Here is a 1,096,651-nt window from a genome sequence, read left to right on the forward strand (position 1 = left end):
CTGCAGCAAAAAGCATCTGCTCTGAGGCAGTAATCCATCAATGCAGCCAAACGCCCACCCTTGCTGCAGAAGACTCACGCTCTTCCATTTCAATAGCCATAGATAGAATAAAAGATTAAGGCAGTCATGCTTTCTTTGCCCCTTAGCTGGAACTGTTGTGAATATTAAACACTCCCCAAATTTACCAAGTAAAAAACAAAACAAAACAAAACAAAAACAACCAAACAAAAAACCATGTTGATTAAATTTTATAAAAGCTGAATCTTTCTCCCACCTCCAATTCCCTAGAATCCCAGTGAAGGGTTTGGTTACCTGGAAGAAGGTAAAACACAGGACCCCAGCTTCTGTGATCCATGAAGTGAAACACAAAGCTCTGGGTCTCTGCATCACTAACTGGAGAAACGCGGGAAGAGCTGGGTTTGCAGCACTGTTTTACCCTCTGCAATTTGAAGCTTTAAAAACTTCTCTGCATATTTAGCCACAGAGCATGCTACCCAATGGCTTCCCGCCCTTTGGAAATTACAACTAACCAGGAGGGAATGAACTCAGGTTTGCATGGACACACTCAAACAGCTTCTACAAGTTAAATGAACATTAGCCTAAGGTCAGCACTTTGCAGGTGTTTCAGCATTTTCATAGCTGTTCACAAATTCCTGTTGCTGAATTTCAGTTCCATATTAACCAACACTGCTATTTAACAGGATCTGCTACAAATAAAAGATCGCCGGAGACCATACTTTGAGGCTGTGCTTTCATCAAATGTTCCCTTCAGCTGCAATTCTGACATTGCAGGAAAAGCATCTCTGCCTCCAGCCACCTCCATGCCCCATGCCTCTGGCCTCAAACACATGCATTGGGGATGAAGGAAACCCTTCCCAGCCTGAGGCCACCTCCACCAGCACCACCACTGCTGCACACAGCTGCCAGGGGCTGACTGGAGAAGAAAATGACACATCAAGAAAAGACACATCCCGAGTAGTTTTCATAAGGGACACCAAATTTTGCTGCAAGCACCAATTTCATCCCGACTGATAGCTATGCCAAGATGATGAAGTTAAAACTGGGGTGAAAGACCACTTGCACCGTACCTCTGATCACCACGAAGTGGGGATGATCTCAGTGTGTTCGGCAGTCAGTAATAGATTGTCACAGAAGTTTACAGCCCTTGGCAGAGATGCATCATTAGCTACGGTTCTTCCAGGTTTAACACAAAGGGTGTTGCTGTGAATATGTTTAGCCGTCGCTCCAGAAGTTAAGCATTATGTCGTGGTGCCATTAATTCAGTAATGATTGACAAAGCTAAGTTGATCTGGAGGCATGTCTCCATAGTTTGTCTTCAGCTAAGAGGTCAAGAACTCTAACCAACTTAGATACATGCTCAAGCCACGTTTCTTATTTATTGTTAAAGTTTTAAATAAACACAGTCCAAACACTGGTCTTCTCAAACGTGTATTTCAGCTGACTGCTAATTAAAAGCAAGTCTCTGAAATGATGCCTTCTGAGAAAGCACTTCTTACGCTGTTGCTAAGTGGATGCACTACACAATATAAATGGTCTGAACATGTTCGTGTCCTGGTTCAGACCAGTCCTTTTCAATTTCGTTCAAGAGGGAAATGCCAAAACAATTTCTGAGCTGTTTTCTTAAAAGAAAAAGGTCCTGCAGTATAAAAACGTGCACAGCCTTGCTGGCAATCTTGTGACTCTTACAGTTTCAAGCTTCAAAGAGATCATCCGTCAGTGAACTAATTTCAGATTTCTTCCTCTCACAATTAATTCCCTTGAAGCTCCCTCCTGTGCTCCAGTGAGATGCTTCTATTCGTGCACCCAGAGAGCTCCCAATTTACTGCTGCCCCATGCATTATCCCCAGTATTTAGGGAGGAAGTTATCACGATGAGCTCTCAGTACTGAAAAATAACGCATAGCTGCTGTTTGGGGCCTACTTCTAGAATAAAAAGGTGAGAATTGAACTCTGCCACTACTCAGCTTCCTGGCCCAGGGGCAAACTTTGCAATTTTCTGTTGGTTGGTCCCATACAGAGGTTTCAGATGAGCAGACAAGGACCTGACACAAAGCTGAGAGGAGCTCTGCACCGAACCCCATGGGATGCTGCAACCCGTCCTGCCTCATCCTCTGCCTCCTGCCTTGGGGGCTTTGCAAAGCCCAGAGACTCATCTTCTGGGTAACCTTGTGTCTGAGGGTTATTTCTCATCTGAGGGATTTCCCCAGACTTTTTGTCATTCCTTGAGGATGTATATACCTATACATGCATATATATACACACACATACATATGCTTATGAAGGCAATCCCTACTCCCTTCTCCTTGGGTTGGGTTTCTCCTTCTCAATCAATTGCAACCACCCCATCAGTGGACTTTGCAGGCTGGTCTCTCTGATAGCTGTTGACTCATGGCCATTAGATTAAAAATCTGTTATTTCCTCATCACCTTGTGTCGTTGCTAGGTGATAAATGCATCTCCCAGGCAGCAAGAGGGACTCCTGCAACATACGGCAATTTATGACTGTCCATTATCCCTTCTGCTTAATGGGCCTGGTCCTTTCGATGGGAGGAAGACGTGCAACTCCAGGATCGTCCAAAGGGTGATTTTTAAAGTTACCACAGAAACCAGCTCCTCCAGGGTCTGGCTCTTGCTGGGTGCCATGAGAGGGGATGCAACAGTGGGAGATGGGGAATCTGGGGAGGATCAAGTCTGGCAGGGCCAAGACTGGGTTAGGGGTCTGCATTTCAGGAACTGAGCTTATTCTTGCACATACATACCTTGTTTGCTTGAGTGTCATAAGACAATTTTCACTTGTACTTTTGGTTTGAGCCAAAATTGCAGGGAATAAGTTGAGGACCTCTGGATTTTGGTGAGAGTGGGAGGGGATTTGCCAGCAAGTAGGAGCCCACACAGAGCCCCTGGCAGCTGATAAGCCCAGCTAGCAGTTTAAATCCATTTAAAGCTCTTCTTTATCTGTCTTCAGAACATTTGGTGGCTGCTGGGGATGCTTTTTGAGACAGCAAACACATTGCTGAGTTCTGACCAACCTTCCAGTAGAGTCCAGCATGGGGCCATGACTTTAAGAGAAGAGAGGCAGGACAGGCACGTATAGGATGTGAGAAGGATATGGGTCAGGATGGAGAATGTGGAGAAATGTGATGTGGAAAGAAGATGAGGAAAGGCGGGGCAGCCTGATGTTGTTAATTAAACATATGTTGGCTTTTTTTTTTTTTGTCTGTGTTTTCACATAACCACCACAATCAGTTTCTTCGTCCAGCACATATCTGCTGGGAGCTCCCCTCCTTGCTCGACCTCACTGCTGTGGTTGGCTCAGCCTTTGCTTTTGCAGCTGTGTTCTTGGCACCTGGGTTTGGTCGGACTGCAGTCATCCTCCCAGTGTGTCCTGGGAAGGCTTTGTGCAGGTAAATTCAGTTCAGTCCAAGAGAAGAGAAGGATAATGGGAAGACCAAGGGATGAATATTGCCTCTCTGTGACAGGAGAGCTAAAGGAGCATTGTTCTTCCCACAAAGCGAAAACTGCAAGGAGCTGATTGCTCTCTCTAAAAAAAAAACAAACAACATACTGGGGAAACTGCCCCAGTCCATCCTTAAACCCCCAAACCCATCTGCATATGCAGAAGTCAGCTCTGACTGCTCTGGGCTTGTGTGAGCAAGGCAGCATGAACTCTCTAAAACAAACCTTGGTGGAGCTGGCACAGCTTGTTGTCTTTCAAAAGGATTATAACTAGTTGCTGCTCACTGATGAATACGGCCCTTTGTGAGCCTGTGCGGGGGACGTGCTGCACTGGGGGAAGGAAAGACTCCGGGCACTAATTTAAATGAGTGCAAACAAGGATAACGTTGTTCTGTTGCATCCTCCCCAGGAGCAAGGCTCCGTAGGTCACTCTCACATCTGAGTCAACTGCAGCTCGCTGCTGTTCCTGGCAGTCCAGGGAGCCCTTCTGCCTGTGCGGGTGTTTCAGCAGGGAAAATCCAGCAGAGAACAAGGGGTCAGAGAAGCCTTTTGCCTGGCAGAAAGCTAACGGAAAAGGAATCTCCTTTTAGGTTAGTTATTCATAAAAGGGATTTCTCCTCTATGTGAGTGCGTATCACGGACTGAGAAGTACAGAAAACTGTCTTCAGCACTTATGTGTTCATAGAGTCCTCAAATCCCTAAATTGCACATTCATGGGAAGTCCAATCTCTAAAACTCTTCAAAATAAAAAGTCCACTGAGCAGTTGTGAGAAATTGCTGTGAATTGTCCAAAATACCCCCTGTTCCAGCCCTATAATGAGCAAATGAAAAATAGCTACTGCAACAACTGAAATATTGAGCATACATAAAAGGATTTAGTCAGGAACTTTCTTGCTCTAATTTACCAGGGGAAGCAGCCTTGATTAGTGCACCTTTGGAGCAAGTGCCTTGTGTGTACTTACAACTCTGGTACCACCTCTGATCTCCCCATGAAAAAAAAGAAAAAAAAGAAAAAAAAGAAAAAAAAGAAAAAAAAGAAAAAAAAGAAAAAAAAGAAAAAAAAAGAAAATAAAGAAGAAAGCCATGCATGAACAGTGTTGCAGTTTTGTGGAGAGCTGTGTTGTGGTGGGGCAACAGCAAGCTGAAAGGATGGAGAAAAGTGTTTCTTTCTTCTCTTGCAGTGGTTTCATTTTGAAAACTTCAAAATCAAGTTCTTAAAGAAAAAAAAAAAGTGTAAAAATAATGTAATTTGAGCTAAACCTAGATGTTGTTTGGTTTTACAGCAGGTGGGAGAACTCAGAGCTCAGAATTACTTTTTAAGATTTGTTGCACCTGACAAATGAATGGTAGTTTGGCTTCTCTTATTTCTAGCTTGGACATTAGAACTTGAGATAATTCCCAGCTCTGTCACCAACTTCCCATGTAACCACTTCTCTGTATCAGAGTCCACATGAAAAAAGCATGTAAGAGACCTTTCTTCCAGCTCGCTGGCTCTCCCTCCCCTAGAGCATGTCAGAAATCAGTTCAAAGGGTTGGATAACTCTTGAGAATTGGTAATAGAAAAGTACAATTAGAGATAAAGCTGATAAAATTAAAAGGAACTTGAATAAAGAGAAAGATAGGGTATACCAAAAATACATGCAAAGTACTCACCAGCAGAAATTTTCCCCTTCAGGTTTTTAATGTGAAGTTGAAGCTGATTATGGCTACTTGAATCCTGAAGCCTGCTGCTGTCTCTTTGTGTTCCAACAGGTCCTCTTACTTTTAATCAGTTAAAATTGTATTTGTATTTTAATCATTAGAAATGGTATTTGCATTTTAATTCTTTTTTTTTTTTTCTTTCTTAATTTCCTTTCATTTTTTGTTACTCTGTTGCCAGGAGCTAAGAAATTACAGTTAAAAAATTAAATGTCTTTTGTATTTTAATCCCTGTAATTTACTTAGCTGCTGGAAGTAAAAAGACAAAAGGGGAATAAATTGCTTGAAAGCAGATAGAGGCTTCATTTTCCCCTGCCTTTGAGTTACTGATATCACATTGGACACCACATGGGAGGTTTTGGCTGAGAAATTAGCATGAGAATATCTGGCACATCCTGAAACACATTTTCAAGTCAATTTTCTAGGCAGAACCACTTAGCAATGAACAGTGAAATACATCACGGCTGCTGGTCATTATCAGCTGGCACGTGTGCTACATAGCCAAGAAACCTCCCAGCCTGGGGCTTTGCCCTGCAAGAGTGGCCACAGACACAGGGCCACCCCAATGTGCCTCTTGGTTCAACACCCAGCACCGAGGCTTGGTGTGCTGTGCCCCTCAATGAAGATAACTACTGCCTTTTCCAGCTTTTCCCAGTATCTATTGACTGTCACCACAGTCTGTTGCTGAGCCCTACGTTGCATCTTGAATTTTTGCAAAGTGTCCTTATTTATGGGCTTATTTAGAGTTGCTGGAGGGTCTCAACCTGTCAAGTGCCCCTCCTGAGCAGGGCTGAACAGTGCTTTCAGAGCCTCATTCCTCACCAGCAGAGCCAGCTCAGGACAGGCTGCAGCCAAATAGCTGCAAACCCAGAAACTGGGAGGACTCATATTAATGCTTATGCATTCAAGAAATGCAGCAGCAGCAAGCTGCTCTCTAACTTTTCTCTCGTTACAGGTGAAAATTCAAATGTTCTGCCTGGGAATATGGCGTGGGGTGAGATGCTGAGGAGCCACGTGCCTTGTGCTCCCCATGAGCTGTGTAGGTGGCATCAGGGTGAGGACGAACCGAGGGAGCTCTGCGGGACAGCCCTCTCCACACCAGGCTGCCCTCCAGCCGCTCAGCTCGCCTTCTTGCCTGGTTGGAAATACAGATGGAGAGCTCTTGTTTTCCTCCCTACTCTGCAGGAGCTCGCAGCACACATACACAGACAGACACAGATGGGGGACTCCTCCAGGGCAGACGGGGATTGCAAGTAAGGCTGCACAAGGGGCTCACTTGGTGTAGCCCTTTCCCCCCCTCACCTTGCAACCCCCCTTCCAGCTTTACTGTTTCCCTTAATCTCACAGTTTTATAGCTATCCCCGGTAATATTTCTGTAGGATGACCTCCTGTTTTTAATTCAGCACAATCAGATATACTTAGGCTGCTGCAGCAGCTCCATCCTTTACCTGCTCACCAGCCAGGCTCTGCATGCTTCCTTCTTTCAACCTGTCCCTTGAAACTCATCCTTTGATTTCCCCACTGACTCCTTCTGGTGCTGCTCCCTGAATTTCCCTCTAGCCAGGCAGCATCTTCCTAGCAACATGAATCTTCCCAAGCCTATCTCCCCTCCCTGGAGATCTGCCTCAAATTCACCAGAAAGCCTCAATTTTCCCTGAAGCAGGTTTTTATAATTCCCCCATATCTCACAGCCCTTTGCAGCTCAGGAAGAAAGGGGTGCAAACACACAAAGCTGCTCTTAACACAGGTGAGGGCTTTTGTGCAGGACCTCTTCAATAGGAAGGGAAAATGATCTCCTCCACCCTTTTTTAATGATTTGCTCTCTTCTAGAGTAAACAAACCACAGCTGGCCACTTTCAGAAAGTACTTCCTTGTATTTGCAGGGTGTTTTTTTTTTTTCCATTTTTTTTTCACTATCACTTAGGTTTGCAGAGTTCAGTATAAATGCAAGACTCTTGGTACAAATGGGAGCCTGGATGTGATGGTCTTCTCACTTCTACCTGGGTTGCAATCAGCATTAAATATGGATATATATTTTTAGACCTTCACGTTCTTACAAGGGGGAGGTTTAAAAGGCCAGTACCTTCCCCTGCAACATGTGTGGGAAGGAAGTGCAAAGCCACCCTGCTGCAAGGAGATGTGTTGGAAAAATGATTTAAACCTATTTCCCTCTGCTGCCAGGAGCAGTTCTCTGTTGGTAAACATGGAAAAGGACAGCCCACAAAGGACCCAAAGGTCCGGGAAAGCCAGATGCAGAATTGTTCCTGCACCGCCTGTCCCTGAGTCCCTCCAGTGTGCTACAGACATTGATTAGCCCCAGTCCTATGAGAGAACAAAATATTTAGCTTGGGTACCTCTTAGGATGCTTGGACACAGTGTGTGACTGAAAAGTCCTCCAAGGACTCGGTGGCAGCACTGGAGCTTTAACCCAGCTGAGTCCTGAGGTTCACCCTCACCCGTTAAGTATCACACCTTGAATACCTGAAAGAGAAGGCTTTCAAGGGGAACATCCTCCTCCTGAAGCATTTGGAAACACAGCAGCACCAGTACAAACATTGAAAACTATGGCTCAGGCACTCACCTCATCTTCTAGACACAGCCCTCATCTTCTTCAAGGCTCCCATCCATGCTCCCATTTTATCCTTTTTCTTGCAAGCCGTGGTGTAAGAGATGGAAAGAACGGGCCTAATCCTGCAAGACGAGGGGTTCCTGCTCCTGCAGCTACCTGGTGGATGGTGCTGGGTCCACCCTTAGGGTGCAACCTTGGTGGTCAGCTCCTGCCGTGGAGGATGTTGCACGAGGGGCCTAAGAGTGCTCTGGCTACAGCCAGGGAGAGCTGAGTGGGCCTTGAATGGAGCACAACCATCTGTGAATTTACTATTCTTTCTCAAATGCTAATTAGTTATTTACATAAAACTTTGGAACATTTTAATTAGTCGCGTTAATTTAGAATTCACAGAAAGAGAGCTATAAAAGTCTATTATATGGGACGTTTATTCAAATGAAGCTTGAAATGGCACATGGCAATGTACTCGCAAATCTTCTGCCAACACAGTGAGAAAAAAAGAGAGGGTGTCCGGGCATGGCAGCCGGAGGTTGGCATTTTAGCATTTCAGATGTGCTCCTCTCCCACTCCAGTTCTCGGCCCAACAGCCCCGTGCCACCCCTATTGTCCCAAGATCCCCATATTGTATCTGACATGGCTGACATAGCCTGCAGAGAGGGGGTGAAAGGCCTTAGGCCATTTCTGTGGGGGTGGATGCCTGTCAAGCACACAGATCCACAAACAGGAGAGCTGGGTTTGTTTCCTGAAGGATTTGCGCCTCATGGGTGAATTCCTCTGTGTCTGATAAGACAGGTATTTCCCTGCTGTGGGGTCGCAGGTAATGCTTTAATTCTTTTTCTGTCTCCCTTCCTTGGTGTCCAAGAAGGCCGAGCTCACATTGTTGAGCTTAAGGAAGTGTTAATACTTCTCTCTTTTCTTCTTAGTCAGACTATTTTTTTTTTTTCCCCTAAATTTGCAGAAAGTCACTATTATTTTCCAGAAGATTTGTGAAGACTTATATCAGGCTAAAAACAGGCTGCAGGTTCTGGAGCCACAGGAATGAGTCTGACGGACAGGGTATGATCACACAGCCCTCTTTCATGAGGAGAGTAGGCAATGAAATCAAATGCACCTCCAGGGCAGACTTGGCAGATGAGCTATAAGCTCTCCTAGGACTGCTTCCCAAGCCTCAGGATGCCCTGGGGTGGGCACGAGAAGCAGCAAGCCTCCCTGCTGCCCTGTGCTCCCCGGCACCCTCTGTGCACCCACCCAGGCGCCGTTCCTCTGCCATTCTGCCTGCAGCTCCCTCCTGCACTGGCAGTAAGGGCAAGGCATGCTGCTCCTGCCTCAGCTGGACATTCATTCTCAAGGCAGGAGGAGAAGGAGTTTCTTTCATCAAGTTCTTCCTTTCCCAGCACTAAATTCAATTAAAGCTGAGCTGCCTGTATGTGGCTAGACTGATAACTCTGTAAATCCATCTGTCTCAGGTTGTTACAGAATCTAAATTACACCATCACCATTAATCCCAAGACAGAGTAATGCCCAAGCAGCTATATCAAATAAGAGACACTCTGCCCTCAGATCTCATCTGGCAGGGAAAATTGTTTTCTGCATAAAATACAGCATGTTACCTCTTGATGTTAAATACTTGATTCAATAAATCTAGATATTTTAAACACCAAATATATTTTGGCTTGGAGACCCTCTTCCTTGAAGCGTGGTAAGTTCCAGCATCACACCCAGCTGTGACAGAGCTGCTGTCTGCCTAAAGAGCTTGACAGCACGGAGCAGGGGGAACACAATGCTCTATTCAAAACATTACAAACAGAAGTCACTGGCGGTGAAATTAAAAGTGAGAGGGAGTCACAAACTCTTCTCTGCTCCATGACAAAATACCTGTTCTCTCAGGGCTCACAAGGAGTCTAGGAGTATTTTTATGTAATTTACCAAAAATAAATGGAACTGCTAACAGTAGGAGCTTTGCACTAAAATAGATCCACTCCACTAAAATCAATGGGTCAGTTGGGCTTCATATACTTTGATTTCCCACAGTCTGGACTTTTGCAGGCTGTTGAGCAAATAATGGTAGAAAGATAATGTTTTCAAACCAGAAGGAGGGTTTTGGCTGCATAGACTCCAAGGACATCTGTTATACTGCAGAGATATTGGAAAATGTAAGTCATTGCCCATAGCAGGCAAAGATCAAAGGACTGTCACAAGAGGCATGAGGTGGCTATCAGGAGCAAATGACTTGTTCGTTAGCCTATGAGTAATGGTTGCAGGATAAGAAGAAGGAATAAATCCTGCTATGAAACCTATCAAGAAGGAGAGTGGAGAAGATGTTATAAAGTTCAGTTCTGTCTTGTCAGGGAAAGCATATGGACCAGTTAACCTGAGGATGGACTAGCTAACCTGGACATGGCTGCTTCCATCTCCAGTGGTTTTTGGCTCTAGGAGAAAGGCTTACAGTGTACCCAAGGCTGTGTAGTCCCATGGGAATAGACGTGTTGATTTGATGGATGTTGTTTCATTCTTTATGAAGAGCCTGAAGATAACCTTTTGGGAACCACTGCCACTCTCGAGGCAAAATGTTATATATTCTGAGGCCAAGAATTTGCTTTGATAGCAACAACAGAAGGAAGAGAAGCTAGAAGACACTGGCCGCCAACTGGCAGGTAGTTCATGGGTGTCAAATCCTTTAATCCAACCTTTAAAATCTCATCAAAAGATTTCACAGCTATTGTACAGATGTCCTGTGAAATACGAAGCTGGTGGAAATTATTGAGAACAAGAGCCAAGCACAACTGTGAAAAGAATTGGACATCAACATAGAAAAGGAGAATTTGCAGAATGATGGAGTGTTATTTGGAAAGCCTGACCATTTTGATGCATAAACTAGATTCACATTAACAGAGGTAAAGAAGAAACATAACTTGTAAATTCTCCATTCACTTTCCTCTAGCCATTGTGGGAGCCAGGACACCAGAACCGTGTTCAGCAGAGCAGTCCCTATTTCCAATTTTAGGCTCTTGCTGTTTATTCAGAGCTCATCCATTGACCCATATTCTTGTCACAAACTGATTAAGTGCACATGTCAGAAGGACTGCCTGAAATATAAAGCAGTCAGTGAAAAGGAAAAGGGATCTGGAGGGTATGAAACAAGCAGCTTTGTACTAGCAAGTTCACAGTGATGTAGCTGGGAGTCATGGCAAGGCTTTGGTACATGGCAGGATAGACTGGAGGAAAGACATGGAAATGGTTAGGGAGCTTAGCCCAGAGAAAGCACCTGCAGCTTTGCATTGTCCAGAGTACCCATCCCCTTACCCAGGTATATAAAGAAAGAGGGCTCCCAGGGCGTGCTCCAGAAAGTTAGGCACAGCCCAACCCCACTGTGTGGGAAGGGTGAGCAGGGCTAACTACACTTCATCAGAAAACAGTTTTGCAAAGCTTGTGTATTCAGGTGCTGAAGAATTGCTCTTGGCAGATAGCAAATGCACATCACATCCTGTAAATCTTTTCTAAAAGGGCATCGCAAATTAATCTCCCTGCTGGAATTCTTCATTTTTAGAGCATCGTTTATCAATTTAATTTAACATTACTTCAGTTGCTAAGGAGCCATGATTGGAAACTTGCACCAAACAGGTTTGAACAGTAATGCCTGGTCACTAATGAGAAAATATTAAAAAAATCTAGCTAAAGTCTATCCCTTCCAGCCACACTGTGCACAGACACATAGAAATTCTCCCTGTTATATATAATAACACTTTTTTATTAGTCAAGACTTGTCGTTGTTGGAGAGAATAGCAAAATCACAAAAAGTTCAATAAAAGTGACTTACAAATTAATCTCATTAGGTTTGAAATTGAACTGCTTTCCATGCTCCTGGCAGAGAACTCAAGGATACCATAATTGCCTGTGCCTCTGTATTGCATTTCATATCATGATCCTTCTGCCGTACAAAAAACGCAGTTAAGTCTCCACCATGCCAGTGATGGGAAGGGGGATGTGTTCGCAGTGATATGTGAAATGGTGACTAAAACTTCAGGAAGCTTTTTGGGGAAGGGACAGTGGGGAGAGCTTTATTGCATTATTAGGTCATAACCGACTCTAGAAACCTAGGAATTTTGTACATCTTTCAAATAATGAGCATCAAATGGGGGGAAAAAAAGAAACACTCAATGCCAGTTCAGATTTCTGCACATCTAAGAATGTATCTGCATTTGAATTAAATCTTGACCTATTTTCAATCAAAAGAGCCCTCTTTTCCTTGCTCCTTCAGAAGACCTGCACTTTCAGCAGGATGCTGAAGTCTCTGGTGCTGGGTCCCTGGGTCTCCCATGGCACTGCATTGTGCCTCTCATCATGGGCATGGATGTAGAGCAGGGCTAAAGCAGACACAAGGAGCGAAATCACCTATCTGGTGTGGCAGAGCAGGTCTTAGATCTGTCAGCAGCTGGACCCTGGAGCAGGAATCAGGCCCTGAAGCTCCCTGTCCCCGTGCGATGGACGCTGCAGCACTGTGCTGAAGCCCACAGTGGGGTCACACAAAGAGTCCTGAGCTGTCACTGAAAGGAACAAGGCACAGACACAGGTCTGTGATTTTTCTACATGAGTGTTTTCCAAAGAAAAAGATAGAGGGATGTTTTGAATAAGCTCCCACAACATAAATAATAAATAAACAAAATAATATCAATATACAGACGCACACATATACACATGCATTATGAAGAGCTCTTCTTTACTCATTAATTCCCTTGAGAGGTAGAATATCACAGCTGAAAACAATCACTTACATGTGGAAATATGGAATTTTCTGCTTTTAACTAAGGAGATACATTTTTGGTTAAAAAAAAGTTAGTCATAATAGTGTAAAAAAGTGGAAAAAAATTTGAAAAAGGAAGGAATGAAAAGAAGATCAATTTTTGTGTTTGTAATTCATTTTTTATAAATTTTATCTTTATAATGGCATTTATATTTAAACTTTATAATGGCACATTCAGTCCCATGTCTGCCCCAGCCCTTCCACTTTTCGGTGGGATCTTCAAACCACATCCCATGAATCTTCAAGCAATAGCATTCGATCTGATATTGCATAATCTGCTGAACATATAGAAATCAGGGAGACCAGACTAAATTCTCTCTTGGACCAGATGAACAAATTTGATGTTATCTCCTGGTTTAAAAATAAATAAAGTAAAACAAAACAAAGCAAAACAATAAAATAAAATAAAATAAAATAAAATAAAATAAAATAAAATAAAATTAAATTAAATTAAAAATAAAATAAAATAGATATTTTCCCTGGGTCTGGGAAGACAATATGCTCCCTAACACTTGAAATGATTTCTAGCAAATGTTTCCTGCAGCTTTCCTGGCCTTTTGCAGCATCCCACAACTTTCTGATCTGAAACACTTAAGATTTAATCAATCATTAAATGATCTTGGAAATTTAATCAATCATCCAGTGCTCTTGGAGTAAAGCAGTTCAAAGCACTTGCATTTGCTGAATGTCATTAGGTCACGGTGATGAAGTGGCTCTGCTTGTGTCCTCAATCCCCAGCTTATTACAGGGGAACACAAGATAGAGTTATCTCTGCCCGGTAGCACTTTACTAAGTTAAGCCATGGACTCCGTACTGAAGCACAGTGATGGGAGGAGGAAAGGACAGATCTACATTTCTTTAGGCTAATCTTAAAGGTTAATGGAAAGAGGACAACAGATTTCTTGTGAGTTATTGCCTTGCATATTAAACCTCCTTTCCCGTGTTGAATGCAGGGCTGGAGTATTGTTTGTTTTGTTACAGAAACTCACAGTAGCTGATTTTATCCATAGTGCCACCAAAATTTATCTACCTCTTGCCTGGAGAGCTGTTTCAGGAAAAGATGACAGATGCTACCAGCAATAACAAAAGCACATGCCCTTTGGAAATATAAATGAAATGCAAAGGACTCAACAAGCTGCTTCCAGAAGTGCAAGCACACCTGGCTACGGGGAGAAAAACATTCAGAGCTGCTCCCTGGGGCTTTGCAACAGCTCCTTTCCTCTGCGGGTGGGCGGAGGAGGAGGCCTGAGGGATTCACCAGCTCTGTCAGGCTGGGTACACGCACCACTCTTTTGGGCACATCTCTAGCAATCCACCTGGCTCGGTGTTTTACTGTTTAGAGCACGATGCAGAGGACTTGTGTGATGGTTGTTCCACAGACCCTGCACCACTGAGCTGCAGAGCTTCAGGGGCCAAATGCTCCCTTGGTGGAGCTCACCAGCAGCTCAGCTAACTACAATATTTGTTATAAATGCTGTCAGGAATGACTAAACTTCACCCCATGTTGCAGTTCAGTTGTTGGCTGTGCCATGCTGTTCATAAATACAAGCTGAATATTTTGAACAAATCAACCTTAAACTATAGATTCTTCCCTCCAGGATATTCCCCAGTGACAGTTTGTGCTTTACATCGAAAGAAACTGCTTCCTCATCCAAAAAATGAAATGTTTTCCAGAACGGCCTAATAAAACCAAACTCTCTTCCCATCTGCCACCAGGCAGGAGCTGCTTTTAGCAGCCTGCAGAGGGGACCATGCTGCTGTTTTACCACCAGCTCATCCTTCAAGATTTCCCCAGAGCCCTCCTCACGGTGCTCTCCTTGCCTGCACCTCCGGCAAACACCCCCACAGCCAACGCATCGAAGGTCACCATGGACTCTGGGGGCTGCAGAGAACAGAGATATCTGCCCAGAGACAGCACTTATTAAAGCCAAGTACACACAGATTCTTTCACAAGCATGTGCACCATCTCTGAGCTCTTTTGGTCCAAAGATCTGGAACATTTCTTTCCTTTGGACAAGTAATTAAATAGGTGTTACCCTTGCTATATACAAAAGAGCATTTATGTTTGTCCTTTACTTGAAGAATAACATTTAAGGTTAAGATCATGTTTAAGTAACAAGTATTTTTCTTTTAATTAAGATTTATACAGGCTCCCATCTGCAGACTAAACGATGAAATCCTAATAAACAGCGAGCCTAATTATGGTCATTCTGTAACTGAAATAATGGTGTGCCTCAGAACAAGGCTATTACGTTTCCAGTTAATGGACTAATGAGCTCCAAAGGAGGACTAACAAAGGTCTGTAAAAGACTTGCAGTTCTTATGAGGACGTGCCTACTTGCAAACACCTCATTGTAGTATTCAAGCATGTACAACGTGATATAAAGTATGACATGTCCAAAGATTTATATCAAGGTGTTGGTAATGGCTGCAGCCCAAGAGCATGCCTAAAAGCAAGGGAATCAATTATTAATGCAAGTCAGAAGAAGATATGCCAGAGGAGATTGCATGATGTTATGTAGGAGACAGATTAAATGTTTAAAAAGGGAAGTCAGTGGGAGTCAACACCAGGAGAAACAATCAACATCTGCCACAATATTGGCCCCATCAGTTGAAACCAGCTCCTTCCATGCTCTGATTGATGAAATATGCTTGACTCTGATATTTTTTTCTTGCCTAAATGACCAGCTCTAATCATGAGCTCCACACATTGCTTCTCTCTTCATCGTTCAGCTGGCCAGGAAAGAGAAGATAATTACAGAATGTTTGTTTAGTAATTGTCTGGTTCTATTTTGGAGTTTGTTTCTGGTGCTAACGAATGCGACTCCATTATGTCATTTATCATACGAACAGTCAGGTTGAGGAACATTTTAAATCAGGAACTATTTTGGTTTGCATGAGAAATAACCCCACAGAACGACTGACAGCATGTGTGAGCAGAAGAACTCCATGCCTGTAAATGATAGGTGAGGTGATTTCATCGAGTAAAAAGCTTAAGAAAGTCTCTTTTTTTCACCAGTAGAGCAGAGAGCTCATGGGAAAGGAAAGAGTTGCAGCACGCCATATTTACCCGCACAAGGAAATCCAAATTACAAGTTGTTTAATTGGCTTCCTAGGAGACTTCTCTGTAGAAAACTGTCACCCAGTGCAAGGTAAAGCTTTTATTTAGAACGTGAGCTTGCTAAATATTCTCCAAACCTGACTTAAGTACAGATGAAATTGGTTGTAATTACATCTCAGACGGGGCAAGAACAAGAAATGGGAGCACTCATCCAGCAGGGTGGGATCTCAGGTGTATCCCCTGCCCTATGGACAGGAGTCATTCACCAAGCATGGTGACTTGGGCTCAGACAAAAAATAAGGCAGCTGGGAGCACAAGCTGTGTCAGAGCAAACTGAAAAATTACTCTAAGGGTATTTTTGGCCTCAAATTGCTAACTGATTGCACAACTGTGGGTTGAGAAACCTGTCTCAAGTGACTGGTCAAAGCAAAAATATCCATTCAATAGGGTGTCTTCCCAGTAACAGTAGAACAGAAGTTGTTTGACAATACTCTTTGGATAATATCTTGAAGGCTGTAGGTGACTAATAATAGCAGCTTTTTTTTTTTTCTTTTTTTTCCTAGAAATATGAAAGTCAAAAAAATGATGGTTTAGAGGGACCAAAACTATTTATAAACTAAAGAAGAATTCAGTGAAGAGCTTTGACTAAAAAGAAGTGAAGGGGAGAATTTTAATGTGCTGGAAATAGAAGTCAAATCTTAAAGTAAAAAAATGCAAATTTAAAGTATTTTAAATGGTTTTTAAAAGAGTTGAGTGGCACATACATGAAAGGACACCTTTTGTTTCAGATTAGATGAAGATTTTATGTTTATCGGGATGAGTAACCTTGCTTTGAAATGTCCTCTAACTTCGGCCTTCTGAAGATGGGCAGAGGCCTTCATTTCACTCAGGACCTGTCATCCGTGCCATGCTCTAAGAAATAATAAGACATGGCAATGTAACTAAAAAAAATAATAGAAGTTCCCAGGAGTGTTAACTGTGATCGTAGGCTTTATCGTTAATTTCATTTCGGCCAATTACCCTCCTCAGAAGTTTCTCCAGCACATTATCAGAAGTAAGTGTTGAAACCACGAGGTCATTTAACCTGCAGCCTGTCGAGCACATCTTCACATCGCTGGTTAACGAGTTGTGAACCTCAGTGTCGGAGGCTGCCTTGCGACTCTGCCTCTCCCAGCCGATGGCTTCTTGCCACCAGCTGAGCAACTCGAGGTTTGAGGACACCTCGCGCCCTTGTGAAATTCAAGTTCATTCTTTTTCTGCTCCCCTCGCTTTCTCCCTGCAAATTTATGACTTGCTAACAAATGCATTGCTCTTGATTCCCTCCTCTTCAGTGATCTTTAAGATCTCTCATTTCATAAGGAAGAGGCAGGTGGGTGATCTGCTTCCAAAAAAGAAGAGTTACCGTAAGTATGGCTTGTGTCTTAAGGCTGCCTGTATTTCTAACAGTTTTTCCTTGACTTAATTCAGTCTTTTTTTGTCAAATTACATAGCAGTAATTAACTGCCCTAACCAAAGCTTTTTCCTCAAAGGTGCCCACATTCCTGTAAGAGCTGTAGGTTGCTGTACCCACACACGCAGGCAGCATCCTTTCATCATTCTTCACACAAACTGAATACTTCCTCTGCTGATTTTTAAGGCTGCTCTCTGAATATCATCCACAATTAATGAAATATTCCTGTGGCTCAGCCAGTCATTCAAAAAACTTTGTCCAACCTTGTTATGCCCTAGGAGGCTAATAATATTTATTGCACCTTGGCAAATTTTGGCTCAATTCCTCTTCATGCTACAGGAAAGAATATAGTACTAAGCACTGCTGATTTTCCCTTGAATACAGAAGAGGAAACCCTGTACTGGAAGTTACTGCAAGCATCTCTGAGTCCTGCCCTGTGTTTTCATGGAGCTCACGATGACATTTATAATCCCACTGATTTCCATTTAGAAATTGATCACTCTGTTAGGCTATTTTACTGCCTCTTACCAGGAGGCTGCTCCAGAAACTTTCCTCCCTGGTTCTTCAGGAGGTGAGGATAAATGTGGGGGGTTCAGGGTTCATCTGCACCCCTTGTCGAGCTGCACCAGCACGGTGCTGGCCCTCTGCAGCTGCATGGGCTGCATTGCACTGCTCCAGTGCCCGGGAAATCAATAGCATTTGGGCTGGGAGGAATTAGAGCACATTCTTGGTAATTGTACAAATGCAAATTTATTACTCTGAAGTCCTGTCTAATGTAAATCCAGTGAGGTCAATGGAGTTAGAGCAAAACCAGCCATTTTGCTTTGTCTGTTATGCTCGTTTTTATAATGATGGATCACTGCTATTGAGAGAAAAAGGAACTTTCAAGTGCCTGGAAATACACTAACCTGGGAAACAAGCTGCAAGGATGCCAGGAATCACTCTTTGTGCAGATGGTTATGCTGCCTAACCACAGCACTGGGCATTGCCAGAAATCTCCACCAGCATGAGCCACTGCAGCTCCATTAGCAGACGGTCCTGCCCTTTGTTTAAAACATGCCAGCCTGATGTGGAGGAATTCCCAGTTTTGGGACCTATTGCATCTGTACCTCAAAGCCTTGCTAACCTGCAGCTGCCCTCTCCAGGGACCCTGTAAGGTTTTCTGCAGTTTCTGAGTTTGCTCCGAAAATCTTCTGTTGCTTGTGTAACCTTTCGCAGAGTTACACAAAAGGATTGTTTTCCTTAAGAAATCCTTAACTTATGCACAGATAAACTGAAAGTCTAAAGGTTAATGTTGTTTCATCTGTGCTGAAGTGAAATCAAAGATTTAAAAGGCCATTCTGCAGGATGATCTTGCATTTTTAGGGGGAAAAATAAACTATTATTGATTATAATAAGTCTGTGGAATGTGCTAATGGAATTTTTTTTCATTTCCCAGACATGATGTTCTCTTTCTTCCATAACCATTGCAGTTCATTATGGGACAGAAAAGTTACTCAGAAAAGCTGGGTTGTGCTCAGAATAAAAGACTATCGAAAGGACTATTAAAGCATCAAAACATCTACATAGGCATATGTCAAAACAGGGAGAGGGTTTACAGTTAGATGAGATAAAACCATGATGTACTAAGGCCTTTCCTTCTTTTCTTAGATCTTTTCAGCGGCTCCATTGACTCAGGAGAGACAGTGTGTTACTTCAGCACCTTTTCCCTTTGCAATGGTCGGGCACAGCACTGTCAGCAAACCGTCAGACAGAAGCACGGTGTCTGAAAACAACTCCAGAGACTGCTCTGTGTAGAAATACCCAGCGGTAGGGAATCGTCTAGACGGCCAAGGCTGTATCCAGACTATCTAGCTTTATTAATCTGCTGACAGCCTGCTGCTTCTCGCTGGCACTGGTGAGCAAGCGAGGTGAGCTGCAGCTAATTAATTTGCAGGTTAGAGGCTTTCTTCAAAGGCTGGTTGAGACCGACGCTGCTCTTGCCCAATGAAATTCCAACCCAGTTGAAGGGTCCCTACAAACTCCACTGTCAGACAGTTTGTACAAATCATACATGATTGTATACAATGAGCTGTGCAGAAGGATGTTCAGGCATCCTAAACCCAAATTGTGTCCTATGTGTGTACTGGTGGGTCAGATACCTGCCAAAAGTCAAAACCTTTCGGCAGGATGAGAAGATATTCCTCTCCATCACTGAATTGAAGTGGTTTTAGTTTGTGTTAAACACAGACTCACAGGACTGGAAAATCTCTCTGGCCTTAGGCAGTATCAAACCATTTGTGACAGAGATTTGAATGGACTTAGGTGCAAGTCATGTAAGGTCAAGTTTCCTTTTGCGAACTGTTTGCATTAGCAGTGCTACCACCGTGGTAATGCAAAGGAAGAGACACTAACGATGTTTAGCACATGAACATGGACAACAGCTATTTGCTACATCCCCAGGAATAAATGCAGGCAAACTCCTAATGATGCTGTGCTTCCAAGCCCTCCTCACTCGGCAGGGCTTTTGCAGAGGCTCACGCAACATGCTTCACTGAGGGGAGAGGTGATTTGAGATCTGGTCTGGACATAGCCAACACGGCAAATAACGCACAGTGTATGTTAGTCAAGATTACCTGGCACCAAAACAATTGCAATTCTTTGTGTGTTTTGGTAAAAGAGTAGCAGATATCTGCGGGAAAGCCACGTGTGCTTGCACAGCCAGCACAGGTTCCTTACCAGAAAATGGTCTCAGCAGAAAATAGCCATCCCTATGTGCGTGTGTGGGTAACCTCAGCTTCCTTGACACAAGCAGATGGGAGGTGCGTGCGCTGCTGTGTTAGCAACGTCTGTCATTCTCCGGTTTCTCCTGTGTCCTGTATCTTAGGTTATCAGGCATGCTCTTCTCAATGCCTTTTAAAACGTAGGTGTAAAACACAGAAGGCACGTTCATTTATAACTACACAGACTATAATTATATGTAGTCTAGGGCTTGTTTCCTGAGCTGGGAAGGAGGAAAAATGGGTTAGGTGGGTGTGAGTAAAGTAACAGGCATGAACATGTCTTTTAGAGGTTACAAAACTGCCTTGATCTCCCGGTATCAGAAACGCTGGCTAAGAACAAATAAACCAGAAAACTGTGTGCAGGCTGGGAGCTGGGACAGATACAAGAGAATTGGGAACTGACAGGAGGAGAGTTACAAGACTCTGATCTAGCCTGGGAACTTACCACTGGAAGTAAAAATGGAGGAGAAATATGAGGCCACCGATACGGCTTAGCTACAGAAAGATAAATGCAGTCGTGGAATTAACAGGTGAGATATTTCAGTGAGAAATGGGGATCTTAATATCGTTGTATAAAGCATCAGTGAGACCTCCTCCCACTTAATGCTATAAATGCTTTGGGTCATCCATATGCAATTCGAGATTAATTTAAATGAGAGCACATTCGGAGAAGAGGTCTGAGGTGAATGGAGAGTCATTTAGGAAAGAAGATTGAAAAGCCAGTCCTGTGGAGCTTGGGGGGAAAATGATCTCTGATCTCTGTAAAATCCCTGAGTAAGGAGCCATGAGCAAAACAGCTTCTGAAATGAGAGCCAGTGCTGGTGCCAGAACGTGAGGGAGCAAACTGGCGATGGAATGACAAAAAGGTTTCTGTTCATCAGGGACATGGACAGTCAAATTTGCCCAGGAGGAGTAGTGGCCAGAAAACAAAACTTGTTTTTAAGTTGGAACATGGCCCTTTTGTGAAAACACCACACACCACAGTGCCTGATACGACAGAGAAGTGGGCTGCACGATCCATGCTCCTTGTGTGCTTCTAGCTCTAAATCAGCAACAGGAATAGCAGAACAGCAGCAAACCAAGGCCCAATTTGGCCACTTGTTACTGAAGTTCTGTGGAATATTTTTGTTGCAGTTGCAATGCCAGCAGCTCCAGTGTCCTGGCTAAACACCAACACATTCCACTGCTATTTAAGTCCCCCCCTGTGGTTTCACTTAGTAATGCTACTTTTTGCTCTCTGCCCAAAAATTGTGGCATAATGCTGCTTTTTTTGTGCTTAAAAAATGTTTTCTATTTACTGAATTGCTCTTCAAATTGTAGTACAATTCACTCTGGGGTGTAACTGTGTTGCATTTTAACCTGCACAGAAATAGCATTCACAAGCATAGAGAAAAGATGGGAGAAAAAATAGCAATACAGAAATAATCCTTATGAAAGCCCTGAGCCCAACTGAGCAATATTACCCTCATTTTACAGGAGGGAATTGCAGATTTTTTTTTTTTTTCATCTATAAGCAAATAAGAATCTGAAACATTTCCTATGAAAACACAATAAGCAGGTGTGGCCCAGGGCTTTGCTATCAGCTGTCGCCTTAAAACTCCCTGGAAACTTGGCCTTGAACCTGAATTCGTGAGCCTTTCAATGACGTCTAATGTTGAATTCTAGCTTTCTGTCAACATCAGGGAAAACTGATGACATTGGGGTAAAGACCCTAATTTGCACTGATGGAGCCAGGCTAGGAGTTTGGAATGGAGGGAATTTCTCAGGGTATTTGTGTAAATGACTGTTAACCTGCAGTGCTAGTATTGCAACAGTGCCTGGATCCTCCCAAAAGCGAATAATGACATGTCCTATCCAAGATCTGTATCTATGGATGGATTACATTGCACAGAACAAGGTAGCATTATTATTATTATTTAATTCTTCTAACAATCAGCAGAGCAGCTGAGCTACTCCCACAGCTGCATTAAATATCTTGACTAAAATATGCAATCCTTTTGTTATTTCATCTTCTGTGAGAAAAGTGGACTGTCTTGTTTCAACAGATTTTAAGCTTATATTTCTTCATAAAAATGCTGCAGAATGCAGCTCATGAAATGTGCCTGGCCATTCCAGTTTTGTGCATATTCAGTGTCACAGCTGAGTGTATGAATACCTAAAGTAGTTCCAGACAAGATAGCTTGGATCCCGGAGCACAGGGCAAAACACAGATTAATCTGCTCCAGGTGGGGTAGATCAGTCCATGCAGAGCTCTGCCTTAACAAGTTGCTTGTGGCGCTGGGATGCATTGGGTTAGAGGTGGCTTGAGTAGAGCTGACTCTAAGCAAAAGCCAAGCAGGCAGTTTTTCAAGGGCATTCACCGCTGGGACAAGAAAGATGCTGAGACAAGAAGCTTTCTGCCTAATTTTGCTGTTCCAGAGCCCTGGTAAGGGAATGGTAGGAAGGTGCAAGAGGAAGAGCTGCTCCTGCCTCCCACTGCAGCTCCTTCACACCCAGTGGCCCAACCCTGGGGTGGGGGAAATTGCGGTGACGAGCTGGGGTGGGCTGGCGAGGACAAGTTCCCCCCTTCACAGCAGCAGGGTGCGTGCAGTGGTGCCTCCTGTGGCCTCAAGGGGAAGGTGGGGATGGCTGTGCGAGGCTGCTGCAAGCTCCTGCCCAAGCCCTGCTCTCTGGGTCAGGTATGCTGCAGAGGAGCTTCAGCAGGTAGAGTGACATTCAGCCTCCTGGATCTCCTGGAGCCCCATTCTGGGGATACCAACAGAAATCTCAAACTCAGTCCAAGGTGGAAGCAGTGCCATAGCCAACAGTGCCAAGAAGTGCTGCAGCACTTTGAAATGATAAAAGTTTCCTCAGCTTTGTGTCCAGACACATCACTTTGCTGTCCGGCTGCCAAGAGGTGACAAAAGCATGAATTAAGCCAGGTCACTCGCTGGCAGGAAGGAAGCCTCCTGGCCACCCTGTGAGGGGGGAGAGCTCCGGACCCTGCCCATGGTAAGGGCACTCCTGAGCTACAGGCTGCATTGGTCATTGCTGCCCTGTTGTCCCACAGAAGTTGCCAACCCCAATTTCTGCAAATTCTTCTTCCACTCATCAGCCTCTCCGTGCTTTCCCTAGGAGTCTGCTTCAGGCCTTCCCTCCTCATCCACGAGCAAACTCAAGCTCATCACCAACCCAGCACCGTGCCTGGGGCAGGGCTGGGGCAAAAAGCACCGGTGTTGCAGGCGGCGAGCTGGGGGCCGGGTGTGCGGGGCTGCCTCTGGGGATGTGGAAGGGGAGATGCAGGGGTGGAAACTGGCAGAGCAGCACCCGCAGCATCCCCTGCAAGTGTCCTAGCACAGCGTGCATGTTCCCTCAACACCTGCAGCACGGTGACACGGCTCCCACCCACGCCTCTTTCCCTCCCCACGCTCTGCGGGGGGCAGAGGGGGCTCGGCACGGAGCCCCTTCGCCCCCAGCCCTTTTTCCTTTCCTCGGGGGCTGCCGCAGCGCTGGGGCTGCGCCTCCTCCTCCCCTCCGAGCAGCTCCAGGCTGGGAGCGCAGCTCGGGCCAGGAGGGGGAGCCCTGGCCCACGCGTGGCCGTGCCACCCGCCTCCTGCCGGCAGGACCCCGCCAGCTGCGGGAGGGACGCGGCGGGGACTTGGCTGCGAGCCCCCTGCCTCCCTCCCGGGGTCCCCAAGCGCGGCTGCTGCCGAGTGCCCCCCTCGGGCCGGGGGGTTGGGGGGGGGCCCGGAGCCTCCTCCTCGCCGGTGCAACGAGCGGAGAGGCGGGGCTGGAGAGCGCGGGCCGAGGAAGAGGAGGAGGAGGAGGAGAAGGAGGAAGAGGGAGAAGAAGAAGAAGGAGAGAGCGCGGCGCGCGTGGGGCGCGCGTTCTTCGCGTGCGCAGGTGAGCCACGGTGGTCGCGCGTGGGGATGGGGACGGGGATGGGAATGGGAATGGGAATGGAGCAGGGATGGGAACGGGACGGGGATGGGAACGGGACAGGGATGGGAAAAGGGATGGGGATGGGAATGGGAAAAGGGATGGGAATGGGGATAAAGATGGGGATGGGGATAGGGATAGAGATGGGGATGGGGAAGGGGATGGGACCCGAGGGTGCGGGCAGCGGGACGGAGGCGCAGCCCCACTGTGCGCCGGGACAGGAAGGGTGGCCCGGCACGGCTCGGCTCGGCACGGCTCGGCTCGGGCCGGCCGTGAACTTCCCGTACTCGGAAGGAAAGTTTTGGGCGGAGGAGGCGGCTTCCAGCGTGGTTGCGGACGGTCGCGGCGCGCCGCCGGTAATCAGCCCCTTCTCGGCCGGCCCGGCGGGGGAAAATCACCCCTTTAAAAAAAAAAAAGAAAAAGAGGCGGAAACACTCCGCTGCGGTCGGGAAGGCGACGGGGAGCCCGAGGTCCCCGCACCGTGGGAACCGCCGGGAGGGACCCGCAGCTCCGCGCCCCCGGGCCGGGCTGGGGGACGGGAGCACGGGGACAAGGGGACAAGGGGAAGGGGAAAGATCCCTGCGGCGTGTGCTGCTGCCGGATTTGCACCTCGGCAGAGGACGCAGCCGATGCTAAAGGAGGCGTAGAGCCGAGCTGCGGGAGCCCCGCTGCCCGAAATGCGGAGCGGGTGGCTGGTGGCCCTCCTCTGCGCCAGGGGCGCTTGGATTATCCAGCGATGAACGCAACTTTAATTTTCGCCTGCATTGCAAACGCACCGGCCTGATACGTGGTCTCTCCGGTTAGAATGGAAGGGGGAGAGGACAGGGGACAGCTTCAAGCCGCGGCAGGAAAATAAAGTGGAAGGGACACGTCCAAGGAAGGCGCCTGCAAGTGAGCAGGTGCTGGCGGCAGGTGTGTGCTGGGGGCAGCGTGTGCCCTTCTGTTTTTGGGAGGGGGTCTGGTGGAAATAGGTCGGGTGGGAATGCTTTTCCTGAAAGGGCAGGGGGGAGAAGAAACGATTGGGGCTCCAGTTCTTCAGGTGGCCCTTTTCTGTGCCACTGCCACTTCCCCTCGGTGCAGTGGCAGTGCTTGTTCCTCAGGCGGCTTCCTCGGGCTGTGTCTGCACGGTGCTCAGCATACCGGGATCCTGTTCGCAGGGCCTTCAGATGCTGCTGAACACCAGATTATAAATACACTTTCACAGGCACACTCTCTCTTTCCATCCCAGCCTCTGCTTTGTGAATAGCTGGTTATAGTGCATGGAAAAAAAAAATGTTTTCTTTTACGGATCTTCTTTTCTTATTAAGTACATTTAGTTTTGTTGTCATAGGAAAGATATGAAAGGGTTTTTATTTCTGGATTTGGGAGATCACAGCAAGCTTCTTATCTTTTTTTTTTTTATTATTATTTGCTATGTAATTAAAAAGTAGTATTTTCCTGAAGCTCCATTTTTAACCGTGTCCTCCCTCAGATAAGCGAGCTGTCACAGAACTTACGATTCCATACACAGAGGGCTCGGAGTATTATTTATGAACCGTGCAGTGGAGAGTCCATATCTCATAACTTAGAGGGCCATTTATAACAGGTTGCTTTTGGCAGCTCCAGAAGATTTACGTGCAGTATTGTGTTCCGTGCAGGAAGAGTCTCTCCTGCTTGCATGGAGAGAGCATCACTCCAGCCCAAGGACTTTCTGGTGGGAGCGTTCATTGCCCAGATTTCTGCCCCCATTGCCTGCTTGGCTGTGGTGAGCAGGGAAGGGCGAGCTGAGAGGGTTAAGCTCTAAAACCCGATGTCCTCCTTACCTGGATTTGGTGTAGAGTGATTCGAGTCACTCACAGCATCCTTTCCACAGCAGCCTTCATTCGATTTCTGGGTGGTTTGAGTTGCAGGATATTTATGGGCTTGGGGAATAAGGCTGTGAGGACTTGGCATGGTGGAAGCAGTAAGCTGGGAAGGTAGAAGCTGCTGCATGGAGGTGGAACACGGAGCTGTGGGACAAGAGGTTAAGCTGCTAACAAAGTGCCAGCATGCAAGCAGAGGGCAGGTTTACATGCGTGCAGCTCTGTGACTTTCTTTCCATGTTTCTGGGTGTAGCTTGAGTTCAGTGTCTACACAGTGCATAGGAAGTGCTATACTTGCTCAAATCTGTCCGTGCCTGGTTCCTCTGAGAGTTGGTGAAGGAAAGTTTGTGTCTGAACATGTCTGGGCTCTGTCCTTCCCCATCTTTGAGGTCTGTGCAGGTATCCTGCATCTGAGTGCTGCTGGTGTGCAACGGGGATGAGTGCTGCCAGGTCTGGGCTACAGCAGGCTCATACCTGGGCCAAGTCACCCTGATGAGCTTGGAAGGATTGTGTAGGTGGGAGAGATTTCAGGGGGGTGGGTGAGCAGTGTGGAAGGAGGTTAGAGATGCCTGGAAATGTGGAGGGGTGGGAATGCCTCCTCACTGGCCCTGGCGCTCTAATGTTGTGCTCATAAATATGCGTATGGGAAGGAGGAGGTGGAGGGAGAGCTTGTCCCAGCTCCCTTCCTCCAAAGCCAGCATGTGCCAGATGCCAGCACCAGGGAAGAAGCGTTTTGCTCCCACAGAAAAAGAGGCAAGACCATGCTTTTTTAATTATTATTATTCTTTCTTCTTTCCTCTCACTTATTATGTTTGGATTTTTATGCTGGCTATTTTGGCAGGCACACGATTCATATGTCTTTTCCCATCTGTCCCAGGTTCCCCACTGTTGTCAAATGCCCTCCCTTTTCGGCAAGGCTCTGACTTGCAAAAACTTGCCATGGAGATGGCCACTGCAGCTGGCAGCACGGCCAAGGAGTGTCCTGGCTTGGCTCTCAGAGCACAGGTAGCATCAGCAAGGTGCACAGTTAGGAAGATTACAACCAGCATGTAAACGTGTTCAGATAGCTGAGAGCATCCGTGCTGTCCAATCCTTCTTTTCATCATACAGCAACCGGGAATGCTTCGGGAATAAAAATAGATATATGGAAAAGCCTATATAAGCTGAAATCTGTGAACAGCGCCACGTTATCTGGGAACTGAAACACTTTCTATGGTGAAGCTTGCAGTTCAGACGTTGCCTGCTCTCCTCCTTCCTCCCCAGCCCTTCTCTTGCCACAGCGGATGGATTTTGGTGTCCCCACGAGCTGTGCCTGGCAGGTGAGAGCTGGTGGCCCTCCGGCTGTGCAGGGTGGGCCAGCTGGAGAGCAGGAGGAAAGCAGAGCCCGTGGTTGTGTTTACCACGCTTGAGCTGACTTCCTTGATGAAACCCTGTGGGCTGGGTGTAGCTCAGGGGCCGGTGGGTTTTCTTCCCCACGCTGTTTGTAACCACTTTGTTCAGCTCCACCAGCAGCAGAACGGATGGCTGAGATTTGGTCGCTGTAAAACTAGAACAAAAGAGCTTCGTGTTCTGGGAGGTGTTTTAGGGTTTCTCCTCCCTCCTCTCCAATGTGTTTGCAAAGCAGAAGGCTCATCTCATGTTTCTCACCGAAGTTTTGTTACACGTGGGGCTTTTGCGTGCGACTGAGCCATGTGTACACTCAGAGTGCAAAAAGGAAACGGATTTGGGGAAATTAGCTCCAGAGGTGCCTACGCCTTTGGGATCTCTGAGGTCACGGGTAGTAAGTGCACAGGCTGAGGTCCAAATTCCCAATGAGAAGCATAGAGAAATCCTGATATTTGTAGATTTAGAGTCTTATTTGATAGAAAATAAAATACAGGAACATGAATGTACAAGCACACATATTTTGTTATAGGGTTCCTTACAAATAGTTGCTAGTAAAACAGGATTTCTACTGTGAACAAAGAATCATTTCTTCAGTCAGTCCCTTCTTCATTTATCAGCTCTCAGTTTTATCAAACAGGAGCTACCTCCGCAGGAATTCCTCTGACAAAGGGTATCCCTGGGGTCTGGGAGATTATCCAATTACAGTTTTAACAAAATTGCAGCAAGGATAACTGGCTGAAGACAGAAGTCTGAGAGAGCATTAGGAAAAGAACAGGAAAGTGTAAGGGAGCCAGAGCTTCACTTTTGTGTATCAGTAAATCGGGGAGAATTATTCCCATTCTTACCTTCTGTGGTGAGCAGAGCCAAGGTCCTGGTGTCATGTGTATCTGCTTGCTTTCCTTCTTCTTTCCTCCTGCTTCTTGCACTCCATATTTATAGGAAAACCTTACATTAATTCTCAGAGTCCTTTTCGATCTACGTGTGTTAACAAAAAGGGGCTGCTAACCTAAAGGCTGTCTGTAGGGCAGTATGGGCAGACAATAAGAAATTGGTTTGTGTCCTGGGCTGAGTCAGGGATCAGAGGAGGCTTTTCCTGGGAGCAGAGACCCTTTACCCTGGAAATCGCACCTGGAGCAGGGTCTTCCAGAGCTAAATAGCTCTTTCCAGGTGCTGGGAGGTGCCTGAGAAGGAGCACTGCGTGGTCCTGCACTCCCACCCTACAACCATCATAGCTGCAGGCATCCCCAAGCTGCCACAGGAGGGTGCCCAGTTGGTGCGGAGCTATTTGAGACTGCCTGCCATTGAGCTCCTTTACTCTTTACCACTAACATCTCGCTTACCACGGCTGGGCAAACCTTACTGTTTAACACAGTCAGCTTGGGGCTCTGCCTGGAGATACCCCACGAAGAGGTGGGTAACTGCCTGGGCAGGCAGCTCCACAGACAGTTTTGTGGTACAGCTGGGAGGCAGCGAATCACACCCTCGCACAAATAATTTAGAATAGAAGTCTCTTCAGCTTGAGTGAGCAGAGGTGTTATCAGAATTAGAAGAGGACTTAAAAAAAAAAAAAACAAAAAAAAAAACAAAAAATGCAACTTTTAATATCTCTGTCTCTAACTAGAAAAGCTGCTGTATTGTTTTTTTTTTTTTTCTTTTTTTTTTTTTTCTTCCAGTTTTGCTTAATCCCTTTCGTTACTGACATAAAAGTGTAATGGAATATCTTGGCTCTCTTAGGCCCGATCCTGTCCACTCGTGTGGTATTTTCAGATCTTCAGAGAACGATTCTTATATGTTCAGTCAACTTGTGTGTAAAAGCTTGCAAAGCTGTGACCTAAATGTTTATCCTTAGTGCTGACAGGATGCTGCGGAGCTGTTTAACTCGATATTTATAACAATTATGTTGCTTGGTGAGATGTGACACTTTCTTCTTAGAGGGAGTTTTTACTTATTTTTTGCCTTTTTCTGCCTGTTATTTGTGGTCGCAATTGCCTTTCTTTATGTTTTACCTTTTGTCCTACATGTAAATAATGAGCTAATTACAGTTAATCTCAGAGCAAAGGAATGAGACTTTTAAAGAGTGAAAAATAATTCCCATCTGTTAGATCTGCGGTAGCATTTTGGGGTTTGCCTTCTACTCGGAAAGAAGCCAGAACTTATCTTGCTCAATTTCAAGTTTTCCTTGCAATATTTAAACTGGATTTTTAATCATTTAAAAAACAAACAGAAATGGAAATAGCTTTTCAAATTATGTTTGGCCACGTTCTTAACACATTGGCTGATAAACCTGAACAGCTCTGTTGTACTCCTACTGAAATGAGTTGAAATCTCACTACCAAATTCTATAGAAACAGGTTTGAGGCTTTATTCTGGAAAGGCATCTATTTTTCATAGTCATATATTGCATTTCTGTGTTTCCTGCCTGCTGGGGCTCCCAGTGCCCAGCCAAAGAGGACTTGTTCCAAGGGAACTGCTGCTTAAGTACTTACTGTTTAAGACAGGCTCAAACCCAAGTTTTCTGTGGTGGGTATGTGGTACATTTATCCCCATCAGCTCCAGTGGCTGCTGAGCCTGGGAAATTAATCTATACTTTGCACTCATATGTCATCTTTCATCTCAGCATCTCTAAGCATTTTAGAGACATTAAGACGCACAGCTGTGGTGCGAGGTGGGGAGAGGCTGTTATAAATGTGGCTAGGGAAATGGAGGCACAGATTTTAGGAGCCTCTGCTAATGTCTTCAGTTCAGGGGACAGCCGTTTGTACACTGCCTGATGCCTGATTATCAGGGAGGCACTACATCTTTTCATACACTACACGCAGTGATAAATGGCTCTGTAGGCTTCACGTAGATTAACCAGATACTCATATTGGTATGCTAAACTAGTGGACTATTTAAAAACTTCAGCGTTAGGGACTAACAGGAGCACAGCACAGGGGTGGGAGCCCAAAATTCCACTCTCTCTTTTCTTTTTTCCTTAAGCAAACCTTATTGCAAAAAGCAAATTTCGCCAAGAACCAGAATTAAAATAACCTCACCTCCATCCCACTGTGGTAACATCCAGGGCCCCACCTACACATGTTGATCAGCAGTTTGTTGATTCAAAGCTCCAGGATCTGTAGAAAATACTTATCCTGAACAAGAAGGCTGTACGAATTCACTCTAATATATGTAATTGGATTTGTTCTGCTGGGATATAGCTGCCTACCCCTCCCCACCCCCAAGTACTAGCGCCTTCCAGCCCATGTTTACAAGGGGGATCCTGATAATGGGAGGAGATGCGTGTTGCTGCCTAACACGATAATGGTGGCAGGCTGCAAGGGGCTAGTAGGGCACCCAACCTCTCCAGACAAGCACTGGTGTGCTGCACAATCCCAGAATGTGTCACTCCAGCAAATTGTGCCTGTTACAGTTGAAACCCCATGGGTTGTCTTCCCTCCTCCTCCATCAAGCAAAACCAGCCACAGCCTCAGTGCATTTTCTCTTTTTCCACCTCCTCAGTTCTGTCTGGCACTGCAGGGGGGACTTTAGGGAGACCCTGCTTAATCTGGCTCCCTAGGAGGCTGCAGAGAAGGGAAATGCTTTTCTCCAGGCTTGCTGTGCCCTCTTCTTCCATCACACAGAAGAGCCACACGTAGCAGCCTGGCATGCCAGTCCTACTGAATGGCCCATGCTGTGGCTACCCAGGTGGGCAACGTTTCCCCTCTACAAGCCTTTTTTCCTTGCCTACCAGGTGTGATGACTTTGTAATTGTTGACAAGAAGTATCAAAGAGCAAGAGGGAAACTCAACCCAACTTTCCAAGGGCACTCAGCAGTTCCTTCCTCGTGGCAATGGAGCAGCCCAGGGCAGGGGTCAGTGCAGCTTTGAGAATATTGAGGTACCCATTTCCTGGCATTAAGAGAGCTCAAAAAAGACGGTGTTGGAGACTTTTCAGTGTTATATCCCTTTGCAGTAGGGTTTTTAATGTGTAGTGGTATTTCCTCGTGTCACCGCTCCTTTAGAAATGTCAGCAGTGCTTATATTGCCTTTTGTTTGTCATTCAGCTGGAGAAATGAATTCATTGCCCTCAAGAGATCACATTCTCCCCAAATAATTAATACCGATGACAATCACAGCTTGCTGCTGCCTGCAGCTCCCTCTTGGCCTTCCCACCCTGTAGGTGCTGGGGTCACAGAGCAGACAGGAGAGCCTTGCAGGAGGCTGCTGGACTCAAAACTTCAGGGTGCCATGGTTTGAAGGCTGGGGTTGGTACAGACAGAGCCCAAGCAAGTTCTCTGTAGGGACCAGCCCATCATAAGGCTAAATGCAATTAAATTAACCTGATTAAAAGAAGTGCCAGGTGTGGAAACCCTGCGTGGCCCAAATTTGAGAATGAAAAATCTCAGTTGGCTTGCTTTTACCCTTGAATATCTTGCTCATCCCAAGATAAATGGAGTCACCTGAGGAAAATCTGTAGGTAGAGTTAGAGACCAGCTTTTCACCCCTTAGCAGCAGTGTGGGTAAGCCTGTCTGTAGCGTTGGAAATACTGCAGTCTGCATGGGAGGGGGGGATTGTGGTAATTACACAGTAAGAAGGTTGCTTGGAAGGGGAAGTGAGATGTTGCGTTGTGCCTCAGGGTGCTTGGGGTTTTTTGCCTGCTGTGGGAAATGAAATGGGAAAGAGGCTGGAGCTGAGTAGCCATCCTGGGAATGTGGTCTGCAAGCACTGAGGGGTATAAAGGGAAGGAAGCAAAGTGAAAGAGCAGGTATGTACCTGGCAGTAAGTGCTTGAACTTAAAGAGAGTGCTTTTATTTTTATTTTTTTGATATCGAGTGCTTATTACAGCTAGTGCTTAGCAGAGCTTGTGCAGTCCCTGTTGTGACGGGTGGGCTGTGCAAAGACACTGCTGTTCCCTGGCATTTGGAGCCAAGCACTTGCTGTGCTTAGAAGGAGATGCTGTTGGGAAAGCTGTTCTGGGTCTGAGAGTCCCAAGCTGCTCCTGTGAGAGACGGTAAGCCCAGCTGAGGGACCTGCCCGGGTCTGTATTCTGCTCTGGGTTTAGAGCCTTGGGCTGAGCAAGCTGGGGACTGCTGCTGGGTGCTCTGTTGTGCAGTGTGGATGTGCTGCCGTATCCATATGGAGAGTGGAATAACCTCTTAAGGAAGGCAGTGGCGTTGCCTACATCTAAAAGCCATTAAAAAGGTCAAGGGGAAGAATGTATAAACGAAATGCTCATTCTCAGATGTCTCCAGATATTCCACAGGAGCTCACCAGGGCTCTTGAAGAGGGGGAGGAACCTGAATTCCTTAAGTTTCCCCAGGTCTTTAAGCCACGTTGGTTGCAGATTTATTTTTATTTTTATTTTTTCCTGTGCAAAGATTAGTTTGTCAGTTTATTTTCTGCTGGGGCAGCACACGAGTGTTTCTTGGAGCTCTTCTTTCACTATAACATCGCCATCCAAAATAGAAGCATTGTCTGGCTTCGCGGAAGGTCTCAGCTCTCTTTGAAGCTCTGTTGGAAGCTTTTCATTCCCTGGCTATTCAGACTTAAAAAATAGAAAATCTTGGCTGGATACCTTTTGCCTGAGCACAGAAGTGCTCTTGTAGATTGGTGTTTGAACTGTTTGGTGGCCAGCATGTATGCATTAGTAATCTGTGCCGTTTGATTTCATAGCTGTGGCTCAGCCTGTCCCTCTTCAGCCCACTCCACAGATCTCTCTGTAACAGTCACAGCTGTTTATTTGCCCTGTCCAGGTGTGCATACATTTCTGAGAGATGCTGGATTATTGAACTAGTTTATTTTAAATGTATGAAATGCACTGTGCTCTGCCTGCTAAGCAGCTGCCAGAGTATAATCGGTGGCACCCTGGGCTCCAGCAGAGCAGTGTGTAGGATCCGTAGCACTTCTGCTTTGCCAAGCCCTGAGAGGACCCCGCAAGAACTGAAAAGGAAAAGTGGCAATGCTGGCTTTCTCCAGATGTATCTTCAATACCTCTCTTTCCCTCTTCACCTGTCTGGGTCATTTTCCCTTTTTATTTCTTGGTGTGTGTGTGTGTGTGTAAATGGCCACTTCCTCTGAATTCTGCTTATTAGCTTTAAATCTTCTGAGCTGAAAGGACTCCAGGAGATGGTATCTAAATGTCAATAATACATTACAAATTTCCTACTTGGCAGTCACCTGTGACCCAAGCAGATGAGCATTGACGGAGCCAAAGCTTGCACCACCAGAAAGCTCCCAGAAATGACTTGTTCCTGGGAAACCTCTTCCCACTTTCCCCTGAGCCTCTGAGCTCGAGGCTGCTCTCTGCTTACTGGAGCTTTTGGCCAGCCTTTGACGGGCACCTTGCTGCTGCAGTTTGCTTTGCTGGTTGAAGCAGAAATAGCCTGGGAGTTGTTCTGTCCCCAGTTCCCTGTGTGACCCCTAAGGTGATGCACCTCTGTGTCTTGTTCATCCACAGGATGGTATGTTTACTGTCAAAAAAGCGGAAGAAAAAATGTTTCTTGAGGTCAATACGTCTTGCCTCAAAGGATGTCCTTAAAATCAAGGTGATGAAACGATCGTGTCCTTTCAGGACAGCACGACTTTAGGATGACGTGCAGGAGGAAATGAAATCCTTCCTTCCTCCCGCTCTGATGTCCTTTGTGTAGACAGGCTGGCTTTGGGCAGGGCAGTGAGCTCCAGCTTTCCTTTGGGTCGGCTGCCAAGCACCAGAGGCAGGTGCATGGGACTCCCGTGAGGGCTCCCATGAGCCTGGCTTTCCCCTGGGATCTCAGGCAGGGCATGGGATGCTCGAACCTAGCAGGCTGCTGCCCTGCTAGCCTGGCGTTGTGCCACTAGCTGGTGTCGTGACTGAGAGCTGACAAGGAGCTGGCTGAGCTACTGACCGAGAAGATCGCTTCCAGGTCAGGTTTAATAGGTTTGTTTCATTAATTATTATTTTTTGGTTGGGTGGGGAGTAGTTGCTGTAAAGCTGAGTGTGAGTGCTGTAGCTCCCAGTGCTTCCTGAGATGGTGTAACGGAGACCAGCTCTGGCCTGAGAGGACAGAAGATGCTTTGTGCTAGCAGCAGGGGAGCTGTCTCACCAGGGCAGCTTTCCATCTGACTCCCACTAGTTTCCTTTGCTTCCCCTCTCCGCAAAAGCGAGCGTGTAATTGTTGCTGTGATTTTAGCTAGTAGAGAAAGTTTGTCTGCCCAAATCTGTTTCCTTTGTTTTTGATGGCATAAATTGCCTTTGTATGAGAAACACCTCAGAAGGAAATGCTTTCAGCCTGCTCTGCTGTCAGGTGCACAATTGCCTGGTGAGTTTCTGAGGATGGGAAAACTGGGGGGTGGAAGGTCTACAGGGACAACCATGGGTAATATGCAAAGCTTGTGGTAAAAATGGGATTTCCGTGTTGGTCTCGCAGTCTCCACAGCGGATGCGTCACCCAAGATGTGCTGACTGGGTCATGCTTGCTGCTCTTGTGCTTGTCCCTGGCTGAGGGATGGGTTTAGCCCTGGCACAGCCTGCCAAAATGTGCCTGGCTCATGGAGCTGCTGCAAAATGGGCTCCCTGCACTTAGGAGAGATGCAAATATTTTTTTGAAGGGGAGCATTTGCGACCCTTTGTTGGTCAGTGGGCCTGTGTTTGAAGTGATGTGACAAAGCTTGTGAGAGAGCAGAGAAGTGTGCTCAGCTGCTTGTGGTGGTCATTATCAAACCACTGCTGGTTTAATGTTGATAAATGTGCTGCTTCATCCTGGAGAGGGAAGGCTGGACTTTCAAAACCTGTCATGTGTCCTTCAACTCATGTCTCCAGGGGCTTCAGTGTAATGTTACATTGCTTGGGAGGGCTTTCCAAAGGGCTGGCAAACTCACTGCAGGAATGGCTTTGCTTCAGGAAGGGATGAGAGTGGAAACCCTGACTCTGTAGCAGAGGCTGGTGCAGCTCAGCACCCCAATGGCCTCGGGAGGAGAGGCAGGGGCAGCATGAGCCGTGCAAGTCCCAGCTAAGTGGCACCAAGCTTTATGCTACAATAATCCCCCCTATTGTCTGCCTTGGTCCTAAACGTACTGAAAAGCAAAAATGTTCCCTGGAGGCTGAAAAGCCTTTTCCCACTCAGTGTTTTTCTCTTTCTGTTACTTAGGCTGCAAAGGCAGCTGCAGATACCCTTTGTCTGCCTTTTGGGTTCTCTAAATTTTGCTTTGGTTGTACACATAAGAAACACAGTAAATGCATCAAGCAGCCTTCTTCAGTGCTGTGTGAGGATGCAGGGACCCTGGGCTCATGCTCACATGGTGACATGGGAGCAGAGGAGCCCTGCCTGTCTCCTGCATGCTGGCCCCACTATGCAGCACGGCACTGCACAGCCAACTTGCCTGCCAGCAAAGGGAGTGGGGCTCTCTTGCTGATGTGTGCTTTGAAGCCCTGGCAGCATCAGCCCAGAAGTTTGTTCCCTTACTGGTGCCCCGAAGAGCCCCAAACCTATTGAGTTTAGAAACAAAGCAACTCTGAAGCTGGCCTACTCTGTTTTTAGTTTGTCTTCCGATGTCAGCATCCCTCTTCTTAGAGCCAGTGCTGTATTCTCAAATCCCTTTGACTCAGAAGGGCTTGGGACAGAATTACATAATGAAAAATATGTAACACCATTCAAATGACCAGAACAGTTTTATTTTTTCCCCTCTTCCCAACAACTGTTTTATTTTAAATGCCCTTTCAGCCAGAGCACTTAGTGGCTATGTTTTGAAGGGTGCTTTTGTTCTGTGTACAGTAGTGTGACTTCAGTGAAAAGGAAAAAGGCTGTCAGATCTCTCTGGGTGCCTGTAGTTAGAAGGGGCAAAGGCAGTTTCTTAAAATATGGCATTGTTCTGTAGAATTAGTAGGGTTGTCTTTAAGAACAAGTGTACAGTAGCTACTTTGAGAGCAGCTCTCTTCATTAATTGTTTGATATGTCTTTGTTTTTACAGTTGGTGGGAAAAAGCAGAGGCTTTGTGGGGTCCATGCTGCTAAAGGCAATAGTGAACAATCCCTCACTTAGATCTGTTTGGGAAAGTTGTTTTAAAAAAATGTTTTATATGAAAACACCATGTGTTTTGGTGACAGTAAGTCTGCTTTTGGTCAGTATCAAATGCAAAACCAACCCTCTCTACCACCTTGGTTTTGTGAACAGGAGACCCCACCATGACCATGCTCCCCCTGCTCCTTTTCTTTCTTGCCCATTAGTGGACAAGGAGGAAGGTGAAAGCTTGAAGAAGAAAGCACTCAGAAACAAAAAGAAAATAAATTCCTTAATAGGATTCTTAACGCCGGTGGTGAATTGTTTTCCTCAACTGCTCTATGAATTATTATTAACATGTTAATTTATGGAGGCATTAAGAACACTTCAGAGTATATTGGTCTCGTGAGAAGTTCCTGGAGTGCTGAGGATGTATCTGAGCTCTCCAGCCTTCTTCTGGCTTCTCTGATTACCTGCTGTCTAGCTGCTGTGTGATTTCTGAGCCAGTATGCTCCTCTGCTCACTGATTTATTCCTGGCTCCCGTTAGGGTTTGCTTTTTGTGCAATTTGCCTGTGTGCCGGAGCTGAGGTCTGTGACCGATTTGGGTGAACACAGCTCAGGGAGCCCCACCAGCACAGTTTGGGGTTTGCACTCCCTGACTTCTGGCTCCTCAGTTGCAGCCGGGGGTGCTGGTTTTGCAGGCAGTGATGCCAAATTGTGCAAGAAGTTAACCAGTCACTGCTGCAGTTGTCACGTACTGGTAAAATTACAACATGCTTTCCGGTGTCACGAAACAAAGAAGCAGGTTGCTGGAAAAGGCTGAGGAAAAATCCTTCTGTTCCTGGTAAGAGCGGGTGGGTTTTAGTGCGATTTCTTACAGCATTACAAAACCCATCTCTTCTGTCTGCGACAAAATGGGTGCAATGCTCTTTTCCTGATGTCACGGGCAGAAACGTTGTGCTTCTGGGGATAAATGACCACACTGCGTGATAACGGGACTGTTCTGTGAACACCTTTCTCTTTGGGGCATGTCACAGCTTTTTGGGCCATGTAAGTAAAGCATCACAGTTCTAGCAGCATTGAAGGGGGTCTTTCAGCTTTTAAGTGCTGGGGTGGTCAGGGCATTGAGGAGGTTGTCTGCTCCCCTCAGCCAGCCTGTGGTTCAGTGCCCTGTGGATTTCATAAAGTGTCAGAGCAGCCAGGGCTGAGGCGAAATGATTCCCATTCCAGTAATGGAGAAATTGCTGTAATCTGACAAGCTCTGTGTCTGTCTGTCTCCACTGATAAAATCTCTGGAGAGCCTGGAATGAACCAGAGGTAAATCAAGCTGTGCAGGACTTCTGACTTCATAGCTAGGTAGAAAAAGAAATGAGAATTTCCATCCTAGCAGGCAGAATATGGGAATTCTAGATACCTTGCTCATGGGAACAGACCTACTGGCTCTGAGACCGCTGAAAGGAGTGTGTTCTTACAAGCAGTTAATGGATGTAAATATTAGCTCACTGCAGAGTTTATGTATCACTGAGCGAAACGTAGTAGTTTATTTTGGCCTCAGGCCACATGAATGGCCTTGCTCTAAAGGAGAGAAACTCATCCAAAATCAGTAGTTGCTCCTGTTTGCCTGGTCAGGGCTGAATTCAGTCTGATCTGTGCAAAACACAGGAGAGAATCAGTGGAAAATAAGGGTGAATTAGGATGTGCTGTGCACTTATCTAATGACAAATGGAGAGGGAGTTGTGAAGAAACTTCATTATGGAAATGATCTCCTGCTGTTTATATGTCCTGTGTTCCAGCATCTGAATCCCCAGAAGCTCTTAAATTGCCACCAAAGGTGTAACATACTGGTTCTTTCTCGCCAAGCTAATGGTGCAAAGATGTTTCAACCGTTCTTGATCGTTTCCAAAGGATGGATGTACTTAACTGTGTTTCTTCCCCACGGAGGCTTCCTGTGTGACATCGGAGGTGGTTATAGATGGTTGTAGCAGAGGGTTTGGCTAGTGGCTGCCCTGTCAATTTGGGTGACAGAGGTAGAGGATGACCGGCTGTCTCAGCTGGACCCCAGGGAATACAATTGAGCAGCTGCCCGCAGGTTTCTGAAGGACTCCTGGCTTCCAGGGCAGCCAGGTGCGTGGGCTGTGCAGGGAAGAGCAGGCTTGCTCCAGATTCCCTTTTGTCTCCTAGAGATGAGCCCAGCATAGGGAAAGCATTGTTCCAAGGCTTTTCAAATCCAGGCATTGAAAAGGAAGGATTAAATATCTGCTGCTGGATTTCGAGTAGTTCACACATCCCATTCTTGTTAATACCTGCAATCTGTGCAATCTTAGCCGCTCTCCGCTTGTGCCTGAAGACCTTCAGCATAATGTGTGTATTATGGAGAGGCTTCTGAGGGACGTGTTTCAGGGAGCCCTGTGGCTTCTCTCCCTGCCCTTGCAGCACACTCTGATGGAACAGTCTTCCATGTCACCTCAGGAGCGTGCTCCTGGCAGTGTCACCGTGCTCATTACTACGCCTGCCTGGCAGGGCTGAGCTGCTTTGAGGTTTATCCTTTTTAACCATCTCTTCTCCCTCTGTGCTCTGACGGCACCCAGGAATATCACGTGCAACCTTTGCTCCATTAACGAGAGTGCCTGGTAAATGTCAGCTTTCGTGACTAGCAGCTTCTAGGTTGTGTCCTGGAAAACCTAGAAACACGGGGAAATTAAATCTAGTGAGTGAGCAGCTCTCAGAGCGAGCCGAATGCCAAACACCAGAGCACGTGGCAAGTGAAACTGGCAGCGTTCGTTCATCTCAAATTACAGGAAACGAGCAAATAACAGGAGCTGAGAAGCCTGGGATTGTTTTCTGCCTGCTCTAGGAAGTACAAAGGTTTGTCTGGATTACTTCTGAAGTGTGCACAAGTCTGGGACTTGTTGCCCCGTGTGGGGAGGTTTTGGTGGGCTGGCTGTCCTGTAGGGCCACAGCAGCGTGCAGGCCCTGTGGAGGCTCTGTGTGGGCCTTTGTTGTGCCCAGCAGTCAGGTTTGTGTTTGGTGCAAATGTGCTGCAGCCCTCTTTTTTTTCTGAAAAACAAGCGTGTGCACTGGCAGAATGACTCCTGAAATATTGAAGTCCTTTGCTGAAACCTCAAAGTTGAGATTTCTTCCCTGCTGTATGTGACAGGCAAGTAGCTTCCTTACTCTTTGTGTGCATGAATATCGGCTGTTCCAGTGAATAAAGAGGCTTGGCTGTCCTCTTCTGAGCTGTCACCTCCTAGGCTGGGAGAGCTCCCGTGGGCAGGACAACACTGCCATGCAGACTGATGCTCTTCTTAGAGTGTCTTAATGAAAAATATATATATACAAGAACTAAAGGATCTGTGGGTGGGCAAAAGATCTGTGGGAATAAACACATGCTCAGTTTTCTTAAAAAGTAACAAATGCCTGCAGCAATGAAGTGTTATGGAATAACCAGAACCCCTTGGTGTACTGTGTTGGCAGGATGAAGATGGTCGGTGCCCTGCTGGTGACACTGTGGCTGTGCGTGATCCCCTTCTGCAGCAGCTCTGGTAAGTGCCTGCTTATTGCAGGAATTAATCAGCTGAGGCCAGCAGAAGAAAACTGACTTTTGGTTATTTCAAGTGTTTGCACATATTCTGGATGAAATGGACATGTGTAAAATGCTTTGTCTTTGTGCATTTTGCCAACACTGGCTGTCTTTAGGGGTTGTATAGTGGTCACACAGTGGCTATGAGCATGTTGTGAATGGGTACGTAAGCAAACTGATAGTGGAAACCACCATCTCTGACTAAAAGCATTTTGCAAATTCAAGTCCTCCTGCTTGGTCAGCGTTGTTATTCCCCTTCTGCAAGGGATGAAACCAGGGCTCAGCACATGGCAGCGACTTGTTGTGGAGTTGCAGGCAGGACCTGGGCTTGAAATCTTCTATTTCTGCTTGGATCCGGAGGGGACTGAAATTCTGGCTCTCGGCTTCTGACTCATGCCTCAGCAACGCGAGGGGAGAGGGGAACTTCTCGGGTAAGAGGAGCTCTTGCAGCCGTCTCACTGAGTCACTTTCCTGACAGGAAATATGCTGTCATGCTCGCGGCTCCCCTGGCACGCAGTCAGCCGGGCTCTGGTGAAGAGGCAGATTGTGTGCGTCTCGGCTCTGGACTTCCTATTTGGGGGTGGAAGGAGACAGCACGATTTGCAGAAGGCAAAGGGGGAGGGAGGAAAAAACAGGCAGTGGCTTTGAGGGGACAGCAATCAGAAATAAACCCTGGGGATTTAGCAAGCCCACTCCCCAAAGTGCTTGCCTCTCTGCAGTGCTGGCAAAAAAACAGCAAAGGAGAAGGAATACATGGCCCAGGTCTCTTCTGCCACTCCCCACGTGTTAGGAGGAGTGCCTGGAGAAGAGGGACCCAGCTGTGCAGATCCACTGCTCTCAGGGAAAATCCCTACTTGTGTGGATTTCTGGACCTGCCGTTCTGTTGCTGCTGACGTGACGTCCTTCTGCTGTCACAGCAGCATGGTGACCTCCCCGGGCAGTCGCTGTGGCGTGTTGGGAGCTGGGTCTGACGCAGTGGGGACTGCCCAGGAAATGTGGCAGCAACTCTGAAGGCTCAGAGAGTGAGTTTGGCATTTGGGTTACACAGGCTCGTGCCAAGTGATCTGACAGGGCCCTCCCTGCTTTTCTGTGTGGTGTTTAGTGCTTTTTAAATATTCCTCCTCAGGTTTTCTGTACGGTGTAGTTAAAGTCATGGTAGAGTGTTGCAGGAAGATAAATGTCAAAGGGTGATGCATGGGACACACGATCACTTGAAACATCCCTTCAGCAAAGCTGCTGTAGTGTATGCATTTAATTTTCTGGATGTCTGTGGATGGCAGAGCTCCTTTTTGTTTTGTGTATGCCATAAGCCACTTTGGCTGTCAGAACATCTACTGTCCTTACTAATGGGCTTTCATGGCTGTTTGTGTTTGGATGGAGGGGCAGCTGCCTGTGCAACCCTCTGCTATGCTGTGTGGTTTCCTGTGGCTGGCACCGAAAGGCAGCTAAAGCCCGTTTCACCCCAGCAAAGCTGTAAATAGTCTAGTGTGGGAGACTGGAAATGCGCTGGTAATGGTGTATGGTGTTTGGGCTGTCTAATTTCTTCCCTAACTGCAGAAGTTGGGGAGGGAACTCAGAAAGGTTGAATGTGGCCTGTAGCTGCCCCAGTGCTCTCCTGATACCAAGCAGCTCCATGCAGGTGTGGGCCTTGCACCACGGCACCTGGCTCCTGAATGCACTTTAAATATCCCAGCTGAAGTTTTTCAGATGCCTTAGAGCCCAGTTTCACAGGACGTTGTGTGGATGAGCGCTGGCTCTATGTATGGGTATGAACTGTTTGCCTGGGCACCTCTGCTGGCTCAATTAGCATGGAGATGAACCCCGGCTGACAAGGTGGGTTGTGTTTCTGTCAGGGCATGGTCTGCCTGGGGAGGACAGAAGGGGAGGTGATGAGTGGAAGGAGCAGGCAGGTGAAGGTAGCTACACAGTGTGGGGTAGAAACAGGCTTGGGGAAGGGAAGGAATTTGTCATTTCAGCTGGATGCCTGAGTCTACTACTTGTTCATGCTGTGCACATGGGCGAATATCTTCTGGTCTTGAAACTATATATAATCTGCAGTGCCTGGGTTTGATTTCCTTACATGTGACCTCTGGGACATTGTTTGCAACGGTATTCAGGGTCTTCTGTTTTCCTTGTCTCTGCTAAGCTATCCTTAAGATGGAAATAAGGCTTAGATCTCTACTTGTGTTGTAGGATGCTTAATGAACCCAAATGTTTTTTTATTCAGAAAAAAAAAAAAGACAGCAAAAACCAGTGAACCTAGTTTCAGTCTTCTAATGACTTCTTTGACAACACTGGGGTAATGTAGATACACAGTGGTTTAAGAGATGAAAAACCAGTCTAAGACAGTAACAGTCAGTATGAATACAAAGTAATGTTATCCCTTTGTCTTCAAACAAAGCTGGACTATGTTAGATACTGACTTAACAGGTAACAGCAGTCCACAGATAATCCTTCAGTGCCAGGAGGCACCGTGCTTGTGTAAGAAACTCCTCCGAGAGCTGCTCTGGGGGTATTGGGCAGGCTGTGTGTTAGGGTGAGCCCAGCATGGGCTCAAATCCTGAATGGATTTACACCTGCAGCTGTAGGGCAGCCAGGAGCTCTGGTCTGGCCTGGGAGGTTAGAGCTGCCTTCTGCACTCCCTCTTGAGTGCCAGTCTGCACCCTGTGTCTCCCTGCTCTCTGCAGAGAGGCAGAGTAGTTACTTGTGGCCAGGGGAAATCTGTGGATTAATAAATTACTGTCTGTAAAACACTTTGAAGATGGAAAGCCCTGCGCAGCTCCTCAGGATTATTACTGTATCGCTCTTATTCTACTGATGGGGTTCCAGTGGCCTTATTTTCCTTATGATTTGTGACAGCCCCAGAAGCTGAGAAGCTTATTTTAGTGTGTAAAGTCAAAAGAAAAATAGATTAAACTGCATTATTGTCTTCTAAAGAGACTAAATCCCTCCCCCACCATCTTCTCCTGGGATTTCCTGACTTCCTCCTACTCTTCCCATAGCAGCTTCTTGCTGTCCTAATTTAGGACATGATTTTATAACCACCCATACCAGTCTGAGTTACTGCGGTTGTAGAAGTTTATGGCACTTGGAGGGCATGAAGTTGAGGGTGTTGAAAGGTGTGTGTGGCCCTGAAGTAGAGACAAAACCTCCAGGATGGAGCTACCCAGGGTGTCTACACATAGCTGCAGCCTTCAGCCTCTCTCCGTGTCAGCCAGAATCATGCCTGGCAAGGAGAGAGGAACAGTGTTCACTTCCTCTTCTTGGCCACAGAGGCTGAGAGGGGTGAGTTTTGTACAGACGTGAATGCAGAGTGACCTTTCTGCACAGAAATGCAGAAACGTGTGGAAGAAAGCTCATTTTGGGAATGTCACTGTTACAGTATTAAATGGTCACTTGTGCAGTCAGAGTGCAGGATCTTTTGCTGTCTTTTAAGAAGGACGGGATGCAACCAAGACCCTGGCTCAGTGCAGTAACAAGGCTGCACAGCTTTAATTCTGCAAGTCCATGGCAGGGCCAGGAGTTCAGCCTGGACCTTGACTTGACTGGATGTCCCAGGTGTGTGGAAGAGTCCCTGCCAGCTTGAGCATGGTTTTATCATGGCATGAATCAGGCAAACCACCTCTGCCTTTTGTACAGATAATATTGCAACAGGCTGTTCTGTTTTCTCTTTATCTCTCTTTCTCTCTCTTCCTCCTGTGCTGCTCTACTTTGCTTCATGCAGCAATTTCCTCAATGAAGTGGGATGGAAAGTAGCTATTTGCTCCTTTTCTCCTTCAGGCTTTGAAGCAGTTCATACCCATACCTTTATCATTTTGATCTCATGGTGTTTTTTTTTTTTTTTTTTTTCTCTAAAGCCTTCAGGAAAACATGTCAAGCTTGCTAGAGAAAACTGAACACTTTTTTGTGTGTGCCCGGTTGCTGGAGGTAACCAAAACACTCTGTGCCACATTCAGTAAACACAGCTTTAATCACAGATAGAGAGTGAAAGCACAGAGCTCACTGTGGAGGAGTCTTAAGACAAACAACAACCACCCTTCTCCTCGTTACAGACTGTGCTTGATCGGTAAGGAGACTCCGAGTCGAGAGCTGTGGGCTCCGTTACAGGTTGGTCATTTTTGGATGTCATGCTCTGGCTGCTTCCTCTGAAGTCCTGGCTTGTGCTGAAGTCAACAGAAGTTCACACAGCTTGTTTTTTGTGAGGCTGGCACAAGCGCAGGCTGTCACACCTGTTTGAACTAGACTCGCAGGACCTGAAGTTTATCAATCACATTGTATAAGTGCTTCTGGAAACACTGAGTCTCTTTCCTCCTTCCTTTCTTGTCCATCCTGTGTATTGAAATGATAAGCATTCAGAGGGAGATGCTGCTCTGTCAGCAGCATCCTGTGGAGATGCTTTCACAGCAGCACTGCAGCTCAGCAGCACGGCAGGAGGAGCCCTGGGAGAAGTGTGAAGCCCCACTGCTGGTGCCGTCACAGCAGGAATGCACGCACGGGGCTGGGCTGCACGCTGTGCCTCCCAGCTGATTGCAGGAGGTTTGTGCTGGCACCGCTTTCGCTTATGTTGAAGAGGCTGGGGGAAGGAGGTACTGAGGCTATGACAGGCTCTTTTTGATGTGTTCACACTGGAAGTCAGATTATAAACCCCTGCAGAGTTCATGCAGCTTCTAGGCTGAGCCTCCAAGGTGGTGCTGAGCTCCTCCCAATTTCCAGACCCTCTGACCAACATCTCTGCTTTGGAGATGGTGGGAATGAATGCTAAAAGCTAGCTGATCTAGGCTGGGGCTACCTGAGTCCTCTAATACCCACTGATTTCAGAGTGTTTGGATTTGTTTCTTCTCCCTGCACAGGGAGATGGTCTCACTCACTCTGCTCGGTGCCACCCTTCCTCGGTTGTGTGCGTGGTCAGATAGGGTACAGCCAAGTGGGAGATGCTCTCCTGCTACGCTGCCTCATTTCTCAGCTGCTGAACAAAACATGCTGTCGTGGAGCATGCTGTGCCACACTCCTATGCAGGCTGCACGTGTGAAAGCAAAACCCCAGGCCTAGTGGAAGCGTGGGTGCTCCTGGCACCCGTGTGAATAGAAAGTGCACCCACGCGTGGCGGCTGGCCACAGCTGGTGCCTCCTTTACTCCGAGAGCAGCTCCGCCATTCAGCCTGGCTTCCTCTGCTTCCCACTCACTGGCAAACTGCTGTGCGCTTGAAAGAGGGTGGGGGGAATTTTTTCTTAGAGGTGGTAGTGATTAATTCAGTCTTAATTGCTTTCCTGGACCGGCTTTCTGCCTTATTGATGCTCGTATCAAGCTAACCATTGGTGTGACTGCCCTCTGCGCAGAGAGATGGACTCAGCTCAGCTTTGCCTTAAGGTAATGCAGAAGGAAGTAGGAAGGTGGTGCAGCCCCCTTTAGTACTACTGGTGGCATGGAGTGGGGAAGAACATCGCCCAAATGTCAGCACAGCCCCTCTCTGCATGTGGGGTGGGCCCCCTCCTAGGGATTGGAGATGACTACAAAGGATGCATTAATTTGGCAAATGGCAGGATGATTTGTGCCAGTGTGACGGATGGCCTGTCACAAGAGTGGCTCTATATTTCTTAACAGAAATTTTAGCTAGTGGAAGGCTTTTGTTTGTAGCCCCAGGGGAGGGACAGAGAGATGGGGTGGAAGCAGGGTGGAGCTGGTGGTTTTGTGGTGGAGATTTTTTTTTCTTTAAATGGAGATACTGTGAGCATACTTAGAACGACTGCACAGAACTGCTAAACAGGAGGGAGAAAAAAGGGCATTGTGTTTCTTGATGTGGCCTTGCTCTCTTATTTTTAATCCGTGGGTTCTGCAGTTTGTCTCCCCTTGAAAATCCAAATAATTGCACCAATTTTATCTCATTTTTGGCTGTGTGGGTGCTTCTAATAGGTGCTGCAGACACATCTTGAAGGGAGCGTTTCAGTTGGGTGTACTCAGCGTTCAGTTCCCTAGGGGGTAAATCAGTGCGGTAAATTAAAGGTTGGGAAAGGTTTCCAGAAATGTCTGTTTTCACCTCTGTGCAGCTAAGCAACATCATTATTTTTCTCTCCTTTCATTTTCTGCTTTGCGTGTGGAGAAGCCACTTTCTTCAGCTTTGTTTGGCTTCCGAGGAGCAGTCTGTACTGGGATGCCTGATGTTGAAGGGTGCTGCAACACCCAATTTTGAAATGGGGCAGATCCGGCTGTTTCAGTAACAGAAGAGCTTGCTGTCCCTAGTACAGTAGTAGGTATTCCTACAGATGAGGGATGCAACATACAGACCAAGCAGGGAAGACACTTTGAATTAACTTTGCTGATTCACCTACGTGTGCAAGCTACTTCTCAGTGTGCATCAGGGCAGAGCCATAGTGCAGCAGCCTGCTCATGTATTTATGGCAAGGCACGTGAAGCAAGGTGGGCGTCTGTACTGTGGCCTTTCTGCCTGCACTTTCTCTTCCTGTGCTGGAGGTGTTTTTTCCTACCACGCAGCCTCCCTCCATTCCACTTCTGGTGCTCTCTGGGACCTGTGAAGCTCTGGGGCCTTTAGGTGGATCAACCCCTGCTGGCAGTTTGCTGTCAATGCAGCAAATATATTTAAAAATACACATCTTCCTTACCTCTATCTGCGTTGTCTGTCAGGGAAGGTGTTATGGGTCATAGATTGCTTTGCTGCATGGCTGCAGAGCACTCAGCATAAGGGGGGTCAGCTGAACCATGAGCGGTAATACGAAAAGGGGGGCTGCTTTCAAGTGTTCTGCAAAGGCATTTCTGGAAAGATTCATTTGTGTGGTGATGGATTTTTTTTTTTTTTAATAGAATTTTTCTCCTTCTGTTACGGGCATAGTGCTGTTTGCTGCAGTGTGGAAGGGACTGTGGTGTTGCATATAGCTCCCGTAGCTTCACTGGGTTTCTGTTTGTCAAGGGAAGCCCTGAATTCGGAGTATGAATGCTGATCCCACTCGATTTAAGCCTTGTCAGTGCAGTGGTAAGCACAACCTGCAGGCTCAAGCCACAGGTCTACTGCTGTCATCTCTGTGTAGCAGCTTGCTCTTGGCTTGGTTACGTGCTGCGCTTGGGGTTGAGCTTGGAGTGTGCAGGACACCTGAACACGACCTGATGGGGCAGCCTTAGGGCTGGCCACCTGGTGTGTTGGCATTCCTGAAATCATGTGAACTGGCCAGCTCTGAGACAAAATCTCCACGTACTGCTCTTACAGTGCAGAACAATGGCCTCTCTTCCTCCCCCAGCTAAGAAAGCAAGGCCCATACAATGATGTATTTTTTTTCCCCTCTGCATTACTCAAAAGCAATATATTTATTTTCAATTACTCATTCAGGTAGAACGAGTAAGTAGCTTTACAATGCTGATTTATGAGCTCTTGCAAAATGCAAGACCTGCTCATGATTGCAAAATTCATTGATCCTTACTCCAAGAATTTCAATACGGTAATTTTTTATATAGTTTACATCCTCTCCAGTCCTGCTATTTGAAGTAATAAGGATAATTTTCCTTTTTGCAACCCAAGAGGACACTGCAAAGTCAGGTGCAGGGAAGAGAACCTGGGTGTCCTGACGTACAGGCACAGGTCTGCATTGAGACCTTGCTCCTTTCAGAGGGGAAGGCTTTCTTTATGAAAACAAATGCCCCTCACGTGAATGGTAATGAGATCTTCATCATGCAATTAGAGCCAGGCACTGGCAGGCTCATTTGTCTTGTTTTTGACTACATGGAAACTTGACCTAATGCAATTGCTTGACCAGCATGAACCAGCATACTGGTTCCAGTTGGCCTTCACCATGGTGGTGCAGGGTGACTGCACCTTCTCATGGTGTGATGCTTCTGGTAGTGATTTTGGTCTTTCATAATGAGCCTTGTCACTGGCTGCAATAGCAGTGGTACAGACTGACGGGTGCAGGCTGAAGCTGAGTAGCTCTGAAAGAAATATCTGTATGTCTGAGATGATGAGCTAAGGCGTTCCCCATGGTTTGGGTTGTTCTCCTAATACTTGGACTCTTGCTAGACTTGCTACCTCCTCCCAGCCCATTTCCCTCTGTCCAGAAGTAGCGCTCCATCACATGGGTGTTTGCCATGCTGTAGCAGCCGTGCAGTTTGTATTTACATTTATGTATAAAACAGCCAGAAAGCATTTAAATTATTATTGGCCCAAATTCTGTCTCCCCATGACTAAACACTGCTGAGCCACATGAGTTAGCATTGCTGCCTTAAAGCACTGTGGGCCTGTCTTCTCAAAGGTTTCTATTTGCTTTTTTTAATTAAATATGAATTTGGGGCCAAGCTACATCCTACTGTCTATTTAAGGAAGATAAAATGCCAGAAATTGTGCTTTGGGCCTGTGAAGTCAGTTCAGAAGAATTGGGCTCAAAGAGCATATTGTATTCTGTTTTTCCTTTCTGTCCAAGTTCTTCTCAAATCTGCAAACTAGAGAAGCTTTGCAGTGCTGTCTCTGGAGTGGCTGCGATGCCTCTCCTGGGGCAGCTGCAGGCAGCAAACCCTTTTCTGTTGGACTCATTTAGGGCTCAGACATCAAGCTGCCCTAGCTAATGCCTCGCTGCAGCTGCAGGGATGTGCTGGGAGGCGTGCCGTGTCACCTCTGCCCTGTCAGCATATGGGGATTTGGGAAGTGCAGGTTGTCCCAGGTTAGCTGGCACCCTGCTTTGCTTGCACCTCATCCTTTTGTGATGGGGCATCTTCATGGGTGGGAGGAATAGGGTGGGAAGGAGCTCTTAAATGGGTGTTGAGTGTGCTGTTTGTCTTGATCGTGTTCACTAGAAGCAATTTAAAAAATAAAAAATCGTTGAATGGCTTTTTTTCTTACTGCCCAGTTTCTGTTAGCCAGAGTCTGCTGTGAGCCACGCTGATCCTGTTGGACAGTGCTTGGGGAAAGCACCGGGGGGCTGCTTGTGATCCCCAAGTGAACCTGCTGCTGTCTCCTCTGTAATGTCTCTCCTGATCCTCAGCCTCCCTTCCCAAACTTTGCTGTGAACAGTCACTATGTGTCACTTTGTACTGTCAGCATGGCATGCACAGGAGTTGCACAAATCCATCACAGAAGAGGCAGTGCCTGCTCCCAGCTCTGCCAGCCCAGCTTCCTCTGGCAGGGGCAATGGCCCATAGCTCTAAGGGATGGTTGATATTTGCAGTGCTCATTTTTTCCTCTTCTCAGGACACCTCTATTTCCATCTTCCCTGTCACTCTGTGTGGATGGACACACCTCTGGCATTGTTTTCATGCAGATCTTATATTCCCACAGCAGTTTTTTAGGGTTGAATTATCTTGGAGCTCTCTAGGAAGCCTGGTGTTAGGCAGGAATATCCTATCATATTTATTTCCCATCATGACAGTACCTTGGAAGAAATGTAGCAGGTCTGCAAATGAAAGTAGAGGTTTTCAAGTTCTCTAGAGCTCATCACACCGTTCTTGTTGTGCTTTGTGAATACCAAGTTTGTTTCCACTTAAAACACTAGATTTTTGCCTCTGACTTCCTTGGAAACAGGACCAAGGGCTGTAGGAAATGGGGGGCAGAATTGAATTTTTCCTGGAGACGTGCAAGCTCAGGCACCTTGTTCTTCCTGCTTGCAGAACGCTGTGATGACTGGGGTGTGGACACCATGAAACAGATCCAGATTTATGATGGGGAACCTGCCAAGATCAAATGCCCGCTTTTTGAGACCTTCTTGAAGTATAACTACAGTACAGCCCATTCTGCTGGCTTAACCCTGATCTGGTACAGGATCGGGCAGGACCGGGATCTGGAGGAGCCCATTAACTTTCGTCTCCCGGATAATCGCATCAGTAAGGAGAAAGACACCCTTTGGTTCTGGCCTGCTCTTCTCAATGACACAGGGAATTATACGTGCATGCTCAGGTAGGTCGTGTGGTACAACTTCTGTAATCAAAGGACTTTCATGGAAGCAGGAAAACAATGCTGTTAGCATCATATCTTTCTGCAGGGAGAAGAGCATTTACACAAGCATTAATGGGAAAAGAATGTTACAATTATAAGACCACTCAGCACTGCACCAATTTACATCGTAATGGTGCTTAGAGCCTTGCAAACATTAATGAATATGACTCCTTGCTAACTGCAAGTGTCCATGAAAATATTATTGCTGAGCCCATGGCAAAGCCCACAGGCGCTCACCATTAAGAAGTGATCTGTATGCCTGGAGTAAAAATAGCTTCAGATGCAGGGGTGATGTTTTGACTGCATGCTAATTTGGCAAAGATTCATGAGTTTTAGACTTCTAGGAAATTAAAAGTGTCTCTAAGTGTGGTACAAAATGAACATAGCATCTGCTATGCACAGAGCACGAGCTCTTTCTGATCTTCCTCGTGTTGTTTCTTGTTCATAGTGCCTTTGACCCTATTATCTGCTTTACCAGCAGGAGAGTTGGATGTTGCTTGTTAATCGTGTTCATGGGCTTTTCTGAGCTGGCGCAGCCATCTCTGATAGCACTTCCTTTCACAAATGTAAATGAATCAACTAAGGCTGTTTATACGACATCAGAGCTATGATGCTCATTATTGCATATGTAATTTCTATTTCATTCCCCTGATAGAGAAGTAAGCCACTCTCATTTAATCAACCCTGTCCTCCTCTGTCCTTAGAAATACAACCTACTGTAGCAAAGTTGCCTTTCCCTTGGAGGTTGTTCCAAAAGACCAAGACTCCTGTGTGAGTCATTCAATAAAACCCACTGAGCAGAAGTTCTACCTGGAGCATGCTAATGAGAAGATCATATGTCCAGATATTGATGGGTTTTTCCCTGCTAGTGTGACACCAACTGTCAAGTGGTACCAGGTAAGAAGCACTTTTTGTCTTTACTTGGGCAGTGGTGGGATGCAGTGTTGGATCTGAAAAAGGAATGTGTGGCAGAAGAATCATGGAGTTGTATTTCAGAGTCTGCCCAGCAATTAAAGCGTTAAGATGAGTAAAGCTACAATAAAAGCTTTATTTCTATTGAGTTTGAGAGTAAAACTGTCCTTGGATAAGAGAACTAACACTGATTCTTTTTTTGACTGGTGTGCTTAAGTGGAGAGGGCTCAAGTAAGGGGTTTGTATGCTTGACCTGTAAGGCAAGCAAATTGCTATCCCTGTGAAGAAAAACCCTTTTCCATTTTTAGTTAAACAAAAAAGCAATCTCTTAAGCGAGGAAAACAATTTCCAAATTCCATAAGATCAGGGAATGAAGCTGTACAACAAGGCTCTGCAAGGACCATGGATGCTCTGTTTGCCATAACTTGGCAAACTTCTTTTCTGAAGATGGAGGCATTCCTACCCCACTCTGCTCTGATAATTAGGTTGTTTCCAGCTATCCTCAGGCACTTGCCTACACGACTACTGCCTAATTTTATTAAATTTTGACCTCCAGTGTTTTTTTCTAGATGGATGCCTTTAGTCAAGAGAGAATAAGAAATTCTCAGGGGATGCACGGCCAGAGGGGTGTGGGACTGAATTTTCTGGCAGCTTTGTAGAGCACTTTCAGATTTCAAGGTAGAAGGTGCTGTATGAGCAAATTTAATAGTAAAAAAAAAAAAAAAAAGTTGGCAACAAATATATCTGCAGTTGAAAAGAAAAAAATAAGTTAAAGAATACCAAACTCTAAAACCCTTCAGGAGAGAACTTAGGTTTGTAGCCAAGAGGAGCAGTTTCACTCTTGTAGTTGAAATGCTTTACTTGTACTGTTCATTGAAATTCACATCTCAACAATCAATTAGCAGAATGAAACAAAAAGCCCCATGGAAGTCATTTTTTAGGTAGCAAGTCATCCTATGCCTAATAAAAAACATTAAGAATGGTATATGACCCCTGTCTTAAGCTGCCCCATCAGGATATATCTGATTTGGAAATGTACCATTCAGAAATAATCTCTTATAAAACTCAAAGATATGCACATTTTCTGACAATCAAGATGTCATCTGCATAACCCCTTCCTGAAAAGGGATCTCTAGCTTGGTAGTTGGCCAAGGTTTTCCTGCCTTACCTAACAGAAAGAGAAGAGTTACTAAGGTTTATGTACTATATATTCTCATTTGCCAGTTGCCAGTGCAGGGGCCTCATCCTCAGCTGATGTCAGTCAGGGTAGCATGATTAGTCCCAAAAGAGTTAGAGATGCTGACATCAACTGGGGACATGTCCTTTAGTGTGAGTATCAATTTGTGAGTACATCATCATTTTCTTGTCTCTTCCTGCTTTCTCTCTTCATTCTGCTGAGGTGTTCACCTTGATTGCGAATGCACTTCTAGATCAGAGCTAGATTTGTCTTTGAAATCCTCTATATTTTGAGGTGGGATAAAACCATCAGGGTCATCACCTCGTTTTCAAGGTGAATGTACTAGTTTGTGTTCCAGGGTTCATGGCATTTAGGTCTGACCCATATCATATACCCAAGTATTATATCAATAGTCCCAAAACATATTCTTAGTGGGATATAAACCAGTATCTCTTTGAGTCCTAAAGCACAAATGTTGTTTTCTGCTTGACTCTAGACCTGCAAGTTAGTGGATGGCTTCAACAACCGATACCCCCAAGGGCCCAAGCTTGTCATTAGCATTGTCCGCAGTGCATATGAAGGGAATTACACTTGCATTGTGACGTTCAAGGACCACGGAAGAACGTATAATCTCACCAGAACTGTAATGATGAAGGTGGTGGGTAAGAATGACTTTTAGAAGTGTAAGCTGCAGGTGGATAACACCAGAAGTGGTGAAAATGGCTAGAAAAAGTCTGTCACGGAATCTGTTTGTGTTCAGTCTGTATTACCCAACTGACCTGTCACTGGTTTTTGCTGACTGGGTTCAGCCTCCTGTGATTGTCCAGGGCATGTCATGCTGGAGGTCCTACCTACCATCATGTCCTGTGCCCTGAAAAACAGAGGGACCGAGGGTGACCAGGCTTAGGAAGGTGAGGTACAGCCCATGAGATGGTCAGGGGTACCCTCTGCTGGTGTGTGAGTGCATTGCCCTGGCGCTCTTGCTCATTTCTGTCTCCGGCTCACTCTGTTCATCATTATTTGATGTCCCAAAATAGCCAACTTGTCCCAGTCTTCTTGAAACCTCAAAGCTTTGTGCACTGAGGTTGAGTGCCAGTTGGTCAGACGGGATTCCAGCTACCCAGCCTGGTGCTTGGACGAGTCTGTGCCGGGGTCAAGGGCTCAGCCTACCTGCAAGTGAATTGTAGATGGAGCTTAACAACCTAGTGAACAGTAGAGCATGTGCTGAGTTCCATGACAACTGCTGCTTTAAGAGCAGAATTGAATGCTTAGGATAAGAAATTATGTTTATTTTTTAGGAGCAGAAATAAAAAGAATTTCTGTGATAGGTTGTAATTTATGTGAGATGCTGAGTATTCAGAGGAGCATGGGCTCTTCTGATTTGAGAATCCCAAACCGTGTATCTAGACTTCCCTGAACTTTGAAGGAGCCTCAAAATCTGGGTCTGTTTGGGAACTGGGATTAGATCTTTTTGTGCAAAACTCTGCAGCAGGATGGTGTTAACATAAAATTTGTGATGTGCACCAGAGCAGGAGGGCTTCATAAGCAAGGCTGCAAGGACCACGCTTCTCACGAAGCTCCTGATGGAGGCTTATCTGTTCTCTCCCACAGGATCTCCAAACAAGGCCTTGCCACCACAATTCACGTCCCCAAATGAGAAAGTCATCTACGAACTGGAAGCAGGTAAATTGCAACGAATGCCTGCAGGGATGGGAAGGCATGGCCAGCTGGGCACAGAGGCTCTCCTCTTCAGCTGCTTTCCCAGTGCTTCCCCTCGCCAAGCACTCAAGCTGCCACAAGCCGTCTGGCAGATGGTGTGGGGTGCCAGTTCTCCATGACTGAATAGAAGAGCACAGCTTTAAAGTTTTTGTGCACACAGATTTTATTTTATTTTTTAAAATAATCAGGCATGGATATTGAGGACTCCAGCAAACTGGTGCAGCTGCAGAAGCAGATGAAATGGAGGACCCTCAGCTGCATAGAGGAATTCCTGTAGGACTTTGTATCAGCCCTGTCCCTGGCTGTGGTTTGCTTCCACCCTCCTTTATTCAGCACATAGTGGTTTCAGCCTTCTGGCCACTTCTTTGCTCATCTCATCTCCCTTTTGGCTGGTTACTTCCTAATTAATGACAGCTCTCTGTTAGCTGGCCTTACAGCATTGTGTAATGGGGTATTACACCACTTCCCCCAACCCATCTGTTTAGACTGACAGCTCTTTGGAGCAATTCCCTACTCTGAATGGATCATGTCCCGTTACACTGCTGTAATAAATGTTATGCCGATGATGATGATTAGCAGTAGAGTCTTCACTTTAAAGCACTGCTTCTTGGCTGAGAAGATCAGACTTCTCCCGCTGACTCTCTGAGACAGTCATGTATGGGCTGATCGCAACTATATTCAGGCTCCCAAGCCTGATCTTGGGGGGAAGTGAAGTGCCTGAACAAGTGTTTCAACACCAAAATGCTTCTCTTCAAGGTCGCAGTCCCCTGTGCAGGGGGGATGATTAGGACTGCCAAGCTTTCTAAGAAGTGGTTAGCGTGGAGTACCTCCCATTGGGGGATCACTTGATGCAGTCAAGAAGCTTCTGAGGTATTTAGGAAAGCAGGATAATTTTTCCTGTTTGTCTGTCACAAGTCGATATGTCCAGGGTTTTCAACAGTTAGATGTCTGAAGGGGTGTGCTGCCCTCAATGCCTCCTGAAGGGGGGAGGCAGAGCTCAAGCTGATAGTGTCACTGGGAAGCTCAGCAGTCACTGTGGTGCTGTTCCTGCTTTGCTCTACTTCACTGTTGTCCTTTCTTCCCAGGAGATGACCTGGTTCTGTCCTGTGAGGTCTTCTTTACGTTTCTGAAGGACTCCCGGACTGAGGTGTGGTGGACCATAGATGGGAAAAACACAGATGACATCATGGACCCTAAGATTAAAGTCACACAAAGGTAACGCTCAGTAATGTCAGCCTAGGCTTGTGTCTAACCCCCTTCTGTGTCCCACAGAGGAGTGTAGGTGCAGGTGTGTGATACTACCATACCCCTGCTAGAGCTGCCCTTGTTTACTGGTTTGCATCATCACTTATTCAGGTCCTGGTAGCAGTACAAATAGCTGATGGTACTGTCAGATTTCTAAAACAGGGGCAGACGCAATTCTGTTTAGAGGAATGCTCTGTAATACCACAAATGATAATGTTTCAAGAGACAGAGGCTGAAAACAAATATATAGTATTATGCATAGTATTGATCGGGGGGAATAGAGAGAAATGCAATTATGTGAAAAACCCAAATGAGCTTCAGAAACCTATTTGTTGGGTGCTGAGTTAGATATGGAAGGCAATCACTGCCTGATCAGCTTGCAAACCTATGCAGAAAAAAAAAAGCAAAGGGAAAAACTGTTATCGGGCTTAAAAAAAAAAAAAAGAAGGATAAAGGGATAGCTGCAGCTGCATTAAAAAAACTGAGGTCTTTTTCAATTTATAAATATCAGTTTAGGTACCTTCCAGATAAGTTGTATCAGGAAAGGAGTATTTGTCAGTAAGAACTCACTGCAGTTTCATGTGTGTAATACTCTAATTCTTTCTTGCAGTGAAATTATTGGACGTTTTGAAGACAAAACTATCATAAGGACTCTAACAGTTGCAAAAGCTACGCCAGAAGACTTGAAACGAAATTACACTTGCTATGCCAGAAATGCTAAAGGGGAGACCTATAGCCAGGCCATAGTGCGCATGAAAGGTAAAGTACTTGCAGAGCATAGTTGTGAAATGAGGTGTGCTCAGGCTGGGCTGTTAATGCAGCCTTGAACCTTGCCTTGCAAAACAGCAGGGGAACAAATAACTTGTTCAGGCCTTTTTCCCCAACACACTACTCTTTATGTATAAATGTATTGTTACTGCTTATGCTGTACTTCTTCTCAGAAACCAGGAGCAAAGTCTACGTGTCACACATTCCCATGCCATGGTCAAGTGTCTGGGGAGAAAAGGGAGGGGTAGAGCTGTTCTCATCCCATCTGTGTACCTCGGTTGATGTAGACCCAAAGGGACAGGCTGTTTGAAATGATTTCAGATTATTGTGTGAGGGTTTTGTGTGATGCAACAGCTGCCTGTTGGCATCCTGCAGAAGGCAAGCTGCACTCTGTGATATTGCACAGGGAGTAAGGTGTTCTGTGCGCAATGCTCTGAGGTTTTATTTCTTACCGTGATGGTGCTCCAGTCTAGATACAACCATTTCTGCGGGACTGGTATGGACTGATCTAGCTCTGTTCCAGCTTTGTTCAGAGGGGCATTTTTTCTTACATCTCTTCAAAGGCTTTTTTCCTGTTTCACAGCCCCATCTCTGAGTAATAAGAACCGTGCCTTCACCACAGGTATATGAAATTTCCTGAGTAAGGCGGATATTTCTGCCTCCTTATCAGTCTCATCTAGAGATTCAGCACCTGTTTGCTGTAGGTCAGACCTCCACTTTCCCATATGAGGTGCTACTCTGCCTTGTGTAGATTATGCTAAATACAATCTTCCTTGCACTTTTCCCTGTTAGCATGGAAAGGCTCATAGACGTGTTTTCTTGGGGTTCTTTCTTGTCCTTCTTGATCCTCATCCTCTTTACTTTTTAGTCCTCTTTGAGATGGACCTTTTCTGAATCATTAGGAAGGAACAATAATCCCAAAACAGAACTGAAAGACTGAAGCAGTCTGCTAGTGCATTCACCCTACATCCCTAATTCTTCTGGGGTGATGATATTGGTACATGTGGCAGAAGTGATTCTAGAGCCTTCAAATTCTTTTTCTATACAGCAGTGCCTAAATGCTGTTTCTAGTGGACTGATCTGCACTGTCTTCTCTCTTCCTCCTCCGTATGCTTCTGCTGTTCCTGCAGCAGTTGAGTGGGTTTGTTCTGAGCAGACCTTGTTACTCACCACACCTCCTTTCTTCTTCATTCCACAGCAAATTGCAAGGACCAGCTGTGACCACTGTTGGCAGAACAGTCTTAAGCTAAGCTCACTGCAGACCATCCACCCCACTGTACATAGGAATGCTGCCAAGCAGGCTACAACCTAACCCCTCACCACTTGCCTTCCAGTTTCTAGCAAGTTGCTATATATTTTGGCTCCAGCTATTTCATTACATTAGGCTATATATGTTTCCTGACTTTTCTGGATGCTTTCCCTTTCATCCTCATGCACTTTTGCTCATCACCTAATGAAACTTGTTAAATTCCTTGTGTTTTCTCTTTGGTAATTAAGTTTCAAATAAAACTTAATGAATCTTGGAATTTGGTGATGTTTGTACTCACTGCTGTTCTTCCGTCATCCAGTTTGTCAGTGTGCATGTGAGCTGCCACCTGAATCACCATGTAAACCTCAGTTGCCCAGGGATACAGTTTTATTTTATGCCCTTAATACAAAGCAGCAGCAGTGGAATGACAGATGCTGCATGAGTTGGGGGTGGGTGGGGAGGGCTGTGATTTTTGTGGCTTGATGCCCACAGGTTGTCCTGTTTGTTTGCAAACGTTTAATCTTTTTCAGTATGAACTCTGATTCTCCTTTCCTGATTGGAAACAATCATTTTTGGCTAGTTATATCCTTGCTATCAGTCAGGGACAAGACACAAGAACTGTGTACGTGTGATGGGAGGGGGAAAGTGATGGCCATTGCCTTTATTTTGCTGCAGATGAGCTTTAGCTGGCTCTCCTAGAAGTAAGTGCAGTTCTGTTACCCTAAGAAGTTGCATATCCTCATGCTCAGAGGACCATGCTCATGAGCTGTCTTTGGACTGTACAAGTGACATCCATGTGCAGAGCATTCTACCATCCAGCTGCTCCCAGGGTTGTGCTCCGAGGCAGAAGCCCAGCCTGTGCTTTGACTTGCCCTGCTAGCCCAACCAGACCCGGTATCCCGGACTGGGGACACCTGGGTGGCCAGCCACCACGTGTCCTGCCAGAAAAGCCTTGGCTTAGCCATATTCCTCTGAAGGGCCAGTGTTTTGGCTACATGTGATACAAGCTTGTTCCTACTTAGCTGAGGGCCCATCCTGTTTGGTAAATCAGACCTGCTTTTTTGTTTTGAACCCAGTTATAGCACCGAAGTACACCGTGGAGCTGGCCTGTGGACTGGGAGCAACCATCCTGCTCGTTGTTGTGCTGATCGTTGTCTATCATGTATACTGGCTGGAAATGGTTCTCTTCTATCGGGCTCATTTTGGAACAGATGAAACCGTTCTAGGTAAGAAGTTAAAGGCTTACAAAATAAGCAATTCCCTGGTTTCTCTGGTGACCCTTATATAGGATTTCATGAATCGGGAGCAAATCACTTTAAAATGTAGGAAGGCATCCAAAAGGATGAGATAATTAAACACCTGAAGTACAGGGTTTGGAAATCACTCATCTGCCCTCAGTTTTTCCACAGCTTCCCTGTGCTACCAGGAATCCATCTTAAGAGACTGAGCTGGGATTCCTTCCCCTGTAGGATGAGTAGGGCATTTGAGGACCCACTGCTTGTTGTGTGAACCTGCCAGGGGGGTGCTGTGGCTCTGAGTATAGGCAGGGTGCAAGCCTGTCTGGTGGGATTGCTCATATACGTAGACAGCAATGGGAGGAAGCAGTGGCAGAGCTGAAAGAAGACAAAAGGATGCTGGACAGAATGGGGTAGTCAGATTGCTGCAGTCTGATGCCTACAGCAACCCAATGTTGTCTGGATGCTTGCGTGCTCGGGGCGAGCAGTCAAAGGCAGCACTGGTGCCTCATAGCTATGGAAATTGACGTGTACCTGCAGTACTTCGGCTCAAAGTGAACCTTTGTGTTTGCTTTTCCTCTGAAGCAAGTCAAAGGCTCAGCATGCACAGTATCATAAGTGTCTCTTCTGCTGTTTGTGTTTCTCTGCACTCCCAATGCTCAGATGGAAAGGAGTATGATGTGTATGTGTCCTATGCACGCAACGCGGAGGAGGAGGAATTTGTGCTGCTGACGCTGCGGGGAGTCCTGGAGAATGAGTTTGGGTACAAGCTGTGTATCTTCGACAGAGACAGCCTCCCTGGGGGAAGTGAGTATTTCACAGGGGGCTGTGCTCCATGCACATCCTCTCTTTATTGGTCTTTGAGGTACTGAAAATTGATAGTTTGGAAAGACCAACTCCTAACTTCTATATTTTTTCCTTATCTCCAAGAACAATCTCTTGTTGGTATCTTCTAACATTTTTGCTTCACGTTACAATGTCAGATGCTCCAAGCCACCAGAAAGGTTTCTATGGGCAAGTGGTGTTTGACTGTTTCAGTTGCTCTCTTCAGTCCAGAAGTGATGTGCAGGAGTTGTCGATCTATCAACATGAAGGAACTGGTCCACTGACCTTCACAGAAAACCTCTGAGTTGCCTTAAGAAAGGGGGAACAAAGTCAAGGCTAGAAAGAAAAGAGAGAGGGGGATGTGATACTGGGCCAGACTGGTAGCTCACGTAGGGTGTCGGTGAGCGCCTGTAAAAACCAGGAGTGTCCGCTGCAGGGAGGCATGGGGAGCACTGTTCCAGCATCAGTGAGAAGATAATGTGCCCTCCCAGGAGGCCTCCCACTCACCCTTGTTAATTAGAAAGTCTGTGTCTAACATAGCGTAAAATTAGTTGCTATGGTTAAGAATACTCTGCATGTAGTGACACTCATCTCTTCATTAAGATGGAGTGGGTTTTTTTGTTGTCTCAAGCTAAATCATGCACCAAGTTTTTAGGCACAGTGTCTGCTAAAGGGATGCAGGAATCGCCAGGAATGGAAGTTTGTGAAGCTCTCCAGATACACATACAGTCACAAACTGCCAGAGCTGGGGGTTGGATGTATGATCCCTGATGCCTACTAAGATTTCAAAGGCTGAGCTATTGCCAGCGCAGAACCTTTGAATTCATGGGCTTTGGGCTTGGACCCCAGTGGTCAGAACCTGTGCAGACGGAGTCTGTTAGAGCCCCTTCTGAAAAGGGCAGGGTGGATTGGCAGAGTCCTAGCCCAGCTGTGAGACAGGGAGCAGAAGCAGTCTGAGGTCCTTTCTTCTATTTCTCCCAGATCACTGCCAGGTCACAGCACCTCTAAGTTTGAGGGCAGCTAAGTGCAGGTGCCTCAGGGGGAAGGGAGGCAGCTGTAATCCTGAGGCTGCTCCCTCTGGAGAGCACCTGGATGAGGTGGTAGGTCACCCCCCAGGCTCTCAATGCTTGTTCCAGGCTCAGAGCAAGTTTGCAAGCTCTCACACCTGAGGCTGGTTAATCTGGCACTGACAGAGCTCATTCTACCTCTCTGCTATTTAAGGTTGCTGTATGCCAGAAGTGTATTCACCAGCTGCACAAGGAAACCCAGTTTAGTTTGCAAGTCTTCTGGGGCTGTTGCAAATGTTGCCTGTTAGCTGTGCTGTCTGTAGCCCTGCTGCGCTTAGCACTGCCCACCAAACTGCTCCTTGCTGCTGGCTGCTCCCAGCAGAGCCCTGGGGAGCAGCAGTTTTGGCATGACAAAGCCCCAGAGCAGGGCTGCTGAAGAGGGGATTGCAAGAAGGACACTTTTTAACTTGTTCTGTAAATGATCAATAGCTGAGTAAATACTGGATGTAACTTGACATGAAAGGCTTGCCAGATCATTAGGAAGGCAGAATGGACAGATGCTAGTCTGGTGCTTCCTCCCTTGTGCACAGACATGGGACTGTGAAAGGGAGAGACATGCTGTACCAGGCAGCCTGACTTCCTCTGGGTTTTGCAGGACCACTGCTGATGCTGAGCAGACAGGCTTATTTTCACCAGTTGTTCCTCAAGACATCCATGTCCTTTCTGTTTCAGTCTGCCACTTCTTTCCATCCTTTCCCTCTGGACAGTCTCGTTTTCCTCCCAGCACAGCTCTCCTGGGCTCCCTTGCCTTCACCACCACCCAGTGGGTAATGCTGGCCTCAATCCAGCGAGCTCCACGAACCAGCCCTCCCCAGCTCGGCTGCGGTGGCTCGTCCTTGCTCTGCTTGCAACACTGCTGGGGCTTCCCCATTGCTTCTGAGCTGGGATTTGACTAATCTTCTTGGAGAAGCACGGCAGGCCAGGAAATAGCTTTTGGCAGCTGGTGTCATGCCTCTGGAGTGTACATCTGTGTCATAGGTAGAGTTATGTTGTCCTTGATGGAGAAACAGTGGGAGATGGATTATCCTCTGAGTTTGCTGACAGGAATTAATCAAATGTGCTTGACAGCTAAATGAAGTTGCCTGTCAGCGTAGTTTTATTCTCCGTTGTATTTTCTGACCAGTCAAGAGCATTCCCTTGTCAATGAAGTGTGGGAGATCCTGCAGCAGAGTGAGCACCGGAATTCACACTTGCAAAGGATTTTCACATTAATTACAGAAAGGTGGCTAAGGACAATTTACCTGCAGGTTTTAGAAAAACAAAAGAGGATAGAAAGTTACCATGACATGCTCTGAGGCTGTCATTTTTTGGACTCTTCATTAAAACTTCATTAAAAGTCCTCTGAATGTTTTACTTGTCACTCTTAGAAACGCTCAAATCTGGTTTCATTAATGACAGCAGCAGGAACAGCTGAATGAGTAACACTAGTTGGGATGACAATGTTTCCAAAATAAGTTAACCCTCGAGGCTGCTCAGGGTGAGTGTAGATACATATTGTATGTATTTGGTGTGGGAAACCAAGGTGAGAGGAGCAAAGGGTTTACCCAATTACCCTGAGTCATTCTGAACATCTTCCTGGTGAGTGTAGGCATGCTGGCTTCCTGGTGCTTGTTCAGGCTGAGTCTTGTACTTGAGGTCCCGTGTTGTCCATTTGGTGATTTTCCTGCTTTGCTCCAGAGAGCCACTTTTCCCACTGTCCCTAGAACAAAGCTAAATCTCCTCCAGAGCAGCTCTCATGCCAGATGGCATCCTTGTAGCATCAGGTGCTACCAGGCCAGCACCTTCCAGATGCAGCTACATCAGACACTTCTACAGAACATGAAGAAGACACACATCTGTAGGCAGCCTGGGGCTGGGACCAGATGTTCCTCTGTGGGCAGGGGGTGCCAGCCATGGGGTAGGAGACCCTACCTGAAATCCCTTGTAGGACTGGGAAACACCAACATAATCTCTGGAGAGTGCCTCTGAGGGATTTTATTGTCCTCTTCAGGAGAGATCTGCTAGCGTGACTCCAGGTCAGCAGTGTGTTCTCAGCCGTCACTAACCACCTTGATGTTTCTTTCTCCCAGTTGTCACAGATGAAACCCTGAGCTTCATCCAGAAAAGCCAACGCCTGCTTGTTGTCCTGAGCCCCAACTACGTCTCACAGGGGACGCAGGCCCTGCTGGAGCTCAAGGCTGGTCTAGAGAATATGGCCTCCAAGGGCAACATCAAAGTCATTCTAGTGCAGTACAAAGCCATCAAGAAGAGCACAGTGAAGGAGCTGAAGCAGGCCAAGGCAGCCTTGACTATCATTAAATGGAAAGGCGAGAAATCCAAGTTCCCCAAGGTCAGGTTCTGGAAGCAGCTGCAGGTGGAAATGCCAGCAAAAAAAATTGCTACACATTCAAGCTTTCATGGGAAAGACCCCTCATATGTTTGACATCATCAAAAAAAAAGCAAACAAAAAACAACACAAAACAAGAAAAAGTCAAGCTGGGGAGTGGGAAGGAGTTCAGGTTTTGCCATGAAAGGCCTCTGGGCATTTCAGAAGACGGTTATGCTTCTCTGCAGCTTTTCTACTGCCCTGGCAGTAGAAAGACCAGAGTACATACCCTACCTCTCTGCAAATGCACACCTCTGTAATCAGCTGCACAATCCCTGGTCTCAGTCTGAATTTGTGCTCTTGGGGTGGGATCCAGCTAGCACCTTTTGGTAGCATGGCATTTGTACAGGCCAGTACTCTTCCACCCTGTCCCTCTTGGGCATTCCTGAGCTTCCAGGACAGGGCTCCTTTCCTCTCATCAGTGGCTCTGCTCCTTCCTGGTTGTTGGTCCCCATAGCAGAGCATGGGGTGCAACTTAACTGGTGTCTCCAAAATAGAGCCTTTCATGTGCGTCCCAGCCCTCTAGTCCTGATGGTGGTAGGACCACAGATTTCTACTTCGGTGGGGAAAGCATAAACTCTTAAGGCTCTAAACTCTTAAGGCTCCTCATGTTTTTTCCCTGCATTTTTATAGGAGCAGATGCATTCAGGTAGTCTGGCAATGTGAAATTGCTTATACAAAAGCATTTTTTTATTAGGGAAAAAAAAAGCTCTGCTAGGTGCTCTTTGTATTGTAGCATTTCTACTAACAAGTGGTCCATCTCTAGGACACTGCAGTCTTCCAAGTATCCGAAATCCTTTAGGGCTGTAATGCTCATAATCCAGGGAAAATCTCTCATTAGCACAGGCCACAGAGCATGTCTGAGAGATGCTTCTTTGTAGCGTAAACTCAGGGACTTCACAAGCACTGCAAGGAACCCTGATATACTACTGAACCTGCCTGCTGTCTCTGAGCTGCTGGCTGGGGGAAAGCATCATGCAGGGCACTGCTGAGGACTCTGGGATGACACTGGATATATGCCCAACTCCTCAGGGAGCCCTGCAAACTTATTTGAGCTTACTGAAAGCTCCGTCCAGCTGTCTAAGACTCAGTGTGCCCTGCCCAGGTGTGAGCAGCATCGCTGTTCACCATTTGGGGCCGACATTTAAACTAGCCTTGGTTTTACAGAACCTCCACCTGTCTTGTTTCCAAACCGGAGTTGCAGAACAGAGCATGTATCTCAGCTTCTGCAACCTTTGCACAAAATGGAAATGCAGAAACCACTGAGTACCAGTCCTTGCTTCAATAGAAGGCAGCAGGCATTGGAAAAGATGTGGTGGGTTAACCCCCAGCCACCAGGCCTTTCAAAGCAAGGACGGGGGTGTTTCCTCCGTTATAGGACAGACCAAAGCACAGCGGGACCCTGGCATTGACTGGTACTGTTGTTCACAACATATTCACGTAATACTACAAGCTCCGGGGGTGCCTGCACTCCTGTAGCTCCCTATGCGAGGTCCTTCCCACTTAATTGTGGAATTCAGCACTACGCACGCTACGTGCATGCTTATCTTTTGTAGGTAATGGTTACTCCTGAGTCACCTCTGACTCATGCTTTCACTCTGTTGGTGTCCAGCAGGTGAAGTGTAGCCATTGTGAATGGCATTAAAAAGCACTATGATGTGGAGTCTGTGCACTATCTGCTCAGCCAGGCAGTGAGCTTTGAGGGCGTCCTGGTGAGCAGCCCAGCCTCAATGGTGTGGGTCCAAATCCTGGCTTCAGCAAAGCGTCCTGCTCGTAGCATCTCATGGTTAATAATAAGAATGCCGGGGCAGCTGGCAGCCCCAGCCACCCATGTCATTGGGGAAGGTACTGTACAAACGTGGAACACGTAGCGATTTCTTCTTTCTCACCTCCTTTTCCATCCCTTACCCACACTTCTCCTCCACCCCCAAATAAGCTTTGCTTTAAGCAAGTGAAAAATTGCAGTCAGTCTCACTACAGATTGTGGAGCTCCTCGTCTGCTCCGAGTGCATCAAAGCTTTGCTGTCAGTGAGCCTTTTCCTGTGGCTGTCTGTGGAGGGGCAGAGCTGCTTCCCACGCTCCAGAAAGCTTTGTTTGGATGAGGTACCACCCAAGGCCATGCTAAGCTTTGCGAAGCCATTCCAACAGCATTATTTTGCCCAGCTTCCCCTTTGCGTCAGTGATTTCAGCATCCTTGTAATCAGCTGCCAGATCTGCAGGCAGAGGGAAGGCCCTGAGGCCAAAGCAGGACTGTGTTAGATTCCAATTTGTTTGTTAAAAAGTTAACTCAAAAATACATGCAAATTCAATTAACATCTCAGACCTCACCACATCACACCACGCTTTTGGCTGAGGTACCAAGAGATCTGCCGATGTTTCAGTAGGTCTGATTATTTTAGGAAATAAAATCCACTTCATCTATTATGCTGACTTTGGTTTTCCAAATAAACAATGGACTGGGTCTTTCCCTGGCAATCATAGCAGCAGCATTTGGTGCCACTGCAACCCCAGAAGAGGATTACTGAGAGGCATCAGCAGAGCACCCACCAGGCAGAAGGTGCAGTGGTGTGAAGGGGGCCTGTGGAGCGCTGTTTCTGGTGCTGCTCCCCCAGGAGCATCACCGTGGCTTTCACTAGGAGCTGCCAGGCCAGGGACAGACCCCAGTCCCTGCTGTCATGCTGATCTGAACCACCCCTCAGGTACACCCAACCATTCCATCCAGTGCCACCTGTGGCTTCCATGTGAGGCTTCTGTCACAGCCTCTGTCCAGTTTCAGTTGATTCATTTGCGTCTCCGTGCTGTGACCTAACATTTATCAATATGCAGCTCATACAAAGTTCCTCATTGTTATTTCATGAGGCAACAGCATCGCATGAATTGGAAAGAATATTTATCTCCCCATGCCATTTGATGTCTTACAGCTGTTCCAGAGTTTTCCCTTCTCTTCCCTGTATGTTTTTGCCTTTGTGTTATTTGGTCTGTGAAGTGTCAGTATTATTTTATTTTGCTTTTCAATAAAACATTTTCACTTTTGCATTTCAGTCCTTGTGCATTTCTCATGAGTATCATTTCCCTCCCCCTCCCCATCATGTCTGCAAATGGTTGTGAAAGAAGGATGACTGTATGTAGTCCCAGCATCAACACCATTTGGGGATGCTGCCTTAGCGGGGGGATTTTCCTGGCTGTTTCATGATGCACCTGTACAAATCCTTAGGCATTACCACTGCTACAAAGGCAGAAATATGGAGATGTACAGCATTCAAATATCACCCAGCAGTCAACATGCACACACACCAAGCCTCTGAACCAAAGAAAAATCACAAGATAGGAAAATGGGAAGGAAACGTCATCCCTTTGCTTGAGGTACTGAGCCATGAGCCAGAGTTTTGAAAATCTGCCCTGAATACTGAAATCAAACTTAAGCTTCTTTGCCTATCACTTTCCAGGTATTTGGCTGGAAAATGTAGTGAGTTTTCTTCTTGTTGTTATCCAAGCCACTTTTTTATCTTCTTCCCTTGACTGTATGCTACCAGGTAAGTTCAGAAAGAGCCCCAAATATTAAGACCACCAGCAAAACAAATACTTGTGATCATCTAGGGATTTGGGGTCAATGAGGTGTGGTGTCTGTGACCCAAGCAGAGAAGTTTTTTAGTGTGAGCAGATTGCCAGGAGTATTGGTTTTCCAGCTCTGTTGTTACCTGGAGCCCTGCAGCGTTGTTCCTGCCTGTCCAATGCTGTGCTGATGGTGGCACTGGCAGGATCTGCCCTGCCTGCATGCTGTGAAACGGCCACCCAGTGTTTTTTGTGAGCTGGGATTACACTGTAATCTGAACATCCCAAACTGCCCTGGTCCGCCACATCTAAAGGCATCCCATTCTCAGGAATAAAATGTATCTTTGGGGATTTGAATATCAATGCTGCCAGAAAACGTTGAGTCTGAAAAGGCTGCAAATTTTAAATTGATAAAAAAGAAACCTTCACTGTCAGCTCAATCAAAACATTTCATTTCAGCAGTTTCAGAGTCATTCACATTAATTGAACCTGTCCTTTATGAGCGGGAGGGTAGAAGAGGTGACCTCCCAGGGGCTGCTCCTGCCTATATCCCTCTGTGATTCTGGTTTCAAAAAGATAGACCTTTCAAGCCAGCAAAGGAGCTTTTTCTTTCAGAAGATGCTGAAGCTTGGCTGATTTCAAAATAGATCTCAATCAGTTACAGAAAGGTTTGAGTGAAGCCTGGACTCAGTAAATTGGGAGATTGCTGCCAATTCTTTGTGCCTTTGAAATAGGGTGTTTAGAGTGCTTCACGTCTTTCAGTTACAGTTCTGACAGAATTGACTTTATCATCTACTTCTGATTTCGATGAATCAGTGTTTTCCTGTACTTGTGCTTGTGGAGGGGGGAAATCCCCCAAACCTTTTACACAAGAAAATAATAATCCAAATTGTTTTATTCAAATTCCAGTGTTATATTAAAGAACCAAACAGTGCCCTACTTTCTCCAGAAGGATATTAATTGTTCAATCATTTCTCATATCCCAAGTCTTTGGTCCCTACATAATCTAGGGACATTGTGCTTTACAGCTAGTCACGTCTTTGAAAAAGTATTTCTTTGCAGAGTGTTAAAATAAGATGCATTCAGGTGCAATGCAGTGCACCTTCAGCTGTGAGGTAAGGAAACAGACGGCCAAGGACTCCAAGAATAAAGACATTGCCACCACATGGAAGGAGAGGTATTTTTATGTGTATAAATCTCAGCTCACAGAAGGGAGCTGGGTGCTGCTGAGATTCCTCTGCCTGCCTTTGCCTAGCCCCACTGCGGCTTTAGCAGCAGTAGCAGTGCCAGCTCTCCTCCCCGCCGCGGCTCTTACCAAAGCGCTCTCACCCTACCCTGCTTGAGCACTGCCTTGTCCTCAGGTACCCCCATCTCAGGCCCCCACCTGCAGTAAGTGGGTGGCCTTTCCACCTGTTATCTTTTAAAGTTTCACAGTTCTGTTAATCAGCCGGAGTTAATTTGCTAAGTGCCACAGCCCTATTAATTCCCATCCTTTCTGCTGCTCACCCATGAGCTATGACACCTTCAATATGCTTACTGCATCCCAGGCCATAGATAGAAGCCCAAGGACATCCTTTGGGTTTGCCGCTTTTCAATGTTCATAATGAAAGAGATGCTGCCCTTGCCTGGCACCCTTCCAGCCAAGCATCTTGCTGAGCTTTCCAAACTGCAACCAGCCCCAAGAAATGCTTTGGAGGACAGTATTTTCACCTCCCCATCCCACTTGGGGAACTAATGCAGATGTTTTAAGCTGGCATTTTCCTCTTTCTAAATTTGGAGGCTTCTGTTTCTGGGTAAGCAGCACGAGAGGGAGGTGGATCTCCAGCTCAACAGCGTGAGCTGTAGCACAGTGGGGCAATCGCTTCTCTTTGATGCAAAGGGCTGTGGGCAGGTGGTCCCCAACCAGGACCTGTCTATTAGCAAGCTCCTGCCCTTCCCTGGCAGGGGTGGTGCCGTGTGGTGCTGAAGTCAGAGTATGGTCCCGGCTTATCCTGCTGTCCTGGCCTCTCATTTACCACTTCAGCCTTCTCAAAAGCTAACTGCAGAGCAAAAATGCTGATACTGCTCCTGCAGTCCCGGCTGGCAGGAGTGTGGGCAAATGGAAATTCACTGGGCTTGTGCCAGGCTCCCTTCAGTGGGAAGGGAGGGGGTGTGTCTGTGCAGGTTTGCCATCAAACAGCTTCCTTTGGCTTTTCTCTCCCTGCTCCCCCACCCCTGTGCACCCCAATTCCTCACCCTTGTGCTCTTAGATACCACAGAAGCGGTGTTCGACTTCATTCAGAGGAGCCGCAGGATGATCGTGGTCCTGAGCCCCGATTACCTGACGGAGAAGAGCATCAGCCTCCTGGAGTTCAAGCTCGGCATCATGTGCCAGAACGCCATCGCCACCAAGCTCATCGTGGTGGAGTACAGGCCGCTGCAGTGCACCCACCCCAGCATCCTCCAGCTGAAGGAATCCGTCTCCTTCGTCACCTGGAAGGGGGAGAAGTCCAAGCGCTCAGGCTCCCATTTCTGGAAGGCCCTGCGGCTCGCCCTGCCCCTGCGCAGCCTGAGCGCTGGCTCCGGCTGGAACGAGAGCTGCTCCTCGCAGTCCGACATCAGCCCAGACCCCGTCCAGAGGAGAAGGAGCCGGTTGAAAGGCCGGCCTGAGCCGCCGGGCATCGCGGCCACAGGCATTGCGCCCCGGGGGACGGCCGCGGCCTCCACGCCAAAGGCCAAGCACCGAGCCAAGCACTTCTTGGCCTGCCGGTGCTGCGGGACCTACTGCGATGGTGGCAGCAGACTGAAGCGCAAGCACCGGGCGGTGGCGGAGCCCTGGTGGGAGACCCAGCTCTGCAAGCCCGGGGCGCAGGGGGGGCCAGGCAGCAGTCGCCCTGAACCCCCACCCTCACAGGCTCCTGCTCTTGCCCTCTGCCAGTACAGTGATCTGTCGAACAACAATGACTTCTATGTCCTCTAGCCTTGGGGCAGCACTCAGTGGCACTGCAGGCGGTGTGCCCAGGGCAGAAATTCAACGCATCAGACGTTTTTGCAGCACTGCAGGCTGACTTGGTGTCTTTCTGCACCACCTCACTCACCGCCAGGCACAAGGGACTCCTGGCCACCTCGCTGCTGCCGATCTGAGCCAAGGACCTGTGGCGACGCACAGAGCAGCGGCTGGGGGCTGCCTGTGTTGCTGGATCCTGCTTAATTCACACAGAAAACTTGAGCTGAACACTTCTGAGCATCTCCCTGGTGTCTCTTTTCCCCAGCTGTGGTCCTGTTAGCTGCAGGGCTGCAGCAGGGAGGGCAGGGCCCACCAGTGGGGTGGGAGGGATGCAAGGGTACAGGGATGCAGGGATGGACACAGAAGCAGTGCGCCTGGTGGGAATGTCTGGGAAAGGTGGAGGCTTGCAAAATAAGAATAAAACTTTGCAAATGAGTTCATCGGGAGCCCCAGCTGCACAGGAGTGCACCATGCAGCATGGTGCTTTATCCACTGTGGTTTAAAAGAACTTGGTCAAAACCTTACAGTTCCTTCTCTCTAAATAAAACAGAGTTCTTTAACCTGCTGTTGTTAAGTGTACAGTCTCAGGAACAGGTAAACGCTGGAGTCTTGCTCACCACACAGTGCCCAGGAGGTGATTTGCCCACTCTGGTTGAGGTCTCCCTGATCCCAGCACGTAGAGTCTGCTCCTGGGCTTGGTCCCCTCCTGGCTTCCCCAGTGATGAATTTGTTCTGTCAGCTGCATGGCTAGTTTCTGGTAGCTGCCTCTCAGGTCTGTATTTTTTTTTTTCCTACCTTGGAAATATGAGCTGAGCCCTCGGGGTCCAGTGTCTGTGGCTCCCAGAACAGACCCATATTTGACGTCCTCAGCCACAGCCCTTGTAAGATTGCTGGAGCAATTCACTTAAAGCCACATTTCACCCATGTTGACAGTGCTGAAGCCCAGGTATAATTCACACATCACTTTCCTTCCTTCAGCCGCGCCTCATCCCCAGCAGTGCCTCGACTTTTTCTGCCCTTTCTCTCTGAGATCAAGTAAAGCTGATGGCTCTCCCATTACAAGTTTCTGTGAGCTGAATCCTAACAGCTCTGCTGCAGCAGGCTGAGAAAATGGAAACCAAAAACCTGGCGCTGAGTCAATTTACATAAAATAAGGGCAAAAAAAACAAACAAACAAACAACAAACCCTACCAGCTCAGAAATTCAGAATCCAGCACACTCTCCAGACATGGATTTCTCTGTAAATTCAGGCAGGTGCATTTTAAAAGGCTCAGAAGTTTTGTCCATACACGGCTGTTCTGGGTGATCTAATAGGAGAGGGAATGAGATATTTGGAAGGTGAGCTGATAAGTTGCAGAATGCTTTGTGAGAAGTTATCAAAATCACATTAATTGGTTAAATGTTTCTGGTTGTCTACAACTAGATTGTCAGCGAGTCTGGTGGAGCTGAACACAGAAGCTACAAGATACAAATAATTTGCAATCAGTCAACATCCAGAGCCAGCACGTTTGTTATTTGTTGGCATTTACACAGCTTTTACTTACAAACCTTATTCTTATTTGACCATGTTGCTGTCTCGGTCGACTACAGCAATCCAAAACTGCAGGAAACAACAGCTGGAGCTTGTAACAGATATCCTAACTGGCCTACTCCAGCCTTTTTGGGCTAAATGTCATCCCTTCATGAAAAAAAAAAAAAAAAAAAATTAAAAAAAAAAAGGTAAGGATCATCGTTACTCCTGTTGCTTCAACAGAGCTAGCTTAATTTTATTACCTTTAGACCGCCCACCAAATTGACCCAGGGCATTGGATGCTCTCATAACAGATGCCAAGAGACGCCAGACTCCAGGGTGTGCAGAACTATGGGCCTTTGCCCCTGAGGCCAGGCTCACAGAGCCCAAAAGCACACTGTGCTGGATGGGTTATCTCTGCAAGGACACAGGGACGAAACCCTAGAACCCATGTCAGTTGTATTTGTTTCTCTTCCCAAGCATGTAGCTTAGAAATATCCCCAAGCACCCAAACAAAGTCCTGATTTAGGATCAGAATAGACTTTTCACATGGTTTGAGTTCTGCTCTGTGAAAATCAGTTAAATCTGTTCATATCCCATCTGACGCTGACTGGTGCAGATGGACTGTAGTCACCGCTCTCCTCTTTGGTACGCGTGTATTTGTCAACTGCATAAAAAATGCAATCGTCTCTGAAGTTACCAGTCAGCACAACACTGTTATCCCCTCCACTCTTCCCAGTCCTCCTAAGAAATGACTAAAATTGGTACATGTGGAGGATTTCCACTATACTCTAGTTTAAAAACAAAACACCTATTAAATATTCTTATAACCTGGCATATTCTACCTATGGCATGCAGTGTTACAAGGCTACTAAGCCGTAACGTGCAGAGCCTTTTGTACAATATTTTGGCTGTTACCTAGATGTTTTCAATATGTGGAAGGCTGGTGTCATCATGAAGACATGGAACAGAGCTGGCTAGGAAGCTCAGGAACTTAGTCCCTGTGAACATCAATCTATCTTCACCTCAATGACTGCAAAGTGTGGGCATCCAGGAGGTCTATCCCTGGCAATTTCCACTGGACATGCCAATATTGGGCTGCTCCTCACATCCACAATCCGGATATCAACAACAAGTCTATTCTCATCTGTTAGAGAGCTGCTGAGCTTGGAGCATCTGATCTAAACGTATTTATAGCAGACATTTTCCCAAATGATAAGACTGTGAAGGAACTAACACATACCAAAAACAGGGGAAAAAATACCTCATATCCTTAATGTTTGCTGCACATAAATACACTTCTCTCCTATTGTTGATCCACCACAAAGCTCTGTGAAGGGTGATTCCACCACTGAGATGGGGTCTGCCCAGTGTGACATCCCAAGCACAAGGTATATCCCAGAGCCATCTCAAGCAGGTGGGGGGATTTCATTGAGAGGGGACACCCACAGCTCAGAGCTGCACCTAGGGGTGTAGGTGTTCCCTGGTCACCTCCCAGGCACTCAGCCTCATCTGGCACCCAGGATCGATGAGAAACCATGGTAATCCATGAGTTGCAAACGCTGCCAGGAGCAGGAAGACCTGCTGCTGGGTGACCCTGTAGTTGCCTGCCCTTATCTGTAGGTAGGAGACAAAGCTTGACACTTGATCTCATGGGTGTGCATGCTACCTACCATTACTGACCATGCTGTGGAGAGGCTGCAACTCTAAAAGGACAATGCACACTCAGGCACCTTCTGTAAAGATGTTAGTGAGACATAAATTTTGTAGAATGATTTGTAGAAGAATATGACTTTAATTCTCCATAACATCAGACACAGTGATGGTCAGACACAGGGGAAGCAACATTTACACTGGCACACCTGTAATCAGTCTAATGATTTGTACTTCACTAAAATATGTCAGCCACAAGGTCATTTGATTGCCATCAAAGAGTCTTCCAATTCATCAATAGTTTCTTCAAGTGAATAATCAGTCGCCTTCTTAAAGTCATGATTGATTTTTGTGTTGCCTGTTTTTTGCTTCCAAACAAGGTTCTTGTTATACTTTGCTCTGCTGCAGCAAAGAGACTTCTTGGGGATTTTTCAGTCTATTAGGGTATTTGCACATTGTCTACAAGTCATCTGCCAGTCTATTGGTCACAAGAGGTTTCTCCTCAATTTTTCTGAAAGGTTTGCTTCCTTTTCTTTGCCATTTAATTTTTCAGTGTCACTTTCAGAACATGGGTGACGGAGAGGGGGCTCCTCTTGCCTTGGCTGTGCAAGGAGGTGTTTCCCTGTTATTCACTGCTTCCTGCTGACTCCTTCCTTTGTGCCACCACAGCGCGGTGGGAAACCAGACTGCATCGCTCGTCCACTCCAACACCTTTCCCAAGGAGGTGTTATGGCTGAGGTGTCCCTCAGCACTCCACCGGCATGGTCTCAACTGAATTTTCTGTTACGCTGCACTGTGTCTGCCTGGGGCCAGTTCATCAGGCAATCCAGATCACGTCGCATGCTTGGTGAAGCGGGAAATAGTGATGACAGGCAATCTTTGTGCCATCTGCCACAATTATTAGTAACTGATGTTTTATTTATCTCCAAATCAGCCATGAAGATGCTGACTTCCATTAGAAACATGTTCAATGACAAATTTTCATCTTTTGAGATCTGCTGGTTAAAGGATAAAGAACCACAAGCCTGCCATGAATTCACACAGGGTTGCTTACAAAAGACTGCCATGTCTATGCACCTACAGTTACCAGCCAAGCTGGAAATATCGTTGATTAGAAAAGGTCATTTGGGAATATCTAATCCCATAAAGCCACGTTCATTGGCTACTAATTAGTTACGCTGACACCGTGAAATTCCATATGTAGACAACTCCACACATACTTTCCCAGTACTGAGATCCAGTCTGGGAATGAACCTGCAATTACTCCTAGAGATTCACAAAGTATTTGAGTTTCCTATTCATAGGAAATACCATTGTTCTGGTTATTTTCTCTCTCCTGATATCAAAACAGAGCACAAATAGCAGATGATGTTATTGTTTAGCATGAAGAAAATGTTTTCTTAGCAATCTGCATCTATGGTGAGAGGAAAGCATTTAATTCCCAATTTAACTTTTTTTTTTTTTTTTAACATAAACATTTAAAATGTGCTATACCAGAAGTGTCAAAAACATGTTGGCATTTCATTTCTGTTTTATGTACAGCATGTTTTGTTGAAACTAGTCCCTTTGAAAACACTTCAGCTGAAACAAAAACAGCATTTTCCTTTGAAAAACTTCATTGTAAACATGCCATCAGGTTTGCTTTGGTCATTGCACTGGCCTGTTTCTACGTATTGGCCCAGCATTCTCAGTTTTCAGTGTTGGCAGTTTCTCAGTATTCTAAGATTTGTTAAAGAATTAGGTCAGTGATGCCATGAGCTCCTCAACCAACACTTTAGCAACTGAAAAGCCTCCAACTGTATTCTTATGGCTAGCTGGAATAAATCAACACGTTTGCATATCAGATCATATCAGCTCCTCAAACTGTACTATGTTAGTGTGTCAGGTCCAAGAACTCGGCTGCAGAGAATGTCTTACTACCTCTTTCCTCTTATATATTGCCAACACAAATGGAGATGTCTCTGAAGACAGTAATCCATGCCTTCTGCTTCACTCACTCTCTTTCAACGTACACTGTTGCCAGCGAAAGAAAACCCTGTTCCTTTCATGCTTATATTTTAATTGCATGCTTCTTTCTGTAGGCAGGCGAAAGTAACATCTATCGTTTTGTTTCCCATCTCTGTGTCAAATACATCTGCTCCACTTGTGGCGGTGCACTAGAGAACAGCTGTTTGCTCCCATTCAGCATCAGCCCTGCTGACACATGTTCATTTACCTGCATTTAACAGCCTGATAGAGTTGGAAAGCATTTCAAACTCACTCACTATCCCCTTCAGATTTACATGCATGAAAATAAAAATCAAGTACTGGCGAAGTCCCTTAATATCTGCATCTGTTTTGGCTACTTTCATCTACTCAGCAGTACAAGCCTGCCAGAGCCCTGGCTCATCCAAACAACAGTAAATGTTCAATTGGTCTACTCTTGCCCAGAATTTGACAAAAAGCTGGACCTGAATTAAGAAAACTGAGGGCATCTGGGCTATGTCACAGACACCACCACCTTGCATCTTTACTTTGCTCACTTAGAAGTGAGCCAGACCACTTGCACGCTGCTTTCTTAGCGCTGCCAGGCTCCCACACACTGACATTACTGGGAAGTGGCCCAGAGCTCACTCCAAATCTTGTGCTTTGCTCAGCGCAGCTCTGCTGCTTGCAATTCCTCTTACATGAATTTTATGTTTTGAGGTCACCACCTTTTTGACTTTTTAACTTCCCATCCTTGTTGCAAATTTATCTGCCTTTCTTTCTTGCCTGTCTGTACCTGAAGCCTCTCGATAGCCATTGTAACACATGTAACAAGCATCCAAATCCTTCCAGCTGCTCTGCACACTAGGCTGGGTATTAGAGGGAGACAGACTTAGCAGGTGGCTGGGGCTCACCGCCTGGCTGTACTCCAACCTGCTGCCTTTCTTTATCTTACCTCATTTACTCCTCTCTGAAATCCAGCAACGTGCACCCTGCCCTTCTACCCCTCTGTTGTCAAAGTATCTGGGCAGTTCACAGTCCCTAGCACCATCCTCCACAGGTAAGCACGTACATGCCAGGTGCTACGTAGATGTCAGGAGACACTTTCAGTTCTAAAAAGTTTCTGCTCTTATTTTGAGCAATCCCAGCTGCCAAACAGCCCGACAGGACAGCTCCTGCAGGTACAGCAAATCTCCTCAGATTTGGTCCTGCATAAAATGAAGAGGTCAGCGCAGCAGATGCTTTTGAGCAGTGACTTCATCAGCAAATGTGGTCCCAGCCTGTGTGCAGACACCTGTCTGCCAGTTACCAGCCCAGTGCTGGATCTGAGCAGCCTGCAGGGTGTCACCTCCTGTCACCGCTTGTTTCAGTTCGGTGCACAGCTTATATTTAGCCTTTAGTAGGTGATGTTACGAGAGGAGATGGAACAAGGAAAGATGTGACAGAAGAAATAGATCACATTGTTCCCATTAAAAAAATGTATTAATCCTGGCATTTTTACTTGTACTTTTATTTATGGTAGAGTAACTTTTTTTTTTTTTTTTTTTTTTTTCCTCCCCAGAAAGAGCAGTTGACAGGCAAATAGCAGCTCTCTGTTACAGTACTACGAAGTGAAAGTCTGGCCTCTCATTTCACAGACTAAAGCTAACTCTTATTATCCTGCATTTAGCCAATGCTTCTCCTGATACATTAAAATAAGATCAGCTTGCCCAAAAGCACACTCCAGGGCTATTGTTGGGAATTCACAGCTGCGTGGCTTGCACCTTAACAGCATTTCCCATTAGCTGCTGTCACCTTTATTGTTCCATTGGAATACCCACTACATTATTTGATTTTCATCACTTTCCTCTCAGGTTGGCATTTGACCTTTCTTTTTAAATACCACGTCCTGGATGTAGCGAGGGACAGTTAGAAGCTCTTGCTGTACAGAGCAGGAGCAGAACAGATAGAATTAATGCTACACCATAGTACATCAGTATTTTCCTTTCTTTCTGAGGGGTGGAAAGCACCAAAGAATGAGTACAAAGCTCTGCTCTGAGTTACTTGGAACCAACTTTCCTGTCGGCAAATAACATTGCTAGCGAATGGCAGGGAAAATCCTTACAAATCACACCTCTGTTACCTCAAGCAATTCCCTTAAGGGTCCCCCCTTAAGGGACCCCATCATTAACTAATTAATCACAGCTTGTAGGTACCATCAGCTGTGTCTGAGGATTATAGCAAGGCAAGCAAGCCCCTCATAAATAGCTGAGAAGCAGGGTTGGGTTGAGTTGTTACATGTATGCTTTGGAAGCAGTGGTTACTGGAGGTTCTTATGGATCATTATGGTAAAGTACCAGTTATTATTTACTTTAAGCAAAAAAAAAAAAAAAAAAAAATCCAGATATCTGAGTAATTTTGGATTCCTTACTCTAAATAACTGCTTTTAGTTACATACAGACCTCATTTCAGGACAGACATAAATTTTTGTGTCTGTTAAGCTTATCTTGCTCAGCTTGAGTATAGATTCTGTATTTTCTCTATGGAAAAAATGGAAGGCATGTGTGCTGGTACTTCACCCTGCTATTTTCAAAATGAGCCCCTTTGAATTTGAGGGGTCTGGATTCCTAGTGCTTGCATAAGTTACTAGGTTGCTCTCTTCTGTGTGTCACCAGATCCTGTTAAAATTAAATAGGTGTTCTTACTATTGGGCTCTATAGTGTTTAGTGCTCATCTTCCTCTCTGGATTTTTGTCAAGTTAGTCCTTATCAAGCTACCCTAGATTAGCTGTCACAATGCAGAGCTTATTCTGGACAGCTCCAGCCTTGATCAACTCCTCCCTACCCCGCCATTATTTATTTATTTACTTGTTTTCTTTCTGACTGTCTACTCCTTCTCTGCTGGCCCATTTGGTTTTGGCAAGAGAAGGGTAACCAGGTCTTGCAAAATCCTGACATTGTGCTTGTGACTCGTGCTGCACAGCAGTTGGATATTCGGTAAGGATAAATACAAGTGAAATCCATAACCACTTTGCACTTTCCCCACCGTGTCATCAGATATAGCTAGTATAGGCTGACTAACATGATGGGAGGATATCACACCCTTCCGAAAGTGCCTGGAGGGTGGAGGATGTGAGTGGGTGATTTTGTCCTGTTCTGCCTTTTCAGAGATGTCTGAGAAGCCCCGTGCTCCTAATATACAGCTTCTTGTACAAGGACGATGTGTTCAGTCTTTTTCTTGCAGCTGGAGCCCCCAGCAGCTGTGCTTGCCTCTTAACCCTTGCTCTGCCTCCAGGGCCAGACAGTCTTCTACAGAGATTAGTGGTGTCATCTGCAGCTAGAGGCAGACAATTTCCCTCAGGTCCAGCCTAAAAGGCAGGTTATCCTCAGAAAATGTAGCCAGCAGCGTACACTTCTTTCTGCATTAAGTGCACATCAGAGGCACACGAAGGGATGGGCAGGGGATCTTTGGATAGGGTTGGTAGCGTGGGACTCAGCCGGGTGCTGCCCTGCTCAGAGCTCTCCTGCTGGCATTCACCTTTTGTGGGCATGGGGTTTGTTTGCAGTTCTACCACGAGACAGCATACCTTGCCACTCTGATGAGGCAGCTCTTTTGAAACGTCTTGCTTGCTCAGGACACTTCTGCATGGAGGCGTCAGCTCCTATTGCATTACCATGGGTACTGGGAGTGCTGTGATATTTGCTCTGTGCTCGGGATGGGAGCTCTTCTAGCCTCCCCCACCCACTTCACATGCAGATACACACACTTCAAGCTGTCCAGTATATCTCCAGAGAGTGGAAAGTAGTTGCTAAAAATACTTATGTACAAGTTATTTATGGCCCACATCAACCCTGTGGCACCCATTACACAATGCTGCACAAAGAAGCCCTTATCTGGAGGAGCTCAGAGCCAGTTTTACAGCCCACAAGTAACCAAAGGGCAATCCTACTGGCTTTTCAATTGAATTGTAGGAATTTGAGGTCCAGGCATTCAATTTAGATGTCAAATCTTGTTCAGCGGGATCTGCCAAGTTGTTTTCTTCTGATTTGCATGGAGCTCTGGTAGAAGGGATCAGAAACTGTTGTGCTACCAGAAGGCATGGTATCCTGCTACCAAAAAACTGGGGGCAGGCAGAGCAGATCTTCCCAGATGGAATTTAGTTCAAGATAATTATTTTCTTTCTCTCTTTTGTATAAAGATTTGCAATCCTCTATGGAAGAGGAGGGAGGCTTATCCCTTAGCTGGCACTGGGCAAATACCTAGTGTCAGGCACAGAAATTCCATTTGGTTCACAAATGCATATCTGATCTGGGTGGCTTTTGTCTCAAATCCTAATATAGCCATAGGGAATTCAAAAAATCTTTTTTTATTCATAACTAGGTTTGAAGAACCAGAATGACTCAAAACACGGTGCAAGGAAGATCCATCCTTTTCTTCTGGACCATATCCACTTTTAGACAGCTTCTGATTACATTTATGTTCCGTATTGGCCTCATGAGTGCTGATCTTTAAAGGTCTGTACTTCCAGTTTTAGTATGTGAGGACATGAGAAGCAAGCTTATGCAGGTAAGAAATTAGATGCTTTTGATATAACGGTACTGGTGGAACAAAATTATAGAGAGGTTACAGGAAAAATAGCACTTCTTGGCCTGCCAGCTCACAAGTCAGAGGTGGTCGGAGCATAATTCCTCGGTTTACTTATAAAATGACAGTGAAAAGGCAGTGGAAGCCTCACCACTGTCAGGCTAGGGCTGCTCATATCACACTCCCGTTCCCCATCAGGTCACTCACCACCTCAAGGAAATCAGATTGGTTTGACACACTTGTTCTCATCAAATCCCTGGAGGTGGGTCCTTATCTTCTTATTCTTTTGCTACTAATGATGGGATGCTCTGTAATTGCTTGCATGTCCTGGCTCCTGGAAAGGCTAATCCCCAGAGCCTCTCTCTGCCCTCTGAGGAGCATTACACTTACCCTCCTCTACTCCTTTGGGACCCTTACTGTCATCCCTGCTTCCTCAAATGAAATAACTAATGTTTCAGAGGTTTAGTTCAGCTAATTCTTTAAGCACTCTAGGGGGAATTTCAGCACTCCTTGCCTGCTTGAGCACATGCTTTTTCTTTAATCCTAGATATTTCTTTAATTCATTCTTCCTCTATGCTGCTTTGGAGTAATCTATTCTCTTACAATAATTAGCCATGCTAATTGCTTGGTTAAAATTGACTTGTCAATTAAAAATGGAACAAAATAATTCTGAGTGTTTCAGCTTTGATGTGTTTTTCACTGCTGGCACTTCTGTGCTGTGCGCAAGTAGCCCCTTTTGTCACAGCCTGTTCCTCCCCCCCCTGCACCTCTGTCTCCCCTCTTGCAGATGACCAGGCCAGACCGCTCTTTCTTCAGGGACTTTTCATAGCAAAAGGGATAATAGAAACAAGCCTTCAGAGCTGGAGAACTGGGCAGGATGTAAAGGCTGGAAACACCTCTCTGCTTCTGAGCAAACCTTCACAGGACTGCAGGACTTTGCCTGCAGCACTTGTGTGTTGGTGAACAGCTCTGAGGGGAGTTTGTACACTTTTTTATGTATTTGCTCCTCCTGGTGCTATTACCTCTGCCTTGATTAGATTTCAGCTGAGGCCACCGGCAGCAATGTCCCTCTGGTCCACAGGGGTACCTGAGCTGGTGTTTGTGTCTCACCTGGGTCCCCCACATTGAAGAGAATGGCAACAGAACTGCCCAGCAGTACTGCCCATGGTTTGGCCACCGAGGACAGACCTCTACACAACATGGCCATTTAGAGACATGTCTGGGAAATAGGAGAACTGTTTCTGGTTAACACTTCATATTGCTTGCTGGCATTCCTGAGTTGTTGTTCTGCTGGGTGATCATCAGCTACTACTGAATGCATTTGGAAAAAAGCATTAGATTTATTTTTCTGATGTTTTTCTACCTCTTTCAGGTGTCAAGAGCTAAGGAACATAATGTGTAGAAGTCAAATGGCCAAGTTCTTGTTCTCTGAATCCAAATCAGTTACTAGCTACTAAGATCTGTAGCAAACTGAGTGTGAGATTATCATACATCTGCTGCTGTGGTTTTCCTTCCTGTGAAGCACTTGGCTATTATCTGATGCAAGTTCTTGAACACCTGATTTGGGTTATGGAGCAGTTTGTCTTGTGTTTCTAAAGAGTCAAACAACAACAACAGGAAGAAAAATTTAAAAGCCTTGTAATCATCGTTTTAATCAAATGTTATCTTCAGGCTGATCTGCATTTGGAAGCATGGATTGCTACCTGCACGTGCTGTAGTTGACAGTGGATGCAAGCAGTTTGCCCGTCCGAGGGCAGCCAGTGTCTTACAGGCACCTTCTCGGTGTGTACACCCACTATTAAGATTAATTTCGGGGCTCTTAGAGCAGGGCCATCCCCAAAGCCGAACCACCTTCCAACTCTCCTTGCTTGATGCCACCTAGTGGCTGCTGGCAAACAAGAGCTCTTAGCCCAAAATTTGGGGAACACCCCATCTTTAGGAAAGTAGCACTGCAAGTAGTAGTTATTCTTGGAGTTGCAAAGATAACATCAGATGAGGTTGCTCTCAATTATCTGCTGGCATTAATCAAGTTACTGAATCCATGGCAAAACCCAGCACAGGCATGGCTTATCAGAGTTGGCCCAGCTGTCATCTCAAAAAGCCCAGCAGGAAACAACCCATGAAAGTGAATTATTTGTAGGGGTTGTCACAGAAACCACAGAAACAGACCTTCCTTAAAAACTTATGCCCTATCCACAGCATGGATGTGGAGCCAATGCTCATCAGCAGTCTCAAACCTGGCCACTCACACTTCATGCGAGTCTATTCCAGTTTCTTCCAAATTCTCTTATGGTAGATCTGAGTGACTTAACAAGGGGAGCCAAACACTTTTCTCCAGCCATCTGTATCCCAACTGATTGCACTGATTTGCATCAAATGCTAATTAAGGCTAAGTTTTTTGGGGGCAACTGTAGGTAATAACCAAATAAAGCATATTTCATTTGGTTAAAATTTGCAACTGAGCAAGTCACCCAATGAAACCTTTCCTCTTTTATTCACAGATTAGTTGAGGCAGACTTTAATTTTTACTGAGTCTAGTGGCGATTTCAGACAATGGCTTACAGCCTGCCTGGAATATCCATGTTAATAGATATTTGCCCAAAAGCTAAAGATTATTTCTGGCTTATGTTTTCCAACAAAACTCATCTATGGTCTCAATTTTTTTTTTTTTTTTTTTTTTTTTTTTTTTTTTGGCTTAGTGAGCACTAGAGCTGTGTCTTTTATTTTTAGTGTTTTTGCCTGAGTATTTGAGAAAATACTAATATTTACTCATCACAACATCTAGGCAAATACAGTCTGAGCTTCTGTAGAGTGTCCAATTTATACATAAAAATACATGAAAAGGTATGTTTTCCATCACATGATCATAAACCTGTTTTCTGATAACAAGAACTGACTGTATGAGAAAGTCCAAATGGAAATTTAATTTCTTTCCTTTTCTGTGATGCTGAAAACTCTAGTTGCATTTGCTTTCTTGGATTATCTGTAGTAAGTTTTTCTAATTTAGCAAGGGCAGACTAGCATTTTCAAAATGTAAAATATTTAGTATTTATTACTATAAAGAGAAATAAAATATTTCTATAACAGTACTTTTGAATAATTTACTTTCCATACAGCTCAGCTGTCCCATTTATCTAGATATCCTCTCTAATCCCTCTCTTTGCCTGCTACTGTTTAAACAAAGATCATCTTTATTATTTTTCCAACTAAAAGCTCTTTTAATAGCCACTTACACAGAGCATACATCACAAAGTCTATGGCCCCATAGATCACAAATTATGAGATCATTGGCTGATGAATTGTCAATTGTTACCAAAGGGTTTGTAGGCAACACAGTTTTGGAAAGGAATGTAGAGAGCCTATTTTTGCTTCTATTATTCATCCATTCCTTTTCCCCCTGAAATAGCCTCTTTTCAGTTCCAGTGCATGTGCAAACTAGAAATAACATCAGCCCTGGAGGATTTTCCTTTGCCATTCCCTCAGACATTCATTCCCCAATTTAGGGTGTCTGTTCTCAACTTTTCAGAATAGCATCTCCTTCCCTTGCTTCGTGCCACATGCATCCCGTACAGACGCAGTGACCGGGCTGCCTCGGGAGAGGGATGTTCTTATTTAAGCCAAGCAAAGTCAGAACAACCCCTCTGCTTGTCTTCTGCCCAGCAGATGCAGCAGGGACTTGACTTCATCCATCAGAATGGGTGGTGCAAAAGTCCCTGTTCTGTGCTTCGTAGTCGCTAGAGGGCAAAGCAGGTCTCTGTAAGGCAATCCTGCAGCCCGAAGGGGGCTGACCTGGCACAGCTCCTGCCTTTGGCTCAGGAGGCTCTGGTGTGGGGATCCTGCCTGCAGGGGCAGAGCTGGACGTACCCAGCCTCAGCTGCTGAACCTGAGCTTGCTCTGTAGCAGCCACAGTGCTGGCAGACCAGCAGCAGTCAGGGAATTTCTGGGGTTGCCCAGGTTTACCTGGGACATGGTCACACTTGCCCAGAGACAGCGGTTCTCATGTGTTTCTTCACTAAGTTGTTGACGTTCACTAAGTCATTCATCCTACACAGCAGATCAGGAACCACCCCCTGAAGTCAGTGTAAAGCTGACTTGGGAAGGCAGAACGAAATCTGGAGATGACAACTCCAGAGCACAGGAAGGGTTTTCAGTCTATAGGGCTTTACCCCCAAGGTGGAGAGTCAGCTCATGAATTGCCCGTCAGGCAAGTCTGTTCACCTGACCCTGAGCCCAAACTAACAAAGCTTATGCATGGGCCTTGCTCCTGTGAAATGGTAATTGCTTTTGGAGTTGTGCTCAAAATCTCCAGCTAGAAACAGGACATACATCTCCTATCCATCTCCTTTAATTTCAGTAGCACTCTTCACTATTCTCCTCAGTCGCATAGGTATCAGATATGATTCAATAAGTGCAAGAAGTAATCAAAAACAAAAAAGGGGGAAATGGCCATTGTTTACTGAAGGGGTTTTATGACAAAGCAGAGTCCCATGACAGTCAAATAGGAGGATGTGTTCCATTCTGTTGTGCAACATGTGGCCTTACTGCAGGAAAGATAAAGATCTTTTTTTTTAAACCCATTTAAAATGATGCATCTGAATGCCTAGTCTGGGCTTTTTGATTGCTAAGCAGCCACAGCTCACACTGAGCACAGGGATAATTTTAAGTTTTCATCACTTCTGGAAAATAGGCCATTAAATAGGTCATTAAGTATAGCATTAGCTGCCTCATTTCAGCCACCCAGGCTGAAGAAATCTGGCTGTTGAAAGGCAAACAGAGGCTCAGATTAGCACTGGGTGCAGACTGGCTGGCCACACTGTTGTTTTACACAACATATATAACACTGCAAAAGCACAGGCATCCTGGCAGCCTTCAAACAGATAACCATGAAGTCCAGGCTGGTATTTAATAATCAGTCTCCTCAGATGGAATTGCACCTGATCTGGAAGTGTGTTTCTAGAACACAGAGGAGATCCACACCAAACACAGCAACTCTAAAAGTGGCGATCAGTTTTATGGTTTCAGGTTATTGATTCATGCCTGGTTCAGGATGGAAAGTCATTCAAACAGTGGCTCTCGGTACCCTGCTGTGAAGTGAGCTGACTGTTGTCCCTTTTGGAGCCTGGCTGTCCACCCAGGTTCCTCTCACAAGCAGCCATCAGTCCCCTGGGAAGATGAGACTGGCTGTACTGACTTAGTGCAAAGGTCCATCTATCCTGTCTCCAGCAGTGACAAAAGCAGACCATGGGAAAACACAAAAGAACTCAGCAAGGACATACGACTTCTCCCAACTCCAGCTAGTTGCTGCTCAGGAACTTCCAGAGTCAGAAGGAGTCACTACGTTGTTAGTAACTTTCAATGCATTCCTCCCTTAGGAAGTTATTCTGTCCTCCATGGTCTCACACAGACTTGTAGCATCCACAACATCCTTACATGGGGATAAGCCAAACAAATCTGAGAAGTGAGTAAGGGACAAGGGATATGAGCAACAGTTGGAAGCAGCATGAGAAAGCAAGCTAGCTCTCTTCTGGCTCAACTTTTCCTTCGTGCAGCTATAAGGAGGTCTTTTCCCAGCATGCTAAACCTCTGGATGTGCTGAAACATTTTGTGAAGAATTGGGAACATTAAAAAAAAATAAAAATGTATTAAGTACTTAGCATGAATGTGAGCAAATGAAACCAACAGTGGCACTATGGGATGTCCCCACCCAAACCCACACATGTTCTATAGGTCCCGGAAACAGAATTGAGGTCTCAAATAGCATCATTGTACTGCAGTGATCTCTTTTTTTTTTTTTTTTTTTTTTTTTGAAACATTTAATGATAAATGTTTAAACAGCTGCCCTCATAGGATTCAGGGAAGGAGAGCAGTAAGGCATTGTCTTATATTAAAGCCACAACTGGAGCTTGGCCAGAGCTGAAGAATTTGTAAGTGACCTGAGTACATTTTTCATGCATTTTGCTGAATCCCCTGCATGGCGTAACTTTCTCTGTGGGAGATTTAGCCAAACAGTCCGAAGAAAAGAAAGAAATGTGGACAAACCAGCTTCTGTGATTTATTGCCTCAAAGCCATTCACTACAGATTGTCCCAGCTGGTCATAAACTACATATTTCCTACTTCAGTGGAGGGGAAGAAGGGTACTGGATGCACATTTTACCGAGATAGAGATCTCTATTCTTTAATTTATCTCATACACTTAGGACAAATGAATAGTAGTGTTGATCTTATCCCCTGCTTAATTTCTAGTTTATTTTTCTTTGCTCTGCCACCCCCCACCTCCCCTTCCCTTCCTCCCCGCCAACATCAGGTGAGATTTACTGAAAGAGAAATAGGCCCATCCCTTATTCAACAAGATGGGAAGTTTCTTACACTAGCTTTATATTTGGCTGGAGGGTTGATAAAATTCATAAATCAATAACCTTGGAGATCAAGGCAGAGCAAGCCTTATTCATCTCAGTTCCTTAGTAACCGTAATGCCTCATCTGGTATGATCCTAGAGAATACAAATATTCAAGTAGAGTCCTTAGTTTTTTTCTTTCAGCACAGCTAATTGCGATTTTCTTCCAAAATACAGATTGAGACTACAGATCCATTAATTAAAAACACTGTGAAGTCCTGAGCGTGTGTCTGCATTAGTGTTTCAGTTCAGATCGGGAGCTCGCTTTGGAAGTAAATTGTTTTGCATTATGGTGTCATCTTAAGAGCACTTGAATTAGTGCCCTTTTGGAGGAAATTTATCTGTAATATGTGCTCCCCCAATCCATTTTAGTCACTACTGGGCAATCAATCCCTAAGGCCAGACCATGGATAGCATGAACTGGAAAAGGAAAAAAGAAATAAAAATCCAACCATGAAATATATGTACTGTGAATGTCAAGTCCTCAGCAAAAATTCTTGTGGCCCATGGCTTTGCTCCTCTTAGTCTGCACTACTTAACAATGCAGATAACAGAAAATCCACAGATGGTCCTCAATTAATTTGAAGGCTTCATAGCTAAGCAATTCCAGCATAAACGACAAAGCAACAGTAGGAAATTAAATGAGTGATAGACCAGGTGATGTCTGGCCCTTCATGATAGGACAAGGGGTAATGGCTTCAAACTTAGTGAGGGGGGATGTAGATTAGGCGTTAGGAAGAAATTCTTCCCTCAGAGGGTGGTGAGGCCCTGGCCCAGGCTGCCCAGCGAAGCTGTGGATGCCCCATCCCTGGAGGTGTTCAAGGCCAGACTGGATGCTGCTGTAGTTTGCATTTCTTTTTCTTGCCAAGGTATCCAGGAAATCATGTAACGTGAAGGCATCCACACTTTGGAGCACAATCCTGCCCACCTGTGGCACCAGTGTCCCAGCCCCACTGATGGCTCATCCTTGAGGCCAGAGGCCTACCAAGCCCCACACAAGCGTGGGGTCCCCGTGTCTCCTGCCCTCCCACACCCTGCATCTCTGCTGCCCCTTCAGACAGCTGTAATTAAATCTGTCATTTGTCAGAGCTGCCTGAGGTGTTACAGGGACAGAGGTGTAGCATGACCACAGCTGTTAGGAGTGGGGATTAAGTGTTCCTTGCCATCACACCTCTGTTTCTGCATGCCAGCCCCATGCTCTCAACTGAATGTACACACTTGGCTTTTCTTCTGGTGACAAAGAAGTCAATTCAAATCAAGTGAGGCTGACTCTTTTGAGAGGGAAAGAAGAGAAAGCAAGCGAGACGGGCCGGCACACGTCTGATCCTCCCGAAGCTGCTGCGTAGGCGGTGAAGGCCAAGCAGCATGCCCTGCTCTGAGCTGTCTTGGTGGATGTGGTGATGAAAAAGTGGGCACGACCCCCACCACCTCGCTGCCCACCATGATTAGAGATCCTCCAGAAGTAAGCTGGGAGGTAATTTTGTTCAAGTGTTGGCAAGATCTCTAAGTTTCCAGCGGCAGATTGTGAAAGGTTTCTTGGTTTATTCCTTGGGGCTTTCTGTAAAATGACTGAATGCAAGCTTCTTTCTCTTTCTCTCTGTTTTTGACACATGCATGCAGGTGCTAATACCCCACCTTATGTCAACCACCATCTCAATAATAAGAAAATCACGTTATCCTTGATTTTATACCCATGAGCAACCCAGCTCCAGTCAGTGTGAATAATTAAAAGGAAGCTCATGGTGGTGCTGCAAATCAGAACAAAATTGGATGTCTTATATATTTCTTGTTAAAGTATTTTATAATTAAAAATGGCAAAAAAATTAAGTATGTTCTGGAAAAGGTTAATAGCTCTGATCTTTTGCTAAAAAGCACTTTGGCAGAAAGTTTGTTTTCAATTAAGATGTATTACCTCTTCAATAACTTAGAGTTTTAAATATGCTTTTTTGCAAGACTTTTAAGGAAATTACAGGCAGTTAAAATGTAAAGGATTGTTAACAACTCTGGCAAAATATCCTACCAGACCTACTTTGTTCTAATTTGGTTTAAATCTGGGAGGCCTAATACAGTGATGTACTGTGCCCTCAGCACCCATGAACCCCATGGTCTGCCCTCTCAGTGTAATTTTGGTCAATGCACGTAACAGCACTTTGGGGCTCTATCTTCTCCCAGACCGTCTTGGTAGCAGCTTGCCCTCTTCTTGTCCATCCTTTTCCCAGGCCTTTGTGGACACAGATTCCATGGAAGCAGGCTGATACAAGAGAATTTATCAGCCAACCTTCACCTTCTGAGCAGACATGAGAGCTGTGTATGGAAATCCATCACAAACACAGACCCTGAAACTCAACGTGCAACCTTAGGATTTACGGACACATTCAAACTTAGCAAAAAGTAGTGATTTGTTGAACATGAAAAGTCATGGCCTTTGTTTTGCAGCTTATGTATGATACCCATTTCTCCAGACACAGTGGTTTATAACAACTGAAAGGAGAAACACATCATGTGACACCCACCAGTTTCTGCAGCCGCAGTATTTTCCAAAAGGGTTTTCCCACCTGAGCACCTCACTGATCTGTTTTTACACTGTTGGGAGGTTATAGCACCATGCTGGGCATGGTTTTCTTTTACATACAGGGTGTTGGTAACACTCTGTTTTGCAAATGAGGCATTTCATAAACTATGATGAGAATAAGGAACTACTCCAGCTGGGGGAGGGTGAAATGGAATGAGAGGGAGGAGAGAGAATAACTTTGCAGACAAATCCTCCACACTATTGAATTTTTCTGCCAGAGAGCAACAAAACAAAACAAAAAGCTAAACAAACAAACAAACAAAAAACACAACACACACACAAATCAGAGAAATCATGCTTCAATTCTCTTTTTCCCTTTCATTTGCTAGCTCAAAATACCTACAGGTATGCTGCCCTCCTTGAAATGTTTTTTTTTGAAAATTAAGTGTACATTTCAAAGATTGCATACAGTATAATTCTTTGTGTTTAGCTTGGAGAAATATTTGTTGAGTGGAAAGGAAAAAGGAATTTAAGTAGCTGGTAGTAATCAAATGTTCCAACACTACCTGAACAAAACACATTGAAAGTAAGGATAGGTCTTGCCTGTGCTGGACAGGAGTTGCATCTTGTGACTTCAGAAAAGAACTGGAGCTCTTGACAGGGCACTGCAAAGTCAAACACCCCCAAGACCTGTCAGACACACCTAGAGATGGGTGAATTTACACTTGCGAGTCTGATGGTACCATAGAAATGATGGTGAGACTGAGTGCCTCAGAGTTTGTCCCTGGTCCTGGGCAGGGTCCTGACCTCTCTGTGGCACAGCTGTATCATTGGTGGGGCTGTTACTGGTGAGTTTGAAGTGTACTGTATCTACATGTGGAGCAGCAGTGACAACATACTCTTCTTGTTCCCTCTGCATTGACCTCTTCATCCTCTCAAAAACTCGTTGAGGCAGAGAAATGACAGTATCTCCTTCATTCAGATAGGAACCTGAGGCCTAAAGAAAGAGAACTGGATACTGCTTAGATATTGCCACTAGTCTGTGTGTTACAAATAACTGTACAAGTATTGAAGTTACCTTTGATGAGAGAATGAGAGTTTTTTTTTAATTCCAAACTAGCAACTTGATAGTAAGTCACTTATTTTCTTTTGGTTCCTTATTTGAGCCTAACACTTCCAAAATAAAACTTCTGGTGAGCCAGCAGGAGAACCAATGCTGAAGGGAGGTGACACAATCTACCTGCTCTACATTCCCCAGGTAAAATCAGGCAGGACCAATGATTTAGATCACCTTTTGTTTGCTGAGCAGTGGTACAGATGAGACTGATTAGCTAGAGTAAGTGGGTAGGAGTGAAGTTTCTTAATATATATTTGTTTTGTCCTCATTTCTTTTCATTTTGTCTCAGGTGCCAATGACTGCCAAGCATGTTACCATGATGATGTACATACTGAGGTCTTGGAAAATTAGAATTAAGTATGTGTATTTTTAGTAAGTTGAGACAGCATATAAAAAGGTACTCTAAGTTTAGTGTAAATAGCTATCAAACTACTTCTGTTTATTTTTCAGTCCAATTGTCTACATGTGCTATTCCTCATGTTTTAAAATAATACTTGAGCTGAGCTGATGCCAGGCTTAATTTTATACATGACGAAGAAGTACCTCAGTTAGTGCTTGAAATGTAGGTAATGCTAATTTCCCATGTCTTGTAAGACTTTCAGCCCAGGACAGTCTGAAAGTTCTCCAGTTTTTGACCAATCATGGCCTGAAGCTGTCCCAAAGCAGAACTGAACATTTCAAGAGTATTCATAATTTCAGCATATTTTGAATTAAAAAAAAAAAAAAACTGTTACAAAAAAAAAAAAAGCTGTTACAAAAGCATTATATAATTTCATTTTGAAAGATCATTTTGAAATTAAGAATAAAAGCATTCAATTTTAAAAGTATTTTAATATTTTAGAAAAGCTTCATTTTGGGTTTGGCTTTCCTATGCCACTGTTTTTTGTTGTTGTTTGTTTGTTTGGCTTTGTTTTGTTTTTCATTTAGTTGAAAACAAAGATTGGTTGACAAATATTTCAGTTAAAATCTCCCTTCTAGCTCTCTTCATGAGCACACATCAGGATTGCTTTGTAAATGTTTGTTTCAGAGGGCATACAGGTATTCCTGGGCATGGCCCTGAGTGTGAGTCCCTCTCCATGAGCTGCCAGCCAACACAAGGATAGCAGGTCTCCTGCCTGTGGACCTCAAAATTAAGGTACACATTGCTTGTTTCCATGGGGAATAGATAGAACAAGAGATAGACAATGAAATAAAAAATGTTATGTTCAAAACCAATTTTAAACTACTTTTTCCATTCTAGGTACAATGACTGGGAAGTCAGTATTATTTGAAGTAATTGTGGTCAAAAATATCACAAGACGCATAAAATGTCTTGGACTTGAGAAGAAAATAAGTATATACCTCTGTGTGTGCATACATATCATCAGAGCTATCATAACTCATTCTACCATATTTGTATGTAATACTAAATATTCTGCCACTGTGTCTGTGCCACAAAGGTGTTTAGATACTAGCCTGTATTTAGGATTTATGCTCACATTGAAATCTAGGAGCCTAAATAGGCTGATTTCCAACTTCTGTTGTCCTGCTATGGTGTGTGCATTATTCCAGAAAAAAAAAAAAAAAAAAAAAAAAAAAAAAAAAAAAAAAAAAAGCCAACCTGATGGTTCATATTTGGTTGGAGAGCTGCAGGCTTGCCATACTGGCATGCCGTCTATAAAGCAACAGGTTCCAGTGGAGTCAAGTAGCTGGAACCTGCCAAGGATTGTGTGAGCATGTCCAAGCTGCAAGTTTTGAAACCATTGGGAAGCAGTGAGTCAGCAGAGGGAGCAGAAAAGAATCTGATAAATTCTTTGTCAAGGGCTTGTTCCAGTCCTAATTAATCACATTCAATAACAATTAAATTAGAGCCATGAGTTAAAAATTACCCAGTTAGCTGTATATACTGAGATGGACACATTCAAGGCTGAGATAAAAATAGGCTGGCAGAAATAAGAGGCATTGAATAGAGCAAGGATCTCCTGGGACATTTCTGGAAATTGTTCAGGGCTATTTTCCATGTCCTCATTCTCCAAATGCTTATAGTATTGCTTTCCTTCTCTGGCCTAAGTTGTCTATGGCATTTCTCCCTCACCTTTTTGCTGCAGGAGAAGAGTGGAGACTATTGGTATGAACGTGGTCTGGTTAGTTGAAGCAGATTGAAACCTCTCTGAGGAACTCAGTCCCACCCTGTCAAAAGCACTCCATACACATAATAAAAAGACAGACACTGGGAAAACTTTGGAAAGATGGATAAAAACAAATCCACAAGCAAAAGGAATATAATTGAATATAATCAGTATCTCTGACAGCCAATGGTCCCAGCATCCTAGCTGCCAGCCTTCAATCTTCTGGAGACTGCACTCATGTTTACCAGTTGGAAGTATATTGTACAGTTTCTTCCTGCTGGCCTCTCTTATAGACCATTTCTGTATGTAGTTATCTCTTTTGTCTCGCCTTTTAGCCTTTATAGCTTTTTGGAATGCATTCAGTGTTTATACTGCATCAAATACAACAGGGTTCTGAATTCACTTTTTGGCTGGTAAAATAGGAGGACAAGTGAAACTCTTTACCCCAGGCTTTAGAGAATTAAAAATTCAGTGATATAAATATATTAAAGGAGCAGAGAAATTCTTTTACCAAGGGGAAAACAGAAACAAAATATTAAAAATTCACAGTTATTCTTTTTATAAGAAAATAAAAATTAAACAAGGGAGGTCATCTTCCATAAGCCAAGTTTAGTTTCAAACCAAGCTTGTCTTTACCAGAACGCAAATTTCACTGCTCAACCAATATTTAATTGGGGTCTAGAGTGACTTTTGTACACGGTGAATCTCCACACATCTCTTCATCAATTAGTCAGGGTATTTATCTCTAACCTCATTTTGAACTGAAAAGCGTGAACAAATTCCAATATACCATTTTGGATAAATGATTTAGAAACAGAACTAATCAGAGATGTTTTCTGATACGCAGAAACTTCACCAATTTCTTCTAGTAGCTAGAGGAACTACGGGCAAATATACAACCACAATCTTTAAGGTAGGCCTCTAAACCTAGGTCAGGCCTCTGATGGTAATAATAGGCCTCACCTGGGCCCTCTACTAATGGCCCCTGCCCAACAATCCTATTTAAACTCGTGCTGGGGGCTTTAGGCCTGGTTTGAGCCATGTTCTGTAACTTGATACTCCTTTAATTTTAGCGATTAGTGCTATTGAGTAAGACCCTAGTGCCTAGGATGATTTTCTGGCCTCACCCTGGATGTACCTTGCCACTGCAGGCCTAGCAGGCTATTTTTGGATCTGACCCATGGATTGTCTTCCTGGTTGACTTTGAACCTGCCTCATCACCCTGAACATTTCTAGATGTCTCTAGTTACTTAGGGTCTTGGCTGAGCTTGGCTGCTTTCCAGGCTGGCTTTGCCCGGATGTGTGTGATGGGCTGGTAAGGCCCTTATGCTGCAAGTCCTTGCTGCTCCTTCATGATGTGCTTGGTGCCTTGAATGTAGAAAATCTCTTTGAAATTCCTACATTTGCTGTTTTAGCTGTGGAACTGTCCCCTCTTCAAAGCAGGTAAGTGCATTGAAGGCATGCATTTAATTTCAAGGTTTCCTTTCTGTTGTGACAAAAGACAGAAGGATTAGGGTGCACCCCATATAGACCTTGCTTTGAGGAGGGGTAGCTGTGGCAGCCTGTTCTCAGCTACTCTCTTCCTCACGTGCTCATCAGCTGGACATAGCACAGGAGATCTGGCCCTTGACAGGCCTGTGTATTCACTGAAGCTAGTCTTGGCAGAGGGAGGATCAGGTCTCTGACCCCTGGAGGTGTCAGCAGCATGCTAATAGGCTTAACAAAGACCCTACTCTATGCCAAGCTTGTAAGCTTGTTTTGGCAAGAAGTATCTTTTTAGTGCATATACAGCATTTACTGTTGTGTGGTCTTGGTCGCACTTCATGGTGCTGCTATAATGTAAATAATTATTAAAGTAATATCAAATTTCCAGAAGCCTTTGTTATGCTTTTCATAAGTGTACATACCAGAGAGGGCTGGAATTCAGGAGTTACCAGGAACAGACTGTAATCTAAAGGTGATCCCTCTGGCAGAGGGAGTGATAGTATATAGAGGTGGATGAGGTATGTTAACAGGTAGCAGACATGGTGACTCTTGAGTGGAAAAAGGCTACAATTGCTTGTGAATGCCTTGAGAATTATTTAATGCATGGAGCATGCCATCCTTGTTTAAAATGTTAGAATTACTTATTAGTTTGGGTTGAACTTGCTCTCTTTACCACTATGAATACTTTTAAAGTGTACCTCTTATCTGTCTAGGTTAAGCTAACTAATACTGGTGAGAGGTTAAACTGTTTGGTGGGTTTTGGAAATTTGCTCTTGGTGACTAGTACTGGGAGGGTGAGGGGTGTTGGTGAATCTGAAATGAATCACAGCCCCAAAATCACATTAGAATGACAAAAGGAAGAAAAGTAATATTGGATGAGGCTGTCTGTAGGGGCTTTATGCACATAAAATGCTTGAACAACAGAGTAATGGACTCAATAATATTCTTCATGTAGCGATGCTTATACTGCTGTGGTGGTACCTGTAGACCAGCATCATATGGACACTATCAAGGCTCCAGTCACCCAGTGCTTTGTGTGGTGGATATAGAGAATTTGAGTGTCATGAGCACTAATCCCAGTGAGCTGTCATCCTTGATGAAAGGTTTGTAGAGCACTTGGGACTGTGGGGCCATGATCTCACCTGACACCCCTTGGGCTTCATTACAGATGATAATAACACAGCCTTTCAAGACCTGCCTGTAGCCTGCACGTGTGTTGCAAGCTGACACTTCTCAAATAGCAAGTTCTCTGAGATAAGAAATTAAGTCCTGAGATGACTGTTTTTCTTTGCAATTTGGATTTTTTTACCTTAGACCTAGAAACTTAAGTGGTTTTAAAGAAAGTGTCTTTTGCTTCATACATCTTTCTAGTACAATTTCTCTCTAATTCTTCACTATGGCAAAGAGTCTTGTAGATGTTTAGCATTAGTGTAGTGTATTGCTGGTGCAGCTGGAAATGGACAGCTCTGGTATTTGGGTTTTGAAATGGAAATCTGTTCTTTGACTATTTTTCCTCCTGCTGAGGAAAAGCCTCAGATGAGTTTGATTTGGAAATAGATAAAATATTTTGTGTAGCAGCACAAGTACTTGCGCTCTTTGTAGTGTTAGGTGTTACGATGCAGAAGCGACATCAGCTCAGTTTACATAAGTGCTGTCAAATACCTTTTGGACTTTCTAATAAAATAAATATAAATCAGTAATATATACACAGTTCTGTCCCTGCAAATGCATATGCCCTTGGTTACAGATGTTTTCCTATTGATGTAAATGGCAATGTTCAAATGAATAAGCATTTACAGTTTCATACAGTTTCAAATACCATTTGTATATATAGAGAGAGATGCAAAAGTACATGTGTACATATAAAGTTTGCTATCATCCTCTATCAAAATATAGGAAAGAACCTTCTCTGATAAGGGTAATGGTATGGGGAAGAGAAATGCAACTGTCTTGGCCTTAATTGCAGCCTCCCAGAATTAGGAGTTGTGCTTGAACAATGCATGCCAGAAGGATTTCTGACTCAAAGTTACTTCTGACACTTCCAAACCAGCTCAAGCAAGCATTCCTCCAGAAAACCTGCCACAAGTGGGCTTCATGTCTCATTCACACAGAAGTTATTAGTGTTTGCATTAGTTATACTGGGAAAATACGTGTGTGTGTGGGAACAGAACCCAGTGATTGCAGGGCGTGCTGGCCAAATTCCTAGACCATCTTAGAAGGCTATGGTGTTTAAGAAACTAGTGTTTGCTTCAAAATTTATTTTGTCATGTGATTTAACTGAATTATTTCAAGGGAAAAATCATTTGGATCAACCTACTATTTTTTAAAGACAAAACCAGAGCCTTTGCTGTGCAATCAATAGAGGCTGCAGTGCCAGCATCTCCCTTGCTCTGCTGCAATTGTCCATTCACTTCTTATGCAGCTGGACTGGAATCTCAATCCTCATGTCTGATCTGTTTGAAATGAGACAGAAAAAAGGGGCCTGGGATCAGAGTAAGGCTGAGGATTACAGTCCTCAAGGGAGAGGGATGAATCCTGGGTTCTGCTGTGGCCAGTTGGTTTTGGTAACCATTCACTTGTGGATCATGGCACTGTTCAGTGCAGTCCTTCAGGCAGTACTTGTGCAGACATCACAGGGGACTCCAGTCTTTGATTTGGAATCAAACAACTCAAGAGAATATTCTGTAGCGTCTGATCAATCTGCTTTGGAAACTGTTTCTGTTTTCCTTCTCCTTCTCCATCTAATCCTCTTTCCTGAATCTTTTTTTAGTATGTGAAAGCTGAAATTATACAGAATATGGGTACTTAATGCAGGCCACCTGCACACATCCAGTGTCTTCTATACAGTCCATGAATTGTATGCCTGACAACCTCAGTGTAAAATGCACTGCAACAACAAACTGCAGATATAAGAGGGCTGTGCTGCTGCTAAGACATAGTGAAAAGCCTAAATTGTTCATATGTGGCTCCCTTTCTATGAGTTTTATTTGCATAAGTTCAGAAGAGCCTCCTGGACTTCCTTAAAGCAGCAGCTGTTCCACTGGATTAACCTCAGCCACCTCAATTTGCTCTTCTGTGTGTTACAATTCTGCCAGCACTCAGGGCTGTCTGTAGGGCACAGCTCTTTGGGTGTGTATGCTGCTCTTGACCTAGCACGTCCAGTAGCTGCCAATGGTGTAAAGTGCTATTAATGGGACAGATCCAGAAGTTTAGACACATTCATAACTGCTAGGAATTTGGTTTTACAGTAGTTTTGTACAGAACTCATGCTGTGAAGCTTAAATCTGTAAATACAACAACAGAAGTAGCAGATAATCATAATCAAAGTGCCAATGAATGTTTCATAAGCACTCCTGGCATGATGTTCTCATGGGTATGCTGTTATGCAAGCCATTTCCCCTTATTAATTGTTAATTGCTTTCAGTGTGAATGATCCCTTAACTAGCTTAACATGGCAGATTTAAGCAAAAAAATATTTCAGTTGCTCAAAGAATAAGTAGAACAAAGCCAGAATAGCTCCTGGGCTTGTCTTTCTCTGCTACTTGGTCTCCTTGGGAATGTTTCATATCACAGCTTTCAAACTCGGTGGGCTGTGTGGCTTGCAAAAGGAGCATACAGGTGATATCTGTTGCTTCTCTCTAGTGCAAGTGATTCAAGGACCATTTTTTTATTTCAGAACACCAGCTTCTACTAGATGTAAAAGCATATTATGGTGATGCCAAAGATGTGCCTTGAATGCTTAACCAGTAACACCATCTCTGAGGCTTTTAAACAATGGCATCAGTCAAAACAAATCTGATCACTTGGAAGGTGGTGGTGCTTCCAATCAAATCTGGACAGAGCCTTTTCTTGAGATGCTCACACAATACTGCACATTTTCATCCTCAGAATACATAGCCTTAATGGCTTGGATCTCTTCAGAAGTGTTTGATTTATGGGACTTGGATGCCAGTGCTTATCCAGAAAAGCAGGGCCACTGCTGGGTGAGTGTATAGGTGAAGGCTGATCTCTGTATAAACATATACAGAGACAGACTTAATCAGATTGTGAATGCAACCTGGCTTTAGCACCCTAATGGTATTTGCTTAAAACAGTTGAGTGAAATAAATGGAATCTATAAACAAATATATATTTGGGTAATCCACCTCCTTGTTTGTCTACTAAACTGCTTAAATGATTGAGGAAACACAAAGTGTGCAAGGTCTTATTGAGCTGCTTGCTTGTAGCTTGTAAAGCAGGAATATACAAATGGTTATCACTCAACCCCAGGGCTCAGAAAATGTCTTTGAAAACATGTCCTGGTAAAAGACCTTGTAATCCTGGTTTTAACCAAGTTACGTGCTGGAACTGTCACAAACCAGAGGTGAAGAGAAATCTGTGGTTCAGATTACCAGAACTGGGAAAAGAGCAGCCAGTCTGAGACTATCGACTGCCAGCACTGTCACAGTAACACATGATGGATAACCCAGGTGCTGGAGAAGACCAGGGCTCCCACTTGTTTCAGCAGCAGATGGGCTTTGATAGGTAGAACAAAAGTGGGCTGTGGGGGGAGGACAGAAGTGGTCTGGTGTGTGAGAGCAGTCCCCCCCAGCTGCCAGTATGTGGTGATGCTTTAGATGAAGGACTCTTCTGAGCTGTCTCCAAGAGAGCAGAGGAAAAATGGGGCAGCTTGAAGAGCGTCCAGGGAACCACGAGCAAAATACCCACACTGTGCTGCTCTAGGAAGAATGTAGAGGCACCAGGAGCAGCTCTCAGGAACTGCCCCACTCCTTGACTCAGTCAGGTGTATTTCTGCAAGAGAAGCAAGGAACTTGGCTATTGCTAATAGCTCTGTTTGTTTTCCCTACTATACCCTCTTCTGATTCCCTCTTTGGTTAAACTTATTCATGTTCATTGTTCCTTTCTTGTTCTGCTTTAAATTCACAAAACAGTTAAACTTTCCCTCTTGTTTAACTAAAGGCTAAAGGGAGCAGAGCTTGGGGATTGGCCAAAAGTTTTCCAAATGATCTAGTCAAGAGGTACGACGTGAGTAAATATTCAACTGTTTCCCTGTTGTGTGTGACTCATGGCCAGAGGGCACATCTCAGCAAAGTGTAGGCAGGTATAGGGCATCCAGTCCTCTGTCCTCCAGTCTGCAGGGAGAGCTGTGCAAAAGCCCTTGAGTTTTCTGGAAATCTGGAGGAAGCTTTGTGTTTAAATGAGCTGCAGGTGAAGCTGCTTGGGATGTTGTATTCAAGAAGGAAAGCAACTGGGAAAACTGAGTTTGAGCAATGCTCTTCTGTAATAGTGTGAGGAAACCAGTGTCTGCAGCTTAGATAAGGAGCCTTACTTCATGTAGGTGATGTCAAAAGTAGCAAGGACCAAGAGTAATTTTTGCATGCAGATGCCAAGGTCAGCATGGCAGTGAACAGAAGCTGTCCTGTCTGTGCCTGTTTGGTGCATAAACCAATTCCCTGGCAGGCCAGTGGTGCAGCTCTGCACTCTGGGGCCATAGCTACACAACCAGATCCCTGTGATCTGTGATGTGTGTACCTACAAGGCTACTTTGCACCCAGATCAGAAGTACTGGTGTGCTAGCACAAGGAATATTCACCAAATGTAACTTAAGCGTGCTTTAGCCTGGCCCCAGGGATTCAAGCTCTGAGGGTAGTGATCTAGAAAATATCAGACTGTAACTACAGAGTGATTTTTTTTTAAAGCTGTTTTTCATTTACTCAGCATAATTAAGACTGAAATATTTGACTAATAATCATTTTAATATCGCTAGAGTATGAGAAAAAGTCATTTAAGATGTTTCAGTGAGCTTTGGTCTTGCACATTGAAATTATAAGCATAATTTTTCACAGAATCACTCTTCTGAGCATCTGCTACAGAGGGGCTGTGAAGGCAGGAAAGAGCTGCTTTCTTACCTGTCCTGCACATCACTGCAGCCTAATCAGAACTGTACTTGTGACCCATCTGTGCCCTATATTGCTGTGTATTTTAGCAAGAAAATACACTACACCACTCTGACCAGAAGATGGCAATGAGAAATGAGGTTTTAAACTTTAGTCGTAACTATTTCTTTGTCAAGCATTATGTAGTGATCCTTATCACAGATTATGCCAAAGAATTCCAAACAAATTCTTTTGAATAATTACAAATGAACACCTTTATCTCCCTACAGATGAGCTATCAGGGCAGCAGCTGAGGGATAAGAGGTGATTTAAGATCTCTTTTCCTACAACTGTGTTTTCACAGCCAGTTCCCATGGACTATGTGGTGGTTGAACCCCTCAGAAATGCTCAATGGTTGGGCTTAAATGAGTTCTGCTTTCACCCAAGTACTGGGCTCCCTGTGCAGCTACCCCCCTAGGGTCTCAGCTGACAGGTTTCCCAGGTGTCTACTGTGAGTTTGATTGTGCAGAGGGGAGCTGTTAGAAATACTTGATTTCTCAAGGGTTTCTCACACTCAGTAGGAACATAGCAGCTTAATACAACATTCTTTGTAAGAGTTTCCTTGATACAATTGAAGACAAAGCTGTGTGGTCGCCCTTCAGGAGCTGTTGGAGACCCGTTGCTCACCTGCCACAGGGACATGAGGGTGTTGCTCCTCTGAGCCAGGAGTGGCAACTCTGTGTTGTTAGATGTGACCCCCAGAACACTTGGAGCTTTGGCTTTTATTCTCACTTCTGGAGAGCTCTTGATTCTTGGCACAGGATGGGAGATTTCTGGAAGTCTTCAAAAACCATTTCCCACTAAACTCTTGCTACTGCTATCATGCTGGCTCCTAATGTATGGCAGGAGTGGTATGGTGGAGTTGCAGGGGTGTACTCACATGGTGGTAGAAGAAAACTCTCCTTTAATAATTCTATGCTTGATCGCAAATGCAGCGTGCATCCCAGGCAGATGAACTGTGTCAGTAAATGGAGGGTGGCTTAAAATGGAATCGTTCCTCTGGCCAGAGTGAATAACCAATTCTTTCAAAAATGTCTCTGTGAAACAGGAAACGAATTGCTCACGGTCTTCACAAGGTCACCTTTGCCAATCCCTAGGAAATGAGATCTGTTTCCAGCAGGAAAACAGATAGATCACCTAACAGGCAGTGGAGGAGAAGCAATACCACTCAGGGGAGAGGCTCAGGAGTTACTGTCAGAGCCAGGCCAAGAGCTTGCCTTATCACCTAACTCATGCTGTTTCCACAAGGTGTTTCTTGAGATCAGGAGCTCATACCTCACTGTTTCACAGTCCTGCTGGAGCTAACTAGCTCCTGGACCCGCCTGGGGGGACGATGTTGTTGAGGCTCTCACTGTAGAGTTCAGTAGATGAGTCTCTGGTGGATACTGAGCATAGTGATGGTAACTTGTATGCCAGTGATTTACTCTAGCTTCCTTGTTTGTACTCATTTCAGCTGTTACAGTGAAGAAACTCCAGTGTCCTCTGCCATTCAATTCAACCAGACCAAGTGTCAACAAGGAAGCAGCTAATCAAAGGCTGTTCGCGTAAATGATCAGATCCAAGATAACACAACCAATGCCCATGTGTCCACAAGTGCCCCTTGCCCCCTCTGTTTGTCATTCCTTGGTTTTGCACTAACCTGGCACTGTTCACCTTCTCTGTGGGTGACAGTCACAACTCTGATCTCATGGGACTGTACGTGGAAGTATCTGGGCACGTGGTTTTCTCTACCTGCTGTTGTCATTTTCCAGAGCTATGTGTTTTTAGCAATAAGTGTAAAGCCTTCAGTCTGATGTTAGCACCTGCCCTCCTAGACTGAGACTAGGTTTCTAAAAAGTTGAATCTCCAGAAGTGAGCGTCTGGGGATCCTGCCGTGCAAGATGTGCAGAAGCATCACAGGTGGATGCTAGCCAAGTTTTTGGCAGAAGGGAGGTGCCAAGCAATCAAAACCTTTTTAAGCCGTGACATGTAGTAAATCAAGGCTCTGATATTTTAAGCAGTGGGTCATGCAACACCCGAAGGAAGAATAGGCCAGCCATGCTGTTATTCATCATTTCCATCAGTTTAGGCAGTCTCAGGTATTCAGGTTGTTCTTTCCCTCCTCTTATTTCTCAGTAAGCACTACTTTATTTTGTAGAGAGCACAGAAATAAGAATAGGGGAGGAACATAATGATGACAAATGGCTGCTTTGGCCTTCCCTGGGAGGACTGTGATAACCTAGGTCTGGTCTTTGTGTGTTCTCTCTGCCTCGCAGTATGGGTTCACCGAGGTGGCTCTGGACTGGCAGACCTCCAAATTGGCGTGTGTCTGACATTGTTCAGCAGGAACACTCTGTGCAGACCCAGGCACGCTCCTCTCTTTAGCATCAGAGGAAAGAAAACAAAAGACCTTGGTCCCAAGTTTGCTGGCTTTATCAGCACATATTCTGGTTGCCTCCTCCATCTTCAAAAAGCTGTTGCAACCCCAAGACCAGATCATCAGTAGTGTCTGGTAAATCCTTCTTCATTTACTAGTGAGAGGTAGCTGGCTGGCTTGGAGCTGATGCAAAATGCTTCTCTGCACACTGGCTATAAGCAGGGAGGAACAGCTGAACATCAATACATCATAGTCACTGTCACCCCGACTACCCGGTAGTGCAGCTTAAGTGTGGCTCTGGTACAAAACTGATTCAGCCAAGGCTGCTGTATGCAGCTGGATCTCCCATGTGAGAGCATTTGCAATTGATGGCTCTGTTTTCCATGCTCCATATTTTCCTTCAAAGCTGAGAAAAGCCTGTAAAAAAAATCCAACAAAAATGTTTTCCATCAGAAAATGCATTTCCATAAAAATCAAACTACTTCAAGAAATACTATTGATTTTTGAGATTTCCACTCCAGGTAGAAAATGCATCCCAAATATGTTTCACTTCAAAGTCTGTCTTAACTTTTTAATTTTCCTTGTACGGCATTTTTTCAAAACGGAATTAAAAGGCTGTGTCAAACACTATGAAAATGGAATCAACGGTTTTCAACTTAGCTTTAGGGGCCATCAGTCAAACCACAGCTGTAAAGATTGCTCTCAAACTTTTCAGGTTGATATAAGGGATGGATTACAGTGGAATTGCACAGCAATCTCACAGCTGATTTTTAATCAGCCTTCGGGTTAGGATGTGAAACTGCTTTTAGTCAGCCTGGACACAACGCTCCACTTCTGAATCAAGAGATGGATTTGGTCTCCCCACTCGTGCTCTAGCTATAGTGTGAGGATGGAAATGAATAAAGGGAGCACTGTTGGAATAGTTATCTGCTAATACTAACACCAGTTTGATTGTATTAATAAGTGCAATGAATGAAAGGTGGTGTGAGAAATCCAGGTTGTGATCTGCTTCTTGTACTCCATCCCCTGGTTAGGAAAACTTAGAGCTGCTGCAGCAGAGATCTGAGCACCTCCTCCTTGAGTCTGCAGCTCTGGGAAGGACGGCTGCTTGTGCCCAAAGTGGTGCTTGAGGCTGCGCAGTTGAGCCCCAGCACTGAGCTGTTTCTCTCTGCAGGCTTTCACTTGAAATTTCTCCTCTGAAATGCAAAAGCATAAGTTCATGTTAGACTATGCCCACTTCACAGAAGAAAAACAAGGGCATAGCATCCTTGGGGGACTTCTGCTTCAGAGTAAAGCCCCAGTACTTTGGTCTGGGCCAAACAGCATCCTGCACTGCTGTAAAAGTGAAGGCTTTGTACAGATTTTACACAGGGATGACAATTGCCCAGCAGAGTGAGCTCCTGGGTCTCTTGTGAACCTGGGAGTGTGTGTGTGGCAGTCTGCATCCCTGTTTACCTACTGGCATGTTAGAAACAGTACAAGAGGAGAGGCTTCCAATTGCACAGGCTTTTTCCAGGGTTGCTGCCATCGGTTGGGTGACCAACTGAGGAGCATTGAGTGCAGTCGGAGCAGTTGGTGTCTCTGATCTGTCTTAATGTGGAATTACAAGAGACAAAAATTATTCTACTCATATTAAACATTAAACATGAAGGAATCACATTAAAATGCCATAGGAGAAAGGAATTAATTGAGTCTTTTTGATCTGTGGGTACTTCTTTTAGAAGACTTGACCCTGGCATGTGTCTGACTTGGTGCACTCAGTTATATTTTAAACATCAGGAGTTGAATTGTCCTTTTGAAATTGAGTGACTACGTAGCCAGGGTTAATACAGAAACCACCAGAAATGGCTGTCCTTTGATATGCCTAGAAGAGTTAGAGTGGATAAGTGGGATTTCTGATGCATTTGAACAGAAGGAAGAGTAAGGGGTGACAATGGAGATCTGTAACCCTATACTACAGGGAAAAGGGAAGTGATGGATCATACTCCAGGTCAGTCTAAGGTGGATGAAAGGTGAATGACTCTACATGCAGGTAAATGGTACATGAACAGATTGCTGATTGAGCAAGTGTGGTCTTAGAACCACTGAAACGTTAACAACTTGAGGTAGGAAGGGATGTATAGAGGCTTTCTTACTCAAACAGGGGTAACTTCAAAGCTGAATCAGGTTGCTCAGGGCCTTGTCCAGCCAACTTTCCACCTGCAAGAAGGAGGTGGTACACCACCTCCTGGGGCCTTGTTGTGTTTCCTGGGAAAGTGTTTTTCTCCTTGTATCATGGGGAATTTTATCTGGAAGTACGTGTATCCTTGTTTGTTTATGCTTAACACAGATGATGAAGAGATGAAGGCCAACATAATACTACTGAAGGTTGCCTAAAAGGGACTGGAAACCACCAAGGGGAGAGGAAAGAAGACTGTGAGTGAATGCTGTTACTCAGGTAACAGGCTTTAGCTTCATAGGAAATGAAAACAAGAGAGGAGAGGATATTGCTCACCTGTAGCTGGATCTGAAAGAGCCCAAGAACATGAAAGTCAAAATAATCAGTAAATGCTCACCATTTATTGTCCTCCATGCCACTGAGCATTATTTGGCTTCCCTGTCTCTTGATGTCCTGTTGCCTTAGTCAGAGAGCAGAGATCTTGAGCAAGCCGTGTAATTTCCTTCTCCACTTCAGGGCCTGCCAGGGAAGGCAAGGGGCTTCCAGCTGCCTTGGACAAGCAGGGGTTGCCGATCCTACGGGCTAGTGGCCAGTACATTTGCTTTGTTCATTGTAGCCTTTATTGGGATGTGAAGAGTGCCAGCCACGGATTTCATTAATTCCACCATCAGTAGGTCTGAATTCATTGCCACTAATACAATGCCTTTTTCTATGTACTGTGCCAGGGGTATTTTTTTGACACCATGTGTGACCTCCTGTTATTTCTCAACAAATGTTGGCAGGCGCAACACAGCCGGCAGAGCAAAACAGCACAGTGTGTCACAAACTGCTGAGTGCATCCATGCTGAAATGAACAGCCAATTCCAAAGTGGGCTGAAAATGAAATCAAGGAGAAAAGAATACATACTAATATTGCTCCCTGCTCCTCCAGCTTTGCTTCCTTTTGCACATTACCTCCCTTGAACTGGACTCGGGCAACAACTAAAACAAGATTGTATTTTTTTTTCTTTTCTAGTCATCCAAAAATTCTCCATACTACTGTAACTGCTGTTTCAAAGATAATTCAAAGCAATTTACCAATCAGTTCCTTCCTCTAAATTGATGTTCATCCCACTTCTTGCCTTCTACAGAAAGTTTTGACCTGGTCAAATAATCACAGATAACTCCTGTGGTAAATGGTGATTATCAACATAACCTCACTTTTCCCTCCCTCCTTTTTCTCTGGGGAGTAGTTTCTCCCCTCCATGTAGCTGTGTACTTCCTGCTGTGGAAGAGGAGAGCAGGGAGAACTGTTGAAGTCAGCTGCAGGCAGCCTGAGCTTGTCCAGTGACAGAAATAGTTGTGAAAGCTTTAACAGCGCCGATGCAGGACAGGGCTGTGTAATGTTGCAGTATGTAGGGGATACTGGGTCTGCTTCCTTATTAATAATTGCCTGCATCATATGCAGCCATGCCAGAAACTCCCCACCACACTACCTTGGTCTCACTGCATGCCTCTCCCCTCTGCTCAAGCCAACGAGGGGCTCAGTCACTGCTGCCAGCACAGGGCTCTGCCTCACGCATTCAGCCCTTGGGGAATTCAGCTCAGGTTGGTTAACGGTGTTCAGCTCTGTCCCTCAGGGTGCCTAATACGCATTGCATTTGGGCTCATCTCCTCACGGGGTTTTATTTAGCAGCTGTCAGCTCTGGTGTGATTAATTTGACCTGTCTTAGGATGACCGCGGTACGAGGTAAATGCTCACAGAGCAGATTCATGCTGGGCACCCTCTGCACTCTGTCAGCCCTGCACGTTCTGTGGGCTCAGTACGGGGTGCTGGGCTTGAGTCTAGAGACAAGTTCCCCTGCCAACATGCCTTTCAGGAAAGCAAGGCAAAAAGAAATAGCTTCAATACAACTATCCTGCAAGCCTGGTTCTGTAGAGAATTGTCATTTTTTTGGCATCAAGGAAAGCATTTTAAAGTTGATGAGAAAAGGCAATAGGCTGATTTACTTGGATGCTTCAGTGTTTCTTTGACTTTAGCCAGGGGAGGCCACAAGGGGGGTAGAGAAAACCAAAATAGAATGCTGCACAAGGCTTGTTTGTATGCACTGGGGCTTGCAGACACTTGCTAAACTTGTACCTGCACGTGGGCCAAGTGGAAAAGGAGGGCAGGCAAGAGTAAAAAGCAATCAGCCCTTGCAGAGGCAGATTAACTTTCACTGTCAGCTGCCACAAGTGATGCCGTGTGGCCTGGAAAAGTTCTTGAACAAAGCATGTGGATGTGGGGGGGTGTCGTATACTTGCATGTTCATGTCCTCTCTGCAATCAGTCTCCCTTGCAGAGGAGTTTGGCTGTTGCAGCTCCTCTGACTGCACCCTTCCCTCCCTTCCCACGGGAGTGGGCCTGTAGAGCTGGGGCCCACCACATGGCACTGGCGAGATAAAATACCCTGCAAGAAGTACTCCTAGAAAAAGCCATGTCCTTGGAGACTTTGACTTCAGAATCCCAGTGCATTTAGGGATGGAGATGCAAGAAAACCCATGATCCCATTGCAATAGGGAGCACTGTGTTGCATCTCTGGAGTAGCAGCACATGATGGCTCTTTCTGCAACAGCTGCTGGACCTGTTACAGCAGAGAAACATGGGTGGAGAGGGTGACTGGTCTTGTGCTGCTGTCTCTGGTGATACTTAGATCCTTTTTCTGCTACTGTAGGAAACAAATGAGACCAGAACTCACTGCTCCTCCCCTTTGCTGTCTTTTTGTTGTTAGTATCCAGGGGCTCAAACTCATTTGCAACTGCTCTCACAGGCCTTCTGTGGGTTTTGGTCACATCCTTTGGAAACCTAGCCCAACAGTTGGGTACTGGCAGTTTTTCATTTTCTGGCTGACCTAGCAAAAATTTCTGGAAGTGGTCTTGGCTTCTGGAGTTGTGGTGTATACTGCTTGTCTTGCCCCATGAGGTCTGAATTAGATTAGGACTTGCTTTACAGGAAATCTTAGATAACGCCTGCCTGTGTTCACAGCTCAGCTCCTTGGGTGTAGCCCAGTAGTCTGAATAGACTGTGATTTACTGCCACCAGTGGAATGAAACAAAATCACTTTCTCTGATTTATATCCCCTATTGTAGTTAAATATTTACACAGTATCAAGATCTTAGTAATTGAATGGCTAACAGATAGGCAACAAGTGTTTATACACCTCTGAAATGGCCACAGGGCCATTGAGGTAATGATATTTCAAACTGATAAAAGGCCTTTGAGTAAGGAGAAACTTAAAGCTCTTTCAGCTGCATTTGTTCTCAGGGATAGTACTAACTCATGCAGATTTCGGTGGGCAGTGCAATTTTTAGACTGTGAGAGATGAACAACTTATTTCAGAAAAAATAGTGCTGCTGAAATGAAACAATTGGGGAGGCACACAGCAGCTTTCACACAGCGGTGTTGTTGAATGCTTCAGGTAAGAAGGCAAGAATAAACACCAGATTAACATCAGTCTGTGAAGGAAACTGAAGCGGGCAAATTAAAACAATACCTACCTGTATTAAATCAGGGCTTCTCCATTCACTTGCAGAAAGGTATTGTTAAATATTTCATGACCCATGGGTAATCAAAATTAGCCCTGTTTCCTGAAGCAAGGAGGGATCACTTAATTCCTACTTGTTCTGTTTAATTCTAGGCCCAGGTGAGGAAGCTGGAATTCAAAGCAGGTACAGCAGTTGCAATTGAGTTCAAATACTGCTGAGTTAATTTTTAACTTGTTCTACAGTAATCTTCTGAGCTTTTAAGTAAAGCTGATCTGGGGATATGCTGTTGTCAGGTTAGGATTTTGTCTGGGGCTGGCCAGTGGTGTCTATTTCCCAGAGGAAGGAGTAACTTGTGCCTTCAAACTGTGTGGCTGTATAATGAAAGAGATGTCAGCACTTCTTAAAACTGAAAACTGCAAGGAACCTCTTTATTTACATAGATCTTTCTTTTTCACTATTGTTTGAAGTTGCCGGATAATTTTGCACTGCTGGGATTCATCACTGGCAAGCCAGTTCTTATTTTCTGTCTTTTGATTGCTGCAAATCATCACAGCAGCAGCCTGTCATGTAATTCCAGGGTGGATGATGGAAAGTGCAGTGGAATACTATACATCTCAGGTCCCATTTATGATGGTTTAACTTCGGATAAAACTTTTTGAAAAGAGGGAGGGTATCTGAGATCCTGATTGGTGGAAAGGAGAGGAGAATTCACTTGAGAGTATCTAAAGACTGAACACTGTTCCCCAAATAACAGACCCTGTGTTGATATCTGGATGGTCTACCTAACCCTATAACAATAACAAAAAAAGTGATGATGATTTTAACTCTAACAAGCTTTAGCATCCAGGTATTAAACTTAGGATATGTGAAATAAAGCATGTAATGTTTGAGATGCGCAGGGCCTTGCTCTGCTGCGCTGCCGTTTCAGCACCATGGCCAGAGCCGGCGGCCCCGGCCGGGCTCCGGGAGCGCCTCGCTGCTGCTGCTGCCCGGGCTGGTGGGGCTCCTGGCCCGCCCTGCCCCTCATCCAAGGGCACTTTCCCAAGTCATGGAAGTGCCGAAAAGCGCCCACGCTCCCGTTTTTTGTTTTGTTTTTGACCCTTTCTTCTGCGATCATTAACAGGGAACACGGCGGTGGTGGAAGACGTTAGCCATGCGTACGTTGCTTTTATAAACAATGAGTGTGTTATTTGGATAATAAGCTTCTGGAGAGGTACCTGGGAGTTTTGGCTGACCATACGTGTGTCGCAGCTACTACTCGAGTGGGAATTTTGACTAAATCAGGAAATATGCAGCCCCCCCAGATGTTCGTGCCCCTGATGATTTTTATACTCTGTTGCTCACACTCCTCTATTATGCTGATTTCCTTGGGCTGTGGTGCATGTAAATATTTAGCCTTGAAATAACTCAGTGATGCACAACTAATGAACCAGAGGAATGGCTGGAAAGATGGCATTTTAGGTGAATCACAACTCATTCTACAAATTATTTATAGACTGCGCTCTCTGTGACAGGGTGTCATCTACCTGGCAACAAGCCAGGGTGTTTGTGAATCATCTGCTAGGCTAACAGTGGCTTCTAGAGGACAAAAGAGTTTAAAGCAGAAGGTTTTTTGTATCTCAGGAGCAATACAAAGAATAATAATTTCACTTTCCAATGAAAAATTGATCTTGCTGGTCCTAGCTGGTGTGTGATCACTACTAACCCTCCCCAGTCAGACAGGGAAGTTAATAAATAACAGTTTGACTTTTGGTGTTGAGTATAGCTGACTAAATAGAGACTTGCATTTTTTACTCATGCTTATCTCTCATCTTCAGTCTCTTTACATTACACCTCGGTGCCACTTTAAAATTCATCACTTCAGAGTCAAAATCAAGAGTATGCGGAGTACTGTCACGATGCTCAGAAGACTAAGACAGGAGGTGTAGTTCTATTAAGTGAGTTTGCTGCAAAAATAACAAAAAAGTAACAAAAAATAACAAAAAGTACTGTGCATAAAGCACAGTACTTCCCTCAGTCCTAGTCATTCTGTAGTGTGGAATCTGTTAGTGAAAACAATAATGGATCACTGAAAGGTATTGTGCAAGCCCTGGCTGAAGTGGCATACCTGTGGCTATTGCATCTTTACTTCTGTTACAACTTGCTCACAAGCTGCACCTGCTTGTGTGGACACTCATATTTGCAGGAAATAAAGATCTCCCTCAGTCCTCTGAAGAGACGTGTAGTTGCTAGGTGTTATGCTGTGCAGTGTGAACAATGGTTGTTTAATAGATGTTGAAGTGTGTAGTTGTGGGCACATTTGCATCAACTAGATGTTATTTCAAGTTTTATTAGACATAACTTAAACTTAATTATACAGGTAAAATTGATGTTTATGTATAATCATAGACTCTCAATCACAAAAATCAAACATCGTGTTAAATTAACTTGTTTCTAATAGCATACATTCTAGAAACATGGGTTGTTTTAAAGTGTGCAGCTGCATGTGTTCCATTCACAAAGAAAAAACTTCAAATAAAAAAATAAAACAGATATGTTAATACAAAATGGATATTTACAGATGATGAAGTTTCCATTGCCCAAAGAGCCTCCCAGTGCCCATGGGCCATTCAAGTCATGCCTCCCAGTCCCAGAGGTACACATCTGGAGCTGCTCCTGGGCAAGGGGGAACCTCACACATTTTGCAGCAGCAAGTATTGTGTTTTTCTTGTTAAATTGCTATGAACTGATCTGGTGGTGGAACCAGTAGAAATCAAAGCACAGAAGTGAAGTAGCGTACCAGAGGCCGTATCAGAATCCTGAGCTTCTTCCTCTTGTTTATAGAGAAACAGAAAAGCAGAAGAGTCTCAGTCCTCACATTGGCTTGCTTATTGTGCACTGGTGCTAGAGTACAATGCTTGTTTGCATTGTACTTAATGATAGATAAGGAAATACTCATTCAAATGATGCTGTCGGGGGGAGGGGAAGTCACCTTTAGTTATTAGGTGAATTTCCTTTCCAGTGTGCTCCTTCTACTATGGCAATCAGCAGCATTGTTCACATGGAGCAGACAGCAGATACAATTCTACTTTAGAAAACTGTGAGAAAATGTAAGTTTTTGTATTTACAAGCCAGGAGCAGCACTATGGGACCATATTTTTGTGCTGAGCAAAACTCAGGAGCCTGCAGCAAAAGAGGAAGACATGTTTAGGTGAAGTATTTATTGAACTATTCAGTTACATCTATAATTTATTTGCTATGAGGCAACGGGGCCAGTCATCCTCTAACAAAATGCTGCACAGATTCAAGCACTGTTTCAGTTCCACTGAAACCCTGCTTGGAATTGTACCAAAGATCTGACTGCTTTGTGCTGGTTCTCTGCAAAGAAATTTTCAAAATGAGTTGATCTAAAGATGTGGAAAGCAAACATCAAATGGGAAAGGTTTTCTCTCCTTAGAGAAAACAAAATATGATTTATTATTTGTTTTGTCAGCAATTTGTTACTGCTACTGACTCCATATCATTGAAAAACATAGGCAATATTATTCGGCACCATTAGAATACAGAGATCTTTCTCTGATTAAGTTTTACAGCTGCTTTGAACGATGTGATATCTACAGCTGCGTTGGGTATAATCCTCTGGCCACACTATTTGCCTGCATGTTGTTCATCCCATATCACCACAAATACCAGGGCTTCCCATCACTTAAGATAAGGTGAGAAATTTTCTGCACTATGATATGCAACAATAAAAACTCCAATGAACAAAGTTATTTTCTTCAGTGCCACATTATATAGTAGATCTAGAGTCTATTAGTAGAAAAATGCCTTGAGGAGAAAAAAACAACAACAAAAACCAAAACAAACAAACAAAAACAAAACAAACAACAACAACAACAAAAATGTACACAGTTTCCTTAAAAACACTTTTCTTAATATACTTTCATTGAAAAGCAGAAAAGTGCTATAGATCAGCGGTCTTGTCTGACCAGTTTTTATCAGCTGGCCATGTTTTCACAGACTACAACAAAACCCCAGAAAAAAATAATCTTGTATTTATTTCATGTGCATTATTGTTTTTAATCTAGTGCAATAGTGCCTACAATCATGCTTTCAAATAGCCTATTCTGGAAGTCTGCCTTATGACTTTAAAGTAACTACACAGAAAGACAGCTGTTTATTTAAAAGTCTTCTGGGAAATCACTATTGCTCCCCACGGAGAAATCCAAATATTGCAATTCTAAGGCACAAGAGGCTGTTTGGGAGATGCTTTTATCCCTTTAAAAAAATAAAATACCTAGTTTTCTGTAGAAAAATAAGCCCACTGGAAGGAAATCCTCACACATGGTTATTTTTACTTATGAAAGTACTTCCTCAATGTCACTGGGGCCGTTCTGAAAGCCAGAATAACCAAATCCTTCCCTTCACTTTCAATGTTTAGGCATCAAACTACTATAAAGTGGCAAAGAAATGTAACACAAATATCACCAGTGAGCTTACTGCAGGTCATATCATTATGATCTGCATCATGACTTCATATCAGTAGTAGTGTTACCAACAGCCCTGGGCAGTGTTGGAGCACCTCCTCACCAGGCATTTTAAAGCATTCTCAAGGCAGTCACGGTCTTAGCTTCAGGTCACCACTGCCTGACAGAGACATGAAGAGGCAAGAGATGGTGTTGAAGGTCGAGTTCCCAAACACTCCCAAATCACTAAGTGATACTGCCTCCACAAACCAGGAGAAACATAAGAAGCATTTCCCACAGGAAGCATGAAGGGAGGAGGAAACAGCCCTGATTCTGGGCTGATGTTGGTTGCAGGTAAATCTGCATGATCTCAAAGATCAAGACAAAAAGGTCAAGAAGCTGTTCCCTAGAAACATCACCTCCACTTTCACACGTGCAAAATAGCCCAGTGGAATCCACAGAAACCACTTCTGAAGCCAAGAGTGGCTTCCTTCAAAAAAAATAAAAATACACCACCAACAACAACAAAAAAATCATTATCAGGCCAGTAGATAGGGATGAAAAATTGACTGAAGGCTAGCGGGATCCTGCAACTGAGGGGAATGCATGTTTTGCAGAAGAAAGAAGTGCTCTGAGTGTACTTCCACCACAGCTGAGGAAATGCCTGCCACTAATGTATCAGCCTTGGTTGGGGATGACAGTGTTATTATTCCACAGCCATCTTCAAATCTAGTTCCTGTTCTGTAGCTAAAGTTGGTGAGATACAGGGCTCTAAATGGTTTAATTCCTGACAGATAAAATACCTTTAAAACATAATGCAGAAAACACATTGGTCTTTTAATCACAGCAGAAGAAAATCTCAGACTTGCTGAATTGCTTGTAATTATGTAGCCTTTAGGCAACAGAAGTAAGTCCTGCTTTTTGAATCATTATCAAAAAATAAAAAATGACAGCACCAAGTGACTGCAGGTAGGACAACCTAGTGTAACATGTTAACAAATAGAGTGGTTGCCTTAATCCAAGGCAATCTACATAGCCAAGAGACCCAAATCACAGACAATGCTGACCCTCAGCCTATGCCATCTTTGTCACCTGTGGGTACTGGGGAGAGATGTTATTTCCAAACTGTATTCCCCAAATCCCTTCCAGTTTGATGCATGTGGGCGTGACCATCAATGCTGAAAGTAGTTCAGTCTGGAAGACACCAGTTAAGAAGGAATAGTTGATGACAGAAACCATGATGTGAGAAAAAGTAGGTATCTCAACACAGGCACAAGAGAATTGGGTCCAATCTAAACACCTGGCCTGGGGCAGATACCTGTCTCAGTGCAATCTGGAGCCACACCTGTGAAAATCTGGAAGGGAATGATGAATGGGTGGGTGGCAGGGTAGCATTTAACAGGCTTGTTTCTGATGTCTGAACTTGTCTCGAGCACAGGGTGAAGTGTATGTCTCTTACATCCCCTCTAGCTGACCCTTCATGCAGGTGCTTTATTCAGCCTGCTTGGGCACCCAGGTGAATCTCCATCCTCCATCATCTTCTCTGCGCACAAAAGCTTGTCCTTGGTGGAAGGTGTGTGTTCTCACATTGCGGTGAGGGCTTAGAGATGTTGTGAAGGCCACTTCTGTTCTGTTAGGTGACAAATCGTTAGTCAAATATGGCAACCCATAGGCTGGGAGGGAGGAAATACTTGGCACTGGTGACGAGATGCAGGGTGCGGAAGGAAACTGGGGAAGGAAGGTAGAGTCCGTGCTGCATGGGTGGACGCTGCTGTTATCTGGAGGCACGTGGCTGTAGCTATATGCTGCTGCTGCTCCTTCGCTGTGGCCATAGTCTATTGCTTCATCAGGGCTCAGGCAGTATGAATCTTTTCCAAGGTCTGAGGAGAGGGCACTGTAGTTAGCTGAAGATTCATCGATGGTGTCGACATCTTTCAGTCCTAAGGTCTGCAAGACCCAGCTGTCCACAGCAGGACTGGCTTGCTCTTCACAGGCAGTGAATTCATTAAAGAGGTTCCTTCTGGCTTTGGAAGCATGAGGAGTTTCTTGAGGAGTAAAGCAGTAGTCCTCTTTTAATCTCCTTTTGGTGCTTTTGAGAATAGCAGAGTTTTTTTGGCCATGGCAGGATAGCACTTTCTATTAAATTTAAAACAAAAAAAAAAAAGAGAGAGAGAGAAGATTAATTAAAGGTCAGTTATTTAGTTACCAGTAAGTAACATATTTCTGATATCAGATTTTAGGTGGGCAAAGCAATTACTACTGTCCTTATAAAAATATTTTTATTTCCACCCTGTGCTCTTTTTGGACTCCTTAAACATATGGAATATGACTAATTATTTTGTCCTTACAGCCTCTGAAACAACCGAGTCCCTGAAAGAGAAGAATTTGACAATGTCAATAAGGCCTGTGCTTTGATTGCATTCTCACTCAGTAAGGCGTGAAATGAGAGCTCCCGTCTGGCTGTGCTGCACTTCTCCGTGCTGGTGCTGCCAGCAGCATTTGGCAGGTGAGTGGGGTATTGGGGGGGAACGTGGCAGTCTGACAAAGAGGAGGATGCTGAGGTAAGTCATGCTGGGGCAGGTGCATTTGCAGCCAGGGAGCACTTGGAGCTGCAGCCTCCACAACCCTGAGCTCTTTCATCCACCTCAGCTGCTGGGAAGAAGGCCCTTCAGGCCCCTGGGGATGGTCAAAGAAAGGCAGGAATAACAAGGAAGGTCCCCACCATGTCATGGACTTGCTGCTTGGCCACCTCCCATGACAGTGTCACACTGGACTTTCCTCCACATAGCATCGAGGGGTGGCCGTGTCTCCCTGCAAGGCCCAATGAAGGAGACCTCTTCTACTACCAGGAGCCAGGTCTTGGCATGGCTGAGGGGTGGATGTGCCACATCATCAGCTGGGAATAGGACGTAAAAGGAAAGGCCCCTATTTTTTTTGTAAGCCTTTTTACTGCATGCCCAATCCAAAGAGCTGAGCAAATGTTGGACTCGATGATCTTGAGGTCTCTTCCAACCTAGAAATTCTGTGTGTGTGTGTGTGAAATAATCGCTTGTTTTCATGGGAAAGTCTGAAATACTTTTTTTTTTTTTTTTAAATCTTCAGGTTGATGAGAAATATATATTTTAATTTTCTTTTGGGAGAGAATTAAAATATCAAAAAAGTAAATATTAAGATTTTTAACATGCTAATTATAATACTAATACATAATACTAATTAATAAATTGGAAAAAAATGAGAAGATCAGTGTTCTAATGTAAATGAATAAAATGTACCATGGCAAGGTAACAAAAACAAAACAAAAAAGAAATCATCCAAGGCATACAAAATGGAAAATCTAATCCTTATCCAAAGGAGTAAGTGACAAAACAAACAATTTTAATAAATATTTTAATACGATCAAATCTGAACTTCTCACTGAAAAAAAAAAAGTTTTAGACCAAATAATTTTACCTTGCTCTACTTATAACCTAAATTTAATCATGCTATGGGCTACAATGTTTTCACAGTCAGAACCTGATAGGATGTTACTCCTGAAGGAAACCATCACCTTAGACCCACGAGCAACAATTTCACAGCTCTGTGAGCTTAAATAGCAGATCTCAGCTGCAGGTTGTCTGCACTCTTAGACCTTCCACGTATTTTAATGGCATGTATCTATTCAACGTGTTTCTTCTGCACGCATTTATACAACAGGTTTGAGTACAATACCTTGGCTTTTTCTTCTAAGCATTTAATCAGGGCAGAATTCAGGTATTGTCGGAGGTTATTATTTTCTTCATGTAACCTAGCAAGTTCCTCTTCCTTCTGAAGCAAAGTATCTTGAAGCTGTAGAATAGAGATACTGCTGAATAGGTGTTGACTCTGTAACTTAATAGCACTTGCCCTATGGTACAGGCTGCTTGGATTTGATGAACTGGGTGTTTGCTTTGTGAATGCAACCCATCCCCTCAAGCCTCTTGCTTCTGTGTATCTAATTGGCAAGATTGTTCAGCTTTCATTTTTGACTTTTATTCTTCACTAAGTGTTTGAAAAGATTACTCCAGAGAGAGAGAGAGAAAACAAAACAAAACCACCTAACCACCTGTAACTGTGGAATAATAATAGAAAAGAATTACAGGTAGTCCCATGAACAGCCAGAAACTGTCACAGGCATGACAGAAGCTACCAGCTCTCCTCCACAGTGGCAGTAAGCATCCTTTTACATCCCTCTCATTCCAGTGTATAGTTGGCTGATGGAGAAAAGGAGAAAGAAGCTGGAGGCTAACAATTTATGGGGATAGGAACAGAAGAAAGATGCACTTGTCATTGGCAGGATCTCTTGCACCCAAAAAACACTGATTTAAATGATTAAGGTTGAGCCAAAGAACAAAATACACTGATGTCTGGAACGAGGATTTGATTCCAGGGACCTTAAACTTAGTAAATGAGGTTCCATTGACTTTAATGTGTCAAGATATCACTCCCGGTGTTTCTTCAGAATGATCTCTCTGGATTTCCTTCATCTAGGACTGTTCAGAATTTGTCCTGTTGCTTGATGCAATTCACAAAAAAAAAAAAAAAAAAAAAAGGAAAAAAGGAAAGGAGAGAAAATTACAAGGCAATGCTTGTTGGTCAAAATGGTTGATCCTCCATATATATGAGTAGGTAATTCTGGTGGAATCGTTTCTCATGAAGGTAATCCTGATGGATTAGGACAGACATAGTGTAATTTCAGTTAACAGCATGAGGCTCTGAAACGTCAGAGCCTGAAGTCCCCGGACTTCCCCTGTGCAATGTGCTGTAAGAGGGGGGAAGGTGAGCAGAGAACCTCCCAACAGTTGTTCCATCTTCGTGGGACAACATGGGGAAGACAAACACTTCAAGCAAGGACCGGAGAACCCCCAGAACGGGGTCAGCCCCTCTCCCCACCCCCAGAAGATGCGCAGCGAAGTGCGGGCTGCCGAGGGGGGGGACACCCTTACCTGCTTGTTCCTGTAGAGCTGGGAGGACAGCTGGTCTCCCCGCCACACCTCGTCCTGCCCACCGAGCTCGGGGGTGCACAGCCGGCCTGGGCGACAGCAGCGCGGGGTTAGCCCGCTCCGACCGCTCTCTCCCTGCCGGGACCGGGCCCCCCTCGCCCCCCACTTACCGGGCTGCCGAGCCTCCCGCCGGCCCTGGCCGTGCAGCGGCGGCTCCGCGGCGCAGCCGGCGGCCCGGCTCTCCCTGGAAACCCCACCGGGGGCCGGCCAGGGACAGGAGCAGCCCGGCCCCCCGCTGAAGTCCGGCTGCGGGCACGGCCGGCCGCCGCTCTGCGGAAGGAAAAGGGGTCGTGGGGATGGGAGGGGAGGCGGCTGGGTCCCCCCTCTCCTCTCTTCCTGCCCCTCCGGCTGCGGAAAGCCCCGGGGGGGAGGCGGTGTCAGCCCTCCTCTGGACCCTCAGCGGGGCGCATCCCGGTGAGGAGCATCCCAGCGCTCCGGGAGGGTCCCTCCTCGGCGGGGAAGAGCTTTTTTCCCCCCTTACCCTCTCCCTTTACCCCCTTCCCTTAATAATTCCTTCCCCTCTGTCCCAGCTGGGGCTCGCTCAGGTGCCTGGCTCAGGACACCGCTGCCCCCCCCCGCAGCTCCCAGCCCCGCCCCGGGTGCCCGCTCGGGGACCCGGTCCCTCCTCATGTCCCCCCCCCCCAGCCCGGTGGCACCGCAGCGCCCCGCTCTCAGCCGCTGGGCACCCGGCGGTGCCGCCCCCGCCGCAGCCCCCCGTGGCAGAGGGGCTCCGAGCAGAGGTGTGCCAGGGATTGGGCTGAGTTTGCTGCGGTGCCTTGGGAAATGCTACGGTCCCGAGCGGGTTTCAGATGGAGAGAGGAGCCAGGTTGTCCTCGGCCGGTTCGTCTGTCCCACCTCGAGGGCTTGATTCAGGTCTACAGCTGCACAAAGCTAGCGGAGTCACCTCCAGGCTGCTTGCTCTCTTTTCTGCCCCTGCCGTTCTGCAGGAGTCCCAGGCTGCACAGTAGCAAAGCCTGGGGGTTGTCTCTGGAGTCACCCCTTTTCCCTCCTCCAAATAAGCACGATCTGAATCTCTGCAAAGCAACGGCAGAGCCTGGAGCCTCGAGAGGGGAATCTGCCCATCCCTGGGAAGGCAGAGCAGCAGGGACTGCTCCTGCAGGTAGAGGAGAGCCCTCTTCCTTCCCCATCTTAGAGGGCACGAAACCTCCTGCAAAGCCCCAAGGCAAAGAGACCAGCTGCTCCTTTTCTGCCTCCAGGTCGAGAGAAATGCAAAGAGCACTTACCATGTTAGAGGCAGAATGAAACGCAGGTCTTGGGAGCAGGTTTCTGTTAAAGCCCCAGCGAGGTTTAAATGGCTCTGAAGGAGGGGGAGAGGGGGGAGACCGGGGAGGCGAGTTTAATCTAAAGGAGCTCCCAGTGACGCCTCAGAGCTCTCCTGAAACCCAGCAATCTGATTTGGTGTAAAGCTGTCAAACTTGTGACGTGAATAAACAGCAAACTTGCTGAAATCAAAGTCATTCTGGCCCCACAAATCAACACAAGGAAGGAGGGAAAAGAAAAGAAGGAGAGAGAGAAAAAAAAAAAGCCTCCACACACTTCAGGACAGCACCGAGCTGGTGTGTCTGTGTTTCACTACAGGAAATGAGCAGGGATCCAGGGAAGCATCCCACATGTTCAGAGCAGGGCTGTTGGTGTTGCTAGTAAGTTTGTTTTGTTTTGTTTTGTTTTGTTTTGTTTTGAAGCCTTGTTTGCAGCTGTAAAATCCAGCAGGAGGAAGCAAGTTTGTCCAACATGCCTGTCTGAGGGAGTGAGTTTTCCACAATTTCCTGGGGGTGTGTAAAAGCAAACATGATCCAGAGCAGGTCTGAGGACAGTTCTAATGAGAAAGAAAGTGCAGATTTCAGAGCAGTGCAATCTGCGAAAGTCTCACTTTATTGGGACTTAGATTGCTGTCAAGCCCCAGGCTTCCAGGAGAAGATCTCAGGATAAAAATGCAGTGTCAATGGTATAAGATTTACTATCATACAGGGTAATGTTGCAAAAGCCATATGCAGATGTGTAAAAGAAAGATTGTCTGCATAGTCACCTCTAACTCAGAGCAGTTCCATGGCAATTAAAGTTCAGAGATAGACTTTGTTTCTTCACAAAAAAAAAAAAAAAAAAAAAAAAAATTAAAACCAAAAACCTCTTCAGTGAGGGTCTGTCTTTGAATAGCATAGGGGATGGTGTGAACAAGGCTAACAGCAGAGCAGTTGTTGGGTCAGGATCCTGCCTCCTGCCATGGTGAGGGCTGTTCGGGGAGGTGACCCGACCTGCCTGAGGACACAAGCTGCAGCCAGCTGAGGGGGAGGCAGGGCCAAAGGCAGGCCAGGCTTGCATATGGGACAGTCCTTCATTTCCCCCCTGAAGGATGCTCAGTGCTTTTCCCCATTTAGCAAGGCTCAGGGACAATAACCACCAAGAGGGCCACTTATCTTATATTCTTTTCTTACTGGCATACTTTCCTAGGTTGCAGCCCAAGGTAAACTGGCAGCTATGCCAAATTAAATCGTTGCCATCACCCGCCTCAATTATGTTTTCTTCCAAGAGAGGCATTTTATAAAGGACTGGTGCTCCAGAGCCACACCGCACCCAGCCCTGGGTCACCAAGCGATGTCAGCTTTCCTAAACCCCAGCTCTGCGCACTGTGTCCCCTAACTGCTGCAAGAAACCCACACTCTTTAGGTGCCAGCATGGCTGGGGGGCTCGCCAGGACCACAAGCTCAACAAAATGCTCCCAGTGGGCATCAGGGCCCCGTACTGCTGTGCTTGGCTCGTTTTTATTCCCCTCACTGGGCTGCTTCAGGGGGCCTCTGGGCTGCTCCCTCACACCGGGGGCAGTACCACGCTGGGGGCAGGCGGGCAAAGCCCCCAGAGCCCACAGGATGGGAGAGGCGGCGAGCAAGGCAGCCTCGGGCGGGCTGGAGGGGACGGCGGGGCCCGCAACAGCGCTGCGTGAGGCGCTGAGGCCGTGCGGGACCCACCCGGCCCCGGGAGCCCCTCCGGGACCTGCAGCTTCAGCCCCGGGGCGGCTGAGGCAGCCGCCATCTTGGGGCTGCCTCAGGCAGCGGGAGCGCCGGGCCCGCCATTGGGAGAGGCGAGCGGGCCCGGTGACGTCATCAGCCAGCGTCTGCTGGGGGGGGGGGGGTGATGGTGGCTGGGGGGTGATGGTGGATTCAGGGGGCATCGCCTCAGCCGGGGAAGCCCCGGGGTGTTCCTGCTTCTGGGCCTCCCCCGGGGTCTGCAGGCAGCGCTGCTCAGCCCTGTGGGTACCACAGGTGCCCCCTGCTCAAGGCTGCTTCTTGTAGTGCCCCCCAGTCATAGTTATTAAGGTCGCAAAGGACCTCCACGTCATCCGGTCCAGAAGTTCCCCTGCAATGTCATTTCACATTTTGTTCCTCACTAAGTGTCTAAAAACACACCTGCAGGTGCAGGGAAAGCTTCTTTCCTGCCTTGTGCACCTGGGCGGGTGGATTGCTGCTCAGTCAGGTAATGATGGGATGAGGGGGAATGGTTTTAAACCTAAAGAGGGGAAATTTAGATTAGAGGCTAGGAGGAAATTCTTCACTCAGAGGGTGGTGAGGCACTGGAACAGGTTGCCCAGAGAGGTTGTGGATGCCCCATCCCTAGAAGCATTCAAGGCCAGGTTGGGTGAAGCCCTGAGCAACCTGTTCTAGTGGGTGGTGTCCCTGCATGCGGCAAGTGGGTTGAAACTGGGTGATCTTTGAGGTCGCTTCCAACCCGACCCATTCTATGATTTTATGATTCATTCTGTGCTGGCCCACAGCTGCTACTAGGTGGCCCTTTGCCTGGCACAATGCTGGTGGCTCTGTGCTTCCTCTTGGCTGAACCGTGTATGTTCTGGCACGCTATTTGCCTCTGAGAAGTGTAGGAGGAGTGCGGACACACTGAGTGAAAAACAAGTATGAACAAAACCTGTGGTCACCCCATTGTTGCATCTACAAAGCTGGCGTCTGTGTTGGTTTTTACTGTTGGCTTTGCTTTCTAAGCTCAACTAATTCATTTCGACTCCCTGCATCATGGTTTCCATGCCCGACAATGAAGGATGGTACATGGTAACAGGCCACCATATCAGAGCCCAGCTGCCTCATAGGTTTGGGGAGATAACTTTTGAGTGATATTCTGTCAAGGGAAGTCCAAATGCAGTTGGTGTAAGAGAGAAAGAGATAATTTTGCAAAGGGGGGTAGGGATGTTACACATGATGATAGAAAAGCTTCAAGTCACACTAGCAATTATACATCAATGTATTGTGTAAAACAAAACCAAGTAACAATCACCTGCTAATTCGTTTCCTGTTTATCTGAGGCAGCTGGTCTCTGAGCTCTTACTGCTTGTTGTAGTTAATCTGGCACTTCAGTTGGAGTGAAAGTTCAGGGATGTTGACATTTGTGAATACTCTAGTATTACTGTTGGATTCTGTGTAGATACATTTATCAATGTTTTAATTAAATTTAATTTTCGTTAAATGTTATTGTTATTTTTGTTTAAATGATAATAATGAAGCTAATCCTCCTTGGATTTTTCTAATTTAACAAATTTCTATGTAGAAATGGCTCTAAAATTGTGTTTGGACCATTGTGAACTGGCTTCCAGAAGTTCTGGCTTACAAAAGTATAAAAGTTTTCTTAAACTATTTGTATTTTTTTTTTTCTTCTGGATTTACCTCAGTCAGTCTTACTTTTCATGCTATCACCTGCACAGATGACTCTCACAAAAGCCTCTTCATTTGTTCTGTCATAATACTGCTATTGTGCTTCTCATCCCTCTTAGGAATAGCAAGCGTATTGGTGGCAAAAAAAAAAAAAAAAGTTCATATAATATGCCCTGGTATTGGCCCTGTACTGGGGTACATACAGGTCTGGCATTTGCATGGATTTATGATGATGTTTGTGAACTAAAGGTGTGATTAGTTAAGCCTGATGAGACTAATTTGCAAGAATGCTTTTCAATGGAAATTTGTTCAGATACAGGTCCTGATTCTTTCTGTGATTAGTTGTCCTCCACAAACACAGGTCTAAAAGGCACTTCCCAAACCTAATCCCCTGCTGTTTACTTTCATATTTTTTCAATCTCCCTCTTAAAACTAATTAGGTTATTTTCCTTGTGTCATTCCCGCTGAGAGGCTCTCCGAGCTCTGATGGCTAGGCACTTCCTAGTTTCCAGACTGAATGTATTCATAGCAGGTATAATCCCTTTTGTCCTAGTGCCAATATCTTGCTTGATTTTAGACAGTCCTTGTTCCTCAGTAGTGTTTATCTTTGATGTTTTTGCAGAGTGCTGTCACGTACTGTCTTTTCCCTTGCTTTTTAAGTCAAATAAGGCATGCTCTTTTACAATCTGCCCATAATATATACACCACAGGGACCCATCTCAGAGAATATTCCAGCTGACATTGACCTGTTTCTCAGATGGATGACAAAAATTACTCAAGTCTGCTGTGTAATTCACCAACGTTTTAGAGAAGAACATTGGTAAATCTTTCATTTCTTCCTGGTATATTTTAAGCTAATGTTTAGCTTTTGTATCACTCTCTCAGATGAGTGACTAGTTTGGAAATTGTTGTCAGCTGGCAGTAAATACAGCAAATGAAGTCCACAGGTGTAAAACACACTTTGTCAAATTGAGCCACAGCCTATTGAGCTCCATCTCTTCTGTTTCTATGCAGTGTAGCACTGTGGCGTTTCAAGAGTTTTTGGAAGCAAACAAATTCAACAGACAAACAAAAAACTGTAACAGACCCTTCTGGATTTGCCTGCGGTTTCTCACAGTGAGGGTGGTGAGTCAGTGATGGAGTCTATACTGCACAGACATGATTCTTTTGGTGGCTTCAGCGCTTTCTTGTGGTTTGAAATGAAGGCATACAGTACATTTAGATATTTGTGACTGCATTTTTGTGTTTTTCTGGTGCACGCGTTCTGGATGAGATTTATCTCTGACAGATCCCCAGAAGTGAATTCGGTATTAGTAGCGTTTATTTTGCTGTGATTTGAAAAGGGTCGCTTGCTATTTTTTGTTAACCCCTTGAAAGAAATAAGTTATGTTTTAGCAGCAACGTGGAAAAGGGTAACATTGTGATGATATAGAAAGTTAATTTGAGTAATGAATATTATTTGATGGATTTATATGCATGTGGTGCTGTGTGTGCTCAAATTAAATAACAAAATGCCAAATGAGTATCTCTTACTTTTAGTTAATCTTGAATGGCTTTGACAGTATTTGTGGACTTTTAGAAAGTGTTCTACAGTGCTTAAGGTCCTGAGAAGCTTATACGCCTCCCAATTTGCAGTCATCTTCCACACTTATCCTCTGGATAACAGCATTGCAAGGAACTCATTATCACCCTATGCAGACACTAGGATTTTGAAAGGATGTTCTTTATTGGACATGCTTAATTTTAAAGTGGAAAATCACATTACCTTGCATCACATTTTCTTGTATAAACGGATTTCTGTAAATTTGTGGCCATGCTTCAGATTTATCTGAAATCATTAACTTTTATACACAGGTAGCATACTTCTTATGTGTAAGAATATCCTTACAGATGAAGTATGTAAGCAATGTGCTTGAATAATATAAGTAGTGTTTGTGTGCCATGTGTTGTGTGCACAAGTGCTCACCCATCTGTTACCACCCGTGTTCTGTTAACAGCTCAGCCTGGTTGTCTAACTGCTGTTTTAAAAGGGACCAAAGATCCCTGCTTCAGAGAGAGATCTGTTAGCTAAACCCTGGAAAGCAACTTATGGTAGCCTAGGACTTGAAGGGGCTTGTGAGTCATCTTGTCCCATATCCTGGTTTTGTTAGGCAGTCAGTTCATAAAAAATTTTAATGACAACCCTCCTAAATGTTCTTTTATGACACTGGTACTACTTCTTACTTCTAGACAATTTGAAGTGTTATTCTAACTTCCTATCTAAATTTATTCGTGGAGTTTAATCTCTTCTGCTTTTTTTTTTTTTTTTTTTTTTTTTTGACTTTAGCTTATGTGGTTCTTTTTCATCCTGTGTGCTTGCCATCTCAATGTGCTTATAAGCAAAATCTATGCTGATTTTATCTGGTTTTGTAATCATTTTTCTGTTTTCCTGATCATCTGAGAAACAACACACCTCTAGCAGTTAGACCTCATCTTTCTTCAGCATGGAGTACTCTAGATTGCAGTTCCCATATTTTCAGATATGGGAATGAGTATTCACATCCTGAAGTGAAAAGACAAATAAAAAAGTGCTGTTCTTATGTAGCATGGGATATGTTTATAGAACTCGCTGCTATACTATGTCATTGAGGGTGAGAGTATCATGGTAAATAAAATAAATAGAAGAAAACTTTTTATAATTCTGGAGTTTTCTTCTAGATATTCTATCACAGGAGGACACTAATTGTGCTGCTTTTGTGTTTATCTCAGAACAAATCCCAGTCCCTTTACTTTGTAGGTGTCTTGCTATTTCCTTTGGAGGAGCTGGAACTGGCCCTAAAGAGATACTGATCTCATGTCTGCCTCTTGACATCCTGATAGGTTCTCCTGAAAACTACAGGTGGGAACCTGTTTCTATTGCCAGTTTGATAGCTGTATAAAAGATAAATATGTTCTGCTCCTGGGTCTGATGTTATACAGTGGGAGCAGTGTTTGTTCTGAGGTTTCAGACAAGCTCCTGGGATCACCCGTTGTCTTTTTTTTTAGCAGAGTCTTTAACAGGATTTGTGGGAGCTCTGTGTCACCAATTTACTTTGTATGCCCAGGTCATTCTTTGCATCTTTATGTTCAGTTGCTCATCTCTCCATCAGGAGTGGTGTGTCTGCTTAGATTTTATATTGGTGTAATCGCAAATGTATTTATATAGCCCATGGCCAAATGAATCCCTCTGTTCTTGGCTGTGACCACTGGGGTCTACAAAAGCCATGTTAATTTTGAACAGGAAACTTCTTTCATGAATTTTAGGGACTAATTGGGTGGGAGTTTTAACACAAACCTTGATGTGGTTTTGGATGTGAAGCCTCCCCTTTATGTGGCACCAGCAGCATGCTACTACCGTGTTTGTTTTCCTCCATCCAGAGGTTACCACTGAGCCGAGTTGCCATGCTGCAGCTAAGTAACCTTTTCATCACAGAACTCTGATTCTGCAGTGCAAACAAATGCACTGAGGTAGCCCCGTGGTTAAATGACAGATCATAGAAACAGTTTCTCTTGACTATGTTATGAAGGTTGACCATCAGTCACCGTTTGGGTGAAATTGCTGAGCGTATGAGAGAAACAATGGTGTGCTGCGAAGCCATGTTTTTCTCCATGGTGTTTTCTATTGAAGTCAAACTATTTTGCAGGGAGACCTGCCAGACGAGCTTAGCTCGTGGGTTTTATCCAAACTGGGATGAATTTTCACGGGACCAGATGCAGAGCTGGATGGAGCTCCATGTCTCATCAGCCACTGACACGTGCATCTGTCTGCTTCATAATCTGGTCTGTGGGCTCTCCGGTGTGCACTGTGTTGCTGGTACCTATGGGCTGGACTTCACCTATTTAGTGCTGCTTTTCCTCTTGGCTGGTGCTCAGGAGCTGGCAGTCTGGCTCCCCTCCATCTCTCCTTGGGTGTAGTGCTGGGCACTTTCCATTCTTGGCTGGCAGCTGGGAGGCTTGGCAGAGATCTCTGATCTGAGTAAATATATGTGAGGGCATCTCTTCATTGCAGAGCTGTATAGCGCTGCCTTCCCTAATCAATAATGAATGAAAGATCCCAGGATGCGTGGAAATGTGTTGGGGGTCAGAAGGTGAAGGATGTTGTTGTCACGAGCTGAGAAAGATGTCAGGGTTTTTGTGCACGCCATTCAAAGGCTGAGTTAAAACAGTAAGTCACTAGGGAGACGTTCTAGTAAAATAGCTCTGTCCGTATACACAGACTCTCCAGCTCCTAGTCCGTGCAGGTAGTGTTCGATGAACTGGTGATGAAAAGGAATTAGTTGGCTGGTAATTCATCTAAAAGATTGGCAGAGGATTTTACAGGCTTACACCAGAGCTGGCTGGAGACAATAATCTCTTTTCTCAAAGAATGCTGAGGTCCTGACGCCCAGCTCGTTGGAATGAAACCTGAATGCTTTTTAATTCTCTGTGAAAGATTTTTTTTTTTCCCTCTTTGGTTTTTGTTTTTAGGAAGGAACAAAATGTTTCATTGTGATTTTGTCAATGATTTTGATATAATGGATTAAAAGAGTAAATGTCTTCCAAATCCCAAAGCTTTTTAAAAGAAGAATTCTATTCCAAACACATCAGAGCTGTTTTCTCCTTGGAATTTTTGCTGAAATTTCATTTTGAGGAAAAGTTTACACATTTCAATGGCAGTGTGGGCTCTGTTGCAGCAATGATGTGCAGTAGAGATTGACTGCTAGCAGGATTTTTTGTACAGTTATACTCCATGCTATCCTAGAGGTGAAAGAGGTGGGGGGGGAGGCTTGCATCCACTTCGCAGCCTTTTACTATGCCAAAGCAATGTAAAAAGGCCTCAGACTGAATAAGAAACCAGAGAAATGTTTGGTTTTTAACTGCCCCGGATGAGAGAGCAGGATTCATCGATGCCTTACAGTAATTTTACACTTGTACAATTACATTGCAAAATGTAATAGGACAACAGGGAAAGAAATGAGATTAGTAAACTGCTGCAAGGTAGGCTTCAGAGAAGAGGCTTCTCTTGGCTCGAGGTTCCTGTGTCATACTCTCCTGATGTGACATATTGCCTCCAAGTCCCTTGCTTCTTCCTTCTTCCAGGGATATACTCTCTGAGGAGACTCTACCTTGCAGTAAGAACTTTCATGTAGAGTTTGTGTGGAAAACACAGCTGTTTCTCTGAAACATGGCTTGGGGAAAATGAATCCTTGTACGTTTTACAGTTTCCATGAAGTCTCCTTGCCCTTGGTCCTGGAGACTTGTTTGTGTTTGTGACATTCTGGCCTCCAAGCATTCTGATACGGGCCACAGAAGACACCTGATGCCCATCACTAGATTCTGGTTTCTGTCCTTGTGCTGTGCTATGCATCTCCAGAGCTTGTGGTCTCTTTCTCAGTATTCTGCTGAAGTGCTGTGGTCACTCTGCAGGCATTCACTTTCTGTCTGTGCCCTTCTGTTTCTGTGGATGCAAGGTGGAACTGAGCCATGCAATTTGGATAAGAACCCAAGTTCATGAGGTTTTCGAAGTTTTGGCTGTTGTTCTGTGATTTGTCAAATATCAAGGGGGTTACTTTTCAGTGACAGAGCTTAGACCTAGGTGAAACCCCCAGCACTCAGAACCTACAAGGAGGTGTTTGGCGAGCACACCTGATGCACCAGGCACAAAGGAACCGTATTCCCCCAAAACAAAATCCTCCACTGGGAAGCTGAAAGGCTCTACAGTGCTAATTCTGGGTCAGCTCCTGCCTGCAGGATAGCCTTCAGCAAGTCACTTCATCTCTTTGTATACAAATTTATGCCAAAATGTGTGATGAAGAAAATGCTGGTTTAGATGTTCTGACCGATGAATAGCCCTCTGCAAGTGCAGGTATTTTTATTTTCAGGAGTAACACTGATTGTAGACTTTATTCCTTCAAAGATGTGGCTTGCTGCTGTGAGTGAGGAGGGATAAGGTGTTCCTGAAAATGTTTTGGTTTTCAGGCATCCCTGCGTGGTGGTGTGTTATAGGGCTGTGCAATGTGTGGACGCTAGAGGGCTTCTAGCATCCCTCCATCTGCTCCCACACAAACGAGCAGATCGAGGTTGTTCGGTGGAATAAATCAGGGAGCCTTCACTCAGGTTCTTGCCATGGGATTTAAGTTTTATTTTTGGGACAGCCTGGGAGCAGTCGGCAGTTCTCTATCATTTATTCACCGAGCACAATTATTCACCAGATTATTTCCATTAATCAGTCCAGGTCTATTGTGTGTCCTCTGCTCCCGCCAAAGTTATATTCTTTTACCAGCATTTTCCAAATCCAGAAGAATTGGTTGATTTCATCTAATGGCACAAATAATTCGATCTGTGTATTTGCATCAGTGGAGCAATGTTTTTAAATCAAAAGGGAAAAAAACAAACAAACAACAACAAACACTTTATTTTTTTGATACTGAAATCCATATTGTCCATGTAAAGAATTAAAATAGTGTAAGTCATATTCCCTGAATCTTGAGACAAACTGTAAAACATTTTTTAATCATTTTTATCTCTTATTAGATTTACCAAGGTTCAAAATTTCAGGTTTTTTTTGTTTGTTTTTGTTTTTGCAACTCTAAGACCTTCTAAGCAGACATTCTTAGGTAATTGTGTAAATACAGTCCCTGAAATTTGTGCTTTAAGACAACTCTTTCATATAGCAAAATATCTTTAGTATAGAGGAAAAGAAAAAAAAAAGTGTGCAGGTAGAAGAGGGATGTGTACTCAGATTCTGTAGACTTGATTTCAGAAATCAATTTATGAAGTGCATATTTTAAGCAGTTAAAGATTTAGGAACTTCTTTTCAGTCATTTGAAAAAAAAAAAACTTCATGAAAGTCTGTTTTTGCATTTCATTGGACTGTTGTTGTAAGCTACTAGCTATTACTTTTAAAGATTTAATCCAACATTTTGTTCTTCAATGGCATTTATAAATGAAGAAACAATGATAGATATTAGCAGTTTTATGTCAGGATCCCGGCTTCCACTTAAGCATTGTCATCTTAGAGTCTACAACTAGCGATTGGTCTTTCTTTGTAAGTCTGGTGTTAATATTGCCCAAATACAGCTGTTGTATTAATATAGTCATTTGTCTGTTAACTCCTGCTGAGCAGCATGGAGATAGCAAGGCATCGCTTTCTGAAAGAAGTTCATGACACCTGAAGATGTTCAGGTATTCTTGAGATCCCAGCATCTGCACTTCCACATCGTTTCCCAGCTCTGCATACTGGATGAATTCCAGTTTTATCTGGGGTGGAATAAAGCTGTTTTGTTTATCACCAAAAAGCAACCAGGCACTGTACTGCCAGGTAGGAAAGCAAAACATCTGTGTTTGAAATGTGTGTAAGCTGAATGTAGGTTTTTGAGTGTGGCAGTTGGGCTGTGATAGTAAGGTTTAACATCCTTTTTGGTTGTTTTTGTTTGTTTGTTTTTGTTGTTTTGTTTGTTTTTGGTTTTCCCCTGAAGGGTTTAAAGGCCATGCCATGGTTTCAATGTGGTTACACAAAGTGACTGATTGGCAAGACTACTTAATACTTACTGAAAGTGAAACAAAAAGATCAAGGAACTCTGGCAAAATCAATGGTGTCTCTCCAGCTACTTGTGTTTTGCAGAAGTCTGATTTTTAATTAGTCCAGATTTTTAAAACTCAGCCTTTTTCAGAACAGCATAGTTCTGTATGGTTTTTGTTCAGGTGTGTCAATGACAGAGGAGATCATGTAAAAATAAATAATTTTTTCCCCCTTATTGGACAGAACTGAGAACTTCAATGAATAGGTTTGATAACTAAAATGTAGAAGTGTTCTAAAATTCTGTAGGAGTTTTATTTCCATAGTTGTTTGTTTGTTTTTTTCTTTTAGTGCATCAAAATGAAGAAAAAGAGCTTCCTGGCAAAGGGAGAATACTCAACCAAGAGCAGGGCACCAGTTAAAGCACCTGTCTGGGAGGGAAGAGCCTCTCAGTTCAGTGCCAGCAGCTGTTTGTGGGTTCTGGCCAGCAAATGCTTACAGTAAAATCTGAAACAGGGCTGGAAGCAGGACATGAGTTGTCTTCATCTGGGAGGTATATCCTGAGCACTGGGCCAGGAAGTTATTCTTGCTTGCTTTTGGCTGTAAAGAATCTCAAATCTTTTTCTCCACATCTCTGGGATGTGTTAAGTTTATTCTGAGATTAACTGCTAGTGCAATCAGCCTCTCAGGCAACTACAATCATTTAAGCATTTAGTTTTCAGTGATGTTCAGGTTGCCTGAATCTAAGTGCTGAAGTTAGACTGGTTTTCCTACAAAGAATCTCTGTAAGTGCGTGGAGGTGCAAGGACCCTAGGATAGCCAAGCTCCTGATCCAAGTGCTGTGGATCACTTTCTAGAAGCCTCCAGCACTCTCCATTGATACAGGGAATGTGGCTTAGTGTGGGCAGCACGACTATTGCCCTGTGCCATCCCAAATCAGAGCAGTACCCGATCTCAGTCTGATACCAACGAACAGAAAACACAGGAGCTTTTTCAGTGTAGCACACTTAGGACTGGCCCACCGCTGGGCCTATTGTAATTTACCATTTTCACTGATATTTAAAAAGTGTTTTTCTTTTCCTCCCTATAATTGCATCTCCTGAGGCTCAGAGTGGAGCAGTGAGCGCAGATGAGCAGCCTGCTGGAAATTCAGTTGTTTGCAAGGTATCCCCTAGTCGTGCTGCTGTTGCTCATGTACAAGGCTGAGCACAGCGCTCAGTGCAGGACTTGCCTCGTGGTGGTGTTCCCAGCCACTCCGTCTCACCCTCAATCTGTTGGCTCTAGTTCTGCTTTACCTGCTGGCTGGGCTGCTACTTCACATTATGTTTGACTGGTTTAGAAACAACTACATCGCTGAGTCCCCCTTTCAGCATTTAACAAGAAACCTCTGAGTGCAGCACTGGAGAAAAAGAGACGGGGAATGGCTTTGGAAGTCAGCGTGCTGCCATCAGGCAGCCTTACAGCAATGGGTTAAACAGGTGCATCCCTGTAGTCCGTCACTCACCAGGCCTTTTGTGAGTTGACCTGCTAGGATTTTTTCCTCTGCTCCCACCCCTTCCTCTTTTCTTTTTCTCTCTATTCTTTTTCTCCAGTCTCTTGATTTCATGCTGGCTTTTTAAATTGAGGATAAAGGTAATTCACTTCACAATGCCACAGCTGGAATGAAATTCGGCCGCTCGCCTGTGTGGCAGGGAGGGGTGCGTGCTGGCTGGGGGTGGCTCATTGCATCTCCTAAGGCCACTACGGGCTGTCGCTGATTTATTGATAGTGCCTCTAGCGACAAAGCAAGAAGTTAACTAATTGTGAACATATGGTTCAGCTCATGCTTGACTCAGCAGAAACCTTGTTAGCCTGGAGCTGGCTAGGTGTTCAGAAGCAGAAGAGGAAAGTTTTGGGTGGAAGTTGTGGTCCAAAGTCCCACTGACAAGCCAGAGGGAGACCTGATTGATCCTAATCTATCCTTTTTGTTAACAGGCAGCATGCTGCTGTCAGGAACAGCTTGGTAATAACAGATTTGTGGCCTCTAAGTCTTTGTGGTTATAGTCAGCACGCGACACTCAGTCGGCTCCTTGCATACTCTGTACTTAATTGGTCTCAACGGTGGGGTCTGAAATGAGACGGTAGTTCAAGGTGCAACACATGCTGTACCTGCGATTGCAGCCTGCGAGCTGCCGCACAGATGTCAGCTTTTTGCCCGTGGGCTTACCACTGGGGAACCGGAGGGTCCCCACAGAAAGGGACAAGGGATGTCTGAGAGGACCCTGCAGATTTTCGGTGCTTAGTATGGGCTTAATTAGAGGAAAATGTAGAGTATGTGTGGCTGGTAGAGGAAGAAGGAGGGAGGTGCACAGAACTTGTTAGGAAGTTCATCAAGGTGAATTGCAATTTTCTCTGCATTGAGTGGTCAGTCTGGACACAGGAGTGTTTAACAGGAACTGATACCAGTGAAAGGGGGAGGAGGGTGTCTCTTTCTGTCCATCTGTTGGTCTTTCACAAGTGAATTGGGCTATGCCACAAGATTCAAAATGATGTAGTTAGAGGCTAATTTTTTTTTTCCATGTGTGTGCATGGTCTCCGGGAAGAGCAGGCTTGTTGCTGTTCAGATCGTAGTGAGTTTCAAACAATTTTAGGGTTCTCGTAGTTTGCTTGACTGGAAGCGTTGAGGATAGAAAGATAGCAATTTTTAAAATTAGGTAGCAGAAAGAACAACAGGGATGTGTCATTTCAGATGACCAACAAGTTATCTGTGACTACCCAGACAAAGCAGAAGCAGGCAGTGAAGGCTACCTGTGTCCTGGGCATGCCTGCTCACCTCTACTAGGCCCTGGTGAAGCTGTATCTGAAGTACTGCATCTGGTTTTGGTCTTCAAAGTACAAGAAAGATGCTGAAAAGCTGGAGAATACAGCAGGAGGGCCACTAAGTTGGTCAGAAGGCTGGAGCATGTATGTAAGGAGAAGGTGAGGGTGCTAGGCTCGCTTAGCTTAGAGAAGGGGCTGAGGGAGTCTGACTGTGGTCTTCCACTGCCACAGGGGAGTGCAGGGAAGACTCTTCTCAGACATGCACAGTGAAAGGTCAAGTGGCCAAAAGCTGAGACAAGTTACATTACAACTAGATAAGAGCGGGTAAAAAAACACAATAAGGGTAACTAAACACTGCAGCAGGGGCTAGAGAGGCTGTGAAATCATCGTTCTTGGAGGTTTTCATAACTTGATTGGAGCAGGTCCTGAGAAACATGATTTAAATTTGGAACTGAGCCTTAGTTTTTCAATGATTTTGTGGGTTCCTGCTTAGGGAAGAGCAGGATCTCGCTCAGACCAAGCAGCAGCTGGAGCCTGGCCCAGGGTGTGGGACAGTGACATGGCTCATGTGCTGCTGGGCACTGCTCTGGCGTGGTTGTGGCTGCCACGCCAGTGTCATACCATGATGCGCATGGCAATTATCATTGTCTGTCTTAAAATGTAATGAGGTAGAACAGTTAATTAGTGGATAGAGTCTGTATGCCTGTTTGGAATATGGTTCACCCAGGTACAGCCATAGCTTTTCTTAGTGGAGGCTGTGCTTACATGGTTAGAGCAGAAACAGATTTTGGGCCAGAGAGGTGCCTGTCCCTCAGCTATTTCTTATCGCTGCCTGTGAGAGGATGCTGCAGGTGAGTTGGAGACCAGAATGTGGGAAGCCCATGTGTAAACTCCTGTAGCTGCTGAAGGTTGTTTGAGCTCACCTGGCTGACTGCACTGCTGCAGGTTGGAAGAACTCATGTAATTTATACTATGGGTTCAGTACGCTGGGATGTTAATCCCTTGTTAAGTCATCTAGAGGAAGCGGAGGAATAAATTCTTAAGCTATTAAGGCTGCTCTTGCAGTGTTCTTCTGACTAAAGCTTTTCCTTTTATTTGCTTTTAGGGATCTTCTTTGATGGAAAGCTTTGCCTGCTATTGTAGCCAAATAACCATGTTACTCATCGAGATCACTATGTCAGCATCTCTGCTGTGAGCTCTCTCAGTTCTTTGTCTGAGGATTTACGCCTGAACTTTTAATATCAATAAATTCTCATTTATGTTGCTCTAATAGTGTGAGGAAGAGATCTGCGTGGAATAGCACTTAAGCCCAGCATAACCTCTTATTAGCATGTCTGCATGGTGCAAAGCAGCTTTGGAGGAAAGGAGAAGCAGGATTTGATGCTTGACATTTTCTCTCAGAACCCATTTCCCTTCGATTCCTTACCCAGCGAAGCAGAGTGGGGCAGCGGAGACCTTCTCAAGGTGGTGTCAGCGTTCCTCACTTCTAAAAAACAGCCCCTGCTGTGGTTTGTGACAAGCGCGTGTTATTTCAAAAGAGGAGGTGGTGTTCATGAACGTTGAGGTAATTGAGCTCAGGTTTTAAAGTGTCTGGATCAGCGAGTGGCTTTGTACCCAACTCAGAAAGGGAGCTGGGAGTCAAGGTAAGGATTTAAATCCCGATCCAGAAATCCTGTATGATACTCAGGAGGATCTGACTGGGAAGTTTCTGACTGTGTTTCCCTGTCTGCTAATTGTCTTTGGCTTCCCAGCAGAAATCCAGCTCTTAGCAGTCGCCGTGCCGCGATGCTCCTGTGTTGATACCAATTGCTGCTCCCTTTCCCGCCAAACGCAGATGCAGCAATTAGGATGGCTTGCATCCTGCTGCAAGCAATATGTCCGATCTTCGGCGCACAAAGGTATTGTTTGAAGGGCTCTAAAGATTTTGAACAAACTGGCCTGGCAGGGGGACTTTCAGCTTCCCCTCCCTTATGGGCACAACAGCCTGTGTTTGTAAACAGAGCCTTACAGGACTAGTGGGAGCCACTAGAGGACTGTCAGCTAGTTAATTGGATGTCAGCTCCCTGCCGGGGATAAAGGCTAATGAGTCATCCCGCATAAAGAGAAGGGCCCTGAGAGAAAGGCAAGGAATTGTACAGCAATAATCACATCCACAGAGGAGCCCAGAGCTCGCCTGTCGGGATAAAGGCAGAGCAGCATTTGGGGACAGAGGGCTTCCGTGGTTGGATTTAGTTAAACAGAGATTAAGCAGGTTATGAATCTATAAAGATGAGGTGTTGCTGGTGTGTGTTGCCCATGCATACATGCATGTGTGTAATGGCTATATATACAGTATAAACAACATTTTTAGTCTTGATATTTTGTCTCCCTTTATGTTTTATGAAAAATATGTGCTCATCTTTATGAAGTAAGGAAACCAAAATGTCTTACTATTGGGGAGTTTGCAGGGAACGGCAAAAAGGAATCAGGAAAGGAATACTGCAGCCATTACTTCAAGCTATGAAGTTACTCTTTTTCCTGTGAAAAGTTAAAAACAGTTTTTAGCAAAAAACTGTCTTCTAAAATGATGAGGTTTTCATCAAGAACCTGATGTTCTCCAAAAAAAATGAAGTTTTTTTTAGAAGTTAGCATTTTGTGCATAAATCCATCATATTTCAAAGAACATTTTGATTGAAAATATATATCAGTGTAGTTACATGAAAAAATAGAGGGATTTTTATTTCCATCTTTTTCAGGAGATGAAAGAGAGACATTAGATAATGGCTTCAAGTTGTATAATAAGGGCATGTGTACCATTTAAACCATTTTGCCAAAAGGAAAGGCTAATAATAGAGAAGTAGTCAGGCAGACACACAAAAAAGGTAAATAAAGCTTAAAAGAATCAGAAAATTTGTCTGTATGAGATTCTGGGAAGTTATTAGGCTTGGCTTTTATGCCTAAACTCTGCCTGACAGGTGTTTGCCTAGCCACTTCTTAAAATACAGAAGAATGGAAGTTCCTTAGTCACCCAGTTCTAGTATGTCACCATACCTCTGTTGAAATTTTCTTGACGTTTAAGTTAAACTGTCCCTGTAGCCATTTAAGTCTGATGCTTCATGACCTGTGCTCCTTGGACAAACAAACAAATAAATAAAAAAATCCCATTTCCTCTTTCAGCAACCTTTTCTGTATTTGCTATTGTAAAACTTATTCAGAACAAGCAACATGTTATTTTCTTCCTCTTTCCTGGTATCCAGACAACTGATCTTTCTGGTATCTCCCCACAGGGACTTCTCTATTACTATTTATTACTTTCTTGAACAACTAGGAGGGGGAGAAAGAAGAAAAAGGAGGTTTTTTGTTTGTTTGTTTTTTAAACAAAAAAAAAAGGTGAAGATTCTGCAAAGACAATTTGTTAGTTGGGAGAATTTTGTAGGCAGGAGCTACCTGCTAACTGGAATGTGTCAGGGATGTGGAGATGGTGCTGGATGCAGCCAAGCCACAGTTATCATCCTAAAACTTCAACACTTCTTGGTCCTGTGTGGCCCACTCGTCTTGTCCTCTACAGCATACAAGTAGTTTGCACCCTGATCCTATTATAGCTCATGGCAATAGCACCAGGAAGACCTGTATGCCTCAGTGCTCTTAAGTCATTCAAAAGTGGCAATTTGTATGGGCTGAGAGCCAACCGAGTAAATGAGGCGTTGGCTTCTCTCCAAATTTATGCAACATGCTGGATTTTATCAGTGCTGCTCTGAGTTTTTCAAAATAGGCTTGGAAAACAAACATGCAAAGTGATGTTTGTGTTTGATCTACAGTCATCTGCAGGTACAGCTGAATCAGTCCAAAACTGTTCTGAAACAGCTGAGGAAATACTATCTCATTTCTGTAATTGCTAAGAGACTGGGAGGTGGTCTGGGACTGTGGGTCTTCTTGGTTAGGGAAACACTCAGTTTTGAAATCTGTAGATCCTTCAGCATCCGTGACAATCCTATGAGCTCCCCCTCTTTATTTTCCCCTGGACTTCTCTGTATGTGCCTTGTAACAGAGGAGCTGTTTTGGAAATAAAGTTTTCTAATGAAGCAGTATTTATAACAAAAAAAAAAAAAAAAGCTTGCAGAGAGCTGGAAGGGTGGTGTGGTTCCAGTTATCCAAGGGAGGATGAAGCACCGTGCCACCTCCTTCCCAAGCAATAGCGAGTCATGTTAGCCATATAGCATGGTGTATTTACCTGGCTGCTGCTAATGCTGGTCAATTCTGGGGAGAAAACTCAAAAGGCTGTCTGTCAATCCTGCACCAAATTAAAACAGAATCATGAGAATTAATGTGCTTTATAAATGCAGGTTAAGCACACTATAAGCACGCTGTAATTACAGTCAGCTGCCTGGCTAGTGCAATCCAGTAGCACTGAGTTTAGGATTAAGTTGAATATACAATTAATAGGAGCTTATATTAAAGGCATTAGTAGAGTTACAAAAGCTTTGTAACAACAGTGTGACCCAGGCTTGGACACAGACAATGGGTTTTTGTGTGCTATAATTAGCACACACAAAAACTCCCTATTAACTTGACAGTTTTCCATTTGTTCTTTAAAGAATTGAGCAGTGCAAAGTAGCATTGGCCCATCGGGAATGGGAGCTGTGCTCCAGCACAGGGATCTTAGTGGTGTCTCCTTTTGGGAATTTGGGCAGTGCCAGCTGGTCGGTGGAGATACCTGATGAAATCACCTCCAAGGGCACTGCTTGTGCCTGCCCAAGTAATGCCAGGACTGGGGCACAAAGAGCTGCAACCAGCCCTCTGAAGTCCCCTTTTGCTGTCATTCTCCAGTTTTGGGGACAGGCGTTAGACCCCCCAAAATGTTATTTCTTTAAAAACTTGCCTGCTGCATGACCTTGTTTGGACCTAAACCTTGTTCTAGTGCTCTCCTGAGATGGAAGCATCTGTCTGCAGCTTTCATATACTTAGAGTAAGGGGATGCTACTTCTCCTATTTAAAAGAGCAGGCTTTTCTGGTGCCTGAGTTTCAAAAATTTACTACTCGGAAAAATAGTGTATTTCCAAGTGGTTGCATAGAAGGCCAGAATTGCTGGATAAAATCATTCCTTACTGCTTCCTTTCTTTTTCTATTAAGTACATGGTCTGTGCTGGAGGATTTTATGAAGCGCGCGTTACTAGCGGCTGTGGCTTTCCTGTAGTGCACTAATATGTAGTACAAATGACATCTGTCATGTTAGATTTGTTCTGGTGCTTAATTTCAGGCAAGAATAGCTCTCACTTGTGATGGAAAGTTTTGAGCATCTCGTTGTGTGTTAAACTTCTGTAATTTGTTAGGGGCAGATAAGAGGGCTATTCTCTGCTGAAGCCAGGCTAGAAGTCCTACTAATGCATTAATTCATAGACCCCTGAATGGCTCAGGTTGGAAGGGACCTTAAGCATCATCCAGTTCCAACCCATGCCATGGGAAGGAATGCCACCCACTAGATCAGGTCGCCCAGGGCCTTGTCCAACCTGGCCTTGAGCACCTCCAGGGATGGGGCATCCACAGCTTCTCTGGGCAATCTGTTCCTGTGCCTCACCACCCTCTGAGTGAAGAATTTCCTCCTAGCATCTAATCAAAATCTCCGCTCTTTTAGTTTAAAGCCATTCCGATTTGTCCTGTCATTTATCGGCGTGAGCAGAAAGTTGCTCTCCATTTTTTTATAAGCCCCCTTTAAGTACTGGAAAGATGCAGTGAGGTCTCCCCAGAGCCGCTTGGTCCTTTGGTACCTTAGTATCAACATATTATTCATAAAGATCAACTGATTAACTTTCACTCCTTCTCTCCCAAATAAGGACCAATTATCCAGCTCTCCAGTGTCATGTTGCTTAATCTCTTCTGTGTGTGCCACTTCTCATCGCAAAGGTGCTGGTAGCTGGAGGGTTGTTATCTGGGTTTTTTACTGTGATGAGTTAGAAAGATGACTAAAATAAAATGTTCCAGTCAAGACAGTGATTTGCTGTCTTATCTTCATCCTGAATAGTGACAAAACTCAAAATAACAAATTTCTTACTGAATGCTGCTTTCAAGATAAATTAGAAAATATCATTAGATTTGCTTCTCTTTTTGGTCTGTCCTAGAAATGGTTGTCTTAGGTTGCAAGTCCTTCTGCACTTCCCAGGTCTTGGCTATCTGTCCTGTGTTACTCCCTGCCCGGTAACATAGTCTGTACTGGGGATGCAAAGGCTTTCTCCTGCATTTCGTATGATCTGTGGCTCATTTCCTCACCATTTTTTTTCTTGTTTTTTGTTTGTTTGTTTTTTAGTTTCCCTTGGTGCCTGAACCCTTCAGTTTATGCCATTCTACCTTTAGTTCTTTGATGTTGATGTAATACTTAACTGAAACATTCTTAAAGCTGGTCGATGGTTTGCCTGAAATACAAGCAAATAGATTTTTCTTGTTTTGTGTAGAGTTGTAGGGAAAAGCTGTGTTTGCCAAGGTGTACTCTGATGCACACGTGCTTTTCAGTTTTATATGAGCAATGTATATTTTTCTCTACATATGGACACACACACCTACCTACCTAATCTGCTTTATCACCCTGTTGTGTGTGCTCCTGTTGTACGCCCTGCCTCCAGATAGATTTCATACACCCAGCCCGACCGTCTGATTGTTGCTATTATGCTTCAGAGTATGTTTTCAAAAATAATTTCCTGCCACATTCCTGACTGTATTTGTAGGCTGAGTTTATCCTCTTCCCTGCTGTTCCATGATCTGCCCCTAGGTTACTAACAACCCCAACAGACAGCCTGGCTCATGCTACCTGCTGCTTAGACGCAGATTAACTCACTACCAGCCATATGGACTACCGACTTCACAAATTCCTCTCCTTTTGCTTTCTGCGCTCAGAAAAGTTAATGGACAGTTTGCTGGTTAAGAAAACACAAAACAAAACCCCAAACCTGTGACATAATCACCTGGGTTTAACACAACTGGCCCCTCCATCTGCCTTTACACTGGGATTTGTGCACAGAAAGCAGAATGAGGTGCTGTGTGCAGTGTGGGTTCACGGTGGCGACTTTCCCTTATGGCATATGGGCTTGTTTAGAATACAACGGAATTAGAGAAAGGTATTATGCATAAATTGCATGCACACATAAACATATATGACTTTATATTTCTCAAGTAATTCTCCTTGAGGGACTGGGCTTTACTCAGCAGTAACACTTGTGTTGTTGTTGGTTGGTTTCTTTGCTACCATTTTCTGGCCTGAGCTCTGGTACTGGAAAGCTACACCACGTTAAGCATTATTAGATTGGCAGACCATATTTCAAGGTGATTTTCACAGTGATGTGTGAAGGTATACAAGGTAAAGACTTGGGGAGCAGATGTGAGACCAGAAAAAAACAAATTTCAGGAGGTTAGGATGATGTGACATAAATAACGAGAGAGCTGGTTATCAGAAAACTGAACTCTTTAATGCCCAGCATTGACATTAGCGTGTCCTTTCTAAATATTATTCACTGCCAGTGTTTTAGAGATCAGGAGCCAAGATCCTCAGGAATTACTGGGCTGAGTAAAGTACTAAATAATTATGAAAATGAGGAGGACTTGAGGCTATTGATACACAACGATGTAATTCCTGTAACTGCTGTGACAGTTGGAACAGCAGTGGGTTCATGGGTTGTATACTTTGCTACGCACTAGTGGAGTGGTTTGTTCTTTGAGCATTTTGGTGAATAAGAAATTTAAAGCTTTAGAAAGAAACAAGTGAAAAGTAAAAATATAATTTATACTCTTTAAAATATTTCTTGCGATAATCTCAGGCTTCTAAATAGGAAATACAAGCACTTTCAAAATACCTTTGTCTTTACTACTTGTATTGCACCATAGAAATTCAAAGCTATCTTACTGGAGCTGATCCAGTACTTACCAGGCAACCTCTTTTCCTTACTCCTCCCCCAAATTAACATTTTTGGCTAACATTTTTGCATTTTCTGAATTTTTCAGTCTTTGGGGAAAGAAAAAAAAGAATCATACAAGCAAATAATTCTGTATGGCTTCTCCAGTGACAGAAAGCAGAGTGGGTTAGAATAAGGGAGAAGAAAGAGACTAAAGTATAGTGTGCTTATTTTCCAAATGATGAAGGATTTTCAACAAAATACTTCTGTGTTTTCTTTCTTTTTAGAAAAACAAAACAAAATATCACAACTTCTGATTACCTTTTGAGCTCTTTAGCTAAACATCCACAGAAAAGCCAGACACCCTGTGCCGGAAATACCGAGGGAAAAAAAAACATCAGTTTGAGGTTCAGATTAGATGATGTACTCAGATGACACTGGCTTTGATGCCTCCCTTGAGCTATAGCGGTTACTACTGATTTTTATATATACATATACATATGTACACACACACACATATATACAGATTCTGGCTTAAATTTTAATTGAAGGAGATTTATAGGTGATCTTTTAAAAGTGATAATTGATCTGAAATATATCCCTTCTTGTATAGTCCATTTTGTAATATGTATCTTCAAATTGTCAGTACAGTCAGAGGTAAGTCTTACTCCTATTGTCATTCCAGACGGTAATAGGGAAATGGATTACAGAGCCCCAGAGTGGCTGAGGTTGGAAGGGACCTCTGGAGATCATCTAGTCCAACCCACCTGCCCAAGCAGGGTCACCTGCAGCAAAATGAAATTAAAGGAATGAGCTGGTTCTCAGGTAGATCCATTGAAAGATTCTGCTGGAAATTTGGATGCTGAATCTTAACTGAATAGAGTCAAGTAGGGCTGTCCCTCATCCCTGGGATGCTGGGGAGCTAAATATCTGGGGACATCCATCCTCACCACTTGCTGACTATGACCCCATATGTCATTCTGTGAAGCTAGATGGATTTACTTGTGTGTCTGAAGAGAGGGAACCTGAATTTTCTGCCTCTGAGTTTAATAACAAAAAGCTCTCATTTACATCTCAAAACTAGATTTGACTTTGACTTCCCTGTCTTGAACCAAATGGATGTCATCCCCTTGGGTTTGCATGGCTGTTGTGGCCATCTGATAGAGCATGACAGAGGCAGGCCTGAGGGCTGGGTATGTTGGGGAGAAGGGAATACAATCGTCTTTCTTTTGTCTTTGGAAAATGGGAACATTTCTTCAGTTCTAAGGCTTGAAAACCCTAAGGCTTCAGCAAGGAGGGAAGCTGAGACAGTGGGCCCAAGGTGCCAAGCTGTGCTACGGCCCAGTGCCAGAGCAGCCCAAGAGCAGATTCACCTGGCTGCACCACAGCAGCAGCGTGGGAGGAGAAAGGGTTTTGCTGTTCGCTTCGCTCTGCCTGGCTTACACGGCCTCCTGGCTGGCTGACGGCATGCTCAGAGGAGCAGGCACGATGTACAGTTGTAACGTTTTTGCTTCTCTGATAATACACATCCAGCTTGAGTCCTCTGTCCCATCCTTGTGTAATGAAAATTTCCCAGCAGGATGGTGACTCGTGCTGTGGCCCCAGGGCCTTGGGAGGTGGGGCTGGGGGGGAGGAAGAGATTTCTGTATCAGCAAATACCTCGGGAGTGGACGCAGGATTTTTAGTGAGCACGTGCAGGCCGCCATGAGAGCAACAGGGAACCAAATGCTTAATGAAACCCTCTGACAGGAGGGTAAGGCTGGCTGGCGTGGTCACTGGTGCTTAGCTCTGGTGTAGACGCCAGCCAGGCCCTGCTGAAGTAATCCTCTTAGGAAAGAAAGAGGAGAAAGCATTTCCATCTGCTGCATGTTCTCGTTGGATGTGGCAGTTGCTGGGTCCCATTCTTCTACATTTCACCCTGCCTTCCCTCTCTGAGGCATGGCAGGAGATCTTAGGAAGGGAGAAGCACTTAGAGTTGTAGCCTTCCTCATCTGAGCCTGGATGTAACCACAGATATGGGAAGGAAAGCAATAGGAGCTGGTCTGCCACCCATGAATCACTTTGAGTATTGGCTGGCAGTCCTTATAGCCCCACTTTCTGCCTCTGTTCTTACATCTCTGCTTTATTTCTCCTTTCCTTCTTCTCCAATGCTGGATCACACTGCTGCTCTCTTGATATGGCTGCCTCCTAAAGATCTCATACAGAGACATTCTGCTTTCCACAAGCTGTCTTTTAAGGTTCTGCTGATGGTTTGGTATATCTTCGGACTAAATGAACGCTGAGATCAATATTCTAGAATAATTCAGTTTTGGCATCGAAATCCTGAACCCAGACATGTATTATGCAGGGAAGGAAGCTCTGGTCTGAATATTGCTGGTAATAATCTGAAACAAATCTGCACTTTTTTAAACAAAGGAGTTACAAAATCAGATTTCCCACTGAATTTAAGGAGTCTTAAAGGCTTTAAGGGCTTGCCATCTTCAGTCTAAAAGGACAGGTCTCTACACCTTCAGAAGAAGACTCAAACCTTCACACACTGTTTTTTCTACCACTCCTGATTATTATTATTATTATTATTATTATTAATGATGTGGACAATCTCTGACACTTCCTTTGTAACATTACAAGGGTTTTTAGCCTAGTGCCATACAACACTCTCAGTGTGCTGTGTGCTTGCCATTCTAGGAGCTGGCCCTAGTCATGTGGGGTTTGGTCTTTGTACTGGCCAGGTCAGGTAGAGGAGCAGCATGTTTATTTCAATATTAAGCCGTCAGCAGATTATAGCAATATGTTGTAAGGAAAAAGAGGTTCCTGAACATTATTAAGTCTTTAGTTTGGGATTAGGAGGTTTTAAGACAGATTTAATTAAACAGAGCAGGGACACCTTTATAAAACTGAAGTTGGGGTTAATTCACTCCCCTAACGTGCGCCGTTTCTTGATTACACAAAGATGAAACAAATTCCATGTCCTACCTGGGGAGCCCTGCAAGGGAATGTGGAGTTTCATCTCCAGACAGTTCAGTGCCCTGACAGGCCATGATTAATAACCATGTCAGGGGACTCTCAATGATGGGATGAAATGAAATCAAGCCATGTCTGACAGTGAGCCAGTCCCACACAGGGTACTTTCATGGAGATGGTGGCCCTAGCTGAAGGGACAGGAACTGACCTGGTAAAAGAGACCCTTCAGAGCTGCAGCAGGATGGGGGAAGAGGAGAGTGGGATCCCGAGGTTGTCAGCAGTTCGTGAGTAATGGGATCAGAGAGAGGTGTTTGATTGTTTTTTGCTTGTCATCTTTTGGACTGTGAGGAGCCTCTTTCCAGTTAAGCGATGAAATGGGCCAGCAAACTGCTACCACTACAGTGTATTAACTGTATTAATACAATCCTGAATTGTAAACTTTATGCAAACTGTGTAATAAAGAAATTAGGGTATTTGATCAGGAGAAATGATTGAAAATGTCTGGATGTTTGGCAGTAAGACAGTAAATACAATTTTGGGGATATAACAGCAAATTTTCTGTTCTGTATTAATGTGTTTAGAAATCATTAAAACCAAAATGCACCATCTTGCCTCTCACAATATAGCTCTGATGGTTTTTTTTTTCTTAGTTTTCTCTGTACTGAGACTGAGGTTTTGTATGTGATTAAAACATCCTTTCCCAAAAGGCATCTGCCCTGGTTTTGAGTTTCTAGGGTAGGGGAAAGTTGCAGTGTCTTCTGAGAGCCAGTTCCAGTGCTTCATCACTGGTGTTATTTAAAGTTTTCGTTTCCTTCCCATTGTGAGTGGCAGCTTCCAGCTGTTGAAGGAAAGACCCCTTGTGCACCTGGAACTGGAAGCATATTCATCCACTGCTGTTGGTCTACATCCCACTTACGTTTTTCGGTGGACTGAACAGACTGGCCTCTTTCCATCTCTAACTGTTCGGCAGGCTCCCAGGATACAGTCCTTTCTGTCTGTAAGTTTTATTTCTGTGCTTAACCCACCATTGTCTCCTGAGCCATGGACTCACTATGCTTGCACAGAGCACCCTCCTTCACATCCTTGACAAAAGAGATTCTTAATCCAAACACACCACAAATACTGGGCAAGACGAGGGAAATGTTGATTCCCTGTTCCGTAGTTTCAATTGTGTACCTGAAATGTACTGCTACATGGTATCTTAAAATAAATAAATAAATTTCAAACCCTCTGTGTGAACTGAAAGTACATGAACATACAGACCTAGCTTCTGTATCCTTTGCAACTGTTTTCTCATTTTTTGTTCTAAGTATCTGTATAAAGCTGGTGTGCAAGTTCATGGTGTAGGCAATCACAGCTGAACACTGAGCCAAGGATACAAATTAAGTCCAGATTTTCAAAATGTTCTTTTAGAAGTCCTCTACAGTTAATGCACTGTCAGCCTAATAGCGATGCCTTTGGTCAGACCACTTCATACACACAGTATTCACGGAAAATTTGAAGCTGGGGAGAGGGTCAGAATTTGCCTTTGTGTAGTATTCTGAATACCACTTGGTACAGCCATTATTTTCTCCTTTTGTTGGTGTTGTTGTTGTTGTTTCTGGAATACCAAACAGCTTGTTTGCAGCAGGGTTGTATCACTACTGACATGCAGATCTGGACTCTGGCCCTGCAGATAGTTAACGAAGGGAAATAATGCCACCTTATGTCCTGATTTGTCACTGCCGAGCCTGATGTTTCGAGTCAAATGCATTTTCAGCAAGGACCGTTCTGAACTGTGTTTCCCCTGCTTTGTGGAGTTATTTCCACTTGATCGGAATGGGTATGAGATGGATGTGAAATGCTTAAGTGTGAGGGTAATGATTTGGCTCCTACTTTGCATGAGCTTGGTAGCATCAAAGCAAAAGCAAGTAACCATCAGCCCCAAAGGGCTAGCACCAAGCCACTGAATGTTCACATGAAATACTTCTTGGGTTACTAGCAAATGAGAAAAAAATTATAAATGCAAAAAGGTTCAGGCATGTGTTGCATTGATTTGAAAATCTACACAATAAATTTAAAAGACTTTAAAAGAAATTATACTAAAAGTGAACTGCATTGGAAATGTATGTTTACAAGTATTAGATTTCCTTGTGTTTTAAATGTTGCTTTGTGTTTTTGTGTGGAAGTTGAAGGTGATGTTCTCCAAAAAGAGAGAGACAGTTTAAGCTCCTTAAAACATGATGCAAAGCTATTATTTTCATTAAAGATTTCCTCATCTTTATTTTAAAATATTTTAAATATTTTAAGTGTCTAATATTTTAAACGTTTTAAAATATTAGACATTACCAAGGCAGATTCCTGCCCCTCAGAAAGGAACAATACTGAAGGAGTACCAAGAGGTCACAGCTACAATTTTTAGAAATTGTTAAAGCAGGGCAGTGATCAGATTGGATCATGGCAGAGGAACTGCTGCAAGGGGTGGTGGCCTTCAGAAAGGGAAGATGTGTTTCCTATAAGACAGTGAGTTTACTCTTGCAATGGCACGAGTGTGTGCTTGTTTACCTGCTCCTTGTGCTGACATACAGGAAAATGCACCATAGATTGGCATGTCAGATTTTTCCACATTGCCACAATAGAATTTATTAAAAATAACTGTGCAAAATCATTGCTTTTGTGGTCTACTAAATTATTTTGTATAATTCTCTGGAATCAAGGCTTTATACAGGACTCTAATGCAGCAGAAATTGTGCTTCCTTGTATCTTACAGCCTGAGGAGAAAATATGGTCACTTGCTACAGAAACGGGCACTTGAGTATTTCGTTTCTGTGGTGAAAAACAGAGGTTCTGATCTTTGAGTTTTACTACAGCAAGAATTTGTTTTTCCTCATGCTCAGATTGCATTCTAGGGGGTTGCTGTTGTCTAAGCAACTTCTTTGGGATGGAATACTAGAGAAAGAGAGAGAGAAAAAAGAATCCACTCACTCTCCTGCTTTTGTAGTCTCTTTCCAGGGTTTTGGCATCATCTCTCTGTGTATCTGGTGTGCAGTTAAGAGAACATTTAACTCTGCTTTTGCTGTCTTTATGCCCTAGAGGGCTCCTTCATAGGTAACACCTCCTTCTTGGAACACATTCATTTCACTTGCTTTTGTCCTGAACCCTTATCTTCCTTGGTTAAATAGAGTGAAATAGTTGGCAAACTTTGGGCATCTTTAATTATCATTAGTAAATTATTGAGAACACAGCGGACAATTGATGGTCTGGTCTTCAGAGCACCATTAAAAGAGATTAGAAAAGGCTGTTTGTGTGCGTTGTACAAATTTGTTTGTTTTCAAGCACAGAGTATAATGAAAATGTCGCAGGAAGGCTTAGCTGTTGCCGTAGTACCAGTCAAAGCCTGGGACATACGATCGAGGCATTATTGTTCTGGGTTACCCAGGACCTCTGGGTTACTGAAGCTGGCCCTTCTGAGTGGAAGGCTCAAAGGGAAAATGAAAGACAAGTGTAGACTGACTGCCCTACCTCTCCTCAGACCTGTCCAGGAGTGTCTGCCTGTCAGTTGCAGGTGGATTCTGAAGGCACTTCTTATATAATGGCATCGCTTAATTATATAAATCAATAATATATTGAGTGAATATCTCAGGTGGATATATGCATTACCTCCAGCAAAAATCAATAACAAATGCTTTGGTTAAGAATGCCAAAAAAAAAAAAAAAAAAAAGGTTCAAACATCACCAAGGGAAATTTCAATTTGAATGAACGTTCAGCCTGTTCTCCGATAAACAGGCAGTTAGGTGTTTTTAATTGTAGGCTTTGTCTAATATAAAAATATATTCTCTTAATACTCATGCAGGAGCCTTTCTAAGCATTTGGTGTCAGTAATGTCTTATGTCTGATGCATTTCCCAGGATAAATTTCCTAGCGCCAGAGCGTGTCAAGTGAATGTGGTGAAATGTGAAGTACAAAGGTCAGAAGGATGGAGACCTGCTTCTAGTTGTAGGTCTTCTGACTTGGTTTAAATTTCTATTGAAAGTTTTTCTGGTTTGCATATATCTTAGTTGTATGTGTCAATCAGGAAAGATGCAGGAAACATCCTTCACACTTTGCAGAAGTTCATCTGGCTTTTCCCTCTACATTGCCCATGTGTTTCTAGCAAAGAATCTGTCACTTCATTTTTGGATTCATACATGAGTTTGAAATATTGAAATGGAGCTTGACAAAGTGTCTTAAATTTCTCACTTTCATCAAAATTCTGAATGGTTGTGTTTCAAATCAACAATACTTTCTCTCAGGTTTCCTTGGAAGTGTGCCGAACTCTAGCAAATGCTTACAGACTTCCAAGCTTCTCACAATGTCTGGTTGGTTTAATACAGTTTCTAACCGTGTTTTGCTGAAAAATTCACAATTGTCTTGATTGTGCACATATTGTTGTCTCTGTACAGATATATATTTTCACTGTAGGTTGGAATTAATGGGTGTCTGGAGAGGGTTTTCAGTTCCTCCAGCAAAATGTGTTTTGTGAGTTCCAGTGCTCTGCCTAATATACGTTGCCACAGTTTATCATATGAGACAGATCGGATGTGCAGGAGAGCCAGTTTGGATTTCCTCACGTGTAAAGTGTTATGACAGTTTTTGAAAGAGAGGAGATGGTCATTTTGTTGACCCTACAAACTGCCAGATGATGATGTATATCACTACCTGATGTTATAAATAGCAGGTGAAAAACCTTACATATTAGACTGAGTGTCTACTTGCCAAAAGATGCTGTAGAGGATAAAATTTTACATGTGTTCGAATGAAAACTGGAGCAGTTCAGGAAAGAGAAATGCAGCCAGGGTTACTAAACATGGAAAACACCCGTCTGACTCAGGAAGTTCCTGAGCTGAAAATAGTTGGAGATGCGATGAGTTTAAGGGTGAAATATCACATGCGTTTTGGCATCTGTCAAGCCGAGGTCAGGGTGCTTGGTTGGGTTGATATTCAGTCTGATCTGATACAGCGAGCTTTCTTATGTTTTTATATAAAACTTTGTTTATTTTAACCCATTTTTCTCATAATACTTGTTAAAACTACAGTATAGGGTTATCAGTTGATTGGGTCTGGCTTGAAATATTTTCATCCAGAGCTGAATGAATCCCTTGAAGTTGCAGACTTTTGGGCACAAAAATCTGCATCAAGTGAATCTAGACTTGATGCAAAGTTACTTCCTTAATTAGACCAAAAATCATACTGTACTAATGCAAAAAAAAAAAAAAAATCTTTGCTTGCTGTTCCATGAATTATGCCCCCTCTTCTGTGTGGCTGCTGTGCATTGGGCTCCTGCAAATCCTAGAGGAACAGTTAAGAAAGCTACTGTCTGCTACTCTGTGCCCTAGAAGAGCAGCATGTACAAATGTGAACATTTCCCTTTGCTACTCTGCCAGCCGAATATTAATTAATTCAGCGATTAAGCTAGATTTGAGCAGGATACCTTGCTACCTATTACAGTGACAGAGATGAGGGCATGAAATTCTCGTTCAACCAAAAAGAAGGTTCAACCCAAAAAAAGAAGGTTCAGCCAGACCAGGGGTAGAAGTGGGTTTTTGTCTGTTCATGAAGGTCTTCGAATGGCCCCGTCAGTGCCGCGTACTTTTGCACGCACCCTGCGCCCAGACACCCGAGTGGCTGAGTTTCACATGGCACTGCACGCGATGCAGTTCTTCGGTCCTTCCTCTTTTTGTCCCCCTAATCAATTTTTTCCACTTTCTTTGGGGAAGACATAAAAGGTTGTGGAGGCGGGGAGAAGCAATTTCCTTTTAATTGCTTGTTTGTCCTTGTCTACTCTCCCATCCTTTCACGTTTCTCAGAGAAGGGTTGGGGGTGTTTTTGTCTCTCTTTTTGTATTTTCACTGGTACTGATGGGGAAGAATGACATTTTCTGCTTGGATGGAAACCAATCGCTTCCCCAGACCCCCTTGAAAAAGCTTAATTTTCTCAACTAGTCAGTATTCCGTCTTCGTTAAAAACTCCCAGACTGGAATTTGGATTTAATCCTTTGACTCACGTTTTTCCTTCTCTCCCTTGCCTTCCACATACCCACTTATACTTCCCAAAGTACTTTCCTCACCACCTTTTTTATTACCATAGACTCAAGTTACCCCTAGCTTGGGAGGAGGAAGGACAAAAACCCCAACCCCCTCCCAAACAAAAGCAAATCCAAAAGACCCTCACCAAAATAAATAAATAAGTAGCTAGAGAAAACAAATTGCTAGTTCATAGTCTTCTGTCTTTCCCCTAAGGCATGAGGTAATGCCAAACTATTCAGCGTGTGATGCAACTGCCTGATAGACATTCAGAGAATCCCAGCAGCAGCAAAGACAGAGTTTACCCAAGCACAGTTTGGCAGTGAGACCAGTCTTCCCAACAAGAGGCTATTTAAAGCCACAATGCGACGCATTTTTAACATTTTCATTCAGCACAGGATTTAATTGCTCACTGACAAACCACCTAGACGTTTGTGCCAGTGTGTTTGTGACTGGAATTGTTTGCTATCTGTGTATTGTGTCTGTACACTTTCTCCTTTTTTGCAGAGCTGTTCAGTTGTCAACCGAGGTTCCGAGGCAGGAATGAGAATGCGTTCCCTTAGCACTTGCTGTCTGAGACAGGTCAGGAAGGGCTTTACCCTTTGGTCATGTCTTGCATCCTCCATTTTTCTACAGTTACTTCTTCTCAGCAGCCTTTCCCCTTCTGCCAGCTTGTTCACAAGCTGAATGGGATATGAAGATGTACTTAACTGTATTATATTCACATAAAAGTGAGAAACTGTAGCACAGAGAGGTTCAGTGTCTTGCTGAAGGACGTGGAGATGATTTTTGACAGAACCAGGAATAACCATGTTTCCTGACTCAGTGCCACCAGGATGATTGGGCCACACAGGCTTTGCACTAGCTAGCTTTGTGGCTGCACAGCCCAACTGCCAGAGCTTTATCTGTGCCCCTATGGATTATGCTGTTATTGTATCCACTGTAGCTATCTGATGGTAACTCATGGATATCCATACACTTTGGTGTTCCAAGCCTTGAATAAATGTCACTGCGTGCCAGAAATATTAAATATACTCCCCTTGAACAGCAGGCTATGATCCTCAGTGCTCTGTGCATTTCTTTTTGTTCTTACCTGCCTCATTGGAAAGTCTTGAGGCTGAGTTAATTTTACCAATTAAAAGCTGCATCAAAATTAAGTCAGGTCAAATCATATGGCTCAGACGTGTTTTGACACTTTGCTGAGCCAGGGCCTTGATGTCTGTTGAATGGTTTGACATCTGTAGATAGGAGTAGTTTTGTGCAAGTCAGTGAAGGAAGATGGAGTTGCACATGCAGATCATAGTTTTATTTCATGAGAACTCTCCAGGTCGATGAGCTTTAGTAGTATCCTTTTGGGGGTGTCAGCAGCGAGCTGGGATTTTCAGCAACTAAAGCACCAAAGTTGGATTCAGGGCAGCTGGATTCAGCTAACCCATTTGGTTACTTATCTGAGCTCACAGAAGTCACTGTATCTGTCCATGCCTCGGTTTCCCCACGTGCCATGATGATTGTCTTCCTCTGTGAAGTGCCGCTGGTTTGCAGGAGGTCGCCATGGGTGCTGATCATCTGCGTACATCGGTGATGAGAAGAGTCCAAGAAATGCCAGGCAGCTCCACTCCCTGCAGCCTCCCTCCCATCACAGCACAACTTCCGGTACTTAAGTATTAATTAACAAATGAGCCAGTCCAGAAGCACTTAAATGATTGGCTTGGGTGGACTGTCCATTCCCTTGAGGCTTCTAAGCTCTTTTCTTTTTTTTTCTTCTTTTTTTTCCTTTTAAACCAAGGCAATGTCTCAGATGTGGTGAACGTGTTGACATTGCACAATATGGAACCACCCGCTCCTCTATCGGTGCTTTTTCTGTGCTTTTTCTGCCTTTGCATAGGACATTACTGCAGAAACGCAGCTGGGACGTTACGCTTCGTGCCATCTCGTTGCATGGCAGGAGTCCAGGCCAGCACCCGGGAGCGAGTCAATGTATGAGATTAGTTTAATCCTCTCTCAGAACCCTCTGATGGGGAGGGGAAGGACAACGACCTAGTGCCAGCGTTTATTTTGTCCACAAGTTCAGCTTGAATAGAGAGGAGAAGGTGGCGGTGGTGGAGAAAGGGGAGAGAAAACCTTCCTAGAGTTCATTGGGTCTGGAGGGGTGCCAAGCCCTGGGGGTGGCTCGCAAATGGGGAGCGAAGAAAAGGGGGGAAAGGAGAGTGGAATGGCGATTAGAAATCACAAATGAAAGAATCCCAAGGAAGGGGGAGAGGGAAAAAAAAGACAAAAAACTTCTCTGCTTTTCTGAATATGGGCAAGAAGGAGAAAAATTCCTTGCCTTTCTAAGGGTTCTATTCATCAGCAGACGCACTTGCTCTTTTGCCAAGGGAAAAGGAGCACCCTGAACAGTCCTCCCCTCTCTCCTTGGGAGGCACCTGCTGGTGTGAGAGAAAATACTGTCTGTCTCCTGCTGAAACTTCTTTTACGGTCCTATTTCTTGCAAGGTTCTTTGGTCTCCATCTCCTTTTGCTCCAGCCCCACTCTCACCGTTGTTGTGCCTCATTTCTGTGGTCTGTGTGTGTCTGTGGGCAGCTCAGAGACTGCTGAACAAGGCTTCTCCAGTCTGCTTAGCAGTGCAGAATCAGCCCGTAGGAGGATGCCTTCTAACACCTCACCTGTGCGTTGCTGTCAGTGCAGAGCTGTTCCATACAGACATTTTCACATCTCAGGAGAAATCACCAACACACAGGATCCAAATCCAGGCAGAACTCCACATTCTGTGAGTGGTCCTGGAAGTTGGGGCAGTTTAGATCTCTGTGTGGTCAGTAAAACACAAACTTCAGTCCCTCTGCCACTCTGTGCACCTGCAGCCAGGCGGGGTGAGAGCTGCCAGGCTCCCTCCTGAGGGGCAGAGGGACTGTACTCTGCAGGTACTTGGATGTGAGCAGCCCTCAGGTGGAAAGCCAGCAGCACACACAGAGGGAAGCACGTTGCAGGGTGTTATCCATGGCAGATTTAAGAGGGAACCTAAGTCACTGCTTTACAAGGGGGCTGTTTTTGTCCTTTTCCACAAAACCTGTATGCAGGAGTGCATTTAAGAGACCTCTCTTCCAGTCTTACGCCTCTTGTGGAGTTTATTTTACTCATGCTTCTCTTCTGCTGTGCACAAGCCCGCAGTGACATGCAGAGACAGGGCACCTGTGGCCCTCCGGACTCACCAGCATTTTATGTTTCCCCTTCACATACCCTTCCAACTACTCAGGCTCATTTAAAATAAAATAAATAAAAATAAAAAAAGCGTGTTGTGTATCCTGCTCTCCCTCCTTTATGCATAAAGCAGCTTTAAGCTAGGATCCCTTTCCCTGGCGTGCAGCAACTCTCAGCCTTGGTGGGGACCTTTGTGGACCCTCACGCTCCCTTTTGGGGAGTGAGGGTCTCGAGTCCCACCTCTTGCCATTGCGGCTGACCCAGCCACAGGCTCTGTCTCCTAGGTGAATGAAAACGGTGAGCGTGCCTTTCTTTTTCTAAAGTGAGACACGCTTTTGTGCCAAGAGCCATCCGGGCAAGGTGCATCCTCCCTTTTTTCCTCTGGCACGCTGCCTAAAGCCCACCCCTCGGACACCTTTGGCTGCTGGCAGCTGCTCGGCTTTCCCCTTTCCACCAGGGGCTGAGCAAGAAGACCCCGAGCAGCAGCACCCAGCTCCCACCTCCCTCTCCTCCTGGGCTGCAGCCTAGCAGGCAAGCAGGAGTTTTTTTTTTTTTTTTTTCCCCCTGCATCTGTGTCGGGAGCTTTGCGCAGCGCTCGGACAGCCCCACCTGGCGGCAGCGCCACCGGGAGGCAGCCGCGGGCCGGGGGAGGGAGGTGGGGAGGCAGAGAGAGCCGGAGCTTATCCCGGAAAGGTGAAACGGATTCTAGCCACTTGCTGCAGAAATGAGAGTGCAGGGGTGTGTGATTTTAATTATTCTTTTTTTTTTCTTTTTTTTTTCTTTCTTTCTTTTCTTTTTTTTTTTTTTTTTTTTTTTTTTTTTTTTTTTAAACCAGATGTGATGTTTGGAGCCGAATCCAAATCCGGATCTGAATTTTCCTCCCGGATCGGGTTTCTTTTGTTCTGGGACCCCGTTTTAATTTGTAGACAGCTAGAAAGACAGAAACACATGTTCCCTGGAAGCAGCCGGCGTGATGCTGGGCCGTTAAATATCAACAGAAATGACTGAAATACCACATGTGAGTGCTAGTGGACAGAGTAACAATTCTGGAAAAAGCCTTTTTGCCGGAGTGCTGCAAGATGCAATTGTTTAATCTGGTAGGGCAGAATGAATGTATTTGGAAGCTGGAAGCCCAATTCCTGCAGGTCCCGTTTCCTGCTGTTCTCACTTCCCTGTGCTATCTATCAAGTGTGCTTATTGCATTAGTTTTTGCCTGTTCTTTTTAATGACTTTTGACTGCTTTTTAACACATCACTGGGGCTCTCTAAGAGTGCTAGAGCTGCAGTGGAGTCTAACTGAGAACCTGGTGGAAGGTAGAAGGCATCCCTGCTGCTTGCCCTTTCTGAGCTCTGTCTGATTCTTATTCTTCACTGTCAGCAGGGTACTGAAGTCCACATCTTTCCATCTGATGTAATTTGGGAATCGGGAGTGAAGCTGTGTAATCCAAAGAGGCTGTAGGGACTTTGCTACTAGCAAACAAGCTCAGGTTCTCCTTTCCATCAGAAACCGAACTGGGTGTACCAGGATTCCCCACCCCCAGCTGACGGGGCCATGTGCAGTAATACTTAAACGCAGCACATCCTAGCGTGACAATACAAGACACAGCTATCCTGGCTTTTCAATTACTTCACAGGAAGCTGTCAGGAACGAAATATTCCTGGAGCAGCCCACTAAGTCTAGGGTTTAATTCCTCTGTATATTTTTCTAAAGCAATCTCAGATTATAACTCTCAAAGTGGAAATCCAGGGGGTGAAATTTGCTATATGTTTCCCTCGTGAAGAATGCGTGTGCTTGAAAGAGGTGGAGAGAGAAAAGCCAAGGCTGTTTTCACTGCTCAGCTGTGCACTGAGAGCTGTCTAGAATAAACATAGGTTTACATTGCATAAAAAGTGGTTGATGCTTAACCTGTGTCATTGTTCTGTAACTATCTTCTGGAGGAAAAACATGTCTCAGGACTCATTCATAAACAGATTGAACATATATTATTTTACATGTATGTAAAATGTGGATCGAGCTTTATCAGTGTTTTGCATCCTTTCCTGAGCTATGCACTTGACTCATCCTCATGTCGCATCAGTATAATTACTAAAGCAAAATTCCAGGCAGCGAGGAATCCCTTGCAGTACCAATGCACTGGTTCATTTTGGGGACTGATTTCAGATGGAGCCTTTATTCGTAGCCAGCGTTAAATCCTGTGCAAAAACCAAGCAATAACTTGTGTGTTCTGTTATTTTGTCTGTAACAAGCGTCATTATTATTAGCCATCTCACATGAGGGGAACAACCTAAGTCTGAAAGCATTTCAGCCTCATTGTCACTGTGCTGTGCCCAGGCCAAAAAACCCCATTGCCCCTCTGCTGACACACCTTCGCTTTTGGTGGCGATGGTACTGGAAACTCTCTTAGCTCAGCCATCTCAGCCCATACTGCTGTTCCCTTGTGGTATCCCTGTGCTGCTCAGCCCATACTGCTGTTGCCATGTGCTGCTCGCTATAGAACAAAGAGGAATTGGTCTAATCACTCTTTTATTTTCATCTTTTCCCTCAAAATGCTCTTTATGTAAGCCAAGACCTAGAGATATTTGAAGCACGGGTATTCAGGTTCAGTACTTCTCATCAGTCTGGGAATCACATTTTTTCCACTGGGCCGTTCTTCCCTCCAGGAGGCCAAGGAAAACCAGCAGCACTGCACAGCATAGGACCATGCAGGTTCCTGGCTTTGGCATCTCTGTCCTTGATGTTTGCAGGAGTGCCTGATATCAGATGAAGTCGTGTAAGTGCTTAGGTGCTTTAGAGGGTGAGCTCTGCTCAGCATATGGGAGCAGCATGTTTGTCAGGGAGATATTTGGGTGCTACTTCTGTGCATAAAACAGAAAATACTGTTTTCTTGTTTGTTAAGAAAACCTTTTCTGTATGCCTAGTGAAATTTTGACACCCATTCCACGTTCGTTCCACCAAGCTGCCTTTGGTCAGATTTTTCTTTCAGAAGGCTGGATTTTGTTCATATTTATCCCCTCACCAGCTCTAGAGAACACCATCCTCTCCACAGCATAACAGTACAATTTTTTGAGTATGTGTTTTAGCAGGGTTTATCCCTCTGATCCATCATCGTGTAGTCTGGCTTAACACCTTAGCCCCTCACACAGAGGGCAGTTAGCAATATACCTGAAAACTGTTTGTTGTAAATTCAAGGTGAGACCCACGTGTGTGGCTATCAAAACTTTTTCACGTGAGAGACGTTTATGGGGGAATCCTGGCACAGGCTATCAACAGGGAGAGTTTTGCTGTTGACCTCAGTGAGGCAGTCGTTTCACCCAAGGCCCCTGATGAGATGCAGTGGGTGCAAGCCAGGACCCCTGTTCTGTATCCCATTGCCAGGATCCTGCAGCAGCTCATCCACCTGCTCGGCACATGGTAGAACCTCAGGATAGTCTGCAACCCGTAAAAATGCAGCACGCCTTCCCTAAAAACTGGAGGTAACAGCAGCATCTTGGCTGTATCACATCCGTTTGTGAACTTGTTTGCTGGGTCTGGTTGTGTTCGTGTTTCTGTATCCTGCTGTACCACACTCCACAGCTTACCCGGTGATCTGGCAGAGCTGCTGGATCAGTCCAGGGAGGTTTTTGTATGCCCTCCTTGCTGGCTGTGACAGCTGCTTGGATAACCACCACAGCTCTATATCCTCCTAGCCATAAAAGCAAAAGCATTTATTTGAAAAGCAGCTCGCTGAGGGTTCTTTATAAGGCTTCAGATTGATTCTGGGAGGCTGTAAAGCCCTTCCTAAAGCTCATTAAGAACTCAGTGAACAAAGGGAGTTGCAGCTGTTTGACAGATTGTCTCAGGGCTGTCACACAGAGGCTTAACGTGACCTGTCATGTGTTATTTAGGCTCATGAATGATGGAGGAAGAGAAGTTCTGGAAATAGGAAAGGGAAACCATAATAAGCCAAGGGAAACTGTGTTCTGGGCTTTTGGCCGGCAGTGGCTTTAAGCATAGATCATTTGTATGGCAGGCTGTTGGGCTGGCATTAGACCTGTAGCTTATTTAAAAATAGCAGCATCTTAATAATTTAAGAGAGTGTGAGTATCAGTATGTGTGAAGTGGTCAAAAATACACTGGTATAAATACACTGGTATAATTCCAGGAGCCTTCTGCTGCATGACTGGACTCACTGCAGTAGGAGAGGATTTGGGACATGTCTTAACAGTTGGAAAACATCTAGAATGAATGAATTACGAACGGGAAGATTTCACGCTGTATTGAATCTGCATATGTAAGCACACACATATTATAGCAAACATACATTTTTCCATGCTGTTTTCATGTTTCTATGATTGATTTCTAATGTATTAGGGATTGAAAACTGTCACTGGAGGAAAAAAATGGTTTCTCGGTTTCTCTACTGTAGACAGAGGACTGTCTGTTTGATTTAAGGTCTGTTATTGTGAGTGATGGTGTTTGCTCCCTAAAGCTACCATACATGCAGGCAAACTTAGAATTATGCGGTAGACATGCTAAATGTTTATATGTTTTTCAAGGCAAACCACAAATAGAAAATGAAAAACAGAAGGGAAGTAAACTTTTTTTTTTTTCTTTTCTCTTTTTTTTTTTTTTTTTTCTTCCTTCAGGCTTTCCTCCGACTAGTGGGATGAAACATCTCTGGTCTGGTTAGTGAATCACAGTCCATGATGGAGGTCCCAGACCCAGCCTGTTAGTCATGCTTGAAATTAGCCATTGAACTGATCAGATCTGGTAATTCCTGTTCTCTTTAGCAAAAAATGCTAGCACAGATTAATTATGCACCCTTGCATGCTAATTTCTGCTTGCAGCCCCATCCCTACCATATCTAGGAAGCAGAAATGCCTTTCTGAATTTCTAGATCACCACTCTGTCACACCCTGAAGAGAGGAGGGTCAGTCCTTTGTGGTCTCCCTGCTAAAGCTGCTGCTTAGGTTGCAAGACGTACATGGATTTTGCCTGTCTGCGTGCAGACATGACACCTAAAACTTCAAAGTGATAGCAAAAGTAAAATACAGGGTCTTCTGCTACAGAAGGAATCTTGATGGTTCCTTGCTAGGTGTTCTTCCTACTGTCTGGCAGAAGGAGATGGTGCACATGAACGCATACAGATACCCACAGGCAGCCACTTTGCAACAGTAACTGTATGGTGTGCAAAGACTTTTTCTTCCTTAAGAGGCAGCGTGCTTCACATTTCATTTCATTAAAGTCAGAACAATTCATGCCAAAGGGATCAGGAACCTAATGGAAAAATCAGTCTTGGAAAATGCTTATTTGGAAAGGGTTACTACCACACTGGGCGGTTGGCATTGCTTTGCTTATTAGATTTGCTAGTGCTTGAGAGTGATGGAACGCTTCAGCAGAGCAGCAGTATTAAAGCAGCTGAATGGCTTAGGTTTCCCCTTTACTCCTAGGTGAAAGGCAGAGGAAAGAAATGGTTTAAAAGAAAAGCAGCAAGATGAGAATTTGCTGCTTGCCACCATCAGCTCTGGGAGGAATTTGACCAAAATGAAGGACTGCACTGGTAAATATCAGCTTTGCCTTGGGGAGAGTAGAGTTAATTAGAAAGCCAGAGCCAGCCTTGCAAAAATCGCATCTGTGCTGTCATGTACACCAAATAACCCAAAAGAATGTGGTTTGTCTCCATAATAGTGACTTACAGGGCCAAATAACACTTCTCCAAACCTTTGGCTAACAGCCATAGAAATCTTCTTTAAACAGATGCTGTCAACATGAAAAATCATTATATGTATTCGTTTGGAGATATATATCTTTATTAATGTTCCTAACCTGTGTTACTAAAATAAACTCTTTTTGCTTTAAGCCTCACTGACACTTTGCCATTTCTGTGGTCTATTTGCCTCAACTCAATTTGGGTTCCCAGATTTGACTCGTCAAGTTCCCCTTCACCCCGAAAGCCTTTTCAGTGACAGCACCAATAAAAGGGAAAATGACAGCTCTTAAATTCAGCTTAATCTAAGGTGGGACCAAAGGTGTTTGGGTGCGTTTTCCCCGAACTGCACATTTTCAGCTTCCCTTGTGTTAGGAGTTCTTCTCAGTTGAATCACTACAGTGCTCTTTTTCTGTTGTCTTAGCACCTGGTGAGGTGATCAATACCATGTCTCTGTGATGTATTTTATTAATATTGGGTAGTGATTGCTTAGGTTATGGTATCATTTTGTCTAGAATATAAATGGGTTGTTGCATGGAGCTATCTTATTCATTTTTTTCCCTGATAAACTGAATTCCTCAGACTTAATTTAGTCTTTGCCACACAAGTTGAGTCTGAAAAAAAAAGATAAGACAGGAAAAAAAATATATAAAAATAAGCAAATGGAAACAAACTGTTAACTGTTCCCGAAATGTTTGAAGGTAGTTCTTGGCTTTTTCTGAGGGAAGAGTAAACTCAGGCCCATCTGCATACTGGGGGGGGGAAGCATGTTTTTTCCTATTAACCATACCTTTCTCTTCACTTGTTTCAAGACAGCAGAAGCACTGGAAACCTTTCTTGCTTCTTTTCCAGACTGACCATAACCTGCATTCTACTTTGTGATCTTACAGTGAAAGGTAAAATGTGCCAGTGTGTCTGGTCAGCGCAGAGCTTTGTTTCCTTGGCACTGCCAGTGACTTGTTCTGCAGGACCCTTGGCAGGCTCCTCACCCCTGCATTTCACAGGGAACGAGTACCTGCAAGTGATTAGCCCAGCAGTGTGGAGGGTTAATGAACATTTGCAGAATGTTTCAAGATCCATGGAAGTAAAGCACTGTATGGTTTCCTCTAAATCCTCTTGGCTACAGCTCCATGGGATTCACTTCTTTGCTGTGACTTCCTTGCCTACATTCACTGAGACCCTTTTCTCAGCGTGCACATTTAATTTAAATTAGGACTTTCACTTCATCTCTTAGAAGAAACTATTTTGCTTTCTTGGTGTATTTTCTTACTGAGCTGCTAAGTCTAAGGCAAAAGCTAACAGGTAAAGGATATTTTAAACAACAACAACAAAAGGCCGAGGCAGAGCTATTCAAAGCCATCACAAGCAACATTTTCTTTGGCATTAATTCAGGTAATTGTTGTGACACGTTAGTGACTTACAGTGAAAGAATCCAGGTCTGAGAGCAACGGTGATTAGACAAACATATCTTTATGATGGGAGCAGACCTTGTTAACAGCCTGTGGCATTTATGTTCCTCTCAGATCACTGGTTTATGGTCAGGAGCTCTCCAGTGGGAAACACAACTGCAGTTTTTCAATATGCACCTGACAACACTTAGTTTCGGTGACTCTTTTTCTGGCTCTGGTGCAGACCATGTGTACTTTTAGCCATCTCACTTGATCTCTCAGTGGTCCAGTTCCAAAAAAGCAGGGGTTTTCATCGTCTTTTGTTAGCCTCTGGGAATGGTGGAGTGGATCACCAGGGAAACCTGAGTCAAAGCAGCACATGCTAATGTGAAACAGCAAAGAGCGTATGGACATAGCAGTCTTGTGTCTAACTGCTAGTCCAGAAAAGATTTCTTATAGAAAGGCAGCAAAGTTCAGGTATGAATTTACCAGGAAAGGCCTAGGAACTGCAGCACTGGAGATATTTGTCTGGATGGGGTTGACCACCTGGGATACCTTCTGCCCCTGGTTTAGTCTTGTATTCTGTGAAACTAGGACACATCAACGAGCACAATGATGCCATGCCCTCAGTTAGGTTCACTAACCATTACCATAAAGCAGTTCTTAAATGGATTGACTTGAAATACTGTGTTTTCTTCTTGTAAATAGAACCAGTCACAAGTATTTACCATCATTAGCTTTTTATGCTTATCTGTGACTTCTCCTTTTAATCACTGGGGACAGCCACAGATTTAAGAACTCTACACTACTAAATACTTCCTTAAAGTTCAATATTATTTATATCCTGAATTTGGGGTACTGTCTACCTTTAATAACAATAGCTTAAGTCAGTGAAATGCAAACAGCAATTTAACTATTGGAGGAGAAAATATTAATGAACAGTCTGTGAGCTCCCAATGCTTTGATTCAAGTTTTGGATGATGGTTCAGCTCAGTTCTGCTTCTAATTGAGTGTGCTTCCACCCTGACTGTATCCATAAATAAATAAATAAATCAGATAGTCTCCGGAGAATTCTCAGTAGACTGTATTAATTATTGCTGTAGTATCTGATTGATCCAGAAAATAAGGCTAGCCTCATAACTGAGAATATTCAACATGAGAAGGCTGTAATTCAGCAAGGCCCAGGAGGGTCTTGTACTATCTGTGGTCACTTTGGTTCTGACTATAGGCACTTTTATTTTAGTGTATTTTTGACTATGATTACATTTATATTTTTATATCTCCAAGAGTTAGTTTATACTTTCTGCTTTTCAGTCATGGTGGTGGAGCTGCATATTAATTTCAGATTTCCTGTGTCAGATCATCTATCTCGAGACACTCATCTACCTTTCTATTTTCGTATTGCATTACAAACCCATGCTTATCTTGATGCAAACTGAAGCAATTTGACTAAGCGGGGAATAACATGTTTGGAAGGTGAATAATACTGTCGCTCCCCAAGAAAATGGGAGCTTTTTGTGTCGTACCTAATAACATGGAGCTGTATGAATTTAACCTGTTCTTATTTACAGTCTTCAGATATTTTCTTGCATTACCTCTGTAATGCAGGAAAATCTAATCTGATGCCATGCCACTATTAATAAAATGCATCTCTAGTTTTAAGAGTTTTTTCCTTTAAGTAATTATGTTTATTTTATTTTATTTTATTTTATTTTATTTTTAATTGAGGAATGTGATTCTTTGTTAAATAGTCTTTTCTGATTATTGCTAAATTCCAGGGATTAGGGACTGGTACTGCAAGACCAAAAAAAAAAAAAAAAAGTGTTCATTAAGAGACTAAATCCTTAGTTTCCCATGATAAGTAACAGAGATTGAATCAAGCCCACTAAGATGGTAGGATAAAGTCTGTATCACACAATCCACAGGAGTAAATAAATATATCTATTTTAAAAATCACATAAACATGACTAAGAATAAGTTGCAATACAATCAGTATTTCCCCAAAGGTTGTTTAGTTGTTTAGCTGTCAGTGCTGTTCTTGCTGCTTTGGTACAATCAGTTCCCTGTATGTTATCCAACAGATTTTAGGAGATTATAGGAAGTTTCAATATCAATGAACAACATCTGGCTTTTTGACATTCATGACTGCATGGAGTAGAATTTATTCTGCAATTCAAGAACATCATTATAATATTTGTTTCAATATCTCAAAGAGTACGTCTGTTCATCTTCAGAAATTCTGCAGGGATATGTATTGTTTCCACTGTATTTTTCAAGTTGCTGTGGTAACAAGGAGATACTGCACTTAATATTTATCACGTGCCAGATCTGTGCCCTGGATATTGTCCCAGTTCTTCGAGGTATGTAATACTGCCTGAAAGTGTCAGAGAGCTGACAATTCACAAGTAAACCAGAAGTAACTGAGGGCATTTAGTCAACAACACTGTTGTGAAAAAGGTTACATGCCTGTTGGTAGCCATGGAAGGATACAAACTCAATGCCCCTCTTTGGCTGCAGGTACGTGCCAAGAGACACAAGTGTCAGCCAGGCCAAGAGAAATCTTGTTGACCAAGAGAAATCTGGTGAAGTTGTCCTCAGCAGCAAGAGAAACAGAAAGGAACAATTTCCCCTATTTTTTCCCTATTCTTGTCTCTAGTTTTTTCCCTAATAATTTTGCTGAATTATTAATTTTCTTTATCACCTATAAGTTATTTGTTTTTCCAGCCTGTGTCCCCTGTAATTTGTACTTGGATTTCTTGGGCAGAATACCCAAGAGAGTGAGTGTCAACAGGAGAGGTGTTGCTTTGTGTAGGATCTCCCCAGTTATAGCCTACCTGGAACCTGAGGTCTGGGGTCCCATCTAGTCCTGTAGACCATGGCCTGCAGTATGTTTGCTACTGAAGTCCAAGAGACTTGACAGTGAATAACTATGGAATTAGCTAAGCACAGCTGAAAATTTGTTTTTGTCAAGATGTTCATGTCTAGAAAGAATCCTTTATAAGCTTTGTTATTGCAGTCTGCTATAAATCTGTATTATTACTGATCTGATGCTTTCAGTAGCTGTTTAAATGAATAATACTTAAAAAAAAAAAAAAAAGGAAAAGGAAAAGAAAAAGAAAAAAAAAACAACAACTACCATATTGAAGCAATTACAGAAATAGTGGTCTTCTGATAAAGGGATACACCTGTATGTTATTTTTCATTATCAAGCGAAGCAGGGAAACACTAGCACTGTATTTGTGGTTCTGGGAAGCTGTTAGGTCCTGCACTCTGGTGCGCTCTGGGCTTCTTTTGTAGCCATGGGAAAATAGCTTGGATTCAAATATATGCTCATATTGCTGTGGCTCAACGGGTAATTACTGCATGTTGTCTGAGCTGTGGTAATTGTCTCATTGCAGGTGCTCAGCCCTCTCTTTGTATAGGGTCGTGCTGCCTTGGTGAAACTTCTTTTACTGTGTGCTAAGCTAAGTCCTACTGCTGTGTGTTTGCTGAGAGGTGAGAGCATTCGTGGATTTGGTTCACCCAAATCCAGTGCTGCCTGCTAGCTTACTGGTGCCTCGGGTCTTTCTGTCTATGTGATGTTTGTCTTAAGCATAAATTTGCCTCTGCTACATGATGCGCTGCAAGCCAGCTGTAGTGGCAGCTGTACTGGCTGTAAAGTGTTCTTTTGTTCATTTTCCGATTTCCTGTAACTAAAACTCTGTCTTTCTACAGACGCAAAACAATATCAAGCACTGGCACACAGTGGTCAGTTTATTAAAAAACGCAGGTGAATGCTTTGAAAAGAGAGTGCTAGCTGCCACAGAAGGTTAGGCCAGAGCCTGGATTTAAGATGGAATCTGTGTTGAATTTTATCTTACCTGTTTTACTGACAGTTTCACATGGAGAAAGCATTGGACTGGAACTCGGAAGTCCTGACATATATCCTTCGTGGCTGTCCCTGACCAGGTGCTTGATTGTGGGTGAGTCACATCATACCCCTCTGCCTTGTGTTTCCCATGGGTAATTACATCCCACAGCTGTAAAGTGCTGTGAGACTTTCCAGTGAGCGCTAGGTGTGATCCGTTATCTTTAGAGTAAATATCCAACACATGCTGTCTAGTATCACAGGTAATGTAGTTCCAAAAGCTTGGCAGCCTGCCATTAGAGGTCACTGTAGCTCTTTATGTACTAGATATAGAAAGCTGCTCAGAATCATAGCAGTAGTCACTTACCTTCCAGTTCAACCTGGTTTCATGGGTGTTTGTGTAGGAAAGAATAGCCTGGAGTTAAGTGATACATAAGTTGGCTGAGATCACGTCTGGGGAAGTCACATGTTGAATAAAGATCACCAGTCTCAAGTTTGGTTTCCCTAGTGATACTACAAATAGCAAAACCAAGCCAGAAAAGATTGCACGAGAGTGTTAAAACTGTGCTTCTCTCCGGTCATGAGGATGTGAATCTGTCCAGTTTGGCATGCAGGTGTGGTTTCAGCAAAGCATTAAACATGATCATGAGAAGAGAATAGCACAGATGGTCTAGTTACTACTGAGTCCCCTGAACTTGGGACCTCTTACTCTAAACGTACTCCTGTCTCTTGTGGATTTTGAGATAAACCATGTAGTTTGTTGTGATTTGTGTTTGCTACTATCATGTAAGAGAAATGGATAAATAACACTTTTGAAACTTCACAATCCAGTAGGATGTAGATATGGGGGGGTGAAACATGAAATATGCATTGCATAAAGCATGTCTAGATGTGGTTGGTGCCATACAAATTTCAAGTATTAAACAATCTCAATCTTAATGAAGTTGCAGTAGAGTGATATGAACAATTGTTATTATGGTACGATTTCATTGTTTTTCATTGACAGCAAACTCTGGCCAAACTTTCTTCTATTTACTTGAGAATGCAAGACACAATTTCCTTGAACATTTGTTTTTACCATTTTTTGTTATAACCAAATATCAAGAGACGTTTATCTTCTGCTAGTATAGCCACTTTAGAAACGAGGTGAATGATGTGGACTTTACACAAATGGTCAAATAGTGACAGTAGATAATGCAAGGGCTGGCACATTTTCAGTCACCTTTATGTCTGTTTTGTGGTGATTACCCAGAGTACTGGAGGATGCTACCAAGCATCTGTATGGGCTAGAGTGTACTATGTGGAGTACTGCCAAGTTAGAGATACCTGAGCTAGGCCTGAACAAATTGTTGTATTTGTAATGCACAGCATAGTATTGTATGGAGCCTGTAGCTCTGCCACATCAGTCCTGAAGTAGCCTTATTTTCTGTGTCTTTCAGCAGCATTAATTTACACAAGTGGAAGAGAATATGCAGGCATTATTCCAGATTCAGGGTCGCCTACTGTGGGACTGTGTAACCACACAAGGACGTGCCCTCAACACATTAGAACATTTTTCTCTCTTACATGAATGAGCGTTGCTGAAGATAGTGCTGATCAACAGAGATAAATGTGGAGAATAAAAGAAACTTGTTTGGGTGGAAGTAAACAGAATGTGGTGAAATGAAATGTGCAGAGCTAAATGACAAAACCATGAGATCTTCAATAAGGGAGTCTGAACACAGATCCCAAAGTGAGCACTGCCCATGATTAGACTGGGAGCTGCTCAGTTCTGTCAGATCAGAGGTAGCCTGACTGCATCCCAGTTCATAATGTTACAGAGAGGAGGGTGATGCTGTGCAGCACAACCTGTGCACCGAGTTGGTCTATCATTTAAATCACACAGCTCTCATGTCCTTAAATTCTTGGTTTAGTCTTAGTGGATATGTTCATCACCTCTTTGTGGTGAGACTAATGAACCTATTACCAGAAAACCTGACAATGATTTGAGAAAATCAATGATGTAAAGAAAGGCTGTTAGCACTTAGTATGCTTTGCAAGCATACCAGCTGGAAGGTCGTTGCTAACAGAAGAAATTATTTTCCTCCCATCAGTGGTATGGCTGGAAGCTGTTAATGTCACGCAGCCCTGTGCTGGCCTAAAAGAAATAAGTGGCATGAAACCTGCCAAGTTTTATTCAAAGGGCTGCTGTTCATATCAGAAACCTTGTCACCTCAGTGAACTTAAAGGGAGGAGTGGGAAAGGAAGTCCCATTCTATCATTTACATGTGGCTGTGGGATTTTATTTGTTTGTTTAAGAAATTTTCCGTATTAAAATTGAACTGAAACATCAGTGTGCAGTGTTGGTGCTCACAGGGTGGCAGTACTCTGCCAGTACAAATACAGTCCAGGTGTATTAGGCAGGTGACCTGTGGAGATAGGGATGTTTCAATGACACTGCACAAGATACTGGCAGAGCAGAAGGGCTCTGGAAGTGATTTGAGTGTAGGCTGAGACTGTTTGGGATGAGGAATCAGTGGGACAGGGAAGAATAATGTATGAAGACATCTCAAAATGAAACAAGGAGCAGAGAGAGAACTGGTCCTCACTGGGTTGAAAGGCAGCTGGGACAAATGTGATTAGTACCTTCCATGTGATTTAATCAATGTTTTTGAGAGACCAGCTGGGCAAAGAGCAGAGTAGGCTGAGTGACAGGACTGACCCTGTGATAAGAAGCTTGAGGAACAGGTGTTGGGCCAGAGCCTAGGTAAAGACTCTGAGAAGGCATAGAAGAACATCATTATGGGGGTAAAAGGAGTATAAGCATGTCTGAGATCCCTGTGCTGCTCTCTGTGAGGTTGGTGGATGTCTGTTGGGGCTTGGGGAGGACAGTTTTGCAGGCCCAAGCAAACATCTTGGACTGCAAGTGGACACAACCTCCCGTGTTCTTTGGTACAAAATACGTAGGAAAATCATACCCAGATACTCACATGCCAGTGGATTTGGCATCAAGAAGCCACATCATTCAGAATGCTGCCCTGCTTCACTCGCAGTGCCTTTGAACATGCACCAGGCGGTTTGGCACGAGAGCCAAGAGATACTGGAGGAATGCCTGCCTGAAGGGCTGTCCTGCCCAGCTCTGGTGAGCTCCTGCTGACCCAGAGAAACAAGGGACAAGAGAGCCACGGATGTCAGAGCTGGACTGAGCAGTGAGGTTCTCTGAGACTGTGGTAGAGCAATTTCTCCAGAAGTCTCCGAGTCAGCATCGTATTTGGATAGTCTGACGGGCTTCCTGCACACCCGTGTATTCTCACTGAGCATCTTGAAAGCCTTTTGGCCAGCATCACAGGTAGAAGTTCCCTTCTGTTACTAATATTCTTCTTCCTGCACTTTAATTTAATTTCCCCTATCATTCCTTCTTTTTCCACTGCACATTTCCCCTTGAAAGCTGAGATTGCACAAACGGATGTATATTCTTCCTCCCCAGGTGCATGTAGCCTTTTCTCTACTGTTTGAAGAAGTTAATGTTCTGCCTGCAGTGCACCTGCAATTCCCATTAATGTAAGAGAGTGAAAATGACCCACTGGTAGAGAGAAGCTCTAAACTCCCTTCCTCTGACATCAGGTCTCAGGGGAGGAAAAGAAGGACACACAGAAGATGGTAGGGAAGTCTTCTTTCTAAGCAGTGGCAGCACGTAGGGTATACTGGCTGCCGGTTGAGCCTGCATATCCAAATCCTATTCCTGTGCCTAACCTTGTCATTAGGTGCTTTATTTTGAACAGGCACAGAGTGTAAAGTCCCCAATTCTTGCTTAGGGTATTTAATCCTGTACGGGTGTTACCCACAGATGTGTGACCCAGATGGATATGCTAAAAAGTTCCACAACTCAAACTGTATACAGAAAGAATTACAGAGTGCTAGAGTGTAATTCTGGTCCTCTGATCCAATAAAACAAATTAAATTCTGACAAAAGCTGTGCGTGAAGAGCAGTTCAAAAGAAAAGTTCCAAACAGTTTAAGTACCACGTCCCAGACAAATTATTCTTAGGACAGTGAGTCAAGTTATTTATTAAGAATAATGTTTGTAAGGAAATAACTTCTCTATTTTTTCCTCGTTTATCTGTTTTTTCCTATTATAGTTGTTGCTTGCCAGATAATTTGGACAAGCACATGTAGCGTGCTTCTGCTTTTGTTTGTGCAAGCTGTTCCTCGTTTGATGTTTGTGGCACATCCAGATGATACTCTGGAAGGAGTGACTGAAATGTGGTAAAATGGGCACTGTCAGTAAGTCTTCAAGAAGAACATCATCATTAGGAGGAGGATTAAAACAAATTCTGCAGACAAGACCATGGGTTCCAAGTGGTGTTTTGCATGTTGTGTCCAGTTAATAGCTCAAGCTCTGAAAATGCAGTGGGGACAAAGGGGCAGGGTTGGCTTTCTGCGGTGCGGAGGGGAGAAAGATGCAAACAGTGTTCTTTGCAGTGATCGTCTAGATTTGCCTTCCCCTAAGTCTTTACCTGTCTGCTTTCTAACAGGATTGTGAAAACCTGTCTGTTTTCAGCTATCTAGCTGGCTCTGGTTACTGAAGATAAAACTGTATAGGACAAGCTCTCTTGTATCTGAGCTGTGGATCTATTTTGCTTCAGGTACTGCAGAAACTGACTCATGAGGAAGAGATGAAAGAATTAAGAAAGGACATTGCAGGTAATTGATTACAAAGTGGCCACAGGTAGTCTTCTGCTAGAGATACACGGTCTGGGGGGAAAAAAAAATCTCATGTGTATAATATGTAGGCTCTTGTTCTGAGGGTGGTAAGGGCTGTGTTTCCTTTCAGCCCCTTGTGAAGTAGGTCATATTAATGAGGTTTTGTATTTTTCCTTCTAGGAGCTCCTCACCTTCAGCCTTGGTTTCTCCCACACCATTGTGTGATTACTGCCTATCGGCATCCTTAGTGTCCTCCTCCTGCTCTTGACGTTCCTTTCAGACCTCTGTTTCTGACAGTACCTTATCATTATTGCACAAGAGTGTTGTTCTCTGCCCTTCTCCGTGATGACGACATATGTGATCCAAAAGCCTTTCCTCACTCCCCTTTCTGTATGCAGCTGGTAGATATCATTGCCTCTTCGCCAGGTGAAGCAGGTCAGTGCCTTTTGTGTCGCACTGTGTTTTCTGCTGTTTGTGAAGGAGGCATCTCGGTGCTCTGTGCTGCACTTCAGCTGAGGATTGAGTTCAGGACACTCTCGTACGTCTTTGTGGTGGGCAGCAGCCTCAGGGACTGGCTCTTGTGGCACTTACCACTTCTGAGCAGAGTTCCAGTCATGTTTGCAGGATCTTATTTGCCGTGTCAGGCAACCAGAGGTTCTTGCTTTGATGTAGGAAGGGTAGATAGGAAGATATTGAACCAGCAGTTTTTGTGATTGTTTTATATGTATTCTTGTAGTTTGAATTTCAGCATCTCAGCAGTTCATCTGAAAGTTGGAAGTAGGCAGAAAGAGCAGAGGAGACTGTGGCATTGAAAGGAAAAATGTAGAACAAAATTTCAGTCTGCGAGATAGCTGGATTCAAAGTGTGCTTTTTTTCTCTTTCTTTATAATAGGAAATGAATCCCAGATTCCAAACTCTGTATCCCTAGTATAAGTCTGCGGTAGCTGTTAAAGCTGAGTGGGTGTAAATAGGAGCAACACTGGGCCTTCAAAGTTTAGTAGGAAGCCTAGCTGGTGAGTGCAGTTTGTGAAAAGGCAGGTTTCCTGATAGATCAAATTGCTACTCCCTGTTGCATTAGCCCTCCCAGTTTCAGGGAATGACATACCAGCACAGTCCAGGTCTGCAGTTGGTGAGACCGGGCGTTTGCAGATCCCAGTGAGCCAGAACACAGGATCTGCAAGGAGAACAGGGAGGGGAAGAAAAAAAAAAAAAAAAGAGAGAATTGAGAACCAAAAATAGATCTCATAGTCCAGCTGGCAAATATTCCCAGGCCACAATTGTCTTTGGCACCCCTCCACCCCCCAAGGTCTCCAATGGTTCTGAGGCCCCCACCACAAGAAAATCAAGGGTTTAAAAATACAACAATTAAAGAAAATCTTGATGTCATTAGGGTTTGGGAGTATTTGGAGGCTAGTGTTGTATGAGTGTACTTGCACATACGTTTTGTTCAAGTCTGAACTGTTCAATGACTGAAATCCACTGCTCTGGGGACAGAGGGAGGGTATTCTCACCCACATCTCACTTTAAAAATCTTGGAATTGGTGGGATGAGATAGTGCTTTCTGTGGAAGAAGCTTTAAATTGGCGAGTCCTTCTGCTTGCTTTGTGCCAGCTCCACCCCTCTGACCTGCAAGGTTCTGGATTATATTCAGCTTCATGTCATGACGTGGGTAGCTTGACCCAGTGAAGTTGCTTGTGTTTGCCTCCGGTGTTTTGTATATTGGAGCAGAACGCTAATGGGAAAAGTTGTATCTGTACGTATCTTAATTTTTGGACTAAACTTAGGCACATATGCTTCTTGTACCCTCACCTATGAGAACAGGAGAGACATGCATAACGGAATTGTTCATCTGATGCATCAGCAACCGAGTCAGCTGCAGTGGAGATCTGTTCCCCTTTCAGTGTCACTGATATTATACACAAATCAGTCTTCCTCTGACTTGCCTTTCTTTCCAGATTGGTTGAATTTGCCCTTGCTTCTGGGTTTCCAAAAGGTGCCTAGAATGGATTGTCTGAGCAAGCAGCAGATAAATCCCTTTTTGTCTGCGAGTTGCAGGACTGCACAACACAGTAAAATGAGAGCTGTTGGCTCTCTATGCTGTCATGATCACTATATTTATTTCAAGAAGGGTGACTCTAAAGTGGCTGAGTTGAAGGCTGCTCATTATAATCCTATCTGATTAGAGATAAGGATTATGCAAGTTAAGTATGCAGAAATCAAAATGATGATGCAGAGAAAAAAAAGCATAGTTCCCCTCCCTCTGGAGTTGGAGGGAGAATGTGTCTCTTGGTGGTTACAGACTTCTCTGGTGTTGATTTCAAACACTGTATTTGAAACCTGGTCTTCTCGGGCAGAAGCTTGCCAGCCCTCTTCTGCAAATCAGCAGCTCTCTCTTTGGCTTCTTTGGAAAGGTATTTGAAAGTAGAGCAGATATAATGAATTCTTTTGAAATAATTCAACTGATGCAGATGCTGACTGTAATTCAAGCGTGTCTGATTGTTTATAACCAGCTACTTAAAAAGTATCAGTTAAGGCAGTAAGTTTTCTTAAAATGTGTCATTTATGATAGTTTTCTCCCAAATTTTTAACAATTGCTTCCTTATCAGTAGGTGAAGTCTCGTGCCTAATTCATCCTCCCACAGTTTGGAACTGAATGAGGAGAATTTTCACAGTCTTTTCAAAAAGAAAAGACACAAATCTTTTTTTTTTTTGAGGAAGAATAAGGCAGAGAAAGTTTCCGCCCAGAAGAAACGTTTCAGAAATGAGCATCTCAAAGCAGGGTTATTACAATAGACACTGTCTTCACTCTCGACAGGGTTTGCTCACACTAAATTCAATACTCTCCATGTTCCTTGGCCAAGTGGTGGTGCTCACTGATGTATATACTGGAATAAAATAGAGATGAGTATTTTTGCAGCTAACCGCTGGCTGAACCATCAATGTTTCTGCACTGACAGAGTGAGAGGAGTGGAGAAGAGGCATGTCTTATTAAATAAATAGCTCCTTCTTTCCTGCATTGCAGGTGATGTAGGGATGGGACTAAATCTTCAGTTCTGTCATCTTTTGCTTGTCCAATCTTGCTCTTTTCTCTTCAACAAGAGCAATGTTAGGCACCTGCTGATAGTTTTAAAAAGTCATAGAGCATGTAATAGCTGATAAAAGCGTAAGTGAGGCTAGGTCTCAGGGAACATAACTGGAGTCTGAGTCCCCATTTCTCTGCTCCCTGAAGGGGAGATGGCCAAAGCTGCAGTCTTGTTCTCTGAAAGCAGCTCTCAGACATGAAGGGATGGGAAGGAGAGTGGATAGCTGTAACCCTTCCTGCAGAGAGGCCGTGCTGCTCTGCTCCAGTGAGGTACAGCTCACCCTGAGTACAAACCACTGCCTTAGGTGTTACACAGCAGTGGCACTGGGCATCTGGATCAACCTCAGAGCAGGTCCTGGAACAGACAGTGAAGATGCATGCCCTGGCAGACAGCGTGGTTATCAGTCAGCACCCTACCAAATAGCCCAGATCAGAGTTTCGTGTCTCACGTGAAGAATTTCCATCTGCTTCAGCATCAGGTGAGGGCGAGGTGACCAGGCCCTTAACCTGCCAGCTGTGGCAGCCTCTTACCTGAGCCCTATTTAGCTGCTGTGCACTGACAGTGTATGGCAGCTGTCTGCCAGCCAGAAGATGATAGAAGAGAGAGTTGAGCACAGCAGTGTGTGTTGGGGGGGTACAGGTGGGCAGGAGCCCTTCTCTTGTGGCCTCAGGGAGCTGCCTGCCTGCTGTAGCAGACCCCGATGAGAACAAGCACAGCCATCCCTGCTGCTAACATTTACAAGCAACTGATCTCTCTGTAGAAGTGCCATAAATGAAGAAGAGCAATTTTGTGATTAAAAATACTAAAATCTTCCATATGGGAGAAAGAAATTTTCTTAATTACTGTATATTTAGGGTACAATGAGAAAAATAAACATAGCACCATCCAGCTGGCTGAAGCACAGAGCAGAATGAAATATCTGCCCCATCTATAAAGGCACGAACCTATAAAGTGCAGATGACAGACTGAAGTCTCAAATCTTCACTCCGTTCACATATATGGAAGTTTTACATTGGCTTCAATGAGACCAGAACCGGGATTTGGCTCACAGGAAAGGAGCATCATCCAAATGAGGATAAGCACATGAGTCAGAAGTCCTGGGTTGATTCCTGCTTTTCCCACTGTTTGGCTGATTTCTTTACTGCTTTCTGCCTCAGTTTCCCTTATTTATCACAGTGTGCAACAGATTGAGGATTACTCTCACCTTACAGCTGTTAAATTGTAAAGTACTCATATTACTTAGTAAAGCTTAACTTACACCTATGATGCTTTTTCTTTTTAGGGGACTTTTGAAACTCCACTAGAGGTGCAATTTTGCTAGCATAAAGCCAGTTTATATCACGAGGATTATCAGCTTCTGTATGTGTGCCTGGCTTGCGCTGCTCATCCCCAGCAGTTGTGTTTGTAAAAGACCACAGCATCACTTACACTGTAGGTGTTCAGGTAGAAAGAAGCCACAGTCACTACTTTGAATAAGGGTCCTGATTTTTTTTTCAGAAAAGGGAGGGGAGCAAGGAGCTTTCCATTTCCCCCACGAATTGTAGGTTGGTTTTGAGAGGTGTCCAGCTAAAGAAGCTCTGCAAATGTAGCTCCAAATAACACAGGGTCACCTCTGCAGGGATATCGCTGTGGTTAGTACAGGCACTGCTGTGACCATCTAAGGACTTAAATGTATCCGCATGGCTTAAAAGATAAAGCAAAGCGGGAGAAGCCACTCAGTGGATATGGCTTCGTGTTATTTTTGGATGATTCCAGCTTTTCTCTGAAATGCCATCTTTGTGCTTAGTGGATGGTTTATCTGACTGTATTGCTGTGGTTGGAGTGCAATGCATAGGACAGCATAGTTTGTGTTAATAATAATAATTAATAAGAAGGCAGTAACAGTAGCAATTGTTATCCCTCAATTCAAGCATAGCATCTTTGCTGTTAAGACAGATGGGTTTGTTCTGAACTCCAGAGACTGTCACTTTTCAAAAGTGTTATTTTCTTATTTTTTTCCTAGCTTTATTATTTCAAGATCCTAAGGTTCCTTGCCAGTCCTAAATTATCTTTTTTTTATATTTATTTGGCTTCCTATTGAAGCCATCCATTCATCCAGTTTCCATAAAACCCCTAATAACTATTTTAAAGCTTTTGTTCTTGGCTCTTTCCAAACCCATAAATACTGGTTTGAAAACCCAAGCTGAATTCTGTGCAAATAATCCTTTCTACCACCCCTTCTCCTCTGGTTATAAGTGGGGCCTTCATTATTGTCCTTCCCAGCTCTTGTTAGTTATCAGTGGTCCATATACCCCTTGGCTGGGGGCAGAGGGAAAGGTAATGGTGGCATGTAAGGAACTGACAGATGGTATCTCAGAGACATGTTGGAAGCAGTAATAAATCAAAGTAGCAGTAGGTAAATTAGTTAAAACATGTTTTCACTCCAGATGTCTTTTCTTCCTTCTTTAGTTTAATCCTATCTTAAGCATATGCATGCCCCTGAGTGAGGAGGGAATTACGCTTCCATAAGAGTCAACAGATCTCATTTTTTGTGTGGCAGACACAAACCACGACCAGCTAGCACCACTCACTGGTGAGGGCATGGGGAAAGTCCTGACAGCCACAACTTGCCCCGTGAGATCTTTAAGCTCATGAAATATTGCAGTGCTCTGATAAGAGGAGTAATCATAGCTATGCACTGAGCTGTTGCGTAGCTTGTCAGGTTGTGAAGGATGAATCAGGAATCAGTAAAGATGTCTTCTTTGCAGCATATCAGTGTCTTGGGGAGATATGGCTCTTTACAGAGCTGCCTTTTGGACAATAAGCCAGCCCCAGGATCTTTTTCCAGAGAGTAAGTCTTGCCACTGATATCTAGGATGACATCTGCTTGTTATGGGAAAGTTTTGTTCCTGTCAAAAAGCACACTCCCTTATCCCTGAGAAACTCCCTGGTATGCTTGTACCAGTTAAGTATGGAGCTCAGTCAGGACACAGATCTTTTATAGACTTGGTCTGTCAGGTCTGTCAGAAGAGGATTGGTTTCAGTCTCCTTTCTTTGTGCTGTGTTGGCTTTTCTTTGTGTTGTGTAGGTGCTAGGGTTCTGCATCCTGAGTGTGATGGCCTTGCCTTGTCACAGCTTCCGTAGCCATGGACACCAGTTTTATTGCAGCTAACCAGAGCCAGCCCTTTACTTAACAAGTACCTGAAGTGAAGTGAACTCAGAGTTAAATGTCCATCTCATGTCCTTTGCAGACACTCGGTCTTGTCGATCTATCAGCAGAGCTGTTTTTTCAGAAGCTAACCAGTGTCAGAAGCGGGAGGCCAGACCTAGAGCTATTGAACTCAGTGGAAAAAAATCTTCTGGAGCCTTGAATCCTCACCAAAGATAAAAGTAAATCTTCCAATATGCTTTTTCTACGTAGAGACACTGAGTGGGGCCTCTGGCCAACATCTGAAAAACTGGGGCCTAAAATTAGGCCCCTAGAATACCAAGAGCAGTGAGTGATTCCAACTGATACCAAGTTAGGAAAAAGGGCCTGAAATAAACAGATTCCTCAGTAACCAAGATCCTGTTTTTGAGACAAGTGTTCATTCTCACAAATCAAAACAACAAGAAACCAAAAAAAAAAAAAAAAAGAAAATGTCAAATCAAATCCCAGCAACCCTATGATATTATCAACCAAAGCATGTCTTAATAGAATGTTTTCCAAAATTCCTCAGGGAGTACCAGTGAGCCATGAAGGGGATATTGCTCTTTTTTGAAGTATTAGATTGGGGTTTTTTTGGAATGCACTACATTTATTCATGTGTCATATTTGCTCTTCTGTGAAGTCATGTATCTGCTGTATAGCTCTTCTTGTCCCTTGTGAAGTTTCTTCCCTTTCCAGGCTTATGCTGTATCTTTTTTTAAAAAAATGCTTTTTCAAAAAAATCTTTTTTAAAAGCATTTTTCTTGTCATCTTTCTGGCTTTGTGTTGGGCAGCATGATCGTCTCATTTGGCAGGTAAAGTAAGAAGACAATTAGCAACAATGAATACACTGTCAAGAGGATAAAACTGATGTCTGGGAGTTATCTTTCTTTAATAAGTGTGTACACAAATTGTTGCAATCCTGCTCCCTGGATTTCTGGGGCTACTGAAATGTAAGTGTTTAAAATCTTAATAGGAATGACAGCAATCCTGAGAACATCTCAGAATTCTTTAGAAGTAGCACTTGGATCTGGTTTTCATTCCTCTTCTAAGGTCGTGGTAGTGTTCTTTTGTTGTTGTTCTGTTACATCCCAAATCACAGAATCACAGAATTTCTAGGTTGGAAGAGACCTCAAGATCATCGAGTCCAACCTGTAACCTAACGCTAACAGTCCCCACTAAACCATCTAAACGTCTTTTGACTAAAGCAATAAGGCATAGGAAGTCTTAGACAATTATTAGCTGTTTATTATTGTATACTCAATTGTTACAGGAGATTGAGCACCTAGTATGTATATATTGTTTTACTTGAGTTGCTGTCCTGTGCCAGTACCCTGCTTTTCAGTGAAGATCTCGTTGCAGTTATACAACGAGAAGGCAGTTTCTGTCCCAGGAGACCATGTACCTGCTTGGCACCACACGAGGGGAGGGAGGATGAACCTTGTAGTTCCCCAAAGTGAGTGGGTGTAACTTCGCAGGCTGCTTTGGGCACCAACCAACTTTTTTGTATATACCTGTGGAGAACTTAAGAAAATTAGTGTGATTACTGGCTTAGTTTTCATGCTTTTAATACAGGTTGAGTAACTAATATCTCTAAGCATATGCACCTTGAAATCCATGTATGAGGAGGAGTGTAGAGGGCACCCTAAATTTTTGCAGCAAAGAAAAATGATGTCTCTCTGTGGTTTTTCATCTCAGTTGGGCACAACATCATTTCTAACAAACATTTTTCCATTCTTTTTCTGATGTCCCATGCTACCAGATTGCCCTGGCAGCTGTAGACAGGGAAGATCATAAAAAACTGAGCAAAAATGCTCTCAGGACAGGAGAAGTGCTATACATAGCCAATAGAGTCTGACCATCCTTATGAAATCGAGCAGGAGCTTCCTTTTTTAACAAGGCATCTGAACAAGGGCTGGACTCCACTGCAGTCCATGCAGTCCACCTCTCTGTAACTAGAGAACTCGCTAGTCCTTGTAAATGTGGCATGGTAAGAAGCTGAATCTTCCAGAAGCCCTACTGGCAACTTGCTTTGCAATCTAATTAAAAAGGGAGGTGGTCAGAAACTAGAGACTGGCACTGCTGCAAAGCCCTCGATAGACCCTGACATAGAGAAAGGGCTTTTCCTGACAATCCACTCAGTTGAGTTTTTTCCATTTTAAGTTCAAGCGCAGTCATGGTGGCTATAGTGACTTGTTCTCTCCAGTGTCAGTTTATGATGGAACATAAATGTAGTTTTAAAAATATATATTGGGTTTAAATGCAGCTCAAAATGTCAGCATATTACTCTGTGGTCTTGCAACAGCAGAGTTCTAATAAAATCACAGCTATTTAGCTTCTGGAAGACAACACAGAGAATGATACTCCACTGGTATTGTAAGTTATATTTTCCCTTTATGGCTCTGGCAGATTTCTCGAAAGTTCAGTGATGTCCAGAGAAAAACTATCTTAAAGAAACCCGAACTCTGCCTAGAAAGGAATCCTGATGTTACCTAGATGTGGATCTTCCTCACGCTAATTTTAATGGAATGATTTGGTGATTGAAGGAGTTTTTATGTGTGTTTGTGTGGTTGGGAGAGTGTCCCATTCCTCTCTTCCATCCCCATTCAAGAAACACTCTGTTTTAGTAAGGAGATATTTCTACTTTTAAGATTTCCAAGGGAGTCCAAGGCGATGTACGCATAGCTCGGCTACAATGTGGGGTAGTGCCCTCTGTGCTGAAGTCTTTATGGTGTCTCTGCCACCCTTTATGAGGGCTGGTGGGACAAACTGGGACCCTCCATCCTGGGAGAGCGACTACATGTGGCAGTACGATAGATGCCAACAAAATCATGGGGTGTGGTACCCCCAACTCTTTGCCACTGCTGCTGCCCAGCCTGAGAATCAAAAGTCCCCTTTCTCCACTTCCTAACATCTCTGCAGTTTCTGCCCTCTACACCTCCTTCATTCTCAGCTGACAGCGGCTCTCAAATAAGCAGGCATATGTCTGATGTTGTTTGGGCAAGTCCTAGGGCAATTTGCTTCCCCCCTTGTCAGCTTGTCCCCCTTGTAACTCTTTGTAAAAGCTAGGTGCTGTCTCCTGCTCTCTTTTCCCTACCTGCTTCAAGAAAAGGTGAGATTTTTCCACAGTGTATATTTGTTGCTTTACCTCTCTTCCATTCCCTCCCAAAATGTTGCTCATCACCAGTGATTCACAATGCATGGCTACCTGGATTGAGCTGCCCTTGGAACGTAGGACAATCTTAGACTGGAGAGCTGAAGTTAATTGAGAGAAAGGTTTTTCAATCCATGGGACATCTGAAGTCATGGGGAGCCCACTACAAGTCCTGTCTTGGTTAGGTCCTTGGGGCAGCCTCCTCAGACGGAAGAGAAGAACAACCAGAAGCTAACACCTCTGTCTTCCATGGGAGGTTGCTGGAAAATGAGCTCTTCCTTCGGATGATAAAAAGTCAGATGTGTGTGTCATATAAATCATATAATAATCAGCTCTTATGTGAGGCTGATATTGCAGTTGCATGAAGTAGGTTTCTTATACATTTCTTAATTTCTTACCTGAGGAAGTGCTGAATTATCTGACTACATATTCAGACTGGATGCCTCTGTTTTAACTTAACAAAAGTTAACGAACGCTGACTTAGTAAAATGTTAGCATTATCTATAGAGATCAACTCAAGATCTGGTGGCTTGATGCTCTAGGAGTCTATTAGTTATTCAGAAGTTTCTTTTCACCTTAAGTAACTTACAAGCAGTTTCTTACTGACATCCAAGCAGATAAATATGTGAGGTTTTCATAGACATAATTTGTTGGGTTTAGTTTGGTTCTTTCTTTGAGCAGTGTAAGAAAGTGAAATACAGTGAGAGCTGGGTTAAATTTTTCAACTCTTAAAGCTATTTAATGTAAAAATAAACAAGATTCTGGGCAGAGGAAGGGAAAAAGTATTTGAAATCATTGCAGAAAACTTAGCATTATTTTCAAAATGTGGACTTGCATTTCTTTTCCATCAAAATAATCAAATTTTGAAGAAAGTATTGTAAATGTTAGGCTACTAAAAGTCTCTCAGCCTTTTCAATGATGGCGGTAATATCCTTGCATGTTATAGCAGATTCCAACTTTACCTTCCAATCTACTTTTTCCTTTAGTTGCTTTAAGCATTCCTTTACTCTTGGACTCATTCTCTCTTCCTTTATATTTGTATCGGACCTCGCACCATTACATCTCATGACATTCCTCTTTTGTCTCTGTACAGTGTCATAAAAGCACCATTAAGGAACCCTTATAGTTTATCCCGAGACTGCAGAATTTCTTTGTATACAATCTTTTCAGTTAACACTTCGGAGTGCATCACTGAGGGTCTGCAATACTTGAAGGATTTGTGCCAGCTAAGATATGCAGCAACCCACTTTAAAATCATTTATTAAAATTTGTTTGAAGCATAAGAAGTTTGCCTTTTCTTGCCTCAGCTTTGTTATGGACAGTCAGCTTTCTTCTGTGAAGGTAACAGACCCAGTGTTGATGAGTCAGGCTTCAATAGAGCTACGCTGATTCATACTGGCTCAAGATCTGAGCAAGTTCAAAGGCATGTGGCATTTGGAGTTGGAGCAGGAACCTTAAATCAGAGGTCTTTTCCATCTGTAACATGTGGGTATGGCAAGAAGGTTATCCATTGGAAGGCAAATGCGGTATCGTAAAAAGATAAGTGCCGCTCAGTTCTTCTGTTTTGTGGGTGCTGCAGTTAGCAGAACCGTTGCCTAACTTGAATGCCATGCTGTTTCTTCTGGATCCCAGTGAGTCATGCTTCTGTCCCTAAAAACAGGGAATGCAGTGTTTCCTTCCTTTCTTCAGGGGCCTTGTCTCCTTCATCATCTGCAAGGAAATACTGTCCCTTTGCCAGGCAGAAAAGGCAAGTCACCACATCAGCTTTTCAGCCTGGAACCAGTCCTGGAACTGGTGGAGCTCAGGCTATGGTAAACCAGGAAGCATAAGTCATGCCTGTGCTTCTTATGATCGAGGTGGCAGCCAGAATGCCAGCTTCAGACATTTCCCTGGCTTTCTGCTTGCTTTCTGCCACATGGGCGATGTCTCTAATGTAACACTCACATCCTGTATGTATTATTGTCTGTCTGTAGGTACTCAGACATGCAATTGTGTTCCAGAATTCAACACGTCCCCGCATCCTGTCTGCCCAGGGCACTCTGAGCCTGAAGGGATGTAATACAGTTTTGCTTAGTCTGCAATGGAGGAAGGTGAAGCTGAATCAGGTCATCCTGCTGCAAACTAAGGACGCACAAACAAGAAACACTACAGTCAGCTAATGCACAGTTAAGCTGTGGTAACTTAACTGTACCCAAAGCCTTTGACTGTAGGGCTGGTGAAACAGGAGAGGGTCTTTCCATCCTGTTCATACAGCTCTGACACCATATGGCACGGCTGTGATCTGTGTTTGGGACCACAATGAGCAGTAATGTAATCCTGCGTTTTGCTTAAAACTGCAGCAAACGTCTTGTGTGGAAACTCTCTTACTTTGAGAGCATATGAAGAATTGGAGGGTGAATAATTTTCTACCTGAGCCTTGATTCACAGCACAGCAGGAGAGGGAAGGAGCTGGAGGACTGCCCTGTTCCTGGAGGAGATGCAGGAGAGCTTTGGTGCTGAGCTGTGGAGGTGACTTGAATCCCCTGGTCTGCTGTTAATGAAGGTTGGGTGCCTACTGCCAACAGCTCCAGGAGGACCAGCAGAGTGTGACACTTCAGGTGATAAGGCTTTCCCAAGGTACACATGGCCATGGACAAACACAGCCCAACAAACAGGCATGGTGCAACAAACCATCTTTATCCCCCACTGTGCATGGGGGTAGAACAGATTCTGTTCTGCATGTCATGCAAGAAAGGTTGACTTGTCATCTTCAGCTTTCTGCACAGAGAAGCTAAATCTCTGCTGCCCCTTAAAGCTCTGATCCTTTAGTGAAGGCAGAGGGACCTATTCTGCCCTGCAGGTAATATTCCTATGAAGTTCATCAATGCTCATTTGAAGTATAAGGCGTAAAGAAAAACAGAATCTAATACTGACCCCACATGATGGCCATGGGCAAGGGTTTGCCAACTGTATACATGGCAAAGAGAGACCACAGTCACAGCAATTAATTTCTTGCCTGAGGGTGGAATAGCAGACTTCCTCCACTCACACTTAATACGGAGCCAACCCCTTTTCCAAAAGCCAGTGTGCTCACGTTACACCGTGTTCAAAAAAAGTCCTTGCTGTTCTCAGAATATTTCCTTAGCTCGTTTGTCCACTGAGGGGCACAAGGGAAAGCAATTACTGCAGCAAAGGTGGAAAATGGAGGTAACGGTTCAATGTAATCACCACCCCACCGTGGAGAAAGCTACATCTCTTCTAACCACAGAGGAGGTGTTTAGTGCTCCGGCTCAAAGCAAATATTTCCTCATCACTCAGCAGCAGTTAGGCAGGACGTGCCAAAGCCAGACAGGTCTTGCAGCATGAGGAAAACAAGAGCTGCATGGAACTGTCATCAGCAACAAGAGTCCTAGAATTTAGACTTGGCTCTTCTGGCTGCCCTGAAACAGACAGGCCACATTACACAGACACGGAGATTAAAATTCAGCGAACTTCGGTGCAGAGCTAGGTGCCAGTCATTGCATTTAACTGTTTGAAGATTGGGAGTGACACTTGTACTCTTCTTGCTAAGGCCTGAAAGAAGGAGGAATCCTTCCCAGAGGCAGCTGTGGCTGGTGCAGAGGGTTCCTTCTTCAGCCCTGCTGAGTGCTTTTCTTGTACAGCTGTAGCTACCCTTAGCCCTAACTCCGTGCAAGGAGTGGCAGCCTTCTTCACCTGCTTTGCCCTGGGATGAGCCCCTGCTCCTGTGGTATCAGGGACCAGGCTGGATTTTATGTCTTCCAAAGTCTTCGTATCTGGCTGACAGAAGGGAGATAAACCAGGCCAGTCTGATCTCTTTCATGTTATCTATATCTCAATGAAACTTGCTATATTGATTCTCCTGATATTATTCCTTGTTTGTACTGAGGTCAGGACACAGCATACTGGATTTATGTCATGAACAGGTATAAAAATAATTTTTCTCCAAGTGCTTGTGTTTATAAGGTATTAGGTGATAAGAGTTTCTTGGGAGAGGGCTGCTATAGCCTGGAAGAGTTTTAAAAAGGTAACTGTTCTGAAGACTCCAGCATGTTAGTTGAATTATGACCAAACTCCTAATCTAGTCCCAATGGTGGAGATCTTGTGAAATATTAGAATTACATTGCTTTAATGGAATGACTAAAGTGAACACCCAGTGAGAACACAGGTACAGGCCTCCATTGCTTCGTTACTTTAACTAAGGTATAGCTTTTGCCTTTAGAAATGTAGGCTTGAAGATTATCAAGTCTTGCTTCCTCTGTTATGGGCAGTCACATCAGATCATACCACTTATGAACTGATCAGAATCAGGAAAAGTTGTTTGCTCTTTTCAATGAGCGGGGTCCTGAATGTTGAACTGTGTTTCTGCTGGCCAAATATAGTTAGGTTCTTTACTTTCTCTTTAGGTCAAGTCTAAGAGATGGTGTTTTATTCCTGAATAAATCGCAACTTCAGTCCAGTTTGTGACTAAAGGCTTGATGTAGAGGTTGCTGAAAGAAAACCATCCAAAAGAGAATTCAAGAAACTTCAGGATAAAATGTTGCTTCTCCGCAGGTTGATCTGTATATTTATATACTCTGATACCAAACTGTGCTCATATGCAATGACTTTCCAACATGGATGCTATATACTGGATGTTGATGCCCAGTATGTAATTTTTTCAGAGATGTTATTTTTTAAGTCCCTTAGAAGCTATTAACAAGACCTCAATAATTACAAAGGATTTGTACAAGTAGCAATTAAAAATGTCAGATATTTGCTGTATCAAATGTCAAGTCACATACATCTGTTTAATGAAATCGGTTTCCAGTAGAGTTCATAACATCATCAATGACCTAAATAGTACACCTGACAGCTTGTCTGCCATCCCAAGATGTAAATCTGGGTAACTAATGGTATATTGAAGAAGAAAAGGTCAATAAATGGAGAAATGTGTGGAGAATCTAATCTTTCCCTGGCACTTATAATTCCTCCCTTTTCACTGTTCTTTCCTTTTATAATTTGTCACATTAAACTAGTTACGCTTGGCAAGAGCCTGATCAGGGCAAGTTTCCGATAAAGCTGCAGCCGTTCTCACTACACAGCATCGGATGGACAAAGGCGATACGTGACTGAAGATCTGGGAACACGCGAGGGGAAAAGTCTGTTCTGGAAATGGAATTTAAGAAGGAGCCATAAATACATGTAAATATATTACATTTGAGTAAGAGATGGGAGAGATTACACAAGTCAATTATCTCTTCACAAGCAATTAAAAAGGTTTCTGATGAGCTTGGTTTTGTTTGGAGCAAAACTGCTACTGCTGAGAACAAAGCTGTCTGAGGATTCTGAGCACTAGACCTGGTAGCCTTTCCATCTGCCAGTACATTTTTTTCCTTGTAGTATGCTTAACACTTTGCCCAGTCCAGAAAGAAATGACTCAGTCAAAAGGACTTTCTCCATCTCCCTTGGGTGATTATTCCACAGCCTATTAGGTCTCCCCATTAGGAAATGTTTCCAGCATCATTTTTTCTGTGCTTACTTTTAAATTATCCTTCTGTGAGTAGGTATTATCCTAAACAATGCTCTTCCATTCTTAGTGTTTCCATTTCTTCTGGACTTGTCTATGGTTATCATATACCCTCCAGCATTTCACTGGCATTCAGTTGAGCTGCAGATGTTTAATGTGTTTAACCTTTCCTTGTGTGCCAAGCATAGGACTGGCACTGGGATATTTATACACCATTAAACAAGGGTGGTGACTGTTAAATGTAATTACTTTCTTCTCTTTATTTCATGGTAAAGGTTGTGCTAGAGAACAAGGGCAGCTTCTATTCTGAACTACATGGAAAAGGTGCGACTGCTAAACAAGAATGACTTATAAACAGACTATATATAATAATATACTAGTTCAGTATCCACCCTTGATTTAAGTCCATAGGGGAAGCAGTTAAATTTAATAGATGCCAGCCTCTCAAACAAAGACATTGCATATATGGGCACATACAAGAAATTCCAACCAAACTGATGAATATTATCAGGTTTACTAGTATTCTGTATTTTAACTGCAAAGAATATCTCTAAAACCACTAGAGTCTTTTAGACTGTGGGAAACATTGCAAATGTTACCACACTATGTCTGGATGCATAATATGTATGTGTTTTTGTATCTCAGCATATTTGGGTTTCTTTGAACTTTAAGATTAACTCTGAACGTCTTGAGTATACAAAGCTCACTTTAGGGATAATTATATCATCACTGTATTGAATATTATCCTAAACTGCTGATGTGTACTGTTTACTTGAACTCAAAGTACATTCTTTTGAATTAAAGGTAGGGATGATAACATTTATTTATTAAAGTTGAAAACAGTTAGCATTTGCCTTTCTTTGGTTAGTTATAAATTTACTAATCTTGAAGTCTTTGGGTTGAAATTTTCCATGCCAACTCTGCTGAACATTAGATGTAAATGTTATGATTGTTTCAGTTAATATTTTTTAAGCCATCTCTGAAAATAAAGAAACAGAAAAATGCATTATAAAACTGCAAGAGCAGTCATACCAGGTCAGACCAGCCGTCTGTCTAGCTCAGTGACAGTGGCCAGCACTGCAAGCTTATTTGACACTTCCTTCATATATTCTCGCAACCTCCAACAATTTGTGGCTGAGGGATTTTAGAACCAGACACGATATTTTGTACTTAATAGTCTTTGAGGGATTCTCCTTTGGTGACTCTGTGCAAGCTTTTGGCATCTAGAATATGGTGAGGAGTTCCACTGTTTAAATACACACTAGTTGAAGACAGCTCCTTTCTGGTTTTTGAGCCTATTTCCTGTCATTTTCAATTGAAGGTCCCAAGCTGTTGTATTGGAAGCAATCATTTAGAAAGCCTGTCTCTGCCAAACCCTATCTCAGTCCTCATTTCAGAGTAGTAGCAGTCAGCTCAGAGCCCTTTGCCATGCAGACAACTAGCAATATTTAAGATTGTTTCTTCCTCTCTGCATCACTTCACACTTGAATCTTAATGTCATCTGCTCTTTTTCTGGCCAGACGCTCCATCGAGTCGTCCTCATCTGAAATTTCTCATAATCATCCCTAAACACCTGGAATACCCCATTATCAGTAGTGAAGTGTCTTTTTACTAATGTCTGTCTTTTCTAGATCATTGCGTAAAGCGTATTTTTGTCAAGATAGAAGTTTTAAGTTTTCTTTGAGCAGCTCTTACCCTTTCATATGATGGAAGAGATGCTTCAAGTAGGAGACAGTATTGTCATAAACATGTGTTTTGTTATTGCCACCAGTATCACAAGATGTCATGGGTCATGTTAAAGGGAATGCTGCAGATGTTTAACAATAATTAAAGAAACTATGGATGCTGAGCTTCACTGAAAGATTAGTCCATTTTATTTATATAATCTTAAAGACATTAGATACCCAGGATCATCAGATCTTGCCTGAAGAATTAAATAGCAGACCCAGCAGTGACTGAAATTGAGAGAGACTTCTGCGACTTGCTCAGAAATCAGTAGGGTGTTATAAAAATAATGTCCCTACGTTAAGAAGGAATAAGAACAAGTCCAGGGCAGAAATTGAGTGAATGGCTAACTATACATGCTGGAATAAATATTTTCAATGGGGATACATATGCTGAAATCGAAAACCAAACTTAAATGCTTCACTGGACCCCTTAAGGGATGGCATAGTCTGTGAATATGGAAAATACGTGAATAGTTTGCAATGTATGAGCAGGGGTAGGTTGAAAGTAACCTGTCTATCAGAATGCTTCTGACTATCAACCTTGACTGATCATTAGTTGTTTGCTTCATTTTCATGTATTTCTCCCAGAATCCCTTGTGGGGGTCTTCTGTGGGGGGTCTGTTTTGGCCCCTGATGAACCTCATCAAAAAATACTAACAGGATTTTTTTTTTTTCTTTTTAAATAAAGTCTCTTGATCTTCTCCATTCCTTCCTCTCCTTCCTTTCCAGGAGATCTGTTCCACGCAGCCTGTGGAATTTTGGCTTCTCATTCCTATCTGGAAGAAAAACAAATTTCAAAATGCTGGAATTTCTCACAGATCAGAAATTCCTTTTTCCGGATAATTTGACACGAAAGGATCCTAATGGCTTCTGTGGCACTTGGACTGCCTGTGTAGGATTGCCAGTCGGGTATCACAACACCTGTACGAAGGCGGAGGGACTGTACAGCAGCACCCCTCTGCCACCTTGTACAAGGTAAAGCACCCCTCTGCACAGAAATGATAGCTGGGGCTCCTGAACCTCCTTTTATCTGGTCCTTTGTTAAATCTCTACTAGAATATTTTCTGCTGTGCTGAGTCAGTTTAAACTTTCCAGCTGTAAAGGTAGTGGATATCTTTGTTAGAGATGGGATTCTCAGAAGTTCCTAAGAGAGTCAGCTGTCACTTCTCAGCAAATTTAAGTGGGACATTTCAGCCCAAGCCTGCTGGTGAAAGGGAATTTTGAGGTGTGCCAGAGGCCATTGTTCCTTCAGATGATACTTTTTCCCCAACATAAAAGAAAAAACAGAAGTGGGGAAGAGTCCAGTTACTAGGAAAGGAATGAAAATAGTCCCAATATGTCCCTTTACCCAGACCCTGAAGCTATTGTTTCCACTTTCAGTGTGTTATTTTTGCTACATAAAACTGTCCGCTCTCTAGCCTCATTCTGATAAATTTCTTGGGAGAATGGAAGTTGACTGAACTGAAGTAGAAGCAGGGATAAGTGGGGACAGGAAGCTCAGTTTATGTGAGTTGAAAAAAGAGAATATAAATCAGCCCAGAAGAAATGTGCAGGGTGGCAAAGCACAGGCTGGGGTGACGAGGGGAGGGAGATCTTGTAGGGGTTTTGCTCCTCTTCTGCTGCACCCTCTCAATACTAGTTGTGACCATGCACACTTAGTTACGTAGTTTTTGAATATAGGCATGCCATTCTCCAAAGCATGCACCTCCTGTAGTCATTTCCCCCAGTATGAAGAATATGTAACAAGCTAGTGTCACTGTTTCTAGCTTTTTAATTTCTTTCATAGAGGACAGTCAAGGCTTACGCTTATACAGATGAAAAAGGCACCGGAGAAAAATTGTAAGCATTTTCTTCCATAAATGACAATGAATTGCCTTTTCTTTGTTGGAAAGGAGTAGTTAAAGGAGACATAGCTGATGTAATTTGTTTACAGCACCCTTAATACTATGACAAAGTCAGTCACAAAATGTTCTTAGAGAAGATGAGTAGTCAGGAAGGAATGATAAAATAATGAGCAGTGGACAAAAAAAAGAAATCAAATTATTTTCAATATGTCTTGAGGAACAACACCAGATACCTCAAGGTTCAGTAGTAAAATTTAACGTACTAATTTCTGGAAAGACTGAACAAATAGGAAGTGTGCAGAGTTGTGCAGGTGTAACTATTTTATTTGGGTTGCTCACAACTGGGGAAAGCTGACTTATCTCAGAGGGATCCAACTTGGTGGGGTCTCAGTTCAGGGACAAGGTTCTGGAGTACAAAGGCGATGCAAGAAATGGATAGTAGGAGTAATTGGGGAAGACTTGGTTACAAGAAAAAAAAAATAAAAAAATTCCTTAGCTTTGTGTAGGTGGTTCCTAATGATGTACCAACACGTGCAGGATCTTTGTTGGGCAATGTTGTTCTGAGATCTGTTCTCTGAAGCTGCATGGTAAAATGAGTCTCAGAAGATAAGGCTTTCTTGGGAGAGTCCTTTGGGCCCAAGAAATCCCTTTTGCAGGGACCATGGTTGTCATGATAGCCAGGGCTATGCTGGCACCGTGCACATTTCTCATTTGGCCACCCCATGTGCAGCAGTTGTGGTTCTACTGCTGACACTCAGGAGGAGGTGCAGCAGAGGCACATCTCACCCAAAACACCAGCAGCCCTGGTTCAGAGCACGCTCACATAACCGTCAGAAGTGCAGGAAGATGAAGGAACTTTCACAGGTAGCAGTGGTCCACCTGGTTGTTTCCCTGTAGCTCCCCTCTGTCCTGCTGTGGATTATCAGGGGAAAATACCAGCGGTGTGAAACAGAAGCTGCTTTAGATGGATGAATTCAGGCTTCAGTCTGCTTTTATCCAGACCTAGCTCCCTGGATTTTAATGATTTTTTTTCTAATTGACACCAGTACAAAGAGGAGAAAATCAAGTGATAAAAATCTTTTCCAGTAAGTAATCTTGGAGCTGTCTTTGCCATTAAAGTCTCTCTTCACAGCAGGGTCTTAAGAAAGTTTAAGGAATGCATGTCTGTAGGTTCAGGAACAGGCACAACAAGTCTAAGTGCTTTCCTGAACCAGTGTCTCAAAATAACTCCACCAATGGCCATTTGTGCAGTGACATTTTGGAAATGTGCACTGCTTTATTAGAAAACTAGACTGTGAATACCAGGCAATCTACTGCAGTTCCTGGGATGCCAGCCCAGAATCCCAGCAGCCTTCCCATTTCAGCATAGCTCAGAAAGGCAGTTTTTAAATTAAAATCTTCATGTAAAATAATAGACGTTGGGAGATGGGATGCCTCATAAATTGAAAAATGTCAGTTGGTTTTGCAGAGGCAAATGAGAGGTTGTTTATTTATTTTCACCTCATAAACATTTCAGAAGGGATTCTAGCACTTTGTTAAACTGCTGCAATATTGCAGTCTTCCAGGTTTATTTATACATACCTAGTAAACTCCCAGAAGTAGCAAGATTGCCTGGTTTCACCACCCCACGGCTGGTGACCAGTTTTGTTATTTTTGTTGTTTTACCCAATTAATTTTCTGATAGATAAATCCGGGTAGGATGAGTGCATTAAACACAGACTTTAGTTCTCTGAGGAAACATGAGAGTTCACCAGCTAAACTGCCTGGTCCAGGTGTACTTGTCCAAATCAGGCTGGTGGTTAAATGACCAGCCATGTGTATCCTTTCTTTTGCAGCTGCAACCAGAGCTCTGATTTCTGTTTGGAGATACTGGCTTGTATTCAGACTCCATCCTATCAGCAGCTCACTTGTCACACTCGGCGCAGTTGGGTCTCGCACTGGGTTCAGGATTTGCTGAGGACTTGTTGTAAGGCAGGATCCCAGCCTGATGTGTTGGCTCAGCTCCAGTCAAGGTTATTGGCCAAAGTCTCAGCTGCTGGAAAGCTGAGCTGATTCAAAGTCCTTGTGTAAATCCGTGCGGCTCCGTACCGTGATTTGTTTCCACTTGGTTTCAGGGTACTTGTGCTCACTTGCCCCACTGGAAACTTGCTTGAGCTGGCGGAGTACAGGGGTGTTTCCTCTGATTTCAGCTGGTCTCAGAGTCTTCCAGTTCTACTGGACCACAACTTGATTTCAGTTATGCTAAACTAAATGTTACTGAGAACAGAGAAGCTGTAGCACCGATATAATACTGTGAGATTAAAAAAAAAAAAAAAGGCTATTTATTTTTCTACTTTATCCATCACCCTGTCCTTATGTGTTCTCGTGTCCTTTACCCTGTCTCAGTACAGTGGATCAGCCACAGGTTTCCTCCTGTTAAGTCAGTCCGACTGCCAGTGGGGTAAGCTCTGGAGCCCACTGGCAGTGGTACCCAGGGTACCCCCACTGAACACCCTCCCAGATGTGTTTTTAAGGTAATATCAGTTGTTAAGCTTTCACCTAGAGAAAATCAGCATCAGGCACCGAACTCAGTGGTCTTGGGCCAATGACAGGGAGATAAGTGTCATGGGCTAACAGTGCAAAAAGTTTTTGCATGGGTGTTAAGGGATGTGTTTGTGACAGACACCAGGCGAGGTTAACCATCTGGACAGTATCTCCTGTATCCTGTATCTGTGGGTGGTTTTTGTTCTGTTATTCTTGTTGAGCTGTATACCTCCCTCATCTGGTATATCTCCATTGATTTAGTAAATTTATCTGGATTTTCACCAGAATAAAAGAACATTTAGTTCATGGCTTGTAATACTGATGCTGCCTCAGCCATGCAAGGACCATGGCAAGTAGGCCAAATGCAAAGTTGGGGTAGACAAGAATATCCTCCACTGGAAATTTTGTGGTCCTGAATATCTATGCAAATCAGACCTAGTCAGGATGTAAGCTGGCCAGAAAATGTGTACAGAATGGGTGTGCAAAATGAACATGAATTCCATTTTACTGGGGCTGAGGGGAGGTACGGCATGGCAAGAAGAGAGAGTTGTGATGCAGAGTACAAGTGTGGGGATACAGCTGTGCGAAGAAAAGGGAAAAAAAAAACTGCAGAGATTTATGTTATCTGTGGATGTAGCTGCCAGTGTTGTGGGGAATCTATTGTTGCTACTACAGCCATCTGTAGCATGCAAAAGGGGTGACTCACAGCTCATGGTTTCTAGAGAAGCAGTTAGGACAATTTCTGCAGTTCCCAGCTTTTTGGAGGTCACTACCTACAGCTGTGCTTTTTGTTCATCGTGGGAGGGAAGGAACAAGTGACCTGCACCTTGTCTGCAGAGAGCTCCCTTAGGTGTAGTGCTTGCCTGTTCTCGTGTTCTCCAGACAGCTGCCCTGACTACCTGGGTGCCAACGTTCAGCATGTTGCAGTGGCTTTTCCCAGGAACACACATCTATCCTACCAGTTCTGTAATCTGTGTCGGCCGCTCAGATTTAATGTCCATCACCCTGCTGTGCTGAGGCTGAGGACTGGCTGTGCATTGCTGGGTGAGAAGTGTCCCCCTGTCCTCCCACTGGTATGTGTGTGCTCCCTGCTGCCCAGGGTGGGAGGGGAAGGGAATGTGTTAATGTTTCTGTAACGAGAAGGGGGATTTTTCCTGGCAGTGCTCTTAGGTTTGCTTCCAGAATGTGTACAGTTATCATTTATGCTCCTTTAAATTCTTTCCTTTTCTCAGAAGAGGTCGGTGCATAGAAAGAGAATTTGGATTATCAGGCTGCTGGCACCAGCCTGCATTTTCCATTGTGTGTGCTTGAAATACAGTTTGGTCTTGTGCCTCTCTTCATTTGTTTACCGTTTCCCTTCCCCTCTTCCTGCTCCCCACAGTAAGTTGTTGGACTCCTCTCTTCATTATAAATATTTTAAAATTAAATGAGACATTAAATCACCTTTACAATTCATTTGAAAACCTTAAAATTGATCTCCTGAAGTGTGAAGAGCCCAGTGAAATGACCAAGACCAAGACATATCTCAGATCTCAGAGCATTCAGAAGACACCAGATCCGGGTCCTTGCTACGGGAACAAGGGATTTGAAAATGTCAGGCTTGATCCGGAGGTGTCACAGCTGTCCGTGTAAGCTAATCTCTGTGCAGATGGGGAAGTGCTCAGCATATTGTGCTGCCCCTCCCTCTGTGTCAGTACAAGACGGGTGGCACTTCCCTGCTATTTCTGTTGCTGCTGTCCTTAGTGGGCTGCAAAATCAGGCCCTGATTGTAGGAGGCAGTGAGCAGTCAAAACAGGAGCCAAGGGACCAGGATGCTGACTGAGAGCATCAATTCAACCTTTTCTGTTCAGGGTTTCTGTGCCCTTCTAAACAGGTTGGTGCTCAATAGAACAGGACAGGGCAGCTCTGGATTGATCTGGGTTGTAGAGCTGTACACAAGGATGCTCTTCCACCCCTCTGAGCTTAAACATCTGTGGTTTTGGGTATCAGTGCTCCTGACTTACTTACGTGAATCAAGTATAGCAATTTTAAATTCTGCTCTGTGGATTCAAATCCAGCCCCAAGCCACAGCGCACAGCAATTATCACTGCTTCATAGCCAACTGATGGGTTCCTGGGAAACTTGACCCATATCTTTTTGAACGGTTAGTGTCATGAAAAAGGCCACCTTGGTTTGTGTGAGATTGGCCTGGTGAGGTTTGTCCACGCAAGGCTGTCTGACAGTGTGTGATATATTCTGCTGGCAGCTGCTAACAGAGTGGAGAAAAGGGGCTGCTCCCTGCACTCCTGCACTGAAGGCTTGGGACTGGGGAGGCAGGGGATAAATTTTTGTGGGAAATGACCAGGGATGCCTGTGATAGAATGATAAAAAGTTGCATTTCCTAGGAACTAGTCCTGTTTCAGAGCAAGCAACGGAGATAATGCTGCTTCTAACTGCAGTTTGGCTCTGAAAGAAATATTAATGTAAAAATAGAGTAATTTAGAAATAACTATCTTCCCCCAGCTAGCTGTCATGGCAGTGAAAGCCCCATAGCAGAGCGAGTCCCAGAGCCAAGGTTATTTCTAAACTGCTTCTAATTCGTGGAAACCAATTTGCAAAATTTTGAGTGGTTTGGGAATAAGAAAAGTCACTTTACAAATCATTGTCTGCTGCAGGAAAGGCAATTGTCATAGACCCAAAATGTAAAAGCACAATATGGTGATTTTTTTCAGTGTATCAAGCCATGTGACAAATTAGAGGGATACCAAATAACATAATTTCAACACAGTCAAACAGATCGTGCTCCGCTTGCATGGTGATTATCCTCTCAGTTTACACAGATCTTTGCACTCCTGTGGTGCTTTAATAACATCACTTTAAAACCCTGACATTTTGGTAACATGAGGAGCAGTGAATACTCACAGCACCTATAGTCATCAGTCACTGTCAGCTCCAGGCTGAGGTTTCTCTGCTTTCTAACTATGTGTGCTTAGTCTAAACTCCTTTTTCTGATGCTGAATATTTGGCAAAGCCCCCCCAAATAACCTGGAGAGCCTCTGGTTTGTATGTCCAGCTGCCTGAGACCTGAGCGCCTGTGCAGATAACAGGCTAAGGGAGAGGTTTCACACTTCAGTCAAATGCTGTTCATTAACCCTGGCTGCATCCGAGGGTAACACAGGTTACACTGCAGTATTTGCATGGCAGTCCAGTGAGGGACCGGCTGGAGATGGAAAGGGGGAAAAAACACTGAATAATAAAAGACAGCCATTGGTCTGAGGAGCTTAAAGTGCCAGGTAGAAAAAGGGATGAAAGAAGGGCAGGAATGAGGTGCGTCTGGTAGTGCCTTTGTGCCATAAGTACCTTGAGGAAGGGTCTGATTTTTCTCTCCATTCACTCCAAGCAGCCAGGCTTTGATTTTGTTCATGCTTGTGAAAATCACAGATAACTCCACTGACTTCAGTGCGATGCCAGCGCGTTTTGTTATCAGGGCTTTTGACTTCAGAGCAGTTATTCCACTTGTAACCTGGCTGCAGAGAATCCAGTCCTGTACATGGGATGGGAAGCTGAGGACTGGCAGGCAGCAGGCTGTATTTTCCAGTTATTGGCTCCCTGCTGGATCCAGTGACAGCCAAATTCAGTCCTCAGTGAAATGGTCACTCTGCTCCTGACAGCATTGGAGTCTCCAAGCATTTTGATGTAAGTAGGACTTACATCAGTGGCATTGTTACACATCCAGTAATGTCTGTGTGCAACCAGTGCCATACAGTCTTAGCAGCCCATGGCTTTTTTGTTCTCAGAACACACCTTCATCGCTTGCTGTCATTATTTGTAATTTTATTGCAATATTAAAAAAAAAAAAAAAAAGGTCAACCATTTCTCCTAGCGTTACCTTAAGTACATTTAGTGTGCAAGGCACTGAAAACCTCACAATGTCATTTTGTTTTCCAAAGATAACTGGGCTTGGCTATGGCAGGCCAATGCTACAGTGAGCATAGATGCTTTGGACCCATGAAGGATCTACTTGTGACCTGATGCCCAAGTTACTGTGACGTGGTGCCATCAGTAGCCCACTTCTGTATCCTCTCCTGTCTAGTCACTGGAGCTGTGTGCTTGGTGGCAGTGCTCTTGATCTGGGGCTGCAAGATAGGGCGCAGAGTGCTTAGTCAGTATTATCTGCTGTGTTTCGTTCCACTGGTTGGTTGGTTTTAAATGTATTTTGGATGCCTAATAATTCCAATAAGAAATTTCTAAAAGAACATCAGAAAAGCCATCCACAGTATTTAAATCACTATGTTAATGCGACTGAGCTCATGCGGCTAAGAGATTGCAAATCATTTTCAGATGCAGTCAGCGGCTTTTTTTGCGCTTGTCTATGTCCTCCCGTGACCATTGCTTGGAGAGCCATGTACACACTCGAAGGATTTGCTTTGAGGGGAGGGCTCAAATATCAAAGCGGAAAAAAAGCATTCAAACCTAAAAGCTGACCATAAAGCCCAGCACATCATTTTCAGAAGCAGAACATTATTGTTACTCTGCTGACAAACTTCTTTTGAGGGCAGCAGCACGGTCCAGCACCATTTTAGATTTGTCTTGAAGCCGCACGTAACCAAAATAAATATATGGTTACATAAGAAACTATATTGCATTCTTGCTCCTGGGTTCCAAGTCTAATTGTAAAGTAAGCACAACTCCTCTGTGTCTGCCCTAACGGAGGTAGAGGGCCAATCTCCTCCCACATGCAAGTCAGTTGATTCACACCTGGGATAACCTGAGCAGCCAAGTGGCAGGAAGATGTATTTTCCCTTCTTCCAAGGACTGAGAGGTGGAGGCCCTCTGCAGAGATGGATACAAGAAGGACAGGTAAGGAGAGGCTCGGGTGAAGAGCTCTGGAGAGCAGCTGTGTTTCAAAGAGGGCAGTGTGTGGTTTTTGGACATGGCCCAGCTTGGTGCGAGTAACTGAAGCCCAGAGGATTACATTGCTCATATGAATCAATAATGATTTATCCAGCTTCATTAGCATGCCAGCAGCAGTGCCTATAGTTATAGTGACTTAATGCCGCACATGATACAAGCCTGCTTTCTGCTGCATATGACTGGGGAAAGAATTATGTTGAGAAGCTGTGACAAACCTGCACTTTTAGAGCTAGGCTTTGAAATTTGGCAGGGGATAATTATACGTCTTTGCCCCTGAAGGTGTTGTGAAAATATATGAATCATTGTTTATTTCCAAAGCACTTGGACACTACAACTAAATGGGGGAGAAAAACCCATGAAGGAATCCAGTTTACTGAGACATTTGTGAAAATTCTCATGAAAGACAAACTTAGGCCTGCAGAAGGGAAGGATCTGGCAAAGTGGCTGATGTGATGCAGAGAAGGACAAAGAAACATACAGCGAGAATAAGCAGGCAGTCCTAGGACCTTGCGTTTTCTGAAGTTGGCAGTCTCTCAGCATTAATCAGGTACAAATTGTTCAGTTCCATGGAGAAGGGACTGGATAATGTTTACTGTCCTGTACTCCGTACGAGAACAAAATAAGAAATTCTTCCTGGCTTCTTGGTTAGGCTAGGGTACTGCAGCAACAGAGGAAAAAAGCTGGTAAGGTCCAAGATCCTTTGTCGTTATGTTCTGAAGAGGACTTTATAGCCCTTGGCTGTAGGATGCTATACACTGCTCGGTATTCTGTCTCAGTTTCTAAACTTGTAGTGTACATAGCAGAATAATGTGTGTGTGTAAGCTCCTAAAGAAAGGACACCACAGCAAGGAAAATAATTAGTGTGTGAGGCTTCTAGGCAGCAGAACAGTAATTTCTATAATGCCCCATATGGAAACAAATGTTATCAGTATGAAAGCCCACACATTAACAGAGGACAAAAAGATAATGTGAAGAACAAATAAAAGTGATACCTCCTTCAGACAACCAAAGTATGGAATCTCTTTACAAAGACAACCAGTATCATCAACACTGTATCACACCTGTGGACAGTAAGGCCTGGAGAGCTTCATCCAGGGATATCTGGTCAAGGCAGAAGTGAAGGTGAGAACAACCCCATGCACCAGCACAGTCTGAGGGCTGAGCTGCTGGAAAGCAGCTTTCAGAAAAGACCTGAGGGTCTTAGCAGACGACAAATTGACCAAAAGCCAGCAGTACCCTTGCAGCAAAGAAAGCCAACAGCATCCCACAGTGTGTTAGTGTGTGCAGAGGTCTGGGGTGCTGTGTTCCCCTTTAAAAGGGGGACATGGACATACTGGAAGGACCACAAAGATAAATAAGGATTTGGAGCACCTGGTATAGGTGGAGAGGGTGGGGCTGCTTAGCAGGGGTGATTGTATCAATGCATATAAATATCTGATGGGGAAGTGAAGAAGACAGTTCCAGACTCTTTTCAGTGTTGCCCAGTAAAAGTACAAGAGGCAACAGTCTGGAATTGGATAAATACAGGAAAATCCACTTAAACATAAGAATTTATTTTCATTTATTTATTTTACCATGACAGTGACTGGATATTGAAACAGACTGTCTGGAGAGTTTGTGGGGTCTCCATCCTTGTGGATATTCAAAACTAGACTGACCAAGCTCTGTTTTAATTGAGTTACTTTAATTGACCCTGCACTGGACCAGGCAGTCCCCAGGGGTCCTTTCCAACCTCCGTGGTGCTGTGATTCTTTTCTAACAGAATCTTCTCTTGAATAAATTTAACAGAATAAAGCCTCCTGAATGCCGGAGCAGTGTTCATAATGAAATGTTTACTGGGATCTTGGATGTCTGCTCTTTTTCAGTTCACTGTTGCCAACAGATATATACGTTCAGGTGTGGGGCTGCACATGTGCAGGTGGTCTGTGCATGTGTGGATACCTGGAGAATCCCCGCATACAGAGGTAAGCCAGAGCCTCTGGCCAGCCTGCCAGAAAATAAATAAATAAATAAATAAATGTGAAAAATTACTAAACTCCACCTAGACAGAATTTCCAGCTGGAAAAAAAGAGGATGTGTCTGGGGAAACCTGGACATGAGCTATTCCTGCCTCCAGGATCTTGTGCTAATTCTCTGCACAGAACAGTCTCTCCTTGAATAAATACCTACTCAAATAATGTTTTCACACACCAGAAACAGTATATTCATCATTTGATTGCAGTGGTGGGTTACTTGCTATTTATCACTCTTTGTACTTTTCCTTGTAAAACCTTTTGGCAATTCCAAGCAAGGGAAAGAAATGAGAGTATGTAGCTGTGTTTATCCATAAAGGCTTGCTGCTTCTGTGACATCAACACATCCAACTTGTGGGGACTCAATTCTTTCAGTTGTGCCAGTGGCATAATTTACACACATTGCTTGAGAAAAATAAGCTGTAACAGAAGAGAGATGGGTCTGAGAGTTATTTTTACTGCTTTTTATGATAGCTGTGTCATATAGCTCTCTATCTATTAGTTTCACTGCTACCTGCAGAACCATGGCTACAAAATATATGAATGAAAAATGCTGTGGGTTGGGTGACCTTCCAGGCAAGAAAGGGACAGAATAATTGAGGTGTTGACAATCAGCACAATCAGTCATTTGTTCCTGTAGCAGCACACGGATCTACTCTAATCAGCAAGTATCTTCCTCCTGCTGCATACAGAAGTGCTTGGTCCGGCAGATAACTCCTGTGCAGCAAGCCAAATCAGCTCCAGCCCGAGCTGTGGCCACCTCTAGAGGGCGGTGATTGACTGATTAATGTTTGTGCTGTAATTGAAAATGATTACTGGTTTATCCTGGATTAATCCAGTTATGATGCTGCAGCCGTTTAGCAAATTACAGCTTCACCGCAGAAAGCTGCAGCGAGTCCGACAAGAAAACGTCTCTGTCCAGTTGAAATGATAGAGGAAATGTGGCCAAGTAACGTAGCAGAGTTTGGCCAGAACATTAGGATGACTTTACAAACTGTTGTGAGATCTTTAATTATCAGAAATACCAGGGACCTTCACTTCTAGAACTTCACTTGCTTGGGAGGTTCCTTGCAGGAACCAAGCCATAAGTGCATTTAAACCAGAGCAAAACAGGGAAGAAAATCAAATCAGTCTGCCTCAGTTGCTCTAAACTCCTAGGGTTTTGCTAATAACTTGCTCCAGCTGGCTGCCCACATAAAATGGTCTCAGTGTGCAAGCTGCTGTTCCAGGGACAGCCTTACCAGGAATGGGAGGACAGTACCTGCCTTATTAACGTTACTTGGTGGATGTGAATTGCTTCCAGACAGAAACAGCTGCCCAGCCCCACCTGAGTGCCAGGTACGAAATGAGTGGTGACATTTGCTGCAGCCTCCTGTGATATCTGAGCGGTCCACATGTAGCCTTGCCCAGTTCCCTGACCACTCTTTGTGTCTGAAGAAGACTCATCTTCCTCTTTTCTCCTAGGCTATCATCAGCATTTTGCTGTTTAGCTGCTTGCTTTAATTGTTCTGTATCCTTTCTTGTGCTGCCAATGAACCAAACTCCACCTTACTTCTCAGCTCTGGGCAGAAAAGGGTGAACAGTTGTGTTAAAAGGAGGTGTGAAGTCAGGACAGACACATTTTTTCTTCTTGTGAGCATCTCTTTGAAATTAAGCTGCCGTCGTGCATTCTGCATTCATCTATGCTACATTGCCAGATTTGTAATTAGCTCAGGGCTGACGCGTGTGCTCTGGAGCCAAGATGCACACTTTGCTGCTCCGTGGCACTGCACCATGCCACAGGGGTTGATGGGTGAAAAGGTTTATTTCAGTGACAGGTGACATCAGCACACACGTCTTTGTTTGACAAGAGAGGCAGCGTGAAAACATCATAACCAAGGCCTCTCCCTCTTAGAACAGAAAGATGGGGCTGCTTCTCCGCAAGGCGTCTTTATATTGAGCATTGACTCCAAGTAGCATGGCTGCAGGGGATGGAAACACAATCTCCTGGCTTTCATTATTGTCTTGCCAGTTTGAGTTACTGCCAGCCTGGTGATGGCTCAGAGTGATTGCTGTTTGATTAGTACTTTTGAGACTTCTTTGGATGGTTTTGTTGCCCTGTGGACTGCTGTGTCCGTAGCACAAAAGGCCCCATCACTTGTCCTGACCACCTTGGGCCATGAGCCAGTGGCATGGGCACAAAAGATAAACTGTATTTGTTTTATTTCCAAACACATCCTTCTGCATCATAGCATGACTGTTACAAAAGAAGCTTGCATTTAAATTAACTCTCCTTGTTTGGGATTTTTTGCATTAGTTTGCCAGTACTTTTTATGGATTCTTAGTTGTCATGACCCAGAGCCTGTCACAAGCACTTAATTATGGCACAAAGGACCTCTTAAAAGCATATACAGAGAGACTGCTTGTAGGAAGTTTAGCAAAATGTTACTGACTTCAGTTTTAAATGCTACCTCCACTTTGTGGGCTTTGCTTCTCAAAATCTGTTAGCTGCAAGGAGTCATCTTAAATGGAAGTGACACAAGAAAAGCTACTTGGATAGCTTGCAGGTTTCAGAATAGCTGTGCTAAGATAGTTCTTCCTTCTGAGGTAATACACACCTTTAACTGGAAAACATGTATGCACATTGTTAATGTAGAGTCTCTTTTCCGTAGCTCTGTCTTGCAGTGAGTCATCTGCTCTCCGTCTCTGTCTATTTACGTGAGAGTAGGTGGGAATAGCTTGCTTTCCGAAAGGTCCTCTTACATATTAACTGAGAATCCATGATAATTATTCTGAAATGTCTTCTCTTCTCTCAACAAGAGATGAACAGCAACAGAATATTGGATGTTCTCCCTGAACCAGTGATGTAACTGTAAAATGTTGGGTGTTTGGTTAACCTAAGTGAATGCTATTCCACTTTCAGATTGGTCAGAATTGGGCCCATTTTATCAGACCAGTTGATTGTTTTAAAAAATAAAATAGACTGAAGACACCATAAATAAGAATATCTCAGCTATTTAAACAGAGCCATATGAATCAATACCGGCTGAGCACCTAACTTACAGAGATCAGCTCTTTAACAAAAAAAAAAAAAACAAAAACCAAAAAACAAAAAACTTGTTTTTACTTGAAAAGAAAAATAATATCATTGATTATTTCTTGATATTTGAAATAATATTTGCTTATTTCTTAGACTTTTGAGTCAAAACTTTCAAAACTGGAAACAAAATCCACTTTTTCTGACTTCAGTGTTGTCCTTATTTCCCACACTAAAACCAGAATTATACTTCTAATACAAGACTCTATTGCTAGTGAACTAGAATGTTCACTGAAACTGAAAAATTCTAACAATCGGTATGTCAAGTCCCATGCTTTTATTTCATGCCAATTCAGGAATTCTTGAGGACACATCTACTGCTTTGGCCAGAACACCATCTGGACCCAGCACTGTTCATGTTGATTTATTAGTGACAGATGTGTGACTTTTTGTGAGTAATTGGTGATCATTGGAAAGGATGACATGATTTGAAGAGGATGAAAGGTAGGCTTCCCGTATAACAGTGAGAGAAGGGGAAAACTTCTGTGACTTAGGCCACAGTGATCTAACAGTACTGACACAGGTTTTGGTGAGAGAAGAAAAAGACTAAAGGTATGATACAGCAAAACCACAAAGTATACATCACCATATTTGTGTGTCATTCCTAAGACTTTACAGACAAAGTCTGACAAACTCAAATATAGTTTCTACAGGCAAGGCTGATGAAGACCAAGACTGCTCAACACTTACACAGGTGAGCACTTGCTACCACCAGTTCCTGAGTTGAATAAGAACTTGTCTATTGAAGGAGTTAAGGAAATTTTTGAGCCTGATCAATTGATTTGCAACCTGGTGTTGAAAAATACAGAAAATACTTGCAAGAGTGTGATGGCAGCAGGGAGGCAAGCTTGTCTTTCTCTTGAATGGTGACACAAAGAGCTTCAAGTGTTGTGCCTTCCCTCAGACAAAATCACATTTTGTTTATTCACTTGGATTTAAGACAATAAAGATTCCTACCAAACTCTCGGTTGCCCTAACTTAGTTAAGTACGTTGGAAGTATAATTAAACTGTAGCAGTGTTGAGGACATCTGTTCCTTGGGCACTCTGCCAGCCAAGTAACCGCCATATACATTTTTCATTATCTGGGGTGCTTCCTTATCAGCCTTCTTCCGAAGGTGTCAAAAAGATATCTGCAAGTTGTTGCTAAATCGAAGTCACTTCAGAGCAGGGAATTGACTGTTAACACTCTACTTTTTATTATTTTTTTTTCCCCCAAAAAAAGTGTGTGGTGGTACCATGTTTCCTGATAGTTGTGTGTATCAATATCCATTTCTGAATTCTTTTAGACTCTATGCCTTTATAGGAAGAGAACAGTGATACATTAATTTTGGAATAGGGTAAGTGTGTATTATTTATCTAAAAGGAAGAGCCATGACCTCATAGTAGGTCCAGGTGGTAGAAAAGTAGCTGGAGCTTTGTTACAAGAGCATCAATCAGCAGAAGGTTTGAAAGCAAGTTTTGGAACCTAGTCCTGGACATCCTCTTAGATTCAAAGCAGCTGACAACATGGCTGGATTTCTCCTCCTGCTTTTTCCCCAGCCCAGCATACTCCTGTCTTGTGAGGCACTGAGACCCAGCGGGCTGAGTCTCAGCCATGCTCCAGGCTTCACTCTTTGATGTGAAACACTGAAATGCCTGTTATAAGCATTCAGTTGTCTGTGCTCAGCGTACTCACACGGGTACAGCCTGTGTCTCCTACCAGCTGTATCCACATCAAACGTGGTGGCAGAAGGGAGCCCTGCAGAGACCTTATTTAAAGAGCCTGAGATAAAACCTGTAAAAATTCCCCCAAGAGGAGTAAATGCTGGTGAGTGCTGCCTTGTGTCTGTCCAACAGCAAGAAGAGAAAGAAAGAAACCAAGTGGTTAGGGCTGCAGCTGCTGCTCAGCAACACCTCATGGTCACAGTAGCAAAAGTACCCCATACGTCTAATAATAACTTGTGATTATACCATGCTTATCTTTTTTTTTTTCTTTCTTTCCTTTTTTTTTTTTTTTTTCTTTCCCCCTGAGATCCTGATTGCGTTTGTTATACAGATCAGCCAAGTACTGCTGTGTCCCTAGACTTCAGGCACTCAGCCTCCACCTAAAGCAGGTAGCCCTATAAAGCTGAGGCAGCCCCAGTGCTCTTCCAGTGGCAGCATTTTGAGCTGTGTTTCCTAAATTCAGTGCTGCTTGGCTCTGTGGTTTTGGTTGTGCTGCAGTTCTAGTACCCACAGAGCCCGTTTGGGTTTCTGCTGCTGCCACTACTGTTCTGTTATACCCTGTAGTGGAAAACAGTCCTAACCTATGTGCTACAGCGTGACGTGGGTGCTCCTTAGCTAATGTGTATTTTTGCAGCACTAGACTAGGCCATACTTAAAATATCTGCCTGTACTGAGAGATGCTGTAAAAATACTTGCTTTGCAGCTCCTTGTCTTCTGCAGCTGTACGTTTGCGTTGTCTTCAGGAGCCAAACCAGCCTCTCATTCTCCATTTGCTCTTATTTCCTGATACCTCATTCAGGGAGTGTGGCAAAAACATGCCCTGCAATGAACAACCCTGATTTGGCACTTCACATCAGCTCTGCAAAATTCTGCTGCCATCTTCATCTAGGAAATGAGCTGTGTTAAAATATGATTAACCTCTTGCCTTTTTCTAATCACTCTGATCAAGACAGATGATGAAATCCAAGGCTCAGCTCCTGGCTGGCACATTTTGCCACCTAATGCAAAGCTACGTCTGAAATTTCCTTTTATTCTCTGTTGCCTGTAGGAAGGATTTTTGGAAAGTCAGACTATTTTGAAAGTATTGTAACTATCTGTTATGAGAATAAAGTAATTATGAATAAACAGCTAAGGACTCTGCACAGGTTGGAATTGTAGACCCCCAAATTGTTCTACAATTTCTATGTAAATTACTTAAGAAATGAGATAAACAAAAAGGGGCGAAAGAGAAGATAGACTTATTCTGATGCACAGGCAAAGAGAGAAAGAAAAGGGCCTCTGGTATTGCCTAGGGAAGACACTTCCATAGCTCACCGTAGTCATTTCATTAACTGAAATAAGGTGTCTGAAAGATTTAAGTTCTCATGACCTGCTTTTACAAAGCACACTCCTTTTCTACTGCTTAGCTTACAATATTGTTGCTCTGGTAAACATACTAATTAATTTCTTCCTAAAGTAAAGGTAGCCCTTCTGAAGTTATTTATGTTGTCCTCAGGAAATAAAGTTATATATATATATATATATATATATATATATATATATATATATATATAAAATATATTTCAGGACATTAGGTTTCTCTATAGCTGTTTGCAGAAATGAGAGGTTATAGAAATGATGATGATGCTGAAAATACTTCCACTCCCATGTCTGTCTCATTCTCTGAAAGAAAAAAAATAAAAAAAAACACACACACAACACACACAACAAAAGCCTAGACCTTTAATTATAACCTAATCATCTTGATCAGAGCAATAAATGTAAAAAATTGTGAGGCAAGTATGTGTGTGAGAGTGCAAGACAGGGGAAAGTTTAGGGCAAGGATCAGTGGAAAATCTTTAGAAATGATGTAAGAGAAAGCACAGGCAGGGATTGGAGTTTGTAGCCTACAGCAGAGACTATAAAAACTCTGAAAGAAAGCTGAACATTAGGGATAAGTTAAGGGAAAGAACATAGCAGGACCATTAAGGTTGGGATTGCTTGTATCCAATGCAAGGTAAGATGAGTGAGGACAGAGAGGGGTTTGGGATGTTTTGTATGTCTTTGTGCTCTGTTTACTTCTCTGCTTTCTTCCCTCCTGTGCTTTCTTCTTTTCCATTTTTTTCTATTTTTTTAAATTAACAGGCATGCACAAAGTCCACACATGCCCTTGTCAGATGGGAAAAGTATAGCTGCTTTTTCCAGTCTGAGATTAGGATATTAAGGTGCCTATCACCTAGTATTTTTGGTACTAAAATTGAACTAATAATATTCTGTGGAAACTTATTTCCTTCAGTTAACCAGCCAATATTTAAACGAGATGTGTCAGGGCATTTTACAACAGTGACTAGTTGCTTTCATGCTTTTGCAGTGCTTTGCAGTAAACTGCTGTCTGTTTTTATTGTTATGGATTTTCCTCTGTGTCTTATTGTCAAATGCATAATACTTCTGAAAATAAGCTGAAGAGCTATGACAGAATAGTTCCTTTGCATTACTAAGTATCATTTGCAGTAGACAAGTTAGCTGCATGTAGTATGTTGTAAAATACAATATACACAATTGATTTAGGGGAATATTTTTGCTTTAATTTATGAATCTGCCAAAAGGTTTTATTAAGTCCTGTATTAGCTAAATGTCCCAAATTAGAAAAATGATCCAGATTCCATCACATTCCTGCAATAACAGAATAATCCTGCAAAAACATTCCTACACTAACACAGTAATTATCATTATCCAGTGATCTGATTACTTCAGCTTTGTACCACTGTAAATGAAGTCAGACTGATTCAGTGATAGTCATTTGTAATTTCTCCATTCTGGGTTCAAAACTATTTCACCATTTCTTTTTGCCTCCCAGACTGGAGTCATGCAAGTAAATACATGTGTATAACCTTTGCTTTAGATGTCCAGAGGCTACTGTAAAATTCAGATCCCACTAATTTTTGAAGCAGAAGCACACACTGCCTTTAGCTTTCCTTACTTGGTTTTTCAATTTGGAATGACCGTCCTCTCATGGGGAGTGCAGAGCTGAAAGCTGAGGAACTGCGAGGACATTTTGTGCCCCTGCCCACTGATTCTTTTAGGGAGCCTGGCGCAAATTATAACACTTATCTATCTCTGATCACCTGTGTTCAAAATACAACTCAGCCTACTTTTCTTGTAACATACTTGAGTATTGTGAGGAGCAATGGGCAAAACAAACAAGCAAACAAAAAACACACCAAAGCTATGGTATAAATGATGGAAAAGCTGCAAAACATATCAAGCTGGACCAGATGTTTGTCAGTATTTATAAATATGCTGATTTCAGCAGATTAGGGCTTGGTTGTCACTCTTTGAATTAATGACAAAGTTACCTCTCTGAGCTTTTTAGGCTATAAATTTAAAAGTTTGAACCGTATAAGTGGTATAAGAACTCTCTTGATTGACCGTGCCAAAATTGCAAGTGATTGCAGCTTTCTTTTTCTTCTAAGTAAACCCAGAGAACCAGATTAATCTCTAATTTCCATTTGCAATTCCTCCAAGTAATTGACTTTTCTTCTTCTTATGTTAATATCCTTGATCAAAACTTTAAAAAATGTTTATCCAATAAATCACTGTAAGGGTTTGATTCTCTTGCTAACAAATTCCAATGCCATTCCTGCCTCTTAAGAGCTTATCTTGAAGGCTCATCTTGAAGGATATTTTTACTGGACTTTAAATGTCCAATGTCTTTGTATTGGTAATATATTATGATAATTTACTCATCATAACAAGCATGAAGAATTTCCATTTATCACTCCAATGCTGTTAGAAAAGGAGATGAATTTTCCAAATGTAGGAAAACACAATATATTTCTCAATTTTTATTGATATAATGGCTTCTTGTTTTTAACTTACATGCTGGAAATGGCACTCCAACAATGAAGGCTTTAGTTCTCTTGCTAAAGATGAAGGAAGAAAATTAAATGTAAAGCTATTAGAAACATTCAGAAAAATTGGCATGTTCATTCCATAAATATATAAATGATTTAGGGCTGAGAGTTTGTTGGCAATGAATAATAATCTAATAATGTTTTGTTTTCCATTGTGCATACCAAAAATACTGTAGCTCACTCAACCATCTCACTTAGGAAAGGTGGAAATAGGCTCTTCTTGTTAAGGGATGTTTTCTTATAGTACACAGCATCCTTTTTATTTGATAGTCCTTAGGCTTCTAGATGTGTTTTATCACTTCTGGTTGTGTCTGCTGCTTCCTTGTCCCCTACTTTCATGGTTCTGAAGCTAGTTTTGTGTTGCTAGAAATGGTAGCGTAGTCACTTTTGCAAGGTGTCCATACTGTGCACAGAAATCAGGGTGCCACGTATTCAGCCTTTCCTGGTACGAACGGTGTGATTTAAGCACTGCTCCCACACCCTTTGAGCCCCCTGAGGGCAGGGTCAGCGGGAAGCCTGGGCAGGCCCTGCAGGGACTACCAAAACCGTCACCAAACCAGTAAAGATGGGATGAACAGCTGTATGTGTGAGCATCCTCTGGACACGTCTGCTCCCAAAAGCCCAACTATCAGTATCTGGGTCAGCATTTTTAACAGAAACTGCAGTAAAATGTGGGCTAAGGTAACTCATGATGAAACGCAGGTAGATAGGACCAAACACTGGAAGCTGTATCATTACAGTGGAAGTAATTATTAAAATGAAGACATTGAGAAATGATGACTGGTCCCAAATGACTTCTTGAGAAACCCTGAAGGAACTTCATTTTCGGAAAGTGGAACATTTTTGTCCTTGAAATACTGACATGAAATATTGACAGGAAAACGTTTTATTTAGGACACAAAAACACCAAGACATTTTCTGAAAATCATTAGTCCTATTGCTAGTCTAGCCACTAGTCACTTAAACCTCTTGCATAAGTTCAGGAATTTTAAGTTACATCAGAAGAAACCTGTCTGCATCTATTTATCTACATAGTTGGGAAACTGAAAATAGAGGAAAATTTACGTTGTAGAAGTTGTCAGTGTCTATACCATATATCTAATAAAATATATGGCGTTACTTAAAAACCTAAACCTACTCCAGGAAGCACATTATTAATAACACAAAGTGCCTGACACTGACTGCTTGCATTTCTTTTTGCCACAAACCCCCATGCTTCAATTTCGTGCTTCAGTATCTTTTTAGAAAGCAGGACGTAAGAAGTGCTCTATATCTCATCTGTGGGGTGAGAACAAAAACACCACTCTAACCTATTTTTGGACTCTGCCTTTTTTTTTTTTTTTCTGAGGGTGGGATTTATTTTGATTTTTCTCCCTTTTCTTTGATATTTACACGGCTAGAAAATTACACTTCAGATAAACATAGTCTCTTAGGAGTTTCTGAAATCACTAGGACTGCTGCTATGGGCATATTTTTGGCTTTGTGGTAATGAATATGCTCAGAGGATCCATCCTACAACTTTTAAAAGTAGGGCAAATTGGTTTTAGCAGGAGCCGGCTTATTCTCAGACCTTCGCATGAACTATTTATAAGTTGTTCTTTTGGTAAGAAACTCACCCATCAAAATCTTGTTTATAAGGTAGATTCCCATGAGGTGTCCGATCCAAGGCTGGTGAGGCCAATGTTAAGACTCGGTGATAGATTTAAGATGGGTAGCAGTACTTCATTTCCTCTTTTATGGCATTGGAGCAGCAACACAGTGAGTCAGTAGCTGGCTTGCAGACACAGCCATGATTTCCCCCAACTGTTTGGACCCTGCACAGTGTGAGATCCTGACAGCTATCAGGTGATGGAGGCTCTCCAGCACCATCCCAGTGCTCGTACAGCAGAAGGACTGGAGCCTTAATGGGTGCTGCCGGGAGCTTCCCATTGCCCAGGGGACAATTAGGGCTTGGCTCTGAGGCAGCTCAGTCTGGGTGTACATGGCACAAAGCCCCAGGGGCTTCGGGGCTCAGCCACATCATTGCAAGAGCAAGGTCCTCATTTGCAGGTGAGCTTGGACACGTCCCACGTTGGTGCTGTGACAACAGCCAGAGCACAGTCATCAACGTATAGTGGCAGCTGGGGTGAAAGATTACAGTGCAAGGCATGATGTCTTGCCTCAGTTCTCTTGCTAACAGGCTAGCAAGAAAAATAAAGCTCTTGTGATTTATACTTGCAGAGTAATCTCTGCAGTAATGTGAAATATGATAGTTCAAATGGGTAAGAACAATGACAGCTGTTACTGTTTTTGACAGGCAATGGGTTTGGAGCTTGGTGATGAATTACGCTCTGTCTGGGGTTTGTTCAGCCCACTTATCTTCAGGATGTCACTTTGTTTTTTTGTTTTGGGGGGGAAGTTTTGTGGTGTGGGTTTGCTTTTTTAATTTTTTTTTTAAAGAAAAACATCTTTTAAGTCTTTTGGTTTGATGTTGGAGACTTAACAGTTTCTGTTTGGTAATGAATTTTGCTTTCTTGTGATCTTTTCTTGGAAAATGTCTCTGCACAGATTCCTTTAAAAAGTTTTGAATGTTTATCCTGCTTTGATAAGGTAGAATAATGTTCTCCCTTTTATCTTTGATTGTATTTTAATTGGAGCTGCAACAAAGATACCTAACTGTATGAGGAATTTGAGTTTTGACACATTTCAAGCTAAAATATCATTAAAACACATAAATATGTCTGATTTTCAGACTTGCAATTACATTTAGTGAAGGGTAACTCATATTTTATGTCAGATAACACCAGGCCAGACCCTTAAATACTAAAGACATGGAATAATACCCCAATCCCTTGACCTGTCTCCATGAAACCAGTGGAAAAGTGTTTTTTAGTATGAGTAAGAAGGCTGGAAATCCAGTCCAAGTGGGGAGGGTGCATCTTGCAAAGGCCCATGTGATCATCAGAGCTTTGTTTTTTCTCTCCTTCAGTAACAAATGCTCTCAAACCTCACTCTAGGTCTCTCTGGGAACAGGACAAGGTGTTACATAGATAGGGTGAAGCAGTAACCAGTGTATGGCTGGGAGCAGTACCAACAAGGTTTGGGAAACCCTCTTCAGCTGGGGAGGTTCTGAGTGCACAATCACGACAGATAAGCTCGAGTACAAAAAGCAACAACTGCTTTTAACATCTAAGATCCTATGACATGGCTAACGGTAGCGAGCTAAATTCCATTCTGGCAGAAGACAGTGTGATTTTAATTATGTTTCCATAGTCCTTATTGCACCCCAACTTTTGCAGACACTTTTCTAGAGTTGAACTGCTCCTTTCTCTTGCCTTGATCACAACACTGCATGAAAATCCAGCACAACTTGGTCCTGCTGGACAGAGTTTTCCTCCCTGTTAAACCAGTGACATTTCTTCTCAGCTACTGATTTCCATGTGAATTAGAGCCAAGTTTTAAGTCCTTACAATTTCCTCTGCTTCTAATTTCACTGGCGTCAAGTTCTGACCAGCTAATCAAATGTCTTTTGTGTTGCAGGTGCCTTAATGTTTATTTTGATTAGTGTACCAGTTGCTATTTTTAGCTCTTTGGTCCTTGGGATGAATGAATACCAGCACAGACCTTAAACCATAATAAACATGTGTTTTTAACCTTGCCATTTATTTTTATGTCCCTGTATCCAAATAATCAGGATGTGGTTACCTGTGAAGGTAGTAGACTACTACTTCGAATTTCAATGCACACCCACGTACAAAAATATACATTGTAGAGGGCTACAGCTTTAAAAACACCAAGCCAAACCCTTGTCTGGCTTTAATGGCTCTTCTTATCAAGCTGAGAGACAGTGGTACCACCTCGTTTGCTGCTTTGTCTTTGTCCTTTGATTCCAGTGAACTTTGTTTGCTTCACCCCTACAGGACAACTAGCTGCTATGCTCCTCACTATAACAAATCCTCAAGAACAATATAAAGAAGATAGGTAATAGGGTGACCAAATAACAGAAGCACATGCAAAACATATTAAAAAGAAACAAGCCACCAAGCAAGAAACAGAGCTTCAAGAAACTGTATAAATGATGTATCTTGTTAAAACTGGACTCCAAGCACTTCTGTGGCTTCTCTCTTTTGCAGTGCAGGAAAAAGTGCAAAGCCAAATGCTTTTTACCATGTGTATTCTGCCTGGTCTTATGGGAGATTTGCTAAGCAAAGGATAAAAAAACTGCTGTACATCATAGAAACATATTTATACCTCCTTTCTATTTTTGCTTTTGCTGAGAGAAGGGTCGGCAAAGAGTCGTAGAAGCAGGCTTGAACTATACTCTGGGGCTGAACCTGGAAACAGGCTGGTTCTTATTAACATCAGCTGAAAGATTCCCACCTGGTCAAGTCAGAGGAACGTCAGGTTTTAAGAGCTAGATCCAGTCAAGGACTTAAACAATGTTAGCCCAAGTCCATGGGCAATGAAATCCCTGCATTTTTCTGATCTTGAGCCTGTCAAACCTTGAACGTCTCTGCCTTACTTGAAGGCTCTGGAGGCATCTGCAGTTCTGCAGTGGTGGCATGTGGTCACAGCAATACCAGTCTCAGCAATGGCTTCCTATGCGTGTTCTTCCTGGTTGTGGGAGCTATAAAGCTTTCTTCCAAGATCCCAAGAAGATCCTGGAAGTTGTGGCTACCATAAACTTGCATTAGAGACTAGTGAAATCCAGCCTTGCTTTCAGAATGCTGATGGGGAGGTGTGTGATTTCTGTAACAGCTCCAGGCACCTGTCCACCACATGGGGAGGTCAAGATTAACCTGGGTGGTCTTGAGTCAAATTCTCTCTGCTTACAAGTGAGTGTCTAATTTACCTCATTTTAACCCAATTTTGCATTTGTTACTCCTCCCGCTGCAAGGAGTGGGCCATTGTGCAGAAAGGAATTAAAAGATCTACAGAGCCCTAAGCGAGTCAAGAGGAGGCAGCTGATCCTGCACCCAGAAAAGAAGGGCACTTAGCTGGCACTGACTGGCTGCTGACTTTTACCCAGTGATTCTGTAAGATAAGATTTATGAACAACCATGGGAACAGGGCCTCCCTTTCACTTTTAAGGACCTTTGAAGTGAGATATCCTCTTCATCTTTCCACCATCAGTCTGTAAAGCCTTTCACGGGTATTTGCTTCCTTCTCTCTCTCATCTGGGAATGTGGCTATGGAGCCACTAACAGATTGTTCTCCTTTGCAGATGCTGCAGCTTCAGCTTGTTGTGGTGCATTTGGCCCTCGTGATCACCCTGCTGCAGCGGCACTCCAGCTCGATGCTCCTAGCAGAGGCAGTTCCAGAGGTAGGTGAATGTTTCTGATAGCTGTCACGTAGCCCTGCTCTTCTGAAGCTGCTCCTGGCCACAGCATGTGGAGGGCACGTGCTGAAAGATGAACAGTGCATATTGATTGTGCAAGGCGAAGCAGGAGCAGGAGAACTTCCCCAGTGAAAAAAGAGTGATGCAAAGTGTGTGGTGCTGGGAGGACAGGTGGAACGAAGTCTCACCCAGATTCACACAGGCTCTCCTCAAACACAGTTGTGTTTCCCTGTGTTAAAACATTGTCCAGTGACTCCAGAGAGAGAACTCTTTGGAAAGGGGAAAATGTGGTGAAAGGGGGGAAACAAGCTAACACTGAAGGGAGATTTTCCTTCTTTTTCTGAAAAGACAAATAGCCTGAGGAGTCAGCAGCTTCCAGGAGCTGTAAGAAGAGCCTGGACAGAAGACCCCCTGCTCAAAACTTAGAAATTAAAGGAGACATAAGACCAGGAGAGGAAAGGAGAAAAGTAACTTGCCTAATCTTGCAAAGGAAAGCAGTGGATGACATGGGAGAACTCCTGTTTCACATTTCATCCAGTAAGATATGTAGAGATTGCACCTGAAAATACTTCTAGTGCATTCTCTTTTATGTCATCCTGACATAAAACAGATGTGGCAGCAAAGATATTTATGTAACGGTTTCATGTCATAAAAATCAAGGATATAAAGTTTAATCAAAGTAGCACTGTCTGGCTGTAGGGTCTTTATACAGGTTTTTAAGATGAGCTTAGAAGTTAGATGCATACTGGAGAATGCTGATGGATCCTTCTGCCTTGCTCTCTGGCTTCAAGTGAGCATGCCCTGATTATAAGAAGCAATATTTGTTTTAGAAAATAGGGCTTGGGGGAACCACTCCCCATACTAATGCTGCAGCAGCTGCTGTTGTGATACTACAGAGACCTGGTATCCTGTCTCTAATACAGACAGATGTTTGTGAAAAGAATCTAGGAACAGAATATCTTCAGAGAGTTCCTGATGCAGAAACTGCACTGGACCAGGGCTTTTTATTTAGCTGCCGATGGGGAGCCTGAATTTCTTACCAAAGTCTTGGTATCTTTAACATCCTTTGGCAATGCATTCTACTTCATCTGTGCATTTAAAAAAAATAATTGCTCATATTTATTTTAAATCTGGTGACTTCAATGAGTGAACAAGTGAGCTCTCTTTTTTCTTTCTTTCTTTTTTTTTTTTTTTTAATGAAAAATTACTAGTTTTTACTAGTCTCTTTTATTCATGTCTCTTCTATCCATAAGTTTATAAACCCTCCTTTGTACCCTCGCCCCAACACTCCTCTCTTTGCTTATCTGTGATGTTGTGCTTTGTTTGGTGATTCATAACAGGAACACCTTTTGCTACCTCTGATTGTCATTTTAGCATTCTCTTCTTCAAATTTATAATACCCTTTTAAAGATGAAATAAATAAAACTGCACATAGTTCTCAAGAAAAGAGGCTACTTTTTACTTTCCATTTTCAAGCATTATTGTAGATATTTATCCCTAGTAATCAGAGGGGAGAGTTTATTCATTTTTTTAAGGTATAATTCTGTTGTAGACCTTTATGAAAGTTTTATAGCCCTGAAAAGGAGCAGAAAGGACCACTCAGTGGCACCTGAAATTCATAGAAAGGAAATTCAGAGGACAATATGAGATCCTTCACCAAAATATTAAATGTTGCTTCATTCTTATGATTATTGTGGTCATGTGCTCCTCCTTATATACTGGTTGGAGTTTTATACGCTCCATCACACGTTATGCCACCCACCAGTAGTAAGAAGTGTCACCACCACAACTATGGTGTGGAGCACGTAGATATAAGCATGTCACCCCTGTGATGGTTACTCAGCTCATGCTCTAAGTGATAGTGGTCACACTGCTGAGATAACAAAACTGACCTCGCCCACAAAAAATGGGCTTTGTGAAGTCCCAAGCCTTTATGATTTTGATGACTCTTTCAATAATAATGAAGAGTTCAATTCTACCAAAAAGCCTTTTATATCAAACTCCTGTTGCTGGCCTATGACCAAATTTCACAGAAAAAAATGACTTTGTTTTAAAACAAAAAAGCCCAGGTTTAGTATCCTAGTAAATGTGTATTTATAGGGCTGCTGCTTTAATATTGATTGAAAAGGGTTTTCTGGACCTTCAGCAGCAAACAACCATCCCTGCTTTCTTTTGCAGCCTTTGGAGCCTTCTGCTGCTCTGGGCATGGAAGCACATCCAACTGCCAGTGAGGAGAAGGCAGCCTCCAACCTGGCAGCCAAACTGTTCCTGCTTGATGAGCTGGTGTCTCTGGAGAATGAAGTGACTGAGACCAAGAAGAAAAGAAGTTTCCCAGGATTTGGCTCCCCAATCGACAGAATTTCTGCAACCTCTGTGGATACTAAAGGCAAACAGAGGTAAATTCTTAGATGGCTCCTACCAGTGATAAAGCTGGAAGAAGGCTGCAGGCAGGTTGTCCTGGATACACATGGCTTAGCTTTAGCCACTACCAATTTCACTAGTCAGTCACAGGGTGCCTCTGAACAGGGTACCAGCAACTCTTCAGAAAGCATTCTGGTAGCACGATATGTAATCCTTCAGTTGTGATAAATAATATATGCAGTAGTTAATTTTATCCCCAAAGCGCCATCCAGCTAACAAAGTACATTCAAAGACATGCACTTTCTTAGTACACTTCTTTGCTCTGATGTGAGCTAACATGCAGTTTAAATCTTCCTTATTGGTTCTGAGATTATTTAAAGCCAAAATATGCCTGAGGTTCAAAAGCTAAGGGGCAAGGTTAGGTTTTCCCAAGGCTGGGGTGAAGAGAAGGTATGGTGGTATGCATGGCAAGACAAACGTCACATTGTGAAAATGGACAGGATATAGAATAGGCTTCCAAGGAAAAAAAGCTTCAATATCTTGATCAACTTACAATAAATCAAGGTTTAATGAATACAACAGTATACCAGTATGTTCACAGTACATGCTGGAAGATAAGTAAGTTTATAAGTGAGGGCTAAGGAATAGCTTGGTATCGCTGTGGAAGGTCAGCATGTCTGGGGCAACGCTCAAGGAGATGTTCTCTGTACCTGAAACAGCTTAAGTGTCTTGTTCCCTTCTTCTGGTAACTGTCTTCTTTTTGAATGGAATCCCCAGTGCGGTCAGTATTTAATAACATGCTTAAAGCTTAATCTGAAAATGGAAAGTATTCACAAGAGCCAGTCAATGTTACAGGTTTTTTGGTTGTGTTTTTTTTTTTTTTTTTTCTTTCTTCCCCTCCAAACAATGTTTTGCAATATTTTCTTGTCATTTTCCACTTATCCGTCCAGACTGCTACTAGGACTTTTTGAATGCAGCCAAAAGTGTTAAAGTATAAAATTTTTAAATCCTTGAGTAGAACTATTTTGTCTGTATATAAGAGATCAAAATCAGTTCATTCTTTGTTTGCTTTTTTAGCGTGTTTTCCTTTTGAGGGGAAGAAATTCTAGTTCATCTTTGAAGCCACAGTGCCTTTTTTGCAGAAGTACATGGTAATCCCAATTTGTCATGTGCTTTTTGTGTGGAAATCTTCCTTCATTCTACGTGCCACACAAGGGTTGGGGGGAACATGCAAAGGGGAAATTGTGGTGAAAATTTTTAGGTTTTATAACGGCTTGGCTCTGAATAATGAGATCATGCAAGTGAGGGAGACACTGCACAAAATTTTTCTCCTTTCCCAGCATCATCAGCACAGTTTGCAGTTTGGCTTTGAGGTTATCACTTCTGAGGAGCTGACTAGTTTTTGAGTTTGGGATTGACACATTTATGAGAATCACCTGAGCTGCTCTGATGACTGCACTGACAGCCTGACACTGTCATCAGCACGAGCCATGGATCAGATGCGTGCTGTGACGCAGTCGAATGGCTGTACCTTCGTGTGGAAACAGGCAGAGGCTGCTGCACTTACAGGAATAAAACAGAGGATTGAGCACCCTGTCATTGTGCCCTCAGCAGATAACTGTCCACTCACGTACTATTGAGAGGATTACCTATAGAGACTTTAGTTAATGACTTTTGAAGCATGAAAATTGTTAAATAGATTTAACCCTCTGAAGTAATACAGCAGGCAAAGTACCTTCCAAAAATAACAGAATTTTTTTGGAAGAGGCCACTTAACAAATGCAGAGCCACTTAACAGCAACCACTGTTGTGGCACCCACTGGTTACAGGTGACCGTAGATCCTAATCTTGCTTGTCAACATCAATCTGTGAAGCTTTGAAAGCAAGGGAAAAGCATGCGAGAACTGATGGGCTATAAGAAGAGGGTGGAAGGTTCTGTAGATGAAGAGAAGGAAAAAGCCTCTGGAAATCTTTTTAAAGGCTGTTTTAAATAGAAATGATCGCTCTGTCCCTAGTAAGTGCTGAAATCGGCAGCTTTACCTGGAAGATGAGCGGCAGGCTGTGGAGGCAGATGGTCCTGTTATGGCCCCAGACGGCCACAAGAGGGGAAGCTCAGCTGCACAACTTCTCCGAGACTGCTCAGCCTTCCTCGTTGACATGATTTTACAGGCTCCTTCTTTACAGGCGTCCCCTTTTAACTACAGACCGCGGCGGTATTGCAAGTGATGCAGATGCAGAAAAACCCCACACAAACCAGTCTGGGAAGTGAAGTCCCCTTCTTATTAAACCAGGCTCAGCATGACTCCAGCAGCCCAAGTCCCTCCTGCCCCCATCAGTTTGTGCCTAGGCTGTGCGGGGGCAGAGCTGCTTGGGGGGCAATGAGCTGAGGAGCAGCCCTGAACCACTTTGATTCCCCTACGGCTTAGTGCAAAAGTGCTTGATGTATATAGGTTTTTGAGAAAGGGAGACTGAGGGCTATGCATCTCCTTTCTTTTATTAATAGCAGCTAACCCGTGAAGTTGTTTGTTTGCTGTCAGATAAAAGCAGGGGTAGCACAACAACATCAGTCAGCCTGTAAAACAGGTGCAACTCTCGACTATTCGTTTTTGAGAGAAGTGAAGCTTTTTTTCTTTTAAACACATTTTCAGCTGCTGAAGCACAGCTCTTCTGTCTGTACAATAAAGCTGTGAGTGGGATGAACAGAGGAATCAAAGATTTAGTAACACTTCTGATTTTTCCTATGATGTCTCTTCCCAATGCTTTCCGTCCTTCTTTCCCTTTTTCCCCCTGCAGGAAAGTGGTCGAGCTGCCTAAGAGACGGTTTGGGATTCCTCTTGACCGGATCGGAGTGAGCCGTCTTGGCAACACCAAGGGTTAGCAGTTTCTGCAAGTAAGCCAGAGTACTCCAGGGGTGGGCATGCATGGCACGGAGAGCCCCACCTGCTCTGTCACACGGAGGTACTCAAGTCGTGCCAGTAGGTTTGGGTAGGGAGCCCAGGGGAAGGATGGCTTCTCATAACATGGTTTGTGATGCAGCTTACCTTGAAGCCCCTAAATTAGAACTCAGTACCCTCTTAAAATAAAACAAGTATCCCTTAGCTTTTCCATCTCCTTACTATGTCTTTGTCCAAGCCTTGCAGTCCTGATTTGGGAAAATGTAACATTTACTGCTTTTCTGCCTACAGGTTCTTCTGTTTTGAATGATTGATGCTGTACTGGAAACATCACAGAAATGCGGAAGATGCACCAGAGCATGTCTTGTCATTGACTAATGATTCAACACTCAAGGAAATGACCTCCTGCAAAATCTATTTCACATTGCATTTTACAAACATTGCATTTACAGATAGTAACAAATTCAATTCATCAGGTCAGAATGCTCTCACAGTTGTGCACAGTGCCACTGATAGGAGGAAACAAAAAATATGTATATAGTTTAATTGCATGGCATTTCTCTCCTAAACCTGCAGAAGTTCATTTTCCTAGCAAGGACTGTTAGATTTTTTTATTTTATTTTATTTTATATTTTTTTTGGTTTAAAATAAAACTTTCAGAGAAGCCAACTGCAGTCCATGAGAAGCAGACAGTTTGCTTTGCACATTTCTTTCTAGAGGGTGTTTTTCTGGTAGGTGAAGGGAGATTTTAACAGTTATGGGACAAACCCAGATTTTATTTGAACTACTATTTGGGAAAAAAAAACAAACAACATCTAATGATATCATAGGAGTTGGTCTGAATAAGAAAAATGAAAATACCTTAGGATTTGTACTGATGCTTTTAACAGTCTTTCTCATATCTCCGCACCAAATTTAGAAATGTTTTCATTGTATAGCATATCCTGAAATGTGGTGAGACTTTTAGTTTCCTCCTCTAAGCTGATGAATACATTTCAGTCCTCCCTATGCATAACATAGGATAGCGTCCAAATATGAAGTCATCTACTTCCTAAGCCATCTGCATCGTATGTCTTATTTTAGCCTCTTGATGCATGCACGGGGCATAATCACATGTCCAACTGTAAAAGTTCAGGCATTTCTTAGTCTGATAACATGTAAACGTGTGCCTGTCCTCTCCATTTCAAGTCAGAGTAAAACAGGTAATTTTAAATCCTGCTTCATTTCTTTTCACTTTTTTCCAGCTTATAAAATATTGCTGAAAAAAGCTGTCTGCTGACATCTCACTGCTCAGATTCTTAGCTGATCTTCTCTAAACCTCATATGATCCTTGTTGGACTATGATCCATGTCAGCTAAATGCCTTGGATTGCTATTCTTGGGTATAAATCATCCTTAGAATTGCAAAAGATGATCCACCGAGAAAGGGTTATGTAGGACTAGGAAAACAAAATAAGTCTTGCCACATATTTACCTTGTGTTAGGCAGAGTTGTAGTAAGGCAAGAGATAGAAGTTAAGTGTCTATTTCCTGATCTTAAGTGAGGCACAAAGAAACTGACAATCAGCTAGCAAGACAGGGAAAAATACAGTCAGGTTCTCAATCAGCTGTAGGAAAGGAGTTGGGAAGTCAGTGCGTCCTTGAGATTAAAGCTATTCAAAGGATTGGTGCTTCAGGGCAATTGCCCCAATATAGGCCCTAGTGGGAGGAGAGGTCCCCATTCAGAAGGGCAGGCAGTATCAGGTACATGTTACCTAGTCCCACTGCTCATTTTCTACCTTTAAGCTTGCAGATGAAGGGTTTGGGACTGAGTGGCTGACCTGTGACAAGATTTTCTGTCCATGCTAGAAAAGAATCCACAAATGGAATCCCAGACAGTCTCAGCCCCTGTCCTCTGGAGCATGCTGCAGCCACCTATCCTGAGCGTGTCCTGCGGTTTAGTAAATGGTTATCTTATTGTACTGAGCTCACCCAGACAGTCTGCAGATAATCTGATTGTGATGCAGCCATATGTACAGGGTATGGGCAGATTATGGAAGCCGTGTGTTCCTGACCACTCATACAGTTGTCAGTCAACAGCAGCATGGTCACACTCATTGCAGGACATATTTTGGGAGACTCCGATCAGAAGAATCCAATGCTAACATACCAGATCTGCTTGATCGTGAAAGTTTTCCAACAGTCAGTTAGTGTTAGTGTGGGTTTCTAAATAAAGAGGGGTTTTATAGCCCAGAGTTGGGTGCAGAAATGCCTGCCATCTGAAAGAAAACATGAAAGCAAATCAGGACAGAGGACTCCATTGCAGTGTAGCCTGTAACTGTGACCTGAAAGCTTCAGACCTGCTCTTGGCTCTTGTCGCACTGCATTGATTACCTGGGAGAAAGCAACAGCCTTTCTCTTCCTCTGCACCATCCACCTCCTCAGAGCACGCTCCAGTCTCCTGTGGCTCAAATACACTTTAAAATCCATTAATCAACAGGCACTATTTAAAGTACAATGATGTCTGAAAGGATAAATGCCATGGTTTGTTCATGGATAAATGTTGGATAGCTTTAGTCATAGCATGTAGGTCAACAAACATGAAGTGAGGATATACTACAGCATCCATTGCATGCTAGATTAGCCCTGTGCTGCCTGCTTGCAAACCCATTCAGATGCCTGTGAGGATTTTCTGCTAATAAATCAACATGATCTACCAGGATGCCTAAGTGAATTCCCTTTAATTATCGCCTGTGGGTCATTAGCTTTAGCAGGAGTGACTGCCCAAGCATGGGTAAGGTGCAAGCAGCCATGATGTGGAGGTGGCATCTGAGGAAGGTTTTCTGTCCTGTGTGTTTAGGAGGAAGGACAGGAGCTCCACAGTGTCACACCGATGGTGAGTTTTGCAAGAGCATCACCACCTTTGCTCCAAACTCATACATGAATTGCATTCAACACTGATGCTCATCATCCCAGTGGAAGCAGCCAACACAGCAGGATAGGAAATAGTGGGGTGGTTTGGGTACCGTGAACACTTAAGTAACTGCACTGGTAGGATGCAGAACATCACGTGGGCTAAAAAGCATTGCTGAACAGTATGGTGCATTGCACTCCAGGGAATTCATGGGTATGGGATCAGAGCACGATGTTAAATAGCCATGACACTGCGTTCCTTTTCCTGACTCACTGGTGAGCTGTCACACTGGGCAGGGGATGCATGGCTCCAGCTAGCAGGTAACAGATGGAGCCCGCTGCTGCTCCAGCCTGTCATCGCACTGGGATGTCCTGCAAACTGAAAGCACCTGTGCTGAACACCATCTTGGGGCACTCAGTGTAGCTCCCCTTCACCTGCCCCACCAAACACTTAAAAGGAAAGAGAGACCCTTCTCTTAGCAATAGGCTATCCTTTTTTCCTGAATTTGATGCTGTTGTAAGGATATGTGAAGGTATGTTCCCACAGACCTTTATCACATTCACAAATTCAACAGGAAATGGGAAATTTGTTCTGAATCACTACTAAGGAAATAGCAGTGAATTAAGGCTAACAGCACACTTTGTTTTCCACATGATTAGACCTCACCTATATAATCAAACTGTTTTTATTCTATATATGCCAGCTTTATCCTGTGATAAGATGAATAGATCTCCTGTTGATGAAGTACACACAACGTACTGCTGTGGTAAGCGTGCACATCTTGCCAGAGCCCTAGGCAATGAATGTAGCATGGTAATTAGTGCTTTGGGAGAGATAAAGTTTTGAAGAATACATAGTATGCAAGCTGCAGTTAAATAACGTGGTTAGACAGGCCTGGAGAGACAGTTCAATTCTAGTCAAAGTCAGTCAACACGGTCCTTTTGCTTTGCAAGTGAACTTGGATAACAGAACTTAAAATGGTTACATGTAGGACCCACGGAGGGATTGTGATCTCCTCCTTTTGGGCAGGTGCAGACATAATTCTGCAGTAGGAGAAAACAGCTAGCATCTGCACTGACCAGAGAAAAAAAAAATCTCTTCTCAAAACATCTCTTTGGGGTGAGCAGATAGAAGTGAGTGGGACTGGTTCAGTCCCATGAGTACAGTAGCCCACACACGGGGCAGACCCAGCTCTCATTCCCAGTTCTGGCCAAAGGAAGGGCTTATTCCTCAGGTATATTATAGCAAACACGTTGCTAGGTGTTTAATAGAAGTATTTTTCATTTTAAACTTCACATGGCCCATCAGGTAACAAACATGTTCCCCCCATCAGGCCTATGCAAGGGACAAGATAGAAAACAACACGTGCTTCTGTGCAACAGAAAATCTTTATTGGAGTGATATCCAAAGGGTCCAGACTTCTGTGCTTGTCCTCCCCCAAACCTACTGTGCTCGCTGGCAGGACGCGACAAGGAACAGCTCTGGCTCAGCAAGCTAAGGCAGGCAGCCCTGCACCTTTCTCATTGCACCCAGCCTGCCTTCCTTTTGCAACGGAGGCTGCTGGGGCGTTGACTTGCTCGTGGGAGGCAACGGGAAGCCCAGGCACCACCATGAGCAACACCTGCAAATGTGGGCTGAGGCCCAAGCTCAGGGAGACTGAGTTGGTGTTTGGTGCCTCGGGGGACCTGGTGAGAAGGGGAAGAGGGTGTGGTGGCAGCAGACTGAATGGCACACACAGGACAGCAAGGAAAGTTGGGAAACATCTTCCAAGCAGAAGATGGTGGAAGGTGAAGCCTGAAGGAGGGAGGAGCGGAGAGCGGCCGTGCGTAGCCACTCGGGCTCCTGTCACGGTGCCTGTTAGACTTGGCTGTGGTGCAGTCACGGAGGATGGCATCCAAGTTAGCAGCACGGTGAGAGAACAGAACAAACTCTTAACATTAATACCCAGCGAGGCAGTTTGGGGAAAGGCCCGTCTTTGTCTTCCACTCCTGGCAAGCCTTCAGATGCAGTACTTCCAAAAGCAGGCTGGGGAGGGATACAAGAGAAGGGTTTTAGCATACAAGGGACTTTTTCCGACTTCCCACTGCAGCCCTGGAGTGGGTTTCAAATGCCTAATGTCTTGATAGAGTTGGGTGTTGTGATTTCCAGGCACATCTCAGTAATAAGCTTTGATTTCATATAACACTTCTAGAAGGTGACCCTTTCAGCTTCTTAAAATACAAAGAAGTGGTCTGAAAGTTGTTTCTGTGTAGCTCGATTTATAATGGTTTGCTATTCCTTTGCTCTACTGCAGCGATATCAGGAATCAGCTTTTTCTTTCCTGTCTACCAGCCAGCAGTTTTGCAGCCTCAGGGTTTCTCACTTGTCACTAACTGGAAAAGCCGGATACTGACCTGCAGACACCTGATCTGGACACTACATTTTTTTTCAAAAGCTCAATCACTCTAGCATTTTGCTACCAGCTACCAAACAACAATGATCACTGTGGGATCTTCCAAAAAGAATAGATTAGGGAAAGATGTGGATTTTGGTGATGGAAAAAGTAGCTGTATTGCCAGTATGCCTGGTTCTTTGGGCCCTGTGCAGGTCTTCTGTTGTCAAGTATAAGAAGGGATTTCTATCTGGTTTTTGAGAGCTGGATCTTGGAAGAAAGCTTCTACTGCATCAGCAGTGCTCAGGCTGAGACACAAGCTCCTCCCAAACTGGAAGGACCTTTAGATGAAAGCAAACACTCTCTGCTTTAATATCTGGCAGAATCTGATTTAAACCTGGCTGGGAGAAGCAGTTTTATGTACAGTTGAAACTTCCAGACCGGTGGGGGCATGAATTAGTTTAGCCAAATTAATGACAGCCTCCAGGGCTGCTTATAAATTGCAGATTGTCTAAGGATCACCTAAGCGCTTAATCCAGCCTTGCACAAAGGGGGATTTTCCCTCGCCTGTCTGGCAGGTCGGCAGCCTGCACACGCACAGAGCATGTGGGGTAGCTCTTTTGGCTTTAGGCCACATCTGTCATCAGCGACTTCTGTTTTACAGCTGGCACTGCTCTGTGAAGGAGTCTTCTGGAAGCCAGCGTGCAGGGCTTTGTCCTTGTCCTGCCTTGCAGCAGGGCTGGTGCAGGATGCTCCCTCCAGAGAGGCTGGATACAGACAAAGCTCAGGGGACGTGCTGCAGAGAGCAGTCCTGCTTTCCTCGCAGAGGGGACCGACTGGGGGACCTTCTAGATATTAGCTCCCTGCATTCCTGCTTGATTTCCACATCCCTTTTCTTGCCGCTTTTCAGCGGCACAAACAATTGCTCCTTTTTTCTCTGCAGGGAGGCAGTGACCTTGGCAGAGGGGAGCGCCTGCAGACCACATGCCTCATTATTTCTTCAGCACGAGCTTTGTGCCCAGCCAAGAGCGAGGGGTGCGCTGCGGGGACGCGTTCAGACCCAAATCACCTCCGAATAACCCCGTGGTCATCCACGAAAAGGGGGCTGTGGCCCTAAGTGCCCACAGCGGGGCCTGGGCCTGTGCTGTGAAACCCAGCAACAAGAGAGGGATGGCATGGAGGGAAATGCTGTTCTGAGCCTGTCTGGGGCATGTTTACCGTCACCATCTTGTGGCAGAAAGGAAGCCCTGGACATGAGGCCTGAGTGGGATGGCTGCAGCCGAGCCAGACCCATGGACAGGGCTGTAGCCCAAAACTTACCGCGTTTTTTGGGCTGGGATGCTGAGAGACTTTCCAAAGCGTAGGCCACCTCTGACCCTTCCTCAGCTGAGAGCTGATCCTTCAACTTCTCCAGCTGTTAAAAAACAGACACAGCAGTGAATAACTGCTCCGTCACGAGGAGCCCCACAGCCTGCTGGCAGGGAGAACAGGCAGCCAAGCCGGCATCATCCCTGGGGAGGGCAGGCTCTTCCCTGAAGTGGGATCATCCCAGCAGGATCTGCCTTTGGAGCACTTAAGTCTCCTTCTGTCCCTTCCCCTTGCTCTTGCTGACTTCCCTTGGTTATTGTGTGGAAAGCCCGCAGAGCTCAACGTGCCTCAGCCCGGGAGCGAGGGGCTCAGCCGGAGCTGGCAGCCTCCCCTGCCTGGCACCCCCCGCTGTGGTTTTTAACTCAGAAGTGAGAGGTGCCAAGCGGAGCTCAGCAGGAGCATGAGGATCCACTTGTGCTTGTGCATGCCCACACAGCATGGCAGGGCTTCAGCCATGCCTTGGGCCTTCCTTGCTTGTAAAGAGCCCCAGGAAGGGTCAGTCTGGGTGAGGTGCACGGGGGCTGCCCCCTTGCTTTAGCACAGGACCAGCTGCAGCCCGCTGATGTAATGACCAGCAGGCAGCAAGCCTCCCCTTCTCCCTCCCTCTTTCCATGGTTATTTCCTTTGGCAACTGTTTTTTTTTTGTTTGTTTGTTTGTTTGTTTTGTTTTGTTTTGTTTTCCAGCATGGCTTTTGCTGGCCTCTCAGCGGTGGTAGAGGCAATGCTGCCTCAGCCTGGACGGCATTACTCTACAGCTTTGCTCCACTTTTCTCTTTCCCAGGTCTGCAGCCGTTTAGCCCGTGTTGCTTTGCCTTTTGGGGGATACGTTTACATGAAAGCAGCAGAATGAGCAGTAGCAGGATGTAAAGGCAGAAGGAAAGGGCATCGAGACAGCACACATAGTGTAGCTGAGGTATTACTCACACAATCGTAGGCATGTATGTGTCTATGTACTTCCTTCTCTCACCTGTTCAAGCTCTTCAAACTTCTTTGCCAGCTCCCAGTCTGCAAGAAGGGAGAGCAACATCAGTACTGGCATTGCTCCCCAAAGCTCAAATCAGAAGCAGTCTCCTCATGTAACTAACATCTTTAAGGGTTGACAGGGAAAGACCTATTTAACCTTTAATTCCTGTTAGTCATCTCCAGACCAGAGGTAGCAGACACAGCAACAGAGAAGCAGACTTTCTGTGCTCAGTCCCATGGGACTTGGCCCTGGCTCTCCATTTTAAGGGAGGCTTCTTGGTTTTACCAGCTCTGGTAAACTCATCGGCCCCGACATGGTCCTGCCAGTCACTTCCTTGCATTTTAAGTTTTATCCTGGCAACTGCATAAGACGTGGCAGGATCTGTGTGGGCCCTTCCCTGAGCAGGGGAACTGAGCTGGGGCTTAGCAGCATCGTACCAGGCAGTCAGAAACCTGTGCTCATGGATGAATGAAGTGCCCTGAGATACCCTGTCCAGGACAGGGGGAGCCAGGTGCTGCTGGATGGGTCTAAAGCCCCCACCTGAGCTAGGAAAGGCTGGGCTAACAATAGGAAATGTGCAGGGAGGGCTGCGGGATCTTCATCTCGCTCCTCTTGAAGGCTGAGGGACTTTATTCCAGACTCAAGCTGGTGCCAAAAGCAGATAATTATTTTAAACACGATAGCTGAAACAACGGAAAGCACCACATGGAACGAGCTCGGCCAAAGCTGAGTGACCAGACCACAGCAGCTCTTCTGGAAGGAGAACGCAAAGCCATCTGCTGCTTTGAAGTGCCAGTTTGTGAAAATATGCACTAAAATAAGCAGAAGAGCCAGGAAATTGCTCAAGAATGTCTCTGCTTGGGCCTGCAAGAGCCAAAAACCAGCCCTGGAGCTGCCTGGAGCTGCCTGCTCTGTCTGCTCCCAGCGTGGCAGCAGGCATTGCTCTGCACCTCCGAGGGGATTTAGGATATCATTCCCCTGACTTCAGATAAGCCTTCAGCACACAGACACCCTGCCAGACTTGGGCTTTTTTTTTCACGTTTGAGGCTGAGCAGGAGGGTGCCAGAAAAAGAGCTGCCTGCGTCCACAGTTTCTCCTCCAAGAAACAACAATTTAGTTGAAAAATCCTGAACATTTTCAGACAGATACTCATAAAAGCAGCAGTTCCTAAGCTGACCCTTTACACCGGCACTGGGTTTGAGAGGCAGAAGGGTGCTGGGGACTGTCGGGGAGGCAGGCGGTGGGGCTCGGCTCCTGGCACTGCCAGCAGCAGCCTCAGGCAGATTCCTCTTAAACATGTCGTTACGCATCCGTATGTGAAAAGTGCCATTTAACAGCTTATTATTATTGTTAAAATTATTATTGTTATTGTTGTTATTATTACTATTTTATACATTTTTGCCTCTTTCAGAGTTTTGAGTGCCTGTTTTGGCTCGACTTCCCACAAAGCGTAAACTTGGCCAATGGCTGCTATGAATAGAAAATGAACAGCGGTCGAAATTTGGAACAGATTATCTCAAGCAGGGGGAAGGAAGTTAATTTATGGATGATGCCTTGAGAAACTGCCTGCTGTAAATCCTCTGTCTGTGCTCTGCTCAGAGATTCATTATATTCAATTGTCTGGCATAAAATGCAGCCTTTCCTCTAGGAGTAATAAGTGCAATAATCCATAAAGCAATCATAAAAATGTTATTTTTGAATGCATCTCCTTTGTAAGAAGAATGCCTTTGTTAGTATAAGGACTTGATTTATTTGTATTTATCTATTTGTCCCAGGATCATTTTACCACTGCCTCACTGCATTAACAAGGGGCTGGGGAGGAGCACTGCGTGACTCTGATGAATGGATTTTCATGGTAACATTTTTGCTGAGCCCCATTCTCTGCTGTTTTCACAGGGAAAACCAGCTTCCTGCCCTGAGACCACCACATATGGGCCAGCCCCTTCCCTCACTGTGGTGGCCATGGGAAGATCTGACCTCTGAGCTCCATGTGGCTGCTTGCTGTGCGGTAGTCTCCTGAAAAACCCAAGTTTTTCTCCAGTGAGCCTGCATTTGGAGTCGGTCCCGACATACAGCCTGAGATTTGGTGTCTGTTCACATAACACAGGCAGAAAAATCTTGACCTCCTCTCTGCAAAAATCCACAAAATCTTAAATCTTAACCTGTGTGCTCCCACGATGCTGCTGTTTTTAACGTGCCAGCAAGGCATGGAGCTGCAGCTCCAAGCGTGTGGGACTCTATGGGCTGTGTGTGGAAAGGTGGCTCCAAAGGCTGAGGTGGCTCCAGTGTTGAGAGCCGGAGGATCTAGGGTGCATGTTCTTGGGCAGCTTTACACCTCATTGCAAAAGCAGGTCCAAAAACCCCATGATGCAGAGCATCTGGCTCTCACCACATACAGCCATCGTGCTGACACACAGGGCTTCCACTTTCTGAGCAGTCAAATTGTGCTGAGGAACCTGAGGAGCAGGTTCCTTGCATTCATACGAGCACAGCTGCAAGAAGCTGGGATCTCCCTTCACTTACCGATATTTTCTGGTCTCCGCCATGCGAGTTTCTTATTAAGAAGCAGAGTCAGCAATGTGTCCTCGTGATTTGTGTCTTCTCTCTCCGGAAGCACTCGGTTCTCTGCAGCACATAAAACACCATTCTTGATCTCTGGTGCCAAAAAGGATGGACCCTCTGGCCCCCAACAGTAAAACAAAAATTAAGGCTAAGATGTCTCCTGCAAGGAGAGTGTACCAGGTGCCTCTGCAAAGCCAGACACCAACCCACATCCTCTCTTCTCAAAACTGGGGTGCTCCCCTTCTCCCCCCCAACCCCATCCTTTTCCAGGGCTGGTGGCGGTGGAAGCTAGCTCCTCGTGAGGGTGGATGCATGCACCTTAGCTGGAGATCCCTGCAGCCCCACATTTAACCTTGTTCTCGCTCAGCACTGGGGCTGATCTATCTGACTGCAGGATTACGGCATTCTGCAGTAGCACAGGATTCTTCCTGCCCATAGGCAAAGTGTGGAGGAGTTTAAAGCAAGCCTCTTTTTCCCTGAGGAATCCTCTTACGGTAGCTGTCAGCCATGAATAATTTTCCTGTTTTCCAGGAAAATCCTCCCCAGGCTCCCCCAGCAATTTGGGCTTCTCTACGAGGCCTGTTTTGGGAGCATTCTCAGTGGTTTTTCTCTAGTGGTTGTGGCTATTCCCTCAAATGAATGGTTGTGAAGGTCAGGGGTTCAGCAGTATCCGATGGACACAGGAGATCAGATGATCAGAGCCAGCAAGGCTCTGAGACCCTCTGCCAAACAGATTTCCAGGAGCATCTGAAACCTGTGGGATGCATTCATTTTGGGGCATAAAATAGGAGAGTGGCCATTCCCCAAAATTTTTGGTCTGCTTACCCCTGCCCCACACCCAGATCTTGCCAAGCCCTAGAAAATGCCTACAGAACCCGTGTAAAATGCAAAGAAATGATGCAGAAAGACATATTTTCCTCTCCTTTCAGGACCTTTAAGACTTCTGCTCACTCCCTTCGAGGAGGTGAGAAAGGTGCAATTGGTCTCGCACAGCCATCGGCTGTGGTGGGACGAATGCAAATATTTTTGACACACATGAGACAAAACATTGTAAGAGATGAGCTCCTGGGATGCTCAAGAGGGTGGGGGACTCCATCCCAGTAGCCACAGGCACAGAAATCTGCATAGGCAGAAGGTCCCCTGGCTGAAGTGGTGCTCTGGGTACATGGCCAGGTTTATCCCCACCCGATGCGGCGGCTGAAGGCAGGGGTGCTGACTGTGATCTCAAGAAATAAGCCCGAGGAGTGCAGCAGAGCTACGCACTGTGTAAGACTTGCCGTTAGCGTGGAGTGCTATAAGCCTCCTTCCTAAGTCTGGAAGTCAGTTACGATTTTAAAATAGTTACCTTTAGTCATTTGAGGGATTTGATACAGAAAAAAAAATACATAAACACTGTAGGAAAAACTAAACAGAAGCGGTGTTTGGATAGAGTGGCCTCAGGAATGTTTTGGTTGTTATTACAAAAATAAATAGGTGATATAAAAGGAAAAATCATTTGAAAAGCAATGTTATTTTCTAGCCTATATTTAGCTGGTTTTTTTTTCTTTCTTTTTTTTTTTTCTTTTTTTCCTGCTGCCAAATCTCTCTAAGAAAGAAGATGAATGATTGACATTTTCCTGCGGAGTAAGTTCAAGCTAAGATTAATTTAAATTATGGGAGAAGAACATATAAACAGAAGTTTCGTGAATAAAAAAAGTTCATCAGCACCCTACTACTGACATTTAAGGAGCTGTCAGATCTCATATGCTACATACTGGAATTGCTACTCTCTGATATTTTAATATATTTCCTTGGAAATTTTCTTTCAGGAGGAGAAAAAGAAACACCAGATATCACCAGATCTGATATTTTTACTGATTAGCAAAATGTGTTATACGACCAGCTGCAGAGCAGAAGGACATGCTAATACAACCATCTCTGGGTAGCACCCGTGTTGACTGACTGGTTAGTATAGCTCCAGGTTGCTTGTATTTTCTTTCACGAATTAGCAAGTGTTGCATGGCCATGACAAGCAGCAAAGCAAAGCAAAAAGATAGCCACCTACCTGTGTCACCTAGCCTGCATTCCAGCTTACCTTGTAGTAAAAAAGGCTCTCCGTGTGTAGATGGGACACACACAGTCATGGTCAAGATGGTTAGCACTCCAAGGGACAGCTGGACAGACCACATCTTCTCCATGTTCCCACCACCCAAAAGCATTCTTCCTTCAGGCACGGTGGAGGACTTCAATGCAACCCAGTGCCAGATGAGCTCACTTTTAAGAGGCAGTGGATGTGCCGTGATTGCAAATGGCCTTTGGAGGAGGGGAGAAAAATATCTCTTGAGATATAATTCAACCTGTCAATATGATTCACTCCTTTGGGAGTGGACAGAACGACCCAGTAACAGACGTCAGATGGAACCTGTTCAATATATCTCATATCAGACTGATCTAATGAATTTTGATGTTCCCACAGGCATGCACTGTCCATGCACGTTGATATACGTTCCATACGTACATACATTAAAAATATTTTTTCGTGGCTTTAGTGTTAATGGAGTTCAGACACGAGGACTCCCACATTAGCAAGGAAGATTTGTCTAACGTACCAGTTGCCATATGTCACCAGTTTGGACAGAATCAGGTTAATGGGTTTTTGTAATTTATCATTGCACTTCCTAGTGCCTATATTAATTAACGTGAGATATAACGAGTGCTGAAATGGTGGGAAACAGAGGGGCACTTTCCATTTAGCTGATTGGACGGTATTGAGTGCGTCTCGCTCACGGTGACTTATGGCTTTGTCAACGGGAAAAGCATCACACCCTATTTTGGGATTCTGTCTGAGTGGGGGAGTGCAGGTTTGGCAGCAGATATGGAATACATCAAGGATGGGCAACTATCTTCATTTTTTTTTTTTTTCTGGGAAAAAGAAAAATTGGAAGGTCAGATGCCAGTTCTGGGTGCACAGCCATATTTTATTAGTTTAGAGCAGAGTACTGAGGCACCTCACACATACTCCATGTCTTCTCAGGACGTGACTCCATCTTGGTTTGTTTTCTCTTTTTTGTTTGTCCATCACTATTGATCAGGGACCTGCTCCTGGTTTTTAATTACAACCTTATGAAGAAAAATGCCCTAATAGTAACGGCACTAGGCTTTGTTCTTCATTTCTGCTTCTTCTGCCAATCATCATCTGCAGAACTGAATCATCTGTACTATACTTTGGCCAAGCTCTGACTTGTACATGCACTCCTAGTGACTCACCTCTTGTGCTTTTTTGACACTAAATCATTCCAGATTACCCAACATAGCTTTATCTGATGGTACCTGCACTTCATCTTAATTAAAGACAATGTCATTTCCATGTTTGGGCTTTTGGCTTCTGATCCCAGCTCTCCCTACATCTTTCTGTGCACTTTGTGTGGTTTTAATATCCCTTTTAATATTTATTTTTTACTAAAAAAAATGTGATTTTTTTTTTCAGTAAGTGTCTATGAAATTGAATGGGACATTTCCATTAAGGAATACTTCCCTACCGAGGAAATAGTGTTTCGTTTGTTTGTTTGTTTGTTTTTTTGTTTTTTTCCTGCAGAGATAATATATAGAAATAAAACAAACTCATGTTTCCTCTCAGCCTTATGAACCAGCCGAAGTAATCCCCTTCTTCACCAAGTCCTCTTCGGGCTGAAGGACACCTACATCCTACTGGGGATGCTTTTTCAACCACCTCTCTCCCTAGGCTGCCCGTAGCAAACTGGTTGGTAGCAAGCAGCCCCCAAGAAGCCAAGGCTGTAACATGATGAGCACCACCTTGCACAGGAGTCCGGGGTGGATGGTCCTGTAGCTCTGCAAGTGACCTGCAAACACAGCGCAGTTATGAGGTGGTTGATGTGAGGTGTTACGCTATAGTAAGATGCCCACCTGGGAAATATCTTTGCTTTTAGCCCATTTGTCTCGGTGCTGGAAGTATTATTCTATTTTATTGTTCTTACTTGTTTTATTCCCAGCAACAACAGTCTCCATCTTCTCTCAATTACTTCACTCAGTGATAATATCTCTACACCATCCACTGAGCACGTGTGTCTAGAGCTCAACGATAGTGAGAACCTGAAGGTGGGAGCTCCATCCCTAGCTCCTCTGGTCCTAATTTGTGTAAGTCTCTTCACACAGAAGTTTCTCTTTTCATAAAACTATGCAAACATCAGGTAATCCAATCCAACTGAACAGGAAAATTGACCAGGGTGGACAAAACCAGCCAACCCGGAGGGTGGGAATGGAGAAGACCTGGCCCAGGCAATCTGGATGCCACTAAACTCAGCTGCAATGCCTGAGGGCATTAACAGACCTTAATGGCCCTGAGCAGCCCCAGCTGGGGCCTCCACCCATGCTCTCTGCTGCAGGCTGAGGAGCCTCATTTAAGCTCAGCCCTGGGCCCTGTTCCTGTTTGAGCTATGCTGGAGGGATGCTGGTCAGTTGTATCTCTGTCCAAAGCACCTACTGCTCTGGGTGTTGAACTGGAGGCTGAACGAGGCTCCTGGCTTGACCTCAGACCCATCCTGTTACCATGTAAGTCTGTTGTTCACTGGGGTGTGTTGGACCCTGGTTACCATTTCTGGACCTGGTTCTGACTGGTGGGTTGGCTTCTACCTTGACCTTGGATCTGCCTCATCCCCATGGGCTTTCCTTATGACCTGACCTGGGTTGTTGATGGAATTTGGCTGCTGTCTCTGGGCCTGCTCTGCTGGCTGTGTTGCTGCTTGTGGCTTGCTGATCCTTAGGGGATCCCTGACGATATCTTCCTCAGAGTCTTGAGATTCTTTCTGTGTGCTGACCCCCCTTTTCTTTGCCCGGAAGAACACCAGATCTGGGGGCAATAAAGGCTCCTGGGTATTCTGTATGAAACTCCAAATTCTCTGAAGTCACTTTGAGCTTTGTTTCTAAATCTAATGGATATATCTAGAGGAAATGGAGTTCCCAGATAACCAAGCTTTAGCTTAATCCCAAAGCAGTAACACTTTTTTTTTTTTTTTGAATAAACCTCAGACTAGAGGAGTTCAGCAACTTGCAAGATGCAGGAGGCAGTGTTGAGCTGCTGTGAGTAGGAGAGTCTGAGCCTTGCTTAGAGTGGCAGGTTTCCAAACCACTTTGTATGCTGTGCATTTGGGATTTGAGGAGAGGGAGGAATTTTTCTTTTCCAGTGCTTCCTGAGAACATTGCATGCATCATATATTTCAGGTGAGCCTCAGCAGAGTTCACGGGCTTTGCTGCGGTCTTATGGTCTCCACTTAAGCTTTGCTTGTTTGGTCCTAAAGTGAACAACCTGCTGTGGGAGGAGGACCTGTGGGAAAAGAGCCTTTGCTTAAGGTTGGGAGAAAGGGTGTGTAAACTGTCCTGCAGCCTCTGCACCAAGGATGAGACTTGGCTGAGACCAGGTGTCTCAGCTGGTGGAGACAGGACTTTATTCTGTGCCACATGGGGAGACACCTGTCTCTGCTCTGAGCATTTCCAAGGATAAAACAAGGGTGGGGAATGACAGAGTTGGAAAAAGGGAGGGGTTGTGCTCCACATAGGGGAAGGCAGACTGGAGGCATAGCAGCCTCAGCAAGAGGGAGGAGTTAAGGAGCTTTTAGCAGCAAGAAAGGAGAGCTGCCCTCACAGCAGGGGTGAGGTGAGCTTTGTAGAGGAATTCAGAAAGGCGTGAATCATTTTGCTCCCATCCTGAGCAGTGACTCGCAGTGCATTTCTCCATCCTATTGTATACCCCTACCCCCTCTGTCCACTTGTATGCACACTAAAACATTTCCCTCCTCGGTTGTCCAGTCCCTGTGGTCCCCTAGTGCCTGTCCTTCCCTGCATAACCATCATAGACCTGACACCCCTTGTCTCTCCTCTCTGCTTTATTCTTGCAGCTGTCTGTCCCTCTTTCTCTCCAATGGTGCTTCACTGATAGGAATCAAAGAAGGAGACACTGACAAACACCCTGCCTTCTTCAGCCTTCATTCTTTGTATGTTTAATATCTGATTTCTTCTCTGCCTGTGTCACTTCTACCCCAGGGTGAACCTGAGAGAGCAAAGCCCAGTCTGGTCCTGTTATTTAGAGCACCACTGGAAGGTGCTCAGATACCCTGCTGCTGGTTGGTGCAAAGCCTCGGACAGCACAGCTTCACTGCGGAAAGGAATTAAAATAATGTGCGCATAAGCCAGAAGAGCAGCCCCCCTTGCAGCTCCCTGAGAGGAGGGAGTGCATAATGGGGAGGGAGATGTAGTTATAAAATGAGATTCTCTGTTCCTCAGGGGACTGTTAAAACCAGTCAATATTTATGAAGCTTTTAGTCTGACTCATGCAATTTGTTCCCCCTTCTACGTGCTTGTCTTTGGGACTCAGCTGTTGCTTGGCCTGTTACTGACACAAAATGAGATGCTCTGGTTTAACTGTCTCCTTGCTTAGCGAAGGAAGAGATAAAGGTCCCAGGCAGGGCATATGAAATGGCTCCACTTGTCACCTCGCTGCAGCCAGCTAAGGGAGGGCACAGAGGGAAGCATCACCAGCTCCCATCAGAGGGGGATTGCACTGGAGAGAAGCAGTGCCTCGTGGTTAAGGCAGAGGAGGGCAAGAAGTGCAGCTGGTCTTCCTGCCTGCCTTTCACATCTGCTCTGAGGACTGCCAGGAGACCGTTCAACTTCTTAGAGAACAAGCCAGCTCCAAAGTGTTCTCCTGGAATGAGGGCTGAAAGAGCAATGCAGGACTGTTAAAGCATGGGATGTGGGGGGAGGCAGTCTGCGGAGAAGAAGCTTGCACCAGAGACAGCCGTGACGCTGTTTGCACCTCTGCCTCTTAATCCCAAGCTGGAGCACCTTCTCCAGACCAGATCTCAGTCTCCCATCCCTCCTCAGAAAGAGTTATTTAGCTGAGCCAGGATAGTGTCCTGAAATGGTGTGATCTGGAACGACCTTTTTACACCATCAGTTTTACTCTAAATTTGATCCTTCTGTTCTGACTCACCTTCTGCAGGCCCAGAGTCCATCCCAGATGATGTGTGAGCAGTGTCCCTGAACTCAGCAGGGACTCAGTGCCCAGTAAGCCATGCTGCAAGGTTTCCTTACAAGAACAGTATTACCCTACAGACGCTAATCTTCCTTGGCCTACAGAAAGAGGAGGAAGGCTGAGAGTGATCTGGAGAAGGAGCTGGTTTTCAGGACATCATCTTCCCTCTCCATCAGCTGTAGGACATTAGAGAACAGCCACTTGTGGAAGTGGTAACTGAGTTAACAGATCAGTACACAGCAAACAAGATGTGATTTCTGCCCTGGAGCTGGGACTTGCCCTCCACAAAAGTAGTTACAAGCCCATCACCCTGCCAGCAGTGACAGACCTCAGCTCCTTTTTTTTTTTTTAAGGTCTGTGTTGGAAGAGACCTTAAAGCCCACACAGTTCCAACCCCCTGCCATGGGCAGGGACATCTCCCACCAGATCAGGTTGCCCAGGGCTCCATCCAGCCTGGCCTTAAACACTTCCAGGGATGGGGCATCTGCAGCTTCTCTGGGCAACCTGCTCCAGTGCCTCACCACTCCTCACAGTAAAGATTTTCTTCCCAATATCTAATCTAAACCACCCTTTAGTTTAAAGCCATTCCCCCTTGTCCTATCACTGCGCCCATGCTGGTTCTGAGGCAGCCTCTGCAGAGCTAGCCTGTTCTGAGCTGTCCTCAGCAAGCTCCAGTACCCCAGGGCTGCTGTCAGTGGGGCACCGTGTGTGTCCTCCAGACCACACCGCAGCCACCAGCTGGTAAAATTCACAGCCTGCTGTACGTGCTGATGTGGACTTGGCAGCTCCCCATGTGACTGAGGAGGAATGAACTGCCTCTCAGTTGTATTGTTGCAAGCGTTGGGCTGAAGATGCTGAATGCTACCTGCACCAAGGACCTCTGCAAGGATCCTTTGCTGTGGCCAGAATCCTTTGTACGGTAATGTGTGTGCGTGTCCATCTGTCTCTGAGTGTTTTGCCTGGATTTTGCACATTTCTACTTCAATCAACAATTCTCAGTAAGTCTAAATTGAACACAGTCTGTACGTGTACTTGGGGCAGCATGGCCATAAACGAAACGGGGTAATTTGCTGCTAGAAATGCTCACTGGGGCACTTTTAGGGCTGTGGAGGTCAACTCTGTCTGCTAACGGTGCCAACTTTCACGCCATCCTTCCCCTTTCTCCCTCTTCCGCATCTCAGTTTACATCATATGGCCTTTTGACTTACTGAGAAATACTTGTTTTTTGTGTTGGTATTTTTTTATTTGGAAAATGTTCTCACTAATGGTCACCCAGGGGAGGTCTTGTAGAGTAAATATATCTGTTTTGTTTTGAGGAAACTTGCATAGGCAACCATAATACTTGCACTTCTGAGAGTCTGTCTTCTCACCTAGCCTGCCATTTGCACACAGGGCTCCTGAGACTCTCTGGTAGCTCCTGCACAGGCAAAATGTGTTTTGTTGAGTGAACATCAATGCTTTGTGGATGTAAACTTGTATGTACAGAATCATGACTTGAAACGAGAGATACCACTGAGATTTGAGGGTCTATCCATCCCTCACATCACAAAGCCCTGAAAGTAGCCTTGGAAATCAAGGCTGGCAGAAGTGATAACACAAGATTATTATTTTATTTTTTTTTCCTAACCAGCAAAGTATGGGAGGGTGGAAATGAAAAGGTGATCTTAGGTAAATTTAGCAGTTGCTCACTGTCGAATATGGCAAGCTTGGTGCCATACGAGAGCTGCACTGACTTCAGCCCCCACCAAAGTCCTTCCCATGACAGCACTGTTGAAATTTTATCCAGGCAGTAGTGGCTGAGTAACTGATGGCAGGCCAAGGGGCTTCCCCACTGCCTGCCACTTTTATTAGGTTGCTTCTGCCTCTGTTGTGCAGGCTTGCAGGCAGCTCCCCGCGGAGCACAAAGAGAAGAAGAAATATCTGTTCTGGGGGTTGCTGTTCTTCTGACCTGTAAGAGTAAATGAAAGCATGAAGCAGAGCAGATGAGGGAAAAGTGGTAAATCCACCAGTTTTAGTATTACTTCTCACTTTCTTCAGTGCAGGAGAATTTTGGAACACTTTTTGTCTCTTTTGCTGATGTGAAACTTAACTGTTTCTTTGGGGTTGGGGGTGAACTACTGCCCTTGCAAATGCATATGTAAAATTGCAGGCACAGATGCTGAGCTCATTTGCACACTGCAGTTTCCTGGGCAGCCTGTGCGAACATCTGATCTGTGCATGTAGCTGAGCTGTGAGCAGCATTATACCTGACTTCTTGTTGAATGGGTTCTCTCTCCAACTGGAAAGTCAGCGAAAGCCCTGTAAGTGCAAAGCTCGTGACTTTCCTGCTGCCTCCCATTATGTTACACGTAAGCACGGATTTTTTTTCCTTTGTTCTTCTGTTGCAATCACTCCATTCATCACCCCTGGCGTGCTTTGTTTTATAATACCCTAATCCTTGCAGGCTTCTTCTCCACTTTTCCTCCAGGGAGCCTGAGTTGAACCCTTCAGCTACCTATGGAAATTGCACACCTGCTTCTTGGTGCTCCTTGCCAAGTACTGTAACATCGCTTCCTCTCATCGGTCCTTTCTAGCACAGCACTTGAAGCCTCTCCTAAAGTGCATCTTTGCTTGCTTGGAAAACCCTCATGGGTTTTGTACACGGGTTTGTATGGCATCTGATATCCCAAAACACCTAGAACCATTTTTTGCATCCCTTTGCATTGACCAGTAACTGACACACACGTTCCTGCCTGTGGGATCATTATCCTCTGTCTGCCCCCACAACAGCCTCATCAGTCGGGGTTAGCCTTGCAGCCATTAAGGAAACTTTAACAAAGACTGTTCTGCTGAAAGAGAACATCTTGATGAGGCCCAATTTATTTCACAGTTGTTATCCTGCTGACCTAAAATGACAGCATGACACTTGGAGCAGTGCCCGGTTTATTTAAGAAGCGAGCACAGAATTGTGTCTCGTGGCCTGCAGAAGGAACAGAGCAGCACAAGGCGCTCCCAGCTCCTGGTCCTAGCAGCTCCCACCCCCAAAATCTCACTGTGGCTTTTCTCGGGGCCAGTCCAGATGGTGTTGCTTTTAGCTGTTTTTAATAGTTCCAGTCTGTGCTTCACACATCCCTTCAGGAGCATGTGGAGGGCTGGGGGGGGGGCATTGTGTGTTGCCCCAGGATGACATGTATGCTGTTTGGGGCAGCACCGGATGCCTGGAAACAGCTCAGGAAAGTGCCCGGGCTCCCTGGGGACTGAGACTTGCCCAGTGGCACGCTCCCAGCCATCACTGACGCCCTGCCTGCAGCTCTCTGATAGACCACACTCCTCTGGTTGCAGTGTGCTTGGTCCTCAGGGTCTGCCACGGAGGGAGATGCGACATGGTGTGAGGACGAGGGGCTGGAGTCGCAGGCTGCAGCATGGGGAAGTCCGTCTGTGTCACAGTAAAAAAAGAAATGAGAAAAGAGTGGAACAGTGCTTGGAGAGGTCATGCGATCTCCAGCCTTGAAGATCCTTAAAACTCACCTGGGCAAGGCCCAGAGCAAGCCCGTCAAATTTTGAAGTTGGACGAGAGCTCTGCAAATGTCCCTCCCAAATCAAGGTGCTTCATGGAAGAGGAGTTAAATGTGTGCCGTGAACTTGAGCTCAAATTCTGGATCAGATTCCCAGCTGCTTTTGTCCTGGGAAATGAGATGGGCTTGTCTTCCTATGAGATTAAGCTCTTGTGAGAGTTCCTGCTTTTACAAAAGACTGAATCTTTTTCTTATCTTCCAGTGTTTTCTTATCTTAAATAAAGTGGTTATTTTTCCTAGCTTTATTGGGATTAATCTATCCACTGCGATGTCTATTGTCAAGCTAGGTGCTGTACAATTTGCACAGGAAAAGCCCATGTCAATCTAGCAGAAGGGACACCTTCTGTGCTTTCGCCTGGTAGCAGCAGTTTTTAGACACAAGTGAGAGCTGGGAGGGTGATCTGAGATCTGCCACAATTAGGAGCCCTTTGGGAACATAAAACATCATTGTGCCGCGGTGCTAGCTCCACATCAGTAACACGTTTCCTGGCTCCTGCTTAATTCTCTCTCATCTCCAGGCCCCCTGTGGTCATTCTCATGTTTCTGTAGGTCTTTGAAACCTTCTGTAGTCCTCAAATAATTCATGCCACCTTCCAGCCTCAGAGTTTTCATCCGAGTGTCCCAATATCAAGCTAAGATGAGAGAAGTTCAGTGTCACAAAGGCAAAGACAATGCTTTGTGTGGCGTGCAGGGCCCTGCGCTGGGGAATGGCGCTGAGAGATGCTGCTGGCTGGTGGCACTGGTTTTACTCGTGCTGCCCCTCACAGGAGGCTGCTCCAGCTCTTCTGGGCTCTGGAGATGTTCCTCTTGTTTCCAGCACCGAGACCTCAGCACCATGCACAGTGTCGGCCTGAGGTTTCCTCAGGCCCTAGCAGAGCTCACAGCCCCGCTGCCGTCACCCAGCAGGGTCTCCCAAAAAGCAGCGTGTTTGCTTGATTAAGGGAACTGGAGAAGGCACGAGGAGCCACGTAATTTGTCTAGTGGAAACCAGGAATGGCAGGAATTTTTACTAATTTGCGTGGCTGGCTTTGGCCTTAGATGAGATGGTACAAACCCATTACAGGAGACAAAGCAAAGAGCTGTGTGCGCAGAGGAAAATTGAGGATTTCTGGGATCCAAAGCTTAAAGATCGTGTTTGTGAATGCAGGGCCCAAGCGTTGGCTGTGATGTATTAAAGGTGCTGTGTAAATGCGAACGCCTCAGGCTCTCAGCTTGTTTTGTCCCTTCCCGTACCTACAGGGGGCAACACGAAAGCTGGGGAGGGACTCTTTGTTGGGGAGTGCCAGGACAAAGGGGAACGGCTTTAAGCTGAAAGCGGGCAGGTTTAGATTAGACATTAAGGAAGAAATTCTTCCCTCAGAGGGCGGTGAGGCCCTGGCCCAGGCTGCCCAGAGGAGCTGTGGGAGCCCCATGCCTGGAGACCAGGCTGGGTGGGGCTGGGGGCAGCCTGGGCTGGTGGGGTGGAAATAGAAATAAAGAAGAAAAGAAATAAAGGAGGGGAGAAATAAAGGAGAAGAGAAATAAATTAGACATAAGAAAGGAAAAAATAAATAAATAAGGGAAAAAAAAGGGGGAAGAAGGATAAAAGAAGGGGAAAAACGGGGGAAAAAGGAAGGAGAAAAAAAAAAAAAAAGGAAAAGGGACAGCAGCAGGCAGGGGGAGGCCGCGGGCGGCAGAGGGGCGGCAGAGCCCCCGCCCCCCGTCCCGCCCCGTCCCCCCGCCCGGCCCGGCCCGGCCCGGCCCGGCCCTTTCTGTCCCCTCCGCCGCCCCGTACGGCCGCTGGCGGCTCGGTGCGGCGGGGCGCGGCACCGGGAGGCACGGCACGGAGCGGCACCGGCACCGGGAGCGGGAGCGGGAGGCACGGGGCGGGCAGCATGGCCGAGATCGGCATCGACCAGTCCAAGCTGCCCGGCGTCAAGGAAGGTAGGGCCGGGGCGAGCCCCTTGTGCCGCCGGGGGGAGCTCCGGGGACACCGGGGGGACACCGGGGGGGGCACTGGGGACACTGGGGGGGCACCGGGGGGCACTTGCAGCCCACCCCCGGTCGCCCACCCTCTGTCAGGGCTGGGGTTGGTTCTGTGACCCGTCCCCATGCAGCCCGTGCTCCCCAACGTGTTTCCCTTGCTGCTCGTTTAATCGTTCTTAATTTCATTTTAACCAAATCAGCCCGAATTTGGCTCTTTTGGCTGGTCGGGAGCTGGGGGTGTGTGTTAGTGCAGAGAGCTGACCCCTCGCGTGCCGCGGTGCTTGTGGACAAAACCCCACAGCCGCCTGCTGAACTTTCAGGGCTGAGCCTTGGTCCCGTTGGGTCGTTAGCGAAATTGTTAATGGGCACTAATGAAATCACAGCCGGTCCTCTCGGTGCTGCCAGGGGCTCATCCTTAGAGCCCGCCCGGCGTGGTTCCTCGAGGAAATTAACCCGGTCAACCTCAGCAGCGGGCTGATAAGGTTGAGTTATCGGGGCAGCTCAGCGAAAGCGTGGCGATGGGGTGAAGTTCAGCCCGTCCCTGTGAATTCCCACCTCTGGCATTTCAGGAGGTGTCGGTACCCGATAGCTCTTGGCTCAACGCGCTGGCCCCAGCAGCTCTGGGGACAAGGTAGGTGAGGCCCGAGCTGCTCTGTGCAAAGCCTCGGGCATGTTTCCTGCTCCTAGCTCCATCATACCCATTTGTTTTTGTTGTTTTAAGGGTTGATTCAGAGCTATGCCGTGGATTAGGTGCTGTGTTAACACCAAGCAGGAAAGAAAAGCATCGCCTTCCGTACCTGGGGGGACACGTTTATTGTTCCTGACACAGAAATCACTGTTGATCCTTCGGGAAAGACTTCCCCTTTCTCCGTGTTGGGCAAAGGTCGGCTTGGTCATTCATTAACAGCTGAGCACGGTCCTGCTGCGGTGGTGTGGTTCCAGTACTTTGTTCTTCACTCGCTCCCCTTCTGGAGGGGGGTGTCTGTCTGTCTGTCCACGTCCAGCTTTCCTCACTGGTGCCTGGGACGGCTGCACGACAGTGTCGTCCTGCTCCTTTGTTGTGGGCTCCAAAGCTGCTCTACAGGCGGGGTCGTTTCCCTGCAAGGATGGCAGGGAAAATCCAATGCCCGTGGCTTACTACTTACTGCTTACTTCCTTTATTTTATTTTATTTTTTATTTTTAAAGACATTTATAATAGCTGAAAGCGTGGCGTCGATGGAGCTTTGCTGGTGAAAACTGCTTCAGCCAGTCCGGTTTACTTAGTGGGCAGGAGTTTACTGCTGTAAGATATAACCTCAAAACACTCTCCAAGCGTAAGCTACAGCTTGGTGCTGCAGCCTGCTGTTACCAAGCCGCTTTTTCCAGGCATGCAGAGTTCATGTTCTGACCGCTGTGGTCAGTAAAGCTCTTGTAAGACGTTTGCTGAAGGTTTTGGTGGTGGTTGCAATATGTGGGCTGAGCATCTCTGCCAGTATTTCCACTTGCTTCTCAAGTGCCTGTGACATTTTCTCTTTTCACAAAGCAGCTTTTGCTGCGTGCTCCTTTGACCCTCCCCGGGGGATCCCTCAGCTGTCTGTGTGTCGATCTTTTTTTTTTTTTTTTTTTTTTTTTACTGGAGGTCTAATTTGCGAGCCTTTCAGGGACAAAAGCATCCTGGAAATATAATTTTAATTAGTTACTTATAAAACGAGTAAGAAAACTGGCTCGAGCTCTGCTTGGTCTCTGTTTGTCTTTCCCCTCCTGATCTCAGTGCTGGTCTGACAGTGCTGAGGAGAGAGAAGGGAGTCAGGGGGCAGGGCAGGAGAGATCCTGCACTCTGGTCTGGCAGTACCCGGCTCTTTGGAACTGTAGCAAATAGCAACAGCTTAAGTTTTTATTTCATTTTATTTTTAATAGCATTAAAAAAGTATGAGGCAATGTGTCTGTGTCAGTCATTACAATCAACCCAGCCACACTGCTGCTGCTTAAGCTCCAGTCTTGACAAAGGCGAATTGTCACCCCCACCTGCGCTGTGAGAGGCACAGCAGCACTGCTCACCTTATGACTTTTATTTATTGTCTAATTTGACGTCCTGAAGCTCCTGATCCGTACTATAAAATGCTGCTGGTTGTTTCCCAAACATAGAAGCAGAAGATGCACCTCCCAGTGCTGCCACAGGCAAACAGAAGTTGGACAAGACAACCCCGGGGCAGGCAGACTAGCTGGCTTTAGCGGACACGGAATAAAAGTTTGCTGTAAGCATCTGTCTTCCTCCCAGCCACAGCTCCTTCCCTCTGACCCCTGCAGCTTAACCTGACCTTCACTGAGACTCCTGCAACAAAAGCTTGCTGGGGGGAAGCGACAGAGGGACGGATACCTCCGGGGACAGCCTGCCGACCTGATGGGTTTATGGCAGGGCTCGCAGTGTGTGCTCAGCTACACGGCGGTGGAGGAAGGAACTCGACGTCTGTCAGAAATGCACATGGGTTCAGAAAGCTTTGATGGCTGGCACGGTATCTGGCGAGGAATGTGTGGGGCTGGATTCTGCCTTAGGGTTTTTCAAGAGGGGGGTGTTGAGGGGTGAGCTGTCAGCCGTGCTCGTGTGAAGGAAGGGTTCAACTTCAGGTGGTGTCAGCGGGACAGCTTTGAGAGCGGCTGACGGTCAGCCGGGTCACCGTGAAGCCACCTGCACCATGCCCTTTGGCTCCAGCTGATGTTTTTTTCATGGAGCCTGATGTGCAGTGTCCCAGCTCTCTGCTTTGTGACTTCCTCTGAGAAGCGCTCTGAAAAATTCAGGCGAGCTGGATGGCTCGAGGGCAGCGGGGCGGTGGAGGCTGATGGGACGTGGACACAAGATTTTCTTTCTAGGTCACTGGTTCATGTCCAGCTCTTCTGAGTAATAGGAGGTCTGTTTTTCCAGTGTGCATGAATTCAGTAGCTGCGGCTGTGGTGCTCGTTTTGCCTCTGGTTAAAGCTGGGTGAAAGTTTTATTATGCATTCAGTTGTTCCGGGTCTGCAGCACTTGGCAGAGGAGATGGGCAGGATTAGCATTTCATGCTCGTGGCTCCAGAGCAAGCAGGTCTGCCTCCTCCCAGCCCTTAAATCCTCGCGCTGTCCTCCATGAGCTGCCATGAGCGTTGTACCAAGGCAAAAAGATTGCCCAAAAAGCAGACTTTGGCAGAGAGAAGCTTCCAAACTCAGGTTGATGCCTTCTGCAGACAGAGATTTCCTTAGCTACTGACAGCAGAGAAGTTTCGGGGCTGGAATAAAGGGTGCACAGCTTGTTTTGTCCCAACTTCTGGAGGTGGCCAGGAGGCAGAGGGAGTTCCCAATACTAGGACGTTGGCTGGCGCCTGTTGCTGCTGCCTGAGCAGTGCCTTGCGGGCAGCATTGTGTTTACTGTGACCGTGGGCCTCTGTTTAATCTTTAATTTCCTGTGGCCGTGAGCAACATCAGAGGGCTCGTGTGTGCCAGGAGGAGTTTGAGACAGCAGGACGGGCCCCTTGTGCCCTCAGTGGGACTGCACGAGGAAACCCTGCTTGGGGAAACGCCAGGCTGTGCCTTGAGGCTGCGTGAGATGCCTCTGCTCTGCTGGAATTAGCCTTGTTTTTCTTCTTGCTGAGAGATATCCAGCCTGTGTGTGAATGTGGCGATTTATGGATGAGGTGACACGTCCCCTCCCTGCTTCCTTGTCCCCTTCCCAGCGTGCGTGCAGCCGGCTGGCTGCTGAGCGCTGGTTTGAAGGCTGAAAGGCTGCGGGGGGTGGCTGAGCTGCTGCCAAATCTGCCGTCAGACTTCAGAACTTTAACTCCGCTTTCTGGCATCGTGCTTGCTGCTGACCTGTCCTTTTGTCTCCTCTGAAACGACGATAAAGGTGTTTGCCTTTCTGCTGCCCCTGCCTTGCAGTGCATTCGCAGCCCTTTGCTGGGCATCATGGCCTGGGAAGGCAGGGCAGATCCCTACAGGGATGCTTGGTGCTCTCCTTACTGTGCTGGATGGGTTTGGGCCACAGGGAAGTTCGTATTTCCCTTTTAATTACAGAAATCGTGCCCTTTGCACTGTTTTTGTCTTAGTATGTGAAAAGACACCACTCTGCCTATTAACACTATAAGTGCTATAAGGCCTTGGCACAATATTGCAGCTGGGAGACCCTTTTAGCAGGGCTATCATGAGCCTTGCATTCAGCAGAGGAGGCACGGTGCTCTTTTTCCTTAGCTACTGACAGCAGAGAAGTTTTGGGGCCAGAATAAAGGGTGCTGGTGGGATTTGGGCTGCATGCTCCCTGCAGCCCTGCCTGCGGTGAGTGCTGTTCAGGACAGAAAGCCGAGGTGGGTTAGCAGGTGACTCGCTCTTCTTCACTTCTCTTTTCAAAGGAGGTTTTTTTGAAATACTACGTGCAGCAAAATGCTGAGGTCATGCGTGTGCACGTGCGTGGTTCTTACTTTTGCCAGCTGTTCTGCTGAAGCGAGTCAGTGCTCGGAGGAATGGGCAACAGATTAAATTTATATGGGCTAAATATGGGATGTTCCATCAGTGATGGCAGAGGGAAATACCTGAAGGCACCGTGAAACAAGCATCGCCAACTTTTTGGACACTTACAACGAGAAGGGACAAGAGGCTGGAGCATGCCACAGCCTGAGACGTCCCTTGTGGAGGGACCATCGCTGCCGACCCCTGGCTTGGAGGCAGCCTTCACTGGCTCAGGTGGAAAGCCTGTGCCCAAATGCGTGGGCACACATCAGGGTGGCTTGGATGGAAAGCCTGGGGCATGTCAGGATGGCTTTTGCTCTGCAGAGGTGTCTGAACGGGTGCTCATGCTGCAGGAGTGGAAATCTGACCTGTTGGGTGGGAGCTTCCCTCTGTTCTGAAGCTATTTTTTTTATTATAGAGTGCTGGTGTGGAAGCAGGGATATATGTCCTAAATTCACCAGTGTCTCCTGTAGCCTTCTCCATTGGGGCTGGGGCGAAGCAGCAGAGGACAGCAAGGAGAGACCTGGGACTTTTCCAAGCCGCCAGGGTGTTGGCTCTTTTTGTGGTGCGCAGGGAGCGCCGCTATTCACAGGGCTCTGCTCTCCTGCAGGCCTTGCAGCCGGCGCCAGGTTTCCGAAGGAAGTTGGTGTTGGGAAGAGGCTGGGCTCTCCTGACGTAATTCACAGTGCTTGAGGGGCTGGGTGCTTGGCTGGGGCTGCGTGGCCCTGCCCGTGCTCCCCACAGCCCCGATCCTGCAAGGAGGAGCAGGCGGCTCTGCCTCCAGCCCAGCTACCTTGTGCTCCAAGCTGTTGGCAGTGCCTGGAGTGTCAGATCTGGCCATGCAACAGGTGAACCTATTAGGTCCTGATTTTAGTCTTTTTTTTTTTTTCCCTCTCCAAGCTGTATATATACAGTACCACCACCTAAAGGTGATTTAGCCCTCAAAAGGAAAAAAAAAAAAGTTTACTTCTGACTGTCTTGAATCTTGTTTTGTGCTCTCAGAGCAGGCACGCAACGGAGTAGGGCTGTCAGCCTTACAAATGCTTTGCAATGCACGTGAGTGGACGCAGATGCCCCAAAGCAGTTTGCTCCAGGATTGTGCTGCAGGTTTCGCCTCCCTGCCCGTCTGCTCTAGAGGCTGGGGCCGTGTTCGCACCCTCCTGTGCTGCTGTCTGTAATCCTAGCTGCTGAGGGCAGAGTGCCAGCACCAGGCTCTGACAGGAAGGGGGACATGTATTGTTAGTGCTGCAACTTTACTGACTTGTGGCTCTTTTACAGATGGATGCAGGAGTTTGACTGATCCGGGGCCAGCTTTGGTACGCTGTGTTCTCCGGAGCTGACTAATAAACGTGGAGAGCTTACATGTGGGAAGTGTGTGTCTAGGGGGGGAGAGTGCCCGAGAGGGGCTGGCAGAGCAAAAACTAAACAAGAAAAGGGTGTGGGGGGTGTTTTAAAAATGAGGCAGAGCATCCCTGACCTGTTAGGTACAAGATGACTGTCCTCACAGGGCAGAGAAGGCTCATCTGCAGCGCGGGCAGCAGGCAGGAGTGCTCCTTTCTAGGAAGAAGGAAGCTGATAGGAATCTGCAAGAACCAGAGCTGGTTGCAGCATCAGTTCAGACGCTTTCAGCTTTGAATGCAGCAGTTGGCCGGGTTTCCTGCAAGCCCGGGAGGCTGCCCTGAGGCCCATCCTGCTGGAGCTTCGCTTCTCTTGGTATCAGATCCAGATGAATGAAGCCTGCGTGCTGATGCTGCAGCCTGCCCAGCTGCAGCTCTGGTTTAGCTACGGGCCTTGGAGCAGTCTCAGGTTTGGCACCAGTCACCCGGGCACGGAAAAGAAAGTGGCCTTTCTGCTGCTGGTTCCTCTAAACGACAGCAGGTCCTCCGGGGTGTGAAACCTCAGTGTGAGGTTTTCAGAGGAACTAGAACTCTTCTTGGCACTTGGCACCTTGCCGTGGGCGGTAGCTTTTCCGAAGTTAGCCTTGCACAGCGAGTATTGCAAGGGCACCGAGCAGTGCCTCTCTGAATCCCATCTCCCTTGTCTTTTCTGCATTATCTTTTAGGGTTAAGCTGGAAGAGAAGCCTGGGAGAGCTGACGGTTTGAATTATCCCGGCCCCGTCTCTGTGGCGCTGCTGCGTGAGCTTGTTCACCACTGCCAAAAATTGGGGTTTTTAAAATGAAGCACCCACAATCCAGGGAGCCGTGGCTCCTGAAAGCCACCCCGAAGCACAGGGTGGGACTGCCAGCCCTCTGCAGAGCTGCTGCTGCGCTGAGCAAGGGATTTGGGCTTGCATGGAGCAGAGAACAGAAGTTTTGTCTGTCTGGGAAATTAGTGTGTCCTTCCAGCACTTTTGTGTAGTATGAAATCGCTGAAAACACCAAAGTGAAAGCTGCTTAACAAATCAAAGTAAAATACGGTAATCGCTGTTGAGATGGATGAGGGGGAGAGGAGCGTAGAGAGCGCAAATCCCTTGAGATGCGAGCTCCATGCCTGAGCAGTTTTCTGAGTGGGTGGCTGCTCAGCGTTGTGCATGAGAGGAGACTGTTTTTCTTTTTCCTTCCCTTACACCGCTTGAAATGAGTGGTGTTGGGCTTAGAACTAAAACTGCCATGACATCCTGTTTGGGGAGGAGGGGAGAGAGAAGGGAGGAAAAAAAAAATCACACACACAAAAATCCTCCTGAGAAGAACAGCGTCGTAGGATCTGTGGGACACCACTGAAGGCTTGCAGCTATAATATGGCTTGCAGCTATAATAGGGTTTGTGGGGACATCCGTGTGAGCCAGGGATTTTGGTCGGGGCAGTGGTGGTTATTTTGCTGTGTCCCATGGTTGGAGGCAGTGCTGCAGGTCAGCTGGTAGGAAAACTTCTGTCTTTCTGCTCTCTTCTTTCTACTTTCAGGGTGCCAAAATACTGTATGTGTTCAGCTTCTCCAATGTGCCTGCACTTGTGGAACATGAGGCAGCAGCTGTAGCAGCAACTGGGGGGGATTTTTTTTTTGACTCAGAGTACTTCAAATCTGGAACCCAGCGGGACCTGGCTGGAAGGGCTGAGTTTCTGAAGCATGTGTCAGTAAGTCCTGAAGGCTCAAAGTCATTATCCAGTACGTGTACAAGCTTGAAGTGCTTCAGCTCAGTATTTTCTTCTGAAAAGATGGGATGTGGTCTTTAACATCCTTGACCTATGAGTTGTGTCTTAAGCTTGAGGGATAAAAAGAATTGCCCTCATCTAGAAAGACTGCAGGTGAAGCTACGTAGGGTGGAGTTATCCAATGGTGAAAAAGTTGTCAGCCCTTCTGTAATAAAGGCAGAACAATACTTTGGGGGTTTTTATCAAGTTTTGTGCTGGGGCATGGTCTAAGATGACCTTCTGAGGTCCCTTGTGGTGCTACTTGCTGCAGTCTTAGGTATCTCCAGCTTCCTGTTTGTGCTGTGCAAGCTCATCACCTGCTGTGGAGTGCTCAGCAGATGCTATCTCAGCTTGAGGACTGCTCTACGGCACGGTTCACAGCCGGGTTGAAAGGAGAGACAGTGCCAAGGCAGTGGCCTCAGAGGGCATTTTGTGGAGGGAGGGCTGCTGATTTCCATTTCCAGGCAAGTTGAAGGATCGACTCACGTTCTGAAGGTTTGGTTCGAACAATATACGTGGGCTTCCTTTCAAAGCATTGTTGGGCAGGTGAAAGCTGGTTGCTGGAGATGGGTGCAGGCAGAACACAAACCCCTGCCCTTGCCCACAAGGCATTACCTTTAGAGCAGCAAGGATAATGGGGATAACTCCATCCCAAATCCCAAGCTGTTTTTTAGCTTCCATGCTAAGACTGCCAATAAGAACAAGCCAAAAAAAAAACCACCTATGGTTCTGTGGAGATATTTCTTGCTCTGCATATTCGTCCTTTATAAAGCGAGGCAGAGACCTGTTGTTTGGCTCCCGGTGGGGCCGCCCAGCCTCCTCGTGCTGCCTCATAGCTCCCGATTGTGCACGCCGTGCTGAGGGGCAGAAATCCCTTCCCCAGGCTGCCCTGCCCATCACCCAGGGGCCGGCTTCTCCCTGTGCCGAGACTGATTTCCTTGGCACTGTCTGCCCAAGCTGATCGAGGCCCTAGGAATGCCGTCTGGATCTCCAGCTCCAGCAGCCGAGACGTGTCCCAGCCAGCCCGGGCGCCACGTGGATTAGCACGAGCTCGGGGAGCTCCTGGTGCCATGGGAGAGGCAGGAAGGAAACGAGAGGCTTCGCTCGCTGCTGGCTGGGACTGAGCTGCCGATGGGTGTCCTGACTCCACATTTCCTCTGGAAACTGCCCCCGGTTAGCCCCTCGCCCCCAGCTGGGTGCCAGCTCGGTCAGACTAGCTGGGGTTCAAGGAAACCATCTGCAGATCTCGGAGCACTTGCCTCACCCAGACCATGCCCTGCTGCTAGGAGTCCCTGAGGTCCCAGCTTCTCTTTCTCATCTGCATTTTTTTTTTTTTTTTAATAACTCAGCATCTACCCAAGATCGCTGGCTCGAAACGGGCTGCGCTTGCTGCTCTCCACCCAGTCGGTCAGCTCTGCAGGCCTTAAAAAGTGGTTTTAGCTGCTCAAACTGTTTTTTCCTGTGTCACTTTTGCCCCCCCCTCCCCTTTCCTCTTGTCCTTCGCTTCAGGATTCAGACGCTGCAGATGTTCGGAGCTAAGCGTGACTCACGCCTTCTCCTTTATTTTATGAATTATCCAGCGCGTGATGTCAGTGGGGGAAACGTTGGGAGTGGAGGGGGTGGGAGCAAGAGATGTGTTTTGTTTTTTTTTATTTTTTTTAAGGCCCCAAAGGAAATGCATGTGCGTGCATGTGAGCCCTGGGGCGCTGTTATTAGGGCAGCACACACCTTCAGGGCCTTCAGGGACAAGGGGTCCCTCGTGGGTGCCGCTGCTGCACCGGGTGATGCTTCCAGCCAGGCTTCTGCCCTCCTCCTCCTCTGCTGGCACTCGTGGCTGTGCAAACGGCTGGGCTGGCAGCTCCTTCCTTCACAGCTGTGCCAGCAGAGCACAGCCCAGGCCGGCTCCCTGCTGCGGCAGGGCAGATTGGCTTAATCAGGCTATGGCAAACCTGTTGTTAATGTTTCACGCTCCGCCGGGCTCGCCACTCGGAGCCGCTCCGATTGCAGCCCTGCCGCTTGTTTGGCCGTCTGGTGGCTCACAGCCAGGGCCCGGAGATGGGAAATGAAGTTAATTCGCAGCGGTGAGCGTGCGTTAAGCTTAGCTTTTCATTTCTCAGCCGTGCAATTAGGGAATAGGGGAAGAGATTTCTATCCCCCACGGCACGAAGCCTCTCGGAAAGGAGGAGCTGTGAGGCTGTTGTCCTTGGGGCCGTCCTATTTCTCAGCACGAAGCCAGTGCAGGTAATACCCAGTAATGAGTGTCGGGGCCAGGCTGAGGCTGAGCAGGGGGTGAGGATTCGTGTTGCTGAAGCTTTGTTTCAGACCACGTCTGATCTGTCTGCATCTCCAGCTATCCTGAATTTCCCTCATCGCTGGATGCCTCCTGAAGGAAGGAGGGCTGGCTTTCTTGGCCTCGCCTGCAGTTGCAATCATGCTTGACCCAGTGCCATGAGCACCAGGTCCGGGCTTAAGGGAGCGCTCTGCACTTGCCATCGCCCCAAAACTTGGTAGGGAGCTCCAGGTGTCCCCATCCCATGCCACATGGCTGGCAGACAGTGCTCCGTTGTGTTGGTAATGGCATGTTCTCCTCTTCCTTTGCACATTGTTCTGAGGCTGACGAGACTTGGAATAATGTGCTCAAATGAGTTAGAGGCAGCCAGCCCAGCCAAGTTTCTGGTGGTGACGAAAGGTCTCCTCGTGCCTTCTGCCCTGCCAGCAGCAAGAAGCGAGGGCTGTGCGCTCCAGTTGTCCGTTTTGGGGTTTAGAGGAGCAGCTTAACATGGTGTCAACATGGCCAAGCGGCTGCTTCAGCAATCTGCAAATGATTCCACGCGTGTGAGCAAACCCAAGGGCTGCTGCCGCCCTGCAAGCTCGCTCTGCTCGCGTTCCTTTGTAAGCTGGGGGCAACATGGAGCCCGCACACCTGGGGGCCTCCTGCTTGCCAGTGCTGGGTGCCTCTGCCCCGCAGTGTGTGCAGTGGGAAAAGCCATCCAGGTGGTGCCCTGGGCCCTGCCTCCTGCCCTTCGGTGCTGAGCTGCGGGCGGCACAGACCCGTCCTGGAGAGCCCGGAGGGAGCCTTGGGCCCTGCTTTATGTCTCGTGCATCCAGCAGCTTTCAGCTGTGGCCTGTGGGAAGCGAGGACCAGCAGGCTGTGTGGTTTTGGTTTTGGAGATCCATGGACTTCTTCCAAGAGGTCTCTGGAGGAGCAGCTAGAAGCAGGCCCATCTATACAGTACAGCAGTATATGCACCTGGCCTTCTTGTTTAATCAGTCTATGCTTGCTTTAGAAAGCTTTTAGTGAGCCGTCATTCAGAAAAAGGTTAAAAAGTCCCTGCTGTCTTGTAGGGACGAGGCTCACTGGAGGAGATGAGACCTCTGGGGGGTTGTTGCAAGGCAGTCAAGAGAAGAGCAGTGGTGTTTTGCCAGGCCCTCTGCTTCCTCACCTGCGCACCAAGCATGTTTCCATCACCCTGTTTTTTTCCCAAACAAATAGAAGAGCGTAGCTGGGTGTGGGCAGAACAGAAAAAAATCTGAGGTCTCCTTCCACATACGTGCCTCTCCGGGGAGGGGAGCATGGAGCAGAGATCTGCCAGCACCCACGGCATTGAGATCAACAAGGCAAAGCTCTCCAACACGATGGGGAGCAGAGCAGCGAGCGGGCCTGTGAGGAGAGGAGTTGGGAAGGGCTGGAATGCGGTTTCACAATCTTTGCAGCAGTCTTTAAGTATGTGGCTCTGAAATGTTTGTCCTTGCTCCTGTGCTCCCTCGTCTTGCTCATACAGCTGCTCATGCAGCTGTGTGATGAACTCGCTCGCAGACCTTGCAGTTAAAAATAGCACTTCCCTCTTTTTTTTTCTTTTTTGGTTGTACTGAGATGCCTTCGCTTAGCCCTAACCTGATGGCAGGGCTAAAGCCTCTGAACCAGAGGTGCCCTTCCAGCAGGCTGGATGATACTTGTGTAAATGGAAGATGTTTTTTTTGTGATCATTTTGTGAAGCTGCAGGAGTATTAGGGACCACAGAGATAAAGTCTCTTTGCACAGGACCTGTCCCCATGCCCCATCCCATAAAAATGAGTCCGTGAACCCTGTGTGCGCTGGGTATGTCACCTGTGGGCAGCCCTGCTGCCTGAAATCCAGCTGTGCTTTGCCAGCTCTGTGGCTAAGGAAGCCTTTCTTTATACAGAAAGGCCAATTGCAAGTGTTTTGGTGCTGCTCAGTATTTAGTATCCTCTTTCCTTTTTTTAAAAGAAGCTGCAATAAAAAGCAGGCAATGACAAAACCGTAATTGCACCATCCAGAATTACACACGCTTAAATAGAGTCACTATGGGATTGTATGACCGCAGCCGTCCTCATCTCCACCCTGCTGCCTGTTCTTTCCCCGAAGCACTGGTTTTTGACCTGAAGTGAGGGCTGCTGCTTGCTGCCTGAGGTGGGAGCTGCATCTCCCTGGGACTGTGGCTTGGGGGCACGCAGCTCCCTGCTCGTTCCCTCCCTGAGTTTTCCACCCTTAGCAGTGATGGAAGCATCCTCAGCTCAAGCTCTGAACCCATTGACAAACAAAGAAGTCCTCATAAATCCCCCCTGCAGTTTTGGTACATCCTGGGGATTTTGTTTGTTTTCACTTTCTCTTTTTAGGCTGTCACTTTGCTGAAGAGAAACCTCGGTCTTCCGCAGAGGCTTTGCCTTTGGAGCCAGGTGGAAGCGGTTCGTACATCTCACAGCTTCAAGAGCACGGTGTTCTGCTTTGTGCCGTACACCTCAAACGGGCAATAATCCTCTTCTGGGCACCATTCAGCAGTTGAGCTTGTTGCATCTAGAAAGAACAAGTGTCAGACCTCTCTGTTCTCGATTTTTCAGCGCCCCTGCCTTAATTAAGCTCCTGTCGAAGCAAATGGGAGCTCTGTGTTTGCAGGTGTGCTCATCCACACAGTCCCAGCTGTGTTTCACCCCAACAGCTTCCCTAAATTTTAGGTCCAAAACTACATGTTTTCTGTGGAACTCATTTTATTTTGTCTGAAAGTCTATTAATTAACTCAGAATCCGCTCTTGCACTGAAAATGACTCAATAGCCCTTGGACTAAGCATGGCCAACAGGCTGACGTGGCTCAGGGGTTGGGGGCTGTTCAGCCGACCCTGGTGTGTTGAGCTCAGCCAGGCTGAGCTGTGTGTGATGGAGGGGAGGAGGAGGGTTTGGATGGGTTTTGAGTACTTATTCATGTAGTCTATGGAAAAAAGAAACCTACCTACTTAAAAGTTAGGTTCCTGGCATTCTTCTGGTGTCAAAGTCTTGTGGTTGTTGAGTGGGCATTAGATCTGTGATTTGTTTTTTCTGCAGTTGCCTTAACAATTCCCAAACTCTTGCTGGGGGAGAGCAGTCCTGGGACCTGTGGCAAAGCCCTGGGAAAGCTGGTGGAGCCCCTGGGTACAGTGTGAGAGCACTGGGGGTAACGGTGCCAGGCGAGGTGCTTCCTTGGAACGTGGGTTGTGCCAAACACACCCGATTTCAGGCTGCAGGATTTAGCCAGGACGAGTTCTTGCTACAGCAGTGTCTTACGCTCAAGCCACCGAAGCCTCTGTCATTGAACTTTGTGTGTTAGGTACTTGTGTGCAGTGTGTGTGTTACCTGTGAGTACACGTCGGCTGAGTTCAGGGCTGTTTCTAGCATGATTGCACAGCAATCAGTGCTACTTCCAGTGCCATTTGGCACTTTCATCCTCAGGTCAGAGTAAATACGAGGTTGTTAGGCATTTGTGACGACTCGTACCAGAGGTGGGGTGTGTTTGCATAGCTGTCTGTATCGCTAACTTGGCTCGCTTCAGGCACGCTGAGCTCTAGAAGAGGCACGTGAGGAGGGACGTAGCTGGGCATGAGGAATGCAGGTTCAAAGTCTGCATGGTGAGAGCAGAGGCTCTGGAAAGGCTGCAGGGGATGAGCAGCCTGGCAGTGCTGGGCTTTCCAGTGCTGCACGGAGCACAACAGGGAGCTGCGGGCCCTGGGCACTGACCTGCCTCTGGTTTGAGCAGGGGAGTGTCTGTTTTTGCAGGAGCAACGCGAGGGCTCTCAGTACATGCCTGCCATCTGTGCTTAAAGCTGATGGAGCTTATAGGAGATGACTGTAAAGTGATTCCTGAGCCAGCCGAAATGCCTTGCAGGGAGAGCTGTGGAGCTCAGTCTGCTCTGCTCCTCGGAGGTGGTAGTGTGCACGTGTCCTCGTGCAGGGAAAATCCTAGCCTCCAGCTCTAACCTGGCAAAGGAAGCCACAGGAAGCACAAATGCTGGAGCTTGGGTTTAGCTGAAAGCACTCAGTGTGGGTGTGGGTGTAAATGGGGGTGGCTGAGTGGTGTGCAGGGTTTTGTACACGTGGTCTGATACAGTGGTGGCACGGGGCACTTCTGGGCTTAAGCTAATGCTCAGGTGGAGGGGAAGGTGAAGACCTGTAGTGCACAGAGGGACAGAAAATAAGGGTGTGGAAAAATAGCTGCAAGTGCAGGAGGGTGAAAAAAATCAGGTGCAGACCTCAGCTGGTGGGCGAGAAGTGTGTCTGTAATCTGCGTATATATACTTTTCTGACCCCCCGCATCTCTCTCGATGGCTTTGGTGTACTTTTTTTTTTCCCTTCACCCCCTGATCCTAATTCTTTTGGCTTTGTTTCCCTGTACAGTGTGTCGAGACTTTGCTGTTCTGGAAGATCATACCTTGGCCCATAACTTGCAGGAACAAGAGAGTAAGTAACAATGCTTGGCACAAACTGAAGGAAATTTGTCCCAGCAGATAGTTGGTTTTGTTGGTTTTGCTAAGAACGGTCCTCCCTGCTTTTATTTGTTATTCTTTCTAATGGAGTCTGGAGTACCATTATTACTCTATTTGCTGTCTTATAACACTACTCCATGCTCTCCCCCAGCATACATTGCACCCTAGAGATATTAGAAAATTGTATACATGAAATGCAACTCTCCTTTAAAGTTGAGTTTGTTTATGCTGTTTATAATAAGATTGTATGTGGGAGTGCACTTGAGGCTTCGCTGCTGTGCGAGGTTTTTAGAAATGACTAGCAATTTTGGAAACTACAGATTTTATAGGCTGACATGAGGCACTGCCAGAAGAAACCTGTTCATTTACTTCTTTCAGAATTGCTAGTGCCTGCCTTCAGAAAGGAGGCTTTCTTTAAGGTCTTTTTGAGGTAGGGCAGCTGAATGCTACAAGGATTTTTTTAAAAAAAAAAAAAAAAAAAAAAAGGTGGTGGGGTGGGGAGAGTACAGCCAGGGACTTCAGAGTGCCTGGTGATTTTTACATGGGGTATGTTTGCATTACAGTTTGAGGTGTGGTGGCCTCTCTAATCTGTTTTGCAGTGTGCCAGCCCCGTTGGTGTGTACGGTACAAGGTGCTAATGCTGTCCCAGCTGCTCCTGGAGTGTGCAGGTTGCACTGAAGTGCCCTTGCTGCTGGAACCTGAGAACACCGAGCTAAAGCTGGCTCTCAGCTGCAGCCCTTGTAGCCATGTTTTCTTGCAGGCAGTATCCATGTATGGTAAAGGACTCGCTGTAGTATTCAGTTGCTCTGTTGCTAAATATAAAGGTAGTGAGGTTCTGGAACCTATTATATAAAGAGGGAGAGGAGTTCCTGTCTCTAGAGGTTCTTGAGAAGAAATTATGGAAGCATCCATCTGAAGTGGTTTAGGTTCAGCTCATCCTCACTGTGTTCTAGTGGTCTCTTTCAGACCACTTTATTAATCAAGGATAATTTCCTGTGACCAGGAAATGAAGTTCAAAGCCTAAAGAGAATTCCCTCTAAATCTGTATGCAATTAATACATGTAAATCTTGTTTTAGTAACAGGCATGTATATGCAGCCCCCTCGGTGTTGAAATGAGATCATCTCAAGTTCCTTCCCCACCTGTAGAGATATTACATGGAAAACTCTACCTTTCTAGCTTGGAATATCCCTCTCCCTTGTTTCATCTTAACACCATGAAGTTCTTCAGGCTGATCCTGGGGTTCTTGTCTATGTTTATTTCCAGTTGAGCATCACTTGGCAACAAACATTCAACGTAATCGTCTGGTGCAGCATGACTTGCAGGTGGCCAAGCAACTGCAAGAGGAGGAGGATCTGAAGGCACGTGCTCAAATCCAGAAGCGCCAAAAAGACCTGTGAGTTGGGGATGGAGCTGTTTCAGTGTTCATCCCATTTGATCAGAGAACTGAAAGCAGTTGCTTTGTTTCAAGCTGACTGATGGTATGTGGGGTCCAGGTTGATCAGTCTTTTGCCTTTGATTATCTGTTGCTGTGAAAGCATTGATACTGGGCTCCGGCACAGAGTAGCGAGGACAGAAGTTGACACTAGTGCTTTTCTCTTCCTTTTTCTCTCACTTGAGCTGTGCAATGTGTGAGAAGTTATAAAGTGGCTGTGTGACAGGGCTTAGTCAGATCACAATGACGAGAGACAGCAGCATGCTTTCTGATGGGGCTCCCTGCAAAAGCAGGGTCTGCTAGGCAGGATACATGTCCCAGCTGCTGCACCACATCCCGACTTGTATCTTGCTCTGTGATGCCACCCATCAGATGCAGTCGGTGGTAGATCACAAGCCCTGGGTGGTTCATCTGGCAGAGATGGTGATGGCGTAGAAGAGCTCTGTATTGCAGATGTGTGTGATGCAGGACTGGCTTCAAAGGAGCTGCTCATAAAAGATTTGAAGGGCTGGGACGTGACAAATCGGCCCGTTTTCAGAGTTATAAGCACACGCAGAAGGTATGCGTGCATCTCTGAAGTCTGTGCTTTATTTCAATAGCTTTATCTTCGTTAGCGATTAGAGATGTGAGCATGTAAGTGACAACATAAAAATTAGCTCTGTGTGACCGAGATGATTCCTTTTTGATGCTTGCTGGGAACTGCAAACAGTTTTATTGTTGGAGGACTTTGCAAAATGAGATTTGCTAACTTTGTGAGCCAAGTTACAGGCAGAACTGCTGATGCAAAATGTTATGTCAGCAGAAGTCCTGCTCCTGAAAGCATGAGCTTTTCTGCAAGAACAGTGCTTTAAAAAATAAATAAAGGGGAGAGGGGGGCAGAGGCAGGTTGGAAGCATCCTTTTGTAACTGGATCTGTTTCTTCCTCAATTCTTTGTACGTTCCCACTTTTCCTTGTGTAAGATCAGTGTGTACTGACACCAAAATGATTCTCACTGTTCTTGTGTACTGTAGGACAATCTGACGCTGCAAGGTGATGGTGGAATGATGAGGCAGAACTGGGTGGTCTCTTTGGAAACAGGGAGCATAAAAAAGCTCTTCAAACTTAAGAGCTTTTTTCTTTGTCTTTCAACTCCTAGATTCTCTTAGGAAAAAAAAAAGTGAAGATAAACAAGAATAGAAATAACTTTTTTTCTCTTTAAGAATTCAGGGAAGCATCAAACCTTTTTTATTTTTTTCATGCTTCTTTAAAAGCATCTCTCACATCTAGCAGAGCAGCCTGCATGCTGCCAAGTGTAGTAGCAAGGTTGCTAAAATAACTGTCTGAAACACTGAAAATACGCTTTCCTTGTTTTGTTCCTGGTGCCATAATGATTCTGTTACACTAATGTGAACGGTTCCTTTGAGCAGTCCCCTTAAACCCTTTTATTTTTTCTCATCTGGCAACAATTACTTGCTACAGCCAGTGTGAATGGGAGCTTTCTGATCAGTGACACTTTAATTTTTTTTTTCTAAGCTGATGTAGGGTTTCCTTGACACTAACATCCCTGGCTGCCCAGGAATGAAGGACACGTCGGTGCAGTGTTCAGGGCTGGTGATGTTTATACTGCTCTGGCTGATTCCTGGGGACTGCTGGGCGCTTGAATTCACACCAGAGAAACTAGAGGACAAGAAGAGCTGCCAAAGTTCTTTAACCTTGTGCTTATGTTCAAGTCAAGTTGAAAGATTTGCCTATGTTCAATAACTAATCAAGTCTTAGTATTTAATTACCACTGAGCAACAAAAAACAAAATGCAATCCTCTGCTCGGTGTTTCGAAAGAACTTGATATGGAGTATTCCAAGATGCATGTCATCAGAAAGTGCTTCTGCTTGTGCATTATTCCTGGTGTTCTTTGCTGTGAATGGAGAGGCAGTGACCTTACTGCCTTGCCTCTGGAAGACAGCCATTTGTCTCCTTGTCTGCAGCAAGATGGATTTTTAAGAATTTAGCAAGTGAGCTGGTGCTGATGAACTAAGCACGTTAGCTCTGTTCACAGCTTCCCCAAGGAATTAGAGACTCGCATCATGTTGTTGTCTGACCTTTCTGTTTTCCACTTGGATTCATGTCCTCTGAGACTGGAGTCATAACAGATCAAATGTTTTATGCACATTGCGAATCCTGGGGATCAGATTGTCATGTTCAGCTGTTTGGTTCCACTTTTATAAGGCAGGTTCCAGAAGTGGATTTGCTGACCTGTGAGCTTGTGTGCTTCTGAGAAGGTCTCAGCCTGGAGTCAAGTAAAACATACACACTCAAAAAATACAAATTTTTCTAATGAAGTTTTAAAAACTGATCTCTGAAATTGCTTGCCCACAACTGATAACTACAGCCCTACAAACACTGAAATTCATGAGTTCCTTCCAGGATGTCTCTAAGCTGTGTCAACTTATAGATATGCATAAATGTTCACAGGTGTGGTCTGGGAAAGGGAAGGAATTGTCGAATTGTGACACAGATTTGGGGTTTTCATGTGTTTGAGGAAGGGGATATAAGCGACATGCAGTGCTCAATTGCAGGTCTGTTTCTGAAGAGCAGTTGACAGAAATCAAGAAGCTTCTTTTCCCCCCTCCTGTTTCATGTTCGTTTTCTTTCTGTAGGACAAATTTAGATGTTTCTTGGAGGCATTTCTTTTCTAACCATTCTTCTTGCAGTGTCCTTCCCCCCCTAAGCCACCTACCCACTCCTTCCACATCGGTTGTTCTTCGTTTCCCGTAAAAGAAGCCTGTGTTGTGCCACTAATTGCTCCAGCAATGCTGCTTCTCTGTTCTGCTGCTGAAAGTGCTTGTCTAAGCTCACTTTTTTAATTTCATCAGCTCTTGTCCTAGATTTCTTTCCAGTCCTTTGCCTCCGAGGTTGCCAGGTCATTTATGCCCTGATCCTTGCTCAAGGCCAGAACAAGTGCTTCAGCCCATAGCGCTGCTGTGTAACTTCGATATAGTTGAACTTGCTTCTCTTGAAATATCTGCTTGACTTCCATAAAATGCCCTTAGTAGTCCTCCCATCACCTGTCTGATCGCTGCCAGCATATTCTTCAACATTTTGTCTTCTAATAAAGCAGTCTCTGCCTGTTGTTATCCCCATTTTCATCTCCTTCTATGCCTTACCTTCCAGCAGTCTTGATTGCAGAGATATCTGGGATTGATATGACCTGTTCAGAGCAAACCTTTGGCTTAATTTCAACAGTGCTGAAGGAGAGGGATCTTAATCTTTCTTCTCAAATCCCCCAGCACTTTTCTGGATTAGCTTTAAGAACACCTTGGCCATCGTTCCAGCCTGTTTGCTGGGCATCAGTGCATGCAGCTGAGTATTGCACAATTCTTGCAGATGCTTTCTGTGTGACGCTCCAGAAATATATTCTTCGTGGTCTACCCACACAGATGAAAGTGATTTCATGTCTCAATTACTCTGTTATGTTTCTCTGTCCCCGGTTAATACAGTCTTGTGCTACTCCTGCATCCGCAGTGGTACTGTGACGATTGCCTCCCACCCCTCGTTTTGATGCATATTGCTCTTTTGCCTCTTGACACTGCCTCTGCTCTTGTATCTCGGTGGCATTTCTCATTCATTACTGAACTGCCACCTCCAGCCTCCGCTTGGCCTACATACTGCATTTGGTATAAGCATTTCTGCACTTTCTCTTTCTTGGCTTTCACATCAAAAACACTTCCTAGAAATATCTGTGTTAACCTTACCCCTAAACCCTCCTTATGCACCACACATACAAATACTCCGCAGCAGTATTAGACTGCTGTTTGCAAAGATGAGCATGCGCTGCCTTGGCCTGCCTTGTCTTACTGTTCCTATCTCCTTTCTTAGTATCTTGCCTAAGAACCTGTTTTCTCTTGCTTTTTACTTTGATTGTGAGTGTCTTAGGACCTATTTTCTAAATTTGTCCAGCATAAGTAGAGGGAGACTCGGTTCCTGGTGAAGATTCATTTACTCTGCACTACTGCTAAGTAATAACTCTTCTGTGTAAATTGGATGCCTTCTTTTAGCTTTTATCTCTCTTTCCAGGCTGACTGATGTCTGACTTCAGCTGCTTATAATCCTTGTTTCCTTGTCTTTTAGAGAACGACAGGACTCGGAGATCGCTCAGGAAATCCAAGTGAAGCTGGTATTTGAAGCAGAGCAGCGACGCAGGCAGGAGGAAAAAGATGAGGTAACCTTTAAAGCTGCAAAGATGGCAGGGCTATTCATAGCAGTTATTTTGGGACAGGCATTTCTCAGTCAGTAGCCACAGGAGCTGGCTTGCATGGTGTTAGTCCTGGTCCTCGTGGATCTCAACGTGCACAGAGCTTTCAGGGAGCCCTGTTATGGAGATAAGATACAGTCATGGTTTTCATGATCAAGGGGGTTGTTGATGGCAGTCACCTTGCTAACAAAGAAAAAGCAAGTAGTAGTAGGTATTGTTGAAGCATTCATTGCTGTGGTGTCACAGTAATTGTTTATACAGTCTGAGATATTCCTTCTCAAATGCAAGAAGACAGCTACTACGTCTGTAACAATCCTGGGTCAGAATTGCTTTGTTATTTGATGCAAAGACTTAAGTAGGATCTTTAGCCCAGCTGTCTACTTCTGGCTTCTCCCTTACCTTCCTTCATTTTCAGATTAATTTTTACAGCCTGAACACCCTGTTACAGATAATTGCTAGCAGATTCCTTTTGTGACTGAAGAATATTGCCCTGCTGCTCTTGCCTGAGAATGGTCGGTGTGGTCTGTCTGTGGCCTTCAAAGGATTTGGCTTGTTGATCACTTCATTGTGTACCAGATTGGGTTTTTGGGAGACATATTCCTCCTATCTGTGACTGTTTGAACATGGAGTGTGGCCCCATATTTGATTAGATAGGTCCCCAAGATGTCTAGATAGTCTCATGATGCTGAAGAGGCATCTAGTGGCATTTTCTCTATAGGAAGAACTTGAACAAAAGGCTGTTTCTTTGAAGAACCTGAAATAAGAATTAGTCTGTAAGTGACAGATGCATTGGTTTGCTTGTTCAAGACCTCATTTTCTTCTTGGACCTTTATGTCCAAACAAGTACTGAAAGGCTGGCCAGGAGGTCTTCAGAGGTTCTTGTGGTAATGCTAGTAGGAGGAACACCGGCTAAAGGATTTGTGCTGTAAACGTGACCAGCTATGTTATTTTTCTGGGGAAAGTGGGGGGGATGCAATACTGCTTGGGCTGGCTCTGGTAATCACACAGCTTTAAGCAGAGAGATTTTGGGATGTCAGCATTCTGATACCAGGAGTGGCCAGCAGTGTTGTGCCACCACTGGGCAGCGTTTGGGCAGATCCAGCCAGATGTGCAGGGTTTTTAAATAAAGTGCTCGGTCCACCTGCTTACAGGTTCAGTTTGTCAGCAATGGCTTATGCGGATTTGCAAGTCCTGAACTGTCTCAATCCTGGAGATAATGTTCTTAAGCCCATGTATTTATAGACTTGCTCTACTTGTTAGAGTTTAACTGTGCTGAGGGAAGGAAACTTTGTGGTAAAGAGCCTGTGGTGTTCCAAGGTCCCTGACAATTTTGTTTACTGTACAGATCCGATCTGAATCCTGAAATAACAGCTTGCATTTGAACATCCATCCACTATCCTCCAGTGCTGGCTTTGCTTTTGGAAGGTTTTTTCTGACTTTGTATTTCACTGATAGCTCTTTAGCCTGCAACATATGTTCTACGTGAACAGCTTCATAAGCCCTGAGGTCTAGGGAGGCTTAAATGAATACTACCCTAGGGTAAGCTTGACCTGCTGGTAGCATCTTCCAGCTTCTCTTCTTTGCTTCGGACTGGCTCCTCTGACTTGCAAGCTTCTGGGCCCTGAGTGAGCAAGCCCCAAAGAGCTGTTTACTATTGCTAGGCCTTGTTGAACCATTAGTCATCTTGAAAGAAAATCAATTAAGAAAATGGAGTGCTGTTCTCTTTGATGGCATGTCTACCAAAACTGTGACAGAAGATAAACAGCCTACAGTTCCCACAGCACTCCTGTGGTGTCTGTAGCTCCTCTCTCCCTAACAGCCCATTCGATTTTTCTTTCCTTCAGCCTCTGTCAAAGTGATGCATCTCCCTACTTGGCATCCTGCAGTCCCTGTAAATTACACCTGGTTTGAAGTGAGTTCACTGGCAGGTTTAGGAAGTCCTTTCAGTCAGAAGAGCCTTCAGCTAGAAGAGAGTCTTTGCCTGGGTATTTTTCCTTGGCTGGTGGAGTTGAGGAGAGAGGTCCAGCACGCCACTTGTGTGAACATGTTATGCTCTTATCTTACAACCAAGATGCTGCTGGAAGCCTGAGTTTGCCCAAGAAATTTCTCCTGTCCCTCTTCGGTCATTAGGGCTTTGCAGGATTGCATGCAGATAGATGAGAAACCTGCAAGTTGTTTGTAAGTTCAGTGGTGGGCCTGGAGGAGGTCGTGTGCTGATTGCTGAGGTAGCCTTTTATGTCAGCCACATAGGTGGGAGCCCTTCTAGCATGTGGTTTGAATTCAAGAGTAACCCTGTCACTGATGTGTCTGGAAAACAAAGCTGAGGATTTTTAGAGTTGTATTTTAATAAAAGAATCTGGAGATGGTTTTTAGGGGAAGGTAATGACTGTTTTCTTCAATCTCTGTAGGACATTGCCCGTCTCCTACAACAGAAAGAACTGCAGGAGGAAAAAAAGCGTAAGAAGCACTACCCAGAATCCCAGGGACACAAGATGTATGAAGATAGCTATTATTCAGAAAATGGAGGTAAGTTCTTCCTTCATAAAGTGTCAAGATCATGGTATTATAGGCGAACCTGGTGATCTAGCAGCTTAGTTAGGGAGATTTCCATTACTTGCATTCAGTACTGTAGCATTGCATAAATTTCCAGGGCCAGGATCTAACTTCATTCTAGAGTCAGGAACTACTTGGAAAAATACAATCACTGAGGGTACTGATAAGTCACAGTTATTTCTGCGTAATGCTGCAAGTGTGTAGAGGAGAAATGCAGACACAATTCTACACTTGGAACAGTTTCTCTTTGAATGTGTGTGCTCATCTGTGATGCTGGCACTGGTACGTGCACAAAGGAATAAATGCTGGTTCATGGAACAGCCTTTCAAAAATAACTTCTTGCAGGTATGTATCCAAGCCCTAAAATTAGCACAACTGCTTTGAATGACTTACTGAATAACAAGGTCATCTCCACAGAATGTCTTTGCTGCAGTTCTCATCTGGGACTGTATTTTGTGAAGAATATATGACCCACAGCACTGCATTGCTTTCTTTTGGGTGTCTTTAATGATCAAATACAGACTTTCTGTAAATTGGGAGCAGAGAATCAGAGTGTGTTTAATTACGCAGTAATGTGGGGATTGCTTTGCTGTGCACTGGTGGTGGTTCTTGTGTTCTTGCTTCAAAATGTATGTGGTGGGGTGGAGACAGGCTGATTTTGATTAACAGATTGTGAAGATGAAGATCAAACCTCTTAATTCTTGCTTTAACATCCATACTACTGGCAATTTTAAACATCTTTATATGAACTCAGACATAAAATATTTTAGTTCCAATTGGGAACAAGTTCAAGGAAGGCCAAGAAAATGCGCAGCACAAAGTGCAAAACCATAACTAGGTGGAAACTTCATGGCCCCAAGTTCTGGTATGTGTGCAGAGCTGAAAAAGACTTATCTGAGAGGTCTATGGCCAACACATGCTTTAATTTTTCAGAATTAAATGGGTTATGTCTCTGAAAAAATACAGTATAGGTAAAAGTGTTGCCAGGCAGAGGTGGTATGACAGGATGGATTTTTTTTTTTTATAACAGAAAGCAGCTGACAGAAATCTATGATTCTCTGAACTTTTTCTGTTATGGATTTGAAAAGCAGGATATCTTGTGGGTCTAACTTTTCTTCCTGCTGTAATCTGTAGTTTTGGAGGTGAGGTGGAAGGCACTTTTTGCATGACCATTTATAGTAGTGCTGTTCTTGATCCTTGTTCCTAAAATAAATAAATAAATAAATAAAAATAGAAAGAACGAAAGAACTGAAGTGGATTTTGATGTCTGGACCATCTAGTACATTGATCTGAAACCTCATAAATACTGGGGCACCATTCGATTAGACTTCAGCTTGTTACTTGTGAACTTATACTCAAAAGAAAAGCTCTTGCTTTGTTTGGGTTTTAGCCTGTCTTGACTGAATAAAAATTAATCCATATCCAGGAGGAGCGTGGATTAGGGTTATTACTTGAGAGCAAACCGAGCTTTTTAAAGAGTGGAAAAATAAACGTGAAAGAAAGCCGAGTTCCTCCCAGAAGTGTCTGTGCCATGAAAAACACTTCTGTATTCGCTTAGTCACTTGCTGCTTGAGAGAGTAACACCAGGACCTAAAGAGTGTTTACTTGGCCCCTGCAGAAGGTGCTGCAGGAACCAGTGCCTGCTGAGGAGTTAACTGCCCTGAGATACCCCAAAAACAAATGTCCCGCTTAGGCTGTCTAGCATGATTGTGTTTCCTGCGTCGATCCTTTCCCAACGCAGCTATGCTTTGCTCTTTCATAATCTCCTCTCCATGCTGATGTATATATTGAGCTTATTGTAAATGACAAAATTGAGCTAATTTTAGACCCTTGTTAATATTATTTTAAAAAATAAATAATCCTGACTCTTGCTTTTGGGTTCTGGTGTCTGTTGTTCAGTAAGTCTCTTAAATTGTTTCATTGGATATAACTATTCTGTAAATCATGCGCACAATCTAAAACTGAACAGAAAAACCTGCCAGTTAACAGGAACTGCTGTGGTTACTCTTACAGTTCTTGGACTCTTAAAAATATATCTATTCCGGATAAGTCACACAAACAAAACCCATTTGTTTTCGAGATAGGTTTTCAGTAGGCTCTATTTTTGCTGGCTCAGAAAGGCTTTTTTTTTCTGAATAGTATGACTTGAAGGGAACATTCAGTTTTTGGGTGGCTTTTTTGTTTTGTTTTCTTACTTCTGAAACTTGGATGATTGTAGGGAAGGCAGAGCTATTTATGAGGACAGAATGAAGCTCAGGTGCAGTGAAATATAGTAAATATTTTAAGATGCTATAAAAACTCTTAGCAATGGAGAAGGAAAGTCTTACCCCTGCTCTTTGTATGATTCTGTTTGCAATCAGCCTCTGCTTCAAGGAAATTTCTTCTTCACTTTGAAAAGCTGCTGTAGAGATAATAGTTCACTCAGTGCAATGATTTTTCTTATCAAATAAGTTGATTGAGATTAAATTAATTAGCAGGTTGTATACAGGAAGCCTTCTGCATCTTCATAGTTGTGGAGGTTTTGTTACTGAAACTAAAGCAAAGAAAATTTCCATGTGCTTTCTGAAAAGCACAGAGGAAACAACCCCGCTAAGCCGCTGAGTAAGCGGCTTTTCCAGCAACACTGCTGAGGTCAGGAGCTTGACTTTTGTGAAATCTTATCCTGCCTTTAAGTTTCCGTAGTCCTTTCTGCAGACAGTCTAAACTTCTGTTGATGCAGTAAGTGCAGGCCCCGAAACTCCTGAGTCTTCAAGAGATGTGGTGGGAAGTGTACGGATGCTGCAGCTATCCGTCATATCTTTTTAAAATTAATAATAAAAAATGCTGTCCCACCCCTCTCTCTTCTTACTCAAAAAAGTGGGTCTTTCCCCATGTTCAGTTGAGGCTGTTATTTCTGGGGAATAACCCTGGGGTTAAAGCCAGGGCAAGGCGTGGGTGCTCATAAACCAGGCTCCAACACAGCCCTCTGCTCGGAGCCTCCTGGCCTTGCCTCCGTTTTGTACTCTCCATTGTAAGCCCCTTTCTCATCAGAAATCCAATATCCTCCAGCAGTGACAGGAGACAAGTTGCTCTGCTCTCTGTTTTGTTTTGTTTTGTTTTGTTTTGTTTTGTTTTAAAAAAAAAATCCCAAATGGCATCAGTAAAAGTCCTTAATCTTCACAGTGGCTCCTCCTTGCCTTAGGAGTTGCTTGGACACACTTTGGGGCTGCACCTGTGCTTTCTGCTTCAACCCCTTTGCCTCCTGTGCTGCCCTGGTTCAGTCCGGGCTGCCGCTTCTCTCTGTCTCCTGTTATACCCTACAAGTGTTATATCCCTGTTATTTTCTGTGTAGCCCCACTGCACTTTACCTGCATTTCCAGCTTACACTTGCGTCAGGCTTCCTTCATCTGCTTGCTGTAATTGTGGCCTCATTGAGCACCTATTAACCCTTTGTCACTAACCACCTCCTTGTTTGTCCCCCCTGTTGCTCAGAGCACCCCCGGGGTGATCCTCGGGAGCAGGTTTCTGAGCCTCCCAGGGCACGTGGTGATGATAGGCACGCACATCGGCAGAGAGAGCGCCACAAAGCACACTCGCCTCTGTCCGACAGAGCCTCCAAACACAGGCACGTCCCTTCAGAGGATCGTCACGGCTCTCCTCAACCAAGCGAGGCCACTGATGGCCATCGGCAGAGGCAGAAATCAGCCAGCCAGGGTGGGTCTGGGAGACCTCCCAGCCTTGACCTGGAAAGAGAGGCTGATGGTGGTGCCCATAAGCAGAGCAGCAGCTGGGAGCTGCAGGAGAGGAGGGCAGCCGGCAGGGAGAAGGCTCGGAGACCTCTCAGCCTTGACCTGGAGTCAGAGCGTGGACTCGCAGACCAGGCACGGTGCAGCAGAAAGCCAGCAAGGCAAGACCGAGAAAAGCGTCTTCCTCTTCTTGACGTGGAGCTGGAGGCCGAGCAGGAGACCTGGCGTCGGGGCGGCAGCCAGGTGGTGCGCCCTGAAAACCGTAAATCCCGCCTCTGGGGCCGCTCCTCGCACAGGACGGAGCACGACGGGAGGCTCCGGGACTCCGAATTCCAAGAAGATCATAGGAGGGGTGAGGAGAGAGACTGCAAAAGCACAGGACGCAGGAAACCTTCCCCCTCCCCACACTCGGTGAGCCGGGGAGAGGTTGGAGACTCCCAGAGAGACTCAGGTAACCAGGTGCTGGGGAAGGTGTAGGTCTGTGTGGGGACGGACCTTTGCTTGCCCCGTCCTGCTGTCTGAAATCAGTGCTGCTTCTTCTGAAGACTTTTAATCTCCAATATCATTCTGCAATGCGTACACGGTGAATCCTGCCTGGGTTTCTCTTATTTAATGAGGTTCTTTTTATCCGCTAAGACCCTCACTCTGTTTATTTCCGGACGTGTCCCCTGGTTTCAAAAGGAGTAAGAAGGTATTGTTGGAAACGGTGCCCTCGGTATCCTGTGTAAAAATTCCCTTTTATTTTCACTGATACAATTTGTGCTGTGGTTTCCTCTCGCAGAAATGGGATTTGATTTGGGATGCAAGGCTGTAAGTGAGGACACTTTGCTTAATACCAATACAAGCCAGCAATGTCCATCCAATTCCAAAAAAAAAATGTTGAAAATGTAAACGATTTTAGGCAAAGCTCACAAGTGTCCACTTGTGATATATTTTAGGATGTTCTTAACAAATTCTGTAGAAATGAACTTTTCTAGGAAACATGTACTTGAGTAGTTTTTGTTCAATAATACTTGGGGACTGGTGGCCTGTAAAATCCAGATACATCTTCCTGATTTTAAAACATGCATGGGACTGAGGGATGGCCTGTCTGTTAGATCAAGTCTCTGAACTCCCACTTTCACTGTGTATGCCACAGGGTGGGAAACTCCTGCATTATGGCATCCAGCTGGTCCTTACGTGGGTAAGGTGAGGAAGATGAAGCATGTCTGTGTTCAGAGATGCCAGGAGGATTGTTCTTTTGTTGTCTTCATGCAAAAGTTTTCTTTGGGGAAGTGGAGGGTGTTAATCGGGCCTTCATATAGTCAGTTGGTTGTGATGTGCCCTGATACATCATGGGACGGAGTGACTCGGTCTCTGATCACCCTCGTGTGGGGTCAGGGCAGCCAGATGCTCACATCCCCTTCCTGAGGGAATCGGGGCGGGCTTTGTGCTCCTGAGTGTGGGCAGAAGTGATGCGTGAGTAATGTTTATCATTGCTTTCTGACCAAATCAAGACTGGTACCAGTCTGTATAAAGCAAGCTCAGTCTTGGCTGTTCAGTGAACAATTCTGGAAACAGTTTTGCTCTTCATGGGGTCAATGGTGTATGAAAGTCTGTCAGCGAAGCTGTTCCAGTGGGGTAAAACTGTGCTTACAGTGGCCTTGGAAGCAATCTGAATAATTTAACTCTGACCAAGCTGATGCTTTTCGGTGGAGTTTGTGTGCTGGTCTGAGACTGCAGCGTTTCACAGCTTGGATCAATCAAACCCTTCTGGCAAGGCCGGGCCGTGCACTTAACTGTAACTGCCAGAAGTGCCAGAAGTTTTCTTTACATGCTAAGGTCATGTGTAAGAGGGGTGTTACTTGTTGCTTAAATGTTGCTTAAAGTCATTGGATCTGTTGACCTAAATTTAATCAGAGCAAAAAAGCAAAAATACCCCATATACCACATTTAATACCTGAAGAGATGGTATTTTCCTATTCCATGTTTTGATTCGGGGTTGATGCATGAGGTCTCTGGCCCCCAGCTTGAAGCATTTGGGATATTTGGTGGAGTACGATAGTAGTTTGTTGATAGATGCACAGAAGATAACCTATTGACCTCTAAAAACTCTTTTTTCCTTGGTCTTACCTGATCAGAAGGAAACTGATACGTGGCCCGCTAAGCTGTAATGTATTTATAATCAGTGTGCAAACATAGTGCTGGAAGCATGGAAGTTTTGAGTGAAGCTTATTTTCTGAGTTTGGGCTGGGAGAGAGACAGACAGACAGCTGGAGTATTTGTGTACCTCAGACATAAAGCAGAGAGCTCATTTAGATGTCTGAGATAGCTGAACAATACAGTTCAGGCTACAGATGGAAGGAGAAAGCATTCATTGTATGGGAATGAGATCACACATTTTGTAACGGGGATACGGGGGGGACTCCTTTGGCCTATTGCAGATAGACCATGGAGACTCTCAAAATGCAACATGTAAACCACTTGTAGGTGGTTTACCTTTAAATAAACACTTCAGAAAAAATCAAAACCGAAAAAACCTCTGTACTCAAAGCAAGAACTGAACCTTGCATGAACTCCAGAAATGTTTACATGGCTGTTTTCTCACTACGAATTGTGAAATTCGTGGGTCAGGCCAAAGCATGAAATTGTCAGAAACATTGTGTGCCTGTCCCAGACGTCTCTTGCAGCCCGCGCTGCTCCAGAGGTGTGTTTAAGGACTCTGCTGTGCTTGTAGCACATTAGGCTGCTCTCCGCTGTCTGAATCAATGGTGTGTGAAAAATCTGTGATTCAATTCCTTTGCTGGCATCACTGTGCCACTGAAAGCTGAAGCAAGAGGCATGGCTCTTGTAGCGTACAGTTGCATTTGCCTTGTAAGACGTGGTGTAACTATATGTATAGAGAAAACTTATTCTAAGGTGCGTGCTGCACCTCAAAATGTCTGCCTGGCAAGTACGCCGTAGTGGTCTGTGGTCCCCTCGAGTGGGGCTCTGCAGGAGGCTGAGGAGATGGTGGGGATTTCCTTTCTGAAGCATTTGGGAAATGGGTGAGCTGATTGTTCTCTCTCCCAATTCTGTAGGAACTAAGCTGAGGGGGATGAGGCAAGCCACTTATGATAAACCCCTAAGGGAACAGGAATTGTCTGATGCCGAGATTGCTCGGAAACTGCAAGAGGAAGAGCTCCTGGTGAGTAGAGGGGATGCATTAGTCATCTTGAAACAATTAAGGTGCTCAGTGACATCTTGAATTTGGAAACTGCTAACATGTATCTGTGACTTTTAAGACCAGGGACCTTGCTGCTGTACATTCTGGTGGTCAGCTCTGCCTCCCATAACTGCACATGCAGTGAAGGCTAGTGTAGAGCCAGTAGAGCCTTTTTTTCCTGAATTACATACCCAAAAACTAAATGGCAGGAGAGAGTGATGTTAAATGAATGCTTGCAGGCAGGTGAAGATGGCCTTTGGGCGGTATAGTTGGTGAGCTGAGAACTGAAACAGCCCAGAGCCTGTCTTGGGCTAGGGATGGGAGAAAGAGCAATGTGTTGTGGTGTGGCTTCCCGGATGGATGGGGAAAAAACTCAGCTGAAATGCCACTGTCTGGGTTATGAGGTAAATATTGAGTTAATTTAATATTATTGAGTTAATTTAATATATTTGGAGAGGATGGCAGTGTATTTGTATAGGTGCCTGCCTTGCCCAGTCGGTTGATGGGTCTTAATAATGTTAGAGGTTTTACTGTTTTGTCTCATTATTTTTTTCTTTTCAGGCCAACCAGGCAGATCAGAAGGCAGCTCAAGTGGCCCAGGATGAGGTGAGCAAGAAGCTAAATGTTTGTAGTATTTTACTTGTGGAGACTGCTAAGCCCCATTTGTCTATTCTGACCCTCTAGTTGTTTGTTTTTCCCCTTGTAGGGGAATCTCAGGCCTCCGGGGGGTGTTTCTGGCTGGTTTTCATGTTCAGGTTAGCTTAACAGGGAGTTGTGTTGCCTGTTGCAACTTTGACAAAGGAAGCGCTCTTCTTGGCTGAAGAAGAGCATCTCTTGTAACTGATCACTGTAGGAGACTATCAGAGATGCTGCAAGATGAAACCAATACTGAAGGAAAAGAAACAGGGCTGAAAGGCTCTGCAAACACAAACCAGGCAATTGGGGATCCTCTGGGCATTCAGCATGTAGTCAGTCTCACTTCTGCTCTGTCATTTGGTCCCTGATCACAGGCTCAGGTAGAATCCTGGCTTTGCACCCGTCTAACTTAGCAGTTGTCCATAGGAGAGATTTTAAACAGCTCAAACTGAGAATAGCAATACAACCTCTGACATGCTGTCTGTATTTTCCCTTTCAGGAAATTGCCCGTCTCTTGATGGCTGAGGAAAAAAAGGCTTTCAAGAAAGGGAAGGAGAGAGAAAAGTCTTCCTTTGAAAAGAAGAGGCATGATCAAGACTGGAGGGTATGTCAAGCCTCAGGAGGTCTCCCAAGTGAAATCCTATAACATTGTTCCAGAGGGAGGTGGGGGTGTGTGATGAGACCAAGAGGAAAGGTACAGACCATTGCATGCGAAGGGTCTTGCTGCCTGTTACTCAGCTGCTTCCTAAGCTTTTGGAGCCCTGTCCTTGGTTGGATACTCTTTAGACTCAGTCTCAAGTAACGTATGCCTTAGACTGTGGCCGTGGAGGCTGGTGGTGGGTGTCACAGCACCTCATGGCCTCCCTGAAGCACTGTCAGCCCTCCTGCTGCAGGACTTTTTCTCTACCGAAGTCCTTGCTGTAACAGTGAAAGCAGTAGTTGGTTCTGTTTGTTCACCACAGGTACACGGACAGCACAGCTGAGCCAATTTTATTATGAAGTAATGAGTATATCGAGCCTAGGCTAGGTTTTAGTGTAATACTGCAGGATCTTGGCTAGCCGTTGTGGAAGGTGATAAGAAACAGATTTCATAATCTGCCTTCCTAATGTGCTAAAGGAGGTGTTCTGTTAATCTTGGGGCCAGCTGGAGGTAGCTGATGTTTTCAGACTCCTTACCATGTTGGAGCAGTTGCAGCAGCACAGCTTTGTGCAGCTGGTCCCTCATGCTCAGCCGTGCTGCGTGCAGCCATTAACATGGACTGCATGCACTTGACCTCAGCTTTGGGAAGGGTACCCCAGCACTGTCCTGAATTTAGAGCAGAGCTTAAGTTTGGCTCAGCAAGGCTGAGTTTCAGTTATCATAAGTTAGTCCTGATCCTGCCATTTGCACGTGTCAGCATGCTCAGTGTGCAAAAGCTGAGCACAAAAGGGCTGTGTGGAGCTGAGGCAGTCTCGACACGCTGGCTGCTGTCTCGCAAGGCATGTGGACAGCCAGTTGAACTGCTTTTTATTCTTCTTGTCAGCATGATGCAAGTGAGTCCCCACGCTCAAGGTCAAAAGAAGGGCCTGAAACCCAGCGACACAAAGGTGACAAGTCTGTAAGGTGAGCTGAACGCGTGGCTAGTAAAACTGGGGAGATGCACTCAGGAAGCTGCACAGGAGCTGAGTCCTGGGGAGCAGTCATGGGACGGCCAGCCTGACCCACGAGGGGGTTGGCAGAGAGCAGAGCTTTTAGCATTAAAAGGAGACGTCTGGCACAGAGCTCGTGAGGTGCTCGGTGACATGCGTCACTCGCTGTGCTTGTGGCTGCTGGCCATACTGGTCTTCCTGCCTGGCGCTGACAGAGATTGATGAGCTTGTGCAGTGACATTTGTAAAATGGCAGAGAAGTACCAAGAGGGTTAAAAACAAAACAAAACTTCTGGGGATGTGAAACCAAATGTCATCTCTGGGCAGGAAGGAGTAATTGTGCTGCATTTGCACAGCTGATCCCTTGTGTCCCTGCTCCCCATTTATGCCCTGTACACTGCTGCTGTGTGTGGACACCCCACTGCAGCGTGCGTGTTGTGCTTTGGGGTGCCTCATCCCAGAAGTGATGGGAACGTGCCGTAATGCAGTGCATCTTCTGAATCGCTTTGTACCCTGGCCTGATGCTCCTGGTGTGAGACAGAATCCTGTAAGTGACCTTGGTGGTTTTGATTTCCAATCCTGATAGGAGCTTAGAAGCTTTTGTTTAATTTGCAAACAAAACAGTGAAGGTGTGCAGGTGAAGACAGATCTCATTAAAATGTTCTAGGGTGAAAGCAAGGCAAGCATTAAACTCTTTGAAACTTTTCTCTTTCCTTTTGAGTGAGGTTTGCATCAAATTTCATAATGGAAATTCTTTGTCTCCTGAAAAATTGAAACCATTATTAAATGAAAGCAGACCATGGGAAGTGCTGAACACTAAGTATTTCTCACCATATGAACAGTAACAGGCTGTGCTCAGAGGAGCTGGTCTGCAAGTGGAAAGCCCAAATCAGTTTGCTTTAAACTTGCAGGGACATACCAGTCAGCTGAGGTGATCCTTTTGCCATACTCTTGTGCCTTTTAATTTTGTTACTGTCCCATCCCGTTGTTCCTCCTGTGTCCCCCCACAATGTTCTAATGCATTTTTTTTCCCTTCTGCTGCCTTTTGTTTGGCAGGTCACAGCCTCTCCTTGATGACTTTGAACATGCTCGGTATTACACAAGCCAGTCCAGCCCCTTACGTCAGTTTTCCAAACCTGAGCACTCTCCTAAAGGTAGGAACAAGTCCACAGCTGGCCTAACACGTGGGTTATTGTGGATTGTTTTCCTCGCGTAGCCAGCCTGAAGGACAGGGTGTTTGAAAGAGGAATAGTCATAGAGGAGGAATGGATGTTATTGCCCCAACAGGCAGGAGATGCTACTCAGTGAGTTCTGCATGCTGAGCACGTTGCTGGCTGAGAGAGGGAAAAGCTGAACTGGTTTGCCTCGAGTTTGTCAAAGTGCTCTCTGCTTGTCCTGGGTGATCTCTTAATGATGAATGACTGTGAATCCAGGCAGCAAATGAAGGAGAAATAACATGAAGACAATGATGTGATGAGTTTTAGGTGACTCACTAATATCAAATGATCCAATACATGACAAAAAAAGCCTCAGAGTATCTCCTGTCTGGCATGTGGATGGGATGATCGTACAGAAGCTTGTTCTGAGAACAGGCTCGTTTTATTCCTGTAGCATCTCAGCACTGCTTTGTTGGCTTGTTTCCTGAAATAATTTGGCACCGGAGCAGTGAGGGATCGTCCTCCCCCCAGTTCTTGAAATCTGTGTGCCACTTGTCTGAGTTATCTTTAGAGGCTCTGAGGAAGAAAGGTGCAGCCAGAGGTAGACTCAGATTTTTTCCAACTCCACTGATTGTAACTTAAATGTGGACAGTTTCCTTGCCAAAATTTAAAGTTTTGGATGCTTTTGTGTTCTGCATTCATCAAAAGAGCTGGAAAGTTGATGGCAGTTTATATAGTCTGTAAGCCCGGTGATCCTTCTGTTTTCTTTAGTGAGGCTGTGAAATGTGACTGTGGTGCCATTCACAGCCTGTGAGAAATGGGTGTCTTGTGGATCTATCCTTCCCTTTGCTGGAGTAAAGTAATGTACAGTTCCCTCTTTGACATCAGAGATCCAAGAGGGCAGTACAAGTAAGATGACTGCAGGTAGTATTTTCTTTACCAGGACCTGTCCTTACAGCCTGTTTCTGCTTTCTGTTTTGCTTTCCAGGTTCCCGTAGGAAGCAGTAAACTGTGCTAGCCTTCGCTTTGGTACTGACTCTTCTGTAGCAAACATTACTGGAATTGCCAGGCAACTTTCTCAATTCCTTACCCTATGGGGGGTCCACCTTCCACTCCCAGGATCTCCTTTTTAAGTGTCATCGTATTAATAAGGAACACTTGTTCGTTTCAATTTCTTACTCATATGTGATCACTTAAGCAGTGCAGTACAATCTAGCCGCCACTGAGCTGTGTGAATCAGCTAGCTGATTTAACAGCTCCCTCTTATTCCTTTGAGGCTTTCATTTATTTTTAAACTTTGGCTGGAGTTTTGACAAATAGGACGAGTAGAGATGCACATACAAAAGGGAGAAAAATCCAACATATGAGCTGGGTTATGGCAACGCAGCAGAACATCTCAAGTCCAAGTTCTTTCCATATTAGGATGACTGAGCAAAGAGTTGTTAAAGGGAATGTGTGCTGCTTCTGCTGCTGGATAAGAGAGCTGAGCCAATCTGACAGTCACAGTAGCTTGCAGGAAGGAGAGAATGTCCTCACAGCGTGTGCCATCCAAAGCTAGAACCTGGGACTGGTGCGGAAGAAATTGCCTCTAGAACAAAACTTCTTAACTGCTGTGTTTCTTTCTAGGGTTTCCAGCAATTTGGTTAGGGCGCGTAACCACGCATTTAGCTCCAGGGTATCGGATAGGACAGTTAAGAGGAAGAACTACTTCAACTGAAATTAGATCTTGTGTGCATGACTTTTAAGGCATGCCAGGGAGTTGATGAAGCTGGGAGTTGTGGATTGGGAATAATCACGCAAGCATATTTCAGTGCCTGCGGGGATCTCTGTGGTCACCTGCTTTGAGCTTCCAGGTGGTACAAGCTAAGGAATTTCACTGAAGCTACAGGGGAGCTACTGTACCTCCTATCTCAGCTGCTGATGCACTTGAGCACAGTAACTTATGTCAGAACATGAGTGTGTCCTGTAAACGTAGGATTGAAGGAGGGCCGTATGGGCATAGAGCATGGAATCCAAAAGCTACTGTTAAAAGCAGCTTTGAGGTAGAGACAGAGTGCCAAACAGTCTGCAAAATGTCTCTGCTAACTGCTTCTTCTCTGCACTGCTCTGTCCAGCACCCCAGGCAGGCTCCAGTCAGGTTGAAACTATTGCTCTCCAGGGTACAGCAGTGTATCCAAGTTTAAGTTCTCTGTACACGTTTGCCCATGCACTGCTTTTTTCCTTTATTTTTTCCCCTTTTGATGGCTTGTTTTCCCTCCACTCTTTGAAAATCATTCTGCTCTTGCAGTAACAAGTAGCCTTTTTCCCTTTGCCTTCTGTCATTCCAATTCTTTTGTCTTGCTAACCTTTTTTTTTTTTCCCATGTATTTCCAAGTGCATTTTTAAACTGCAAGGCTGAGTAGCTGGACACTGGCTTGGAGTCTGCCCAGGCAGTACAGGTTAGTTATTCCCTTGGCAGTCTCACTCATGGCAGCAGAGCCTCCTGCGGTGCTCCTGGTGCCCCTGCAGCCCTGCTCCCTTGCAGCCCAGCACAGAGGCTGTCCTGCTGTGCTCTGCTGCTGCTGCTGGTAGCTGCAGTCCTGCTGCTGGCTCTGCTGAGGAGGGCAGGCAGAGCTGAGACTGTGCTTGCTCTTGCCACCGATCTGTGCAGCTGCCTGGGAAAGGAGCCTGACAGCTCTGTGGAGCTTTGTGGAGAGTGAATGCTGGCGTGGAGTCGGATAGGAAGTCAGAAGAGATCGTGGCTCTCTGCTCTTGCACTAATGCACAATTCAAGCCCAAAGGCAGCTGAAAGGCTTTAACTTTGGCTCTTGTCCTTGGTCAGGATAGCTACTGAGACAAATCACTAGGAATATGAGGCAACTCATTTTTCACATAAGTTGCAAGGGCATCATTTAACACTACAGCATGAGCCCGTGCCTTGCCTTGCTCAACAGCTCAAGCTTCCATCTCTTACCCCCCTGGGATGATGGCACCAGCTCACTCCCTGTGAAGTACCAGACAGCCCCGGTAGGCCTCTGCTCCAGGCATGCACCAGCCAAAAATGTTGTGAAGTTAGACTGGATCAGCAGCAACCTGTTAGCTGTGTACCCTTGCTTCCAGCCCATAGGCTTGCTTACCTGCATGAGTCTTCAAGTGAGTCGCAAGCTTTTGCTTGTTTGCTCTTTTTTCTCAGGAAATTTTCCACCCAGAGGCTAGATTTTACTGTCCTTGCCTTGTGCCCTCTTTTTGTTCCATCTTTGTCCATTCAGAAGTGTTAATGTTGTTTTTAAACGATCATGAAAAAACAACGTAGACCGTATTATTTTTTTTTGTTAGATAACTTGGGTTAATGTGGCAACCTCATTTGCAATGATTTTGCTTTATAAAAGTTTATTTTTGTATTTCATGTAACAGTCAAAATTTCTACTGCTGAAAATGCCTTTTTTTTTTCTTTTTCGTGTGGGATTTTTCTCCCTCCTTGCCGTTAGAGTGTGTATATTTTTGTGAAATGGATGCCTGGCGGGGTTTTACGTACTAATACTTTTACAAGTACCCCAGCTTGTATCATCAGGGGCACTTAGGAAAATCGGATGGGGAAAAATCCTACCAAATAAGAAAGCAGTTGTGCTTTGTACTGACTGTCCATGGGAAACTGGTGACCCTCTGCACAAGGCAAGGGAAAACCACCAACTAACTCAGCCCTCCCTGGGCTTCTGTAGCTGACTTGCACTGCAGTTGGCTGATGTAACTTCTGTCTTCTTCTATTCAGGAAAGTCGTGAAGGCCCTGAGCCTGCTGACACAGGAAGAACCTATTAAATCAGGAAAGATGCTTAGGAGTATCCAGGCTGTTGACTTCAGTGGGAGTGAGTGGAAATGCTATGAGAGAAAATTATGGTTGATCTTGTTTGGAAGCTGGGTAAAGTCCAAAGAATGCCCCAGTGTCTGCTCCGTGAAGCTGCAGGATCTCCTCAGTGGCCTCCTCGGGCCAGCCAAGCTGCCCAGCTGTGGCACCAAGAAGAGGGAGCTCAAGGGAAGTACCCAGGAGCGTCTGCTACTTCCTTGGATGTTTTCAGGGACTGCTGAATGCTCCGGGGCTGCTTTGCTCTATGTCTTCCCTTAGTGCTTAACTTTTTAGTCTTAATCCTTGCCTTTATTCATTTGCTGTCCCTTGCATTTCTTCTCCTCTTTGATTTTTCTACAGCCCTTGTAAACAGGAGGGCCTTGAGGATTTGCTGGAAGGGAGCTGGCACCTCTGTCTACAGGGAGGAAGGCTAAGAATGGTAGCTGAGAAAAGCATTTAATAAATGGGGGATAAACAGAGCGATTGCTTACCTGACATGCCTTGTGGGCCTCGTGCAGACACGGGGTTCCTGAGGCAAAAGTTGCAACTGGACTTGTCTGTTTAGTAGCCCCTTCCATGGCCCCACTGAAGTCAACAAGAGTTGAGACCAGGGATAAAAAAGGAGCCAATACTTCTTAAAGCTCAGCAGCCACAGCTCTGCTGAGAGTCAGGGAGATGCAAAACCAGCATCACTGAAGCCGTTCTTTTACAAAGGAACAGCCAGAGCAAAATCTCCTATCCATGGCAGAGAAATGTTTAACTTTGTGTGTGTGTGTCTTCAATTACCAAGTTTCAGTAGCTCTGCCTATGGTTTTGCTCTGGATGTAACAAGCGTGTCAGAGCTCTTGCAGGAACCCCTGCCCAGGTCACTCAGCTCTTGCATCCCTTTCTTACCATGTGCATTAACAAAGCAACAAGCACCATGTGGAAAGTCCATCACCGTGAAATCCTGGCACTTCCTAACCTCCATAGCAGGCACATCTCACCAGCAAGAGCTCTCGCCGCCACCTCGCCTCCGTCCAAAGCACAGTGGTCTGCAGAAGAGGTGAGGCGAACCCGAGTGATCGTGCCTTACGTGCAGGGATACTCGACGTCTTCGACAGTCTGATCTGAGTCACCTTGCTACGAAATAACTGTCTTAAAACTTGGACTGTACAGCTTCCTGCAGTGAGAAGCGGTTGTCGTCACGGGAATAGATCAAACAGGTTAATCTTTTTTTAAAGAACTTCATGGTTTTGAACTTAATGGGGGTGGGAAAATATCAGCTGTTAGGGGATAGGTTAAGTCTCATCATTGAATTTCCTCCTCGTGGGGAGGAAGGGTAGAAGTTGCAAATGCTGCAGTCTGCTTCACTCTGTAAAAGGGATCTTGTATGTACAGTATTTTTATATCTCTGCATTCCCACCTGTCAGGATATGAATCAAGTTTAATAACAATCATAAGAAAAAAAAATTTTTTTTACAGTGCTAGACCTTTGAGTTTTTTATTTTGTGCCAAACTACAGCCACTGTTACATTAGAGGGTATCCGTTCAGTTTATTGATCAATGTGTATATTATATATTTTTTATTATCAAGGTTTTTATTTTACTTCATGTTAACCTGTATGCAAACTAACTGTGGATTGCTAATTTATATACAAGGGGAGCACTTTGGAGACAGTGTGAGGATTCCCCTACTTAGTTTACACTCCTGCAATATAGTGCAGACAGTCCATAAAACTCATATTCTCTGCAAGAAGTAATTCTCCTGGGCATCTGCCAGCTGAATCAGACTGCTCCTGCTATTCCTCATGGCAACACTGATGCTGCACAGCTGTGTTCAGGTGCAGTAGGAAACAAAGTGCAGCTCAGAGCAGGGACTGACAGGCGACCAAGTTCTCTGCTGTTCTCTTTGTGGCGGTGATGCCCAGGGAGGCAGCTGCTGCAGCAGCAGTTCCCATTTGGGGATGACTTTAAGGCTGCCCTATATCCGTCCCCAGCAGAGGGACTGTTCTGGTTCTGCCCCACTCTCTCTCAATGCTTAGTTTTGCAGTTGCTTTGGGAGGTGGGTGTGGGATACAGCACTGAGGCACAGCAGTGCCCCTCACATAACACACACCACAGGCTGCTTGTCTCTTCTTGTGAAGGACAGGCATATAAACCTACAGAGACTCCAGTTATCTGTACTCTGAAACGTGCCATAACACACTTCTGGCCGTGCAGGGCTGTCGTGGAGGGTTGAGCTGTGCTGCACACATGCCACTTGGACTGCCATGCCTCAGACAGGCTGCACTACACACGTCTCGTGTTGAGAAGCTGCACTGCCCTCAGCCTCTGGGCTGGAAATATCAGCTGCTGCTGCCTCCTCTTGGGTAGCACAGGGCAAGGCTTAAGCTGTGCAGTTGATGCTCTTCACAGGAGGGTCCCGGAGAGGACAACGGCACACACAAGCAAGTATTTCCTATTTCACAGCAAACAAGTTTCACTGTATCAGTGTTCACTCTTAAGTAGACTCCACAGTGTGTCTCCAGCTGCATCTGCGTACTGCAATATAGCTAACTGCCTCAGAGAGACTGCGGTTGTCTAGTTTAGCTCTTCAGGGTAAGCTTTCAGCCTGTTGAATCTAAATGTTAGCCATACGAGGAGATAGATTAGTGGATTGGTTTAAATTCCTCAGAGCTGCAAAGTGTATCCTGTGTTGCAACAGCTAATTCTTAAATATATAAATCATGCACTGACAATAATCTGTCTATGCAAGCCTCTTCTATCTTATTTTTGACTGTTCACTCTAATTTAACCAGGTTTGGCATAGAACTTCTGAATGACATTTAACCAAAGTATCGTGTCCGTGTGTGTATAGCATGTTTTGCTTCATACTCCTGAATTCGTTGAATGTAAAGGGAACATGGCCTTGCCCCGTTTTGTTCAATAAACCATTGTATTTTGTTATTGACTGCATCCTTCTGTCCCTCCGTGTGCTTTTCTGGGAATGCTGAATTGGGTTCTTTTCCCTGCTGCGAGTTGGAGACTTGTTTGGTGTGTCCTGTTGGCTGTGCCCTCCGTGGGTTATGCAAGAGAAGGCGAAGGCAGTGCTTCATTCCACCCCTAGCTCCTGGAGCTTAGCTGGTTCTACCAATAATTGTGTTCTTCCAATTTAATAGATGTAGCAAAACAACGATTTGTATTTAATTTGATTATTTTGTGGCCAGAGAGATGGAAAAAGGCTGTGTAATGTCTTGGAAGGGATCTGGACTGTTTCATTTCCTGAGACTGTGATACTGAATAATAAAGCTGTGTAATTATTTGCAAAAGTAAGATACTTTTTTTTCCCTTTCTGTTAACATGGCTTTTAGTTTGCAAAATACCTTCTTAAAGTTTCCCAATAACAGCTCAGACCTGTGGTGGTGTGACAGAAGGCAATAAGAAATCATGACAAATGCTCTGTCTTCAAAGGCAGCAGGTGAGGATACAACCACACAACTCAAACAGGAGCCGACGAAGCCATTTCCAAGTCATGAATTCAGCTTGCAGCAGAACACAAAAGGGCAGGCTACTAAACATTAACTGCAAATCTCCGGTCCAAACTCTAAAACCTTTCTCAGATGTTTATTCACTTGTTCCCCTCTGCTTGCCAGGAACAGCTGTTGCATGGGGGAGCAGAGCACCCTTTGACAACGCAGGGTGCTCCGGGCTGTCCCTGCAGGGGCTTGGGCTCGGGTCTGTGCAGGGATGAGTGCCCTGTCTCCAGCTGAGTTCATCTGGGTATTTTAGGGCCTGCAGAGCACTGCCTGACAGCTTTTGAATCGCTTTTACATCATCTTTACCTCCCACCGCCTCCATCTCAGAGTCCCTTAGGTATTGCTAGTGAGCAGAGGCAGGGACCAACAAAACAGATAATTAAAAATACTGGGACATGGCTAGCGGAGGAAGAGCCTGTAAATACAGGGCACTCAGAAGTGCCAAGAGCTCTGCCAACTTACAATTTATTTTAGCCTCCCGTCTGAAATTACTGGGTTGGTCTGTTTCCTTTGAAAGGCTCCTTTCATGCCAGCCTTGGCACTTGGTTAAGCGTTAGGCTGCACGGGGCTGTGGTGGGAAGGGGGCCAGCTGGAGCCCCGAGCAGCATCTCTCACCTGCTGCGTGAATGCCTGCATGGAGGGTTGTACGTGGGAGCCACAAAAGGAACATTGAAGAGCGCCTGGGGACTTTTAAAAGATTTCTGGCTGTACCAGAGGAATTGCTGATCTCTGGGTTTCCAAGTCATACTCAGCTCAAACTGTACGGATGTGGCTGGTGATCCATCATGCTGCAGGTGATGGATCCAAGTTTCCCCAGGTATTTTCCACCTGTGAGAAAGGTAAGCCAGCAGAGACTGCTTGAAGTCAGCATTGCTGGGTACCCAGCAGCCCAGTTGCCCATTTGGCTGCTCCATCTTGCTCTGCAAAGTAGGATTTGCAGATTGCAGCTGCCATCTCCCACCTGTACACATTCCCTGGTGTTCTTCCACCCGCCAATGACTGTGCCAAATGCCCCTGGTTCATTTTGCTGATGGCAGGCAGCTGCTCTAGCACTGACACCTCAGTTTTCACATTGTCTCCTTTCCCCTGGTGCTGCTCTTGCCTTATTAATCACTCCCCTGAGCTGCCCTTTCCCCAAATCTGTCTTCCTTGCTCAACTCCAATGACTCACTTTGTGGCCTTTCAAGACCCTGCTCCAAGCAAGCAGCCCCTAGCTGGTGCTGGAGTTCCAGCACCACCACATGATTCCTGTTTACATCTTACCAGCATAATGCCACATCACGGGTTATTTTCTTCCCTGCCTGTTTTAGATTTGGATGCTGTCCCAACTTCATCAAAACACGGTTGACATATCCAGTGCCTAATTACAAGGGAGAAGAGCATGTTCCTGCCTCACTAGTAGGGTTTCTGACCCGTGCAGCAGGTGAGCTGGTGCAGAAGCACACCAGCACCTGGCCTGAGCACAACCCCAAAGTGTACTCCACACTGCAGCCTTCCTCACCTCTTCATCCTCCCCAAGAGCAGGCAGTGACCGTGGCAAGGCCATACGTGTGCTTGTCACCACAGAGTGCTCCAGGAATGTGATTTGTAATTGCCTCCAGCAGAAGTCCAGGTCCTCCTGGTGCTTGCTCCTACCCAGCTCTCCAGACGGCAGGAGTTAATTCAGCTGTGTAAAGGTGCAAGTTAATGCCAGCTTGGCTCTCTGTAGGCTAAGAAACAGCTGATACCTCCCAGCCCTCCTGTTCTCAGTCCTCTGCACTCCCAGCTGGGAAGAGAGCAGCACCCTCACAGGTCCTGAGCAACAGGAACGGCCCCATCAGAAGCAGGTAGGCCCAGCAGGGGGGGGCTTTTCTTCTCTGTGGTCCTCAGGCAGGTTGGATAGAAGTTGTCTGCTGGAAATCAGGATGAGCCACCTGGTGAGACCCCCAAGACCACTCACTGCAACTTGAAATTTGCTTGATGCTCAGCTGGAAGCACTTGGTGTTCCCTAAATATCCTTCGATCTGCTGAAGTGCAGGTGTGCAGATAGAGCAAATCCCCAGAAACAAGGGAAGGTTTCACCATATGGGCTACCAAAGCCTGTGACCCAGTCCAGCTATTTTGAACAGAAAATATTCAAAATGAACTGGTAGCCCTAAAAATAATAACCCTAAAAATAATAAAAAAAATAATAATTTTAAAAAATCAACAAGAGGGGATTGGGAGTTCTTGAAGGAATAAAACAAGTAATTTCAAAACAAATTATCACCACTGAGATACTCATGATACTCAGTGTTAGCCATGGCGTGCAATCCAGCCCTTTCTGGTGAGAAGCCTTTCCCCCAGCATATCCCATATAAGAAGCATGAGAACTGCTTGTTGATTCTACCTACTCCTTTTCCTCCCAGCCCAGCTCTTCCCTGAGAAGCGGAAAGCAAAGCAAAAATAAAAGCACGAAAACAAACTTGGAGTAACAAGAAAAATAAAAGATAGCAATGTTGGAGGAAAAAAAAAAAAAAAAAAAAAAGGAAAAAAAAAAGTGCTAAAAAATGCTTTCTTTCTTTCTTTCCTTTTATTTTATTTTATTTTTTTTAATTATTATTTTTTTATTTTTTTCCACCTGCTCGTGGGAGCAGCACGCCTGATGCCGGGGCTCTCTCTAGCGGCCGGAGCTGAGCAGAGCAGCAGCGGCTGCGCCCCGCATCCCTGGGCTCCGGGCTCCGGGCTCCCTACTGCCAGAGGGGCTCCTGAAGGGCCCGATCCGGCCTGGGAGCTGTGCTGGGAGCTGTGCTGCTGCCTTGCTCCTTCCAGCCGGAGCCTGGGAGCCCTCTGCTTCTGGTGGCACTGGGCAGGGAGGTCGGTAATAGCTTGGTGGCACCGAGGCTGCCGATTGCTTGCAGGGTGAGGTTTTGGCTGTTTTGCCATTGACGGTGCTGCACTCCAGAACTGTACAGCTTGCGTTCATTTAATTACGGAAATCACGGGCCAGAAACATATTTTTAAATATAAGCTGCTTGTTTGGCAAAGACAAGCACTCAGAAATTAGAAAGTGGCAGACCTCAGATCACCCAGGTGATGCTAATTTAGCTCCTTTGCTGCTTGGGCAAGATCAGGATCAGTGCTTTCCCCTGGGCCTGTGCCTCGCCCAGGGGTGAGCTGGCTGGGTGACAAGCTGCGACTGCTGCACCTGAACAACTTAAACATTTAAAAAATATTTTTTTAAAAAGGCATTAAATAAAACAAAAAATTCTCAGAGAATAAGGAGTCCTGTCTCCTGACATACACCAAAACCACGTATCCACTGTCTTACAAGCTCCTGGCACCCTGCAGCAAGTGTCTCCTTACTCTTACGGCCATTTTCACTCACCCCACTGCCCTGGGACAGGCCCTTTCACACTGGGAAGGATGAAAGATGCTTTCTCCCAGCCCACGGAGGGATTTAAAGTTCTTTCTGCTTTTGCTGTGAGTATTTTGATCCCCAACCATCCCCAAAGGATTAGGAATGCTCTTAGATGCTAAAGTGCATTTCATAGCTTCCCTCCTCACCTAGATGCTTGCATTAGCTGTTGGTGTGAATTGCTTAAGCCTGTGGTTCAAAAAGGAGCAAATGGGTTTCTCTGGTTTGCAGTGCTTTGTTGTGCTTTGGGGATCCTTTTCTTATCATGGTGTGAGCCAGATCCTAGAGAAACCTGTGGCTGCTGCTTGGCAAAGATGTTTGTGGAATACTTAAAAGTTGTTTCCAAAAACTCAGTTTTAGTGCTGTGACTTTTTGCTGCGCAGCACTCAGGGAGCTGCACCAGGCACCATGCATCAAACAGGCTGCCTGAAAACTCGGCCTTGCTGCCCTCTCTCCCAGGGGATCAGCCAGAGGTGGCTCCTGCAGCGCTGTGAGGTCTGGGCTGTTACAGAGCAGTGCCCAGGCCCCACAGCTGCTTGCTTTTGTACGCTGCCAGGGGCTATTTTAAAGCTCCCCTTGATCTACCTGTATCCTGTGGAAGAGAGATGGTCTCTAGCAAAATCCCCACTTAGTGCTGTAAAAGGAGGGCAAAAGGCATTTAAGGAAACCTCCCTGATGCTAAATCATTCCCAGCTTTTCTGTATGCGAAGGCAGAAAAAGCATCGCTGCTGTAGGATATAAGGAACTTCCATTGCAGGGGTTACCTGAAAATCCCTCTGTGTTGGGGCTCTACCAGCTTGACGCAGAAAAACAACCCTTGCCCCAAGTCATCTGAGGTGCCTGAGCAAGGGGAAGGCAGTCCAGCTGTAGGGATAGCAGCTCACTAACACCATCTCTTACTACTGTTTTTGCTGCTGTAAGTTTGCTTTGGTGTAAAAGCACAGCTGTAATATTTATTTATTTATTTATTTTGCCTGAATCCCATGGTCTTAAGCACATAACTGTTCTTGTAATTTGCCCTTCTTCCTTTTTGCAGTATTTACCCTTTACAGCTTAATTGGGTTCTGTATTACTGAAGGCTGCTTGCTACTTAAAGGACATTAGAGAGTTGCATTGAAATATTTATGTCCAGTGCATTACTTCATTAAGGAAATGATCTAAAATGAATGAAGATTGAATTATGCCCAAAATGCCCTATAAAACTGGATGCCGACTGATTACTTAATGGTTCTCCTGATACATGATGCATTAGAGGTCTATGTTGCCTTTAATTTTTCATGGGCTGAACTGTCTTACAGCAACCCCAGCCTGTTGGTTAATGGCATTTCCTTGTAACAAAAAGCTTTGTTCCTTCTTTCCTTGACATAAGTGGTGTTTTCATGATATATGAATTGAGGTGCCAAAATATGTTTTGTGCTTGAGAATGTAACTGAGGTTCCTAAAGGGATCACTCCCATTTTGGAGCTAGGAAGAACAGTTCAGAAGACACATCTGTAGCTCAGGAGAGCCCTTCAGATGCATTTTCCATGTAGCAGTGTGCATATAAGCAGTCTTTCCAGCTTACCAGTGTGTGGTAAAAGAATGATTCTGTGATTAAGAATGAAAGAGCTTAATTTGGTGCTAAGCACTCAACAGAATGTTTGGGCAGCAAAGAGCTTATCCAAACCTGAAAGGGCTTTTAGCAAGCTCACCTTTGCTTGGTCTTCAAGGCTGGAGAATGAATTCTTCCAGCTGTGAGCAGCTAATGCAAATATTAATACACATATTACAGGATGCAAAGAAGCAGCACTGCAATACGTATTTCAGACACGACTGTCCTTCTTTGTGCATTCCTTTTGCTTCTGGAATCTTCCTTCTATTTTTTACGTTCCTAATGAAAGTCATTATAGATTTGCATTGTGGAGAAACTCCAGCCCATGAACACTGGAAAAAGCTCAGATTGAACCTGGGAACAGCAGAGCCTGCAATAGTGTACCCGAACCTGCATTTTCCTTATGGAGGGACCTGGACACCTACATACAGTGCTGTCCTGGCTTTCTGCAGGAGTTTTTGAACCTTCATTAGTACAAAGGAAAATGTACTTTGTTTAACAGAAACATCTTGTCTTAACAGAAATGTCAGCCCGGTTTTCTTTCTGGCCTGACCCTTAATCTTGGTCTCATGCACTAGGGAAATCCAATCCTTGCAAAGTCAATTTTATTAATTGATGTTTATTGGATTATCTTTAAAATCAAATGAGCTTTAGGTGGGTGAGCTGGAAAATAAAGAGCAGGCAGGAAGGAGGTTCAGTTCAGCACAATCCCTTTGCTAGTAAAATGTAGCTCCTGAGGAGCCTGAATTTCTCCACTGCTAGGGGTAACAGTGGCAGAAAATGTAGGATTGGGGGCAGGAGAGCTGGGTTCATCTGACAGATCAATGCGAACTCCTGGGCAGAGTTAAGGGTGTAAGCATAGAGTTCTGCACCAGGAGGTTCCTGACCCCCAGCAAGGATTAGGTAACAATTTGCCAGCACCAGGCTTCTCCTGGTGAAATCTGGTATTTTGGTGGTATGATTTAGAAACTGAGTACATTGACATGCTTGGGGTTATTCACCAGGAAATGCGGTACATGGGTGTGTGTGTCTGGCTCAGGCTGGCATCTGTTTTCATGGTTTGAGGGCATTTAGATTCCCCCAGGCAGCATCCAAGGCACTAGTGCATCAGTTTTCTGCATCCAAAATGTAGGTGGTTAGGCAGTTGGAAATCTGTGTTTTAATCCATCTGCTCACTGAGCTACAAAGCTATGTCTCCTTTGTGCCAGGAGAGTGTGCTGGCTACACAAGTTTAGTTTGACAAGACTGTGCTCTGCAGTGCTTGCTGATCAAGCTCTGCTGCCCTGTGGTGAACTGAGCACTCCCAGGGCCAGGGGGAGCGTACAGCCTCCCTAGGAAGGAGGAAGCCCTGGACCAGTTCTGCTTCTGTAGTGATTCATGTATTTGATGCTGTCACTGCACTATATCCTGAAATATCCTGGCTGTAGGGACCAAGGTGGACGTTTCAGAGAGCCCAGTTCTTGGGCAGGTGGCTCCTGTTGGCATTTCCATGGCTTCCTAGGCTTGTTGCTGGCTGTGCTCGGAGCCTCTTCTGGGTGCTGGCACGCGGGGAGCCTCGGAAGCAAATGGGTGTATGCAGTGGCCAAACAACCAGCAACTGTGTGGGTGCTCACAGGGGGAAAAGAGTTGGGTCTCACACAAAGAGGGAGATGAGGAGTCAGGGTTATTGCAGCTGTGCAGAGTGGGACACAGTGGAAAAGGATGCAAATGCAAAAGAAAGCAAATTAGCATTTTTATTATCCTGCCTCTAGAATAAACTGGGGTTTTTGCTTTGCCTTCGTGGGGAATAGGGAATATCTACTCCTTGTCTTGCAATTCAATGAAAACCCAAAGCACATCATCTGACTCCTGACAGCTTGAGATTTTTAACAGAGCAAATAAGGCAACATGTTTCTTTTTTCTTTTTCATTTTTTTTTTCAAAGTCAAAAAAGGACTTGGGATTTGTGGTGAAAGTTATTAATAAAAAGTGTTCTCTGGGGCAGCAAATTCAGAGGTTGCCTCATCAGACAGTAATTACCAGCCCAGCACCACCATTCCTGAGACAATTGAAATTTAGCCTCCTGACAAAAAATTGATTTTGAAGATTAATTGTCCCCTGTAGCACAGTTTTAGTCCAATCTGAAATACAGAGAGGACAATTGTCCTCTGAGTTTAATAGAGCTGTCTCTCTTTGATATTCACAGGGCTGGAGAAACTCTCCTGGGAGGAAATACTTTTTGGAGGGATATATTTTTTTTCCTTGTCTGGAAAAAGTTCAGGTGGTGGAAAAAGTCTGTCAGTGTCCTCTGATCTTTGAACCTATAGGTGAGTTTGAGCCAGGTATTGAACCCCCCCAGGCAGCAGTGTGATGCTGGGGAGAAGAGAATAAGCAGAGGCTGGGTGTCAGGAGGGAATCTGGCACGCTGCCTTTGTTCAGAAATACAAGAGCTGCTAACTCGAGTGGGTGGCAGAACCTTAGTGTGAAACATTGGTCTCTTGGCAGGTTTAACAGAGGTTTTCTGTAACTCTGCCTGCATCCATCGCCCGTGCTTCCCTGGCAGCAGAGCTGGGGCCTGGGCCTGGCACCTGCATCAGTGCCAGGGGCCTGCTGCCCTTCACAGCCAGCTCCACTGGGGCTGGCCAGAGACAGTCGGACAGTACTAAGGTACGAGTATTTTTCATATTAAAAGTAACTTGCAGCAGTTACTTTTGGTGGCTGAGAGCTGAATTAGCTGGGGGTACCCTGGTGTCCAACCTGGCCTGCACGCTGGGGCTGGGGCAAGGCACCAGGGTTCTTCCTTCTTGTTCCTTTTAGGAAGTGGGAAGCTTGAAAAGTTGCTCCCTCCAAGCAGGAGGGGCTGATTGTGTCCCTGTGATTACAGCAGCGAGGTTTGGGGTTGCTCCCTGCTGCAGGGTTTGGCAGTTTGACACAGGAAACCTGTAGGCCTGGCCTGCACAACCTGTCGCTGCCCTCCACCTCTAACACCTGCACACGATTATTGCGTAACTCCTCACTTTCTTAGCTTTTTGTGTGAGAAACTCCCTTTGAATCAATGTACATAATACAAAATTCAGTGCAGTTGATTCCCCTAAGGTAATGCCAGGCCCCTGACAGCATCAGCAGCCGGGGATGGCACTGACCGGCATCTCTGGGGACTCCTCAGCTGCACTCCCTCCTTATCGGAGGGAAAGGTGTGGGAAGGAGGAGCAGCTGACAGGAGCTTTGGGCTAGGATAAACTTCGAAAGGTTTTTCAGCTCCAAGAGAAAGGCTTCTCCCCATGGTACTGACAACAGCAAATGATTTCCAGCTTGGCCAGGCTCTCTTCCATTACGCTTTGTGCTGCTGATAACCCTACAGCAGGGAGTCAGGGGAAAAAATTGATTTACTTTATACAGGGAGAAAGAGAAAAGGAAAACTGAGGAGATAAGTTGCACAGCCCCTTGACTTACTCTGAGGTCTCTCTTTCCTGAGCACAGACTCAGGAGCCTGGGGCTGCTTCAGCAGACTGTGAGGGGCTTTGTCCCTTTGGCAGGGGTGCTGCTGGTGGGGACTGGGGATGTGTCCAGACCATTCATTCTCCAGGGATCATCTTGTGTATTTTTTACCTTGTTTGTGCTAGGCTCCTAAACAGGAGAGAGAGAAAGAATAAAATGAAATACTATTTAGTAAAGACGATGAGTAAAACAACATCTTGCTGAGCTGTGAATGGCTGAGCTTTGCTTAAGCTGAGGTGCCCCTCTGTCCTCTCTAGCCATCCTTGGCAAACTCCACAGCATCTCTGTATGTGCAATTAGATTTTTTGACCACTTGATGTCTCTGTGGGTTGTGGAGAGCCCTGGGTAAATAGAGGTCAAGTTGGAACTGGAGCTGTATGGAAGCAGCAGTGGAGATAGGTTTGCTGCTTAGGGACGAGGCTTGATGGAGCAGTTCAATTCCCTTTCTCACCTGTTTTTCTTTCAATGGGCTTCAGATGTTCAACTGAACTGGGGAGCCAGGAAGACTTGGGTGTCCAGCTTCCAAAGGAGCTGCTGAGGGCCTGTGTCAATGTGTGCTGCAAGTGTAAAATACACCAAGAAGGTCCCGTAGAAATGTGAGCTGAGGGCTCCTGGCTGGCCCATACCCCACCTGCTTCCTCCATGGGCAAAACACCATGGCAGGAAGGGGCCGAGCTGCCGAGGTCATGCAGTGTGCTCCATGCATGGGGAGACGAGGCCTAGCAAATATAAGATCGTTGCTTAGAAAATATCATATCGAAACCTTTGCCATTCTCTCGTGGGGCCCTGCACAAGGGGATTGCCATGTGTTGCCAAAACCCAGCTCTACACGGGGTGCATCATAAGGAGACACGGGGATGCGCCCATGGCTTGCTGCAGGTGTGTGATGCTTCCTCAGACCAGGCACTCAGGGACATTCAGACAAGGACTGAGGATTCAGATGGGACAGACGTGCTTGTTCCAATCTGACATCCTCACAGTCCTAAAGGCAGTGTTTGCCACAAGGCTTCTGTTTATGAGTGCTGAAAATCTAGATTAGCTTTTGCTGGAGCCAGACTCTGGTATCTCCATGCTTTAGGGCATGGAAAGATGGATGGGCTTGAGCTTGCTTTGGGCACAGTATAGATAAAACTGGATGTGTTTCCAGACAGAGCTTCACATGGAAATGCCTTGGGGAAAGAAGTTTCTACTAGCAATTTCTGTTGGGAGTACTGAACTTCACTGCAATAGTAGCTGGAGGACCCAGCTGTCCCATGCTAAATGGTGTGTGTGTGCACAGTTACAGATTTCTTTCCAACCCTTCTAGTCCTAAAGAGTTTTTGAAATTTTGCTTCTGAAAACCTAAATCTGCCTGGATACAGGCTTCTGTCATGGTGATTCAGCAGGTCTGTTGCTGCTCCCTGGGAATGTACAGAGCCGTATATAAATCAGATACAATTTAAAAATAAAAATAAAAAAATGTTAAATGACCTTTTTTTCCCAGCTCAACAAAAAGTTCTGCTGTGACTTGTCTCAAACAGGCAGCTCTAGCTCACGGCATGGCTTTTCTTTGTGGATCTTTTGTAATGCTTCTCTGCCTGCAGTACTTCCATCGCCTCTGCCAGAGCTACTTCAGAGGCAGGAGAGCGCTGTGCTGGGAAGATGGGGAGTGGGGAAATGTGCAGCTCCAGCAAAACAGCTTCATCAGGCAGCTTCCCAGCCTCGGGGTGCTCAAGCAAAATTGTGTACAAATCTCATGCTACAATTTGCTGTTGCTTGTGTAGGAAGATAAACCTGAAACATCTCAATCTATCTGCTAAATTGCTCTTCATGAGCTACAAATGGCTGCGTCTTAAGAGGAGAATAACAAGTTTGAACCCAAATCCTGCTGCTCTGCCTGTGGAGGCAGAAAGCAGATGAACGAGGAACTGCTTTTCTGAGTTACAGAGTGGATGAGGAACCCGCTCCCAAAGAAGCACCATGGGCTCTGCTCCTCAGATGAAAGCAGCTCCGGGCTCAGAAGTTCTTAAAGTGAAGGGCAAGGGCTCAATGGGGAAAAGGGTTGGGAAATATGCAGAAAACAGGCGTCTCTGTTCACATACTCTGTTTTTGTACAGCTCGCAAGAGAAAAAGGAGGAATTTGTTTATTAAACAGCTTCCTGTGACTTATTAACTCCATTCATCTGAGGATAGAGCAGCTCCCCCCAGAGTGCTCGTTATTGCTTGCCTGGAAATCAGTCAGGGTCTGGCCAAGAAATGATGTTCTGGTTGAAACTCCTTGTTCAGGCAGTAATTTATGCAATTGCTAGGAGACTGCTCAGATGGCCAAATGACTTCTATTAGCATAACTTTAATTCTCTACTTTTAACAGAAATAATTTGTGCTCTGTATGTTTCTTCAGGACCCTTTGTTAGACTTCGAGCCCAGCTTCATGAAGAGATTAGGGCTCTGTCTTTCCACCAGTAATTGCTTCAGGAGTAATCTTTGAGGCTAAAAGCTGCTTGAATTTTTTTTCAGGAGTCAGACCGGAAAAAAAATGGAACAGGTCATGGCAGGTATCAGTTCCTAAATCTCCTGTCTTTTCTTAGGTTAGTGTCTGTGCAGGTAAACCTTGCCAAACAAGTACAGCCAGGCTAGCTTCCCCAGGTTGGTGCTACTGCTTGCAAATTTAGCCAATGCTTCCAGCAAATGCTAGTGGTCTTGACTGTATTATCCACTGAAGAGTAAAGAAGCAGAGACTTGGGAAAGTTTGACTGATGTTTGATGTGATAGCTGCTCTCACGCTTGCTGTGGGCTCTCCCAGTTAAGTTTTATGGCTGTGGTTCCTTTCAGTAGCCAAGTCAGCAAAGGACGCATGGATCTGGCTGTCACTGCTGGCCTGGAAGATGTACGGGGCTCCTGAGAGCCTCTGCTTACCCTGCTTCTCAGAGGGAGCAAGCCAAAACAGGGAACTTCCTGAGTGTCTCATATTTATGACCTGATTGCTCTCTGGAAATCAGCTTATTTTCAAGCCAGTAGCTTTTGGTCAAGGACCAGCCAGAAACTTTTCACAGAACCTGGAACTGCCGTGCATTGTGGTGTCCTATTTGAGTTGTGATGTGCAGATACCTGGTTCATCTGGAATTCATTCATAACACGTTATGGTGCCTGATGGTGTTTGCCATGCGCTCGAGTGAAGGAGCCCAGCAGGGAAGAGGCAGGCTGAGATTTTGTGAAATTGTGGCCCTGGTGGTGGCTGAGGCCAGCTGGCCTCCTGGGTCTGCCCCAGCCTCCTGCAAGGACACAGACCTCCCTGTCTGTGGGCAGATGGAAGCAGTGTCAAGAAACCCCAGATCCAAATTAAATTCCCATGTCTCCATTTTTCCCCAGTCAAGAGCTGAGGCAGTTGCTTAAGGGAGGTTATGGCCTGGCAGTGAGACCTAGAAGGGATGGAATAGTCTGAGAACTCAAGATAAAGTACCTAAGAGATGAACAAGAACAGCCTATTAAACATAAAAGGTAGCAATAAATCCGGATTTATGTTTTATTAATGGTGATCATAATTAACACTAAATGTCCAGCTGGGTGCTGCATAAGCTGGAGAGCAACAGCTGGTTGCTTTGTGCTAAATGAAACCACACAAGTGCGCAACTGGCAGTGCGGGAAAATTCCTGAAAAAGTTCTTCTATCATCTCAGAGGAGGTGCTTTTAATTGATACCATGACACAGGATGAAAAAAATAAATAAAATAAAAAAAAATCTACTTGGAGCCTTTTGCCGGATTGCTTTGTAATGCAGAAGGGGGAAAGAAGTCCATCCCCAATTATGGCAATGTGTTTTGCCAGCCCGCGCTGCTGGAGCGTTGCCAGGGAAATTCTCTAATCATCAAAGACCACGGCAGTGTTAATGTGATTTCTGTAGGTCTCCTAAGGGAATAGCTTCTGTCCTTCCAGGAGAAAGGCGCTGCTGAATAAATCATCAGGCTTTCCTTACCAATGGGACCCTGCTAAGCATATTGCCCAAATAAAGATTACTTTCCTGAAAGGAGAGGAGCTTTTCCTCCAGGCAGCACACCAGGCTTGCTGGCAGCTGCTGCTCAGAGGCCTGCGAGCAGCTGAGGTTTTTCACAGGGAGCGCTGCCTGGATAGCCCTGCAAGCCAGTGGTGGCACTGATGGGACAGCAGAAGCATTGTGCAGGCAGGTCACTGTCTCCTTTTTGGGGGAGAGGATAATGAAATCTAGTGGCAGACATTTCTGGAGACTATAGCTGTCCTGTGCTGGTTTGCCCCCATGCAATCCTGCTGTTGGGCTTTCTGCCTTCTCAGCCCCTGCTACCCAAGGGCAGAGCAGCATCAGACAAACCCCACGTGCACTGCCTGCCCCGTGGGGAGCTGTGCCGGGGGCAGCAGCCAGCATCTCTCCACAAGGGATTCTCCAGCAAGAAGCTGGCTCTGTGGGGATGGGGCTTAAGTGCAAGTGGTCTTCAGCCCTGGGGCTGTGTTAAGTGGGAGTTTGTAGCTAATCGAGTGCTCTTGGGGCTGCACTGCTCGTTATCTGGGCTTTCAAGGTGGACCCAGACAGCCCAGAGCCCGTTCAGATAGTCTGTCCTCTCTTGTACAGGAATTTTAATAGTTAGAGCTGGGAGATTCCCACTGATATCAGGGGTAAGCAGGTACCTGAATGGCTTTGTGGTTCAGGATTTTGGGTGCTGGCCGTGGAGCCTGCCCTGCAGGGAACACACGTGGGCTGCAGCCACTGACTGCTGGAGCAGATGTCTTGGTCCAAGCTGATAACCCTTCATCTCTGTTGGGGAAGCAGCTGCAAACTGAGTGAGTGATGCACAGAGCACAGGCTGTCGGAGTGGTTTCCAGTCCCTTTCTGCTCAGCCAGCCCATGTCTGTCCCCAGCACCAGGTGGGAGAGCAGGGGGGAGCAGATAGGGATGCTGGGCTGCATGGCGGCACCACAGCACTGGTACTGCACAGCACCCGCTCGGTGGTGACAGTGGAGACACCAGCAGGGGTAACCTTCACCCACCGTGCTCTGTGAAAAATGTAGGAATACATCCCCTGAATACTGTGTCCTAAGGCTGCAGAGAAGGATCCAGAGGCAAGTTTTGTTGGCCAGCCTGGTGTTGCTGGAACCTCCCATGGCACCAGAAGTGCCACCTAAGTCCCAGCAGCCCCTCACCACGGCAGAAAACCCCACAAGTTTTGTGCTTCTCCCCTTCCCCAAGGTGGAAGCACATTGCCTGTGACTCTTTATGCCTTTTTGGTTGAAAAGCTCACCCTGAGGTCAGGCAGGCTGTCTTACTCCATCCTTCCATGCAGCCAGATTTATTTCCAGGGCTGCTTTGTGGGAACATAAGGTTTACCAGTGTGTTGTCCTGGAAAACTCAGCTAACGTGCAGCCTACATCAATTATACGTCTGGAGAAGTCTTCCCTAGGTGGCTTATTTTGTTCTGCCCCTTCTCTCTCCAACTCCGTGTAAAACAAAGTGTCTTGGCAGAAGTCGAGGAAACGCACCGAAATCTTCCTGGCGGTCTGCCCACAGATCTTCCCCAGCTGTCCCCTGAGTGTCGAGGAAGGTTAATGAAATAGGGGAAGGATGTCTGATAGCTTTGGCCACATCTGTGATCTGTCGCCGCAAGCGGTCCAGGGAACACCAGAGTGACCGAGCTGGCTTCTGGCTGCCGGCAGCGGCCTGTGCTAAAAAGCTCCCCATGCTCTTCTTCTTCCTTCACTCTGCCAGGCAGGTCTCCAAGTGTGCAAACGGGGCCCAAGAATTATTGAAATGATGAAGAGAAGGAGGGAAAAGAGGAAAGCTGTGCTGGTGGGTTGCTGCAGCAGGGTGTGAACGTGGAGATTTCCACCCCAGGGCCGGCGAGGAGCTGGCAGCTCCTGTGCTGAGCTCAGGGCCCTGCTGGGTGCTTTGGGAGAAAACCAGATGCCTGCAGGTCATGGTGTGTTGTGTTCAGAAGACAAATCCCAGCCTAAAGCTCCCTGTACCTGAAAGCACTGGGTATGGCCCACCTCCTCCCGTGCTGCCCAGCTGTGCCACGCTGCGTTTTTCCTCACCGGGCAGGGGCTGTTCCTCAGGACTTAGTGGCTCTGGCTGCAAGGCTGGGTACCCAAGCTGGGGGTGGAGTTGCTTGAAATGAGAGGATGCGTTAGAAAAGCTTGGCCCCAGCATTTAGCTGGAGACCACCAGGACTCAGCAAGCCAGAGCTGGGGAGTCTTCTCACGCTGCTCCTGCCCTTGGAGCATGCAGTCAGCGGCCTCGGTAGCGCACCCAGTAGCTGCAGGTAACGTTGGCTAGCTGTGCTACGTGAGGATCTGTCCCAAAGTGACAGAACTGGAGAATTTGGCCCAAATACTTTTATCAGAAAAGTAACAGCTGATGAACCAAACTTTAACTAATGTATAGCTGCCTTCTGTTACACTTAATACTGTATGACAAGCCGTGTGTGATATTCAACAGGTGTTCATTAAAGGTTAGATCCAAGATGCTGGATCTCTCCTTCTCCTCGCTCTCCTCCTTTCTCCCAAAGCACTGTTCATGTTTATACGGTGCTTTACATTTTTAAAGCACTCTGCAAACATTAACTAATTAATCCTCACAGCCCACTATACATATGCTTTAATTAATTAGCTCTCATTTACTTAACTCACACTGTCTCATTAAATATAAATTGAATGTATGTTTGGGAACTTTAACTAGAAACATTACTGGGGATTTATACAAAGCACGAATGCAAAATATGTTAATAGTAGCTGGAGGCAGCAAAATTCAAATATCAAGGTATTTAGCAAAAAATATGTTGTGGTGTCAGTGAGCAGGCTCAGACAATTAGCTGTTCCTGTAAAATGCATATGTTGTCGTGGCCTTGAAGTCATCGCTCACTCCGCGTTGTTGCCATAGCAATCCTGGTAATTTGCATCCCATAATGCCCGTCTGTGCACTTGGTGCCATTACTTTATTTTTTCAGACGTGCAGGAGCTGGGTGCTGTGTGGGCTGGAAGCTGGCTGTGAGTTACTCGGATCTGGAGGGCACGGACATGGACATGTACAGGCTGGTGCGCAGACAGGCTCTGGACACCGGGGAGCCTTCTGCATTACAACCCCTCAGCAGAGCAGCACTAAGACCAGCACAATTCCCTTGGCTCTGTCTCTTCCTGTTGCATCCTAAAGCACTGAAGAGTCTAACAAGTGCCGCATGCCACCCAAGAGGCAATCACAGCTCGGTGATGACTGAAGTGTTTTTCTAGGAATAAATTTGTAAATCAGAGCATCGAGAGCTGAGAGAGCTTTTATGGGGCTGTGAGTGTCACTTAGGTTGTGGAAATGGGGCGAGAAATGAAGTGTTATCTGGACACCTTAGGTCTGAGTTAAGTCCTCCAAATCCCATAATAGTTACAGAAAATTATTATTGTTTGAAAATTTGTGGGTTATTTCACCTTTCTAATCTTCCCGTACCTTGGAGAAATGGTGGGCCAGAACTTTGACTTGTTGCCAAGAGGCAGCTCTAAACCAGTCCTTTCCTCCATGTGAAATTATTGAGAGATCTCTAAGCTTTGATCCCCAAAAAACAGATGGTTTGTTTTTGTGTTTTTTTTTTTTTTAATTTTTTTTTTTTCAGAATACCTCCCTCTCTGTAAGTAAGAAGCAACGTGTAATTCCCCAGTATTGAGTGGAGCTGTGCTGTGCAGGATGGAAAGCCTGGTCCTGCAGATGCTGGTTGTGGTGGGAATGGTAGCTGCAAGCATACGGTTTCAGCAGGGTTTGTACATATAACTGCAAGTTTGAATGCATGTTCATTTAAATGCCATGCTTTTAAGCTAGTAAGAGCTTTCCATGCACACAAACAAGCTCTTAGCCTGACCTTTTTAGCAGAAATATGCATTTCCTTACAAGCTATGTGGTAGCTTGTTATTCCTAAGGGGTCTTCCTGGGAGCCATTCCGGGGCTGCTCCTTCCCTTGAGGAAAGTCATGCAGGCCGAGCACAAACTCCTCATGCAGCCCTTGCTACCTTCAGGAAGGCTTTCCTCAGATACCTGACTGATCAGTTGGTTTTCCTGGGAACACACAGAAGGTAAAGCTCCTCATTTCTAAAGGCAAACAAGTTAAAAGGAGCAGAAACGTGTCCTGTCGCTCAGGCTGGCAGATTTGTTTGAGGACACACACAAAGCACAGGAATGGATTGTATGGCATAATAACATTTCCGAGAAAGTTTCACTCAAAAGCATAATGAGGAGTACATGGCACGACACCAAAGTAACTGCTGGAACAAGAAGTATGACTACAATTTGGGAAGGATGTTATAGATGTTGTTTTCAATTGAATTTTTTGGAGCAGTAGTACAGCTTTCTCTTCCTTTTTTTTTTTTTTTTTTTTTTTTTTTTTTTTTATCAGAATACCTAAAGCATTCAATAACATCATCTCCTAGCCTTGTTTTTCCTCCCAGCAATCTTTTGTCTTGTCCAAAGAAATCTTATAAGAATATAAGAACAAACAAGCCCAGTGTCTCATTTACAGCTGCACAGGGGCAAGCACAGTGGTAGCGTTCCAAACGCTCTTGCTTACAGCAGTTTGTGGTTCAGGGTTTTCATAAAACAAAGGCAGCATCTTTCTTTTCAGCAGCTCTTTGTACGTTTTTCTTTAACACAATTTTCCTGGTTTTAGCCTCTCTCAGCTTCCACCATCCACACCATCCTGAACAAGGATTTCCCTGGCTGCAATACGCATTTATGACGAATGACCTCCTTTAGATTGTTTTGAACCTGATTTTATGATGGTTTCGTGTGATACCCTCTGGTTCTTGTCTTGAGAGAGTGCACGTTCATTCAGTGCCTGTTCCCTTTCTCCACGTCACTCCTGATTTTATGGATATTCTTCTATTCCCCTTAGCTGTCTCTCTTCAGGATAGAAGAAACATAATCTATTTAGACTGGAACCATTTCAGCTAGCTTTGACAGCTACCTCAGGATGAAGATATGAGAACAGAAATACCATTCAAATACACTCACCAAACTGCTGCAACTTGTGGGAACAATTTAACTGAAATCAGTGTCATTTTCAGAATATGGAGCTTTGGGTACCAGGTGTTTGGACCATGCAGACCAGTCCGAGGGCACACGAAGGTGGTGACTTTGCAGGATTTTGTTGATGCTCCTTTTGTGACAAAGAGGAAGAGCATAGGGGAAAGGGAATCAAAAGCATTTTCCTATTTTATTTAAGACCTTTCTGGTGGTTTGCAGCTGTACAATATCACAGCTATGAAAAGCAATGAAAAGGCTACTTCTTAGAGCACTGAAAAGAACGTAGGAGGATTGATTATGCTGTTCTGCTCAGGGTGATAATATGGGTTTGGAAGAGATGTGGAATGTGTTAAGATGTTAGGCAAGCCTTGCTGGTGCTTTTTAATTTTCACCTTGATAGCTAAGAATAATTCATTTTCCTCCAGCTGAGAACTTGTCTCCAGTGAAAAGGGTAAAAAAAGTTGAATTAAAAACCTCTTGAGACAGTTGCAAACAGAATAAGCATTGCCTGAGAAGGTGCACATTGTTAGCCAGCTGCAAGTCAGCTGCTGCCTGTCCCTTCCTCCTGTAATATTTCAGACTCCTTCCTTGTGATTCACCAGTTCATAACAAAATTTACTCTATCAGACAGATTATTCAATTCTCTTGAATAAGTCTGCTTTAGTGCTGTCATGAGAGCCGCCGTCTCTCCCTTTCTGTGGTGTGTCATTCATCTTGGGCAGCGGCAGCAGCAGAGTCCTCAGGAGAACCTGCAAATGGATTTCTTGGGGTCTTGCCTCTTAATAACTCATTTCTTAAGTGACAACATTTCCTGTGGTCTTTATTAGAAAATAATGAGAGGGAAACAGTAGCAATTAAAGTGCCCTGGTCCTTGGAGTTTTCTGTTCTGCACTGAGCTGATGTGAGATCCTGCATGTAAAGGTCTGTTCAACACTTGTACCAATGGCACCTTGAAACCAGGACTCGATGAGGGAGGTGCATTGCAAAATCCTTGGGATTTGTCCCCACAAGGACAGGTTCTGTTTTGTGATTGACTTCCCTCTGAGCTGGAGCTGTTTTCTAGGCTTTGCCAAGCAGTGAGAGGATCAGGTGAAGTCTAATAGCTTTGCCAGTCATCCAGAACATGGGTGGGAGGAGAAAAATGTTCCAGCCCCAATTTCTGGCTAGCCTAGAAAATGCTGTGATTGATGCCTGTGGAGGGTGCTTGCATGTGAGTTTTCAGCATCCTCTGGGCTCATGAAATGTTGCTGGGAGTAGTTTGAGAGTGATTGCAGATGGACTTCTGCGGGGTTTTGGTTCCAGCTCTATTCCTAATTTTTTTGTTACGGTTCAGTTTGCCCCAATTAGTGCTTTTGGCTCTTGCCAGAATTCTCAGATCAGTATTTGCAAAGGGATTTTACGTGGAATCAGACAGAAAAAATAAATGAAAAAATTGCTGTGTGTTTATGTGCACATAGAAGTTCAAGACCATTCTTCTTCAGTAGCAGCAGAATGGAGACACAAAGTCAATGTCTGCAAAGAGCTTGCATGGTTACATTAATTAATTCAGTTATGATCCCAAAGAAAACTCTCAGCTTGTTTTAAGATCCCAATTTGAATTTGGTCACTCTCTTGGAATAATTACAAAAAAAAAAAAAAAAAGTTAAAAAACCCTGGTCTGTTGCAAACAGTGGCATAAATGTAAATCATTTGAATAAGCCATTTGAAGCTGCTACTCATGAGATCATTCTGCAGCCTTCAGAAATACCTGAGCTTCATTTACTTGAGAAGGAAATCACTTTCTGCTTACCTAAACCCACCCCACCTGCACATCAGAGCTTCAGCAGGTTACAGGAGATTACTACACTGCAAAGTTTCCAACTTCTAGTGTTGCTCTGGGTTGTTAAGCACTCAGGATCATGCCCTTCCCCAAACTTAGCATCACTGGAGTTGTGATGAGCTCAGAGAGAAACACCACCATAAAGCACGTCTCCCGCTCCTCCTTTCCTCTCATTATTTTTCAGTTGGGAAAAGATTTTTGTTCAGTTATTTTCATTTCAATAAGAAAAGCAATATTGCTTTTTTAATGGATTTGGAGTTTTTCCTCTCTGCAAAAACCTCATGGGAGAATGTGGTTAGGGAGGGATGACTAGACTGTTTTTCTGTTTTGCAGGAGATGGAAAGGAGGTGAATGGGAAAGACTGCAATTAAAATGCCTTTTTTCCTTTGCTCTGTCTTTGGCAAAATATGTTCAAGGAAGATGAGAAACTGTTCCATTTCAGTGAGGCAAGCACTAACAATAGAAGTCACAGGAGCTGCAGAAAATTGGGTTAGAAAGCCCAAGAACCTATGCCTTTCTTCCAGTTTAAAGACAGGATTGACTCACCTTGCTGTGGCCATGACAGATGCTTTCCTAAACTGCTCTTGGAAGATCTTTATGGCTGGAGAATCCAGATTGCCCATGTGAGGGCATTTCCAGCGTTTGTCTGTCCATTTTGCTTGGTTAGACATCAGCAGTAGTTTGGGTTTCCTCTGCTGCTGTCCAAACCCATTGCTTGCTGTGGGTCCTGAAGACCTCTACAAGGGGCTTTGAGAACTGGAGGCTCTGAGGCAGTTGTAACTTGGGCAGAATTCATCACCAAAGGTGCACGTGTGCACACATACAGGCAGGTGAGTCTCCTCAGAGGTCAGAACTACCCTATACAGCTAAAGTGCTTTGGTTGCTTAGAATATGAGCAATTAAGTCAAATTATCTCATTTGTCTAGCTTTTAGGGGTTCACAGTCTAACTTTGTTAATCTACAGAATATTCACTATTCCTCCATAATACTGTAGATTTCCTTTTTTTGTTATTTTACCCATTAGCTGTTTCTATGTCTGTGTCAGGAGGATTTGTCCTGCTCTATTGGTGAATTTATTTCCTTTCCGAAACAGAAGTGCAACTGATGTAAATGAGGTCCTCATTTTTCTTTAGGGCAAGAGCCATCCTCGAGCTGGGGCTGAGCAGCTGCTGCTGCATCACGTAACAGAAATCACAGCCCTGCTCTTACAGCTACCCAGAGGAAACCTCTGGCAAATGCAGGCAGCCCCCAACCTCTTTATGCCATTGCTGCACTGCCAGGGGCCGTTAGGTGATGGAATGGGAGGATAATGGACTCTCCTGGAGGTATCCCCCACCCCATCAAAACCCCACTCCTGTGACACGCCTGGAAAGTCAAGGCTGCAGCTCTGTGCTTTGGGAGATACCTGTGAGGGGGATTTCTGAAGGGAAGGAGCAAGCCCTTTCCTTACACCATCCTTTTCTCTGCTGCGTGGTGATCTCCCCTAAATCTGCATTGCTGCCCTGAAGGTCTGCGGCTCCCCCGGGAGAGACACACGGCTGCGGGGACAGCGGCAGTCACGCGCCGGCTGGGAGATGGACCTGAACGGGATTGATTGCTCTCGGGTTCATCCTTTAAAACTGAGTGGCAGGCTAAGCTGTTGTTTCAATCAATAACATAAATACGCGGCTCGCCCGGCCCTGGGAAGGTGGGAACTCTGTGTGGGGGAGTAAGCATTAAGGTTATTTATCATCACAGGGCGCAGAAGCGAAATGCTGGGCTTCCCTGGCAGATTGGAGATTTAAAGCTCATTTAAACCCACTTTTGAAATCTAATTAAACTGGGACAAATTCCCCTGAACACCCTTGCTTTACTGCAACAACGACTTATTCTTCATCTCGGAATTTATAGCGCTTTCGTTAACTCGACACAAAGGCCAAATTTGCTTGATAATCAAGCACAGGTTACCCTGCAAAACCCAAACGTCTCATTTCGGCACTGCTTCGTTAGGGTGGCCACAAATAGCCCCGCCAGGGAAGGGAGGAACCCTGCAGCACTGAGCCTGACCGCAGCCTGATGTCTGTGCAGGCAGAGCCTTTCCTCAGCCGCTGCTCACACCTACGGGAGGAGGTTTCTGCAGCTTGGAGCTCGGCAGATGGGTGGTGGCAGCTTTCAGGGAGGGAACCTGACGGCTGAGCAGCAGGACTTGCAGCCAGAATCAATTCCCAGTGTGCTTGGACGTGCCTCCCCAGCAGCTCCCCAGTTGTCCTGCTTCCTCTTTTCTTGCCTTACCTCCATCCAGCAACTGGGCTGGAAAAGGGAATTTCCCCTGGGAACGATCCCTTTCTTATTTTCTCCCCTTTTTTCTGCAGTGGCTGCATTCCTTTAGTGCTCGCCCTGCTCCACTCCTCCTTCGCCCATCTCTGGAGCAGCCAGAGTCCCTCCAAGGGCTGGAGCTTTGAGGGAGGGAGGCAGTTCTTCCTCCCCTTCCCCTCCCCAGGGCTTACACTGCCTGTTCCAAGGCCCCAGGTGCCTTTCCTCCTTGGCTGAGACCTGCTGCTGAAATACCAGGTAGCCCGGCTTGTTTATCGGGCCGCTGGCCTTTGAAGGATGGGGCTGCCACGGCGTTGTCAGCAGCACGGCTCTCCAGAGCAAATGAGAACAAATGAGAGGGAGGGAGATTACGGCCGAGCAGCAGCAATCCTGCCAAACCCTGCCCTGACGCCCAATAGCTCTTAACCTGTCTGGTGCCGTGGGCTCCCCGTGGGTGCCAGCCCCCAGCAGCTCTGCCTGATTCACCTTCCAAGGGCAGCTCTGCAGACAACATTTCCAGGGTGCTGCAGGCTCGGAGCAATGAAACAAATGAAGTGTTGTGGTCCTGTTGTAAGGCATCGCCTCCCTGCATGTCCGGGGGGGACACGGTGTCACCCCCTGTGGGGACTTCTTGTGGTGTAACAGGGACTGGAGATGGGAGCAGGAGGAATTGGTGGCATCTGACAGACCGATGGCAGAGGTTATTGACACCCTTTTCTGTAAATTTTCCCTACAGGTATCTCCTGAAATGGGAAGTTTATAGCAACCAGGATTAAGCAGATAAAAGGTCTGGGAAGGGGAATTGCGTGGCTGGAGCTGAGCTCAGGTCTGCTTCCTTGCTTGCGCCCTGCGTGACCGAGGAGCTGTGGAGCTCGTTTCAGGCCATGGAGAGATCTGATTTAGTAATCGTGGTTTTGTCACAGGGGCTGGGACTGGCTGCGTCTCCTCAGTGCCTTTCACAGCTTTTAATATAAGGCAAAGTATTGATAAGGCAGCTATAAAAACAGGATTCCCCAAGTGAGGCAGGAAGCTCAGGCTCCTTGTTATCTGCAGTTTTAGAAGCTATTTCTGAGAGCGGAGCACAAAGTGAGTTGGCCTCAGAGAAAAGAACTTTTTTTTTGCTTTCTTACACTGTTACATTGTCTTTCAAATACACTTTCTCTTCCCATAAGATGGGATCAAAGGGACATGGTGAGCTAAGTGCCTGCGATGGTCGAGTTTCGGTAGGTTGAAAGTTTTCTTTCCTCATTATTTCAGTGGAAGTCCTCAAAGGAATCTCGGGGAAAGCAAGAGGACGCCTATGTCAACCCTCAAAGCTTGACAGAAGCAAACACGACAGAGCATGCATTGATTTTTTAGAGAAACAAAGAAGAAACCAGGCTGTTCACAGAAAATCTCCCTCTTTGGTGAGTAAGTCAAACTATTTTGCTTCCTACCTCTCTTCCTCAGCCTAGAGGTGTCAGCTGTGTCATCAAACATGGGATAGCAGGGGAAGGAAGGACTGGGAACTGATGGGAAGGCTGCAGCCCCTTCTGAGTATGGCACAGGGAGCCCAGAAAGAGGAGGAATTATCCAGCTCTGCTGTTTCGGCTAACCGGTTATCTTTATTTTCTTGGCATGTACTAAAAATGACTAAGGTGGTTCTTATTTTCCTACAGCGCCCTTCTCCTGCAGTTAAATAAAACAATGATGATTAAAAAAATTGAAAAGAACAGAATGAGGAATTGTAACTTCACAGTATCACCTCATCTTAGACAAATAGAAGTGATTATCTCATAAACATCTTATCAGGAGACCTGAGTATGTACAAATATCCAATTACCTTTAATTCCAATATTCCTGAAAGGCAGCTCTATATTAGTCTTCCCCCATCCTCGTCTTCTCTTCATGTGACTTTTCTGTCTCATGGAGTTCTGAGAAGGGTCCAGAAAAGGAGAGGAAAAATACATATTTCTTTTTGTTGTCATTGGCCAGTGATTTCTCATGACTTTCACCCTACAGATGAGCCATCTCTTTAAATCTAGACTCACAATTTACCTACTGGTGTTGCTCAAACTTGTGTTGCTTTCTGAAGCCCCACATTTCTCGGTGTGCTGGTAGATAAACATAAAGGTCACTGATAAGTCTGCAAACACTTCTGCTAAAACAAGGGTTAGGTTGTGTTAATGTAGGACTGGAATTCCTGGTGAGCTGAAATTTGTGGGAATAATGCATGATAAGAGATTTTACAGGTCCTAGTCACCTTATTGCTTTCCAAATTAAGACTGTTTGCAGCTGCCTTGCAAAACAATTTCTCCATCAGAAAAAAAATAAATCAGAAAAGCAGAAACATTGCTTACACTTTCTGCTCTGCACCCGTAAACGTAATTCAGCAGTGATGAAGCTGAGCGTGCAGGTAATGCTTCAGAAGACTGCATTGCACCAGGGGCACGGCTACGGGACGGCGTGGGTGACTTGCTGATATACTCGGCTAGAAGCTGACTTTCCAAATTGCTTGCCATATAGCGAAGAAATAAACAAAGCATGGTAGGACGGATGAGGTCCCTGGTGTGACTGAGTGGCCGATGTATGTATCAAAACCTAGCGTGCAGTTTTTGTCATTGCACAAGCAGTGGAAAAGGCAATCTTGCTACCTTCTGTCTTGACTCCTATTGCCTTGGGAGCAGCCATTCTGTACCTGCTACGCAGACTGTTTGATTAAGTACTAAACTTCAAAAAAAGTAAACAGCCTATTTAAACATGTTAAACATAACCTGTCACCTACTTAGACATTATTTAAACATAACCTATTTAATTATGCCTTCATCTAAGTCTGTGTGGATCTTGTTTCATGCCACATACCTTGCAAACGTCCGATAGTAACAAAAATGAAGTGATAAAATATGATCAGAACCATCAGCTTTTCCTAAAAACGCAATGAACAGTGACACAGGGTTGCAAATCTGTTGTACTGTCAGTGTGTGATTGCCTTACGTTAGTGTATGAGGTAAGGACATTCATTAGCACAGCTCCCCAGCTGGCTTCTGTACCACACCACCACCACCGCTGCTGTTTGTGAGACTTCCAAACTTTTGTACCTCTCCTCCATTTCACCGTATGGCTGAGTTTGTCTTCTGTATCATCCGTTGACTTCAGGACACGTCTCAAAAAGGGAAACGGGGACTGGGATACAACACGTTTTAGTCGTTGTACCATTTCTCTTGCCCATATTTCCCTAAATTCCCTACATAAACCTGCAGGACAATGCTATTCTGCATCTTGCACAGGCTGGGGCTGTCCAGGCCCACCCCCAGCCTGTTTCCCCACATACAGGTCAGATTCCAGAACATGCAATAAGCTTGGCAAGCCTGGGAGGTGACAGTGTCCCCTAGGGAGAGCAGGGCAGCCTCGAGTCAGTAGGACTGTGTCCAGCTGTGGCATGGCCCTGCCCTGTGATCTCTGTCAACCCCTCCACTTGGCTCTTGCTGCTCATACTTGCCCTTTATTACTGGGACTGTAATTTCTTCGACTTCTTAGGGTCTGTGAGAGGATCTGCTGCAGTGGTTTTGCTTAGGGCAACGAAATGGTGATATGACATTGCTAGCAACAAATAGAGCTGAGACAAGGAGAGGAGCCAGTGCTGGGAGACATCTCCCCCTGCCCACCCTGGGACACCCAGCACGGAGGCTGCACTGGCAGGTCCCTGGGGACCACGATGGACATCTGGAGTCACTGCAGCTTCTCTCTGTCCTGCCCTCCCCTCTACCACACAAAGGGCTCTAGCAGCATCTCCTCTAAGCTTGAATGAAAGCGGCTTGACCATGGCTTTTAATAATGCTGTGGATTCAAAGCTTATGTGAAGAAGAAAACATCTTTCCCTTCCGTCTCCTTGTGGAAATCCAGAGAAGCAGATGGTCCTTGCTCTCTGGCTGTATGAGAATATGAAGGGTGATATACTGCCATTTCCATTAACTGCTCCTAATGCAAAGAGGAAATGTTAGTAGTCTCTCCTCCCTGGAGGAGAGATGACGCTTGACCTTCTGTTGAAGGAAGGAATGAAGGAGGAAAAATGCAAAGAGAGGAAGATCTACTGGGATGCTGTCACTGGTAATAGCGGTGACCTTTTCCCTGTGGTCAGCAGCTGGCATCATAAAGACAAATGACTTCAACTTGCAAGTTTAAAGATGTTCTTTGTACCGAGCAAGAAAATTAAAAAAACCCTCCAGAAGTCAGCCAGTATTTGCAACTTCAGTTAATGCTTTCTGTTCCCTTTGTGAAAATAGTTGCTGTGCATGAAAATGGCAGGCACCTATCATAACTCAGTCCCTAAAATGGGCTGGTTATGAGTCCATTGTAGAGGATTTTAGTTGCAGGGTTCTGCCAATGTTCTCTGGTATTCTGATGAGAATGAGAACTACGGGGAGGATGAAGGAGCTCCCAGCCTTCCATCCTCAGGGGTCACTGCCATTTAAAAATTGCTTTTATTTTATTTTATTTTATTTTATTTTATTTTATTTTATTTTATTTTATTTTATTTTATTTTATTTTATTTTATTTTATTTTATTTTATTTTTTCCCACTGAACCTCAGGGTCTCTTTAGGGAGGATAATCAGAGACAGTACATGTAATTCTACCTTATCCTTACTTTCACTTCCAGCACGTACACTCAGTAGCAGGCAGGCTTACCTTGAGGTCAGTATAAAATGCAGTCTGAAGGATAGCCGTGGCGATAGCTGCAGTCCCTCCTGTGTGGTTTCAAAAGACCCAGGAGGGCAACTCTTGCTGGTGCCTTCTAATTTCCTGCTCAGCCTCATTTTCTGCTTATGGAATTTATAAGTTTGCCTCCCTAGGAGTTCCCCAAATGGAGGTCCTACAGGGAGCTAAGTATACTTACTGCAAACCTGCACCATTTGTTCTGCAAACAGGGCTGGCTAAGAGCTCAGGGTTCAGCCCTGGGCCATGCAGTGATTTCTGTGTGGTGGTGTGAATGCCTGGGTGCCTCGTACAGTGGGATGATGGTGTTGTAAGGGCATCTCCGTGCTCAGCTGGGCTCACCTTGCTCACTCCCTGTAGAGAGCACCCTGTTAACCTCACCGGTGAGAATCACAAGTGAAAGCTACCATTGCTGGGGTAGAAAGCTGGGGTGGAGATTTCAAGTACTGCAGTGTGTGTAGAAATAAGGGGTTTGAAATAAGGGCTGAGCCTCTCTCAGGAAGGAAAGGGATGAATCAGAAGTGTCACACTTGGAAGAGGTCAGAGAAGAGTTCAGGTGGGGCTCCATGTTAATTCTCTCTCTCTGTGCCCTCCCACAGCTCACCTTCAGCATTATGCACCTCCTTTGCATTTCTAGATTTACTACAATCAGTTGCAGTAATACTAAATACTACTCAGAGCTGAAGGGGTTAACTGTTTACTTTGAGAACAGCACTCTCCCTTTTTTATTTTTTTTTTCCTGTTAAATGACAGGGAATACTCTGAGGGTCACAGAGAGGACGTTTACCTGGTCCTAAGTGCTGAAACTTAGGATGCCTGCAGCCCTCAGGGCAGTCAGTGGCACTGCAGGGCCCCAGAGGGAGCCTGCTTTGGGTCTCAGGCTTGAGGTGAGGCACAGCTGATTTTAATCCTAGCAGCACAAAATGTGTGGGCAAACAACCCCAGTATTTTAAGGGCTTTTGCATGAGAAGGCAGAGCATTGACAGGATGGTCTAGCTGGCCACGATGGGGTGGATATGCTCACCACACCAAGCACCTTTGTACAGATTGGGAGTACCCACTGCCTCTGTGCTCTGCAAGTATTTTATTTGGGAAATAACCCAAAGCTGAAACGCAGGTAGATGTGGATTATGTTTGTCTTCATTGCTGAGTTGTCTCCCCCAGCTCAGGGAATTATTTTTCTTACGGTAGAACAACTGATCATCCCCAAATGCGTCCCTTGAAAGGTCTTAGGCTGCGTGCCAGGATATTGGAGCTAATAGGGAGCTCCAGGATGGGGATGGATGGGGTTGGCTGCAGCCTGGAGATATTTATGTGTATGTACACACATTATTTCAGAGAGAGCGAGAGCAGCGTGCTCAGACTGAAATTTACCATTTGAAACCTCTAAACCCATTTTCAAACCGGCAGCATCATTTAAAGGGCCTTGCAGCCCCTGGGATGACTCCGGCAAGCCTCCTCCCTCCCCCTTCCCTCTGCCTTTCACATCTCACCTTGACTGCAGGTGGCTGGATGTGACTGCGGGGGGGAAGGGGATGACAAGGGGACTGCTGGTGGGCGGCAGCCCCGTGCTGCTTATCAGCTGTCCCCAGCTAGGAGGACCAGGATAAGCCATGGGAACATCGTCCCCTTCTGCATGAGGGGGTGCTGGGGACAGAGGTGTCCCCTTTTGGGTGATTCCTCCTGTGCTGTGTGCCCTAAGCTGTGGCTGTGCATGCTGCTCAGTGCTCACTAACTTTCTCTCAATAAGCACCTGGCTTTGGCGGTGAGGACAGCAATTCCTGTGCAAACCCATAAGCGTCTGGAGGGGCTGTTCAGCTCGGAGCTTCTCAAAAAGTGGGGCAGCCTTCCTCTTCCTGTTAGATTTTTTTTACAGTGAATGGATTTTGAAGACAAAAGCTGTAAGTCAGCCCTTTTTCTCTCCTGTTTCGTATATAAAGATCTGTGCTGTGCACAAGAGTCAGGGCTGTGCAGGCTCCGTTCCAGCCAGGGGAACTTGGCACACGTACTGCAGTATCATCCCCGCTCTGCAGTAGGCAGTGCTGTAAGAAAATGAAATTCATTGCTTGGTCCCGGAGGGATCCTGTCCATCCATCTGTTACCTATCATTGTCTGTCTGTCCGTCTGAGAAATCCAAGCAGCCGCCTTCCTCCGTGCCTCTCACAGAATGGCAGGAGCAATCGCAGCCTGTGCCATGCCCAGCCCTTTTCTCTGGTTTCAAAGCTCCATTTAAAGCAGAGCTTTTCTGGGGGTGGGAGGGGAGGAGAAACGAGAAGAGACAGGCACTGTGTTTGGGTTGGAAGTGATGATTTTCAGGGAAAGGGTTTTCACACAGGGGATGGCATCACAAAGCCACACGGAGGAGCTGGTCTCCTTGGGGGTTGGGCTCAGCCCCTGCCTGGCCCCCTGGCTGAATAATGCTTTCTCCCCAGCTCCCATGAGTTGCACTGGGCGGCACAGTCCTGGGGGAGCAGAGCTGCTGTGAGTGTACAGGGTGAGATGTAGGGGGAGAAGTGAAGGCGTTGACATAGCCAGGGCTTAACCTCTGGGTTTTTTGGAAATCAAGGACCCGCATTTTGAAGCAGAGGCAGGGGAGGGGCCCTGCTCCCAGCCCTGCCCTGCTCAGGGCTGCCCAAGCCATGGGGCAGCAGCCAGCTCTGCCCCTCACCAGCTGGTGCCCCCATATCCCATACGTTGTGTGTGCTGGGCTGCAGGTACAGCCTGGAGGAGACACCTGCAGCTACCTGCCCTGCAAGGAGCACCAGCAGATACAGCCCCGCTGGGAAAAGGGGTGTTCAGTTGCTATCATCCATTCGTGCTTATGTCAGGACACAGGGCAGGAACATTTTCTTAGGTTCTCATCTAAGATGAGAGGACACTGCTCCCTAGGAAGGTAGGGGAGGAAAAGCACAGCCAGAAATCCAGGCTTCCCACTCATCCCCTCAGCAGGGAGTCAGCTGGAGCCCACTGCCTAGGAGAAACTGTCGGGGCTGTTTCTACAGAGTACAATCTGCTCCTGAGCCCCAGCCGCTTCAGCCTTGCATGGGTTCGGCCTCAGCATCTGTTCGTCATCCCAACACTAATTTCCCGGGGGTGTTCTGACATTTTAGAAGTGGTTGCATCACTTGGAAGTCAGGCTGGTCGCTGAATTCTGTGGGAACAATGCTGGGCAGCTCGCTCTCGCCTGGCAGGGGCACGCAGAGAAGCAGGGACAGCACAGATCCCCTGGAGGCAGCGGATGAGCCCTGCCTTCAGTGTGTTGCCTGAGCTTCCTCTCTGAAACCTCAAAGACAGCACGCTGGCAAGAAAACCTGTTAAAAATGTGGCATCTTTGAACAGCTGCCAGCTTCGTGGTGAAGCTGACCATGGAGAAGCCTCAGGTTTGCCCACTGTGGTCTCAGAGCTTTAGCCACAGAGTGAGACTCAAGACTTTGGGTTAATGTCTGAGGTTTACTCCTTGTAAATGTCTGGCTCCCTGAAAGCCTCAAAAGAGACATCTGGTCTCTTTTTACCACTGAAGAATGAAATATGTGAATTATTAGGAGAGTGGTAGAAGATGTAGGAGAAATGCTGGTGTTGGCTAATAAGAGGTCTTCTAGGAATCTGAAGGTGGAAGATGTTACTTAGTCTGGCAGTGCACATATCATGTGGTAAACACTGACCAAAAAAACATTTTTGTGACCACACAAAACATTTTCTGTCCCCAAAGCTTACAAGGACTAGAGACATTGATACTGAAGGCTTGGTTTCTTTGTGAGGTGGTTACTCCTTGGTGTTCCTTAGGGTTGCTAAATGACACTTAATGAAAAATAAGAAGACTGTCTGGGCAGTTTAAAAAGATAACTCCACTTCAAAGACTCTAAGGGCAGAATAGAAAAATGCTAGTATTTTTTCAGTTTGCTTTAGAGACATGTCAGCAAAATACCTCACTGTGGATGGTCAGAAAAATCAGATGGGGTAAGAAATGTGCTGGGCTCAGCTGATACTCTTACACTGGTGTGGTCTTTCCCTTATGGATTATTTCCCTTACCATGCCCTCTGAGGAACAGCTCATCAATGAATAGATTTGCAGCTTGACTCAGGCTCCAGTTTTCAACAGGCTTCTGAGACGGTTCTGTGAAAACTGGGCTTGAGGAATCGCACACCACAGGCAGCAGTGGGCATGCAGAGTATAACACCTGGAGGCAGGTCAGGCCACAGTGAAGCTGTGTTTCTGCAGCTGGAGTTCCTCCTGGGCATTGCTTTAAAACCTGGTAAAAAAAAAAAAAAAGCTTCATACTGGGCCAGGCTTGCAGTGAGCAAAGCCACTTTTGGTTTCTTGAATCCAAAAGGTCCCCCAGGATTCAGTGTCTCAACTTTCTCTGCTCAAGTAATTCATGTTTGAATTAATCAAGTCCTTGCTTCATTTGCCTCTTACGTTTGGAAGGTGCAGCTCCCTCCGACACAGATCCTGCGGTCAAAGCTTGAGCCCCTTTTGGAAGACTCAGCCATTCCTCATGATCCCCTTCAGACCTGCTCAATTCCTGGGCTACCAAACATGGCTCAGGAACCCTCTCCGTAGCAAAAGGTGAAAATGTAGGGGTCTCTGTTAGTGGAAACCACGGGACATTCTGTACCTGGTTGTGAATACAGATTTCACTTGTTAAGCAGTAAGACAAAAGCTTTGCAAGAATCAGTCATTTCACTGCCAAATAAGAACTGCTCCAACAATATATTAAGGACATTTGAGAAGTTTGGGCAATAAAATAAAACATTTAATAAAGAATACTTTGCAGTTCTGTAATGTCTTTCAGCAGTGGAGATTTACCATCAGGGTGCTGCTTGGATATTGCAAAGAAGGGTTTACTAGAAATACAATAGGTAATAAATTAGAGAGATTAAATCTCATTCTCGTGTATATGTGTTAATAAAAGATCCCCATAATACTCCTGAAATGCAGGAGGAATAAAAGATAATAGGAAAGGTATGCAGTGGAAATAAAATGTTGTGAGCGACTAAACTAATCAATGGATTAATGCATGAGCCTTGTGAGCAGAACTCTTTCGGCAGCCCACGCAGATTCCAGCAGAGCTCAGTGTTGTATATTCAGATTAAAACTGACCTTGGTACGGTGGGCTGCAAGATGTCTGAATGCACTTCCCTGAGATATTGTGAATAGATTCAGTTCCCTCATTAATGCCTAACCCACATTTCTGTTCTGATGAACCCGGCTCATCTTCTGGGAGCCCATTGACGAGGAGTGATACAGTTCCCAGAACAGAAGAGGGAAAATGGGACTGCTTCATATCAGTTCTTCTGCTCTCAGTGTGCAGAATATAGGGGCAGGTCCACGACATTTTTTATTTTATTTTATTTTTTCTGTGAATTTGGCCTCAGGAAGACTTTAGACACCTTAATACCTGTAGATACCTAGCTCATATGTATTGTCCAAAATAATTTTGGAGGACAGAAACCTCATGCTTTAGCCTCTAACAGACTTCTACCTTTGCTTTATGATTCCTTATGTACTAAATCAAGGTGGGATTGCTCTGCTTGTTTCTGACAGCACGTGCTGTCTTAGTACCTTGTTATTCTGGATGCAGGGACTTTCTGGCATTTGTGAAATGATTCTGTTCTTCACAAAGCAATATATGGAACTGGAATGGGTGCCTTCCCAAATGTATCCTTGAAATCACTGCTGGTTTTTACTTCATTTTCTGCTATGTCCTTTTGGATAGACTGTGTCTGAAAGATGGGCACGTGAGCGTGTACATACACATTCACAGACATACATAAAATCCAATCTGGCCAAATGCAAGTTTTGAAAAATATCAAGTCTATTACTCAGAGATCAAAAGTGGATTGAAATCATGTTTTTTTAAATTTTATTTTTTTTTAACATATGTTATTTTGAGTTGAATGTATACTTGCTTCAAGCTGCTCTGTGCAACCATGGAGATGAGAAAAATACTTGAAGAAAATGAAAACTGGAAATTTTTAAACAGGATAATTCCAGGAGCTGGAGCTGCAAGAGGAATATTAAAATGTCTTGAAACTCACACTGACAAGGCAAATTTGACAACGGTGAATATGAAATAGGTCGGCAGAACTCAATTGTGTGACCCCGGTCCCCCGTCAGGCAGCAATATGCAAATGCCTCTGTGTGTTTAGAAGCAGGCTCTATTTCCTGTGTCTCCCTTATTCTGTTTATTATCTCCTGGTTCTTCTGCAATGGAACAGATTAACTGCATCAAATTACGTGCTTTTGAGAGACACATCTGCACGGGTAATTCGCTGATGAGCAAAACAGTATAGCCAGGAATGAAAAGGGTCTGAGAAGTGGGATTTCACTGAAGACACCAAATTTTAGGGCAGCTTTTCAGAATACCGATCTAGAAAATTCAGACCAACATAGGTAACAGCACCTGGGGAGAGGGATACGATTTCAAAGCAAGGCTGTCTGGGGTTAATATCAGAGGCTGACAAGCATTGGAAAGCTAATCAAGATTGTAGAGAGAGACTCTGATGGTTGGGGTGTGCTTGCTTCATGACTCTGGCAGGAGAGGACCCCAGGTGCTCTGTGGGATGCTCACATCAACCTGAAATGTCCCCGTTGCAGCAAGAAAACCAGAGCACAGGCATTCACACGGGGTGTCTCACCTCAAATCAGGGCTTTTTACGTGCCAACCAAAGAGGAATTGTGTTTAGAAACCTCCAGGTCTGCTAGAAGTTACTGAAGAATTATAGTCTGAACTGCAGGAGGTTAACAAGCTAGGAAAAAGTGAGTTTAAACTGGAGGAAGCCGGGCTCGCCCTTGGCCACCCAGTCCCATTTCTGCAAGGCAGTAAGAGAGACACCGCCTCCAGACAGCCCCCTACCACCACCGAGGTTGCACCTTGGCTCCCACAGAGGCTCTGTGGGTGACTCGGTGGCCGTGCCACGGGGCTCTGCCAGCAGCAGCTGCGGCTTTGGGGTTTGGCTTTGCTGGCTGGGAGGCTCCCGCAGAGCCCGAGCGCAGCAGCGCTGGATGCACCAGCTCGCTATGAATGTCTAAGTAGCTCGGCGCATTCAATTAGCAGAAAATTTGGTTTGTCTCCTTGCTGAACAATTGCAATGTGGAGAAATTTAATTTTATGGTGGCTGAGATCCTTTTGTGTGCAATGACAAACTAAGGAAACTCCGGCAGTGCAGCTATCCGTCATGGAGCTATTTCACAATCCTTTCTCCTGCATAAATGACACAGTGAAAAATTCCCTTATTAGTTTAGACAGCAACAGTTCTCTTTCACTACCAGTAATGGATTGAAATTAGTTGTGCAGTCCTTGTGTTGCCCGGTCATGGAGGAAGGTCTCCCACTCAATTAGGCACAGTTACTTTCATAAGAAACCACATCTCCACGTGTCGGGATCGTCAGCTACTCCCTGGCCCCAGTCCCTAACGGAGAGAAGGATGCAAGTTGCATTGAGCGTGGTGATTTGTTCTCCTGTCTCTGTCTGCAAGACCTTGCCTGGGGAAGCTTCAGTCTCAGTAGTGGGCAGGAAGTTTTCTTTCTGTGCAGCTCCTTCCATTGCTGCCTCCTGAAGTTTCTCCTGAAGTTATTGGCACCAACTGCCTTCCTCACCACTTACATCAGGCACCAGTTTTTTCTAAAGAATGGATAAAATTTTGTGGTTATCTTTCTCAATACTATTACGACAGATGTGGTGCACCCAGACAAAAGGATAGATGAGCAGACAGGAAGAATTTCCTAGCACTTCATTTTTTTTTTTTTTATTTTATGTTGTAAGTGAGAGGTATTACTGTGGGGTGCGAGCATCTGAAAGAAATGGTTTCATTTTTCTCCCCTAGTAGCACTACGCACAGAAAACAACTCTGGGCAGCTATTCTCCTCTCTGGAAACCTTACCCTAAAGATGAGGCCACGAACATCGATTCAGTCTGCAAAGTATGAATTTGAAGTCTGCTGTCTGGGTCATGAGTTTTTTTCTTATTCTCAAGGAACCAGCCTCAAAGTTTAGCTTCAGAAGCAGTTGGAGCTTCCCCTGCTGCAGCAGACGTACAGAGCTGATGTCCGTCCACAACCAGAGAGAGGGACAGAGGATCACAGGACTGTGCCCTGGAGGTGACATTTGCAGGAGAGGAGGGAAAGACATCAGAGGGGCTCTGTGGGGAATGTCTGTAGATGGAGTGTGTTCTCATTCTGATATCCGGCGTTTAGAAACACTATTCCAAAGACAGCATGTACAGAAATACAAGGGAGAAAAACCAGCCTCAAGCTTAAACTTTTTAGAAAGTGAGGTCAGAGGTGACTTGCTCAGAGTTGAAATGGGAAAGAGATTTTTGAGCACAAAGCCAGCACTCGCTGACCAGATGTAATATTTAGTCACTGGAAGCTGCAGACAGATTTCTGGTGAAACGAAAAAAGTAAGCTCATCAGTGAGGATAATTTAAAACTTATCTAAGGATGTGGGGAGTCTTGGAAGCTTTACACTGAGATGTGCAAGAGTTCAACTATGAGACGCTGGCTGCTCACGGGTGTTCTGGGTGAATTTCCCTCATTCATGGTCTGCAGTTTGGGGTAGGTGGTGGCAACAGTTCCTTCCTACCTTAAGTCTTGTGTTGTTATTGCTTATAAGGAAACTACTCTGTGGGGTGATCTTCGAGTTTCCGTGGCTCTCAGCAGAGCTTTTCTGCCAAACAGGGAATGCACTCTGAATACACGCTGAAGAACAATGAAGGTGTCTTGTTGGCAGTGTCTGCGATATTAGTCTTTGATAAGGGATGCAGATCCCTTAAATTATTTAGATGAAAAGGGCCACTTAGTTTGTCTGAATGTCAGATCTCCTGGGTGAGAGCAACCAATTTATTTATAAGAAGAACTGCACTTTGTGTGTCTGGAGGGAATATTGATTAAAGGAAAGGTTGGAAAGGAGATGCAGCATAAGACAGGCTGGGAGATGACCGACAGATTAACACAGGTTAATTCTGAAAGGGAGAAAATGATTCTTTCCAAATAGGGATGGAGGAAATTAGAGAAAGCTTTTGGAACTTTTAGATGTGTCATTTGTATCCCAAACATGCTGGGATTTTCCTTCAGAGATGCAACACCCTTGAGCTATGAATGGGAAAGCCCCAGAGTTGTGAGACAGTAATATTGGTGCTGTTGAGTTCTGGAAAGTGTTTCCAGGGGTGCTTTTTATACCTTTTGGACATCACTTGTTCACTGTCTTTCTCCTAACAGGATCATATAACTCATCACTGACAAGCAGTCACAGGCTTTATTTATTTGTTTGTTTCCCCTATATTTCATGACCTCTGAAATTTTGGAATTCTAAAGATTTTTGCTCTTGGCAGTTTGATGGCAATCTCAGCTTCAACCATCCATAGAGGTGGTCAAAATCAGCACCTTCTGATTAGTTACTATTTGAAATTTTTAGTGGAGAAAGGACACGTTCCTTCTCCAATTTCCCATTTAGTTCCTTTTCAAGCCACTTCTAGGCAGTCCTAAATTTCCACTGCATGAAATTCTTTTTTGCAAACATTTTTCTATGTGAATATTCTTTCATGAAAGTAACCTTTTCCTTTCTGAAGATTCCATAAAAGATGTCCTGATGATGCCAAAGAAATCCTGACCCTTCAGTTTCCTGTGGGAATAACTGCTTGGCTGAGACATTCAAGTCTGTTAAACACCACAAGTTTGATCTCTGTTGCATTTTCAGTGGAGTTGCAGTCCTGATTTTGTTCTGATCCCATGTATCATCTATCCTGTTTTACAGTGAGGATGTAATTCACTGAGCCTACTTCTGCAGAACACCACCTGTTCCTGCATGCCAGGAGAGAGTAATCTCTATGTGAATTACTTGGGAGGTTTTCAAGCTGTGGTCCATGGAACCCCATTGATCTAAGGATTAAGTCTTACAAGCCTGTGGAAAATGACTTCAAAAAACAAAAGCTTCCCATCTGTAGGCTTACATTTGCAACCACAGGGGGCCACATTTATGTTTGAACATTTTTAGGAGTTTACAGATCTAAAGAATTTCAAAGCTTCACATGCACTGTGATTGAAATGGAAGTTTAGAAAAGCTGGCGTAGAATTGCAGGAGACTTAACTAGAAAACCTCTAAAACAAAACTCTAAAATTCCGATTTATGTGCTTGGTAGAGCCAAGAGAAACTCTTGTTTCTCCTTAAAAATGGTCTCCTAAAGTCTGTACAAGAAATTCAATAACAGTAAACAGCAACAATGGAAGAAAAGCTTATTAGAGCAAGACCTCATTGTGAAGAAATTCTAAATACCTACCATTAAAAAACAAACAAATAAACAATTGGCCCCAAAGAAGGAAACTGTGCAATGTTTTGTTGCTGCTGGAAATGAGCTACTCAGCTGGATTACTATATTGGGTTACAGTGCAGATGCTACTAAAAGGGAAGTCAGATAGGAGATTTCTGATCCACATTTACGAGTTTGGATCTTCAAAAATTAAATATAAACAACAACAATAATAACAACAATAAAGAAATAATGAAAGCAGAGACAAAAGAGTCTTCCAGGACTTCTTTCATCTCCATGAACAGCAGCTTCTGAGGTAGGCCATGTCACCAGTGTCCATGCACTATGGAGAAGGTAGATCCAGGTGTGCTACCATGACTATGATGTGGTGTGAACTCACAATACATGTGACGTAATTACTGTTTTTTTCATCTGAAGCATCTTTGTTATGGAGTATAGCCACTCGCTGTCCTGTGGAACATAGATTAAGGTACTCGCTGGCCCGTGGAAACTGTACGTTACATTTAGTGATACTGCCAGTGATTAACATGTACAACGTAGTCTGTGTAGGTGCATAAACAATCTGCATTCTTGAATAGGCATTCATATTCTGATCCTTGGATTCTGATTTTTCATATATATTATCATAAATCTTCAACAACGCACTCAAGAGTTCTAATTCTGATCTTAGTGACAAAGCAGAGATTTTTCTCTACAGATATTTCTGAAGTTATTTTGTTTTTATATCATTTTGACAGAAGAATTAATTATAGTGAAATGGCTTTGTGTGTGTTTCCTGTTATCTGCAGGGCGTATTTTCAGTGAATAATATATCGAAACTAGGTGGAATACCAGAAGGAGATGAGCATATTCCTGAACAGGATAAATGAACCCCGGTGAAGCACTGAACGAAAATTGCATCTCTGCTTATATCCAGCTAATTCACTGCATCATGCAGTATATCTCTAGGTCTATGAGAGAATTTTGAAGATATATGTAGAAGCAATTCAATATGTAATGAACGCTTATTTTCAGCAGAGTCTGGATGCTTAACTGATATTAAGATCCTTGAAAATTGCCTTTGATATTCTGAACAAAAAGTCAAAGAGGGTATTTTTGCTTTTGATTAAAAATTGACTGAGCAGGTGTAAAGATATATTCCCATTAGCTTAAGGGGAAGAGTATGTCTACAAAGTCTTCCTTTGTTTTTTATTTATTATTCATATTAAAGGTTACAAGAATAAAGGGAGAGAGGATGAACATGTCACTTCATTATCTGAAGTTAATCAGATCTCCCTACTCTCTTCACTTTTAGGAAGGTCTGTTAGCCAGCAATGCCAGGAGGGTGCCCGGCACCTTTGCTATCCTATTTTGAAGCATCTGTAACATGGTGCTTAAATGCCTGCTCTGCTTGTCACATACCTGATGAAAAACAGCTTGATGGAAATGATGTGGGGAGAAGAGGATGGAATACAGATTTCCTTATTTTGTCCTTTTGAGGTAGATGCTTTGCTCTGCTTTACAGAGCAGCCAGACGAGCCATCTGAGATGCAGCTTCCAGGCGGAGTGGGGAGAACTGGTTTGGAATATCCTGGAAAGGGGATTGTGCTGTGGCGTCACGTTTGGGTGAAGGAGGATATCCTTGTGAGAATGGCATTGAAGCAGATGAGACTGGCATGACTTACATGAGGACGGTGTGATGCCAGAGGGCAGGACATGAAAAAAACCACATGCTCTGTCTGATATCAGCGTATGTCAGCCAAGGCACAGCATGGCCATAGGTGTGCTGACAGGGAGGAGATTCCACCAGCTGCGGGGAACTGCTTTAATTAATCAGCAGTGTGACAGTCCTGCCCAGGTTTAGGATCAGCAGTGCTGTGATGAGGTCTGCTTTGACCTTCAACAGAGGTCAGTCCACAACAGGACTGATAGAGCAGTGAAATGGGGTTTTCTTCATGTTTCACTGGACTATATTGGTGTTTGGGCACAGACCGGGCCTCACTCTCCTGAGATCTCAATCTAGCCCTTGCATCTAGTATTAAATGAATATTGTAATACTTTTTTTTTTTTTTTTTTTTTTTTTTTTTTTCATTAGAAATATGTGGTTTTCATGCAAGGAATTTCATCCTAGCTGCTTCTTACTACAGAAAAATAGGTTAGTGGTCTCTCGAGAGGTCCTTACTTATCTCGTCTACTCTTGACCCACCACTTGTCATTTCTACTGAACATGGTTGCTGTTGACAATATTTATCTGGAGAGGAATAAAGTGAGCCCTGAAGGGACAGGACAGGCAGTTCTCATCTGCTGCCTTTATAGCAGTCCCCTGTCTACAGTCTGCTTCTGTGCTCTGAAAGAAGGGAACAGGGACTGAATTCAGCAGCCAGCTACAGAGATGAGGCTGTTAGTAGGCAGAGCACTGTGCCAGCTGATGGCTACTTTGCAGTCCTAAAAAGAATGCTGGATGCTAGGCCAGTAACCTACACTTACTTTATTTCCATCTACCTCGTGGTAAATCTGGATTTACGCTGTGAGATATTGGTACCAGTAAAGCACAGGTCAGGACTGGTTGCTTTGCTGAACTTTTGCCTTTCCTCTGCTCAACATCCAACAAAAATGGAAATTGTAATTGGGTTTGGTTTTAGAATAATTTTTTTCCACTTTATTTGACAAGAAATGTGAACTAAGTTCTGTCTGGTTCCTGTGTTTGCTGTACAACAGAAGTTATTAGTGATTTCCAATAGCAAATGGGGCCTCTGCGGTATCGTCATTAATTGGTCTCTATATGCACTAATTGCATCTTATATTTTCTTATAATTCCTGCTTTCCTTGATGGTGCTACTCTGCCATAGACCATTCTAGCAGCTGTCCTTACAAATATTTGTTCAAAATGCTCACAGGGTTTCCTAACAGCTCCTCTGTTTTTCCATTGAAATCTCTACGGACTTTCCTCACCAGCTAGTTAATTAGCAGAGGTAATGAAAGCAAATCTAACCACGGTATCTGTTTCCATTTAGCGTGTTGTGTTCTGAGCCTTGTTCACTGCTGGTTGAGCGCTCTGTGAGTGCAGCCCATGCCGTGTACCACAGCGGCTGGGGAAGCCAGCCAGCAGCAGCGGGCAGGAAGGGAATACAGAGCATTTCTTCTCCAGCTCATTAGGCCAAGATCAGCTCAAGCTCATTGCTTGCTGATGGATGTGTTCAAAACCAGTGGGGAGTGTCCTTAGCTCTAGTGTGGTTCCCAGTGCATAGCAGATTGTGTTGTAAAGCTGCCTTGGTAAATGGGATGGTCAGGGAATGAAACTTTTCTTTGTCTCATACAAGTGGCTTCTCTTGGACAAGGACGTGGGCACAGAAGGAGGCTGGGGAGGAGCTGGGAAGTTTGTAGTGTGGGCTGCCTGGGCTCTGGCTCACCTGTACACAAACATGAGGTTTCAGGACTGCTGCTTGCAAACTCATTGCTGAGTTATTTTTAATATTTAACATTAATTTTCCAATATCAATTAAAGGAAATAAGATGACAAGGCACCAACCTGCAAAGTTTTCCTGTTTTCCTGTAGTTTGCACATACTGCAAAAAAAATACTGTCTTGGAAAAAAATACTGTCTTGGAAATTGGGTATAGTCAAAATTGATGCCAACACTTGTAGTACTTCTTAGTTATAGCTTCTCATCCTTGGTTAATGCTTACATCCCTTGAAATCGAGCAGGAAAATGCAGAAGTAGGGAAGTGCAAGTGGAAGCTCTGCTCTCCTAACCTCCTCCCTACCCAATGAGAGATGATGTAGTGCTCACATAAGCAGAGACATGAAGAGCTGGTTCTTTTAAAATGTCTTACTACTCTCGTTGGAGCAGTGAATCTCTGCGGAGAAATGCTGGTATCGGTTCCCTTGAGGACATTTTGTTTCTGTCATTTGGCAGCTTCTGTTGAGTACTTCAAAATCCTATTTTTTTTTAAATAAAGAAAACACCACAAAAAGAAAAAAATGAAAGAAAGAAAAGAAAAAAAGTCAGAAGACAAGAAAGCATCTATTCTGCAGTCCCTAGAAAGTGACTCACCTGGTATTTTCTTTCATTGTGGAATCAAAAAGGCTCTACCAGGATGGATTAGAGGAAGAAAATGAGAGAGTTCTACAGGTACTGACGGTGATACTGGCCAGTTTAAAACAAAATGCAAGTGTCCAAAACCAGGCAGAGCAACTTGGGAAGGTTTGTGGTAGGAAATGAGAATAGTAGGAGTCAATCCTAGAGTAGGAGCTGAAGACATGGTACAATCTGATGAGGACAGGCAGCAAATAATACGGCAACACTCATCAAATCATGCTGTTGGCATACTCAGCACTGCACCCTGCACCCTGGGCTAAATTCGCACCCCTCCTGAGATCCAGGCAACAGCAGGACCAGGAAAACCCTGGATTTCTTCAAGGGGATGCAATAAATATCCCACAGCCAGAAGGAGCAGTATGTCAGGACAGGATGTGAAGAGTGATCAAATTAATATCAGAAGCTGGAATGTTTTAAAGAAAGTCAGTTGTTTAGGGCTAAATTAAAAGCCTTTTATGAATTCTCTAGCCTGGGACAATGCCAAAGTATGAAAAAGTGCTGGTTCCCTCCAAAAATATTCTATTAAACAAACAAACAAAAAAACATAACACTATTAAAAGGTTATTACTAGGTATAGAGAACAATAAATAATTAAGGCTGTTGATTTTAAAGCTTCAGATTTGACAGTTAGAGACGGAGTGTTTGCAGGCTGAGTGAACAGATATCTTTCAAAGAAAAGACACGCATAGCCATTGTGCAGATTAATTCTAGGCTATTTGCATATTTTGCCTTGAAGAGTAATCTGAACAAAGTCAAATATGATGCTCATTTCAAAATCTTCTGGAAAAGGAGGGAGCAGAAAGTGGCTGCTGCTGGTACCTTTCCCAAATATCAGCACCTCAAAGCACTTTGCAGACCACGTGCCCATGAATCTTCGGGAAGCTAATGAAGCAGCACTATGCAGCAGTAAAATGAGCAGATGTCTACAGCACTGAGGAATTACAAGAAGTTTAGATAAGGTGTCAAGAATAACTTCAGTCACTGTCTTGCAGACTGTAATTTTAAGAAAGCACAGCAAAATTACCGGACAAATGTTGCAAAATAAAAATGTCTATTACAATTCTTTAATTTTAAAATGTGATGACTTCAACAATTCTTGTTCTGCTTCACTAGCAATAAAGTTTTACTGACAAAATTTTCAGAAAAGTAAATTTTAGAGTTACACATACTACTAAGCTGAAATTAAAATTTCCCTGAAAGTGATTGTCATCCTCTTTCCCCAAGACACAGAAACCATATTGTGGGCAGTTCTGCCAAGTTGCTATAAAGCAGCACATCAGAGCCTCAGGGATATCAAACTCCCATGGTTACATGCTTGCAAGTCAGCCCTCAACTGTGTACCAAGAAATAAAATATCTTAGGAAGTGCAATTAATGGAACTGTATAATAAATTTACCTGAAATAATCAATATCAGGTCACAAATAGTCCTTGAGAAAGCAAAGTGGCAAAAGCTATGCCATAAACTATCAAAAATAATTTATTCAGCTTGTGAATGATTAATGTGGCTGGAATTTGGCCAAGACACTGTGGATTTATTTGTTTATTAGAAGACTTGCAAAGGTGATTATAGCATTAACGCTGGATTAGTTTTGTCCTTTTAAGCAACTGTTGCTTTGTCAACCCACTCTGAGGTATTTAAGATGGCCTAGCAGCAACGCAAAATCTATCCACGGCAAGTCATACATTGCATCCAGCAGGTTGGAAGGATAAAACTTCTTTCCTTGCCAAAAGTGTCCTTTCTGACCACTAATCCCAAACAATCTGACCATGATCTCATCTTCCCACTTAATAGTACTTCAGTACTCAGACAGTCTAGCTGATATTTTGGGAATCATAAGTGAAGTATGTAAGTGTCAAAAATGAGCAGTGTATGCAAACCCAATCCCATAAGGATACATCCTTGGCAAAGCCTGATGTTGTTGCATCATGAGTGAATTAGAGACAATTCATTGTAGGAGAAAAATCCTTGTAAATTGATTTTTTTTTTCTTTGTATTTACTTTGAAGAAGACAAAATACAGAAATTTGACTTCTTGCAGTTTTGTGACTTTTTTTTTTTATTTCCCCATGAATGGTCATGCATTTCAATTTTGTCAAAAAAGGATATCTACATCAGAGAAGAAAAAGTTAAGTGGATTGTATGACTTGTCCCAGTTTTTGTAGTGATTCCCAGGAAAATTGGCATCTCTGAAGCCACCATGCTGAGGTACTCCAGCTGCATGGGTCCAGCACCAGGACTGACAAAGCCCAGTCTTTGCCTAGGCTCTGTCATCCAAACAACCTTTTTTTTTTTTTTTTTTTTTTTTTTTTTTTTTTTTTTTAATCTACTGAAAAGCGAGGTATATTGTATGTTTATTTTGGATACCTTTATTTCAATAGCTAAATTTAAGTCCCAGGGATCCCATCCTAGCAGTAGACACATTCCCAACCAGAAGCAGGGGATGAAAGGGTTGCCCTTCTGCTTTAGAAAAATTTAAACGAGAAAAAAATAATTGGCTATAAAAGCTGCCAATATGATTTGAAGTGATGCAATTTTAAATCTGTTGAGCAATTCCTTTCTGAATGACTGAGTAGGTCAGAATTACAGATGTGAGAATATCTTCTCTCATTAAAGTCCTCTCTATTCTTCAAGACCCTACATATGCACAATTATATATTCAATTTGCAATTGAATTTAATTTACATGCTTAATGATCCAGAAACACAAGAACACAGTTATAGGCGAATAGAAAGTTTGGCAACATTCATGAAATAAAGAATGGGTAATCAATCAGATGCCTAGGTTATAAGAAGAGGGAAGGAAAATAAAGGCAGGCGATGGGTGTCAATTCAGAAGTGGAGTATGGCCCACTCTGAGAGCAGATAATCAGCCAAAAGGCTAAGAAAAGTAAGGAGTGAAATGCAGTGCCAGGTGCAAGCCTTGCCTGTTGCAGATTTTCAGTGTAGTGATGACACTTAATCCTGTTGTGCCTCGGTTGCTCAATTTGAAACTGAAATAATCAGATTTTTTTGTTTATTGTATCCATTTTAAGTCTTATTTCAACAGAATTATCATTTGGTTGGTGTCTTTGAACCATAACACAGATATGGTTCAAACAACTTTCCACAAGGCCTGGATTTCTGGCTAATTTTGAAACGATGCAAAGCAGTTAGAAGTTTGGCACTGCGTCCCATGGAAACACGATTATAGCACACCAGGTGAGTAATGAGGCTGGAGGGAGCTGGGCTGTAGGGGAGATGCTGAGGAGGTCCCTCCACTCAAGCAGTCGGGAAGTGGGATGTCATAGCTACATCTTCTAAATGAGGTTTGCCGCAAGGACACGTCCACAGAGCAGATCAGCACACACAGATAGAGTAACCCAATCTGAGTTTGATTTACCTAAGGAATTTCCAGGAATAAACTTGAACAACAAAGAATTTTGGCAGGGGATCTGCATTGTTTGCCTGATAGTTATTGATGGTGTGTGAGAATATGATATTGCCAGCCATTGTACGAGGTATTTTTCTTTAATTTCACACTTGACTAGAGGAGATTTTCAGCTTTTGTTTGTTTTGTAGCCTTCAAGATTAGGGAGAGAAGATTTAAAAAGTGAGTTCTAAAGGCTAAAAAAAAAAGTGAAAAGATTTAAATGAAACAAACGTTTATTATTGTGACAGCTACATGATTTTTCAGTGCAATTTCATGCATTCTTATACACTAAAACACACAATGGAGATATTTTCAGGCAGATAACCTTTGCATGAGATGCAGAAAATGTCAGTAGTACAAAAATTCCCGTCAGGCTCAGTCTAGCAATCTGTGAACCATTATTGGCCTCATCATCAGGGACCATCAAGTCACCTAAAACACATTGTTCAGGATCAGAAACTGGCAATAGGGTGGTGAGTCCTTTTGGAGTGATCCCTGAAGGACAATTCTGAGACACAATAGCAGAGGAAGAGGTACTCACACCTCACTGCAGCTCCTGCAATAAATCTGACCTTCTCACTTAAGGGGTTCCCCAGCAAATTAAACATAACAGCTTCAGGAAAACAAGTCTTGATATAGTCCAAGCTAAGTGAGAAGAATAAAAAAGGATTTCTTACAGCTGTGGAACTGCTATGCAGTGATTTCAGGAATGCTGTGAGTGTTCGATCAGAGACATAAAGTTAGTTTTTACTGCATCATCAGGGTTTCTTGTGTAGGTGAATTGCCTTTGCTTAATAGGGGAGGGAGAAGAGAGGAACAGGAAGCTATATAAAAGATCCTGGCACCAAACATAACTCTGTTGAAGATGGGTTGCAAGATTTATTCCGTTAATTCTGGGTAGTGCTAGAAAATAGACTATAAACAATGTAAGAAAGAAAAGAATTATTTTCCTGCTGCTTTTGACAGCAGTCTCTGTGTGCTTACACCGAGACTCCCTACCCCAGCCTCCAGACACTTGCATCCGTATTGTCTTATTTCATCGGTGGCTTACTCCGGTTACATCTGCGTGATTAGAGATGAGCTTCATTCCCTGCTTTCATTCCCTGCCTTTTATCCACTCTCACGTTTTCCCCGAAATGTCTCTGCTACGTGCAGCATTTTTACAAAAGGCTGTTGGGGCTGGGCAGCATGGGGACAGGATGAGAGGACATGGGAGCATGGGAGAGCTCACCAGACCTTGTGGGATACTGCTGGAGAATGAAGGCTTTGGGTGAGGAATACTCAGGACAGTCGTGCTGTCCTTTGGCAAAATTTCAAGATCCCATAGCTGAGAAATCAGACTGGAAGAGGAAATGTACTTGGCAAGATGTGACTGAGTCTACACAGAGACCAGCCTTGTAAAGCAGCCAGTCATCTTACTTAAAAGTGACAACATTTACATCACTTAAAATAAAGTTTTTGAGTTAGGAGGCACGTTGGTGGTCATCTCATCTACAGTAAGTGCAAACAATGTGTGCACTCCCTTTCTGCAGACCTCAAGTCATTTGCTGCTCTAGGTTGGTTGTAATAAGGCTGTTTAACTTCCCTTTTATTGTGATGTTTTATTCTCCTCTGTTTCTATATCCTCATTCCAGGGGAGCAAGAAGGTAAAGAGAACCAAAGGGAGAGATTTCGACGAGATCACATCTGTTAGCGAGAGAAACATTACTGGAATATTGTCTTGTCATTTGCTAGATGGTGCTAATGAAAACATTATGCAATTTGCTGTGGGATAAGAGAGGCTCGTTGCGGATGCAAACAGATGTTTCAGTGCCAAAGTAAAAATGCTGGGAATAATTTTAGATGTAATTAAAGTACTGCACATTATAACAAGTTTGTACCTTTAAGAGTGTCTCGAAGCATTAACCTTGAATTATATGATTGCTTTATGATAGGTGGAGCATTGCGGAAATTTACTTTAGGAAGGAAGAAGACACTGCACTTTGCTTGTCTTCACAGGGGCTCCTGTAACTATTTAGTGCAACTGCTCTCTTTTAGCCATGGCCACACCTCGTGTTTGAAAACCTAGCTCCATCCCTGCCTTCCCATGCTCAGAGATCAGCTCAGTCCACACCTTACTGCGGTAAAACTGTCGCGGAGGAGAGGTTTCCTTCCGCCTCCATCTGGTGATCAGCTCCTGAAGCCTTGGGATGGATTTGATAGCCCTTATAATTTCCGTCCTGCCTAGCAGCAGTGGCCGTTTTCTGGGTTATCTTGTGTAGCACGAGGGATGAGTAACACCATTTAAAGGTTTGTGCTGAGAATGAAGGCATTAAGAAATAAACCCTTTGCCACAAATCACTCTTCCCCCAGAGGACGATGGTTGCCGCACCGTGCCCAAACCCCGTGGCGTGAGGATGGCTGTTTGCCTGTGTCAGGAGCACACCAGCCTCGTTAGTGTCAGCGAGAGATGCTCACATTAATAATCCCAAATGGTGTTCTCACTGTCCCAAAGCAAAAGGGATGTTCTTTTGTGCTCAGAAACAGCAGCCGCGTGAGTTACTGGCGCGGAGGGTATATCCTTGTCAGCCTTAATGGTAATTTATGCTCCCGGGTCAGGCGTTTACAGGAAGTCAGCAGAGTTGGTAGGGGATGAATCAGCAGAAGCAGCATTTGGGGAAGTAACCTCTGGAAGAGGTCTGGAAACCAGCCTCCCGTATGCTGTTATGCCTCCTGATGTACTCAGAAGGATGCTCTGATGCACCCTGCTAGTGGGGATGGGGCAAAACTGTCCGTCTGCTTTGCAAGGTCAGGGCTGGAGATTTCTGCTTGGCCCTGATCCATGTAAGCCGGTACTGGTGGGAGAGCCAACGGTGTGATGAGCAGTGTGTGGGGGAACCATGCACATGGTGGCTGCATCTGCAGTGTAGCGCATCTGTGGGGCTGTGAGGATAGGCCACAAAGGAGTAAAAAATATAGAAAAATAGGATTATATATTGAATCTGGGACCTCTTAGTTCAAAAGGAAAGGCTTTTCCTGTCATTGAAGGACCTGGGTGGGTACTTAATCACTGCAATATCTGGGGGTGGTTTGGGTCCTGTCTGCACAGTACCCACATGGCACAGGGCGATGCTGAGGCCATGGCGTCATGAGCACAGCATCTCTCTTTAAGATCCTCACTCACCTCTCTCCCACTAAATCTGAAGCTCCTTTCTTTCCTGATGCTACCTCTGTGTTACAAACCCTGGGCATTGTCCCAGCAACTGAAAACTTTACTCTTCTTGTATTGAGATGTGGAGCATCACACCTCAATGGTACAGCCAGGAGTATCCGAGCACTGGGCCTGTGCAACACGTACAGCTTGGCGCTGTGTTGGCAAGGACACTAATTTGGACTAGGATTGTAATTGCAGACTATCCTTTGTTTTCTTTCCAAGGATGTGTAGTCTGTGATACTGTCGCTTTTTGCTGTTACTGTTGTTAGGTAGTGCTTTTTTCCTTCTTGTCAGCTGAACATTATCACCTCTTAAGTCATTGCCAGGACTTGCCAGATATTTATTTTACCCTTAAATCACTGACAAAATCCCAATAGGAAGCTAATTTATCAATTAACTGCACAAATTCCAGTAACTGTACATCAGTGGGCAAGGATTATTTGCAAATTCAGCCTATGGACATAGTTTTTCTTTCTTTCTGGCCTTACAGGTAGGGTGATCTTGTTAAAATGCTTTATAGACCTGTACGTACCCTACTCTGTTCACTCTATTCTGCCTCATTTTAATGCTAACGGGTGGCATTTGCTCCCCAGTATTAATGGGTCAGAGCTTGATCTGTTTCACACTGATGTAAATCCAGAATAACTCCCCTACAGATTTCCTTCACAGCACTACCTTTTTATTGTGGTGCAAAAATCATCCAAAGTTTCTTGTATAATAGAAAAGGGTAGAGATCTAGAAGGACAACAGCATTAAAATTCCCAGTACAGAAAAGTAGTTTTGTAAGGTATCTGTAACTACATGTTAGGCGCTGATTTGGTAAACTGTGGAAGAGGAAAAATCCCTGCCTTTCTGTAAATAGTTTTCAAAATAAAAATGTTAAACCCTCTTCAGAAAATGTGGCAGGTGATTCAGTTAAGGAAAAAAATAATCAGTAGGTTAGTTTTAATGTCGATGGTAGCACGGGGAATTTGTGCTGGTGTGTTCCAGGTGCACACAGTTAAATAGCAGGCAGTTGGGGTGCTGAGTGGTGCTAGTTTACTGGCCTTTATTTCAGGTGAGCCTGGGGGTTGAGCCTGAGGTCAGGGCTGAATATTTAGAAGTACAACTTGATGTTTAAAAGGCAAGATTAGAAGAGGGACTCAAATTAAGGTTTTAGAGTAAAGAAGTGCAGGGGCTAGTTGGGAGTTATGGGTGTAGTTGTCTACGCTGTGAAAATAGCCAAGGCTATTGTGGCTCTTGTAGGCTTTCTTCAGCTCTACCTTTAAAAGAAACTTAAAGTTACTCATAAAAGAAATAGCCATTTATCTGTCTGCAGGGAGAATAAGCACAGATTGCTGATTTCTTCTTAGAAAAGCGAGTGTCAAGAATCAAAGCAGCTGCTAAATTTGATCGTATGCTTTCTTTTCTGTAGACCAGTGCATACTAACATCTCCTTTGCCCTGCGTTAACCCCACACAATGCAATGTAGAAAACTAGTTGCAGCCTGTCCTTACTGTGCTTTCAGGCATGTCCAATACAGTCCAACAGATCTGCACATTCAAGCCTGCTCAAATGCTTGATTTATTTCAAAAGCAGTCATTGAAAGGCCAGAAACCTTTGGAAGGAAAAAAAAAAAAAAAGTAGCATCATGTCTGTTTTAGTGTGAGTGGGGGATTGTGAGCACACCTGGCTCTGCTTCCTCACCTGTTCTCAATCACACTTGGTGAGCTCTGAGTCTTAAAGCCCTGGGAGGGAGCTTATCCTCTTCCCCTGAAGGGTGGTTGTGCTGCCTGGTCTCCTCTCTGGATTCTGGACTTGGCTGGTGAGGATGTTTTACTGAGACCTGCAGGATGTGTTATGATTCTACTGGCAAAATATATCTCGTGCTGTACAGCCTGGCTGTGTCCCCACGCACCTGAGAGCTCTGCTGCTGAACTGGGTCATCTGAAGGTAAGAGGAGCCCCTTGGAGAAGTGTTTTGGGTCAGTATAAAATTGTGAATGTATTTAGGCTGAGAATTGCAGGGAGGTTTCTGTGTGGATGCTGAAAACCCTCCAATGCTAGGATATGTAGGGCATGTGGCTGCACAAAGCAGCATGTGGAGTGTGTAGCGAAAATAGCCCCTAGCCAGCCCTGCTCGGTAGGTGTGGTAGATGCTAAATGCTTCCAGCCCTGAGCTGCCCTCCAAGTGCAACCTGGTGGCAAGCTGTTTGATCCAGAGCGAGTACCAAGTGAGGCAGCTGGGCTGACCGCTGGGCAAAGGAAATGTGCTGAGGTTCCCTGCGATGGGGGAAAGCTCAGCCTCTGCTTGAAGGTGCAGCCTAGGGCTGATTCTTTTCCCTCCTCTTAATGTGCCCCAAAATTATACATTTTCTCCCTCTGACCATGGGAGATTGTTTGCAGTGGGTGAGAGCTGTGAGTCCCCTGGCTGGGTGGCCTGGGCCATTTCTTGTACTGTTGGAAGAAGTCCTTCAGCAGGGCAGGAGAGGGGGCAGCATGCTGCAGAAGCAGATGTGGGATCGTGGCTTCCAGCTCATGTGCTGGCATAGCCGACCTGCTGCTGCTTCTCCCTCCTGTGACACACCAGCATTTACCGTGTGTTTCCATGTCTGTGGACAGTTGTCCAGAGCCTTTTCCTGCTGGCATAGTGATTTTGGGACAGTTCTGAGGAGCAAGTCTGTGCTTGGAGACTGTGGCTGAAATGTCTTCTCTGGTGCTTTGTTATCTGCAGCTGAAATCCCAACCTTCACCTGAGATAACTGCGTTAGGAGCTGTTGTACTGATCCTTGCTTGGTTTTTCTAATAATGCAGGCTGAGATCTTTCAGGCACTGCGAGAATCTCATTGTAATTGGGAAGGGTGTGGGAAATGAGAGCCTCCTTTTTCCCTCTGCTCCCATTAAGATGAAAAGAGAAATTAGAAATGCTAAGCTGGAGCCAGTGTTTCCCTGGATGGTGTTTTTCCTAATTCTTTGTCAGTCTCATTTACTATTTCCCAGACTGCATCAGCGATGTGGATTAGATGGAAACCCCCAGCAATGACTTAGAGCAGCTCAGTGTGCGCAGCACTACGCAAACTTCTCTAATACAGAGATGCTGTGTACATCCCTGGCTCGGAAAGGTCCTGGTGGAATACAAGTGATGTTGCAGGAGGGTGAAACCAATCCCTGTTTCAGTGTCAAGGGTGCAATCAGTGAAAAAATATGATGGTGTAATTGGTTGCAGTGACCCTAAAGCACCAAAACTCCTCTTTTCACAACATGGCACTCCACCATGCTGGCATGCCTTTTCCTGAAAGGCACACAGTCTGATGTAGCATCGCTACCAAGGACTTGATTTCTGCTGAAGCCAAAGAAATGTGGGAGGAATAAAGCCTAAAGCAGGGAAAGAACAAATGCCAGTGAATTCCAGCAGGTGTGCTAGAGGTACAGCTGGTGGCAGTACTGAAGAAGGCTGGCTTTGTTATTCTGCCTTCTTGATCAGACAGGAATCAAGTCTGGCATGTAATTCCTGCACCTTGATGTGTGACTCTGGTTTAGATCTGAAACTTTGGAGTACGTTGCAATGAGCTTCTGCTCCTGGGACCACCAGGGATGTTTTAAGAGCAATGATGTACGTTGAAACAACCTGCTCCTTGCACCTGAGCAGAAGGGTCCCCGTAGCCTGTTCCCTGTTTTGTGCTCACCCTCAAAACCTGTGAGGAACACAGTGTGTTGCAGTGTTAGGGGGCAATTCTAGCTGGAGCAGGGTTAATAGAATCATAGAATATTCTGAGTTGGAAGGGACCCTTAAGGATCATCAAGTCCAACTCTTGACACCGCACAGGTCTACCCAAAAGTTCAGACCATGTGACTAAGCGCACAGTCCAATCTCTTCTTAAATTCAGTCATATAGCTCTTATCTGATCTGTCCTATTTCCTCTTGGCTTTCTGTGCTTGTGCTCCGTCTGAATTGTCACGGTGTCTTCTTGGTACAGGCTGTTTCTGTTCCCAGGGTACCATTCAAACCCCAATGAATTCTGTCCCCCTGAACTTTGGATTAGATACTGAAATTTCCTTCCTGTGCCTGCAGTGTTCACGACAAATGAGCAGGATCTTTATTGTAAAGCTTTGTCTTAGATGTCCTGACTGGGACTCAGCAAAGTATCTGCTCAGTCCTTCCCATCTTTTGTATTCAGCCCACTGTCTTCCCTGATGCTTGTTGCCTTTTCTACAGCATGGCTGAAGTCTCAAAATGTAGTTTCAGGGCAGAGACCAAGCTTTTATGTTAAGATCTCTTTATCTGCTTGAGCTAGGAATAGGGCTGAGGAGATGGACTTTAATGCACCATGCAAGCACAGCTCAGTGCTTGCATGGTGTGTTAAAGAGAAGAGGCTGATGCATTTCAGGGCAAAGCTCTTCCTAGAGCAGTCTCTGCCTTTGCACCAAAGCTTTTTCCATCTCCTGAAATTCCTGAGACTTAGCCAGGAGGCTGATGGGACAGCAAAAATATGGATGAAAAATCCTCAAAAGGGTGGGTTTCTTCTCTATATGGACACTCCATGTGTACGAGAGTTTCCTCTTGGACCAAAAAGCAAGACAAGGGGGGGGAGCAGAACCAAGACAGTCCTCTTTTTCTTTTGTCTAGCATTCAAGTAAAAAAATACACTTAAGATAAGGTGAATTTCCAAGATTTAAGATCCCTGCAGTAAACCTCAAGATGCCTGCAAAGTAGCTCATTTCAGTGGTGCATGTAGCTATTTCCTTTAAATGTTTGCTTTTGATGATTTTACTATTATGCCCTGGCAAGCAGTGTTCTAAATCCTTTGCAGGTTAACCCCTGTCATCAGTGACCATCTGAACTAAGACCCAAAAAAGCACATCTTTTGAACAGGGAGCTTGGGTGAGGAAAGTGTCTCTTTAAATATTACTATGATACTTGCTGGTTTCTTGTTCCAAAACTTGGAGTCTCAACCTGTGTGACCCCCAGCTTTCAGGTTTTACCCCTCCCTCATGCAAAGCACAAGGTGAAACCATGAGTGAAGCAGGTTATGTGTGTGGGAGGTTACATTAGCTCACAAAAAAACTCAGGCTATGCTGGAGCTTAGTTTGAAAATCGGTAATTTAAAATGAATTTGATTAATTTGTTGGCATGACTCAGTGCTTTGCAACGCATTGTGGTTCAGCAGCAGTATATTGTTCAGGTAATTTGCTAATAACATCTTTAGGCTGTTGATACTGAAAGCAGCCTGTTTGGAATCACTCCTCCAACCCCCTGTAACACTGCAGTGGGGTATTTGCTGTGCTGTGGGGGAGGGATGCAGAAAGCTATATTTCAGGCTGTAATTTAAAACCATGAAGAGGAAGTTCAGGATTTGGTGGAGGATGTCACTGAGGGAATTACTTCAGGTTTTCAAGCAGTCTGATTTGGGGCTAGATTTTTGCTGTCCTTTACAGACTGATTAAAAAAAAAAAAGGATTATCACCTGAAGGGAAGGACTGAAGTTGGAACTAATTAACTTTTATCTTAAGTATACTTGCAAGTATTGATAACTATCACATTAAGTGTCTCACTCCTCCACCAAACTGCACGACACGGAGCATCTCTCAGAGAATCTCCTCATCTGCTTGCTGGGCCTCCTCCTGTGAGCAGGAAACCTTTAGGGCTCGTTTCTAATGATAAGAAATGTCAAGTACTCCAGGCTTCCCAGCAACAAACCAGAGCCCAAGGGGCTACCTTCACAACCAGCTGGCTTAATATCTTTGTCTCTCAGACATGTTGTTTCTGTTAGAAAAAGCTGTAACACGTACCCGATGTGCCGTACCACTCCTCTGACAGCAGTCAGAGCCAAGCGGGGCTGTAAACTTCCCCGTGCTCTCCAGCACTGGTGTCTCATCTCTGCTTCCTCTCCTCTTGGTGCTGGAAGAATGCACTTTTAAATATCAAGGCGTTATTATTTGGACTTCTCCTCCTTTCCTCATGTGTTGTTGTTATTACTATTATTTTATTTTTTTTAAGCAAAGCATCATCATGCTTCTGTTATTGCTTGCCTCTTTAAATCCCCAGCCAAACATTTTCATAGCAGATACTCTCCCACCATATAATTTGTGGGCGCTTCCTTGGATTGCTGCTGAAGCGTTTAGGCTTAGCAGCCCTGTTATTTTGACTTGTTTGGTAATCATGCTTGACATGGGATGGATCACTCCATAACACAGGGAGACTGTGAAGAGGATAGGGCACTGTTTTGTACAGGAGTATGTGAGAAGTGCTCAAGAGCTCCAATATGAGTGATGAACTCTAAGCTGGTAAATTGGCATGTTCTTCTATTTGATAACTCGCTCCTAGCCATGGCAGATGCAAGAAGGGCATACAGACTCTTCCACTACCCTCAGCAGCAATATCAGTGTAACTCATTCTTCCTCACCCTTCTCCCATCCTTAATCTTCTTGTCCTGTCTCCCCACTACCTCTTGCTTTTCTGCCACTGCTTTGCTTATGTTGCTCTGTTCCCAGTGTGTTTCAGCAACTATGCAAGATTTTGTTTGTCCTGATAAGGATAAACTTGCACACCTTGTGGAGAGTTGTGAAAATATTGCTGCAGGTTGATGGTAAAGGCTGTTTGGGGGATGGGGGCGAGCAGCCTTGTTGATCACACCAGAACAAAGCCAGCTTGAAAGAGGCATTGACTTACCTGCGTAGTCTATTGCTGAAAACGGATGGTTGCCCATTTCCTGGTGGGAATATATAATATATCTGCTTTAGGGCTGCATGGGGACTTGAGGTTGGCTGGTCCTATTAATAATGCATGGGATGGCTGGATTTAAGTCATCATTATGCACAGAGTATAGTGCAGTGACATACTGGTGCAGAAAACGATTCCTTTAATAGGCTTGTTCCTTTTGGCTAGATCCTTTAGATAGCTAGTTTGTTTGACAGCTTTATACTTTTTTTTTCACCTTAGTTTTTCATTAAAGCCCAAACATTTTTGCTGAGCAACTGCACGGTGTACAACAAGGAATCTCTTCAGGCCTTTCAAGGAGAGCTGGGGCACTCTCTTGGGGACTGGTTTTCTTGTCATAAAACATATCTCCGTGCATCCTCCTAAACGGGCAGATCTCAAAGGCAGAGGCAGGCTGCATAACCTCCATGTGCAAGTGATAAAGCCCTTCCTGCTGGTTCCCCCTGGTCTCCATGCAGGTAGTCTGGGGAAGAGGTGGAGGCTTGGGGAGATTTTATTTTCTATTTTCTTTAAAGACCCTGAGAGGTGTCAGAGGCATGGCTCTTCCTGTCTGGATTCTCAGGGGCTGTTACTGACACAGGAATACTCCAGCCTTAAACAGGGCGGTTTCTTTATGCTCAGGTTTCGTAAGCACTTTTCTGCTTTATTTATTCATAAACTGCTGCCTTCAGAAGATGGCTAGGAATTGGAAGTACATGAACACTGAGTGCAGTACGCTGAAATGCATTCAATTACTTTCTTTAGATTAGCCAACCTGAAGTGGTGTATAGAAAGGATCTTGTAGGGACTGATCATAAAGAAATTTTAATCTATTTAAACATTGACACCAGTCTCACTGCTGTGGGGTCAGAAAATGGTCAGGAATTCATTTCTGATTGCATAAAACTCTTCCATTTTCCCTTTCTTTTACCATATACTGCTTGTTCAGGACATAGATTTCTCTTCACTAAGTGCAACAGAAGATCAAGTGCACCAGCACACGTGACATCTGATATGACATGAGCTCTCCAGGTACACCAGCCCTTGATTCTTCCTCTTTTGTATTACCTTCATCATCAGCCAGAGACCTGTCGGGGGTAGAGAATCTGGGAATCCCATACCAGTTTGTGACAATCTGGTAATCTTCACTTAATTAACTTACCACTAACACTTAACAGCTTGTAATATTTTTTTTCCAGACAACATTTTCACGCTAGGTCCCCCAAAAGCTCCACAGTGTGTTTAATTGAAGATATGATAATTGCGAGTTACTTTGCTGCAGCTGTTTAAAAGTAAAAAGGGAAAAAATCCATTAAGACTATCTGAATTATATCACAGAAAAAAAAGTCTGCTTTCTATTATATATGCTACCCTTAGGCTGAGCTAAATTTCTGCTTTCATAGCTCAGCTGATGGCAGTTAGCTGAGCTGCTTGTATTCCACTAATTTTTTTTTTTTTTGAATGATTCAGAGATAATGTTAATGTCCTTTCCTGAGCTGAGCAAACCAAGAGAATCTCACTGCATAGGTAAAGACAAGCCTGTTTTCTTCCTTTTGAACTTCAGGTTGGTGGGGTATCCTGAGTGTTCTGGCTTGGATGCCAAGCTGGTGAGAAATGGTCAAGAGCCAGTTACTGGCAGTGGTGTGTGGATCTTGCACTGTCAGCCCCAGGGAGCCAGCTTGTTTCTGCCCTTGAGACGTGTGGTGCCTCCATCGTCAGCGCTGGTGCTGTGCTATGTCCTCTTCCCCCATATCCCTGCCTATTCTGTTGGTAAATCTCTTGCTGATCCATTTTTTTTTTTAATTTTTCATTTTGAAGGCAGGAAATGTCTGTGTTTGTGAAATGTTTTGCATGGTGAACGCAGCGAGGGATCCTTCAGCATGATGGCACCTGTAAGACCTAAGTGAAGCCACCCTGGAAGGTGGCAAAGGTGAGACACCTGGGGACACCGACTGTCCCCAGCTTCCCCTGGAGTCAGCAGGCTTTAAGAGCACTTATCCCACAGGGAGGTTCTCAAGCTCAGTCTAGTTATAGCATCATCGAGAGATGACCTGCAGAGAGAGACCACGGCTTTGGGTAATGGGTTTCTATTGCAAACTGCTAATTCTTCTGTTTGAACAGCAGGACGTACCCTAAAGCTCTGTTATATCCATTAACAAGGGCAAGCACACTCCAGCCTCAGAGAGCAACATTAGGAAGTGATAAAACTCTGTGTGTGTGTGACTCTTTCAATGGGCAATTTGTTCTAATAGCACATAGGGCTGATAATAAACAGTCATTTTAAGGGTTTGTCCTGTTGCCTCTAGTTAGAAGAAATGAGCTCCCGTTCCTTCATTTACAAGGCTGCTACTTACTGAAATGCACCCCGGTACATTCCTACCACACAGACATGGACTGAAAGTATTTTGGTTTATTAGTTATTGGCACGAGCTCTGAGTGTGAAATTTAAGTTTCACAGGATCCTGATGTAAACACATAATACAAGTGCTTTGTCCCAAATCTTTAAGGCAAGTCTTACACAAGGTTTAACTCTGAACAGATTGGGAGAGTCAGATTGTTTGGTGGATAGCTGATCTCCAGGACTGGTAATGGCCACATGGAGGTGGTGTTTCAGCCATTTGCCAGTGGCAGTTTCCCACAGAGCATTATCCAACCTCATGGGGACTCAGGTTAATCCCACTTACTCTTTCCCCTCTGTCTGGAAGACACAGCAGCGGGACCAGGTCTGTAGAGCAAAGTGGTGCTGAGAAGCTGATGTCTATGCGATATGGATGTCAGTTTGTCCAGGAGTCACTCTGCCAGCTCTAACCTTGTCCCAGGGACATGCAAGCAGCTGGATCACACTGGTGCCCACCAGGAGAGCACCTTGCAGTCTCCTTTGGAAGGAAATGTGTTGAAATGTGTTCTTGCATTTAGGCTGCTCCATGATACAGAGCAAAGCATTGTAACAAAGGGTGGGTGGGAGACTTGCTTCCAAAGCATCCCCCTGCTCTGAACTAAACTGCTAATATGGAGACATCAATTATCTCCTGAAATGTTTCAGGCATACCCAAAATGAGAGAATCCCCTGCTATGTTTTAGCTTGAACAGGAGCAATGTTGCATCTTGCTTTATTTGTTTGCACCCCGCCCAGTCTTTGTGCTCAAGGACACGCTGCCCTTCCTTACAACCGAATGCCCAAGATGGCTTGGGAGCTGTGAGGGATTGGAGGTGTAACAGTTTGCTGTGTTACTACAATAAGAATGTATTTTCTGTCCAGAACAATCACTATGGGAAGAAGGTGTTTGAGGGAAATATTCAAAACCTTCTCAACGATGATGAGGTGAAGGAGAATGTTAAAGCATAAACAAACCATCCTGGGTGAATTAACGCTCCTTTCTTATTCCCCACCACCACGTAAGAATGAAGCACAGGTTCTCCTCTCATCCATTACCAGTTCCCGAAATGACAGCAGTGCCTATGGGATTAAAAGCACACTGAATCAGAGATGGCTGAAACATTTTATTCCAATCCCTAAGGAATACCTCTTATGCACGGAGCTTGCTTTTGATCAGGAATGTGCAACAACTCAGCCTTGGGGACTGTTTGCAAAGGCATTAGTGACATTTTTCTATCTACTCACATTTGAATTTCACACCCATAGAATACAAACACCCTGTCTTGTGTTTTTTAAGTAGTCTCTAAAAGAAAAATACTCTGTACTGCTACTCGAGGATTGATATTAGGCTGGTGATGCTGGCATTGCGCTGAACCTCACTCTTCAGGGCTGGTGGTTTTCTTGTGTTGATTTACACCTACAACCGATCTGGAATGACCAAGCTGGGGCTCCCTCCGCTGCTGCCACAACCCAGTGACATCGCTGTCACCTCCAGCAGCTTAACAGTACAGCTACATCAGCTGCTGTTCCTGGGTACTAGGAAACGGGCTGATATAAAGAGCAGCCCTGAGGAAGATTTACAGTGATATCCGTCCAGGACAATGCTGCTGAGCCATCAGTACTCAAGAGAAAAATGCCTACAGGGTGTTTTTGCTTTTTTTTTTTTTTTTTTTTAGGGCAGCTTTTAAATAAGTGGCTTTTCTCACTTTTTTTTCCTTTTTTTTTTTTTTTTTTCTGGTGCTAAAATGGAAGTGTCTTTCCAACCTAATGTGGTGTGGGGAGAGGAAAGCATTTTCAAGATGAAATAGAAATGCTTACAAAACATGCCAAGATTTCCACAAGGGACATCACAATAGAGTGCAAATAACAGGCAAAAATTCCCTAAACTCATGACTTGTGATACCCTGTCCTCTTACTCAGTCACTTGCAAAGTCTTGTTCAATGCTCTTTGTCATCAGGGATTGCCTAGGCCTTGATTTGCACAGACACTTGTCCTGCAAGCACCTCTTCGCAGCAGCTGCTGAAAGCTGGGCGCTGACATACTTCAAAGTTAATGCTTTCCCCCAGCTTACTTTGAGAGTCACTTGGAAACTTTGCTGATGAGCATGAGGAATGGTATAGCCCAGGCCACCAGAGAAAGTTCATGTCTACAGGCTCCTGTAGTAAAAGCGGAGCATATACGAGCCTCATCTTCTTTCTGGAGATGATATTGTGACCTTTGATTCCTAAAGTAGCTTTCCAGAAAGGAAGCTGTGCTCTGACTTCAGCCCCATTCTTCTCTCTGTCCTGACATAGCCAAAAAAGCAAAGCATACTCTGATGTTGGCAGCCCAACAAAAGTGATATTTTCTAAGGATGAACTGTTCATGAACCATTTTTTAATATATTGAGCACAAATAACCTCTGGATCAAGGTTAGTGCATGGACATTTTTTGGTCTAGCTGTCTTGGAGGAATGTATTAAAAAAGCAGTGTCAGGCATGATTTATCTCGCATTTCTTTGCTGTCCCTCTCGCTCCCAGTGAAGGAATAAAGCCTTCTGTTTTGGAGCAGATGAGGCTTTATCAGAAAGGACAGCTTCCCCAGAGCCAGGGCATCTCTCCAACCTTGCCGGTCCCAGGGGAGGTGGGTGCCTGCCAGCCTGGCTGTGCTTCTTGTGCCCCATGGGAATTGCAACTGGCTGCAAACCTGCTCAGAGCTCCTGCAGATTAACTTTCTCCTTTTGGAGAACCACTTTCTTCTGAATCCATAGCAAATCCTTGGTACTCAGAGCCCACCCTTCATCAGCTTAGTAGCTGGTGATGCCTCTGCTAAGCCCTCAGCAAACTCACCTTTCCATCATCCTTGGGGGTTAATCACTGCTTTGCTGCAGTTGTCTCTTTTTCATTGACTCAACTATTGTATTTTATTGAAACTCTCCTACATTTATACAGTCTTCTAGAAAAGCCATTAAAACTGTGACATGTAGTCCCAAATCTGAGATTCTCTGAGAGCCACTCTACAAAGGATAAAAATCAGCTCCGGTTTTATCCACTTCAAACAGTGGCTCTGGTGCGTTCCCATTAGTTGTTTGATTTTTAACTTCCCTTGTTTTGTGACAGAACAAATTAATACAGCATCTCAGCTCCCTCTGACAGTGACACACTTGACTACGATGTACTCGTGTTCCTGAATATTCAGGGCTCCTCGGTGCTGTCAGTGCCAGTTTGCAGTGTGTACCTGAATATGCTGCAGCTTCGTGTTCGGGTCCCAGGGGTTTTAAATCCCGTGGCTGATGGGGAGCTGTGGGGCAGAGTCACTCGTGCAGGCAGCAGATGTGTTGGTTTCCTCTGCGCACTTGGGAGAAGTCGGGCTGTTCAGGCACGAGGCATACAAAGCTGCTGCTCTGTGAATTGAGTGCATGTGTTGTGCTTTTTGATCATTGAGTCATTTGTGAGTTTTGGAGAGCAGCTATGGAAATTGGCCTTTGCTGTCTCTGGGGTATCAAGCTAAGGAGATGATTTATTCCGTATAGGAGTGCTCCCAACCTGGACTGTATGGCAGGGCAATAGCTTCATGAAAGAAGCTTTATCTGCGCTTATACTGTACGTGGAGATGTCCTTGTGCCTGTTTGTATGCCACCAGCTCAAACCAACATTGAGACAGAGAGAGGATGCAAGGACTTCTCAAAAATCATAATAAAAATATACCACCACCCTTTTTGTGTTTGGTAAGGTAGGAATGAGGATGTTGTCAAACGGAGTGAAGCAGGGGGGAACAACCCTCCTGCAAACTTGCAAAGGATCCCAAAGTAGCTGATGTCTGGGGTGTGTGTTTGAATTGCTACGGTGTAAAATAACTAAGGGGGGGTGGAGGTGCACATGTGAGAAATATGATGTGACCAGCCCTGCAGGAAGAGTGATCACGCACCTTAAGCATGGCCAGGCCTGTTGTGTCGTTTGACCATTGCCCTCCCACACTTTTGCATATGAGGATGGTATTTCCATAACTACATCTCAGTTCTAACATCCCGTCCATCCTTGTACCTCTGCAATGGAGTCTTGCCAAGGTGTGGCTATTGGCTATAGACCTCAGGAAGAACTGATTTTTTATTTTTTTTGTAGGCAACTGGTATATTCCAACCTGGAATACAGGGTAAAAATTTCCTGCTTTTCAGCAAACTGCCTGCAAGACCAGTCTCGAACAACAGGCTTCATACAGAATGGAGATTCCTGTCAGTTGCAGGAATCTGTCTGAGCAATGCATCCAGAGCTCTCAATTTTTCCCTTTCTCCTTACCATTGGAAGTTATCTTTTCTTTAACTTTGTGCTGGAAAAACAATTTTTAAAGCACCTTTTTAACAGTGTACATCTTAAATGTCATTGGAAAAAAAAATCAGGCAATGTCCAGACCTGAATAAAATATATTTTTTCTTTTAGTTGGATCATTCACTAAAAGCATCAAGATGTGCTAATATGGCCTTATAGCTGATTTCATCAAACTTATGACTTTAAAATGTCCTTCAAGTTTCAAGGGTAAAAATACAGCCATTGCTTGTCAAAACAAAGTGTTCTGAACTATTTTGTTTCCCCAAAATCTAAGAGTCTTGTTTGTTGTTCCCCACCCTGAGTGACTGATACTTTTTTTTTTTTAAGTGAGGGGAAACTCTGAGGATAAAGCTTGAGCCCTCAGGTAGGAACATCTGTACTAACAGTATATGAGAGCTGTGATTTGAGAGGAACAGTTTTAATTCTGTTTAGAGTAAAGGGGTGATGCATTTTCAATATTATTCTATATTCCATGTGGCAAGCCTATTGTTGAAGTTTTAATCCTGCTTGTTCTCGTGTTGGTCCCTGTGGAGTTAAGGGACTCTGACTGCAGTGCCTGATGCCATACGGAACAGGGCTGAAGCTGCCAGAACAGCATATTGCTGGGTGTGCAGATGTGCTGTCATCTGGATGCCTCAAAGTCTCAGTCCTTCACAAACGACACCTCTGAGAAGGAGTTAATAGGGAGCTGAATTAGTGCCCAAAGTCCTGGCAAGGAGCACGCAGGTGAGGGTGAAAATCAGGGTCTAGATTTTCTTAGCCAAACTCCTGGTGCTGTGCTGGTCTGCCTGGAGGCATCTGCAATTCACTGCAAACGTTAGTTCCCGATTTTTCTTTCCTATATTCCTCCTGTCAAATCTGGGATGTTTAAGCTTTTCTTTCACTCGTTTACAGATGTAAATTGCAGAAATCCTCATGAATTGCATCTCCTTTCGGCAGCCAGAGACATGTAGCACAGAAGCAGTGCGTTCTTAGAAAGGTGCCGTGGGAAATCCTCCTGCTGAGTCACTCACCGCTCGGGTGTAAGCTGCTACGCCAGTCCCAGCAAAGCATCCGAGCCAGGGCTTGCCCTGCCTCTCATGGCTTCATAGATTGGAAAGCCTAATCCATTACATTAGCTAGGTCTGGGGGAAATTTTGGCTTCACCTGGTACCTGCTGCCTTCTCATCCCTTGGTCTCTGCCCTTCCCTTCATCTGCCTGGTTTCCTCTAGATGGCATTGCAGGAGAAAGGGAACTCAGATGGAGAAGCAGATTTCACTGCTGGAGAAAGCAAAGTTGCAGGAGCTGCTTTGCATTTTGATGGTACTCGATTATTTTATCCACTAGACAAGCACATACAATATTAATACCTCCCGTGTCAATCTCGAACAGGATGCAGATAAGCATTTGCTCCGAGCAGTCTTATTGATTGGTTCCTCAGCTAAACAGTTTTTTTCCAGCTTTCTTTTTGGGTAATTTGCCAATGATTTCCCAGGATATTCATGTTTGTGCAGGGGAAATAAAAAGGAAAGTACGATCATAAGTACATCTTTGATATAAAAGGACAGTGGAAACTTTAAAAGAAATAAAAACAAATAAGCGAAAAAACCACCTTGCCCTTCTCACTTATCTTCCATTTTTTACAAGTAACTCACTCTGAGATTGCAGAAACAATTTATTCTGCTCTATTTTTTCTAGTTTGTTTTCCCTCCTGCATTTGACAGTGCTATCTGCATAATCAATTTCACTCTTCCACTGTAGTAATTCCTCTTTTTATGGGATGTTCAAGTGAGCTGCAATGAAGGAGAGATTTAAAAAGAAAAAAAAGGCATTCTGTGGCCATCCACACTGGCTGCAGGACTGTGATGCAGGTTGTTACCTGGGGAATTCAGGTGATGTCCTTCAATCTTGTCCTTCAAAAACGAAAGTGCCCTCCAGACTTTTTTACTCTAAAACATTTTGGGAACAGTATGAGCAGCAATTTTAGTTCTCGTAATCTTTCCATTACTCAGTCTGTGCTAAGTCCTTTCTCCCTCTGAGTTCATCTTTTCTAAACTGTGCTTGAACTGCTTGCAACCTTGTGAGATGCATATCTCACAGGTGCCTTGTGCATGGTATTGAGCACAGCCACGCTTCCAGGTGTCCCCTCGAGTACACTGGGATCACAGTAACCTTTGTGTCTTCATTATGGTGATTCTGTCACCACAGGACTCACATCTCTTCCTCCTCAAATGCTTCCAAGCATGGGCATGTAGCTTAAAACAAGAATTCATTTTTTACTTCAAAGTTAAACTATTTTTGGAGTGATTTTAGGTAGCAGTTCTGTTAATTGAGTAGTCAGTCATCCACACCTGCATGATATTACAGCCCTCTGCTGTCTACAAAGCTGGCATTGCTTGCAAATGTCATCAACGTACAACTGTTCTCAGTGCTAGGGAGTACTTGTGATGTTAGGATGAGAAGTAATTGTTGGAAATGCCACCTAAAGCCTTGGTAAAGGTTACGGTGCCTGTGTCTCATTTGCCTCTCCTGACAGGGAAGGATGTTGGGCTGGCCAAATTCACACTGTCTGTAGGTAATGTATGTGTTAGGACTCTGGTTACTCACAGTATACCTTGCTTTGAAACATCTTCTAAAGACCTGGAGGCTATTAAAGTCAGACTAATAGATGTCTTTCCAAATAGACTAGGTTGTTTCCTTTTTGTTTCTTAAATATAGCCACTGTTCTACAGCTAAAAGGCTATGTCTGCAAACTTGAGCTATTGAAAAGTTTTTTCTTATAAAATCTGCGTATTCTGCTACTTCCTTCAGGAGGGATAGATGCTCTAAGAAAGAAACTGAACATTCTTAAGTTACAAAGACATTCCAGCTCTGTTAATTTCTTTGTACCTGCTCTGCTACTCATTATCTTTCCCATGTACTTTGCTTGGTCAGGCTGTGTTTATAATATGCTATTCTCCATGGTATCCAACCAAAAATATTGATTTAAAACATTAAGTATTTAAAAAAAAAAAAAGCAGTTTTTGTATTCATACCTTTTAGGAAGACATCAAAATAGGGCCCATCCAAGATAAAATGTATTTCTGAGGCTGTTTTTCTAATTTCTTCAGGTCCTAACCTGTGTATTCAGAGAATGTTTCAGCTGGCTTATTCTGACCAGGGTGAAATGCAGTTTAAAGTCTTCTGGATAAAAAATCTTCTAGAATCTAGATTCTCTTTCAATACTTTGATGTGCCCACAGATGTGCAAAGGTGTGTGGAGAAGCTACTGCCTGACCCACTGTGAGGCCAACACACTGAGGGTGCTCTGGTGTCTGCTGGGTTGAGCTGTGCCTGGGGGTTGGCAGTGACATGAAATCCATGCCTTGGTGCATGAGGGTTAGTGATGTGCTAGGGAGAGGCCCCATGCCTTGGGGCTTTGCAAGAGGAGACCATGGGGAGACTGAAGTCTTTGAAACAGTATTGATTCCTGCTTTAAAAATCCTGGCTAAAGTCAGGGTTGTAAGATTTTAAGGATACTACAAATGATTCGTGTATGTTCCACTGCAGGGAATCTCTTTTTATTGGTTTGATATTCCTCATTTAATGCACACTTCTAGCATTAGCTCAGCTGTGGTGCTTATTGGGGGAGTTACTGGCTTTTCTGATCCTTATTCATTTCTTTCTTCCTTTACTCTTCCTTGGTGATTCCACTTAGGGTTGGCAAAGCTGTGAATTTAAGCCAATACACAGCTAAGGCATGGGCTGGGGGTGGGAATTTAATTCTTATGACATACTCGGAGTACAGTCTTAGGGAGAGACAGAGGTAACAGGTTATCTTGTAACTCAGCGTAGGGTAAGAGGATTAGCCTGGGTCTCATTGCAATTATAAAATGATCCATATTTCATTGTGGGTGTTAAATCCTGTGGCAGGTGTATGTAGTGCTCCTGTAGGAGAGAGGCACAACAAATGAGCCTCCCTTTGTGGTGAGGACTGGAGTCCTTTGAAAGTGTGAGTTAGCTACCCAAATGGAATTAAGCACGGAAACTTAGAGAAAATTCCTTTATATTTCTTTGGGTTCATTTTGCTTTTGGCCCTGTCTTAACCAAAAAAGTTTAACTGTTTATTGATGCTTATTATTAAACCTCATTTTTTTGAGAAACAATATATTTTGAGTAATGTTTGCAATAAATATTCTGCTTACATTCTTTGAGAACTTAATTTAAAAAACATTCAGTTGAACAATCAAAGTGTTGGCACTGGACCTTCCTTGGACAAAGTGCTTGTTTCCTCTCTGATGGATTACATTATCTTCCCAGAGCTGCTGTTGCTGCTCCACAAGGAATGCCACTTGTGCATAATACTCCTAGTCCTCTTCATTGTTTGGATGATATTGTTGAAAGGAAAACTAGGAAAACAATGACAAAGAAGTTGTTTGCATAAAAATGTTCCTTGATACAAATGTGAAAAAGAGCTCACATCCATCCCAACTTGATTAGCTTCTTTTTCAGCCGTGCCCATTCATTTTCCCCATGGGTGAAGTGTTCTTGGTGCAGTTAACTGAGTGATGTAGCACTCCCTGCTCTGAACTAGCAGATGTTCAGGTTCCTCTGTCGTCTGCAGGTCTTATATCTAGCCATTTAGTTATGGAGAAATACCAAGTAGAAAAAGAAATTTAGGGCACATGTTGGAGCTAAGCTTTGTATTAACCTTATCCTCCTGCTTCGAACCATCCCCTCTCATCTTGCCCTGGCAGCTGCTGCTGCTTCACCTTCTGTGTAGGTATTGACTCACTTTCCCAGCCTCAAACCAGCTTTCTGCTCCTTCTGGTTCATTTTTTTCTCTGCAGTATTTTGGAGAGGTTACTCAGGTGGTGGAGCTCCTGATGCTTCCTGTCCCCTGTGTGCTCTGTACTTGAAATTATTTATTTTATTTTATTTTTGCTCCAGATATGAAATTCAGGCCTGGGGACCTTACAGTTCAGTTATCAGTGGAAGTTTTCCCAATTTATGCTAATTAAGCAAGGCACTACCTTACTTTATGTTGATCAACTGTTTACTTCCAAGGTTGTGCTGAGGAAGTAACACTGGTTTGTGCAGAGCAGTGAAGAGTCTCTATGGAAACAAACCAGGAAATCTGGGGCAATTTCAGCTTCTGTGCCTTGCACAGGAAATACTTGCTACTGATATCAAAGTAAATCCAAGTTTCAGACAGACCTAATTCTTGGCCAGGCTTTGCATGGTGCATTGTATCTTGATTAAATTTAGCCCTGGGAGCGGGGACACCATCTTCCCACAGTCCTGTCGAGGCTGTTGGGATGCTGACACCTGGCATCCTTCACGGAGATTGATCCTTGCAGTTGTGACTGTTCCTTTGCCTGAATCTTTATTGCTCTCTCTATACAGGCAGTTGGGTTCTCATCAGCTGCGCTGTGAATGAACGGATAGGGGAATTTTACAGATGGAATCAGTATACAAGCCATTAGGAATGCAATATTTTTATGAGGGAAATGATGAACATTGGGCATTAAACAAATCTGGGTTCTTCTGACAGCCGTCAGCCTTCCTCCCCACCAAAGTCTGCTCTGTGGAAGCAGAATGTGGCAGTGTGTTTGTCTCCATGTTAAGTATTTTGGGTAGAGCTGGTACCTTGTGTTACACCGGTGTTCCCCCTCTCCATGGAAGGGGGAGTTCAGATGGGTCGTGACAGTGGGATTTCACCTCAGATTCCAGGGGTGGATTTAAGCATGAATTATCTCTAAATCACCCTTAGAGCTGCACCAGCTGCTGTTCAGTGAAGGGGCTGATGCCTGAGTCAAAACACAGATACCTTCTCTGAAATACCTTCTCTGACCTTGTGCTCGTTTGCAGAGGTAAAGGAGGGCATTGAGTGAACTCACCAGCCAGCTTCCCTGGAAACTTGTTGTTGTTTTCTTCTCAACCAAGAAGCAAGTGCTCCTTCCAAGGGAAGAAACAGTATCAGCCACACAATACACTTGGAGCCAGGCAAAACTGAGGAATCCCCTGCTCAACTAAGCAAGCTGCAGCTCAGCAGGGTGTTAAGAAACAACAGCTCCAACTAAAATGGAGGCTGACAAATTGAAGGAAGTCTAAGATGCGTGTAGGTTGTTTTTATGCAGCGTTTTCTATGGTTGTCTGATGAGGCACTTAATGGAAAAGAGACTTGTTGAAGTAAAATCAAAGAGGAGAGGCTGAGATTAAAAATTGCAGCTTGCGTATTGATAAACGAGGCAGTTTTTTTCCTGTCTGAGTTTGGAGAGGATTCTTGAAAGGTAGGAAAGGAGGATGCCTCCAGGTTTCTTGTTGGAGTGCTGCCTGGGTAAGTGGTCTCTTCCAGGGAGGTCTGTGTCTGAGCAGCGTGTGTGTAAGGTGGGCTCTGGTGCCTGAGGCTGTTCTGGAAGGGATGGGCCTTGCAAACCAGAGATGCACTGGTCCAGGTTATTTCTACAGGTAGCCAGGGGTACCCAGCGGCTGGTGGGACGCATGAGGACTGAGGCTTGTGTTTGTATTCAGTGTGGATTTTTTTGGGGAAAATGACCGATTTTTGGTAGTCAGACTTTATTTTCTGTACTAAAAAAGTACCTTCCCCCACTGCAAATATACATGCAGATAAAAAAAAAAAAAAAGGCAAGCTAAAACACTTTTCTGACCAGCACTGATCTTTTTATTTCTGAAAGCTGAATATGAATGAAACTGGGTTCCGAACTTCTCCTGCCAGATGTTGCTTTCATTCCTTGGCAACTGTTGTTAATGTTCTTCAAACCAACGTTACCAAAGAGAAATCCTTCTGGGTTGCTTCATCTGCTTATTAGTATGCTGGAGCTGGCTGCAAACTGTTCTTCCTGTATTGTATCCTTCCCATTTCCATTTTCTTCCCCACCCCACCCCCTTTTTATGGGGATAAATTGGCAATTGAAAAGTCAGAAGCTGATTCCAGTTTGAACTATGTGTTTTCCTAAAAATGTCCCTTAAATGCAAATTCTTCCTTTCAGAAAGTGAAAAAACAGATTTAAAAGGCACTTGAACAAGAAGAGTGGATTTTTTTATGCAATCCCCAATTTTTCATTCAAAAACACTTGGAAATTGAAAACTCTTTACCACAATTAATATGCATTAATCATTCATCTTGGCAGCATCTATTCTGAGCCAGTGCTCCTTCAGATAAATACTATTATTCTTCTAGTAAAGGTAAATTTCTAGTGCTCACTGTGTGGGTGGCTTTTTTCTTTTGGAATCTGAATATTCAGTTTTCTTGCTTACTTTTGGAAAATATGGAAGTATCCCCCTCAAAATTACTAACGTTCTTCAACTGGCACAGGTTTCAGTGGATCATCCTTGGGATACGTTGCTAATTTATATAGTAGTCAGACAAGTTCAGATTATAAAAGCTAAAAATCATGTAGTTCAATGTCAAGTTCTAATGAAAACAGAGTCTTAAGGCTCAGTGGATGCATCTGAATGACAATAATTAGTAAATACCAGATCTCACCAAGGATATATGTTTAAGGTGGTTGCTTGGGGAAATTCTATGCACCTATAATAACCCGGTGGTGTCTCAGCTGCTCCATCAGAACCCCTTTTTCAAGCCCCACAGGGACGCTAGGAGTGTGCACCCTTCATCAGAAAGCTTTCTTTGCCTGAAAGACCAGGTTATTGAATACAGAGAGCTCATTAGTGCAGGTCAAATACTGCAAAGCAGCATTTGCAAACATTCACTTCTATTCAGCAAAGCTGTTTGGTCCAACTATGTTTATCCTTGGTGTTTGCTATTCTTGAATATTTGCACATATGTTCTGGGGAAGCCTGCTGTTCCTGCCGATATCCAATCTGCATGCAAAGCAAGGGATGTGTCAAAGGAGCGCATCGCCTCCTGATTATTTGTTATTCCCCAGGGTAAAAACTAAGCAAAACTTTGTAGTCTTCTACAGAAACATGGGGGGGGGGGGGGAAGACTTCATGACTTACCATACATCACAAATGGTTGAAACTGTTGTCAAAGAAGTCTCAGTTCCTTGGAAGGAAAAAAAACAACTGTGGATAGATTGAATGCTACTATTTGATTTCCTGTTATTTGAGGACTGTGCTTGGAACATGGCAAGTGAAAGGTGGTATGCTTGGGAAAAAGGTGTGTGGGTCGTGTTTGCTAATTCCTCGGAAACTGGCAGCACTGACCATCTCTTTAAGGCTAAGATCAGGTAACAAGTAAGCTTCTAGTGTGAGGCTGTGGTAGAGGGAAATGGCTTGTGTGGTCCTGGGAATGCCGAGCCAGATAGCCCCTCTGTGAGGCACAGTAAGGCTGATGCTGTTTCGGGTGTCCATGTTTCAAAATGATACTGAGAAGCATGAAGACATCTAGAAACGGGGTGTTCAGGTGATCCCAAGCTGAAGAATCTCCAAAAGTGATTTAAGACCTTCAAACCACCTTCCTCATTCAAGAGCAGCCTAAAGATGGGGCATGGTTTATGAACTCCTGTATAGAAGGGCACTGAAGATGGCAGAAGATCAGGCCAGGCTCTTCAGTCAAAAGACTGTAAGCTGACGGTAGCTAAACCTAAACTAGAAATAATGTGCAGACTCTTAATGGGTCAAGTATTAGAATAGTTGACATAAAGGCATATTAGATGCTCCATTGCTTGTCATCTCTCCGAAGCCTTTCTGCCTTGCCCGAAGGAGAGAGGTGAGGGACTTTGTACAGGAACACCCGGAGCTGATGGCTGGGTTTGTGCTGAAGCAGGAGCTCGGGGCTGATCTCTGCATCTGAGGACTGAATGTGAAGGACAAGGTGCAATTTGCATTATGGAGAGAAGGGATGATGGAAAGGATAAGCAATATTGCTTGTTTATTTTCAGAAAGAAATAATGGAATGACTGAAGCCAAGTGAGATACTTTGTTTTCCAAGTCTTCAGAGAGATTTGAGATTGCTTTTTAATCAGCCTGTGAAAGCCTTTTCCCTTATGCACATAGTTTTCCCTCTTTTCCGTGCTAAGCAAACTTTCAAGGAGTTAAGTGGGGTGATTTATCTCTTGCCTGTAGGATTTGTTTCTATAGTTGGAGCTCAAGAAACACTGAGCATTCATTCATCTTATCAGCACCTAGCTCCTGATCTTAAGGAGGAAGGTCTCAAGCAGTGTGTGTGTATATATATATATGCATATATATACACACACATTATTTTCTAAAAAATATTAGGTTGTGCCTGCAAATGCAGCATGTGCTGCAAGTGCAAGAGGCATTCAGTCAGTGATCAGGTAATGGAAATGTCATCCCCTTGCATTTCTTCCAGGCAGTATTAAACTCCAGCTTGAAAGGGCTATGAGCTCTTTTTATTATTTTAATGCATGAAATAGGACCTGACTGTTGGTAAACGCATTGCAAGTATTGATTTGAAGTCTTTCTAGTGAGAAGTCAGGGGAAGGAGACAGTGAACACCTGCTCTGAAAACTGCAACGTTGGCTCTGAGCCCACTGTCTTCAGCTCCTATTAAAGTGGAAGGGTTCCTGGATAGTTCAGAACGAAGCCTTAACCTCGTTTTGTTGAAAGAAAGTCGTCATCTGCATGATGATGTATTGAATTGTGTGTAGCAGCGTTTAAATGTTTTTCCCTGGTGTAAACTGGGAGTAATTCAATTGATGCTAGAGAAGTGACTTGGGGACAGCGAGGTGTGATATCTGAATAAAACATTCAAGGAGGTTTTTAACCCAATATGGTTCAGTTCTGAATATGTCAGAAGTTATTGTTATCTTGGGGGCAACAGGTTGCCTTTAAGCTCTGAATAAACACCTAATGAAGTATAAAAATGTTTCGCTGTGGATTTTTCACCTATAACCTCCTGCAGCCTGAACGCAGGGGAGGCAAGCTGCAGAGATGTGAGGTCACCCAGCCAAGGTTGTCCAGGACCCCAGTGGCTGCTGGGGGTGGGATCAGAGTCTCTCCAGTCCCAAACCAGTGTTTAATCTGTAGAGCAGATGTCCTCTGAAGATTGATGCATTTGTGTTTTTTTTTTCCCCCCAGAACATTTTAATAGACTTATTGCTAACCAGATCTCTTCTTTATCCACATAATAAAATCAGCCTAAGTGGCTGTTTCCAGACAGCCGTATTTTTTCTGCACTGATACTATTCTCCTGCTCGCTTTAGTTGCTTGCCTGAGTGATTGAGGGGCCACGCAGCCCAGCGAGGAGAAGTTAATTGCCTGGAAGATGCTGTGCTGCATGCTGGGTTTGGAGCTCCATCAGTGCTGCAGCTGGGACAAGGACAAGTGACATCCAGTAGTGACATGGAGCACGATGCATCCCGTTGATGTGGGACCCCTTGTGCACAGAGGCGTGCTTGTCCCTGTGCCAGCTGTTTCCTGGGCTTTGCCTCCCACAGGGCACACGATGCTATGGAAAGCTGCTTGATGGTCTGCACACACGTGCTGGGATGAGAAGGAAAGGCAAGCTGGTGGGCCAGCGACCTAGCTCTTAAACCAGTGACCCAGCTTCTTCTGGCCCTCCTGGTGTGCAGAGCTGTGGGCTCCAGGCTGGCTCCAGAGCAAGCATCCCAAGGAGATTCTTCTCTTTAATACACGTTTAATGAAGTGTTTGTATGAGGGATGGTTTGAACTTGATTTGGTCCAAAGGTTATTTTATTCATTTAAGTTAAGTGGTTTCATTGCTTTAGGTAGCTTATATCATTTCCCATCTAAATCTTGTAATTGCTTTTAATTCCCAAAATTGAGTGTTATGGTCTTCACAACTATTAACCATTTCATTCACTGATCTGCAGACAAAGCAGAGCTGCTAACAGTTCTCACTGCAAAGCAACAAGAGATGCTTCGTGGGAATCCCTCCCAGCGCCATCTCATCCATTTTTCTGCCATGAAGGCAAAATCAAGCCCTCCCTTGCAAATACTTTGCTTTTTGAATCCTACAGTAGAAGGAAATATTGCAGCCTTTCTTGTTTTTTGTCCTCTTCACCGAGCAAGACTGATGTGCCGCTGACACGGGTGACTTCCCCAAGGTTGTAAGGAACCTGCATTAAAACAGGAAGATGGAGCCATAATCTTCAACACCAGGGCCAGTCTAGCATATTATTTCTGTCCTTTCTTTGATGCTTCTTGTTTGGATTTTATGGTCATGAATGCTCCAAGTCAGTTGGCAGTCTATTGCCTTTGCTTGTGTATATAGATTTTATTATTGTAATATTATTATTTTCCAGGAGAGCTACCTTGCTTCTCTATCTAGATGTATTTACAATCTCAGTAGAAGGTGCAATTTCTGTGGATGGCCCTGTCTTGGGGGGGGAGAAAAAAAATAGCCACCATTAAAGAAAATAAATGAGTTCATACTTACTTAAAACAAAAACACTTTTTTTTTTCTTTAAAGAGGATGGAGGGAAACCTTATTGTAAAGCAGATTTCTTTACTTTTTTGGAAAGTAAAGGAAATGAGCCGTAAAGAAGTACATCACCTTATATAAGGGCTTGTTTGTATGTGTGTAGGGAAGAAATGTATGTGAAAAATGACCATGACTGCTGCATCATTTTTCAGACTGGGGAGGAAAAAAAAAAAAGCAACCAGTTTGAGAACAAACTTCCTAAACTTGCAAGGAATTCTTTGCATAAACATCCAAACCTCTGAGTACGTCAGTGAAAGGAAAGCCTATGTGAGGCTTTGCACACCTTTGGCTACGGGAAGGATGAAGTTAAGCAAAAAAAAAAAAAAAAAAAAAGGAAAAAAACCCCAGGCACCCTAGATTTTGTTGCTAAAACTGCAAAGATCTGAACTCTGCTGTTGTAGCATAATAGCATCCAGAACTGGTGATTGTTAGTCCTGTGAATTATTCTGGTTAAACTGCCGTGCTTCCTCCTACCAGCTGCACTCCACTGCACCTGCACGGCCTCCCACCCGAGCTGTGAGCCTGCTCACCTCCTCCTGGGTGGGTTTCCCTGGCCTAGCTGTTGGCACAAGCAGCAGTGTCCACTTGCAGTTTGCAGCAGCAGGCAGGGAGCCTCCCATTTTTATTTTTTTTTTCCCACCTCTGTGCCCAGCCAGCCACTCCTGCAGAGCCCCAGCACTTGCAGGCACTCAATGCCCTGTTGCCAGCCCAGCCCTGTGTTTCCTTGCTCCTTTCTCTTACCTCTTTGCGCTGCGTTTTGCCAGCAAGCCGAGCTGGGCGGTGGCTGGTGGGGGTTTGCCTGTCATCCCAGCACACCCGGGCTGTGGCAGCCACGGAGTTAAATGACTGCACCAGCTGCAATGTGCTAAGCTCAGCTGATGGCAGAGCGCTGATTTAATCTTTGGAATGATTCCCCTGAGCTGCGGAGATGGCTGCCTTAAATCTTGTTTGCTTTCCCTGTTGTCTTGCACGGGGAGCGAGGGAACAAGTTGGGGAAATATCCTGCCTCTGGTTGTTGTAAGGAATTGCAACCGGCTTCCCCAGGGAGCTGGACAGGCGGGGGGATGACTGGGTTTGTATAGGATGGCCGCTGAGCTCGTCAGCATCACTCCTTCCTCCTAGACCAGCACACAGGCAGCTGAAACCGGATTTCTGTCTTTTTGTAAGCGGTGCAAGCAGCAGCCTTTGTGGCAGTGCTTTACTGGAAACAAGTAGCTCCAGAGCAAGAGGAGAATGTGTCTTCCAGGCACTAAAAGCATCAGTGTTATGGATAACATAGGTGCATTTTGAGGGTATCTCCCTCCCGTGCCTTCTTTTTCCATCAGGAGAGGAAAGTCTCAGGTACCATCTGCTGAGGAGTGGGATGGGTCAAGAGTTAGATACGTGGAAACTTGGACTGCTCAGGGATGTGAGCCTTCACCCCACTGGGAAAGCGCTGCTTCCTCTTCAAGCCTTGTACCTGTCTTCTTTTTTCTTTTTTTTTTTTTTTTTTTTCCTGTGTGTGTGTGAATACCTTCCAGAAGCCTGAAGGAATAACTGCAGCTCATTCCTTGATGTTGAGCATGCAAGTAAATCTCAGCTCTAAGCTCCTTGGAAGACTGTTTCTAACTCAGCCATCCTAACCACCCTGTCTGCATTCCTGCTGGGGAGCCACCTTCTTTTCTAGCCCGTTCACAAGCTGTGAGGGGGTCTCTCTTTTATGCCAAGTGTCTGTGATGCTGGTGCTTTCTCCTTCCCATATCCCACCGCAACCCCTCTGCAGAGCTGTTGTGGCCAGTGGCATTGTTTCTTGGATATTGAGATGAATCTGAAGTCTGTTTCTCTGCCAGTGACAGACAGGAACGTGTTGCATTTAATTGTCCCTCAGGATAAAAAAGATGGGAACAGAAAAAATAATAGTACTGTATGTTGTTAAAAGACTGAAAGTAGATGGCATCGGGTGCCTTATTCCAGTATCAGCCAGAGCCCAGTCCCTACATCAGCACAGCTTTAGTAGCTCTGTGGGTCAGCTGGTGCTATTGAGATACACATTGTGTTAATGGAGTCCTAAAATGCAGGCTGGGTTTAAGTGCCAAGGAAGCTCTGCCCTCAGGTTTGGATGCTGGTATGCAGGATTTGGGCTCCTCTCTTTCTCCCAGGGCTAGACCATCCCTCTAACTCAGCTCCTGCTGCTGGTTCAGATGATGAAGCCCACTCTCATTTGAGATCCATGGTTTCAGTTCTTAGTATCCTGAAAACATGGGAGGCTTAAAAATGGGTTAAAACAGACTCCCATCCAAGATTTGGGTTATACATCCAGGGTTTGGCTGCGTCTAATAGTGATTCAAATGTGACTTATGAGTCTGTGCTGTTCTCCAAGGTAATGAAACCAGCAAGGTGCAGATCTCCTGTGCCAGCCCCCAAAGTGATTCAATCAGTTCTCTCCTTCCTGGGTGGTTTTGAATGCAAGAACTACGTGTTCAGCTGTGGGATGTCTTGCTGTGAAGTGTGTGCAAGCAGATATTTAGGCCATATCTGTGAAGACTGGCGAATGAGATTTCTTTTCTACTGGTGCTTAAGCAGTAAGGAGAGCCTTTGCTGCTCTGTAGATAACATAAGCTTTGTCTTTGAGTTTTTCATCCAGCACTCAGATGAAATTCCCAGCTCTGGGTGTGGGAAGAGGGAAGAGTGAGGGGGGGGGGAAATGTGAGTGTGGGGTGGAGTGATGGGGCAATCATCCTGCAACCAGGGGAAGGGGCTCAGCCTGCCATGGAAAAGACAAGAAACCGTGCCACCTTACTACCTGTCATCACTTGCTAAAATAATTATTTTGATTTATAAATGAGATTCAGAGGAATCCAGCTATGACTATAGTGACTTTATTTAAAAGCATGAAAATGACTCTTAGGAGAATGCAATTTTATTTTGTGTTCACACACTGCTAAGCATGGTGAAGCCTGATCAACAGTCAGGCTCCTGGGTCCAATCTCAGTGCTACGAACAGTAATTCAGAAAAGCAGAAATGAACTGCAGCTCCTTGCCCTAGGCATCCTCCTATTTGCTCTGCAAAACGCCAGCCTAACATAACCCTACCACTTCAGGGAAGTCTTTTGTTTGTAACCAGGTGGTTTTTTGCCCTTTCCAGTCACCACACATAAGAAGTTGGGCCTCTTAGTGTAATATATAGATCGGCAGCTGTGGACTATTTAATAAGCTGCAAATACTTTTCCTCTTTGACAAGTGGAGAACATCTTAGCTTCATAATTTAAAGCTAAATTATATTGGCTCTCATCTGAAATGGGTTCCTCTACACAGCCTCTCTTACAGCATGACTTCAGTACTGCCATGCAGCAGTACCAGAGCACCCAGGTACCGGAGCACCCTGAGGCTCTCCTTGGCTGCACGTGATGCAGAAAGAGGGGTGAAGCCTCAGAGCTGTCCATGATCTCCTGAAAAAGTGCTTTATTTCAGTGGGGCTTGTCTTGACTTCAGTTTCCATGAGAGTAATGTGAAAGATCTGCCATTTTGGGGGCTGTTTGGCTTTCACTGAGGCTTGAGGTGAAGCTGGGGAGCTCTTCTGGGGTGCCAGGGGCCCTGCGCTGTGTGGTTGGCCCAAGCCTGAATACAGAATGCAAGTTCTGTGAGGGATGCTATTTACTTCTTAAACTATCACATTTGCTTTCAGATAATTTTGGAAGTTGGTCTTCTATTTTTTGCTTCAAAAATCAGATTCTTTCATTAAAAATTTGTCAGATGTTCTTCATAATGAATGACAAGAAAAAAAAACATTGCTAATCCTTTTTTCCTTTCACCCCCTTCCCCCAACACACACAGACTTTAAAAACACCACAGTTTTGAGCCAGCTCTGCTCTCTTCCCTGTCACTAGCAGATATGTTTCAAGTGTGGGAGATAAGAGTGGTAAGGGAAGCGTGGGTCACAGCAATTGCTCTCCTTATGCCACCTCTGTCCTGCAGGAGATCAGGAGCTGAAGGGCCAGCAGCATGTTTATTTTGAGATTGCACCTACTTTAAATCAGTCTCAAACATGCCCAACTAAAGCTGTCGAATGGGCTTGGTGAGGTCTTAACTGGAAATTGCATTGCTGTCGGTGAGAGCTGACATTTCTTCTGGATGCTGACAAAACGAGTTAAATTCGCTTGAGTGAAGGGGACTGGTTCCTGTTTGAGACCTGGGGTAGAGATGTGATGAAGATGGTTTCTGTACCCAGTGCCTGGAAAATGAGGTCCTCACCCTTCTTGCCCCAGAGAAAATCCCTGGGAACTTCTGTGACTTGGTAAATGCTTTCAGACCTGTGCAATACGTGGTGCAGGCTATCAGCTAAACCCTGCGATGCTCTTTTCCCTTGGTTAGTCCCACCTGAGCTCAGTAAAACACTCCTACAGCCAAGGCCCAAACTGTTCTTCCTTAAAATAAGGGCTGCTTTCTGCAATAATTCTGTGGAATTCAATAGCTTTGGTAAAAGTGTGAATAAGAATGTATTATTGGTAATGTGATCTCATCAAATTGGGTCATGAAAGTTTGTTTTCAGTCCAAGGGTTACAAATTTTATTAATACCTTTTACCAACTAAGCCTCCTCCAAAGCAAGGCACAGGGATCCCAGCTGGGGACTTCATTAAGAACGTAACAAAGCCGTGCATGCTTTGTCATGATTGCAAATGGAGTTTCTGTTAAAAAAAAAAAAAAAAGTCATTAATAAACACTTTAGCCTTTTTGTTCTATTTTAGACTATTTCATTTCATTAAAAACAAATGCATACCATGTTAAAAACCTCAGTAATTCTACTTCCCTGATTCCAAATCAACAAAGAAAAGTACTAAAACCCCCTTAAGTCAGTGATTGTACTAATTTCTAAAAGACTGTCACCAACTGCATTAGAAATGATGAGCCTTTCCAGAAGATTAAGATGTTTTCAGGAATAGTTTGCCAGCTGGTTTGAGTATCTAATTTCAATATTTGCCCAGTCATTATATTTGTTAATAAAATTGAATTGGGAAGAGGAGGATGCCAGAACAGGGGGAGACATTATGGATATGGTTGGGGTTGTTCCTGCTTGAAGTCTGTTTCATCCTGAAGTGGAGCCCTCAGTTCTGGCGAGCTGTGCCTCCTTCTTGGATGCTATTAATGGCATTATTATCCCCAAAAGAAGCAGTCATGCTTGGAAGACCCATCTGTTTTAATATCACACAGCCACCCTGTATATGTATGCAGATGGGGATGATGTCTTTCCTCAGTGGCAGATCTGCTGTTCTGCCACAGCAGCTACTGCTCAGGACCCACGATCATTTGGTGAGGTAGGGAGGTACCTGGCTTCACCAGGTATTGAAAACAAGAGGTTATGGGTTGCCCCTCCAAACCCTGGTGGATCATAGTGTGGTTTTTGAGTTTGAGGTTGGTTTCCTTTTAATACAGAACTCAGGTGTTTATGAATCAAAGCTTAAACTATTGTTCAAGACTCAAGTTAATGGGTTTTCCTTCTGCCTGTGGTTACCTTAGTGGCTCATTCTCTGGCCTGGTGATGTGATGCTTCTGTTTTCCTTCTTAAAGATTCACCAGGCATCAGAAGAACAGATGGAAGACCTCAGTCTCTGCCTTCCCAGCTGGATGACTTTGCGTTCCTAGAACTGTTAGTCCACCTTCGGGAAAGCATTTCTTTGACACGTGTTCCCAGGGGTAGAACGTGTCTTTTTGTTCCTTGCAAAGCAGAGAAACTGCCTGGGTGGAGAACGGGATGGAGCTTTTTGCTCACTACCTTCTCACTACCTTGTAGCCCTGCTGTAAGTGTCAGGGCTCTGTGCTCAGGTGGTCCTCAAAGTCTATCCAAAAGACCTCCTGGTTTCACTCCCCATGGGTGCAGCCCAGTGCTCTCTGGCCCTCAGATCCAGGGCGCCTTCTGTCCCCAGACCCAAGGCACAGCTCCGAGGCTCACTCACTTGTGCTCGGGTGTTCTGGCATCGCTGATGTATTTGGCCAGCTGTTATTTTCTCTGAAATCTGTATGAAATCAATATGTCCCTCTGAAATGCCATTACTCCTGACATGAAAACAAATGCTATTCTGCTGCTGTGGAAAGCCAAGATTTATCTTTTTAAGAGACCTGTCTGCCGATAGCATCTTAATACCTTGAAGAGGTCACCAGGACTGGAATGATTGAAACTTTCAACTGCATGATACTTTTTTCTGGTGTTAAGCAAAACCATTTCAAGCGAGCCTTGTAAATTCTTGCCAGCCTGAGGCAATCAGTTCCTTTAAATGGTATTTCCTATTTTAAAATACCATAAAATAGAAATAAGTGCATAGGGAAATATACAGTCCACCCACTGCTGCTGTATGTCTTTATGGTATAGGCATACATTATATACCCTCCTATGTGTCTGCCAACTGCTCAGCTTAAAAGGTTCTCAGGCTTTCCTTTCTAAATCAAATTTTGTGCAGAGAATTATAAAAGCCTAGTGAGATATGCAAATAAAATGATTTGCCAATTAACTTGCAGCAAAGCATGGCGTCAAAACCTGAGACAAAAAGATGCATTTCTGGGTCTGGCTTTTAACACTCAGAACTCTTACAGCTTCCAGAATTGCAATATGTTGCTGTAGGAAAGGACCCCAAGAGTTTGGTTCCCTCTTCTGATCGGTGAGGCTTGCCAAATTGTAATCCCAGTGCCACGGTAACTTGTTTTCTACAGAGAGAGGATACTAAGTAAAGAACACACCTACACACACAGTGATGCTGACATCTCAGTGGTGAGGAATGCCTCACTTCACCCTCCCCGCGTCGTGCACTGAGTATCTGCAACCACTAGAGCAGTGCAGTCAGAAGCTTGGGCAGCACCACACAGACACTGCTCAGGGCTAAAAGCAGAGCCTGGTCATTGCTGGCCTTGGCACAATGAATGGTGTGAGCCCCCTCAGCCAGTCAATTGGCCTCTCATTTTGTCTTTGCCTGGACTCTTTGACCCTTCAGTCCCAGTGCCAGGCCATTAGGGATGAGTAGGAGGTAGCAAAGAGCAACAGGCTGACAGTAGGCCCAGGGGAAGAGGTTTGGAAAACCAAACATCAACAATGATAAGATTAGTTAGGAGAGCAAGGTCATTCCTGCAGTCTGGAATTGATTCCGGTGGGGGATTTTGCTGAAAGCAAGTTACAGCCCAAAGCTGTGATTTAGTGCCCGTATTTATTGTCTTTAATAAAACCAAATTGTCTGTAGAGCTGAGAGCTCCAGATCTGGAGATCTGAGAAGAGCTCAGCACTCCCTGTGGTTTTTATGCTTTAACTCACGAATATATCTTTCATCCTAAGAATGCTGCCGTATTATTTGCATTCCACTAATGCTGTAAGCCTGTGTGAAGCTCAGGAGATTGTGTTAGATACTGCATGTACTTCTAGCAAATTTTACAGAGATGCAGCAGTGATGCGTGCACTTAAACACACTGGTAGAGGACAGGCTGGATGCGTGGTGGATACAGAAATAGGTCCAATAACCAAAGGACATCAAGGCCAGAGAAGTGAAGGGTAGGAGACAGATGCATGGTTATTCCAGGTTTGAGAGAGATCAGATTATTTGTTCGGAACCGGGACTGGAAATCCTTCCTTGTGCTGGTAGGTTATCAAATGCTTTCTGGTTTCCTTCAGCTCTCCAGTTCTGCCAGACGTGGGTAACTTTGGTCGCCTGCCATGTCTGTAGAAATTAAATCTGCTGTTCCAGGCTGCCAGATTGCCTATAAGAGAAAGACCAGCTGGCACTGAGCAGGGTGTTAGGCAGACGTGGAGAAATACGAATTCAGCGATGACTGCAGTTGGTTTCATACTAGTCATGAGACTTCTTATCATAACTCCCCCTGGAAACAGCGTGGAGAGCAGCCATGAAGCACACGAGAAGCCTTAATTGCTTTGTGTTGTCCTGTGCACGGTGCAATTAATATGTGTCATCGTCTGTAATGTACTCGGTGAAACAGGGTGAAAGTTGTCAGATGAGAAACTGGAGGAGGTGTTTTTCATTGTTTTCCATCTCTTGTTTTATTTTGTCTCTTTATCAGAGCAAACTGAACCAGCCAAAACCCCATCGAGAATTGCCAGATGAGCAATTTACCAAGTTACTTTTTAAATTTACTTGTTACCTTGAGCTCTTTGTCTGCTGGGTGGCACAGGTATGGCATTGGCAATTATATTACTGTTACAGAGTGGAGAACTGGGTATAGACCCTACACAAACAACCTTCCCCCTGCGTATACTGCATACGCCCCAGCATTGCTGGGCTGAGGTACACTGCACTGGGCACAGAAATGCTTTTTGCTTTCCAGTCCATCCCAAACCCAGATGCAGTTGCTACAGGCTCCTATCAAATTCATTCATGATAATTAGGCTCTAAATGTCAAAAATAATTTATGCATAGATTTCATACTTGAGCTTGGGGGGACGGGGAGGGAGCTAGATTCAAGCCAGCAGTGCTCCAGCCCTGGCACTCCCATGCTCTGTTTTCATGTATTTAGACAAAAAGTAATTGTTTATTTCTTGACATGTTTTGGATTTCAGGAGCGTTTCTCCGCTGCCTCTTTAGTTTTGTTGCACTGCAGAGAAGTATAATGAAGCAGTTGTTGTCATAGTCTTCTAGGTCAGTATGTCACTTGTGACGTCCTCCACTTTCTACGTTTATGTAAACATTCATCGGAGTTGTTAGTGGTAAATGTGGATTCCTTGGGTGAGGAGGAAAACCCTATTTTTGTTTCATTTGTAGTATTGATCTTTTAAAATCGCTGGCACAAAGAACATGGTCGTGTGCAGAATTTTCATACCTGTCAACAAAAAAGCAATGGACTCTGTCACTTCTATGATTGATGTTGTTAATTTGTAAGCCTGGTGGCACATGCAGTTGCATTTTTAATTTATCTCTAGACATCATAGCTTAGCCCACTAAAACTGGGCTATTTGCCACCAGTGCATCTTGTGCAAAGCCTTTTTTCAATAGTAGTCAACTTATCCCTGCTGTTTCTTCCCCACTTCCTGCCCGAAAGTCCTGAAATAATCGATTCCATTTATTGCCAGTCATACACCTGCTTATTTTATTTCTTTGTAACATGCAGTTTCTGTCCTCATGGTAGAAGAAACAGTAGATTAACCTTTGAAGCCTTGATGTGAGTTGACTGCACATTGTGTTGGTAGCTTCAAATACTCCAGTGCCCAGCCATAACTGTCTAAGAGGTGGCTTTCTTCTCCCATTTATTGCCGATGCAGCTAGCTTTGTGGGTGCGTGTGCTGTCCTGCAACAGTGAGCTTTTCCATCTTCAGTCATTGCTTATTGTAAATCTACTTTATTTAAAATTAAAATTTTGCAATAAACGTAAAACAGGCAAGCACAGCTCAAACTTATGTAGGTCCCATCACCACAATATCTGAGCATTCCACAAGGGTGAAAGAGCTTATCTGCACAATATTCCAGTGCACTGGAAAAGTAAACCCCAATTTCATCACTTCTTCACTTGGAAAGCCAGGCGGTTTGGGTTCCGTTCTAATAATATTCTTTCTGGCTATAAACCATACCTTTTTTTTTTTTTCTTTTTTTTTTTTGTAATGGATATTAAACTGGGGTTTTCTGTTGTGGAATAAATCTTAGCATGTAACTAACGATGATGCTTTCCTAAGCTCAACCTGAGTGTCTTAAATAGTGGAGCATTTGTTTATTGAGAGACAGGGGGTCTGACAGCCCTTTTAGCTTCCTGGAAAACTCCTGTCTGAAGTAGCCTTTCTCAGGAAGTGCTAGAAATGTCTGGTGTCATGGGTAGCCAAAAGAATTAATAAAAGCTTGGAAACCATTTAGTAAGAAAGAGCCCTCCACTGACAGGGGCAATGCTACCTGGCCTTAATGGCATTTTCTGTTTGATTTTATCACTGGCAGTTTGGCCATTCTAGGAGAGAGGCTTGGTGAGTGACAGTCTTCCCTCTTGTGTAGTGCTGATCAAGAGAGATTATTCCTACTGAGATAAGAATTATTCTGACAGTCTCATTACTGTCAAGTAAAAATTAGAGCAGCCCTGTAACTGCAAGTCTTAGCCTGGAGTATCTATTAATTGATGCCCAGATGGAAAGACACCCTCCGTGGACTGCAACAGACTTCTTCATTTTGGATAAAACAACCTACCCAAAGTAATTACACAACCAGAAACTAGACACAGCCCTCTGAGAATGAGATGGCTTGCTCTGCTCAGGCATGTCTTCTACCAGCAAAGAAACATAAAGGACAAAGACAGCAGGGGTAAGTATGGCATTTATAGAAAGAGCTTTTAGAAAGACATATTCCCAATTTTATTTTTAATGTACAGTGCATATAGCTATAAAGTGGTTTATAGAAATACAATACATATGAGAAATCCATTTTAAGAGACCTTACAGGCTAATATTTTATAGGGGAAAAGAGTAATTTGGACCATCTTTCACCTTCCACCTCCCTCACATTCTTTGGAAGGATAACGGTAACTGTATTGTTCCTGCTTTTTGTGAATTTCTTAGTAAGATAAATGACACATTAAATATTACTAGTGCTGAGCATGTGACAGGCTGTTGAGTAACTAGTTCTCTTTGAAGGAGCCCTCTGCTGTATATGATATTTGCATCCTTACTTATACCTTGAATAGATTAATTCTCTTCAGCCTCAGTATCAGTGATAGAAAAGCAAAGAGTTTAGGAAGGTTACAGAAAAGATTATTGACTTTCACACTTCAGCTGAAACTGAAGCTTATTCTGCCTGGGCTGTTCCAGCAGCCCATTTACAAGTAAGTTTTATGTGTATTCCCTCAAGTATTTGACTTTCTGTTTTTTCCACACCAGGGTCTTCCCTTTTCCATCCATACCACACAATCCAGAGCATGCAGGCTGATCTGGTTTACCACAACTCCACCTTTGGAGTATTAATGAAACCATTATAGTGTTTTCATATAATGAAATCAGTCTTTTGTATTTTTACAGTGTGTTTAAGAGTTTATCTATGCTATCTGACCCTGGCTAGTTTCAATGACTCTGGAATTGGCATTTCACTCAGTGGTACTCATCATCCCAACCAGCCTCAGTGCATGCTGTGGTCTCTGGCCTTATCCATTCACTTGCTTTTCCTGTTTTGAGTTTGCTGCTGCCAAAAGTGACAAATATGACAAAATGGTGACATTTTCAATTTATTGGTACCTATGACCTCAGGCAGGACACATCTTCTGGGAAAATTGGGGCTTTAGGAATCCAGAACAAAATGAAAGAGGATTGAATTATAGATGAGAGGCTATTTGACTTCTTCACAGATCCTAAATCCGAGGCTGCAAACTATAAAATTAGCAGCCTGTGTCTCATGAGAGCTGCCCTCACACCTCCTGGTTCATACTGAGTCCTCATCCTACATTCATAGCCTTCTGTCAAGACATCTTTTCCTGGACTGACTTGGCACACTCATCCCCTAAACACTTTCAATAATATCTTCCCCAATCCAACCTGCAATTTAGAGGTTTCTGCATTGCAGCGTATTTGTATCACCCCTCAGCATCATTTCCTTTCTTTGGAAGGGCAAAATCCACAGCATTAGAACTGTGTAACAGATGAACAGATGCCAGAAGCAAAAAGACTGCAAGCTGAAGGCAGCAGTGATAGCTGGACTATTAGGAGCCAGATTGGAGTGGGGTATGTTACAGGCTGGGGTGTGACAAAGCTCCAAGAAGCCTTTGTGGGTGCTTAGCAAGGCTATGTGCACTCCTGGTCTTCCCTGTATATTTGTCCCTGAATCTGTCCCCATGAAATTGCAAATGCAAAAAACAAAACAAAACAAAACAAAAAAAAAACAACAACAAACAAAACAGGCTATTAAAACTCGCTGTACGTGCATTAAAAACAAATCACACTGTCCCAGCTCAGGAAGGTAATTGGCAAACTCAGAGTGCATGAAATCTCTGCAAAGCTGAGAGCAAAGGAAGAGGTGATGAAAATATCAGTCTCCAACCTGTGTGTTGGTGTTGCACTCTGAGTCATAAATACCAGTTACTGAACCACCAGGTGAAAGTCAATATTTTAGTTCAGGGCTGAAACATCCTCTTTCTTTCAATGTTAGTGATTTAAAAAAAAATAAATAAAAATAAAATATCTCAAAGATCTTGGACCTCCAAGAACTTTACTTTTGCCTGTATTTTGCAGTAGTGAATTATAGAAGTAACGTTGTTAGAAATTACCTTTGTTGTAAATCCCTCAAATATGCAATCCAGCCTTATCCAGCCTTTCCAGAATGCCTAAAGTTGCCTAAGGGAGGTTCAGACTGACTGGACATTGAGGAGAAAAAATTCTTTCCCATGAGTGTGGTCAAACATTGGAAAAGGCTTCCTGGCAAGGTGATTGATGCCCCAGGCCTGTCAGTGTTCAAGAAGCATTTGGAAAACACCATCAGTAATGTGCCTTAACTTTTGGATAGCCCTGAAGAGGTCAAGCAGTTGGACTTGATCTTTGAATGCATTTTCCAACTGAACTGTTCTATTCTTTTTCTGTGCCTCCTATGATCAGTTTTGCTGTTAAACCAAGGGCTGCCCTACAAGCTTTGCCCTCTGCAAGACTCAGGTCTATAGTCACGACTGAGAAGAGGCAGAGGAGTTGGGGTGGAAGGATGAAAACAGAGCAATCTTCTTCCATATTACAATATTATAGGGATGCTCTCATGGATATCTGGTCTTGTTGTGTTACTTGTCCTCTGTCTCATTGGGCACAGAACAACAGCAGAATAGCTGCTGGAGCAAACTATTTCTGCCTCGTAGCAAGAACAATACTCAAATAACTCAAAATCTTTACCAAAGTAGCAGTTAAGGGTGTCCTTCCTAACCAGTTAGTACACAGAGTATCACCTAGGACAGTGTTTTCAGTATGAAACCGGTACTTGTCAGTCCTGCACAAAGTTCTTTGGAGATAAAGATGATGTGAATGCAACCAATTAAAACATAAGTCTAAGGGAAAGAGTGAAAGTATTGGCTCTGCCCTCTTTTTCTCTATAAATAATTGCTTGGTTGTACAGTTTATGTATCCAGAATGTGAATTCAGATGTTTGCTTGAGTTCTGTGATTGCTGGTAACAGTTGTTGTAGGATATAGAGCAGGTAGTGATGGGGTTAATGCAACACGCTGCAGTGTTAAGCTCTAAGGGTAGCAGTATGCCCTGTATACTCAATGTGTTTGAATGTGAATCCCATCAACAAATGGTCAGCAAATAAGGTTTAGTGCCAGGCTCATAAATTGCCCCTTTCAGCCACTGATTAAAAAGCCTTCATTACCTCAGCTACTTCCCAGTCCTCTGTGTTTTTGTTTGTCCTGATACCAAGACAGTGTCTGCATTTTTATAACATCGCTTATTGCTTGTGTAACTCCTCTTGCCTTTCTGCAGAAGTCATTAGGAGTTTGCTCACCAGCCCCACTGCGCTTTGCCCAGTCTGATGCTGATGCAGTGCCAAGGTTTACACTGTCGTGTTCGTATCACTAAGGGAAGAGAAGGCCTCAGGCTATCGATGGCTTTCCATCAGGTCTTGTCTCTGTTATTCCTCCTTGTTAGTCAAGAGGGATTGTTCATCCTGGGCTGGTTCCCCTTGGCAATCTGGTTTGGGTACCTTTGGCCCAAGAACCCACATGGCTGAACTGAATCCAAATGGGACTTCACATCATCTGTGTGACAACTCTGCCAGGTCCAAATGCTGACAATCACTCTTAATTGCACTTGTTTTCAAGCATGGAGGTCTGCTGTTTGACCACCTAAATGCTCTTGCTTTGACTTCTTTTTCAAGTCTCCTCTAGTGATGTCAAGCTGGGGTTAGAGCCTTGCAACCTTTCCAGAATGATCTGCTGAGCTCACAGCTTCCAGGCTCAGCTGTAGCACTCTAAAATTTCAAGCAGAAGCTTGAGGACTGGTCCCTGAAGAGGTGTAGAGCTGCTGTCAGTCTTCAGACAGATTAGGTGAGGTTAGTAATATTTGCAGACTCACTAAGCTGAAGTTTTAGTGCATAAGGAGCTCGTTGCTTGCATTATGCATTAGTGAAAATGAGGAAGCTGGTTTCCTTTGCAGAAACTAATTCTGAAAGTCCAGCTGAGTGGTGTTATCTCCTGTTTGTTTTGGAGAACAAGTACAGTTCATCTGTAGGAGCTTTATGTCAAGAATTGGCATTTCTTGGAAATCCATGTTAACTCCCAAGAATCTCAGGTCCAGCTGATGAACAAACTGAGAGGAGTTTTACAGAAAACAAATCTCCTACATCATGGCAGTGTATAAGTCCTTACGATCTGACCTTTGCTCCAAGTTCTTACATCTTGCTGGGAAAACCCTGTCCCAATGTGAATAGTTGCAGAAGTAATTCTGTAGCAGTGAAATCCTAGGGGTTGCTCTTTGCTGAAACAGAGTCCAGTCATTAGAGATGGGTTGCACAACAAAATTCTGGGACAAAGATAGGCAATACTTCTAAAAGGAAAGCCTGTTTCAGCTTGTTGGGTGTATGGGACAGTGACAATGCTAACACAAGTGTCATTAGTCTAAAAGATGCCTGTTGTGTCTTTCCCAAACTGAAGGTAAAATCAGGCGTTAATGCAAAATGTGTCCGCAAGCCTTATTGAAGCAATAAGACTCTTAACATGGATGATTAAGTAAAACATCTTGTGGGGTGCAGTGTGTTTAAGCTGTTCTCAGGAGCGGACATGGTCCATTATGTTTTGTAAAAACTGAAAACTTAAAACATTTTTTTATTGTTCTCTGCAATATAGAGTATTTAAACCCTCTCATTTTCCCCTGTAATTTTTTATCTGCTGACTTAAACTATTTTATCAAACAAAAAGTGTGTTTGAATGGAATGCTCAGGAATTGCCTTCCTAGAAGAAATATGTCTAAAACTGTCCATAATGCAAAACTGCATGTTTTCTTGCCAGCCATCATCTGCATCTTTTCACTCTGTATGCCTGTGGGTTTGAAGGATGGAGATTTTGTTTCCTGATCAAAGCAGTAATGGATGGAGATGGCAAGGCTCATCAGTCCAGCGCTGCTGATAGTCTTCTTGTCAGAAACACTTTTTCCATCAGAGTTGGTTCCTGACTTACTGCCGGGGGAAGGAGGGTAATCAGATCTGTTGGCCTCAGCTTCGGTCAGGGTGGCTGTTAGATATATTTTGAAAAGCCTTGCTTGTTGGGTGATGAAATGGAGCTAAAACATTGGAGGATCCTAAATGTTTGACACTCCCCCCAACTTCCATGTCACTTCAGTTGCCAGATAGATGGGGTGAGCAGGACGGGTTTGTGTTTCAAGAGGCAGAGGAGAAATAGAGACTTGAGTTAATCTCCTTTTTGTTCGTGTGTTCCAATGTGCTATTTATTTGTAGCCCAATTTCTTTTCTAAAGTATCTAAGCCTCATTTCCCCATCTTGGCAGCCTCAGCAATCCTACTTACTTACTCCATGGGGGTCTTATGAACATTAGCATGGATAATGCGCTGTGTGATTCATTGATGATCATGGGCGTGTATTTGTGTGTCAAATACCATTAGCTTGGTCCTTTTCTTAAATAATGCTTCTCAGTCTATGAGCAGTGGTGATGGGACTCCACACGAACACAATTTGCATCTATAGATCATCTGCCAGATGCCACAGCAATCCTTAATGTAAAGCTAATGACTTTTTCAAATGAATTTAAACAGCCTAACAATGAGATGTAACAGAAAATTAAGGATGCCATCATGTTCAGAGGCTAAATGCAAGTGGGATGTGTAATAGGATATATAAATGCATTGTTAATCTCAAATTGCACGTTCACATCCAAACTTCAGCCCCAAACTTTATTCAAATAGCTAACGACAAAGACAGGGAGGTGTGCTTTCATCCTTAACAGAAGCAGAGGAAGTTTTTATCCAGATCAGCTGAATACTTCTGTCTTCATACATTGGTGGGTCATAGTTTTGGTTTGATTACTTGCATGAATTGAAAATGTCTTCCCATTGTGGGTGCGAACGAGGTCATTACCTAGAGCTGTCCAATTATTGGTGGCTTTTCACATTTTCATGGGCTTATTTAGTCACAGAGAGCAATCCACCTTACATGAGCTCAGGGGCTAGATGGCAGTGTAATTGCTCCCTGTGGGAGTTCTTTTGGGGGAAGGAGAGAAGGGGGGATTTTAAAGCCTACTGTCAGGAAAATTGACATTTAGGTTTGGCTGCTCAATCTCCATTGCTACAAGTAGCCAAGTGTTTCTGACAGAATGGTCACAAATGAAAAGAGCTGCTATTTCCATGTCAGGGCTAGGAATTAGCTCTGGTACCTTATTCGCTAAATAGATGGCATTTCTTTCTCCACAAGCTATTGTTTCTTCTGTTGTGTAGCCTAAACTTAAAAGTATTTATGAAATGGGTGCCACCCTGTGACTTAGGGTAAGGAAAGCACGTAGATTTACAAAGAAATAATCTCCTCTAGAAGCGGTTCAGTAAGTCTTAAAATTTACTTTTATTGTTCATTTAGAAGCTGTTAAAACTTCAGAACGTGTGAGTCTAAGTAAGTAAATGTAAAATACATAGAAAAGATATAACTAGGAGGGATTAAAGATAAATATGTTCTTTATTACCCAGGCCCAGTCTTAACCACAGGATGGCCTACTGCAGAGCGCACAGCCTCTTAGGGGATTTTGAAGGACTAAAATCTTGATTTTTTTCCATTATCTGCCACAACCTGAAGTCTCTTTATCTATCTTGCATCACTTAGGCTGGCACTGAAATTCTGGGGCCTCAAAGTAAGGTGTCAGATGAAGCAGGATGTGCACCGTGTAAATCAGCATGTAGAGCAATATGTGTTTTGCTCTGAAGGCATTCATTGCTTGCAAATGCTTTTATTCAGAAATGTGTTGGAACCATTTTCTTATTAAGATCATGTTCTTCTGGTTGTACTTCACTTCATTTTTTCTTTTATTTTTATGCATTTCATTTTATTGGGCAGCAGGTGAGAATGATCGCTATTGATTTTTTTTATTCACCTCTGCTCCAGGCTGGCTTTGATTATTCCTCTGTTTGTTTGTTTGTTTGTTTCAAATTGTTTGAAATAATTTAGATTCAGGTTTAGTGCTGTTGTTCAGCTCCTATTCATTGTATTATCAGCTTTTATGTGTGCAACCTACACCAGATGTCTCTTGACAAGGGTGGGAATAAAGGAAATTCTAAAGACGTTCAACATTTTCTTAGCTGCTAAGACCGAGTACAGATTCTTCTCTAAAATCCCATTTCAAAATAATCCTGGCCCTGCAGATCTATTCACAGATAGATGTTAGATCAAATATTTTACTTCTCAGAAGTAATGTAACAGGTATCCGTTTCCATATAGACTTTTAAGCTGGCTGAGCTTTTCTAGTCTTTTTTTTTTTCTTCAATAAAAATGGAAACTTAGTTAAAGCAACTTGGAATAATTTGATCATGAACAAATTTTTTCATGTAGCTAAAACTAGATCTGGAAAGAGGGCCTCTCTTTTCTGCCAATGATGAGGTGTTTGTGTTGGCAGAGGTGGATCACTTAATAGCAATGGTTTGTTTGGCGGCTGACGTATGGTGTATGACTTGTTGATGTATGCTCTGTTTATGATGTAAAGAACTGTGGTACTCCAGGAGTTTATCAACAAAAAATGTTATCCATACACAAGTAACAGTAGGGCCATCAGTTCCCCCTGTGGCTGCTTGTTCTTGATCAGGGGAGCCTGTGGGACAGAAGCAGGTTCATTTTCCCCAAAAGAGGTCTGCCCAAGCCATGGGGACTCTCTGGCCACACGTTCTTTCCCCACAGCAAATGCAGGGGAGTACAACGTGCATGAGGAATAACCAAGCTTGCTGGTACCATCGAGGATCAGCTGATGTTAGCGACAAACTGGCACTCCTTATCAGTGTGCTTTAGTCCACACTAAAACCCAGCAATGTTCACGCTTGGCCAAGTTTCAGCTGCAGTGCACAGCTGGTAGAGCTGTAGGCTTGCTCTTTCACAAGGCAGTTGGGGTGGGGTAGCTTTTGCAATCCATACAGGTTTTCACTGAGATGCCAGAGAGTGAACCTGGGCATCTGAGGGACAGGTGTGTTCCTCCTGTGGGTAGCAGAAGGCCAGTAGCCTTTGGTAGGGGGTGATGGCAAAGATCTGTAGGGGTTTCTGCAGAGTCCTTTCCAGTGGGTTAATGTATGGTGCAGCCACTGGGATGTGGGGGATTTAGAAGGGCTGGACCTTAATGCTGGTTCCCATTAACTACTTCCTAGCATAAATATTAACACACCCAAATGTGCATTGTGAATGAGCACATGTATGTATATACATGGATACGTATACAATCACTTTCATCACCCCTTGGACACAAGGGGAGCTACTTGCACACGCAGATCCTGTGTTGCAAAGAACCAAAATTAAGATATTCCAGAAGCACACAGTGCTGTGTGTTCTCTTTGTTTCAGCACTCAAGAAATTGCCAAAAACTGGAAGTTGAGCTCTCAGGAACTCCAGCCCTGATAAACCAAAGGGAAGACTGGTTCCTTCCTCTCCCAGTTCCACTGTTAGTGTACCACAAGGACCTCCAATCCTCCTGACGTGCCCCAGCATCCCCTCTGCCCTGTCAAGGTGACAGCATCATTACTCCCAACAAATTCACTTCCCGTAAGGCATTCTAAGGATACACAGTTCATTCAAATGTACCAGATTTAAATGTGTCTTAATTTATGACTGTGTTCTAATCACCAGAAGATGATGAATATAATTAAAGATAATGAATGGCCCCATTAGTCTTTTTGCTAGCTGTGATAATACCTTCAGACAGACGCTTCCTTTGTCTCTGTGTGGTGTGAAAAGATGCTTAAGAGAGGGAAACTTCTCCTGTTGCAGCTGCCTCTCACCCTGGAGTTTGAGTTGTATTTAATAGCAAGAATGGGAGCGAATAAAGAAGTAAGAACCATTTCTCTGTGCTGAAAGCTATGCAAGTAACTGCTGAAGATGGAGGTAGAAAGAACTGGCCATACCCATCAAGTTTTACATGCCCTGCAGGGAGGTCTTGGCACTCCTACATGCTGCTATTTGCACCTCACACTTGCTGTGTTCTGCCTCTTAAAATTTGGGTTTTCCATATCTCACAGAAAGCTTTGCTGGCACCTTTATGCTATCCACCACCCTTCCCTCACTTCCAGCCTTTTCAGACTGGCTCCAGTACGTGCGATCCCTGGGTTTGGAATGTCTTGTGAGACCACGCTGAAGCTCTGAGGGAGGATTTCCACCCTTTGTGCCTTCCCCGCAGCATTTTCACTCAGGCTTCAAGTTTGTCTGGACAATGACACTGCAAAAGCTGCTGACGAAGGTCTTCCAAAATCTTCCAGATTATTCAGAATCTCAGGCCTGTCTGACCACCATGGTACAAGCAAGAGGCAGACCGTGCACTGAGCATTTGTGCCTGCCAGGGCTGCGCCTTACGGCTCCCAGCATGCTACTGAAACTCTTTTTCTGGGCTCTAGCCCTTTCCTGAAACACAATCATGAGAAAAAAGACAATTTAGCTCTCAGAGTGTGCCTGAGACCAAAGTATTTCTGTACCAAATGAGAACTACTCCAGGCCAGAAAGCACAGGGGATGCTGCTAATCTCTCCCTCTTTTGACACTATCCCTTCTGGGCTGTGCTCAGCAGTTATTTATGACTTAAACCTGTCAGCTGTGGTGATCTGATCCTTCAAATCTTTCTAGGCCCAGTAGGAAAATTTAATATCACTGGATGAGGGGATGTTCAAGTTTGTCAAGCTCAGAGATATCAGATGTTCAGTGAAACATGGAACTTCAGCAATGTGATTTCCAGCTTTTGATTTCTGGTTATTAATGCATCAGTAAAGAGGTCTGCATAAAGTTATAAAAATATGGAGGAGATATCTGGTCACAGGCTCTTGCTAAACCACACATCAAAGTCCTGTAAACATCAAGGGAGCTGAGTCTATTGTATTATATCCGTCACAGAGTGCACTGTTTTAATGTACCGCCAACCCTAAACCTGTGGGTCAGTGCCAGTGCTCCATCAGCTGCTCTGAGCACAGTTTATAGATATGTGAGCCTGGGGAGAAGATGGAAAGGAAAAGTAGAGAAGCAGGGAGCGGCGAAGAAGAAACAGAAACAGCTCTGTGGCTCCAGAAGCTGTCTTGAGCTGGCCTTCTCCAGGGCTTGCTCTATGTGCGCTGGTATTTCTGAGGTGTAGGGACCTCAGCTAACAATTGAGGTTTTATAGAAGATCAAAAGTCTTTGAAATTGTTCTTGCTGAATAATTTCACTACAAAATAAAGGGAGCTTTTTTTTCAAGTGGTGGAAGATTCAATTTCTATTTTTAAAGAGGGGAAAAAAGGCCACTTCTGCTGCAATGCACATTTTTATTTAAAAAAATTATCTACGCTTGAAAAAAAAATATGAAAAAAACTTGAAGAGAAATCTAGTAACCTCAAAATGACATTTAAAGCAAACCAGAAATAAAAACATTTAACGTGGAGCAAGCGCTGGGCTTTCTTATGAGCCCTCCCACCCCCAGGGCTGGCAGTGGGCTCTGGGATGTGCAGCAGCGCTCGCAAACAAATTCCCTCTGAATACAGGAACGGGTGCGTGTTTCCACCAGGACTAACAACCCAGGGAATTACCAGGGCTGCTGGCTGCTGCTGTCGTGTAGCTGAAGTCACTCCCAAAGTGTTTTCCTGCCGCACGAGGTGCCAGAAGCAGGGCCTGGCTGGCAGCGCGGTGCCCCCTTCCCAGGCTTGCCTGCCACGCTCTTCAGCTGCCCTGACAGTTGATTAATGCCTCAGCTGTGGAGTGACAATTCTGTTCTGCACCTTCATCCATCATCCCTGCGCCGCTTCCTAGGGGCCTCGGGACCCTGGCAAATTGTCACGTAACCTAGCGGGGACTTGGTGTTCCTCCAGTTGTCTGTCTGAATAAATGCCCCGGTTTTTCATGGATTGTAAGAGGGAGGAAAGGAAAGGGCTTGGAAAAATGGATCAGATCCCCCCCATAGGAAAAGGGGATTGGGGTGGTTTGGGAAAGTGGCTAATTCACTTCTTTAAATGTTTAAATGAAAGTTGCCCAGAGCACAGAGTTCAGTTTCCAGCTCCCCATGGCTTGAAGGAGCGAGGGGCAGAGGAGCCCAGTAGAGCAGGGAGCTTCAACAGCTGATGGTGCGGGACTGGTGCTGAGCTCCTCTGCATACTCCAGCCCTGCCACATTTGCCTGTCTGTGCAGGGGGAAAATCCGCTGTTAAGGTCTGGCATCTGTTTTACCACTTTAAAACCCAACAGAGCTCCCCTGATCCCCTTCATTGCAATGCCACGTGGTAATTTCACATGGAATTGCTGCTCTTGTCTACTGAGAAAGTGAGAGAAAATCAAGTTGAGAGGCGTTTATCTTTCTGCCTGTTGGGCAGGGATGTGCAGCTGCTCATTCGGGTGCTTTTGTTCTGAGTCTGCAAGGACCGCTTGAAGGAGGGGAGTTAACAAGAAGCCTGCTCTGAGCAAGAGCTGCACGGGTGGCGATTTCCCAGGGGCTGGACAGACAGAGGGGACTCGTTCTCAGTGCAAGTGCCTCACACGACCTCTTCTCCCTAGTTAACAGGATCACACTGAGCAGAACACGAGCCCATGCCTCTTGTTAGCACAGAGCCTGGGGACCAGTCAGCCCCTTACCCCTGACACCAGCAAGGTGTTGCTCCTGTGGCTCTGCTGAGCTCATCTACAGCCTGCTGGCACCTTCGGCACACAGCTAAGGTGAAGGAACCTAAGAGGTAGAGATGAATGGGAGAAATAGTTTCTTTGGTGTTTATGTCACACCCAGTTTTGAGATTCAGCTATAGTCACAGTCTGTCCTCGCCAGAGTGGTTGGAGAGGGGGCAGCTCAACGTGGGTTTGGTGGACTCACCTGCAGGCATTTCCAGCCCAACTCTATCTGCCACTAGGAAGTTTAACTTCCACCGTGGCTCACCTGTTTTGTTTAATTTTGTCTTGTAAACCCCGAAGTGAGCTAATGCAGACCCATGCTCTGCCTCCCCAGCAGGGAATCAGCAGCAGCTGAAGGAGCTTTCCTTCTCCCCTGAGGTGCCCGGGTGCAGCAGCTCCTCCGAGGCCTTGGTAAGGGAAAAGGCATTTTGAGCCTTCCCTGGTCTCCTGTGACAGTGCTCTGGAGCCCTGAGGAACATTTCAGGTGAATTTGGAGCCTAGAAGTGAGAGGACAGAGCAGATTGCTTGCTCTTCACCTGTGGCAATAGCTGTGGAAAAATGAATATTGCAGTGATATTTCCTGATGTCTTCTCTTCCCTGCTCTGAAGATGAGCCCTAGAAGGACATTCAGGGAGAATGGAAAAAGGTAATTTTGAGTAACACTATCAGTGTGCATAGGCAGAGCATATTCTGCTTTCAGCCAGCTCCCCTGCGCTGCCCGCCTGCTCCGTCTCTGGGTCTGGCAGCTCTGCCAGCAGCAGGCAGAGCCAAATCCTTCCCAGCTGGGAGTGGTGTCTGGTGTCACACTGCTGCTTCTGGCTGTGATGTTCCTCCAGGCTGAGGAACTGCCTCTGATCACCCTGATGGATATGTGTTATGTCTTCCCCAACACCCTACAGTTCCCAGCCAAGGGGAGCCCTGGGTGGTAACCCCAGTGCCACCTCCTGTTGTCCCGAGCAGCCCTCTTTGATGTGGGCAGCGCATCCAAAACCAGGCATTGTGTGGGAAAGATTCCCTACCAGGACGGGAGCTGGAGGAAGCCCTGTCTCCCCAGTGGGCAGGCTTCCTTTGGGGCACATCCAGTATGGTCCTGGTGTTTCATTAGCAGAAGAGTCAACAAAGCTGCAGGCAACAGCCGGAGAACAGAAGTTATTCAGTTCTTTCATAAAAAAAAAAAAAAAAGCTCTGTCCTTTTCTCAGCCAGTGCCCTACGTACTCTTTGGTTTAATAACAAGGGTGACATTTTGAGGCCTGGGGAACTCTTCCAGCCTGTCTTCGCTTTCATATTTCAGCTATTTTCTGAGATAAATGAAAGGCCTAGAGCCAGCTGCCTGTCTGAGGTGTGTCACCTGCATGCTGGAGCAGAGATGGGGTATCTGTAGTTCATTGGATCTGGTGCTTTCTTCCTGAATGTAGAAACAAATCCGTGAATGTAAGCGTATGTGGCAGGTTATGGGGATTCCTTAACTTTATTTTAAGGGGATGCAGAAGCATCCTCCTGCCTGATGCCCACTATTTTTGTGTGTATGTTGTCATGGGATTTCTTGCAGCTGTTGCACATGCCCTGCATGTCTGTTCCTGGAACCAGTGGGGAAATGAAAAAACATCTCCTGTGGACAGGGGAGGGAAAGCAGTGTTGAGGGCATTGAGAAATACCTCTTCCTCTGCAGGAAGGTTCATTTGTGTCCTGTGTTCCTTTGATCAGGTGTGGAGCTGACAGACATTGTTGCTGAGTTTGTTGCTGCTGTCATTTCTGTTTGTGTTTTGAATCTGAAGGGCAAATTTCATTTAAATCAACCGTGGTCACAAGTAATCAAAGCTAATGAGCAGGTTCCTGTCTGTATTAAGGTAGGTAAATAATTCAATAATTTTCAAAATTCTTTGCCAATAAGTCACTCTGCATTTGTCCAGCCAGGGATGACACAGCAAATCTAAACAAAACAAGTGGAGACGTGTGTGCGAGCACACCGAGTGGGACTTGCATGGGAGCGGACACCATCTGGAGGCACAGTTGCTGTCAGCCAGGAGAGGCAGAAAGATGCTCTCGAATGGGAGAGGTGCACAAGTGATCCATGGGAAGCTCTTATGGAGACAGGGCAGAGACGGCTTCTTAGTTCTTCCATTTCATGACCAACCTCTGCCCTTTACTCTCTGTGCTACACTTGGCTTGTTGCAGGACCAGGTCCTGGGCACTGCTCCCTGCACGTGCCAAGCATGCTGGCAGGGAGTTCCCGTGCTCTCCATGTCTGTGATACAGACCTAACCGTGGGTCTTGCTTGCTGTGGGCAGATCTCCCAGCCTCTCACCTCACCCGTGGGCACCTCTTCAGCTTGATTCCTGAAAGTAACTCCACGTGCTGGCAGCAGGGGTGGGCAGCACATGCAGCCCTGCACATCACAGCACCGTGGTTTGGCAGTGGCCAGGCAGGAAGCATATGGCAGGCTGGCGATGGGAGCCTGCCCGTGATCCAAAGGCACTTTCATAGCCAGCCACCGCGTGGCACAGATGTTTGTGCAGCATCAGTGGTTTGTTGCAAACGGCATCCTTCACCAAAGGCATTTCTTGAGCAAACAACGCAAAAAGACAGCAAGCCCAGGCTGAGTTTGTCGTCTTTTCCTGTAACTGTTCCAAAGAGTTCCCACGTCAGCCTCTCCTGGTTTATTTTTGGGTCCATTTTTTTCAGGTCTGTTGCCATCCATAACCAGTTCTTGTCTGTTTGAGTTGTAACCTGTATCGTTTTGGCTTCTGTGTGCCTTGTTTGCTAGCACCACTGCCGAAACATAATGAGGTGGGAGCATTATTACACGGAGAGCCTCGCTGGAAAAATACTGTACTTAAGAAGTTGAGAGCGTTATCACCACTTAGAAAATACTTGGAGGAGTGACAGCATATGCTGCTCTGTCATTAAAACAAAAGCTGTATTTCAAAAGCTTTTTCCCCCAAAGATATTATGCAGATATTACAAGTCTAACAGGAATAAGAAGTAGAGGAGCAGCTGAACGGAGTAGCTGCCATGGAGAGAGGTGGGGGCAGGTGACAGGAATACAGATTTCAGTGGGATGCATGCAAGGAGAGAGGCAGCAGAGTAATTTGCTGAAGACATCCTGGAGAGAGCTAATAAGTACGTAGAAAACCTCTCCTTGCTGCAGAAATAAATTAGCACAAGACGAGGTGAGGGGCACCAAAATTCTTTTTTGGTGGGGGGATAATGGGGAGTGCTTTGGCGTGGCTTGGCTTTGCCTGGAACATCCCCCCACACCTCTTACTGTATTTGGATTTTGCTGGCTCACTGCAGCAGGTTGCTGGCTCATTTCTACCCCAGGCTCTCAAGGGAGAAGAGGAGGGAGTGTGTGGTCCTGAAGGGAAGTCCTGAGGCAGAGCCAAGCCTCTGAGGATAAGCCTTGGGCTGCTCTGGTTTAAACTGAGCACCCCTGGGGATGCCAGGGGTGGCGAGAAGCTGCCCTACAGCACCCACGGGTGCTGATGGCACGGGCCAAGAGGCTCATGTTCCTTGGGAGCAGGGTGTCCAGAGCTGCTCCACACAGAAAGCTTTTGGCAGAGCTGAGGATGCAGAACTACAGCAAAGGAGGCAAAGGGATCGGAAATATTTGTTTCAGCAAAGCTTTAAACAGATTGTTCCCAATATAGCAATAATTGAATGCAAAGCAGAAAGGTGTTTCTCCTTTGCAGGCTTACTGCTGAATGCTGCTTTCCAGCTTCCTCTCTTTTCCAGATGTTTTGATTGGTAATTGTGTAAGTAATTAAAAATAGTGAAGCTAGAAACCTGAAATGCACCCCCCTTTTTTTATTCTCATTCTGATTCGTAAACCAGGCCAGCTCTGAACGATTGAATTAGATAGGAAAGTTGGAAAGTGTTTTGTGATGTTTGAAAGCACACTTTCACAGCTGCAGTGTAAAACATTCACATCCCATTTCCTCCCCCAAGGACGCTCCTGCTGTGCAGTAAATGAGGGTAACGGTACAGATCTTCAAAACACTCCTAGCCTTTTGCCAGGTGAAAGACAGTTTAAATGTCTGTTGAAGATCACTTAAAATCCACGGTGGATTTTTATTCTTGCAGAAGTTCTCCAATTCATCTCTATTTGTTATATTTGAAGGAAGGTGAACGCGAGGAAGCTTTTTTTGCTGCCCATGTTAAAGCTGAGCCATGAGCACTTTCCCTTGTGACTTGTTGGCCGTGCTGCCCTCTTCTGCAAGGAGGCAGGTGCTCAGATGCAATGAGGCACAATGAAAACCAAGACCACCCTCTTTCTCTTTCCCCAGGGAATCCCTTTTCACACCACTCCTGCACCAGGAAAGGTTGAAGCCTTTCCTGACGCAGTTTTCCTCACAGTGCTGGGTACAGAGATTTCTCCTCCACTGAACTCCTTTCCCTTCGCCTCTACTCTGAACTTTTAAGTGTGTTTGCTTCTTGAACTCTCTGTTGTTTTTAAATTTAATCATAAAGAGGAGGAGAAGGGGGGAAGAGAGTGAAAAACGTGTTAAATGAAGAAGAAAATCAATTTTGCGTTTGCCTCATCTCAGCAAACATTTACCCAGCCCTTCCCCTCCCCTGCCTGTCAGTGCCAGGCACCGTGCCGTAATCCTTTCTGCGTCTCTTCAAGCTGGTTGCATCAGGGCCGTGTTGCTTTTCAGTGCTCCTGACCTCTGAGTGTGGACCTGTGTCCTTGAGGTATGAGGTTGTTTAAAATCCCTTCTCTCTGCATTTCACAGAAACTCAGCACCCAGGTGTGTTATCAGGCACCAGCGCTTGGTGAGTAGCAGATGTTCTCACCATGGGTGACACCACCAGTGCTACCTGTGCTGCTGACAAACTGGAGGGGTTTTGGGGTTGGGATGGTGATGGGGAGCAGGGGTACTGGCTTCCTGCCTGCCCACATCAGGAACCTCGCCGGGCCAGTGTAATCCCACTGGTCTGCTTTTGGTTTCCTTCCCACAAAACCCCACCTCTGACCCAGGCAGTGATGTGTGCTTGGGGGTTCTCACTAGAACACGGAATACAGCAAGGGTGGAAAGTGGTCCTGGAGTTCAGACATGCTCAGGGGTCTCAGCAGGCTGTGTGCTGTGAGGTTCCCTAGGAACCTGATGAGCAGAGAGCCATGAACAGCTTCAAAAAACCATAAACTCTTTGTCAGTGTCTGCTCACTAGAACAGAAATGTGAGGAAAAGAAAAAAAAAAAACAAAACACAATTTGGAAGTAGACACACACACACACACAGGAAAAAAGTCATGGATTTTTCATAAGTATTTTTATTTAATTTAAAGACTTTAAATGTTTTTGAAAAAAAAAAAGGATTTTTAGCAAGCACAGTAAGTTCTGTGCACAGCATTGACAAAAAATGTTGTTAGAAAATGTCTCTGTCCCACTCTAGTAATAATTTTGCTGCAATAGAAGAGTTAAATATATATGTATGTATATATTTACACACATTGATTCTTCCCCCAAATCTGACATGAATTAGATATTCATCCTAGATGCCTAGAGTAACAAGAAACACAGCTGAGGATATCTTTATTTCTACTCTTGTTTCTAATGTTAGTTAGCTTGTTTAGTTTGACTTGTCTGCATTATCAACAGCCATTCATGAGTGTGTTGCATGGTTTGAAATCAAGCATCAGTTTCCATCAAAGAGCCCAAAAGAGCCGCACAAAGGATCTTTTTTTTTTTTTTTTCCTTCTGCCAAGCCTCGCTTCCAAAGTACCAGGGTACTTGTGCAGTTCCTGCTGGTGTTTCTGTTCGTAACCGGGTTGTTTGGCTGATACACAGCTGTAAATGAGACGACAAGAAATACTTCCTCAAGATGGCTTGGTTCAAAGCCATCTCCTCAATAGAGGTTGATTGTTAGGCTTGGGCCCAGTGCCCAGAGGAGACAATCTTACATAAGTAAATAAATATTCTGTCTGCTTTTCATGAGGGCTGAATGGGCATTGGATGCAAAAGTCCTAAGGACTTCATGTGTTTAGGGCATGAGTAAAACTTTGGTGGAACGTAGGAATGCTTTGGCATCATGTCCCTTAAAATGGTAATAAACTGTTTCTCTTTAAACCTTTGAGATCCTGAAGGAGAGATCTCAGGCATCCATAAAGGTGTTGACCCATATGAATTCTTTAGTTCCTCTTTCTTCCCGGATAACAGAGAGGGAGATTGAGAGCCTTGCCTTCAATGGGTTTACTGCTGGAAGGGCCTGAATTTCTCACTTGGAAAGCCTTGGCTTAGAAGGACATTCCCTTGTCTCCTCCTTGTCAGCTAGAGAAAGCCTCACACTTGGGTGCAGCATTAGGTGAGCAGAAATACAGGATTTTATGTGTAATATTTTGCACATTTTTGACATTGATCTGTGGTCCTCTGACCTCAGAGTAAAAACAGAGATGTTTAGTAATGCTGTAAAGGAAAGGGAGGGTCTGAAGTGTGGGCTTGTTTTGCGCTGTAATTCCTCTGGTTGTGCAGTTGTTGATGGCACCAGTCCTGGCTGTAGCTAATATCCCTGCAGGTTATTTCCCTCTGCCTTCATGTCAGGGAGTACTTGGGTGCTTCCTAGCCAAATAAACCCATGTGTCTCTGATTTAAAGCGGACAGCTTTAAAAACAGAAGTAAATATAGATGGGGATTATCCTCCTGGCATCTAAACTATCTTTTTTGATTGCTTCTAGCATCAAAATTTCTTCAGCTGTAGTCTAGGAAGAAATCAGCCTCCCAGCAATACTTTTTGAGGGGAAGGGAGGCAAGGAAGTTTGCTGGGGCATCGTGCTGGGAGCAGCCTCCCAGTGCTGCTTGCCATAGCAGCTCCTCATACAGGCCACTCGCCACCAATTACCTGCCCTGTTTCTGGTTCAACCGTATTGCAACCAACATTAAAAAATAGCTCCAGGCAATTATTTGGACCAGTGCTTGCTGCAGCAAAACCTTTAAGAGATTTGCAAAAAGACCTTTTCAGACTCTTGAGAATCCAAAGTGAAGCCCTAGCTCTAAGGACTACTTTAATTTATTCAAAGATAAGGAATAACTGCTCCAGCTGTTGTTTCCAATTCAAAGGTCAGACTTCAAATACTGTGTCCTTGCTACAGACTTCTCACTAACAAGCTACAAGGCTGTCGTTATTCTTAAAAATAAGGTAACAAATGGTTCCACGTTGGGTGTCTGAGAGGATGGCATTCCGTGCAGACGTTTTCAGAACAGGAAAAGGAGACATTTTGCCTTCCAAATTGTTTCTGATTTATTCAGCTGCCTGCATGTGTAATAAGCTATCCCATAAATACAGTAGTTCTAAAGGAAGAGGAAGTATTAAAATTGCTTTGAGTAATATCCATGGTCATGAAGAAAAATCCTCAGTGTAGAAGCAACTGGCAGAGATAGGATCAAATGGCTGACAAAAATCGATCTGAAAATAGCAATTGTAACCAGCTAAAGTTTGTTGCATCTCTGTTGTTCCTGTGGCGTGATGACAAGCCTCCTACTTGATTTACATCAGCTTACTTGGAGAAAGCAATCAACTGTCAGAGAAGGTTCATTATTTAAATGAGCTGATTTTTAAAGATTAAGTCAAGGCAGGAAATCGCCAGAAAATATCAGTGAAAAAGCAGAGAAGTTCAGGTAATCTGCACCACCAGCCAGACGGTGATCTGAGCTTATTGAGAGCTCATCTCCCGTTTTGGGGGGGGCTGTGATGGGCCAGAACGGCTCAGGTGCAGATGCAACAAGAGCACAAAACCTTCCCCAAACAGAACAGAAAATGAACTCATTGAAAATATGGTAACACTCACAGAAATGGTCTTGTGGCTTGAGAATTAGTTCCACAAACCTATTCCACTTATTGGTTATATCTTAATGCTCTCCCACTTTGGAAGTGCTCTGTTCATAAATGTGGCTGCCTGGTCTAATGTGGCACCCAGCCCTCTTTGAGATATAGTCCCAAGCCACAATTGAAGCAATGCTCTGGATTAAACAACTTATTTAAAAAAATTGGTGAAACTGTTGAACTATTTCTTCTGTAAATCACAAGCTGACCTTTATCTCACTGTTCTGGAAAGATTTATGCTCCTGGTAGTCACGTATTTGTAATATTGAAATGATTTTTTATTTATTATTGATTTGATTTCTGTGGTTGACATAAAAAGTAGTTTGACATCTTCTGTTGTTCTTCAACGTACTGCCATGTAAGCCTATTTAAGATAACCCATCTGGATTACATCAAATGAGAATAATTTGGAGATAATGTCAGTGAAAACGGACTGTTATTAAACAGTAATGGTCTGTTGCTGCTATGTGAATACAGAGTATTTATCAGCAATGAGTATCAAATGGGAGCAAAAGAACCACGTGTTGCATTTCTTGCTCTCACTGACCATCCTCTACTACCTCTGCTAAGCAGCCCAGTAAGGATGCCAGGCAGGGGGATGCTGCAACTTGCCCCGTTATCAGACAGGCAGAAGCGGGGGTGTTGGGTATTTTGTGGGGTTCAGCAGCTCAGCCAGCTGAGCGCATCCACTGCCAGGGAAATAAAGGAGTCTCGGTTCCCTCCAGCGCCTCCAGGCACAGCAGCTGATCCTGCACCAGTGCAGAAATGTTAGCTCCCGTTGTTGTTTTGGAAGTTGTTTCGTCTCTCTTGCCAAACACCTGTCATTTTTGGAACATTAATAACTGTAATAACAAGCGGGGATGAAACTGAGAGTTCCTCGATTGGCAGACTTTTAAAGATAATTCAATACTGTATAATGACTTTTAAAATTAATTTATAAATATTTAAAGCTATGAATATTTCAGTCCTTTCAATTCATTTTAATTATTTAGCTTTAAAGTACATATCACGCTCTTTCCCTCTTGTTCAAATTATACTTTTATTGCATTTTGAAAGCCTCAGTCTGCAGACTGCAGCTGCAACAGCAGCTCACGATCCAAGAACATATTTACAGGGTGGTCCTTGGGCCTTTCTTTCTAAGGAAGACGGGAGGACTGCTAGCTGTGCTCATTTTGCGTGCTGAGTGTTTTTGTGTCCACAACCTGGATAATGATTCCAGTCACACAGGCGCTTGCTGCCCTCGTGTGCTTTTGCAAACCAAAGCTTGGCACATGCACATCTAGTGGCTGAAAATAATGCACGTTCAGGAAGGAAGAAGCGCTCCTGCCGCCTTGCAGAGACCACTCCTTGCTCATGGCCAGGCACGGTGACAGCGCTCCTTTGCAAATAGCCGGAGCCTTGACGATGTAATGAAATTTAATTAACATCTTTGTGATAAATGGTCAGTATCGCAGGCTGGTCCTTCTGAATACCTTAATCACCCTTTTATTAGAAGGATAAGTAGATCCTTTGTAATTATCAGTCTCTTGGAGCAGACTGGCGTTTTATTGTAGGCTTGTGCAGCATCAAGAGCAAGGGTGTACAGGTGCACCATGACAATCCTGGGGACTGCTGCATTGCAGCCGGTCCGATTGGAAGCACTGTCGACCCCATAAGGACAACGAAGTAGTGCTGAGCTAGAGGAAGCTGAACCACAAAAGCTGTTGGAAATATGCTCATTATTACATTTTGCTCATTATTACATTTGAGGAAATGCATGCCACCCCCAAGAGCAAGACAGATGGAGGAAAACCTAAGGAAGGTATTGGAGAGCCATGTGGATAAAAGATGCTTTATTTCTCCTGAAATGACAGAGGAAGACCAGAGCAAATAAAACCCTAATTTGACTTGTCTGGAGTGCCTGAAGTAGGGTGGGATGAGGATAAACCGTATTATCTTTTTCTCTTTTCCCAGTGCTTCCTGGTCACTTCTTTAACTGAATTCTCTGGGAGCTGTTCTGGAGGATAAAGATATCACGCACCCTGAATGCCCCTGAGGCTTACATGTCTCAACCTTGGCCTCCAAAACAAGTGTGCAGTGTTGCCTGTGTGCTTAAAGTCTGTGAAGTGGGAGGTATTACTTCGTGATATCACGGACCTGCTGGCAAAATGAATTCATTAATTTTTATGAAGCATCCAAATTGCATAGTAGGAGAGTCCTGCAGAAATGCTAATGAGAAAATTTAAGATGGCTTTGTCTGGGGGCAGGCTGGTGGGTGGCGAACAAAGCCTTCAGTCATATAACAATTGTCTCTTCAAGGAGAAGGTAAAGATTGTGTTAAATAATGACTTTCTTGCTAATGAGAGTTGCCCTTGTGTACCTGAAGCAAACACTGCAGTCAGGATTCTCCTTCTGCACCTTGCTTAGCTGTGGATGCTGTAGTGAAGATCACCTCCCGTGCCTTGCCTTTCTGCTGTACGGAAAGGGGATCACCTTTACAGCTGGCTGGAATTGCCCTTCGGTGTGCTCCCAACCAGGAAAAAAAAAAGCTGCTTTCTTGAAATCAGACATTCTCCAGGAATCCTGCAATTGCAGGGACCGTTCATCAAAAGCAGCCAAGTTTTGGCACTCCTTGTGCAGCAGCTCCTCTGCAGGGCGGACGACCTGAGAGCCAGTTGCTTTGCTTATAATGGGAAATAATCAAATGGAAATGCAGCTTTAATTATAAAAACTTCACCTGTTTCCACCTCCTGGTGTGTTCTTGGGTGCTTGCCTGGATGAAGAGGGTCATTGCTTAAAGTGCCACGATGCTTCAGGGAAGAGAAGGAAGGGGGTTACGTGGATGTGGCACGTGCCTCCCCTCGCGCTGCTGCTCCTTGCAGGGGTCTGCGTGGACCTCTCCCACCTGCCTCTGCCAGTCCAACACTTTGTGCAGCTTCTCCAGGCTCAGCAGCCTCTGAATCCCTGCCCTGTTTATGAGTGACCTTGGGACTCCACCCAGAGCCAGATGCTGCTGTTTGTGCCTCTGCAAGGATTCCCTTCTCCCACGAGAAGTGCTGGTAGCTGCAGGGCGCTTTCTGCAGAGTGACAGAAATCTTGCTTGCTCCTGCTGTGCGCTATCAGGTTGATGTTTTGTGCTGAACATTTGCAGAATTTTTCTTTTTATCTTCCCTTTAGCTCTCAGTTCTTTCCAAATGCATTTCTCGTTGTTAGATGTGGCTTTATGCTGCAATTATCTGGGCTCTGATGTGTCAGACAAGGGGGCTGCTCTGTGATGTCAGGTGTCTTTTCGCATCTCTCTCCTGACCTGCCCAGCCTGTCCTCTCAGGCTCACTTGTCACGGTTTCAGAAGCCCCACAGTGGAGCAGACCTACCCAGGCTGGATTTGATGTGTGTTCCTGGTCCCCTTCTCTTTCCCAAACAAGCTTTGCTTGGCTGGTTCAGCTCCATTTCACTTCTTTATTTTAACTGGGCTCCAAAGTCTCTGGGAGACTTTTGAAAGAACCATCTCTGGTGCCTTGGCTGCAGCCAAATGCGAGCCTGAAACAGTCGTGGGCAATCCCCAAATCCTGTCCCTATTTCTCCCCGCCTGCTGGAGCTGAGCGTGAGGACAGCAGAGCCAGCAGTTCTCAGGTGGTGCCTCCTGGGAGCGCAGCTGAGAAACCTCCAGCTGTGATGAGGTTAAAGTAGCAGGAGGTAAAATTACAAACGTGAAAAGAAAGAGCTTGTGAGTGCAGAAGGATGTGTTTGTCTTTCTGTCAGGATGATCTTTAGTTCACGTACACCGTACTTCAAAGTCAGAGCTGCATTTCATCCCATTCCCCTACATGCTTCCTTTGGCAGTCATTCAGCAGCCCCAAGTCCCCTTTCCTCTTTCCCTTTTAGTCCTGTGGCCTTTCCCGCACGTCTCATTGCTGAAGCACTCCTTCGCAAAGAGCTCGCCCTGATAAGCCAGGTACTCAGCAAGGGAAAGCAATGATGATGAAGAAAAACAGGAGTAAGCAAGCTTGCCACCTCCCTGCCTGTGTTTCGCCTGACTCAGCTGCACGCAGGGTATCCGACAGGAGCAGCTCCTTAGCACCAAGGTCACGGAGGCCTCGGAGGAAAGCACCGCAGTTCCCCACGAAGTCAGAGAAGTCTCTGGTTTGTACGTGTGAGCGCTGTGAACCAGCTACTTTTCAAGTCCTTTCCTTTGGGATGCAAATCTCCACCCTAGGGGCCATGAATTGCACACGAGTCAGGCGGCTGAGCAAAGGAAAAAGACTTCAAAGGCTTGTTGTCCTGCTTCAGGGGAATGCAGGCTTTCCGTGCTGCTCCCTCTCCAGATCCCAGCAATTTTAGCTGGCTGCTTGAACTCCCCTCTCTGATCTCAAGTCCCATGTGAGTTAGGGCGGAGTGTAACGCTTGAGAAAATAAAAACAGCCTTCTGCCACGGGCAGAAGGAGGATATTGGGTTTTTGTAAACTGCCTTGTGGCCAACACCGTCATCTCTGGAGCAGCAAAAATCAGAGTGGTCTGGTGGAGCTGGTGAGATGGGATCCTGGCCACCTCTGCCCAATGCCACTGAGGCCACATCTGCCCAAGGGCTGGCACTGGGGTCACCCTAATACCCACCCTGCCCCAGCACTGGGAAGGTTCCTCTGGCCGGGACACCAGTGGGAGTGATGGGGACATGGAGAGAGAGGGACTTGCACCTTGCTGGCTTTCAAGGGTGACTGTTGTCTTGAGGAGAAAGAGAGAAAACTTGTCACAGCTCAACTTTTTTTTTTTTTTTTCCTATTTTGTTCCACTACTTTCTATTTGCTAATCAGGCTGCTGGAAGCTGATAATAATAATAAATAAATAAATAAATAAATAAATACAAAAATAACTAAGTAAACCACCTTCTGCTCCAGCTACTTGTTTTTTATCAATTTCCTGTGGTACCGAATGTCTCGCCCACACTTCGGAGCATCAGGCAGGTTGTGGCGTGTGTGCATTCAGTTGGCACCATCACAAGTGTATTTAATGCCAGATGTGTCCCTAAATATAACAGGAAATAATGTTCATGTTTGCAACGAGCAGTTATTTTTTTTCTTGGTAACATAACAGGATCAGGTTTTAAATAAAAGAAAACTGATTATTTGTGGACAGAGATGATGTTCTTCAGAACTGTTTGTCCACCGGGTGTTTGCTATCATAATTAAATTTATTGTTCCAGTTAAACAAAAGCAAGCTTTTCCCCAAAATTAATTAGTCTTCATAATTAGAAATTGTTTTTCAAGAATACATTCAATTTATATGCTAGAAATTACCTAGATTATGTTTTGCTGACAGCTATCAGAGTTGGCCATGCATACCTAATGTGCAGAGATATATTAATTACCTTGCTTAACTAGCTTGCTCAAATATATTAATAACTCCCTGCCTTGGAGAACTGCTGCTCGCTGGAAGCCTTTTATTGAGATGCAATTTCTCATGATGCAGAGTCCCCGCTTAGGTGACATTCATGTGTAGACAGAAGTACCAAAAATCAATCTGAAGGAAAACTAATAAAGCTGGCAGCCCTTTCACCTAAACCTGGTGTAGATGGACAGCTGGAGAGCTGTGACTTTCTCAGATCAAGCTGAAGTGTGGTAAAAAGTAAACATTTCTTCTTAAAAAAGCACAAGAAAATGCCATGTCCCATCATTTTTCTAGTTTTTCCCTACTTCTGGCAGCTCTTGCCCTCCCACTTGTCTTTTCTCCTTTTACTTTCTCCTGTATGCAGCTCCAGGACTCTGAGTCCTTGTCGAGTGCTTCAACCACAGTTTTCTCGGTTGCTTTTCTAGATTGGAAAGATACGCTGCATCTTAGCTTTGAAAGTATGATTTGGATCTTGAAGCAATGTTGCAAAGTTATTCTATTTGGAATGTAAACAAGAAAGGACTCCCACCTACTTTCAAGCCACAAGGGACACTGTGCATCTGATTTCCTCCTCCAAGTTTTATTCTCTTGCTGCTGTGTTTCTTTCTGGATCTCTTCTTCATGCTGATAATTGCTTTGTTGGTTTATGTCTCATCAGAAAAAAAAAATAAAAAATCTCCCTATGTAAGGTATTCAGCAATGTCTCCCCTTTATATTTAGTTCTACTTTGGGAAGAAAGCAGCAGATTTGGTGAGCTTAAAAAATTCCAGTTAAGCTTGTTCATCCCTATCCAGTTAAGTACTTTGGCTGCAATTTTCAACAAAAGGAGGTTAAATTCCCCAAATCCCACTGAAAGACGTTCAGCCCTGTGAATAGTCTAGCCTTAAATACCTGATTTACTGGATCAAAATAAACTTCAGCATGTGCTTATATACCTGGAGAGCTGATACAACAATTATATCTGGCTATAAAAGAAAGAGACCATTAAATTCCTTGTCAGTGTAATGGAACACACTGTGCTTTTTAAAAACAATCTTTCTACCTTAAAAAAGTTATATACTACGTTTTAGTTGATTCAATACCCATGACATTCAGCTATATACAACTCTGAGTCCAGGCAGTAGGAATATACGTGCTGTATATGCTGAAGCCAAGGTAGGCACAGCTGAGTGCTGAATTCCCTGATGAAGCAACTTGTTCTTAAGGTCCTTATTCCTCCCCATTTATTTTAATTGATCCCAGCCTGTGCTGAGTTATTTTAATGGTCTCATTATTCTGAACTTCTAATAACTGACTTTTAAAAGGAACATATTTCACAAAGACAACTTCAATAAATAAGATCAAAGCTATTCTGGGCTGACTGGGTTGGGTTTTGTCCTCTGCAAACAGAGACATATGCCTGATGCATTTTTCAAGAGCGGGGACTAAGGGAAGTCAGTATTTAATATTAAAGGTAGGGAAGGTTGGACCATCCAGTAGTTTTTGCAGATGTTAAAAATGCTGTGTTGCTTACTTTCACCTGGGGAGCAGAGGTTTAGCAAAAGCCCAGCTGGAATTTTAGGTGCTCAATTTCTGTTTTAAAGATCTCTTGGCGAAGAATACAGTGTTCCCTTTGCATGCTTTGAAAGCCTCACCTTTATTAGGAATACAGCAATTCGAAAATGCAAACCAGCAGAGAAAAATGCCAGGCAGTGATAACTGCAGCTCCCAGAGCTGTTTCAGTAGCACCTGCTAATGGCAAGGAACACCGCAGGGCAGGAGGGAATGGCCTCTGTGGTTGGAGTGTGTCGTACTGACAGCTGGAAGGGCAAGAAGGAGAAATTACATCCTTATTTTTCTAAATAATACAAAGAGCACTTGTATTGGTGTGTGGGAGCTCCCAGGAGCATGGCACAGTTTGCAGTGTGGCATCGGAGAGGAACGCTGACAAACAGCCTTGTGCTGCTGTTCTGGGAGACAAGAGGGAGAACTCCAATTTATTATTTTTTTTTAATACATTGAAGGAGTTACTGGGCAGCCAAGTGAGGCTGTGCTTTGCCAGGATGTTTGTTTGTGATCTCTTCTCAAAATAGACTTGTTATTTGCAAACGTGACGCCGATGGGGACGTTTCTGGAGGAAGGGATTGTCTCGCATGGTCTGATGTAAAGTCCTAGAACTGATTCAAAAGTCACCCAAAAAATGCAAACTTAAAATAGCATCTAAAGACTGTGTTGCTTGTGTTTTCACCCACTGAGAAGCTGACTGAATTTCTACGATATCAGATATTGATGAGCAAAGATGTCATTGGGACATCAGAAATGGGATTTGGGGTATGACACCAAGTGAAACCTCAGCAGTTCAAATATCATTCTTCATTTCTAATGTAGCAGTATGGTATCATGGCTTAAAAATAGACAAATAAGGTATATTTCTGTATTCTTAAATATTCATAAATCAGTTTTGGTTTTGACCAATCTTCTTCTCGTAGCCTAGTGTTTATAGGTTTATGGCTCAGATGCACGTTTCTTGTTACTCTTAGTGTGTTCAGCTCATTCTGTGGGTGCTCAGCTAGTGCTACAAATTAAGTTCATCAAGTCTTCAAATTTCACCATCTGTGAGATGAGGGTGATGTTAGTTATGCAGACTAGCCACCAAGGAAACTGGAGGAGGACTGCTGGTTAATTTTTGTAAATAGCTCCGAGGCTACAAAGCACCCTGTAAGCAATAAATAGCGGTATTTTTACCATGGCATTTTCGATGGCCCAGGCAGTTTCTCCACCGAGAGGTCCGGCAATGTCAGCCATCAATTTAACAGCACGAATCTATCAGGACAGTAATACATTAGCTTCTAGCAATGCTATGTCCTCCCGTTGCAGTTACCTTGACAAATCACTCGCTTCGGAGGCACTGCATCAAGCACCATTTCTCTGACAGGGAAACCTGGGTGCTTCAGAAGTGCTGTGCTTGGAGGTGGAGACCTCAGCTCAGAGAAGGACGGGGCTGTAGGCTGAAACATCTCCCCTCCTGTCCGCAGAGGGACATCTGACAAAGGACGGGGTAAACAAAGACTAAGCAGGGAGGACTTTGCCATCCTGGGAGATGGAGGGAGGCATGAGGACCCTGAAGTTGCTCGTGTGCTTCAGCGGGTTGGATGGGAAGGCTGCAATTTTGGCTTTAGGGAACGTTATCGCAGAGCCCAATCTGAGTCAGAGTGTGTTCATGGCTCTCTTGTGGAGGCTGAGCAAAATGAGGTCAATCAGTGATATCTACGAGCTTATAGGGGAGAAAAATATTTTTTCCACACCTGCCTTGTGTAGCACTTGTGTTCCTGATGCAGAGCCAGAGCAAGGCTATTTCATCTCCCCTCCAGCTCCACCAGCACTGCAGCTGGATCTGTCACAACCACAGAAACTGAGAGCAAAATGCAGGCACTAAAAATTCTTAGGGACTCAGGCAGGACAATGGCAGGGCTGCTGCTCTTGAGCCACTGCCATTACCTGTGTTAGCCAGGCTGAGCTGTGGATGCTCTAACACATCCAGCTCTCCCCTGCGGCACCGAAGTATGGGTTATTTTTGCAGGAAGAAGGGAAGACAGTAGGCTGGGTGACTTACATTCAGCAGCTTGTTTGTGGCTGCGCATCGACTTGATGACAGAGTCAAGATCTGAATCCAAGCCCTTTGATCCAAGCCCACAATAAGCTGTCGAAAGCCTGTGGCACTACAAACCCCACTGAGCTGCTTGATAGCACAACAGTAAAGGCTGTCGCTTTTATTGGTGAGGCAGGCTCTGCCAGAATGCCAGCAACATGCCACCAAATAGCTGTCAAAGCAATCAAAACTGGTACAGGCAATAAATGCGCAGTGCAGCATGGCACTGACTCAGTGGCTCTTATGGAGAAACTTGGACCTTGACCTTGCAAAGTCTAAGAAGGTATTTAATGTGAGCCCCCGGGTGGTCTCCCTGACCTCAGCAGGATGTTCTCTTGTACAGAGTTGCTGAGGGAGAGCTGCTGCTTGTGGACATCAGCTGCTGGGGCTAAAACCTGTGCACACAGCACACCCAGACCCTGGCAAGGTGCGGTGGTCATTCCACTGATGTCCCAACACTGCCGTTGGGATGCGGTGCTCTCCTGAGCAGGGTCCAGCAAAGCTCCATCCTGCGGAGGCTGCACGGCACCCCACCTAATGAGCACGTGCAATTTGTGTATGAAAAGTCTTTTGCCTTTCCAAAATTGCCAAGAGTAGTTCTTACAGGGAGCAAACCTCCTGAGAACCAGGCCAAAGTTTGTTTTCCAGTCGTAGCCTATTAAAGGTATTGGTTAAAATTAGTTGCGTGCTGCATTCAAGTTGTGTGTAGAAGCATTTTTGGGGAGAAAAGCAAATACAGGTTTTTCCCAGTTTTCCTCAATCTCTCAGGGTAACTGGGAGATTAAAATGCTGAATGATAAAAACCCTGAGTTAAAATTATAATAATTAACTCCAACATTGCATGTAATATCAGGAGAAAACTTTCTTATTATGTGTGTTGTCTTTAATTATAATTTAAAGGTTTGAGAAGGAGAAATTAATTATAGTTTTTATCCTGAGCTTGACAAAACTCAAAACATAAAGCTGATAGAGGATGCTCTGGAGAACATCTTACCCACCATTCAATTTAAACATCATTTAAGAGCCCAGCCTCCTGACGAGTTGCTTAGATTGCCAAATCATGATATTCCCTTGTCATTAAAAGCACAGTGGGAGACCAGTTTCCAGACCTTGTGCAAATGATAATATCTTTCTGTAACCTGAAATAAAAACACATGGGTCATGATACCTGGCATTTTGAGATAACCCTCTTCTGAGGGCCTGTAAACATTCATTTCTCTTGTCAGGTTGCAGGTGTTATTGTGACACTGGTCTGAAAACAGCACTTTTGGACATGATCTTAAGCTAATTTTCATCAGTGCTTGTATGAGCAGCCCTTAATCTCTGCAGACACTCTGTGGCATCCTTACCATCATGCTGTAGATCCTCTGAACCACTACAGCAAAAAAGCAAGTTCACATTTTTTTGCTTATCTCGTCCCGTGGAAAGCTTGAGATCTTCCCGTTGTGTGGGGCACTGGTGGCTGCTGTGCTCCAAAAAGCGAGGTGGCTCCGAGGATGCTTCTGTGCACAGCCACGGTATGGATGCCCCATGGCTGCTCCTAGGATGCAGCAGGGTCTCCAGCTCCGTGTCAGCGTGGGCTGAGGAGCTGTAGAGCACAGTCGTCGTAGCAGGACCAGCAGCTCCAGCCTGGTGTACAGCCCAGCCCCCTAGAGTTCGTTCTGCTATGAGGAACAACAGAAAACTCTCTCTCCACTGTGCGGATCCTAATGAGAAACTCACAGATCTAACAGTGAGTTTATAGTGCTACCTCTCCTTTAGTAAATAGAAGCTGCTTTTCATAAATGCTCCTTATCAATAAGCTTAGCTACATTTTACAAGTCATAATATCCATCAAATGCCTAATTAAGTGAATCAGAGTTTATTTGTTGTTGCTGCCAATTACAAGTGATCGTCAGAACATTCCCAAAGTCATTAATTATAACTTATCTCTGTCTGTTTGTGTAATGGTTAAGCGTCGTGGCACTGAAGAGCAAACTAATATAATCAAATAAAGATGGCATAATCACATATCCCTTACCACTGTGGAATTAATAAGATTTGTACAAGTCTGGGCTTACAATTAAAGGAGGCCTGGAGAAGATTTCTTGAGCCCATGAGAGTTTTGTTTTGGGTTTGAGGAAGAAAGTATTTATCCTTTACAAAAATTGGTATTGTTTTAATAGAATATAAATGTTCTGTGTTCTGCAGCAGTTTCAGATGAAAGACAGGGATGGCACCCTTGGAGGAGTGATCTGTCGATCTTGGAAAGATGAATATTTATTCTCAGGTTGAGGGAGGCTTATAATGCTAGATCATTTCAAGTGTTCTAATTTAAAGCAGGTAATTAGTTATTGTAAGTGAACTTCAGAGATGAATTTCAGGGTATGAGATTTTTCTCTCGGTCTTGGTGTATTTGCTCGGAGGGAAGAGGCCATACACTGCAAACACGCCTCTCTGCCAGCAGCCCTTTGTGACACTGAGTAGGTTTACGTGGCCCTTCTGTGTACAGTGGGCACCTATGGTCCTCTGTGTTACACAGACGTCTTTGCTGGGGTGCACACTTCTTGCTGTAATCACAAATATCCCAATATTGCAAGGATTTAAATAATATTTTTTAAAGAAAAAGTAATGCAGCATCTCCAGCTGTTAATAAACAAGAGGCTGTGCAGAGCTATTTGGAAGGAGAGGTGGTCTGAGCTCCACGTGTCATGGCAAATTTCAGCTTCATTTTATGGCTTTTGGGGAGCCTTTCAGCAATGCTATTACGTGTGGTTTTAGGAATTTCTTCCATCTAAATGGACTGGCGTTTTGATAGAGAAAAATGCCTGCTGCCTCCTGTAATGTTCCTTATCACCTGAACACACATCGCTTAACTTTGTGCCTCCTTCCTTTGACTATTTCTCCGGTTATAGCTCAAGTTCAGAAAGTTAGCACTAGTGTTGAGCGGTACTGCTGTATTGTGCTGGTCACGGGCAGGACCAACTTGTCCTGGTAACCAAAGCAAAACCATTTGGGCCTGGTTTCTCCTAGCTGTTGGTCAGGATCCACTTGTGTCATTTCCAGATGCCTTTGTAAGTATTATATTTAAATTTAATCCTATGGGCTTCATCCTGAACTCCAAATGCCATGGACTAACTCAAGCACTGCCCTTTGGTGTTGAAGCACAGGCACATGCCCAGTGCAGAGAGGTGAGATTACACCGCTGGCACCAGCTGTGTCCATGCAAACCTCTCATAGGAGATAAAAGCTCCTTGCTTCGAGAGGCACAACTGTGGGTTGCCAAAACCAGCCCTCAGTGCGTCAGCCCTGCCTGCACGTGAGCTCTGCGCTCACATGGTTTCCCCAGACCCTGAAGCACCTTATAAAGAATTTTTCCCCAAGTGCAGATGCTAAAGGACACCTCTAGCATTTCAGACCTCTGGAGAGCACAGGCTTCTAGCACTTCGCCCCAGTAGGGTGTTGTCAGCACAAATTAATCTTTTTCAACACAGCCAGCGGTAAATGCTGTGCAGCTCCCAGCAGAAGCATCGGGAGTGATACAGCCATCTAGTGCTGCCAGCTCTCCTCTCCTCTCCTGCCCCTGAATTGCAAGGTAATTTGCTTAAGGGGTGATGCAGATCTTGTGGTTTGATCTTTAACATTATTACACGGGGCAGTTTGAAAAACAACAAGAAGGAAATGGATATTGCAGGCACAGGGGAAGGGCATTCAGCCTGTGCTTGATTCAAGCAGCTAGTCTCCAGTGACCCTGAGGAACAACAACATGCTTTTTTTTTTTTAATTATTTCCCCATTCCAGATAGGCAGTAGGTTTATATCCTGGTCAGATGAGTGGGGGAGTTCCCAGCAGAGAGATTATTTCTGGTTAAGGATAGAAGATCTGGCTTGGACCAAGTTCTTCCTGAGTCAACCCCACTGCAGAGCTGTGCTATGTCAGTGCACGTTACCATGCTGTCCACAGCTGCCCTCCAACTGCTGCAGGTCTGCTCCCGTGTTGCATGGCAAAAAAAAGTTTTATCCATGGAAAAGTCTGTTTTCATTAGCATTTTTGATGTGCAAACATTTGGGAGTACCATCCAGCCTGAGGGCTTGATGTCTCAAAGCAATTTTGTTCTCTTTGATTCTGGGAATACTTAAGCCAGGTCTGCCTCTGAATCTCCTGGGCCCTCTCTTGTTGACATTGTGCCAGAGCTCTCTTCGTGGTCCGTGTCAGTCTGCCTGGTTCTCCGGCCAGCCCCCAAATACCAGCACTCGTGTCTGCCATGCATAGCCTGTGTTCCCTGCAGCTCTGTTCACGTACTTTTACAGATGGCTTTTCAAAACCACATCTCCTTGCCAGGCAGTGAGCGCTCTGCTCTGCCCTGTGCCAGCCACCGCAGGCTGGTGTCAGAGAGGTGGAGTGGTCCCAGAGGTCTGGAAGCAGAAGTGCTTCCTTCAGCCTTTTGGGGCTGGACTCGGGGCTTGCTGAACATCTGTGCCAAGCCCTCACTGCAGCAGAGCCCACAGAGAAGGGGTAGAGCCCAGGACACCACTCCAGGCCTCGTTATTAATTTTTCCTCCTGCATCCACCTCCCTCCCCGTCGTTTAACTGCAGACCCAGTCAGTGCTTCATGCATCCTAGGAGGAGCAGCCTGTACATGTTTAGGCATATATATGGACAACTATAGGCATTTCCCTTGGCAGACAGGAATTAGAAAAATCTTGTGGAGAGCCATAAAGGTCCTCTGAAACAACCCTCCTGATGATGGCAGCCAGGTTAGCTGGTGGTAAAGGAGGCCAACTGTGTCTTGAGTAAGGAAAGAGCTGACTCAGCCGCCGGCCTGAATAGAGCCAAGTTCAATAGTTTCTGCAGAGCAGAGCAAGTAAATATCAGATGTTAAAAGAGACCCAGATAAATCTTTGAGGATGCTTTCTGTGAGGTAAGGGGTTTTTGTTTTAAGACACTGGATTAGATTTATTGATATAGGAGTTAGTGGCTTATTTAAATTAAGAACCAAATCATCACAGGGAAGTTTGTTATTTGGATGGTCATTTAATATTTATGAACAAGAATTGCCTGTAAATTAAGGGCTTAATCATCCAAGAAACTCCAGCAGAAAATTTCTCCCATATACAAGTACAAGGAGATTCCTGAGCTATTACCCCAGAGTTGGCTTTTGCCCATCTTGTTATAACAAAACACTTGCAAACCTCCTCGTAAAGCTATAAATTACAAATTAATTACAAAATACCCATGGAGAACAGAGATGCAAACCCAGAGGAAATGCCTAGACAGAAAATGGCAGGACTGGCTTCCTTCCAGAGCGCTGGCAGGTCCCAGGGCTCGGGGTCATGCCACAGCAGCCCACTCTCAGGCAAACCTCAACAGTCCTCAAAAAAACATCCAAATCTGTGGGAATTGTGCTGTGAAATACATGCAGGAAGATATTCAGAATAGAAATCTTAAGGTACTTCTGTGTGGACAGCAAGAGCTGGGAATTCTGCAATAGACACTGCACAACAGTTACATAAAGAGGAATGTATATATGTACAATGACCTATATTTTTCCCCATAATTTTGTTCAGGATTACAGATTTATGAATATAAGGGTGTGGATATTTTTCAAGACCTCCTATATGATTGTTTTATCCCCCCGCAGGCCTCCTTATCTCACCCTTGCAGCAATGTGTGGGAGCAGCTCCCTGATTTACACCTTGCCAGCTGAGGGGAGCTTTCTCAAGGGGTCCTGGCTCAAGCCCCCTGCCTCCCAGACAGGCGATCCAGTCCTTTAACCAGAGCTTGTCTGGAGGTCAGGAGCTGTGTCTGGGGTCTGCAAGCACACTGGGATGCCACAGGTCTTGTAGCAGATCCTAGGGCTAGCGGCAAGTCAGAGCTACCAACTGTTGGCCGGGGAGGTTTGAGCTGGTATGCTGGATTTATTCTTGGAGCACGGTTTGTCTTGCACTGATTTGATGGGGCTGCAGCCTCATATTAAACCACAACAGCTCATATATCAGGTAAACAAATAACAACGTAATATTAAGTGAAGGTGCCTCACAACCACCTGGAGAAGCTCTGTTGATCTTTCCATGCTACTGTAAGAGCAGAACCCATTCCAGGCGTCCTCCTGAGGACCTCTGGCTGTCCAAAGGGATAGTGCTCGGGTGTTCCTGCTTAGGGTAGCTGAGATGAGTAATTACAGTAATTGCACTTACGCTTATGTGCTGCAGTCCTAACGAGCCATATTGCATCTGTTGTGACTGAGTAAGCCACTGGTATCCAAGGCCAACCGCAGTTACCAGAGCAGGGCTGCCCCTTGAGCTGCTGTAGTCCAATTCCTCCAGGTGTGTTTTCCCAATAGCAAACCTAGCTGAGGGTCAGTGCATTGCCCTGCCGTTTTCTCTTCCTAAACTGAGGATTAGGAGAGGCTTGTAGCCGCAGGTGAGGCTTATTTCACTGACCTTTTGTGCCCTCACTTCTTTGAGTGAAACTCCAAATCTGGATTCTGCGAAGGAAAGGATGAAAATGGCACTGGAAAAAAATAATTTTTCAGGGTGAAAAATCCAATTTCATTGAAATTATAGCAGTAGCCCTAGAAAAATGTGAGGGTGGGTTGGCAGTAAGTTTGGAGGCAGTCCATCTGCTGATTAAATTTGATTTTGTACGTATAGCCATGCTAAACCCCAATTATCGTTATTCAAGAAAAGCACCTGGATTAATCAGACCTGCCACATCCATCTTTTTCTAATGCCTATTCCAAATTTATCTGACTGGCTGTGACTTCCAGAGAGGAAAATTTCACCAACTGATTTAAAATACCGATTACTTTCCAGCCCTTATCTTTCAATGCTGCAGGAAGGAAGAGTGAAAATCAGCCCTCCCTGCTTTGTTCCTCCCTGGTGCATGAGGTGCCCAGAGCCAGCTGCGTGGCACCCTGGGGACCTGGGGAAAGTGCCTTCATCAGGGTTCCTGATAAAGGGGCCAGGTCAGGTCAGTGCTGAGGTTTCTCCCCTTTTCCATTGGTAGTGTCACAAAGACCAAATAGCCCCAGTGTTGCTGGTTTTAAGGTGAGTGACAAAGTCCATGCAGGAAAGCATGGTAGGATCCAGTGTGGGGATGGAGGTAGGAGTTCATCTTGAGCTGTAGGAGCCTGCAAACACCTGGTGCAACAAGTGGCAGAGGGTGCAGCAGGAGGTGATGGGTTGCAGCTCACTGTTGGAGCCCTCCAGGCCGGTCCCCAGCCCTTCCCCTGGGCCTCCTGCCCCGGGAGGGGCTTTGTACAAAGCACTTGCTCCAAATTTTGCAAGGACTGCAGAGAGCTCCACCACCTCCTTCCTTGCAGCCACTGCTGAACGTCTTTAAAGAGTGAGTGTTGCAGCCAGACACGTGTGGAACTGGGCTGTGCTGGTGAGGAGGTGCCCCTTGGTGGGGAAGGTGCTGCTCTGGAGAAGGCCGCAGAGCGAGGGGAGCAGTGCTGGGAGCAGGCCGTGGCTTGGCTGGCAGCTTGTGTGCTACGGGCACTGGTGGAGCAGCTGGAGATGGGCTTATGTGACTGGTTCCAACCTTGATTAGTGCTCCCATCCCTTCCATAACATGAGGTTATCTGGATCTCATCCAGCGATAAGCTCGTGTCAGGGGAGAAGAGGATGAGGTTTGGTAATGAGACTGCTCTGCCCCTTACCAGCAGCAATAGCCGGGCTGTCTGAGGGATGCAGGCTGACAAAACACCCAGCTGAGATCTCTAATTGCTTCTGGCCACTGACTCAGTGTAACAGCCTGCGGAGTCCCAGACTAGTCCCTGCTGGCTGGGATGCCTGAGGAAGAACAGCCTTTGCCACTACTCAGGCATCTCTCTTGAGCCAAAGGAAATCTCTCCTTAGTTTGCTTCAGCAAGTAGGGTGACAGAGCTCTGTAGGTGGGCCAACGTACTGAAAACCTGTCAAAAGTGGTAGTATTTTCAGAGATGCAGAGCTGTTCAAGCTAGAAATAAGTAGCAGGTCTCAACTCTTTCCTTTCTTAAAGGCAACTTCTGTGTTCAACCAGGCAGCTCTACAATTTCCAAAGCTAGCAAAAACTGATCTAAAGGCAGAGTTCAAATCTCCAGCAAAAAGGCAACCACTACTGGAACACACAGATGAGAGACAGAGTAGATTCTCCATTGTTTGTGATCTTTTTCTTGCAGTTGGATGACGTTCCTTGTGATAAGCTGGTGCTAATCGGAATTGTTTGCCAGGTGTAAGATGTGCCAAGTGGTATCCTCTGGTCTGCATTACACAAGAGAGTACAAATACTCTGTTCTGCCTCTGGCATCCACAAATCTCTGAAACCTGGGAAGGCAGGGTAATGGCCTTGTGGGCTGTGGCTTATGGTGTGTGACAGATATGATCACTAGGAACCAAGTGACCTCCTGGGGAAAGTTTGGATGCTTGTGTGCATTTGCTTGGATGCAGATTAAATATTGGTCATGAAAAATGCACCCAGAGAATGTGCATTAGTGAGCTTTGCAATAGCCAGCTTGAAATATGGAAAATGATTCAGAAACTGCCAAAAGTTGGCTTCTTCTCCCTTTTTGATCTTTGGCTTCACTGTACCTTGCTCTTGTGAGGAAAGAACACAAGGCTGTCTGCTAGCTTTGTTAAACAATTCCAACCTTCTTCTCTTCATACGCAAAATGTTTATAATCCTCCTGCCCTCTCTTGTCTCCCAGAACATCTTTGTCCTTTAGCTCCAATGGACCAGTTTCCAACATTTCGACTCGGCACTCTGAAGCCTCCCCTGAATTTAAGCCATGCGGTAAGATTTCAGAAGTTAATAACACATTTTTATGGAGAGGAAAAGCATTTGAAGAAAAGCACTGGAAGTTATGCACAGATCAGAAATTCTGAAAGATTTTGCAAATTCATAAAGCCTTATAAATACAAAACGAGCTGCTCAGAGGGACAGCGTGAACACTTCCTGAAGCCAGGAAAATCACCATGTAAATAGCCTGAGCACAGTGCAGTGCTTTCTGCCTACTTTCTGGCAGCACAAATGCTACAGCCCTCTTCTCTGAGGTCCTACCTTTATAAGCAACCACCAGCACAGCCTGTATCTTTGCTGGATTTCCCCACCCAGTTTTGAATTGCTGCCTGACATCTATTCCATGCACAGTTTTGCAGCTCTGGGAGTGTCAATCCTGGGACAGGATTTCCTTCTCTCCTTCACTGCACTGCTGCCAGCTCCACACAGTTTTTGATCTCTCCCCAAGCAGACCTCCCTTGCTCCACAGCTTTTGCCTTCACAGTCTGTTTCCCAATGAACTTTAGTACCTTACTTCCTAGAGGGGAGACAACCCAGCAAAGGGAAATATTTGGGGACTTATTCCTCCTCACTCCCTCCTTTTGCTTCAGTCTAATATCAAAACCTCTTTTTGAAGCAGCAGTCTTGCTCTTGCTTGGAATAATTTGGCTTTCCCCATCTATTCTGTAACATCTATTTCTGTCTATCACTCTGACACAGGCAAAGATCTAACATTGTGCCTCCTGGAAGGTTCGAGATGTCTATGATGGCTCTGCAGAGCAATTGGAGATGATACAGCCACAAGGACTGAGCACTTGCAATGGTGGTGAATTTGGCCAGAATTTTGGCGCTGTGTGTCATTGGGCCAGGTGTATATCCAGATGTGATTGCAGGGCAGAGTAATTACCAATTTCCTATTGGCAGTGGGAAAAGGATGTGGTCAAAAGATGAGGTAACCTTGATTTACTGAGGACATAATCAGAAGAAAGACCTTATGAGACAAGTATGATCTAAAGTAACCAGGCCAGACCAGGATCCAGGTCTTTGGATCCTACTGGAGAACAGCCTTCAAATGTTAGTGCTCCTAATTAGTTAAGCTAGATGCCATTATAAATAGAAGTGACTGAATCTTTTTGTGGCAGTTAGGCTGTACAATGAACTTATTCGTTTCCTTTTTAAGAGCATGCTGATATTTATAAGGTTATTTGTAATTGTTCGTTAGTGATAATGACTTGGTTACCAAAAAAAAAAAAAAAAAAAAGAACCAAGGAAAAGCTTGGAAAATCTTTATGGAAGAATTGAACTGTATGCTTATGAGAAATTAACATCAACCAGAATGCCGCCTTCAAGTCAGCAGCTAGGGAAGATTGTCAAGGTAGCAGGCACATTTACTTTTAAGCAGTGCAACAGTATTTTTTCTGGCTGGCATGAACTTCAAGCACTCCCAATTCTCCCCTCCCCATATTTTTTTTACTGTCAAATAACCTCTTTTCCCACTGGCTGTGGGACAGGGGACAGTGGGACATTACCTTGAAGAGGTAAGAGATTGTGTGCAAGGCTCAGCATTTGCTCAAACTCCTGTTCTCATCAGAATAGTGACCCATGATACATGGAGTAAATTCCTGTGCCAGAAAATCCCCTGATCTTTAACATGTGAGGAGCTGCAGTAGCCTAACAGCTGGTGCCTCATTGCCTGTGTTCCAGTGTTGCCCACGTGCTTGACAGTGAATTAGCTGCTAATAATGGATAGCCAGGCTCTTCTGGAGTGAAACATTTACAAGAAGCGACATGCTGCCAAGTTTAAAGCCTGGGAACACAAGGCAATTTCAAACCTGTCATTTCCTCTCAGAAAGGGGATTATTGCTTTGTTATCAGCAAAGATACTGTGTTATGTAGCTTTCCTGCCCTTGAATTATCTAGGTCATATGGAATGGCTGTGGGTTATGTTGCAAAATACATCTTCTGGGTCTGTGTGTTTATATAAGGTGTATATAACTACATAAAGCTCTAACCTGGAATTTGCTGCTCACGTGCATACATGGTGGAGTTGCACAGAGCACAGATACGTAAGCATTAGTACTTACAAACTTGCCAATTGCCTCAGACAGCCACTGGATCAAAGATTTATTGCTAGCTCAGCTCCCACAGCATTCACGATGCTTCCTGTCAGGGGTCTAAGAAATTGGTGCAATACCTGAGGCACTGATTGAAGGTAAAGTTGGCAAAAAGAGAGCAAAACAGAACAAAATTTGCTTTTTTTTTTTTTTTTTTTTCCTTTGGGCCATAAGTCTTTGGCTTCAGTAGCTGAAATCCACTGCTTTATCCAGACTTCAGGGAAAGGTGCTCTGTGAGCCACCTCTTGATCACAACATTTCTATAGCTATGCTTATTTCTGGTCTTCAATACGTAAAGGATCAGGTAGGTGATAACATTGCCAGTTCATGTGGAGTGTGGATTACACTGTTGCATGAGGAAAGCTGCGGTTGATCCCACTTTCACTGAGAGTAAGGCATCTTGTGCTCACTGTGGGGTTTTGCAAGGCATTTCTGTGGTTCATGATGCTCAGAGCATACATACTGGAGCTAAAGTATTCACAAGCCTGTACTGCAGAAAAGGGAGCAATGAGGCTGGGTTGGACCTAGTTCTTGAAAAGACTTGGAATCCTAAACCAGAAAGGGTTTTTCAGCCATGCTCCGGCTTTCCAGTAAAGCCATGCTTCTGCTGCTGAGCATCTAGTGAACGAGCAAAAACCACAGCAGGCAAATTCACAGTAAGCTGTGGGTTTGTAGGAGAAAAAAAAAAAAAAACACAACCAACAACCTTCTACAATTGTAAGCCTTGTTTCATTTCTGATATGATATTGAAGCATACAATGATGATAACATACACTAATACTTCATTCCTATCTGGTAATTAACAATACAAGTATTCTCAGGGTGCTCTCCAGTCTTTTATTTTGCATATGTATTTCTTCTGCTCCACATTTTTTCAGCTACATTGGCCTGAAAAAATCCCATTATTCAGAATGTGCATATTTCCCGAGGAGCAGTTTTAACTTGAATATAAGTTGCTTTCTTCCAGCTCCTCAAGAGCTGAGAATATATTCAGAATATCTGAGGCTAATATCCTGTAGTTTTCAAACAGACATTAGCATGATACAGAAAGCAGCGTCCAGCCTTATTTGAGCTATAACAATGATTCCATCATCTTGTGCACTGCAATAAATATGTATGTGTGGTGTATCTACATATGTACAGTGTATGTCCATACATACATGTCTTTGGTACTTAGCTTATATATGTCAGTTAAAATAATGTGTGTGACTAATTAGACTATACAGAAAGCATTGGGAAATTATAAAGGATGAATTAATTCTTACAGTTATTGCTCAGGTGCATCTACCTTTGCAGGGCAGTACCTGCTAAATAACATGGTGTCATACTGCAGAATTGCCTTTGATTTACAGCAGCAGCAATGTGCTGATTGACTCAAAGGAATCGAGACAGCAGGTCTGGCTCTGTCATGGGATTTAATGCATTGCTTTTAACTGTTTCTTTCTTGCTGCAAAGCAGCTCCATCACTCACTAGGCATCAGTAGGTTTTAAAAGGGCATTTCCCTCGCAGGTATAAGTCATGGGAAATTTAAATTCCTCCCTGCATGAAAAGCACAGGGTGAGGAGAGGCTGTTCGCAGGACTCATTGTCAGAGAATTTCTTTTAGGAAGCATTTAATTGCTAAACCTGTAGACTTCAGTGCTTCTTCTTCTAAGCCAACTAAGAGAAAATGCAATTTTTCCTGTCAACACCTTGAATAAGAAATGATGAAACAAGCGCTCGTGGCAGGTTAATTGTTCCTCGGGTATCTGCAAGCTCCGCACCGAGTGGGTGTGAATATTAACTCCGGCGAGTGGCAGGCTTACCGCGTGGGGAGGCCGTGCTAGCCAGACACACGCGGGCCCCAGAAGGCTCCCTACCCAGACAGCGTGCACACAGCAAGGTCAGCTCAACCTTCCCCAGCTGCCAGCTGAATCAGTAAATACGTCGCTACTGAGCTCGCGAGGCAGAGCAGCAACACAGCCTGCAGAGGCAGGAGGAGAGCAGGCTGGGGTAGGGGTAAAGGTGGTGCTCTTTAGGAAGCCCAGAGTGTGAGTGCTAGCTATAGAACCACAACACAGAAATGTTTAGTAGATGCTTCCATCTCCAACTTAAATTGTCTGGGGAGACAACCCCAGGATGCACCTAACCAGCTGTGATTTTTGCACTAGCACGTTATCATTGCTTTGCACCCTGTATCATATGGTTTTTACTTACACGTAAATTCCTGCTTTTCTGTGCTTCCGATGCTCTTTGCTGTCCCCAGGGCTGAATGCAGTCTGCTCTTGGGAATCCAGCTGGACATGAGGCAGACCTGCATCTGTCCCAAGGTGAAGTTTGGATTTTGCTCGTATTCCAAAACTTATTTCTGTGACCAGTATGTAAATGAAATATAAGTATGTGGGGCTTGAATCCATCTTAAACAACCTGCTGAGATGTCCTACTAGAGATGCTCCCACCTGAGACCATTACATGAAGAATTCTAGACCAATTAATCACGTCTCCGGATTTAATTTTTGCTTTCAGCTGGATTTAGTCACAGTGGCCTAAGCCCCACTCCCTTCTGTGGATGAGGGGAGGTAACGATGTCTCAGAAATCAACCAAAGAGTTAATCTGCCAAGGTTTGGTTTGGTTTTGTTTGCAGTTCAATACTTGCTGCAAATAACAAAGCCCAGTGACCGAGAACCAGCCCCCAGGTTCGATATCTTGGTCCAGCTGCAGCCACCAGAGGGCCTGGGGGCTTGGCAGGGGGGGCAGCCCTGGGACCCCCCTGCCCTGCAGTGAATTTCCAGGTTGTGCTCCACAAGGAGCTGGCAGAGCGGGTGTGTGAGTGTGACAGCACCTCCTGCAAAGCACCGGGCTTGTTCCTTTGCAGGTGTTTTCTTTTTCCTTTTCCTCCTGTGCTATTTTTACTGCGGTTTGAACCAGTGTTTAATTTGCCTCTTTTCACTTGGTGCCTCTAATAACATTTCTCTCTCATCTCACTGCTTTGCCTGATCATTTTTCCTCCTCTTTTGTTAGATGTCTGGCTTCTCATGTTCTCCTTTCTTCCCCCCCTGTGTATTCAGCCTTGCACACTCCTCCCCACATACGTTTTCATGCATTGTTTGTATCACAGCATGTTTGCTGGGTGTCTGAAGAGGCAAAGGGAAGATCCCGATCCAGCTCAGATGCAGGGAACCAGAGAGCCCTTTCCATGAGTGGGGCAGATCAGGAGACTGATCTCTGCTGGAGAACGCCAGCTCACACAGCCCATCGGTTCTGAGCAGGCAGCGGACGGAGACTGCTCCTTCTGATGTAAAATTTGCCCTGGAACCGCGACCCTGTTCTCCTGTCTCTGAGTGAGGGGTTTGTGCAAGACCATGCAGCAGCTTCATGGCCACACCAGAGTCTGGATCCAGGTCACCAAATGCACAGGACCACAGTTTTCCTTTCAATCAAGCTGTTGCAGGTGGTCTTTTACCTTATTCCTGAGTTCCAGCCTACCTTCTCACCCAGCTTTTTTTGCTGGGGCATCTCACAAAGTGTAGCACGGTCCCCGCGTGAGAGTTGGAGTTAATGAAGTCTGACTTCCTCTGGGCTTGTTTGCCGTGGTTAGCTGACTGTGATCTCTAAGAACAAAAGGCTTTTTGTGTTGTCAGAGCTTCATGTGGCTCTCTCTGTCCCTTCTGTGACATCTCTGCAGTCTGTCCCCTGTTTGAAGGGCTTTTGTGGTCTCCTGTACTCAGATACCTGATCTCAGAAAACCGATAGGAACTCCCTTACCTCCTGTCCTCACCCACTCCAACAGACTGCTGAAAGGAGGCTTCAGCAAAAACCTACAGCACTGCAGCATGACTGTAAAATCACAGAATCACAGAAAAAAGCCACATTTTCATCAGAAACAGGGCAGCTAGGCTTTCCACAAATCTATTTTTTCTGCCTTTCAGCTCTGCAGCACCAATTGGGCTGAAGAAGTTCTCCCCACCCTTTCGCGGGCCCTTCGGCTACACGTGCGTGGCTTCACCTGCGGCAGCTCCCAGGACAGGCTGGCTCAGCTCCTGCGAGCAGAGGACAGCAGTTCCTTCAGACAGGCACATGGTGGTGAGTCTGGGGGATCATCCTCTGCCAGGTTCCTGGCCAAGGGCTGCCCCATTTCTCTGGAGCTCCTACCAGCCTGGTGGGTGGCTGTGAGGCTCCAAACTGAGAGGAAGGGGGAGGGAAGGAGGCAGGGTATAAATAAGGATGTTGCTGCATGACTCTACCTACATCTGGGATTTAAGCTCCCATCTAGCCAGCTCACTCATACATGCATGTATTTTGGGTTTTCGAAGAGTGGGAGTAGTCTGGTCAAATTTTCCTTTTGCATTTTCAATTTGCTTCTCTCCACCCCCACCAAATGTCTCTCTCTAGCAGGAAAAGACCAGGAGAGCAGAGTGCCTGGCAAAGATCTGCCAGATACACAACCACCTGCAGATAAAAAACAATAAATCAAAGGCCTGATTAGTTATCCCTGTATTGCTCAGCAGTGCTGAGAGCCTATCCTAGAAGAAACCATTTACATTCTCAGGCCCAAATCCTGCCAGGCCCACCCTGAGGGAGCTTTCCTTGCCCTTCTTGGTGGTGTTGGGTCAGCCCTCAGTGCCCTGTGCATGGTCAGCACGGGATGGTGCAGGACAAGTCCCAGGCCACCACGGCCACATGCCCTGCAGGAACCAGGCCTTCTGCTGGGGGATGGGGTCAATGCGGTCCCATCATCTGCAGGACAGAGCTGGCTCCTGCCTTCATGGGTAGGGAGGCCAGGTCTGAGCCACCGAATTCAGAGCTGGAGCAGACACGGTAGTTTTCCAGATGGCTCTGTGCAAATGTTGTGGGATGTTTTTGGGTTTTGTTTTGTGTGGTTTTTTTTGTTTTTTTTTTTTTTTTTTTTTCCTGTGATAGTTTTGCAGATTTGTAAATGATGCTTGGGGTTTTGGAACAGAAATTAAAATCAGATTTGGAAAAATAATGAGGAGTTGGGGCAACCTCAATACTTCATCTTTGATTTTGACTTTCTAACGTTTTGTTTACTTCTTGAAAAGGCAAGGGTAAAGTGTTTCTCATGCACAGAAAGGAAGAAATGTCTTCCATCTTCCCTTTCCCAGAAAAGGCCTAAACTAGAAGAAAAGAAATATCTAAACAAACAAACAAACAAAAACAACTGGCTGGTGAGAGCAATAACTGATGGCTGAAGTGGGTATCAGGGATGCGCTGTTTGTATATCTATTAGATCATGAGCCAAAGCAAAGAGTCAGACTGAAAGACATCCAATTAGTTAACAACCTCTCCATTTAAGTACATTGCAAAGAGTCAAATAATGGCAGGAAGAAGCTGGGCTCGCAGCCGCTTCTGCCCCAAAATATCGTTGTTCATCCTCATAGCCTGGCCAGAGGCCAGCTGCTTTTGGGCTTTTAGCCACAGGGTGCATTTAAAAACCATTCTGTTCTCCTGTTTTCTTGTCACTCAGGGTGAAATCGTTGTAAATAACTATTTTCAAGTGTGTCCATGTCAAAACAGAGCATGGTAGTGGTTTTTTTCTGGCGTTGGTTGGAGCAGGGAGCAAAGAGGAAGAGCAGCTCCAGAGCAGAGCACTCGAGCCTCTCCAGGATCTCCTGTGAGCATCTGCTCCATCCTGCAGGTGGTTTTCCTGCTAGGACTAGGACCAGCAAGCACAGGGGGCTGTTTGGTGTCTGCTCTTACACTGATTGACATCTGGCCAGTGCTTTTCATCAATGGTGTCAGTTCGTCAGAGTCTTCTCTGGGATGGATGAAACCCCAAGGAAAAGGAAAACTGTGAGTGGAAATATCCAGATGAAGCAGGAGGAAAATCTTCAAGGAAAACCTTTGCCTGAGGGTGTTTGCTTGTTATTTTTCCCATGGATCTAGGGATGGCACTTGTGAGCATCCCAACTAACCTGACAGCTGTAGAACACATGACCTGTCAAGCCCTCTTTTATTTCTCTTAAAGTACCTCTGTAAGAAAATTATTTTATATATATGTATATTTCAATTGTATTTAGGGAGTACAGAACAGGCTTGTTTTGTTTTGCTTTGTTTGAAAACCTTTTTATATTTCCTATAAATCTGGATATTTTTCCTTGAAAATAAGTGAAGAAGGAAAGCAGTAGAAAGCCAGTTTTGGTTAAATCCCAAACGTCTCAGCTGTTGCATTCATGTCTTTTGCCTTGCTCTCTGAAAAGCCTTCTCCATCCTGCAGGGCTCTTTTGTTTCACTTGGTTCGTGGGGACATGGGGCAAGGTGCTGGTGGTCATTGCTAAATCACAGCAACTCTGGAAGCCGTCACACTGCTCCCCACTAGCTCTTGCTCCCACTTGCCAACATTTGCTTGGTGCCTCGGGGGAGCTGGTACTGCCACATCCACCGCTGTATTTGGTCAGGGAGGAAAAGAGCTACCAGCTCCCTTTCCCTGTGTTTGCTGAGCTAGGGATTGAGGCCCACTCACAAAGCATACCCGGTGCAGCCAGAGCCACCAATTTCATTCCCGGTCTCTCCAGTAATTACAGGACCCACTGCTGCCCTCCCCAGAAGTGCAGAAGCAATTCCAGGAGGATTTCTACCCTCTCATATGTGAGCTGCGGGCTGGTTCGCTCATTTCTCAGTACTCATATAAATATATATATATATATATATATATATATATATATTTATAGCACGTCTCTGCCTCTGAATGCATGCGCTCATACGCATGCACTCGCACAAACTGTAGGTGGCACTTTGAGAATTAGCAAAGATGCTGCTGGGGCCTGCGTCGGGGCACGGCTCTTTGGACACCGAGCCAGGGGGAAGGAGGAACAAAAAATGGATCAGTTACTAGTGAGGCTGGCAGAGAGGGAGCAGAGGCTTCCTGGAAAAAAATCCCCCTCATTCCTCACGTTCAGTTCGCAGGGACTGCGGCACTCAGCTGCTGGCAGCCCCTTTGGGAGAGATGTGCAGATACCCTGTGCTTTTCTTTACAGTATGTCTCACTTATCTGCCTCAGAGGAGGAGGGCTGCTGTACTTATCGCCCCAGGAGCTCAGCTGGACATGAATGCTAACTGACCAGAGGAGAAGCAGCTTGCTCCAAAGGTTTTATCGTGTGTGGAGCGAGCGAGTGCCAGACACAGATTATGTGTTTGCAGAGCTCCCAGCCCTCGCCTGCTTGAATTGTCGGGAGAGAAATTCAAACCCTACAGTGATCAATCTGCTGTCTGTCAGCATTTGGGAACCAAAGGGCAACCCCGGATCAATCTGTTCTTGGAGGCCTGTCCTCATTTCAGAGATTACCTCGTGTTTGCTGTGGCGCGTTAACCCCTGAGGTGCTGGGTGAGAGATCCATGGGCTCACGTGGGTACCACCTTTGCATGATGTCTTGCACAAATTTTGCCCCAAATTTCTCTGACTGTATGCTTAATGCTGCTCTGTGTGAGAGGGAGATTGGCCTCTTCAGCTGCGTGCCATAGCTCTCAGCATGCAGAGAGGCTTTCCTTTTCATTCTGGGCAATTTGTACCTAGATTTTAGGAGATTATTCTGCACTTGTAAGGCTCTCAGCGGAAGGTACATCTCCAGGTGCAGTACTAGAGGATGGTAATGGAGAAGAGTTTGCTGTGGTCAACATAAACTGTGAGAAGCCAAGAAATATTTCTCAGCCTGCTGAAAAGGTGTGGCAGGAAAACTTGCAAAGTTTCTGGCCTTTGCAGCATCTGGGAGAAGATTTCCATTCCTCTTCCCCACTCGGTGGTGGGCTCCTGCGAGCTCCTTTGTGCACTGACTGCAGCAGGCCTGGGTGGGGCAGGGTGGGCAGAGGGACTTTATGCCTAGAGCTATAGCCAGCACTACACAGTTATGCCCACCTGGAGCTGGTGGGTTCTCTGCTTGAGGAAATAACCCGAGAGTGTGTATAATGTGAGGTCTTCTCTACAGACTTTTAATTCTTTTCCCTTCATCTTGTTTTAAATTGATGCCTTCAAGGCGCCGCCGTATTAATCTTTGTGTTTAAAGTAGAAGACTGTATCTTGCCTGTGTCAGTATAAGGGAATTAATTTGCAGGGCTATCCAGGGCTTTGTGTGAGCACAGTGCCAGGTAAATCTGCATTCATAATCTGAGGTGTCCTGGGGGATGTTTCTCTAAGAATGCTGTGTATCAAAAAGGTACCAAGACTGATGCACTCCCAGAATCATAACTTCTTCCCAGCCCATCCTATCAATACTTCTCTGAAGTTTTTTAATGATTTTAAAAAAAGCAGCCGTGTAAAATCTACATCTCTGCTTCTTTTTTCTTCCCTCCTCTCTCCCCACCAAACTCCCTTGAGTATGACATCATCTGAAGCACTGCTCATTTAGGATCTTCCGCTTTCAGTGCCAGATTACAATGGAGCCAGCAAAGCATGCTTTGTTAGCTTTGATTATGTTCTGCACAGTGCAGGGTGCAGCACAACAGCTGGAATAATTGAGATAATCTCTCAGCTCACGTGGCGGGGGAAAGTGATGCAAAAGCAGGGGAAATGAGGAAGCAGAACTGGAGGTACAGGAGCAAGAGCATGGCAGTGCCAGGGTGTTTCAGCAGCTGGGAGATTTCAGCAGCTCTTTGGGAGTGCTTGCACCAAGAGGATTTGAACTGGTTGTTTCTGGAGGCTTGTGGAAGTTCCATTTTTGTGAAACTGCATTTGTTTGAGGCTCATTTCCTAAAATACAAGATGGGATCGATGTTTCTGGCTCTCCCTAGAGGTTGTTTGTGATGCCCCATCCACTGCAGCATGAATGTACCGGTGGCTTTCATGCTGAAGATTCCTGAGGTGCTTTGAAAAAAATCTGTCCCAAAGTTTGTTCGTAAAGACAATCAAGGGTCACAGTGACAACAGCTCTGAGCAGCTACTTGAAGCTGGCAGAGGACACTACGTCTCTCAGAAGCAGTGTGAGACCTGCCTGTGCACACTGGGACCTGCTCCCCTGGGAGAAATCTGCAGGAGTAGCTTTCTTGACTGTACTGCTTTATCTTAATCAAAACCATTTAGCTGAGTTGGGAAGAAGTTGAATCCTGCCCAGACTCACTCAGCTTTAGTTGTAAATGCTGTCTGTGCAACCAGCCAGGGCACGGTGGATCTACCCTTAGTGTAGGCTTGTGTATTCGGCTGCCCCTCAAATCTGCCAGGACAGAATATCCGTGAGGCCAGTTTGAGATTTTTGGGACAGAAGGAAGTTATGATCTCATATCTGTAGTGGTTACACAGTTTTGGAAATGAGTGGCAATGCATATACTTCAGGACTCTCAGGACTCTCTCAGCAAGATGTTACCCTGACATTTGCTTCCATCTGTCCTGGCAATCAGGATTTTGTGAAAGGCCACTAGCCCACTTGCAGCAGCTACCCTCTGTTTCCAGCATCAGTCACCAGCCACTTGAGCAGAGATAAGATCTGCCTTTTTGCCTTCCTCTTCCATCACTCTGCTGTCTTTCCCTTTGCTACAGAGACATCTCTGTTCTGCAGGTGGCTGCAGCTCCAAATGAGTCTCAGGTAACACTTAAGAGTCAGTCACAGATTTCTAAAGGAAAAATAACAGCCTGATAGGAAAGCCAAGAAGCCTGTTTTGGATGCTACATGTGCACAACTATGTATTACAAAAAGCCTAACATGCCATGGTAAACTTTACTTAACAGACTACTTAATCTCTACAAATGTTAACCTCCAGGTTTTTATTTACTGAGCTCGTGGTTTATGATGCCATTGTCTAATTGAAATGTGTTCGTTCCCTCTCCTAGTGCCACCGCTAAGCATTTTACTGATATATGGCATGAGAACTGGATGGGATTTGTTTTCTTTCAGAATAAACTTGGGAGACAGATGGTGTTCAGGCGGTACAGATGTGACAGCTTCCATTGCCTTTTTAATGGAGCTTTTCTTGCCAGCTAAGCACTTTTGTTTTCAAATGAAAAAAAAATGTCATTTTTCACTGGCACTGTAGAAAAACAAGCAGCAGTACAGGAGGAAGAAGATTTAGATTTGTACATCCTCAGCAAAGAGGGTGTTTGCATCCAAACCCAGACCTGGAGGTGGCCTGAGCCCGTTTTTCGGCATCCCTCAAACTCAGGCTGTTGCACGTAGAACAGCAGCGAGGAGAGTCCTTATCCTTCCTTCTCCCTGCTGCTGCACTGCGTGCCTGGAGCTTTGCAAAGAGACCGGTGGCTTGTTCTTTCGGTACAGGTAGGTAAGCTGAGGCTCAGAGAAGGGCTCTGAGCTGCACAGCACCACGAAGCAGAGGGAGGGCTGAGAGCAGGGCCCAGCTCGCCTTGCTCTGGGGCCGAATTGCTCCCCTTGGGGTTGGCAAGGGCGGGCAGGCTGGGAGCAGGTTATCAGAGCCAGCTGACATTTAATGCAGCATCTGAACCTGTGTAGGTTGGGAAGGCTCAGAACAACAGATTTACTAGCAATGTGCATTTTTTGTTTGTTTTATTTGTTAGCTTTCCCCTTGTACAGCTCAGGAGCTTGACCCAACAAAGGAAGTGCTATTTCATTCAATTTCGGTAAGGTGCTGTTATTTACCATGGGGAGACCCAGCACTGCTGCTTTGCTCAGGTTATCCCAAAGGTGAAGAGCCCAGTAGAAGTGTAGGTAACTCCTTCCCAGAGCATCTTACAGGCTGTCTCACTGTGACGTTGCTGCACGCCTCAGCCAAGGCTGTTCCAGGGGCTGTCGTCTCCAGCAGTCCTCAGCTCTTTGCTTCTACTGTGGGTGCCCTCCCCTGCTAGCTAGTTGCTGGCCACTTGCACCAAAAGCCCTGGAAAACAGTGATAAGGGAGGCCGGGGCTGGCTCGAGCCCATCTCTTAGAAGCTGTTCACCTTCCCTACGCCAGTGCTATCAGCAGTGTAAGCTGGAGAAAGGAATCAAAGGTGCCCTGAAACCCACAGTATTCGTGCCAATTGGGCTGGAGTTTCAGTCTGGAACAAAGACTGGAGCTCTCTGAAATGCTGCAAAAGGGGAAATTTTAGCCACAAGCCTCTTTCATTTTTGAATAAAAAGGTGTTTTTTTGTTGTTGGTTGGTTGGGGTTTGTTTGCTTGCTTGCTTGCTTGCTTTTTTTTTTTTTTTTTTTTTTTTTAATCAGAACCAGACTTGCTCCTAGCTCTGAGGCCAGGCTGGCAGCACAAGCACACTTGAAGCCGTGTCCCTGGTGCACCCAGAGTGGAGCAGAGCACAGCTGGCAGCCTGGCACAGCACTGCTACGAAGCTCAGGCCATTTATTTGCTGCCAGGAAGGCCGAGCAGGCTGTCAGCAGGCTGCCGTCATGCATCACTCCCTGCAGACTGCCTGTGGACACATTGCAGGGGGGACCTGGGGGTCCATGGTGGCCCTGGCTGCCTCTGGGCTGGTTGGTTACAAACACTGCTAGAAATACTCCAAGCAGCCATCTGTGCTGAGATGACCTTGTCTCTGTGCACCCGTTGTAGCTGCATGGCTTTAATATGCTTGTGTCCATGGGTTGTTGTTGATTTTCATGTCTGACAGCAGCCAGCAGAGGAAGAAAAGCCTGGTTTGGTTCAATGCAAAAGCCAACGTAGTGCCTTGGGTCTCTCGTTGATCTGGTGGTGGTTAGAAATCTCCCACAGCCCCCTGATCTGTTCTGCCTGGGGTGAGGGCAGCAGGTGCTGGGGACATGGTTTGACACCACGGATGAGGTGACCAACGGGCTGCCCACAGCCACAGGCCTGCTGCCAGGTTCTTCCTCACTGCTGGACAAGAGCTCCTGTGCCATCCCATCTGCCAGTGCCTGCTCTTGACTGCCTCTGGGGTGAGTTTGGTCAGGAACTACACCAGCAAGTCATTTTCTTCTGGGTTAGTGCTTTCGACTGACCCCAAAGAGGGGCAGGTGAACGGCACGGTGAGCACGAGGGGCAGCCCCAGCTCTGGCAGTAGGTAATGGCTGCACCGGCCTAGCTGGGCCCAAGACACAGAGCTGGCTGCTTTTCTGGTCTGGCACCAAACCTGACGTCAAACCCGCTGATAGCTGGTACAAAGCATGGCATGAATTCACTTTTCGGTTTCAAAGGAGATGATCTGTCTGCAGAGAACCAGAGGGGCTTTGTGTGTGGCTCCTCCTCACGGTGCGCTCTCTTGCAAATCACCCTGCTGCTCTGTGGCCGCGGTCTCGATTCATCCAGCTCCCAACACATTTTGCTGTTTATCAGTTTAATTGCAAGGGGCCTGCTGCCGTGCTATCTGACTGCAGTGTGCCCATTTAAGTGGCTGTAACCCTGGAAGTCAGTGCCTGTATCTCAGGTCCAAATCCCTCTGCCTCGTGCAGGCGTGCTGTGTCCAACTAGATAAGTGGGTAAATGCTGAAAATTTAGCAATTTAGCACATGTGCAAAGCTGCCAACTGGAAGGAATCCTCAGAGTGGTAAGATGAAATGTTCTGAGTTACAGAACAAAATGTCTGTGCTGGGGTACCCAACTACATGTATTTAATACACTAGTACTGAGGTTCAGTGGAAAACCGGAATGAAAGCTGTTTAAACAAATCCTTGCTTCATGTAACGTTGTTGTAGTCCAAGTCATTGCTCAGTGTATCATGAAAGACAACATTACACAGCGTTTGTTCAATACCAATTCCTTGTCTGTTTCAACTAATAGCAAGCATTTAAAAAAAAAAAAAAAAAGAAAAAAAAAGTTTGCTTATACATTAGGGAAAATGAAGTTAACAGACATCAGAATTCTGTCTTCGGGAGTTTGCTGCAAGGCAGACACGGGTATAGCAAAAATGATTAGCGCTGAATACTGATAATTTATCTACTGGGATAGTAGCATCGTTAGAGATGTCAACATTTTATTTTATCTGTACTGGTAGGATTTTTGGAAGAGTTTCCATGTTTCCAGCAGTGAGTCTGTGAGTTTCTGACGAGGCTGGGAGAAGCACAGGGACCCTATGCTGCAGCAGACAGGAGGGCTCACATCGGGGTTCGGAGCCAAGTGGTCCCATGGTCCTCATTTGGGAAGTGTTCATCCAGAAAGTCCGTGTTGGATGGCATTCCTATGGGAATACCAATTCAGTGTCTGGGTTGCATCGTGTGGGGATGGTTGTGAAGGTCACTTTGGCACTGACTGTGCCCTCCTGTTTATCTGACTTACTAATACAGCAATCAGTGGGTCTGCTCCAAAGCCCCGTGAAAGTGAAGAACGGGTCCCTTGCTGAGGAGACCATCGTGGAGCTCACTGTGGAGCTCCTGCCACTCAAGCAATCTCCTGCTAGCAGGGAGTCGTGCTGCATCCCAAAGCAACTAAGTGTACATGCGCTTAACGAACTCAAGTTCAGCTCCTTTCACCGACCAAAATAAATTGTTTCCATGCCTGCCCAGATTGTAAATTAGTAGAACAAACAGTCATTTAAAATGAATGATTTCAAGTCAGAGGAATACAAATCAGAGACTGTATTTCTTCTCACTGGAGGAATACTGTTGCACCAAAAATATTACTTAGATTTTCAATCTTCCGTAGACCAGACAAAGGATCTTCATTATCAAGCAATCAACAGACAATAAAACCAGCTCTGACTCCACATCTGACGTGGCCTGGCTTTGACAGATCATTCCCTTTGGTGCCTTTACACGTAGCAAGTGTTGCCAGCTGCCAGGGCTCACATCTTTATTTGGCTTGTGTGGATCTGGAAGCAGAAAGGTCTCACCTCAGGATTCACTAATTCTGTTAGGCTGCAGCTCCATCTTTTCTGCCATCCTCACCAGTATTGCTTTCCTCCTGTTCCTGCATGAAGGGGGTTAGTGGGTGAGCCTGGGTCACGGCTCTGCTGGGGAGGCGTGGGTCCAGGAAGGACAGCTGTGTGGACCATGTCATAAAAAAGTTTCCCTGGGACTGGTTTAAATGTGTGATGAACCCGTTATTCAAAAGTGAGCTCCTCATTTGATGCAGACTGCTGGAAGCACGAGCACCAAAGTCCAGTTGTGCAAAATACCACACAGCCTGAACTGCAAATGCTTCGGGCCTGATTCGGGCTTCTGCAAAGTCACCAGGACTCTCTCACTGCCTCCAGTGGGGTTTCGATGCGATCCTTACTGAATAAACAATCAGGAAGTAAACACATATAGAATCTGATTACCTGGTCTCCAGCCTCTTGATGAACTCACTGCTGCATCATGTAAATACAACTTTGGCACATCAAATTCCAGCAAAATGCAGCAGCCCTTCCATCACCCCGCTGCGCACCTCTGGCCAAGCTCATCTGTGACTTCTGGTCATACATCACAAGGGTCTGCTACACAGGTGGCAGGGCTATGGTTTACATCTGTCCTTTCTGCCCTAAATAATCAGTGGTGAGATCTGCTTTACATCAACTTTAAACAGCTGCAAGTGCCTGCACTGGGTGGCAAATCCGCCCCACAAGCCCTCAGCCTTTCTGTGACCCACCACAGCTCCAGGATTGCCAAGATGCTGCCCTGAGATGATCCGAAAGCTCTCTCTTATTTTAACAACACGGCTGTTTGTTATTCTGTCCGGGAGCAGTAAAGCCATCAATCGTCCAGAAGGAGACCATTTTAAAGCACACTAAACAGCAAATAATTCTCTGCCTGGGATATTAAAATATCACAAACCACAAATTTCCCCGTGTTATTGCCTTGTAGCTGACATCTGTGTGTGTTAGCACTGGGGGACCACAAACCGAGGAGCAGCTTGATCTATAGACTGTAGGAGGTCTATGGACTGAGGAGGTGATGTGCTCACACTACGGTAAAAGGCGGTGCACGAGAGAACCTTGTGCAGCCTGCTCCCAGGCTTTGCATTGCTTTTGCAGCCCCTTCCTCTCCAATACATCGACTTATAATCGCTGCTGTGTTTGAATGGCGTGTCCGTGGGGTAGGTACTGTTGGACATGTCAGGTAGAGGCTTGGCCAGCATGTCTGGCACAGACCTCTTTGTGAAGGAGAGGGGGTCTGCATCAATTGCTGCCTCGTTTTTCAGCCCATCTGCTCTTTTGGACCTGGGAATTATTGTCCTAATGACATGCTTGCAGTACGTCTTTGCCCTCAGCTACTCAAAAACATTTTTTATGTTGCTGACCTAGTCAGGGTCTAAGTTATCTTCACATGCTCCTGCAGGGTCAGATCCATCCAGACTTCACATGTCCTGGTACAAGGAGTATTACTGGGGAGAATAAGAAGGGCACGAGGCTATAGTCATGCATAGACTGACATGCTCGCTCTCCAAAATAAAGTTATGCTTATGGTCTGCTTGTCCTTCCCAGCCCTGTTAGATAAACACTGTTAGATAAAATTCAGCAGATGTGGAAAAGAGGAGCTTCTCCTAAGTTAAAATCAAGAATGAGGGGCATCATCTGGCATTAAGGGAGAGGTTTTGGAAGTGAAGGAGGACAAAGTCCTGTACTGCCCTTTGGAAAGATGCTGTATATGGCTTTGGGTGACACAGGAGAATTGTCACACAGCAAATACAAGGTCTGGATTTTAACACCGAGAGACTTTATGTTATTTCCTGTGATCCTTTGACATTGTGCAGTCATTTTGTAGCTCTGAAAATGATGGTCAAGATTTGACAAAAGGTATAGCTCATCAGTATGTGCAGAAGCATCTGCAAAATCCAGATGGGAAAATGACCTTGGCTCCTGCAGTTAAAGAGAAAATGAGGCTTGGGCAAGATTAATTCCCAGGGTTGCACACTGATTTCATTGGAGATGCCCTGAGGGTGAGCTTGATTCTGAATCCCTGAGAGTTTCCAAAACAAAGTAAAATCGAGGTGGGTGGCAGTATGGAACTGATGTGGGGTTTTGTTCTCTTGTTGTTTTTTTTTTGTTTGTTTGTTCTTGCCAATTGTTTTAGTACAAGCTACCATGGTTTACAACTTATTACTGCAGATTTGCAGTAGCAGACCACTGTCTGACAAAGAAAAAGTAAGCCTTCACCTTAAACAAGCTCATGCTGCCTTTGGAAAGGTTTCACTTCATTGATGAGCCTGTCTTTCCATTCCAAGTTGCTCCAGCTTTGACTCTCCGGAGTGCATCCATTCTGCCTCTTTGAAGCCACCGCCTGCTGATGTGTTTGCAGAAGTTTCTCCCAGGGAATGTATTTCTGAACAAAAAAATGGTTTTATTGAATTAATAATAGATGGGCTTAAGCTGCAACAGTTGAAGCTCGATTTCTATATGGATGTGGACTCCAAACTTTGTGCAAGTCTAGAGCGAGGTTATCGTGATCCTTGACAGTCAGATATATCCCATTCTTAATCTCTGTGATGTTTGAAATGCCATCGCTTTATAAGAGTCCTGTTCCATCAGCTGAACTAGTGCAGTGTGTGTATTTGGAGATTAAAGAAAAAAGAGGCAGGGAATTTTAAAGTTGGCTTCTGTTCTATGGGGGAAAGATGCAGAAAGAGAATCTGAAGACAGAGAACTTGAACTTAAGCCTCTTCCATGGCAAATTTGTGTCTCTGAGCCTGCGTGGTTAGCTCTGGTGCCACACAGTGACTGTACGGTGTGAATTCAGATTTATGTCCTACACTGCAGCCCAGTGACCCTGCTGGGAGAATCTCCCAAACCTTGCTAGTGAAGGGCAAGCCTTGCAGTGCCCTGAGTGCGACCTTGTGAAAGTTCATTACAAAACTGCGTGAAAACCACCCTTCTGAAGCTCAGAGGAAAACTTCTGTAGATTTATGGCTGAGATGGGAATTACTTGTGTAGCCATTTATTGGTGAGACAGTGAGTGGTTCCTGCATCCATGCCAGAAATCAATGTCTTCCCAGGGGGTTGCTCCCTATTGCTTCTGCTGTCTGTTCTGTCTGATGTGCAGGGAGCACAGCAAATAGCGGAAATTAAACATGAAGATAACACAGAGTGAAACACACCTCTTTTTGATCTTCAAATTGCACTGGCTTGTCTCTTTGTTGAACGGAGAATTTTGCAGAATTATTTCATTTGCCAGCTTGTGCAGTAAGTTGGAAAGCAGAATTAATAAGAAGGAGTGTCAGCATCTGAGCTGGTAAGTGACCTCTGTGAGGCACAGTCAAAGTGGAAGCTCTTTGCCTTTCCAGGGTCCTGTTATCACGGTTATCATATCCTGTTATCATATCACAGCAGACTGCTTCATAAGCCAAAACCTTGTCATCCTTTCCTTGTCCCAGCCCTGCAGCAGGGCTGCTTGCCAGCGGGTGGAGACCTCGTGCACCATGAGCACCGAGCAGGGACACCAGCACAGGGGTGCCAACATCTCAGTGTCATGGAGTTTGGGGTGCTGGCTGTGGGGTCTGCACAAACCAGGGCCCTTGGGATCCCACTGCTGCCCATGCAGGAACTACTCTGCCCCGTCTGGACGAGGGTGTCCTGAGGACACAGCAAGCACGAGCTTCCAGGAATCCGACCCCTGAGAAAGCAAAGCAGCACTGCATTTACCAGCCAAGCCAGGAGGAGCTGGGTGAGACTTAAATGTCACCAAACTCCCAGGTTAGGGACTGGCACTAAGATGGAGTCGCTGATGGCTTTCCTCCTTGCAATTGGTCTCAGAGCTAAAGAAATTAAATTCACCCAAGTATATATAGAAGACATCACCTGACCTGCTTTGACCTTCACAATGCCATTTAGTTGGGCTGCCTGGCCAACAGATTCTTCTTCCTCTGTGCTGCTCCTTCGTCTTTGTATCAAGCAATGGGCACGAGGGGCAGTCAGCAGCTCCCTAAGATGCAGCTTAACACACGAGGTTAGCACAGCAGAAGCACGCTGCTTTCTTCTACCGGCTCTGCTCAGTATTTAAACTGAGATATTTAGTTCCCATGGGGAAAATTGTACGAGAATAGAAAAAGGCACAGCATGTAGCTATTATTGGGGCAGTGATTGTAATGAGCATGGAAAATGGAACAATATATAACCCATTCTTAATAGACTCTTGGGAGGGTTATCCTCTGCTTCTCCTCAGATTCCATAACCACATACTTTTTATTTTTTTAATTGGTAATGCATTTTTTTTTCCCCTCTGGAGAGCTCAGATCCATTTGTATTGCTCAGTAAACATTAATGGCATTTCCCAAAGATGAATTATCTCCGTGCCTGCACCAGAGCACAGTGTAAACGAAACAACCTATATATCTTCCCTCTTTCAAAGCAGCTGCTTCACTGGAGTTCCTGCCCTTTCCAGAAGGCTCAGAAAGGTCAAATCCTCCAACTGCCTCGGGTGGGGATGCTCTGGAGCTTGTGCGAGCTCCTTACGACATCGTAGTGATCCCCGACATTTGCACTGGTGAGATGAGCCCTGGAGCCATGATGACCAAGACCTCTTTTGCCCAAAGTCCAAGAGGGCAGCAGGCTGGGGAGGCATCCAGCTTTGAGTGCATGCAGCAGTTAGTTATCCAAGTATCATGAACTGAAATGCTCTGTGAGGAATTGGTGCTTACTCAGCTTTAACTTGGTGCTCACGATGGTTTGAGCAGATTTGGGATGCTCATATGCTCAAACACAATGCTGAAAATGTATCAGCTGGTTTATGGACTTTCATTGTCCTTAGTCAGGGTGTCCAAGAAGACCATCACAAGATTTTCTGGTGCCACGATAACGCTTCAGCAGTAGAAGTAGAGCAGTCAAGGCTTACTCCATGCTGCTGAGGAGGAGGTAGGCTTTGCTGCCTTTTACTCCATGGAAACAGCCTTCAATCAGCCTGAAGGCTGAAGCATTGGCTGTGGGAGAGGGAAGACGTGAATGCCATGGAAACCATTCTGCTTCACTGAGGCAGTGCCGTGGTGCTTCTTCTGATTTTACTCATAGGTGCTTGCAGGGGGTCATCCCATAGCAGCAACTGAACACCTAGTTCCAGTTTGGGGAGAGGAACTTGGCCCTGCAGACACAACTTTTCTCATTGTCTTTGTTTTTCTTGATGGAACTTAACATGCAAACATTTAGGACTGGGCCTACGCCAAAGTTGCTGGAGCTCTAGTGTTGGCCATATTTTGTGACTAAGGCCTCCCTCATTGCTGGAGTCCAGCATTAAAACTAATGTATTTCAGTTTGTGCCCGTTAGGAAAGCTTGGTTTTATTTGCTTAACTGAGGACAATTCAGAGCCTTCTCTTTTAGGAACTGTAGCTCTCGAAAAGACAGCTTTTTAATGTTTGCCACACGTCTGTGTTTCAGCTTTGCTGGCATGAAACCAGGCAAGATGGCACTTTTCGTTTCCTGCTCGCTGCAATCAGCCCGGGGAGCTTGCACTGCTCTCATGTCAGCTTTGCTGAGGGGACGTGGACATCACATCCTTCTGGGGAGTCCGCAGCCGTGGTGCACAACCGATGCACTTTAAGGCATAAAGGTGCAAAGTGAGGCCGGTGACAGCTTGAAGGATTGTGTGGGCTCTATCAGCCAGACCCTCTCTGAGCGCAGATTTAAAGGAATGGTGTTGACAGACAACGTTCGTAAGTTGCTTTGTTGAGTGTTAGCTTCACTTTACAGCACATCGTCATACGGCAGTGCTGACACTTGTGGCATGACTTGCTGGCACGTCTTTTGTGCTCGTAGCTTTTTCTGCATTTTTTTCCCCCCAGTAAATCCCTGATGGCACAAACTGGAGCTGTATTATCAAGTTTTGCTCTTGATGCATAAGTGAGAGCTTTTTTTTTTTTGTACAGCATGTGCTGGCAGAACAGTGCAGCTATCACAACTAAAAGACAGTCAAGGGTGGAACATAACGATTCCTTTAAATTAAATGTATTTCTGTGTGAGGAAGAGCTTTCTGCTGCTGGGCTTACAATGGCTGAATTCTTCCATTCATTCAAAAGTGTCTGTTACTTTGAGAGCAAAGGTTTGCTGCGGGCTTAGCAGAGCTAACAGTTGCCTGGGGCTAGGTGAGATGAAAACATCTTACCTTTATGATGCACATTTTTGGGCCATTTTCTGTACTAGATGTACTCCCAGTGCCATGCAACCAGAGCTGGGAAGAGAATTTGCCCTCCTAGTACCACACACAGGCTAGGCAAGGCTTGTAGCTGCTGTAACGTTAAACTGATTCACAGAATGCCTGAAATGGTGGTGGCACGTATGGATAGAGAAAGGAAAAAAAAAAAAAGTCAGGACTTTGACACTGGGAAATATCAGTGAGAAACAATGAAGAGACTGTGGGTGCTCAGAGCAGGATAAAATATCTGTTGACTTTTCTTTTCCTTGATGGATAATTGACAAAACCCATACAGCCTCATTGAGAGGGGGCCTGGAAGGAAAGCTTGCGAGGCACCTGAGTCAATAAATGTGTGGAGCCCTACGTGGTGCCTGCAAGCTGTGGGTTTCCCCAGGCACATGGAGAGCCCTGGGGCTCCTGGAGCCCAGCAGCTCCTGGGCAGGGGCTGCTGCAGCCAGACACAGCACGGAGCTGGGCTGTGAGGCTGTCCTGCTTCACCTGCATCACCTCTTGAGCTGATTTTTCCAGCTTCCATACAGGTCTGGAGGTACATGGGTGTTTCCTAAGGTGTGTGAGAGGGTTTCATTGTGGTTACACGCCACCAGTGTTTGCCAAGGCCTGGCAGAGAGCTGCTCTCCACGTCCTTCAAGGCCGTTCAGGCCCCGGGTATGACCAGGGCTGATCAGCTCCCATTTTGGGCCAACAGGGAGTGTCCCATGGAGGTGATCAGCTCAAACACAATGGACCCAAGCGGCAGATTATTTTGACATTTTGGCCTGAACATGGTATTTCCAGGGGCTGTAGCAGTGAGTTGGCAAAGTAAAATTGGCGAGGCAGAGTCCCAATGTGGGAAGTGAGGGGAGCTGCACAATGCAAAAACCAGCACGGGGTCCTGCTGGAGCTGCTGTTTGCTGTGGGTCTGGCAAAGGGGTCCTGCACACAAGGGCACATCAATTTTTGGTCTCACGAGCTGGAGATGCCATCAGAGACGTTAGCAGGTTGCCCAGGGCTGGGCCTGAAGAAGTGTGTGGTACCAAGGAGTGTGGTACCGAGGGGTGCTGTGGTTGCTCTCTGTGGCTGGTGCTGGGCTTTCCACCCAGGTGAGCAGCCAGGGAAGTTCATGCCCTGCATGGCCCTGAGCCATTCCCTGGGGAAAATGCTGGGAAAGCAAGCAGAGCCCCACCGGGTAGCTCCAAGGTGTTTATTGAATGTGGAAGAGACCCTTCCCTGGCAGATCAGCCAGGACTGGTGTGAGGTGAGGGGCTCCCATCTGTCAGACAACTTGAAATTCAACTCTTTTCCCCCCAGGACCTACCACAGAAGCAGCAGCCACAGCAAGTTCTGCACTGTGTGAACTGTGACCTCCAGAGCTGGGTTACAAACACCCAACCCGTGCCCTGGGTGCTTAGTTCAGGGCCCTGCTAGCTCAGCGTGTTGCTCTTGAGGCTCCAGAGCTTTGCCCGCACATCTCCCCAGTAAGCTGGTGTCATCTCCCCACACCCCCACTGCCTTACTTTGGGGAATATCTGTAGTCTGGGAGGAAGCTGAAATGTAGCCCATGAGCTGTACCAGGTAGGACTGGGGGGGATGCTCCCAAGGTAAACCTGTATCCGTGACCTTGCCCCAGTGTTGTGGGACTGCGTGTTCTCAAGAGGGAAGGAGTAGCTCACCCCAGTGTGCCCCAGAAAGTTCCCCTGCTGGCTCCCAGTGTGAGCCCTTTGAAGCTAACGTTGGGCTGGTGTTGGTGCTGTGCTGGCAGCCCACAGGCACTGGTCCCTCGCTGTCCCTACAGCACAGGCGGGCTGCCTGGAGGTGGGTGCAGCACCGCCACAACACAAGGCTCTTTATTTCATGGTTGCAGCTTTTCCAACCATAAAAGGCCATGCTTGAAATGCGTTCCTTCATGCTGGTCCTGGGAGTCTTCCATAACCTTGAGATTTGGCTGTCTCCGTGCCTTCCCCTCCCGGTGCCCAGCCCTGCCAGGTGCTGGTGCTGCTGAGGGCCGCTCAGCGCCTGGGTCAGCCACAGCATCCTGGAGATGACCATGGCCTGAGCACCAAAACCTCCCCCAGCCAGGACAGCACATGCATTTGCAAAAGCATCTCCAGCACATCGATACGCTGCTGGTCTGTCCTGCAGCTTCTGGGTGCAGAAAGGTTCGCTGTCGACCCCAAACTGCAAGGAGAGCAAGCAAGAGGGAGGGCCCTGCGGTGCCCTGCTCACACCACAGCTGATGTGGGCTGAAGCAATGCCTCTGGGCGCTCGTTATAAAGCCAAGGGGGGTTTATTCTTGGCACCTGAGCCTGACTGAGAAGGGAAAATGGCTCATGCCTTCCTCTGTGTTTTGGAGTGAGGCCATACTCATACCTAGGCTGCTGCATAATCTCAGGGCTTCCCTTCCTATAACAGACTTGGCTGGTGTGAGGCTTTGTGTTAGAGGGGCATGTATTCTACACCACAGGTAGAAATGAGATGTGTGGAGCCCCTGCACACTGGCAGAAAGGGCAGCAGCGCCTCGCCCCTGCGCTGCCCTGTACCCACCCACGCCTTTGTCCTGGTGTTGCAGCCCCTGTCCCCCCCACGCAGTGCATGGCTGCTCACTCCATCCCTCCTTCCCCTTTGCTCTAACTCGCCCCTAATAAATGTGATCATTTCATCCTGCAAAACCTGAAAAACCCATTTCTGAAACTCCCCTGGCAACTAATACAGTAAAACAAGCCTATAAATATAAATAATTATGATAAAAAGGCATAAAAGGGCAGACGTGGGTCAAATGTACTCGCATAGTGACACGAGCAACAAATAACTGCACAGTGCTTGAATGTCGGTGGAAAAGGCTGAATGCAGAGCTGCTAGGTTGTTGCCTGTAACTGTCAGACTCTTAATTCGGGCAGGCCATGTTTTATTGATAGCAGAGCGAGCATAGCCATAATCCATCCCTACCGTTCCTGCTGTGTGAAAAATCCCATCCATCCCCAGGGAAACGGGAATGGCAACGGCAGTGGTGTGAACGTGAGGTGAAAGGATAAGACAGAAAGCACCGCCCTGGTGTGTGTTTCTTGCACATCATATGCTAAGTTCAATTTTCCAAAAGCTTTGTTTTATTTTTAAAGGTAACATCTTTATTATTATTATTATATTTATTAGTTGTTATTATTAATATTATGCAGAGATGAGATTTTTTTTTCCCCCTTTGATCACAGAGCAAACAGTTTGCTTTTGAAAATGTTAATGGAGTCCTGATTTAAAACATTTTTTCTTCACTTTTTTTTTTTTGTGTGTGTGTGTGTTTTTCGTTTTGTTTTGTTTAAAACGTTGCAACAGGCAAGATCTGGGGTTCGGTTTCCTCGTCCTACACAAAGAAAGCTTCTTGAGTTCGGACTCCTAGCCACTACCGGTAGGTCCTGCCTTGCTCAGCTGTCGTCGTCTCAGTGTGGTTTCGCCAGGTGGGGTGGGAAGGTGGGTGGGAGGGGAGGAGCTGGAGGTAGGGAGGGTGTTTGTCAGCTATGTCGAGTCTTGGTTAACAACTTTGCCTCCATTCATGGTTGGTGTCCCTGAACTTTTTCTAGAGCGTCCTTGTTTTTCTCCAATTTCATGCAGCGATGGCTCTCTGTACATGCACACTGCAAACAGAAAAGACAACCGTTAACAGCCTGAAGTCACAAATGTCACTGATCAGAATGAATTAGTTCTTTGTATGTGGAACTGAAATTTTCAACCCAATACAAACACACACAGACTTAGAAAAACCCCCGTGACCCAGCAGTAGATCCTGTTCTCAAGCAAGACCTGTTACCTGCCTTTGCTGCCACGCCAGATCATCCCTCCTTATCTGGATCCTTCCAATGGCACAGACAGAAAGAAGGGATTTCTGCTTTCTCACAGTTAAATCTTTCTAGGTTTCATGTGCTTTACTGATTTTTAGTATTACATTCACATACATAAAATAAACATTCCAGTTCCCAGCATCAGCCAGCATCTCAGGATGCTAATACCATTTAATGGCAGGTCCAAGAATTACCTGGTGCCCTGTCCTTAATCTCCAACACAACATAATTGGTGTCTTGAATCAAAATCCCACCTTCATCTGGGCCATCTGGGTTTCCTGGGTGTTAAGCTCTGGATGTGGAAGTGGTGACTGAAGCCCATTTTGGTGCCTTCAGCCAAGACCCAGGGTTTGCTCTCAGCACTTGTTATTTTTATCTCTCTAAATCAACAGTCAGCCAAGGCAAACGCTGTGAGCAGACACGTGGGGATGAGTTCAGTGACGGCAAGCCAGGAACCATCCCAGCTCTGCACGGTCACCTGGCAGTGCCTGAGAACGCAGTGGCTGGAGGGCACCTTCTCTCCAGACGCATGCCTCCAAACACGAACCTGCTGGAGCCTAGGCAGCATCTGCCCAAGCAGTGGCACATCCCCGTGCCCTGTGCAGCATCAAGCATTTGTCTAGCTCACCGCTAGGACTATGTCCTAGTGGCTGTCCTCATGCCACGAGCGCTGTGCCAGGCCAGGGGCAGGTGCTCACACCGAGAGGAGCAGCTCTGATGAGCTCATTGCAAATACCGAGGCGTTTCAAGGGCAGGCACTTTGGAGTGGAGAACTTGAGATGGGTCCAGACTTTAAATCTCACGTCTGGATCTTTGCAAAAATTGGGAATGAAAGAACTGATTGCCTCCTCCTTCATTTTGTAATGCTGTCACAGCACAAACAACTGCCCGGAGCTCGAACACGGGGACAGAGCCCATCAGGCTTTGGTTCCGGGTAATCAACAAGAACAAAATTTCAAAAATTATCTGAAGAAATGAAACAAATATGCCACATATAGTAAAGAGATGTAAGCGTTTATATTTATAACCTCCCCCGATTTGCAAATAAATCCTGGCAATTAGAGGCAGGCTGCAAATGACATTATTGCTCTGCATTTTACTCCTAGCTAGATAAACAGTTATAGCAGTGTGCAACAATACAGGACAGAGATAAAGTGCAGTCAACTGTGTATTAATAGGCGGGATATTGCACTGAATATATGAGCAGTGAAAAAATACGGCTTTTCCCATAGAGGATCTTTAACACAAAGCTTTCAAAGCAGTTTAAGCGCTAGCTGGGCCTCCCAACAAGCCTGGGAGGCAGGGGCTGCGCTGCAAACTGTTATTGCAGCATCATTATTTGACGAAAACAAGAAAAAGGAGAACACGAACAACTCAGCCCATGTGTCGGGGCCAGAATGAGCAATGCCAGCACCGCCGTCAGCTGCCCGGTGGGACCGCGCGGTCTGAGTGCTGCAGGGACGGCGTGGAGCCTGTCAGCAGCCTGCCAGCAGGACAGAAGTGAGCTCATGTCCCCTTTCGGCTGCTGAGCTGTCCCACACACCTTGGCGCGTGTCCCTTGCCAACCCTGTGGCAGTGACTTTCCTGTTGTGCAAAGCGCTGACCTTACGGCTGCCCGAACTGCTGCTCTGGTGGCCTAGCACTGGACAGTAAGAGCTTAAAGAACAATGGGGAAAAAGTTAACGACTGAGAAAAACCTGTGCTCGTGTTCCCTTGTGGTTTCTTAGCCCAAGTGGTATGGTTTTTTGATGACACTAAGGCTGAACATCCCTTCTGAGCCTGACCTTGGGCTGTGATGTGATGCTTGCCCAAGGGGGCTGGGTTTTTGTGCTAGTGTTGCTCCAGAGCTGTCCCACACACAAAGTTGTGCCTTGAGTCCAGTGTCGGCTTCACCCTGACCTCTCTGGTCCCAGGCTGGAGCTTGAGGCACCTGGGTGAGCTTTCCCCCAGGCAGTTTCTTGAATGGAACTTGTCTTCCCAGTCCCAGTTCCCCCAAATGCCCAAAGAATCACAGAGAAATTCAAGCCAGTTTGGGATTTTGCATCTACACTGGCCCACAAATCAGGCTGCAGAAGTAAACAACACGTGCAACAGAAAAATAAAGAAACCCTGTACCTAGCAAGCAAATAAGGCAGGAATTCAATATTTATCTTCCAGTCTAGAAGGTGATACAAGTGCTGACAAGGGGCCTGGCTGGAGGCTGCTCACACTGTGCTTTCCAGCCAGCGCTGTCAAAGCCTCAGCACAAGACAGGCTGTGCCAACAGGCCACGCCAGGAAATCCACAGCAGCACGGGACCGGCGTGTTGTCAGCATTTAGCTACCCCTATGGTATGAGGGTATGCAACATTTGTACGGCCTCACCTACCAAATATTGCCTGGACAGTCTCAAAAGGCTTCTGCACACACGCTGAGCTGCAGCCTCTGCTCCACGGTGGCTGCAAACCCGTGTGCATGGCAGCAGCCCGGTGTGCGTACGGCCCCAGGAGGGGATGCATGCGGACGGGTGCCTGCAGGGCTTTGAGGCCAGGGTGACACGTTGTGCAACACGAGCTCTTGGCCTGCAGTTTGTTACTCCCTGTGCTGGGAAAGCTCGAGCGTGACTCACGCGGAGCTGTTCGGCACCGACCGGGGAGGGGGCATGTTTGCAAATGGCCTGCCGTGCGTGCCCAGATTTTCCCAGCTTTCAACTAAATCCTTGTGGTTTGGGACCACCAGCCCTCGCTGACGGGTGAGTTTGGGGTCCCTGTGTGTGTGGGGACACGCTGCCCCATCACCTGCATCGAGGTGAAGCAGCAGCAGCGTGGCAGGTGGCATGCCGGGACACCGGGGAGGGCTGTGGCTCTGCAGAGCGCCAGGCAGCTCTGGCAGGATGAGCAATTAGGCTAGAACAAGGCTCCCCTCCCTGCTTTGCCTTGCTTCTCCCACCCACCCACACCCACACACCAAGCCAAATACAGCCCTTAATGTCTGGAAACCAAGCTAATGCTTTGGAGCTTCAATCAGATAATCAGCTCCTATGTCCCAGATTCTAATCAACACATCCATATTCATGCTGTAACTGGAAAGCGCCGTGAGCCTGATCCGCGGCACAGCCACGGGTGTAAATGGCAGGGGGAGAGCGGGGCCATGCCCCCGGCTGCTGCTTGCAGCTCTCGGTTCTCTGCCTCCCCAGGCCCAGCAGTGCCTGCCTTTGGCATGCCCAAGAAATAATTCTGCAAGCAGTTCAGCAGGAAGCGGGCTGCGGGTACAAGCAAGGGAGAAGGGGAAGGCGAGGAGCATCCTTCCCAAAGGTCAAGGCACAGAGGGGCTGCCTGTCACACGGGAACACACAAATCCCTCATCTGCATCTGGCACAGGATCCCAGCCTCATTTCTGCTTCCCAAGCCTGGCACTGGCGCAGCACCCACATGGTGAAACTGAAATCACCCCGCGTGGTCTCCCTGGGTGTCAGGGGCTGGCTGCGTTAGGGAGGTACCCAAGCCCTAGGGAGCTAGGAGGAGCTGATTTTTCCACATTGCCATTCAGCAGGCGGGTGGGCAGCCCTGTGGGGTCACAGCCTGGCCCCGTGGCATCCTCAGGAGCCCGGCCTCTTCCCCTCGGTGGCTGCCACCGCCCCGGGTGTCACTCTGCAGCAGCAGGAGGCCACGGCGGCCGCATTAGCTGCTGCTCTGGTGGAGGGAATTAATTGTCTGAGCAACAGCTAGGGGCAGGAGGGAGCGGGTGATTATGCACCCTCGTTTTCTGCCTCTAATTACCGTGTTCCAAACCCAGGCCCAGCTGATGCGTTTCAGAGGCGTTTGAGCTCACGGCTCCCCAGCGGCTAAACGTGCGGGGTGCTGCCAGATGGAGTCGGTTTGTTCAGGTAAGGAGCATGGCACAGGATGACAAAAAGCCAAGCAAAAGCGTGGGTAAAATACATTGCCTTTGCCCTCTAATAAGATGATTAGGAGTTTGATAGATGAACAAATGAGCTAGTGTGGGACAGAAAACATAGCACAGCCTGTCTGCCTGAGAGGCAGACCCAAAAGAGGAGCTGTGTTTAGCAAGGACTGTGAGTGTTGTGGTGCTGTTTTTTCTTTTTTTTAATTAGAAAAAAAAAAAAAAAAGCGCTTCTAGGATTTTGTGTGGATTAAGGTGATCTCTTTAAAGCCTTTTCATTAGGCCTACAGCATCTTCCTCCTCAGCAGTGTCTTGCACTTCTTTGCAACACCTGAAGACTCCACTTTACCAGAACTGGGATGTTGTCTCCGCAGAAAACACACCAGGAAGGATCTGGCGGCTGTTTCTTGTGTGTGGATATCCATCAGTGGCAGTAGATGGCTCAGATTAGTCACTACCAGGTCACCTTCCTGATACCTGTCCAAGTCACGAGGGCTGAGGCACCGTGAATTTGGATTTAGGGGCAGCTCTGCTGACTCAGAGGGAGTACGAGTCATCTTCTGCTTTCTGTGGCCAGATTTGCCACCCCAGGTATATCCTGCTTTGGGCCAGGTGAGAGATGAACTGACACGTAGCTCTTTTGAGAGAACAGGCTGGAAGTGATGTCTTCAAGGAAATTAAATAAAAACAGCAGAGCACATCCACAATAAGCATCCGATCAAATTCTTACTCGAATGACTGGAAAAGCCTCCCATTATTTGAGGTGGGCTTAGGTATGGAAATAAACAAGAGGCACCATGGATAAAAGTGTTTGTCCAGCACTAATCACTACAGACACTTAAAGAGATTGAAATTGCTTTAAAAGATTACTTGGTGTCCAAGTGACAATTATACTCAAGCTAATTTCTTGTGCAGTCTGGTTCAATCTATATGTCTGCACTTTAAAGGCTCATTTAGCTCGAATGATCAGTGATCAGAAATAAAAATATCAAAAGAAATGTGTTGCGTATGTGTGTTTTTAACCAAAAGTGGCCCCACACAGTACATTAACTGCTGCCTGCCAGGCTGTTTGCCTTGGCTTTGCCTGTGCACAGATGGGAGAGGAACTTAACGCTTCCCCTGTTGTTACTTAGGAAGTTTTTTTGTGCTTTTATATTGATTAAGCTTGGTGCGACTCTCAAAAACAAACAAGCAAATCCTACCTACACTAAACCAAAAGCAACCCCTCCTACCAACCAAGCACAAAAACCTTTCTAGTCGCTTTTGCTCAGAGCAGCTCCAGCATCCTGATAATCCACCGGAGACAAAGCGACCTGTGGGATTAGCACAGCATAAAGCTGTGGCTGGGATAGGTAACACACACAGGTACTGCTGCATACATATGCACATACATAAATGTGGTCCTTAGAAGTTACCTGGGAGGATATTCCATAGTTATATTTATTAGCTTATTGCCCATTTGCAATTCTGAGGGAAGGACTCTGAATTCAGAAAGCAGTACGGAGCAACAGGCTTCAAGTGAGCTCTGTGAGCACTCCGGCCTTTCTTGTTTCCTTTTCCTGCAAACGTTCCCTTCCCTGAGCTGCTGCATATTTTTTCTGCACATGGAAAACGACTGGGAAGTTTCAGCTCGGAGATAATTGCCACTGGAGTGGTGGGTGAAGTGATTCCTGGCAGTGCACGCACCTCTCCTTCCCAAGGGACACGATCCCCAGGCACACGTTACCCTGCCAGCCACCACGCTGCAGTATTAATGCGAACCCAAACCCGGGTGCGTGCTGCGGGTCCAGGCTGGGAAGTGCTGGCCTGAATAAGCAGCAGAGCTCACACGCTGGGACACGCCACAGCGCTCAGCAAAAGGGATGTGCACATACAGCAGGGGAGCGCTTCAAATGCTTCCTTCAAGTCACGTCAAAGAGAAAGATGCTGCTAAAGCAGGGAAGGAATTGCCCCCGTTCTGTAACATCTCTGCTTGCAAGCTCTGCTCACGGAGACTTTGATGGATGCGGCACCGCCGAGTCACGTGGAGCTGAGCTTTACTCCAGCCCTCCCCACAACCCTCTGCTACCTACAATGAATCTTGGGCTTGGGAACAGAGTCCTCCTGCTGGAGTCACAGCCCCAGACAGCTGAATGCTTTGGGAAGCTGACACGTGCCTCGGCTTGGGCGGCTGCCAGCTCTTTGATGCAGCAGCGCTCGCAGAGGCTGCCTGCAAAGCGTGTGGAGGAGGGAAGGGGTGGAGGAGCCCTTAATTTGGCTGCCAACTTCCAAAGCGCTCGCTCGCTCGGGAGGTTATGTGACAGCTGTGATTGAAGCGAGCGTGGGAGGAGGCAACTGCAGGAAAGGGAAGCTCTCGGGCTGGGCTGGGTTTTTCAAAATGAAAGCCGGAGAGGCATTTGCTGCAATGAAAACTCCGCTGCGGGTCAAGTACCTCTATTATGGCAAGTCTTCCTGCACGGAGAGCCCCAGGAACGGCCTAATTTAATGCATGCAGAAGACAACTATTGAGCCATTCAACAGACTGATGCACGCTGCATCAAAAAAGAAATCTGGATTCAAAGGAACCCACTGATCGGTGCCAACACCCAGCCAGGCAGCAAAGAAATACCAGAAGGAGCTGGAAACCCAGCTGGGAAAGCTAGCACTTGCAGAAGCCTCTCCTCCCATCCAAGGCAGGAGAGAAGAAGACGGAAGAGAAGCTGGTGACCAACCTCATGTCTGAAACAGGTCCTGTTCCTCAGCAAAACTCCAAGTGGGCTTAGGGAGTGAGTCTCCCTGGTGCCTCAAATAAACAAGAAACGGCTCCCAGCTGCAGAAAAAATAATGAGCACCAGCCCAGGAAAAGCATGCTTGTGCCACTCTCTGTTCTTCCACCACCTCCATCTTCTGCACAAAGGCTGCACAAAGATACCCTGTGAATGCTGAGCTCCATTTCTCTTGAATTTCCGAGCAACAGGAAAAGGATGTTTGCTTGTTTCAAAAATCAAGTTAATACCTGTTAAGGCCTAGGCTTACCGCACTACTTCTCCCCATTTGCCAGTTCCCAGCCTATAAAAAAGGTCATGGCACAAGCCTGTGGCACGCTTCAGTAGCGTACAGTCAGCAGTAGCAGGAGGGCTAAAAATCAGCTCCACTATTTCCACTGAAGCCTCGTGATGTGAGGAAGACGTTGTGTGAGAGCATCTCATCCAACTTTGGGCATCTATGATAAAGTTTTCTCTACCCCCTGTGACGTACTAGCCTGTCTTTACATACAGGAAAAAACATGAGCACCTGTAGGTTGAAACCATCTTAGACTAGATGCATAAAGCACATCCACAACTATGCTGGCAGGGCCCATTTCTGTCCTGTTACCATAAACAGCGTCTTGTACTCTGAAATCAGCTGCGATAAATCCTACCTCTCGTGACTCTACACAGAACTGGAAGGCCACCGATTAAAGTTGAGAAAATCCTCACAGAGAACACAACATTAGGGTCACTGCTGAGTTGGATTCCTTTGAAACTTCGGAGTGACCAAGGGCTGCTTTCCCTTCCCAGTACCTTCTCATATGGCTGAATTTTTAAATTCATCCTTTAGCAAGCCAAAGCTGAGAAGCTTTTATGGGATGATGTGTGGAGTTCATTTATATAGGAAAGAAAGCAGATGAAGCACTAACAGTGCAGCCCAGCACCCCTCTGAAACTTTGCAGCCATCACCCTTGCTTTCTGGTCTTGCTCCCCAACACCCCCATCCACACAGCCCCAAATCTGCATCTGCAAACTCAACCACCCTCCACACCACAACGATGGAGGGAGAGGTTCCATACCTTCAATGGGTTTGGGTACAAAATGTGATGAGGGTTTGGTTTTTTTCACCCGGTTTCCCTTCATAATTTGACCTTCTTTATTGAGTCCCAGGAACCACGCTCGTCCGGATTCTTGCTGCCGGTACAGCGTGGAAGAATAAATAACGTAGTAGTTTTCAAAGACAGATTCTTTAAATTTGCACTCTGGTGTGAAAACATCCTGCAGCGAGAGAGAGAGAGAGGGAGAGAGAGAAGAAAAAGCAATGGCAAGAATTAATCACTGATCTCCTAAATTAGGCATCGCTGAGTGATACATGGCGGTCACGCATTGCAGTTAGCTTGACAATAGAAAACAACAGGCATCAGCAACACCAGCTCCCAGCAACAATCCTCACCCAGAACACTCCCCACTGAAAGGGAAGGCTTTATTTCCCTGACAAGGCAGAGCTATGGTTTAAAAAAAAAAAAAAAAAACAAAAGTGAATGGGCTTTAAAAATGTGCAGGAAAAGTCAGGAATTTGTGTCCTGGTGAGCACGCAAACCCCGTCAGAGCAATGCCCTCGTTTGTGTGAGGTATTGTGAAGTGTGTATATTCTCCCAGGCCTCATCAAAAGGGATTTCGGCTGAAATAGTAAGCAAAAAACACAAGAGAGCTGAGAAGCAAAGACACAGCCCTGCTGCTCACTGCTACTCCTAGTGCCACCCCCAGCTTCGCTCTTACCTTCCCTGTGATGGATGAGAAATTGTGCAATGGTCATTGTCTAAAACACTGAGGCTTCTTCAAATACTTATGGGCAAAAAGCAGCTTACCAGGGGCATTTAAGTGGATTTGGAGAACAAAACCAAGTAACCAACTTAGTTATTTTCAAAAGGGGCAGGAGGAGATGATGGCACAACGCCCGCACATCTTTCAATAAAGATAAAGAATAACGATAACAATCAAAGCCCAACAGAGAAGTCATTTCAAACATACTCCATATCGAAGGATTTCTTCAGATACAGAGAACTGGTCTCTGACCTGCCCAGGAGCAGAGCACAGGGGCTGTCCCAGCTGCCTCCTGAGCCTGCTGCTTGGGGGTGGCTGTGCCCGGCCAGGGAGGAAAACTTGCCGTCTCTCACAAACTTCTCCAGATTTTAAAAACGGGGAAATAATATTAAGACTCTTTTAAAAGAACTGGCTGGCCAGGGGGCTCCGGCAATGGGCTCTCAGCCCTTCACAGTCAGACACAGTTATTGGTCTGAGACGTGTTTTTCCCAGACTTCAATGAAAATTCTTCCTGTCCAAACGAATGCTTCCATTGGGTTCCTTAAAACGATGATATTATTGAGAAAAAATAAAAAAGAGAAAGAAAAAAACCTCAAACTACAATGAATAAGCATTTCTCAAGAAAAAACCTGTTTTATCAATCAAAACCTCATCCTGCAGGAGCCAGACAAGGCGTCTCAGAGCCCCGTGCATGCAGGCGGGTGCTGCTACAGGCACGCGATGCGCTCCCAACCCCTCACCACTCAGGTTCCTGCACCCTTCCTAATGGAAAACCCATGACCAACGTCTGAGCGAAGCACCTGGAGTAATGCCACGTATTTACCGCAGACCTCATTTGAAGAGTGAACATTTTGAACACTCAGCAACCCTCAGGCGTGTATTCCCCCGTGCCCCGGGGGTTATATAAAGTGCTGCTGGTCCGACAATAAATCCCGTGTGCAGCAGACCTGCGCAGCCAGGAGGGCTTGAAACCACAGCAGATAAAGCACAGCAGAAAGCACAGAGCTGGGCTGCACACGTGAAGCTTGCATCCATCAGCACCACACGGATAAAACCACTTTCAGCCCAATGGGTCATTTTGTCCTATCCCTGAGAGCCTCCCTTGCTGGAGGAATAAATATTTTAGGCTGAGGGAGTGAAGCAAGTTGAGAGAGAACTGGATGACTTAGAGCACTAGGAAGTGGTGTTTGAAGTAGCTTCCCCAAAGATCAGTGTTTGAGCACTCCTCAAATCCACTCCTTATCTCCAGGCTTCGCCTGGCCTCGGAAGAGGTGCCTCAGGCAGTTTGCAGCCCAAGTCCTCCCTGCTCTGCCCAGCAGCAAAGCCCATGGTGGGAGCATCTCTGCAAGCAGAGTGGACACCTCAGTCCCTTTTCCCAAGCCGTGGGTACTCCACCAACACAAACGTCTCAATAAAATTCCCCTTAGGAGGTCTGAAAAGTTTTTCTCCGGGGAGGGGTGGCTACCAAAACTCGCCCAAAACAAGCAGCATAATGATGTTATTTTAAAGCGGGTATCTTTAAAGCCATCAATTCATTGAAGATATAAAAAATAAAGCAAAAATAGTACCTGTCCACCTGTTTCTGTGAGTTCCCTGGTCAGTTCCTCGTCCCCCCCAATTCACCTGACAGACAGCTCCGGACACTAACCACGGCACCACCACCAAAAGCTTTCCAGCTCTCTAAATTAGGCAGCTTTAGAAAACCCATAGATTTGACAGCTATGTTCTAGTAAAATAATGCCTTTTTACGCACTATTATTATCTTTCTTATTACATGTACCACACCAGTAGCAACAACTCGTTCCCACTGTCCCCCAGCACAATTCCTCCTACTGCCAAACCAGCAGTCCCCGGGCTCTGTGCAGGCTCCAGAAATCTTCGGCACAGCAACTGCCGCGTGAGGACCTGACACAAAACCCAAGGGGATGGCGATGGAAAAGCAGGTCACAGACAAGAGAGGAGACAGACACGCAGGACACGGAGCACTCTTCCAAGCACTGGGGATATTTGGTGTGTCCTCTAAACCTATTTACCATGAAAACCCTTCTGGTTTTCTTCAATATCTTCTTGGTGGCCCATGTCAAGCCTTCCAAGCTTACCAGGCCCAGCTGTCACATCACTTGGTTCCTGCCCATGTCTCTTGCTTTGTGGCGTTTCATAACAGAAGGCTATTGGGATATTAATGGCAGAGCCTCTCTACAAGCTTTGCTGTCAAAATTAGTTGTGGCAATGATGCCAGGCCAGGTGGGACACGCTGCCAGTTGTCTTGTGCTGAGAACTGGGAAGGAAGAGCAGAGCGCAGGTGGGCAGATCAGGCTGCACGCTAACCAAATTCCTAGCAGCAACTGCTGCACGGGCTGAAATCAGAGACACCTGAAGGTGTTTGTGGAAAACCACTGAGTTATTAGCCAAATCTCTGCTGGTTGTTTTGTGTTTTAAACTAATCTCAGTGTTGATGAAATGTGCTAGATGGGAAGACCCGCAATGCAATATTTTCTCAGCATCACACAGACACAGGGTGGGTAAAAACAGCAGAAGGACCCTCAGGCTGTGTCCCCCACATGCCTCTGACAAGCCATAAGGACATCCTCCTCCACAATTAATGCTGTGATGAGCCCTGGGGTCAGCAGCACCCACTTCGCTCTCTCGCTTGGCGCAGGGACCTTTCCAAACAGGCTGATTGCAAACCCCACTCAATTATTTTCCCAACTCCCTACTTGATAGAAATAACATGACCAGGTACAGATGGCTTCATCTTTTAATCATCAGCCTTTTGCAGTCTTTAAACACAGAAATAAATCGTGCCTCTGTTTCCTGTACCAGCTCCACAGCGCTCTTCAACCCTTGGCAGCACCATCCTGAACCCGGCTCACTCAGGAAAGCCGTCAGTTCTCCTCATCAAAGAGTGGGGTTGTGATTTGGAGAAAAAATAAATACATTTGTCTGTTTTATCTTCTTGCCAAATATGTATTTTTTTGACTAAATTATCTTTGGATAGAAAGAAAATAAATACATTTATTTGTTCACTACATGGATTTAGTGCTTGAGGTGTTTTGTTAAATGTCTCTAGACGTTACTGAAAATGATTTGAAAAAGCAGATTTTTTTTTTAATTGTTAAACTAAAAACTTGTGTGAAATACTTGTAGAAGAGATGTTAGCCATTTACATGCCAAATGATTAGCATCTGCCTCCAACTTGTTTTCAGTATCTCAACACAACCCCTTGAACAAAAGGCCGTTCCGGTACGGCACAGTAATGAGATTTGCTTTCAGAAACAAACACGGGGCTGCTCTGTGCCAACTCCGGTTTTATTGGAAATCGGAAATGGCACAGTTTAGGAAAAAAACAAAGTCAAATGGCAGCTATCACACAGAAAATCAGAGACTACATTCAATGGCATTTTGAATCGAAGAAGGGAGCCAAATGGATGTAACTGGCATTTTGTTGTTTTTTTTTTTTTTTTTTTCAGTGCGTCAGACCTGCTCAGGGAGGGTGTAAGGTACCACGGTTTGCCCCAAAAGCTATTTCTATTTTAGAAAAGCAAGATGTTTAATTTTCCTCGATCCCTGTAGTTTCTCCTGCCATTTGTATATGGAAATGTGGTTGGGATTTCCAGGCCTGAGCCATCTTCTGTATCACGTGAGCCCTTCGTCGTGAGCCCTGGTCCTTCGGGGAGGTGTCAGGAGCTGCCTCTGTCCCCAGTCCTGACATGGGCTGGGGGATCTGTGATGGACAGACTTTTTCTAATCTAACTCAGCTTTCACCTGCTGTGGTCTGGTAAGTCTATCCCAGCTCAGCTTTGAGCAAAACAAGCTCGATTGGACTCTCCTTTGCATGTCTGTGAAGACGGAGAAGCTCCACAAGACACCGGTGGAGAAACATTGCTGTCAGACCCTTGGACACGATGCTTCAGGAGGCACAGGGCATTCCAGGGATGCTCAGCCACCCTTGGACATCTTTGCTCCTTTAAAAAAATGCCAGTCCAATGGAGTCACAGCCCTGGAGCTGCTCCAAGCAAGCAAAGTGCTGACCCCTGCCCATACCAGGCTGGGGGCATCGCCTCTGCCGGCACCCTGAGCATCCTCAGCTGGGAGTGCATGCAGGGCCCCCCGGTATGCACTTGCCCCTTGCTTTGTTTGGGCCAAGCCCCGAGCAGCAAAGCCCTGCTGTCCCCAGAGCATGGCAGGAATGGTGACAGGCAGCAGGAAGGCTGTCACTGGCTGTCGTACCCAAACCCAGCTGCGCTCTCAGCATCCCCCAGGACTGAGCCACTTGTTTGTATGGCCTGTCATTTCCCTACAAACATCCTCAAAATTGCCAAATAAATAAATAAAGATCTTTTTATATATATATATATATTTTTTTTTCCTGAAGATGTCCTTTTATTATAACCCAAAGGAGAACAGCAAATATACACATCCACACGCAAACCTAATGACTTAATAAATTTAGTCACTGAAACGAGCGGCAATAAAAGAAAAAGCCTATTCTGCAAGTAGTTTGTGCCACAGTTTAGGGAAGGGATGTTCATTATGAGCGTTGAAATATCTAACTAACATACTCCCAGAGTAACAGTTTTTCTTTGTTTACAGCACTTACGGGTTTCTCTTTTATGTTCTGCACAATTACTGAGCCGGATCTTCTGATGGGATAAAAGCAGCGAACGGCACCAGAGCCCCTGGCACGGCAGCAGCTCCCTCCCAGAGAATGAGGCTCGGGGTATTTACTGGTGGTAGTGGTAACAGGTAAGAGTTCAGCAAGTCAATTAAAACGTATTAAGGAGCTCCTAGTTAAAAGGGAATCATAAATATGATGACAGCTGTCAGCAACCAGAGCAGGGTTTAATCTGCATCCCTTCGATGCCAACAGCACTGAGAAGTTCACCATCAGTACTGATGCCCATAGATCTGTGTGGATAAAGACAGTGGCTTCTCAGAGACCTGTGGGCTGCCAGAAGAAAATGTAAGTGCCCACAAACCTCATCCTAAAGCGTTTGTTGCTGGCCTGGTTCCTAGGACAGGGCTTTCGCTATGTAGGTCCCGTGCACAGGCTAAGCCCCCTGCAGCCCACAGCAGCACCCCCCGGGCACTGACGCCCTGCGTAGAGCCCGCTGGCTGAGCTCAGTGTCCTCCTGCTCAGGGTAGCTTCCTCCATGGCCCAGGGCTGCATCTGTCTGGAAATGCTTGGAAATAATTGTAGCTGAGCTCTCCTGGCACGTGATCAAGAACCGCAAAACTGCATCCAAACTGTACATCTCATCACATCTTTGTCCAGATGGCAGGTGATATTCTACTGTTCACACTCCACTTTTCCTCCCCCTTCTAGCTCCATGAGAGATTGGTGACAAGTCTTCCTGGTGGCCTTTTACAAGTAGGAGAGAGCAGATATGTTTTAAAATAACAAGCTGCTACATGGGAGCGCACAGCCCTGCTGCAGAGCACAGACTCACTTGATGAGACAATATGGTTATCTCCGAGTATTTTGACTCTGCCTGAGCCATCTGTGGGTTGGAGGGAACACATTTTCAAATAAATCACCATCCGTGGCAGGTCCAGTCCCCAGCGAGCCGGGAAGCAGCATTAACTCGCAATCCAACTTACCGCCCCTGGAAAATGTAACGATGAGGCTATTTGCTCTCACTTTTGCAGGAACTGTCTGTGCCCAGGGTACATACTTGGTGTGTTGGCTTCGTTATAAAACAGCAAAGCCTGTGGTGGAGTGCAGGTCTGCTAAGTCTCAGGAACTGCCCCAGCATTCCTTGGCAAAGGAATGGAGACAAAGGTGTGATTGCAGCTCACGGGGATGTGTCCGTGGTAACCCTGCAGCAGAGCAGCATGGACATCTGCCTGGGCACGTGGCTGGGGATTGACCAAAACCCACTGAGGGTCTGCAAGAGATGCCGAGCTCCGTTCTGCTCCAGCTAGCTGGTTGCCTAAACTGAAATGAGCTTGTATGGATCCACACGTGCCATGGTCTAGCGTCCGGCTATGAAGCAGATGAACCCTCTGAATTTTTGAGATCCAAACTCGGACCCGTCCATCCCACTGTACCTCAGGATTGTGTTCTTCTGCTTTCAGCTCTTGGCCTGCTCACCACACAGACGCATTTCTTCTAAGCACTTTATAAAGTTAAAAATGCCTGGATTCACTGCACTGGCCTTTGGCAGCTGCTCATGCAAGCCTGATAGGAACACAGCTTTCAGTTTAATGAGTGCTGACAAGAACATAGCTCGGGACGGCTCTTCAAGCTGGGCTGCTCGCTTCCATGCCTCCCCGGAGAGCCTGAGTAGGCTGGGGGAGAACACAGGCTCCGGGAGGCAGACCTGGGTACCAAGCACAGAGCAGCTCCGTGTGCAGTTACCCAGGAAAGGCTGCACGCTGAGCAACTCGCAGATGGGGGACAGACAGAAAAGTCACATATTTTGTCTGTTGTTCCACTTTTTGTTATTGATGGACCCCAAAATTCAATTCATGGTTGGACGGAATAAATTTCATCCTTTCTTTTCAAAACATTAGGCATATTTAGATTTTAACTGAATATTTTTTTAAATTTTGGATCTCATTTCAAGGTGGAATTGTGAAGTCTTTCAAAATGTGGAGCTGGTAAGAACTGGAGCAGTGATCACAGCATAAATGGCTCATTGACATGGCACCTGGCCCATCCAGCCCAGCACCACTCTTCTAGAAAAGCAACTGCTTCCTACCAGAGGGGTTTTCTGACAGCACTGTCTCTGGTATTGCACTCCTGGCAGCTTGGAGATCTGGTGAAACCCCAGGATCATTTATAATCTAGGAATCCCACATTATCTATTGTCTTCTGTACATTCTGTTTTCCTAACAAAGTGTCTGGAATTGGTAACGCTGCTATTGGCTCTGCTTCCTCCGAAGCAGTACCCAGAAATACATCTTTGCATTCAGAGATAATGATCATGAGACAAGATGGGACAAGATGAAGATATGTTAGTTGCATACAAGAAAAACAGATTTCCTAAATTAGCATCACACTGCCTCATCTGCTAAAGCCTGAAATAACCATGAAGAAAAACAATAATGTAAGAACCCCAGAAGCATGGCCAGATGGGCTGCTTTGGACCCGTCATCTCTCCATAGGGCCACAGAGAGTTTCTGGGCATTCATTTCAGCCTGAGTGCAGGGCACAATGAATTGACTTGTGGCCTTTGGTCACTTTTGCAATATTGCTGTGTTTATTTCTGTTGACAGTAATAACAACAATATATAAACTAAAATAATGATTACGTATTTTTAAACATGACACCATTTTGTTCTGATATACAAAAGGAACCTCTGATTGGAAAACTAGCAGTAAGTATTAGATTTATCATATTGTTATTGATATTTAAATTATCCTCAGAGGCTCAAACCACAGCAGGAGCACTTTGGGCATTTAATAAAAACACCCTTGCCATAACAAGAGGAAGGGAAGCCCATTTATTTCCTACATTTTTTGTGCAGAGATCCCGAGCACCGAAAGACCAGGCAGTTTGCTGAGTGCTCTGTAAAACCAGAGGTGGCAGAGCTAGCGGAGAAACTTATTTCCCCTGGGTTCCAGTTCATTTTCTTAGGCAAAGGTCCTCTCTTTCTTGTATAAATGAAGTAATACAGCTATAACAACGTCGGGGAGAACGGGACCACAGGCAAGCCCCCGGCCTTGTAAGACAGTCTCCTGTGGACGGCGCTTCAGCACACTGACAGAGCCCAGCCTGCCCTCGCCCCTATGGCACAGCCGGGCACCAAGCACAGGTCTGAAGAAAAAAAACAAAGGTTCTAGCCCAATTTTCTGTGCAGTTCACATTTTGGAGTAACATGTCACATGGGCAGCAGATAAGAGACTTGCCGAGGAGCTCGCCAGGCCTATGACAAGTGTAAGCTGGTGACACACCGAGATAGCCTCCTGGCTTTGGCTCCTACACTCCAACCGCGAGGCCGGGTGGAAACACAGCGCACCGACACGCTCCCCGTCTGCTCCAGTGCTGGGAAGATCTCTCCTGCATTAAACCAATTTCAGAGCTGTCACAACCAGGGCTGGAAATTCAATTTCTTTGCCGCTAAAACTTCCATCCTGAAAACGAGAGGTGCTAGATTATGAATATTTTGACAGCTTCCTGACAGGGTGGCTACAACCGGCCAATTAACCACAGGCCCCGCGGTCTGAAGCATCAGCTGAGGTTGGGGTGAGCTGGTGTTGGACAGGCTGGATCTCCCAGCCAAGAAGAAATGTTATGAAGTGTGAATATTCATGTGGCTTTTGCCTCCCCCTCGTTACAGCTGCCGCAGCGCCTACGCAGAGAAAAGGAAAGGTTCGTGGTGTGTTCTTGGGAGGAGGCCAGCTCTGCTGCCCACCAGGAGGGCCGAAGGGAACCCACCAAGATCTCTGCCTCAAAGCCTACACCTCCGCATGGTTTCTGATAACCAAGCCAGAAAAAAGGAAAAAAAAAAAAGAGTAAACAGTGCTTCCCTAAAACCTGTCAGGATTACCCTAAGGTCTCTGCCCTGTCTCTGCTGAGGCTGCTCTGGCTGCAGCCAAGCAAACCACGTGCCCAACGCTTCAAATCCCTCTGCTCATCATCCAGAGCACCAGTGAAGGTGGATACATGCTACGAAGGCAGATTGTGAAGAGGGGCTGCAGGTTCATTTCTGCTGGTCCTGAGCATCATTTACAGCCAGTGGAGGAAGTTTGCTGGCGAGCATCTATCCTGTAACTGAGGCACTGGACTTCAAGTTCTGACAGCAGACTCCTCGGCTGCTCCTGAGTCCTCCAGACTCTGTGTCCTTGAGCCAGACGCTTTGGGCTACCGCCTCATCTAAAATTCTTTAGGTTGCTCATTGTGTATGAAAAGCCTGTCTCTGGCTGCATACAATAGAAACATATTCAGCCCGAGGAATGAATGAGACTCCAGCTCCTCAGAACATTTTTGGGAGAGAGAGAATGAGACGAGAAAGAAAGTGTTTGGCATGAAACGCAGACAGCCCTTTGTTCATCTATTTCCTGGGAAGTCAGAAAATCAGCCAACTCTGCTGTGATAGAATTCCCATCCACAGATTGACCACGGTATCTCTGCTTAGCCTGAAAGAGCTGACAAATCCCACAGCCCAGAACAACTTTACAGAGAAGACCAGGCCTATTTATACCTTGAATGGATTTCCGTGATACGTACATGCTGACAGCCTGAGTTATTATTATTATTTTTTCTGTTACTTTCATTTTGATGTGAATTAACTTGTGGACAATGCACAAACATTTTGAATGGACCCAAACTATGGCACAGCTTAGATCTGACTGTTCAGTGCAGGCAGCCAAGTGACCCATTGTACCCGACTCTTTGCTTCCCAGGAATCAGACAGATGGAAGTGTATCATTAGGGATTTTGTAGCAGTGGCTATAGTGAAATTTTTCACTCTGTTGCACACTTTGCTAGAGAACTCGGATTAGCTTTGGCATCTGATCCTGTTCAGAAGCCAACTAATGACTGCAACTTCCAATCTAAGATAATATAGTCACTCTAGAGAGAGTAATATAATACAGCAACTCTATTTGGCACAATGCACGGTAAAGCAGGAGATCGTTTTACTGTGTTACTAATATATAGAAGACTCTGCAACTGTCTTTAAATTATATGACCCAAAACACATCAACAAAGCAATCCAGTATTAAAAATTGGTTATCTCCTATTTGTAGCTCCTTACTGCAGCACACTCTCAGTGAGATCTAGGGTTTGCCGTCAGCTCTGTGAACATTTCATTTAAGTTTACAGGCTCTGTGTTTACAATGCAGGACCAAATGGGTAGAGTAAAAGTGCTGGTGGCGAGGACCCAACATATCGCCCTGTGCATGTTTCAGGATGGGTTCAGTTGCTCATCTGCCACCTAGTCCCATAGCATAAGCATTGGGCACATTAGAGGCTGTCCTGGGGGGCACCCTTCAGTTTGTCTGCATCTGAAAGGAGCCAAGTTTGCACAGCCTCAGATCACTCTGTGACACAAACCACACAGCAGCACGTGAGTGCAATTCAGAGATTTGCTCCAGAAGTGCACTCCTGATCTAACTAAAACACTGATCCCAGAGATGGCTGGGATGGTTGCCTTACTGCAACAGGGTATATTAAAGTGGGCATGTGATGGATGTGAAATGTCAGCACACCTCTTGCACACCGTATGTCCTTTAGAGGAGCTGGGGGCCCTGTGTGCCCACTGGGAAAACAGGGAAGTGAGCAGCATGCGGCAAGCTAGGTGGTGGTTGCACACAAGGTCCCCTTCTCCTGCAGTGTGGGGTTTGCACTTCAAGTCGTTCCTTTGTCATCTGAAATGCCTCACTGGGGGTAAGAACAAGAAGCCTTCCAAAAAAGCACTTGCCACCAACATCCACTACAAGAAATAGCCCCATTAGCAGTAATAACAGAAAGGTCATTTGTTGAGCCTGCCTATTTCAATCCCAGTACACTGCTTGCAGGAAGCTAGAAGCTGACTGTATGTCACAGCTGGATCCTTCAGAGGTCTGAAAATACTCTTTTTGTCACAATAAGTTTTAAAAAAAATCTAGTTGATCTGTTCTAACAAACAGGTTAGGAAGGGGAAGAAATGCTCAGGGCTGTCCTGACCATATCACTGGAGAAGAAATGTATCCTTACCTGCTTTGGTTGTTTTTTTGTGTGCTAGCCCAGAACAGGAGAAAAAAAAAAGCCACAAAGGAGAAATCTTTTGCTCATTGACATAACAGTCCTGTCTCAATATCCACAATATTTCATAGTTTTCGTATGTTTTCATTGACGCTAAATCCTGAATCATTAATGCAGCAACAAGAGCAGAATCAGATCCTCTGCAAATCACTAAAGCTGGACTACACATTCTGTTCAAGGAATAAACACTGACTCACGAATGTTTCAATTAAAATGGATATGATCACTTTCATAACAAGGGAAATGAAGGAGAAGATTAGAAGTCCTGTGGGAACGTAACTGCTGGTGCTTGGAGCAAAAGACACCAAGATAACCTCAAGTCCCAAAGTGTCTGACTTAACTCATCCAAAGGCTGGGACTTCATGCAAGCAAAATGATTTAGGAAAACCTTATTGTGTGATGGTGTATTCATACTAGTGGACCTGGATGGTCACTTGTGTCCCAATGGACTGGTGCTGGGCTCAGCAACAGGCACATGGTGTGCCACCCTGTACAAAACTGTCACCCAGGGCAATGAACAGCGTAGCCACAAACCACTGTCAGCGTATTTCACAACATGCAAGCATTGGGAAGGTGAAAACCTGTGAAGCAGAAATTCAATCAAGCAAGTGGGAGAATGCTTACAGAATCGTTGGACTTTATTTACTGGTTTTGCACTATTGCATCTCTACTGACCTAACTGAAGCGTATTAACGTGCTGTTAATATGCTCAGAAATACATACAGAAAGCCCGTGCACTTGGAGGAATGCAAAGAAAGCAACAGCACCATTGGGATCGTTTTACTTATAAGAGGGCAGTAAAAAAAAATGAGAGGCATGTGAGGCACCAAAGCAAAATAATGAGAGCTGTGAAATTTTACTTTTTAAGCCAGCCATAAAATATAACCTTTCAACTGACAAGGATGCTTTAAGAAGTCTGCTTGCTAAATTTAACTTTGATATTGAGAAGTCTTGTGTTTTGTTCTTTTTTTTTTTTTTTCTTTTTCGTTAGCGTAAACTTGATAAAAAAACGAGGCGATAATCCTGGTGCTACACATTTTCAAAAGCCATTTTTTAGCTTTAGACTCTTCAGAGAGCGCAGATAACATTTGCATGGATACAAAGCCATTGCAGAAAGACTGTTCCTTAAGGGCAGAGCTGGCTGCAGGGTTTAATGTGATAGGAACTGAGATTCATAATCAGCAGCATTCACATTAATAGCCATTAAATTATTTATTCATATCAGGCTCTGGAAGCCTGTAGGATGTCTAGGTTGTTCTGAAGGGCTCAACTCTCATAAACTCTGCTGCGTGCCTTCCTGTCAGTTACTGATCTGAGGGACATACCTTCATTTTCACAAGGCTTGGGACGTGCTGATGCCTCCAGCGCAGCCGGAATGAGCAGGCAGAGTGCAAGGGCTCCCTGAATTATTTGATCCAGTCCTTGCCAGGGCCCACCGATTCTCACCAAAGCTCCACAGTATATATAACCCTCTGATTTCTTTTCCCGACAATTCATACTGCAAGGCTTTTTCAGAAGCCCGCTGCTGCAGGTTGTTTCTGGGTGTACTCTCCTTCCTCTACTGAAAAAAACTTACCAAGTAGCCCTCAAATCTTGCCTGTGAGGCCAGAGGAACAAGCAGCAGCGTCACAGAAACTAACCTGAGCTGCAAAAGATGCCAACGAGGTGGTACTTTGCCCTAAAGCATTCTCCCCCTTTTTTCCCCCACGCTTGTGTCCTGAGCACTACTGCTGACCTTGATCCATTTAAATACCTCTCTAACAAAATTATGCTGTAGTAGCATGTAATTATGCAATCAAGTAACGAGCTATGGCTTTGCTCTTGGTCTTGCACACAAAGCCACCTTTGAAGAGGGCGATAAAAAGGGCGATTATTGCGAAAGGCCAAAGCAGCCCTGGGTACCCATTACCGGGCATGATGCAGGGGATGTGTGCTCACGACTGGCATGCTGAGCTGCTCCTGAGGACACCCACCTAACCCAGCACAGGAGCTGGTGGAGCTCCCTGGGAGAGGTGAGAGGGGTCTGAGCCTGGAGAGGCTTTGGGGAAGCGTGACGGGATCGAGGGTTCCTGGCTGGGCTGGGTTTGGAAAAGCAGCTCCAGCACGGCACCTTGCTGCCCGGCTCCAGGCCAGACCTGTCAGGTCTCGGCCCGTGGACAGTTTGTAAATTTTGGGGTGGGTGAAAGGAAATGGCAAAAGAGAAAGTGATATTTTAGGGAGAAAAGAAATTGCCAGCTTTGACCACTGTGTTATTTGGCTGGGTCATGCTATCCTCACACAGGCAGTCCCACAGAAGCAGGATCAACCCCTTCAAACCCCGGTAAAGTACAGGGGGATTTGTTTCTCTGCGTAACCAAACGATGCCGTTAGCAGAGCACTCGAGTATTCCCAGCTACCTCGCTCACACAGCAGTCCTGTGAGGGCTGCAGGAAGCCCACCTCAGTGGGCAGGGAAAGGGCAGGGGGAATGAGGCTGATTGTGTAAGATCCTTGGAAAGGCTGTGTCCGAGTCAGAACACGGATTTTCTGAATCTCAGCCCAATGCTTTCAGCATATAAAAGGTTACAGGATAGACTAGGAAGGCACTGGAATATCGGTACCGAGTCACAGCATTGCTGTGGCCCGTCCCTTCTCTCTGACTGCAGCAGAAAGAGCATCCCTGTCTGGGAAACATGAAGCTGTCAAGCAGTGATACCAAGCACAGACACGTCAAAAAGCCCCAGAAAGTCCATGGAAATGAATTCCCTATCGTCAGCAGCAGCTTCTCCCTGGGCAAAGATAAATAGCTTGTTATGTATGCAGTCTGTGTGCTGGCATGTACTCTACAGCTGACAACGTTCAGCCTCCAGTGTAACTTGTCAGAGCCTGATATGCCTTCCCTTAATCAATGTGGCAAGCTCCTGAACACCACGAGCTTCAAGCAGGGGGCTATTGTCCCTGCAGGCAAGGGAACGAGGCGCGCTGTCAGTCTTGCTGCTGCACTTCAACGCAGGCAGCTCCCAGTCATCCAACACCAAAACGGAGCTGGATGCAGCTCACGGCTTCACCAGCACAACCCCCCTGAGCTGTGGCTCCTCAAAAGGCCCCGAGACGGGGTGCTGCCATGTCCTGTGGCTCAGCACGAAGAGGAGAAAGAGATGACAGGCAATATGGGATGGCCGCAGTGCTTCAAGGGTCCCTCCTCGTCCCAGTTCTCATTGTGCTGTTTCATGCTGTTCATTTTGAGCTGAATAGGATGAAGGTCTTTTTGGCTACCATCCCAGCCTGAATCACTCATAAAGCAAATTCCCCCCGTGTTAGCTGCTCCACATGCCTATGCGATGCTGGGACACAGGATGAGGCTGGGCAGGCAGTGACTAGAATACAGCAGGGTTTGGAAAATTTGTGGTCAGATACTCAGGAGTGCTTACAAGGGGAACTGCTGAAACAAGACAGTTTATGAAATTTGACCACCACAGAGCAGCCGGGGACACCTGAGGTGTGGCAGGCAATCCTTCAGCTCCAGAAGCCATTTGAAAGCTGAAGGTGTGCACTCAGGACAGGGCACCGGGGAGACGTGTCTGCATTCACAGCTCATGCATAACAACTGCACTGCCTGCACTTTCGGAAGAAATGTGCTGGGGACAGCAGGGAAGCACAGCGATCTCATCTTCATCATATCTGACAAGAGCCTTTTCGGGAACGACCCTGCAGGGTGTTGCTTCTCAGGACTGTCTGGACTGGGAAAGGGATGTGCTCCCTCCTGTGCTTTTCAGGACACCACTTTGCTCTGAAATCTGCCCCCAAACCACTTGTCTCTTTTGAGTGCCACATCACAGCAACTTTTTTCCCTTTCCTTCCACTCCTAACTTACATTATCTTTTGTCCACTTCTGATTCTTTCTTCTCTATTCCCTGGCACTTTATTTTAGCACAGCGAGCTTCTGTTTCTTCCGGAGCCACATTTTTATACAAACGGGACTGCCCCGAACTGCAGCTGCTCTGCCGGGTCCTTCAGGCTGAGGTCACACTGTGCCATACTCCAAAAACATCCACACACAATAACAGAATCACAGAATATATCACTGTTCCTTACAGTCCTACTGGATCCAGTGCAAATGCTTATGTTCATAAGTTATTTACAGGCTGACTTTCTAACACACTCTGTCTCAACTTCATCTCTGTCCCAACATCTCTGTCTCAACTTCAACAGACCGTAAGAGAACTCTGGCCACTTCCACCATGAGCGACAACGCACAGAAATGTGAGGCAGGAAAAGGCTTTTTTGAGCATAGTAAGAAAGGAAAGTGCTGTTCTCCCATGGGAAACTTCTTGGGCATGATGTGGCATGAAAGTAACAGGACCAAGGTCACTGTCAGCATCTCCTCCCAACACAGAGCCTCAGCAGCAGATATGTATCTATTCAGACTGTCCTAGTGGATCAGTACTATATGGGTGCTGCATAAGAAGCCTGGGTGAGTGCAATACATGCCACATTTTTATGTACACCATGATCCAGTATGTGCAAATCACATCTGCACATGTGCTTGCATGGGATTTCTGGAGATCTGCAATCCTGGCTGGAACCTCAGCAAGGGACTAACCTCTCTGCTTTTATCGGGGGAATTTTTGGTGTGAATAAGAAATGTCCTGTCCTGCTGCCACAGTTCTGCAGACAGAAATCCCCTGGCCTGCCCTCCACCTCCTCCACACCTTTGCAACAGCTGGAAAGTGGTGAGGAGATGTGGGTCCTGCCCAAACACAGTTTATTGCTGTTGTTGTCAACTCACTCTGTTGAAAATAACCCAAACTCATCTGTGAGAATCTCTGGCCATACAGGTTAATTTCTGTGAAAAAAGGTGCTTCCAAGGAAGAAAAGAGTTGATCAATGGTCAGGAGCCACCACCCTCAGAAATTCAGACCCTGGGTGTATTTCTTGGGACTGAATGGGGCTTGCATGTAATGGGCACACTGCAAGGAGGCTGCCAGTGGTCCTGCGGGGAAAGCAGAAAAAACCCTTGTGCTGGTGCCTGGCTTCTCCCCTCTGCAGCAGCCCAGGCACCAACCACACTGATGGCAGTGGTAGAGCTGGGCTTGCACCACGGGCAGCCCCATTCTCACATGGAAAAGGCAAACATAGAGTAAAACACAAATCCATCTCAAAACCCATCCTTCCTCCTCTCTAAGATAACGCCACTGATTTGGCAGCGTGGAGGTATATCCACTTTCCCCCAACACTTGCACACAAACCATTTTTTTTCTCTTAGTAGGAAATTTCTTTTGTATAATCAACTCCCCATCTATCGGTTTCATCATGTTTTTAACCTAAAAATACAGAATGATAATGCAAAACATGCCTGGACCACTGCAGGCAGGCTGAGGCATCTCACCTCTTCTGTTTATCCCTGTGTTCAAGAGCACATCACCAGAGGGAATTTCAGTAACTCTTGCCTGTCTATTCCCACCTTAATCTCCGAAAATGATCTGAGCAGGACCTGCTATGGATGGGAAGGGTGACACTGGAAGGAGAGTGGCTGGCAGAGCCACAGCCTCCACGTCCTGACACCCTGGGACAGCTCTGTAACAGAGCAGGGGACCTGACAGCTCCAGGGCAGAGGCACATTTTAAATAGAGGCTCTCTGCACAGACAGCAAGTTTAGTGCCAGCACGTTATATGGTTTGTGCTTTTTAGGTTTGGTTTTGTGCAAATTCATATACTCCTGGAGAAAATGATAAAGTCGTGCTGCAGTTTGCTCCTCCTGCAAGGAATTCATTGCATTTTACTTTTCTTATCCCTTTGGGGCACACAAGCCAGGGACCAGGTTCTCCAGGGAATCTGCAACTCCAGAGTAGTCTCTGCTGTGAGTGAGTGAGTATTTAGGGCAACGAGTCTCAAAGTCTGAATATTTTATCAGCTGTGTGGGGACTGGAAAAAACAGTGACGTGGATTAAACTAACGCTGGGTACCCTGACTGACTGTCTCTACCTTGGAAGGAAATATCAAAGAGCTCATCCAATTCTAAATGTTCTCCTTGGTCTGATGGCACCTGAGTGGATCAGCAACCATTGTGGCGTTAGGTGAAGGCAACGGGGGTCGTTCCTGGAAGGTCTCTACTTCTGCCAGGGACAGGATAGGTTGTGGCTGGCAGCAGGATTGCCCTGCCGCTCTGTCAATACAATAATTAATTGCAAGTTTCCATGCCTTCAAAGACAAATGCACTACCTTCAGATGGGTAAAACTTTTCTGATCTTTCCTGACCTTGAAGATCCCTCGACAAAACTTTCCTCAGTATTTTAACTGCTGTTTCTATATTATTGATGAACCCTTCAGTCATGCCTGGTGAAAATCCTTCAGACATTCATAATGTTGGAGATCGGCTATTTGGACAGGTGACAAGCCCATTTCTGCTAAGCCAATATTTTTCATATCAGGAGTCACCAAGCAATGGCAATAAGAGTGAAACAAGATGAGAGCTGGAGATATCATCCCGGCTCCCAGCTGATTTCCTGAGTGTCCTGCCAGCCGGAGCGTGCTTCTGTGCTTGATTAATTTAAATTGGGAGTTTCTGAAAACAAAAAGTGTAACACTCAGCTTCTAATCAGAGCGGAAAGGTCCTGCAACTGATCAGCAGGCAGTGAGCGCTCAGCCGCACTGCTAGGTACTCCTTCTTCTGAGCTCTTTTGCCAATAATGATACAATCACCACGCAGCTCTTTAAACCGAGACAAATAACCTCAACAGCAGGGCAAATAGCCTCCCACAGCTGTGGATCCCAAGTAACTATTCCAGGGACTTCTGAACTGATCCTTCCAGCTGCTTTCTATGGTCTCTACACGTTGGAGTTTCCATCTGAATTTGGGGAGATGGACTTTTCTTCCTGCTGCATGTTCCTGGCCCCAGGCTCTCCAGGCACCACGAAAATACAAACCAGGGGCTAACAGAAATGGTTATGCCTAAAAGACTTTTTGTGCTACATTACTTTTTATACAGACTCTCATTTTACATCGAAATGGCCACCCTTTTCCAACACATGCACGCACACTCAGTAAGCTGTGAAAGTACAACTTTATTACCATGGATTTACCTCAAAGGGTAAAACTGAGCCAAAAATCAATTCGGGTTTGCTGACAAAAAGCAAAATGCTAATACTGGTGTTAGGGAATCAAAATGTCACTCCCTAGCACCTGCAAGAATATCAATCATCTTGGTTTTTACATCATATTTCCCTTCCTTTGCTCTGCAGCGACTTTGCAGAGCAGCTCGTACCCAGCTCTGGCCTGGAACCAACTCCTGCCATTTTCCGTGTCAGGTGTGGCTTCGGGTTCGAGGGTCAGAGGCCCATGGCATTAAAATTAATTGATTTTGAATGGTTCCCTGAATTTTGTCATCAGCTCTGTAATAAGCCTCAGGTTTAATGGTTTCAGATCTGTGTATGTAATATCACAGTGGATGGCCACAAGTGGAAATCTGGCCCTGGGTTTCTGGACCTGAAACCATCAGTCTTTCCTTCTTTAATTAGAGCCATAGACAGACTGTACCCAGGAACAATACATGCTTGGATGCCCATCTCCCAAGGCAGATATTTAGCAGTTTCGACGTGTAGTTCATGTACTCACTAAGGCTATCAAACAGCTTTGGCACCTTAGCTCTAGCTGAGCGTCAAAGGGAATTAGGCACCTAAGTCATTTAAGCACATCTGTAAATCCCACAAAGCTTCTGTAAGCATCTTTCCACATCCAAATACTACTGAAAATCTGTGTTGAAAAGTAGATAAGTAGAAGACCGATAAAGAACTGTAAGTAACCTAACTATTAGTGCTATTGGAGACTTAGAAGTGGCTATGGTATATTATACACACAGGGCTCCTTAATAACAACAGGATACAGGACAAATTTTAATGCTCCAAAAATAGACAGTAAACAAAGTTCTGCATGCAGAGCTAGTCAGGATTATTATCCTAGTCCAAAAGCATCCAAAAATCTTTAGCCTGATCTCAGCAGACCACAGAACAGCCATCTTGCAGAGGTACTGAGTGTTTGCAGCTCTTTTTTGTCTTTTTTTTTTGCCCGGCAGCAAAGCCCAGCAGCCAGGGCTGGGAGCACAGCATCTCTGCAGCGGGGGCATTGCACTTGGCTGGGCTCGCTTTCATTGTTTGAACTCTTTCAAGGGGAAATGCGCTGCTGTGATTAGCTGGGGTTATTAGCAGTACTCAATGACTTGTAATGTCACCGATAATCAAAAAGGTCTCAAAAAGTGGAAGAAGACGAATTGAGTTAAAATATACAGCCTACCTACAGCTCACCTTCCCAGGTCAACGATGTGCCTGTGCCTACAGCCCGCTATGTATACGCAGCAATTAATTCAGTGACTGCAGGTGTACAGATGAGGACAGAACATGATTCCAAATGGCTTTGCTTAGAAGACGCTCTCAAGTAGTCAAGCATAATCTTAATGAGAAAATGCTGCCGTCATATAAATCACTGACTTCAGGGCCAGGAAGTATCTCTAGAGAACTCAAATCTGTCTACTCCGAGGCACAAGCAAATACACCAGAACCAATGCTGATGGGTATTAGCCTAACATAGTCTTAAATGACCACAGTACACCTAACTACTTAGTCCAGCGCTTTGCTAGCTAGAGAAGTTCTTCTGTCCTTTGTTGCTGAGTTAAACCTGTTGCTTTTTGCCCTTCCCATGATGGGCATGCAGAACAATTGCTTACAACCATCCTAAGAATAATTTCTGTGTCTGTTAATGTTGATCTCATGCCCATCTGTCCATCTTCATGCCTCAGTGTCATACTTGATCTTCTCTAAAAAAACAAACAATCAGATTAACAAACTAAAACCCAAAAGAAACACTCTCCACCCTTCAAATATTTCCCTCTAAACCTTGTAACTTACTATTTTCCTCTGGACTTTTTTTTTCCTTGCTGTCTTTCTTCCAGTTCTGTGGTTCTCATGAAGCACAGTGCCCAGAACTGGCCCCAGCGTCCACCCAACGAGTGCAGTGACAACGCATTCGCTATGGTACCCATTCAGAGCCAGAATGAAGGGTGCCTTTTCTATAACCTTCCTCTTCATTCTTGACTCATGTTCAATTTGTGGCCTGCTGTAAGCTCCTGTTCCTTTCCTGCAGCCTTGCTGCCTTTGCTATTTTTCATTCTCTATCTGTGCACTTAAGTTTTCTTTCTGGAGTGTAGCTCATGAGAAACTCATCTTCACTGAACTTTACTCTATTGATTTTCACTACTGCTCCAATGTATCACGGTAATACTTGAATTCTGACCTTATCCTCCAAAGTGAATCCCAATTGGGTACAATCCACACGCTCTCCTAGGAGCAGGTCTCCTATCACTTGCACTGCTAATGAAAACGTTGGCTTGAGTCAGACTCAAGACTGACTGTGCCAGACTCCTCAGAGCATGTTCCCCATTTAACCAACACACCGCTGTGCATTGAGGGCGATTTTTGCAAGTTTGTGTCCTCCCACCTTCCATTAATCTGACCCATTTTTGCCTGTTTTGCAGACAGGAGTTCCTCGTGGAGAGCTCTCAGAAAGGCTTACTAATAGCAATATGCATTGTACCCTCCTCCTTCCCTTTCACCTCTTAGGTCTGTTAGCTGCTCTACCAAAGAAGGCAGCTGAATTGGTTTGAAATGATCTGTTGCAGCATTTTGTGCTTTATTCTAATGCAAGATCTTGAGTCCTGGAAGACACGAGCAGGGCTCATCACCCTGCATCCCGACAGAAGTCAATGAGTAGATGCAATGGGACTGAGAGCAGAATAAAGCCTGGGTTTTTCAAACTTAGATGCTTTTTAGATACATAAATCTTTTCTGTTCAGAAATATGGGTTCAGGTAGTTAATAACGGCACTGAAGTGTGAAAAAAATCAAGATAAGTCTATAAAAAGTGGATGGACTCTCATGCAGCTAATTCTTTCTACAGAGCATTCTTTGCTGTATTCTCCAGCTGCTTAATAACTATTTCCCCTTGAAACAGCCCCTCTGTGTCCTCGCTTTTTTTTTTTTAACCTATCTTCAGTGAATTCTTCCCAACCCAGCTCTCCTGGCTATTTGAAAGCTGCCTAGCTAAGTGATTTGCTGCAAGTGCTCTGTTTGACAGAGGTGGGCTAGGACAGCTGGGAGGAAGGGCAAGCCCTGAGGGGAAGAAGCAAGCAGGTCTCTGGAAATGGTTCAGGTTTTGTTAATGAGCCTGGCAGGTGAAGAGAAGAAGCCAAGTGTCTGTTTGGCTTATCAGCAAGGACCCTTCCTAGTCTCTAGTTAATTGGCTTTTATTGATTTTCAGGATAAGAGAGATTTCTGCTAGATTCTGAGCAATTTTAGCAGAGATGCTGGACTGCCAATAAGTATGGATTTTCCCCACCCAGCAACTAAGATGCCTCATTTTGCTCTCCCAGGGACTCAGGTTTCAACTTCTGCCAGGGCTGAAGACATGCACGTGGCGAGGAGAAGGAGAGAAATGCCACGTCCTAGAGAGCTGTGTAACACCAATCTGGGGGAGCGTTCACAGCCCAGGCTACGGGCACACTGCTCCCAGATTGGAAACGATGGGCTCACATCCCAGTTGGCGTGACAAGCCCTACAAAGGCTCGCTGCTGCCCCTGCACAGCACCCAGCCCTCTACTCGGGGCTGTACACGAGTACACGGTGCTCCTGTGGCTCTGCAACACCATCAGGGCCTGCTGAGGGCTTCTTCAGTTCACAGTCCTGGAAATGAGAGGCCATCAGTGATGTTTTCAGAGCAAAGCATTGCCTGCCCTGGGTTATAGCTCGTGGGGATGTTAAAGGATATAAGACCTGCTAGAACAGTTTTGGAGGACCACAGAAGGACTGGAAGAAATCAAAGCTAGCCTGCTTTCTCCTCCACGCTACCTTCTGGGCTACAGGGGGAACCAGGCGGTTCTCTCCAAAAAAAGAGCTTGGGATCAAGCTGCCATCCTTTCAGGGTGAATACCAGGGAAACTGGGCCAGGGAGCACAATGGAGAGAGAAATCACCTGACAGTACAAAAATGTGCTAAGATGAATTTTTCTTATAACTGGAAACAAGGCAGCACATGACCTAGTGAGAGCGAGGAGCCTGCACCACCTCCTGCTGCTGCAGGCCATGGCCGTCGATTTGCTAATTGCTGCTCTTTCCTCCCCCAGCACCCTATTATGTTCCCACGGGCTCCCAGTTCCTGCAGGCACTGCATCCACCACCCCCTGCTACGCTGGGTTATGCTAGAGCTGCTGATAATGGGAGCAGACTCCGCAGGCTGCAGCCCAAGTCTCACTGCGGGTACTCTCTTGCCCCCAAATCTAGTTTCTGGAACTGTGGGCAGGGATTTTCCTTAAGAAACAGGAATTTGGCAGAAATGGAAGGAAATTAGAAACCGAAATCTCTCAGGATATGGAAGTCAAGCACCCACTGAGTAATCCCTATTTTTTGATTACTTTAAGCAGTAATATATATATATAAGGGAAAGCATGAACTGTAAGCTCAGAATCCAGTAATAAACGTGAATTAACCAGGTGAGGACGTGATGTCCAGCACAGGTACTGGCACTGGGAACCATGAAGAGGCCCACAGCCTTCCACAAGTCTGTGACTCCTCCTGCAAGAGCAAGGTGAGATGACAGATGAGAATCTGAGCTTCTGGAAGACACTGAGTAATTACAGGGATCTCAAGAATTGATGTCGGTAATGACAAAACATACTTTATAAGACTGATTCTGGTTTAAATCAGACGTCCTATCTTAAAGACCATTACCCAAACCAGCAGTAAGGATAGGGAAGGGTTGGCAGATTATCTCAGTCCTATTTGCCAGGTTTTTTTTTATTGTTGTTGTTTTGTTTTGTTTTGTTTTGTTTTGTTTGGTTTGTTTTTTTTTTTCCTATTCTGAATGGGCAGGATTAGCTGGGACTACAGGACTGACCTAGGCTGGTACTTTGCTTTATGGTTATCACAGGAAAGGATGACTCTTGCTGTGTTCACCATACTAATGATGTAAGAGGCACCCCAAATGACTGAGTTTTGCAAACTCCAAAGCAAAAGCAAAGGAGGAAGCTGACAAGACATGCTCTGCTCATTTCCTTGTCATGAGTAGTTTGGTTTTTAATTATGCATGCTGCCGCTTCACGGGGTGCTGGGGACCATTCCACTGCAGCTTATTGTGAAAAGTAATTTAATTCTCAGTACCAGGAATCCTCGCTGCTACTCTGCCACGGCTGCTGAATCCTTGCTTGAGATCAAAATAGAAACCATCACTGGCGTGAGTGGACAGGCTCCGAGCGAGCCAAGGAGACACATATGGACACACACGTGCTACACAGGGGGACACAGGGTGACAGCTATCTCCTGGTCACGGGAGCTGTAAATCCAATGAAATGATTAAACCAACTCCAACAGCTAAAATTTAACCTGTAGGTGCATGAAAATGCACAGTTGTACAGGCAAATATATGCAGCAATACCTCTGTTCAGCCTAAGTCCTACCGATTGAACTGGTAGATAAATGACCCTATTACAGATAACAGCGAGGAGCTGCAGGCTGAGAGCCCTGCAGTCAGGGAGGAGACACAGACCCTGCTTCTCAGCCCCAGCAGTCTCAGTCCCCGGGTGGGACAAGTGTCTAACGCCTGACACCGCCTGGCAGGGCAGACCCGAAGGAAAAATGAGCCCTGTGAGCTTCTGATGATTTTGCCATTACCTGCAACTAATATTTGGGCTCTGCTGAGACCAAGGGGAGACTGGCTACTGAACCAAGGGCAGGGGAAGAAGGAAGAAATATTTGCAAAGATCTACTGATGTGATCATTTCCAATAACTGCCTCTGGGTGCTGTGCTAATGAAGGACGGTGCGACTCGTGCAGAGCTCAGCTCAATAAATGATCCTGACACATGAGAAAATCTTTTTCATGTCCGAAAAGGTTTAACTGTCAAAACCACCAAGGCTTTTTTCAGCTTGCATTTCTCCGTTTTTACCTGTCATCAGTGAGTCCTGGGTAGTATCTGTGTTGGACAAACAATTCCGACCCCAGATTTTACTTCTTGCATGTAAGTTCTCTTACTATACGCAGGAGCTGCCACATCAGAAGAGATTGGGGACTGCCCGATAAAACATCCCCTCTCTGAGCAGCACTAGCTGCTCCAGGGAGCGTGCAAGGGCTCCCATCATGGCAGTAATGGCATAATTTGCCTCAAGGAAAATTCCCTCTGTACCGTTAAAACTTAAAGGTTGGCTTAAATGAAAAGTCACTGCATCAATTCCTCAGCTCCTGGGGAAGCCAAATCCACAGCCGCAGCATCCCTGAACCTCCACGTCCTACCCCAACGCAGCTCATTGCAGAAGAGGAGATTGAACTGATGCATAAAAAGGTAATAGATTTTTAAGTAATAGGAGGGAAGGTAATGTGGCCTATAAAGGGCTATCATAAAAAATGTCACACACTGACCAAGGACGGAAAATGACACAGGCAGGTCTGCCCAGACACATTGCAGCTGCAAGGATAAAAAAAAAATGCAAAAAATAAGCAAAGAAACGTTACCACTCCATCAAACCCTGATTTTTGTGTCTGTGGGGCCGTGACTATGGTGGCTCCATGTGGACATCCCCACCAGAGGGTGGCCCTGGTCCCACAAGACACGAGGCTCTGTCTGAGGACTCTCTCCCATCCCTGCCGAGCGGGAGCGGGACGGCTGGATTAACCTCCAGCAGCACGTTTGATGTGCACGGAAACCCTGCCAAGGCAGCCTGTCACTTATTAAGAACATTTGTCAAGGTTGTTAAACAACCTTGACAACAAACCCACAGGCAGCAGCAGCAGCAGAAGGGGGCCTGCGACGCTCCCTGGATTTGCTTTATTAATCGTAGCTTCATTTGGATCACACATCAAATGAACTGGCTGCCATCTCTCCCGGCTGAGGGCTGATGAGAAAGGTTCGAGAGCCGCAGCCCACACAGCTGGCTGCTTCTTACCAGCGGAGAGCAGCACCCCCACCTCATCCTCTCCCTGCTCCCCAGCTCTCACCCTTGCAGGGCACGGTGTGCTCCCTGGAACAGAGCCATTTCCAGCCACCCCTCATCGCTCTGCTTATTGAGGCCTGCAAAGTAGCTTGAAGAGCCTACACAAGGAGGAGGTTTGGGATAGCGGAGGTGCTCTAGGCAAAGACTTAACCCGACCTGTTGACTGGAAGATGAGGCAAAAAAAGCAGAAACAACAGCCCTGACCACGAGACTCAAAACTGGACATCAGTCAGCGACAAGCACTGGCCCCATGCACCACTCAGCTCCTGTTCAACACAGACTCTTAGTTAAGAAGATATTTTTAGTCACTGCTCCTTTATTATTTTTCCCCATCTCGCAAACCAATGCTGGAAATAACACTAGAGGCTTTCCCAGAACAAACCATACGCCTTTTACTTATGCTTTCATGCTGTATTCATCAACCTGTCGGCACTGAATGCTGTGCTGGCCACTGACCATGGAGAGGCCCAGGACTCAGAACCCCAGTTATACAGAATGAAGCGAGAATGTATCTGTAGCTATATAGGGCAAGTGGAGTATTAATGAATTCACAATTCATAAAGCTGTTTGCAGTGTCTAGGTATATTCAGCTATGTTCATATTAGGGATTAAGAGGTATTATAACAACAGGAGGCTGACGATGGTTTAATTAACTAAACCATTTGCATCATCTTGGTCCACTATAAACAGGTCAGCTGTATTGCTAGAAAATTCGGGGCATTGGCTTGGTTTGTGAGCTCAGTTCTGCTCCCCCACACATGCATATCCTTGATTCCTCCTCTCAAATTTGCTCGAACGGAACCATTTTCATCCCCTACAGCCAAGGAAATAGTACGTGTGAATGATGACTGAGGAATTATATAGCTTATGCACAGAAGAGGCGGGCAAGTGGATTCTCTGATGGGTATATTCTGCTAGATAAAGGATCTTTCTGTGATCAGAACATACCATTTGGGAGAGAACAAGAGCCACTAAATAATATTCGGTCAAAATGTTCTGAGCTTTGATTTGTGTTTATATAAAAGTACGGTTTCTTTATGAAAAGTTTGTGCCTCTTTTCTATCCTCTGTGGTTGTAAAATTAACACTGTTACTGTGGTCTTCAGCATTTTCTATTATGCCCTTTAAGTTTGATCTTTTTAGAGAAGCATTTTGTGGGACTCGGGGTGGATATTCTGTGAATCTGTACCTAATAAAAGATGACATAGATACCTGTAGTTGTAGAAGAAGAGACGTGAGGAGCAGGGTATGTATCCTGCCCCATTGTTTGTTCCTAGGACACTCTGATGCCTCATCAGAGGCGATACTGAAATGCCTTATGCCTGTATTCACAACACTCAGATAAACTACACTCCTGTTCCTAGATGTTCAAGGTGTGTTATTCATTTCTACCTGGCTAAACCATTGTGGCGGTTAGTGGGCAATCCACAGGCACCATCAGCCATTGCAGCTGTAGGCCAGGTTCACAGACAAATAGAGAAATTGACTGATTCTTCTTAATTTGCTGTTTGCATTTCTGAAAAGTTTACTCGTGCCAATTTTCTTCCTGATGTGGAGCCCAAACACACACGTTCAGCTACCTGTGAATTCACCGCAGTGTAGGAAGACCTCTAGAAGAATGGGACAAAAATCAGAACCTTCAACCAACTTTAACAGGCAGTTTGATATAGAAGAGCCTGCAAGGACCCTTCTCTCAATGCAGATAAGGCTGGGAAAAAAAGATTATGGACTTCTGAGGGCTTTTCCATCCCCAGTCGCTCTAAAGATCAAAGGCTGAGCCATCTCCTCCCTTGGCAAGGAGAGGAACAACGTTAGTGTCAGTGATGAATCAGCCTTAGCACAGATGAAAAGAGATACTGTTCTGTTTTGCTGAGCTTTCTTATCCAAATATCAGGAGAAATCCTAATGCAGGATGAAAGATTATACTTCTGAATGTACAATTAAATATGTATCTTTGGGTTTAAGACATTTTTTCCTTTTCTTTATGTTTTTAAACTTAGATAATTTAGAACCAAACCAGAGCGTATCAAGATTGGAAAACATTTTTGAAATGCAAGATGAATCTAAATCAACCCTGGCAGTCTCAAATTGACAGAACTTCACCCGTGGTTGCAACAAGGACCTGCACAAACAAGCATTGCCCAGTTGGGCCAAAGTGCTGCAAAAATGTGGGGGTTCAGCACCTGGATCCAAGTTCACATTTTACAGATGAAGGCTCTGCAAGTTTAGTAAAGCACCAGCTCTGCAGAACCACAGCATCTCTCTCTGGTTGGACTAGATCCATATCAGTATAATGAAACAGCAACTCTTTAAAACTGCCTTTGTGTTCCCCTGAATCTCCATTTACATTTTTTTTTCCTTATGAAAAAGTCTCTGCACTTTTCTAATGCAAACAAATCCAAGAGCACAGAGGGATGCATGCAGGATGACTGCTTGAGCTTTGGAAGGTGTGGAAGGGTGGCCCTGGCAATGGGAATTCCCACCTCTCAGAAATGCAGCTGAAGCTCACGTTGTAGGCAGAAGCTGGAAGGCTCTTCCCACCTGGAGCACCATGCCAAAGACTCACCATAGTCCTAGGGGAGGTGCCCACACCACCATGCTGCATGGGATATGACACATGGCAGTGAGTATATGTGACACACGGAACTGGTTCCAGCATGGCAGCAGAAGGACAGAGTGTGGCTCCTCATTAAGTCCATTTGGGTACTTGGGAATATTTTTTCCACACACCAGTTGAACTGAAACAGGCTCCTCCTGTCCATTCTGCCAAAAGTCCCTAACAGTCTGATCCACTGCCTCATCTCTGAATGTTTTCCCAAACAAGGAGACTCTGAACCCAGGGGCTGTATCAGCCTCAGAAAGAAAATCAAACCACTGATCACCCAAAGTGACTTCTGTTTCCCATCTGGGGTCACTGAGGCTTTCTTCCCTTCCATTTCATCCATTCACTTTCATGTTTTACATAAAATAACCCCTATTTCCACTGTCTCTGACTGAGTGGGAGTTCTAAGCTTTTTGTGACTTCTTTTCATTCTTGTATTTTAAATAGGAAAAGCAGCTTTAATGGAGAACTGGGATTCTTAGTTACCAGCAGATGGGAAGGAACTGAGCGACCAGAGGGGCTCCTCTCGCTGCATGCCAAAGGCACAGCCACCCCACCACGTGTGGCACATCAAGCTGGGGACCCAGCTGTGACAGTGCTTCACTCTGCCTCTTGGTTTGACCCCAGGTAGGGGCAGAGCCTCACGCTGATGGGAGAAAAGTCTATTGAAACAGCTTCTGCAACAAACACAGAAATAGAGTTTAAAATAATGTGTAACTTTTGTAAACCATTGGGTCACTCCACTGGTGCTTTGTCTGGAAACCTAAGCCACGTACTGCTCACATGGTGATGAAAAATAATGGATATGACAGTGTTACAAAGGCCAGTCTTCAGGACATGCCTTGTTCCTCCTGGAGCCGATGTATTTTTCACTGTTCCCTTCTCAGCCCTGTCTCCAGGCCATACACAACCACTACCCCTTCCTGCCACCATCTGACAAACTGATCTGCAAGTAGAGCTGGCTAGCTTTTTTCCATGTGTACAAAGACAAAAGCATTGAAAGTTTCCTTTGTACTTGAACTTTCATTGGAAAAAAAGTCTTGAAATGAATGAGGCTGAGCGGCTAAGGAAGGGGGAGGAAAGTAATCCCAAGGAGTATGCCAAAGTGCACTGCTTAGAAACTCATTTCCTCGACATGAGAACCCAGCAAAAACATCCAGCTAATTCTCCTTTGACAGCCTAATATTGATTTTAGACTCATTCTCTGTATGTAAATGAAGCCATTAAAATTCCCCATTCTTTGCAATTAGTCTTTTATTGTATTTTTCCAATAAGCCAAGTCTTTGAGATTGGCAAGAACAAGAGGAGATGCATAGAAAAGATGAAGGGGTTGGATGCATCTCCCCCATGCTTCACCAGTGCACCTCAAACAAACTGAGAACAACGAGATCTAGCTATAAATCCTCAGCCATGGCCCAGAGGAAATCTGATCTGAATTGGTTTAACAACGCCTTTTCCAGCCAGCAATTTTGCTTTTACTTTGCTTTCATTTTACACGTTAGCCTTAAGAAATGTAAAGTGCTGCATGAGATTCAGTCACAATACCACTTTGGCTCCAAGAGTGCAGTGGGGCCAAATCTTGCCACTGTTCTGCTCTCTCAAAGAAACAACTTGGTGAAATATTGAGATGTGTAGCCAAAATACAGCACAGGGCAAGGCTGCAGGGCTGCACATCACAGGCCAAGCAACTGTGTATGTGACAGCAGAAGTGAACCACCAGCCTTGCTAGGAAAAGGTTATTTTTTTTCTGGGATTGTCTGGAATGTTCTCAGTTCAAGGCAGGACAAGATATTGATGTATTGAACATCCAAAAAAAAAAAACAACAAAAAAACAGGAAAGGGAGAAATGAGAGTGGAATCACTCAGAACAGAAAGGACATTTTCAATCAAATCAGTGTTATGACATAACAATGCCAAACAGCATTTTTTGTTTCAATTCATCTAATTGAAAATTTGTAATATCTTGTCAATGGTGTCATTCTCCCTTTGAAAAAGTAGTTTTTTGAAACTCAGATTTGCCAACTACAAAATGCATTAGACAGAGGACGGTTAGAAGCTGCCTGCATCACCTACTCTGACCTGTGGATTGTGCCGGGCACAGCTCTGCGTGGTGTCAGTGCCTGTAACCTTCAGATCGCTTCCAGTTCTCATGGGCTTGCAAAACTGGGAGCTTAAAACAAGGTTTTGCACTTCTGCAGCATCTTTTGTCCCAACATGTCTCATAAATTATACACCTTTTAATGAAACGCATCCCTGCTGAACGAAACATGACAGTAATACACACCATCGTCTGTGGTCTGGTTCCCCGTATCCTTCCCAGGCCATTTATATTTGAAGGTGAGGTGCCAGCTAATCAGAAACATGCCCAACATTTACACAAGCTGGGACAGGGCCCCTCTGTTTCAATCATACCCAGGATAATACCACTCTGTTCTGTGACCGTGCTACATTCTGCTCGTGTCCTTTGCAAAACCCAAGGCTGCCTGAAAAACGAAGGGAGCCTGTGTTAATACCGTGCGACACAGTACATTAACGGCAGAGAACAACTCCGATGTAGCCTCCACAGGCTGATTCGGAGATGAAGTCCTCAAAAGGCAGCCTGGCAAATACAACTTCCTTTTAGTGTGTATTGTAAAAGGGCAATAAATTACAAACGTCAATACGGATAGTAGAAATCGGAGCCTGTGGGGCAATCTTGTGCGGAATTAAAACAAATATCGCCTTGACTACAGCTGAGGGAAATGGCTGTGGCATCATATTTCATTTTAATAGACTGCAGAGAAGTTTGCCTGGGGAGAAATCAAAGTGACTTGATTATCCCATTGTGTTAACTAACATCCTTTCCCATTCAGGCTCTGTCCCTAAACCAATTTAAAACCCTCCCATAAGAGGCTTTCAAGAGGGAGAACCGGGTTAAAAAGCATTCAGAACAACCACTCTGCTCTAACCCTTTATCTCGTGTTGTTACAAGGAAATGTCTAGGTATGTTTTAGGATTTGCAGCAGAAGGAGGACTGAGGAAAAGCACCTGATGCCGGCAGCCTGAATTCAACCAGAATTAGTGTTGTTTGGGAGCCTGCAAGGGTTTGAGGTAGAGTCCAACCAAGGCCCTGTCCAAAATGAAGCATCACTCTTGCCTGAAGCCCTCCACCACCTCTTCAGCTTTTTGTCTTCTAACTTCTCTTGCTCTCCAGGAGCAATTGCAAACCCTGAGGAGAAGACAGACCCATACAACCTCTCACCTGCCTCCTGACCACCTGCTGCGCAGACGAACCACTCTGCCCACTCCTGCACTTCTCAGGAGCTTGTGGCTGAGGTTCACAGCACGCAGTGGTTCATGCATCACTCACAGCGTGGTGTAGCTGCCCAGGAGGGGCTTGTTTCTCCAGGGCTCAATGGACCTGTGCAGCAGGAGCCAAGGAGCTGCTCTGCTTCCAGCCTGCACTCACCTGCCCACCTGAAGTAGCCATCACGAGAGGAGGAGCTCACGGTGTTTTGTGGAACTCCCCCTGCCTTTCCGTTTTGTTGTGTTTGTACAGAAAAGCCCATGGAAGTGGTTTGTGGTTATGAGAAACAGTAAAAAATTAATTTCTAAAAACAAATAGCATTTTACAAGCAGTTTGAGAGGAGGAAAAGCAGTGTTATGCCTTAATACTTTCCTGCAAGGAGGAGATGAGAAGTAACTGAAGGAGAGAGGAAGTCTGACACTCACAGACACTGATGCAATCCAAAACTCAAGAAATGCTTTGTTTTTTTCCTAACAAATTAACATTTTCAGCTGTCTATTTTCTCCCCAGAATTTTTCACCGAGATGACTTCTTTGTCAGACAGCTCAGCTTCTTTTGCTGTCTGCGGCGCTCAAGGCCAAGCACAAAAGCAAGTCCTTGTCTGTGGCAGAGCCGGGAGGGAGCCAGGACACAGGTGGTTCCTCGGTGCTGCCTCCTGTCAGCTCCAGCCCAGAAAAGACAGGATCTGCGCCAGCTTCTCTCGCTGTCTTTCTATACATCTATTTTGGTTCCTATGCAGCATCCATAACCATGACAACTGCCTGCCTGCCCAGCTATCAGACATATGCAGAAGCTGTCTGGTTGTCTAGGCAGCAGTGTTTCTGAAGAGGAGACCGGCTGAAGGAGAGCCTGGGCTGAACCCTCCAAATGGTGCAGCACAACTGAGCCCATTTAATGAGGAGAGCGAGTGGAGGCAGCCCTGCCTCTCCCACTGGCGTTACCCCATTGCAGCTCTGGCTCCCTGCAGCAGGAAGAAAATCCTAAGCTAATGTCACAGCAAAGCACTTCCAACACTTGTGTGCAGGCTCTGCTCGGCAAACCACCACGACCAGGATGACTTTGGAATCTTCTCCTTGCACAACATTGTCCAAAATACGAGAGCTGTCCAGGTCCAAGGTCTCTGAGAGTAATTGGAAAGGGAAGTACCTTATCCTATTTTGGTCTCATCCTGCTCTCTAGCAGTTAGAGAACACCTTAAAGCTCAAGGCACTTTCATCGTATCTTGTACACGGCATGGAGCAGGTTGCTATTAGTTCTGCTCATAAGCAGGGCCTGGACTTGACAAACCTGCAGAAGAGTTGAAAATATCCTCCCTACAGCCACAGGCAGCTTACCCAATAAAAACTCACAAAGTCGTTTTTCTTTACTAAAGTCACTCTCACATTTCAGTTTTCACATTTTTAGATGGACCCTGTTGGAACGCAGAAACTGAACTCACCTTAAGTCAATATTGTATTTGTAACAGGACTGACTGTGGGCAACAAAAGGCAAGGGCGAGAACAACCAGAAGGTATATATGCCATTTGTCCCACACTTTTTCTCTTCATTCTGTTCAGTAAAGATGGGCTAACCTGACACACAGACTCCAGGATGAATCTGTTCATTACACTGCAGCAGAGAAGAACAGTACACAAGGAGGAAACCTGCTGGGGATGGATGTCTTGTACTCTTGGTACTGACACGAGGAGAAGTCAGAAATTCTACCTTGCAAGCCTCAAGCTTGATTGATAAATGGCCTGGAGTTGCTCTCCTGGACTTTCTCAGTCAGCTTTGTTGGCACACTCCGTGCTGTCAGGGAGGGCACTTCGGAAAATGGGATCGCCATCAGTCAGTCTGGCACCGCCACAAATCTCTCTCAAACCTGAGCTGGGCGATGGGGAAAGGCAGGACCCGAGAACCAGATGGGATGCCAAGGTGTGACAGCGCATGGGACTACCCACGGGGGTCCTGTTACACTCATATTTTAGGAACAAGAAGCTCTTTTCCCCTTTATTGTTACGCTCACAAGCTTTACAGATAGAAAGGTAAAAGCACCACTGTAAGTGGCAGGGCAGTGGTGTTCTGCACTTCCAGGCCCCATTTATCTAACGGTGCTCAGCCGTGCAGTGCTGATGCCTCAGAATTACATTGCATTACTGAATTTTGCTGTTGTAGGTAAAACTATTATTAAGGTTGTCTGACAAATCCCATGATAACCCCCTGCTTTCAGACGCTTTTAACTTTGTCAAGTGTTAAGTTTGACTGATAACTTCAACTACTTCAAGATGAATTCACCTGGAAACTTTCAGCCATGACAGCTCATACATTTCCAGTTTAAAAAAAAAAAAAAAAAAAAAAGGGAAATGTGTTAATTCTCGTGAAGTTTTCTTAACATCCTTCATCCTCACCTTTCAGAGTAAAGAATATTCACCCAGGCTTTAGCTAAGCTGATGATCTGTGAAAATGAGCAGTTCACACATGAGTACAGGGGAGATGTGCTATAGTTCAAGAGCTGTTATTTCCTACTGATTCTGTCCAAACTGAATGCATTCCAGTGAACAAATTCCTGGCAATTTCAACTCTGGATGGTTACAGGCTGTGCCAGGACTGCTCTGAATTGACAGCAGAGTGATTTCTTTTCATCTATCTTCTCTGCTGGATCCTGACAAAATGGAGGCGTTGGCCAATTTGAATACAAATGAGAGAAAGCTGGACCAGCAGCCACAAAGAGACGCAAAGGGAAATGTGGGAAACAAGGCAGGCAAGAGGTGAGCTGGGACCGAGTGGGCAGGGATCGATACAGGGCGCTACTGGGAGTATCAAGTTCTGAGTGTAAGATGAAAGAGGAGTTGGTAAAAGAACTGCTAGGAATTAAGAAAACCAGAACACGAAGCAGGGCTGGAAATGAAAAGCATGGGGCCAAGTGAGGTGAGGCAGGCAGAAGATCTGTCTGTGCTGGAGACAGTCTTGGTGGTCTCTGGGGTGAACATGACCCCAAATGATGACTTTTTTTTTTTCAACTCAACACTTTAAAAAAAAAACACCACCACAAATAAATGATACACTAAGACTAGGAATAACACCAATGTTTCTAGGTCAAGTGTTCAAAAAGACAAAAAACACAGTTCATCGGGGCAGAGTAACGGGTCTCTAGGTGCTCACACCCTGCCTCGTACGAATAGCTGATCCTTCACTTATACAGGGGTTGGGCCCCAGGTCCCATTCATTGGAAGGACCCTATGTGCCAGCTTAGAAGACCACCGTCCCTCAGTCCAGTTATTAATGCTTTCTATGAACTGCATCATTTCCCCAGGACGAATTCAGAACAGATATTGAGGAAGAGGGGGACAAATTTATTAAACTAATATTTTCTCTATTTACCTTCAGTTACACACCCAATCCTTGTACAAACCTCTGAAGGAACAAGGTGGGGGAGAGCAAAATTCATGCTCTTCTCTGCAGGGAAGCCAGGACGGTGCAGGACAGGGCCCACAGCTCCTGCTGTGGTTCAGGATGGTACGAAGGGACCATCACCAGAAACAGCTTCCTCGGACAGGGCAGCCTTTGCCATCCAGTTTCCCTTCTCTACTGCACACAGACCTGAACTGCACAACACTCCTAGCTGAGCCTGATGTCATATTCTCTGCTTTTTTTTTTTCTGCCTCTGCTGGCTGTTTTCCTACACAATTAACTCACCAGGTGGATATTACCAAGAGGAAGAAAACCAAACCAGACTGACTTAAGTACCTTAAGTAGAGCAGGAAATCGCGGGTCTCCATGAGCTCCGCAACGTGCAGAATATTAATCGCTGAGCCACAAGTGAGACGGAAACATCATAAACACCTGTACCTCGCGGCACAAAGCAAGGGAACTATGAAAATGCAAAGAGACGAGCAGGTGATTAACTTCATTTAGCTACAGGGAAAAGTAAAAGTTTGCTAAAATAGCGTTGAGGTGGAATTGCCAGTGCAGGTCCCAGCCTAAAGCATCTCCACTTCCGAGCCCCCATCACTACATGAACAAAGGCTCAGGCACACACATGAGGTCCTGCAGGTTTCTTGCTGAGGATCCCTAAGAAACAGACTGAGTTCAGGCTGCAGAGAGCAGCCCTGGAGGCTGCGGGACCCCCCACCTTCACCTCGCAGACGCAGTAGATTGACCAGGACCAAGACTGGTGGCCACTGCCCTGGCAAAGGCAGTGACACAGACATTCAGCAATGGGAAAACAGCTCAGGCCATTTCCACCAGCTTATAGTGCAGGATCCTTTGTAGCACCGTGATTCATGTTTTATAATTTTCTTCCTTTTATGTGTTCAAATTCACTGGCAGCATCCTGCAAAGTTGCATTTACAACCATTTTTTGCAATTTTCCAAGGCAATACTTACAGGGCTTACGTATGCCATTTGTAATTTCCTCCTTGATGGCATTTATAAATTACTTCCACTTAAAAAAAAAACAAACTCACCATCATTGGACTTTTATTAAGCCATATATATATATATATAAGCTGTTTCAAGACAGAGAAAAATACTAGAAAGTACCCTCTTGGTTTACACAGTCCAATTCCTGGCAGTATCTCATCATCTGTTTCATAAGTCCATCAAGTTTCACTTCTAAATGAGTTATTGGGTTGTACTCGCTGCCAGGCAGTGACCATTTGTTCTTGTGCCAGCTCTGGCCCTTCAGCATAAACATTGCTGGTATTTACCCCCCAGTGTTAACTTATACAGTAATTATAATGCATTTCCATCTTCCATTTTGCTGGGGAGTAAACAAATCACTTGAATGCAGATCGTATGAAGAGACCTTCTCTGAACTTGCTCTGCTCAATCTTTTTTTAACACAATTAATCAGAAATGCATGCAGAATTACACTGGGTCTCAGTGGCTTCTTCAGCATTTCAGCATGCCCTTAGCCCTCTGCAGGTCACCTGTGCCTGTGACACCCTGCCCTGTCACTTGGCATTTTCTGAGCTACATCTCACTAATGGTTCTTAGCTCTCTGATCTATGTAGAACAGCCAAGGTTTAAGCTGTTGTTTCCAGTAAACTTAACAGCTCAGGAATTCTTATTATTAGGCAAAATCCTCTAATGTCCACTTACTATGACAACTTTTTGTGTGATTGATGTTTCTGTAACTCGTCTCCCAGAGCTACCTTTTCTTCTGACTCAGTGTTCCAGCTGCTTATTGCAGTGCCAGCAGCTCCCAGATCCATCCAGCTTTGCCACGCTCTTTGCCAGCCCCAACTTGAGCAGCTTCGCAGCCCAGCCAGTCGCACCCTGCTGGCATCTCTGCGGCAGGGCTCCTCGCTCCCTCTGCAGTTTTCTCCTCTGCTAACCCTGCCCCTCCCAGCTGGACCAGTGGCATGTGTGAAAGGACAGCAAATGCTTTGCTGAAGTGCAGATAAATCACATTTACTGCACTTGCCCTATCTAGAAAGTCGCTGTTTTTATAAAGAATGGTAACAGAGTAATCTGGACAATTTACCCTTATTAAACTCAACTTACATTTTATCTCATTTATGTTTTTGAATGATTCTTCCCTCTTCTGGGTAATATTGAAGTTACAAGGATAATAAGCCTGTATGTGTTTTTAATGTTTATTTTCTCCTAAGATGCAGCTGCTGCTTCTTCCTAGACCTTCTCTTTCCCCATCAGCTCTGGCAACACCTCCCTGCCAGGCACTGAAGAGCACCATTCCTGCTGTTCACATATGTGGTCATCTCTTTAAATCACCTTCAATCTCTGCTGCCTCCTCACTGCACCTCAGGCCCACTTCTCCTTTCCTGCATTGATTTTAAAAGCCAAGCAGCATTTTACTGTTATTATTTTTTAATGGTATAACTCCTCCTCATATTTGTAATTCTCATTTATCCTCTGCGCTTTCTGACTGGAGAGCAATTGCTGAATTACATTTTGCATTTTTGTGGAGTTCTTGTCTGCATCGAGTATTTTTTTTAATGTTTTGTTTTGTTTTGTTTTAATCTGTTTGACTAAGTGTCTTTCCAGACCAGGTCCCAGTTTTCAGGGATATTCATTCTAAAGTTTATCCTCTCTGGCTGAAAAAAAAAAATAAAAAATTTCAAAGCTACTTTTGCATTCAAGCCCTGAGCTCTGCTGCCTAGTTTCCCTCTGTAACTAGTTTCCTTCACTTTTATGAAAACATGAATCTTAGTTACAGCCGAATGTTTAGCCTACCATTTAATTTAAATTGAAATAGCTTATGATCTCTCAGCTGAAGGTTGCTTTCTATGTCTAAGTCTTCTGTAATAATCTCACTGTTTTGCAAATCTGCATTGCTTTTTCTTAGTTCAATAACTATTTGGAAAAGAAATCCTCGAATTATCACATCCTGGTAAATCCGGGCCCAGCATTAGGAGCAGCATTTATTCTCCAACATCTATTTGGTGAATGGAAATCTCTCAAAATAACACGATTTCTGTTAGTTTTTATCTCACCAATAATATGAATGAGATTTTTGAGTCTCAAACATGCCTTAATATAATGAAACTGAGTTTTTATGAACTACTTTAACCTAAAATAATTTCATCACACAATTATAGCCAAATCTCATTAAAGCAGGGTGACTATGTATCTCTGTACCTGCACTTTCAGCAGAGCTCATATGAAAACATTCTGATACTCTACATCCTCCTTATTCCTACTGAAAGAAGGAAGTACTTTTCCTGTTAACTCCAAATAAAATAATTACATCATGCAAACCATGGTGCCCTAGCAGAGGGCACAAAGAGGTGTCTAGCCCTTGCTGTGGGACAGAGACACCTGCCTGGTCCCACTGCTGATGGAAACCCTCTCTGAAGCCCTAGGCCACAATGCTGTCTTCATGGCAAGGCCACCCCCTGCTGTAAGCAAAGTAGTTCGGGTGTCACTTCTGTCCTGATGTTATTATGACCCCTAAATCAGACTGACTTGTGCCATGTTGCTGTAATTTTCACTTTACCCTGGTGAAAACAGAGCTGGGGTTGTGCTTTCTGCCTTCCCAGCGAGATGAAGGAAGGAGGTGCTGAGGCACAGGGCTGAAATACTGCTCGCATCTCTTCTGATGGGAGCTGACAAGCTGGGACAAATCCTTGCCCATCTCCCCATTGCTTTTTTCAGGTTTCCTATGCGCCCCAAACAGAGAAGCCCTGTGTCCCAGTGGGAAGGCAAGCTGTGGGGTCACCACAACTTTCAGAGCCACCAGGAAAAGAAATAGCACAGGAGGTAAGTAGCAGGTGGTAAGTAAGGGAACACAGATGACCTCCAGCTACAAAAAGAAGGAAAACAGATATGATCCCTCCTTCCTGACACACTGGAGCCCAATAGTCAGAAGTCAGGATGATGACACATACAGCTTCCCTGATGAGGTGGGAAAACAGATCAGCATCAGCTCGGAGCCAGGAGTCTAGATGTTCTGAGATGGCTTTACTATCTGATGCACCTGTTCTAGATCCACATGCACAACAAGTCCAAATGCAGCAGCCCCAGAACATACGCAGCACACAGCAGAGAGGTGCTTCCAGGAAAACCCAACAGGTATAACAGGTGGGTTAAAAGGATGCAGTCGTCGCTGCAAGGAAAAGCTGCCAAGAGATCTAAAAAAGCTAAGATGGAAATGCTGCCAGCATCCGTCTTGCAGGAGGACTGCTGCAGGCTCTCCTCGGTTCTGTGACCGGGCTTCCCAGCAGATCCCAACGTCTTTTCCGGAGATGATGGTTAAGAAGAGAAGTGGCAGCTTCAGGGCATTTTACTTAAGCACCTTCTACTAACAGTTCATTTGTGAGACAGACAGTTAATTAACACGCAATCGCTGGAAAAGAAAAGCTTTCTTCAGCTCCCAAATTACTTGTTATCTTTTGCAAATGAGAGGGATTTTTCTTCTGTTAGAACAAAAATGTCCCTTGCATACTGGTACCAAAAGGGAGGATAGGAGTGATGCCTACCCTTGGTTATGGGCTGCATCAAAGGACACATTCCTAACCGTGGAAAGAGGAAAATCACACACCTGCACCTACACTGGCTGCACACTCAGAAACCTCCATTTTGTTAAGCTAAAACCCCTTAATTGGTGCATTCCCACCACCACTTCCTAACTCACTCTTGCAATATTTTCTATTCATTCCCCATTTCCTGTAAACATCCCAATTTTTATCCATTATCTGCTCAATTTTCTCTCCTATCAAATGCTGCTATTTTCACTCTTACCACTTCCCCTCTAACTCAGCCCTCAGCCCCGTAACTGTTTCTGTCGCCCTTCTCTGAATTCCTTCCAATCTGTGACTCATAAAGGAGGATTTATTGGACTAAAGATCCACTTTTAATAATGCCTTCTGCTGAAGTTAACTCAGGCACCTTCTGTCCTGTTGGATTGTGGCTTTGAACAATCCACAACAGCATGTCTGGAGGAATTTTGCTGAATAAACTCCCAATCAGCGAAATGTCAGATACGTAATGGCAGGAAACATCCTTACAGAGAGAAACTTGGGTGACCGGAGGAAAATGCCATAGAGAGAAAATGGTGAGACAACAAGATTACTGACCTTAGTAACTTCTGCAGTGAATGTCCCTGCAGTGATCAATACACAAACGTGGAAGCAATTACAAACCATCAGCATGTAACCCCTGCTCTCCCCCCACTTCAGGAATCAGTGGGAACAAATCGCGAATTGTAATAAAAACTCACAGATGGTTTCTGGAGACCTGTTAATTAACACTGCAGTTTCCAAACCCAGCAAGATAATCTCCCTGGATTCTCTCGGAGTAATAGCAACAAATGAGCTCCCTTTAAAGGCAGATCAGGGGGAACGTTATCTTCTCGTTCAGAAATGAGAGTGCAAATTAAGTGGCAACACTTTTATTACTGATGATTGCAGGATCATCTGAGTTTCTGGAGTGCCTGGGGGTAGGGATGGTGCACTGAAAGGGAAGCAACGCATTTATCAATGCACTGCTCATTAAAACTTGCTAACACAAGAACAGAAGCTATTGTCCAAGACGTGGAAATGCAGAGTTGGACGACGATCAGCCATACCAGTCCCCAGACAGCATATCATCAAGCCCAGACTGAGAAACTAATTTCTCCCCACTCCCAGCCAGTCTGTCCAGACTGACTTTCTGTCCTGGTTATAACAACTCACAGTAATTGTCACCAGTGACCAATGTTATGGCCTGGATGCAGACACTAGCCAAGAGGTGGAGATTTATTGGGGTGGTATTGAGTTGGACAGAGAGGAATGTGGACATGGAAGATGATAACATCACGTAACAAATATCCTCCATCGCCCACTTTCCCTCACCCAAGTCTCTACCTTTCCTTTCAAAGTGTAATTACTGTCACTGTTTTTTCTTACCTCTTGTAAAAAAAAAAAAAAAAAAAAAAAAAAAAGACATTTTATGGAGCAGAAAAAAAACACAACTATGAACAAAGATGAAAATATGCAATTTTTTTTGGAGGGAGACCTTTGTATTGTTGCATTTTTAGTGGTAACCAGATTGTTCCTTCAAAATAACTGGGACTTTCTGAAAGTTAATAGCTTCAGTCTACATCTGAGCTATTAACACTGCTGTGCCTCCCCTCTTTTTTTATCACCTAAAAGCTGATACTGCAATACATAAGACATTCACGTAGCATAATGCAGAAAAAGGTCCGTATGCTTCTGAGACATTGAAGACTGATTATTACCTGTCTCTTTGATTTCTGGCTTCCTGAGTAAGTTTTAGTGGCCTCTGCAGATGGCTCTGAACCCCTCTGCTGGGATATTTATGTATGAGCTTACTGCAGCAGGTTACTCTGCTGCTGCATGTTTCTGTGGGTCTAATCTTGGCAACGTATTTGCATTTGAACTTTAAAGTCATCTAAATATGTTCCCTAGCTTTATTCTATTCTGTGACTCCGAGGTCAAATTTACTGATGGGAAATACTGTGGAAAACCTAGCCATAAACGTCGGAAGAAAAGAAAGGGAAATCTAGTAACTTTCAGGTATCGAAGACCTCATCAGAGTATAACCAAACATTCTTAGCTAATGAAGAAAATGAATAAACAAGAGAAACCAAAGTGGTACATACAAATAGCAATACAATGTGGTTCTTGGGTAAGCTGGATTTTTGTTCTTTACTTTGTTCTTTGAAAAGAAAAGGAAACAGGCATTTTGATGAGCACCATGGAATGAAGAGCTCTGCAGCCCGCAATCCTGCATGCTGCCAGGCAAAAACCAACTTGAGCTAACTGCTACTTGAGGTAACTGCTACTTGAGAAAAGGAGGCCGTCTCTTTTCCCTTTTTTCAGTCAAATATGCAAACCGAAATTAAATGGCTACTCTCAAAACACTGATGACCAAACTGAAACTGCAAATTCATTTTGCATAGTTGATGAAGGAAATAGGCTTTCTTTCTTCAGCTACATTCTGGTCGGGTATTTCACAGTATCCAGCTATTAGTACTCAAAACTGTCCAGTTCTGCTGACTTCACTGCTCTTTTAGGTTTGTGTGAATGCTTTTACTTGTAAAGACTTCCTGGCTCTTTGAGGTCACACCTCCTTGCTATTCCCCAACAACTTCTGTGTTCCAAACACTTGCCACGATTCTTTGCAAAGATCATTATAATCACAAGGCATGTGAGGTGGTGAGGGGAAAAAAGAAAGAACCTTGAAGTCGCCAATTTTTGATATCATAGAAGCATTTAGCACTGAACTGAATCCTTATTATTTCTTTTATTCTCCAGCAGTGCTCATTAAAGAGGGAAAGTGTGGAGATGAAAGACATTTACTTTCTCACTCTTGGAGTCAGCTGAAAAATCCAACTCTGCCTTAGCATAGCCCATAGCTTCCCAGGCTTGTGGGATAATGCACTCAGCACACATGGCTGTGAGAGAGAAGACTGTATGAAACATGATGAGCAAAAGGGAGGAAAACAAGCCCAAGAGTTACGGCAAGAGACTAATGAATTTTCGTCATGACTCTAGGTAAACACCCAGGTCTTCTGTGCCATTGATAGACTTGCATGAATGTCCTACAGCTCTGCTGTCCTCTCATCAAACAGGCCTAGTCAGCCTTTTTGTCAGAGATGGCCACGCTGATACATCCCTTGCTGGTTTTGAGGGCTGCTTGGAGGTTACAGAAAAGTGAAGATTCCTTCAGTGCGTGCTTGTCTACCCCTTAGCTCCTAGGCCCTGTCAGCGACAGGCTGCCTTAGGCCAGGGGCCCACCTAGCTGAGTGGTTTGTTGCTGGCAGGGACTGGCACTGGATGTACTGGTGAAGAGTGGAGACACATCGCTTACAGGCCTCAGTCTCCAGCAATCTGTGGTATCCTCGTCTTTATCAGCCCTCACAAGTTATGTGAAGAAGCTTCTTCTCTGCTTTAAACTTGCTAATGTCTTCCTGGCCAATGTTGGCAGGGGTGCTCAGAGAATGAGGCCCACCCTCCTCTGAAACTCTCAGTGAGGCCATTTCCAAGACTCACCTCCAGGCTTGAGTCTATCTCCTTCTCCTTCCTGCTCACAAGCATATATGACATTTTTACTGACTGGAAGACCTGTTTTGCCTCGGTGTCTGCATATATCTAATTAGTCCACTATTTGCTCTGCTCTGTCACATCACATGAAGCTTTCCAGGCACCTTCAAAACAGCTGTGAGAGCACAGCCAGTCACTCACTCTCCTTAAAGGAGAGATGAAAACCCTCTAGTCCTAGCCCTGTTGCTTCATTAAAATATTGCTCCAGGTAAAAATGATTCAAGCAAGTTTGAGAGAGGCCTCACAACCTGCTTCCCACAGAAAGCCAAGTTTAATCACACTTTTTACCTTGCAACTACTTTCTCAGCGCCTCCCAGAAATCTGCAGGTATCCCACCACTAAAAGTGATGGATGTCCTACGCAGAAAAAGGATGGCCTAACAGAATTACTATTGTTGTGTGCAATGAACATCTTCTTTTAAAAAATGAAATATCCAAACATGAAAACAACTTAATGGCAGAACTTCCTTAGATGCACATAATTCAGTCTGTTGAGGTTGAAAAGGGCACAGTTACTGAATTGGTGAAGAGTGAAAACATTCAGGAACACATTTCTCCTTTTCATTTATTCAACACAATCTAAAAACCATGTTAAATCAGCTCTTATTTGCAGTCTGGACTGTTATTTTCTGCTGACTCCACATTCGCGCATTAAAGAGCTATTCAATAGTTTTTATTTTACTATCTATCAGAAAGAAAAGGCTCAGAAAATAAAAAAAGCAAAATGGTTGATGGGGAATTCTAAAGAGGCACCTAATCAGGAAAAAGCATCATTTTAAATGTTTTCAAGCCAGAAAATACCATAACAGGGAAATAAAAACTGCAGTACTTTATTGGATTTGTGGATAATCCTCCTATTTACTGGAAGAATTGTTTCTCAATCTTTATTTTTCTCTGAATATGTGTATTTGAGGGGTCACACTATTGAGTCCGCTATGTATTAAGCTAATACATTAGCCGATTTATCTAAATGAACAGGAAACATATGTAAGCCTAGTTTTTTAAATATGTAAATCTTGTTTTTCCCCTCAACTTTATCATTACAACAGCCTCAGACTGTTATAATTTACCTATCTAGCGTGCAGTGTTCTTCACTTTGCAACTACCTATTCTGAGTATGTAAATTAATCTTTATCCTAGTGCAAGTAGATTTAGCTTTGTATATCTAACAATGTAGTCCACTGAGGCATTCCTCCATCTTTCCTCCACAAATTTTTCAGAGGAAATATGGTCAATATTCACATTATTATCATGAGATTAGGGACAACTGGGATGTTCATTTTAAAAAATACACTGCAGTGTATTTGAGTGGTGACAGAAAACAAGCAGGTGGCTGTAGGATTGGTGGCACAGTGCTCACCATGTACTAGCAGTCATTGCACCATTGGTTTCATCACTAGAGGACTCTACTTGGATGGTCAGACTCTTAAGCATAGCCATCCGTTAGTGCCTGGGAAGATCAGACAGACAGATGGCTCCTACAGAGAGATGAGTTAGAAAGAAGCAGAGTGGAATATTTTCACCAGATGGATGTTACCAAATTTTGCAGGGCACAAGAGATGCCCTGAGGTCTAGATCACAACCTAGTACTTCCCCTAGGATCTTCGGGAGGAAAATAGTTCCTCAATTTGGCCAAGTTTTTGAGCAGAGGAGTAACTGGAGGCACAAGAGTTTTCCCATTAAATTGAGGATGTGCTCAGGTCCTTGATGAGTTAGCCATTGTATGAGGCTACTGAACTGGCCAGAGAAATACTCAACAAGAGTCGGGTGTACATGAAGGGATCCTGATTCCAACAGCTAGCAGCGTATGGGAGGAATTACAGCAGTGCTTTCTCTCAGAGTGTTCTCAGTAAAAAACACAATAGATAAAATGAGTGGAGAATCCAGGCAATGCCAGTGACATATAAATGCACTTAGATGGCCTCTTGTTGGCTTGTACTCAGGTCCTGGGTGTTTCAATGCCTAGAGATTCAAGAGTTGCAGGAGGGGAAATATTTGTTGATAATAATATCAACGGACTGTTCACAGAAATGGAGACACTGCTAACCATAAAGAATTTTACAAGTTGAACTGACACTACTGAGAACAGATTATACCCAAGTATTTGAACGTATGATTGATGACTGCTGGCACAGACGAAGGGGACACCGTGAAAGAGAATATAAATAAAAGGACATAATCACCTAAAGAGTGAGTGCTGTAGTCTCTCTCTCAGAGTCTTTAGAAAAAATGTACATTGTTACTCAGTTGTGTGCCTAAATCTTGAGCTGGTAAGCATGGACGTCTTGCCAGACTCCTGTTCTTCTCCACCTCTCCCACTGCACACAGGAGTACCTTATTGTAAATAATAACGGTTTAAATTTTCAGGGGAGACCTGAGGAAGGAGATTACCTAACAACCTGCCCTAGGTTTCAGTGGGGTCTATAGCTGTGACTCTCCAAAGTGCCTGTGCTATTTAGGTCTCACGTTCTGCAGACTTCTGGTAAGCAGATTTGAAAAGATTGTGGGCTGTATAAAATTTCTTTCGGACAGTCTCCAAATGGATGTTAGGAAACAGAGTCCTATATGATGAGCATGAAACTGAGCTTTTGAAGTCTGTAAATAAAAGGGGAAAGAACTGCAGGGATGGTGATTACTTTGAAATCCTGCTGAAACCACAGGGAGCAAGTATTTACAGCACCACTGGCAATGAAGTAACTAGGTGCCAGAGCAGTGATTTAGCTGAAAAGTAAGATAGCTGGGTTCCCGGCTGATTCTCTTCGGTGGTGCCAGGTCAATTTATTCCATTTTTAAGTCAAACAATGATTTCCCCTACTTCACTGCACCATTCCAACTTGGCAGACCTAAAAACCAAGAGCCTCTTTTCGTTTTTTCATTTTTAACGAATAATAGAGATATCCCAAATGAAAGCTCCCTCCAAGTGCTGCTGAGGCATACGCACACTTCTGTGGCTGACTAACTTGGGGCAAGCAGGGCCAGGATGGCTGAATTCAGATGGAAACACAGCTAAATCTGGAGCAAAGTCAACCAGGAAGGCTTCAGGTGTGAGAGGCTCGCATGAGCTCATTGCTGTTTCACAGCACTAGCATCTTGATAGAAAATAGAAAAAGGACATGTGAAGGAGAAAATCTTTTGAGGTAAAAAACAAAGCAAAAAAAAAAACCAACACCCTCATGCTGTCATGTAGTCGCTCTCTTATCTGTTCAAGCTCTTACACAGTGCCCTCAACGTAGCATCCGAGTGCCTGTCAATCTCTAGCACACTTATCTCCACACTGTCTCTGTGGGAGTAGGAAAGAAATCTTATCTTCACCGTATAGATGAGCGGCTGAGGCAGAGAAATTAAGGGATTGATTTGGTTACCTAAATGTAAGTTTCTAGTATTATTTGAGACGTCCTGGGGCATGCAAGACATGCACAGGGCTGGCAGGTAGGACACGAGACCTATGGGAGAACCACAGTTTTCTCGGGGACAGGCAGAATATGCTGGCACATTGCAGAGGGAGATAAATATCTAGGTTTACGCAGCTCCATTGAATCCTGTGTGACTGGGCCTGAGGAAGGCAAGGTGTTTGTGGCAGAGCAAGGAGCTGGACCTTACAAACTGCCCCACTAGCACCCTAAGGACAAGAACTGCTTTCATCTGCAAAATAGGGACACTTTTTTTTTTTTTTTTTTTAACATTTTGATTGCAGGTCTGTATTATTTCTAAAGACAAGTTCCCTGTGCCCTGAACCTCCAAAATAACCTATGGTTGTTGGTAGCCTGTGCACTGTCCTTTTTCTGGCAATGAGCACAACCATTTTGCAGCCACACTCAAGAATAAACCCCCCTACAGAATACAGATCTAATTTCTGTCCAACTCAATAGAATACTCAGGTTGTCATACAAAGGAACAGAAATAGTATCAGAGTAGCCCTCTTTTACCACGTACACAAGCCCAGAACTCACGCTGAAGCGTGAGCCTACCTCCTTGTAGCAGCATTTACAGAAAGGCACTTTCATTGTAGCTCATGGCAAAACCTTCTCAACAATTTAGGAGCTTGTAATGAGCTCACTGAGGAAGAACAGGAGGATGGTCAAGGTCAGAGCCCCCATAGGAGTGCTATCAGTCTTGACATGTACAGCAAATAAAGTTCTTAAACAGCTGCCAAATCAGAAATAAGCTGTATGCAGAGAAGCCGTGCTGGCCTTGCTGCAAGCTGTTATTTGGTGCATTAGGCTGAGGACAGATTTGCAAAACCACTCAAGCAGTACAGACGTTTGGTTCCCCTTTGGATCAGCTCAGTGAAAGAGGTGGTGGTGAAGCACCAGGCTGGCAGGCCTGGTTGCCTGGCTTCCAGAACATCTTCCTGCAGTGCTACCCGCAGTAACACAAGCATCTGCTCGCTACCATTCGGCCCTGCTGGTTTGGGCTGTGTCAACATGCCTGGCAGGTAGGTCTGCAGCCCAGAAACACAGGGTTAACCAAAATACCTCCAAGGATGAGGCTGGTTTCAGTCCTACCTTCTGGTCTCTCTCCTGGGACAAAAAGCACACATCAGACACCATTCTTCCCCCAACCACACCGGGTACCCTCCATTGTATTCACAACCACAGCAGTGAGCAGAATCTGAGCAATGTCTTAATTTACTTAAGCCTACTGAATACTTGAAAGAGAGGAATTATTTTTGTCTTTTTTTTTTCCATATGTGAAATCTGATTAGAATAATCCTGGCAAGGCAAAGAGTGATAAGCAAGTAGAGTAGGTGAAAAAAAGGTAGGTTTGAAGGAGGAAATTGATTTCCTTCTGCCCTTCCAAATTTGAATAATAAACCTTCACAAAGAAGTTCTTTGGAAGAAACTCCTGGAGATATAAAAAACTGTAATTAAAATACTCTAAGAAATTATGACTTGGAGCTCTTTCCAAAAATAGATTGTTGCAAAGTAAAACGTTTGAGACACTTGCACTTGGTATCCAGTGGCCAACATTTTCACAGGGCTGCAGGAAAATTCAAAAAAACACTTTGAATTAGCCAGGATCATGAGACCTGGCTGCTCAGCTCCTGGGGCACCACCGCAGCACAAGTGCTTCTTTCTGGACCACGGCTGCAATCCGGAGCTCCTCAGGAGCTGGCTCCGGTTCTCCGCCTGCTATCTTGTGAAGCTGACACCGTAAACAGCCCCAGCTCCTTGGGCGGCTGAAAAAGAGAGATCTGTGGAGCTCTGAGCAACTGCACTTGACATATGGTATTAAGATGTGCAAGGGAAGATGGCTGGCAGAGTACGGCTCTCTTGTGGTTCTTTTGCCTGCTCCCATTATCCTCAATGAAGATTGCTAGGGACATAAACGCTGAGGAGCCAGAAAAGAATTAAAATGGGAAGACAGCGAGGGAGAAGCGAGCCCTGCCTACACAGCCTTCAAAGCAGACTGATTTGCTCAGACTCCAGATACTACATAAGTTGTGCTGCTGCTGCTGCACCAGTTCCCTGAATAACCACAGTGATACAAAAGAGAGCTTCTGATCAAGGCAAAGAATTAGGATCAGGAAGAAGAGAAGGACTAATCCAGCCTCCACGCATGACCTTGAGCATGCACACCACTCCCCTTCGCTCGGTTTCCTTAGCTATGCAATGAAGTGGAGAATTATCTGAGATTGTGGGAGAGCCCCGGAGCGACGCCGAGGAAAATGATAAGAGATTCATTCTGGGGCCTCTGCAACCCCAGCTGACTTAATTCCTCCCACTGCCCATGATCCAGATGACCCAGACACCCTCAGACCTGCCTTATCCTGAAGGCCAATCACGGGATTTTCTTTAGGCAAAAGGACTGCATTTTAAGGACTCTGGTATGGGAGAGCCACAGGCTGGGCCCTGCGTTATGCTGACAGCACTGAGTGGTGCTCCCATCAGACTGAAGTGGCACTGCACCTCTGACCTGGCTGCCCATCAGAGCTTGCCATTCAGCTCCTCCACCCACCAGGAAGGGGAAACAGTCATTTTAAAGATGCCTGGCATGAGTACGCGGGGCTTGAACACTGCGGCAGGGATGCAGAGAATTGCCCTTCTCAACTCCTGCTTAGGAGAGATTCCTGCTGGGGAAAGACATCGCCCAGCACAGCGACTGTGCTTGTGGAAATGGCACAATTACCCCGAAGCCAGCTGCTCAGCTCATTTTGCACGTGTCTAGAAAGTTGGACATCACTTCCCTCAGTGCCTCCTCACCTAGCAGACTTGTTCAAAATCCCCGAGGCTGTATTTTCCTCCCTCTTCTATTTCACGCTTACAATGATTTAATGGTGGAAAGAGAAAAGGCTATGCAGGAAATTCATGCTGATTTCTATCTTCGAGGCTTTAGAGAGAAGCAGACAATCTCTGCCCAGCTGCAGTAATTCCTCTGCAGTGCTCCAGACAGCATCTGGGAGGCCGTAATGTGTGCATGTGTGCATGCAACTCCCACGCGCGGGTATCAATAATGCATTCGATGTGCAGCCTTCAGTGCAGCCGACCAAGGAAGCTTCTTATAAAGACAAGTCAACCCTTCAGCCTTCCCAGGAGGAAAGTGGTGAGGAGATACGAAGACTCACCATCTTCATGCCACATCTTATTTATGTCAAGAGGGCGTTCATATTTTGGAAAGCTTTTAGCATGGGGCTGGTGCCTAGTATTTGGGGGATTAGAGAGTACATTGCTCTGAATACCAAAATACTTCCAGCTTCCTGGGATTCAGATAATTTACAAAAAAAAAGAGCAGCACGAAACCCTATTATTGCTCCCCAGGCACAACTCCTTGCACCTCAGACACTGTCGGTATGCCAGAGGTGGCAGGACACTCTCATAGTCTCTTGACTGCCTTCTTGATGGCTCAGGTGTCAAAACACCAAATTAACCCAATATTCGTGTAGAGGGATATTTATCAATGTCAGAGAGGGATAATTAATTTAATTTAAAAGTTTTAAGGCTTGTTGGGTTTTTCCACAGAGTGTAGCTCCCTCCATTCATCACAGGATGGGATCAGTAGTGCGTCAGTGGGGAAAAAGATCCCCTTTTTAGTCCTGCAAAAGCTGTAGGGGAAGCCTACAAGTGTCCACCCACTGAGACGAATCTTTTCAGTACGTAGTCCAAAACCACACTGTATAAGATTAGTGAAAAGTGGTTAAGGAAGAGGAAAAAGAAGAAGGCAACAAGGTGAGCAGCAGAAGCCTTTGGATGATGTAACTAAAGAACAGAAAAACCGTAGGTAAGTGAAATTAGTCACAAGAATAAAAGATCAAACACGTAGCCTAATTGCAGGCAGAAAGGGGAATAATACACCATACAGGGACTAATGGGAATGATTCCAACCACGATTACTTGGTTTTCTAGTCCTGGGAAGTCTATAGATTACTGCTGGTGCAGCAGAGAAACTTCATTTTAGCTTGGAACATACGAACCAAGCCAGGATTCCAGATTCCTAACTCTGCTCTGAACCATCTTGTCTGGGCTGTGTTCAGCAAAGCCATGATTTTCTCCTCCTATTTTTGACACAAAATAGGCCATGGCTTGCCTTTTACTACTGGAATTTTCAAAATCTCTCATTTTCTCCTAATCCTATGTCTCAACATTCAGTCCGCCCCGATCTCAAGTCTCCTGTACCATTGCAGAGAAAAAAAAATAACAAGAAAAGGCTTTGCAGCAGAGTATTTTTAAAAAGCTATTTTAAGTCCAGATTCTACTTAGATTATTCATCCCCTCAAAATTTACAAGTTGGATAATATAATTAAATACTCTGGGAACAACCAACAAATCTAAAAGCAAAACAAAACAAACCCCCCTCCACTCAGGGCTTACATTTTGAGCCTTCCACAAGGGTCAGAAATATTTATAAAGCAGAGTCAGACCCTGTGCCAGTGGATCCAGCAGATGGGAGAGGATGGGCTCTGCCTTTGATGCTCACTACTGTTCTCCTGAGCACTGCCACAGGGCCAGATCTGGGCTCAGCCATCACCAGCACGTCCAGAAAAGCCCTTGCAGGGCTTATTTGGTGCACCACGCACCCCAAGGCCAGATGCATGGACCGGGCATGGTTCAGGAGGGATGGGAACGGGTCGTATCCTGTCTGCTGCTGGGATGCCCTTGGGTAGTGCTCTGGGCAAGGCGCCCCGCGCCACACAGCACGCACAGATCCACCCCGCTCCTGGCTTCATGGAGGAATTGGCTTAGAGAGAAGGCGGGTGGATGGGGGCTTTCCTTTCTGGTGCTTTCAGGAGGTGCCAGAAGATGCAGCCGAAAGCAGAGGGCGATCCCCAGAGCCCACATCCCTGCTGCAAGGGAGAGCCTGGAGCACAGCTTCAGCCAAGCACCCAGGCACACTTCCACCGCTTCCACACTTCCACCGACTTCAGGAACGTTATTTCTGCCTTGCAAGTCACACCAGTATGTTTTCACAGCACAACCAGGCTCCCACCCCACCCTTTCTGCTGCAGCACGCTACATTCCCCACTGATCCAACCAGCCCAAGTATTTTGCACTTCTCTTCCTTTCCCCTGGAAAACCACATTACAATCCAACCATGTTCCCCACCTAAAAAGTTTGCTGTCGCTTGGCTCCCAGTTCTAATTACATGCACACAGTCAGGAAGGTTTCTTCTTGGGTTTTTCAGCCTGCCTATGACTGTCGGATCTCCTGCCTTCGCCTCCAGAGCCATTAGTCACTGTTTGGCAGAGGCATGCCATTCACTAGTTTTATCCATTCTATATTTGACTTTGGAGCTATCAGAAAGGAGATCCGAATCAGTTCATTAACACACGCCTGACCTCAGCCAAACACGTCCTCGCTCAAAACCTGCCAGGAAGGACAATATTTATCCTCCCTCCACCACAAAATAAAATGTTAATAATCCCACTGCCACCTTTGACACGCTGGAGATTTGTCGAGATTTCGCTTGTGGAAAAGAGACAATGTCCCTATTTATGGGCAGAACAGACACAGGATAAATGGCATTAAAAAAGCCGAGCAAGCTGGCGAGTTTGAGGCAAAGCAAATTAATAGCCCAGGGAGAAGGGCTCAGATCCTGGCTGCTCCTGCATCACCCAGCCAGCAGGATGCAAAGCGAAGGCAAGGAGAGGGAATTGTGCTGCTACCACCTCTCCAGAGCGACCAGGGCTGGAGAAATGTGCCAGCACCAACAAAACCCAGACCTGCCATTGAAGCCACAGTGGGCCTGAGCACTTACCTGCCTAGCTCAGCCCCTGCAGCTTCAGGGCTGCCCACGAGGAGACAGAAAGCCAGGCAGTTGATCCTGTGACCTGCCAGCTCCATTTACCAGGCCTGACACCGTTGCATTTTGATGCATCGTAAAGCAGCCAGCTGTTTGTTTTGTGGACCCCTCGCTCCTGACAGGGTGGGTTGGTCTGAATGTAATGAGTCTGGCAGTTCTCAGCTTAGTTTCTTGTAGGCTAGTGCCTGTGCACAGGCACATAAAAGCATCTCTCATGAGTGGATACTGAAAATACAACACAAGAAGCAAATACAGCGTGACCCCAAGCAACCCTTGGAGACGTTCTGCCACACCAACTCCACAGTGAGGTGGAACACCAGCCGCAGCCTGGGCCCGTGATTTCTAATAAATGCTGTCTGCCTACAGAGGAAAACACTACCCGGCCCATCCAGAGAGAAATATCCTTTCTCAAAACACAACTCAAAAACCCCAGTTACCCAGGTTCATCTTTATAGGACTCAGTTAACCACAAGAGCAATGCGGATGTCCCTGCCACCAGCGGTCCCCATCCGTGGCAGCTGGAGGAGCTGCTCCGCTCACGTCACCCCTGCTAACTAGGGCTTCCCTGCACGCCACCCTACTCTCCGTCCAGACATTTTCTAGAATTCCCTTCCAAAATCCGACTTGAAGATCGGATTGCATTGACCGTTCTGTTCTGCTTCAATCTCGTTGTTTGCCCTGCAGTGGTTAATTGATCGCACACCATGCACGGGAGAAAAACGGGCAGGCTGTGTGCAATCCTACTGCTGCTGGGGACCTGTTCCAAAGACTTGCCTGCTACTGATCAAAGGTTAAAGCTTGGACTCAAGGAAAGCATCAGCAAGAAGGCTTTGCAGAAGATGGTAGCCATGATGGTGACTTCTCTCTGAGATTCCTCATCTTGCCTCCCTTACAGTCTGGAGCAATCCCCTCTACCAGCACTTTACCCTCCTCCCCCTTTCACGCTTGCAGGAAGTCATGTGGGATCAAAATGCTCCACCAAAACCTCAACATTTTGTTCTGATTTTATTAGGAACGGTAAAGCAATATAAAACACTCTGAAGTTCTTTCAAAATGGGAATCTGTAACATTTCTTTGGGGAAGTGTCAAAATGAGATGAGTCAGCACCACTGGAGTGTTTTTCCCCGATTTTCTTCCAAAATGAAATTTCAGCAAAAGCTCGTAATGCGTCCCAATACTGCCAGACCACTGCTTACAAGGGGCAACGCCCCATTCACTCTCCTCTGGATGGCATTACACGGAGCATAACACATTTCTAAACATCCTGCACAACCCAGGCTTAGGGAAGGCACTTGTTATTGGAGCACGCTCATTCTTTATAATTTGCACTGTTCTTACATAAGCTAGCAAAAAACAAGGGATCATGTCCTGCTGTTACCGATTTTGGTCTCCCAACAGTCTTGGGCTTGAACAGACACAAGGGCTGACCCAATCCACCTGCGATGCTGACAAGGAGCAGAGCAGCACTGTCCCGCCGGGAGCCTCGCCGTGGTGCTGTGCTAGGGATGTCCTGGGGTCGCAGGTCCCTCAGGATGGCACCAAGTGGGAAACGTGCCCACAAAGCCACAGCATCACAGCACCCCAGCTCTCCTTCCAGCCCTCTGGGTCTGATGAGCAGCCCAGGAGGTCCTGCCAAGTGAGGTCAGGCCTGATTCTGGCACATGTCACTCATGCTGCCACGTCTGCTCTTGTAACATCCTAAATAACCCCTGTGCCCAACCACACACACAGGGGGCAGGGAGCTCGTACTGCCAGGGCCCAAGGAGAGCTTTGGGGAGAAGAGGGCAGCCAAACAATGAGGGTGGAAGCACCTAAAGGGGGAAAAGTGACCACTTTGCTATTGATAGCTGTGTTTATAAGTCTCCAAGCTACCAGGGTGGTGTGCCAGGGCACTCATCAGCTGTATTTTAGGAACAGTCGATGCAAGGCAGGAATCTGCTCCCAGGGGCTGGCTCTCCTCAGCACAACTGCTTGCCCCATGCCTCCATTTCGCTTTCTCCATTCTTATAATTAAGCCTGGGGACAGGAGGAGCTTTCCCAGTTAATGCCTCCGTTCAGCGAGCCCCCTTAAACCACCAGTGAAGAAGAGTGGATGCTCTGGAGGGAAATTAAAAGTACATTAAATTGGGCTCTCGCTGTGCTTTGCCTTTGGAGACATTTCTCTGTCTCTGCTGACCTGGCTCCCTAATGAGGCATGGAAACCAGGGAATCCCCCCAGCAAGCCTGCTCGCTCGCAAAGTCTGCACAAAGGAGATAGGCAGGGTACCTGCCTGCCATACCTGCACTTCTGACTCCATCGGCTAAGCAGGACTGGAGGTCAACCAGGAATTAAAGAAATGGCATCGGTAGAAGCAGTCTAACACCCCAAGCCTATTAGGGGAGAGAATGCAGCGTTTTTGATTCCAGCCCCTGACCTTGAAATGATGTAAATAAGAGTGCAGCAACCCTAGAGGAGTTGTAGTGAAATAGTTACAGCATCACAAGCAGATTAAAAAATACAGTTAATATACATACTTCCCCAGATGCTTGTTTATTATTATGCAAGACATGTTTATTATGCAAAATGATAGAGCAGAATAAAAAAGCAGAGAAAGGGAAAATGAAAAGACACACTGAGCTCTTAACATGACTTGTTTTTTTTTCAGTGCTGTTTAGATTTTTTTTTTATTGTGCATAATCATTCCCTTATTAGCAGGAATCTTTGAAGTGATTCAAGCTCTAATTTCAGCATTTCAAACTCGCAGGTTTATACTGTAAAACCATACTGAGCGCTTGTAAGCGACCCATTTTTTTCCCTCTGTATTCCATATCTCTGCTACGGTTTTCTCAGCCTTTCCAATAAATTATGTATCACGATTTGCCGTTTCAAAAATAATTAGAACTCAGAGTTAAACAACAAGGAATATGTGCGAGCAATACATTTTAGAAGAGAAGCGTTAGGCACTTGGGGCAAATCCCATCCCAGCTGCAGCGCCACTGAATTATACATACTGTACAGAGAGCTGCAATTTGGGCGTACTTGGAGTGATTGGGTGGGTCTGGGGAGGCTCTACAAGCCCGTGATGAGCATCTGCTCCAGGAGAACTAGGCTTGTGCCTCAGACAAAATATTTTTCATGAGATCCTTTCCTGTGAGATGCAACAGGGGTGATGGAGAGCCGAGCTGCAAAGCTGAGAGCCAGGAGCAAAGGGACGGCTTCGACTCCACGGAGAAAGGTTACACCAAAGCAGGAATTAATTTGGTAGGGAAGTTATTAACTCCAGACAGGTAGACAGGAGAGCATGTTCTGTGTCTCCTGTTACGATCAGGCTGTAAAGTCACTGGAGCAGGACGTACCTCTTTATTCTGTGTTTCCCTGTCCTCTGCAACAACCAGCCTTTGGTCTCAGCTTCCCAAGAGCTGAGGCAGTACACGTAACGCCCTGCCCTTCATTCATTCTGTATGTTGCTGCTTTGGTGTCAAATGCTAACAGGGGATCCTCAAGAGAGCTGCTTAGCTCCCGAAAGCAGGCACTGACAAAAACCTCTGTGCACCATCAGGAAATTTACAGCTACCCCATACCACAACAAACCTCAATGGGAAATCACCAATGACTCTGCAAGCTTGCAGTGAGGACGGTGTTTTTGCATCCCGCTGTCTGCAAAGCCAGGTGCCTCAGACCCAGACATGGTTTTCTTGCCTACTCAGCACCTAATTCCCCAGCACACCTCAGAGTCAGAAGCAAGCTAGTCTGGAAAAAACCTCAGGTCTCGAGTGTAAGTAAACAACCCACAGAAGTCATAAACAGCTGCTTCCCAAGCAAACAAGCTTTGGCATCTAATGCATTTCGGCCTGTAAAGCTGCCTGGGGATCTAGGGTTGGCTTCAGGCAACAAACTAACCCCACACCGTCCCTGCCCATTTCTAACTGCACAGAATAAATGAAGAAACTTGCTGTTAAAGGTATCGATGTGGCCAAACACATCGGGCTAGGAGGGTACTGCATGTTTCTGCAACGAGCTTTTTCGCTGAGTCTGGCTTTCGAGACCCCACTCAGCTCTGCTTTTGTGCTGATTGGCACTGGGAAGGCTTTTTCCAAGGGCTGCTTATTCTAAATGCATTCGTTCAAGAGCACATTGGCCCAAACTCAGAAGGAGCTGGCACAAACCATCTCCAAGACCAGGCTGATAATAGCTTCTGGTTTGATCCAGGGCAGAGGATGTCAGCCAAGGTCTCAGCTGGCACACGCAGATTAAACACCACCAAAAAAACCCAAACCCCACAGCGATGATGTGTTCAGCTACAGACACAGACAATCTGGGCTCAAAAGGAGGAAAAAGAATAAAAAAAAGAACCATTTCCCTGGACAGCTGCATTTTATCTGAAAGCAGTCCCAGGCTTGAGGGTGTTACAGCAAGTCCTAGCTGGGCTAGTCTGGGACAGACAGCAGGCGAGGCAGCCAAGCAGCAGAAAAAGTTCATTTATCAGTGGATCTGCGCGAGTGAACAGTAGCTATGGGGAATATTGACCCATTTTTCAAAAAATCCCTCAGAAAAGGCTGGGGACAAAGCAGGTACAAGCACAACAGCAAAGGAAAATGGCCCGAGACAGAGCAAAGCTGTAGTTCAGGGTCTGCTAAGCAAGAGAATGGGGACGATGTTCCCCTTCTCCTTCGGGGTGAGCAGCAGTCGGGTCCAGGCAGCATGGCCGGGGGCCTGCTTGCCCCAGAGAGGAGCAGGCTGTCCAGTCCTGCCAAAGCAATTTCCCGGCACAGCCTTTGAGACTGACACAGCCAGGCCAAATGTTGGCTTGGAGTGGGATCCCTGCCCCACAAGGAAAGCTGCAGCATCCAAAATTGACTGCTTGGATAGGCTGAGATCTTCTGAGCCACATCCAGTTGTTTTATAGGACCCTGGTCTAATCTCATCTTTGGTGCTATGAGGGATTTGACCTGTGCTCCCTGTACCTAACAGGCTTTATCCACAAGTTTTCTTCTTTCTTGCCTTGGGGTCTGCTCCAAAGCAGAGTGAATTTATTGATTTCCCGTTGTAAGACAGAGACAGAGCCACCGGTCAAAACAAGAAGAAAAGCCAGCCCAGGAAGCTCCATCCCCCTGGAGCAGAGATGGGCCAGTAGCATCCATCTACTACAAACAGAAGCCTGAAATCATGTTTATGAAATTAACAGCTTTACTCTCTTATTAGTTCAGACAGAGCTGAATGCCATCAAGCCATAGCATGCAACAAGGTCCACTTCAGTAACCACACTGGCAATCTTGGTACATCCCTTATTATCCCTCCCATTTAAGACAGGCACATTTGCTGGGAATGAGCAGGCTCCATCCATTAAACCACCTTCATTTCAATACACGTATGATTTGATGCCTTTTAGGACAATTCATATAAATAGCAGATATCTTCCCTGGATACATGGTCCTCCTGCTAACAAAATCTCTTGGTATGTCCCTCCTACCCTCTTCACTGCCTCACTACCTGCTAGCAGTGTGCTAGCTAGCTTTTCCTCCGCATTGTCTCAGCTGTCAAACGTCATGCTTCCAACTCTCCATTTCTCCTTTTGCCTGAGCCCCACACTCTTCTCTCCTTTGCAATATTTGTTCAGAAAACGCTGACCCCCCACTGCTCCACAAAGACCCACCCCAGCTGGCTGTGGCTCTAATGCCACACGCTGCTTTCCTGCAGTGCTCAGGTAAGGGGCACTGGGGGCACGAGGAGCCCCAGCTCTGGGCCAGGACCCCTTTGTTCCCAGCACTGCACGGGTACAGGGCAAAACTTCAGTCCTGACCCCTGTGACACTGTGCCTAGGGGGAAGCCCGCCTGATAACACAGCACCACACCACACTTGGTATTACCTCGATCTACCTACCTTTAGGACTTGATAGCTTTACAAAAAAAGGAGATTTTCATTGTTAGTAAACCGATGTAATTTATTTAGAGGCAGTCATTTATGTTTACTGGGCTATGAAAGAACAGGAAGCGTCTGGCATCCACAGAGATCCAGATTGATCTCTCTGTCTCTTTTTGACAAGCAGCCAGTTTTGAGACCTATCTCGCCAGGCATACTAACACATTGACTTGCCATTTTCTACCCTGAGCTGCTGGGGAGAGAGAGCTTTGTTACCTCTCATGGGAAAGGGGGAAATCCCAGCCATGTGAGAGGTTTAAAACTGACCAGGAATGCAGATGGATGATATGGGTCAGGAAACACAGGTGCAACTTAGCCTTTTTTATCTCAAGCTACTGGGATCATGATGGTAGCAAAGATTTTGATCCCTTGTCAGTGACCTTGCAGGGGAAGCACCCCAAAATACAGCCACCAAGAGCTTGCTGCACAGAATACCCACAAGGAAACCTAAAGCAAAATCAATTGACAGCTATCAGAGACATAAATCAAAGCCAGAGCAGTGGATCTATCCTGGTGTGCTTATGCATATCCTGTGGTAACACGTTTTGGTGATACCATTTTGCTACTCTACAAGCTACGAAGTGGTGTGCCTTTTTCAAGCTACATTTTATGTGACAGTGACAACAGCAACTGTGACAGTACGTTGCGCTTACTGAAATTGTAATGACAAAAGACAACCCAACACTGCTTGTACTGTGAGCCCGCAGCCTCCTCTTACTGTAGGAGCTAGCACAAGCATCAACTTTGGCTGAGTACATGGTACAGCATCTCCTTGGGTCCAGAGGTTTATAGGAAGGCACACAGCAGACAAGTTAAGGAAATGGACATCTCTGCCCCACACTACACAGACTGTCACCCTTTTGGTGGTCCTATCTCTGATCTCACGTACGCTTTTAAAGTGCAGCAAATGCCGAGACAAGAGCAGAATCATTGTACTGTAAATTTACACAAATGGAGATGAGATTAAAATCTTGCCTATATGCTTTAAAGATATCATAACCACAGAAATGAGCAGAGTATTATTAACTATCACTTCTTACTATGTAGAACTAGAGCAAAGTTATTTGAAGCATAAAAATTCTGGCAAAGGGCTGCCATATTTAATAAATCACTGAATCAATTATTCACTGTGAAAATCAATTACTTACTTCAAATGAGAATCTTATGAATAACCTCATGCCCTTTCATGCCATCTAAGAAAGTTATAGGGGAATTAGTCAGTAAAAAATGCCTCACTTATCTTTTATGTGCATTAAAAAGACCACACAAATACAGGGTAATTCTGCTCTGCTGAAGCACTCTGCCAACAGAATAGTCCAGAACCATTTTAATGAAGTCAGTGTATTGCTGCACATTTACACTGCAGTCAAAAGCAGAGTATGACCCATTGGGGCACCACCCCCAACAGTTTCCGGGTGCAATTCAGAAGCAATTGCAATCACTCCATCCCATTTCACAAATGGGAAACCAGAATATAACCAGCAAGCTGTATAGCCTCCTCTACAACGTGACCTACATTAGGTAACTCCTCAAAGGAGCACAAAGTATATCTTCACAGGTCAGGAAATATTACCGCGAAACTCCGTGGAGACACTTGAAAGTGAATATTGCATGGCTTTGCAGCAGCTCCCACCACTCCTGCTTTTAAAGGCTTTCCGATACGTGACCATTTTCACAAAAGCTGTCTCCAAGTCCCAGCGGGGTCTCCTCCCTCCCCCTACAAAACCAAACTATCCCAGGAGCCCAAAGGTGCCAGGTACTCACTGAGCTGTAGAGATATCCCTCAGCGTTCATGGCAACGTACAGACCTGCCTTCACCCCTTGGATTGCCACCACACGAAGACCCACAGGAATTAGATTGAAAAGGGCTGCGGAAGGAAAAGAAAAGCAAAGGTTAGGCAGACATCACCCCGCGGGGCCGCCGCTGCTTCTTGCCCCACGGCCAGCCCGTACAAACCGTATCGAACTGGAAACAAACAGCTTGCTTCCAGCTACAGGAAAGACCTGCAGCCACAGGGTCAATGTTGAAAGCAGATTTTAGAAAGTACTGAGCTTGCTTGCCTCCCAGAAGCCTAAATATGCTCATCAGGATGTCTGATCACTGCCTTTGCAATGCCAAGGGCTCATACGCGTGTTCTGGCTTGCGTATCTTAACAGCTTTCTGCGGGCCAGCTGAGCTGTGGTAATGCAGGTGTGCACATCTTTGCCTGTAGCAAATGATCAACACAACTTAGTTTAGTTTATCCTGACACAGATTTAAGCCTAGCCACACTTTCTTGGATTTACCATAAAATAAAAGAGTATATAGACAGGGACCATGGCCAGAATGAGGCACCGTAACTCATCAGTGTGCCTGCCCGTGATCCCTGCTATCAAAGGACTACAGGCTCTCAGGAAGAGATACTGCCCTGGTCCTGGGCTCTGCTCCTCATTCAGAAGCAGCACTAGGCAGGACGGAAGAAGACAAGACCTTTCAATACTCAATTTTACTGCAATCTTATTGATTAAAGCATTGCAGCCACTTCCTCTCAATTATTTAGCTCATTGCTGGATTCCAAACAGACCCCGTGTCTCAGCGAGCGACCTTTCCCGTGAGCAAACACATTAATGTTCGGTCAGGCTGTGGTGCATTTCTAACACAATGAGCTTCATGGGGAAAGGACCGAGAGTGTTGATAGCCTACACACTCAGACATTAGCGTGGCTTTGTTTCCACTGAGAACTAACTGTAGGACAAAAGCATCCAGATGTGGCAGGAGCCTTGGTGCTTCAGCTTGAGGAGAGGTCACTGGATGCTGTCCCAGGAGCTCGGGATATTGTGCTTGGCTCCTTGCAGCCAGTGGCACAGGCTACAAGAGCTTCATCAACATCTCAGGAACTGCACTATTTATAAGGAAAAAGAGCTCAAAGGTGTGGGTACTGTAATGGGAACCTGATTACCATGGAATGGAACTTGGTGGATTTGCTTAAAGGTTACAGACAGATACCTTTTCAGAAGAAAAACCTGAAAAAAACAACACATAAGGAACTGAAAGCAGTGTTGGTTGAAATATCTGTCAGGTGCTCTGGCTAAGCTGGTTTTAGGGTTATCTCCAAAAAGGGATTCATGAGTTCTGGTTTCAATTGAACACCCCTTCCTTTCTATCCTTCCTCGAGGAAGGCTAGAAGAGTCCCCGCGGGCAGCTCCCTGGAAGGGAGGCACACCAAGTCTGGTGAAATGAGCCCTACCCCCAGACACCTTGCCTTTAAGCACCACGTTCAGTGCAACATCAGTGTGTGCTTAAGTCTCACAAAACCCAGTGCCTACATTTCTGTGATTTCATGGGAGGGGAGGACTTCAGCAGTATATGGCAAAGTCCAGTGTGGGTACTGGTCTGTGAACTGCTGGAGTCAAGGATGGCAACGCTCTGACCCTGTCCCAGGAGGAGATAAACACTCCCCAGCATAGCTACCTGACTTTACAGAGCTGTGTTACAGCACAGTTCTGCTGCTGAGCAGCTCCCTAAACAAGGCAGGCTTATATTTCTATCAGCTCTCACTACCATGAAGGTCTAAAACCCTCTGTAATTAACAAGTCTATTTATAAGTAATTCCCCTTCCCTAATTCCACCCCCACCCCCCACTGAAAAATGGAGCATATTACTGCAAATAATGAAACGGAATGGGCATCATCATTCATTCTCTACAGCCAATTTGTCTTGCACAGAAAACTTGTGACAGACCCCTCAAAGCATTCATTAGGCAGCGGGGTGATAATGCCCAGAATTAGGGGGCGAGAAGTTCCACTCGGAAGCACCCACATCTACAAACCTCTCTTTTTTGCATGCCAAGGGAGCACAGCAACAACCCTGTCGTGCTCTGCGTTACAGGAGCCGGACCACTGCTGGTTCCTGAGCTCCCTTGGAGCCTCCTGCAGACCATGGCAGCAGCAGCCCCAGTCATGGCTTTTAGGCATGGCAGAGCATCTCTGCAACATGCTGCAGAGCAGGGGAGCGAGTGGGTAGGCAGGCAAACAGAAGGGCACGCATCTGACATAGGTAACTGGCAGCCAAAGTCGTTTTAGGAAGCAAATGTTTTCTTCTATTAAAAGCATTTGGGGGTCAATCAAAATTTTGCAAACTCTCAGAACTGTTTCTGCACTCCAAACGGGAAGTATCTTTGAATAAGTTAAAGCCTCTGTTGTCATGCTTTTAAATGGATATTTCATCTTGTTTTGGAGCAGATTTCAAAGCTTATAAGCTTTGAAAATTCTGCTAATCCTGAAATACCAGAATAAGGGATGGGGAAGAAGACTAGCTGTGGTAGGGTAGGACTGTCCACAGGGTGTGATGTTAAAAAAAAAAAAAAAAAAAGAAAATTATCTAATGCTTTTAAATCTTTCTGTTGCAAATAGTAGATTTTCTATGCCATATATAACCACACAAGGCAGACGTGCTCCTTCATTTCTCACATAGAAGACAGAAGAATTAAGATGTTTGATGTCTGCCAATTTGCCTTCATTACATTTTCCCATCTCCACTCGTTCCTAGACTTACACCTCCTCCTGCTCACTGATGATACTACTTTTACCATACTCCACTTCTAAACCCTGTAGCCACGAATTATGTTGTTCATCGTTATGTTATGGCCACTTATCAGATGCATCACATTTCTAAACTCTGACAGCTTACTTGGCTAGGGATCCGAGCTAACTTATTACAGAACTGGAAGACTAGGGCAAGAACTGCCATACAGAAGATGTGGTCCGTGTGCTCAGCTGATATAAATCAGTCAGAGGAGCTAAACTAATTTATACCCAACAATGGCCTTTTACTCCCCCGAAACTGCTTGGATTAAAAGAAAATTCTTCATATATCCCAACGCTAGGAGGAAGAGAAGCTGTCTTCATGCTTATATTAAGATGGCGTGCCTTTAGCCACATGGTAGAAGGAACAGATGTCCCAAGAGCTGTTTCGCGGGAAGCTGGCTGGATGCCCATTCAAATGCCATTAGAACTTGGCTCCTGTCCCCCCCCTCTTTTCTTTAAGAGAGAAGAAGTGGAAAATAAATGTCATCAGCTTCTCAAGAACACACACAGAATGGGCACCAGATAGATAATTCATTCTGAAATTGCTTAAATATTAGCAGTCCCTCTTATATCAATAATTGGGTTTTTATTAGAACTTTTAATTTCATCAGATGTATCTAAGGGACATGTCACGTCTCACTTTAAATGTTTATTTTGCCAGAGTAAACCAACCTAACGCATTCCACAAAGACTGATTCCTTTCATAATGCTAGTTTGAATAGTCAGGGGGTGGATTCAGCATGCAGAGCTGATGCATGGAACGGTGCTCACCGGGCACATACCTGTGTTCCCTCCCGAGGGAAGGACACATGGATAGCCATGCAGGGTGGCAAGGACCCTGTTGTAGACATCAAGAGTGTCCTTCTGACTCCGGCTGTAAATTAACCCACCCCTCTCCATGGACAGGGAAATACCCACTTTTTGGTGAGTTTTGCCCTTCCACGGAAACACTGCACAGACTTGGGAATGGCTGGCCAGGGATCTTCTGGATAAATATTTTAAAACAAAAAATATCAGTGAAATCTGCAGCTGTTTACTTGGATGAGTATGCTTTGCCTTCTTTTTTTTTTTTTCTGGTAAGAAATTGAAAGTGTAGAGGAATGGAAAGGAAGAAAAAAATAGCATGCCTTTTTGGTCTTTCCAAAGTGAAAAATGTGATTTTGTTTTGAAGCTTAACAGGAAGCTTCATATAATATAAAACATTGACTTGAACTGAAGATTTATAAAGGAGAGTGAGCGATCAGAAGTTAAATAAAACCGAATAAAGCACATTCTTAATTTCATTTTCAGGAGCCAAATATAATCAGGTTGGATTTTTTTTCTCTTCTGATATTCCCTAAGGTCAGGGGATGGGGAAACATTTGTCCTCTATCTTCTCTCAAAGACTTCAGTCCCCTGTATACGCACCAAACTCTCCAGCATAGCCCATGACTGAGTGACTGGCTTGGCACGTTTCAGCTAGATGCCTCCTGTCCCACCAAGCTGCCAAGGCAGGGCTGCCACCTCACCAGGAGGATTTATACTCTAGAAGTGCCCTTCAGCCCATCTATTTCCAATTAAGGAGACAGAGGGGAAGCAGCTCCCAAGTTCTCAGCACCTCGCCGATCTGATCTCTGACATTTGACATAAATAAGAGCCGTTTGGGTGATTTGGTGCCAATCTCAGACTCCAGAGGTTCCTCCTGCACCCACCGAGGTGCAGCCAGAAGCAGCTTCCCTTGGCTCCCCTGCCAGCCTGAAATATTACAGAACTGTCCTTACATTTTATTTTCCTCTGCTGTTTACCTAAATTCATCTCTGCTTCCATTTAAGCCCATTACTTTGTTGTTCGGTCCTCACTGATAGATGAGGGTAATGAATCCCTGTCATCTCCAGCAGCTCTTCGCATGTCGTTGACAAATAGGCCTCCAATGGGATTTTCTGCAGATTGAGAACATCCTATGTCTTCTTCCTTTTAAAAAGCAGCTAATACCACCCAGCACTGGGTCATTACTCACCCGCTAAAGCCCACTGAGCTCATCACGTGTCGGTGCCTGCCTGACAAGAGCACAAGGCCAGACTTCTTGGAGGAAGAGGCCCGCTCAGTCCTTCACAGAGGTGTGCGTGCAGGGGGAACGTGGGGCTGGCTGCAGGTTCTCCTGCTCCACCAGGAGTTAAGAGTTGTGACTGCAATTTGTGGCCTTTTGTTTGTTAAGCACCAGCACGTGAACCGTGGGACTAAGACCGGACACAGCACGCTTCAGGCCAGGTTCCTGCTGAACGCAATCTCTTGGGTTGTTTCACAAGGGCTTTGCCAGCCTCTCACCATTTCAGTCACTGCTTTCTCAGGGCTCCTCTGCATGTAGGCCCCGGCCCTGAGCAGGCTGCAGCCACTGTCCTCACCATGCAACCACAAATTGTCCCCACCATGGCAACCCACCAGCTCCTTGGGGCTGGGGCAAGCCCCACAGACACGGGGCTGCATCTACCTTACACCCCTGTCCCAGGGCACCTTCACAGGACATTGTCAACACCTTGCTACATGGGCTGCATCACTGCAGACAGCCCTCACCTGCAGCCCAGAGCCTGCCCTCCTGAAGGAGCAATGCCTTCAATCTACCTAGGAGCTTCCATAGAACAGAACAGCATGATTTGTCCCCAAATTAAGTAGGTTCTTCCTTCCACAAAGTACATGAAGTTTGCCTCCATCAATTCTACCACATACATCAACTTTTCTTCATCCCTACTAACAACTGGGAAGACACCCTCCACAGTGGGCAGGCAAGATGTTCTGTATCTTCACCAGTGGCACAGAGAGCTTCAGACCAACATAGGATAAACCAAATCAAGACTTGAGTCCTAATCTGTTGACATAATTTGTGGCACCAAAGATCTGAGTATTGGTGCCTTCTTAAAAGCGTCAATCTGACACCTGTGAAATGAAGAGATGCTGTAGGAAACACCTTGTTGTTTGTTTTTTTTAAACCTTTCAATGAGCTTTGGTATCGAGAAAGCTATGTATTTTCTGAAGGAACATTGGTTTGTATTTATTTAAGACAATATGGCTCCTGCACGTGAGCATCACATTTAAACTTATGTGGCTCTGCTGCACTTTGGTAATCTTTGATGGACAACATGAATCCAATCCCTTCGAATAGGGTTTTGGCAGAAGACCTCATTTAGAAAGGTCATTCAATACCCTCAGCCTTAAAAGTAGCCTCAAAGCACAGGATTTGGGTGAACAGCTGGTTTTCTCCAGCCTGGAAATTCCTGATGCTTGCTGAATTTTTCAGAATAAAATAGTGAAAACAATCATCTTTTCTTCTCCTTGGAAAGAGAATTCCCCGTATCCTTTGCCCACGTGGCATGTGTATAAATATAATCTCCTTTCTCTTTTGGCAGTAGTTCAAATCATGGGTTTTATTCTCCACCCCACCCAGATGGCAGTTACAGAATCGGGGCGGGAGGGAACAAGATGGGAGAGGAAACATATGAAATTATACAGGCAAGATTTAAAGGGGAAGTATAGATAGGAAAAAATGTGCAGAAAACAGCTGGCTCCTTCCTAATTTGATCTTTTCAAAAATGAAGCTTCACAAGCGAGACCCACTAGGTGATGCATTTGATTGTAATTGGGTTGCAAAACAGGCTAATTTTTCTTACTGTAGTCGCTGTTTTCGTCCTTGGTCCCATCAATTGTACCATCTGGGTGCATCTGCAGGAAGTATTCCTGCTGGCTGAATAACCTTGTCACAATTCCTTTCAGCTGGGGTTCTGCAAAGAAAATAATAATTACTATTAGATATACCAAACATGCAGCAAGGAGCAAGAGACCCAATTTGTGTGGTCCCCATTAAACCCTGAGTAAATAAAAAAAAAGTGGTTGGCAGATCAGACAGCTTTCTGTGATTCCTTTCAAGAGTGGTTGTAAAATATTCATATAGACATACAGGCAAATAAAATGGAGATCAGATGAGGAGGTAAAATGCAACGCATAGTTGGTGCAGCATAAAGTACTAGATTTATGCAACACCACTTCACTGGAAGTTACCTGCCAAATTCAAGTCTTTAGACACTATATGTATTCTGGATATGCCACTCATTTGGAAGAAAATTTGCTAGCAACATTGCAAAGAATTTGCTCGTTTCTTATCCTGCCTGTAAAGCCAACTACCCTGGTTTCTATATTTGATCCACTATTATCTAGTCCCAGTCTTATGCCAACGAAGATCTATTTAAACTGCTGGTATTACAGTGGTGTAAAACCAAAGCAACTGAGCGCTGAATCAGGCTATGCGAGTCCAACTGTGTGGGATTCGGGGAGCAAAATTCCTAAAAGGAACAGATGCAAGACACCTCCAAAAACGACCTCTGAAGCATTTACAGGCACCTGAAAACGCCTCTGTTTTAAATCCTGTATGTTCCTCCCTTCCAAAACATGTGCCATACACTCTGGTGGGTGAGAATCACTCCTTGTCTTCAGCAGGGTCCTTTCCCAGCCCCATATACCAGGAGGCAGCCATGGGCTAGGAGCTCCCCTACCACCCCAGCAATATTTTACAGCCATGCTGAGGAAGAAAAGGGAAACATGAGGGAAAAGCAGAAACAATTTGGCTACGAGATAACTTCACCTGACAGAGCTCTGCAGTCTCCCTGCCGTCCCACTGATCAAACACAAATTAAGTGGCCAAAAATTCGGGATAAATTCAATTTTACCATGTGAGGCTTACAATTTGTCAAAGACATTGCTTCCGTGAGGCAAACTAGCCAGCTACACGCGGAGGGGCAGGCACACTGGCTGGATGACAGAGATTCTCCTCCTGTGGTGGGAGTTTGCTGCTCTGTGACCACCCACCACAAGTAAACGGGAGCTCCCTACTGCTGGCTCAACAGAGAGGGAAAAAAATCCAGTGTAGCTTACCAAAAGTCAGCCTCCTGTCCTTCCTGCCTCTCGTGAGGCTGTTCAATAAGCCCTGGTGGTTATGCAACCCTGCTCATGCTGTGAGCTAAGTGCTCGCATTAGGAGCCCCCATCCCGCACCTCTCCACTGCCCAAATCCCCCACCACAGGCAGGGACAGTGGATGTGGACGGGTTGAAGGTGCAAAGGTTTCAGCTCCAGCAACCCCTCCACTAGGAGGAGAATCAGGTCCTATTTCCCATCTACAGAAGCATACGCTTGCCGCCAAATAAATCAGTGTCAGCTGGTTTCTCTGCTGGCTTAAACAAGTGATTTCATCGCAGCCCAACTGTTGTAGGCTGCAGACAGGGTTTTTCCCAGAAAAAATCCCAGCTCCAGGACAATAAGTACACAGTGGCCATCTACTAAGAGATGGCGTCAATCGTGCCAAAATATGCCAAATCTGCTTTGCTTTGTTCTTTCCAAAATGAAAGATCTGTTTTGTTGGATGTAGGAACTTGATTTAAACGCTTTTCTTACAAAGATGTCAAAGTGGAAGGAAATACAAAGCTGCATCCTCAGGCACAGCCAAGCGCACTGCCCTGCTTGAGCCTGGCCCCTTCCCTCTTTATCTAACCCCACAATAGTAAGGGTGCTAACAGGCATTCCCTGGTATGAGACCTGTGTTTAAGTCCCCGAATGAGTCTCAGCCTCATTTTTACTCGCTGGTTAAATTTTAATGTGCAAGTACTTTGCACAAAATGGAAGAGCTCCCAGCAGGACGGATTTAAAGACGCTCCTGCAGCCTGAAGCTCTGTGTACTGGGGAAAGGGAAAGACCTCGTCTTAAAGCCCCTCAAGGATAGGAGCAGAGATAAAAACCAGGCCTGACCCTTCCTCCTTTGTAGGGAAGACAATTTAGATACAGGACAGAAGGCCTCTTTCTTTCAGGGCCCAAGCTATACTTTGATCATGCAAATCATTTTGGAAGAAGTTAAAAACCTCTCCCACTTACACTAAGTAGCCTACTGAGTAAAATACAAAGCAGATCTCATCGTTAGTAGCTTCCTATCATCTTGAAGCTTATCAAAACAGCACCCGAGGTCCCCTAGGGCCCCCCTGCATCCATGCGGTAGATGAAAGCAGCACCGTACCAGAAGGCTGAGTGTCACCACAGGAAGACATGGGGTGAAGCCCCAGCATCCCTCTTTCATCACGGATCTGACAAACACTCAGCCAAGGTCTGACTCAAGCTTCAACAACCACCTTCTTCATAATCCTGGGCTTTTCTCAGTCAATGCCTGCCAAGGGATGGGTTGGAAGAGAAATCTGATCTCGCATGCACTTTTTTTCCTGCCCTGGTTTTGCTGAAGTTTGAGGCTCACTCCCAAGCTCACCGTAAGCTCAAGGGGAGTGGAAGGGAGCTCCACACCACACACAAAACCACCACAATCCTCCCGTCTGACTGTGGTCTGACAGCAGCAGTGTTCCCGTCCCTGAGCTGCACAGAGCCTTCTCTGCAGGAGCATCCCTGTTCCTGAAGCCCTACAGCACCAGCAGTCAAAAGCCTTTTCCAGACACCAACTGGTCAGAAAGCACTTGTCAGACACACAGGTCTCAGCTGGCGAGCAGCTGCACCTCTCTCCTCTAGGCAGAGCACAGCCCAGGAGGGCGAAGGAGCTGTCTGGGCGATGAGGGATTCATCTCGCCTAGCACAGGCTGCTCCACAACACAGGCTCAACACCTGAAGAGGAGTCCCTTTGCATCCCAAACCCACAGGGACCCAGCCCCACAGGGTGCTGAAGCAGCCCATATTTCCCCATCCATTGCAAAGGGACCAACACAAGCAGGAGCGGCTGTGCTGGTGGCAGCCCAGGGGCTGCTTTACCCCCGGGCACCTCCTGCCTGATGTTTGGGTATGAAGTGGGGCACTGGGACTTGTCACTTGTGCAGGAAGCAACGTGCCTGGGAGGCCTACAGACAAAATTTTAGGTGAAGCTTACATTCAACAAGGAACAAGGACGAACCCATCTTCCTCCCAAAGCTCACTGCAGTTATTACTCGCAGAGGGGTGCATAATCACAAGGGAGGGTTTTTCCTGCTAGCCCTGAGGCAAAATTCGGCAGGTGGCTTTTAGGAGTGTCTCTACTGTTGTCATATATTTTAGCATCACTTCTTTCCAGCGACAAAGAATGACAATTTTATCAGTCTTCCAGCATTGCTACACCTCATGCTACAGCAATAGAGGTTTCTATGCTACATTTTTTTTTATACCACAAACAGCAGGTCTCCTGGTCACTTCAGGATGGTGGCACAGCCTGGTAAGTCACAGCAGAAGGCAGAAAGACAATAGAATAGGCTGAGAGCTTTCCACCTTTAGCAACAAAAGCCATAAGAGAGCAGTCCTTCAATAAACACTGGGGGAGAAGACAACCCTGAGACTGTTTGAAATCCCCCTGGTGATACTGCCCCAGGCTGTAATAAATAGGAGACAGAAACGAACTATAAAAAGGAGGAAAAAAACTGCAGCACAGCCAAGCACGAGCCTCTCCTTGACCACTTCCTTTCTATAACCCACCGAATTCACCAGGAATTAAACGCTAATCTATTCTTTAACCTCATCGTCGTGTAGCAATGGGAACTCAGATCTTGCTTTTAAAGGAGCAATATGGCATAACACACTTGAGCTAAACCCATTCCTCCCACTCAGGCTCCTCCGTACATTCGTCTGTTCTGCTGTAGCTTTCCCTACAGAAATGGAACTAAACTAACATGGACAAGACTTCAGCTGCAACTTAGTGGCTCCCCGAAGACACAGCCAAGTATTTCAGAATGGGTTTAAGAAAAAAGTTATGACTGCCTTGATCTCAAAGCACAGACTGAGCACAAGAGACTTCCATGCAGCTCGTACTCCCAGCGCAGCCCCATGCTATTAGGATCCCCAGGGGATAGATAAAGGAATGCTTTTGTCCTTATTTCATAAGACATACCATTAAGCTTTAGAACACTCACATTAAAGACCCTGTTCTGGCCATTCATACACAGCCCTTCAGGGCTGGGGCATGGCAGAGAAAACACAGCAGATCCACTCTGTACACCAAGGCAGCGCACTCAGATCCCCTAAATGTGGTACTCCCTGAGGGCACAGGGGGAGATTTCGCCCCAGAAACATCCCCAGGGAGCAGAGCCACAGAGCAGACCAAGGAGAGCACCAGAGAGCAAGAGCAAAGCCATAGCTCTCTGTTCCTGGTCTGCAGCATCTGTCAGGCTGGGTAAAGACACAGCCCTCAGCTGCTGGTCCTTCTTAAACCAGCCCCCCACTAACCAACTCATTGCACCTCCCCTGACCAACATCTTTCTCGTTCCTATTTCCCCAGGGCAAGCTCCCCAGCCCTGCATGCCTTGCTTTTAACTTCCTGGCCCGTTTGATACAGCTGAGGGCAACTAAGTCATGATCTGATTGCTAATCTCCTTGGCACTACTTAGACGGTAATGCGAGGCTGGCGTTATGCAGTTCAGCTGTCCTGCTGCTGGGGCTTAAAGTCATCTCCATCCAGCACGGGCTGCTGTGCTTCCTGCCACTGAATTGTATGGCAACTCGCATCCCCTGGGGCTTCCCAAGGGATATGAGGAGTGCAGGGTGCTCACACCAATCTTGATTGCTCTCCAGGCATGTGCCTTGCAAAGGGCCAGGGGATTGAAATCAGCTGTCCAAGTCACATCCCTCACCCCCAAATGCAGGCGCTTCCGAAGGTATTTGCTGAGTCCCCCAGGAAAGAGAGTACAAGTTCTGCAGTCAGTGGGAGAAAAGCTTTTTATCAAAAACATCACCTTCTTTTTAATGACCTCTTCTTTAATTTCTGCTATGTAAGGTGAACACAGAGCTCCCCCCCCATAACTGCAAAATGGAAAACACACAAGCAAGATAGATCTCCCCTATCATGTGCTGCAGAGGGGCTCAATCCAATGTAGTCCCTCAGCTTGGAAAGACCAAGGAATAGGGCACGGCTTTGATTTCCAGCCCAGACTCCGTTGTGGAAGGCAGCCTGCCACGGCCACATTTCTTCTGGGAAACCTGGGGGGACTCAGCAAGGCCCTGTTCACAGGAGCCACCTTAATCTCAGCTCAGAGTTAATGGCAGGGATCTCCGAGGGGTTTAATAACCTCTTAAGATGAAGGGCTTAGTGACCTCTCAGGGATTGGAGCCACTGGCTCCGAGGACTCCTGCAATTCACAGCGATGCCCTGGTTGGCAGGCGGGCCTCTGCTGGAGGCTGCTGGTGCAGAACTGCTTTTAAATTCACCCCACAAGTGCCAGAAGTCCTATGTGCTGGTATGGCTTACACTCTGAACCTCTTGGGTTACTGTTCTCCGCACAACCGGCTGTCACTGCCCTCTAGCTCACACCAAGCAGCCATTTGACAGCCAGCAACCTACAACGAGGCAGAAGGAAGGCACCTACCGAGTTAACTCTGAGGCTCACCGATTTGTTTGCTCTCTTTCTGCAGCATGACAGGCTCTGACTCAAAGCCCCGCTTGCTCCCAGCACAGCAAGGCTGGCTGAGGCTCCAGCAGCAGGCTCCCAAAGCTGGCCAGCACCCGCTGCCCAGCAGAGGACATCGCTCTGCCGAAGGAGAGCTCCTCCTGTGCCTACCTGAGCCCCAGCTGGGCGTCCTGCTGACTGTCCTGGTGCCCATGCGACAGTTTTGCTGAGGATGGGACTGTAAACGGGGGACCTGGGATGCATCTCAGAGTGTATTTCACCTAAGTGTAATTTAAACATTTGTTTATTGCAATTAGGCGTTTTAGGCTGGAATTTACACATTCCATTATTCTCATTTTCCTCCGTTCAGGCTGCGGCTGTCGTAACGGGAGGCTGATTTATGACTCACTGCCTGCGCTCAAACCCGCACCGAAACCAGCATCGGGGTCGGGATGCAAACTGCTTCTAATTTCCTTAGATTAACTCCGCATTTCAAGTGCCACCACGGAAACTGCAGCTTCCCTCCCCTGAAAAGGACGGCTTCCAGAATACCGAATAAGCCAAATGCTGCAAACACACGCTGACAGGGAAGGGCACCGAAATCCCCCTTCAGAAGCACGGTGTTAATGAAGGCTCGTACTAACTCGGCACGAAAACGCATCAGCGAGCTCCACGCAGATTACTATGGTGACAGGCATCGGCACAGAACTCAGGGAGAAAAAGGAGATGAAAAGCTGCAGGAGAAAAACGTGTTTTTTTTTTTTTCCCACCCAGGAGCTGCTGGGTTCTCTGGGGTGCTGGGAGCTAGGATGAAGTAAGTGGTTTTCTCCAATTAAACGCATCGCAGTCGGCAGAAGTTTAATGGCTCAGCTCGCTACGATGGTTCACTGAACCCACCCAAACTGGGGAGCTGAGGGATAACAGTGCTGGCAGATGTGCCAGGAGCCGCTGCCCTTGCAGAGCAGGGTGCCTCGCGACACGAGCTGCGACCACGGCGGAGCAGGAGAGTTTAGCAGGTGCTGCGCACCAGTGTTTGGGCCTGCACCTGCAGTGAGCCGTGCACCAGGCAGGTCGGAGCCTCCTGAGCCATATGTGGGGCTCCTGGAGGACGCTCCAGCTGTATCACTCAGGTGCAGATGTAGGAAACCCCTTCTCTGCAAATAGGGCACGATGCTGCAAAGCACTGAGCGTTTTTGGCTCCCATGGGAGTCACCAAGAATGAAAAAGCAGCAGGAGGAGGCAAGAAGGGCGCTTCCCAGCCCTATAAAATGTTCACCCATAGCAAAACATCACAGCAAAACATTCTGAGCAGAGGAATGAACTTGATCACCAGCAGGTCCTGGAGGGACTGGGCAGTGCAGCCCCTAGCACCTTGAGCTCTGGGCTGGCAGGGAAAAAAGTGCATGTATAGTGCAGAACGAGGGGGCTGCCCCAGCACCGGGAGGCTCTGCAGCAGAGCGAGGCATCCAGCCCCACCTTGCAGAGCTGCCCCAAACCTCTTTGGTGTAGATACAGCCACTTGGCTTAACACAGGGCACCTCACCCAGCCCACAAGGAGGACGGAGAGGTGTAACCAGGGACTGACTGATGCTAAGACATTTATTCCCATGGATGGTGATGCTGGGGGCACCAGACAGCTGATCCTTTCCTGGTGACGCAGAACGAAGGCCGTGCCTAGCTCCAGTCCACCGTGATTACAGGGTTAGAGCCACCCTCCAATTACAGGGAATTTGTTTTGAGAAGAAAATGACTCGGGGACAATAGGGCTGCACGGCACGCGTGTATTTACTCATCTGAAGTGTAAATCTCCACCCAGGGCTAATAACTACGGAGAGCCAACTGGTGTTTCCAGGATGCATGACATGAAATAACAGGCTGCGCTGGCAGGGATGGCCTCTGCAGCTGAAGGACAAGCTTCCGAAAATGACATTTCCCTACCTCAGAAGGATGATGGGCTCGCGTTGATGACAGCACCCATCAAAGCAATCACCTCTTGTCACTGTCAGTGAGTCACTAGAGCAGAATGGCACCTTGTAAGCAAAAAGAGCATCCAGGGAAGTGATTTCCTTTCCTGTGCTGATGTCTGCAAGGAGGAATAGTAATTAGCCCTCTGGCACTGAGCACAGCTGCCTGCCCACACCCCTCTACCAAGGAGCAGACACATACAAAGCCCTGCACAACGCCTGCTCGCTGCTACAGATCCTCAAGCCTTGAGGGAAGGCTACTGCTCCCTCATAGAGGAGGTGGAGAGGCTGTGTTTGCACCACACTGGTGTCCACACAAGCCCTCCCATATCCCGGGAATCAGCTTTACAGGGATATTAACACAAGCACGAGGCAATGGGCAGAGAAAAGGAGTCACAGAAAGCACTGGAAACGAGGGGTGCAGCCACGGGGATGCTGCTGCACGCCTCTCCCAGCCCAACTCTTCCTAGGAGCCCGAGGGCACCAGACGGAGGCAGCAGCCACCCCGCAGCTCACTCACACCCTGGGACCTGACCCCGTGTGACAGCCACCTCAGGTCCAGGGCTCAAGGAAAAAGAGGTCCCAAGTCTTGGATCAGTTCTCCTAGAAGGCAAATGCCAAACTAGTGTACAGGACACATGAGCTACCCCTGTGAGCAGTCCCAGCCCACAAGCTAGGGATGGCACAGCCACCCCAGCACTAAAGGCCCGAAAAACATCCCCAAAGGCCACCACAGCTGAAAGCAATGTGATGCCAGGAGAAAAAGGGCTGACGGCCTCACTGCCACCAGTTATTTTGGCACAGATTTGCTGACTGCCTCTGGGTGAAATTATTCAGCTGAATATTTTAATTGTTCAAAAACTCCGAGTAAGAGCAGCTGAAGCTATACACAAACTCCATCTCATTAATGGGGAAAGGAAGATCTGAAAAGGGGAAACGTTTTGATTTTTTTTTTCTTTTGAGACAATGTTTTCTTTGGAAATGCAATGAAAAAAAAAAAAGATTTTAAGAGTTGGAGATGAAAGCCAAAGTTTCATTTTAAGAAGAATGAAATATTGCATTGGATCTGAATCCCCTCCTCCCCACAAACATCTTATATTTGACTACAGAGCTAAAAAATCAATTCTTCATACAGCTGCACTCCTGGGTTTGTTCTCCTTTCCCCCAGGACATGGTTTGTGTTGCTGTTGATCCAGTGCGTTTCAACAGCAGTCAAACTTTCAAAACCTTTCCCTTTAAAGTGCAATCTGCTCCTATATTGACTCCAGCTCTGATGAGGAGAAAGCCAACGCCTGATAGGAACGGAAAGCATGAAGAGATGTAGGGCTGTTCCAGGAGTTATGCAGGGTGAGCTTTCTTAGCTAAAGAATTTAAAAAAAATGAGAATTTTAATGGACCAGAAGTTGTAGCTAAAGCTCCTAAGCTGTCATTTTGCAGCACAGCTGATGCCTTGGCCACTAAAAGCTAAGGCAAGCTCTTAAGTATGGACAGCAGAGCACAAGAGATATTATTTATTTGGAGGAAAACCCTGCAATTACTCCCGACATATTGTGTAATTAGCCAAAATTACAGCATATTCACCCAGAGTGAAACAGGATAGCATAACCATTACGTGTGAGCCCGCAGCCAGTGAGTGCATTTCACTGGGGCACAGACATGACCCCAGGAAGCAGCAGCCACGCCTGAGCTTCTTCCAATCTGCTCCATGGGTTAAAAAACAGGATAAATAAACACCTGCCTGGGGGACGCATGCCTGGTATCAGTGCAGGGCTACAGCTGGACTAGCCAAACTTGGGGTCCCTTTGTCCGGTGACATTATCACTCCTCTGCACCCCAAGTTTGTCAGAGGGCTCCACGGCACAGTCCCCTGCTCCCCTCACCACGAAGTGCCCCCACAAGGCCCCCATCGCTAACAGCCCTAGCCCAAGCCGAGCAGAAGCCATCCCTGCTGTTCGCGCCTGCCATGGCACCGTGATCTGTGCTATTCTCAGCTGCCGAAGCTCTCCGCTTCCTCCAGCCACCCGACAGGCCTGAAATACCGCAGAAATGCCGAGAAGCCCCTCACGCAACCAAAACACACTCTGGAAACGCCCACGTCGCTCCTCCACTCGGCTCCACAAGCGCAGGAAAGTAAATTCATTAAAAGAGAAAATGGACAGAACGCGCTCTGAGCAAGGGCTGAGCAGAAAGAAATCCCTCGATGAGCCCTGGGTGGTCCCTGGGTGGCAGCTCAGGGTCCCGAAGTCACGGTGCAGGCACACAGTACCAGTAGGCATTAACATCTCCTGTCGATGCACGGTTCCTCCCGCGCTGCCTCAGCGTTCCTCCAAAGCGATGAGAGGCGTTAGACTTCTTTATTTAACAGGTAATGAGCCTGGCATATAGAAAAATCAAAGCTAGAACCAGTCGGGCTGTGTTTTGAGATTTTTATTTTTTTTTTGCTCCACCGCACTAATGCAGATTAAGCCTTCCTGTAGCAGTTTGCAAGCGTTTTTTTTTGACCCAAAATTATGATGTTACTAAATTTCGGCAAATATTACACAACACCAAAATGTGCATACAGAAAATGTGCTGCTTTCAACAGTCTGGCTTGAAACAAGATTACACTTCAAAGAGCGAGATAATGCTAAAACCAGGCAAAGCCTGCCGTGCAATGCCAAGTCCTCTTTCCTTCCTTCTGCTTTGTGAAAACATGCTTTGTTTACCTGCACAAAAATTTAATTTACCTACCAAAACTGCTTGTGGATTTGGAAAGCCACCACCCACTTCTCTCCATCTAAAGCTCTGTTTTAAATAGGGAGCTGCTGAGTGGTGCTCTGAGGTTTGTGCCTTGCTGCAGACACCTCGCTCCCCATGTTGGGCAGTCCCAAGGGTCCCAGCGAGACTGCCAAGTTCACCGCCCGCCCCGCTGCTGGCTCGGGAGAGAGCTGTAAGCACGGAGCTCGCTCCCTGGGGATGCATGTGCTGAGGATGACACAATACACACAAAGCAAAAAAAGAAATCCTGCGTGTCCAACAGGTCTCTGGCTGCAGCTCCTGCTTCTCCGGCTGCCCAGGAGCCTCTCGCCACATGGGAACTTGGATCGAGCATCCCAAACTTCGGCTGGGGGTTCCTCATCGCTCAGGAGCTGCCAGCAGGCTCTAGTTGTAAAATCTAGGATTTATTTCACGGGAAGCAGAGATGTATTTTTGTCAAAATGAAGAAATAAAACTAACAGATGAAATGTTTAAGGAAGCGGAGAAGGCGCAGAAGGAAATGAAATAAAAGCCAAAATAAATGTTTATGAGTTGTAAATGACGATGCTGCGTGTCAGCCGGCAGGCAGATCCTGTCCTGAAGAGCAGACAACCGAGCTACGAGAAGCCAGCAGAGCACCAGCAGCTGTACAGTGAGCTCTGCCAACCCTTTTAGCCACTGTCACAGGAAATCCCCACTGGAGCATGATGTTGGTCCCCGGAGGACGCATGCACGAGTGGCTGGAGATCGATAACTGAGATGCGAGGTGCCTGCAGCCAGCAATTCAGACCCAGAGCTGGGTACAGGAGCCGTGCCAGGGAAAGGAGCAGCCCAGGGCGGGGTGGATGGTCCGATGTGTGCGACTCTTGCATCTCCTGTAGGGTCTCAGGTCCCCAGGGATCCAACACTGCTGTGCCTTCTTGCTAATTTCTCCCTGTTTTTCAATTTTCCAGAAGACGTGGACTGGCTTTTGGCAGCCTGGCTTCGCTTGCAGCAGTCCCATACAACTTGACCTTTTGCAAACTGTTTTGCTTTGGGGAATGAAGAGAATGTATTCATTTGGCAGGTCTGGCGAGATGGGTGGCAACTGCTAAGAAACTATCTGCAGCCAGCAAGGGGAGGGGAAAGCAAACTGCGCAGTTCTAGGTAAATATCAATTAAGCGAGCACGTTCGATTAACCCCAAGGCTTGGCTCTTTTCTTCCCTCCTTTCCATCAAAAATGCTTAAATATTTCAAGTTTTCTTTTCCCAAGAAAGGAACATTTTTAAAAAATATATCTTTATCCTGACCACAATCAGCTTTCAGCTGGGAAAGAGGAGCAAGTAACAGAATTATGTTGCCTCTCAGTGGATGCTCTGCCTGTTCACAGCAGGTAGCTGGTCACTGGTCACACATCCTCTACACGCAGCATGCTGCAGGAGGGGAAGGAGTGCCCCAGGACGGTGCTGGGGCACGGGGAAGCAGCTCTGTGCTGCACCCACCACGGTGGCTGTATCAAGCCCGGGATCTTCATCCTCACACCCAGCCCCTGGATGCATCCAGCCATCTCGCATCTCCCCTTTTCCGAGGTCTACCAAAGGAGCCAAGCTCTCCCAACATCAACACTGCTGCCTGCTCTGAAGGCAGCATCACCTGGACAAAATCCCCCCTTTTTCCCCTGTACAGCTGCAGGCACAGCAGAGGCACACGCAGCTGGGAAGGGAGCTGCAATTCCTGCCTGCCACCCTGACCCCAGCCAGGGGCTGCGGCACTGCTCCACATCCTCCAAGCTCTGAGCTGTCCCAGGAGCTACAGCCCTAAGGCATCTCCTTGCAGGGACACCAAGCCACGCCAAACCCCAGCTCCTGTCAAAGCACAAATCCCCCTTTAAAAGTAATTTATTCCTGGAGTCCCTGCTAGTGTTGTTCGCTGGGTGCGGGGCACAAAGCAGCTTTTAACCCAGATGCAGAGTAAAACCAGCCTCCAGAAAGGCCCAGCTATTCCAGGATTCTGCTGTGTGTCAGAGCAGAGTAGAAGTTAAACAATGGATGCAGCAGTTTGCCTCACACTCACGGATAATGTATGAATGCAAAGAATTCCATGTAAGCTAGGCAAGAGAGACAAATCCCGTATTAAACTGGAGAGGAGAGTACAAAGATAGCTTCTTCTGCAACGCGTGCAGCCCAGGTACAGAGCAAGCATTTTGATGCAGGGTTCCTCACACTTCCAAGGCTAAGGTACAACGATAAGGCAGCCACGGCAGTGATGCTGACCTGGAGCTGGAGGAAATGCAAACGTGCAGCCCTTCTGCCGGCAGAACACGGAGACGTGCGTGCATTTAAGGAGCTGCCTTCCCTGACCTGCTCCCTTCTTGGTCACCTTCTCCTGCCAAGCCATGCAACTTGCAAATATGAAAGGGATGTCAACGCCTCACGTGTTCTGTTTGTTAAAACCCTTCCTTTGATTTTAATAATAACAAATCACAGCTTGGCTTCGGCTGTGCAGTAGATTAGTCCCGGCAATGATGTGCACCTGGCTGGTCAGAGGGACAGGTCTAACAGCACAAGTGCCAGAGGGGCGGAACAAACGCCTACCTGGCCACCGTGCGATCTGCCAGCTCCTGGTGTGCACGTTTTGGGAGGGGAAAGAAGGAAAGCAGATAAGCCCAAGTGGGTTTGCACTTGGTCCTCACCACAGCGAGGCTCATTATCACGTTTGTCTCTCACAGGAGTGAGATTCCTGCAGCCTGCTCAGCTCCCGGGGCAGCTCTGTGCTCCACACTGCCCGAGTCAAGCTGTTGAATTTTGTTGTAATAGATCTCTTATCTGTTAAAATATGCAGTATCTGGTCTGCCGAAATTATTCTAAGTTCATGCTGAATTCAGCAAAGCAAGGAAGGAAGGAAGGAAGGAAGAAAATCTTGTCTTCATTTTATATTTTTGGAACTCAAGCTTTCTTTTTTTTTTTAATTTCTTAACAGCATTTTGTTTAAAAGTATACCTGAAAATTAAAGAAAAATGCACAAATACAATTCTCCAAATGGAATTGAGCCTTTTTTTCCCCCCAAACCAGATAGATCAGTCAATGATAAAATGATTTATATGGATCTTTTGTTCTGTGGGGAGCAAAAATAACGGCTCGTAGACCTCTTTTCCCCCTGACTTTTCCATTTGGCTGGCGATGGAGGAATCATTCATTCGCACTGCTCTAATGGGGAACCTCCCCTGCTGGCAACTCATTCTCACCGCTCCCACAAGCACAGCTACCCCCGAGGCCATTGGGGAGAAAAGAAACCCATCCCTCCAGCAGCTTGGACTGCTTCCACAGATTGCCTTGGCATCGGCAGCACCCAGCCCAGAGGTCGCTGAGTGCCACGCTGCCCTGCAGCCCGTGCTGCGAGGCGGGCTGGAAGCTCAGCTCTCCGTGCTCAGGATAACCCCGCAGCCTCCTCTTCCTCCCCCATGTCAGAGCCGCAGAGCCCGGGGGTGCTCCCCGACCTCCCCGCTGCACCCGAGCGCAGACGCACGCCGTGACAGTCCCCACGTTTGGGAGTCACGAATGTGAGCGATGCCACCCCCGGGGCTCGATCGGAGAAATAGAAGTCTATTTGCCGAGCTGTCACGACCGGGAGGGAGCCTTTTTTCCCCCCTCCTGATTATTTTGGCACTCATTAGCACCGTGGGGCACAGAAGGACCTTCTGGCACGGGCTGACCTTGCTGGTGAGAGGCTGCCCCAAGCGAGGAGGACACATGTCCTGCAGCCTGTGCCCCTTCCCCAACACAGGCTGGCATTTGGCTGGCCACTTGCTGTACACACCCTCATCCAGCTAGTGTGGCAAGGCGATGCCGGCATTTCCAGCCATTTCTATTGCCCCCAGCTCCTCGGATGCAGGACAGCAGAGGCAGACAAAGGGCAATACCAAATTCTGCAGAGCACCAGGCAGAAGAAGGTGCTGGGCCACCCCTGGCTGGGTGCGCACCCAGCCACGCTGTGTGGGGCAGCACTGGGATCCTGAACCATCCCGCGGGCAGCAGCTACCTGCTGAGTTAATTCGGACACCAGCGGGGCCAAATTCTACAGGTTTGCCAGGTATGACAGCTCTTCTGAGATGCACGGCTACAAACGCAGGCAAGGACTAGGACAAATCTGATGGAGAACTAAAAAAGTGCTTTTTCCACGAGCTTCAATCATCATTTCCACCCTACATGAAATCAGAAAGGGCTTCAGGATTTAACTCGGGGAATTTAACAGCTTACAGAGATGACAGACTTCTCAAATGTTTTAAATGAATCTCTGAATGAACAAGGTCCTTCTGTGTCCTTCAGCTAAAGTTGCTCATATTTTACTTATACTGCTGCAAAAATATCTACATATATATACTTTAAATTCCAAATCGCCATGTATTATTCAAACTGAGAAATACCGCAAAGGGAAAACATGGTTTAAGTTACTGCTTTTTTTTTTCCTTACATGTGAGCCATTTCCTTCAGTTTGGAAGAAACCTTTAGATCTCCTTAAGGAAAAGCATCCTTCTCCTCAAGGAACACAAAATATATATCAGACAGGAAAAAAAAAAGAAGGAACAAAAAAACAGGTTGTTGTTGCTGTTCTTCTTCTTCCTGGGGGAAAAAACCTGTTTGACTCTAAGCTCTGCATTCTGAGCTGGAAACCCTCCTACAGAAATGATGCCCAAAGAGACAGAGACGATGCTCTGCAATGCCTGCTGCTGCCTGACCCAAAGGTGACTGAATTCAGACATCACCTCCCTGAGGAAGGGCAGCCCTTCACCGGGCTCTGCTCAGACAGACCTGCCGCCACCCATCACGGAGGCTGTGCCCGCTGCCCCAGCCTGCTGCCCTCCCCTGCAAGGCTCCCAAACTCCTCGATGAACTGCTCTGTAGCCAGGGTGTGCTGAGAGGACAAGCCCAGCCCAGCTCCCTGGGGTGCCCTCAGAAGATGAGCCATGAAGCAACAGCCTCAGCTTTTGTCAGCAGGCTGCACCCACCAGCCCAGGGCTTCCAGCAGCAGAACTACAAATGAGCCGAGGAAGAAGCATGTCCGGATGCTTTAATTCAGCCCTAAAGAGGATGCAACTACTTTGTTCAACCATTTGTTGGCTGAGAAGCCACACAGGGCTCCTTTGTGTTGTCTTCTGCATTCAGCTCTTGGATCTATCACTCTCTGATTAAGAGAATCTCTCCATCTCTTGAGCCTGCACCAAAAAGCCATGCCAGACACTGATTTCCTTTGAACCTCTATCAAGTTGCCACAGTCAAAACAAAATATGTTCTTTAATCTTTTCTGGATGTACTTTATATGTATAATTGTGCCGGTGGTCTTCAACACACACATATTTTGCTCGACACCTGCACTGCTGCTGCCAGCAGCCTGCGTTAATTCCCAATGATGGAATTAAGCCTAGGTGTCCAAATTTCCAGCCGCGTCCATCAGACTCAGTGTCCTTGTTTGGCCTGGCACCTTAGAGCCAAACACATACAAGAGAGGAAGAACATAAGAAAGAGAGAGGGAGACCATGCGCAAGGGAGCTGCCTTTGCCCATCACAAAGGCAGACGATCCATGTGCTGGTTTTACAGCACGGCTGACAAACGAGATGCCTCTGCAGCCTGTTTTCCCTAGGCGCGGATAGCTTTGGTTATACAAGATGTCCCTGCATGGACCTGCTCCCCCACAGCTTCCCAAAGCCCACGATTACTCACGCCCACCCTGAGCTTCTCATAGATGCCAGCTCTCCCTTCCCATACGGGAGCGGGAGAATTTCATCCTCTCTTCGCGGATACTCTGCCCGCACCCATCCTTACGGAGTATTTTGGTTAGGGCACTGAGCTGCACATCACAAACATTTAATTGATCTAAGCTCCCAGCACTACTTCCACAAAAGCAAAGAGCAGAGGGGACACGAGCCCTGCCAGATTCCATTTCTCCAGCAGTGCACGTTGCTGCTGCCCACCCCATCGCCATCTCATGAGCAGTGGGTTGCCCAAAGCGAGGTGTGCTGGAAGGAGCATCGGGAATTAGGTCTCTGTGTCAGGGAACTGCTCCATGCCTTGGTTTCACCACCTGTAAAATGGGGAGAACGCTCTCTGTTTGGTAGAGCCCGTTGGGTACTATAGATGTAAACCACTCTGCGAAAGCTACGGATTTGGTTGGTTACTCCCTCCAGCTGTAAAGCAAGGTCACGTTTCAAAAGGCACCAACAGCTCCCCTCACAGTGTACCACTTCCAAATGGGATTTTAGCCCTTGTGAACGCGCATGTTTCTCACGTTCCTCTCACTCTTCGGAAGTACTGAGCCAGCATATCATTAAGCACACATAATCACTGGGGTTGTGGGTCACTGCACAATGTATGCACATCCCTTAAACCCGTTCCTATTCATTTGCATGTCATTTTCTATGCACAAGAGTGACTCTGCAATGAATAAGTAATCGGCACAATACCCTCCCTGAATAAACAATCTGAGCAGCAGCAAACCCAGCGGCACGCTGCCTCCTGGGCAGCACACCTGAGTGCAGGAGCAGGGTGTAACGCTGAAACAAACCTCAACTTAAAAGGCTGATAGAGGGAACTAAAGCAGGAACTGTCGATAGCTTATTAAAGGCCAGTTGACATTTTAAAGCAAATTAATTTCTCTTCATTTTTAATTTTATCAAATGAATACAGTGCTGGTTACAAGTGATTGACTGACAGCCTGAAGACCGAACAGCTCTATTTTTACAGCACTGACTAGCATTGATCCTTCTTCTGAGTCAATAAAAAGTCTTCTTTAAATCACTCTGGTGTGTAACTTACTAAACACCTTCCTTAGCAAGACAGTCCATGCAAGTCGAGGGAGTTCTTAGATCTCAGCGATTCTTCGCAGGCATTCAGTGAATCCAAGGGAAGCAGAACTGGACCTGTGCAGCTGGGAGCACTGTGGTAGGACCCATAAAAAGCCTCAGCACCCACATCCTACTGCAAAAGTCACACAAACTGTAATGTGACAAAGCACCTTGGTATCTAGGAAGCAGGTCTGGACTTCCCACCTGCTCACTCCTCGGCCTGAGAGACATCGCTCAATAGCAAATGGAGATGGAAAGGAACGAGAAAATATTTCATCAGCGAGACTCCCAGGTCCCAGTCTTGATCCTACAAAGAGTGATTCCTGAGACAAAATGACGACACTTTTTGGGCAAGAGCCATTTTTTGGTCTGGACTCACAGGATAATTAATATAGAGGATGGCCCAGCAGGCCACCACTCACCATAATATGAGGGAAAAAAAAGGCAACGCATTTTTTTCCCTTTGAATATGTCAAGCCACACAATATTTCAGATATTTTACAGCCTCTTTTGGTAATTGCTTTAAAACAGACTGCTAAAAGAGTCTGATTTTCATAGCATAGCCCATTGCAAGTCTTGAAGCATTTGGCTAGCTAAATGCAATCCCTGCCCCACAGCCTGTGCACCAGGGATGCTGACAGCAATGCAACACCATAATTTTCTTTCCTCTTTACTGACAACAGCAAGAGTAAGCGACCTTCCACGGTGAGAGGCTTTCCCCCTGTTTTTATTCCTCCCTTGCGTGCAGGTCAAATACCTCAATCCACAGACCAGAAGAGCTGCCATCAGCTAGCTCTGACACCTTGCTGCAGTCGTGGCTGAAAGACTTCAGATATGGAAACGAGACTTCATGAACAGATTAATCAACAAAATATTAATGTATATGGGAAGCATGGAAAGATTGCACAAGCTGATGGCACATCGTAAGAGATGAGTAAACAAGCATCACCACCTTTTAACCACGATACTAACAAACACCTGAGAAAAGTACCTGTTCGAAGCAGCTTCCCAAATCAATCTGTGTTGGTTTTGTTTCTTTACCTTAGTGGTGGTTTATAGTAGTGGAAAAATAGAGGAAGAAGTAAATAATAATCCCACTGAGAAACCACGAAGGGCCTTCTTCCAGCTACTGAGTTCTCACGCCTACCAAGGACACCTGAGAGCACAGAGCAGCGCTCAGAACCGAAACTGTGGGTGGTGGTGGGACTTCATCATGGAAATGTGAGCAACACGTACACCAGAGCTGAAGTTCTCCACAAGGAACCGAGATCAACCACGCACACACACACGCACAGAAGGATAAAGGAAAGCAAGGAAGAAAAGACAACCCCAAAATGCATTTCTAGGTCCTCGCAAGCTCAGTATTAGGTGCAACAATCATGCAGCTGCCATCTGGAAAGCTTTCCGAGCTAATGAAATTCCCTATGCAACTCCGCTCAAGAAGTAGCACTTGATGGATCTAGTTATCAAATGGCCACGATTCTAATTGATCCTCAGCTCATCGATTTCCTTGTCACTATGCAGAAATTAAGAGCAGGCTGTTGAAAAAGCGCACCTACGGGGAGGTGGAAAAATCCAGTCCTGGGTGAGGCCACCCCGACCCAGCCGCCGGCTCTGTCTTGCCGGAGGACCCCCGGCGCTCGCAGTCGGGGCAGAGGCGGAGGGATGCTCGGAGGGATGCTCGGAGGGATGCTCGCAGGGGCTCGGGGAGGAGATGCGCCAGGACCCGGGCGAAAGTTGGGCGCGGAGCGAGCCCGTCCCCAGCCGGAGGGGTGAGAGCCCCCACCCCGGGAGCTGCCGGCTCCGGGGGCTGCCCCCCGCCTCGGAGCGGGTCCCCAGGGCCCCGACCCTCTGTACTCACCCGGTCTCCTCCTCACCGGCCTTTTCCTGCCGCTGCAGAAGCGCACTTTGCTGAAGACCCCCAGGACGTGCCTCTCGCAGAGGGAGCGCCCGTCCTTGCTGGGGCTGGAGCGGCGCTTGGAGGCGGACACCCGGTCGCTGTTGGACTCCCTCGCCTGCCGCTTCTGCCGGATCAACGAGCTGGCGATAGCCGCTGCCATCGCCGCTCATGGGCCCCCCGCGCCTCGCCAAAGCCGCTCCGCTCCGGGGGGGCGCCGCCGGGGCTGGCCGGGCGCGCTGCGCCCCTCGCCCCCGGGGAGGGGGAAAGGGGACCGGGGGCGCCCCGCTTAACGCGCTGCGGCGCCGAGTCCCGGCAGCGGGGAGGGCTCAGCCGGCCAGGCGGAGCAGGGAGCCCGGGCTAACAACCATGGCCGGCCGCCGGACCCCGCCGCCCATGGGGTTGCTGTCCCCGGAGAGCGCAAAGCCCGCTGCGGGAGGGTCGGCGGCGAAGCCCCCCGAGGTGAGGCGGGCGGGCAGGCAGCGCCCCCGCGCCTTGGAAATCCGGGAGGCGGCCGCCCCGCTTGCAAAGGTCCGTCGGAGGCAGCTGGGGCCGAATCGGGGGAGCGAGGGGGGCGCGCGGAGGATCCCAAGGGTTGGGGGGAAAAGTCAGAGCCCCCCCGGCCCGCGGCCGGCCCCGGCCCCAGCGCGGCGGCTCCCGGGCGCGCACATGGCCGCGGCTCCGCTCCCGGGCTCAGGGCGAGCCGCGCTGCATCTCTGCTCGCACTCCTCCTCTTCCTCTTCTTTTTTTTTTTTTTCCCCCCTCCCCACTCCGCTGGCGGAGAGGGGAAGGAAAAGCAGCCCCAAAGGAAAAATAAAAAATAAAAAAAATAAAGAAGAAGCACCAGGCCGGCGTAGAAATAAATAATAATATAATAATAAAAAAAAAAGAAGGCAATGCAATCAAATTAATTAAAAAAAAAAAAAAGCGTCCCGGTTGGCGGGTGCGGGCTCACATCGCCGCAGCTCGGCGGCCCCGGGCTCACACCGCCATGGCTGGCGCAGCTCCCCCGGCCCTGCTCGCCGCCTGTGCCCGGGCAGCGGGGCTGTCCCCGCCGCCAGCGCCCCGCATCGTCCGGCCCGGCGGGGGGCTGCGGCCGCTCGGCACCGGGGCGGCCCCGGGCCCGGCTGCAGCGGCAGGAGGAGCGATGCGAGGACGAGGAGGAGGAGGAGGAGGAAGAGAAGGAGGAGGAGGAGGAGGGCGGGGGGTGCGGCTGCCGCTCCGCGCGGGGCTCAGGATGCTCCGCGGGGCCGCCCGACGGCGGCGGGGCGAGGAGGAGCCGCGCCGTGCTCGCCGCTCGCCCGCATCCTTCGGTCCGGCAGCGAGGAATAACGGGGAGGGGGGAGCCGGGGGGAGGAGAGGAGAGAGGGGAAGGAGGGGCCGGGGAAGCCCCCCCCGGACGCCCACGCCGAGCGGGGCCGCTGCCAAAGCGGCGGGGAGCTCCGCAGCCCCGCGGCGGCTGAAGGTGGAGGGGGGGCGGGGGGGGAATCGGTACCGGCCGGGGGCTGGGGGAGAATTGCAGCTGCTCCCGCTCGCCCTCCTCCTCCTCCTCCTCCTCCTCTACGCAATCCTACGTGATCGAGGTTCGGATGAGAAAAAAAAGCTCGCAGGCAGAGCGAGCAGACTGCAGCTCCGCGCCGCCTCTGCCCCTCCGGCCGGGCAGCCCCCGGGAGCCCCCCCCCCGGCCGCCCCCGCCGGGCTTCCCCCGAGCAGCCAGCGGCGTGCGGCCACCCCCAGCATCTCCTCGGCCGCTGCCGAAGGCTCCCGAGAGCCCAGCCCCGAGCAGCTCCGCGGCTTTCCCCGGTTTCTCCGGGCAGGCGGCGAGCGGCAGCAGCCCCCGGCTCCCCCGGGCTGCCTCTGCCGCCAGGGGTCCCAAGGCAGAGCGCAGCCTTGGAGCAGGAGCTGCGCTGCTCGGGGCACCCCCAGCCTCTGTCTGCAGCCTGTAGGCTGCACCGAACTAAACTGAAGGTGCAGAAGCCCCTGGTCATCCACGCCAGTGACTGCTGTGGCTGCCACAAGGATGGTGGCTCACCAGATTTCAGGTCCGAGTATCAGCTAGCACGGCTATGTGCAGAAGGCACCTGGAAGCTGGAAGACACTTGGGGGAGCACAGAGCAGGAGAGGGGATCTCAGCTGCCCCAGGTGCACACCCAGACCAGAAGCCGTGGGGTGAAGCACTTATCTGGTTGCAGAGGGCACTTTAAACCAACTGGGGACACCCGCTGGGAATTACCAACTTCAGCAAAATAATCTGTGTCACTACTTGGCGACAAGAACGTCAGCTCTAAACTATTGTAATACATGGGGAAAAAAGGCAAGCGAAACCTCCACCCATTGTGACCACAAAGATTAGCCAAACTCTAGCATTAATTCCTGATTTTCACTCTTAATCGTGTGCATGCCAACACGAGGCGGAATCGGGTTCTCCCAGGGAGAACAGGGGAGGAAGATATTCAAAACCATTTGGGAGATATAAATGTCTGGCTGTTGATCTCCTTTTAACTGCTGCCAACTTTTTGGAGCAGATTTCACTGTCCCAATCAATAAAGATTTTTCTTCCCTTTCCTGTAACTAAAATGCTTCATATTTTAATTTTCTCTGCTGGATTATTTCACTTGACATCAAAGAGTGTTGCAGTACAAGGTACAGGCATGGCCTAAAGAAAGCTGTTTGCAATCAGAGAATCACTGCCTGAACTGCCAGTGAATTATCCAAAGCTTCATCTTCAAAGGATGAGAGCAAATCTGATATCTTCCCAAGAAAGAGGTTTTCCATCTCTATACGAAGATACTTTCTGCCTGTAGTCTTCAAATCTCTGGTAAAAGAATGCCGTTTTATCCCCCGCTGTATTAGATAAGTTTCACTTACTTTGTCATGCGACTCATTTGTTTTCTCGTGTAGCTGCAAACGAAAAGCAGCAGCTCTGCACTTAAAAATGATCCTAATCAGCGACAAAGCTGGTCACAGGTTCTCCTGGTGATTTGTGGGTCTGAAAAGAGAGCCGCTGCAACCCTGAGAAGAAATGCTTCTCCCAGGTCTCTCTGCCTCTGCAGTGATGGAATTAAATTAAAGTCGAGCTTGTGAAACTGAATATAGTATTGCATTTGCTAACACACAGGTCTGTCTTTATTTATAGATGGCCAAGTAGTCCACAGGGTTTGGTTCTCAGTGCAGGCACGGCGCCATGAACTCCTGGTGACATTACTGGCATGCGCATCTGCTCTGCACCACTCTGGATCCCGCCCCAGCTTCACAACATTTGCTGAGCAGCCCATGCTTTCACAAAGACCGAGCGAGCCCCGAGCGGTCTCGAGCCAGAGAACCGAAGGCCAATCTCATCATGTCCCTGCACTGTCATTCTTGCAGGTGAAATGTGTTATCTTGGGTGGGCTGCCAAGCAAAACAGACAAGCCTCTCATGCCTTGTACCCTGCCAGCAGAAGTTCTCTCCTCCAACTTCCAGTTGGGTGAACGGAGCTGCAACCATCTCCATCCATCTCCACCTGCAGCAGCTTTGAGGGTGGTGCAGCACTCACTGCTCCATGAGCCAGTGCTGAAGGCAGGGGCTGCGTCCCTCCCTGCTGCCAGTGGAGCTTGAATTGTTTGAGCAAACTGGGCCAATGGGGCATTTTTCCTTAAGGCACATCGTTTTTTATATATCTCTCTGTCCACATCCTTTTATCTCTCTATAAAAATACTAATAGAATATTAATATCCCGTATTATGTAATTATTAAGGCAGTTCCTCTCCCCTGCCTCTTCTCCCCTGGGCTCCCTCCTCACTTCCAGTCCCAGCCCAGGAAGCCACACAGCCTGCGCTCTGAAGAGGGAAGGAGAGAACAGCGCCCATTCATAAAATGAACAAGCAAGATCATGTTTTGATCACGGTGGAGACAGACCCCAATACTCCTACAGTTTGTGGAGAAAGGCCCCATCCCGCACACAGGAGCAAGCAGAGGGTCAGGCTGCCCACGCTGCTGGAGAAGCAGACTGCTGGTGCTTATTAAACACCAGTAATTCTGCACCCTGAGCTCAAAGGAGGCTAGGCATTAGGCACGGGCTGTGGAAGGAGGCCAACATAAACATTTCAACATTTCGCTGTCATCTCTGAGGTTTTGCTCACTGGATAAATAAACTCTTTTCTCCTCAGTACTGAGGTTTAAAATGAAGACCTAGATGAATGTCAGGGCTTTGGTGGCTTGAGCAGAGAAGAGATCTAGAATTGCCTTCCCTTACCTTCCTAAACAGAATGATCTATCTAGGTCAAAACGGAGGTTACTGGCATCTTTCCTCAGCGAAGTGCAATAATTCCCGCAGGGCTGCTAACAGAATATCCTGTTTATTTTTCATAGAGCCTTCAAAAGCCATGGGCTACGTTCTGTAGATTCAGTCATTAGACAGATCTCTGTTTTACTAATTCTGTACACAGGGAGCTAACTACAGATAGAAATGTATGCCTTTTTTTTTTTCCCCTCTCTTTTTTTTTCTGCATAGCTACTGAAAATGCATGCACGAAAGTTAAGGAAGAGATTTAAATTTAATGCTACTTTAAAATGTATAAGTGCGTTTCTGTAGCTGAATGGGGAAAAGAATGACACCCATGCCTGGCCAGTAATTCTGAATGGCCTAATTCACCATTTCAGAGCAGCATAGCAACAAAGCTCTTCCAATAGGAAAGCACCGCTCGGTTTGAAAGTCTGCATGCAGCCACCTTTTAAGAATTGTACCCAATTTCCACACTGGGTAAATTACATCTAAAATATGTGCTTTGTCAGGTCTGCTTATTAAGTGGAATTAAGCCCATATCCATGTTTTATTAACTTTATTCTTTACAAGGTAGCCCTTCGCTGCATGTCTAGCATAATTAAAATTCATGCAGCTTTGGCATTCCCCAGTCTCTCTGCGTGGGCGGACTTTTTAAAAAAAAAAAAAAAAAACCGTGCCTGGGTAACCTGATAAGGAAAAGAAAAGACCTTACAGTATTTTGCTTGTTTTATGCTCAGGGTAATTCCGTTTACAATGCATGGCTTTATATCTATGTTTGGATGCCTAATAAGAATTCACACGGCCCCTTAAAAATCTGCTGTTCTGGGAGAGAGATCTGGCCCTAAAACAGCGGCAGAGCAGGGAAACTGGCTGGCTTTCTGGTCTTTTCTCGCACAGCTGAGCTCTGAGCTGACTAGGCCTTTTAATAGGCACAGAAGAGCCTGCATCATCTGACTGCTATATTAAAATAATTTATTTATTGGGCCCCTCACCCCCTTTTTTTGGCTTCAAAGATTCAATTAAAACCAAATTTGCAACTCATCATGAGAGTATTCATTAGCTTACGCAGTGCCTTTAGAAACAACTCCAGCCTGGGGAGAAGTTGGGCTTGGCTGTGTCTTAGAGCCAGTGGCAGGTAAGCAGTTACGCAGATTGCAGAATGAGACCACTGCTGCAAAAACTGGGCCACAAGCAGCAGCGACACAGCAAAGCCAAGTGGAGCCCAGGAAAGAAAATAGTTCTGCTTGGGTTTTATACGTTCGTATATATGGTTTTGCTTTCTAAGAGAGGATTTCTGCTTAACAAAGAAGGCTTTATTTCTCCTCAGTGACTTGTTGCCTGCACCAGGTGGAGGCAGGGAATGCAAGGGAGCTTTACTTCACTGAAGGCGACTGTGGCTGTCTAGGAATGGAAATGTCTTGGTGCATTTTCCTTCAAGAAGCTGAATATTCTTTGTCTCCCAGTTTCTGGAAGCACCTGCTGAAAGTGGCAGGGAATGAGATCGTCTAGGGGTGCTTCTGCTGCCTGCATCCTGCTGCAAAGGCAGTCTCCACCAGACGGACTCAAAGGGATTAGCAGCAGGGGAGGCATCTGAAACTGCTCCCACATCGGGAGAGAGCCTCACTGAAGGGTCTGCAATCAAGGAGCAGTGAAAGGATAGGAACTGCACTTGCAGATAACCTTGTGCAGGGCAGAGCCTTTCATCCCCCACAAGGGACACAGAGGCAACCAGCTGCTCTAGGCTTAGGGGCACACACCTCAGGCTGTGGGAAGAAGACCCAAGCGTTGCCTTGCCTGTACCGCAGCTGCTGCATTTGAAAGACAGGACAGACCACAGCCTCCCTTCCTTCCTCCCCCTGCCTCCTCTTCCTCAGCAGGCTCCCTGCACCACCCAGCAACTCCTCCATCTGCCCCCTTGGGGACTTTTTCACCTGCAGCTGCCTGCTGACAGCCCTAAGCCCCAGCAGCCTGCAGGAGCTGCAGGGGGAAGGAGCGCGGGGACTTCAAGTTTCACCCCAGGTCCTGCATCTGTATTCACAGCACGAGAGAAAGAGGAAGAGACCACGCACCTTGTGCTTAATGCAGAGCGTGATTTAGATGCTCAACCACCACAGAACCACCCCGGTCGTGAGCCTGAGACTGCACACCGAGTCCTCTTCTCTGCCTGAACAGAGGCCAAGGCCTCAGGCCGCAGGGCAGCGGCACTTTCATGAATAGAAAACTCCTCCAGCCTTCCCCATCGCGCTCTTTGAATCCTATTGAGGACAGCCTACAGGCTGCAGCCCGTTTCAGCCCACACCTTCCACACTGTGAGAGGTGCCCGCTTCCCTGAGGTGCTGTGGTGTGGCTGGGGAGGGGACCATGGCCCCGCGGCCCAGTTTCAGGCCCAAGGCCAAGGTGCTGCTCACGTTTCTGCCCTCCCTGTGGGGAAGGAGAGCTGCTCATGTGGGGAAACCTCCTCACGTTGTAACCATGCAGCCAAACACCACCTCCAACCAAAATTGTTCTCAAAACAGTTGGGGAAAAGCCTTTCAATTCAAAGTTTCTGTGAAGCTGACTTTGCTGAAAGTCAAACAGAGCCTCCCTGATTAGATCTTGGCTGAGGCAAAACAGCCCGATGATGTGATTGAGAATGATAAAAAGAAGGGAGGGAGAACAAAAGCCCCATCGCATTCCTCCAGCAGAGCTGTGGGACCATCTGCTCCCCAGCAAGTCAATGCTTGGTGGCATCAACCTTGTTAATGTGCGTGTGGCACTGGCATAGGCCAAGATGGGGAGGAAGGGAGCGAAGCTGTCAAGGAGAACTAACAAACTCTCTCCAGCCCCATAAATCTCTCTATCCGCACGTAATGGATTCTGACAGATCGAAAGAAGCCTTGGAAAGTTCCCTGACCCCAAACTTGGCTTGTCTCACAGCCTAAGCTAGGTGGGATCTCTAATCCTGCCGCGTTGGGAGAGCCGTGCTTCAAAGGGGCAGCCGCCTGCTCTGACACTCGGCAAAGACTCCTTGCAGCTCAGAGAGCTCACAGGAGATGCAGCGGCTCTGACAAACCCTGGTACTCCCACTGCCATTGAGCTCTGCAGAGCAGGAGTGCTGGGCCATTAATCCTGCCCGCAGGATGCCTCTGAAGTTACACGCATCCAGATTGCATCTTATTTAACCAAACCTGCTTATTTCTCCCACATCCTGCAAGGGTATGCTCAGCACTACATGTAAATAAGAGATTACAATTGTCATACAGACAGGACAAGGCTTGAAGACTCCCACATTCCCTGGTGTCCTAAAATGCCACGTAATGACGACCTAGGTGAATACATTGCTTCCCTCACATACCTCCCTGCCTCAAAACACACCTCTTGCTATTTGTTTTGCCATTTATTTCCCTCCCCAGCAGTAAATCAACTTTTCCATCTCCCCAGTAAAATGAAATCCCATATCTTCTCTCCCCTGAGCCTCACAAACAGTTATTGCAATCCAGACAACAATAAAGATATCAGTAGCCTGGAAGCAAATCTAAGTTTGCCAAGGATGCAAAGACTAATGCAGCCGTAATTAATGATCACAGCAGGTCTGGTGAAGGGACGAACCCGAAGTGACCGGGAAACAGAGTGCATTCAAACAAGTTTCATTTTAATGCAGCCAGAACAAACCACTGGGGACAAAGAGTGCAGGCTGTATTACTTCAAAACTGGGCACACTTTTCCAGAAGGCAGTGGCTCTGGAAGTGGGAACCGTGAGAGATATATGACTGAGCAGGAGCTCTCTCTGCAGGACTGCAGCTCAGAGAGCCCAAGCCACCCTGGGGTGCCCCAGCAGAGCAACGTGGAGCAGAAGCAGAAATGCTGTTCCAGTTTTACCCAATTCTGCAAACACCCTTAAGGCAGAAGACACAAAGTCTGGTGGCCAGCTGATTCTTGTTGATCTGCTGTACTCAGTCTGGTGATACTGTGGCCACTGATAGTTTGCTGTTGCTGAAAGACTGGCCATGGGAGGAAAATGTTTGAGGCGCTCTGCATCCAAAAGAATGACAGAGAGGACTTGGCCCTGACTGATAAATCTCTCACCTCTCAGTAAGAACATTTTGAAAACAAGGGACTCTTCAATCCAGCAAAGTCAGGATGAGATCCGGAGGCTATAAGTCAAGGCAAGGCTCGTATTTATTGTTAATAGCAAAGGTAATTCATCAAGAGAATGATATGGCAAGAGTTGTGATGGATTCTCTATCGTTTTATCCTAAGAGTCAACCTCTTTCAAAAATAGATGAGCTGATATCATAGCACACAAGGTACAAAGGACCCTGGAGAGGTCACCCCTGCACCGTGCCAGCAGCGCCTTCATCACCGCTGACAAGGTTGGTCTGAGCCCTGCTGAGGGACCTGCAGCAGTGGAAATCCCACAGCTCCCTTGGGAACGTGGCTCTGCACCACCCTCAGCTGGGAACGGCTCTTCCTAACCTCTCATCCAGATCTCACTTCTCTAGAAGTTTCTTGCCCTATTGATATTCCTGTCACAGAGGACTTCCTGGGCTTGCTCTGTGCAGTCTGGACTCGAGCAACGCAGGAGACCAGGCTGTGCAACCACAAATAGTCCTTTCCGCCTGACCTCTGGGACTCGCCTAGTGCCAGAACTAATATGAACAGAAAGCCACTTTGCAGAAAACCTTGAGGTTTCAAAGCTATGTCTGTTCCCCACAAGGAATGAAAACGAGACCTTCCGGAGCTCACTGTGAAATGCCAGAGGAACAAGAAAGCACAGTGCTGCGGGGGAGCTGGTGGTCACATCACCCTCAAGACCAGGACTCACGTCTCTGCTTCTGCACAAGGCAGAGCAGTGCCATGAAACCAAGTCTTTAAATCCCTGTGCAGTGGATTATTATTATTTTTTACATTACTATTTCCTTTCTCCCTCCCACAGTTTTGATAAAGTGGCATTTTTGAAGGGAAAAAAAGCTCCATTACCAGTTGTTTGGCTGCTCCTTCTACAGCCATCCGTCACAGCCTCTCAACCTATAGCACTCACATGTGTCGCCCTCCCATGAATTGCATCCTTGGCCTTTTCTGCCCTCAGGCTGCTGAACTCCAGAAGTACTTGGAGCAGAAGTGACCCTGCTCCCTTGCTTCCTTTATTTGTACCATCTCTACAGCTCACCTTGGGCAAGGATTTCCCATACTGTGTGATTTCTTTCCTCCTCTCTGTTTGGCTATCTGTTCTTGCCTGCCTGTCTTCCCTCCGTGTGTACGTTTCTTTTCTCACTTCAGGGAAAGAGCTAGGGTTTCTTTAGTCTTATTCCACTGAGTAACACAAAACACATTATTCAGTTAAAGGGCTGTTGGAGCCCTCATACAGACAAGCCATTGATTGAATTTGGGGTGCAGAGACTACCCCCATAAAACAGCAGAAATAACTGGAGAGACCAATGCCCTTCTACCAAGCATGGACAAACAGGCGATGGGTCTTTGATGCTTACCCATCAAAGTCCTGTCCTAAAGCCTCCCCTCTTGAAAACAGCTGGGATGAGAGCACAGGAACCCCTGAGTTTCCCTTTCTAACACCACAAAGAGGGCTGCAAAACTGGAAGCTCTCTTTTCCCCAGCCGTCCTCCCCCATTCTTCTTCCCCACCACCCCAGGCACTGTCAGCTGCCCCCCTCATGGCACCCAGCACAGTGGCCATGACCCATCCTTGGGGCTGGCCCCAGGGCATTTGCAGGAGCCTGTGGGCACTGGAGGGGCAACAAGGGCACGGGGCAGCCTCTGGGGATGTGACGAGCTGGCAAGGCAGCCAGCAGCACTCCAACTAAAGGTGCTGTAGCGCTGCCAAGTGTTGTCAGATACAGGGAAACTCACAACAAGAGCTTTCATCTTTCATTATGATTGAACACGTCTGCTCTGGCCTGTTGGAAATGTCGTCTTCTGGGATGCTGTGGGCTCACCAAAGTTCATGCAAGGTGGTATGAACCAGGGGGCAAGTTATTTGTGTTTCTTCCTGCAAAAGCTTCTCCAGAAGATTAGCTGTGCTTGCGATTGGAAATTGTATGAGTGTGGGGGTGGGGAGTCTAAATTAAAAGCCACTTAAGTGGGTGCTTGAGTAATTATTGGGAGGCTTCTGAAGAGACATTTTTGTCAGTAATTAAGGAGAACATGGCTTGGTGCTGGGTACAGGTGGCAATATGGCAGCTGACATCAGCAGCACCCCATGCAGGGCTGACCAGCTACCCATTAACCACACAGATGTGCAGGGATTTCCTGCCCAAAGAGCATCCTTTGGAGTTGAAAGAGGGCCAGGGCAACAGAGAAAGGGAACTCTCAGACACAGATCCTCTCCACCAGGGATGCACAACATGTTTTTTATAAGGCTCCCTAACTCCCGAGGCCCCTGTTCATCAGCAGAGGTGGATCCTGCTGCTGCCTCTGTCTACAGCAGCTCCAGGGGCCCTGAATCCCTGGAAAACCTCCCCATCCAAGGGAGCTGAGGCAGAACATGCTGGTTTGTTCCAGCCTTGAGGACGGTTGGCTTATGCCTCCATCAGCAGCATGAGCAGGTCAGGTGTGAGACTGGCTCCAAGGCTGCTCTCTCTCTGGCTTGTTTTCTAAAACCTCACTCAGGCTTTGTCTCCCATTTTCTTGGCTTTGGGGATTTTCCTGTTTTTTAAAGAATGTCCAAAATATGTGCTCCCTTCTCAGTGCTGGGAGAAGCACATTGTTTCTTCACCCTGCTACGGCAGGTGCTTCCAGAAACTGGCGCATCTGATACCTCTCCAGCCCACCTCAAACGCTGCCAACTGTGGGGTTCAAAAAAAGGTGCCCTCCTATAAAAAGGCGGATGTGACAGTGAAGTGACTGAGCAACAGAGCCACCTCTAACCCTGCAGCAACTTCCTCAGGCACTTAGGAAATTAAGTCTGAAGATCTGGAGCTACCAGGACAGCGTCTGCCTCCTCATTAACGATGCAGGTAAAGAAGCTCAAAGACGGGAGCAGCAAAAGGAACATATGCAACGCAAACATGTCCTTGTGACGGAGCATATTTCATAGACACTTCATTACCTTCAACAACTTTCAGGTCCTTGCTTATTCTCTAGCAAGTCTCAACTGTCACGAGCCAAAAACCGCAGGCTGGGATGATCAAAACAGACAGCATGAAGACGGCTTCCAGACCTGACGATGCTCCAGGGATCCCTCTGCGAGCTGCAGCCACAGCCCCTTGTGCTACCAATGCTCCATCAGCTTGGGGCATGCAAGACACCCCAGTGCTGCAGGCAGCAGCTCTCACCCCAATTACACATGCCAGACAGACTGCTGCAATGTTCCCCTTCAAAAACCAGCCAGCACGAGGAGGCGGACACCAGGCAATCATTCTAGAGAAAGCCACACACTACTCCCTGCCTTGTTATTTTATACCTCCAGCAACTGATACACGCCTCTCGCTTTTCTTTCTTGACCCCTGGCACCACGGTGGGTCTGAAAAGTCTTCTTTCTGTTGCTATTTATCTAAACTATTTCGCACGGACTCTGTCAGCTCAAATTTGGCCTTGCTTCTCAATTTTGTGAAAAAAATTGAGCATTTATAACCCTTCAATCAAACAGAAAACATGCCCGGAAAGTTACACAGCTTGAATGAAAGCTTTTCTTTATAAAACAAAGGATGTTCCCTTGTGTTGCTTGAAGCCCTGGCACCGGAGCAATTAAGAAAGTGAAACTGGCTACAAACTAAAGTAGAATGGACATGTTTCATAGATCTTCATTGCCCAGGCAGAAAGAAATGTAAACAGGGCATAAATTACAGCAGCCAGAGGACAGATAAGCTGAAGGACAATGCTGGCACAAGAGCAAACGGGCAGAAACTGGCCAAGAATAAATTTAGACTAGAAATTAGACGTGGTTTCTAGCTATCAGAGGAATAAGGCACTTCCAAGAGGACTCGTGGGCACATCTCAGCTCTCATCCTGCCCCCTTATTTTTGCACACATTTGTGGAAAGATGACAAGGCACAGCCTGCAATACCAGAAGCCAGGAGACCCTTTCTGTCATCTGCAGCAACAATAACTTTGGTCTTTATCAAGCCCCTTTTTAAGGCTCTAAGAGCAGGGAGCCATTTGATATACGCTCAATACGTTTTTTAAACGAGCACTGTCCCCTTAACCTTTGCTAATTGTTCCATCTTAAAATATATCTGTCCTAATGGCCTTTCTCATTTAACTGATGAATTAAAATAAGCGACGGCAATTATTGAGTGTTTTTATTTAGTGGTGTCATTAAACAAAGCGCAGGGAAATAAGATCCCATAAAACACAACCGATGTTATGCAAGCGTTGTTAGGGATGCAGTGACAGGAGGGTACTCAGTCAAGTGTTTATATCGTTACTATCATTCAGACAGCGGCTCAAAAGCTTATCTAATTTGAAAGCCACTCCTGCGGATCTTTGCTATCGATCGGTGCCGGCTGCAGGGCCGCCGCTTGCCACCAGCTCACCCCAGGATGGGGAGGATGCCAGCCTTGCCCCTTCTGTCTGAATGTCTGCTCTGCCTCCTGAGCACCTGGGCACCCAGTGTCAGCTGGGGCAGGGGCCGTTCTGCTGGAGTGGATGGGTCAGGGAGAGAAATAGCCTCAGGGATATAAACTGTGCCCTCGGAGAGCTGGTGGAGCCTCCAGCCTCAGGCAGCAGCCTGCCCAGAGCCCAAATGTGATTTTTCCTCCACCACTCCAGTTGCAAGCGCTGCTGCAGGGACTGTCTGCACAGGGTCCCCTCGCTCCTCTGAAAGCCACAACAGCTCCATCAGCCCCTTGCAAAGCCAGGTAGTGTCACCTTCTGCATTAGGTGGTCCCCTTCATCTGTGCGACACGCAGGGCTGCATGGGCTAAAGGAGCAGGTGAGCTGCGTTCGTGGACAGCTCACGGCAGGAGCCCTGGTGACCCTCCAGGACCACTGTCTCCCCTCTTCCCCACTACTCAGCCTAAGGGAAACTTATGCTTACGCCTGTAATTTCTGCTCCGAAGTGCTACATCGCCAGCTAATGCTGTTTAGAAATGAATTGCTGCTGCATAATGTAGGGCAGAACAACAAATACACATTAGCTACATATCACAAATCAGATAATTACCAGCCGAGATATTCGTACGCGTGTTCAACCTCTTACACAGTGTAATAGGACACTATCAAAATAGAGTTCGCATTACAATGACAGTTTTGGCTTCTAGCACTTTGGCTTTTATTGTAATAAATTCTAATTTTCTGATTTTTATCTGCTCCCTTCCCCCCCCGCTTCTGGTGGCACAGGAATTATGATTATGCCAGCTCTAAACCCAGACCGGCTGATCTTAGAGCAGGCTTTCTGCCTGATTCACGAGCACGGCACTGAAGCATTTGGGACACGACCATTGCAGACCATCCTCAATGCCAAGGGCAAAGCACCACGGCAGCAGGCTCGGTGCTGCACCCACTGACCACTGAGCAGCCTCTCCCCCCCCCCAGCCACACTCATCCCCTTGCTGCCTGTTTCAGCAGATTTACAGCTCGCAAGATGTTGGTGGCACTGCTGGAAATGACAAGGTTGCCACCTTGCTCCACCAGGACTTCAATGTTTAGCACCACAGTCCCTCTGCAAGCAGTACAAAGATGCGAGAGCTCGGCAGCCCCAAAGCGGGGAAGACGACAGAGGTGCCAAGCAAGGCTCTGTTTTGCTTAATCTTGTTTCTTTTCCAGGTTATTTAATCCTTAAAAGATTAATTTGGTGAAAATGCAAATTTTTTAAAACTTACATTGTATTTTTTGGGGGAGGGGGATTGCAAAATATCCTGGAACTTGATTTGTCTCCCAAGTGCAATTACAGAATGGTTTGGAGCACTATAGGACACCTCAGATTACAAATTCAGGTATTTTTTCCCAAACAGAACTCGTTTTGCCTCTAAATCCAACATAATTTTTGGCTTTGAGGAGCACCCTGGTCACACCTGCACATCTGAGCCAAAGCTTTCCCAGCTTTGTTTCTAGTGGCCTATAGTTTATAACAAACCCAGTTTTGGCTTTTTCCACAGAGAATAGTCCTGATAAGGTATTGAACAGGGACTGGAAGGGCCCCAATTCACCCTTTTTATAATAAAGTCAGACAGTCCCAGGGTGAGAAGATCCATGGAGTGATATGCAACGGAGGAGGATGGCAGCCAGATATGGGGTCTGGAAAGGGAGAGAGCCTGCCACAAGGGGAACTGCCCACACCAGCTTTGCTGCATAAACCGAGCAGAAATACAAGACTCGCCAACCAAATGAGGAAAAAAACCAACCCTGACTTTCTTCTACCCAAGCTACAAAACTTCCCCTTGTGGCTGACCAGCTACCACAGACCTCCAGCGGACCAGGAGACACAAACCTGCTGCTACAGCTTCTCTGGCAGCAGCCCAGTCCCGTACCCTGCACTCTTGTGGTGGCTGCACACGGACAGCAGCCTCAAAAGAACAGGGGGAAAAATAGGATGAAAAGAGGTTTGTGGCTGAAGATAAGGAGCAGTTTAAGTAAAGGAAAAAAAAAATAAATAAATAAATAAATAAAGCAAAGGCTACATATAAGCAAAAGGAGAAAACAATTGGTCTTTGCTTCCTATCAGCAAGTGATGCTCAGCCACATCTTGGGAAGCGGGGCCTTGACATACCCACTAGTGGCTGCTCGGGAAGGGCAAGGCTTTCATAATGAGGCCCCCGTACAGCTCCTTATGCTGTAAGAGGCGTAGGCAGCCCCCAGTCACACCCACGTGGATTTAAGAAAATAAGGATAAAATCAGCACCTGCTGACATCAGTCCGGGGAGGTGCATGCACCCTGTGCTCACAGGAAGGGCTCCACTAACAATTTATGTTACACTGCATCCTTTGGAAGGGTAACTCCTTCCCTGCCTTCAGTACCATCGCTATTAATGTCTGCAAATGCTTTTAGAAGACAGACTGATTACCAAAAAGCACTATTTTTATATTGGCACGTTTTTCTACACTTTCAGTTCTTCTTGTGGCACAGTTAGCAGAGGGCTGGGGCGCGTTTTGGGCACTTTTGCACAAACCTGGCACCAGCTGCCGGGGCGATGCCGAGCCTTGGGGCTTCCCAGCACCCAAAAATGAGCTCGGGGGGCTGCTCCGGAGGGGATTTGCTCCATAATTTCCAAACAAGGCTCCCCGGGAGGCTCACCCCTCCCTCCTGCGGGCACTTTTTGGGAGCAGCATCCCCGCTTGCCGGCGGAGTGCCGCTGCCCCCCAGCGGCCGCTCGCTGCTCGGCACGGCCGCGCCGCCGCCCCCCGACTCCGAGGCGCAAAAACCCTTGCAGAAACCCCTCCCCGGAGCCAAATTTGCAAGAGCCCTTTGCATCAGCACGCGATGGGGGGTGAAGGTGGAGAGCAGCGGGGTAGAAAAGGAGTTTGGGGTCCCTGTGGATGCCGGGGAGCGTGGGTCGGCAAGGTGCCCTTGTTGCAAAGGGGTCCTGGTATCCTGGGTGCGGGGACAGAGCCAGGCCCTGCCACCCTCAGCCACTTGGTGACTGTGACAGTCCCCAGAGCTGGGCAGCTTTTGCCTTGCTCCCTCTTTCCTGGGCTCACCCCACCCCAGCACCTGGTGCAGCATCCCGAACAGGAGTCATCCTCAGGCTTCTCGGGACGGAGACCCTCCCTCCCAGCCCCTGCTGGAGCTGCAGTCTCACTGCTCAGGTCACACTGGCAGCGAGGGCAGAGCATCGCAGGAGGTTTTGCCATGGGCCAGGACTTGCTGTAGGGTCAGCCAAAGGAACACGGGGCTGCTGGCAGCCAAGAAATGCTCCTCTCAATGCCTGGGCTCAAGAAGAGTGAGAAAAATGAGGGGTTTCCTCCAGCCCCCCAGGCTAGTAGAGCAGAGTGCAGCAGCTCACCACCCTGCTTCCCAACAGCAACCACTGCAGCCCTGTTGGCTGCGTGCAGCAAATCAGCACCTTCACCATACCCCAAATAAACTTTCCTGACCCAAACCCTGAAACCTGGAAGTTTTCGGTTGAACAGAAACTTCAAGCAAACCATTTCAACTCGAATTTAGAAAATACGCCTGCCCTTGAAATCAGCGACAGGAGAGAGAGATGCTCAAATGCCTGCCGAGGAGGGGGGGGCTCAGGGACTTCCCCAGGAAAGACAGGCCATTTCTCAGGCTGTATTTTGTCCTGTGTCCCCACAGTGAGGATGCAGGGGGGGACCGGGGACCAGCTGCCCCTGCGACATCCCCTGTGACAGCCAGCAGCTCACTGCCACCTGCTGCTGGCCAGCACGCACGCAGCGCAGCTGCACCCCTCAAGAGCTCCCCTAGGGCTGCAAGACGAGCCCCCAGATGCCATTTCCTAGGGGAGAGCTTCCCCAGTGAGACGGCGGCCCTCCTGCCTGCCTGTGGCCACTGCTGGCCCTGTCACAGTGTCACAGCCCCGGGTCCTGCTTAGCCAGGCTTCTCCTGCCACCTATGAGCAGCTGCAGGCCAGCAAAGCGGTCACATCATCCCCCTGTTGGACATCTGCACGTGCTTTGAGCAGGACATTTGGTGAATTTGCACTATTTTATAGTGTTAGATTGAAAACAAAATCTGGAAGAACTGAAAGTTCTTTCTATTTTTCTCTGTAAGTCTAACGCCTGGCTGTTCTTTCATTCAGTGCGCTTTACCCAATGTATTTTCAACAAGTCAGAAATAAAGCATTTCTTTCTGTTGGAGTTTCAGACCAAGAGTTTGCACTTTATCCCTCCGCCCTGTCCGGCACTGCATGACAGCCCAGCCCTGTTGTGCAGCACTAATTCAAGCTGCCCATGCATCCCCTGTGCTCCTCACCGTTTCTGCTCCTTCACCATTTTTACCATAGTCATCCTACCCGAACAGCGAAGCTTAGCTTCAGAGCCCTGCTTTCAGGATACACACCCAGGGAAACGTGGCGAGCGCCCCTGGGCACGTCACCCAGCAGCAGAGGACACCAGGCAGCGCTGCCCCATCACAACCCGCAGGGCAGTGTAGATGCACAGATTACAAAGGAAGACATTAGCTAACTAGCTTGGCCTTTGCTGCATTGCTTGTTCATTTGTCTGCGAGCTGTGCAAGTCCCCGCTCGCTGTTATTCAGCACTATTTGTTTATGTTGCCTCCAGCAGTCCTTGCTCTGCCAGTCATGCAAGCCCGACGATTGTAATTTGTCCTGTAAAATAGGAAATTAACGTAGGAAAAAGGCTGCGTACAGCTTTCCACCACAGCATTAATATCCAGCGCTATATTCCATTTTAATGGAATAAAAATCAGTTTGTGCTGCATCAGCTAGTTGCTCGCTCGGGAAAAGGAAATTTCCACAGGCTTGGTCCCACATCCCGACTGCAGCAACAACTGAGATCAGATCATGGGGGAAAAGCTTCTGTATTTCTTCTCTGGAAACAGGTTTACCCGATATTTATTCCTGAGGAGATGTTCAAAATTTGCAGAAAATGAACAGAACAGAGACACAGAAGCAGAAATTCCTGTCTGAACGCCCATTTCTCTCCACAGTCTCTGCTGGACATCGCTTTAGCTCGCACGGAACAAGTACTGCAGAGCCACAGCTGAAACGAACTCACGCTGGAAAAAGCTGGGACTTCGCCGCCAGCTGCTCTCCGACTAGCACATACATTACAAAGGGATGACGGAGCAGCCCCTCGCATCTCTGGCCTATTTACATAAATCTTTGAGTTTACCTTGCCCAGTAAAATCACCCCCAGAGCCCATTATTTCTAACGCACCACCGCTTTCTCTCCCGGGTGCTATTTGCCATCCCAGCATAGCCTGTTTGCACAATTAGGCGTTTCCTACCCTGGGACATGGCCTCTGCAGTGCCATTGATCACAGCAATTAACAAGTAGGGGCAGGATGCTGCAAGGCCTCAGCGGGCCGGTGCTGTGCCTGCCTCCTGGCAATTTTTTCCAGCGGATTTTGTTTTCAGAATTAACTTTATTGGGAATAAAACGGCCAGAGAGCACAGCGCTGCACCTCATTAGCTTTTACGCCAGAGGAAGTGGTTAGGGGCACTATGGGACAGTTGCATTTTAGAGGGTTCTTCTGGCTTTCCTGGTGCTCACTAATGCCTGTTACAGTGGTGTGACCAGACGGCAGTGCAGCCCCTTGTGCTCCAGCAGGGCCCCGGCTCAGGCTCCGACCTAGTGCAGCGCTGGCATAGAGCAAGCCCGGGTCTCTCCTGCCTGGCTGCCCCCCCGTGGTCCCACAGGCACCTTCTGGCAGCCCATGAAAAGCCAAAATGACTCCTTGTGAATAACTAATTATCATTACCCTGGAACGTTGTTAATGAATTAAGAGGCTGGCTGGAAACCTGCTGGGCATGGGGGCACGGCTCTGGGAGCGGGGCACAGAGGTACATTTCTGCAGGTGCTTCCCAAGCTCCTCGGTGAGAGCTGCTGGGCTGAAACCTCTTGTTAACTACACTTGGGACCCAGACGTCTGCAAACGCTGCAGGAAAAATGTTCATTTTCACTGAAGATGTCACATGCATCACAAACCAGGCTCAGAAGTGCTTTCGTTTTCCTCTCCCCGTGGAAAAGGCCTTCCTGTGCTGGGTCCAAAGAGAGGAGCGGAGAGAAGTGAAGCAGGCTGGGCTTGGTGGACACTGGCTTAAGGGACTTCTAAGCAGGGCTATTTGGAGCTCCCAGGGCCACGTGCCCATTTTCAGGCTGTCCCCGCAAGGGAGGGGGCTCTCAGCCGCCCACCAGCTGCTCTCACTATCCTGGTTGTGCTGCTGAGGGTTAATCTGTCCCTGCCACCGTGTCACCAACGTGCTGCAGAGTGCGTGGCCCTTTTATCCCTGCCAGAGCTGCTGCTGCTCTGGGGATTTGGCTGCTGACGGAGGGAGGAAGGTTTGGGAAGGCCGAGGAGCAGTTCCTGTCCCTACAGCTTAAAACCCGACTTGTCTGAGCACCAAAACGTGCTCTCGTGAGCTCAACTTCACCTTCCTGGCATTTGGCTCTGCAGGTGAAGGCAGCGGCCCCCTCCCCAGCCCTGCTGGCTGCGGGGGCAGAGGACGATCCCCTGCAGCTCCCCAGCTCAGCAGCCACGGGGAGGCATCCAGAGGATGCTGTGACTCCTCATTACACCAGGTGAAGGAAAGGCCCTGGGCATAATTAACTTAATGAAGCTGGCAGCTCTGCACACTAACAGGACCTGATGCATGGCGTTTGAAGCGCAGCTGCACAAACACAGCCAGCAGCACTCGCAGACCTCTCAGAAAGCCCAAACACCCGGCAGAGCAGCACCTGCCTGAAAAGAGCCTGGATACCCACTCTTGGTTAAATGTAAGCTCCTGGAGAGCATCTGGGCACTGAGCAGCCCTGGTGCTTCCCTGCTTCCACAGCAAGCAGCTCCCCCTGCCAGCAGCTGCCGGGTGGCAGCGGCGGTGACATTCACAGCAATGCCCACAGGAGGCCGGTGCAGTGCCAGCAGGCACAGCAGAGAGCAACTGGAAGGTGGGCTTATTTTTCCTGGCCTTTAGAAAGCACGGGTAATGTGCAGGGGATGGAAAATTAAGGAGGTAGAAAGAGCGATGAGTGCTTTGGAAAGCAGAGAGAAGTCTCGCATCCTTTGGACGTGTGCTCCATTTGTGGCAGCACATCCACAGTTAAGGCTGGGGAGCACTGAGCACAAGCAGCCCTATAAACATACGGCACTGAACATTTCAAAGCCCTGGCTGCTCCCACCCCAATCACAGCCAGGAGGAGCACAGCAGCAGCAGGGGCCCGGGGCGAGCCGCGGGCAGGCGGTCGATGAGGCGGCCTCGTGGCATGATGCCCTGCTCCCCTATGGAAACGTACCAGGACACTCTCGGGTTCAGTCCCACACTGGCAGGGAGCTCTTCCAAGCTGTCTCGATGGGCTCCTGCTCCCCAACCCTCGGGAATTCACAGTGGATACCCCCCATCAGCATCTCTGCTCCCCAAATTTCATTTGCTTTATATCACTCTGCCCATTACGCAGCTCTTTGCACGGTGCCACGAGAAGCAGAAACAGCACGGAGCCCTGAACAAGTGCTTCATTGAGATAAGCATGCAAAGTGCCTTAGCAGGTATCACAAATTACATAAAAATGCTCTTCCCAGTTCCTCATTTTGCTTCACTCTATGAATATTACAGCACAGACAAAACCATCATCGTGAAGCATTACAACGTGGACCAACTTTTTCCCTAACAGCCTTAAAAGAGAGACCAAAGCAAGGTTTTTATTTTTATTTTACTGGACAAGTTACGATCTTGTGGGGAAAAGTAAAAGCCCAAATCCAAATGTCTCTTTCTAGCATCTTTCCCCTCTGCTTCCTTCACCAGGGCAGCAGTTTCCAGAGAACTTTTTGACTCCTTGGGAGCAAAGCCTGAAGGCAGCCCCCACACCCTGCAGAGTGCTGGCCTCAAATTACCCAGTGGATTATCTCCTTATGATTAAAGGATTCTGGCTCACGGTCAGAGATGTTACAGTCCTTCCCCTGAGGGGTCCCTGTTTACTCAGCTCCATCAGCATTTGATGTCAGGGTAAATGCTTGGAGGGATGAGCCCCGGGTCTGGGTTTGCCTCAGTGTGTTCCTGGGAAAAGCTGCCGGGAGATGCTGGGCTTGGGGCCAGGGTGGGCACAAGGAGGAGAAGCAGGAAGACTTTGGTTTTGCCTCCTGCTGCCTCTGGTTCCTGAATTATGTGAGCAGATATAACAAATAGTTGATTTTGGTAAAGTTCTCGGGGGCTGCAGCTAAAAGCAAGGGCAAAACCATAGATCTGTACATCTGTCGCCTCCTTTCTTAATGCAGCACCTGTTCCATATAAATACTGCTACGGCTCTAGGCACGTACAACAAAACAGTGTCTAAGTAATTCTAAATTAATTCTGAATTCTTAATTCTAAACCAAAATCACACAACACACCATATGTACCCAGCTTACTGGAAGGACTTTTAAGTCCCCCTCACAAAGCCTGGCAGGGACAGGGCAGCGTTGCTTTGGTGGCAGCCCCCGTCACCCTGGCACTCGTCACAGCCCAGAGAATTTCTTTGCTCGGCACAAGGATGGGAGGAAGAGGGGACTTGGGCTCCAGAGAGCCTGTCTAGCTGGCTGCCTGTCCTCCAGCCCTAATGGGATGGGATTCATAGCACTGCCTGCCCTGAGCTTAAAAATAACTCAATTGAAACTGGTTAGGAAGATTTATGCCTTTCAGCAAGCACCTTGCTTCCAGCCTGCACAGCAGCCATCTCCTGACACAGCACAGAAATATCTCTGTAATAGGAACAGGAGGTCAGCACCACGTTCACAAGGGCCATCCCAAACCCAACCAGGCGTCCTTGCTCCACTATGTGCCTTGAACACCAGAAACTGCCTGCTCCGAGACCTCTCCCTGCTGCTCTTCTGCTTTCTGTGGCATCTCTCCGTGCTGCACCAACTTGTGGTGCCAGGACTGAGTGGAGTCCCACCGCTCAGGAGATGCCCCAGGACTGTGGAAGCTCAGCAGCTCTCCCAAGCCTCGGGCTCTGCCACCTCCTGCTGTGGCACTGCACAAGAGCTGCCCGGTGGGTGAAACGAGGGCTGAGAGTGGCAGCGTTTGCTGCGCTCCCCTGCAAGCCCCCTGATGCTTCGCTCTCCTGCACAGCTGGCAGAACACAGACCCCTCAGCAGGGCCTGGCTGCCAAAACCCTTTGCGGGCTGGCTGATATCAAGGGCAGGATATTTATCCTATCTATCAGGAATGGATAAATGAAGACCAATCTCCACAACCCAGTGCTGTGTGTAGGTCAGGGTCTTGCTGAGGTAACTACGTGGCAAGGGCAAGTGCAGAGGCAGGTACGTGGCCTCGGTTTGCTTAGTCCTGGGGTCAAATGAAGTTACTTATGAAAGCCCCTGCGTGACCTTTTGCATTTGTCCCCTCTGTATCTGCCCTCCCAGTGGGCAGACACAGCTCCTTTTAAGATTCAGGCTGTGTGCTGGTGAGCCAGAGGACTTGCATTTCCAATGCGAAATGAAAATGCCTGAGTCACCATTTTATCAGGTGCCGAATAAGAACAAGTTTATTTTTTCATGTGTATAATTATATGTTTGGAAGGGGCTGGAGCAGCTCGCAGAAAGAGCAGGGGAGATGCTCAAGGGAGCTGTGCTGATGGAGAGGCCGGGGCGTGGGAAGAGCGCTGCTGGGGCCAGCAGGAATGGATGCTCCCCTCCAAATCAGCTCTGCCCGATTCTTTCCAATGTTTTTCCTCATAGAGCAATCAACGTGGGTGCTTTGGGATGGATCAGAAGGACTGGGCAGGAAGAAAACAAAGGTTTTGTTTGGCTCAGAGGACTCTTTGGCAGTGGTAACTGCCAAAAATTTCTCTAATTAAATCAGTCCCAACCTAGGCCAGGAATGAGCAAGGAGCAGCAAGAAGCAGCTGTCCCACTCGAAGCACATTAACATCCCCAGTTCCTAACCAGCCAGGACCAGCATGTCTAACACCTCATCCACAGTGATTGTTTCTTCTCAGCAAGGAGAGAGAGCGTGGAGGAGAAGGAAAGAAGGACGGGCACTGCTGGTGTAACTCCTGCCATGCGGCTGTATCTGGGGGTTTGCCTTCAGCACCTCAGCGCCTGCCACACAGCACGGCCCCTCCATCAGGCAGCTGTCGATATGGGAAAATTAAGTTTACGCTTAATGAAAGGCCACAGCCAATAAGCAATCAGGCGGCATGCTCTCCACCCCGTGATTAATGAGCCAGGGGATGTTTGTCTCCCGCAGCGCTGCCGACCGCGGCTCCCCCACCTCTGCACCTCGCGCTCTGAGTCACATCCCACAAAAGGGGAGGCACCGAGCCTTCAGCTGGGACTTCGTTGTGTCTCTGGATGGAGAATGTGTCAGGAGCAGTGAACACAACGTGAATGTCACCAGGAGGGATGCGTATCCTGCTGCTGGGGGCCATACGACCGGCTCCTCTGCCTCCCACTGCACCTTTCCTGCCCCTTCCCTCCCCACTGCAGCAGCACCTGTGCAGCCCCACATTGACTCAGCTAAAATAACTGATCTGACTGAAAACTAACCTCAAGAAAAATAATTAAAAAAATAAAGAAAAAAGGTTAGTTTCCTGCTCTAGCTTGTCACCCCAGAGTAGCATCAGCAGAGGGAGGGAACAAGAGTACACGCACACAGATCACAGGTGTTGGGAGCACAGTACCATGTTCCCATGAGAACAGCCTCCAGGCCCATCCAAAGACTGAACACATCCTGCAAATCCCTAACCTGAACCAGGTTTCTCAGCCTCTCTGAAGAGAACGCTCAGGAGATTCATCTTTCTTTTTTAATTGATCACATTTCAGACAAAACAAAACAGAAATGCCACCTTGACACCGGTAAATGTCCCCGGCATGCACAGATCTCCTCAGGAGGGAGCAAGAGATTTGACTGATGAGTGTCATAATCCTTTATGCGTGCCTGGAGAGTGCTTAACTATTACTCCTGCCATTTAAGAATCCATAGACTCCAATGGGATCTGGGTCTCTGAACTGCAAGATCACCTCCTTAGATGAAAGAACCTCTCTTACGTTGCGTCGAATGGACTTGAGAAGGAAGCAGAAGGGAATAATCAGCTCCAGGCTTTCAACAAACGCCTGAAAGTTGAAAGGTAAGAGATGAAAGGAGATCAATAAACGTGTTACCACGTTAAACTTCCACGGGTAATATTTAGACATCACAGAAGCTGGCACCTTAAGGAGAAGACAGAGAAAACAGCAGAAAAAGAGAGAAATCTCCCAAACTGCTCTCAGATGGCCACTTCCAGTGGCAATCATGCTAATTGCACACACGGATTAGGCAAACAATTAGGAATGCATTTTTCAAAATCAAGCCTCATTTGTCTTACTTCTGCAAGAGTTTCCAATCAACAGTTCTTAATTTCAAATACAGAACAGCTTAGTCATCAAAAAGCAAGAGGACGAAGAATACCGGGAACACGCCAGGAAAACAATCTCTTCCCCATCTTCCCCACGCTTCTGCAACCAATTCCTTCGGAACATCTCACAGAACGTTTTCTATTGACACGAGCTGTAAAATGACTTGGGTTTAATGAGCTCCTCTCATCTTAAAAAATCAGAGAGAAAAATGTAAATGCACGAAAGAATGTCTCGAGTAACTTTGAAGGGGCTGTTACCCACGTACAAACACGACTATCTACCATCTGACACCCTGACTGCTACTGATATTCCTTATGGAAATTTAAAGTATTGTTTAAAAGCGTAATTTCTCCTTTCATCATTAAAATCATGTTGTAATTCACCTAGCTGGAGCAAGGAAAACACAGCCAGCTTCCCTTCTCTGAATAAGCACGGTTCTGGCAAATGACTTAAGCGCAGGCTTACAATGAACCAGCTGATGGAGGTCACAGCCCGCTTCGCCCGTGCACTCACACACTGCTGCAGGTGATGCGGAGAGGATTAGCAAGCCCCAACCCAAGCCCTGTTTTCTATGAAATCTGCCTCCTGAAACACTTTCATTAATATGCAATGCCAGGAATGACTCTGCCTTCACGCAGAAAATATAACTGAGGACTTCAAAACGAGTGCTGTTGTGGATTCAGTGTCAGACACCTCCCCTGAGCAAGACTTTTTTGGAGAGGACAAGGCACCCACACAGCCATCGCTGCACGACCCCAGCCATGGGCTGGCAACCTTCTCACCCTGCTCATGCTTAACCTCTGGAAAGCAACGGGCTGCATCTGTTCCTCTGAGCAGGCGGCCAACGTGCTCTCCCTGGTAAGATGCATTCCTACCAAGCCTTAAATACTTGTCTGCGAGCAATTTATAATGCATGGGCCTTTAATTGGAGCTTAGTGAATGGTTGGGGTCTCAAATGAGTTTCCAAGCATGAATGAGGAATCGCATCCGTACTCTAAAATTCTCACACTGCGTTTTCTGCTAAATACTTAAAACCCAAAGACATTTCCCCAGTTCCAATGTCCAGACTCGGAGTAACATCAAACCACTTTGAAGTCTGGAGTTCTGCAGAGGCCCGTACAGGTTGTGAGCTGGTCCCACAGCCGCCTTGCAGAGGGCGTTACTGTCTGTGCTGCACAGACGGGACAGACAGAAGGAGGTGTGCTGCCACCGGGGGTGGTTACACGCGGACACCCACTGCCTAAACGTCAGGCTGAGCACATCTCCCTGCCTTCCCCGGAGATCTCACTGATGGCATCAGGGGAGTTAAGCTGCAGCTCGTCTCACCATGCAGGAGATGTGGGCCACAGGAGCTCGGCTGTGCCCAGATGCTCTGGTTGCTCACCCTGGCTGTGGGGGAAGCCCAGCTCCACACTGCTCAAGCTACGGTTTGTGCACCCTGTTGTGCTCCTTCCATTGCAATCAACACTTACTAGAACTGGAAAAGGTTCAAAGAAAGGTGGCAAGGACTCCTCAGACTGCAAGACAGACAGCTCAGGAGGGATGTGTCTCAGCTCCGTGAAATCTCAAGTGCCAGGAGAAGAGAGAGGACAGGACCAGTTTTGCACCAGCTCGCTCAGTGCCTGGTCTCAGGGAGGCGTCGAACCAAGCCAGGAGGAGCCACGTGCAAAACGAGGGAAGGGAGGGCCGTCTGTGTGCGTCAGGTAGCAGAGCTGGGGAAACCCTTTCCACAGGACATTAGGATGTTAAAAATGTATGTGAACTCAAGGGGAGCCTGGTCAAGCACACAGAAGAGAAATCCACTGACAAGCTCTAAATACACTGAACCATGACTGGCTCAGAAAACTTCCTAAGCTGAAAATAGCAGCTGGGAGAACATTTGGGGGACATGTCCTGTTGCTGTTTTCTCACTTTTTTTTTTTTTCCTGTTTAATGTGGATGAAGAAAGAACACTACCTGGGAAGACGGACACTTTATTCTGGCCCATTTTAATTGCTCTCATGTTTTTCTGTTAATTGATACTGGCTCCATATAGTTTTTTTGCTGGCTTTTTTCAAAGAGACTACTTTTTTTTGCCAAATAATGCTTCCCAGCCTGTATCAAACCCAGTGACGATCCAGTACTATAACACAACAGTGCTGTGGATAAGCCAAAGCCGAAACAGGGAGTAGGACATGCTTGCTCCTAGTCTCAAGGCTTAAAGAGAGATTACAGAAGTGCTACAACAGACCGTCCCTTGGCAGCGAGTAGTGCGATGTGCTTATTCGGTAGCAAGCACATCCTTCCAGTGCTTAAACCCAGCAATGGTTTATCAGCCAAGTGAACGTTTCCATAAATAATAGAGGCACACTACCTTGCTCTCCTTCCCAGTTCTGTGCTGGTTTCCCCTTCCACAGCCTGGGAGCAGCAAAGCAGCAAAGGCTGGTGGCTGAAATTGGCACCAGGTTTAAATTGGCACCAGAGGTGGAGCTCAGCCGAGTGAGTAGGGGGGCAGGAGAGAAACAGAGGTGGCACCTCCAGGTGCGAGGGGATTGTACGCAGCCTTCCCTCTTCTGGATGGGAGGCAGACACACGCCTGCCTTTCCAGCATGCTTCGGGCTTGGCATTTCTCTCTCTGTACTTCTATCATCAAACCCATGTTTCCTGGCCTTCTCCAGGAGGCTGGAGGATCCCTCCCTGGGGGCTTGTCAGCCAGTGTGCTAGACAGGGAAGTGTCAGCCCAAAGGACAATGGCTGTGCATGCACGGAAGGGAGGCTCTCAGCATCCAGGAATGCCCAACAGGAGCGAAATTAATTCACGGAAGCGTTTCACCAGAAAAGGACATGCTCCCACTTAACCGTACTTTTTAGTCACGCTTGACATGTCATCTGAAGGAATCCGATTATTCTAACTCACCTTTCCTAACCTCAAACAAAGGGGAGAGAAAAAAAAAAGGAAAAAAAGAAGAAACCACCAACAAGCCAACCCTGAAAAATAAACAAGTCATGTCACCTCTTGGGTGAGGTGCTGTGAATGAGCTGCAGGGCAGTAACAGATCTCCCCGAAGATGCTGCAGGATGTGTGTCAGCCATTTACCAGGCTAGGTGGAGGCAGGGAAGGAGCATTTCCCTTGCTGAGCAGCCTGCCAGCAGCTGAGAGACACGAATCCTGTCCCCAGAACTGCCTCTCGAGGTTAAGGGTAAGAACAGAAAGGATTCATCACACAAACGCCAGCAATTCTGAAACAGAGGAAGAAGCACACCGAGTTTCTGTCTTATCCATAAAAGATAAACCCCAGTCATCCGAGAGGAACGCCGGAGCCCAGCAGCAGGAAGTCGAGCCATGCCTGAATATTTATATACGAATTTGTCTGATCAGCCAACCAAATATTTACAAAGATTACACCCTGCTTACACAGAACAAAAATGCCAGGGGAAATCAGCCTTTCAAAAGCAGCGTGTAAGAGGGCCTCCAGCCCTAGCACCACACCGACTGCGATGCTGGGGAGCTGCCTTTAACCTTAGGAAGCAGGTAAGGAAGCACAGTGTGCTGGGACATGGGGGTGCCTCCAAAACCCCAGGGTCTCCACCTGGATTTCACCACTGCAATTCTGCAGAGAGCCAGGTGCACTTAACCACGCTCTGGCTGCTACTGGATGTTGCTCCTAAAGGATGGTGGCCTGCACGCCCCTGGGACAGACCAGAGAGTCCGGGCTGCCCACACAGAAAGGAAAAGCTGCTGTCACCACCCGCAAAAAAACCACCATGGCAGAAGGTAAGCAACGGCAAGTCACAGGAATTCAGACAAACACTAACAGCACGTTGGCTGCCTGATCCCACCGGGCTGCCAGTGATTGTTTGGTTTTCATTTCACCTTTCAACAAAAGAGGAAACGCAGAACTTGAGAAGGAATTTGCAGCATACGGGACTCGGCAACTCCTTTCCAGCGGTCATTTCTAGATGTACCACCACTGAGATGCTTCAGTATCATCACTGTGGGAGTCCAGACCCTTCTGGTCCTTCTGCTTTTCCAGTTCAAAAGCTCTGTTTAAGCATGGCCAGCTCCACCCCACAGCCCATAGGGCAGGCTGCTGAGGCCTGCCCCTCCCTTCTTGCACACCTGGAGTCTCCCCAGCACATTCCCCACCCTGAAAATCCCTAGACTAAGGCAGAAAGTTGGGGACTTACCCACAAAGACAGCACAACATACCTAGTAAGATTTTTTAAAGCCAATTTCATTACAAGCCCCACCTTCTCCATCCCTCTTCCCTTGGCAAGAGTCCCTCCTTCTATCCCCATGTTCGTGTATCCCTCCCACGCTGTCCATGTCTTCCCCACACAGTGTGTATCCAAATCTTGCATTCAGAACACTTTTCCACGTTTTTGTATGCCCACACAGAGCCAATTTTCCTGCTCCTGGACACTTCCTCAGTATCCTGCCCAGCTGTCCCAGGCACGCTTGCCTGGTCCCTGGCACACCGTAGAAGCCTGTTTGAGAAAGCAGTGTGGAAGACGGGCTAAAATCTGGGACCAAACTGATTGGATTTGCCATGATAACAGCATGGGGCAGGGGATTTTCTTGTTCTTTCTCCAGGAGAATGAGCAATCTCAGCAAGAGGGCACCAGGTGTGCCACCTGGGGATAGGGCCTTAGCTCAGACTCCTGACCTGGAACAAACGGGATGCTCCAGCTGCTCCCATGCAAAGCTTAAAAAGAGTTGCTGGGAAAGTACTGGGGCACATAAAAAGAACCAAGAGCAGTGATTGCCCAGCTCAGCTCTGATGGAGACACTTCTTGCCGTGCTTGCTGCTGCCTGCCGTCCCCTCGGTGCATGAGGCAGCATGAGGATGGAGCAGCGCAATCGCAGTGCCATGCGTGAGTGAGCTTTCAAGTGACCAAAGGGCTGTGAATGCACATTAAAGCAGGAAGGGGACGCTAATAAGGGAACAATTAATTATTGCATGGGTTGCAGAATGGAATTTTTCCCTCTTATCTGAAACAAACAAAGCTTTGAGGGAATAAATACAACTCCAGAGATAATCCCCAGCTTGGATCCTGGAAGCATTCAGTGCCGAAGCTGGGAAACAAAACAATGCTAATGACTCACGCTGGGCCCGTGGGTGGCTCATCACTAAATTAGCAGCAGCTTCCATGCTCCCAGCTGAGCCTGGCTTTGCTGCCTTGCTGTCACAGATCTCCAGGACCGCAATTGAGCACATGCAAATGGGCCCGGCAGCCAATCGCAGCCACAATACTCGAAAGGCACAACCGTGCCATTTAGAAAAATGCTTCGCCGTACAAAACATGATTACCTCCTTCCATGCCGTTTCAGGCTAAGGGAAGAAACGCTATTTTTATTATTAAATGTTACGCATCTTTTTTCCTCCGAGGGGCAGAATCTATTTAGAGGCCTTTTAGGCAAACATCTCTTCGTACAATTGAAAGCCCTGTGTACTACCATCTCATAAGCAATCTCATTTCGCTCTCAAAGCCTGCTGAACTGTTGATGATATCTCTACCACCTGGCTGTAAACGTCTACGACAAGCAGCAGTTTGGCCAGTAAAAAAGGAAGAGTTTCCTTCTGGTAAGCAAGAGCAGGGGCTGGGTGAGGAGAAGTGAACTGATTTGGGAACAAAATAAGTAAATGAGCAGCAGGTCGTTCTCACAAACAAAGCCATGGGATTTGTTTTTTTAACGAACAGTGCTTTGCAACTAGTTGTGAATACCTCCAGAAAAAAAAAAAAAAAGAAAAAAAAAAAAAGAAAAACAGAAAGCAAGCCTACCATCAGCGATATCAAATTAGTTGGATAAACAGGAAGAAATTTAGGGATGATGCCTGTTAGAAAAGGTTGAAAGCCACTCACCTAAAGCAATGACTCTGCTAAGCACAAGATTATCTTAAAATGGGAGTAGGTGCATGCGTAGAGTTAAGAGTGCACTTAAACAGTTCGCTGAACTGAGACCCAGGTCTGGAAAAACTCCTTGGTCTTGGAGTGGACATGACCTAATGATCTTCACATAGCTCTTACGTTGAAAGCTTTTGCTCTGAAAGTCAGCTGTTTTAAGCATCTGCTTATGAGCGTGGTATATTTTGTTAGTTTCACATTGGAAAAACAGTAACACAAGACAGAATTTGTGTACGCAGTTATTCAGGAAAACCAGTGGAGAAGTACAAAAAATCTTTCACAAACTTTTTGGTTAGCATTTCCCACACAGACTTAGAGTTTGTAATGTGTTACAATTGCCCATAGTGTTTAAACTCAAATTCTTCCTCTGCCTTAGTTTAGTTTAGGAGGTGAAAAAGTTAAACTTCCCTCCTTTGCAAAACACTGTAAAACCCTCAATGACAAGTGCCACAAAGCAGCCTACCTTTGCTTTCATCACCCTGATTCCAGCTTCCTAAGAAAACTCAGATGACGCTTACTTTGCCTGAAGCTGTTTGTTCACCAAAAGAAAGCATTTAACAAATATTCAGCGTCAGTGGTGCTCTGGTAGGACCCAGAGAAGTTTCAGACCCAGAAGAGTCGCTGAAGGCTCCCAGTTCCAGACGCCCAGCTCTGGAGCCCAGCCACCTGGCCACCAGCCACACACCTCACACCCAGGAAGCCTCCAGCCCCACCTTTGCTTTTGAAGATTTCTGAAAAATTTTATCGCAAAGTGAAATGTAAAGCCCTGCGTGAAACTGAAGACTTTCCTTCACATAGCTACACTTACCTGGCTATGAACGCTTAGAAAAAGTTAGACGTATGATCTTTAAAATCATTGCAAACTGTATCTCTGAACTTCTGCATGCCAAGCAATTTCACCAAGTAAGAACTCTACCAAAGTCATTGTTGGTAGCTCAGACAGGCCAGAGGTACCCCAGCACCACAGCTTCCAGGAGAGATACTCAGCGTATGTCTACATGGGAAGGTTACTTCAGAATAAAGGAAAGCGGGGATTTAAAATGCTATAGCTATTCTTGAATAATACCCTAGAGGAGTGCTCCTATTACAAAATAAAAAAGAATTTTCATAGTTTTGCTTAATTCATCTCCCGGATGAATTAAACTAAATCAGACAAAGGTATTATTCCAGCTAGCACATGAGTGTCAACAATAGGAATTACCCTGCAACAGCACATGCACTTCATTTCCACTGGTCAGTAAGCATTTCACTTTACAAAGACACACAACGGGATGGGGGAACCTGAGCAGAATGCACACAGGGACACTGACACACTTTGAACAGCGGCAGGTAAGGGAGCTGTGGCAGGAAAGGAAAGATGCCGATGATCCCCAGTGCAACAGCATCACTTCTCAGCCCTGTGACCAGCCTTCAGCTCACCAAGTCCCCTTCCCATCTCCCCCCAAAACGCACACACCGTGCTCTGAGCTGCCACACACGCACAGATCACTGCACAAGCCCAACAAGGAACGCCAAGCAAAACAAGGCCCGTCAGTTTTGCTTGTAAGCCCAACATTAATCTTGAACATGCAATTTTACATCCTACGTGTGTGAGTCCTTTTGCATCTGCAAGTGCAGGCACATTATGGCAGTGCCCCAGATAGTCTCAGGACAAATGCAGAGATGTGTACGGGGAGTAACAGACAGGCTAATAGCAGAGCCACAAGCTGACCTTGCCTACCTAGACAGAATGCTCATTGCTACTGCCCCAAATATCAGGCTTAGTGTTGTGATGCATGGAGAAATATAAAGACACTCTGTGCCAGACAGCATTTTAATCTGCCATAAAGCCAGCATCAATCAGCATATTTCCAGGAGCATCTCCAAATTTTACCAGTGTTAGAGTCCCAGTGAGGCCGAGTTCAGGGGTTACTTTCAATATGATCTTAATTTCTACTGGAGGCATCGATTTGCAGAATGGGGATTTAAACCGAGAGGTACTTTTTACCCAGAGGTTTGAAAATAGATTGGTCTCTGGACACAGCCAGGCCTCTAGTACTAAAAACAAAGCTGAAAATGTTGCTGCTAGGTGCTTTCATTCCAGCTGATGAGACGACATGAGAAATATCTGTGGTTTTAGCAATAATGCACCCAGACGGGAGTCTGTACAGGAGCCTAGGGCAGAACAGGCAAAAGACAGAACCCCTTGAACAGACAAACGCTAGGTCTTACAGACGAGGGCTGAAATATTCACCAGGAGAAGTTTTCATGCTCCTACTAGTGTAATTAGTACTTTTTTTTTTTACATCAAGTCCCTGCAAACCAGGTACTGGTCATCTGCAATGTTTTTTCGTAACTACAGTCATAGTTACATCTCTGACTCAGTGGTTATCAGATGTTTATCTCAAGCCTAGCATTGTAGCAATCTATTTCATTATGTTGACTTAGAAGCTAAAAGCAAAAGTGATTCTGGCAAACTGCACATCCCAAGCAAATGGGGAAATTTATTAGCAGAGAAAATAAATTAGCCAAGAAATAAAGATTTAACAAGATTAATTATGATATCATCCAGAAGGGAAATAACTCTGCACGTGCAATACAATCAGTCAGCTCACGAGTTGTGAAAGTGAGATAACAAGTGATGTGCATGGAAGATGAGACAGGACATCGCTGTGCCAAAATACTTGCAAAGAAATCCACAAGGGATTAGAAATAAATCTCTTGTTCCGTACTGCTATGAATTACTTGCACTGCTGTGGTACCTTAGGGACCCATTAAACCGCATTTTGCAAGGTGCTGCTCCAACAACCAGAGAAGTCTGCCCCTGCACAGGCTGAGACGAGTGGCAGCAGACCTCAGAAGCGAAGCATAAGAAAACAGCAGGCTAGAGACAGCTACGAGTGGAGGTGGGGTGTCTCAGCAGAGTGCTAACAAAAATCTCGCTAAGATTTTTGCTAGCATCACAACAGAGCTGCACAGCACTCTACAACCACCTTCAGTGTTTCGCTGTTTTTCTTTGAAGTATTATGCCTTAGTTGCTGTCACTCAGGAGTGGTCGAGGGCTCTGAGTCAGCACCACACACAAGTATGAATCTGACTTTAAGCACGCGTTTATATCCTTATGACTTGTTTTCATGAAAGAAAATGAAGGTAGAAGGAGGCTGAAGGTCTTCATCAATCTGTTGGGTAACCTGAGCGCACAAAAGGCCAAATAGCCAGGTGGTTGTGCCAAACTATCAGTACAACTCCCCAGACAAGATGATCAAGGGCATGGAAGTAGCTCACAGCACTTCATGCCGTTGCTGTTGTAGTCTGTGATTCCGTGGTCCTTCCTCTCCTGTAATTTATCATTCTTATGGTGGTTTACATCTCTGACGGGCGTAGTCCCACTAGGCACAATGCCACACGTTCAAGGGCTGTTGCAGGCGCATGTACCTATTTTCTGAGGCATGCTGACTTTTCAAAGCAGTAGCAAGGAGCTCTCTCCTCCAGCAGGCCCAGACAGCTCCTCATAGGCGGCAGCTTTCTTTTTTTTTCCCCCCAGATTTTCATATTTTTAAAAAATTCAAGTCCAACCCCAATGGAAAGGCAACAAATGCAGCCAGGAAGATGAAACATATTTGAGCAGCCTGATTCAAAGCAACACGGCTGGATTGGTCTCTTGGTGGCCTTGTGGTGGTTTGGGCCCAGTACCTGGAGAACGGGGCCAGCTGGACATAATGACAGGAGAGCGTTCCCGTGGGGTTTTATAGGCCTCTTTGTAGCACAGCATCATGAAACACAGACTATACAATGTCCAGTATCACTCTTTGCAGAAGAAATGAGGAAAGATTCGGTCACTACATATCCATTGATCATGTCTTAGCACAGCATCCATCAGAAAAGCCAAACCAGCGCAAGAGGGTAACTGTCAGGACACTACAACCAGCTCCTGGTGCACTGAAGTCAGAGGCTGCCACAGATGCTCCTTAGCAAGGCCAGAAGGAAGCCAGGCCGCCCCAGCAGCAGCTCCCCAAACACCGCCCGTCTCTTCCCTGAGTAACAGCGAGTGCTTACACAGGAGGTGTGGAAAATTCTCTCTCACGAGGCTGAGATCTCTCACAAGGAAACAACATCAGCATTACAAAATGATACTATAAAGACATCCTTGTAAGCATCCGGTGCCCAAAGATTGCAATGGTCAGGGTTCAATAGGCAGATCCAGCAGAAAGCCAACCAGGCACTGAAACCCAGTGAAGCTCAAAGCAGCAGGCTGAGCTTTATAACTTCTACAAATCTTAAATAATAACAACAACACGGAGTTTCTTTCCATTACTGTTTACCCAGCGTTGTAGAAAGGGAAAGGCAGACTCTTGAAACATGCACAGCACAAAGGAAGCTGCAGAGACACCTCTGATAGGACTTCTATAAGACCACCCTAAAACTCAGGAGTGGTACCATAACAACCCAAGGCGCTCGTATACTTCATCCCCTCTTCATACACCACTTTACTACAACTCGGGATCAAGCACATCTCCAGCCCTTCACCCCACTGAGCGCCCCATCCTCATGCAGCCTCCAGCCATGCTCCTTCCCTGACAGGCTGGGAGCCTCCCACCCCCCACTGGAGGCAGCCAGGGGGTTCCCTTTGCTCCTCGTGGCATCCCCACTCAAGAAGACGTCCAGCACCCTCCAAGCAAACACTGGTACTGCAAACAAAGGGGATGGGGAGCTCTCGCAGCGCGCCCAGCCCCACACCTGAGTCTTGTGGGGCTGGAAGCACCCTGGGGAAGCTCAGCCCTAAGCTGACCAGGGGTTAACGCTTATGGTGGGGGTCCCAGATGGGGTGGGGGACACACACGAGGGGCTGCTCATGAGGAGAGGGCTCTGTGGGGAGGAACCAGACCCGAGAGGGGGCTGCCGGTGGGATGGGGGACCCAGGTCAGGAGGGGAAGGTGGCGAAGGCACCGGGCCGAAGCTTTGGGGTCAGCACCACGGACAGAGCCCGGGCACCTGTGGGAGAAGGAGGAGAAGGAGGAGGAGGAGGAGGAAAGGGAGGAGGAGGAAGGGGATGAGGAGGGCGAGGAAACGGGGCCAGCCCAGGCCGAGCGGCGCCCGGGCTGGGAGCCGAGGGCGGCGGGGACAAGGACGCGCGCTCCCCACCTGGGCTGTTGCTGGATCTCAGGCGCCTTCCACAGAGACACTGCAGCATATGCGAGCCTTTCTCCAGGAGAAGCCCGAGAATCCTCATGGATTTCACTTTGTGGCGCCCTCCCGCTGCTCGGAAAAGGGACCGGCCCCGGAGCGGCCGGCACTCAGCGGCGGGGCGCCGGGAGCCCCCCTCGGCCCCAAACTTCCCGGCCCATCGCCGCGGCCGGGCACCGGGGGAGGATGAGGAGGGGGGATGAAGAAGGGGGAGAAGGGGGGTTGGGGGCCCGCCGCCACTTCTCGGGACTTCTCCGCCGGGGAAGGGCAGGCTGCGCCGGGAAGGGGGTCGGGCTAGCTGGAAGGACGTCAAGCCCTAGAAACGCGAGCGGCCGGCTCCCAGCCCTGCCCCCTGCCGGCACGGCCCCCGCCGGGACCCCCCCCTTCCCCTCCTCTTCCTCCTTGCCGAAGTCCCTCGGGATCCCCCCCGGGAACGGGGGGCGCCCCCCGGCCCCGCCGGCAGCGGGGACGCGCCGGGAGCCCCCTGGCTGGGCTCGGGCAGCGCCGGGCAGGGGCTCCCCGCTCGGCGCCGGGCACGGGACCCGCACGGTGGCCCAGGACACACCTCTCGGCTTCGGGCACCACTAGCAGCCGTGCCTGCAGGCAGGGCCTGCCTCCTGTCGCTTACGGGTCCTTGTTTCCACTTCTGGAGCCTTTTTTCCCACTTACGCATCTTGCTTCCACCCGCAGATGCTACAGCGACAGCGCGGGGCTGAGGGCTCTCTGCCCAATCTCAGCCTTTGGTCTCTTTTCCCTGCTTTTAACCCATCACAGCCAGGTTTACTCCAAGCTCAGTGTTTGAGCTGCGCAGCCCAAGACCCGGGCACAACCAGGCACTTGGGGAAAGATGCTTTCCCCAGAGCTGATTTATGGAACTACTCAGTGCAAAACCCACCGCACACAGCCTGCATGGGAAGGGGAAATACACAACCACCTCTCCCATGAACTCTTCCACCCAAATACATCACAATTCAAAAGAAAAACTGAAGTTTTTCTGGGGGCTGCAGTTAGGACATCACGCTCTGTGTGCACATGGGGACAGAGGCTGCGTTGTTAACTCGTGGCAGGATGCCCCTCAGCTCAAAAAAAAAGTGAGGCACAGGCAGCACCTGGGCTGCAACACTGGGAACCCCATAAAGATGGAAAAGTAAAAGCTATAAACACTTGGAGATTGGAGCACCAATGCACATCAACCAGGGATAGCAACAAAAACGTTGTTCTGCTATTGAGGATTTGTGGCAAAACCAGTGTTTGTGAGAGCACCACAGTCTTTCATGCCCTTAGTAAACACCCCCACAGTTTCAGTTTTCCTCTCAAACACGAAGAAAACAAAACAAAAAATGAAAATGCTAAATGTTTCATGAAATGGAAGCTCTTATTTTCCAGTCCGTCCTACTTAGTACACCGAAAACAGCACTTAGCTAGAAGCAGAGCCAGTAGCATAGAGCTCAGCACCATTAAAAGGATGCAAAGTAGCATAGATGCCAGGGATTAGTTATTAATAAACAATATTACACAGGACCTGGCAAACCCACCAAGTCACAGAATAAAGCCAAAGAGAACCGCCCTTCTCTCTGCACGTCCCCACTTATCCAGGACCTTTGTTCCAGCCGAAACCCTCAGCAATGCCTGCTCTACAGCGTTTGGGGAGCACTACCAGGCCCTAGCAGGGCTGACACCAAACTGGGATTGCAGCTGTTACCTCTCCCCACCACCCATAGCTTTTGTTTCTCTGCTGCACCTGATCGGTGAGGAAAATTGTAGCCCCTCTGAAACAAGGCCAGAAGTAGTTTGCGCAGTGAAACCCTAAATCACAACCAGTGGTTCTGGGGTACTTCGGTTATGGCACAAAAAGCAACAGCCCTGTCTCTGCAAGTGCCCCAGCAGCGTGTTTGAGACGAGAACAATTCTGGATCTGGCAGATCAAGGACAGCACAGCGAGATCTGAAGTCAAGGTGCCCTCCTTGCTTAGCAGCCAGCGTGGAGCCGTAAATGAGGGGGCTCTGATTTAGAGATGCCAATGCTGAAGTGCAGCACCAGGTACCAGGACAGAGGTGCGCTGAGGTGTTATCTGCATTAGGTGCTACTGCTCGGACATGCAAAGATGTGCATTAGACAAGCTACAGAAGTCTGTAAGAAGAACAAATTAGAATGCAACAGGCAGCTGAAGTTTGAGACCTCTGTTCATTAAAATAACACTTCTCGGAAAAACTACTCAGAAAAAATCCACAAAACTACCAATAAAATAACCCCTATTTCCTTGAGGGGTTTCCATCATCATCCAGCCAGAACGATGAGCCAGGCTTGATAGGTTGTGATCTGCCAGCACTTGTGTGTGAGGCTGGCTCCAAAGGGGTCGGATCCTGCCTTACAAGAGCAAAGGGGAGCAGAATCAAACCGGTGAGAAGAGCGAGCGAGCGTTCCTTGGCATTTCTAAAGGAGGGGCACGAGGACTGCAACAAGCACACGTTCTTTCAAAACTGAGTAGGATTAAGTAAGCTTCAACAGCAAAATGGAAGCATAAAAACGGCAAAGGATGATTCTTTAGGAACCGTGATGCATGACTCAAGTGTGTACATGCCACAAACACTCAGTAATACCATGTACCCAATTAGGTAAGTGTTCTCCCAGTAAACAAAGCTTATGGAACTTGGAAAGACAAAGGGAGCTGACATAAATCAAGATAGTGCTAGATAAGTTAACTCATTTTAATCCAAAACCAAAGCAAACCAAAATAAATTTTATTTCTCTGCAAAAGGCCAGCATATGTTCAGACGATTTTTTAGTGGGACATAAATCTCGCTAAGGCTCCACCGATAAACTTATATTACTAAATAGTAATGCAAATAACGTCTAAAAAGTTACTGTGAAAACGTTACAGATATTTAAGTTTTGCCAGGTAGAAGCTGGGTATAAGGAACAATAGTTCTTCAATAAAAGCAGGGATTGCATTTGCTGGAACATAAAGAAAGCTGGGAAAGACTCATTGAGGTCAGAAGACAGTTGCAGGGAACACAGTGTCATGTGTGTTTCTCCCTTATTAAATTAAAATGCCATTGGCCTTCTGAAGCACAGAACAGAAACGAGAATATGTTTGGGATTATGGAATTTAAATTAATACCTTCTACTAAAAAGAGGAATACACTGTGCTCCGATCAGAGAAAAATAAGGTGATTTAGCAGACAAGGCTCTTTGCTAGGTATTAAAATAGCATAATGTGCAGGAGTTATCAGTTAGCAAAGCCCCAAAAAGAAAGTCAACAAAAGCTCAGAAGAGACCAGGCAGGAAATGCAATCCCCTTGTATTCACAGAAAGGCTGGTGCTGATCTTTCAAGGTGCTGGGTCCCTTCTGTTTCTGTTTTCACCTACATTGACCACCTGCAGGCCTTTGAACACCGTGCCTGCTTCGCAGATAAACAGCCTGCACAAGTAGGTCATTTTTGCAAGTCTTTGCCCTCATTACGTTTCCTGGCCAAGTGCAGGTGGATGTGGTGAGAAATGGTCCATGAGCCCCGGCAGCTTTGTTCAGGCTGGCACCAGTGCTGCCCTCAGACCTTGCCCCCCTTCGTAAACCTACACATCTCCCTGGGAGCACCCGGGGCTCATTTCCCGACCTTCACCCCATGGATCCATCTGTGATCACTGAGGGTATGTTCCTCAGCAAAGCCATAACCACTTCTTCCCAGCATCTTTCTTTGCAGGAGCCATTTGAACAAAGCCTGCTCAGGAACAGGCTAAAAAATTACATCTCTTTACAGTGCAAGAGCTTATCCTGCTGTCATCATAATGCTCTGAGTATTCGTGCCTTCTTTTGTCCCCCCTTCATGAGGCAGGGCACTAGCAGAAGAGCAGTGCTTGCTGTAGAGCCGTGCTAACCACATGCAGCTTCTTCTCACCCAGCTCCACCGAGGTGCAGAGGCGGTGGGGAACTGCAGCAAGAGTTCAGGGGGGTACCGAAGGCCACACGACAACAATCTGTGTAAGTAAGGAATCTCCTGTCATTGCTCGGTCTGGAGATTCACGGAGAGGATTAGCCTCTTCCTGACCAGTAAAAAATTGTGCCCATTATAAGGCAAAGATTGCAGCTATTTTCTGCTGGAAACTACCAGGGAAAAAGCATATCACACACACACCTTCTGACAGCAAATGGAAGATGAGGAAAAAAAAAAAAAAGACAGCTCAATTTTGTACATCAGATGAGAAAGACCAATTTCTTAGTTGCCTTTCCATGCTCAGAAAGCAACAAAGCTCACATGAATGCATGGGAACAACCCAATTACTCCAGCTGCTGGTGGGGAGACTCGCCTGCTGAAACCTCAGCCCCCTCCCAGCTCACCAAAGCAGATTCAGATAAATAAAGATGTCCCATAGGCTCTATCATTCAATAGGTTTGTCCTCAGATATACAAAAAGCTCAAGGTAGTAGTTGCATTTCCAGACATTAGAAAGAAATCTCGTGTTGTATGTATCCAATAACTTGAATCAGAGTTAGTGAAAAGTGGTTGTTCAGGATATTTTTCAGCACAGTGACACTTCAGAAGCTGGAACTTTTAAGACTTCTCCAGGCATACTTTGGTAGTAATGCCACTGGCTTTGAACGGATGCTCTGGAAAACAGAGCAAGAAAGGGGCAGCCATACATTGTTCTGTCCTCCCACTGCCAGTGCCCTGCAGCTCTGCGATTCCCTCATCCATGGGATGTCTCACAATACATTTAAAAACCCTTGATCGATTTCTCCGCAACAAATTTTTGTAATTGGTTTTTGAAGCCAGTAATACTGTTGGTCTCCTCCCTGTCTTTTGGCAAGAAGCTCTACAGGTTAATCATGCACTGGGAGAAGCTTTCATTAGTTTAAAACTGCTTCTCGGAAGCTCCATTTAATGCTCACCTTAGTAGTTACACCGTGAAATGGTAATTTCATGTTCTCCGTGACAGTCATGGCTTTAGACGCCTCCACCGTATTTCCCTTCTCAATTGTTTCATTTCTGAAGACGCTGAAAATGCCTAATCTGTTTCATCTCTCCCCGGGCAGCAGCTCTTCCATATGCTCTGCTGACCTTGTCACTGTTCCCTGCATCTTTCCTGGTTCTGTTCCCTTTTATTTGTTGTTTGTTTGAGGAGGAGAACTAGAGCTGTACGCAGTATTCGAGGTGCGAGCACACCAGGGATGTCTAGTGTAGTGCAGTGAGAGCTCCCATTTTCTCTGTACCTTTCCCAGTAACTTCTGCTTGCTTCTGCTGAGCTAGCACTTTCAGACAGATCCACAGCTTCTCTGAGGTCTTCTACCAAAGAGGAAACAACCCCAGGAGCAACCCCTACCACTAATGACCATGAATAATTTGTTTCATCCGTGGGTGCTTTACCCTGCACCCCTGACTTTATGCTGCTGTTAGCTCACCAGACACTCAGTATCAGGAGATCCTTCTACAGCTCTTTCCTGCTCAATTCTGCTTTTCTTCCTCCAAGTGATTTTGTTCTGCTTGGCAACCTGCCTCTTCTCCATCCCCTTGCTCTTCAAGAGCAGTTAGGACCGTGCTGGACCGCAGACGTCTCTCCCTCCTCTGGTAGTTTCCCCACTCATCAGACCTGACCCGTTTTCTTTGAAGGGACCCCTCAGTGGGGGGAACATCTTCAAAATCCAAGTTCATGACTTCAGCTGGATCACGTTTACCCAGATGAGAGAACTCAGAAGGCAGGATCCCCCCGGCTCTTCCCTAGCTGATCGCACCTGACTGCCAGCCCCCCATGGGGCGAGGGGCTCTGATTTCTTGCAGGTGGCTGAATTCCAGCACAACCCCCAGGCATTGCCCCATTGTGCTTCACACCCAAGAGCTGCAGAAGCACCTTCCAGAGGTGCCCTCCTTGCTGGGTGTGATTTCTGCCAGCTCTGCTCCCCATCCGACCAGTCTCTGCAGCCTCTCACGAGGGAAAAGCGAGCAGGAAGGCAGGAGATCTCCCCGTCTGCTGATCCCTCCGGGCTCGGAGATCATGAGAGAGAAAAGCAGATTAAAGGGCCATAATACAGCGAGCTCTGGGAAGTTCTGACCCACGGCACCCCGGTAATTAAGGTTATTAATCCATAACAGGCAGCGACAGCTTTGCCTGAGACATGACCCATGCTTAGAGGGCAACAGCTCGCCGCTGTGCCGAGGGGCCCGGAGGCAGGCAAGTCCCCAGCCAGCGGCGCTTGGGACACCTTGAGCAGGTGACTGCTGAAACGAAGCCAATGCTGGAACTTCTCCTTCAGCGTTGGTGCATCTTCTAAGTTCAACCAGGACACGCTCTTGGTTCATCCCCGACCTGCTGCGTGACATGTGAGCAACTGGCAGGCCCCTTTCCTCATTTAAGAGCACACAGCTAATCCATCCCTCTCACAGGGAAAGGCTGGCAGGCTTCATAAAGGAGATTTTCTCAGGGTGAGTGTGGCAGACCACCTCTGCGAGGAGCCAGCTCCCCCTGCCTGGCAGCAACCCCCCTGTGATGTTGGCGTGCCCCTGGGGTCAGGCATTACGAGCCTGCCCATCTGCCTGCTTCCAGTGACACTCCGAGCTCCGGTGCTGTTTGTTCAGGCACACCGACAGGACACGTGTACGTGTAGCACAGTCTCATCCGGACAAGTACTTGCCCAACTCCCCGCCTTGGGAGCAACGGTACAAGAAACGCTTTCTGCTCCAGTTCACAGCTTCTTAGACCTCAGAGAAGTTGCTACCAGGGCACAACAGCTCAGCCCTTGCTCATTAGCTGGTCACTGCAGCTAAAGACACATTTAAAACCTCGATTGCACTGGCAAGACCCCTCCTCTGGAGCCCACAGCTCCCAGCTCCTCCAGTGCAGCATCACTGCGGCTGTGGGGGCTTTGCCAGACCCACACACAGGTTGTCCCTGCTTGTCCTCATGGCAAAGAAATGACAGAAGCTGGGCATTAAATAATAATATTACAGAGTAGTTATAACGTAACTATACATGTACTGGAAAGTTCATGTATCGAGAGAATTGAAGACTGGATTTACGAGACCTTTAGAAAAGCCAACCTTGAAAACCTTGGCTTCCCATCGCATGTTTTTTCCATGAGCTTAGTTTAGAGGATTTTGTGGCTGGGAAAATTCCTTTTGGAAAACATCTCTCACGTAGTGCCATCCTCACCAGAGTGCAAGAGAGAAAGAAAGATCCTCAGAACCTCCTCTCTCAGGGACCGCCACTGCTTTTGTTTGGGGCAGATGCTCCGAAAAGGTCCAAAAATCAACACTCGCTTTTCCTTAAAGTGACATTTTCTAAATTATTTCAACTTTGCCGAAATACTTCAGTTGACAACATGATGAAAAAGTCTCGGTGAGAGACTTTGACCTTATCAAAGCAAAACGTTCCTGCAAGTTTCTCACACAACATTTGACATGCGTGCAGGAATGAGGAGAGGTTGGGCTGCTCATGGTTTCAGGACCAACATTCGATGTTAGCCACCCCAAACACTGCCAGCCATGAGGCAGAGCCACCTCCTCCATCCTCTGCTGTGGCAATAGAAACAAAGCCAGGTAACATCTTTGGGGTTCTTCCCTGCCTTTGCCTCAGGTCTTTTAAGGTTGCTGTTGTTAGCGTTTCTCTGCAGCCATCAGGACCAGAAAATAACTGTGTCAGGTTGTGATTCTTACGTAATGGCTTGGGGATTTAAGAAAGGCCCCAAATCTGCTGAAAGTTCACAACGCTGCTTTGCAGTAATCATGCCAGTGACAGGTAACATCGCCAGCTCCCAGGGCCAGGAGCCACTGCTGCCTTGTGACATGCTCGGTAATGGCCTTGCTCTGCCACTGCTCAGACTGATTATCAGCCCCTGGGAAGCCCTGCTCCCCTATGGGGAGGTAAAAATCCTTCTTTCCTCAGCAGCTGGAGCTACCTGACCTCCAGCCAGCCCTGCGTTAGCCTTGTGCCTGCCCACACCAGAAGAGCCACAGACATCGTCCAAACAAGTGCCACGCGATGGCAGTACTACATTTTAGGAATCCCGTCCAGTGCCTTGCAACCCTGAGATAAGGAAGCCCCTGCAGGATCAAAACCCACAAGCGCAGACCTCAGCCATCCCCAGTGCTGCCCAGCCCCAAGCACTACTTCTTGCCAGGAGCAAGGGGCACCACAGCCACCGCTCCCTGTTCCCACAGCTGTGTCCTACACGTTCAGTAGCATAAATGGGGGAAAACGTCCAGTGAAAGCAAAAATGTTCTGAACATGCTCTCACATCACACATAAACCCGTGGACCACCACCAAATCTAGCAGAGTGCCGGCTCAGCGCTCCCAGCTGTGGAACAATCACTGTACGTCCCCAGGAGGTCCTCGTGGGGCTGAGTGGGGCTCCTGTGCCACGGAGAGAAGCAATGGGAGGTTTGCGAGGAAAACAAGCACGCAGCAGGAGACGTCCTGCCCAAACCACAGCTTCCCTCTGTCCCAGCTCATCCTGGCTCCAGGCCCGCTGGAGCAGCTCATTGTAAAACACAAGCTTCACTCTTCATTTCTCAGGACGGCAGAGCCCTGAGCGCAGTGCCAGGCAGCACATGGCATTTGAGGGTGTGAGGAATGGAAAGGGCAACTCCCAGGAGGCTTTCTTTCCTTCCCCCTGCTGAGTTACAGCAGGGGTCACAGCCACATCAGCTGCTTTTCATTCCCTTGCGCTCAGCATCAAGCCGTAATGAAGCCATAAGCAACTCAGCATCGCTCAGCATCGCACAGAAATGCTCTGGTCCAACAGCGCTCCGTGCAGGGCAAAGAGGGTGAAAGGAGAAGGATCCTTCTCAGGATGAAGCTCTCCTGGGACAGACTGCCCAAAGGACCTATTGAAGAAGCTGCTAAAAGGGGACTGAGCCTCTGGCCAGCTGCACCCTGCCTCCTGGAGAAACATCTCCAGGCTCAGACAGGAGGGCTCCAGAGCTGCCTCTTTGCCCTCTCACTTGAACCAAAAGAAGAGGGGACATTTCTCAGCAGAGATGCCAGCTTTACTTGCACACCATCAGGGAGGCACCTGGTAATGGGCCTCCATTAAGGCAGAGTAAATTAATAATCAAGAGCAACCTCTGAGCTGACATCTGCTCCAGCCTGTGGGACAGCCCCTGAGCAGCTAAAACTAGAACTGGCCCATTCCTGGGAACAAGTCACCGGGAAAGCACTGGGCTGTCAGAGATGGAGCCGTCATTTTAAAATTTCTTCCTTCTATTCCTGCCATCTTGCTTCCTCACATAGGTCCTCACCTTGTAGAAACTGTTGGCTCACGCCTGTGGTACCCCGCGATTTCTCCCTTAATATCGTTCTTACCAAGGGATGTTTGATGTGGGATTCTTGCCGAGGCCAGTTTGCATTTCCCTCAGGGGTGCTCACATTGACTTAGGATGGATGAAGATGAGCACACGCTGGCTTGGCCAGTATAAGGGATGCTGTTGATAAACCTACACGGAGTACTTTCCCAGAGCGTAATAATTGCACGGAGATGGGCCCTTCACTGCTGGCAGCAGTAGGGGTCACTGCAGCATGTGGTAAGTGGGAGAACTCAACTAAAAATAAAAAGCTAAGGGGAGAAAAAACAACAAGCTGAACATCTTGTGACAAGTCACCCCAGAAGCCCTGTCAGTCTGCCAGGGCTGCACTACCTGGGAACTTGGAGGGAGGCAAAGCCATTCGCTGTCTGATGCTCAAGAGCTCTTTAGCCCACTCCAGCTTCAGCTGCTTTCCGTTGCTGGCTGCTTTTAACCTACTTTTCCTCTTCCAGAACTCTTATTTCTGGCTGCAGCCTTCATTAGCAGAGACATGTTCCCCATTCTGTTCCTTCCAGAGATGTAGGCTACATCCCCAAAGTGCCTTTTGGGAAAGTCAGCCGAGGGTGCAGTGCCCTGGAAAGCAGGGAGGAGCAGAGCTTCGGGGGTGTGTTTTCCCTCCCAGTTCTCAGGATTCAAACCCAGCTGGTGAAGCTTTTGGATGGGGTTGTTCTTTCCTAACCATGGCCAGCTTTGTTTCCAAATGCGATGGAAAGACTGTTAAGGACAGAGACCTCTTTTCCTTTTCATCATCTGATTTCTTTTCCTTTTGATAGGTGATGCAACACTTTCTCTGTTGTTTTGTGTGTGTGTGTGGTTTTTTGTTTTTTTTTTTTTTTTTTTTTTTTGGGGTTTTTTTTTTTTCAGATCTCCATTTCTAATGTCCTCTTATACAAGAAGCGAGGGAAGAGGTTTGCACAAAAAGAATCTTCCAGGAACCTCAGTGATCACAGCTGAAAAAGCATTTTCCTGCTGATCCAACTGCAGAAAAATCCAGACAAAAAAAATCCAAGGAAGAAGTTTCCCTGAGTGGGATGGATGTGAACTGTTTCCTATCAGAAATTCCTCGCAGCCGTATCAGCAGAGCGCTGCACTTAGTTTAGGGCTGCTGGGAGACTGGAGCAACTCCGACACCCGAGCAATTACACAGCCTGCAGTCCTGAACCAGACTGAGTCCAACCAGCCCATAACACAGCCCAAACAAGCTTGCATCTTGCTGCAAAAGATGGTGTAAGACGTACCTACGACTACTGGCATTAACTCAGGATGTGTCATCGGTTTTGGAAAGCATCAACACCAAAAGATAGATTGGGGATGTATTGGGGATGTTGAACACCAGCAGCAGAGCTGTTCCCACGGCAGCTGCGTACAAGGCCAACAAATATTGTACAGAGACGCTGAGGTTGGCACTTCTGTCCTGCCACAATACCTCTTCTTGGGAAGAGAGGACTGAAAAAAAACCCTACCACCACTTTTTTCCCTTTAAGGTGGCCTTCTCGCTGTGTTTACTGCCCCACCAGCCTTCTGGTCTTCCTCTGTCTCTGGGTTTTTGTAGGCTAAATCCTGCTACCAGCACAACAGGCGCTGGCTGCCCTCCACCCCGAAGCTCTGCCAGGCTGGGAGATGGATGGAGCGGGTTTTAAACGTACGGTGATTTGCAGCAGTGCAAGAAGCTACCAACAATCCTGGTGCTCGACGTGGCAGCCTGCATCTCAAAGGGCCTCAGCGCAGCTGATTTACAAAAAACACTCAAAACAACAAATGCTCTTATATTTCACAGCATCTCTTGTCAAACCCAGTCTCTGCAATGCTCTTGCAATTAGATCTCCTCAGAAAACCCTTATAAATCCTGCCTGCATGTTTCAAATACGGGAACTACAGAAACACCCAGTGCAGATATGCATTAGGCAAAAGTGCATGTACTTCCCAGCAGTGCCTTTATTTTTATTTTTAGTGCCTTCTGTGCAATGAGTTTATGCCATCACATGCCAGCCTCACACCCTGGACCTTTTTAGTTAACAACTTTTTGCTTCTTACAACCAAGGTGCCTTTCAAAGCTCTGCCTGGCTGACCACTTGACCGAACCCACGAGTCCTTCCTACGCAAGGCACAGTTTTGGCAACACGTGGCTTTTCAAGTTCACAAAGAAACAAGAAAACCCAAGGCTAGGAGCTCTAGGAGCTAAGAAACAAGAAGAGTGAAGGTGATAAAGCACTGGAACAATTTAACATGGTGAATCTTCCACCGCTGGACAATTTTAAATCGAGATGCGATGTTTGCTCTGTTCGATGCTGCACTTCAAGCAGGAGTCAATCAAGGGCAGTCCTGCCGCTTGCTCTCTGCAGGAGCTCAGCCTGAGAAGATCACAAGAGCCTCTCTGACCCCATAACCCAGGAATTAATGCCTGGGTGGAGCTTCTTGTAAAATCTGCCAAACCACTGCCCTTTAAATCCCTACCTATGACTCCTCTGCCATGAGGCCATGACACAGAATCAATTAGAGAGCGGGGAAGATGGAAAAGGGAAAATAAACAAGAAGTCACTGAACAACAAAGACCAAGGCACGGCGACAGGAAGATGGAGCTGTGAGCACTGCCCTGCACCAGGCTGAATAGGACCTATTCTGGGCTCACAGATCACGGGAGTTTTGCTGTTACTGACATCACCAGTGCTCAGTTTGTGTCCTCTGCTCAGCTGCAGAGGACGCGGGTTTGCTTTCTGCAGGGTCACAAAGCCAGCGTCAGTCCCAAACACTGAACGGTCCCACGGCACAGCCAGCCTAGGCACGAAGCTCTTCTTTCATTTTAGCTCCCTGGCCAAGCCGTCTTTGCAGCTGTAATGCTAGGCTAAAAGAGACTGGATATAAACAAAAGGAAAAAGAAGAACAAACCAAAGCTGCCTTCCCATTGTTTTTGTACCACTGCTTTGGAATCAGCAAAAATAACCTCCCCCGTCAGATCTGGGTTTCTCAATGCATCTCCTATAAAAAAGTTGGCAGGGGACTGAACAAGGAATGAAAACTGTACCACACAAGTCCTCGGAAAGCCACCAGAGGGTAGCAAAACATTTTAGAGAGCAGCTAACCGGAGCCCAGACAGAGCAGCCTGATCTGCACCTGCAGCTCTCCTTACCTTCCTCTCGCTGTTTCAGTTATTCAGGAAAGCCACATTTTTACTCACCCCCGTCCATTCCTTTCTCAAAGATTCCACCTCGATTTCTTTGCAGGTGAGAAGGGAAACTCCTATTTCGTGTTACTCTCGCCCTGCCCCTCGGGAAGAGGCTTGCCTCTCCCTGATTTTCCCCCTGGTGCCTGCATGGCCCCCAGGCCAACTCTCCCCTGGGGCCGTGGGCAGCGCACAACCTCCTAGTGGGATGGAGGGACTGTGTAGCGGTGGTACCACACCATGGGGAGGAGAAAAGGGGGGGATGAGGGTCCAGAGGGCAAAAAACTGTGTCCAGCAGATTGGGTGAACCAGCCCTGTTGGTAAAGTCCCTATAGTAGGAGCCATGGGATTAGTGCATGGCCTCACTCATGCACAACTCAAACATCAAACGCCCTGCCTGACGTGCTGATGGCCAGTCCCGAGGTTCTGACTTCCTCAAAGCAGGGAAAAGTACAGGAGAGGGAGGAATATTCATTTTTGTAAAGCCTTCCCCACCTCTCCAAAAGCCTCCATTCTCTACTTTGCAGATTCCCATCCTGGTTGCATGGAAACCCCTCAGCACAAGTGCCTCCAGAGCCAACAAATCAGCCCTGCCCCAGATCTTCTCGCACCTTTTCTGCTGAGTGTTTGGGTAGGAAGTCTTGCACGATGTTTTTATTATTATTTTTAAGGCTGCCACGTGTGAAATTGTCACCGGGATGATTCAAGTCGGGATGCAAGCAATCCCGCTGTCCTGTTTGCAGACGCTCTGCATGGAACAAGGAGACCAGCCAGGAGCTCGGCAAAAAAGGAGTCTGGCTTTTAAATAGCTAACTTTTCCATGCACAGTCTGCAGGAACCAAAAATAGCTCCTGAATATTTCAGCAAATCATTCCCAATAATTAAAATTGTGATGTGTTTGCTGTCAATCCTAAATGCGGTGAGAGCCATCGGGTAGATTATTCACTACAAATTATTCATCCAGCTGCATTTGCCGAGTTGAAAATTTCCGTTCGCTTAGACCTAAGCTCAAAGACTCCATCAAGCCTCTCAATCAGAAGTTCTTTCATATCTGCTCATTGCTAAAAAAATACACAAATTAGCCTTCCTTTGGCCATCCTATTTGTTAAATACAGGTACGTCTCACCAAGCAGGCTAACGCTGTAGTGCAGCTGACACATTGCACTGATTGTCGGGTTATATCTGTCCAGTGCAGCTGCTTTCAGTGCATATTAGAGAGATGGAAGTCATTAAACCTATTTTATGCAAATTACACCCCAGACTGAAGCATCATCCTTGTTCTGCCGAGGTGCTTTGCCAGATCTAATGATCAGTGCTTTGTCACAATGTCAGAAGGCAATGGGAGGTAAAGGAAAGGCTATCACTGACCTCCAATTTTTGGGTAAAACAACTGCCCTTGTAGAGAACTTAACTGCCAGCCTTGCCCCATCAATAGCTGAGATGAGGCATTTACTTACAAGCTCCCTGAAAAGGCACTATCAAAGCTAAAGACCTCAGAATCACCATCTTCTTGTAGCATCATGAAAAATTTCTAGCACCGTCTAAATCCAGTCCAGCAGCTCACTCCTCCATTACATCTTCTGCATGAATGACAAATGTGAAGCAGAACACACTCAGCACAAGAACACGTTCTGGGCAAGGTCCATTTAGATGTCTTTTTAAAGAAAGTATCCAATATTTAAGGGTGTCTTCACGTTCTTGTAGCTGAGGTTAGCACACCTCAGGAGGACGAGATATTTTGGAAGCACTGAGCATCCCTGCTAGAATAGTCAGGGCACGGGTGTCTCCGTTCGAGATGGTCCCCACTGTCCCCCAACACGTCTGGACATTTAATACAAACATTATTACAAATGACTCCACCAAGATCCCCCACTCTAGTGCCACACTCCAGAAGATAAGACTGTAAGCTCAAACCTTTTCCTCTGACTGCGTGGTACATGCATTTCCAAATACAACCCCCTCCTTTCCATCATTTTTGCCCCAGTAATCTTTGTGTTTCACAACACAAAAGAAAGCTGTTGCCAACGTCCAAAACAGAGCAAGTACCTGGCAAAACAGGCTGCCTGTTTTAAAGGACAGCTGCATTTCATTGCTATGCATTCGCATGACAGTCACACTAACAATCTCACTAGCTGCCCCCTTCAGTGGGAAGCTACAATTAATTTTTGCTACACCAGATTAAGTACACACCTTCACAAGATAAACTCTCTCCACTCTCCAACTTGCAAAAAGCACAAAGAAGAATCTTCCTTTTCTGAAAAATTGGCAAAGAGGGTGATGGGCAGCCCTCAAAGTCCTCTCCTGGCTACCGCCTTGCCACTGCATGGTCTGCAATAGTCCTGCCAACGTCACAACTTCAGGGCTTCAACCTGCGTCTAAACCCTCTACTTCCAACCCCCTGAAGAGCTCCATTGAAGCTATTGTGTGAACACAGAGAGCAGCTCTATGCAACTTTTGGGAAGAATGACTCAATTTATAGCACCTGAGAAACTGGGGGGTTCAAGATGTGATAAGTGCAGGTACTACGTAGCATCTCCAGCAGATGCGATTAAGACCTCTGTTTGGTGAGGGGGAAAGGACAGAGCGTGGTGACCTGCTAACCACAGCACAAGGCTCCACGTGCTTATCTCAGCCCCCTCGCCCACCCTCTTTGGGGTCTAGCCCTGCATCCATGCAGCTCAGTCTCCCTGGGCTGTAGAAGCCATAGGTTGGTACCACGCCTGCAACAAAAGCTGCACATCATGAATTTTTCTGGCTGCTGCTGCTTAGGAGAGAGTGACTTCCCCTCAGAACTAAGGGGATGAGGCCATGGGTAAATCTGGAGGATCGCTGATACCCCTTTGGGAAAAGACCCTGGTGCTATGGGATAACAGCACCCCCGAGTCACAGTTCCTCGCTGAGTGCTTCTTCTCCTCAGTGATGTGTCTCACCATCATTCCTCAATGTCACCTTGATGGGGAGAACAACTTCTCAGGAGGAGGAGTCAGCCTGGAGCGACAAAAGCCACCTCCTGCAGAGGGAGGCCCACAGATGTGTGAGGGCCAGGGCAATGCCACCATGTCAGGCCAGAATTAAAACTTCTGAGTAGCTCCAGCTCCTCACTGACAGCCTTTATGTAATGACTGAAAGCAATTAAGGGAATGACCTTCCCCCCGTTGACATGTCTGTGCACAGACATGTCAGCAGGGGCAATCGTCTGTGGCAATTGTAAACTCAAGCTTGGACTTGATGGCTTTCCAGTGGTGCAGAGAGATGAAGCTACCCCTTACCTGGGATGTGCCTGATGTCCTGATAAGAACTGTCAGCTCTGGCTTCTCACTCAAGGAGCATCCACCAAGAGCCTTTTTCCCTAAACTTTTTAGTTCTGTAGCCAAAGTGTTGTTTCGATAGCAGGTGGACACAGACAGGGCAGCGTGAGGGAAGATGATCAAATCAACAGAAAAAGAGGAGTTAAAGCCAAGTTTACATAGGCAGAAGAAGCACAGAAATGCTGTGGGAAGACGAAGGCATTCATTTTCAGGTTTAGAATATGTGAGAACTGTACAAAATCTGGACCTGAGGCTAATAAAAGCAGAAGCTTACTAACAGCGGTGAGACTGCACACGTTCACATAGAGCCTGCATGGGTGGCTCAGACTGCAAGATTTTAAACAAAAAGTATGTAATAAAGGGGTTTAGGAGAAGCCTTAGTCTACAGAAAGTGACGGTTGCCTGCACATCATATTGTACCTGCCCCATTCAGCCATTAAACCCCATCCTGGAAGAGGCGACACAGGGCTAAAACCTGAGGTGGAGCCGCTCTTCCCCCATGGACCAGGTGTGGGCAAGGCACAAGGGCTAGGGCTTTGCACTGTGAGCTCTCTGGGAAGACACAAATCCTCTCCCATGAAACTCCTGAAATCCCATTGTAGCAGAAATTATCTTACCAGGGAAACAGACAAAAGACACAGCAGGACAACAGCTTTCAGGCTTTGCGTACTTGCATCCCTGTACTAACAAAAACTCTCCAGCTCTCACCCCCCAGCTGTGAGCCCACACCTCACCGCAGTTCTAGGTTCAGCTCTGACACATGTTCTTGCAGTCTCAGTTTAACAAAGAGCCCAGAACAGCGGCTCAGACTCAATTATAGCTCAAGGAAAAAACAGAGCACATGTGGTTTCAATGAGTGTCAGCTCATTAGAAATTTGGCTCCAGAGCGCTACCCAGGAAAGACAGGGCTGGCTTCTCATCTCCTAATTAGAGCTGTGGTGCAGAGATTAGCGGGGAGCTGAGGCTGGGCAAGTGCCCTCCCCTCCTGCAAGTATTTGTAGTTCATCGCTGGTGTCTGCAGAGAGCTGCTCTGCACCCTGCTTTAGGGACTGCGTACCGTAACCCTGGGAGTACATCAAAAGGCTGGGTAATGCCGTGTAGGGCTGACAGAGCTTTTGGGGAAGAGGTTGGTAAATAAGCACAAAGCACAGCGTTTACCCAGCTCAGTGGGGTTTTACCCCTTTGTTCCTGCCTCTCCAACTCAGATGAACAACCACCACCTCCCACCACTCCTGCTTTTCCACTTGGTTTGGTCCCTCTGGCTTCTGTGCAGATGCTGCTGATGGGCTCCACACCAGAAGGTGCTCTCATCTAACGACAGCTTACAGATTTCTGCCTAATTTGTTCAATAGCCGAGCTGTGTTTCCCCAGCTGAAGGATTTGTAGGGTGTCCTGCCTAGGCCCTTGCACTCCAGAGGACTGCAGCTCCTGAAGGTCCCAGGGTCCATCTGCCCATGCTCCTGCCCATATCTCAGGCTTCCTGAGGAGGCTGAAGTGGCGCTAGACACCCGTACTCAGGAACGGGCTCACCCACAAAGACTTTCCAGACAATTCTGTTTTCACCTCGAGTCAGATGATGCGCAACGTGAGCAGTTTGCCAGAATTGTCAGCAAATGCTTCTGCTCTTGCTAAAAGCCTTGTGTCAGGGCTGAACGGTAAATTGCTGCATCAGTCCTTAGCCCAGCCCCAAACATCTTTAAGACCATCTCCAAGTGCCCTAAACACCTCAGAAACACGTTGCCATTCTCACACACTCGGTCTGCGCTCTGCCATGCATGTTCACAAGTGCAGCTTGAATGTTTCTCCCCCACATTTTTTTTTTAAATGACATTTTCAAGAAAAAAATACCATTGTGACTTCCCCCCCCAATTTTGAAGAAGTATTGTGGTTGGGCTGACTAGGGAAAAAGTTCACATCTTCCACTAAGAAAAATGTGTGGGAAACTAGCATTTGCAAAGCATGTGGCGTAACAGGAAAGGATCGCCAGATTACCTGAAGAACTGTTACTTGCCTCCACTACAGCTCTATTTTGGTTCAAAGCCCTACTTGCAAATTCCCAGGAAGCAGATAATACAGATTTTCTTACAGTATTTCAGATTAATTGCTTCATAAGAGATGGAATATCCTCAAAATAGGATATCTATAAGCTTCTGATTCACGTATTTGCCATTTAGGGCTCTTATGCATACGTGTATTTTTAATGAAGATATAGAACATCATGGGAAGAATAATCCGATTTGCAATTTTACCTATGGATTGAGTTTAGTGTGCAGTGAATCCAGGCTGTGTGAGCATGCTTTCAGCGCAGCCCTGCTTGCATTCAAAACATGATGCAGTGGAGAAGCCACAGGCTGAGGTGGATTGCACCCGAAGGGTTCTTCTAAGGCATTAAATCCTTTTTGCCATAAATTGATCAGTATCCCCAGCACATCCCATGTCAGATGTGCTCAGAGTTCACAGTTTCTTCTTTTTCCAGAAGATTTCAACCTAGCCTTGCAACCAGTAAAAGCTATGATAGGGAGTTCTGTAACTGAAGCTTTTAAAGAGAAAGTTGAGCAGGAAAAGAGATCTACAATTTGCAGACAAAACACACTGGCTACATCTGTACCGACAGCTTGATGCAGTGCCAAACACTAAAGCACCTCCTGACATCTATGGGCAAAAGGCTCTGCCTCCCTTAAAGGATGAGTTTCAGAGTTTAACCCAGGAACACTGCTCCAGTCATGGCACACCACACCACACAACACCCCAGAGCTTCCAGGGAAAAGCAGCTCCTGGTTGCAGAGTGCTCACAGGGAAGTCACTCCCAGACCCTAAACCTATATGAATAAGCCTCTCTGCACCTCCCCATCACTCTGAGGTCCCATTTTACTTTGAGGTTTCCCAGAACACTGAATGTGTTTCCCAGTATCAGCTTGCAGGGGCAAGAGCTTTGTTGTGTTTTCATATTCAAGGATGAATTCAGAAGAACAAAAACTGCTTGCTTTCAGTGTGTCATCCTCGTCACCCAAAAAGGTCTCAATGAAAAAGCACAGGCTTTTATTCCTTCCTATCCACCTACCTATAAATACACAAATAACCCCAGAAACAAGGAGCTCGCCACCCTTGAAATCTTCCAGAGAGACAGTACACACCGATCTGCACACCATCAGTGCTCTTAAACACTGTACAAGTCATCGGGCCTTTGAGGGAACAACAACCTTCAGAAGAAGGCGTTTGAAGCGATTAGGAAAGCTGATGGAGCACAACAGCCACGGAGATTTTCTTTCCACCTCTCAGCAGACACAGAATGAATTGACTCATCTCAGCACAGAACCACAACACCATACCTAGAAATGTCTTTATGCTGTATGCTGCTAACGCTGCACGCCCTGCATGTACAAGGAGACAATGCAGCAATGACACCATGACAAGAAGTGTTAATTTTACAGCCCCAGCTCAAACTTTTTTTCCCTCTAGCAGACGTAAGCATGCAAAGTGGGATCCCAATTCAACCACGAGCCAACCCTGGCACCACGCTGTTGCTGATCCAACCATCTGGTTGGAAAGATTTTTCTCTCCCTCAGCTACCTACCACCTCGCACTCCATAAGCGACGTCTTATGACCATTATCAGCACCAATTATAAAAGGCATCTGCCTGCAGTGACAGAACTGAAACCGGCACGATAAGGTGTAAGGAAGGCTCCAGGCTGCCTGTGCTTACGGCAGCTCCCACGGGTTCACTGACGAGAAGGCACCGACACCTTTCAGAGCTACTTACAGAACTGCTGCCGGCAGCATGGCACAGGGCAGGGAAGTTGCTGAGCTATAGAAGCAGGAAAGGGAAGCGATGGGGTATTTAGGAACTGCCCTCATCAGTGTTCCCAAAGATACTTTAGGTCAGCAGCAGCAGCAGGGGAAAGAGAATGGGAAATAGGGGTTTGGGCAGGGGCATTGTACAGCAGCACCCCAGACGCCAGCCAGCACGCAGGCACCTTCCTGACCTGCTTCAGCAGCAGCCCTGCTGCCCCGGGAGTCACCATAAGCCAAACCTGCCCAGGTGTCCACAGCACGAAGGCAGCAGTGTGGGGACACTCCCACAATGTCTCATTTCAGGAAAAAACAAGGGAAGCCACTGCAAGTGCTATCTTGAGGCCCACAGACGACTGCTGTTGCTCCAAAACATCAACTGCCCTGCCCCATACATCCATCCGTAACTAGTGTGGTTCAACACTTTAAACAGGTTCACCATAAAAGCTTAAAAGAAAACGTTAAGAAAAGATCCAAACAGGTTGTTACTCCTACAGCAGGCTGTTTGAGAAATTTGTCCCTTTGCTAGTCATAAACATTCTTTCCAACTTCCAGCCTAAGTTTATGGATGTAATTCCAGTACTGGCACAATACAGGGCCCTACACATCCTGCACATAAGCATCAAGGTTTGTAAATCGTTTACAAGAGACAGGAATGTGCTGCCATCTGCACACAAAGGAGCTGCTCTGCAGTACATGTGTGCACGTTGCCATCCCTGGGGAAGGGGAGAACAAGGTAGGGGCAGCTGTAAGGTCACTGGGAAGCTGTTGCTACGCGATGGCTCTTTGGTGACTTAAACCAACATAAATTTGATAGCTCGGATTTAATCGAGCTAGCTGCAGTGGGTGCTAACAGGAATCCCTGCTGGCAGGCACAGCAGAGACCAGGCACCAGCAAACAGAAGAACAACAAAAGGTTTGATCCCAAGAGATGGCCCGGGCACAGGACATCACCTGCTGTCTGTCTGTGCCGCAGCGCCGGGACACCACCAAGGACTGTCAGTCCACACCTCCTCATAGCCAAGAATGGCCTAGGCTGGAGAATGTCAGGCTGTTCTTTGTATTTTGGGCTCAACAATGTGTGAAGTGTCACAGCCCTGTGGGGGTCAGCCCATCACGGTAACAGAAAGGTCAAAGATGAAATTTAGGATCAATTCCCCCTTGCTCTCTTTTAAAGGGGAAGAAAGGAAGGATTTTATGGCCTGTCTTATTTTATGGCATGTCTTTAAATGAAGATGCTCAGTCTTTTAAAACCAAAAGACTCCGGCATTTTCCACATCAAGTATTTCCAAAACCAGGCGAACACCCCAAGGTAGCTATGAAGCCAAAATACTTTATTCCAGAGCACAACACATTTTCAGTGTTTAAATAATCCCAAACCCTCTACTTCTGTATTCCACCAAATTTACCAGTAAAAGAGAAAATACTGTGCTGTCCTTCCCTTATTACAGAACCTCATCCTCAGCTCCAGTTTCAAGAACTTAAAATAAAAGCTACAGTCTGGGGAGCATCTGCCATGATTTTCAAATAACGCAGAGAGCTACCGCCAAGCTAGATAAAGCGTGATGGTCCCTGCGAGTGGCTGCCACAGGCTAAACTGATCGAGCTGCGTATTACACAGATGAGTACACAAGGCGAGATCTCGTGGCGGTGGATTGCACCATTTGAATGACAATCTCAGTCCGGAGGGTGTCTGAACGCAGCCCTGCAGTGATGCTCCTGGGCAGAGCTCAGTGGGGCACAGCTGCTATGGACCTGGATGCTGGAGCTGGGCAAATCTCTCAGCCTCCGACACCTGCAGCACAGTTACTTCGCTCACAGGGCAAACTTTGTGAGCTGTACGTGAATGACAGATTTACCACTGCAGTAACAACTCCTTTTCAGCATCTTTGTATTTGCAGAGCCGGGCTTTTTCATCAATGGGAAATTTAATTGAAATTTTGATACAGGCAAGGTCTGGGTCCAAAATCATAAGCATGCAAAAGAGGTTGGAATCATAACTACTCCCATATCCTAAACGTAGCAGCACATTCACATGCTCACTCTCATCCCCCATTTTTTAAGGGAACTTAATATTTTTGTATTATAAATATACATACAGAAGTGTTAGTTTCCATCTGAAGTTTTTGCTCAGGGATTATCTCCTATACAGAAGGAAAATGGTGACCCCAAGATGGGAGACATCTCCTTGGGCTCTGCCCAGCTCCCAGCACTCCTGGGCGCTGTAGGAGCGTGGCACCAGCAGCAGGCAGAGGACTCAGGGGAGCACAAGGTTTGAGGAATAACCCCAGGATTGCTTTGCCATTTAACCATGCTAAGCAGGTTGAGGACAAAAGACCAAGGAGATGTCAGAGGGAGATAAACTCTGGCCCAAAGTGGGGCAGACCAATAAGTGCCATCGCTAATTGCTGCTCCCCAGGTAGGAGCTCGGGCAAAAACATCACCTGGAGCTTGAATGGGTTTATTGATATTTACTCTCCCTTCACCCTTGGTAATTCACACAAACAAGAGATTAAAAGAAAGAAGGAAAGGCACAAATAGTGGGAGGGAAGAAAAGGGTAATTAGCGCTGTCAGGAGCAGGAAGATCAGTAGGGCCCTAGTGACAAGGAAAAGACAAGAGGGAAGGAAGGGACTAACAGGCACTTAGTATTTCAAGCACAGAGAGGTTCTTGCAGCTAGGGATGCCAAAGCGAGACTTGCTTAATATTATGACTATGACAAAGCAGAAAAAAACAGAACACACATTGATTAAAGCAGCAGGCATCTCCCTTGGATGCCGAGACTCAGCAAGGGGCTGCAGCTTCCCAAGGAGGCGAGCATTTAGATTTCAGCTATTCCGAGACATGGACCATATGTCGGGGCCATCTGGAGGCTGCTTTATTTGATGGATGTCGGATGCCTCCAAAGACACCAGGGAAGGGAGCTGAAATATTGGGAGCTGATTGATGGCGAGGGCACTTAACTGAAGATGACCCCACTTCTTACACATTCACACCTGCTCCGCAGGAGCAGCTCAAAAATAGTCTTCCCAGGGGAGAGGGTGTCTTCTGCGGCTCTCAGAGAGCAGCGGCTTCTGATGAAAAACGCGGTTACTTCACTGGCAGCTGGTGAGTTCGGTGGGGTGGCCTTTTTGTGCTCGCAGGCAGTGCTCAACAGCTGATCCACGGCACCAGCTGCAGGGCCCCAGTCAGCACCAGACCTGGTCTGTCACTGCATCGGGAGGTGCTGTGGCAATGGACAAGGCCTGCAACACCAAAGGGTCTTCAGAGACTTCCCCGCTCTGCCAGCACCTCCTGAGAAGGCTTACCTGGAGGAGAGCTCTGCCGGGCCACCATCACAGTGCAACATAAACTGGAGGAGAGGACACCTGTGCAGAGACTCTTGCTGACAGCTGTGCAGCACTATTCATGGGGCCCATTTCCTTTTGTCCCCAGAAGATGGGACGGCTAGGCCCTGGCACTGATGGGCCGGTTAGCTTTGGGCAAGGCATCTTCTCCAAGTTACAGGAAATCTCTGTTTTCCAGTTAAAAAATACCAAACCACCACCACCACCAAACTCTTGCAGGCAGGCGGTGTTAGTCATAGCTAATGGACACCAGCAGCACCCAGAAAATGAAGGCCAGCAGGTAGGAACCCTCCTGCCCAACCACAACCAGGCCTTTTGCTGAGATCTGTGCAGACTCCTATTTTGTCTAACACCAACAGGGGGTGAAAGGAGGCTCCCAAAGCCCCCGCTGTTTCTGCACAAGGAGAGAGCAAGCAAAGAGCCCAAACCCATTTCTGAGAACAGCTTTCAGAAAGCAGCTCGATAAAGCACCTTGCACTTTGTCCCTGCCTGGTAAAACAACAGTAAACACTTTTTCTTCCCCAGCATTCAACAACATGCAGCTTGAGAAGCCATCTGAATACAAATGCTCGTTACCCTCAGCAGACGGAGATCTCCATGACTCACAGCCAAGGACAGTGTAAAATCTGCTGCCATTTTACAGCTCTTCCCAACAGCCTCTCCCAGCTTGCTGCCCCGTTTTAATAGGCCCCGGGGTTACGGTGCAGGGTGAGCTGAATTGCTGACTTACAACCGCCAGGGCTCGGCGATGCGATGCCGTCCTGCTTCGTGCTCTGCTTCTCGGGGAGAAGAGGGAGCTGCTCAGAGCAAGGCAGCTGCAGGCTGCCAGCAGCCTCACGGCCGAGCTGCAGAGATGCTGTAGCTGTGATGTGGCTTCACACGAGCTCAGGTGGAGGGTGCCTGATGCCCCACTTCTCCAGCGTGGCTCCGGACACTGGGAGCTCTGAGAAATCCCGTTTTCTCTTGGCTGCTGCTGAGCAGTAGGGCCTGAGTCATTTGTGAGTTAAAACCGAGTCAGGTGAGGGAGCTGTGACAACCAGCACCAGTTAAGAGCTGGCTCTGCATTCGCAGTGCTGTGGGGATGTGCCTCTGGAAACCATCTGGGGGCAGGAGGACTCTTGGGGATTTTACCACTTCTCATTTGCCCACAGAGGACTTCAGCTACCTGTGTACTGAGCCAGCCGGGACTCCAAGGGCTGGGGGGATTTGGCTAAACACGGGATCACACCCCACTGGATGTCTTCAGCAGCAGGCAGTGAAATGATGCCCCCTTCACTCATCTGGAGCTTGAAGTAAGGCAAAGACAAGGCAAGAAAGTCCTTCCAGCTTCATCCCCACTTGGGCTGCAGCTTGTGCTTTGTATTGTCATCCACTCAGACAAGGACTGGGGTTTGGTGACGAGTCAAGTGACAAAAAAAGTACAAAGAAAGGGTTATAAATATGCATCAGAATCTCAGGTTGGAGATCAAGGGCAATTTTATGAGAAAATCTTTTTAGATTCAAAAAAAAAGAGGTGGTGAGGGGAGGGTGTATGCATAAAGCTTCATAATGGCAAGCAAATAAAAACCCTGACCTTCCTCCCTGGATAAGAAGGATGAAGAGCCTTCCTGTGCAAACTGACACAAACTCTGGGGGTTTAAAGCTCCCTTCATCTTCTCCAAATTATTAGTTTTTGCAATGAGGGCAGTCTTTTAGTGTGCATTTCTTCACCCAGTCAAATCTCAAGGAAACCCACTGCAGCAGCTGCCAAACGAGAGCAATGAGACAGGTCTGGAGGTAGCCACATGCCTCCATCAGGCAGCCACAGTCCCACAGCTGAGTGAGGAAACCAAGCGTCCATCAATAAGAACGTGTTTGCTCTGGGGATCCCCATTGCTAGCACTGGGGACGCAGTAACACACAAACCTTACCCATCTAGGTACTTCAAAAGAGGGACTTCTTAATCGGGTTCTGAAAATCTCCAAAGTAAAATGCTCAGAAAGTGTCTTTGTGGGATAATTTACTTGAACAGACTTTTGGATGGTCAGCAGATCGCACGATGATTTATTTCCCCTTGGCCTAGGAAACGAGGAATCAGCACAAAAGGTATAAACTAACAGTAACGCTTACACCTCATCTAACGGAAGAGCAGAGAGAAAAAACCACTTGCCAGGAATATTCCACTCGGTGACACCAGTTACCAGGAAACAAATCACATCTGCTTTGCAACATTAGCTTAGTTCTTTGGAAGAGCCACCGAGACCACTGCAATGCTCAGGAAGGAACACGGAGCGACAAGTGATGCTGCGCTCATTTCCACGGTGCTGGGGCTGCTAACTTCTCTAGCTCAGCACTATGAGCCACGGTGAGTCACGGGCTGCTTCATTTTCCCATGCAGTCATCCCAGAAATGGGACAGCTTAGCAGACCAGCAGAGCTGCAGCCCCCATGCTTGGAGGAATGCATGGGCTGATTTTGTAATGAGGAAGGTGATGAGCAAGGCAGAGCCTTGCTCAGCTGGGAACTCTCCACACTGCTTTTATTCACCATAATCACTCACTAGCATCCACGTGTAGCACTCACCTGGCTCCATGAATTATGGCCAGATTAGGGTCCAAGATTTCCTACAAATCCCCCCCCCCCCAGAACCATTTTGAGCTCTGTCAGCACCAGGTGAGACCACACACACACAGTGGCAGCAGGAGGAGGGTCAAGGCAGCTGCTGCTCTCAGGACTGCAGTGGTATCCCTTACTACCCATGTGAGGGATCGATTCAATCTTACGTATTATCTGGGCCATATGTTAAAACAAATAATATCTGTCACTTCTGCAACATCCTTTTATCCAGATGCTCTACAAATAGTGCAGCTGGTCTCCTTCCCACTGCAAAGAGAGCCAATAATTCAGTAGGTGCAGGAACAGAGTCCATTAAAGCTTGCTGCGTACTAGTACAATTATCTCCATTAGTGGGGAGGTAAACTGAGACACAGAAGGACACATCTTTTCCTCCAAGGTCACATAGAAAATCTACTGCAGAGCAGAAAAAGAAATCAGCGCTGCTTATTTCCAGCCCAGGCTTTGACCATAATTACAAATGAGAGATGAAATTTGGCTCCCATTCGAGAGGTTGGGGAAGTTCAGGACCCTGAATCTATTCCTGGCTTTTGCTTTCGGCTTCAACGTGTGACTTTGGATAGGTCAAATTTTGATGCCTGCTCATTTGGAGTGACTGACCACGCTTAGGCTGCCCATATATGAGAACAAGATGCATCCATTAATACCAGGTTAGGCAGTTAGCATGCAAATATAAACATTTTGCTTTAAAAGTGGCATCTTCTGGTGACAGCTAGCTCTGCCTGCTGCACCCCAGCAGTGAGCTGTAATGCCAATGTCCCTCACTTAGCACGTATCCTGACGACAGATGAGTTCAGGCAAACTAAACTGGGGAATACACACACTAATGCAAGGAACAACCATCCCCACTGACCTGCCTCAAGCCATCTCTTGCCATATGAGATGCAGCACACATCAGAGGGTCTTCCTTGGCCAAGGACCCTTCTGCTGTTATCAAGTGCTGCTTAGGATCTCACAGGTTAAAAAAAAAAAAAAGCCACTGTTGTAGAATACCAGCTCATCCAACTGAACTGTTTCAATGGAATCGCTGTTATAAATAAAACTTACAGTTAATATATATATATATAATATAAACACACACACAAAAAAAAATAAATCAACAACAGCAAAGCAGGGAGAGGTGCTGCTGCACAAGCTCCCTTCTGCAGTATTGCCCATTCATCGTCCTGCACTGCCCAGCCTGGAGCAGTGCTTGCACACCCTCTCCTTGGGGTTTTACACAAGAGACTGAAAAGTTCCAGATACAGGCAAGATACACCAAATCCACACTTTTTTTTTTTTTTTTCCCCAAGACAGACCTCGTGTTTTGTGGCCAGACAGCAGGTCAGCTCGCCACTGCGTCAGGCAGCCCGGGGAGTGTCAGCCTCCTGGCAGCGCTGGGGGACAGGTCTGCGTGCACCTCTCTGCAACGCGCGCTGCGAACGCTCCCTAGGTCACATAATGCCCTTGGAACTCGTCAGCAGCATTAACTCCTGTTTCACAGGAAGCTCACCTCATCTCCACCACAATAATAAGGCGCAAATTGGAGATGTACCTCTGGAAATGCTGATTTTCACAGCTGACTGCTGTATTTTCCACAGCTGCTGAGTAAACTCCAATTGAAATGTAAAGGCTTCGGAGTGTTCAATGCTCTTCAAAGTCAGCACAGGAGAAATGTTGGCCTTGACAAATTCACTTGTAAAATTGCCTTTGAACTCTACTGGAACCAGGACTTCACTGAGAGTACTTAGAATCGGGCTGTCCTCATTAAACCTACCCAAAGCCACACGGTGAATTAATAAACGCCATTGGTATAAGTATTATGCATAACAGGCCAAGAGATAGTCCTGAATCAATTCCCATGAAAGCTGGAGCAGAAAACCATTCAGTCTCCATTTCAGCATTTCCAGCAATGGAGAGTTCACCATAATCCTCAGTATCAGTTACACTGCTCCTGTCCCTAATTACCTTCACAGTTAAACTTCAATTTATTCCTGGTCAAAATGTGCCTACCTTTTATTTCTAGCCACTGGATCTTGCTGTACATTAAAGAGCTGTTCCCCATCTAGATACAGACAGATCAAATCACACTTTGATAAATTGAGTTAATCACATTCCTCTAGCCTCTCATTATAGGTCATAATTCTGGTATCTTTCCCCCTGGTGTCCTTTTTTTGGTTACAGGTATGAGAAACAGCCTCGGGTATTTTACATGAGATCACACCAGCACCAGTTTCAGAGAAAACCGAATCACCTTACTGCTGCTCTGAATTTCGGCAGGTGCCCAGCCACACAGGGCATTTGCCTGTTCCCAGTTACCAGCCAGGGGCACCCTGTGCAAATCTCACCTTCCAGGGAAGCAATTGCACCCCTGCAGCACCCGTAAGCACAGCCAGGGCAGATGGGGATGGGGAGAGCTCAGGTCGTATCCTGCTGCTCTGGTTCAGCCAACTCAGCAGTGGCCCTGCACCTTTTCAGACCGGCTGCTTTTTGGAAACAGCTCACCCCTGAAGCTCTGTGCCCAAATGTCTGCTTTTACAAGAACACTTTACATGTGACTTGCTTCCAGTTCACCAGCTAGACAACTCTGAATGATCTGTCCTCATCTCTACCCCTTTTTGAGGTCACTTATCAAGCATGCAACATCCATGAGCCAGCCACTGACAGACCCCACTAAAAAACCCCAAGCCCTGAATCCAGAGCTACAGTGCAGTTTGCTACACTGGCAGCCACCTCAGGGTCCCACTTGTAATTCTGAACAGACTCCTAACTTCATAGATTAAGTTATTACTTTTCAAGACCGCCATAATAATAATACTTAACATTCCTTGAGCAATTTACATTTTCAAAGTGCTGCAAAAATGTTAATTAACAGCACGCTTACACCAGCTTCAGGAACCTTACAACTGCCTCACAACTGCTGCTCCCTACACATCCACACTTTTTCCAAAAGGATGCGTCAGAAATCATTTAAATCCCATGTTACAGGCAATATTTTATTCTATTACTTGAGCTTAATTTAAGGTCCAGCAACAAAGTGGAACTAAGGACGTTAATAGCATCCTTAATAAATTCATGTAATTCTTACCTTCTATTAGGAGAACAGGGGAAAAACTTATCAAATCTCAGTCCTCACTGTGCTGAACAGCTGTTTTCTGTGCAACTCAGAAGCGCAAAGAAACCTGACTTGTAGCTGGATCCCAGCATTTCCAACATTCCCCATATTTTGGCCTCACGCAATTCAGCTGCAACCACCTTTGAAACTCACAGTAACGATATCTTATTTTGGAAGAGGCTGGCACAAATCTGCAAAGGATCATCTATTTTTATATTTCACTGGATGACACATTTTATTCCTGCTTTAGGGAACAAGCCAAAATGTGGATGTTGGAAGAGGCTTTTCCTACAGAGGCATCGATCTGCTGCTGCTCTGTGAGAGGTCTCTGTAAAGCACTGGCCCCTGGATGCTGTCAGGGAAATAACAATGGGCAAAACCAACCATAAATCTCAGCGACTGTGATAATTTCCATTAGTTGGCACTTGTCAGACTCATAGCTGGATCTCAACATCCTAAACCCTCCAAACTATTTGGATCCAAATGCGTCTACATTCCCCAGCCTCTCTGGAGGCTGGCAGAGCTAAGTAGGCACTTTAAAAAGTGCTGGCAAAAAAGTTGAAAGTGAAATCACCAAAAAACGTCTCCTGACATAGATCTGGATACACAACATCCAGAAAAAAGGTTGCCAGTAACTCTTGAAGCCTAATTTCATCCATCACTGAGAGCAACACACAACTGAAAGCAGCTTATGCAGTGCCCTGCTGAGCATCATCTGTTTAGTGTGTATACTGCAATTTTAAAAAATGTGTGAAAAATGAAAACTATTTAAGTCCAAATGCTGAATTTGCAGACTCCAGCCTTATGCCAGACAAGATGTTGATCTTTAAGCTTGTCAACCTGAAAGACTTTTTATATTTCAGGAAAATGGCTCGCTCGCGTTACAGCACCCGAGTGAGATGAAGTCCATCTGGAGCAGAGCAGGGTCAGCAGGATCGGCCGCCGAACGGAGCCGCATGTGACAAAGACTAAAACAGCTTGGCCCATTTAAGCCTAGCAAAACCAAATGCAAGAGGGAATATGATCATCCCGGAGGTATTTATAGGACAACCTCCGTACTGGAGCCAGTACAGATAAATATGGCCAGGAATACACGTAACCTAGAAATCGGAAGGGTTTGATGGGCGCAGGGAGGCTCTGAAACAGTTTCCCAGCAGGAACAGTGTTTTTAAGAGGGCACTTGAAGTTCAGGAATGCAACGTACACGTTCAGCAATGGGGGAGGAAAGCAGGCCAAGTGGCCCAGGTCTCTGCCCCTCCTTATGCAGTACAGCAGCAGGTTATGTTGGAAGGGGATTTTGGTCAGTCCCACCTCTCAAACGTGCTTCAGTTTCCACCTGCAGGCCAGCTGATGCCTAAATATCGTCTTTCAGCTTTGAATCACAAAGACCAAGAGGGAAAATTCACACTGATGTTTCTCTCATGAGATAACAGCTGCTCTCTATTAGCGTTTCTTACAGACTTTACTCTTGCTAAATGCCTGCTCAGCTCAGCAGAGGTTTGTCAGGAGAAAGAACAAACGAGGAACTCACCGATTTGATCACCGCAAGGCTAGGGACAAAACCTGCCAGCTTCAAATAAGAGCCAGCACTGGGGCTTGCGTGCATGCATGTAGGAGTAAACTTTACTTACGTAAAAGCTCAGCTGTCTTCAACCCTGTGCAGTGAAAAAACCTGCCTCTGCATCAGCTAGCAGCATGCACAGGCTCAGGCAGCCAGCAGCAGAACAGCCACGGCTAAGGAAGCCATCTGCAGTAAGAAGGGCTGCACCACCCTTCTGCTGCATGAATGAAACAAAACCCAGCCACGGCACCATCCTTGCCCATGGAGCACTTCACCCCTAACTCAGGTCAGATGCTAAAGCACTGCTTTGGTCTACCACGGACTCCCCAGGAGAGACAAGGTATCAGCTGCACGGTGTGACAGGCGTCTGAGCACACAGGCAGTCAGATTTTCTACTTAAGTGCTGTGAGATGAAAGATCTTCCTCTTGGAGACATGCTCGCACGCTACGTTTCTTCTCTGTTGTTTCCTCAGGAAACAATTCCACCTGGATCCCAAATTCCCAAATGTCCACTGCAATCAATATCACCGCACAACTGACTGCGCCTGTGGAGAGCACTTAAATCAGACAGCTCCGTCCTGATTTTCCTAAGAGAAGCCAGAGCAGGACAAAGCCAGGTTAACTGGGGACAGAGCAAACAGAGAATTAAGTTTATGTGTCCACTGACATAGCCTGGGGGACTTGCTGAGAAACTGCAGTATTGCCTGTTCAGTCCACAGAGAAATTTCCCCGAAAAGCATCAGGACATTATCTATTTCCCTTCCCGGTAGCAACTTGCTTGTGCTCTCTCTCACTGTGGAGCCTTCCCTGTTTTCCTGGGCAAGTTGCAGTATGGACAGAACTGACTTATTTTCTGTCACGTTTCTGATGACCTAAGAAAAGTGTGCTTGACCCCAGACAGTTTAATTTATTCATAAGACAGCCTCGTACCACACATCACAGCTATGGTTTATTTATAAAGCATACTTGATCCGGCGTGCTTCCAAAATATGTTCCACTTAGCTCTTAAGCATCTTTTTATTGGAAATCAATACATTTAATAATTGCCCTGCACACACCTCCGGAAATCCTGTTATCACGCTCAGCTTCATGATTTTAGGTTGACACCTGCAGCACAGTCTGCAGGGGGAAAGAGAAGCTACCATGGGTGTGACAGAGCCAGGGGTTAAGTAGCACCAGCCCCCAGTTTCTCCAACTTAGAGATGATTTACTTATTTATTTTTACTAGGAGAGCTAGGATGAGCTCACAACACAGCTGCCTGAGAGCAATGGGCTGAGCCAGGCACTGAAATGCTGTAGATGCAGATACTGGATGAGACCAGTGATCAACTAGGATGATGCTTCAGTCCAACAGGCCTAAATCCCGTTCCCTACCTTTTCCAGGTTGTCCACAGACATCCCAAACACCAGATCCTCACTGTGGGACCCTCAGCACACCTCACAGCAAGCTTCTAACACATTCCAGGTCCTCTCTTTATTCCTGCTTTCTTTCTCAGGTCATTTGTTGTCAAGGATGTTACCTCTAAAGCTGCCAAGCCTCAGGTTCCTTTACAACTCCTTGCACAGCCCCAGCCCTTGGTGCTAGGCAAGGCGTTTTAAGGCAACTACTAAGTTGTACTTGCTAACAGCACCATTTTCTATTCACTTACAAAACAGGTGTGGGATATTGGCAGTGCTCAGAAAAACTTGCACGGTTTCCTACAATGCAACATCTCCATCCCAGAAGAAAACCTACAGCACGGCTGAGACCCCTGGGAAAAGTCACTCATCTCTCCTTTGTTTTCATAAAGCTGGAGGTGAAACATCCACCCCATGAAGTCTGCCAAGCCCACAGAGAGAACACGGCCGAACTTTGGGAAAAGCAGCTCGTATCAAGCTCCAATTTTAGCACATCACCAGAAGGCTGGCTCCACAACACGTCAAGTGCCTACTGGTCGGTATGGGATGGGATAACTGGTAGGAGAGCAGCAGCTGGTATCGAGTCTAAGCAGAGCCAGTGACACTTTGAGCCCAGACACGGCTGATTTCACACCCCCCAGGTGGACTCACCGTGCTGGCCTGAGTGCAGAATAGAGCCGGGGGAACGAGGCCACCTCAAACCATGAACTGTTACCAAACAAACTGCTCAGGATTTGTCCGTCGCAGCTGGGATACGGAGTCACCAACGAGGACATGGCCACAGAGCCTGAGCACAACCAAAACCACCCTGAGCAGCAAATAACTACTACGGTCAATATAGTACAGGTCCTGGCCTCTTATTTGGTGAGCTGGAGGCTTTTATCTTGTATTTGTCCCTACCCCCTGCAAGAAACAAAAATTCTTTAAAATGATTAATTGTCCTCAGCAGTAATTAATTATCCCCAAGTAGTGAACTGAAATGACAGCCTGATATTTCTACTCAATCCTCAGGGGAAAATCGGGTTGTCTTGCTATGCTCTCTCAAGCTGACAGAGTTAAAAATAGGAAGTTTAATATGCAGTCTGTAGGACTTTTTCTGCCTGTAAGCCAGTCCCAAGGGAGGTCTCAGTTCAACTGCAAACTCACAAAGTCCCGCTGTCCTACACCAGCCAGTGACATTTATTGCCTTCTCATGCAGCCTAAGCTCAATGAAATACTAGCAAGTACCAAGGAACTTCGCCAATTAACACAATGAATGGTGATTTACAGCAAGAACTTTTAATGTTGTGAGCGACACCTGCTTAGAGCTACGTGCTAGAAGCAGCACGTGGAAAAGCAGAGATCTTAGCTCACTGCAACTGGCCTGGGAGCTGGTGAGAAGCAACGGGGTGGGCAACTACACATCTACTTGTGCTTCTGCTCTTGTCTCACTGGGTCAGAAGCTATAACTCAGGGAACAAATTAGTTTTGTCCTAGAGGTGGTTTTCCTGCTCAGGTTTCTAGTCTTGAGACAGGTAACAGGTTTCAAGACAACAAAACATATTTTGGTTAATTTGTATCAGTCCTTCATTCAAAGCAAAAGCTGTTCCAAGCTCATTTCATCAGTGTATCTGTAGAAAAAAATCTGAAATCTCCTCTTTTTTATTTCACTAATAAAGCAAGAACTTGGGGGTAAAAATTGAAAAAAAATCCCACAGGATTAACAGTTTAATTTTCCTCCCTGTTGAACTGATGATGCATTTCCCTAGCACAACCCTATTAAAGTTGTTCCTATTAAAGGAACAGCTACAGAAAGCAAACCAAGCCTTTACTCAGCATTAAATCCCGGTGTGCTGCAGTAGCCAGGCGGGTTGTCAGATGCTCTAAAGCACTGAGAGCTGGTTTAGGGAACATCTATTTTCAGAAAAGGGGGAGGAAAGCATCTTTTTCTATACCTTAAGCAGCAGCCTCTCTTCTAGCTCCTTGGTGTCTGGAGAGCTGTGCTGGAGACACCCAGCTGCTGCCATGGGCAGGATCCCAAGTAAAAGGCACCAGCACCTCAGATTGATCCTGAGGCCAGTGCAGGTCAGGCAGGGTTTGTCACCTCCACCATGACTTTTGGCCTGAGTTAACAAGGCCAGGAAGATCTGATTTGGTAGATCTGCAGCACTGTACTGGCTTAGTAAATCTGCCCAGATTAGGGATCTACAAAAACCATGGTGCAAAGATACCTTGCAAAGATACCCAACCAGTGTTTGGAAATAGAAATCCATCTAATAGCCAGAATTTATTTTTTCTATTATTCAGTATCCTAAATTGCCACAGTACCTACAGCAGCACAGTAGTTCTCTAGGGTAATGACAAACATTTTCTGCACCTGGGTAAGTTTACACATGCAGTCATTTCAGGTAAAAAAAATAAAAAAATCACTCCACACCTGTAAGAGGGCTCCTTCCTCAGCACAGATGTGCATCTTTCCCCAGCACACTTCTAGCTGTGGCAAGGGGGGTGCTGCAAGCTGTTTTGACGCTGTTCTTGTGTTACCTGTGACCACCCTGCTTTGTCAGAGAACAACTAATAATAATAATAATAAAATACTGCCACACGTTTTGCTCCTGCCACAGGATTTGGATGTGCTTGCTTGAGAAGGGCTGGCTCTCAGCACCACTGCCTGCTTAGAGCCAGGACACAGCAGCAAGCGCGGGGTGGTTTGAGGCACAGCACGTGTTTTGCAATGTTTGTTTCCCTGCAGGGATGGGACCCCAGCCCAGCCACAGCTCCCTATGTGACACAGCATCCACCAACGTGCTGCCCCATATGCCACTGCCCATGGGCGTGCTGGAGCAGCTCCAGCACCAGGGCAGAGCTGTGTCCAGCCTCACACGTGCCTCAGCAACACTGTGCATGCAGACAGAGTTACACAACAGACCCCTGGGGACACGTGGCACAGCCCCTCATCCCGCTCAGCTTCCAGCCCCCCAGTGCTGGAGCCCAAATGCTGTGAGCCTGCTGCCCCTCGGAGCAGGGGGTGACCCCTCCTCAACACCTGAACCAGCGCCATGGTACCTTCAGCTGCCCCGTCCCCTCCATTGATCCCTTCCTTGGAAAAATGAGGTAGCAACTTGACCTACACTTTTTTCCCCAACTCGTCCCCCAAAAAGGATGCAGCACTGGGAGGCACAGAACTCCTGGTGAGGTTTCCAGGCTGCTGCTGCATGACAAATCAGTCATCCTTGCCCACTACCTCCCGTTTCATTTCAGAACACCACCACTCCTGCTAGCAAACTTTGTTGGCTTTAAGCTGATTAATGAGCATTGCCTGTTGATATGCAGCAAAGCTTTTGTGCCCACAGGCAAGAAATAAGTCTTTAACTAATCAAAAAACATGCACACACACCCCCCTTCTCGTCTCCCCAAGCTTTTCATTACATTTGCCTTTCCACAGCCATCACCCTGCTGCTTCCAAAACCCTTGCAAGACATGAATGTCTTTTGGTTGTTTCAGCCACGACTTAAGACAGAGAAAGAGGAAAAGAGGAAAAAGAACAATCTTGCAAGAGTCATTTGCTGTGCTTAAATAACTGCTTGTGGTACAAGCACCGGCCTCCTGAAACAGCTGCACCTGAGTGCAAACGGCACTTTGCTCCTCTACCTACTGACTGAAGCTGTGCAAATGAATACATGGGGACACTGTTTGGTAGGTGGGACCCTGCAACAGGCAGAGAGGGGAGCTGTACTCCAGCTGTGGAGGTGCAGCCCCTTTACTGTGCTCAGCCCAGAAGCCTTTTCTAAGAAATGCTCAAATTCCAGCCCAGGTTTCAAACCCACGGAGGTGCAGAGCCCCCACGTACCGTGCAGCTGATGCTAGGGCTGCCTCGCTCCCAGCCTTCTGCAGGGAGAGTTACAGCTGGCACCAAACCTCTCATACACAGCTCAAATCAGGGCTGTTTTTAAAACCCTGGCTTCGAGGCACCCATTGCAGGTCGCTGCCCACACGGCTGCTGGGGGAGCTCAGCAGAATTAAACCCTTGCACTAGCCGGCGGCTGCTGTTGTCCCTCGTAAGCACAGCAGCAGCACTGCATCATTTACTACATGTCTCCTGCAGCCGCTGCCAGATCCAGCACTTTAGGGGCATTTATTTTAAGTGTCATTGTTTTCTGTGCATTAACATATGCTCCAGCCAAACCCTTTATTCATCACTGCCAGCTACCTCGCGGCTTGTTGCAGCCAAAATTAAAGAGTCTTGAAAGCACTACCTTAATTCATAACCAGGAGAAGGAAAATAGGTCTGTGTACATTTGAAGAACTTTTAAACAAAACCCCTTTTCTGGTAAAAATAACTGCCAGTCTTCAGTTAGAAACACCAGCACCCTCAGGAGCATGAGCTAAGCAGATGTGATGGCACGTGGAGAGTCCCCTACCGATGCTGGATGGGACACAAGGTCCCTTGTGACACACAGGTCACCTGCACTGCTCCTCACGTCTGCAAGGGAAGGCTTTATTGAGCTGACTTTTCTTGGTGGGAGACCACCTAGAAGATCTTTGTATGTGAGTAAACCCTTGGAAATGTACAATTACCACCTGCTAGGACAAGCTAGTAGCATCCAAAGAGCCTCATGAACCACCACCACAGTAAGTGTCAACCCAAAAGAAGAAAATCAGTTAATAGCACATCAGAAAGTTCTGTTCCTCTATTAATGGAAATGTTTCCAGCAGAGCAATTACGCAGCACCCTTAAAGGAAGCTGCCAAGAGACAGAGCAGGGCTGCCGATGTATGTTTGTATATGGACTGCCTGAATCACCGCCATCCTGTGCCCACTGTACCCTCCCCAGGCAGAAAATATCGTTGCAAACATCATTTGCATAACTAATTACTGACCTACAGCAGCACGATAATGAAAGGCTGTATGGAGGGGAGAAAAAAAAAAAAAGATATTTGGTGCTTACAGAATTAAAGCTCGCTGCTCTTGGGGATGCAGAATAAACAGACCAACTCCACACAGCAGCGTAAATGCTGAGAAAGAAATTCCACATAGGAGGCCAAAAAAACAATTTTTGGTTAATTAAGATCCATGAGTCAAAGCCTTCCTGACAGTAGGAGGGATGGAACACCCTCACCGAGTACCTGGGCCCTGATGGCCGCACAGCAGCTCTTGGCCCAGGCTTCCCAGGACCTGTGGGCTCCCGCAGCTGGGTCAACAGCAGCTGGAAGCAACACCCACATTAAATTCCTGAGCAAAACCTAAAACTTCATCATCAGAGCTAACAGCACAAGTTCCCACTAACACATGGGAGAAAAAAAGTTCTTGCCTTTTCACATGGGACAAGGACTCTTAGAGAAAAAATTGTCATTAAGTAGTTGTAGCAGAACTGCTCGTGGTATAGGAATAGCAAGAGCTGGCCTTGCAGTTGTTTGATTTTCACACTAATGAACAAGTTAAGTTCATTTCTATCATCTTTATCATTCGCAGTGGCAGGCAGCTGAGGAAGCAGTCGAGTTTTCCATGCATCAGCTTATAGGCATGCCTGCAGTTCTTTGTGGCTAAGCGTTATGTCTCCTGTTGTTACTGGTGATCCAGCCTGGCTTCAGGTTTTTCCTTCCTTCATGTGAAAAGCCTCGCTTTAAAGAACTTCTCTCAAGCAGGTTATGAACAAAATTGAAATAAGTGCAGTAAATTAATTGGCAGAGACAGAGAAGCACCCTGGAGTGTTAAAAAAAAAAAAAAAGAAGACTACAAAACTTTCTAGAGGGTGAGAAAGATGCACGCACACAACCAGGTGGCCCTCAGCCCTGCGCCCTATAAAGGTGTGCAGCGGGGCTGTCAAAGCTGCAGCTCTGCAGGTTCTCAGGCCGACCTTCACACAGGCACAAAATAAAAGATGTGCATGGAGAAGCCTGCCAGGGGAAAGGAAAAGAACCAAACCATCCTGCCTTGGAGCATGCCTTGCAGTCATCTGTGCTTTGGCAAAGGGAGAGCCAAACGCTGGTCGCCAGCCCAGTAACGGCAGCAGGGAGGCAGGAGCAGGAGGTCAGGTCTCTGCTTCTTTCAAGATGACCCCTGAAATGCTGAGCTCCTGACGTTATTAGCATCAGCAACAAGGAAGCCAGCCAAGAGCAAAACGTGTTTTATCTTTCAGTCGGTAATTGAAGTGGGCCGGCATTCAACAGCACACGGTGCCAATTTTTCTTCGAACGCCCGAGTGGTGCGCACCTCTCCGGCACGGGCTGCAGAGCGAACCCGCCGCATGCTGTGCCCTCTGAAATTCAGCTCTGACCGCTGCTCGAGATAGCCAGCAGCAGTCTGCGGTGATGTAGGGATAAGTTTTCTGCTCCGGATGAATTTTCACCACGATCAGAAAGGATCGCTCAAGTCAGATGAGAAGAGAGCGAGGGAAGGGCTGAGCCTGCCCGGGGCTCTGTGGGGCTGAACTCAGAGGAGCAGCGAGCACGTCAGGACAGTCCTGGCGATGTGCAGTGTCTGCAGTCTGAGGGACAAAGGCACAAGTTCACTGCTCCAGAAAGAGAAACTGCACTTCAGAGCAAGAGAGCTAAAATAGAAACTCTAGCCTTCATGTAAAAAATAGATGAGATGAGGGTTTTTGGCTTCTCTGCTGACCTATGGGCTGGGACAGGGTGCAGAAAGGACTCCTCTGAGCATGCTGGTGCACCAGTGAGATCAGCCCTGTCCCAGACTGGCTGATAATCAGGATGCTGCTTCTGCTGGGCAGCTCGGGGAACAGCCCCCAGCCCAACCCATGCTCACATCTGGGCAAGTTGTGCAGGTGAGGAGGGGACATCCACAGGGGCTGCACATCTCCACCTCTGTGCCAGGGTAGGGGCTCCAGAAGGGAATTCTCTACTTCTGCTCCCTCCTCTCCAGTCCTGTTTCCTAATCTATTTCCCCCACTAGTGGGGAGGGTGAAAGATCTCCATCCCTCTTCCTCAGTCAGGACAGGAACCAGATGGGGACAAGCATCAGGAAGACAAAACTCTGCCTCAGAAATGCTGAGAGGAAAAAAAAACACACTTATTTACAGGCAAAGTATGTACTCAGCTGCCTTACTCAACCATAATCAAGATTAATAACCTCCCATAGTTGTAAGGGCTTCAACTGATGGGCAGCCCATAAGCACAGCTCTCCAACAACTGCTGTTAGCTTTTACAAGCATCACGCTCCTCACAAAACCCTTACATTTCTGCCAGCCTGGAGCAAAGCAGCCCCTGAGCAGCACGCCAGCTCCTGAACCAGGATGTGTTCCCACTCCTGTCAGTGGATGTGGCTGTCCTCTGCCTAGCGAGTCACATCAGGCCGAGCAGAGGGGCAGCATTTTGCAGCACGTGGCAGGAGCAGCAGGCGAGTCCTCTGCATGCTACCTGCTCCCAGGAGTGTATTGAGGCAGCCCCAGGCACTGCAAGCCTCAGCCAGGATGAGCCCTAAGCACATCAGCTGGTGATGAGAGGCTACAGGCCATATATCATGCACTAAATGGCCAGCAGCGTTTGTCTCACCAGAGCTGTCACCTCCTGCTCTAAGGAGCAGGAGAGCCCAGTTATGCAAGTCTTGTTCCGTGCTTGCAATGATGCTGTTTAGGAACCCAAGACACGGAGCAAAATTAAGCCTAGTGTAACTGCCCCATCCACTCCTCCAAAAAACAAAGCGACTTCACTTCCTGCGAGAATAACTGAAAGCCAATCACTTGGGAGAAAGGGTTGTTTTGTTCAGAAGGCATGTTTTTAGCTTTCTCTTGGACTTCCTAGCTGCAATACATTTTTCTTTAATTAGTTTAGCTTAACCAGCAAAGAGCAGAGTTGAGGAACAAGGGTCTGCACATAAAAGCATCTGAAATTGCTGGCTGGCTAATACAGCCTAAATAGACACTGCAATCTGCCTGTCAGACTTATTAGAGGGTAGTATTGTGTTCTGCGTGTTACATTACTATTATTGTATTTTCCAGGAGAATGAATTATCTCCTGGTAATGATTTCATATGGGTAAATGAGGCTGCTAGGGCTCGCTTCATTAGCATCTTTTCTGCAGCCACCAGCATTTAAATTAGAGATTCTCCTGGACGATGCAAAGGAACAAGTGTTTACTCAAGTGTTTTACCAGGCTGCCAACACAAGCATCTGCATCCTGCAGGTCCTGCTTCTGCTGGGATTGTGGAAGCTACAGACACAGGGGGGTATGGTGGAGACCTGAGGACAGAGCAGCTCTGGGCCGAGATAGGATCTGATCCCCATCGGCAGCGTTATCTCCTGATGGCATGTGATACAGGACCTCCGACCAGAGCAGGGATGTTTTTCACATATCTCTTTGACAAGAAACACCCTTTGAATAGGTCAAAGTGAATACCGAGTATTTTTTCGTGTTTCCTGGAGGAAGGGTGCAGATAGTTATATACACTGCCCTGTGAGCACTTTTGGGACTTCCACCCAAACTGCCTGTCCAAGCTCGCTTCTGTCCACCCTTGCATGGACCCAGCCATGATCTCCTGCTGCCCATGCCCAGGCCCATTTTGGATGAGCAAGATGGGCAGTGCAGGACTACGAGCAATCCTCCCAGGGAGCACAGCCCCATAACGCTCAGGGTTGACATCGCCCTTTCGTATCCTCCCACAAGCAACATGCCAGCACCCGTACCCACCTCTGGCATCACAGCTGGGTCACTTGCACAGCCCCCAAACCCTGCACAGCCACCAGCACCAGGCAAAGCGCAGGTGGGGGGGGGCGTGCTGCACGCACTGAACAGGGATCAGGGCACTGAGGCAGCACAGGCAAGGCCTGAACAAAGAGAAGTTGGGCACCAACCCCAAGCCCAGAGGTTTAAAACTGCAGTTTGCCTCTACAGGGATGTGTATGGATTAGGACAGGTATACAAACCAGGCTACAGAAAGTTTACTGCACTCGAAGATGGCCATGGCACAAGCAAAAAGCACAAACTCAAACCCTGTGAAAATTGCGTGTCCTTCTCCCTTACCCAAAGGCAGCTGTTTCCAAAAAGAGGGACTCAAGGCAGTTAGAAGTGTGGATGCAAGCCCAGCAAAACCTCAGCTACAAAATGACTTAGAGGGCTGGAATTGTAGTGGGAAATGCTGGGCATCACTGCTGCAAATAAAAGTGCTCGCAGCTCCTCCAATGGCTTGGCTGGCAGCAGCTGGGGAGAAGGGGCTTTCCTCCATCAAGGTTTTGTCCCAGTCCCCCAGACTTCCTCCACACTGAGCTATTCACACGCACATGAAAAATAAGTGATGAAGTCAGTGATAGGACTGGGTAGAGGGAAGGTCACGTTATATATAACAGGACATGGTGTGATGCAAAACCACACGTAAAATCCACCATGCTGCTGGCACAAACGGGAACCAGCAGAACTACCGGGCATATGGCAAAATCCAGATCCTGGAACGACGGAGCAGGCAAAAACTTTAAGGATATCTCAAATTTACTGCTTTAACTCCCTTCTACTCAATTGGTGGGGTGGTTAGCTGGATTTATCACTGGATTGTAAAATAGAAATCCTTCCAGCACATAAAACAGCACCAGTTGAGACTCACCAAGTCCCTTTTATGATGACATTAGCTTGTCTTTTAGAAGGCAATGTGTTTGGTAACTAGCTAGGGCACTCCCAAGGAAAGCGTATTTCACCAGTGCTCACTCACCACTGTATTTGTAACTACATCTTCACAACCCCACAATTCTCAATCATTTCACAGTCACAGAAATCCAGGGAGAGATGAAGTCTGGGAGCCACAAAAGGCTCCAGAAAACTCCCCTTCACTGGAGGGAGGTTTTACTCTTACTTGGCCAGAGCACTAAGGCAGCTCTCAAACTCCACTAGCCTCAACAACCAAAAAGCTGGGCTGAGCATTATGCAGGGGCTGATCCATTGGTATTTAATTCTTTTAGAATCCCCTAAGCAGCCCCGGTATCTAAAGGTTTGATCTTTAGAAACGGCTCTGGGTGCAGAGAAGGGAAGTCTTGTATAGCAGGTCTACATCTAAAGAGGCAATAATTAAACATCTCATTTCCCAATCAGGGTTTTCATCCGGTGCCCAGGGTCAAAAGGTTTGATCAGTGCCCAAGGTTCAAAGCCACCCTCAAACCCCAGAGATGGGAAGAAAAAACAGCTTGGCATGCAGAACAGCTCTTCAGCACGTGTCGGCACCGGTGAGGTCAGGTCTCCCCCACAGCACCCTTGTAGCTTGAGGGTCTGCCTTCCCCAACAGATTCAGAGCTTTTTCAAGAATACTTGGATTCAGTTCTAAACTGAGTCCCGGCTTTTCAGAAAATTACAGCACTGATTAGATTTGTAAGATGATTAAGAGCTCTTCCAAGTCCAAAACTCAGGTAGCTAAGCTGTAACAGGATGTTCTACCACAATCCTGACAGCAACGCCAATTTCAGGTTGAGTTTCCAAGAACGGCGCGTTCTCTGCAAGCCGGCTGCGCTCCGCAAGGTCTGCCTGCAGCAGCACCCTCAGGAAGTCACAGCTACAGCCACGTGCAGTCAGCTGTGCGAGCCCCATACAGCTTCACCTTCATGGCCTTGTGTGCAGCCGCAGTAACTGTGATAGCTCTGGGCTTCAGCCCTCGACATGAGCTACACGGTACAAGGCAAAGCTCAGCCACAGCCTGCTAGCAGCTTTAAGAGCTCAATGACTTACTCCTACAAACCAGATCGTTTTTACAGACGATATTCCTGAATCCAGAAGATAACGAAGTACTTGCCAAACTTAGCCTGCTGTAGGTGAGTCGAGAAGCCGATGAGGATGGCACTCACCTCTGAGGATGGCGTAGGACCGGTGTCACTCAGCACGGCCACAGCAGGAACACGCATGGCACTGACAGCATGCCACGGAGCAAGACACGCTACCTTTAGGGCAACGAGCTCCGGGATGGAGAGCAGGACAGCCAGGGCAGGCTCAAACATAGCACAGCCTGCAAAGCCCCAACCTGCCTGCTGCACTGCTTGGGCCAGACTGCTGCTGCCAGCAGAGGTGGCTCTGAGAAAATAAACTGGGCCCTGACATCACAATGGTGCCATGTAAACGCACCCTGCACACCGCAGCCACGCCACGCAATGGCAAACCCTCCTTCGGCAGGGAGCAGCCCGTAGGAAGTAATTAGTTTGCATTAGTTATTAGGAACGTGAGCCACTGTGTGTACAAGTATTGCCGTGCTGCAGACACTGCACTCCGACTGAGGGCAAGGCACAGCAGAGATTTGTTTGCTGTTGATAATTGTTCCCTGCCTTGACTTTACTCAAGCAGCTACAATTATTAATTTGTAAATTTCAACATCAAATTCAGCAGAGCTAACTAAACAGAAGCAAGGTCAGTTGGAAAAAAATCTACCTTTTCTCCATCACATTGTTTTTTTCCAGCTGAGCTATCTTTCTTTTTGCGCTGATATTAAGGGCATACATATTTAAAGTAAGTCCCACTGGCCACATACGCCAGAGTGCAGCATAGTAAAAAATATTTAAAGTAATTGTTTTTAAGGACAAATTATATTCACTTCAATTTTCCTAGGATAACAATTTGCACAGTTGAAGAGAAAAATCAGATGTGAAACCCCGTGCTGAATTTATTTCCCTGCTATAAGCAAATCTCCAGATCCTTCTCTGGGAAGAGGGAAGGTCCCGCTTACAAGGGGGGTGGGCTGGGTGCCACTGCCATGTGTTTGGGCAAAAGTCACACAGTGGAAGAAAGCCCTGTTGAGGATAAACTCTGTCCAAGGGGAAGGAGCAGACTCCAGGACCTAGGTTCATCTACAGAAGTCATGGCAGGAGAATGCTCTTAGCCTAGACACAAAAATAAATGTATGCAATTACTCCAAATAACAAGAAGTCCATTACAAAATGGAAAATAGATATTTGCCTCTGACAATTAAAAAAGTTTAACTTCTTCTACAGCCTAATTCAAGTAAAGTGAATAAAGGAAAGAAAGGGGAGCCTTAGGTAAAAGAACAGCACTTTCTCCTCCCAAACCATAAAAACAGAAATTGATCATCACTGTTTCGAAGTGTTAAAGTATTTTCAAGGAACATGGTCAATGCCTGGGACCATTTCAGACTGAAATCACATTAGTACGTCTCTCAGAATACAGTCAGGTTGGTTCTCACCTCTGTAAACCCCTTTCTGTCCAGCAAACAAGCAAGTTTGTTACAGAAACACCATCCTGTAAGGACAAATCTGTCTTGTGATCATCTCCGTAACAGCAGAATCTCACCAGGGATGAATTAGCCAACATCATTTTTCCACCTTTTCCATAATGATGACACAGGTATTTTCAAAATCCTTTTTCCATTCATCTCTGCTTGCAACATGTGTAGCTTGCAAAAAAAAAAAAAAGTTCCTTTTACCATCTTCTGTAATTAATTTTCACTGAGCTGGACAGCAGAAAACAATACCCCTCCGAGGCATTTGTGCATAGCCCTCAGTGGGCTGCAGCACCGTGTGTCTGAGAGGGGGCCTCAGCACTCGGTGTGCTGCTGCACTCATTCATCGTCCTGCCACTGAGCATACCTGGGTGTTCACTAACGATGAGAACAAATACATTTCATCTTTTACGCCAAGAACTGTCTTCCTGAATAAATGGGGAGAGGCACTAAGAAGGAACTGAGGTACTGGGATACTTAAACACAGAGCATCATTGCATTCATTGTGATGATTACCACAGAAGCAACATGAAGTTGAAGCGTGAATTGTCACAAGTTACTCGTGTTTGTTTAGATTTGTCCACCCTCAACAGAAAGATGGGCCGCACAGCCTGGTACCCCACCTCCTCCAGAGCATTTGCAGACAGTCCCAGCAAAAAGCATCTAGGCACACACCATGAACATTAACTACTTGCCACAGTGTTCTCCTATTCAGTGATCATTTGCTACTTCTCAGGGTTTCTGTTTAACTGCCCCCCAGGAATTCAGGGACCTAGATGTTCATTAACCCCACCTACTATTCCTTGCCAATCACAGCTGACAAACAGCTCCTGGGGTTGAATCCAAACCCCTCCATGAGGACCTCAGGGCTGCACTTGGATTTCTTTCCTGAGCCATTCCCCAGAGCAATCCCAGACCAGGACCTCAGCTCCCGCAGTACTGATGATTTAGGAACACTGTAGGACAGGGAATGCAGGAGTAAAGTTCCCTGGCTGCATCCTAAAAATCTGATCCCAAACATGCCATTATGCCCGGCAAAAATACAGCTCTTGAAGGCAATCTTGTGTCGAGACCATTTAGCTGAAGTTATTTCTGAGATGATTCAAATACCACTTAGCCCACAACGAGTTCCCAGCCCACTGCTAACAGACAGACTTGCTCACGGGCACAGGGTCATTTCTCCAAAGCAGACTATTCATCTCTCACAGACTACTCATCTCTCAAAAGTCATCATGCACTGGTCATCAACTTCAAAAACAAAGGAGAGCTCTCAGGCATCTTTGAAGCCCTGGGTTTGCTCCATTAAGTTTAAAGCTTGCAGCTATTTCTTCGGTAGAATAAAGGAATCCAACTGCATACTACTGTGCACACTGCTGCTCAGGGAGAGGCAGAAGTCCCGCCACGCTACTCTAATTAATAAGGACTGGGTGCCTCGGGTCTGTGGCTAGGAGACAGCACAGCTGTAGCTACACCCTCCATTACCAATTTAAATGTTTAGAGCATGTGTAGGTGAAGCAAACAGAAAAAAAAAAAAAAAAAAACAGTATAAAAAAGTAAAAGGAAAGAAAAATGTGCTTTGTGACTCCCACCTGTGTTAGGAACTGATGCTTTAAATTAATCTAACTACCCATAACCTGAGACTTTTCCAAAGGACATCCTCCTCCCTTTCACAGGAACAGCACGTGCCTCACAGCACCTGCAGCTACTCTCAAGGGTTGTGACTTAAGAGTGCACCTAACCAGCAGCCTTGACAAGGGCCATATTTAATTCCATATATATTTACTGATTAAAAGCTACCTTAAAGCAGAGCACAGGTTGAAAGCATGCATACCAATAGTACAGAAACCAGCCCACAGAGACCTGCCAGTTGCCACAGGCAAGTGCTCAAACTTCCAAGCCTGGGCCACGTGGGCTTACAGCTAACCCGTTTCACATTTTGCACAGCTTCCACCTTTGCACAGCTACTACCTGGTGTACCAACACATCTTCGTTCCCACCACATTGCAGCAGTAACAGGAAATTCAAGACATCACATTTTCTAGCTCCCCACATTGAAATCACAACTGCTGGATAAACTTTCAATTATGATGGGGAGAGGCTGAGGGTAGAGGAGATAATCCTTAAAAGAACTACTTCAAATGCAGACTAGGATGAGATTTCAGAAAGGCTAACTTATAAGCTGTGTGATGTGTTTGTTGTTTTGATATCAAGGTCATTCATAACACTCAGACACCACTTTTTCAAAGGAAGCCTTTTAAAAATATTTTCTATTTGCCTTTTTTTTTTTTAAATCAGCTGATTATTATAAAAATCCCATTAATTGAGTGCCACGCAAACCATCAAAGAATTCTCTCTCTTCTCAAAGAATAAGACTGAGACAAACAAGACAGCAAGATGATCAAGAAACCCTGTTTACACAGAGTTGAGGAAACCCTGAGCTCAAACCCAACGAGAGATAACTTGAATCAGCTTGGCTCTCAGTAAAGGAAAGCTGAGTTTGCCTGTGTTGGGTTGGGTTTGCTCTTCTGCACCCAAAGGCTGTGTACTTGGCAGATGTTATGGATTTATTCTTGGTACCATGCAATAGCTTACGCACACAGGTCAGCTCAAGCCATGAGTTTTGGGGTGAACGCACCACTGTCCCTGAGAAAGCACTAAAAAAAATAATCCGTTTTGGCTACTCTGAATGGTCCTTTCATTAGGATGGGTTTTGGTGGATTCTCATCCCACAAGCCTTCTACCTTTCGAACCTTGAATAGAAAGAGGATGTGTTCTTCAGGGAGGCAAGAGAAGAGCAGTATGGCCTGCTGTCCTCCCAGATCCAAGACAAAATACATGTTTCAGGGCTTCTGAAGTTGGCTGGCAAATATCCCAAGGGACTAACAGCATACAGACACATTGGAGGAATTCATGGGAAGATAAATCCTCACTGCTCCTCCATAGAAGCTTTCTCAGCTCAGCGCCCAACCAAGCAGCCCCGTGGGGCACAGAGGAGGCTGACATGCTACAGTGCTCTTCCAAGCGCTAGAAGATGTCTTAAAGAAAGACATTCTTCTGGGTTTGACAAGCAAGAAGTCAGCAGTGAAACACGGATGCTTGAGGAAAAAACTGAAGCAAATGAACCTCAGGATTTGTTTCTGCTCTGCGTGGCTCCTATTAGGTTAATTTGCTTTATCTGTCTGCACAGCTGAGGCAGGACTAGCAGAGAGGAGCCAGCATTGCTCATTTCTGAGAGCTCTGCTACTACTCAGCAACACTGAATCTGGGCAGACAGTCTCACACCAGGAATATGGGGAAGTCAGTACTAGTCGTATTTAGGAACAATAAGTACAGAAGGGGAAAAAATGGAGCAAACTCTCAAAAGAACTTCCTTTCCCTTTTTTTCAGGGAGAGGATAAAACAGATTTTACTCTTGTTCCTCAAGTATCATCAGGAATGGTGAGAATGAAAACTGTGCTGCTGCAGTGGATTTCAGCAAGGAAAAACTAGAGCCACACGGCTGTTACCAAACGCCCTCCAGACGTTAACACCACCGTCCAGATGACAATGTACGAACTCGAAAGTGCTGTGTCCAACACTGAGCCACTTCGAAGCCCAGGATTAAACACATCACCCTGGAGAAAGGGGAAGGTGATGACAAGGAGCCAAAAGCAAGGAGCTGTACGTTTATAAATAAAGAAGGGTGCAGGGGTGAAGCTAGCTAGTAAAAGTAAGAGCCATATAGATTGGGTTTTTAAGATATTAATGATTATTTCAGTGCTATTTTGTTCACTTCCACTTGGTGGTGAGGAGGGAGCACACAAAAGAACTCAGATTAACACTTTTCCTTGCATGAGGACAGTAGTTAGGCGGTGTATGCGTGTTACATCACCACCTCTGCGCTCCTTTCTCTACTACCGACTAAGCAGAACCTTGGACTGCAGCTAATTAAGCAGAACGTGAATTCAGCAGGATTGGATGGCTTGCACCAGTTTTAAAAGAACATCCTGAAACCCTCTATTATTGCTACCAGTTTTAAATGTCTTGGTCACGTGGAATTTGGGGTGGCTGGAACAAAACCAGCTGATGTGTTGAGTATTCTAAAAGGCAAATAGAAAATTCTAAAAATGATCCCCAGCAAACTAAAAGTGATAAAATTAAACCATATAAAACGGAATTTCTTCAGAATCAGTAGTATCTAACATTAACTTTGTTCTTTTATACCCTTCCTTGCTTTGCTTTTACTCTTAACTTTATCGATAAAGTGACAATGCAGATTTTCCATGCAGTCTTTACGCTCACACTATTTTTTTTATCTTAATCAAATCATATAATCTGACATGTATCGGTGTACAAAAAAGCATTTCACATAGTGATGTCTAAGTAGCCGCAGGTACACATGTATGTTCCTACTGAGGACTTGGCAGAGGCTGGTCCTTGAGCCTGTGTTAACACATGCTAACGAGTGGAAGGACCTAAAATCATTACTAATTAAGTCTGAACATGACAAACAGTTGACAACTGAGACATAACCAACAAATCTGCCTGGCTAAATAAGCAGCACCAAAGAATATAGTACAGACTTTGCTCTGCCACATGCAGCAATGTAAATGACGGCAGCAGCATCCTGTAAAGCCACTGATTTTGGCAGGAATTTGCTGGTCAACGTTGAATAACAACATTGAACAACAACAGCCGAGCACACTGTGCTGGAACAGTCCTGAGGTCAAGAGAGCTCAGACTTTGGATGGGTGATGTCAAATGAAAAATTAATGTGGTGTTTGACATCTGTACAATCAACATTACAATAAGTTTCAGCGTTTGCAATTTGGGAAAGATATTGAACAAAAATTGGATCCAGAGCAAAGAGCTACCAAGAGAACGATTAAAGGACCAAAAGCTCAGCTTGGAGAAAGGCTCCAGAAGCACCATCTGTTCCCTTGAACGAAGGGGAAGGTTAACAGGACGATCTGATCACAGTTTGCAAGTACCGACGTAAGAACAGAAGCGTGATCAAAGAGCTCTGTCCTTTAGCAAATCCAGTCTAACAAGAGGCAGCACAGAACTGGACAAACATGCCCAAAGCAATGCGTGTTTATGACAGCTGGCTCATCAGCTCGCCGTGATGTTGAGAGCGTTATCAGTACCGATACCCACCAGGCTGAATCCATAGCAGTGAGGGCTGTCATGGATCCTGCACCACATATTAAAATCACGGGTATATTTTTTAATTCCTCAGATGCAGCTTTCTAGCTAAAGCAGGGAATCATCCAGGGCTGCCAGGGGATTTTCACAGCACAGGCTTTGCATGAGCAGCTCTGTGCGTCCCACGAGGCCCCTGCAGCAGGAGCAGTGTGCCGAGGTGGGACTGCGATGTGCCACTGGGGACGGGCTGTCACTCTGGCAGCTCTCAGGAGTCAAAAGTTTAAGCCTGAAGCATCGCTGCTATCTCATGGGCTGGCCAGCATTCCTCCTGAAGCTGGTGTTTAAGTCAACACCTCACCCCTTAGCTTCTCCCACAAAATATGACTGCTGGGGTAGGACACGGGGATCCACCTGGAGCCCCAACCCCATGGAGCTTCAGCTCAGGTCTGATGCTGTAGATCCTTCAGTCCTATAACCAGGAATAAGGAAGTCCTTATTTTAAGAAACCCCATTTTTAGCTTAAATATTGTGTATTAATTTTTTAGAAGGATGGGGGAGGTGACTTTCCTTCAAATGTTCTTCAGCTCAGGAAGCTGAGGGAGCAGAGCACCAGCTGCAGTACCCTCAAGTTCCCCCCTTGAGCCACTTATTTCTGGCTCAGGAGGTTGTGCAGGGGTTAGTCACAGCCCCTGGGGGGGCTTCAGGATAAACACTCCCTAATCACAGGCCTGGGCAGCATATTTAACAGTCACCTGGGGAAATAACCCCACAGAGTTCAGAAATGAGTAATTTAACCTCTTCATAAAGAGCTGGGATTGCTGTGTGCCCCAGGTCTCTGGCAGGACATCTGCTCAGAGCCAGGAATAAGAGCAGAAGCAAGCAGAGATTGTTTTGGGGCATGTGGGATACTCTGGGGGAGCCCAGAGGATGCAGGAGGTGCCTTGGGGCTCCAGCTTGCAGCCCCAGTTCTCTCACCTTGTGCTCCGAAAGCTTTGTTGCTGACACCCCCAACCAGGTCCTGCCACTCCTGCGTGGAGCCACTGATGTCAGGGAGGGAAAGAGGGAGCCCAGCCCCTTCTGGCAGCGCAGGCACCTCATGTAAATTCATTGAATAAATGCAGTCATTTCTCTCAGCTGATCCATCCCCACGTGCGCAAGCTGAAGCTGTGCCAGGCCCTCATTGCAGCCAGCTCTCCCACAGCTCGCCACTCCTGAAGGTGAAAGCGTTCGTCACCCTTATCAGCATTTCCCCTTCCCTCCTCACCCCAAACTGCCCTCCCCAAATTTCCTGGCCCTCCTTCCTCAGGCAGATTTGCTCTGCACAAGTCCAAATGCAACCCAGGCAGAGCCTTGAAAGAGACCTTGGAGAGAAAAGGACATTATAAAGTTATTTTAAGTAAGGAAAACTGCATTTCCCTCAGAGGCTGACTTCAGTCCCTAGAACCCTTGAATTTTTAGGCTTAAGCAAAAAAAAAGCTGTAAAAGCTGTCTCCTTGATATGGCTCCACAGCAGCTGATACCCACGAAGACATTTTGCAAGCACCAGTACACACAAGTGACTCGAAACAGAACCAGAGCGTCCTCAGCAGACACCGACATGGGCTTCAGCTCCTGCAGTCAGTCCATGGGAGCCTGGTAGCCACCTGAAGAGGCACAGCCCTCAGCTCTTTGTGGAAGAGGAAAACTGAGCTGTTCCATGTGTTTTGAGGTAACCACCACCTCCTAGCCCAACCTGAAGAAATGACTAAATAACAGGTGATGCTCTCAAGTCAGAGCTGCAGTCCAGTGCCTACCTCATTCAGATCTTCCAGGCCTGCAGCACCATTTAGCACACGCCATAGGGCTGGACACAGCATGAAACATCCCCTCCTGTTTGCCACCTCCACACGATGATGCTCTGAGCAGAAACCTACACATGGCCATGTAAACCCAGGGCTTTCAGGGTCTGCCTTGCTTTGTGTATACACCTACCAGGAGCCCAAACCACATGCACAAAATATACTCCATAAATCATCAACCCGGGACTTCTATCCAGCTGTGGAAGATCTTTGGGTTTAGCTTCTCCCCTTCACTTTTACTAACTGTAGCTGGTACACGAAGCTTTTCAAGTAGGAACTGGAGTTTGGGTCGCCCAACATCAAGCACAGGCATCTCGGAGAGAGGAAAGCAAGGGAGGCACTGACAGCACGAAGTGAGAGCTGGCAGGGGAAGGGATGGCAAGAATCTGTTCCAAAGAAAACGCAAGCAACTGGCCAGCTGAGGAATGTTTTAGAGACATTTTCTTGTGTTTTTCTTTCTCTGTAGGGAGGGAACAATATGGAAATTGGTGCCATGTCCCTCTCCAGACTGTCATACAGCTCTTGCTCCATCCGTATGCACTGTGAACAACATGAAGCATTGCTTGTTTTCCAGAAGTGACTGGTGATTGAGGATGCCCTAAATTGAGACTCTTCAGATGGCTTTTAATTGCATTTAAGATAATGTGCAACAATTTATCACATCTGTTACCTTTCAATACATCTCCAACTCATCTCTAAGAGGCACCACAGTCCCAGACCACTAGGAGATCCCTGCCCACACCCCACCACCTTTTTACTGTACGTTTTCACACCCAGGCACCGCAGCACAGCAATGACAGAAGTTGCCCTATGGAGACATGCACAGCAGCTTTGAGAACAGGGTAGTTAGGACTTGCTTCCTTAAAAAAGGATCTCCACATTTGGGACCCAACCCAGTATTCAAGCCTCAGAACAGCTGGGATTACAGCTCAGATGCCTTCAGCTCCCTCCCTGAGCTCCTCTGCTCAGAGGAGCAGCTTTCTGCTCCTGCTCAGCACAGGCCCCTGGCACACTCGGGCTGGCCACACTACCAGAGCCAGGAGCCACCACCCTGCCTGCTGCGAGCAGCCCGGCATGGGCATCTCACCTCCAGGAGGAAAAAACAAAAGCCAAGAGCAAAACTAAATAAAGCGTTCACATTTTTCTCCCTTCCTTGCATGTTGTACAAGCTGAACTGTCACTGGATCTTTTGCAATTGAGGCTAGATTATAATCCAGTCTGGAAGACAAATATGTCCAGTTTTGCCCAGTTCCTTGCTGTTTTCCATTCTTCCTTTTCCGTTGTGCCTTAATAAGATCAACCCACTGCTTCTAGGTTTCACACAGCTATAGGGAACTTGTTACTAGATGTTAGAGATGTGTAAACCATTAACAGATTCTCAAAAGACATGTCCCCTGAAGGATAGGGTGGGAGAAGTGGGGAATAGCTTGCCTAAATGTTCACATTCAGCTCCTTTATGCTTTATAACCACTACTAGATTATTTTCAGCTCAGTAATGCTTCAAAGGAATGACTGGAATCAGGACCAAAAGCACCAAGCATCGTATACAACAGGAGATAAGGCCTGTCACCAAGCATTTAACCTCAACAGGTAAATCAAAAAAAGCAGGCTGCACATCAAAAACAGAGAGGGATGAGGCTTGACCAAGGTCTCAGAGCAAGCCCATGGAGAGACAATGCTATTACCTGGGTGTCTGGAAACCACACCAGTAGCTTGTTCTTCTCCTTCCCTGACCAGTCACCAGGCCACTGATTTTGACCCTTAGCTATACCTTCATTGTAGATACAAAAACATTAATAGTACGTGGGATCTGCACCACAACTGCAGTCATCATCAGATATTCTCCTCAGCAGCAGCTAGGGGATGATTTGTCACTTCTGCATTCACATTCACTTAGGCTCTTCAGCTCCACACACACAGCCCAAACAGCAGTCACTCATTCGCCATTTGATCCATAAATAGACCAGGTTGGCAAGAAGCAGGTCACCAGGAAAGTGCAATTCAGCAAACAGCACCAGCACCTATCACCCGCCCCAGCAAACCGAAGTGACCCTGGCAACTCCAAATCAATGGATCTGCAAGCATGGCCTGCCCAATTCCTGATCCTGACTTGGCCATCACAAAAGCACTTATCTCCATGTGTGCAAGCAGAATCTCAGAAGAACAGATACTTCCCAGAACAGCTCAGAGAAGGTCCATCTCTGCGCACACGTCCAGGCAGAGGTGTCTCGTACATGCACAAAGGTTTATGCCAGATCAAGCAAATATTGTCAGAGCTGCAGTCTCAACTCTTAGGTATTGATGCAGAGATTAGCCATGAGCTTAGCTGTGTAGCAATGTAAATACCAGAGGTAACTAAGAGGCACCACTTGCATTACCATTGCAATTATGCTGATTTGCTACTAAAGATAGTTCAGGTACCATTTGCCATCAGTGTACCCCCACTGGCTGCAGAGTGTGGTAAACGGCTGCTGTGGCAGCAAAATTAATAAAAATGGGCATTGTGTGGGGGGTATGTAGAAATAAAACAGTACATATAATTAAGTCCATAGTCACTGGGCAAATACAGCTGCCATTTGGTAATACCAGAGCAATCCCTGATGCAAAAGGACAAAGCTGCAAACCTGGAGCCATTCAAGGTGCCTTCTAACCACGGGGTCAAGCACTGAAACAGCCCAGTGAGCTGACACCGCCAACAGCTGGAACTGCTGGCTCCCAGAAGCCCCTATGGAAAGAGTCCTCCCAGCTGGCTCCTCTGTATTAGTATTTTTGTATTAGTTTTGTTGTTATGAAATGCCTTTCAATTGTGACTGAATTAGGAGCAACCTTGATTAAATTTACATGAGAAATGTGTTCCTCAGGTCCCAGTTGGAAATAGAGACTGGGACTCTGATCAGGATACCTGCGTCCCAGCTATCCAAAGATGATTTCAGTCTGTGTAAAGAAGGAATAGAAAAACATCTAATACCAGAAAATTGTGGGGAGAAAAAAAACAACACATTGATTTTAACTGCTAGTAAAATAACCTACTGCAGTTGCTGTGTACGTGGATGCACACAGGCAGGACCAATTCCTCAGATCCTTACTTGGATTTTGCACAGATAAAAGCCAAACATTTGTTTCTCTGCTCACCAACCACTCAAGGAGCTAGAAAACCAAGAACTGTTTCTGTGAAGCATATTGTTACTGTAAGGCTACATCTTGCATGGCTGTGCTGGCCAGGATCCCTACTGAGAGGGCGAGTTTGGAGTATGGTTCCCTGCTTTAGTCCAATCTTCTTCTAACACTGCAGCAACTGGCACGAAAACCCTTCCTTCCAGGCTGCTATGGAGAAAGCAGAGATTTATGCTTGTCATGTCCACAAAAAATTGGACCCATCACACAGACGGGTGGCTCTCTGCTCAGAGGCAGAATGTCAACAGCTATATTAAGCAGAGGTAAGGAGCGTTTCCAAAACAGCTTTTCTTCTCCAGGCACTAACCTTAACCCTGGGTTTTACCTGCTATCATTTTCCTTCTCTTCGTACACAGAACACCTCCACATGATAGATGCTGGATGAGTATTAGAGGCTTGGTTTAGAAACATTCTGATTTTTACTTGTGAACATTTCCAGCATCTCTGAGTACCTCACATTGTGAAGATACCAGTGCTTCCAGGCACCTGCTGTGCCAATGAAGGCATTTTGGGACTGTTATAAGCACCATATACAGCAGGTACCAGCCCAAAGTTCAGAACATTTAATGAACACTAAGCTTTATAGCATCCACAGGGAAACATTGGCACCTCCATTTCACAGACAGAGGCTGGGATTTGCCCGCGGCCAAGGCTGCTTCTGGTTCTGCATCTGCCCCAGTTCGCAAACACCTTCACAGAATTTCTAGGTTGGAAGAGACCTCAAGATCATCGAGTCCAACCTCTAACCTAACACTAACAGTCCCCACTAAACCATATCCCTAAGCTCTACATCTAAATGTCTTTTGTAGACTTCCAGGGATGGTGACTCCACCACCTCCCTGGGCAGCCCGTTCCAGTGCCTAACAACCCTTTCAGTAAAGAAGTTCTTCCTAACATCTAACCTAAAACTCCCCTGGCGTAACTTTAGCCCATTCCCCCTCGTCCTGTCACCAGGCACATGGGAGAACAGGCCAACCCCCACCTCGACCCTAACCTTGGCACAGGCCACTGCACCAAACTCTGCCCTGGTGAGGGAAGACACTGCTTCCCCATGCATTGCCCAAAGCTTGCACCACACCTGACTCAGGAAGGGGATAAAGCCTTGACCAGCCCCTGTGATGCCCAAGAGCTTCTCCTGCAAGCCTGGAACTCATCCGTGTGATTGTGCTCAGCTTCTGTTTGACATACCTAGCTTTGAACAGCAAAGAGGAACATTTAAGTCAGCCCATAGAGGAGATGTGTGCACATCTACACCAAAACACAGCAGAAAGAGCCCTCCTGAATCAGTTTTTAAAGCCTAAGACATTTCTCCCCACATTAACAGGTCTGACACCAGGTTCCAGCCCTGGGACACAGTTATCAGCAATCGCTCTTTTAGTATTAAGCACAGAGCTGTATGGAGACACACGCAGTTGTCAAAGCAAGAGAGGCCCATCCCAAAGCTTATTTGATGCTCACAGGCTTCTATCCAGATTTCTTCCCCTACTACAAGCTATTTAAAGGGTTGCTAACCCAAAATGGAAAATAGCTGTTTTATTTTAAAGCATTAACTAAAAATCACAACAAAGCTCCGCGTGCCCAGCATGCCAAGCCAACACACACAGAACAAGACAACCAAAATGCACCATTTCCATACTCAGTTCATAGCACCTTCCTGCTTCTCCAGAGAGCTTTCCTTCGCTCCCCACTTCCCCCTCCTGTCTGACAGATCTTCATAAGCCCCACAGGCATCACCTTCGCCCTGCTGCTTCAATTCTGGTGGGCCAGGAGCATGCTCAGGAGGCTCAGGGGTTTTGCCTTCAGCATCCCAAAAGGTGCAGGCGACTAACCTGTAGCTTGCAGCCTTCCTTTTCCCGAGTGGACGGATGTTAAGTACATCTGAAGCTATTAGGGAAGACAAACCAGGTTTCCATGGTTATGGGAGCCTGAGCTTCTTGTCTCAGGAAAAATGCAACGCACGAACTGCGGGTAGGAAAGAGCAGAAACAAGGCCAGATTCATGGGCAGCGTGTAGCACAGCTCCTCAACATTTTTCATGCAGGCACCAGCAGAAAAGGCTTTTCTTGACTGCCTGGAGATCTGTGGGCTTAGGCTACAGCGGTGCTACATACATATTCTATTGCTCTTGTGCTGTGACAGCATTAGCAGTGAGCACAGAGGGGCACGGCCGTGCTTCTGGCCCCTGCTCACCTGGGTGAGCCTCCCCACCCCTAAAAGAGGCTGGTGCTGCAGGGTGAGGTGTTCCTTGCCACCGAGATCAAGCTGCCAAGGGATCTGAGCTGCCCGTCTCACCACGAGATGGAACAGGTGCAGGCTGCTCTCTGGGGCCCGGATAAAATGCTTGCGCATGAAAACCCCAGGAAGGCAGGATTTGCAGGTGTGAATTTGCAAATCTGTCCCATTAAGTTACATTTGGGCTCGGTGCTGTGAAAATACAGACACACAGAGCCCCAGTCCTGCCCTCCCCTCCTCCAGCCAAAGCACAATGCAGTTCCCTTCTCTCACACTGCCCTGAAAGCAGAGCTGTTTGCCATCAAAGCCTCACTGCTTCGAACCGAAACACGGCAGAGGCTGCTGATACAATGGGGAAAGGCGTAACTGCAGGGTCCTGGCACATTGCTGAAGTAATGGCTCCCCAGGGCACAGAACATCACAGCCTTCATCCCACTTGAGGTGCTGGAATAGCAGAACCATGTTCATTTCCAGGGAAATTTATTCTTTCAGAGCAGAAAATACAGACTTCAGGCTTATTTTGGGAGCTCGGACCAGGGAAATCAGCAGCTTGCACACTGGCTGATCACATTTCCCTAGCCTCTTCCTATATCCCTCCCTGCAGCTACACGGGGACTGCCTGTCCTGACATCCGTTGGCTAAACCAGAGCTGCACAGGCTCACCAACAGCTACACCCGGCAATCCAACACCTCTAAACACATTAATCCTTTGCTGGCAAAGCCTGGCTGAGCAGCAGCACCCAAGACTGAAGTCAGTAGGCACTGCCCCTGGGTACTGCTCACCCATCCCAGCTCCTTTCACTCCCCAATGGGCACCAGCAGTAACGAATGCAGGACCACAGACTGCTATAGGATCAGATCAAGGTAAGCCAATTACTCTTCCATAGTGTCTGAGCCTGATCTGCAATTAACAAATCAATTAAAAGATTATTTTCCCTTCTCTTGAAGATAGCCAACCTTTCACCACCCATGCTGCACCCCAGTCCTTGGGACTCCCCAGCACAGGACAAAGTTTGAGGAGAAGCTCAGAGGAGTCCAAGAACAATGAGGACAGATTTCTCCTATTTCAGGACATCTTTGGCTGGTTCTGACCGCTCATGGATGACTGCATTTTCCAAAGAGTCATCTGTTGGAGACTAATTTATTTGGAAAATGAGAATCCGTGGGGTGCAAAAGCATAAACATGCACACAGTGCCAAGACGGTGTTCAGATCCACATTAAAACTTCTCCAAAGTGCTTAGTTGGAGAACAGGCTTTCATAGATTCATATTCTGTAGGACAATGATTTGGTAATTTCTTTGATTGCATCCTACTGCGTCCTGCAGCTAACCCAAGCAATCTCATCAGATCCATATGAAAATTGCTGGAACTCAGCACCCATCGGGGTGTCTTGGGCAAGTTCCTTGCTGCAGCAGACATTTTATGCGCTCCTTAAAATACATGTTTGCCTTAGCTAGAATGATTAGTCCCACTCTCCTTAAGGTATTCATCTAAGTTCTCTAAAGCATCTAAGGTTTCAAGATGAGTGCATACAAGACTTACAGATTACGTAGACCCAAAGCAAGGTTTTGACCTTGCTCTTTCCCCAGTTACCTTAAGAATGTCCAGAAAATCGTTGCTAAAACACCGCTGACCAAACCCATCTGAGGGCAGCTGCTGAGCTGCACAGCATCACATTCACATCCTGTGGTTTGTCCAGCCTTCTGTTAGCTGCAGTAACTTGTGTGCCATTAAGCCTGGTCTGCCTGACCTTGCCACCCTCTGATCTCTGCAGTCACTTCTGTCAACTTCTTGCAACCAAGCATTGATGCCCCCTCTGCAGTCAAACACCCAAGCACTTTTTAACAGAAACACCCCAAAAAATCCACAGGACATTCAGATAGGGTTTACTTTTCCTTGAGAAGAAAAGACTACATGCATAAATACCTTATAAGCACTGCTGCCCTGAGAGGAAAGAAAGTGTCCCTTCCACTGGTCATAAACCTCAACTCAGTTTGGTTTGGGTCAGAAACTTTCAGGTCTGCTTGGAACATCCAAAGGGGTGCCTGTCCCAAAGTAAGCCAGGCTGTTCCCACAGCTTGATAAAGCCAGAGTTGGGAAGAAACCTCTGCAGACTACACAGAGATAAGGATAACCAAGTGACACCTCCAATGACAATGAATCGAACAGAGGGAACCTCCACATCTATCAGATACCTCTCAATAGAATTCTGCCATGTAACATGCTAATATGCAGTGGTTCAAAATAAATCAATAAACCCAAGTAACCAGAGGAAAGGATTTATCGATGACAAATATCCATTAATATCTTGTTGGCTGAGCTTCAGAGAAGGCCTGGCGAATATATGAATAGCTACATGTAATGTTTCATATGCAAGACCAAGCATGAGAATGAAGTGCAAAAGCAAGCTAAGCCGTAACACTGGTGCAACTCTAAAAGCCATCCAGCATCTCAGCCTCCATCTGCACCACAACTCACTTCTGATGGAGAGGCAGCAGCTGGAGCTGTTCCAGCACCTCGGAGACAACCCAGTGCTCCCACCCCTGCTGGGGGTGGCTAGCACAGCAAGCTCTGCAGCACCAGGATCATCCTGGAGCTCTGCACTGCCTCATGTAGCTCAGCCTGAAGCATGTCTATCTTGGGGTTGTTTCCATCCATTCCTCTGGAGAAGGGGCCTCCATGTACTAGTGTTCTCATGCCCACCTTTGGTTTCTGACTAGTTTCCATGTATAATGTAGCCTTCCCAAATTTTTGGACTTAAATAAGAAACAGCCTGTCAGCTGGGTGCATTGCTTCAAGGAAACCAGCCAGAAGGACAGAGTTTCACAAACTTAGTGAATTTCTTCTGCAACACACTGCTTCTTGAAGAAGGATGCACTATAGAGGTCTTTATCTTGATTCTTTTCCTCCAACTATTGAGAAGTGTTTTCTCATTTGCTGCTTTTCAATATTATCCAAGCAGTGATTAGACCTTCCCTGATACAGTGAACACTAAGCAGAGATCTTTGAAAAATATCCACCTTCCATACAGAGCAATCAACCATGAGACATTGAAACACTGAGAGCAAGCATTCTGAGTTTAGAATAAAAACAAAACCCAAGACTACCCAGATGTATCTTATTTTCAGAATGGCTTTCTCAAGAAGTATTAAGTTACTCTGCTTCATAATACTGCTTTCCCGATCCCCCAGCTTCTTCTCTTTTTACAAAGTAGATCGTTATATAGGTAGGCCAGAGATAAACACTAGATACTTACATATCTTTTCCTATTACAAACAGTGATGTAGCGATGTCACTTACACTGAAATACTTCTGCATGCTTCCATTTCTAGTAACTGCTTGGTACCCCAGCTCCTATAACATGAAAAACCCATCCACAAGAACACACACACACCTCTAAATCACCGCTCAGCTCACAACCACCTCTAGGAAAAATACACATTTGTGTGAGTTATGCAACTGTTCCTCTGGACTCCCTGGTTTTCCTGCCGGTAACTTTTTTTGAAGTTGGAATTCAAAGGCTGGCTTTGAAGGTTTGGTTATGCCTCAGAACACAACTCCCATCCCTCGCCACCCCAAACAAGGGCAGCGCCGTCCTCAGCACACCCCTCTTCTGTGTCAGTGGTACTCCTTCAGGCAGGCTGATGGCACGAGGCAGCCAACAGCCCTGCAGCAAGGCATTCAGCTCCTATTTATTAGGACCACAGTACCTATTTATTAGGACCACAGTATTCTCTGAGGACAAATAGGATGCTGGCAGGTGGAGGAAGGAAGCGTACACCTGCGAGACCCAGCTTTCTCTTAACACTGCAAAAAATCTTCATGTAAGATGAGAACTGATACCTCTAATATCTGTCTATACATACACTAGGATATTTACATACCTGGGTCAATAGTGAAAAGCATTTAATTTCCTCAAAGCTTCCTCAAACCCCAGGAGTAATAAGCACTGGAAGTGGGCATAAATACTGCGTCACTTACTGCTGCTCTAAGCTGACCTTCTCACTGTTTCTCTATGCCAAAGGAGGGCAACAACATAGTACTCAGAGAAATCATCTGCTTGTGAACCAGGTCCACAGATGCTTCCTCAAACCCCCAGGTTTCCTTCATTACCACCATTGAGAATTGTGTTTGTTTTTTTGTTGTTTTTTTTTTTTTTTTTTGTTTTTGTTTTTTTTTCCCCTGCATAATGGGGAAAAACTCTAAAAATCTGCATTTTCAACACTGAGACAGTCTCCCCAGGGTAACTGCAGTGAAGTGTCTGACACAGGGCCACTAAGAGCACTCTGCCATGTTGAACTGACCCGAAATATTTGAAAAAGGTCTTTAATAATTCCAGCCGCCTTCCCCTACTAGCACACTGCTTCAAGGAAAAAATGTGGCTCATGCCTCTGCTCTCTGAGGGAAAATCCCCGGAGAATTACAAATTCCACAAAGCAATGCAGTCTGCCTTTCATTAAGCATATGAATTTCCTCATGTAACACCTGAGAAGGTGTTTCATTGCAAGCTGTTAGAACTCATCCTTTCACTTTGGCGGGTGACCTTTAGCAGGCTGCTCCTGCTCGGTGCCTCATTTCCCTCTGTAACACCAGCAATGCTCAGGGCTTCTGGTTTGTGGCACTGATACCCAACCTAGTGCTGCACATTATGAAGTGCTGGAGTTTTTCATCTGCTGGACTGGCTTGATGGGAGGAAAGAGGGGAGCCCAGCTGCCAGACTCAGCTCCTGAAACCATACGTCATTATGAGAAAATACCGATGTAGATGAAAGTGAAGCATTTCGGTTCTTTTGGCAAAAAATAACTTTCATATTATCATACATCACCTGAACATGCTTTAGATGTTGAGCTCATTTTGAACAGACACATCAAAACAAAATAATTCAATGCTGTTGAACTGATTCTTTTATGTCCTATGAGTTTTCCACATTCTTTTTTTGTCTCGGCAAAAAAGATGCTGGAACACAAACTTCCCAGAAGATGGATATTCTGAAAGTCATTCAAGTCCAAACCAGGTTTGAAAGGCCTTGGCTTTAAGTAGTCTAATGTTTCTAACTGGCTGCTGGGTCCCTTGCTGTATACAAGATGAGCCTCGTTACTCCAAAAGCTTTCTATCACCACAAGTAGCTGACACTGATGTCTCCTGGCTGGGCATTGCAAAAGAACAACATGGAACAATTTCAGAGAAAGTGAAATGGCTGCATTATTTGAACAGGCAATATCAACTTTACAGCACTATGGGTGCATTTAAGTACCAGCGATGTAAATACAAATGTACAAATAAGGAAAGAAGTAGTGACAGGGACCAAATAAGCACTCACTGATACAGATGCTTATTGACTTGGGCTTCTTCAATGGTGGATGCAAGCTTTTCCACAAGTATCTCTGACTAGGGAGTGAAATGCCACCAGTCCCACGCTGTCACAACACCCTCCCACATGCACAGCTATCCAGAAGCCAGCAGCATATAGGCACCTTCACCCTGAGTTCAGCAGCAGCTGCTGAGAAAGGTTGGATCGAGGTCAGGTATTACAAAAGCATCTCCTGCTTCCAGACAAAGAAAAAAGACTGGGACTAGAGCCACTGAGTCCCCTTTTTGCCTGGGGGACACGCAGAACACATCTTTGAGAAGCAAGACTTGTCACGCTCTGGTTCAGCAGTAGCTCTCACTCCTTCTGCACAGGATGAAACCAAGACCCAAGTGGCGTGCCCCTGGCAGGGTCCGATGAGACACAGACTTGCTGATCTCTCTGGAGCAGTCCCAAATGCATCTGGCACCAACAAAACCAAGCAAGCTACTACCTGAGATCTCAAACTCTTCTAAATCCTGTCAAAGTTCCCAATCCCTTCCCATCATAAAAAAGGTGATCGGGACCAGACAGCTGAATCACGCATTCACACACATCCCTGGGCATTCACCTTGAGTGAAGATCCATAAGGAAAAGAATAGAAACAATTATATAAATAATGTTCTTTGACACTATTCCTCCATGTTGCCTTTTCTATTACTGCAAATATTTGTCTTTGAAGATCTTTTCCTGCATGAAGAGTGAGATTTACTGTGCATGGAAACTTTACAGATTATTACTTCAAGCTAACTACACTTTTAAACTTCATAAAACAAGGTTACTGTAATAATTCTATACAACATTTGTACATTTTAAAATTAAGCAGCAGATTATATGCAAGATTAATAACATTTTTGTAGCTCTATAAATATACTCTTGTATTTTAAAATATGAAGTGTATTACAGAAGCAAAATCTCTCTTATACTGAAGGATTTAGTTTCCATCAGAAAGTGTGTATGAAGCAGGCCTTATCAGAAGGGAAACCGGGATTATCTTTCAGACAGAATTCTGTTGTATCCTGCAAAATGATGCAAATGCAAGTGGAACAGTCTTGCAATTAGAGTTCATAGAAATATCACGCCATTCAGTGTAAGACATGAAGCGGGCAGTGATGCACGCTGGCATTAGATCACACACACAACTTCATTTACTGTTCAAGGTAATGTCCATCCAACCAGGTCTTGTGACAAATCAGCCATAGTTATGGAATCCCCAACTTCTGCCACCACAATGAATATAAGATTGTAAAGCAGATATTGAAGTCAACAGCACAGGAGGAGAAAGATGTTATGACGTGCCAGCTGATTAGCAATTGTAACAAAAACATGACAATTACTTGGACCACTACTTAGGTCTGTTCATCTTTATTTGCATAAGGATGTCTGTCTTTGGGTTACAGCCCACTGTTAAAGAAGCAGTTCTAGACCTGAGGTTTTTTTTCCCAGTGCCTTCTGCAACACCATCTTTACCAGGGACAAGATCAGGGCTTTGTCTGAGGCACAGGAGAGATGTTACCATGATCTGCCCACCTCGACAGTGCAGGCCTGACAACAACGCAGAGGAAGAAATGAGAACAAAACATATTACAACAATCACTCAAATGGATAACAGACCAGAGGTTTTCTGTCATCCTTGCCTGTCCTTCCAAGCAGGTCAGGGGGGCTCTGATCTTTCTACAATCTTTGACCACCATTTAGGATGCTGCAGCACAAGCGTGCATGTCCTGTATGACCCCAGGCCTGACACTAATCTCTTACCTTCTGTTATTAAACACCACTCCTCTATTTGTTGCTGAACTGCTGAAAAACAGACCCATATCCACAGAACAGAGAACTGCTACACTAACTGCTAGCCATCAGAGCAGCTGGTGTGGGATGCATCCCATAACCTCAGCTGTCTCAGGGCATCACTGAGCCATGAAGTCAGAACAAAAGGGAGGAGCTGACAGCACCAGCAGCCCAGGCAGAAGCATGTTCTAGTGGTGAAACACCTCCAAACCTTTAGGACAACCAGCAGAAAACAAGACCTCAGTCCCAGCTTCCAGCAGCCTGCTCATACTCCCAAACAGTTCCACTTGTGTACATCCACCCCCGCCACTTTCCTGCCTTCACCACATCAGGCAATTTGCTTTTGGACATCTCATCACTCTTTCTCAGGTGCAAGCATCAGCTGACCCCTGAATCTAACGAACTTCCACTCTCCTGAGGACCAGCCCAGTATGGACACAGCCATTCGTACTCCCAGACCATGCTGTTACCCCAGTGATCTCTGTACTATTCAGCAGCAAACCAGACAGGGTTTAAAAGTGATGTCAATGTAACATGAAAATTCAGAGGGAGGATTCAAGCCTGGAATCCTGCTGCTTCATACCTTCCACTCCCACACCAACCACAAGTCCCCTTTCCAAAGCCCCCTAGCTCTCTGGCCAACACCACCACATCAGGATCTGGATCCAACCACAGCCCAATGGCACCTCCCACCCAAGTGAGGTCTCAGATCAGCAGGGTAAAGTGCTAAAAACCACACTAGCTTCCTAATATAAAGTTCTGCATAGGTACTGAAGACATGCCCTAAAGCATGCCCAAACAGTACTGCCCAGGCACCAACATCCCATTTATTACAAACACAGACTGACACACCATGCATTCTGTCCCCACACACAAAAACTTCTGTAAAACCAGAGGTTTAGTGGCCTTTCTCCTCCTGCCATCAGGGGCTGAACCCAGGTGATTTACAAGCCGGTGTCCAGGACTTGGCACAGCTGGACAGAAGCCTGGCTCCCAATCTCCACACTTTTTTGCCAGCAGGGGCTGAGCTGAGAGCCAAGGGGTTTCTTTCCTGGAGGAGCAGCAACTGATTTATTGCCTTGTGCAGTTGCAACCAGTCCCTCCAGGAACAGAGCAGGCAGCCCAACGTGTCTTTCAGACAAATGAACAGTCCGACACCAGACCCATCCAGGTTTGTCTTACAGCAAGAACTGAGTTCACTGTCCACGCTTTGCTATTTCTGTATTGCTCTATCATCATCTGGGGGCATAATTAGAGACAATTCGATTGCGTTTTTCCTCTAGGAGATGCACAAGCTGCAATTCCTTAGACTCGTGACATTCAGCAGCCACTGGCTGATAGCCACCGTGGTCACTGGTTCTGGGACCCTGCATCACCACTACACACACACAGAGCTCATAGCTACTGGTGCCAACTGGGGCTATTCTGGGACATGGGGGCAAAAGGCATGTGGCTCGCAGATCAAGACAGTGATCTGTTTTGAGTGATACTTCTTCATAAAGCTACAAGATAATCCATCCAGGTAAGGCCAGAGCAGCCATCTTCATGGAGCTAACCAGTTTCACAGGGCCTCAATAAGCATTTGAGCCAGTAACTGCTGACAGAGTGCTGGCAGAACATTTGTAGCTGAGGTATGCATGGAAATACCTGATAGATATAGTCAATTATAATACTTAAAATCTCATAACCACTTCTTTTGAACTGTCCTGGGGAACTGTATGGGGAAAAAAAAAAATAAGTGAAACATTTATTTGTTCTGTTTGAAGTGGGCCTTGTCCTTTTCTTAATAAAGCAATTTCAAAACACATTCAAACTAAAGCATGGTATTTGGGACTGAAAGACACTTGAAAACGAAAATACAGGATTTCCTGCATGACCCTACTTTCTCAAACACCACTATTTACTTTTACAAAAGGTAGCTTAAATGGCTAGCTGGACGCAACTGTTTTTTCCAACAACTTAACACCTGTACTTCAATGGATAGAAGAGCTACAAGGCTGATTATGGAAATAACTGAAACTAGTTATAGTGCTTTACAATCCATATGTACCTCTACCTGGAAAGGCCTAAAAAGCAATGCACAAAACCCACAGTACCTGTATGAGATCAGCAAAAGTTATCATGGTACCTCCTTACTGAACAGCATACAGTGAAAGTGTCTGGCTGAAAACCAGTTGTTTTGTTCGTACCACCTCAGGCACTGGCACACACTGATAGGGTCCAAGGCAGGACCTGTCAGTAATAGCAGAGGGTTTTCTGCAGGCTGGAAAATCTGATATTTTGGGGGGCAGTTTCTTTCGACCTTCTGCAAGCCTACAGCCCACCACAACCACTTTCAGGTTCAGATGGAAAGCTGCACTAAGGACATGCTCTGTTTGCCCTGGATGACTAAACAACTGTGCAGCTTCTGGGTAATAACAATGACTTCAAGAAGAGCAGTAAAGCAGCTCAACACCAGCCTTGTATTTGAGGTTACTGGAGTATAAACCCAATGTCCAGGTGAGCATAAACTTGTTTCAGTGGTAGTGATGCCAGCTTTAATAGTGCTGGGATTTGGCAAGACTCTTCCAGATTATTCCTGAAAACCTCTAAATAAAAAGAGGAACCCTGTATGGTTGTATACATGTATGTATAGAAGTATAGCTGTAACAGACCATCACCCTAAAAATTGCCACCATTTGACTTGCACAGCTCAAAGCATTACTTGCACTAGAAGACCCTTGGGCATGCAAAGCTCAGCTTCAGCCCCAGTTCCCTGCTCTCCATTTCACAGGCAGCACAACACGAGACTAAATTCTGCTCTTCATTCTGCTGTCACCGTCCTCAGAGTGTGCACAGAAGGGGCAACTTTATCAAAATCAGTATTTTCTTACTATAAATAACAATTAGGTTTTTAAACAGTCTGTTCTGTCCTTGTATACTTCCCACGGCTGCATTCTTGCATTGCTGCAGTATGTCAGGCCTGTCCTCACTATTTCTGGGAACTTTTTAATCAAAGGGGGTGGAAAGTTTAATCTTAGCTGTTTTTGTTACAAGTCTTGCTATTACTGGATGCTGCATTATATTTTATTTTTGGGAAAACACACCATAAATACAGTTTAGGTAGGAAAGCCTCAAACTCATGTTACTGAGAGATGAATCATGTAAATGAAATTGGCAGGTAAATCTGGATACCTGGTGCTATGTTCAGAAGCATGGGAGAGAGGTGTCTCAGCACATAGCCACTTGATATAAGCGTACTTCATAGTCATTTCTAAGATGGGGTGAATACTCAGACTTTTGAAGACAGCACATAGTGATTTTAATAGCAGTTGCTAACGAAATCCTCAAAGCAATACGATTTCAACCAATAAGGCAAACTATTTGCCCTCAAAGCAGCAGGAAGAAAATCAGAAGTAAATCAGCTGCTTTGTATTTTAACATTCCCTTGAAACATTATGAAAAAGAGTTTCCTCCAAACCTACTTAATTAGTTAATAATTAAGGGCTCAAGTCATTTAACTATGTCTTCCAGCCCATAATCATGCAATTAGCTCCATTGTCTTCTCAGTTAGGTAAGGCAGCAGAGACCTGGCCTTTGCCTACTGACCAAATTGCTCATTCACTTCTCCAAGTGCAAGCTCCGGGTAGCTCCACATGGGCTTTATTTAAAAGCTTGACTGGAAAAGACTCAGGACAGTAATTTTTAAAACTTCTCCACTGATTTCTCCCTCACTTCTCATACGGCAACAAAATGGCTACGATTTACAGTATGCAATTTCTCCACCGGGAGACACTGATGGGAAGAAAAAGTTTAAAAATTAACAGCTGACTTTGTCAGTGCAATTATTTGGGAATGTATAGCATTGGTTAATAGACAATGTCAGAACACCAGGCTCACTGGTTGATAATAAAAGGAAATACGAATTGAAGGCCAGAAGATATCTGAAAAGCTCAGCTTCAGCCTTCAAAAGAGATCAAATATGCTCAAAGTGCTACAGAAAGCAGGTCTTGCTGAGGAAGCTTATTCTGCTGTCAACCCAGTTACGCTGCATGGCTTGTTAGTATCAAATTAGGAAATCAAGTTTTCTTTTACATAACTTTTACATAAGTATTTCCCCCCCCCCCTCCATACACCAGAAGGTGCTGGATTCTGCCCTTTTTTGGTGGTTTTCTTGATATGTTTGCTACTTTTCTCTAGTTTACGGTGTATTGGAACCACTAAAGTTTAGGAAACTGAACACGAGACTACTCTAAAGCAGCAACAAAGTGCACACTTCTGCATTATAGCAAGGGTTCTCAACAATAAGTTCATACCACACGCCTTTTTCTAGGCAAAGTTTCAGAAAACCAAACTGAGCCTCAAAGATTACCTGAGATGAAACTGAGTAATTCTGGCCATTTGCAATATTTGATGTTTTGTGTTTGTTTCTTGGCATTCGAAAGCCACAGCTGTGACATGTTCCTAACTGAAGGTCAGGTAAGTTTCACACCCGCTGAAGCTCTCTCCCAAAATACACATTCGGGACTGCCCATCAGTTAAGAAGGAAGTTCTGAGGGCTGTCCTTCAAGGCAGAAGATTATTCCCCTGCTGAATTTCATGTAAGATTTGACATACCCACCTGTAATTTTCCCCCCCACTGTATAGATCACAGCCAAGTTGCAGCTGCAATGCCTGGAGCCAGATCTTCAATGTCCAGGCAGTGATAAACACTCGGCTATGAAACGAGGATATGGATAAGTAGCTGAGTGGATGATGAATTCAGAACCAGAGTTGGGGTTCAAACTCCTCAGTAGGATCATGTCAGAAATCAGCATCAGCTGGAAGAGACCTCAAGGAGGTCTCTAGTTTAAGGTATGCCTGAGGAAGGATTATCATGAGTCTTGAGCACACCCATCCTACCAATAACCCTCGGCTTGCTGAACTTGGAGAAAAAGAAAATCAGCAATGGTACTTCACACTGGAGCATGCATGGCGTAAGAAACTTAATAACCAGAAATGCTTCATTCTTCCTGATGAAGCCTTCTTGCTTGTCAGCCTCTTTACAGATACTGTTAAATTCATTGAAAGTGTTTTTACATTAATAATATATTCTTAGTGACTGAGAAGCAAGGACTTTCCCTCATTATGCCAATAAAACATTCAGCACTTCTGACTTTTCTTCATAAATCCCCCAAGCAGCCGTTCTCAGCGAACTAACCTTACCTATTCAAGACTGATGGCAAATAAAGTCCATCTGTATCAGGTTTCAACAAATGGATGAAAAAACTGCACAGCTTAAGAGAAACAGTTATCCAAGTTAGAAATACTATTCCATACTTTGCTGATTTGTTTTGCACATGCTATTAAAAATAATGAACAAAATGCCTTACTTCTGGAAGTACACATCCTGATACATACACAAGACACTGCAGTATTGCTCCCAGGCCTCCACGCTACTGAGCAAACAGCCATCATCTCAAGCCACAAGATCTCTTCTGAAACATGACGACACTGTAAAGAGTTTAATTTAATCTCAAGAAAAAGCTGGAGCTTTCAGTGTGTATCCCGCATAAATATCAAATCATAAGGTTCATCCAAACCTGGTACCCAGGAGCAGAAACTCAATGAATTAGCTCAATGATTTCTACTCTTATTGAGTACAAAGAACACTTCGAAAAAGGAGGAATATAGGAGCTAATAAAAAAAATGAAACATCTGTGTATCACTGACAGAAAAATAGTAAATGCTTTCTTTAGTCATCTTAGCATAACAGCATTATTAAAATCTTTATACTTTGAGTAAAAGCATTAATTATTACACCCATCAGGAATATTTTTCATTGTCAGTTTGCCTTTTACCATGCTAATAAACACCAAACTTTGCATGTAAAAATTAATCATGTTATCTCATTTACAGGTCAAAAGACACAGACTAAAATAGTTTCTGCAATTCTCCTAAGTAACTAGATTTTGCATATCAAGTTTTATGGCATATTAGAAATGAATGCAATTCAAACAGGATTTGAACAGCTGAGTAGATAGAGAGGGAAAGATAAGAGCAGATAAGAAAAATCTTGCAGTAAGCTAAGCCTTTTGAAAAAAAGGCTTTTAAAAAGTTCCTTTTTTTTTTTTTATTTATTTCAGGACTCTAAATGAACTAAGAATGAAACAGTTGCATGCAGGTCAGTACTCAAAGTATCCACAGATTAGGCTTCCAGCCACTGCACGTATAAATGGTATCAGAACAACTTCACGCATTAAAAAAATAAAAATTAAAGTACTCCAGCATTTCATTCAAGCTAAATGCAACTTCCACAGCTCCCACGTAACTCAGGGAAGTGGGGTGGAGGAATCTGTCTGCTTCTTAGGTATTTTAATAATAGCCAGATGACTAAGTCCTCCTCCCAATTTTATAATATTTAAGCCTATTTCTAGGGTCCTCTTTCCACTTTGTTTTGGTAACACGGCAGGCTGCAGATATGAAGGAACAGGAGCACAGCCACTTCTTCCTCCTCACTATCAGGTGCATTGGAGCACAGCTGCTTTCTGGGGTACCATCCCCACTGCCCCCAGCATCAGCTGGGCTCCAGCCATCCTCTCATCCAGAAGCTGCCCAGGCCTTCCCAAAGGGTTTCAGCAGCTCCCTGCGGATGGTTAATAAAGGCAGTACAGACCCAGTTATCAGCTCTTCTAGGTGGCAGCACATAGGCAAGGTTTGCTCACTAGAACATTTGCCAGTCCCACAGAGCAACCCGAGCTCTTGCCATCACGGAGCTCCCCCAGGACATGGCCATATTTGCATTGCATTTAATGTGATTTCTAATGTCTGTGAAAGGAACAGACATTTATTTCACTTGCTCTCTAAAATGTATTAGAGAACAGCATGCATACAGTCGTGGCTTAGCGCCTTACGCTCCTCCAGCATCTTCCAGCAGGTACAGAGTGAGGCAGAGGAACAAAACTGTCACAACACCCTGCTCCAGCTGAGGTGGAAACCCAGCCTCAGAGACACGAGTACCTCACTCTACAAATGTGGGTGTTAAGGTCAGGCAACCACAGTGCTCCCCTGCTACACACAAAGCTGGTTCCCCCTGTGCAAAAGCACAGCCTGGGACAGGGGGGTGGACATACATCAGGCCATTTATCCCCATCCCTTAACACGCTTCCCCATGTCAAACTTCAAGCAGGTGGTTTGAGAAGCGTTGGCAACAGTAACACATCCTGCACCACACAGCACATCACCGTGAAAGGCAGAGCGTGTACACAGCGCCTTTCCTAATGGAAAGGGAGCCACATGGGGAAGCTTCTGACCAGCCTGATGGAGGTTCAGGTGTTCCCTAGGAAAGGAACAGTTTCATAACAAAAGCAACTGCACCACTGCTTGGTTTCCGTCACACAGAATAAACCAAATCAACGGTTAGGACCCCGGTCTCCACCAAAGCCACCCACCTTACAACCTATTTACAAATATTTGTGTTGAAGTACGTGCTGCAGGCCCACGATAACCAGGACACCTCCAGATGATGTAGTACATTTTCCATGATAAAGTACATTTGACGTCAGCACCCCGAACAGCTCCAGGCCGCAAGCTACTGCTGGGCTCACCAAGATCTTTTCTTTGATCACCAAAAGAAAGCCACGAAGGTGGGAAGAGCACACAGCAATCTCCAGAACCGCCTGTTCTCACTCACTGCCCTCTCTCCCCTTGTCCACAAAGCCTGTCTGCAATCCTGACACTCACCAGCTCTGTTAAGTTTTGATCACAAATTCTTCAAGGTGACAACGCCGTCCTTTTGGGGCACAGGACGCAGATAGCTGCGCAGAGAAAGCTGGCCCATGATGCTGGCTAAGGAGGCTTCAGGGGGTGTAGATCGATCAAACCACCCTGCCCATTCACGTATCTGCAGAAGAGCAGGACGCAGAGACCTCAGCTCTTTGCCAGTCCCAGGAAGGGCAATTCCATGCCCTTGGGTAAACCAGACCTTACTAGTGTTTTACAAACCTCATTTAAAAAACTAAACGTTACATATCTGTGAACAGCAACATTGTGGCTTCCCTGCAAAAGCAAAAAGCCTTTTCTTAGTCTTTGAAGCTAGAAAGAAAACATGACTTAGACAGCACCTGCCTGGGACAGTCACTCTGCAGAGATGTCCTCTGCAGAAACCTCAAAGCCCTGCTGCTCTGGGACTCTCTAGCAGAAGAGAGCTAAAGCCAGATCCTGTCTCCTACCACCCAACCTTCTGGGCAGGAGGCTGCTCTTCCTGAGGGAAAGAAGACCTATTGCACCAGGGATACATCTCCAACCCGACACCACAACCAACAGGGCAGGACCACAGCTCAGAAAACCGACAGGAGCACACTCAGATGCCAGGGGGGCAGTCAGTCTTTGCTGTCCCAGCAGACCAGCCACACAGCTGACAAGGAGTCTTTCTACACTTCCCAGCCATCAGCGCGCATCCAGTTCTGCCAGCAGCCTGCCCTGCACAACTCCTCTCCACAGGAGAGCACCAAAAGCTGGCTGGGCCCTGGCAGGAGGAGGGCAGCGTGCCCCTGCTCCCCGTGCAGCACACACGAGTCCCCATCCCCACCTCAGACAATGTCCAAGGGTTGACTTCTCTCCCTCGCTGCAATAAAGGGATTTCCTTATATCTTCAACACTATAGAAAAGGGTAGAGGAGCTTCGGATAAAGGAGCTTTGGATGAAGGGAGCGCTCCCTGCAGCAAGGCTCCTGCAGTCCCTCCCCGCTCCGTCCCAAAGCCCAGGGCTGTGCAGCTCAACTCTTGTTTGGCTGATTTCTTCCCCAGCGTCCGAGTCCGAACAGCTCTGTGTGACATTCCCCTCCCTGCTACGCATCTTTCTGACTGACTGAAGAACCTGGCAAGGGACCAAGTATTCTTTAACCTCCACATTAACTATTGTTAGCTTTGGCAAAGCCCAGCTCCCGGGATGCCGCGAGCGGTATCGCTTACTGCTGCAGCCCGCAGGAACTGCTGTAGCGGCGAGATTCAGGGAACAGGGATCAGGTAGCAGATGCACAAACACAGCGCTCACCCACAGCGTCCTCCCTCCCCCATCACCTACGGAGCTTTGGGAGCAGCTACAACTCCTTTAAGCTCCTCTCTGCTGGACAAGGTTCGGGGACTCAGTGAACAGGACTGAGCACGGTAATAGAAGCTCTAAGTTAGACGAGGCCAAGCGTTACTTCCAGGCCACTCGGATGTGTTGGTAGCATTGCGGATTCATAGAGGGCAACAATTATTTATCTTTCTGGACTCTGGGGGAAGTCAAAACGTTTGTCCCTGGGTTTGACTGTTAGACAGAGGCACAGGCTGCTCCAACACCTCCCTCTACAGCCCACGCCAGGACCCCCTTGCTTGCGCTCTTACTGCAACAGCCCAAGAGACTGCAAAGTCCTTAGTCCTGTCCCCACTGCACAAACCCCAGGGTGCATCCATCTCCCCTTATTCCCAACCACTACAATCAGCTCCAGCAGCTCTGAGCAGCTCCAGAGATGAGCCTTCAGCCCCCTTTTTACTGAGGCTTTTTTTTTTTTTGGCAAAGCTTTGGCACCGGCCACATCCAGGCAGCCAAGTTGTCCTGGGATTGCAAATCCCAGGCAGGAACATCCACAAAAATCACTCGACACAGCTGAATTCAGGGCCCAGAAGGGAGGTGTTGGTTTTAACAGACTTCCTATTGCTTAATGTAGCACATGCTCTTTGCCAGTACCTGCACAAAGCTGAATTTGGATGTTTTAAGACTTGCAGTGGGGAGGGCTGATGGGGTAGGAGAGGACCACAGGAGAAAACATTCAAAAGCACGGGATGACTTGGGAGAAAGGCCATATCGGAGAGTACACAAGCAGCAGTGTCCTAACAAGGCTTGCAATGCAGAGGCTTGCCTAATAATGTACATAAAATGTAAACAAGTCCCTAGTAAGGCAATGCAGTTGCAGGTCCACCCAGGGTCAGTCACAAAAGCTCAGGATGTGAAGGGGCTGGGCTGGCTTGTACCTTCCCTCCAGGGAGGCGGCCTGCATTGAGCCTCACTACGCAAGAACAAAACTTCAGCCCGTTAGATCTGCGCACCACAGGCCTTCCCGTGCTGCTCTGCCATGAAGGGAGTTTCAAGAATTACTTCGGTGTCAGTACAACTGGACCCCTATCACGACCAGGCTATCTGCCTTCTCATTTTTCCATTGAGATGCCAAAGTTGCTGGCATACTTCCTTTAAAGCCGTCTCTGCTTTGGACCTGTCCCATTCTGGTGGCATGATTTCTGCCAGGGTTGCTCTGAAGAGCCCTTTTCTTTGCTAGATAAATCAAACCCACAGAGGATGTTGCCCACTTCTACCCCAACACAGAAAACCTCTAGTAAGTGCAAACTGCTGAGATGTTTTAAAAACCGTAACATGATGACTCTTGGCATTGTCTCCCACCAGCAGCCCTTCCACCAAAGCCAAAAGCCCAGGAGCAGAGCACCATGGAGCCTGTTTTGGAACCAATCAACACCAGTACCAGCAGCCTGAAAGGCTGCCTTGCCCAGCTGCTTGTTCCCAACTCAGGCAACAACTGCATTGTAACAGATCTGTTTGCACAAGATGGGAATCTGGTGGCTCTCTACGAGGTGCTGCTTTCGCCACCAGCTAGCTGGATCCTTTTCCTTGGATTTCATTGCAGACATTACCTTTCTGTCCCCTGCACAACTCCTCTGGTTGTGTGAGCTCTATCAGAAGTTCCAGAGAGCTTTTTGCCTGCGTGTGCATGCATGACGGGGCACATAACGTGCTATTTTGAAGTCACAGTCAACTCGCTTCGCATCAAGGCATGTACCAGCAGGACATGCAAAAAGCTAAAGGTGTCCCATCTCAGGTTAACTGTGAAAACAGTGTCAGCAGCCAAAAAAGAAACCAAGACTAGGCTGCTATGAGCTTTTGATCTAAATCATGTCTTTGCTGGCTCATTTAAAATAAAAAAAACTTACCTGTCCTTAAGCCCTACTAATTCCATTGATTACTGCCCACAAGAAACTGTACTTTGTAGGACATGCTGCCTCCATATGATTGAAATAGCTTTCCTTAATCAGCATATAATCAGATATTCCCACACAGGAGAACTATAGCCCTGATTGACAAGATAGTTACAAAAATAAACCTGAGGTTTAAATATAGCTTGCTCAGCTCCCTGGAAGGTATGTACTATTGTGTTATACAAGTCTACCATCATTTTCCTTGAATTAATACAGCCCATATTCCCCCGCTGCCTTGATATCTATCAATTAAGCAGCTACCGGAGTTGAGTTATAGAGGAGGGCTGGCAGCTAGGGTTAGGTGGGAATGGCAGCTGGCCTTGTCACTGCGTGGACTGACTTACCATTAATATTTCATCGGCAATTAACATTTACAGATTTTGAGTTCACGTACCAGTTGAACATGTGATGTCTGATGCAATTGTAGAGGTAGGTAGGTAAATAAACGTGCAGGACTACATAGCTACGTGCAGAAAATATACATCCTTTCGTGTGGGGCATATACGCCTGGGTTGGATCCATGTCTCTGCACGCAAACACGAAGCTCAGCAGGCGATATTTAACGATTCCCTCTTCCTAAGGTGGACAGTTCAATAGCACAGGACTCGGTGCATTTCTTCTGATCTATCAGGATGTTCTGATGTGTTAAATATGCAGCGTAATGAGGGCAGAGCTCTATAGCCCCACTCTTCCCATCTCCGAAAAAAAAAAAAAAAGCAAAAACCTGGGGTATTTTTGAAAACCATCCTAATTACGAAACGCTCTTCATCTCTTAAAAACATCCCCGCCGCTGCCCGAGCACGAAACACGGGACAGACCTCCTGTTTATTATGCAAATCCCCGGCATTAAGAAAACAAATCGCCAACTACCAGCTGGCTCGCCCTCCGCGCAAAGAAACCGAGAGCAAAAGGCGCCCTTCGCCGTGCCGCCCCACCTCGGCAGGCACCGACACCCCTCGGGGGGGGACACGGCGCCTTCCCCGGGCCCCCTTGCCCAGCGCTGCTGCAGTGGCACGGCTCGGCACGGCTCCCGGCAGCTCCCAGCCCCGCTCCGCGCCCGGAGCCCGGCCCCTGCGGTGCTTCTCCTCTCCCCACCGCCCTCCCCTCCCTCCCCAGCACCCACCTTTGCCTTCCATCTCGGAGCCCTGCTGCGAAGCGTCCCGGGGATGGGGGGGCAGTCTCCGGTGGCCGCTCTCCCTTCCTCACCCCGCAGCCCGGAGCCTGCTCCGCGGTGGGGACGACGGCGCCGTCACAGCCTGGGAGCTGCAAGCAAGCAAGCAGCGGGAGGAGGAGGAGGAGGAGGAGGTGGAGGGGAGGGAGAAGGATGATGATGATGAGGAGGAGGAGGAGGAAGGCCGGGAGGCCGGGCTGCGGGGCGCTGCGCGTTACCTGGGCGCCGGGCGGGCGCTGTCCGTGGCGGAGCGGTGCTGGCGCTGCCGCTGCGGGGGCGAGAGGCTCCGCCGCCCGCCGCGCTGCCGGGGGCCGCCCGCATGCGCGCCCCGCCCGCCGCCCGCCTCCGCCGCCCGCACCGCGGCAGCGCCCGGAGGGGTGGGGGGGGACCGGGGAGAGCCCCCCGCCGCCGGGGGATGCGGAGAAGGGGGCGCCTACAATTCCCGGCCGGCCCCTTCCCCGCACAGAAGCAGAAGCCGCGAGCACGGTGTCCGTTTAGTTCCCGCAGGTGGGGAGGGGGACCCCGTAAAGTGCCCCGCTCGGGTGGGGGATAACACCCTGCTCGCCCCCCAAAAGGAGAAACCAAGCCGAGCCCACAGCACCCACGGACATTGAGGTTCCCCGGGAAGCCCAGCCTCAGGTTAAGGCCTTCCCTGGGTATGGACTGGGGAGATTAATTATGCTGATTCATAAAACATCCACCTTATGGATTGGAGTTTTTGCATCCACCACTGGATTTTGTTCTCCTTTCTCTTACTAGTGAGCAGCCCTCCACTAACACATTGATAAAACATTCATATCAATAACAAGTCACCTCTATGTAGATGGCAGCTTGTGCACCTCAAGTTTGTCCCTACAAGGAAGTTTCTCCAAACCTGGAAATACTCCTCTATTATTCTCAATTTCCCCACACACACACTTTTCTACCTGAACAGGGGTAGTAAAACCCATTTCTGGGCTTCATTTCATGAGCTGTGTTACTGAACGAGCATCTCAGAGCATCCCCTTGTGTGCTGGAAGCTGCACATAGAGGATAGATGGCTCCTGTACCATGTATGTTCCTAAATCAAGGAGCAAGAACTCCTCTCCCCTGCTGTTTCCTTATACAAAGTGGTGGTTGTGTTCACCTTCTCACCAGCAGCCTGATACTGGTCTTAGTCAGTGGTCCCAGAGGCTTTCTCAAGCACCTCATCCCAAGCTACCATAACCCATTGAGAAGAACATCATCTCTTTATCTATTCCAGGACTCAACATTCAGGCATTATAGGTGAGCATTGAGTCCAAACACATTACAGAGAACTGACAAAGCACAATTACCTTAATTTGATTAGAAAGTCAAATCAAAATTTCTACCATGTTGTAAGTTTTTCATTTACTGTTGGACTTTCTACATCCCCTTTGCTGTTTTTACCCGCTACAGATGCCAAACTGACCAGACTATACTTCAAGGGGTCAACCTGCATGCTCTCCAAGAAGCAACAAGGGGATGGGTCTTTCCTTTCAAAACCTATTATTCCTTATCAATGTTCCAGTGTGCAATCAGATACACACTGGAGTGCTCAATAACTCCTCCCACAAACTAAAACCAGCCAGCCAAAGCTGGAGGAGCAGACTTGTAGAAGCTTTGTACATTTGTGTGAATCCAGTTTGACCACCAGACTGAACCACATGGTGGGAAAAGGGACTGAGATGAAGGGAGAAGTTGTTCAGAGACCATTGCACAGCACAGGAGAAGGAATACAGCCAGGAAGCCAGGCAGCTCTTGGACAACGTTAAGGTTCCTGGCACCAAGAACAACTTTCACAGGAAGAAGTGAGGGCAAAGGGACACTGTAACTGGTAGGGTATGGCTGGGCTGGTCACCAACAACTTGTTCTAAGGCAGTATCAGGTGCTGGACCAAGGAAGCAAGACTTCTCAAAGCTGTACGCTCCCTGGAAAGCCAACAGCCAGCAATAATTCAGCTTGGCAGGAAAAGCTGGGGAGCTTTTTCCAGTGTCCTGAAAAGGAGAGCAGTAAAATGCTCCCCATGTGCAAAGGCTGGTTGCTTTTGTTTAGGTTTCATTTTCATCGTGAAGCTCTTCTTGATATAAACAGACTTGAATTAGGAGTTCAGGAGCACTCATTCTTGGGGAGTGATGCAAACCAAAACATTTGTCAGTTTTTATTTTGCTTTTGAACTCTGAAGCCTTCTCTCCTTTGACATAACAGGTAGGAAGGTAGGAGCAGAGTTGCAGAACACCCAGCCCCACCAGTCCATGCACATGCTCAATCACAGCTTATCAGATCTTTGTGGGTCACATCTGGGATGTCATAATCTCTCTTCCTGTTCATGAAACCATTACGAAGCCTGAAGATCTACATTCTTAAAACTGAATAACAGCATAACAGGAGAAGTCCTCTTATGTAGAACAGTTGCAGCCCCTTGAGGGCTCCTCTCCTTACTTAGAAGCAGCAAATCCAAGGGAACAAATCCAGTAGCTTTATCCAGCTGCCATTCACAGATCATCTTTCAAGCTACTTCCCACTGGAAATGAACATAATACTGCCCATACTGTTCTCTACATTTCAACTACATCCTGCCTTAAAGTCTCAAGAAGGCTGGACTAGCTTGAGTTAGATCACATTACTGCTCCTCCTCTAGCCTCTCAGGAAAGTCAGATCTGTTTCTACCGTGGCTTTCCAAGCAAGCAAGCACTGAATAAAAACATGTATTAACAGCATCTATGTAACACTTCAAGTTGTTCTCCAAACCACAGGAGGATGGAGCACAGCAGCACTCAGGAAAGGCAGGGGTGCTGACCCCAGACCCCTTCTCACCCACACCTTTTGAGCCAAGGTAGGAGAGCTTCTGGAGCACCACTCTCCTGTACGGAGTCCTCAGCACTGCCAGCAGCATTTCCCTTCCTTGTTACCTGTTTTCCTCTCATGCTCCAGCTTTGGAAGTAGCCTGGAATTGTGGTACAAATAAGAATGTGCTCAGTCCAAGCACAGGCCACCCCATGCAGACCTTCACAGTGTCCTGGTGTCCTTGGCTCCTGTCATGGCAAGGGAGTCATGGTTGGGAAAAGCAGTTATTCACCCTTGAGGAATAGGATGGGGTGCATGGCTACTACATGGCAGAGGAAACCTCAGCCTAGACATATGAGAGGCGGACTCAGCAAGGGCTCAGCTTTGCTGCTCCTACATGGTGCTCCACAGCTGGGAACATTGCCTCTGGGCCCCAGGAACCCACTGTTCTCTCCACTGATGGGGGCAGAGCCTGGCACTTCTGCCTGCCCCCTCTCTGCACCAGCTGGCTCAGGAGCTCCCCTGAGCAGAGACCTGACAAACCAAGCAGCTCTTTTGACACTGCTGCAGACAGTAAGCCCGCGTGATGATCATATGTGGTGTCCCAGCTGCTGCCTCTCCTGCCCATCTGCTCCCCTGGCACCGTGCCTCCTTCTCCAGAGGGAGCCTCTGTTGGCGAGGGCAGGGGCACCAGCCAAACCACGAGGTTGTGCCAGAAGCTGTGCACGTGCTCTTGTGTCTGCACAGGGTACTTCTGCGGGAAGGTGGATGCACCAGGAAGGAGCAGACCACCAGTGGTGGGATTTCATCTGCTCACTGCATTTTCTGGTGATGACCATCTAGAAAGGGCAGCAAACCCACGCACAGAGGCACTAAATCAAGGGCTGGGGGACAGCTTCTGTACTGAGCACTACACAACACAGTTGGCCATCAGCCTGCTTCAGTCCTATGCTTTGATTGCCAGGGAGAATATCCAGGTGCCAATGACTCAATGGGTTCCCCAAATGCCCAGAAGCCAGCTTCAGCATCCAGCTCAGGCAAATTCCTGCTGAAGATTCCACTGTTGGTCACAGAAAGGCACCTGCCCTGCCCAGGAACCTTGAAGATGAGGAACAGTGCAGTCAAAAAGCAGCTGCACCAAGTTCTGACCAAGGGGGAAGAACAGCTACTTGCCTCCACGGTCAGCAGGGGCCTAACCTCAAAACCAGTGCACCCCCCTTGAGGAATAGGGAGCAGGGCTCAGCCACATGCTTCTGGAAGTCCCATTTTCTGTAGCATCTGTTCCCCCAAAGCGATAGGCATCATTAGCTAACTGCCATCATCAGCCAGCAGAAGACTCCTTTAGGACAGAAAACAAGACCGCTCCATTACCACACCAGTCTCAGAAGACATCCAGGAACTATGAGCTGTACTCAGATAAGCACAAACCAAAAGAGCAGGTTGCAAGAAAATAGGCTGGGACACTGCGGCAGGACCTCTGGTGTTGCTGAGATAAGGAAGAGTGGGGCAGGGGGAGAGGAGTAAACAGAGCAGAAGCTTTTATCAAAGAAAATGAGTATTTGTAAAGTACAAAAAATTGTTCTACAAGCTGCCATCCATCACCTTGTGATGTACAGGGCTTCTGATTGTGAGCAACAAACACCACCACAAGCTGCCACCTCACCAGCTGAGGTCACTTCCTCACATCCCACAAGTAATGGCTGCACGCAGAGCGCAAGTGCCTTAGGAGCTGGTGTGTGGAACAGAGACCAAAGCATGCCACAGCCTTTCAGCAAGCGCAGTTTAATTACATAAAACTGCTGATCAAACGTTGAGATTGATCAGAGACAGCATTATATTAGCAAAGGAGAAAGCACTAAAAGCCACAGAAGTACCAAAACAAGGGAGCAGTTTTGCAGTTACATGCAGCTGAAGTCTGAAATCACTGTGGAATAAAATCAGGAAGGTAACAGACCTTTTATAGGCTCACAGGAAGGTCCGTCCAAGCACCAGCACTGGGCTGGGAGAGTACCACCAGCTTTCTACTGCTACTGTTCTTCACAAGCATCCTTAGAAAATTGCATCAGTTTGTTCAAACACTGAAGTCAAAGCCTAGATGTTTGATTCACCAGGCTATTAAAAGTCACAAGAAAGGTCAGATGAGAAGCCCTAGGATTTGTGCAAAGCTCCCAGTATATTGGAATACACCAGCCCCTTCAGCAAGCAGCTCCCCAGAACATAGCTGAAGAACTCCCCCCAGCTTTGTCTGTCTTGCCAGGCTAGGGAAAAAGGCAGTGCATTAGATAACCACCTGGAAGAAACCCTAGAACTCATTAACAAGAGTCTTGGTGTTGATTTTAATGGTAGCTGGATCTGAGCCAAACACTTCAACTCCAAAATGCCATTTTCTGGGAGGGACTGGGCGTCCTGAGCTCCTCAGAGCCCAGGGAAGCTGGTGATTTTTCTTCATCCTTGCAGAAAGTGCTTTCAGAGCCAGCTCCTGGGCCCTCTGAGCCCCACCACGGACTTCTGGTTATTCAGTTTAGTAAATACCTGGGTCACCTCCTCTGCCAGCTGTGGGCAGAGAGCTTTCAGAAGGCAGGTTATTATACCATTATAGAAGCTTAAGGCTTTCATGCCAAAAAAAAAAGTAAATATGAAAATAAGCTGCTCAATGGAGCCACTTAAGCATTAGTCCCTTTTTGACTTAATTGAAAAAGGTAATTACATCCATTCAGCATGCTTTGCACAAGAAAAAGGAGGCTTTTCAGGGCAGAGGCAGGAAGGAGCTTCCTGCTGGCAGCTCACCTGTGGCAGCAGCAGGCAGCCTGCCCTGCTAAGAGCCAAGTGCTAGGATGCAGGCAGGGGATGGACTATTTATCTTAAAATCCTATTACCTATTTGCCTGCTCCTGTCTCCTACAATAAAAAGCTATTAGCTCATCACTACTCTTCAGCCATCAAGGCTGAGCAACATTCATACCCTTTATATGCTATTACAAGACATCCCAGCAGACTGACCTCTGCTGAGGCCCAGCTCCCAGCAGGCAATTTCTTTGCCTTACTCCTACCGTGCAACAACAATTTCTAGAGCGCTGAACTCTGCCCTCTGACCCTGCAGTCCTGTGAGATGCACTCCAAGAAGGCTATGTGGCACCCACCAAAATCCTGGGCAGGTGCCAGACCTCACCAGAATCACCATGCTAGGGAACAGGCAGAGCCTTGGGCACAAGTCACCTTCTATCCAGCTCCAATGCTTTTTCCACTTGCCTGTGTTTCTCCTGCTCATTTTAATTCTGTTCTCCAGAATGTTACATTCAGACAAACGCAACCAAACCTGCAGAACCAAGAGCAGCAGCATTAGTGTATTCACAGTGCAGCTTTCCCCTGCCTCAGGGAATCAGATCTCGCTGCGATAACTCGGGCTGAAACCCAGAGCTTGTCCAAATACAAAAGGCAGAAAAAAATGGTGTATCCAAATACAAAAGGCATGAAAAAATAAGAAGTTCTGCATGATACCAGCACCTCTGGCAGCCATTTGACTTGACCACTAGAGCTTGAGTTCCTCTTGGCAGATACCACAGAAAGAGCATTGACAACAGCAGCAAAATTCAATTAGGAGACAGATATGCAATAGGAAACAAAGAAAAGGATTGAAAAAGGAAGAATGACAAAAGCTGAGGGTAATGCTAATTAAACTAATACACTCAGCTGCAAAATGGGAAGACAGACCAACCTGAGGTGTGAAGTTACTTATCTCTGCATTAGCTGCCCGGGCAGTGACAAAAATTTTAAGCACTTGAACAGCCCTGGTAAAGGCAGAAACATATTCACATGCTCAACCTGAAGTACAAACTCATGCATTTTGCTTGATTAGCCCCTACACTCCCAGTGGAGAAAATAGAAGTGGGAAAAAAAGCTGCAATCCTCCCCAAAATCAAACCCACAAGAACGGGCAGCATGCAGGGTTCCTCCATCCCTGACATTTAGGGTTGTAAGGTTTGCAGGAATACTCGATCCTGAAGTGAACATTGCCAGCTCTAGCTTGCCTGGGGGTGACGCCAAGCTCTAACCCCATTCTAACCTCCTGGCACCAGCACCCAGCCCATCTGTAGCACCAAGAAGCAATGCTGCTTTCCTAAGAACAGGTTGCTTTCAGCTCCTGCATCTTTTAGGTTGGATATAAGGTGTGTGGTGGGAACAGTAGCCCTTGTGGCAGCCCAGACTGAGCTGCAAGAACAATCCTTTTCTTTTGGAGGTGGGTCTGGAACCAACAGGAAAGCACCAGTCACTCACAGAACATGCCCAAAGGCCGTGAAGTGTAGCAAACCCTAGTTTTCTATCAGCTCTGTATCCAGAAAGGGACTTCACCTGCCTCCTGTCCCCAAATCCACTGGACACTAGGCATAAACACTCTTCAGTGGCTTATTCTATAGAGTCTGCCAGGACGCTGAATGTGTCTGCTCTTCTCTGCAGAGGTTTTTCCTACAGAAAAGCTTGGTTGGCTTGTTTGCTTAGCTTGTATACATAAATAGCAATTTCTTTAAGCCTTGCTTTCATTGATTGATGGGATCTCACTGTTTTCATCCCAGAAGCTTTGGGCTGCAACCAACCCAAACAGTATGAAAATCAGCATGCCTGAGCCTGAAAGGATGAGCAGCATTTGGAAGATGTTGCTTGCTTCCCCCTTGCCAGCTGTGGCCACAGCATAGCCAGGAGAGGCAGGGGGATTCAGCTACATCCCTACCCACACGACCAAACCACACACCTTCACCACAAGGTCTGCAAAATACAGCTGCTTAAAAACTGGAGGGACTCAGCCCTACCTGCCGAGTACATTCCCTTCCACAGGAGAATGAGACAGAGCAACCTAGCTATAGTATTTTCTTAACATTGCAGGGTCATCTTCCAGATGACAGCTAAATATGAATGTAGAAAAATCTCAGGTTCACTCTGATGGTATACCCAGCTGCAAGTCACCTGTTTACTCTCCAACACTTTTCCACCTCTGCTCTTGTTGCAGGCTTTTCAGCAAAGAATAACACAAAGTTTTGAGATTGTGGGCAGTGTCTGTAGCCTGCTGCTGGTTGGATAGTCAAATGGATTGCAGCAAGCATAGAGCTTTGAGGTAGAAGCAGCACACACCTGTATGTATTCTTCACTTATTCTACAGAGTCCAACATATGTTAAGTATAAAAAGTTGGTTTTGTTTCGTTTTCCCATCACAAAGAGCTGTCCAGGTGGGGTTTCAGAGGTCAATTCAAGAACCAAGTCCAGACAGCACTCAGCCTATACCCACGTGGGAGCAGACTCATTGTCTGATCAGCCTCATGTTCTTCCCATCCTCCAACCTTACCCTTGAAGATCCTGCTCTGGCCCAGCAGCCCTGGAAAGACAGATTTTCAGCTGTGTCACAGTATTACACACATCTGGCACACAAAACAGAGCTGGCAGAACAGCCAGGTCAGAGGATATGTCAAGGAGCACAGTTTTGCCTCTGCCTTCCCCCCCCAGCCATGCCCAAAGCTGACCTCCGTGTGCTTCAGGAGAGTCAGAGCAGGCTCTCCATCGCTCTTCCCCTTCAAAGCCCATCCTTGGGATCTCGTTTTCTGCAGCACATAGAACTAATCTTGCCTCCTCTGCATTTCTAGAGCCTTTTTCTTAGCTCTTTGTTCAGGCAAAAGGGAATTCCTGTTCCTTAGTCAAAGTGACTATTTTCCACAGCTAGAACACCAGAACCAAGCAGCTTCTTCAGCTAACAGCACCACGAGGACATTCCTCTCTTGTCAGAGGAGCAGCTGTGCAGAGGATGAATGGTGAGAAGAAAATTCAGCTCCTTGGGCAGCTTTTACAGTATATTCTGCATTAGTGGTTGGCTTTGAATTTGAGGTGAACACTAGGGACACAGCAAGAAGGCCTTGAAGAAGTCCTGCACTCATCCTACAGAGGTATGTTGAAGGCATGTACATGCTAGCAATGCAGAAATGCCAACTACAAGAGATTTTCCTGAGCTAGGGAAAGGATCCCTCTGGGAGCAACATTCTGGATGGACAGGAGCAGCCCAAGGTCATCCCCAGCAGGGGAGGAGGCATGGGGAAATAACAGAAAAGATGCCAGGGAGGGCTGGTGTGGGAAGGGGGACTTCTGCAGAGCATGCGTGAAAATAGCCACAGCTTGGGAAGCCACTGACATCTCCAAGGCAAGTGACAGGCAGCTTGAGGGCCATTGCCACTGGGAAAGCAGGAATGGATTGAAAATGAGGGAAAACATAAGAGTTCTGAACTAGACCAAGCAGATAGCTAAATGTCGCGTTAAAGGGGTGTAGCTGATTAACCGTCACGGGCCCGTTTGGATTCAGAGTACTGAACCAGTCGGACATTCACCAAAACTGGGGGTCCGTTCGGACATTCACCAAAAACGTATTAACCGTCTGGGGGTCTGGTTAGATTCAGAACACTGAACTATCACGGATAACCAAACTCACCCTAGTTGCATTAATGAGAGCTATCACAATGCAACCAAGTATGGTTTATTACAGCAACAGATAATCAGGTTCTTTTGGATTGCCGGTGATAGTGACTATCTGCAAAAGCAAGCTAGTATGCATGAAATACACAGGGGTTCTAGGGGTGGGTTCTAGGGGTGGGTTCTAGGGGTGGGTTCTAGGGGTGGGTTCTAGGGGTGGGTTCTAGGGGTGGGTTCTAGGGGTGGGTTCTAGGGGTGGGTTCTAGGGGTGGGTTCTAGGGGTGGGTTCTAGGGGTGGGTTCTAGGGGTGGGTTCTAGGGGTGGGTTCTAGGGGTGGGTTCTAGGGGTGGGTTCTAGGGGTGGGTTCTAGGGGTGGGTTCTAGGGGTGGGTTCTAGGGGTGGGTTCTAGGGGTGGGTTCTAGGGGTGGGTTCTAGGGGTGGGTTCTAGGGGTGGGTTCTAGGGGTGGGTTCTAGGGGTGGGTTCTAGGGGTGGGTTCTAGGGGTGGGTTCTAGGGGTGGGTTCTAGGGGTGGGTTCTAGGGGTGGGTTCTAGGGGTGGGTTCTAGGGGTGGGTTCTAGGGGTGGGTTCTAGGGGTGGGTTCTAGGGGTGGGTTCTAGGGGTGGGTTCTAGGGGTGGGTTCTAGGGGTGGGTTCTAGGGGTGGGTTCTAGGGGTGGGTTCTAGGGGTGGGTTCTAGGGGTGGGTTCTAGGGGTGGGTTCTAGGGGTGGGTTCTAGGGGTGGGTTCTAGGGGTGGGTTCTAGGGGTGGGTTCTAGGGGTGGGTTCTAGGGGTGGGTTCTAGGGGTGGGTTCTAGGGGTGGGTTCTAGGGGTGGGTTCTAGGGGTGGGTTCTAGGGGTGGGTTCTAGGGGTGGGTTCTAGGGGTGGGTTCTAGGGGTGGGTTCTAGGGGTGGGTTCTAGGGGTGGGTTCTAGGGGTGGGTTCTAGGGGTGGGTTCTAGGGGTGGGTTCTAGGGGTGGGTTCTAGGGGTGGGTTCTAGGGGTGGGTTCTAGGGGTGGGTTCTAGGGGTGGGTTCTAGGGGTGGGTTCTAGGGGTGGGTTCTAGGGGTGGGTTCTAGGGGTGGGTTCTAGGGGTGGGTTCTAGGGGTGGGTTCTAGGGGTGGGTTCTAGGGGTGGGTTCTAGGGGTGGGTTCTAGGGGTGGGTTCTAGGGGTGGGTTCTAGGGGTGGGTTCTAGGGGTGGGTTCTAGGGGTGGGTTCTAGGGGTGGGTTCTAGGGGTGGGTTCTAGGGGTGGGTTCTAGGGGTGGGTTCTAGGGGTGGGTTCTAGGGGTGGGTTCTAGGGGTGGGTTCTAGGGGTGGGTTCTAGGGGTGGGTTCTAGGGGTGGGTTCTAGGGGTGGGTTCTAGGGGTGGGTTCTAGGGGTGGGTTCTAGGGGTGGGTTCTAGGGGTGGGTTCTAGGGGTGGGTTCTAGGGGTGGGTTCTAGGGGTGGGTTCTAGGGGTGGGTTCTAGGGGTGGGTTCTAGGGGTGGGTTCTAGGGGTGGGTTCTAGGGGTGGGTTCTAGGGGTGGGTTCTAGGGGTGGGTTCTAGGGGTGGGTTCTAGGGGTGGGTTCTAGGGGTGGGTTCTAGGGGTGGGTTCTAGGGGTGGGTTCTAGGGGTGGGTTCTAGGGGTGGGTTCTAGGGGTGGGTTCTAGGGGTGGGTTCTAGGGGTGGGTTCTAGGGGTGGGTTCTAGGGGTGGGTTCTAGGGGTGGGTTCTAGGGGTGGGTTCTAGGGGTGGGTTCTAGGGGTGGGTTCTAGGGGTGGGTTCTAGGGGTGGGTTCTAGGGGTGGGTTCTAGGGGTGGGTTCTAGGGGTGGGTTCTAGGGGTGGGTTCTAGGGGTGGGTTCTAGGGGTGGGTTCTAGGGGTGGGTTCTAGGGGTGGGTTCTAGGGGTGGGTTCTAGGGGTGGGTTCTAGGGGTGGGTTCTAGGGGTGGGTTCTAGGGGTGGGTTCTAGGGGTGGGTTCTAGGGGTGGGTTCTAGGGGTGGGTTCTAGGGGTGGGTTCTAGGGGTGGGTTCTAGGGGTGGGTTCTAGGGGTGGGTTCTAGGGGTGGGTTCTAGGGGTGGGTTCTAGGGGTGGGTTCTAGGGGTGGGTTCTAGGGGTGGGTTCTAGGGGTGGGTTCTAGGGGTGGGTTCTAGGGGTGGGTTCTAGGGGTGGGTTCTAGGGGTGGGTTCTAGGGGTGGGTTCTAGGGGTGGGTTCTAGGGGTGGGTTCTAGGGGTGGGTTCTAGGGGTGGGTTCTAGGGGTGGGTTCTAGGGGTGGGTTCTAGGGGTGGGTTCTAGGGGTGGGTTCTAGGGGTGGGTTCTAGGGGTGGGTTCTAGGGGTGGGTTCTAGGGGTGGGTTCTAGGGGTGGGTTCTAGGGGTGGGTTCTAGGGGTGGGTTCTAGGGGTGGGTTCTAGGGGTGGGTTCTAGGGGTGGGTTCTAGGGGTGGGTTCTAGGGGTGGGTTCTAGGGGTGGGTTCTAGGGGTGGGTTCTAGGGGTGGGTTCTAGGGGTGGGTTCTAGGGGTGGGTTCTAGGGGTGGGTTCTAGGGGTGGGTTCTAGGGGTGGGTTCTAGGGGTGGGTTCTAGGGGTGGGTTCTAGGGGTGGGTTCTAGGGGTGGGTTCTAGGGGTGGGTTCTAGGGGTGGGTTCTAGGGGTGGGTTCTAGGGGTGGGTTCTAGGGGTGGGTTCTAGGGGTGGGTTCTAGGGGTGGGTTCTAGGGGTGGGTTCTAGGGGTGGGTTCTAGGGGTGGGTTCTAGGGGTGGGTTCTAGGGGTGGGTTCTAGGGGTGGGTTCTAGGGGTGGGTTCTAGGGGTGGGTTCTAGGGGTGGGTTCTAGGGGTGGGTTCTAGGGGTGGGTTCTAGGGGTGGGTTCTAGGGGTGGGTTCTAGGGGTGGGTTCTAGGGGTGGGTTCTAGGGGTGGGTTCTAGGGGTGGGTTCTAGGGGTGGGTTCTAGGGGTGGGTTCTAGGGGTGGGTTCTAGGGGTGGGTTCTAGGGGTGGGTTCTAGGGGTGGGTTCTAGGGGTGGGTTCTAGGGGTGGGTTCTAGGGGTGGGTTCTAGGGGTGGGTTCTAGGGGTGGGTTCTAGGGGTGGGTTCTAGGGGTGGGTTCTAGGGGTGGGTTCTAGGGGTGGGTTCTAGGGGTGGGTTCTAGGGGTGGGTTCTAGGGGTGGGTTCTAGGGGTGGGTTCTAGGGGTGGGTTCTAGGGGTGGGTTCTAGGGGTGGGTTCTAGGGGTGGGTTCTAGGGGTGGGTTCTAGGGGTGGGTTCTAGGGGTGGGTTCTAGGGGTGGGTTCTAGGGGTGGGTTCTAGGGGTGGGTTCTAGGGGTGGGTTCTAGGGGTGGGTTCTAGGGGTGGGTTCTAGGGGTGGGTTCTAGGGGTGGGTTCTAGGGGTGGGTTCTAGGGGTGGGTTCTAGGGGTGGGTTCTAGGGGTGGGTTCTAGGGGTGGGTTCTAGGGGTGGGTTCTAGGGGTGGGTTCTAGGGGTGGGTTCTAGGGGTGGGTTCTAGGGGTGGGTTCTAGGGGTGGGTTCTAGGGGTGGGTTCTAGGGGTGGGTTCTAGGGGTGGGTTCTAGGGGTGGGTTCTAGGGGTGGGTTCTAGGGGTGGGTTCTAGGGGTGGGTTCTAGGGGTGGGTTCTAGGGGTGGGTTCTAGGGGTGGGTTCTAGGGGTGGGTTCTAGGGGTGGGTTCTAGGGGTGGGTTCTAGGGGTGGGTTCTAGGGGTGGGTTCTAGGGGTGGGTTCTAGGGGTGGGTTCTAGGGGTGGGTTCTAGGGGTGGGTTCTAGGGGTGGGTTCTAGGGGTGGGTTCTAGGGGTGGGTTCTAGGGGTGGGTTCTAGGGGTGGGTTCTAGGGGTGGGTTCTAGGGGTGGGTTCTAGGGGTGGGTTCTAGGGGTGGGTTCTAGGGGTGGGTTCTAGGGGTGGGTTCTAGGGGTGGGTTCTAGGGGTGGGTTCTAGGGGTGGGTTCTAGGGGTGGGTTCTAGGGGTGGGTTCTAGGGGTGGGTTCTAGGGGTGGGTTCTAGGGGTGGGTTCTAGGGGTGGGTTCTAGGGGTGGGTTCTAGGGGTGGGTTCTAGGGGTGGGTTCTAGGGGTGGGTTCTAGGGGTGGGTTCTAGGGGTGGGTTCTAGGGGTGGGTTCTAGGGGTGGGTTCTAGGGGTGGGTTCTAGGGGTGGGTTCTAGGGGTGGGTTCTAGGGGTGGGTTCTAGGGGTGGGTTCTAGGGGTGGGTTCTAGGGGTGGGTTCTAGGGGTGGGTTCTAGGGGTGGGTTCTAGGGGTGGGTTCTAGGGGTGGGTTCTAGGGGTGGGTTCTAGGGGTGGGTTCTAGGGGTGGGTTCTAGGGGTGGGTTCTAGGGGTGGGTTCTAGGGGTGGGTTCTAGGGGTGGGTTCTAGGGGTGGGTTCTAGGGGTGGGTTCTAGGGGTGGGTTCTAGGGGTGGGTTCTAGGGGTGGGTTCTAGGGGTGGGTTCTAGGGGTGGGTTCTAGGGGTGGGTTCTAGGGGTGGGTTCTAGGGGTGGGTTCTAGGGGTGGGTTCTAGGGGTGGGTTCTAGGGGTGGGTTCTAGGGGTGGGTTCTAGGGGTGGGTTCTAGGGGTGGGTTCTAGGGGTGGGTTCTAGGGGTGGGTTCTAGGGGTGGGTTCTAGGGGTGGGTTCTAGGGGTGGGTTCTAGGGGTGGGTTCTAGGGGTGGGTTCTAGGGGTGGGTTCTAGGGGTGGGTTCTAGGGGTGGGTTCTAGGGGTGGGTTCTAGGGGTGGGTTCTAGGGGTGGGTTCTAGGGGTGGGTTCTAGGGGTGGGTTCTAGGGGTGGGTTCTAGGGGTGGGTTCTAGGGGTGGGTTCTAGGGGTGGGTTCTAGGGGTGGGTTCTAGGGGTGGGTTCTAGGGGTGGGTTCTAGGGGTGGGTTCTAGGGGTGGGTTCTAGGGGTGGGTTCTAGGGGTGGGTTCTAGGGGTGGGTTCTAGGGGTGGGTTCTAGGGGTGGGTTCTAGGGGTGGGTTCTAGGGGTGGGTTCTAGGGGTGGGTTCTAGGGGTGGGTTCTAGGGGTGGGTTCTAGGGGTGGGTTCTAGGGGTGGGTTCTAGGGGTGGGTTCTAGGGGTGGGTTCTAGGGGTGGGTTCTAGGGGTGGGTTCTAGGGGTGGGTTCTAGGGGTGGGTTCTAGGGGTGGGTTCTAGGGGTGGGTTCTAGGGGTGGGTTCTAGGGGTGGGTTCTAGGGGTGGGTTCTAGGGGTGGGTTCTAGGGGTGGGTTCTAGGGGTGGGTTCTAGGGGTGGGTTCTAGGGGTGGGTTCTAGGGGTGGGTTCTAGGGGTGGGTTCTAGGGGTGGGTTCTAGGGGTGGGTTCTAGGGGTGGGTTCTAGGGGTGGGTTCTAGGGGTGGGTTCTAGGGGTGGGTTCTAGGGGTGGGTTCTAGGGGTGGGTTCTAGGGGTGGGTTCTAGGGGTGGGTTCTAGGGGTGGGTTCTAGGGGTGGGTTCTAGGGGTGGGTTCTAGGGGTGGGTTCTAGGGGTGGGTTCTAGGGGTGGGTTCTAGGGGTGGGTTCTAGGGGTGGGTTCTAGGGGTGGGTTCTAGGGGTGGGTTCTAGGGGTGGGTTCTAGGGGTGGGTTCTAGGGGTGGGTTCTAGGGGTGGGTTCTAGGGGTGGGTTCTAGGGGTGGGTTCTAGGGGTGGGTTCTAGGGGTGGGTTCTAGGGGTGGGTTCTAGGGGTGGGTTCTAGGGGTGGGTTCTAGGGGTGGGTTCTAGGGGTGGGTTCTAGGGGTGGGTTCTAGGGGTGGGTTCTAGGGGTGGGTTCTAGGGGTGGGTTCTAGGGGTGGGTTCTAGGGGTGGGTTCTAGGGGTGGGTTCTAGGGGTGGGTTCTAGGGGTGGGTTCTAGGGGTGGGTTCTAGGGGTGGGTTCTAGGGGTGGGTTCTAGGGGTGGGTTCTAGGGGTGGGTTCTAGGGGTGGGTTCTAGGGGTGGGTTCTAGGGGTGGGTTCTAGGGGTGGGTTCTAGGGGTGGGTTCTAGGGGTGGGTTCTAGGGGTGGGTTCTAGGGGTGGGTTCTAGGGGTGGGTTCTAGGGGTGGGTTCTAGGGGTGGGTTCTAGGGGTGGGTTCTAGGGGTGGGTTCTAGGGGTGGGTTCTAGGGGTGGGTTCTAGGGGTGGGTTCTAGGGGTGGGTTCTAGGGGTGGGTTCTAGGGGTGGGTTCTAGGGGTGGGTTCTAGGGGTGGGTTCTAGGGGTGGGTTCTAGGGGTGGGTTCTAGGGGTGGGTTCTAGGGGTGGGTTCTAGGGGTGGGTTCTAGGGGTGGGTTCTAGGGGTGGGTTCTAGGGGTGGGTTCTAGGGGTGGGTTCTAGGGGTGGGTTCTAGGGGTGGGTTCTAGGGGTGGGTTCTAGGGGTGGGTTCTAGGGGTGGGTTCTAGGGGTGGGTTCTAGGGGTGGGTTCTAGGGGTGGGTTCTAGGGGTGGGTTCTAGGGGTGGGTTCTAGGGGTGGGTTCTAGGGGTGGGTTCTAGGGGTGGGTTCTAGGGGTGGGTTCTAGGGGTGGGTTCTAGGGGTGGGTTCTAGGGGTGGGTTCTAGGGGTGGGTTCTAGGGGTGGGTTCTAGGGGTGGGTTCTAGGGGTGGGTTCTAGGGGTGGGTTCTAGGGGTGGGTTCTAGGGGTGGGTTCTAGGGGTGGGTTCTAGGGGTGGGTTCTAGGGGTGGGTTCTAGGGGTGGGTTCTAGGGGTGGGTTCTAGGGGTGGGTTCTAGGGGTGGGTTCTAGGGGTGGGTTCTAGGGGTGGGTTCTAGGGGTGGGTTCTAGGGGTGGGTTCTAGGGGTGGGTTCTAGGGGTGGGTTCTAGGGGTGGGTTCTAGGGGTGGGTTCTAGGGGTGGGTTCTAGGGGTGGGTTCTAGGGGTGGGTTCTAGGGGTGGGTTCTAGGGGTGGGTTCTAGGGGTGGGTTCTAGGGGTGGGTTCTAGGGGTGGGTTCTAGGGGTGGGTTCTAGGGGTGGGTTCTAGGGGTGGGTTCTAGGGGTGGGTTCTAGGGGTGGGTTCTAGGGGTGGGTTCTAGGGGTGGGTTCTAGGGGTGGGTTCTAGGGGTGGGTTCTAGGGGTGGGTTCTAGGGGTGGGTTCTAGGGGTGGGTTCTAGGGGTGGGTTCTAGGGGTGGGTTCTAGGGGTGGGTTCTAGGGGTGGGTTCTAGGGGTGGGTTCTAGGGGTGGGTTCTAGGGGTGGGTTCTAGGGGTGGGTTCTAGGGGTGGGTTCTAGGGGTGGGTTCTAGGGGTGGGTTCTAGGGGTGGGTTCTAGGGGTGGGTTCTAGGGGTGGGTTCTAGGGGTGGGTTCTAGGGGTGGGTTCTAGGGGTGGGTTCTAGGGGTGGGTTCTAGGGGTGGGTTCTAGGGGTGGGTTCTAGGGGTGGGTTCTAGGGGTGGGTTCTAGGGGTGGGTTCTAGGGGTGGGTTCTAGGGGTGGGTTCTAGGGGTGGGTTCTAGGGGTGGGTTCTAGGGGTGGGTTCTAGGGGTGGGTTCTAGGGGTGGGTTCTAGGGGTGGGTTCTAGGGGTGGGTTCTAGGGGTGGGTTCTAGGGGTGGGTTCTAGGGGTGGGTTCTAGGGGTGGGTTCTAGGGGTGGGTTCTAGGGGTGGGTTCTAGGGGTGGGTTCTAGGGGTGGGTTCTAGGGGTGGGTTCTAGGGGTGGGTTCTAGGGGTGGGTTCTAGGGGTGGGTTCTAGGGGTGGGTTCTAGGGGTGGGTTCTAGGGGTGGGTTCTAGGGGTGGGTTCTAGGGGTGGGTTCTAGGGGTGGGTTCTAGGGGTGGGTTCTAGGGGTGGGTTCTAGGGGTGGGTTCTAGGGGTGGGTTCTAGGGGTGGGTTCTAGGGGTGGGTTCTAGGGGTGGGTTCTAGGGGTGGGTTCTAGGGGTGGGTTCTAGGGGTGGGTTCTAGGGGTGGGTTCTAGGGGTGGGTTCTAGGGGTGGGTTCTAGGGGTGGGTTCTAGGGGTGGGTTCTAGGGGTGGGTTCTAGGGGTGGGTTCTAGGGGTGGGTTCTAGGGGTGGGTTCTAGGGGTGGGTTCTAGGGGTGGGTTCTAGGGGTGGGTTCTAGGGGTGGGTTCTAGGGGTGGGTTCTAGGGGTGGGTTCTAGGGGTGGGTTCTAGGGGTGGGTTCTAGGGGTGGGTTCTAGGGGTGGGTTCTAGGGGTGGGTTCTAGGGGTGGGTTCTAGGGGTGGGTTCTAGGGGTGGGTTCTAGGGGTGGGTTCTAGGGGTGGGTTCTAGGGGTGGGTTCTAGGGGTGGGTTCTAGGGGTGGGTTCTAGGGGTGGGTTCTAGGGGTGGGTTCTAGGGGTGGGTTCTAGGGGTGGGTTCTAGGGGTGGGTTCTAGGGGTGGGTTCTAGGGGTGGGTTCTAGGGGTGGGTTCTAGGGGTGGGTTCTAGGGGTGGGTTCTAGGGGTGGGTTCTAGGGGTGGGTTCTAGGGGTGGGTTCTAGGGGTGGGTTCTAGGGGTGGGTTCTAGGGGTGGGTTCTAGGGGTGGGTTCTAGGGGTGGGTTCTAGGGGTGGGTTCTAGGGGTGGGTTCTAGGGGTGGGTTCTAGGGGTGGGTTCTAGGGGTGGGTTCTAGGGGTGGGTTCTAGGGGTGGGTTCTAGGGGTGGGTTCTAGGGGTGGGTTCTAGGGGTGGGTTCTAGGGGTGGGTTCTAGGGGTGGGTTCTAGGGGTGGGTTCTAGGGGTGGGTTCTAGGGGTGGGTTCTAGGGGTGGGTTCTAGGGGTGGGTTCTAGGGGTGGGTTCTAGGGGTGGGTTCTAGGGGTGGGTTCTAGGGGTGGGTTCTAGGGGTGGGTTCTAGGGGTGGGTTCTAGGGGTGGGTTCTAGGGGTGGGTTCTAGGGGTGGGTTCTAGGGGTGGGTTCTAGGGGTGGGTTCTAGGGGTGGGTTCTAGGGGTGGGTTCTAGGGGTGGGTTCTAGGGGTGGGTTCTAGGGGTGGGTTCTAGGTGTGCAGCCTAGAAATAAATGCATTGAAAGGATCAAAGACTCTATAGAGATTTATAAGCAAATATTCAGATCTCACCCAAAGGCGTCCCAATGGGGGGGGGAAGAGAGGCTCAGCCCGTCGACTGATCCCAGGAGTCAGGAGGTCCTAAGGATGTTGTATGTCCTCGGGATGGTATCTCCCCTGACGATGGTATCTTCCCTAACATCCCCTCTCTCTTGGGCCAATTTATATTATTTTCTATCTTTTAGGTGGAGCTTGAGTGGCTCTAGTCAAGCATATCTTAGTTATGATTGGTGTAAAGTTTTCCCGTCTCCGTTTAAAGTAATAGGCTCTGAGAAATTCAGGGCGCATGCTCAGTGAGGGGTGGTCGCACCTTGGAGGCGGGTAGCTTTTGGGATGGAGGTGTGTTTTGGTATTATAATGATATTATAATGAGCAAAAAGAACACTAGGGTACAGCATTTGTCAAAACATGACAGGTCTTTGGCTTAGGGTGGCAAAAAGTGCTGCTTTGTGCACAAGAACAATCGAGGTCCCACCTGATCACAGAGCCTAGCCGTGGTGTCTCCACTCCACTCCACGCTCCGTGGTGTTCCTTAGAGCTAGCACACCAAGTTTCCCCAGCGCGATAGCATCTAAGGTTGGGAGCCTAGGGAACGCTCAGATAATGCAGTTATGCCCTACCCTGAAAGCCTCTTCAATGCTGTACCTTTTCCTTAAAAGTGTGAATGTTAGTTTTATTTTCCTAGTTACTTCAGGCATTTACACCACACTAAACCCACAAAGAAATCTTCAGGCTAGACCCGTCTCCTCCTGTCTCAGCCCGAGAAGAGATGACAGAACACCTAAAGACAATTTACTGCTTGGATGAAGTCAGATGAGATGTGAAGGGAGGAGAAAAAGGGCCCAGAGACAGACTGATGTGGGACACCTGCACAGATTTGGATTGAAGAGGGATAAAGCACAACATTTTCCAGGGGACTTTGTGGAAGACAGTCTAGGGAGGGAAGAGAAGAGCTGAGAGTGTCCCAGGCAGCAGGAGTAGGACATCAGGGGACAGAAGGGCTGCCTTTGATGCAGGCATTTAGCAAGTCAAGGTGCAGAGACAGGCTGTATTTAGAGAAACATGTGGGGGCTTGAACAGCAAGCTTGTTTGGTGAGGAAGAGCTGCCAGAAGAGAGGGTGGGCTGAAGGGGAAGAATAACAGCATGGATAGGAATAGATACAGGGAGTCTGGGAAATAGGAGAGGGTGCCTGCGCTCATATCCAGGAGACAAGGAGGAGAAAGGAGAGCACATCATCTTGCATGTCTTAAAAGCAGAAGAGATTTTGGTCAGAAAAAGAAATGAAGGCAGAGGAAGGAGGCTTGGAGTGACTCAAGGTGGCAGGAAGCCAGCTGCAGCTGAATCCCATGCCAGCAAGCAAGCTGGAGAAGGAAAACTATTTAGTCAGCAAGGTGGCAGAACTGGAAAAGTTCAGCACATTCAGCACAGCAGTGGAGTTTGAAACCCTCTGAGTAACAGAAGCAGAGGAAGCCAAGGCTGGAATGAAGCAGGACTGGGCTTCAACAGGCTCCACGCTGCACTGGGATGAGAAAGTGAGAGGATCGGGGTGAAAGGGGACCAGCAGGAGCAACCAAAAGGACAGACAGCAAACAGAAAAGATGCAATGTAAAGGCTGGGAGCAGCATAAACACTGAATGATGGCACATGTAAACTGGCAGCAGCAAAAATAAATAAATAAATAAATAGAAAGAGCAAGTGGGAAAGCAACGGGGTTGTTTTCCAGCAGGATGTTTTCCTGCCAACACTAAGAAAGCACAAACTGGCAAACAGCTCCAGAATGAAAGCATTTGCTGGAAACACCCACTGCCTGATCCTGAAAATTCACCATGCCATGACCATCTGAGCCATACAAGTGCAGTAACACAGCACCCAGGGTGCCACCTCCCGGGGTCAGCAGCAGGCAGGGGTCACGTTGAGCTGAACCCCCCTGGCCCTGGTGCAGGAGGCTGAGAGGCAGCCCTACAGGCTGGGAGCTGCAGCTAAAACACCTCCCCAGCTCCCGGCCACAGCCTCCCACAGGCACCACGATCCTTGCACCTGCACACAGGCACCAGCCGTGCTCATTGCAGGGAGAGCAGCTCTCCTCTCCCTGCCCAGCACCCAGCCGTGCCATCACCACCTGGCACTCCTCTCCCCTCCTGCAGCACCCATCCCCTCCCTTGGTTTTTCATTGCTCCTTTTTTTCAGGCTTTCTGCTCAGCCCCGTGCTGGAGCAGGCTGAGCACTCGCTGTCTCGCTGGTGTCCCCTGCTTCCTCCAGCACCAAGGCACAGGGGTGGGACATACAGCCTGTGCTCACAGCCCCTGGCAGTGCCCACGAAATGCCACCACTCAGTGCCAGCAGCCTCCCGAGGCCACACGAGGCTGTGCACGTACCTCTGCCCTCTCCTGGCTGGACCAAGAAACGGCGAGCTCGGTTTTTCCTCCATCCCCTGCACCGCAAACACTCCTCTCACAGCCGATGTTCACGCTGTAGGCTTACTTTAACCATCCCTGCAAAATCGTGGGCCTGTACAATGTGTGTGTGTTTTATGCCTCTAGGCGTATTAGCACTGCCCAGATGCCTTCCTATAGATCACATATGCACCGTGGTAAGAGCCCTTCGTTAATTGCAACACAAGGAGTACAGAAAGCAGCTTGCACCCAGCTAGGCATGGAGCAGCTCCAAGTGCACCCGTTATTCTCTAGCATCTTACAGCAAGCATCCCAAATCCCAAGGCACCACCGGTCATTCTGCGCTAAGACTGTGCTCAACGGCTAGGGCCAGGCAGAGCATGAGAGCATGCATGGAGAAAATTGCCTCTGCGTTCCCTTTAGTGGCTCTTATTCCCACATGCATATTTTCAGGTGAATCACAAGGTTTTAATCCATTTTGGGCTTGGGGAAGCTGGGTACATTGGGTACTTTTTTTTTTTTGCATGACTTTACAGTGCCAGGTGCTCCAGGTGTGAAGCCATCCCAATTTGTCTTTTACAATTAAAAACCAACACAAACACAGCCTCTCTTCAGACACTTCTACAAACACATGCCTATAGCTCCATTCCCTATCCCTACCAGGAGAACCTTGCCAGAGCTGGGATCAGGACAGGGAGCACACCACACAACCCTCCCCCAGGAACAGGTCTCCTTGCCTGCTGCTATCTCTGGCGGGCAGGTTAACACCATCTGCTCTTCTTGCTGGGCTGGATCATTCTCTGCTGTTCCAGTTTGTTTAAACTGGCATCACATACCCATCCCCTCTCATGCACACTTGATGAGAACTCAAAGAAATCACATACAGGAATGTCTCACTGGAACCACTCCACAGCTGGCTTCCCACCTATGAATGGTAAAAAAACAACAGGAGGCTCCAGCTGCGACCTCAGTAGCCACATGGGTATGTTCACTTAAATGCATTATTGAGATTGCTGCAAACAGAGCCCCAGGTGCTACAGATGCACAAAGGGGACAATCACCCATTATTCCTGCCTGATCCTGGCCTCGCAATCCCCATCCTGATTAAATTACTGAGGCCAGGATTATCAGAAAGATAATCAGATGCTGCGTCTAATCCAGATAACTCAGCCTGACTGGGTCTCACTGCACAGGATTTCACTGACCACCCAGCCAGGGCATCCCAAAGCATCACATCTCCTTTCCACCACTCCAAGGACTCTGACATCCATGGGACTAGTGCATAAGGGAAGGCTAAGGAAAGAATTCTCAAATTCAGTTGGATGCTATAGCTCACTTAACTGCTGTGGCTCTGAGAGCTCCCTGACCCAGCACACTCAGGGCAGAATCTCCACCTTTGGTTTTTGATAGAGCCTCAAGATCTCAATGCATCTGTCAGGAGCAGGGAGGTACAGCTTTGCCCATTCCAGACAGCATTTTTGTTCAAGATAACCCCCCTCTAAGGTTTCAATTTTCTTGGCCTTAGTACTGCCAAACAAAGCTTGTACTTATAGAAACCATGAGACCACCTTAAGAGAAAGATCACGGAGAGTGAGGATTATTCTGCTCTTGTAGAACTTCAATATTTGGACAAATGCAGGAGACTTGCAAAAATTCTATGATCACCCCTGCCCCTCTTCAGCCAAGACCCTTCCTTCCCATGTTTCTGCAAGTTCATCACCCTGGAACAAGAGCTAGGAGCTCAGTGATGCTCTGAGAAGGAAGTCCAGCTTCATGCACCTGAACCTCAGCTAGCAGCTGCATTGCACAGCAAGCGGGGCTTTGTTTGATAACAAAATGGCCTGGATAGGGTGCAAAGACAGAAAATGTACCTGATCTTTCACCAAGCCCTCCATTGTTCTCAGTCAGCATGAGAGGGTATTTTAAAATCCCCTCTGCAGACCTGCACAGACTGAACTCCTGCTCTGCTTGAAAAATGAATCACTTGGAGGCTTTCATCACCTTATCAAAGTCCCTAGCGGCCCCTGCCTGCCCTCCCATGAAGAGTTTGATCTCCTTTTAGGAGGAGGATAAAGCTGTCCTTGAGCAAAGCTGCTTTTCAGAGAGGCATTGTGCTGTTTTCATGAGAACATCAGACACCTCCAGGTGTCCCTCAAACACGTATCTATCAATAGTTGCAGCTCAGATTTTTCCAAGCAGCTCACAGAAAATAGACCGTAGGCATCTGACTTCTGTGAACCGCATTTCTAATGTGCCCTTCAAACAGAATAGATGTCTAGATTACATTTCTGATGCTGCATAACTACGTGGGTCCAGCTTATCTCCAATTACAAGGGCAAACAGGGAGAAGAGGACTGGAAAGGAAGAAGTTGAGCTGAGAACAGACAAAAACATCACTGGCTGCCATCAGTTCACACACACTGCCAAAAGAAAGGTCATGCAATACTATCTTTCTGCATTGTTAAAATCTCAAAGGTAAAATGGCACTATCATTGCAAGGGTATAAATGGCTGCATGAAACAATCTTATCTCCCACCAGAGACAATGGATTGCCACCTGAGAGAACCAAATCTTTCAGCAGTGACAAAAAAAATCACCAGATCAAGAGCATCAATGCTGTTTTAGCCCACCTCCATGTGGAAATCAACAGCCTTCATTCACTAAGCTTCAGGGAAAGGAAATAGGAACAGCAGCTGGCTGAAGTCAGACACTGAGAACAGAGGTGTTCATTTTTGTAGTGAAATTCTTCATTGTGCATTTATACACAGTGGGTATAAAAAGATCATATCAAAAAGCACCCTTGTCATTAGATTTTCAAATTCATCCAGCAGCTGGAATCCAGAGCAGCTCCCTTTCTCTGACATGGAACAGAACCTAGGGAGACATATCCATAAGGAAAGTTAAAAACTCGCACAGAAGTGTCCAGATGCAGTTGCTAGAACCTGATAGGAAAAGGGGGACAGGAGGAAAAAAGGTGTTAGCTTTTCTTTCCATACTCAGTCACGGAAACTTTGAAGCTGAGAGCTCTGATTTCTGCCTGTTTTCACTGACATGCTGCTAATCAGGCTGTGCAGAGCAACAAAAATGCATCTGCCACCTGTGGCACAGAGACCTGCCTGAAATTCTTATTTCAGGACTGACAAAACCAGCCACCATAGCCCCTGGTGGATTTACTTCTTTGGGCACAGTGAAGATGGATGGTGCAATCATATCCCTCAGCTATGTTCACAGGTGAGCGGAGATGGAAAAACATAACGATGGGATGGAAATTGTGGTCTAAACACCTTCTCAGGAGCAGGACATTAGCTTAAAAATAATGACACATGCTGGAAAAAATTGCTTTTCTAGGCTATTTTTCTTCCTTTGGAAAGGTGGAGAAATGAGGTGGTGTGGCATAGGAAGGAAGAAAGATATTAAAGTGCAATAAGCACAGTGATTGTGCTGATACACTGGAGAACACATTGTTGCACAGTTTGTGCTTTTAACAAGCCAGAAACTTTGTGGAGGCAATGAGAACTTTGAGAACAGAGTCTGGGACACTCAGGTGTTAACATTAACAAAACCCCAGCACACCTGTGCTTTGCTGAGGGCTCTCACATTGTTCAGGTCAGTGAAATCATTACTGCAAGCATTTCAGGCAGGGATAATCCAGAAGGAACAGTCAGTGCCTAGCACACCAGAGCTCTGGGAACTTGGCATTTGCCATACAGCACAAGACATCTCCTCCTCTCCGCACCCCAACCCCCCCCCCCCCTTTGTCCCACCGTGGAACAACATTAGTGAAGGTAAAGCAAAGATGTCATTACTAACTTGCACTGCTTTACTTGGATGCCTCTGGACAACCGTGAGAAGACATTTTTCCACTCACATCTAGCTCCACATTTTATCACAGACCACAAATTACAATATTTTTTTTTTAACCCACCATTTCAACAAGTGACCTATTAGAGAACTAGTGAGATAAGCATCTCCCCTCCCTGCCAGCTGTATTGCCCCACCAACACCTCACATCACACCATTCCCCACCACACCTCTACAGCATGGTTCTGCTGCTGCTGAGCAGCAATAGAGCTTGCTGAGAATAATTGTGAACTTAAAGATCCAGGACTGAAAAGAGCTATTTCTCTTCACAGGGGAAGGATGGGCTTCTGCTTATCAGCTTAACTAGTCTGTGCTTGGCTGTTCTTTGAGTTTCAATGGCAAGTCCTCTCCCAGTCCAGCAAGAAGAAACCTGGCATTATTCAGTGCTCATCTTTTTTTGTTGTTTGCTACAGCACCTTTTCCTGCTCAGTCTTATTTGCAATTCTGCAGATGTCTCCAGGATCACGCACAAGGAGACCGACTCAGGTTCCCCCAGCTGCACTTACCCAGGCATACACAGAGCTCAGCTTTGTTCTCACAAGCCCAAGCTCACCTGCTACCACCAACCAGCATGCAGACTACACACTCCTGAGGTGCTGCATTTGCTTGCTCAGGAGAGTTCAGTTGCCCTCCTGAGCAGGGCAACTGCCTGGCTTCACAGCAGGACCCCTGCAAGGCTTCCAGTGCTACAGCCCACTGCACCCAGCAACACAGCACTGGGGCTCTTCTGATGTACCCTGTACCCAAGCTGGGTTCAGGAGAGCACCCCATGAGAGAGATACAAAGTAGATCATCTACAAGGTTCAGCAGGCTCATGCTTCTCAGCTTCCAATGGAAGTGAATGAATTCTTTCTTGCAATTAATCATATAAGCCAAGGAATCATTTCTCCTTCCCTCCATGATGCCTTGCAAGGGTTTAAGGACACCAAGAAATACCTGCTGGTAGTCAGCTTATTAGCAATAATAGCAAGTAAACTTGATAGTGGTCCAAGATATGTCCTTTCTTTACAACCTGACCACATTCTTCCTCAGAGATGAAGACGTGCAGGTGCTGAGGCACTATTACCACACAAGGAACAATCACCTTCAGACATCTTAAGCCCAGCAGCATTTCCTAGGCTTCAACACCAAGCAAGTCTCCCCTGCTGATGTTTTATTACCTTGGCCCTTTCACAGTGGAAGGCCAGGCAGCAGGCGGGTGTTACTTCCAGCACGCTTAAGGCTGGCTCTGGCTCTCCAGGCTCACCAGCTCCTGGCACACAGAGCCAAGCCCTGGCCTTTCCCCATACTCACTCACAAGTTTGCTTCCAGCTTTTAAAATCTCCTGCTAGCAAAATAGTTGAAGGGAAAGGGGAGAAAGGTCACCCACATCCTTTAAGATGACAATTTTCACCACTTCACAGTTCAGGGTTCAGCCTTATCACAACCACAGCACCTACCCAAATCTCCCCAGGAGCCCAGGCCCAGGATTCAGGACCTGCTCCTTATTTTGTACACAGATTCATGCTAATTTCACTTAAAAGCTCACTTACTTCTCAGTCCATCGCTGGCTGTCCTCTCTCTGCAGGTCCCACCATCCCTTGGAGCAGAAACCCAGCAGCATGATCCTCATGCTGCCTTCCCTTCCTCCTTTATAACCTGTGCCACCAAATGGCCGCTAACACAGACCCCCCTCACCTGTGCAGCTGCACCCAGGTGGCTGAGCCCCTGGTATGAACTGTCCACAGCTGCTGCGTGTGTGACGAAGGGTTACTGGGCAGAAGGAAATAAGACAGGGGATTTTCTCCTGTTCTACTTCTTTGTGCCTTATGGAGGGGAAGGAGGCCAGTACTGCTGTGAAGCTCAGCCACCGCTGTTGTTACTCCAGCTTGCAGATGGAGTAAGGAATGGATCCCAGACCCTCGGGGCCTGTCATAACATTGTTCTCTCTCCATGCTTCAGCTGTGTGTTCAGAGCTAATGAATTGGCTTTTAACACCAGCAAATTCCAGGTCTGGCCACTGGTAACCCTGAGTTCACACAGGTCCCATTAATCTGCTACAAGCAGCAGGTGCTCAGCTACTGGGGCAGGCAGGGCCCAGGTTCAGGGTGAGCACGGGGGCAGCAAATGACAGTGTCAGGCACAGGGTGCCCTGGAGCTCTGCAGAAGGACGTAATGCCCCTGCATAAGTCCTGCCCATGATCTGAACCAGGGGCACGTGTGCCTGCTCCGGTCCGTGTCAGGGTAGGGGTCCGTAGGCACTAAGCAGCTGGGGGTGACAACCCACTGGCTGTGTCACAGTGTGCCCATCTGCTCTTGGGAGTGTGCACAACCCACACTTGTCCCAAAAAGAGAGGAGTTATTTTGCTAATTTTGGCTGCTGCTACCATCTCCAATTTCTGCAACTTTTTTTTTTTTTTCCTTAAGATATGCAAACCATGAGCAAACAACAGGAAATGCTGGCAATCATTTAGCAAATTGAGCAGTCAATCTTATTTCTTTGCTCATTTGAGCAGGCGTGCTCTCTGGTGAGTATTAGCGTTTGCATAAGGAACATTAGAGCTGCACTTAGCAGTTTCAGCCGCTGCAGTTCCTGCTATTGATTGCTACCATTCAAGCCCAGCTCTAATGCATGTCAGCAGACATAAGCTAGGAGGCAGCTATGTCCCCACTGGGAGCAATGATATATTATCACTCTCTTCAAATGAACCTGGAGAAATTCTATATATATTTAACAGAAATTCCTGGCTCTACCTGCCTGCTAGGGAATTTCAGTGGCTGCAGTAGTACAAATCAACAGAATGTGTGAGGAGAATGAAAATTGGGTACTAAAAGTGAGTTATGCATAGACGAGATTATTCTACAAACAAATTCATGAATTCTACCCCACCCACTCCTCCCATCCCCCTCTTCTTTGAATTCAGACTGGCAAATTGGACATTTGCTGAAGTCCTGTGTGTAAAACAGAACAGCAGAGATCTTCTCCATCATCACCCTGGCCATCAAAATGTTTGATATTGCCAGGCACGTGAAAGGACAAGGCCACAGGCAGACAACAGCAGGCTATTTCCAGTAAGAGCCGTGTGCCTGCAGCACTGCTGCGAGGCTTTGTTCCTATTTAGATTTGTAAGCAGAGTGCTTATTTCCAAGCTGGCGAATGTTGTGTAGTCGAGAGATACCTGAGCTGGCGCTAAAAGAGCTCTTCCCAGAAACAGAAGCTGCATGGGGTCTAATTAGTGCAGCCGAAGGGAAGAGCAGATCAGCATGTGTGGAGAGCAGCAGCAGCAGCAGAGCCGCCCTGGCTGCTGGTCCCACGTGGAGCTGTGCTGTGTGGGCACACCGGCTCTTTCTTCAGCAGGGACTGCGCTTGCTGGGAAGATGCACTCAGTGTTCCTCAGCAGGCAGCTCGCTGGATGTGGTTAGCTGAGAGTGTTGTGATAAATAAATCCCACCCCCGGTCACAAATGAACTGCAGCAATTCATAACCCTCTGAGCTTTGCGCAATGTTGAGTTCTTTAAGCCATGTGCAACTGTGTAACTGGAGTTTTTCATGCCTGAAATAAAAGCAGTTGACAGGACTGGGCCACTGGGACAGCCAGGCTCCAAGCGGACACGATCACATAGATGTCCCCTCTGCTCTGCCACACCCAGTGCCTCCAGAGCATCACTGAAACCCTGCTGTGCGTGCTGGTGTGCGAAGGCAAGGCAGGGCAGGAAGGACAAACCAGGCAGGACCTCCTCTACAGACACCATAAAGACCCCCTGGCACATCGTACGGGAATTACCTAACGTGTCTTGCCCTTACACTGCTGCATTGCACTGTGTTCCTGTTTTTTTTTTGGGGGGGCGGAAGTACTGAGGTGGGAAACATCTGCAGAGCTTCTCTAATCAGAACTTCTAAGGCATTGGTATAGAAAGAAACTGGAAGACTAAAAGCTTATAAAGTTCATTTTCCCTCTCAGCTTTGTTCTATGGAAGGACTGTCCACAATGCACTGGCTCTTAGGTGGTTTAAGTTTTTCCAAGGGAAAGGAGGTATTTTTGGGAGTGTATTTTTTTAAAACATCCACAGCTGTGTGGGCTTATATCAGACTGCAGGCAAGAGACCTGCACTGTGTCTTGAGGGAGGAAGTGACAAGACCTGGGCTGATTCTCAGCCTTCAAAGCACAGCCTGTTTTCTGAGAAACCCCGCCGCTCCCATTTGTGCTGTGCTGCTCTCAGGCTGATTGCAGGGATGGGCAAAATAATCCTCATTACCCTGCTTTGCACCGTTCCAGCACTGCCCAGGCACGCACAGGTCTGTGCTTCCTACAGTCTTTTGTCTCCTGAAATAGGGTCCAAACTCACTCAGCTCCTCCAAGACAGAGCCGTGGTGTCCCCACTGCAGTAAGAAGCAGAAGAGGAAAGCTCCAGGAACACAGGAGGGGTGTAAAGGTATCAGCCAGGAGCCTGGCTGGATTTCATGTGTGGAGGAGCCTGTGTCTGCTTCACAGAGCTCTGCTTGTTCTCTTCCTGTACTGATTTCTTGTATTCATTAACAAATACACTTCTCTGGGCTAGGAAACAGCCCGTATGACAAGCCATGCCACCCAAGGGGAGTGCAGCCTGGAAGAACACCCATGTCTGTGATGGCCCAGTACTGGGCTTTATTCACCCATAAAGCAGCTCCCATCAGCACCCCCTGTCCTACTCCTCTTTCCAGTGATTTCAGAGGAAGATGCAGATTCCTTTCAAGCACAGAGCACTGAAGAGGAAAAAACAGGCTGCTGGCTTATTTTGATCACACCTCTTCTCCAGAAAGCACCAAAACAGTCTTCCCTCCACACAGTCCACTGCTGGGTTTCCACCTGCAGGGTGGGCTGCAAAAGGAACAAAAGGATTGACTGGGTTGTCCTCGTAGCTTGCTTTTACTTGGGAGAGCGTGATTTCTGTGTGTGCTGGACCAGCATGCCTGGCAGCCCTGCGCAGCGCTGTGCATCAGAAGAGCAAGCCAGCGCCTCTGAATTATTTACTCCAACTCACATGAACTTGTACTTCTCCTCCTTTTCTGCACAGTCACCATGACGCTCGCCACTTCATGAATAAGCTGGAGAGCCAGATGACAGACGATGAGGTTGCTGGAGACGATTATAACAAAAAATGACAATGCATTTATCCAGTTCCTTTGAGCAGCGTTTTATTCCCTTTTAATTCATTGTTGTGTAGCAGAACACCTCTGGAGAGTTTATTTAAAGATGTTTTGGAGGGGAGCACAGGGCAGGCTGGGTGCAATAGGGAAGGATCAGTTGGGCAACGTTTGCTTTCCATCCCTCCTTGGCAGCTGGGTTTCACACTCTCTTAGCATGGGTTTTGATGCTGAGTAGAGCTGTGCCTTGGGGAAAGAACAACTGAAGAGCTAGCCTCGTACTACTGACCTGGTAACATCTGCCTTGGTGGACTCACTGATCCTTTAGTCACAATGGGCTGATGGGATTTGGGACTGCTGGGTTCAGTTTCTACACTTCCCTTTGACTGATGGTCTTGTGCTTTTTCTGGAGGCTTTCTGTAACAACTTCACACCATTGCTCCTTTCATTTCTGTTAGTAGAAGAGACAACGTTTGTGGAGCTAGCTGAAGTATTTAGCAATTTAACATCTAAATGTACTCAGAGCTGTCCAGGGGTTAAAGACATCACTTACAGGTGCCAGTTTTGCCACCAGCAGTTAACAAACTAATGAATATAGCACTGTGCACATCGATCAAGACTAGACAAAACCATTGGCAAACAGGGAACCTCAGAGGAAAGCTAACTGGAGGTTGCAGGTTTGGGTGTTTTTGTACATGTACTGCACAGCGTGGGAGGCAGAGGGGAAACATGGCCCTCACAGAGACATTGTTCCTGGGCTTCATTCCTCATTGCCCTGACTCTTGTGCATTAGCTGGGTGGCTGCTGTGTGACACTCACAAGCTCCTGGACACAAGGGTGCCCTCCTGGCAGCACTGGTTGCAGAGCCTTCTGGTCACTACGCAGGTCACACTGCTGAGGCAAAAGTTAGATTTTGCAGTGGGCTCCCTCAAGGAAGGATCTTCTCGTCTGTGCTGCTTCAGCACCTCTTGCAGCATCTCTTGACGTGGGAGGTGCAGGATGCTGCCCCCCAGTCTGCGGTCAGCTGCAGATTCAGACTCAGTGCACCCTGCAAGCACAAGGTCAGGAAGGGGAGCTGGCTGGCTCGCACAACAGCTCCTTGGCCTTTCTTCTCTAATCAGCTGAAGCTGTTAGCAGTGGCTATTAACATACTGTACGCACGAGCCTTGGCACGCAGGAGGCAGGAGAAGGACTCAAGGTCATTCATCCCTCAGGAGAAAAAAAAAAAGTAAAAAAAAAAAAAAGTCCATTCCTTTCTTCGCACACTTCTGTTGTGAATTGGTTGGACAGATCATAAAATCCTCTCCCTGTCCTGCCAATGTCATGATGGGATGAAAAGCAGAAAGGAGCTTTGGAGATAAACAGATACGTTAATTAAAGTGTCTAATAACCTAAGCTAAATCTAAGATTTGTGCTCACTGGGGTAGGCAAACTCAGCTCACCTCCTTCTTCACCACGTCCCAAAAAGAAAGCTGAAACAAAGGGGTCAGAGGAGATGAGCATCAAGGACAGAAATATCTGCTTGGGTGCCACTTCCACCTTGCACTACAGCTTGCTTAACACTTGAGAATCATGTATATCTTCAAATGGCTTCTCTCTTCCTAGCAAGACCTCATCCATGTCTTCCACGTTGATTATTCCTAACGCACAAAATCTGAGGAGGAGAGACGAGTCAACTTGAAGAGCCTGATGCCCCCTGCATGCACCCACATCTCTGCTTGGCAAACCAGGCTGTCTGGTGAGCAAATGAGTGTGTGTTCCTCTACCACAGAAGGTCAGTAAGATAAAAATAACCCCCAAAAGCCCACATTCAGCTTGGAAGCACAGTGCTGAGGCAGGGACAATGATAATAGGAAGACACAATAGTTCCTCACATCAGCCCTAAAATTATAGCTTACTAATGGAGGAGAAGGGATGGAGGACTATTTTGTCACTATTCTAAAAGCATTCAGAGGAAATAAATTGGAATCCATTTGACAGACAGTTCTCAAAATGTGCTAAATATAAAGCTGAATTTCCCTAAATACAAAACATGACAGCAAGAGCCCATTGACCAGCAACTTTCTAATATATATACTTATATATATTTTGCACCCTTACCCCCTCCACACTCTGCCCTCCTTGTTTAGCCTTTGCCCCTTGATGGTTCTTTTCCTTTCTGAAGAGCTTAATCAGGAGCTATTAAAGACAGTAACTCTCTATGCTGAATAATGTTAAAAGTCCATTAGCTCACCCCAAGCAAGCTGGCAGGAGGGAGATGATGTACTTGCTGAAGTTGAACAAGCTATTTGCATGCTGAATATTTCTAATCACCGAGCAGTGCCAGGAGAATCTGAACATCACTGCACTCACTTGCCCAGTGACCTTTCAAACGTACTCGCTTTAATACAAAACTGAGCAGCAAAATATATCCCGTGCTGAACCTGCAAAAAGGGATGGATTTTTTTTTTTATTTATTTAATCAATTCTAGATTACATCTATGCACACGCTAACAAAAAAGGAAAAAAGAAAAAAAAAAAAAAAAAAGAAAAAAATCATTAGCAGTCTATCTTCCCTTTCCCTCTGCCACATTTACTTGTATTACACATGGTTGCTTGCATTATGCATGGGTTAATAAAAGATGACAGATATCTACTTACTTTTTACCTGATCACAATCAAGTTGATCCTGCAAAGAATACACACTCATTTTCAAGCATATTTTCAAGTCCCAGTGGACTTTAATGGGATTTGTAATCTGTCCCACGGCCCCCTAGTCCCAACTTTTGTGCTTCAGTCACTGACCCGTCTCTTTGTAGCAGACAAGTCTGCCTCACAAGGTACTATCATCCTCCATAAGGACACCAAATGCAGAAGGGGGCAGAGCTCAGGTGCCCCTGCCAAGCCCAGAACCGCTGTGGCTGCCAGAGCAAGGTTGCTTTCCACTGGAACAAAGCAGTCAGGGAAAGCCCAAGAATTTAAATCAAAATTAGAGCTATTTCTCATAGTGACAGAAGGAAAATAGGAAAGGCAGACCTTCAAAGAATAGCTCTTTCTTCGCCTAGTGGATGGTTAAATTACCAGTATATTGCTGAACCTCCTGCAATGAGTGACTGATGCCCAGCTGTAGCCTCCTAGTTACAGCACTGACATTTCTGCAGGCTGGAGTAGTGGAAAACATGAAGAAACTGATTTATCACAGCCAGCCAGAAGTGACTGAGGCTTCACATAGCATGCTCGAAGGAACAGAGATTGCAGCCTTTCACAAAGCTCTTGGGCCCTCTGTTGTCTCTCTGTGCTCTGAGTACTCCCTGCCAAGCTGGAGCTTCTGCCAGCAGCTCAGGTATATACCCTTGCACAGACAGTCTCCCAGAGTGACAACTGGAACCAGTCAAATGAGCTGTTTCTCCCATCGTGCTACTGGCCAGAAGCCCTGTGGAAACAGTAAAAACAAAAGCTTGTCCCAGGGGTAGGACCACAGCCAGGATGCCCAGTGGGATGGGATGCTCTAAAGTTCGTGTGTGAAGCACTTTCAAGAACTCCCGAAGAGGAAAAGCACTGCAGTCCCCTCGAAACTTGCAGGAGGTAGTGAAGAGTAATAGGTCTTTGCTATCTAAACTGCCTGAGTGCTCTAAATCCCACACAGAGACCTATGCATTTCACAAGTCTGCCCTGACATGTACTAGGAGGCAAGAAGGGAGTAGGAGAGGGAGAAAACTGAGTCTTTGACAGAGCACACAGCACCTCTCCGGGCTGACAACATTTCATTAAGCAGATCTGTAACTATGCGGAAAGGAGCAAATACTAGACCGAGAATCAAAATCAACTGGAGATTAGGATTCTGCCTCTTTGGAGGACAGACAACCCAGGCAGAGGATACAGTGCTTCCCCAGACCTACCTGGGAAACTGCTTTCCAGTCTGGTAAAAGGCCAAGTCTACATTCCCCCCACAAAAACACACACACACACACACACCTTTTCCTCATAATGCATGAAGACCAAGATGGATACTTTTCAAAATGTTTTTTAATTAAAACCAAAAAGAAAGGAGCACACACCAGAGCTTGACGTGGGCTAGCCAAACCGCTGGTCGTCGGGACGTTGAAGTGGCATGAGGAAGGCTGAGAGCTGTGCTCCTGCGCAACGCAGGAGCAGCGGCACAGACGCTGGGGCTCCCAGGAAAGCACCCTGCCTGCCGGAGGGCTTTCTGCTGAGCAGATCTCTCACGTGGCGATGGGAAGTGGCATCCCGGAGCCCAGCCTCTTTTCCCAACAGACAGAAAGAAGTGCTGGAGACAGGGGAAAAGACGGTTTCAATGAATCTGCATTTTCAAAGCGCTTCTGGAGAGGATTCCCAGATGGTTCTTTTGCCCCTGCTGGCAGGCTACATGGGTTTACAGAGACTCATCTTTGGCAGTAGCCACGCTGGTAGGACCCAGTTCTGCTTCCACTGAAGTCAATTCATGTCCTTCCCTAGCCATAACTGCAGCTGCACCGGGGCTCACCATCACCAGCCGATTGTGCTTTAAGGTTAAATCCTCATCCAACGTCCATCTAGCCAACAGCTCCTGGGAGCTTCTTCATGCTCATGTGTACCAGTAGATTCAGGTAAATGTGAACATCTTGGCTGCAGCAATGAGATAAACTTTTCAAGCATGCCCAAGAGATGGAGGAGCCAAAAATTAATTTTAGGTTATGACCTGGGCACTAGATCAGGTATTGAAACCTCCCTGCTATCTAATAAAGGAATGCAGTTTCCAAAGCTGCTGGTGTGTTGCTCCACCAGCCTGGTTTCTTTACTGGACAGGCTGGGCTAAAGAAGTGACACATTTTTCACACACAATTTTTATCTGTTAGAATTTACTAGATACGCTCCTCATTTGTCTGCCACATATTTAAAAAATACTTCAACCTGCTCTAATAATCACATTTTAAAACATGCATCGAGTTTGGATCAGAACAGCTTCTCTGGGAAAATCAGTAAGCCCAAATTGCTGATTTAAGGCCTAAATATCAGTCACTGGCCAGCCAGCCACAAAAAAGCCACTCTATCCTTGAAGTTGGAATCCTTGGAATTATTTTTATGCTTGGAATTATTATCCTTGGTATGGTTATTATCCTTGGAATATTTTTTTTGGCTCAGACTAACCCTTGTTAGCGTTGCACTACAAGTTTATGTGCAAACAACTTCTGCAGACACGAGACCAAGGTAAGATCTCGTATGTCCCAGGGTAAGTCAGAAAAGTCCACAGGAGTCACGGGACTAGTAACTGCCCTAAGGGATCAGGCCTAATGCATGCATCAGAGAAGCAAGGTAGCTCCTTTGCTCGAGGTCTGGCTGATTCACTTTGCACACACCACTGCTTTAGCATTAAGTCCTTATCTAATGGCAAACCTGTTTCAACAACATGCAATACATATCAATGCAATATGCACTGCAACACACAATACGCATCCAAAGAAATATGCCAATGCAAAATTCTGACTTCTCAAACATAGCAGGGCTAACAAGGAAGTCTTTTACAAAAGACAATCAAGAAATCACCTGAAACCATGAGACCCAAAGGGCCTCAAGCAACCGGTACCTAATAACAGATGCTAATTCATGAAAGAAACACAAACAGTGGGGCTGAGGTAATGGCAGAGATTTCATTAGTGCAATTAACATTTATAATGGTATGTTCTTTAATAGAATTTAAATAAGGCTTTGAATAATTACACACACTAAAACTAACATTCCATAACCTTATTCCGCATGGAAAAGCAGCAGAAACAACCCTCTGAACTGTACAGGGTCCAATTATGAACAATTACATTCAAAAAGTAGATCAAAACAGAAACAACTCTTCCCCCCAAAAGCATCAACATCTCTAAAGTCAACTTCCTCCCCTAGTGTGAGAAGTGTGAAAACAGATGAATTGGGCTTCAGCCCAGTAGATTTGGCCTCATCAAATTACCAGGAGTGCTTTCCAACCCAGAGTCTCTCTCATTTCTTCAGGGTCATGGAAGCTCGAGGAAAAAAAAATGTAAATTTCCTAAGCAGCGGAAGGTGAATGCTCCCTTCCAGGGGCCCAACAGTATTTATTAATTATGGAAGCTTGAAAAAAAAATTCTATATAACACTGGTATATGTGTTTATGGTGCCTGTCCTTCTTTAGAAACTACTCACAGACAACGGGGATGGGTGCGTGAAAAAAAAAAATCAAAGCAGCATATGAAATAGTAATATACTGTTTCAAAATCTGCACCGTCCTGCAGAACCAGGAATTATAATTTATTCAGATTGTTCTCAACAGATCCAATCTACGCTGGATATGTAAAAAACAAGAGACTAAGTCATCAAGGAAAACCAACTGAAAAAAAACTGCACACTGTTTTGTTTTTAAAAAAATGAAACAAAAGAAAAAATCCCAAGAAACATTGATGAAAGCTCAGAAAAATTTGTCGTCGATTCTGAAGTGGGGCCTTGTGACATCATCTGGGTTAATGAAGACAGAGATGGACTTCCCTGGGTTCTCAGTCACTAGCTGCTGCAACTTTTTGGCTAGTCGGTCATCGGGCTGGTTGGGGTCCCCTCCATCTGACTGCGGGGAGGGGATGCTGGTGGTGCTGCCTCGCCGCTGGAGCTCGAGCGTGAGCCGGTTGGCTGCTTTGACGTGCTCAATGGCAGTTCGAAGGTGTTCGGCAGGGTCTGAGCGGACCGAGGACAGCTTCCGCGCGTGCAGCATGACGGTTTCTTCAGAGAGGTGCTCCAGCATGTTGCACTGGGGGATGAAGTAGTTAGGGCACATCTTGTTGACCAAGCAGTGCTGGAGGTCATCGATGAGACCCAGGAGGAAGTGGGCGGCGTAATCCTCCTGGGCCAAGTAATTGGCAGGTAGCCTGTCACACGCCCACAGCATCATGCTCCGCAAGTGGTACGGGCTGATGGCTTTGGGGCGGGACAGCAACTTGATGATGATAGCTTTGCAGGCCTGATAGGCTTGCATGAGGCTGCTGGAGATGCACTTTTTCAGCTGCACTTCACTTCTGGCAAATGACAGCCTCCATTCATTGTCCTTCTTCCCCTTGTAGGAACATGCAGGCACTAAGTAAAATCCACTTATGACTTCCTCCTCTGTGATCTTCCCATCCCAGAAGTGGTTCTCCATCAGCCAGCTCTGCGCCACAGCTGGCCAACCTTTGAAGGACACGACAGGAACAATGTCGTACAGCATGCGGCTGCTGCCCACTCCCAAAATGATGGATATGATAGTCCCATTCTTCTCTACCTTCTCCACCTTTGGCATCCCTCGCTGAGGCTTTTTCTGGATCTCAGAGAGGACAATGCTAATGGAGTCATAGAACCAGTCTGCGACTTTTGTTGGGGAGAAGAAGTAATTGGTAGCTCCGTTGATATGGTCCACGATCGTGCAGCAGTCCTTCCATTTGCTGATGGTTCCCTCGTCAAAGAGCCGCAGGCTCAGCCAGGAGTGGCACAACGCTGAGTGGCGCATGTCCAGCGTGACTGGTTGGTTGCGGTCATGCAGCTTCAGCGCAGGCACAAGCAGGGTGAAGTCCATGTCATAGTCTGTGCCTCGGGCATACACATTCAGCTCATCAAGGTCAATGTCCACCACACCTTCCCGCACACCGCCTGAGAGCAGCAGGTACTCATTGGCTACAGGCAGCTTCTGGTCAAGTTTCTGAACCATGCCTGCAAAAGAGAGAAAGAGGAATCCTTCCGTGAGAAGGCAAACAGATTTGAGATACAGGATTTAAACAGGACTAAAACCCATCCCATGCTCAGCAGGGAAATAACCCCACCGGGGTATCCATCACTGTTAATGCGACACAAACATGTATCAGGCCAACTTTTAGTCCACCCAACTCAAGGCAGGGCCATCCCTGCACTCCTGGGAATCGCTGAAGACCATCCTAAACATCATATCAGGAGCAATGGAAAAAAGCAAAAGTCTCTGTAAAAATACAGCAACGGTGTTTCAAGTACTAAATTCTTAAGAAGAAAACATCTTGTGGCAATATTTGGTGTTCCTGTCCAATCCTCCATGTGAAATTCCTTGTAAAATATACTTTACCTGTTTTATTGCTTCCAAGAGCACCAGACCCAGTTCATTTTCTGCCATGTACTGGGATGATTTTCCTGCCAGGCAGGTAAGGGCATAACCTTTTTCATTTCATGCAGCTCCAGAGGTTGCAGGAGAAGGAAATAGCTCTGGAGGAGTGCTAAGAAACTTCTCCTGCTAAGACCTGAGCTAATCCCATTTTGCAATCTTGCCACATGCTGCCGCGTGCTGCCCCATTCATCCTTAAAGAATAATAACCAAGAAAAGCTTCTGTCAACCTCAAAGACATTTTTTGAAGCTAAGATACACATTGAACTACATTACCCTATGGAGCACAAAGCCTTGCCAAGGTCAAGTGAGTGTCAGTCTCCTTCCTTGCACCCAGAAGAGTAGGATATCTAAAGGGTACCTAAATCAATATAACTTCTGGAGACAGTACTGACACAGCCTCCACACCCTGCCATTGAACCCGTGGAAGCAGTGCACTGCTTTAGACCCTAGTCGATCCTTGGTGCTGTAGAGCCCAATCACAAGTTGTGTTTGAGACCCAGAGGGTGGAGGCTGGGACAATCGCATCACAAGGACAGGGAGCAGTTGCTTTTTTCCAAGCGTACAAGTCAGTGCTAACCCTTGTCGTGGGGCAGCACAGCTATTCAGGATTTGTGGTGTCCCAATGGCCCATCCTGCCTCTACACTGATCAAGAATTTTTCACTCAGGACTGTGATTTGTGGCACCCACCATACAGATATGCAGATGATCCTGAGCAAGACAGACAAAACATGACCATCCTATAGAATAAACTGTTCAAACCTATGTTCAAAATTCAATGAAGGATGCATTTTTCTAAATACATATATATATTAATTTGAGGGATAAAAAACATCCTGTGAAGTTCTGTACTGTTCTCTTTGCATCAAAACTTCTATCCTATGTTATAGTCAGAACCTTTGACTGAAAAAGATCATATAATTTTCTGAAAGGGAGAGATTCTCCACTGGGGAATCTACTCTAGGATGAGTTGCTCTCTGTGACCAGAAGAGATCCTCTGTTCTTATGCAGAAGCAATAAGGCTGATGAACTGACCTCATTCAGTCAACAGCAAGTGAGACTGAAGTCTTGCCTTTTTGAACACCCCAAGCTCATCTGCTGGGAAAACAATAACGAAGCTCCAGGACACATATGATCTACCTCCAAAGCCAGATGAGAGCAGGAGCCACTCCTGCAATGTTAATTCTACGCCAGCTAACAGTGCCCCTGACTTCATTGGCACAAAGCAGAGCTTGCACTGGATGAAGCCTGGGCAGCTGGCTCTACTGCCAGAGGAGTAGCAAAACACCAGCTAGCAGAGAAGAGGCTTCTGCTGCTGGTGAGCGGAAAGCATTTTGGTAAGAACTATCCCACAGAGTCAGAGCCACTGCTGTCTAAGCACTGTCATGCAGACACTCCCACTGAAGAGACACTTCTCTTCCTTATAAGAGAAAAAGAAAAGGAGAACACCAATTTCAAATGTCCTTGCAACAGGGAATACTTTCTGCCCACAGAATGCTCTTTACACTTCCTCTAGAGAGAGGATGTTTGTTGCGTTCTTCATTAAGTCCAGCTTGCAAGGCTAAAGACTCCTGGAAGGGAAAGGTGCAGTACACTGCCAGTAAGTCACTTGTTTTTCTCCCTCCAGAGCTCTAGATCTACCAGCAAAGGAGGAACATAAAAAAATAATCAGGCAATGGCTACAGGAAATGATCTGATACATCATCAAAATCTCTCTACCTGAATGGCTGCAGAGTTTAAATCCAAACCCTTGAGCCATGCCTGTCACAAATTTTCCCCTCCAAGGCCTTGACCAGGAACATCTGCAGCTCTGCCACAGAGCTAGAAAAGGAATTTCTGCTAACAGGTCACAGCAGCATCGCTGATCCAATTAAAGCTGTGGAACAAGGGGTTGAGATGAGGTCCCTTTGAGGAAAATATATTTAGAATAAGCATAGAATGTTCTATAAATAGTTGGGACAGCCAAAATCAGGATACAGTAAGGCTTTGGGGGTTTGCGGTATGTTCAGACTGACCCCCTTACTCACAGATCTATTTGATATGTGAAAGGATTTCAAGGAATCTCGTTAGCCAGCACTGCATGGCATACACTACCCTGGCACCAAGCTTTCATCCCAAGTTCCAACAACCCAAAAGCAAGCTGTGAGAACCACGTGCGTGCACAGCAGAAGCAGGTACTCCAGCTCAGCAAGCATGCAAGTGCAAGTATGTAGAAAAGTAATCAAGATTGGTACTTGACCCAAGTACTTAAGATAAGAGCACCAGAGAGCCATTGGGATTCTCATCTTCCTATCTTCGTACCATGAGCAGCCAGGAGGGGTTACAGATAACCTTGTGGAAGTTGTAGAAGCCCTGTGGAGTTGTCTGTTAAGGATTGAACCCAGAACTTGTAGGGTCAAACACAGGATTTTTATCTTAGCAGAAGCACCAGCTCTCATGGCATCAGAGGAGGCTCACAAATGTTTAAGAAGACTCTTGCTGCTACTAGGAAAAACAATTTGCAACCATACCTTGCATAATGTTCTTTTGAAAAGGTTGTTTGGCAAAGCTGGCATCTCACTAAGAGATCTGTGTTCAGTTACTACTTCTGCCTGGAGTGCCTTAAAGAAGCTGTTTTCTTAGTCATATAACCAGCTTAAGAACTTCCCAAGATACAAAACTCAGCATCATAACAAGTAACTGAGTAACTAAGCCTAAAAGCATGGGGAAAGCAGAGAATCTGACAAAACAAGAAAGCGAAACTGAAGGCCAGGCTCACTGGTTAGTTTACTAAGCAGTCAATTCAGAGTGGTGCAGGTGAGCAAATGAGGTCTACAGAGAGGTGTTCACTCCTTTGCTGTTCCTTCAGTGGCAGGAAAATAGGATTTATTTTTACTCCATGCACTGAGATACAAGGAGAAGAAAAAAAGGACAAGAAGAGATTTTGCTTTTACATAACAACTAGATTTGGGATACATCCTTGAATGAACTGGGACTCTGATGCACATGACACAGAGACTGTTCTGTCCATTAAAAAAAAAAAAAAAAAAAAAGCAATGCAAAGATGTTCTCCAGCCACTACAGAATTTCAGATGAACTCATTTCACAGCCTTCATGGTGTATGCTGGGATCTGATGATATTTCATGAGCAGCTTCATGTAAATATGGAGGAACTTACAGACCTGTCTTAGAAGAAACTGACCACAAGAAAATTACACAAAAACTTATTTCTAACATATGCATTTCCTTATTTTGTGTTCCTTCCTGATGCCTTCCTTTCTGAGGCCTTATATACATAGCCATTACCATTAAAAGAGAATGTGAGCAGAAAGTATCACTCCATCAGTCTGACCTAGTCTCATCAAACTGAGCGTGGAGATGTCCAGGGCAGTCACTGAATTACACTGCTGCATGTGAAATAGAAAGGGGACAAAAGAGCACTGGGGTGCTCAGAAAGGCTCCACAAAGGAGGCTCTTTCAGAACCTCACATGCAGCAAAAACACACCACAGGAGTGCTTCTGGGAGCCAAGCCTGACCCAGGCACTAACTCTGCACTTCTCCCTGCTCCACCTTACACCCCAGTGCCTGCAGCTGCAAACACCTTGCTCACATTCCACATCAGCCTGCTGGGGAGGAGGCAGCCCAAACAGTGCACAGCCTCCACTTTCCTCCTGCACAGCCTGCAGTGCTCCCTGCAAGCTATGGGGACCCAGAGTTACTGTAACATCCCCTTCATTGCAGACTTTTTATGCCAGGAAAGGTTTGCAAGCTTGCTCTGGAAGCTAATGTGGTCTCTCCCATATCATCTGTAAAGTCTTAGGACTGCACATGTGTTCTATACATCAACAGCACAGGAAGCAACACGAGGCTACTAAACCAGAAAGATACCAAGAAGGACCTCAGGTTAACAGCAAGGGGCTGCAGCCCCCAGGCAGCTGCACAGGGGAACTGAGCAAGGAAAAGTGATGTTAGCCAGCTGCTGCTCCTCATTGCCAAGCTTTCTCTGCTCACCTCTGGACTTCGCCATCTAATCTGATCTGAGAAGTTCTGCACAACATCAGCTGTTACAAACAGCTGCAGCACAGAACAAACATGCCCAGTTCCTGCCCTTTGGCCCCGCACCGGAGTTGAGAAGAAGCTGGGGGGTCCCCTCTCCAACCACACTCAGGCACAAAGCGCTGTGGTTTCAGCCCAGGGACAGGGTGCAGCCTGTGAAGGATCAGAGGAACTTTGATACCCAAATGCTTTACATACTTCACACGCATACATTGATTGAAGGCTGGGAAGGGAGGACTGGACAAAACTGGCAACGTCCTTCACCCAGCTCCTTTCTTTCACATGCACCAGGAAAGAGCCTACAGAATTAGAGCTGAGGTTTTCTCTTGTGAAATCCAACACCCGAGCTGGTATTCTCACCAGTATCTTCTTGCCCCAGCTCCGTCTTTGCAGGCAACTTGATTTCCACAAAGCAAAGGAGTCGGATGCTCATTTCCTCAATCAATAGCAATGATGTGATGTTCTGGCACGAATCATTGGTTGACCTTGCATTTAAAGCCTGCCCTCTCCAAACCATTAGCCTGTGCTCTAACAGAAGTCTCCTGTTACTTGCAGCCAGCATTGCGCAGACCTGCCTATTGTCTTGAGCAACATTTTTTAGTAATCGTATTGAAAGAGAAAGAAAGAGAGTATCAGACTGCTGCAACTACACCCCCAACACCTGGGAAGAAACATAGCTAGCTCCCCCTCATAGAAGAAATCAGCCTGAATTCCCCCTGACATCAACAGGGCTCTGTGTTTAAATTCTCCTGTAGACCCACCCAGGGTAGACCCATCCAAGGTGCCAGGGACAAGCAAACGCCCCCACAAGAAAGCTCTCCCAAGGGGTTCCAGGAAGGAACCACGTCCCTGAGGAGACAGAAATGCTGGAAGCAGTTTTTATTCAATAGATCTTATTTGCCCTCAGTTGTTCAGCACTTCAGCAAGAGTCCCATGTAGGGAAGCTTGGTCTGTGGAACCACATGCCCCAGCTCCAGGTGTGTTTTCTGAGATACGCAGAAATATCTAACAGGGAAACTTGCCATGCTTTGTTGGGAAGAAGACCTGAGCCCACCTGTTGGCAGGAGCTGACTTACCAGCTGTCAAAGGCAGGGGTAGGGCCCATTCCTTCCACTAGGGTGGCCAAAAACACTATGCTGGGTGCTTGGCACCCTCATCCCCTGGCAGCCTAGGAAGCAGCCACATACAAGGGATCATCCTTATAAAATGAACTCTTCTACAGGGAGGGCTAGGGATCACCCTTGTACACCACTTTGCCTCCCTTCTTTACTCTGGTTAATCTGTCCAAAGGACCCAGCAGAATCAGACCTCTCGAGTCCATCCCAGTTGTACCCAGTTCGATGCTTAACATTGGGTCTGTCTTTTTTCTTCTGTATAAAACCACTGCCCTCCTTAGCACCAAAAGCTAAGGAAGTCTGACCTCCAGCATGCTCAAAAAGTTCTTGGAAGTGCTCAGACAGCATTGAATACACACCAGATGTTACCAGCAGAGAAACAAATTGTGAGCTCGTGATAAATCTCAGGATCCTTCACTTCGGCCAGCAAATTCTTAACCCTGACTGCCGAAAGAAATCCTATGAAACCCCAAGCTAGTCAAAAACAAAAAGCTTTTGTCGTTTTTTAGTAAAGACACTATAGATAGGCACTCTGCAGTTTCTGGACAATTCTGCTGCAAACAGCAGATCCTGTAGAAAAGGAACATTGTTGAAAGGCACGCTCCCTGCAGAGGTCTCCCAGCCATATGCCCAAGTGATGCATGCTGAATGTGAGGGGCTTCTTTAAGACTATGGAAGATGGGAGGCCAACTCTGCTGCAGCTGGCTTGCACCCATTCTTCTGTTTCTCCTGCTAATTGCAAATCTATTTATGAGCAGCATGAGTTGCTGTTACGCAGAACTGAAGGAGTCAGCTCTTTAGCAGTGTCTTGAGTTACGAAGCACTTTGTGAGATGGCTCTTGGTGGATGCAAGCAGGGGGTGGGAGGGGAGCGGGGAGACTGCACCGTGTGATACCATTTAGTCAAACATGGGAGGCGAGCGAGGGAAGCTGCTCTTTGCAGGCTGATACACCAGTGTCCTACTGATTTTGCTCCTTTTAGAAATCTTGTGATACAGTGACAGAACACACTGCAGGGGCCCAGCACCCCCTTGTAAGAGAAATCAGCTTCTTTTTCCAAAGTCTTCTTTAAAAACAATCTTAAAAATAGTGTCCCAGTTTTTTTTTTCAGCTCCCATGTGCCCTGGTGGAAGTCACCCAGCTAGCTGAAATCCTGTATACCAATGCAGAGGGGTATTTCATAGTGCACTGGGGAGAGGGGGGAGGAAGGAGGAGAGAGAAAAAGGAAGAAAAAAGAAAAAAAAAAAAGAGAAAAGAAAGAAAAAAAGAAAATGATGTTGGGTTTCCTGCCTGCCAATTGGCTTACCCAATGGACTTACAACAAAGTTACATTAGCCAACCTGTAATCAGTGTCTGAAAGCTGAAAGCCTAGCAAAGAATATAAAGTGCAGGTGAAATAATTGTTTTAGGGTCTGAAGAATATGTGCAATAGTGACTGAGAGCAGCTGACAAGAAGAAGGAAGATGGGAAAGAAGGAATTTGGGTTTTCCCAAACTAGAGGAAGTATTTACAGCTTTGTCTTTTACAGCCCTGATGGGTTTATCTGCTGGGAACGTCTCACTGCTTTCTAAATCATTCATGCTTTCAGTAGAGTCAGTGCCTTGCAGCACTGTTTCACAAGGTACACGGTGCCAGAAAGCATTTCCTTTTGCTGGTATGGTAGGAAATGGAGAAACTCACCTAACCACAGCACCTTCCACAGATCACTCATGAGTTTACAAGGCACAGCCAGTCATCTTTTCTCCACGCTGGAAAAGCTAGCTTATTTAGGCTTTGTACACCTGACTGTGTCACACCTGGGTGAGCCCTGGGATTGCTGGGCCCTACGTGAATCGAGGTGGCCAACCCTGCATGTCACATGAAAAGTGACTTCTCTGTGGATGTCTTCACAGTCCTCTGGAAAATACTTCAACAGCCCTAGCTGCTAAAGCAGCTCCACTCCATTGCCAGGTTATTCAATGTAATGGAGTTCTCCCCAGAATTTCATCTCACCTTCAGGATATTCTACCTGGAGAAGCCAACACTGATCTCACCACTTTACAAAGGGCATTAATGACACTGGAAAATAACTGCAAGCAGGACAGGGGATGGCTTTGGAGAATGCACAGGAGAAAAAAAAAAACAGCCTCCTTCAAGCTCTCACCCAGACCTGGCTACTCAGCACCAGGTGCCTCTTGCAGATGATGCGGCAGTGCTCCAGCAGTGAGCAAAAGGAGAGCAAAGCCCTTCCCTTCCCGACCCAGGAGCTCCTTGTGCCTCAAGTCAGTCAGATGGGCACGTGTACATGATGGGCAGAACTCGACTCCGAGGTTGCAAAAGCACTTTGGGCCCCTCAGGGATGGCTTTCTGTTCTTAGTTCCTGCCTGGTCTCCATCTTCCTGACCTGACAGGGCTCAGATGCTACAACACCTCACGTTCCGGTGCCGGCCATGGGCTATGCCCAGAGGAACGCCAGCACACCCTCATGTCCTGTAAATAACGCAAGAGCCTCCATCATAAATGCACTGCGAGCTGTTCCTGGCAGGCTTCCTGCTTGCTTTTATCTAACACACAGGAAATTTTTTCCCCAGCCACCTAAGCACCAGCCACTTTTCTGTTCCTGTGGACGAGGTGTTTTCTACAAAGACGAGTCACAGTCCGAGCAAATCACAGCACTATTCCTTACAAACTGGGCCTGAACACACACTGCCCATCCTCAGTGCCTGCCTGTTCTGTAATAACAGCTCTGCCATGTTGCAGAGCAGCACGTTTGTCCTTGACTGAAAAAATTGTCACTAAATTATACGGGAAAACTTCTTTGTGGGGTGTATATGGCTACAGGAAGCCATAAGAAAGCTGACGTAATTCCACAGTTGTAATTCAATTTACTGTTCTGGATTGCCTCCTGAAATCCACCACATTCCTGGGGTCAATAACATGATCAGAATGGCATCCCCTTCGGTCACTATTAACCTCTTCCATCTTCCTATGACTAAAATCTATTTAGCTTTTTTTTTTTTTTTTTTTTTTTTTTTTTTAAATTATACCATGGGACAGGTTAGAAAAGGGGGAAAAAAGGATGATTCCAGGAAACCACCCAACTCTCAAAAGAGCTCTGGACTCAGGGAAGCTCCTTTCTCTATGTGCAAAAGGAAAGCACGTGTCTTCAGAAGTTCTTCTGAGGCATCTGGTGGAGAATACATGATGCAAATCCTCTCTCCATCCCCTAGAATTCATTTGACTCTATGCATACATTCCTGGCCTGGCCCTCTGACAGTTCCTATATCCAAAAACTGGGACAAGCCAAGCCAGACAGGCCAAACACATATGAGCTGCCTGATGTCAGAACTACAAACCAGCCTGCTTTGTCCCTGCAGATCAGCACAGATTAGACCAGCAAAACAAGGCAGGGAATGCAAATACTTGGTCAGAAAGTGCTGAACTCAAAAAGGCTTAAACACTACCATGTGCCTGAGATCATGGAGCTGACAGTGAGCTTCCTTGCAGTACTAAGCAATTTCCCACTCGCCACAGAGAACATTGCCATGTGAAACTTGATCAACTGAAATATCTCTACAGAACTTATTTGTTAAGGCCCTGTGTACGGCATCAGCTGCACGAAAGAAAATTGCTGCTTGGCTTTGACATTCACGCATACACATTGCCAGAGGAAGAAGTTATAGGCCAGATCTTCTGCTAGCAGAAAACATAGCAGCTCCCCTGAAGTGTGTGGGAACACTTGGCAGAAAATGCAGGGGCATTCCTCCTCCCTTTCCATGGGAGATAGACAGAGGAAAATCTTAGCTTTCCAAACCTGCTTGCACATGTCCCATTGCTCCTACCCTCCTGCCCCAGCTTCATCTTGCAGTGGTCGCATTTGACAGCCCATGAAAGCAAGCAGAAGGAAGGGAATGGATGGTCTTTTTTCTAACAGCGACTGTCAGTCCCTAAATTCTCAGATTTTAGAGTCACTTATGTGCGGCTGAGCACTGTCATCTGCTAAAGAGCATAGCAGGAAGCACTGTGTGGATTCCAGCTCCATCGAGTGCCAAGCCCGCAGCCCGAGCAGCTGTCAAGGATCTCTTATCCCCTCAGCACAGGCAGAGGCCAGGAAGCAGAGAGCTGGGACCGTTTCAGCAAGCGAGCAAAACAATGTCTGCTACAGCACAGCAGAACCTGGGCCACCTTGCATGAAGGCACGCAGGAAAGTGCCACTGTCTGGCACAGGACTCCAGAGGTGCAGAGCACGGTGATTTAAGAAAGCAGCAGTGAGAAGTCACGTAGCCAGGTGGCCCTGCAGGATCCTCTGCCTTCCCTCCTGCACCAGGCGTGAAGTGTTTGGTGGGAAGGGGGAGCTGGGGGAGCTCTGGCAGGGGCTGGCAGCGCTCACAGCTACCTGATGTCCCACAGACATTTGCGGTGAGACAAGGGGTGAGGTTTTGGAGCAGTGATCTGCTACCAGGAACGGGATTTGGAATGCTAGTGCCAGTTCAGCCATGAGGCACTCACGGTCCTTTGCACAGCACTCTCACCCTGTTTTGCCTGCTCCAGAAACTCCAGGAGACGAGCCCCACATCTGTCACAAAGCCTCTTTGTGCTTACCTGGCATGAAATAGAGCCTCACATGCATTTAATTAGAGCAGGCCCAGTGATCAACCACCTCATCAGGATGAGGGTTACATTGTGAGGTAAAGGACAGAGAGAAAGCAAAATCGTTGCTGATCACATAGACAATGCACACAATATGTTCAACAAAGACATTCTCTCCAAAGTCCTTTCTCATCTAAAAATCTAGTGGAGTGTGGACATAGCAAGATTTGGGTCCAGAGAACTGTCAGAAAGTTATGCAGAAGACCTCATGGAGTAGGAGGTGCTCAAGGCCAGGCTGGATGGGATTTGGGCAAGGTGGGCTGGTGGGAGGTGTCCCTGCCCATGGCAGGGCGTTGGAATTAGATGATCCTTACTGGACTTCCAACCCACTCCATTCTATGACTCTATGAATTTCCCTAATATTTCTGTAGCAATAATGAAAAATGCTGAAAAACTTTGCTGACAAGTGCAGATAAAGAAAAGTTAGGCTTAGAAGAGGCAGGCACATGGAGAATGCAGAACTTTCACATGAAATCAGTAATCAGAAATCTCACTCATATTTTATGGATGTTGCTGTGAAAACACTCTGCAGAATTTCCCCATGGACATTCAGCTCCTGCAGGGCTTTTCTATTCTTTGTATGAAAACACTTCCCAGTCAGCACACCAGGAGTGGATGTTGTCAGAACACAGCCCTGCTACAAAGAAAGCAACAACTGATAGTGTCCTCGCTAGTTTCCCACTGACAGTTGGCCCCTCGCCCCATGATTAATGGACAAACAAAGATTATAGACCTAAATTTGCTAACAGTTAATATAATTAATTGCACATGGTTGAAGCAGGAACATGTGGGTGTGGGATGAACCTATAACAAGGATGTTCCTTCCTGAAGTCAGACAAAGCTGATGTACAGCTCATGCCCTGAAGACATCTGAGCATAATCCTAATTATTTGTTCCTGACTGCATTTGGGGAAGGGCTTGACAGAGGAAAAATGAGAAAAATACTGAATTTTGCACTGGCTTTCTGGCTGGGAAAGATGCTGCTGCGACAGCAGCTCCACTCACTAATCACCGGTCCTGCTCTGCGTGTGCAGCCCCAACATGTCACCCTGACAGGCAGATGGAGAGCTTTGCCACAGCACCGGGGCTACAAACACAGCACTAGAGCACAAACAGGCCCAGGTGCAGGAAAGAAAAGGAGGCTAAAGTCCTGCCTGGGAAGGAGTAACAGGGGATTTGCTTTATTGCTGTTCCCATCCTGGGGTTTTGTAGACATCTCCAGATACCTACTGTCCTCTGGATACCTCCAGACCTCAATTATGTAATCTCTTCTACTCAAACACATGCTGCTCTGCTCTCCCTGCCTCACAAAACAACCCACCAGGAGGAGCACTGTCATTAGACCAAAAAAAACAAAAACAACCCTCTCAGACTTGCTTCTTCACCAGGGATAGAAGATCTCGTACTGAATGGACCTTGGGACATTTCCAATCTATGCTCAGACATCAGCCAACCTTTTTACCCACAGGAGTAGCCTACAAGAGGGCAAAAGCTTGCCGATTCCCAAAGAGGCAATGTTTGCTTGCGCTCAGATATGGCATTAGCATTCTCTGTCTATAGACGGAAGCATCTTCTAGAAGGACCCTGCAATGTAGAATTTGCCGCTAAGCCACAACTTCCTGCCCAAAATTATATTCTGAGTAAGCAAAAACTATCCCACAGAGCGTTGGGTTTGAAAAAGAAACACCATTTTACCCCCTGGCAAAAAGATGGTTTATGAAATCACGATGCTAATAAACATCTCTTTGCTTTACTGAGACATCCTGCTTTGCTGCTGGCTTTTGAGAGATAACATCAAGGTTCAAATCCCATTTCAGACTAGTTACCCAGCCACCTTAACAGTAAGACAGGAAACATTCCCCCTTAGTATCGACACATTCATTCTTCCATGTATGAAATCCCCACAGGAGTTGTAATAAATAAATAAAAAAATAAATAAAAATCCAGGAAAGCAGGGACATGCAATCACCTCTTCCGTCAGCAGATGGCACAAACGCATCAGTGTGCCCGGGCTGCAGAGCTCAGCACGCCTCTGGGATTTGAGCAGAGAGAAAAAGAATCGGTGAAAAACAAAAGGCGATAGTTTTCACACTGCAGCATGGGCAAGTGAGGAAGCCACATGCAGCCACACAAACATCTTTCTGTGCCACCTGCTAGGGTTTAAAATGAAGAAAAAGCCAGCTCTGACACAATTATCACTACAAGGGAGAGGATGAGACCTATAGTACCAGGCTATCTCCTACCAAACCACACTTGGTATATAATTTTCATCCACTGTATGTTAGAAGTCCTCTGGTAGCACACAGCGCATGGGGTGGGAGCAGGATACAAGTCTAAGCACGGATAAGCCAGAAGACAGACAGCAAACCTGTCCACAAATCCTATTTAATGCCAGATTTCCAGCCTGTGAGGACTGAAGGGAAAGGCCAGCGTTTTTCCCAAGCCATCTGTACAGGGCGTCTTTTGTGCCATTTCCCTTTGAGTATTTGTGCCGCTTTAGGCAGCAGCATAACAGAGCCGGCAATGTGCACTGTGGCTTCAAAGCAGAACAATTGCTGGTTATAGAAGCACTGTTAACAATTTATTGCTAATGCATTTTAATAAGTTACAGAAAAAGCACTGCTCCAAATGAATCACAGGTAAATGTAGTTCAACATTTAGGTTTTCTATTTCTCCACTGAAAAACAAGCAAACTCGCAGTAAGCACATGTGCAGAGGCACAGCTCATACGTTCGATGCCGGCAGGTACTTCATTTTAAGGAAGAGATCCCTTGGATGATTCTGACTTAACACCAAAAGATGGGACCAGCACTTAACTGGTCAGTTTCTCTTATTTATTCTCATCCTCAGAGCAGAGCAAATACAACAAAAGTAATTTAGGAGCACTCCAAATTAAATGCAGACAGGGTCATCTACGAATGCGCATACATCCACACTATATATTTGAGGCGCAGCACTGGGATTTTGGAGCTGATTCAAGACAATGAATTGAGAGCCCTCTGAGAGATGGTGGAAAGGAAGGAAGTATTAAGAAAAACCAACAGCACTGTCCTTGTAAAGCAGCATTTGCATGTTTAAAACCAGTCTATAAAATTTCTGAACTAAATAAACTTGGACCTAAAAAGTACAAACATTTGGAAGCCCAAGCTAGCTTGAAGCAATGTTATCGCCGTTTGTCAGCGTGACTCCGCAGGGCTTCAAGACAGAGACCCCTGCTGTAAGCAATGCTTTGTAGAAGTGGCAAGGAGGTTACATGGCTCTGCTGGTAGTGCTGAGACACATCAACCTGTCCGGGTGCCAGCTGAGTTACAGGCAAGTGAAGGAATGAGTCCAGAATGGTCAGTGGGTGCCCTTACTGCAGCCTTGGATTTGTCTGCTGTAACAGTTGTGAACATCTGGCAATGCGTAACACACCCGTGACGAGACAGCACGAGCAGAACAAAACCAGGTATCTTTGGAGCTTACAAGAACAGCGAACTAGGTACTGCAAGCAACGTGTTTGTAACGCTGCGGCCGCACGTGCTTCAGCTCTGTGCCAGGCAACAGCAGTCAGCTCTCAAGGGATGCTGGGCGTCTCCTACAAACCCTTCTGAAGCTGCATTTAAACAGCTATTGTTACACCCACACGTCAGGTTGAAGCAGCAGAAACCTGTGTGGGTGACACCAACAGGTTTTTCCATGTACCCCAGAATGCTCCCTGCCCTAGAACCACAGCTCAGAGCCTCTCATGGGGATGCTGCTGGCATCTTTCTCCTGCTGGCTCAAGGCAAACATTACCAGAGGTGATCCATACAACAAGCCCATTTCAAGGTCCAGAACCGCTGGTATTGGAAAATAACACCTGGACAGCTCGCCCTAGGTCCATTGATGCTCCAGGGCAGGAGGGGCAGATCACTCGCTGCTAGGAGGCTGGGTAGAAGGAGCAGTTCACAGCTGACAGGAACAAATCCTCTCGTTTGGGAGGTCAGGGTGGCAGGGACTTTAAAGGTCCCTGAGGGCAGGCACACAACTGCCAAGTAGCAGAGGAACCAGAAGATGCAAATGAAATGTCCAGAGTGAACTGAGCCTTCACATAGCCCCAGAACCTGCAGATTCCCTGAGGAACAATTGTTGAGCTCTGGGTCTAAAGCAAAATTGTGGCAGCTTGGACAAGTATTTCAACCCACAAGCCTGAGACCAGAGTTTGTGCAAGAGAAATGAATGTGGAAACAAGTGAAGCAAAGATTGCTTAAGGCAAGGAGGAAATACAGGAATCAGGCTTCAGGGGAGCCCGCACTGCTGAAGAGCAATCACTTGATTGCGTGAAGGACAAATGCTGGGTGATGGCTGTACTTGCCCACTTGAGATGCTCGGCTTGTAAACAGCTCTGGTTTAGTGAGCCCCCAGACCACAGCTGCATTCCCCATGTCAGCAGCTTAAGGGACAGCAGCCTCTCTCATCGCCCCCCTGCTCAGCTGAGCTGACCTGAATCCACGGCCATCACGCAAGCCCCGTGTTCCCTGCAAGCAGAGGCACTCATCCTGCTTTTCCCAACGTGCAGCCAGCTAAATCAGAGGCAGCTCTGCCAACTATTGTGTTCAAAGCCTGTAACGGGAGCTCAAGTATGAACCTGGCCCACAGAAACACACAAGAAACTCGGGGTTTGTTGCTACCTTTGCCTCCAGGCTACAAGCTGCCAAACCGCATTTCCAGACTTCCTTCCTCTGCTCGGAGAATAAAACTGGGATTCGCACAGCATCATCTATTGACTCCAGAAGCTGAAGCTTTAATGAGAGCATAAAATTTAACATCACTGTTGATTAAAAACAGAAACAAAAAAATGCAATTATGAGCTGGCAACACTGTGTGGTACCCAACTGGTATTTTGCCCCCTGAACTGGAAAAAGACAGGAGCACGCCACAACTGCACCAGAATTGCACCAGCTCAGGTACAAATCCTTGGCCCATGAATACTCTGGGCAGAGTTGGTGTGTGATGGTGGAGAGCCTGCCCCACTGCTGCTGTGACAGCAGCAGGGCATGCCAGCAGCCTCCAGGATAACAGGGAAGGCATTTTTGCCTCCTCTCTGTTGCTCTAACTGCCTGACTCCCCACCCAGTCCCACTCAACGCCCTGCAGTCCTTGTGCACACACTGCATGGTCACACACACACACGCAAACCACCCAAGGCAAGGGCTGGGACAGAAAGCTGCACGCTGTGTGCTGCATGCATTTTCTTCCCTTGTTTTATCGTCCTTTAAAAGCTGTTAAGACGAAGGGGGTAAGAAAAAGAATCGATAGATGGAGGAGTTGCAATCTCCTGTGAGTATCTGGAGAGCCTGGCTTTCAGCTATTTTCAGCAAATTAGCGTGGGGCTCTTACACCCTTACTTCTGCTCTCTGCGAGGTGAAGGCAGGACCACCGCCAGCTCCATGACTCACACAAACACAAGGAAGCAAACATTAAACAAACCGCCTGCTTGCTCTTTCCCAGGGCTTATTCACACCCTTCACAACTATTTGATCTGCCTGCTCCAGCGCATCCCCAGTCGGTTCACACAGAACCGCTGGCAGAGTTCAAGCCAGATCTCAAACTTTCCAGCAAACAAAGGGGAAAAAAGAGAAATATCTGAACTTTTATGACGGTAGCTATCAACGGCCCCTGGCAGTTGGGCAGTAATCATCAGTATGTTCTGCTTCAAACCGTTTCTGGCTATGACACAGAAGACCCATTCTTATCCATCAGCTCCGTGTACTAACCTAACAGACACCTACAGACCTGTGCGTCCCAGAGATTTCAAATCCTGAGCCACAGATACGTGCTTGCATTATGTTTGGGTCCTGGCACCAAGCAAAGACATGCTGGAGGTGCTGGACAAGTTTTCAACACTCAGCATTTGGCCGTGTTAGCAATTCCTACTGGCCTTCTGCATCTGTCCTTTTGCTGAAGACCCCAGTTTCTGAAGTCATAAGACTGTGCAAAAGTCTCAGCTTAAATTTATGGAAAAAATGAGCAATTTCCATCCATCACAGCTGCAAATAACCAAAAATACCCTGAAGGAGATGAAGCTCAGAAAGATTAAAAAAGCTGAAGAAAACAGAACAGAAGTAAAAATACACCAGGAGCTTTTATTTTTAGAGTCAAACTTACAGCTTCTGAGTGCCTCAGGTTTAGCAAACCAGCTCACTGCTCTTCCCTGTGAGGTTTCCCTTGGAAGGCTGGCATCAGCTCTCTCTACACATTTACTTGGTAAAACAATGGCAAAGTAAAAGTTGCTGGGCGGAGAGGTGGCACTGCTAGGAGAGGGGCAGAAGGATCCAATTTCTCATTCTCTGGAACAGTAATGCCCTGGAAAAACACACCAGAAGGGGATCTGTCTGCATCCTAGGGATGGAAGAGCAGTGCAGATGCCTCCCAGGACACACAGCTCCCTACCCTTAGGGGGAGTGATGGGCACGCAGGGCTCTGCCCACCTCAAGGCTCCTCCACCTTCAGCTGAACATCCCAGCACATCCCCTGGGCCACTGACCAAAGGAAGGGGAGAAGACCATCAGCACCCGACTCGACTCGGCTCTCAGGGCTGCTGACTCCCGCTGACACCCACAGCACGGGAGCAGCAAACCTCTGTAATGCCACGCTCTGACGCCAACAGCTGCAGCCTTCAGCGCTGCTTGGGGATTATCCTCCTCTGACCCCCTCCAGCTCCGTTCTTTGATCTGCCCACCCGGCTCCACAGGCTGGCACGAGGCCAGGCTCCCCAGCCTCCCCTCTCTGTTACTCCATCTGGCCAAGTCCTGGCCTTTTTCAGCACGCAGCTGATGCAGCAGGCACAGGCACTCAGCCCCAGAGCCCAGTCCCTGCTCTCCTGTCCTTCAGATGTCCTCACAAAAAGCTCCCCCAAAGGTCTGAGAGGCTGTGACAAAAGGATGTTTTGGACACGAGGCTCCTTGCAATCACTCATCTTTCTATCCACGTGGCTAGGTGCAAGCAGGGAGCCAAGAGGCTCCTGCCTTGCTATTTCTGGATGCAGGCAGACCCTCCTCTGCCTGTGCCACTGAAGATGTCTGAAATAGCAGACAGGCCAGCTCCTGGCATTTGGTTACCTTCCAGGCTCTCTGTTTAGCTTCCATCCAGAGATAACGGATCCCTGCCAAGAAACTTAGTTGTCAAGGAGACACCTTCCAAACAACAGTTTGGTAGAAACTCCGTTATTGTCAAGGGTAGCACATCTCCGAGGTAGAACACTGAGGTTAACTGCCTGCTAGCTCAATTGCAGTTGGAAGAGATGGAAGAGAAAGACAAAAAGGAGTTGGCAGCTGAGCCAAACCCTGGAGATCGTAATTTCACACACATGCAGGATGCTTTGGAGGCAACTGCAGAGGTCACCAAACAGGCCCGTGCCCCTCCTGGCTGCCATGGCTCAGCCTCCCTCTCGCTCTCCCACACTCCAAAATGCAAAGAAACAGATCCCAGCCTTTAGCTGACACAGACCATCTCCCCTCTGGGAACCGTCTAGGGCCTTGCGTCCTACAGGTGGCAATATTTCACTTAGAAATAGATCTAAACAGGAGCACCCATCTGGAGAGAGCACAGGACCAGACAGGTAGGGATCAGTGCTCAGCAGACAGTTGGCAGGCGCTTCCTAATGAAAGACATAGCCAAAGGGTATGCAAAGAACACGCAATTCTCTAGCTCCTGCTGCATGTTTGCTCCCAGTCCTAGCAGAGGACAGATCTTCAGGGCAATAAAAACTGCTTTCTCATTTGCCTGCCTTCAGCAATACCACTTTCTATTTTCTCTTCTCTGTTCCCACCTTTGGAGGCTGGGTTAGCTAGGGTGGAACAGTGGAAGTCCCATTTGCCACTTCTCATCCTCTAACTGCAAATAAAGCTACCTCACAGCAGCATCACTAACTACCAAAAGCTTCGCTAACAGCAAAAAAGCAGCCAGAAAACAGCAGCCAGAAACAAAGAATACATGTGGGCAATTGGGGAGAGTTACCCAAATGTAACCTTCAAAAACATGCAGAAACGAAGCAGTCACTGGGAAGCAAGATATCTGCAAAACCACCAGGAGTCAGCTGATGCATTTCTAATTGCCTGAAATGACAGCTCCTGACAGCAGAAAGCTAATCTTTTATCTCTTGAGAGGAGTTTCAAAGGTAGGAGACATTTCCTGGCATAAGGAAAAAGCTGAGCTGGGAATTCAGGTTATAATGCACACGACAGAGAGGGAGCCATTTTGAAGTCCACAAGCACTTACTACAACACATGGCTTTATCTGGTGCAGCCTCTTCTGTATAAGACATGTAAAAATAGCAATTGGTAAGACATGAAAATCAGAGACAGCAGGCCTGTGCCAGAGACATTTCAAGGGAATGCCAATCTGATATTACAGTTTCAAGTAGTGATTTAAGACGCCATAATTAATTATTTGCTCTATGCCAGCCATGAATGAGGAGGGAAGTACCAAGGTTTACAGCTCCATCCTTGAGATAAAGCAAGCCTGAAAATTCAGTGGATGGTGATGAACAAAATTCATCAAGAACTCAGTCTGTGAAGCTGAGAATTTCTTTCTTACATCAATTTTTTGCTCAGTCTCCCACCAGCATACAGAGTTAGACAGATAAGCCTCTCATTGTCTGGTAGCTGCAATTCAGCACCAATTCTTCACATGGCAAGGTCTTCTTTGAAGAATCTTCTATTAAAGAAGAAAGTATAAGCAGATAAATTGTTAAATACTTTTTACTGGATATATTTATTGAAGTCCAAGGGCTGAATTCAGCCTACAGGATCAAATCAAGGAGTAAAAGAAAATGTTGTTGTTTTTTTGTTTGTTTGTTTTTTGTTTTTTTTTTTTAGGAAAGATCGGTTGCTACACCTTCACACTTCCCTCCAGTAATGTGGATTTAGGATCCCTGCCAAACTGTATAAACTCAACTAGTCATCATGCTAAGAACTGCTATCTTCTCAGCACCATGGTGAAAACGTGGTGAGACATCAACTCAAGTGACATCCTGGGAAAATGGGTTCACAGCCATCCCCCAAAGCTACTATCTCCATTGGTAAGCCAATGGAGGCCTCAGAAGAATTAGCTCTCAGTGGAGGGATAAAGAAACCTCAGTGTGGAGAAACCAACTTCAGAAATGTGACTCTAGTGAAACAGTGGGTCTTAGAAATAATTTGGAAACCAAAGGTAAAAATTGTGCTTCTCTGTGTTAAATAAATATCAAACAAATCCACAGAGCTGTACAGATGACAAATACATTACGATCAGGATTAAACATTCTGAAATTTGACTTCTTTTTGAGTTGAAACAAAGGCAAAAAAACTCTGAAATTATTCACAAGGGGGAGAATCTAAAAATATTTCAGATAGCTGGATATAGGAAATAGAAAATATGCAAAATGCTTTTAAAACAACTTGAGTGCTCTGTTCCAGGAAAGAAATGTCAAGTCTTGTTATTTTTCCTTTCCAATGGAAACTGAGGCAAAGCAGTTTTGTGAGTTACTCTGTTCAGATGGGAAATGGTCAAATGTTTTTGCAACAGCTGTGCTTATCAGGTGTTTAAAACAAGGGAGCAGAGCAGGATGCTCCCTTGATCGAAAGGCCAAACGTTCAGCCGTGAGCAGCACAAGCAAGCGTTTTCCTTTTGTAAAGCACTGAAGGACACGTGCATAGCTTCCTCTTCCCTCACTTTTGAACACAAGAGGTAGTGCCCATGTGGATGGACAAGGCTGGGATCCTGTCCAGCAATACCAGAAGCCTAGGCTTGGCTTGGCTACCAGGCTTGGCTGCCCCAACACACATGGGATAAAGGCGAACAAGCTGGAACCCAGCCTGGAGCACTTTGCCAAAGCTGTTTGCCAGGGGGAAATCCCAAAAGAATATGGCCTGTATCCAAGGATGTGGGGAGAGAGAATTAAAGAAGTCCATCTGAAGTTGACCGAATTTCCTTCTCTTCCAACTGCTCCGCAGTGTCCTCAGGACTGACGTGAAATAGCTGTGGATCTTCCTGTGAAACAGGTATCAGGACAAGGAGGACACTTCACTGGAGAAACAAAGGAGAATGAAGCAGAAATATGTTTGTGAGGTTGTCTTAACCTCAGCACTAGCCACTCCTTGCTCTCTTGCTGGAATGGCCCCAAACACCCCTGTCTCCATGTGAACACTCAGGAGGCCAGCGTCTTGCACACCTAGGCAACACACAATGTGGGCAGGCAGCACCAGCACGGGACTTAAGCAAGACTCGGTGCCAAGACAGACACCACACAGCTGGTTCAGAACCACAGAGCCAGCTGGATTGTCCACAGAGAGGAACGAGCCCACATCTTTCTAATCCTGGGAAATGCAACAAAACGAGAGAGTTTGGAATCCATAGCTCACACCAGGGCTTGGTCTTCTCTGCTCAAAATAAGTCCTGGAGAAAATAATTCAGAAAGAAATGAGACGGGGAGGCCAACCAAAAGTAATCAGCAGACGCCAGCCAGAAGGCAGAATTATCCTAGCCATTGCTGGTGTGCTGAGTTTCAGCTGCAAATGAAGGCCACAAACTTTGACAGTAGGGGAAAATCTGCTTCAGGGCCTCCAACAAGCCAATCCCAAACAACAAAGTTAGGTTTATTTAACAAACAAAGAGCATTACAACTAGCCTCTTCTCAGTCTTAACTTGAGATTCTTTTATATATATATATATTTTTGTGTCATTTTTAGTGAATTTGTAGCCTCCAGGAAGCTTGGTTCTCCCAGCCACAAGCCCCAGAGGAATCAAATATTCTTCACCTTTTAAGAACAAAGTTAATTGCATTGGGCTGAACAAGCAAAATGACAATCAGCCAAACATCAGCATGTTCTCAAGGCTCAAAGGTGACAGTGGAAATGAAGAGCTGAAAAACATGTGATGTTGGCATCCCCAGCACTCAACAGATCACTTTCATGAGATACCTCTGGCCCTTCTTTACATGGCCAATTATCCCTAATCATGCATGTGTGCAGGCAGATACCAATCCCCTTCCTCGGGATGAGAAGCGAGCAGCAATCCTAAAATAGCTCTACCGATATCCAAGAGATTTCTCTCAGAGTCAGGTACAAGTCAGCGTGAGCAAGGACACTGAACATAGCCTGTAGCACGCCTGTAGCTCTCCTTCCCTGGATCAATTTATTAATTTCTCCTGTGCTGGTGATTATGAAGAGGGGGAAGGGGATGAGGAGACAGAGACAAGGCCCTTGTGTGCCATGAAATTAAATGCATAGCAGCAGCCATCATTAATGATGCATTATGGAATCACAAAGGGAGCCCGGCTGATTGACAGTCCCTAACAAGTTGTGTATAATAAACACTTCTCTCCAGACAGAACGTTCCTGATTATGGAATATGTTCCCCTCGTGTTACTGGCGGATCCATTGTGATAGATGCGCCCCACTTCAAAGGGGAGAGACACCCAAAACAAAAGGAGGATTGACTGTGAGATGCTTGAGTGGAGGAGGCACGAGGCCACCTTGCTGAGCAAAATGCACAAGGCCAAGAAGTTGTCCAGGAAAATAAACAGCTGCGAAGCAAGTATGAACATCAAGGTGAAATATCACCCTGCACTACCAACGTAAATCCTCCAAACGCCACTACAATTCCTCCGGATTTAGTTTTCTCAGAGCAGGATCTGGATTTCTCGACCCCAAAGGCCAGAGGCTGTGCAGAGCTCACAGGGTCACACAGGCTGCTGCTGCCCGAGCTATGCCACAGCCCCTGAAGCAAGGCATAAGCCACACAGGCAGGGTCCATCAGCAGGGCAGTCCAAGAGGAGGGCTGTAGGGTCCTCACAGCACTAGGACAGACAACACCACTCAAACTACGCAGAACTGCTCCAGTTCAGGCTTCCCGAACCCCATCCCACCAGCGCAGGGGGTATCTCCAGCAGCAACAGGCAATTCCTACACCAAGTCCTCAGCTACTAGCATTAAGGCTACAGCTCAGCTTAGCTGGGGCAACTGTACCTCCTGGGGGGACAAATTTCCTTAAGGGGAGAGGCAACATCACTGTGGGTTTTGAACATCTTGGACCTTGCTCCTCAGGGATGAATGCAAAGTGAAATGGGATGGAAGGACACAAGCTCAAGAGATGCTGAAGGAGCATTCCTAACCCTGGAAAGTTCATATCCTTCTGAATTCTTCTATGCTTCTGAGCAACCCCCCCCTGACCAAACCTATTTCTAGGTTGCCTTTTTGCAGGCAGACCTCGTTTCACGTGATGAGGAAGTTTGCTGGCAGTTCTTGAGAAGAGGGCGTACACTCTGAGTTTCCTAGAGAGTGATTAAAAGGGAAAGGCAGGAAATTTGCCGCTCTGTAATTAATGCCCGTGAGAAGTCAGAACGGAGGGTGACATCACTGCAGTTAATTACGACTAGGGGGAAGGGTAGGACTAATCGTTATCCTGACCCTGTGATCCATATCTGACTTACTGCAGTCATGCTCCTGGCTGGATTTCCCAGGGAGAACGTTTCCCATGCTCAGAGGCATGCTCCAGATGGCTCTGCTCATGCCAAGCATGTGTGAAGCCAGCTCTCACATATTTCACATGGATGTTAAAACAGGACAGCAGCCAGCAGTGGGGTCTAGGGGCAGATGACAGGGCTGCCCATGGGTGCTGCAGCAGGCCACGCACCCCTTAAAGCTCTTGCTGCAAGGCACTGAGGAGCAGCCAGGCCTGACCTTTCTTCTGCATCCAGCTCTTAACTGCCTAAAACCATTTTTCCACATCCAGCCCAGATCTGGCATTACTGCAGCAGCCAGAAATAAACAGACATCTGGCACCAAATGCAAGCGAAGCACTTCTGTACCCCTTGTGCCAAGACAATTCTCCCAAAGCTGTCACCATCGATGCCCTGGAAGCTGCTATTTCCACTTCCACACACAGGATGGGTGGGAAGTCTCTGCAGCTCATTGCCATGGCTGGGTAGATGGGTCTCACAGAGCAACAAAAGCCAGAAAAAGCAGGAATTGCACAAGGAAGGTCTGCTCTCATCTGCCACCAAGGCCTGGGTACACAGTATTGCCACATCTTGTTTTCCTGATCAGCCCAAGGAAGGGGCTCTGGTTCTCTGTAGGAAAAACCCGAAGGTAGGTCCCCTTCTGAAAAACAATTGTCATCATGCTGCACAAGGTCACTAAGTCCGTGGGGTACCACGTTTTCAGCCAAGGTCTTCAGCTGCCCTGTTCGGCCATTGCAGCCGATCCTTGGAACATTTTCACCCCCTGGTTTGGTGGCATTTGGCTCTCCCACTGCCATGCAAAAGGATACAAGACTCTTGTCAAGTGGTCTGCAGAAACACAACACCACAGCAAAGAATCCCTCCGAAAGAGGAACTAAAAGCAGATGGCACACTACTTTGTGCCCTCTGTCACCCTGGACAGACATGATCCTAGTGCGCAATGTGAAGGAAATGATTTGCAAAACTGTTTCAGAGAAACAGCATATTGGTACCTAGAGCTGTCAGTTCCAAAGAAATCCGCATGAGGCTAAAAGTTACCCAGCTTTTACAGACAGAAAAAGAAAAGCCAGACCCCGAGGGAAGGGAAGGGGAAGTTGCATGTTTTTACTTTTATTAAGAAGATTGTTCTTTGCAGAGTGTGACGTTAGTACCCATAACCACTATTTTGGCACTGCATGAAAGCAACAGGCTCAAAGCAGAAGCAGGGAAAGCAGCCGCTCTCTGATGAACTCTTCAAGTGCAGCAAGTTAAATGTGACAGCATAAAGAAAGAAAACCCACTGTCCTCTACTTTGTCTTGATACAGGTGTTATTAACACAGGAAAATGATGTTTAAATTCCTTATTAAAATCTGTGTATACCCAGCACTCCACAGAACCTGCCAAAAATATTTAAGTATTACATTGGAAGACTATCAGAGACCTCACATATCTTTAAGTCAATTGAAACCTTCTGTATTACTTAGATATGCTTCAATAATGTTACAAAGATTAAAAATATGATGCAAATCTACAGAATGGCTTCAAAGTAAGACATCAGTTTATTTAAAAAGCCACACTAACAGGCCTGTAATAAATAACTGTTTGTCTGCAAAGGTTCATTACAAATTCTTTTTAAAATCTTTTTCACATTCCCCTCCCCTTTCCCTATTCTAGTTTGCAAAAAGACTGTAGGAATCCCTGAGATTAAGGGAGAACTCACAATCCAGAAGCATGCAATATTCAACCAGTCCTAAGGCTATTACAGCACAGTGCTCCCATGCAGAGATAAGCAATGGTTTAGAAAAATATGTGAGCAGTTCTAAACATCAAGATGATTTCACACCCCAATGGAAAATATGCAGGCTAATATCACAGCAGTCATTATGGCATTCTGCATACAGCCATGCTAAAATCCACAGAAGAATACAGCTACATTCCTTCACATGCTAAGAAGACTGATCCACAGACCACTGAAACCAATATGATTTTTTTCTCCTTAAGTGGGAATTGGGCTGAATCCTATAAAACATTAAAATCTGCAAGCTTCCACAAGACATGCAGGTGCAAAACAGCTGCACAGTCAATGCTGAAATACAGAAGCACACTGGCAATTTGTAACAGTATGTGCTTATTTTCTTTCCTACTAGATGGGAAGAACTGAGTAGAGAATGGGGTCAGCAATAAGGTCACATAGCTGGGCATTGCAAATAACTAATAAATATGAATAAATAACGGAACTCATGATTAACTAGGGAATGAAGCTAGAGTAAAACCAACGGCATCTCTTTTGCAAAGGCCAGAAAGGTCATACATGGAGCCTTTGAGAATGGAGTCAAATTTTAATGGGATGTTTTGACAAAGGAGTTGAGGTGAAACTAGTAAGTAGTCCTAAACGAGTGCAATAGTTTTTCTTCATGAAAGAGCTTTAAGTTGCAAATTTTTTGAAGTACATAGACTAGCATTGTATTATCTCTGAGCACACAGGCTCCCTGAAGGTACAGAAAAACAGTAACGTAACCTAACACACCGATATGACCTTAAAAATCAACCTAGCCATCTGCCTCACCTGCTGTTGGAGGAGGAGAGGCTGACCCAGCGTGTTTGAAACTTTCACCCAGAGCCCCATGGTGGGTGATGAGCTGACAGGGAGCAGAGCAAGTGCTGGGGAAAAGAAAGGCACAAGTATCGGAGGAAAACTGGAACAGAAACCCAGTCACATTGACGTGCTGTGTGAACAGTTCATGCAGGAAGAAAAAAGCTCAGCAGTGAATGCTGTCAGGATGCCTTTGCCTAGCAGTCCAGGGCAAAACTTGTCCAATGGCAGCAGCTAACTCTTCACAGACCAGTGCTCCCAACAGGAAAGTCTCTTCCTTTGATGAAATTTTGCAGCAAGGACACCAAAGCCTTAAGCTCCTCTAGGAAGAAGCCCTTTCACCAGAGATCCAAAGCATCTATTGACTGGTGGGTGACATTCCTGTCTACTAAGAAACAGCAGATAAACTTGATGAAAAGCAATTAGCAGAAGGGATAGTACTGGAGGAAAAACAGTGAGAGGTATCAAGCTGCAAAACACAATGGTGAGAACATCACAGAAGCTCACACAGGTATAAAAAGGAGAAAAAGAGAAAAAGCAAACCAGCTGATCTGTCTGCACAACTGAACTGCTGGGCCATTTATTTTTAAACACCTTATTGCTCATGATACTTGCGTCTGCCTTTCCTCTCTCACCTGCACCGGAGCAGCTGCCCTACTTGTGTGAAACCTGTAAGCTCCAGCGCTCATTAGGACGATGCCTCACGCAAGCAGGCTCCGACTGGGACGCCTGCACGACAAGCAAAAGGCAAAAGTGACAGGGGTGGCAGAGAGATCGTGACAAAGCAATGGTCAGTGTTCAACACCAGTGGAAAAACAATCCTGGGTCAGTTCATCTACCGCAGACTGTCTGACCGTGACAAGGAGGAGAAACATCAGGGGAAGGTATAAAACAGCAGAGTAAGCTTAGAGCAATATTTCCTCTGATACACCTTCCCCAGCTTCAGGCAGAGTGGCTTTAAGGCTTCTGCATGCAGGCTCCTAAATACTAAATAGCTCCTGGCAGATAAATCCTCTCTGAATTTGCACAATTCCTTTTAAACCTGTTTATATTTTGTCCTTTACATGCTAGGGACAAAAAGCTTCATTCTGTAACCACAGGCCACGGGAACTGCACACATTTTGCTGGCCACCCAGTAAGTTTATCGGTGCCTGTCATTCCTCTGTGGTGCGGAAAACGGACAGAAGTCCTGTCATAATCACCTTCTCCACACCACTCGCTACCATTCCAGTCAGGGGACAAAGGAGGCTAGCACAAAGAAGAGACTCATCTTAAAACAGAGGAGCAAACGCCACAGGTCAGGAGTTCATTATTTTAAGCTGCTGCTTTTCTAGAGAATTATCTCAATGGTTTGGGCTTCTCTACTGCTGCTTTAGAAGGAAGAGGGAGATTATATTCAGGCCCAGGTCTGGCAATCAGAAAGAATCGTCTCTCCCAGCCAATGCCAGGTCTGGCCAGAGTGCTTCTGTGAGTGATATCAGTATTATCAGCCCAGACAAATCCCATTGCATAACAGAGGATGGGGCAAAGGCAGGAAGGCACCAGGGCGCACACATCCCTTCTAGCATTGCTGGCTAATCAGATCCTGCTCTAGGGGAAAGAACTGACAAACTTACTCTGTCTGGTCCATGCACTGCTAAATTGAAGCTGATATTTGAGGGATTTGTAAGAAGAGCTGTAATAGAAGCATGCTGTCATGGCAAAAGGGATGATACAGGGATTTGTTAGCAAAAAACAGTTTCTCTGTCCAGCCCACCCTGCAGAGAGCTGGAAGAGGAAGAGAATGAGAACCTATCCATGGTGAGGACGTCAGTTGGTCTTGCTTTAAAGAATCGTGATGTCAGCAAAAATAAATTCCTGCTTGACTAACTGTAAGCTTTCTCAAAAGCTAGCTTGTTGTCCCGTACTCCCATGGGTGTACTCTACTCCCACTTGAAGAAAAATCTGTGGACAATAACCTCAACCCTAATAAAATCATTTTTTTTTCTTTTTTGTTGAAGTAGAATCACAGATCTAAGGTCTATTTCTCAGAGTGATTTGTTCCCTCCCTAGATCCTGACCAAGTCTACCCACACAGCAACACTTTCATGTAACAGCTCAGGTCAAGCAAAAAGAAGCAACTCCAGAAACAGCACTAGACTAAACACAGCTCTGAAATAAGGAATAGCTAGCCAAATGGCAAGCAGGGTGCTGAGATGTTCCTCTGCCCATCACACAGTGGCTAATGTGAACAGCAAAACTCACACCTGAGAGCACACCGAGCCGTAACTGAGTTGCCCATCCAGCCTTCAGCCTGTCGGGCTACAGCAAGGCCAGGCAGCAGTTCTCAGGGCACCATTGCAACCCTTTGCTCTTCCCAGCAGCACCACAGCAGCATCGACCAAACCATCTTGAAAGGCAGAGCGAACAGAGAGCACTGCTGCACAGAGATTTCACTTCCATAAAGCCAACAGCACTGTGGGTATTAGAGGCGACTTTTCCATCCAGGACATTTCAGGCCCAAGGCTAGCACTACAAGAAAGGGACAGAGAAGAGCACTACTTCACAGGGTTTGTTTCTCCAGCCGTCCCTTTCAAGTGTCCTCTAAGTCCCCAGCATGCAGTGGAGTCCATACTTAACAGTGGTGCATACAAATCTTAACTACAGACTCAGAACCGGCTGGGGATCGACAGAGAAAAGAAAGAGCAAGCCTGCCTTGCTCCAAAACAAACTCAGCACAGGTTGCATTCCTGGTGATCCTGTCAGTTTGGAAGACACCAGATGATCCTAACCAAATCCATGGTGTCTCTTCCTCTTTCCCTAGGATAGAGCACAGTACTTTGTATAACTATGCTGCACAATGTTTGTGTTGCTAGAAAAGCTGCTTTAGTGAAAAAAAAAAGTATTCAAGCTACTTTGCAGTGTAAAAACCTCTCTTTTCCACAAAGGTGACTGGGCAGTAATATCATCTCTACCAGAAAAAGTGCCATAACCTCCTCCAAATATGACTGTAACATCTGCTCCCATCTCGTTTTCTTGTTTAAGTTTACTCCAGATAAGCAATATTTTTCAAGAAAGTGGAGAGCTCCTGACAGTAACACACATGATCCTTTTCCAGACTGCCCCTTAAGGTTTATCAGCCTGGACTCCTACCCACTGGGTAGACAAGAGTAACCCATTTTACCTAACATGGTTTTTCTGTCCCCATTAATACTAAAACTAAACCAGCCTCTGGAATGTGCTGCAACCTAGCACTGAGGGACCTGCCACTCACACGTACCCACCTTTATTCATTTACTGTAAGGAAACTTTGACCTTCATTCCCTTCCTTCTTGTCTTTGCTTATAGCTTTGCCCTGAAGCTAAGCAAACATAGTGCATAAGTGCTACAGTAGCCATCTGCATAATAAGATCAGCTTGTGATAACATCACGTATTTAATGACAGAACAGCTTCATCCCTGACCTCAGAAAGTTTCCTGGTAGCATCATTCTCTGATTCAGCTGCTCACTTCGCCCACAGACTTTTACATGCACGCTGCTTTTGACGGCTGCCTCCATCAGTTACATCCTCGGCTTTGTGTTCCTCTCCCTTGATGAGCTCTTGCAGATATTACACCCTTTTGTGCTGGCTTCAAGTAGCCCTCTGTTGTTTAGAGGCACTCGTTGCCTCCTCTGGAGCTTTGAGATGCATCAGCGTGCTGGGTTTTCCCTCCCATGGCTCTTGCTAAGGCTGAACCTGTCTCCATAGGTCCTTCAAAGCACCTCAAGATGCTCCATGACATGTGAGAGAAGGGGGATAAAAACAGAGGGTGAAGAAACACAGTTTTTTTTCTATTTTCTTTTTCTCTCAGTCTGCACTCAGAGGGTCCTCCCTGAGGTGTGGGGTAGTTGTGCCTAACAGGAAAACTAAGTTTAGCTCATTAATGGTCTCCCCTACTCGATATTTCAAGTGTTTAATTCAGGAACAAACTCCTGTTTAGCTTATAAGATTAGTTCAGCATCAGCCTCGCTTGCCCCTCTTCTAACAGTGTTTGGCTCTCACACTTTTTCCAGGCACTGTCACAGCTTAGCCCTGCTGGCTTGCTGGACTTCCTAGGCCAGGCTATATGTAATGTTACTTTGTAGAGCCATCTCTTCCCTTCAGGTTATGCCACCTGTTACAATTTAGGGAGGTGTTTGGTGGCTCCTCTACTCCTTCCTCACCTCTATCTTGTAATAATATGCCTATCCCCAACTCAGAAAATCCCATCAGTTTTCATCACACCGTCACGCTCCAGTCCCACCTACACTAAGAAGGTCCCCATTTCTCCTCCACTGGGTGATTTCATCAAACTTGCACCTTGGGAGAGAAACTGAAAGGCCAGCAAGATTCCTCACTGGTTCTGTAAGGCTGTGTGAGAAATTTTTCAGGGCCTGCGTATGTGCTGCTTCCAGCTGTGCTGAGAGCCGCAATCACGAGGGGTGCATGCACAAAGACCTTGGCCATTCCATTCAATTCACTCTGGAATTTCTCTCTCATCTTGCAAGCCTCTGCTTGGCTCAGCTTGGTTTCCATCCCATTCACTCACACAGAGATACCTTTGTGTCTGTTACACCCTGGCAGACTTTTCCTGTCCAACTTGGTCAGTCCTGCAAATACCCACTGGCAAGCTCACATCTCTGCACAAAGCCATGTTTCTTCCCTGCAGCAGCTGCCTGCTTGTTACCTCTGGTTAAGGCAGAGCCATTCCCATCCTGAACAAACATCCCAGGTTTACAGACCTCATACTATCTCCCAGATAGCCTTTTCTCTGACAGCTCCTCCCTAGCTAAGGGAAAATATCAAGGAGCAATACACAGGAGACTCCAAATCCACAACATAACAATGCCTCCCATCAACCTTACTGGTGCAGGTGGGTACTACAACCAGTGGATTATGCCTCAAGACACTTCTAAGGGCCTGGGAAAACTCTCGGGGTGCCATCTGCCTCTGCACTCTGAGGCTGAGCTCATGAAAGGGTCTGAGATCAATGGTTCCCCTTGGCATTTTTGCCATGCTGTTTACCAGACAGCTTTTGTTTCCAGATATGATACTTAGAGGGAAACCTAATATTCATGCATGCACCTGCTGACACAACGGGAGGACTGTGAAGCAGTAGCCGTGTGCAACCTGATCTCCTGCATCAACTGGCCCAGGCTGAGCACGAAGCTGGGCCGCTTAAACCCATTAGAGGGGTCTTCGCTGTGACTAAGCAGCACAATGAGATTAGACAGGAGCAGTGGGGGCCAAGGGGAGGGCTTATGGCCACAAGATATCAGGCACTGTGCGTAAGGAAAGCAAAATGCGGATAGGAGGTAGGGCAGGCTTTGGGTCCAGATGACAAGATATTTTTTTTTTTCCTGCAGAAGTCGTGTTCAGTTTGCTGCAGCCCAGAGCGTGGTTGTATACAGGTAGCAGAAGACTCGTTCAGGAGAGGAAAGCGCAGAATCATGGTCAGGACTGCAGAGGCACCTACCCCAAGGCAGAAAGAAGAGCGTGGGGACCAGGGAGATTTGCCTCCTCTCCGAAAGGGGCCCAAAGGGATTCTGAGGCTTCTGGATTTAAATCCTGGCAGGGGTCAGTGCCAGCTTCTTTTCAATATCCCCTAAGAAGGTCAACATGATAAAAGCTCACCCCCTCAGTGCTCAACAATCAGCAATTACCAACCACTTGAACAGCAGCAATAGGTTCTCCTCCTCTCCCCAAGTTTTATTACCCTGCAAGTCTGTGAGTGGGTTCAAAGGAACAGATGTCTTCATTGTGCCTTCCCCCTCCTTTTGCTCACAGGAAGAGGTGGGGCAGGGAGAAATGAATTTTCTCCAAATTATGTCCTTAGCCCACCGCATCCTCTCCACTGTTCAATGGACACAGAGCTAGGAAGGGAACTGCAAACTCCTGGTACTGCTGCAAGTTATTCAGAGCACAAGTGACTGGAAACTTTCACGCTGAATACACAAACAGCCTCTTTATCCAAACAGCACCCACGCTTCCATTTTAAATCTTGATGGTGAAAGTAAACACAAGCTTGGTAAATACATTTTACTTCATCTTTGCATCCACCCAGGCTTGGGTTTTGTGCTAACTGGGTGGTTTTTAACCTACCAGTTCACACCTCAGCCTGCAATATGCAGCATTTCACTGTTCAGCATCAAAGCGCCATTCTGAATGACATTAAAGGGACCACAAAGTACTCCATCATTTAAGAGAATTTGGTAGCAACACAGAAGTAAGCTCTTTTGCCAGCACAGCCAAAAGGTGCAAGAGATGTGTGTGATTCATGATTAACAGAGCTTTGCCAGTGAATCACTCACCATAAAAGCCCTGTCAATTTGCCACTTGGTGCCATCTTTTGCATAGACACAGGTGAAGGTAGGAAAGAGCCTTCCTGGCATAAACTGTGAGCAGCTTCACAGGATTTTGCTGACAGTGCCTGGCCTTACTGACCTGAAAGGAGAGCAAGCTTCTTGCTTTGAAAGCATCAGCCCCTGCACTTTAAGCAGAAGGAAAGTCTTTAGTGGCTGGGTAGAGAACATCAGACACAACATCAAACGCTGAAGAAATGAGAGGCACAGCTGGGACCCCAAGAGCCTTATTTAATAATTACACAGAAAGTGGCAAGCCAGACCATGCAAACACTGCTCCCTGAGCTGTCAGGGTCTACAGGCACAGAGCTGAGGGAGCACCACATGCTGCTTGAAGGACGACCATCTCCCACATGACACCAAGGCTGCACCCAGCGGTCTGTGGCAGCCCAGCGCTTGACCTCCTCCAGTCTGCTCACTGGCACTGCAGATCTGGTTTACAGTCTACAGTCCAAACACGAGGAACAGCAGGAAGAAATCCTAATTTGCAGTGAAGGCAGACAGCGCTGCTGAACCACGGAGAAAGCTCCAACAGAGGCAGACAGGAGAGGAACTGTTGTGTCAAGGTGCAAACAGCTTTCCCACAGGAACATAATGACAGCTCTGCACTTCTCATCTCCATCTCTTCCTGACTCAGCAGTCACAGAAACAAATCACAGCTCTTCCTACAGTTCCCTTTATTAAGGGCAGAATATGGTTTACATTTCAGCAGAAGACTTGACAGAACTGGAGCTCTTCTTGAACCAAGAAGGGGAGGGGGAAATGCCCTACCACTGCTACCTGCACGCAGGTCTTCTCTTCTCTGTGTCTATGCACCAGGCTACCAGCACCCAGAGCTCTGGCTGATGGAGGCAGCTGGTGGTACCCTGCAATCATTTTGCATAAATGGGACTTCTGACCATCAAAAATGCAGAATTCCCACTCCCCAGTGCCAAGATTTTCTACTCTGCATACACCAGAAACTCCCTCTGTGCAGTAAAACACGTCTGGTTCAGTTGTTCATCAGTCAAACTTTACACTTCCTTATTATGGGTCGCCAAACCGCCAGTTTCTGCTCTTTGAGATTCCCCAGGCACCAAGAGCAGCACACAAGTCCTTGGACTTAACCCCTGCATAAAAGCTTAAACTGGTTTGGAGTTGAAATGCCCCAATTTACAACATCAACACTAAAGTCCAAAGAGCTACCTGCTAAGATATGGACTAAATTCAACTAAGCACTTGTCATTTCCTGCACTTCTCAGTCTCTATAATAACCAAGTCTCAAACAAATGTGCAGTTACAGCGCAAGACTCAAGGCAGCTGCCCAGTCCCATCTTTGGCATGAGTCTGTGTATATGTATACCCTCCCAAAACAAACAAACAAACAAAAAACTATTCCAGAAGCTCTCTGGAAGACTGCCAAACATGACTGCAAAGAGAAAAATAGGTGAGCTAAGTCACACATCTATTTATGAAAACAGAATTTCCTCCATCTCAGCAGGTGGAAGGAAATACAGTTGGCCAATAAGACCCCAGTGATCTCTATGCTGACGGTATTTGACAATAAAGAAATACCTGGAGTGGGAGAAACCACGTTAATTTGGGCACAGACTGTTTGTAAGTATCTCCATGTAGTAACCAGGACTATTGCAAGACCTCTATGTGCACCTCACATCCCACCATTCTCTTGGACCTTTGCTAAATCAAAAGGAACTGTACCTGCCGTGGCTGCAGTTACAGCCATTTGATCGAGTGATTACCCTTTTAAACTCGAAAGCCAGCTGAGAGTTCTGGAAGATGTTTTGGCACTACTTTTAGCTGAATCATGTAGTAATATAAACCACATCTGTTCCACACACGTGATCTGGAAAGCATCTTTTCTTCAACAGTTTCATAGGAGGAGAAGGTAAAATTGATAGCAGCTTGGCTCGTGGCCTTGAGCACACAGCAGACTGAAGGAATCAGCTTTTCTAGTCCAGGCTGCGAAAGGGAAATCAATCTAGTTTATTCTCCGTAACTCACTAAACCACCTCAATTATCGCTGCAGACAGTGCGCACAGCCCTGCCAAGCTCCTCAGCAGAACTTCCAGGAACAAGGACAACCTCCAAAAGATGATCAGCAGGGATTTTTGCTCAGGTATGAAGAAAAGCAACCAAAGAAATAGTCAAAGGTAACAGTTCAGTCAATGGTTAAAACAACCCAATGAAAGCAAAAGTTAACAAAGGATCACAAGTTGCAGGGCTACTTAAAATGCCACTGCTACTTATATCCTAGGGACATTCCTCAAAGCAAAGGAAAACTTGTCCTATTAATTGTCACATAGACTTGAGTACTAAACGGCCCTGTCCCCAACCAAGACTACTGATTGGTACTGGCAATATAAACAAAAAGCCCTGATTTTCAACATGATATGCTAGTTCAAGTGCTACTGCCAACCATTAACCTGACACTTTTGGGATGGCATGACTGGTCGTGTATCAGGTGAACCCATATTGCTGGTTCGTTTTCTGCCAACACCCTACTAGAGAGTGCGGGCGCTCCTCTGCAGCACCAGGAGCTACATGAAGATGTCTGTCAGCAGAACATTCTTCTGGGGCAGAAATCTTGGGTAGCAAAGCCAGCTATCCTGTTGTCTCTTTTTTGAAGCCTGCCATTTGGAAATCTGGCACGTACAACATCACTTGTGGTAAAGATAAGGTGTATGCATCTGTCCTCCAGAAAAAATGTCTAAGAGATGGAAGAGCCCGAGCTCCTTGCAGAGCACTCAGTACCACCAGGCACCGTACACCATTTCAGGTTCCTCAGCCCTTCAAAAGGCAGATTAAAATTCCTCATTGCATTGCCACAGAATGGAAAACAAAGAAAAAAAGAGAGAGATTAAAAAGCTTTGCTCACTCACAGGCCTCCTTAAAGAAAAGCAGCAAAGAGTTAAGCAAGGACTGACCACAGCTTAAGTTTCGTCCTCATCAACCTTGGCTGCATGCTTTCAATACCAATGAAGACAAGAGATAGAAACAGAAGAAAAATAAAGTAAGAACAGGCAGATAAGGGGATTTCACAATGATCTAAGCCAAGAGATGCTGTCCTACGCTGTCCTTGAAACAAAAAGTGAGAGATCTTTTCAGAGACATCACTAGAAGTACGAAATTGATCTGTCTAGGAGCACTTTGGGTTGAAAAGACACATTATGAACTGGATAATATTATTAATAATAAAAATAATAATAATAAATCTTCCTTTCCTCTTGCCTTTGGCACTGAAAACAAAGAAAACTTGCAAAAAAGAACCACTAGAAGTTTTGTTTGTTTTCTTTGTTTTTTTCAAGGGCATTTTTTTATTATACAGTGTTATGGTATAGAGAAAGCTGAGCCGGTCTGCACGGCAAGCAGTATGTGTCTCAAACTACAGTGGAGAGAGTGATCAAGGAATGAATGCCGTTCAAAATTACTTCAAGAATGGCCTTACAAGTTATATGGGGAAAAAAAAAAAAAAAAAAAAAAGGAGCAAACACCTTTCTAGGCATCTAACAGGAGTTGCCACCATTTGTTTCAGTTAAGCTGCAAAACACCTGTGAAAGGATACAAATGCATTTCAGTTACAAATTGGAGCTTCCCCATATTGCTTTACAAGACAGATTTGTTTCCCTTACAGAAGCAACAACCAGGAATCCCTGAAAAGCCCAGCCCAGTTCTAAGGGCAGTCAGTCCTTCTCAGTCCATCTCTGCATAATGCACTGGACATGGTTGCTCCTACGTAACTTTCCCAGTTAAACAGCACAACCAATCTGAAGCAATCAAATTCAAAAGATCAAATTCAAATGTTGACATTATTTATTAATTTGATTTCACTTTTAAACTACCTGAACTAAATTAGCTGTTTAAGCCAAAAGCAAGAGCTGCTCCATATTAATCTGGGAAAAAATGCACATTGCCTGGAACAAGCCTCCGGGTTGTTAACCCACTGTACATAAAGCACATGCATCCTGGCTGCTATGCCACCAATTTCAACCATCCAGTGTTTATAGTGAGCCTTCCTGCACCACTGAAATGACCCCTACCCTACCCTACCCGTGTCTTTGGTATTCAGATCTAACTAACCATCCTGATGGGCAGCTGAAGAATGAAGGACACACTTAGAATTGCCAACCTAAAACACTGAAAAACTCTGAGCTCCGTCCTTGTTCCCAGATAGATCTCACTTTTTTGTGTATCTACTGCTGTTAGTTCAAGATTCTCTACATAACGGGAGGGGCTGGAAATTCATTTTAATTTTTCTTAAATGTATGAGAAATAATGAACCTCCCCAAAGCCTCCAAGCTGAATTACCCTCTTTCCAGGAATTAGGAATTTGTACAAAGTATTCTTGACCTGCCAAAACAGCAGTTTGGAAGAATGCTACATAGCAGCAAAGAAATGGCAGACGACAAAAAGTCTGTTTGCACATTATATGCTTTATGATACAGTGCCATGTACATGCCATGAATCACAGTCCGCCAAATGCCTTCATTACTTGGCTCGTGTATTCGTATCCAACCAAAGCACATCAATTAGCTCTCCTTTCCAAACAGCTAAACACATAATAGTTATTTATGGCTAGAGACATTTTGTTTCAAAATAGCCCAATGCAAAATTTGCAGCATTGAGGCTAAACAATAAGATACTAGTTTGCACGTAATCCTGCTGGCCTAGGAGATCAGAATTCCTGAATTATTATCTTTTTATTATTGGAAAGAAAAGAAATCTGCTTTTACAGGAAACAGTGAGCATGTAGTTTGGACAGACAGCGATCACACCTCCAGATGGATGGAGAGAAAGAGGGTGGGAGGCAGGGTGAAGACACAACCCCTCTTGTTTATGAGATGGAAATAACTTGTGCTGTTTGCAAACAGCCTTTTCAGCGGGAGGCTGAGGATGGACAAGTGAACACACATTTCCTTGGTCTGTGCAAACAGATGCCACCGGGGCAGATGAAGCTCTCCCTGTGTGGCAGAACATGCTTGTGCTGTGTCAGTCTGGTGGCTCTGTCAGATGTAAGAGCACTTCAGGTGTCCACAGCTCTTCAGTATCAAGTCAGACTGTAGTCTGGGTGAGCACTGTGTGTATACAACTTTTAGGAGTGCTTTTGGCAATTTGCAGGTGAGGAAAATATGGGTGCTGGCAAAAGCAGCTCATAAATAAACAATACTATTTAAATATAAAATAAAATGCAATGAAATGCACTCTGTGGCCACAGTAAGTCACTTAGGAATTACGAGACACTTCCTGACGGATTGCTGGTGAGCACAGACTATTTCACCCTCCTTTAGACAGCTAACAGGATCCAGCCCTTCCCACCACTTAAAATTCAATACTGTCAGAGACTGCCGACTCCTCTGTACATCGGAAGCAATGGGGGAAGCGAACAAAGCTGCTTTACTTTCCTCTAATCTTTCTCCCTTGTGTGGCTGCACCAGATGGTGCCGAGCTGCAGGTTGGAGGGAGATAATAAGCCCAGAGGAAACAAAATGGTAATATTAGGTTATAAAACAGCTGACCTTCAAATATGACGTCAGCTCCTGTTTAATTGATGGGACAGGTCCAGACAGACAGACGCATGCACACCGGGATGTCTGTGTGCAGCACCTTCCTTTCTAATAGGGGAAGGAGCCATACGGCAGCACTGTTAACATGGTCTGTTCAAACTTTACAGGTGTGAGAACAAGTGGAGAAAAAGACAGTTTCCATTTCTCTCAAGATGGGCAGACCCACTCAGGGAAAGCATTCTTGCTGAAAGTGGTTTTCCTTTAACCCCTGGTTCAGCACCACCATTCTCTACCATCGCCTGCCTCTCCCACTGCAAGCACAGTAAAATAACCCTACAGTTAGAGAGCACTGATCTTCTGTAAGAGGAAAAATATCAAATAGAAGATGGCTTTAAGCTTCTGGCTACTCTGGCCCGGAGCTTTACTTCCAGCTGCCAGCACTGCAAACACTGCTAGTGGTTTTATACAGATTGTTGAGGACTGGGGTTATCTTGCTTCAGTCAAGCACTGGCTCGGGAGAACTCTGCCACAGCATGCAGTAAAATTCAGCAGCCTTGTTTGGAAGCTGGCCTCAAGCATTTCCCATCAGGCTAATGCTGAACGATGACTTCGTATGATGCCCAGCCTTGGGATAAAGAAAGCAAACCACACAACACACAGACACTGGCCTAGCCACCAGATAGCACACAGGTCCCCCACCAAACCTGCTTGTCCCACAAACAGCCCTGTAACTCCGTGCTGTCCTCAGAAACCAAGAGCTGTCACAGGCTGCTGGCAGGGGAAATGCCTTCCTAGGAACTCGGGAGTTTTGCACAGAGCTTGGAACTGGGACAGCAGTGATTTAACATCTACCATTAAAAGCAGTTTAAAATTTAATGGTCAGAGCATAATAAATCCTATCCTTACAATTTCAGCTTGTAAGCCAGGCCACCGGTAGGACAGAAATAGCTTTGCTGCAAGGCAGTCAAGAGTAACTTCAAGAACAAAAGTATTTTACAGAGAACACAAACCTTGGATTGTCTCAAACCACGGCCTCCTCCAGCACGTTTAATGCTAAGACACAAGATGAAGAAAGGAGGTACTCAAGCAGCCAGTATTTGTCATTTAGATCAGGTACTGACAAGAAATGAGCAATGAGGCAGACCAATCCTGAACTGTAGCGGAAAACTGGAGCACTGTCCTCCTTGGTGCAGAACAGAATAGAAACAACCCTAAAAGCAACCTTACATTTTACTTCAGGGGACTCATTTGGGTCCAGTCTACTTCTCACACTGTTCTGAGCATCTCAGACAGCTGCAATCACTGCCAGGTTACCAAGCAGGGTATATAACACCTGCCTGTACAGGGGCTGCATGCTGACAGTTTGGGTGGCACTCCCAGCTCACTGCTGGGGGATGCTGGCCACATGGTTATCCTCTGCACTGAGGACACCAACTGTTTTGCCTTCCTGTGTCAGCAGGTTTCCAAAGCTAACAGGAGGAGGAGGAACCTCTCACCTATCCAACAGATACACAGACAGGGACCTGTTCCTTCACCCCCTGCCATATCTGTAGCTGGAAAACAAAATCACAGGCTCACGCTGCCTTGCTGTGTGAGGCACCGACACAGCAGACATACAACACAGAGCTGTGGACACAGACAAGCAAACAGTGGGGTTTGTGTGACCAGCTTAGCTCCTGACCTTTTCACATCCTTCAGCAGGAAGGATTCAAGTGGCTGGATGCTAAAGATGGAGCTGCTTTAGCATGGAGGGGACATCAAAAAAGAGGTTTTCAAAAATAATACCACCTCCCTCCATCCTACACATGTACTTTCTCCTCTTACCTCCTCAGGTCAATTGCCCCTGTAATTTAGGGCGATACACCACTAACTATGGCCTCTTTAATATCCCAGTCACTAAAGTTTTAATGCCTTAAAAACAAAGGGATTGGGAGGGGGTTGGCGAAGGGAGTGGTGTGAAGCTGTGCTGTGCCAGGGAAGAGAAGAGGCCTCTCTGCAGCGTTTTGATGTAGGCTCCTGCTGTTCTAATGGAACCTTACCCAGGAAAATAAATCTTTAATTAAAGAAGGCTGCAAACAACCACAATGGGGCTTTTTCGTGGCGATACAAACCCTACTGCAGTTTCTAAAGCTCTTGGTTGAACAGAGGGCGAGCAGCGGCAGCCCCACACCGTGCTGAAGTCCGCATTCCTAAAATTCCCCGTCACGGGCAGGCATGCTCAGAGAAGGCTGCTCAGTGGCTCAGGGGTTATTAGCTGAGAGTTCAGGTTCAGATGTGCCACGGGACAGAGGTCAAGGCTCATTGTCCCTCCAGGGCTTGCTTTTGGAAGTCTTGGAGTATTCCCGGCCTGGCACCCTCAGTGTCCTTTCCCCACCCACTATTGCACAAAGCGGTTTCTGCTTGCATTCCTCCAGCCCTTACAGCCCGAGCAAGTGCTGTAAGGTCTCTGGGGCCGAAGTGCAGGAGATCCGGACTGCAGCAGCCTCCTGGGAGGTCTCATGAAAACAGCAGCAAGCAGGTTCCACCCTACTCCCCCCCCATAACCACTACATCAGCATGAGGGAGGAGGATCGTGTTAATGCAGCAGGAATCAACAAGCCCGCTTGTTTCTCATTCCAAAGCAAAGACAAAGGTGGGGTTTGTTCAGCTAGGCGATACAGCCAAGGCTTGCAAGGAAGGCAGGAAACATGTGGGCATTTTAGAATTTTGGTTTGGACCTCGTCCCTTCAAATGGAATGTGTAGGGGAGTATTTTATGGAAAGAAGCACAGACAAAAATTGGAAATGCAGACGAAAAATACTTGGAAGTGCTCTACACCTGTCTGGTAACACTGCTCCTCTAGAGAGAAAGAGGAGTGGGAGAAAGGGACAAAGTAGAAAACAAAATCCAGTGCTTTAAGCTTATTTTATCCTAATTTCAGAATAGTGAGGAGTCACTAAAACATTCAGAGTTTTAGAGAAGAGAAATGGGAATAAACGTTTAATTTCTGGGCACATTTAAGAAAAAAATATGGCACACTAACACTGGAAAAAACAGAGTTGAAATGTAGCAGGGAAGCCTGGCTGTAAAATAATAAGATACGAGTGAACAAAGGTCCTTAAATTCCCCGTGCTTCCAGCAGAGGAACACAAACAGCAAGTGGAGAAAATGAACTGCAAACGTAGAGATTTAATTTCTATTATTTGGTAGAAGTTCCCTGACAAATCAGCTTGCTAGTCAAATTGCACAATCCTTGTTTTTAAGCTATTCATATGCAGTGTTTAACAGGAACATTTTCAGCCATAGACTCTGAGCTGTATTTGGCAGCTACAGTGCTAATAATAAACTGTTAAAATATCTTGCTCATTCAGCTGACCAACTCCCTTAAAACGTCTTGTGGAAGAAGCCAATGTGCTGTTTGACCAGGAAATGGGTTGTCTTGGAGATATCTTCACAGTCAACAAAAGCTCAGTCAGTCACTTTGAGTGATGCTACCTAGCAATCTGCACATTAACTTCAAAGAGAAAATGAGGATATCAAAGCCACTGAAAGAGAAATCAACACCTGAAAGAAACATGCTGCTCGTCTCCCATGCACTGCTAGCTGAAGGAAAAGCTGCAGCAAGAGGAGAGTTTTGATCTCAAAATGTGCTGCTACCTCCCAGTGTAATTAGGTCACAAGGAGGCTAATGGTGTTCCTGCACATATAGCCATTTAGGTGAAAATTACAATTTATGCTGTTCTTTCAGAACCAGTTTCAGAGGTCAGACTTGCAGTCATCACTCCTTAAAAAGAAAGTTACCACAAGGTTAGACAAAGAGGCAATCCAGAAGTGCCACCTAGTTATGGCTAAACTGCAAGAATTAGGAAGATTTTATTAATAAAAAGCACGCAGCAGCTCTACAGCACTGGGCATCATTTTACAGACCTCCAAATATTTGTTTCCAAAATAAATCCCTAAAAGCAGGTTATTACATAACCAGATAAGGAAAGATGCTTATATCCTATAAAAAGAGATGCCTTTCTCCCAAATAAAAAGCGGAGCCAGTCCTGTCCAGCTCAAAGATGCATCAAAGTCCCCATCACCAGAACTAGACACAGACAAAATGTCAAGACAGAAAGTAAGCTGAAAGCCAGCAAGATTAGATTCATGCTAATGTAAATATTGCCCCATGTTTGGAATTCAGCATTGTGAACAATGGACACGAGGTCTCTAATCTCCCCCCAAATGCCATACCATGCAATAGGCCTTCTGTTGGGCTTTCTCCTCCCCCAAAAGAAATCAATACGCTAGCAGCTGCTGGATCTAGAGAAACATGGACCAACGCCATCCACAAAGCATCCTAAATTCCTGTTAGCACATGCTCTGATGATCCAGCATAGTCAGAACCGATGGATGGTTGTTCCCCTCCTGTGCTGCTGCGAGACCATTGGCACAGGCAGCCTTGAGGTCCACCAGAGCTGGTGTTCCCCCAAGGCCTTATGCAAGCACAGAGATGCACTTAATGGATCAACATCTCTGCTAACTCAATAGCGTCTGAAACCTCAAATCCATTAACTGTGGGCCTGCATATTTGTAGCACAGAACTTTCAGGCGAGCCTGCTGCATAATTTTCTTAATAGTGCCACATATGACTTGGGAGTAGGCCAATTCCTGGGCAAACGGGGATATATGCTAATGCTTAGAAACGTCAGGAAGAAAGACAGTCCCTGTATAGAGCATTCCTGTCATCTGCTCCAGTTAAGGGGAAAAAGAAAAGCCTTGTCCCAGCTGTAATGAAAGGTCCCCCTGGTAGCAAGAAAAGTGGCTTTGCTCAGAGAATATTTGCATCTCAGCTGAATTAGTTAATGTGTGTTGAACACTGAAAATTGTGAAGTAGTATATAAATGCTAAGGATTGTTATTTATTATTGTTTTGGTGCACAACAGCGGAAAGCAGTGCCATTTACAGACGCAAATTAAGAACAACAGGAGGTCTGTGGACACGCTGTGGGTCTGGGGATTTTGTTCATTTGTCTCTCCCCATTCCTATAGAAGCCTCTTCTATAGGACTCCTGCAAGCCTCGCCAAGCAGGGCTGTGTGCCACAGTGGAACGGCTCTGCCGAGACAGGACGAGCCCTCCACCTGCAAACCTCAGTGACACCACCTCTCAACACCCTCTCCTACGCTCCGAAGCACTGTCATCAATGCCCTTGATTACCAGAATGTTGTCACCTAAATTATTTGATTTGGCAAAGTAAGGAATGCATACATACACGCATAAAGACACGTACACATTCCCAGGGTAACGAAAGGGTTAGTCACAAAGAGCTGAGAGCTCCGAGTGACACGTACTGGCACATTAGAGTGAGGTGATTCACACACACAAGTGATGTCTGACAAGACCGGTCTCAGCATAAGAGCAAATTTTTAGACATCAATTTCTTTACCTGCATTGTTAAGAAGCAGCTTAGATACAAAGATGATTTTAAACCTCCTGTCTGCCGCTTTGGTGAGGGAGTAAGAGGGACTGTCTGGCTTTTAAAGCAACTCAGGAGTGCTCTATGTTTCCAGAGCCAGGATTTATGTTTAAGAAGATCAAAATCACTTTTTTTCCCTTTAATTTTCCAGACTAACTTGTAGCTTTAATGTCTCCAGCTCTGACTCAAAGAATGCTGTGCTTAAATAGCACATATGACCCCTCCTTCCCCCAAGATAATTAAAATAACTGCAGAGACATTGTCATTCTTTGGTATCGCAACTCTGCCAAAGTGGCTGTTTTCAGATAACACTTCTGCCTCACCTGCATGCTCTATACATTCACAAAGTTCAGAGGGTGCTGGGGAAACCTGAGAGTACAGGGTCAAGCTTTTAAAGACAAGTAAGCACATAAAACAAACCTCCCTGACAGATGCTCAGGCAAATTCTAACAGCTCCTTTTTCTCTATACTGCACTTAGATGTGCATTACAGATTGCACACAGGAAAAAAAACACACACACACACACACACATCAGGCATTTAATTCAAACGGTGCAGCTTGTTCAGAGATGCTGCATTTGCAGAGAGTTGCATTTTCCTTAAGCTAGTGATTGCTTACTTGGTTGCCCTACTGTCTATGATATACAGACATTTCAGCAACTTAAGCTTGGACGGCTGAATATCAAGGGGCCAATATCAATACCTGATCTGCCATTCACCACACTTCATGCAACTTCCAAAAGGCAAATTGCAGAGGCAGAAGGCAACAGAGCCCCTGAAGAGTTGTTACAGCAACATTCCCTCCTCTATTTGCAGAGCTGAAAATTTTTTTATGAATACCATTCAACCCAAAGATTAAAATAAACAGTAATTCACTGTCCATGCTGGAACAGAAGCAAGCTGTGCTGGTTGTATGGCAGGGACTGACCACCGGAGAATAGCTGTACAGCTATCCCTGTGTACGGATCTGCATCCGTACCCAGGCTTCGGAATTATATAGAAGAGAACAATGAGCTAAGGCACTTCTGAATCAATAAAACCACACCACTCTGAATGCTGGCAAAGGAAGAAGTGTATTTGGAAGCAGATTAGGATATCTATCTCCTCCCTTCTCCCAAGACAAGCCTTATTTCATCTGAATGAAATTGCTTAGCTCCTCTGCTTGCACTCAGCTCCAGATTCCTCAGTGCACCAGGCAGTGCTGGACAATCACATTCAAGAGTGGCAATGTACAAAAAGAGTTCACACGAATCAGTCACAAAGTACCTACAAGAGCTCACAAGCTCCTGCAGAATGTCCTCTAGAGCAGGTTCCTGTCACACTGGGCTAGGGACAGAGATTAGAGTTATCAGCTTTGACACTCAGCAGGACTGTGTCACAAAGGATTAAATCATTATATCATGAGGTGTCAGCAGACGTAGCTTTCCTGCTGTTACACCACTAAGTTATACATTAATTAGTGAGGTACAAAACAAACATGAAGTATCTCCAAGCACCTGCCCTGTGGATCAGGCCCAGCCAGAGCTATTAGCACAGGATTTCTTTCCAAGAAGAGGTTCCATTGGGTCCCAGGATCACCCAAAGTATCACCAAGAGAGCCACTAAAATGCAAATGTAGAAGCCTGAAGGGAAAAAACACAGAAGTTGATTGCATTGTTTGCCTTAATATTTTTGAGAGTTCTGTAATACAATCCCTTCCTCACAGCCTCAGCATCTGATTTTCTAAACCAGGTCATATATGCACCAGTGAATAAAAACATCCTTTCTTGAGAGAGGTGTGGAACAGCATCAAAAGACCCTACAACATGAGCAGGAGAGCTGAAATAAGTAATTGTAGAACAGAAAAATCACATGGCCTAACTGTTTTTGCAACAGAGCGAAAACCAATGTACCTACTTCTGGATGCAGCTGCCGAGAAGTGTTCCCTAGCTACTCAGCAATTCAGGACCAAACCATTTATGAACCGTCACTCCATCAGTGGGCGAAGGAAATTCCACATGGTCTGACTGAAAGCCACAGTAGAGAAGATCTAAGAAGACCAACAACATCCCACACATAAAACTATACTTTTCATCTAAATCATGACCTTAGAAAGGTGTCATAGGACAAAATAAATGATTCTGTCCCAGTTTCTTACAGCTACCTCAGCTGCATTTTTAGCTTCAGCTCTGTCTGGCATTTTCCCCTTGCTTGGCATTGCCAGACTCTGCCAAATTACATCACCATACAGCTTGTACCCAGGTTGTACTCTTCAAACTAATTTCTCACAGCTTTGGGATCCCTTCAGTATAAAATGAGATTACTTGCTACAACTGCCTAACCCAGTCAGGTTGTAATGTCTCTCCCAGAAGCTGAGCTGTACTTGATCTCACAGCCACCACTAGATCAACACTTGATGGCAGAGCAACTACCTGTTGTCGCTATTGGAAGACTCCCTGAAGCTCTCAAAATCAGGCTTCATTTCCAGCTGTAGTCTCAGAGGGCTGCACAGTTGAAGTGCTCTAAGATGAAGAACAGCAACACCACAGTGTTCCCTGCCTTTCACCAGCTGCTGAAGCACAGAGATGGGGAAGCCTTGTAGTAGCACTGAGGTCCCACATTATTAGCCTCAGAAAGTTGCTGTGTGAACTGGGGGACAGCCAACGATGGAACACAGGTCTAGGGTGTCCAGACTCAGTGTTCAAGAGTGATTTTCTTTGGATGAAGTGGATTCCACCCACCTCCTGTTCTACGAAATGAAACCACCCAGGGCTGTGCAAACTTCTGCCCAGAGCCCTACCCATGAGTGGGTGTGAGTAGCTGCCACTGCTGTTTCAAAGGCAAGGATGTTAGGAACCTTAAAGGAATGAACTCCCCCCATTCAGTGCTGTGCAAATTGTACTTTTTACAACAGCATGCTCACAACAAGATGCATTAACCACCTTCTAATTAAATACTTTCAATTAGATTAAAATTACACTGTCTGACAGATTAAATATAATGCATTAACAGGATTGTAATAACTTCCTTAGCATCAAGTGTTTATTAAAAGCTCAAAAGTCAAATATGCTGGGGGGGAGGGAACTAATCTTCCTAAAACTGAATACTACAGCAGATGTTAATTCCAGAAAGTCACTGAAACAGTGCTTTGAAAGAACTAAAGGAAGTCTATCTGATGAGGGTTTACATGATTCAGGAACCTGCCAGGTTGGCTGAAGTACTACTAATCCAGTTGGTCCAGGACAATTCCTATTTGCAATAAAAGGGAATACAGCAGAATGGTAGAAATGAAAGCAGACAGCAGAGTTCTCCGCAATAAAAAGAAAGGAAAATCCATAGCAGCATCTGTCAATTGGAACGTCAGCTGCTGCTGAAAGATTTATTCTGAATGCCTCGTAATCTGCCTTCCAGTTGCATTAACAAAAGAAAGAAGCCAAATCCCATATTTTTCATAGTTAGACAGGAAGACAGGATTGTGCTAACAGAAGTCATAAAACTTCGCCAGATATAAAATCCATAGGTAGGATGGGGAACCTATGAAGTATAGCTGCAGCTTCCAATACAGTTTCACTTCAGTCTGATGAACTCACACCACATTACTAGCGATCTGAGCAAGACTTGGGCAAAGAACTTGAGATATTTATCTAAAGGTCATTTTTCAGCTCTCTCACCCTTGCTCCCATGCATGAACACTTCTCTTTTCTCAGTAAGGGAAGTTCTGCAAGCACAGCATCCAAAGCAGCTTTCTGCTTTATGTCCCGTGGTAGGTTGTCTGCTTTTGCTAAGAAAACCAGGGGAGATACCCTTTCCTTAACCACAGCTCCATCTACTCTAGTGCTTGCGTCATGCCCTACAGACAGGCAAATTAGAGAAACTGCATGTAATACAGTATGGTATCCTGCGATGAATGGACCGCTGGTCTCAGGAAGTTTTAACTCCTCTTTCAGAGGCTACCTCACCGAGACATTAATGGACAGAATTGATGGTTTTACTTTTGATTATGGAACTTAATCCAGCCCAGCTCTCAGCTGCTAAGGGAAAACCCAGCTCAGGAGGAATGTCACCCTGCATAATGCATTCAATTCTTAAAGCTCACTTTTCATAGCAAATAAGCTACAGCTCTTACTTTCGAAGTTAGCACTTACATAGTCCAACAATCAGGTTCATACACTAGCATCGCCTAGACATAAGTAATGGATTTAGTGGCAGACCATTTTTCTTAGACTCCAAGAGAATTGAAAGGTCCATGCCAGGACCTCTACTTGCAGCTGCCACCACAGCGTCTCACAAAGACGTGCCTGGAGCTCCGCTGTCACCTCAGTCACTGTTCAGAGCACTGTGCTGAGGTAACCCCGCCAACTGAAGCCCCTTCGATTGGAAGTGAGAGCTCATCTCTTGGTCTGAACCACATTTCTTTCTAGACTGTTCCCATCTAACTTACCCTGCAGAGCACAGACATCGAGGGTCCGTGTGGACAGAGAAAAGAACAGCAATGAGTTTTGGTGATGTGCCTAGGAAAACTGTCTTTGCAGCAAAAGTATTGGGACCTGCACAGGGGCAAGACTGTATGGGACAAGGCCTGAGAAAAGATGTAAAAGTTTTGTCTGTACAAGACATTGTTAAAGTCAGCAGGAACGTGGCTTTTGACAAATCAAAATGAAGAAAGACAATCCCCACTATCCAAAAAACTTACACGGTTTAGGGGCTCCCTTTGAGAAGACCGGGCAGGATGACCACATAGCCTCCTCCAGGCTGGATTCTGCCTGCAGGCTGTTCCACCTCTCTGACTACACATCTGTCTTACAAATCACCAAAGCTACAGAAAAACATGCCCTCCAGCCTTCCTGAGCAGTGCTGTACTTGCCTTTATTTAGCTTCACCTACAATCAGCTGCCGAAAAGAAAGTTGAACAACTGGTTTCTGACTTGAGCTGCTCCAAATGTTCCTGCATTCATGCAAAGTCATGTAGAAGAAAAAAGGAAAAGTCAAAAACCCAACAACTCGTGTATCCTGGTTACCATCCTCCACTATAATTATAAAATTGCCCTTAAAACATAATTACATAATTGGGCTTGGCAAGTATTCACCCAAATCTTTTACAAATATTTCCCCAGACTGAAGGAACAGGCGGTGGGCAGCCTGACAAGCCTGCCATGCGAATGTGTGCCCTTAGGACATGTTCCTAGCTATTACACTAAATACTTTGCATCACAGCCTAATGTTTCAAAACAGTAGTTGAGCAAGTGAAGTACCGGCGGCTTAAAATAAATTGAGAGAAAACGTTCAAGCTATTTTCACTGCACATGGGGAGGGACTCCTTCGAACAAAGAGATGGAGGAGGCTAGCAGTCCTTTTTAACTGGTGACAGAGACAGAATCCCCAGGGGAGGTAAAATTGGTTGGCTTCTGATAGCTGCAGCCAACTGGAAGCTTTCGACGCCTTGCTAGGGTTATACAGACAGCGTAGCACCCTGCCCCTTAGAAAACAAAAAATAATAAAGAAAACACGACCTCAAATGCAAGCAGAGAAACCTGTGCTCTGCAGGGAGTGGGGACCCACCAGAAGCCAGAAATGAAATCTGCAGTACAGTAAGGCTGGTTTTAGCAGCTGTGCATTATGCATTCAGCAGCACAGGGAATGCCAGCAGGGAGCCTTTATTAACATAGGCCTCCGAGTATACAGCGTGCTCCTGTCATGATTGGCCTCTCTTGAGGAAAGGTGCACACATACAAAAGACTTAACCCCGGAGAGATCACACCAATCCTGTTGCTATTTCATCAGCTCGACGCCACAACAGAAACCAGAGAATTTCTGTGATTTATCATAGACGAACAGGCAACAGTTCCAACAATGCCTGAAATCTAGACTATAATGGAAGGTTTCATCAGCAAGTTACACCAGGTAGGGAACAGGAAAAAACGCCACACAAACCTACAGAGTTACACTACCAACGCTGTCCTAATATACAGACCTTCACTGCAAGGGGGGCCACGAAATGCCTCTCTTGTAGGAGATGCTAATAAAAACAAGCTGTTGTCAGGACACCTGTGTCCTTAGCACAGCAATCTGCACCTCCACCACATGTTTTAGAGGCCCCTCGGTCCAAGAAGCAGCTGGAAGCCCTGCTGCAGACGCAGGGGCCAGCAGGGTAGCTCGCTCCATGTGGGAAGCGGGTACTGGCAGCAGAAGGCTTTTGCTGGCACCAGCTCTGCCTCCGCCACAACTTGCCTCCATCTCAAACGCTTGCTGGCACACCCAGCTCAGCACTGGGAAAACACCCTAGAAAAGAGGAATCATCAAATCTCAGTGCCAGGAAACGCTCCCAGCATAGGCTCCCCACCTCTCCCGTATCAGGTGCTGATACAAGCTCTCTCAAGGGCTTGTCAGCAGCTCCGAGTGGCAGCTGGCTGCCAGTCCCCAGTGTGCAGCCTGTCGGCAGCCCAGGGTTGGCACTGGGATGTGCAGCTCCCGTCCTGTCCCACACAAGTGAGGTGCAGCCACCGGAGCACCAAAAGATACACTAGGGGCCTTCAAAAGGAAAGGCCGCTCTGGCACCAGTTGGAACCAGTCCTTTCCCTAACTAGGGGGGAGAGCACAACAAGAGCAAAGGGAAGGGCTTAAAATGCCCTGAGCATCCCCCATCCTGAATCTACAGAGCAGAAAAGGTCTCATGATAGGGAAGAGAAACAAAATACCAGCCTGAAGAGCTCAAGAACTGCTCTAGACAACCCAATGCTAGTGTGTGCCTAGAGTGGAGGAACGGTCTGTATCTGTTCATAACTCCTTGCTCTATTATTTTTTTCTCTTCTTGTTAAGAAGTAAAACGTGAGAGTCAGTATCCCTAACAGCATGAGCTGCTGTGAGACAGCAACAGCACTGGAAATTTCAAGAGGCTGTTTAATATGCAATGTTCTAGTTCCCAGGAGCATAATATATGTTTTCTCTCTCTCTCTCTTTTTTTTTTTTTAAGCCTAGCACATCTGTGCTTTACAACACTTTTTATTTAGTGCTGAACAGAAAGAGACAGGTAGTCTTTATTAAATAAGTTTCCAGGAAGTACTTGTACTGCAGGAACAATACTCTCAAGGTCAGGTACCCCTAAAAGGTTTTGCAATATTAATGCAGTGCTCTCATCACAATTGCAGCAAGTGCTTTAAAAATCAAAATAGCATCATCTGTAACATTATCACTCAATAAAAATAACCCTTTATCACTCCTTAAGCACAAAAAACCACCAGAGTCACGGACAGAATAAGTAATCGCCTCTTTTTGCGACTGGCAGACAGAGACTTGGTCTCCCAGTCAATCCCAGCCAGCCCATCATCTACAACACAAGACTCTTTCCTCCACTCCTTTTCTTGATTAATGCAGCCTCCCCTCCCTTGAGGCTCAGTTATACCTGTGTTGGAGACAAGCAATTATCAGGCACAGCTCAGCATGAGTATGGGAGGTTACCCAGCACAGGCACCAAAAGCCACCTGTTGTTTCAAGGCAGGGTGCTGGCAGGACCCTATGGTTGGTCCTGGTGATAAAGTATGGGATGCCCATGAATTGTCTACATGCAGAAAATAATTCCCCCAACCAATAGCCAGGTCATTTACAGCCCTATTCTAATGCTTGGGGCACAACATTTTGGATAAAGGCATGACAAGCAGCACCTCTCCCTATACCATAGCACAGCTCTTGAGATCTCCCATAGTTCAGTCACTAATAGCAGTGCAAGACAGCACACAGAAGAAAATGAGTTAATATAAACAGAAAGCAAAGATCTGAGCGAGAGGGCAAGCCACACGGAGCACAAACATCTGAGAATCTGTGCAAAGTCTGCTCGCCTATCAGTCATCCATGAATTACGGACCAATGTAATTAAATCAGAAAAGCTACGTTTAATTTTCCTATCATCACCCGATGAGATAAGAGCAGTACGTATGGGAGGGATCAGGCACAGGGGAAAGAGCTATTTATTAATAAGTTAAATCATTTTAGATTTAAGAGCCTGTCTGGCTAAGAAAGGTCTGATCTACAAATGTAACTTCTGGGTCTAAGGCAGACGACTCAGATACCCTGTCTCTATTTCTGTCCTGGGCTTGGTCCTGAGGTTTTGTCTTTTTACAGAAACAAGCCTCATTGCTAACTGTGAGATGTAACTTTGATAGAAATATAGCTTCTGTTTAAACCCATTTTTAGTCTATACAGTGAAAATTGAAGAATGCTTATCTCCCACCGGTTACATTAACAGACAGCCACGTTAATCTATGCTATTTCTAAACAACCCAAGGCTGTTTTCATTAACAGCAAGCCCTTAGGGTGCACCCGCAGAAATACAAGGTACACCACAACCTATTCTTTCTTCTATTGCCTATTCCTGCCAATGAGACAGGAAAAAATGCCGTGATCCCTGTCCCCTGCAAAGGAAAGCAATGCTTTAACACAAGCTTTCTCTACCTAGCAGCCACACACTGAGAACTGCTGTTCTCACTGTTTTCTGTCCTCTCTGCTTCATCTCGTCAAGCCCTGCTTCCTCAGCCAGTTATTTAAAGCCCATATTGAAAAATGTATCACATCATAATAGTGGATGACTTCCATGGGATCAGGTTTTCAGTAACAAAAATCCTACAGACTTTGTTGCAACCAGGGCTTCACCATGTAACTTTTTTTTTTTTAAACAGGAAGGGAAAAACATTTATAACAGCAACTATAAATATACATGCTACTGACTTTTCAACTTGTTGTCCTTGTTCTCAAGCTAAATTTAGTCTGTTATATCCTGTCCAGCCCTTGGTGAAAAAGCAATACACAAAATAGTCTGTGCAAATCCCAAAGCAGACGATTATATTTATCCGGGTACTCTATAAGGTAACCAGCTGAAGAGGTAAATGGTCATTCGGTGAGCGTAGGTATGTTCATGGCTACAGAGAAAGTGGTCTATTTCTGGGGTAGGATACCCCGCAATACAGAAAACAATTATGATCACAATGGGATAGCTCTGTGCTGCTGAATGAGAAAAGTGATGGAGGTTATTCACTGTGCACTACAGACCATACATTTGGCTTGTGCCACATATGCTTCAAGGGTCTACGTGCACCTCCGAGCCACAAAGAACCCTTCCCTGGCCACACCTGCTGATTACCCCTGTTCTTATTTTACACACAGAAACGGCTATCAACTCAAATCCAGAAGACTGATTTAAACTCCAACCTGCAAGTAAAGAGCATCCTTTTGTACCTCGAGGGCTCTCATTCCTATGAGTTATCTCTTAGTCAAAATAAGGTAAATATTTATCAGGAAATCAACGCCTATAGAACCAGAGTTGTTCGTCATTCCGCTGCTAATCTTAATAAACCTTAGTCATGCCAGAGCCCAGGTGATTTCTGCAGGGGCCAATGCGTCTCACCCCGGTTTCAGGATCCCTGCCCGCAACTCAAAGTTTCGCGCAGAGGAGGACTCCCCCGCCACAATCTGACTTGCTCCACTCGCAGCAAGTTTTGCAACCCAGGCAAGAACCGCAGCTCAGAGGATACTCCTGCTCGAGCATCAGCCGGTCTAATAACCAAAACGCGTGGAAAAAAAAAATATATATAAATAAAATGAAAAGAAAAATCTGTGTTTCCTACAGCTTGGATAGCTGGGGGGAAAAACAATACAGGCTCGGGCTCGCCTCGCCTGCAGCCCTGCTGGCTCGGCGTGCTCCTCCAGCACCGGCCAGCTCTGCCACCCTGCTTTCCCTCTCTGCTTGTACACACACAGCACCGCCGAAGGGGAGGTGGAAGGGCCAGGAAAAAACAGTTTGCTGGCGGTGAGAGCGGCCCCGCGGCCGGAGAGCCCGCAGCAGGGGAAGGCTCTGCCGGTGCTGCACGGCCGGGAGCCCTGCCCCGAGGTCCCTGAGGTCCCCGAGGTCCCCGAGCGGCACCGCCGCCGCCCCCGGTCCCTGCCCTACCCAGCATGGAGAAGATGAAGTCCTTCGCCGTGTGGATCTCCAGGGCTCTCTGGTCGTCGTACTCCCTCTGGTCGTGCTTGGTGAATTCCTGGATGAGTTTATTCAATTCCTCCACCCTGGCTCCCGATCGGAAATCCAGCTCCGGGAAGGGAGGCTTGCTGGTAGTGCCGGCGGACCCTGCCTTGCTGGCGAGAGGCGCCGCCATCTTCATGCAAAAAAAAAAAAAAAAAAAAAAAAAAAAAAGGGAAAGAAAGGGAAGGGGGGGGGGAGCCGAAAAAAAAAAAAAAAAAAAAACACACACACACACGCACACGGGAGGGGTTTGCAATGGTGCAATGGAAGAAGGCGGGCGGGCAGCCCGGGTGCGGGGGCTGCGTGCGCGGGGAGGTGCGGAGCGGGGCCGGGCACGGCGCTCAACAAGCGGCCGCGCTGCCCCCGCCCGCCCGCGGCCCCGCCGAGCCGCCCGCTGCCGGGCTGGGGGCCGGGCTGAGCCGTGCCGAGCTGTGCTGAGCCGTGCCGAGCCGTGCCGGGCTGGGCTGAGCCGTGCCGGGCTGGGCTGAGCCGTGCCGGAGAGGCGCGGGGGCCGCCCGCTGCCGGGGGGCGTTGGGTTTTGGGGGGGGGGTGGGGTGCGGAGGCTGGGGTCGGAGCTCCGGCTCCGAATGAGATGGCTTTCTTGATGTTATTTATTTATTTGTTTTAATTTAAATTGTATTGTAAACTTCAGTAAAAGCCTTGTCCTGCAAGTGGGTTAATAATCGGCTTGGAACTCTGCTCATCCCACATGTTCCCGGAGGCATTCTGTGTTTATTCCTTTCTGGCTCCATAAGGCATCCCGTAGGTTCTGTGTGTATATATACAAGCACATGCATACATGAAGTCATTTTATTGTATCTTTGTGAAGCAAAGACCAAGACAAAGTATCCTCACTGCTGCACCAACACCCTGAGCTCCACAGACAAAGGGTAGGGGGAAGTGGGGTGTCAGAAGACTTTAAAGTCCAGCAGCTTGTGCCAAGGACCCAAACCTCCGATCTCCATCCATTCCCGCACTGTCAAGGCAGCATGCTTTCCTTTAGTACATGTTTTAATGACTACTGACTTTTCAACCTGAAGTGGTTTTCTCCCCTTAGCCTGATATTCTGAGCCTGGTCCCATCATGGAGCATATATAGCATGAGCTACCTGGCTGCATCTGTCCATTTTCCTGCCCAGGGAGCACACAAGTACATTGTTAGCTTCTGCAGGGCACTTCAGTGCTATGGCAGTGATGCAAACTGCATCAAAAAGTATTATCCCCTGAAGCTTGGCAGAAAACAAAGCTTTCGTCTCAGTCCCAGACAAAGTAAAATCTCTGTACCAAATTTTGGAGTGAGGCATTCAGAGAAAAACCGGGAAGGTGGAACTAAGCGTTCACAGGCTGGTTTCCCTGATGCATGGTAAATGCAGACACTAGTGTTTAGACCTGTGCTCAGGGATGTGGCCTGGTTTCACAGGACCACTAACCTTGGTCAGAAATGGGAGCTCAGCACCCCTGGCAGTGGGACCTTATCTGAAACAAGAAATCTACGAGGGTAGATTTGGCCCCTGTGGCAGAAACCACAGCCTATTCAAAGGAGAACAGGCACCGCCTGTGGCTTTGTTCTGTATTGCCTTACACAGATTCTGAGGGCACTGATATCTCATTATCTACGAAATGATGTCCCAAAGGCAAAGGCAGGAGTGCCTGTGTGTGCATCCACATGCCCTCTGCTGGGTGCACAGGCCTTACTGTGCACAGACGCCACGCTCGGCCAGCTCTGACACACATGGACTTCATGCTCCGTCTGAGCCTTTGGCAACCAGCTGCACTGTCATATGGACCAGTTTGACTTAGCCCTGTTTGACTTTGACCAAACACCTTTCTTTCCTCTCCCTCCCCAGCAAAGCCTCCAAATAAAAACCACTTACTGCTGGCGTTAACACACGATGGGACCTGAATTGCAGAGGAGCAGTTAGAGGTGTTCTGTGGTGGTGGCCTCCCAGAGTGGTGCCGCTAACCTGGCGCAGCCCATGCCCTCCCATGCTACCCTACTGAAGTCTGTCTGAGTGCTCAGGACCTCTTGCTTCCTGCCCCTCAGGTTTTTGAGAGCCCTGTTGCTATTTCTCTGCAGTGTTTTTGTCTGGGGTGTCAATCTCATGCAGGCAGACAGCTCCCTCTTGTGATAACACCGCTCCCCATCATCAGCATGCACAGAAGTCACATTAACTCCTGAACCCCAAACCATGCCAAGACCTTCTGTTTTGCTCTATCCATCTTTGAACATCTCTAGGTCTCATACACCTGCTATAACCACTCCTAGTTGTGTGGGGACCTTGATCCACTTCTGTGTAGTGCAAACTGCCAGCTGCTATGATGCACACGTCGCTGGCACCACCTGGCAAAGTAGCAGAGCCTTTAGATAGGAGCTACGTGTTTCATCCCCAACTCTCCTGCCTCATCCCTTTATGTCTGATGTTCTCCACAGGCTTCATGGACTTTGGGGCTTTCTCCTCTACCTGGATCTTGGTTGCTGCATTATATCTCAGTACTGGAACTTCCAGTAGTTTCTTCATAAGTGTTTTGTCTCAGATCCTGTTTTTCAGTGGGTTTCCAAATGGCCGGACCGACTCTCCACCCACATCAGTGTCAGACATATTTCCACTCTCTTTTTTTCCCTCTGTTCAAAATGTTTAAAGCCCATTCAGTAAGTTTTACAGCTAGCTTTGACTGCCTGAATTCCCTAAATGCCTATGAGAAACAGAAAGTGCTTCAGAGACAACAAATGCCAGAAGCAATGGAGATCTCAGTTTCACCGTCTTTTTTAATGGCATCCCTGCCTGAAGTTACAGTCATTTTCATATTTCCAGAAGGTTTCCATTAGACAAAGGTGTCAACTGCTCCATGTTTCTTGCTCGTCTGGAATTTGTTTTGTTTCTGGTACCATGCATTATTCAGACATTTCTCAGACTCAAAGCATGTGTTCATTTAGTGTCTGAGCTCAAACCAACACTGCTCACCAAGAGCATTGAGCAGTCAGTTTGCATTTTCTTCAGGAGTCTGACAGGTACTGAACCTCTCTGTCCCCACCCCAGCGCTATCAGAAATTCACCTTCCAGAAAAGCATTGTACTTGCAAAACAAGGAGCCTCCTTACTGTCTTCTTTGGAAACCTCTGAATGGGCTTGGGTCCCTCAGTGGCAAGTGGGATCTCCTGCACTGTCACATGCTTGTTAATACCCTTGAAACTGCATCACTTTGCAATTTTCCCTCATCACATCAGTGCAATTTAAGATCTCTGAATAAATACACAGTTAATTCAAGTCTTACGTAAATCAAGCACTGGGGATTATTTGAGCAAATAAATGAGAATGAGATTGCAAGTACGGTTGGCCAGGGGTTTTTCTACCAAATCTTTTTTCTTTCTGAAACAGAACTTTTTGTGGAAACACTGCAGCATCCCCAGAGCTCTTTCTGTGGGCATTATCTGGGGCCTAGGAAGAACCTATGGCCTCTGAATAGTGGGTCCAAGACTTACCAGGAAGGATACTCACCTTATTTAGGATAGGGATTGAACACCCTGACTACTAAGCTGTTCCTTGCCTGCACTGGAAGCTGTGCCCTCCCTCTCACATGTACCCCTCCTTTCTCCTAGGTTTTCTCTTTCCTTCAGTGTCTTCCTCTTTTGCTCCTGCAAAACAGATTTCCCCATCTTTTTCTCCAGCAGAACAGATACCCTCTTTTCTGCTCAGTGCCACTTCCAGCACTTAGCAACAGAATAGGCCACAGAGAAATGAATCGAAAGAGAAGAAATAACTGTTCTCACTTCTGTTGCATGACCTGAGACCTTGAAATGCTTTTCACACTTGAATAGGCTTTCTCAAAAAACTGCTGGATAGCAAGTGAGTATTAATACCACCATCCTAAGACTGAGGAAACAGGTCTGCAGTAGCTATGAAGAGCACATGGCCCAAGATACCCAGGGAGAAAGAGCAGACAGCCAGGGCCTGACCCTTGGTGCATCTCACTGAGGTGCTGAAAACTGGTAGAGGAAATTAATTGGAGCAAGACACAGAAATAGCATGGAGCCTCAGATAAATCATCTTAGGCTATTTCACTGCAATTGAAATCATGGTACGACACAGAATGAGCTAGTTTCATCCCTCACTTCATAGGAACTGTACACAGATTTTCTGAGGCTGCAAGTCTACTTGAGGAGCATCTTTCCTTTCTGTCCTTAGCACTGAAGCAGTTGTAGCTCAAAGCCTCATGTGGCAAGGGGCTTCACCGGGAACAAAATTACTGGCTGGAAATGCTCTATTTTTCCTGCCTGGTGGCTGCAATTGGTGCCTCACGTTGTTGTGATACATCCTAAGCTGTTCAAGGGCCCTCTTTGCCTTGCGTTGCAGAAACCTGGTCCTGGCCTGTAGAAGAGGCTGTCTGCACAGATTAGAAGAGTGACACAGAGCAGGGAAGTGAGCCGTGCACAGGCAGGGAGATGCTCAGTGGCAGCCTGGATCCTGCTGTGCCATCCCCCTCCCTCTCCACTGGCTCTGCTCCTCCAACAGATAGCTGAGCCCAGTATGAATTTTCCCTAATTTCCCAGCACATTCCCACACTCCTCTTTTTTCCTCCCTGCTCACTTCTGCGTGGCCTTAATTCCCAGACCTGTGACAGTCCCAGGAGTAGGGAGCCAGAGCAGCTGAAACCAAAGCTGGTTTCAGGTTTATTGGGAGCTCACTTCCATTATCCTGCCCTGGTAATACCTCATGTACATCTGCCACTTTGCTGATCTTCAGATCTTTCCCTCCACTAGCATCCCCTAAGTTGTTTCTGGAGTGGGGCCTTTCAGGGGTACCAGGCAGGACCTCACCAAAGCATTCTCTGTGCTTCTCTACATCAGGACTTCCTCATTCTGGTGTCAGAACACTCTGAAAATGTCTTCAAAATGGAAGACACAGCTAGCAGGCTTTAGGCTCCCCAAGGCTGGGATCAAAAAAGACCAGGTTTAGTGCAGACTCAGGGCAAAAAGAGACTTTCAGATGAAGTCTGGCAAGACTTGAGGGAACTGTAGTGAACATAAATTCATGCGGCCCCACCAGAGCACACTCAGACTTGGGAGATCTGGATCAGTCAAGTAAATGGGCTTCCACCATGTACCCTCAGGGCTCCTCTCCATCTTTTCCAATTTACAGAGGAAAGTCAGTGTCATTTTGGCCCGTGGGCCCCATTCATTTTACCACCTGGAACTGTCTCCTTGTGGCGACATGTGTGGTACCAGCTGTGAAAGTCTGCCAGCCAAAGCAGCATGGATTCTGCTCAGCTCTGTCCCTCTCCAAACACCTGGTGCCCAAGATATTTCCCAGAGACCGTGAGATGCTTCCTCCGCCCTTGTTCTCTCTCCAGACACCAGAGACTACTTCTCAGTGTCTGTAAGTAAAAATCTGGGTGATTGCAGGTACAATTGCTGTATGCAGAGGATCGTAATAGATCAATAGCATCCAGCACGTACTGCAGTCCTGAGACTGTTTTAGAACGGGATGTGTCGCCTCCTTGACAGACTTAAACTTTTCCTCCAGATTAAAAAAAAAAAGTCCCTCCCATGAAGAGTTGTGATGTACATCCTGTCAGCAGAACACAGCATCGAGCCATCCACATGGCACTGGAGCTGTGCTCATTAAAACATTTTGAAACAATGGCATTGCATCTGTCATAGCCAACCTCAAAGTATCCATACTCAGGATGCTTATAACATTTTCTAAAAGAATAGCAGATGCTTAAAGCAAGAAATCTATCATTGCAGCTCATATATCTACCAAGGCTTTTAAAAGAAGCAGGGTTCTGAAAAGCAGACTCCTGATTCTCAACTATATTCAGACACTAAATATTTAAAGACCTCAGACAAATCATTTACTGTTCTTAGTGTCCTTTAAATATATACATTATAATATATATATAATTATATATATGTTATATATAATATATATATTATATTATATATATAATTATACATGTGTGTTATATATATTATTATATATATATACTTATATATATTGGTCATCTGTTTATCTCGTTGTTTAACTTAACGAGATTGTACTATGGCACCTTTGGAGTTGACATGATAAACTTAATTGACTCCGAGTGGGTTGGCTCAGGGCCTCTGTAAGCAATGTTTGGAAATATTTCTGCTGCTCATTTCCATGGTTTATGTCAATTTTCTGTCATTAGTTTTATTTATAAATTGGGATTATCTCAAATAGTAAAATTTGGATTCAGATCTGAGCAGTGTTGGGAGCTGTAGTGCAGCACTGGAGCTAAAGCTCTGGTACAGGGATATGTCCAGAGCATGAAAAACCTGATCCATGTGCATATTTGCCCCTACACAAAGAGGATACAGATTTGGTGTTTGCTTTTTGTTCCATATAGAATAAATAAATTCTGGTTGGGCAGATTGGAGAATACAAACAGAAAGACACGTTCCCTTACACATCTCCGTGCATTATGTATGGCTTGACTACACTCACTGATGTTCGTTAATTACTTGTATTACAATAATATCAAAAGCCACAAATGAGAATCAGGGTCCCATTGTACTGGAAACGAGACATAAACATAATGAAGAACTGGTCATTAGCACTCCTGTTTCATTTCACTGTATATACCCAGAGATCTCAACAACTCTCTTCCTACTCCCGGAGCTTAGAAAAAATACCAGTGAGTCTGTGCCTGCAGTGATGGATAGATCCAGGGTGAGAAAAAACAATTACACCATTTTTCCTGCATCACCCCGCTGCTCACAGGGTGGCTGCCGGCAGCAGCTTAAGCCCCACACTGAACTCTGCAGCTCTTGAACAGGTTTCAACATGGCACCCTGCATGCAGACTGTCAAATAGCAACTGTCTTTGTGATATAGACATACCTGCTACTTCTTTGGAGCCTCATTAAGAGCAATCCCAGACTGTGGGATAGTGGTAGTAGCTGTAAAAGATGGGCATTTTTTCCAGGTTTCCAGTTTCCCAGCCACTTTCCTGTGTCCCTGGAGAATGCACTACTTACAAGTTGGCAGAAAGCAGTAGGAAAACAGGTGGTTTGCAGGAAATGCTACAATTCCCTGTAACAGCATCACACAACAAGAAAATGCAGTCCCTTGGTCACGTGTTGAAAGCCTATATTCCCTTTCCTCTGCCTTTCCCCACATTGTGCTCCCCGTTAGAATATCCTAATCTGTAACTGATTGTCAAGCCACTGATTTCTCTATCAGTTTCCCATTCCTTAGCATGGAGCTAAGAGATTTCAGAATGTATTTCAATAAAAATACATTAACATAAATGAAATCCAGGAGACTTGAGCTCTGTAGTGTATTTAACTGCTCTACTTCACACATCTTCTACTTCTACCTTTCCACATCTGATGACAAAAGGGAGATCACCTGGCCACTGCAGACACATTGTTAAGAGCTTTTTTTTTTTTTTTTTTTCCTCCTTTTTTTTTTCCGTGTTGCTGAGAAGCAGCATTCAGCAATACTCTGGCTGATACAGTGGTTCATATCAGACAGAAGAAGGGAAGACCTGAGATGAAGAGAAACAAAAGACAACAAAAACCTATAATAAAAAAAAATCTCCTGTAATGGTTGTTGCAGCCTGCCAATGTGTCAGATAAAACATTTTAGTTGCCTCTAATAAGGAGTAGGCGTTCATGTCCTGAACACAGGACTTGTCTGTCTGCCAAGACAGACACTTGAAAATGAAAAATAAAGAAAAAATGGGTGGAAAAAAGCAAAGATATGGAAAATCAAGGGTATTGTGCTTTTTACTTCAGAAAGTTATTATTGAGCCAGGACCTGGACATGAATGGGATTTTCTAGTTTTAGTTCAGCTTATAAATCAAATAGCTAAAATAATTTTTCTACTTTGAGCATGCCCCAGTAGGGCATGCTGTTTCCTGCTTGCTGGAATGATCTGCATTTCCTGTTAAGTGTTTCATGCTAGCAGCTGGCCATACAAATACCTAAAATACACACAGATCCCTTGGAAATGAAAATCATTCTTTGGTTCAAGATTACCAATCAGCTTTTGTCCCATGGACTCTCAATGAACAGATGTGCAGTGTTGGGATACCTGCCACAGTGACACCTTTGAAACATTTTCCTAATTGAATTATCCAAACAAAAATAAAACAAAACCAAACAAAACCATATCCTTTGTTCTAGAATTCTTCTGTGGCTCCTGTTCTGACAGTCTGGCATGTTGTCACCTGAGAAGAAAATCAAGTAAATCACCATGTTTCTTTTTCCCTCCCCAGCTACTTTGCAGACACCGGCAAATCCTGATGTTGCTGCTGTCCCCTTTCTTTCTTATCCCCTGCTACGAATGTACAAGAGATGAATGAGGATGGATGCCTGGACATTTGCGCTGACTTTTGTTGTTCCCAGCCCAGCAGACACTTGCATCTGACAGCCTCAGCTGCACTGCTTCAACTCAGGGGAACTGCGGCGCAGTGCTAGTGTCAGGCGCTGTTCAGCATGTCTCCCTCCCATCAGGTGGTAGAATAACAAATCTGCTGAAAAGCCTATAGCTACAGTCAGCAAGGAGTTTTCCCTTCAGGGATTGTATTAATAACAACAGAGCAAAAGCAGTTAGCATAAGCAGAAAAGGGAACAGAAATGCTCATTAGAAATGGAAAAGTCTCTAAACATATATTGTGTAGCCACTACACTAATTCTCTTGACTAGCGAGTTTGGAAGAGGAGCTCAGCACCACTCCTAAAATATACCAAGTCCATGACAGCAGTCTACCATGCCCTGAATCCAAGAATCAGGAAAAAAAAAAAAAAAAAAAGGGGGGGGGGGGGGGAGGAAGGAAGAAAGAAAACAGGAAAAAAAAATAATAATAAAAAAGCATCAGCTTAAGCAAGGCAGATGCCACTGGAGATAGCTTTGCTCCAGGGCTCAGTTCTGGGTACAGCATTCCTGTCACTGTCACTTGTTTGCTGAAGAAATGACATCTCCTCATCATAAGCCCCATCCCCTGCAGCACCAATGTCATTAGGGAGACTGAAGCAGTAGGATACGACCTGGAGGCCTGAGTGCCTTAAGCACCCTCAACAAGTAGGAAAAGTGATGGCTATGAAGAAAACTCCCCAGAGCCAGAAGGGAATACAAGAGTTTCCATCACAGACTGGACAGCCATAAGTGTTCCAGCTGACACCATTAGAGATAATCTTGATGTTGACTGAACTTGCAGCAAACTGCACCATGGAGGCCCAGAAAACTTCACAGTTCCATGGTGCCATTGATGTATGCGAGGTGGGAGTGAGGGAGCAGTACAGGGTTCAGGGAGCCCAATTCTGTTAGGGTGATGAGTACCTGGGGAGAGAGAAACAAGCTGTGGACAGCAAAGTCTACCCAGGAGGGGTCTGTAGTTGCAGCTAAGGGACCAGGCTGCTCAGTTAAAGGAAGCAAGCAAGGAATTGATCAGTTGTTGCTGTACGACACACGCAGTCATGGCTTCTTGCATGCAAGCTTCCAGGGTACAAACACCATTAGCAACTTACACTGTTAGTCTGTGTAACCATGTAACCATAAGTAAAGCAAGCTCTTTGCACCTCCCTACAGCTAGAGAGTTTAGGTAGGGTCAAGGGTATGCCAGGAGGAACTCTATGCAGGATCAAAATCTCAGAGTTTTTCTGCCATTTTTGCTATGTGCAATGCATTTTCATGGGGTTGTGAAGATGCTTTCCTGTGATTTCATGCTGTCTTTCTTTCTCAGAAACAAGATCACTGGTCTCTGCTGTCTATTTTTGCCTTTCTTACTCTAATGAGTGTGCATTATAAACAGAGGTGTACAGCATAAATAGACCCCCCTGGAAGTATTTGTAAATAAAAGGCTCTTAGAAACCTTTTATAGGGAAGCCCTATAGACATTAATAGATAGCGAACACTTTTCTATAGGCATTGTTTTTCCATTAGTCTATACGATTCAATAGCAAATTACATTCCTGCTATCAAATCCCAAAGGATGATTCAGAAAACCATTAGAAAGGATCTAATTCTCTGTAATTTTCTGTAGTAATTGAGATAAAAGCCTTTCAGGGTGTCCTCTATTACTGTTCATGGGAATTTTCCATGGGAAAATAAGTGATCAGTTTAAATTCTCCTTGGTTACTTAAGCAATGTAAGACCAGTAAATTCTGGACATTTATTCAGATAAAATTTCCTTTCATTTCCGTGGGAAATTTGCTTAATTTTGGGAGACAGCGAGGGCCAAGAACTAATTCTACTCTTTGTGATTTTTACATCTGGGCATCAAACTCCACCTCCTGCTTGACCCAAACAACCACAGTGATTTTGCCACTTCTTTCCTCTGGGCTGGCAGGGAGCGTGTGCTTTGTGGAGACATTGCACACAGTGGCAGGTCCCACTCCATTAACACATGCAGGCTCAGTACTGCAGAAACTGAGCTCCGAGGCCCATGGTATGTCTGGACACTCACAGAGTGTTAATTGAAACACTGCTACTGTTTTTTCCAATCATGTGATTGAAAGACCTTTTGAGGAGCAACTTTGCTTTGTGCCTACCTGTGTCTTGTCCAGGAAGCAGAGATGATGTTTCTACAACATTGTGTTGAGCTCCTGAGAAACCCAAACCTTTCTTTGTCCCTTTTCTCTATGTTTGCTGCCTCACAAGAGGCACTAATGGCCTCTGCAGGGAACTCACTGCAGAGCCTTGAGAAAAGGTCACACATATGAGAGAAGACAGGGTCATAAAAGCCATGGTGACACATGAAAGACCTCAAAGACAATGATCACTCTTGTGCTGTGCTTTGTGGGAGCTCCCCTTGTGAGGTTGTGAGCTGTATTTTAGACTACATGAAGACAGTCAGACCTCTGTGAAATCCTGACCTTGCTGACAACAGCAAGAGGTTGTTCACTGACTTCCCTGGGTTTCTGGTATGAGGGGTTTGTCCACAGACCTACCATGAGCCCCCTCCAGGTAGTGCCCTCTGCACATCCTTATGTTTTTTCCTCCAGCCTTCTCCATCCCACCACTCTTTGAGGTTAACAGGAAGCTGCTCACAGTAAAATTACAATTATGGCTTCTTTTTTTCTCAGTCCTGTGCTTTTTTCAAAGCCAGGTGTTTTAACATCACTCACTTCTTTACATGCAGCTTACAGCTAGGTCTTCTTGTGAAAAGCCAGAGATGAAGCTGGGTAGAGAATACATCACTTTAGCTTTAGTCGTCTTTTCTGATTCTTGGATCTGTATTGTTCCTTATCTAATTGCCTGCCTTCCAGACACACAGTAAAAGGAAGTTATTCCTATATGCAGAAGATGGGCTAATAAAACAAGAAAGTCATTAGAAGCTAGAAGGGTTGTGAGAAGCCATCCCTGGCCTTATTGAAGAACAAAAGCCTGCAGAAATGTCTTATCAGAGATGATCATCACCTCTGCTTCCAGGAGGGCTTTGGAGGCGTTGGATACACTCATCAGCCACAAAACTTCCTGCTGGAGTTACCGCATCAGTTAGCCACAAGAAAAACATCATACTCTCCACTTCAAGCAAATCCTTCTTCTCAGTGCATCGGGCCCTCCTCATCTTTATCCCACAGTCATTTATTGTTTCAGGTGGTGCACTGCACCATTCCTGGCCTATCACTGATATTGGTGACCTGTCTTGCCTCCACGCACCAAATTGCGGCTTTGATTACATCAGTGCCCCAGCCACTCTAAATCCCAACCACTTAACAACAAACTTAAGTAGGTCACAACGACTTGGGAAACAAATAGCTTACAAAGCTAAATCTTCAACATGTCAATGGCAGCACTGTATAAGCAAGTAAACCGTAAATCCTCACAGCACCACTACAGGATGTCATTGTAATACTCCAGAGACCAAGGAAGAACAGAGTGCTCTGAATGAGCTCTTTCTGCTTTTATTAATTTTAAAGGCTTTTGCTCTGCACTTTATGAAATTACCATAACTCGTGAACAGTGCTCCTTCTTCATTTGTCACTGGGAGAGTGAGTGGGTAGGGAAAGGACTCAAGGGTTTTCTGTTTTACTCCAGACTATATTCTTCAGTGATCTTAGGCAAGCCACCACACTGTGAGTGCCTCAGCTTGCCCATCTGCCAAGCACAGGCATTATTTGCTCTGCAGGCAAATTTAGCGCTGCTAACCCTAATTCAGTAAAGTCCTTAACAGTCTGCCTACCTTGGAGCTCTTGTTGAAGTCTTTGGGGAACTTTGCTGTGGCTGTTGACCACAGTAGACAATATGATGCTCTGAATCCTCCCCGCCTCATGCTCCCCACTTCTTCCCCTGTTAAACTGGAGGATTCAGTGCATCTTTAAGCACACTGTCATCAACAAGAACATTTGTTCTCTACATTAACTTTGATTAGGAGCTTGCAAATGGATATAAAGTCCTCATTTCACAATGATTTTTTTTTCTCATTTTTAGAGTGACAGAATTCAGACTGCACCAGTGTTTGTTTTTGTTTGTTTGTTTGTTTGTTTGTTTGTTTTTTCCAGAGTTTCCATTGGGCTTTTTTTAGCTAGCTGTATAAACATTCATTCAGCTGTAGCAAAACCTTCACAAATCATTTCCTGTTATTTTTATAGGCAGGTATTTTGTTTCTATGTGACAGTGAGACCCCACGGTTTCCAGTACCTACTGCCCAGAGCTGATTTTTGCCTTAGTGCACTGTGTAGGTACACGAGAGCTTTCATAGTATTTTTTGTGTGACTTTTGCTGCACGCAGCTCCTTCAGCAGTTACTTTACATGAATGAATTTCAATAAAAAAAAAAAAAAAAAAAGTTTAGAGATTTTGAGCTGAAAAGCACTGTGTAAGCGCCTAGGGTTATTTTCAATTAACAATATCTAATTCCAAGCACACCGTGAATCACATTTTTCTTCTCTCTTTAGAGCCAACATATTAATCCTTTGAAACAAAAATGGCTGCATTTTAATGAGAGTTTAAAAGGGTGAAAGTTCTGCTCTAGTACACGGAGTGTAATAGATTATTGTTGTGATGTATATCTTCCATCCACTCGCTTTAATGTTCAGAATAATATCTGGAAAGCAGCCCATTTTATCTCCGGTCTCTTCCCATTCACTCCACTTAGCTTTCAGTGTGTGTATTGCAGTTAATTTGAAGCTGATATGTGTTATTCCTTATGGGCAGTACGTTACAATAACACCAAAAAAAGATTACAGTGTTGTCCTCTGCACGTTGGCTTGCACAATGAATCTCAGAGAAGTCCTTTTAATTGTGTTTTCCTACATTACTTGTAAGTACTAGAACATAAATGAATCCCTGGTTAGATGAAGTCCTCAGCTGAAGACACTGGGCATGGGAAAGCCTTCCTCTGCAGGTCTGCAATGGGTTAGCCCATGTCTGTCCTCCTTCAGGAGCAGTTCAGGTCACATCCAGCACCAGCAGGCAATGCTGACTAGCAGGAGCTCCCTCCCAGACAGGCCCCCACCCCTCTGACAAGTGTCTGATGTTCTCATTTATTTCCATAGCTCCTGTGAAAGCAGTGACAATAATCAGGAAGGCCCTAGAGGGAGCCTGTCACCTCTCCTGATGTGTGTTGGAGGGAAAGGAAAGGGATAATCTGGTCCACTAGTGAAGCACAGTAATACCTGGCAAGCAGAAGGAAATTGCCTATGCCATTCATGCAGGACACCAAAGCTGATACCTTGTCTATGCACCTGCCTGCATAGGGGTGTGAGAAGAAAGGGAGATGTTTACCAGTACTTCTGTGTGCCCTTCTACCCAGCTGTGCTCTGCTCTAGAGCTGAGAAGCTCAGGAAGGCATTTGTGTTGCAGATGGGGAGGGGAGAAGTGCCTGTGGAGGAGGCATTTCTGAAGACTTGTTTTGCATTGCATGGTCAGAGGAGGAGAAAGCCATGAGAAACAGGCTCACTGAGCTGTTCATGTCCTGCACACAGACTAGGTGATAGAAAATAAATGTGACTAAATAGATACAGGACATCACAAAGCTGATAAGTAATAAGGAAAGATGTCCACAGGACTGCTTCCCAATCTGTTTGCTAGTGACAAATACTTCTGCTTACAAAGGATCTTGGAAAGTCACCATGATTCCCTCTTGGCCCACCTGTAACTAAAACAATAGCATGCATATTTGATTAAACATGATCGGCTTCCCTGTCTCCATTAATTGGATGTGCACCATGGCATGTCCTAATGTGGGCACTATATTGTGTCACCTGATGTCACCAACACATTCTCTCATCCCACCATGTACTTTTCAACTGGTTATATCCAGAAGCAAGGGCACGGCAAGGAAACAGTCTCAAAACTGTCTTTGTTGTAGCATAAAGATACTTTTACACAGTTATTTTGTATTTTCAGTATCCTGTCCGCAGTAACAAAGGCTCTGATAAAACATCAGCTTCGGCATCAGAAAATCCACTGGAACAGCTTTAGAAATCTCAGCAGTTCAGTTGTAAATTTTATTTTTTATGGCTTGTATTAGACGTTTGTATGTCAGCTAGGCCCTATGTAAATAGGAAATAAAAGGATTTCCTCATATATAGAGCTTTGAACTAAAGTAGATGCAGCAGGTGGATGAAACTAGACAGTGGCTGTGAGCCCAGTGTGATAGCAATTCAGTGCAGATGTTTACTTTTCCCACTGATGTATAGACAAATACAATCTGATTTTAAACAGTGTCTTGAGCTAGGCAGAACTGGTTTCTTAATTCTGAGGGCAAAGGGAGCTTGCTACCCCAAGGTTTAAGGAAAGAGCCTGCCTTTCTTCAGAAAAACAAACTGAATGAACTGACCATCTCTCAACTTCCTTTGATGACCCTGCTCAGGGCAAGCTACCAACATTCCTAGAGGAGAAGAAAATGAAGACTTTGAGCACACAGAAGAAATCAGCTGCTCACAGAAGAGTAAAGCAGACACAGGACTTGGTTGCAGAATGCTATGGATAAAACTCCAATAAATCATGCCTTCAGCCAGGGCAACCCAGGGATATTACAAGTGAAAGTTACTGAGTCATTGACAACTGCTGCATTGTGTTGCACAGGAAAGCAGAGGCAGGCAGGTCCATAACACAAGGTTGTTACAGAGATGGATAGAAGCCTGGCTGACCGACATTTTGGCTATAACACACAGTGGTACTGCTGATCTGTTATCTATGCTCTCCACAGGTAATTTAGCTCCCGACTCCTAGAGCTATCTTGTTCTTACTTTCTCAGTTCTGCTCAGTTATTGTTAATGGAGTGTGACTTTTTAGTTTGTTTTGTTTTAAGTATATTTACTCAATTTCCAGCAGGAAAGCTGTAATAGAAACTATGCCTTGCAGTGTGTTGGGGAGTGGACACTGACAACTGTGTGTTATAGCCAAAAGATAGATCAGCCCCTCAGTTGTCTGCCCATCTCCCCATACAGCCCCATACAATGAAGATGTCAGGGGTAAGGTAAACCTCACTTTCTTGCTGGCGTGCTTCTCTAACAGCACTAGCTTCCATTCTCTAACAAGCCTATGCAGTGTTGGGATGCCCCACTAAAGCCTGGCATCCTCCAGCAGAACTGTGTGAGCCTGCCAGAGGAAAAAAAGTTTCAGAGCTGTTACCAGTCTACATGAGGGTCCCTAAATTCAGAGGGGAACAGTCAGCAACTACGTAATCTGCACTGAAACCAGAGGGTGAAAAACACCTCTGAATTTAAAATACAGTTTTGTGTGCGCAAATCAATGCATATACAATAATTTGTACCTGATCAGTTACCAAAATTAAGGACAGGGTGGAAGAATAGTTATAATTATGAGGCAAACAATGACAACCTGTGAATTTCATTCACACCCTGGGGCCATCGGATGTTCTGTAGTTATATATGAGGTAAGAGCATGAGGTAAGCAGACTTATGCAAGGTCTTCATGCAATTTTGCTTCTCTGCCTCATCCACGTACCCTGTCTACAGAAGTGAGTATCTCTCACTTCTGTCACTTGTGTCCAAATCAACTCAGGACAGGGGAGAAGCAGCAGACAGGAAAGGACAATGCTACCAGTGTTACTATGCTAATTTGTAATGATGGCTGGATTCTTGTGGCTCATTTAGACAGAATCAAATGAAAATTAATTTGCTAATGGCAGTTAACCCTGTAGGCATAACCTTGCAAGACCTGATTTTGATATCACTCAGAGATATCAGAAGGTTTCAGATGCATTTTTCATTGAGTTCAACAGAATTTCTCTGGATTTAGCAAGGAAGATCAGTCCTTGCTTCCAGCATGCTGTTTAAAATAATACATGAAAATTTTCCTCTCCATTGTGGCAGAACAAAAGCCCTTTTCACCGCTGTAGCTGGAGAGGCTTTGGGGCAAAATGCACATCAGTGTGTTACCTCAATTGTCTGATTTCCCTGCTGCAGAGATGAGCAAACTAGGAGTCATCAACTTCAGCTCATCACAGGAGTCAGAGCGCCTGTCCCTTTGCACTATGTGTTCTGCATGAGATGAAAGAAAAAGCAAGCAGATCAGTGCTTGTGGAGCACAGCAGCTAACTGAAACAGTCTCACAACACTCCTGGCCTGGCCTGGCCAGTCCCTGTTGGCCCAGACTGGCATCTCCATCAGTTCAGGTAATGTGCTTAAAGCACACTGCTCCTGCTCCCCCCAACCAGCTTCTTCCCCTACAGCAGAGAAGTCTGGCTCTTAATAAATGGGTAGAAAATTTTATTATTACATTGGGGTGAAAGAGAAACTGGAAGACAAGACTTCAGAGCATCACTTCCAAGCTGTGTTTAAGCACAGCAAGCGTTGAGCAGCAACCTGCACTCGCCCCAGCCCTACTGATGATTCCCACTCCCTTGCTGCAGTGAAGCCCTCGAGTTGTACTACAGCCTGAGAATCTGCTTTGTGGCCCAGCTATGAAAATACAGCTTCACTCTTTAGCCATTTTCTTCTTCCTACAGCCAGATCAGTTCCCTATTCTTAGCATGGGCCTCACAAACAGTTGCACTGATGCAACCAAGTGGGTAGGTGCCCTAGAGCAGGATGAGAGATAGGCATGGCAATTCCCTAAATCGTTGCCTTTGCCACATCTTCAGGACAGAAAACCCTTACCCTTGACAAGATCTCAAAGGACTGAGTTTACCTATACAAAAAAGCCTAGCACAAGGGAGATGTGCAGTTTTAAAAACCTGATCAGTCCTTAAACAGCGCTTCTTGGAAGTGTTTCATGCTTCCACACAGGAGTCAAATGCATAAATTCAAACCCCACTGTATATGATGCTGTACAAAAAATAAATAAATTAAAACATTGAAAGGAAGATTTCTGCTTCAAAGAGCTCTCACACAAGCATAAGGCAAGAGTCCATGAAGAAAAAAAGAAATACGGCAATATTGGCCAGCATGACAGATGGAGATTCCTGTACCCACATTCACCCAGCACCACTTTCCCATTGGTGCTGCAGGAAAGGAGACTTCTAAAGAAGTGAAAATCACAAATTTATTTTATTTTTCTCCAGTAATGTGAAAGGCCTGTAGAAATCTCAGGTTTCTGTCATCTGTCACAGGCTGACTGGCAGATGAATGGTCTTAGCAGACCTTTCAACAGATCTAAATATTTTTTGTGAGACTCAGGACATAAGGTAGGCATCCTCCTGCAGTCTCACCGTCTGATCACCTTTGACCAACCTGGATGACTCCTCCTCCTCTTTTCTTAAAGCCAAGTACTGAAAGCTACAGAAACAGAGACAGGCGTTGGCAATGCTTTACTGACATGGCCAATAAAAACACAGACTTGTATACAGAGTGACAGACCTAGGAAGTTTTCCAGAGTCTCAAAAGGCCAATATTTGCTTTGCCATATTTCTAACTTCCATGAAATGCTTCATGTTTATTGTAGAGCAGCAGTAAGTGTTGGGATTATCAGTACTAATAAGTGTATTTGTTCACAGGCCTATCACCCATAAATAAAATATAACTTTTCCTTGTACTACAGGGAACTAACTTCACAGCAAAACTCTATTGACACCTTGCTGATATGGCTGCAGAGTCACTAACACCAGCCAGCTAAAGCTCTTAGAAGGCTCTGGTGCTTCAGCCAGATGCCAAAAGCAGGATTTAGAAGACTAAATTTAAGCACCTTTGGAAAGGTTTCCTGGAAGAATTAAGACACACATTATTTAGGAAGACCCACCAGTAATTTTGGAGCTGATCTAACCATCATTGAAGACCTTGAAGAAAATCTGAGGACTTCACTCTGCTGTGGATGAGTTCCCATGAAGCAGAACCCAGGACAAAGTAAGTGTAAGCACAATGGAGAAAGTATAATAAAAGGGGATACATGAGGCTCCTGGCAAAGCACTGCAGACAGGATCTTAGTGAGACTGTTTAGAGCTGGGAGCTGAGAACTGGGCTCTAACCAATAGCCTGGAGCAACACAGCGGCCATTTCCTACAGCCTACTTAAATCACCTGAATTTCAAGAGGTGCTGCTTCCACAGACAGCCAAAGAGTAATGTATTTAAGAAGGTAAATAACTGTACACTCTTTTTGGAAGTCTTGGCTGAGCAGAAATGCCTAAACTTAGAGATAATCTATGGTGAAGTGTGGATCCAGCACACAAGCGTTGATATTTCAGTCCTCCAAGCATCAGAAAGGCTCCTGCTTCTCTTTCCAACTAACCAGGCAATGAGGTAAAATACTGGGTTTGAGGGTGGCTCTTAATCACAGTTAGATCTCCTGTATCATCGAATCCAGAAGCAATGTTATTCATCTGTCAAGAGAAATGGGCCCAGAGCTAAAGTTCAAAGATGTGTGGAAGGATGCAGCCAAGAAGCATACAGCAACAAGATCCCCAGCACAGCAACACTGGGTGCTGGCCTAAGCAGATGGAAAATGGGGAGGTGAGAACAAGGAATGGCCTGGACAAGAGCCCCACTTTGTTCCTTGCACCAGGGCCCATACCAATCATGCTGCAGTGCTGGCTGTAGCAGCTTAATTTGGGGATTTTCTCCCAGAAGTCTGACCTAATGAGATACAGCAATGTTTGCATGCTGCTTCTGCAGCTACCTTGTCATTAGAGATGCTCATTTCCCAGGTGGGCATGTGGTTTTCTATCTCTCTGGGTTAGGAAACAATGTGATTATACAGTGAATTCAAGCCTGCTGTGTTTTAGGGAGAGGTAGTGTCTGATACGCATCATTTGTAAATGGACACCATATTGCCATTGCATAGGCAATACTATCAATTTCTCTTCTGCATGATTTTTTTCTTCAGCATTTCATAAATTCCTTCCATTTTTCTTAATACTTAAAGCCTAGAGTGAATCAATACTAGTATTAACATTGCAAAAAGAAAGTATCCCCAGTAGAAACGCAGAAACAATTGGTCATTTTGCTTAGGAGCCAGACTATTTGCACCAGTGACCACAGGAACAAGGGTAATCTGTCAACAGATTTTCACTTTCATGCAGATACATATTTTTTTATTTAATTTTCATTTGCTTTTTACTTTTTTTTTTTCATTTACTCACCTTGCACTTGACTGTGACAGTAGATATCTCATATTTAAAACATAAATCTGTGAGTCTTGGATTTTACTGTAAAACCATGCAAAACTCTCTTATTTCTAAGGCTTGCCCATTAAAATTTCACAGATGGGAAATTTAAACACTAGACTTATGCAGACCTGAGCTATAAACAATCCCTCTGGATTGGAAAAGCCCTGGTTTTCAGACACTTTACTCAGAAAGGCTTTGGGCTTTAAATGCCCGTAGTTGAGAAATGGAAATTAGGTTGTTAGTTGCTGGATGGAGATATGCCAGCTATTTTCTGTTTTGCTTCCATTTTGCTGGGCTAGAGGATCATTGAACCAGGGTGGCCTTGAATTTGGATCGAGAGCTCACTTCAGCATTTGCCTGCAGAAGGCCTGCTGCCTCAGGTGAAAGGGCACCGTGCTTTGCACAGCAGTTCAAACCTCAGGCAAGGGTGAAGTATACCCCTTTTTTGGCAATCAGATCCCACTTGAGATGACAGGGTGAACTCTACAACTCACATTCCTCTCTCCAAATTCTGCTTACATCTCAGCCAACCTCCTTTCCTTCCCTGCTCCCTCAGGGAACCCTTCATCGCTTCTACTTCCAGAAAGCAGTGTGTCCCCTCCCCTGCAGCATCCCACACTCATGCCCCACATGCATGTGCAAGGATTTTCTGAATGCCTCCCTCATTAAGACACAGTGCAGGTCTCCTCCCCATGTCCCAGGAACACCAACTCCACGCTGCCCTTACAGGCTGCCATGATATCGAGTACCAGCAGTCCTGCAGGCTCTCTGGGTGACATTTCTTTCTCTTGTTCTGCAGACATTTCCTAAGGGTTTTCCTGCTGTCCCCTCAATGTAGTATGATAACTGGACTCTTCTAGCTCTAAGTGGATCATTTCCTCTCTCATTTGTCTCATCTCACAGCAGCCTGGAGGTCTGCTCCCATTTATCGTAGTCTCTCACAAAGTTGATTTCCTTGTTTCCTTTTGATGTAACTTCATTCCCAGACAATTTATGTTTTCCCTTGTTAGGGAGACCAGTTCTTGGATTAAATGAAACCAAGCTGTTATTAGTGGTGTAATCTTTTCCCCAGTCCTCACTCATGGAGACGCTTGATAGACTGCCTCCACCAGTATACTGACGGCTGGCTTCAGTCAGGGTACCCTGACCTATGTGCAGTGAGCACAACTCCCTCTGTAGCTTACAAAAGGCTTGTAGGCTCCTACAGAGCTTGAGCTGAAGGATAGATTTCAAGCGTACACAAAAGCCAACAGCTCTGCTTTCAAGCAGGGAGCTGACAGGCCAAGAGATGCTTGCCCCAGCATGCAGGGAGTGCCTGGGGAGCTGCTGCGGTGGGTTCTCGGGGAACTGCAGGACAGGACTACAGCACATTGCACACAGAATACAACCGGAGAACTCCCGAGGGGAAAAAAAAAAAACTCATGGTCTCCTGCCTAATCTTGTTCTTCTGATGACCCAACATAGCAATTAGTTTAGTAAATTTCCAGACTGGCCATTAGTGGCCACAGGAGCAGAAGCGAAAAGGGTTCATCAGTTGGAGAGCTCAGCTTTCAGCCCATTGTCCTAAAGGCCTGCCATTCCCTGCGTGGCACTGGAAGCGTTCTGCTGCTGGTGGCATTTGGGAATAACAGCTGTGTACTGCTGCAAAGTGTTGGAGAAGGGCATGTGCTGGTGAAGGTGGAACTGCCTCGTGGCAGGCAATCAGCACGGCCCTGCTCCTCCTCCTCTCCCTGCTCCCTGTGCATGGGAGACACAAACGTGCTTCCAGGGCTGCTACAGAGCCACCTGAGGGTGCAGCCTCATGCCTTACTCAATTTGCACTGAAGATAATATAACTTGGACAGACACGGACATTATTCCTCCACCTCTGTAATACATCTCTAGGATCTGCAAACTGGGCTGACAAGGATGTTACAAGGCTGATTTACTGGTAGGGGGTAACATGCTTTGTTCCCATGAGGCAATGTATTGTTCATGCCCCACTGACAGAAATCCTGAGCAGAATATTACTCCCTACATCTTGCTGTAACTACAAGAGCCAGGGAGAGCTGCTCCCTCCCCCTCCTCATGCTTTAGGACAGGGATTATGGTGTCTAAGGAACCATGAAGGAGAAACTCTCTCGACAGTATTTCTAGTCTTCTCTGCAGTCTGTTCTTGCCACTGTCCTGACAAGTGTAAATCATGTTTCAGTGTAAGTCTGGACCCAGTACATCTGTCATGTCCTGGTGGCAATGTTGGCTAGGCTGTCTGTAAATCCACTGAGAATAATGTATTTGTGCTGCAGGATGACATCCCATAATGAGATTGTGATATTCCGTAGCCTATGATTTGCTATTTGTGACAAAGATAGATTTCATGAACAGCAAGGCTGCTGGGAGACCTGCTGGGCTCAGGGGACATTCAGAAACTGGGGATATTGCTCACCTATTCAGCGATAACTCAGATACACAGGAGACAGTTTCTTATTGCTTTCTAGACCAATCACTAAACACCATTAGCTACAAATCTGGCCACATATTTGCATTCAAAACACAACACAACACAAAATAACTAACTGTAGAAAAGCACAACCAAGAACTGCACGTATTTACGTGCTGGCCTATCATATCAATCCAACTACATTTAATATAGCAAGTATAATAGTAAAAAAAAAAATCATTTCCATGTCTTGAACAACTCTGTTTATTCTCCTCAGAGATTTAGACAATTAATCCCTTTCATAATGAAATTCTGCTTCTTTCTTTGCTCCCAGTTGTAGTTTATTTATGGAAAGCTAAAAAATAAAAATAAAAAATCTTCATCCTTATTTGTGGAAATACACATATGCCACGTTCTTCCCTTCTGTGCTGCGAGCAGAAGTTGTATAAGACTGCATTTATGCATATGTACAAATCTGCACATACCTTCACACTACTCTAGCCTTCTTAGCTGACAATACAACTTAAACATAACTTATTTTCCCTATTTCATAGGGAATTGTGATGTAAATCATACTTGAGACTAGGTGGCTAAGCAGTTTGCAACTCTAAAATTAAATAAATGGATGCACATATTAAATTCTGCAGAAGATGTGTTAGTATTAGAAAGGTTTTAGTATACATCATTAAATGTTGTGGTTTAATTGCTTTTTGGCAAAGCATGATGTAACAAAACTTGAAAATTGCTGTAGAGTAAAGTACCTCCTGCTACCAGGGAATGAGCACCAAGAGAAATGACAGACGAATCCTACTTTATGGACACCAAGAAAAGATCTGCTTTATTTTCACTTGAACTGAAGTTTATCAGTGCTAGTGCTGATTGCAATTTGTGGAAGAGGAGAATTGGGCCCATGGTTTTAGAGAAGACTTTAATCAGCCCAAACTTAGTAAAGCAGATGTATGAATATATCTACCTCATTTTATAAAAGCAGACTCAGAAATGCTGTCTTGTTCAAAGCCAAACAGCTAAGAGGGAAAATGTTTAAATTCAGCCTCTCTGTGGGGTCTAGCAGAATTAGGAACTCAGCCTAAGTCTTGAGCCTCAGGCTTGTTTCTCTGGCACTGAGATCAGCTGTCTTGTCTTTATTTGGCAGGGGACTGGAACTAGATGATGTTTAAGGTCTCTTCCAACCCAAGCCATTCTATTTAAATGCACAGTCCTTTTAAATGACTGCTTTATCCTACTAGACTTCTTGTTCAACTTCATTTACATCAACATATGTAGAAACATGGCAAAGAGTGTCATGTAAGTCAATAAAATAAAATAGAAGACAGGGTGTAGCATAAACTCCAAATCCCCTATCCATTCACAGCCCATGGCAAGAGAAATGGATGGAGTGATGGCTATGGTACCAGCAGCTGAGCACCTTGTTATTCTGACCTGAAAATTGAGTTAGGGTCATTGTGAAATTGATGCTGCGTGGTCTACCACATAGTTGTACTCAGTTTATTCCAAGTGTGCTTCTAGCCCTAATTTCCCACAATTAGATCACAGACATCCCATTTTACAGGTGGATAAAAATATGAGAAAGCAAACCGAAGCAATCTGTCTGTGGACATACAAACACATCTGTGACAACGCAGAACAGACCTCAGTGTCTCCCAGGCCTGTCCTAGCAGTCCCTGCAGATAAAGCTGCACACACTTCACCTGTTCTGGTCACTGTGCATTCACATGTACAAGTAAATGTATTTCTGTTGTTTATTTCTTCTGCTTCCCACTGTCACGTATCTTGGTCTCCCAGCACAACAGCTGGCCACAGCTGCAGATGGGTATGAAATGCTAACACGTGACTCAGTACATTTTGGAAAGCTGCCACCTTCCAGTATTGTCCCACAGATGAGGGCATCCAGGGTCAAATCCTACAATTGGAGGAGTGGACAGGGCTTCCCTGACTTCAGCACTGCTGTCTCCTGAACTGCAGTGAGCACTTAGCTCATTCTCTATAGCCTCCATCAGGCAAAGGGCTTCCAAAATAGCTTAAAAGAACCATTTAACATAAAAGGTAGAATTGGGCCAGTAAAGCTGACCGTTTAAATCCAGCAGGTCACTGACTCTTTTGTGTTGATCTGAACCAGCATAATCAAAACCTGGCTGGGTTCCACTGGTGGTCTCTCCATCACATGTTACTTGCCATCTCAATTTCAGAGTGTTTCAGAGAACAGTCCCACCCCTTTCTGCCCTGCTCCCTGAAGAAACAGTTGGTTTGAATAATCAGATCCTTTTTTTTTTACAACATTCTCTCAGAAATCCCAAATGCCAGAGACTGCACATCAGCACGTACAACCTCAGCCATTCACTGAATGACTGAATATGACACACTGTTTACAAATGAATACCACATATATTTCTTTCCTGTAAAACCAAAACCTAAAAAAAAAACTTAGTGTAGTGACACGGCAGTGACAGCCCAATACATCTACAGAAGCTGTATCCAAGAAATACTACCTGCAAAGGGTGAGTTTGTCAGTAAAGAAGAAGCTTGTACAGTCCCTGGGCATGGTTTTAAGCCAGTGTTTGCATGAAAAGTCCACGAGATTTTGCAAAGCAGGTAACAGAAGGACCTTTTAATGTGTTTTGTGACCCATATTTCAGGCTTGTTATTACTAAAAGACAGAAGCTCCCTGTTGCGTTACAGATCTTCAGTAAAATATAATGGCCACCACCTCTAAGAACACTAATACCTGATTTATTGCTGGAATCTGGAAAAATGTTAATTCACTGATGTCTCGGTTTTTACCACGCCTGCCCAGACCTTTGTCTGAAGCTAATTTCTGTTGCCTTTGAGCAACAGAAGTAGTAGTGCTACTACTATAGTAGTACAAGTAGAAGTAGTTGTGCTACTGTATGTTAGGTGACAGAGATCCTGTTGCAAAGTTGGTTCTTTTGAACACTTGGCCCCGAAGAGTGTTTTGCAAAAAAAGAAGAAAGTGAGGGTAAAATCTTAGAAAAGAATCCTGGAAGACAGACTTCAAAACCCTCGGATACTGCTGAAGACCTCATGGAACATTTTGAGCCCCCATTTTGCAGCCAGGCCCTCTCATTTCTACATCTGATCAATGCAGCAGGCCTAAAACTTTGTGGCAGATACATTCAAAAACTGGTGTTTTCTCCTCTATTAATGGTTGCAACAAATGATGCAATGTTTGGAGCAGCCTCTATGCTACTTACAAGTTTTTTATTTTAAATCAAGTTTAAATCACTAGGATCACTAGGCTGCCTCACATATTCAGCTTCATTTGTTCTGATCTCCATGTTGATAGCTCAGCACGGGTATGCAGAAGCTGTCCCAAACAGAGCTGGTAAGAACAGTGGGAAGGGAAGGCCATGAGTGCTGGCCAGACAGGCATAGATGGTAATTTGGGATGATGAGCTAAGTAAATTAGCTGGATGCTTCTGTAATGTGATCAGTGACAAAATGGAACTGACAAATGCACTGCTATGGTAGTAACAGTAGTAATTCACTTGTGATGACTGCATGTGGATCTCTCAAAATTAGATTTCCGTGTTGTTTGCAGTCTCATGTTAAGTAGTAGTTTATCAGTGACATATTTTCTGATTATATTTCTTAAGTTTTTTTCCATAGCTATAAGCACTTGTGATACTTGTTCTTAGTGATATCTCCACCTGCAGAGGATTGCTGTGTGGCAAGAAGCACTAGACTATTCACCAGGTCGTAGAGCAGTGCACTGCCACATAAACAGGCCTGTGTCTCTTAGGAGATTCCTGCCAACCTTGTGGGACCTGTGCCTGCTTGCATCAGCTCTTAATTCACCCTGAAGAAAGGCTAACGATGGGCTGGATTTGTTCTTAGTACAACTCACTCGACTTCAGCAGAGTTTCCCTGGCAGTGAACTCGTCCTGACACACTCACATTGTGCAGCCAAGCACAGCAGCAGAGGCTCTGGCTGGCAGGTCATAATCAAATCCCATTTCAAGTAATCTGGCCAGCCTCCTGCCAGGGGGTTGGAGCAAGGAGAGACAGAATGCAGAACAGCATTCTTCCCTATTATTTAGTTATACTGATACTGACAAATGTATTTTTGAATCCTTAATTTCTGCTATTTGGGGCTACATCATCAGTGAATTGAGTGTTCTCTTCCTTTCAGAACTTCCCATGAATAAGGTTCTTCCTTTCCTCAGAAAAACTGCGGTGAGCTCTCTCCTTACCCCTAAGCAAGGGAAACTTGCCATTGCCAAAGAAGAAAATGCTGGGCTTTGCTTATGGAATTCCAATGAAGAAAAGGAGTACTTTTTTACGAGGCACAGAAAATACTTCTGGGCGTTTGGGCCTTCCCCCCACCAAGGAATAAGCCCTCCCTAGTTGTTTCTGTCTCCTCCTGCCTAATCACTACCAATGAAAAGAGTAAGCAACAAAGGGCCATGGCATTCCATAACAGCCCAGCCATTACCCAAGTCAGAGAAGAAAGACTTGGTTGAGTGAAGTTTCCACATGATGAAAGAGATATTCCAGGTCTCTCCTGCTTCCTAACAGAGAAGGACTCACAGAATGCGTATCTCAATGATCTCCTAGTTGCTGTGGTTGCAGAAGGACTGGGTTTTGTCATTTTTGCAGCTTCCTTTCCTGCAATCCTGTTCTCTGTTACTGAGAAATAAAGAGATTTGGGAGACAGCCCAGACTTCCTGCATTGTAGCAGTAGGTGTCTAAAACCTACTCCTGAATTCCTGACAGCATTCTACAAATACTCTGCCTTGCATGAACCACAACGACATTCAGTTTGCTCTCTCTGTCTGATCTGTATTCAGATTTTCTGTGCTCTGTTTCTCATGAATGCACCAGAGTAGTCAGTGTGAATTCCCAAGGTGGTGGACTGGAAGCTGTGTCTTGGAACCCATGATTTAGAAAACACCACTAAAATCATCAATGATCACCTTTTGATCATTGGGCCAGGATCAGATATGTTTTGCTCTAATAACAGGTCCTTTTTTTTCATAATTTTTCACTTTTTATCATTTAAAATTAAATTTAGCTGTGGTTTAAAAGACTGTCATTATAACTGGGAGAAATGTTACTCTCCAGTATTGCAGGTACATAGATACATAGATGAAGCTTAGTAATAACTCCTTGCTTCTAGGTAAACAGAACTCTGATTTACAAGCTTTTAAGACTTGACTGTACTCAGTCACAGGTCAAGTACTCAAGTATTAGACAGTGCTAACATTCACAGCTAACTGGGAAACATTAGAGGGAAGGGCTGGTGAAGAGGGATGTGAAACAGAAAGCCTGCTCCACTGAATCTGTTCACCTTGTCTCCAGCTGATGATCTGCTCCTGGCATTTCCAGATTAGCTCCCAAAAGATCACAAACTCCATCAAAGATAAGTTCCTTTTACAACATAAATGCTGGTGTGTGGCAGGCAGTAGTAACGATAGTACTTCAGACAAAGCAGGGTATATTTTACTATGAGACTACAGTATCAAGAACTAATTCAGACAAGTAAAATCATAAATCTGGAAATGTGTGGAGGAACTAAGAACTGATCAGACTGCTAAAACCACAAATGTGGAAATGTGTGAAACCAGAAGAGATGGTTACAGGTGGGATCTTAGCCTGCATAGAAACATGCAGCTCTCCCAGCAGAAATCAACCAGAAAGCCTGCCTATCAAATGCCGCTGCTAGACTTTCAGTAGCAACATCCAGAAACACAGCACAGGCTCGTGTCTGGAGAAAAAAATATTGTTGCCCTCTGCATCCTATGGACCAGAAAGAAATGAGATACGATAAAACCCAACAGCATTGTTTGAGGTTTTGTTGCTGTTCGAGAGTGGCCTTGCAAAGTATATGAACACCAGGGCTGGCTCATGGCAGTCCCGCAGCCCCTGCTGATTGACATTCGGCTAGTGTCAGCCCAGTTTGCACTGCCACCTCACGGTGCAACCCAGCAAGAGCAGTGGTTTGGTTGCTACTGGGAGATCTGTCGGAAAAGACCTCGCCAGTCCTTCTTAAATTAAAATCCTAGATGGTAGAGGCAAACGAGTCTGCACTAGAACAGTGAACACAGCAATGCTAAATGAGCACTGATGGAAATAATAAATCTCGTTTTTGTCTCTAATTTATGTTCAGAAGTAGAAATGGCAAGAGACCTTTCAGAACAATGAATGTATTTTGTTGCATTCTGAGGCAAGCAGAAATGAGGGCTACATTCATCTGGTGAATGGTTTCCTACAAAAGGTTCCTGAGCATTCATGCAGGCTTGAGCTGTTGGAAAATGTGCCGGTCTGCTACAGACTGGCAACAGTTCGGACTCCTTTCTTTTGCGATTCCGTGCTGAGTTCATGAATTCCTTTCACCAATTGGTTACTATGAGACTTCACCTACTGGTGCAGAGGAGTTGGCTGGTTCAGTCCATTTTCTGCTGTGAATGAATCCCTCTGCCCTTTTACCATCGACAGTGATACAGAGGAAACTGTGCCCCACCACACACCTGCACTGCAGCATCAGCAGGCCCTGCTGAGGTTGGGACAATCACATGCCATATTTAACTAGTAGCTTTCTTTTGCCATCTCATTGTTATTCAAGAGTCTGTAATTGGAAGGCTGTAGAGCGGGGGTTATTTGAGAGCTGATGCCTCCCACTAGGGAACCAAGATAGAGATTTTCTGATTACCTACGTCCATCCTTTTCCAAAGGCTTATACAGCCAGCCCTTTCTTATGACTACAAGTTTCCTTGAGAGAACAATATATTCTAACAAGCAACCCTTAATCTTTCAACCACTGCTACACAGAAGTCTTAGAATAAGAGTTCCTGCAGTATAACACTTTTGAAATGTATGTGCCAGGAGTGATAAAAAAGCTTTTATATATTCGGAAAACAAATCTGTTTCAGTTGGGTGCACTCAGACATTCCTCCTGATTTGTTTAGCATACATCTTCTGTCCAGTCTGTCTGAACAGAGACCAACGTAATGAAGCCCAAAGATGTAAAGCTTTTGGATCTTCTTGTTATGTTGTGGATGAAGCAAAACTTAGGTGGGGTGGTGAGCATCAGACAAGAGAAAAAAAACATCTATGTGTGCCTTGATTTATTGCATAGCAGCCATATGGCACGATTTGTATTTCATGAATAGATAGCAGATTTTTTTTCTTTTTCAGAAGTTGTCACATGGGAAATCCATGAAGAATCCTTACAGCAAAGAGACAGGTGGCTGAGCACTACCATACCACACATGCTGCTGTCAGATGGAAATAACCCCACGAGCTGCAGCTCTCTGCTCCATAGTAGCAACCAGTTCCTGCCTGCCTCTAGCTGGTTCTTTTTCTGCTGTGCAGTCCTGCTCTCTGGTTTAGGTCATCTCCAAGGCAGACACAGGTTTGTAGGAGTTGGCAGCGCCTTCACCTTCAAGCACTAAATATTTTCCTCATGTTTTGGGGATGAGTTTTTTTATCTCCTTCTTCCCTATTGTCATCATTTATTGATAGACAGTGTCAGCTTGTTTGTTGTCTTGTGGCTTGTATACCTTCATATTTATGGAAGAAGACAAACCCATCTTATATATTAACATTTATTTGACTACAAAAATAAGTTCTTCACATTCAGTGACCTGTGTTCTTCCCCACCCCTCCAGGCAGAAGCCTCACCCAAAATATAGCTCATGTTTATTGCCCTGTCAATCTATGCAGTTTTGTTAGATTGAGGGAGGGTTTGATAGGCAAAGGCAGGGCTCTCAGTAATTCTTTTGGTTCCCCAGTGTGCAGATTTAGTGGAGACGCTCTGCTTGACCACTGCTGTGGTGATACATTGGCAGGAATGGGCTTGGTAAGGAAGAATAGATCAAGTCCTGATGGTTTCCTAGGTCAAAGGCAGCGAATAAGCTGCACCACCTAGCAAACTGGAAACCAGTGCATTTTATGGGGTTATGACAGACTGCAGCAAAACCGCATTAATCAGACAAGGATTTATTGCCACCCACAGACAGTGTGACTCTGCTGAGATCAGGCTTCACATAAGACAAGGTGTAGTACAAAAGCACTTTGGCAGAAAGGCAGTACCCAAAAGACCTTGTGGTCCTAATACACAGCTGAGAGAATGAAAGGATTTGTCTCTATACTAAGGACAGATGATGGAGCAGATGTACCTCCAGACTGTACACTGCAGCTCAGGACCCCAAACCAGCTGATAACACTCAGTGTTAAAATCGCCATTTGGACAGGCAAGAACAGCACCCTACAACATTATCTTGAGCTAGCACACCTCTCATCTTGACTTATCAGATCTGTCCTACCTCAGTATGGCTAGATCTCTTTCTTTTAATTTCTTTGCATCCGAGTTAACAAGACCAAGTCAACACCTGGATGTATACTAGAACATCCACCCATCACTATGTGAGTAGGTTGCAAGAATTAGGATTTAACCCTGGGTCTTCTGTCCAGTATCTACCTGAAGGTAAACTTTCAAGTTGGGCCCAGAGAAGAGGAGTGTGTTCCATGGTTGAGGAGCTGATGGAGGAGAATACCCAGTTGCAATCATTTCACCACCAACTCGTTTTAGTCTGAAGGATGTTGAACTTTCCTGTTGGCAATAGCTGGTCTATAAAACTGTGATGCTTATTTAGCAACCACTGTAGAAAAATTAGATAACATGAATACATGTTATTGCTCAGCATCATCCATCACCATGTACGTCACTCAAAGAATCTTGATAAAAAGAGACAAGGAAACAGTCTTGGGTAAAAAAGCTTATTTATCCTGGAAGTTTAAAACCCTTCCAGCAATTTGTGGAAATTTCTTAGATGATCTTTTATGTGGCATATAAAAGATAATCTTTTATAAATTACTATAATTACTAATCCTGTATAAATTACTGTAAAGCTTACTAAAGAATCTTTAATACAATGTATTTCATCTCTATACATCTCAGATTGTGTCTGTAGTATGTCTCTATATTGAGACTAGTTTTTACCCATAGGTTTCAGGAAGTGCTATTGAGCTGCAATGGTGCCATGTTAAGAACCCTACCATGACATACCAGGAAATGATGAAAAATATTTAAGCTGCCTAACCTGCACCATCCATCACTTTCAATATTGAATGACTACACTGCCTCTGTTATACCTCTGCTCTACTTCATTAACCTGGCAACCAGGTAGCTGCTAAGTTTTCATTCTCTAACAATAAGGTTACCATTATTTTTGAGTTTTCACTTTACATTATGCTCTAAGTCATGCAACGTCAAAGGGCGGCATTTAAGATAGTCACGCTACTGTAGAAGACAGCTTTCATCTTTGTACTTTCAGCTGCAATCTGAGGCAATTGGAGAATATGACTCAGGGCATATCTATGCAATGCAGAGATTTTCAGTCTACCATTGATTCACTGCAGACAGGAAGTTTCCTCAATGAAAAAAAAAAAGAGAGAGAGAAATTAGGAACAGTTTCCAGACTGAGACCTCTGCTTCTGTAGTCTGGGTCTTGTAGTTCTTTGAAAGCGTCAGAGAAAATGTTAATAAGCTACAGAGTAAAATACTGTTATACATGGACAAATATTTTAAATGGCATCCTTTTCTTATTCCTAGTCAAAGGCAGCCTAAAAGACCAACAGATACCTGGCAGAAATTGAAAACCTTCCATTTTGAAGTGCCAGGTGATCAGGACACTTCGCTTTTTCTGACTAGCTAGAAATTATCTTGAAGCTACTTTTTCAGAAACCAGCAGGAGCTCAGCACCTGAACATCTTGAAAAGGAAATAGCTAGAACAACTACTTACTTTTGAGTGAAACTCTCTGCTGCTGTCTTCAATTACTAATGATATAAACAACCTGAACAGTTTGGGCCAACATTTTCCATAGGATTTCAAGCCCCAGGTTTGGTTCTTATGGCATACTCCAGCCAAAACAATGTCTAGTTGAAAGAAACTCCCAGAAAATGAGATGGGGAGTTTGGCCTGTATTTTTAAAATTCTAGTGACCTTTTCCTCATTAGAGGCTCATTCTATTTTCACCTTTCAAAAAGAGGCTTATAATTTGGATGGGAGGGATGTGTACTTATACGAACTATGCTTTTTGACACCACATCTGTCCAATTTCACGAAGAATCAGGCTTCTGGCCAGAATATAGTTTGGCCAGATCCCTGTAATTGAGTTCCCTATTTGGCTACATTAAGTACATTCAGCAAGCACCAGCCCAACTGCATATAGGCAAAGTTTCATTTGCCCAGCACCAAAGACACTGTTAGGGAACAAACAGGTAAGTTATGAGGAATCACTGCTGGCATCCTGCCTCCTATTTACCAGGAGAAAGAGAGTGTATAGTTCAGATCTGGGCATAGAGCCACATGGAAGACGTATTGGAACAGAGACCAGTGCAGCAGCTGGAAAGAAAACGAAACTGCTAACAGCAGGAGTTGGAAATACAATTGTACAGAAATAGCGAGGGCAGAAGCATGGGGCATCCCATGGAAAAAGCATGAAAAATGTATATTGGGGTAGAAGTGGGGACAGATCTTGGAAAGCAGTCTTGGACTGGCATGAGGTAAGGACATTAAATAGCAACCTGAGGCAGGGTGAGAGGAAGGGCAGAACATGGCTCAGGCACATAGGTGAAAAAAAGGACACTGGCCCAAGGTCTGTTCCCAGCAAACATCAGCAAAAGCAATGGCAGAGTAAATAGACCAGCTCATGGGTGAGAGACTAACAAATGCCACCAGTAATGCCATAGTACATCAGTGCTCACCAGTCCCACCTCACTAGTAACTTTAAGGTATCATTACAGGAAAACCTGAGGAAGTACTTCTGCTTTTAGTGTGCTCTAACAGAAGAGGAAAATATGACATGCAAGTCTCAACTATATGCATAACTTTGTTAAAAAAGCAAAAACAAAAGTTCCCCAAAAGAATTAAATTCATGCTCTCATACAATTTATAGAATCCAAAAGTTTGTCCTTTGATAATGATGGAATTTAAAACTACCTTTTCTACTGTAGTTTGGCCTCATTTTCCATGCACATTGATATTTAATTGCATTATCACATATTATTTATCAAACAATATAATGTTTTCGAATACTCTAAACTTATACCTGTTATCTTCTATCCATATTTTCAGCAGCTTTCTTTAAATTTTGGCTCCAGACTAAAATAACATACTTGAACTGAGCAAAACAGCTTAGCAGACTACTACTCCCGTGCACCTCAGCTTTCCCCCCAAAATCACATTAAACCTTCCCTTTATGGTATTGAATTCTGCTGACTGTACAGTGTGAATACCCAGTCTTTCAGAAACCTTCCTTTGCCCTATCATCATCCTGTAAGTATAGACTGTATTTTGGTAACAGAAGTATGACTGTATATTTGACTTCAGTGAATATGCACTGCATATATTCGTGCATCATCATCCTTATCTAACATTGCCATAAATCTGTGTCACCTCAACAACTCATCAGTCTCAATTTTATTGTGTACTCCAAATCACTGCTCAGAATATTAAGGACTGTACGCCCAAGAACTAAGTCTAAACTACTTAATGGAAACACACCCACACTGTGACAATCCCTTGTTTTCAGCTACCTTCTGGGGTTGCATGGCTACTATTTGATCTAGGCACTACTGCAGACTGGCTCTACTGGATGTCCTCCTCCCTGTGCTCTTACCTTTGTTTTAGGTGGCCTCCTCAGTGTCTGGTGGTGTCCAGAGACGGCAGAGGTGACAAAAATTAGCAGGAATAGCATCAAACAAGTGGACTAGTGAAACCAGTGTCTTTCCTCAGCTCCTGGCTGCAGTCCTGATGACAGTGCTTGACTCCATGGATTTGGCTTCCGTCTGTTAAAGAAAATTACTTGTGAAATTCAGTCTTAAATTTTGGAGAGAAAAGAGAGGACTGTGCCTAAAGATATTAATGAGTAAACAAAAATGTTTGCCAAATGTAATATAAGATTGTTCTCAGTTTCATAGCCTTCCAGGACTAGAATCAGCAAAATGCTCAAGAGACCTCAAAGCCATTTGAAGCCTGGCATAGGCTCACTCAGAACAGGGCTAAACACAGACCCAACAGAAAACACTCTTAAATGTCTCACTGAAGCAAGTCTGAATGGCAAACGATTGGGGACAATCTTAAACAGTATGTCCTGGAAAAGGAATCAAAAGGCAAAGGCCATAACATCTGTCTGTTTCAGTCTTTGAAAACTGCTCATGCTTTTCAGGCTTATGTGAACCAAGTTCAGACATTAAAATCTAACAGGATAACAGAAACAATAAATCTTGTTTTACTCATTTTATCTGCAGTACCAAAGCAGTCAATTGATTTGCACATATCATATGTAGTGACTTGTGATAAAGAAATCATTTACTGGGTGAGTGACACGAACCAGATGATCCTGATTGCAGCAAGCTAACCGCTGGGCCATGCTGTTCTAATGGCATGTATCACACCTCACCACCTCAAATGCCAGGTGTGGTGACAATGGAACTTGGACTTGAGGAAGAAATTACTGCCACAGTGCTGGATCAGAAACTGATCCTCCAACAAGCTGAACTAACACAATAGATCAAAGTCAGACCAGACACTGAAAACAAAACTACATAGCTACTCCAGCACGAACAGAAAATTGCTATTGCATTACAGTAAGATCTACTAAACACGCAAGCCCCAGAGGGAATTATATAATAGGTAAAACAACCTCAATCCGGAAGATTTTTTGCTTCATTTAATTCATTGCCAAATAACAAACTTCTAATCACCAATTCAAGAACTGCAAAAAAGAGAATATAAATAATCAAATGCTTAAGCAGGCACCTTTCCTCTCCCTTCTGCATGCTCAGTTCACAAACATCTATCTTCTACCTCCACCATTTCAGCATCCCTGGCTCCCACTGCATGTTATGCTCTGCATGGCCATCTCCTGCCATGAGGAAGCTAGGAAGCTGGGGTGCTGTGTGCTATAGTTTCTTTTCTCCACGCTGAAATACCACTCTTATCTTCCCTTCCTATCCGCTTGCCTGGACTGCAGCACAGCCCACACCGAGCAACTCTTGTCAGCAAGGGCACTGCACCACCCGCTGCAGCTGGGGCCAGTCATGTTCCCACCCCTGAGCTGTTTCTAATGGGCCCATCACAGTTCCTGACACCCCCAACTGAGCTGGGGAAACAGCAGAAACAGGGCAGGATGAGGCCCAGTGAGGGGAAGCAGGGTCAGACACAGCTACGACATGGGATGGAGTAGGATGGGGTGGCTGACAGCCCACAGGGCACATGGCTGGGCAGAGTAGGGATGTGATAAACCCAGAGTATGGCCACAGGCTGGGCTGGCAGGGGGCTGCGGGCAGGGGCTTTTGGGTGGGGGCCTCAGGTGAGGCTAGTCAGGGTGCGTAAGTGCTCTTGTCATCCCCAACACTGATCATCTTGTCTTATTTCAGACTTTAAGTACCAAAACCTCTCTTACCACCCACTTCTGTTATCCCCATCTCTGTGACACCTCTCAGTCCCCTGATGGGCACAGGGGAACATATCCTTAGCTAGGCTGGCTCTCCTAACGGTTTACCACCGTGAATCCCAGAAGTGATTTACCCTCACCTCACCAATTTTATGCTTAGAAAAGCCAAGCTGTCTGGTAGTGTCTCAACTACCAGCCTTCCAGAAAGAAGCCTCACCATTCTCTGCACTTTGCAGTTCTTGGAGTTTTCTTACCTAGACAGTTGGAGCAATGAAATTAGATTACCTTCAAATCTCAAACATTGCTTCTTTGCTGAGGTACCCACAGCTGGCATCACTGCTGCTGTTTCATTTTGGTGTCTTAAAACTCAGGTGAGTGCTGTGAACTAGCCTGGTAATTTCACTGACATTTTTCTTCTGTGGGCCTGCTCATCTTCTGTGAAAAATAAAATACCTTTTGGGCCAGAGAGACAGACCGACTTCTGTGGGAAACCAAGGTAGATGAGCTCACTCCACTGAGCAGATGTTTGATATGAAGACCTGGCTTCCTTTCCACTGTGACCTCTGCCAAATCCTGTAATCTCATGCTGTTCCGTCCTGGCAAATGGGAATAAATCAATAGCTCTGAAAATTGGTCTGTGCAAAGCTTTTTAAGAAATAAGGAGCAAGCCTATGTGGTGAATGTAACTAGAGTAATTTATTATACTTGGCCTTTTAGGGTCAGCAATCTAGAAACTTCTGCTCCTTGCTGTCTTAATGCAAAGAGAGCCCAGAGGAATGTGTTAGTGCCTCTAGTTGCTTAGAAGATTTTTCTAAGTATTCTTGTATTATTTTCTTCACTTTATTTCTTTTCTGTATTTACATGTTAACGCAAGGGAATAAAAAGGCTATGGGATAAAATGAAAGCTCTTTTCCTTAATAAAATTGAAACTAATTAGTGTATATATATTTTTGTAAATCTTTTCTCATGCTCCTCATTCTATGATGGATATACATTACCTACTATATATAAAACAGTTTTCAGAATGGGTATGGTCAAACACAGGAATCAGAGAGGGGCTCAGAAAGGCCCCATCATATTTCCATCATGATTGGACAAGGCCCAGTCTCACTTGACATAATTTTGAAGTTGCCTGGTCTTTAAGCAGGGAGTAAACCTGGTGACTTTCAGAGTTCCCTTCCTTCTTAAATTATTGTATGATTCTGCAATTTCCATGCGTTGGCATGGGATAATTCAGCTGGAGAATGTTGGCTGATGTAATTCTAGCTGAATCAAAACATTGCCACATTTTTACACATACCATTACACACATGGGCATACTATCCTGAAATAAAGGTAGTATATTGTGATATTGATTTGCTTTGGAAACTATAGTACTATTGTTTACATTCTCTATGCACAAGAAAAGAAGGAAGAATTAAGATTGTATGTGGCAGACATATTTATTTTGCACAAGGAATAACTGCAGGGGTACAACGAAAGTATTTTCCAGCTTTGTATTTTTAACTATGCAAAGGTTGATAATTTCTACAGAAACATCTAAATTTCTGGGTTCATGCAAGTTTTTAGTATAATGGCAATATATCCTTCTGATCATGTTAATAGTCATTCATCTTGTAACTCTTATAGAGATAATACAAATCAATGATGCTCAGCAAGAACCAGATGTCTTTGCTATTTGCTTCATTCCCAGGCTGCATACTTCACTCGTAATCTGTCTTTCAACACCAGGAAGCACATTGCCCTCTCCCCCTCCCTCTACCTGCTGAACTCTAAAGTAACATATCCAGAAACTTTCTTCTTTGGCCCCCATCCACAGCTGTCAGTACTCTTTCTCAACAGATTATATCATGTTTAAAGGTTAAAAGAACTCTCTGTTTGTCTTTCTCTCTGATCATAAAAGCAATATATATGCATATGTTCTGTTTGATAACCAACATTTACTTCATAGCAGTATGGTAATTGGTATTCTTTATCTTTTATCTGTATTTGTTTGACTTTGATTATCCAATTATTTTCAGACTCAGTGGCAAAGATGGAAGCTTGGAGGTCTGAAATATGTTGTTTAAATTTTGATCAGCAGAACCCAAACCAAATTATTTTAGCATGTTCAAAATACAATTATGTTTTCTACATTGTCACATTTTGAGCTTACTCAGTCTGATAGAAAATGCTGTCCAACTGTCTTTAGTCTCTGGAGAAGGAAATACAATGCATAAGATAAAATCATCATCATCATATGTGGTTATCTTTACTTGCTAAACTTTTTTCACAAAACTATATATATACATATATATTGCATATATACATATGCAAACACACTTGTATATGAGCTAGAATCTGAAATGCTTTGCTGATGAGGAACCTTGCTTACTTGCTGAGACAAGCCTTGTTTTCCTGTATAGCTCCAAACTCAAATACTCTTTTATAAGTACAGTCAACTCTAAAGCAAACAGTAGAATGCTGATCTCTCGCTCCACTCTGTTGATGACACAGGTGATCTCCTTTCAGTTTAGTTCATTTCAGATGTAGAGCTTGCAGAATTAAATACAAATAGCAGTGCATTTCACAAGCTTCATGTCTTGCTAGAGTCTTACTTTGTGATCTGGGAATGGACTGAGCAACAGGTTAACGTCCATCTCTCTCTCCACTTATAAAAGCAGTAGGAATTGCCAATCTGGGGTTTTATTTTTATTTTTTTTTTAGATCAACTCAATCACCTCTTGTTCAGTTTTCCTGTAGGGATGTGATCTAGTTAGTGGTAAGCAATAGTGGTTCCAGTAGTTGTGGGAAAAGTAAGATTTAGATCAGCAAAGGCTATATGAAAAAATATTGACAGATTTCTTCATTTTTACATAATTTATAACTGCATGGCTCTCTTTATTTAAATAAAAAGGAAATTGTACTTGGATTTTTTTGTGAAGCAACTGCAGTAACTAGTTTTAATAGCTTAATTGCAGGAGCCATTGGATATTCAGAGAGCTCTCATACTGTAAGAAGTGCCCATACCTTAGTGCTGTACCTTCAGAAGAAGAAAAGCCCTATCCAGGAGTAATAGATGGAAGAAGTCACCTTTCTCAAACTGACTAGGAAGAGGTAAGAGGTTTGCAGGATTACTCAGGACACAAGGAAGGGGATGGAAAGCACAGAGCTGCACCAATTCCTTTTTGTGATATATATGAAAAATCAACCAAGGACAAACAGCTGCTTAAAATTGAGTTCAAGTAAGCCTTGCTAACATTGGAGTTCTGAGAATTGGAGGAACAATGCAGGCTTTGTCAGCTTCAGAGGAGTAAGTTCTGCTCACTACAGTGAGCAGAAAATTCAAACAAACTTCAGCATTCATTAAGCCAACCTGAGATTTCTGAATTTAGACACAGCTGCATCTGTAATACCAATTTCCTTATAGAAAAGGAGACAGGAGTCCCTTTAAATTACACTAGAATGAATTAGGCCCACCACCAACTTATAGTAGAAAATTGGAAGTGAAACAGTGCAAAAGCAGAATCAGACCCTTGGAGTAATCTAAACTCTTTCTCTCTGTAGGTAACTTAGTTTCACAAATGATATGATTCAAATAGAATGCACTACTCTACCTCTGAAAGAAACTACTGTTAGAGACTGGTCTTTGAACTCTCCACGTTTGTTACATATTATAGATCCAAATCAATAAATATACAATACATCAAATGATATATAGTTGTGAGGTCACTCAACTTCAGCAAGCCGGAGACAGCAGATTGGATTATCACTGAATAATAAAACATTTAAAAAAAAATCCCTACACAAAGAAGGCAGTGTTAAGAGAACAGTTTCCTTTTGCCAGAGATCTGCTCCCAAAATGTATGTTCAAAGGTATCCTTTATATCTCTTCAATATATATTAATCAACAGACTTGGGAAAACTTCTGGATTTTTATAAACTGATTTAGTAATCTCATAATTGCAAGTGTAGCACCCTAAAATTAGAAATAAACTAGTTTTGCCTATGATGATTTTTACTTTAGACAAATACCCATTGGAATGCCAGCAAAAACACTGTCTCACGTTAAGAGGAAAAACGTTAAATTGTCCTCCTTGGTATGCTGGAAATTAAATACATTGTGAGTGTATTTCAATTCAAATATAAGAAAGACCTTAAAAGTTATAACTTACGTAATACATTTTCCATATGGTACACATTTGTAAGCACCTAATAAGCTCATGAATATTACCTTAAAAATGCATTTCTGTTAGGTTACAGTGTATGAGTACTGTTTGCACACAGGAGTTCTGTTCAGAGGCAATTGACAACTGAGAATATTGATAAAAAGCTGTTACCTTTTATTTCTGGTAGCTCTACACTCTTCAAAATGTAAAAAAGAGGATGAAATTTTAATTATTAAAAGTGCATCTATGCTCTAATAATGAGCATAATGATATTCAATTTCAGTATCATAGCAACTATCAGATCAAAAAGTGAGTTTAAATTTCTAAACTAAGCTTCTGACTGGAAAGCCAGCAATTAGAAAAACAACTTCATTTTCTTCTCTACAGAACAGAAGTACACTTTAGTCATCGAAGAAACATCCATTTATTTTCTAGCAACGGATTTTTTTTTGTATGTACTTCCTTCTCAGCCTATCAAAAGTTGTTGCTCAATAGAGCAAAGGTGGGATTAATTGCACTGATGTGTAAGCTAAGTTTCCCTGATTATGGCTTTATGGGTCTTGATTGTTTGTTTCGTAACTCCCTAGTGGGGGTTTGCCAAAGTGCTGACTTGGGGGTAACTCCAACCAGAGTCCAAGACAGAAGAAAACCAGAGGTCTGTCAATGCCTTCTCAGATGCAACGTCAATAAAAGCAAAGCAGAGCCCAGAGGGCACTGGGAGTTCCAGAAACTGTGACAGAGGTCTTGCGTGTTGCAGAAACTGATTCACTCTTTTGTTAGGAGAGAGGAGGAACTTACTTATTGCCTGAATAGAAATAAAACATGAAATTATAGGAACATCCTTTTACTCACACAAATTGTATCAATTTAACTAAAATTGATGCAGAGACCCAATGCAGTTAAATTTGTACAAAGCCCAATGAGATACATTTCTATTGCCTGAAAATCAGATAAAGATGTTTAATTTATATGCGCAAGTTTACTGAGCCATATATATTCCAAATTAAGAGAATCTGTGCAGGGTTCTGCTATTTGAAACCCACAATTTTGTTAATCTAATTAAAATTTCTTCTAACTATAGCCTCAGAAAGAGTAGACCCTAGAATATGCCTGTACTGCAAGTGCATTTCAATGGGATAACCAGGACTTCATATCAGAAAGTAACATCTCTGCTTTGTACTACGTAGCAGTCTCCTTGTCACTATGAGGGTCAACTAGCCTAAACTTGTTAGCTTAGGGGAAAGAGATTTTGTGTAATTTTCCAATGAGGATGAACACTTTAGTGTTCAACATCACAGGCTGAACATAAACAACACAGTAAAATGCAATTGCTATTCATCAGAGACCACCAGGACTCAAGAAAAATAAAAAGGAATAACCAGGTTTAGATATCTGTGGACAGTAGGTATGCTGGAATAAATATGCAGCAAAAGCTGAACTAGACAGCACCATCTAGAATTGATCAACGGTTGAGTTTTTTTAACATTTTTACTGTTTGATTTTCCTTGCTTGGGACTTTTTTTTTTTTTGTGTGTGGTTTTTTTTTTTTTTGGCTTTATTGTGCTGTTCCTTTGCTGGAGTATCAAGCTGTTTCTGTCTCCTCTGGAATGTAGCTTCATTCTGTAAACATTAAAAGACACACTCTTAAAGAGTCCCTTTCTGACACCAGCTAGAAATAAAGTTGTATGCGTTATATTTCAGTATATTTTTGTCCTTTTGAGGATATTGCAGCTCACACTGTTCATTGAAAAGCCCTACTACTTGCATCTTCTGCAGATTTTGTGTTGGAAATCTGTTTGTGTCACCTAAAGATGTGCCTGTCAACAGACAGAATGGAGGAAAATTTTTAATGTGGGCTGGAAATTTGGGAGATATTTGGTGTTTGGTTTCAAAAAGAAATATAGCAGTATAGAGCATTAGGAAGCCAGTCATAGGGATTAGCTGCTAGGTATGTGTCAATTGCAACCTTGATTTAAGGCAGAATTAAAATACAACTTCTTTGTAAGATTTTCTGCAAATGCCATGCCTTGGAAAGAATTTTAGCTTCACTGTATTAGAAACGAAGAACTGCTGTTCTTCTTCAGGTTGCTGTGCAGTCCAGACCAGTATTTTTGTATAAATGGTTGCATCTCCCAGATTCCTTTCAGGGATACAAAGCATGCCAGTGGAGAAGAGAAACATCAGGCCTACAAGGTGATCAGCTTAGCTCTCAGGACTGCAAAATACTATCACAGCCCAATGGAATCAAATGGCAAGTCCTTTCTTTTTCATATTCTCCATGTGTAAAAGAGGATATTAATATTTGTCCCACCCTGAAAAGCCATCAGTACTCCAGTTTGTCATTCACAGAGTACCTAAGCTGGTACTGATGAGACAGAAGTGGCAAGGTGATGGAAAAGGCCACGCACCATGGCTGGGAGCAGCCTGTTTTGACAGCAGTGTTCATGGTACCGCAGTGCCCCACATTTGCAGTGGGTGAGGAGGGCTCAAAACCATTGTATCATTGAGGTGTAAGGATTTACAAGATGTTGATTTCTTTCCAAAGTGGGCAGTATCTCCTGTCCACGGAAGACTTGTGTGTCTGCTTGCAGATGGACTCACATCATGTTAGAATCATGCACAGCAGCATCAGATTCATGAATGAGGAATTTGTAAACCATCTGCAGAAGGAAGGCATCAGCATACATGGAGGGTCCCTGCTACTCATTATACACTAGGGACACCCATTGCCCAGTTACCACTTGCTGGACAAACATCTCAGCAGCCCTGCTGCTAATGCAGTGTGTTCAATGCAAATTTTATCTGAAGGTCACTTATATTCCACTCCTTTCACTGAGGTCTTCTCAGCTGAACTGGAAAATTGTGGCCAATGGTTTTATGCAGGGAATAAGTCTCCTCTGTCTCTAAATGACAGAAGTGCAGTTCCTTATGTACTGATTGGCAAAAATGCACATATTTTCTAAGGAAATGATTTTCATTGGAGAGGGAGACTTACCAGTTAAGCAAACATCAGCTGCACCTATCAGCTGAATTTTTGATGAGCTTGTGGGGGGCATGAGCTTGTACCAGAATACAGCCCCAGGAAAGGGAAATTAACTTCAAATATATTTATGTTCCTTCTCAGCCTCCTGTTTCTTCCTTTTTCTCCTGTTTCTGTAAACAGCCTCCTCAATTATTCCTTAATGACAAGTGAAAATATTTTGTGCTGAGTAAGGGGAAAGGGAGTTGAAGAAATCCCAGACATTTAAATAGTGAAACCTTAATGACTTCAATCCCAAAATTTACAATCACAAATGAAAAGTGGTTATAGCTAAGAGGCCACTCTTCCAGAAATACCTACTGCCAGAGCCACCTACCTTTAGATAAAAATAATAATAATAACAACAAAAAGCTGTGGTCTGGGTTTTCCAGGCAATGCAAAGTAACATTGTATATGCTCTGATTTTCCTTTGATTCTCATCACTAATAAAATCTAGGTGACATAGAAGATGTAGCTTCCTTCAAGCTATTTCTTTACAGACTCTAATGCACGGGATGAAGAGCAGTGAAGGCCCAGGTGGCAGAGGGAATGATCAAACTGCTTTTTCTCTGCCTCCAACTAACAGAGATTTTATTCACAAAGCTCAGAAAATTATCTTTAATTTTTCAGCAGGGCAATACGCTGGCAATAATATTTCAGCAATTTCATGAATTTTGCCAATGACAATCTGACTGTTCTGAGTAAATTAAAAGCTTGTGGTCTGCTGCGCTGTATGTTAGCTTCAGAGAGGGAGAAAATACAGTGAATACAAGAAACCCTGCTTACACTAGCAATAAAAGCTGGGCAGAAGTTTTAAACTTAAGAAAGTTGTCTTGCTATCAATATATATATATAAACAAAACTATAAAAATACAACCTTTAAAGTTAATTTTAAAGTTTTAAATATACAAAAGCAGCAATAAAATATTCCAAAATCAAAACAGTTTCTCCAATAGGCAACGAAGGGTGTCAAAACAACTCACACAGAATAGGAGCTTTTCATTAATATGTGCTTTCCTTGAGGAAGATAATCTGGGGAGCCCAGATGATACAGGATTGGTCAGAATTTTACAGTCACCTCCGCCCTGTGGTCAATATATTCTTCCGTTTCACGGTTGGTCGTCCTCATTTCCCTCTTGCTGAGGACAGCTGGTGGATTATTATGTAGACTGTACCACACAGAAGACTTAACTCTGTCTTCTAGTATGGGGACGCTCTGGCACTTACAATGCACTCTAATTTTATTTTGTCTTTCAGTGCTGAATACCACAGGGTAAGTAGCACAATGCTGAATGCACCTTAGTTCAGGAAGCTTAGCTACTGTTAATGATAAATATCCTTTCTTCACCTTTTAAACATGGAATGTTGTACAATTACACTGTATAATTTTTAAAAAGAGGAAATAATTGATATTTTTTTTCCTAATTCTGCACTGGCTGCTATCTGAGAGAAATTTGTAACACAAATTTCTAATGGCACATCTGAAGAGGAGAGATCTTGACAAAATATCTGCAGCAGTTATCAAATGTTTGACTCTAAAAGTTTATCTACAGTAGCCTTTGTCTTAGTACTTGCCTGATGTGTAACAGTTTAAATAGAACTGGATGGAGACTAAATGGCAACTTGCCACAGCTTTCCCTTTGTTGTAGAGGAGGAAATCCAAGAAGGAAAACAGAGAAAAAATTCCTACTTTATCTCTTTTCACACCTCTTTCCTTATCGAGCTTTAGCTCAATCTGTTTTCTAATTGCTTGGTGGATTTCATTGATGAACTGGGTATTGTTTGTGTGATATTTAGTCCTAAGCTCCCTAGTTTATCTGAATCTCTCTGCTTAGATTTTGATGGGCTGTGGGGACATTCACTGTGATGGATTTGCTTAAGGACAGATTTTCTATACTGTGTCAAGTACAAGAAGGGTAATTGGGGTGGAGGGCACCATGCAGGCTGGAACTGGACCCTGCCTCCTGATGCTGTGGACCACCATCAGAACATGTCAAGAGCTGCTTTGTAGCCTTGCAGTCCTGGAAATCCCTTTCCTATAAAAAAAACCTCCCAAATAAAAGAACCATCTATGCTGTGATCTGTGATGGGATTTTGGTATCGTGTCAGTTCATCTCTGCAGTATTTTGTAGCACCATAAAGACTATACATTTATATCTGCTCCTTGCCCTGCAGCATTTTCAGGGTAAGTTAGAAGAAGAACTGAATGAGATGACAGGTTGTGGTCATAAGAGATTTGCTGTGGTTAAAGGAAATAGCCTTCCAAGAAATAACATAGTTATACAGTACACCAGTTTATTGGCATTTACACACACTGTTTTGCAAGAGTGGGGATGACAATGCCATGAGCAAGTTCATTATGAGTTTTTTTTTGTTATCCTGGTATTTTCTGAGCATAGTTGCATCTAGCCATCCCTTCTATAGATCCCCGTACCTAGAGCTGGTCTCCTTTCAATTCAAAGGGATACAGAGTAGAGGATACTTCTACACTCAGACAAGGTGAACATATCCCACCTTTTACTCACTCTCAGAACTTTTCCTGAAGGAGTAAGGGCAAATGGGAAGAGACGGAGTCAGATGTGGATGAGGTCCTGGGTCTGGGCAGTAATTCAGTAAGAACACCTAAAAACATACCTTGTTCCTGACATCCTTTCTTAAACTGTTTCATTGTGTGTTTTTTTTCTTGGCAGGCTCAGACAAAGACCAACTGGTGGCTTGAGAACATGGGATCCTGAAACAGGTAACTGCTTGTTCTTAGTGCTATTGATGTCCAAGGCTGGTTTTGAATATACTATATCCTTTCCTTACTTTAATGCGTGTGTTTCAGCTTACCTCACCAGATGTGATTTTAATAACAATTCAAGACCGTTTTGTGACTGGACCCAACCTTGCAATGTGAACCAGGGAGTGTGGATACGAACCAAGCATGACACTCCAACTGATGGAACGGGTCCTGATGGAGACTATCCTGATGGAAGTAAGTGCTTGTTTGTGGTACTGTTAATTTCCTTTTGAAGACTGCCTGACTATCTTCTTCTTTCTATTTTATGAAGAGATTCATGAAATCCTTTGAAATGTGTCAATTTGGTTGACACATGTCTTTGGCTTTTCACCATGCTCAGTCACAGGTAAATGAAACTAAGTTGTACCATCACGGGCTGGAAATCTGCACTGGTAAGTGCAGTAGAAGAAAGCAGAAGAATGTTAGTTACACCATGCTTAAGACCTCACAGAGAAGGCAATGACATGCAACAGGTCATTGTTCATGAGAAATTTTGTGGGCAAGTTACAGTGATACCTGCTAATGACAATAAATGTAATGACTGCAGTACTGACACTAGGTAATTTTCATGATAGCAAAGTTTTACAAGATCATGTCGGAAATTAAAAAATGCCTTTAAAAGGCTTGTACTCAGCTACATGTGATTGAAAATCTGAGGTCTAAAGTGCTCATGTCATCAAAAGAGTGCTTAGCACGGCTCCACCTCTATCTGTGTGAACCATTATCCTTGTACCAGCAGTTCTATTTATAGGAAATCAGTCTGCAGTGATATTTTTTTCTGTAATTATCCCAAGATTGGAATGGTCACCTTCTATCAGACTCAGTTAGTAAGCATTACTTAGTTAGATTAGATTAGAACAGTATCAGTTTGGATTTTCAGTAAGGAATTTTTACATTTTTAGTATTTTGTTGAAAGAAGAAGTGAAATACTTTAAACAGAGATTCACACAACTAGATAATAATGTCCTTTTTTGTGGAGAAATACTCTACAATGTAGAAATGGTCTTTTTTCATTCCTTTCCACAGTCAGATGGGAGAGACTTGACTAACTGCATTGAGGAAATGTAGCTTTGATCTTAGTACAGGGAAGTGATGACAAGCAAAACCGTCAGTGGGGCACTTTATCTGGATGTGCTGTCTCTTGAAAGATGTTTAAATTTTGTTCATGATGCCAAAATAACTGTTCGTGTGAGATAAATTTTATTTGCTTTCTAATTTACACTCCACTTTAGATAGCTATAGAATGCTAACTATTGCAACGTAAATTACAAATCCCTTCTACTTTGCTTCTTTGTTAATGTTGATGCACTTGAATTCTTCCAGAGTTGTACTTTGGTTTTAAGTTACACCTAACAAGTTTCAAAGATTCAGCCTTATTTTTATTTTTTTTCACTCTGCAGAAGGCTATTTCATCTACCAAGAAGCAAGTAATCTGATCCCATTTGACACTAACAGACTTGAGAGCCCAGATGTTGTGGTTTCTGGAAAAATATGCATAGACTTCTGGTACTATATGTTTGGGTCAGAAGAACTGAATGAGTTGAGAGTGATTATCCAAGACAGCACAGGGGAGTCTGTGGCATGGAGTCGGAAGGGAAACCAGAGTTCCTCTTGGAATTACGGTGCTGTCACTCATACTTTTTCAACACAAACAAGGATAAAGGTAATATATTTTCAGAATAAAATTTTTGTGCAGTGTCAGCATTAATGTTTGTTCTCCCTTTGCAAGCTGTAAAAGATTGTATATGTAAGCTAGAAAATATAACCAAGAATTTATTGTTTTACGTTTTGTAAGTATAATACCCAAATGCTCTGTGCCAATGAACCAAGAAGAAACAAACAACCCCGAGTTTTATTAGTGTTTTTAGCTAATGGATAAACTATATTTACTTTTCTCTCTCTTTCCTTTCTTCCTACCCTCCCTTCTTCCCTCATTTCATCATGATGACAAGGACTTTAGGTGCCTGTGGGATGCTGCCTACGTTCAAGTCCTCTATAGAATCCAGAAAACTAATTTTAATAAGTCATTTATCAATCAATAAAATAAAATAAACAGAGTGCAGTGTTTCATCAAGTCCCTACCTTGCTACAGAATATATATTCTAGACTTCCGAGGAAAGCTAGGAAAACTGTTCCACCCTCAGTTCACCTGATGTCCTTAGAGATAGACCAGACAGAATATTTTGAAAACAGGTTGAGGGAAATTCTGTCATATTTGTCTGAGTAATTGTTGCAATGATTCCCTTTACATCCTGGCTAGGTCATTTTTGAGGCTGTCCGAGGACTGACAGAGTATGGGGATACAGCACTGGACAATGTGAGAGTAAGAGATGGATCCTGTGGTGAGTTTTATATTTGTGCCTTAGCATACACTCCTTCCTCATCTCTGTTTAAGCTGTTGACCATTATTCAATTCCATATACAATATCAAAACTCCTTGTAATTCCAAACCACAAAAGAAATGGTAAAAGCTTTACAGCTCACTTCATTTAAATGTTACCTGTTCTGGTGTAGATTCTTCCCAAATCTTTCCTCACCACCTTGAATGTAGAGAATAAGCTATCTCTGCAAATGTGATCATTTTCACAAGGTTCAACAAACTTTAAGTTTGAAGTCCATCTTTAAACCCAGTCAAGGATATGAACATTGGTCATGAATTACAGATTAAATGATCTAATCAACATTTTACAGCAAATCTCTGTTCATATGAGCTCAGCAAATAAACAGAACTTTCATATGCAGCACAAATAAATAAATAAGTAATGGTGACTCAATAATGCTGAATTGCAATACCATTTCTGTCTATGAATCAGCAGTTTGAACTCGATTCCTGATCCTGTAACAAAACAGCCAAGACTTGCACAAACTGTGAATGACTTGGGTTCAGAAATGAATTACTGTTTCATCCCATCTGTACTGTTATGCATGCAAAACTTATAAAATGTGAATTCTACAAGGAACCTGCTGAATATGGTATAGAAAACGTCACTAGGTATAAATAGGTCTCTGTGAAACACTACTCATATAATGATGATAAAATGGTTCAAATTACACTAGGCAGGATTTTTGGAGGGTGAAGAGTTCCATTCGTGTTCACACCCTCAGAACACGTAATTTTCTTTAAAATTCTGTGCATAATACTTGGGGCTCTTTTGGAGAGCCAGCTGTTCATTTTTTCCGGACTCATTACCACACAATTCAGCCACTGGATGGTGCACTAAATGTAATTCCGAGAGGCGAGAGAAGTGCTCCTCCCTCTGTTCAACTGTGTGGCTACTAATATGATCAGTTCAGTGAGTTATTAGGCCTTGTTAAAAAAAAAAATTAAAAATAAATAAAAATAAATAAAAAATAAAAAAATCCTCCCAACTTTTTGCTTCTAGAAGAATGCTCGATGGAATAAACATTTTAATCAGACTCATAAAAATCTAAATATATGTCCATTTATCACATGAAAAATTAGTTTTCAAGGCAATTTTAACAATCATTCTTTGGGTTATATGTTCGATACTCATATTGTCACTTGCAGAACTTCTTCACCTTACATCTCGAGAGACAATCTTAGAAAGAGGTTTTCTTCTGTTCTGTTTCTCAGCTCTACAACAAAGTTAACTTAAAGCTTGAGAGTAAAAAAAGAACAAAAATAAATTTTTGTGCTGCACATGCAAAATGTTCAGCTGTGCCAGAGTAGGGAACTGGATGTGCAGAAGTGGGCATAAAAGAAGGAAGTGTGCAAGAAGCCAGTGGATGCAAAGCAGTTGATCCCATTTTGCAAGCAGTTTATTAAAATGTGTTTTCAGCTTTGAAGTTAGAAATCATCAAGTGAATAGGATCATTTTATACAGAGCTTTATCAGTATATACTGAACATCAGTTTATGTGAAGTCTATTGTCTTTTTCTAAATTATAAGTATCCTGCAAAACTCCCCACTTCCAGCTTAATCATATGGTGAGCACAAAAAAGTATGTAGTTGCTGTATCATAATTTACAAATCTCTACCTTGTCCTCTTATGACTTTTCTATGCTATAACTAGACTTGTTTTCTATACTATAACTAAATTTTTTATAAATAATGCTATTAGTAATGTCAATAATAAGGTTGGATGGGGCTTTTGGCAACCTGCTCTGGTGGAAGGTGTACCTGCCCATGGCAGAGATGTTGGAATTAGATGATCCTTAAGGGTCCCTTCCAACCTCAACCATTCTATGATTTCATGAAACATGCATCCAATTGTAAATACACTTACAGTTCCAGAGAAGCATGCAGGGACAAGCTCAGTCACTGTCACCAACCTAACAGTCAGATGAGCTCCTAAGAGCTCAAAGGACCTACATGTACTCAGTTTTAAATATAGGCCATTCCACTCACTTCAGTGAAAATCTTCTAAATTTAAGCTGGTGAAGAGTAAGTTGAAATTCATGTACATTGGTTAGTATGTAGTGTTTATGGAGTAATGTTATAACTCATTGTTACCTTATCTTCTCTATTGACAGATGCAGTTTCCACCCCTGTACCACCAACACCTACACCAACAGAACCTACACCATCTCCACTGACAGGTAATTTTATCCAGTCACATATGCTAGTCAAGGCATTTTAGAAAGGTATTTCTACCAGTGCTACTTAAATGCTTTAGTTAATTTCTCTGTGTGTTTCTGAGTTAATTTCTCTGTGTGTGTTTCTATGGCATTGCTGTATGAATCTATTTTTTTCTGTTTCTGTCCTTCCATATATAATCTATAAAATGGGGGTGACTGTGTGTTCCCACTGCACAATGCAGGTATGAGGTGGCCTTTCTGGATGCACCAATATGTTGATGAGAACATATTCCTTTTTCCCATCTCCAGAAGCAATTTGTAGCATACATGGGGATCCTCATTATTACACATTTGACAAGCAGCGTCATGACTTCATGGGCACCTGTACCTACACCCTGTCCAAGCTGTGTGAGAGCAACAGCTCGCTGCCCTACTTCAACGTGGAAGCGGCCAATGAGCACAGGGGAAGCAACACTCGTGTGTCCTACGTCCAGTACGTGGATGTCGATGTGTATGGCTACAGGATCAATCTGGGTAAAAACAGAGTTGTTAAGGTAAGGCTGAACGACACTATCACCAGTAATTCAAGAAATTGTAGTGCAATGACTACAAACATACAGTGATATTTAGGGGGCAGTCAAATACTTAGGACTAGTAGTACTATAGAGTCCTTAAAGTAAACATTGGGATTTCGGAATTGAAAGCACAGGTTAAAATGTTGTGCTATGTTGCTAGGAGGCAGGACCAAAACTGATGCTCCAGATAGCTTTGGTGGGCTAACCTACCTTTCAAGCTTCCCCCCACTCCCAAATTTATTCTGCAGCAGGAAATAAAAAGGCCCTTCATTAACTGAGGCTGAGCTGGTGGTTATTTTCCAGGCCTATACAGTGGCCTATAAAGCTGCATGCTTGTCTGTGATTTCTATTTATTCCACATAACCGCTAGCTTCACCTAATATCTGGCACTTGCCATAAAACAGGGCCAGATGAGAGTCCCAGAGAATATCTGATGACTCTCCTCATGCCGAATGTATCATTTGGCCAGCTATTGTATTTTAAGACTTCTTTTTGGCACACTTCCATGAAGGGTGAAGGTAGCAGATACATGTTTGATTCAAAACCCACAATAAATGAATAACTCACCTTATTTGATTAACACCTTTCTTATTAAAAATAATAATAATAATAAAATTGCAGTGATCTATGTGAGATGAGATAAAGGTTTAAATATACACAGTGACCTTTCCCATGTGATCTTAGAAGCACAGTGAATTTTATATCCACATTTCTCCAACAGTTCCTCTTTTATATCTTTCCGTTGTATTTACATTTTTCATTATGTATGTTCCTAAGTAAACTAAAATTTCTTATGTATATAATAAGAACAAATGTTCAAAGTAAATGTTAATTTTATTAAATTAAAAAAAAAAAAAGAAAAAGAAAAAGAAAATGAAAACTTTATACAAGCATGTGTTTTCTGTTGTTTGGCATCTCATGTGTGAAAATTAAGAAGACAGAGGAAAAAAAAAAAAAAAAAGAAAAGAAAAAAGAAAAAAGCTTTTTCAAAATTTGTCCAGTCTGAGACTTTATTCTAGCTACATCTTTTAAATCTTATGCCATGTTCTTTGTTCATGCTCCTGTTGTTTTATCCAAAATTAAAAGGTCTGCCATCAGTTATTCCTGAAAGACCCTGCTAAGTTTTGGACTTTTTTCAGCTGGGTCTGATTCACCAATCTTGCTTTGACCACAGCTGGGACCTTGAAGCTAAGTATTTGCATTGCTAGGTCTTAAGGCCTTAGATCGTTTGCCCATATACAGCATTCACGTTACATAAGACTTCAAAAAACAATAACACTATGGTCTGAGTTTTTAATGCTTGTACAGGCTCACTATGCAAATCCTATGCTCAGTATAGAAACATAGTCTAAGAGGATCACCATTAGAAATACTTCTTTTAAAGTGATTTTAAGGATTGCCTTTCTCTGTCCCTGCAGGTTGATGGAGTCATTCAGGTGCTCCCTCTGACCTTGGTGCACCCTGTCAGTGTTTCCTTAAGCGGGCAGTATGTTGTGGTTACCACTGACTTTGGGCTGAATGTCAAGTTTGATGGAGATCACAGAGCAGAAATCACTCTTCCCAGTACCTATATGTCAAAAGTCTGTGGAATATGTGGAAACTATAATGGGAACAAAACAGATGACTTTCTTAACCCAGATGGAGAGATGGAAACAAACTCGGCCAGCCTTGGAAACAGTTGGCAAGTTTATAATGACTCAAGGTAGGACTCCAATCAGAATGTTTGGCCTTAGCTATTGGTTATGCAATGAGCAGTATTTTATGCAACTGTTGAATGTAGCCCAAAAATGTCAGGAACAAGGAATAAAATATATTCTTGTCAGTGAAGTTCCTTCACATATCTGGGTAAACTTTCCTAGCAAATTTTCCTAGCAAATTCAACAGTGTTTAAAAAGAGAAAGTTTGAATATAACACCTGCAGATACTAGAATTTCAGTTAGTGTTATAGTATATTAATGCTAATACTTAAAGATCCTGTTTGAACTCTTCTGAGATACTTAACAATTTATTTTATAATTACACAGTATGTTATTTAATGACGACAGATATTTAACTTTGAATGCTTTTATTTTTTGTTTGCTCTTCCTAGGTGTCTGCCATGTCTAAAGCTTGTTTAAACTTAAAATAATAATAATAATAATGAATTAATGTAGGTTTTTGTTTTTTTTTTTTAAATGTTGAGCTAGCCTCCCTGAAGTTTTGTTAGGTGCAATTTGAAAAGCATCTTGGATGCAATTGCATGCAAAGTTTGCCAGTAAATTTTTACACATCATTTTTTCCACACCAGGTGCTTGCCAGATGATGGCCATACCCCAAATTGCACTGATGATGAAAAACATATCATCCAAAGCAATGACTACTGTGGTCTGGTCACTGATCCCAGTGGTCCATTCCAGAACTGCCATTCAGTTGTTGATCCACAGAGTTATTTCGATGCCTGCCAATATGATCTCTGTGAGCTTCATTTGAGCAATGCAGCCCTTTGTCAAAACCTGCAGGCTTATGCGGATGTGTGCCAAGCAGCAGGAGTCCAGCTACAACCATGGAGAAATGCAACCTTCTGCCGTATGTATCAAAGACTACTGGAAATTACCATTTGTCAGAAGGATATAGTTAGGACTGCCTGAGGAGAGATCATTTTAGGATTGAAAAATTCCAGTAACACTGTGAATCTCAACTGATTAAGATAAAGATTTCAGGATTATGTGTAGTCCTCAATCTGAGTCCTTTAGGAAGCCTTTAATGAAACTACTTAAGCTGTTTCTGGATGAAAGGAAAAAAAAAACACTTTCTAGTCCATCTTCAAATAGAGTTGAGGTCTTTTCCTTTGAAATTATATAGTGTCCCTATGTTTTTGTTTAGGAGTATTAAGTATGTCAGGGACATTTGACTTAGAGGATTTTTTACTTTCTGGGGAAGTTGTAGCTAATTTAAGTGTCTTTGAGAAAAACAAAACAAAGCAACAACTTGTTTTGCAAATGCTTAGTTGACATACGAGAGTTTCACCGACTCTACTTGCAGAGACACTGAGCTATCTTCTGCCATTCCCCAGATAGTCAGCTGTGTCAGATTTAATTAATGGGAGAATGGACAGAGAATGTAATTCTGTGATCTCTGTCTGCTTAGGAAAGTAGGCTAAAATAGAGCAAGGTTATGTCATTAAAAACTGAACCGCAACATGTAAGTATGCAGAAACTGGAAAAAGATTCTTCAAGAAATGTTAATTCTGACATATTCTCACTTGAAAACCTCATGTTTAAAACCCCTAATTAGCATTTTTTTTATATGTCATGTGTCTAACAAGATCTAAAAATAGAATACAGCACTTGTACATCCTGATTATTTAACAGACATTTAAAACACTGAGGAAATTAAAATATATATATATATAAATCAAGAAGCTACAAGACTAGAATAAAAGACCGGACCAATCTAGCACATATCAAGGACAAATAGAATGAGTGATATACTCAGCCCATGCAAGTGACCAAAGAAAACACCTACAAAAGTAAGAGGTCTCCTAAGAAATTTTCACCGTAAGATATTAAAAAGCTCAAAGCTCAAACTAAATTAGAGGGTGTTTAAACAGGAAACACATGCATTAGATTGCCAGACAAATCCAGGATGTCCTCAAATATTTCAGAACAAAATAGAATATGTAATTAAACAACAACAATATTTCAATAATTAAAAGATAAACCTGTGTATTACTATTTTTTATTATACAGCACTAGCCTGTCCAGCCAACAGTCACTATGAGCCCTGTGCTGCAGCCTGCCCTGCCACCTGTGTTGACCCATTAGCACCGTATAAATGCAGTCTGCCGTGCGTGGAGAGTTGCGTGTGCGACAGCGGGTACCTGCTCTACAATGACCGATGTGTGCCCAGCCAGCAGTGCGGGTGCTGGCACAATGGGCAGCACTACCCGGTGGGCTCGGAGTTCTGGACGGACAACAGCTGCTCCACAAAGTGCACGTGTCCCACGCGGGGAGGCAAAGTCCAGTGCTCCAGCGCATCATGCCCTGCGGGCCAGTACTGTGGTGTGCAGAATGGGAAACCTGAGTGCCTTGACCACACATATGGCATCTGCAACATCCACGGTGACCCTCACTACATTACCTTTGACAAGGTGACGCACGACTTCATGGGGAACTGCACCTACACCCTGGCCAAAGTGTGCTCCAACAGCTCCGTGCCCTACTTCAATGTTGAGGCAAAGAACGAGCATCGTGGCAACCCCCGAGTGTCGTACGTGCGCGAAGTCCTGGTCGAGGTGTACGGAGAGCGCATTGCAATAGTCAAGCAGGAGAGGAGCCAAGTGCTGGTAAGGAGCTGGGCTGGCTCAAGCACGGTGTGTGTGCGAGGCAGGGCTGGCTTTTCTTGGCAGGGCATTCCCTCTTCTCTGCTAAATGGGTCCCCAGAGTGCAGCAGATGTATGGCTGTGCAGCTGCAGGGGTGTCTGTGCGAGCGGGGCTCGTGGTCCTGTGGGGCCGAGGGCCCCAGAGAGACCACGGTCCATTGCGGTGCGTCTGCCCTAGGTGAACGGTGTGCGCCGGACCTTGCCGGTGAGTGCAGCAGGAGGAGCCATCAGAGTGAGCACAAGCGGCCGCTACATCGTCCTGGAGACGGACTTCAACCTCAGAGTGTCCTACGACGCCGACCACTCGGTGGAGGTGAGGGTGCCCACCACCTACTCCAACCTGACCTGCGGCATGTGCGGGAACTTCAACAGCCGGCGAGAGGACGACTACATGATGCCCGACGGGCAGCAAGCCGCAGACTCCAATGCATTGGGGGAGAGCTGGAAGGTGCCCGACGGTGACCCCTCTTGCGGTGTGCCCCCACCCCCGGAACCCTGCAGTGCGGAAGAGGAGAAGCTCTACCAATCGGAGCAGTTCTGTGGCATACTGACTGCCAGCCCAGGCTTTTTTGAGAGCTGCCATGCCGTGATCAACCCCCAGAGCTACTTTGACACCTGCTCCTACGACCTTTGTGCCCTGAGTGGCAGCCAGGAGGTCCTGTGTGGTGCCCTGGAGGCCTACGCTGACGCGTGCCAGGCAGCCGGCGTGACTCTTCTCCCCTGGAGGAATGCCACCTTTTGCCGTGAGTTTCTCTACAGAGCTGAATCTTTGAATAGTTCCCTTGCTGTCTCAGGAGGCTGCTTTCAGGCGCTAGCACTCAGTTTAGAGATCTTAAATTCTTCACATATTCCCCCATGAAATATGAGCAGATAAGGTTCTACAAAATACATTTCATTAATTTTTACTGCCAGAAATATGAGGAGAACTCCGTCCTATCCCAAGAATCTATGTCAAATAACTAGCAGCAGGTCACTGATAACGTGGAATCACATGTGAGATTTGTAGGTTGTTTTGCCTTTAACTGTTTTGTTCCTTTCCAGTGTATATTTAATGACTTCCATAGTTCACATACCACCTAAGTAGTAGACCTCACGTAGAAAGCATTAGTATTCATTTGGATTTGAAGTTGCTAAACATCAAGGACATATGTTAACATTCAAGCCTTTTTCTTGTAGAGTGTTTTTCGTTTTTTGCTTTCTGATTTCAAAATAAGAAAGAAATTTTATTCTCCAATGCAGTTTCTGATAAATTACTGTCACTAGTTCAAAATAATCCCATTTTGCATCCTAGCTTTATGTGAGCTGTGATCATCAATGAAGAGCCTTTTACTGTTTTTCAGCTGTTGCCTGTCCTCCTAATAGCCATTATAACCCATGCACCAGTGCTTGTCCTGCAACCTGCACTGACCCTCTTGCATCAAAGAACTGCAGCAAACCTTGTGTAGAGGGATGTGAATGCAACAATGGCTTTGTCATCAGCGGGGGACAGTGTGTGTCCATGAACAACTGTGGCTGTCTTCTCAATGACAAATATTATGAGGTTTGTTCTAGCACATAGTTATGGGGCTTTTTTTTCACAGTTCATCATTAATTCTTAACTTTTTAAAAATTTTATTATTATTTTGTCGTTTCTAACAGAAAGGAGAAGTTTTTTGGCAAACAGACTGTGCAGGCCAATGTGTATGTACTGGAAGTGGGACTATAGTTTGTAATTCCAACACATGCAAAGCAAGCGAAGTTTGCAAGGTGCAGAATGGACTACTAGGATGTTATCCATTGAACCCCAGCACCTGCCACATTTTTGGTGATCCACATTATGTAACCTTTGATGGGAGACTGTACCATTTCCAAGGAGACTGCAATTATACAGTTGTTGAGACATGCACAAATTCTTCTGAACAGTTTTCAGTGACAACCAGAAATAAACATAGAGGAAACCCAAACTGGACAGCCTTGGACTCAGTTGCTGTCACACTGAAAAATCTTCATATTGTTGTGAGGAGAAATAAAGAGACCTATGTAAGTGTTCTACTTTAAGCACAATCTATCATATCTGTGCACTGCATTTTTCCAACCAGAACTGAATCAGGTTTCTCTACTTCATTCACCTTCAAGACTACATATGCTAGAAGGCACATAAATATTTTTTTTGAAGAGTCAGAAATCAGCATAGCGTCATTATGCATTATGTCCAGTCAAATCATGTCTGCATTAGGTTTTAGGAAAAACATCTCCAACTGTAACTTCATCCTTAAATAGAAAGCTTTTGCTGAACTAAATCTCAGTCTGGATTTTACTGTTCTGGTCTTTAAATCAGAAGTAGTATTTTTGCTATATGCTCTCAGACCTGTACATACCAGAGATAGCTTTAAATTAACTTGTCCAAGTATTGCTATGCGTGTAGCTGTGACAATACAGTGCTCAACTTGTGCTGTAAACCCATAGTCATGGAATCATAGAACAGCTTGGGTTGGAAGGGGCGTTAAAGATCACCCAGTCCCAACCCCCCTGAAGTAGGCAGGGATGCCACCCACTAGATTAGATTCCCCAGGGCCTTGCCCAGCCTGGTCTTGAGCAACTCCAGGGATGGAGCATCCACAACCTCTCTGGGCAACCTGTTCAAGTGCCTCACCACTCTCTGAGTGAAGAATTTCCTCCTAACACCTAATATAAATCTCCCTCTTTCAGTTTAAAACCACTCTCTCTTGTCCTATCATTATCTTCCTGAGCAAAAAGTGACTCTCCATCTTTTTACAAGCCCACTTTAAGCATTGAAAAGCTGCAGTGAGTCCTCCCTGGAGCCTTTTCTTCTTCAGGCTGAATAAACCCATCTCTCTCAGCCTTTCTTCATAAAAGAATATTCAATATATGAGATAAGTATATAGCTGATTAGTCCCTGATCAGCTTCATTTTTTTGGTCTATCTTGCTCCTTAGAATAAGGCTGACTTGCTGAAGAAAGCTATGGGATTAGCAGTATAGAGACCTCTCCTTTGTTACTTGGAGCTTTATTGACTCACCTGTTTGTGTGGGCTTTGTTTTCTTTAGGTGGATGGATTTCAGGTTTCTCTTCCTGTGGATTTGAAGCATGGAGCAACAGTAGCTGTAAAAGGACATTATGTAGTCATTGATACCTCTCTAGGGATCCAGGTGAAGTTTGATGGCGACCAGGAGCTTTTTATTCAGGTTGATGAAAGTCTCAAAGGACAGCTGTGTGGTCTGTGTGGGACATTCAATGACAACCAGCTGGATGATTTTCTTAAACCAGACAATGTCCTAGAACAGGATCCAAATAAATTTGGTGACAGCTGGCTAGTGAAGGATGACAACTGGATGTAAGTATCCAATAATATTAAAGGAAACAGCAAAATACCTGAAACATAGAGCTTCTACTTAAGAGATTAACACACATAATATGCATTCCATAAAAACCCTTTTTTGATATTACTTGTTGGCTAGAATTTTCACCTTTGAAAAATTCCACATCTCAGTAGAAAGCACTTTATTTTTAAAACTACTCTTCAATGGTTTTCAATATGAACTTTGTACATTTTATTTGAAATTGGGCTCCTTTTTTTGCATGTTAACTTTATTTCTTCTTGTTTCTCTATGCTAAAATATCTTCTTTATATCATCCAACTATAAGAAAGCTAAATATATGCCTCAGATTCTCCTCCTAACATAATTATACATTGATTAAGATAAGCACTGTCTATTAATGCTTTCATACACTAATTAGCTACCTTACTATCCAAAATAGTGAATTGAAATTATATTCCTTGTGTTAGATATCTGGTTGGCTGGTTTCTTTTGACTTCAGTCTATGGATGGGTAGGCATACCTTAACAACTCACTACTGTACTCTTAATGGGGTGAGTCACATTGTAATATTTCTCACCTTTGGCTCTTAAAAACTAAAGATGAGAATACACAGCAGATCCACAGAATTCAGCATAGAGTTCTATTATTGTTGAGGTGTACCTTACAGTGTAGAACAAAATATAAATATGTATTATATAACCATGCTGCTGTTTATTTTTGATGCAGATGTAATCCAGTTGCAGTTGTGCCACCGACCTGTGACACAGAAAAAGAGAAAGAATATGAAGAAGTCTGTAAAATTATTTTGGAAAACAGTGGGCCTTTTGCAGTCTGTCATTGGTACATTCCACCACAGCTGTACTTTGAGAGCTGTGTCTATGACTTGTGTGCCACAGAGGGGAATTCTGAACAATTTTGCAAAATTTTAGAGGCATATGCTGCTGCCTGTGAGCTTGGAGGTGTAAATCTGGGAGAATGGAGGGAAGGTACCATCTGTGGTAAGTCACAAGGCCATTTGGCCAATAGCAATGCAATTTAATCCTCATGTTACAAATATAAATGCAAATAACTAAGAAGCTGAGAAGAATTTCAGAGAAGGTGATTCAGGAAGACATAGAAAACTTTTGATTGCTCAGTGTCTTACGAAATCAAGCTTCTAGCCTATGCATTTAATGGTCTTCCAGTGTTCACTTTAAGCCACAGTGTTTGAACGTTTTTGACTTCAGAGAGTTATTCAGAACTGGGTCATGAAAGCCAACATATCTGGCAGTTAAGTGATGAGCCAGGGAAAATTAAACACTTAGTGTTTTCTTTCAAACCAACTTGTTATTTTTTCCAAACAGATCACCACTCTGGCTTTAATAAAATATCTTTTTGTTTTTGAGAAGTGTTAATACAACATTTACACCACTAGTCTACAGTTCCAGGTTTTAATAAAGCATGTCAAATAACTTTAGAAGTGTATAAACCAGAGCTTAAAATTAATAAGTGAAAATCCTGCAACTTGACTTGAGCTCTATTTAGCCTCCCACTCATTACACTATTAGGGCCTTATTATCTAGGCAGTCTAGTTAACATAGAAGAAGGACTAGAGACATGAAACTGCTTCTACAACTACCAGAGGTGATCACCAGAAACAGAAAAAATGACAGCCTGTCTATGACATGAAAAGACATTCCATAACCTCTTTCAAATCTGAGGTAATATTTCTCATCACAATTCAGAAACTGTAAAAGAAATGTTAGGCCATTCTCATAATAGTGTCTAGATTTCTACCCAAGCTGCACTTTGAGAGCCAGCTGTTGTGCCAAATAGGAGAGCTTTGAGCAATTTGCAGTGACCAAGGATTAAAACACAGTGTAAAAATAGAGGATATTAATGCATTATGATGATAATTAAGTAATGGACTTATAAAGAACAGATATTCTCAGATACATTTTGACATTTAATAATCAATGTTTCTGTATGGATTGCTTCTACTCACTCTGTTATATCATCTTCCAATCTTTAATGGACATGAGTGCATGAGATCTAGAAGGACATTATCAGAACAGTGAAAAGATTCCAGGCCTCATTGTGGAAACTGTTTTTTTCTATCTGCAACATGTACAGCTGCACCAACAGCCTGCAATATATCCTGCACGTTTGATGTTGACTTCTGTGGATGGGAACAGGCAGTCGATGACAACTTTGACTGGATAAGGAACAAGGGGCCAACACCCTCACCGAACACTGGCCCTTCCTATGACCACACAACAGGAGGTAGGAACAGCAACCAGTATCTGGCTGTGCTTCAGGTAGAGCGGTCTCTGAGAAGACTGCAAAGAGCCTCTTTTAATAGGAAATCCAGGCAACGTGTTTCCAGGGCTTTATCCATAATCTTCTGCAGCAGTCAGGAATTTGTCTTGGGATGAATGACCAGTGCAGCACATGGAAGAGTGTGTAACATGCTTGCATAGTTACCTGCAGATAGGCTTCAGGGAAGACATACCCAGGCTGAGATTAGATCACTTCAATGCCTGACCCATAATTTAGGATGCTAGCCTTCCCCTAGGGAGGAGGTGTAATCTGCTGGAAAACCATTTGGGGACAGGAAATTTAATGGTGGTGCTGGGTACAGGAAAACTATAATATTATAGACTGATTAAATGCCCATATCATAACATCACACGCTCACTGACCAGTGATGTCTAGACTTCTATTCTGGAGAGAAAAGCGCTCCATTTAAAGTACCATGAAAACTATGTGCAGACTGCTCTCGCCATGCCTCCCAAGAAAATGCAGCTGCACACAAAATGTAAAAGAGGTATTTTGTATAGCCCAGATGCAGCAATATGAGAACTTACAACTGTGCTATTTCCAGATGGCTATTACATATACCTGCAAGGAAGTGAGCATAACCCAGCTGATGTAGCTCGCTTGGCCAGTCCAATATGTGGTTCAGAAGGACCGCACTGCTTCCGCTTCTGGTATCACATGTACGGGGTGGCTGAAACAATGGCCCTGCGCGTGTACGTAACTCACAATGAAACATCAACACTGGAATGGAAAGAAGCTGGAAACAAAGGGGACAGATGGCATTTACAAGAGGTCACGGTGCACAGCAAAGGAAACATGCAGGTAAGGGCAGAGGCTCAAACTGCCATCTGAGACGGGGTGTGCTTTGAAATGGCACACAGTGTTTGTGGCTGGAGCTAATGCTGCAAACCATCCCTTCCCTTAGATTGTCCTCGAAGGCATGATAGGTGAAGATTTCCGTAGCGACGTGGCACTGGATGATCTGTCCATTGAAAAGGGATACTGCCCAGGTACCTCATCACCCGGCTTGGGAAAGGGCAGATTGCTTGTCGTGGCAGTCAATGTAGTTTCTGCCTTGAAGAGGATCTGGTCAAGGGGGATTGATTGACATGTGCCATTGTGTCTCTCGTAGGCGATGGGCCTCCAACGCCTGGCACCAGCACACCAACACCTGGGACACCAACACCCTCGCCAGGCTCAGGTGAGTGGAGCAGACGAGTCACGGGGCTGCAGCGTTCGGTCAGGGTGGGCTGTGGAGAGGAGGCGGCAGGAGGTGCATCACTGAACGTTTCCTCTGGTCCTTCCTCTGTCAGGGACCTGTGTGGTGGAAGGAGACCCTCACTACCACACCTTTGACAATCAAATACACCACTTCATGGGCACCTGCACCTACACCCTGTCCAAGCTGTGTGAGAGCAACAGCTCGCTGCCCTACTTCAACGTGGAAGCGGCCAATGAGCACAGGGGAGGCAACACGCGCGTGTCCTACGTCCAGTACGTGGATGTCGATGTGTATGGCCAGCGCATAAGGCTGGGGAAGGGCGGCGTGGTGACGGTAAGCGCAGGGGGGAGCAACGTCGGGGCTGTGTCAGGACAGAGAGCCGCGCCAAACGGGTTGCTCCAACCCTCTCTTGGTTGGTGTCCTTGCAGGTCAACGGAGTGGCAGAGGTGCTGCCCTGCACCCCGTCGGCAGGCGTGCAGGTCTCGTCCAGCGGCTTCTACACTGTGGTCACGACAGACTTTGGCTTGAGAGTGAAGTTTGATGGGAACCATCTGGTGGAGGTGACGCTTCCGAGCACCTTTGGGCAGAAGGTTTGTGGCATGTGTGGGAACTACAACGGGATGGCAGCAGACGACTTCCTGAACCCGGACGGGGTGCTGGAGCCAGACTCCACCAGCCTGGGTAACAGCTGGCAGGTGTCCAACGACAGCAGGTGCGTGTGGCCCCCGCGTAGGTGCGGGGACGTGTCGCGCGAGGGGAGGAGGCGGCACCAGAAGAAGCCCACAGCTAACCCAGGGGCCCTTCTCCCTGCCTTTCCACAGCTGCTCAGCCGGACAGCCCGCCCCGCCAGCCTGTAGTGAGGCCGACAAGCAAGTCATTGCCAGCAGCAGCTTCTGCGGACTCCTCACTGACAGCAGCAGCCCCTTTGAGGTGTGCCACGCCGTGCTGAGTCCCAGCGGTTACTTCAACACCTGCCTTTACGACCTGTGTGAGCTGGGGCTGGATGACAAGGCCCTGTGCAACAGCTTGCAGGCCTATGCGGATGCCTGCCAGGCGCTTGGTGTCAAGCTCCCTGCGTGGAGGAACGCGACATTCTGCCGTAAGTCAGAAGCAGGGAAGCACCCCATTTCCCTGGGCTGGCCAGCCGCCATGGCAAGGAGCACCCTTTGTCCACCAGATCCCCATCGTGGTCCTTTCCCTGCGGAAGGCATCACGTGGGGGCATGGTGGGAACGGGGTGATGATGCCAGTTTCCAAAACATGCGGTGAAGCCTGCCTACCTTGAGGGCATTCTGAGTGTAGGGTTACCGATGGTTTCACTGCTACTCCTTTTGCCTTGGCAGCCATCACCTGTCCAGCCAACAGTCACTACGAGCCCTGTGCTGCAGCCTGCCCTGCCACCTGTGTTGACCCTATGGCTCCCGTCACCTGCAGCCTGCCGTGCGTGGAGGGTTGCGTGTGCGACAGCGGGTACCTGCTCTACAATGACCGATGTGTGCCCAGCCAGCAGTGCGGGTGCTGGCACAATGGGCAGCACTACCCGGTGGGCTCGGAGTTCTGGACGGACAACAGCTGCTCCACAAAGTGCACGTGTCCCACGCGGGGAGGCAAAGTCCAGTGCTCCAGCGCATCATGCCCTGCGGGCCAGTACTGTGGTGTGCAGAATGGGAAACCCGAGTGCCTTGAACACACATATGGCATCTGCAACGTCCACGGTGACCCTCACTACGTTACCTTTGACAAGGTGACGCACGACTTCATGGGGAACTGCACCTACACCCTGGCCAAAGTGTGCTCCAACAGCTCTGTGCCCTACTTCAATGTTGAGGCAAAGAACGAGCATCGTGGCAACCCCCGAGTGTCGTACGTGCGCGAAGTCCTGGTCGAGGTGTACGGAGAGCGCATTGCAATAGTCAAGCAGGAGAGGAGCCAAGTGCTGGTAAGGAGCTGGGCTGGCTCAAGCACGGTGTGTGTGCGAGGCAGGGCTGGCTTTTCTTGGCAGGGTCTTCCCTCTTCTCTGCTAAATGGGTCCCCAGAGTGCAGCAGATGTATGGCTGTGCAGCTGCAGGGGTGTCTGTGCGAGCGGGGCTCGTGGTCCTGTGGGGCCGAGGGCCCCAGAGAGACCACGGTCCATTGCGGTGCGTCTGCCCTAGGTGAACGGTGTGCGCCGGACCTTGCCGGTGAGTGCAGCAGGAGGAGCCATCAGAGTGAGCACAAGCGGCCGCTACATCGTCCTGGAGACGGACTTCAACCTCAGAGTGTCCTACGACGCCGACCACTCGGTGGAGGTGAGGGTGCCCACCACCTACTCCAACCTGACCTGCGGCATGTGCGGGAACTTCAACAGCCGGCGAGAGGACGACTACATGATGCCCGACGGGCAGCAAGCCGCAGACTCCAATGCATTGGGGGAGAGCTGGAAGGTGCCCGACGGTGACCCCTCTTGCGGTGTGCCCCCACCCCCGGAACCCTGCAGTGCGGAAGAGGAGAAGCTCTACCAATCGGAGCAGTTCTGTGGCATACTGACTGCCAGCCCAGGCTTTTTTGAGAGCTGCCATGCCGTGATCAACCCCCAGAGCTACTTTGACACCTGCTCCTACGACCTTTGTGCCCTGAGTGGCAGCCAGGAGGTCCTGTGTGGTGCCCTGGAGGCCTACGCTGACGCGTGCCAGGCAGCCGGCGTGACTCTTCTCCCCTGGAGGAATGCCACCTTCTGCCGTGAGTACCTGCCTTGGAGTTGCCAGAGGAAAGCGGGCCTCTCCCTGTGCCCAGTACCTCTGGCAAAGCAGCGATCAACGACTCGTTCGGTGGTCTTCGCCTTCCCAGAAGGTAGCCCCTTCCTGGAGGGCTTTGCAGGTCCTAACTGTCCCCTTCCCGTTGCAGCCCTGCGGTGCCCTGCCAACAGCTACTATGACCCTTGCATGACTGGCTGTCCTGCCACCTGCGTTGACCAACAAGCCCCGCAGAACTGCTCCAAGCCCTGCATGGAGGGCTGCGCGTGCACCTCTGGCTTCCTCCTCAGCGGAGACGCCTGCGTGCCCGAGGCCAACTGTGGCTGCCTCTTTGAGGGCAACTACTACAGCGTGAGTGAAAACCCTGTGGCGTCTCGCTCCCCTCCCGAGGCACTGCTTTGCCTCTACTTCCCTGCCTGACGTGATGGGGCTCCGGGTTTCTCTGCCTGCAGGAAGGAGAGCACTTGGTGGACGAGAACTGCACTAGGCAGTGCCAGTGTGAAGCCAACGGCCAGATGGTTTGCTCTGAGTTGTCCTGTGGTGAGGAGGAGATCTGCAAGATCCAGGACGGCCAGCCGGGCTGTTACCCAGCCAGCACAGCTCTCTGCCACATCTACGGCGACCCGCATTACAGCACCTTCGACGGGAAGCTTCACCACTTCCAGGGCTCCTGCAACTACACCGTGGTGACGGCCTGTGACAACTCCTCCCTCGGCTTCAGCATCACCACGCGCAACGAACATCGGGGCAGCCTGAGCTGGACGGCTCTGAACTCCGTCGCGCTGTCCATGGAAGGCCTCCACATTGCACTGCGCAAGAACAAGGCAGTCTACGTAAGCGCCCCTCACTGTTAGGCCTGGGAACACAGATATCCAAAGTACCATTAGTAGCACGGTTCCCCCAAAGAGCTTGATGTTGCCTGAACCTGCTGGCGTGCTCCCACGAGAGCACAGCGAGCCTGTGAGTGGGGCAGACAGGACGGCTGGCGCAGCAACAGCGTTTCTGCCTGCTGTCCCGAGCTTTCTGTGTGCTGTCCGTGGGGTAGCTGCTGTTCTCGTAGGGCTGGGCGCAGTTCCTCATGCCGTCAGCGCTTGTGGCTCGGTGGGCCCTGGCACCACCGCAGTGAAGAGCAGTGAGTTGGCAGCGGAGGGCCCGTCTTTATGCTTCTCTCTCCCCCTCTCCTCCCTGTTCAGATCAACGGTGCTCTGGCCTCCCTGCCTGCTTCTCCAGCCCCCGGTGTGACCATTTCTCTGAGTGGCTCCTACGTGCAGGTCTCTACCAAGCTGGGCCTGCAGGTGCAGTTCAACGGGGACCATGAGCTCCTTGTGAGGGTGTCCGAGAAGCACCAGGGCAAGCTGTGTGGGTTGTGTGGAACATACACCGGGAGACAAGAGGACGACTTCACACGACCCGATGGGGTCGTTGTGCCTGACACCAATGACTTTGGAGACAGCTGGAGGGTGCCGGATGACGAGTGGCCGTGAGTGCTTGTTGTGTCGCGTAGATGACGGACAAAGGGGAGCATGAGAGAGGGGAGCTGTGAGCAGCGCGAGGAAGGAGGGTTGGTAGTGTTAGTCACGCACGGGGCAGGTAGCAGGAGGCAGTTGTGGGAAAGCGTGAGGGAGCGTATGGAGGCTCCACAGCAGCAGGCACATGGCTCTTGCGTCTTGCTTCTGTGCTGCATCCACCCGTGGGATGTGCTGTCTGCAGCTGGATTCCTGACGTGTGGCTGTTCCCCTTTGTCCTCAAGGCTGGCTTGCTAGTGGCAGTGCCCAGGCCGCACCACACGATCAGGGTGCATGGTGCTGTCTCCCCGGAGGCTCTGTGCCCTGGGGCCCTGGGTGACCTCCATGCCAGGCCCTGTGTCCTACTCCACACACTGCATGTCGCTGCTCCTGACCCCAGAGAGGGTGGGCCGGGGCATGAGCACGGTGCTATTGCCAAGCTGGTGTGGTCACAGGTGCCTCAGCCGCCTGCTTCTGTGTCTCTGACGTCTGTCTGCTTTGCAGGTGTGACCCAACCCCTGTAACACCTCCATCCTGCTCCCCCTCTGCGGAGGAGGCAGCTAACAAGGAGTGTGCAATCCTCACGCAACCCGGTGGCCCGTTCCAGCCATGCCACGCAGTTCTGCCACCCGAGACGTACTTTGAGAGCTGTGTCTATGACCATTGTGCCACGAATGGCAGCACGGAGCAGCTCTGCAACGCCCTGGGTGCCTATGCTGCAGCCTGTGCTGAGGCAGGTGTTGCTCTGGGAGACTGGAGTGCTGGCACTGTCTGTGGTGAGTGTCCCATTGATCTCGTTTCGACTGTGGCTTCAAGGAAAAGGGCAGCAGGGTTTACTCTGTGTATCACCAGATGTTGTTGGGTCAGTGTACTTGTTATGCTGGTATGCATTTAACTTTGTTTAGCAAAGCTCCTTGTGACAGGGATACTGTGGCATTGCTGACCTTCACTCCGTTTTCCATGGTACTTTGTTGTCTGGGAAGGGTGGAATAACTGCCTGGAAGAAATCGCCATTATGAAACACAGCCTCTATACCACTTTCTCACTGTAGGTTCAACGGTTCCTCCAACCTCCACCCCCTTGCCAGGTACTACAACGCAGCCTCCCCACACAACTTCACCTGCGACAAGCACAGGTATGTTTAATTCCTGTCCGTGTTTTTTTTAACTGGCTGTGCTAAGTGCTGGGCTCAAGTACTTTCACTTGGTTGGCCTCCTCACCTGGCCACGAGCATGCCAGGGATGTAGGTGTGCCATGTGGGACACTGGGCAAACATGGTAGCCATCATCAGCAAGACTCACATGGTGCTCAGGTTCTGTCCTGTCCCATGCCCACCTTCTGCTTGTGGCAACTGTTCAGGTCCTTGCCTTTAAAGCCTCCGTTTGAAGGACAGAGTGGCTGTAGGGAAGGGGCTATGCTTCTCCTTTTATCACCCAGCTATGCTGGTGGCACAGCCTGCAAGTAGTGTGCCTCTTTTTGAGGAGTGATCCCTGTGTGCTTTCTTCCCTGCACTTCTCTTGTCATGGCGTTGGGGTGTTTGGGCAGGGCAGACCAGCTGCCTGGAACAAAATTTCCATGTTGACACAGACCTCTTCTGCCTATGCGTAGGTCCGCTGCCTCCAACAGCCTTGACTCCGTTGCCAGACAGCACAACACAGCCTACACACACACTGCCACCAACCACACCTGTGCCAAGCTCAGGTATCAGAGCCTTCTGCCCCCTTTTTTGCAGTTGTTATTAGCTGTTTCAGTCTTATTCACTACCATTAGGGGACAAAGGGAGCATTTGCGTTGGAGAGGCTGTTACTTTCTTTGTGTCACTCAATTGCTGTGGTAACAGACATTCACTACTCGGACCCTTTCAAAGCTGCTAGGGTGGGATCACTGCTCTGGGCAGCAGTGCCTGAAGCACTGAGGGATATAAGTGATATGGAGTGGCACTGTAATAGAAAGTCCAGTGTTGACAGTTTTCCACTAGCTCTGTCTCCCGGAGATGAGTCACGAGGCTACAGTGTTCGGTCAGGGTGGGCTGTGGAGAGGAGGCGGCAGGAGGTGCATCACTGAACGTTTCCTCTGGTCCTTCCTCTGTCAGGGACCTGTGTGGTGGAAGGAGACCCTCACTACCACACCTTTGACAATCAAATACACCACTTCATGGGCACCTGCACCTACACCCTGTCCAAGCTGTGTGAGAGCAACAGCTCGCTGCCCTACTTCAACGTGGAAGCGGCCAATGAGCACAGGGGAGGCAACACGCGCGTGTCCTACGTCCAGTACGTGGATGTCGATGTGTATGGCCAGCGCATAAGGCTGGGGAAGGGCGGCGTGGTGACGGTAAGCGCAGGGGGGAGCAACGTCGGGGCTGTGTCAGGACAGAGAGCCGCGCCAAACGGGTTGCTCCAACCCTCTCTTGGTTGGTGTCCTTGCAGGTCAACGGAGTGGCAGAGGTGCTGCCCTGCACCCCGTCGGCAGGCGTGCAGGTCTCGTCCAGCGGCTTCTACACTGTGGTCACGACAGACTTTGGCTTGAGAGTGAAGTTTGATGGGAACCATCTGGTGGAGGTGACGCTTCCGAGCACCTTTGGGCAGAAGGTTTGTGGCATGTGTGGGAACTACAACGGGATGGCAGCAGACGACTTCCTGAACCCGGACGGGGTGCTGGAGCCAGACTCCACCAGCCTGGGTAACAGCTGGCAGGTGTCCAACGACAGCAGGTGCGTGTGGCCCCCGCGTAGGTGCGGGGACGTGTCGCGCGAGGGGAGGAGGCGGCACCAGAAGAAGCCCACAGCTAACCCAGGGGCCCTTCTCCCTGCCTTTCCACAGCTGCTCAGCCGGACAGCCCGCCCCGCCAGCCTGTAGTGAGGCCGACAAGCAAGTCATTGCCAGCAGCAGCTTCTGCGGACTCCTCACTGACAGCAGCAGCCCCTTTGAGGTGTGCCACGCCGTGCTGAGTCCCAGCGGTTACTTCAACACCTGCCTTTACGACCTGTGTGAGCTGGGGCTGGATGACAAGGCCCTGTGCAACAGCTTGCAGGCCTATGCGGATGCCTGCCAGGCGCTTGGTGTCAAGCTCCCTGCGTGGAGGAACGCGACATTCTGCCGTAAGTCAGAAGCAGGGAAGCACCCCATTTCCCTGGGCTGGCCAGCCGCCATGGCAAGGAGCACCCTTTGTCCACCAGATCCCCATCGTGGTCCTTTCCCTGCGGAAGGCATCACGTGGGGGCATGGTGGGAACGGGGTGATGATGCCAGTTTCCAAAACATGCGGTGAAGCCTGCCTACCTTGAGGGCATTCTGAGTGTAGGGTTACCGATGGTTTCACTGCTACTCCTTTTGCCTTGGCAGCCATCACCTGTCCAGCCAACAGTCACTACGAGCCCTGTGCTGCAGCCTGCCCTGCCACCTGTGTTGACCCATTAGCACCGTATAAATGCAGTCTGCCGTGCGTGGAGGGTTGCGTGTGCGACAGCGGGTACCTGCTCTACAATGACCGATGTGTGCCCAGCCAGCAGTGCGGGTGCTGGCACAATGGGCAGCACTACCCGGTGGGCTCGGAGTTCTGGACGGACAACAGCTGCTCCACAAAGTGCACGTGTCCCACGCGGGGAGGCAAAGTCCAGTGCTCCAGCGCATCATGCCCTGCGGGCCAGTACTGTGGTGTGCAGAATGGGAAACCCGAGTGCCTTGAACACACATATGGCATCTGCAACGTCCACGGTGACCCTCACTACGTTACCTTTGACAAGGTGACGCACGACTTCATGGGGAACTGCACCTACACCCTGGCCAAAGTGTGCTCCAACAGCTCTGTGCCCTACTTCAATGTTGAGGCAAAGAACGAGCATCGTGGCAACCCCCGAGTGTCGTACGTGCGCGAAGTCCTGGTCGAGGTGTACGGAGAGCACATTGCAATAGTCAAGCAGGAGAGGAGCCAAGTGCTGGTAAGGAGCTGGGCTGGCTCAAGCACGGTGTGTGTGCGAGGCAGGGCTGGCTTTTCTTGGCAGGGTCTTCCCTCTTCTCTGCTAAATGGGTCCCCAGAGTGCAGCAGATGTATGGCTGTGCAGCTGCAGGGGTGTCTGTGCGAGCGGGGCTCGTGGTCCTGTGGGGCCGAGGGCCCCAGAGAGACCACGGTCCATTGCGGTGCGTCTGCCCTAGGTGAACGGTGTGCGCCGGACCTTGCCGGTGAGTGCAGCAGGAGGAGCCATCAGAGTGAGCACAAGCGGCCGCTACATCGTCCTGGAGACGGACTTCAACCTCAGAGTGTCCTACGACGCCGACCACTCGGTGGAGGTGAGGGTGCCCACCACCTACTCCAACCTGACCTGCGGCATGTGCGGGAACTTCAACAGCCGGCGAGAGGACGACTACATGATGCCCGACGGGCAGCAAGCCGCAGACTCCAATGCATTGGGGGAGAGCTGGAAGGTGCCCGACGGTGACCCCTCTTGCGGTGTGCCCCCACCCCCGGAACCCTGCAGTGCGGAAGAGGAGAAGCTCTACCAATCGGAGCAGTTCTGTGGCATACTGACTGCCAGCCCAGGCTTTTTTGAGAGCTGCCATGCCGTGATCAACCCCCAGAGCTACTTTGACACCTGCTCCTACGACCTTTGTGCCCTGAGTGGCAGCCAGGAGGTCCTGTGTGGTGCCCTGGAGGCCTACGCTGACGCGTGCCAGGCAGCCGGCGTGACTCTTCTCCCCTGGAGGAATGCCACCTTCTGCCGTGAGTACCTGCCTTGGAGTTGCCAGAGGAAAGCAGGCCTCTCCCTGTGCCCAGTACCTCTGGCAAAGCAGCGATCAACGACTCGTTCGGTGGTCTTCGCCTTCCCAGAAGGTAGCCCCTTCCTGGAGGGCTTTGCAGGTCCTAACTGTCCCCTTCCCGTTGCAGCCCTGCGGTGCCCTGCCAACAGCTACTATGACCCTTGCATGACTGGCTGTCCTGCCACCTGCGTTGACCAACAAGCCCCGCAGAACTGCTCCAAGCCCTGCATGGAGGGCTGCGCGTGCACCTCTGGCTTCCTCCTCAGCGGAGACGCCTGCGTGCCCGAGGCCAACTGTGGCTGCCTCTTTGAGGGCAACTACTACAGCGTGAGTGAAAACCCTGTGGCGTCTCGCTCCCCTCCCGAGGCACTGCTTTGCCTCTACTTCCCTGCCTGACGTGATGGGGCTCCGGGTTTCTCTGCCTGCAGGAAGGAGAGCACTTGGTGGACGAGAACTGCACTAGGCAGTGCCAGTGTGAAGCCAACGGCCAGATGGTTTGCTCTGAGTTGTCCTGTGGTGAGGAGGAGATCTGCAAGATCCAGGACGGCCAGCCGGGCTGTTACCCAGCCAGCACAGCTCTCTGCCACATCTACGGCGACCCGCATTACAGCACCTTCGACGGGAAGCTTCACCACTTCCAGGGCTCCTGCAACTACACCGTGGTGACGGCCTGTGACAACTCCTCCCTCGGCTTCAGCATCACCACGCGCAACGAACATCGGGGCAGCCTGAGCTGGACGGCTCTGAACTCCGTCGCGCTGTCCATGGAAGGCCTCCACATTGCACTGCGCAAGAACAAGGCAGTCTACGTAAGCGCCCCTCACTGTTAGGCCTGGGAACACAGATATCCAAAGTACCATTAGTAGCACGGTTCCCCCAAAGAGCTTGATGTTGCCTGAACCTGCTGGCGTGCTCCCACGAGAGCACAGCGAGCCTGTGAGTGGGGCAGACAGGACGGCTGGCGCAGCAACAGCGTTTCTGCCTGCTGTCCCGAGCTTTCTGTGTGCTGTCCGTGGGGTAGCTGCTGTTCTCGTAGGGCTGGGCGCGGTTCCTCATGCCGTCAGCGCTTGTGGCTCGGTGGGCCCTGGCACCACCGCAGTGAAGAGCAGTGAGTTGGCAGCGGAGGGCCTGTCTTTATGCTTCCCTCTCCCCCTCTCCTCCCTGTTCAGATCAACGGTGCTCTGGCCTCCCTGCCTGCTTCTCCAGCCCCCGGTGTGACCATTTCTCTGAGTGGCTCCTACGTGCAGGTCTCTACCAAGCTGGGCCTGCAGGTGCAGTTCAACGGGGACCATGAGCTCCTTGTGAGGGTGTCCGAGAAGCACCAGGGCAAGCTGTGTGGGTTGTGTGGAACATACACCGGGAGACAAGAGGACGACTTCACACGACCCGATGGGGTCGTTGTGCCTGACACCAATGACTTTGGAGACAGCTGGAGGGTGCCGGATGACGAGTGGCCGTGAGTGCTTGTTGTGTCGCGTAGATGACGGACAAAGGGGAGCATGAGAGAGGGGAGCTGTGAGCAGCGCGAGGAAGGAGGGTTGGTAGTGTTAGTCACGCGCGGGGCAGGTAGCAGGAGGCAGTTGTGGGAAAGCGTGAGGGAGCGTATGGAGGCTCCACAGCAGCAGGCACATGGCTCTTGCGTCTCGCTTCTGTGCTGCATCCACCCGTGGGATGTGCTGTCTGCAGCTGGATTCCTGACGTGTGGCTGTTCCCCTTTGTCCTCAAGGCTGGCTTGCTAGTGGCAGTGCCCAGGCCGCACCACACGATCAGGGTGCATGGTGCTGTCTCCCCGGAGGCTCTGTGCCCTGGGGCCCTGGGTGACCTCCATGCCGGGCCCTGTGTCCTACTCCACACACTGCATGTCGCTGCTCCTGACCCCAGAGAGGGTGGGCCGGGGCATGAGCACGGTGCTATTGCCAAGCTGGTGTGGTCACAGGTGCCTCAGCCGCCTGCTTCTGTGTCTCTGACGTCTGTCTGCTTTGCAGGTGTGACACAATCCCTGTAACACCTCCATCCTGCTCCCCCTCTGCGGAGGAGGCAGCTAACAAGGAGTGTGCAATCCTCACGCAACCCGGTGGCCCGTTCCAGCCATGCCACGCAGTTCTGCCACCCGAGACGTACTTTGAGAGCTGTGTCTATGACCATTGTGCCACAAATGGCAGCACGGAGCAGCTCTGCAACGCCCTGGGTGCCTATGCTGCAGCCTGTGCTGAGGCAGGTGTTGCTCTGGGAGACTGGAGTGCTGGCACTGTCTGTGGTGAGTGTCCCATTTGGGTTTGTTTTCATGACTGAGCTGTGACGATCTCCCGCACAGATTCTGTGGGATTGAAAAGTCAGAGATCATGGGTGTTCTTTTCTTTTACGTTCCTTGTCCTTAAGTCTTGTGGCTAAGGTCTAGATCCTGGACCCTCTCATTGCCACAGGAAATCTGCTGAGTGTGCACAATACTTCCTAGACTTGCAGTCCAGGGAGGCTTGCCTTCTCTGCCAGAGGAGTCCTGCCCAGAATGTTCTTGTGTTCCTGACAGCATTGCTTGTGCTTAGTGTGGAAGCGGCCTGTCCAGGGTGTAGTGTCATCAGCGTTTTGGCATTAGGAAGGCAGACGTTGCTTGAGGGATGTTAGAGGACGGCATCCCACTGCCCATCAAAGATGACTAAGACCCTACTGACGACTGTCCCTCTCTTATTTGAAGTGCTGTGCTGCTTCACGGATAAGGCAGAAAGGCCCTAATGTTGTAGGAAATCATTGATAGTATTCAGCCCAAGACAGAGCCCCTGACCTTCTGGGAGGCATAGCAAGGTACCACCTGTAGAGGTGGAGAGAAGAAGGGGGGACCCAGAGGAGGGAGAGAGGAAGAAGCCTTCACCAATGAACATTGGGGAATGCCCGGGATAGGGACAATGTCCTGGGAACAGCCTTGCTCCTCAGCCTGCCTGTCCTCAGGTTGATCTCTACTACACCACGATGTTGCCTACTTGCACTTGGTTGGCCATCCTCACCCGGCCATGAGCACGCCAGGGGTGTTGGTGTGCCCTGTGGGACACTGGGAAAAGGTGGCCCCACCCTTACTTTAGAAACTCTGCTTTCCTTTCCGCACCGTATCCAGCTTTGCCAACAGCCTGCAATTTCAACTGCACATTTGACGTCGACCTCTGTGAGTGGGTCCAGGAGGCGTCCAGCAGCATCGACTGGACAAGGCACAAGGGGCCAACACCATCGCCAGATACCGGCCCTTCCTTCGACCACACAACAGGAGGTAGGAGCAGCAGCCAGCTTGTGACGGTCATTCAGGCCGAGGGGTGTCCTTAGGAAGATGGCAACAAACCTTTTCCAACAGCGAATACAGGCCGAATGTTTCCTGGATTTGATCCAGAGCCATTTGTAGCAGTCTCCCCCAGGGCCAGAGCCTTTCTTTAGGAAGCTTTTCAGGTGTGGGAATCAGTCTGTGGTACTGCCAGGACAGGCAACGATCTGTCGTGCAAGGGGAGAAGTAATGCAAAGCTTGATGGCAGACTGTCTTGGGGGAAGAGGAACGGGTCTCTTCTAGGAGACACTGGCTTCTCCAGAAGCCAACGATGAGTGGGCCCCAAAGCTGCAGAGCCATGCTAGGATGATGGTGGTGCTTTGGAGGTGATGCCGTTGCCATAGAGCTGGCACGTCCTCTGGGAGCACGGTTTGTAGGTAGACTTGGGGCTGGGGGGTTGTGGCTAGTGAAGGAGCTCTCTTTGCTCCTTTTGCCTGCCTTAAACTGCAGCAGGAGGCGCTCCCACGACTGTGCGTGGGTTGTTCCTGGGTGCTTTGTCTAGATTTGATGGTGTGCGACAGTGTGGCTGGCACTTTGTTTCAGACGGCTACTACATCTACCTGCATGGGAGCTCCTATTACCCGTACTTGGTGTCTCAGCTGGTCAGCCCGGTGTGCAACTCAACGGGTCCGCACTGCTTCCGCTTCTGGTACCACATGTACGGCGTGGCTGAAGAAATGGCCCTGCGGGTGTACGTGACTAGGGACAAAGAACTTCTGCAGGTTTGGGAAGCAACTGGGAACCACGGGGACATATGGTACTTGGGAGAGGTCACGGTGCACAGCACAGGAAACATGCAGGTGAGGGCAGAGGCTCAAACTGCCATCTGAGACGGGGTGTGCTTTGAAATGGCACACAGTGTTTGTGGCTGGAGCTAATGCTGCAAACCATCCCTTCCCTTAGATTGTCCTCGAGGGACAATGGGGGGAAGATTTCCGCAGCGACGTGGCACTGGATGATCTGTCCATTGAAAAGGGATACTGCCCAGGTACCTCATCACCCGGCTTGGGAAAGGGCAGCTTGCTTGTCGTGGCAGTCAATGTAGTTTCTGCCTTGAAGAGGATCTGGTCAAGGGGGATTGATTGACATGTGCCATTGTGTCTCTCGTAGGCGATGGGCCTCCAACGCCTGGCACCAGCACACCAACACCTGGGACACCAACACCCTCGCCAGGCTCAGGTGAGTGGAGCAGACGAGTCACGGGGCTGCAGTGTTCGGTCAGGGTGGGCTGTGGAGAGGAGGCGGCAGGAGGTGCATCACTGAACGTTTCCTCTGGTCCTTCCTCTGTCAGGGACCTGTGTGGTGGAAGGAGACCCTCACTACCACACCTTTGACAATCAAATACACCACTTCATGGGCACCTGCACCTACACCCTGTCCAAGCTGTGTGAGAGCAACAGCTCGCTGCCCTACTTCAACGTGGAAGCGGCCAATGAGCACAGGGGAGGCAACACGCGCGTGTCCTACGTCCAGTACGTGGATGTCGATGTGTATGGCCAGCGCATAAGGCTGGGGAAGGGCGGCGTGGTGACGGTAAGCGCAGGGGGGAGCAACGTCGGGGCTGTGTCAGGACAGAGAGCCGCGCCAAACGGGTTGCTCCAACCCTCTCTTGGTTGGTGTCCTTGCAGGTCAACGGAGTGGCAGAGGTGCTGCCCTGCACCCCGTCGGCAGGCGTGCAGGTCTCGTCCAGCGGCTTCTACACTGTGGTCACGACAGACTTTGGCTTGAGAGTGAAGTTTGATGGGAACCATCTGGTGGAGGTGACGCTTCCGAGCACCTTTGGGCAGAAGGTTTGTGGCATGTGTGGGAACTACAACGGGATGGCAGCAGACGACTTCCTGAACCCGGACGGGGTGCTGGAGCCAGACTCCACCAGCCTGGGTAACAGCTGGCAGGTGTCCAACGACAGCAGGTGCGTGTGGCCCCCGCGTAGGTGCGGGGACGTGTCGCGCGAGGGGAGGAGGCGGCACCAGAAGAAGCCCACAGCTAACCCAGGGGCCCTTCTCCCTGCCTTTCCACAGCTGCTCAGCCGGACAGCCCGCCCCGCCAGCCTGTAGTGAGGCCGACAAGCAAGTCATTGCCAGCAGCAGCTTCTGCGGACTCCTCACTGACAGCAGCAGCCCCTTTGAGGTGTGCCACGCCGTGCTGAGTCCCAGCGGTTACTTCAACACCTGCCTTTACGACCTGTGTGAGCTGGGGCTGGATGACAAGGCCCTGTGCAACAGCTTGCAGGCCTATGCGGATGCCTGCCGGGCGCTTGGTGTCAAGCTCCCTGCGTGGAGGAACGCGACATTCTGCCGTAAGTCAGAAGCAGGGAAGCACCCCATTTCCCTGGGCTGGCCAGCCGCCATGGCAAGGAGCACCCTTTGTCCACCAGATCCCCATCGTGGTCCTTTCCCTGCGGAAGGCATCACGTGGGGGCATGGTGGGAACGGGGTGATGATGCCAGTTTCCAAAACATGCGGTGAAGCCTGCCTACCTTGAGGGCATTCTGAGTGTAGGGTTACCGATGGTTTCACTGCTACTCCTTTTGCCTTGGCAGCCATCACCTGTCCAGCCAACAGTCACTACGAGCCCTGTGCTGCAGCCTGCCCTGCCACCTGTGTTGACCCTATGGCTCCCGTCACCTGCAGCCTGCCGTGCGTGGAGGGTTGCGTGTGCGACAGCGGGTACCTGCTCTACAATGACCGATGTGTGCCCAGCCAGCAGTGCGGGTGCTGGCACAATGGGCAGCACTACCCGGTGGGCTCGGAGTTCTGGACGGACAACAGCTGCTCCACAAAGTGCACGTGTCCCACGCGGGGAGGCAAAGTCCAGTGCTCCAGCGCATCATGCCCTGCGGGCCAGTACTGTGGTGTGCAGAATGGGAAACCCGAGTGCCTTGAACACACATATGGCATCTGCAACGTCCACGGTGACCCTCACTACGTTACCTTTGACAAGGTGACGCACGACTTCATGGGGAACTGCACCTACACCCTGGCCAAAGTGTGCTCCAACAGCTCTGTGCCCTACTTCAATGTTGAGGCAAAGAACGAGCATCGTGGCAACCCCCGAGTGTCGTACGTGCGCGAAGTCCTGGTCGAGGTGTACGGAGAGCGCATTGCAATAGTCAAGCAGGAGAGGAGCCAAGTGCTGGTAAGGAGCTGGGCTGGCTCAAGCACGGTGTGTGTGCGAGGCAGGGCTGGCTTTTCTTGGCAGGGTCTTCCCTCTTCTCTGCTAAATGGGTCCCCAGAGTGCAGCAGATGTATGGCTGTGCAGCTGCAGGGGTGTCTGTGCGAGCGGGGCTCGTGGTCCTGTGGGGCCGAGGGCCCCAGAGAGACCACGGTCCATTGCGGTGCGTCTGCCCTAGGTGAACGGTGTGCGCCGGACCTTGCCGGTGAGTGCAGCAGGAGGAGCCATCAGAGTGAGCACAAGCGGCCGCTACATCGTCCTGGAGACGGACTTCAACCTCAGAGTGTCCTACGACGCCGACCACTCGGTGGAGGTGAGGGTGCCCACCACCTACTCCAACCTGACCTGCGGCATGTGCGGGAACTTCAACAGCCGGCGAGAGGACGACTACATGATGCCCGACGGGCAGCAAGCCGCAGACTCCAATGCATTGGGGGAGAGCTGGAAGGTGCCCGACGGTGACCCCTCTTGCGGTGTGCCCCCACCCCCGGAACCCTGCAGTGCGGAAGAGGAGAAGCTCTACCAATCGGAGCAGTTCTGTGGCATACTGACTGCCAGCCCAGGCTTTTTTGAGAGCTGCCATGCCGTGATCAACCCCCAGAGCTACTTTGACACCTGCTCCTACGACCTTTGTGCCCTGAGTGGCAGCCAGGAGGTCCTGTGTGGTGCCCTGGAGGCCTACGCTGACGCGTGCCAGGCAGCCGGCGTGACTCTTCTCCCCTGGAGGAATGCCACCTTCTGCCGTGAGTACCTGCCTTGGAGTTGCCAGAGGAAAGCGGGCCTCTCCCTGTGCCCAGTACCTCTGGCAAAGCAGCGATCAACGACTCGTTCGGTGGTCTTCGCCTTCCCAGAAGGTAGCCCCTTCCTGGAGGGCTTTGCAGGTCCTAACTGTCCCCTTCCCGTTGCAGCCCTGCGGTGCCCTGCCAACAGCTACTATGACCCTTGCATGACTGGCTGTCCTGCCACCTGCGTTGACCAACAAGCCCCGCAGAACTGCTCCAAGCCCTGCATGGAGGGCTGCGCGTGCACCTCTGGCTTCCTCCTCAGCGGAGACGCCTGCGTGCCCGAGGCCAACTGTGGCTGCCTCTTTGAGGGCAACTACTACAGCGTGAGTGAAAACCCTGTGGCGTCTCGCTCCCCTCCCGAGGCACTGCTTTGCCTCTACTTCCCTGCCTGACGTGATGGGGCTCCGGGTTTCTCTGCCTGCAGGAAGGAGAGCACTTGGTGGACGAGAACTGCACTAGGCAGTGCCAGTGTGAAGCCAACGGCCAGATGGTTTGCTCTGAGTTGTCCTGTGGTGAGGAGGAGATCTGCAAGATCCAGGACGGCCAGCCGGGCTGTTACCCAGCCAGCACAGCTCTCTGCCACATCTACGGCGACCCGCATTACAGCACCTTCGACGGGAAGCTTCACCACTTCCAGGGCTCCTGCAACTACACCGTGGTGACGGCCTGTGACAACTCCTCCCTCGGCTTCAGCATCACCACGCGCAACGAACATCGGGGCAGCCTGAGCTGGACGGCTCTGAACTCCGTCGCGCTGTCCATGGAAGGCCTCCACATTGCACTGCGCAAGAACAAGGCAGTCTACGTAAGCGCCCCTCACTGTTAGGCCTGGGAACACAGATATCCAAAGTACCATTAGTAGCACGGTTCCCCCAAAGAGCTTGATGTTGCCTGAACCTGCTGGCGTGCTCCCACGAGAGCACAGCGAGCCTGTGAGTGGGGCAGACAGGACGGCTGGCGCAGCAACAGCGTTTCTGCCTGCTGTCCCGAGCTTTCTGTGTGCTGTCCGTGGGGTAGCTGCTGTTCTCGTAGGGCTGGGCGCGGTTCCTCATGCCGTCAGCGCTTGTGGCTCGGTGGGCCCTGGCACCACCACAGTGAAGAGCAGTGAGTTGGCAGCGGAGGGCCCGTCTTTATGCTTCTCTCTCCCCCTCTCCTCCCTGTTCAGATCAACGGTGCTCTGGCCTCCCTGCCTGCTTCTCCAGCCCCCGGTGTGACCATTTCTCTGAGTGGCTCCTACGTGCAGGTCTCTACCAAGCTGGGCCTGCAGGTGCAGTTCAACGGGGACCATGAGCTCCTTGTGAGGGTGTCCGAGAAGCACCAGGGCAAGCTGTGTGGGTTGTGTGGAACATACACCGGGAGACAAGAGGACGACTTCACACGACCCGATGGGGTCGTTGTGCCTGACACCAATGACTTTGGAGACAGCTGGAGGGTGCCGGATGACGAGTGGCCGTGAGTGCTTGTTGTGTCGCGTAGATGACGGACAAAGGGGAGCATGAGAGAGGGGAGCTGTGAGCAGCGCGAGGAAGGAGGGTTGGTAGTGTTAGTCACGCGCGGGGCAGGTAGCAGGAGGCAGTTGTGGGAAAGCGTGAGGGAGCGTATGGAGGCTCCACAGCAGCAGGCACATGGCTCTTGCGTCTCGCTTCTGTGCTGCATCCACCCGTGGGATGTGCTGTCTGCAGCTGGATTCCTGACGTGTGGCTGTTCCCCTTTGTCCTCAAGGCTGGCTTGCTAGTGGCAGTGCCCAGGCCGCACCACACGATCAGGGTGCATGGTGCTGTCTCCCCGGAGGCTCTGTGCCCTGGGGCCCTGGGTGACCTCCATGCCGGGCCCTGTGTCCTACTCCACACACTGCATGTCGCTGCTCCTGACCCCAGAGAGGGTGGGCCGGGGCATGAGCACGGTGCTATTGCCAAGCTGGTGTGGTCACAGGTGCCTCAGCCGCCTGCTTCTGTGTCTCTGACGTCTGTCTGCTTTGCAGGTGTGACCCAACCCCTGTAACACCTCCATCCTGCTCCCCCTCTGCGGAGGAGGCAGCTAACAAGGAGTGTGCAATCCTCACGCAACCCGGTGGCCCGTTCCAGCCATGCCACGCAGTTCTGCCACCCGAGACGTACTTTGAGAGCTGTGTCTATGACCATTGTGCCACGAATGGCAGCACGGAGCAGCTCTGCAACGCCCTGGGTGCCTATGCTGCAGCCTGTGCTGAGGCAGGTGTTGCTCTGGGAGACTGGAGTGCTGGCACTGTCTGTGGTGAGTGTCCCATTGATCTCGTTTCGACTGTGGCTTCAAGGAAAAGGGCAGCAGGGTTTACTCTGTGTATCACCAGATGTTGTTGGGTCAGTGTACTTGTTATGCTGGTATGCATTTAACTTTGTTTAGCAAAGCTCCTTGTGACAGGGATACTGTGGCATTGCTGACCTTCACTCCGTTTTCCATGGTACTTTGTTGTCTGGGAAGGGTGGAATAACTGCCTGGAAGAAATCGCCATTATGAAACACAGCCTCTATACCACTTTCTCACTGTAGGTTCAACGGTTCCTCCAACCTCCACCCCCTTGCCAGGTACTACAACGCAGCCTCCCCACACAACTTCACCTGCGACAAGCACAGGTATGTTTAATTCCTGTCCGTGTTTTTTTTAACTGGCTGTGCTAAGTGCTGGGCTCAAGTACTTTCACTTGGTTGGCCTCCTCACCTGGCCACGAGCATGCCAGGGATGTAGGTGTGCCATGTGGGACACTGGGCAAACATGGTAGCCATCATCAGCAAGACTCACATGGTGCTCAGGTTCTGTCCTGTCCCATGCCCACCTTCTGCTTGTGGCAACTGTTCAGGTCCTTGCCTTTAAAGCCTCCGTTTGAAGGACAGAGTGGCTGTAGGGAAGGGGCTATGCTTCTCCTTTTATCACCCAGCTATGCTGGTGGCACAGCCTGCAAGTAGTGTGCCTCTTTTTGAGGAGTGATCCCTGTGTGCTTTCTTCCCTGCACTTCTCTTGTCATGGCGTTGGGGTGTTTGGGCAGGGCAGACCAGCTGCCTGGAACAAAATTTCCATGTTGACACAGACCTCTTCTGCCTATGCGTAGGTCCGCTGCCTCCAACAGCCTTGACTCCGTTGCCAGACAGCACAACACAGCCTACACACACACTGCCACCAACCACACCTGTGCCAAGCTCAGGTATCAGAGCCTTCTGCCCCCTTTTTTGCAGTTGTTATTAGCTGTTTCAGTCTTATTCACTACCATTAGGGGACAAAGGGAGCATTTGCGTTGGAGAGGCTGTTACTTTCTTTGTGTCACTCAATTGCTGTGGTAACAGACATTCACTACTCGGACCCTTTCAAAGCTGCTAGGGTGGGATCACTGCTCTGGGCAGCAGTGCCTGAAGCACTGAGGGATATAAGTGATATGGAGTGGCACTGTAATAGAAAGTCCAGTGTTGACAGTTTTCCACTAGCTCTGTCTCCCGGAGATGAGTCACGAGGCTACAGTGTTCGGTCAGGGTGGGCTGTGGAGAGGAGGCGGCAGGAGGTGCATCACTGAACGTTTCCTCTGGTCCTTCCTCTGTCAGGGACCTGTGTGGTGGAAGGAGACCCTCACTACCACACCTTTGACAATCAAATACACCACTTCATGGGCACCTGCACCTACACCCTGTCCAAGCTGTGTGAGAGCAACAGCTCGCTGCCCTACTTCAACGTGGAAGCGGCCAATGAGCACAGGGGAGGCAACACGCGCGTGTCCTACGTCCAGTACGTGGATGTCGATGTGTATGGCCAGCGCATAAGGCTGGGGAAGGGCGGCGTGGTGACGGTAAGCGCAGGGGGGAGCAACGTCGGGGCTGTGTCAGGACAGAGAGCCGCGCCAAACGGGTTGCTCCAACCCTCTCTTGGTTGGTGTCCTTGCAGGTCAACGGAGTGGCAGAGGTGCTGCCCTGCACCCCGTCGGCAGGCGTGCAGGTCTCGTCCAGCGGCTTCTACACTGTGGTCACGACAGACTTTGGCTTGAGAGTGAAGTTTGATGGGAACCATCTGGTGGAGGTGACGCTTCCGAGCACCTTTGGGCAGAAGGTTTGTGGCATGTGTGGGAACTACAACGGGATGGCAGCAGACGACTTCCTGAACCCAGACGGGGTGCTGGAGCCAGACTCCACCAGCCTGGGTAACAGCTGGCAGGTGTCCAACGACAGCAGGTGCGTGTGGCCCCCGCGTAGGTGCGGGGACGTGTCGCGCGAGGGGAGGAGGCGGCACCAGAAGAAGCCCACAGCTAACCCAGGGGCCCTTCTCCCTGCCTTTCCACAGCTGCTCAGCCGGACAGCCCGCCCCGCCAGCCTGTAGTGAGGCCGACAAGCAAGTCATTGCCAGCAGCAGCTTCTGCGGACTCCTCACTGACAGCAGCAGCCCCTTTGAGGTGTGCCACGCCGTGCTGAGTCCCAGCGGTTACTTCAACACCTGCCTTTACGACCTGTGTGAGCTGGGGCTGGATGACAAGGCCCTGTGCAACAGCTTGCAGGCCTATGCGGATGCCTGCCGGGCGCTTGGTGTCAAGCTCCCTGCGTGGAGGAACGCGACATTCTGCCGTAAGTCAGAAGCAGGGAAGCACCCCATTTCCCTGGGCTGGCCAGCCGCCATGGCAAGGAGCACCCTTTGTCCACCAGATCCCCATCGTGGTCCTTTCCCTGCGGAAGGCATCACGTGGGGGCATGGTGGGAACGGGGTGATGATGCCAGTTTCCAAAACATGCGGTGAAGCCTGCCTACCTTGAGTGCATTCTGAGTGTAGGGTTACCGATGGTTTCACTGCTACTCCTTTTGCCTTGGCAGCCATCACCTGTCCAGCCAACAGTCACTACGAGCCCTGTGCTGCAGCCTGCCCTGCCACCTGTGTTGACCCATTAGCGCCGTATAAATGCAGTCTGCCGTGCGTGGAGGGTTGCGTGTGCGACAGCGGGTACCTGCTCTACAATGACCGATGTGTGCCCAGCCAGCAGTGCGGGTGCTGGCACAATGGGCAGCACTACCCGGTGGGCTCGGAGTTCTGGACGGACAACAGCTGCTCCACAAAGTGCACGTGTCCCACGCGGGGAGGCAAAGTCCAGTGTTCCAGCGCCTCATGCCCTGCGGGCCAGTACTGTGGTGTGCAGAATGGGAAACCCGAGTGCCTTGAACACACATATGGCATCTGCAACGTCCACGGTGACCCTCACTACGTTACCTTTGACAAGGTGACGCACGACTTCATGGGGAACTGCACCTACACCCTGGCCAAAGTGTGCTCCAACAGCTCTGTGCCCTACTTCAATGTTGAGGCAAAGAACGAGCATCGTGGCAACCCCCGAGTGTCGTACGTGCGCGAAGTCCTGGTCGAGGTGTACGGAGAGCGCATTGCAATAGTCAAGCAGGAGAGGAGCCAAGTGCTGGTAAGGAGCTGGGCTGGCTCAAGCACGGTGTGTGTGCGAGGCAGGGCTGGCTTTTCTTGGCAGGGTCTTCCCTCTTCTCTGCTAAATGGGTCCCCAGAGTGCAGCAGATGTATGGCTGTGCAGCTGCAGGGGTGTCTGTGCGAGCGGGGCTCGTGGTCCTGTGGGGCCGAGGGCCCCAGAGAGACCACGGTCCATTGCGGTGCGTCTGCCCTAGGTGAACGGTGTGCGCCGGACCTTGCCGGTGAGTGCAGCAGGAGGAGCCATCAGAGTGAGCACAAGCGGCCGCTACATCGTCCTGGAGACGGACTTCAACCTCAGAGTGTCCTACGACGCCGACCACTCGGTGGAGGTGAGGGTGCCCACCACCTACTCCAACCTGACCTGCGGCATGTGCGGGAACTTCAACAGCCGGCGAGAGGACGACTACATGATGCCCGACGGGCAGCAAGCCGCAGACTCCAATGCATTGGGGGAGAGCTGGAAGGTGCCCGACGGTGACCCCTCTTGCGGTGTGCCCCCACCCCCGGAACCCTGCAGTGCGGAAGAGGAGAAGCTCTACCAATCGGAGCAGTTCTGTGGCATACTGACTGCCAGCCCAGGCTTTTTTGAGAGCTGCCATGCCGTGATCAACCCCCAGAGCTACTTTGACACCTGCTCCTACGACCTTTGTGCCCTGAGTGGCAGCCAGGAGGTCCTGTGTGGTGCCCTGGAGGCCTACGCTGACGCGTGCCAGGCAGCCGGCGTGACTCTTCTCCCCTGGAGGAATGCCACCTTCTGCCGTGAGTACCTGCCTTGGAGTTGCCAGAGGAAAGCGGGCCTCTCCCTGTGCCCAGTACCTCTGGCAAAGCAGCGATCAACGACTCGTTCGGTGGTCTTCGCCTTCCCAGAAGGTAGCCCCTTCCTGGAGGGCTTTGCAGGTCCTAACTGTCCCCTTCCCGTTGCAGCCCTGCGGTGCCCTGCCAACAGCTACTATGACCCTTGCATGACTGGCTGTCCTGCCACCTGCGTTGACCAACAAGCCCCGCAGAACTGCTCCAAGCCCTGCATGGAGGGCTGCGCGTGCACCTCTGGCTTCCTCCTCAGCGGAGACGCCTGCGTGCCCGAGGCCAACTGTGGCTGCCTCTTTGAGGGCAACTACTACAGCGTGAGTGAAAACCCTGTGGCGTCTCGCTCCCCTCCCGAGGCACTGCTTTGCCTCTACTTCCCTGCCTGACGTGATGGGGCTCCGGGTTTCTCTGCCTGCAGGAAGGAGAGCACTTGGTGGACGAGAACTGCACTAGGCAGTGCCAGTGTGAAGCCAACGGCCAGATGGTTTGCTCTGAGTTGTCCTGTGGTGAGGAGGAGATCTGCAAGATCCAGGACGGCCAGCCGGGCTGTTACCCAGCCAGCACAGCTCTCTGCCACATCTACGGCGACCCGCATTACAGCACCTTCGACGGGAAGCTTCACCACTTCCAGGGCTCCTGCAACTACACCGTGGTGACGGCCTGTGACAACTCCTCCCTCGGCTTCAGCATCACCACGCGCAACGAACATCGGGGCAGCCTGAGCTGGACGGCTCTGAACTCCGTCGCGCTGTCCATGGAAGGCCTCCACATTGCACTGCGCAAGAACAAGGCAGTCTACGTAAGCGCCCCTCACTGTTAGGCCTGGGAACACAGATATCCAAAGTACCATTAGTAGCACGGTTCCCCCAAAGAGCTTGATGTTGCCTGAACCTGCTGGCGTGCTCCCACGAGAGCACAGCGAGCCTGTGAGTGGGGCAGACAGGATGGCTGGCGCAGCAACAGCGTTTCTGCCTGCTGTCCCGAGCTTTCTGTGTGCTGTCCGTGGGGTAGCTGCTGTTCTCGTAGGGCTGGGCGCGGTTCCTCATGCCGTCAGCGCTTGTGGCTCGGTGGGCCCTGGCACCACCGCAGTGAAGAGCAGTGAGTTGGCAGCGGAGGGCCTGTCTTTATGCTTCTCTCTCCCCCTCTCCTCCCTGTTCAGATCAACGGTGCTCTGGCCTCCCTGCCTGCTTCTCCAGCCCCCGGTGTGACCATTTCTCTGAGTGGCTCCTACGTGCAGGTCTCTACCAAGCTGGGCCTGCAGGTGCAGTTCAACGGGGACCATGAGCTCCTTGTGAGGGTGTCCGAGAAGCACCAGGGCAAGCTGTGTGGGTTGTGTGGAACATACACCGGGAGACAAGAGGACGACTTCACACGACCCGATGGGGTCGTTGTGCCTGACACCAATGACTTTGGAGACAGCTGGAGGGTGCCGGATGACGAGTGGCCGTGAGTGCTTGTTGTGTCACGTAGATGACGGACAAAGGGGAGCATGAGAGAGGGGAGCTGTGAGCAGCGCGAGGAAGGAGGGTTGGTAGTGTTAGTCACGCACGGGGCAGGTAGCAGGAGGCAGTTGTGGGAAAGCGTGAGGGAGCGTATGGAGGCTCCACAGCAGCAGGCACATGGCTCTTGCGTCTCGCTTCTGTGCTGCATCCACCCGTGGGATGTGCTGTCTGCAGCTGGATTCCTGACGTGTGGCTGTTCCCCTTTGTCCTCAAGGCTGGCTTGCTAGTGGCAGTGCCCAGGCCGCACCACACGATCAGGGTGCATGGTGCTGTCTCCCCGGAGGCTCTGTGCCCTGGGGCCCTGGGTGACCTCCATGCCGGGCCCTGTGTCCTACTCCACACACTGCATGTCGCTGCTCCTGACCCCAGAGAGGGTGGGCCGGGGCATGAGCACGGTGCTATTGCCAAGCTGGTGTGGTCACAGGTGCCTCAGCCGCCTGCTTCTGTGTCTCTGACGTCTGTCTGCTTTGCAGGTGTGACACAATCCCTGTAACACCTCCATCCTGCTCCCCCTCTGCGGAGGAGGCAGCTAACAAGGAGTGTGCAATCCTCACGCAACCCGGTGGCCCGTTCCAGCCATGCCACGCAGTTCTGCCACCCGAGACGTACTTTGAGAGCTGTGTCTATGACCATTGTGCCACAAATGGCAGCACGGAGCAGCTCTGCAACGCCCTGGGTGCCTATGCTGCAGCCTGTGCTGAGGCAGGTGTTGCTCTGGGAGACTGGAGTGCTGGCACTGTCTGTGGTGAGTGTCCCATTTGGGTTTGTTTTCATGACTGAGCTGTGACGATCTCCCGCACAGATTCTGTGGGATTGAAAAGTCAGAGATCATGGGTGTTCTTTTCTTTTACGTTCCTTGTCCTTAAGTCTTGTGGCTAAGGTCTAGATCCTGGACCCTCTCATTGCCACAGGAAATCTGCTGGGTGTGCACAATACTTCCTAGACTTGCAGTCCAGGGAGGCTTGCCTTCTCTGCCAGAGGAGTCCTGCCCAGAATGTTCTTGTGTTCCTGACAGCATTGCTTGTGCTTAGTGTGGAAGCGGCCTGTCCAGGGTGTAGTGTCATCAGCGTTTTGGCATTAGGAAGGCAGACGTTGCTTGAGGGATGTTAGAGGACGGCATCCCACTGCCCATCAAAGATGACTAAGACCCTACTGACGACTGTCCCTCTCTTATTTGAAGTGCTGTGCTGCTTCACGGATAAGGCAGAAAGGCCCTAATGTTGTAGGAAATCATTGATAGTATTCAGCCCAAGACAGAGCCCCTGACCTTCTGGGAGGCATAGCAAGGTACCACCTGTAGAGGTGGAGAGAAGAAGGGGGGACCCAGAGGAGGGAGAGAGGAAGAAGCCTTCACCAATGAACATTGGGGAATGCCCGGGATAGGGACAATGTCCTGGGAACAGCCTTGCTCCTCAGCCTGCCTGTCCTCAGGTTGATCTCTACTACACCACGATGCTGCCTACTTGCACTTGGTTGGCCATCCTCACCCGGCCATGAGCACGCCAGGGGTGTTGGTGTGCCCTGTGGGACACTGGGAAAAGGTGGCCCCACCCTTACTTTAGAAACTCTGCTTTCCTTTCCGCACCGTATCCAGCTTTGCCAACAGCCTGCAATTTCAACTGCACATTTGACGTTGACCTCTGTGAGTGGGTCCAGGAGGCGTCCAGCAGCATCGACTGGACAAGGCACAAGGGGCCAACACCATCGCCAGATACCGGCCCTTCCTTCGACCACACAACAGGAGGTAGGAGCAGCAGCCAGCTTGTGACGGTCATTCAGGCCGAGGGGTGTCCTTAGGAAGATGGCAACAAACCTTTTCCAACAGCGAATACAGGCCGAATGTTTCCTGGATTTGATCCAGAGCCATTTGTAGCAGTCTCCCCCAGGGCCAGAGCCTTTCTTTAGGAAGCTTTTCAGGTGTGGGAATCAGTCTGTGGTACTGCCAGGACAGGCAACGATCTGTCGTGCAAGGGGAGAAGTAATGCAAAGCTTGATGGCAGACTGTCTTGGGGGAAGAGGAACGGGTCTCTTCTAGGAGACACTGGCTTCTCCAGAAGCCAACGATGAGTGGGCCCCAAAGCTGCAGAGCCATGCTAGGATGATGGTGGTGCTTTGGAGGTGATGCCGTTGCCATAGAGCTGGCACGTCCTCTGGGAGCACGGTTTGTAGGTAGACTTGGGGCTGGGGGGTTGTGGCTAGTGAAGGAGCTCTCTTTGCTCCTTTTGCCTGCCTTAAACTGCAGCAGGAGGCGCTCCCACGACTGTGCGTGGGTTGTTCCTGGGTGCTTTGTCTAGATTTGATGGTGTGCGACAGTGTGGCTGGCACTTTGTTTCAGACGGCTACTACATCTACCTGCATGGGAGCTCCTATTACCCGTACTTGGTGTCTCAGCTGGTCAGCCCGGTGTGCAACTCAACGGGTCCGCACTGCTTCCGCTTCTGGTACCACATGTACGGCGTGGCTGAAGAAATGGCCCTGCGGGTGTACGTGACTAGGGACAAAGAACTTCTGCAGGTTTGGGAAGCAACTGGGAACCACGGGGACATATGGTACTTGGGAGAGGTCACGGTGCACAGCACAGGAAACATGCAGGTGAGGGCAGAGGCTCAAACTGCCATCTGAGACGGGGTGTGCTTTGAAATGGCACACAGTGTTTGTGGCTGGAGCTAATGCTGCAAACCATCCCTTCCCTTAGATTGTCCTCGAGGGACAATGGGGGGAAGATTTCCGCAGCGACGTGGCACTGGATGATCTGTCCATTGAAAAGGGATACTGCCCAGGTACCTCATCACCCGGCTTGGGAAAGGGCAGCTTGCTTGTCGTGGCAGTCAATGTAGTTTCTGCCTTGAAGAAGATCTGGTCAAGGGGGATTGATTGACATGTGCCATTGTGTCTCTCGTAGGCGATGGGCCTCCAACGCCTGGCACCAGCACACCAACACCTGGGACACCAACACCCTCGCCAGGCTCAGGTGAGTGGAGCAGACGAGTCACGGGGCTGCAGTGTTCGGTCAGGGTGGGCTGTGGAGAGGAGGTGGCAGGAGGTGCATCACTGAACGTTTCCTCTGGTCCTTCCTCTGTCAGGGACCTGTGTGGTGGAAGGAGACCCTCACTACCACACCTTTGACAATCAAATACACCACTTCATGGGCACCTGCACCTACACCCTGTCCAAGCTGTGTGAGAGCAACAGCTCGCTGCCCTACTTCAACGTGGAAGCGGCCAATGAGCACAGGGGAGGCAACACGCGCGTGTCCTACGTCCAGTACGTGGATGTCGATGTGTATGGCCAGCGCATAAGGCTGGGGAAGGGCGGCGTGGTGACGGTAAGCGCAGGGGGGAGCAACGTCGGGGCTGTGTCAGGACAGAGAGCCGCGCCAAACGGGTTGCTCCAACCCTCTCTTGGTTGGTGTCCTTGCAGGTCAACGGAGTGGCAGAGGTGCTGCCCTGCACCCCGTCGGCAGGCGTGCAGGTCTCGTCCAGCGGCTTCTACACTGTGGTCACGACAGACTTTGGCTTGAGAGTGAAGTTTGATGGGAACCATCTGGTGGAGGTGACGCTTCCGAGCACCTTTGGGCAGAAGGTTTGTGGCATGTGTGGGAACTACAACGGGATGGCAGCAGACGACTTCCTGAACCCGGACGGGGTGCTGGAGCCAGACTCCACCAGCCTGGGTAACAGCTGGCAGGTGTCCAACGACAGCAGGTGCGTGTGGCCCCCGCGTAGGTGCGGGGACGTGTCGCGCGAGGGGAGGAGGCGGCACCAGAAGAAGCCCACAGCTAACCCAGGGGCCCTTCTCCCTGCCTTTCCACAGCTGCTCAGCCGGACAGCCCGCCCCGCCAGCCTGTAGTGAGGCCGACAAGCAAGTCATTGCCAGCAGCAGCTTCTGCGGACTCCTCACTGACAGCAGCAGCCCCTTTGAGGTGTGCCACGCCGTGCTGAGTCCCAGCGGTTACTTCAACACCTGCCTTTACGACCTGTGTGAGCTGGGGCTGGATGACAAGGCCCTGTGCAACAGCTTGCAGGCCTATGCGGATGCCTGCCAGGCGCTTGGTGTCAAGCTCCCTGCGTGGAGGAACGCGACATTCTGCCGTAAGTCAGAAGCAGGGAAGCACCCCATTTCCCTGGGCTGGCCAGCCGCCGTGGCAAGGAGCACCCTTTGTCCACCAGATCCCCATCGTGGTCCTTTCCCTGCGGAAGGCATCACGTGGGGGCATGGTGGGAACGGGGTGATGATGCCAGTTTCCAAAACATGCGGTGAAGCCTGCCTACCTTGAGGGCATTCTGAGTGTAGGGTTACCGATGGTTTCACTGCTACTCCTTTTGCCTTGGCAGCCATCACCTGTCCAGCCAACAGTCACTACGAGCCCTGTGCTGCAGCCTGCCCTGCCACCTGTGTTGACCCTATGGCTCCCGTCACCTGCAGCCTGCCGTGCGTGGAGGGTTGCGTGTGCGACAGCGGGTACCTGCTCTACAACGACCGATGTGTGCCCAGCCAGCAGTGCGGGTGCTGGCACAATGGGCAGCACTACCCGGTGGGCTCGGAGTTCTGGACGGACAACAGCTGCTCCACAAAGTGCACGTGTCCCACGCGGGGAGGCAAAGTCCAGTGTTCCAGCGCATCATGCCCTGCGGGCCAGTACTGTGGTGTGCAGAATGGGAAACCCGAGTGCCTTGAACACACATATGGCATCTGCAACGTCCACGGTGACCCTCACTACGTTACCTTTGACAAGGTGACGCACGACTTCATGGGGAACTGCACCTACACCCTGGCCAAAGTGTGCTCCAACAGCTCCGTGCCCTACTTCAATGTTGAGGCAAAGAACGAGCATCGTGGCAACCCCCGAGTGTCGTACGTGCGCGAAGTCCTGGTCGAGGTGTACGGAGAGCGCATTGCAATAGTCAAGCAGGAGAGGAGCCAAGTGCTGGTAAGGAGCTGGGCTGGCTCAAGCACGGTGTGTGTGCGAGGCAGGGCTGGCTTTTCTTGGCAGGGTCTTCCCTCTTCTCTGCTAAATGGGTCCCCAGAGTGCAGCAGATGTATGGCTGTGCAGCTGCAGGGGTGTCTGTGCGAGCGGGGCTCGTGGTCCTGTGGGGCCGAGGGCCCCAGAGAGACCACGGTCCATTGCGGTGCGTCTGCCCTAGGTGAACGGTGTGCGCCGGACCTTGCCGGTGAGTGCAGCAGGAGGAGCCATCAGAGTGAGCACAAGCGGCCGCTACATCGTCCTGGAGACGGACTTCAACCTCAGAGTGTCCTACGACGCCGACCACTCGGTGGAGGTGAGGGTGCCCACCACCTACTCCAACCTGACCTGCGGCATGTGCGGGAACTTCAACAGCCGGCGAGAGGACGACTACATGATGCCCGACGGGCAGCAAGCCGCAGACTCCAATGCATTGGGGGAGAGCTGGAAGGTGCCCGACGGTGACCCCTCTTGCGGTGTGCCCCCACCCCTGGAACCCTGCAGTGCGGAAGAGGAGAAGCTCTACCAATCGGAGCAGTTCTGTGGCATACTGACTGCCAGCCCAGGCATTTTTGAGAGCTGCCATGCCGTGATCAACCCCCAGAGCTACTTTGACACCTGCTCCTACGACCTTTGTGCCCTGAGTGGCAGCCAGGAGGTCCTGTGTGGTGCCCTGGAGGCCTACGCTGACGCGTGCCAGGCAGCCGGCGTGACTCTTCTCCCCTGGAGGAATGCCACCTTCTGCCGTGAGTACCTGCCTTGGAGTTGCCAGAGGAAAGCGGGCCTCTCCCTGTGCCCAGTACCTCTGGCAAAGCAGCGATCAACGACTCGTTCGGTGGTCTTCGCCTTCCCAGAAGGTAGCCCCTTCCTGGAGGGCTTTGCAGGTCCTAACTGTCCCCTTCCCGTTGCAGCCCTGCGGTGCCCTGCCAACAGCTACTATGACCCTTGCATGACTGGCTGTCCTGCCACCTGCGTTGACCAACAAGCCCCGCAGAACTGCTCCAAGCCCTGCATGGAGGGCTGCGCGTGCACCTCTGGCTTCCTCCTCAGCGGAGACGCCTGCGTGCCCGAGGCCAACTGTGGCTGCCTCTTTGAGGGCAACTACTACAGCGTGAGTGAAACCCTGTGGCGTCTCGCTCCCCTCCCGGGGCACTGCTTTGCCTCTACTTCCCTGCCTGACGTGATGGGGCTCCGGGTTTCTCTGCCTGCAGGAAGGAGAGCACTTGGTGAACGAGAACTGCACTAGGCAGTGCCAGTGTGAAGCCAACGGCCAGATGGTTTGCTCTGAGTTGTCCTGTGGTGAGGAGGAGATCTGCAAGATCCAGGACGGCCAGCCGGGCTGTTACCCAGCCAGCACAGCTCTCTGCCACATCTACGGCGACCCGCATTACAGCACCTTCGACGGGAAGCTCTACCACTTCCAGGGCTCCTGCAACTACACCGTGGTGACGGCCTGTGACAACTCCTCCCTCGGCTTCAGCATCACCACGCGCAACGAACATCGGGGCAGCCCGGGATGGACGGCTCTGAACTCCGTCGCGCTGTCCATGGAAGGCCTCCACATTGCACTGCGCAAGAACAAGGCAGTCTACGTAAGCGCCCCTCACTGTTAGGCCTGGGAACACAGATATCCAAAGTACCATTAGTAGCACGGTTCCCCCAAAGAGCTTGATGTTGCCTGAACCTGCTGGTGTGCTCCCACGAGAGCACAGCGAGCCTGTGAGTGGGGCAGACAGGACGGCTGGCGCAGCAACAGCGTTTCTGCCTGCTGTCCCGAGCTTTCTGTGTGCTGTCCGTGGGGTAGCTGCTGTTCTCGTAGGGCTGGGCGCGGTTCCTCATGCCATCAGCGCTTGTGGCTCGGTGGGCCCTGGCACCACCGCAGTGAAGAGCAGTGAGTTGGCAGCGGAGGGCCTGTCTTTATGCTTCTCTCTCCCCCTCTCCTCCCTGTTCAGATCAACGGTGCTCTGGCCTCCCTGCCTGCTTCTCCAGCCCCCGGTGTGACCATTTCTCTGAGTGGCTCCTACGTGCAGGTCTCTACCAAGCTGGGCCTGCAGGTGCAGTTCAACGGGGACCATGAGCTCCTTGTGAGGGTGTCCGAGAAGCACCAGGGCAAGCTGTGTGGGTTGTGTGGAACATACACCGGGAGACAAGAGGACGACTTCACACGACCCGATGGGGTCGTTGTGCCTGACACCAATGACTTTGGAGACAGCTGGAGGGTGCCGGATGACGAGTGGCCGTGAGTGCTTGTTGTGTCGCGTAGATGACGGACAAAGGGGAGCATGAGAGAGGGGAGCTGTGAGCAGCGCGAGGAAGGAGGGTTGGTAGTGTTAGTCACACGCGGGGCAGGTAGCAGGAGGCAGCTGTGGGAAAGCGTGAGGGAGCGTATGGAGGCTCCACAGCAGCAGGCACATGGCTCTTGCGTCTTGCTTCTGTGCTGCATCCACCCGTGGGATGTGCTGTCTGCAGCTGGATTCCTGACGTGTGGCTGTTCCCCTTTGTCCTCAAGGCTGGCTTGCTAGTGGCAGTGCCCAGGCCGCACCACACGATCAGGGTGCATGGTGCTGTCTCCCCGGAGGCTCTGTGCCCTGGGGCCCTGGGTGACCTCCATGCCAGGCCCTGTGTCCTACTCCACACACTGCATGTCGCTGCTCCTGACCCCAGAGAGGGTGGGCCGGGGCATGAGCACGGTGCTATTGCCAAGCTGGTGTGGTCACAGGTGCCTCAGCCGCCTGCTTCTGTGTCTCTGACGTCTGTCTGCTTTGCAGGTGTGACCCAACCCCTGTAACACCTCCATCCTGCTCCCCCTCTGCGGAGGAGGCAGCTAACAAGGAGTGTGCAATCCTCACGCAACCCGGTGGCCCATTCCAGCCATGCCACGCAGTTCTGCCACCCGAGACGTACCTTGAGAGCTGTGTCTATGACCATTGTGCCACGAATGGCAGCACGGAGCAGCTCTGCAACGCCCTGGGTGCCTATGCTGCAGCCTGTGCTGAGGCAGGTGTTGCTCTGGGAGACTGGAGTGCTGGCACTGTCTGTGGTGAGTGTCCCGTTGATCTCGTTTCAACTGTGGCTTCAAGGAAAAGGGCAGCAGGGTTTACTCTGTGTATCCCCAGATGTTGTTGGGTCAGTGTACTTGTTATGCTGGGATGCATTTAACTTTGTTTAGCAAAGCTCCTTGTGACAGGGATACTGTGGCATTGCTGACCTTCACTCCGTTTTCCATGGTACTTTGTTGTCTGGGAAGGGTGGAATAACTGCCTGGAAGAAATCGCCATTATGAAACACAGCCTCTATACCACTTTCTCACTGTAGGTTCAACGGTTCCTCCAACCTCCACCCCCTTGCCAGGTACTACAACGCAGCCTCCCCACACAACTTCACCTGCGACAAGCACAGGTATGTTTAATTCCTGTCCGTGTTTTTTTTTAACTGGCTGTGCTAAGTGCTGGGCTCAAGTACTTTCACTTGGTTGGCCTCCTCACCTGGCCACGAGCATGCCAGGGATGTAGGTGTGCCATGTGGGACACTGGGCAAACATGGTAGGCATCATCAGCAAGTCTCACATGGTGCTCAGGTTCTGTTCTGTCCCATGCCCACCTTCTGCTTGTGGCAACTGTTCAGGTCCTGAACAGGTCCTGAATGAAAAGTCAGGTCCTGAATGAAAAGTCAGGTCCTGAATGAAAAGTCAGAGATCATGGGTGTTCTTTTCTGTTACTTTCCTTGTCCTTAAGTCTTGCGGCTAAGGTCTAGATCCTGGACCCTCTCATTGCCACAGGAAATCTGCTGAGTGTGCACAATACTTCCTAGACTTGCAGTCCAGGGAGGCTTGCCTTCTCTGCCAGAGGAGTCCTGCCCAGAATGTTCTTGTGTTCCTGACAGCATTGCTTGTGCTTAGTGTGGAAGCGGCCTGTCCAGGGTGTAGTGTCATCAGCGTTTTGGCATTAGGAAGGCAGACGTTGCTTGAGGGATGTTAGAGGACGGCATCCTACTGCCCATCAAAGATGACTAAGACCCTACTGACGACTGTCCCTCTCTTATTTGAAGTGCTGTGCTGCTTCACGGATAAGGCAGAAAGGCCCTAATGTTGTAGGAAATCATTGATAGTATTCAGCCCAAGACAGAGCCCCTGACCTTCTGGGAGGCATAGCAAGGTACCACCTGTAGAGGTGGAGAGAAGAAGGGGGGACCCAGAGGAGGGAGAGAGGAAGAAGCCTTCACCAATGAACATTGGGGAATGCCCGGGATAGGGACAATGTCCTGGGAACAGCCTTGCTCCTCAGCCTGCCTGTCCTCAGGTTGATCTCTACTACACCACGATGCTGCCTACTTGCACTTGGTTGGCCATCCTCACCCGGCCATGAGCACGCCAGGGGTGTTGGTGTGCCCTGTGGGACACTGGGAAAAGGTGGCCCCACCCTTACTTTAGAAACTCTGCTTTCCTTTCCGCAGCATATCCAGCTTTCAACTGCAATTTCAACTGCACATTTGACGTCGACCTCTGTGAGTGGGTCCAGGAGGCGTCCAGCAGCATCGACTGGACAAGGCACAAGGGGCCAACACCATCGCCAGATACCGGCCCTTCCTTCGACCACACAACAGGAGGTAGGAGCAGCAGCCAGCTTGTGACGGTCATTCAGGCCGAGGGGTGTCCTTAGGAAGATGGCAACAAACCTTTTCCAACAGCGAATACAGGCCGAATGTTTCCTGGATTTGATCCAGAGCCATTTGTAGCAGTCTCCCCCAGGGCCAGAGCCTTTCTTTAGGAAGCTTTTCAGGTGTGGGAATCAGTCTGTGGTACTGCCAGGACAGGCAACGATCTGTCGTGCAAGGGGAGAAGTAATGCAAAGCTTGATGGCAGACTGTCTTGGGGGAAGAGGAACGGGTCTCTTCTAGGAGACACTGGCTTCTCCAGAAGCCAACGATGAGTGGGCCCCAAAGCTGCAGAGCCATGCTAGGATGATGGTGGTGCTTTGGAGGTGATGCCGTTGCCATAGAGCTGGCACGTCCTCTGGGAGCACGGTTTGTAGGTAGACTTGGGGCTGGGGGGTTGTGGCTAGTGAAGGAGCTCTCTTTGCTCCTTTTGCCTGCCTTAAACTGCAGCAGGAGGCGCTCCCACGACTGTGCGTGGGTTGTTCCTGGGTGCTTTGTCTAGATTTGATGGTGTGCGACAGTGTGGCTGGCACTTTGTTTCAGACGGCTACTACATCTACCTGCATGGGAGCTCCTATTACCCGTACTTGGTGTCTCAGCTGGTCAGCCCGGTGTGCAACTCAACGGGTCCGCACTGCTTCCGCTTCTGGTACCACATGTACGGCGTGGCTGAAGAAATGGCCCTGCGGGTGTACGTGACTAGGGACAAAGAACTTCTGCAGGTTTGGGAAGCAACTGGGAACCACGGGGACATATGGTACTTGGGAGAGGTCACGGTGCACAGCACAGGAAACATGCAGGTGAGGGCAGAGGCTCAAACTGCCATCTGAGACGGGGTGTGCTTTGAAATGGCACACAGTGTTTGTGGCTGGAGCTAATGCTGCAAACCATCCCTTCCCTTAGATTGTCCTCGAGGGACAATGGGGGGAAGATTTCCGCAGCGACGTGGCACTGGATGATCTGTCCATTGAAAAGGGATACTGCCCAGGTACCTCATCACCCGGCTTGGGAAAGGGCAGCTTGCTTGTCGTGGCAGTCAATGTAGTTTCTGCCTTGAAGAGGATCTGGTCAAGGGGGATTGATTGACATGTGCCATTGTGTCTCTCGTAGGCGATGGGCCTCCAACGCCTGGCACCAGCACACCAACACCTGGGACACCAACACCCTCGCCAGGCTCAGGTGAGTGGAGCAGACGAGTCACGGGGCTGCAGTGTTCGGTCAGGGTGGGCTGTGGAGAGGAGGCGGCAGGAGGTGCATCACTGAACGTTTCCTCTGGTCCTTCCTCTGTCAGGGACCTGTGTGGTGGAAGGAGACCCTCACTACCTGTGACGATCTCCCGCACAGATTCTGTGGGAATGAATAGTCAGAGATCATGGGTGTTCTTTTCTTTTACGTTCCTTGTCCTTAAGTCTTGCGGCTAAGGTCTAAGATCCTGGACCCTCTCGTTGCCACAGGAAATCTGCTGGGTGTGCACAATACTTCCTAGACTTGCAGTCCAGGGAGGCTTGCCTTCTCTGCCAGAGGTGTCCTGCCCAGAATGTTCTTGTGTTCTTGACAGCCTTGCTTGTGCTTAGTGTGGAACCAGCCTGTCCAGGGTGTAGTGTCATCAGCATTTGTTTGAGTAGACGAGTCATGGTGCTGCAGTGTTCTGGTCAGGATGGGCTGTGGAGATGAGGTGGCAGGATGTGCTTAACTGGGCAGTGCACTGGGTCTGACTTGAATGAAGTACCTTCTTGTGCGAAGTCCTTTTTTGATAGTGATACACAGTCATTCTTGCTGTACGCACAGTTTTCCATAATGTTTGCATAATTGGGAAGGGTGGAAGAGCTGCCTGAAAGAAATCTTCATTCTGAAAAGCAGCTTCTGTATCTCCATCTTGTTCTACATCCAACAGATCCTACTGCCTTGCCAAATGTTACTACACAGCCTCCATGGACAACAAAACCTGGAGTAAGCACAGGTATGCCTGTCCCCTGTTCATCTTTTCTACAAGCTGTGGTCAGCACTGGGCTAGAGTTCTTAACTTGTCAGGCCATTCTAAAGCATACCATGGATGCAGGCATGCCATATGGGAAACTGTGAAAAGATCATGGTCAGCACCAAAAAGTCCAGCAAGGAGCTCAGGAACTGTCAGCTGTGCCAATCTTCTACTGCGTTTGGCAACACTAGTTTGCTTTCTTTGAGGTCCATGGCCAGGGGCTGGAAAAACTGTAGTAAAGGGGTTGGGCTTCTTTTTACAACCCAGCTATGCTGGTGGGAGAGCTTGACAGGTGCGAGTTTTTCAGAAAAGCCACTGTTTGATTGTAGCTGTGGGCTTCTCTTGACATGGTGTTGGGGTGTTTGCGCAGAGTGGATCAACTGCCTGGAACAAACCTCCTGTTTTAATGCAGATCTCCTCTAATTCTCTCTTGCAGTGGCTCCATCAACATCTCAACCTGGGACCTCCTTGCCAGTCACCACAACACAGCCTGCACACACTCCATCACCACCAAGACCTACACCAAGTTCAGGTATAGCGTTTCTTGTTTATACGTCTTTTATCTTCAGTTTCTATACTGTCCATTTGCATGAAGGTCCGGTAGCAAGTGTACTTCGTCTCTTGCAACTGGCTTTAGATTCTGCTTGTGTCACAGAATCATCTTGCTTACACAGCAGTTGAGTGCTGATGGTATTTCTGAAATGTCACTTTGGAACCACTGCTTTAGCACCCTGTTGCCATCACACTGGATTTTCTATTAAGCGTGAACCAGCTGTTTGGAATGAAACTCCCATGCTGACTTAGATCTCCCACTTTCTCTAGTGGTAGGTCCAATTACACCAAGACCCACAATTCCCTTGCCAGACACCACAACACAGCCTTCACGTACAACAGCATCATCCACACTCCAGCCAAGCTTGGGTATTGTTGTTTTCAGTACCCATCTCTGATTTCCTGCTTTAACTGTTCAGTTCTCACAGCCAAGTGAATTTTAATAGTGGAAGGTCAGAGCTTTTCCTTGCTACATGCAGTCTGATTGGTTAGACAGTTGTTCGGTGCAGAGTCTATATGTCACTATGGAAACCTTGCTCCAGGTCCCATTTGAGGTAGCTTCAGGGATTTTAGTATCAGTAGACCAGCTGCTTGGTATAAGTATTTTATATACCCTTTATTGCCATGTGTGTAAATATTTTAATTAACATTTTCTGCATCAAGTTTTCAACTGTTATATATATGGTTTTACTTGTAGTATTTTGAAATTTAATTTAACTTCTAAGTCTAGCTTTTATCTTAGATATAATCCAATCATATGGTGCTGAAACAGGCAGAGTCATTGTGGTAATTTTTATTTTATTACTTAGAAAATACACTAAAATGTCAATAAAGATAAATATAAACTGCTTCCTTCCTCCAGTTTTAGGCACTAAACAGAATCAGGGTGACTTTCAGTTAAAGTAGAATGGTGTTTTCTCCTGTGGAAAGTTTGCATGTCTCTCTTGCACTCTGTCCTTGACTGATTCCACCACTATTGCATCTAAGCAGCAATTATGAAGTAAAATAAAATGTATGATGTGAACAAAGTTACTGCAGCAGTCACAGCAGAGATTCAAATGGAACTATTCTGTCTTTCTTTCTTTCTAGGCCATGCCTCCTGCAGTGCCTCTGGAGATCCACATTATAACACTTTTGATCACAGAGTTCTTCATTTCATGGGAAATTGCACTTACACCCTCTCCAAAGTGTGCAACATCTCTCAGAGGATTCCATATTTTGACGTGTCCACAACAAATGAGCACAGAGGAGCTAATACCAAAGTCTCTTATGTGAAGTCAGTTCAAGTGGAAGTCTATGGCAATCAGATTTCTATGCTGAAAAACAAGAAAGTGAATGTAAGAAAATACTTGTTTAAAAGGCAATATTTTTCAACTGACGTACAGATAATGACTTTTTTCTGATTGTAGAGTTCATAGAGATTTTTCTGTTGTTTTTTTTTTATTTTATTTGTTAAATATACTTCTTATAATGAGATTTCAAAAATAACTTGCCCATATGAAATATTATTTAATTGCTTCCTGTTCTCCTTGTGCACAAGATCATACTGTCTACTAAACCCTTCTACCTGTTGGTATTTGTAGGAGTTCTAGCAGCAGTACACTAACTTTTACAACTTGTTTTACAGGTGAATGGCAGGAGAATGAACCTGCCCATATTTATTGAAAGGAAGATCAGTATTCAAAGCAGTGGTGGATATGTTCTCTTGGAAACTGACTTTGGACTGTGGGTGAGATACGATGGAAATCACTATGCAGAAGTCTCTGTGCCCTCTGATTACAGTGGTCTGCTCTGTGGCTTGTGTGGTAAGTCACAGGCTTAGTCGCTTTTTAGTGAGTTGTATAGACTCGTGATTACTCAAACTTTTTTCTTAGCATGTCATAATTACTCTACATCAACCTAGTCCTTATCAAAGGGACTAGAATTTACAGCAGAGAGGAAAAGTTGCAAAAGTTTTTCAGTGTCTGTCAACTGCTATACAATTCCTGGTAATATGTATTTGTCTGGAATGCTGAGGTATAACTACAAATAACATTTTTAGACAGATTAGAAAAAACAAACAAACAAAAAAACACCACCAACAAAAAATCTCATTTTAATTCTACAGTGTATATTAGTAAGAGTAAATATTTGCATGCATCTACTCAAGAATTCTACAAGTACATTTTTCTGTTACTTACATTCTGATGATAATGCCTGAACCTGAGCAGATATAGTTGGAACAACATTCTGAAATCTAGGTGACTACATGAAACATACTTCTGGATGGATTTTCTGATTATTCTTTGATCTGGATCATCTGAAATTTCCTAGTTCAAGTCCCTCTGCTTCAGTATTTTGCACTTTCAATTCAGAAACCTATATGAGGATGTAATGGTGCAAATGACACCATTTGAATTTCAGTCCACCAGTATTAGATATTTATTTTTTTTAACTAAGCAATTCTTTCTGGTATACCATACCAAATACTATATATTTGATCCAAGTCTCTGAAAGCCAGCCCTTATCAGTGGTCAAAGTCTAAAACACAAGTGAGCTCTAGTTATGTTGTCCAGTATAAATTGATGTTGCATACATGTATATACTCTCACTAGTTCATTGCAGTGTATTTTACAGCCTGAAACCTAGCTTTGTTATACCTAGGTGTTAAATTCATGTATCCCATAAATCTTTTTTTTTTTTTTTTTTAATCCTCTCAGGTAATTATAATGGTGATCCAACTGATGACAACATAAAGCCCAATGGTGACATTGCAAGTAGTTCCAATGAACTTGGAGAAAGCTGGCTTGTGCCTGAGAATAACACCATGTATGTACTAGAATCCAAGCATATTTGCTAATCAAACTCTATAAAATCAAATATCTACCCACTCACTGGTGTTGTCATCCAGTACTATTTTGCATCTTCCAACTGCTGGCTAAAAGTAGGGAGCTCCTCCTTCACGTTGAACAGGGAATGAGAAGAGGGCTTGCATCCTTTAAGCCTTTTTTTTTTTTTTTTTTTTCCAAAGAACTGTATGCTGAGTAGGGGTGGGGACTGGGGGTGGGGGATTTCAGTTCAGTTCTCTGGAAATCATCAGCTGATTGTATCCCATAGCTTTTTTTCCACCTAAGAATAGATCTTTAATTAGCCCAAATGGCATTGAAAAGGGAGTCCATTCAGAGATGGGCTTTGTATCAACCTTTCAAAGAAGCTGGATAGAAATCTTGTGACTGTAACAAAATACACCCTGTTGTACAGGGTTATCATGTGTCAATCTTCCACCATAGATCTAATAGTAAGAGATATAAATAAACACTTTATTTTGTTTGCCTTCCCCAGTTGCTCCAGTGGGATAGAAGAAGAATGCAATGCTGATCTGGAGAATGACGCAAAGAAGAACACTGCATGTGGCATGATCACAGACCCAACAGGTATTCTGTTTGTAGCTCACTTTGAGCCATGTGAAGGGGCACTTTTGCATATTTTAGCTTGTGATGTCTGCTCTCTTTTGTCCATTGTTCTGAACTCACACTGGAAATATATAAAACCTCCAGTTCAGGTGGCCAAAATAAAATTCATAGGTCAAGATATTTCAACTATTCAGATAGTACCAAGGAGTCCTTGAAAATTTTCTGGGAATGTTCACAGGGAGTCATAGCTGTTCTTTGATTCATAGCGACTTTCATTCTGCTTTCTAAATGAAATAGTTCAGAGGGCACTGTCATTTCGTGTAGTACAGACACTTTATCTGAAATTCTGTAGATGTTCCCTGCATTAGAGATCCCCTGCAATTGTCTAGAATTAGTGGCTTGCCTAGTCAGCAACTCCTATTTTTTGTAAACTATGTTGTGTCAATCCTGCAGAAACAAGAGACAAGAAACAAGCCTGATCCAGAGGGCCAAGTTTCACTGTGTGTACTCAGTTTCAAGGGTTGGTTTAACTTACTAAACAAAGTCAGGCTGGAGCACTCAATATTTTTGCCAAGACAGAACATAGATGGTGATGGTGATGAATTCCTCACTTCTTTTTTTTTTTTTTTTTTTCTTTTCTGTCCTTCTATATCTTTCTTAATTTATACAGGGCTCTTCAAAGATTGCCACACCAAAGTGCCTCCAGAAAATTTCTTTGAAAGCTGTGTTTATGACATGTGTTTCACTGGAGGACAGGAAACATCCTTATGCTATGGACTGCAGGCCTATGCTGAGTCATGTAACAATGCTGGAATATGTATAGAGTGGAGAAATACTACTCTTTGCCGTGAGTGTTGTGATTTACAAATATTTATTCTGGATTTAACTTAAACATATGCACATTCTCCTCTACCTTTCATGTATGTTATTTTAATTTATGTAATGCTTTGAGCATAGTCTATCTTTTGTCATGTCTTGGGCCTGCTTCAGCTTATGCACTATTCCAGTACTAATATAATTCACTAATTCACATGAATTTTTGGATACACTTGGGTCTAATCCTTCGAGCTTTAATAATTTCCTCTCTGTTACTTGGAAAGGTTTGATTTTATATATATATATATATATATATATATACAGGTAGGTGTGTCTTATGTGAGCTTCTGCACTGGGAGAATAACTGCTGCTTTGTCCTACTGAAAGCCACCATCCTCAATGCAAATAGAGCTGGTATTTCCAAGGCTCCATAAACAAGTGCTCATTGACATCTTCGAAGATCCTTTCAAGCGATCTTATTTTTTCCTTTTGTCTTTAGCAATGTCCTGTCCTGGAGGCAGTATCTACCAGAGCTGTGGTACTAGGTGTCCCTCTACTTGTGTGAGCAACTCAACCGCCACTTCTTGTAGTTTGTTACCAGTGGAAGGTTGCTTCTGTAAGGAAGGCTATATTCTGAGTGGAGACACATGCGTTCCAGAAAGCAGCTGTGGTTGTGTTGATGAAGAAAACCAATACCACCAGGCAAGTTACTACAGACATTGTTTAAAGAAAGAAGTGAAAGAACAGGGTATCTCAATTGTTATCACTGTGAGGAAAAAAGAAATATATATTAATAACACTAGCACAATTATTATTTACACTGTTAATAATAGCAAAATAGATTCACTTTGAGAGTCTTCTTGATCAGTGAGCTGTGTGATTATATATATCACTTACATTCAAATGCTAATAATTTGATTGTCTTTTATGATATTACCTGCATATTTAACTTATAGTATACACTTCTACTTTTTTTTTTTCCCTCAGCTGGGTGAAAGCTGGTTCACCAGTTATTCCTGCAATGAACGCTGCACCTGCAATGCTAAAAACAAAATTGTATGCTCACCCTGGGAGTGTGGAGTACGAGAGGAATGCAGTGTCAAGGATGGTGTGCTGGGCTGTCATTCCAATGGTAAGTCCTCCCAGAAAATTCTGTGAGTCATTGTCAATTCCATAATTAGATCTGTCTACTCCCTCTAGTTTTCTCATATATATTTTTCATGTGTGATGGCAAAGATAGTTTCAGGTAACTGCTGCCAGTGGTAAGAGACAAAAAGACATGATGATCTGTCTTGCAATCACAGATCCTCTTCAGCTGCAATTGATGTCAGCAAAAATTGATGCTGCTCAAAAGCTTGTAAGGTCACTTGGGTTCTTTTTGTCTTGATAATACAAATTAAAATCCCAAATCACCAGTTCTGTGAGTTCTAAATTTCAGACTAATTGAAAAGAACTGCTAATTCTGAGAGCCTGTGTGTTGGCAAATTCTTCAAATATCTAGATATATAGATGCATATTTATTTACATTTATGTTTATACCTATATTTACACAAATAATTATGTATTTTTTATTGCTACATTGGAAAGCTCTGGATTACTCTTAACCACCATGCGTCGTACGTACAACAGCATATGGAAACAGATAAAGAGGTTTATTTGCTGCAATGTTGCCAGTGTATACATAATTTGAGAATTAAATTTAGGAGACACTTTCTGGAAAAATTTAATTTCCAAATAATTGCCATTGTCATGAACCTGAAATACCTCTATGAAAGTTGTTCCACATAATAATAATCAGGATTGGGTTGCTGTGCTAATGCAAATGTCTTTCATCAGTTGTGTCCATGGTGAAATCCAGTCCAAAGTTCTTAGATATTTTTTTCACTTTCAGGCCAAGCAACATGTCAGGTAGCAGGAGATCCCCATTATTTCACTTTTGATGGATTGATGTACACCTTTGTGGGTACCTGCACCTACACCTTGGTTGAGGTCATCAGTGAGAGTGTCGAAAATATAACCATCCTTGGCAAGAATGAAGACCGAGGGCTACGAGGGGCCACATACCTGAAGGAAGTCTACATAGATCTGTATGGTGTACGAATCACCCTTCAGAAAAGCAAAGGAATCCTGGTAGGTGGTAGTACTCTTTATACTGCAAGAAGTATCCTAAAATTAGCTCACTACAGTAGCTGTAGGAAAAAGGACCTCCATGTTTCATAAGGAACACGTATGCATATCCTTAATCCTTACAGGGACCTCCATTATCTTAATATTGGGAAATACAATTTCTGATTGGTTCCCAAGGCTTCTGTTCTGGGTTTACTGTTCTGTTGGCTATGTCTTGGGGATGGAGCCAGAGCCTCCAGATCTGAGAACTGTCATCTGAACTAAAGAACAGTCCTCCCCATTTCAATACCTGTCATCAACCCAATCACCTATAGCTAGCTGACATGAGCAAAGGAAAATGCAGCTGTGCCATATTGGTCTGGAATAGCACTGGGGATACATGGCAGTACTAAAAGCAGGGAGTCCTACCTATGGGAGGGTAAGAGCTTGCTCAATACCACAGATCTTCTCAGCTCCCTGTTAAAGGCACAAGCTATGAGTCATGCCCAGCTCACCTCAGCTAAAAAGCTGATTTCTACAACCCATAGTTGGCATATGCAATACTGGAAATGTAAAGGATCTAAAACTGTCACAGAGTCATCTTCAGCACTCCAAGGAATATAGATTGTGAACAGAAAAACTTTCATGGAAGAATGTCCACACTGACAAATGATTTATGTCTCCAGTTAAACAATGAGAGAGTCTACACTCCAGTGGAGAACAGGCTGCGGGGCGTGTCCATTGGAAATGTTGGCAAATATATAGTAGTGGAAACTGACTTCGGTGTGGTAGTGAAATATGATGGCGATCACTATCTGGAAATCACCCTCCCACAATCTTACTTCTCAAAGGTAAGATTTACTGCGTAAACATATTGGTGCTCTTTCAGAACTGCTGCTTTGGACATTTAATTTTCATTTGCTTTCTTCCTTCCTGTATTAACACACTTGTTTTTGCCCACTATTTTTTTTTCTCTTCGCAACAATTACCATGTATTCTAAAGGAGTACTTACAGAAGATGACAAAGCTAGGGGAATACATCCAGTTTAAAGAATTAAACGGCTTGAAGTCTTAGGGTATCACAGATCTATTGCAGTGACTTTTTATTTTTCTATTGGTTCAGCCAGACATCAATGAGTATGTTTGAAATATCTAATGCAAGGTTGGTTGTTGTTAGTGTTTTAACCATATCATTCCATAGGCAATGAGTAAGAAGTTATTGGGGAAGCTGGGGTAGAACAGATAGTGTTTAGAATATGGTTCTTGTTCATTTGCAGGTTCATGGTATGTGTGGTAACTTCAATGACAACCTTGAAGATGATCTGTCCTTGCCTAATGGTACAATTGTCAGTATCACACAGTTTGGAAATAGCTGGAAAGTGGAAAAAGACAGTGATGCAGGGTAAGCATAACTTCATACCTTCCATCTTCCTTTGAAAAACAGTCTTTCTTTAATTATTTTGTCCATTTTGCTACTTTCTAACATGTGAACTATAATATATGAGATTTTCCTCTTCAGTTTGAAGCTCAAAGAAAAAATCTTAACTACAGGCAACCACTGAACAGGCCAAATGGAAACCACAGCCATTCTAATGATCTACATACACACTTGGGGAATTAGGCTTTGGGGTAGTCCACAGTGTGAACATAGACTATGTTTAACTTACACTGAAAACACTTAGAGCAGGAGGATGGTGTTAGGTAACAGTGAGGGTCAGCTGAGGGACATGCCCAAGAGTGACAGACGGGGTTAGCCAAGGGTCCAGATCACCACACAAGTTTGCAGTGACACAAGAGGTCTGCAGTCAAGCTGCGAAGTCAGTCCTCTAGTCAGGGTCAGGTTTAAGGGGAGTAACCAAGGTCAGAAAGAGTGTGGTGATTGCCAGGCAGGTTTACTGCTGCTACTCTTTCAGTCATTGACAGAAGGCAGCAGTCTCCAGCACTATTTATTTAGAACCTTTCTCTAGCAACAAATTTTTCAGTTTCTGTCTCAGTCTCACATATGTCCCATATGTCCTTGAAACTCAAATGAAGCTATTTCTGTGCTTTCATGCAGTTGTTTACCGGACTCAAGAGAAGATGATGTTCCTCCTTGCACTGCTGAGAATAAACCAGTCATTGAAAGCCAGTGCAATGTCCTAAACTCAGACAAATTCAAAGAATGCCATAGTCTGGTCAAGCCTGAAGACTTCATAAAGATCTGCATCCATGACATGTGCCAGTATAACGGCATGAAGTCCACTCTCTGCGACATAGTTCAATTTTATGTGGACACCTGTAGGAATCAAGGCATCACCATTATGTGGAGGAACAACACATTTTGTCGTAAGTGCACAAGCAAGTGAAAAATCAGAAACTTGGATCACTGAGAGCATAAAAATGAATTAGCAGTATTAGGTGGACAAGTTACATAAAAGATGATTAAACCAAAATTCTCATAAAATTCTATTATTATGATTTTATGACTTGTTTGCGGTGCTGAATTGTGTTCAGGTTGAACTAAACCCAATGATTACTCAGGACTAGACAAGTAATGGATAGTAGTGTGGAGTTAGAATGGTTTTAGTAGCCAAATGAATGCCACAAGATACTACCTCACTCCATTCATTCTACAAAGCTACCAACTAATTATGAAAAAAAAAAAAAGGATTACAGGATGGTAGGTTTAGAGGTTTTGACGTTTCCTCCTCCCCCACCCCCACTCCCAATTTAGTTTTACATTGTGGAATTAATTGTCACACAGTGTTGTAGAGGACAAACCAGTTAACTGATTAAAAAACAAGCCAGATTAATTTGAATTCCTCAGAAATTCCTACCTGCCTCCTTGCCACAAGCTGGGGAAAATACTGGACAGAGGAATACTCTCTGCTACCCTGTTTCTTGATTTGTCCTCTTATGCATCTCTAGCCATTGGCAGAATGTAGGAAAGTAGGATATAGACCTAGATTAATTTTCAGTTTGACAACACAAGTTTGTTGTTCTTGCACATGTTTATGTCTGTGGTTAAGCTAGATGTACTCCTGCTTTACATCACTGGAGGGACAAACCTAAGAAATTTACCCTAATGATTCATATTTCTTAGAGAGGCATTTGCGACTGAATGTGAATGACCTGGCCCCAGGTGCTACTAGTTCGGACACGCCTGTAATAAAACTCAATCAGCAGCTCCATTGAGGGTTCTGTTTTTTGTTTTTGTTTTGTTTGTTTTTGTTTCACTTTTTAATGAAATATCAAAACTAAAAAATATCAACTGATTGATGATGAAAATCAGCTATAAAAAGGCAATCCTACACTACCATTTTACAGGCCAAGCTGTGGCTTTCAGGCAGGCACAATTTTGCAGTTTCTGAATGTATTTAATAACATGGGTTCTTTTCCTTTCACCCACACAGCATTGCCCTGTCCAACCCACAGCCATTACACGAACTGTGCCTCCTCCTGCCCATCAACATGCAATGACATTTTTGCCTCTTCCCTTTGTGAGAAGACAGAAGAGTGCACAGAGGGCTGTGAATGTGATAATAATTATGTGCTCAGTAATGGCAACTGTGTACCTCTCAGCAATTGTGGCTGCAGGGATGATGACAACAATTACTACAGTGTAAGTAGTTTGTGGAGCAAATCTCTGACTGCAAAGCTTGTAGGAAATTGGTCCCCTTTCCAACTGACTGATAGAGAGAAAAAATCTTCAGTCTACCACTTAAAACACCTTTCATCTGTTTAGTAAGCTGCAGGCTCAAGTATTAGGAAATGCAGGAGCACTTTGCACCTGACGCCAAAATTAAGGCATATTGGAAACTAATCAGTTTATCAGAGTTAATCAGGTAACCTATCCTATTCCTGTTTTATGTTCCAATTCTCACATGGAAAACAAATGGACCGAGGTTCCCCCCCCCCCCCCAAGATTTTAGTGAGACTATACCTGGATTAAAAAGTTGTGGAATGGCCAGCAGGACAAGTTGCACCTAACCAGCCCCCACACCTTTTGATATTGACCTTCTACTGCATTGCAATCCTAAGCACCTTGGTAACATATGAACATAACTTGTGTCCAGGCTGGGGAGACTTGGATAACTGCACACTGTGCCAAAAGATGTAAGTGTCAGCAGAATGGTGTCATCCAATGTACAAGCTATAGCTGTGATTCTGAAGAAACCTGCGTGATCAAAAGTGGAAAATACAAGTGCAATCCAACAGGTATGTGCAGGCAAGTTTTCACTTGGTATTCCATGAAGGCTGGAGAAGGAGGAGGGATGTAGGTGTCTGCTCCTTCCCTGGCACTTCCAGCCTTTTCCACTGGCAGGTGTGCCAGTGCTATTGATGACACATTATTGACCACAAAAAGGCCTCAGTTCTCAGAACAGAAAATTCCAGTACAAGACAGAGAATTTTAGAGAGGAGTGGAACAAGGGTTTGAAAGTTTATATACACTAATAAAATCGGCAGTTTGGTCTGACTGGTTTAAAAATAAAACTCAGGTATGCCTGTGAATCCTTTGGCAATAATCCCCCTTTTTTTTTTTCATTGCATGTTGACTTGAAAACACACCAAAAAATAAAGGCAAAACAGGACAGAACAGATCTCAACATATGCTTAATAGGCCAGTCAAAGTATTTTGGTGCATTTCAGACAGTACTTGCTTTGGCTAAGCTGCTATTTTCAGTTTTCTACCCTGCTGTGTTATAGCTAATTCCATATTCCCAAGGTAAATTGGACTGTTTAGTAGGTAGCTTGTTGGCTGGTGACTCTGTACTACAATTTTGAAGAATAGGATGGCATAGGTCCTACTGTACTGATGATCAGTACAAAAGCATAGTACAAACCGATTTCCCCCATTCCGTTTTTGCAAAATACCACAGCAGAGGCACTTCAGCAGTGTTAAAGGCAGCCTTGTCCTTTGGGTAATGGTTGGCACTCAATGGTCAATGAGAATACTTAGGCAATATTGCATCTGATTGTGAGGTCAGGTGAACCCAATCATCAATTTAGTAACCTCAAAAGAAATCAGTGTGATAGCATTTCAAAATTAGACACTTCTTGTCATGTTCCAATAATTTTGTAGCAACACATTGCTGAGGATTGTGAAACTGACATCTCTAAGAGCCAACTGCAAGCCATGCTGTGTGGCGAAGTCATTCCTCTGCAGAGGACCAATGTGCACAGTTTAGTGCCTATAAAGCCTATAAACCCTAATGCTGTGCTTCAGTTCAGTTGGCTCTCACTGGTTCTCAGCAGAGGAATGAGTTTCTCTGGTTGGCTCTCTGAGTGCCCATTCACTAGGGTGATGCCTGAGCACCTATCTTTATTTTAAGAGAACTGCATGCTAGCAGCAATTGTTTTTATCTAACCTATATTAAACTGATCCATGCATGGGACCTTGCAAAGGTGCATGCAGATTGGAGGATAATGAAACTCTTCTCCTTTAGGTTTTGGGACATGCCGCATCATGGGTGATCCACACTATGTCACCTTTGATGGTTTGGTGCACCACTTTCAAGGGAAATACACATATATTGTGGCTCAGACCATCCCTGATCTACATTATACTCTGACACCGTTCAGCATCGAAGGCATGAACTATCCTCTTCGTCGAAATTCACGCATTACTTACCTGAAAGAGATTCTCATCAATGTTTACAATCACAAAGTGCGATTCAGGGAGGGCAAGCAGATACTGGTAAGTTTCTTACTGACTGCAGAGCACGAAGGTTATCTCTTGGAATAAAACACATTAGAGTAATAATTGTCTGTTTTGAAGAACTTAAGTAAAAAAAAAAAAAAAAGTTAAAAAAAAAAAAAAGATATTTAGGAATTAAATACCAAATATCCAATATGTGCAATAAAGCCACAAACAATTTTACCAGTTGTAGGGAAAAGTGTGAAATATGCTAGAAAAACTGTATTTCAATCCTCTTCATTGGTATGTAAGAGTGTACATTATCTCATATACACGCTTTTTAGCTCAGTAATGGAAACTTCTTAGGATTATATGAGAACTGTGTCCAGAGCACTTTCCTTAATATATGATTTCGTTACTTTAAAAAAGTAAATACTGAGTTTTTTTGCCTGGTTAAATTATTGAATATATCTAACATAAAACTAGAAAAGAGGAATGTTCATTTGTAACGTTGTCCTGTATTGAAGCCACATCTGAATTTTGCCTGTATATTATGAGTTATAACTTATTCTTTTCCTTTTAGTTGGATGGTGTGAGGGTGAGACCCCCTCTTCGTCCTCATGAAGGTATTCGTATATATCAGAGGACAAAAAGAATTTATCTGGAGACAGATTTTGGCTTATATGTGAGCTTTGATGGCAATCAAAATGCAGGTAAGTGCTGCTAAGACAATCTGCAGGGGTATTTATGCCCCAAGTCAAAAAATGTTCTCATTCTAGAGGAGGTCTAAGCCCAAGGGAAAATTAGAAAACTCCACCCTTTAAGCCCATGCCTGTTTGTGATATGAACTTACAGAAAAACAAAACAAAAAATATTTCTCAAGAAAGCGTAAAATTGGCATTTATCTGGATGCACCTGAACTTAGGAGAAATTAGATGTAGAATCAGAGTGTTCTACTACTTTTCATGTAAAGTGAGGCCTGAGTGATGTAAACAGAAGCAAACTACTTTAAACTACTGATCAGGATGATAGGGCAAAGTCTTGATCTGACCCTTTGCCAGCTTAACCCAGTCACAGGAGTGAGGTCCTCAAGCTAAACAACTATGACTTTTACCTGCTTCCTCTCAAGTCTATTCCAGATAATAGCATTCTGTAGTGTTTCTAAGCAGGAATTTTATATCATGTACACGATGTACATACAACTCATTAATGTACATGTATGTTGAACATGCATTACCTCCTCTGTTCAAAGCAGAACTACCCCTGATTTACAACATAATATAGTGATGTTATTTCTGATCATTTCAAATCCTAAAATGCCTAATGCAGAAAGAATGTGTCTCTTTTATAGGAATTCTGTTTCTCAACAAGCAAGTGGATAGTAAGTGAAGGGTAAAGATGGGTTGTGCATTCAGTTTGTTGCAAGGCTGTATGCACTAAGAGCACTCAGGTGGAGATGTCATGCCATAACATTGGAGATTGCCTACTGGCAGGAATAAATTACTTTTTTCATGATCCATATTGCAGAGCACAGAAAACAATCCTGTGAATCCACATATGAACATTAGTTTAGGACAGTGTTTATATTGATGTATGAGGCCCACATCACAGTAGCAACTATAATCTGAATTGTGGAAGTACTTTGCACTTCTTTCCACCTCTTCGATACCCTCAGAAGGAAATATTTCTGTGTAATGGCTTTTTTTTTTTTTTCTTCTGAAATTTCCTAGATTTAAAGCTGGCCAATACCTACAAGGACAAAGTAGAAGGTTTGTGTGGTGACTTTGACGGGACATCCAGAAACGACTTCGCAAGCCCAAATGGTGTTTTGCAGAAGAATGTGAATATATTTGGTGAGAGCTGGAAAGTTCCTCTGAACAGAAAAACCTCTCGTCTCAGGTACTTAATTTTCTACTCAATACCCATGGCAAGCAGAGCCACTGGAAGTCAGTGAACTAAACCATACTTAAAATCCAGGACTAATTGTGCTGTCTGAATATCTGTTATTTCTTCTTCCCTTGGTCTGTGTTAAGGGACTTTTCCCATTCATCGCTACAGTGAACTACAAGTGCCCTTCTATCTAGCAAAAAAAAAAAAAAAGCCTGAACTGTCACTTCATTACTCCGGTTCAGTGTCCTTATTTGGCATCACAGCCATTACAACTGCTAGGGGACAGAGATGAATAAGGTCTCTACCAAGCTCATGGGTCCTGGCAAAGATAAAGTTCATGATTTGCTGTATGGATCTGAGGGAGGGTAGATCCTGGTTCAGTGTCATCCCTCCCTCTGGAACATGAAGGTATCTTTGAAATTCATCAAAATGAATTCACAGTTCCTCTCAGAAGAGGTTCTTTAAGAGTCTAATTTCCTTACTTTCATGACTACACTGTGTTTTCTTCCAGTACAAAAAAGTTGGGACATTCTTTTGAGTAAAAATGAATGTGATATTTATGGTCAGGCCAATTCTGTGCTAATCAGATTATACAGAACCTTGAAACAGGGAACTAAGTTTCCTTCTCTCCTTCTACTTTCTCAGTTTGCTTTTAAAGGCTTTTGGAGGTGTTTTAGACACTAACAGAACTTTTTTGTCTGTAAGTAAATAGAATTGTATTAGTTGTCAGCATATAATTTGGCTGCAAAAACTTATCTAGCAAAATAGTAGAAAGCAGTATGTAGACTAATGTTGAGCATAAAGAGACTCTGGAAGCTCTGCCTAGAGAATAACTCTGGCACTTCAGGCATGCAGCCAGTTCTTCAGTGAAAGTGAGAATATCTCCAAGGAATGGTGGCTTGCTCCAGTTATACCATTCAGACTAACATTCAAGTTTTATTGAATGGATTGCATAAAGGAGGCATGGATGAAACTTGTGTCATACAGAATGTACAAGGAGATAATTACAGCTATCATTTTTGAATTAAAAATGCACAAATCTTTGAAATGGTAGGAAGTTTTCTAGTACATTTTTTGCCTTATCTATTTCCTTATATCAAATAGATTTGCTTTATCTATTTCCTTCGCATTGCCATAAGCCATGAGAGAGAAATAAACTAACACTTCTACTACAAGGCAGAAATACTCTTGTAGCGTTACTGGTACCATGAATGCTGGATGTACAGAGAACTGATGGTTTCATAATGAATTCATTTCCAGACGAGATGTCAGTCCAACAGATGAGTCTGAGGTGGCACAAGATACAGGACTCTTCCAAGGCTGCAGTGAAAATCAGCTGACACAAGAAAACAGCACTTCTGAATGTCAAATTCTGACTCAGTCAAATGGTCCTTTTGCGAAGTGTCACTCTGAAGTCTCACCAGATTTCTATTACATGTAAGTGTCTGCTGCAAACAATCTAGTCTGTTTTTTCCCCATTTCCAAAACAGCTTTGCAGCTTGTTTCTGATAAGAACTGTACATCTTCAGTTTTCAGGAATTGAGGATGTTAGGTGTCTTTGGAGAACTGGGGCCCAATGCTTCCATTATTTATATATTTAGTACCCCTTATTTGATTTTAAAGAATTGTGACGATCCATCTTTCCATCTATTAAGAGTTTCACTTTTGTGCTAGCTCTACAAAGTAGCTTTCCTATTTTCCTAGAGAGATAAAGCAGAAGTGCTAAACATTATATCTGTAAACTGGAATTCCCATTGTTCTTGAAGTTCCCCTCCACATTCAGTGAGAATTCAGTAATTGGCTCTATTAGATTCCTTTTAGCAATTTTAGCTTCTTAAAATGTATTCTTCAAGCTATAGCCACAAAGGCTGAAGCTGTTAGCGATACTTCTTGAGTCTGTCATGGAGCAGTGCTAAAAATAGGTTAGTGGAGAATAACTAACATGGTATCTGCAATACAATTCCTTCTGTTCATCTGGCCTCCTATGTACACAGTTCCTATACACCTCCTTTTGAACTGTATGAAACCTGTTGGTTCATCCACACTTCATTCATCCAACATTCATCCAACATTGGTCATAAAATTGCCAAGTCGATACCAGTTTTCTTTAGTCATATAGTTGTAACTAATGTTCAAAGATAGGTAGTGCCCACTTGAAGTCTCTCTTAGCTGTCAGAATAATGTGAAGGTATCTTAAGCCAAATAAACTAGATGACTGGCTTCAGGTTCTTTATCCTGATTCTTAATGCAAGCCTATCTTTCTCTCACTTAAGAGATACTCTGAGATACCACATATTTGCAGATCCTATTCACCTCAGTTCTCAATGCCTTTTAAAATCAGGCCATTGATATTCGGATGATGATCAAAGTGGAGAATGTAGAACTAGCAAACAACACTGGGTAAACCAGAATTCTGCATCACTATTCGATGTATATGAACATGTCGAGGGCACCCAAATATTGAAAGAAGTCCGCAGTCCAGACACAGCAGCACTAAAAAGTGCTCCATAAGCAAGATGTAGATACACTAGTCAGAAACACAAGCAGATAGCAAAAAATAACTTATTGTTACAAGAAGTCAGTTACCTGCTTATTGCTTCTGTGTGTATGAGTACATCACATAATAGCAGCAGCAGCACAACAAATGACCTGATCAAATGGAAGTAACACGGAGTCAGGCAAAAAAACATCTGAAGATAAGCAATAACAAAGGTATTGGGCATGAACGCTTTCTCATGTTGCAAACAGGAGCTGCATCTTTGATATGTGTGTGGACAGAGACGACACTACAACATTATGTCGCAGTCTGGAGGAGTACGTGCTGGCTTGTCAGGAGAAAGGAGTCAATATGGAAGGCTGGAGGCAAGAGACAGCTTGTGGTAAGCACAGGAAAAAAACACAATGTGGTTTCCCCCTAAAAGTCTCAAAAGCTGAGGTTTTAGGCTTTTCCTAGAAGCACCATATATCAAAGCTTCTTAGCTTTGATAACATGTTGATTCACGCTTCAATCATTGCTCTTGGTTTAGTGCACACACATATTCTTTTGTCCCCTCCTCTGAGTCTTATGCTGATGTTTTGCATTTAGACCCCAGTTTAGAAAGTTACTTAGGAAAGCAGAGCAGTCCGCTCCTCATCATGAGAAGTTTTATGAGAGAAAAAATGTCCCCATTCCTAACTTGTCTTTAAGACTTAAAAAAGCTAAATTAAATCTTACAATAATCTCAAATCCTTTTTTTTTTTTTTCAAGTTGGGATAGTCATCAAACCATACCCACCCTGCATCACCCATGATTAGGTGACTTAGTATTCTTGATGAAACACACTTCTCAGAGCCGTGAAAGCGCTGGTACTTTCAAGGATAGCTACCCTGAATTAAATCATTGAAAACTCAGACTGAGAGCACAGCATACCAATAGCTTTCACAATGCACTTCCTGATTTTGGAGTGATTCACTTATGTCGGTAGCATCAGATATATATGAACTTCTCTGTGTATGTGTTCATCATTTTGCCTCCTACGAAGTGGATCTGAAAAGACAACATATAACTAGCACATAACTAGCATATAACACAGCAACCTGTTATAACTGGACTCTCCTTATTCTCACAGAGATGCCGTGTCCGGCCAACAGCAAGTACAGCTCATGCATGTCTGCATGTCCGGCATCCTGCAGCGACTTGACCAGCCCCTCTGAGTGTGAATGGCCTTGTGCTGAAGGCTGTGAATGTCTCCCTGGCTACGTTCTTAGTGGTTTTGAATGTGTGCCTTATAGTCAGTGTGGCTGCTCATACCTCAACAAATATTATGAGGTACAGTGTCTCAGCGGGCCAGACAGCTCTGGCAGTGCTAAACAATATTTTCTTCTGCTAATTATTTTGACAATCTCATTGTTCTCCTCAGCACGTAACTTTACATTAGAAACAGAGAGCGATTTGTCTAATAATATTCTGGTCTCTGGAGGAAGGGAAGAGAGAATAGACCCCTCAGTCTGCCTCTGAAACTTTGCTTGCCAGAATACTCAAGGCAGGCACTTGAGGGAAGCATATGATTACTCTCTGACCTCCATGTTAATTCTTCTCATTCACGGTGGTTCCTTTCCTCTCAGTGAAGAGTGGTACAGGCAGGGCTGAGAGTCAGTAGAGCTGGCTGCAGTATGAAGAGAGCACCAGGCAAGGCTGGATTTTGAGAAATCCAAAGATTCCTCCCATTCTAGCTGCAGAATAAAACAGCTTTGAAATCTTTTGTTTGAACACTGGAGACTTGATATAGACAAGGCCTAAGGCAAGTAAAGATGCTGTTATGGGAGGAGGGAGACAGGATGGACAGGTGGGGCTTGCCAGAAAAATGGCACATAGCACTTTTCCATATTGTCTTGGAGGCACAATGGGATGCATCTGCCATTTTATTTCCAGCAACCATTAAACATTGTTGATTGCCCACATACTCAGTCTGGGACTAGGATTTCACACTCCAAACTGTTCTTTTGCTTTCTTTGTTGAGCCTTCTTTAAGTTTCAAAGAGCTGGATTAATAAGCTGTTTGCTTGCTTTCTTAGTACAAGTTTCTAAAAATAAAATAAATAAATATATATATATATATATATATATATATGTGCCATGTTGCCATTCATCAGGAAGACATTAGAGAGAGTAGCATGGGTCCCCAGTGCTCCATACATATTTTCCTGGGTGATTTTGTTTGGTATTTTTCAATGTTTAACTGCTATCTTCCAGATTGGAGAAATATTCATCACTGATGACTGCTCTCAGAGATGTCAGTGCACGGAAAGCTCCACTGTCTCCTGCACTACAATAGGGTGTGATTCTGATGAAATCTGCAACGTTTCAAACTACACTCGTGGATGCTACAAGAGTGAGTCAACCACTAATCCTATCACGTTGCCTATCATGCTAAGTCTTGAGTTACTGCTTATAGGGCATTACTGGGTCTGGGATGGATGGAATAATTTGAACAGAAGAAAATCCCTTAGTAAGCATACACAGGGGATCTTTGATGGTCTATCATAGAAAGTGTTTCCCATACTGTTGTTGTCAAGTACAGAACCATAGGTCTTAAAATACAGGGCATGTCCAGCATTAGCAGTCAGCGTAATCTAACCAAGAACAGCTTTCTCAGGGTTGGATTCTCCGAGATTCTCAAGTGTTTCTCCTTTCTTTTTGCTAGGTGGACCATGCATGCCAACTCCTTGTCAGAATGATGGAGTTTGCTCTGAAATAACCAATGGTACTTCTCGCAGCTTCTACTGTGAATGTTCTGAGCTGTACACAGGACAAACCTGTGAGGTTGAAAGAAGAGGTAATAAAATTATTTTGGATTTCACTCTCTGCATTATACACACCACTATCAAAAACGTGTGCCGTTATGGAGAAGACTGAGCTGACTTTTAATGTCTGTGCTGCAAATGAGGCAGGTGTCAGATCAGACTGGGACCTCATCACATCTTTTTATGGACATCTTATAATTTAGTCATAGGCAGGACAGAGGTTGACCCTAGAAATAATTCCACTGCATGTCCTATCTAAGCCCTTGACACTATTCCTTGGAGTACATATTAGGCCTTGTACCACAAACTAGGTGGTCACGTCTGTACTGGTGAATCCAAGCAGAAAGAAGAGCATCTCTCAGCAAAGAGGTGCAAGAAGGGATGATCATACAGGGACTGTGTCTGACACCACTCCTGACAGCCACATTAGTCAGAGAACACAGTGTAAACCAAGCAGATAGGCATGTCTGCCTGGTGCTCAGATTCCATAGTGAGCAGCTTTACACTTGGGATTGAGAAAAATCTTCTGTTTACAGCACTCTTAGCTTATGCTAACAGGGCTCATTTCTTCTTCAGATCAAACAAGCCCCTCAGGGACTCCTGAGAATCATACAGTTGCCATTGCTGTTGGAGTTTCAGCAGGTGTGATTGTTGTCCTCATTCTCATCTCCTCTGCAGTGTACCTGCGCAGGTAAGCCTTTTCTCGTATTTGCTACATTCAGCACAGTCAAGATGCAAACTTCTTTTAGCACCTGTAAACTCTCAGAGTTCCCCCTAGTCCCATACCTTCAGGACCAGAAAGGAAGTACAGCATTCAGGATCTCATATGAGGAATGTGAAGGAAAACAGTCTTTTCTACAGGGATGAACATATGCTATTCTTATTGCATAAGGCATATGTACCATTATCACAAAACTTGGGATTCTCCAAAGTCTGACATTATATGTGCTCACACCACTATTTGACCTCCCACTACAGATAAGAATAGAAATTAAAGATGGTTGTTGCTATTTGTTTTTGTGCAGAAGGAAGAGAAAGATGAGTATAGGTGCCAAAAGAAGAGATTCATCTTTCAACCGGTCCAGGGATACAACAGATAACAACGTATATGAACAAGATTATGGCTGCATAGTGAACACTGCATTTGATCAAGATGAATCTGCACATGATACAAACCTATAGTTAACATCTTTTTAATTTCTTTGTATTACTTTTCTGTTCTTGTATTTTAATAATGTATCTAATACGTTGAGAAAAAAACACTAATAAATATATTATTGCATTTGCTGAAGATCTTTGAAATTCTGTCTACACTATCTCTCAGATTTCATGTGTTAGACCCAAACTGAAATAAGTCCTAGCACACATTACCGCTGTGTTATCCTCAGAAGCCATTCGAAGTCCAGTCAGAATTCAGCAGCACAAGCAAGCTGCACACTATTGCATACGTGCCTCTTATAGATGCACAAACTATGGACTGATGAGGTCAGAATTAATTATAACATCCCAGGCAGGTGGTCTTTAAATTATTTTACCCAAAATCTTCAATGGGAGGGGATGGGTTGATTGAGCAGGACACGGTTCTTGCTCCTCTTCTGACAAGGCATGGTTGACTGAGGAGAGAAATAGTTAAGACACTGAGCTTATCTGGTGACAGATGACCCCCCTCCGCTCTCCCCCTGGGAGTGCCACTCTGAAAGAAGCAGTTGTTTGAATGACAGCTGTCTCCTTGTCAGGACAGAGTGGATGAGAGCAACGATTGTCATCAGCCCCTGTCTGCGGGTGCTAATGCTAAGCAAGAGCATAACTTAACAAGAACTCCCTGAATAAAGAGATCCTGTCATAAGTTCTCCTTGGGGTCTTTGCAAATTCTGAAGCTGCCATGCTGAATGTGGTTAGAGATTTGCATCAGCTCAGTCCTGGATCATGCTAAGGAATCTCCAGTAGCAGAATATCCAAGTCATTTGCAGCAAGGCCCAACAACACCGTACTGGTATTGGATAGAGGTAATTTTCATTAAAGAAGCTCCTACGGTGCTATGTTTTAGAGTTGGGGGAGGAAAGCGTTGATAACACACTAAGGTTTTAGCTATTCCTCTGCAGTGCTTACACAGAGCCAAGGTCTTCTCTATTTCTCACATTGCCCCACCAGCAAGTACCAGAAGCTGGTTAGCCATACAAACAGGACAGCTGACCCCAATAACCACAGGGATATCCCATACTGTCTGATGGGATTCTCAGCAATAAAAGCTGGGGTAAAGGGGGAGGAAGCAGGAGGGACAGTGTGGGCTTCCTGTTGTTTCTGACACAATGCTGGTTATTTTTAATTTGCCCCTTCTTTCCCTGCCTATTGTATCCAGAATCTCATGTGTGCTGTCAGCCAGAAGAGTATTTGTAATGCCCATGGACAGTCAGGTGGATAAAAGGCCATTCAAGAACATGCCAGCAGTCCATACGTGCACAACCCAGCTAATGAGGAACAGATGTGAACGGAAAGGGGCTTTCAGTGTCATTACATAATGAAAATGAGTCAGTGCGAGGGACCTACCTGTGCACAAATGAGCTATCAACCTTATGCTGCAGTTTCACCACATTCATAAAGGCATCTTTCCTGTCTGTTCAGCAGCAGCTTCCTATTGCTCTCCCATACTTGCTAACAGTGCAATTCTGTGAATGTTGAGCAGTGCTGACCACGCTCACCTCCTGTTGTAGCTGGCAGGAGCACAGCACAATCCATACCCTAGAGGATCATAGCCCTGACTCTCCAATGCGACATGGCTCATCTGTGCCCAGGTAGAGTAGATTTCTGGGTTTCCATGGATCCACTTCGCTATTTCAATAGTGTAGGAATCACCTTGGTTTTCCACTGCGGAGTCCTGTAAATACTTCAGATTTGAAACGGGGTGAAAGAGAAAGCAAAACTGCAACCCAGTGCTCCTCTGACTCAACTACTTCATGTCAATAGAAGCCAGAAAAATAACAAATGTGACGTGGCTCTTATCCTGAAAATCAACCAGCTCTCTCGCCTGACTTTCAAAAAGCTGGGCTTTCAATACACCGCTTAGTTCAACTTACCCAGAGCATGCTTTTGTTGATAGTGAACCCTCCTTTTTAGCAAACCGTAGTGGCCGTAGCCAAGGGGACAGCCACATCTGCTCAGCCCGCTCAGGCTCACCCACTCCTCATCTCAGAGGACTCAAGCTGGGCACACTGCACCGTGAGACTCCTGTGTCCGGAGAGAAATCCCTGGGCCACAATACGAGAGACACATCAAAAGCTACCCTACATACATCTCTTTGACCTAAAACGGCGATTGGAATTGACTTGGAGCTCCACCTCCCTCGCTTCTCTTTGCCAGCACAGCCAGACAGCCGCTCTGCATCGCCTGCCCCTCTCCAGAGGTCTTGGGGTGGGAAGGACGCCCACCTACCCCTCCTCCAGGAGCAGCCCTGCGGGGGGACCGGCCCGGGGGCTTTGCGGGCGGGCAGCTCCCCGGGGATAAGCCCGGGGACGGGGTCAGCGCCGCCTGCTCGGAGCTTGCCCGGCTGCTGGTTATTTATAGAGGCCGGGAGGAGCCAGGGAACGGGGCCAGCCTCCGCCGCCAGCCTCGCCCCGGGCTGCACCCTGCGCACAGAGGCAACAGGACGGGAGCTGGGGGTGAGCGGGGAGCTCGGGGGGGAGATGGGGATGGAGATGGGATGGGGATGGGGCTGCCGGCAGGATGCGGCCCCTCCAGGGTGGAGCAGGGCCGAGCAGGGCGGGGGGGGGGGGGGGGAGAAGCTGCAACCGCAGCCCCCCGGAGGCTGCCACCCTCCGGCAGAGCCCCCCACGGGGCTGTTTTGGGGAGAGCCTCCGAAGGGCTTGGGGGTGGTGAGGGGAGCAGCTCGGCACCCTTATCCCGGGAGGGGGCCGTGCGGCGGCTGCTGAGCGCTGGGTGCTGGCCACAGCCCACAGTGGTTTCACCCTTTGCCCTCACAGCGTTGCAGGACGGGGTGGATTTCATTTCATGCCCTGTGCCAGCTCGCGTGTCCCTTGCCCTAAGGATCTCCTGCCCTGCGACCTCCGGCAGATGCCCTCTGTACACCCCAGAGGCCTCCAACGCATCTCGCATTGAGGGAGAGGGGCACGTGCTGACCCGGCACGCTCAGCATGGCAGCTCCAGAGAGGTTCAGTGCTGCCCACCCTGGGGACCCCCAACCTGGGGACCTGATCGAGATCTTCCGACCAGCTTACCAGCACTGGGCCCTCTACCTGGGGGACGGGTACATCATCAACGTGGCGCCTGTCGGTAAGGCTGGCACAGCCCGGAAAAGTGCAGTTTTAGGGTGTTTTGGGGGTGACTGGAGCCCTGCCTCCCTCTCAGGATAGGGGGTTGCGTGGCCTCAGCTCTCCTGGCAGCTCCGTGATGGAGCCTCGGTGATTTTAAATCCCATGAGGTGAAGCAGGGACGGGCTGGGTCTCCAGACCTTCTCTGCCACTTGGGAACATGCTCAGCACCACCCTGAGTGAGGGGCTTGGGTACCAGGGGAGGCTTGTGGCTCTGTGGGGATTGTATGCAGGGCTGTGTGGGTGCCTCCCCCCAAAGTCCTTTTGGGTTTTTGCTGCCCCCTTCACTCCTCCTGGAAATACACGCATACCCAGGGGCCCTGTGCAAATGCCAGAGATAGCAAACACTTCAAGAGGCCAGCCAAAAGCTCCTTTGGAGTCTCAGGGGGGCTGTATGGGGCTGGCCTGGCTCACCCCATGCCTGCCTCCCCCAGATGAGGGCCCCCCAGCCACGCTGGGCAGCGCCAAGTCAGTGTTCAGCCGAAAGGCCCTGGTGAGGATGCAGCTCCTGAAGGACGTGGTGGGAAATGACACTTACCAGATCAACAACAAGTACGACAGCACCTACGCTCCTCTCCCCGTGGAGGAGATCATCCGGCGGGCCGAGTACCTCATCAACGAGGAGGTGTCCTACGACCTGCTGGGCAACAACTGCGAGCACTTTGTGACACTGCTGCGCTACGGCGAGGGGGTCTCTGAGCAGGTAGGTGACATGGGGGAGCCCCCTACACACTTCTCCAGGCACCTCCTTGCAGAGTCTGCACAGGAATTCCTGTGGCACAGCCCCTACACTGCATGGGGACAGCAAAGCCCCAGGCCAGGGCCCAAACCAGCACAGCCCCTGGGCCAGGTGGTTTGCTATGGTTTGTCTGCAGCCTGGCAGTGCCCCACTTGCTCAGCCCAGAGGTAAGGGCATGAGGAATACCCCCATACCCTTCTACTTATAGGGCAGTTGTCTCTTGCATTCACTTCATTGCCTTGATTAGCTCTGCCTGCTCTTCATTAGCGTGCCCAGAGGAGGAAATGCTCATCACGTTGCCAGCCTGTGTTTTGCTTCCCCCCTTTGCAGGCCAAACGAGCAATCGGTGCCATCGGGCTTGTCACAGCTGCCGCCGGTGCCTTCTCCCTGCTGGGCTTGTTACGGAGCCGATCCAGAGAGAGGCAGTACTGAGGGGCTGCCGGCAGGACACGGGGCATGTGGGGGCCACGGCCACCACCAAGACTCACTAATACCTGCGTGACCCTTGCTGAGGGCAGCGCTAGCCTGTTTGCCACAGCTGCTTTCACAACGCTGCCTGCGATGATTTTTGTGCTGACCTGGGAGCACTTGCAAGCAAGTTCTCCATCCTGACAGCTCAGGGGCTCTGCTGAGGGCTCCTACAGACTTCTGGCACACACCTTTCTACAGACTGGATCCTCTGGGCTTTCTGTGAATAACCTTTCTTAACCTTTGTGTAGAAACATTTTAACTTTTAAAAACTTTTTTCTTAAACAAAAGTGATGCAAAGCTATTGCTGACAGCTGTTGCGTGCCTTCCATCTGAGGGCCCATCCAGGTGGAACCCGGGTGCTGAGCCAGCAGGAGAGGCACATCCCAAACCTCAGAGCTTGTGCTGCTGTTCCCAAGCTCCGAGCTGCTTGTGCGAGGGCTGCTGGTGGTGTGGGGGGAGCAGGGCCTACGAGCTGCCTCCCTCAGTGTTTAAAATGGGTGCTTTGGTTTGGGTGTGGTGGTGCCTGGCTCTGTTTTCTCCTGCCTGTGAAAGTGTCCTTTTGTCTGGCCTCCCTGACTCCCTTTGGGATCCGGAGGCGCCTGGTGTGGGCAGTCTGACAAAACGCCCAGGTAGTTTTGCCTCTGGCAGCTGTTTGCTCCACACTGGCACCGCTGTGCCACTGAACTTTCAGTCTCCATCTGTGTAAATGCAGCAGTTGTTGATGCTGGACATGACCAGGCTTACTCCTTGGTCTGCCAAAGGGCCGAGGTTTAAAGAAAGGGTGCTGTGGGCTGCAGGGGCAGCTGGGAGCCTGCCTTTGGTTCTTCCATGAGCAGACACGGGGTCCAAGCAGCATATTGCTCCAGCACGAGGAGGATCCTCCCCCAGCCAGGAGGATGGCAAAGCCAGTGTCCCTGCACGCCTACAGAGCAAGCTGTGCATCCCCAAACCTACAGAGCCTCACCATCTCCCAGGCATGGTGCTGACGGGTGGCTGTTGAGGACAAGTGTGGTGTATTGTTCTTTACGGAGAGTAGCGAGCTTGCATGTTTGGAGCTGTGCTATTTGCAGGTTGCATATAAAAAAAGAAAAAAAACAAATCCTGTGTTGCCTTCACCACATGCAACTGCCTGGACTGTTATAAGAGATGGGAGCAAAAGCTGTCTGTAAGCAGCTTGCTATTTTTGTCAGCTCTTAACATGTATATAACTGGATCAGAAGCTTTTTTTTAAACAGCAGTTGTTTCAACGTTTGAAATAACAAGGCCAAGCCATCTGGTCACATTTTGTAGTGCTATTGTTGTAATCAAATAGGATTCTTTTAAATATGGTAAAATATATTGTAATAAAACTGAACCTGGACAACCTATTTTGGGTCCTGTCAATGTAACCAGAAGTTATTTTGAGGCTGTACCATGCAGCAGTGAGCACCAGCGCACATTAGAGGCTGCTTCTTGGTGTGCCCTGTTCAAAGCAGGCAGCCGTGGCTTAGCCCCGATTCCTGCCCGGTGTGCCCTGACAGTGGCAGTGCCACATGGCACCAAACAGAGGCCAGAACCTGGCTGTGGCAGGGCGCTAAGTGTGGGCAGGGGGCAGCTTTTCCTTCCTCCCCCTTCAGCAGGGCCTCTCCATGCCCAGCCCCAGCTTTGCTACAACACAAAACAAAGCTAAAAAAAAAAAACCCTAACCCACCCAGTACTGGGGTTTTAGTGCCACAGGCTGTTTCTGCTTCTCCGGAGGGAAGCAGCTGCTTCTTTAGAGTCCTTAAGAAGAATGGGAAATATTTTAAATTCCACAGGCATACGGAACCCTAAGGAAATGCTGAGTCACCGAAGCAACCCTCATCTGCAGCGGTTGTTTCTTTGTGTTTATTCTCCAGCTACAATTTGGATACCTGGCTTAAGCTGATGCTTTTTCACTTCTCATTTGTTCAACAGTTCCGGGAATCAAGTGCATTGCTACATAAAGAAGTAATTGTCTTTTCATACATTTGGTTAAATCATAGTGGCTGGGAGGAACCAGGGAACGGGGCCAGCCTCAGCCACCAGCATCACCCTGAGCCTGACAGGGCAGGGTGGCAGCAGGACAGGAGTTGGGGGGGAGTGGGGAGAGCTCGGGGGGGGGAGAGATGGGGATGGGGCTGCCAGCAAGATGCACCCCCCCCCCCGGGGAGATGCAGCCCCCCAGGATGCTGTGGCTGTTTTGGGGAGAGCCTCCAAAGGGCTTGGGGGCAGCGGAGGCAGCAGCTTGGCACCTTTGCCCTGGGAGAGGGCCGTGTGGCAGGTGCTGAGCGCTGGGTGCTGGCCACAGCCCACAGTGGTTTCACCCTTTGCCCTCACGGCGCTGCAGGATGGGGTGGATTTCATTTCATGCCCTGTGCCAGCTCGCGTGTCCCTTGCCCTAAGGATCGCCCGCCCTGCCACCCCTAACAGATGCCCTCTGCACGCCCCAGACACCTCCAACACATCTCACATTGAGCCACAGGGGCACGTGCTGACCCGGCATGCTCAGGATGGCAGCTTGCAAGAGGTTCAGTGCTGCCCAGCGGGGTGCAGTTTTGGGGTGACTGGAGCCCTGCCTCCCTCCTGGGACTGGGGGTCGGCCCTGCATGGCCTTGGCTCTCCTGGCAGCTCCGTGATAGAAGTCAGGAAGAGAGCAAGGAAGGGGCAGGGGCTGCAGAGAAGGCCAGAACCCAGCTCTGGCAGGGCGCTAAGTGTGGGCAGGGAGCAGCTTTTCCTTCCTCCTCCTTCAGCAGGGCCTCTCCCTGCAGAGCCCCAGCTTGCTGCTGTGCTTGAGCACTGAGTGCTTCCCAGCACTCAGCACTACTTCCCGGCACTCAGCAGTTAAGTCTGGTGACGGATGTTTAGGTCTGGACAGCGTGGGCGTCCTGTCACAGCCGTAAGTTTTTGGAGTGGAAAAAAAAAACAGGATTAATCATACATTGAATTTTTTGGTAGTGCTTGGCATCTGCGGAGTTTCATTTATAGCAGGATTTTGCAATTGCCCTTGTGCTCCTCGTTACTGTCAAGGTTAGGTCACTAATGGGGCCATCTAGCTCAGGGGGTGCATTGCCAGGGTCTGGTGGAACAGCAGCCGCAGCCACCGCTTCACCGTGCTCAGTATTGCCGGTCCTTTGTAGGAGGTGCTGTCTAGGCTGGAGAGCTGCTGTTGCCATGGAGTAGAGTCAAAGCTGTTATTTTGCCAGCAAGTGAGAGAATAATCCTCGCCCTTGTTCCAGGACACAGTCAGCCTGCCTCTGAATGGATGGGTTTTCCAGGGAGTTCAGAAATCTGAGTGATGCAAACGCGGGCTGGTCAGTGCAGGCAGAGCAGCCCTGTGCCCAGCTGCAGGCTCCCTCCTAGTCCCCCTGCTCATAGCTGGGGTTAACGTAAACCTCAGCCATGCGTTTGGCTGCAAAGTCCTTTGTGTTTACTGGAGGCCAGTTTGGATCCCTCTGCAGCATCCTCTGCCATTTTCGGTACTGGCTCTTCGACTGGTACCCAAAGCAGGCTTTAATCAGCATCCAGAGGTGCTTGTTCTGCAGGAGGACATCCTGTGGAGGGAGATGGCACAGCATCAGTGGAGGGGGACCAAAGCCAGCCCCCATGCCATGTGCCAGCTCCATTATATCAGGAGAACACTGTTCTCAGGCTGTTCTGTTGAAGGGGATAACCAAGGGACAAGTTTCTGTTTCCTCCTGGGGCTGTGCTGCCTTGCAGGGGACAAGACGTGGCATTGGACACAACCCCATGCTTACATCCAGGATGGCACAGCCAGCCCTGACCAACAAAATGTGACTTCTGAGCCCCTGGGCCTGCTTTAGGGCTTAGTCATTGCTGCACAAGCAGGTGCAGCTTCTGGCCTGGCTGCTTGCAGGGTGAGAGAAAACAGCTTAAAAATCAAGGCCAAACGCCAGACCCGTGCTGCTCCCTCCTAGGCAGCTGTATGGCATTGCTCGCTCCATAAAGGCCTAAGGGATGGGGTCTAAATTGTCTCTGGAGGTGCATCAAGTGTATTTGATCAACACACAGTGAGCCTTGAGGAAAAAAGGGAGAAGAAAAAAAAAAAAGTCCCTGAGGATTTGTGCTTCTGCAGGAGGAGAGAATGGTTGCAAATGGGGGAAGAAAGTCCCAAATGCTCCTGCTGCTCACACAGGGGAGCAGCTGGTAAACAAATGCACTCACCTCTGTAAAAAAAGATACGCAGAAGGTGGCCAGGAGCATCAGTAAGACATAAACTCTCCAGATCATGGGAGTGCACAGAAACTGTTAGAAAAGACATGAGGAGCAATTAGGTTTGAATGCCTTGCCAAGATTTGCATCTGTTCCTAATGATTTGAGAGGCTGACTAACATGTTCCCGATGGCATGCATGGAGGAAGCAGTAGGCAGCAACAGTAATTCCTTGTCACAGAGATCTTGGAGGGTCTGATGCCAGCTTCCCCCGGCACATAGCTCCTTGACATCTCCACTACCGACACTGCTGCTGAAACCAGCAGACTGGGTGCCCAGGACAGGATTTGGTGCCCAAATATTCTGGGGAGCCGCAGCCAATGTGCAGTGTGTGCATGTCCACACTAACAGCAGATCTCTGCCTGCCTCCATCCACTGTCAGACAGCTGGGTTCCTATTATTGGGGTGGCACAGCTGGTGGCAGCCACCCCTCTTGTGCCCTGGCCAGACAGAGGCAGGCAAAGCCCCACGGGAGCTCATCCTGCTCCAGGAGGGGTGGCAGCAGCAGCCGTCCCTGCACGCTCGCTGCTCCAGCCAGCAAACCTCCAACGTGCAAACCCACGCTTCGTGCCGTTGTGCTTTTCTGTTAGGAAGAACAGCTCAGCAGGATATAAAGCGCTTTTTCTTCTTCTCCCTACTGCCACCCTGTCTGCAGGGAGGAGGAGGATTGCCTCATTAATCATGCCCTTGTTGGAGGGATGTTGGAGAAGTCTGAAAGGGCTGCCCAGTCAGCATCAAAGCAGCAAATTCACTTCCAAGATGACTGTAGCCATGGCTTGTGCTCTGTATGCTTATGTAAAGGGCAAGCAAAAAATGCATGTTTTGTTTGAGCTTACCTGCATGCCGCTGTACACGGCATCAAAGTCGGCGAAGAAGAGGAAGAGGCAGACTGCAAGCTGGAGGGCCAGGAGGACTGAAAACACATCTGGGGAAACAAGAGCGTTGGTGGCCGAGGGAAAAGGGTGTTTTGATGACCAAACTCTGCAAATATGCTGATGGGAGCCCCAAACACTAATGCTGTAAAACTGACAGCCTGTATTTTATTTATTTTATTTTTATTTTTGTGCCTAAAAGAGCTGTGGAACTAGAACCTAGAGGAGCTACTCCCCAGCAGCCTGTTGCAAAGCTCACCACCTGCACTGTTTTTCTTGCACAAGTGATTTGGCACTTTCAGGTTCCTAAACAAGCACAGGGATCTGCCTCAAAAAGGCTCTGCTGCGAGCCACCCCAGCATCCTTCCCCTGTGCTTGCTGCTCCACCTGCTCAGCTGGGCACCTGGACAGCAGGCAGCACAGAAGGCAGCTTGCTCTTGTGGCTGGTTACTCTGCAACTGACAAGTCCGGACGTAGACAATGCTTTTGCCTTGCACAGGGAGAGCTTGTCTGGGTTTGCACCCTTTTTCAAAGGAGCAGGAGGCCATAAAGTAATGGCAAATGGCTCAGGGGTCTAGAGGTGCCAAAATCCTGACAATTAGCAGGACCTGAGCACCTAAAACTAGCTGGCAAATTGGGTCAACAGCCTCCTGCAACCTTCCTCACTGCCGGGGTGGAGAGGTGACAGGGCTGAGTGGGTGGCAAAAAGAAGGGAGTTGCTCTTTGCTTCCTCCTAGTGATTGTTCCTGAAGCACATAAGTGTGAGCAGATTCCTCAGCTGAGAGTCCTCTCTGCCCCAGGCCGGCTGCTTGCTGGGCAGCTGCTTCTGGCCTCACCTCTCTTCTGCGGGTAATCAGGGCTCAGCAAAATGGGTTTGGGACCTGCCTTTTGACACAATACCTAATGAAATCAACTTTGCTAAGGTTAAGCGAAATCCTGTCCTCTCATCCATGAATAAAAAGCTACAATTGCTCTATCAGTCAGCTAGAGCCCCGTAGGGGTAAATCATGTCTGCAAAACTCAATCAGAAAATGAAAGGTTACTACAAGAGGATTTTAACAGTGATATTATCACAGGCTTTTCTTTCTCATCTCTAGGAATGGAAGTCAGGCAAGGTAAGACCGCATCTCAGAGGAGCCCTTTTTGATGTGGGATTTTGAAACAAATACATCTGATCCTTATGTGCTATGTGTGTTCTCAGTAATACACAGTTCTGCGCTAAACCCAGTACATCATCTTCTAGAAAGCACATATTTTCCAAGATGCAGTCTCCTTTTTCAGCTCTGCTGCTTCTTTTCTCAAGGAGGAAGCTAACGTACACAGTGCTCAGTGTACTTTTTTAGAGACGGGGAAGTAGGAGCTCGGATACACAACAATTATATTGCATGCCAGTCACCAGCGTGGGTACAAAAAAAGCCATGGCATCCCTTCCCTAGCAGCCTCTCCTGCCATGGTTATTTTGGGGCAGGGAGGCTGCAAAGCACACATAACTCCAGCTCTACTCACAGTTGGTGTAGATGGGCTTCCGAAAGGGCTTTCCCTTGGAAAAGACAAAGGCCACAATGATGCAGTTGATAGTGGTCAATGGCCACAGTGTCGTGTCTTCGTAACTGAGGACAGTGCTCTGGGCACTGCTGGTACCATTCCCCTTGGGGCTGGTGGCAAGCACGGTCTGGTTCCCCAGAGAGCAATGTCTGTAAGGTAACACTCAGCATTTTGTCCCTGCTTTCTCCTGCAAGAGTGAGCAGCAACAGCAATTCCCTCCTCTCTCGTACCCAGCCTACCATAACAGCCAGATATCATCACAGGAATGAAAAACATGTTTTAAAAAACAACAAAATCCCAAAATACAACTTAATCCCTGCCCCATGCCAAAGTCTCAACTCCCACGCGAGCACTGAGAGCAGTGCCCAAGACAGCAACAAGGACACATGCCCCAGCTACCCACACACCGTGTGATGTGCCTCCCCCCTGCCCACCTCGTTCTGCACCATGGTGGGATGCTCACTGTTTGTCCTGGTTTCAGTTAGAACAGAATTTTCTTCCTAGTAGGACACTGATATATCATAACTTGGCTCTGGAACATGGGGAGGTTTTTTTGCATTGTGCAAACATGCAAAATGAGCCAGCTTCCAAACCTGCAACCATCTTAAAGCCAAGCTGGGTTCACGAAAATCCCAGCCTCAGGGCTGTGGTGTTTGTTTGTTTCTTTTTTCTCATCAGAGCTTTGCAGCCACAGGAGGGCTGCAGAGGGGAGCAGGGAGCCACCGTGTGCCCAAGGCTGGGCTGGCCCCACAACAAGAGCTGCAGGTGGGGGTCCTGGTCGAGGAGAACGACTCACCTCTGGCTGGCCAGCGCTACATACCAGGGCTGCTGCTTCACCAGAAGGAAGCCACAGGTCTGCATGGTTACAGTGAAGCACACGTTGAGGACAACAGAGAGCAGCAACGGAGGAGAGATGAGCTGCCCGGGGGGGCGGTAGGGTGCCAGCTTTGGATAAGCTTCAGTCAAGCTCACTGGAGAGAAACAAATGGTGTTTGTGGTCAGTGGCAGCACAGCCCACCAGCAGCCCTCTGCACTCGCTGGGCAAATAGAGCCACATGCAGATCCCCCATCCCAACATCATGGGTGAGAAGTGCAAGCATGGCTCTAACAAGCAGGCAAGAAAGGGCTTTATCTCCACTGTTTTCCATCTGAACCCTCTCCACCCCAGGGAAACATTCAGGGAAGACGGGGAATATCTTTTGCAGGTGGGGATTCCCATGAGAGCCCAAGAGCCATACTGGGTCTCATGCTGGGTCTCATGCTGGGACCATGCTGGAGCTGGAGTTACGCTGAGACCCGCTAGAAGCCACCAGAGCAACCTCTGCTCTTCACATTGAGTCTCACATCCAAACCCTATCAATTCTGTAGATTCCTGTAGCTATGTTTGCAAATGATTATGAGCCAAATGACATGCTCTGTACCCAAGGGATTGCGTTACCACCGATGGTTATGGTGTTATTGACAGTAGAACTTGGCTTCTCGTTTTAATTTTTGTTGGAAAAAGAAGTTGACTATTTATACTCAGGCTCTCCAACAGACACGGCGGGCTTCTCCGAGCTGCTTACTTGTTAGGCAAACCAGAAGGGTAATGACAACGTCTTGTATCAAGTACTGGTGATTCCCAAAGATTTGCAGCTGCTGTAACAAAAACACAGAAGAGCCCACCTGACAACCAACGTCAACTTTGAGGACACCAGCTGTAGCACCAGCTGCCATTTCAGAGCAGCAGCATGTCAGCAACAACATCCTCACTACCCTGATGCAACCTTTGAGCATGAGCGAGCCCTTGCAGGTGACCCTGTGGGATGTGAATGTTTTTCCACCCTTCCTCCAGGGGACACCAGTACTCATGGACCACCCAGGGCTGGTCACGCATCCCCAGCCTGCAGTAACCATTCAGGCCTTCACGTTGTGCCAAGCTTGAAACATCTTTGGGTAGTGGGGACATGGACACAGTTGGTACGCCCAAACTAGTGGCTGTGAAAGCAGGGTTATTTCATCATTTGTTTCAACTGTTCTGATATTAACTGAAATACTTCATGTAGTAAATTATTATTCAATTATCCAGCTTTTCACATCTTCAAAACTTTATCCTTACTCCATCTTACTCCTCGAAGTCCCATATGCCTTCTCTCCCCTGCTGAGTAATACCACCGAAGATAAAAACCTGTAGTGAGCACAGCATGGTGATAAAAGATTGGCATTAAACACTTACCCAAAACAGCAGAGCAGTACCAACAAACTGAATGAGGCCATACAGGGTCAGGTATTTAACCACAGCAAAGGAAGAAACCAAAGCAGCTCGACCTTCCCTGCTCAAACACAAAACAAAGCTAAAAAAACCCTAACACACCCAGTACTGGGGTTTTAGTGCCACAGGCTGTTTCTGCTTCTATGGAAAGTAATTCCTTTTGTTTAGAATCCTTAAGAAGAATGGAAAATATTTTAAATTCCATAGGCATATTTTGGCCTTAAGATAATGCAGAGCCACCTAAGTACCCCTCATCTGCAGTGTTTTGTTTCTTTGTGTTTATTCTCCAGCTACAATTTTAATACCTGGCTTAAGCTGCTGCTTTTTCATTTCTAATTTGTTCAACAGTTCTGGGAATCAAGTGCATTGCTACATAAAGAAGTAATTGTCTTTTCATACATTTGGCTAAATGGCATTATTCCTGGCTGCTCAATGACTGCATGCAGCATATGGATATCAAATTTTTAAAGTAATGACAAGCAAATCTCTCCTGTGGTTACTGTAATACCTGCCCTCTTGTGTGACTCTACTCCTGAACTTGTTCCAAAAATATCAGCCTCTATGGGCAACACTAACAGTATTGGAATTCAAGGATTTAAAAACAACAACAACAACAAAAAACAAACAAACAAACAAACAAACAAAGCCCCTTATGCTTTATTTTATGCATTTACTGGGGAACAATTAAGTTTGGTTCATCAGCATCTCTCAGGGTAGCATGTGCACACAGCTGTGTGTATGTATGTATTTCTGTACACACATATTATAGCCGTAAATACTTATTTTTCATCACCAAACTGTCTCAGGAGCCTGCACACTGCTATGCAACTCACACTAGCAACCCCGCACACCAAGCTCAGTGCAAGCAGCAGCACCCCAAGACATCACAACTTACCTGATCAGCTCTGGCACACACTGGATGTTGGGGATCTGGGAGGTGAAAGGCGAGGCCACTGATGCCTCCTGCTCTGACAGCGATATCCCTGCATGGGCCATTTTCAAAGCCTGAAATCCACAGAAGGAGGAAACTGGAGATGCGTTCCCCCCTCCCACACACAAACACACACTTTTAGTGGTGCTTTACAATTTTTGTTTCAAGTGTCTTTTGTAATTGATCTTCCTCTATTCTGTGGCCCGTCCGATATCGTTTTTCAGATATCTTTCATTCCCTACAGCTTAAATACTTTGTTTGTTCATTTAATCCCACTGTACCTATTTACAATTCTTTGAACTACCCTGTATGCTCTGTCTCCCACACTGGAGTTTGTGCATACCTCTCCTGTTAAACAATCTGCTAAGCTATTTAAATTAGCATTTTATCCTCTTTCTACTCCTTTCAATCTCCTGTTCATATTTCTTTTAATGCTCTCTTATAAGATCCCCGTAACCCAGCCTTGTCACCTCTGCTTTAGTGCTCAGGAATGGGCTATGGATGACTTTCACCAAACCAGCCAATGCATTGCTACAAAATTATATTATGATAATACATTATCACAGTAATATAATAGATAATAGAATATATATATATATATATATATATATATATATATATATATATATATATAATATTATCATTAAGGCCCTCCAATTTACAACTGTAAAATCTGAACAAATATGTAAGAAGTATACTTATCCTAATATTGGGGTGAGGGGGGGGGGGGGGAAGCCTTCTATTATTGTGCATGTTGGTACATAAAAACACACATAGGTAGTATTTTACAACAACATGCTGACCAAGTATACCCACAGGCTAATGTGGGAAATGCTGGTGACAAGTTGTGCTGAGCAGCATCTCACCATAGTGTGCTTTAGGTTTAAAGAGGTAAAATTTAAGGAAAGCAGCAGATTTGCTCCTACATACCCCACAGTCGTTGGCTCCATCACCGCACATGCCCACGTAGTAACTGTTGGAGGAAAAGGAGGGAAAACACTGATGAAAGGAGGGAAAATGGGAGAGCAGGAAGGTGTTTGTAGGTGCTGGAGGCTGGCTCAGTGTTCTTATCTCAGCCCTGTTTCATGCAGCTTTCTGTGCTGTGATGGAGCGGGGGCCAAGGCCACGGCAAGGGCTGCTTGGGGCAGGGGGCCTGGGGCAGCACCAGCAGGGCCAGTTACACCTCAGAGACCACCTTCCCTCGGTTGGACTCAAAAAGAAAGCCAACAGAACCTTACTTGAGTTTCTGAAGCTCTTCCACAAGGCTGGATTTCTGGCCAGGAGACATTCTAGCAAAGACAGTTGCATTCACCAGTATCTGCAGGACAGAGCAGCGGGCTGTCTCAGGTGGGCGTTCATGCCCTGCTGCCCGCTGAGGCAGGATCAGGCCTCCCCAATGGGTGCCTTACACAGTTCTCTAATGCATTCTCCCTGCCCTAACCATGGTTTTGTTACACTTAGGATAAGGTTTCTCCTAACATCATGTTCAGCGGGCTCTGGTTTCTGCCTTGCCCCTCCGCGGGGAGACCAGTGGTCACCACGCACACTGCGGCAGCCGTGGAGCAGCCAGGCCTCATACCTGTTCCCCTGGTGTGGCACAGATGGCTAGTGACAGTGGCAGTAGCACTGCTCAGCTGGGGCTTTCTCCAATCTATCCAGAGAAGTCCCTCTCCCAACACCAGCTATTTAACGGGAAGGTGACAGGCACTGAAGATTTCTGCTGCTAGGTGTGGGTATTTCATGTTCCTGCTGCCACTGCTGAACAGAAGACGTTGCCAACTCTGGCAGTGGTACACAGCAATAGGGTTGATGTTTTTAATTAAACTGAAACGAAGGAGGTGACTGCGGAGTAACTCCACCATGCAGCTGCTCATGGCACCTCAGCCACCTTGGTCAGCCGAGGGCTCAGCAAATACAGAAAGCCAACTGCTCGGGCTGACCTTGAGGCACACCGGGAGGCTGCCAAGGTGTCAGAAGTGACAACACTACAGGTACTGACAGGAAAATACCTTTCTCCAGCCAGAACACTACTGCCCTTTACACATAACAGGGAGGACGAGCAAGCGCTTTGTTTCCTCTGAACTTACTTTTGGCAGCAAGCTGTAGAAGTGCTTTACGAGAACCTGGTAGGACTTCCCGTTCATGGCAAAATGGTAGCTGCAGCTTTCTCCATCGAAGTTGATCTTTTCCTGGGCATTAGCACATACCTCCAAGAAATAAGACAGCATTTAATCTCAGACTGAGATCACCACGAAGCCTTGGACCCCAGAACTGACCCATCCCTGGAGCTGCCCCTGTCCTGGTGACAACAGGCCCCAAGGTGTCGCTCAGCCCATGGCAAGGGCAGCGTCCCTGCCCCTAGACAGCAATCCCCCTCCTGCTTTGTATCCAGCTATGCTGACAGCCCCCTGCCACACCGCATTGTTGTCCACCAGACAAACAGGGACACAGCATCTCACAGCATCTTTTCTGCAGTCCTTTCCTGTAACTTCAGGCCTACCAGTGCTTTTCTAGCTGTGAGAACACAGCTAGAAAATAGCTGTTGCCAATACCTTTTAGCCACAGATGGCTAGTTTAAACACTGAAGTTTGGTCCAGAAAATAATCTCACAGACAAGTATTTTTAAATGCATTAATTAGGCACACTTCAAGCATGAAGGAAGCAGTCACTGCATCTGCAGAGCATTACCACTTATTCATATAGTTATTTTGCATGCTGTCCTGAGCAAAGAGTCTCTGTATTAACTGTTTCTCCCTAGCAGGTGAATGGTCCATATCACACCCCGTATACCCTGAGGCAAGTAGGAACCAGCCCCTTGTACTTCCTCCCTTCCTCAAAGCTGCCTCAAAATGCTCAGCAAGGAACCCACACCCCAAAAGCCAGCTATTAGACATCAAAGCTTTGTTAATTCATCCTGGCACCCGACAGCAACCTCCCCAGCTGCACATACAGGGGCAGCAGCTGTGCTTGCTTTGCTGTCTTCTGCCAGCTGCCAGGCAATGGAAGCTGGAGCAGAGCCCTCTGGTTCACTTGCTTCGATGATGATGACTTTGCTGGCCTTGGGAATCATTTCCGCACTCCTGGCCACCGTGACCGCTGTCTGTAGGTTGTCCCCTGCCAACGATACCAGAGAGGCTGGCCCTTTGTGTCCTCTGCCATGCCCCAGGTAGGGGCTGTAGAGCTGCTGTGCAATGGGGATGCTGAAGGAGCAAGTGCTTCCTGTGCTGCTCCCGTTTGCCATGGCTGGAGTTGGGGGATTCACCTGTGACCATGACACTCCTGATGCGGGCGGCAGCCAGCTCCTGCAGCACAGGCTTCGTCTCCTGCTTCAGGCGATTCTCCATCACCAGGAGGCCCAGGAACACCAGCTCAGACTCGGCCTCCTCTCTTGGGGCAAGGACAGAAACACAGGTGCTGCTGTGCTCAGCTGGAAACAGGCTTGGCTACGCAGTGAAATGCAACTGGCGCAAGTTCAGTGCTCAACAAGCACCAGCGTTTCTGCAGCTTCAGCCAAGCCACAGGTCCCCTGCCTTGCGGTCCCCTGGAAGGAGCAGCCCAGCCAAGGTGCAGGCAGGGAGGGGGCAGAGATCTGCAGGACCAGACTAGCTGAAACCTGCAGGCTACAGCACTCAGCATGGCTTTCTATCACAGTCCCAATCCATGGCCATACTGAAGCACAATTACCGGCTTTCATTGCCCTTTGATAACAGCTTCGGAAATTCAGCTCAGTGAGCTTTGCAAGAGCAGTACTTAATTGCAAGGCAATTAACAGCATAATCAGCATCTGCTGAGAGGAAGGTGTGATGCAGCTCAGCTTCCCCATACGCTTCCATAAGCAGGAGAGGAGGGGGAGGGCTGGGTCAGGTCCTAACAAGCTGGTAGGGAAGCAAGCCCGCAGCGATGCTAGCAGCTCCTCAGCACATCTTACCTCTCCAGGTCGCTCACATCTACATCCTTTCCTAGGCTTAGCACTTTATGGGCCAGCGCGATAACTCTGAAGCCTTGGCTTGTGTACATCTTAAGCTCCTTTAAGAAATCAGCTGGGACTGTTTACAGGAGAAAAGTGTCATGGTTAGAATATTCCACCCTTGCTGACTGCTCCTCTGGGGTTAAGCCTGCCCTTTAACACACTGTATAGCCTTACAGCGCTCAGCTTTGTCGCAGAAGTCAGCTAAGGCTGTGTAACTGACTGTTCAAATAAGTGATCCATGAATCCATTTTCTACTTCTTAAATGAATGTTAAGGTGCAGGTAGGTATGATGCATTACTGGGCAGAGATAAAAGGACTGATTACATCATTCTGACCTGAGCTTTACAGCATACATGCTGAGTACTGCTCAGGGAGTTGATTTTATGTTAATGCCTTAGTGGGAAATTTCTCCAAAATTCTAAAAAAATAAAAATAAAAATAAAAAAAAATCTAAAAGCAGAGTTCCTTTTAACTTCACGGTATTTTGTAATCACTACATACTGCAATCACAGCTTTACAGCATGGTACCTAATTATTTATTAAGCTGTAATCAATACAAGAACAATCAAGACAGGAGGAGAGGAGCTATTTGGAAACCTGAGAAAGTGGAACTGTTTTTTAAGATATCTTTTCTGCTGATGCTAAATTGTTTGGAGGTTTGTGTCATTGGAAATTACATAGCTTTAAATCAAGATTTTCCATTGTCCCTCTAAACCATTTTCACCTGTTTTCAGGTCATTGCCATCTCAAATAACAAACAACAGAGATGCAGACCACTGGTTGGCACCCTTCCAAAGTATTCAGTGAATATGACCCGAGTTTTAAGTTTGCAGGCAAATTGGAGAACAAGCCTATAATATTGGTCTCACACACACAAAAGAAAAGCCTGTGTTTACTTGCAGAGGGAGGACAGAAGTCCTGGCTTGAGTGTTAATAGCAATTATCCTTAATAACGATAATTTGCATGTCCACAGCAAGTTTCCCATTGCCAAGATTTAAAGCCTTTGTAAGCTGGGTCAATAACTCGATGCTGAATTTACAGGTCAATAAATTAACAGAAAATTTAAGGACTCATGCAGCACATCAGAGTGGCTGTGACACATGCAATTACCACCATCCCACACCTTCTCTGGGTATTTTGACATACCAACGTTATTTACAAGCTGTATCTTCAGCTGATGCCTGTCAGCTGGGTGATGTATAGCAGCTGAACCGCAGGCTGTGCATCTCACTAGCTGCTGGGCTCTGTGCATCCTAATTCACAAACAAGCTTATTTGTATAGTTAACTAATGATATTTAGCTTCTGTACTGACCCCAGGCTTGTTTCTGGGATGAACTGTACATATGTAGTAGCAGAGTGAGTGCTGCAAACCTTGCTAACACAAGCTCTGGTTTGGATTAAGTCCAAAGACTGTAAAGGTGCCCTTCCCCACATCTATACCGGTTTCTTGTCTGCATAAACTGGACACTATTTCTGGTGCTCCTTTCATGTACAGGTCATACTGTTCCTCTCCAATCTTCTGTGAAACAACAGACATCCTCTGCAATCCAGAGGAAAATGGGAATTGATGTAGGATTGCTATTCCTTCCACAGGAGCCTGGAAGAGGTCAGAAAAGGGAGATGTTACTTAGGGGGTTGATTCATAGATTACACAGAGCAAATCCATCCTGAGCTTCAGCTCATTTGAGCCTTTCTGGCTTAGGTGATTTATTATTGATAGGAGACAGTTTTAGTATTTTCTGGCTATAGGATCAGATCACTAATAACAAGTTTAGGAAACACAGTTTCAAAAACAGTGGCTTCCTAGCACACTTCCCATGAACCTCAGTGTTTTTCTTAATATTCAGCTTGTTTTCTGGGCTTTGTCCCAGGTTTTCTCTTAGCAACCACATACTGATGCAATATTCCTGGAGTTACAGACAGAGGAACAGAAAATTGATGTTAGAGTGACATTACCAAGGGAACAGAGCAATGCTAGAAATAAGATTGTTTTCCATGTTGCCACAGCACTGTCTTTGTGGTACTGCTAACAGAAATCACCCCCCTTCTGTTGGGAAGAAGCTGTCTGGGTTAATGTACAGGCTGGAAACGTAACAATTTTCAGCCATAAAAATATGGGGCTCCTGCCTGGATTTTCAAGAGATGGGGTGAAGCAAACAACACCATACTTTGGGGTGAGGCTGGTGAATCTGTCAGTGGGCTTGCACAGCCATTAGCAGCAGACTTGTCCATGCTCCTAGCTGCAGTGACTCGACCTTAAAGTGCCTCTTCCTGGAGATAAAGCTGTGCTTTAGATATTTTTCTAGATTGCAAGCTTTCTTTACAATGGTCTCCACTTAGACTGGTCATAAAGCTTCATTATGGCAGCAGTTTTATTGGGTGAGGAAGCAGAAGTCTGTATCTGTTATTAGTGTAAGTAGCAGAGCTGGAAATGAGAGGGTTTTAGGCACAAGAGCCCTTCTGGAAGTGAAGCTCGGGGCAGCTCCCTAAGTTTAATCAGAATCTGCTTTTCAGGTCCTCAGCTTCCAGGCACTCTGTTCACAGGAAAGATACACCACAGGACCAAGAGTGGAGAAAAGGCCTATTGCAGCCAGTCACCAAGTTAAATAGTGCATGTACTAGAAGCTTCACAAGCTGGATGTTGAAAGCACAGAATATTAATTCCCAGAAAGCCAGACTCACGCTGCTGGCCTTTGGCCCCGGTCTAACAATGCAGGTGTGAAGAGCACCAGCCCCATCCTGAGACATGTTGGACTCTTCTATCTCCTGGACATGAAAAAAAAAAAGAAAAAAAAAAGAAAAAAAAGTTATTTCTGATGTTCCTTGTTTTGTATTTTTTGGCTTCACACCTGTCTGTTAAAAACAGGGATGGCAGCACATGACAGCATGTTTCCCCTTTGCTGTTGGCACCCAGCTGCCACAGTGTTTTGTTGTAATCTATGAGGTCTTTCTATCCATCATCACTGACAACCTCCCTGCAGTCCTGTCCTTAGCAGAAGCCTACAGGGCACTGCATCTTTAGACCTGATGAGAGCAAAAAACCTGTGTCAAATTTTGTTTTCTCTAAATCGAAGTCCCACAGAAATTTAATGTCATAGCAACAAAAAGAAAAGAGAACTAATCCCTATCTAGCTGGTTTTATCTTCCAGCCTCCTGCTTTAAAAGACTCTCACTGATGTTCTGTGCAGAAACAGAGTGGCAGTTTTAGGTGTAGGATGCTTTAGCCCTCCATCTTAGCTACTTTGTGTACTGCCAAGGCTGATTCCCCCTCATTGTCCCCTTCTGCTGTTGTTGGAGCAGAGCTCTGCTGCTGCTTGTCCTTCCACCAGCCCGATGCCTTCCCACAGTGCTTCTGCGAGAGCTGCATCTGTTTTATTTATTGATTAGAGTCTCCTGAGGAAAAGCTTGAAGGAGAAGAGATGATGGGGCAGTTAACTGCAGTGACCCCAGAGCCCTTCCAGGCTGGGATGGGGAGAAGCAGCACCTTTCCATCCCTGCCCCCATAGCACAACCCTCCCCAGCGCTGCAGGTGCGCCCCAAGGCTCAGCCTCTCACCCCCTCCCCAGCTGTCTCAGTCTTGCTGTTCATTCAGCCTTAGGCTCCAGCCCTGGCTTCTCCATAGGGATGTCCCTTTGCTAATCAGAGAGAACAGCCCTCAGCACAAGGGCACAGAAACCTGCCCTCATGCTTCCTCGGCTGGCCTGTGCTCTGTGTGTAGCCAGCAGCACAGTCTGAGCCCCGGCTTCCAGCAGCAAGGCTCCCCCTCTGCTTCGTTACAGTCCAACATTTACAAATCAAATTAAGAGAGCAAACACAGGCATCCCTGAGTAAAAGGATTGCTGGACTACAAAAAAAAAAAAAAAAAAAAAAAAAAAAAACAGTTGTAGTGCTGCAAATCTGCCACGAGGTTAGTAGGGATAACAGCAAATTCCATCTGTTGTGACCAGGACTGAAAGGGTTTCCCCTACAGACATGCCTTGGAGCTTGGCCTTGACCCGGGGGCTGTGCTTTGGAGGTTGCAGATGACACGAGTCACGTTACCCAGTGCGTGCCCTCAAACATTTTCAGGTCCAGTGGATCTCCTTGAATCTTCTTATCCAAAACCACCAAGGAATGGCAGCTTGCCATGACTCCACACACAGGTCCCCAGGGCAGAGGAGTGCTGGATGGAAACTCGTGAATTTTCTGAAACCTGGTTAAAAGCAGAATGTTAGTGGGACTGATAACAAGAAGGATGCAGAGAAGCCCCCGGCTAGCACATACATGTACAGGTGCAGCTTTGCTACATTAGTGGTGCTGAGCCCCAAAACAGCAAGCAACTTACTGTCCTACCCTTCCTTCTGATAACAGCTCAGGGGCACTAAGGAGTCTAAAATGTCCCCAGCAATTAATTGTCATGAGTTTAGCTTGATGCAAATTAACTGAGAAGGGAAGACAGAGGGGCTGGTACAGGACTGCTTAGCAATTGCTGTTTGGTATTAGAGCAGAGAAGATGCTATCAGAAAGAAAACAACTTGCAGCAGAGACCTCCGAGGCATTTAGCAATATGGCCTTGGAGAGCCTCCACTTCCACTGGTAGTTCTGCAAACCCATAGACACCAGATGCTTGTCCCTCACCTTGGTTTTTAAAAATGGGCAAGCCAGACTTCTATTGAGTTACTTGAGGCACACTATTAAAGATCCATGTCCTGATTTATTTCTTTGGAAAGCCTTGAGATTTATTCCCTCTCTGGCCCTGCAGAGCATGTGTGCAGCTGGGCTGGCTGAAGGTTCTGCTATTTTGCCATGGAAGTTAGTTCTCAGAGTCTTCTCACAGACATTTTTTCCTTCTAAGAAACTGGCTGGCTGGCAAGCTGTGTCTGCCAGACCAGAACATAGCCCATTACCATTTAGGCTGACATGTTAAGGAGAAATTTAAATAATTTTTATTTACCTTTGATCATCACTAGCATCCCATTTCTAAAACAGGCACAGTGAAATGCATCTGGAAGCAAGCAGCAAGACAGCTCGCAGCTCTATTAAAAGGAACAATGAATCCCAGGACCTGTCATCCCTCTGGGCCATCAGAGTCTGTTCTGTTTCCAGCAAATTATACCTTGTTCTCAGGCTGGTCATAATTGGCTTATTAATTAATTAATACTTGAGAGACACCGTGAAAATGCTAAACAACATAAAACCAACAAACATTTGTATCTTATTAAACATACAATAGGATATTTTGCAAGTGGAATGAAATTCCTTTACTGTCATTGCCTCACAGTATTCAGATTAGCTGACAGCTAGTGTTATAATGTGTTTAAGAATGTGAATATTTAAGAAAGAGTAATTATGTAAATACACTAATGAGATCAACACAGCCAGCAATAGCTCCTCCTTGCATTCTGGCAAGCCACCAGCACTGGTTCCCAGCTGGGCATAGATATGACATGTCAGCAGAGACAGACTTATGTTCTGACACCTCACAGAGTTCGTTATTATGAGGATTTATTCTGATATATGGGTCCAATTTTGCTCTGCTGCCCACATGAGCAGACACTACCTGCAAGGCTACCTTGGTGGAAATCCCTCTGGCATTTGCCAGCCTCCTGGGGGGCTCCCAGCCCATCCAACATCTCCTGCTCAGCATGGCCTCCCTGGGGCACTGGATGGGCACCAAGAAGGGACCATGCTATCTGCCTGTGGTTTGGTCCTGCTGGAGGAGTATTTTATCGGTTGACACTTATTAATCTCTTCTCATTAATTTGCATCAGATAGCAATTTTCTCTATATCCTTTGAGGAAGTATTGGGAATGTGATTTTTCTCCCACAATGAATTCATCCTATCATTCATTATAGCATGATTATCTCTGTGGTGTTGAGGTATCTTATATATTAACAGCAACTAATGAAATCCAGAAGTAGATATGGGTGTGTGATTTGTCCTGGCCACTGCAAAAGATTAATATTTTGAGTTGGCATAATATGCAGGCTGCACAGCAGAGCTGAAGTCTGTTATTGTATTTTCATAATATGAATTAAATAGTATAATTCTGGATATAGTCAGGTTTAATATTTGCATACTGGATATCTCTTGAGGCTTTCAGTGCTCCTTGGGCTTGGATTTGAGATGGAGCATGCCAGGGCTATGAGGGAGTCTGTAAGGACACCTAAGCTTTGCAGGTCTGATCTGTGGTCTCATGGATTTTTGCAGTGTTTACAGAAGGTAGGCGAGATTTGACAGGCACTGAAGATGGCAACACTTCATTTCAACAGAAGGAGCATTATCCTAACCCTTAAAGGATGAAAGGTTTATTGAACAGATTAAGAATATTTATTGAACTATGCTACGAATGACATAATTGAAAAGCTCTGTGCATATTCTCCAAATCCCCATGGGGTAATTAAAAGCACTCACACTGCTGCTGGCTTCTGCCTTGAATTAGCAGCTGTGCTCACCACTACACAAGGCACTGTATTTGCAAGGAAGGAGCTGAGCAGAGGGCAGGGATCTTCAACCCCTGCCTCCCCCAAGTCCCTCACCTCTTGCTGTATGTTCTTTGCTGTCTCTCCCTATCCCATGCCACCACCCCCCTGCCAATCTGACCGCTGGGCAATACCTCTGCACTGGAGATGGGTCCCCTCTAAAGGAAATCCTTCCTTACCAGCCTCCCTCAGAAGGCAGGACACCCCACAGGTCCAGTCCGTCTTCTGTCAGTGTGCCTGTCTAAAATGAGATAAATGCCCGTTACCTTTTCCTGCCCACCTCTTCCCCTGACACATACCCAGGGCTCCTTCCTGGGCAGGGTAATGAAAGCCTCATGCCCCCAGTGTCACCCTGCCCCACAGGCACCCACAGAGGATGTTTGCATGGGGGCAGGTGAGAGATGACTGGGGAGAAATAAAAATAAGAGATAAAATAACCACTATGCATCCCCCAGCATCTTTGAGTGCCCCAGGAAGTGCCTTACTTTGTCAAAGCAAACAAGGTTGATCTGCCCGCAGATATTAATCCTCTGCGGAGTGATGCAGAAAATCTTCTTTTTCTTCAGCCTCCTTTGGGCATAAACAGTGCCTGTGGTCAAGGCAGCGGGGATCGCGGGAGGCACAGCCACGGTGAGGAGGAGGAGGGCCATAGCCACTACTTCTGCCACCGGCTTCTGCAAGCAGCCAGAGCAACAGGCAGTGAGGTGGGGGCAACAGCCCCCTGGGGGTCCCTGCTGCCACAGAGCAACGCACCCCAAGCTCTGACCATGGATTTATTCTGCTTCTTTCTGTCCTGTCCCCGCATGCAGCAGCAGACTTGACTGCAGAAACAGAAGATATTCCAGTGGCCTCGGAGCTGGTGTGCAGCCTGGGAGCACTGCCTGTACTTACTTGGTGGTACGTGAACACGCACACGGTATATATCAGTCCCAGCACGCCGATGGTGGAGAGGCCTATGATGAACTTGAAGGCGTCTCTGTAGAGCTGGAAGTTCATGGGCTTGGGGTAGAGGATGGATCTCACCAGGTCGCCTTTAGCGGTGTTGAACCCTGTGTGAAGACATGAGCCTTACATCGCATCGGTGACAAAGCAGTGGCATGGCGAGCCAGCTCTGTCAGAAAGGGATGGCACCGCACAGGCCTCGGCCATCAGGTGGCAGAGAGGACCGCTTGGGTGTGGCAGAGCCACAAGAGTTACAAGGAGACACCAGCTCTCCCATCAGTCTCTTGGGAAGCCATTTTCCCCAGTCTGGTCAAAAAACAGAGGACATACCAGTTTGCAGCACCACAGCTCTCACTGGCCCTCTGCCAGTCGGCTTCGTCTGAATGACTTCAGTCCCACAGAAGAGGACGTGTCTCCGGTAGTCCTCCATGCTGTGGGTTTTCCAGGGCATCAGACTCTCCGTGAGAGGCAAGGGGGTTTTAGTAACTGGAATACTTTCACCTGAGAACAGCAGTGTGCAGCTTCACTTAAAGGAGATTTAAGAGTCTTATCAGATTGTGCATATTAAAAAATAACAGCACCCTTTAGGTGCTTAAGCTTACCTGACTAATCAGCTTGCTTAAGTACTTACAGATGTGGATTTGTGGTGACAAGCCATTACAATTTTCATGTCAGAGTCCATCTGTGGCTTCTCTGAGCATTTACTGTCAATGGGCTTGGGACAAATTTCACCCCTGGCCCAAGTTCAGGCCTTGCAGTGGCTCAGTGTTTGCTGAAATGCTGACTCATGTGCTCATACATGGCCTGCTTGAACCAAGCCACTGCAAGATCAGAATCCAAAAAGCCAGAAAATACATATTCATTGTGTTTGAATATTTTCACTTTCTGCTCCTGACAGTATTTTAATCCTACTTTTGTGTATGTGTGGATAAGAAATACATATTACACAATGGCAGTGTTCAAAAGCCCAAGACAGCTGTGAATTATTCAAGCCACAGTTTTCCCACCTCCTGCTGCAAACTATTCTAATAAATAGTAAACAATTTTCTGTCAGAACAGAGAGACATCTCCCTGACAGAGAACCTGCACAGGGTGTTAACATTTCAAACTCTAAGGCTGCACCTGTGAGCATCCCTTCATTCACAACGCAGCTCCCATCAATCAGGATGGCATCACATGGGAGAGAGAGCTTTTTTCCATCTAAAAGAAACACATCTCCTGGGACTAAGTAACGAGACTCCAGCTCTTTGCAACCTGTAGAATAATATGAAAATGAACTTCATTTGTGCTCAAGTTCTGAGCAATAAAAAACAAGTTTCAAAGCACACATAACATCACAAAACTTCTACACTGCATGATTTAAGACCAGTGCCTTTTAGAAATAAAACTGGCTGAAAAGCAATAGCACAAAGGTAAGCCTTTGTCTGAACGTCTTCCTCCAAGTAGGTGTCTGCAGTTTTATTGGCTTAGTGTCCACAAAATTCTGACCTCAAAAACCTATCTAAGGCCCTTACATCTCTCATCAACCCTAGAAATTGCATATCTGAGCACCTTTGGGAGGCAAAAATACTATAACCCCTATTTTATGGGCAAGGAACTGAGACACAGGGAAGGAAGCATGTACCTCGGTGGGAGCCATATATCCAGACTCATCGAGACTCATTCACAAGCTACTTGACAAGTTTGTGAAAGTAGCCTATAGCAGGGCAGGGAAGCAGATCTCTGAAGGCCAGAGTTGTTATCTGGTTGCTTGTTTGGGAAATTAAGTTTTCCAAGGTGTTCCCAACTCTCAACATAAATTACTGGGCTTGCCTGTATCATTACAGATGCTGTAGATATCGGTGATAATGACACAGATGCATCATTACTGCATCGCATAGGCTGTTCCCGCAGATCTCACTGCCCTTCCCAGCTCACCTCCCTCTGCCCCATTCTCCCTGCAGCTTGCCCTTCACGTTTCGGCCATGGAAACCAAGAGGAGCTGTGCAATTCCAGATACATTTCAACACATCAGTTAATTACACAGGCCTGTGAGGAAAATGAGACTCAGATGACTCACCTTCACTCTTCATGCAGACTGTAACCTGGACTTTGTTATGCTCCTCAACAAGGTCATGCAGCTTAGTAGACTGCTGTTGATGGGAAAGCAATAGCAGTGTTGAAACACCAATGCTCAAGCTGAGCAGCATGTTACAATTCACTGATCATGTTAATATCATAGAAACTGAGCTCTGCTGAGTTATCCAGGGGAGTTTTCACATCTCTCTCTAGAAGTCAGGATGCTGATTCATAGTTACCCTGGAACAAGCTGCTGTGGGAACTTGGACCAAATTTTCAACTTGCTTTGACTCATGCTGCTGCACCTCCCTTGACTTGCATGGGGCTATCCCCTGCTTCATAACAGATCAAGTCTCCTCAGCTGCAACACTGTTACCTGCAGCCCCTTAATAAAGGGCTTCTTTTTGCTCAAGTCTTATCCTTGCTAGGAGGCTTCCAACGAAACCACCCAGTTGTAAAGAGTGCCATTACAACACTGCCATTGCAAGAAGAAAAATTCTAATTTGACTAGGTGTCTGTGCTTTGCGTGTTTTTGCAATCTAATTCAGACAATTATGTACCCTGAGATAATGATGAAGTCAGCTGTCATTGCAAGACCATTAGAGAGAATGTGCTATCTTGATTTAGAAGTTGCAATTGGGAAAAAAAAAATAATAATCCCCAAGTGTGGATTTCTTCATTAGCATTGTTCTTGTGAGGATGTCAAACCAGTTTGAAGAATATCCGGAGGCCCCAAACATTGTATTTCATCCTGCCAAAGTTATCAGTCGCACAATAAAACTGGCCTTGCCAAGAAAAGCTGAACGGACCGTATCTGTTCTTGGTGCTCTGCAATACCAGGGCACGACATCACCGCTTTAGGGATAAAGGTACTCTTAAAGGGATGCAAGTGCTTGTTCAACACGGGAGTGCTATTCATCCTACATGACACATACAGATCTTAGCCTGAGATACAGAAATGGTATTCATGGCCAACACACCTGTGCTGGCAAGAGCCCCAGCTATTCAGAAAGCGCTCGCTGAGACCGGCATGAGACTGGAACAAGGCAGCAATACAAGCATGCCCTTGGCAGAGAGGGTGCGTGGTGCATGGAGTGCCGTGTCAGCAGAGCACTGCAGTGAGCACACGCTGCCCAAAGGCCCTCAAGCCCAGGGAGCTATGCAGGAGCATGCTGTGTGCCCCAGCAGCCCATGGAAAAGAAGGGTCAGCTCAGCCTCCTCCTCAAAAGACAAATCATTACCTCCCACGGGCAGCATTTCGCAGAGCAGCCTGCTGTATGCCTGGCTCAAGAAGCTGTTCCCAGGGCTGAATCTGGCCCCTGACCAATCATTTAGTGCAGGAAGTCTGGTTTGAGCAGTGCCTTTGGAGGCAACATGAGCTATGCCTGACTTTGAAGCAGCACACAAGTGCTCGGTCTGGCTTTGAGCAGGACTTCCAGTGCCATGCACCCCATGGCTGCCTTCCCATCACCCCAGCACCACCTCCACCATGTCACTCCGTCCATGGGAGCTGCGCTCCTCAGCACTGTCCTGTAACCTCTGCATTCTTCCTGCAGATTAACAAAACATTCACCAGGACTCAGGAACCCCCAGTTCCTTTCTGCTTTTAAATAATGCATTCCCCTGTATTGTCAAGAAGTAAAGTCCAGAACAAACTAAAATGTTGCCTACTGGACTTCTGCTCTTACCACTTTCCTTTTTTCTGTATTTTCATTTGTATAGTTTCTCTCTTCTTCCTTATCACACCTTTTTACCATGTGATTTTTGCCTTCCTTGTTTATTTAAAGTGAGCTCAGGGACTAAGGAAGCAGTTTCCAAGTGCCCTGTGAGTGTTCTGCCCTTCCAGCAGGCACCTCACCTGCCTGAATGCGGAGACTCAATGGCCTGCAGCCACTGTGTAAGGCTCACCTTGATCTATGTTCCTCTGCCACAGAGGCTGAAGATTCCAGCCATCACATGAGTGCTTTAGGTCAAAAGGTGAATGAGCTGAGACTACTAGAAAATGCTTCTAAGGAGCAGTATTTGTGACAGAAGTATTGAACAAATTTGAGAATTTAAAAAAAAAGTCATGCTTCTTTTTGCTGTTAAGACCCACTATTCAGCGGACCTTAAGGGAAGTCAAGTCTCCTGAAATTACAGTAGGAACCAGACTCATGGGTACAGTCCACCCTCTTAAAATCCTATGAACCCCACGTGTCAGGACTTGAATCCTCTTTAATTCTTGGGAAGATCAAGACCACCGCGTCTGAACCTTTTACTCTTCTGTAGTAACAAATCTGCAGCAATACATCAGAATACAGAGTAATACATGTAACAAATAACCAGAAGGAGCACAGAAATAGCTACTTATTGTGGCTGTGATGAAGTTGCTATCAGGCTGCATGGCACTCACCTGTCGGAGGTCATACACAGTTAGGCCAACAGAAATGATCGACAGGATTATGATAGCCACCGAATATTCAATGTAGCCTTGGCACAGCCACAGCGTGAGGGTGAAGGCTTGGAATACATAGAAGGGGTTTAAAATCTGCAAACATAAATGTAACAGCTGTCAGGGGATGGACGTAACACTGGGCAGCAGAGACGGGGTGTAGGAAGAAGGGAGAACATTTCATTACTATGTCTAGGAGTCTTCAACACCAACTTGAAGGATTGTTTTGCCATCACAAGACAATGCTTTCATGGTTGTTTTAGAGCATTAATAGCCCCCATCTCTGAGTTTACCAGCTTACATGTAACTCATGGTATTTGTAATTAAAAGCTGTTGCTCACCAGTAACTGTGCAGCAGCAACTAGGATGGCAACTTAAAGTCAGACTTAAGGGACTTTTAGTCAGTTGGTTTCTCACTGTAGCCGTCTAACAAAGGTGACCTTAACATTGCTGATTCTAAGTAATCTCTACACAGATGGGAGAAAGAGGGAAGAAGACTGAACTGCAGTAATTGCCTTTAACACATTGTGATGTAAGAATGTCAGTGTGGATATATTTATTTACAAGAAGAAAAATCTCAGAAAAAATAAGGGTCTGTGGGGCTATCAGTCTCAGACTACAGCTAAATTGGAGGCTTGATTTTCTCTCACTTTCATACTTTTGGCTACTCTGCATTCTGACATTCTAGTCATTCACTTGAATGCATTATGCTAAACCAGGCAACAAGCCCCACTGAAATTCAGCTCAGAATATAATTGTGGTTATTGTGGTATCTAACTAACAACAAAAGAGTTAGATTAAATTTTTCATAGAATTGCCCACTATGCGGTGTGTCTGAAGGAGTGACAGACTTCTCTGTAGAACTGATATAACTAAAATAGCCACCGAAAGAGCTGTCTGCATAAGGATTAGAACTGAATTATTCATCTGACAAATTTGGTCCCTCGATGAAAATTTAATGCACTCTTCAACATTCACTAGGACAAAGAGCCAGACACTAAATCAGGATGCCAGTCTTCAACCACTGATGCTGTATCTGGACTGAAATACCACCAGCTTACAAGGACCACTCTGCCTTCAGGCACCACCATCAATATTTCAATCACGAAGCTTCCGACTTGAATGGAAGTGCAAAGTTCAGATTAAATAAACTTTTTTAGAGTGCTACACTGGAGTTCTCTTCAAGACTATCTCCAGAGGGCACTGAAAAGTTGGTGATATGAAATCCAACCAATTTCAGGGGCCCTGGAGCTTCTTAATGTATTTTGTGGGGTTTCAAAAAACTCCTCTTAAAGTTCAGAAATGTGCTGACACATCCTAGCTTGGAGCCCCGCATCACTCATAGCTCTTTTCTATTTTAGAAATACTGACGTTGTATCCATAGTCCATTAACGTGAACGCTGATAGCATGATATCCTGTATGCAAAGCCTTTGCATGCAGGTTGGAAAAAATATACGTCCACCATTTCTGTATGTAAACTCAGCCAGTAACCATCCACATGTCTCTCCTCTTATTCACAAGATGAGTTAGTTTTCTCTTCTGTGGAGGAAAGGTAGTCCTGCAGTATGTCCTTACTGACCCAGGAAACATGTGCCTTGCCTCTATGCCATAGGAGAAAAGGAAGTTGCTAGGTGAATAAAATTACAAGAATTTTGCACGTTTTAAGCACACTCATGATTTACACTGCTGTGGAGGCCACAAGCCCAGCAGCAGAATTTCTTATGTTTTATCTTTTAGTAGTCCAAATGTAGTATAAAGGAGGTTCACCAACTTTCCTGTCTCATGCCTATGAAGCATCAACTGCTCCATCCCAGAGTGCCCAGGCAAGGTCTCAAAACCACTTCATACCTGTCCTACCCAACTCCAGTCAGACTTACTGACCTCTTTAAAAAGCAGCTTCCAAATGGGGCGAATTTCAACTTCAATGGCATTAGGCCCACACACCAGCTGCCTGTAGGAAGGGAGAGAAGAGTTCCCCACATCGTAGCTTAGTCACACAGGTAAGACTTCATGCAGAAAGCTGTGTGCCCAAATAACATTAACAATTATCTAAACAGGTAACTCCTGGGGACACAGTTGGCTGAGCAGGACAAATAAATCTGTCAAGAAGCTATTGTATCTGAGAGGATTTTACCCAGAGGCAGAAGTTTGGTATTTCCTTGTTGAAAAGATTGTCAAGTTTGCTGCTAAGCCCCATGATGAACTCTCTGGAGGGCTTTTAAGGAGATGCTGGCAAGGTAAGCCAGTCAAGGCTTGCTGTGCCCTGAACCCAAGCTGGAACTGGTGGTGTTTTCCCCAGACTTACTTTGGCATCACTAAGAACACAAAAAGCTCAGTAAGGTGTGGGGGATAATGATTTTGCACCTTCCTGAATGCCACCCATGCAGTTCGCACTGCCTTACTACTACGGTGAGTAGCAAAACCTCACGTGAAATTAATATAGAGAATTAATGGGTCATACGGTCATAATTAGCTCAGGTATCAACGCATATGGAGACTGTACCTGATCTTCTGGTCTTCCCTTGTCAGGCCAGCTCCGAACTTGTGGTGTATGCTGTGACACGTATTGCTGTCTTCTAATGATCTGGGTGAACAGAAGAGAGTTCACAAAGGGGACTCCCTTACTACAAAGGATTTGATAACAGGTTGCTGACACTCACCCAACTTTCTTGAACTGTTTTACAGAAAAGTCCCAAATGTAACGGATTTTCTGCACCTGTATACATCTCACCTGCAAGATCAAACAGCAGAAATTCCTTTTGACTTTCAGGGAAAACCACCTCACTATGTTACAGAAACAGTTCCCCTTGTCTTAGGAGAAAGCTTCAGCTTATGAAAACAGGACTTGCAGGAAGATGCTGACAGAGCATTTTGGGGAGCCTCCAGGTGCCTTGACTCATTAGTTCACCCATCATCTTCTTGCCATGTTTCTTCTTACCTTTAATTGTGGCTTCTTTACAGCTCTGTTTATAACAGAGTCTTTGTCAGCTACGAGAGGACATTCTGAAGTACTGCCATCAGGCAGTGCCAATGCAGACAAATCAATCCAGGTCACCTTCTTCCGGGTGTATCTCTGAAACTCATCCTAGAGAAATAGAGCCCAGTTTACTGACAACCCCAAATGTTGCCTGAGATAACGTTTCCTGACTCTGAGAAGTACATATGAGATTCCCAGAGACCAGCAGCACTGTGGCATCATTGCAGTCATAGCAAATGTAAGCCCATAGCAACAGGGATGCTGGGTACTGGTGCTTTAGCACTGATCAGTAAAGCATTTTGAAGTCAATCACACAGTCATATCCATTTGCTGTGATTCATGCTTTGGAGGAATTTCAGAGAAGATGAAACCAAGCCAGATGTGCTTCAATAGTTACTGGGTGGATATTCAAACTATGGACCAGACTAGAGCTAGCTAGAAGCAAAAGCTTTCTGAAATATTTTTAGTGTGGACATTGAATCCTCAGCACCAGCTACTGTGCTCTGCAGATCTCCTATAATGCTGTGTTACTTGTGTTACATCCACAGCCAAAAGCAACTCAGCTTTACTGTTACAGATGCACTTGTCAGACTGAATTGTCCTTTAATCACTTTAGTCTCATCTAACTAGTTACAATAAGCAGTAGATTACTCTTTTAGTGGTTTGAGTGTATTTATATTAGGGACATCATTGCAATATTGGCCATTAAGTGTTTTAAGTATTTGCTCTGATAGAATTGTGTTAGGTTTTACTTCACAGTGATGGAGTCCCAGAATACAACTAATGCCTAAAATCTAGCTCTCCAAAAGCTATCTCCTCAACATTCTCTGATAACTTCAAAGCAAAAAGGTTACTAGCAGGATGGTCCCTCCTGCAAAGGCAGTTAGCTCTACCTCTTGTACACAGAGGATGGGAAGAGGCAGAGCTGCACTGAAGCTTCACTCATCCCTGCCCCTACACTTCCAAACGTGGAGAGCGTTATTAGCCTGCTGCATCATGCAGGCACAGAACAACAAGCTGCCCAATTTGGGAAAACAAAAGGCTCTGCAAACAGCAGTAAGGCATGAGGGTGAACATACGGTGGTTCTGAGCAGAACTATGTCCGCCTCTTCCAAGCTGCAGGGGATGCAGTTTGCCCACACGTCCCATTCCGGCTTCCAGTAGAACAGCAGCAGCAGAGCCCCACAGGACAAGATGTATCCAGTAATGCACAAGGTCTTGCGGTAGCCTTGGGTTTTGTAGCCAAAAATCTCCTGTACAGCAAAGAGAAAGCACTCTTTGTTAACAAGCTTGACCTTGTCCTTTGTTCATCAGAAAGCCCGAGCTTATTGGAAAGAAACGCTGGTGACTGAGGCCCTCATAGCAGCCTGAGGTCATTTTAGGAAATTAGAGTTTGCTGATTGACATGGCATAGTTAAGCACACAGAGCTGCTAGGAGGAGGAGGATGCCAGGCTGCTGCCGACAGAGGAGTGGTCTAATGTCAGCTCTCCCAGGATTTCTGAGAAACTAGCTCTGGTCTGGAGCTTTTACCATCAAGACCGGTCGCAGTAACATGTCTTTCTGCAGTGTCAGCACCTGCCTGCAACCCAGGTGAGTCTCCACGTGAGCTCAGTGCCAAAGCCCACCTCATAGGGGAGGAACAGAACAGACTCTGCCTGGGGGAGGGAAAATGGCCAAGCCCCAGGCGAGTCCTCTTGGATGTGCCTACCAGCATGTTACCCTCCACCACGCATACTGTACCTTGAGAATGAGTACATAAGGACCCTCTGGCTTTGTATGCCCCACTCACTCACCAGCAGCAGTGTCTGTCCCTTTCTGCCTGCCCCCAGGCACCAGAGCAGGAATCCACGCAGCCCCCACGACAGGGCTCCCTCTGTGACACCCATGCTAGTGTAATTTGTGTAAATGCTTATTTGGGAAAAGAGCTTTTGTTTGTTTCAGGCTGAAGTGAAAACCTAACAGAAGATTATTTATTTTTTTTGTGTTGGAGTCTCCACTGGAAATAAAACCGTTGCCTCAGCGAGGTGTCTCCCTTTCTGCTGCAGCAATCTTCTTTGTTTCCCCACACAGAGTGCTTCCTGGACATCTCTTGGCTCCCTTCCCTGCCCCAAAAAGCCCAGAAACATCCCCGAGGGCTGCTGGCAAGGGCAGGGGTGCAGGGAAGCAGCTGCAGCATCACCCTCACTGCTCTGGGGTGCTGCTGGACAAGAAGCTGCAGGAGGAGCCCTGCACCATCACCTGGGTGAGACACCCAAGCCAGAGCTCATGAAACTGTACCCATGCTGTGTGGCCACTGGAGCATGAGGCACCTGCCCCCAAGGAGGCATTTGGTGACTGCAGGTGTAGGCAGAGGTAGGGAGTAAAAGGAAATGTTCCTTTATATCTATGTGTGGCTACATGGCAGGGTCTGGGTGTTTTCCAGAGGAGCTTGCCAATTAAATTACACAATGTGATATGGGAGCACAACCTGCTATTGACACAGCATCTGCATTTGAGAAGAGGCAGGGAAATGTTATTTAAAAATGTAAAAAAGTATAAAAATGAGGAAGTCCCACATCTGAATTACACACTAGAGAAATGACAGAAGGAAGGCTGGCACTTTACAGGATAGAATACGCAACAAGGCAGAGCTCCTTGGTGAGGGCTTGTACCAACAATTACACAGGTTCAAGTTCAGGTATAATTTTAAAGTGATTAAAAAGCAGTGGAGTAAGCACCTATTCAGTTTTAAGTGCGCAATTAACTTGATTTATCTGAACTCTGATCATAATCAACATAAACTAAGCTGAAATCAATGCAGTTCTACCGAAATAAAGATAATCATGCAGCCCTTGTACCAGCTAGAAAAATCCATTACAAAATAGCAGTGCAGCTTTTAAAGGTGCAGCAGGCAAAATATTATTTCTTTGAAGGGCACCAAAGTTTAAGCCAATAACCACAGATGTCGTTTTTGGGGTTGGAGGACAAATCAGTGTTCATAGCTAGGGAAACTCATGGTGAGTGGGGTTGAGCCCAGGCACGAGCCCAAGCAGAGGGGCAGAGCAGTCAGTCCTGATATAGCCACAGCACACAATGAAACAGCTGGACCATCCTGCACCAGTTGGGCGCAAGGGAACATATAACATGATAACGCACAGAGACTGCACGCTCAGTGCTCACAGGGTTGTGCCAAGAGCCAGAGCTGGGGGAACCCCCATTCACTGCAGGACTGCCCTGCTGAGCCAGCACCTGCCTGCCTGAGAAACGGTCCCCAAGTGCAGCACCTGGAAGCAAACAAGACAGGAAGAGGACGTGTTAAAAAAGGCAATGCCCAGCCCAAGCCAGGCAGCCTTGCACAAGGCATGTTGTGTCAGCAGCCTCCAGGGCAGAGCCAGGGCCCTTCCCTACCAGCAGGACTGCAGCCACAGGCTGGATGGGGTGAGGGAGGAGGCATCTCCTGGAGGTGGGTACTCAGCTGGGAGCACTGGTTCTTAGCTAAAAGGCTACTTGTGGCAACAGCCCCCCCCCCCAGCCACCCTTGCTGGCCACCCATCCCCATCAGGGAGCTGGTATTGCCACTGCTTCCTAGGCTCATAGTATGCATGCTTGGAGAGCCACCTCCCCACACCAGCTAGTGACACCCTGAAAGACACTGCCTGTAGCTATCCATGACACAGAGGATCACTTGCTGAATCCTTACCTGTCTACCGGGGCACACTTTTGATTTCGTGCTAAATCCAGCCTGAGCTCCCTGCTCTAAAACAAGCTCTTACGAGCTGTACAAGCAGCAGGCAAAGCTCAGCAGGGACTTACCAGAGGCAGCCAGCAGTGCTGAAGCCCCACCACTATTAGTAGCCCTGTGGGCAAACCTGATGCTGAGGTGCAGGTGTGCAGGGCAGCATCTCCCCCACCTGTGCCTACCCTGAGTGCCTGCATTGTCATGGTGCAGGCACTTTCTCAGTCCACAAGGCTGGGCAATGACACTGAGGAGATGCTGGGAAGCACCTGCTAGTGGCCATCTGCTTGCAGAGGACAGAGGATCCCATCGTGGGAAAAGCTCACTTTTGTGCTTCCAGTGCACGTAGCACATATGCATCCCTAGCACATACAGGGCTATATTTTACACCTGTGCAGAGGCATCTACTTCTGTGCCCACCTCATGCACAGAGAGCACCTGTATTCCAGCTGTTCCCTGCACAGATGGCTGGGGGAAAAGGCCTTACTACCACGCTCATCTGACTCTGTTTAATCAGTCCTCATTAGCAAGGAGAGGAAGAGTTTCCAACTCCTTGCATTTGCAAAGCAGTCCCTTAGTGCAGCCCTTCCAGGCTGCTGCACATAATCAATGATCAATAGTCAGTAATCAGTAACAATCAAAAATATGACGTAGATTCAATTACTATTAATTAAAAGCCCATAAGGACAAACTTTTGCTCCGGAAATGCTGCCATAAAAGACATAAAAGGATTCCTCTCATGAGAATTGTGGTAAACTTCGGTCATCTGCCCAATTTTCCTAGACCTGCTAAGCAGCAGAGACCCTGCACGGCAGAAGAGATTTAATTGCTGCTCCAGAGAAGGAGTGAGGATAAAGCTCATTTGTAAGCACCTTCTCTGTGACTTGCTTTCTGGTGACATGATGATATGGGAAGGGTACCTATAAGCAGAGATCATCACAGTTAGGGTGGAAAAGACAACAGAATAAAGAGGGGGGAAAGGGACACTGCTCTGTGGCCAGATGACTTCTGGTGGGCAAAGAGGTCTCTTCCATGTTCCATGCCTCTGGACTGAAGTATTGTGTTCCTTGGTCCTTACTTGGCCAAAATCAAAGTCAGCAAGGACTGATACAGGGTTTTGCCTTCACCAAGGCTGTGTTGAAGAGACAGTGCCCAAATGGTGTGTGAAACTGAAGAAGCAGAGGCATATCCAAAAGAAGCATGTGGGAAAAGAGGTACTCAAAGAAACCTAACCCCACCACAGTCCCCCAGTCCTTACCAGCTCATTTTCTTCATCCTTGTTGAGGAGCATACAATGATCCTTCCAAAACTTCTCCTCCATCTGACTGTCTTGTTTCCAGTCCTGGATGTCTTTGCTGGTGGGGTCATGCAATGTCAAGCACAGCTATGGGCTTGAGCTCAGAGCAGTGTTACAGCCAGCTCTCACCGCTGTCCTTTCTGCTGCCTTTTGAAAGTCTCATTGCGCACACATCTCCTATTATGCTCCCAGGAGAGGGAGGAAAATCCACCCTCACGTGTAAAGCCCTTAAATGCTTGGCTTGTGTAACACATGCATTTCTCTGCTTCCTGGCATCACTGTGCTCACCGGGGTGGGACAGGCTGGAGCAGAGCGCAGAGGGAGGGCGCCTGAGGGCTGGTGCCAGGGAGAAATCAAGGCACAGGGCAAGGAAAGGGGTGGGAGGGTGCCTCAGCCCCACGGTGAGCTGGCCCCAGAGCAGCCAGGCCAGCACTGGGCACTCCCTGCAGGATGCCTGTGGCGAGATGCACCACGTGTTTACATAACCAGCTTATGTAAAGGAACCTGAGATCGATTGTGTGACGGTCTGAAAAATGTTAACGTAAACAATGTCTCCTCAAGGACATCAAAAGACTATCAGATTCATGGATCACCTGCTACCCAAAACATGCCCAGCTTCATTCTCAGGCCTTTGTATAAAAGGTGTGTCTCATGCCATCCTATTCAGCATGCGGTAGCCACAGAGTGTCAATCCCACCAAAAGAGTGCCCAACACCAGTTCGGGGTAGTTCTCGCTGGCTGGTCCAGCAGTGCTGCCTGGTGAAGGGGATGTCTAACATCATGGCAGAGAACAGGAGAGGTCAGCAGCTTTCCTGACTCTGGCTCATCAGCAGGTAAGATTAATTGTTAATGGTATTGTGCCTGGTGGCTTTTCCCTTTTCCTTTTGCTTATGCTTAGATTGCTCACATTCTGCTCAGGCTTAATTATACTGGTACTCGCTGTATGTAGTTAGAATAAAATCCATCAGACTTAGTCCATGGTCTGTTGTCATTTTATCATCCAATACCCAAAGAACCCCTTTGTCCCATGACAGTGTCAGCAAGAGGCGTCTCCTCTGGGGACAAGGTCACACTGCCTGGGTCTGGACTTGGCTTCAGCACAGTGGAGCTGCATGCTGGGGCACTGACATGCAGGGATAGATCCAGTTTGACACCTCCCCCCTAGCTCTGGGCACCCCCTCAAACCCACATTTTGCTTCAAATTCTGCCTGAGATGCAGGGAAAGCAAAGGGGCTGGGTGGAGCCTCTGCAGAAGCCCAGCTGGGCAGCACAGCCCCACTGCACACCTTCCAGTCTCCTGTGCCCCCACTGTCAGGGACATTTTCCAAGCATTATCCTAAAATTGCTCTATCTCACTTCCATTCTCCTTCTGTCACAAAGCCTGAAAATGACCATTTATCCAGGCAGGAGAGATGTGCTATATTACCGTCCTGGAATAAATTACGTATTTGTGTGAAGAGAGGCAATGGCCCTGAGTTTGCTCAGACTGCTAGAAAACCCTTCTTGGCTCAGCCACAGGGAGGCTGTCACTGATGAGACTTGAGGATTTAGACCCCATAGACAGAGACTTTGTGCAATCTTTGTGATGGCAAATCAGGAATTCTTCCAATTTTTTCTTCCCCTAGGTAGGAGAGAGAATGATGTCCAGAGACTGCAGAGCTTGTCCACCAGTTCTCCCTCTGCAGCTTCATCCTGGAAAATACTCCAACAACCAAGAGAAGCATCTTTTACTAGGCAGACTGCTACAAATAAAACTGTTTATCCATGTTTCTTCTCTTTGAAACAGAGCAAGGAGAGCCCAGGCTCTCTGATGCTGTGATGAGCTAAGAGCACTTGTCATTTTGCTGCATCTTCAGTCTGCCTGGGGATGGCCCTGCATGATCCAGCCAGATCCATGTCTGCGGCTGCAGTGGTGTCCATGAAACAGCAAAGATGGACCAAACACTGAAAAATCCTGAAAAATTGGGATGATGGCAGGAAAATGCATATTTTTCCTTTTTTTTTTTTTTTTTTCCCTTAGCATTTTCATTGTGAACCACCTGGATGAATTCAGATTTCAACACCAGTACACAGTCCTCTCTGCCTCTCCCTCTCCTCTGAGAGGGCATCAGCAATCTCCTCCACCACACTGCTCAGCACACCAGCCACTGGCACACAGCAACCAGGATGTGATACACTTGCAGGTCACTCCACTCTATTGTTTTAAGAAGAAATGCTAATATCTGAGGAACTGTGTAGTGCTGGCACCTTGCCTTTCACGAGGTCCATCTATGTCCTCTATGACCTTCTTGTGGCGAAAGGCTTGTACACAAAGAGGTAATGTGCAACCACTGAAGGCAGGTGGTTGCTTAACACCAGCCAGTGCCTCCTGTAAGTCTCCAAGGGAAGGGAACTCATGTGAGGCATCATTAGCAGGGTTGTTTCATTAGTTCTCTCTATTTCAATCACCTGGGTGAGATGTATCTTATTTACATCAGTATGATCCAGACTCTGGACTGAATTCTCAGCAGTCCCGCCGTGTGGGGCAGCAGGCTGCCCACCACTAGGGCATTTACAAAGAGCTCCCCAAGCTAGGTGGGACACCTCCACCCCCAGTCCCACCAGGCTGTGGTGCCAGCAACTTAAATGTGAAAAAGAGAGACTTGGGGAATTAGAGACTTGGAGGATTACAGGCCAGCCAGCCCAACTTGAACACACAGAAAGCTGCGAGCAAAAATTCTTAACCAGTTTGTACTTAGCTAGGGGATAGTGAAATGATAAGGAGCAGCTAACATGGATCTGTCAGAGGAAGATCCTATCAAACCAATCTCATTTCCTCCCTGACAGGAAGATGCTCCAGGGAATAAGAGAGAAGCAGCTAATGTGGCATATTTAGACTTCAGTAAGGTTTCTGATAGAGCTCCTCAAGAGATATGAGGGTACTGGGAAATAGGATCCTTTCATGATGGGCTGAAGGGTTGAACTCAAAGTAGCTGTCAGCGGTTTGCTGTCCATCTCAGGGGAACCCAAAATATTCATGTTTTTGATAGCAGCCTGGATAATAGGACAGAGAAGGCAACCAAAATGTGTTGATGACACTGAGCTGGTAGAAGCATCTGCTTTAGAGGAAAGAAACAACGCAGCATGATTTGGGCATGTTAGCCATATGGAATCACCATATGAAATTCAGTAAAATGCTGCACTCAGTAGCTGGAGAAAAAATGTACAAAAAAAAAAAAAATGGGGAGGTGGTGTAAGTGTATGCCAGGGCAGGAGATGTAGCTAACGATGGCTGAGTATCCCCTTGCCAAAACTGTGACTGTCATTCTGAGTCACAGATACAGGAGGGCGGTGAGATCCGTCAGACAGGAGGAAATTATTCCACTCCACTTGGTGTTAGCAAGGTCTTGGCTAGAGTTCAGGCTCTAGGAAGGTGTGAGCTAAATGGAAGGAGTGAAAATGGTAACACGATTAAAAGTTGGGAAAACACGACCCACAAGGAAGTGTTGAATAACTGAGTTTGTTTAAACTAGAAAAGAAAAAGACTGAACTGAAACACAGAAACTTCTGTAGTACAGAAAAGAAGACAGTCAACCATATTTTTAATCCTATTTTTGTCAGAGACCAGCAGAAACCAGGCTAATTTATTGATAGAGTAAACAATTAGATTTTTTGAGTTAGGTTAGATATTTAGGAGGATTTTCTAAATTAAAGGGTATTCAAATACTCAAACAGGCTACCCAGGGCAAAAGAAATCTTGTCACTGCTTTAAGGAAAAACAGGACAAAATTTGCCAATGGTGATCTAAGGACAGATCTTGCCTCAGAGGCAGGAGATGTGCAAAGTAACCACGTCAGGTCCCGCTGTGTGATCTCTGCAGCATCCCCCTGAGGGGGAGATGTGCCCCCTGCACACACCGGGAAGAAAATTTGCTCTAAAGTACATCACTCACCAGCAAAGCAAGCAAAGCATGCAGATGGGCTGAAAGAACATAAAACCCCGCGACGCAAGGGAGCAGCTTCGTCTGCTGACAGTGGCCCTGTCATGTAGGGCCAAAGGGCCTGCTCAGGCCGAAGGGCAGGATGCCATTGCTGTCCGCACAAGCCCTGTGGACTCTGTGGGGCCGTCCTCACACCCTGCTCTGTGCTGGGACAGGATGGTGCTGGGACCCTTGGCAGGGAAGCAGAGTCTGGACAGTGATGAGACCTCTTCATGGTGACAAGCCCTGCGTGGCTGGAGGGCTAGGAAGTTTGTATTGCCTTGGCCTGCTGCCCGGCCCCAAGTCCATCCTGCTGGCAGATGACGGGGAGCATGGCACGATGCCTTGCCCTGGGAGGGCTGGATGGATGAGGCCCCTTCGCTGGGTCTGTTCACCCAACACAAGCACCCTCTGAGCCCCTCACCTACCAGGATGGGTTGCTTTCACACTCTCTATTTCACAGGAGAACAATCAAGACAAACCTGAGTCCCAGCATACCTGAAAGCCTTTCTCTTTCCCTTCTGGTAGGGCTGCCCAGGGCAGTGGTGAGGTGGCTCACTTTCCAGGAAGATCTCGTTGTTCCCATGGCTATTCCCAAGGAATCTCTGTCAGGCAGTGCTGCCCAGCCGGGACCCTCAGCATCAGCACCTCAGGGCCGTGTGTCCCCAGGGGAAGGTGGTGGGATGTGCTCAAGGCAGCACCACAGACGAGCTCTCTAAGAAACTGTGGGCAGTTTGTGTGTGGTTCCTGCAGCTGGAGCTAAAACACAACACTGCCTTGCCAGGTTCCTTGTTGGTTATCTGCTCACCCCACCTGGCTGGCTTGTGTGGAGGAGGCAGACTGCAGTGCTCTGGGGGGGCAGGTTGGCTCTGGTGGGTCTCTGCCTTGACTTTTGCAGGCACTGAGGATGGATGGCAGTCGGGTGTTTCAGGCAGCAAGAGAAGGGCAACAAGGGTACAGTGAGAGACCTGGAGAGCTTGTTCAGAGCTCTGCCTCGGCCACCATTTCCCCAAGATGCCTGGCAAGGGCCCTCATTTCGCAGAGGGGGTTACACCGGGAAGCATTTACGACCTTCCTAACTGACAAGCCCAACCAGAAGGCTGGGCCCACAGCTTTGCTGGACTGCAACGGAGAAGGAAACCCTTCCGGAGGGCAATCCAGAGCTCTCCAGTTCAACTCCAGCCCTGTACAGGTCCTGGAGACACACAGCTCCAGGCCCTCTCCAGCTGCTTAGTCAGGCACAGGGGATCTTGGCAGCTCCTGAGAGAGGCAAATCCGCAGGACAAAGAGCTCGCCACCCAGAGCCACACCACAGGGCAGGAGGAAGCCCAGAAAGAAAGACAGGAGGGGCGTGCTGGGGCTTGCCTGCCTTTTCCATTTTCTCACATTTTGCAATTTGAACCCTCATTTTTGGTGCACAGCATGTCCCACCTTACTGCTGTTCAGGTTCTTTTTCTCCTTTGTACACTCATTAAATCTCTATTTTTGCCCAAGGACCATGTGTCCATTCAACTGTAAGGAAACGTGAAGCTGTAGCCATGCCAAAAGATTCTGGTGCTGTATAAAGAAACCAGCAGGTAATGTACAGAAGGCAGTAAAACAGCACCCTCTGTCCCCAAAGAAAAAAAAGAAAAAAGAAAAAAAAAAAAAAGAGAGAGAGATTTATAATTAAATTGATATTTATTTCAGCAGATAAGTCAGGCTGTATTTAGAGTAATCTGTAGAGTTAATCAAGCACAAAATATTCCATTCAAATAAGCAATCTCCTCTCCCTAGAAGTTTAAAAGGCAGCTACAACAAGCATGTAAAATCTCTGCCTTGTAACAACCTGGCATGTTCTCCAGCACTCACAGTCCACACAACTGAACACGTGCCAGTAACCAGCTGCTCATTCCAGCTGCCTTCCTGGGACATTCTCCATTTTTCCTGAGTTTCCTGTCAGTGACCCAGGCCCATTCCCTGTGGCCCATCTTCCAGGCAGAGGAAGACAATCATCAATCCATGGCATTGCTGATGTCCCCAGACTTTGGAGACAGCACCACGGTGCCTGCAGCCCCGCAGAGGCACCCTCCATCATCGGGATGTGGCCACCAAAACTGGCGTGGAAGTTTCGACGTGTCCTTATGCTGTTCCCTGGACTGTATACTTGCCTGACCTCACTGACAACCCAGTCACTGGGGCAGCACAACTGGTCCAGTTGGTGAATGCCTGCCCTGCTTGCATCCTTGGAGCTAAGCCACGGGCTGGTATGCCCGCATTCCTTCTGTATATATGGAGAGGGTGGGATGCAGTGAGCTCTGTGCAGTGGCAATCAGGAGGATGAGCAGGGCTGGAGGCACTGTGCAGGGAGGAGAGGGCAGCCAGTGGTGCCCGGGGGTGCTGCTGTCAGGGCCGATAAAGAGCCTGGCTGCTGGCCACTGGGCCAGGGAACACAGGCTAGCAAGACCCAATTTAGATGCTACAAGAGAGAGTAATGAGTTTAAATTCAGTTGTTGGCATCAGTCACCTGCACTATATGGCAACAGAGTTCTTTGCTTCCTTTCCCTGACCTGGCTGCTGTAGGTACCAGCTCCTTGTGCCTTGTTTTCCTCGTTGATTCTTGGGAGGTACTTGGTTTCCACAGTCCTCTCTGTAATCCTCCTGAAGACCTGTGATGTGCATCTAGTTCCTCAGGAGAAAGGTGCTAAATGAGTGGAAAACTGGTGTGTCTCGTAAAAGGTTTTGACCCATTAATGTTATTGCACACTACAACTGTTATTGGTGCTGGTCTGCATCTTTCAGAATGGGCTTTGTTCCTCCTTTGCTTGTGTGTGCTGACAAGTGGGCAGGGATCTGGCCTGCTGAGTAGTAGACAGAAACTGTGATGATTGTATCAAAATAAACAAGTAACAAATAAAAGAAAGTAGAGCACACACACACACACAAATATCTTTATTAACTAGGATGATTGTATTTCAAAAGAAAAATCAGATTTTGACATCAGCTGTTAAGAGTGGCTGCGTGGCTCCATGGATTGGCTGGGCTCCAGGGAGCCTGCCCTTTGCTTTAGTTTAAGAGAGCTAACCAGGATGGACAGTGCCTGCCGGCAAAGATCACTGGGGTCTGTCCAACCAGTGCCTGCTGCCAGTCACAAGACGAGAAAGTGAGCTTGGAGCTTTGATCCTCCAGGGGATTTTTCATCTGTGTTCAGATAGCTTGGACTGCAGACAGGGACTGTCAAAGCCACATCCAGGGCTGTCGATCTGTGTCTGCCCTTATGCAGCCCCAGAATTTGCAAAAAAAAAGAGACTATCCCAGCAGGGGGATGTGGGCTGGGAGCTCTGATGTCCCCCCAGAGGTAACAGATGGGAGCTTTGATGTGTGTGTATGAGCAGCTCTCTGCAGCAATGATGTGCGTAACACATCACCTGTCTCCTGACTGCCACGGAGTTAAGCTGTGTAAGCAGTTCAGTGCAGCGGTGACAGACCACATAGCTCTGCTGATCAAACTGTGGCTGATGTGAGTGAGGGAAGATGATAAAATATGCCCCACTACAGCTGGAGACACCGGACTTGCACAGGAGCAAAAGATTGACATCTTAAAGACTGGCGTAGGTTAAATGTCATCTAGCATCTTTATTCTGTTTCCTTGCAGGTAAGACTGTATTTCAGCAGTAGGCAAGCAGGTCTTTATCTTGTCGACCCTACAAACTCCATAGGTTTGCCAAAGTTGACACTTCTATACTATTACCAATTGTGACATAAATATTTGCCTAGTCTGCAGCCTACTGCAGCTGGCACTTTGTTATATGCAGCAACATATTTCTTGTGTGCGGGAGCTCACAAATAGGACAGTGAATTTGGTCTCTGAGGAAATTATTACTGTACCCCAAACAGCGGATGGCAGGAATAACTCCACTAAGCTGCACTCATGCTTTCTCCTGAAACTGCAAGGAGTGCACAGAGGAAGAGACAAAACCTCTAGCTTTTACCTACCACTGGGATTTGTTGCAAACTGGGAATGCTTCTTAACTTTGGAGAGATATTCATGAACAAACGCAAACCACTTCTGGTTTGTGTCAAGTTATGTGGCCTTGTGGGAGGTATTTACCATTAGGTAAACTGCAGTATGTTAGGAGGTATTTAACCCATCTACTTTTGTCAAAGTTGTCTAAAATGGGGAAATAAATGCTCTGAGTCAAATAAATGCTTTATTCAAGTTGAAACACTTTTTCTTTTTAGAAAAATAGTATTAGTTATTTTTTATGCATGCTAAACTCTTTTCAAACACAGTTCTGAAAGACAAGTTGAATAAAAACAATGCATAATCTCCAGTGATTTCTTTTAGTTTTCCAGCACTACTTTAAAAGACCAAAGGAGTCTTTACCATGATTCCCAATCTGCCCAATTCTTTGAGTTTCTGTTTCAATGCAAGACCAGTTTAGCATTAGACTGTGGGAACATACAATCTCCTGTGTTGAAGTGACCAGAAAGTGCTTCTCGACCCTACCCAGGAAATGCATGGGCAAGCTACAGCTGTGAAAAACAAATTGTGCAGTCAGTTGGAGGGGACAACTTTCCCACGCACATCTTATCCAAAGAATGAACTGTCCTTCTTGGTCCTAAGCCTCACTGACTGATGTCATGTTGTACCCAGCTGTGGACAGAGCTGTCAAATGTCCTAAGCAGGAAGTCAGCCTAGCATCAGAGGGCTAAGAAAATACATGTTCGTGGGAACTGATTGTTTTGGTTGGATAAACCTTGCAGAAATGTTTGCTGCTGTTGCATTTACATCCTGCAGAAGTTCAGCACAATGAGAAAAGCATCCCTGAAAGACACCACCACGTAATGCAGCTCGTGAGAAGGATGCAGCAATGGTGTTTCAACCATGAACACTTTGACAGTCTTCAACTGGCTGCTCCATTTACAGCTGGCCATTCCTATGTGGGTGAAGGGAGAGAAGATAACAGTGTTATGGCTTCATGCTACTAGCCAGCTTTTCTGCTTCTGGTTGATTAAAAAATGAGCCAGGCCCAGTTAGGCTTAGAATGAGGGGTAGCAGTGGGTCAATCCTTCCTCTTTTCTTATGTCTCTGCAATAGTCCTTCTATAGCCAACGGCAACTGTCCTCAATGTGTCCTCCACAGTTTCCTTCAGAGTGTGTCCTCATTGCTGTCAAATGTTGGATTGCTATGGCCTCCCATATTTTCATCTACTGATATTGCCACGGAATCTGAGAAGAAGGTTTCATTCAGAGGTGGCCAGGATGAGTCCTGCTCTAACACCCGCTGCAGCCTCTTGTAATGGCTCTTTGAGTGGTACCGGAAAGTCTTTTTCAGCAGCAGCCACAAGGCTCTGTTCTCAATGACAGCTTCCTGTAAAAGAAAGAGCAAAAAGGAAAATTTTGGAGGACTCAGCAGGTTTTCCTCTTTATCCACAGGACACAGGGCAAGTAGTGGAGACCTAGATCTCCCACACTCTCCTGTTCATCCACATCCCTCAAAAAGCCTGTTGCTGAGGGCTTCTCATACCAGCTCTACCAGACCTCAACACCAGAAAGATTCTGCAGGATTTGAGTAGAAAACACTGAAAGACTCCTCATCTTTCAGTGACTTGGGGCAGGGTCTGATACATCCCATTCACTAAGGGAAAGAAAAGGTAGTTGGGCCTGGCATTCCTTACATCCAATCACTCAGATGTGGGGATCTGAAGAGAGGAGGTGTGAGGCAGCAGCAAAAGTTTTACTGGATATTCCCCAACTGGACTGAGAAGGATGGAGAAAGGGTGGGACCTGACCCTGCTGTCTCCCCAAAGAGTGTGACAGGTACATTCAAAGAAGCACACTCACCTCAACAAGAAAGGACACAGCAAGTGTGACCGCAAGCATTACCACCATGGAGATCCGCCAGCTGGTGGGGGTGCAAACAAGCTGGGAAGAAAGCAGAAGCCAGTAAGCAATGTGTGCACACTAGGCACTGGTGGGAGCTTGTGTCATCAACAGCCAGAATCCCCACACTGGCTGTGCATTGCTGACAAACCAATGTTGCCACTTATCCTGAGGAATTACTGATAAAGAAACATTTAAACTTATGACCCGGCAGAGAAAACCGTACTCCAGAACAGCAGCAGGAAATCTAAGTGTTTCCTTTCTTCCTAATATCAAAATTAGTTCCAAGTATTTCAAATTCCAAACCCAGTTCCAGCTTCCCATAGCTGGCAGCAATGGTTTTCTGGCTGTCGCTCAACTTATTTGGGAGATGCAGCTCAGATCCAAAATTTGGATCAGCAGTTTCTTCAGGGCTAGGCTACTGCGGTTTCTTATTGCCACTCCCTCCTTCTGACTTCTCAGCAAATCCAGTGCAAGCCCCCCAGATTTGCAGTTCTCCCCAAAGGCATTTTAGCCCCTCACGGCTGCAGTGCTGACACTGTCCTGTGCCACCACAGCCCACAAACAGGACTAAGACTTGCTTTCAAGTGCCATCTCGTGGCAGAGTCTTTAACTGGGTGTGCCTGCTCAGCCTCTGCTCTAAACTGTTAACAAGGTGAGGCAGCTGTGCTTGGCTACTTGGCGTTCAAAATCCAAGTATGTTATTCTCATCTGTGTTTCTGTTTCTTTCATTATTTCCATTTCTAAATCCACCTGCCAGCTCTCATATAAAGATACAGGAGTGGAAGCAGCATCGTGCTCAGTACCTGTTATCCAAAGCCATCACGCTTCATCGCTCTGTTAACATATGTAGTAAAAAAATAGCCGTGTATTTCTTTTGTTGTTTTGTTCTCATGACTCCTAGTACAAGGTTGTGAGACAATCACAGCAGAGGATATTAACATCTTCCTTACAACTTCCAGCCTTAATGTATTAATGGCTGGGTCCACTAACAATGCTGTCCTACAGCCGATGTAGATCTTACCCTTCCCTTGCATCTCTCCTAGAATGAATTTGCACAAGGCAACTCCCAGCTTGTGTTCTGCCAGACTAAATAAACCAAGCCCTACTGGCATTTACCAAGACAAATCCTCTGCCATGACAGCCTCGCTAGTCTTTCTCTACAGCTGTTCCAAACCCAAATGCTGCTTTAGGAAATTACAGGCTGTCTGACATTTAGACAGGGAGCCTGAAAATGCTGGGGAGTGAGTACTGAAAATTGCTGAGAATGCTGAATTTTCAAGAGGATCTGTGTGCAGCACAGGCTGAGAATCTGAACTGCATGGTGTTTTAGTTTAAAGCTGCAGGCCCTAGCTCCTTTCTTCTGGCTTCACAGCTATCAAGCCACAACATACCAATCATGGTACGTTTAGCAATGTCGTCTCTTGCTGCATGCACAATTCACTGAAACAATCAAACTGAGGTATAGCTGTCCAGTTGTCAGAATGCACAGGTCTTGTTTGTTAAATATCCTAATAGTTGTGGAGCTACAATGTCTCCAGAAGGTTCTTCAATCCCATCACCTAAAATCCATCTCTTTAAACCTGATTTGTCATCAGAGGTGCCAAACATCCCTGCAGAAATCTGTGCCTTTTGTTAAAAACAGTCACAGTGCAGGGGAACAATACTCACATCCATCTTAGAGTAGAGACCATCAATATCAGCAAACACCAGAAAGAGGCAAACACCCAGCTGCCCCATGAGCACCAGGATGAACACATCTGAAGGAACAAGAACAAGCAAATTAAACCACAGGTATATGAGCACTCTCAGCTGCTTGCCTTTACTACAGAAGATTGTAACCATAATTTTCCATGTTAAACACTCAAAAAAAAATATCCATTAGATAGCAAAGAATTTTCAGCAAAAGAAAAAATGAACAGAGTAAAGCCCCAGCTTCACTCAGTCAAGCAGATATATATTAGGCTGGGATGAGCCTTGCACAAATAGATTTAAAATGCCAGAAGAGTATTTTGATCATTTGATCTGACCTCTCACACTGAGAAGCCAGAGAACTTTTCAGCAAGTCTCACACCAAGCTCATTATCTCCTGTCATTCAGAAAGAAGTCTAGGATGTAGTCTTGCTCTTGTCGATATAATTAGGAGCTCTGCCCTCCATTTTAATAATACCAAGACTTCGCTCTTGATCAGGATCTAAAATCTCTGAGTAATTGAGAATTTACCCTCTCTCCCCCCAAGGCAAATATTGCAATAATATGCAGATTATATTTTTCTTCAGCTGGCATGTGCCAGACTTCACCCTCCATCCACTCACTCAAGTTTTGCCTAAGACTGATGACCTTTCTGCTACCTGGGAGGAAGGTCCCCTCCTCACTATTACTGAACCTAAACATCCAAGCCATGAACCCTACAGCATTAAATTAGTTCTTTAGCACAAAAGAGCTGAACAGAGCTTTGCCTGAGAGACAGCTGCAGGATTGTCCCACAGACAAAAAGAATAGCCCTCCTATGCCATGCAGCAACTTCTAGAACTTCAAAATCATGTGCTGACCTTCCATTCATATCAGTCTTTCAGAGGCAGAAAAGACCTACTAGACTTCATTAATTTGTTCTAACGTAACATGACTTCCTTAAGTACCATGATGCTTCTGCAAGCCAACTCCACCAATTTTTATCATACTATGGAGTTCGTTTCAGAAACCCAAATGTCTGGGCCAATTTTTTAGCAGCACAGAAGTACAAAAAGTGGGTCCACCTCAGAGAGCTGCTGATTAAAGGATGCCACTGAGACTAAAGCTTCCAAAAGCTGACCTTTAGTCATTTAGGGATCCACTATTGGGTTCCTGCTTTTTTGGCTGGCATCACTTTGGTCAAGTTTTAACTTTGTCCTAGTGAATTGACTTCATGAGCTGACCTACTCACACATCCCTCCCACCCTTCCCACACTTACAGTTTGTGTAGATGGGTTTCCTGAAAGGCTTTCCCTTGGAAAACACTAGAGCAACAATGAGGCAGTTGATGGTACTCAGTAGCCACACTGTGGTGTTTTCATAGCTCTTGTAGCCATTGTCTGCTTCATTAGGGGCTCCATCTCCCATCCCATGGAGGCCCAGGCTGGAAACAGAGGACGAATTCTCCATGTGGCTGTCTACTGAGAGGCAGGCGCTGTAAAAAAGCATCACTCTGGTTAGCGAATGATCTCTGTCCTGGCCATTTCACCTGGCCACTATCAGGCATCCTTCCTCATCATCATGATTTGCTCCCGCTGTCAAAAGGATGTAGGTTGTTGGCAGTGCCCCCAGTCTTACCTACTGAACGTGGCAAAGCCTAAGTTCAAACCTACATGGATACTCTGGTCTTCCCCACAATCCATTACTCTTCTTAGTGCTCATCAGAGTGTTCTTACCACTAGCACCGTGCTGCACTTTTTTTTGGTTAGGGACCTGCAGACACCACTGCTTACTCTGTTAGCAGCTGGCAGGGAAGCAGAGGGTCTGCTTGCAGCTGCTCACCCACACTATAATCAAGCTGATCAATAGTATCATGCAGACCTGTCTCTCTGTGTCTGCCCTGTGCCACCCAAGTCCCAAGAAGGGGACCTACCTGTGTATATCGGTCCTTGAATACCAGGGCTGCTTCTGGACCATCAGAAATCCAAAAATTTGCATGCTGAGGCTGAAGAGGATGTTAAGTACGACAGAGAGCAGCAATGGGGGTGAGATGAGTTGGCTAGGAGGCCTGTAGGGAACCAGCTTTGGGTAGGCTTCTGTGAAACTCACTGAAACATGTACGGGTATGTTTACTAGTGTGTCCAAAATACCAGCAGTGCTGCTGTGTATTACTGACTGCTATCAACGGCCAGCACTTTTACATTCTGTAATGTTCACTATAGCACATATAAATTTTATATCAAGTACAAAATACAGAATTATTTTCTTACAAAATCTTATTGGCCACAGAATGGTTTAATTAATGCCATCTGTCTATCATGAGGCATTTTTCAAAAACAAATGTTAGATTTTATTTTATTTGGCTACTGTCAGGCCCAATGCTATAAGGATATGCCCCAGCTCTCCTGTTCTTTCGGTCACTTGTCAAGTCTGGCTTGTGATTTTTGTTTCCTTATGCTCAGCAACTGCACCACTACAAGCTACCCATTTCAGAGCTTTCTCTTCTCAAACAAGATGCCTTATTTACTTATCTAAAAGTGCAGTAGTCTACGTAGTCTCTTTCCATCCTTTCTGTACATAGGATGATGCATTTCCAAGCAGGTTAAAAATATGTGAGATCCATTCCCTTAATACAGAGGATGACTAAGGGGCTTACTTGTCACACCAATTACAGTGGTAATAGCCAGATCTTGGAACAAAAATTGGTAATTCCCAAAGGTGTTTAGTTGCTGAAAAGAGGAACACAAAGAAAAAACATTACAAATCAGACATTTGCTGTCGGCTTGTTTATATCATCTCCAGAAAGCCGTATTATTTTCACGGAGCTAATGCTCTGCTGTTTGTTCTGAAATTCCAAGAGTACGCTACTGAGCAGATAAAGGGACCGCACAATCCACCACCCTGCCAATAGATTCATCATCACGGGGCCTGCAGTGAATGCACTCATTTTGTGCATTGTTTGGACTAATGACACTCCCAGTTGACTCAGTGCGATAAAGACGCCTCTTTGAAGAGACACATCCTTTCTGCGTGCTGGGTGACTTCTGAACTGAAGCCCTCCTCTCTAGTTGGGAAGGAGCCATGTAAAAGTGGTTTAAGGCATTCCAGGGGATTTTGCTTACTGTCAAGCTAATTCATGCTTTAAATGCTGAGTAAATTGCAACAACATATGCTTATGCCAGATTCTCCCTTTCCACAGACATATGTCCTTATACGAAATACTGTTCAATACCTCAGCCTTCTTTTTGCCCAGAGCAGATCCTGAGCCCATTGGCTGGAGTTAATGAGAAGAATTCAGTTTTCAGATAAGTGTACAGAAGGACCAAAAGATCATGTTAGAGAAGTTTGCAGCTCAGGTAAACCTCTGTATCCTAGTTTTATTGTGGCTCTTATGCCATGCTTCTCTTACAAAGGAACAGTAGCTCATCCTGTTCTATTGAACAAGGCCCATATTCCCAAGACATACCCAGTACAGTAGGAGGACACCAAGGTACTGAATGGTGCTGTACAGTGCCATGTACTTGAACATGCAGAAGGAAGTGACCAGGGCAGCACGACCCTCCCTGTGTGCGGATAGGAATAAAGGGCAACAATTAGGTGATGATCTGCTCCTGTTGCCAATCTTCTGAAAATGCAGTTGAAAACCAAGGCATTTGTCACAAGGACAGAAGGCTCTACTGTTTTCTTTACTGGGAGGTGAAGTAAATAAAACCTGGCTTGAACAAAAGTAAAATCTTCACTTGCAGAAATCTTGCAGCAAGCGAAACAGCTTGATTCCAGTAAATCATGTTCCCAACAATACAATTTACCCCAGCAAGTTTTCCTGCTGACACTAATAGCACAGATAACAATTCCACACGAGGAAAAGCATACAAAGGCAAGAACCTGCTCGGTGAGTTCAAAATGACAAGTCCTGTCTTCCTGCAGTGACCATGTAGTATCCAATGACAGTAAAAGACTCTTTCCAAGTCCTTCCCAGTTATTTATCTGGCAACTAAGCAAAATTGTGACCCTGGCCTTCTTCACAGCAAAATTAAATACCTTTGGGATTTTAGAGGAAAACCCATGAGAATAAGGAAGACTCCTATCCAATGTTGTAGATTCCTCAGAAAACTGTGTTTAGTGGTCAGAGCAATGGACTAGGCTTGTTGTTGTGTCTACTCTTAGCTTCACCGCAGCTCACAACATCACATAGAGGTATTCCTTCTCTGAGCTCTAGTTGGAAGAAGCTCTAGGAAGAGACTCCATGATGAAATAACCTGCAGACCCAATGCTAACGCCCTTCCTAATGAAGTTCATGCTCTAGACAGTGAATTCTTCCAACTCCCGACGTTCACTGCAACAAATGCTTAAGTTTGGCACAGCCCTGCTTCCTTCTACTTTCCTCAGTAAGAAGCAGAAAACTTACCTTTTTCAAAACTTAACTAAGGGAGTGGTACAACAGATGCTAATGTTTTGCTTGCATAGGGTATTAGAGACACAGCCTAACAGTAGTGACTAGGTTGACATTGTGGACATTTGGTTCAGCTTATGTAGTACTGTTCATTTTGCATTTAAAATATTGCTAATGACAAAATGCTCAGCTGTAGTTGCCCTCCTCCGGTAGCTTTGAGGGGAAAGAATTAATTTATCTTAAAGGAATTTCAGGCAGTAACTAAGCAAATGGTGATTTCCATGTCAAAGACATTTATTTTTCTCCATATATATACACTCTGGCCTAGTGGGAACAACTAACACTAATACCTGAGAGGAGTGGGGACTGTCTTCTTAATGTAACAGGAAACAAAAATCCATGCTTACCTGATTAGCTCTGGCACACATGCTATGCTGGGGGTTTGGGATGTGAAAGGTGAAGCTACAGATGCCTCCTGCTCTGACAGCGATATCCCTGCATGCGCCACTTTCAAAGCCTGAAAGGCAGAGTCCTCTTCAGCACTTACAAGCCAGAAGGACACAGGAACTGACGTGTCAGCCAAGAAACAAGTTCTTATTACAGTATGTGTTCTGTGAACAGCAACCCCTTCTCACTCCCTGGTTGTGCTCCACCCAAAAGGTTTATCCGATAGGGTGTAGTTGGGGCATCAAGTGCAGAAGCAGTAAGGGGATGTGAGCATGATAAAGCCCATTTGCCACAAACCCCAGAGCCATCCACCACCAGCTGCAGAAGACAGGGTTGGCTGTGCCTCCTTTGTCAGTTCTTCCATGAGATCACATCTTAGGTAGAAGTCTAGCTTCTCTGCTTGCTTACCCTGGGAGAACACTTGGGACTTTATTTAAATGCAAGTGAGTGCTTCACTGCCAAGGTGGCATTGCTCCCACTGCCACAAGGATGTGTGAAGTCATGGAGTGAACTGAACCTGCCAGCAAACCCAGAAGGTAGTTATGGATACCTCCTGAGCATGGATCATTCCTCTTGGGAAAAAAAAAAAATAAAAAAATCCTTGCCTTGCACTTCTAAAATATGCACTTTCAACAGTCTTTTAGGGCTGTATCTGTTTCCCTGGGAAATCTCCTCCTCACCCCTGTATCCCCTAGCCCCAAAACTGCAGGTGTTGACAGAAAACCCAGTGGAGGATTTGGAGAATCTTCTGGTGTTTTTTGCAAAAGAAATTAATCAGTCCTCAACACTGCAGTTTGCAACGGTATCAATTCTTGCATGGCTAGAGGGGATCAGGCCTGAATCAATGCTAGTGACAGGGAAATTGCTCTATAAATAAGTAGAGGGCTCCCATCTCCAGCATGTGCTCAGTCTGGGGTATTCTACTGGAACTGCATTCATTTTTAAAATAAATATATTGTAAAGAATTTTCACTTACCCCACAGTCATTGGCTCCATCTCCACACATGCCCACAAAGTAACTAAAAAAATAAAGAGACCTACAGTTCAGTGCTGGGAAAAATAAGACCTATAAACAGAAGGGAAGCAGAGCCTCCTTGTTTTGTGCAAGCCATGCCAGCTTCAAATCCAGAAAGAGAAGAATGAAAGATGAACGTAGAAAACTCAGAATTATGAGAGTGTTAGGTATTTGTTTGCAAAACCAGCATGACACCAACAGTGTCTCTTCTTAAATAGGCTTGTGAAACTTAATTGCCAAGCTGTGCTTTTGTAGAAGCTTCAGTTTTGTGTACTTCTAGGAAACACGATGTTAGAGAAAAGCTAGCTTTTTAAAAGTCTGGAAATTCATCACTTCCTAACTCAGTGCTTATTAAGAACTTACTCCAACTTTTGAAACTCTTCTACAAGGCTGGATTTCTGACCAGGAGACATTCTAGCAAAAACTGTTCCATTCAGGAGAAGCTGTAAGGAGGAAAAAAAAAAAAAAAAAAGTGATTTTTTAAGCACTTGATGCAAGTCAGTGATTTTAGTGATAATCTGAAATAGAAACCACCAAAAAGTCATATTTCCAAACAACTGCTGCTAGACTCCAAAGCAGGAAAGGTTGAGGATCAAAGATAAAAGGTATCTTGATTTGGAAAAATAACAATCACAACTCAGACATTAGACCTGGTGTGTCATTTATCAGATGAACACATATTACCAAGCAGAGATATACTAGCAAATAATTCATGATACTATCCTTTACATTAAACTGACAAATCATGCCAAATTGCATACTGTGTAATACCATTTTCTCCTTTTCTTCAACACCTGAGAGAAGCAGTTCTGTGCAAGGGCCAGACATATGGCCACAAATGTTTTAAGTCATGTCCTTACATTACAAGACTGGTCTGATCCTCTTGTGCAGGAAAAAAAAAAACAGGGATTTTCAAACCTTTCCCCACACATTAACATCAGAGATTCAACAAGCCCACAAGTTATTTCAGGCTTAGAGTTATTTCCAAAAGATGTCCTGATACAGATCTATTCAGCTAATGATATCAGGACAATTTGAATCTACTGATTGGCAAGCCTACCCCAATTAAATAATCCAGATCTTACCTTTGGAAGTAAGTGGCTGAAATGTTGTGCTATAATTTGGTAAGATTTTCCACTCATGGCAAAATGGTACTGGCCTGATCCCACTGCCAGCCTAATTCTTCTTTCAGTCTGACTGTCATCTTCCTGTAAAAAAAAAAAAATCCAGAATTAGTGCTCTTCCTAAGCCCTCAAAAGTTACTACGTGCTTTTACGGACAAAGAAAAGGACATCCCATGAAAAGGGCACTTGTGAAGACTCTGAGAGATCTGGATTCATTTGCCTGGATTTATAAATGTATTCAGGCATATTATGGTATCAATTTCAACTGGGTTCCTTATATGCTTTGAAAGCTCATCCTCAACATTCACATGTTTGGTATAATTTCTGCAGCAGTGGCAATCTGATGGGCTGCACTGTGAGTGAGAGGGGCTACAGGGAACATATAGGCACCATAGCTAGGCATGCCTTCTTGCAGTGAAATACAATGAAGATGCTGCTGAGGCTGGGCTTTGGTGGAAATGAGCCCCTCAACAGCCCCTGCAGAGATTCCCTACCATCTGCTTGACTCTAATACTTCTTAGAGGAGGGTCAGCACCTTCAGCCATACTCTGCAGGGAGAGAGTAACAGGTCTTTGTCTCAGTTCCTTTGTGGAGATGTTTGAAGAAATACAATTTCTTAGTATAGCTAGCCTATGTTTCACTGTGTATTTGCAATTTCTCAACCGTTAATCTGTGTTTTAATTCTGCAGGTATGGGAAAGCACTCTCTATGTGTTCAAACAGGGCTTGTTCCTTCAGTGCAGTTCCACTGAGTCCACCTCTCTACTACCGAACCTACCTTGCAGGGAAACATGCTTGAAAATTGCGTCAGCTAAGCATGAGGGCTATAGTCAAATCTTGTGTACAGCTGTTCTCAAACCTAACCCAGACAGTTAACAAAAATAGTGTTTACAGGATAATATGCTAGGAAGGAAGCTCTAGGGTAGTAAGTATATCACTGTTTTTAAACACTTTTCTAGCACATAACATTCTGACATGCAGATGATGGTGAATAACTGGTCTCTGTTATACTAGCATAATCCCACTGTATTATTTCAAGCATTCCAACTCAGTTTTCTTTCCTGCTGCACATCACCTGCTTTACACTCACCAGGCTTCCATATTCTTCAGTTTTGTTTTCTTCTAGTGGTTTCCAGGTAACAGATGCTAAAAAAGATCCAGGTATTTTGTTTGCTTCCACAAGAATCACTCTGTTTGTTGGAGAAATCATCCCAGCATTTTTGGCAACAGTTACAGCTGTCTGAATGTTATCACCTAGAAAAATCAAGGGCGGCATTATCTACAGTGAGGAATTGTTTATAAAGGAAACATTAGCCTTTTCCTGAATTCCCAGTTTTCAAATATAATCCCAGGTATCAATACAATTTCAGTGTCTATGCATAAGGAAGTTTTTGATAAAGATCACAACTTTGCAGATGAGGTCTGTCTCAATAATTAAATACATATTTCATCTGGCCTGAGCTTGAAGAAATCTAGCTGGGGAGTGTGCTCCTAGTTTCTGTGTTTTAGGCAAGAAAAAAATAAGGGATTCACTCTTAAGTTGAGCTAGTATCACTGATTCACAGCAATTGCCTTTAAATGTCTTTGGTGTAAGACAGGTACTGAAATAAGTGAAGCCCAAGAAGACAAGGTCTGTGTAATTCCTGGAAAAATGTCTTTGGACAATGGAAAAACTCGGATTTATCCTATCCAAATCCAAACCAGCTCTTCAAGAAAAAAAGAAAAAAAAAAAAAATTGGGGGGGGAGGGATAAATAGGGACTGGTAGGCATGAAGTACCAGATGTCACAATGTTTTATCCTGGTATCCATGCTTGATCTTGGCTCATTTATAACAAAAGAATTTCACAAGATCCTATAAAGAAGGGATCTGGCATGACATGTCTTCATGTACAACACCTGATAACCTTAGCAGGGCGAACAAATGGGCTCACTAGAAAGTGTCAGAGGAACAGCAAGGCTGATTTATGGGGAAAGGGGAACAGATAGAGTCAGGTATTTGACAAAGCCCAGCGAAGTTGTCAGGGACATAAGCCTGCATAGGTCAACTCATGTGATTATTACAACACAGTTGCTTCTTGGACTGTAATTGTCTGAAAGACACAAATGCCTGTGCCTTCCTACCAGTGGTGGTGATAAAGCAGCAGACTGCTTGTTCACTCACATATGGTTGAATTCCTTATCTGGGTGAGCAACCGCATAAATAATCCATCCTATTTAGATACCTGTGACCATAACACTCCTGATGTGGGCAGCACTGAGCTCTTCCAGTACAGGCTTTGTCGCTTTCTTCAGTCGGTTCTCCATTATCAGCAGACCTAGGAATGTCAGATCTGATTCCACCTCCTCCCTTAAGAATGAAGACGAGAAAGAGATGTAATTCCTCTTTTTCCTTTTGGCCTGAATTTGCTGATAGCCAGTTACAACAGTTAACCATCCTGCCTAATTCAAAAAGATTAAAATAATTTGTTTGCTTTTAGCAGTCTTAGGCTGTCTGTCTTCTGTGGTGTTATTAAACCAGCTGGGTTTGCATTCTACCAGCAGTAAGTGGTGCAGTAAGTGGATTCCCAAACTGGTCTGATTTGAAAAATTCATGCACACTACTCCTCTTCATTTGAGGTCTGTACAATGAAGACACACACCTCAGTAAACTTATCAGCTACTCGTAACAGTAGGACCCAAGTAAACATCATGTGGGATCTCCATCTCTCTCCTATTCTCTTTTTCACACCTGTGCTAATGCCTTTTCTATTTTTCAGTTGAACACACGCAGTTCAGAACAGAATTTCATAAACAATCCCATCATTGAGGTCTAAAAGAGAGGTTCCCCAGGAAGCTGGGGTGACTCCTCTGAAGAGTTTGAAAGAAGTAAAAGCTTTCAAACACTTATTTTAGCCACAGCTGTAAGTAGGAGGTGAGGTCAAACACTTGCATGGCAGTAAGAGCAGCTGAGTCAGGTGATGCTGAATAGTCACTGCTTTCATAGGAGAAGTAGTATTTGACCTCATATCATCCTTTTTCTCCTAGCAGTATATACATCACCCATGATATAACTGCACACAGAGCTGCAAACTCTGGGCCATATCACACACATTTGCTCATTGGGTTGGGTAAGTCTGTTATGACACCTGTCACAAGAATTAAACAAATCATTTGCACTTTGCCTCAGTGTCACTGACTCTTTCTGGAAAGTGAAAAACAAACACTGAAAAAGCAAGTGAGCCCTGTCTAGATTAGGACCTGCAGCTAGTAAACAAAAAGGACAACACATGCACCAAGTAACTATGAATGTTTCACAAGTGGTATTTCTGGAGTATCACAAGCAAGAGCTAGAGGGATTTGGGTAAAGAGCCTACAGACTCATATGGAGGTGTTTTTGAGTGAGGCCTGTGTAAAATTAGCTCCATGAGAGTAGCAGAAGAATTTGCTGACTTCTCTAGAAGCTATAGAAAGTTAAAGCTATAATGTTAAAGGAGTGGACCAAGACAGCAGCAGAAGATGGTCTGCTAACTTTGACTGGGCTAGAGAATAGATAGCATTATGGGGGTCATCTGTTGCCTTTGCTTAATCAAGGAGCCAGGAAAACAAAACAAAACAAAACAACCCCCCCCCCCCCCCAAAAAAAAAAAAAAGAGAGAGAGAGAGAGAGAGAGAGAGAGAGACCGCTTTGGCTGAAAGCCTGGATAAATATGCAAAGACATTGGTAGAAATGATGGACTGAGAGAAGGGTGTACTAGGCTTAAACCTCCTATGTTGAAGAAATGTGTAAAGATTCTAGGCATGTGCTGTAAGCATGGGGTAGTGAAGTGCCCTCTACTCATTCTCAGATAGACATATATCCAGATTTAAATCAGATTCTCTTTGGCCTGAGTCTAACAAAACTATCTGTACTACAGCCCTGCTCCTAGCAGAGGCTTTGTGGTAACGGTATTACGTGGGGCTCATGGCTGAACGTTGCTGATAAGAAGCAGCCTACTGCTTACCTTGTTAGATCAGTAGATTGCCTCCCTGTCTGTAGAGACTTACATGCCAGTCCGATGACCCTAAAGCCCTGTGCTGTGTAGAACAGAAGCTTGCTTTCAAAGTTCGATGGGACTGTGAAAAGAGGAAAAGACAGTTCATCAGGGCATTAGACTGCTCTCTAATAAAAATAGAATGGTTTTGGAGAAGGGAAGGTTCCTTCCCAGAGAACAGGTACAACTAGATACCACCAGTAGGGCAAGGGCATTAAATAGAGGTGCTGAAACGAGCTTTGATCAATAAGAAAATCATTGTGTCTCCTCTGCCACTCTGCACTGAGGATCCTAAGCTATTCTGCAAAGACCTACCTTATTCTAGGGTGTCATGAATGAGCTGTGCTCTTCTAGCTGCCTACCCAAGGTTTGGAAAGAAAATAAAACTTTTTTTTGGTGTATACTGGACTAGTAGACTACTCTTTCAGATATTTATTCCAGCAGAAACTGCACACTTTGTACAACAGTTGGTAGTTGCTGTTGTCTGTTAGCCCTGAGAAGGGTCATATGGAAACTTAGCCTTAGACTTGAAGCACAGCAGCCAGTCTCTAACTTTTCAGGCTGAGGTATAAGGTCTTAGACCCAGAAATCTCATTTGGACCTTCTACTTCAACACACCATCAAAGCCATTTCTACGTATATGTTTCTAGGAAGCATTTACAAATGTTAGTTACCTGTTTCTGCTCTGCATAATGTGGCTACCATTTCTGGAGCCCCTTTTGTGAAGACCTGTTTTTCCCCACCAATTTCCTGAGCAATGACAGACATTCTCTGCAAAGCTGAAGAAAATGGAAACTGGTGTAAAATGATAACTCCTTCCACAGAGGCCTAGGAGAAAAGCAAGCAGATTAGATATTGCAGCATGGGTTTTAAACTCTGTCCAAAGGAGCTGAGTTCTCTGAACCATGCTGTAAAGCTAACCATATATGATGGACTGATTTGTCAGAATGGGGTTAGAAAAGATGGGTGAAATTTGTACAGATATGTTTAGGTCAAGCAATAGGAAAAGTTCACTGACAGTTTTAGCAGACTTAGATATAATTTCCTAGAAGGAACTCACTAACCCTATTTCTTTAACAAGACTGTGCTAGGTTTTACACTGGTCTTGCAAAAGAAAAAAAAGACATCTGAAAGCCAGCCCCTTGTTGTGCATCACTGGGAAAGACCTGACATCAGGTGCTGGAACCCACTGCAGCCCCAAGTGCTTTAGAGATGATCACCACTCAGCTGAGACTGGACTGAGTCTGAAGCCACCAGAAGAGATAATTTCCTGGACTGGACAATCTGTCATCTAGCAACATCTGCTCAAATCCTTGCTTCTAATGTGAGCAGCAAGCTCCTCCTGGCATCTCTTCTTCATCAGAGAGAGCATGGTGATCTCCCTGCAGGAAGTCTATGCAAGACAAAGTGTGGAAGAGATGTCTTGGACTAGGACAACTAAACATTTCTCTACTAAAAGGTAACTCTTATCTAACAGTTTAACTTGATCATGAATGGGAATCTTGCAAATAGCTTACACTGCTGGCTTTAGGTCCAGGTCTAACAACTGTGGCATGTGTGGATCCTTGACCTTCAATGTGATGTTTGCTGGAATCATCTATCACCTGTGTATTGAAAGACAAAAATCTTTTACATCATAGCAGCAAAGCTGAAAGGAATCTTAGGGAATTATTTAGAGCCTTTCCTTCCCTCAGAACAAGGTATCTTACTCATTCTTGATAGAGGTTTGTCTGACCTCACACTAAAAGCTTCTGTAAGGGATAACTCAACGCCTCCCTTGGCAATCAAATCTAGAGCTTCACCAACTTCACTAAGATACTGCTGTACTCCTGCACAGAAAATATGTTGTGTTATCTCCCTGACAAATCCTTTGATATAACAGACCCAGTGGAAAAATAATAATTAAAAAATTATGTTAATGTAGAAAGCAGCATTCACTGCTCTTGAAATCTTCAACACATCAGCTGTTTTTTTAATCATCACAACATGACTGTGAGAATAAAAATATTTTATGGTGTCAAAGGGCACACAATTATTCGTTTCTGCCTAAGGCTGAGATGGTGAAGTGATGCCCCAGTGAAGAAAAAAAAAAAAAATGTCAAACCAAACCAAAAACTCAAATTCCTGTCACTACTGGATAGTTCATTCCATGAAACTTGGTTGTTTTACATATTTTGCAAATACAAAACAGACAGGTGTTAAGTATGGGTGTTGTCAGCTAATCCAGCCCTGAATCTTGTCTTACATCAGCAGTGGCTTCTGGCTATTATCTTCTACCAGGTAATTATTGACTATTTCTCTTACCCATCTGACATTTGCAGCCTTTCAGTTTTTCATAAATGTTCATTTTTTCTTCAATTGATCAGATAGTAAACAGGGACATGGATGGCATTTATAGGTAATAGGACAGAGAATGAAACAGAGTGCTTTGACAGCTACTGCTTTTACTCTGCTCTCATTACTCCACAACTGTAGGAGTTCTTTCCCAGCTGTGAGGCCTTCTACCAGCTTTAGGTTTGAAATCCCATGCCTATGTGAAACATCTCCTCATCGACAGAGCTCTAACAAAGGTCAAAGTATTGTATCCCATTCAAAGCTAGCAGAAATCTGTTATATGCTCCATAAAACCAGTCTGCATCTACATGTAAGTTACATCTGGGGCTTCCTGTCATCTGGCAGCAGCCACAATCAGAGTTAATACTTCAGTAGGGTTTGCATGATATTTGCCACTTGCAGTCAAATGATTTAAATGCTCAGAGTACCCTGGGGTGAAAGCTCTAGGCAGAAACAAGGAACATTTCTCTAAAAGCCTAAGCATGTGGTATCCCTTCTGGGATTACTTATTACTTACTGTTTTACTTATGTGTGGGAAGTGGCTATTTGCATGGAACAGCTTGAGATATTTCTCCTTCGCAAGAATATCAAAACTCCCCACTACTATTTGCATAACAGCAAAGCGCAGCATTACCCAGTTAGTTGCCTCAAACATTTTCACATCCAGTGGGTCTCCTTGGATCTTGCCCTCCCAAACAATTAGTGAATGACAAACCACCATTGCTCTGAACAGTGGGCCCCAAGGTAGGCTGTGGTCTGCTGGGAAACTGTGAAAGTCCTGGAAACTGACACAAAAGACATAAAAAATACCATCAGAGAACACCAAACACATGCGACTAACAGAAAAAGAAAAAAAAAAAAAAAACTTAAGGAGACTGTTGAAGTCCTATCCTGTGATCAGACAATAAGCGTGTTTCTGGGGACTAGTCCTCCCCCAGAAGCTATTTTTCATGCACATCCCTGGCTAGGATACACATGTTCAGAATAGGTATATTCTGCATGCTTAAGAGCCAATTGGGATGGATGGAGAAACAGATTATTCTGAAACATCTTACTTAAGGTTTGTGCAAGGATTCGAGCTGTGAGGCTCATACAAGTATGAGCATCTTTGTGCATGCACACTTCTGGAAATGTAAATGGGCAAAAACATTGCCACTCAGTTCCTGCAGTGCCCATCTCATGGGTAACAGGGTCTTCTTGTCGTGAAGGGTTGGGGCACTGCTGCAGCTTTGAAAGCTAACCTAGCATGTCTACTGCAGAATACCCTGCCCGTGTGTGCTCTGCCTAATGCTGACAATAGTGGCTGCATCTTTTTATGGGATGAGGCAACCAACTCATTTTCCAAAGGCTACAGAAATAATATTGGTAGTTTAAACATGGGGAACTTCTAACTGTTGTTTGACATTAACAGTCTTTTAGATTTGTTCATATATCCAAGAGGAGAATCTGGTCACTACTCTACCAAATTTAACTTCCATTGGTTGTCAAAGAGCCTTACCAATTTCTTTCAGAGGGCAGCAAGCCCCAGAGATCCAGGCCATCTTCTGTTAAGGTGCCGGTCTAAGTTAAAATGTACATTTAAATAAAATTCACACATGAGATCTCCAAGAGGAATAAAAAGCAAGACATATTTTAAAAAGTTACTGTTCAGAAATGCCAGCACGGTGCAGAGCAAAAGTGCTACCAGCCAGTTCCTAGATTCCAAGAAAAACAACAATGCACAACGTCTGTTCAGACAACAATCTGAAAAATGCTTGACCAAAACCCATACCCTCCCACAGCTAGCATTGCTCCCATTGCTAACACAAGAGTAACCAACTCATAGAAGTTACTTTGTCAAAGCAGATGAGGTTCAGCTGTCCACACATGTTGATCCTCTGTGGGCTGATGCAGAAGATGCCCTTTTTCTTCAGCCTCCTCTGGGTATAAATGATCCCTGTGGTCAAGGCAGCTGGCAGGGCTGGGGGGACAGCAATAGTGATAACATCCAAAGCTTTCTTCACTACTTCTCCAGCCTCCTCCTGACATAAAATCAAAGACAATTATCAGCAAGAAGATAGCAAGGAGTGCTGCTTGGATTGCCTGAGTATAGCTCTCATCTCTCCTCCCCTGCACTACAGGTGTTTCATGCTCTGGTGTTTTCTGCCCATGGTACATTACATATTCATCTCCCTCAGAAATGAATTGTTTTGATTTAACCAAAGGGCTTAATGCAGCCTTAAGAGCAGCCTTCAGACCCTCCCTCACTATCCATGTCAACAAACCTGCCAAAGTTCACAGTCTCCTGTAAAGCACATGAGTTCAAATGTGCCAGATATGCTATTGCATCACCTTCAGTCAAGCCCAGCTCACCATCGGGCAGCACACAAGAAACTGCCATTTTTATGGTCATTCATCCAGCCACCTACAGACATAGCTCTGGGCTCCATACTAGCGTGACGGTGAGATATGGGACAGTGGTAAAAAGGGTGGCACAAAGGAAATTGCTTTTATGTGCAGGAAGAGACATGGAAGTAAAAATTACATTTTAAAAAGTAATCTCTAAATTGAAAGCATAAGAAGTTGGTCTTAAACTGATTGCCAGTGCACTGAATGTTGGCACTGTTATTCTTGGCAGTCAGTATCACTAACTACTAAAGGATCAAATGCATTTCAAATTGGGGTCCCAGGACAGAGACACTGCAGACTAAACCCAATTTGCAGTTCAGATGGATCTGAAAACCATCACTAGAGTTCTATTATTACTGCTTCTGAGCTTGGAGTTTTGACCATAAACCATGCTGCTTTTGATGTGCTGAATTTTCATCATGTTCTCATTCTCCCTTCATTGATACTGCTTCAGACCACAGAAAGCTCCAGTTTGATACTAATCTGTATCTATTTTATGTAAGAATGAAGCACTTATCACCTTCAGATAAACACAGTCACAGAAGAGAAAGAATGTAGTGTATAGTGACTGAATCTTACACCAGTCTGACAAGAGAGTTTCAGCTACTGTGATAACATCAGCATGTATTTTACATACTACAAAATGGGAAGAGGGTCTATAAAAAGTAAAAGCTTCAGAGCAGACACTAAGCTATGCTCTTAAGCACACTTTCTTTGACATCCCAAGGGGAATTTAATTTCTGCAGAATCAACCTTGCCACTCAGCGTTTTGGCTTTCCATTGGCAGATAATTATCAATGTATGAAATGATTTCTGGGAAGTTTTTTTAAAAGTTCTAGAACAATTAGGTTTTCAAAATTGCTCAATTGTTGTTTACAGTATATGACTATTTCTTAGACTGACCTTGACACACGACATGAGAATAAGTGAAGTATTTTTAAAAGTGTCAGGCAGTCTCCAGAGATTTAGCGACCTATATGGGAGTCCATATCTCAGCTACATTTTGGGTGTACCTGCTGCTAGCACTGTCTCCTGGATGGCCACTTTTAGATGGTGCTGCAGTCTTGTCTTGTCCTATCTTCTCCTGCTTCTGAATAGTTTGTCTGGATTATTTACCATTTCACCTTGCCTGGGGCTGCTGATAGGCACTTAACTATCACCCAGCTCCCCCCACCATGTTCAGATGCTGTGTGACTGTGCCCTGTTTGGTGACAGCACTGCCTGTGCTCTGGTCACCCTTGGCTCCTAGCTTGCCTTCCCCTAGGGAACAGCTGGCCCTTGCTGCTTCCTGATACAGCAACTCTTAGTTCTACACTGAAAAACTTGATTAAAATTACCATATAGAATTAATAGACCCCAATGAATATAGCATATTAGAGAAGAGCTAACACAGTCTTCACAGAGGGAATTCATGCCCCATAAACCTCCTAGAGAACTCTGCGAAAATAAGTTGTGATGTGGGTGAGTGACTCAATGGATACAAGACACTTAGATTTCAAAAGTTATTTCCCAAAAGCTCTCAAGGATATTAAGCTTAGTGATTACTAAGTGAAGGTTTGCCCACTATACAAATGACTAAACAAAGATATGAAAAAAAAAAGTGCAGAAGGAAATAGGGAGCTCTTTATAACATCAGTAAATTTTGGGGATGTATTTTTATACCTGTACTGTTCAGGGCTTTATAATATGGAAGAAAAGAAGCTGAAGGGGTGGACAAGGATCTGTAAGTCATGGACAGTACGGAAACATCAAATAGAAAGCAGCTATTTGCTGCTTCTCAAAAACAACAATCTACAGTGCCTTCAGTGATTTACCAGAAAGTAGGTTTAAAAACATCTTTACACAGTACATAATGAAACTGTGCGAATCACTGCCACAGGTGTTGTCAAGGCCAAGGCATAAATTAATTTAAAAATCTATTAAACTAGACTCTGGGGGGTTTTCAGTAGCTATTAAAGCTAGACGATCTAGACACAATTGACGGCTTACTGAATTCTTAAACCTTTCTGTTCAAGAAGCCAGAAAACTATACCAAGGAAGAACTGTTCTATACTTGGTTCTTTATAACCTCTTTCCACAAGCATCTAATACCAGTTAGTGTCAGAGACGGTGGATAGGGATATATGGGTCTTTCATCTGAACTGAAGTTTTAGGAAAGTTGCCTTTTCACAATGGCACGCTAGTCTGTGTCTGAACCTATGACTGACTGAAGATTTTTCTAAGAATGTACAAAAAGTGCCACAAGAACTCTCTAAAAGATAATTGCGAAGTGCTAAGCTCTTGAGCTCTCCCATTTTCAGAGATCTAGGAAGCATTCTGCCAATCATATGTGTTTGCTCTATGTATTAGCGAGCACAGGGTAGACAATACATGAATAAAGAGGTAGACACTATTCAGAAGGTTACTGATTTATAAGACACGCAATGCTCACACCTTGCTAAGAACTCAGAAGAAATGAAAACTGAGACACGGTAGGTTTTGGCACCTTAAAATTAATATCTAAGAGCTTGTGGTGTCACAAAGACAGTTGCCTCATATACTAAAGTGGAAAGAATCATACTTTTATATATAAATGTATATGAAGCCACTCAAGTTCAAGTCTCTTTAAGCTGGCTGTGAGTACTTCTCCTGCATTTAGTAACTCACCCCATTAAGTGCAAATACACACACTGTGTAGATCATTCCAATGGCTGCAAATGCTATGAGGCACATCAGGAACCGAAGGGCATCTCTGTACAGCTTGAAGTTCATGGGTTTAGGGTAGAGAATAGACCTCACCAGGTCTCCTTTGGCTGTATTGAAACCTGCAAAGAAAAAGAAAAATCATTAGTGAATTTCCAAAAAATGAGTGAATTTCCAAAAATTCACTAAGAAAAAAATGTAGGATTTTGAAATAACTCAAAATATATGTAACTGAGAAAGAAGGCCCAGATCCTTCATTTTACTGTATATGAACTACTCTGCAGAGTATAGAAAAAAATTGTCACAAGCAGGAGGATTTTTTCAACATCTCAGAAGCAAAGCAAGATTATTCTTTGTAGCCACAATGCTAATGGTTTTTGTAAAAGTTATGCCAAGCAAACTGAAACAATGCATAATAGCTTAGCCCAGCCTAGGGTATCAGTTCCCCACCTGACTGTTGTGAATTTGGGTTAACTCCTTTAACTTAAGGTGCACCAGAGAACTTTAAGTCAGACTCTGTTGCGTTAAGAAAAAGCATTAAAGGAAAAGCAAACTGAAGTGTTGACTGACCAGTCCGCAGCACCACAGCTTTCGCTACTCCTCTGTCATCTCCCTTGGTCTGTATGACCTCTGTTCCACAGAAGAGGACATGTTTTTTGTAGTCCTCTGCACAGTGCATTCTCCAGGGCTTCAAGTTATCAGCTTGGGGTAAGCGGGTCTTTGTTACAGGAATACTTTCTCCTAGGGAAGATTATCTCAGATAAGGAAAAATGCAGTACACCTTAAAATTAACCTGCTGACTTTGAAGTCAGTAAAGTATCTAGATAGACAGCAAACATATTTACTAGAGAAACCAGTTTAGAGAAATGTTAGTTTTATATCGTCACATCTTCAGAGTGAATAGGAATTTGCAGCCTATCAAGCAAAGAACAGATCCTGCCAGAGAAAATTTCTCCTTTGCATCAGTACAATAACTTCTTTTAAGTCCGAGAAATTAAAACAGCCCAAGGGCTTGGAACCCTGGCTGTAGATACAGAAACTTGAACAGAGACCTTAACTGGTGTTGCATGACTCCAGTTGATGGCCACAAGTTGTTCACCTAGTTTGACCTCCAGGTACAAGCCACTACATTATTGCCTCATGCCGATTTAACGTGACATTAGCTATTTCCCATTTCTAAGAAAAATGAGAGCCTTTAGCTCACTGCTTGACAGCTGACAAATATCCTATTTGTGTCAGAGCAGATACACTCAGGGGAAGAAGCAGAAATACTTTTATTGAATATCTGGTATCTTGGGCTTTCTAAACAAAAGAGGGTTCTGGAATTTCTCATTTATATTGAAATTTCAGAACTGTTGATTTTGGTTTGATTCAGACTGGGACCAAATCTGAAGACAAGAAACAGGACTATGAACAACTCCTGCACCGAAAATCTTTTTTTCCATGAACTCTCCCACCTGGTATAGTCTCCACTGCTATCATATGAATGTGAGTTAAGCGTATGCAGATTGAGACAGATACTCCAGCTGGTTGGAGACATTTCAGCAGTCAGGATGAAACATTCAGAGAAATCTCTACAGTCTGAATGGACTGGGTGCCTGTGTGGGAACAGCTTTTTTTCCATATCTACTGTTTCTTTTCCTGTCCTGTTCATTCTCCTTCACTGTTTGCCCTTCCTTTCTTTCTAGTTTAAGTATTGCTTCCTAAATATTGTACCCCAGAAGGGAAGAAAAGGATGAGCAGCTCTTCCCAAAGTTCATCTTGTCTAGTTAGAGAAGATAGGAATCTATTGTTGCTGGGAATAACTATTGTATAGTCTTTTTCATAGCAAACATTCCAAAGAATGTCCTTCTAGGATAGCTATGGACTATCTCATAATAAGGATGATACATGATAATGCTAATGCTGTATGTCCTGTGCCACTGCCTGAAACCACAGGGCCATGATGATGTTTTAATGGTAAGCCTGGGAGGGACAAGCTGTACCTGTCAGCATGCTTTCATTTACTATGCACTGCCCACTGATCAGGATGGCATCACAAGGCAAAAGGGCTTTGCCCTCTTTCAGAACCAGAAGGTCTCCAGGAACAAGATGGTGCGATTCCAGCTCTTGGAAACCTGCAGGTGACATGTAAAGGAAACTTTGTGCTTTGCATGTTTCTCTGTGTTACAAAGAAAAGTACAAGGAGCTACCAGTTGAACATATTATTACTTCTTTATAATGGCTGATAAACAATGGACTGCAAGAATGACCTAAGAATACAACATTCCATATTAAGAAAAGTCTAGGCACCAGTTCAAACTGCAGAACTTATTTTTATCTCCCCATACCCCAAATCATAGCTGCTATTCCAATGTCCTGAAGCTTGGATCTACATTTCTTACTTTGACATTTCTTACTTTGACTCCCTCTTTCTGGATTGTTCTCCAAATACCATGACAATGAACAGACTTTGTATGCAGCAATTAGGTGGACTCATACCCACTAAGTGGTTATGTGGTTGGCTTTGTCAGCACAGCTTTAAGAAAAATGGCATCGTTTTCCTGATAATTTTTTGCTAAGGCTGTGCTCATGCAATTATGAATATGATTGATGTGCCACAACATACTTCTAGGTCAAACTAAACCAATCTGCAGAAGCTAGTTAAAAAGGTTGAGAGACAATAGAGGAAACTGCTCTGGAAGGAATTTGATACTACATATTCTCGGTTTTGATATACGTTGCTACAGAAATGAAACGCATTGAAGAAAGAAGTGTGCAGGAGTTACCTTCCTTATTTCTGCAGACAGTGACCATGATGTTGTTATGAGACTCAACCAGTCTGTGCAGTTTAACTGATTGCTATAAATTAAAGGAGAACATAAAAAAAAAAGTGTTACATCTTACATGATGCAATTCATCCACTAGCAATTATTCCCTTCTGTTATTTGTGGTTATGAGAGCCCTCATAAACTGGGGTCTGTCCCTGCCAAGAACTGTACAATCATACAGAGAAAGAAACTCCCCACCCTAATTATGAAGAAGGTGTAACAAAAGGTTACAAAGCAAAGCACTGGAATGGGGAAGGCAGGATGTGGGTAAAGTACCACACAAAGATTATTATGACTAGGAGGCCAGGCCACTGCACCTGCTACTACATAATGTCACGAGACTAAACCTCTGAGTAACTCTCAGGGCACAGTACATATGCATGTTGTAACATATTGGGCTTTCCCAGACATTAGAAATAAGACTTCCTTGTGGAGAAAGGTGAGATGTCTCACCTACCTGTCTAAGTTCGTATACAGTCAAAGAAATTGAGAGGAGAGACATGATTATGATGGCAGTGGCATATTCCATGTAATCTTCCGCAAACCACAGACACACACTGAACAGCTGGAACACGTAAAATGGATTCAAGACCTGTTTGGAGAGGGAGCATTACTCAAGAGTTAGCCACATTTAAATGACTCCAGGATACCCAGAAAGCATTCTGCTGGAGGTGGGCTAGAATAAAAGCTATTGAGGTAAGTATTGAGTCTCCCCACCCTCTTTCTGATTTTGTTAGCAGTGGCTTCCGTCTAATCACTCTGGCCCATCTCCACTGAAAGAAAGGGCCAAATAATCTGGACTAAGAAGGATGCTATTTGAGAAATGAAATGGCTCAACCTAGTCCTTGCTTTGCTCTGCTCTTTACAAGAAATGTAACAGAGGTGAGAGGAGATCAGGTTGTGAAGCAAGCATGGAGCTCACATACCATGAGCACCACCTCCACCTTGCTTAGGGCACACGTACAACTAGCTGCAGTCTAGAAAGGAATATTGGTGCTTTACGCAATGCTATGCCCAGAGTCATGAGCTCATTGGATCTCTCTGCAGCTGTAGGCATGTGCCAGCAAGTGCTGTTCACTTCATCTCTGCTGATTAAGAGACAGCCTTTGCCTGGAAGGTTTGATTTTCAGCACAGCTTGTAAACATTCACTGACCCTTGTAAGGCCAACAGAATGAGCTCCTAGGACACAGGCATGGGGATGGAGCATTTGGAATAATGGAGAAGAAATGAATTAATGGTGATTTTATAAACAGGATATGAAAAAATAGTGTGCTTGATGGGTGACTGCTAGGAAGCTACTTCAGACATAGGGTCCATCTTATTCTATATGCATACTCTGTCTCCCCAAGTAGCCTTAAGAATAAAAGCAACAGAAATGTTGAACCTCTTTGATGAGTAGTTTCCAAATAGGGATCACTGGAACATCAATACTGTTTGGCCCACATATCGCTCTCCTGCATGGGATAAAGATACATGACTTACAGATAAAACAGTGACGATATAGCTTGCTCAAGAAGCTGCAGCTTTCAATAGTCCAAAGAGCTTGTATCAATCCTAATGTAAAGTCTGTGAGGATATTTTTCCAAGAAAAAAGATAAAAAAAATTAATACTCCTTACAGTGTTTATGTCAAAAAAGATTACCGCATCCGTGAAATCTACTCAAAAAGACAAGAGGTATAACACAGCCATTAGGCAAATGTTTCTAACATGCAAAAACGCCTTTGAAGCACCATAAAATAAAGAATCCTGCACCTAAAAAGAAATGATCTGAAAACAAAAAATTCTGCATAAAGTTAATCATAGCATGACTTGAATGAAAGCTTCAACGTGAGCTAATGTCAGGAGCTGTATTTTCAATATTTAATCAACAAAATGTCATTTCTGTATTTAGCAGTTTCAGGGGTACCCAATCAGTACATTTTATAATGATACAGTAGTTTGTTAGAATAAATTCAATGACCAGAATTAAATAATTTATACATTCAATATAGTTACATGGAGTCCTACTGAAAAAGCACACACACAACTAATCTGCACTGTCTCATGGAGGCTTTCTCCTGTTGCAAACAAGAACTGCTCAGAGTTAATTACAAGACATAGATATTTCCTGATGGAGAACAGTATTTTAAAAACTTTGACAAGGAACACACAACATTCTCTAGCACTTTTCATTCAATTTTTGCACGTATGGTCATTTCATCTAAAATTATGTGCTTATTAATGTATATACATAAAGCTCAAGAAAAGTGCGCTAGCAGCATTAAATTTAAATCTTTTTGAAATCCATATGCATTCAGAGTGCTTAAAATATGTACCTGATATTCTGTTCATTGCAGGTGAGACCAGAACCAAATTTGGCATGTATAGCTGAACAAGTGTGGTGGTCTTCTAGGGCTCTAAAATGTAAATGGAATGTTTTCCTTAGGGTGTTATTCCAAAGAAGCTTGACATTCTTGTAACCATGTAGCTCATGTAACCAGTGCATGGAACTCACCCAACTTTCTGGAACTGTTTTGCATAGATATTCCAAACATAGCGGATTTTTTGCACTTGGATACTTTTCACCTGCAAAATAAAGCAAGGACAAGGATAGTTGAAACTCAGCAAACACAAATATTCCCAGGCCTGCTCACAGATATGCCAAGAGACAAGAAAGGCCATTCCAGGATAGCTCCTGAATCACTGCTAATGCTAAGCACTTGCAGAGCAGTTATCTGTGAGGAATGCATGCTGTCATTTACGACTTGCAAAATGAGTCTGTCCTGTCCTGTGTAATAATAACAAAGCCTGTTAGAGATAAAGGTATTTCACACATCAGCTGGAAGAAGGCAATGCTATACACCTATACACACAACTAATAAAGAAAGCAGCTCTAGGGGACTCTGCCTACCCAGTGCAATAAGCACTATTATAGACCAATGAAATCTACACTCAGCTTATACCCTGATTCAAAATGGAGCAATAACCACAATCATTAACCTAACAAGAGGTCTGTACTTAGGAGCAAAGGAGCTGCAATATTTGCAATGCTAAAAACTGGACTGGGAAATGAGGGACTCAACGTGCCGCAGAGGTAGCTCCTTGGATAGCTCTCAGGCACTACACAATACTTGGTGGAATTAGGCAGCTTAAAAGGCAAAAAGGTTTTATAACTAACATATAAGTAGGAGCTTTTGAATTGCTAGTGAAGGATTAAACTGCTCTTTGCTTCTTGAAATCCGTTCTTTTCTACCTAGATGTTTTGACTGATACTACTGTTGCTCAAAGGGCCTATTATTTAAGGGCTATATTGGGCTTTTTTGTTACTAATTCAATCCTCTGAAGAATGTTACAAATCAGTCTTCACTTTCATACTGTGCCAGTTGATTAAACTAGCTGGCACTAAACTTTCGTATGTACATTAAGATACAGTCACACAAAACAGCAAAACCAGCAAGAGCTTTGCTTAGCTGAAGTTGGGTTTATAATGAAAATATCTCCTGAAAATTGCTGTAGATACAAAAATAAATGCTAACAATATATATTATGGGTTATCCAGTGGAGTGATTCAGTGTCTTTAATCAAGAAGCAGATATTAGCAAACGTACCATTGCATTCCCATTGCTTACACCAATTTAACATTTGATGCTAAGCAAGACATATAACTGCACTGTCCGGTACTTGTTCTAAAATAGGGATAATTGCGTTTACTCAACTCATGAGGGACCTTCTGATTTGCTTGGATCAATTAATCATCTGCCTTCTCCCCAGTGCCTCACTGGGATTTCTAAGCTATGGAACTGGCAGAGACCAGGATATTTTTTTGCAGGAATGGTTGGCAGCTTAAGAGATGACTCCAACAAACATACTTTAAAGCACAAATTGATGCATACAAAGGCAAGAAAGAAAAACATGCTTCAGAGCCTTCTTGATAAAACATTTCTGGAGACAATGATAGAGTTTTGCCTAGGCACTTTTCTGTTCTATTTCCCCTCAGCTGCATTCATCCCTGCTTTCATGTTGCTGTTGGAGCTGTGATGTTGAGTTCCTCAGTTTCCCTTCAGACACACAGGCACCCCTAAGTTCTTTGATTTTCATGCCAAGAGTGAGTGTTTGATATGAAACTCTGATTCTTCATGGCCAACTCCAGCATTTTGAGTGTCTCCTATTTATAATGTAGGTCACCTCTCTTTTGCATATCCCCCTTTGTAGTAAGAGAGGATTTTTACAAAGGTGAATACAGTTCTCCAAGCTTGTCTTTTTACAGCTCACTATGTTATCAAGCTGCAAGTCTCTTAGCTGGATATGTTTCACAGCTCACTTTTACTCCATAAAGCCCGGCTGAGATTTGCTGTCATCTCCCAGATGCTGCAGGCAGTAATTGACTTACTTGTAAACTTGGCTTCATTAAGGCTTCGTTGAAGATTGAGTCTTCTTCAGAAATGCCTGGATAATCCAATTTACTTTTGATAACTGCAGACACAGAGATCCATGTCACACTCTTACGTGAATAAATCTGAAATTCATCCTAAATGAATATAAAAGAGAAGTGTCACAATTCCCCTCAAAATCAGACCAAAGTCACCATCAGTTTAAAGTGAATGATTACTGTAGGCTTTCTAGAACACTGCTCAGCTTTTTCAAGGAACTTGCCAACAGCAACCTCCCAGCACCTGTGATTGATAGATAAATCAGCAGAAGGGGAGCAGAACCACAGTCCTATCTAAATGTGAGTACTGCAAAGTAATTCACTCAGCGCAGGTCCAGTGCTTGGCTGATAAGGGTGGAATGTGAACACCTGGGTCATGATCAATAAACAAGCAAACAGTATAGAACAATCTGAGATTGTGTGATCAGACCATAAAGGGAAGGTCAAAAAGTATATAGCACTGTACTGCAAGATGGATGTTCGGCATAATACCTTTTCACCATCATTCATGTGTTAACACTTCATTGGAGTAAATGTGGTAGAAGCCATGACTCTCTTAGAGTAACCTTAAACAAGTTTTTGCCACAGTGAGGTCATAATCTTGCTTTTTTTTTTTTTTTTTAATAAATAAATTCAACATTGGAACTGCCTGATAACTAGTGTTGTTAGTGCAGTCTTAGAGATTAGCGCAACTACTGTAATAAGTACCATCATGTTCAGTCTCAGATGGAAACACTGAACCACATGCATTAAAGCCAGCTATGGGACTGACTTATATGTCATACTCAGTACGTGAGAATTTTGGCAGATGGAAAAAGCTGATTACCTCAGCTGGCCAGGTTCTGAAAGCAGAGTTATTAGATGTTACTTAGAAATGACAGCAGAAATATAAAATTTTGAGTACTTTTGAATAATTTAAAGGTTCAAAAGAAGACCCTTAAGAATTTTTATACATCTTAATTATTTGTGAACTTCTTTTCTTAAACACATATTATGAGTAGAATAACATTTATTTTCTGATATTTATGTTTAATTTAGATTTCGGAATTAGTAGACATTGGGATGCAGATTGAGATGGGAAGCAATGAATAGCACAGGTGCTCATTATTTAAACTAAAGTGAGTCAAACTTCAATAACAAAAGTGAGTTAATAGGCTCTTATATTGCCATTGCAGAGATGATGATAAATTATGAATGAAGGTCTTATGTGAGGCAAAAGAGAACTCCAAGGATCAAGCTGACAGGGTTACTTCTATTCTCATTAGCAGTAGCCATCACATTTAAGAACTAATGTAACCAGAAGGAAGGGGGGAGGTGGGGAAACTGTCATTTTCATGCAAAGGACCCAAGAAGGAAATCTGCAATTGCCAAATGCCCAGAGCATATTTTCGGAGAGCTTACTGATAAAAAGAATGTACAATATGATTCAATTCGTGTTTAATTACATGAAGGATCATTTTAAAACTCATTTGTGCGAAAAGTGCTTGGCATGGCAAATCCATTTAAAATGACACACGAGAGTAGGTAATTAAAAATGCAAACTGAATTGAAGATTAAAAATGGAGATTAAACCTAATATGCTTCCTATTAGGTTGCAGATTGTTTCCATATAAAATATGCAACAGGCAGATCTGTGATTTTCAAAACTCAAGATTCTAACTGCATACCGTTGTGCTCCTTTAAGAAGGTAGCTCAAAAACAATGGTAGCACGTTCCATTTTGCAATTGCACATGCCATTGTTCAGGAGTCTCTGAAGCATAAAAAATCAAACTTGTTGAAGAAAACTAAAACCGCCAAGCTCCTGGAGTGTTCAGGCTCAGCTGGGATTCAGAATCAAGTTTCAGTTTGCTTCTTTCAGTTTTGCAGTAGCTTCCATGAAATGAAATCAGGGTTTGGGTATGTGGCAGAGCTTCAGCACAGTTTTCAATGGATAGAAGAACAACTAGCAAAACATAACAGACCTGAAAGCATTATCTGCAGGACTACAGCCTTATTGGACATGTGAAAGGACTGATGGAAACCAGAGGCATACAGTCATGAAAAGCAAGCAGTCTGTGCTTGCCCTCTTCCTTATACTGATCCCTCATCATGCACTGTTGGACACTGGGACACTGCTGGGGACAGAGCTACACAAATCTTCAGTTTGGTCCATTGTCTAAATTCTAGCAGAGAGGGACAGCTTCACTAGGATGGCCAAATGAGGGTAGAAGAAAGACCTCCTGGACACAGTCAAGCAAAGAGATGCTTTAGAATCTGGAGACAAGATTTACAAGGTAGAAAAGATAAGGGTGGTAGAAGGGAGGAGGAAGGGCTGACAGCAAATAATACAGTCAAAAATCCAGTTATCATCTTAGACAGAATTTGTAAAATACTACAGAGAGTTCTGCAGCTCACTGCTGCCAAATATATTACTGCAAGACATAGACAACATGAGAGATTTCAGCTAACTGGATTCTTTCCAATTAACTCACCTTCCAATTAACTACATACTAGGAATTAATTTAAAGATTATAGTAGGCACCTACTGTTGTTCTAAGCAATACAATATCCGCTTCTTCCAAGCTGCAGGGGATGCAGTTTGCCCACACATCCCATTCTGGCTTCCAGTAGAACAGGAGCAGCAGAGCCCCACAGGACAAGATGTATCCAGCAATGCACAAGGCCTTGCGGCAGCCTTGGGTTTTGTAGCCAAAAATCTCCTGGACAGCAAAGACAAGGAAAAAAATATTGCTATTTGTCTTAACAAAATACCTGGAATGCTACAATTTCCCATCATCGATTGCTCTCCCATAGATACTGTTCAGTATGGGACTGTGAAAAAAAAAAAGTCACAGAACTTACATTCTTTATGGTCCATGATTAGAAAATAATTTTGCGTACTCCACAGAAGTTTTCATACACTTGCACAAAATGTGTACTGCTGTAGACTGACCAAACCTATAATACAGTTTTATGTAGTTGTGAAACTGTGTATGAAACAGTAAGAATGAGTTGGAATGATATGAAAACATAAAGGCCCTAACCTTTAGGCCCTGAGACATGAAGCCAGACTTGCTTGGTCAGCTTTTTTAAGGCCCTTGGGTGAGACTAGCTGAAGCTACTTTGTGCAACTTGGCACTAACACAGCACTTGTAGGCTTCCATGATATCTCTCTGGTGTGGGGATTTTGGACCTTTCCAATGTGCCACTGTCCTAACATCCCAAAATAATAATAACTGTTAGTAAGAACAGCTAATGAACACTTGTGCAATGCTTGACATGTTCGGAAGGCAAAAGGAATCTACTTACTCTAGCTGTATGAGTAGGTATTATTATTCCATTTTTAAAGCTGGGGAAATTGCTACAGTGAAGCAAGGTGACCTGCCCAAAACTTCAAAGGGATGACTGTCAGCAATACAGTTTAAGAGCTGCCAGGTCACGGTACCATGGCCAAATTCTCTCTCTGTAGCACTAACAGGGCCTGGGTAAAGGTCAAACAAAATGTATGCAGTGATTTTACAGAGCAGACGCAGCCCTGACCTAAGGCAGATGGTTGCACAGCTGCAATTACATCGGATGACCACAAGAATTTGCACATAAGGGTTAAGATTCCTCAGTCTCCTTCTTCCTAGTATATCTGCAGCAATTGTGCAATCTGCTTCTCAATATCAGATATCCACGGCCACAGGTATTGCGAGATCCATTCATAAGGGGAGAAGAAAAGATAATGTAATTGGAAGGATGAGTAATACATAATTCCTGGTTCTGTGATGGGGTCTTTGCTTGTTCCAAGAAACGCAGGCCCTACCCAGTGGTTCCACTCACTGCTTGCCCTATGTCATTCCCCAAAAGACAGACTGACTGCATCTTCCTAGGTGGTCTCCATATGGATTCTAAAGGGAAGAAATTGGCAACTGTGGGAAAAACAAACAAACATGGAACCTATGCCTGCAAATTGCCTGCATTGCACAGGACCTGTTTATATCACCTTAAGATGCACATACTCAGCCTTTTCAAAGGTTTCCACAGTCTGAGCAGCCCTTAAGGCAACTTTATAGCAGACAGAAGGAAGCTCATGGAGGACAGCAGATATGCAAAGATGTTAGGAGGTAGCTGATGTGGCAGTCGTGCTACTAGAATTGACTAATTGCTCCTATAGACCAGTAAAGGGCTCTCCATGCACATCTGTCTATTCGTATTCTCAACAAAAAGGTTACAAATTAGTGTCAGCACCAGCATACAGCAGCACCAGCATACAGAGCAGTACATACAACAATGCAAACTCGCTGTTCACAGCAATTGGTTACTAGCAAGATGCAGGTACTTGGCTCCAGATCCTACAGCTTGTCAGCAAGGTAAAGAAACTCCCAAGGAGACAGAGATGCCTAAGGGAAGAACTGTTAAAAGAATGTGCCTTCGGATATCCTCCAGTAAATAGCTGTACCTGGAATAATTAGAATAATCTTTTCAAGTTGGGATGGGCATGGATATCAGGGTGGGGAAGAATGAGATTGCTGCCATGTGCATCTTGCTTCTGTGAATGAATCATTCCCTTAATTTCCAGCTTTTGTGCCTTACACCCAAAGTCTGAGAAGTCAATAAGGCTGTAGTTAATATAATTAAAAAAGGAAGAGGGTGGGCACTGAGCATGTGATTGGCATTTATTTGGGATCATCTTCTGTTGACAGTGTTCTTCTCTTCCGAAATGCTGAATGATTCCCCAAGCCTGACATGTCAATTTAACCAAGAGGCCCACCCACCAAAGCAATGTGTTTGGAGGGATAATGGTGTCTTCTTACATAATGGCAAGGTTGGGGTGAGTCATGGAGCAAAATGCATCCGTCCAATTTTTTATATTTTTGAAATGAAGCTTCTGCTTTATGCAAATAAACATCTGAAAGGGCGGAAATAAAAACACTCTGCAAACAGATCATCCCTGTTCACCACAGAGCATTCATCAAACAGCAAGCAAACAGAGAGCAAACAGAAACCATAGAGCTAGGGCAGATTCTTTCTTTCTCTGCCTAGGAAACCAGGCACCTATGTATCAAAATATGGATTTGAGTTCTACCTACACCGGCCTGTGTTTCCAGATCTTTGTTTTCCCATCAAAAAACAGTTTGATCCCTTAGATCTCAAGATGCTTCCCAATATCAAGCCAGCATCAGTATTCCTCATCTTGAGAGCTAGGAGAGAGGAAAAGAAGGGAAATAGCTCAGCTGGGAAGAAAAAAAAAAAAAGACATTCTCTTACATCACCCACTACTCTGCTGGTTCTTGCTGCTTCTGACATTGGACTTGCCTGAGACAGACACCCTCAAGCTGTTTTGACACAGTGCATGCTCTGCCCTATGAAAACTGGTGTTAGTTCAAGTTGTTTTGTTTGTTTCTTGATGAATGTAATGCTTCTGAACGTAGGTGTTTGGGAGCTCTACAAGGAGTGCTCTGGGAAAGAATAAACACTGCTGTTTCATATCTGGATGTGCAGCTGGATTCTAAAGCCAAAGCAAAGCAAGGTTTTCCCAAGGTCTGGAAATGTCTGGAGCAGGTTACCTGGGCCATACCATTCAGAAGTAAAACTAAGCAGGGAAACAGATTGAGCTCCAAACCTGACTTACCCAAAGTTCCCTAGGCAGGAACTTTTCGATACTCAGCTTTAGAATAAAATGTTCTGTTAGGTTCGGGTGTTTTTTTCTGACTCTCTGCCTTCAGCAGGAAGGACTATAGCAATGAATGATGGATTCATAAAAACATTTAGTAGGTAAATAATTCCTTGTTGAAACAGAGACAGTATTAGTGAAAATACTTCTCACTTGTTATATAACTCAACAAGTGGAATTCCTCTTCAGGGGAATTCTCAAAAAAAAAAAATCTCTTCTCAAAAACATGGTAAATATTAGACCCACAACACAGGTAACCACAATATGCATGAAGTGGGAAACAGGCACACACATAATGCAAGTTTCTCAGCAGGTTTATCTAGCCACGTGAATGCCTTACAGTAATTAGTGTTTGGAAATCCTTCAAGCTTATTCAGGATTTGCTAGGTCTATAGTACAAAAGATCTCCAAGCAAATCTATGTCCGCTATGGGAAACAATACTTCCTGGGCTGGCAAAAATCCTGATGGTGATGTCACCAGTAGGAACATGCCTGTCAGGTTGATTTGATGTTGTTAAGGAAAAGAGAATAACTTTTGCTGGCTTGTATTTCAACGCACAAGGAGGCTGTGCTGATGCAGACATGCTTCTTGTGGAGACAGGCCTGAAACATACAGATTTGTACCATGACAACTTTTCTACCATGTGGGCAGGTTTTTAGGGCTTGATGTGTGCATTTGCCATATATAACGTTATACTGCCAAATAACTTGGGTTCATAAGGGCACGAGACAAAGAGATGGTAGAAAACAAAGCTAAGATTAGATATCTGGAATACTCTGAACGGTTTCTTGCTATCTCACAGGAGATAGCACTGCCTACAAAAGAGGCTTATGTTCGTGACTCATCTAATCTCTGTAGCATAATTTTCAGTAAGTTGTAGTGCATTGTAAAACTGTTTCCTTTCCTCTTAGCAACCCCTCTTTCTTGGGACTCCTAACAACCAAAAGTGACAAATACAGAAGGGTTTCAATTCGTGAGTGGAGGGTCTAGGGAGGAGCCATGGATTATTGGACAGAAAAAGCTGTCAGACCTGCTCAGCTGGCAGAAAATATGATTATTCAATGAAAGGCTCTTAGCTGCGTTTACAATCATACAAAGCCAACACTCAAGGGCTTATTACTCTAGTGTAAAGCAATTCTCTGTTACTTACAGTTAAAAGAAAAAATTCCTGTAACTGCAGAGTCATCTGCACAGCAGAAATTACATGAAGAAGTGAAACAAATTCAGGTACCTTTTTCCTTGGTGTTAACGTGGCCTGTAGCTACCAAAGAGAAAGGAGCTTATACTGTGGCTGTGAAATATACTTCTGGCAAACCAATCACCAGATATCCTATTACGAATAACCTGTTGCTATAACAACAGATAATAGGATTAGACTTGAAAGACTGGCAAAGATTCACAACAAATTTAATAACTGAATCTCATTCTTAGCAATTGGAACCTGTTTCATTAGAGGTTTGTTTCTGTTCCTTCTGAAGCCAGTAGCAACACTCAATGTTGTTCTATTAGAAACATGGTTGTGCCTTTCAGATTCCATCTTAAGATGTGAATTTTCCAAATTCAAAGTGTATAAAATTCCTGGACCAGATTCCCTTAATAATTTTGGTATTAGGATGCAGGCAGCTGCCAACATGCAGCAGCAAACTGGGGTTCACCAGCTGACTGACTATGGCTGTCCCTTTCCTTCAAACATAACCAACCTGGGAACATAAGATTAAGATCTGCTTCTAGCAAATCCTTCCTGAAGCAGCAGCCTGTTGAAGTCCATTACAATCTTTTGCACTCTAGGGCTTGCACTTTGCACTTTATGGCTTGTTCAAAGAGGATGATTAGTTCCCAGCTGTACAGAGAGGACCATCAAATTGCCAGGAGGCATAAAAACCTTGATTTTCTGCCCTTTTCCTATTCCAACAAAAATTACTTATTCTCAAAAACACCTTCAAGCAGATCTTTCTGAAGAAAAAAAAAAAAAAAAAAGGCAATTCCTAGAATAAATCCTATTACCACATCTCTTAACCCTCTCTGACGCAAGCTGCTGTGTCCAGTGCTTGCACACTACTAATTCTTTCCAGTACTGCAAATGGTTATACAGAGATATCATTGCTCATGCTCTGAACATATACTGCTAAGTTTTTCCTGGGTAACAGGAGAGTAAACTCTGCTTCTGAGGTACTTGCCCCTGCAGCTCTTGTTCAATTAGATGTGCTTCAGCTGTGTAAAATAATCCCATAGACACGTAAAAGGATATATAGGGTAGATTTTCTAAGTCAGACTGACTATTCTTAAAGACAGGACCATCTAGCATCTCAGTTGTACAAAGAGACAGACAACACTGGAGATAACTCTCAGTATTTCTTCTCATTAGAGCTCCCCAACATTCCCCAGCAAAATCAACACGGAAAAGCATTGCTTGCTCAGAGTTCAAATTAACAACCTGCATGCTTTCAAAATGCATGAGCTATTTCACTCTGGAAGAACTGGCACCTGAACGTCAGCTGTTACATTATTACATGAAACAATATGATCTTGTCTGAAGAGTCAAGAACTGCTTGTTAATAATTTGGTTCAGGTGGATTAAAATGACCTAAAAGTAATGTGGAAAAATATTCTGCATGGCTTAGAATTTTAAAAGAATGTTGCAGGGTCACTGAGACATTATGTGCCAGTGTCACTTGCTGTGGCTTCCAATAATTTAAAGTACACAATTTTAAAAAATAAACATCTGCACATAATTCTCCTTTACCCCATACTCTTTTCCTTACCTCTGCTCAAACAGTCTTTTTTTCCGCTTTCTTCAGAACTTACCATAAGCACGTATCACTCACTTTTTCTTTCACGCAAATACACACACACAATAGCTGTTCTTTGTGTTTCGTTTGTTTCTTCCTTGTCCCCTTGCAAGCCCTCAGGCACTGTCATAGACCTCTTCCTCTCTCACACACAAATCTTTTTTCTTTCTCTTACACACATGTACCAAAGCCAGAAACATACCCGCCAGATCTAACAAAATTTGGCTATGGTTTTAACTGCACTTATGAGTCAACTGCTTTTTCAATCTTTTTTCTGTGATTTTCATTTGGGACATTTGGGAATCCCAGGTAAATGAGCACTGTTCTTGCTCACTGCAGGCACTGAGAGCAACTGCCAGATGCCTTGAATTCACAAGTGCAGACTGATTTCACACTGTGCACATGTATCAGCTGCAGGTGGAACACATCAGAGTCATGGTGCAGATCCCAGAGCACTGGACTCATGGCACATGTACTGATTGTGACTCTGGTGAGAAACAAGAACAATACTGGAAATGTAATGTGGTATAGATGGCTCCACGCAAGCATAACCTGGGTGTCCCAGTAGTGCACAGCTGGAACTGGACACGCAGTGTACAATGGTGTGGCTCTACCGAGAACCAGACAGGTCCACTTAAAACATAATTAGCTCAGGCTCGATTCTGGCATTGCTAGTGACAATGCTGGTAGTGGGAAGAGAATGACAGGGCGTTTACAGTCCTAGAAGGACAGAGGCAGGGTGGAGCACAGGCACAAAACCAGCAAAAGAAGCTGGGGAGCATCAGCACCAGGGCTAGAGCCAGGAGTGGGGTGCTGTGAGCAGGTTTAGTAACTCAGCTGCAGAGCCAGTTGGGTTCTGTATTGCACTGAGCTAATTAGTCCCCACCCTCAGAGCCAGTGCCTTGCACTTCCTGCAGTGCTCCCTTCATGCTGCTGGATGACTCTGTACCACATTCTCCAGCACATCACAGATTACCCAGGTCAGCATTATGCAAAATATGACATCTCCCCTTCTTTGGATGGCAGAGAGCTGACTGAAAATCTCTATTTTTATAAAAACATGCTTTTCCTTGACATGCTCTCTTTGTCACTAAAACAGAATTCTCAGTGACTACATTTTTAAGATTTGTCCAGGATTTCTGGACGTGAACTGTCATGTCAGCTTGGATGTGACCATGTTTCACTAGGTTTGCTGAGGCTGCTGTACACCCAGACATCCTACATATTCTCATAGCAGAGCTACAGACATTGTGGCTCTGCAGCACAGGAATTTTGAGAAGCAATGCATTTTCTAGACATGCAGGACAACTGTTGCTGTACAGCTGCATCATGGGTCTAACATCTCCAGCAGAATCTGTTTGATGGGCATATGCATATGTGACAAATAGCTGATTTGTAACAAGCAGCAATAATAAAGCAGCTCAGAAGCACTGAGTTTACTACAGTTGTGCACTGGGCTTACTATTTTAAAGCTGCAACATGCAGTAGATCAGATACTTTGTGGAAATATGAGACTTATTTCCACATGTTACGGAATGCATGTAAACATAGTCCTCCCTGAAAAACTTTGGAAAGAAATATGGTAGTATTTAGAAAAGCAGCTTTATGCAAGTTCTCAGAATAGAATAGTGTTGCCAATTCAGCAGGCTGCTTATGCTAATAATTTATGCAAACATAACACATGTGGTTTTATGTTCCTGAGAAAGCCAAGGGTCCCAGTCCTCATCCAACTGCAGCTGACTCTATAGATTCAGCTGTCAAATTGTTAAGAACACCACTCTAGGCCATCCCTCAAGCTACAACAAGGCCAGCTCCAGCTAGTTTTACCATGCCACATCAATATTCTGCCGTCTTCTTCTAGACTCTGTCAAACCACCCCCTGTTGGAGATGAAAACCAATTAAATCCAGTGGACTCATACAACTTATTTTTCTTTCTGCTAAAAAAAAATAAAAAAAATAAAAAAATATCCCTTTCTAACTGCATGTTTCTGCTATGGAAACACCTCCACCATCCATAACTAAATTACTGACTGTAGCATTTTAATGCTGAACATGTGCCATCTGCTGCTTCAAGTTAAGAAAGACCTAGACAAAGATACGACTCACCATCTCATTCTCCTCTCCCTGGTTAAGCTGTGCATAATGGCTCTTGGCAGGATTCTCCCCCATGAAATGACCCTCTGGAGACTTTCTACAGCACCCTCAGGACAGGTTTTCAGCGTTGTGTAGCTTGAACTTCCACACTGAGGAAGTGCTCTAAGTACACACCTTTCTTATAACTTTGCTGATGTTTGAAGAATGGAGCTCCTCCCTCTCTGTGGGGTTAGCAGGTAACATTCATCCCTCCTCCCCTCATTCTGCTGCTGGGTTTTTTTAGATTGAGGGGACATCTTCAAACAAAACTCACTCAAAGGCACTGGGAGAAAGAAAAAACTACATCTAACACGTTTTTGCCACAGTATGACTCCTAGTCATAACTCTGATAGTTCAGCAAGTGCTGCTGGCATCCAACTTTCAGGGGAGGGCAAGAGGGGAGTATTTCTCCTCGAGAGATTATGGAGTCACTGGGAACTAAGAAGTGTGTCCAAATGAGAAGGAAAACAGGCATTGCTGTTGTTATACTCTTAGCAACCAGCCTGAACTAAGCATCCAGCTGTGATCCCCTCATATTCCTTGGAGAAAAATTCAAGCTCTAGCATTGCAAACAGCAGCCTCGGTTTGTACAGGTGGATTTATGCATTCACTGTGTCAGAATCAAGCCATGTAGGGTCTGTAATGTTTTTGTTCATTATTAAGAATATTGTCACAGAATGTCTTCTGACTTCACTAAAGAGCTTTGGGGGAGGTAATTAAAGTTATTTACTCACTCTTCAAGGAAACTGGAGCTTCAGGGAAACTGATGTCAGTGAGATGGATACAAATAACTCTGACCTCCAAATCAGGACCAAAAGGAAGTTGGCAGAAAAAAAAAACAGCAATCAGAAAATCACCTCATTTTTCACTAGTATGGGCTGAATTGTTTATTAGTTTTGTCATTCATTCCCAGTACTACTTCCTTGTCCGTTGCTACTTTTCAAGAAGTACCCATCAAATATTGTAGGAATGAGGCAAGGAGAGCCAAACCTGTTCTTCCAGAAAATATGTTAAGGAAACTAAAATATTATTTCTAGGGTGACTGAAACAGATCAAGAGGTGCCAAGTTAGTTCCTCTTCACCGGTACTTTATTTCCATGGGGCACGGGCTTGTACTGGTTCCAAACACCTCAAAAGTACCATTGAAGGCCAGTGCCTGTTTCATGCAATGGCCAGAGAAACTGAAATGGGAGAAATGCAGGGAAGAGAGAAGAGAAAAGGGGGGAACTAGACCAATTAACACAAGAGAAGCTGCCAATTTCACTTTGTTCTTTTGAGACTCAGCAACAGGAACTACAGTTATTACATGAGAATCAAAATCTTCATTTACAAATTAAAAAGAAAGAATGCAATACAGTCCATTTCTGATATACCTGTTTATTGGGATCAGTGCTACCTAAAAGTTACAAAGGACAGGAAACAACCACCAAGGTACCTTTCCCAAAGCAGGTTGATGATTTTGGGAAATGACTCATTATTTTGGGAGGTGACAGCAGCAGAAAACAGGAGTGCCACACACACTTTTTCTGCCTGGTCAGCTTTTGCTGCATCTGCAAATGTCAATCTTACTACTTGTAGTGTTTGTAGAAGGCTAGGGAGCAGCAGGGGTCACTGAGCTGCCCTTTCAAGGAGAAGAGAGGTGAGTTGCATGCAGGGTATCCCACCAAACCCGGAGCTCCTGGGAAGAATCAGGACTCATCCAATCTATTCACTGTTTACAGGCAGAGTCCAGCTCCTGATGACAATTTCTGCTCCTACAGAACACCTTTTCTTGGGAGACTTGGTTGTTCAAAACTGAAAACAAAGGGAAAACAGATTAAAGGTGTAAAACATTCATAATTTCCGTAAGTTGGAAGCCTGTCATAACATTCCAGTAAAATCTGTTAATCTAGAACCCATGAAGATTGTGGAATTTGTGCATTTTACTTAAGGAGATTCATTTTCTGATGTAGAAAATGCCTCTAAAGCACCCTAAAGTGCTTTTTAAAGTGCATTTAACCTTTAGTTAAGTGATGCCCTCTACTGTTAAAACGAAGCATTACAGATTAGGTTAGAAATACGAAGTTCCTTGTATTATCTCCTACAGATGGTTATCATCATTCCTCTTTTTAAATTGAAATTTGCCTAAAAACACAGATGAAAGTCACAAAATTGATTGGTCAAGTTAAAATGCAAAAGTAAAGATAAGATTTAAAACAAAGACTACGCCTTAAAAGTTAAAAATAAAACAATAAACCTAAAAGCAAGCAAGCAAGAGATACGTGTGCCTCACCTCGTTCTTGCACCTTTAACCTCAGTCCTGAAAATGCATCCATGTTTCATGTCATCCTTTGCCAATCTTGTGCAATTTAATTTGCTCTGAAAAAATCCCACTGTATAAACAGCATCCCGACTTAAAAGACACCCCAAATTTGTCTTTCTGCACAGTCCTGCAGCAACAAGGGTGCAGCACGGTGCTGAGACAGCACAGAGAAGGGAGAGGAGTGAGGAAACGTGGTCTGCGGGGAAGGGGGGGCTGGTTACGCTGGGGAAAAGAAGACTTTGAGAAGTCACGTGGAGTTTTCAAACATGTATGTCCTAGCTGCAAATAGGAAGAATCATGGAATCGTTGGGGTTGGAAAAGACCTCCGAGATCACCTGCTCCAACCGCACAGCACCATCTCCACTGAGCCATATCCCCAAGCACCACATCCAGCCTTTCCTTGAGCACCCCCAGGGACGGTGACACCACCACCTCCCTGGGCAACCCGTCCCAGTGCCTGACTGCTCTTTCTGAGCAGAAACGTCTCTGAATTTCCACCCTGAACCTCCCCTGGCACAACTTGACAATAATTTTCCTCCTGTCCAAGCTGACTTGCTGCAAGAAGGGCTCAAACCAGGCGCTGGGTGCAAGCCCGGAGGTCCCCACGGGCAGCCTGGGCACGCACCCCTCAGACCCAGCCTGATGGCGGGAGCCCGTGGGCAGACAGAGGGGCAGAACCCCAAATCCCTGCTGCTGCTTCTTCTTCTTCCTCCTCCTCCTCCTCCTTTTTCTCCTCCTCCTCCCCCGGAACCTTCGTTCAGGCGGCTCCGTTTCTGGCCGTGCTCTCCGCAGCGGGGCCGCGGGGCCGGAAGCGGCGGCGGCCCTGGCAGGCCGGCGGCGGCTCCACCTGCCCTTGGCCGCGGCGGCCCCGGGGGCGCCCGGCCTCGGCCTCCTCCTCTTCGGCCTCCTCCTCCTCCTCCTCGGCACCCCCCGGCCCTCAGCATGTGGCGGACACGGGCGGCGGCGGCTTGGTGAGCGCCACGGGGCAGGGCGGCCGCCGCCGCCTCCTCCTCCTCCTTCTTCTCCTCCTCCTCCCTTCGGCCACGGCGGAGCCGCGGCCCCACGATCGTGCCCCGAGGCCTGGGGAGGGGCTGAGGCCGGGAACGGGGCTCCACGAGCCGGAGGGGGGAGGCCTGGTCCCTCTTAGGGTGCCCCTTCCTTCGGGGTGTCAGTGCTGAGGGAGGGAGGGCAGCGCCTGCCTGCTGCTGGGGTGTGCTCCAGGGGCTGGGGGTCGGCCTCTGCTCACAGATAGCACAGATAGGACCAGAGGGAATGGCCTCAAGTTGCACAAGAAGAAGGCTCAGGTTGGAAATTACGAGACGTTTCTGCTCAGAAAGTAGTCAGGCACCGGGACGGGCTGCCCAGCAATGTGGTGGCATCGCCGTCCCTGGGGGTGTTCAAGGCAAGGTGGGACGTGGTGCTTAGGGACAGGGCTTAGAGGGTGATGGTGGTGGTAGGGGGGTGGTTGGAGCAGGTGATCTTGGAGGGCTCTTCCGACCTTTATGATTCTTTGGAAGATTGTTTCATGGTTATAGTTAACAAAAGTATTTATAGCATGTCTTCATGAAAAGTTTGTCCCAGCTGAGGGGGGATTTTTTTGAACTGTTAAACTGTAACAATATGCATAAGATATTAGGTATGCTTCAGCATCCTAATATATATCCTAGTATATATCCTAGTAACAGGCCACTTTTTTTTTTTTCTTTTTTCTTTTTTAACAAGGTATCTATAATCTGTGCGATGTGAGGGTAGTCAGGGTGCAGGCCTGTAATCAGACAGGTTCTGATGGCAGAGCTGCTTGTGTCTGGAAGGCTAATTTTGGGGTTGTTTCTTGTTAAACGCAGTTTTCCAGAGGTTTTACATCTGGCAATCATGGAACACATAGTTTAGTGCTGTCAATTTGGCTTTCATTTCAGTATCATTGCACTTTTGGTGAAGATCTTCAGCTGATTTTTTTGTCAGCTTTCATTGATAGCTTTTAGAGCAGGAAGAGGAAAGAGTAAATAACTGGAATAACAGTGGAGTTGTTTCTTTGTTTCTAATGTAAAATTTTATATGTAGAAGGAAAGCAGATAGGTCTTTACATGAGATTGCACTCAAAAGGCAGTTGTTGTTGATCAAGTTCTTTCCATAATAATTTCTGATGGAACACAATTTTTCATTCAGTTTGATCAGTATAGAATGGATGCAATACAAGACAGTGTATTTTAAAAGAACAATCGCAGAGAAGAAAGTTATGTGCCATTAGAGTACCTCTAATCAGGGTGAAGGCCGATAACCAGAAGTGGCTGCAATAGTAAGAACTGACAAATTTAAATATCTGCGCAGTGGTAGTGACAACACAACGAAAGGAAGAACTGCACAGTTAGCTTGCTTCATCGAGGCTTACCACACCCTGATTAAAACTGTCTTCCAAAGCAGGAATTAAAATATTTCTAGTGTCGAGGCATTTTCACTTTTTTATTTCTGTGTGTCCACTTTTTGTATTGGCACTATCTGTGGCTTATTTCTGATGCTTTTGTAATTCCATATCAAAGAGGAGATACCTGATGTTGCTTGAGGGGTTGTTCTGTTCCTGCTTATTATGCTTTTGCTAGATAATGAGTTTGTTGCTGAAAGAGCATGGTCTTCAGAACTATAGCAGCAAGAGGGTAAATTTCAGAATTGTATTGCCTTTTAAGAAAGAGGACTTCTGCAACAGTTGGTGGAGTTCCTTTTTTTTTTTTAAGGTTGCCACTACACTAAAGAAAAATTTTAAACATATGCTGTCTGCTTTTTTTTTTTTAAAAAAAGAGAAGTAGACATCACTGATTTTTAATTTTTCTTCCAAATGCTCAATCTCTATGTAAAAGTGCTTTTATAATGAAGTCTTCCGTTTGTTTGGAGGTAAAGAATATGCCTATGAAAGAATGACATCTGTGGTACACAGAAAGACTCAGGGAAAGTACTATTTATTTTGGAGCTTTTTTTCCAATTTCCTAGGATTCACTTATGTATTCTCTTTAAAATCCCTTAATATTAAATGATCAAGGATTATGGGATGAATAATTTGCCTTCTTAATGGTTTGAAGCACTTTCTACTTTTTCATTTGTCCTCTTCATAAGTAAATACACTGGAGAATATAACAAACCCTGAAAAAAACTTCAGGGAGCAAGCATTAATTTCAAGAACTGTAATTTCACTCATATTTTGCATCCAGTAAATGTTTTAATGTTAACTGTTCTGTTATATTTTCCGTAAGCTAGCAAAGCTACCTCAAAATGCTAAAGCATGCAGATAGCATAAGTGAAGGTGTACAAGGAGCTTTATTCCAACCTGTGTGTGAAGTTTAATACTGGCAGGGTTGATAAGGTTCTGTGTTTTATCGTATTAATTGCTGAGTTCTGTTTTCAGAATCAAATTGTTCACACTGAAATTTCCCAGTGTTTAAATCTGAATTATTTTACTGAAGTCTTCAACAGACATGGTGCAAGCATGTCTGGAAGTAATCTTGTCTGTGCATGACCCAAGACAAAACAATAATGCTATAAACCTAGAACCACAGAAAATTAAAGAAACTGAAAGATTTCTTTGAGTACATTCTTCAACTCCACAGGAGAATCGGCTTTGCCAGAAAAGTAACGTGTATTTTGCAAAGGGTGTTTTTGTCTGCTTGTTGATTTTTGAAGTCTGAAAAAAGTTAATTTCTTTAAAAGTTAGTTTTCAGTAACAAAATAAGCCAAACTGTCAAGTTTTCCTTTATGATTCAAGTTGATCATAGTCATCTGTGGACTCTTAAGTACTTGTTGCCAAACTGTGTTTTACTATTGACATGATTTGTCTTAATCCAGTGTTGAAATTAAACTCACCTAACAGCAGAGTTCATAACTGGGATTAAAGGTGTTCTTTCTGCAATGGCTGGAAACACTATACCCTTTAATACCATTTACAGCTTTTTTTTTTTTTTCCTGGTAGCATAACAATGATTGCTGGACATTTAGAATGATGCTCTAATTTATCTGTAACCAGCTACAATGTAATGTGAATTGCTTCTAAAGAGGTTACTGAGTTAATGGTATGTTGAATATATGTTACTGGGAGTTTTTCTTTCTTTCTTTTAGTGTCATCTGCCGGAGTCTAGCCAAGAGCAACTATGGAATAAAAAGAAAATCGCCACTACAAAATTTGCATCTTGTTTCCCGAAGTATACATCATCCCTACTACTCAAGTTCAAAATTTCAAAGACCTCCCTTAAGGATATCCATTCAGCAGTTCTCTTCTCTTAATCGTCTTCCCTTTCGCAAAACAAAACTCTTAAATGTAAAGTATGGATACCAGTCCTACAGGAACTTTTGGCTAGCTAGACTAGCATCAAGGCTTCTCAGAATTCGCTACATTATATTAGGATCTGCTGTAGGTGGTGGTTACACAGCTAAAAAGGTATTTTTCTTTGGAGGATATTCAATGCATGTTTATTTTTGTTGTTACAGGTTTCAGAACACTAATTGTTGGTAATCCACAAAAATACAGAATCTCATTGTTCTGTTAACTAATGAAAAGAAAGACGAGTGAAATTGGAAAGCAGATTGTTGAGAGAACTAGTATAGATTTTAAAAGACCTGAATAATACTATACATATCTAAAAGATGGTGGGTTAGTATGCTTTATATGTAGGTACCGCTGTTCAGTAGATAGCTCATATGCTTCAAATATGCTCAAATGTGCATTTCTTCTATTTCTATTGTATTTTTTTTCCTTTTTGTATTAGACATATGATCAGTGGAAGGACATGATGCCTGATCTTGATGATTATAAGTGGATTGTACCTGACTTCATCTGGGAGCTTGACGAACATATTGACTTCGGTATCACAAAAGCTAAAATGTTATACTAGCACATACACAACTTAAACACAAGGGTGTGGTTCTTAGTGCCTGGCTCCAATGTAATAGTAGTGTTATGGCTGTAATTCGGGTGAGCTTGTATTGTTAAAGAGTTTGGGGTATGTCATACCAAACTAGTTGTATCATTCTGTTTGTCTGAAGAAATTAAGCATTATTTAGCATTGAAGTTCCATAACTTAGCTTTTCATTTGAGAACATTCTCGGTCCTTTCTTTTGTCATGTACTGCTGTTATTCAAAGCACACATCCAGCATGAGCAAGGGGACAAGTTTTGGCACTATTACGCACAAGGTTCTCTCTATATGAATGAGTAACAAATAAAAATATAATTAGACAAGTAGAAAGTAGGTATAATTAAACAATTAATTGAAAACACAGGAGTTTATAGAAATATCTGCAAAAGTATCTTGAAGATGCAGAGTAAAGAAAAATATAGATTTTATTTTCCTGAACCTTCTAGTTACATTAGATTTCTTGCATATTCTCAGAAGTCTAAAAAACAATCAGTTACCTCTTATATATGAGAATAGTTAGGTAGCGGTCTTTTAAAAAACATTTGTGAACGTTTCCACTATATGTTTGAGCATTGCGTTGAAGAAGTGAGACAAATTTTTTATTTTCTGTGATTGCTAGTGAACACTATGTTTTTATAATACTCTCAAATTAATAATGTTGGTGGTTTTTTGAAACAACTGCAGAATTGGGTTATTTATGAAATTGAAAAATAAGTTTTTCTTAACACATATAGCATAGATATGCTGTCCTATAATTTAAAAAAACATTGTTTCTGAAGTATGTGAGGCAATGCATGAAATGTGGTGAACTGCAAAAATTAAGTTGTACAGAATTTAAAGTACATAAGGCAGCCAAGTTATCAGAAAGTTCAAAGTCTAAAAAAGCAGTTGGTTTTTCAGATCTGATATTCTTTCCCAACACTGATGGGGGGAGGTGCATGTGGAAAGCAACGTTTAATTAAATAAATAATTTTTTAAAAGTTTAAAAGAGAAAGGTATGCCTCAGAACAGTTACAAGGTTTTATAGCCTAAGCTGTTCCTATTCACAGCAATAGTAGGAGAGAAAAACTGCTCACTAGCTTTTGTACTGTTTTCCTAGAAAAAATTATCAAAGCCCTTCCTGATGCCGATGACCTTGCCAAACTTCTGCCTGACTTTGACAAGATTGGAGAGAGCTTCGCTTCACTGAAAGGATTTTTTTCTCCTGGTGAGAATAATTTTTCAGCTTAGTTTTAATTTTGAGAACATAAGATATTACAAGATGAGGTTACAGCTATGTCCTTTGATGCTAAAAGAAAGTGGATCCTCAAAATGCATGCCTTTCATTGAGTATCTCATCTCAAAGTGGTATGGACACAGGTAAGTTTAATGGATTTTTAAAGGCAAGAATTCTGTTAGCAAGTGCTGGGAACCAAAATGCGACTGTGAATAGAAAAACAGAATTCTTTTGCACCTCTAAACAAACAGATCAAAAGTTAATTGTTTCAGTAAGTCTGGAAGTGTCCTGCTGGAACTTGCAGAAGCTGTGAGTGGCAGTGGACAGTAGTAACAGTACTATGCTATAGCTGTTACAGGAGGACAGAGTTGGATAATTAAGAGAATGATGGTGCTTAACGTTGCGGGCATGTGAGATAAGAGATTTGTAACCCAGGTCATCTTCAGGTTGTGTGATATCTTCTGGAGCTGTGTCCAGGCAGAAAGACTTGCTAGGAGATTCAGATTATAGGTGGAGGTTACATTTCAATGGGGTATGTGGGAGTTCTAAGTCCTTCACAAAAGAGGGGCATGGTTTGTCAATCCGCCGTGTCCAGGTACTAGTACACTTAGAGGTTTTCAAATTTTAGATTTAAATAGGACATTTTAAACCAATGGACTTTAAACATAAAAATAATTGATTTCATCATCGTTATCTGACATGCTCTTTAGCACAACTCAAAACTTCACCCAGTCTTTCTTGTAACAGAATGAAAGATTCTTTCTGATGTATATCTTAATAATTACCAAAAAACATAAATGCATAGTTATGAAAGATTTTATCTCTGGGGTATCATAGTCACCGCTTTACGTGTTTTTGAGAATATTTGCATATCAGTGTACCTAAGAAGTGTGTTTTCATTTTCTTAAAATACTGTTAATGGTGGAAATAGTTAATTCATCTCACTACAAACTCAACAGGGATCAAGATCAACAGACTGACAAGTAGATGACAATCTCCTATATATCTTGCCTGTTTAAAATTGTGGCGTGTTATTGACGGGTACTGTGAGGTATCACCTACTATAATGGAATTTGTTAGCATATTCACCTGGGCATAGCTGCCATTTATGGTTTTGTGGTCCTCCAAATGAGACAAAGATCCCTCATCTTTATTTTGCGTTTTGTTTTGTATTTATAATTTTTATTTCCCCTCTTCTGCTGATTTTTCACAGGTTACAATTTGGTTAGTGAAGTCATAGGAGCTTCTGATCTACTTCTGTTGTTAGGTGTGTAAAAGCCCTTTTTACTGCCCCTAACCTGCCTCTTTAAAGCAAACTCTTAAAACACTATTGTACTAAGAGGAGTGAATATCAGTGTAAACACAACTATTCAATTAATTTTGAGTTACAAATACCTTTCAACTATTTAAAAAAATTCTTAGATCTGCCCCTGTGAGAATGAGTAGTTGATGCTTCTCTATCATAGTCCTTAGCAGATGCTTTTTCTAGGAAGCTTATTTTGAAAACATGTCATTAGAGTAGAAAAGAATATGTGTGTATGTGTATTTATATATATATATATATAGTTACAATGATACAGTTGAATTTGTATCATCCTCTTGTGTATCAGAAATAAGTAAATTAAATAAAAAAGCTTTTAGAGATTAAATAGTCTAGCTGATGCTGCCTGTTCCCTCTTGATAATAACTGCTTTGAGCCACAATTTAGATTGGAAATAAAATTTTCAAATGAGTTTTAAACTGAGTTTTGTTTTCAGTTACTTGTGGTGAATATTTTTGGGTTGATAGCAAGGTTATTGATTTAATAATACATAGGGTAATAGTAATATGTAGGTTTATTTTACATTGATTAGGTGTAGTTTTAAATTTTTGAAGAGTGTTTTGCATGTTGTAATGAATTTCTCTAATTGTGTCCTAGGTTCTCCTGGAGAAACAGCATTCAGAGCTACAGACCAGGGATATGACAATGACAAACAGTACAAGAAGGTAATTACTCTCAAGCAAATACAAATTTCTTAACAGGTAGTTTGTTTGGTTTTTTTTAAGTGCTTTAACAGCTAGTTGTAGATATTTGTTTGAAGCAGCTTAGTAGAATTTATCTTCAAAGAGAATGCATTGGTGCTTTTAATATATAAACAGTACAGTGCTAAACACATTTTGGTGTAAGGAAAAGTGTAGGCAGTCATAAAAATCTTTAAGTATTACATTCTTCAGAAACTTGTTTTCAAAGAAGGTCATTTGAGGTATTTTGTGTGCATTTGGAATTTCTCAGGACACACTCTCAGTAGTATTTGAACTGATAGCTTATTACTGAAGTTGCTGTAGGCTTCTACAGTTATTTTCATTTTTTTTCTGCTTGCAACTTCATTTCTGTTGCCACGTTCACAGTTGTGATTCTTACTGAAGGATCTCTGCTGTAATAAAGAATTTCTATTTGTAAAAGAAGTCTTTTTTTTTTTTAAATTCAATTAAAAAGTGTATAATCACATTTTTGTTAAGATTTCCTGGAAGAAAAATATTACAGTATTTTCATGGAAAGAAAATGCTACTGTATTTAAATAACTAAAAGTGTTAGCATTTTTTCATTGAAGTAAAGAAGTTAGAATTTAATCTTTTGCTTTAATGAATACTAGATGTTATTTCTGTTTAAATCCTTGGTGGTAATGTTGCTCATTCTCTAAAGGCTTTTCATTTTTCCTTTGTATATTTTTTTAATTAAAAAAAAAAAAGGGAATGAAACTGGTACGTATCGGGGAATTTGTAAATTGTTAAATATTTATTTTTGCAACTGAAAAAATTGTTTACTGAACTGGAAATAGAGTTTTACATGAAAGACATTTCTGTATATGCAGGCATGTATACGTCCTATATTCATTCTGCATGGCAATATGAAATGCAATGAAACCTGTACAAAGCTCACATCCTTTTCCCCTTTGCAACATTGACAGATTTCTGCATAAGAAATAAATTTAGGTTTTGTTTCCTCCTTGTCAATAAACTGTCCATACGTGGAAAATTATTTTCTCTTCAATGATTGCTTAGCACAGGTTTCACTGTTTAAAACAAAACAAAAAACATCCCTTAACTATGGATTTGTGAAGAAATGGTCATCTTAATTTATTGTCATCAGTAAGTAAATTAATTGAGATTTTTACTGAGTGCTAGTATTATCACTAATACTTAATTATTCTATTTTTTTCATATGCAGTGACCACTGCATTTTAATGTTGCCAGGAAAAATGTAGTTGCAGTAGAGAAAATATCAGCCCATATTAAACCAGTCTGAGTTTTAAAATTTAGTCTGCCATAATAATTTTTGTAATTCCAATTATATATGACAAATTCCAGTTAGAAGATGTTGTTTGTTAATTAGCGTGATCATTTTTGGTCATAATATTTCAAAAAAGACAGATATAAATGGCTAACATACCACAGTAGCTTGGTTTATTGGCAAGCAATAGTATTTTCTAGACAATGAGTAAGATGGCCTTTTTTCATACAATGCTTTTCACTGCCAACCAATACTAGTTTAAAAATTGTTATTGTACAGATGCATACAATGCTATGTTATTAAGTATGTCTTACAATCAGCTGATGAGCTGTTTTCAGTCTTTCATTACTGATCTTTCCCTAATGGCAAATATCCAGGGATTTGTCATTTGTAGGAATTCTGTTCTGTAGAATTGGGCATTGTCCTCAGAGCTATAAAAACTTTCTGTAGAATGAGAGAGAGCATAAGAGCAGTGAAAATTGTCTAGAACAAACTACTTTTCCAGCTAATGTGTGCAACTCTTTGGAAAGAAAACAAAATTAAAATAACTGGAGTGCTTAGATCAGTAATTTAAATAAATGGAATTTTAATCTGTTTCCATGTGGATTCAATAAGAAAATTTGCTTTCAGAGAAAGAAGATAGCTATACAAAGCTATAGTAAAGTATAGTAAAACATTTTACTGTGTTGTGTGTTTTGTACTGTGGGAATAGTTCAGACTTGCACTGAAATGGCAGTATTGCCTTCTTAAAAAATTCTTTTGCAGTACTTACCTATCTCCTCCCCCCAAAACACAGACCAAAACAGAAAGAAAGAAAAAAAACAAACAAACAAACAAAAAAAAACAAACAAACAAACAAAAAAAACCTCTTAAACAGTTTCCTATTAAGGCAAGCAAGCTCCAAAGTTAAAAATTTCTTTGTAATCTGGGCTATAAACAAAATGTGACTCAACTTTGGATTTGGGGCTTAGAACCTAGGTAAATGAATAATTCAATGTGTATTATTCAAAACCAACCACAGAGTCCTTTCTCTGCCTGTGACACTTTGATACGATCTCATGCCTTAAGAACCTTGGTTCACTGTGGAGGATTTGGCAATGACTGAAGTGCCTTGCCTAGCCAGCAGAGGGTCACCTTCAGTAAGTGGAAGCAGCAGCGCAGGAATTCTACGTGAGAAAGAGGTTTTAATAGGAGTGTCACTTGACTTGGGTATCAGTTCCACCCATCATGTGGCAGTTCAGATGAAAATAATGTTGTACTGTGAATTCATTCCAGTTCTATGATGTAGTATGATTATGACCTCTTTGTGACCTAACTTCTGGAATGCTTCTTCCGTACATTTTCTTTTTATGTTGTTGCTGATGATTAGCATATCCATAAGGACATATTGTCCACTGATTATTTCTCTGGAACTTGGCTAGCTGATGTCCAAGTGAGCATAAAAATAAGGAAATTACAGAATCTTTATGATTCATATAAACCTCCTTCCTATCAAAAAACAAAACAAAAAAAAAAAAAGTACATCAAATCAAAACTACATGCTGATGCAGCTTGTAGGGGAGGAAAAACAACAACAAAACTAAGTTAGTATCTGTAGCTCTTGAAAAGTAGTAAGAAATGACTTTGTACTTTCCAAGTATGGGCAGTGATATTACTGCAGGCAAAGTTGCAGACATCAGGCAGTACTTCCTTTCCCTTGTGTAGAAAGCTTTCCAGAATAAATATATGGTGGACAGGAAAAGTGATGCCCATATGCTTGCAAATTCCTGCTTATGTAGTTCCAGGGCCATTTTCTGGTACTCTTTGTATAGCTGACAGGTTGTCTCCTGGAGTAGGATTGCTTTAATCTTTTTTTTAGCTTTCTCTCTTTTTTTTCTTTTTGTTGTTGTTGTTTTCTTTCTAAATTGTGACAAAGTTTATGTAACTTTCTCTTCTGTATTCATTGCCCAGTTGTATTCCCAATTTAACAAGGCATGGGTTCTGGTCGCTCTTGAAAATGGGGCACACATACTTCAGTTGTGAGGAACTTTTAAATTAAAAGATAGTCGTATCCAACTGACGTACAGCAAACTTAAAAAATGTAAACTAGTGTGTTTTGATTTTTTTTTTAAAGTATCTGCTGATACTGTAACTGCACTTGTTTTGGGTTTTTATTTATTGTGCACCCAGATTCTCATGGTGACTCTCCAGAGTTTGTGCCACCAAGTTTGTCAAGTAGTGTTGTTCTACTTTCTTTGATAAGATGATTGATAATGCTTGTAAGCAGTTTGTTAGTTTAAATCCCATTAATTGATCAGCATTGATTTTCGAGATGAAGTTCTTATTTTAGAAAATAATTAGTTTTACATAAGAATGACTGATTTAGAGAGTTGAAGGCTAGGGGAGAACAGTGGCAGGGAGTTGTAAAAAGTTTATTTATATCCCAATTCATACTAGGCTAGGTGTTGTGTGTGTTGCTGTGTGCTGTTCAAGCTGCTTCTTGTTTTCTTGTTGTCATTGTTTGGTTGACTTTGTTTTGGTTTGGTTTTGTTTGTAACTTATGTGGTAAGAAATAGGAAACAAAGGTAACAATGTTATTGACTGATAAATACAAAGAAGAAAGTGTTACTGAGAAGGAATCTCGCCCTTTTTACTTGAATACTCTGTTAAGTGGGGTGACTTCACTTGAAAAATGTTTTTCATATTTTGCTACGGAGTTGGAGTCAGATGTACCTGACCTCCTGGAAAGTAATTTCATGTCAAATAGTTACACTTGGTGACTTCAAACAACTTCTGTTACAGTGCTCATTTAAATGCTAAAAGGCCTTCGTGGCAGGTTTGTTCAGTGTTTTTTCTGGCATTTTCTTGACCAATAGCATAATTTTGAAAGGAATCATGCCAAGAATTACCTTGCTTGTGAAATGGTAAATATTATTGTTGTTCTTCTAATACTAAGTATACCTGTGTGGCTATCTCTGATGCTCTATGGAAGTGAAATTGAACAATTGTTTCATTCAATTTCTTGGCACAGTTCAAATGCGTTTGCCCATCTTCCAGTAAAGAGATTTAATAAATCTCAAAGTGGTTCAATAAAATACAAATGTGGAGACTTTTCTATTCTAGAAATGTTATACAAATTGCTATTTAACAAATGTTTACATTTGGTCATTTGATTGTCTCGTCTTCTATCCATTCTCTCCTGTGTTGTTTATCCTTATGTGTACATGCCTGTGTGTGTATTTTGTGCACCTAATGTATAAATTGATGGCAGATGTCTTGAACTTTTTACATCAAAGTTTTATTCCAGGATTTGTTTTGACTTCTTTAGTACATTTTTGAAACACCATTTTACTGAATGTTTTCTTAGAAGATGTAACATTTTTTAAAGACCTTAATTTGAATATTTATTTTTTCTTTTATCTACATTATCTGAAATAAATTGTACATAAGATTCCAGAAGGTAGCATAGTATCTTTGAACCAATGTAGACTTTCTGAAAGACAACTTACTGTTGCAGGAATATTTGGCATGGAGGGAGAAGAGAAGAAATCTAAGCTTCACAGAAATGCCGAATAGTTAAAAAATCAGCATTGCATTGCAGGAATTTTTAAGTGATCAGGGAGGATTATGATGGCATTATTCTAAACTGCAGATTGTTACAGAATTGAATTCTTTATGCCTTAGAAACTGTTTTGCTTCTCTTACTTTGAAGGCTACATTGCAGGAGAAGTCATCTTTCTGTAAAGTATCTGCATTGCGGAGAGCAAGAACAAAACAAGAGCTCTTACGTTACTGACAAAGTTGAGCTGATTAACTGTTCTGTACCACTTTGTGTAGAGTATCCAAAACACCCTATTTAAATATCTGCATGGTTAAGTTGTGAAAAATTGCTGATACTTAAGAAATTCGGATATTATTTAGTTGAGATGAAATCCTGAAACCTTTGTCAATATTTTATAGCAATGTTGGTTGAATTTTAATTTATTTATTCAGATGTAGGTGTTTATTTAAAATTGAATATTTTTAAAATCTAGCTAAATGTTTTTATTTTGTTTTTCATGGATTTGCAAGGTGCATGGTTGTGCTAGTTGTATCTTGTCCCAGCTAGCTAGCAGGAGATCTTGATAATATTTCCATTTTGTTTGAACTGACCCATTCATACCTGTTTCTCATCTGTCTTTGTCATGCCCTTTGGTTTAAATTTGTTCTCCTTACACCCCCAATTTTTTCCTTTCCTTTTTATTATAAACTCATGGCAGAGCCTGCTTGGTGAACTCATTCTGTTACAACAACAAATCCAGCAGCACGAAGAGGAAGCACGCAGAGCCGCTGGCCAATATAACACGGGCTCGTACCAGCAGAAGCGAAAGGTGATGGCTTAAGGGACAATATGTACTGTGTTCTCACTAATCGAATACTTCAGCCTCCTGCATATGAGATTTAAAAAAAAAAAAAAATCTAACTTCTAATTAAATCATGGGCCCAAATAATTATTATAGACAACTTCGGTACATGTGTATAGTCCTCTTTCAGTTTAACCAAATTGCTACTCAAGCAGAGTGTTAAAAGCAGAACAAATATTTTGTATAATTTTGAATGCTCTCTACCGTTATAAAACTGTTACTTAAAGTTGATATATTAAAAAGTGCATTTAAGGAAAGTATGTGAATAAACATCCAGTTTACTTACTCTGCTGTTACTTGCTGACTATAGCTATATCTTTTGAGAGTATAGCTATATGTAGGCAATACGTCTCTGGGAACATTTTTTTCCTACTTATAACATTACAAATCTGAAAGTGACAGCAGCTCTTTAATTGCCTGTGCAAAATTGTTTCTAAATACTCTTGTTAAAAACTCCATGTGTTCATCAAACATATTGCTTGTCTATTGTCTCTCTTAAAACCTAGTTTATATTGATATACCGTGGTTGTTGAACATCCACAAGTGACTTTACTTACTTCATTTATGAACTATTCACTGTTATAGAGCTGAGGCGAATTGGAAATACTTCCTAATTTGCGATATTTTAGTAGCCTATTCTGTTATAGCCTACAATTCTTAACCACATTTCTTTACTGTCTGCTTCAGTCCCCCCCAAAATATTTAATTCCTCATATCTTTGAACAGCTTTGGAATTGAAAACTGTACTTACTCTTCTGTATATTTGAAGATACTTCCCACAGAAAGAATAACACAGAAGATGGGAATTAAACTTCTAAGCCGTTGCATAGCTGAAGTTTTCATGACTTGCAGCCTTTTAACAGAGGAGATCAGTTAAATCAATTATGTTCTCTGAAACTATACTAGCATTTTGAATTTAAGTATTTTACTTTTTTACCAGTATTATTATTTTTCTATTTTAGATTTGCAACCACTGGCCACCCTAAACTAAATCTTCCTTTAGTTAAAAAAAAAAAAAAAAAAAAAAAAAAAAACTTTCCTCAAATTTCATTTTTGAAATGCATTTAGCTAATATTATCTCTGGATTTAACATAACTGACGTGTTCCATTGTCAGTTGTTTATCTAGACACTGTATAACAATACAATGGAAATGCAATTATATGAAATTAGGTTTTATCTCAAAGGGTGTCCTACAAAAGTTGGAGGGATTTTTTTTCATCCTCACATTTATTCCCTTCCAAATGAGTATTTAGTAGAAGAGGAGAGATGTCTTCAGTGGTCTAAATGCTCTCTATTTGTTCACTTCCTCTTTTTTTTAGTAAGGATAACTCTTTCAGCCTCTGACAGATTGTGTACTGTTTATTCGGACCACTGGAGTGTAGAATAGTAGCTTGAAGTTTATGATGAAGTATATGAAGATGTAAAAGCAATACAGTGTTTGAAATATAAAAATGTATTGGCACAATAAAGGGAATTGGGGAAAAAAATGAGCTTGATATTACATTTGTTTCTGATGGAAATCCTACCTTGTTAGCACTTTCTTGCAACTAATTCTACAATTCCCAAGCTGTGAAATAGCTGTAAGGGCTATCCCTGTAAGTGTTATCCTGTCCTCCAAGGCAGGTACTTCTTTGTGGGTTTTGAGTGTTGGAAATCTAACTGCCCTTGCATATTAAAAAAAAAAAAAAATCTTAATTTAGCATTCAGGTGTGGTGTTTGGTATACATGCCTAATGACAAGGAATGTCTCTTTTTTTGTCACACTAATCTTTTTGCTTGAAGGAAGTTGAAAGATGTGGTAAAACATTTTCTTTAATATATTGACATGGGGTTATAAATTAGATTCATTTATCCAAATTCATCTTTGGAAGAAGAAATTGTTACTGTCATTGAAATATGTCATTGCATGCCATTTTGATGGGGCATAAACTAACCTTGTTTATTTTTTTAACTTAACTGGCTCTGCTTGCTTGCCTGCTAGAGAAAATTACTGTTTCATTTCCATACTTTGAAGTTCTGTTGCTTGATTTACTTGCACATTTTCCATTTTAATTTAACTATTCGATGTTAAATCTACTTCAGTTATGAGATAATTCTTACTATTATTCAACTTATAATCAGGAGAGGGTATTAAAAGCAAAAATGTAATTGCTTCCTATTGTTTTTTGTCAGTCTTTTGATAAATATTTAGCAGTGTAATTTATTATTCTTGTATAGCTGTGATGTGCATGCTTTCTGTGTTTTGTCTAGGTATTGATATTTTCATTTATAACACTGGAAATCATTGCAGTTCTGTTGATGATCAGTTTAGAATTATTTATAGTCTAATTAGAGAATAAATAGAGTTTCAGAGGCACTAAATTTTCAGAGGCACATACTTATTTTATACAACATGTGACAATAGTTGCTGGAAAGCAATCACTGTGCAAAGTAAGCAACAATAAAAGAATAAAATGTGAGCTTCTGTTAATCTTAGTAAATAGGTATCTGCATTTTTGTGTGCAGGAACCTATGATTAAAAATGGCCCTACAGTTTTCTTCTGCTATAAGTCTTCTGTTATAAGTCAGGTGGCACTGCGGAAAGAAAGAGGCATCTCGATGTCCAAACCTGGCTGAACTGGATTAAACAAAATTTTGTGTGTGTAAATATATATATATATATATATATATATAGAGAGAGAGAGAGAGAGAGAGAGAGAGAAATAGAGGTATTTTTACCCTACAGTTTTTATCATTGTTTTTAAAGTGAATAGAAATCCCAGATTAGTCACGTCTTACTGTTACTACTTCAGAATGTTATGGAAGTTTTAACTTTCATTGGCAAATTAAAAAATACTTAGCAATATTAGAAAACACTTTACTATGAGGGTGACGGAGCTCTGGAAGAGGTTGCCCAGAGAGGTTGTGGAGTTTGCTACTCAGGAGATACTAAAAGGATCCCATCCTGGATGCCATCCTGTGCAGTGTTCTCCAGGTGGCCCTCCTTGGCAGGGGGGTTGGACTAGGTGATCTCCAGCAGTCCCTTCCAATCTCAACCACTCTGTAATTCTGTGATTAAGAATTATATGTTGAAAATCCTGTACATACTAATTGCAGCTAAACATTCAAAGGACACCTGAACCAAAAGCTGAAACATAACAAATAGTTCTAGAATGATGTATATTTTTAACATGACTTAATTGTCCTTCGCAGAATTATCATCAAGCGCTAGGTAATTCTTTGCTTCACATCTTGCACAGTGTAGCTGAGTGCAATATTTTGGTTTACTGTGTTTAACATAAGTATACTGCACATAAAAGACATTGTTCATGTGGTTAGAAATAATCCACTTGTAAGTATGCTCTTCAAAGATGCATCAAGGCCCCTGAAATACTTTCAGAAAGAGCTTGTTTAAGAGCAGAGAGTGGGAAGATGCTAGCTGCTTTGAAAATCTGCACCAAATCGTGCACCTTGGCTTTCCTATTTTCTTGCTTTTTCCTGATACCCTACGCTATTCCCTTTGCCCTTCTGTGATTATTTTCCCTTTAATGTCTCTTAAGTGTTTGAGGTGTGTGTGTATGTAAAGAAACATTTACATACACTGTGCCGTAGCTGCAGGCATCAAATTGTGTGCTAAGCTTCCCTTTCTGATGCACTCTTGCTATCACTTAACTAACCAGCAGAAAAGTAAAGAAAGTTAATTTGAAATACTTCCCCTTTGCTGCTTATGAATAAGAAAACAATTGGATGTTGATGGAAATATCATCTTGATTGCTTCCTGTAAAGTGCATATGTGATCCTGTGTATTATAGGTTTAATATCTTAATGATGTCAATATGAATAACTGAGATTTATTGTTTAATCTGTAACAACTAGAGAGAAATTATAGTAACTAAATTTATTTGTGTTCTCTAAATGACAAATGTCCTCTGCATGTTAATCACTCTTTCTGATGTAAAGTTGTAAATGTTACAAGCTTTATTTAAATATTAAGGTTTTACCTAATTCATTCTTTCAGTGTGAAAGGATGTTCTGATGATCATTTTTTCTAAATTACATCAGTCAGCCATTAAGTTTCATGTTGCTGGTAAAGATTTACACAATATGGATATGTATTGCACAGTTCATGCTTTTGTCTGTGTTATTAAAAATGGCTTCATTTGAACAACTATTACATCTTCTTGATGAACCGATTTGAAAAGTATCTGACTAAAAATGTCTGTATTGCATTTATGACTTGAACTTCAAAATGTTTTGTATTCTAATAACCTAATTTTTCCAGTTTTTAAAGTAATTTAAATAAATCTAAAACGACCTTTCAAGACTATCAGAACTGTATTTTAAGAAGTTGAACATGAATGTTTAGGATTATAATTCAGAAAAACAAATCTGAAATAAAAATCCCCTGGAAGTTTCAGAAATGGTGAACACTCACCTTTCTGTAACAAGCTGGTGTTTTAGTGACTGTATCTTATCAAGTACGTGCTAATTCAGGACATAAGCATAAGAGATCCTGGGAGTTTGACCACATAATTGTATTTAGGCTAGTGACCAGAAAACTGAACACCGTACAAAGTTTTGTTCTTCCCCTAAGCCCACTTTCCTACTACGAAGTCTTGAAGGGTTTTTGAGTTTGCATGCGCTGGAGTTTAGACCTTTTCATGTGATTCTCCTGCTGCAGATGTAACTTTTCCATCAGTGTTAAATTTTTAAATGCAAATTGAAGAATCTTAGTTGCTTTAAAATGCATGTAAAATCAATCTTATGTGAAATGAAGTTTGTGATTTGTGATTTGGTTACTTGCAGTGGATTAACTAAACAATGTGTTAGTAGCCATGATTATTTTTCTTTGTAGGTTTCTGACAAAGAGAAGATCGATCAACTTCAGGAAGAACTTCTACGCACTCAGGTAACTTTCTGAATTACTGATGTCTGAAGTAATTATTTGTGTGCAGCAGCTTCAGATTTACTAGATTAATATATGTCTGAAATTTAAGGTATTGGGTAAAAATTAAGAACTGGAAGATTAAAAACCACACTTCAGTATCCAGGGTTAACCATGTTGGCCCAGACTACAGGTTAATATAATCTGTTCTTTCTTTGACAGGGGCTGACTGAATGTAAGAAGGAAGTGTAGGAGTAGGGGAAATGCATAATCATAATGTCCTAGAATACCTTCCTTGTTTCAATGGTATAGATTCCTGAAGTGTGGAATTTGTCTGGAGTGCTGTTTCATTACAAATGATACTTGTTTTTAACTTTTGTTTTTCATAGGTAAAATTTTGCTAAACTGTACTATTTCCGTAATTATGACACTACATTTGTACCACTGTTTTATAGCTCAAATACCAACGAATGCTGGAGCGACTAGAGAAAGAGAACAAAGAATTAAGAAAATTGGTACTGCAAAGAGATGACAAAGGAATTCATCAGAGGAAATTAAAGGTACTTACGTGTTGACCATTAGTATAGAAATACAATGTGTTTTCTGTGATGATATTCTGAGTTTTATCTGTTAATCCATATATGAACTTTTAACATTTGTTATAACATTTCTATGCTTTTTTTGACATGTGAAAGCTTTTATATACCAGATTTTTTGAACTATATGACTTTTGGAAACGGGTTCAGTTGAAGAGCAGAAAGATTATCAGTTCTAAATAACTTATCTGAATGGAAAATACAATTTGTGGGATATTTTTTATATTTTGTGTAGCTTCACTATATTTGCTAGTAAATATGCTCCCAATTTTTCTTACACATAATCTGGTACCTCCATGCTTTGTAATGAGCATTATTGAATTTGGTAGGAATTCAGTAACAGAGTCAGGAAACATCTTTTAATGGTCCTATATAAATCCATAGAGATTTAACAAGGTATGCTTTTTGCTTTTGATCGATACGGGTCTTCATCTCTCCTCTGGAAACCTGAAGACAATAAATTTTTATTTTTACCAAATAAAGTTGATAGTTCAATACCTTTCTTAATGCTTACTGTTCAACAAGCTGAAAACTTAAATCTAGTTGTTTAATGGAAGAAATTCAGTTCAGCTTTGTACTCGGAAGCTTTTGTGAAGCCTGAACCTTGTTGCTCTCTTGTACTGTATGTAAGAGCCCTAATTTTCCTTTTTCATCCAAGATACATCTGTAGCTGTAGTATGTTTATCCACAGAAGGCAAAGGGTAACTTTACATGGTATTGTATTTCATAAACCAAATCTGTGCTGCAGTATAGATAGTTTAGGGTTCTGTCTGTTATTCTTTGAGGAGAGAATAAACACGCTTTTACAGATTAATTTATAGTATGTACAGACAAAATCCAATATTTGTTCTGTTAGTTATCTGAGTGTGTTCCTTTAGCTCTTGTTTTATTTTTGTAGAAATCTTTGATTGATATGTATTCTGAAGTACTTGACATCCTGTCTGATTATGATGCCAGCTATAACACTCAAGATCACCTACCTCGAGTAAGTCAATAAAAAATCAGTTGTCTTTTTTTCTTTAATTTAGAGACCAATCTTACAGTTACTGGATAGAACACTAGATTATTCTGGAATATAATTAAAGGTTAGAGTTACACTGTTTTTTTGGAACTCCGGGGTTTTGCATAAATACATATTGTCCGTTTTAAGTGTTGAAGTTTGAGAGTAACCAATGCAATATGTTAAGTCTGCCTTGAGTTACGGATAAAAATGTGTCTGATATTGCTGCTGTGCTCAACCTTTTATTTTAAAGTCTCATTCAGTGTACCCCAACGTGCTCAGCTTTGTGTTGTGTTGTTTTGTTTTGTTTGTTTAAAAAAAAAAAAAAAGTTGTTTTTAGGATGTGTATCAGCTGAGAATGTAAAGGTGCCCCAGCTAATTCCCCACCATAGTGCTTCTGTTGGAGAAGGGGAGATTGCCTCATCTGACTGATGGTGTAGTGGAGAGATGGGAATGCTTCCTGCTTGTGCAGCCTCCTCTGGCATTGTTAGTTTCTATAATGAACTGATAAGATGAGATGTGACAGTAAGTCAAGGCAGTTTCAAGGTAGAAACAGCATCTACCAAATGACTGATTTTGAGCCTTTCACCTGACTGTGAAAGGGCTGTGCACAAACAGAGGTGCACTGGCTGCCAAGCACTTTTTCCTGATGGCCTGGCAGATTAGGTCCATAGGCTTCTGTGTGGATTGTGCTGTCTGAAGCAAAATTCAAAGTTTTTGCTTGAATAAAAGGTAGCATTTCTTCAAGAATACTATATTTAAACAAAAGTTTTTCTTATCAAACATAATACAGCCAGCACTGGTATAGATTAACATATATTTAGTCAGCTTTTGTCTAAGCTTTCAAAGTGTTCTGCCGAAAGCCAATGGTTGTTTAAACTTTCTCTTAAGGTGGTAGTTGTTGGAGATCAAAGTGCAGGAAAAACCAGTGTGTTAGAAATGATTGCTCAAGCCCGTATATTCCCTCGAGGGTCTGGGGAGATGATGACACGTTCCCCTGTTAAGGTAAGAAATGTCATAATCTCTTCGTCAGTATTTACTGTATTGTACTATCTCCAATTAAGCCATTAGTTGAAGCATATGTGAACATTCATTTATAAAATGGCCTCTATCTAAGCAGGTGAGTTGTTAGTTAATGAGAAAACTTCATCAGGCCAATATGGGATCTTTATATACTACCAGAGTAGTAGTAGTTCTTACTGTAAGTACTCCTGTATTTACTGTATAAGTAGTTCTGTGTTGAGTAAGCATTATATACATATGTCTGCCTGCAGTGGGAAGTATATAAATGTTATGTACTTTGGATGTTTCTCCGTGTTAGTTTTACCATGCTTTCTCAAGTAAGGCTTTTACCATTCAGGTAACCCTTAGCGAAGGTCCCCACCATGTGGCTTTATTCAAAGACAGCTCTCGGGAGTTTGACCTGACTAAGGAAGAGGATGTAAGTATAAAAAGAGGTGACTGGAAGTTAATGTGATTTTTCATTAATTCTCTGAAAATTTTGTATCTTATGTTAGCCCCTGTTTCTTTAGTGTGAAGTTTGTTGACTGGGGCAAAGCATTATATTAGATGTTACATTATCTCTTAATAGGATTTTTGACTAGTACTTAGATGGGTAGAACGATTTAGGAGGAGACATTCTGGGGACTATACAAGGGTCGTCAGGTAATCTGCAGTTTAGTGTCCTATTTACCAAACTAGTTATTCAACATGCATGTTTTTCAGATGCGTATGAGACATACTTTTTCATGTTTATAAACAGATTTTGAACAATCCCTAAGTAAAGTTTCTTTTTATGTTTGTCGTTTTTATTCTGTCGTGGTTGGGGGAGATATTATGTCTAATATTTTGCTTTTTATTGAAACAGCTTGCAGCTTTGAGAAATGAAATAGAAATCAGAATGAGAAATAGTGTGAAGGAAGGGTGCACTGTTAGCACTGAGGTAAGGCTTGTACAGGTATTTGCTACTAAATGTTTGACATGTATATCTTCTGTAAGTATTCTTCAAATAACAGACTACAGCAAATCCAATCTGTATATACTTAATGCTTTGTCCTACACAAAGTGTGTTTGAACTGTTAAAATCAGTTTATATTACAAATATGTGCATATAAAATTGGACCTCCTATTTAAAATTGCAGACTTGCTGGCTTAAAGTGTGTGTAAATACGTATTTAACACACAATAAACATACAAAGTAGCTCTGTGTATGTATAAATATTTCATTTCTATTTTACTTCACAGACTATATCCTTAAGTGTGAAAGGTCCTGGTTTGCAGAGAATGGTATTGGTTGATTTACCTGGAGTCATTAGTGTAAGTATGCAGTGTTTAAAAAAAATCTTTAAGATCTGCAATTAAAGTAATGTTATTACTGAGAACATTAACTGTTTTAATGTTTGTTTTTTCCTTTTTTATATCTTTCTGTTTTCTTCTTTCCTTTAAATGTATATCTCTGTATAAAAGACTGTGACATCAGGTATGGCTCCTGATACAAAGGAAACTATCTTCAGCATCAGCAAGGCCTACATGCAGAATCCTAATGCCATCATCCTTTGTATTCAAGGTAACAAGAATCTAGATGGATATCCAAGTGTCAATTTTTTGTTTTGTTTGTTTTTTTAATTCTAATTCTTACGTTCCTTTTGGGAAATTCCTGATTTTATATATTTATTTCCATGCAAGGAATTTATACAGTGTACAAAGCAGCATGTTATGAAATGCCTGTCTGTAAATTTAGGCATCTTTTCTGTCTGTGACGGCAGAAGCTTTGATAAGATTTTTATCATTAAAAAGAAAATGGTGATAGTAATCAAATCCAAGATTTCTACAAAAGTGCTTTTGGAGGTAGCAGATGGTGAAAGTGATTAATATTTGAACAAGCTGGCAAATAGTGTAACCTTTAGTTTTGGTGGGAACTTATACTAGCACAATTAAGTGAAATTTTTATGATACTGGGAACAAAGCAAGTTTTCAGTGTGTGTAACCAAAAGTTAAATACATGTGTAATTTTACTGTTTTACAGTTGTAATGGGAAACTTATTTGATGCCTACCATATCTTCAGTACTGTGAGTCACCTTATATAGTCCCTAAAATACAACTGTTTGTTTTAGATGGATCAGTGGATGCAGAACGCAGTATTGTCACAGACCTAGTCAGCCAAATGGATCCCCAAGGAAAAAGGACGATTTTTGTGCTGACTAAAGTTGATCTTGCAGAGAAAAATGTGGCTAGCCCAAGCAGGGTGAGTTGAAACCTTTTTTTTTTTTTTTTTTTCATATTATGATGGCTAAAGTCACACACAGAAAAATGTTTGAGACTGTCAAAAATATTGGACCTCTCTTACCTGTCTTGGAAGTTTTTGAATGCTTATTTCTCTATTCGATAGGATTTTTTTGGAGTGGTTTCTGTTTTAATCTCTCTTAGGCTTTGCTTTTAGTGGTCAGTGACATGATTTTAGTCAAGTTACAGCTTGACTACAGCATGCTTTTGTAGTGATTACTTTCATGTAAGTGACCACAGGAAGTGGAACCTGCTGAGAAGGCTTTAGGGTATTCTCGGATAGTCTTTTTCACTTTATTTCATGATTTGTGATGTTATGCCTTATTTGTTTTATGCCTTCTTATTTTATTATTTTTTTTCTTTTAAATATCAGTAGAACTTACAGTCCCTTAACAAACTGCTTCTTAGAGTAATCTATGCTTACATACCTATGCAGCTGGCTGTAAAACTGCACTGAAGGAAAGAATATCTCTGCAAAATTCACCATGTTTTTTTATCCTTTATCTTCATAGATCCAGCAGATAATTGAAGGCAAACTCTTCCCAATGAAAGCTTTGGGTTATTTTGCAGTTGTTACTGGAAAAGGTAAAGAGAGCTCTGGCTCTGCTTATTTTCTCTTTAATAGCAGAGAAAACTGTCTAAATAGAACTGTTGCAGCACTCTTTTCTTTCTCCAGGAAACAGCAGTGAAAGCATTGAATCTATTAAAGAGTATGAAGAGGAATTTTTTCAAAATTCCAAGTTGTTGAAGTATGTTGAAATTTATTCCTTTTACTAAAATGGGCCTGTGCTGGTAGATGCTAGCATCAGTTTTTCTTGTTGAACATGTTAGAAAGGTTGCAGTGCAGAAGTGCTATTTGAGATGAATTCTGCTTAAATTAAGCACCTTGTTGAGGTGACAAAGCTAGTCTTGTTACCTAATACTCACTGTCAGTGAGCAGAGAGAAAGAGATGAGAGAGAGGATGAGAGGAAAAAAGCAAAGCTTTCTTCTTGTGAAGAGAAAATGGGGTCCGGGAAGCATGGGTGTGCATGGAATAGTTTCCTATAACTGTCTGTCTTTACAGGACATCTATGCTGAAAGCACACCAGGTAACAACAAAGAACTTAAGTCTTGCTGTGTCAGACTGCTTTTGGAAAATGGTGAGAGAGTCTGTGGAGCAGCAAGCAGATGCTTTTAAAGGTAAACATTGACTTCAAAAGACAAAGTGAAATAGCAACTTGTTACAACTGTTCTTCCACAAGCACATAATGGTGTTTTGCCGTTGTGCTTGGACAATTGTTTTGTATGATGACAACTTTTCATGAAATGATAACTGCTTCATTTTAATATTTACAAAAGCACAATAAAAATAATTCATGCTGTAAAGGACTTGCTATTAAAAGCCGGAGGAGTCAATAATTATGAAGAAAACAAATTGAAGGTTTCTGGGGGCAAAGCACAATTCTTTCACTACCTTCAAATGTTGTTTGAAATAGTATTTTAAGTACAGATGCCATCTGATCAGTCAGGGTCAGTGCAGAGTTGTAAGTTGAATGAGACTCTTGATACCCTTTCCACTTTGTGATGTGTGAATCCTGCAATTTGTAGACACAATGTATGAGCACAGATGGTGAAAAAAAATCATTCATTTATAGATGTAATTTAAGTTTTTTGGAAGGTTTGTCATAAGCAATATTTGTTGCAATTTTAGTAACTCCTAAACTTTTAAAATAGTCATGAAGTGCATGTAGACAATTTAAAAAGTTAAGGCCTGTTTTCTGATTTCTCTTTGCAGCCACACGTTTCAATCTTGAGACTGAATGGAAGAACAATTACCCCCGGTTGCGAGAGCTTGACAGGGTAAATTACACTACTGGTTTAATTTATTTGCAACAAAGTGCTTTGAAGACTGGGGGATAAATTCATGCCCTTTAATCTCATTTGTAAAGGTTTCTTAAAATTAGCATAAATTACCAACACTTTAAAATGTAAGGACAGTGTAAACTATTCTAGGGGAAGGAAACAGTGAGTTCTCCCATAGCACACTTCAAAGTTGTAGTAATTTAATGCTTAACAAGTCCTTCACTTATCTAGTATACAGTTAATTGACCTAAACTGCCCACAGGAATACATCTGTTTCTTTGTGATCATGATTAATAGAACTGACAAAGAGACGTTACATTCCGTGCTCTTTCCGACAGACAGAGTAACAAAACAATTATGATCCCATTCTCTAATTCTTTTATAGAGACCCTGAATATTCAAATGCCATGCCTGGCCAGAGGCATGCAAGAGATGGGTGGGAAGATGCATGGTAAACCAGGGTAGCTTATGACAAGCACATACATTGTCCAGAACATGATCAGAAGGTACCATTTTAGGCTTAAAGGCCCAAAGAAAATGTTTTTTGTTACTCTTTACATAAAAATGTGGTCAAACTGTACTTAAATAATATTGTATTTCCTGTTTTTCCTTTTGCATAGAATGAACTATTTGAAAAGGCGAAGAATGAGATTCTTGATGAAGTCATAAGTTTGACTCAGGTTACACCAAAGCACTGGTACGGTAGCTTTTCTGCTTTTTAGTTGACTAACAGAATTTACCATGAAAATATAAAAGGTTTACTAATAAAATTATCCGATATAGTTAAGAAACTGTTTTTCTTAGGACAATGTATTATTATTTCCTTTCTCGGTATAGAAGTGTCCAGATTGACAAATACCTGTAGAATCCACTGACAAAAATTATATAATGCCAGTTAATGCTTTGTTTTGTTGTTTCAATACACAGTATAATGAACGATAGATATTTTTATGATTCTCTTGAAATATCTATTGAGATGAAAGGGAGTGGTCTTGTTGAAGATGTTCATTTGAAGTTTGAATCAATAATTCCGTTTAACTTCCTGTTTTGGGCTTACCAGCATGAATGTCAAAATAATACATAGCGCCTTGTTGAGGGGAAGAAATGATTTGTGTCCCTGTGAATTGGAGACTTCTCAGTTGAAAGATGATGTAATTCTTGGCTGTAAAAACAGCTATCTCCTTGGTAGCCAAAACAAAGTACCACCTTACTATGCTACCCTACTTCTCTGTAAGGCACACTTAGGTATGAGAAAGAGAGAACTTACCCTAAGTATTTTAAGTGTAGCATCACTTCATAGTAAAGTCACTCTAGATGCAGTCTTAGAGGAGAATGGCCAATGAAAAGGATTACTTTGACAGCCTGTTTCATAACAGGCAATTACAAAGTTTCCTTTAATGCCTTTGCCTTTAGTGACCTGAATTAAACTGGCACTTGGTTATTGATTAAGAACCAAGGTAATATGTCTGGCACTTAATGTCATTAAATAAGTCCAGGCATGCTATTATGATCAGAGAAAAGTGGTGTAAGCACTGTATTAGTCTGGATTCCTCTTGTAATCCAAACATAATGCAGTTTTGCCATTTTGGTATTTGCTGCTATTGCCTATGTAATAGGTGCTAAAGTTCATTTTATGTTGTGGATTGGGTAGGTTGAACTTCTCAACTTGCTTCATTATTTATCAAATCTGGGATGTTTGTTGGCATGTCCCCTCTCCACTCCACCACCCCCCAAAAAAAAGTTCAGAATACAACAGAAACAAACCCCACGTGCTTTGTTATGGGAGTGTGGACTTCTAAGTCAAATCATTTCAATGCTTTCCGGTCTGGCCCGTTAACATTCCCCCACCTGCCATGCATATGGACACACACAGTTTGCATGGTTATACTGTTAGAGTTAAAAGGTGCAAGAAACCCTTATCGTGCAGTAGGAGCCAAAAGTCTTGTTGAAGTGAACTTCTGAAGCTGTCTTCGCTACCAAAAACATTGTGTAGCTCCGTCCGTAATTCCAACTGGATTTGGGTTGAAGTTGTGCACTGGCGTTAAGGAGTATTTCCTGTGTTCTGTAGTCCTTTGTCAGTGTTTCTGCGAAATTGAATGCACACCATTTAGACAGTTTTGTTTTGGAAGCCATTATAGATATTATAACTTCCTATTTTAGGGAAGAGATTCTTCAGAAGACATTATGGGAGAGGGTATCTACTCACGTGATTGAGAATATCTACCTTCCAGCAGCACAGACCATGAACTCAGGGACATTTAACACAACTGTGGACATCAAACTGAAGCAGTGGACTGACAAGCAACTGCCTAATAAAGCAGTAGAGGTTAGAATTTAAGTGGATTAAGATATTTCAGCTCTGTAAATAAAGCTGTGCTTCATTTTCCTTTTTACAATGCCTTTTATATAAAATTATATAAAATTTATATAAAATATCTGTGTAAAGTTTGTTAAAATGCAAGTGTAGGTCCAGAGAAGTAAACTGATGGTTTGAAAGGCTATTTGCAGTTCTTACCAGCTTACATGTCAGAGAAGGCTAGCACAGTCTTGATGTCAAGAAGAACTTATAGCATGAACATCAGATTTTGTTCTTCTGACAAATTTCTCTGTTAAAACAGAAGGAAAAAAAAAGCTCAAACAGCTCCTTCAAACTAGGTATGTTCATATTTTATAGATGTATGCAAGTTTAACAGAATTCAACTTGCAACGTAATGAAGTAAACTTCAGTGTTGACCTTGTAGTAATGGATAAGACAGCAAAGGAAAAGTCAGTGACTTATGATTGTACTTTGCTTTCAGAACGTATGCAAATTGTTGTAGGAACTATAGTAAATGTTCCTTCACAGGTTGGTGCATGGTATAGTGGTCTGCTTCAGTAGGTGTTGTCTTCTGACTTTCTAGGTTGCATGGGAGACATTGCAAGAAGAATTTTCCCGTTTCATGACAGAACCCAAAGGAAAAGAACATGATGATATCTTTGATAAACTGAAACAAGCTGTCAAAGAAGAAAGTATTAAGCGACATAAATGGAATGAGAGAGCAGAGGATAGTCTGGTATAATGTAGTGGGTTTTTCATACTATTGCTAAGTGCTGTTGCAATCATTTGACTTAAGTTGCATGTTCAGTATTTTTTTATTCTTTAAACGTGACAATTTTTCAGTATTAGCTTATTTGCTCTGTTAAGTATAGCCACATAAAACAACAAAATTTTACTGCCATTTTTATAGATTCCACAATCTAGTGGGACTTGATGTTGTCTGTTGCATTTTTTTTTTTTTTTTTTTTTTACATAACTTATGCTAGGCTATACCAAAGGGTCAAATTAACGGCACAAGAAAATATTTTTGTTAGTGCTTGGAAAGCTGCCTTTTGGATAAATGATGTGTGTCCAGTAAATGCTGTTGTTGTGGACATCAAAAGGTGAAGAGGATATCAGAATTAGTTCTGTGTTGCTATATTGCTTTTTTGTGGTTTTGTGTTTTTTTTGGCGTTTTGTTTTGTTTTACTAAATCCTGAATAAATTACTTATTTTATGCTAAAAAGATGTTCTGTATTGCAGCGAGTGATCCAGCACAATGCCTTAGAAGATCGGTCAATATCGGATAAACAGCAGTGGGATGCAGCTATTCACTTCATGGAAGAGACGCTCCAAAGTCGCCTCAAAGACAGTGAGTTGTGCGATGTATTCTAGTCATGTTCTTTTTAATCTGGGCCAATTTTCTCATCACTGCAGTTGTGCTCATACAAAATCTTGCGCTGAGATAGTAGAGACAGTTTAAAGTGGCGCTGATAGTGATGCAAATACTGGTCAAAATGCAGCCTGAATAAGCTAGTGTTCTTCCTTTTGTAACAAATAAGGCAATCTAAATGATAGAGAGATAGAGAATCAAAAAATGGCACAGAAATATATAAGAGGATTGCATAAATTTAGGAAAATGGTTGGTCCAATTATGGTTATCAAGTATAATTAATTTTGATGCAAGTTGCAAAAAGTAAGATTTGAAACTCATGACTTGGAACATGGAAGCTGTAAAGAAGGCTGTCTTAGTGGAGAGATGGCACGTTTCTTATATATTTCCTTGAAATATCTACCAGTGCCCATTGGCAGTCATTTTAAAATATTAATTAAAAAAATACCTGACTCGTGGCACAAAATATCCATACTTCATCTCAAGTCTATTTTTAGAACTGTAAATTTGGCTGTTTGCATATATTTCATGTGATAATATCATGTTTCTTTTTTTTAGCTGAATCTGTTATTGAAGATATGGTGGGTCCAGACTGGAAAAAAAGGTGGATGTATTGGATAGGCCGCACCAAAGAACAGGTAAAAAGAAGAGGGACAGGGGAAGAATATAAAGGAAAAAAAAAGTAAAGGTAAAAATAGAGAGGAAAAAAAAATAAGTTCCTTACATTTAGAAAACTGTGATTATTACTAGGTCAGTGTTCAAAAATACCAACCCTCTTTGCAGAATTTAAGATTTCAAAAACACTCTTAGGTTTAAATACTTTGCGATTGTTCTTGCTTTTAATTAAGTTTTAATTATTACACCATCTAGATTTCTATATATTTGTTTCATCTTAAGATAGATACTGGTTTGTAAACTGTCTTCTATTCTTCAGTTGAATTACGTCTGTACTATTATACTATTGACCTGGATTTTATTCTTTCAGTAAAGAGAAATTGATGAAAACAGGGTGGAAGTCACTTTTAAGCAGAAGTCTTGTGCAGTTTTCTATTGTGCTCTATTCGGATTTCATTGATATGTGATAGCATTATCACTGGTATTGTCACAGTTGTATGTTCTGATTGACTGTTTTCATCATAACCTCTCTTCTCATTTACTCTTGGAATTTGCTTCTTTTGAATTCACATAGCACCTTCCTTTCAGTGCCCAGAGATGATGGGCTTTTTATGTTACTTTTTCTAGATATTTCTCAAACTGAATCATACTTTAAAGAAGTAAGTAAAATTTAACAGAATACACTAGAAACTAATTTGTTTCAGAGGAAGGAGTTTTACAGTCAACTGTGCAGCCAGGTATGGGAGAAAGGCAGTCATTTCAGCCTAACTTACTTGAATGTAATGAACAACAACTTAAAGATATAGTCTGGTGAGCTAAAGACCATAAACACTTCTTGCTAGCTGATAAGCAAAGCTGACAGTTCTCACTGGTGTCAGAAAGCCTATGGTCTGGTTTTTGTTCTGATTGTTTTTTTCCTCCTCCAGTTAGCATCAAAAGAAAATGGCGCAAAATTTCTTGTAAATTTTTGGTTGTATGTCTACTGCAGGGGGCAGATACAGTTCAAAACTAAACAGGAGTTTGCAGAGCAGCAGAATCATATAATTAAATATATGAATGTGAACCACACTAGCTGATACTCCTGAAAAGGAAAGAAGGCTAACAGCTTTGATTTTTTTTTTCTAACCTTCCATTCCTCTTCTATACTTCTGTGCATAATGAACAGGAAAAAAAAAATAGAAAATTAGCCATTTAAAGTTACTTTGTATTAGATGTCTGTACACAAATACACTTTTGGATCACATAAATGTAATAGTGTCAGAGGTATTTGACACTGGCTTATTAGGAGATAGATTGTTTATTGAGGAGGTGATTATGATCTCCAAATCTATAATAATCAGTTCCAACTAATCATTCTTATCCTAGAATATTCGTAATGAAACAAAAAATGAACTTGAGAAGTTAATCAAATGCAATGAAGAACATGCAGCTTATCTGGCAAATGATGAAGTGACAACTGTCAGAAAGAATCTTGAAGCAAGAGGAATAACAGTGGACCCCTGTCTGGTAAGATGCCATTGTGATAAAACATATGGAAGCTCCCTATGAACATTTGGATGTTCTTTCTAGATAGTATACAAAGGATTGTGTCTAAATACTGAGTTTGTAGTCCAGATGTTTGCAAATGGATTACTAATGACTGCTTGCACGCAATTCACACACTTCTGTTGGCTGTCAGACAAGTGCAGTACAACACTGTGGAATGTCAGTTCAGACTGAACTCAGAATCTGCTGAGCAGATTTTCTCACCAGCAGCACAGGCCTGAATTGTGACAAGGCTTGTTTAAAATTATTGTTCATATGTTATACAGTGGAATCGAGGCCCTTATGAACAAGATATGATAAAAACATGTTGCACATTCCTAAGCTTTCATTGTGGTTTTATATACAGTTCATAATTACATCCAAGAGAGGGGAATTTTGTAAAAACACTTGCAAAATGCAGTTTTATTAGAGTACCCTGAGGGAATGTAATGTGGGTTTAAAATGTTCTGTAAAATGATTTATCTTTTTGCAGTGTAAGGCTCTTAACTATAATTAGACCTTTTATCTATTTAAAGATTAATTTTTAACTAAATGAAAATTCAAACAATAAGTAATAGATGTGGATGTTTTAACAGTGATTTTTTTTCTGCAGTAACTTTAGCTACATCTTTGATATTCATGCGTGTGTTTATTCACAGTAGAAAAGTTATTTATATAACTTGCCTGTTTCTTATACAGAATTTATCATCTCTCAATTTTAAAGGTCAGCATAGTAATCCACATCTGCTGTATGAGTGCTAAGCAACTCATTTTTTTTAACAGCCTTGTTTTCTAAGTGTGTTTAATTTTGAAGAACTAGAACACAAATATGGAGAAAATGAAGAAAAGATAGCCATTTTTGTTTATATAAGACCCATTAAATATTTCTCTGTGCTTTAATCTGGTTTAACTAGCAAATTAATTTGCATGACTCAAAAATGTATTCTCAATGTTAAGGTGAAGATTGCATCATGCCAAGAGCAGCATAATTTGTCATATTCTGTAGTATATAATTGAAAAATATATTTAAGTACTGGTTTTTTGCTAGATAAAAGACACATGGCACCAAATTTATAGAAGATATTTCCTGAAGACTGCTTTGAACCACTGCAACCTTTGTCGAAGAGGTTTCTATTACTATCAACGGCATTTTGTGGACTCAGAGGTAAAATGTAGGACTGATACACATTAAAGTTTCGCTTAAAATTTTCAGTTAAGTTGAAAACCTCCCACAAATACTTTACACTAGTCTAACATTTCTTTTGTATCCTTTATCTTAATGTAGCTGGTAATCTTGGATGTTTTCTGTGAGGCTTGTGATTTATTAAAATTCCCTGGTGGTAATGATAGAAAATGACCACTAGAGGTCACGTACGAACTCAGCATCTGCGAATTTGTCAATGTGCATTGCAAATACACTGTTAAAAGCAGTATTGTATAGCTATTGATATCTTGTTGGCATCCATTTTTCCCACTTTTACGTTGATATTTGTTTTCTTTATTGGTACTAAATGATCAGTGAAAGCTTTAAGTAAAGGTGTTTTTTATGAAATAAGCATGGTAAATAAATGTTTAGAGTTGATGCTTGGAACCCCATGTGATCAACAGGGGAGAAAAGCAACTGGAGCTTACAACTGGCTGGTTGTAAATAATTATCTTTTCTGTTAAACGACTTTCCAGTTTTCTAAAGCCAAACTTGTACAACAAATGACTGTATGCACAAAGTAACACAAAGAAAAGAATATGCAGTTTTTTACTTCCGTATTTTAAATCAGAGAAATTACTGAAAGAGTGGAGCTCCTGACTTTCTGTGGAGTTTTGTTTTGCTTTTAAATGAGAAACAACTATCCTTATGGAGCCAGAAATCTTTACTGCTGTAGAAATATCTTTGTCTCTGAGAGACAAGAGAATGAGATTGTAAGGTAGAAAGCTGCCACTCTGATGTCCAGCCACCTCCTTCCCCCTCCCCCCCCCTTTTTTTTTTGTCTTTTAAGGTGTCCTTAATGTGATATTAGTTCTCCTAGCAAGTGTAGAAACTGTCTCTTCTGTTGTTAATTAATACAGCCCTTGCTCCAACTCTGTCTTCAGAAGCATTTGGCAGACAGGGAGTTACAATATGGAATTCAGCTGTTGTCTTTCAGTGTGTTATGAACAAGTGTGGTGTTTCATGAGTATTAGGTCATACTCACAACCTTACTTATAGGATGAGTAAACTTTCTTTATTATACCCCTTCATATGTCAGTTTCTGTTGAAAAATGAAATTAATATATTGAAAAGAGATACAGTGTATTAAATAGGGCTGATACTTTTTTAAGATGTATATTTGGTATGCTTCTTCGTTACTTGCAGCAGTTATTCTGTGGGATTTTTGTGCAAGATCAGGATGTATATACATATACATAGGGCCTTGTAAGTGTAGGATATTTACTGGACATCAAGGGTCTGACAGTACGACTTCCTTCATTTCAGCTCGAATGCAATGATATTGTCCTCTTCTGGCGAATTCAGCGAATGCTGGCAATTACAGCAAATACGCTGAGGCAGCAGCTTACTAATACTGAAGGTAAGGCTCACAGTGAATTGAGGTGTTTGAAAAAAAAAAAAAAAAAAAAAAAATTTAGCATTCCTGTAGCTCTCTGTTCCTTTCATGCTCAGCATGACTGACTGGCTGATTTTTATGTCCTGGTTGGGTAATTAAAGAATGTAAAGTAACTAAAATTTGACATTTCGTTTACATTAAATTAGAGTGATTCATGATTTACATTAAATTAGAATGATTTAATGTAAATGGAATGTCAAATAATTAAGATACTTTCCAGTTTAAAGTATTTTCAGCTTATCTGATGCCAATTGTCTATTTTTCCAAGCAGAAAAAAAAAAATCAATAAATAGTGACTACATTTTTCTTTCTCAAGTCAATGTTTCCATATATTTTAATTTTAAAATATTTTATATTTAAAAAAAAAAATGTAGCTGCAGAGGTGCTACTGCTCACCCCTCCTTTGTTTTTCCAACAGTAAGACGCTTGGAAAAGAATGTAAAGGAAGTGCTTGAAGATTTTGCTGAGGACAGTGAAAAAAAGGTTAAGCTCCTAACTGGCAAAAGGGTCCAGCTTGCAGAGGATCTCAGTAAGTACCTGCTTTATAGTCTTCGGGAAGTAGCTTGAAGTGAAACAGATTCTGACCTCTGTCCCTGTGAATGGGACAGTAAAGTTAAGAACACTTAATGCTATGTGGCTCGTTCACGTAGCGTAGTGTTTTGTAAGTATTACAAATTGATTATTTTTTTTAATATAGTCAGATCTTACTTATTTAAATGTGGACATGGGCAGTAAAATGTGATAGAAGAATATAATTTACCCTAGATGTATACTCACTGATATAAATACATTGCACCAGTATATTGAGAAATATAGTTAAAACACAGTAATGTCATAAAGGGTCGTTGCTGTTTTTCTGGTACGATACGGTTAATCCACACCTCTGAGACCTACCTGTCTCTGGGTCATTCGGTCTTGACTATATAAGGAGGATTTGATCACACATACTTTTAATCGTTGGGTGCCTCCCACAGATAGTGCTGACGCATTTAACACAGATTAGTTGGAAATGCCTTTGACTTCCTGACCAGCTGTTTTTAGTCCTTGCATACAGAACCAAAACCTGTCAGCTTATTAAACTGAGATGACCGTTATATTGAGAGGAACAAGGAAGACAATCTACAAAAACAAGAAAATCTAGCAGATTTAACCTTCTGGAAGGACTACAGTTAGTGTAGTGATTTGAGTCACTCAGGAAGTGTTATGGAGTTCTGTTGTTAATATATTAAGTTCTTAAACAGTGAAAGGTTTGAAGGGGACAATCGAGGCTGGGGTACTACTTGTGCTAGCTACCTTCACATCTATTGAGGTTTAGACAGACTTGTAGCTGCTGGGGCTTCCTCTTGCACATGAATTGTTTCCTTGGCAGCATTCTGCTATTATTCTGTGAGGCTTCTACTCAGACCCTCTCTGTACACTCAGACTGGCAGGGGCAAAAAAAAAATATTGTGCAAAAGGAGGAAAAAAAAAGTTTGTGATAAGTAAAAATCCATGTGAATACATAAATATCTCTATTTGGAGATCGTAGATTGTTGTTATTGAAATCTCAATCAATTTACAGTATTTGTCCTTTAGAAGGTGTTGCTGTAATAGTTCAGAATTGTATGTAGGAGTTGTAGTGAATTTAGGACAAATGATCTGTCTATTAGTCTGTTTGGCCTCTGCAATAGCTAGTGTGACTATCTAAGGTTTATTATAGGTCCACAGCTCTCTCCACGCATCCTGTATTGCTTTTGAAATCCTGTATCAGCCTTCTTGTAGCCATTCTTTTGGATGGAAAGTATTTTACAAAATAAGGTTTCCCCCTTGCGTTCCTGCCAATGTTGAGGTAAAACTAGTGGTGACCTGTACAGTGAAGCATAGATATTTAATGAGGTGTAGTGGTCTCCTTTTATTACTGAGCAGTGCTGTTTGCTTTCTGACATATTGACTTGGAATTTTTGTGTTGTCAGTTTTACTTCTCACCAGCATCGGGAATAATGTCCAATTTCAAAGCAGTAATGGCTGGAGTTTTTATTTTATAAACTCAGACTAGACCTGTAGGAGCACACTGTGTGGTTATAAACATAGGTATCTGTGCTTTAGTATGCATGCTTCAACTTTGTAGTATGTATTTCATAAATTACCATCTAGCTAAAACACCATCATTGCACCAAATTTCTTTAGATTCAGGAGGTCACAGATCCCAGGCACATTTTTCTAATGAAATAATCATTATTCGGTGCAAAATGATGTATGAGGACATGCTCTGTTTTATTGTACCTATGGGAAGATTTTAAAACCACCACTGATTAGCTCTGTTAGTCAAATCAGCAATGTTCTCTCTACTTTCTGCATGCTTTTATTGCTAAGTGGTGATAATTTTTATGGACAAATGACAAGGAAAGGGGATTTCTGTGCCTTTCCCATAGTGAATAGAGTGCTTGTCTGTGTTGCAATTTTTTATACTCCCGAGTCAGACTTTGATAGCATAATGCATTGAACTCTCAGGTGGCTTTACAAGTAATCTCATTCTTACAGCATTGAGTGATGATCAGAACTCTGCTTAAGGAAAGAAAGTCCTCAGTCCCACAATGCACATTCATAAAGTATTTGTATTTTAATTAGGAATGGAAGGGATCTACGGTGTCATGAAGTCTAGTCTCCCTCTGTTGTAGACAGCTGTGTTTATATAATCCATCTTGTTCATTTATTTTGAGCTCCATCTTTAAACTGGTTGACTTTTGGAGGCTTGCTATTCATACTGAAAACCTGTTCCAGTATATCATTCCTCTGATAGTTACAAACTGTCTTTTAATTTCTATTGTAAATTTGTTAATATGAGGCTCTGCTTGTTAATAGAGTTTCCTATCAGAAAGCTCTATAAACTCTATCTATAAATCTAACTTCTTTATGTAACTGAGGTTGGGATGCTTCTTTTTGATACTGATGATATGGCAATCCTGCCTTGCTTTTGTCTGTCAGCTCTTTAATGTTGAAGCACTGAAAGTGTTTTATTGTTCATTCAAGATATTGTTTGATGGCAAACTGTTTATTACATGGCAACCCAATCTCATAATGAGAGCTCACATAAGTCTCAGAACTTACTTCAGCAGGTTTTGTCTGTATTCTGCATCCTGGAATTGTATTTCAACCTCAGTGAATTTTCCTTGACAGCCTTTAGGTCCTGAGTCTTGCTGCCTTTCTGTGTTTATTTCAAACAGTTTCTGACAAATTACACGTTTTGTAATGTACTGAAGGTTTTCTTCTAATAGAGGCCTTTATCTGTTATGGGCTCCTCCCCAGGAGTATCATTTTGATACTCGTGCCAGTGAACGAATTAAGTTTATGGAAATAAAGAAGCCCTAGGACAGGAGACATCTGGAAGAAGGGGTTATAAAATATAAAAAGAGGCAGAGCAGAAGGTGAATAGCTGAATTGGGAAAAAGTAACTTTATAAACTTTTCAATTCCGCCATTCTTAGAGATTAATAGCTTTTGAAAGAGGCCTGCAGTGGGTGTACCCCGGAGTCTTGCCCCTAGCAGTGAGCAGGTATGGGTACCTAAGGAAAAGCATAAGAACAGGTTAAACATACAGCAGTGCTTCTCTAGTGTGGTCTTTCACCAATCTGTGGTTCCAAAATTCCTAATCCTGAAGTAATATCTTTGTGATTAATAGCCCTTCGTGATTTTTCCCCCTGTGAATTTCTGTAATTGCTTTTTGAACTCATGTAAACTTTGGCATCTGCAACATCCTGTGGCAATTAGTTCCAGAGTTTAACTACACATTGTGTGAAAAAGTACTTCCTTTTGTTTGTTTCTGAGCCACCTGCCAGTTTCATTTGGTTTTCCTTAGTCCTTGCACTGTGAAAAACATTCAGTAATCTTTCTCCCTTCATTTTTTGTGCCTCTTATGACTTCACAGATGCTTATGCTACCAGCACTTGCTCTTCTTTTTCCTGGTTGAAAAATTCTCATGTGTAGTTGCTCCTTGCAAGGACATTGGCAGGGCGTGTTGAAATCATGAAACACCCTTTGTAGTTCTACTAAAACCTTTTTGAATTGAAAGAGCAGGCCTGCACACAATATTTGAGCTGTACCTGCCTTCTAGATGTGTGCAGTTATATTATGATGCTTTCTGGTTTTTATTCTGGTCTTTTACTAATAATTAGTAAGTCTGTTCCCTTTCTTGACTGCTCCTTAGCAATGAGCTGATGATTGCATGGGGCTACCTGTTACAACCCCAGGTTATTTTGTGAGAAGTAACAGCCAGTCCAGAGTCCATCAGCCTAGTCATTTTCCATGCTGTATTCAAAACCGTAGAGATAATTGAGATATGTTTGTTTTGCTGAGGATGTGGAAACAAGAGGAAGCTGCTGTCTGTCTCTTATATAACTGGGTACTTGAGGCATATTCAGCAATCCGTAGGAACCTCTTCTAATGTAGTTGTTTACAATCTCCCTCACAACTCTGGTGCAATATCTGTCTTGAAGTTCTTCACTGAAGTTGTCTGTCAGTTGAAAATCGTAGCCAGGTCTTTCACCCCGTGTTGACTTATCAGCAACAAGATTTATATTTGCTTTCCAGTTCGTAGATGCTTCTAGATTGTGCTGGCTGCCAAAGGACAAAGTATTTTGATATGAAACTTATGTTATACAGACCTTGGTATTTTGCTATATGCTTAGCTAAATCAGTATTTAAATACATCATGTGCTAGGTTCTGTAAGAAGTAAAATAGGGTAAAGTGAGCTAAAAGTATTATGGCAAACATTAATCTTTTGAAGGAGAATTTCCGCTCATAAAAATGTCAGGACTGCATTATTTTTACTGCATGCTCTAAAGCACTGCTTGTGTCTTCTTTTTTTTGCTGTTTTGTTCGTAATAGAAATTACAGAGTAGCAACTATAGTAGAAATATTCTATAGATCAGAGCAAAATTGATGACTTGAATAAATCTTAACTTTCTGCAGATGACTACATAATGTGGCTACTTTTGTTTTTGTTGAACAACCAGTGAAGGGCTTCCCAGAACTATCTGTTTTCAGTGTGCCACTCTGCTTGGACTTGCTTCTTTTCTGTAGAAGGCCAAAGCAAGCTTCCTCAGTAGCATGAGCTTTGTACAGTAGTTCAATTGCTTTACACCTTTTCCAACACAAGATGGCAATGATTGACCTTTGTGGGAGTGGGAAGGATTAGCATGGCAGCAGAGCTGGTGCCAAGCCTTCCATCCCTGGTTACTATTTCTTGTTTTTTGATGCATGCACATAGCATACGCAGTGGGCATTTGTTGCTTGGATAATAGCTTTTTTTCCTCCGGGGGAAGATGCACTTGCCTAGCCTTGTCCCTCTTGTTTTCCACACTCTGATTTTTTTTGTTTTGTTTTGTTTTTTCTTTTATATATGAAGATTACAATTCATAAAGATTGTAAGGGATGATAATTTTTTCTCAGATATATAATTCTCATTAGCAAATGTATGGCAAGCTTTAGTTTAATAAGCTTTGTTACTAAATAACTGTTAAAATCTGAATACTTTAATCATTTTGGAAAGGAAATAGGATCTTTCAGCATTTTATCCTAAATCTGAGCTACAATTGCAGTTGCATTTAAAACATGCTAGGTGGTGCACGTGTACATTGTATTCTTAAAGCGGATCTTACTTTCAGGCCACCAACAGGAGCTTTGCCATTTACTTCACTGGAGACAAAATACTTTACTGAGACTAAGAAAATACACACATGATCTATCTTCCCTTATTTCCTTTCCTTTATTCCTTTCAAACAGCTAAAATAAAATGCAAGGGTATTGTTTATGGAAAAATTATTTCTGTACAGGATAATCACACAGAAGGACAGTACACGTAAAGCATCTTTCCTAGGCCAGCCTGCTATTCATTCAGTGTCATGTTTCCTCACAAGCTAAAAAACTCAGAAAGAAAACAGAACTTCACTAAATTATGTGTAAAACCATGTGCATTTCCATGGGGTGAGTCACTGGCAGAAAGTGGGAAGAAGCTTGCAGAATGCCTGTGGAAATTGGATCCAGAAATTACTAGGTATGAATGTGAAGGGGTCAGCCTCTGAGTTCATTTGTCAGTAATATTGACACCTGTACAGGTGTCCTGGGCTAGCTGAGACTTCATTCTGCACAAAAGCCTTTTGAAACTTGTAGGTAGTGAGCCCTCACATGAAGAAATGAGAGTCCTTAGCTTAGGGCAATTTGTTTAAATTCTGTCATACATTTGTAATGTGTAAAATATAACAATTTGTGGAACTTTATTTTTTTTGTATAGAGTAGAGCATACAAAAACTAATAAACCAGTGTTGTAGTAAAATACTTTCAAGTTTGACATCTAAAACCATTGCTTAAAAGTTCACACACAAAATCCTTAACATACTACTTCTTGTGTTGAATCCATTACAGTTGAGTGCAAACCTTGCAGTTGTGCTGTGCTGCACTCTGTTTTGCAAACTGTCTTTGAGCATGAATGATTTAATATCACACAAATAATACGCTGTAATGCAGTTAGCTAACAGTAGTTCAGGTTGGTACTTTCAAATTGCTGACTCAGGATGTGGGATTTCTGTGATGTATTTGGCTAAGCTGAGCGGGCTCTGTTATGTCTGTTGTATGCAGCAAACTGATTTAGATCCAAGTGAATCTCCTTTTTTCATTATTCATTTATGTGAAGTTGAGGATAAAGTCTATGAGCAGTACTTTGCAGATAATGACTTGCTCTGTGGTTGTTGCTTTTTTGTGTTGTGTTTTTGTTTTTTTTTTCTCCTTTCATTGCTCTTAGCCACAGAATAAAAATGCTATGTGAAACTAATCCTATGTTGTGGTCATTACTGTAGCCTAATTAAATTTCAGTCCTTTGAGGTGACTGTCAACAGTATTTTGATTTTACCTCTGTCCTATGTGACATTGTTGATTACATATGCTCATGACTTAGCTTCGACTGGGCTTTCTAAAGCCTTTGCTTCTCTTTTCTTCGCTGTTATGGGCTTCCCCTTTTTTAAAAGGTTAAAAGTTTCATAGGGGAAAAAGCTCAGCTATAGGAAGAAAGTTCTTCTCTCAAATGGGCATATATCAGATAGTTTCCCCTAGAAACCAAAGGCAGACAAAACAGCTCAAAAGGCAGCTGTTAGTAGTCTTTAAATCAATGTTTAAGGTGCTTGTTGAGAAGCAACATGGTTTTCAGTGTTTACAAGAGAGAGGAATAAAAGGTATAATTTTGAAGATATTTAGTTAGAGCCCAGATGTTATCCCCACTGCACAAGGAATTCTCAAAGAAAGGCATAGAAAAAAAGGAAAGCATCCTAGGAAATCCAAATGGAGGAGTTATTTTTTAAGAATCTTCAGAATTACAATTTTGTGCTCTCGTTTTTTTCAATGATGCTTAATGATTGTTTGAGAAGCTACTGCAGTAAAAATGTGTTCACTTTGTAGTTGTGAGGCATTTCACAGAAAGGCAGCATTTCTTCTTTTGCTTCATTCAGCTGGTCATAGCAGTGTTCCTGAGGAGCATGTAGTTACAGTCTGATCCTGAGCTGACAAGCTTGCACCAGGAGGTGTTGTGGCCTTCTATTCAAACAAAATCAGAGTGGCCATTCCTCCCTGGGAATCATCAAACACGTCTTCAGGCTCCTAATAAGCATGTTGCGGGGTAGCTGCTGTCTTCACAGTCCCCTACCAGCAGCTCCCACCAGGATGCTAGTGTGGCCTGCATCTTTTCAGAGGCTGATTGTCACTTCGAACACGTTCATTTCTGCCCACATCTCAATCAGTTAAATAAAGTGCTTGTGTGGGCCATATGTGTCTAATGACTTCAAGATTTACTGGCGGCAGCCCCGTGCAGGTGGCAGTGTGACTCCCGGGCTCCGGGTGAGCTCTGTAGAGGACTTGGAGCTCCATGATGCAAAAAGTTGGAGGCAACACACTTGGAATCAGTCGGTGCATTCACGTCTTCCAGTTGCCCTCCTTTGAACAAGAGCGAGTCAACAACATGAGACTAAAATACATCCTGTTAATTTAGTAGATTTGCCAACTTGCAGTTACTAGGATAGAATGCAATTCAACTGTTTTTCACATGATTATTGATTTTAATTCCACATAAAGAGTTTATGAAATTAACCTAAGTGTGCTTTGGTATGAAAGACCCTGGCTGAATGTTTTATTTTCTTTAAGTTCTGCGGCAGCTGCACGAAACTGATGAATTAGAACCAGAAGAATGTGTAGGATGGTCTCTGTCAAAGTGCAGATAAGGTAGTTCCTGCTCTGTATCATGGCAGAAAGTGCTTTAAAAGCTGCATCTTCTCAGAGAGGGAAGTAATCCTCAAGGGAGAACATCCATCACGTGTAAACCTCCTGTGATGGAGTGATGGTTTACTTAACTTAAGAATCCCAGATGACCAAAGTGCCTCTGCTACAATTCCTTAAAGTTATTGATGAAGAGTTAGGCACTGGTGTCCAGGTTCCGAAACGGATGCTTACAAAGTTCAGCACATTTGTCACTGACGAAGCGAAGTCTATCACTTAAAGTTGATGTTGAAAAATGATGATAAACTGCTGCATGAGTAATGACGTATTTAATCCCTGTTAATCTAGACCTAGATACACATTTTTGGTAATCAAGGGCCATTCTTTCCATGCCAAATTTATTTATTTTTTCCTAAAATGCCCTTAATGATGCAAGGATCAAAATATTTAATTGTACACTATTTTCTTTTCAGTACTGGTTGTTTGAGGGTTGCTATTAATCAACTTTTGAGTAAGTACTTACTGTGTAGATATTGCTACTTGTGGAAGTGCAAAATTTTAAACTAACTGGTGTAGGTATTTGCTTAGAACTAGTATGGGACTGTGGAGTGTTCACTTCAGAACCTGAAGAAATCAGTGAAATGGGTGCTATGCATTTTTAATACTGTAATGGTTTCTACTTAATTTTTGATGGTCAGAAACTTCATTATTATTGTGATCTAAAAATTTATCTCATCGCAATCTAATTTTCTGACAGAGTTTCGCATAAACATTCCTGATAGCATATTAGATCATTATTTAACTAACTACCGAGTACATTTTATTTTGGGTGGAGACCCAGTGTATATCAGCTATTTATACTGTTAGTCTCCTTACACTTTCATAGCTCCAAGGGGATGGTAGCCTTTATATAAGTAATTTACATGTATAACTGTATGTGTCTTTTCTGCATCAGTTAGAAAAAAGTAAATTATTTTACAACACTAGATGAATCACTGGGTAATATTTCTAGTTTGCCTTTACTGTATACTTTTTGCCATTTCCATCCAAAATAATGAATAACATCATGTTCTGATACATGCTAGGTTAATTTTCTTGATTTTGAAATGAAAACTGTGTGTGTAAGTCTGATTCAAGAGGTGAGTCTGGTTTATGAGGTTTTCTTGTCATTCTGCTGCTAAGCTCCTTCCAGCTTTCCAGTAGGCAGCAAAACTAAAATTTGTTGAAAGATTGAGTTATTAGAACAGTTTTAATTAAAAATATATGGTAGAGACAGAGGACTGGAAGGAGCCCAAGTCCTACCTTGCTACTGCAGACATCATGACTCTCATAAACTCGATTATTAATCTTTATTAAGCTGCATTTGTACATTAAGCTAACCGTAATGGCAGTATAGAAATGTATACTAGTCTGTGACCTCACATTTTGCAGTGGTAGTATTTAGTTTCTTTTCTGTAGACAAGAGGGACTTGTGTAATAACCTGTAGAAACATCTTGTATAAAGTCAGAAGTCTGCGTAGTTGTCACTTCTGCTTCAGGCACATACCTCTGCTCTATGTTCCTGCCCTGCCAGGGACAGAAAGACTTCGTGCTTACCAGTCTGAAGAGCCCTGGGGACAGCTCCAAGAAGTACAGTGAACTTCTGTTCTGCGTGGCTGAGGAGCAGGGAAATGTGTTGTTAAAGCCATTTCATTAAGCTGCAAAGGTCCCACTTGTGAATCTGGGGCAGCTATAGGTCAAGGCATTGATTGACTGGTAACCTACAGTTTCACCAGCACAATGCACAATTCCCATTTCTGGTGCTAAAAAGCGTTATTAGTAATGCTAAATTAATGTGGCAAAGCTCAATACCTTGTAAAAATAGCTGAAGTGTTTTCAGATTAGGTTATCTGCTGCTGCTGCCTGGTTCTCTTTAGTCTGAAATAAAAGTGGTAACTGATAGCTTTGCTCAGATAAAATATGAAGGGGGAATATGATATTAATACTTGCAACAGAAGCAACTTCAGTGATGGCAGGTTTGATTTTTACTTTTATTTTTTCTGGCTAAAATGACAAGATTAAAATTTTGTTAGGTTCCTAGAACAGGCTAAATTTACAATCTAATTGATCTTTTCCTGCTTTAGAGGCAGATCCACCTGTAAATAGGGAAAAGAGGAATTTTCACTCTGTATGTATTTGTAAGAAACAATTTCTCTGTTTTCTCCTGTTAATGCCATGCTGTTGGCTCAGGATGGCAAAGGGATTTTAGGCGGCAAGTAGAAGGGTTGTAACTAACTCTGAGTATAATGGTGGATGTATGTCTGAGAAGGGAAGCCTGATCCATAAATGTATTTACAAAGCTTAGTATCAGAATTATCCTGTTCCAGAGAGCATACTTTGAAATCAGAATTTATAGAAAGAATTCAATTGATCTGGCTGTAAATTCAACTCTTACCACAGATTGCAGTAGGTATAAGAAACACAGTCACAGTGAAGGCATCAGTTCGCATCTTCATTCAAACTTCTAGTAACTGAAGGGGATGCTAGCTGTTTTCTGCAAGCTTGCGTTTTAAAGGATATTTCTAATGATTCAGGGATTGTCTACGTGAACTATTATAAATTCCATTTAAACTTTGCCGAGTTCTGCAGAGCTTTTATTACACTAATGAGCTAATTGTTTAAGAATCATTCACGTGATTCATCCTCCTGCTCAGCCTTTAAAAAAAAAACAAAAAAAAATGCTGAAACTCTCTTGACAAACCAATATTTATAACGGTTTGACAGCAGGATGAGGAACAGCGTTTGTCTTTGTAACAGCTTAAAGAAAAGGCCTTTCCAGCACCCAGCCAAGCAGTTACAATCTTGACCTCTTTCTTATGCTGGGAACATACATAGAGCAGACAAGCAGCACCTCCCGTGTGTTTTCTTGACCCTTTGACTGTCCATTCACTTCCCATCTGTTTTGCAGCCTTAAAGGAACAGAGGGGGCCCTCTACTTATAAATCTGTCTTTGCAGCTGATAAATGATGTTCTGTCTCTTTAAGGGCAGCCTGGGTGGTTTTGCCTTTTTTTTCCCCTCTTAAAATTTTAGCTTTCCTCCTGTCCTTAACCAGAGGGAAATATGGTATGCGAACAAGAGGAAACTGGCAAAAAGTGCGATGGGTGGTTTCAAAGGGTTTTCTAAATTTCAGCAGGACATGACCCTGCCCCGATCAGTGAATTACAGGAGCTGTTAGGCTGCGGTGGGGTGAGACAAGAGAAAGCGTGTTGGTGCAGGTCTGGGGACTGTGGGTGGAAAGCCTGCTCCTTGGGACCTTACTTGGAGTGCCTTTTAGCACGCTGCCTCGCACTGTTTCGACAAGAGGTCTGGCTTTTGCGTGGCCTTTAGAAAGTTCAGGAATGTGGTGCAAATGGCTGAACTTCAGGGAGATTTTTTTTTCAGGTCTCCACCTGGATGGTTGTAGGGGGTTGAGTACAAGTATGGGGTCTGTGTCTTAGGTAGCCCTAAGCAAAAATTCAGCTGTCAATAGGAAACCATGGAGCAGCATTTCCAGCTTTTAATAGCGTGCTTCTGGGCATCCTGGTGAAATCTGACTACAGACTGGGCTTTTCTTTTTGCTAGAGGAAAGATGAGGCATTCACAGCAGTAAATTCAACATTTTTGCCACTGTGGTTAATTAACCGTAACACACAAGTATCACAGCAAGCAGTGACAATGGTTATAGGCAATGAAGGGATGACGAAAGGCAGATTTAAAAAAAAAAAAAAAAAAAAAAAAAAAGAAGAGGCAGAGAAGCAAGGCTAAAACTGAAGTAAAATCCAGAGCAAAAGGAAGAGCCATGAGCTAACAGATATCGAAGCCGTGTAAGTGATAGTCAGAAGTAGACATCACTTTAATGTAGAACAGGAGGATTTATAATGAACTATTAACAAATTTTATCATGCCTTTTCATGCTATTTGCGTCATCAAAGTGCAGAATAAAGATGCATCTCTGTCCTGAAAGAGTTTTCAATTTTTCTTGATGGTGCAACTGAAAATCGGTGTCATATGGGCAGACTTGTAAACAGGGGAAAGGGAAGCGTTTTGATTTGCCTTACATAACAAAATCCTTGTGCAGTTTTCTCCAAGTTGTGGTACAGAGAGCCATGGTTATCTTTAAAATTCTGTGCTAAATCCATTGCTTATTTACATATAAGTATGATTGATTTGAATGCCAATAAATTCATTTATTTTTAGAATCATAAGCAAGAGCAATTTTGTGAAGAGAGTTCACATCTTCTGTAAAACCAATTAATGCAGCTGAAAAATATCTAGAAACCTTTTTTCTTGCTACTTATAGTATTGTTGAAATAAGTAATAAGCTTTACTTTTTCAATTTGTTTAACAATATTCCTAAGATTATTTGGCCTTACTTCAGGAGTTTTGTTTGATAGGTTTGATATTTTAGTTTCACTTTAGCAGTGATTCTTTAGCCTCTGTACTATTAGTTGGTAGATGATCTTAGTTAAAATGGCCTGCAAGCAGTGAGCAAGCAGTCCTTGTGAGAATGAATATCTGAGGGAGTTTTCTTCTGAACAGCTTATGATGTTAAAAGCAAACCTTATCTGTGGCTGTGGGTTTTTTTTGGTGTGTTCAAAGCATATCCAAATCCTAATTACAGATCAATTAGTCTGGGTTTGAGCCTTTTAGATCTAGTATCACAGGATTAATGAAAAGAAAATGAGTAGGTAGCAATATCATTTCTTATGGAGATAAGGATATGAATGGAGATAAGGTGCATGAATGAGGATCTCAAGATACCCGAATAAAGAATTTCCTCATTATGTCAGTGAAGTTTTATGGGATATGGAAGGAGGATTATGGGAATATTCATGACCAGATCAAGAGGCATAATGAGCTGATGTATGAACAGCTTATCTTTTAGGTAAACACGGGGTAAATGGGAAATAGAATAGCCATTCATTGCCCCTAGGCCTGTGAATTTTCCTGTTCTGAAGATGGAGAATAGAGTTCAGTTACATTTACTCTTCATTGATACCATTTGATTTTTTTTTATCACTGTTATGTATTTGTAACTTCAGTCCTGCCTTAAAACTGTCAGACACTGCACTTTCTAGAAGCTATAACATTAAGCAATAGTGTGTATTTAAACTTCTGAAATACCATGTAATAAGAGTGCAGTACTTCAAAGACTTCTGCGATACTTCAGCACGGCATAACAGTACTGGGCTAGTTTAACATGCTACAGAAATCATTTGCTAGCAAACTGAATGCTTTTAATCCAAGATTTACTTCTACGTGGAAAAACACACAATCATAATATAAAGGAAGCGCAACGGGTCACTTAGGCTGTCTCATAATTACCTTTTGTATTAAGTAGTAAGTGTTCTTATCTGAAACCCAAGTGATGTTCGGGGTTTGACATGTTACTACATACTTCTAAATTAAAGCACTTTTTTTGAGGAAGTTTTCAATCAATATTTTGGTGAAGCTGTCAATGATAACCCTGCAAATCTGGGTACACAGATTCTGTATCTCACAGTGAAGAGAACTGCATCCAAAAACTTCCTCAACTAAAGGCAGGTAAAATCTGACTCTTGAACTGCAACAATACGTTTCTGTGGCAAATGCAGTGTCACAAAGTGCTGGGGAACCTACTGGCATCTATCCCAGAACTGCAGCCCCTGCACTTGTACTCTTCAGAAAAGTTCTGCCAAGCATTTACATTTACTGGTTTATTAAGATGTGTGTAGTGTCAGTGTGTAACTCTGCAGTTCAACTATTTAAAAGGTAAGCTGATTTAACATACTGTTTCTCTATGCTACAGAACGGACTTGTGGGGTAAATCTTACAGGTTGGCTGGTATCTGCTGCTGCAGGAGGCTTTCCTACTGCTAGGAATGCAAGGCATAGCATGAGTAATTGCAGCTATTTGGCAGTCATTGTAACTGTTCTTTCTTAAGAATAGCTAGCGTGTTTTTTCAAAGTATTAAATTACCCCAAGACCTCATAATTATTACAGTTAAGCAATCATTTCAATTCAGTCCAAGTATAAAAACTAATAAAGTTCTCATAATATGGAGGCAATTTTAGTGTGTCTGTTCTCTAAGCAAACACAGCTGATGCAGTACATTCTGGTGGAATAAATATTTGCTACCCTGTTATTTTAATATGCCCTAATCAGAAAATTAGAATAGCTTTTGTTGGCACAAACCTTTTCTTTTTTTAAGGGTGAAATAATAATTACAGACTTTTGCTGATGCTATTAATTTTCAATACTTGAATATTTCATTAGTGAGGAGTTGAGAAGGGAAAATATTTGCATTTAATACTGCTAAATCTGCCTGCTTTCACCGAGCCCAATGGCTTGATCAATAGGAAAAGTATATTTGGGGGAAAATGTACCAATTTATTGTTACTGTATAAATAATATTTGGGGGAAAATGTACCAATTTATAGTTACTGTATAAATATATACATTCACTCCAAAAACAAAGCTATTAAGGGCACAACCTGAAGAGACCTTCTGGGCAGTGAGATTGAATCTCCAGTTATCACTGGCAACTGCTGTTCATTTTGGAGAGAGAGCTACAGGGTGAACAATTCCCAAAAATGTGTTGACTCTCTCCAAGATAATAAGACACTTTTTTCGAACATTAATTTTGTAAACAGATGCGGCATCAATATTAGAAGCTGTGCTAAGCAGCTGCCTAATAAATGCCAAAGTATTGTTTTTATTACACGAGAGGTTTATATACTGACACGCCAAAAAGATCAAACTGCTTTTTTCTGACTTAAAGATAGCAAACAAACACTTCAGACTTAGTGAGAAGTAGTGATTTTGTGAATTCTTTTTTTTTTTTTTCCCATTGGCAGCATTCAAAAGTTTTCTCTGCTGAACTGGATCACGACTTTTTCTGCTAAAAATAAAAATAAAAAATTGGCTACTGCTCTTCTGTAACTTCCAAAAATACAGCTTTCACCCCTCAAACTGACTGTAATCTTCATTTAATATCAAAGTACATTAAAAAATGAAGGCAGCTGAAACTAGAGAAAGTTCTTTGGTGTTTTCTTTAGGACTCAGAGCGTGATTCATGCTCCCTGTGCCTCTGTGTTGGTAGATAAGCACTACTGGGGAAGGGGACACTGAAGTGTTGAAAGTATAAGTGATTTGCCTTTCATCACCTTAAAATTGCATGATAAAGATGTAAGTTAGAGATTTCTTCATTCCCATACAGGCTATTTTACATATTTTATTAAATGCTAACTAAAATCCTGTACTTCTGCTAGAACAGGACTACATGATTTTGTTGAGTTTTGGTATTAGTACTGCTCTAAAATTGTTTTTATAATTATCTGTGGGATTGGCGATTTATTACTAGATGAACTTCTATTTCCCTTGGCTACATGCTTATATTCCTGTTTGAGGTCCTACTTCTTTCTCCCATAATGCTTATATATCCCCATTTAAGGATAATAGGTGTACTTTTCATTCTGTTTTGCTGTTATTTCAGCTCAGCAAAGCAAGTTTATAACATACGGTATTGGCAAAGAGAATAAAACATTAATAGAAGATAGATTAAAAAAAAAAAAAAGAAAACAAAACAAAAATCAAACCTTGTATTTCATGCAACATACAGGTTTAATCCAACAGTATTTTGTATCTTGGGATGTGGAGGAAAGGGGAAAGACTGGACATTTTTTACATGTATATTCTCATTGGACTTAGTTTTGTCTGTCCCCACTCATTTTTCTGAAGTGTGCTTTTTTTCATGGCTCTAATCGCACACAGAAGGAGCTTCAATGAGGATGTGGTGAGAGAGGAGGAGGAAATCTTGCAGGCTTTAGATTCCAGCTAGGTTCTAAACCTTGCTTCATAAGCTGTTTAATAAATCAAATAGGCGATATGATGACAAGCATTGTGTGGAATTCAGAAAAGAGTGGAAAAATGCCTAAAATCCTGTATTTTTCCCAATGTTACCTTTTTATTCATAGTAGTTGCTTGCAGCGATGTTCTAGTCTTGTGTTTTATTGCTTTGGTTTTGTTTTTAAGAAATAAGCTCCCATCTTTAGCGTTTGTATAAAATAAGGTTCTGCCCACATCCATCTGGTTACTACTGATATGCAAGGAAATGAAGTGTAAACATTAAACATTTTTAATGTTTTATATGCCCTTTTGTATAGGGGTATTGAATGCTGTTGTTTGGTGATTCCCTGAAATTCTGCCTGCTGAAAGGTCACTTGTTTTTAACTCTTTTTAGCATGATTTGTGTTGTTTGTGACACTTGTTGTGGATAATAAGGATACTTGATTAAAAGAGAGGTGTGTTAGCGGACATTAGTTAAAGGGTAACAATTCTCTACAGGTACCACGTGTACAGTAGTTCTGCTGTGCATGACATAATGAAAGTTTCAGATTTTTGAAATACAACAATATGGGATTTCTTTGTTAAATTATGGAATTATTAGCATGATAATCATTAAATGTATTTGTAGAAGTTCTTTGTTCAAAGGGATCAGTTTCATTTCTTCTGATGTGGAAAAATGTAAGTAGCTAGATATTTAAATAACAATCTTTTTTATTTCTTCAGAAAAAGTTCGGGAAATTCAGGAAAAACTTGAAGCTTTCATAGAAGCCCTCCATCAAGAAAAATAGATTTTAGACGAACAATCGTTCAGACAGGTAATCACGTTTAGATCATGAAAGAATTATTATAATTTCTCATTGTTCAATATAAAGCAACTATTCATGTCTCTTAGATACACGTTTTCATAAAGACATTGTGAAAATTCCTTTTATTTTATTCCATTGCATGGCCACTGCTGCTTCCTGCTTCTAATCTGCAAAACTATAGTTTCAGCTTTTACACTACAAGTGAAACTGAAACTTTATAGAAATACAATTAATGTCTAGATATTGTGAAACACTTCAAGCCATTTGATTACTCTTGGTTTGTTATTTTTGTCCATGTTAAGAGGACGAGTCTGTAACTAGCTGGAATGAAAATGAAGGAAGCAATTTTCTTTTCTGTAAAGCATTTTGAAATCTTTTCTCTATAGGCACTGTATATATAGCAAGCAAAAATAATATACATTCAGGTCACTTACAAACATTATTCTTCAGTATTAATTGTCAGAAACAGAAGCCTATGTTCTGTGATATATTTGCATGCATTTTAAAATAATGTCCTTTCTGTTTCAGAAGCAACTTTACACAAGAATGCAGCCTTTTCCAGGATACCTTGCACAAAGAAGACTGAATAAAAATGGCTTTTGTGTCCCATTATGTTTCCTGTCTTTTGGGGAGCATCCTGAAATGTTGGAGGAGAAAGAAAATAATGTCTTATGGGATTGAGAAGTTCAATTAAAACCTACCTGCTTTTTTAATTTTTGAAGCTAAATGTATACAGCAGAAGAATATGACTTGTGTCTCAGTGAGATAGCCTGAGAGCTTGCTGAAGTTGTACATTTAAGGTTGTTTTTTTTTCCTGATAGGAAAAAAGGCTTTCGTTTTTGGCATCTGTCTTGTACAGTGGAGCTGGATCAGATTGATAAAGTGATCTTATCTGTTGTTGGTTTTTTGCCTGCAAACGATCCTGAAAGTTTGACGTAAAGTTTAGTATTTGTATGTACATTAAACCACCCTTCCAAGTTATGCCACTTCTATTTGTTAAGCTGTGTGTTGAAACAGTCTCTGATCACTCTGGTACAGAATTTAAAGCATGGCATTGAGATCTTGAGAGGAAGTTGTGGATTTTGTTAAAATCCTAAACTCCTGAGAGACGTCATCCAAGGAATTCTTCTAGTGCTTTCAAGTGAAAGTACAGACTGCTATTCACTGACACCTTAAAAGGTTTGGCTCAGGAAATAATGTCAACAGCTGTTCCTTTTACCGATTCTTTCCTAATACATGTTGTTACTCTGAATCATAGCCGATTACATTTCATTTCTGGTATTGCACAGACTTTGATTTCCTTTTTAACTCCTCTCTTCCCCATAGGTACAAAGTAAATTGATTACATGGAAAATGTAGAAAAATACTTTGTACAATTCCAAATTGTCCAACCTCCTTAACTCAGAAAGCAAAAATATAATTAATTTCATTTTTCTAATAGCTACTGTAAGACCAAAGTCACTTCTATATTGAAGTTAAACAAAAGGTCCTTCCATACCCACTTGGTTTCTATCATTCAATACCAGTAAAATAATCAGTAAATATAGTATTTTTTTTTACTGTTTTAGTTTTGCCATAGAAATGTCACTTCTGACAAATTTAAGCATGATTTAGGCTCTGTCTCATAGGTGCCTGGTGATTAATCACCACAGTATTTTTCTGCCCACACTTTGCAACAAATGATCTGGATACACTTCTGATTGCTTCTGTGGAAGAAGATATCAGGCTTATTAGGCTTACAACAATTTGTTTTGCAGTTGTTTGATTATGGAGGTTGAAAAAATGGACATAGTTTTAATTCCCTCTCTTGAAAAGGCTATCGATTTTGAACTTTTGGCAATTAAAAGAGAGGATTCCAAACATTTTATGATGGATACTTTTTCTGTTTGGTCTCACTGAAAAACAGAGAATTTTGGTAAAATTTTCCCTAAACATTCGGAAAATAAAGTACTTAGTCCCTTGTACAAAAAGTTAATATAGAGCTATTCATAAAATGTTGTTGAAAGGTTAAATATTTCGAGGAGATCTAACTATGTTTGGGGACTTTTTGTTTGTTTTTGTTTAAAACTGCTTTCTGAAAATTAGTTTTTAAGGATTGAAACAATGAAGAAAAAGCTTGTATCATCATCATTTTCTGACAATAACTTTAGAAATGTATGTTTGCACAATTGTGAAGACAGAAGAGAGATTCCATAGGCTGTATAGCAAGCGAAATAAGTCTGTACTTGTGTTAAATTCCTCTTTGTATTAAAAAAAAAAAAAAAGAAAACAACACAACAACAACAAAAGTTTTGCATTACTTCAAGAGATCACTGTTTGAAACTTCTGTGTAATGTAAATGTTGCGAAATTTTGCATCCAGTGGTCCAGCCTTCATCTCTTTCAGTGTGATGTTCCTATAGTTTTAGTTCTGACTTCTCTGTGCTGCTCATCTAAGACTTAGCATGATGTATTCCATGAAAAATAGGTATTTATTGAATAAAAATGTAACCGAAGGAAAAATAAAATGTGGGTTTTGAACACAGTGCTATTGCACCTAACAAGAAGTCACTTTGGCCTTCTTTTTCTCTTTTGTTAAGCTGTGAAAATGTATGCTGGAAGTTAAGCATAGTTAATGGGAAAACGGGTTTGAGAAATATAGAGTACTTAGTTTACCAACCCATGCATGAATTCAGGAATTATATCTATTTTTTTCAGATGAAGAAGAATACTACAAAATCAATTGCAAAAATACTGTAAAAGTGTCATGTGGAAGGTGCTGTGTATTTGCTCCACAAAGCTTAAATTGCAGACATGCATATCAGGAGCAGTAAATAATTATAAGTCTGCAGTAATTTGATTTCATGATTAGAATTCAATTTACCAGAAGTGATCTTGGCAAATAAGGAGGAGGTAATTTAATGCTGTTTTTATAGGACTTTACCATAACTTTTTACTTCCTCTAACCTTAATATAAGTTATGCTTAAATCTAGTAAGTGAGCACCAATTAACGAAGTTTAAAATAGAGTTGATAAGCACTATTAATGCTTTTAAACATTAAAATTACTTTAAAATTACTCTTTTTAAGGATTATCTTAATAAATAGTTAGCTATAATCATATTAAGCTGCATGAGAAGCATGTACTGTTACGCATATTTTTAGATAACAAGCACAATTATTCGAACTGTCTTTTAAGATTTGCATGATACAGAGAAGTGTAAGTCATTCCAGACTGTGGGTCTTGCAAAATCATTGTAGCCACACAAACCAGTTTTGAAACTAGGAAAATTAACGTGTCCGATTATTTTCCAGTAAAACTGCAAAAACCTTCCTTGTGTATTTTTCAAATTCAGGATATTTTTCTGTATTACATAAACTACCATCATAGTCTACGTAAAGAAATTTGTGTGTTATAAGTAGCAAAGACTAATCTGTAATTTCTGTGGTTTTCTAAGGTTTAAGAGAGAGGCATCAGCGAGTGCAGATATCATCATTACATAAATGAAATATCATTATTACATAAATGAATATTTCATTTCCAAAGCAAGTTACTTATGTCATGCAGCTATGGTAAGATATTTCAATTTTCTATAAAACTGAGTTTACGAGCTGAGTTTTAAATATTAATGGCCAAGGATATTTTTTCTGTCATTTCTTCATGAAGAGGGCACAGATGGTGCTTTTTCACATGTCAACAGAATTCCTTCTCCTTAGTGGTTTCAAGTAACCTCGTACCAAGTTAGCAGACCAGGAGACACATGAAAAACTTGGTAAGTGCAGTAAGTTAGAGTGAAAATGTCAATCAAAACTCCTATTCCAAACCTACTAGTATGTTCTATTTCAACATTGAGGATCAATTTTTCTGAGTATGTTTTGAACCTAAACTGAGTTTTGATCTTGTATTTCCACACCTAAGATTTAGGGCACTTAATTTTCATGTATCTTAAAATTTAACAACTCCAGCAGTCATATTAAAAGCGCACAAGAGATTTCATCACTTCTGTTGAGAAACACTGAAATATGGGATCTAGAAATCTGACCCAGGACCACTTGAGTCATTTAAAACTCTCCCTTCTTGGTAGAATTTGGTTCTGGGCATGTTTGCGTGGTACTTTTGCCAGAGAAGGTGTTGCCAGTCTGTGATGATCTCTGCATTTTTGCAGAGTTGCAGCAGAAATTTTTTTTGACTACTTGGGGTGTGTTTCTGTTTTTTTGAGATGTTTTAGGAAATGTTCCAATCATGCCTCCTCACACGGAAGGGATGCACATTGATTACTCAGATTACTCAGATAGTGGGGTACCTCTCACGAACACAAACGTGGCATGTATGGCTATCTTTAAAAAAAAAAAAAAAAAAAAAAAAAAAAAAAAAAAGCTAATCAACTTCCTACTTACTAGCTTAATATTTTCCTTTTGTTTTCACTTCCTCAGAATGCAGCTCCATTGACTCCAGAAAACTCCTTTGACTGAGAATTAGAAACCTGCATATTTCCAAAGCCTGGAGAGAAAGAAGAGGTTTGACTAGAACTCTGATACAAACTACCTTGTTAGCATGAAATATTGCTTTTCCAGTTATTGCTGTCTCCTGTATAGACATGACTCTAGAAGCTTGATTTCCAGGCTACAACTCCTTTTATGAACACTCTCTGATAACCTGCACAATGGAAATATATTTATTTTTCTAGAGCTTAATATTGGCTTAAAGAAAAAACTAGTTTCATCTTAACATAAAGATTTTGAGCAATCTTAAATCTTGAATGATTCTGTCGCTTTCCTTGTTAGGCTGCCTTTGCAGTAACTTACCATCTCCAAGGTATTTGTTTATTTTTCATTTTTGTTTAGACCTATTTAGATCTTGTTCTATTATGTAATTAGTTCAGTAATCCATCTTCCCTTGCAGAAATCTTTACAGACCCAAACAACCACTTGCTAGTTTTTATTTAACAACATAAATGAAATACATTGTAAATCCCTCACAAGATACATTATGCATGGTCATCAGATAGTTCTTAAAGATGTGGTTTGTCAGAACTGCTATTTGCTCTAAATGCCTTTTATCACATAATTGTTTTTATGGGACAAGGCTGTAGTTCAATATTTAAGTATACAAAAAAGTATAAAATATATATACAGAAACAAAGGGAAGAAGCTGAAAGGATACAGAGATTGTAACAATTATTTATGCTGTGTGCTGGAATGTAAAAAAAAAAAAAAAAAAAAAAAAAAAAAAAAACATTTCTGTGCACACAAATCTTGTTGACATCTGCCATCATGGTCTGAACTTTTGGGTAGACCTGTGCGGTGTCAAGAGTTGGACTTGATGATCCTTAAGGGTCCCTTCCAACTCAGGATATTCTATGATTCTATTCTATGATCACCTCTGTGCTGTAGCACATCAGAAAGTGAAAATATCCAAGCTGTCATTCTGTAAATGAATGGTAAAAATTATGGGTGTGACACTATTGGACTATTGAAGTGATTCAATGAATAGTACATGACAGTACTTCTGGAATGGCTCTTGAAACAACTGCAGAGTCAACCTCTGAAACAGTTCGAGAACCATTTCTAGAATTGGTTTTAGGTAAACTTCTTGCATTGACATCAGAAGTTAGCTGGGGAATGTTTCCAAAAGTGGCTCTAGAAGTGATTCTAGCAAGAAGGTTGAGAGTTGAGTCTGGCAGATATTGTAGCAGTGTTTTTGAATCAACTCTCAATGCGGGATCCAGGCATGGTTCTTGAGCTGAATCCAGAAGCGAGCCTGCTGTTGGCTGTGGGATTTATTCTGGAATTGGTTCTGTTGGTGCACTTCTAGAGCCAGTTCCAGAATTATTTCTAGTCACTTCTGCTGAAAAGTTGTTTACTGTGCATAGATACAAATGGTTTGTGTTTGTTACAGAACACTGGTAGAAGTCTGTAGGTTGCAAGACAGTTTCAGGAGCAGTGCATCCTAATTTGTGTGTGTTAATGTCACTTTCAGACTCAGAAATGGATTTCTATCCTATCCTTGATAGTGGCAACCAACAAGATGAGCATTGTTCAAGTTTTTCACCCCAAGAATGACAATGAGCCTCTTGAAGGTTAATCAGAGTGGTGCATTTATTAACGTCTTGGATTAAACCATTCCTAATGCAGGTAAATATTTGAAGTTTCAATTAAAAGAGTACTTTATAAAAGAAATAGTTCAAATACAATACATAGAATAGAATGCAGTAGATAACGTAAGCCTCTTCACCTCTAGAATCATAAAATCATAAACAGAGATCATTGTCGCTTCCATTTCAAGCTAGTGTTCTCTCTTTTCTAGCCTCACAAAACAGGTGTCAAGCTAACAGTATGCCCTGTATGTTTAAGAGCATTCAAAGCAGTGTTTTGCTTCATCTCCACAAGCCAATTGCCTATGACTTTTGATGTTTAGAGATGGAACATTCATTGCAACCTTCCGTTCAATGAGCCTGTTCTGGTTCATGTGAAAATCAACATCCTTTTTTGTGTTGCTGCCTGACAGGATGCTACAATACTATTAGCATTTGCAAAGGGTTTACTCCGTCTAATAGTGCAACCCCCAGATCACAGGCTGCTCAGTTTGTGTTTCTCTATTATGTGAAAGACACAAAGAAGCTGAAGGCTGGCAAAGGCCTGTCAAATCTTGTAATGTAGCAAGCGACCCCAGAGCTTCATTCTGCTTTATATCATCCCTTGTTCCCCATCCCACCCTTTCCCTTGAATGGGCTCTGAGGTAGGTAAATGAATTCAGCGGTATGGTAGGCGGATGATTCCTTTCTGACCTCATTCCTGTACCATTTGTTTCCAGGCTTGTTGGAGGGAAGGGGACATATCTGAACCTTTTGTTTCAAATAATTTTCTTGCAGGTTGGGGAGTTAATGCAGACCTTGTCTGAACTCACCCGAGCGGAAAGTGTTCTGGGTACATGTTCTGACACGCTTGGTCCCCTGGAATTGCCACATTAAAGGAGAAAACTGTGAATTGGAATTCTTTAATGTTTGGCATTGCTTAAACACCTGGACACCTTTTTTTCTTTTTTTTTTTTCCCCAATGCACGTGTGTTTATATCCTGTTTTATGCCTTGAAACATCTGTCTTAAGAGCATGCAAGAAGTAAACAAAGAACAAGCTTTGAACAGCCCAGTGTTAACTTGTTTTAGTCAGGAAGAAGTTGTTGAGGCTGAGACACAAGCTTAGTACAGCGTACACTGAACAGTGGCTTGCAAAGGGGTATTTCAGACCAGTGTCTGAAACTGGCAAGGTAGTTCTTAGCTTTGAACAGTCACGTTGGTTTGTTTAGGGTTGTGTGTTTCACGGTGAGGAAAGCAATGTTTTCCCAAGTAGCAAGACTGAATTTGAGAAGCAGTGAATCTTCTAATGCCAAACGTGCCAGCACTGTGCATCCTTAAAGATACTTTTGTGGAAGGAAGAATAGAGGAATGTGACCACCAGGAAAACATGAGGCGGGAATATCACCACAGCTGTCCTGCATCGTTGGGAGTTAGCCCTCTGCACAGTCATTGCTACGATGTTTGGAAGGTCATTTTTGCCTCTTAAGTAACGGATTATGAAGATGTTAAATACAACACAAAAACACCCTTAAGTCTTAAGTGTATGCAGTAGTAAGTTTACAGTATCTGAAGTGTGAAATCATGATTAAACCACAATAGGAAACTATTAACATTATTTCACGCTCAGTATTCTTGGAAGTATTCTGCTGAAGAGAAATGTTCTGGGTAATTTCAGCTGCCACGGCAGCATATATCTGTGGGAGGAAAATGGGAGATGCACAACCACCTCCATCTATCTAGTCTTGTAGAAATGTAATGAGAGGCCTGCTTATGATCTGAGCTCATTGCTTTATATTGCACATATGCTTTACAGAAGGCTCCCACAAGACAAATGAGACATTGGAACAAACCTGCTAGAACTTCAGCTAGCCTAGTCTCGCAGTTGATGTGAAAAATACAGACATAAAGTGAATGAATGAGGATGGTCACATCCCAGGTAAGGGTGTTGCCTTAAAAGCATAGATGTATTAATGATTTTATGTTGATGTTCTGTAGCTCGAGTGTACAGACAGAAGGGGTGTTTATCATATTGATTCCTGTACATGTTAACGTATTTTCTGCATGTGCTTGTAGAACTTCATGATAATGACATTTTATGATAGAAATAGTATTACTCTTGAAATACAAAATTCCATATCCTGCACAGATTCAGGGCATTCCCAAAACAAACTCTTTGTTCATGCTTCATTTGTGACTCCTCTGTGGCATGTTTATGTATCTCAGGTGGGAGATGAGCTTATCTAACAGTTGTAATCTCAAACCCACCTAACCTGAAGGTTATTTGCATGTGCAAATTATCTTTGTAGTTTAGGACTAATTACAGACTAATTGTATCAGCCAAATAGAATAGCTTCCCTTCCCTTTTCCCCCACCTGCTAAAGGAGTTTGTACTTTCACAGGGCTCCAGCGCTGATGATACACAGCTTTGTGCGAGTCCTTGTCTACTTTCTCACTAGTAAGGCCAGTGTGAATATTGGCTAAATAAAGCCCTTAAAATCAAAAAATGATCCTCCACCAGTAACCAGGAAGGTGATCACTTTTGTTCTTATCATGTAATACCTCTGCTCTAAACAATGGAAAAAAGTCTAATTTTTGTCTTTTATATGACAGCCCTGATCAACTGGATCTTTTTTTCAAGGAAGCTTTTTTAAGCTATTAAATGTTTGTTTCACTGGCTGCCACTGGATACCATTTCCCTAAGGAAAATAAGAGCTTCCCATTTAAAAAAAACTTTTTTTTTTTAACCTCCTGTTAGTTTATGCATGGTCCATCCATTCAGCTGGAGAAAATAGCATTTCCCTTTTCAATAAAAGAAAACAATTTTCCATTGCCCAGTGCCTGAAAATTAGAATTCAACAGGGCTTATGGAAGTGCAGCTAGCAACAGGTTTTTTAATGAAGGTTTATCTCAGTACACTGCTTTGTTACAGATTTTTACCCACCCTATTTGCTTTTCCTGCCTGCGCAACTTTCTTCCCTGTTCTTATCTGTCCTGTTGGCATGTAAATTACTCCCACACCAGGTGACATCCTCTGCCTTGTGATGTGTTGAAGGTCAGATTAGATTTTCACAGTAGAGCCACCTAGCTTGAAAAATGTATGCAGTGTAATTCATGCTACTGCTCACATCCCTTTTCAGTTTAGTTTCTGGCATCTTGGTTTTAGGTACAAGTGTGTAGCACATACTTTGTGAATGTACCTGTATCTCAATGTATATACTATGTATGCAATGAAAAGAATCATGCTACATCAGAATTTCTAACTTTCTGCCTGGTCTATGCATAACCCAGAACAGAATTTATATAAGTGTTTAACCCAGTCTGAAAGACAAATGCTGTTAATAAAGAGTAGCAAAGAAGCATCAGAGATGCATTGGTGGCAAGAGGCTATTTTCACATGGAAACAAGGGAATATTATACCACTTGCTGAAGCTTAAAACAACTACCAGATCCTCACTGAAAATGAGCTTCATGATGAAAAGATTTGTAGCCTGTTGGGCCAAGAGATGGGGATTATAAGAATATTCATGATTCCTGAGAATCAGCAGGTGAGACCTAATGCACACATTTGCCCCTTACCCCTACCCCAGTTCATCCTTTTGGTAAACAGCACATAAAGGCTGGGTTCCCAGAGTGGCTGAACTAAGTTCCTGAGTTTTTTTTATTTTTTTATTTTTTAAATAAAGAATAGAGGAAAAGGGAGGGAGGGGGTTGAAGAAGATTGCAGTGGTTTTGCCACTTGTCCCAAGCAGAAGCACGGACTCTCCCTTTCATCTGTAAAGAGTAACTGTGTGGCCGAACCAGAAGTCTTGTGACATTACTTAAGAAAGCAGAATGGTATCTTAGCATCCAAGGCCTCATTTAAAACATAAAGAAAAGCCTGTCTTAGAGCTTGGATAAGCTGGAGAGGAATCTCTGTGACATATGTGCATTGTCTTAGGAAAGCATGGGATGAAGCCAACTGGTGGGACATGGCCCTTAATACACTAGGGATTTGTCATGCCTGTTTTAGTGTATTTACTAGTCAGTAAACACCCAGCATGTAGAGTCTGTGCAGTGACAGTATGTGATGCTGCGCACTGTTACAGGACAGTGAGTGGCAGGCGTTACTGTATGGGACATTGATTCCTTGGGCAAGGTGGGCAAAATATTTTGTACTACATTTCCCAAGTGAAACACAAAGACACTGTCAATAGTAGTTCTCACAAATTAAGACTTCACGAAATTGTCTCACTCTTTCCCTGTGGTGTGGGCTAAGAGGGATTCTCATGGATGCTGATCTTGTCCTAATTCTGACAGACTGCACCTGCAGGCACAAAGTAGCACGCTCAGTGTAGCAGGGGGAGGGATGGCTGTCATCTGATGAAGCCTGGGTGTTGTCAGCTCTTTGAGGCCTGAGCCAGTGCTTGCACTGAACAGAGAAGAACATGCTTGATTTTGCTTTAATTCGGTGTTGTTTCCTGTTTTTTCTTTGTAAAACTGGGTCTGTACTGTTCGCTCTGCCCTGTGATCTAGCACAACCCCATTCTACTAACTTGTCATTCTCCTGTCCGTGGATCGCAGCAGCAGGTAAGTGACAAAGTGATATGACAGTGGGAGGTGTCCTAATGAATGCAAGGGAGGGATGTTTAGGCTGCTTTCAGTCTATGGCCAGTGCCACTTACCAAGGACTGGGCACAACTGGAGTACTAATCCTGCATATATCTGCCTCTGGAGTAAGGTAGGTGCAAGCACTTTCCCAGGTTCTTTAGGTTTCCTAGAAGGGATACGCAGGTGAAGCCTTTTGGCTGTACTGAGACACAGATAACTGAACAAAAGTATGTTTTGGTTCAAATTTACCACTGTGCCAACATCTAATGTGGCCTGAAGTTTGCAGAACGTCTGTCAATGAAGCTGCATTAAGGTGAAGGTAACATTTTGTAAGGTTTTCAGCCTTTCCAGGAAGGCTTCTTTACCATGTTTAATTCCCCCTTGAAATTCCAGTCTGCAAGAGCAGTAGTGCCTGCCCCTGACAAAATTGTTGTTACGCTTAGTTTGGAAGTGTCTCAGCATAAGGACACTTGTTTGTTGTAACCCAGTGACAACATCAGAACAAGATTTCAACAGTGTTGATGTTAATCTGAATGTAACTCAATAGCACTGGCTTATGTGGTTGGATTTGAGTCCTCAGCAGTTGAAACTGAACTGCTGCCTGCTCAATATAGTTTTTCTAGTAACTGATGCATCTAGGTCAACAAATTGACAGGCATTGCTCATTTTACTGCTTGGCAAATATTGAACTAAAGTCTTCAGCACTGTAACACTGTTGACAATTGCAGGATAATGGCATTGTCCTCTTTTGTTACCGTGAAGTGCATCTTTGCATCTGATTCTGGCATATAGCACACTCTGTAAACAACAAGGGATGTTGTGATCTGGAGTCGCAAGTGTTTGCTCTGACAATATAAACTTAGTGCCTGCTCTCTGAAACCAAACAGTCTGTGTCTGCCATGGTTACTTCAAACTGATAATGAAACAAGCCACTCTCCTGAAAACATTGGAGGGCAATGGCAAAGCTGTTGTTGAAGTTCTTTTCTGTTTGGAATGCTGTCCTTACCACACTCCTTTATTACATTGCAGGTCTACATTGAGGAGTCCAGACTAAGCTCCAAGAGCCTGAAAGTGGAAAAAAATACTTGGCAGGAAATTAAAGAAAAGAAAAAAAAAATATTACAGTTAACGCTGGTCTATCTGGTAAGGAAATGCTTTGTTGCAAGCTCACTATCCGTTCTTTCTTTTCCATAATAGCATATTAGAGGAAATGCAGCTGACGTGAGGTTCCATCACACACATCCTGTTACCTGAGCAGAGCACTCTTTCTTGCTTCCTCCTTATCTTCTCAAAAATTAAACTTTAGCCCTGCTTCTGTGTAGGTCTGGGGTCATTTTAGTCCCAGCCTCTGTGGTTTCATTTCATGGTCTCTCCCTTCCGCTTCACTAGCATCTCTGGCTCGCTTGTTTGCTAACATGAGTCATCACTCTGGATCAGACTAGGATAATTCAGCTGCGTGGTAGCAATTCAGTGGTAGCATGCCCCAGGAGAATGGAGTCATTAACAGATTTTCTTCCACGCCACCTTTCCATGCTATATTGTTAGCTATAGCTTTATTATTTATTTCATGTTTAGGTCCAGGGTGAGGATTTAAAGCAGAACCACCTTTCTTCTATTTCACACCTCCACTTTCACCCACAGTTTTAATTTTGCATGTGAACTGTGTGTGGAATCTTTGTTTATGCAATGGTTTGCAAGCTAAAATGGTAGAGAACCCTAATCACAATGAATCTGTTTGAAAAGTGTCTACTGTACATCTGCTGTTAAGATATTACATATGAAACGTTAACTCAAACACTGTTAGGAGGTGAATCTACAAAGAAAGGGAGCCTCTGTGGATAATGGATCCTGCTACTCTTGACAGGTGTCCACGAGCTTGCAGGATTGGCCCCCTCCACAGATACATTCAAAAATTAATCTACAGCTTTTTATAACCCTAGTGGGGACACAGATAGGTTGGCCTGCGCTGCTTACTGCCTTTTGGGGTTGAATTAATGGTGTTTCCTTTTTCTTCTGTGTCTCAGAAAACAAAAAAAACAACAGCTCTGCCTTTGAGGTTAGTGCAGTCACAAGCTAAAAAGAAGCCTAAGGTCAAAGAACAAGAAAGAGGCCAGCATGCTGTTCCCAGCCAGGTGCTGAGATGGGACAAGCTGTATGATCTACTGTCTGCATTTTGCTAGACTTGTCTCTAGTTGTCTGTGGTTATTCACAGAGCTGGGGGCTATGGGAGATGGGATTGTAATTGTGTTCCCAGCAAAGAGAAGAGACAAAGCTCCACGCTTCAGGAAAATGCCACCGTAATTCTTCTTATATTAGTTCAGAGAGGCTCGTTGATCATGAGGCTGGAAGCTTTTGTGACGGATGTCAAGTGACTGCTTTTGGGGATGATTCACTTATTGTCTATAAGGCTCTTTTTACCATAAAGCAGCTGTGAAGCCTCTATTTCCCCTAAACAAAACTGTCTTGAACTTCCAGGGGAGAACAAGGCTTTCACTGTGCCAGCCTTGACTGAAATCACAGCCAGGAGGGAGAAGTAAGACCAGTTTTCTTGCTTTTGCAAAAGCAAACTTATTTTTTTTTTCCCCAGCAGTAGCTGTGAAGTGGACAAAGGAAGTGAGCAGCCACCAGCCCTATGAGAGAAAAGAGCCTGTCCCTTTTGTAAAGCCACAGTATTTTTGTGTCCACCTGCAAATGTGGACAGCAGAAGTGGCTGCTGCTCCGGCTGAGCCTACCAAAGTTGTGTACAGCAGGTGGTTATTTCCAGCAGCTATACAGTTCAGGTGTTGTGTTTTTTGTTTTTTTTTTTTTCTCATATTTAAGGCTGATATTATCCGTTTTTTACAGAAAGCACAACTCATTCAACTTCTGCTTTTTGATTATATGTATCCCCATACACTGTTCACTAGAGAATGGGGCTTGCAACTAACTTAAAGATAAGGAAACAATTCCCAGAAAGGTTCAGCTGGAGCCTGTGGGCCCTTCAGGTGAAGGGAGTAGCAGGGAAAAGGACAGGCTGTCACTTGAGTAGGGGACAGTAGTGAATTATTGTGAGCAAGCGAATGGCAGCCTCCTAACGAGCAAGTTGCACTCTTGATGAGGCAGCATCTTCCAGCTTCCCTGCTGGTAGGAGCTCAACAGGCCAAGCAGCCTGGCAGCAGCCCACCACCCTGTTTGGGCTTTGGATTAGGACTTTCTGCACAGTGACAAACTACCTTTCCTGTACAGATGGGGTCAGCTGAGTGCTGTTATAAAGCAAAGTGGAGAACACTTTAAATTGCCGTTTGAAACATTAAGCTATTCGTTTAAAAGGTTTGATGTGTGGCCTCCTCAGGCACTGCATATGTGTATATTACAAGCTGGGCCTATCCATACTAAATAATATCAGTTCATTATCTCTGGTCCTTCAGAAGCTGTGGGCTTCAAATTTGTTCCTCAGAATAATAATCAGTTGGTTTTTAGAATGATAAATAGCAAAAAAACAAACAACAAAAAAACTTTTCTCTATCACAAATGTTCATTCGTGGACTTACAAAATATGTGGTAGAAAGGTTTTTGCAAAATTTGTCAGGTTCCTTGAGTGTAATAATTTTATGATAAATGTTAATGTGAAAATTTCCTTCTGCTTTAAGGAAATACTGACTGAACAAAGACTTCTGGATGACCTGAACTATTTATTTCCTGGAGTGTACCAATACCTGATCCTAGACATCACCAGAAACACTGCTCAAATGCAGCAAAGCAAAACCACAGCTTCTTTCCAGTGACTAGGGAGAAACACATTTGCAAGGAACTGTCTCGGGCAGACAGACCTGCAGAGAGAGAGAATAAGCATGGCATGCCACGCTGAACACTTTGAGCTGTTCCGGACCCCAACAAAGCCCTGGGAGAATCTATTGAGTTTTAATTGTACAAACCCACGTGGCTGATGAGAAATACAAGGGTGGCTTTTTTTTACTTATTAGAATTGTAAAATCAGTGCTTTGGTATGGCCTTTTTCTCTGGAAATGTCTCTCTGTGGCAGTAAGCTGTGTCTGAGCCCTTCTTGAAATAGCTTTCCTGTATGTAAGGTTTAATTTAGGGTAAAGAGACAAAAGGATTCCCTTGGAATCACATCACATCATATTAGGTGATAGAGGGCTGACAGGATGTGCTAAGACTTCTGTCAAAAATCTTTTGGGAGAACTATGTCATGAATTCCCTCTCTCTTGTAGAATTCCTTTTCAGTGATTTTGCCAGTATTCAGGTTTTCGGGTCCCTCAGAAGGTCATTCCCATTAGTGACACATTGCTCAGCCATCACTGTGATTCTACACTGTTGTACAGTTCGTTCGCAATTACTGTAATGAACAATCAAGGCAAGATTAACTCAGAAAAGACTGTCTAGACAAACATCCCCACGCAAAACTTTTTTTTAAGGTGACAATAAAGAGGAAAGGGTTGGCCAGCCAGCCATATAACTTTTCAAGCAAACATTTTCAAGATAGCAAATATTGATTACATTTGTAATAACCTGAAAACATATCTGATAGGTCTAAGATACATCTGAGGTGATGTGTTTGTTTGGTCTACAGGGGAGAGATCCTTAGGTATAACGCATGCTGATGGTCATCTTGGCTTGTCCTGTCAGCTCTGATCTTGGGTTTTCACGGTTGCTTGATGTGGCATGGGTACGGGTCCTCTGATTTATATGAAAATTTCCCCGCTGTTTTTTTCCACTGACACTGGAAGTGAAAGGAATTTAACAGTCCTTGGCATGAAGTATTTGAGCTAATACTAGATTTTGTGCTTTTTCTTGTTTAATTGTTTGTTTTTACAAGGCCAATTTCTAATGTAACATACATACTTCACAAGTAAAAGTATTTTACATCTTAGATTTCTTATTTCTTATAATGGATTGTCTTGGGCGATTTAAAGACATCAGGGAACAAATGAAATTCCCTTTCCTGCTTATATGCAGTTTGTTACAAATATTCCTACTGCTCGATATTTATAGGTGGTAAAGACCAGAATGTGCCCCTGTGATCATTTGCACCAAGCTTCCAACTTCTGTCTGGGCTAAGAGACCTGCAAGAAAGAATCATTGAGGACTGATTTAACAACTCTCCGTGATGGATCTTGTCAACGGGTAAGTTTGTTAAGCTTATTACTGTCTTTGATAAATGTTACCACCCTGCTTTGGCCAGATTTGTTCTGTAGCTTCCAGCACTGAGATCTCATTCTGCCTTTTATGTGCTGAAACAGAATCTGTCTTGAATTGAATGTGTTTCCCCAGAGCGTTAATTATGACTGAATGTTGAACTTAGAGGCTAGTAATCCTGTTCCCTCTCTGCATAAGCAAAGTTATTGAAGCTTTCTACGTAGACTCTCCCAGCTTCAGCCATAATGCTTTGTACTGTTGCTTTTCGGTAATCAGAGCGTTCTGTACCTGCAGGCAAGGTACCTTGTTTTGCTGATGGAAAATAAAAGAGTGGTTGAATGAGCCAAAAGTGCAAGTGCAGCTCAAGAATTCTGCTTGCTGTCTCTCCCCTACCTGACCCCAGGCCTAAGATCCTGGTCTGGAATTGGATCATGGCTTCTTATCTGTTGTGGACATATCCGGGCAGCTGCCATCCTTTGTAGAACAGACCATGCAGTGGGCCTTCTCAGTGGCTGATGAGATCTTCGGTGCAGTCAAAACAAAAATCTTTGCTCAGGGCTAACGATTCCCCAGAACATGACCCTGGTCATCTGACGGGGACTGGCAGGTGCACCCCTTTCATCCTTGATTTTTTTTTCAACCAAACTTGTGGGTTCTGGCAGAACTTGAAATCACTTTTACTTTGCATTTGGCATTAGCACAGTTCAAGCAAGAAAGTTTATGTCTGGAAACAGTTGGTTGAGGTCTGAAAGTAGAAAATATTAAGTCCAGGCAAGGAGAGCCTTTAAAAGAGAAGGAATTTCATGCAAATAAAAACAGTCTAGTCCGTTAAGTTCCTCTCATGGACTTTTATGAGGACAATTATTAATACTGTTGAAAATTACACTCGTGAAACGTGTTAATGGGAGCTGAGCTGGCTGCTGCCAGAACAACTGCACCCTTTACAGCTCATTTGGAGACAGAAATATTCAACAAAGTAGCCTACAGGGTGCAAAGGTTCGCGTGGTGAAGGCTTAGACTAACTTAACATATGCCCTCTGTAGCCTTGATATTGTCCAAAGCCTAATGCTCATAATAAAAGAGAGAAAAATTGGACCCCAAGTGGCAAGGATTGTAAGCCCCGGGAATTCTCCTAATCAGAGATATTCAGCTATTTTTAGTTTATAATGTTTAGTCAAATAGCAACAATGATTTTTCTTCTTTTTTCTAACTCAGCTGCACGGTGTGTTGGAGGGGGTCTCGCTGGCCTGTGACCTTGCCTTTATCTGTCGGTCTGTCACCACTGGTCTTCAAAGCGCAGCTTAAAGGATCTGAGGCTTCTGTGTGGCCTTGATGTGATCTGCTTTCCTGGTAAAGTTTTTCATTAGCGGGTGCTTTTTTAAGCTTGCTGGAGCTTTCTTGGCTTGCACTGTGGGATGCTGCTGGCTCCGGGGCTCTCCTGACCCCACAACCATGCTTAATAACTCTGTACGGCCTGTATTTGTAAGCTTTGTGTGCCTGGTGGATGCTGCTTCTGCATGGTGGATACAGCTTCCTGCCCCATTGAACAGGCTTTCTTTTCTCATCTTGCCTCCAATATATCCATCAAAGACTCTTCAAAAGAGCAATTATTTTTGAAGTACAGTTGGTTAGATACAATGACTGAGCAACACGGCCATGCATTTGCCCTTCCAGTGCTTACTCACCTGATAATGGTGCTGCCATTCCTTCCTGTTGCTGCTGTTTCAGTTGTACATTTCTCTTCCTCTAAATCTTGAGGGAAAGAACACGTCTAACAAAAGAGCAGTCATGCTGCATCAGACCAGTGGTCCGGGTAGCCCAGTATCCTGTCTCAAACAGTTGCCAGCAGCACATACCTAGGATAGAGTGAAAAACTCTATCTAGGATAGAGCAAGTGAACATGCTGCTCCAGCATAGTCTGCCAGCAACATGTGGCTTGTGAACTTCTTATGCCAGAGTTGCTGTCTATGTATTTAGTATAACATAATTAAGTTTTCTTCTATAGATTTGTCCAGGGCCTTCTTCCAGCAGAAGTAACTTCCCTGGTGTCTTTAACAAAGGACAAAAGTTTGGTTTTGCTTGCATGATCCCTGCATTTGAGTGGCTTTCTGTGGACACCTGGAAGCAATTGTTGGCACGGCTAAAAGAATCTGTCTCAGTCAACAAGAGAAAGTTGTTCATTTATGTACACAAGTCTAGGGCAAACGAGTTATGTGCCCCTGTGCAAAATGACTGGAGTTTTTAAAAAGAAAAATCCTATCAAAACTGTGGCTAGGTCTGGGAGATGCTGACCTTTCACTGATAGGGCAGGTAGGACCAGTTAGTTCTTCCCAGTTAGAAGCTAACTGCACCATTCCTACAGTGCGTTCTTGCAAAGAGACCTTCTTGCTCTGATTTCGCTGCAGCACAAAGACAGACAGACAGACAGATCTGTGTATTTTGTCCATCAGTAAATGTGGGACAGCAGAGATTGATCGGCTGGTGTTCCTGCTCAGCAGGTTCCCCAGGAAATTGGTTTCTGTTTCTTTACATAAGACTTCATTCGGTCTCAGCCAGTTGAGACCCTATTGCAGGCCTAACCACCTACACATCAGAGCTCTTCTTCCTCAGTTCCAGCAGAAGGGCAGGACAAGCACTAACTGTAAATCCACGAGGTGAGAAGAAGGACACCTCCAAAATGTTTTGTTTGCTTTAGTGAGGTTTGTGTAAGGGGTAGGCCAGAGCAATTACCAGCATGCAACAAGATGCCTGCTATGTTCATTGGAGTGTGTTTCTTTACTACGTGTCAATACAAACGTAGAGCCATTTTTCAGAGTTTGCCAATGGCTATAATTGAAAAGGCATGAATTGCCCTCGAGAGATTCCCTGTAGCTCTGCGTTATTATCTGCTGGATGGCAGCTCTATAGGCCATGTATCATTTTTTTCAAATAACCAGTTAATTACTAAATAAAACAACCCAGCTTTCAAGCTGATTAGCCTAGATTAATGACCAGCAGCATGTTTCACTCTCCTCCACAATTTATCATGGAAAAGAACTATGTCTTTAATGATTTAGGTACCTGGTCTATTGAGGCTTGCTCCAATCTGTGCAGCCTCCAATTTGATTTAATTGCTCTTCTTAGTTTGTGACCTGGAAAAAACCAAGTGACAGCTCCCATTAGTGAAGCCCAGCTTGCAACTTGCTTGCACTGTTACAAAGGCTCACTGGGTGTCTTTCTATGCTGACTTCATTAAGAAGATATATAGAGGTCAAGTGTCACTTTGGCACAGAACGAGTACCGTGCCGTTTATCAGCTGAAACAGGTTGAATCAACCTGTGTATTTTATTTAAGTTTATATTCATTCTTTTTTTCCCCTCTTATAGTCTTTAAAAGATGTTTTCAGAAGTTTCTTATTTTCTTTAAACTAAGATTGAATTTACAGACTGGCCTTAAAGGCATTAATTGCAGTTCATTTATTGTTACTTTGGCTTGAAAACTTTGGCATTGCACTCCTCTACAGTTATTCAATGAAAGATCCTTTGTTATGAGGACCTATTCAGAGCCCTTGAGTTTGCTTCCTAATTAATATTAGACTTCCTCACAGTTGTGCTCTGGAGTACAAATGCTCACTTCCCAAGGATGTTGCTGCAAAGGCACATTGAATGCGTCTTTAAGTGCATCCTGAATTACTGACTTGTTATTGGGTAAATCCCTGAAGTCTTCGCTTAGCCAAAATTCCCATTTAAGACAATGGACCTATGGGAGTTGTCTCATCATTAACTGAACTCCAGCAGTTGTCTGGCACTCAGTGAACTAAGTCATGGTCACTGCCCCTGTGAGTTTACCATCTACGTTGGAGACAAAGACTAAACAAGGCTGAGAAGATAATGAGGCAGCATGAGCTGGAACTGGGCTCCTGCGCCCAGTATCGCACTTTGTTCTCTAGGTGTTTGTGAAAGGAGAGGGTGACCACTGGAACAACGCCGGTCACTGTAGTGGTATTAAAGGCAGATTTTGACATGTGCTGTTGCTGACTGGCTCTTTCATTGTGCTTTTCAGCAAAGACCAAGACAGACGAGGTCCATGCTATGGTGCCTCCTCCTATGGGGATTTGTGGCCCTCCTGGCATGGGAGCTGCTGAAAAGGGTTGCTTGACACTGTCTTGTTCTGGGCTTTTCCTTTTGAGGGGAAAGTACTGTCAGGCTGACACTCACTAATGTGTTAAATCTCCGGGGTTAAACTTGCCCGGTGACAAGGCCAAGACATGCCCATCACAGACACTTGGATAAATGTGTGGTACCCGGCAGTCCCTAGCTGCTATCCCCTCCCAACTCCCCGAGACGAGCTCCCCAAGTCACCAAGCAGATTACCTGGGCAAAGCTCTCTTGTGAGTAATAGACATGGTCACCGTGTCAGTAATGTTGGGTCAAGTGACATCCTGCCCATATCAAGGCTGACTCCGTGGTGCTGGTGACCTGTGGGGGCCCGGAGGAGAAGCCTGGAGAACTAAGGGGCACCGACAGGCTGCTGAGGGAGAAGGTTAGGAGAGAACAGGAGCTGTGGTTTGAACCTAAGGAAAGGCGAAGTGGAAGTGGTCGGTGCTTTCACGGGTATGTTATTACCTTGCTGTGGGGTGTAGGCAGGCTTACAAGGCTGCCTCACAGACCAACTCCCCGTCTTATTTTTGGCTATCAAAAGCATAACAGGCCTAGGAGGGGATGGCTGTTACTGCCTAACATACATTCACAGGGAGCTCAGATCTGTGATCTGTTCCTTCCATGCTGCAGGCAAGTGTTACTGGTAATCCTTTTTGCAAGGAGTAGGCTCTTGGGGAACTATGGATGGGATTGATTAGTACTGGTATAAGAATCATTATCAATGCCATGGGAACTGTGCTGTGTACCGTAAAGATTGCTGCCAAACCTACTAGAAGGCCTAAAGCTCTACAGCCCCCTTGATCTACCCTCTGCATAAGCCTTATTACTGCTCTGTCCCACTTGGTGCTGTCCTTCATTAACACGTGAGCTCTCACACTGTCATTGCTGGAGAGGGAACTCATCCCTACACAGAAATCCCTTGCAAAGAAACACATCGTTATTTTGTGTAGTCCTTGCCCCTACTCAGAGTAGGTGCTAGGAAGAACAGCGGAAAACCAGGGCCTGTGTACAGTAACTCCCTGCAAGACAGCCTTGGAGCTGTTTCTGTGCCATTGATAGGTACACGTGTATGCCTCTGCACCCTGTGGCTGCATGACCCTGAGTATAAAACTTAACAACTGAGCAATTGAAGGTCACTGATTTATTTGCTGAGCATGTACATGAAATATGGGGGAAATCTGGTCAAGTTTCCTTGATTTTCACCAATTTTTGTGCCTGCTGATGGAAATCAAAATGTTCCCAAGGTGTGACCCAGGGCAGAAAAGTGTAGGTCTGCTCCCACAACCAGCCCTTGCCCTCAGGGTGTTGGTGCAGGAACCTCCTCAGCAGTTTCCCGTCCCTAGGGCTGTGCACTAGGACAGGGACCTGCGGGAGGGATACCTGCAGCAGTTGCAGAGCATCACTGCTTGTGGCTGTGCCTGACGTGGGTCTTTGTCTTCATCCTGCAACAGTCATGAAGCTTCAGCCCCAGCCTCTCCCCTCACCGTCTCCCCCTGCTTCTCGGAGCTATTTGGCCGCTGTATGAATCCAGCTGTGGGTGAATGCGTGCAGGTGTGAAGCCCGTTCCTAATCCCCTGGCTGTGCACCCGGGTTCCTTTCGTACGCTTTGAACACGTGCCACAGATCTTCGTTCCAGTAGGTAAGACTGCTTCTCATCTGTGCAAGCTGATGGCTTATATATGTTTTTTGGGTTTCCCTAAAGCAGCCTAAAGTCTCCTAATCCTCCCTTTCTGCCTCATATCTCTTGCTGGCTGAGTTTCTGAGCCCTGGTGCCCAGTGATGGCTCACTTCTGTCCCTAGAGAAGGGGGATGGTTGCTTTGGGAGTGAAGCAGCTGCTGCCAGCTGGCAGAAGGGATGTGTGACAGAGCCAGCATGCGTCCCAGCTGCTGGTGTGGGCAGCATTTGGGTGAGGACTGACACAGGGGGTGCACCAGGGCACAAAGTTAGCCAGAGCCACCTCTGTGGCCTGCAAGCAGCTATCGCTGCTGAGCAGTGCAACCCTGTCGAGTGGGAAAGAGGAGAAGGGGAGGTTTCTCCTGTTTCAAACCCTCTCCTGTTACTAATGGGGACATGTCATAGCCATGGGAATAAGGCACGAGGCATTGATTCATTGAGCTTTTCCTTGTAATGCTGTAGATCTTCATTAATGTTCCCAGTTGTGCTTTCTGCTGCTCCCGGTGGGGCCACTTAATGACGTAAAGAGCTTAATAAGGAGAAGCTGTGGTCACAGCTGAGGGGAAGGGTCTGCCTTACTGCTGCCAAGGGTTGTGCTGTTTATCACACGCAGCATCAGCCTCTAAATATTTCTTACCATTGGGACTGAGGGAATCACTTTGCAGAGGTTATCCAGTAAATCTGGCAGGGCAGAAACAGAGACCAAGGTCTTAGGATCATACTGATCTGTAAAAGCATCTGGCAGGATTCCGGATGGGGCTGCTGGCTGTTAGGAACTGTAGCTGTGCATTGTCCACGGAGAAAAAGTCTTAGGAGGCATGCAGCAGAGTTTTCTCCGGGAGTTTTTTTCTGCTTGTTCCATTCTCCTTCCTGAGGGATCCCAGAGCTCCAGGCAAGGAGCTGGCTGCTGGGCCCAGTGCCATGGAGCCAGGGGAGTGAGCAGAGGGAGGAATCCTGCGTGTCTGTGAGAGTAAGTGGCCCCAGAGAGGACACATGGGGACCTGAGCCTGGGAGAACGAGCAGGCACACAGACAGGCAAGAAGGGACAGCAGGGGTCTGTTGGCAGTCCTTTAAATGATAGACATGGGGGGGGGTGACACCAGAACCTGAGTGGGACTGTGATGTGTTTGGGTGATGGGTATGTCTTTGGCTTGACCTACAGAAATTTTGGAGGTTTTGGCCACGCTCTTTGGATCCGTGAATGTGCTGTTATCCCCAGAAGGATGGCTGTACATGTGACTGCCCCGCAGTCACTGCTCTGAAAACTCTTCTTTGTGCAAATCCATGAGGGAAGAAGGGCTGTGTCTGTAGCCATGCAGAGTCATTTGCTTGACCCCTGGTGGAAAAGCATCTTTACTTTCCAGCTGGGCAGGCAGAGCAGCACCAGGCATGTTAGGATAGTTCCAGACCTGGAGGTCTTTACTTCAGCAAGAGCAAGTCATTGCATGAAGGCACAGCTCGGATGCACACATCAGGGTCTTTCCTCTAGGTGTCCACCCAAACGCCCCTCTAGCAGGGTTTGTTGAGCCTTCCCCATCATTAAGGATGCTTTTGCACTGGTGTGCAGCTGGACAAATGTGCAGTCAGAGTGGCTGCAGGGTTCTGAGTGCTCTGGCATGTTAAACATGGATAAAAGCTGGGCTTGTAGCTGGGTGTGAATTGATGCTCAGCAGTTAGTGCAGAGCAGGTGTTAATAGAAGGTCATCTGAGGCTTCTCTGCAGCATAATTATGGGGCTATTTCAAGCTTCCTGCTTTGGTTTTAATGCTGATCAATGCTGTAAATTGTCAAGAATCATGAAGTGAAAGCGTCTCTGTGGCGGCTGGACCAACTGCCTTCTAGAAATGCTTCTTGCATACTAAATTTAGAAGTTCAGCACCTGAGGCTCCAATTTCCAAGTGTTTGGAATGCTTTTCAGCATTGAAAGCATTACCAGATGCTAAAGGTTGGGTCATGACACTGGCATAAAAAGCATCTTCCTCCCTGTTTAACCCCTCTGTGGTCCATGCTCAGCACAGAGAGGAGCACCCAGCCAAACACCTGTGCTGCCCTGTGACTTTGAGGACTCTCTGAATAACCCTGCACTGCAGACAGTGGCAAGCATTGCCTCCTTTCTCCCAGCTGAGGAGTTTCAGGGAAGAAGAGGGACTGGTGATGTCAGATGTGTAGGGCCTCTGTGGTTCCCAACTGGTCCCTGTACACAGCATGAGGGCAGGCAGCTCAGCCTTCGGGAGCTCAGCTGATGAGCTGAGATTTGGCTGCAGTCAGCAAGTCAGCTGGACTCAATTCTCACGGCAGGGTTATAAATGGGGGTTCTGGTTTCTTGCACTACATGCCTCTAAGTTATTTCATTTCCTAGAGTGATAGCTGTCATGTCTCTTCTCATCTCCATTTCTTTGTTCACAGCCCATCTGTGTCTGAGTGATATACCCAGGAACATCCTTCTATTTCCTTCCGAGTGACAGGTATCTGCAGAAATTCCTTCTGCTGCTCCCTGCATACATGGTTATGAACTTTGTCTTGCACTCCTTGTAACCATCCGGTTCTCATGACTTCTGTCTCATTGTAATCCCTTTTCCTCTTAACAGCACCCCCTGGATTTATTTTCCCTGTCAGATTTCCTAAGGACCACCCTCCATACTAAGGTTGCCAGTGATAACACTGAAGAAATCTTGTCCAAATTTTGTCAATGAGGTGCTCCATTAGTTCCCTATTACTGCTCAGCATTGTTCTCCTTCCCCTGCAGTCACTTGCAGCCAGCTCCTTCTATTCGTACCTGCCTATGGCTCTTACACCAGTCCTGTCTTCTGCAGCTCAGCAAATACACTTCCCATTTGTTGTGGTGCCAGGGTACTGTAGCATATGTGGAGAAAATCTCACACTCGCCTGCCCTTTCAAAGAAAGACCATAGGTGACATGTAGCATCAACTGGTTTGGGTAAGTTAATCCATTTATACGTGCATCTCTGATTATACTTTCCTTACACGAGGAAGGCCACGAGGGGTTAGAGCAGGAGTCTGGAGGCTCAGTGTCCTCTCTGCAGCAGATGTCTAGGGCAGAGCAAGAGGAGGACAAGTGCATGTGACTCTCCTTCTGTGGGCTCTTACACCTTTTGACTCATCTGTTCCCATACACAGGGGTTTCCTTGGATTGTCGTCTCAGAAGATCAGATCTCTCTTCTGAATACTTGCCTTGGCATCCAGAGTGCCCTTTTGGGAAGGGCTTCACAGGGCAGGTACCTGCTGGCAGAATGACCGATCGTTTGGTTTCTATCTTTGGGACATCTCATTAGTTTCTACCCCACACACAATTCAGCCCTCTTGATTTAAAAAGTTAAAGAATATTAAATATTTACTTTCATATTCTCTACACTGTGTAGCTCTCATTGTAATGAATCCCACTTTTCTAATGCAGTTCTTGCTCTACAACAGCTTTCTTTGTTGCTCTTGCCTTTCCTTTCCCCAAAACTTAAAGGCACTTTATTTAATTTAAAGAACTTTTTTTTTTTTTAGAGGGGAAAGGGATGACTGTTGATTCAATGAAAACCAGAACTCCTATCTATGCTTTTCCTCCTAGTTTTCAGGTGCAACATTCAGAAGATGTCTTCTGTGCCCTCAGATTTGCTGTGAGTGTAACAGCACCAGGAAAGTTCTTCCTGCCTGTAAGTTTCAGCAGGCTGGTGATTTACTGGGTTGACCGTCATGCGTGTTGTAGTGCTGCACATCGCAGTTCTGCTGCGCCCCTTTGCACCAAGCATCCTCCCATCACCCTCCTTCCTCTCACGTTACTGCTCTGTTGCTTAAATGGTTTTATTGCAAGGAACAAAAGTAAGTCGAAGGGGAATTGTTTTTAAAATCAGGCCTGCTCCCTAGACTTTGCAGGGCTCTGAAAACAGGGTTTCCCTTTGCTGGGGCAACCGTAAATTTTCTGCGGTGATGTTGCTATAGCAATGGTGTCCGATCCCTCTCTGTTAATATTGCCCTTTTGGAAGGGCCCTGAATAGGCGCTGAGGTAGGTAAATGTATGCGGTGACACCGAGCGGGTGATTCTATTCTGACAAATTCCTGCACCGTTTGTTTCCAGGCTTGTCTGAGGGCTGGGACGCAGTGTTGGGCTTTTTGTCCCACGTGCTGCCCTCGCGGGGACGGAGTTAATGGAAGCCTTGTTCGGAGCCGCTGGGGCAGAAATTTTTTTGCTGAAGGAGACAAAAGCGGAACAGGCCACCTCAGAGGTTGCTTTGGGAAGGCTGTCTCTTGGGGGCTCTCAAAGGAAATGGGAGATAACGCTCAGCCCAGGGGACTCATCCAGTATTTTCAGGCGCCTTCCTCTCCGCCCCGCCACCTTGTTCTTGCACATCTGCCTCCTACAGCATCTTTTCTAGGGTGGCAGGGAGGGGGGATCTCCAGAAGGCATTAGAGTTCATTTTTCACAGCCTGACAAGAGAATAATCACCAGCATTGTGCGACGCAACCTGGAGATGCTGTCAGGGCAGGATGGCTGCAATGGGGCTAGCAACAGAAAACAAGAACAGAAAAGGGCACGTCAGGCCAGTGGCCAACTGTGGGGCTGTGAAGGGCTGGTCCCAGCACAGTGGGGCTGTTGCTGTCAATTTTCAGCTGTGGTTGTACCAGCAAGTACAACTGGGACTCAAGCATGGGCTGAACAAGCAGTGTCTAGGCTGACAGCACCCAAAGCTGCATGGCACTAACTCTCTGGTTTTATCTGAAGCTCTGGGTATTCATGTGTTTCCTGGATGCTCGTGTCTTCTCAGGAATGCTGCAGCTCCTGGTGTAATTCATTTATGACAGACCATCAGCTGCATTTGTGGAAATACATCCATGGGGGCCAGGTAACATTGCACACACCATGAAGGGTCTGAGGTGCCCACCAAAGGTACCCTATAATCACGTCATGCAGAGGCAGGATCCCCACTGAGCTCCTTCTAACCAGGCCCGTGTTCTTGAGATTTCAAGGCTCAGATTCTTCTTCTCGTAACCTTTGGCGCTGGGAACGCAGTAACAGCAAGGTGCATTAGGGCAGCTGAATAAGCCCATGAGGGTAGAGGCAGGTTGCTCTCATGTGGAAGACCTCCAAGACAGAGATTTAAACCTGAAGTCATGCTGGTAGTGCTCAATGTCCACTCTCTGGGGACCACAGCATTTCACCAAAAGGGAAATGCAGTCAGCATAAATTTATCAGAGTATAGGATCTTTAGAAATGAACAATGCTTTAGCACTATAAAATAGGGCCTTTCGATTCTATTGATTTCTAAAAGAGGAAATAATTTCTAATGAATAAATTATTGGATTTAGTCTGTTTCTGCTCTGTAAGTGTTCTAATTTTTCAGATGTGCTATGTAAGTATGGGGACTTATTTACGTGTTTGCCTATGAGGAAGAGTGTTTTGTGGTGAGTGGAATGTGAAATAATTTTTTTCTAAATTTTCCTAATTAGCAATACAGTCAGTTCTTCTGACTAGGACTGAATGTCTCTGTAGTACAAATAACTAGATCAATCCAACTGGATGTTGGCATTTTTAGCACAACATATTTGGACATCACATCAGTTGTAAGTATTGATGCAGAGATTATTAATCAAAGGCAGCGCATGGGCTCTGATCAATAGAAGACTGCTGCTGGGTTTTCTTTTTTCCAAGACTATTTCTTTTTATTTCCTCCTTAAGCTTTCCTCCCATGCAACGCTTCCTTTTCAGTGCTGCTTTTTTGCAGAGAGAGGAACCTGTTTTCCAGAGATATCAGCACACAACTAGTTGTTAACTCAGTAGGACAGGAAGGATGCTCAGATGCTGGCTGTAGTTTATGAAACGCTCTGAGGTGTGTCAGGAAGGAACCATGCTATGGAGGTGTAAAGCCTGGCTCTCAGTATGATGACCGTTGTCTGGGGGAAGCAGCACACCTCCTGTTATTGGTATAACTTTACTAGGAGCAAACTGGAAAAGAGAAGTATATCTGTTTATGTATTTACTGCTTAGTGGCTGCTGTGATGCAGAGTGAGGAACAACGGCATCTTGAGTGTCAGCTCGTCTCTCAGTTGGGCTGCGTTTTGTCAGCTGCCTGACAGTTTGGCAAACACTTGTGTCGGTGCCATGGCCTGAATTCACATGAGTTGTACCATTGAATGTGGTGAGACTTCTCGCGTGCAGATGCTTTTGCAGAATGAAGACCCTAATCCAAGGGATTTTGTCAGGGTTACTAAGGACTTGCCCTGAGCCAAGCCTCACATGCCTACCTTAGTGGGCGAGCAGGGTTTCTCTTACCTTGAGCCTGTTGCTGAGATTTGAGAGGGCTGTTGGTTTATTTGCTTCTTTTGTTTTTATGAAAGGGTTCACTCTCTCTAAATACACATGCATAACTTCCATTTGCTTTCCTGGGACTGATGGCCCACAGAGGACTTCAGGGCCTTGTTTCTGCTCACACAATGTACGATTCTTTTGTCATGCAGAACTCAGTTTAAACTCCAAGCCCAGATCATTTACAACCTTACAGCTAAGAAAGAAACCACTCTCAATAGCACATAGTAACGTTGTCAGCCCCTGTAAATAATCCCCTAAACCATACAGCACTCTTACGAAATAAGTCTGGCTGAATGACTTGGGGATACTGTGCTTTATGGATGACACTGATCATTCAACAGCCTGGAATTAAAAAAAAAAAAAAAAAAACTTCTAATACTGCCATTTAAGAGAAATCAGAACTGAAAAGCAGCTGTCAAACTTTAATTTGCTGGCTAATGAATGACCATGATTCTATTCTTTAATGATTCTTGACCCTAGAAACAAAATGTATTAGCACTCTCAGATTTTGCACAGTAGTGCTAAATGGGGCATGTAATGTACTAATTTAGTGCCTCTTTAGCATAATCACAACCTACATGCACAGCTACATTTCCTTGGCAGGCAGCTTTCACAAGACCTGCAAAGAACTTACGTAGGACATTTCACCCTATTATTCATTTCACTGATGCCTGAGAATCGATATATGTGATTTTTTTTCCCTGTCCTCTCCTTCTCCACAAAAAAGCATAAAATCATCCATCGATCTTCCTGGGGTGATTAAAATGCCAAGAATACTTTGCTTTTCTCTACCTGCAATGGGGAGGTATGTTTTTACTCTGTGTTCAACCTTTATATCTAAGAGTCCACAAAAAGGTTGAGTTGGGGTATAAATACTACTTTCCAGAAGAAATACAGGGTCAAACAGAATAAAATTTGCTAGCCCAGGGCTGTATTTAGCACATTGCTTTGAAAGAATCACACACGATCAATATTCGTGGTTAAAAAAATAATAATAATAATTTGAAATATACAGTTTTCAAGATCATCATCCTAAAAATCTGTTTAGCAGTGGCTTGGCCTGGCTATCCCATTCAGAAGAAAAGCAGCGTGAGAGACTAAAGTATTCTGCTTGTTGACTACCAGCTTGCTTATTTGTTTCTTTGTTTATTGAGGATTCCCTTGGGTCCCTGTTTGGCTTTTTGAGTGCAGAAGGGAAAAAAAAAAAAAAAAAAACAGTTATCTTGTAACATCTTTAAGCCAACAGCTGCTTCCAATTTTTTTGTGATTTTTTTTCCTATTTTTTTTGCCTGTTCCTTTTGGTTAACACCAACGCATGGGGGATGTCCGCAATGATTTTGTTATGATATCTGGCTCTCCATTTCCACAGTGCAGCTGAGCTAATTTTTATTTATTATTTAGCATTTGCTGTGTCTAAATGATACTGAGGAGGGAGTTCTGCGTATCTGGTGTGGTCTACAGTGAGCAGAAGCTGTGCGTGCCATGCTCCTACTTGGGGTTTGTAATGAAATCGATCCTTCCTAAACCTTATTATCCCTTTGCATGCGTGCAGCTCTGTCTGGCCTGAGACCTCAGACAGACCAAGCCCGCTGCCCTGTGGGGGATCGATTAAAAACTGATAGAGCGGGCTGGGAGAGAGACAGCACACAGGCAGCCTTGCCTTTCCCTGCTCTGGAAACAGGCTGTCTCGGTGGTTACAGGAGAAGGCGTGAAGCTCCGCACCTCTGTCTGTCCTGCGAGCGTCTTGGCACCGCTGGAGGTGTTCAGCCAATTAGCGGGGCCAATCCCTTCCTAAATGTTTTTATTTCCATGTGTAGGCTGCACTTTAGAGAGAAAACCCTGGAGAAACGCCAGTCTCTTTCCAGAAATTCAGGAAAAGGAAATGGGATTGTTAAATAAAATAGAGCGTGCTGAGGTAGGAGTTCCTCGGGCGGGCTGTGCAGCCTACCAGCGCTCGCTCCCGCAGCGCTGCCACCCAGGCAGAGCGGGGCTGCCTATAGGGCAGCACCCTGTAGGTCTGGGGGCTAATGCAGCAGCTGGCTCTGTATATAGGACACGGGTCTGCTCCTGGTTATGCAGGTGAAATCCTAAAGAAGAGCCCACATCGATGTGTTACCCTTCATTTCTGCTGTGTGCTGGATGCTCCAGCAATGACGCAGAGATTGAGACAGTGTGTGTGAAAAACTTCCCTTCGGTGAGAAACTGAGTCCTGCTGCCCTCCCAGATAAAGCCAGCTTCTAGGGAGGGTCATCTGTGCTGGAGGCACAGCTCTGTGGAGCATTTGATTGATGTTCATTCTCAGGGCCTGGTGAATTGCCCCAGCTGGGTCTATTGCTCTGCGACCTGTGATTCCCACAGATGTTCAGGATGAGGACTTTGAAGCAGGAGTGTTCGTGGGGTTTGAAGGAAGCGATGCAGGGTGGCTTTAGAAGAGATTTTCTGTATGTCAGTGAATCATTCATGAAGAAATATAACACATAATTGCTATATCTGAAGCTCTTGAGCTCTGTTATTAGCAACAAGTTAACAAGCACACAGGGGCTTCAATTGTTGCAGCTATTTTTAATAACAAATATTGATAACTTGCATCTCTCCAGAGGTAATCCATAAAGAGTATAATCTATACTGAGTTGACCAGGTAGCAATTTTTCTTTTATCTGCAATAATAATTAATGTTAATACTTAATTACACAAACATTTATAGACTGTAAGGAGGTTCTTTGTGGTAGGTGCTGAATTGCTATTAAAATACTAAATAAGTAGAAAAATGAATGGTTCTTCTCCATAGCGCTGCCTTGTGACATGCACACAAATTCCTGCTGACCATCACTGAAGAGACAGAAACTGGCCACTTCCTACTGATGTTTGTTCTGCTCTGAATAGAGTCAAATCTGACTACTCCTGTTAAGAACCTGATTGCGTATTTTAGTTTTTAAGGTGATGGCTGTATTATCATATCTGCAGGCCCTGAAGTGCGCCTGAGCCTGAGGAATCTCCAAGACATCAGGGGCCTGTTCAGCAGGGTTGGGCCCCTATTAGTAGGTGAGTAGGGAATTCAAGCTCTGTGCAATACCTGGGAATGTGGTGGGAGGCTGCAAACTGGCTTCACAGGGCACAAAACCTTGTGCTTGAGTGATGCCCAGGGCCCTACTGTTGTTTGGAGGCTGGTGTGAGGCATGCTGCCCCTTAGGAAGATAGGGAAGGAGGTGGTGCTGTAAGATAGACTGTCAGATTTGTCTTTTGGGGCCACAAGCTGCAGAGCCCAAAACTCTGTGTGTCTGGGTCAGAACCATAAGAAAGTCATAAGTGATGCATATAGGGCCAAGTTTTCTAGGCACATTCTCCCCCTTGTAGCTCTCTGTGTTGGAGATCTCAACACCTTTGACAAAAACAGGCTTTGCTCTTTAGCTGGACTTAGACTTGGCCCCATCACCGCAACTCAAACCTTATTTGCTTGCCAGTACTCTCCCTACAGCAGACTAACTCAGCAGATAGTGGGTGAAACCAGCTATTGTTGATGGTGAACAAAAGCACTGAGGTGTGAGGGACCAGGAAGGCAGGCTGAAATCCCAGCAGTCAGCCCAGCAAAACGCTGCCTGTCCCAGTGGCTGCTGGCCTGGTTCACAGGGTGAAGGTGGGAGGGGGGCAGAGCAGTGCCGGGACTGTGGGTGAGGTTTCCTGCTAGCAGAATTTACAGTTTGAGTACTCCATATGATCCTAGGCACAGTCCAGGGCAATACTCAGAGCAGCCAGGCGCTGGTGCTGGAACATGTGGGTGTATTGCTTTGTGAAAAACGTGTGAACTGCAGCTGAGCTGGGCAGCAGGGACTGCAGGGATCTCTTCTCAGCAGAGATCACTCAGTGCCACCACACGTGTTGAGGCATCAAACCTTACCTATGGCAATGCTGCATCTCCCTTTTAAAAGAAGGCATGGGTTCTTTTGCACATGTAGTGTTTAGTTAAGAACCCTGGGGTGTGGTTGCCAGGGACTGTTTCATATGCATCCCTGTAGCTCTTTAGGAAGGCAAAAGCAATATCCTGGGATGCTCTGAGATCCTCTGGTTGATGCAGCAGATCTCTTCAGAGATAAAGGAGTCGTAAGAAACAGCCAGTCTTGCCCTTTGTGGGTGCCAAACCCACCGGCAGCCAAACCCAAAGCTAGATCCATTCAGTGCTGCTGCAGTCAGGAAGGAGCTGCAAGTCTCAGCCCTGCCCTGATGCCTGTAACCCAGAGAGGTGCCCTGCTCCCCATGCTGGGTGGCATGTCCCACTCGTGCTCTCAGCAGCTCCTATATTTCTTTGTGACAACAGAGGGCACCAGCGGCCCTTGGTAACGCTGGGCTCTGCCCTTCCTGGCTCCCCAGGACATGCAGGGCTGCTCCGGCACCTTCGGACACGTGGGAGAAAGCAATCTCCAAACCAAATAGATCCTGCTCCTCAGGTCTGGGGAGATGTGTGCAGTGGGGCTTGCAGCTTGCTCCTGCTGGACCTGTGTCGGTGTTTGTGATAATGAGCAAGTCATCTTCTGCAAGGAGTGATGGCTTGGATACAGCTGGTGGAGGTGGGTCAGAGCAGTGCACATGCATGTGTCGGAGCAGGGAAGGCTTGCACCCAGGCACCCATGAGCCTTTTTAGTTCCTCCAGTGGCCGTTCTGCACCTTCAGCCCAGCAGGGCCCAGCCCTGCCATCTGCACCCAAGCAGAAGCTGCTGAAAGGTAGGGATTTGGGGTTAGTCCGCAATGAAATAGTTCAGATCAGGGGCTGTGCCTGGATCTGCCCTGCATTACCCCAGAGTTCAGCCTCACCGACAGCTGTAGAACATGTGAGGTTTGCCTACTGTGAAGCCCGCAGGGACGACCCTGAGCTAGCTCCAAGCTATTCCCTGCAAGCTTTCCCAGCAGAGCGGGAATGAGCCCAGTGCAGGCTGGCTGTTAGAGCCTGAAATCCCCAGGAAATCTGGCAGCCCTCTGAGCTGTTGATGTGCAGCAGTACCACAGCTAGTCCATTTAGAGGTAACCCTGTAAGCTGCCCCAGGCTGCCCCAGGGGCGGTCTAGGCACACTCTCACCCCCTGCAGTAGGAGCGGGGCTGCTTCCAGGCTGCTGTGCCACTGATGTGCAAATCCTCTCTCCTTCCCCTTAACTGCTTATGTTTATCACCTCTGCAGGTGCGTTCAGTTGTAGGCTGCCTGTGGAGAGATGCAAAGAAGTTCAAGCTGTATTTGTTACTTTCCTGAAGCACGGCTAAGCAGCAGGCACTGTTAGTGATAACCCACTGCTTTTGATCACTGTGTCACAGGGCAAAATAATCAGGGAGTAGAGCAACGAAGTACAGGCACAAGTACTTCTGATGAACAGCCCCTCTAGCAGAACATCCTGATTTATTGCTGTTGTGAAAGCAGAAACAGGCGGTGATTTTTTTCCTGCTTTCTTCCACGCAATGCTGGGAAGGAGTTCCTCTCTGCTCTGGTTTGTGGGATGCTTTTTCTTTGTTTCATCTTAATTTGTGAAGGAAGATGAAGGAGAAGAACAATGATGGGGGAAAGGGCTTTGAGCAAAGAAACAATGTGTCGCACTACTAAAAGTGTCACCCGACTCAGTGACATTAACAGGACTACTTGCAAGAGCTCCTCACTCGATCTAGTCCCTCAAGTAAGGGTTGAGTGTCTAAGTAGACAGATCCTGGCAATATCAGGCCACAGAACTGTGCATATGAGACATAACCTAGAGTCTGTACTGGGGCTTCATCCTTTTCAGTCCTGCAAACTTGATGCAGCAGGACCATTTGCATACCAGAAGATTTACTCACAGGAGCACAGGACATTGGATGCTCTATTTATCTGCAGCCTAGAAACACGAAGGTCCCAAGTTTCTTCCACTGCCAGGGGATATGTGAAAGCTTTGAGCACATGCTACAGAGATAAGTAGAGACATATGCTGTATGCCAGGCCAGGATGTTTTTATAAAGAGTTTCAGGCCACGTCTGGTAAAACATTTAATAACTTTTCTGCCAGCAGCCAAAAGGCAGTCAAATATTTAAAAGCAGCAATAAAAGTTCCTGTGTGAGTCAGAGTCCTACAGCAATCCTGCTAGTGAATTTCCCCATGGTAGCCTGCAGGACTAGCTGGAAAAAATACCACAGAACTCTGTTGGTATGAAATATTTTTTTAACAAGTCCTTGGAAGTGGCATGGAATGTCCCTGCAAAGCCCCTGAAACCAGATCCCAGGCTATGTGCAGCCTAAACAGCAATTCTGGTATTTTTTACTATGGCCACAAATCCTATTTCACTCCTAGGGAATCACAGAGAGGCCAGTTTCAGTGTGACCTTTAAGTGGCATCTCATTTGCTTATAGAAGACTATGCACTCATGCATATTCCTTTAACCTGGAATCCAGTACACTCAAATGTCCGTGCCACAGATGGAGCAAAATGCTGCCCTGACACACATGTGGCCTGGACTCAACTCGCCTTTCTCCTTTCCTGCCGAGCTCTGCTCTTGTAGTGCTAATGAAGTACATCTTCTTTTCCTTTCAAAGTCTTCAGGTGATCCCCTTCTGCAAGGAGACCCTGGGCTTTTTTGGAAATGAATCTCATTAAGACCCAAAGCCACGGAGGCTTCTCTGCTAATTCTTCCTGCTGCTAAAGCCTCATCAATAGCCAGCACACCCTGGCTTGGATCTGCTGAGGGCAGCAGTGCTGGGGTACCAGGGCTAGACAGGCACTGGGATCTCAAAGCAGATCACTCTGATGCCAGGCACACATGCGGGTGTTTGCCACACTGCTGCTCACCCACTTGGGCAGGAGATGATGCTAACCGAGGGAGCAGAGAGGGAGAGGAGGGGTGATGCTGCAGGCACCTCCCTGGCAGGTTGTGTGCCCCTCCATTGCTACACTGCAGTAGTGCAAGTTGCTCTCTGATCGTATTTTGCAAGTTGTTTCCACGCTGCAGTTCAGGTCTGGTTTGGATGCTCTTCTGGGGCAAATCTGGGAGCCCCGTTTAGCTTGAATTACCCTTCATCACCACAGGACTCTGGCACTTCTCTGGCTGAAAATGTGCTGGGAGCTGCCTGGGTTTCTTTGGGGCTTCCAGTGCCTTTACCCATTGAAACGGGAAGGGGAAAGTCGCTTCCTCAAAGCAGAACATCAGGAAATGTTTTCCTTCAGCTTGGTTGTAAAAAGGGGGGCAGTTGGTAGGGAAAATAAGTCTTCCTCAGAGCTGCTTTGCGGATCCCTCCACAGATGCACTACGCCAGCATGGCAGCATCAGTGAGCATGGGAAACCTCACTGGAGAGGCTTTGAGCCAAGCAGGGTCAGGCTCCTGCAGACACAGCTTGTCACCGTGCACGGTGGAGCCTGTTGGTAGAGTTGCAGCCCTGAATGTCCTAATGCCCAGTCCTGTGCTCTAAACACAGCCCCTTCTGCAGAATAAAGCCTGAAACCTGCCTGACCCCTTTCCCCGCTTGCTGTTCAAGGTGAGTGTATGATCTTTAAAATGCCCTGCAGGCAGGGTGAAGGCAGTACCCTCCCAGCTGTGCGTAAGGGCAGTGCTTCTGTGTGTGGATGAAGAACGCCTCTGCCTCTGGGCCTACAGAGGGGGCCTGCGACCTGCAGCACGGGTGGGATGGCCCAGGTGAGGAAAAGCAGAGGGTTTAGCACCAAGGGCACGAAACAACCTCCCCTTCTCCGTGGCCTTGTCCCAGGCAGAGACCCCAGCTCTGCATGGTGCTTCCCGCAAGCCTGGCGAGCAGCCATCCTCCAAAGGTGTCTGACCTCTGAAGCCGTGCCCTTGGCTGCCTGTTTTGAGCACACAGCAGACACCGAGGCAGTGTCTGGTTACTGGCCTCAGCCTCCTCCTTTCTTCCTCCAGGGCACGAGGTCTCCCCTCTTGGGTGTCAGGAGAGACTCTTCCAGGGGAGTGTTTGGCAGGGCAAATTTATTACCAGCCTGTTGTGACTTGTTGCAGATTTGGGCAACACTTGAACAAAATGCTGTCAGCAACTACATGCTTCTTGCCTTGGAAGCCCCGCAGAGCCTTTCTGGGCTCAGCTCACTGCCACAATTCATCATTCCCAGAGGCTGAGGGAGTAACAGGGTCCGGGTGCCAGGCCTGCATCACAGCACGGGGATGCCTGCACGCAGCCTGCCTCAGGGTTGCTCCCTCTGAGGGTGGACGTTGTGCCCCAGGCAGCTGCAACCAGTTCTCGTCAGCATGGCTGTACTGGTCTTGGGTGCGATATTCAGCAGGACAGCAAATGAAGGCAAAGTCCCTCCAGCTTTGGGTCATCATAGGATCTATTGAGCAATTCTGTGTGTTTATCTCATGATGATAGTGCAACCCTGAGGCTTGTCTCTGCCAGGCCCTCACCAGTGCAACGCCTGGCTGTTACATCAGAGCTGGTGTTCGGACCGGTGGGTCATGCTCCCAGGAGAAGGCAAGCTGCTGGCAAGTTTGTGTTTGCCTCAGTTTGTGTTTGCATTTTCACCCAGAGGAGAAGTGACAGAGTCTTAGGGCAGACGGGGATTCAAGCTAAGCAGAGCTCCTAAATGTGTTCTAATTCTGCACATCTGGGATGGCGCTGGTGACTCCTGCACTTGCCTCTGTAGGCACACACATTGCTCTTTGTGAATCAGTAAGTGCATTACAACATAGGTAGCATAGAGCATTTTTTTCCCTGCTTTTGCTAATAATAGGCAAGGAAAAAAAAAAACCTCCATTTGCCTGTAGGATGCTGAAGCATCCTTGCTCAGGCTTAAGCACTGAGCAGGCAGCATCCATCCCATGTGCAAGATCTCACTCCTCCAGCCTCAGTGCCCAACCTGGGAGCACTGACAGGAGAGGATGGTGTCCTGGACAGCTGCGGAGGTGTGGTGGTCACCTTTGGCTGATGGGATGTGCAGATGCTGATGTTTCCTGTGCGGTGGGGAATTCACGTTCTGCAGCAGTCTACGGGTTTGTGGTGATTCATGGAAAACAGGAAAACCTAGTCTTATCTTCTGGGGGAAAACTGCCGCGCTTCAGGTTTCAAAGCCCTTGGTTCAGTGGAATTACAGGTTCAAATCCTGAGAGGGTCAAACAAGGTCTTTCTTCCTCTGAGACAGATGGAGTGTCACGCAGTAAATTGCCTATGATTCTCTTTGTTAGATGCTGTGTTACTTTGAAAACGGCATCATGACAAATCTTGGCTTTCTGCAAAATAAATAACTGCATCATTTATCAAAAAGGTTTGCTTTCAGAAACGTCGCCACTCTTTTAAAGCATTAGAGACTCCTGGGAATGAAAGAGACCAGAGGAGCACAAGATGCCACTTTTCCTTACTTACTCTATTGTATTTGACATTTTGCTTTTTTTCTGCTTATTTGAAAAAGCCCTGGTGAGGAGTGATCCCCATCTGGGGCATGTTCCAGCAGACATGGTGGGGTGTGACAGCAAGGAACGCCCGCTGCCCAACTCGTCCTCAAGCTTGCCGCATCCTCGCTGCCTGCCGTCACCCCACACAGGAGGAGCTCCGAGGTCACACGTGTCCCCACAGCCAGCCTGCTCCTTGTAATGCAAGATATGGCTCCTTGGGGGCTGGCAGAATCACGGCATCAGGATTGCCGAGTGGTAAATAATCAGCCTGTTTCTGCCTCCTTAGCTTAGATGACACATCCAGAGGCCTGATACAAACTGGGGCATGAGGTCCCGTGCTTGTTTCATACAGCCCATCTCCACAGAGCAGCACGTCTGGCTTAGCTGCATGTAGCATCACAGACAACACAAATATACTGCTCCAGCAAGGCAGCACATGCAGAAAGTATCACAGGCAAACTCCATCTTGGGACTTCTTCGGGGACAATTATGTGCAAAAATGTCTGGCAAGGCAAGGGAATAGTTTTGAAGCTTTATATTTCTTTTTTTCTAAAGATCCTTGCAGTGTTCAACCATTGCCCCACAGTTACTGCTTGTCTAGGGTAGAATATAATGCATCAGATGAAAAGTCAAAAAGCGGCAAGTGCATTCAGCAAGATCAACAGTAGTTTATTTTTTAGCATGTGCAGCGGTGTCTTATTTTGTACTTGACACAGCAACCACTCCTAGTGTCCAGCCAGCATCTTAGAAACTTGCCAAAGAGACAGATGAAGCAAAAAGTACTGCAAGCTGCTTTTGTGTCTTCTGCTGGATGCCCTCAGTGCCTTGCAAATGCCTGGGAGTCCAAAGCAGGAGGCAGGAGTTGGCGTCCCCTGTTCACACGTGGGGAAACAGAAGTAAGAGAGTTTGACTCCTATTCCCAAATGCAGTCGCTAGCTTTGTGTCTCTGTCTTTTTGGTGCCAAACCGTGAGAGTTTTTAATGTTCTGGCATGTGTGCAGAACAAAGACCAACTGTTCGCTGGTTTAACTGGTTTGACTTGTACACAGCTCCGTTGAAAAGGTACCTTAGTGTGAAGTCTGCGTAGCACAGTGGAGAAGCAGATGTTCCCTCCATCCCTGCTGCCCATCAGGTCTGGATTTCAGAAATGCCCCAGCCGAAGCCAACAGTGTTTGCACTGTCCAGCGCTGCTGAGAGCTGGGCCAGGTGTTAGATCACATGTCTGGAGCTGAGAGTGTAACATTTTTTCAGATGTGCTTCTCAGTGATTTTTTTCCAGACAGATGCGGGAAGTCTGTGGTAGAGCTGGGAACAGAGCCTGTTCCTGTGCTGCAGGAGGCTGTGTGTCTGACAAGACACAGGCACGGCCCTGCAAAGTAAATGTTGTGATTTCACGGGGGGAGCTGAATGGCACCCAGCAGTTGCACCAGGGATTTTTCCTGCTTTCCAGGTTTGCAGGGGTTCGCACTGTGGCTAAAGCCTCAAAACCTCTGAAATTCAGGAGGAGGAGGCTGGTGCTTCATGTTGGGTCACTTGTGCCAGTGCATCTTTCGAGAGGATACTGGTATTTCTGTGTGCAGCTCAGCTACAGGATGGCCTTCCTGGAGGATAACCAGGCAGGAAGGCTGCTGAAATACAAGTGAAAAGCACATCATAAGGCTAATCTTAATGCCAGCTTTCACAGAAGAGTGTTTTACACCAGGAGCAGTCTGTTGGCTCCAACAATACGTAAAAAAACTTCTTTCTTAGCTGAGCAGTGGAGTGAGGACTGGGTTTATGAATGGTTTTTCTTGCTTGTGTTTTCTCCGGAAGAATCACACATTTCTTTCTTTTCTAATTCCTTAATTGAGCTTATCTGTAATGGGAGAGCTTGTCATGTGCTGCGTCTGAATGTCACATCCCCTGCCTGTGCTGGCCATATGGCAAACCCTGGGAGCCTCACTGGGGCTGCCAAGTGTGGGCAGTGCCTCGCTGGCCCTACTGCAGCTGGGTGATATGAGCAAGGCTGGGATGGCCACACGTTGTGGGACAGACTGGATGGGCAGCTCCCTGCTGGTCTGTTTTTTCCGTGTTTGGATGGGAGGAACTCCACGGCATGGATTTTTCTGGCCTGCAGCTTGCACGAGTTCATGTTCAAAGATTACTTTCTCAAGACATTCTCTGTTATTTGTTTAAAATGTGCCGCTTCCGTAGGTTGCACCTGCTCTCAAGGATACCACCCAAGGGTAAATACAGAGAGGGCACAAAGCCAGCAGCATGAGTGCAGTTTCCATGGGAAATGCAAGCAGGTATCTCTGTGTTACAGAATGCCAGGCTCTGTGTGTCTGCTCCATTCCCTGCTCTGGGACATGGCAATGAGCACCCAGCCTCCTCTGGCAGAGAGGTCCCCAGTCTCAGAGCAGGGAGACTGCTTGGCTGGCTGAGCTCCCTAAAAAGAGGAGTTGAAACTGCATCTGAAGTTCCCCTTTGCCAGAACAGGTCAGGAATTGCAGCTTTTCTTGAGTAAAATTTCAGTCAGGCTTTTCATTTTTGTTTTAAAAAATACTAAATATTGAGCTCTCGATGTATAAAGAGAGGAATTTGGGGCTTAAAAGCAGGATTTAAACATTTCATTTAGTGGGGAAACCTGGAGGTTTTTCCAGTGAAACTGCAACTGCTTCCATGGAAAAAGTTCACTGAAGAACGTTATGGTTGAAAGTATTTCAGCCATCTGTCATATGAAGGAGGTGAAAACCTCTCAGACCTCTCCCACTGTGAATATGCAGGATTTTCCTCAGTAAAAGGCTGCATCTTTCACCTGTGGATGAAGTCTCCATTTTTTGATCGATATCGCTGTCATTGAGACATGCAAATGCAAAGGAGCTTGGGCGAAACTCTAGCCGATATGTGGCAGAGAGCACTTGCGGGCTGGCAGCAGGATGGAATCAGTGACCTAATCAACCATTTCCCTCTCTAATTGCTTTGATTCTATGGTTTAAAGAATTACACAACGTGTATTTTAGTTGGAACGAGACGCTATTATTGAGTAAAGTGCATAATAATTGTGTTTCAGGAGGTGAAAGAAACGTCGATCACCAGGCACTTTAATCCATCATTGTACTTGGCTAAATTACTGAAATTGCACTACATTCAATACTAAAATTACTTGTAATAAAGTGATTGCTGAACTGACACTCACAAAAAGATGTCTAGTACTTACATTTGTTTTCCTATTTGACAATTTTAGGCTTCGATCTAGGGAGGGAGGACTTCCTGCAGCCTTCATTTCGGTTGATAGGAATGGAGGGCACGTAGAGCCTTGCAGAGGCAGAGTCTTTTAGCACCGAAGGATCCTGCCTGCATGAAGTACCTCCAATTTCCTTTAGCTTTCAAGTCCTTGCTTAAATCACTGGCTAGGTCCATTTTCCATACATTTACAGAAACATTAGATTTTGACACAAGCCTTGCTTGTAATGATACACCACTCGTATTGCTCTGCAGTTTTTTTCACTAGCCCTTCGCTAATTAATACCACATTTTGCAGCCTGGGATAAGTGACTTGGCAAAGGATCTATAACATGAACCTCGTTCGTGAGTAGGGGGAAAAGGCATGTTCCTCATGCTGAATTTCCAATAGCACTTTGGGGATGACCATAACTTTTGGTGATTCTTCTTCCTGCAGTCCCTACACGCTGCAGGATTTTAGTTGGCAAAAAGCAAAACTAAAAGCAGAACTCTCGGTCTCAGTTTTTGGGTATGACATTTAGATCAGGCCCACCTAGAAGGACATTACATTTTTGTTTGATGTAGTACTCCAGTGATGTTAACAAACTGTATAATTATCTGATGCTGAGCTAAACTAGGCTTTAAAAAACAAAAAAACTTTAGGTGACGTATGTGGTCACACACTTAGGAGAATACATAGAATTTTTTTTTCCACAGGCTAAGCAATATCCTTTTGCAAAGGTATATAACTGCTTTCTCATGAGACCGAGCAGCTGAGGAAATATCTGTTTTATACAGGGAAAAACATTTTGTGGTAATATGGAAATGATCATTTGATTATAGTTTACAAGAATTTTGTTACTGACTGCTGTCCTTGGAAAACTGACTTGTTTCTGAAGACCAAAGCCTTCTTTTCTTTCTCAGAGGTTTTCCCAGCCTGGCTTAGAACAGATCTTCAAGAAATTTAATTGCAACATGTTAGAATTTCTCTTTGGAAGAGAAACACACAGCACATCCAGGAAACACTGAACTTAAACCCTCTCTTGATGTTTCCATGGCCTCAGCCAGAGGGATGAAACCTTTCTTCATGGCAGGTGACTTAATCTGTAGGTTTAGTGACTTTCTTAACAAAGTATCAAACGCTCTTATAGATTTTTTTCTGCCTTTCCTTTAGATGAAAGGAGATGTGAATGTCGTCTCCATCAGCAGTCACTGCATAACATATTCACATACTGTACAGTCTATTAAAAAGTTTCAATAAGCTAAGCAAATATGAGGAATTCTGATGGGAAGGAATTAAAGCTGTCCATTTTTTTCTTCCAAAATAAATATGCGAGTTAATCTGAAAAAGTGAGGAGTGCCAAATATTCATCCTATGTGCTAAAGTGACTCATGGTGAAGGCAGACAGTTTTATAGTGCAATTTCTTTACTTGTGCTGGAAATGGATAGCTTCCAAGTGACACTTATGAAACAATTAGCTGTTCATGGATAATCTGATTTGTATGGAAATGTAAAGATAAGCGATTTATCTGTGATCTCAGCTGCAGAGTGACTGAGGGTGGTGGGCTATACTCAACAGTAAAAATCCCTTTTCTTTTATCAAATGGCACTTTTGCTGAAATGCACTGGATTCAAGCAAGTAACAGCTCCCTTGTCTTTCTTTGCTAGGATGACACACGACTGATTTGCATCATTAGAGATCCTTGCTGATGGCTAAACTGCTTTGCATCTAAATGAAACCTAACCTGAACAGCTGTTCAACTGGTGCATGTGAAGGATTTACAGTGCTGGGTAAGGTCCCCTCTCACCACCAGTCTCTAAGGGAACTCTGCTCTGGACTGCTAGAAAACATGCAACTTTTCATACTGATGTGTCTGCAGCTCGGGCAGGGGGCAGAGGTTGGGGGACCAGGTGGCCAAAAAACATCTTGAAGCCTTTTCACATTTTAAAGCTAAAATGTTCATTTTTCAATTTCTCTCTTTTCCTTGAAATTATCATGCATATGATGGAAGTGATGAACATTTTTGCTTTCCACGTGTTGCACATGCCCATGTCAGTGCCCATAGAGATGATGCTGCCTCTGAGTGATGAGCTGAGGACCCAGCCAGCCTACCTCCATCACGCCCAGAGCAGCCAGGCTTTGACTGCCACTGTTCTAGGGCCCTATGGATTTGCCAGGCTGTGCACGGCTTTGTAAAGATGCTCACACCTCCTTTGACCATACAGCACCAAGCTAGCTGCGTGGAGAGGGATAGTACTAACTGTATAGCAAAAGTCCTTCCTGCATCTTAAGATGCTGCTTGTGGAAGAAATTGTGATGAGCGTTTGCCTTACTCAAGCTGTAGAGAAAGGCCCTTTGGGAAACTTTTTTTTTTTCTGTGATATTTTCAGCTTAGTTTCCAAATCCACAGAGGCCTGGCAAAGACTGGTAGGCAGCCAAGCCTTGAGTGACTATTCATCTGCCTGAACCCTCCCTGTAGGGCTGCCTGTCTGTGGAGCAAACCACGTCGTCAAGGGCATTGTTAACGGTGTGTCAGAGATAAGAGTAGTTCTCAGCCCAGAGGGAGCCTTAAGACAGTTTGGATCCTTAGCTAAAGCACCAGGGAGTCCAGTATCCCTAGAGCAGAGGCAGTAGTGCCCTAAAATCTGAGGAGCAGCAAAATACATGCACTGTGTTCAATGTTAGAGGTAGCACTGCCCGTGGCCAGATTCAGAAAAATATTTAGAGGACTTCTAAGACAGCATTTGTAGATTTGGGTATAAAAGCCTGTAAAAGTGTTTGGTTGCCTAGCAATGCTAGCAAATGAAGGCAAAGCGTCTTGGTCTGGAAGGGATGCTTTAACGCTGCTTATTCCTCAGCTGAAGCTAGAAGAGAAGGCAATGAGTGCTGTGACCCCATCCGCTCTGCAATAAGTCCCTGATGATAGGAGGGCTTGGGGGTGAAATCCGGCACCTGGCACCTCTGCACCAGGTGTTAAGTGCAGAGCTACTGATGGTAAAATCCTTCTGGTGCTGCTTCGTGGGGAGGCAGGGCTCAACCTGGTACAAACACATCTTCCTCTCTTGAGTGTGGTTGGTTTTATCTCCAGGTTAAGAGGGTCTTGGGATCCCAGATGGAAGAGGAAGCTGTTTGGCTTTCAGAGCTTTGTTTACTTATATGAGACCTAACAAACATCGCTGTTAAGGCCCCCTGGGAGGTCTTTCTTATGAAGCTGGGGCCTATTGGATTAGGCAAATGAGAGCCAGAGATTTGCCTAATAGCTTGACAGGCCGTGAGGGATTAGACTCTTGTGGGCTGGTGTAAACTTGTGGGACAGAGGTGCTGCGGCGCGGGTCTCTTCTTAGCTGTGGATAAATACCTTGTCAATGCGGGTTAATCTTGTTTGCCTTGTCTTCCGTAATGCCGTGTTACAGGACATAACCTCCGCCAATTTGATCGCTGTTGGGATTGAATCGTAGGCCTTTGTTTCGTGCGTGCACCTCCTCCGTTACGCAGCGCTTTCGCCTTTACAGGGGTCAGTAATTAACAGTAATTTTTAACTCACGTTGGTTCAAGCTCCTGAAATAGTTGCTCCTTTGGGACCAAAGGTTCGACTGCAGCTGACTGAAGGCAGCTCCCTCTGTGGAGGCCCTACTGCTGCCCACGTGCTGCGGATCTACCGCTCCTTTTCCAAACATTGGTGTTAGCTCTGTCTGCTTCCCCAGATAACCCAGCAGTCCCTTTCCCAGGACTGGGATCCTGCCTTGTCACTGTGCTGTGCTCAGGGCAGCCTGCCAGCACTGGCACAGCACCCTGCGGCACCTGAAGGACACCCCCAGGGAGCACACCCCCCTCCCTGGCACACTCTGGCACCTTTCACTGAAGTGAAAGTGGGAATTGCTGGTGATTGTCCTCAAAGGCAGGGGGCACTTAGCTGCAGAACTGAAGTGCCAGGGCTGTTAAGGGGTTGTAAAGAAGCTGCCTGTGGGACCCTGCTGTTCCTGGCTCCCGTTACCTAGCTCTGATAAGGTAAAGGGCTGTTGGTGTTCAGAGCTCACAGAGCATCATGGCTTTTGCAGGATCTCCCATGGGTTCAAGGCTTCTGCTCGTGGCCGACCCAGAGACAAGCAGGCTCCTCTGCTGGGCTAGGTTTGCCCCCCTCTGCTCCCAGGGCTCAGGCCAGGATTGTCTCATTAAGGTGCAGGGTTATCCCATCCAGCCCCAGCTTTTTCACGCTTTTTAGGTGTCTTCACATTCTCCCACTCCATATCATCCCCATCCTCCTTACACATACACCAACAGCTTAGCAGAACTGGGTCCAGCAAATGAGCCGACTCCAAAAAAAATTCACAGCCACTGGGGACACACAGCCCCACATCTTCCTTGATGGATGCTTCTTGGAGCTGGGGGAGCCAGGGAGGTTCACTGCAGCACATCCCTGGTGCAGAAGGAGCTTCCTCCGGAGCTGATTAGCATCTGCAAGGCTCTGGCAGGGGACAGCACAGGTGGGAGGAAGAGCTCAGGCCACTTCCATTTGCTCCACAATAGGCGGCATCTCGCTCAGTTGTGCAAATTACCCATGCGCTCTGGGGGGCCGTAAGCACAAATTGCTCCTCAAAAAACCCAGTCCCTCCTTCCCCTGCTCAGCACAAGGCTCAGCCCTGCACTGAGTGGGTGGCAGAGCCGCAGGGAGTGGGGCAGATGGGGACAGCACGTGTCAGCAGTGCTGGATGCCAGATGACAGCTTCCCAGCAGCAGCGACAGGAAAGGCTGCCCTGTGTGCATGTGCTAATGGCACGCACCTGGGCTCAAAAACAGCAGAGACAGGGGTGTGAAAAAAAAGAGGCCCTGGTCTTGTCCCTGACACCTTCGGTCACCCAGAAGAGAAAAGCTGCAGGTGCACCAAGGTCTGTAAATAGAGACCTTGTAGGCTGGTCTCGTACTAACACATCCCTGAGATAGCATCGAGTCTTCTTGCGTGAATGAAAGGAGCTGTGGAGCAGTGATGTGTTGGGGGGATAACAGCAAGACCCACATCGGCTGCACACAGCATGGTCTGCTGGACCACATCAGGCCCTGGGGCTTTCCTGGATGCCCCACTACACAAAGTGCCATCTATCTCCCATTCACTTCTCTGTGTCTTCCTTTCTTTACAGGTAGTGGGAAGTTTTAAATCATCATGTGAGCACAAAGGAGAAGTTGTCAGGAGAATATCTGTGATGGGGGATTTTCACCCTGTGCTGCAGACCTCCACTGCCTCCCTGGCTCTGCTTTTTGCACGTCACAGCACCTAGCTCTGGGAACGATGAAGCTGAGAATCAAGAGCCATCCAGCCCAGAGCTCCAGACACACTGGAGCATCCATGATATGGTCTCAGAAGACCCTGCACAAGCTTCTAAATTGTCTGTGGAGTGGGACCTGGCAGAGCGAAGCACAGCAAAGGTTTTGGACTGAAACAATAAGAGGTAAGATTCACCCTGCACGTGCATTACTGGCTACATTCCTTTGTGCTACAGCTGATATAGGCAAGCTGCTTGGGAGAAACAAGCTGGGAGAAAAGTTATGCTGGCTCGTGTTAGTACTGCTTAGAGCAGAAAGGCTTAATTTGTTTTGAACCTCTTACCAGACAAATGCCGTGCTCTGGCTGCAGACTGACATCTGAGCTAAGCAAGCTTACAGCTGCACCCTGCCATAGATGAGTTTTCCATGGCTCCAGAGGAGCAAAGTTGGTCTAATGGGCTTTATTACTGCTCTTTATTCTTAGTCTGCACTAATGAATTCTACTAATGCACAAAACCCTGCATGACAAAGAAGCCCTTGATCTTCTTCCACACCCTTCCTTGTTTCTAACCCCTTTTAACATTTCCTGCTGATAGACAGCACACCTCAGCAGGTGGCAGAAAGCAGTCTTTATGCAGTGTATGCTCCTGAAGTGAGCTCAGCTGAGTCAGGGTCCTTCCTCTCCCAAGATCTCACTGCTGACCTTTGCATGGTGAGGAAACATTACTCTTTACCAGGCCAGGAGCTAGCTTGCAGTTTGACCTGGAGCTCTGGTAGCAGCCCCTGCTTGGTGAGGCAGGCCCAGGAGATTCTTGGGTTAGGGCAAAGAGAGCAGTTGCTATCTAACTGATGCAGCTGTGGATATCATTCATGTTCCCACAGCCATCTTTTATCAAACACAAAGCTTCTGCCTTCCCTCCCTAGGCACGGGAGCCTCATGGAGCAGTGCTGTGAGCTTTTGTATAAAACTGACCCGAGAAGGAAAAGGAGAAGGAAGGAGAGGGCTCCTCCTGTTCTGGAGTTAGTTCTGGGCAGCACAGGACACACATCTCTAGGACAAGTCAAAGATTTCAGTCTGAGTGCTAGGCTTTATAGACAGAATTAAATGTTGTGCAGGCAACTGCTTATACATTGTCTGTGACTCTGGCACATCCTGCTTCAAGAGTCTACCAGTTGCATAGTCCTAGGGCTGGCCTTCCTGCCTAGCAGGGAGCTATTGGGGTAAAACTTCAAGTTCCCAGAAGCAAGTTTTTTGGCCACCTCCATCTTTACTGTCCAAGCATCTGTGGAATGCATTGGGAAGAGAATCTGTCACACTGTCCATCATCATCAAATTCTGTGGGCTCTTACCTCTTACTGTGCCTTTAGAGACCGCTTTGTTCTCTGATTTCTTTTCTTTAATGGGTTACTTGCTGGAGTCCTTGTACTTAGACAAGACGCAAGTTTTGCATCATAAAGGGGCTTCCTAATAGTCACAAGTGAGTCCCGATGCTCCATGTCTTCCCTTGCTGAAAATTAAACATGTAAAATTAGGAACAGAATGTCTCTGTATCTGGGGGTCCTTGTGCATGCCTGGAAATGAGAAGCTTCTGGCTTTTCCCAGGAATGGCAATTGAACAGTTCAAGAAATAGCAATCCCTAACAAAACTTCTTCCCAAGTATTTTGCTTTAAATACTTTAAATCCCACTGGATGTATACGTTTTTGCTCATAGTGCACATATTTTGCTGTGCACTCCAGTGACATCCCAGATCGCTCCATCCTCACCTATACTTTCAGACCCCTAGGAAGGGAACAAGAAAAGAGAAGGGAAGGCTCACTGCAAGCAGAAACATTAGCAATTTTCCTTCACCACAGGAGACTGCAATTCTGCATCTGCACTGTATTGCCTCGAATAAGTAATTGTCCTAAGCGTGATCTCCAGGCAGAATCAAGTCCTGGCCCAAAGCAGTGCACGCCACCATTTTCCTGGCAACCTCCAGTCTGTCTCCTTGTAACAGGCTTCCCAACTGACAGGCTTCATCTCAGAATGGTAATCACATAGAGAGGCTGTAGTAAGTGAATTTAATTTCTCTTCTGGCCTAGCAGCAGACCCTCTTGGATGAATGGTCAGAGTTTGCATTTAAAAGCCCAGTGCAAAAAGTAGTATCTGTGGGTGATTGAGCTCGCAGTGTATCCCGTAAATCTGCACTTCCTCGCTGCATATGAGAATGCTGGGTGTTGGGAAACCTTCAGAACTGTAAGCGGAGAAGGAGCCCCATTAATTCCTGTCTAGACTGGCTTCTGAGCCCAGGTTCCAGAGATGAAAGGGCACTTTATTAAGACAGGGCATAAATCCACCCTGCCAACAAGTCCACACTCCTCTGGATTATTTACACCTCTCTCCCTCCCTCTGGTCATTGCCTGTCCCTACATAATCTACATTAAAGTTCTGACAGGATTAAGCCAATATATCTTAACTTTTGAATATCAGGCTCTGTGTGCTTTCGTTTCCACCATGTCACAAAAAAAAAAGACTTCATGTTTTCACAGATAGACTGAAAAAAAAGTAGGTGTCAAAGGAAGGGAACTTGTTGGACATTGGTCATGGGGGTGCGGAGAGCATGGGCGCTTTAGGACAGAGCTGCTGAGGAGAGCAGGCCTTGTTACTCCAGAGATCTTGTGACTTTTCATTGCTATTGCTTTATTTCTTGCTGTTGGAAAGTTCCTGTAGACAGTCTGGGTTTTTTTTTAGTGGTTATGGAAAGAGCCCCAGCACTGTAGGAGCCTGGTAGATCCTGTCCTCTTTGTGTTTGTATGAGCTTCCCCACCTCTCCTTGCAGCCAGGCAATGAGGAGCAAATAGTGCTTGTGGAAAAGAACCTCAAAGGGACTTTGTCACAAGTATTTTTAGGCTGGAACAGTAAAATGTGCGCTCACTGTATGCATCAATGTCTCTGCAATGCTGGCACATGGCTCATTTCATAGCTCCTCTTCAGAAACAGGAGTGCGGGCTGGGGGTTATAGCAGCTATGTGGGTGCTGTGCATTGAAATGAGAGGCAGGCACGGTGCCTGCAGCTGCATTCAACAAAATCTGTGGATGGCATGGAAGAGTCACAGGACTGCAGCCTGCAAGGTGATGTCCAGGCCCCGCTGCAGGACTGGAGTTCATTCTCCCCAGGCATTACCTGGGGCATTACCAGGCATTGTAACCAATAGCAAGGTCAATACTTTGGTAAGAGCAACAATTACTTTGGATTCATTTGTTTGAAAGGAAATTTGAGTTCATGAGCTCTTTCAGATGCAGGACTTCCTTCCTGGGGCATGTGATGATAGAGCTGTACAATGCTCAGAGCTGTGTGACTGAGGCATGCTGCAGATTTCAGCACGTTGTGGCAGTGACAGGCTAAGGGAATGACAAGCCCTGTTGAAAGGACACGCTTGAATTTTTGTGGAGATGGAGATCTGAAGAAAGCACAGCGTCGCAGTCTGCTCAGGTCTGCATTTCAGCTGCCTGCAGTACTTGCAATCCTTTTGTATTCGTTTTCTGTTTTATTTTTCAGTAAATGAGCTTCCTGGCATGTTCAGTTTGAAGTCATTAGCAAATGTTTACCTAAAGTGAGTTTGAAGCCTATAAAAAGGACTATCTGAAGTGTTTCCAAGATTTGCATTCATTTGGCCAAAGAAATCATGATACCTGACTTATATATACAGTCCAAAATAACCAGGCTGCTCCAATTTTTAATATCAAGGGCTTGCACTAAGCTTAAAAAACTGCTTCCAAACCATGGCTCAGTCAGACTGCAGAAATATTTCAAATAGATACACTAAAATAAATGAAAAGCTTTTCACATACCTGGGGAGGAAAAGAGAAAAAAATCACTGAACGTATTATTCAGCAGCTTTCATGCTTGCAGAACAGTCACTTTTTCAGCAGCATTAAAGGCCAGCCTCATCTCTTCATTAAATAACCAGCTTGGTCTCTCCGTGTGCTGCACCACCTGAAAGTGCAAGTAAAACACCTGACTTTTGCCTTTTTGCCCTTGTTGTCTAGTTTATTGTTATATCTGGGGCCTCAGTAAACTGCAGCTGTTAAACAGTTTCTCTCCTTTCCTTTTTCGCAGCCTTTGAGCTGAATGAGCACAGTGTAATCCCCACATCCTTTCTGCTCATACAGCTGGATAAATTTCCTATGCCTTATCATCCTTTTTGTTCTCCTCAGTGAGGAGCCAGGTTCTTGTCAGGATAAGCAGAGGGCTCCATTGCTCAGGGCCACAATTGAGCACAAGCCCAAGTAAGACAAGAGCCTTATTGAACCTGCCCCAGCCAGGACCGTGTCGCCCCAAGCCCCCCGGGCAAGGCACTCATCCCCTGTGTGGGGAGAGCACGTGGCAGCTGCTGGATGCGGGGATGGGGCACGCTGTGTTTGTGCTAAGGACAGAGCAGGAGCAGTAGGCTTTTGTGTAGCAGAAATAGCCCACAGAGTCCCAGAATTACTTCCCACTGGCTTTACTTTGGTTCATCAGTTTCAGTGTCTTGGTGGGTTGAGTCAGCAACAAGTCTTAACAGCCAGCTCTTAGCCTGGCCTGGGAGAAAACACTAAAATACTCAAAATTAGGCAATATAGGGAGAACAATCTTGAGAAAGAAGCTGATTTTTTTTCATTTTGTGGGGCATATTTTCACATTTCCTCCAGCCTAAATTCACCTGGAAGCAGGTTTCATGGCAGTCTCTTATTTTTCCATCTTTTTATACAGAAAGGGCCTTGCAACAAATATGAAAGATGGTATATATGTAAGGACCAAGTCTCTGTTTTCCTGCATAACCTGATTAACAGTGATAATATGCCCTGTGTTGTAGGCCGTGCTGTGATGGCAGTGTGCGTGAATACGCTAGATTGCTTGAAATTAGGAGCTGCTGTTAGTGGTCTTGTTCCTGCAGCACAGAGCACAGCAGGGTGCTTCCAAAATACAGGGTTTTTACAGGGACAGGTGACCCAGGAGGACCTTCATCTGCTGCCCTGATGGTATCTGAGCTAGAAAGTTTGACACCATCACCAGTGTCCCTGCATCACCACAAAGTCGTGTGGTCGGCAGCTGTTCAGACATGCCCTGTGCAACTGTTTTCAACTCTTTCCAGACAGGAGGAACAGAGGTTTTGTCATCTAAATACTCAAATACCTTTTCACATAAGGAAAGCAGGCAAGTTAGTTTGAATTACAGGAGCAAGAAGTTTCCCCAAACCTCCATCCACTGGCTGTTCCGCTGGATTTCTTGGCTGTACCTAGAATCTCCCCTCCTTTCTGCAGGGCACAGCTCTCCAGTCCTGTAGAAACCCAGTCAAGTGCTGGAGTCCCTCTGTTCTGCACCAGCTGTAAAAATGGCAGGTATTTCCCCTGAGACACTGTGAAATAATAAAATGACTGAGAAAATCAACAATAAATAGATAAAATTGTAATACTTTCCCATAAAATAAATCGTTGTTGTATAATCAACCATCCTTCATCAGATAATACTGCTGAAGGAAGAGCTACTTCCAGCTGGCATCTGGCCCATCTTTCATTTTCATCAGAAGGAGGTGAGAGAGAAGGAACTGGCTGGGATCTTCCAAGAATGCCAGCATGGAAAACCCCAGCACCTCTGTACTGGAAAGATGCTGCCATTGGCTCTTTTAAAATAACACTAAATAAGAGCTGGGGAGGATTATCCAAAAGGCAGAGAATTTTTGTAAACCTTTGCTATCTGGCAATGTGGAGAGACCCTTTTCTTCTCTGTTTAACTTGCCTGTTATTTCCTCCTTCTGGCATTTATTAATCTGACTGGTTAACCATTGAGTCCAGCCTGCAAACAGATCTCATCACAAATCCTGTTCTCCACGGTGTACTGGGAAAAGGCTCTGGCTGAACAAACTCATGTCTTCATTCTGAAGGGCAGAACTAAATGATGGAGATAGATGTTTACCATGAAATTCACACTAAAGCTTTCCTGTTTGGAGCAGACAGCAATGCTGACGACACCAGGATTTCTATTTGTAGACAAGCTGCATTTTGACTGAGCCCTTGCAATTCATCGACAATTTGGGTGCTTCTGGCTATGCAGTATTCACTGCACCCATCCCAGTCCTGATAAGACAAATCAGGAGCCCTAATCACAGGGGTAGTGTGTTCAATAACCATTGCTCTTTAATTGTTTCTGATCTTTATCTCCATCTCTCTCCCCCAAGGGTTTTTTTTTCCTGTGGGAGGATCACTGCTTCTCTTTGAACTGACTTTTCCTTTCAACATTTATCATTCAGGACTGCTCTAGTGCTGTTCCAGCACAGAAGCTGCTTGCACACTATTTGTAACAGCTGCTTTTTTTTGAAGTTTGCTATTTGTGGTATGATCCCTCACTTAAACCACTTGACATTGCCTTTCCTTTTCAACCCTGCACGAGACCCCCACACTGCACAACGTGCTGCTGCGAGAGCTGGGCCTGACCCTGGCCCTCCTGCCTCCAGTGGTTTCACATCTGACCCAGGGGGAGCGTTTCCGTGTGCTGCAGGGCGTCTGGGCTGAAGACGCTGAGCACCCTGCTGTGAGTGAGGGAGGTGAGCCACAGCCAGCCGTGATGTTCAGGTGGGGGCTGATACCAGCTCCAGGGGGATCTGCACCTCTGGAGGCTGGCCTTTCAGTCTGGGAGTTTTGCAAAGGAAGCCTCAATGCACTTGAAATATGAACAAGTGTTTGGGATAATGGAATAAGTGAAAAATAGTGTGAGGCAGAAAGAGAAATCAAAGCTACAACCTGATTCCATCAGTGGAGTCATCATGTCCTATGGCTCATGCATTATTTTGCAGCACGGGGACCAATTACTGGACAGCTCTTCCATTTGCATCTGATTATTAAAATAAATAATGTATGCACTGAGCCGAAAGTGATTTACTCTCACAAATTATCCTTTACATTGGTAGCTGACAGGACTGCTCGTGTCTGAGGAGCTGAGAAAGCCCGTGATGCCATCGCTGTTCCTGTACAACATGCTCTGCGGCTCCTCTTGTTTAATCTCTGTCCGTCCTCACCTGAGCTGGTGCCAGAGGAGAACCTGCTGCACCCCTGGGAGCCCCAGCCAGCTGGATGCAGCGGGGCAGCTCGGTCAATATTGACTTTATTGCAGGCTTTGGTGCACAGCGATGGTTATCTTGTTCACCAGGTAGGATTTAGCCCATTAGTACAAGTGTCTTTGAAGTCATTAAATACACAAAATGGATGGATGTGAAAATTGGGGCCCCCTTTCAAATGGGGGCATGTTATCAGCCCATGCAGGTCATAAAGACCAAGGCCTGTCCTTTGGGCTGCATACTGGGCAACAACAGTAAATGGAACTTTTACAGGGTGATCTCTGCCTGCCACACTTGTTGGCTTGCCATATAACACTGCCTTGCATCGTTGACACTGCAATTTTCAGGGTTTTCTTTCTTGGTGCAGCTGTGCAGCCCTGCTTTCCTGGCTCTGGCATTAGACTGGCTGAAAACTTTCCACCCATGCATGTTTGCTTTATGGGAAGGAGCGTTTTGCACAGCGTGAAACTTTCCATTGTATTCATGATCAGTTCTGGGCAAACTCATTCAAGGTAAGAAAAAAAATCTGGCCCACGAGAGCTGACTCCACGGGGAACAGGCACCCCAGGGCACAGCCTGCTCTCTCCTTGCTCTGGGCAGGAGTGCTGCCAGCAAGGGGTGGCACAGCCTGACCTTGTGAGCCTGCCCACAGAGGCACGCTGCTCTGGGGTTGTGCTGGCTCGGGTCCCACCAGCTGGAATTTCAGGAGAGAGCCCAGCGATGGCCTGGCCTGCTGTGTGCAAAGCTGTCGCTTTCCCCAGCTGTGAGTGGGAAGCTCCCAGGTAGCAGGATTTCCTCCCCTCTGCACAAGTGTTTGGCAGCCCCTGAGTTGCCCGAGGGCTGGGTGCATTTCCCAGGTGAATCCTGGTTCCTGGGGAGTCCCTCTGCTGCCCTTGCGTTGTCAGTTCTCTCTGCTCCCCAGGCTTTCCACAGGATCTACAGCATTCACAAGGCTGCTTGCTAGAAGGGCTCTGTATTCACTGTATTTCTCCTCTGAAATGAAGGTGGTATCATTTGTGGAAGGCCATAACGAGCTTGCCATTAGCACAGAGAAGCTGTTTGCATGGTGCGTGGAGGCTGAGCTCCTGCGTGGTGACTATTTACAGGCAGGCAGTGCTCTGGGTTGACTTGGTGCTGAGAAATGCTCTTCCACAACCAGCCAGGGGAACAGTCTTGGAGGCAGAAAGAGGAATACCCCTGGAGAGATGGGGAACCTCCAGGGACCAGGTAGGAACCAGCACAGGGCGCTCTCACCCCAACATCTGCCTGCAGAAGCCCAGGGTGCACGCACCTTGCCAGCCCCCAGCTCTGCCTGGTGCAAAGGGCTACCTCTAAACCAAGAGAAGGAACTGCAGCTGGGAAATAGGGCCCGTGGTGTGCTGCGTTAAGGGTGATTGATCTCACCTGTGGTGGGTGGGCTGCACGGCTGTACTGCCCATAAAGGCTGATGGGGAGAGCAGCTTGGCTTGCTGCTGCACGGATGGGGTACTCAGGTAGGGAGCTGTGCCTGGGAATGGGCATCTGTCTGGTTTTGGCTGCAATCTAGGAGCTTCTGTGTTAGGAATGAGAAGAAAGTCTCTGAAACCAGGCTTAGGGCAGCAGAAAAGGGACGGACTCTAGCAGGGCTCCAACCAGAAAATGGAAATAAACCTGTGGTGGGTGGCACCTGGCCCAGGGCTGTTCATGGGTGTCTCTGGAGAAACAGAGCCTCTTGCTCACCTTCCTCTTGTACTACAAGTAATCTTGTCCTCCTGGAGGAAAAAAAACAAACTAGGGAAAGGGTTGTGCTTGGGTGAAGAGAGGAGGCAGCTCTTAGAAGCTTTTCTGAGAACTGTGTCCTGGTGGGTGTGCAGAGCTCCTGTGCTTGTTTGACCTATCCTGCAAGGTGGTGGCATGGCAAATGCTCCAATATTCGTGCTGCCCAACTGGGAATGGATTCTGATAACTTTATAGTGCTTCCCTGTATTATAAACCAATCTTCAATTCATGTTAATAGCTTGATATGGGATTTAAATGCTCTAAATCAGAGGGGAAAAAAAAGTCACTGGTGCCTCTGTTATTAGGAGGTCTTTAGCAACCAGGACAGGTTTAATCATTGAGTGGATAAATCTGCAGTTGCATTAAAGCCTAATTACCCTGTGATGAATCCCTCTGCAATATTTCATATCAAGCACTTGGTTTACAACCAGGCCTGAGCAGGGAGCTCTGCAGTGCCTATTGCTGCGCTCGGGACACTGATGCAAATGCGTGGATTAATTTTATTCTGGTGCTTTAGAGGAAAGCAGAGAAAAGAAAGAACTTACGGCCTCTGGCAAAGCAGTATGAAGGTATTTCACTCTAGCTTTTTTCCCCAACTAGAAAATAAGCCCCTGTGTTTTACCCTCCTTGCCTGCTGGAGGCTGTTTCAGGACTGCTCTCTGAAAGCTTGGCTGCAAGGCTGCCTTGGCAAAGGCTGGAGCAGCACCGGGCAAGCAGGCTTACGTGGTGACCTTAGCGCTGTGGTTGCTCTTGCCAGAGGCAGTTAATTTCCCTAAATGCCGTTCCTCAAGGTATTTGTGAGGGGCTTGCTGCTAACGACCTGCTGGCTGTGAAGCATTGCCTCCAGCCACCAGATCCAAGGTTTCCCAGCGATGTCCAAGGGTAAAGCTGAGGGCTGTGTCCTTGTGCGAGCTAGGAGAGGGAAATGTGGCCCTGGACTTGCCCTGTTTGCTAGGGGAAGGGGGCAGGTTGTGCTTTGCTGGTTTTTCCCATTAACTCCCTATCTCCTAATAAAATACTACCAGGAAAAAAAAAAAATCATTGTTCCTGCCAAATTTAACAGGAAATTGAGAATAAATATTTTACTCCAGCAAACTTGGTTTTTAGCAGCACAAGCTTTTCCTGGGGGTGGGTAGACGCCTGCTTGGTCTATCCTTTAAGCCAGCCCTGGCAGAGCAAGGCACTGCGGGGAGCCGGGCGCTGCTGCAGACCCCATGGGAGCCAGGCTTGCTGGAGGGGATGTAGCTCTGGCTGCTGTCACACCTCCACATCCACCTCTTACAGGCTTTGCTCACAGCTAGCCATATATACGAGGAGATGAATGTGAGTTTTGCTTCCAAACGTGAATTCTGCTTCGTGTAATACCAGTTTGGGGCAGAAAAGGAACGTTTTTAGCCCTACTCGCATCTATAGAGATGCCAAAGGGTGCTGCTGTGCCGTAGGAAAGGGGCTGAACACACAAAAGGGGTAAATGAGCTGAGGCAGAGCAGCAGACGCAGCGTGGCAGCTACTGATAAGCCCTGGCCTGGGCACAGCTCCCCGAGGAGGCTCTTGGCTGGTGTGTGGGACTGCTCTGAGCAGGGCAGTGCTCCTCAGCCCGTGTTGTGCAGAGAAAAATGAACATCCATTAAAAGTGATAAACAGTCCTAATGGCACACAGAAAACCCGGATAATAGGGAACAAAATGCAGGTTTTCTGCACCTACTGGGGGGGAGGAGGGGATGGGAACAAAAATCTTTTTAATCCAGGGGGAGAAAAATTACTAGTGCAGCCCAAAAGCAAGGGGAAGGCAAATAGTGCACAATGAAGTAAATAAACTACTCTGTAATAGCCTCGTTCAAGCAGCCCAAGATGTTTTTACAAGTGGATTTTTTTTGCACAGGTGGCAAGGTGGCTTATTTGGAAGGGGAGATTAGTACCTGGAAGGGCAGGGTGTGGGCAGCCCGCAGCTCACAGAGCAACCCACATCTCCATCCAGCCCAGCTGCCTCTGCTGGGGGAATAAAAGCTGTCCCTCCCACCTCCTGGGAAGGAGGAAATGAAGTCCCCAGGCCTTTGTGGGCTCATCCAGCTCCTCCTGCGAGGGATGGAAACAGCCAGGGTGTGGGGCAGGGCACAGCAGGAGTTGGCCAGGAGCCTCCGGCACGCAGGGGTGAGTGAGCTGCAGGAGGGGTGCTGAGCCCCGGCAGCATCTGCACCTCCTTGTAATCAGGGCTGAGTCAGAGCTGTACGAGGTCGTGTTTTTTCCAGCTGAGGGGAAACTTCTGCCATGCATTCACCTGCATCTCAGTGCCTGCCAGCTCCTCCACCAGACGTTTGAAAGCCCACACATGGTATTTTCACCAGCTGAGCAGAATTCTTCTCTAAGCGGGTAATATCTTGTTGTGCAGTATCATTTTGGGTCTTTCTGAGAGAGTCTCATTCTGGGGAAAAGCTCTGTATTTTGCCTCTTCGGTTTAATTTCCTTGCCTGATGGCAGCAGACCTGAGTCATCCAAAAGGCACCATTGAGCTTCACAGGCTGAAGCACCCGGGGGCACCTCATTTCTGCAGGTCTCCCAGGGGACTAAAACCAGGGCAGTGCTTCATCTGCATCGCCAGCTGGGATCCTGCAGGGACAAACTCCCAGGAATGGAGCCTGTACCTCTCCTTGAGCCCTGCTGCTGCTGCTCAGCTGCACAGGGGCTCGTGCCCTTGCTCCACCAAGCCCAGAAAGCCCAGCTCTGCCCTGCCCGGCTTCCAGGTTCTGTGTCCCCAGACTCCTGGAGGTCACTTTGGTGGCACAGCCACCCTGCCTGAGCTGTGATATGGGATTGCCTTGGCAGGTTTTCCTGCAGTCACAAGCCTCAGACCTGTGAAGAGTCTAAGTGCTGCTTTGTGTGCTTGGCTGGGTTTGGATCACCTCGGGCAATCTGTGAGCGCAAGAGCTCCATCCTGTGAAACCTGAGTTTCTGTGGGATTAGGGATGTTCAGGTTAAGGCTTTAGGGTTTTTGACGTGAAATCATCCAGACGGTCTGAATGTCCTTCCAGCTGGGGCTGTGCTCCTTTGAGGGCTTGAGGCTCTGCTGAGCTTTGAACATCCAACAAAGCCCCAGACCAGACAAGCTGTCCTCATTCAGTACGTTTGCTCTGTTGTAAGAGAAATATCTGTAGTGGGAGTGCTTTCAGCTCCAGGGAAAATCAGGCAGGTTTTCCATAAGATTTTTTAAAACAACCTATAAATTCATCCATGGAGGCGAAACTCCCTATTAAAGCCATAGTTTCTGTCTAATACCTGCTAGAAAAAGCTCTGCTTTCAGCTGTTGAGACAGCTAATGTCATTCCTGTCTGACCCGCAGGTTTCATCCTGCTGTGTTCTGTGGGGACTTTTCCCAGACTACAAGTTAGACTAGATAAACAGTTTCATATGGACACAAGAGAGGTAATTATATCTAGGAATGAAATGGTATTTCTCCCGTGCTTGACAGCAGTAAAATGCAAAAGAGCAGTTGAAAACCAAAGGGGAAGAATATCAGAAAGAATGAAAAGGAAGGGGTAGGAGGGATTTAGACAAATTCACTAGAAAAGGCACCTTCCTCTGAGGGATTTGGAACTGCAACCAGCAGTTACATCAGGGAGAATGAAAAAAATATATAAATAAATAAATATTGCAGTCTGTAAAGATCTGTTCTTTTTTATTCTTAAGCCCACATCAAGGGTGATTCAAGCACCCTCCTAGAAGAGAGAAAATCCATTGGTGAATGTTAGTGAAATCCTGGATTTACGACAAACAGCTCTGCAAATCTCCTTTCTCTGGCCAAGCCATCCTTTGGACTGGCCTGGATGAAGAAGACTGGGAATGGCAGGGAAAGCTGCTTGCCGAGCTTTTCATGTGGTTTCCATGGCTGGAAATCCATGGCAGGGTTCCCTGCCTCCTTGTAAGCGGTCAGAACAGCTGTTTCATTTAAAGTGGGGCTCCAAGTCTCAGGTATGTTCCAGGAAACCAGCGTGGCAGGGAGCGAGACCAGACAGCACGCGGCGTGCGGCTCGGGGGGATGGCTCGTTTGCTTTGAGGGTCTTTGCGATGGGCTGGGTCGAGCAATCCTGCTGCTGGCACTTCGCACACCGCAGGTTCCTGGGGTGCTAGGAAGAGACCGCACGGATGCCGTGGTGCTGTGCACACGTGCAGAGCTGATTTTGTCTGCTCCAGTTTGGTTCCACTGCCAAAGGGAACAGCTTCCAAGGGACGGAGTTCATTCCTGTGCTTCCTTATTAAGGCACTTAAATGCAAGCCCCCGCTGAGATAGCTGGAGAGCTGGTGGATGTTGTCGTGGTTCTCAGTGAGCGGTGCCCTCTGCTCTTGAGCAACAGATGAGATCTGTGAGCTCAGCGTGCATCACTGGTTGTGTGGGGAGGAAGAGAAATCCAATGGCAGGTCAAGTCAGGAAGACTCAGCAGTCCTCCAGAAATAAGAGGGGCACCCACCAGGATGCACAGGCAGTACCCCTGGCTCTGCTGCCTCTGGGAGCTGTGGGCAGCAGCCAACAGAGCTGTGCTCAGCTCCCTTCTGCTCGCACCCTGCTCTGCCCACGCTCCCAGGAGCACTGAGCTGTGGACTCATCCCAGTGCCTGCACTATTCCTTCACTGCTCTCAGTACTTTTTTTCTCTCTGATGGCTCCTGCTCCCCATGTGCAGGGCTGGTTGTTGTGCTGGTGAGCAGCAAAACCTCCCGCAGTTTCACTGCTCAGCAGATCCTGCGGTTGCTCTTGGCCGTGCTCCTCTAACTTTGTTTTCCATCCTGCTCCTACTGGCCCTCCTTGCAGTCTGATTTGTTCCACCAAATGCCTTCTATGAAGAAGGGAAAGAAGGCAGCAAGATGCTTTTCAGCCAGCTCTCAGACATGAAGTCATCAGGCTGCCTGAGTCCAGCTTTCTTGCACTCACTGGCAGCACAGGACATGGCCCTGACAGCCTGGATGCGCTGTTCCTTCAGCAGAATACAATGCCCCTTTGTGCAGGGCTCCTGGGCCGGCCAGGTTGGGTTTTGTTTGACAAAGCCTCTTTAAATTTCAATATTTTCTCCATGGGGTTGTGAAGAAAAAGATTTTTCTTCTTCCAGTCAAATCTTAGCCCCAGTTTGTTCAAAACAGGTCTGTGACCCTAGAGCTAGGTTTCAGGTTTGCAAATAAACCTGTAACCCAGGCAGCCCGGGTGTTTTGTAATCAAATTTGTGCATAACAAAGATGCTATGATTTCAAGCCTGGAGAGAAAAGATGGGGCTGGGAGGCCAGAGAATTGCCTTTTACTCCAGCTTCCCCTGCAAGCTGTGTGTAGAAAATTACACCATGGCTCTGTTCGCAGCTTCCCTGCTTGTCAAGTGGCACCGAGCAGTGGAGATGTCTTGCGGGAATGGTGTAAACCTCTCCCCACGCTTCCAAAACGCCTGAGGTCCTTCCATAAAGACGATGAGAGAAGTGAGGGGGATGGAGGGAGTTTCCTCTGGAAAGGGGAATCCAGAATGAGAAACACATTCAGCCACTGCACAGAGTAAAAACACACGCGCTTTGATTGCAGGAGCCAGACCGTGCGTGCCTCACATGTGCAGCTGCCCAGATTTACGGCCTGTTATCCTCCTGGCAATTACGGGGTGTTGTGGTGGGCTCTGCGTGAGCGATGCGCAGGTTGCCCACACAGCCCGGCCTTCTGAGAAATGACACGGCGCTCGCTCCGCCAGCGCTCGCCATGTGCTGCGGCCAGCAGCAGCTGTGCTGGAAAACCACCACGGAGGAAATCACAAGTTAGTGAGTCACCGAGACGGCTGCCAGCCTGTCAGGAGACTCTCCATAACTCAGTTTTCGTGTGCTTGTGCTTCTGCTCTGAGGCAGGCTCGGATGCCACCTCGAACAGCGGGGTGGTCGCGGGCAGGTGAGAAGATGGACCTGGTTTTCATCCCTCCTACCCCAAAGGGATGTGAGTGCCGTGGAAATGGGAAGTGTCCCATGCAGACTGCAGCACACCCCTCAACAGGCAGCAGAGATGCTGCCCTGTGCCCCCCACCCTGCCCAGGGAAGTTGCTGTTTGGGACAGGGCCAGGAGCATGCTGCTGCCACGACACTTCTGGCCCCGCTGCAAGCATCAATATTGAGGTCTTCCCAGAGCTTTGGTCCAACTCTGAAGTCCAAGTGGCTCAGGCTTTATCTCTGCACTGGGAGACCCCTTGCAGCTGCTCTGGCCCGAGAGCACACTGCTGTGCCTTGGACACAACTTCGCTTACATCATTTGCATCTATGAGAATGGGCAGAAAAGCTGTTGATGCAAGTGTGTCAAGCAGGCAGAAGGTTTGTAACATAAAATGCAGGCTTTTAGCCAGCCAGCAGAGTAAGGGTTTTCATAGAATCCTAGAATAGTTTGGGTTAGAAGAGACCCTTAAGGATCATCTAATTCGAACCCCCTGCCGTGGGCAGGGACCACCCCCACCAGCCCAGGCTGCCCCCAGCCCCATCCAGCCTTGTCTTGGACACCTCCAGGGATGGGGCAACCACAGCTTCTCTGAGCAGCCTGCACCAGTGCCTCGCCACCCTCTGAACAAAGAGTTTCCTCCTAACACCTGATCTAAATCTCTTTTAGCTTAAAATCGTTCCCTTTTTTCCTAACACTATCTTGTTTTTATTTTGTGCTGCACAGGGAGATGAGGCTGGAGAGAAGTCAGGCTGTGAGGGCGCCTGGCCGAGGAGCTGGGGGTGCAGAGCCCCAGGCAAAGATGTTTTCTGCACACCCAGGAGGACACTGGAGCCCATACTGGAGAACAAACCCCTGGGGAAAGGGCAGCGTTGTGCTGTGGGACACAGAGCAGGTAGGGATGGTGCCGCTGTCCCCGTACAGAGCTGGAGCTTCCTCCCTGGGGCTCCCTGCAGCCGCCCCTGCCTCCCAGCTCGTCTCCCCCGCCCGTGGCTTTAAATGCCTCTCTTCCTTAATCCCAAACAAGTGGGAGCGAGATGTGGAGCAAACCAGTTCCAAATGCTTGTGCTGGGGGCTCTGGGCTGGGTCTTGCTCTCCTTAAAGCCAGAGGCAAAATCCACAGGAGACAGAGGTGCTAAGATACTCCCTGGCTGAGTATGAGATGCTGTTTTCCTTGGAAAAGAGAGGGGTCCGTGAGGTGCAGTTTTGTCAGTGAGCAAGACCAGGTATTTTCAACATCAAAACAGACAAGAAAGTAGAAGCATTTTCTATGGAAACGTAGTTGGATAAAGACTACATTTGGGATTTATGCACATAAATGCTTTTACTGCTTTCTTTTACCAAAGCTGGGCAATAATTCTTCTTTTGGAGCTAGATTTTCAAGCAATGAAAACACTCCCTTAAAATCCCTGTTTTAAAAGCAGCCTGTTCTGCAGTGAGCTTTTGGATGACTTCTCCCCGCGTTTCCCAGCCGGGGCTGTGCAGCACATGTTCCCTCATGGCAGCAGGCAGAGCGCAGGCAGCCGGGGCTGCCCGATCCTCCCGGCACTGCCTTCTCCGTTTTCAGACTCACTTCTGCCCGTAGCACCGGCGTGTGCTGTGCCTGCCTTCAGCAGGAGATCCCCCGTGCGATGGCTGCTGGCTGGTGACAAACCCTGGGAGATCACAGCGCTGGGGAGAGGTGCCTGGGAGGCAGCTTGACAGCAGGGCGAATTCCTAGCTAGCAGTAACGCGCTCGTGCGTTGTTGCTCTTTGATCAGCCGTGCTTTAAATTGACACTTGGACTTAACTTGCTCTGACTTCCACGTGTAAACTAGCTCGATGTAGGCAGGTCCCTCAGGCTGTGTAAGGATGCCTCCAGATGAATGTTGGTGTGTCTTGACGAGACAGCCCCCCCATTTTCTACTCTCTCCGTCCCCTCGGCAGGGAGCACCCACCAGTGCAGCAGGACACATATTTCGGCTCCTTCAGCTGCCCAAAGCTCCCTGCAAAAGCCCAATGTGGGGCCCTTCGTTTTGAAAAGCTTGGTCTCCCCTTGGGCAAACTTCCCAAATGGTGTTAGAAGTGCTTGTGAAGCATAAGGCAGTCTTTCCTCGGTGGTAGGAGTAATGCTGGGTGGCACTGAGCTCACAGTTTATTCGGTGAAAAGCAAACACTCGTGGCAGCTGAAACTGTTTCTGAACTGGGATCACGTTCAGTGGGCAATCTGGGAGGGGAAAAAGATGGAGAATGAATGCAAACCAGCCAGACGAGCAGATGGATTTTGATTTGAGAAAGTTCTTTGCATTGTTTCGGGCTGGTGTTCCACTGCGAAATGTGGAATTTGCTGTGTCTGTATGAACGAATGAGTTCACTGTTTTTAAAAAAAATATGCAAGTGAAACAAATGAAAAAAGAAACCGATTCTCGTGGATTAAGGTAAATGCTCTGTTTGACCAGGTGTGGTTGGGCTTTTCTTACTTTAGTTTTGTCCTGTGTGATGCCTTGTTTTGGAAAGGGGGAAGGGGAGAACACATTGAAAACATTTATGATAAATCCACCCAAAACAACTGAAAATGAGCTAAAAATGACCATTTCCCATCAGTCCCCTTCTGGTCAGACACAGGGATGGAGGGCAAAGAGAGCTGGCTGCCACGTGTGACCTCTGGCAGTCCATGGCCCACCCCGAGCCCTGAACCATCCCCAGCTGCTGCAGCTCTGGGTGGCTTTGGTGTCATGCCTGCTGTGTGAGCTGCCTGCTGGGGAGCCCCGCTGCTGCCACGGCCTGCTGCAGCAAACAGGGGCTCCCTCTCTGCCCTACAGGTGCCACTCTCAGCTCTGGGGTGGCCGCTCCTCAACAGAGGTGACATCTGCAAGCATCCCCAGGGGACAGGCTGCTTCAGGTTAGGTGGAAGCTGGGTGCCTGGCACCCCAAGTCCTCCTCCTGCGTGCCTGCAGCCAGCAGCACAGGTGATGCTGGTTACGCACATGACTTCGTGGTGTGAGCTGGGCTTGATCTTCTCACTGAGTGCTTGCACAGATGTCCTCTGGGTCTCGCGAACATGTGTCTTCAATTAATGTTCATCAGCAGGGCTGAGGTAAAACACTTTTCCAGTTGGAAAAGGAGATGCCTGGTGTGCTCACTCCAAGTGGCAGATTTTCAGGCCAGGTCTGCTCCTGTTCAGACTCCTAAGGGCGAATTTTCCACCACCGTGCTGAGAGGCGGCTGTGGGGACAGTGCGGGGCTGGGGACGGCTGGGGCAACATCTCCTTTAGCTTCCTCACCTGGAAGCTGGCTTGACACAAGTGTCTCTGTCTCCAGCACATGCAAGGAGCTGTTAGCAGGGAACACATAGGAAATGTCCCCTCACTGTTCCCGGTGTCACTGTACTGCTGAAAGGCACCGAGGTCAGTGTGACAGCCCAGCTTTGTGTGCCTGCTAATGCTCCATGCTGCCGTCACTCTGATTTCCACCGGCTGTTCCCTCAGCACTGGATTCCTGCAGCAGGGCAGACGTGAGGGTATACAAATCAGGAATTAAAAGGAACAAGCCAGCCCAGGCTGGCAGCCTGTTCATCAGCCTCCGTAGGCTAAAATAGGCCGGTTGCACACAAGTCAAAATAGCAGCGGTGATTTGAGGCCTGTGTTTGTTCTAAGCACATCCAATCTGTGTTTTCTTTCCTTTCTCTTACCCGAAGGATGGAAATCTCAGTCCGAGTGACTTGTTTTCCTTTGAGCAGGTCACATAAAATGCTGCCCCTGTGCTCCTCCTCGTAATGGCCTGGCTTCGCTCCGCAGAGCCCCTGGCAGAGCTGGAGCAGGGCGGAGATCAAAGCCGGAGCTTCTCCTTCATGGCTTTCCTCTTACAAATTTCTTCTCTCTTCTACTTCATTTTTTTTTTCCATAATCAGAGTCTCGAGTCCTTTTTTGTTCCTATTCAGGCTCGGGATCAAACAGGCCAGACATCTGCTGTGGTATTTTTTTTTAATCATTATAATGATTTAATGATTTTGTAGAGGGGAGGGAGAAGAGGGAAATGAAAATAATGATAATGCCAAAGAAATGACACCATTTCTTTAATTCAGGCATGGTTGGGAGTGCCTGCTCTTCCCTCTTCTTCCTTTTTTTTTAATCTTGAGGAAATAATCACGGTGATTGCAGCCGATGTATGTTGGCAAAACATTTAAGCAGACGTGTGCCTGAAAACATGAATCACATCTATGTTCTCTTTCTTTTAGGAAATACACTGGTTAAGGCTTTTTCATCTGAAAATACAAAAAAAAAAAAAAAGCTATTTGAAGCCCTCCAGGTTTTCATGAGTCAGCGGGGCCAGGCTCTGGAGGCAGGTGTGGGAGGAAGCTTGTGGCTGGGAGGCGTGCAGGATGCATCCCCTGAAGCCAGGCTGCTGGCTCTGTGCACAGATCCGTGCTGCCGTGCCACAGGGGAGCCTCAGCTCGCAGAGAAGTCTCGGTTTTCAGTCAACATGACACCGTTCACGCTCTGAAAGTTACAGGCATCTTTGGGTTACATACCAGCACCGGGCCAGCAGATTATATGCAAACTCACCCACGCTGCTTGTTTTGGGAGAGGAGGCGCTCGGCATGCCAGCCGTCTCTGGGAAGAGGTCCTTTTGCAAAGAGTGATGGATGGTGGGAATTTAGGCTGTCATTGTGGTCCCCTTATTTAAATTTAAATGCATGTGAAATGTTTTCTGATTACGGAGAGGTCATGTTAATGTCCAGACCATATCCTGTCATCTTGCTTTTTCATTTTCTTGTGGAAAAGCTAAAAACTTGAAGCAGAAAAATCAATACAAGCAAAACATCCAAATGTGGCGTATAATTCCCCTTATCTGCATGCCATTGCTCAAAACAAATGCATCAATCTATTTTATGTTCCGTGGTTATGAGCTGCCCTGAGGATAATCAAATGCACCTGCAGGAGATAAGGTCGCAGATGCCGGTTCCCACCCTCTTCCACTCTTGCTCCAAGTTTCTCTGCAGCCGCCTTCACCAGCTCCTTGTCCTCTCTTGGCTCCATTGCTCTTTCTTTCAAGATTGCTTTTCCATATGGGTAGGTTAACTATAGGGTTTTTTAATGCCATATACTGGGAAGAAATGAGGCTCACTGAAAGCCCAGCGGTTGGTAGGATGCGATCCTGTGAGTGCGAAAGAGCGCGGAGAAGTGCATGGCTGGCCCCTGACAGGAGGGCTATTGATGTGCCTCCGTCTCCCTGGCCCTAATCAAGTTCTCCTCTCAGCCCGTGTCCTGCAGGCCCCTCACTCCCTTCAATGAGGGGAAATTTGCAGACAAATTTCTGCCAGCAGGACACTGGTGCTCTCCTGCGTGGCGGGATAAAGATCCCTGCAGCTGGGGAGCGCATCCGGGCAGCCCCCTGCGTGCCTGAGACCAGCATTTTGGCATCCCCGTTGGAAAATGAAATAAGGCTGAGCTCCCTGGTGGTTCTGCAGCCCGGCTGACCAAGGCAAACAAGTGTGTAAGTGGTCCCACATGCTGGGGGTGCGTCAGGAGGACATAAATTGAGCTTTGTGCTCCTGGTCGTGGCGCTTTGCCCTGCTCTGGAATTGCTTCTGTTATCTGGGGGAGCTGCCCTCCCCAGAGGGTGTGCGGCTCTGAAAATATGACCTTGCCCAGCTGGCTACCTGGGAGGAATATTTGAGGCAATGCAACCACTGTTTTCTGCCCTGGTATGGAGGAAGATGGGAAAGGTTTGGGGCTGCAAGCGCCGCTGTTGCTGGGCACCTGCCAGCAGCCGCCCTTCCTTTACACTTGTCATCCCTCTAGCTGCTCCCCGGCACCAAATGAAGACTGTAAGTGCAGGATAAACAAAGAGCCCCTTCATACGGGGCAAGTTCTGGGGGCAGAAAGGACTGAAAGGCTCAAGATACGGCAGGGCTTAATGCCGTAAATCTGATTAATTTACCTTGTGACAATCGTAACAAAACAGCGCGGGCTCGGAGCCGTGGCTGCGGGCTGACCTTTGGCTCGCGCTGAAAGGCAGCGCAACGGGGGCTGGGGCTGGCCAGGGGAATGCCCCAGCCTTTTGCTGCTACCTGCTGCTTCCGACAATGCAATCGGACACAGCTCTCAGGGCGATGAAAAACGCCTCCCTGCCGAAGGCCCCTTTTTTTCTCCCGGCCCTGGACGGGGCCAGCCCAAGGGCGTTTGGCTGGGGCCGAGCCGGCAGCATGCTCGGTGCCTGGACAGGCAGCAGGCACCAGGCAAAGCTCCCCTGCGGGCTTCAGGGCTGCACCCCGTGTCACCACCTTGTGGGGTGAGCTTTGTCTGAGCTGCCCAGTGTGGGGCAGAGCCGAAAGCACGGATTTTTCTGTGCATCCCCCAAAGAGCATCTTCCTTGGGTGCCCTCTCACTGCCTTGTGGGCACGGGGTCCAGCTGGTGTCCTGGGCTGTGCTGCAGGGTGTGAAGGTTGATTGCTAAATGCCTCGTGTCCCCATCCCACAAATCACTTGTGCTTGCGAGGAGTGCCACAAGGGAAGGTTCTCCCATGTTATGTGCTCACCGGAGAGGGATCACTGGGTCCTGGTGCACGTACCAACACTGGATACTGAATTCACATCTCAACTTCTGCTTACAGACCCAAATCCTGTCCTTTGAACATGTTGGGGACAAACGCTTGTGTCCATAGATGCTGCACACTTTCATCTGGGGCTCTGCTAGATGCCCTGGGCAGAGCTATTCTGGAATAGGACTATTCAGGAATTATGCTTGACTTTTTATTAAATAAAAAAAAAAAATCCTAACATTTTCTTTCTTTCAAGATTTCCTGTAAGTAATGTTACAGCACTGCAAGGCCAACAAAGCACTGAGGCAGGTACCTGCACAGCAGGAGGAACGTCCTCCCTGTGCTCCCTACCCACTCCTTTTGGGTTTGTGGCCAAACTCCTTATTCACGTTTCAAGCTCTCTGCTTTATGCTGCAACTGTTGGCTTAAGTTCTTTTTGCAGAGTAATTGTCATGAAGAAAGTTTGGGAGATTTCATAGCTTATTCTATTTTTATCAGCATAAAATGGAACCTTAAACAGGAGATGAAAAATAACTCCAGGTTTTAATGGGACCATATACCAGCAAACGGTTGTCTGTCTTTAAATACCTTGGCTGGTACCTCTTGATGTGCATCAAAAATAAATAGTTAATAAATGCATTTTGACTGGAACATCTGCTGCAGTTCTTGGTTGTTAAAGTTTAATTGCAGAGTAGAGCATCAAACTTTGAGACAGTTTGGGGACAGAGATTGATTGGGGTCACCAGGTTCTCCGGAATAAAATCCCAGCCCTTATCTCTGAAACACAGCGTCCAATTGATTTTCTCTGGACCATTACACAGCCCACGGTGCTGGGCAGCCCAGAGTGACCGAGCATCACGCTACTCAAAATCCTCTCCAAGCAAATGCCGCAGCCCTCCAAGGGCTCTTGGCAGCACAGCTTTCCCCTCAAGGACTGAAGAAGTGCTGATGGCACCAGTGGGATGAGGGCTCGGCCCTTTTCCAGCCTCAGGCCGTATCCAGAGAAGCGTTGTTACCTGCAGGGTGGCGTTCTCAAGGCACCCAGCCACATGGGGCTGTGTGATTAAAAAATGCCAGTTGTTATTCAGTCAAACCAAGCGTTTCCATGCAAATCACTGAAATCCATTTAGTTCAGCATCCCTGCCTGCAGGACGGGGAAAGCTTCAGTCCCTGAGCAGAGCTGGGCTGAGCGTGGTGCAGTTCGTTTAACAGGAAAATAAGGCTAAAGAGAGCTCTTCACACCAAAGCTGTGGCTCATGCTGATTACTCACCGACTCCCAGACAGCTTGGATTTGCCAATCAAATCATTTTTAGCCAAATGCGCCAACGCCAGCCCTGGCCGCCCTCTCCCACGCGGCCCAGCTCTTTGCCAGCCCTGGGGAAAGCCGCTTTGGATGTCCCTGCCTGTCCCGGCCTTCCTGCTGAAACCTGGGGGCTTCCTGGCCCCTTTGTCCCCAAGCCCCTCGAGAGGGTGCAGCCTCCATGGGGACAACAGGGGGCTGGGAAAGCCACCAGGGCCGGTGGGCAGAGGGGACCCGGAGCCCTCCTGGTGCGTTTTGTTCCCCAGCCCCTAATCCGCCCTTGTGTGCTCTATGGTCCTCCACGTACTTCAGGTTTGGGGAAAGCAGCTTTCCCTTGTGCCCCCATTGATTTACCAGCGCCAGGGTCCGGCTGTTGCCCTGGGTAATTGGCAGCAGTGACATATCTGGGCTGAACTTTATTGTATGCGTTAGGGAAAGTCAGCAAACAGAGCTGAGTGCGCCGTCAAGTATTGCCTTTGACTTTCTATTGCTGCCGTTTGGGGCCTGTTTTGTCCTTGCACTGAGAAAGCCTCTGTTCTGGTGGGGGCTTTGTCTGGGATGCTGGAGGTTAGTCTGAGGAGAGCCGTCTGAGAGACCCCGCTAATCCCTTTTTACTTTTTGAACAAGAAAGTCAAGTGTTTTTTATAATAATAATAATTTGAGCTAATAAGTAACATGCTGGCTGGAGCCGCAGCTGCCTGGGGTGGAGCAGATTTGTTTTCTCCATCTAATTAGAAAGCTTTGGCTAACGTCACACGTGTCCCCACTCGCAGTCCCTCTGGAGGGGTCTGGGGTCTCTCAGCTATCTCCAAGCTCAGGGTGCCCGAGTTTTGCCGTCCAGCTCCTGCCATGCCCTACACGATGGGAGTCCCCAGGCTCTGCTGTGTCCTCGGGGCAGGACACCCACTTGGGAACCAGCCCAGGTGAGGGCAGGCTCCTCCTCCTGTGGGTAGAAATGATAATTCCATTATTCCTGTAATTCCTCCACACCGCGTTTCTGCCTCATCCAAACGCATTAGCAAAGTAAATCTCTGCCCTCCTCCCCGGGACAACCCTCCTCGCAGCCTGTGGGAAGATTCAAAGCGCGGCGCTAAGTGAAAAATCATGCAGCTGGGGCAGGCAAATGCCCGGACCTGTGTTCATTAACAATATTGTGTATCATCTAGATGCAAGAAAGTTTCAGGGCATAATGATTTCCTCCTCAGCGATGGGCGCAGTTCGGTGCCAGCTCAGAACACGGGGAAAGCCCGACCTGCTCTTCTCCTGCCCGGCTTTGGTGGCTGTTTTGCAAACACTTTGGGAAAGTGTGCAAATTCCCATAAAAATGAAGCTGAAGGAAAAAATATATTTTCCATCGGGCAATTTTTTCAGTAAGATTAACTTCTCGAGACCTCAACTTTGGCCCTAGCCGGCCTTGACAATGGCTGCTTTTTCAGAAGGTGATGCAGCTATCTGTAATTAGCCACGGCTAGTTAATAACTCATCTGTTAACGTCTGAGCCCACAAACGGAAGGCTTCGATGTACAAGGAACCAAGGTTAGGCCAACAAGGATAAAATCATGTCTATTTAGGTCTAATGAATTCCATTTCCATTGTTGCTGCGTTGTGTTTGGACAGTCGATGGATAGCTCAGCTCCGCCGCCACCCCCCGAAGGGCTCCGGCTGCTCAGGAGTTCCCTCTCCCTCCAGCAGCCTCCCGGGCAAGGGTGTAATTGCAGAAAAGGGTGAGAACAATATTCTGCACTCTTTAGTTTGACCAACAAGTGGTTCAGAGTTTTATTGGAGGTAGCGTGTTTAAATTTCATTATCTGTTTTTGTATCCCCTGAAGTACCGGGGAACATAGTTCAACACCAGCCCCCTGTTGAACGTAGTCCTTAACGCAGTCCTGTTATGAGATGCTGTGCGGATTTCTGCCTTTCAAATATAAAAGCGAGGTCCTAGCTCTGGTGCCTTGTCGCCCTTGGCTGAGCAATTACGTTCGTTCTTTTTCAAAGCTCTGAGCTCTGAGATATTTGGCACGGCACAGCTGAATGCTGACTGCCTTGGAATCATCCTGATCCTCCTGTGTCTGTGTCACAGCAAGCACCCAGCGCCGTTCGCTGTGAAAACCAGAGCACCAGATCCTGCTGCATCTCCGTGCTACCAAGCTCTGCCCCATTGACCTGCACTCAGGAGAGCGATGTGTTCACCTAATTAAAAGACAAAGTGTTGATGAGAATTACTTATATGTTTTCCAAACCAGAAATCTTAAACCATTACAATCAAAATGAAAGTTCGGCTTCGACAGCCTTTTAAAGGTTTGCATTTTTGACCAGGGTATTTCTAAACAGTATTCCCGTTTGTGTGACAAGCACTTGACACCAGAAGTGTGCCTTTTCCCATTTCAAAAACTGAAAGAAAAATCACATTTCAAATTGCACCCAAACTGACCCTTTTCCCGAAACTTGCTGCTTTGACGTGCTGTTGAAAAATTCCCACTCGGCTTTAGTCATGGGAAAGAATTTTCTCCTTAATGTTGTTTTGGTAAGAAAAAAATAAATCGTTGTTTGCATGACTAGGTCTCAGTCATGAAAATCTGACCCCAAAAAATGCTGCTGAGGGTTTCCTCTGGCTGCAGAGAATCGCAGCAAGACAAGTCATTCGAGAAGACGTGTGCTCCAGCCCGGTGGGACCCGGTGGGATGTGGGGAGAAGAACCCTTTGGAAGCTCCCTGCTGCTCGTGGGGTGTTTTGGTCATGGTGGAGCACTTGAAGCACACGAGCCCCCGGGGCTGGGCTGTGTCACATCCCACCTGTGTGCACGCATGCCATGGTGACGTTGCTGAGCAGGAGGTTGTGAAACAAAACCTTGTCCAGGCCCCAAGGAGCTGGACCTGCTGCTCCCCTCCACCTCCAGCAGGACACAAGGCCACCTCAGGACGAGCGGTTTTGGGATCTCTGCAAAGGACAAGCCGCACTTTGTCCCATGTCCCTGACGTCCAGCCCGTCCGTGAGCCAGGCAGGTGTTTATCAAGGGCTTGGGTGATTCCTTGGTATTTCTCCAGAGCTCTTGTCTTGTAAAGCCAGACAGGAAATCTCGTAGCAATGGTTTTTCCGGTCTGACTCGCAGCCAGGCCCGTTTTGAGGGCTACCTGGAAATAGCTGGAAGATGGTCTTGGCAGGAAACCTCCGCGCAGTAGGAGCCCTGGCTAGGAAGTGGAGTTGGGCAGAGATTAAATCTGGCCCTGTCAAAGCTTAGGAAGCTCTGGGGTGTGCAGGAGAGAGAGGATGCAAACACAAGCACTGCCCTGCTGCTTTAAGCTGGGTTTCCCAGAGGACACGAGCTCCCTGGAAATCCCCCAGGTTCCCGGGCTTGGCCATGCCTGCTTCTCTCTCCCCCACTGGAAACCAGATTAATTTCCTTGTGTAACTGTGCTTCCTCCGTCCCGAACTCAGGCTTTTCAACATCCTCTTCCCTTTCAGCTGCGTGGTCGGTGCTGGGCGAGCTCCCCTCTCTCTGGGAAGGATGCTAAAGTTTGTCTTTGTGCCCAATAAAACCAGAGCAACACTCAGATCGCTCCCCAAGCCCCTGCCTGTAGTCTGGCAACAAGAGGTAAATCTTGTTACAATCACAGTCAGCCAGTGGTTGTTGCTGGCTTCCCCACCGGAAAATGCTGGATGCCTGGTGGACAAATTCTTGGAGGTTTCAGGCGTTTGGCTCCGTACGACACCGAGCATGCAAAATCACCCGTCGCGTTAGGTCCAAGCGAAGCAGACCGAACCGCAGCCTCTGTGGCTAACAATTGGAGCCTCAGATGGGAAGGAAAGCACAGGAGTTCCGACCTATAACTGCGAAGTATCTGAACTCAAAAAATGCTCAGCATTCAGCCTTCAAGAGCACTTTTGAAGCTGCCTGTAGAGAAAATAATTAAAGAGATGAAAGATGCAGTGACTGATAGCAATAAATCACGCGCGGCTGTCTTTGCCCTCTCAGCACACGTAAATCACTTTTGCCTTTAAAATATGGCAACAGGCATTCTCCCCAGATTGCTCCGAATTTATTAGACAAGGTCATTAGAAATGTATTAGGGCAAAATCTGAATTTATTAACTGAGTTACTTAATAGCTTAATTGTTCAGCTGGGGGTGGCTGCGTGCGCTGCCAGGCTCGGAGGCGCGATGCTGTCCTGGGGGACGCCGCTGCGGCTCGCGGGCATTGCAGCTCCATGGGGTCCGGGGCTGAGGCCGTGTCTAATTAGGCAGGTGTGTTTGTCTCCCTGGTAATTGGCTTAAAGTTGGCCGGGGTGCCTTTTGAGAAGGAAAACCATAGCAGGGGCTGCAGCTGGACCGTCCCGGAGCTGGGCTTGGGCTTTGTGTGCGTTAATTTGGAGGGGCGGCGGTGACGCTCGGTGCCAGTCCCTGCTGGGACCCGCCTGCAGCACACACATCCCTGCACCATGGGGCTCACTTTTATGGACTGAAATGTTTGAGTTCAGCTGGATTTGTGTGTGTGCATGCAGGAGGCCCTTCTAGCCTTGAGCACTAAGGATATGGGACTGGAATTGCCCTGCAAGGAGCTCTCCTCGTGCCGCCAGCCCCTGTCCCTTCTTGCAGGAGGTGCACGCCGCAGCATTGCCCTCCCCAGTGGGACCATCCGCCAGGAGAGGTGTTTTTGGAAGCAGCCAAGCCCAGCAGCTCATCACACGAGTTTCCCTGCCCCAGGGACAGGACCAGGGAGCAGGGCTGAGTCACAGCTCTGGCAGTGACCACACTTCTGAGGTTTTGGTTTCACAGAGCACCGAAGGATGGGGACAGGGCGTGCCGCACTCATCTGTGTGTGTTCACAAAGCACGGAGCTCAGCTCCAGCAACAGGAGAGAGGCAGATAGTCCAAATACCAGGTTCAGCATGGCTTTCTGCTCACGCAGAAGCTCCAGCTGCCTAAGCATCTCCAGGCTCCACCTGATAAAATCTCAACGCCAACATCTGCTCCCCTCTCTCTTAGCTTAGTCAAACACAGCTTTGCATTTGCTCGGCAGGCAAAGCCTCCGCTGAGCCTGACAGCTGAGACAGCAGCTTCTCCCAGGTCAGGAGATGCACAAGTGAAGACTTCCAGCGAGGACCGGTTCCTCCTGGGATGTCCAGTTCCATGAAGTGACCCCATTTGCTCAGTTTTCCTCAATTTCTGGGTATAACTTGGAGTCTTGTCTTCCTCCTGCTTCCCACTCTTGTTCTGCCTGCCCAGGGGTGCACAGGTACCCCAGAAGTTAATGTAAGAAGGGACAGAGGTAACTCTCCTGAAATCACTGGGTATTTTGCTTAGTGGCGTACTCCATGGTTGGACCCCCAAAGTTTTCACTGAGGCACGTTTTCTCTTTGTCCCTGGTGATGGGTGGTGCCCGAATAAGGAAGAAGGCAAGAGGAGAAAACATGAGGTTAATGACTGCAGTGACAAACTTTATTACAGCGGCTTTATGGGGGGAAAATGTCTCACAGTCCTTGCCACACAACAATGTCCCGACAGACATGATGTCATTGCGTCTTAAAAGGTGTTTGAGTTGGAAAATCTTTTCAGCAGTGTTTTAAGGGGCTGTTTAAATGATTAATAAGGTTTATGCATGTGATTTATTATCTCAAAATAAAAACGTACAGTAGGTATAAAATGTATTTGAAAGGGATGACTGTGTTTATTAATGTTACAGGTGTTATATTCCCAGACATTTATCAAAATAAATAAGCTTAACTCCGAGAGAAGAATCTGGTCACACATCTGCAACCCGGGACTATTTACGTCAGAAGGAAGAAGTTTAGGGCAGAATATTATTTTGGACCGTGTGTCAGGAGTTATTACAAACACGAGATTTCTCCTGTGCTCCCTGCTCGCTGTGGTATCACCTCGGTATTTGATGTGTATGGCCGTTGTGTGCTCACTAAAGCTGAGTTAAGTGTCTGAGAACTGCATTTCCTCCAAGCACGGCTCATTTAGGTTGAATTCTTCATTGCTGCCCAGCGGGCAGAGGGGGGGGACAGCTGCTGGGGGACAGCACATGGCCGGTACCAAAATCAGCCCTGGTCGGCTGTTTGCAGCCTTTCAGTTGTTTCCCTTTCACATTCCTCTTCCCCATGTGTAGTCTCTTCCAAGAGGCCAATTTGTAGCAAAATCTTCCTGAGCCCGAGTCCCGTGTGTGTTTTCTTTCAAATATTCAAAGAAAAAGGCAAGACTTCCTTTATTTCCAGTGTAATTTTTTGCTTTTGTGGAAGTTTTTGGTGGCAAGAGGGCCTTGCTGAGGCACAGCTCGTTCTGTGCATCTCTGCGTGGCAAGAAATCAGCTGAGATGATCAGAATGATGAGGCTGGGGAGCTCCTCACACGCCGGCTGTGTGACAGCTCCTTGCCTCTTCCCTCAGTGCCGAGGGACGCGATCCCCTGCGGCCGTGCCCCTGCTGCCCTCGGAGCCTGGCCAGATCCCGCACTGTCTCGAGGGGCTTCACTTGGTGGTGGTGGGGAGAGCCCAGGCTGCGCTGTGGCACTCAGAAATCTCAGGCCTGACTTCCCCAAGACGTTGTTTCCCCCACACGGAACTAAGATAAGTATTTCCCTGACCCAGCAGCACTGAGGTTAAGGGTGCTTCCCCCTGCGCACGCATGCACAGATAGGATCAGAGCCCAGCACAGCCTGGCTGAGAAGCCTCCTGTCCTCCCCAGGACTTACCTACGACCCTCCCACTTCCCCAGGGACACCGGTGTGCCCCCTGCCCCCCTCACATCTCCGCCCCGTGCCCCCAGCCCTGCTCACGGCACGGCTGCCTGCCCGTGCCCGGGGGCCCTGCTGCTATTGCCTGCAGCGCCCTTTGGGCACCCCCTGGCACTTCCAACTTTTATTAAAATAAGCCCAAGTGGAAATTGCATTCTCCCTCCTCCGGGGTTTCCATGGAGCAGATCTAATTATCTTTCTTTAATAGCACTAATTGGTGGGCTTACAGGGCCGGCCGCTCCCCTGTGCCCCCTTTATCCCTCGCGCGGCCCCGGCCCCTCGCGCCGGCTGGGATTTGAGCGCGGTCGGCCGCCTGGTGAAACCGCTTTGACTTCTTGCCCTCAATTCGCTCGTGCTACCTGAGCTCCCCAACCTGTTGACAGAGGAGCTTTCCTTTGTCTTTGCAAATTGACACAGCTGCACGCTCGGCAAACAGACTCAGACGCTGAGCTTTGGGCTGAATGGCTCCTCCAGATTAGCGCGGGGCAGAATCAGCTTTAAGGCAGCTAAGCTGGAGCCAGCGGCAGGAGAATGGAGTGAAGCTCTTTATCAGGATTCACTGCCATAGAAAGGGGCTCCTCGCTCTCGCAGAGATATTTACTTCCCTTCGGGGGCGGCATTCCTGGAGCCGATAGCTCATCGTGACCCTGCACCGGAGTTAATTAGCCTACTGTATAATGGGGAGATTCGCCCGGAGATTACACGAGGTGATCCCTCACCACACACGCTGTTTGCTGAGTGCTTTGGGGCTCTTGGCAAGCACAAAAGCACAAATGCAAGCAGCAGAAAATCTGGAAGGGGGTGGGGGCCGACAGCGCTTGGACATAGAGCCCAGGGCAGGGGCCGAGCCCTCCTTTGCCCCATCCTTTGCCCCGTATCTTGTGTATCCTGTGCCCCAGGGTACACAAGGGTTTTATTGCAAACCCCTCAGGAAGTGGCCACAGCAGTGAATCTGGTAAAACTGGAGAAAAGGGGCAGAAAAGACACCCGTGTTTGCTGCAAACTGCTGGCTCAGCCCGTCTCACCCAGGGTTTATCAGCATACGGCACAAAGACCAGGCACCCAGCCGGTCACCCCGTGTCCTGTAGGGTTACCTTGGGCATACCCTGCAACAGACCCCAGACCTTCTCATAGACCCTGTAGGACCAGGCTCTGCCTTGAATTAAAACCAGGCTGGGCCTGCCATGGGGGAACATCCCTGCCATCTGCCTGCCCTGCCCTGCCCTGCCCCACAGCACGGGACAGGATAGCAAAAAAGGCAATTAATGCCAAACAACTTGTTAATGCTTTTATAGCAGGTTAAAGAAAATGCCCCATATAAAACTACAGGAGACCCTCTATAATTCTGCACGGCTGTAAATATGCATTAACTTAATTACTATCAGCAATTACATCTCAGTTTGGGAACAGTTAAAGTGGGTGCACACGAAAAGGGATTATTATTCCTAGAAAATGAGTGCGGAGATAAAAGGGATTTATTTCTCGCCAGCTAATGAGCAGGGGCAGAGGTGCAGGGCAGCATCCCCTCTCTGCAGGGCTCACACAGCAGACACAGGCAAGAGGAGTGCACGGGGCAGGGGTGAGGGCAGCAAGGTGCAAACGTGCTCAGGGCTCCCTGCTGGCACCCACCCCGCTGGCAGGGTGAGGAGCAGCGGGGCTGGGGCAGCACAGAGTGGCTGTGCAGCTCCCTGCTGGGCTCTTTTCTTCATTTTCGCCCTGGGCTTACAGGCTTGTGTTGCTTACAGCTAAGGGAGCTGGCTGGAGTTGTTCGGGATGGATGGTCTGCGTTTCACAGGCATCAGATTTTGCCCAGAAATGTCTGAGCTGAGCCCAGAAAGCTAGGAAAGCATCTCTCCTTGGATGGAGAATCTATCTCATGCCTTCTTACAGATGTTTCTAACCCCACTCCTTAAAGATAAATGCCTGGTTTCTGCTAAATGTGCCCTGATCCTTTAGAAGCAGCTCCCACACACATCCCCCTGTCTGCCCCGCTCTCTGTAGGCTCCAGCTCCAGGGCCCGGAGCTGGGTTTCAGCCCCCAGGGTGGCATCGTGGGGTCTCCAGGGTACCCTGGGCTGGGCCTGAAGCTGCTCCTGCTCTTTGAAGATGCAAAGTGCCCTTACTGACAATGCCCAGCCTTTGAGACTGGGCAACACAGCTGGAGATAAAGCTCCTTTGTGATTTCCAGTGCTTTTGTCATGCACTGGGGCTGCCAATACAACTGCAATATCCCTTACCGAGCGCTCAGCCCAGCCTGGAGCTGGGGACAGAAGGCAGATGGGGATAGCATGGAGAGGTGTGGACACGGATAACACCATTCAGCAGCCCTGAGAAGGGGAAAAGCTGAAAACGGGCAAGGTTTAGGAATGGAGAAAGGGCAAGGGGAGTCTGGATGTACCCAGGCACTTCTCCTGCCCAGCTGCTCCCACCCTGAGCTGCCACCACAGGGCCCTCCTTGCCCATGGTGCCCCCTCGCCGTGCTGGTAAGGGCTGGGGGCTGGCTTCAAGCCCATTGCACAACACAAAACGACAGGACAGGACGTGACACTACATGACACGAAGGTGCTCAGAGCACAGGACCCCTTCCGGAGCCACCCAGCCCCTGTGGGAGCCCGCACGCCGGAGAGCAGCGCAGCCGGCTCAGGCTCTCCAGTGCAAGCAGGGCTGCTTCCTCGCTGCCTGGCAGAACACGTTTTCCACCAGGGAACACGACTTTGTCACATATCATCTGCTTTCTTTTCTTGATCTACTTCTGAATGCTGAGCTCATGCGTGTGCAGCGCTGCTTTGCAATTCGTTATCCCTGCAAATGGCAACCTCGCCTGCCACCATCTGCAGTCAGAAAGCCGCCCAGGAGGAGCCGGGGCTCTGGAATGAGATTTGGAGCAGTAGCAACGTTTGAGTGCAATGGTATTTCCTTCTGAGCAAAAAAAAAAGGACCTTCGACTTGTTTTCTCTCCCCCGCACCCCCCTCCTGGAGGAGATATTAGCCAAGACGCACAGATGGGATCGTTTACAGTTTCCTTTGGAGCTGCCTTGGCCCTTTCAGGTTTTGTTTATTCGAGCTGGGCTGTCAAACAGCCGGGTGGAGGGGACGGGAGGGGACATCTCCCGCGTCCCGGCCTGGACCAGGGCTGCTCGAGTTCCCGGTCTGACAGAGGGTGATGGATGAGGAGGGTGCTGGCTGCAGCCTGACAGGGCTGGGGACCTGTGGCTGTCGTCAGAGAGATAGGGGAATGGCACCCAGGGGAATCACACACCGGCAGGGGAGAATCCCAAGGGGATGGAAGGTGCTTGGGCTCTGCAGAGGGACGTCTGGAGGGGATTTGTTTTGCTCTGCTTGTGAAAACACACGCATGTGGTCGTGAGCTGAAGTCAGAATGTGCCTACAAAAAGCAGGGTCTCGAGGTGATGGTCTCCATCCCGCAGTAGAAAACCACCAGGAAAGCTGCCAAAAGTCAGGGCGCACAGCCTGGGAGGATGCCATGCATGGCTTTGGTCGCTCTCCTGGCAATGCACGCTGGTGAGGAGCATGAAATCAGCTGACAACCATGCAGCCCAGGTCCCTGGGGATGTCTGAAGCCCCCATTACTTGGAGCTGGGGTGCCAGGCAGGGGCCACGCAGGACTGGAGGTGTGAGAGGTGGGGGCAGCAGGGCTGTGCCAGGCAGGGATGCCCGTGCCCACGCAGGTCGCTGCTGCGTTGGGCAGAGGGCCACCAGCTCCTCCTTTCCGAACGCAGCCTGGCTGGCACCAGCTGGCACCGCTTTTCCTTGCTGCCACCGAGCAGCCGTCCCGCTCTGAGCTGCTGGTGTGCGACCGGGGCTGGGTCCCCACAGCTTTACTCACAGCTGCAAGCACCCCAGAGCCTCCAGGCTGGGAATGGAATGCAAACAGGAGACCCGAGCTGGAAGAAAGCAGCCAGGGGTGAAGCAAGACCTTAGCTGGATGCGCTGGAGGAACTGCTCCGTTTAGCCGGGGTGGGAAGGAGGGGATTTCCCCTCCCTCCGCCTGCGCTGCTGGTCCCAGGCCAACCGCAGCGGAGCAGTAAATACGAGTTCCCAGCCGGCAGCTGCCGGCCGGCCGCGTGCGGTGAGTCAGTGAGCCCTGGCCACACAACCCCGCAGGCAGCAGCAGCAGAGGACACCCAGGGCTGGGAAGCAGAGCCCTTCTGCTTCGGGAATGTGCTGGGACAGGGGCAAGCTCCGCGGCGCTCCGTGCGCACCGGTGCTGCGGGTGCGCCCCAGGATGCAGCGCTGGCACCCAGCACAGCAGCTCACGGCCAGGAGGAGCAGTGCTGGCAGCAGTGGCACTAAAGGGCCGGGGTTGAGGCAGAGCTGCTGCCTTGCAGCTCCCCGGAGCAATCCATCAGCAGCAGAGGAGCCGTGGTGCTGCGGCTGGCCTGGCGGAGCTGGCAGCAGCTTGGGCATAAGCACTCCTGCCTCAGTGGCGGTGGGGCAGGGTGGGTGTCTGAGCACAGGGAGGATGATGTTAGTGATAATTCCCCAGTCCCCCGGCGTCTCACAGAGCTAACAAACAGGGGGATCTGAGGAGCTATTCCACGGGCAGGGCAGATCTGTTGTAAGGGACTTCCTCTCCTGGGCAGATGAGACAAAGGGGGATAAAGCCAACCAAAAGCGTGCGGCCGCTTATTTCCCACCGACATTCAGGAGAGCTGAGCCATGCACACCTCCCACCGCGCCGGGGCTGTGCAGGCACACGAGAAGCCTCAGCTCCTGCCCCAGAGCCTCCAGCCTCGGAGGAGGAATTAAAAAAAAAAAGAAGGAAACCCAAGCTCGGAGGAGCAGCAGCTCTGCAGCCCCTCCGCAGATCTCCATCTGGCAAGAGAAGTGCAGACAGGGGCATGTTCCCTCCACATCAGCTGCACAGCGAGAGCAGCTTAGATGAACTCTCCTGGCTGGTAATAAAATGATTTTACATATGTAGGAAGCAGGATGTGCAAAGCCCAGGAGTCTGATCTTGTTTCTGAGATCAAACAGAGTCTTATTGTACAGGGGTGTGGAGCTGATGTAACTGTCTAGTGTGCCGGACACAATCGCCGTGGTTACGCAGCTGGACCGGAATAAAGCAAGTCTGTATCTGAACTCATTAATTTTTACAACCAACTGAACTGCTCTGCCTTTTTCTTTGGGCTTTTCGGTGGCTGAGGACCGTGGCTCTGTGGCAGAGGGGTGCTCTTGCCGTGCCACACAGCAGGATGGGGCCAGACCCCCGCCCGGGGATGCTGCACAGGTCCCCCCCCGAGACTGGCCGGGAGCAGGGGAACCAGCAGTGGAAATGTTGGCATTCGAGAGGGGTCTGCTGGTGTCTCAGCTACAGGGTATGTCAACGTTTCCATTAGAAACCCCCTTTTCCATGTTTATAGCTTGGCTGTGAAACTGCCCTCCAGGCTGGGCTCTAGCAAGTGAGGAAAACCCAGGGTTTTCTGCTGAAATGTTCAATGTGGGTGATTTTACACGTCTTTTTGTCATGGCTTGCTCAGTACCCTTCACCTGCACACACACCGAGGGTGCTTACGGGGTACGTGGGTGGCAGTGAGTGGCCAGCAGACCTGGCAGCCCCTTGCCAGCAGGGCTGCCACGCAACAACAGCACAAACCCTGCCGTAAGAGCTGCCCCTCTCTGCTAACGAGGTAATTGGTGCCATCAGCCCATTAAGAAGGCACCCCCTGCGAGGAGCTCAATTAAGCCAGCTACATAAAATGATTTACAATCCTTCCTCTGGCCAGGGCCCTGACCCTAACCTGGCTGAGCCCCGCAGAGCATCTTGGCAGCCACCACGTCCCTGGCTACAAGCTCTGTGCTCCCCCACTGCCACCTCCGTGCTGGTGGCAGCAGCCCCGCCTGTGTGAGGTATGGGCCCAGGAAGAAAGGTGCAGCATGGAGGAATTTTCAGATTTTTATCTGTAAGGGATCAAAACGTGGTAACTCAGATTTATAGCTAACATTGGAATATCGTCAATGGCTGATTTAGCCTTGTGTTGCAGCGTGACGCATTTTTCAAAGCTATAAATCAAAACAACAGCAAGAAGGCAGGAATTAACTTTTATTTTTCTTTTAAAGGCGCTGAGGTCCCCAGGCAGCTCTTGGACAGGCCAAATACAGCGACTCCCATCAAGGCACCCCCAGGTAGGATGCTGCCCTGGTTAACCCTTACCCCAAAATGCTGCCATCAGTGCACAACCCAGGCATATCCCAACCTGGCTTTCCCCTGGCAGCCTGGTTTGTCCCCAGGGGCAAGCTGTCCCCTAGCATCCTTCCCCCCAGGCCATCACAGGGGCTCCCTCCAGCAACTCAGCCCCCAACAACTGCTGGGGATATAGGGGGGGAACAGCCTGCCCCAGCTCCTTGCTGGCTTTCTGCTGCTTTTCCAGCATGCTGGAGTTACCATGGTTAGTTTTCCACTCTTCCCCTTGACCCCATGCAGATTTCCCTTATGAGTTAGTGTCCTGGAATGCCTCTTTATTAGGTGTCTCGAGAAGTAAAGCTGACCTGATGCCAGTGCCCCCACACTGAGGACTTTATTAGTTTTTTAATTTTCTGTCTGGGTGCTCTCGCTGCCTCAAACTTTCCACAGCTGTGAGGATTTATTAATGAAGGAGACTCGTTTGTGTCCTGCCTCCCCTTCCCCTGCTTCTTAATAAAACCAGAAAGTTTGGGGCACTGGCACGTGGAGGGGCTCAGAAGGGACTTTGTGTCCCCACAAGGACGCGATGCTGCCCACAGAAAGGCCCTTTGTGCTGGCAGGAGGTGGCAGCACGCTGTCCCCGCGGCATCACCCTGTGCCACGCGTGGCTAAGCCCACAAATGCCTCCCCTCTTCCCCGTCACTGCTGCTCCTCAGGGCAAAATATGCTTTTATTTTATTTTTTTTTTAATGGCCTCCTTTCTCCCCAGACAGGCAGCTCCCTGTCCAGGAGGAGCAGAGCCCTGCCGCTGTGCAGGGGATGCTGCTGGAGCCGGGTGGCACGCGGGTCCCCGTCCCTGCAGGGACACGGGCAGGTACAGGGGGAAAAGTGTGGGCCAAATGTTTGGTTATCTGCGTGTTTAGAGGGGGCAAGGAGCAATTTTGGCCCAATTAAGCTCATCAACTGCTGCTGGAAGGAGTGGAGGAGGTAACTGAGCGTCCTGCTCTGGGACACCCAACAAACAGGCACAGGGAAGGGGAGAGGAAGGGAGGAGGAGGAGGCAGGGATGAAGGATGCGGAGAGAGCGGATGTGCTGCACGGGCAGGATGAGCGAGAAGGATGAGCGAGGCTGAAGGAGCAGGGACCCTGCAGTATAAACACGCCACCAGGATGCAGGGGGAGAGGGGATGGACTGTCGAGGCAAGGGGAAAGAGCACCAAATATTTATTTGTCCACAAAACAAGTCTCCATGGCAATGAAGTGCCTCACAACTCATTTCCAAAACAAGCCCGGCCACGCCGTGCTCTGACAGAGCTGCGGGGCGTGGAGGGGCAGGGGGGGTCCTGCTGTGTCCCGGGGCAGGTGCGAGGTGCACAAACCAACAGGGGTTTGGTGGGAAAGGGATGGGAAAAGCTGCAACAGCTCTTGGGCTTTCAGGGCTTTGGGTTATACCTCGGCCTCCACAATGGCAGGGGCAGGATTGAGCCCCTGCATGTGGAAGGTCCGACCCTACACCTCCACGGGAGGAGCTGGCAACGCCGAGCTCCTCAAACATCACCACGAGTAATCTGGCTCTAAACCTGCGGGGCCATAAATCCCATTATTTTGCTGCCAGCTGAACAATTTGTTCCTGTAACAAGGTGCTTTAACCTTGCTTCGTGCTCATTGTTCTGCCCCCTTTGATTTTACTGTAAGTGACTGAATTCACTTTTGGTGCGCTGCCAGCGCCCCATCGATCGCGGCCCCACGAGGATGGCCGAGTGCCCCGGTGCTGCCAGCAGGGCTGCGAGCCCTGCCGAAACCCAAATCCCTTCGGGGACTGCAGGATCCCCCCAGGAACCGGTCGGTGCTTCGAGCTGCTGAGCAGAGCCCAGGCTGAGTGTGCTCCGTGTGGTTTGAGGTTTCGTCTGCAGCGGCTGGGGAGGGTTTTGGTTCCCAGCACCTCTCCCTGAGCGTGCTGGAGGTAACAGGGGCAATAAAACCGCCCCCACAAAACCCACACTTAACCGAACGTTTCCAAGCCCAGCAGCACTGGGGGGACTGATCCTTCTCCTCTTGCTGTCGTTGCCAAAATTCCTATTATCCCCGCTGGCTGCTGGAGCTGACTCCCATTTTCCAGCCTGTAACGCCGCCTGGTTTCTGTCCCTCGGTGCCTGAGGGCTTCTGTCCGTCCCCCCCCAGTAAAGGCAGCCTGGTGAGTTCTGGCTTTGTTCCCCGGAGCCCACCTGCCCTGGAAGCGCAGGGTGACGGCCGGGCTCGTGACCGGGAGGAAGCCGTGGCCCTGCCGCCAGCGAACAATCGGCGGAAACGCGCCCGGCGTCCCGGGGCTGGGGAGGGCGGCGTGAGGATGGGGCAGGGACCCGCCACCCCCGCAGGGGACAGCCCTGTCCCCATCCTGGCTCTGCCCCATGTGTGTGTGCCCCTTCAGAGGGAAAGGGCTGCAGCTCCTGACCCACCTCCTGCTTGGGGAAGGTGGGGGCTTGTGTTGGCACACGCTGCCCGCGATGTGGTCCGCGTGGCACGGTGCAGGGTGTGCGCGGTGCCTGGTGTGCCGCCCGCTGCCTGGCACGCTGGGCGTGTTGCACGCCGCTGGCTGAGCGTGGCACGGAGCCCGGTGCGTGGCGTGCGGCGTGCCAGGCCAGGCGCCCGCTGCGTGGTGTGCAGCCCGCTGACCTCTCGCTGCCTCTGGCCCTGAGCGGGGGCCGGGAAGGGAAGCGCCGCCGGCCCCGCTGCTTTCATCGGGAGATCTGGAGCGCGGGGAGCCTGCCCAGATCCTAATCAGTGTGGGAAAGAAACGGCCGGGCCCGCTCTCGCCGCAGCCTGCTGGAGACGCCTTTTATTTTCATAAACTTTTATCGCAGCCCGCAGCCCCTGATAAACCGCCGTAAATAAGCGCAGGGGAGCGTGGCGCACGGCCAGCAGCCGCTCACGGACGCACGCGCTGCCGGCCGCTCCCGGGGGACGCGCGGTCGCACGCCAGCCGCCCAGGCCTCCTTTCATCCCCCGCCGCGGCGCGGGGACGCCGCATGGCCTTGGGGCCCCGGCTGAGCTGGGGGCTGCTCCCTGTGCTCCCACCCCAGCCCCACAGGGCCCCGGCGGGGCAGGATGTGGCCACGTCCTTCTCCAGGCGGCGAGAAGGGGCCTACATCCCAACAGGAGGCCAAAAGCAGCAGCAGCAGCAGGTCTCCGAGCCTCCCCCAGGGCTGCGCTGCTGTGGAGTTTGAGGATTGTTGGGCTTTGCCACAAATTAGTAGCTTGGGCTGCTTTCTGTTTTCTTCTATTATTTTTTTTTCGCTTTGCTAGAAAAGTTTGGGTTTTGTTTAAAAAAGTTTACATTCTTCTGGGAGCACGGAAAAAACAGGATCTGGGGGGTTGTTTGCACGCTCGTTCCGCAGGCTGACAGAGACAATTTTCCATTTCTGTTTGCAGTTGCTGGGGGTGGAAGCCATCCCTGCGTGTTGGTGGCTGCCCCGGGGCGCCTGGCTCCCCAGCACCCTGCTCCCACTGCAGGCAGGGGCTGGGGGCACGCGTGGGCTTTTCTGTCATTTTGCACAGTGACTTGTGGTGGCCACCCGTGGGGGGCTGTCACCGGGGGTTGGCCAGCCACGTCCACCTCTGGCAGGGACACCCATCGGCACGCCGTCCCCGCTCTCCCCCAGCACTCCTCGCGGCGTTTCACCCCGATCCCCCAGCCTGCCACAATCCCTTTTCTGTCCGCAGCCCCGCAGCCGGGATAAATGCGCTCTCTGTTCCGCCACGCCGGGAGCGCTCGGCAGCGGCTTCCCCACAAGCGAGCCATTGAGAGCAGCTCCCTCAGCGCCGTCACCCGCGGCTCCATGGCCATCCCGGGACCCCCTGCCTGCACCCCCTGCCCGCTGGCAGGGCACGGGCAGAGCCCCCGGGGACACCCATCCCCACCGTACCACACTGGAGGTGGAAATGGGGCCGCCCTGGCGTGTTGGTTCTTGACAAACCCACATCAGATGCTGCTCATCCCTGCACTCGCTTCCAGCTGCCCAGTGTGTGCTGCTGGGTTGTTCACGCAGAGTTTTCCTAGGGGTGCCCTTGGTCCCCGTACTGCTCAAAGCCACACACCTGCCAGCCCTGTACAGCATTTTTTAATATTGACGTTTTTATGCAACATTTTAAAATGCTGAGGGGCTGTTTCTCCTACGGCCATACTCCGTGTGCCTCTGATAGGGGCGTGTTGTGGGGGGACGGAACCCTCCAGCTACTGCAGATGAGAGCTGCTTTATTTTATGGGCTCCCCAGAAGAGCTTTCAGAGACAAACACAGCGACTCTCCGCAACGGTTTCAGCTCTTGGAAGAACACCCGCTCCTTTCAGCAGGGACGTTTTGGTGTCGGGTGTTCCAGCTGCGCTCTGTGCAGTCTTTCACACGAGGACCTCTAGATGCTCTGCTCCTCCTTGTGCAATGCCTTGGCTCTGGGTCTTGGCTCTGCTGAAAGCAGCGGAGTCTGACGGCTCCTTGGGGCTGGGCAGATTGGGTCCCTGGGATAGCTGAGGAAAACATCCAGAGCTTTGGCTGTACGGGGCTGGGAGAGCCCTCAGAGGGCCACTCGGTGGCTGCGTTACTCATCTGGCCAGGCTTCAGCTGGGGAGCTGCTTTGCCATCTGACTTTCAGCCACGCAGCAGCTCTGCCAGCTCTCCAGAGGATGCACGCCTCCAGGGGCCTGAGCCTTCCCCTGGGGTCGCCGTGACACAGTGACACACCAAAAATCAGACACTGGAGTGCCTGGCGTCCTCTAAAAGAGCTGAGGGAGGGGGGTTGTCACCCAGAGCCCTCCTGGGGAGCTGGGCAGCACGAGGGCTGGTCCCCCTGCGGTGACGGTGCTCACTGAGGTCATGTCCATGGCAGGAGCCACCCCCATGTCACCACCCCTGCTCCATGGGCTCCTTCTGGAGGTCTCTGGTCATGAGATGAGCTGAGGCCCATCTCTGGTGTGTCCTGTTCGTCCCACCCAGAGCCTCCAGGGACTCTCCAAACCGTGGTTTTGTGCGCATGACCAAGGAGTGTCCTTGAACCTTCCTCCCTAGGGGTTTTATTCTCTGAGGCACTGGCAACGGGAAAAAGCTCTCTGTGCCCTTCCCCCACCCCAAAGCATCCTTTACAAAAATAAAGTGCCCAAAATAGCCCTAGACAGTGCTTGACATTTGCCAGACAGCTGCTCTGGGGAGCGCTACAAAGGTTATGGATTGCTCCGTGCTTTCCTCCTCCTGCCGCCCCGCTGCCGCCCTGCGTGAGCCTTGGAGCAGGGCCAGCTTCCACGGGAGCTGGGGAGAGGTGGGGACGGGGATGGGGAGGCACAGGGACACCCACGTGTGAGGTGTTGGGAGCCTTGGCTTGGTCGCCCAGGTGGCTGGAGACAGGCAGAGGGGCTGCCCCCATGTCCCCGCCTCACCCCAGGACACCTCACTTGGTGCGGGGTCACAGCCGGAGCGTGCGGCTCCCCAAAATGTGCCGGGTTGGCCCAGGAGCCCTGCAGGAAGGTCAGGGCTCAGAGGAAGATGTAGGAGGCTCCTCGGGACACAGCCTTGAGTCAAGCCATCCGGGGCAGGGCAGGGAGCAAGGAGGGTGCAAGGACATCCCGTGCCAAAACGAGCACCTGGAGCAGGATGGGGCACCACGGGGAGAGGCTGCAGGAAGGAGCTGGCACAGCCAGGCTGGTGATGAGAGGCAAAAGGAGAAGGTCAAGAGGTGATTTAACCACCTGCAAGTCAAGATGGCCTCGTTTGGTGGAGGAACTGAAGTTTTTCAGTGAAACTCACAGAGGCTCCACCGTCTTAATCAAACTGAGAGCTGAGCGGCAGCAAGGCACGACCCGGTTGTTTTAGCTAGCAACCCAATAAATACACACACGTGCTTAAAGCCAAAGAGTCAACAGCCTTTAAATAGGAAAAAAGGATGTACACAGGATGGGAATTTATCACTTAGACAGAACGGGGTCCTTGAGATGCTAAATGTGGTGAAAACTGCTTGGAACCATAAGCGAGGAAGGGGGGCACTGGAGGAGAGCGCGTGAGCCCCCGCAGCCTGGAGCTCAGCACACCTTGGGAAGGCAGGCATGGAAAAGGTGATGCAGGCCTGCGACAGCACACAAGAGGCACACTGCTGTTTTTCCAGGGAATTTAATGACCAAAGCTAACGAGTAGCGAGACCCAACCTCGGCCATGGGGCACGCAGGACACTCCCCAGGCCAGAAATGTTTGGAGTCCGGTGATGTTTCCCTGACTTGGCGGCATGGATCCCCAGTCGTAGCCCTGAGCCTCACACACAACCTTGTTATTTATTTTTTTTATCTTCATGTTTACTAAACAAAGGTTTCCAAGGAAGTGCTGGTACCAGCTGAGGCCGTGCTGCGAGTTTTCTGCGCCATCTGTCTCGCTCCCTGGGCCGTGAGACTCCTCTGGAGACTCCTCAGATCTCCAAGAAAAGGCACTTTTAAGATGTTTTTCCGTGCCTGTTGATCCAGCCTGCGCACGGATCGGTCCCTGCAGTTCCACCACCCAACGACTTTGATGTCTGCAAGTCTGACACGCTCACCTCTGAAGCATTTCCCATCACATGTCTGGCTGTTTATACCTTCGAGGCACGCAGCCGCTCTCTTCTGTTTAAGGGCTGTCTTGACCACATCAGTAGAGTGAGAACTGCTAAAAATAGACGAACTGGCAAACTTCATGATATGGAAAATGACATGCTTTTGAAATCTCTGGAAAAGAATGGATTCTTTAAAGTGGAGTTTACAAACACTGATCCCATTATTTATGGTAGCTGTAAAGCGCGCTGCGCTCTGGAGGCACCGTCCCGCCGAAGCAGTGTGTTACCCATTACGGCGGCGTTAGCGTCCCCACGGCTCCTCAGCTGCGAGCGAGCTGGGAGAACAAGCTCGGGGGATGCACGGGGACCGAGGGGAGCTGCTTCCCACTTGGTCCTGTGCAGAGGGGGGTGCAGAGGCATCTGCTGGAGACCCTTGCAGCACCAGAGGACGAAAGCCATGCAAGGAAACCAAAGAGCGGCAGAGACGTCTCTCCTCCAACCCTTTGAAAAGTACCCAGATCGCCCAGGAATCTTTCTCAGGATCTCAGGATTTAATTTTCCCTGAGATCGCTGTTTTTCCCTGGGCAATACATCATCTCTCAGCCACTCCGATTTTTTCATTCTTAAAGCCCCCGGTAGCCAAGGGAACGTGCTCCTTTTTATGCCAGCTATCCTGGTCGCATTGTTTCTTTTAAAAGATTTATTGCACCGCTGCTCCCTGCTCCTCTCGCTATTTCCACTAGAGGATTTGCAGACGTGGGTGAGTGCTGCAGAACTGCCTGCACCTGTTCCTCCGAGTCCTCCTTCTCCTCCGCATCTTGCCCTTATGAGAGGCTCTCCTGCGGGAATTCCTCTCCCAGGCTCGTGTTTCACTTCCAAGCCGTACCTTCGGAGCCGGGACCGTGCTCCGGAGTCTTGGCACTGCAGAAGCGAGAGGTTTCTCAGGAATGTCCTCCGAGGCTCTGCGATCTGCTTCAACTGTTGCAGCCACGTTTAGATGTGTGGGTATACATACACGGAGGACATTTCTGACATCCCACCGCAATGGCAAGCGATCCCTGCTCGATTCGAGGGTGACCTCTCCGCGCAGCCGGCGGTGTCCCCAGCCCCCCTGCCCGTGCCGTTCCCTGCTCCAGCTGCCGAGCTCCTCGCATGTCCCTGCTTTGGGACACTGCCTCGGCTCCGTTTGGAGGGGATGCTGAGCCCTGCAGGTCTCATCAGCGGACCAAAGCACACAGAAACCTGCCTGGGATGTCCCCAAACTGGAGGGGGGAGAAGCCCACAGCAGCACACAGCCCGGCTCCTGTCAGCATTGTGTCAGCACCCGCCAGCAGCAGCGGTGTCAGGCAGCACAGGTGGCATTTGCTCCGTTCCAGCTGTCCTTGGGGTCACCCTGTGCCTGGGGGGCTCTTGGCTCCCCTCTGCTGTGCTGGGCGAGCAGCACCCCGGCGCTGGGGTCAGTGCTGCTCTGTGGTTGTTTGCTCTGCTGTATTTTTAACTTTTGCATCTCTCTGACATTTTACGGCCAGACGACGTTGCAAGGGACAAGTGCTTTCCATTACACGCTGGAACAAGCTCTCGCTTGCTGCCTGGCAGCTCCTGGGACACAAAGCCCACACGGCCCCGTGGCCCGGTGCTGGCTGCCCCACACAGCTGGGACACCCTGGCATCCGAGCAAGTGTCACCAGGCACAGAAACGTCCTGTGCATCCTGACAGCCCCAGGAGAAGCACGATATTCAATGGCAACAAATCCCCAGGGTGGGATTTGCTCCCTGCTGCTGTCCCATGCGAGGTTAAACAAAAAAAGGAGAATAAAAATGACCGCGGGAGGAGGGCACAAGCCCCTTCCTTGGCCCCTCAGAGAGAAAGCTCCCACCAGGATTAAATTTTCCATGGAGGGGGGACGTGCACGTGGCCCTGCGGCCGCCCCGGCTTCGGTTTCAGCCACCGGGCTGCCCCCCCGCCTCCTCAGCTGACACGGGGACAGCGAGGACTTTGCACCATCTGGGCACGGGGAAAGTGTGACCGAGGGACAAATGCCACCCGCGCTGATGGCACCAGTGCCCGAGCACGCAGACGGCTTCGCCGGCCGCCCTGGCTGCAGGGGGGAGGTAAAAGGACCCCGCCGGCGGCCGCGCACGGGTCGCTGCCTTGGCACCAGCCCCTCGTTGTGCCTCCTGACCGAAATTTTCCAGCCCGTGGGGGCAGACACCGCGCTCGTCCTCTGCGAGAAGCCAGGCCCTGTGGGTAGCTCCCTCCCGGCTGGGCTCTGTGCCCACGGGCAGCATTCCTGCGGGGTCTGCGGCCGAGGTGACCCCTGGGGACAGCCTGGTGGCCCTGTGTGGCTATCGGCCACCCGTGTCCCCTTGGGCTGGGTGTCTCCGGGGTGACGCTGCCCTGTGGGAAGCTCTCAGGGCCCAAATGGGATTATTAGGATTAAAGCCCACCCCGCTGTTCGAAATGCCCCCACAACCAACCCCCATCTGCTGCTGGCAGCCCCCAGATGGGAGGCAGCCGGGGGGTGGTGGGGGCGGCTCCTTCTGGAGGAGCAGCTGCAGCCAGGTGATTAATGGCCATAGCCAGAGCTCGGGGCTTGTGCCATCTGATAAGATGACAATCCAGCCCCGTTGTGGGGGAACCCATCACGCCTCACTCAGCAGCCATCAGATAAGAGCAGCCCTGGACCAGCCCCATCCATCCTCCGCACTCCTGCCCCCCCCCCCACCCTCTGCTTTCACCCTGCTGGGAGCCCTTCACAGCGCAGTGTGCGGGGGGAAAAGAGCCAGGGCTGAGTGCTTTTAGGGCTTAGGGGAGGGGATTCTGGTCTTCCAGTGTGTACTGGTGCCCTTGTAGGATCTCGCCGACCCTCGAGGTGGTTGTGGTCGGAGACGTGTGGCTGCTCCATTGGTGACACGTCCCCAGCAGCGGTGACCTGCGAGCCTCTGTGCATGGCGCTGAGCACACGGGGACAACCCTGAGGGTCCCGGGGAGCTGGGGGGGGTCCAGCCCCCAAGGCTGGGCTGGTGGAGGCAGGCATTAATCCCTCACAATTCAACCCCAACCTCTCCATGGCTCTTGTCATGGGATTTGTCATGCAGCAGGGGCACCCGATGAAATTACACGTCTCCAGCAACCCTCAGGGCACATTTTCCTCCCCCGTTGTTCCTGCTGGAAGGGGAACAGGGACCGAGGCAGGGGGGTCACCCATTGGGACGCAGGGCAGCAGAGCACAGAGCACCCGCACACCTCACCCCGCTCCTCCTCGGGAAGGCTTTCGCAAGCGATGCCCTGGGGCGGATTGAATTAGAGCCTAATAAAGCAGTGGTAATTTGCAAACTGGAAATGCTCCAGAGCGCCCAGGACTAATTCATTAAAATCCTCCCCTCCCTTCCCCTGGAGGTGTGCGGGTGAAGGCGGCCGAGCCGCAGCCCTGCTGCTCCTGCTGCCAGCGCCGCTCGGCTCCCAGCTGGGCCGGCCCGGGCAGGAGCTGTGTGCAAGTGGCTCGTTGGGGTGGTTCCAGGATACAGGTAGGGAATTTGGACCAAAATAAAAATGTCACGTCAAAGAACCAGCTTTTGGTTGGATGATTTTGGTATTAAAAAAAAAAAAAAGTGTTGCAGAAAGTGCTTGGCAAACATGTCAACCACAGAACAGCGTTTGTTTTATTACACTATATTGGAATTAAAAGGGATATTCTTCAACAATAACTTTTTGCCTTAAAAAGTAGAAACTAGAATAGGAAATACTTTTTAAAAACCAAAATTTCTGGGTGAAATGGCTGGTTTTGAGCACTTGTGCTGATGCCCTCCTCTCCCAAAGGAGTGAGAGCTCCCTGCACGTGGTCCTTGTCCCAGCATCCTGCTCCTCCCTTGCCATGGTGTGGAGGAGATGGTGACCCCAGACCTCCTGTAGGGCCAGGGGGTGCCAATCCCCTCCCTTCCTGCCCCTTGGGGACAGCAGCCCAGCACGGGGGCTGGACCACCAAACCCAGCCAAGCACCCACAGGCCCCTCATAAATTTGGTGTAGCCGAGGGGCCCTGGGAGCCGCAGTCCTGCTCAGCCCCCTTGCCCTCCTCGAGCTGTGCATGGCGGTGCAGGAGCCACTGGGGCTTGAACCCACCGCCAGGGCTCCGATCACAGCCCCGAGCTTGGCCGAGCCCCGGGCTGCCTGCAGGCAGCAGGTGCCTTGAATTCGAGCCGGGGGCTGAGCCCGGTGCCTGGGGGCTCGGGGTGGCTCTGCCATCCCAGCAATGTGCCCACTAAGCAGGGATCGGCAGCGAGCAGAAACGCTATCCAGAGGTATCCGGAGCTGCCCAGCCAGCGGGCAGCAGCTGAGGCCGGGAGGCTGCCCGCAGCCGGCCGGGCTCTGAGGCCCCATCGGCATTTTTTGTGCATTGCCAGCCAAGCTGTCTGCCTCCCAGTTGGCTCCTGAGCTGAGGGAGATGCCGGGCTTCCTTGCCCTTGCCCCTAATTTCCGAGCCCGCAGCTCACGTTGCAGGCTTCTCCCTGCGACCGCGGGCGCTTGGCCGTCGCCTTCCTGGTGGGGCTGCAGCCCCAGCGAGCTGATTCACCCTCCCCACATTTGCATCCCGCAAATGATGCCCAACAAATACAGCCGGTACATAAACACGGTCGTTAGCACCTATATGCCTTTGTACATGTGTGTGTGCACCCACCCATCGAGGCGAGGGGCGAGGGAAGCTGCTGCCCGCGGGGCTGGTGCTGAGCAGGGTGCTCCTGGGCTCCGGGGCCCTGCTGGCACCCAGCTTGGGTGGCTGCACTCAGACCTCTGCGCCGTGTCACCAAGGCCAACGCTCAGCTGAAACCGAGCCTCAAAGCCTCGGAAAGATTTGGCTGATCCTTATTGAAGATTTGACTGATGTGTTTGGAAAGTGTAACAAAACCCAACGGAGAGGAGGGCCGCGCGGGTTGTTTGCTTTTCTTGCTCGTTTCTGGCAAGCAGAAACTGCTGACCCCAGGCTCCCAAGTTCAGTTCCTCCGCAGGCAAACTTCCCCACTTCAAGGGCTTGCAGGGGAGGGTTTGGGTCCGCGCCTGCAGCCAGCTGTAAGCGTTTTCCCCACTTGAGAGGCCGTGCGGGGATGCTCGTGGGCAGGAGGCAGCGTGGCGAGCAGCCTGCCGGGGGGGGACACAGCCTGGCAAGAGGTGCTGCAGCAGGTGATGTCTGACGTTTGGGTCCCTTCAGGAGCTGAAAGCAAGGATGTGGAGGCTTCTGGATTTGTGTGGCTCTGGTTGGATAGCCAGCACCACTCGCCGAGGGTTCGTGAAATACCCAACAGGGCACCACAGGTGGGCAGAGAAGCGGGTGTCAGGGCAGCAGCACGGACACCCACCTCTCCACAGGCTGTGGGGCATCCAGACCTTTTTCTGGGGGAAAAATGGGGTGACTGCCTTTCTTCTTACACCCTTAACACTGCCGCCGGCAATGGGCACGTTGGAATATGTGACTGAGCACAGCAAGAGCCGCGGGACAGCCTCAGAGCTGAAGCAGGCAGCACCTACCCCCGAGCGATGTCAAGGGGCAGCACTGCGGCAAGGGGCAGGGAGCCTGAGGAGCTTCCTTTTAATTGATCCGAGTTTGCTGAGCCTGCCAAGTTAATGAGTCCCCAGCAAGCAGCTTTAACAAGAGCCCACGGCAGGCTTAAAGGAAGGAGATGAAAACGAGGGCAGGAATAGAGGCTTGTCTGCAGAGCCTGATCCGCCGGGGCCAGCGGGGCGAGAAGGAGCTGACGAGGGCTGGGGCAGCGCGGGGGCACAAGGCAGCCCCGAATGCACGGCTTCAGCGCTTTGCATCTCTGCCCCCTGCCCAGCACAAACCCCATTCCTCTGGTCCCCCACTGGCCATTAATCCCCCAGGGCAGAGGGAAGGGTCGCTCCCACCCTCCATCCCCTTTGGTACTGCTTGTGTGCAACTTCAGTGCTGGGGGGGCTGCAGGAGCACCCGTGGGTGCCGTTCTCCTGCCCCGGTGCCGTGCCGCAGCCCCGCTGAGCTCAGCCCCAGCCGGCCGGGCTGACCAGGGCCAGCTCCAGGCTCTGAAAGGGGCCTTTGTGTGCCGCAGGCTTTGAAGACGAAGGCCTTGTACCAGTGCCAGGTGGCGGTGGGGTGGCCACGGCCTCACCACGGCGCTGGGGCAGCTCCCGGCTCGTGCGGCTCCTGCTGGCAGCATCCCCGCAGCCGCTTCTGCTTCCTCCGCCGAAAAAAAAAATAATAATAACACCAGCAACAAAGTTGGGGGAAAAGGTGAAGGCAAACAAGGCAGCAGCCCTTCCTTCCCCATCCCTCCCACAGCCCCTGCAGCCGGCGGGGGCTCAGATGTTCTTTGTCACCCGCGGGGCCGGGGGCTGGCAGGGGACCCGCGCGGCGGCGAGGGCTGCGCGCCCCAGCTCCTGTTTGTCCCGGCGCACGGCCGGACTGGGGCAGGGCAGCTGCTGCGAGTTCACTGGAGCAGCACTTTCCCACAGTCGGGAGGAGTGACACATGGCTCTCACACATTCCTGCGCCGGCAGGCTCGGCCGCGCTTGGCCAGGAGTCAAGGCAGGCGGAGGGCTGCCGCGGGGAGCTGCTGATTAGCAGGTTCCGACTTTGGCACCGGCCCGCACGGAGGGTGAAGGAGACGGAGGGGGCAGAGCAGGCGTGGGGGCTCCGGGGTGGCTTCGTGTGAGATGTTTAACCCTTTGGAGGGACAAAGCAAAGCCACTTGTTTGTTTTTTTTTTTTTCTTTTTTTTTTTTTTTGGCTTTCCTGAGCCTGCAGCCTGCACGGGGACCAGCAGCATCCTGGGGGGGCTCCGCCAGGCTCAGGTTTGAGGACGCCCAGCGTTTCCCATGCTGGAGAACCCAGCTCCACCACAGGGCTGGAGACGTGAGCAAGGGGGTGTCTGCTCCAGCCCTGGCCCACTCTGCCTGTGGGAAAGTGGTTTCGTGCTCGTTTCCACTCCTGCTGTGTGTGTTCGGGCAAGGAGCTCTTCTCCGCGGAGCCTGGAGCAGCTCCAGCTGCAGGTGGGGTCTCCGGGTGCTGTAATGCAAAAGCTGTGGCAACGGCAGGGCTGCAGCACCACCAGGAATCACATTCACACGTTTCCCAGTCCTCCCCCCAATAAAGAGGAGCTGGTTTCGTGCCTTCCTCTGCGCCTGCTCTCGTCGCCTGCTGGTTGTGCTTGATTCCAGACTAACCATGACCTCCTCCGAGGCTGGAAGGATTTTGTGCCAAGCAGCCGCAGGCAAACCTTGGGATGTCTGGGGGAGCCCAGACAATGCAAACGCTCTCTTTTATCTCACCTATGTGTTTTTTTGCTCCTTGCAATTAGCCGCCTGCTCTGTCTGCTCCCCCATTTCCCTGCGGTTCCTCCCAGCAGCCCTGCCTCCCAAATGTCAGGCGGCAGAGCCACATCCTGTGCCCTTCAGCTCTTCCGACAGCTTTCGGGTGGCCGCGGGCGCTGCGTTGGCTGCGCTGCGGGCACGGCGAGGCTGGGCAGCACCAGCACAGCACCACCAGCCTGTGCCGCAGCCCTGCGGACGGAGCCTCCTGGCAGAGGGCCACCAGCTGGATGTGTCCCCTAGGGACCAACAGGGCCCCCAGGTTGTCCCCAGCCGTTGCTTCCCAGTGCTGCGTCTCCTCTTTCTGCCCATCTTTTGGAAGCCGCCAAGAAAAGCCAAGGGGAAAAGAGTCGGAGGGGTTGCGTGTCGCACCGAGCTGGAGAAACATCTGGTCTCCAGTGCCCGGCGTTGGGGCGGACGGGCTGTGGAGGAGCACAGCATGACTTCTTCATTCCCTGGGCCAGGAGGAGGCAAGAGCAGCTACCTTTTTTTAAAAGATGTATTAAAAAAAAGAAAAGAAAAAGATGAAGGTTCCCACTGGCACTGCTAGCTGGGTCTCGGAGAGGTTTTGTTTGCTTGCCACGTGTGATCCCCAGACCGGGGAAACCATGGCAAACGGGACCACACTTCTCAGTCCTTCTGAAATAGCGAAGGAAGCAGGGCAGCCGAAAGCCCTTTAAAGTATTTGCTTTTACAAGAAACCAGATAGCTGGATCTGTGCTGTACAAGTGCCGCTGATACGTCCTCTTCCTGCACTTGGCCGTTACCTGGCCATTTCAAATATTATTTCTCAAAAACCACTTCCATAGATCAACAAAGGCAGCCCGGCAGAGCCGTGCAGCTGGAGAGCCGGTGGTTTTGCCAGTCACTGGAGCAGAACAAACCAGCAAGTACACACAGAAACATGATTAATGAAAGACAGACCACAAAGCCTATAAAAACATATTTCTTGCTTTTATTAGACCAACGCAACTGTACGAAAAGAGCAGACAATCCCGGGACGCCTGGACCGAGGAGCGCGAGGGCTGCCACCACCCCAGGCAGCACGTGCGCGTCTCCTGCCTGCCCGGGCCGTGGGGACACACGGGGTGGGTGGTTGTCACCAGGGGTCACCCTTGTTGTTTTGGCCTCTCCAGGCACTTCTTTTTGAGGTTAAACATAAAAATATCCCGATGGGGAAAGGGAAATCCTGCTGCCCCCGTTCAGCTCCGTGGGGAGAGAGCGACAGTGGCGGGGAGCCAGGGGGGGATCAGCGGCACCCCCAGCGCCCTGACACCTCGCTTCGTGGGCGGCCAGATGCCTGAGCATTGATATGAAAACACAATTTTAAAAAAAAAAAAAAAAAGAAAAAGAAAAAAGAAATCACCTTTTCCCACTGTTTGAGGCAAGATCTCCTGAGCGAGCGCTGGCAAAGAAAGGCATCTTGTTCAGGGGGCTCTGAAAGGCAAGATGAAAGGGGAAACCTACATTTTTCAGCCCAGCCTGTTCCTGACATGGGAAAGTAGCGCAGACAAGAATAGATAGCTTGTTGGCTCATTTTTTCCTTGACAGATTATCTGTGTGAATGCGCCGCATTAAGCCGGCAGTCAGAGGCCAGGATGCCCCAGCCCTGCCTCTGCCCCCCAGCTACCTCAAGTGCCGGGGGAAGCGCCCAGCCGTGCCCCCCACCTGCACGGCAGCCTCCTGCCACTGCGCTTTTTGGGCTCCTGTGGCCGTGCGAGTGTGGAGATCTCCATGCCCAAAGCCTCCCCTGGGACACAGGGGATCACCGGGTTGTTAAAATAAATGCAGGGGCCACGCGGACGTGGTGCCAGGCTCCCGCAGCCTCCCCATGCACGGGGTGGTGGCAGGGATGTGGCAGTCCCGCTGCAGGGTCACGCTCTTTGCTCCGTGGGTCTATGGATCCCTGCCAAAGGGCGGAATTTGTCGCTGGATTGCCCAACCCCGGGCAAGTGCACTGAAAATTGTCAAGGAGGCCAAAAGCAGCGTGCTAGCTTAGCAAAATGCAATTAAGGTACAATGCGTTTGGGACCGCCTTTGGCCCCGTTGGAGCCGTTTGGGTCTCGCTGGCAGGTTTTTACCCCATGCTCAAGAAAAAGAGGCAGAAACGTGCTTAAAGCACGATTCCCCCTCCTCTTCTGGGGGCTGCGAGCCACAACCTCCCCAGCTGCAGCACAAGCCCCGAGCACCGAGAGGCACAGGGCAACACGGGGTGGGTCCCTGCTGGATCTATGGGATCTGTTTTGGGATCTGGCTGTGCCTGGCTGTGCCGTGGGTCCCGGGGGGCTCCCAGCCACCCGGCCCTGGCCGCAGCCTCCCCGCCGCAAGGTGAGGCGCAGCCCGCGCGTGTGCGTGCACCGGGAGCCTGTTTGCATATGAAAGTGGCCGTGCGCTCCGCGGGGCTGTATCATTTATTGTATGATCTTATCTGGCGCGTGCCTCAGCCGCCCTTTCCCACACTCTGCATGCTCGGCTGCCAAGGCCCCGGGCTTAGCCTGTCAGCATTACCCGGGCTCAGCAGGCAGGCAGTAATTCCCTGAATAAAGAAAACATTTTAAGGTTTGACAAGTCCAGCATTTGCATGTCTGTTTTCAGAGAAATAACCATCTCAGGGGATTAAGCCCTTTTTTTTTTTTTTTTTTTTTTTTCCCATCCAGCCCAAAGTATGAAAACATTCTTGACATAGTTGCTTGAAAAAAGGATTTCTATAGAGAAAAATACCTTGCGTCCTGTGTGAGTCCAGTGATTTGCTTTGAAAAAAAAAAAAAAAAAGAAAGAAAAGAGCCGCTCCAGTCCAAGGGGTTGTTGGTTTTAAAGCAGGGAAACGCTCCAGCAAGCGCCGCAGCTCTCAGGCGCCGCGCGCACCGGGGAGGATTTGTGTCCCCCGGCCCCGTGCCATCAGTGCCACCCCTGTGTGCCACCCCGCGGGCTGCAAACCTCCCGCCTGGGTCCCCGGGGGGCTCGCTGGCACCCCTCTGCGGGGCTGTTTTGGCTGGCCAGAGTTCTCTGAAGTGCCAGGACTCAGCTGAGCCACCCAGGGCTGCAGGGTGCTGAGCTGGTGCGGGCGAATTGCCACCCGAGGAAGGGCTTTGCCCAGCACACCAGGGAGGCACCGCAGCCAAGGGGAATCGGAGCAGGACCCGGGCACTCGGCGGTGCAGGAGCACAGCCCGGTTTAGCATTTTAAACACCTATTTTATTTGCTAGAAATAAATCGGATTTCCAAAGGATGAGCCACCCTCTGACTCCAAGGAGGAGGTCGCGCTTTGCCAAATCCGGGGATTTAACCCGGGATTTAGCCCTGGGCTGCAGGCTGGGCGAGACGAAGCCAGAGCCCGCCGGCACGGAGCTGCCCGTGGGGGCTGCATGGGGGGGCCAGTGCCGAGCATCCCTCGGGACGCCGAGCAGCGCTGCTCCTCCGGGTGCCAGCCACGTGCCCGTGGTGCTGGGCTGCTCCCGGCCCCTCCGTCTGCGAGGCTGTGCCGGCCGCTGGCAATTTGTCCGGGTGCTTTGCCTTGTCCCCGCCTCTCCCCCCAGTTTTCTCGACGGCTAAACGGGGCTTTAAACCGGGGGATAATACAGCTTTAACGCGGGGAGGCTTAAAAAGCAAAAGTGAATCATTCTTCAGTTCTCCTTCCCGTAATCTCTCCTGGTAACATTAATTATGAGTTTGCGCAGAGTGCCCCAAGGCAAGCGCCGCTTTCCCAGGACAATTAAAGTTACTTAATTATTAAAAACCGTGTGTGCTGTTCCTGCGCGCTCCCCAAAGCACCGTGAGGCAGGCGGGCCAGCTCGGCTCACACACTTTCTCAGCGCGGCAATTGAAGCGTCTGTGGGAAAGTCTGCTCCTTTGTAACTCCTCCGGCATAATCTCCCCAAATCCCACCCCGACGGGTGAGCGCCGCCGCTGGCCCCGTGCGCGGGAGGCGTGGGGCACCCGGGCTGGGGACACCGGGTGCCAGTGCCCTTGGCAGGATGCTGAGCTGCCACCTCTCGCCCCATGCACGGCAGAGGCCCTGCCATCCCCTGGCGCACGCCCCGGCACTTTTTGCCTTCCCTCGACAAAGCTGAACCCGAAACAAAGATTTTCCCCCGGCGCTGCCGCCGGCAGCCGGTTTGACTCCTTGAAGTAATCGCTGTAATTGACCCTTGCAGGCGCTGAGCGCCTGGGGAGCGGGGCCATTCATCAGACTGACGGGGTGTGAAAGCCATAAACTCTTTGGCGGAGCTCGCTCCCGGCCTGTCGGCTGCGCAGCGCTCCCAGCGAGCCCTGACACCCCCTCCCCGGGAACTGGGGGCCACGAGGGGTGCCCACCATCGGCCCTGAGGTGCTGGGGAGAGCCCCAGGGGTGCAGAGGATCCCGCTGGTGCGTAACCATTTTTTCTCCCAAATCATCCATGTTTGGGTCAGCAGCTCCCAGGCACGGTGCGGGCAGGCAGCCCGGTCTGAGCCCCTTCCCCTGGCTGCCAGGAGCACCAGGAGGGCTTTGCTGTGCTCCCCCCAGCCAGACTGGCTCCTGAGCCCCCCAGGACGTGGGGTCGGACCCAGCTCAGCACACGCCAGCCCCTGCTGTGCCACCAGCATCCCATCTGGGACAGCCAGCCTTCACCAGCCCGGGTAGGGAGCCCACAAATGGCTTTTCCTCGGGTGAGGAGCATCTTCAGGGCATTAAGCTGATGTAGGAGGTGACAAACGCGACACAACCCGCTGTGAGAAATCACACAGGTCTGGCTGGTCCTCCCGGCTCTCCCCAGCATCTCTTCCTCCTGCTCGCAGCGAGGTGTGAGCTCGTGACACTGAGGGAGCCAGGTTGAAAGAAGGCCACCGGGGCACGGAGCACAAGACGCCCACCCCTCCCCGTGCCTCTCCTCGCAGCCCCACGCCAGCCCGTGCCTCTCACACGTGGCTGCGGCTGCCCATGAGGCTTTTTTCTGGCTGCTGCTCTTCCCCTGGGAGCTGCTCCCGTCTGGATGAGCCTTTCAGCCCCGTTTGTCTTTCCACCAGTTCCTCTGTTCCCTCCAGTGGTTTTTGCTCCGTGTCTGGCTGCCCTCAGGGAGCAGCCCTGGCCCTCACCTGCCCAGGCGTCTCCTTGATATGCTGGGGGCATCTCAGCAGGGCAGGATCCCTGCCTGCCCAGGGCAAACACTGTCCCTGAGCTATCCCAGCACCTTGTTTCCGATGGGTGATTCATTCCTCCTCAGTGCTGCTGCATCTCTCAGGTCTGCAACATCCACATCTCACCAGCAAATGCTCACTTTCGTGCCAAGCCATCAGAAAAGAAGGTCAGATCCATCGGGGCTCCTCCCCCAGCCCCGTAACTGCCCTGAAAAACAACAGCTCTCCATCTCTGGCTCCTATCCCTCCCCATCCTGCTGTTCCTGGGCTGAATTCTCATCTCCTCCTGTTCCGATAGCATCTCCCCATAGTGCACATAATGCTGCAGGGACAGCAATCAGCCTTCCCAGGTCTGAAACTGGTGCCTTAAGAAGGCAGGTCTCAGGCTAGCAGGACACTGCCTGCCAGATGGCTCTTCCCTTCACTCCCATTTCCCATTTACACCTCTTCCTTTCATTCCCTTTCTTCCAAAATGCACTGAACATGCAGCACAGCAGTGAGAGTGTTTTCAAGAGCTGGCACGTGCTGAGCTGTGGTTTCGTGTCCTGGATGATGACTGCCTCCCTGCCCACGTCTCCCACAAGAAGATCCCAGAAGATTTGGGATCCCTGGCTGCTCCTGCACGGGATGCCCACATGGCACAGGGAGGCTGCAAGAGGAAAATTCCCCATGGGGGGCTGCCCTCAGGGACCTTGGTGCCTGCTTTCACATCGTCAGCCCAGTGAGGATGTCGTGGCCTTCAACAGGACTTTTTTTGGGTCATCAGGGGGACAGACATGCCATCCACGTGGCCCCGCAGTGACACACTGCTTCAAGGGACACAAGGGGGTGAGGACAGCCCCATAGGGGTTCAGGCACTCTGCAAACCTCTGCCTGTTCCCCGTCCCCGTGTGGGGCTGATCCTCTGCAGTCGCCCCGAGCCACGACTGCTTTCCCCGTCCTCCAGAGGCCGTTTGCTTTACGATCTGTGAACATCAGGAAGAAATGAAATAGCAGTGGAGAATTCCCTTCAGCAGGGCTTTGATGGTGAATAATGTGCTGCTGGGCTGTCTGTTCCCCAGAAAAAGAAAAAAAAAAGAAAAAAAAAAAAAAAAAAAAAAGAGGAAAAGGAGGAGGAAGGAAAGAGAGAAACCATCTGCTTTTTTTAGCAGTTCCTCACCACAGGCTCCGTCCCTGCCGCTAGGAAAGGCCGTTCCTCCTCTCCCCTCCACTCCCGTGCAATCAGATAGTCCCCGGCTGCCCCCGGGTTAATTGAAACCATACGCCGCTGTCACTTCCAAGTGTGAGCAGCGCAGCGGCCGCGGAGCCGAGGTGTTTTGCACAGGGTGCTGGAAGCGGGGCTGGCGCTGAAAGGCTCGCTGACAGCCTGCAGGACGGAGCCGGGCCCTGCTCCGCTGCCTCCGCACCCGGAGGGGGGGACAGGGCCGTGCCCCGCGTCCCCTGAGCCCAGCCACAGCTGCTGCAGGGCGAGGTCTTCCCTTTTAGGTGGAATCAAAAATAAATAAAAAGAGGGATTTTTGTAAAGCGGTGATTCCCGGAGCGAAAGGAGGCCCCGAGCCACTGGTGGAGGGCAGGAGCAGGTGGTGCTGTGTGCCAGGCCTGCCTTTAAAGTGCGAGCGGCTAATCTCACCCCCATAAACCCGGCGTCGTGCCGGAGCAATCAGCGGGCCCGAGCGCTTTCATGTGGCTGGCAGAGCCCCAGCGAGGCTCAGGGGTTATCCGGGCTGAGGTGCATTCCCACGGGAACGGCGCCCCGGCTGAGCCCCGGCTGGCCGCGGGGTGCCGCGAGGCACGCGTTGCCCTGCTGCCACCGCTCCTCCGCCTGCTCCCCGCCACTCACGGCCACTGTCACGGCCCGACACCGTCACCGATGTGAGTGCTCGGGGCAGCGGGGAGGGGACAGGGACCTGCCGGGGACGCAGCCCGCGCCGTGCGCCCGGCCCGTTGGCGTCAAGGGCAGGCCTGGAGGAGAGCCGGGGGGGAGCCGCCTTGATTTAAGACGTGAGAAGGTCAAAAGTTTTCTGGAGCGGAGCTGCTATCATGGAGCCGAACACTTCATCCCCCTTTTTATCTGCCCCAGTATTTATTGTCCATGAGCAAATACTCGCGTTTTTATAAATTCCTGCGGAGTGAATCACCCTCCTCCTGTTCAAACCAGCGAAGACCACATCAAACGCTATCACTCCATCTAGAATTAATCATTAATTTGGAGTATTTGACAACATTTTGCCAGCTTTATTTTGTCCTCCCCTCCCCAATTAATAAAGGCTAAGCCTCGGTGCTAGGATTTCTGTGGGAAATCCTGGGCTCAGTGCTTGCCCTGCCCAAATCCGCCCTGTGAGCAGGCAGGCGCGGGTGGGACCCGGCGGTGCTCAGCATCCTCAGCACCAAACACAGCCGTGCTACCAGCCCAGCACACACACTGCAGTGAAAAACCAAGGGTTTTCCTCTCTTGGGGAAGCTCAAAAATGTAGCTTGGGGCTAGAGGGTCATAAAAGGAGACGGAGCCTTCATTTGTCTGCTCTCATCGCAGCCTCTGCGAACAAAGTTTAAAATCAGGCCAAAATCTGATCTCAGATGCATGCATGTGGCTTCTATTCACTGTAGACGGAATCCAGCCTCTAAACGCCACATTTTGTGCTTTGGGTTTGTTTTATGTGTGAGGCATGTGTTTTGCTAGGACACTGCATTTCATTTAGAAATTATTTTTGACAGGCCGTATGTTTCGTGAATTCCTGCACGCCAGGTCCTGCAACACGCATTCCAGATCTGCTGGCCTCTTCAGAGTCAACAAATCGGAGTGGTTTTGCTTCCTGCTCACAAACAAGCCATGAAATGACCTTGATTTTTCCAATGTCTGCGTGGCTGGGCATTTGCTAGACTCTTTCTATGCCGCTGCGTTGCAGCCTGGGGATGGTTTGCAATCCCGCCTGTTACTGATGCTTCGCTATTTGGAGAGCGTGGCTGCTGCAGCCACGAGGCACTGCTTCTTGCTCTGCAGCAGATGGGTGAAACGCAGCGACACACACGGGCACGTGACAAATGTCCTCAAGCAGCACGAGGAGCAGGATCAGCAGGCACCACGAGCTGGATGTGCCAGCACCACCGCGGCGGGCTGAGCCAGCTGTGCGTCCTCAGCATCTCCCCAGAACGTTTGGACATTCATCTGGTCCTTCTGTGGGTTCAAGAGGAGCAGGCGTGGGACTGTCTGGCAGGGTTTCTATGCTGCCAGGATGAGTGAGAGCCCCTGAGGAGCTCCGGGACAGGCAGCACAAGCAGGCTGGCTCCTGGAAATCTTTGCTCATCCTCTCTCTGGCATCTGAGGTGCTCACCTCTTGGGGAACTGCAGCAGCAGGGGACCACGGTGGCTCGCACGCAGCACAGCAGGACACACACGGGGCTGGTGACAAGGACGGCTGCCAGCCCCGGAGGAAATCACCTGCCAGCCCCCCCCAGTTACATCCCGTTTTATTGCAGGGCAATAGAGGAGGGAGCGGGACAATAGCGCTCCGCAGCAATGCGCCAGGACACCCTAACATCCCTGCAGCGAGCATCCATGCCCACCCTCTGCTGGCATTTCTCCACCGGGTTTATCACCTTATCAGCCACTTGAATACACCTTTTTTATGGCGTGAGCCTTTCAGTGGACCTTCTGAAAGACAATGATGGGCCTTTGAAGGTCTGGCCGATCCTGTTTCCTGTATGCTCCTGAGCCTTGTATACATTTAAATTCGACTTGTTAACTTTATAAGGATACTTCAGCCTCGTATTGTACTGAAATTGGCTGGGATCTCAGTATCTCCCTTATTCCCACGTACTTTTTCTTAGAATTGCTTTGTAGTCACGTTATTGCTGTTGGGAGGCTCGCCTTTAACAGCCTCCAATAAAGATATGAGCCTGCGAGAGGGCACCAGTAGCCCAGCACCGCTCAGCACCAGCAGCCTGCAGGTGCCTGCAGTGTGCCGGGCTGCCGGGGCCGTGGGGAGGCAGCAGGGTGGCTGGGCACCCCAAAAGACGTCCCCCACCTCAGTGTCTCCGTTCTCTCTTTGCATTTTCTAGCATTAAAATCCTTGCAGCTGCATTAACGCAGGGTGACGTGCTGGGGCTGCGCTTGCTGCTCGGCTCCCTGCGCCGCTTTGGGGCATTTCTGCCTTCCCCCTGCACTCCCACACGGACGTGTTTCCGAGGAGGGTGGTGACCACGCTGCCCTTCACCACGGAGAGGAAGGACAAGGCCCTTGGAGCCTTGTTGCAGGACGTTTTGGAATTTGATTCGATGTCATTTTGTCATTTCCTACGACACTCCAGGTTAGGTACCCAGATCTGCCTCTTAATGCCTAAACTTCTGGAATCGGTGCAAAGTGAATGTTGTACTTGCAAATGTATTTATTCATTACACTTAGCAATTAGCTCTTGGTGTCAGTAATTAAGCTGTAAATTATCCCCTTGTTTATAAAATAACAACATCCTCCGAGGGATAATGTTTTCTATTACAGTAATTAGTAACACATCGGTTCTTGACTAGCATGTAAAAGATCTGCACCTTTTTTCTCCTGGCATTAGCTAGCTGGAGAGAAGCTGTTCTCCGGTGAGACCTCAAGCACGTGCCCTGCACACACGCATGGAGACAGGGTCACCAACCGAAATGCCATCCAACCATCCGCATATTCTTGGACTAATTTTAGTTCTGCTGTCACCTCGAATCATAAATATTGATCTCAGCGACGTAGCATTCAAATTGCATGCACATTATGGTATCAGTGAGATAGGCTAATGGCCCCTGAAACGCTGCCAAGCTCAAACAGGACTGAAGGCATCGGTGGGATCAGGCGCCAAGTGCAGGTGATTGATCAGGGGTTAATCAGATTGATCAGGTCAATCAGAGTCCATCTGCTCACCACTTGCAGCAGGGCGCTGGCTGTGCAGAGGCGGTGTCCTACAGGAGCAAGGTGCCGCACTGAGGTATGCCGTGTTTTCTTGAATAAAGTGTTTTAAATTGAAAAGTTGGAGGTAGTGGACATTGGTGGCGCAGCTCTTGATGATGGCAATGCTGTAAATTTCTTCTTACCAGCACCAAAGGAGGATATTTGCTTTTCACAGCCCGTGTCTGCCCCTTAAAACAGTAAAGTCACCCTGTAGCTCTCTCTCTGACTCTCTAGCAGCAACCCTCTCGCACCACTCCTAGCCTGCCAGCCCTGATTTATAAATAATAAAATCAATATTTATAACCTGCAGCCTGCTGCCAGTCACAGAGGTGTCCCGGGGTGTCAGTGCTTGACCCTGGCTGCTCGGCACAGCTGGCCTGCAGGAACGAGCAGCGGGACCGAGGGGGCCAAAATGAAATATGTATTTATATATGTATTGTTTTATTACATCGGTGTAAGCTGTGCCATGCTACACTGCTTTCAGCAGAAGAGGTGGGGTTGTTACTGATCTGGCTGTTACTGCATCTGCGCCCATCCCGCGCCCTCCAGGTGCAGACAAAAAGATGCTGAATTTATTCGTGTTGCACCGCAGCGACCCGATTGCTGCCGCATGAAGGACGTTTACCTGCCAGCTGCCCCAGTGCAGGGCCGGGATCCTGCCCCAGCGCTTCCCAAAGGGGTTGGGGAACCCAAACATTTTCTGGCTGTGTCTCAGCTGCCGCCAGGGCTTTAGGATCAGGCGCGGTTCGCGCACTGCTCTGCCCTGTGCTGATTCATGGCCTCGTAAATACGAGAGGACGATCAGCTGGTGAATCCACGGGGAGCTGCGGGCGGCGATAAGTGCAGCCTCCTTCCTCGGATTGATTGATGACGAGGAGAGGGAAGCGTGTTGGAAAATGGGATTGATCACTGCGGAGGAGTGCAAAGGCTGCGGGCAGGAGCTGCTGGCCCTGTAGGGTTTCAGCACCAGGGCTCGGGGAAGGCTGAAACACCCAGGAGCCGCGATGCTGGGCACCCGTGGGGCAGAGGCAGCCAGGATGGGGCCGTGAAGATTGGTGAGGGTCCCACCCTGCCACGCTCCCTCCTGGCCCTCAAAAATAAGCTGCTGAAAAATAAGAGGTGCAAACAGCACCCAGGGAAGGGGTGAGTGGCTGAAGGCTGCAGTCAGCAGACGAGGGGCTGACGCAGGGATCCTCGTGAGGATCAGCCCTGCGAGCACGCAGGCACCGTGACACAGAGACAGCAGCCTCAGGCAGCGACACAAGTGGGATCCTAACACAGAAATAAGCTGGCTCGCGCTGCCAACACCTCCCACCACGCACGGAGAGGACAGCAACCGAGAGACGCTCCTCTCCTCCGGGATTTGTGGCTCTCAGAGGGCTGCAGGCTGAGACGTGCGTCCTGCCAGCTGGAGCTGCATCCTGCAAAAGTCACTGACTTGTGCTGGAGCGGGGCTGGCATGGCCAGCAGGCTGCACATCCATGGTCCGGTGAATTCAGGTCATACCCCATGGAAAGAGCATCTTGGAGAGGAGGGTATAAGGCAGCTCGCAGCCTCCAGCTGGCAATGGCAGTGGCAGATACAGCTCCCAGCCCTGCAGATAGTCTGGGGATAAGGGAAAAAGCTGGGGCTGTACCATGCTGCGCCCGTTAACACGTGCGGCTGCTCCAGCCCAACCAGCACCACGCAAATCGTGATGGTTATCAGGGCAGGAAGGGAATTCCCATCCACATGGGTGGCATTCCACAGCTGCCAGAACTCCCCCCACCCCACCCCCAGCTCCCAGGGCAGCGTTTCCCTGGTTCAGCAGGATAGGAGCCTGCCAAGAGGAATCAGCTCAGAAAGAGATCCAGGTACCCTGGCTCGTGTCCCAGCGCCCTCCCTGGTGCGGAGCTGCGCAGCAGCCAGTGCCGGGATGGGGAGGTGGAAATTGGCTGGTTCCTGCCCCGGGAGTCACCCGAATTTCTCAGGGTGGTGCCTTGCTACTCCAGCAAAGCCTCGGCTGCCTCACCCCACGGCTTTCTGCGTCGGGGTGGCCGTTTGGGTGACCAAAGTGTGGGTGACCGAAGGATGGGTGCGGGTCTCTGGAGCCCACGGGTGCCCTCCCCAGTGCTAGGGCTGTCACTGTGGGATGGCTGCGGCTCCCCACACCCAGCCTGAGTCACCCAGCTTGGAGCAGGATGAACAAACACGTCAGCCTCTTCTCTGCGGCGGCATCCAGGGAAGGGCTGAAGCCACCCTGATCCTGCAGGGCACGCACCAAAGGAGCAGCTGCCGGGTGAGAGCCCTGAGGCTCCTCTGCTCCTGCCCCTGGGGTCCTGGGTCTCAGCAGATCCTGGGAACGGGTCCCCAGCGTCCAAGAGGGCAGAATCTGCTGGAAAAGGGGGCTGCCAGCCCGTTGAGTGAGCTGCTCCTGCCAGCAGGACTGGGCAGCGGTGCTGCTGCTGAAAGCTGTTCTGCCCTTTTTACCTTGAGGACCCGGTGCGCAGGAAAGCAACGTCCGTGAAAGCTTTGCTTTGTCTAGGGAGCTCCATCAGGAAGTCAGTTTGAAAGTGACCTTGCCCAGAGAGCTGGCAAACACTGACGGAGGGGAAAAAATCCCTGAAAGCTGTCTCGGAGCTACCCGAGACCGCGTGTGCCAGCGGGGTGGCTGCGCAGGAGCACACGTGGAAGCACATGTGTGGGGCGGCCCAGAGGAGCTGTCACAGTGGGGACGCACGTCCCAGGGACGCAGCACTTGTTCAGCAGCCCTCGGGCTGGTGACAGCTTCCAGCTGCAGCCGGGCTAGGGTTTCAGTCCGTGACCTGCAGGTGGAAGGCTTGCTGTGCCATTCCTGGGCCCCAGCTCGCGCCAGGGGTTCTCCCCACCATATCCCAGCTTTCTGTATTCTGTATTTTTCCTGCTCCCTTTGGATATTAAAGCTCTTGGATCTCCAGACGCACACTTGGGTCAGGTCTGGGCTGCTTCCTAAAGGACGGGAGAGCAGGCACAGCCAGCTCTGCCACCTCCTCGCCTCCTGCGTGCCACGGCGGCGGCAGCATCCTGTGTTATTCCACCTCCCTGCCCCTGGGCCTGTGCCCAGGACCAGTCTGAACTTCTTTGCCAAGGCGTTTTCCCTCCGAGATGTTCTGCGAGTCAGTAATGCCCCGATGAGCTGTCTACATTTTTTCCCCAAATCTTCCTTGGACAATTCCCAATTTGTAACCCAAGATTCCTGCCTGATCAAAGCAAACCATTGCCAGATGACCACAGGACATGGCACATGCCGGTACCGGGGGCAGCCCCTTATCTCGGGACAGCCTCTCCCCCCTTGACCGCCCTTTCCTAAGCAAACGCAGGGCTGGAGAAGCCCAGAGGATCTGTTCCAGATCCCCCCGTGGTTACGAGCCTCTTCGCCACCTCCTTCCAGCTGGAGCTCGGCCTTGGCCACTTCATTTCCAGAGACATCCTTCCATGTAAATCCTCCCCTTCCTCTCCTGATCCCCGGGGAATTCACACGCAGGCACGCTTCCTCTGCGGGGCCGCAGCCCTCGCACGTGTACGGCATTTCACAGCAGGCAGGCAGAGGCGGAGACCCACAGCGGGGACAGGGCTGGAGGATCTCGAGGTCCCAAAACGGGCTCCCCAGGAGCAAAAACCTCCCGTGGGCTGCGGCGGGCAGCGATGGGGCCAGGACAAGGCTGGGGCGAGCGCTGGCGGCCCGTAATTACAGCCTGCGCTCCGCTCCCTGCCTGCCTCGCTCCATCCCCAGAGAAACCCAGCGGTTGCCAGCAATTAGAGGTGGTTAGCAGCTCCTGGGCTACCATAAACATGGGCGTAATTGCAGCCTGTTCTCACTCCCAGCCCAGGAGGGACCGGCTGCCCGGCTTCGCATTTCCTTTGCAAATCCCCGTGGGAGGGAGAGGGCTGGCTCGGCAATCGTGGCGACCTTCATTTTTATTTATTATTTTTTTTCACCCCCAAGTATTAAAAAATATTGGCCCACCCGAACCTGTTAGGCTGTTCGGTAATGTATGGCAGTTTTCATGCTAACCAGTTGGCTCGGACTGCTGCGTGAAGGCAAGAAAAGACTTTTTGGTAGCTCCCTGATGCAGTCTGAGTATTTTCTCCACTCCTCTCTGTCCGAGTGCCTGGATAACTGGAGCTTACCTCAAGTATTGCTCATCTAAACTTAAACCCTACACGCTGAAGGCCGCTTTTTGTTTTTAAATTAAGACTTGCGGCTCGACCAAGGAGCTGAAAGAAAGCCTGGATTTGTGCTTTTCTTGTAGTTTTAAACATGACACTCTCTTTTATTTATTTTTCCCTTTTAAAGCTCTCGTGGCGGTGCAGGCAAGCCTCTGCAGAGACAAGGGCTTTGCCCCGGTGAGATCTGCAAACATGTCTCTTCTTTCTTGAACTTTATTTTTCTCACGGTCTCTGAAAAGGCAAGATCAGGTGATACGTGTGGGATTGGCCCCGTACAGGTGCGGATCAGGTACTGGAGGAGGTGGAAAAACATTACTGTGTATACTCTAAAAAAAAAAAAAATAAAATAAAAAAGGAAGAAAGAAAAGAAAGAGAGACAGAAAGAGCGAGCGAGCACATTTTTGAATAGGCCAGGTCTAGTTCTTGGCAGGATGACTCAGGCTTAGCTGGCAGACTATGGGAATAGGAGTGTGAGAAAGCCAGTCAAGCGGAGGGAAAAAAAAAAAAAAAAAAAAAAAAAAAAAGATTCAAGTCCCCAGGCAAAATACCTTTTTTTTTTTTTAAAGTAACCCCTCCAGCCGGAGGTGGGAGAGGCGCAGCTGCAGCGGGACCGAGTGCCGGGCACCACGCCGCGGTTTCACGCTCGCCTGGGCGCCCTCGGCAGCGCACGCACCGCTGCACCTGCGGCCGCACCGCACCGCACGGCGTCACCGGGCCAGCACCGCCACCGCCACCGCCGTCACCTCGGCGTGCCCGGGGTGCTGCTGGTGCTGCTGGTGCTGGTGGTGGTGCTGGTGGGCCCGTGGAGATGGGCACCGGGGGCACCGGTGGGAGCGGGAGGTGTGAGGGGTCTGCAGTCTGCTACAGGACAAGGGGCAGAGCTGCTGGTGTCACCGGCACCATGACAGGGCTGGGGCATTGTGACAGGGACATGGGCATCATGACAGGGCTGGGGCATTGTGACAGGACAAGGACATTGTGACAGGGATATGGGCATCATGACAGGGCTGGGGCATTGTGACAGAACCTGAGGCACTGTGACAGGGACATGGGCATTGTGACAGGGACAGGGGCACTGCGACAGGACCCAGGACATTGTGACAGGGACAAGGGCACCATAGCAGGACCTGGGCACTGTATATGGTCAGGGGCACTGTGACAGGATATAAGGCACCATGACAGGGACTGTGAGATTGTGACAGGGCTGGGGGCACCATGACAGGGGCAAGGGCACTGCAACAGGACCTGGGAAATCGTGACAGGGACAAAAGCATTGTGACAGGACTTGGACACTGTGACAGGACCTGGGAATTGTATAGGGTCTGGGGCACTCTGACAGACCCTGGTATCGTGACAGGACCTGGGATGTTGTGACAGGGACAAGGGTGTTGTGACAGGACTTGGGACATTGTGACAGGACCTGGGGGACTTGGACAGACCCTGGTATCATGACATGACCTGGGATATCGTGACAGAGACAAGGGCACTGTGACGGGACCTGGGATATCGTGACAGGGACAAAGGCACTGTGACAGGACTTGGGACATTGTGACAGGACCTGGGCACTGTGACAGGACTGGAGCTATCGTGACAAGATCTAAGGCACCGCGACAGGCTCCGGGCACCGTGACAGGACTCGAGCTATCGTGACAGCACCTGAGGCACCGCGACAGCGCCCCTCCCGCCTCACCCCGCAGGCAGCGGCCCCCCACAGCGCAGCCCCCCCCCCCTCCACCTCCCCTCCCCGCTGCCGGCGCCCCCCGCGGGCTGCCATTAACCCGGCAATTAGCGCCGGGCCCTCCGGCGGCAGCGCGGCGCCTGAGGGGTTAAACCCGCGGCCTCCCCCCCTCCCGCCCCGCGCGCGGCACCCGCTGGGGCCGCCCATTGGCCGGCGCGCGGCGCGGGGCCCGCGGCCAATGGGCGGGCGCCGTCCACGAGCCGGGGCGGCGTGCGGGCGGCGCCCATTGGCTGGGCGCGAGTGTGGGAACGGCGGCGGGGGACGTTTCACACGAGCCGCGCGCGTGCGGCGCGCGCTATAAGTAGGGGCGGCCAAGGGCGCGCGGCAGCCGCGCCGCGCCGGTCCCAGCGGCCGCCCGCCCGCCCCCTGCCCGCCGCCCGCTGCCCGCCCGCTGCCGCCGCCGCAACACCTCCTCCGCGGCGGGGCGGGCGCGGCCGCACGATGCCGGCCGACCTGATGGAGAAGAGCAGCGCCTCGCCCGTGGCAGCCACCCCCGCCAGCATCAACGCGACGCCCGATAAGCCCAAGACGGCGGCGGAGCACCGCAAGGTAAGGGCCGTGCGGGGCTGTGCCGGGCTGTACCGGGCTCTGCCAGGCTATACAGGGCTGTGCCGGGCTGTACGGGGCTGTACCGGGCTGTGCAGTGCCGTGCTGGGCTGTACTGGGCTATACTGGGCTGTACCGGGCTCACCGCCGCTCTCTTGCAGTCATCCAAGCCCATCATGGAGAAGCGGCGGCGGGCACGCATCAACGAGAGCCTGGGGCAGCTGAAGACGCTGATCCTGGACGCGCTGAAGAAGGATGTAAGGCAGGGAGGGGATGGGTGGGAGGGGGGGGGTGTGGGGGTGTTATTGGGGTGCCGGTGTGAGCAGCCCTCTGCCCGCAGAGCTCGCGGCACTCCAAGCTGGAGAAGGCTGACATCCTGGAGATGACCGTCAAGCACCTGCGGAGCCTGCAGCGGGCGCAGATGACCGGTGAGAGATGGGGCTGGGGGGTGCTGGGGGGCTGGGGGGGGGCCCGACCCCATCCCCGTGCTGTGGGAGCACCGTGCTGCTGCCCTGGGGGCTCCCCGCTGCACCCTGCGTGCGTGGTTCTGGGGCTGGGGGGGCTCCCGTGCCCCCTGCCCAAGGGTGCTGGTGGGGTGGTGCTCATAGGATGGGTCCCCTGGTGCTATGGGGTCGGGGGGGCAGCAGGGGGCTCTGCTCGCCACCTGGGGCTGAGGTGCTGGGGGGCGCAGTGCTCTCTGCCTGGATCCCCCTGCTCCCAGGGGGGCTGCAGGGGGTGATGCCGGGGGGCTGCACACCCCGCTGACCCCCTCCCCGTGTCCCTCTCGCCCCGCAGCCGCGCTGAGCACGGACCCCACGGTGCTGGGCAAGTACCGCGCCGGCTTCAGCGAGTGCATGAACGAGGTGACGCGGTTCCTCTCCACCTGCGAGGGCGTCAACACCGAGGTGCGCACCCGGCTCCTGGGCCACCTGGCCAGCTGCATGACCCAGATCAACGCCATGAACTACCCCGCGCCCCCTCCGCCGCCCCCGCTGCCGCCGGCCGCAGCTTTCGGGCCACCCCTGGTGCCACCGGGCGGTGGCGCGGGGCCGCTCCCGGGCATGCCCTGCAAGCCGGGCACCGACGCGGCCAAGGTGTACGGCGGCTTCCAGCTGCTGCCCGCCTCCGACGGGCAATTCGCCTTCCTCATCCCCAGCACCGCCTTCGCCCCCGGGGGGGCCGTGCTGCCCCTCTACGGCGGCCCCCCCACGGCTGCCACCGCCGCCTCGCCGCCTGGCCCGCCACCCGGCACCGCCGACTCGGTGTGGAGACCCTGGTGAGGGTGGCGGGCACCGGACTGGACTGAGCACCGCACCCCGTGCTGCTGGCACGGCTGTACATAGGTTATATGTTCATATTGGATTGTGCCTTTGTACCATAGCACTCCCTCAACAGTGTTTCGTGTTTTACACGAGATCTTTTTTTCTCCCTTCCCTCCCCTTCCTTACGTGACACCAAAGATTTTTTTTTTTTTTTTTTTTGAATGCTCTTAAAATAAAAAGTCTCTTCCATTTTGGAAGGCCTTTGGAGATAAGTCGGAGTGCTGGCGTTGTGTGCGTAGGAGGGAGCCCGGCTCCTGGCTCGCTCCCGGCCGCCCGTGGATTGATTGTGCTGCTGCAGGGCTGGAGCTGTCAGTCAGACCCTCTGTCCCCTCGGCCGCCTTCTGAAACCACCCGGCCCCTCTCCCTGCCCCCGGGGCAGATGTAATTACTGCTTCCTCGGGAGCAGTTCAGCTGATCAGACTTGTTAAAAAGAGCTTGTGTTTGCAGAGCTGGCGAATGCGCTGAGGGAGGCACCTCCGCTCTCCTCCTGGCTCCCGGGGCTGGCCGCAGCGGAGCAGCCCAGGTAAAGCGAGACGGATTCGGCACAACCCCGAGGGGCCCGCTCCCCGGCCGCGGTGTAAATCACGAGTGCCTCCAGTCCGTTGATTTACAGAAGGGTGCCTGCCAGCGGCTCGTGTTACAGGAACGCCGGGCTCTGCGGGACAAAGTGCCACGAGGGCTCCGTCTCCAGGCTGACAGGCTGCAGCAGGCGCTCACGCGGCGCTGGGTACCACCTCCACCTGGACTTGAAAGCGCAGAGCCCTTCCCAGCCCTGGGCGCGAGGCAGGCTGTGCTGGATGATTAATGCTCTGCATGTGGTTTTGATAGAGTCGGGCATTTCCTCTGCTTTAATATGGAAAACACATGTCAGGGGGAGCGATGTGGGGCTGCGCGGACTACCTCCCTTCCTAACTGCGAGTGGCAGCTGACCCCTCTGACTTGGTCATGCCCCATTTCCAGGCAAGATGCGAGCCCTAGATAGAGGCGAGCGGTAGTCTCGGGTTACAGCTTGCATCACCTTTCCTAACAAGTCCTAACTCAGAGCGGACAGCTTTAAACCGTGCCAGGATCCACTGGGGATTCCTTCCAAATCCCACCGCAAAGGCTTGTTGGGTTTTGCCTGGCTCAGCCAGGTGCTTGACTGCAGCCAGGTGCTGGGGAAATGAAAGCTGGAGGAGAGCAGGGGAGCAGGCAGATGAAACCTGCTGGGCTCCGCAGCCCTCCCTGCCCCCTGTGTACAAACGTAGCCTCCTGTTCTGAAACGCTCCTTGGGATGGATTTTGGAGGGGGAGGCTGGGGGATGTGTCTGGGATCCATCCCTGCAGGGCTTGTTCATGAGGATCTGGCTGGTGATGGTTGTCTTCTAAAAGTGGCTGCAGAGGATGATCTCCCGAGCACCTGGGTGATGAAGAATGTTCCTCTCTCTTTATTTTTAAGATAGTTTCCCCTCCTGAATCTCCTCGTGCCTTGGCTGCTCAGTCTTACTGCCACCTTCACGGTGGCTGCAAGGCTTGGGAACACCACGTTTACTGCCTCCAGGCAGGTGTGCAGCCCCCCCCCGGCTGCAGGTCACCTCTCTGTGCTGCAGGTAGGGTGGGCAGGCCTGAGCCCACTTTGTTTTTTGGGAAAACACCTGTGGGACCTGTCCATCTGGGAATCTCACCGTGGGGCTGCAGCACATCACCTGCAGAGCCGGGGCTGCTCCAGCCAGGCAGAGGCCGCCCCTTCTTTGGGAGCAGTTGGTTTGGAAAGCACATTAAGAAAGGGCTTTGCAGGAGGTTCGTGGAGAGCACTGAGCAAATCCAGGAGTGAAAGACAAGACAAACCCATCTGCTGATGGAGTTTAAATAGCCTAGCATAAAGCAGATAGGTAGAACTCGTACCGGTTCCTCCGAAGCTTTGTGTTTGTTCTGTCCCACAGCCTGTTGACACGAGAGATCTGCTTGAGTCTGTGGGATTTGAGGGGATCAGAGCAATTCCCAGGAGCCGTGCTCTTGATGCCAGCTCATTCAGCCCGTGACAAATTGGGATGTTAAATACGGGCTGGGGGGCTGCGGGCCTTTAAGTTCAGGAGTTGCCCTTCAGGTACAGCAAGTGCCTTGGCCTTTGGTCACGCTGATGCCGTGGGATGAGCTCCCACGGAAGGGAGGGATGGGGAGGTAGTAAGGGACAGGGCAAAGCTGCTGCACGGTGGCCTCTTACTGAGGACCCTCACCCCTGGAGGTCCCACAGACACCTCCATACAACTACCAGTGGGGCTGCACAGTGGCACGGAGCAGAAAACCCCCTGACCGCCTCCGAGCCTCGCTGCTGGTTGCCCTGAGCTCCCTTCACTGCCACCGGCTGCACACACGCGTGCCGCACACCTGCCCGCAGCCCCCGGCACCCCCCCGTGCCCCCAGCACCCCCCCCCGTGCCCCTGCCCTCGCCTCCCCGCCTGCCCCGCGGCCGCTCGCTGCCGCCCACCCGGGAAACCTGTCATTAAAGTCAATTAACTTTTCCCACACTCCTTGCGAGCGGCGCAGAACCCCTCCTCGCTTCCTCCTTGGCTCTTAAGTGCTACCATATGGCACGGGCCCCGGCCCCCCCCCCCCCGCTCGCCCCGCGCCCGCCCTGCCTTTGATTCCAGCCAGACAGCCCCGGCTTTATGATTTAAGCCGGGAGAGAGCCCTCGTACCAAGCCCTGGGCCGCGCTGCGGCCAAGGTGGTTTTTTTAGCAGGCAAGGCTGTTTTCTGGCAGGAAATGAATAGCTCCCAGATGAGCTCAGGAACCTGAGAGGTCGTGAGAAAGGAGCGAACCCCCGGCGCGGTGGCGGGCTGCCAGGCGGCGGGGAGGGAGGGAGGGAGGGAGAGGGAGCGCGCCCGCGGCACACGAACCCGCTCCGGCCCCCGCTGCCGGCAGGCGCCGCGGCCCAACGCCGGCCCAACGCCTCCGCACGGCCTCGGCCGCCCGGCACAGGCCTCGGCCTCGCTCGTGCCAGGGGCCTTGGGCCGCCGTCCAGGCCTCCAGCCCCGGGGGCCGGTGGAGAAGCAAGCCGGCGGCACGGCTGGGGAGGTTTTGTAGGGTTGGATTGAGGGTGGGCAGCAAGGAGGGGGATTCCCCACACCAAGCTGGGGGTGATCCCACTGCCCACCGCGGTGCTTGGGGACGGGATGCTCCAGCCCCACGGCTCCCCCCCCTGACCCCACAGGGGGTCCCGATCCCCTCCCCAGCCCCTGCAGCCACCCAGCCCCAGCGCCCGCCTTCACCCCGGGGCAGGGTGGGGAAGGGGACCTGTGATTTACAGGGGTGACATGTGTTTTACTTAAAACAAGTCAAACAAAAGCCTGGTTTGTTTTGCGGAGCGCAGACTTCCTGGTGGGGTCAGCCCAGACAAATGACTCCGCTGCGTTTCATTAAACATTTGCGGCCGGCCACGCCATCAGCTGGTGCTCGGGGCCACGTTCCCAGCTGGGACGGGGCGCGGGGGGAAGCCGTGCAGCTGGAGCCTCGGGGTGCCTGTCCCCAAAGCCGCTGCACCGTGTTCCCATGGCCAGCGGTGTCCCCTGCCCCTCTCAGCTGTCCCCCCCCCGGACATGGCCACATCGGTGCCACACAGGGAGAAAGCCACAGGAACCATCTGCAGGGGCGAGTGCTCCGTGCCCTGGTTCCGCTGATTTCAGCCTCACAAAAGCAGCACCCCACTTAAATAAAAGCGTTTCCATAAGGACCTGCCAGCACCGCAGCGTGGGTGGGACTGGGGCAGCCTGGACATGGGGAGGGGACACTTGGTGCCCCCGGTGCCACTGCCAGGACAGGGTCACCCTGCAGGTCTCCCAACCCCGGGGTGCCCCACAGCCTTTCCAAGGGCACCCCGAGTTCTGTCAGTGCCTCTGGGGGTCAGAGCGCTCCCGGCAGCGACGTGGGGCTGCGGCGGCTTTTCCTGCTGCAGAAGATGGGCTGCGGTCCTGTTCTCTGGAAACCATTAGGAGTTCTCGAAACCGTAAAACAATCTGGCCGGTCTCTCTCCTGCTGACGTTGGAAATCTGGACAGTGTTTGTACCGGGAGGGAGGCAGGAGGATGTAGAGGCACATGCCGAATCCTGCAGCCGCGTATCGTGCCTGGCTCCCGCTCCCCAGCCCCGCTGCAGCCCCGGCACAGGCGCAGCCTTGGCAGTGCTGAGCCGTGCGGGTGCCAGCGAGGGGAGGCTGGCTTGGGCCCGAGCCCACCGCAGCCCCGCAGCATCCTCCCCGGGGCCAGTGACTAATAGAAAGTAGGACCAAAACACGCTCATCCCGCCAAAGCTTGGGGAATATTTGGCTCTGTTTGCAGCTCCGGCATCAGGCTGAGCCCTGTCCCCAGCTCCATCGGCAATGTGCTCACTCCAGACCTGGAGGATAACCTGCCCTCATCCCAGCAGGGAAATGAATCATTTTAGGGGCAGAGAGCACGTGGCCCCTTGCACCCAGAGATACAATTGCAGCGTGTGGATGAGGGGTGATACCTGAGCTGCTGCCAGCTAGAGAAGGGGCTGGGGCATCCCTTGGGGCTGCCCTTCTGAAGGCTTCAACACACAGGGCCAGGGGTCTTACTGGTGCAAACTGGAGCCCTTCTGCTCCCACTGGTGGGGCTGAGAGCTGCCCAAGGGTCTCACGGTGAGCACCCGGTGGCCGTGACATGGACGTTTCCTTTCTCCTCACCCCTCACCATGGGGCGGGCGCTGGCTGGTCCCCCAGCACCGAGCTCTGCGCTTCCCTTCCCACGGGACCGCCTGCGTTCAGCCATCCCCGAGCTGTTATTGTGCTCGGGAGCAGCGGGGCTGGCAGCCCGACAGCCCGTGCTGGTGTTTCTGAGCGGGCTCCAAGCAGCTGTTAGCGCTCGCAGGCGGCGCTGGCGCAGGCTGGGCTCCCCGCTGGGCTCAGCTGCGTGGCTGGGGCTGGGGGGCTCGGGTGGGTAGCACACGGCCAGGGGACATGGGGACAGACCCACGGGGATGGGGTGCCCGTGCCACCATCCCGCCCGCACTGCTGGGCGATCAGTGGGAGCATCCTGTGCAGCACGGAGGAGCCAGCGCTGGGGTTTTGCCCTCTCATTTCGGGAGCACAATGGGGTTTATCTCAGCTGGCTGGAGGTGCCGCGGCCCCCGGCGGGCTGAGCAGCATTGTGTTTGCTCAGCCAGCGGCACGGCAGGAGCGAGGGCAGGGTCACAGCGCGCCTCTGGGGAGCTGCCGGGGCAGGCGGCGAGGCGGAGGCGCTTCCCCTGCCCAGCAGCATCCTCCTGGGAGCGAGGGCTCCTTTATCGCCCCCATTTCCCTGGCTGGGTGATCCCACAGAGGCCGTCAGGCTGCAGAAGCTGGTTTTAACCATCACCCCCGGGCAGAAGGATGAGAGGTCCTGGTGGGGCAGGCAGTGCACAGCCCATCCTTCATGGGGGAGGCACAGCAGCCAAATTGCACAGCTCAGAGTTGTCCCCCACCTGCTAGAGCCCACCGAGACCCCCCTCCCCAAGCAGAGCTGCTTTGTCACTTGCTGGGGTCGCATCCTGAGCAGGTCGGGCAGGCTCCTGCTCGCACCCATCCCAGTCTGCTCCACTAGGACCAGGCGTTAGGAGAGCCAGTGCCAGGGCTGTGCGCTGGGGAGGACACGCGGCCAGCCCCGGGGCTGCCTGCTGAGGACAAAGTCTTGTTTGTCTTCCCGTTCTGAGCAGGGTGCTGTGCTCTTGGCTCCCCTGCCCCGCTGCTGCCTGTTTGTTTGCGGCGCTGGTGCAGAAAATTGCCATGCCTGGCACCGCCGGAGCGTTGCTGACGGTGTGGACACCTGGCTCGCTGGGCTGGAGGCAGGGCCCTAAGTCCCCTTGAAAGCTTCTCATCCCAATGGGCGAGGAAGGGAAGGGCTGTAAAATGCATTTATTTGGAGGGTGCCTGAAATTAAAACAAGCCAGGCTCCTCGAGGCGACCGTGCCCACCACACCGAGCCCCGCTCCCACCTTCCTTGGTGCCTGCTGCTCACGCCGTGCCCTGGGCCCAAGGGAGGTGACACCCACAGACCCAAACGTCCTCCTTGCTGGGCAGTGGCCACCCAGGTGGCACGTCTCCAGCTAGCTGCTTGCCCAGGGGCTTGCCAGGGGCTGGGAATGGGCTTAGAGGATGGACGCTGTGCCCAGGGGAGGGCTGGTCCCCCCCTGTCCGTCCCCAGCAGCTTGCAGCACTGCCCTGGAGGGAGGCAGGCACACAGCAGCCTCTTGCTTATCAGGAAGATCAAGAGGCAGCTTGATTACAGCCACAAGGGCCTGGGTGCACAAGTACCTTGGCAGAAATAACAGGGCAGGTACTTCAGAGCTCTCCTGAGGGCACAGCTCTCAATGGCCACCGCCTGTCCCCTCGTCCCCCCACGCCTGGACACACTCCCCCGGCAGGCACGGAGGCTGCAGGGATCTTTAACCCGCCATGCAGGAGAGCTCCAGCGTCCTGCTGGCAGAAATTTGTCTGCAAATTTCCCCTCATTGAAGGCAGCGAGGGGCCCGCAGGACACGGGCTGAGAGGAGAACTTGATTAGGGCCAGGGCGGGCGGCGCAGGGAGATGGAGGCGGCTCGCAGGGAGCTGCTCCAGCCCTTAACCTCTCCTCGGGAGCCTGCAAATTATATCTGCTAATGGTCCAGCCCCCTGGTACCCTCCCAATAAGTCGTCTGGCTAAGTGCAAGGCAGGCATTTGCAGGAGGATTTGCTGCATTGTCATCGCATTTAATTTATCTTGTGATGATGTTAACCCAGTGAGTCCCGGGGACGGCAGGTAAGGAGCCTTATCAGCACAGCCGGGCCGTCGGCAGAGGCAGGAGGCTGAAGGGTCTTGAGGAGCACAGAGAAACAGTTTTTCATCTGTGTGTCAGATGAAAAACCCTAAATGCTTAGTGTAGTCCCAGTCCCAAGGCCCCAGAGCTTTCAAAAGCCCAGTGGCAGGCTCAGCCTGGGATCCATGGAGGGCATCACAGCCTCTGCTGCTGCCTCCGTGGACCAGGGCATGCACTCCACGATGTGCCACCACCCGGTGCCACCACCCGGTGCCACCACCCCTGCCCTGCTGGCAGCAGCCCCGGACACGGTGCTGCCGTGGGGCTGGGGCACACGGGGCAGCTCCCTCGGTGCCAGGAGTGATTTACGCAGTGCGCCCAGCAGCAGAGTCAATTAAGGTCACATTTCTGTGTCGCCAAACAACAGGCAGCTCTGGGTTTGGTCCCGCTGAAAAGAAAACAAAAGCCACCCCTTGAAACGGGGTCTTTGAGGAGGTTCAAAGGAGCACAAAACAAAGGGCGGGCTTTGTGGTCGCCCCTCGTCCTGCACCGCTTCCAGGGCCCTTCCCGACCAGAGACACTGCTAATGTGGCAAGTGGGAGTTTTTAATTGTCCGGCACAAACAATGCTGGCATATTTAGGCCGGCCTCATTAGAGAGCCATCCAAAATGCTTGAGAAGCATTCCCACCGCTTAGCATAAATAGCAGAAACGCTCTTTCACAACCGGGGCAGGTCCCATCTGCTCCCAGCCCGTCCTCACCTTGACTCCCAAAGGCATCCCTGCCTGCCCGCTGTGGGGTCAGCGCCGCCGCCCCGTGGATCCCAAATCCCAGCACGGGAACCTGTCTTCAAGCCCTCAGCTTGTGGGATGCTCCGTGCACAGCCGGAGGTGGGGAGCAGAAGAGAGGGACCACCAGGATTTGCAGCAAGTGGTGCTGGAGCAAATTCCAGCTGGGAATTTGCCCCATCCAGCTGGGAGCCATGCCCAGTGCCCCTGAGGTCCCCGTGGCCAGCAGCTCAGCCACGTGTCCTGGAGACCTCAGGGGCACTGGGCATGGCTCCCAGCTGGATGGGACGGCTCACACGTGGCCCTGCTGTGCACTGGCTGCAGCCCTGCGCACGGGCTGAGATGGATCAAGTGCTGGGGACCTTAACCAACCATGCTGGACCCGTGCTGGGGACCAGCAGCTGGTTCCCCCAGCGCTGCCGACCCCATTGCTGGTCCCGTCCCGCAGCGAGATGCCGGGGCAGAAGCCCCACGCAGGGCAGCCGGGGCGGGGAGCCTGTTTTCACAGCGTGGGTCCTGGCCAAGAGCCTCATCGGCAGGCAGGGATCAAAGCGAGCTGACTGATACCTGATCCTGGAGCTGGAGGAGAGCCGGGGGGCTGCCGGTGCCTCCTGCCCCACACTGCCCCGCACCGCACGGCGGCTTTCGGCAGCCTCTTCCCCCTTCTGCCTCCCTCTTCGCGGAGCCAACCAGCTCCCCTTGCTCCGCAGTTTATTAAAAACCCGAGGTACCTTGGAAGAGCCGGCACAATGGTGAACTCGATACAGCTGCCTCGTATTAATGGACTACCCCTTTTGATTTTAGAGTGGAACTTTTGGCAGAAAACCAGCCTCAAAAAAAAAAAGGGAAAATGGCTGTAAAACTCAGCAAAAGGAGGGGAAAGGAAATAAAAATGGCTTTGATCAGAAAGGCTTGAAGATGAACGGCGGTGGTGCCCGGACGGTCGGCTGGAGGCTGGGCTCGGTGCTGCAGAGGGGAGCGGGGGCTGCCCGGGGAGCCGGTGGGGCTCGGGGGCAGCGGAGCCGCGGCAGCGAGCGGTTCAAAGGGCTCCGCACGAGGAGCAGCACCGGAGGATTATTCACTTTCTATATTTTCACTCCTGCAGCACACATGGGAATCTAATTGGCCGGGATGAGAAATACAGCCAGACAGCTTACAAGCGGGCTAGAGAAGACAGAAAAATATTTGCAGCTGCAAGCCATTAAAGGCAAACCCAGCCTCGCTCTTACACTTTAATTACCCTTCTGTATGCTTTCCCCCGCGCACCAGAGCTAACGTCAGTTCAAAAACCTTTCTGATCTTAAAAGGCCAAGCGCGATGCCTCGCTGCTCCCGGCACCGGGCTGCACGCGCCGGCACGGCCAGGGCTGTGCGCTCCAGCCCCGGCGGCACGTCCCCTGCTGCGGGGCCAGCAGCAGCCCTGGGGCAAACAATTTTTTGGTGGGAGACTGGTTTTGGTGCCCATCTCCCAGAAGCAGTGGTGGGAGCTCTGCTGCTCCCAGCTCCTGTGCTGCTCGCTTCCCTTCCTGCCAGCAGCCGGTGACACCGGCGCTGTTTTTGCAGGTGCTGCTCGCTGCTGGCTCTCCCGAAACCCAAGAAGAGCCGTGCTCGGTCTGTGCCACTTCATTTCGCTGCTCCGGGAGTTAACCCCGCACCAGGCAGTTTTAATCCAGCTATAAACGGAGGAGAGGGGCCACGGGTTTGCTTAATGGGGGCAATTTTCATCGATTATTTCGAACCTTGGAAGCAACCTCTTTCCAAATGCCCCAACAGGGTTGAGTCTGGGTTAATTTTACAACCGAGCTTAACGTTGCTTGGCTGCACCAGAAGGGGCATCGCAGGACTCGTGTAAGAACCCCAAAAGCCGTGGAGGCTCTCGGATGGAGGACCTGAAATTAGTCTGTGCTGTTTGTGTTATCATTTATGACTCTGAGTCATTAAACCCAGCTGCGTGCATGGGACGAGGGGAGAGCCGCCTGGAAAGGCTTTGGCACGGTTCACCAGGGTTTCGGCAGGGAGGTCGCTGGCCCTGAGCTCGGTTTTGGGGTGCTGAGCCCCATCCCTACAGGCAAGGGAGCTCAGGGGCAGGGTGGGCACAGGGGGACAGCTATGAGGGAGGCCGTGGGGGGACGTGGGGACATTGGGCAGCGGGGCCACGCACCGCCCTGCCCCAGGCAGCAGGAGGGTGCTGAGCGGGTGCGTGCCCACCAGGGGTTGGGAGCAGGCGGCCCCGATCCCGCTCACAGCTGGGGAGGCCCCGTGAGGGCTAAATAAGGATGCTGGCAGCTCCTGGCCACCCGCCCGCTGCTCTCCCCACAAATCACCCAGATGGAAACCGGGGCGCGATGGATGGCGATGCGCGGAGCCGTGCAGGCCGTGCCCCGTGCCCAGGACAGCAGCGGGGTCGCTCCCGGCTCTGCCCCCCCTCGGATGTTTCCCCGGCCCCCGCTGAGCCCCGGGGGGCGGCGTGGGGAGAGGCAGCTCCAGATTGGAACCACATTGAGGCACATTTGCAACGAATTAGGCCGGGAGCCAGCAGCGCTTGCTTGGCCGTGTGTGCAGCCAATCTTTGGGGATTGTCAGCTCCTCCCAGGTTTCCACAGCGGATGTTCCCCGGCCAGAGCGCAGCTGGGCTCCGGCGAAACCCGCGGCAGCACAGGAGGAGGGGGGCACGGGTGGGGACCCCCATGCTCGGCGGGGATGTCCCGGTGCTGCTGGGCTGGGGGGGGGTGCACGGAACGGGGAGCACCGCAGCGGGTGGCACAGCTCCCTGCTGGTGGGCTCCTCGAGATGTGCTCAAAATGCAGGTGCTGGTGTGAAATCCCACCTGGGAGGTACCTGAGGAAAGGGCTGACCCCAAAGAGGGGGAGCAGAGCTCCGGCAGGCAGCCCCGCCGGGGGGCGAGGGGATTAAAGCCGCCGTACAGAAAGGCTCTGAGTGCTCATGTCAAGGACTGACGCTAACAACTCATGTGACAACCTGCCAGGAAAACTTTTCAGATCATAATTCGCATAGCGTTTGTATCGTGTTCCCTTCCTGTTTAAAGAGGCAATATGGAAACCTTGCGAGGGGTTATTCGCTGGTCAGGCTGGTTTGCTGCTTGTGCTCCCGGTCACGCACGTCCCCGTAGGAAGCGATGCCACCACGGCAGGCACTACCTCTCAGAATAACTCTATCCCCTCTGCAGTGCCATTTTTTTCTAATAATTCATTCCCAATTAAATAATAACAGCTAACGATTAGCGCTGGGTGCATATTAAGCCCGTGGCAGAGCAGGAAATTGGGCTGCCTCCCCACAAACCACAGCATCACCTTCCTGTGTGGCATCTCAAACAGACAGCGGGGGACAGGGAGGGGACACTGCCTCCCCCTGCCCACCCCAGCCCTCGCAAACCCTGCATTTTTCACCGATCCAGCCCCTGGCCCTGTGCCCAAAGGGCAAACCCCAAATGCAGCCGGAGCCCCCCACGTGTGCGCAGCCACGGCACGGCGCTCGGCCGCAGCTGGATGCCGGGGGCCCCAGCAGCACTGCGGCTCTCTGATAAGGCCATGCCTGCTGAAAAACGACCTCGTGTTTCGTGAGGAGGGATATTTATGAAATGACAGACGGCCGTGCTAATCTCTCGCTGGCAAGCGAGGCTCGCCGTGCTCCCCGGGGAGCGTGCTAGCCGCACAGCGGCCGGCCCCAGCCTTCTGCAACAGCCAGGGCAGGTGGGCGCTGGGGAGGAGCTGGCAGCCTGCCTCTCCTCCGCTGGGGCTCACCCCCCGGGCAAGAAAATCATGAGCTCGGTGGCGAGCCTGAGCCACAGCGCCAGCACTTGGCACAGCCCCGGGCCCTGATGCCCATGCACTGCTCTGGGCTGCAGCACGGGGGGGCTCCGAGGGGGCCTCGACCTCCTGGGCAGCCCCATCTGGGGGGGCCGAGCCACCTCCCTGCGTGCCAGAGCCCTCGGCTGCCTCTCACCAGCAGCGCTGCAGCAGCAGCCTTCAAAACACGGCTCCCCCTTGGCTTTTTATCACCCGCGCAGCGCTGGCGAGGGGAGGGAGGCCACCGCCGGGGAACATCTGGGCTCCATTGCTCATTGTCTGGCAATTAATGTCAGCGCTGAAGACAGAAGGGACGTCAGATATTAAATAAACACGACCGCACTCTGCAGACCAAAACAGTCCCGCCGGGGGGGAGCACACATGCGCACGCACAGGCGTGCCGCTGCGGCACGGCACGGCCGGGGCGCAGGAAGCGGGCTGCTCGCCGCACACGTGTGTGCACGGCCACGCACGCTTGCAGGCTCCCACACGGCTCGGGTTTCACCTCGGTTAAGACAGGCAGGGGAAAAAAAAAAAAAGAAACAAAAAACAAAGCTCCTTTTCCTTTTTTCTTTTTTCGTTTTCCAGCAGGCAAATTACAGCTGCAAGTGTGGAGACCTCCTGAAGCTCTACCCACAACGCGCTGCCTGAGGGGGTTCTGTACATCCAGCCAGCAAAGCAGCGGGGATGGAGGGTCCCACCCTCCCACCCTCCCATCCACGTGGCTGGTTAAAGGCTGTCTTCTCTCCCCCGGGGCTGATTAAAAGCTGTCTTCTCCCAGAGCCTTCCCTCCTGCTCCCATCTCCCCTTCCCCACCCGGGTGCTCCAGGATCGGAGACAGAGCGGAGCATGAGAGCAGCTGGGCCCCCAGGGATGCTGTCTCAGGACTCAGCCCCACGGCTGGGTCAGCCCTTCCCTGCTGGCAGCCTCACACCCAGCCGAGGATGTGCAGATTTGCTGCCAACTCCATCCCAGCCCAAGTTCGTGGGCGGTGAGGAAGAGGAGTGCCGCAGCGATGCCTCATGTGGTGCACCCCGTGTCCGGCTCCTCCTGCACACCGAGAGGGCTCAGGGCTGATTTAGCCTCCGGAAGCTTTTGTTCCCTTGCAGAAGCACAGTCTCTCTCTCTCTTTCTCCCTTGTCCTTAGCCCCTTTTAATATTAAGGTCAATAGGTTGATGATTAAGCAGGAAAAGGGCATGAAGAATCGGCCAAATTAAATCTTGTGTGCAAACAGGTGGGTGTGAAATTTCAATCAATGGCTGGTGTTAGCGGGGACCCCTGGGATCCCGATTTCCCAGGGGAAGGCTGGGCAGCCCGAGGGGGATTTGGTACAAAAACTCCAGACGTGGGAGAATAGAAAAAAGTCTTCTCAAAAACCAATATTGACAAGGTCCCTGTGTTTGCACCCCGGCTTTCCCCAGGAGCACAAAGGGAGGTGATTGTCCCGGGCACGGTGGGGAGGGGACGCGGGGAGCTCAAAGGTGAACGCTCCCCCCGGACCCCCAGCCCCAGCCCCTCTGCTTAATCCCCTGCTCGCCGGAG

General features: G+C 46.3%; 16 protein-coding genes and 6 long non-coding RNA genes across 78 annotated transcripts in view; 12 read left to right on the forward strand and 10 right to left on the reverse strand.

Moving 5' to 3' along the window:
• TMEM207 (transmembrane protein 207) overlaps positions 1–553 on the reverse strand; it is a 5,516-nt gene extending 4,963 nt beyond the window's left edge. The window contains exon 1 of one of the 2 annotated variants that reach the window (XM_038183889.2): positions 313–553. In XM_038183889.2, the coding sequence (XP_038039817.2) occupies positions 313–387 (75 nt within the window). In that variant the 5' untranslated portion in view covers positions 388–553. The remainder of the gene's footprint in view (positions 1–312) is intronic. The other variant, XM_013108585.5, reaches the window with a different exon arrangement.
• Positions 554–23,396: 22,843 nt separating this feature from the next.
• Positions 23,397–69,078, forward strand: IL1RAP (interleukin 1 receptor accessory protein). 21 transcript variants are annotated; one of them, XM_038183546.2, is made up of 12 exons: positions 38,591–38,778; positions 38,983–39,070; positions 39,388–39,455; positions 49,094–49,379; positions 50,123–50,315; positions 52,004–52,169; positions 53,119–53,190; positions 54,312–54,441; positions 55,082–55,230; positions 57,565–57,714; positions 58,387–58,530; positions 67,782–69,078. In XM_038183546.2, the coding sequence occupies exons 3-12, from the start codon at positions 39,389–39,391 to the stop codon at positions 68,489–68,491; spliced, it is 2,067 nt and encodes a 688-aa protein (XP_038039474.1). In that variant the 5' UTR covers positions 38,591–38,778; positions 38,983–39,070; position 39,388; the 3' UTR covers positions 68,492–69,078. The 21 variants fall into 21 exon arrangements, with proteins under 21 accessions (XP_027319902.1, XP_071898337.1, XP_071898338.1 ...); XM_027464101.3 differs by lacking the exons at positions 38,591–38,778; positions 38,983–39,070 and adding an exon at positions 23,397–23,695; XM_072042236.1 differs by lacking the exons at positions 38,591–38,778; positions 38,983–39,070; positions 67,782–69,078 and adding exons at positions 23,410–23,695; positions 61,685–65,021.
• On the reverse strand, positions 24,645–30,650 carry LOC106020059 (uncharacterized). 3 transcript variants are annotated; one of them, XR_002406388.4, is made up of 4 exons: positions 30,449–30,650; positions 29,994–30,071; positions 27,804–27,883; positions 24,645–27,118 (listed from the first exon to the last, which is right to left on the reverse strand). It is a non-coding gene; the product is annotated as an uncharacterized lncRNA (long non-coding RNA). The 3 variants fall into 3 exon arrangements; XR_001195389.5 differs by having other exon boundaries at positions 29,994–30,650; XR_001195388.5 differs by having other exon boundaries at positions 24,645–27,425; positions 29,994–30,650.
• Positions 69,079–75,850: 6,772 nt separating the features above from the next.
• LOC106020058 (uncharacterized) lies at positions 75,851–81,218 on the forward strand. 2 transcript variants are annotated; one of them, XR_001195385.5, is made up of 4 exons: positions 75,851–75,973; positions 78,006–78,191; positions 78,408–78,471; positions 79,582–81,218. It is a non-coding gene; the product is annotated as an uncharacterized lncRNA (long non-coding RNA). The 2 variants fall into 2 exon arrangements; XR_005267802.2 differs by lacking the exon at positions 79,582–81,218 and adding an exon at positions 78,997–79,549.
• Positions 81,219–91,305: 10,087 nt separating this feature from the next.
• Positions 91,306–114,768, forward strand: LOC113844498 (uncharacterized). Of its 2 annotated transcripts, none has more exons than XR_011811539.1 (3): positions 91,306–91,784; positions 112,575–112,730; positions 114,443–114,768. It is a non-coding gene; the product is annotated as an uncharacterized lncRNA (long non-coding RNA). The 2 variants fall into 2 exon arrangements; XR_011811540.1 differs by lacking the exon at positions 114,443–114,768 and adding an exon at positions 112,874–113,198.
• On the reverse strand, positions 111,041–118,335 carry GMNC (geminin coiled-coil domain containing). Its single transcript, XM_072042705.1, has 5 exons — positions 116,487–118,335; positions 115,353–115,512; positions 115,186–115,271; positions 113,933–114,049; positions 111,041–112,360 (listed from the first exon to the last, which is right to left on the reverse strand). The coding sequence occupies exons 1-5, from the start codon at positions 116,487–116,489 to the stop codon at positions 111,716–111,718; spliced, it is 1,011 nt and encodes a 336-aa protein (XP_071898806.1). The 5' UTR covers positions 116,490–118,335; the 3' UTR covers positions 111,041–111,715.
• A 2,573-nt stretch (positions 118,336–120,908) lies between these two features.
• OSTN (osteocrin) lies at positions 120,909–213,853 on the forward strand. 10 transcript variants are annotated; one of them, XM_072042706.1, is made up of 7 exons: positions 121,024–121,040; positions 161,234–161,320; positions 164,238–164,533; positions 207,673–207,771; positions 209,965–210,182; positions 212,941–213,020; positions 213,333–213,853. In XM_072042706.1, the coding sequence occupies exons 4-7, from the start codon at positions 207,673–207,675 to the stop codon at positions 213,353–213,355; spliced, it is 420 nt and encodes a 139-aa protein (XP_071898807.1). In that variant the 5' UTR covers positions 121,024–121,040; positions 161,234–161,320; positions 164,238–164,533; the 3' UTR covers positions 213,356–213,853. The 10 variants fall into 10 exon arrangements, with proteins under 10 accessions (XP_038039781.2, XP_038039780.2, XP_071898810.1 ...); XM_072042707.1 differs by lacking the exons at positions 121,024–121,040; positions 164,238–164,533 and adding exons at positions 154,904–155,033; positions 155,714–155,823; XM_038183854.2 differs by lacking the exon at positions 121,024–121,040 and adding an exon at positions 160,558–160,710.
• Positions 213,854–217,301: 3,448 nt separating this feature from the next.
• Positions 217,302–225,623, reverse strand: UTS2B (urotensin 2B). Its single transcript, XM_013108584.5, has 5 exons — positions 225,272–225,623; positions 223,159–223,260; positions 220,639–220,676; positions 219,624–219,717; positions 217,302–217,957 (listed from the first exon to the last, which is right to left on the reverse strand). The coding sequence occupies exons 1-5, from the start codon at positions 225,393–225,395 to the stop codon at positions 217,932–217,934; spliced, it is 384 nt and encodes a 127-aa protein (XP_012964038.1). The 5' UTR covers positions 225,396–225,623; the 3' UTR covers positions 217,302–217,931.
• Positions 225,624–235,486: 9,863 nt separating this feature from the next.
• Positions 235,487–275,380, forward strand: CCDC50 (coiled-coil domain containing 50). 2 transcript variants are annotated; one of them, XM_027463903.3, is made up of 12 exons: positions 235,487–235,701; positions 249,987–250,049; positions 251,341–251,470; positions 255,616–255,706; positions 258,148–258,265; positions 261,764–262,468; positions 265,077–265,183; positions 265,763–265,807; positions 266,337–266,441; positions 267,361–267,440; positions 268,522–268,619; positions 269,611–275,380. In XM_027463903.3, the coding sequence occupies exons 1-12, from the start codon at positions 235,653–235,655 to the stop codon at positions 269,628–269,630; spliced, it is 1,611 nt and encodes a 536-aa protein (XP_027319704.3). In that variant the 5' UTR covers positions 235,487–235,652; the 3' UTR covers positions 269,631–275,380. The 2 variants fall into 2 exon arrangements, with proteins under 2 accessions (XP_027319704.3, XP_027319705.1); XM_027463904.3 differs by lacking the exon at positions 261,764–262,468 and having other exon boundaries at positions 235,499–235,701.
• LOC106020057 (uncharacterized) lies at positions 270,916–278,195 on the reverse strand. Its single transcript, XR_003499023.3, has 2 exons — positions 277,442–278,195; positions 270,916–276,768 (listed from the first exon to the last, which is right to left on the reverse strand). It is a non-coding gene; the product is annotated as an uncharacterized lncRNA (long non-coding RNA).
• A 46,103-nt stretch (positions 278,196–324,298) lies between these two features.
• Positions 324,299–411,807, forward strand: LOC113844521 (uncharacterized). 2 transcript variants are annotated; one of them, XR_005268067.2, is made up of 3 exons: positions 324,299–325,064; positions 401,118–401,271; positions 410,046–411,807. It is a non-coding gene; the product is annotated as an uncharacterized lncRNA (long non-coding RNA). The 2 variants fall into 2 exon arrangements; XR_011811272.1 differs by having other exon boundaries at positions 410,335–411,807.
• An 8,356-nt stretch (positions 411,808–420,163) lies between these two features.
• FGF12 (fibroblast growth factor 12) lies at positions 420,164–650,480 on the reverse strand. Of its 9 annotated transcripts, none has more exons than XM_027463966.3 (6): positions 650,362–650,442; positions 624,412–624,551; positions 494,766–494,876; positions 488,323–488,426; positions 428,602–428,800; positions 420,164–420,708 (listed from the first exon to the last, which is right to left on the reverse strand). In XM_027463966.3, exons 2-6 carry the CDS (start codon positions 624,422–624,424, stop codon positions 420,590–420,592), a joined length of 546 nt encoding a protein of 181 aa, XP_027319767.1. In that variant the 5' UTR covers positions 624,425–624,551; positions 650,362–650,442; the 3' UTR covers positions 420,164–420,589. The 9 variants fall into 9 exon arrangements, with proteins under 9 accessions (XP_027319767.1, XP_027319765.1, XP_038039529.1 ...); XM_027463964.3 differs by lacking the exon at positions 650,362–650,442 and adding an exon at positions 624,678–624,768; XM_038183601.2 differs by lacking the exon at positions 624,412–624,551 and having other exon boundaries at positions 650,362–650,480.
• Positions 650,481–657,920: 7,440 nt separating this feature from the next.
• On the reverse strand, positions 657,921–749,031 carry MB21D2 (Mab-21 domain containing 2). 5 transcript variants are annotated; one of them, XM_038183755.2, is made up of 4 exons: positions 748,878–749,021; positions 748,714–748,785; positions 747,688–747,856; positions 657,921–661,607 (listed from the first exon to the last, which is right to left on the reverse strand). In XM_038183755.2, exon 4 carries the CDS (start codon positions 661,603–661,605, stop codon positions 660,343–660,345), a length of 1,263 nt encoding a protein of 420 aa, XP_038039683.1. In that variant the 5' UTR covers positions 661,606–661,607; positions 747,688–747,856; positions 748,714–748,785; positions 748,878–749,021; the 3' UTR covers positions 657,921–660,342. The 5 variants fall into 5 exon arrangements, with proteins under 5 accessions (XP_038039683.1, XP_038039682.1, XP_005029673.1 ...); XM_038183754.2 differs by lacking the exon at positions 748,714–748,785 and having other exon boundaries at positions 748,830–749,031; XM_005029616.6 differs by lacking the exons at positions 747,688–747,856; positions 748,714–748,785; positions 748,878–749,021 and adding an exon at positions 714,056–714,295.
• An 8,745-nt stretch (positions 749,032–757,776) lies between these two features.
• FCGBP (Fc gamma binding protein) lies at positions 757,777–816,934 on the forward strand. The gene is made up of 89 exons (XM_072042540.1): positions 757,777–757,906; positions 759,324–759,373; positions 759,461–759,610; positions 760,816–761,078; positions 761,676–761,757; positions 763,910–763,975; positions 764,264–764,508; positions 765,948–766,231; positions 766,817–767,094; positions 768,258–768,853; positions 769,068–769,632; positions 770,230–770,429; positions 770,528–770,908; positions 771,936–772,222; positions 772,935–773,206; positions 774,321–774,470; positions 775,072–775,328; positions 775,432–775,516; positions 775,639–775,707; positions 775,820–776,061; positions 776,157–776,440; positions 776,550–776,827; positions 777,071–777,666; positions 777,881–778,445; positions 778,611–778,810; positions 778,912–779,292; positions 779,653–779,939; positions 780,469–780,740; positions 781,016–781,099; positions 781,573–781,665; positions 782,057–782,298; positions 782,394–782,677; positions 782,787–783,064; positions 783,308–783,903; positions 784,118–784,682; positions 784,848–785,047; positions 785,149–785,529; positions 785,890–786,176; positions 786,706–786,977; positions 787,827–787,976; positions 788,568–788,824; positions 788,928–789,012; positions 789,135–789,203; positions 789,316–789,557; positions 789,653–789,936; positions 790,046–790,323; positions 790,567–791,162; positions 791,377–791,941; positions 792,107–792,306; positions 792,408–792,788; positions 793,149–793,435; positions 793,965–794,236; positions 794,512–794,595; positions 795,069–795,161; positions 795,553–795,794; positions 795,890–796,173; positions 796,283–796,560; positions 796,804–797,399; positions 797,614–798,178; positions 798,344–798,543; positions 798,645–799,025; positions 799,386–799,672; positions 800,202–800,473; positions 801,323–801,472; positions 802,064–802,320; positions 802,424–802,508; positions 802,631–802,699; positions 802,812–803,053; positions 803,149–803,432; positions 803,542–803,819; positions 804,063–804,658; positions 804,873–805,437; positions 805,603–805,802; positions 805,903–806,283; positions 806,644–806,930; positions 807,460–807,731; positions 808,007–808,090; positions 809,144–809,296; positions 809,888–810,144; positions 810,248–810,332; positions 810,455–810,523; positions 811,239–811,304; positions 811,759–811,854; positions 812,964–813,211; positions 813,502–813,679; positions 814,574–814,682; positions 815,196–815,287; positions 815,937–816,113; positions 816,582–816,934. The coding sequence occupies exons 1-89, from the start codon at positions 757,839–757,841 to the stop codon at positions 816,932–816,934; spliced, it is 23,316 nt and encodes a 7,771-aa protein (XP_071898641.1). The 5' UTR covers positions 757,777–757,838.
• Positions 816,935–817,068: 134 nt separating this feature from the next.
• On the forward strand, positions 817,069–832,268 carry LOC140003158 (zonadhesin-like). The gene is made up of 17 exons (XM_072042213.1): positions 817,069–817,214; positions 817,974–818,212; positions 818,875–819,039; positions 819,466–819,590; positions 820,245–820,513; positions 821,581–821,789; positions 822,244–822,385; positions 823,615–823,865; positions 824,389–824,518; positions 825,536–825,704; positions 826,956–827,132; positions 828,444–828,574; positions 829,304–829,503; positions 830,427–830,565; positions 830,878–831,009; positions 831,554–831,668; positions 832,003–832,268. The coding sequence occupies exons 2-17, from the start codon at positions 818,030–818,032 to the stop codon at positions 832,157–832,159; spliced, it is 2,694 nt and encodes an 897-aa protein (XP_071898314.1). The 5' UTR covers positions 817,069–817,214; positions 817,974–818,029; the 3' UTR covers positions 832,160–832,268.
• A 2,039-nt stretch (positions 832,269–834,307) lies between these two features.
• PLAAT1 (phospholipase A and acyltransferase 1) lies at positions 834,308–837,879 on the forward strand. 3 transcript variants are annotated; one of them, XM_027464114.3, is made up of 4 exons: positions 834,308–834,633; positions 834,963–835,264; positions 835,737–836,005; positions 836,372–837,879. In XM_027464114.3, exons 2-4 carry the CDS (start codon positions 835,126–835,128, stop codon positions 836,471–836,473), a joined length of 510 nt encoding a protein of 169 aa, XP_027319915.2. In that variant the 5' UTR covers positions 834,308–834,633; positions 834,963–835,125; the 3' UTR covers positions 836,474–837,879. The 3 variants fall into 3 exon arrangements, with proteins under 3 accessions (XP_027319915.2, XP_027319916.2, XP_071898315.1); XM_027464115.3 differs by having other exon boundaries at positions 834,329–834,633; positions 835,019–835,264; XM_072042214.1 differs by having other exon boundaries at positions 834,330–834,633; positions 834,955–835,264.
• A 482-nt stretch (positions 837,880–838,361) lies between these two features.
• On the reverse strand, positions 838,362–870,521 carry ATP13A5 (ATPase 13A5). Of its 2 annotated transcripts, XM_072042211.1 has the most exons (30): positions 870,158–870,520; positions 866,263–866,436; positions 865,145–865,291; positions 864,867–864,937; positions 864,710–864,790; positions 864,088–864,157; positions 862,167–862,301; positions 859,776–859,848; positions 858,839–858,970; positions 858,047–858,217; positions 857,666–857,823; positions 857,260–857,448; positions 856,954–857,015; positions 854,354–854,504; positions 852,995–853,078; positions 851,753–851,909; positions 850,269–850,386; positions 849,603–849,727; positions 849,291–849,454; positions 848,428–848,547; positions 847,579–847,658; positions 847,271–847,313; positions 846,305–846,414; positions 845,374–845,470; positions 844,724–844,796; positions 843,955–844,129; positions 843,120–843,307; positions 841,578–841,666; positions 840,695–840,775; positions 838,362–840,063 (listed from the first exon to the last, which is right to left on the reverse strand). In XM_072042211.1, exons 1-30 carry the CDS (start codon positions 870,218–870,220, stop codon positions 839,869–839,871), a joined length of 3,576 nt encoding a protein of 1,191 aa, XP_071898312.1. In that variant the 5' UTR covers positions 870,221–870,520; the 3' UTR covers positions 838,362–839,868. The 2 variants fall into 2 exon arrangements, with proteins under 2 accessions (XP_071898312.1, XP_071898313.1); XM_072042212.1 differs by lacking the exon at positions 862,167–862,301 and having other exon boundaries at positions 870,158–870,521.
• A 5,344-nt stretch (positions 870,522–875,865) lies between these two features.
• Positions 875,866–917,989, reverse strand: LOC101794117 (probable cation-transporting ATPase 13A4). Of its 3 annotated transcripts, none has more exons than XM_072042208.1 (30): positions 917,840–917,989; positions 909,830–910,003; positions 907,265–907,402; positions 905,390–905,460; positions 905,211–905,291; positions 904,279–904,348; positions 903,351–903,485; positions 902,852–902,924; positions 902,069–902,200; positions 900,654–900,824; positions 900,048–900,205; positions 896,846–897,034; positions 896,512–896,573; positions 895,531–895,798; positions 894,197–894,283; positions 893,354–893,507; positions 892,650–892,761; positions 890,892–891,016; positions 889,759–889,922; positions 888,631–888,753; positions 887,909–887,988; positions 887,507–887,549; positions 886,491–886,600; positions 885,157–885,253; positions 884,347–884,419; positions 883,624–883,798; positions 882,971–883,185; positions 881,691–881,779; positions 879,981–880,061; positions 875,866–879,507 (listed from the first exon to the last, which is right to left on the reverse strand). In XM_072042208.1, the coding sequence occupies exons 1-30, from the start codon at positions 917,900–917,902 to the stop codon at positions 879,286–879,288; spliced, it is 3,735 nt and encodes a 1,244-aa protein (XP_071898309.1). In that variant the 5' UTR covers positions 917,903–917,989; the 3' UTR covers positions 875,866–879,285. The 3 variants fall into 3 exon arrangements, with proteins under 3 accessions (XP_071898309.1, XP_071898310.1, XP_005014374.4); XM_005014317.6 differs by having other exon boundaries at positions 875,868–879,507; positions 895,648–895,798; XM_072042209.1 differs by lacking the exons at positions 904,279–904,348; positions 907,265–907,402; positions 909,830–910,003; positions 917,840–917,989 and adding an exon at positions 904,377–904,460 and having other exon boundaries at positions 905,390–905,448.
• Positions 917,990–919,223: 1,234 nt separating this feature from the next.
• Positions 919,224–920,919, reverse strand: LOC119717709 (uncharacterized). The gene is made up of 2 exons (XR_005267822.2): positions 920,139–920,919; positions 919,224–919,660 (listed from the first exon to the last, which is right to left on the reverse strand). It is a non-coding gene; the product is annotated as an uncharacterized lncRNA (long non-coding RNA).
• An 85-nt stretch (positions 920,920–921,004) lies between these two features.
• OPA1 (OPA1 mitochondrial dynamin like GTPase) lies at positions 921,005–973,380 on the forward strand. Of its 4 annotated transcripts, XM_038183603.2 has the most exons (31): positions 921,005–921,139; positions 924,270–924,588; positions 924,917–925,013; positions 926,165–926,272; positions 927,495–927,548; positions 928,200–928,267; positions 933,791–933,901; positions 938,769–938,822; positions 939,254–939,358; positions 940,293–940,379; positions 941,286–941,399; positions 941,755–941,835; positions 942,262–942,336; positions 942,639–942,710; positions 942,861–942,960; positions 943,509–943,639; positions 944,190–944,262; positions 944,354–944,426; positions 944,742–944,857; positions 945,453–945,517; positions 946,141–946,217; positions 947,681–947,846; positions 948,421–948,573; positions 949,080–949,188; positions 949,768–949,847; positions 951,190–951,330; positions 952,397–952,513; positions 953,819–953,912; positions 954,367–954,477; positions 970,753–970,844; positions 971,364–973,380. In XM_038183603.2, exons 1-30 carry the CDS (start codon positions 921,111–921,113, stop codon positions 970,815–970,817), a joined length of 3,045 nt encoding a protein of 1,014 aa, XP_038039531.2. In that variant the 5' UTR covers positions 921,005–921,110; the 3' UTR covers positions 970,818–970,844; positions 971,364–973,380. The 4 variants fall into 4 exon arrangements, with proteins under 4 accessions (XP_038039531.2, XP_038039532.2, XP_027319677.2 ...); XM_038183604.2 differs by lacking the exon at positions 933,791–933,901; XM_027463876.3 differs by lacking the exon at positions 927,495–927,548.
• Positions 973,381–1,021,907: 48,527 nt separating this feature from the next.
• LOC140003205 (uncharacterized) lies at positions 1,021,908–1,068,694 on the forward strand. Its single transcript, XM_072042541.1, has 6 exons — positions 1,021,908–1,021,914; positions 1,023,504–1,023,718; positions 1,032,047–1,032,215; positions 1,051,955–1,052,020; positions 1,052,792–1,052,892; positions 1,060,107–1,068,694. Exons 1-6 carry the CDS (start codon positions 1,021,908–1,021,910, stop codon positions 1,060,461–1,060,463), a joined length of 915 nt encoding a protein of 304 aa, XP_071898642.1. The 3' UTR covers positions 1,060,464–1,068,694.
• A 13,497-nt stretch (positions 1,068,695–1,082,191) lies between these two features.
• Positions 1,082,192–1,084,575, forward strand: HES1 (hes family bHLH transcription factor 1). Its single transcript, XM_027464446.3, has 4 exons — positions 1,082,192–1,082,427; positions 1,082,586–1,082,681; positions 1,082,765–1,082,852; positions 1,083,220–1,084,575. Exons 1-4 carry the CDS (start codon positions 1,082,320–1,082,322, stop codon positions 1,083,702–1,083,704), a joined length of 777 nt encoding a protein of 258 aa, XP_027320247.3. The 5' UTR covers positions 1,082,192–1,082,319; the 3' UTR covers positions 1,083,705–1,084,575.
• The last annotated feature ends 12,076 nt before the right edge of the window (positions 1,084,576–1,096,651 follow it).

Source organism: Anas platyrhynchos, chromosome 9, assembly GCF_047663525.1.
Source record: "Anas platyrhynchos isolate ZD024472 breed Pekin duck chromosome 9, IASCAAS_PekinDuck_T2T, whole genome shotgun sequence".
In the NCBI taxonomy this organism is placed as follows: domain Eukaryota; kingdom Metazoa; phylum Chordata; class Aves; order Anseriformes; family Anatidae; genus Anas; species Anas platyrhynchos.

Excerpts from the sequence above, each read along its gene's own strand:
- IL1RAP (XM_013108574.4), top strand. The coding sequence starts at position 30,603 with ATGCCAGTCCTACTGAATGGCCCATGCTGTGGCTACCCAGGTGGGCAA. Across the intron at positions 53,191-54,311 it reads CATCTACGAACTGGAAGCAG|GAGATGACCTGGTTCTGTCC; the intron begins GTAAATTGCAAC and ends CTTTCTTCCCAG. Across the intron at positions 57,715-58,386 it reads AACAGATGAAACCGTTCTAG|ATGGAAAGGAGTATGATGTG; the intron begins GTAAGAAGTTAA and ends CCCAATGCTCAG.
- GMNC (XM_072042705.1), bottom strand. Across the intron at positions 115,272-115,352 it reads GCGGGAGGCTCGGCAGCCCG|GCCGGCTGTGCACCCCCGAG; the intron begins GTAAGTGGGGGG and ends GCTGTCGCCCAG. Across the intron at positions 114,050-115,185 it reads AGCTCTACAGGAACAAGCAG|CTTCAAGATACTTTGCTTCA; the intron begins GTAAGGGTGTCC and ends TCTATTCTACAG.
- OSTN (XM_038183852.2), top strand. The coding sequence starts at position 120,924 with ATGCAGTGTAGCACTGTGGCGTTTCAAGAGTTTTTGGAAGCAAACAAA. Across the intron at positions 121,041-207,672 it reads GGTTTCTCACAGTGAGGGTG|ATGCTGCAGCTTCAGCTTGT; the intron begins GTGAGTCAGTGA and ends TCTCCTTTGCAG. Across the intron at positions 210,183-212,940 it reads GATACTAAAGGCAAACAGAG|GAAAGTGGTCGAGCTGCCTA; the intron begins GTAAATTCTTAG and ends TTCCCCCTGCAG.
- UTS2B (XM_013108584.5), bottom strand. The coding sequence starts at position 225,395 with ATGCTTTTGGGTGGTGGGAACATGGAGAAGATGTGGTCTGTCCAGCTG. Across the intron at positions 223,261-225,271 it reads AGAGCCTTTTTTACTACAAG|AGAACCGAGTGCTTCCGGAG; the intron begins GTAAGCTGGAAT and ends TATGTGCTGCAG. Across the intron at positions 219,718-220,638 it reads AGTTTGAAGAGCTTGAACAG|CTGGAGAAGTTGAAGGATCA; the intron begins GTGAGAGAAGGA and ends GTTTTTTAACAG.
- CCDC50 (XM_027463903.3), top strand. The coding sequence starts at position 235,653 with ATGGCCGAGATCGGCATCGACCAGTCCAAGCTGCCCGGCGTCAAGGAA. Across the intron at positions 251,471-255,615 it reads CAGAAGCGCCAAAAAGACCT|AGAACGACAGGACTCGGAGA; the intron begins GTGAGTTGGGGA and ends CTTGTCTTTTAG. Across the intron at positions 265,808-266,336 it reads CTCAAGTGGCCCAGGATGAG|GAAATTGCCCGTCTCTTGAT; the intron begins GTGAGCAAGAAG and ends TTTCCCTTTCAG.
- FGF12 (XM_027463962.3), bottom strand. The coding sequence starts at position 514,060 with ATGGCAGCGGCTATCGCCAGCTCGTTGATCCGGCAGAAGCGGCAGGCG. Across the intron at positions 494,877-513,861 it reads GCCGGTGAGGAGGAGACCGG|AACCCCAGCTGAAAGGAATT; the intron begins GTGAGTACAGAG and ends TTTTCTTTGCAG. Across the intron at positions 420,709-428,601 it reads TGTACCCAAACCCATTGAAG|TGTGCATGTACAGAGAGCCA; the intron begins GTATGGAACCTC and ends TTCTGTTTGCAG.
- MB21D2 (XM_005029616.6), bottom strand. The coding sequence starts at position 714,266 with ATGAAGATGGCGGCGCCTCTCGCCAGCAAGGCAGGGTCCGCCGGCACT. Across the intron at positions 661,608-714,055 it reads CTTCATCTTCTCCATGCTGG|GCATGGTTCAGAAACTTGAC; the intron begins GTAGGGCAGGGA and ends TCTCTTTTGCAG.
- FCGBP (XM_072042540.1), top strand. The coding sequence starts at position 757,839 with ATGGGGACGCTCTGGCACTTACAATGCACTCTAATTTTATTTTGTCTT. Across the intron at positions 789,937-790,045 it reads CAGGTGTCCAACGACAGCAG|CTGCTCAGCCGGACAGCCCG; the intron begins GTGCGTGTGGCC and ends GCCTTTCCACAG. Across the intron at positions 811,855-812,963 it reads AAGACCTACACCAAGTTCAG|GCCATGCCTCCTGCAGTGCC; the intron begins GTATAGCGTTTC and ends CTTTCTTTCTAG.
- LOC140003158 (XM_072042213.1), top strand. The coding sequence starts at position 818,030 with ATGTACACCTTTGTGGGTACCTGCACCTACACCTTGGTTGAGGTCATC. Across the intron at positions 818,213-818,874 it reads AGAAAAGCAAAGGAATCCTG|TTAAACAATGAGAGAGTCTA; the intron begins GTAGGTGGTAGT and ends TTATGTCTCCAG. Across the intron at positions 831,010-831,553 it reads CTGTGAGGTTGAAAGAAGAG|ATCAAACAAGCCCCTCAGGG; the intron begins GTAATAAAATTA and ends TTTCTTCTTCAG.
- PLAAT1 (XM_027464114.3), top strand. The coding sequence starts at position 835,126 with ATGGCAGCTCCAGAGAGGTTCAGTGCTGCCCACCCTGGGGACCCCCAA. Across the intron at positions 835,265-835,736 it reads CATCAACGTGGCGCCTGTCG|ATGAGGGCCCCCCAGCCACG; the intron begins GTAAGGCTGGCA and ends TGCCTCCCCCAG. Across the intron at positions 836,006-836,371 it reads GCGAGGGGGTCTCTGAGCAG|GCCAAACGAGCAATCGGTGC; the intron begins GTAGGTGACATG and ends CCCCCTTTGCAG.
- ATP13A5 (XM_072042211.1), bottom strand. The coding sequence starts at position 870,220 with ATGGAGGAGAAGTTTTGGAAGGATCATTGTATGCTCCTCAACAAGGAT. Across the intron at positions 865,292-866,262 it reads TAGTTCTGCTCAGAACCACC|GATGAGTTTCAGAGATACAC; the intron begins GTATGTTCACCC and ends CTATTTCTCTAG. Across the intron at positions 847,314-847,578 it reads GAAGAGCTTCAGAAACTCAA|TTACTACGTGGGCATGTGCG; the intron begins GTAAGGTTCTGT and ends TTCCTCCAACAG.
- LOC101794117 (XM_072042208.1), bottom strand. The coding sequence starts at position 917,902 with ATGGGGGAGAATCCTGCCAAGAGCCATTATGCACAGCTTAACCAGGGA. Across the intron at positions 894,284-895,530 it reads TCCCACACATAAGTAAAACA|GTGATAGATGATTCCAGCAA; the intron begins GTAAGTAATAAG and ends TTCAATACACAG. Across the intron at positions 883,799-884,346 it reads CACTGTAATTGGTGTGACAA|TGAGTTTCACAGAAGCCTAC; the intron begins GTAAGCCCCTTA and ends TACATGTTTCAG.
- OPA1 (XM_038183603.2), top strand. The coding sequence starts at position 921,111 with ATGTGGCGGACACGGGCGGCGGCGGCTTG. Across the intron at positions 948,574-949,079 it reads AGAGAGCAGAGGATAGTCTG|CGAGTGATCCAGCACAATGC; the intron begins GTATAATGTAGT and ends TCTGTATTGCAG. Across the intron at positions 953,913-954,366 it reads GCAGCTTACTAATACTGAAG|TAAGACGCTTGGAAAAGAAT; the intron begins GTAAGGCTCACA and ends TTTTTCCAACAG.
- LOC140003205 (XM_072042541.1), top strand. Across the intron at positions 1,032,216-1,051,954 it reads TGCTGTGGGACACAGAGCAG|GCGCTGAGGTCCCCAGGCAG; the intron begins GTAGGGATGGTG and ends TTTCTTTTAAAG. Across the intron at positions 1,052,021-1,052,791 it reads TCCCATCAAGGCACCCCCAG|GCAGCTCCCTGTCCAGGAGG; the intron begins GTAGGATGCTGC and ends CTCCCCAGACAG.
- HES1 (XM_027464446.3), top strand. The coding sequence starts at position 1,082,320 with ATGCCGGCCGACCTGATGGAGAAGAGCAGCGCCTCGCCCGTGGCAGCC. Across the intron at positions 1,082,428-1,082,585 it reads CGGCGGCGGAGCACCGCAAG|TCATCCAAGCCCATCATGGA; the intron begins GTAAGGGCCGTG and ends GCTCTCTTGCAG. Across the intron at positions 1,082,853-1,083,219 it reads GCAGCGGGCGCAGATGACCG|CCGCGCTGAGCACGGACCCC; the intron begins GTGAGAGATGGG and ends CTCGCCCCGCAG.